The 1153433-nt window shown below is 46.3% G+C and overlaps 15 protein-coding genes, 2 long non-coding RNA genes, 2 other non-coding genes and 1 pseudogene across 37 annotated transcripts; 14 read left to right on the top strand and 6 right to left on the bottom strand.

The window, feature by feature from the left end:
- Window positions 1-7465: 7465 nt before the first annotated feature.
- Window positions 7466-32218, top strand: LOC133057228 (myosin-2). Its single transcript, XM_061143486.1, has 39 exons — window positions 7466-7510; window positions 8947-9170; window positions 9260-9403; window positions 10937-11093; window positions 11850-11877; window positions 11961-12075; window positions 12168-12260; window positions 12661-12724; window positions 12839-12937; window positions 13393-13496; window positions 14466-14604; window positions 14959-15077; window positions 15166-15315; window positions 16626-16796; window positions 16922-17231; window positions 17689-17762; window positions 18595-18682; window positions 18771-18888; window positions 19505-19628; window positions 19716-19852; window positions 21287-21542; window positions 23112-23354; window positions 23463-23639; window positions 23719-23864; window positions 23948-24038; window positions 24125-24514; window positions 25600-25726; window positions 26405-26523; window positions 26656-26852; window positions 27566-27749; window positions 27832-27997; window positions 28093-28217; window positions 28385-28693; window positions 28780-28983; window positions 29520-29645; window positions 29735-29905; window positions 29989-30093; window positions 30213-30308; window positions 31977-32218. Exons 2-39 carry the CDS (start codon window positions 8967-8969, stop codon window positions 32127-32129), a joined length of 5823 nt encoding a protein of 1940 aa, XP_060999469.1. The 5' UTR covers window positions 7466-7510; window positions 8947-8966; the 3' UTR covers window positions 32130-32218.
- Window positions 32219-35232: 3014 nt separating this feature from the next.
- Window positions 35233-59784, top strand: LOC133057227 (myosin-1). Its single transcript, XM_061143484.1, has 39 exons — window positions 35233-35290; window positions 36975-37218; window positions 37318-37461; window positions 37566-37722; window positions 38811-38838; window positions 39591-39705; window positions 39792-39884; window positions 40010-40073; window positions 40722-40820; window positions 40914-41017; window positions 41170-41308; window positions 41501-41619; window positions 41710-41859; window positions 43110-43280; window positions 44061-44370; window positions 44464-44531; window positions 45599-45686; window positions 45771-45888; window positions 46189-46312; window positions 46401-46537; window positions 46633-46888; window positions 48718-48960; window positions 49053-49229; window positions 49307-49452; window positions 49698-49788; window positions 49880-50269; window positions 50866-50992; window positions 52789-52907; window positions 53317-53513; window positions 54239-54422; window positions 54701-54866; window positions 54954-55078; window positions 55478-55786; window positions 55873-56076; window positions 56386-56511; window positions 56599-56769; window positions 57041-57145; window positions 57264-57359; window positions 59540-59784. Exons 2-39 carry the CDS (start codon window positions 37015-37017, stop codon window positions 59690-59692), a joined length of 5817 nt encoding a protein of 1938 aa, XP_060999467.1. The 5' UTR covers window positions 35233-35290; window positions 36975-37014; the 3' UTR covers window positions 59693-59784.
- A 6766-nt stretch (window positions 59785-66550) lies between these two features.
- On the top strand, window positions 66551-86451 carry LOC133055987 (myosin-4). 2 transcript variants are annotated; one of them, XM_061141078.1, is made up of 38 exons: window positions 66551-66754; window positions 66851-66994; window positions 67102-67258; window positions 68011-68038; window positions 68113-68227; window positions 68314-68406; window positions 68536-68599; window positions 69233-69331; window positions 69425-69528; window positions 69681-69819; window positions 70012-70130; window positions 70221-70370; window positions 71801-71971; window positions 72756-73062; window positions 73902-73972; window positions 74545-74632; window positions 74713-74830; window positions 75139-75262; window positions 75352-75488; window positions 75609-75864; window positions 76564-76806; window positions 77121-77297; window positions 77512-77657; window positions 77911-78001; window positions 78093-78482; window positions 78999-79125; window positions 79553-79671; window positions 79798-79994; window positions 81180-81363; window positions 81450-81615; window positions 81717-81841; window positions 82105-82413; window positions 83052-83255; window positions 84511-84636; window positions 84726-84896; window positions 84985-85089; window positions 85194-85289; window positions 86299-86451. In XM_061141078.1, exons 1-38 carry the CDS (start codon window positions 66551-66553, stop codon window positions 86449-86451), a joined length of 5817 nt encoding a protein of 1938 aa, XP_060997061.1. The 2 variants fall into 2 exon arrangements, with proteins under 2 accessions (XP_060997061.1, XP_060997062.1); XM_061141079.1 differs by having other exon boundaries at window positions 66551-66758; window positions 66855-66994.
- LOC133058095 (U6 spliceosomal RNA) lies at window positions 70707-70806 on the top strand (annotated as a pseudogene).
- Window positions 86452-107959: 21508 nt separating the features above from the next.
- LOC133055986 (myosin-8) lies at window positions 107960-134092 on the top strand. 2 transcript variants are annotated; one of them, XM_061141077.1, is made up of 38 exons: window positions 107960-108169; window positions 108857-109000; window positions 109086-109242; window positions 111368-111395; window positions 111495-111603; window positions 111697-111789; window positions 111920-111983; window positions 112901-112999; window positions 113091-113194; window positions 113351-113489; window positions 114588-114706; window positions 114784-114933; window positions 116273-116443; window positions 117309-117618; window positions 117719-117786; window positions 119433-119520; window positions 119607-119724; window positions 120078-120201; window positions 120299-120435; window positions 121903-122158; window positions 123638-123880; window positions 123970-124146; window positions 124224-124369; window positions 124453-124543; window positions 124630-125019; window positions 125680-125806; window positions 126136-126254; window positions 126379-126575; window positions 127705-127888; window positions 127975-128140; window positions 128228-128352; window positions 129257-129565; window positions 130199-130402; window positions 131239-131364; window positions 131448-131618; window positions 131801-131905; window positions 132442-132537; window positions 133874-134092. In XM_061141077.1, the coding sequence occupies exons 1-38, from the start codon at window positions 107960-107962 to the stop codon at window positions 134021-134023; spliced, it is 5814 nt and encodes a 1937-aa protein (XP_060997060.1). In that variant the 3' UTR covers window positions 134024-134092. The 2 variants fall into 2 exon arrangements, with proteins under 2 accessions (XP_060997060.1, XP_060997059.1); XM_061141076.1 differs by having other exon boundaries at window positions 117309-117627.
- A 25166-nt stretch (window positions 134093-159258) lies between these two features.
- Window positions 159259-207207, top strand: MYH13 (myosin heavy chain 13). The gene is made up of 39 exons (XM_061141075.1): window positions 159259-159462; window positions 161642-161785; window positions 161890-162046; window positions 162971-162998; window positions 163485-163596; window positions 164598-164690; window positions 166418-166481; window positions 166565-166663; window positions 166766-166869; window positions 172921-173059; window positions 174549-174667; window positions 175331-175480; window positions 175599-175769; window positions 177716-178025; window positions 178956-179029; window positions 179125-179212; window positions 181520-181637; window positions 182835-182958; window positions 184398-184534; window positions 185742-185997; window positions 187728-187970; window positions 189597-189773; window positions 191014-191159; window positions 191265-191355; window positions 192615-193004; window positions 193771-193897; window positions 193984-194102; window positions 196127-196323; window positions 196691-196874; window positions 197256-197421; window positions 198116-198240; window positions 199026-199334; window positions 199415-199618; window positions 201626-201751; window positions 202027-202197; window positions 204676-204780; window positions 204878-204973; window positions 206566-206700; window positions 207147-207207. The coding sequence occupies exons 1-39, from the start codon at window positions 159259-159261 to the stop codon at window positions 207159-207161; spliced, it is 5817 nt and encodes a 1938-aa protein (XP_060997058.1). The 3' UTR covers window positions 207162-207207.
- Window positions 207208-274714: 67507 nt separating this feature from the next.
- GAS7 (growth arrest specific 7) lies at window positions 274715-475617 on the top strand. 7 transcript variants are annotated; one of them, XM_061143482.1, is made up of 15 exons: window positions 379594-379848; window positions 383970-384089; window positions 393848-393968; window positions 415467-415547; window positions 426000-426085; window positions 434221-434274; window positions 442062-442151; window positions 445272-445387; window positions 448181-448255; window positions 453198-453276; window positions 460588-460716; window positions 461840-461963; window positions 466848-466927; window positions 468453-468551; window positions 469179-475617. In XM_061143482.1, the coding sequence occupies exons 3-15, from the start codon at window positions 393857-393859 to the stop codon at window positions 469290-469292; spliced, it is 1239 nt and encodes a 412-aa protein (XP_060999465.1). In that variant the 5' UTR covers window positions 379594-379848; window positions 383970-384089; window positions 393848-393856; the 3' UTR covers window positions 469293-475617. The 7 variants fall into 7 exon arrangements, with proteins under 7 accessions (XP_060999462.1, XP_060999460.1, XP_060999466.1 ...); XM_061143477.1 differs by lacking the exons at window positions 379594-379848; window positions 383970-384089 and adding an exon at window positions 274716-275113; XM_061143483.1 differs by lacking the exons at window positions 379594-379848; window positions 383970-384089 and adding an exon at window positions 275361-275379.
- A 2919-nt stretch (window positions 475618-478536) lies between these two features.
- Window positions 478537-487847, top strand: RCVRN (recoverin). Its single transcript, XM_061141073.1, has 5 exons — window positions 478537-478578; window positions 479310-479415; window positions 480462-481108; window positions 484693-484804; window positions 487592-487847. The coding sequence occupies exons 3-5, from the start codon at window positions 480728-480730 to the stop codon at window positions 487705-487707; spliced, it is 609 nt and encodes a 202-aa protein (XP_060997056.1). The 5' UTR covers window positions 478537-478578; window positions 479310-479415; window positions 480462-480727; the 3' UTR covers window positions 487708-487847.
- Window positions 487848-490589: 2742 nt separating this feature from the next.
- GLP2R (glucagon like peptide 2 receptor) lies at window positions 490590-536130 on the bottom strand. Of its 3 annotated transcripts, XR_009692985.1 has the most exons (14): window positions 535415-536130; window positions 529252-529339; window positions 527009-527113; window positions 525572-525711; window positions 519518-519624; window positions 517322-517475; window positions 516741-516900; window positions 515682-515742; window positions 513293-513362; window positions 509772-509860; window positions 501571-501709; window positions 495467-495579; window positions 494396-494437; window positions 493330-493400 (listed from the first exon to the last, which is right to left on the bottom strand). XR_009692985.1 is itself a non-coding variant. In XM_061143475.1 (13 exons), the coding sequence occupies exons 1-13, from the start codon at window positions 535601-535603 to the stop codon at window positions 493065-493067; spliced, it is 1680 nt and encodes a 559-aa protein (XP_060999458.1). In that variant the 5' UTR covers window positions 535604-535823; the 3' UTR covers window positions 490590-493064. The 3 variants fall into 3 exon arrangements, 2 of the variants coding, with proteins under 2 accessions (XP_060999458.1, XP_060999459.1); XM_061143475.1 differs by lacking the exon at window positions 495467-495579 and having other exon boundaries at window positions 490590-493400; window positions 535415-535823; XM_061143476.1 differs by lacking the exon at window positions 495467-495579 and having other exon boundaries at window positions 490590-493400; window positions 525572-525693; window positions 535415-535820.
- A 2654-nt stretch (window positions 536131-538784) lies between these two features.
- Window positions 538785-546661, top strand: GSG1L2 (GSG1 like 2). Its single transcript, XM_061141072.1, has 5 exons — window positions 538785-539082; window positions 542360-542407; window positions 543479-543628; window positions 545419-545530; window positions 546403-546661. Exons 1-5 carry the CDS (start codon window positions 538785-538787, stop codon window positions 546659-546661), a joined length of 867 nt encoding a protein of 288 aa, XP_060997055.1.
- Window positions 546662-550120: 3459 nt separating this feature from the next.
- DHRS7C (dehydrogenase/reductase 7C) lies at window positions 550121-561788 on the top strand. Of its 2 annotated transcripts, none has more exons than XM_061141070.1 (6): window positions 550121-550274; window positions 553290-553402; window positions 555041-555251; window positions 557325-557417; window positions 560272-560427; window positions 561580-561788. In XM_061141070.1, the coding sequence occupies exons 1-6, from the start codon at window positions 550121-550123 to the stop codon at window positions 561786-561788; spliced, it is 936 nt and encodes a 311-aa protein (XP_060997053.1). The 2 variants fall into 2 exon arrangements, with proteins under 2 accessions (XP_060997053.1, XP_060997054.1); XM_061141071.1 differs by having other exon boundaries at window positions 555038-555251.
- A 7941-nt stretch (window positions 561789-569729) lies between these two features.
- On the bottom strand, window positions 569730-619231 carry USP43 (ubiquitin specific peptidase 43). Of its 2 annotated transcripts, none has more exons than XM_061143474.1 (15): window positions 618694-619231; window positions 609822-609953; window positions 603784-603887; window positions 598484-598576; window positions 596417-596552; window positions 594498-594633; window positions 592295-592430; window positions 591772-591883; window positions 586310-586413; window positions 585095-585172; window positions 584180-584306; window positions 583744-584080; window positions 581141-581299; window positions 579264-579428; window positions 569730-571490 (listed from the first exon to the last, which is right to left on the bottom strand). In XM_061143474.1, exons 1-15 carry the CDS (start codon window positions 619183-619185, stop codon window positions 570409-570411), a joined length of 3393 nt encoding a protein of 1130 aa, XP_060999457.1. In that variant the 5' UTR covers window positions 619186-619231; the 3' UTR covers window positions 569730-570408. The 2 variants fall into 2 exon arrangements, with proteins under 2 accessions (XP_060999457.1, XP_060999456.1); XM_061143473.1 differs by having other exon boundaries at window positions 583729-584080; window positions 618694-619230.
- Window positions 619232-621397: 2166 nt separating this feature from the next.
- On the bottom strand, window positions 621398-645954 carry CFAP52 (cilia and flagella associated protein 52). The gene is made up of 13 exons (XM_061141069.1): window positions 645876-645954; window positions 643315-643447; window positions 639678-639806; window positions 638761-638860; window positions 637783-637899; window positions 635677-635777; window positions 634985-635155; window positions 631967-632115; window positions 630054-630199; window positions 627350-627501; window positions 626619-626721; window positions 622799-622910; window positions 621398-621719 (listed from the first exon to the last, which is right to left on the bottom strand). Exons 1-13 carry the CDS (start codon window positions 645952-645954, stop codon window positions 621544-621546), a joined length of 1668 nt encoding a protein of 555 aa, XP_060997052.1. The 3' UTR covers window positions 621398-621543.
- A 767-nt stretch (window positions 645955-646721) lies between these two features.
- Window positions 646722-845515, top strand: STX8 (syntaxin 8). 2 transcript variants are annotated; one of them, XM_061143471.1, is made up of 8 exons: window positions 646722-646820; window positions 655916-656015; window positions 663521-663615; window positions 673048-673158; window positions 690117-690241; window positions 701607-701699; window positions 761973-762074; window positions 845341-845515. In XM_061143471.1, exons 1-8 carry the CDS (start codon window positions 646804-646806, stop codon window positions 845406-845408), a joined length of 711 nt encoding a protein of 236 aa, XP_060999454.1. In that variant the 5' UTR covers window positions 646722-646803; the 3' UTR covers window positions 845409-845515. The 2 variants fall into 2 exon arrangements, with proteins under 2 accessions (XP_060999454.1, XP_060999453.1); XM_061143470.1 differs by lacking the exon at window positions 845341-845515 and adding an exon at window positions 839717-839901.
- Window positions 845516-851390: 5875 nt separating this feature from the next.
- NTN1 (netrin 1) lies at window positions 851391-1042824 on the bottom strand. Its single transcript, XM_061143469.1, has 7 exons — window positions 1042697-1042824; window positions 1041175-1042256; window positions 923474-923662; window positions 911073-911222; window positions 907891-907944; window positions 869407-869481; window positions 851391-855125 (listed from the first exon to the last, which is right to left on the bottom strand). Exons 2-7 carry the CDS (start codon window positions 1042187-1042189, stop codon window positions 854797-854799), a joined length of 1812 nt encoding a protein of 603 aa, XP_060999452.1. The 5' UTR covers window positions 1042190-1042256; window positions 1042697-1042824; the 3' UTR covers window positions 851391-854796.
- A 6406-nt stretch (window positions 1042825-1049230) lies between these two features.
- On the top strand, window positions 1049231-1054832 carry LOC133057221 (uncharacterized). Its single transcript, XR_009692984.1, has 3 exons — window positions 1049231-1049349; window positions 1051991-1052078; window positions 1054192-1054832. It is a non-coding gene; the product is annotated as an uncharacterized LOC133057221 (long non-coding RNA).
- Window positions 1054833-1065407: 10575 nt separating this feature from the next.
- TRNAG-CCC (transfer RNA glycine (anticodon CCC)) lies at window positions 1065408-1065480 on the bottom strand. Its single transcript has one exon. It is a non-coding gene; the product is annotated as a tRNA-Gly (tRNA).
- Window positions 1065481-1071982: 6502 nt separating this feature from the next.
- LOC133058073 (U6 spliceosomal RNA) lies at window positions 1071983-1072090 on the top strand. Its single transcript, XR_009693197.1, has one exon. It is a non-coding gene; the product is annotated as a U6 spliceosomal RNA (small nuclear RNA).
- Window positions 1072091-1076936: 4846 nt separating this feature from the next.
- On the top strand, window positions 1076937-1152384 carry PIK3R5 (phosphoinositide-3-kinase regulatory subunit 5). 6 transcript variants are annotated; one of them, XM_061143465.1, is made up of 19 exons: window positions 1076937-1077456; window positions 1124778-1124893; window positions 1127019-1127119; window positions 1130192-1130260; window positions 1131046-1131184; window positions 1141622-1141691; window positions 1144261-1144435; window positions 1145067-1145220; window positions 1145854-1145937; window positions 1146213-1146951; window positions 1147048-1147210; window positions 1147530-1147655; window positions 1148127-1148255; window positions 1148392-1148485; window positions 1148657-1148733; window positions 1149254-1149347; window positions 1149678-1149760; window positions 1150301-1150413; window positions 1150525-1152384. In XM_061143465.1, the coding sequence occupies exons 2-19, from the start codon at window positions 1124791-1124793 to the stop codon at window positions 1150676-1150678; spliced, it is 2667 nt and encodes an 888-aa protein (XP_060999448.1). In that variant the 5' UTR covers window positions 1076937-1077456; window positions 1124778-1124790; the 3' UTR covers window positions 1150679-1152384. The 6 variants fall into 6 exon arrangements, with proteins under 6 accessions (XP_060999448.1, XP_060999451.1, XP_060999445.1 ...); XM_061143468.1 differs by lacking the exon at window positions 1076937-1077456 and adding an exon at window positions 1078083-1078221 and having other exon boundaries at window positions 1148130-1148255; XM_061143462.1 differs by lacking the exon at window positions 1076937-1077456 and adding an exon at window positions 1078083-1078221.
- LOC133057219 (uncharacterized) lies at window positions 1120643-1123427 on the bottom strand. The gene is made up of 3 exons (XR_009692983.1): window positions 1123161-1123427; window positions 1122642-1122906; window positions 1120643-1122556 (listed from the first exon to the last, which is right to left on the bottom strand). It is a non-coding gene; the product is annotated as an uncharacterized LOC133057219 (long non-coding RNA).
- Window positions 1152385-1153433: the final 1049 nt, after the last annotated feature.

The raw sequence follows: 1153433 nt of genomic DNA, 5'->3' as shown, positions 1-1153433 counted from the left end.
GCCAGTGTGCACAGTCACTCTTCAGGAGAAGAATGTGGAGGGCAGTGTGTCCCAAGTTTATGTGACCGCTAAATCATCAGTCATGCTGGACTAACAGTCCTAAGGACACATTTTGAGTAAAGCTGATATCTTTGGAAAAGCTTCCCAAAAATACAAGAGACAGTTTAAGGCAATCTACAGATAAAAGAATTTTTGTTCATAAGCCTTTGCCCATGGGACCTGAGGAGCTGAACAAACATCACAAGGTTCAGTTGAAGACAGTTTCTCGGACTCCTATTTCCTTATTTCACCTAAATTATTCATTTCCCTGAATGCTAACTTAGAATCCTTTGCTCTATAAGACCTCAGGGGAGAGGCCTATCTAAACAGCCAGCTACCCTGTGATGAGTCTGAGGTTGGGACACTAAACTCACACTGCACCCACGTGTGTACACACACAGGCCTCCATCTTCAATCCACCGTTTCTTCACAGAAATTTTACTTTGAGGATTGTTCAAGATTGGCCAGCTAGCATACCATGACAATATGACATGACTTGGGGGTTTCAATGGTTATTCTTATTGCTCAAGGGGGAAAGAATACAGAACATGAGGCTCGAGCCTCCCATGGGACAATCAAAACACAGCCAATGCCTGTGTTTACTGACAGTGTGTAAGAGGGACAAAGAATGAGAAAATTCACTCAAAATTCTGCTGTCAGGTTTTTTGGACAGGCCATTAGAACAACTGGGTCTCTACCACGTTCGGTCTCTGGATGCCTGGCCCCTGGCTACATTTCTCCTGAAGTGTTCTCCCTGAGTGCTGCCAAGAGCCAGCTTCTACACAGGACCAGTACTTTGGATGACATTATCATCCTTTCCTTCAAATAAAGAAACCTGCCTCCTCAAGACCTAAAAATACTCCTCAGACTTGGAGCTCACCCTTGTTTTCATCAACACCTGTCCACTGGACCAGTTGCTCAACTGGGACAAGCCAAAAGCAAAGAAAAAGTAGCAGTTTTGAGGAAGCCAGTTCTCCTTGAAATATCAAGTTCACAGAAAGAGTAAAAATCTTTCTTCTTTTGACCATGAGAATTCCATTCTCATCCCAAACTCACACTCTTTTCTAAATTCACTTTTTGGGGGGGGGGGTTTCTGAGGGGAATGATCTTGGTAGGACAGAACAAAAATTATTTTGATTGAGCTTTTTTCATTGCAACTGGTACAAAGGCAAAGAAAGACTTAATTGAATACTTTTTCCATTCTTAGAAATTGACTTAAAAAAAATCCCATCACAGTCAAATAAAATTTTCTCAGAGAAACATTGGGTATTTTAAACCATGTGTGAGAAGATTTTAGAGCTCAACGGTATTGCATTCTGAATTCATGGACTGTTGTTTTGGTTAATATCACATATTTAGGAGGCTAAATATCTATTTTATTCATGTCAAATTCTTCTGTCTAGCCTTCAAGGCCCCTTGTGGTCACAGGCTGTGAGTGGGTTTGGGAGGGCAGCATAGGAGCAGAGCAGAAGTCACATTTTTTTCAAGCTTCAAGAGACATCAGTGTGAGGAAGGGCCATGGTCAAGGGAGAGGGTGAAAGTCAGATGTCCTGACTGTGAGAAAGGGCAGTCCAGGGAGGAAGAGCTCAAAGGCAGATCAAGGACAGAATAGGGCCCCATTAGTGAAAGGCTATCATGGCGAGTGAGGATAAGGGGGATGGGAAAACAAACCCAGTGCAGAACTGGATGAAAACTAAGGAAACTGGGTTGGGGGTTGGTCAGTGGTCTGGGGATAAAGGCAGAAACCCTGCAGGAGGTGCTATGGTCAGCCTCAGTTGCACTTTGGAGGAAAGACATTTCGTTCTCAATGGGTTAGTCACAGAAACAGCCTCTGACACAACTGGTCTCAGTTTGCCTCCCTAGACGTCTCCCTTACACATCTGTTTGACTCACATCAGACAAGACAGCTCCCTCATCCTCAGGCAGACTCTAAGCTTCCCCTCTTTCCTGCTTTGATCTTTCTGTTTCCATTCTTGCCTACAGAATGTCTTTCTTCCTGGAACTCCACCTGTCAAATCCTACCCACTCCTTCCTGGACCAGCTCAGATGTCACTTCTATGAAGCCTTCCCTCCTCTCTCCACTAGATCCCATCTCTGCATGTGAGACGTGTGTGTTCAGCTACAGGCAGTCACTAACTTGGAGGTGACTGAGAGCATATGGTAGCAAAGGGTTGGGGGTGAGAATTATTTCACTGCATCTCCTCTTGGGGTGCACACTTCAAACTGTCTGCATTCCAGAATAACTAGTGGTAAATTTATATTGGCATCATCATCTCACCTCCCCAGAAGGTTTGTATGATGACTGGTGAAGGCTAGCTGTTGACTAATGTACATCTCAACAGTCTACGTAAAGGAGTTAGAGCAATTCTGAAATGAACAGCAATTGGAGTTACACATGTTAGGCATTATAAGCAGAGGATAGTGGAGCAGAGACTCTTTAGTTGATCTCCTTTCTGCACATGCAGCCATTTGACACTCCCTCTGAATCATGGTTAATTCAAATATAAAATGGGTAGAGTGTATTTGCTCCACCCACACCCCAGAGCTTCAGAATACGAAAGTAAGATAATGCCCACAAGATATTTACAGGCTGTAAAATACTAGTATATAGTTGGCATTATCAAAATGATGTTATTTTTAATCATTCAACTAACATGAATTGATGTCTACTATTTGATAAGCAGGAGAATAATATAGACCAAAACATACTTATTATACCTCTTAACTGCATAATCAAGTTAACCTGATGCAAGTTGGTAAGTGAATGTTGAGATGTACAGAAGTGAAGGCATTTTTCTCTGCATCCAACGTTGAGAAATAAATTATCTTGACTTTCATTCTTTTGCTATTCTTTTTCCCAATTCCAGAATATCCACATACCTATATTACTTTTGTAATTAGGAAAACAAACATTGGTTCGGTCCTAAGGGAGTTAGTTATTCTTATCCCAAATTTCTCCAAGGATGCTCACGAAGCTCCCTTATCCACACACAGATTCCATGCTCTGTGCTGGTGGGACTGTTGGGTGTTGAGCACCAGACATGGCCCATCTTCTTCTCTCCTAAGCACTCAACAGGCTGCTTCATGTACAACAAGCCTTTGGATTCCTGCATTTTAGCGCCGCACAGTTCCAGCAACTTCCTGAACCATTCTACCTACCAGTGCTCACAGATACAAACTTTCCCTCTCCCACACCTATTTTCAAGTAAGACTAACAAAGGCTTTATTTCAAAGCCCAATCTGCAGCTACGAAAAAGAACCACGTAATACACGACCAAAGCAAATTATAAATGGCTTTTGAATGATTCTCACCATCTCTCTGAATAACTTTCAATTATGAGCACTCCCACTGGGCTCTTGCTAGCCATTTTCTTTTTTCTTTATAAAGCAAATTTTCAGGGAATTCTGCGACTACATATTTGGAAGTGCAGATTTTTACAATGGGACTTCATACATGGGTTGCTAGTGCAAAGGGATCAATCTGAACCAGAAAGTCTGCACATTCCTAGAAAACGACATCGACACCCATAGTTTTCAACATGTGGTTCAATGAGTCTCGTCTACGGAAAAGAGAAGTGGCCACTGAGAACTTTCTAAGATCTTGACTCTTCTGTCTCTCATCTCGTTAATTCTGTGGCCATACTTCTTTCAATTACACTCATTCCCTCGCTATGTTTTTTAGAGGGATCCTCTTTTAACCAATAATCAATTTTTTTCTTTTAAAGCAGTTAAACACACACCCAGCACAAAATTCAAAAAGTATGAAAGGTATAGCGTGAAACCTCAGTCTCCCTTCGACCTTGCTATCAAATGTTAATCTCCATTGTCCTGGGAAAGTACCAGTGAACCAGTTTCTTCAACATCCTTTCTTTTCATTTCTACCACCAATTCTCTAGACTGGATTTCCATTTCTTCACAACTATCGTAATGTAACAGTTTGTCTCTTACACCAGTTTGTCTCTTTGCAGGCCAAACTACCCTTCCTCTATCAGGTAGGATAACTGAAAGAAATGTCTGGGCAAGTCCTAGGCTGGATTTCGATATACATGAGACATATGAATGATAACAAAAGAGAGGCGGACATTCTACAGTGGCAGTGGGGAGCTTACCTAAGAGCCTTACATAGAAGAATGTTCTGAAAATGTTTACTGGAAATAATCAATGAGATGAGCATGTCTTGTCTCAGACATGAATCAGGAAAGAAAACTACTTCACTGCAACAGAGAGTTTATAATAAGAAATAACAACAGATTATTGTTGGGCCAGAGAACTCACAATTGTTAATATCCTTTGAATTAATAATGTTGCCAGACACTATTCTATGGTTTTAGGTATTGTATTATTTATTCTTCAGACATCTTTATGACGTATCACTTCCCTATCCATTCTATAGATCAGAAACAGAGTCTACTGGGGAGGCTTAGTAACTATCCAGGGATACCCAGCTTGTGTGTATTCAAGGCAAATCCAGATTCCAATTTGCTATTGGGAACAAGAATGATTAAAGAAATCCAGAATGTCAGGAATTTGTAAGCTGGAATTGGGGGGCACTTTCTATACATTTGTACCATTCTAGGTGTTGATGAAAATCAAATAGATGGCTAAAATATGGCTCCTTCCCTGCAAATAACTTGTATGCTGTATTTTTAAACCTGCCATCGCATTGTTCAGAAGGTGACCCAAGCCACTTCATTAAGCTTTTTTTTTTTTTGGTTTCCCAGCTAGATTGTGACTTCTGAAGACAATCAGTGCCTAACATTCCCTTTAAGTGCACAGGCCAGTATTCACTCTTGAATTCCCCTATTCCTGAGTTTTCACTAGATCCAAATGTGACACATATCTCAAGGGGTAAGCAATGGAAAGTCAAAAGCACCTGACTTGTTAGAGCAGTGGCCAAAATATTGTTGAAATCAAGAAAAATTCCAGAAGAGAATGTATGTTTTGACTTGTTTGTAGACGGGAAAAGCAGATTATCATAGTAGACATATTCCTTAAGCCCTAGTTCTCAGAGAACATCTACCAGGGACAAATCATGAGCCACACAGTTCCACAGGGGACAATTAGAAGTATTTCTCATCCACTGGAAATGAGGCTTTGCACTTTCTTTTTTACACTAAAATATATATGTTAGACACTTCTGTCAGTAAATACGATCTTCGCCAAAGGAGTTTACAAACTGAGGAAGCAGAATATATAACCATGACAGGACTTAAAAGTGAAGGATGCTTTGTAAAGAATATAAGACAGGAAATATTTAATAAAGCATGGGAAAAAAATGCCCATGGGCAGCAAGAACCGAACAAGACATGTCAAAATATTGGTTTGGGCAGTAAAAGTTGGTTGCTTAATATGGGGGAAATAGAAACACAGTTCCCCTTAAAGCAGAGCTGTCAATCAGTGAGTCTCAGCATCAAAAAGACTACTGATGTGCCATGAAATAATGATTCCAGCAGTCACAGGGTGGCTGATGGGCAGAGAGGCCAGAGTCTTGGGAGGTGGTCTCTGGCTGCGAGACATTAGCCAGGGGTTCCTCAGAGGGCAGTCTGGGCTGACTTAAAGTTGAATGGATACTGTACCCTACAACCCTCAAAGCAGGCAAGCACAGTGATGGCATTTACCATGTGCTGAGTGGAACCAAGAAGGGCATGTACTTAAGAGCCAGCTGAGAGTGTGATGCTGCCAGCTGTAGGCAGGAGACCCCTGGAGATTCTGGGAGGGCTACTGTTCCAGGATTCCTGGAACAGGGCATGCAGCCAGAGAGCTGCCAGCCAACGCAGGGGTGCTGGAAGGCCAAGGGATTGTTCTAGTGGAGACAGCTCCAACTGGTAGCTCCAAATTCTGGACTTTGACTCTCTCGGGCACTTCGTATTTGTGGCCAAGGTCCCCTTTCAGTGATGACCATCTTGCTACAGGATGAGTCCTCTATCACGTGAAGATGAGGGCTCCATCACCTTTTGAAATACTTGACATAAAAAAGAGTTCAAGTGGATTCAAAATTTATTCTCATTATCCTTCAAATTTCAGCATTATATTTGTCAATTAAGGAAAAAGAACTATAAATTTTTATAATTTCAACAGTTGTTAAAAAATATACACATATATGTGTGTGTACACACACACACACACACACACACAGAGTTTTATGTTAGCATAGCCTTCATGGGCAAAGTTACTCTCCAATGGTAATTATCAGGCATACACATAACTCCACGCTCTCATTTACTATTTTTGATGAGGAAACATGTCACGGCTTCAAGTACAAAGTCAGCTATAAACAAGTTTGATTCATGGCATCAAGCTGAAATTTCTCCTTATAAGATTTTCCAAAATTATTTGGAAGTTTTAGACACATTCAGTACTTAATATATTCTTTAATGCTGTGTATATTTATTCTGTTTGTATCACATAAAGAAGTATAAAGACATATTCTCACCATGGCCTGTATATATTAATACATAACTGAATCACACTCACGTTTTTCTAGCACAATACCCAAACGTTATTTTTTCCCCAGTGTGCTGACATGAAAAACACTGGGGTGTATGCCCGAAAAGCCCTTTGAAATATTCAGCTTTTCTTCTTTTTGCAGGCAAGTCAAGTGAGTAGGTGGACTGGAAACAGTGTGCTATGTAAGGACCAGGTTGGGCAAAAGCAAAATGGTGAGAGAGTAAGGGTACACCCCAAATGACAAGAAGACTAGAAAAGAGGACTTTCTTTTTAAATCATGGAGGGCATGGAGCATAATTTTGCAGGGCTGGAAGGAAAGGATCAACAGGTGAAAATTAACCCTCACAAAATTAAAATAACTATTTGTATTTTATTTCTACCATTTAATCTGTCAAATATGAAAAGTGATGCAACAAGCCCGAAAGGCATGCCCAGCAAGGCCAGGAGGAATTTAAGAGAGAAGCCAGGTATTCTGGCTGCCTGGCCACTGCCTTTATCCACCAGCCTGAACCTTCCTTTCAGATCATCTTCTCAAATTATCCATAAGAGATTTATCCACATACTCAATAAGAAAAATATTTCTAATTATATCCAACCATTCTTAACATGAATGAGAATTATGCGGGGACACAAGATTGCCAAGACTTTTTTGCCAAACAATTCCTTTTGACTTAAGAAAGAAGAGGCAGCTGCATTGTTTCCATAGCTATCCATATAAAAGAGCCCTTGGAATGAGGCTGACTCGTCCTGCTTTAAAAAGCTCCAAGGTAAGTGGGAACAAGGACCAGACTCTCAAGAGGGACGCTAGCCGCACCGCCCTGTGTCGGCTGCAGCTGCTGTCTGGGGTACTGCTCCTTCTGCACATTTTACATCCATGGCTTTAGTTGCCCTCTGTGTACAATAGCCAGTGATGTAGCGAATGGGGTTTTTGGTTTGCTTTCTTTTTGGTTAATTAATCAAGTGCTTTTCCTTCTTTTATAGAACCGTCTCACTTCCAGGCTGCATCTTCTCACTTGCTAACAAGGTAAGATTTGGACTGGAGAAGGCAAGAGCCTCTAGGATGGATGTGTGTCACTTAGCAACCTTTGAGAAAGTGCTTGTCTCAGTAAATACCTAACAACTGTATTTCAGGAAAGATGCAGGAGAGGGAGAAGGGGATGGAGGACTTGCCTTTTAGAACAACACACATAGTCTTAGGACTCTGGCACTGATGGGATGACATTTTAGCAAGGAAAAGGTTGTCAAAAGGATATTGTTTCTGTAGGGGGAAAAAAAAATCTGCACTAAGATTCCCTGGTTAAAAATCTCAAATTTGTAAAAATGTGTCCTGCTTTTAGAATTCATTTAGCAAACAAGATATCTAACAAGTAAGAAAAGAAGAACCTAGGAAAGCAGGCTGCTTTTACTTCTGTGAAGACTTTAAGAAAGTTACCTTACCCAATGCTAAGTGTTATATGAAACCAGAACACTGAAATTTTTGTTACATAAATAATGAAGGCATTAGTCTGCCCACTACTACACACTGCATTTCTAAAGAGAGAGACTGGTGGGTAGGTGATTAAAGTGAGTTTCAAGTAACTCGATCACGTAATGATTGAAGTAACATCATCTGCCAAGCCTTTCATTCTACTGATGCCGCTGGTGATCTGCAGACAACACTGAATGAAGCAGCCTGAGCCTGTGTCCTTCAGAAGGAAAAGTGGCACAGGAAAGTGAGCCTTCAGTGTGGAAGAATGAGGATAATATTTGCTGTGGCTTTTATCCTCAATTAGTTTAACTGGGTTAAGCTGATTAACTGGATTTAATATGCAAAGAAATTATGCCAGAGAAATTCTACTAAGCACCTAACCAAAAAAAAGATAAAATTATAATCTGACCTCATGCCAAATCCACTGAACATGAGCACTTCCGGCTGAACACCTAAAGGAGGAAATAAAGTTCTCATATTATATGGCAAGAAATGGAATTCTCTTACATTATAATGAAGTACATTTTCTATCTTCGTCATAGCCTGAACTTGTTCAAAATGCTTTCTTACTCAAATTTTAACTTTTTTTCTCAAACTATCTTGACTCTGTCTCATGGGCTGTGGATTACAAAAGGCAATATTGTGATCCCTAAAGATGGAGATGCTGAGGCACAGAGGATCAAGTGCAACCCAAGGTCACAAGCTCTTTAGCAGCTTGTGAGGCTACCCCTCAGCTCTCTTATTAGAACATCGGTTTTGAAGGATGAAAGAAGGTAGCCCCGAGTCCACTGCTGGGTACACAGTGACCCCAGATGCCTTTGAGTCTTTGTGATTTCTTGTGATTATGTTTGCTTCAATAACTACAGCATGGAGTACAGTGCATCTGCCTGGTGAAATTTCCAGCTGGGCCCATGAAATATCATCAAGGTAGAGATTTATGGGTATAGATGACAATTCAGAATCTCTAGTAAGAAATGCTTCATTACCTTTAGGACCTCTGAGTTCAGCAGCCATGAGTTCAGACCAGGAAATGGCCGTCTTTGGGGAGGCTGCTCCTTACCTCCGAAAGTCTGAAAAGGAGCGCATTGAAGCCCAGAATAAGCCTTTTGATGCCAAGACATCTGTCTTTGTGGCCGAGCCCAAGGAATCTTTTGTCAAAGGGACTATCCAGAGCAGAGAAGGTGGGAAAGTGACAGTGAAGACCGAAGGAGGAGCGGTGAGTAGTCCCAGGGGCTGACCACGTGCTACTGATTATTTTGTTTGGCCACTTGGTTGACATAAACAGTTATCCTTCCTGTTTACCAGACTCTGACAGTGAAAGAGGATCAAGTCTTCCCCATGAATCCTCCCAAATTCGACAAGATCGAGGACATGGCCATGATGACCCACCTTCACGAGCCCGCTGTGCTGTACAACCTCAAAGAGCGTTATGCAGCCTGGATGATCTACGTGAGTGCTCCCCAAACCCCAAAGTGGTTTTGATCACTGGACCCTCTCAGCTCACTGTACTACAAATGGGTCACAGATAGTGATTCACTGCACTTTTACTAGCAGTGTAACTAATTAAGAGGTTCACAATTCCTACTGTAAGGCCCAACCCAACAGATGGCACATAATCCTTTGTCTTCCCATCCAAAGCCAGGCAAAGCCACCGTCCACATGGACTGGGTTTGCCACAGATCCCCTGAACAAACATGGTAGCAGCTACTGTTTACATCTCAACCACATGCCTGAATCTCCCCTCATCCCCATTCCTGCTACAGAATCATCCAGAGGAAAAATATAAACTCATGTTTCAACACTTAAAAGTAATGTTTTTAAAGACCAATTTTCAATCCTCCAAAATAACAGCAATTTGTATCTCTGTGTTCTGGTCCCTTTTGTGTGGAACACTTCCTTGATGAAATCTTGCCAACTTCCCCAGGCAGAGTTCAACATTGTGTCCTGTTGTTTCTGCCCTGCAATAATGCTGACAATGTTTTTTCAGCATGAATCATTTACATGTCCATCTCCTACATAGACTGGGAATTCCTCAAGGAACAGTATCATTTGTTCAAAGAAAAATAACATTTATATTTCATTCTTAGGGCCTTGCAGAGACTTTTCACACAACACAAACTCAGTATACTTTCTGGTTGAATTTACTACGTTAGGCTGACATTTCTGTACAGTTTTGTGGTTGCTGCTTTGGCCCCACCACACAGCTTACAGGACCTTAGTTCCCCGACCAGGGATTGAACTCGTGCCCCCTGCATTGGGAGTTCAAAGACCTAACCAAGGGACCATCAGGGAATTCTCATCATTTCTGGATAGTGTAGTCACTGCTGCTATTCAGCTGGACAACACCTACACAAGTGTACCTGTGGTTAGCGTCAGAATCCATTCTGTTTGGTTGGCAGTTATCCTAGACCAGACATCAAAAATATTGGAAATCCAGCTATTGTAATCATAATATATTCCCATCATTCTATGTTCTGTTTCTTCACAACTCAGTAGTAGTTCACAAATATTTCCCCAGTATTGCTGCTTACCTTCATGTTTGCTTTTTAAATGTCTGAATCATACTATTTTCAGAAGATTTCCCATAGTTCACCTATTTCATACTGTTGAGTTCTTAGGTACCAAATTTATGTTTTCATGAATTTGAACTATCTTAAAAGAAATATACTCCGATTTTTTAAACTACAGTAAAAATGTATTAAACATTATTAAAAAAAACAAACCCACAATTTTGGAGCTCCTACTATGTGAAAATCACTGTGACAAATCCCAAGTGGAATAAGAATCTAAACTGTATTCCTCACCCTCAAGATTTCTCTATCTTGTTGAACCTTTCAACTAGCTTCCATGCTGATGCCTTGAAGATATGTAGACCACTTACTTAAGAGTGTTCTTTTTATGTTAAAATTCATTTAATAACTGAGCTGCGCAAATAACAGGAAAGGTGTTTGGTTAGTTATTCTTTCTTATTCGCTTGCATAGACCTACTCAGGCCTCTTCTGTGTCACCGTCAACCCCTACAAGTGGCTGCCGGTGTACAACCCCGAGGTGGTGACGGCCTACCGAGGCAAAAAGCGCCAGGAGGCCCCGCCCCACATCTTCTCCATCTCTGACAACGCCTATCAGTTCATGCTGACTGGTGAGTTGGATGTTTTCCATGTGCATCTTTTTAGGAGATGAGACTCTAGGAGAGAGACTAACCATAGGAGAAGGAGACTCTACTCATCTCAACACACTCTTTGAGGTGGTCCCCTAAATGCCATTGTACTTTGCCCAGAACCAACCAAACCATACTCCAGATTATAAGGTATATCTGGAATTAGAGCGGTCATACTATGAATCTTCTTCCTGGAATGCTGTCTCAGCTAGACCATTCTAAAGCACAATGGCACCTTGGGAAAAGGACTGAGAGATTTCCTCTTCAGAGAGAGCAGAACATCAAAATGAGCCTTTAGTTTTCCCTGAAAATATGACTAAGGCCATGATTACTTCCAAAGCTACCACCTTTACTATACTGACTCCTTCTCCCATGCTAAAAATATCTCTAATGCCTTTTTCTTTTCATTACTTCTTGTACTTACAATAAACATGCTGCTAACTTGTCATCTAAATCCATCTGAAAACCCCAGTCCACTTGTGCATTTAGTGTGGAGTATAAACAGAGAAAGTCTGCTGCTTCCTTGCAGCATTCTGTTTCAGCAGTGATCTGTAAGCTGATGTGATGGGGGGGAGCCTCAGGGAGCAGGAGAGAGGGGAGCTGGAAAAGGTGCTGGGTCTGGGGACCACCAAGCCCTCAGGATTGCTGAAAAATACTAGGTTCATGCCATTTTCTTAATTTACCATTTACAAATATATTAAAAAATGGTATTGACTGCCTATAATTTCTCTTTTATAGACCGAGAGAACCAGTCAATCCTGATCACGTAAGTAGATGTGATGCTTTGTTTTCACGACTGACATAGCTGCTGGCTTTGGGACCGCTATTGACTTGGTTTTTGTTTGACAGCGGAGAATCCGGGGCAGGAAAGACTGTGAACACGAAACGTGTCATCCAGTACTTTGCAACAATTGCAGTCACTGGGGAGAAGAAGAAGGAGGAACCAACTTCAGGCAAAATGCAGGTGGGTCTGATGGGCATGTGAGAATCATGATGGGCAGGGTGCTCAGGAAGCTCTGGACTTCCTTGAGTTTCTGCTCTTGTGTTTCTCTGCAGGGGACCCTGGAGGATCAGATCATCAGTGCCAATCCCCTGCTGGAGGCCTTTGGCAACGCCAAGACCGTGAGGAATGACAACTCCTCTCGATTTGTAAGTCTCTTGGACACTACCACGGACACTACTCACTGGTCAAGATTTATGGGATGTTTGTGAATACATTCTCTGAGTCTTTTTCATTCCCATTATACCAGGGTTCTTTCCTTTTCCTCTGAGCACGTAATAACATGGATCCAAGTCTTGTCTAAAAAGAAATGTGACCCTATATCTGAGTTCTTATCTTTCATTACCTATAGTTACTCACAGATTTTTAAGTTAAAATTATTTTATCTACAAAATAGGAGATATACCCTTTTTTTAACCAGATATCAATAGTGTCTGAATTTATTTACTATTAAAACATTAGCACTTAATGCTAATGTTAGTATTTTGAGTTTCTCAAAGATTTGATATGATTCAAGAACAAAGCAGTAATATTAACTTTTCTTTCAAGGGTAAATTCATTAGAATCCACTTTGGCACTACAGGAAAACTGGCCTCTGCTGATATTGAAACATGTAAGTGCCTGGATAATCTTTACCATCATTTCTATTTCTTATGACCTACAACACTGAACAGAAATAAAATTTGCATTTCATATGAATTTTTGTTTGTTATTAATCTCTTTTCAGATCTGTTAGAGAAGTCTAGAGTTACTTTCCAGCTTAAGGCTGAAAGGAGCTATCATATTTTTTACCAGATCACATCAAACAGGAAACCAGAACTAATTGGTAAGAAATGTCACTATTTCTTTACAAAATTTATCTCACCTACACCTATCGATGCCTGGTCAACTTGGTATTCCATGATGGAATTTTGTTAACTGTATACATTATCTTTATTTTGAAAATCATTTTATAAGTTTGGTAAAAATTTATGTGTGCTCTTCATAAAAATTCAAAAGGAAAACTGAAAACACCTCCAAATCTTATCACTATGAAATAACCACTATGAACACTTGGATGAATATAATTCTAGTCGTTTTCTGTACATATATCTTTAAATATATATATATACATACAATAACTAGAATCAGAGTTACATGCTTTTCCATCATCTACCTTTTTTACTGAGCAATAATATATCATGGCTTTTTCTGTTCTAGTGCCTTAGAATTTGTCTCGTAATCTCTCATTTTAATGAAGAGGATATTTCTGCTTACTTTTGCTTTCTTCCATTTACTTAGAGATGCTTCTGATTACCACCAACCCATATGACTACCCATTCGTCAGTCAAGGGGAGATCAGTGTGGCCAGTATTGATGATCAGGAAGAACTGATAGCCACAGATGTAAGTAAAACACAAGAAAATTAGAATGATTACTTTGGATGGAGTGATGGTCCCTCTAGATAAACATTCAGTTTCTAGTAGAAATTGCAAAAGAAGCTTCAAAGATGGTCATGACCTGGAGTCAACTGAAAAGACTAGCGTGTACTCCTACAACATCTCACTTTCCCTTAATAGTCTTAATGATCTATCCTTTCTGAATTTCCCTAAATCATTTTTTAAAATCTGTGTGGGTGCTCAGTTGCTCAGTCATTCCAACACTTTTGCAACCCCACAGACTGTAGCCTGCCAGGTTCCTCTCTCTAGGGGATTATCCTGGCAAGAATACTGGAGCAGGTTGCCATTTCCTCCTCCAGGGGATCTTCCCAACCCAGCAATAAAACCTATGGGTCCTGCATTGGCAGGTGGATTCTCTATTGCTGAGCCACTTGAGAAACTCATAACAGTTAATAAGTGCTCTTTTATTGGATGATTCCCCCCACCACTTCAGTGCCCTGCTATGATTGCTTATTTTTCCTTTTCTTGTCTATCAGTCATTTTGAAACTGGCAATTTGATTCAAGTTAAACAATTTTCCTCTGAATCCAGAAAATAAGTTAAATGCAGAGTCATTATTCTCTCATTCTATATTTCCACTTACTCTAAGAATTTAGAAACAATCATTTGGATCACTTCATGTTATCTTACAAGAATCTATTCCACCTCCCAAAACAACAAGTTAGATAACTATCTGTGTTCTCTATTTTAAATTTACTTTTGGCATCTTCAGAAGGTATGCACCTGTGATTCCCATGCTCTGTGCTGGCCCCTGACTGACCAGCTCCCTAGATGCCGAAACTAAGGAGTTCCTTGCTCTGCACCAGTACTGGCAGTTTCCTCAGTTTGACCAACAAATCAGGAATCCAAATGTGACGTATGGATAGTAAACATGTGGATCCTAACTTAACAGTTATTCTACTGGTTGTATTGGCAGAGTGCTATTGATATTTTGGGCTTTACTAATGAAGAGAAGGTCTCCATCTACAAGCTCACGGGGGCTGTGATGCATTATGGAAACCTGAAATTCAAGCAAAAGCAGCGTGAGGAGCAAGCAGAGCCAGATGGCACTGAAGGTATCGACTGAATCACCCACCTGACTTCATGTCTGCTTGAAAATCACATTCTTAACTTGTTACCCTTGAGCTCTCCTGAGAAGACAAATTCATTTTCAAGAATTGCATTTGAAAGTATGCCTAGATAAGATATATGTGGCATGAGTATTAGACACCTGTTGCTACAATTTCTAAGTTCTTTAGGGAACACTACCATAATCAAGGTCTTGAACTTAGTTGGGGGGGGGAGGTAAGAATACTCAAAAGATATTCTGAAAACACTGCACAAAATGCCTGTAGCTTATTTTTTTTTGTTTTTTTAAGGAAGTGGACTGCTTTGGGCAATAACATCATTCTATCCTTTCTTCCTTTCAGTGGCTGACAAAGCAGCCTACCTCCAGGGCCTGAACTCTGCTGACCTACTCAAAGCCCTCTGCTATCCCAGGGTCAAAGTTGGTAATGAATATGTCACCAAAGGCCAGACTGTGGAGCAGGTAGGCACATAATTCCAATTCACCACCAGGGATGCAGGCATTTTACAGTCCTCTGTTAACCTCAAGAAATACTCCTTTCTCTTTCAAGGTAACCAACGCAGTGGGTGCTCTGGCCAAAGCCGTCTATGATAAGATGTTCCTGTGGATGGTCACCCGCATCAACCAGCAGCTGGACACCAAGCAGCCCAGGCAGTACTTCATCGGGGTCTTGGACATCGCTGGCTTCGAGATCTTTGATGTGAGTTGGTAATCAGTTCATAAGGGGTTTTTACAGTAAAGCAATGGAATATCAGTAAGAAGAAATTTGTGAACATTACAACCTTTTATTACCACTGTCAAAACGTTATGCTAAAATTTAAAAGAGAGTGACTGGGCAGCTACTAATTATTTATTATAGTGGCAATTCCACTACTATGAGAAATAACCCACTTAATGAGGATGATTTAACTCACTACATGGTCTAAAGGGAGTCAAGAATTAGGTTGGTATAATATGAGTTCTAAAAATCCCACAATGCAAAGTGAAGTTAATATAAAAATATCAAAATAAACCCGTGCAATGTATAATATGCTCTCAATATATGGTAGAGAAACCACTCAGAAACATATAGGCAGATGATAAGAGCTGAGAAAGGGTCAGTAATTTAGAGCCAGCATTAATAAACTCAATGCAAGGAACTCTTAATTCTCAGTATGATATGGGATAAAAATTCATGTTTGATTATAAAATACATTTTTTCTTCCTTATAATTTTAAAGAAGCTTATCTTCTTCTAATTATAGACACAAAACTTAGGCATGGCAGAAATCATTGAAAATCAAAGAAAAGAATTCCACACTGATTCCACTATATGTGAAAGTCACTCAGTCGTGTCCGACTCTTTGCGACCTCATGGACTATAGTCCATGGAATTCTCCAGTCCAGAATAGTGGAGTGTTTAGCCTTTCCCTTCTCCAGGGGATCGTTCCAACCCAGAGATCGAACCCAGGACTCCCACATTGTAGACGGATTCTTTACCAGCTGAGCTACCAGGGATTCCACTATACATATCTACTTAATGTCAACATTTGGCTTTTCTTTTCCAACAAAATATGAGTGTGTGTTAACATATTGTACATAATATTAGATACTTGATTTTTTTATATCATATTAAAAAATAAAGGTGGTGATTATTGCTCCCTCATAATGCTGACTATGATTGCTTCCACACAACAGAGAGAAACTTCCAGTCAGCTTCTAATAGGTGGCAAATTAGTTGCTAAATGAGTCAATAGAAAATGCAAAAGATAAAGGAAATAAGTACAGAATGATTAAGCAGAAACTCAGAAAAACACCTGACTCAATTTAAGCAAGTACAAGAAAAAATAATTACTAATGATTTAAGATTTTGGATAAAATGACAGCAGAGAAACAATAGATTTCATAGGTCCCCAAGGATTTTGATATCTATACTCTAAAGGCTATTCAATATATATTTTTAAATTAAAAAGTCCTATATTTTAAAATGCCCAATATGCTGAGAGAAAAGTAAACCCATCTGTTTATTTAGTTCAACAGCCTGGAGCAGCTGTGCATCAACTTCACCAATGAGAAACTGCAACAGTTTTTCAACCACCACATGTTTGTGCTGGAGCAGGAAGAGTACAAAAGAGAAGGCATCGAGTGGACGTTCATTGACTTCGGGATGGACCTGGCTGCCTGCATAGAGCTCATTGAGAAGGTCTGTTTCAAGTTTTAGAAACTATGTTTTGTGATGACTAAATTATTCATACATCTTGTTTAAACCTATAGACAGAGAAAAATGCTTACATAGATTTGTAACATTGTGTTACGGGCTGCTTCCAGCCTATGGGCATCTTCTCCATCCTGGAAGAGGAGTGCATGTTCCCCAAGGCCACAGACACCTCCTTCAAGAACAAGCTGTATGATCAGCACCTGGGCAAGTCTGCCAACTTCCAGAAGCCCAAGGTGGTCAAGGGCAGAGCCGAGGCCCACTTCTCCCTGATCCACTACGCAGGCGTCGTGGACTACAACATTACTGGCTGGCTGGAGAAGAACAAGGACCCCCTGAATGATACCGTGGTTGGGCTGTACCAGAAGTCTTCGCTGAAAACTCTAGCTTTCCTTTTCTCTGGGACTCCAACTGCTGAATCAGGTAAAGCTCAAAAAAATCCCAATGTTTTCTCCTGATATTACAAAACATGGTGTTAGATTGAAGCTAGTGATATCCCAGCCCAGGCTGACGTGTTATGGCCAAATCCATTGTGCCTCCAAGTTCTGAGGAAGCAGGCTGCACCATGACATTCCCTCCAGCCCTGATGAATGCCCTGCTGCCAAGAGCCAGAAAGGAACTTTCAACATCTTAAGCAATGAAAAGGCTTGGGTTCTATCATTCTCTCCTGCTTCTTCCTCCATATCTGCTGCTTATTGAGTATCACTGAAAAATGGATATGAACTTAATTGACATATAAGATTCATTCAGGCTCAAACAGAGAGGCCAACTGCATTGAAAGAAATCCATCTGAACACAGAAATCAACAAATGGGCAACATATCACCCTGTCAATTTAAAATTATATCTGAATGACATCTTTTCCGATTTTTTTTCTCCAGAGGGGAGTGGTGGAACTAAGAAAGGTGGTAAGAAGAAGGGCTCTTCTTTCCAGACGGTGTCTGCCCTTTTCAGGGTAAGGAGGAAATTGTTTTTGACACTCTCTTGTTACTTTGTGGATTTGTTTTTAACAGCACAAGTCATTTAGGAAAGGATTGACCTTAGCTAATGACTTCTGTTAATGAGTTTTGGAGAGAAGAACTTTAAATTACTTGGAAATTATTAGGTCATCTTTTATGCTAAGCCAAATACTAAAAAATATTTTATATGTTATAAAACGTAATGCTCTGCTATTCATAATCTAATTGAGTTGTGGAAATAAGCAATGGTACATACTCAAAAAGACTAAGTCCTCAGTAGCTCTAATGAAAATCTGACAGCTAGTCTTTAAGGAAACTAATATGGTATCCTTGCTCTTAATCTAGTCAATTCTCAATTGTAACTGGTAGGTTCTCCTTACAGATAATCTTTATGCTCCAAAAGCTGACAGAGTTGAAAAGGGGAAGCTATATTTATGAGAATTAGTCCAAATGCAGTGCAGGCATGTTTCCTTATGGAGAACCAGAGAGTTTAGCAGAAGTAAGGGTGATCGTCCAGGATGGGCAGCCAATGGCTTTGTGAAGGTTTGTGGGTGGCCAGGGGCCAGGGCTGAGAGGATGATAGTGCTTGGATACTGAAAAGATTCAGCTCTCAAGACTGCTTTATATGTGTAACTCCTGCCAACTCGAATGGAACAAGTGGTAGTAAGGAGGAAACTGCCTCTCAGGAGAAGCTTACCAAGGTGCTACCTTAAGTGAAAATGGTCCACAAGAGTCATTCAGCTCAGTCATGGACACTGATTTTATAGACATTGCCAAGCGTTCATAGCATGTCTAAAACTCAGATAACAGGGTTTCCTGATTTTACAGGAGAATCTGAACAAACTGATGACCAACCTCAGGAGTACCCATCCTCACTTTGTGCGGTGCATCATCCCCAATGAAACGAAGACCCCTGGTAAGACGTTCCAGAGATGAAGAACAAAGCATGACTGCCATACCTCCCTTTAACAAAACTCTGCAATGACATGAGCATTTATTTGTAGGGGCCATGGAGCACGAGCTGGTCCTGCACCAGCTGAGGTGTAACGGTGTGCTGGAGGGCATCCGTATCTGCAGGAAGGGCTTCCCCAGCAGAATCCTATATGCAGACTTCAAACAGAGGTCAGCCTCTCCTAATTATGGGGTGTCCTGGAGTTCAGTATATATATACTTAGTGCAAGCAAAGCAATTTAGTAAAAAAAAAAATGCCTCTATTTGTTATCTTTAATTTGCCACCAAAAGTGTAAAAATTTATAAGCCTCAAAGCACCTTTAAAATACAGATATACCACATGGTGGGCTTTTCACTGGATTTACCATGCTCCAAGCTTAGCTCACAGATGTCTACCATAATTTCAATAATTAGGTAACATCATTTCTGAGTGCTTAATATATTTGGGTTATTTCATTTAATCCTTCCAAAAACAGTAGAGATTAAGCACTATCAATAGCAAATGCATTTATTGGTCATCTACACATTCATGTGAACCAGATTACAGAATCCTTTCCTGAGAACAGGGTCTGATGAGGCAGAAAGGAAAGTTGTAACTGTGCAGAAAGGTAAAATGGAATAAAAAGAGCCAGCAGATCCTAGATTGGCCATCTATGTATACAATGTCCTTCTTGTGAGGAAAATAATTGTTTTAAAGCTCTGACTTTTTAAAATCAATCGTTTAGTGTTCGCTACTTTTAGTCTCATCAATAAACCAAGTTTTAGAGAACTGTATTTATTTTATCAGATACAAGGTATTAAATGCAAGTGCGATCCCTGAAGGACAATACATCGACAGCAAGAAGGCTTCTGAGAAGCTCCTTGCCTCCATTGACATTGACCACACCCAGTATAAATTTGGCCACACCAAGGTAATTGTCTCTAAGGCCCACCTGACACTTGCCTGTGCCTTTGGAGTTTATTTAAGGTTGATAATCTGCAACTCTGTCCATGCACAGGTCTTTTTCAAAGCTGGTCTTCTGGGGCTCCTAGAGGAGATGCGAGATGAAAAGCTGGCCCAGCTGATTACCCGAACCCAGGCCAGGTGCAGAGGGTTCTTGGCAAGAGTGGAGTACCAGAAGATGGTGGAGAGGAGGTATACAAACATATTGCTTATTTAGTCATACTTTCCTTCTTCAGAAACACATTTGAGGTGGCTTACAATTAAGACTCAGATATCATAAGTCCACTAGAGTAAGAGGGATGAATAAGAGTCTGATGCTGAACTGGAGATATACATATACCAAAGCACTTAAGGTAGCAATCACCATGGAATAAACTGAATGTGCAGGTAAAAAAGAAAAAGTAAAAAAATTAAAAAGAGAGAGAAGCATAATAAAAAAGACAGAGAGAGATGTGTAAGTCTCATCTAATGAGAAAACATACCATTGAGCAAGCAGAGGCAAAATGTTGCCCCAGCATTTGGTTCTAATATGAATTTACTGGGTAGATAATTAAATAAGATGTTGAACTGCAGAGCACACGTTTATTTTCAACAGCAGTTTTACATAAAGTGCAGAAACAACTTCTTTGTCTGACCATTTATATTATTGAATTATTATGATTTAAAGTATTAAGGGCAAATAGGTGAAAGAACTTTTTCAATAAGTTAATACAATTTCACCAAGGTGTCTCACTTTTTAGTGATCTAATCTGATGCAATGACAGAGCTCTAAGGCTACAGATCAGGTGTCTCAAACTGTAGGACACATATGAATGGGATCCACAGGGAGAATATTTTACACTGATACTTGTATATACATGCATACCTGTGTGTGTAAATACATAATTTACGTGAAACAGATTTTCTATCACCTGTAGTTCTGCTAATATTTTCTACTATATTCTATTTCATTAAAAATAAGTTTTGTCATAACCCTTTTATATATATATATATATACACACACACACACACACACATATATTTGGGCAATTGCCTATGTATGAAGGCAATTTTTTTAAAGTAATTTATATTAAAACAAATGTGATGATATTAAAGAATAGAATGCAAAAATCATACATTAAAATATAAAATCAGAGATTTTTCAAAGAAACTGAGTTTTCTCTTTATCCTGTGCCTCACACCCGGCAGAGGTCTGGTTCCCCCTTCACTGCTCTCAGTGGTGGTCACATAGGAAAGTCTGCAAAGCACTGAAGCAGAGCAGTACTTTTCAAAGGGTGGTCCTTGGGCCTGTATCATCAGCATCACTTACAAACTTGTTAAAAATGCACATTTTTGGCCCCATCTCATACCTGCTGAATCTGAATCTCTAGGGAAATAGCCCAGGAATCAGTATTTTAACACGACCTTAGCTGATTCTTATGCACACCCAAGTTTGAGAAGCACCAATGTAGAGAAATGAATGACTGATGAGTCCTTGACCACCATCCCCAAATACAATTTCTTTCGTTTGTGTTTTTGAAAGTGGTGAGGAACATGGTGGAGGGCAGAACCTCCAACTCTCATTGCCAAGATTTCATCTCATTCCATCATCCACACAGCATCTAATCTGCATTGGTTAAATTTCAGGGAGTCCATCTTCTGCATCCAGTACAACATCCGAGCCTTCATGAATGTCAAGCACTGGCCCTGGATGAAACTGTTCTTTAAGATCAAGCCCCTACTGAAGAGTGCAGAGACGGAGAAGGAAATGGCCACCATGAAGGAAGAGTTCCAGAAAATTAAAGATGAACTTGCCAAGTCAGAGGCAAAAAGGAAGGAACTGGAAGAAAAGATGGTGTCATTATTGAAAGAAAAAAATGACCTGCAGCTCCAAGTTCAGGCTGTAAGTAGTGGTATCATCCTATGTACTGCTGCTAATCAGGATGCAAACGTAAAACTCTAGTCACTAGTAGCAGTGAGCTGGGTAGTCAGCATGAGAGACATGCACTGGCAGGAGAAGGTTAAAATGCTCTGATGGTGTTAATAAAATCCATATTCCTTCATCACTCAGTAAATGCCCCCAAACCAGAACCAAGGCAATGAGCTAGAACTGACCACTGTCTTCTATTCTGTACAGTTTCATCAAACTACAGCGTTAATGACTTCTTTTCCCTTTGAAGACAGTCTTTGAAAGGGATTTTACCATGAAACTAGCCCAAATACAAAAGGGGAGAACAGCATGGAGAAAGCGATTTGTTTTCTCTGAAACTTCCTTGAACTTCTAGATGTTTATGGATCTTAAATCACAGTGTGTACAGCTGACAAAGGACAGTATTCTACATCAGTTTTTACTGAATTATTGTTTGCTATTTATCTCTAAAACTGAGACTTCCTCTTTCCAATCCATCTCCATAGTCAATGCCACATCATATAACGTTTGGGTTGCTGCATCAGCGCCTAACTTGCTCTACCTGCCCCCAATTCTCTCCCTCCATCCAGCCTGCTCATTGCTATGCCTGAACCAATCATTTTACAACTGCTTTCATCAACTCTGAAATGTAATTTATAAGACTGTCTTTCATTTGAAGTGAACTGAATTGGTTTGCTATAATTTACTCATCACAAAATCATATATTTTTTCCTGCTGATTAAGATTGGTCTCTTCTGTCAAGTTGGGGTGATGTAATAACTCCTTCCTTTAGATTACAGAAAGGAAAAGAGCCGTTTTTCTGTCCCCATTCCCTTCAAAGCTATCCTGAATTGTCTTCTCTTGTCCCTAGAGAATCACTTAGACACTGTCCTACATTACCATGCTCACTACCTGTCTATGTGCAGCACATTTTATTCTTTTATGTATCCAAAGACTGATATGGAGGCTCACTGATGAATGCATCTATCAATTTCTCTCTCATTTCCATCCACCCCCAACCCTCTTAAGTAGAAACATAGGTTGCTAGGAATTTGATTACTTAATGCCTCAATTAGAATTTAAAGCATCATAACCAGGATCATCCTCCAAGACTACAAAGGAAAATAATTTCCTAGTAGTGGCTACATCTGGAAACTTCTCCTGCTGGAATGCTTTCCCTTCTTTTGATCCTTCCCCCAATAAGTTCATTTCTACAGGACTAAGTCCTACCCATCTCTCAAAGCCCAACTCAAATGCCACTTCATTCATTAAATCATATCTGAAACAACTTCTCTGATCTTTTATGTCACTAATTGCTTTCTGAATTAATGGTAGCTTGTTGGGGTTAAGCTTTCTAACCTACTGTAGAATATACTCTTGTAAATGAACAGGACAATACCTGATACATTTTGTTTTTCCCAAAATATGGAGCATCTGGCAATCACACATGGCAGGTGGTTCATAAAAGTTTAATCCAAAAAACCAATGGGGGAGATTTATACTGTTATCACTGTATAATACTTCATTCTTACTTCCCAATTTTGATTTTGCTTCTAACTCAAGGAAGCTGAAGGCTTGGCTGATGCAGAGGAAAGATGTGACCAGCTGATCAAAACCAAAATCCAACTGGAGGCTAAGATCAAGGAGGTGACTGAGAGAGCTGAGGATGAAGAAGAGATCAATGCTGAGCTGACGGCCAAGAAGAGGAAACTGGAGGACGAATGTTCGGAACTGAAGAAAGACATAGATGACCTTGAGCTGACACTGGCCAAGGTTGAGAAGGAGAAACATGCCACAGAGAACAAGGTATGAAATATACAAGGAAAGTTTACGTTTTTATTATTACTAGGCAATCCAAGTAAAAAACTGAAGCCACCATGTAACATGTAATGCAAAGTGTTTTTACTTCCTAAGGTGAAAAACCTCACAGAAGAGATGGCAGGTCTGGATGAAACCATCGCCAAGCTGACCAAGGAGAAGAAGGCCCTCCAGGAGGCCCACCAGCAGACCCTGGATGACCTGCAGGCAGAAGAGGACAAAGTCAACACCCTGACCAAAGCTAAAACCAAGCTAGAGCAGCAAGTGGATGATGTAAGTCTAGGACTGTCAAGGAAATTTTCTTTGAAAGGAAGCTGAGCAATTCTTTTGACTCAGCATTATTTGTATTTAGCTTGAGGGGTCCTTGGAGCAAGAAAAGAAACTTCGCATGGACCTAGAGAGAGCCAAGAGGAAACTGGAAGGTGATCTCAAGTTGGCCCAAGAGTCCATAATGGACATTGAAAATGAAAAACAACAGCTTGATGAAAAGCTCAAAAAGTAAGTATGAGAGAATTGTTTATGGACTCGCTTCCAATGTTGACTATGGACTCAACTGTTGTCCTTTACTACTTCTCAAAAAGGAAAGAGTTTGAAATGAGCAATTTGCAAAGCAAGATTGAAGATGAACAAGCACTTGGCATTCAACTGCAGAAGAAGATCAAAGAGTTGCAAGTAAGTTCATATTCCTATCAGTCTGGCTCAAAGAGCCACAGTTAGGAGCATAAAGGAGCTCACATTGAGCTTCTCCCCACCGCCAGGCCCGCATCGAGGAGCTGGAGGAGGAGATCGAGGCCGAGCGCGCCTCCCGCGCCAAAGCAGAGAAGCAGCGCGCAGACCTCTCCCGGGAACTGGAGGAGATCAGCGAGCGGCTGGAAGAAGCCGGCGGGGCCACTTCCGCCCAGATTGAGATGAACAAGAAGCGCGAGGCCGAGTTCCAGAAGATGCGCCGGGACCTGGAGGAGGCCACGCTGCAGCACGAGGCCACGGCGGCCGCTCTTCGCAAGAAGCACGCGGACAGTGTGGCCGAGCTGGGGGAGCAGATCGACAACCTGCAGAGGGTCAAGCAGAAGCTGGAGAAGGAGAAGAGCGAGATGAAGATGGAGATTGATGACCTTGCTAGTAATGTGGAAACGATCTCTAAAGCCAAGGTACCGCAGAGTCTGAGACACTGTTATTAATAGCAATGACCCATTATGTGCACGTCACAGTTTGCATAGGGCCTTTACACATAGGTCATTTGTTCTTTATGGTAAGCAAGAAAGATACCAGTACTTATATTATTTCCACTCAATCATAAGAAGAAACTAAAATTCAAAGAAGCTGAGCATATTAGCCCCACCACACTATTAACACATGACAATATCTGCAGCCAACCAGGCTGTTCATGTTCTGTAGCACTGCAACTGGGGAACACAGGTCTCCAAAATTCTCAACTATCCAACATGCAATTTCACTGTACATAAGTAGGCAGTGAAATATTTATAAATGTTTTTTGAAAATATGTCACTACATTTTTCACAAAGTCTTTAGTACATGATCTTTAATTTTTTATCACAGGTAGACCTCAGAGATATTGCAGGTTTGGTTCCAGACCACCACAATGAAGCAAATATCAAAATAAAGCAAGTCACTCAAATTCCCTGGTTTCCCAATGCATATAAAAATGATGTTTATACTATACTGTAGTGTATTAAGTGTGCAACAGCATTATGCCTAAAAAAAAATGCATCCCTTCATTTAAAAATGCTTTCTTGCTAAAAAAAAAAAAATGCTAACCATCATCTGAACCATCAATGAGTCACAGTACCAACATCAAAGATCACAGATCACTAACACAAATATAATATTGAAGAAAAGCTTGAATATTGTGAGAATTACCAAAATGTGACACAGAGACATGAACTGGGCAAATGCTATTGGATACAGGGTTGCCCAAACCCTAAATTTGTTTAAAAAAAAAAAAAGTGATATCTGTGAAGAACAATAATACAAGAAATGCCTGGAATAATGAACGAAGCTTCACAATTAGCTTTTTAAAACTCCCAATGTGTGTCTTCAGCTTAGGACAGCAATCATATTATAAAAGATAAAGAAAAAAATTCCTATATATTACATACAAGAGAATTTATTTTCTATGTCAAAATAAATCTTTTTCTATTTTAGAAGAAACGGTAGCTATAGGGAAATGTTATTAAAATATCTGCACTTGCTTCTTCCACTTTTCCTCTCACAGGGAAACCTAGAGAAGATGTGCCGAACTCTGGAGGACCAACTAAGCGAGCTGAAATCCAAGGAGGAGGAGCAGCAGCGGCTGATCAATGACCTGACGGCCCAGAGGGGACGCTTGCAGACTGAATCTGGTAACTCTCTCCTCCTCCATGAGGCCTAAAAGTGGAGATGATGTGGTCTAAAACAACTGATGTGTGAGAGCCTAATAAAAGCAGCTGAGAACATGTGATTCACCGCACAGCTCAGACTCTCCCCCATGTGCAAGGTTACTTAGGGACGACGCTGAGGTGAAGACTTCCATTAGACTGGGTCAAGCTCTGCTCCACAAAGGCCCTGAGGATTTGGCTGCATGGAGGGGATGCTTGAGGTCAAGGGTCTTTCCATCAAGGGTCCAGGGCTGCTGTTTTAGATCGTGCTTCTTTTTAGCTAAACCAGAATGAACCAAATTCATGCATAGGGCAATGGATAACCCAGTCTCTCAAAAGTCTTATGAAACAGGGCCAATGTGGAATTAAAAAGTTTAACTCCCTTCTTTGACAGTTATTAACAGGTTTTGCACAAATAATGTAACCCTGAAAGAATCAGTTATGGAGAGGACAAAGAGAAGTTAAGCTGTATTTATTCATTTAGGTTATTTTCACCATAAAAATCAGAAATTTGACATTAAGCATGACAATGTCAATAGAGAATCCAACCACCCGAGCACTCAACTGAAAAGGGGGTATTGAGATTTTCAACCTATTTCTCATATGAGCTTGCAAAACCTTTTCTTCACTTTAACAAGTGGTGCCATATCATTTGCCTCTCAGGTGAATTTTCACGTCAGCTAGATGAGAAAGAAGCTCTGGTGTCTCAGTTATCAAGGGGCAAACAAGCATTTACTCAACAGATTGAGGAATTAAAGAGGCAACTTGAAGAAGAGATAAAGGTAACTAGATAGGACTCATTTCCCCCTCACCTGACCCCAATTGGAGTCCATTATACCAACTTTTAAAGGGTTTTGAAACTTAAGAATTAAACACTAAGTATCAGTAAAATGAACATGTAACTCTCTTCTCAGGCCAAGAACGCCCTGGCCCACGCCCTGCAGTCAGCCCGCCACGACTGTGACCTGCTGCGGGAACAGTACGAGGAGGAGCAGGAATCCAAGGCTGAGCTGCAGAGGGCACTGTCCAAGGCCAACAGCGAGGTGGCCCAGTGGAGGACCAAGTATGAGACGGACGCCATCCAGCGCACGGAGGAGCTGGAGGAGGCCAAGTATGTGTGCAGATGTGAGAGAATGTGCAGAGAATGTTGAACATTGAATCACAGAAATACAACCTTTGAAGATTCAGTGAATTAGCTCACAAACATTAATTAGCTCCTATCTGCCAGGCATTATCAGCCCCTGAGAACAGGACATGAATAAAGCAAACACCATCACTGACCTCTGAGCCTAAAATCTAGTTAAAAAACAAAGAATAACAAGCACTCACACAGATAATCAGCCTTATTGCTGGCTGTCAAGCACACCAAGCTCATTGATGCTTAAGGAATTTGTTAGCCCCTCTTGTGTCTGGAACAGTCTCCCCCTGCCAGATCTCCCTCTGGCTCTCTCTGACTTCTTTTAGATCTTGACTCAAACATTACCTCCTTGGAAAAGACTTCCCTGAATATCTAAGAATAGCTGCCCACCCCTTACTCCATTTTATCTTCCTTCACTGCACTTTACATCTGCAATAGGTTGTTATGCATTTTCTGACTTGTTTATTGTTTCTCTCTCTCACTTGTTTGGAAGCTTCACAAGGCAGGGACCTTTTCTGTCCTATTCGCTGCTGTGTACTCAGCATCTGGTTCATAAAAGGAGCTCATCAATATTTTTTTGAATGGATGGAGATTTTTAATATGAAGTTCCCCACACTTGTCAGCATGGTAACAGTTCATAATTCTCAGTTTGGTTTCCTTCTCTACAACCACGTGTAATCTTCAAGGAAGAAACTGGCCCAGCGTCTGCAGGCTGCTGAGGAACATGTGGAAGCTGTGAATGCCAAATGCGCCTCCCTTGAGAAGACCAAGCAGAGGCTCCAGAATGAGGTTGAGGACCTCATGCTCGACGTGGAGAGGACCAACGCTGCCTGCGCAGCCCTGGACAAAAAGCAAAGGAACTTCGACAAGGTAACTTCTGCAGCAGCCTCTGGCCTCCACCGCTGTCCTCCATCCTTTCCAGCCAGGTAAGCTCTTTTGGTGCGTGTTTCAGATCCTGGCAGAATGGAAACAGAAGTATGAGGAAACCCACGCTGAGCTTGAGGCGGCTCAGAAGGAGGCCCGCTCTCTGGGCACCGAGCTGTTCAAGATGAAGAATGCCTACGAGGAGTCCTTGGATCAGCTAGAAACTTTGAAACGAGAGAACAAAAACTTGCAGCGTGAGTCCCTTTCACTTTGAATAGTTTTCATGCCTTGGAGGAACCTTTCTCTTGTGTTTTCTGTCTGATCAAATCTCTTCCCGTCTTTCACCCAGAGGAGATCTCTGACCTCACGGAGCAGATCGCAGAAGGAGGGAAACGTATGCATGAACTGGAGAAAATAAAGAAGCAAGTGGAACAAGAGAAGTCTGAAATTCAGGCTGCTTTAGAGGAGGCAGAGGTATGAGTCAAAAATATACACTGTAAACAAATTCAGAAAAGAATTAGAACTAGCCACATACACTGAACAGACGAATAAATGGCACAAAATTAGCGCAAGGAAAAGTGTGCAGAAAAGCTGCCAGATATGTCCATTCCCTGCTAACATCATCCCTTGCTGTTGTTAAGGCATCTCTTGAACATGAAGAGGGAAAGATCCTGCGCATCCAGCTGGAGCTGAACCAGGTCAAGTCTGAAATTGACAGGAAAATTGCTGAAAAGGATGAGGAAATTGACCAGCTGAAGAGGAACCACATTAGAGTCGTGGAGTCCATGCAGACCATGCTGGATGCTGAGATCAGGAGCAGGAATGACGCCATCAGGCTCAAGAAGAAGATGGAAGGAGACCTCAATGAAATGGAGATCCAGCTGAACCACGCCAACCGCATGGCTGCTGAGGCCCTGAAGAACTACAGGAACACCCAAGCCATCCTCAAGGTAAATGGGTTCAGGAGATGGTCCCAGTGCAGGTGGGTGACTGCAGCCCTGAGAACAAGGTGTCTCAATGACCATTCATTCCACAGGATACCCAGATCCACCTGGATGATGCTCTGCGGGGCCAGGAGGACCTGAAGGAGCAGCTGGCCATGGTGGAGCGCAGAGCCAACCTGCTGCAGGCTGAGATCGAGGAGCTGAGGGCCACCCTGGAGCAGACGGAGAGGAGCAGGAAGATGGCAGAGCAGGAGCTCCTGGATGCCAGTGAGCGCGTCCAGCTCCTGCACACCCAGGTGAGATTCAGCACAAAGAGTTCACCTTCAGTAAATGCCTATGTCTCAGAAAAGATAAACTTGAAATTTTATATAACAGTCAGGTTTTATACTTCTACCGAATTTTCACTGCATTATTAAGAAATCTTTCACTATTTCATCTTGCACATATTATTAGTGATTAACTTCTTAAAATATTCTAAGACTTGCCATATTCTTTTGTATTAGTATCTTTACTGACCCTGGCTATCAATGTTGACATTTTTATTGTGGAAAAAGAAATACTTGAACATGTTATAATTTTATCCTTGTGAGTGGTCTCACTAGTAAATGGCAGTTATAAAATTATAGAGCTATTTAGTCTAATTATAAGAAATATACTTGAAGATGCTAAATATTCTATAACATTTCTATTTTAATTAATTGTACTACATAACAGAATAATATTCAAGGGCATTTGACTTCCAAATTTTTATCTGAAATTTTTTTCAAACAGTGGCTACCACTAAGTACTTTGGTAAGATGATTAAAAGAGCATATAACTTACTTTCAAACAGAACACCAGCCTGATCAACACCAAGAAGAAGCTAGAGACAGACATCACTCAAATCCAGGGAGAGATGGAAGACATTCTCCAGGAAGCTCGAAATGCAGAAGAGAAGGCCAAGAAGGCCATCACTGATGTGAGCAGAGGGCCACACCGGGTGGTCAAGCTAGAATCTTGATGGGCTGTCTCACCTTTCTCAGCTGGTTTTGTTTTACTGCTAATTAGGCGGCCATGATGGCTGAGGAGCTGAAGAAGGAGCAGGACACCAGTGCCCACCTGGAGCGGATGAAGAAGAACATGGAGCAGACGGTGAAGGACCTGCAGCACCGCCTGGATGAGGCTGAGCAGCTGGCCCTGAAGGGCGGGAAGAAGCAGATCCAGAAGCTGGAGGCCAGGGTGGGTCTCCCAGTATCTACCTATTTCCATTTGTTCCCAATGCCTTAGTGGATCAAAGTTCTTAAGTACCTACTCCTTTGCAGGTGCGTGAGCTGGAAGGAGAGGTCGAGAGTGAACAGAAGCGCAATGTGGAAGCCGTCAAGGGCCTGCGCAAACATGAGAGGCGAGTGAAGGAGCTCACCTATCAGGTACAACAACAGTTTCTATCAGCTCAGCACTCCTTGCATATATGGGAAACGCTCCCAGGTAATGATACAACAGTCGTGTGCTTTTGAACTATGACCCTGTGGCTTTTATCATCTTTCAGACGGAAGAAGATCGGAAAAATATTCTCAGACTTCAGGACTTGGTAGATAAACTTCAGGCGAAAGTGAAATCTTACAAGAGACAAGCTGAGGAGGCTGTAAGTATTCTTAAGACAAAGAGAAGAAAGTCCTCTGTTAAGAAAAACTCATAAATAATTAGATTTATTATTTACTTGTAGTAAATAAGCTGTCTGCATAATAGAAGACTGAGTACTTCTTAAAAATATTTGCTCATTTTTTTAATTTTTAAAGTTAACTTTCTATCCACAAAGAAACCTCAAAAAATCTCAAAGCAGAAATAATACAGGCTACATTCTCTAGCCCTAGTGTGATAAAGTTGTAAAGTGATGAGAAAATATAAACAAAAATTTCCAAGCATTTAAATGTTAAAAAACTGACTTTCCTAAAAAATTTTTGGATGAACTTGAAATAAAAACACAATTACTGAATAATTTTTAACTGTAAATAAAATTTCAAGGAAGATGAGACTTTTATAAACCTATAATGTAGTTTGAGCTGTCCTTCAAGGACAATTCATTTCTTTGTAAGCTTTCATTATGAATCAAAAATAAAAATAAATGAAGAAACTGACAGTCCAATAAAGAAGTTAAAAATAATAGTAAAATAATGAAGAGGTACTGTTAAAGGTAATATAGAAATGAATGAATTAGTATATCCTATTTTCAAAAGCTAATCTCAGTAGTATCTTGGGAATTAATAATTTATAAATATACTTATATAATCAAAGAAAAAGTGAGTGAAAGTAAAAACTCACAACATTACAAATGAGAAAGGGGACAAACCATATCAGGAAGATTATTTTTAAATGTAAAATACATATCTATCAAGGTGATTGAAATCTTAAATAAGAGAATATAAATTATTAAATTGGCTGAATAAGTTATTTCAGAATTACTTCTGAAAATGAACTCAATCCAGATAGGTCTTTCAAAATTTGAAGGAACAGATAATCCCTGAGCTATGTAAGCTACTTCAGAGCATGGGAAAAGATGAAAAGCTTTCCAAATCATTTTAAGAAGCTCGCATAACACTCATACCAAAACCTGTCCAAAAGAGAACAGGGGTGGGGAAAGACACTAAAGGCAGTTTTATTCATAAGTATAGTTGTAGTGAAGATAAATTACTAAGTCACTGAAACCCATACTTTATTAAGGAAATTGTCCATCAGTGATTAAATAGATTTAATTCCTACAAAGTAAGGATTACTTAATATTAAGGAGTCTGTCAACAGAATCATTACATATGAAGTAGTAGGGAAAAAGTGATTGTTTTGAAATGTCCCAAAATAATATATGATAAAATCCAACATTTATTTCTACTTAAAGAAGCTATTAAGAAATGCATCCTTAGTGATGAAGAATATCTAACTCAAGCGAACAGTCATCATCTTCCAGCAAGCATTAACAAGCATGATTTTATCCTTGCCTTCCTTCCTGCTCTTATATTATTTCTTGCTTTACTTGTGGTACATATTTGTTACCATGTTTTGGTTACTCGTGGTACATATTTGTTATCCTGTTTTGGTTGCAAAAGTAGAGCTGCAATTCTTTATGAAACATAAAGCCCCAGATAAATCTTAAAGTTAATTTCAATGATAAGCAAAATCCAGGAGGTGGTAGGATAATAATGTCTCCTGTTGAGTATTCTAACTTCTTTGTAGATGCCAAGTCCTTTCTTTCCTTAGGCCTACAGAATCTACGAAGATGCTCAGTATGCATTCCTTACAATTCCATTTTTATTCTCAGGAGGAACAATCCAATACAAATCTATCTAAATTCCGCAAGCTCCAGCACGAGCTGGAGGAAGCCGAGGAAAGGGCTGACATTGCTGAGTCCCAGGTCAACAAGCTGCGGGTGAAGAGCCGGGAGGTTCACACAAAAATCATCAGTGAAGAGTGATCATGTCCTGATGCTATGGAATGACTGAAGAGAGGCACAAAATGTGAAGTCTTTGGTCATTTCTCTCTGTAATTATCATTTATCCTACCCTACTGCAAAGGAAATAAAGAGCATAGGGCACTGTATAAGCAACACCCTTAGACTGGTCTTTTCCTTTCTTTCTCTACTGAAGCAAAGTCAAAACTGAAATAATCATAGGCTATAAACAATCCCATTTGATCTGCCACTAAGAAGTAATTATGCACTTGCTTTTATTTTAGGTCTATAGTCATACTTTGGGGCTTCCCTCGTGGCTCAGCAGTAAAGAATCTGCCTGCCATGCAGGAGATGTGGGTCGATCCCCTGGAGAAGGAAATGGCAACCCACTCCAGTATTCATGCCTGGAGGATCCCATGGACAGAGGAGCCTGGCAAGCTACACAGTTCATGGGGTTCATGGGGTCATGACTGAAGCAACTTAGGGGGAATAGTCATACTTTAAGACCATAAGGTTGTCACTAATCAGGGAAGCCTGTTCTGATGAACAGAAATATGGAAATTACTTTTATTTCTTCTTAATCTTTCCCTGATAACTGGGGTCTAGTAGGAACTCAGAAACCTCCTACTTCCCCTAACGTGAATCTATTTTCCAGGTTTATGCAAGGAATGGCCCTAGTTATATTCTCACACAGGGGTGCCTCCTGAAGTATATCATGAATTCTCCTTGCTAATTCTCCTTGAATTCAGAGCTAATATGAATTCCAAGTATGGGTATTATTAGCACAGAAAGATTTTCATCATTAATACCAGTGCACAATATATTCATAGTATATGTGCTGGGTAATAGGTAACCACATGAAACTGAGATGTGACTTCTCTCTATGAAAGCCATAAAGTCTGGAGACAAAATATTGTTCTATATATTATGTAATATCAATAGGCTGTTTATTAGCCTATGTTTCCAGACTTTATGGCCCCCTATAATTATGTAAAGAGTCAAAATAAATTATTACAAGTATCAATACAATGATCCCCAAATAAATTATTCAAATGTATATTAAACCCACAGAATGATAAGAATTTGGTGCAAAAGCTAGATATAGTAGCAACCTGAATTATTCAGAGGAGTTTCCCAAGAGAATCAAGATTTTTTTTTAAGCTGGATTTAATTGCAGTGCATACCCAAAGATATAACCTCTTGGACAGCATAAAGTAAAGGAAAGACTAAATGATGATTTCCCATCTGAATAGAAAGCATATCAGTCTAAATGGCCCTGTGAGAGAACTGACCTAATCATATGTGTGGAAGTAGTTGCCCAGGTAATTTGGATTCAGACTGTCACACTGGCTCGGGAAGGGTATGGAGTCACTTCTCGCTGCCCTGGCCGCTTTCCCTGTGTTCCCACACCACCTGTAAATACTTGGGTGCCTCAGAACTTGGCAGTAATGACCAAAACCAATGTCTATTTTCTACTTATTGGAAACTCTATCCAGAGGAGTCCAAAGGCTGTCTTAAAAGTCCCACAGAACTCTAGTGAGAGCATTATTAAAATGTTCTCTCTTCCTGAAAATGCAACATTGTCCTGATAAAGTGTGTAAAAAAGCCAAATGATGCACCTGTGGTTACAAAGCAGGTGAAGGGTAGGCTAGGGAAGCCCCTCTCAGACTCATGTCTCCAAGGACCCTTTCTGAAGGCTTTAACCTACTCAGTTACCAGCAAGCACACTGGACTGCCAATCAGGTGCCCCGTGTCTACACTGCTGTGTCATTTGTCAACTCTCTTCTGTTCTTGGGATCTCCAATACATTATTAGCGAAGTAAGGAATAGGGGTTAGATAGTCCATACAGCAATCAAATCATGTGACTGTTACAAACAGTATCTCCAGATATCTGCTTTCATAAGGCAGCCTCTTTGTGCTGAATCAACGGAAATATCAGTACAATAATACAGGAATGGTTGCCAAACAGGGTATATTAAGCAAATTTTGTCTCAGTCCCAGACAAACAATGCTGACATAAAGAGATGCAAGACCACAGAGACGATAAGCCAAATTTTTCAAAATTAAAAATCAAAATAGAAAATAATGTACTGGCATTGTTTGTAAGCAAAATGTGAAATATATACCAGAGATAACTGATAGAGAAGTCACAGATGTTACATATTTAGACAGAGAAATGCCCTGTTTTCTAGTGTTTTCTATGGTAAGTTTCATAGAAGAAAACAGATGTCACAAGCAACTTGCATTTAAAAAATAAAAGTGAAGGAAAATGATTTTGCCAGCTTGGCAAAAATGATTTGACAATGAATCAGAAGTGACTAACCAAAGGAAACAAAAGAAGCTGTCTATCTTTGGCTGCTCTTCATGAAGTTTTAAAATTAAATTTCCAGGCATCCTTGAAAAAAAATACAATAAATTGGGAGAAAAAAACCATGGCTTCTTGGGAGAAACTATCTTTTTCTGATGCTCTGGTCAAGAGCAGAAACTTTCCTCCCTAGTATAATATCTGCAATTGTGCGGGCAGTTGAAAAGACTCCCACAGGCGACTCAGTGAAATACAACAGCAGCAGGCTACAAAGTCCAGGGAACCCAGCTCATAGCTGTCTCTGAAACAACACCTTACATTATTCCAAAGGCAGCCACTTTCAGGTTGCCAACATCTCAACTTATTTATAGGAGATTGATTTATACACTTAACCCAATGTGAGAGGAAATATTTCTAATTATATCCAAACATCTTTAATATGAAGGGAATTATGCTTGGAGACCTTCATTGCCAAAAACACGTTTTGCCAAATATGATTTAAGAAAGAGGAGGAGGCGACGTGTTTTCCATATTTGACCCTATAAAAGTACCCTGGGGATGAGTATGACTTGTCTTTCCTCATAAAGCTTCAAGGTAAGTGTGTGTGAGGACAGGGCTCTGTCTGAAGGGCCAGCAGGGATGCCTGGCTGCCCGCATGCATGCCACACATCCTGGCTCCTGCTGCCCCTGGGAGCCCTTCCAGCGAAGCACCAACTTACTCCACAGCAATTTTAATTAGATGTTTTGGTGTTCCCAGTCACTTCCTGCTTCTCAATTCAGAATCATTCTTGCTACTATTGGGAACTGTTCGCATTTAATCACAGGACATTTGCTCTTTTTCTTAACAGTTCTGACCCACTTCAAGGTTGCATCTCCAAGGTAAGGCACTGGCTTGTTTTTCTCATTCCTTGCAAGGTGTAGGAAACCTTCTGCAGTGGTTTGGAGAATGGTTGAGGGGAAGGGCTACAAAATAAAAGCATTTCAATTTCATGGCTGTTCATGCTTCTCTGAAAAACTCAGAGGGAGACTTTAGAAACTGGTTCTCATTAATCAGTATCTTTTGCAATAAATAAAATGCTTCAGGAGTTTTTAGATACATTGTTTTTTCTATTTCCAGCATTGCAGATTATCTTTTAAGTAATTCAATTACAATATGCAACACAGCATTTCACACCATTATTGCTCGTTTACAGAGAAAATGTAAATGTCCTATATTACAACTTTTACCACTGTATATAATATAAAAACCCTTGAGATGCAGTGTTACTGGACTAGTAAAATGAAGTGAATCTTTGACTTGGAAAAGTGGTTGAAATCTGCATGCTGTTTCACACTCTTTAAAATGAACATTTAAAAAAATATATGATACGAAAAATGATTGTGAGCATTTTTAGTAGGACAAAAGATTTTTAAAAAATATTTTTTACTCTGGACCATTTTTAAAGTCTTACTGAATTTGTTACAATATTGCTTCAGTTTCATGCTTTGGGTTTTTGGCCCCGAGGCATTTGGCATCTTAGTTCCCCGACCAGGTATCGAACCTGCATCCCCTGCACTGGACAGTGAAGTCCCAACCACTGCACTGCCAGGAAAGTCTAGACAAAGGATTTTAATTGTGCTATCCAAACCACTGTACTTGAATAGAAAAATATTGAGAAGACTACTCAAGTGCTTTGAGTTTTTCTCAATAAAATATCTTTTTAAAAATTATAAAATAGGTTATATATGATTCTTATTGACAGGATTAATAAATGTTAAAGTGACAAGAGACAGATTTTGAAAAGAAAAAGTTTCCTGAAATTTTTATGAGAATACTAGTAATAAAGCAAGAAAACTTAAGTAATAACTAATGTCTTTGAGAAATACTAAAGACAGGTGAAGAAGCTGAGTTTCTCAAAATTATGGCACAGGAACAAGAGTAGTGGATATAAAAACAGGATATTTTTAACTGAACAATGCAAAACAAAGCTCCTCACATTTATGCTTTCCATTATTATTAGGTGGTCCTAGTAAATTCCAAATCTATAATGAAAAAGTTTTCACCATGCACTAAATAGTTCCTATAACTTTAGCAACATAGTTGTATTGATCTTTTAATTTATAAAGCCAACTCTGATCCCTACCCACACCCAGCATGTGTTCTAAGAGGTGTGAAGGATGCTGTAGAAGGAACATACTCCCAGCCTGCAAAGTCCCTGTAATCTGATTGGAAGACAGGTGAAAGAACTTGAGAAATCCCTGCTGTCATTTTAGGATTGTGTTCTGTATAAGCTGATGATAGGCACCTTTCTTTTATGGAAAAGAAACAGAGAAAGGAGTTACAATATCGTGTAGAAGATGAGCCAGAACCAACAGTCTCTTGCCAAATAAGTATCTGTCATCAATGGTACAGAACACAGACTGACATTTCACCTCCAGCCAAGCCAGGGAGGTAGTCATACCCAACAAGAGGCTAGTGTTCAACTTGTCAAGGAATAAGGTTGGGTTTTTGTTGTGTTTTTTTTAAAACATGAATCTAATGGTCCAGTTTCTGAATTTCTGTAATGTTTTCTTCCTCTGCCAGGCAGGGTCTTTGACTGGGCTGCCATCAATAAACTGCAGCCATGAGTTCAGACCAGGAAATGGCTATTTTTGGGGAGGCTGCTCCTTACCTCCGAAAGTCTGAAAAGGAGCGCATCGAGGCCCAGAATAAGCCTTTTGATGCCAAGACCTCAGTCTTTGTGGCGGACCCTAAGGAGTCCTTTGTGAAAGCAGTCGTGCAGAGCAGAGAAGGGGGGAAGGTGACAGCCAAGACCGAAGCTGGAGCGGTGAGTAGAGCATCTGGAGGGGATGAGATGGGGCTCCACTGCCAGTTAGGGGAGCTGACACTTATTTATTGACCTGGCTTCTCTTATTTGACTTGACAGACAGTGACTGTGAAAGAAGACCAAGTCTTCCCCATGAACCCTCCCAAGTTTGATAAGATCGAGGACATGGCCATGATGACCCACCTGCACGAGCCCGCTGTGCTGTACAACCTCAAAGAGCGTTATGCAGCCTGGATGATCTACGTGAGTTTGTTCTCATGGCCCCTGTTCATGCAGGCGGTTAACATTCTGAAAACCAGTATTAGTGTCCTCATGAAACAATTATATTCCTTTTTTTTATGGTGCAGACTTACTCAGGCCTCTTCTGTGTCACCGTCAACCCCTACAAGTGGCTGCCCGTGTACAATGCAGAGGTGGTGACGGCCTACCGAGGCAAAAAGCGCCAGGAGGCCCCGCCCCACATCTTCTCCATCTCTGACAACGCCTATCAGTTCATGCTGACTGGTACGAGCCTTGGCTATTTTTCATACAAATTATTTCACCATCTATAATCACAAAACGGTGAAGCTAAAACATACAAAGACCCTTAGAAATAACCAAATCCAAATCCAAGCCACTTAGTTGCACACCAAAAGTGAGGAAAGAACAGACACGCATACACTGTCAAGTGGGGAAAAAACCTCGGTTCTCCTGATTCCACCTCCACGACTTTACCAGACCACGCTGCTGCTCCAACCCAATTAAGTTTAATTTGTTTACAGTCTCCTTGCTGAGAAATGCATGGTTCATTTTATATATTCAAGTAATAAAAAAGGTTAAGTTAGAGCTGAATAGTATTGTCTGAACAGAAATGAAAAATATATGTTCAATCAGTTTAGTACCCAAGTTTCTTGTTGATTTTGAATTAGACGGTTTAAGAAGTATTGTTATGTCTTTAAAGTTATCAGAACCCAATTCAGAGATAGCAGCCTCTCTCTGAATGAAATGGTACTGGGGGACTACAGCATTCAAATGGAAGTTGCTACTGGCCCCTCTCCAAAGGACTTTATTCTGATTAAGGCATCCTCTCTGATCTGTCTTTGACCCAGTGGCCTACTCTGGGAAGCCTGATCAGAGTTAGGGTTGCAGTCTGGGATCTTGCGACAGACAGATGTGTGTTTGTGTGTCTGTGTGAGATTGATCCATTTAGAAACTAAATCTCAATCTTGGCCTAATTAACACTGTTTGGAACTATGAAATACAGTCTGAATCCTTAGTGTACTGTGCATTTCTCAGTTATATGCATTTGTCCATGAAGAGCAGGCCACTGGAGCCTAGAGATAACAACTGTGCCTCTGGAAAGAATTGCTCTTTCCTTTAAACCAGAAGGACACACTTTCTGTGGAGTTCAAAGAGTTTAAAATGTGACAACATTTTAACGTTTCTCTTCCCCAACTTGAGAGATATAACAACATCACATGTACCTTTATAATAATATGCTGAAAGATTCTCCTGAATATGACATTTATACTCAATGCCCTCAATGTTTCCCTGTAGGAAGTTCTGTGTAAGTAACTGGTAGATAAGCTGATTGTCCACTGTTTTTCTTCTAGATCGAGAGAATCAGTCTATCTTGATCACGTATGTATTATTATTCTGACACTCCAATTTTACTTTCACTGGGAAAATTACTAATCAAAGGAATAATTAGTTCATGCCCCCATACTAAAGCAATGGCAAATCAGCCAGGAACTAAATATTGTTATTACTTATTATAGGGTTCGGATTGCATCTGAATGTAAAATAGCAATGTCCCAAATTACATCATTTGCTAGACCAACCTTAAAAGTCCCAGAGCTTTCCAGGGATTAGATGTAGAACGCTATGTCCGCACATGGCCAGAACCCAGTACTGGACAGCAAGCATATACACCTTCTAAAGGTTGGACACTTTGTGAATATTACCAGTGGTTCATTTCAAGGAATGTCTATTCCTTCAAAGACCTAACTTGGGAGTTTCTTTAGTCTAAGGAAGCAAAAGAACGCATGCATTGCTTCAGAGAGTTTTTACTAATCATTTCATTTTCTACATAATGGTTGAGTAGCTGCTTCTTGGACTCCTCAAGCCCTCCTCAGCACATAGAAGAGAGTCTGACACATTTTAAGTGCTCAAGAAACAAGTGCTGCATGATTAATGATTGAATGTCTCAGCTTTTCATCAATGTAAAGCAACAGAAATAATATGAGATAAACACGGGCTGAAGAGAAAAACCTAGGGGGCTCTGACAAAGACATATAAAGACAGGCACATTGGATAGTTAAGGGTGATGAGGGAAGCAGTTCCACTTGTCATAGAGCTTAAATTCTCACATATATTTGATAACTGTTTGACAGCGGAGAATCCGGGGCTGGGAAGACTGTGAACACGAAACGTGTCATCCAGTACTTTGCAACAATTGCAGTCACTGGGGAGAAGAAGAAGGAGGAAACAACTTCAGGCAAAATGCAGGTGGGTCAGGTTGCCAGGTCAGCGTGTGGGCTGTCAGGTGAGAAACTGCCAGGCCCCAGATGTGAGCACTGCTTTTGCCTTGGCAGGGGACTCTGGAGGATCAGATCATCAGTGCCAACCCCCTGCTGGAGGCCTTTGGCAACGCCAAGACCGTGAGGAATGACAACTCCTCTCGCTTTGTAAGTCTCTGGTCACAGAAGGGTGTTCTTTTAGATGCCAGAGAGGGCTGTCTGTGTTATTATTTCAATCTCTTTTACTGTGTGCTTCCAGTTTTATATATAACATCGTCTTTTTCACTTGCAAGGGTAAATTCATCAGGATCCACTTCGGTACCACAGGGAAACTGGCTTCTGCTGATATTGAAACATGTGAGTAACAGGACCTCCTAAGCAGAATCCAGAGTGACAGTGATGGATTGGAGGGACATCTTACAACTCCTGCTGGGCCTGGAGCCTGTGCAACACCACTCACTGCCAAACATGCCCCTGGGAAATGCCAGTCTAAGTAGAGCGAATGGTGTGTTTCACCCACTTCAGTCAGGGGCTGCAGAAACTGCCAGGAGTTGCTGGGCTTGTCAGAAGGATTCCAGCCTCACAAGACATTTCAAATTTTTCTAAGAAAGGACTAAGATTAGGGGTGCATTAGTTGGGTTTAGTGTATGAGATTTCTTCCTTAGTGTGAACTTGATAAATGTTGCTCTTAGTAATAAACCCCCTGTTATAAAGTGAGCAGAGACCCTGAGGAGGAACAGGTTATCAAGAATCAATTATACCCAAAATGTCAAGGATCCTCTGCATGAGAGGTGAATATGTCTTGAGCCAGAGAACATGAGTTTCCTTCAAGAGGGGTAAGAGTAACCACAGTGATAAAGACAAAATTATGTGGTACCTCATGGGACCATTCAGCTGAAATCACAAGGGGCCAATGAAATTTTTAGTTACTGACCCCAAGAACCAAAGTCACTTCAAGAACTTTATCAGTTTTCCCTCTAATCCCATGTCCACTTGCCATTGCAGATCTTCTGGAGAAGTCTAGAGTCACTTTCCAGCTGAAGGCAGAAAGAAGCTACCATATTTTTTATCAGATCATGTCTAACAAGAAGCCAGAGCTAATTGGTATGCAAGAACTTAAATGTATTAAGTTAAAAGCTAACATCTTTACTAGTCCCTTCTAATGCAAAACATACACCCTGAATTCTATGTACCCAGAAATGCTCCTAATCACCACCAACCCATATGATTACGCCTTTGTGAGTCAAGGGGAGATCTCAGTCGCTAGCATCGATGACCAAGAAGAGCTGATAGCCACAGATGTAAGTTTCACATGCAGTTTTTAAAATGAGCTGTTATATATGGGAATGACAGTGACAACCCTGCTGTAGGTGTGATTCAGGACACAGTATAAAGTCTCCTGAATAAGTTCGTGTCTTATGTCCTAATTCTGTCTTCTCATCTCTCCTGGCAGAGTGCCATTGAAATCCTGGGCTTCACTTCTGATGAAAGAGTGTCCATCTACAAGCTCACGGGGGCAGTAATGCATTATGGGAACCTGAAATTCAAGCAAAAGCAGCGTGAGGAGCAAGCAGAGCCAGATGGCACTGAAGGTACCAAATGAACCGCCAACTGGGTTAAGCGAGAGAAAATAGGCAACTCCAAACTCATGTCTCCTTTACACCTGAGCATCTGATGGACACACAAACCAAACCCCACATAGCAGTGATTCCCTCCTTACTCTGCCCCTAGGTGTTGTGGGGCCACAGTAGGCCATGCTGGATGTCTGAATTGTGTCTTTGCAGTTGCTGACAAGGCCGCCTACCTCCAGGGTCTGAACTCTGCTGACCTGCTCAAAGCCCTCTGCTACCCCAGAGTCAAGGTCGGCAATGAGTATGTCACCAAAGGCCAGACTGTGCAGCAGGTAAGGGCACAACCTCTGTGAGTCACATCCTTCCCAGGCCTTCACATCATGCCTTTATTAATGGCCATGATCATTACTTTGTCCATGAAGGTATATAATGCAGTGGGTGCTCTGGCCAAAGCCGTCTATGATAAGATGTTCCTGTGGATGGTCACCCGCATCAACCAGCAGTTGGACACCAAGCAGCCCAGGCAGTACTTCATCGGGGTCTTGGACATTGCTGGCTTTGAGATCTTTGATGTGAGTAAGCAGAAACTTTGCTGGAGGAAAACTTACAAATCTTGCTGCCACAGTAAATGTTTTTTAAAAAAATCCATGAAAATAGCTACACTACAAACTGAACTGACACTTGAAAGGAGATCAAAAGTGCATGAAAGGACATCAGCTTTGGGATAAGATACATGTGGGCTCAAACTGCGCCTCTGTGAACTTAGATAATGAAAATGGTATTGACCCCAAACAGGGTAAATTCACCTAGGACCTGTACAGAAAGCTCCAGATAACACACTTACTTCTGTAAATCTTTTGCCATTACAAGATTTCTGGATTTAAAGACCTAAGCACTGTCCCCCAGCACATAGTTTATCATTTAGTAAATGATAAAGAAGGTGATGAGGGTGACAATGTCAGAAAAGATGGCCACGGGGAAGATAATGACAAATTCAAAGCACAATTCAGAGATCCTCACCTGCCCTCCATGGCCAGTCTGCTGCTGCTGCTGCTGCTAAGTCGCTTCAGTCATGCCCGACTCTGTGCGACCCCATAGACGGCAGCCCACCAGGCTCCGCCGTCCCTGGGATTCTCCAGGCAAGAACACTGGAGTGGGTTGCCGTTTCCTTCTCCAATAGAGCCAGTCTAGGGGATGGAAATGGCATGGTAAAGACACTCAAATTCATCTGCCTAAGACAGAATACCTCCCACACAGTTTATCCAAGTCTCCTCCCCAACAGCAGTGTCTCAGGTGTGTCTGATCCAGAGGTCCCATCTCCACACCTTTCTCTGAGTGCACTCATAGACACTGGATGAGATTTTCTGGGTTTAGGAACAAAACCATTTTCAGAAATCCTCAACCCAACATGGGAAGAGAGGAATAATCTTGTTCCAAGCAACAATATGAAGAGTAATCCACAAGTTTTCAAATAAGAGTGCAAAGGACAGTGCAAACCTGCAACCTCTTTCCCATTTCCCTCTTACTTCACCCCCTAGAAATCTGTTTCCTGTCTGTAAGGATATGCTTAATCTGGACATTTCATGTAAATGGCATCATAAACTACGTAGAGCTTTGAACCTGGCTACCTTCACTCAGCCTAGTATTTGCAAGGTTCACCCGTGTCTCGGAACCTCTTTGACCTCTGTGTATGGGGACATCGCTCTGAGTCAGGTTGTGTTTTCATGCAGGGAGCAGTTAGGCTAACTGTGTAAGAAGAGTCCTTTCGAGGAGAAGCTGTTATCACGAGAAGAATGTTCATTTGTATTTTCTACTTATTTAGTTCAACAGCTTCGAGCAGCTGTGCATCAACTTCACCAATGAGAAACTGCAACAGTTTTTCAACCACCACATGTTCGTGCTGGAGCAGGAGGAGTACAAGAAGGAAGGCATTGAGTGGGAGTTCATTGACTTCGGGATGGACCTGGCCGCCTGCATCGAGCTCATCGAGAAGGTTCGCTTTCCTTTCTCAGACCACAGGTCACCCTGCTGACCCGTATTTAAAAGAAAATCACAAATCTCACTGCACACTCTGGTAAAAGGTTTCTATTGGTAACTAAGATCAGGGAAGGTCCTTTGGCCAACTCTGAGGGAGATGATCTCAGATGAAAGGAGACTGAGTCTTTCCTAGAGTCCAGAACTCTACCCTTCCTCATAGTCTGATGACAAGTCTGATTCTTAAACCATCTTTCCTTATTAAAGAGCTCTGAGGAGAGCATGATTCACTTATTTCTTTGTCAGTTTTGGAGTCATCACTGCTGGCATTTGAAGGTGGAGTTCCTAATACTTTAAAGCAGGGGCTCTCAGTTGTGCCAAAGACCCTGCAAGTACTGAGTAAACCTGCACATTCCCCTAAACTCACTCTTAGAAATAGTTTTGGGTAAGGGTGGGGTAGAGCCTTGGAATCTGAATTTTTACCAGGTGTTTCTGACACAACCTATTTGCAAGTCACACTTGGAGAAACATTGCTCCAAGGCTTTGGGGCAAAGACACAAACTCCACCGGAGGTCCTTCCTTATTCATCCTACTCCCCATCATATCCCAGAGCCCAGCACACACCTGGGTGTTGATAGGCACCCAATTAATACTTGCCATTTAACAATTTCTGACCGAAGAAATGAGTTTTCACTAACTAAAGAATGATACGATATATTTACTCAAGTCAGATCAGAATGCTACCCATTATTTCTGCAGGCAGGCAATTCAAGTGGCATGTTTCTTTTCATTCTCTCAGCCTATGGGCATCTTCTCCATCCTGGAAGAGGAGTGCATGTTCCCCAAGGCCACAGACACCTCCTTCAAGAACAAGCTTTATGAACAGCATCTTGGAAAGTCCAACAACTTCCAGAAACCCAAACCTGCCAAGGGCAAGACTGAGGCCCACTTCTCCCTCATTCACTATGCGGGAACAGTGGACTACAACATCACTGGCTGGCTGGACAAGAACAAGGACCCCCTGAATGAGACGGTGGTTGGGCTGTACCAGAAGTCTTCAGTGAAGACTCTGGCTTTCCTGTTCTCTGGCGCGGCATCTGCAGAAGCAGGTAATTACCAACAGAATTCATCTTTATTTAAGGTATAAAACTGAGACAAAGAAAGCCTATACTATGAGTGCCTGTGGTTTCTCTTCCCCTCAGAGGGCGGTGCAAAGAAAGGTGGCAAGAAGAAGGGTTCTTCTTTCCAGACCGTGTCTGCTCTTTTCAGGGTACGGACTCCATTTTCTCTAATTAGATTCCGGAAATTAAATACTAATTTACTGTGTGGGGAAGGGGAAGTAGTCTTGCAAGTATTCTAGAACTGAATGTAACTCAAGAAGACAGGGCAGCAGAGGCAGTAGCACTGAGTCTCTCAGGAAGGTTTGAGGTAACTTGGAAGAGATAGTCAGCAGATAGGAAACACAGGTGCCAGAGGTCAGACTCAGTATAAGATAGTAAAATTTAATATTGGGGCTGGGAAATATAGTCATTCGATACTTAAAAGGTTCTTCTTGGAAAAGCAAATCAGGAGATTTTCTTGAGTTTCTGGGGGCGTCTAACTGAGGTAGAGGCTTAGGTGTATCTTGGCACAGAACTAAAATGAGTGGATTTTGAAAGGTGAGGATAGAAAAATAGTGGTAGGATTTGGAGGCTGTTCTAAAAGAAGAAAATAAGAAATCAGAAAAGGTGTGCTAAGAAACACCTCTTAAGGAAAATTTATTTATCTTTTCAGAATTCTATCTTTAATAACTGAAGTTTCAGTTATTCTGAAAACTCAGGATTTCCATAGGGTGAATGATCTCTCACACTTGGTAATATGGCTGTCCATTTTCTGCCAATTCCCAGAAGCAGGCATTGTAAGATCCCTTTCTATGAAACCAGCAGGAGAGCACAGCTATGTAATTATAAAGAATAAATGTGTGCTAGAGAAGCAGATACAATTGAAAAGTTGGGAAAAGAAAGAAAGGGGTGAGTTGGAGGAAGACTCTGAATTTGTAAATCAGACTCCATATCTCGGTAAAACATAATGGGTGGAGTACTTCCATATGTTAAAATGCCATAAATTTACAACATATACTAGAAAATTCTATAGGAATGAACAACCACTTCAACAGCAAGTTTATAATGCACAAAGATAGGGAAAGTAGAGCTATTTTCAGAGACAACCCTTGGCAAATTCAATCTAGATACTATTCACTGGAATTAAACAAATGTCATGGATGGTGACAATTATGTCTATACATATGAATGCATAAAAATGGTGCATTTTTAACCAGATATGCATATGGGTCCACAGGAGAATCTGAATAAGCTGATGACCAACCTGAGGACCACTCACCCCCACTTTGTACGCTGCATCATCCCCAATGAAACTAAAACTCCTGGTAAGGTACTTCTGATACCCAGACAAGCTCCAGCGTGACTTCTCAGGAGACTATTCTATGGAAAACATATCTTTTTTCTTTTAGGGGCCATGGAGCACGAGCTGGTCCTGCACCAGCTAAGGTGTAACGGCGTGCTAGAGGGCATCCGTATCTGCAGGAAGGGCTTCCCCAGCAGAATCCTGTACGCAGACTTCAAACAAAGGTCAGACTTTCTCACTGTGAATTATTTTACAAGGTTCTTGTTATTGAATTTTTCAGTGAAATAAGCTTATCCTTTATAACTTCTATTACAACTGGAAAAAGCAACAAATTTAACAAATTCCATATTGATATACCAAAAGTTTGACACCCTTTGAATATGCAAAGAATAGATAAAGGGGTAGATATGATTACTTGGTTATGTGTGTTAGACTACCCAGCAGTTCAACTGTTTCTGTAGTAAGGCAGAAAGAGTTCTTGTTGGTGACAACAGCTATATCACTTATTTGTTTGGCTCAAACAGATACAAGGTTTTAAATGCAAGTGCAATCCCTGAAGGACAATTCATTGACAGCAAGAAGGCTTCTGAGAAACTCCTTGCATCCATTGATGTTGATCACACCCAGTATAAATTTGGTCACACCAAGGTAATAGTCTCTAAGGCCCACCTGGCACTATGTCTGTCCCTTTGGAGTCTGTATAAAGTTTCTGATCTGCAACTCTGGCCATGCACAGGTCTTTTTCAAAGCTGGTCTTCTGGGGCTCCTAGAGGAGATGCGAGATGAAAAGCTGGCCCAGCTGATTACCCGAACCCAGGCCAGGTGCAGAGGGTTCTTGGCAAGAGTGGAGTACCAGAAGATGGTGGAGAGGAGGTACTATATGGGAAACTTTCTAACCCTATCAGCCTATGACCTGTAATTCTGTTTCCTGATATACCTGACTTTGAACATTTCTGCTCCTATCACAGAGAATCCATCTTCTGCATCCAGTACAATGTCCGTGCTTTCATGAACGTCAAGCACTGGCCTTGGATGAAGCTGTATTTCAAGATCAAGCCCCTCCTCAAGAGTGCAGAGACAGAGAAGGAAATGGCCAACATGAAGGAAGAATTTGAGAAGACCAAAGAAGAGCTGGCTAAGTCAGAAGCAAAAAGGAAAGAACTTGAAGAGAAAATGGTGACTCTGACACAAGAGAAAAATGACCTGCAGCTCCAGGTTCAGTCTGTGAGTATCAGAATCCATTGTCTACTATCTGATGCTAAAATTCCAATTCAGCAGCTGCTAGGGGACAGTCTAGATGGCACCTTATTGAGGGACTGATCACCAGTCTTTCCTAATTCCCATCCTCAAAGTGTTCCATAAAATTTCATATGCAGTACTATGAACAGCTCTGTCAGAGGATTCCATGCTGTTGAGAAGAGATTAATAAGAGTGATTTTCCTTTGCCCCTGGTGTTTTTCCTAGCAGAATACGGGCAGGAAATAAAGTGATCTTTGCTCCCTAAGATTCTCCCCACTGAAAAATGCAAATAAGAACAGTGAAGAAAGAACAATATAGACAGTGAAGAGGGTGGAGACTTTATGATGAAAATGTACCAATTGGAAATCAATATTGTGAATTTTTAAATCTGTGGCCCCCTGGCAACTTCCCTCTCAACTATCTCTTTAGGAACCCTCCAATACCTGAAAAAATAAGATCATTGCCAAGATAATGGCAGTACTTTCTATAAATAGTGTCCATTAGGCAAAGCATGAGCTAATGCTCTTGTTCTGATGTCCTAAGAAATCTCCAGAGGCTTGAGAAGAGATATTTGGTGAACACCACTGTCTATCCCATTTCTGTGACCCAAATGACAAGAAAATTTCAGCTGCCACCAATGAAATCAACAACAGAAATGTTAAAAGTTACTCTCTAGTTCTCTGAATTCAGAAGGGAATCTACATTGCTTCTAGGGAGTGCACAGGTTTTAGACACATAACTAGAAAAAATAAAAGTGAATTATAAATACTTGGGTTGGCACTGTGACTTCCCTTGTGGTTTATGGAGTCCAAGGTTTTTCAAACTGAGGACAAATTTATCATACCTTCAAAAATCAAGGAATAACTACATGGGAATTAACTCCTCCCAGTATAATATGCTCCAACCATTTCTTTTCTTTTTTTTTTTTTCATTTACTAAACCTTTCTGGAAAACAATACTAAATAAAGACAGCTAACTGAAATTATGGGAATCAGGTTTGGGCTTCCCTGGTGGCTCAGATAGTAAAGAATCTGACTGCAACCATGGGTTATCATGTAGGGGAGTAAAAAAATTTCATTGACCCTCTTAGGGTTCCTTGGCTAGGTCTGAAAATTAAACTGACAAAGATAGATTGATAGGAGAAAAACATACAAACTTTATTTTTATGTATATATGTAAGCCTTCACAAGAGACTGAAAACCCAAAGAAGTGACCAGAACGTGAAGCTTCTATACCTTTGAGACAAAGAAATGATAAATACGTGAAGAACTGACAAGACAAGGGGGCCTGGACTGGGGTAATAAGTGATGAAGAAACAGAAAGATAAGAGTTAGTTTAACAAAATTTGTTTATACAGCCTTCTCAGCCCTAAATTCCCCATCTCTTGTAATAAGAATGCCTTCTTCCCTCCCAGTACAGAGAGGGGAACTTCCACGTAGAAGGTTAATGACTTGTTTCAGGGAAAAGGGGCAAGAGGAATAGTTCAGAGTGGTCTTCCTATTTCTGCTCTTTTCTCAAACTCCTTTAGCTTAAGATATTCATTGTGCCAAGGTAACATATTTTGGGTAGTGTATCCTGAAACTCATCATTAGTAAGTTTATTTTATTATAATTTCACCAGGAATTGTAACTTAAATTCCTTTTAAAAAATCTCCAGTGCCTTAAATACCCAATAAATATTTCCTAAATGATGGAAAACTAATAAAAATTAACCTAAAGCTTTAAAGTACAATTTACTTATTTGGTTTCAATTCTTAATAAAATCTGAAAAGGTCCACAGAACAAGACCTAAAAGTGTCTACTATCCCTTCTCAGGAAGCTGATGCCTTGGCTGATGCAGAGGAAAGATGTGACCAGCTGATTAAAACCAAAATCCAGCTGGAGGCTAAGATCAAGGAGGTGACTGAGAGAGCCGAGGATGAGGAGGAGATCAATGCTGAGCTGACGGCCAAGAAGAGGAAACTGGAGGACGAATGTTCGGAACTGAAGAAAGACATAGATGACCTTGAGCTGACACTGGCCAAGGTTGAGAAGGAGAAACACGCCACAGAGAATAAGGTATGAAATACACTTCTACACAGCATATAGAGACTCTGCCATCTAATTAGGCTGCTTTGCAGCAGAGATAATCTCTTTCTTAACCTTTCTAGGTGAAAAACCTCACAGAAGAGATGGCAGGTCTTGATGAAAACATCGCCAAGCTGACCAAGGAGAAGAAGGCCCTCCAGGAGGCCCACCAGCAGACCCTGGATGACCTGCAGGCAGAAGAGGACAAAGTCAACACTCTGACCAAAGCTAAGACCAAGCTAGAGCAGCAAGTGGACGATGTAAGTCTATGACTGTCAAGGAAATTTTCTTTGAAAGTAGCTAAGCAATTCTTTGACTCAACATTATTTACATTCAGCTTGAGGGGTCCTTGGAGCAAGAAAAGAAACTTCGCATGGACCTAGAGAGAGCCAAGAGGAAACTGGAAGGTGATTTAAAACTGGCCCAAGAATCCACAATGGATATAGAAAATGATAAGCAGCAACTGGATGAGAAACTCAAAAAGTGAGTATGAGAGAATACGATTGTAACCTGCTCATTGTCTGGATCTCAAAAATATTACTTCACGGCACACAGAAAAAAAAATAACATCTCTGACTTTTGATTTAATGAAAATGGTACATTTCTGACTTGTAAAACACCCACTTAGCACTTCCTCATCACCAGCCACACAAAAATGTTCAGTTACACATAGAAAAGAAGACTGGCAAGAGGACACGGCATGAGCTAACATGCTGCTCTCCTAACAGGAAGGAGTTTGAAATGAGCAATCTGCAAAGCAAGATTGAAGATGAACAGGCCCTCGGGATGCAGTTGCAGAAGAAGATCAAGGAGTTACAGGTAAGTCCATGGTTTCCATCAGCCTCATGCAACATGACAAAATTACCAAGTAGCTCAAAGGAGCTCACAATGAGCTTCTCCCCACCTCCAGGCCCGCATTGAGGAGCTGGAGGAGGAGATCGAGGCCGAGCGCGCCTCCCGCGCCAAAGCAGAGAAGCAGCGCTCAGACCTCTCCCGGGAACTGGAGGAGATCAGCGAGCGGCTGGAAGAAGCCGGCGGGGCCACTTCCGCCCAGATTGAGATGAACAAGAAGCGCGAGGCCGAGTTCCAGAAGATGCGCCGGGACCTGGAGGAGGCCACGCTGCAGCACGAGGCCACGGCGGCCGCTCTTCGCAAGAAGCACGCGGACAGTGTGGCCGAGCTGGGGGAGCAGATCGACAACCTGCAGAGGGTCAAGCAGAAGCTGGAGAAGGAGAAGAGCGAGATGAAGATGGAGATCGATGACCTGGCCAGCAACATGGAGACTGTCTCCAAAGCCAAGGTACAATCATGATTTAAGTCTTAAAAGAGATTTCTGTGGGACAGGTGAGAGCGAGCCTTTCAGGAATCACTAGCAATTGGCAGGATGAGACTATGACCAGAGGCTAGTGGCAGGAAGGGGTAACCCCAGTGTGATGGGGCTGAATGTTCCCTCTTAGATGAGACTAGCTGTATCCCAAGACTGTGCATCCTGAAAACTCAAGTTCCTTCCAATAAAAAATACAATTCAATGGTATACTTTGAAATTTTAAAAACACCTCACCTTGAGTAGGCTCTTTGTTTTCCCCTTAAGCACAAATACATAATTTCTCAAAAAAAAATTTCATGAGCTGAATTATTGACTATCACTATTCTCATGTCACAGATAAGCCAGCTGAGTAAAGGTTTGAGTCACAAGACAATTTCATGGCAGTAGGTTTAGACTGTTACCTTATGACTCTTTCCCTCACAGTCTAAGGCCTCAGTTGGTTTTGTTTGTAAAGATAACTTATTCTCAAAGGAAATGAGTACAGCAGCTCCTATGGAATCCTGGGATTACTACAGATTTCCATGATCCAAATACTTGAGATGATGCCATCTACCACTTTTTGAATGCAGGGAAACCTCGAAAAGATGTGCCGCACTCTAGAGGATCAACTGAGTGAACTTAAGACAAAGGAGGATGAGCAGCAGCGGCTGATCAATGACCTGACGACTCAGAGAGCGCGTCTGCAGACAGAATCAGGTGGGCATCTACCAGTCCTGACTTTGAATGACCAGTTTACCTTGGATTCTCAACTGGCTGATAAACCCTGCACTGAGTTACTTGAGGTCATGGGAGGTGCTGCTAATATGAACACCTTAGCTACCACTGGCTTGGATATGTATTCACCAATGCAATGGACATGAACTTGGACAAACTTTGGGAGATTGTGAGGGACAGGGAGGCCTGGCATGCTGCAATCCACAGGGTCATAAAGAGTCAGACATGACTGAGCAACTGAACAACAACAACAGTATTTACTTTCATGTTTCAAAATGCCTCCACACATTAATTACTTTTTTACCCTCATTAGTCTGTGTAATGTTATCCCCATTTTAACGATGTCAGATTATGATAGCAGAGAAATGACCTGTCCAAGAATGCTTACTCCAGTCTTTTCCCTGAAGTCTTGACAATTTCTGGTAACACCACAGTTAAGTAGGGAACTATTCAGGACCACAGTCTAACCAGGAGCGTGCAAGTGAGGTTCAAAGAGTTCTGATTATTCAAACTGGAGAGTCTCTGCATTTACTCCTCCCTGTATATACCAACTTGTCCAACTTTCTACCGAAGTTCTGCCTCCCCAAGTGAGAGGTAACGAGATGGAAATTGCTTTATGGGTCATTTGAACCAGTAAAGCAATGGGTAGATCAAATTGTTGGAGAACCACTTTTACTCTTTCATATTCATTCAAATATTGTTCTTTCTAGAACAAAACTCAAGTAAGGTTTTTATTACTGTTATACAGGTGGTAAATACATTTCATGAAAAGAAAAAATTGTCTTCTCAAAGAATCAAAATGCCCCTTGTAGTTTCTTTTCTTCATTACATGTTTGCTCCTGGTAATCTAGTGGTATGAAAAAAATTGGAAGTTGTGCTTCTTATTAAATGTTAAAGAGCTAAGGCTTCCAGGTTATCAGTTCAAAAATGGTGCTGAAAGTGTTTTCCCTCTTTTTAACATAATACATTTGACCCTTGAACAACATGGGTTTGAAGAGTGAATTATTTTCAATAAAAATGTACTATACGTGAATTATTTTCAATAAAAATGTACTATAATACTAGGTGATCCACAGTTGGTTGAGTCCATGGGTGTGGACAGAGAGGGCTGACTGTAAAGTTATAAATGGATTTTTAACTGCTCAAAGGGTTGAAATCCCTTGGCTGTTCAAGGGTCAACTGTTTGGTGTATTTTCAAATTATGATGCTTAAAGAATGGGAGACAAACTTAAATGACACTTAGTTTAGGAACTGATTTGTTATCCACAAACCAACTCATTCTTGGGGTGGAAGGACACTTGACTGTCTCAATATAAAAATTCTTCTAGGATTTTTCTTTGAACATCAGTTCAAAGGGTGCTGCTCAAAGTCTCCTACATCCCACAGAATAAATTCTGTTTCAGTCAAGTTTCAATGGAAGGTAAACTAGTACAACACCATTGCCATAGACAAAAAACACTGGAATGCTTTTTGTTAGTCTGATTTATATTTCTTTTCACATATTTCTTCATCAATTTCTACTATGATCAAACAATTTTAAATATATCCTGAAATCTTTTATGTTGCTCAGAAGAGTGTAATCTGCCTTAAAGTCTTCCCTACTTTTCATTTTTCACATGGATGTGCTCACCAGGATTGAAGTAGAAATTAGTGGTTTGCTGTAATCTGCACTCTGCATCATGTTTCAACCCTAGCTCCCTTTCCCCTGCTCCAGTTTGTAACTTAAGAGTTTTAATTTCCAAAGTAAGGTTGAGTTTTCTGGTTCTTGGTCTTTATAGGTGAATTCTCACGCCAGCTAGATGAAAAGGATGCACTAGTTTCTCAGCTCTCGAGGGGCAAACAAGCATTCACACAACAGATTGAAGAACTGAAAAGGCAGCTGGAAGAGGAGATAAAGGTTAGCCCTACTTATTACTGTTGTTGTTTCTGTCATTACACTTGCTTTTAAGGTTGTTTTCTGCTTACTTCTACAGATTTTCTTCTGGTGGCCTACAGGAGCTTAGGGACTAAATATCACTTTATTTATTTATTTATTTTTATCAGAGCATCTGTGCTGTTTTATTTATTTTTTTCATTTATTTTTATTAGTTGGATGCTAATTACTTTACAATATTGTAGTGGTTTTTGCCATACGTTGACATGAATCAGCCATGGATTTACATGTGTTCCCCATCCTGAACCCCGCTCCCACCTCCCTCCCCATCCCATCCCTCTGGGTCATCCCAGTGCACCAGCCCTAAGCACCTGTCTCATTAAACATCACTTTAAAGATGATAAAATTAAGTCACCAATTGCTATGTTCTCAGGCCAAGAGTGCCCTGGCCCATGCCCTGCAGTCAGCCCGTCACGACTGTGACCTGCTGCGGGAACAGTATGAGGAGGAGCAGGAGGGTAAGGCCGAGCTGCAGAGGGCAATGTCCAAGGCCAACAGCGAGGTGGCCCAGTGGAGGACCAAGTATGAGACAGATGCCATCCAACGCACGGAGGAGCTGGAGGAGGCCAAGTATGTTCTAGACTTACTTAAAATAGAAATAGAGATAACAATCAAAGTGCACCTGATATTAAGTACCACATGAACAAATGCCCATTGCTCCCCAAACAAAAACTTAGGAATAGATCATGCATGATATAAACTTAAGCAAGTAAAACAAATACTCTAGGTTATCTAGGAAAAGAAATTAAGTTAGAGGGTAGAAGGAAGAAGGACATGGGCAACAGGAAGCTGAATGATTATTTTTTAAAAAGGAAACTTTTGATGTCATCATTCCTACACAAGTGTATATAGAATAAGAGTCAATTGTACGGTCTTGAGCTTTTCCTCCTTCTTAGTCACTAATGGAAAAATTGATCCAAAGTGATAGGTATGTAAGAGAAAAAAACATCTGGCTTTAAACCACAGCTCCTCCTTTGAGATGTAAAAGTACAGCTACTTGTAGAGGGAAAAAGAAATCTATTGTTAAAGATTAAAAAGGAGACATTAAATTCTGCAATCAGAAAGAAAACATTTTTATATAAAGATTTAAATGCAATCAAAAGTTCAAAACTGACCTTAACAGGGAGAATCTTATTCTACAAAAAGTTTAAGGAAGGGACCTGCTTATTCAAGAGAAAACTTAAGCAGAGATCTAGTCATTTATTCTGTGAATACTGTACAGCCAGACAGGAATGATAACATTTTAGTGGATGCCTTAGAAGAGTATCTGTGTGAGCATTTATTTCACATTTTAGGAAGAAGCTGGCCCAGCGTCTGCAGGATGCTGAGGAACACGTAGAAGCTGTGAACGCCAAATGCGCCTCCCTTGAGAAGACCAAGCAGCGGCTCCAGAATGAGGTTGAGGACCTCATGGTTGACGTGGAGAGGACAAACGCTGCCTGTGCAGCCCTGGACAAAAAGCAAAGGAACTTCGACAAGGTAACTTCTGCACCAATTTCTGCCTCAGCATTGATGTGTGACTGAGGGCAGCTGGTCACCTTCCGTGTGCCTGTTCAAACCATCCAAGGGCTGTGCTTAGCAGCTCCTGCCATAAGTAGGTGGGGAGGAGGGGGGACTCCTATGGTTTCTACTCTTCTCATTCATAATTATTTTTCAGTCCCCGACCATCTCAACTCTGTTTGAAAGCTGCCAGAAAAAATGGTTTCATCCCATCCAACCTTCTCCACCAAATTTCTTGACCATTCCTTGCCCCTCAGATCCTATCAGAATGGAAACAGAAGTATGAAGAAACTCATGCTGAACTTGAAGCCTCCCAGAAGGAGTCTCGCTCCCTTAGCACAGAGCTGTTCAAGATCAAGAATGCCTATGAGGAGTCCTTAGACCAACTGGAAACCTTGAAGCGGGAAAATAAGAACTTGCAACGTGAGTGCACCTTACCTTTTCTTCAACAAAGAACTTGAAAGAATGTTTTCCTCACTGAATGAATTTTTTAATTTTTTTCACCAACAGAGGAGATCTCTGACCTCACAGAGCAGATCGCAGAAGGAGGGAAACGTATCCATGAACTGGAGAAAGTAAAGAAGCAAGTGGAACAAGAGAAGTCTGAAATTCAGGCTGCTTTAGAGGAGGCAGAGGTACACATTTTACTGTAGACTCTAAAACCATTTTGAGAGCAACTGAGATCAAATACATGCAAGAACAGGTGAATCAAGAGAAAAGAAAAATAATTTCTACTCTGTAATAATAAATATGAGGATGGAAAATTGACCATGCATACAACAAGCATAACTGGACATCAGAAACTATGCGCTAGACACTGAGAAAACAAAGATGAGGTCAGGGCCCTGAATTCCAGGGCATGAGCTAGGTGGGAAGATAGAATTATATAAAACCAACAACTCCACATTGCAGAAATTTCTGTAACAGTGGAATAAAGATGCATTATGGTAGCACAACGGTAGGAGCTAATTCTTATCTCCAGAATACTAAACACTTCCATTCCCTGCTAACGTCACTCCCTTGCTGTTGTTAAGGCATCTCTTGAGCATGAAGAGGGAAAGATCCTGCGCATCCAGCTGGAGCTGAACCAGGTCAAGTCTGAAATTGACAGGAAAATTGCTGAAAAGGATGAGGAAATTGACCAGCTGAAGAGGAACCACATTAGAGTCGTGGAGTCCATGCAGAGCACGTTGGATGCTGAGATCAGGAGCAGGAATGACGCCATCAGGCTCAAGAAGAAGATGGAAGGAGACCTCAATGAAATGGAGATCCAGCTGAACCACGCCAACCGCATGGCTGCTGAGGCCCTGAAGAACTACAGGAACACCCAAGCCATCCTCAAGGTAAATGGGTTCAGGAGATGGTCCCAGTGCAGGTGGGTGACTGCAGCCCTGAGAACAAGGTGTCTCAATGACCATTCATTCCACAGGATACCCAGCTCCACCTGGATGATGCTCTGCGGGGCCAGGAGGACCTGAAGGAGCAGCTGGCCATGGTGGAGCGCAGAGCCAACCTGCTGCAGGCTGAGATCGAGGAGCTGAGGGCCACCCTGGAGCAGACGGAGAGGAGCAGGAAGATGGCAGAGCAGGAGCTCCTGGATGCCAGTGAGCGCGTCCAGCTCCTGCACACCCAGGTGGGCATAACAGAACAGCAAAAGATACTGGAAGTGAAAATCTTGCTCTAATCTCCATATTATTTAAAAATGTATTCACAGTGTTATATGGGGGGTTAAAGTTTAAAATATGTAATGTTTTTGAATTAACAAATATTTTTATTAATATGAACTATGACATTCAGAGTTGACTGTCTTGTAAAAATATATGGAACAAGAAGGGATACTAATTAGTTACCTTAATTAATTAGCTTGTGGGTTCATTAGAACATTGGACACCCTGATTTTGCTCTCATGTATTAATATTTCTAAATTTGGCATTTTAACCAGAACACCAGCCTGATCAACACCAAGAAGAAGCTAGAGACAGACATCACTCAAATCCAGGGAGAGATGGAGGACATTATCCAGGAAGCTCGCAACGCTGAAGAGAAGGCCAAGAAGGCCATCACTGATGTGAGCAGAGGGTCATGCCAGGTCGTCAAGCTAGAATTTTTATGGCCTGTCAGCTCTCTCAACTGGTTTTGTGTTACTGTTAATCAGGCAGCCATGATGGCTGAGGAGCTGAAGAAGGAGCAGGACACCAGTGCCCACCTGGAGCGGATGAAGAAGAACCTGGAGCAGACGGTGAAGGACCTGCAGCACCGCTTGGACGAGGCTGAGCAGCTGGCCCTGAAGGGTGGGAAGAAGCAGATCCAGAAGCTGGAGGCCAGGGTGGGTCTTCTGATCAGCCTATGCCCATCTCATTCTAATCTAATGCATGATTTTTTTTTTTTTTTAGAACCTCACACTGTTAGTTGATGTGGGGCATACAAAGATTCAGAAGAGATATTCTTTGTGAGAGCTTATAAAGGGGGTGACTAGACTAGGGCATCGTATACTACATATAAAGCAGAGTAAAAGCAGCATATGGTTCATCTGAAGAAGAAATCCACTGAGTGAATGGACCACAGTGAACGTCTCTAAAATACTCATCTTCTTGCAGGTACGTGAACTGGAAGCAGAAGTTGAGAGTGAACAGAAACGCAATGTTGAAACTGTCAAGGGTCTGCGCAAACATGAGAGAAGAGTGAAGGAGCTCAGTTACCAGGTAAGGAAAATACCCTGTCTCTGTTTTCCCCTCAGCTATAAGGGATCAAAAACCAAATAAACAACAAAATGGGATGGTATCTGTCCTTTCAAGAAACTCACTCTTGAAAATATTTCAGACTGAGGAGGACCGCAAGAACATTCTCAGGCTCCAGGATTTGGTGGATAAACTGCAAGCAAAGGTGAAATCTTACAAGAGACAAGCTGAGGAAGCGGTGAGTTCAGACCCCCTCAGGGTGATGGGGCTGCCTCCTGTTCTCAGATATATTCAAGCCAATTTAGTTCAAGGGGTGAAAGAAATAAGGGTAAAATAAGGAAGGATCAATGAAAGATGATTCAATGAAAATGTGACAAATGAACAGAAACTAACCACTTGACGAGATAGGGGAGAGTGTTCAAGGAAGGAGGAACAGCAATGCCAATCTACTGAGTGGGAAAGAGCCTGGTCTGAGAGGTGGAAAGAATAGGGGAACAGCAATAGAGATCCCCTGCCCTGGGCAGGGGGTGGGTCATGGGGTCTTCTAGGCAATGATAAGAAGTCTGGTTTTTATTTGAGGTACAGTGGAACACTGGGGAAGTTACAGCAGGATTTAAGCTGGGTTGGTCATGCCCTGATTTATATTAAAAAAAAAAAAAAAGAATTCTGACTACTATTGGAGAATGGATAGTGAAACAGCACTATTAGGTATAAGAAGATGTTTCACGAGAATTTTCAAGTGGTCCAGTGGCTTGTGGAGAAAACAGAAGTAGAGAGATTCAAAATATATTTTGGAGGTCAAAACTAGAAGATATACTAATAGGTTTTTCTTGGAAAGACAAAGAAAGGAAAACAAGGATAATTAATCACATTTGTGATTTGAGTAACTAGGTGCATGACATAAATTTACTAAAATGAGGAACTAAGGAAGGAACACATGTAGGCCAAGAAGGAAATAGGAATTCTGTTTTGGAAACACTCTTTGAGATACCATTATACATACACAAGTGAAGGTGTCAAGTAAACCTTTAAATATCAAGTCTCAGAAGGTCTTGGTTATATTCCAACCACTAGATCCTCAGCATTCCACCTCACCTCATTTCCTCAGCCTGTGAATTATCTGAACTAATAATAAAAATATGAATTTCCCAGGTATAAAAGTATGAATAGATACATACCTAAATATCACAAATTAGTTCCTCTGACCATCTCTGGTTTTGTTTTCCCCCTGATCTAAGGTCTGAGAGAGAGAGAGCGAACATTTCTCTGGCTCCTACTCTTTCACTTACAAGAGGGCCATCTGGGGGTTTTCTCAAGCTCTATTTTTAAGTGACTCAAAGTTTTCTAAACCTTCTAAATTGGAAAGCCTTACTTTGGACAGTTCTTAATGAGCCTTTAAAAAAAGAATGACTACTAGAGACTAAATTAGAACTGGCCTTCTCAAATTTACTGCTATGTGTTCAAATATTCATGTAATCAGGGAACACATAGACTGTCTTGGCAAACAACTTCCTGTTTAATTTTTAAACTGCATTAAGTGGCAATAATTTATACTCAAGTGACAATAATAATTTACGGGGCTTCCCTGGTGGCTCAGTGGTAAAGAATCCACCTGCAGTGCAGGAGTCACAGGAGATGAAGGTTTGATCCCCGGGTCAGGAAGATCTCCTGGAGAAGGACATGGCAACCCATTCTAGTATTCTTGTCTGGAGAATCCCATGGACAGAGGAGCCTGGCAGGCTACAGTCCACAGGGTCGCAGAGTCGGACACAACCAAAGCAACTTAGCATGACAATAATATATAGTCAAGGGTGCTAGCTTGGTATAATACAAATTGTATACATGTATTTTTAAGAGGTCTGGTTCCATTCTCAGAATTCTGGGAGGTAAGGGGAAAGAATAAGAGGCTGGAAAGCTGGCATATTTAGCAGTAGTTTGGGCTTCCCTCATAGCTCAGTTGGTAAATCATCTGCCTGCAATGCAGGAGACCTGGGTTTGATTCCTGGGTTGGGAAGATCCCCTGGAGAAGGAAATGGCAACCCACTCCAGTATTCTTGCCTGGAGAATCCCATGGACAGAGGAGCCTGAAAGGCTACAGTCTGTGGGATCACAAGACTTGGACACGACTTAGCGATTAAACCACCACCACCACCTAAGATGTTTAGATGTTATAAAAAGAGAACTTTTAGTTAGAACAACTTGGAGACAAATGTCACCTGTCCTTCCTTGCTACCCATGACTTCAGAAGCATGAGAGAAGTTAATTTTTTTTTTTTTTAATTCAAGAGCATTTCTCTAGGCTAAAAAAAGGTATACTAGAGTGAACCATTTTTAAGTAATAAATTCAAGACCCACTGATCTAACAAACTAGAAATTTTGAACTTTTCCCCCTCTTAAATGTATTTCCATTTATTCTCAGGAGGAACAATCCAATGTCAACCTCTCCAAATTCCGCAAGCTCCAGCACGAGCTGGAAGAGGCCGAGGAACGGGCTGACATTGCTGAGTCCCAGGTCAACAAGCTGCGGGTGAAGAGCCGGGAGGTTCACACAAAAATCATCAGTGAAGAGTAACTCATCCAAATGCTAAAAAGTGACCAAAGAAATGCACAAAATGTGAAAATCTTTGTCACTCTGTTTTGTACTTATGATTTTTGCAGATAAAAAATTTATCTGCAAAGACCTTGTGAGTCTCTTTTTTACACCGTGTCAGTTTATCCTTTGGTGCCACAAGAAACAAACATATTACTTATAACTTATGGAGAAGTGTTTAGTCACCAAAAATAAAACATGGAACGAGCAGCCAAGCCGGTCCCTGTTAGGAAGAGCCCTTAAACACCACATGGCCCTGTGGGAAGAGCAGGTAAAGCCTAGAGGCAGATCTTAGACATCCAAAACAAGAGTATGCAGAGCCGAGTGTAAATTGCACTTGGCAAAGCATCAGCTAGTTATCAGGAAAAAACGATTTCTCTTAGTGAGTTTACTGACCTTCTTCATAAAACGGTAGGAAATCCTTGATCCTAAGACTGAGAACAAATAAAACACCAATTACCTACATAAAAGAAAAGAAAAAGTTGAAAAAAAATTGGAATCGACATGCAAAAGTATTTAAAATGCAAACTATATCCACTAAGTTGGGACTAGGACCCCTTGAGAGGGAAATACGTTCTATAGATTTTCTGGAATTGTTAGTTTTTTTGCTCCCTACAGATGTTCTGCTGTTTGTTTTACTGAGTCTTCTCAACTGCTAAGAATGAATATATTTTCAGTAGTTCTGTCTCTGGAAATTTCTGTACTTTTTATAAGGCTTTCTCCTAGTACTTCTACTAGCAACAGAAGGTCAATTTATATTTCCAAAAAGTCGGTTCCCTGCTGTCATTATTTGATCTTTTGGTTCCTACACTGTGCCTCTCTACAGTGTACGACAATTACTATCATTACTCTAATTGGTATTACTACTATAGATTTACATGTGCTGAGGCCAGCATGGGCCTTCCCCTTATTTTTCAGGCAGGGAGCAGGTTAAAGAGCATTATCTTGTCTATTAGGAGTATATACAACAAAGGTCTTACAAGAACATTACACACCTATTTAAAAGGAATAATACAAAATAAAATGTTTTAAATTACATTATCTAGTAGCTTAAGTTACCCAACTGTATCCTCTGGACCTCAGCTCCTGGGGACGATTCCCTCCAGGGTATTACACACCTCCATCTGCTTTCTATCAATCATTAGAGACAACTGTTTAATGCTACACCTCGAGTTGCACTTTAAAATACTTTATAAAGCAGCTTTTAACAGCCCTTAATATATTATTAAATTCTCTGCCAATTAAATCTAATATTTAAAATCTAATATTCCAATCTCACATTGCCATTTCATTTGGCTACTGACTTAATGAGAAAAATGAATAGGAAAATGGACAAATGTTAAGCAAAGAAACAGGAAAGAAAGGTAGACTCTGATAATGGCAGCCAGTCTTAGTGGGACCTCACTGAATACTGACTCTCCTGGAAAACATGAGATTCTTCATGCCCCCTGGAACATGCTCCACCTCTTGGCTTGAACTAAAATCTGCCACCCACCAAGATCAGTGCTTCTCTGGAAGCACTTGTAAGAGCTGACCATTATTCTCTATACTTTAAGAATGCATTAGTCCTAAGCTAGAAATGATAACCCCCTTGACCCCCACTGCTATTTATCCTCTTACAGAAAGTTCTTGTTTGAGAATCATGCTGTTCTGCTATTCAACATATCTATTGATGACACCTAATGACTTCTCATTCATTGAAGATTTTGGCACCTCTCCTCTCTCCATGCAATTCACACTACATTCCTGGTAGACTTCAGTGCCCACATGGATGGTTCATCCAATACACTGACTCCTACCTCCATTCCATCTCTTCCACAGCCTCACTCTAGAAAATGCCTAAACTTCTAAGTCACCAAATCAAGCATCTCTCTCCTGATTTTCTAGCTTGTTTGTTGGACTATTCTCAACATAACAATTCTTCAACTCCATTGACATTTCCAGTATTTTGACCTTTTGTTTCTTCCATATCCATCTGCCCCTATTTCATCTTTATTTCTTCCCCAACTAAGCAAAAACTCATAATTTGGCTTTTTGTCCGTTCTACTGACAGAGTCCTAAACGTCCTTGCCATCTCCTATCCCCTGTCACACTTGAGAGCAAATACACTAATGAATCAAACAACTCATTACTCCACACTTCAGAGAAACTCCCAATCACTAACCCCAGTGACCCTTCAGTGCTGGAGTTACACAGTTAGCTTTCTCACTCTTATTTCTTTCTACTTCAAATCTTCCCACTCTCCTCAAATTTCCATTTCCCTCTTTGCCTGAAAAAATGACCTCACATCCTGCTTAAAAGAAAAAATAAACTGGATGTCATCAGATGAAAAAGGTCACCCATTTTTACTGCAAAACCAGTTTTATCCTTCTGATGTGGAGGTCTCTCCACTAATTCAGGGCCCTCTCCTCTGCCTGGCTGTGAGTCTCATCCCTTCCCCCCACTTAGAATATTTCTACAATGGATTACCCTTTTCTATCGGTTTTATTTCCAATCTCTCCCACTCTACTATATCCTTTCTTAAACTCTCCCTTGGCCCTACCTTTTTTCTCCAGCTATTGAGTCACTTCTCTGCTTTCCTTTACACAGATTCTCAAAAGTGTTATATATACAAACTGACTCTACTTCCTCACCTTCCACCTACTCCTTGCTTTAGACTTTTTAAGAACTACATGATCAATCTATCTACAACTGGGCAAAGCTGTAGCTTTTAGGTAGAGAATCCCCAATAGCTCTACCTGTATAACTCAGCCTATATGTTTTGGTCTCATCCATAGTTTCTTCTTTCATCTTTCAGTTCCAAAACTAGTGCATGTGTTTGATAACATTTATGTCTATCATTTAGATATTAAGTTCCAGAAGAAGTAAAAATAAATCAGTTGTGAAAATCTTAAATTTGAGAAAAAATAAAAAGACATCTCTTCTTTCTGGCTTCAAGACTAACATTTTAGGTAAGTCACCAGACTTCTGTGAATCGTTTCCATGGAGACTGGGGGAGGGGAGGCGGGGAACAGACTGACCAACTCTTCCACAGTAGTGTATCAAAGAAATAAAACATGTAAAAGATTCAATCTGCAAATGTATGAAAGAGAAATTCTAAGTTAATAGGATATTTGAAAACAGTAGTCACACTGATCAGTCATTTAAGCTAGCAGATGATAGCCAAAAATATCATATCAGATCTCAGTCACACAGAGTAGATAGGTTTCCTGTCATGTTCAGCAGCAGCTGTCTGTGGCAAAACCACCAAAACCCAGTTTACATATACTATGGGCATATGTGACAGCCCACTAATGCTCTCAATTCAGAGAGAGAGAGTCTTACGGATACCATAGCTTCCCTCCCACCTTCAATAAAAATGTGTATTACCCACCTCATTTGAGCAACAAATAGTCATGAGGATTTGCCTGTTAACTAGGAATGTGTATTTATGTCTCCTTCCATTATTCAGTGGAAACATACATGGAATATCACATGGCATCTTGTTGTTTCCTCAGTGAAAACATGTGAACTGAAGACAGCCATGTCCTCCAGAAAGGAACACTCTAAATCCTATATGACTCCACCACTGGTCTGTCACTACTGCCTAATCTGAGAATCTGCCTAAACTTTCTCCTTCATGTTTAGGCACTCAGACTTGAAAAGAATCCATCACTAGTGTTTCCAAGATCCGGACCTGGGCTAGAAATTTTCTGCTTCAATATCCATCACTCACTGCTTCCAATCATACTGTCGGATCTAAAATTCATCCCAGCTCCTTAATGGCGCTAAGGGCTAACAAATCCATTAGTTCTAAACTCCTCATATCAAGCTCATTCTGTTGGACCAATTTTATAGGAGAATAGTGGGAACCTGGCTATGAATGCTGTGATGAAAGATGCAACAGCAAAGCTGGAGAAATAGCCTTAGAAGCACTGAATCCCCATCCCTATCAAATGCCTATAAAGAACCCTAGATCATCCTCTGTCAAATTATTTATAGGTGTCAAGAAATATTTCTAATTATATCCATTCACAGCCACAGTCAGTGAATATTGTGCAAAGAGATTGCCAAAAAAGGTTTTGCCAAGTAGGTTCCCAGATGGGACAGCTGAGGCGGCTGCTGTGTTTGCAGAACGGTCTCTATAAAAGTAGAGTTGGGATGCCTCCATCCTGTCCTTCCGCAAAAGTCTTTAAGGTATGTATACGTGGAAGAACACTTGGCTAGTCTTACACTCCTGATGAAAATGATTATTCACTTAAGGGAGATGGCTACTATTTCCCAAATTTTAATTTCTCTCTCCGACATGCCTAAGATGACATCGTACACAATATAGTTACTAATATTTTGTGATTAAGTGGGAAAAAAATGAAAGAATCTGCATTCTCTTGTTTGTCTTTCAACAGTAGTTTCTGCTTTGAGCCTACCACCTTCTGCATCTGATAACACAAGAGGTAAGAGTAATTTATTATTACACTCTAAAGAATAAAGGGATTTCTATATTGTTATGTCTTAAAGAGCTACCAGTTTATTTTCTAGTTTAGTACTGGGAATAGGATACAAGAAGCAGTTCTTCTTTAAAACTGGCTTCTCATAAAATTTTGGCTTTTCAGACCACTTACCCACACAAAATCTATGACTCTTCTCTTTGACATGTGAGAACTTCAGAAAGAATGAAAAGATCACATCTAATATTTAATATGAACTATTACTGCAACTTAACCACTGAGGATATTATCAGAAGGGATAAAATCAACAACGTGCAGCTATAGAAGTCAAAATTTCCAGGTGCCAATCCAGGCTTTGCACCAACTCTAGTTGCCTGGGTCAAGCCAGTTGGCTTTGCGTATCTTAAAATACAGCATGTTGCAGTGGGATTAGCACTGAACCTGGACTTAAGACAATAGGGCTCACATCCTAACACCACCACTCACACATTTGGAACACTGCATGACTCTTTACTTTTCTGGGCCTCAGTTTCCTCATCAGCAAAATAAGGAAGCTGAATCCTGCGTGACTACTCAGGTGCCTCCAGCTCTTGTAAACTATGATCTAAGTCAATGGTTCCAAGGACTTCTCCATGGAACTGAAACATTTAACAGATCTCCCTCAATCCATGTATTGGAACGTGTACTTTTACTATTACACCAGAAATATACATAATGATAAAAACCTACTATTTTTAATAACTATTTTGAATGAGTTTATATTTAATATAGCAGCTATATTAGATATATTCATTAAAAGAAGAGAAAACATAGTTTGGGAATGTTGCTTGTTCGAACTTGAGACCATTATCACTGTGCGGGTGGATTCAAGGACCTTGGGGATCCTTGGAGGTTTGTGACCCTCATGGTGGGAAATGATTTATCTCAGACTGAAATGAGAAGCATCCTTTCTGAGTTCTGTGGATACACTGCACTGTAGTAATCTCTGCAAAGTAGGATATTGTTAATTCAAAACTGCCTGGTGTGAAAACAAACACAGAAACAAAAAAAGCTTTTCACCTTGCAAGAGAAAGCCCTAACATTAAATGTTTCGGTATCTGAAAATATGTCTAAATTTCAGTATTGTCAAGAGACTATTAGAGGTACAAATTAGATAGATTTAAGAGATACAGTATGTGGCAAACACCCAAACCTTCTAAGTCGAGGGAAGTTTAATCCTGGTGATTAAGGACCAAGACTTCTTCTGGAAAGCCTACAAAATGTTGAGGCTGTTGCTGTCATTGCTGTTGGCAACCAACACATGGCTTTCCACCTTCTTTAACTCTGGTCACTCATCTGGGCTAGAGGACTTATTTTCTCATAGTTAATTTGTGAGTGAGGAAAAAGTTCACTTTGGCTTGAAACTTTATACTGGCTACCCATTTCAGAAGAGAGATTTAGAGGACTGGTCTATTTTTTAAAAGAAAGAGAAAGAGGAAGATATAGATATAAATATGTACCTAAAATAATAAGAATCAGATAAAAGCAACTAGTATGCTGAAATCTAGCTTAAAAAATCATAGACCAAAGATATACAATCACTATGAAATTTTACTAAGAATTCAGATGTTTTAATTCAAGAGTCTTTTAAAGTTATCTTCTGTTTAGATAAACAACTGACTTCCACAAATTTTAAGAACAGATTATAGGAAAAGACTTTTATATGACTTAGGACAAAATCATTTCTTGCATTTTCAGCTTTCACTGTACTTATCCTTTTACTTACTTAATAACTTTGAATTAATGAGGAGTATATTTGTGTTTATCAGCTGTTTTCAACATGGAATTTTGTTCAAAAAACAGGTTTACCTTTTGATACATCCAATTTTAATAATTTTCACGTTCAATTAATAAATCCAATTTTAATCATTTGAGACAGGAGGAAAATTTGCCTGAGTAGTTGAGTTTTTAAAATAGGTTCATTTAGATGGTAAAGCCATTAGAAATAGTTATTTTCCATTTATTTTATGGTCACAATGTCAAAAAAAAAAAAAGGCAGGGGGTTTGGAAAAGTAAACAAAAAAAAGGCAAGGAGAAGAAAAAATTCTGAACACATCGGAGATGTTGCTGGTTGAAATGTCAATTACTCCACATTTGTCAAGGATGGCTAATAATATAGAGGATAGGATAGAGGCTTAAATATCACAAATACTAAGCTACCAAGATAAGACTTTCAAATCAGTGATCTACTCTACCAGCACCCTGGCATAGTACACAGGAGTAAGTCCTCAAGTCAGAGTGAGGAATAAGCACAGCCACTGAAGTATACTGACCAAAAAGCAATGGGAAGAGGTCCACCTGCACCCTGGTTCACCATCCAGCTGGCTCTCCATCTAGGTATCTGCTGCCCTGCTGCCACCAGTAACCTGCAGCCATGAGTTCCGACTCTGAGATGGCCATTTTTGGCGAGGCTGCTCCTTACCTCCGAAAATCTGAAAAGGAGCGCATTGAGGCCCAGAATAAACCTTTCGATGCCAAGACCTCAGTCTTTGTGGTGGACCCTAAGGAGTCCTTTGTGAAAGCAACCGTGCAGAGCAGGGAAGGGGGGAAGGTGACAGCCAAGACCGAAGCTGGAGCGGTGAGTAGAGCATCTGGAGGGGGTGAGATGGGGCTCTACTGCCAGTTAGGAGAGCTGACACTTCTTTGATATGGCCTCTATTACTTGACTTGACAGACAGTAACTGTGAAAGAAGACCAAGTCTTCCCCATGAACCCTCCTAAATATGACAAGATCGAGGACATGGCCATGATGACCCACCTGCACGAGCCCGCTGTGCTGTACAACCTCAAAGAGCGTTATGCAGCCTGGATGATCTACGTGAGTTTGTTCTCATGGACTCTGATCACACAGGTGGTAAATATTTTGAAACCCAGTATTAGTGTCCTCATGAAATAATTATATTCCTTTTTTCCTTTATGGTGCAGACTTACTCAGGCCTCTTCTGTGTCACCGTCAACCCCTACAAGTGGCTGCCGGTGTACAATGCAGAGGTGGTGACGGCCTACCGCGGCAAAAAGCGCCAGGAGGCCCCGCCCCACATCTTCTCCATCTCTGACAACGCCTATCAGTTCATGCTGACTGGTGAGTTGGATGTTTTCCATGTGCATCTTTTTAGGAGATGAGACTCTAGGAGAGAGAGACTAACCATAGGAGAAAGAGACTCTGCTCATCTCAACACACTCTTCGAGGTGGTCCCCTAAATGCCATCACCCTTTGCCCAGAACCAACCAAAACACACTCCAAATTTTAAGGTGTATCTGGAATTAAAGTGATCATACTGTGAATCTTCTTCCTAGAATGCTGTCTCAGCTAGACCATTCTAAGGCACAATGGCACCTGGGGAAAAGGACTGAGAGATTTCCTCTTCAGAGAGAGCAGAACATCAAAATGAGCCTTTAGTTTTCCCTGAAAATATGACTAAGGCCATGATTACTTCCAAAGCTACCACCTTTACTATACTGACTCCTTCTCCCATGCTAAAAATATCTCTAATGCCTTATATCATTACTTCATGTATCTACAATAAACATGCTAATTTGTCAATTAAATTCATCTGAAAACCCCAGTCCACTTGGTGTGCATTTAGTGTGGAGAATAAAAAGAGGAAGTCTGCTGCTTCCTTGCAGTGTCCTGTTACCACGGTGGTCTGTAAGCTGATGTGATGGGGGAGCCTCAGGGAGTAGGAGAGAGGGGAGCTGGAAAAGGTGCTGGGCCTGGGGACCACCAAGCCCTCAGGATTGCTGAAAAATACTAGGTTCATGCCATTTTATTAATTTACCATTTACAAATATATTAAAAAATGGTATTGACTGCCTATAATTTCTCTTTTATAGACCGAGAGAACCAGTCAATCCTGATCACGTAAGTAGACGTGATGCTTTGTTTCCAGGACTGCTGGTTTTAGGAACTCTACTGACTTGGTTTTTATTTGACAGTGGAGAATCCGGGGCAGGAAAGACTGTGAACACGAAACGTGTCATCCAGTACTTTGCAACAATTGCAGTCACTGGGGAGAAAAAGAAGGAGGAACCAACTTCAGGCAAAATGCAGGTGGGTCAGGTTGCCAGGGCAGCGTGTGGGCTGTCAGGTGAGAAACTGCCAAGCCCCAGATGTGAGCACTGCTTTTGCCTTGGCAGGGGACTCTGGAGGATCAGATCATCAGTGCCAACCCCCTGCTGGAGGCCTTTGGCAACGCCAAGACCGTGAGGAATGACAATTCCTCTCGCTTTGTGAGTCTCTGGGTCACAAAAGGGTTTTGTCAGGTCTTAAATGCCCACAAAGGCATGTCTCAGTTGTTATTTCAATCTCTTTTACTCATGTGCTGTTTTGTATGTAACATCGTCTTTTTCACTTGCAAGGGTAAATTCATCAGGATCCACTTCGGGACCACAGGGAAACTGGCTTCTGCTGATATTGAAACATGTGAGTAACAGGACCTCCTAAATGGAATCTGGAGTGACAGTGATGGACTGGAGGAACATCTTCCAGCTCCTGCTGGGCCTAGGAGCCTGTGCAACACCAAACATGCCCTTGGGAAATGCCAGTCTAACCAGACCCGAAGGTGTGCTTCACCCAGTTCAGTCAGGAGCTAACTCTGCTATAGAAACTGCCAGGAATTGCTGGGCTTATCAGAAGGATTTCAGCCTCACAATACATTTCAAATTTTTCTAAAAAAAAATTAAGACTAGGGGTGCATTAGTTGGGTTTGGTGTATGAAATTTCCTCTGTAGTGTGAGCTTGATAAATATTGCTCTTAGTAACTACTCTATTATTAAGTGAGCAGAGACCCTGAGGAGGAACAGGTTATCAAGAACCAATTGTCATGGATCCTATGTATGAGAAATGAATATGTCTTGAGACAGACAACTTTAGTTTCCTTCAAGAGGCATAAGAGTAACCACAGTGGTAAAGACAAAATTATGTGGTACCTCATCAGACCATTAGCTGAAATCACAAGGGGCCAATGAAATTTTTAGTTCATGAACCGACGATCCAAAGTCACTCCAAGAACTTTATAAATTTTCCATCTAATTCCATGTCCACTTGCCATTGCAGATCTTCTGGAGAAGTCTAGAGTCACTTTCCAGCTGAAGGCAGAAAGAAGCTACCATATTTTTTATCAGATCATGTCTAACAAGAAGCCAGAGCTAATTGGTATGCAAGAACTTAAATGTATTAAGTTAAAAGCTAACATCTTTACTAGTCCCTTCTAATGCAAAACACACACCCTGAATTCTATGTACCCAGAAATGCTCCTAATCACCACCAACCCATATGACTACGCCTTTGTGAGTCAAGGGGAGATCTCAGTCGCTAGCATCGATGACCAAGAAGAGCTGATAGCCACAGATGTAAGTTTCACATGCAGTTTTTAAAATGAGCTGTTATATATGGGAATGACAGTGACAACCCTGCTGTAGGTGTGATTCAGGACACAGCATAAAGTCTCCTGAATAAGTTCGTGTCTTATGTCCTAATTCTGTCTTCTCATCTCTCCTGGCAGAGTGCCATTGAAATCCTGGGCTTCACTTCTGATGAAAGAGTGTCCATCTACAAGCTCACAGGGGCAGTAATGCATTATGGGAACCTGAAATTCAAGCAAAAGCAGCGTGAGGAGCAAGCAGAGCCAGATGGCACTGAAGGTACCAAATGAACCGCCAACTGGGTTAAGCGAGAGAAAATAGGCAACTCCAAACTCATGTCTCCTTTACACCTGAGCATCTGATGGACACACAAACCAAACCCCACATAGCAGTGATTCCCTCCTTACTCTGCCCCTAGGTGTTGTGGGGCCATAGTAGGCCATGCTGGATGTCTGAATTGTGTCTTTGCAGTTGCTGACAAGGCTGCCTACCTCCAGAGTCTGAACTCTGCTGACCTGCTCAAAGCCCTCTGCTACCCCAGAGTCAAGGTCGGCAATGAGTATGTCACCAAAGGCCAGACTGTGCAGCAGGTAAGGGCACAACCTCTGTGAGTCACACATTTTCCAGGCCTTCAGGTCATGTCTTTAATAAGAGCAACAATTATTACTCTGTCCATGAAGGTATATAATGCAGTGGGTGCTCTGGCCAAAGCCGTCTATGAGAAGATGTTCCTGTGGATGGTCACCCGCATCAACCAGCAGCTGGACACCAAGCAGCCCAGACAGTACTTCATTGGGGTTTTGGACATCGCTGGTTTTGAGATCTTTGATGTGAGTAAGCAGAAACTTTGCAGGAGAAAACTTTACCAATCTTGCTGCTGCAATCATTACTAGAAAGGGTCTATAAAACAACAGTTAACACTATAACACCTTAAATTGACACATGGAAGACAATCAAAAAGTCCATGAAACGGCATCAACTTTGTGTTCAAACTCCATCAATGTCATTTCCTACCTGTGAACTTGGATAATGGAAATGATATTGACCCCAAACAGGGTAAATTCAACTAAAACCTGTACAGAAAGCATGTAGCACCCCAGATAACAGATCGACTTCTGTGAATCTTTTGCAGTTGCAAGACTTCTGGATTTAAAGACTTAAGCACCGTGCCCGCTTTGGCAGCACATATACTAAAATTGGAACGATACAGAGAAGATTAGCATGGGCCCTGTGCAGGGATGACATGCAAATTCGTTCCATATTTTTAACTGAAGAGGATCCCGGACATGGAATATTTGTTATAAATGAATAGTGAAAACCTAAAAAAAGACCTAAGCACCATCCCCCAGCACATAGTTAGCACTTTCATAGTTAGCAGAGATGGCTGTGTGGGAGACAAGGACAAATTCAAAGACCAATTCTGAGATTCCTACCTGCCCTCCATGGCCAGTAGAGGGGATGGAAATGGCATGGTAAAGAAACTCAAATTCATCTGCCTAAGACAGAATACCTCCCATACAGTTTACCCAAGTCTCCTCCCCAACAGCAGTGTCTCAGGTGTGTCTGACCCAGAGGTCTCATTTCCACAACTTTCTCTGGGTACACTCATGGACACTGGATGAGATTTTCTGGGTTTAGGAACAAAAGCATTTCCAGAAATCCTCAACCCAACATGGGAAGAGAGGAATAATCTTGTTCCAAGCAACAATACGAAGAGTAATCCACATGTTTTCAAATGAGAGCTAAGGACAGTGTAAACCGGCAACCTCTTTGAGAGTTTTCAATAACAGTTTTTTTTACTGAGATATAATTCACATCTCATGCAGTTCACCCTGTTAAAGTACTGAATTCAATGGATTCTGATATATTTACAGACCAGTGCAATAGATTTTAGGACATTTTCATCCCCCGAGTGGGCAACCACTCCCCACTAACTAAGCAGTCAGTTCCCATTTCCCTCTTATCCCATCCCCTGGAAATCTGCTTTCTGCCTGTATGGATGTGCCTATTCTGGACATTTCATGTAAATGACATCATACACTACATGGTCCTTTGAACCTGGCTACCTTCACTCAGCCTAGTATTTGCAAGGTTCACCCGTGTCTCAGAACCTCTTTGACTTCTGTGTATGGGGACATCACTCTGAGTCAGGTTGTGTTTTCATGCAGGGAGCAGTTAGGCTAACTGTGTAAGAAGGGTCCTTTCGAGGAGAAGCTGTTATCACGAGAAGAATGTTCATTTGTATTTTCTACTTATTTAGTTCAACAGCCTGGAGCAGCTGTGCATCAACTTCACCAATGAGAAACTGCAACAGTTTTTCAACCACCACATGTTCGTGCTGGAGCAGGAGGAGTACAAGAAGGAAGGCATTGAGTGGGAGTTCATTGACTTCGGGATGGACCTGGCCGCCTGCATCGAGCTCATCGAGAAGGTTCGCTTTCCTTTCTCAGACCACAGGTCACCCTGCTGACCTGTATTTAAAAGAAAATCACAAATCTCACTGCACACTTTTACCAGAGTAAAAGGTTTCTATTGGTAACTAAGATCAGGGAAGGTCCTTTGGCCAACTCTGAGGGAGATGATCTCAGATGAAAGGAGACTGAGTCTTTCCTAGAGTCCAGAACTCTACCCTTCCTCATAGTCTGATGACAAGTCTGATTCTTAAACCATCTTTCCTTATTAAAGAGCTCTGAGGAGAGCATGATTCACTTATTTCTTTGTCAGTTTTGGAGTCATCACTGCTGGCATTTGAAGGTGGAGTTCCTAATACTTTAAAGCAGGGGCTCTCAGTTGTGCCAAAGACCCTGCAAGTACTGAGTAAACCTGCACATTCCCCTAAACTCACTCTTAGAAATAGTTTTGGGTAAGGGTGGGGTAGAGCCTTGGAATCTGAATTTTTACCAGGTGTTTCTGACACAACCTATTTGCAAGTCACACTTGGAGAAACATTGCTCCAAGGCTTTGGGGCAAAGACAAACTTCACCGGAGGTCCTTCCTTGTTCATCCTACTCCCCATTATATCCCAGAGCCCAGCACACACCTGGGTGTTGATAGGCACCCAATTAATACTTGCCATTTAACAATTTCTGACCGAAGAAATGAGTTTTCACTAACTAAAGAATGATACGATATATTTACTCAAGTCAGATCAGAATGCTACCCATTATTTCTGCAGGCAGGCAATTCAAGTGGCATGTTTCTTTTCATTCTCTCAGCCTATGGGCATCTTCTCCATCCTGGAAGAGGAGTGCATGTTCCCCAAGGCCACAGACACCTCCTTCAAGAACAAGCTTTATGAACAGCATCTTGGAAAGTCCAACAACTTCCAGAAACCCAAACCTGCCAAGGGCAAGGCTGAGGCCCACTTCTCCCTGGTGCACTATGCGGGCACTGTGGACTACAACATCACTGGCTGGCTGGACAAGAACAAGGACCCCCTGAATGAGACGGTGGTTGGGCTGTACCAGAAGTCTGCAATGAAGACTCTGGCTTTCCTCTTTGCTGGAGGTCCAAGTGCTGAAGGTCATTTTTAAGATCAATTATATACCCTTAAGAGTCTCAAAACAGAATTACCTTGCTTATCAGAGACAGATATAGCAAAATCTACCATTGAAAATACTGGCCAATGTGGAGCTAATAGAAAGAGGTATATTTAATAAGCATGGTATCATTCTAAGATCACAGACTTTCAAAGCTACAAGTTGACACTATGGATCCTTTGTCTATAGCTTCATTTCACCAATGAGGAAACAGAGACTCCAAGAGCTTAAGGGACTATTCGGATTATAGAGCTCATTTATAGCATTTTAACAATATTGGGTTTTTCAAGGATTCAGCTAAGCTAGAAACGAGGACATCTTTTGTCAGCCCACCAGTGCCTAAGAAATTGAAGTTCTATTCTCCTAAACCTCAAATGTCCAAATAACAGGACAAAGGTATGGGCAAATAGGAAATAAGACTTCCTTGCAGGTTACCAGAGGTTCACCCACCTGGGACCAAGCATGCAACTGCCTTCCCTCCAGGAATTGTGCGCACTAAGGAGGCATTACTACTCTGTCTCCTGGGCACTTCCTTCAGAGGACAGACTAGGCCAGTTTGGAGTAGCTATGTCCCATCCCTTCCCCACATATATTCTTTCCACCCACAAGTTTTTTTTTTTGTTTTTGTTGATGTTGTTCTAAATGCCTATTACATGAACCAACACATATTTTCTTAATCTAAAGTTGAAGGGGGAGAGACATGGAAAGAATAGGAATGACACAAGTGAATGCATGCAAATTTAAATTCTCAAGGGAATTTTGGCAGCCTTGATGTCTATGGATCATTGTAAATAATTTTAATTTTTCCATTTCATATTTCAGAGGGTGGCGGTGGAAAGAAAGGTGGCAAGAAGAAGGGTTCTTCTTTCCAGACTGTGTCAGCTCTTTTCAGGGTACAGTATATTCTTGAATTCCAAAGGATTACTTTTAAAAAATAGTATTACCATAACTTAAAAAAATTATTTTAAAGAAATATATGGAGAAACTGAGGTAGTGACATACTTTAAAAAAAAAAAAAAACTGGAAAATTCCTTAAGGAAAAATTTAGCAAAAAGACCCATGGTGTGTCTCTTCTTCACATCAACTTTTAGGATAAATTAATCATTTACCCCTTAAGCCCCATATCTAAAAGCTCTGGTAGTAAGCAAATTTCACATGAAATCAAACCCCCTTTGAAGCAGATGTAGTCAGTTACATCTACTTCATATGACTGAAGTCTCAATACAAATTTTCTCTGATTGGCAGCGCTTGAGGAAAATAAATTGAAGTTGGCTGATTTTTTGTAGTCGATAATTTCCTCTCTATACTGCATACATACGATTTCTCCTGGTCATTATGACTAATTCTTCATTGAGACAGCTCATTAAAATATGAAATGGGGGCAAATTCACTAAGGATCATTGATAGGAACTCTCATGTTGATGCAACTAGAAATTATTTTGAAACTTTTAACATGGTTCCACAGGAGAATCTGAATAAGCTGATGACCAACCTGAGGAGCACTCACCCCCACTTTGTACGCTGCATCATCCCCAATGAAACTAAAACTCCTGGTAAGGCACTTCTGATACCCAGACAAGCTCCAGTGTGACTTCTCAGGAGACTATTATATGGAGAACATGTCTTTTTTTAGGGGCCATGGAGCACGAGCTGGTCCTGCACCAGCTAAGGTGTAACGGGGTCCTGGAGGGCATCCGCATCTGTAGGAAGGGCTTCCCCAGCAGAATCCTGTATGCAGACTTCAAACAGAGGTTTGTGTCTCTTTATTTTTCTCTTTTAGTGCGTTAGTCTATATAAAAATTGCCACACAGTTCATTTGTAACACTTTTTCTTGAAAAATGAGCTTCAGCCATTTTAAAGGTGATTGTAAAAGAAAGAAGCCTTGGTTTATATAGTCATTAAGTTTTTCATCCTATCTTCTCAAGTTTTACAAAAGGCATTGATGGTTTTAATGGAATTTTTTTCTCCAAAACTCTAATTTTTTTCAATGGTAGCTACCAAGAGTTTCATTTTTTTTTTTCAGCGAAAACCCACATTTTTATTTTTTTTATTCTGACAGATATAAGGTTCTAAATGCAAGTGCTATCCCAGAGGGTCAGTTCATTGACAGCAAGAAGGCTTCTGAGAAACTTTTAGGGTCTATTGACATTGACCACACCCAGTACAAATTCGGTCACACCAAGGTACCAGCAACCCTAATTTCTATCATAATTCATCCCCTTTGGGCTTTTTTATGAGCAGAAGTAACATATTTAACTTGTTCTTTGGCAAGGTTTTCTTTAAGGCTGGCCTGCTGGGAATTCTAGAGGAGATGCGAGATGAAAAGCTGGCTCAGCTCATCACACGCACTCAGGCCATTTGCAGAGGGTTCCTGATGAGAGTGGAGTTCAAGAAGATGGTGGAGAGAAGGTGAGCAAACAAGTACAAGTCTCATTTCTCCACATTTTCATAGCTTAGCCCAGTCATTATTTTTGTTGAGAGATGTTAACTTTCCACATTCTTCTTCACTTGCATCTTTTCTTCCAACAGAGAATCTATCTTCTGCATCCAGTACAATGTCCGTGCTTTCATGAACGTCAAGCACTGGCCCTGGATGAAGCTGTATTTCAAGATCAAGCCCCTCCTCAAGAGTGCAGAGACAGAGAAGGAGATGGCCAACATGAAGGAAGAATTTGAGAAGACCAAAGAAGAGCTGGCTAAGTCGGAGGCAAAAAGGAAAGAACTTGAAGAGAAAATGGTGACTCTGATGCAAGAGAAAAACGACTTACAACTCCAAGTTCAATCTGTGAGTATGAGACATTGCACAGTTCAGCTACATACCATCCAATCACTGACTGGATATGAGGCTTTTTTAAACTGAAGGTTTATAAATAAATGGTTTTCACTGAAACATTTGTTGTAATTGTTTACCCTTCAAAAATTCTAAAACTCAGACCTAAAGAAGAGTAGACACAGTCACAAATTATGTCCTATACGTTCAATGCACATTCATGCATAGTTCAGTCATTGGTGAGCAAAGTCACACACAAAAAAATCCATAAACATTTTCCTTTCTTTCTAGAATCTTCCCTTGCATTATAATGTTCTCCTCTTAATAAATGTTTTTGTGCATAAAATGGAAGTTATGTTGTTTTTACCAGGACAGAAAAAAGAATAAATTAATCCCCCCTCAAATGTGAGAAAACTGATCCCTAGAATGAATAAGTAACTTTTCCAAAGTAGCCAAGGAGCAGATTTTGCCAAAAGGCTAATTTTACTGATTTGACCTTCCACACATGGATATTTGGAAGAAATTCACTATTGTATTTATTTAATCAGTAGACTGCAATTACTAACATTTTGTCCATTTGATTAAGTTGACAGGTTAGTTGGCATATGTGTTGACCATTCTCACTGAGTCATGGAAGTTTACTCCCTTTAATACATTGTTGTGTATTTGCAGATACAGCTTAAACAAATGAATATGTTTCCTTTCCCCCTCTAGGAAGCAGATGGCTTGGCTGATGCAGAGGAAAGGTGTGACCAGTTGATTAAAACCAAAATCCAACTTGAGGCAAAAATCAAAGAGCTAACTGAGAGAGCAGAGGATGAGGAAGAGATCAATGCTGAGCTGACAGCCAAGAAGAGGAAATTGGAGGATGAATGTTCAGAACTGAAGAAAGACATAGATGACCTTGAGCTGACACTGGCCAAGGTTGAGAAGGAGAAACATGCCACAGAGAACAAGGTACAAATCGTGACCCATTTTAAAGTGTTTACAAGTGCAAGCTTGTAACTGATGTATTTCAACTGCATGTTTAATCCTGAAATTTTTGAATATGAAAAGATAATACTGCTATAATTATGTCATCTCTTTAGTCTTCATCATCTTTATCCATTTACCTTGACCTTTATCTCCCATATTTTTCAGTTACATAGGCCTGGGTTAACTTCTAGTTTCCATTCTTCATCTTAGGTTGACATTATTCTAAAATATTACCATGTTTCTCATCAAGGCAACAGGATGTCATTAATATTCCTGTAATTTGTTTAACTCTAAAGGTGAAAAACCTCACAGAAGAGATGGCAGGCCTTGATGAAAACATTGCAAAACTGACCAAGGAGAAGAAGGCCCTTCAGGAGGCCCACCAGCAGACCCTGGATGACTTGCAGGCAGAAGAAGACAAAGTCAACACCCTGACCAAATCTAAAACCAAGCTAGAACAGCAAGTGGATGACGTAAGTGTGAAAAACACAGTGTTCCCTCTTAAGGTGAAATAAACAATTGTGACACACAACTATCAGGGATGCTCATAAGCCTTTAATTGCTGATTTGGAAATAATAATTAAAGCTTTCATGCTATTTGCTATATCTTTAAAAATACTCCTGTGTCTTTGAAAGCTATGTTCAGTGCTTAAGAACTGAAACAAATAAAATGCATTATAAACTTAGCTTGAAGGATCTCTGGAACAAGAGAAGAAACTGCGCATGGACTTGGAGAGAGCCAAAAGGAAACTGGAGGGTGACCTAAAATTGGCCCAAGAATCCACAATGGATATAGAAAATGATAAGCAGCAACTGGATGAGAAACTTAAAAAGTGAGTATGACAGAATACATTTGTAAGCGGCTCACTATCTGGATCTCAAAAATATTACTTTATGGCACACAGAAAAAAACAATACAAATAATGACATCTTTGACTTTTGTACTTAATCGAAATGTTACATTACTGACTTATAAAACATGTACTTAGCACTTCCTTAACACCAGCCATATAAAAATGTTCAGTTACACATAAAAAAGACTGGCAAGAGGACACAGTATGAGCTAACATGCTGCTCTCCTAACAGGAAGGAGTTTGAAATGAGCAATCTGCAAAGCAAGATTGAAGATGAACAGGCCCTCGGGATGCAGTTGCAAAAGAAGATCAAGGAGTTACAGGTAAGTCCATGGTTTCCATCAGCCTCATGCAACATGACAAAATTACCAAGTAGCTCAAAGGAGCTCACAATGAGCTTCTCCCCACCTCCAGGCCCGCATTGAGGAGCTGGAGGAGGAGATCGAGGCCGAGCGCGCCTCCCGCGCCAAAGCAGAGAAGCAGCGCGCAGACCTCTCCCGGGAACTGGAGGAGATCAGCGAGCGGCTGGAAGAAGCTGGCGGGGCCACTTCCGCCCAGATTGAGATGAACAAGAAGCGCGAGGCCGAGTTCCAGAAGATGCGCCGGGACCTGGAGGAGGCCACGCTGCAGCACGAGGCCACGGCGGCCGCTCTTCGCAAGAAGCACGCGGACAGTGTGGCCGAGCTGGGGGAGCAGATCGACAACCTGCAGAGGGTCAAGCAGAAGCTGGAGAAGGAGAAGAGCGAGATGAAGATGGAGATCGACGACCTGGCCAGCAACATGGAGACTGTCTCCAAAGCCAAGGTATGTACTAACCTGTCCCATTTCATCTTATTTACCGTGACTCAAAATGATTGAGTTTCTATATGATCTAATCTAACCGTACAAGCCTTAGATGTTATCTCAAACTTTAAAATTATTATTAATAGGTATTACTATATTGAAATGAATCATTTCAATCTTCCTGTCTCCTTTGTAGAAAAATCACTTTAAACTTTGTCACTATTACCACGAAACAATGAAAATACAGAAAAAAAAACTTATGTAAAAACTATATTCTCCATGATGCAGAATTTAAATGACGTTCTAGTTTTCCAAAAGACAATAATCTAACTTTTAAATAGCTCATTTATTCATTTAGCCAAAATCAGGTGCCTCTGACTTTGCATCCAAGGCACTGTGCAGGGCTTTGCAGTAGAAAGGAAGGTAAAGAAAACTCAGCCCCTTTGTGCAAAGACTTACAGACTTACAAAGAGAAGTCTCCCCAGACTTACAAAGGGAAGCATGTTATCTTTCCCTGTTTTCTACTTCCCACCACAGGGAAACCTTGAGAAAATGTGCCGTACACTAGAGGACCAACTGAGTGAAGTGAAAACTAAGGAAGAGGAGCAGCAGCGCCTAATCAATGAACTGTCAGCCCAGAAGGCACGTCTACACACAGAGTCAGGTCAGTGAACGTGGAGAGGCTGGAGTGCAGGGTACACCTATCAAAACGGAATCATTTCTTTGGCCAGGTACACCCCTTTATCATTGATATGTTATTCCTCTGTCTTTTTACTGTGAGACAGTAGGATGATTACAAGTTATAATCAGAAAAAAATTTAATCTCAATGGACTGAAGAGATTTTTTTTTTGGCTCAGCATTACTCAAACCACCCCCTCTCAACCTTAAAATACCAAAGAAAACTCCCACACTTTTTGAAGAAAAGAGCAAGAAATAAACTTCTCAACAGTTTATTTGAGTTACTCTCAAATAAAGCTCTTGAGTTACTCTCCTTGTCATATGAAATAACAGAGTTCTGGTGTTATTTCATTCATTAAGTTATTCTTCACCTAGACAACAGAACTAAATCACCACATTCTGTCTCTCACAGGTGAATTTTCACGACAGCTAGATGAGAAAGCTGCTATGGTATCTCAGCTATCCAGAGGCAAACAAGCATTTACGCAACAAATTGAGGAATTAAAGAGGCAGCTAGAAGAGGAGACTAAGGTGAGAATTCTCCAGTTGATACATTCAGTCACTTGAACTGTGCAACATGTCACACTATCCAACTCCACCCTGAGAATATCAGTAATCAGAACATAAACTTATAGTGCACACTTTCTGTTGGTCCAGGCCAAGAGTGCCCTGGCCCACGCCCTGCAGTCAGCCCGCCATGACTGTGACCTGCTGCGAGAACAGTACGAGGAGGAGCAGGAAGCCAAGGCTGAGCTGCAGAGGTCAATGTCCAAGGCCAACAGCGAGGTGGCCCAGTGGAGGACCAAGTATGAGACAGATGCCATTCAGCGCACGGAGGAGCTGGAGGAGGCCAAGTATGAGCTCTTAGCAAGGCGGGTGGAAAGAAATAGAAGCTTTAAAATAGTGAAGAAAAAAGAAAGAGACTATCCCATGGAGATAGGGGAAGGATTTCAGCCTAAATATGCAGAGTGGTAGACTCCACCATATTCTCCTTCTGTCAGCCCAGTGTATATCCACTAGAGAATGGGCCAAGACCAGAGCCCTCACCCTATTCTGGTCTGTTACAAAAGCAACTTAAATTTCTTTCCACCAAAAAGAATTAATAACTATCAGCATATCCTTTATGAATTAAGAATAATTCATTTTCTTTAATATAAGGAAAAACAGAGGTACTGAGACTACCTAGTACATTATTATGAATATTATAATTAACAGCAATCCATTTATCCTTACCTGGAGTATTATTAGTTCAGAATAAGACTATCATACTTTCCCATCATTTAACTAACAACCAGTACCAATGAACTTACCAATTACACATGCTGTGGAATAAAACTCATGGGAGGTACACATGGAAGGAATATAACCATTATATTCCAGTGAAGGACGTTTTCTAAAGTTTGGCTTATCTCAGCAGTTGTTAGAATTAAACAGAATGAAAGAGTTTGATGAGCTTTTGTAGAGGAAGCATCCTGGTTATGAGTGTGGGCTGAAAGGGAGCAATAAGGCTTTGGAGAAGTGTAATAAGGGAATAATATTATTCTCTCAAGGGACCAAACCCAGAAAACTATTGATTAATTGTATGACATTGACAGTGTCACTCTGGGCCACAGTTTCCCCCTTTGTAAAGAAGACAATATTAGAAAATGGTTGAGGATCCTATTCAGAGTTAAAAGTCTTTAATGCCAGGCTTCCTGTTCATGGCTGTCCCTTTTTCCTCACCCTCACATCTTCACATTGCTTGCTCCACTAAAGTGCTTACTCAGAATCTCCATACCCCCTCAACCATTACCACCAGCAAACACACCAAAATGACCTCATACATTGTTGAATATCTCCAAGATAAAAAAGAATTCACTAGGGAAAACAGAATCACAGGAGAGATAAAACAGGTGCTAAGAAGGTATTTTAGAAAACTGTAATAACTTATGGGCAAAGGAGCAAAAAGTCTTGGGGAAAATATGCCAGCCAGCAGCTTTATAAAGTTCATGGTGGTAACTGACTCTGCGCTTGGTCACTCACACTGACCAACTTCTCAGGAAGAAGCTGGCCCAGCGTCTGCAGGATGCTGAGGAACATGTAGAAGCGGTGAATGCCAAATGTGCCTCCCTTGAGAAGACCAAGCAGCGGCTCCAGAATGAAGTTGAAGACCTCATGCTCGACGTGGAGAGGTCCAATGCTGCCTGCGCGGCTCTCGATAAGAAGCAGAGGAACTTTGACAAGGTGGCTCAGCCTATACAAACTCCACCCGTGTTTTATTAATATTTAGTCTCCCTTTCTCCATCAACTGACAATTTATTGTTTTTCAGGTCCTATCAGAATGGAAACAGAAGTATGAGGAAACTCAGGCTGAGCTTGAGGCCTCCCAGAAGGAGTCCCGCTCTCTCAGCACTGAGCTGTTCAAAGTCAAGAATGCCTATGAAGAGTCCCTGGACCAACTTGAAACCCTAAAGAGAGAAAACAAGAACTTACAGCGTGAGTCTTTGTAACCTTTCTATTTCAAAAATGGTAGACAGGTATCTTTTCAATTTTTCATCTTTCTCAACTGAACTTTGTATTTTATTATTAAACTACAGAGGAGATTTCTGACCTGACTGAGCAAATTGCAGAGGGAGGAAAGCATATCCATGAACTGGAGAAAGTAAAGAAACAAATAGAACAAGAGAAGGGTGAACTACAGGCTGCTCTAGAGGAAGCAGAGGTACATGTTTTGTTTGCTCACCTATGCATTATACATAAATTGAAAAATTAATAGCCACTGAGATCTATCACGTTGCAAACTTTCAGGGGATAACTCATGTTATTCAGTAAGAAATATTGAATTGTACCTTAGGAATATAGAATAAAAGGCTAAACTAAGCTGTATTAGAGTTTGTGAGTTTTTCTAATGCCTTCTTGAAGAAATCATCATAATGTACCCCCCAAAGCACTCCTTAGATAATTTAAATGTTTCTTTTTCTAAAGGCATCTCTCGAGCACCAAGAAGGCAAAATCCTTCGCATCCAACTTGAGTTAAATCAGGTGAAATCAGAGATCGACCGGAAAATTGCTGAAAAAGATGAAGAAATTGATCAGCTAAAGAGGAACCATCTCAGAGTTGTGGAGTCAATGCAGAGCTCCCTAGATGCTGAGATCAGGAGCAGGAATGATGCCCTGAGGATCAAGAAGAAGATGGAGGGAGACCTCAATGAAATGGAAATCCAGCTGAACCATGCCAATCGCCAGGCTACTGAGGCAATAAAGAATCTTAGAAACACACAAGGAGTACTGAAGGTACATTAGGATAAACAAACATGGTGTCATACAGTCTGGGAGTAATTGTGTGACTCAAATTTTAGTATTTCAGGAGGACTATAAGCCATAAGTCATCTGAATAGTACAGTAATTAGTTGAAGTTTTGCTGCACACAGTTGAAAAACAGCTTAATTCTTAAAAGCCCAGGGCAGAATTTACTTTGTCATTTGAAAAGAAGACAAAGTGATGAGGGGTGACAACACAGAGGTAGTGATGAATGATTTTAGCTACATAGCACTGCACAAATCACTTTACTTACATGGACTACATGTGTTTAATGTATAAATAGAAAGATAATATGTATATCTCTATTTATTTAACATTTATAAAATAAGACCATTTTATTAGCTCATCTCTAAGGATACTTTCCTAATCCAAAATTGTATAGCTTTATTCATAGCATTTTCTTTAATGACTCAGGACCTAAAATAATATAACATCACATTCTTGGGTAGAACTGCCACCCAAGCTACAAAGAATTTGTCCTTAAAGAGACTTGAGGATTTTTCCTGTCCAATCAAGCACTCAGTTGTCAAGATCAATGTGTGTACATGACCCTAAAGTTGTATTTGCTTTAACTGGAGCATGAGTAACAGCCCTTTGCTCCATCTGTGCAGGACACTCAGCTCCACTTGGATGATGCCATCAGGGGCCAGGATGACCTTAAGGAGCAGCTGGCCATGGTTGAGCGCAGAGCCAACCTGATGCAGGCTGAGATTGAAGAGCTGAGGGCATCGCTGGAACAGACAGAGAGGAGCAGGCGAATGGCAGAGCAAGAGCTTTTGGACGCCAGTGAGCGTGTGCAGCTCCTGCACACACAGGTGAGGTCTGGGACTATGGTAGAGCAAATGCACTCCCTGAAGCTGAAGACTACTGCAGAGGATAAGCTTGTTCAACAGTAAGGAGGAACCTTGGCAAGGGTCCCTCCCAGGAGTTCAGGAAAATGTACAGCAGTAAATACGCACTGGGGTCCAGCAGATTCACAAATACATTTATAGGCTGGGTTAATCATGTTGATTTGAAATAATTTACTGTTCTAGAAACTTCTGTTTAAAAAAAGCACAAAAGACCCCCTACTAACAATCATATTTACAACATCGGTAACACATATTATCTTGTAACTCTAAGCTGCAAAGAGATAAATCAAATGCAGGAAGGCCACAGTACCTCTAGTCAGCATTTGTTGTTTATAATGGATTTGTTAAATCAGTGGTGGCTATATCCTCACAAAGGCTAATATGCAGCACTTAATATTCATGTAATAAATGTTATGGAAATATATTCACAACATAATAAGTTAAAAAAGCAATTTAATCATATAAAAAGCATTATCCTTTCTTTTAAAAATACACAGAAAATATCCAGAAGTGTAAGCAAAGGTTTTATCAACAGTTATCTCTGGGTAGTAAGAATATAGTAATTATTCTTTGTCTCTTCTTTGCTAATTTGTATGTCAACTATTTTTTTTACAATAAACATATATTATTGTATACTTTTTTAAAGTTGCAATATATGGAAATAGCCATCATGAAAAGTTAAAATCACATACTACAAAATAATTTTAAAATCAAGTTAAAATGCAGCATTTTTGTTACTCATCATTAGTATCCTTGAATTGACTGCATATTTCAAATACTACCAATTTTCTAAAAATGTAAGAGATCCTTGGTTCATTTTTGTACCAATAATGATGCTATTTATCCACATAGAGCCAACAAATGTGAAAAAACAACTAAAAATTAGTAATCCATTCATCATGAGCTATGTGATGCTACCTGCAGCACTTCACATTTTTTCCTGGGGCAGTGGTCATGCTTTATACTTACAGTAGCCACTGATAACAGTTGAATATGCTTGGTATCCAAAATTAATTTTCATCTGGAAGAATCTAAAAGAATTTTTATTAACAGATGTAGGTAGGTAGAAAGAAGAGAAGTGAAACAGAGTCTACCTTTGATTTGGTTTTTATTCTGAATATTTATGATCAGTAATGTTAATGCCTAGTAAAAATAACAATGTAAATAGGTATAATACAATTAAATGACCTTGTCTTCTTTTTTTACTAATTTGAAACAGAACACTAGCCTGATCAACACCAAGAAGAAGCTAGAGACAGACATCACTCAAATCCAGGGAGAGATGGAGGACATTGTCCAGGAAGCTCGCAACGCAGAAGAGAAAGCCAAGAAGGCCATCACTGATGTGAGCAGAGGGCCATGCCAGGTCGTCAAGCTAGAATCTTGATGGGCTGTCTCACCTTTCTCAACTAGTTTTGTTTTACTGCCAATTAGGCGGCCATGATGGCTGAGGAGCTAAAGAAGGAGCAGGACACCAGTGCCCACCTGGAGCGGATGAAGAAGAACCTGGAGCAGACGGTGAAGGACCTGCAGCACCGCCTGGATGAGGCTGAGCAGCTGGCCCTGAAGGGTGGGAAGAAGCAGATCCATAAACTAGAGGCCAGGGTGGGTCTCCCAACCTGTTCAACTCCCAGCCTGTTCATGCTGCTAGTTACAGCCAAGTGGCTAACCCCTTATCTTTGTACTCTTGCAGGTGAGGGAGCTTGAAAATGAGGTTGAAAATGAACAGAAGCGCAATGCTGAGGCTGTCAAGGGTCTTCGGAAACATGAGAGAAGAGTGAAGGAACTCACTTATCAGGTGACAAGCCTTTCCATGTAATTCAGGCCTACTGCTTTCAAGAAAATAAAAATAAATTGTTTTCAAATTATGACACTATCTATTTGCTACTTCTTTTATTCCAGACTGAGGAGGACCGCAAGAATGTTCTCAGGCTGCAGGACTTGGTGGACAAGTTACAAAGCAAAGTTAAAGCCTACAAGAGACAAGCTGAAGAAGCTGTGAGTACCTCTAAGCAAGAGAGAAAGGTTCAGGAGCAGGGCCAGGTTTTGTAGAGACAAGGTCAAAGAATTTAAGATGCTTTTTTTAAGGCAAAGAACACAGAATTGGTAATATGAAATTGGGTTTGAAAAATGAATATTTAGAAGGAAAGAAACCATAACACTAATTACCGGAGCCTTGGAGATTCAGGTTCATTTCTTCTGAGATCTCTTTAAGCAGTTTGCCAGACATGGTAGTATAGAAATGTTTCTTGGTTATAACTCACTTCCCTCCCTATCTAGAACACTCAGCAACAATGAGTACTCACAGAGGTGTGCAAATGAGGGCTCTGAATCTAAGCCTTATTTAAGTTTATGATGAATCCACCTCTGAACATTTCTTTTTCATTTGGTTGCAGTTCTTTCTCATGGGCTTCCCAGGTGGCTCAGTAGTGAAGAAACCTCCTGCCAATGCAGGAGACTCTGGTTCAATCCCTGGGTCAGAAAGATACCCTAGAAAAGGACATGGCAACTTACTCCAGTATTCTTGTCTCGGAAATCCCATGGACTGAGGAGCCCACCGGGCTCCTCAGTCCATGGGGTCACAAAGAGTTGGAGACAACTTAGCAACTGAGCACTTATGCGTGCTTTCTCATACTGTTAATTCTAAAATCCTTCTTTAAGGTTCTCTGCACCCAGTACTACCACGGTACCTACTTTTAAGAGTTTGTTTTACAGAAACAAGGTTGATTCAAATTCCTGCTACTTTGATCTCCCTGTTGTCACTGTAGCATCTTAAGTTTGCCAAGAAGAGAGTTAAATAAGAGATAATGAACAGGGAGTTGTAAGCCCAAACAACAGAGAGGCGAATGTGTGGGATGCCCTGTCCCAAGCAGGTATATCACCAAAGAACAGAACCTTCTGCTTCTCACTTACGAAGCAAATCCTGTAGCTGCTCCTAGTAACAAAGGCAGTAAGAATCAGGAAATGTCACATTTTCTTGTTCTCTCAAATGCATTTCTTTTCTCAGGAGGAACAATCCAATGTCAATCTTGCCAAATTCCGCAAACTCCAGCATGAGCTGGAGGAGGCTGAGGAACGGGCTGACATTGCCGAGTCCCAGGTCAACAAGCTGCGGCTGAAGAGCCGGGAGGTTCACACAAAAGTCATAAGTGAAGAGTAATTCATTCTAAGGCGAAAAGGTGACCAAAGAAATGCACAAAATGTGAAATTCTTTGTCACTGTCAAATGTAATTTTAATATCAAGGAAATAAATCTGCAGAGAATTTTGCAATCTAAAAATACATGTGCCTCTTAATTACAAGCTCAACAGTGCTATTAGAACTAAGTCATTCGTTCAACATTTGTTATGCTCCTACTGTGTGCAATCAGAGATGATGACAAAAAATGAATGTGGTCAGTGAACCAACTTTAATAGAAGGCAAATGAAATGAAACAAAGGTGTTTAATGGACACTCAATTCCATTCAACCATTTTTACTGAGTACCAAGAACGTGTCTGTACAGAAATGGGCACCGTGGATATGACCACTGTGTCCCTGCCCTTGAAGACCTCAAGCCAGCAAGTCATGGCAATTCAGATTCTGGTACAGTATGCATACTTTAAGAGAAGCATGAAAACAAAGTGTGGTAACAACAGAGAATGATATGCGAACCTGGGGAATCCAGGAAGGCATCTCAGAGGAGACGGAGTTAGCTCCTAACAGATGAGTAGATAGCTATCATGTGAAAGAGAAAAGGAGATGAGCATTCTAAGAAGAGAAAACAGCATGAGATTTCAGAATAGTTGAAGCAGAGGCTCCATGAACAAAGGGCATCTGAGAAGGCCAGAGACGGATGCTGAGACCTGACTGTGAGGGGCACGGTCCCACACGCAGGCCTGAGGAATTAGGACAAACATCTACCTAGTCACATTTCATGTGGAGGAGAGTTGATGTAATTCTGGTAGGAGCATGGAGGATGGAGGAGGATAGGAAAGAACAGTGCCTGGAAAGACTGTGGAGCTTTTTACATGAAATAGACTGCAGATGACAGTGACAGAAATGAACATGAATGCAGAATGAAAGCAGGATTTCAACACTGCTATAAAGAAATGCCTGGGAAAGCATGAGAAAGTTAGACAGTTTCATACCATTCAAACCTCACAGTTACTTTGTAGTTACAGATTTTATTTCCTTCAGAGGGAAAAGCTTTTCCTTGGAACCACCTATCTCTCCAAGAAAAAGGACAGAACTTTTAAGATAAATCTTCCTTTTGACCTAATTTCTACACACACTTCTGCTTACCAAGAAACCTAAATTTTCTCAGTACCATAAATATTTCAAGCAGGAACTAGAAAAAATAATTTCTTAATATCAAAAAGAATGTGACTGAAATTTTATCACAGCCATTGCCAGAGTGCTTTTTTAAAATACTTTTTAAAGCTTACAATTTGGTTTCACTATGTAGACATTTAAAAACAAGCTAGTAGAACCCCAATTTACTCTTCTACAGTGCATCCCTCTCTCATGAGGAAGCTACTGTGGGAAGCCTCCTTTCCCCAGTGTGGGAATCCTAATTAGCAATAAGGAACCTGCTTCATGAGAAGAGAATTTAAAAGCAGTAGAACATAATTATAAGGAATATTTTACCTAGGTCATGATGAAGACTAATGAAATATTCTGCCTGGAGTAGGCATTTACTATCAAATTTTAATTAAACTCTGTAGAGTTAACCTATTGACCTCAAAAGCACTGGGCAATTACTTTATTATCCTGTCTCCTAACTATTTAAATAATTGCTTATGTAGAGAGTTGAGAGTGGGTTTCATTATCTAGGGGTCAATTACTCTGGGGTCCTTGATTAAATAAAGCAGCAAGGAGTCACAGCTATGCTAGTTAATATTCTTCTTCATCTTCTTCATAGATTAAGTGATTTATAGATTATATCCTTTTGTCTTACAATAAAACCACACATGATCATTTATAAATACTTATAATGCTCTTTGTATTTTCTTTAACTGATATGAGGAATCATGGAGATTTGGGAACTGTTTCTAAATTACTGATACCAGATAAAAGAATCCAAACAGGATGCTAGCAAGGAGAAAGCAGAAGGCTGTCTCCATGATTAATGTTAAATCAGGAAAAATGGAGGCAGTTTAAGTCCAATTCCTTCCTGATAAGTACTGCTTAGACTTACTAGGATGGAAAGAATCTGAGATGGGAAGAAGACTGTGAAAAGTTACAAAGGGCAAGGGACCTTTTTCTCTAACTTACAGATGAATCAACACTGAAATACAAAGGATCATAAGAGATTACTACCAGCAGCTCTATGCCAATAAAATGGACAATTTGGAAGAAATGGACAAATTCTTAGAAAAGTATAACTTTCCAAAACTGAACCAGGAAGAAATAGAAGATCTTAACAGACCCATCACAAGCACAGAAATTGAAACTGTAATCAGAAATCTTCCAGGAAACAAAAGCCCAGGACCAGATGGCTTCACAGCTGAATTCTACCAAAAATTTAGAGAAGAGCTAACACCTATCTTACTCAAACTCTTCCAGAAAATTGCAGATGAAGGTAAGCTTCCAACCTCATTCTATGAGGCCACCATCACCCTAATACCAAAACCAGACAAAGATGCCACAAAAAAATAAAACTACAAGCCAATATCACTGATGAACATAGATGCAAAAATCGTTAACAAAATTCTAGCAAACAGAATCCAACAACATATTAAAAAGATCATACATCATGACCAAGTGGGCTTTATCCCAGGAATGCAAGGATTCTTTAATATCCACAAATCAATCAATGTAATACACCACATTAACAAATTGAAAGATAAAAACCATATGATTATCTCAATAGATGCAGGAAAAGCCTTTGACAAAATTCAACATCCATTTATGATAAAAACTCTCCAGAAAGCAAGCATAGAAGGAACATACCTCAACATAATAAAAGCTATATATGACAAACCCACCGCAAACATTATCCTCAATGGTGAAAAATTGAAAGCATTTCCCCTAAAATCAGGAACAAGACAAGGGTACCCACTCTACCACTACTATTCAACATAGTTTTGGAAGTTTTGGCCACAGCAATCAGAGCAGAAAAAGAAATAAAAGGAATCCAGATAGGAAAAGAAGAAGTGAAACTCTCACTGTTTGCAGATGACATGATCCTCTACATAGAAAATCCTAAAGACTCTACCAGAAAATTACTAGAGCTAATCAATGAAATATAGTAAAGTTGCAGGATATAAAATTAACACGCAGAAATCCCTTGCATTTCTATACACTAACAATGAGAAAACAGAAAGAGAAATTAAGGAAACAATATCATTCACCATTGCAACAAAAAGAATAAAATACTTAGGAGGATATCTACCTAAAGAAACAAAAGACCTATACATAGAAAACTATAAAACACTGATGAAAGAAATCAAAGAGGACACAAATAGATGGAGAAATATACCGTGTTCATGGATTGGAAGAATCAATATTGTGAAAATGAGTATACCACTCAAAGCAATCTATAGATTCAATGCAATCCCTATCAAGCTACCAACAGTATTCCTCGCGGAATTAGAACAAATAATTTCACAATTAGTATGGAAATACAAAAAACCTCGAATAGCCAAAGTAATCTTGAGAAAGAAGAATGGAACTGGAGGAATCAACCTGCCTGACTTCAGACTCTACTACAAAGCCACAGTCATCAAGACAGTATGGTACTGGCACAAAGACAGAAATATAGATCAATGGAACAGAATAGAAAGCCCAGAGATAAATCCACATACCTCCAGACACCTTATCTTCGACAAAGGAGTCAAGAATATACAATGGAAAAAAGACAACCTCTTTAACAAGTGGTGCTGGGAAAACTGGTCAACCACTTGTAAAAGAATGAAACTAAAACACTTTTTAACACCATACACAAAAATAAACTCAAAATGGATTAAAGATCTAAATGTAAGACCAGAAACTATAAAACTCCTAGAGGAGAACATAGGCAAAACACTCTCCGACATAAATCACAGCGAGATCCTCTATGACCCACCTCCCAGAATATTGGAAATAAAAGCAAAACTAAACAAATGGGACCTAATGAAACTTAAAAGCTTTTGCACTACAAAGGAAACTATAAGTAAGGTGAAAAGACAGCCCTCAGATTGGGAGAAAATAATAGCAAATGAAGAAACAGACAAAGGATTAATCTCAAAAATATACAAGCAACTCCTGAAGCTCAATTCCAGAAAAATAAATGACCCAATCAAAAAATGGGCCAAAGAACTAAACAGACATTTCTCCAAAGAAGACATACAGATGGCTAACAAACACATGAAAAGATGCTCAACATCACTCATTATTAGAGAAATGCAAATCAAAACCACAATGAGGTACCATTACACGCCAGTCAGGATGGCTGCTATCCAAAAGTCTACAAGCAATAAATGCTGGAGAGGGTGTGGAGAAAAGGGAACCCTCTTACACTGTTGGTGGGAATGCAAACTAGTACAGCCGCTATGGAAAACAGTGTGGAGATTTCTTAAAAAACTGGAAATAGAACTGCCATATGACCCAGCAATCCCACTTCTGGGCATACACACTGAGGAAACCAGATCTGAAAGAGACACATGCACCCCAATGTTCATCACAGCACTGTTTATAATAGCCAGGACATGGAAGCAACCTAGATGCCCATCAGCAGACGAATGGATAAGGAAGCTGTGGTACATATACACCATGGAATATTACTCAGCCGTTAAAAAGAATTCATTTGAACCAGTCCTAATGAGATGGATGAAACTGGAGCCCCTTATACAGAGTGAAGTAAGCCAGAAAGATAAAGAACATTACAGCATACTAACACATATATATGGAATTTAGAAAGATGGTAACAATAACCCTATATGCAAAACAGAAAAAGAGACACAGAAATACAGAACAGACTTTTGAACTCTGTGGGAGAATGTGAGGGTGGGATATTTCAAAAGAACAGCATGTATACTATCTATGGTGAAACAGATCACCAGCCCAGGTGGGATGCATGAGACAAGTGCTCGGGCCTGGTGTACTGGGAAGACCCAGAGGAATCGGGTGGAGAGGGAGGTGGGAGGGGGGATCGGGATGGGGAATACGTGTTAATCTATGGCTGATTCATATCAATGTATGACAAAACCCACTGAAATGTTGTGAAGTAATTAGCCTCCAACTAATAAAAAAAAAAATAAAAATAAAAAATATAATAAAAATAAAAATGCAATGGAAAAAAAAAAAAAAGAAATTATACTCGATATACTATTGCCCACATATACACCTATCAATTCAGCCCAACCTCTCTGGGCCTCAGTTTCTGAAAAGCTGAGCTAAAATAATCACTAAAATACCATGTAAATGCCTTTGAGTTCATGTTGGAAAGCACTGTCATTATAATTATATGAAATAATTATAACATCTTACATCTGTAGACTGTTTTATTTGCAAAACATTTTCACATACAATTTATCAGTCACTAAACATTCACAATGATGTGAGACAGACAGAATCCTTTTGGAAACTGAGATACAAAGAGGACAATGGTTTGCCATAGTTGCATAATTAACAGATAATAGAGTGAGACCTAGACCTGTATCTTCTAACTCAATCCTGGAAGAACTGAGGAACCCAGCCTAGCCTGACCAGTGAGAGGTGCTGATGACAACCTTCCCCTAGAAACAAGGTCAGTAATCTGCATTTCATGAGAGGAAAGGAAGGGCGAGTGCTCTTCACCTGGACATTCATATAGCTCACACCTTCATTGCTGCAGGATTCAAGTCTATTACACCTTCTTAGAGAGGCCTTCCCCAGCTACTCAGTATCAAAAGACAACCTCTTCTCCCTGTCCTACCAATTATATTTCTAACTCCTTGGATTCGCTTCAAATGTCTCCATGCACCGAATCACCCCTTGATTTTTTAAAATTTATTTACTTAATTTAAATGGAGGCTAATTTCTTTACAATATTTTAGTGGTTTTTGCCATACATTGACATGAATCAGCCACGGGTGTACGTGTGCTCCGCCCCCCCACCCCCCCCGTCCTGAACCTCCTCCCACCTCCCTCCCCATCCCATCCTTCAGGGTTGTCCCAGTGCACTGACTTTGAGTGCCCTGTTTCATGCATCAAACTTGGACTAGTGATCTATTTCACATATGTTAATATACATGTTTCAATGCTATTCTCTCAAATCATCTCTCCCTCGCCTTCTCCCACAGAGTCCAAAAGTCTGATCTTTATATCTGTGTCTCTTTTGCTGTCTCACATATAGGGCCATTGTTGCCATCTTTCCAAATTCCATATATATGCGTTAATATACTATATTGGTGTTTTTCTTTCTGACTTACTTCACTCTGTATAATAGGCTCCAGTTTCACCCACCTCATTAGAACTGATTCAAATGAATCTTTTTAAATAGCTGAGTAATATTTCAATGTGTATATGTACCACAGCTTTCTTATCCATTCATCTGCTGGTGGACATCTAGGTTGCTTCCATGTCCTAGCTATTGTAAACAGTGCTGCGATGAACATTGGGGTACACGTGTCTCTTTCAATTCTGGCTTCCTCAGTGTGTATGCCCAGCAGTGGGATTGCTGGGTTGTATAGCAGTTCTATTTCCAGTTTTTTAAGGAATCTCCATACTGTTCTCCATAGTGGCTATGCTAGTTTGCATTCCCACCAACAGTGTAAGAGAGTTCCCTTTTCTCCATACCCTCTCCAGCATTTATTGTTTGTAGACTTTTTGATAGCAGCCATTCTGACCAGCATGAGATGGTACCTCATTGTGGTTTTAATTTGCATTTCTCTGATACTGATGTTGATCTTTTCATGTGTTTGTTAGCCATCTGTATGTGTTCTTTGGAGAAATGCCTGTTTAGTTTTTTGGCCCATTTTTTTTATTGGGTCATTTATTTTTCTGGTATTGAGCTGCATGAGCTGCTTGTATATTTTTGACATTAATTCTTTGTCAATTGTTTCAATTGCTATTATTTTCTCCCATTCTGAAGGCTGTCTTTTCACCTTGCTTAGTTTCCTTCATTGTGCAAAAGCTTTTAAGTTTAATTAGGTCCCATTTGTTTATTTTTGTTTTTATTTCCATTACTCTGGGAGGTGGGTCATAGAGGATCCTGCTGTGATTTATGTCAGAGAGTGTTTTGCCTATGTTTTCCTCTAGGAGTTTTATAGTTTCTGGTCTTACATTTAGATCTTTAATCCATTTTGAGTTTGTTTTTTGTGTATGGTGTTAGAAAGTGTTCTAGTTTCATTCTTTTACAGGTAATTCCAGTTTTCCCAGCACCACTTGTTAAAGAGATTGTCTTTTCTCTATTGTATAGTCTTGCCTCCTTTGTCGAAGATAAGGTGTCCATAGGTGTGTGGATTTATCTCTGCACTTTCTATTTTGTTCCATTGATCTATAATTCTGTCTTTGCACCAGTACCATGCTGTCTTGATGACTACAGCTTTGTAGTATAGTCTGAAATCAGAGAGGTTGGTTCCTCCAGTTCCATTCTTCTTTCTCAAGATTGCTTTGGCTATTCTAGGTTTTTTGTATTTCTATATAAATTGTGAAATTATTTGTTCTAGTTCTGTGAAAAATACTGTTGGTAGCTTGATAAGGATTGCATTGAATCTATAGATTGCTTTGGGTAGTATACTCATTTTCACTATATTGATTCTTCTGATCCATGAACATGGTCTATTTCTCCATCTATTTGTGTCATCTTTGATTTCCTTCATCAGTGTTTTATAGTTTTCTATATATAGGTCTTTTGTTTCTTTACAGGTGAATTCTACCAAAAATTTAGAGAAGAGCTTACACCTATCCTACTCAAACTCTTCCAGAAAATTGCAGAGGGAGGTAAACTGCCAAACTCATTCTATGAGGCCACCATCACCCTAATACCAAAACCAGACAAAGATGCCACAAAAAAATAAAACTACAAGCCAATATCACTGATGAACACAAATGCAAAATTCCTCAACAAAATTTTACAAACAGAATCCAACAACATATTAAAAAGATCATACATCATGATCAAGTGGGCTTTATCCCAGGGATGCAAGGATTCTTCAATATTCACAAATCAATCAAAGTGATACACCACATTAACAAATTGAAAGATAAAAACCATATGATTAGCTCAATAGATGCAGAGATAGCCTTTGGCAAAATTCAACATCCATTTATAATAAAGACCCTCCAGAAAGCAGGCATAGAAGGAACATACCTCAACATAATAAAAGCCATATATGATAAACCCATAGCAAACATCATCCTCAATGGCTAAAATATTGAAAGCACTTCCCCTAAAGTCAGGAACAAGACAAGGGTGCCCACTCTCACCACTACTATTCAACATAGTTTTGGAAGTTTTGGCTACATCAATCAGAGGAGAAAAAGAAATAAAAGAAATCCAGACTGGAAAAGCAGAAGTAAAACTCTCACTGTTTGCAGTTGACATGATTCTCTACAAAGAAAACCCTAAAGACAGCTACAGAAAATTACTAGAGCTAATCAATGAATATAGTAAAGTTGCAGCATATAAAATTAATACACAGAAATCCCTTGCATTCCTATTCACTAGCAATAAGGAAACGGAAAGAGAAATTAAGGAAATGATTCCATTCACCATTGCAATGAAAATAATAAAATATTTAGGAATAAATCACCCCTTGATTTTTAACTTACTTGTTAATATCTCTCTCCCTCAGCTAAAATAAAAACTCCACAAGGGCAGGACTTTGTTTTGTTCACTGTTGAATGTCTGATGACTTGAACACTGCCTGGCATGTAACAAGTACTCAAGAACTATTTGTAGGATGAATAATAATCCAGTAATAATTTAATGTGTGCCATGTACAGTGTTAGGGATTTTACATGCATTATCCCAAAATAAATCTCAAACCAGATGATATTTTAATTCCACTTTCTCAGTATTCAATAGAAATTAAACAAAAAAATCAGTAAGGATACTTCTGTCTCCAGGAAGATGAGGTAGACCTGCTTTCCCCTGTTCCTCCCACTAATAACAGCTAAAACTCCCTGGACATTAGACATAAAACTAACCTAAGAAATTCTGAAAGTGGAGAGAAGAAGATAGACCAGCTAGGTAAGCTCTCCAGGTTTTCTTTTTGCCTAATATGCCCCAGACTTGAAATTGAAGAAGCAGACAACACAGAAACACAAATGGGTGCAGACCAAGAAAGCCCCAACAAGAATCTTTTCTCTCTAACCCAAGTACAAAGTAATGGGCAGCCTAGCAACAGAAAAACTTTTAGGTAACTGATCCAATCCAACCAAAAAACAAAACAAACAAACAAAAAACTATGGCTCTATCCCACCACCAGCAAAAGTCAAGGAGAAAATCTATTCTTCCACCCCCATGAGGCCATAATGAGGTGCCCCCCCACCACCACTAGGGTGGTGTCAGGAGAGTCCAAATAGGAAGATAAGACTTTCATGCTTGCTAGCCAGTAATGGGACCCCACAAACGTGGTCAACAGATGGGATCCTTGACTCTCAGCCACCAGGTAACTCTTGTCCTTTTCACTGTCAAAGGAGGCCTAATGGGAAGTCAGCATTTTCACAACTGCACAGTGGTAATGAGGCTACTGGCCCCTAACTGTGGAGGCAGAGACAACCACTTGGAAGACATCCATCTGCACCCAGGATTAATAAGGAGACTTCCCTCTCAAGTGTTAACAGAAAGAAACCTGGATTCATACCACCACCTGGCAGTAACAAAGTAGTACCACCCCCTTAACTTAACAGAACAATGTCACAGAAAGTTAGGTGAAAGCTTTAAATAAGATCCAGAATTACACAACATAATACAAAAATGTCTAGGCTTCAGCTGAAAATCACTCATCATTCAAGAAGATCTCATACTGAATAAAAAAAAGGATAAATGACTAGAAAAAGTCAAAATCAAGATGATATGAGATGTTACAATTACCTGACAAAGATTTTAAAGCATCTACAATAAAAATGCCTCAAAGAGCAATTATGAACATGCTTGAAACAAATGTAAAAATATAAAGCCTCAGCAAAGAAACAGAAGATCTAAAAATCTAAAATGGAAATTTTAGAAGTGAAAAATACAATAACAAATTTAAAAAAATGCAATGAACAGGCTCGATGGAAAAATGGAGGGGACAGAGGAGAGAATCAGTGAACTGGAATATGGAACAGAAATGACCCAACCTGAACAAGTGAAAGAAAATGAACACAAAAATGTACAGAGCCTAAGGGTTCCACGGCTCCATAACAAATAAACCTAACATTCATGTTATCAGAGTCCTGAATGAAGAGAAGGAACAGAGTGAAAAAGTACTCAAAGAAATAATGGCTGAAAAGTTCTAAATTTGTCAAGAGACATAACCAACAGATTGAATAAGAAGTTTATTCAAGTAGGGTAAACTCAAATCCACAGCAACTTCTACCATAAATGTCTAAATCCTAAAGGCAAAGAAAAATATCTTGGAAGCAGTCAGACATACCATTTAATCAACAACAAAAAACAACAACCTGATTAAAAAATATGCAGAGGAGTTAATTAGACATTTTTCCAAAGAAGATATATAGATGGCCAAGAGGCACATGAAAAGATGTTCAATATCACTGATTACAGGAAAATGCAAATCAAAACCACAATGAGACATCACCCCAAGCCTGTTAGAATGACTTTATCAAAAAGAAAAAGAAATAACAAGTGTTGGCAAAGATGTGAAGAAAAGAGACCCATCATGAACTGCTAATGGGCATGTAAATTGATTATAGCCTCTGTGGAAAACAGTACAGAGATTCCTCAGCAAATTAAGACTAGAACTCCCATTTGATCCAACTGTCCCACTTCTGGATATTTATTCAGAGAGTATGAAAACATTAAAAAGATATATGTGCTCCTATGTTCATTCTCAGCATTATTACAACAGTGAAGATAAAAAAACAACCTAAGTACCCACTGATGGATGAATGGATAAAGAAGATGTATACAGAATAGAATACTACTTTGCCATAAAAACGTGAATTCTTGTCATAAACAACAACATGGATAGACCTTGAGGGTATTATGCTAAATGAAATAAATCAGACAGAAAAAGACAAATATATGATTTCACTCATATGTGGGATAAACAAACAAACAAAAGAAAACACATAGATAGAGAACAAAACAGAACAGTGGTTACCAGAGGAGAAGGGGACTGGGGAAAGGAAAAATGGGTAAAGGGGGGTCAACTATATGGTGACTAGGTAGAAACTAAACTTCTGGTGATGAGCACATTGCAGTGCATACAGGAACTGAAATGCAAACATGAAATGTACACATAAAACTTACCATACACTTCCAAAATGAAGATATGTGAAGGTCCAATAATCAGATTTAAAGATGTTCAATATCACTGGTCTAGAGGATACTGATTAAAATCACAAGAAGCTTCTACTACACACATCCATAAGAATGGCTAAAATTATAAAGACTGACAATGACAAGTATTGACAAGGATGCTGGACAACTACATTTTTCATGTATACCAGTAAGGATATAAAATGGTTCAATTCTTTTTTAACTGGCCATTTCTTATAAATTAAGTACATACCTTTACATCTTTTGATATAGCTATTCTACTCCTTAGATTTAACAAAAGAAAGAAAAGATATGCCCCAAAAAGGAAAGAATATGGTTTGGCAAGAGAATAGATGAAAAAAACATGGTATATCCTCACAACAGACTACTATTCACCAATAAAAAGAAACAAAAGAGCATAGATGAATCTAAACAACATTCCTCTTTGGCACGAGTCATGAAAAGACAGTAGTTACTTCGTTTTCTTGAAGATAAGATAACTAGAAAAGATAGAAGTGCCTCAAGTGGCTGTAATTCCTCTGCTTCTCTTCAATCAAGAGAAAAAGTAGAAAAATCCTTAGGGCAAAGAGAACCCTGGAATTGTAAGCTAATTCTTGGAAAGGATCAGAGTAAAAGGACCATTAGATACAGTAACTTAATGATGGCTCTGGGCTTAATTATAAGCAGATACCAGTGAGAAGAGCAAGGACAATGGATATAAGCCAGACCTTGGAAGAACTTTTACTTCAAGTTAAAAGAAATGAGTTGTCACACAAGAATTGTGTAAGAGATATCTGCATTGGAGAAGGGTTGGAATACAGCAATAAATAAGTTTTAGCAAAATTCAGCTCACAGCCTAGTTTTATTATACATTGCCATCAAAACTCTTGACATGCTTGTTTACTGTCATTTTAAATAATGTTTTCCATTTCCAGGGTTGCATCTCAAAGAAAACAAGTGGAAAATGCATTATGTTGATCCCTATCTCAGATTAAAGTGAGTATAAGGTTTCAACTACTCACCACATAATCAGAGCATCACTGCTTAACAGGTGGCCACTTAATTAATCACAGACAAAGTAACTGAAGGGACATTTGTTTCCAAAGTTTTGCTATTAGAAGAAACATTAGATGCACAGCCTTGGCATACCTCTTGTCCCTCCCACCCCCACCCCGTTCTATAGGAAAAGAGTAAGATGGCAATTATTGCAATTTTAAATTTCAAAAAATGGAATTTTACACCCTTACCCACAGCATATGAGAGCATACACTCCTCCACATCACCATTTGCTACTATCAATTTTGATGACATATTTACAATCATTTAAAAAATCAAAATGGAGTAACTATGGTTCAGGCGTCCAAAATGGAGCCAGATGGACATTTTACATGTGGTTCAAGACATGTTCCTACATCAAAATTTGAATTTTCTCTGAAATGTATCAAACTCAAGGACACCAACAACCATTTTCAAAATATTATAACTCTACAAACTTAGTTTTAAAGTACTCTCCCCATAAAAGTACCGTATAATCATTACAGACCCAAGAAATCCTTGCTTAACAAGCACCTTCACTTTTTACCTGTTCCAATCCTACTTCCTGACAGTTTATGCAACCTTGTGGGGTTTTGCCTATATAAATCTTTCCCATTTTGTAGCCTAGCGGAACACAATTCAAGTGCTTCTTGTCCTAATAAAGAATAAAGCCCAAATAAATGCCTCTCTATTCCAATCAAGTCTCCATTTTTGAAATTTTAATTCAGTTTTTGGTTTTGGTTTTGTTCAACCTGATGGGTGAAATATACCAGTTGTTATTTGGTTTTGAATATTCTGAACTTTGAGTATTTTCAAGTTTATTGGCCACTTGTATTGCCTCTTCCATTAACTGTCTGTCTGTACCTTTTGGCTACTTTTTCTATTTACTCATATCTCCATTTCTTTTTTTTTTTTTTTTTTTTACAGTTTTGCTTTAATGTTTAAGATTTCAATTCATCTAGCATTTAGTTTTATAAATGGTGTCAGGCAAGGACCTAATTGTCCTTTCTCTATCCTCCTCCAAGTGATCTGAAGTGCTATCTTTTGATATACTAAATTTCTGAACATGCCAGAACTCATTTTTGGACTACTAATAGTAGTTCTACTAATCTACTCATCTTCACCTACACTAACTTCACACTATTTCCATCACTACATTTCTTAAAATATGTTTGATGTCAGGTAGGGTGGGTTTGACCTACACACAGCATATTAAAAAGCAGAGACACCACTTTGCTGACAAAGGTTGGTATATTCAAAGTTATGGTTTCCTCAGTAGTCATGTAGGATGTGAGAACTGGACCATAAAGAAAGCTGAATGCTGAAGAATTGATGCTTTTGAACTGTGGTATTGGAGAAGACTCTTGAGAGTCCCTTGGACAGCAAGATCAAACCTGTTAGTCCTAAAGGAAATCAGCCCTGAATATTCATTGGAAGGACAGATGATGAAGCTCCAATACTTTGGCCACCTGATGCAAAGAACTGACTTATTAGAAAAGACACCGATGCTGGGAAAGGTTGAAGGCAGGAAGAGAAGGGGACAACAGAGGATGAGATGGTTGAATGGCATCACCGGCTCAATGTACATGAGTTTGAGCAAGCTCCAGGAGTTGGTGATGGACAGGGAAGCCTGGCATGCTGCAGTCCAAAGGGTCGCAAAGAGTTGGACACAACTGAGTGACTGAACTGAACTCAAGAGTGGGCTTGTTACTTTGCTGTCAATAAAAGTTTATTATTCCTGGAAACTTGCATTCTTTTACTACAAACTAATATTGCAATTTGCTGTTGAATTACAGCTCTATCCTTTGTCTATTACTTCTAAATCTGTTCCCTTTCCATGGAGAAACATTACAGTAATCTCAGGAAATTTTGTTTTCATTGTCTTGGGGTAGAATAAATTAAGTGATTCCTAAACATCTACTGTTCATGAGTTCTCAAGGCAAGAATAATGAAGTGGTTTGCCATTCCCTTCTCCAGTGGACCACATTCTGTCAGACCTCTCCACCAAGACGCCTCCATCTTGGGTGGCCCCACACAGCATGGCTTAGTTTCATATGGCAGAAAGTGAAGAAGAACTAAAGAGCCTCTTGATGAAAGTGAAAGAGGAGAGTGAAAAGTTGGCTTAAAGCTCAACATTCAGAAAACTAAGATCATGGCATCTGGTCCCATCACTTCATGGCAAATAGATGGGGAAATGGTGGAAACAATGGCTGACTTTATTTTTGGGGGCTCCAAAATCACTGCAGGTGGTGATTGCAGCCATGAAATTAAAAGACGCTTACTCCTTGGAAGGAAAGTTATGACTAACCTAGACAGCATATTAAAAAGCAGAGACTTTACTTTGTCAACAAAGGTCTTTCTAGTCAAGGCTATGATTTTTCCAGTAGTCATGTATGGATGTGAGAGCTGGACTATAAAGAAAGCAGAGCACAGAAGAATTGATGCTTTTGAACTGTGGTATTGGAGAAGACTCTTGAGAGTCCCTTGGACTGCAAGGAGATCCAACCAGTCCATCCTAAAGAAAATCAGTTCTGGGTGTTCATTGGAAGGACTGATGTTGAAGCTGAAACTCCAATATTTTGGCCACCTGATGTGAAGAGCTGACTCATTTGAAAAGACTCTGATGTTGAGAAAGATTGAAGGCAGGAGGAGAAGGGGACGACAGAGGATGAGATGGTTAGATGGCATCACCGACTCAAGGGACATGAGTTTGGGTAAACTCCAGGAGTTGGTGATGGACAGGGAGGCCTGGCATGCTGTGGTTCATGGGGTCGCAAAGAGTCGGACACGACTGAGCAACTGAACTGAACTGAAACATCTACAGTTATTTATATTTCACCAGCAGCAAGCACAGTCAAGTCTACAATCCCCCCCACACACACCCACACCCCCGCCTCTTTTCTTTTCCAAGAGCTACTGGCTTAGTTTAGGTTCTCAACTCTTCCCTAAAATAGCACAACAACTGCTTAAGTAGGTTATCTCTGTTACACTTCTCCAATCCATCTTCCATGATGCTACCATAATTGTGTTTAAAATGCAAATCTTAAAACATCAGTTACTTGTTTAAAAGACTCCAGTGATATCCTGTGACCTATGGTAATAAAGTTCTATCTTTTACATGGTTTTAAACAGAGTGATAATAGCCAGTATTTATCAAATATTTTCTACACTGTTGGTTACTATGGTAGCTGCTTTACACATATTTCTCACTGATCCTGTGAGGATTAATTATATTTCTCATTAATCCTGTGAGGTGGTGGAAAATTATTATAATTGTCCTTTAACAGATGAACAAACTGAAGCCTACAGATGTTAGGTGACTTGCCTAAAGTACGAAATAACATCTGGCTAGTTACATGGTTATTTAAGACACTGAGTGAGTGTATGAGTGAAAGTTGCTCAGTCATGTCCGACTCTTTGTGACCCCATGGACATTACAATCCATGGAGTTCTCCATGCCAGAATACTGGAGTGGGTAGCTATTCCTTTTCCAGAGGACCTTCCCAACCCAGGGATAGAACCCAGTTCTCCCACATTGAAGGCAGATTCTTTACCAGCTGAGCCACAAGAGAAGCCCTTACACTGTGTACACCATAAAATACACGCGAGACAGTTTGCTGCCTCTAAAACTTACCTATTAAAAGAAGTTCATATAATGAATTTTTAAAGTAGCTACTTGATATTTTAAGCTAGATATAAAATAAAATACTCAGAAAGTATGAAAATAAAGATATGCGGAAAAGATAGTCCATATACATGCTACCCAAAAGTAAAAGCAACACAGTACAGCAAAATATTAGCAAAAACAGAACTCAAAGCAAAACTACTAAAAGCAGCAGGGATAGTTCATATTTTGTTTTAAAAAGATACAATCTACCAAAAAGATAAAACTATCATAAATTTCTATAGAGTGAGCAACTATCTTTGTTTTTGTTTTTTTTTTTTTGCAACTATCTTTGAATTACACAAACAAAAATCTGAACAATCTGAGAATAACCAGAGTGGACTCTTTTAACTTACACCTATTAGAAAAATCACAGATCAAGTAGACAAAACTAAAAACAGATGATTTGAAAAACACAAATAATAAGCTGAATGATAAAATTTTAAAAAATTTTGTAGCCAACAATGAGAGAACATAAATGCTTTTCAAACATCTAACACATACATTTTCAATGGAGGTGATATCAGTCCTTAAGTGAAAATTAGTTCTTAGGAGAGCAAAAAAATCTTAGGCATTATAATAGTTTGTGCCTCCCTATGTTCCCCAGAAAAAAAAAGCTCAGCCCTATCTGAAAAAACTGTATTGCTTAATCTCTTTTGTTATGGAGAAATTAACTTAAGTTTAAATTTAAATCTATTTAATTAAAATCTTATGCTGAGTATTCAACTTAATTAATTTAATTTGATTAATGTCTTTCTTCAGTGGGCAAGTTATTGAAAAAGTTAAACACTGACCTAAAAAATTCTTAAAAACTGAGTCATATGGGGGGAAAAGAATATATCTAAATTTGCTTATACATACATAAAATACCTCTTAAGGACACACGGGAATCTGATAACTGTTGTTGACTCTGGGGAGGGAAACTCAATTACTTTCTCACACTATTATAGTCTCAATTTTAAAACAAGAAAAATCATAAAAACATGATCTATAAAAGAAAATACTGATAAACTTGGCTGCATCAAAATTTAAAACTTTTGCTTTTCAATAGGCACCATCAAGAAAATGAAAAGACAAGCCACAGACTGCAAGAAAATATTTGTTAATCATATATCTGATAAAGGACTATATCAAAACATGTATCTATATCTATATATGTGGGTATAAAGACCTCTAACAAATTGTACAAAAATTATCCAATTTTTTAAATGAACTAAACAATTGGATAGACTCTTCACCTAGAGAAAACATATAAATGGCAAATAAGCACAAGAAAAGTAACCAAAATCATTAATTCATTAAGGAAATACAAATTAAAACCACATTAAGATACCACTCTACACTTAACTAGGATATAGAGCAAGGGCTGGTTGCTCAGTCATGTCTGACTCTTTGCAACCCCAGGACTATAACCTGTCAGGCTCCTTTGTCCATGGAATCCTCCATGCAAAAATACTAGAATAGGTAGACATTCCCTTCTCCAAGGGACCTTCCCGACTCAGGGATCGAATCCCGGTTTCCCACATTGCAGGCAGATTCTTTATTCGCTAGGATGGCTTTAACAAAAAAGGACAATACAAGTGTAGGTAAGAATGTAAAAAAACTGGAAGCCTCATCTTATTGGTGGAAATGTAAAATGGCATAGCCACTGTCAGAAAGAATTTGGCAATTTCTTAAGAATTTAGCCCTATACAATCTAGCAACTCAACTCCTAGTTATTTACCCAAGAGAAATTAAAACAAATGCTCACATGATGACTTGTATGGAATATTATCAACAGCACTTTGCGTAACAGCCAAAACTAGAAACAATTCAAATATCCATCAGTTTGAATGAATAAACAAATGTGGCACTATATCATAGACGGCTACTTAGCAACAAAAATGAATAAACTGTTGATATATGCAACAGCATGGAGGAACTCAAAAAGCATACTAAGGAAAAGAAGCTAGACATGAAAGACTACACACTAGAGGATTCCATTTGTATGAAGTTTCTAGAAAAGGCAAAACTATAGAGACAGAAAGCATATCAGTTTTTGCCTAGGAGTTCTGATCTGGATGCTACCTGAACTGTTTTATTATGTATACACACAAACACAAATACAGACACACGAGGTCCCTCATTCCTACTGGACCTACTAAGAAGTCAACTGCATGTGTACACACACACAAGATAAAGAACCAGCAGCTAAAAGAGAATCCTCCCCCACAAAGCCCAAATTTATACATCTGGAAATTAAAAAAAAAGAAAACCACACTTCAGATAAATTGAGAGCTGAAATGGAAATAGAAACTTTAAAATGACAATCGTTCAAGGGTACTATAATTCATATCAACCCCTGGGATTCAGCTAAAGTAGTAACCGGAGAAAATTTTATAACCATAAATAACATGCAAGATCATAAGAAGGAATGAAAGTAAATGAAGTAAGCTTTCAGTTCAAGATGCTAGATACACACCAATAAAATAAACCTAAAGAACTAAAAGAATGAAGAAGATTAAAAGCAGAAAATAATAAAATAGGAGAAAACTTATTTGGTAAATCTAAATTAAAAAGGGCAAACACAAAGACAAAACTTTGGCAAATATGATTTAAAATAAAAAGAACAAAATCAAAATATGTTAAAAAAAAATAAAAAGGAATAGATGACTACACAAGAGTTTTTTTAACTACAAAAAGACATGCACAAAAAAATGTCCCAAAAAATCTATAAAAACTCACATGGAATGGGTAATTTTCTAGGAAAATATAAATCTTCCAACTGGGAAAAAAGAAGTAGAAACTGCATCCTGTCTATGGTAGTGGTTATAAGAAATAATGCACATGAAACACTCACAGAACAAAAGAAGTGAATTTTATTGTAAAGTTTAAAATTTTTTAAAAATAGTAGCAGAAAAACCCATAACTGTCACCTAGAAAGAGTAAATTTTCTGTATATAAAGTATACTTCAATATCCCTAACCATTAAAAAAAGAAGATTCTAATTTTAAAAGAATGATAATATAATTTGTTTAAAGAATAAGAGTGTAAATTTCATTGGTGTATGAAAATTATCTATGATATAATTTTTAAGTAGGTTGTAAAGCAAATATGTGCTATATTTGTGTATATAGTATGATCAAATTTATATGTCTATATCTTATCTTACCACTGCATAATGAGATTACAGACAATTTTTTCTCTTTGTTTATCTGCATTTTTACTACAAAGAATACATATTATTTTCTAATAAATAACATTTTTTTCAATGTTGGGTGGATGAGCACTGACTTAATGGTAGGGACTCAGTATAGAATCTTCTCTCACCTTGGCCTTGCTATCCAAGCCCAGACTCCAAGGGTGAGCCTTGGCAGTGACCCAAGGTAGTGAAGGAGGTGGGGGTTCCTATGGTAACAAAGAAGGAAAACGTGGTTAGGGCCATGAAAGCAATGCTCACTGATGCTGTGATCATTGGGTTACCACAGGCATGTGTGAGAGTTTGCCAAATCAAATATAGCTCTTAGGAACTTACTTTGAGGCCCCACCAGGCACTGTCAAAGATTACCTGCCCAGCACACTAGAAAGCATTCTCTGCCGGCAGATTGGTCCCTGTCACATTATTTATAGGAGATTGGTTCACATACTCAAAATGATATGAATACTTCTAATTATATCCAAACATGACAAATGTCAGAACAAATTATTCTGAGGGTTCACGCTGCCAAATGTCTTGCCCTAACAAAGAGGAGCAAGCTGCGGGATCAGCACACCAGCTCCTATATAAGCACGATGAGCCCTCCTGCTACATCTCCACCAAGGACCCAGAGGTAAGCGAGTGGGGGCCTTGGGGCCTGCAGGGCTCCAGGGGACAGAAACATCTCTGAGCATGAAATTGTTCCTCCCAGCTCTGACTTCTATTTTCATAAAGCCATGCTTTAGACCAGACAAGTTTTAATTCTGTAACTATCTTACTGGAATTTCAGAGCTTCACTAAAAAGAAACTCATTGCTTTACAGTTTTAGATGCTCCTGAACCTGCATCTTCATCTGGAATCCAGAGGTAAGACTCCACTTTATTCATTTATTGATGACAGAAGGGATGTAGCCTAACAAAGCTGGGGGCAGCTCTTCATTGTACACCATTTCCTTATATTTTGCAGTTATGCAAATATGTTGTGCTTCCAAATGTCTGCTTATAAATGCTGGGAAATCACTTCTTCCAAATGTCTTATTCTCAGAGACCACCCTCATCTGAGTTCTAGGATTAAAGGACCATTTGGGAAAGAATATGAATTTTGACAGTGAGTTCTCAGACGCACTTAACAACTGTCAGGGGCAATGGACTACTCCATGCCAACCTCCTTCTACTGACAAGAGCTGAATACCTGGGTGTTTTACTAGTATTTTTTAAATATCTGCAAAAATTCTTAATCTAAAACATGTAAACAGAAATGAACATCTTCTTAAAACCATAGTATTTTAGCTACTTTTTCATGATTCACTGTAGTTTTTAGAAAGATTTGTTACTGTTGGTTTAAAAAATCACAAGAATTACACCCACAGAGTGCTATCTATCACACTCTAAATTAGAAGGAGAGATTCTGGCCCTTCCCCCAAGTAATTCACTGTCTGGGAGTAAAGACAAGACCCAAAGTAATGAGCCAATGCTGAGACACATATCTATCAACAGAGGACAATGGCTTATATGCATGTGATAAACTCTTACATTTTTACATTTTTGTCTTTTCTTTTTCTGGATGAAGAGAAAAGAAGCCTGTGGAATTTATGCAGGATGAAACACCTTCTTCATGCTGAAGCTCTCATTCATTCCCCTGAGCTTAGATCTGTTAACTGACAGTTCAAATCCTTCATGCCAAAAGGAGAATGTTAAAAGAGATTTTGAAATTAAGGCAATGCTAAGTCTCTTGGTAACAAGCCAAATGATACATTAAAAAAAAAAAACCCTAGAGTGATAACGATTTCTTATGAGGTTAATGACCCACCAAGAAATGTTTAACATAAAGTGGATGTTAAAAAGAATTATTTGGCTTACAAGAGGAAAAAAAAAAAAACAGCCATCTAAAAGGCAAAAATGTTTTGGGTAGCTTGGAAGATATCAACTTTCATTTGCACAAGACAAACTTTCCCTCTTAACTCTGTAATCGTCCCAGCAAATGGCAGATGCAACATTATGCATCTAAGGACTAAAGAATGACAGTTGCTATAAAACAATCCATCAACAACTGTCTTAGCTATAGATATTATTAGAGTTTAGAGATTAAAACAGGCAAGGATTCCATTTTCACTCAGCTGTAGGTGCCCTAGCCCTGAGGATCAAGACATGCCATCTGGGAAGGAAATTTTCAAAGCCCTAAAAACGAAGCTTCAAATTGCAGTCTCATTCCAAACCAGCCCTGTGCTAGTGTTATTAATACTTAATAGAACGCTGGTCAACACAGGTCGGAAGAACAATTACAGTCCAGACTGGGGATGGAACCTCAATATTTCTCTCATTTCAAATGTTTTTCTCACATGTATGTAACTTCTGGTTTCTCTTTTTCCTCTCTCCCATTCTTTCCCCAAGGCAGAATTCTCTCTAAATAAATTGCAACCATGAGTGCGAGCTCAGACGCTGAGATGGCTGTTTTTGGCGAAGCCGCTCCCTACCTTCGAAAATCAGAAAAGGAGCGGATTGAAGCCCAAAACAAGCCCTTTGATGCTAAAACATCAGTCTTTGTGGCAGAGCCCAAGGAATCCTATGTGAAGAGCATCATACAAAGCAAGGAAGGGGGGAAAGTAACTGTAAAGACAGAACGTGGAGCAGTAAGTAGAAACATAAGGAGAAAATCCTTCCCATTTTATTTCTCCATCTCCTCACTTAAAGTTGAAGGCTTCCTTGCTCACAATTTCCAAGTCTATTGCCAATCCAGACACTCTTCCAGTCCATTAACAGACATCAGATTTGGAAGGTAAAAGAAATTCTCACTTCTCCCTTTCCCAACCACCAAAAGAACTTTAAGCCACTAGTCAGCCTCTAGCTTTTCCCTTCAATTACTCACTTCCCAGTCTAAATCTCCAGTCTAAATATTGGGAGAAATAAAAACTAGCTTCTATCAAAAGAATTATTATCTACTTAGGTAAATAATGTATTAATCTTCCCATTACTTCCTCCCAAATTGAAGTTTCTTATAATAAATGTCAAGGAGAAATAAAAAATTAAACCCATTGAAGTAAAATGATACAAACTGATAAATAAACCTGGGACATGAAAATGTGGGAGGAAAGAAGTATATTTTAAAGAGTAGGATGTATTCTAGCTCATCACAGGAAACAGATTTTTTTTTTTTTACCATCAAACTCTAAGATGAATACATTTTTGTGCTTTTATTTAAAGGACACTGAATAATATAATGGAAAGTGCCCACAATCATAGTCTTATAACCAAAGCAGATACACATAAATCCTACCTCCAACCATTAATGCAAACTTGACTCTCACTTTACTTGCCAGACTCTCACTGTCAGAGAAGACCAAGTCTACCCCATGAACCCTCCCAAATATGACAAGATCGAGGACATGGCCATGATGACCCACCTGCACGAGCCTGGAGTGCTGTACAACCTCAAAGAGCGTTATGCAGCCTGGATGATCTACGTGAGCACCCTTCAACCTCTCTTGTTTTAATCTATCTCTCCAAGTAGAATCAAATCCCACATGTTGAGTGTTCTGATTTTCTCAGACCTACTCGGGCCTCTTCTGTGTCACCGTCAACCCCTACAAGTGGCTGCCGGTGTACAACCCCGAGGTGGTGGCAGCCTACAGGGGCAAAAAGCGCCAGGAGGCCCCGCCCCACATCTTCTCCATCTCTGACAACGCCTATCAGTTCATGCTGACTGGTGAGTGAGTGATACATCTATTTACAGAAATGTGGAAACAGAATCTTGAATGAACAAGTAGACTTTGGGCTTTGATTACAATAATACATTGCAGCCACACAGGGCTTCACTGTTTTCAAGAAACTTTCAGTGCTGTAACGCCACATAATCTTCCCCACAGCCACTCTACAGATGAGCAAAATGAAGCTAGTCACTGAGTTCACTGACCTGCCCAAGCTAACCCAGCTAGTAACTGGAAGCCTAGTTGAAACAATTAGCAGACCTCTATAAACATATATGTTGCTTTTCTATATTTTTTACTTTCTGATTTGGAGAGGAAAAAAGTTCAAATATATTTTTTAGAATATTCACATCCACAACAATCAAGGAAAATACTTACCAGCCATAGCTAGAAAGCATTGTGAATTCCTTTATCTTTAATAGATACAGCTAACACTGCCAGCATTTGAGATAGAACATGAGTAAAGAAAGAACTGTGATTTCCCTCCCAAAGATTTTGAAGCATTTTCCTACTAGAATGGGAGAAAATAGAAATCCATCTTTTTTTGAAAACATTTTTTAAAAATTTATATCAAAGTCTGTTGCTCCTGTCTTATCAAAACATAAACAAACAGCTTTGATACAAATTGCAGGCCCAAATATAGCATTAAAACCTTTTATCAGCATACACCAAATGTATTGCCTTTGGAAATATTCTAAATTCCTGAGTTTCCTGTTGTTCCATGAGATATTAGAAACTGGAGATTTTGTTCCATTTTGGTTTCTTTTATGTTTGTTTTGTTGCACTGTTTTTAAATTGTCTTTTAAAGGAGAAGAGAAAGGGATAAAATATGAATCTTGCATTACAAACTGGCCAGCAATTCTACAAGGATTTCATGCTAGTAAACTGTTCTTTGGTTGTCAACAGAACCTAGCTACCTTCCAGAAATTATCTAAATTCAGATTCATTGCAGAGGTTTTAACACACAGCAGTTGCATTTACACTGGTATGTATACCACCACCTCTACCAAGGTCCTCACTCCCCCAGGTTTGGGGGCTGCTCCAAATTCAAGATTACTTATCTCCAAACAGGGTTTTGATATAAAACCATGCAAAACTGTAGCATCTGACCAGGTTAGAGACTAAAACATTGTTTTCTTGGCTATGTTCCCACTAGCTGTGACATGATCGTTCATGATTTTTCTTCTATTGGAAAAAGAAATCAATCTGAATATGTTTCAAAATCTGTCTCTACTTCCCTAAACAGAGTTTTAAAGTTCTCTGAAGTCTATATGCACATCTAAATAGCATCCATCTTGTATCTATTTCTCTGAATAGGATTTTTTAGACTTGAGAATGCTCTATAATCTATCTGTACAGAATTAAAAATTTAACAAATCAGAAAATTGGTATAAATCCAACATATCAGTCATATAGAGTGACAGCTTTTGCATTACTTAGAAATGTGTATAAAAGAGAGAAATAAAAGGAAATGAACACCAACAGTTATTAATACAATTCCAGATCTCTTCCCTTTTTAGTATTACCAGCAGTCAAGTTAATATCAAGAACTGGGAGGAGGCCAGACAGCAGAAAAATATGTAAACCAGAAGTCAAGAAGACCAAAATATCTTAACAAGCAATGTAACTATCAGAAAAATTACTTATTCCTCCCTGGGTTCCTTTCTTTATCTGTTAAGTGAAACTTCAGAATTCTGATTCTTACTGAAATAGCTACAGATGAAAGTATGTGATGCCTAGAATTTTCTTTAAAATAACCAAGCTTGGGATGGGAATATAGATTATATAAAATTGGCCATATAGTAACTATTGAAACACTGTATACATAGGTACATAGGAGCTTTTAACAGTATTGTCTCTACTTTTGTATAGGTTTGAAATTTCCCATGAGTTTTTAAATTAATAAAATACCAGAAGAAACAGATGATTCTTTGCCTCTCATTTTCACAAATTTTACTCCAAGAGGCAAGTACTGTCTGGGAGCTACACACAAAGCCAAAATCACAGGCAATATCTTCAAAATGTTAAAAAGAATAAACTGTATTTAATCTGAACAGAGTCAATAATCTTCATAGTGAATGTGCACTATTTTTAAAAACAATGGTCTTGATTTCTCTTTCACAGATCGTGAGAACCAGTCCATCCTGATCACGTATGTGATTTTTCCTTCTTCTTTGATTGGTGGTGATTGTCTTAGACGCTGACAATGTGAGCTGTAGTTCTGATCTCTTCTCTGGTTTTTATTTGACAGCGGAGAATCTGGGGCAGGAAAGACTGTGAACACGAAGCGTGTCATCCAGTACTTTGCAACAATTGCAGTCACTGGGGAGAAGAAGAAGGAGGAACCTGGCAAAATGCAGGTGGGTCTGATGGGCATGTTGAGAATCATGATGGGCAGGGCGCTCAGGAAGCTCTGGACTTCCTTGTGTTTCTCCTCTTGTGTTTCTCTGCAGGGGACTCTGGAGGATCAGATCATCAGTGCCAATCCCCTGCTGGAGGCCTTTGGCAACGCCAAGACCGTGAGGAATGACAATTCCTCTCGCTTTGTGAGTCTCTGGGTCACAGAAGGGTTTCCTCAGGCCTTAAATGCCCACAAAGGCATGTCTCAGTCATTACTTCAGTCTCTTCTTACTCATGTGCTATTTTGTATGTAACATGGTCTTTTTCACTTGCAAGGGTAAATTCATCAGGATCCACTTCGGGACCACAGGGAAACTGGCTTCTGCTGATATTGAAACATGTGAGTAACACAAGTATTGAAACTCAAACAGATAAACCAGGGATGTCATTTGCAGGGATATTTTCAACACGTGGTGAGCACTGAGCCTGCCGCCAGTGCTGCTCGTGAGCTAATGCCATAATTCTCCACAATCTCTGTGTGCTCTGCTTGCCTCAGTTTCAGACTGATGGCTCTGTAGCACATTCTGGAATTCCAGTCTCAGAAGCAACTATGGCATTTTTTCCAGGACAGACAATAGGACTATTCATGGGTTCCTATATGTTATCTACAGGTTTACAATACATTTCTGTGATTTGCTCTTTTTTTTTTTTTTTTGCACAAGGATTCACATTTATTGGTTCAAATCAAGTATCTAACATTTGCTAAACATGTATTTCACGCTAACTGGTCACATTTCCACAGGTAGTCAAATTCTCAGAAAAGGGCCCATCCCTTGGCAGATGGAGGGTGAGAGGTAGCAGAGAGCCAGGGTAGCAGAGTCTGTCAACTATCACTTGATCATGCAGGACTGATGGAGCCAGCTTGACAGGCATTCTGTGATTTGCTCTTGATCTGAGCTTTGGCAGATGTTTCCAAGGTAATCCCTCACCAAAGAATCTAAGGTGAACTGAGGAAGGAGGGGATATTAAAGATCAATTATAAGACAAAGGTCACAAGTCATCCATATGAAAAGTTGATTTGTTACTCGAGCATGCATACTTCACTCTTTGCTTTTAAATGGTGAGAACCTTGAGTAATTGCCATATGTATTTGGAATTCTTACATACAGTACCAACAGGATCAGTCATTAAGCTGAACTCTCAATGAAGCCTATTGTAATACCCCCAATTTTAGCCAAAGACATTGTGGTTCATTTAATATCTCAGGAGCATTGATTTTTTTTTTCTAATTTGATGTCTATTTCCCCCTCTTTCCAGATCTTCTAGAAAAGTCTAGAGTTACTTTCCAGTTGAAGGCAGAAAGAAGCTACCATATTTTTTATCAGATCACTTCCAATAAGAAGCCAGATCTGATTGGTAAGAATGAACCTAAATTCACAGACAAAAGTTAATATTTTTGTTAACAACTTTCAATGTGAAACATACACCCTGAACTCTATGTACCTAGAAATGCTCCTGATCACCACCAACCCATATGATTACGCCTTTGTCAGTCAAGGGGAGATCACAGTCCCTAGCATTGATGATCAAGAAGAGCTGATGGCCACTGATGTAAGACATACACTCACTTTTAAAAAATCTATTATGCATGGGAATGATAATAGCAGCCATACTGTAAGTGTGGTTACCTTGGAATATAGTGTCAATTCACCAAAATATGTTAATATCTTCTGCCCTGACCTTTGTCTCGTCATTTCTTCTTGACAGAGCGCCATAGACATCCTGGGCTTTACTTCTGAGGAGAAAGTGTCCATCTACAAGCTCACAGGGGCAGTAATGCATTATGGGAACATGAAATTCAAGCAAAAGCAGCGTGAGGAGCAAGCAGAGCCAGATGGCACTGAAGGTACCAAATGAACCCCCAACTGGGTTTAAGACAGAAAATATGACAAGAAAAAATAAAAAGCTCTTCTAAACTCACATCTCCTTTGCAACTGAATTTCTGAAGGGCATACACACCTTACACATATTGCACTCTGTCCTCACCCCCCTTCCTCTTAGCATCTCCATGTCTCCATCATTTCTACACACATCAAACAGTTAAAATGAACCCTAACAGCCGCTTATAAGTATGTGTTTAAAAAGCACAACCTGGGGCCAGATCAGAGAGAGAATAAGACAGAACCATATGTTTACTTTGCCTTAGAAATGACAAGAAGGTATACAAGATAACTTGCATATCACTGTGTTTCAATACCAACTAGGTAAACCGAGCAAGGGGATCCAATGTCTGCCCAAACACAGAACTGGGTGTGGAGGATATCCCTAGACATCTGTGCACGTGTGTGTGTGTGTGTGTTGTCTACATGTAAACCCACAGACAATCTAGGCATCAAGTAAGAGAAAAAGAAACTGAGAAAGAAAAGTCATATACTCTACAGAAGGAATACAGAAATTACAGAAACCACCATGGAAGCTACAGTTATCTGCTCCTTTGAACCCTTTCCTGACCATCCCAGTTTGACATTCTCTCTCCCTCATTTACATCATAGTCACTGGCAACATTTCAGAAGGGGACGAGGTAGGAATCATGCACTGAAATTTAGTTCCCTCATTTTCAGATAAAGAAACTGGTCAATGATGGTAAGTTGGGAAGAGCAAAATTGAGATAAGGTGTATTCATGTCACCTTTCAATCATACCTAAGAGCAGGGACTCTGGCTTTTGTCTTACATAAAGTATTTCCATATACATTGGACTTATGTTTGATGTTGCTAAATGACTCCAAAGCTGCTTGCAACAAATCACCAAAGGCCAGCGTAACTGATTGATCATTTATTAGCCAATACATGCTCTAATGTACAGAAAGCCTTGCCTGACCTTCTATAGAATTATTTTAAGTTTTTTATTGAAATCATAATGAAAATGGATTGGAGGAAAATGGAAAGACTATCTTAAAGAAACATCTGCCATTAAACAACACTTTTTGAATTGTGTCTCTGCAGTGGCTGACAAGGCTGCCTACCTCCAGAGTCTGAACTCTGCTGACCTGCTCAAAGCCCTCTGCTACCCCAGGGTCAAGGTCGGCAATGAGTATGTCACCAAAGGCCAGACTGTGCAGCAGGTAAGGGCACAACCTGAATGAGTCACACACTTTCCAGGCCTTTAATAGTGCCAACAAACATTACTTTGTCCATGAAGGTGTACAATGCAGTGGGTGCTCTGGCCAAAGCCGTCTATGAGAAGATGTTCCTGTGGATGGTCACCCGCATCAACCAGCAGCTAGACACCAAGCAGCCCAGGCAGTACTTCATCGGGGTCTTGGACATTGCTGGCTTTGAGATCTTTGATGTGAGTTATCTTCAGATTAATAAAAAGTGGGAGAAAGACAATCTGGGTTTTGATATATTGGGTATTCCCCAGTGGATCAGTGATAAAGAATTCACCTGAAATGCAGGAGATGTGGGTTCAATCCATGGGTCAGGAAGATCCCCTGGAGGAGGGCATGGCAACCCACTCCAGTATTCTTGATTGGAAAATCCCATGCACAGAGGAGCCTGGCGGGTTATGGTCCATGAGGTCACAAAGAGCTGGACATGAGTGAAGTAACTGAGCAGCAGCAGCATGCTGGGTATTCATTTACATTTTTAATGTCTTACATTGCTTTCTCCAACATGGTACCTGGGACAAAATATCTAGGAGGTAACAGGATAACAGTAGTAGTAATAATGGCCAAACTTTATCGAGAAGTCTATATTTCTGGCACTCTACTAAGTACTTCAAATTGTTACCTCATTTAATCTTCACAATAACCCAAGAAGGAGTAACTAACATACTTCTAATTAAATGTGGAGGAACAGATGCAAAAAAATCAGCACACCTGCCAAAGATTCTCCAGCCACATAAGGCAAAGCCAAGATAGGAACCTGGATCTGCAGTGTTTGGTCCATACACAAGGTTCCTTCCTTCCCATGGAGGAAAAAGGAGCTCAAAGGAGAAGCACAGTGACAGTCTTTCCTCTTCCAGGTTCATCTGACACCCACCATTTCCCCTCTGGGTCATTAGCTTCATCATCTATAAAAATGAAGGTGTCTATAAAGTAATGAAGATTACTATAAAGACTTAATCAGATCTTCAATGCTAGACCACACGAGGTCCCTACTTTCACAGATCTGACAATGAGAATTTACCAAATATTTGATATGAAGAGAAATTAACCTATTAATTTCACTTTGTACATCAACTAAAGGTCTTAAGAAAAGCTTTCCTTAATAAAGTGACAGCCAAAGTGAAAATGTGAACTTCATCTTGAATTAGAGAGTGGGGGTGGTAAAAAGGTGAGGCTTCGCAATAAATTACTTTCACCCTTAAATTGAACCATTACTCACTGGATTGTACTTTTGTTGTACTTTCAATGCACATTATTGCCCAGGCAATCTTAGAAGGGGAAGGAGGTTGATTCTACCAGAACTCTTGCTGTGTGGCTGACAGCTTTAAACAATGCCCAGAAATCACAAAAAGGGTTCATGTCAAAAATGATCCTTTCTTTCCTGGGATTTCTGAATAAACAATAATTAGTTCGAATTTTATTTCATTACTGTATTCCACATATTTTCAATAAAAGATTTTTCAGTAGTGAATTCTACCACTTTAAAAATCCATTTAATGTTGGAAATTTGCTTTTGTGCAGTTCAACAGCCTGGAGCAGCTGTGCATCAACTTCACCAACGAGAAACTGCAACAGTTTTTCAACCACCACATGTTTGTGCTGGAGCAGGAGGAGTACAAGAAGGAAGGCATCGAGTGGGAGTTCATCGACTTTGGGATGGACCTGGCCGCCTGCATCGAGCTCATCGAGAAGGTCTGTTTGACTTCTGAAGGAAATCTGAACTGTAAGATAACTTTCCCAAGTGTCTTAAGCCACTTCAGAAAGTATTACAGTAACCTTAAATAGACTGATATCAGAACAAGTTAGAGAATTACTTTAGAAATTACTTCCTCTTTTCAGCTTTTACATAAGGACCAGAGAGTTTAGTTTCATTTTGTCCTGAGCAGTTTTGTTCTAACACTGACTCAAATCCAATTTGAAAGCAGCTTCTCTATTGAGATGGTCTACTTCACCAGAGAAACTACCTCATTTGTTTTAAATCTCCATTATGATCCAAGACATCAGCAATAGAAATAACTATTTTCTAAGTCAAAATTAATGCAGAGGTAACATAGCTAGAGCTTATATGAAAGATAATCTGTTTGGAAGTCAAGAAGTCAAATTGCTTATGCTTGTTCATAATCTATCTTTAAGGAGATTAAGTACACAAACTGTCCTATATACAGTTTGGGTTATTTATACTATTGCATATAAAATAAACATCATTCTAAGTCACTAAGTCCTTTTCCTAGGAAAATAAAACTTTGACAATACATTAATTCACCAAGTAGGTGAGTTAATGTGATAAATACAGATATTTTAATGTCACTCCACATGCTGTGCTGACATCTGGAGTTTGTAGCTAGCTATTCTTTTACTTGAAAATAATGCTATGGATCGAATGTGAGAAGGAATGGTGGAAAGTCATTCTAGTGATAACAAAAGGACTGTGAGCTTGATCCTGGTTTACTTTATAAGTATATTTAATTAAGAGTGCTCATAATTTCAATCAAATGACAGCCACTATACTTTTTGAGACAAGATAGACTGGCACCAACATCTGCTTTTCTGAATTCAGCCACTGGGCATCTTCTCCATCCTGGAAGAGGAGTGCATGTTCCCCAAGGCCACAGACACCTCCTTCAAGAACAAGCTGTATGACCAGCACCTGGGCAAGTCTGCCAACTTCCAGAAGCCCAAGGTGGTCAAGGGCAGAGCCGAGGCCCACTTCTCCCTGATCCACTATGCGGGCACCGTGGACTACAACATTGCCGGCTGGCTGGACAAGAACAAGGACCCCCTGAACGATACAGTGGTTGGGCTGTACCAGAAGTCCTCAATGAAGACTCTGGCCAGTCTCTTTTCCACATATGCTAGTGCTGAAGCTGGTACTTTCTGTGCCCCTAATTTAACCTATCCCCACAGAAAGTTCACATACCATTCCAGCCTCTAGGATACGTTCATTAATGGGTTTTCTTTTTATCTTAGACAGTGGTGCAAAGAAAGGTGCTAAGAAGAAGGGCTCTTCTTTCCAGACTGTGTCAGCCCTTTTCAGGGTAAAGTACAAATTTAATTCAAAAAATCTATTCAGGCTCTATGGCTTATCATAATTATAGGATTTAGAATAAATTAGGAGGGAATGGAATGTTAATAGGAATTACTTCAAATATTTCCTCTTGTTCAGGGTACAGCAAAAGCAATACTTCTGTAGGGCCAAATGTTTTACCCATTACTCCTTATTATGCTCATCTCATGTATTCAGGAATTCCACAAATGCCTTTAGAAGTTTCCCGGTTCTATAATAAGGCTGATTTTTGAGGAAGCACAGCTGAACTTCAAAGGTCTCCCTGCGGAAAGCTGTATCTTTATTCCACTAATATTGCCCTTTGAGAATGTTCCTGAGTTCCTCTTTGAGAATAAACCTGAGACACATCCTTTAGGACATCCTTCCACCAAAATGCATCTTTGTCTTTTGAGGTGGATTTAATTTTTTGTGATAGCTGAAAATTACCTAAAGCCAAACCTAGTGATTTAGATGGATGATTAAGATAGAAAAATACCTGTTAAGAATTAAATAACAGTAATAACAACATTACCTCAAATAATGTGATTCTCTTGGATGGCTTAAAAACTGGCTCATCTAAAAGGGGACATATGGAGCATCTGATCTAATGGCTGCTTTCTATATATTATATATATATATATATATATTAATATATATATATATTAAATCCTGATCTAATGGTCAGGATTTCTATAAATTTCTATAGCTAAGTCTTATTCCTTTTAAAACTAAAAAGCAAATACAACATATAACCTAAACTAGAAAATGGCCGTGTTCTTTTCTCACTACCAATTTGCACTATCTCACCAAGCACACTCTTACACATATTTTCAGGATTAGAAACTCACATTACTTATTTTATATTCTAATAGTTAACTGAGATATAAAAAATAAAACAACTCTGCCTTCTCAAAGAATACACCTAAGAAATACTGAAAAATATCTACATGCTGGTTTTCTACAGTTGAGTAAATCACCACTGTCTATCATAATCAGTTATTCTGTTTCTGGAATAACTGCTCCATATACTTCAGACTGTGGATCATCCTCAGGTATCCTAGATCCACCTACAGAAGGTCATATAGTCTCATGGTTTTAGACTCTTCAAAAAACCCAAAAGGTTACAGGTCCCAGGGAATAATAAACTCAAGAAAGGAATGTCAAGCATTGGGACAGTGACTGACATAGGTTACCACTGTAAGCTAGTACTGTGAAAATTATTAGCACTGAGAGAGGCAAAAGAGACCTTAGAGGTAATCTCAACCACTCTCAGATGAGACCCAGAGAGACAAAAGGGATTTTAAGCAGCTCGTTAGTGACAAGGCAAGACGGTAGTCTTTTATTTTCTGATTCTCGCTCAAGAACACGTCATGTGCCTCAATGTTACTTGAATTGGCAATTTGTTTACAGGAAAGATCCTAGGTGTTATAAATGAATACCACAGAGAACTATATTTCTCCCTAGCACTCTGGCCTTTCAGTTATTTGGCAGGCTACAACTCTTGAGACCCTTAAAACACAGAGCAACTGAAGCCCCATAGACTTAATAGTTAAGAGAGTGCCTAGGTTCATTTAATCGCCAAAAAAAGCAACCTGAAATAGAACTTTCTCATCAAGTCCCTTCTCCCTGGTTTTCTAGGAAAATTTAAATAAACTGATGACCAATCTGAGGAGCACACACCCCCACTTCGTACGGTGTATCATTCCCAATGAAACCAAAACTCCTGGTAAGATCTAAGAGCATGAAATAATCAAACAGACGCAAGTGTGACAGTTGAACTGCCCAGCAGTATGCACTCTGATCTCTTTCTAGGGGCCATGGAGCATGAGCTGGTCCTGCACCAGCTGAGGTGTAATGGGGTGCTGGAGGGCATTCGCATCTGCAGGAAGGGCTTCCCCAGCAGAATCCTCTATGGGGACTTTAAACAAAGGCCAGTCACTCTTTGTTGTATTTCACTAAATGCTGTGCTTGTTGAATCATTTTTACTGTTGTCGTCTGTTCATTGCGTTCTATGTACGCTGTTTAGTGGATATTATGAAGTAAGTCAAATAATATAGTCTTGTGGTGGTAGAACAGAATACAGGCTAGAGAAGGTGGCATTTCTTACAAATAGGAAGGAAGCACGCATTAGCTTGTAGAAAAATCATATTGGATTTACCAATATGGACAACTGGATTTTCTATTTCGCTTTCTCTCTTTTTACTGATGTTTCTTTTTGGTGTCATTTGATTTTCATATATGTTCACACCTTCCTAATCATTCATTCTTTCTTCAATGGAACAGATACAAAGTTTTAAATGCAAGTGCTATTCCAGATGGACAGTTCATTGACAGCAAGAAGGCTTCTGAGAAACTTCTTGCCTCCATTGATATTGATCACACCCAGTACAAGTTTGGACACACAAAGGTACAGCCACTATTTACTTACAGCTGATCCAAGCACCATCTGCCGTGTCTGTCTCTCCTGTAGTCTGTGGATGATATGTGACTTTCCCTCTCCCCAGGTTTTCTTCAAAGCTGGCCTGCTGGGTCTTCTGGAAGAAATGAGAGATGAGAAATTGGCCCAGATTATAACAAGAACTCAAGCTGTCTGTAGGGGATTCCTAATGAGGGTAGAATATCAGAAAATGCTGCAAAGGAGGTAACAACCATACAGAGTATCTGGACTGTAAGGTCCCCCAGGGACTTTATTACATCAGTCTTGCTCATTCATTAACTCTTCCAATTTTCAGTTCACATGCACTTCTCACCCAGTTCAGAACCTACTCCTACAACACATCATACTTTGCCCAAGCCCTCACATTTGGACTCCCATCAAAACTCTCTCCTCCCTCATTTTCTCCCTTCTAGTCCTCTCACACACAACTGCAGGAATCATGTGCAGTAAGCACCATTCTCATCAAGCCATATCTCAGTAGCAGTTCCCCATGGTCTCCCCTGTCAAATCCAAGTTGCCTCTGTGTCTGTCAAGGCCCTTTCTATTCCCCACCTCATCTCTCTCTCCAACTGCAATGTCTTTTCCAGCAAGCCTAAACAGTTTGCTTGTCGCTTATGCACAAGCCCTCTCCTCTTGGCCTAATTTATTCATTCACTAGCTCACAACTTCCACTTCCTCTTCCCCTAATTAACTTTATCCAACTCCACTGACCTAGCACTACTGTGTTCCTTGTCCTTACACACACGTTTTGCATTCAGTCTGCTCATGCACACTTATTTATTTCTGTATTATAAGTTTTTCCAAGTCTTTCCATGTGTCAACATTATGGTTTATGCCTTCTTGGTTATGGTTCTTATAAATTGGACCTGTAGAAATAGAATTTCCATTTTAACAAGCTTGAAGAGGCAAACACACTGTTCAAAGACAATCAAATTTTGCCAGTCTACTGCTACAGTATGCAGAAGGGATATCTTTTTATTACTATTTTTAAAATGTTATTTAAATAAAACAAATTTTGGAGCTCAATACATGCTAAATGCCCTGTAGACATTAACAATCCAGTTGAGCAGGTAAGGATGAGGCATTTGAAAGGATTTGAGAAAAGCCAGTATATCAAGTGAAAAAGCTAACAAAAGCAGTTCACAGAGCAGATAATTCAGGGGTGATTAAATAAGAGGAAAGGCTTCATGGAATGCATGATAAATCATAAGCTCAATGTAGGTGGAGCAATTCAAAAGCAGCCATGCCCTTTCACATTTCTCATCAGTGTGCCCACAGCCAAGCTGCATGATCAGCTTACAGCTGCCATGCCCACTCCCAAATCACTAACATTGTGATTTCTCAGATGTTCTTAAAACGGTGCATGTTGCTCATATATCCAAAGTATCCCTCCTCTAAAGTTAGCTTCTTTGCTAGTGTGACAGGGTCTTGGGAACACAGAATTGTTAAGTATGAGCAGCGCACATTAGCCAAGTGGTCATACTGAGGACCACTCTAAGTGGGAGTGGGTGGGAGTGTGTGTTTATGTCCCCTGCATATAAAATATACAGAATTTGGCATATCATTTATATGTGGGGTGGTCATTTAAAGGGGAGTTTATATGTTAAAAAAAATAACAACAATGTTGTCTCTAATGGATCAACCTACACAGATCCTTTCCTGTCATTTCAGGGAAGCCCTTTTCTGCATCCAGTATAATGTACGAGCCTTCATGAATGTCAAGCACTGGCCTTGGATGAAACTCTTTTTCAAGATCAAGCCCCTCCTCAAGAGTGCAGAGACAGAGAAGGAGATGGCCACAATGAAGGAAGAGTTTCAGAAAACCAAGGATGAACTGGCCAAATCAGAGGCCAAAAGGAAGGAACTGGAGGAAAAAATGGTGACTCTCTTGAAAGAGAAAAATGACCTACAGCTTCAGGTTCAATCTGTGAGTACCCCTGTGCTGAATGCACCATGTCATTGACTTCAATTGCACCATTTTCTTGACTTCACAAACACTTTGGATTTACAAATGGCCTTTCCTTGAAAAAGAATATTTCCAATTGCTTTTTTCAGTATTTCACTTAACTTTCAACATTCCTATGAAGAAGGCACCAACTACTTCCAAATTGCAAATGGGAAATTGAAAAATTTATTTAACAATGTCACAAATTTAACAGCCATGAAGGAAGCAGTTTAAAGGCAAGCCCTCAAATCTCAGTCATCAGTCATTTTTCTGAGAAAATGACTGCTTTAACTGCTTCAACCCAGCCTTAAATGTGGAGCCCTATTTTCTGAATACACATGTATAAGATTGCATTTAAACTCAGAAAAGACAGTCATTCTTATTTCTCTCTGTATCTCTTTTTCCCAACCCCCAGGATTTAGCCCAACAAACTGACTTGCAGTTATTTGAACTGAACTACCAGGGTAAAAGGCAGAGCTAGTGAACCCTGTGTTTCTTCCTTTGATACAGATCCTGAGTTCTTAAGGTCTCTCCTCTGTTTATTGATTCAAGAAGAAGCTGAAATCAAAGTGGGACAGGCTTGGCATCAACACTCTGGCCAATTACAATCTCCCATTTCCTTAGTCCAAGTCAAGCAAGCCCAACAATGTCATGAAGAAATCCATAAAAAGGATAGCTTTCTTAAAAGTTTTAAGCTATTTTCAACTTTTCCTATTGATAAATTAACTTATATGAGAGTTACATTTTCCTTAAACCACAGTATCACAGCCTCTTCATCTTAACTTCTCTTCATAGGTATTATCATATTTACTGAGTGTATCACTTAAAAGCAAAGGAACCCTGAAAAGTCCCCATTATCATTCACTCAAGCATTTTAAAATTCCTTCTGAGACTAATTCTTAAAGTGGAAAAGGAAACCTTTGACAATTATAGAACTGTTATGGCCTATCAGGGAGGTTTTGACTGTATAAAAATGTTTCGTGGAAATATATTCATAGGCATAAAGATTATGTTCTTTTTCTTTTTTAAATTCAATCTAGTAACTAGGGAATGACCAAAGCCAAAATGAACCAATTTGACTAAGTCGAAATCTTTGAATATTATAGCTGAAATGCTCTTAACAATCATCTATTCCAACCCTCTTAATTACATGAGATAACTGAGTATAAGAGGAATAAGGCAAATTTGAGACAAGAACTCAGGCTTTGGTCCTCCCACTCTTCTATACACTACTTTTTAAAACAGTCAATTGCTTCAATTCAGCCATTTTTCAGACTAATTTGTTTCTAAATCTATAGTCCCAGATCTAATTGGCTACATTTCTCCAAACAATGGAATAATGTTCAATTAACTTATACTGAAAAATTCATTAGCATTCAGTAAACACTTCTATTTCATGCAAAGAACAAGTTCAAAATAAGTAACAAATTCTCTAATTAGTTCAACGGAATCTCCCCTTAGGAAGCTGATGCCTTGGCTGATGCAGAGGAAAGGTGTGAGCAACTGATTAAGAACAAAATCCAGCTGGAGGCCAAGATCAAGGAGGTGACTGAGAGAGCCGAGGATGAGGAAGAGATGAATGCTGAGCTGACGGCCAAGAAGAGGAAACTGGAGGACGAATGTTCGGAACTGAAGAAAGACATAGATGACCTTGAGCTGACACTGGCCAAGGTTGAGAAGGAAAAACATGCCACAGAGAACAAGGTATGAATCATATTGCCCTATACCATGCAGAGACTGCCATCCATCTAAGCTGCTCCACTGCATAGGTCACTTCTCTTTTACTCTTCTAGGTTAAAAACCTCACAGAAGAGATGGCCGGCCTGGATGAAGTCATAGCTAAGCTGACCAAGGAGAAGAAGGCCCTCCAGGAGGCCCATCAGCAGACCCTGGATGACCTGCAGGCAGAAGAGGACAAAGTCAACACCCTGAACAAAGCGAAAGCCAAGCTAGAGCAGCAAGTGGATGATGTAAGTGTGTTTTTAATATCCATTTGGAAGTTTTTTAAATTTCCTTTAATTTTTAATGAAATTTACTTTCACATTAGCTTGAAGGGTCTCTGGAACAAGAAAAGAAACTTCGAATGGATCTAGAAAGAGCCAAGAGGAAACTGGAGGGTGACCTGAAATTGGCCCAAGAATCCATAGTAGATATAGAAAACGACAAACAGCAACTTGATGAGAAACTTAAAAAGTAGGAACTCCCGAAAAAAATTCTATGCGACACCATCTTTCAATTCATAGGAGTACTAATATGTCTTGTTCTTCTGTCTAAAGGAAAGAATTTGAAATCAGCAATCTGCTAAGCAAAATTGAAGATGAGCAGGCAGTAGAAATTCAACTACAGAAGAAGATCAAAGAGTTGCAGGTGAGTCATCTCACCTCCGTTGGTTTCTTCGCCCAAAAAACCTGAAATTGAGATGAGATCACGTTAATGTGCTGTGTCACCTCCAGGCCCGCATCGAGGAGCTGGAGGAGGAGATCGAGGCCGAGCGCGCCTCCCGCGCCAAAGCAGAGAAGCAGCGCTCAGACCTCTCCCGGGAACTGGAGGAGATCAGCGAGCGGCTGGAAGAAGCCGGCGGGGCCACTTCCGCCCAGATTGAGATGAACAAGAAGCGCGAGGCCGAGTTCCAGAAGATGCGCCGGGACCTGGAGGAGGCCACGCTGCAGCACGAGGCCACGGCGGCCGCTCTTCGCAAGAAGCACGCGGACAGTGTGGCCGAGCTGGGGGAGCAGATTGACAACCTGCAGAGGGTCAAGCAGAAGCTGGAGAAGGAGAAGAGCGAGATGAAGATGGAGATCGACGACCTCAGCAGTAACGCAGAGACCGTTGCCAAAGCCAAGGTACCTAATACTGCCTTCATTTTTATTTTCCCAAAACTATCTTGAAATGAGGGTGATTATTAATGATAATGAGTAAGAACCCTCACTGTTCTCTGGCATTAAACATTGTTTATGGCACTGATCTAAAATTTTCTATTCTGATACGTTCCATTCTGTTTTTTAAAATGCTGGATATGCTGCCCTGGTGGCTCAGTGGTAAAGAATCCACCTGCCAATGCAAGAGATGCGGGTTTGATCCCTGGGTCAGGAAGATCTCCTGGAGAAGGAAATGGCAACCCACTCCAGTATTCTTGCCTGGAAAGTCCAATGGACAGAGGAGCCTGGCGGGCTACCGTCTATGCGGTCATAAAAGAGTCAGCCACAACTGAGCAACTAAAGCAACAAATGATTAAGATTGTTTCACAACCTTCTTTAAGTGTCAGCATCAAGTACCACTGGGCTAAATGAATAAGCTCCAACAATGACCACTTCAGGGACATCATGCACCCATCATGCTTGAAAACTAAAATGTTCCATAGAGTTGGCCATAAGTTTCTACTCACACTCGACATACCTTTATGTCGACATAGCTTCACTCTAAAAAATATTTTAAGAATCAAGTATTAATTTTATTTTTTACTGCATTCAGTATCTCATCTTTCATGGCTACGTGTCCTGTAGGGAAACCTTGAAAAGATGTGCCGCACTCTAGAAGATCAAGTGAGTGAACTTAAGACAAAAGAGGAGGAGCAGCAGCGGCTGATCAACGACCTGACAGCTCAGAGAGCGCGTCTGCAGACGGAAGCCGGTAGAGATTTCCCTCAGTCCCACAACTATGTCCTAGACAAAAGCAATTCTGGGGCTTCTGAATTAATAGCAATACTCCCATATTACAGGGGGGTAAACAAACTACCAGAATTTGCCAACAATGTCAGGGAAAAAAAAGCAAGAAATAATCAGAAGACTAGTTTATTTGTTATACTCCAATAGCAATGCTGCTTTTTAATCTCTACTTCTAGCCAATTCTGTAACAATATTTAAAGTATATATCTGTCAATTATATGTATAATATATATACCAACCTTTAGGCTTGTTTTTTATGCCATTAGTAAATTCCTTTACTTCTATAATTCTTAGGTGAATATTCCCGACAACTGGATGAGAAAGATGCTTTGGTCTCTCAGCTTTCAAGGACCAAGCAAGCATCTACTCAGCAGATTGAGGAACTGAAACGTCAGCTAGAGGAAGAAACTAAAGTAAGTTTCACCAAAGATCTTGGCTAATCAAATCTAAACATGTTCAGTGAGGTTCTACTTTAAGTGCATAAATTAAATATCACTGAAGAAATGAATTCAAGTCAGTGAACTCATATTTCCACAGGCCAAGAACGCCCTGGCCCACGCCCTGCAGTCCTCCCGCCACGACTGTGACCTGCTGCGGGAACAGTATGAGGAGGAACAGGAGGGCAAGGCCGAGCTGCAGAGGGCGCTGTCCAAGGCCAACAGCGAGGTGGCCCAGTGGAGGACCAAGTACGAGACGGACGCCATCCAGCGCACGGAGGAGCTGGAGGAGGCCAAGTGTGTACTGTGAACTCTGCAAGAGGAAAATGACTGGTTTCCTAGCTGAGCAACTCCCAGAAAGATCTGTGATGATGATAATAACATAACAACAGCACAGGCTAACATTTACTGAGTGTATACCATGTCTCCAATACTAACATATATTACATAATAACATTTAAATGCTTTCATAGCAATATTACATCACATTGTTGTCTGTGTCCCTATTTTACAGATGAGGAAATTGAGACTGTGAGAGTTAATCAACTATCACAAAAGCATATGATTAATAAATAGTACAGCTGGGATCAGAATCAGACATTCTGATGCCAGAGACCACCTTCTTAAGTACTGAGGCACAAAGACAGATCTCTTAAAACTCACAATGAGGGCCACCCAAACTGTGCATAATGTCCAGGGTTAGTCTGAATAAAGTAAAGCCTTAGTCTGTGTACAGACTAAAGGAGACCTTCAGTAAATCTACAGAATCAGGGATAAGGGTTTTTGCATACGTTAGGCATGTGTATTTGGCACACAATTGGGAATAAAGCAAGAATGTAGACAATTCAGAAGTGGGAGGAGGGGTAAAACCCTGCCTTTACTTAGACTGCATGAATTGTCCTGATTTATTCATTTCTTTTCCTGGTGAGACTCTGCAAATATACATGATTAAAAGAAACTGGCTATTTTTCTAGGAAAAAAAGTACATAAAATAAAATGGAAAGTCTGAGAAAGCAAAAGAATATGCCCAGTGTATCTGTGCCCAACAGTTAGTCTCAAATCCTTTTTGGAATGAGGTGAGATATACATCAATCAATAGTATCACCCTGGCTAATCATTCTCCCTACCACACTCAATCAGAAGCCTGCAAGTCCTCAAACCCTGTGCCGTGAGATACATACAACATCAGCTCCAACAATGGCCTCTAAGAATTCAAAAACAAAACACTTGAGTTCAAGTGTTCACCACTTTGGACCTTTTCATAGTTTATCCATCTAGAAAGCAGTTCTGGCTACCACAGTTTTGAAAGCCATGCTACTTGACGTCTATTTCATAATTCAGAATTAGGATTATGAAAGGGGACTGAGAGCTTAGCACTTGCCCCTGTTCCTGACCTCTCCCCTTAACTGCTTGGCTAACTTCTCAGGAAGAAGCTGGCCCAGCGTCTGCAGGAAGCTGAGGAACACGTAGAAGCGGTGAATGCCAAATGTGCCTCCCTTGAGAAGACCAAGCAGCGGCTCCAGAATGAGGTTGAGGACCTCATGCTCGACGTGGAGAGGTCCAATGCTGCCTGCGCGGCTCTCGATAAGAAGCAGAGGAACTTTGACAAGGTGGCTCAGCCTATACAAACTCCACCCGTGTTTTATTAATATTTAGTCTCCCTTTCTCCATCAACTGACAATTTACTGCTTTTCAGGTCCTATCAGAATGGAAACAGAAGTATGAGGAAACTCAGGCTGAGCTTGAGGCCTCCCAGAAGGAGTCCCGCTCTCTTAGCACTGAGCTGTTCAAAGTCAAGAATGCCTATGAGGAGTCCCTGGACCAACTTGAAACCCTAAAGAGAGAAAACAAGAACTTGCAGCGTGAGTGCACTTGAAATTCTCTATCCGATGTGGCCTTGGCAGGACCTCTCCATCTTCTGACCCCTTCTCCCTTCTGTTCACCCACAGAGGAGATTTCTGACCTCACTGAGCAGATTGCTGAGGGAGGGAAGCAAATCCATGAACTGGAAAAAATAAAGAAGCAAGTGGAACAAGAGAAATGTGAGATCCAGGCTGCTTTAGAGGAAGCAGAGGTACATATTATGATGTTGGGCAATGGTACTATGAAAGGGATCTATTATTACAGAGCTGGTGAAAATTTGAACTCATATAACATTGATGAAGAGCAATTTGATGACAGTTATCAAAAGTCTTAAAAATGGAATACTATGACCTGTCAGTTCTATTTCTAAGAATCTATCCCCTAAGACTATCCTAAATGGAGGCAAAGTTTCAACACAAGATATTCAATCCAAAAATAAAGTGATGCAAGCTATGGAACATCCATGTGATGAAATTTTCTACAGCCTTTAAATGTAATTAATACAGGGAAATATTTATGGTAGAGGATAATTTTTAAAGCAAGACATATATCTGCATATGCAATTTTATCATGTGTAAATTGACATGGGTTTGGGTGGACTCTGGGAGTTGGTGATGAACAGGGAGACCTGGCGTGCTATGGTTCATGGGGTCGCAAAGAGTTGGACACAACTGAGTGACTGAACCAAACTGAAATATGTATATATACAGGAAAAAAAAACTAGAAGAAAATGCACCACATTAAAATTGTGCTTCTGAGTGGAGGCACAATAGGAAGGTTTTCTCTGTTTTTATAAATTACACCCACATGATGCAGTGAGCATATATTTTATAATCAGAAATACACACATATATATATATATGTTTTAAAATTGAGAATTTCTACAATAGGAATTAGTATAGCACTTTATACTTTACAAAGCACCCTTATTACAGAGCTTCCCTCTAAAATCCACGACTAAATAAACAGAAGGATGATTTACCTAGCAGAGTCCTAGAGCTGTTGTATTGTACTTTGTAAAATTAGACAAACTGATATTAGTAAGGGTTTGGCTCACAACGGAATATCCTCCAAATAGCCATTTTCCATTATTAATTGATCATTGTTTTGTTAAGGCATCTCTTGAACATGAAGAGGGAAAGATCCTGCGTATCCAGCTGGAGTTGAACCAGGTCAAGTCTGAAGTGGACAGGAAAATTGCTGAAAAAGATGAGGAAATCGAACAGCTGAAGAGGAACCACATTAGAGTTGTGGAGACCATGCAGAGCACGTTGGATGCTGAGATCAGGAGCAGGAATGATGCCCTGAGAGTCAAGAAGAAGATGGAGGGAGATCTCAATGAAATGGAGATCCAGCTGAACCATGCCAATCGCTTGGCTGCAGAGAGCTTAAGGAACTACAGGAACACCCAAGGAATCCTGAAGGTAGGTGGGTCCACTGTACAGCCCAGATGAGTGAGGGATGTGACCTGTCTCCCATTCATCACAACAGCTTGTTAAACCATCCATTTTTTTCCCTTTAACAAATTAATAGCAATTCATAGTATGAGGGAGCTAAATTAAGTACACATAGAATATATTTTTAAAGAAATATTATGTAAAAAAGAAAAAAACCAAGAAGCCCAGAGATATGAGAGAAATTAGAAGAGTTTGGCACCAATAGGCCTGGGGTTGAGTCTTAGTTTTGTCACTTACTAACTGCCTGATTTTAGGCAAGTTGTTATTTAACCTTTCAGAACTTCTGTTTCTTCCACAAAATAAGAATGAAACTACCACCTCGTAGGGTTACTTTTGAGGATCAAGTGAGAAAAGAGATGTCAAGTGATGGGTAGAGCATATAGAAAATGTGCCATAAATGACCCTAGCATGTGAAAAATAACCAGTTGATGGCATAACACACAACAAGAACCCCTAGCTGGTGACATCACCATTTTCCTGCTCATTCAAATGACAGGCCTGTCATTTCCTGTTCCTGGTACCAGCCCATTCTTCCAGTTCATCTCCTGGGATGTTCACACCTTCCTTAGAGTGTCTAAGGCCTTTTTATTAACCTAACAGGATACCCAGCTCCACCTGGATGATGCTCTCCGTGGCCAGGAGGACCTGAAGGAGCAGCTGGCGATCGTGGAGCGCAGAGCCAACCTGCTGCAGGCCGAGATCGAGGAGCTGCGGGCCACGCTGGAGCAGACGGAGAGGAGCAGGAAGATCGCAGAGCAGGAGCTCCTGGATGCCAGTGAGCGCGTCCAGCTCCTGCACACCCAGGTGACACCCTCATATCAAACAAATACTTTTACTGTGATGCTGCTGCTTCCGTTTGGTCACTAAGCCATGTCCAACTCTTTGTGACCCCATGGACTGTAGCCTACCAGGTTCCTCCATCCATGGGATTTTCCAGGCAAGAGTACTGGAGTGGGTTGCCATTGCCTTCTCCGATCCACTGACTACACAATCTGAAAATGCTCCATTTAATGTTTCTCATCAGAAGCACATCAGCATTCAGCACTGTGGTGCTTACAGTCCCTTTGCCTTGCACAACATTTAGCATCTCTGACCTGCCCGGGCATTAAATACCCTAGTCATTTTGACAACCAAAAATATCCACCCCTAAAAGTTTCTAAATACCCACTGAGGTGGTATTACTTCCCTTAGAGAACCACCAGGCAAAATTTTAAGAAAATGTTTTCAGAAGTACTCTTCTGAATTACTATTCAATATTCCCAAAGGGAGCAAAACATTCAAGTTAACAGAAAATAGTTTCCTTCTAATAGAAGAACTCTCAGTGCCAGGCTCTCACAAAAAGAAGCAATTCTTTTCAAACGTTTCAAGGATAGAATACTAGTGATGTCTGTTTGACATAGAATTGAAAGAGCAATTAATTAATATAGGCATTTTTGAACCTCACACATCCTCACACACAAATCAGATGGGCAATCAGGGAGACAGGGCAAAGGTTGCAAAGGATTAACATTTTGCATGGAACAAATACTTAGTTTAGTGAAATCTTGCTATTAGGTCCCGTGCTTGAGCCAACAAGTAAGATTAATAAAATCCCAAGTGTTCAAACTACTAGTCTTATAAATTTCCACTACTTTTAACAGAACACCAGCCTGATCAACACAAAGAAGAAACTGGAGAATGATGTTTCACAACTCCAGAGTGAAGTGGAAGAAGTAATTCAAGAATCACGCAATGCAGAAGACAAAGCCAAGAAGGCCATCACTGATGTGAGTAAATGAGCATTTGTTTAATGATGCTGTGTGTTACCTGCTATTACCAGGACTATTGTATTGATTTATTTACTAATTAGGCGGCCATGATGGCCGAGGAGCTAAAGAAGGAGCAGGACACCAGTGCCCACCTGGAGCGGATGAAGAAGAACCTGGAGCAGACGGTGAAGGACCTGCAGCACCGCCTGGATGAGGCTGAGCAGCTGGCCCTGAAGGGCGGGAAGAAGCAGATCCAGAAGCTGGAGGCCAGGGTGGGTCTCTCAATCTCTGAATCTGGGAAGGGAAAAAGTCACTCCCCAACCCTTCTCTCTTCTTGTATACTGATTCCAGTCCTTACCCTGGGGCTGAGGACATCCACCCAGTATCATCGGTAGGTCATGAGTCAATTAATATCCCCCAAGACTGACTATATAAGTATCTTTCTTGATTGTAGGTACGTGAACTTGAAGGAGAGGTTGAAAGTGAGCAGAAACGTAACGCTGAGGCTATTAAAGGTTTACGGAAACATGAGAGAAGAGTAAAGGAGCTCACCTACCAGGTAAGGGGAATAGTTTTCTAGAATATCCAGAGTTCCTGCCCAAGGAAAACCTACTGACTGCATGACACTCAAAAATAGCTACACATTAGCTTGATATATATATATATATATATATAAAAGGGACAAATCACACAATCACCTATCACAGGCACTCTCCTAAGCCACAAAAATCAGGAATACATTTAAAAATAGCATAAGTGAGGAAAGAATATAGGTTTCAAGGCCAGGTCAACTGGTATTGGCCTCTCTTACCTTTTAAACTCTGATAGGTTACCGAACACTAATCACCTGTAAATTCTACTCACCAGAGCAGGGAGGTAAGGATTAAAGAATTGTATAACTCTCTAACATAGTGCCCGTGCATAGTAGACACTTATCAAGAGTGGCTACTGTTAATACTATGAAGGAAGCCTCAGAGTCAACCACATTTACCCCAGGCCCACCTGCCATCATATCAAAGTGATTTATGTCACCACCTATAGTATGTTTATTTTATTGGATTGAATGCAGACCATTTTTTTTTTTTAAACTTCCAGACTGAGGAAGACCGCAAGAATGTACTCAGGTTGCAGGACCTGGTAGATAAATTACAAGCGAAGGTGAAATCATACAAGAGACAAGCTGAGGAGGCTGTAAGTATCTTTAAGCCCTTGAGGGAAGAATAAAACTTCTCTGGGAACAGAAAATGTATTAAGAGAATGCGTTAATTAGAAAGAGACACTGATGTAAAAAACAGACTTTTGGACTCTGTGGGAGAAGAAGAGGGTGGGATGATTTGAGAGAATAGCATTGAAACATGTATATAATCATATGTGAAATAGATTGCCAGTCCAGGTTCGATGCATGAGACAGGGTGCTCAGGGCTGGTGCACTGGGATGACCCTGAGGGATGGGATGGGATGGGGAGGGAGGTGGGAGGGGAGTTCAGGATGGGGAACACATGTACACCCATGGCTGATTCATGTGAATGTATGGCAAAAACCACCACAATATTGTAAAGTAATTAGTCTCCAATTAAAATAAATTAATTAATTTAAAAAAAAAAACCAGGATTATGACCAAAAAAAAAGAGAGAGACAAGTAAGAATATATCATTCTTAAGAGATGATATAAATTTTAATTTACTCCCAAATACGATTTCAAGAGGAGATATTTTTATTATTAAGCAGTTTGTAGGGGTTGGGGGAAAAAAAGAAAATTCCAAATAACCCACCTTACTTGATAGCTGCAAAGAATCTCCAGTAGAAAATCTAACACCATGATAAATATTCCTCTCCCTCTAGAAATGGGCAAAATCAAGTATTCCCAAAAGCCAAATAGAAATCTTTTACCCCAACTGACTCCTTTACTCACTAACCAGTGTCATCAGCAGAGGCTTATCCCTGCACACTTGCTATAGCAAATTGGGCTGTGTTGGAAGGTTCTCCCGCTTCATCTTTCCTGGTTGTTCCCCATTCTTCCAGACACAACATAGTAGATAGGAGATAAGAAAAGTGAACACAAAAGGGAGTGACAGAATGGAAGTAAGTCCAACCAATGGAGGGCATTACTTTCTTCCTAGCCCAATTTTTCTCCCATCTCTGTATGCCAGAGTCAAAACATATGGCAAAAAAAAAAAAAAATTAAGTGGCATTTTCCCAAAGTTATAGTTTGATCTTACATTTACTTTCTAACCTCTGTGACCATAGACAGGTCTCTTCCCCTTTTCCACACAACCCATACATGGTAAACTGATTTCACATATACATGGGTTGGGTGTAATGAGCCTGTCTCTTCCATTTCAAAACCGTTCCTTCTTTCATTCTTTAGAGTAAAAAAAGTAATTGAAGCTACAGGTTCGGTCTGGATTTGAAGTCAAATATGACAAACAGACCGTAAGAAAGAAGTATCTGAGTTGAGGAAATAATCCTGTTTCATGACAAGTGCAGTAAGAACCACAAAGTCTAATTCTCACAACTTCATTCTTAGGAGGAACAATCCAACACTAATCTCGCCAAACTCCGCAAGCTCCAACACGAGCTGGAGGAGGCCGAGGAACGGGCTGACATTGCCGAGTCTCAGGTCAACAAGCTGCGGGTGAAGAGCCGGGAGATTCACACAAAAGTCAGTGCGGAGTGAACACACCTGCCTGCTGCTGCCAAGGACCTAAAGAAATGCACAAAATGTGCTACTTTGGGTCACTTGCTTTGTGACGTTTATTCTCTTAATGTTGAATAAATAAAAACCATAGTGAACTAATACATTGAACCAGACTGTCATTTTTTTTTATTTCCAGAATTACTTATTCTCAAACACAGTTCTCACCTAGCTGTTATCTTTTAAACAGTATATATGGCTTTGCAGAACATTCAGTGTTTGTACCTTTCTCACCACCCAGCATCCCCTTTCCCATCTCCACCTCCACCACACGCACGCACACACACACACACACACACACACACACATTTATCTTTTGCAGGACTTGATTCTATTAAATCTCTCAAGATTGTTACAAATTGCTATGTAAAACACTCCCTGAGGCTACCCCTTCAGACAAGACCCAATCGTGCACCCACTCCACACATCTACTGTGTGCGGGGCACTGCTCCCAGTTCTATGGTAACTGCCATGAACAGAGCATAGTTCTCGCCCTCTAGGAGAGAACTCCTTATATTCTATAGGGAGAAAAAGGCAGTGAACAAACAGGAAGCTACGTAATGTGTCAGAGAAGTGATGATGAGAAATAAAAAAAATAAGAGGGAGGCAGTCAGTGTTTTGTAAAGAGGAGTTGAGGAAGGCCTCTTTAATGAGAACATATTTGAGCAGAGACCTAAGGGAACCAGGAGTATTCCAGGCAGAGGAACAGAAGAATATGCGAAGGTACGAAGCAGAGGCAGTTTGGCGGGTCCCTGGGACAGGAAGGTGGCCAGCAGGGCTAGAGGAGAACCAGCAAGACGGGTACCGCATAAGAGAGGAAATCTGGGAGCCCAGAGATCACGCAGGGCCTGAGGGCCCCCCGAGGACGTGTGTCTTTACTCAGAGTGAGATGGGAAATTTTTGGAGGGTTTTGAGCGGAGGAGTGATATTAACATGCCTGTGAAAGAATCGCTCTGACTGCTGTGTTGAGAGTAGACTGAAGCGGGAAGAGCTGGAAACTGGGGAGACTAGTTAGGAGTCCACCGCAAAATAAAACATTGAAAACTGACAGTGGCTCAGACTAGAAAGATAGCACCAGGAGATGATGTGAAGCACATGGATTCTAGAGGTACTGTGTAGTGTACATAGGATTTTCTGACAGATTGGATAGATGAGTGGGTCAGAGAGAACGAGAGAGAACTTCTGAATAAAGGAAGAATATTCATTACTTTGCCAACAAAGGTCCGTCTAGTCAAGGCTATGGTTTTTCCAGTAGTCATGTATGAATGTGAGAGTTAGACTATATAAAGAAAGCTGAGCACCAAAGAATTGATGCTTTTGAACTGTGGTTTTGGAGAAGACTCTTGAGAGTCCCTTGGACTGCAAGGAGATCCAACCAGTCCATCCTAAAGGAAATCAGTCCTGAATATTCATTGGAAAGAAAGCAGAAACTCCAATACTTTGGCCACCTGATGTGAAGAACTGACTCCTTAGAAAAGACCCTGATGCTGGGAAAGATTGAAGGCAGCAGGAGAAGGGGACAATGGAGGATGAGATGGTTGGATGGCATCACTGACTCGATGGACATGAGTTTGAGTAAACTCCGGGAGTTGGTGATGGACAGGGAAGCCTGGCGTGCTGCAGTCCATGGGGTTGCAAAGAGTCGGACAGGACTGAGCGACTGAACTAAACTGAACTGAAGACAAGAAAGATATAGTCCAGGATAAACATGAGGTGTTTAGTCTCTAGAAAATAAGGAGGAAATCAAACAAAAATGCAATCTAGACAAAAATTGTACCTGTGTATGCCTGTCCCTCTCCATCTTCTAACATCCACTCTCCCCTGCCTCCCAACCCTGTCAGCCCACACCTTTACAGTACAAAATGAACAGGCCACAATTTCATAAATGTCTAAAATTAATACAACAATTTAAAACAAGAAAAGTTTCTAAATATTCTCCTAAATAAAATTTTGGATCAAAGAAGGAACCAAAAGTAGAATCATAAAAACTTTGAAAAGTAAACGTAAGAGTAAATCTTTGTGACCTTGGTTTACACAAAGATTTCTTAGGTGCCAACACAAAACCACAAGCCATGAAACAAAAAAAAATGATAAACTGGACTTCACCAAAGTTTCTGCACCTTGAAAAACTCTATCAAGGAGAATGAAAAGAAAGCCACCAACCGGGAAAAAGTATCTGAAAATCAGATTCCTGATAAAGGACTTGTGTCCAGAATACAAACAGAAATCTATCTTCACTAAAAAGGAAACACATCACCCAACTTTTAAAGAACCAAAATAAGACAAACATTTCACTAAAGAAGATATACAGAGAGCAGACAGGCACATGAAAAATGCCCAACATCATCGGTCATCAGGAGAATAATAATTAAAACATAATGAGATATCACCGATACACCTATTACAATGGCTAAAAATCCAAGTGTTAACCAAGAGGTGGAAGAACCGGACCTCTCACACCTGCTAGTGATCATGTAAAACAGCACAATCACTTTGGAAAACAGTTTGCCAGTCTCTTAAAAAGTTAAGAAATTATCCATTTGTTCCAATCATTTCACTTTGATGTATTTACTCAAGAGAAATGAAAACGTATGTCCACACAAAAACCTGAACACAAATATTCACAGCATATTTATCTGTAACATGCCCAAACTGGAAACAATCCAAATAAGCATCAACAGGTGAATGGGCAAACACATCATGGTAAATTCACATAATGTAATACTTGTTGTTCAGTAGCTAAGCTGTGTCTGACTCTGTGACCCCATGGACTATAGCAAGCTAGGCTCTTCTCTCCATGGGATTTCCTAGGCAAGAATACCGAAGTGGGTTGCCATTTCCTTCCTGTTCTAAAGAACAGGTGGGGTTCTTTACCACTGAGCTACAGGGAAGATTAAAATAAACTATTAACAAACACACACACACCACACACAAATGGATGGATTTCAAAATAATTTTGCTGAGTGAAAGTAGTCAGACCACAAAGTGTGTAGACTCCATTATTCCATTCATACAAAATTCTAGAAGCTAAAAATGAATCTATAGTGGCTGAAAGCTGACCAATACAGAGATAGGGATAGGGAGGTAGGATTTATGGGAGGTACAGAAGGACAGTAGGACATATTACAAAGGCCTAGGAGAAAACTTTGGAAGATAAGGCACATGTCCATCATCTTGATTCAGATGATGGTGTCACAGTGTACACATATGTCGAGACACTTTAAATATGTATAATTTGTTATACATCAATTATATACCCATAGGTGTTTAAAATTTTTTACTGTGGGGGAATTCCCTGGCAATCCAGTGGTTAGGACTCCACTCTCTCACTGCCGAGGGCTCCAGTTTAATCCCTAGTCAGGGAACTAAACTCCCTAACATGTGGGGTGGGGATGGAGGGGAGCAAAAGAAGGAAATTTCATTAGGGAAATAACTGCAATTACAGTGCTTTGCAAAAATAACAATTAGGACACTGTATGTCTAACTTTAAAGCCAGGGTTAAAATTTTGGATAGGAATTGCATGTATTTACCAGTTTGGGGAAAACTGACCTATTTACTATGTTGATTCTGCCAATTCATGAATAAGTTATGTTTTTCCATTTATTTATTCTTTGATTTCTTTCTTTCTTGTTTTATAGTTTCCAGTATACAAGTCCTGTACATGTTTTGTTAGATTTACATCTAAATTTTTCTTTAACTTTCTTTTTGTTTTTAAGCAATTGTAAATGGTACTGTACTTCCAATTTGGGGGCTCACATGCTTATTGCTAGCTTAAAGAAATAAAATTTATATTTGTGTGTGTTTCTTATATCCAGAAACCCTACTGAACTCACTTCATAGTTCTGAGTTTGGGGGGAAGGAAGTTCTTTGGGATTTTCTACATAGACAATCACGTGCCTCAGAAAACAATCACTTAAAGTGAATCTAAATGAAAACTAAGTCCAAAATTACACAGTAAATTATGAGGAAAAAATCTGATTGGGGCTTTATCTTAAAATCAAGACAAGACTTCACTGGTGGCGCAGCGGATAAGAATCTGCCTGCCAATGCAGGGGACATGGGCTCCATCTATGGTCTGTGAAGATTATACATGCCTCGAAGCAACTAAGCCTGTTCACCACAATGCCTGAAGCCCACAAGCCTAGAGCCTCTGCAATAAGAGAAGCCATCATGGTGAGAAGGCCAAGCAAAGCAATGGAGACCCAGCGAAACCAAAAATAAATAATAAAAATCAAGTCAGAAGTATTGAAATAAATTTATTTGCTCTTGTACTTCACAGGATTTATGCTGTAACTGCATCTCTGCTAACTCTTAGAACAGAGTGAATCAGTGTTCGAGTCGGGAGGAAAGGGACATAGTTCCCACAATCTTGTATGATATGGCACCCTTTATGTTTGATTTTTGCAATTCATCATAAACAACGTCTTTTGCAGCAGCAACAACAACAAAAAGTGTGATGTCTTCATTGCCTTCCTAATCCTTGGATCCTAAACTTACTCTCTCCTGAAACACTTATTGGATCATCACCTTTGTCCATTTTCAGATCTTTAATCATTAACTAGTTCAATGCTGCTGCAACACACTGGAATTGTTTTGCAAAATTCAAGCAGATTTCTAATACCACTTTTATCAACTTCAGGAAATTCTGTAAGTTTTGCCGTATTTGTCATTTTATTTTGCAATCATGCTGCATTGACTATTGTATGTTTCCAACACCTGATGATCAGCATGATCACATACCACAATGAGGAATACAAATCTGACTCTATATTAGATCTGTTTCTTTTACTTCAACATTTTGTATTCTATAGGTTTTGCTACAAGATAAGAATGTTTCCTGTAGCTTGAAATATATAAGATAGCCCACTCTCAAGGCTCTGACCTTCAAGGGTATAATACTTTTCCTTGTGTATAGAGATGAAAAGTTGCAAAACAGAGAATAACATTTGTCTTTTGGAGGTTGACAGGAACATCATGACCTGACCTACGTGGACAGCTGCAAGAACAAAGAATTCCAACACCAAGAAGTTTGCAGCAACCAACACACTCCCTCCCCTTTGAGTATAAAAGAAGCCCAAATTCTAACTCAGGTAAGATTGTTCTTTGCAGTACTAGTCCACCACCTTCTCAGTTTGCTGACTTTCTGAATAAAGTCACTATTCGTTGCCCCAACAACTGTCTCTCAATTTATGGGCCTGTCACGTGACAAGTAATATGCGCTTGGACTTGGGACAATCATTAGTGAATACTTTTTGTTTATTTATGCAATATCATTACAGTGGAGACAATAATGACAGGCACTGCATTACAGCAAACCTGAAAACATCCAGAGCCTTTGCTCAGGAAGTCTATTATATGAATTTCATAAAGATATACAAAAACACATGTGCACAAGTTTACTAGAATACTATGATGTAGAAAAAGAGTTAATATCATGATAAGAATTTCCATAATCTAATAAGCTGTAAAGTCAGAACACAAAACCATGCTTACAGGCTGATATCCCAACTGTGTATTTATTTAAAAACATGATTTTTTAATCTAAAAAAATGTTTGTGTTTACAAACAAAGGGGGAAGAAGTGTAAAAGGACTTACACTCAATCTAGGTAGAGACTACCTCTATGTTAAAATCTTAGGAGTGATTTAAATTTTTCCTTCAGTATTTTTTATTATATTTTTCCATCGTTCTACAATGTGTACCTTAGTTTTGAAATTGTTTTAAAGGTTCTTTAAAAAAATACAATAAATAAAAGGAACTTGCTTCTTAAGATGTCTTCATATCAACTTCTCATCAAAAACATGGGTATAACTGACAAGAGAAAGGTGAAGAGGAGTGGGTTATTTGATGGATGAGACCATTAACACAACTGCTAAAAGCTGCTGCCTTTCATCCACACTCTCGCTAAGGATTAACATTCCAGGGCTAACACAACAGCTGTCAGTGAGCAAACTTAAATTCTACCTCCTGGCTGTGACAGAGGTTTGGATGCATGTTACACACACCAGTGTCCCCAGGCACCTTCACTGTGGACTTAAGTGGGTCACATTTTCCTAAGTAGGAAGCAGAAGAATCAACTGTGGGCAGATGGAAAGAACCTTACTTAAGGGTGGAATTTACCAGCCTGATTCCTCCCTCCTGGCTCCAAGCCCCACCAAGATGCTGCTTCCGGAGCCCACAGAGAGAAAAAGAAAACCTCTTTGCTGATGAAGAAGAAAAATATCCCCCTTGGGGAACACACACCAAACATGACTTTTCTTAGATTACAGTAGCCTGACCTTCACAAGAGGTTGCACTACTTTCTCAGCTCCTCACAGAAACTATGGTTTATGGCTTTCACTCTGGGAAACTGAGGAACAACACAGTGGGAGCCCTCAAATTATTTAAAAAAAAAAAAAATCATTAAGAGCTTGGATGGGAAAGGTGGTACCTTCTGAGAAACAGATTCAAAAGTTTTTTTCTAGCATATTCAGAAAAGTAATTCAATTGATACCCACAATATTTAGTACCCCAAAATGGATTTAGCTTATCCTAGGTATATGGATAAGCAATGTAATAACATGCCTATAAATTCACTGAAAAACTTCAAATGGAATTTGACGATTTGAGAATGTTCAAAAATCTCCTTGAGTCCCAGTCACCAAGATCCAGGAGTTCGAATTCCCTCGCTACGTCTGATTTCACACCCTCCTCTTACCACACACAGTTACTCTCTGGAATCGCAGAGAGAATGATGAAGGCCTTACTCTCTCACATACTCGCAAATACAACACTCACCAGCCAAGTTCCACCACAGGTTCCAGGCTGGTTCCAACAATGGCAGCATTGCTTCAGCCTTTCCAGAAGACGTCCTGGAATGCGAAGTCAAGCGGGCCTTAGGAAGCATCACTACAAACAAAACCAGTGGAGGTAAAGGAATTCCAGTTGAGCTATTTCAAATCCTAAAAGATGATTGGATGGCATCACAGACTCAATGGACATGAGTTTGAGTAAACTCCGAGAGTTGGAGATGGACAGGGAGGCCAGGCATGCTGCAATTCATGGGGTCACAAAGAGTCAGACACAAATAAGCAACTGAACTGAACTTCAGCCTTTCCTTCCTCCCAGGATGCCCTGGGGCACACTCCTCCCAGGATGCCCTGGTGCGCACTGGAAATGAACTCCACTTCTCTGGGAAATTGAAACCTGATTTCTCCCCAGATATTATTGAGGGCTTCTCTCCAAGTCCAGGGCTGCTGATTTTTTCATGTGTTTTCAATGCTGTGTTCCACTCACCTACCCCTCACTAGATCTTAAGCTTTCTGAGAGAACAAAGTGCTAATCCCCGATGCCTGGAGCAGCGTCTTTATAAGCCATTTGTTAAATGAAGAGCAGGTGTTAAATTGTTGTTTGAAAGAATGAAGCAAAGCTGAGTAGAAAAAGAGCAGATGAGAAAGAATAAAGAGATGGAGCCAAAGCAAAATCAATACCCAGTTGTGGATGAGACTGGTGATGGCAGCAAGGTCTGATGCTGTAAAGAGAGCAATATCGCAAAGGAACCTGGAATATTAGGTTCATGAATCAATGCAAATGGAGTGAACGTCGACATTTTAGGAATCAGTGAAATAAAATGGACTGGAATTTAACTCAGATGACCATTATATCTACTACTGTGAGCAAGAACCCCTTAGAAGAAATGGAGTAGCCCCCATAGTCAATAAAAGACTCTGAAATGCAGTACTTGGATGCATTCTCAAAAGTGATAGAATGCTGTTTATTTCCAAGGCAACCCATTCAACATCGCAGTAAACCAAGGCTATGCGCCGACCAGTAATGCTGAAGAATCTGAAGTTGAACAGGTCTATGAAGACCTACAAGACCTTCTAGAACTAACACCCAAAAAAGATGTTCTTTTCATTATAGGGGACTGGAATGCAAAAGTAGGAAGTCAAGAAACAACTGCAGTAACAGGCAAATTTGGCCTGGGAGTACAGAATGAAGCAGGGCAAAGGCTAAAAGAGTTTCGCCAAGAGAACACACTAGTCATAGGAAACACCCTCTTCCAACAACACAAGAGAAGACTCTAAACATGGACATCACCAGTCAATTCTGAAATCAGATTGATTATATTCTTTGCAGCCAAAGATAGAGAAGTTCTATACAGTCAGCAAAAACAAGAGTGGGAGCTGACTGTGGCTCAGATCATGAAGTCCTTATTGCCAAATTCAGACTTAAATTGAAGACAGTAGGGAAAACCACTAGACCATTCAGGTATGATCTAAATCAAATCCCTTACGATTTTACAGTAGAAGTAAGAAATAGATTTAAGGGACTAGATCTGATAGACAGAGTGCCTGATGAACTATGGACAGAGGTTCATGACATTGTACAGGAGACAGGGATCAAGACCATCCCCAAGAAAAAGAAATGCAAAAAAGCAAAATGGCTGTCTGAGGAGGCCTTACAAATAGCTGTGGAAAGAAGAGAAGTGAAAGGCAAAGGAGAAAAGGAAAGATATACCTATTTGAATGCAGAGTTCCAAAGAATAGCAAGGAGAGATAAGAAAGCCTTCCTCAGTGATCAGTGCAAAGAAATAGAGGAAAACAATAGAATGGGAAAGACTAGAGATTTCTCCAAGAAAATGAGAGATACCAAGGGAACATTTCATGCAAAGATGGGCTCAATAAAGGACAGAAATGGTATGGACCTAATAAAAGCAGAAGATATTAAGAAGAGGTGACAAGAATACACAGAAGAGCTATACAAAAAAATCTTCATGACCCAGATAATCCTGATGGTGTGATCACTCACCTAGAGGCAGACATCCTGAAATGCGAAATCAAGTGGGCATTGGGAAGCGTCACTATGAATAAAGCTAGTGGAGGTGATAGAATTCCAGTTGAACTATTTAAAATCCTAAAAGATGATGCTGTGAAAGTGCTGCACTCAATATGCCAGCAAATTTGGAAAACTCAGCAGTGGCCACAGGACTGGAAAAGGTCAGTTTTCATTCCAATCCCTAAGAAAGGCAATGCCAAAGAATGCTCAAACTACCTCACAGTTGCACTCATCTCACACACTAGTAAAGCAATGCTCAAAATTCTCCAAGCCAGGCTTCAACAGTATGTGAACCATGAACTTCCAGATGTTCAAGCTGGTTTTAGAAAAGGCAGAGGAAGCAGAGATCAAATTGCCAACATCCAATGGATCATCGAAAAAGCAAGAGAGTTCCAGAAAAACATCTGCTTTATTGACTATGCCAAAGCCTTTGACTGTGTGGATCACAACAAACTGTGGAAAATTCTGAAAGAGATGGGAATACCAGGCCACCTAACCTGCCTCTTGAGAAATCTGTATGCAGGTCAGGAAGCAACAGTTAGAACTGGACATGAAACAACAGACTGGTTCCAAATAGGGACAGGAGTACATCAAGGCCGTGTATTGTCACCCTGCTAATTTAACTTATATGCAGAGCACATCATGAGAAACGCTGGGCTGGATAAAGCACAAGCTAGAATCAAGATTGCCAGGAGAAATATCAATAACCTCAGATGTGCAGATAACACCACCCTTATGGCAGAAAGCAAAGAAGAACTAAAGAGCCTCTTGATGAAAGTGAAAGAGGAGAGTGAAGAAGTTGGCTTAAAACTCAACATTCAGAAAACTAAGATCACGGCATCTGGTCACATAAGATCATCCCATCACTTCATGGCAAATAGATGCAGCAACCCCGACAGACTATTTTTGGGGGCTCCAAAATCACTGCAGATGGTGACTGCAGCCATGAAATTAAAAAACACTTGCTTCTTGGAAGAAAAGTTATAACCAACCTAGACAGCATATTAAAAAGCAGAGACATTACTTTGCCAGCAAAGGTCCATCTAGTCAAAGCTCTGATTTTTCCAGTAGTCATGTATGGATGTGAGAGCTGGACTATAAAGAAAGCTGAGCACTGAAGAATTGATGCTTTTGAACCGTGGTGTTGGAGAAGACTCTTGAGAGTCCCTTGGACTGCAAGGAGATCCAACCAATCCATCCTAAAGGAGATCAGTCCTGAATGTTCATTGGGAGGACTGATGCTGAAGCTGAAACTCCAATACTTTGGCCACCTGATGCGAAGAATTGATTCATTTGAAAAGACCCTGATGCTGGGAAAGATTGAAGGCAGGAGAAGGGGACAACAGAGGATGAGATGGTTGGATGGCATCACCAACTCAATGTACATGAGCTTGAGTAAACTCCAGGAGTTGGTGATGGACAGGGAGGCCTGGCGTGCTGCGGTCCATGGGGTCCCAAAGAGTCGGACACAAATGAGCGACTGAACTGCACTGAACTGAGAGGGCCAGCCCTCAACAGAGAATAAGGAAGAATGCGTGGGTGCATGCTTAATCACTCAGTTGTGTGCAATTCTTTACCACTGCATGGACTGTAGCCCACCATGCTTGCTATCCATGGGCTCTTCCAGGCAAGATACCTGAGGAAATGGTTGCCATTTCCTTCTTCAGGGAATCTTCCTGACCCAGGGATTGAACCCACATCTCCTGCATTTTCAGGTGGATTCTTTACCACTAAGGCACTTGAGAAGCCCTATAGGAGGAATAAAGCTAGCTTCATAGTAACAGCTGGCATTTAAAACCCTATATCCTTAACTGCATTTGCAAGACTAACTATCTGGCCCCTAGCCACTTCTGCCACTTCCTTCCTTACTACAGTATCCCTGGCTCCTTTCCTTCCTTCCCCACTGACCGTTATTCTGTTCCTGTGCAGCCCAGCTCCCTTCCCACAGAGCTTGCATTTGTTTCCTCTGCCTGAAATACTGTGCCTGGTTGAAATTCTCCTGGCTTGCTCCTTCAATAAGTGTCTGCTCAAATATCACATCTTCAGAGAAACCTTCCCTGATTGATCTATTTAGACACCACACAGCTACTGTTTCCTTATCCTAATTTTTCTTTCCTTCAGAGATTTTATCACTAATTGACACTTGATAGCTGTTGTCCCCACATACACACACTAGAATAGAATTTCCAGGAGGGCAGACTTTGCCTGTTCTGTTCCCTAGCACTTAAAATCTTCTCAGCGTGTGGTAAGTCCTCAGTGATGGTTTGAGGAATAAACAATTGAATGAGCATGTTATAGTTTTAAAATTAGCAGTTCCACATGTGATTTTTATCACTATCCTGGCTTGGTGACAGATCTCAGCTGGTTTCATTCAACCTCATCTTTACTATCATACCCTCAACAACCTTTTGGGTAGGGTGATAAATTTATCTGAGTTTGCCAAGGACTGTCCTGATTTTAAAACTGAAAGTCTTAGGAATCCCTTCAAATCCAAGCAAATTAGGAAAGAGGGTCACCCTGCTTGGAGGTATCCAGCTTCATCTTCCTTCTTTTGATTTATTGTTGTATGTGGTGTTGAGGGGGAAGGGGTAATTTAAGAATGTTCTGAGGGGATTCCTTGATGGTCCAGTGGCTAGGATTCTATACTTCCATTGAAGGGGATGTGGGTTTGATCCTTGGTCGGGTAACTAAGATCCCGCATGCTGCACAGAAGAGCAAAAAAAAAAAAAAAAAAAAGATGTTCTGTGCCATGTGAAGAGGAAATTGGGTGGGATTGGAGGACTGAGTTAATGAATGCATCATAGGCTACTTTTTGGAAGTGACAGAGAGTGGGTGAAACCATGTCAACAGGCAAGCCTGAGACTCAGAAGCCAGGAGCTTTCTGTAGAGAATGTACCCAGTCAGCCCTGGAAGTCAGGACAAGGTCTTCTATGTTGTTCTTTCATGTCTTTTTTGTTGTTGTCTGGTAAGGCTCACCAGCTGTGGTCAGCTGTGTCACTTCCAAAAAGTAGCCTATGATGCATTCATTAACTCAGCTGTCACAAGAAGCCCATGAGTTAGGTATTATTATTAGCCCCATTTTACAGATGAAGAAACTGAGGCCCAGAAAAGTAGAATAAGTTTTGCCTTATTGCCCAAATGCACACAGTTTAAATGGTGAAGTCAGGATGTGAACCCCAGCATTCTGACTCTCAAAGTTCACTCTAAGTCACTAAATTATCATGCAGATTTTAACATTGTAAATATACATTTGGGCTATGCCCAGCAAAGTTTTTGATCATGGTTTAGAAAAATGTTTTTATTATAGAATAAAATGGTAAGAATTTTTAAGAAAAAAGTTATTAACCATGAACAACAAGGTTCTACTGTATAGCACAGGGAACTATATTCAATCCTGTGATAAACAATAACAGAAAAGAACATGAAAAAGAATGTATGTGTAACTGAATCGTGTTACTGTACAGCAGAAATTAACACACTGTAAGTCAAGTATAATTTCAATCAAATAAAAATTTTAAAAAGTAATCAATCATGCTTTCCTTTGTTCTAATGAGGCTGTAAGCAACTTAAGTAATCAAAGCACAACTAATAGACATAAAAGGTCAAATGGTGGAGACCCTAACTCTCACAGTCATCAGTCAAGGTTATGAGGCCAGACTGAGGGAGGTCTTCAGTTTACTGAGCCAACTAATTGGTAGAATTTCTTCTCTGGACACAATGTTCCCAGGCCATGAACACATGCTCTCCAGGATGTTTTCGGAGAAGGATGCCTGGTTTGTGTGTAATTCTGAGAAGTGTGCATAATTCTGAGAACGTTCGTGTCTTACAGGATCTTGCAAAGCCAGAAGCAGCTGTCTTGTAGTGAAAACACAAACTGGACTTGTTCTAGTTCCCACTCTGCCACTTACTAGCTGTATGACTAGTCACTTAATCTTGCCAAGCCTCAGTTTTCCCACCTGTAGAACTGATATATCTGTGTCCTCATTGACTAAAGGAAAATCAATTTAAACAATTCTCTGGATAATCTCCTATCAACTTTTTGTTTTGCAAAATTGAAGTGCGTAAATGCTAGCAGGCAGAAGGTAATGTATTACACTGGGCTTCCCAGGCGGCACTAGTGGTAACGAACCTGACTGCCAATGCAGCAGACCTGAGAGATGTGGGTTTGATCCCTGAGTCAGGAAGATACCCTGGAGAAGGAAATGGCAACCCGCTATAATATTCTTGCCTGGAAAATTCCATGGACAGAGGAGCCTGGTGGGCTACAGTCCTTGGAGTTGCAAAGAGTTGGGCACAACTGAGCACACATATACACACTGGATAATCTCCTATCAACTTTTTGCTTTGCAAAATTGAAGTGCATAAATTCTAGCAGTGCGGAAGATTATGTGTTGCACTTGAAAGTGTTCTGAACTAGCACTCTTGAATCTGAGAGTTGAATGGGAAAAGTTCTGTTTAGTTAATTAAGATTAATTAGGTAACCTGTCCGGAACCTCAATTTCTGAATCTGTAATGTCCGAGTTCAATTAGGTAATATTCAAGGCCCGCTCTAGGTCTGCAAGCTAATATTCTCACTCAGTGTTTTTAATTGGGTGATTAAATATAAATTTGTATCCTTCACAAATGTACCTGTCCTGTGACTTTTGCCCAGAAATTTCTGTTCCCGGCGGCAGGGGATCTTCTCACTGCTTTGTGAAATTTCATCTGTTACATAAGCTTTTAGATGGTTGTGAGGGGTGAGGGTGATCCTCATATTAGGACAATTAATTGCCCTTTCTTCTCAAGTAGCCCTCCAAGCAACGACCTTGATTACACTTGCTTCCTGGGCCTCTCTAGTTGGCCCTGCTACTGCTTTCTCCATCCAAATCTGCTTTCCTCTGAATGCACCTCCTATAGTGATTGGTGGAGAGATTTGCTCCCAGGGAAATCAGGAAAACTTTTTCCTCCTCCTTGACACCTGTCACTCCTTAATCCTAGCCTTCAGAGCTTCCACCCCCACCATCCTGCTGACATTCATGTCAGGATCACCTCTGTGACCGACCCAATGCCCTTTTCATGATCCTCCTTTTCTCCATCTTGCCTGTAGAGCTTTTTATTATATCCTCTCTCTTGAAAACACCACTTCCCTTGAGTTATTTTGACACAAATAAAGTCCCTGTCACTTTAGAGTTGACAAAATGATTTTGTAACAAGACTAGAGAAAACCCTCATGGACAGAAGAGTCTTGAAGTTGGGAGAGATGGAATGATGCTGTGGGTGTGAGCTATGGACTACTCCAGTTTAAAAAATAAATTCGTATTTCCCCCCTTCAGTGGTTTGCCATTTCCTTCTAAAGGCAAATAGATATTACTTGTATGTTTAATATGGACTTCCCAGGTGGCACTAGTGACAAAGAACCCACCTGCCAATGCAGGAGACATAAGGGACGTGGGTTCCATCCCTGGGTCAGGAAGATCCCCTAAAGAAGGAAATGGCAGCCCACTCCAGTATTCTGGCCTGGAGAATCCCATGGACAGAGGAACCTGGCAGGCTACAGTCCATAGGATCACAAAGAGTCAGACACAACTGAAATAACTTAACAGACAGGTATGTTTAATAAATATATTGAGTGGATTTTAAGATATTAATATAATGTGGGGTAGGGCCTCAAAAAATAAGTCTTGAGCTCAGAGAGGTCTTACATTGGCAAACATATTCCTTTCACCTCCTAGGGTTCTCTTTTATTATTTTTTTTGGCCTGGCCTACGTGTACGTGTGTGTGTGTGTGTGTGTGTGTGTGTGTGTGTGTGTGTGTGTGTGTATTTACTTTCCTGCTTAAAAACCTTGAAACATTCTCCAGTCATCTCAGAATAATGCCCTGATTCCTTCCAGGGGCATCAGAAACCCATCACAGACAAGCCCAGCCCACTTCTCCAGCCTCACCTCCGTGTTACCCCCAACACTTCCCTCTAGGCTTGCCCAGTCCACCTTCCTGAAACACCTTTCCTGAAACCTTGTTTCTAACCACAGTCCCTGCAATCCCCCACGATCCCTAAGCCTGCAACCTCCTCCCTGTACTCTAAAATCTCCCTCCTCTAAGAGAGTAGAGGATAGAAGAAAAAGTCAGGCCTTGGAATCAGCCACCAGGGATGCCACTTCTGGCTCCATTGTGTACAAGCTGTGGGGCCTTTTGGTCAATCGCTTAACCCCCTTAGGCCTCAGTTTTCCATGTGGACAATGGGAATAATAATGATTATTAGTAGTACTTAATAATATAAGTAATATAACACCGTAAGGCTTACAGAGAAAAATAAACATAATAAAGCATACTAAATTTGTGACCCTATGGACTATAGCCCACCAAGCTCCTCTGTCCCTGGGATTCTCCAGGCAAGAATACTGGAATGGGTAGCCATTCCCTTCTCCAGGAGATCTTCCTGACCCAGGGATTGAAGCCGGGTCTCCAGCATTACAGGCAGATTCTTTACCATCTGAGTTACCAGGGAAGACCCTGTAAATTGGAAATAATTATAAAAAGTATTATTATCATCATCTCCACAGTCACCAGCCCCTTCAGATCTCTCTTCTCTTCCAAAGTGGTATCGTATCATTAGTAACAACTATGATAATATTTTACATACACAACACACCTTATGGGTTTCAAACACCTTGTCCATACATCTAATCCACTGGGCAGCCCACTCATCTTGGCTCTAAAGTTTACCTTGGAAAAATAAATTGTCAAAAAAATAAATAAATAAATAAATTGTCCTTTTGTGTCTCTGTCCTCTCTTCCCATGTCCGTTACCAACCATCTCCTTTGGGCAGAGTCCCCGTTTCATGTCTCCATTCCTCAGTACGCCAGCACTCAAAAGTGCTGGGCTTGCAAAAGTGAAAGGTTATAGGCATTGGCTCTACAGCCGGAGAGGATTTGAATCCCATTTCTGCCACTTGCTAGTTGCGTGGCCTCAGGCAGGTTACTGAAACTCTCAATGGCCCAATTTCTTCAGCCATAAAATGGGGATGATGTTAGCACCTACCCCCCCAAAACTATTACGAAGCGTAAGTGAGCCAATATGGATAAAGCCTGGGTGTGTAGTGAGTTCTTAATAAATATAAACTCTTACTCTTAAGTGAGACTCAGTCTGATTCCATTCTTTTCCACTTTATCACTCCAGCCCTCTTTCAACACAGATTCCCCATGAATTGTCTTGATTGGTTTATTCACAGGAACATTTACTGAGCATCTGCTACATACAAAAGAGGCTCTCCCTTGAATAAAAGCAGCTGTGTTTTTGCCTGATCGCTCTCTGTTGCTTTGTTCTGGGCTAAATGTTGCTAAGAAACAGAGACAACTCTATGGACTGCAGTCTTCAGCCTTCTGTTCTCGTTTTCTTGAGCAGGGAGTAAGATGGTGTTCCAAAAGTACATCACTAGTTAGAAGGTTCTTCATGATTCTTTACTGGTAGGCCTCTCAGATTCCTTACCATGCTAATATTTATGGTGAATTTCCAATAGCAGGGAATAGAGTTGGCCACATTTCCCAAACTCATTTAGCCATAGAATCTTTTATTTCACAGTTTCTCTCAGAATCAGGATTCTGTCAAATCTGCTTTAGAAAATGCTATGTGGAAGTTTTATTCCTATCTGCTTCTTCCTCTGCCTACAGTTTCATTTTCACTAATGCACACTGTCATTTGGAAATGCCTTACTTACATGAGACTACCCACTGGAAAACTCGGAGAAGGTGATGGCACCCCACTCCAGTTCTCTTGCCTGGAAAATCCCATGGATGGAGGAGCCTGGTAGGCTGCAGTCCATGGGGTAGCAAAGAGTCAGACATGACTGAGCGACTTCACTTCCACTTTTCACTTTCCTACATTGGAGAAGGAAATGGCAATCCATTCCAGTACTCTTGCCTGGAGAATCCCAGGGATGGGGGAGCCTGGTGGGCTGCCATCTATGGGGTCACACAGAGTCGGACACGACTGAAGCGACTTAGCAGCAGCAGCAGCAACCCACTGGAAAACTAGATAATTTTTTTTTTAATTTAAGTATAGTCAATTTGGGCTTCCCCAGTGCCTCAGGGGTAAAGAATACGCCTGCAATGTAGGAGTCACAGAAGATGCAGGTTCAATCCATGGGTTGGAAAGATCCCCTGGAGGAGGGCATGGCAACTCACTCCAATATTCTTGCCTGGAGAATCCCACGGACAGAGGAGACTGGCCAGCTACAGTTCATAGAGTCGCAAAGAGTCGGACACAACTGAAGCGACTTAGCACACAGGCACGCATAGTTGATTTACAATATTGTGTTAGTTTGGGCTATATGGCAAAGTGATTCAGTTATTTTATTTCAGATTACATTACATTATAGGTTATTACAAAATATTGAATATAATTCAATACACATTGATCATATACAACATAAACAAGTCAGACTGTATTACTGCAAATGGCTCTAACTTCTAAAATGTATGGTTATTCCTACATATTCAAGCATCACTTCTGTTTCAGCCAAAAAAAAAAAAACCCATGCAAACATAAGAGTTGTCACATAGACTACACATTTTCATTAGAACTTTACAACTTTTTTTTTTTAATTTAAGCCTGCTCTTAATTTTGTAATGGGGGGCTTCCCAGGTGGCTCAGTGGTAAAGAATCCGCCTGCCAATGCAGGAGCCACAGGAGATGCAGGCTCAATTCCCAGGTCGGGAAGATCCTCTTAAGAAGGAAATGGCAACTCCCTCCAGAATGCTTGCCTTGGAAATCCTATGGACAGAGGAGTCTGATGGGCTACAGACCATGGAGTCACAGAGTTGGATATGACTGAGAGGCTAAGCACAGCACAGCAGAAATCATCACATTAAGTTGGAGTAAGCCAGACAAACATCATGTGATATGGCATGTACGTGAGATCTAAAAAAAAAAAATGGATACATACGAACTTATATACAAAACAGAAATAGACCCACAGACATAGGAAACAAATTTATGGCTACCAAAGAGGGGAATGGAGGGAGAAAAGAATAAATTAGGAATTTGGGATTAACAGATATACACTACTATATAGAAAATAGATAAACAAGGATCTACTATACAGCACAAGGAACTATACTCAATATTTTGTAATATAAGGGAAACAAATTTGAAATATAAATACGCATATGTGTGTATATATGTATGTGTGTGTGTGTGTATATATATATATATAAAACTGAAACACTTTGCTATATACCTGAAACTAACACAATATTGTAAATCAACTATACCTCAATTGTTTTAATGTTAAAAAAAAAAGAATGGATGTGTTAAATGGCCAATATTATGTTTTCTGGAAATTTCTGAGAAGAGATACACACTATCTCATTTACAGTCCTTGGTAAAGGAGACGTAGTTAGTATCCATGCTATCGATCACCCATTGCTTGACAAATCATCCTGTATCTTTGCCCTTCACTGACCTTCTCAGCACACTCTGCCCCAGTTCCACTCAGCCCCTAGTACTCTCTAAGTCTCAAAGATCTGTGCCCAACGTCAAAATCCCTACGCAGCTGACTTGGCATTACACAGCCTCCGCTGGTCATTTATCCAAGTAACTTAACAAGAGTGAGAGATCAGTGCTACGACGCATTTACATCTAACGAGTAAATGGTGATCCCCAAATATAGCCAAGCTAGACCGCTGGGCTTGCAGATTTGGGGGTATAAAGGGAGCCTAGGGGGGTCACGCTTCTGAAACCACTTTGACCGCAGCATCGCGAGGTAAGTGCTCACAGGTGCCCACTTTTTTACTCTATGTCACTCTGATTATACCTGATTAGGTTACCTGGAGAGAAGAAGAGAAAGCAACACAGTAGCCTTTGCTGAGGACCTAGTAAGTGCAAGGAACTGTGTTAAGAGCAGTACAGAAGACAAGATGACAAAGCCTTTCGAGAAGTTCTACAAGGAGTAAAAAGACAAGAATATAAGCAATTATGAGACCAAAAAAATTAACTTGCAGGATATGAAGCTGAACACAATGCGTACTTACCCCTCAATTGTTTAGGTCAATATTATAACATGCAGTCAGCAAATAAACATGCTAATTTGTGATATCTCTTCTGCAATTGCCTTGAACTATCATTTGAAATTTTTTTGATCATTTAAATGTTTTTCTTATGTCAGGATTTCTGGCAGATAATTGTGGGAAGAAATCCTCTCATGCATTTTACCCATCTCAGAATGCATACTTAGTCTGCTTATAAATGACTGGTTTCCAGATTGCTCTTGCATGGTATGCCCGGTGGACTTTGGGCTGGGTCATGTCTGACCCTGCAGGAGCATCCCTCAGAAGAGACTTGTCAGGCTTTGATTTCTGGTCACCATCTTCACCAGAAAGCCTCCTGTCATACATTCACAGAGCTAAGAGGAATCTTGAGATTTTCTTGTCTGTCTCATTTGACAGAAGGAAACCAAAGCCCAAAGAAATTACAACAGCTACTTTACAGAACTGGCATTAGAAACCTAAGGTTCTGCCTCCAAGTCTGGTTTCTTTTGAACTGAGGATTCAAAATAAAATACTTAATCATTTAATTGTTTCCGGGAAAATGTGGGAGAATTTTAGGACATAGCTGGAAATCTTTAAAAACTCATAAAAGAAAAAGATAAAAGGAGGCAACCAAAGTAGTAAAGCAAGTGTTGAAATGTCTCTTTCTACCTAAATGGTATTTCATGACATGATTCCCTGATTCTATAGAAGCACTCTATGGTAAATGGGAAGTGGAAGTCAGATTTTATATGGAAAATTATTCAGACTCTTAACGATACCTTGAGATCTTCATGTAGGTTATAAACTTGTGGACTGAGATTCCTTAGTCCCAAATAAGTTATCAACTGATGTACCTTCATCTTCTCCAAGGGAATATAGGATATTTAAGAGAGTGCCCTTCCTAGACCTCTTAAAGAAGTCTTGCCTATAATTCACAACTTTTCTCCCATTGATAAAGAACTCAACTAACTGATCTAAAGATTCAGGTAACAATCTGGATGATTCTTCCTCTTCCTTTCTTCACTGATCCCTCACAGGCCCCTACTCTCAGCCAGAAACATCATCTCTGTAAATCCTCTAACATTTCATTTAGACTCTTAGAGAATTTGCATTATTCTTCCTTGTTCAAGGATTTATTTGATCACTTCTCTTACTCCTTACCATATTTTGCATTCTTTTAGAGTAGAGACTGTCTTTATCCTTTTTTATACCTGCTTAAGGTGCTAACTCCTGGAGAAGGAAATGGCAACCCACTCCAGTATTCTTGCCTGGGAAATCCCATGGACAGAGGAGCCTGGGTGGGCTACAGTCCCTGGACTTGCAAAAGTCAGACATGACTTAGTGATTAAACTACCAAGGAGCTAACATGGCACTTGGCACACAGAAACGATACTCAAAAAAATTGTTAATCAATATTGTAATTAACCAATTATTTAAAGAATGATGACTTAACCAAAAGGAAAATGGAAAATTTATTTCCATCCAACACCATCCACTGTGTTCCTACTTAAAAGTAGCTAAACTTAGAACAAGTACAGTTTCTAGATTTATTTAAACTCTTTGTAGTTCATTTTTCTTTGTTTTTGTTTGGTTTTGATTTCTGGAACCACTCCCCAAGAAGATACTGCATTCCTGAAGGACACTGTCCATTACTTTGGGAACCAAGAAGGTAAGAGTTACTTTCATCTCAATTGGGAATACAATAATTGATTGAAATTAGCAAACGTTTTATACATTCTCATCCTTGTCACACTCATAAGAAGCTAAAAATGGTGGTGAAATTAAAATCAGTTACTTAAGTATTTCTAAACGCAGATTACAAACATGTAAATTGTATCTAAGGATGAATGGCTTCCCAAATTTGCCCATCACACTGAGAATAATAAAATACACTGCAGAACTCTGACATGTAAGCTCCAGGCCAATATACTTAGTTGGCCCTGAGCATGATGTTCATAGGCTCAAGATTCAGACTTCACACAAGTCTAACTTTGCTGTTTTTTGAGCAGGGTCCACACCCCTGAGTCCACTCAGCTATGCCTTTACTCACAAATAATGCTGAGAGAATAAGGAGAAATGGATTCAACCTTATGTTCACTATAGTAATAAAAACACTTCCCCCTTCAAAATCTGCAATTTTTGGAGGTAACTCTAGATGAATCAGGACCAAGGAAAGCAAAGCATAATTAAGTCATGATCACACCACTGTTGACAAGATACAGCAGCTGAGAAATCCCCAGGAGAAGGATGAAAGTTGAGATCACTGTCATGTACACTGACAGCAGAAAGAGGGGGTGGGGAGCAGTAAAAAGGTGGTGACGGAGGTTAGGTAGACCGGAATGACTATCTCCATTGGAAGACTGAAGGCTGGAACAGAGTGGGTGGTTGAAGGGACACAGCTGTGTAGGCTTGGAAGTAGGTCAAGATCTTAAAACTGAGGAGAAGCTAATTAGGAGACTTTCTGGGGGTAGAGCCTCCAGGGACACCACAAGTCATGCCAAGGGAGTCGGATCAGACCTAACAAGGATAAGTTTATCAGCCAAGCATAAATGGTTTTAGCCCTGGGCCCCAGAGTACAGTTGTATAAATATGGGGACAAGATCTGACTTAGCAACCACACGTAGGCAGCGGATTGAGGGGCTTTGCTGGACAGTGACTAGTGAGTCAGCGGTGTGATGAGACTGCCAGAAGGCAGTCACCACCTCGGGCATGACACCTAGGTCAGGAGAGGTGAGCGCACATGCTGACGGAGAATGACACGTGGTCTGGATGCTACACCTCAAGAGATTAACAGGAGTGAGTTCACTGTGACTGTAAACGAGGTGCCAAAGCAACAGAGGAAGATGGAGATGGTCCTGGGGTTATTTAGCCTGGAAAAGAAAAAGCTAAGGGGAACCCAGAGCAGGCATCAGATTGGTGTAGAGTTGTCTTCCAGAAAGAAGATTTGAATTCTTTCTGTTTTTACCAAGAACGGGAATGAGGATGGAATATCCTGAAGTCACAGAAACCCAGATTTTAGTTTAAAGCAAGAAGAATCTTTGGCCTGAGAAACCTCTCCCAAATAATTTTCAAAAATTTCCAAAATTTTTCCAAAATGGAAAATAGTCATCCTGGAAGGTGTTCGAGTAGCCTGGACAACACATTTGCCAGAATATCACTGAGACGATTCATGCATCATCTACGCAGTGAAATGAAAAGATACTGGATTTTCAGTCACAGTTGGAGTTGTGGATGGAAAAAGAGAAATCTCTACCTTAACACTGGTCATGACCTGAATCCCAGATGGAAAGTCTTATTTTTCTAGGAGGCCTAAAGACATAGCTTGACCATGAACTAAGCTTGACCACACACCTTCAGACTTTATTCTTATACAATCATCACAAAGTTTGCAATATTCACATAATACCAGTACTATCAATTCATTTAGTATTTTGACTTGTTTCCTTTTTTTTCTTAGATGTGTTTTTCAAAGCTACCTTATATGCTTGCTATGAAAGTGTGAACTATCTATATGAGTGTCAGCTGAGATATTTAGATATTCACAGTCTCAAACTGTACTCCATACCTGCTGAATCACAATATCCATTTCAACAAGACTCCCAGTTGGATTCCTACACACCAAAGAAGAGAAGCACTGCTTTCTATCACTGTATAAACAGATACTTCACAGTCATATTACCCTATGTTTTTTCTTTAGTGTCGTATCTTTTTGCCTTTTCATACTGTTCATGGGGTTCTCAAGGCAAGAATACTGAAGTGGTTTGCCATTCCCTTTGCCAGTGGACCACATTTTGTCAGAACTCTCCACCATGACCTGTCCATCTTAGGTGGCCCTACACAGCATGGCTCATAGTTTCATTGAGTTAGATAAGGCTGTGGTCCATGTAATGAGTCAGTTCTTCTGATACAAAGAACTGACTCATTGGAAAAGACCCTGATGCTAGGAAAGATTAAAGGCAGGGGGGATAAGGGGGAGGCAGAGGGTGAGATGGTTGGATGGCATCACTGACTTGATAGACATGAGTCTGAGCAAGCTCCGGGAGTTAGTGATGGACAGGGAAGCCTGGCATGCTGCAGTCCATGGGGTCACAAAGAGGTGGACATGACTAAACTGACTGACTGACTGACTGACCCTATTCTATCAGTTCTAATTTTCTTCATAATTTTCCACAGAATATTATCTCTACACTTGGGATGCATCTTAGAAGCAATGAAAAAAGTATCATAATAGACAAGGCTTTATCCTGTATTTATGGGATGTAAAATCATTCATGGCATTGTAGATTTTGATAGAATAAGGTAATAAACTTTAAAATAAACATATCACTATTAAAATTAAGAAATAGTTGCCTAAATCACTTTGTGTATGACCATTGGGACTATGCCATGGTTTTAGAAAAGCAAAATAATGTTCCCAAACATCACTGTGTTTGAGGCCCCTGGGAAAAATTCGGTTTCCTCAGTGCCAACCACAGAGATGCTGTGGCAGGTGATTTTGATATGGATCAACTTTCAACACTTTGGGTACCAAGCTGAAGTCAAGCAGCCTGATGAGATTTCTTCATGCTCTGGTGCAACCATTCTCAAAATGTGACCCATAGGAACTTCCCTGGTGGCCCAGTGGTTAAGAGTCTGCCTGCCAATGTAGTAGACATGGGTTAGATCCCTGGTCCAGGAAGGTCCCACAACTGCAGAACAACTAAACCCACACACCGCAACTACCGAGTCGAGCTCTAGGGTCCATGTGCTGCAACTACTGAAGCCCAAGCACCCAGAGCCTGTGCTCCACAACAAGGGAAGCCACCGCAATGAGAATGGCAGCTAGGGAAAAGCACTCACATGGCAACAAAGACACATCATGGCCAATTAATTAATTTTTTAAAAAGAAAAAAATGTGACCCATGGATCCTTGGAGATCCCTAAGAACTTTTCAAGAGGTACATGAGGTCAAAAAAATTTTAATATAATACCCAGACACCACTTGTCTTCTTCACTGTGTGGACTTAATGAAGCAAAAGCAAGGATGTCTAAAAGTTCTAGTGCTTTATTACAAATCAAGACATGGCACCAAGCTGTGCTAGTAGTTATAGCAATCTTCACTGCCATATACTGACACTAAAAGAAAAATTTTTTTTAATTTAAAAAGCCAACTTCATTGAAAAAATGACAGATTTCGCAGTGGAAATTTATTGGTTTTGTTACATCTCAACTTTATCCACGTCTTTATAATATTCTATGTAATGGAACGGGAAGTCCGCATGAGAAGCTCTCCAGCTGCACACTGGACTCTGAGGGTTGTCTTGAGGAAAAGCACATGTGCAGTTGTCTCAGTTGCAAGATGAACCGGCCACTTGATTCATGAAGCATCATTTTTACTGGAAAGAATGACTAGTGGACAAACTATGGTTTCCCAGACTGGGATATTTGGTAGACATTTTCTCAAAGAACAATGAAGTGTGCTTATCCTTTCAAGGAAAACAAGAGACAGTATTTGTTACTAATGATAGAACTGAACTTTCAAGCAAAAATTAAAATTTTGGAAGACTTGTGTCTACCACTATTAGCTTGACAATGTCCTAATATCTGAATTTCCTAATAAGATCAGTGCTGATACTAATGATTGTGATTTTTTTATATTGTGTAATGTTGATATTTGGAAGTGTTGTAGAATTCAGTGGACAAGATTTCTCAAATGATCAATGTATGATGTTTATACATAGGTAAAAGTTTCATTCAAAGTTCAACACAGACCAACAGATTATAAGGTAACAGGTATCAACTGTTTGTTGATGTGGTTTCAGATTCTATGCTGCAACTAGCCTTTAAGAAACTACCACAGAAACTATCATGTGTAAGTTTTAGTACAGTATCTAAAAAGAATATCCACAATCATTTGAAAGGACAATTAAAATACCCTTTCCTTTTCCAAATTACATAATTGTGATAATTTTCGCCAGGAATTATCAACATTCCAGTCATTCTTCTCAGACACCTTTAAGATTTGGGAATGACACAGAGATCATGAGGCTCAAATATGATGAGGAATTAAGGAAGCATTTTCTGAGTTCTCTTTTATTGGGCTCAGCTTAGATTCCTCTAATTGGTTCAGACTTCCACACCTGGAGCTGGACTTAGAGCTGCTCCAAAATCAACACTCAGAGTTGAAAGCAACCCCTCAAAATTTTTTCTTGGAGTAAAATATCCCCTTTAGCTTACCCCGACTTGCCTGCTCTAGGCCCCTAAGCCTGGGCCTAGATTCCGCAGGAACTGGGTTAATCCCAGGAGCATTTGAATCTGGCCCCTGTTTGAATGGAGATAATAGGCTGGGCCCCTCAGAGTCAAGAGCCCCTTAGCCCCCACTTCAGTAGCCCTGGTCTCCCCAGCCCCTGCAGCCATGAGTTCTGATGCGGAGATGGCCATTTTTGGAGAAGCAGCTCCCTACCTGCGGAAATCAGAGAAGGAAAGAATCGAGGCTCAGAACCGCCCATTTGACTCCAAGAAAGCCTGCTTTGCAGTGGATGATAAGGAATTGTACGTGAAGGGTATGATCCAGGGCAGGGAAAACGACAAAGTCACAGTCAAGACTCTCGATGACCGGGTAAGTGTTGATCTCAGACGTTCTTGCTAACGTGGGCATCCTCCTTTATCCTCTGGAGTAGAATATTAGAAATTGCATGCTGATCCATAGCAACCTGATAACAGAACAAGACTTCCATTGATCTACTTTATGGTGACATCACAGGTGAAAACTGCCCTGGCACGCACCTTTGCTCCTGTCTCTTTCTTTCTCCAAGGACTGGAGCTTTGAGAGTTTTTGTGATGTTTGCTCTGGGGAAAGGGGAAGGTGGTGGTGAAAGAGGTTGGACTATTGAAGGGAGAGATGGATGAAGACTGCTGCTGGATGGGTGAATATTCCACACAGAACTCTCTAGGCTTCAGTGTGACTTAAGGAGCTCCAGAGGCAATGCCTGGTTTACTACAGAGAATTACAGAGCACCGTCAGGGTGGCTCAGAGGGTAAAGAATCTGCCTGCAGTACAGGAGACCCAGATTCAATCCCTGGACTGAGAAGATCCCCTGGAGAAGGGAATGGCTACCCACTCAGTATTCTTGCCTGGAGAATTCCATAAAGAAGAGCCTGGCAAGCACATGTGTCCATGGGGTTACACAGAGTCAGACGTGACTGAGTGACTAACACTTTCACTATTCAGTTCAGTACTTACTGGATACCTACCACATCTAGGTCACAGCGTCCATCACTTTGCAAAGATGAGAAAATCTCAGTAACCATTTCCCCAAAGTTTATCATCTAGGATAGGTATCAAGAGTACATGACGGGTACGAATCACAGTTCACAAATTACTATTATTGTTGTTATCATTCTTGTTGTTTGACTTAACCTCTGATGTTAGACTCTTTAAATAGGGCCAGAAATAAATTTTCTTGAGCTACTACTGGGGTCCACTTCCGAGAGTTGTGCCACATTTTCAGTAATACCATACTGGGTCTCACTGTCCCCCTAAAGGATCTGCTAAGAAGCAAGCCCTGAATCTTCAAGACTCACAGATTTTCCCATCTCCCTTGTGCTACTTTGGGTGTCTCTCTCTTTGGTGTAGGGCAGTGGGGCAGAAGGGCCTCATTTCCTCTAGAGATGTGGCCTTTACCAGCAAATCTCCTTTTGTCGGTAAAACCCTCAAAGCTTTCTAAGGATATAGGCTTATGGCAAAGACTAGAAAGGCTTACTGGTTGTTTCCCTTTTACGCACTAGTTTCTACCTCTCCTGAGTAATGGCGTGCCAGCTATATGCTTAAAAGGAGGGAGAAACAGAGACTGGAAAGTTAGGTATTAGTCTCAAAATATTGCTTGGCCATGGACCATACTCCGAGTCCAAATGTTTGAACTATTAGAGCAGAGGTGCAAGGAACTCTGGAAGCCTTGAAAAGACAGGGGAAAGCAGACAGGTCATGGATAAGGTAGCACCTAAGAAGAGCTTTGATGGAGAAGGCAATGGCACCCCACTCCAATACGCTTGCCTGGAAAATCCCATGGACGGAGGAGCCTGGTAGGCTGCAGTCCATGGGGTCGCTAAGAGTCAGACACGACTGAACAACTTCACTTTCACTTTTCACTTTCATGCATTGGAGAAGGAAACGGCAACCCACTCCACTGTTCTTGCCTGGAGAATCCCAGGCACGGGGGAGCCTGGTGGGCTGCCGTCTATGGGGTCGCAGAGAGTCAGACTGAAGTAAGTTAGCAGCAGCAGCAGCAGCAAGAAGAGCTTTGAAGGTAGCTAGACATAATTTCAATGTAGATATTCCAGACAAAGGGACCCATGTGAATAGAGATATTGAGGTGGAGATGCACAAAATATGCTGGAAGAGTTCTTTCCAGTATTCCAAGCTTGATCTTACTGTAGCACTCACAGCAAACGGGGTACACAGAGACAAGCTGCTTTGGCCTTGGCCATCCTGAGTACCCCCTGGCCACCCTGAGGTTGCAGGGCTCTACAGCTTTGCACAGGTGTAACCCACTCCTGGTGCAGAATGGTATACTGACTTGGGGGCATCAGACCAGAGCTGGTTACACAGTTTGACCAGACTTAGATTCAACAAGAACAGGTATTTATAGACCATCTCTGGGCACAGACATGATCCATGATGTTATCCATGGTAATGGGGTCATCGCACCACAATACCTCACCATTTTCTCCACACCGGTAGCATGGATACTGAGCATCAGCTCTCCCACTCATCACCTGCCTTTCCTCTCAATATCCAGACACTCACTCTCAACAGTGAACAGGTGTTCCCCATGAACCCTCCCAAGTTTGATAAGATCGAGGACATGGCCATGATGACCCACCTGCACGAGCCCGCTGTGCTGTACAACCTCAAAGAGCGTTATGCAGCCTGGATGATCTACGTGAGTTTGTTCTCATGGCCCCTGTTCATGCAGGTGGTTAACATTCTGAAAACAAGTATTAATGTCCTCATGAAATAATTATATTCCTTTTTTTTATGGTGCAGACATATTCAGGTCTCTTCTGTGTCACCGTCAACCCCTACAAGTGGCTGCCTGTGTACAACCCCGAGGTGGTGGCAGCCTACAGGGGCAAAAAGCGCCAGGAAGCCCCGCCCCACATCTTCTCCATCTCTGACAACGCCTATCAGTTCATGCTGACTGGTAATTTCTTTTTTATTATGTATTTATTTTTGCCTGTGCTGGGTCTTCATTGCTGCACACTGGCTTTCCCTAGTTGCTGCGAGCAGGGGTCATTCTCTAGTTGTGGTGCTCAGGCTTCTCATTACAGAGGTCTCTCACCTACTCCAGTATGATTGCATCTTTAAAGACATCTGCAATGACCCCATTTCCAAATAAGGTCACATTTTGAGGTATTAAGGGTTAGGACCTCAACCTATGAATTTTGCAATTCAACCTATTATAAATGGAAAACCATTGTCACTTTCCACAAGTAAAAGGGAAAGGTAAAAGAAAAATGCAGTGACAACAAATAAGCATCCATAAATCTAATTATTGATAAAAGCTATGGCTTCTTACAAGTTCTGGGTCTGAGACTTGCATTTTTGCTGTTGCTATTGTTGTTAAAAAGGGAGATAAGAAAGTGCTAGCGAGGAGATAAAGATCTATGAACGTGAAGAACTTTCACACCATGGGGCTCACTGTTCACATCCCATGCTGCCCACATTACACATCTTATGTTTGGGAAATCTGCACAAATTGTCTCAAAGAAGATTCTGTATGTTTAGTCGCTCAGACATGTCCGACTTTTTGCAACCCCATGGACTGTAGCCCACCAGGCTCCTCTGTCCATGGGATTTCCCTGGCAAGAATACTGGAGTGGGTTGTCAACCCAAGGATCAAACCCACATCTCCTGCTTGGCAGGTGGATTCTTTACTGCTGAGCCACTGGGGAAGCCCTAAAGATTAGATATACCCAAATCATCACACCGCTAGTTATGGCAAACTCAGAACTGGAACTCAGGGGCTCTACCCACCCCTACCCACCCCCACCCAGTGTTGCCTTATTTGTACATCCTGCCTATTGGCTGGTCATTGATTCTGTTCTGCTTCCCTCTGTATTTCTAGATCGAGACAACCAGTCCATCCTCATCACGTGAGTAACCCATGTCTGCTCTAGGATGACTTGGAAGAGGGCCATCCATCCCTTCCACTCTCCTTTATATCACTTATTTTTTTAAAAAATATATTTTATTCCAGTATAGTTGATTTACAATGTTGTGTTAACTTCTCCTGTACATCAATGTGATTCAGGTATATATGTGTACATATTCTTATATATACAATAAGAATATATACAATATATATGTATATATTCTTATATATACAATTCTTATACATGCAGTTGTGTATATACAATATATTTTCATATTCTTTTCCATCATGGTTCATCACATATTGAATATAGTCCCCTGTGCTACACAGTAGGACCCAGTTGCTTATCCAATCTACATATAATAGCTTGCGTCTTCTAATCCAAAGCTTCCAGTGCATCCATCTTTCATCTCCCCTCTCCTGTTGGGCCTCTTTCCACCCATGGGTCTGTTCCCTATGTCTGCATATCTCCCTTTTAAATCAACAGTGGAGAATCTGGGGCTGGGAAGACGGTGAACACCAAACGTGTCATCCAGTACTTTGCAACAATTGCAGTCACTGGGGACAAGAGGAAGGAGCAGCAGCCAGGCAAGATGCAGGTGAGCAGCCTCCTGTGCCTGGGAGGCTTCTGCAACCAGTACAACTGCAATCTTGGGTGAGCACTAGGTGTTTGCAGGGCTCTGTGCTCAGCAGAGATGCACAGTAAGAGGTCTTGCCTGGGAGTACTTAGGGGACAAGACAAGAAATGGCTCCACCTCGTGGACTCAGGCTCTAGCACAGGCCCCATCAGCAACAGCCCAATGACCTTGACCATCTCCACATCCTCCTCTGGAGAAGGAGTGGTTTAGGCCAGAGGTTGTCAAAGGATTGCTAGGCTCCCAGCCCAGAATTTCTGCTTGAAATTCCTATCTCACCTTCACAGTCCTAACAGGTTGCATTTCTCTCACATTCCCACTCTTCATACTGCTGGTCTAGGGACCACACTTTGAGAACCACGGGGCTGGACAATAATTTCCAGAGAGCCAGAAAGATAAGCAATCATGTATGGAAGGGGGAGAGTGAAAACTCTGTTTTCCATAAGAGGATTTTTTAGTAATAATTCTCATGAAATATTTTATGCAACTTAAAAATATTTTCAAGAACCACTGTTTCTATCATATGGGTCACTTTTGTTGCTCACAGTCTAAATTCTACTTCTGAACCCAGATATCTATATAAATGGGTCCTGGTGCAAGCAGTAACACAGATACATACTCTAAAAATCTGTATTTTATAATGAAATGTTGTCAGAGAAAAAAGGCAATCTGGGAAATCGAGATGGAGTGGATAGTACTCCAAACAGGAATCTGGTGTGGGCCAGAAGTCACTGTGATGCTGTGCTAAGACCCCCTCTAGGATGAGACCTTGAAGCCTCCTTCAGTAGAGTAGAGATGGGCTTCTGGGTACTTCCACATTCTGCACCGGCCACCAGCCTGGACTGTGTGACATCTCTCCCAGAGATGTCTTAATATCTTCCCAGAGCAAGCATACTTTTGAGTCACCAAGAAATTACTTCAGAAGATGTCCAAAGTCCTCCCTTTTCCTCTTCTCCTATTTTTAGGGCACCCTGGAAGATCAGATCATCCAGGCCAATCCCCTCCTGGAGGCTTTTGGAAATGCCAAGACTGTGAGGAATGACAACTCCTCGAGATTTGTAAGACTCATTCCAACTGTCAACTGCCCCCAGAAACCAAACCCTCTCCTCCAGTGCTGGATGTGAAAAAATGGCCACACAAACTAGGATATTCCTGGTCTCATCTACTGGGGCTTCCCAGGTAGCACTAGTGGTAAAGAATCCACCTGACAATGCAGAAGACACAAGAGAAGTGGGTTTGATCCCTGGGTTGGCAAGATCCCCTGGAGGAAGGCAGAGCGACCCACTCCAGTATGCTTTCCTGGAGAATCCCATGAACAGAGGAGCAGGCAGGCTACAGTCCATGGGGGTCACAAACAGTCAGACACAGCTGAAGCTACTTAGCACACACATACATGCACAAGAGCATCCTGAAGTCACAATGATTCAAATTCCACAAGTACAGAGCAATTTCTTTATGCAAAAATTGGTCTTTTGGAGTGGAATCATTTTAAAATGCAGAAGTCTGTTGAGCAACATCCACTGACTTACTAGCCATGAAAACCTTAGTGTGAAGTTAGTTAGCAGAATTGACCTCCTCTAAGTCAAGAGGAGGAAAAACCTGGTGAAGGCAGCAGAGCTCAAAAATTGGGAAAAAGTTTAAGTTGAAGGCTATGTCCCATCCTTCAACATTTCACTTAGGATTAGCTCAACCAAAGAGGCATTTACCTCCGACACTGGCAAATAAACAAATATCCAGTCTTCTATCTAGTTTCACTGGCCAGTAGAGCAAGTGCCCAGAAGCACTTCCATTAAGGGACTAAAACTCCTGAGAACCCAACACATAATTCACATAAACCTAGGCTGATCCTTCATTAGCTCTGCTTTAGGCTTCATTCAGAAAATACTGAGAATATCACTGAGTACAGTAGATTCCAGAGTCTGTGGGTGAACAAGCAAGGCAGTATTTTTGCCCTCGAATCTGCTCACAGAATGGTAGACACAAATTAAATGAACAATGTAAGGAGGAAATATACACACACATACACATGCATACATACACACACACATATATATACCATATGTAATTTCACCACTGACTATCACAAACTGAGTGAACCCAGGTGCTGAGTGGGTCTTTAGGGAGCCAGCTCCTCCTGAGAGCTAGGTTTGCCTATAGTAAACAGTAAGGGGATATGAGGCAAGAAATCTCAGAAGTAGCACCCAGAGGCAAAAAAGAAGTCAGTTAGTCCAACCAGGATATCAATGCAAAGATGTTATGGAGAGTTTGAGTAAGACAGAGACCAAGGAGACAGTCAGGTGAGAGGTGGTCCCAAGAGAGAGTTGAGAGGGAGCTCACAGGCATCCTCAGAGCTAAAGGGACAGAGCCGTGGGCTTTGGGCAGAGCTATCTGAGACTTGGCTGAGCTGGTGTGGGGACCGGATGCCAAGCAAATGGAGAGAAGGAAGTCCTCAGGCTTCTGGCATCACTCTTGTTGACCCTACATGCCCCACCCTCCACAGTCACACCTAACAGAGGCCGCGACAGTACCATGCAAATAGAATAGCCACATGTCAGTCGCTCAGCCGTTCTCTTTGCAACCCCTTGGACTGTAGCCTATCAGGTTCCTCTGTCCATGGAATTCTCCAGGCAAGAATACTGGAGTGGTTAGCCCTTCCCTTCTACAAGGGATCTTCCCGACCCAGGGATCGAGCCCAGGTCTCCCGCATTGCAGACAGATTCTTTACTGTCTGAGCCACAGGGAAGCCCAGAATAACCACGGTGTTCGTCAATCTGTCGTTGGACAGGGGAAGTTCATTCGGATTCACTTTGGAGCCACAGGAAAGCTGGCGTCAGCAGACATTGAAACCTGTGAGTCCAAAACACACCTTGAATTTGGCCCCAAGGTCATCTCCTGGGGAACATAAAAATCACATTGCTTTTTGTTACCTTAGATCTCTTAGAAAAATCCAGGGTGACATTTCAATTATCCAGTGAGAGAAGCTATCATATTTTTTACCAAATCATGTCCAACAAGAAGCCAGAACTCATTGGTAAGTTTCCTTGGTTACCATTCTCATCTTCCAAACCAGTCTCATTGGAAAAATCCGAGTCAATTTTGCATAGGATGCTAAAGGGATCTTCCTGCTCCACAGACCTGCTTCTCATTTCAACCAACCCCTTTGACTTCCCCTTCGTGAGCCAGGGAGAGGTCACCGTGGCCAGTATTGATGACAGTGAGGAGCTGTTGGCCACTGATGTAAGTATTCTGTGTGTTTATTTACTTTAAATGAGGAATTGTTGAATTTATGAACTGGGAGGCATCCATGATCTCCCAAAGAAGCTGGGACAGAAAGATGTTCAGTGATTAGACCCAATATCTTGGAGAATTTGTACAGATGGCACCCCGCCCCCACTCCAGAAAACTCCAGAAATGGGAATAACAGAAAGTTCTCCAAAACAGGCCTTCAGTTCCATTCTGCAGCCTTTCAAGGTATAACATTTGCATGGATAATGGATAAGATATTGGTCAAAGTCTTCAGAATACAAGACCATCTACATGGTTCTTTAAGAAAATCTAGAAAACACAGAAATGTCTAAAGCAGGAAAATTAAGCCCCACTCTGCAGTAGCTGCCCCATTCCCCCGTCTACCTGCCCTCAGGCTCACAGGAAGCACCTCTGGCCTCTGGCCTTTAGCCCTGGGGAGCATCTTCAGAGTCAATTATAACTAAGTGCATTGAGCACTTACACGTGCTAGGAACTGAAAAAAGAGCTTTGCCTGCATCATCTCCTTTAAGCATCAACAAAACCTCTAGGATTGGCCCCACTGTTGCCCCCATTTCATAAAGATAGAAGCTGAGTCTTGGGGAAAAAACTCACAATTTGCCTGAAGACAGTTTGTAAACAACTGTCTGAACCCAGATCTGCCTAACCCTGAACTTACATTTTTAACTAAAATATATCTCAGTGCAGTTCATCTCTACCCCTGGGGGGCTCCACCCTCTCAGAAGCTGTAAGAGCTTTTGGAGAAGGGTCTCGTCTAATACCCCCAGGGGCCCTGTCCAGGGCCCAGCTCCCTGGCCTTCATTTTCTGCTATTTCCAGGTGATGCTGATTGTTTTAAGTCAAGGAGAAAATGCTCATGATCAAATAAACTTCAGTTAATGTCAGTCTGGCTATTGTATATTTTTAACCAGGTTTCCTCCCCAGGTTTCTCCAGCCTTTACCACTTGGGGAGGAAGGTTAGTGACTGACACAAGGCCTCTTGGCACCCCGCCACCTCCCAAAAGTCCCTCCTGTTGGTGTTGGTCACTCAGTCTTGTCCTCCTCTTTGTGATCCCATGAACTGTAGCCTGCCAGGCTCCTCTATCCATACGATTTTCCAGGCAAGAATACTGGAGTGGGTGGCCATTCCCTTTTTCAGGTGATCTTCCTGACCCAGGGATCAAACCTGGGGCTCCTGCGTTGCAGGTGGATTCTTTACCGTCTGAGGCACCAGGGAAGCCAAGGCCCTCCTAAGGAATTCTAAAAATTCCCAAAGTAATATCTTGGGTCCCACAGGCGACCCTAGCTGTCAGGGGCTGCTGTTGCCCTCCCCCCCCCACGGAGAGTCTTCAGGGCAGTGGTTTACCTATGGCTAGAACGGAGGGGGACAGGTGTCTCCAAGAGACTACATTCTCCAGTAATGCTTTCACCAGCGTCCTTTTAGCTTTTAGCAAAAGTTCTTTCTCTCTTTATCTGTAGCCACCCGCTCCTAGGGCACAGACATGCGCCAACTGGGGTGGGACACGGATTCCAGGGCTGCAGACTCTCCCCTCCCTCAGTTTCTGATACAGACTCTCCCTCCCTCACAACGGGGTGCCACCCCGGAGCGTCTCCCTCTGCAATACCGTCCTACTGACACAGACCTACCTGGTCTGTACCATCAGCTCCCCAGACACATCCAGCCCTATTTCAAATCCATCCCTGCACATTGCTGCAAACTCTCTTAGAATCTCAGTTCTTCACCTGGTTCAGTTCAGTTCAGTTTAGTTGCTCAGTCGTGTCCGACTCTTTGCAACCCCATGGACTGCAGCATGCCAGGCCTCCCTGTCTGTCACCAACTCCCGAGCTTACTCAAACTCATGTCCATTGAGTCGGTGATGCTATCCAGCCATCTCATCCTCTGTCGACCCCTTCTCCTCTTGCCTTCAATTTTTCCCAGCATCAGGGTCTTTTCAAATGAATCAATTCTTCACATCAGGTGTCCAATATTGGAGCTTCAGCTTCAACATCAGTCATTCCAATGAACATTCAGAACTGATTTCCTTTAGGATTGTCTGGTTGGATCCCCTGTAGTCCAAAGGACTCTCAAGAGTCTTCTCCAACACCACAGTTCAAAAGTATCAATTCTTCAGCACTCAGCTTTCTTTGTAGTCCAACTCTCACATCCATACATGACTACTGGAAAAACCATAGCTTTGACTAGATGAACCTTTGTTGGCAAAGTAATGTCTCTGCTTTTTAATAAGCTGTCTAGGTTGGTCATAACTTTTCTTCCAAGGGGCACATGTCTTTTAATTTCATGGCTGCAGTCACCATCTGCAGTGATTTTGGAGCCCAAAAAAATAAAGTCTGACACTGTTTCCATTGTTTCCTCATCTATTTGCCATGAAGTGATGGGACCAGACGCCATGATCTTAGTTTTCTGAATGTTGAGCTTTAAGCCAACTTTTTCACTCTCCTCTTTCACTTGCATCAAGAGGCTCTTTAGTTCTTCACCTTCTGCCATAAGGGTGATGTCATCTGCATATCTGAGGTTATTGATATTTCTCCCAGTAATCTTGATTCCAGCTTGTGCTTCACCCAGCCCAGTGTTTCTCATGATGTGCTCTGCAAATAAGTTAAATAAGTAAGGTGACGATGTACAGCTTTGACGTAATCACTTCCCGATTTAGAACCAGTCTGTTGTTCCATGTCCAGTTCTAACTGTTGCTTCCTGACCTGCATACAGTTTTCTCAGGAGACAGGTCAGGTGGTTTGGTATATCCATCTCTTGAAGAATTTTCCACAGTTTGTTGTGATCCACACAGTCAAAGGCTTTGGCATAGTCAATAAAGCAGAATAGATGTTTTCTGGAACTCTCTTGCTTTTTCGATGATCCAGTGGATATTGGCAATTTGATCTCTGCTTCCTCTGCCTTTTCTAAAACCAACTTGAACATCTGGAAGTTCATAGTTCATGCACTGTTGAAGCCTGGCTTGGAGAATTTTGAGTATTACTTTACTAGCATGTGAGATGAGTGTAGTTGTGCAGTAGTTTGAGCAGTCTTTGGCATTGCCTTTCTTTGGGATTTGAATGAAAACTGATCTTTTCCAGTCCTGTTCTCAGCCACTGCTGAGTTTTCCAAATTTGCTGACATATTGGGTGCAGTACTTTGACGGCATCATCTTTTAGGATTTGAAATAGCTCAACTAGAATTCTATCACCTCCACTAGCTTTGTTCATAGTGATGCTTCCTAATGCCCACTTGATTTCGCATTTCAGGATGTCTGCCTCTAGGTGAGTGATCACACCATCATGATTATCTGGGTCATGAAGACCTTTTTTGTATAGCTCTTCTGTGTATTCTTGCTACCTCTTCTTAAAATCTTCTGCTTCTGTTAGGTCCATACCATTTCTGTCCTTTATTGTGCCCTTCTTTACATGAAATGTTCCCTTGGTATCTCTAATTTTCTTGAAAAGATCTCTAGTCTTTGCCATTCTATTGTTTTCCCCTATTTCTTTGCATTGATCACTGAGGAAGGCTTTATCTTGCTATTCTTTAGAACTCTGCATTCAAATGGGTGTATCTTTCCTTTTCTCTTTTGCCTGTCACTTCTCTTGTTTTCACAGCTATTTGTAAGGGCTTGTCAGACAACCATTTTGCCTTTTTGCATTTCTTTTTCTTGGGGATGGTCTTGATCACTGCTTCCTATACAATGTCACGAATGTCATCCATAGTTATTCAGACACTCTGTCTATCAGATCTAATCCCTTGAATATATTTGTCTCTTCCACTGTATAATCATAAGGGATTTGATTTAGGTCATACCTGAGTGGTCTAATGGCTTTCCCTACTTTCTTCATTTTAAGTCTGAATTTGGCAATAAGTAGTTCATGATCTGAGTCACAATCAGCTCCCAGTCTTGTTTTTGCTGACTGTATAGAACTTCTCCATCTTTGGCTGCAAAGAATATAATCAATCTGATTTTGGTGTTGACCATCTGGTGATGTCCATGTGTAGAGTCTTCTCTTGTGTTGTTGAAAGAGGGTGTTTGCTATGACCAGTGTGTTCTCTTGGCAGAACTCTATTAGCCTTTGCCCTGCTTCATTCTATATTCCAAGGCCAAATTTTCCTGTTACTCCAGGTATCTCTTGACTTCCTATTTTTGCATTCCAGTCCCCTATAAGGAAAAGGACATCTTTTTGGAGTGTTAGTTCTAGAAGGTCTTGTAGGTCTTCATAGAACCATTTAACTTCAGCTTCTTCAGCATTACTGGTCAGGGCATAGCCTTGGATTACTGTGATATTGAATGGTTTGCCTTGGAAATGAACAGAGATCATTCTATCGTTTTTGAGTTTGCATCCAAGTACTGCATTTTGGACTCTTCTGTTGACTATGAGGGCTACTCCATTTCTTCTAAGGGATTCTTGCCCACAGTAGTAGATATAATGGTCATCTGAGTTAAATTCACCCATTCCAGTCCATTTTAGTTTGCTGATTCCTGAAATGTTGACGTTCACTCTTGCCATCTCCTGTTTGACCACTTCCAATTTACCTTGTTTCATGGACCTAACATTCCAGGTTCCTACACAATATTGCTCTTTATAGCATCAGACTGTACTTCCATCACCAGTGTTGTTTTTGCTTTGGCTCCATTTCTTCATTCTTTCTGGAGTTATTTCTCAACTAATCTCCAATAGCATATTGGGCTGCTGTTCATGGGGTTCCCAAGGCAAGAATACTGAAGTGGTTTGCCATTCCCTTCTCCAGTGGACCATGTTTTGTCAGAACTCCCCACCATGACCCATCCATCTTGGGTGGCCCCTACACGGCATGGCTCATAGTTTCATTGAGTTAGACAAGGGTGTGGTCCATGTGATCAGATTGGTTAGTTTTCTGTGATTGTGGCTTTCAATCTGTATGCCCTCTGATGGAGAAGGAAAAGAGGCTTACGGAAGTTTCCTGATGGGAGAGACTGACTGAGGGGGAAACTGGGTCTTCACCTGGAAATCTGGAAAAATCTGTGCACCTATAAGGTTTTCATAGGGACTTAATGAGATAACATAGGGATGGTATTGTTCACTTTAAAAATAGTCACAGCCTAAAATGTTGAGAGTTATGTTTCATTCAGCAGGAATTTTTAGGACTTCAAGCCCAGGAGGCAGCGTCTCAAATAACCTGAGACAACTGCCCCAAGGAGGCCGGGGGGGGGGGGGGGGTAGGGTGGGGTGGGCGGTGGGGGGGAGGGGTGATAGGGGAGTTTGAGGGGGGATGTCAGGTTATAGAGAAGCTTTGCAACAAAGGTCAGGTAGTCTGAACATGAAAAGATGATTGTTAATTAAAGAAAAGCAGATATCCAAAGTTAAGGGATGTAGGGCTTTTCTATGTATGGGAAGATGCAAGAGTCTGGACTCACTGAAATCATTCCTTTCATATGCACCTCAGCTCTCTGGAGCCAGTATCCTGTATTTTCACATCCTGAGTTTCCTTAGGGCTCACTGGCTCATGAAAGAGGGCTGCAGTCTCTGATGGCTGTGATATCTTTTGCTTACTGATACCACAGGAAATATTCCATTTATCAGTGCCTACTGCCCTCCCTAGCTTCTTTTGCATTTGAAAAATTGTATCCTCCCTTCCAGTTCTAATATTCTATGATGCCATGTCATTGCTATTCTGAACAACACTGGAATTCCTAGATGGCAATGCCAAGCTCACAAGCTCTTGGATAGCATCCATGAGCCTGCCTCCTCCCAGAATCACACAATCATTCCCAATGGCCTCATCCAGAAAACAGCCCCAAATCTATGCACACTGGAACAGGACTCAAATCAGTGCTCACTGGATGGAAGCAAACAGATAATTCACATTTTCTTCCCATAATCTCCAACCACACACACAAACACGTTCAATGAAAGAAATGGTTTTTAACCCCTAACTTACCATACGCCACCTGTTATCCACTTATTGGGGTAATGCCATCTCTTGTGCTCTACAAAATGCCAGGAAAGAGTTGCATTGGGATCCCTGAGGTCTTCTGTGACAGCTGTCCTTCTCTCTAATTCCCAGAATGCCATTGACATCCTGGGCTTCAGCTCAGAGGAGAAGGTCGGGATCTACAAGCTGACGGGTGCCGTGATGCACTACGGGAACATGAAGTTCAAGCAGAAGCAGCGGGAGGAGCAGGCAGAGCCGGATGGCACAGAAGGTATCACACATGGGAAGGGGGTGAGGTTCAACTCTCCACCTGGTTCACATGTGGACTGGGTCATGGGAGATAAACGTGGTATTCGTCTCAAGAGCTGCTCTTGGAAAACTGTACAGACTGAATTTGGGTTGTCCATGTGGTTACTGTCACTGTCCCCCGCTTGACAAATGAAAAGACCGAGGCATAAAGAGGGATTCCCAGGTGGTGCGGTGGTAAAAGAATCCATCCGCTAATGAGGCAAAAGAGAAGCAGGTTCGATCCCTGGGTTGGGAAGATCCCCTGGAGAAGGAAATGGCAACCCACTCCAATATTCTTGCCCGGAAAATTCGATGGACAGAGGAGCCTGGAGGGCTACAGTTCATGGGGTCTCAGAGTCGGACACAACTGAGCATGGGCACACAAAGGAGCAAAGCCCGAATTTGAACCCAGGCTCTTTGCCACCAAACTATTCCACATCTCTTGGAAACGAGACACGTGAACCATTTTGAAGGTAAAACAAGCAGGACTTGGTGCCTGTCTCAACACAGCATGTCAGGGGTGAAAAAAATAATGTATCATCCCAAGCTTTAACTGAAGAATAATGGTAGGATCCATGTAAATAAGCAAAAGGAGAAGGGATAATTTGAGCAAAGAGTAAAACACGCAGTTGGTCTCTTAGTAAGTCCTTAACAAACACTGCCCTGAGTTTTTATTTATGTGACTCCCCAACCAGCCCCAAGCAAGGAGGAGCTTGGGAAGCAGCATGCCTCTGCTTCTCAATGAGCTCAAGGCAAGCGGCCAGGCCCATTCCAAAGTCCACCAAACTGGTGAACTTTGTGAAACTGCCAGTATTCAACTGAACTTGACCATCTCCAAATACTTGCAGGCAAGGTTTTGTACTTCTCTCTCAAGTATCTGCATGGCACCGTGAGCTTCCCTAGTGGCTCAGACAGTGAAGAATCTGCCTGCAATGCAGGAGGCCCGGGTTCGATACCTGGGTTGGGAAGATCACCTGGAGAAGAGAATGGCAACCCACTCCAGTATTCTTGCCTGGAGACTTCCATGGACAGAGGAGCCTGATGGGCTACAGTCTATGGGGCTGTAAAGAGTCAGACACAACTTATGATTAACACTTGAAATTAGGAACGTGTTCAACTTAAATTAATTATCCAGATGGTGCTTCCTTTACTTATACACCATGTTGTTGTATTATCAAGATTCCAACAGTATTAAGTAGCTATATGTTTTCTAATGAAATTTAAATTTCAAGTTTGTCAAAATTGACCTATTACTAAAGACTATTATAGAAAGCAAAATGAAAGTTCTCGAAAACCCAGGACCCTGGATTATGGGGTCGAAACTCCATGAGATGAGTGCAGGCCTGGGGCTTGTAGGAAAACATTAAAAACATCCAAAAGGATCATAGACAATACTTCTGGGAGGACCCAAGACCCGACTGGATGTTTTAGCAGCTGCTGTCTGTGTGACACCAATTCTTCTTTTCCTTCAGTGGCTGATAAGGCTGGGTACCTGATGGGTCTGAATTCTGCAGAAATGCTGAAAGGCCTATGCTGTCCAAGGGTGAAGGTTGGGAACGAATATGTCACGAAGGGGCAAAACGTCCAGCAGGTAAATGGAAATACTCTGAATCCAATCAACTCGAGTGTTTTTCTATTTTCAGTCTCTTCCTGAAGTTCTTTCAGTTGCAGGGATCAGAAAAACATGTGCAACTGGCTACAGCATGGGAAAGGAATTCATTCTTCAGGCTCAGGGTAACTCACTGAGCACCTTGGTGCTATGAGGGCCTGGAATCAGGGAGTGAAAAGCCCTCTGGAGCCAGGCAGCCTCCTTCTCAGGGACTCTAGACTGTCTTCTCTCTCCTGCTCTGTGTTCTCAGATAAGCTTTCCTTACCTCCCCTACCCGTGACCACCCAGAGCTCCCAAGTTTACATCTTCGTGATTCCATCCTCATCCTGAGCCCAACATCTTTTTGATCCCAATACCAAATTCTCAGGAGAGACTCTGTGTCTGGTTCAATTAGGTGTGGCCAGGGCTAGAGTCATGTGTTATATCCATGCTTGGCAGAAAAAGAGCTTTGTAAAAAAAAAAAAAGAAAACGAGCTTAAATGGAATTGACCTCGTGAACTGAGAAGATGCCTTGAGATAGATTTAATGTCAGGTTAAACTGTATGAAATTGCTAGTATCCTGCTGCCTTTGACTTTCAAGGCTTCCACTTTGTAGATTTCATAAAAATACTAATCTGAGGGTTGAGTGGCTGATCCTTTTTCAAGGTGACCAATTCGGTGGGTGCTCTGGCCAAAGCCGTCTATGAGAAGATGTTCCTGTGGATGGTCACCCGCATCAACCAGCAGCTGGACACCAAGCAGCCCAGGCAGTACTTCATCGGGGTCTTGGACATTGCTGGCTTTGAGATCTTTGATGTGAGTTGTTTGGATAAATGACAGACCTCAAATGGCCCTTCTGCTTTGTGTCTGCTTTGTTGAATCACCCCAGGATTTTCCAGACTCATTTAAATTATCTGGTATCTAAAATACCCAGTTCAACAGCCTGGAGCAGCTGTGCATCAACTTCACCAATGAGAAACTGCAACAGTTTTTCAACCACCACATGTTCGTGCTGGAGCAGGAGGAGTACAAGAAGGAAGGCATCGAGTGGGAGTTCATCGACTTTGGGATGGACCTGGCTGCCTGCATCGAGCTCATCGAGAAGGTAAGAAACACTGCTCCCCGGGGCAGCTCCTCATCGGCTGGGCCACCCCCTCTTTGCTCTAACACTTCTCTGCTAACATACTGGCTCCCTAAACCTATGTCCCCAGGCTCTGAACCTTCAGAGAGCTGAATTCCCAGTGCAGAAAGGGTGAATGTTTGGAAAGCTCCCAGAATCTGTTCAGACAATTGAGGTATGTGAGTGATTAAGATCCAAGGGCTCAGTGATCCCCAAGAATGTGAATGAAGCCCAGGGGTGACTGGGCATTTCACACATACCTGACTTGTCCAAAGGCCCAAGGAGAAGAGACCATGGAGCAGTGGGCTTCTTCGAGGAATGTTACTATGAAAAGAGAGGATGATATTAACTTTTTAAAAAAGAATTCTCATCACATTTTGAGCACTGGTTGTGTTGGAAGCCTGTCTTCCTAAGGCGGCTACTGAAAAACCCAGATTTTATTGCTTAAAATATTACTCATATGATTTTTATGCCTATGTGTGGAAGGAAATGGCAACCCACTCCAGTTTTCTTGCCTGGAGAATTCCATGGACAAAGGAGCCTGGCAGGCCACAGTCCATGAGGTCGCAGAGTTAGACATGACTGAGCAACTATCACTCACTCACTCATGCAACTTTACATTTTTTGTAAATTTGTTCCTAAAAGGGAGTAAGTTAGGGAAACAAAGCTTTTTTTTTTTCCTTCCTATGTAGGGAAAAACTTAGTTCTTCCCTACTGTGTGTTTCTCTTCTATGAATTTGCTTTACTACTCACACAGAGCACTTCATTTCTTATGTTTCTGGTCACCAAACATATGGAGGTTTTTCCTCATGACAGCAAGCAATCCTCTGCAACATTAACTGGTGGTCCTACAATTTAACTCAATTCTGGCACTCTCTACCCAGAGATGCCAAGTTCAAGCAGTAGGTCCCCAGGTGTCCTACAACTTCTGACCTAGTTGGCTATAAATCAACGTTTCGCACAACCCTGTCCTCAGGTTTAATTAATTTACTAGAGGGGTTCACTGAGCTCAGGAAAAGAGTTACATTTACCAGTTTATCAAAGGATTTGATAAAGAAAACAGATGAGGGACTTCCCTCATGGTCCAGGGGTTAAGACTCTGTGCTTCCAATCCTGGGTACCCGGGTTTGATCCCTGGTTGGGGAACTAAGATCCCACATGCCACATATTGTGGCCAAAAAAATAAAATAAAATAAAAAGTAAATTAAAAAAAATTTTTAAAGTGTACAGATGAACAGCCAGATGAAGAGACATATGGAACAAGATCTGGGAGAGTCCCAAATGCAAGCGCTTCTGTCCGCAAAGCTTGTATTGTGTCACCCTCCCAGTGTGGACATGTTTGCCAACCTGGAAGTTCTCAAAATCACCTACAACTATGATTTTATGGAGGCTTCCTCACGTAGGCACAACCAATCATTTGCTGCATTTCCAGCCCCTGTCCCCTTCTCTGGTGGATGGGGGAGGGGATGAAAATCCCAAGCTTCTCATCATGGCTTGGTCTTTCTGGTGACCAGCCCTCAGCCAGGGGCCCCCAGCCCAGAGTCACCTCAAGAGAACAATAGATGCTCTAGTACTCTTATCACTAGGACATTACAAAGGCTTTAGAAGCTCTTTGCCAGAAACCAGGGACAGAGACCAGTATATATATATTCTATTATCTCACAAAGAGCTGCACTTACATATGTGCAATCTCATCCCATGCTTTTTTGTTCAGCAAACATTAAATAAGCACCTACTGTGCTGCCAAGCTTAACGTCAAGCACTATTCTGCCATGGCACCGAGCGGACCGGCAGCCTTGCTCTCGAAGCACTGACATCCCAGTGTTCCTAGTTACAGCGCAGCACCAAAGTTGCCCCTGGCTCCTTCAGAAGACGGAGTCACTGGGGATGTACTACTGAACACTGAGGACAGTCTATTATCCTCCCTCCAGCCTATGGGCATCTTCTCCATCCTGGAAGAGGAGTGCATGTTCCCCAAGGCCACGGACACCTCCTTCAAGAACAAGCTGTATGACCAGCACCTGGGCAAGTCCAACAACTTCCAGAAGCCCAAACCTGCCAAGGGCAAGGCTGAGGCCCACTTCTCCCTGGTGCACTATGCGGGCACCGTGGACTACAACATTGCCGGCTGGCTGGACAAGAACAAGGACCCCCTGAATGAGACGGTGGTCGGGCTGTACCAGAAGTCTTCGCTGAAGCTGCTGTCCTTTCTTTTTTCCAACTATGCTGGTGCAGAAGCAGGTGACATCCTTTTTTAAAATCCCCCCTTGTGGAAACTATGTAATCACTCACAGCTCATAAAGAACCAATAATTGGACATGAGCTTCAGGATGACTTTGATTTATCTATTTCTGTTCTTCTTTCTCCTACTTCTATTCTTCCTCTTCCTTAGGAGATTGAGTTCTAATCATATGACCCACAATTCTAATCCTGGGTATACATCCCCCCCAAAAACCCACTAATTTGAAACCCCAATATTTATAGCAGCATTATTAGAATTACCAAGGTATGGAAGCAACCTGTGTCTATCACCAGATAAATAGATAAAGAAGATGTGGTAATATCTTGTATGTGTGTATACACACACATATAATGGAATATTACTAAGCCATACACAAGAATGAAACGCTGCCATTGCAGCAACAAGGATGGAGTTGGAGGGTCTTAAGCTAAGAGAAATAAGTCAGACAGAGAAAGACAAATACTGTATGATATCACTGAGTTGTGGAATCTTAAAAAACCAAAATCATAGAAACAGAGATCGGATTTGTGGTTGCCAGAGGTAGGAGGTGAGAGCTGGGGAAGAATTGGGTGAAGGGGGTTAAAAGGTGCATACTTATGATTATAACATAAATAAGTTCTGTGGTTGTAATGTACAGTATGACAACGATAGTTAATAACACTGTATTGTATATTTGAAAGCTGCTAAGAGAGTAGATTTTAAAAGCGCTCAACACAAGAAAAAAACTAATTATGGAGGTGATAGATGTTAAGTAGCAGTGATCATTTTGCAGTATATACAAATATCAAATCATCCCTTTGTACAACTTAAATTTATACAATGTTATATGTCAGTTACAGCTCAATAAAATGGGTGGGGGATGGGTAGGAAGGCCACCACTGTGTCCTCAGGACTCACCAGACATATCCCCTGTGTCTGTCTGTCTCCAGGTGACTCCGGGGCAAGCAAGAAGGGTGGGAAGAAGAAGGGCTCCTCTTTCCAGACCGTGTCTGCTGTGTTCAGGGTTTGTTTTTTCACACCTTCCACATTCAGTTATTTTTCTGCCCAGTGAAACAGTGTTTGGAAAGGTAAATGTGCTTCTTCTGGTTTGTGCCCCAGGAAAATTTAAACAAATTGATGACCAATTTAAGAAGCACTCACCCTCACTTTGTGCGATGTCTGATTCCCAATGAGACTAAGACACCTGGTGAGTAAGAATCCACCAGAACAGGACTCCCTGAAACATGAGCAAAATTCTGTGGGAGGTGTGCACACATGTGTGTATGCATGTGTCGGCGAGTCTGTGTGCATGTGCGTGTGTGCTCCCCTGAAGACGGGGTCATGATAGCCTTTATCTCTTTTCAGTCTATGAAATAGGGCTCCCAGATTTAACAGATTAAAAATATGAGACCCCTCCCCATTAAATTCAAATTTCAGATAAGACAGTGAAAATTTTCTTAGTATAACCATGACCCGTGCAATATTTGGGATATACTTACACTGAAATAATTATTTTACTATTTCTCTGAAATTCAAGTTCAACTGGGCGTCTTTTATTTCACCTATATCCCTACTATGAAATTATTTCCAAAATATTATGTATTGGGTTGGCCAAAAAGTTTGTTCAAGTATTCCATAAGATGTTATATATGAACTCTTTGGCCAGTGCATCATCAACTCAGTGGACATAAATTTAAGCAAACTCTGGGAGATAGTGAAGGACAGAGAAGCCTGGCATGCTGCAGTCCGTGGGGTCACAAAGAGTCGGACATGACTGGGTGACTGAACAACGACAACACATATATAGGTACACTAGATTCATGACTTTCATAAGGTTATGAAAAAAAAACTCCCCCCTCCCCCCAAAAATTAGGAGCCACTATATTTGGCAAATAATCAACTTAGGTCTTCCATAATATAAACAGAATCAATAACAACTGTTTTCTGAGCCCACTACAGTCACATTATTATGTTATGTGTTGTAACATTATTATGTTGCTGCTTATAACAGTTCACTGCAAGATGAGGGTGCTTATCTCCATTTCATAAGGGAGGAAATCAAGACTCAGACACCAGATATACAGACATAGCACACTGCAGTACAGTAGACCTTGAACCATCCCCAGTCTTGGATTCACAAATATTCTTGGAGTAGGGCTGAGATTCAGGGCTCACAAAGAAAAGAACAGACCATCACATACACTGTGGCTACGAGGCAGCTCACTGATCAGCCAAGCTGTTCCATCCCAAAGACTGGGCTTCTGGCATCAAGCCCTGCCTCAGCAGCATTACAGGAGAGCAGATGATGCAGGAAAACAGCCCAGCTCCACCTGTGACTGCTCAAGGGACCGCAGCCGAGTCCTTTAGCTTTCTAGTCTATAAAAGGAGGATCAGATGGCATTTTATTGATTCATTCACTTAGTTATTTACTCATTTATTTACTGAGTGAAAGTGATAGTCACTCAGTCATGTCCAACTCTTTACAGTCCCATGGACTATTGCCTGCCAGGCTCCTCTGTCCATGGGATTCTCCAGGCAAGAATACTGGAGTGGGTAGCCATTCCCTTCTCCAGGGGATCTTCCCAACCCAGGGATCAAATCCACGTCGCCTACATTGCACACAAATCCTTTACCCTATGAGCCACCAGGGAAACCCTATTGGTGAGCACTTACAAATGTTGACTCATTTTGTAAATATTAACCCCCTTCACCCTCCTTAGAGGGTTGTTGTGAGAATTAAATAAGCTAGTACATGCATAGCATTTAAAACAGGACCAATCATAAGAGAAAAAATTGTAACTGTGTATGGTGATGGGGGTTAACTGGACTTCTTGCAGCAATCATTTCATAATATATACAAATATGGTTGTACACCTGAAACTAATAAAATGTTATATGTGAATGATACCTCAATTTTTAAAAAATGCTAGTAGATAGCACTACAACAATAGTTGTAGGTGAATTTAAATAAACTCTGTCAGTTCATGATTGATGAAGCAGACAAAAATATGTAAGAGTGCATGCAATATAATAAATTATATGGTCAACCTCGTCAAAATATCAAACACAGTAATGACAGAGGAGGCTTCTTCTTTGCATATTCTCATGAAACCCTTGCACCTGATTATTTACTAGGCCACCAAGGAAAATAATAAAAACAAAACAATATAGGGCCAAACACATTATGAACACTCTGCAAATGTTGGCTGTCAATTATAGTAATAATAAAAACTGTTGTTATTATGAGAATAATAATGATGAGAGACACTTCTAGATCAAGACAACTATCCTGTCCTCATCAGAGTCAAGAGCGATGAACAGGGCAAAGATTAATATTTTGGCTTTTAGTCCCATGGTTATGGGGTGCTAGAGCCTCCCCAGAACGTTGAGATTATTTCTACTGGCACCAAACCTTCCCATTCCAGTCTGGGTATCCAGGGGTCTCATGGTGCCCAGAACATCAGAGAAAACAGTGGAAAGGCCGCCAACAGGCCCTGGGCTGCTCTCTCTCCAGGCGTGATGGACCACCACCTGGTCCTGCACCAGCTGCGCTGTAACGGGGTCCTGGAGGGCATCCGCATCTGCAGGAAGGGCTTCCCCAGCCGGATCCTCTACGGGGACTTCAAACAGCGGTAGGTCGCCTGCCGTTCCATCTCTCTCCTTTAGAGGGTACCTTCTGCATCCCCCAAAGGCACTCCTGCAGCTGGGTGTTGGGTGAGCTCCCAAGGTTTCCATAGGATTCTTCTGCTGGGGCGACAAGCCTTTGGCACAGAGCAAGGGCTGGACCACCCCAAAGCAATCCCAAGATCAGAGCCCAGACCACTCGAGCCTGACTGTGACTCCAGACCAGGGTTTCTCAACCCCTGCACTGTGGACATTTAGGGCTAGATAATTCTTTATTGTGAGGACTGTCCTGTGTGTTACATGATTTTAGCAGCACCCCTGGCCTCAATCCACAGTTGCTGGTAGCAACCACACCACCTCAGTCTCAGACATTGCCCAGTGTCCCCCAGTTGAGATTCCCTGCTCTAGACCAATGCTCTCCTCCCGACTGCCATCTGGGCCCACAAGTCCAGGCCTTGCCCAGGGGGACAGGTGGGAAGAGGACACTCTAGAATGACCACTAGCCTGCAGGTCACAGCTGATTTCAAGGTTCTTTAAAGTCAGATAAGAGTCATCTCCTCTGAAAGCACCATCCCAGCCATGCACTCAGCTGGCCTTGCTTCCATATGTTTCTTTCCCTCCTGTCACAGCCCACTTGCCTAAAATCAGCCCCTAGATTCCCCTCTGCCAGACCAGTCACTGTATAATATTCCATTTCCTTCTATGGCTAGAGCAGGAGAAGGTTCTAGAAGGCCTGGTCTCAGGCACAGAGCCTTTTGTAGGAGTTGAATCCATTGGGAAATTTTGCCCCTCAACTGAAACCTCCACCCTCCCCAGAACTGCCCATTTGGTGGGGGGATATAGGTAGGTGCCCGTCCTGACCCGGCCTCCAGTGCAGGTGAGGCATCTCCTGGGCTCACGTGTGCTGGGCCAGCTGCTGGTATGGCCTTGTCCCCTCAGCAGCAGTGGTTCCCTGGATTCTGCCTCCAGACTCCACCCTGGGTACGGGGGACACCACCTCCTCCTGTCCCAGAGAGACCGGGCTGGGACCCCACTGGGCTCCGTGGCCCCGGGGCCTGAGCAGGGAGGAGCAGGAAACAGCAGCCCCTCAGGAAGCGGCAAGGCCCAGCACCCTCCTGGCTCCACCCAGAGCTGTGTCACCAGAGGCCCATCTCCAGACCATTCACACCCAGGCCCCACGCTGACCCCTCACCCTCCCTCGTCAGGTACCGGATCCTCAATGCCAGTGCCATCCCAGAGGGGCAGTTCATTGACAGCAAAAATGCTTCCGAGAAGCTTCTGAACTCCATCGACGTGGACCGGGAGCAGTATAGGTTCGGCCACACCAAGGTGAGCACAGGTGGGGCAGGGACGACCCCCACCCTAGGTAACCCCCAGGCCAATGGTGTTAACTCCCAACCCCCTTTTGAACTGTGGTGTCAGAGAAGACTCTCGAGAGTCCTTTGGACTGCAAGGAGATCCTACCAGTCAATCATAAAGGAAATCAGTCCTAAATATTCATTGGAAGGACTGATGCTGAAGCTGAAACTCCAATACTAAATTCCAGCGAAGAACTATCTCATTGGAAGAGACCCTGATGCTGGGAAAGATTAAAGGCAGGAGGAGAAGGGGATGACAGAGGATGGGATGTTTGGATGGCATCACCAACTTGGACATGAGTTTGAGCAAGCTCTGGGACTTGGTGATGGGCAGGAAGGCCTGGCGTGCTGCAGTCCATGGAATCACAAAGAATCAGACACAACTGAGCGACTGAACTGAACTGGGCTGCTTGTGAGCTGATGGGAGGAAAGGTGTCTCTTTCCCCTTCCGGGCAGCCTGACCATCCCTTGCCCAGAAGCCCAGGCCAAGGGAACTCTGCCCAGGTATAGGAAGGTCTCTCTATGCTGATTTTAAGTGTCTAGAGGCTTAATTGGAAGCCCCAGCCCCAGCAGCAATAGAAGAAATCAACAGGAGCAGAGAATGAGTGCCCCTAAAGGGGAGGAGCCAAAGAGATCAGAGAACACAGAATTCCAGGGACCGTGAGGCCCTGAGAAGAATTATAACCAATATAAATGATCACCATTATTGAGCACATGTGCATTGAGACCTGTGACATGCCTTCTATACACATTTTACCGAATCTTCCAGATCACCTGATGGTGATAAGGGTGGTACTTACCTCATGGGGTTATTGGGAGGCTCCCAGAGGACAAAAGACTTGTTCGAGGTCGCGTGGGGAGTGGGTGACAAAGGCCAGCTGCAAATCCTGGCCTGACTCCAAAGTTCTGTGTCCTGAAAGGGGCCAGGGGACCATCAACCTGATTAGGGAAAAGCCTGTGGCCCCCACAGGTACCCTGCTTCCTGGGAACATCACAGGGGCAGAGGAAGCCCTGCAGGTGTGGGCAGTGCTGGGAGGGGCCCCCAGGGTGGGACCCACCTCCTCAGCTGGGCAGAGAGATAGGAGGATGAGGATGGGAGGGGGGGCAGAGACGTCTGTGAGTCCCTCCTGGTCTGCATCTGTGATTCTATTTCTGCCCCATCCTTGCTTCCTGCACGTGAACTCCATCAGAATCTGTCCACCTGGGCCGGTGGGGCCTGGAACATACCTTGGAACAGGACACAGAGCGGCTTCTGCAGAGAATACAGCCCCCAAAAACAGAATCTTGGGAGCCAGATGGCTGCTGGTCCCAAGCCAGGGCTCCAAGTCCAGGGCTAGGGCTAGACAGAGACAGCCCCTGTTGAGTGCACAGGCTGTGGATGAAGCAGGACCCATCTCTCCTTTCACACAGGTATTCTTCAAAGCTGGGCTCCTGGGCCTCTTGGAGGAGATGAGGGACGAGAAGCTGGTGACCCTGATGACACGCACGCAGGCCTTATGCCGGGGCTACCTGATGCGGGTGGAGTTCAAGAAGATGATGGAGAGGAGGTGATGCAAGCCCTCGCCTCCCCGCCCTCCTCCCTGGAGCTGATCATCGCTTTGTGTTTTAGTCTTAAGATGTTCACTTATTTGTCCCACATTTACTGAGCCACAGTTCTGTGCTGGGGCCTCTGCTTGACACTGGAGATGCAGAAAAAAAGTCCTGGCCCCCAGGAGCCCACAGAAGAGTGGGAAGCAGACAACTGCTTGGCTAGTTTTCACGTTTGTGACGAGCGTAGTGTTAGTTGTATTCAGGGCCAGGTGGACGGATTGGGGGCTGGAGTTGGCATGAAAGGGCAGCAAAAAGAAAGAGCTTTCCAAAGGAGGCCTTGCACGGCTGGAGGAAGGGTGGCCTGGGGGTTGGGGGGAGCAAAGGCAGGTCACTTGACTGGAGCGAGGAGAGGCTGGCAGTGGAGCTCCCCACCTGCCACCTTGAGGAGCCCAGGTTAACTCTTCCACTTGATGGGGGGCCATGGAGGAGATGAGTGAGAGGATTGGCTTTGTTTCAATATCTCAGACAGGTCACCTGGGGGACCTTCCTGGCAGGCCAGTGGTTAAGACACCACGCTTCCACTGCAGAAGGCACAGGTTTGATCCCTGTTCCAGGAAGTGAGATCCCACTTGCCACACAGCGTGGCCATAAACCAAAAAGCACACACACTCAAAGAGGTCACTGGCAGCCGCAAGAAGAGCAGGCCTGAAGGCACAGGACGGGCCAAGGCCAGGCTGTAGCAGAAGTCCAAGTAGAAGATGACAGGACCTGAATTAGGAAACAGATGATGGGGGAGAGAGGACGGAAGGGAGTGAATGAAGTTTGAAGGGCCTTAGTCCTTCAGCAATGCAACAGGAGGCACAGCAGCACTGCGGCCAGTCCTGTGTGGGGATTCCCTGGAAGCCCTTCTCCCTGGTTCCCTGTCCTTCACTGCCTCCCGGAGTTTGCTCAGACTGACCACCTGAGGTTGAGCATTTTCAGGAGGGTGGTGGAGGTGGAAGCCAGCTGGATGGAGCCTCTCTCACCTCCCAAATTTGCACATGCTGTTTCCTCTCCTCTTCGTTTGCAGAACAGACTCTGGAGCTCATGGGATGGGTACGGCCAAGCTGTACCTCCTTCCCTCCCACCTGACCGATAAGGGTGAAGGTCTTGGGGCTCATGGGGGCAGGGGGTGGAGACTGCCCCTTGCTGTGGTCCATTAACCCCCATCCTAACAATACACAGGGACTCTATCTTCTGCATCCAGTACAACATCCGATCTTTCATGAACGTCAAGCACTGGCCCTGGATGAACCTGTTCTTCAAGATCAAGCCCCTGCTGAAGAGCGCGGAGGCTGAGAAGGAGATAGCCACCATGAAGGAAGACTTTGAGAGAGCCAAGGAAGAACTGGCCAGATCTGAGGCTCGCCGAAAGGAGCTGGAGGAGAAAATGGTGTCCCTGCTGCAGGAGAAGAATGACCTCCAGTTGCAGGTCCAGTCTGTAAGTATCTCCCGGAGGCCAGGAGGAGCCATCAGAGTTTAATCAAGAGATAGTGGTGCCACCCAGTGGGCTCGTGGGGTATTACATCACTACCCTGCTAGTAAAAGGAGGCCAGCCCGGGCTTGTGGACTCAATACACTGCAAAATACATCTGCAAAGTGAATTTTGGCTCACTTTATTTCTCCCTGCTTCTACAGCAGAGTCAGATGTATTTTGCTGTGGGCATGAGGGGGATGTGTTTGTCATAATAAAATATCTATCAGTGATGTACCAAGTCTTTTTAAAAATCATGTAACTAAATCACTGGGAGTTCCCTGGTGACCTAGTGGTTAGGATTCCAGGTTTTCACTGCCATGGCCTAGGTTCAATTCCTGGTCAGGGAACTAAGGTCCTGTAGGCTGAGTGGTTCAACCAACAAGTTTAAAGATAAAAACATTTTTAAAAATTAAAGATATGCATATTTTCAAAGATATAGGGAAAATGAAGCTGTATATCTAGTACATAACACTCTAGCAGCGTAATGGTCTCATTTCAGAGTCAAGACATTTAGTGTTTGCCCTTTTTAATAAACTCCCAATACATTTACCCTTTGCCTTAAGTGCACAGCACATCCTCCTCCCTTCACTTTCCCAAGCACAGTGAACACAAGAACAAGTTTTGGAACCAGATATCTGGGTTTACAGCCCAGGTCCTCCACTTGGCAGTTGTGTGACCTCAGGCAGCTGACTTAGCTTCTTTGTGCCTCAGTTTTCTCAACTGTGAAATGGGCACAGCAATAGCCCCTCACCTCTTAGGGTAGGGTAGCTGGGAGGCTCAGATGAATTCATGCATGTAACACAGGACATGTTCAGTAAACACAGAAGGCTATTCTTGCCAGACTCTTTTTATCCATTACCTTGAAATGCGTGTCCAGTTCTCACAACACTGAGAAGTAAGTAAGAGAGGGTATAATCTGTTTACATTTAACAACATAATCAGCTAATCATGGCCATTCCAAGAGACTCACTGCAGAGCCTTCTGGGGAATGTACATATTTAATCACTTGTTTCTGTCTATTTGGGGTTTTCTGTTCTGTGGCTTAAGCAGGCCTCAGGAGTCATAAGAAGCACTTTGCTGTGGAGAGTTTTAAAAGGTGGTCAAGTTTGGGAAATATTAGTTAGCATGTAAAAGCACGGAGTGGATGAGTTGATCTTCAACTTGTGTAGGAGGAAGAGGGAGATAGCTGGGTGTCCAAATGTGGCAAATTTGCAGAGGCTTTATGCATGCTACATGTGCCTTGGCTTGAGAATTTCTCTTAAGTAGCTGACACCATTAGTGGCTAAAAAAAAGTATTTGGATGATATACATGAGTATGTGCATGCATGTGTGCACACATGTGCACATATGCGTGTGTATATGTGTGTTTGTGGCGATGACCCATTCCTTGACTTAGGTCCAGATAATGGGCTTCTGGAGGGAAAAGCCCTTTCCTCTGGGGTTGGTCAAGAGGCTGATTAAAAGACAACAGTCTGTAAATAACACGGTCCTATCGTATAGCACAAGGAACTCTACTTCACATTCTGTGATAAACTGTAATGGAAAAGAATATGAAAAAGAATGTGAATCTACATAAATGAATCACTTGGCTGCACAGCAGAGATTAACACAACACTGTAAATCAACTATCCTTCAAAAAATAAATTAGAAAAAACAATGATCTGCTTGGTTTGTTTTTGTTTTTGTTTTTTAAGGAAACAGAAAACCTGATGGATGCCGAGGAGCGGTGTGAGGGACTCATCAAAAGCAAGATTCAGCTGGAGGCCAAAGTGAAGGAGCTGAACGAGAGGCTGGAAGAGGAGGAGGAGATGAATTCTGAACTGGTTGCCAAGAAGAGGAACCTGGAAGATAAATGCTCCTCCCTCAAAAGAGACATTGACGACCTGGAGCTGACCCTGACCAAGGTGGAGAAGGAGAAGCATGCCACGGAGAACAAGGTGGGCATCCCCACCCCTCCTCCCAGGAGGAGGCATGTGGGGAAGGAATTGCCCGGAAGTGGGAGGTGAATGAATCTGCCTCCGCCCTGTTCTTAAACCCATGGGCTCTTCCCCTGCCCCTGCTACCTGCCTGGTCCCACCACAAGCTTCTAGCCCCAACGCTTCCTCCACAAAGCAAGAGATCCTTCAGGAGAAGCACTTGGCACAGGGAAGCCAAGAATCGTGCCCACAGAGCCAGGCAGATGATCAGGGAGGCAGGTGGTGAAGGAAACAGAAAACTGAACCACACCAAGGACTGGCAGGAAGGTTAGAGGTACAGGGACCCTCGTGCATTACTGGTAAAATGTAGACTAATGCAGCCTATGGGAAAGCCATCTGGAAATTCTTAGCCGAGTCAAGAATCCATGCATCCTTCAACCCAGTGATTCTGCTTCTGGGTATACAGACCAAGGAGTTCTTCTGCCAGGTCCACAAGGGGACGTGTATGAGGAGGCTCATGGCAGCATTTCTTGTGGTGGGGGGGGATGGATGCTGGAGGCAGGATCAGGGTCCATCTCGGGGGATGGAGAGGTGAGATGTGGAGGACATACAACAGGGTGTACCACACAGCCACTGGGACAACGAGATGGATGTAAAAGACCTAGTGCTGAGTGTGGGGACAAAGGAAGAAAATGAAATATACAGCATGAAACCATTTATGTAGACTAAAATTACATGCACACAAAATAACACATACTTCACAAAAATACATGGAAAGTACAATCCATGATTCACATCATCTTTGTTCCCAGGGAGGTAGAGATGACTCAAGGCAGTGTCGAATGGACAACTGGGCGTCGATAGGGAGGTGATAGGCAGGGATGGGGACTGGCAAACTGGAGAGCACTTGCCCTGCCCCCAGGTGGCAGCCAGGACCCAGTGCCAGCCAATTGTTGCCAGGTGGGGATGTGAACACCACATGGCCAAAGTTTCTGATTTTCCTTGAGAAATCAGACATCCAGATTTCAGGTGAAATCTCAATTTTTCCCCCAATGTTTACAACTTATTCAAAAGTTGTAAACTATTATGTGGCCAGATTTGGCCCACAGGTCAGGAATTAACAACCTCTGACCTGGATGAGTGTTGCACGTGGGAAACAGTCAATTTAACGCTTTAAAGCTCCATGGTTGGTGCTCTTGCCCTGCTTCCTGACACAGGGGACTTCCCATTCTGGATTTTCTTATATAGCACCTCCTGCCTATTCCTCTTCCCCTTCCTGACTCATTCTAAACCCTGGCCAGCTAATAAACAAATTCCCATGGGTATAATCTGATGAGTATAAGTTGATGTGTTGTTTTTTGGAGGCAGCATATTTGCATTGATAATGTCCTTCTGTGTACCATATGATGTCCTCTTTAAAAAAAAATTATCCTAAAGGGCCCTGTGATAGGCCAGTGAGGACTGAAAACACTAGAGGCTGCCAATTTCAGGATGATGCAGCCAACACCATGGGCACCTGCTGGAGAGGCAAAGAAGCAGTAACCAAAACAGAGAAAGTCAAAGAAAAAAAAAGAATCAATAGCCTTTGCTGGGAGCTTCTGGTTTAATTGTTTGAACTGGTTTCAACTGGTGATGATACTCTCTTAGGTAAAGAATCTTTCAGAAGAAATGACAGCGCTTGAAGAAAACATTTCCAAACTGACCAGAGAGAAGAAATCTCTGCAGGAAGCCCACCAGCAAACACTGGATGATCTTCAGGTTGAAGAAGACAAAGTCAATGGTCTGATCAAAATAAACGCCAAGCTGGAGCAGCAAATAGATGACGTGAGGATATTTCATTACTATCCCCTAACATTGATGACTTGCAGAAGAAAAGACAAGATGAGGTCTACACAGGATGCAGGGGTTGAGGGTTCTGACTCTGGGGTCAGAATCTCAGCCCCTTCCAAATAAATGTGGAATGCTGAATGAGCCACTTAAACTTGTGAAGCCTCAGTTTCCGCCTTGTGAAATGGGGATTCAATTAGCTTTATCTCCAAGAGTTTTCATGGAAAGCTTAGCACATAGAGCATGTTCAGTAAAATGTTAGCTGCTAATATCACCACCACCATCATCATCACTATCATCCTCACCACCACCATCACCACAATCATCACCATCAACACCATCATCACCATCATCGTCACTGTCACCATCATCACCACCATCATCACCATCGTCATCACCATCATCACCACTATTATCCCATCACCATCACTATCAGCATCACCAACAGCATCATCACCACCACCATCACCATCAGCATCACCACCACCATCACCACCATCATTATCACCAGCATCATCACCATCAGCAGCAGCATCACTATCACCATCATTATTAGCATCCACTTGTAGGTCCTTGGGTTCCAACAGCTCCAATCCTGTTCTAACTTTGTTAAAAATTAGTTTCATTGGTGGCCTGAAAAATTACCATCCATCCCCTCCCTACCCCCACACCAAGTTACACTTTGTTCTTGATATAAGAACCAGGTTTGAAGATTTAAGGTTTCACTCCCAATCGTGGCTAGAATGTTTCCAGATTGCTGCAACTGTCCTGAGGCCAAAGCGGGTGTCCTCCTCCCCAACAACTCCTTTCCCTCACTGCCACTGTCCCCCCAAACACACACATTCTTTGCCTAAATCTCCCCACAGCTGCATGGTGCAGGTAGGGGAAAAGATTGATAGTATATAATCTAGACCTTCACAGGCACAGCTGGTGCAGTGCCCTCCCACAGATGCCCCATTTGTTCTGTCTGGGTAAGAGTATGCATCCCCCAGCACCATGTTTCCATCATGGTGCATGGGATAGGCCAAATGGGCATCGACTGAAAGAGGCACTGGGAGGCCTCTGAGGGGATCCAGCCTTTGCCAGAGGAGAGAAGAGGGAGGAGGCAGGGGACCATGCTCCCTCCTGGGGCAGAGGCCAGGGCTCACGCCTGCAGGATCCCAGGGACACTGCCCTTGGCTAAGAGGCAAGCTCAGTTCCCAGCAAATCTCAACCCTCCCCCGCCATGTCTTCTCAGCTGGAGGGCTGCTTAGAGCAGGAGAAGAAACTACGGGCTGACCTGGAGCGAGCCAAGCGGAAGCTGGAAGGAGACCTGAAGATGTGTCAGGAGTCCATCATGGACCTAGAAAACGACAAGCAGCAAGTGGAAGAGAAACTGAAGAAGTAGCTCTTTTATGTTCACCTCTGTGTTTGAGCCTGAAAGCCAACTTCTGCCTTTGAAGGGCTCATAATTCAGGTATTTAAATATATTTATGTATCTATTTGCAGGAAGGAGTTTGATATCAGTCAGTTACAGACCAAAATTGAAGACGAACAAGTTCACAGTCTGCAGTTACAAAAGAAGATTAAAGAACTGCAGGTAATGTGTGGACACCTTTCCTCAACTGGAAATCCCTGTATCAGGGACCTCCTTGCTCTTTCCCCTAGGTTTCTCTTTTGTTAGTATTTATATATTTGACTGCACTGGGTGTTAGTTGCAGCAAATGAAATCTTGTGTTGCATCGTGTGGGCTTAGCTGCCCCACAGCATGTGGGATCTTAGTTCCCAGACCAGGGATTGAACCTGAGCCCTCTGCATTGCAAGGCACATTCTTAACCATTGGACCACAGAGGAAGTCTCATCCCCAAGTCTCTTTTGCTGCTTTTTTGTCTTAGTCTTGTTGGAGCTGGAGAGAATCTCCTTCCATTTTTTTGAAGTTAATATTCAAATTGTCTAAGTTGCATATAAATACATTTTCTTGAAGATAATTAAAAATATTACCCATAGACTAAATATTATTGATAAGGGTGCTCTAAGCACCACCCCTAAGTCCAGGGTCCTTCCATCTTCTCAGAAATCCAATGCATCCTCTGGATCTTTTGTACACAAGGATCTATGTACATAGACACAAAGAAAAATATATAGGAGATGCGTGCATGCATGCTAAGTCACTTCAGTCATGTCAACTCTTTGCAACCCCATAGACTGTAGCCTGCCAGGTTCCTATATCCATGGGATTCTCCAGGCAGAATACTGGAATGGATCTGCAATGGATTACCATGCCCTTCTCCAGGGGATCTTCCTAAAGGGAAAAAGAATATTAAATAAATATGTATATATATATATATAAACTTCTACATAATATATATGTATATGGGGACTTCCCTAGCAGTCCAGTGGTTACAACTCAGTGCTTCTACTGCTGTGGGCCCATGTTTGATGCCTGGTCAGGGAACTAAGATTATCCAAGCCGTGTAGCATGGCCAAATATATATACACACACACACACATATATATATATACAAAAAATATATACACTTAAAATATTATGTAGAGACTATCATTATGCAAGTCACTCTCTTCATGTAGCAATGCATTCTGCAGAGCTGTCCATGGTAGACATGAGTGGACATCTTACTACTTTGTGGTCTCCTGGACCATGGGATCCATCACGGTTGATCTGACCATTCCCCTACTGATGGGCACTTAGATTGTGGCCAAGTTTTCTTCCAAGGATTTAATGTTATAATGTATTCTTGACTTAATGAAGCCCACCCCCATTCCTCCCCACCATGTCCTCCCCAAAGTGGGGCTGTTGCCCAACCCCCCATGATCTTCCTGACCCAGTGACCCTTCCAGGCCCGCACTGAAGAACTGGAGGAGGAGGTGGAAGCAGAACACACGCTCAGAGGCAAGATCGAGAAGCAGCGCGCAGACCTCTCCCGGGAACTGGAGGAGATCAGCGAGCGACTGGAAGAAGCCAGCGGGGCCACTTCAGTCCAGATCGAGATGAACAAGAAGCGGGAGGCTGAGTTCCAGAAACTGCGCCGGGACCTGGAGGAGGCCACTCTGCAGCACGAGGCCACGGCAGCCACACTGCGGAAGAAGCACGCGGACAGTGTGGCCGAGCTGGGGGAGCAGATCGACAACCTGCAGAGGGTTAAGCAGAAGCTGGAGAAGGAGAAGAGTGAGCTGAAGATGGAGATCGACGACATGGCCAGTAACATCGAGACCGTCTCCAAGTCAAAGGTACCTGATGCTTCTGCTCTCTGCAAAGGCGAGGCAGCATCCATCTTCCGGGTGAGCGGGTACAGTTCCATGCCTGCAACTCACTGCATGTTCTGAACTGTAACACTCTCTCCACTTCCATCTGCTCCTGGCTCCCCAAATTCATTCAGGTCACCAGAGCCCTGATCCAAAGATCTGCTACAACTCAAGATCTCATCATTCATCCAGTCTTTCCCAAATGCTTCCAATTCATCTCCTGTTTTCTTCTTTATTTATTTGTGCATTCATGCCTGCTAAGTCACTTCAGTTGCATCTGACTCTTTGTGACCCTTTGGACTATAGCCTGCCAGGCTCCTCTGTCCATGGGATTCTTCAGGCAAGAATACTGGAGTGGCTTGCCATGTCCTCCTCCAGGGGATCTTCCCAACCCAGGCATCGAACCCAGGTCTCTTATGTCTCCTGTAGATGGGTTCTTTACTACTAGTGCCACCTGGGAAGCCCATTTATTTATTCACTTATTATTTATTTGACTGTGTTGAGTCTTAGCTGTGACGCACAAAGTCTTGTTGTGATGCTCAGACTCCAGTTGCAGCACATGGGCTTAATTTCCCCACAGCATGTAAGAGCTTAGTTCCCCAACCAGGGATCAAACCTGAGTCCCTTCCATTGCAAGGCAGATTCTTCAAAGTGGCAACCCCACTTTGAAGCTAAACTATCAAATGATTTGATACTGGGAACCCAGGATCCATTTTTCCCGTTCATGTTGGCTTTTTTTTTTTTCCCCAAGAGTAATGTGGAAAGGATGTGCCGGACTGTGGAAGACCAGTTTAATGAGATCAAGGCCAAGGATGACCAACAGACACAGTTAATCCATGACCTGAACATGCAGAAGGCGAGGCTGCAGACCCAAAATGGTGAGGATGGGCAGGGTCCCGGGGTCCCACTGCACCATGGGAGAGGGTGGTCCAAACCCTGACGTGGGCCCACATCTGTTTGCCAGGGGAGCTGAGCCACCAAGTGGAAGAGAAGGCCGCTCTGATCTCACAGCTAACCAAAGGCAAGCAGGTCCTCACCCAGCAGCTGGAGGATCTTAAGAGGCAGCTGGAGGAAGAAACCAAGGTAAGGATGGATGCCTCCATCTAGAAAGGTAGAGTCGGGTAGGACCTGAGAGGCCATGGAGCTGGTTGAGGGCAGTGCTGTGTCATGAAGTCTGATGCTGCTCCTCTCTTCCTTGTAGTAGGACAGGAACATGTTCTTGGAGGTTCCAGAACCTTGGCATTGGATCTTCTTCTTCAGAGCTAGAAAACTCTATCAGGGTGCTCCATCCTCGGAGCCTCTCTGTTCCCCAGTGGAGGGGCTGATAAACTCCCCTCCCCCACCACTGTACTAGCTGGGCCATCTCTGCCTCTGTGCATCTTCCCACTCTGCCCAGCAATCATTCCACCCCCTTGAAATGCCCTCCTTTCCTCCATCACTCTTTGTGTATCACCAGCTACAGCACCCACATTTAAGAACCCCCCTCCTCCAAAAGGTTGGGTGGTTTTGGGGCGCCCTTGGGACATTTGCATAAACACAAACACCATCATCATGTTCTTGAAATCAATATCAAGATATTTATAATTCACATCCCCCAACTAATCTGTCAACTCCTAGAGGGCAAAAATTATTTTTCCCCACTGTAGTAGTTAGCATTAGTTACAGCACACAGTAGAACAGTGCACACAGTAGGTGCTTAGTAAATGTTGTCGATGCGTGTTTGAAAACTAAAACAGAAAACCAAGAGTCCCCAAAACTGCATATATGTAGTTCTGAGGTTGCCATGTGCCAGCTAAAACTTACAGGGCACTTTTCTGGAATTCCAGCAAACTCCATCCGCCTCTCCTAAAAAACAAGAAAAGTGCTGTATTTGTCTCCCATCTTTCTAGTATATGGTTGGGGTCCCTGGGGGACTTGCGGGGCAGAGGGAGTGGAGAGAATCAGAGCCTGAGAAGGTCCCTTCCAGGAGCAAGGCTGTCCTTCGGCCAGGATACAGAAAGAGCTAAGCTTTCCTTCCTGGGAAAAGTTTGTTGTTTATTTGTGTCTTTGTTGTTGTTGTTCAGCCGCTAAGTTGTGTCCTACTCTCTGTGAACCCACGGACTGTAGTCCATCAGGCTCCACTGTCCATGGGGTTCTCCTGGCAAGAATACTGGAGTGGTTGCCATCTCTTTCTCCAATTTGTGCCTTTAAAAGCATGCAAATATATGAGTTACTGCACTGGGCCAACCAGAAAGTGTTCTGTGACCATTATGATGAGAGCTCCAATGTCCTCCCGACCAGGTGGAAGTGAGTGACGGAGGCCTCAGACATGTCCCCCTTCTGCTTGGGAAGAGGTGGCAGAGCCGTGGAAACCACACAGCTCACTTCAGAATTCTCGGGTGGGGACACAAGCCCCTGATGACACCAGAATATACTTGTGGGGTTTTCATGGTCACGGTATTCCGAAACACTGCATTAAGTAGTGAGAAGATTAATCCCTTTCTGATTCTCCTCCAATTATTCCGATTAAATAAGGAAAAGGTCTCAATTTGGATGCTGTTGTTTAGTCACTGAGTCGTGTCCGACTACTTCGTAACCCCATGTGACCCCGCCAGGCTGCCTAGTCCATGGAATTTCCCAGGCAAGAATACTGGAGGGGGCTGCCATTTCCTCTTCCAGGGGATCTTCCCAACTCAGGGATCAAACCCAAGGCTCCTGCATTGGCAGGCGGGTTCTTTACCACTGAACCACCAGGGAAGCCCCTCAATTTGGACACCATCTCTCTAACACTGGTGCATCCTCCTCATCAAAACACAAGAGAGTAGGACTAGGACACAGGGTCACAGATGCAAATTACTTAGCTAGAAGGTGGTAACATTGTCTTACCTCCCACTGCATTTATTCCATTACCTTCTGTTTATGGCAAGTGTTAATGACTTTCCACTTAAACCTAATAGTCTGCTTTTTTAAAAAGTGAAGTAAATAAAACAGGAGCTGTGCTGCTCCAGCTAAGTTTGTGAAGGCAGCAAGTGAATGATTGAAGTTGGGAAACACTGGTTGAAACAAAATTGCTTACCCTGGAAAATGACCAAACGGTTCTGCAATTTGTCATCACGGTGATTCCGCAGGCCAAGAACGCCCTGGCCCACGCCCTGCAGTCAGCCCGCCACGACTGTGACCTGCTACGGGAACAGTACGAGGAGGAGCAAGAGGGCAAGGCCGAGCTGCAGAGGGCGCTGTCCAAGGCCAACAGCGAGGTGGCCCAGTGGAGGACCAAGTACGAGACGGACGCCATCCAGCGCACGGAGGAGCTGGAGGAGGCCAAGTAGGGGCTCCCAGGTTACGGTAGGAGAGACGGCCTTAAGACACAAGGAAGAGACAGGGGACAGGCCCTGTCTTCCTCCCTAGGCCTTCGAGTTTTCTTAAGCACACAGACCCGGTCTCCATGACCTTCCCCCTGGGTCCTATCCATTCATTCCACCTGGTCCCCTTGGCACCTCCTAGGTGACTGCTTTGCCACCAAACATTTTGGGATTCTTCAGGTGATACTTAGATCCTATCCAATCATCAAACTCTAGGCCTTGGTCTTGTCAAAGTCCAGTCCTTTATAAATGGCTCCACTCCCTCCTGATCTGACAGTTACTTCTGAAAGAGTCCACTCTTCCCAGCAACAGTAGGTCTGATCCTCTTAGGAAAAAACTGGCCCAGAGGCTCCAGGAAGCAGAGGAGAACACAGAGGCCGTGAGCTCCAAGTGTGCATCCTTGGAGAAAACCAAGCAGAGGCTCCAGGGAGAGGTGGACGACCTGATGCTGGACTTGCAGCGGGCCAACACCGCCTGTGCCTGCCTGGACAAGAAGCAGAGGAACTTCGATAAGGTCCTTCCTCATCTCTCGATGCAAGAGACATGTGAACGCACATACCTTGGGGGAGGGGGGAGGTGCGCAGAGCATCAAGTCCAGAGTGGAGGGTCTGGGGCTTTGCACTGTCTCTGGATTTTGTGACAGTGCCTCTGAAAGGAATTTTATTTTTCATCAAAGTTAATTCAGATTACTTTGAGACCAGCATATCTTTCAGAATACAGCAGATCTCTGTAGAGATATCAGAGTTTGGAACCCCTGAGTTTGGGGAGTCCCCCTGTTTCTTTGGTCTCTAAAGATGGGAGGGTCCCACTTTGGCATTGCTGACATGACTCACTGTTAACATGACTCAGTTCCTGGCCTTCTCAGCTCCTCACAGGTCCCTCTGTCACCTCCTAGGTCTTCTCAGAGTGGAAACAAAAATTGGATGAGAGTCAAGCTGAGTTGGAAGCGGCTCAGAAAGAGTCCAGGTCTCATAGTACTGAAGTCTTCAAAATGCGCAACGCCTACGAGGAAGTGGTAGATCAGTTAGAGACAATGAGACGGGAGAATAAAAATCTGCAAGGTGAGCACTGCCCATTGCAGGGGTAAGAGAGCCCCCACTCTCTCCCCCACTCACAGGGCTATGACAGTCCCCCTTCTCTTCCAGCCATCTCTCCCCCACTTAGCCACAGCCTCCTCCTTCTCACTGCCCCACAAAATCCTCACATCTACTCAGTGACCCCAAGACCCAAACTCCCCCAATGGAAGGCATAGTGACAGCCAAGCCTCGTTCTCAAGAACAGAGGGCTCATGGGCTGCCAAGCTCCCTACACTGCTAGAAAACAGATCTTTCGTGGATTCTGTCTCTATGTGGCTTTGTGTCCTTGGGTCTGACACTAAATCCCTTAGGGTCTCAGACTCCTGATCTACAAAATCAGACCAGACCCAATGCCCCCGAAAGCCCCTTCTATTTCCAAGGCTCTGATTCTATGCATACTCTCCATGATTTCCTCCCTGGTCCTCTCCATGACCACTTTGTAGACCGTGTGAAGGTGCAGGGTCAAACAGCGTTCTGCTGTTCCTCCCTCTGCCCCTCCAGGTGAGGCCACACACCTGTGTCTTACCGACACCTCCCCCGAAAGGCTACACTGTATTTGTTCTCTCCTGTGTGAATGTCATGAATGAATTGCCAGTCCCTCAGTTCCCTGGCAAAATTTGATCCTGTGTGATCAAACAGAACCTGCGGAAATAGCCTAAATCAAGCCTGTCCTTTGCAGAAGAGATTTCCGACTTAACCATGCAGATTGCGGAAACAAACAAGAATCTTCAGGAAGTGGAGAAGACCAAGAAGCAGGTGGAGCAAGAAAAGTCAGACCTCCAGGCTGCCCTAGAAGAGGTGGAGGTAAGTGCCTGGGATGTGATGGAGAAGCACAGAGCACTGTGGAAGGGGGGCTAGACCATGCTCCCCAGGCGCCCTTCCTGCCAGGAGGCACTGGAGCTTTGCTGGAAAGAACAATCAGCTGCCCCCACCCCACGGTGGGGCTGGGGAGGGCAGCCGTGTCCTGCAGCTTCATCTCCTCCATGTCCTTGTATAATATTTTCCCTCTTGAATAAATAAACCTGTTCTTTATGTCCTCAACATCTCAGAAAGCAAGAACTCCATCACCAAACATCCTGAAAGCCAGCTCGGAATGCCTTAGCTTCAGCAAAGAGATATGTACAGTGATATTTGGCCACTGGGAATTCCATGTGGCCCATAGAGTGCAACGTCCTGATTTAATCATCCACGGTGGCCAGTGCAGGCCAGATGGTTGAGACGTTCCTAGGGAAATTTCCATTACTCAGGGTAACAGGAGAGCAATTTCTCTTTCTCTGTCTTTTTAGAGACGAGGTAGGCTCCTGATTTATGGTCACTATTTTTTTACAAAGACACAGTTATCAAATTTTTACTAATTCAAAGTGATGCTCTGTCCTCAAGACATAAGGCTGTTTGTTCATAACAAAGTTTCAGTTCCAGTTTCAGCACTAGTTACAATTTGGGAGCGAACCGTTTGACCTCTTTGAGCATTGTTCTAGTCACTTGTAAAACGAGCCTAATAGCACCCATTTTATCACGATGGGGATGAAAAACCTCATTCCAGAAGGTGGCTGCCCCAGAACTCCCAATCTCTCCTTTGCTTTTATCAGGGTTCCTTGGAGCATGAAGAGAGCAAGATTTTGCGTGTCCAGCTAGAGCTGAACCAAGTGAAATCTGAACTCGATCGCAGGCTCACTGAGAAGGATGAAGAAATCGAGCAGCTGAAAAGAAACAGTCAGCGGGCAGCAGAGGCCACGCAGAGCATACTGGATGCTGAGATCCGGAGCAGGAATGATGCTCTGAGGCTGAAGAAGAAGATGGAGGGAGACCTCAATGAGATGGAGATTCAGCTGGGCCACTCCAACCGCCAGGTGGCTGAGACCCAGAAACACCTGCGCTCAGTCCAGGGCCAGCTCAAGGTGAGTGGGCGGCCCATGGGGGACCTGGCGGGACCTCAGCCTGCCCTGGGCTCCCGTCTCACCTGTGGCTTCCCGTGAAGGACTCCCAGCTGCACCTGGATGATGCCCTGAGGAGCAACGAGGACCTCAAGGAACAGCTGGCCATGGTGGAGCGCAGGAACAGCCTCTTGCAGGAGGAGCTAGAGGAGATGAAGGTGGCCTTGGAGCAGACGGAGCGGACCCGCAAGCTGTCGGAGCAGGAGCTGCTGGACGCCAGTGACCGCGTGCAGCTTCTTCACTCCCAAGTGAGTCCATTCTCGCTGCACTCAGGGTCCACCCTGGGGGTCAGGAGGGATCCAGGCTCTGTGGAATGGAGTTCCCACCGCTCCTCCCAGGCTAGTGGTCAAGACCAACTTTCATAAGGCTTAGTTCTTGGGATAACATTGCCTCTAGATGGAAGATGGCTGAGCTTTCTTTTATCCAAAGATAAAGAAGGACAAATTATTGCATAAAGGGGCTGGAGAAGGCTGCACAGATGCAGTAACATTTAAGCTGCAAGCTTAGATAATTAGGGCTTCCGTGTGGCTCAGACAGTAAAATATCTGCCTGCAATGCAGGAGACCTGGGTTCGATCCTTCGGTCAGGAAGATCCCCCGGAGGAGGGAATGGCAACCCACTCCAGTATTCTTGCTTGGAGAATTCAACAGACACAGGAGCCTGGTGGGCTACAGTTCATGGGATTACAAACAGTCGGACATGACTGAGCAACTAACACTTACACACACTTAGATAACTAGGATCGTCTTTTGAAATAATTATTTTTAAGAAAGTTACAAAATTCCTTGTTTTATTTATTTATTTTTGTCCATACCACATGGCATGTGGGTTCTTAGTTCCCCAAGAAAGTGAAAGTGAAAGTCGCTCAGTTGTGTCTGACTGTTTGCCACCCAATGGACTATGCAGTCCATGGAATTCTCCAGGCCAGAATACCAGAGTGGGTAGCCGTTCCCTTCTCCAGTGGATCTTCCCAACCCAGGGATGGAACCAGGTCTCACACATGGCAGGCAGATTCTTTACCAGTTGAGCCATCAGGGGGCCCCAAGCAGGGATGAAACCCTTGCCCCCTACAGTGGAAGCTCGAAGCCCTAATCATTGGACCATCAGGGACCATCAGGGAATTCCAAAAAAAAATTTCTTGCTTTGAAAACAGAGAATACAAGCCAAAAAACAGAAAAATACCAACCATATTGTTAGCATTTGGGGATCTTTTATTCTAGACTCTTGTTTCTATACATAAATATGATTTTTTTTTTGGTAAATGTCATCAATCCTTTTGCAACTTTTTTTCATTTAACAATGTCATAAGCACATTTCTATATTTTAAAATAATTTTCTATGATTTTTTTTTAATGGCAGAAAAGTAGTCTATTTTAGTTGTGTATTATGACACTTTTATATAATCAGTCTTCTATGGTTTGGTATTTTTAGATTGCTCTCAATAAAAATTTTTATGATTAGAAGATTGCTATGACAACCTTCTTCATATACATCCATGATTACTATTTCCTTAATATTCCTAGAAGTAAATAAACTCCTGGAAGCCCAATTTCATGGTCAAAACAGTAAAAGGATTTATATGCTATAAATTACTCTTTAACAAAGTTGTCCCAATTTTTATTCCCATTGGGAAAATATGTGAGAGTGCTTAGTTATTATTTGTTTTAACCTTCACTAATGTTTATGGTTGAAAATGCCTCACTTTAAAATTTCATATTTCTTTGATTACTAATGAGGTAGAACATTTTGTCATATTTGTGGGTTATTTGTATTTCGTCTGATGTGTCTTAGCTATTTGTACTTTTGCCCTTTTTTCTTAATGGTTTATCTTATTTACACATTAAGGAAGGAAATTTTTTTTAGCAATGCACACTGCAAATGCTTTCTCATTTGTCATCACATTTACAACCCTATGTATAATGTTTGGATCATCGGAATTATTTTTCATTTCATATAGTGAAATCAACCATTTCCTTGTTCCAACACCATTAATTAAATAATCTATCCTTCCTCAAATATTTGAAAACCTACCTTCATTGTTTATTCAGTTCTTTTACCAACACTTCTTGAATCTGATTTGGGACTTTCCGTCTGATCAAGAATGAGAGTCTTTTTAAATATTTTTCACCCTCATGAAAAATAAGAACCGGAATAGCCTCAACATTAGACTTCCTTCCCCACCCAGCTCTCTCCCTTCCAATCACTGTAAGTGTCCATATGTAGCCTGAACTTCTGGTATCTAATTTTTCTTGTAGAACACGAGCCTGATAAATACCAAGAAAAAACTGGAAGCTGACATAGCTCAATGCCAGGCAGAGGTGGAGAACTCTATCCAGGAGTCCAAAAATGCGGAGGAGAAGGCCAAGAAAGCCATCACAGATGTGAGCTCTGTTCTTTCCTCTCAGGGATGCTGTCTGGAGATAAGAAAGGGGCTTCTAAGCCAGGGCCTGGCGAGTAGGTCTCCTCTCCTCAGCCCTGCAGTCAGTCAATGGTTTCCTGGAGAGATGGAGGAGATGGGAGGCTCAGCAGAGGCAAAGTGGGAGGGGAGCTGAGGGAGGGAGGAGAGCAGCTCGCCCAGAACCAGCCTCGCAGAATCCTCTGTGTGCCCGGGGAGGAGGGCGGGTGGCCCACAGACGCTTCCTGTGAACTTAACCAGGCGGCCATGATGGCTGAGGAGCTGAAGAAGGAGCAGGACACCAGTGCCCACCTGGAGCGGATGAAGAAGAACCTGGAGCAGACGGTGAAGGACCTGCAGCACCGCCTGGATGAGGCTGAGCAGCTGGCCCTGAAGGGTGGGAAGAAGCAGATCCAGAAGCTGGAGAACCGGGTAGGGTGGCCAGAGGGGACTGTCCTTCCCAGAGTGACAGAGGTTCGGCTGCCTCTGGCAGAACCATAGTCCCGAAACTTAGGTGTCGGGGAAGTGGGCACTGAGTCAACTGCAGGGGCAGTTTGAGGACCACGTGTGAAACTCCCTGTGAGCCAGATGTCCCCCCAACTCCTCCCTCTCTGGTCCCTACACCCCAAGACATATACAGACCCACTTCAGAAAGGGTATCCCTCAATACTCACAGTGTAATGACATATCACATGTTCTCATTCTATCTTTATTTAGATTCAGATCTATATAACTGGGGGTGGGGGAAACATACTTTGCAGCCATAAGGTTATACACTTGGGTGTAATTCATCAAGCTGCACTTTGATAAGGGGCTTCTCTGGTTGCTCAGTGGTAAAGAATCCACCTGCCAGTGCAGGAGACTCAGATTCAATCCCTGGGTTGGGAAGATCCCCTGGAGAAGGAAATGGCAACCCACTCCAGTATTCTTGCCTGGAGAACCCCATGGACTGAGGAGCCTGGCAGACTACAGTCCATGGGGTCGCAAAGAGTTGGACATTATTTGGTGACTAAACAGTAATAAGCACTTTTATAAACAACGGCCCATCCTACGTAAAATCTGCTGCTTTGTCTTCCATTCCCAGGTCTCATTCCCTTCCTGGATTTCCGACTGTCAAAATACAACTTGCGATTCTGGTGTCTTTCTCACTCCATCCAAAATGCAGGGCGATTGGCGCTTCCCCCAAGCTAACTCTCCACCAACTTGCAATTGAGCCTGCAGGCCCAATCCTGCTTTTCTTGATCTGGGAGCATATTTTGTAGTTTTCAGTTTCTTTCCTGATGATTCCCTTTGTTTCCTGTACCCTTTGCTTTTCCCTTTCGAACTGAGATGGTTCATTTTATTTGCTTTTTAAACCGGGCTGCATTACCTGTTGGCAGTCTGGAGGAGGGCTTGGAGAAGGATGTGAAACTGTCTCTGTTGTCCTCGAGAGAAGGGACATGAAAGAGGCTGACAAGATGAAGAGGCGGTGAAGAGAAGGAAACCACTTCTCCCACAGGAAAGACCCAAACGCATTCTTGATGCCAGCCTCCCAAAGATGTGGTCACTACACTTGTACACTTTAAATGTGAAGCCATTTTTTAGTTAAAAACTACAAGGCCACAGACACACGAGTAACAAAAGTAAACACCAGGGAAGTTAGAGCTCCCCCCACCCCTCCAGAATTCTTGAAATGCTTATTTTTATTATTCCCACTCCTCTTCTATTAAAACAAACTTGGGCTTGGCCTTCCCATGGACCCCTCCCTGGTGGGAGGAATTAGATCCCATGCCACCCTCCCTGGTTCTTTGATTCTGGATTGGCAGGGAACCCTCTACGAGCCTCCCCAGGGTGTGGTAAGGCACCTGGCCTGGCCTCCAATCCAATGCTGCCCAGTTACTCAGCTCCATGAGCCTTATAGCAGCCCAGAGGGAATTCCTATAGAAGCAAATGTTTTCTAGAACCTGATGGGAGACAGCTTCCCGGGGCGGGTCTTTTCCAGTGTTCAGAGTTGCCGGTTTCACAGGTGGATTTCGAGGTTGACTCGGGGAGCCTGCAGGCCCAGGGCTGCCCTCTCTATGGCCACTGGGATTCCCAGGGATTGGCTGCCACCGCCACCACGGGAACCCCTCTGGATTGAGGAATCAGGCCACAAGCGGTGACCTGCATTCTCAGTGGCTACACAACTCCCTCACAGCTTCAGGAAAGGCAGACACAGCTATGAAATCGATCATACCATCAAAAGATACTTTCATAGACTTTGTCTCATTTGATCCCCACATTCGAGATAAGTTGGCAGGAATTATCTCTATTCTAAATACACAGAAATTCAACAATTTCCCTAGCAGTCCAGTGGTTAGGACTCCACACTTCCAATGCAAGGGCCATGCATTCAATCTTTGATTGGGGAACTAAGATCCCACAGGTCATGCAGTACAGCCAAAAATTTTTTTTAAATAAATAGCTAAGTAGAAACTCATTTGAGTTTCTACTCAGTGATGACAACTGACCTGCTCTGGATTCATCAGCTGGACCTGGGGCTTAAACACACCTTCGATTCTCCCTGGCCCACTGTCTCTCTGTGACCCCTGCCACTGCCTTCCTCAATCAGGAATCCAGGCCCACATGATAGCCCTCACCCAGCTGCATAGCCCCCGAGGAAGGGGGCATCTTTTGCAAAGCTCCGTCCAGTAGCCAAGCCACCTGCACCTGGGGCTGCTTCTGCCCAAAGAAGGCATCTCGCCATTTGTACAAAGCCACAGCATGGACTAGCAGCGGCCTTGAGAATAAAATGTGTTCTGAGCCTGAGGAGACAGCTTTGCAAAAATAAACTTAGAGGATCTTGAGTTCACCCTAAAAACAACCAGCACACGAGTGGTGAGAAAGGCCTGGGAGATGTGGCCTGACCCCTGTGCTCTCTTCTGGGTGCAGGTACGGGAGTTAGAAAGCGAGCTGGATGCTGAGCAGAAGAGGGGGGCCGAGGCTCTGAAGGGCGCCCACAGATACGAGCGAAAGGTCAAGGAGATGACTTACCAGGTAGGCAGTGACTCTCCTGAAACCCCAGTGGGCGCCCCCTGGATCCCACCTGCAGATGCAGCAGAGAATGGGTCTGGCATGGACCCTGTGTTTGCAGGCAGAGGAGGACCGCAAGAACATCCTCAGGCTCCAGGACTTGGTGGACAAGCTGCAGGCCAAAGTGAAGGCTTACAAGAGGCAGGCGGAGGAGGCTGTAAGTATGGGGTCCATCCTGGTCCATAGGGTCCATGGCAGCTGAGGTCTGCGTTTTCATTTGCAGGCTACAAACACGAGCTCAGGAAGCCTGCCCTCTCCCTCCTCTATTCTCCTCTCCCTCCCGCATTCTCCTCCCCTTCTCCCTATTCTCCTCCCCCTCCCCCAGGCACCACCAGTCCTGGCCCATACCCCTCCATCCCTCCACTCTGCCTCGACCCACCTGGCTTTATCCCACCCACCCTGACTCACTCAGAACTCCCTGTCCCTGTGAGCTGACCTCAAATACCTGGTCTTAATTCATGTCATCCCATCTTACCCCTGGCCCTGGCCCCCACCACCTCCATCCTTCCTCGGCCTCCCTAACTCCCACTCCCCAGTTCATGCTTTTGGATCTACTCTTGAACAAACAGTGGAACCAACAGAGAGGAAATGGTTTGGGCTGAATGAGAACTTCCCAAATACCTTCTGGGGACCCTAGGTCTGAAGGACTTTAATAGCAGGAAGCTGGGGTGGCAGGGAGGAAAGGGGTGGAGTTTTTTCTTTGATAGATGAGAAATCCTTTAGGAAACTCTGGGTTCCACAAAGTTGGAGGGTTGCTTTACTTCAAGGGTTTCTCAGATTTTGCAGGTAACGTGGGATGGACCTCATAGTGGAAGAGATGTTCTGAGTTGCAGCATTTCTCACCCTTGATGGGACGTGGCATCTCTTTTTTGTAAACAGAGCATCTCATAGGACTTGCATTCTGAGAGACAAAATCTGGGGGAGCCTGCTCCAGATAAATGATTGAATATGAGGCTTCTCTCCCTGCCCTTTGTCCGCCCTGTTCAAGAGGCTGGGGCTTCCGTCCTGACCTCTGGGAAGCAGGTCTGGACTGGTTAAATGGGGGAGGATTAGCACAGCTGCAGCAGGACTAGCCAGGGCCCAGCAGGCCACCTTCATTAGAAACCCTTGGATGGTCCTCAACCAGACCCAGCCTGGCCATGGGCAGATGGCATTGGGAGCAGGCAAGGGGCAGGGGGCATGGACCATGGGTCTCTGACACCTCCATGTGCCTTGGCAGACTTAGTTTCCTCTAAGAGCTCTGAGGGGTGGAGACGGCATAGAGGAGGGGCACAGGGGAACAGGCAAGCATCCTAGGGGCAAAGTGACGTGTTAGTCACTCAGTCATGTCTGACTCTGCAGTCCCACAGACTGTAGCCCGCTAGGCTCCTCTGTCCATGGGATTCTCCAGGCAACAATACTGGAGTGAGTTGCCATTCCCTTCTCTAGGGTATCTTCCCCACCCAGGGATTGAGCCTGGGTCTCCTGCATTGCAGGCAGATTCTTTATCATCTGATCCACCGGGGAAGCCCAGGAAGCCCTGTCCTGGGGGCAGCGGACCGCCCAGGTGACTGGGCGGTGCACATGGTCAGGAGCCGGGGGCATTGCCCTCACTGCTGGAGAGCTTCGCTCTCCCTCCTCTGACCTCAGGGAATTGGGGCCCAAGCTCTCCTGGTTCCCCAGTTCCCACAGAGGCCGTCAGGGACCCAGGGCCTCAGAGCCAGAGGGAGGGACTTCCTCAGCCTCCTGCCCCCTCGGCCTTCCCTTCAGGAGGAGCAGGCCAACACTCAGCTGTCCAGATGCCGAAGGGTCCAGCACGAGCTGGAGGAGGCTGAGGAACGCGCCGACATCGCCGAGTCCCAGGTCAACAAGCTGCGGGCCAAGAGCCGAGATGTGGGAGCCCAGGTGAGAGCAGACTTCCCGCTCCAGACACCCTGAGACTCAGGACCAAGCGGCAGCCGCAGAGCTCAGAGCGCGCTTGTCAGTGTCCCTCCTGGTTGCCGGCCATGCCTTCACTGAGGGACTGCTTTAGCCAGGTCCCCGGGGGTTCCAGGCTCACAGGAGCAGTGAGGGGCCAGCCAGGAGCCAGGCGCCCTACTATCCCTGCTCTTCCCTCCCTGTTGCAAAAGGCGGTGTCCAAGAAGTCCCTGCTTTTGGGGGGATTCGCCCCATCTCCAGGGGCTCGACTGGTTTGCTTTTACAATATACAAAGGGAGACAAAGCCACATCTTAATGTTTTTCTGAGACTCCAGCCTCTCCAGTTGCCCCACTTGAACACGAGGCCCGGCCTCACCTTTGCTTTGACTCATTTCCTGACTCATTTCCTGTGTACGATTCTTTTTCTCCCCCAGAAGATGGAAGAATGAGCCCCTCCCGATGCCTGTTGCCATGGGACATCTTGGGAGAGCAGAGGGAAGGTGTCCTGAGAAATAAATTCTCCTGGCAACTCAGATCTCCGGCTCAGCTATGTTTATTATCGCTGTCTGTTCTTCCTCCGTGGGGTGGTTCTCAGATTCTTGCCAGGTCTATTGTATAAACCATAAAGAAAGAGATGTGAAAGTGGACCCTCCTGGCCCTGAGTAGGAAAGGAGGAAAATCAACTCACTGCAAGATAGACCACCAGCTCCCCAGCAGTTAAAAATAACTCAGATACCTGCGGGCCATTTTCTACTAGGAATTCATTACTTTTTCCAGCTCAGTTCCCCTGAATTTACAGACAGGGAAACTGGACCCAGATGGATTAAGCACTCTGTAGTTATCCAAGTTGGGGGAGCCCAGACCTCCAAGATCCCAGACCCCCCAGGCTAGACCCACCACCCCCCCCACCGCCGCCGACCCCAGGGTTCTTTTCCGCAAGCACCTCTGCTTTTCCATCCCATCTCTCCTGGAGTGGTGTCTCCACTCCTCTCACACCACCCAAGCTCCCAGAACATCTTCAGAGGTAGTAGGCGCTCCTGAACACAGGATTCATTCCTAGGAGGACAGTTCCTTTGGGAAGGACTGCCCATAAGCTGGTCTGCCAGCCCTGCTTGTTCCTCCTTCCCATTTTCCTCCACATGCACGGATCCTCTCTACGGTGCTCTGACCAAGGATGAAGAGTGTGGCTAGTCTTATGGTCGCTCCCAAAGCCCCCTGACTCTGATTAAGTTGGATTTCTTGCCCTGAAAGGATAGAAATGGAGCAGCATGAACAAGGACAGGATCAGGAGCCAAGACTAAACCTGAGCCTCAGACTGAGCACTTAGTAGCAATAGCTGCGTGGCCTAGGTTGGCCATGTACTTTCTCTGAACCTGAGTTGCTCAATGGTCAGACTGAGCTGTGTGGCCAGGGGCATGGACTTTGGGTTCCATCAAACCTGGATGGAATCCCAATATTATCACATACCAACTGTGTGGCCTTAAGCAACTTAAGACTAACTCCTTGGGCCTCATTTTCCTTATTCTGTAAGGCAGAGATAACAATAAAAATCATAGCTTCTCTGGGACAGATGGAGGGTTGGGGTGATGGCAAGGAGTGCAGGGTTTCTGGCTTACTATGTACCAGGCACTACAACGCACTCTCCTCTAACATCTTAGACAGTCCCTTCTCTCTGGCCTCTAGATCCCTCTTTGCATCTCATCACCAGCTCACCCCTCATGCCTTTGACACAGGGATTGGCAGCAGTGGTGGTGGCAGGAAATGATTCTGAGGTCAGGTGACCTCAGATGTCTGACATCACCATCCCCACCATCATCATCACCATCCTCAATATCATTATCACCATCACCACCATCACTATCCTCACCATCATCATCACCACCATCTTCACCATCTTCACCATCACCATCACCCTCACCATCCTCACCATCCTCACCATCCTCACCATCATCCTCACCATCACCACCATCACCATCATTCTCACCATCCTCACCATCACCACCATCACCATCACCATCACCATCCTCACCATCCTCACCATCATCCTCACCATCATCATCAGTATCATCACCATCCTTGGCACCATAATGCCTAAACTTAAGGACTGAAAAGGTCCATAAAAAATTATCTACTTCAATCTTCTCAATATCATACACAAGGAAACTGAGGCCATTCTCAAAGTCCCCAGACACCAGATCGTAGTCCTACACTCCTGCCACCCCACTGCATCACCCTCCCAATTAGAATGATAATACAATTTCAACTCTGCAGAACTATTCTGTAAGATGCTGAGGATCCATGTGCCCCATTTTCGTCTTTTCCACAAGGGTCTCCCAACAATCCTGTCGGGAGGTCAGGCAGGTACTAACACCCCCATTTTCTAGCAGATGGGCTGTGGCTTTTCTGATGTTGAGAAGGAGCTGAGCTGGAAGCCCTTCAGACTCACCATACAGCAGAGTCTCACACGGCGGCCTTTCCCTGTGTGTGTTGAAAGCCCTGGGGCTGACCTTCTGGGTCCCAGTCCCACCCTACCACTCACAGCTGTGCAATTTGGAACAAGTTACTTCATGACTTTGAGCCTTTGCTGCCACGTGTAAAATGGGATGTAACGATGTGCTTTAGAGGGTTATTCCGAGAAGTAACTGAGAATGTGCAAGAAATGCCCTTGGTCTGGAGCCAGACACATAATTTATACTCTGGTAATGTGTCATCACAGTGGTCAGGGGTGACACATGACCTCAGAGGGCAGGTGGAATGTAAGACAGGTTCAGAGGGGGCTGGGGTTTGGCTGTGTCTCCATGGGGATTCCTCTGGTTTAAGGAGCTAACATACCATGCTCTTGAGGGGCATCAAAAAAATTTCCTGTGGAATCACTTCTTTCTGACATTCCAAAAAAAGCAGATATGAATTCCATCTGCTCCAACACTCCCCAGTTCACCTGGAGCTGCCTGGCATCTCTGCATTCGCCCCACCCTGGTTCCCCAGATCTCTAGCACGTCACACTTTCCAGAAGGCCTTGGGAAAGTCAGGGAGTGTCTCTGAGCCTCAACGTGGAGCAGGAAGTCCTGGAATTTCCTACATCAGGACAGAACTGTTGAAAGATTCACACCTGATTCATGTAAGAGATTTTCCTAGCAACTACCCAAATTGGAGATGTTTTACTAACAAGAATGATAATAATAACGATATTGTTGGGTGCTGCTGCTGCTGCTGTTGTTAGTTTAAAACCTAGCCACCAAACCTGGGCTTCAAGTTCTGGGGGGCCTTGGACAACAGAGCCTACCCTGACCTACTGGCCTCTTCAAAACAGAGCTTTGCTGCCACCTCCTGGCGGTGGAAAGACAGGCTTTTCATTATACAAATGACCCAGAGATCTAGTCTCGACATTAGACAGAGTCAGAGGTGTCCTTGGGAAACAGGATCATCCCATCCAGGGATGGGTGTCTCTGAGATGAAGGTGGCCTGTGGAGGTTCCAAAGGTAAGTCTGTTGGTCCTTCTCCTAGGCCCCAGACAAAGGGAACATCCAGGTCCACAGTGAGATACTCAGGTCAAGACCTTTGCCATCTGACCCTTCAGACCCCTCCCACTTTTCTCCTGTCCCAAAAGAGGTCAAAGAAACAATGCTTTTCCTTGCCCTCTGGACTTTGGGTGGGTCCAGCCAACAGGGAGCTGAGACAGAAAAGCAGAGAGAAGAACAAGAAGAGGGCATTTATTCCCTGCATCCTCCCTGTAGGCAAAGGCCCCACTCTACCTGGTAGCCCACTCCCCAGCCTGCTCTGTCACCATCTCCAGTGACCAGTCCCCTCCCCCAGTTTGCATCTGGAGCACTGCCTCATCCCCGTGGCCTCCCTGAACCTGCCTACATCTCCGCGCAGAGTCTCTTCCTCAACACCCCACACGGTATGCTGATCTGGGTGTGGCATCTGCTTCCAGCCAGAGCCCAGCTGGCACACGCCCCGCCCTGCTCCACGGCCCTTCTATGCGGTGGGGTCAGCTGACCACACAAAGCACTGCTTCACTGCGCTGTGTGTACCTCTCCAGGTCATAAATCCCATTCCGATCGCTAATGACCCATTCAGTTTCATTGCACACTTCAACTTTGGCACAGGCCTCCTGCCAGATCAAGATTTTAGGGTCTCATCCAGGTCCCTCTTTTCATTTAAACCTGGGCTCACACCAATAGCTCTTGAACCCAAGAGGATGCAGTCGTTTCCTGCTGAGATCTAAGTGGCATCAGTGGTATCCTGGAAACAGCTTGCACCAGCTCACAAGAGCCAGTTATGAAACTTTTAGGAATTTTGTGAGCCAGTTCTTAAAATTTAAATTTTATAATTTACTTATTATTAAACTTAAATTTTATAATTTTACAATGAGATAAATTACAGCTCTTCCTCAACTTTCATCATAAATTGGAAATACCATTTATTTAGAAATGCAGTTAATACATCAAACCTACCAAACCATTATCATTTAGTTCAGCCTACCTTGAATGTGCTCAGAACACTTACATTAGTCTACAGCTAGGCAAAATCATCTAACACCGAGCCCATTTGAGAGTAAAGTGTTGGCTCATGTAATGTATTGAATACGCTACCGAAAGTGAAAAACAGAATGACTGTCTGGGTGCAGAAAGGCTGTAAGTATATCAGTTGTTTCCCCTCATGACTGCATTGCTGACGGGAGCTGTGGCTGGCTGCCCTGCCCAGCATCAACAGAGGATCAGACTGCATATCTCTAGGCCAGGGAAAAGATCCAAATGCAAAATTCAAAGCACAGTTTCTACTAAATGCATATTGCTTTTCTAAAGTTGAAAAATTGTGAATCGAACCATCAAAAGCCCAGGAGTATCTGCATATTAAAAAAAAAAAAAAAGGTAATAAAAAATCAACATGGAGACTTCCCTGGCAGTCCAGTGGTTATGACTCTGTGCTTCCAATGTAGGAGGCGTGAGTTTGATCCCTGGTAGGGGAACTAAGATCCTGCAGGAAGCTCAGTGTAGCCAAAAAAAAAAATTAAAAATCAATACATAATACTGCAAAAGACTGAAGGAGGAAAGGATGGCAGAGGAGGAAATGCCCATCACTGACTCAATGGGCATGAATATGAGCAAACTCCAGGAGATAGTGAAGGACAGGGAAGCCTGGTATGGTGCAGTCCATGAGGTTGCAAAGAGTCGGACACGACTTAGCACCTGAACAACAACATAACTAATCTATTGCATTTTATTACGATCTGTGATATACAACTAATAAATCTGTGTAATGGACATACTCTCCAGTGGTTTGCTACTTACATCTCTTTCTATCTCCACATTTAGGGACATCATGGGGGATTCCGAACCCAGCCAAGGTGGAAATATTTACACCACAGAAACTGGCAAACACTTTAGTGCAGGGCTTTTTATCTCTTTGCTTGTTAAATAGTTACCAGCACACCACTATGTGGAACCAATTAACCCAAGTAAAGACAAAGCTGGAATTTGTATATAGAGATACTGAAGGATGCAGTGGGTGGGCCAAGCCGACCCTCTGTGTTTCCACCAGTCCTACCAGGCCTGCTGATTCAAGGCAGCAGATTGAGAGAATTTCTCAAAGCCAAGAATTTCCTCCTTCAGAGTATGGGAAGGTGGGGAAGACAGGAAGGAAATGTGGGCCAGGCCATCCTAGTCCCAATTCCACAGCTATACCCTGGGTGTAGGAACTCATTCATCTGTGACAGAGTCAGCTTCAATGTCTAGGCAAGAAGGAAGATTTACTGGTTCACCTAAATGAACATTTCAAAGGTAGTCAATCTTCAGGCTGACTGGGCCCACAGAAGTGTCATTGGATCTAGGATTTCAGACAGTTTCTTATTTTTCTCTTTCTTTCCATCTCTCCATTCTGCTTTCCTCAAAATTAACTTTATTCCCCGGAAGCCTGCTCCTTTGTGATTACAACATGGCCAGGCTTGTATCCTGTATCTTCCCATCTTATGCTAGTGGCCTAGGAGCATCTTTTTTTCCAGGAGTTCCTGCAAAAGCTGAAGGGCTGGGCTTCCCTGCTGGCTCAGTGGTAAAGAATCTGCCTACCAATGCAAGAGCCACGGGTTCGATCCCTGCTCTGGAAGATCCGACATGCCTCGGAGCAACTAAACCCATGCGCCACAGCCATTGAGCCTGTGCTCTAGAGCCTGGGAGCTGAAACTAGTGAGCCCACATGCCACAACTACTGAAGCCCTTGTACCCTAGAGCCTGTGCTCCACGATAAGAGAAGCCACTGCAATGAGAAGCCAGTGCCCCGCGACTAGAGAATAGCGCCCGCTCACTGCAACTAGAGAAAAAGCCAGCACAGCAACTAGGACACAGCACAGACAAAAAATAATAAAAACAAATAAATAAATATATATTTTTTAAGCTGAAGGGCTGGTTCTCATTGGCCTGGATGGTCAGGCCTGATGTCAGGAGATGGCAGGAGGATGGAGGGTTTTGACTGGTCAGTTCTAAGTCATGATGGTCCAGCTATACCCAAATCCAAAGTCAAGAGGGATGTCTCCTATTCCTCCTACGAGGTCAAGTTCCTACTCCCAGAAGAAGCAGTATAGATCACCTCAATTTGCTACTCATGACCAGGGCTCACAAGCAAGGGGCCATGGGCTTTGCTGAGTCTGATTTCGGTTTTAGAATTGGACTGCCTTCCCACACGGTCACTGTGAGGACAAATCCATACACAGCAGTCAACCCCCTGGCACAAAGCGGGCTTCTGAATGCCAGTTGGCATTTCCCTTTCTTCTTTGTTTGTCCCCACGAAAGAGGCACCATGGCCGACAAAAGGTTCTCCATCTCAGAGTCTAAACAGGAGATCTCTCTTGGACCCAGCCGGCACACAGACCCAGCAGACATCCCTCGTCCTTCAACACTCCTGCTAAGAGTGTAACTTCTCATAACATCACATCATTTCCTCCCCCGCCAGTGACCTGAATTCCACGGTGGGCCTCTCACCACTGTCAGGAGGAGGAAGAGACTGCAGCTCAGAGGCACTGCCCCGAGGCTAGGGGCTTCCTGTCCCATGAGTCAGGAGGGAGAGGTCTGAGTGGGGCCAGACAAAACATCTGGACCCCGATCAGGATCTGGCTGGGATCTGGACCAGGCTGGTGGCCCTGCCGGGGCGTAACTCCCAGAGAGCAAGCAGACGAGGCTTCCAGCCAACAGTGGACGGACGATGGAGGGACTCTCACACACTGGGAGCTGTTATAAGCTTTGGGAGTAAGTTACAGTAACAAATAATTAGGCTTACAAGTGCCTTTCTCTCATCTCAGATCTCAACCACTCCACTGAGCGCCTCCCAACATTCACCTGCCTCACGGCCCTCGCCTGTTCCTCTCTGGGGCCCTTGGGTTTTCATAATCACCCACTTCCTGTTTCTCTCCATCACTAAACTGCCACCTCTTCAAGAGCCAGCACCCTCTTCATCATCTTAGAATCCTCCAGGGCAGGTGAGGCAGTCCACAGAGGTTGCCAGAATGGATCAATGTTCATAACAACATTTTCATAACAATAAAATACTTGCAGGGCTTGTCAGAATTCTCTTATTGTCTTTATTAAGCTTGTTCTTTTATGGTATTCTCTGATAGAAGCTTTATTAGATGAATTTTCATTATACCTCAAAAAAAAAAAAAAAAAATTGCAGGCCTTCCCTGGTGGTTCAGTGATGAAGAATCCACCTGCCAATGCAGGAACCATGGGTTTGAGCCCTGATCTGGAAAGATCTCACATGCCATAGAGCAACTAAGCCCGTATGCCACAGCCTGTGCTCTAGAGCCCAGGAACCACAACTACTGAAGCCCACACACCCTGGAGCCTGTGCTCTGCAACAAGAGAAGCCACCACAGGGAGCAGCCCAAACACTACAACTAGAGAGTAGCCCCCACTCACAACTGGAGAAAAAAGCCCACACAGCAACAAAGACCCAGCACAGCCAAAAATTAATTAATTAATTTAAAAAAATCTTTTTACATGACTATTTTTAAAATTAAACAATCACAAATAACCTAAAATGCTTAGTAACTGAGGGCTATCTGAATACCTTATGTCATAGTTATAAGAGCAGCTGATGTTGACTGAGCACTCTTCATGCGCTAGCTGCTGTTTTAAGAACTTAACACGCAGCATCTCATTTAATATTCACAAAACTTCTCTACTGTAGGCTCCTATTTTCTCATTTTACAAGTGTGGCTCAGAGAGGTTAAGAATTTGCTTAATGTCACACAGCCAGTGAATGGTAGGGCTCGAGCTTGCAGTCACCATGCTAGTCTAGGATTACTCGGAGGGTTATGTATCCTTTAAGAGAGAACAGCACAAACAACATTTGAATCCATCAAGATGCAGATATTAATGTACTTACTAAAAGAAGTTAAATGAAAGAAGTTTAAGTTAATATATACATGCCGATGACAGCCCTGTGTCAGACAAGCCTACAATCAGGATGATGAAATACAGTTTCTCATCTCTTTGAGGTTTCATTTCTCTATAAAGTTGTGCATAATTTTCTAAAGTTATCTTTAAACTTTAAGATAAGATTTATGCCCTGGGGGCTGGGCAAACTACTTCCTAATTTGATAGAAGAATCCTGGCTGAGATGTTAGGACTTGAGGCTGACTCAATTCTGCTCCTTCTCAGCAAACACATTTTACAGGGATCTTTCAAAATGAAGCCTTGACTGACGCCTGGTTTTGGGGGAGTCCTGAGAAATGGAGGAGGGGGCTTCAGGGTGGTGGGGATAGGGGATCCTTGTAAAGAGGGTCACAAAAGTGTCAACGTAGTCACAGAAGCTCCTGTGTCTTGGTGTGGTCAGACAGTCCCCTGTCCCCAGCAAAAGGAAAGCCCCCCTGTTATCTCCTCGCGGCCCTTCAAGTGAACTCAGTGCTTCAAGGGGCGATGCAGACAGGAAAGCCCAGGTCACCAGTGTTGAATTGAGGTGACTCTGGAGGGCAGACAGGAGACCCTGGAGAGGGCAGGGGTCAGGAGGCTCACCAGGGCATCAGTCCAGGGGGGCAGATGGACACTGCACTTCCCGGCTCTAGTGCAACTTCCTTCCTCCAGCCTGAAGAGCTTCCCAGAAGCATGAGAGATCCAAAAATCCCCCCAGGCCTGGAGCCAACCTAGGAATGACTGAAGGAAATAACTTCCCTGGTGGCTCAGACAGTGAAGAATCTGCCTGCAATGCAGGGGACCCAGGTTGGATCCCTGGGTTGGGAAGATCTCCTGGAGAAGGGAATGGTTACCCACTCCAGTATTCTTGCCTGGAGAATTCCATGGACAGAGAAGCCTGGCAGGCTACAGTCCATGGAGTCACAGGAAGTTGGACATAACTGAATGACTAACACAAGGTGCTCTACACAAGATGTCAGGCGGACAGGAAGAGAAAAGAGGAGGCAGGGGCTGAGGGGTGGGGGGTGGGGGTGGGGAATGGATGCCATCCACAGGTGCAGCCCGAATGGGGGTAGGAGTATGGGGGTGTGCAAACTGCTGCCTGAATAGCAGTTGGGGGAACTAGTCCTCTTTAGTCCAGAGAAGAAGCTTGGGGGATGGAAGCACAGTTGTCAGTTTCAAATATTTGCGTAGCTGCTCATGACAAAAGAGACAGAACATGCAGTAGTCCAGAGCCTTGTTACTCTGAAGTGTGATGCAGCAGCAGCAGCAGCCCCGGGCGTTTAGAAACACAGACTCCAGGCCCCTCCCAGACACAGCGAATTCAAACATGGCCCTGAACCTGAGCTCCAGGCCATCTGTGAGCACATCCAGTTCAAGAAGCACAGATCTGGAGTGATGCTATTCACACTGTGGTTCAGAGGCCAGTGCCCATCTCTGGATGGCTTGTTAATGGTCTCCCGCAGATAAGTACAGACACTGAGAGTGTTTGGAAGCTTTTACAGCCATACGGTGCAGTGGTAAGGAATCTGCCAGTGCATGAGACTCAAGAGATGCGGGTTCGATCCCTGGGTCAAGAAGATCCCCTGGATGAGAGCCTGGCACTCCACTCCAGTATTCTTGCCTGAAGAATCCCATGGACAGAGAAGGTTGGCGGGCTACAATCCATGGGGTTGCAAAGAGTTGGATGCAATTTAGTGACTAAACAACAACAGCAAACATCCTGGATTGGATTCTGGAACCAAAAAAAGGACACTATTAGATCTAAATACAGTGTGGAGTTTAACTAGTAATGCACAATGTTGGTTTTAGTTTTGATAAGTGTACCATGGTTATGTGAGACATAAACAGTAGGGAGAACTGGGGAATTCCCTGGCGGTCCAGTGGTTAGGATTTGGTGTTCTCCCTGCTAGGACCTGAGTTGGATCCTTGGTCAGGGAATTAAGATCCTGCAAGCCTTGTAGCATGGCCAAAAATAATAAAACAACTTTCAGTTCAGTTCAGTTCAGTTCAGTTGCTCAGTCGTGTCCGACTCTTCGAGACCCCTTGAACTGTAGCACACCAGGCCTCCCTGTCCATCACCAACTAGGGAAAACTGAACGAGGGGTGTACTGGAACTCTGTACTATCTTTGCAACCTTTCTATATGTCTAAAATTAATCCAAAATTTAAATTTTATTTATAAAAATTTAAAAATCAACATGAAAAGATAAATTATACTTGTTTATTCCAGCACCGAACAGGTAGAAAATGATTTTTTTAATTAAGCTGCTTATAATTGAATTTTTAAAAATCAATTTCCTAACAGTGAATAAAACACATACAAGACCTCTAGAGAAAATTACAGAACTATTAAATTTTAGATCCTTAAGAACTACTAAAAAAAATTTCATAAAACAAAGATACAGCATGTGAATTGATAGAAGATGTTACAAAATAAAGGCATGATTTCTTCTCAAATCTGTTTACAGACTCAGTACAATCCAGATCAAACATTTCTACAGTCCCCTATCTTCCTTCCCCCTCACACACCCTTTCCCTCTCTCCCTTTTTCCCCTCTTTCTTTCTTTTGGCAAAAGTTAACAAGTTAATCCTGCATTTTATAAGAAAATGCAAAAGATGAAGCATCATTAAAGCATTCTTGAAGAAGAAAAACAAGGTGGGAAGAAGGAGAGAGAAAAAAAGTTTTTTAAAAAAGAAAAACAAGATGGAAAGATTTGCTTGTATGTGTTCAGTCGCTCAGTCATGTCCAACTCTCTGTGGCACCATGCATTATAGCCAGCTAGGCTTGGCTAGCTGTCCATGGAGTTTTCCAGGCCCTGGAGTGGGTTGCCATTTCCTACTGCAAGGGATCTTCCCAACCCAAGGATCAAACCTGCATCTCTTTTATCTACCTGCATTGGCAGGTGGATTATTTACCACTAGCATCACCTGGGAAGCCCCTAAGATTTGCTTGCTATACCAAAAAGAATCTCTGGGGCGTAGAAAAGGATGGATTTGTGTTTTCTATCTATTCATTCTATTAATTTTTGAGAGCTTGGTATTGAAACTCCAGTTTAAAATCTTAATTTAGCTACTTAAAAATAACTAATATAGAGTAGAACTATATTTAACTTTGTTTGTATTTTCCAAGTCTCCTGTAAATGTTAATATCATACTTTCATAATTCAAAAAATTAAAAAAAATAAAAAGAAAAAGGTGGACTATTTTCAAAAAGAATCAATTTACTTTTAGCAAATACTATGCTATAGAAAATAGCTTAAGATTTGAGGACTCTTCTGTGCCAGGCGCTATTCTAAGCTTTTTTTGTATATATGCTCATTTAATACCCACAATAGTTCAAACAGGTGATTACTGTCCTTACCCCAGGTACCATCTGGCTACCAACACAGTTCCAAGAGATCTGGACACACATGGAGCTGCCCATCTGAGCACATCTGCCCAACTCACATTATCTCCAGCGGTGAACCCACTGGTACCACCTGGGACCTCTAGAAAAAGACTTGTTTCAGCCTCCAACCAGCCCCAGGTACTTACTCACAAAGCTCCTGAAAGTGTTAGGAGGAAGAGGGGGAAGGGGTACTAGGGTGCCAGAAAAACTTCCCAGAGAACTAAGATTCCTACTGATGCCAAGAACTAACTGGGAATTCCCAGAATGTTTCCTTTTGTTTTTTCCTCTTTAGCCTCTGTGCCCTTCACAGGACCCCTGGCATCTAATAAAAGCTGCCACAATTCTGTTTTCAAATGTTATGCAAATCACCCTCCCCCAGGGTCAAGGAGAAACTTAAGCAGAGAGCCAGAAAAAGAGGTGAGGGCTGCCCTGGTAGGGCTGTCTATTAATAGAAGGCCGTGTGGTGGGGGCAGGGGCCCCAGAACGATCACAATGTCTCCTTAAGAAAGTACAACCTTGGGTGGCGGGGGGAAGCTGAGGTTCAGATCGTTCGGCTCCTATCATCAGCTATCAGAACTTCTGGGGAGGAGTGATGACCCGGCTTGTGTGTGTTTCCAGGCTGGCTTCCTGGCTGTTTTTAAGCCGAGGTCATACCATCCTGGAAGGCTTCATCACCACTGCCTACTGCTCTGGGCAGAGCAGAGAAGTAACAGCTAAGGGGTCTGGGACTTCATTTAAAGTTTGTCTTTAGACTTCACCTTGGACTGAAAAATGCTGGTTGCCCTTGAAGCTAAGGACCAAGGAGAAGTGGTATATTCCAAAAAGTATGTGCCTTTCCATTGCCAAACTCCCAAAGGCAATAAATAAAACAACAACAACAATTTTTTATAGAGTGCCTACTAGGGGCTTTTCAGGTGGCGCAGTGGTAAAGAGTCCACCTGCCAAGGCAGGAGGGGTTCAGTTCCTGAGGTGGGAAGAGCCCCTGGAGAAGGAAGTGGCAACCAGCTCCAGTATTCTTGCCTATGAAATCCCACGGACAGAGGAGCCTGGGGGCTACAGTCCACGGGGTCACAGAGAGTCGGACCTGACTGAGCGACGGAGCACAGTGCGAGTGCCTGCTATGTCCTACGCACTTTCTAAGCTTTCACTCCCCTTTAGGCCCTGAGGGAGGAACCACTGTGCCCATTTTGTAGATGCAAAAACAGGTTAAAATTTGCCCAAAGCCACCCTGGAGCCGGGATTTAACCCTGAGGGTGACCCCGGAGCCCACACTCTCCTACATCTCAGTGCATGGCTCCTCTGATGTAAGGAAGGCAGAAAATTCCAGCCTGGGGTTCTCTGCAGGCCTCTGGTCACTCTCCAGACTCAGTTGGAGGCAGACTCTGGGCCAGACGATAGGACCCACCTCACCCTTGGGGTCACAGTGGGGGCTCCTTCGAGGGCAGCTGTGATCCTGCATTGACGGGTTCTCTGTCTCACCCAGAGCCCCGGGGGCAGGTTCTCGGGGCTGCAGTCAGTCCCGATTGTCCCTGCTGTAGCCACTCCCTCCGATGCTAACACAGCGGAGTCATGCTGATTCACAGAAAGTCATGTGCTCTGACTCGGACACACAGCGACATCTCTGTCTTCCTACCCCAGGGCCTGACTGCATCGCATCTCCATGGGGACAGCTCTAGCCCTCCTCTCAGGCAGGTGTAAGATACTGAATAGCCACTGACAGTCACTGTGCATTTGGGGTTAGAGACTGCCCCTCAACCCCCCGTCTCAGCCACACACACACACCAGAGCACCTCACTTCCTATGAACCACAATAGCGCTCCTTGTCCCACAGAAGAACAAAACCTTTTTAAGCCGTCATCTGTACAATCTTCGTCAGCCTATTTCCAGGCACTTATAAGAATCCCTTTCACTACTCCTCTGTCTGCCCTGACAGAGTTTCAAGGGTTTTCTTTAACCATCTCTTCTCTGCCTGCAGCTGGATGCGTGCCCCTCAGACCCCCACGGCTTCTCGGCTTTGCTCTCCCTCTTCCCTTCTCTCTTTCATGGTGAAGATTGATCTCTGCCCTGTAGGTGTTGTGAAGCTCCCTGCTACGGCTCTTTCATCTTTAGCCTGCCTCGTCTGCGGTATTTTAACAGGAGCACCCTATAGGAGGGTCTACTCCTTCTCCCTCCTCAGACCTGGAAAGTTCTTTTCTGATTCGCTGGGCCTGCTCATTTTCAGTCAATATTGGTCCATCCGTTTCTGTTCTTCTTTGTTGATTTTACCCTCCCTGGGACCAGGCTGTCAAGCTCGTGAGGACAGGCATCCACCGTTTCATGTTTGAAACTACATCCCTGGGACCTGGGATAGCATCAGGCAAACGGTGCTCAGTCGATCAGTCATTTCAAGCTCTTTTATGACCCCATGGACTGTAGCCCACCAGGCTCCTCCGTCCATGGGATTCTCCAGGCAAGAATACTGGAATGGGTACTCATTCCCTTCTCCAAGGGATCTTCCTGACCCAGGGATCAAACCTGTGTTTCCTGCACTGCAAGCAGATTCTTTACCACTGAGCCACCAGTCAGGCACACAGTGGAGGTTCAGAAGTATCTGCAGAATTTGTTCAGCCCACCAATCCAACTTCCTTAACTGTTCAAGTCATATCTCAACATTAATGCATTCAAGATGGGGAAAAGGAGAGAAAGGTGACATCGCAGAGCATCTCAGCTTGTCTTTCCTATAAGGAAGAAAAATTTTCCCAGAAGCCCCAGCTAGACTTCCCCTTCTTCTCACTGGCCCAAATCAGATTACATGGCCACATGTGGGAAATTCTGTACTTGGTTTTCCAGCTTCTGTAATTGGAGGCAGCTGGAGGGAAAAAAGGGGCCAGAAATGACTTGTGTAGTTAAACAACAGTGTCTTCCAGAAAAGCCTTCACAGAGAAACCACAAGACATCTGAATGAAGGCTGCTCAAGCCATCTTAGGCTGAGAAATTTTTAAAAACTGAGAAGAAAGGCACACTTCAGATTGAGTCCAAACATTCTGACCTAGACTGGAGCTAGACCTATGCTAGGGAAAACCCTCAGCTGGAAAGCACCTCTGCTGGGGGAAAAGCCCCTGTGTCCAATGTCCCCTTGGCTCTGGTGTGCAGCCAGAAATTCCGTACCAGGAACCCAGATGATGGGTTATACTGTGGAGCAGGCAGAAATGTGGCCATATTATGCTAGCAATGTGGCTTCATCAGTAGTTAAGGATCAAAAGCTAGTGGAGGGGGCAACTCTCATCTCAAGTTAATCACATAAGCCCATCAACCTTGGATGTGATTACATCAGGAGTAAGGATGGAACAAAGGGACCAAGCCTACTTTCCCATCAAAAATATCCTTTTCCCAAACAAGCTGAACTGTATCCTTTACCCAAGTTATGTAAACACTTGCTACCACCATTATTATGGGTCCAAGTGTCTCATTTATGCTGACTCATGGGGCTTTGGGCTCCCACACACGGGAAGTTGGAAAGTGACAATTCAGTCAAAACAAAAATTTGGCATAATGCAGTAAAAAGGAAAAGAAAAATCTCAAACAAAGTCTTGTGTGTGTCTCCACACATGTGTTTGGAGAAAACACACCCGTGCATAATGTTAAAAGGCTATCCTGGCCTGATGACATCCTAAGCCCAGGCCCGTCCGTGTACCTCTGACCCCATTCAAATATTTCAAATCAGCAAGTGATTTTGGACACCCACAGTGTCTTTCTTTCATCTGGACGAGCTAAACCAAGTTACTTTGGGGTTTTGTTTGTTTGTTTTTGGTCATACTGCATGGCATGCAAGATCTTAGTTTCCCATCCAGGGATCAAACCTGTGCCCATTGCAGTGGAAGCACAGAGTTTTAACCACTGGACTGCCAGGGAAGGCCCTAAACCAAGTTACTTTGTGAAGAGAACAGAATTCATCATCGTGCCGCTGTGTTTGGAGACACTTTCCGCAAAATGAGGGCCAGCCTCTGCGACCTGAAATTTCATCCATCTATTCATCCAGTCATACACTCAGCCACCCAGCCACCTATCTATCTATCTTTCCAAGCTGTGTATCTATCTATCTATTCATCCATCCATACACCCATCCATTCATCCATCCATCCATTCAACAAACCTTCATCCATTTCCATGGGATTTTCACTATCCGCTCTTCTTCCTTGCCTCCTAAAGATGTACTTTCTCCGTGTTAGCCTTCCCTTTCAACAGTGATTGCCTTTCCCCTTCCTCATTTTGTGAAATCCCACTGATCCCAACAGTCCAGGTACAATCTCTTTTGGAAGATGCTTCAAGGACTTTCACTGTAAGCCCAAGAGTTATCTTAATTCTTATGGTTCAGTTCAGTCACTCAGTCATGTTCGACTCTTTTCGACCCCATGGACTGCAGCACACCACGCTTCCCTGTCCTTCACGAACTCCTGGAGCTCGCTCAAACTCATGTCCATCGAATCAGTGATGCCATCCAAACATCTAATCCTCTGTTGTCCCCTTATCCTCCTGCCTTCAATCTTTCCCAGCATCAGGGTCTTTTCTAATGAGTCAGTTCTTCACATCAGGTGGCCAAGATATTGGCACTTCAGCTTCAGCATCAGTCCTCCCAATAGAATATTCAGGACTGATCTCCTTCAGGATTGCCTGGTTTGCTCTCCTTGCAGTCCAAGGGACTATCAAAAGTCTTATCCAACACCACAGTTCAAAAACATCAATTCTTGGCGTTTAACTTTCTTTATGGTCCAACTCTCACATCCATACAGGACTACTGGAAAAACCATAGCTTTGACCAGAAGGACTTTTGTTGGCAAAGTAATGTCTCTGCTTTTTAATGTGCTGTCTAGGTTGGTCACAGCCTTTCTTCCAAGGAGCAAGCATCTTTTAATTTCAAGGCTGCAGTCACCATCTGCAGTGATTTTAGAGCTCAAGAAAATAATCTGTCACTGTTTCCATTGTTTCCCCATCTGTTTACCATGAAGTGATGGGACCAGATGCCATGATCTTAGTTTTTTGGATGTTGAGTTTTAAGCCAACTTTTTCACTCTCCTCTTTCACTTTCATCAAGAGGCTCTTCAGTTCCTCTTCACTTTCCGCCATAAGGGTGGTGTCATCTGCATAACAGAGGTTATTGATATTTCTCCCAGCAATCTTGATTCCACCTTGTGCTTCATCTGGCCCAGCATTTTGCATGATATACTCTATATATAAGTTAAATAAGCAAGGCAACAATATACAGCCTTGACGTACTCCTTTCCCAATTTGGAACCAGCCTGTTGTTCCATGTCTGGTTCTAACTGATGCTTCTTGACCTGTATCAGATTTCTCAGGAGGCAGGTAAGGTGGTCTGGAGTTTCTGTCTCTTTAAGAATTTTCCACAGTTTGTTGTGATCCACATAGTCGAAGGCTTTAGTGTAGTCAATGACGGCAGAAGTAGATGTTTTTCTGAAAGTCTTTTGCTTCTTCTATGATCCAACAGATGTTGGGAATTTGATCTCTGGTTCCTCTGCCTTTTCTAAATCCAGCTTGAATATCTGGAAGTTTTCAGTTCACGTATTATTGAAGCCCAGCTTGGAGAATTTTCAGCATTACTTTGCTAGCATGTGAGATGAGTGCAATTGTGCAGTAGTTTGAACATTCTTTGACATTGCCTTTCTTTGGGATTGGAATGAAAACTAACCTTTTCCAGTGCTGTGGCCACTGCTGAGTTTTCCAAATTTGCTGACACAGTGAGTACAGTACTTTCACAGCATCATCTTTTAGGATTTGAAACAGCTCAGCTGGAATTCCATCACCTCCAGTAGCTTTGTTCATAGTGATGCTTCCTAAGGCCCACTTGACTTCACATTCCAGGATGTCTGGTTCTAGGTGAATGATCACACCATCATGATTATCTGGGTCATGAAGATCTTTTTTGTATAGTTCTTCTGTGTATTCTTGCCATCTCTTCTTAATATCTTTTGCTTCTGTTAGGTCCATACCATTTCTGTCCTTTATTGTGCCCATCTGTGCATGAAATGCTCCCTTGGTATCTCTAATTTTCTTGAAGAGATGTCTAGTCTTTCCCATTATTTTTTTTTTCCTCTATTTCTTTGCATTGATCACTTAGGAAGGCTTTCTTATCTCTCCTTGCTATTCTTTGGAACTCTGCATTCAGATGGATATATCTTTCCTATTCTCCTTTCTTATGGTAATTCTTGTGGTACTTATGTCTTATATTCCTCTCTTACTAGGTAATAAATTATTGCCTTCAACATTTTTGCACTGTGGGATGGGGCTGGGTGGGAGGGAGGTTCCAGAGGGAGGGAACATATTTATACATATAGCTGATTCACTCTGTTGTACAGCATAAACTAATACAACATTGTAAAGAAATTATCCTCCAATTAAAAATAAATGGAAAAAAATTTCTGCACTGCTGTATTGCAGTGCCCTTGTCTCTTGTGATTGACACATTTGTTTTATTTTTTTTATCTCCCCGAGTAAATTGTAAACCCTGTGAGAAGAGAGACTATGGTTTTTACTTCTCTGCCACCTCCCTCCACAGCTGGCTTTTTGCATAGCATTATGCAAATTGTAGGCACTCAACAAATATACTTTGATTGGTTACGCAGTTTCATCTGTGAAGTGGGGATAATGTTTGTGTTACAGGAATTCTGGGAGGATTAATTGAGACAGTGTGTATTAAAGAGCTTCTTAAACTGCAAAGTCCAAAAGACATTATTACTGATAATAATCACTTTATTTTTAATAAGATAGTAAGTTAATAGCCATATGCTAGGTTATCTACAATCTGAATGACCAAGGATGTACTCTATAAACATTTTGTTAGTACTTATAGAATCATTAGATCCTACGCAAGACACAAGAGCTACAAGGAGGGTGGAACAAAGTAGTAGCCTTCAAGGAATTCTTATTTTAGCAAAGGAGCAAAAACAGAAGTGCCTGCCATTGTGTGTGAGGCTACAGAAAGCTCTATAATACAGACACAAAGTGTTTGGAGGCACTTAAAGTAATCATTTATCTTGCCTGGGGCATTAAGAAAAACTTCAAAGATGAGCTGTCACTTGAACTGACCCTGGGAGGTGAATGAAAGTCCAGAAGATGGAGAAAGAGGACAAGAACATCCTAGGGAAGAAAAAGAGTAGAAGTGTGGGGTGTTTGTGGAAGAGGACACAAGATTATCTGATTACAACCTAAGAACTTTGTGAACCATGTTAAGGAACATGAACTTGATTTCAAAGGCAATGCAAAAACCACAGAGAAGGGAAATGATTAGACTTGTATTCTGGCTAAATGACTATCAGGGACAATGCTTTCCACTGCAAATAACAGACATTCAACGAAAACTAACTTAAACAATAAGGACATTGATCATCTTACTGGAAATAAAGGGCAGGCAAGCTACAGGCATGGTACAACCAGCCCCACAAACACCCCAGAATCTCTCCAAGTCTCCACTGTGCAAACACTAGTTATTGCCTTTCCCTGGGGTGGCTGCAAAAAGGCAATGCCAGTAACACATTCAGGCACAAACAAACCCTAAAGCATCTTCCCTACAGGTACCCCTCCCCTCGTCTCCTTGGGTCACATGGCCCTGTCAGAGGAGAGAGGCACGTGCCATGCCTGGCTTGGGCCAGTCATCTGAGCTGGAATGATACTGGAGCACCCACCATGATGTCCACCACAAAGAGCCTTGCTGCCAGCTTGCAGATAGGCTCCAAGTGGAGACTGAAAACAGCGAGACCCATTGAGAAACAGTGCAAGATGGAAATTATACTATTTTCTAATAACCTATGAGGAAAAAGAATCTGAAAAATAATATATACATGTATATATATACATATAGATACATAACTGAATCACTATACTATACACCTGAAACTAACATGACGCTGCAAATCAACTTAAACTTCAAGAAAAAGGGAGACAGAAAGAAAGGAAGGAAAAAAAATATGTCAAATGCTAAAGTGGACTTTGGTGTTTTTTGGCTGCTCAAATGTGAGGCAGAGTCCTACAGTAACTAGATAAGTAGAAAATTCTGGATCTTCCTCTCCCAGCCTCCCATGAAGCTCAAGCGTGGCTGGTGACCTAGACTGTGAATCAGATGCACATGCTCCTAGGCTTTGAAATGAGGGGAGGGAGGGGAATTGAAGCTATGAAAGAGGAACGGAGTGTGGCAGGGGTATCAGTCTTGACTTCCAGTGTCCAGGCCAGAGGGCTCAGCAGTGCAGGCTCTCATCTCAGGAATTTAGGGGTGCTGACAGCATTCTTTTTTTACTGAACTAGTTCTGTGTCATGATCCACTTTTGCTGTTCTCTGACTGCAATGGCTTGCTTTATTCCTGTCTATTTGTCTATATATTCAATTAAAACTAATTTTTAAAAATCATTGCTTCTCCACCATACAAGCAACACATAACCTTGGAAAATGAGAAAATACAAATAAACAAAAGATAAATTTAAAAACTCTCACAACCCACCACCCAGTCATAATCATTGTAAACATATTCTTCCAGACTATTTTATCTGCTTATTATACTGTCTTTTCTATCAGTTGTTTAATAGTCCACGTATGGTATATATCTAGCCAGTACCGTTGGATGGGTTTTGTACAGCTGTGTTTTGTTTTGCTATTATAAACAATGCTTTGATAAACCTCCTTATACATCTGTCTCTGCACATTCCTCTGATGGTTTCTTTTATTTCCAGCTTTATTGAGATATAAATAGACATATAACATTGTGTGAGTCTAAGGTGTTCAACATGTTGATTTTCATTTGCTACACTTAAATACTGCAAAATGATGATCACCATAGTATTGACTGACACCTCCATCCCATCACATAGTTACCATTTCTTTTTTGTGGGGAGAGAATTTCCAATCTGCTTTTCTTGGCAACTTTCAAGTATGTGACACAGTATCACCAGCTATAATCACCATGCTGTACATGAGATCCCCAGAACTTGGTAATCTTATAACTGGATGTTTGTACTCTTTAATCAATATCTTCCTGTTCCCCACACCTCCCACCAGCCCCTGGGAACCACCACTCTACTCTGATTCCCTGAGTTCAGTTTTCTTAGATTCTCTGTGTCAGTGAGATCAAGCAGTATTTGTCTTTCTCTACCTGACTTATTTCACTTAGCATATTTGATGATTTCTTAATAATTCCTAGAGGTTGAATTGCTGGATCAAAAGATATGCATTTCCTTGTGAGGCTTTTCATCACTTACCACCAACTTACCCTCCAGAACCCATGTATGCTCCTATTAGCGGATTACAAAAGGTTTTAAGGCTCCTGGAATTTTCACATGCGATCCTGACAAGCCAGGTGGCTACAAGTAGTCATTGGTTTTAAGCTCAATGAAGTACTGTCTTTATATTTCTATAATTGTGTTTCATTGACTCTAGTTTCTCATTTCCACCGGTTGAGATGATTACGTTAGAGACCCCATCTTGACTCCTGAGCATCAGAGATCCTGAGATTGAGTCAAGTTCGGGATCTCTCATGAATCCTGCTTTCACATCACCTGCAAATCTGACTGTGTCTCTGCTATGTTTTCACCTGAGTTATAGATAACATTGTTCGGTAGGACAGAGCCAAGAGCTGGCAGTCTGCTGATGTGCCTCCAGCCCAAGATAATCATCTACAAACCTCCCCAAAAGCTCTGGTGACAGCTTGTATCATGCCTGGTCTTTCTCAAGGACCCGCCCACAATCCAGCAACAGACAAGGTATAATGGCTCACACAGAAGGATGAGACCCAGCCCTGCAGGTAGAGTCTCTTCTGGTCAGACCCCAGGTGTGTCAGTAGTTAAATGTTATTAATACCATTCTTGCATCCATGTTCTCACTACCATGATGAAACGGATGTTTGCCATATTTGTCTCAGAAAATTTTCTTGAGGAAACAAGGTGTCTCAAACACAGCTGAAACCCCACTTCCATCCCCAGAAGAAGGAGCAATACAATTCCTTTGCATTATGTATTTTTAGTACACTTAAATGTATCCATAGACAATACACATTACTGACTCTTTTTTAATCTGAAAATTTTGTAAATCGGTGCAGCCACGATGGAAGTCAGTATAGAGATTCCTTTAAAAAGATTAAGAATAGAACTACTGCATGATACAACTATCCCACTTCTGGGTATTTATCCCAAGGATGCAAAAACACTAATTTGAAAAGATATATGTGCACCAATGTTCATCGAAGCATTGTTTACTATAGTCAAGATAAGGAAACAATTTAAGTGTCCATCACATGGAGGAAGAAGAGTGGTACACATACACTATGGAATACTACTGGGCCATAAAAAAGATAAAAATTTAAAAAAAGATAAAAATCCTGCCAGTCGTGACAACACAAGTGGACCTTGAGGTATTATACTAAGTAAACTAAGTCAGATGGAGAAAGACAAATACCATATGATTTCACTTTTATATGGAATATAGCAAAGAAAAAAAAACAAAATGAACAAACCAAACAAAAGCAAACACATAAATTCAGAGAACAGAGTAGCCCTGATCAGAGGGGAAGGGGCAGCAGGGAGGGAAAAGTGCATAAAGAAAGTTAACTGTATGGAAACTAAAGTTTTGGTGGTAAGCATGCTGTAGGGTATAAAGAACTAAAAACATAATGTTGGACACGTGAAACATACAATGTTACCTCAATAAAGAAAATTAATTGTACAGCAGAAACCAACACATTGTAAAGCAATTATCTCCCAATTAAAAATAAATTTTAATAATTTTAAAATGCTAAAAAAATTTTAAAAGAGAATTTGTTGTGCATTTTTCAGTTTGAAGATTTTGGTCTTGTTCCTGACAAAGGCCCTGGAAAAATGATCATCAATACTACTGACACAATGACCTTATCCCTAAATGCCTCTTTGATTGCTCTAAATGTTGGAATAGGACGTAGATACCAGTCATTCCTCTGGGTGGGTCAGCATCTGGACCATTTCTCTAGGTCTTGAGAACCCCACAGCCCCATAAATCAGCACAGAGCTGATCACTGCTGACATCCACTCCCCAGCCTCCTCTGAAGCAAGGATATAGGCACGTGACCGAGAGCCTGCCGATCAGACACATGCCTCTTAGACTTCGGATGCAAAGAATCACCACCAACTACGGAGAGTGTTTCTCAAATCTTAGTCTCTTCAAGAATTACCCTGAAGTCCTGCTGAGATGCAGATGGCTGGGTCCCACCCTGAGAGAGTCTGACTCAGTAGGTCTGGTATAGAACCTAGGAATCTGCATTTCTAACGCTCCCAGGAACACAGCAGTGTCTTGAGTTTGAGCACCCTCTGTAATGAGGGCTGTGGTTCCCAGGGGAGAGTTCAGGTCCCAGGGCAGGAGAACGGACCCTGCACCCAGCATCAGCGGGGAAAACTGGGCTAGTTCTGCAGTGGAATTCGAGCATTGTTTCTCTCTCGGGGACTGCTGCCACGGTCCTCCAGTCCTCCTGGCAATTCTATGAGCTGCTCTGGTCCCTTTATTTATTTATTTATTTTTTTATTTTTTTATTAGTTGGAGGCTAATTACTTCACAACATTTCAGTGGGTTTTGTCATACATTGATATGAATCAGCCATGGATTTACACGTATTCCCCATCCCGATCCCCGGTCCCTTTAAATAGACTGTCTTGCTGCTCAAACTGGCCAGAGTTAGTTTCTGGTTAGCTGCAACTAAGACCATTAACTGATCTAGTAGCCATTTTATTGTCTTTTAAAATTTTCTTTGAACCCTAAACCAGGGGTTCCCAACCTCTAGGATCTAATGTTTGATGACCTGAGGTAGAACTCATGTGATAATAATAGAAATAAAGTGCACAATAAATGTAATGCTCTTGAATCATCCCCAAAATACTCCCCCGCCTCAGTCTGTGGAAAAATTGTCTTTCATGGGACCAGTCCCTCATGCCAGAAAGGTTGGGGACCACTGCCCTAAACCACTCCCAGCTTTAGCCTTCCTGACGTTATTGTTCCGGATCTGTACTAACATCCCCGGGATCTATGCCACTTAATGCATCTTTGGTACACATCTGTTAAAAATTACAATTTTCTTATTTCCAGAATAATGTATGCTTATTATAAACATATTTGGAAAACACCAAGAAGCTCAAAGAAGCAAATTCACAATTATCTTTAATCCCAACACCAGAGACAACCATTATGAGTGTTTTGTTATATTACTTTCAGTTTTTTTCTATATACACACAGTTTTTATACATTTGAGATTATACAGTACACACAGTTTTTTGTAATTTTTTCATTCCAACAATATAAGTAAACATTTCCCCAGTCAAAAAATATTGCACAATATAATTTGCAATAGCAACATAGCATTCCAGCATATGATATGCTGTAATTTATTCAACTAACCCTTGCTATTTGACCTACATATATAGGTTGGTACAATTTTTTCACTAATATAAGTAACACTGCCAACTTCTGATTCAAAATAGCACATGGTGAGCAATTCTGACTATAACCTTTCCAAATTCTCAAAATTTCATTCATCCAACAAATATTTCTTGGGTGTGTACCATGTGTCATGCACTGTTCTAGTTGCTGAGGATAAAGAAATGAACAAAAATAGACAAAATTATCTTACCTTTACTGTAGCTTTCATTCCAGTAGGATGAATAGTAATGATACTACATGTTAATAATATACACACAAATATACAATACACTAGTAATATGCCAACAATAAAATATGAGGGCAGCTACCACTTATTAAATGTTTCCCATCTTCTGTCAAACACAACGCTAAGCCCTTTCTGTGTAATAAATTCACAGATGCTATTATCATCTCCATTTTTCAGAAAAGTCCATGGGCATTCTAACTTTCTCCTGCCTGCCCCCTCCCTTAACCTAGGAAGACCTAGTATTAAATCAGTTAAATCGGACCCCCTCCTCAAAGGGGAACAAGAGGAAGATGCCACCCCACAGAGCTGTGAAATCGCAAGTGAAAGCCTGTTTTAATCAAAGAGATGCACCAGTATCTGCATTGATCAAGCCTCACTTCAGCTGTAGCTGGGGTAGGAAAAGGGACCAGCATCTCCCATGAGACCACAGGTGATTTGCCTTCTAACTGCTGACAAGTATTAGATCATGTGTTATTCAGAGCAACAAAAACAGAGACTTCCCTAGTGGTCCATTGGTTAACAATTCACCTTCCAATTCAGGGGACGCAGGTTTGATACCTGGTCAGGGAACTAAGATCCCACTTCCAGCTCTTCTACTGAGCCCACGTCACAACAAAAGATCCCGCATGCATGCCACAACTAAGACCCAACACAGCCAGATATTTTAAAAAAAAGAGAGCGAGAACAAAATCAGCATGGGGTCCACGAAAAAATCCAGTGGGGAACAACAATGACAAAGAAACCAGATGCATTATTAGAAGGCCTAGAGGAAGAGCAAGCCACTGATAACCATCCACTGCTGCATCAGTAGGAAAATGCCAGGAAATTTTTTGTATCCACCAGAGGATACAAGAAGACATGACCTTTCTAAAATATAAGATTACAAGGAAAAACAGACTCAGGTGAAAAGAACAGAGCAAGATAAATAAAAGTAGCATTAAAGGATTGATAAAGGAGGAATATAAGGAAACTAAAAACAATAGCAGATTAAAACTCATATCCCCACTCCCATTGCAAATGGTAGAATTGATGTTACCAAAAATGTTCATTAATCAGACAATACCACATACTGGTGAAAACCTGAAGTGATTGGAATTTTCCCACATTCCTCATTAGAAAATCTGTAGGACAGAAGATGCACATAGCCTACAACCTGGCAATTCCACTGCCAGGCAGACACACGAGGGTAATGGTTCCAAACCCGCTTTCTAACACCCAGATGCCAGTCAGACCCTATACCAGTTAAGCCAGAATGCCTTGGGTGGTGGTGAGGGGCAATGAGCCACACATCAACAGGCTGTTATTGTGTTAATTCCCACGTGATTCCAATGTGCATTCAAGTTTGGGAAAGACTGTTCTAGAGAAATCCTTATATGTGTGTGCAGAGGATGGCATATACCAGAATGTGCACTGCAGCATTCTTTGTAATCACAAGAATCCAGAAATTTCCCACTGTCCATGGGCAGAATTGATACAATGGGGTGCATTCACACAAGGAAACACTACAGCACCATAAAAACTAATTACAGCCAAATCCATAAGCATGGATGACTCTCACAGAGGTGAACATGGGAAGGGAGGAGAAGCAATGCACAGAAGAGCATGTGTAACTTGATTGCATTTGCATAAGAAAAAATGCATTAACTAGACAATGTAAAAAGATACGCATGTGCATTGTATCAATAAGACTATAAAGAAATGCAAGGGAATGATAACCATAAGCTTCAGGATAGAGGTGCCCAGGGAGGAGCATCTAAGATACTGTTCAATTTTAAACTGATGATGGTAGCCTATATGTTATATGTATGTTGTGAGTATTATTTTGTCTGCTTTAATTATTTAGTTAATTTTTTTATTTTAAAAATTAAAAAAAGGGGAATATTCATGTGTAGGGACCAACTTGAAAAATTTTTTCAAAATTCAGAGAAAAAGGACAAAGAAACAAAAAAATGATGAGAGAAAAGTGTATCTGTGAAGGACACTGGATGGTCATAATTATACCTTTTTTATTATTATTATTTTGTAACATTCCCAGGTGGCTCAGCAGTAAAGAACCTGCCTACCAATGCAGGAGATGCAGGTTCAATTCCTGGGTCAGGAAGATACCTTGGAGAAAGAAATGGGAACCCACTCCAGTATTCTTGCTTGGAAAATCCCATGGACAGAGGAACCTGGAGGGCGACAGTCCATGGGTTTGCAAAGAGTCAGACATGACTGAGCCATGGAGCACACATGAATGCACAGCATCTTACATAAAAGCAGGAATTTTTTGGCGAACCCAACATAATGCAAAGAAAGTGGAAACATTTTCTTAAGATCTCACCACTCAAAAATGAGATTTTCATAAACAGATGAGGATAAGAACTCCCAGAATCAGAAACTATGAAGAAAAAGATTTTCCTAAGTACAAATACAAGTACAAACATAAAACAGCATTAAGATTATTGGGTAAATGTGTTGGAATAAGTTGACTATATCTAACTCTTTGCTCCTGGCCTTGAATTCTTCCTTAGGTAAACTCCTGGAAGTAGAATTACTGACACATAAATAGATGTTCAAAAAATAGTTGTTAAAAGCATAAATGGACAGAGAAGATTCCATAAAAGTAACATTCATACAGAAGAAAATTCTGTAAAACCATAGTGTCAAAGTTTAATTTTGAAGGGTGGACTAAGAGATGCCTTTTATCTGACTTTTCACTTAGTCTGTGTTTTTTTTCCCTTTCCAACAATGAATACATGTTACTTATATAATAAAAACAAAATGTGATTTTATAAGCAGGTGTATCAAGGGTAATTGCAGCAAGGACCTTTCCTGGGTCTTTCCCGGAAAAGCTCATGTGGTAAAAGCAACCTGCTTAATTTTAAAAGACTAAGATAAAAGAGAGCTTGATTTTCAGCCAGATCCTCACAGTGGATAAACCTCATCATAGTAACCAGCCTCCCTCCATCCTAACATCCATGTCTCTGGGTATTCTCGCCCTTAGGTAGTTCCCCTCCCAATTATATGAGAGTTGGTCTATGAAACCCACAGAATATGACAGAAGAGATGTTACTAGGTTTTAAAAGACACTTCCATCTTGGTCATTCTCTCTCTTTTGAATCAGTTGGTCTGGGGGAACCAGCTGCCAGGTCATGAGCAGCCCTGTGGAGAGGCCCATGTGGCAAAGAACTGAGCCTCTTGCCAATGGGTATGCAGGCACACCATCTTGGAAGTGGCACCCTAGCCCCAGTCAAGTCTTCAGGTGATGAAGCTCAGCTGAGATTCTGACAGGGCCCACACGAGACACCTGGAGTCAGAACCACCCAGTTAACCCTCAAAAATGATGTGGAATAATAATGGTTTATTGTTTTCAGCCACTGTATTTTGGGGTCATTTGATCTGCAGCAATGTACCCTTTATAAACGGAGTTAGTAACTTTCAGCACCAGGGAGAAGTAAGGGAGAGGGTGTGGGGTGGAGAAAGGGAGGTGAACGGGCCTCGGCTGCACCAAGCCTCAAGGCCGAATCCTACCTGGTACCCCATGTTGGTGGGGCCAGCCAAGTACACAGGCGCCAGTGGACGTGAGGGCTAGTCAAGCAGAGAAGCATAGCCTGACAGAGAAAGGAGGGGTCCTCCTTCTCCACTTTCCACGGGAGACCCTCAGAGCTGGCACGAGGGGCTGCAGGGAGGAGGGAAAGAGGCGTTAATAAACAAAGTCATCTTCTGCTCCCCGAACCCAGGGCAAGGAAGCTCTCAACTGACATGTGATGAAAAATGACAACATCTGAACATGATGGCACATTTCCTCGAAATGAAACTATTTTAAACTGGAAGTGGCTGGGCAGAGCTGATATTTATAAGATTGGGCTAACTTCAGTTTTTCCACTACTGAGTATGAATAGAGTTTGGTTTTTTTGTTTGTTTGCTTTTTTGAGAAAAAGGGAAGTAAGTTATAAAAATAAAACCAACCTCACTGGTACATGGCTAAGTGGTTCAATCAGAGCATGGAAGTAAATGAATGATGAGACCTGAGATACATATGCTGCTTCCTCTTGAGTGATATAAGCTGGTCAAGGTCCCCATGCAGATGTGCAGCACACTTTCAAGACCTTCCACCATTACCAATGCAGATATTTTTTAATTGCTTAGATTCTCCTGCCCTTATAAATAATGTTCCTTCCTAGACCAGCTGCCCAACAAAACTTTCTGTGATGATGGACAAAGTCCTCTATCCACACTATCCAATAAGAACGCCACTAACCACACAGTTATCTATAGAACCAGTTATCTTAATAGCTACTACCACATCTGTGCTCAGTTGTGTCTGACTCTTTGCAAACACATGAACTGTAGTTCACCAGGCTCCTTTGTCCATGGGATTTTCCAGGCAAGAATACTGGAGTGGGTTGCCATTTCCTCCTCCAGGAGATCTTCCTGACCCAGGGATCAAACCCATGTCTCCTGCATTAGCAGGCGGATTCTTTATCACTGAGCCACCTGGGAAGCTCCTTGATAGCCACTAACCAAGGGCTATCAACCCCTTGAAAGGTGGCCATCAACTGAGGGAGGGACATCCAAATTGTATTTAATTTTAATGAATGTAAATATAAATAGCCACAAGGGCTTAGTGGTCCTTCACTGACAATGCAGTTCGAGATGATGCAAACAATTCTTTTTTTTTTTATAACTTTTTGGTTGCATTGGGTCTTCATCGCTATGCACAGGATTTCTCTAGTTGCAGTGAGTTGGGGCTACTCTTCATTGTGGTGCTCAGGCTTCTCGCTGCCATGGCTTCTCTTGTAGCAGAACATGGGCTCTAGGTGCGTGGGTTTCAGTAGTTGCAGCACGAAGGCTCAGTAGTTTGGCTGACCCAGGTCTTAGTTGCAGCATGCGCAGGATCTTCAATCCTGGTTGCGGCATGTGGGATCTAGTTCCCTGACCAGAGCCTGAACCTGGGCCCCCTGCATTGCGAGCTCAAATCTCAGCCACTGGACCACCAGGGAAGTCCCAGAATCAAATTTACAAAGTATTTACAATAATATTTACACCAGGAAATTTTGAGCATAGACTGGATATCTGATACTCCTTAGGAATTACTAAAATTTCATACTGAAGTATTTACAGATAAAATAATGTGATTCTAATTTTGGAGAAGGAAATAGCAACCCACTCCAGTATTCTTGCCTGGGAAATCCCATGGACAGAGGAGCCTGACAGGCTACAATTCACGGGGTCACAGAGTTGGACACAACTTAATGATTAAACAACAACAACATCTGCAACTTGCTTTAGATAAAGGAGTAGGGAGTGGATGGAGGAAACAAGGTGGGTTAAAAATTGGGGTGTTTTTTAGTCTGAGGAGGATTGGTGTTTGGTTGATATTAACAACTGTAGAAGCTGGGCAATAGGTGTACAGACCTCCCTTAGATTAGTCTCATTACTTTTTTTTTTAATTTTGAAAACTTTAAGAGTTTTCACTTAATAAACACTGAATTGTGCACTTAAAAAAAAAGTTTTTAACAAAATGGGAAAGTGCTCTCATCATAATATCCAGTGGAAGGAAAAAAGCAATCTACAAAAGGATAAATATACAATCAAATGGAGAATTTATACCTATGGAATGAAAGATGCAGCACAGTGCAGTGGCTAGGATCCCGATGGCTGAGTTCAGATTCTATGATACCCACTTGGCTTAGCAAAGTTTTTTAGTTTTGATAAACCTCAGACTCCTCATCTACAAAAATGAGGCTCACGCAAGAATGGATCTCTTAAAACTGCTGCAGAGATTAAATGAGCCTATTGATGAGATAATTAGCCAGTATCTGGCACCCAAGTCCCATTATTACATCTGGAAATAGATTGATCAGCCGTTGCCATTAGACCCCCGTATGATCCAATTTTCCATAAAAGGGACACCTTCCCTTTATAGTCAAGGGGGAAAATACTTTAACAGAACAGCTTCTTCTGTTATTACGCCTGTGTTCTGAGAAACTGTTAGCAAAGTAAGCTGATAATTTATCAGATGCTCTAAACGTCAGCAAAAGGAGAATTCCGGTTTATGTTTCAATAAGTGGAATTCCCTGTGAACACTGTTTTGTGGCCTTTACCACAAGACTAATTAGCAAAAGCATATTATGGAAGTTTCCTCTGGTCTAGGGTGGGGGTGGAAAGAGGAGTGTGGACTTGTTTCTGTGGTTCTTCTCATTCTTGACCACAAAGCTCTCCACACTGGTGGAAAAACCTTCTTTGCTAATAATGTATACATAATTTTCCCTTTCTATTAGATTTGCATTTTTAAAGCAGTATATATCCTTCCATTGTCACTTTCTAGTTAGGAATCCCCTCCAAACTGAGAGTGCTTCTTATGAAATTTTATTTATCTTCTTCCAGTAACATGAAAATCTTGCCTTTATCCATTGCCTGTACCCTTCACATTGGGAGATAGACAAGCAAGACCATAAATAAAGTCTGGACCAGCTGTCTTTATTTTTGCTCAAGAATAATAGCACTGTCTCTGTTACCCTGTTTCTATCTATATCACAAAGGCTGTTTTCCATTTTCTCCTATCAGTGGTAACAAGTTCACAGAAACTATACTAAACCGGAGACAGAGCAGGAGAGAGAATATTGGCTCATATAACTGAGAAGTCCAAGGGGTAGGGTTAGCTGCAAACATGGTTAAATCCAGGGGTTCTACTGTTTTCAGGAATTTCTCTCCATCATGAGGCTCCACTTTCTGCTATATTGACTTCCCTCTCAGATTCATTAAGATAGGTAGCATTCAGCAGCTCCAAGTTTATAATCTATCATCTCAGCCACTCTAAGCAAGAAAGACTTCCCTGGTGGTGCAGTGGTTAAGACCCCATGCTTCCAATGCAGGGGAAAGCTCTCCACACTGGTCAATCCCTCGTCAGGGAACCAAGATCCCAAAAGCTGTGCAGCAAGACCAAAATTTTTTTTAAAAAAAGAAAATGTAAAGTCAAAGTGTCAGCCGCTCAGTCCTGTCCAACTCTTTGCGACCCCATGGACTCTAGCCTTCCAGGCTCCTCTGTCCATGAGATTCTCCAGGCAAGAATACTGTAGTGGGTTGCCATTCCTTCTCCAGGGGATCTTCCTGACCCAGGGACTGAATCTGGGTCTCCTGCATTGCAGGCAGATTCCTTACTGTCTGAACCACCAGGAAAGCCCTAAAAAAAGAAGGCCTACCCCATTACCAATCATTTGAGTGAAGTCCTGGTGACAACTCTCATTGATCCAGATCCGGTCACATAGCCAAGCTCCAAAACAGTCTTTAAGATTTTGATTGACTATTTCTGGAAGCAAAGGAAGGAATCAACCCCCTTTAGCCAAATGGACTACGAGTTGAAGATGGAAGGTTTCCCTTTAAGATAAAGAAGCTGGTAAGAGAAGGTGGCAAATGGATGCTGAGCAGACAAAAACAGCAGCTGTCCACTCCATATCCCATAACAATATTTTTAAATGGCCTTTGATGGCACTGGGAAATCTCCTGCCAAACACATTCTTCCCTGTCTCTGTGACTCTCTGTCCTTTGCCAGGAGCCTTCTATTCCAATATCTTGGGCTTTTTGCCCAGGAAATGAAACCCTCATCAACACCATCAACATCACCAGCTGTTCACTCCCAGAATCCTCTCCTTTCTCTTCCAAAGTCCAGTCATCAGCTGGATGAAAAGATGGAATACCACCCGTAGCCTCAAATCCTTCCAAGTCCTCAGAACTTTAAACTTCCAGAGACATAATTCAGATTTCTTGTGACGGCATCATTCATCTACATATGAATCAGAAGAGGTAGGTAATGGTTGGAGATCCTAAGCAAATACTCCATCATATCTTCTTATCTGTGCTCCAGATTAAATCCTGTATCTTGGAAATTCCCTGGTGGTCCAATGGTTAGGACTTGGTGCTCTCTGGGAACACACAAGTTTTGTCTGTTTCTTCAATACACGTACTACAGGACAGTACTTGGCAGGATGCTGAGGACACACTAGATGATACATGTCCTGTTTCTACTCTTGCCCTTTCCAAGTGCCCTTAAAAAAAAGAAATACTAAGCTGAAGATAGCAGTAGGAAGGGAACACCGAGGACTTTGTCTGTGATATATTTTTTTAGCTCAGATGCAGGTATGTGAGTGCTCATTGTATGACTGGCTGGTCTTCTGAAGTACTTCATAAATTTAAAAATTTGCAGGTTCCAGCTCAAGCTGACAGATTGAAAAGCTAACCTGATCATATCACTCCCCAGTTTGGCTCCCCACAGTCCACAGGATGGCATCCAAGTTTCTCTCAAGGCACACAAGGTCCAGGCTGTGGCCCAGTCTTCCTTCCTTCCACCTGTGATGGTCTGAATGTTTGTGCCCCCTTCCCCCATTCATGAAGATCTAACTCCCAATAAGATAGTATTTGGAGGTGGGGCCTTTGGGAAATGACTAGGGTTAGATGAGGTCATGAGGGTGGAGCCCCTATGATGGGATGAGTGTCATTATGAGAGGAGGAGGAGAGACCAGAGCTCCCTCTCCACACCATGTGAAACCACAACAAGAAGGCAACCTTCTGCAAGCCAGGGAGAGCTCTCACCAGGCACTGAATCTACAGGCCCCTTGATCTTAGACTTCCCTGCCTCCAGAACTGTGAGAAATAAATGTCTGAGATATATTATTATAGCAGCCCTTTCACAGCCACTGCTTCATGCATCTTGAAGTGCAATGCTCTCTTGACTGGATGCTTTGAAATCTGTCTCTTTCCATTTCTCCATGTGGCTAACTCCTATAAACTCATTGTACTTGGTAGAGTAGGCTAACATAGATCCCAGAATGCAATGGCTTAAAGAATATATTTCTTTCTGTTCATGTAGCAGTTGTGAGATGAACAGTCCAGGTGAATGAAGCTTTGCTCCTCATAGTTATTCGGAAACTCAGGTTCCTTCCAGTCTCTGTTCTGCCGACCTCCTGGTCCTCAAGATCATCTGCACGATGGAAGCTGGGTCACCATCACGTGTAGATTCCATCTGCAGGGAGGAGGAAGAGAGGTTGGAGAAGGCACATTGAGATGTTTTTTGCAGCCCAGACCCTGAAGTGGTCCACTTCATTTTCACTCATGCTATTGGTGATAATGTAGTCACATGACAACAACTAACTGCCAGGGATGCTGGGAAATGTAGTCCTTCGTTAAGCAGCCATGTCCCTGACTACAGTTCTCTTATAATAGAAGAATGATTTTCAACAAACATCTGAAGTTCAGAGCTTGAGTCCTCTGAAGAGGCTTCTCTGTTTCCAACCTCTCTGTCTGGGTGATGTTCCCTCTTACAGTGTGCTCCACAGGGGCTATCGCAGCAGTTTCTTACCACTCAGCTTTTCCCATCCCCCTGCTCCCAAGTGGACTATGAACACAGTGAGTGTTGCTCTGTATCCTCATTGCCTGGCATTTGCTAGACAATGAACACATTTTGAGTAAAAGTATGGAGGACCAGCTACTTAATTTGCAGGGCCCAGTTCAATGTAGGGTCCCTTGTTCCAAAAGGATTAGAATTTTAAGAAAAAGGCATCAGGAACTTCTCTGGCAGTTCAGTGGCTAAGATATTGTCTTTCAAGGCAGGGACCACTGGTTTGATCCCTGGTTGTGGAGCTAATATCCCACATGCCTCTGGCCAAAAGTCCAAAACACAAAACAGAAGGCATATTGTAACAAATTTGATGAGGACTTCAAAAATGGTCCACATCAAAAAAAATCTTTGAAAAAAGATTGTTGGGCCCAGGCAAGACCACAATCATAGGGTCCTCCTGAATGCAGGTCCCTATACACCTACATAGGTCACATGCCCATAAAGCCAGCACTGAAAATTTGAATAAATAAATAAATAGAATTGAATAGCCTGAATCATCCTCTGTAAGAAAAGCCACATATCTATTGTATGCCGTGCAATGAGTGGAGATGAATCACGCTTGTCCATATTTGGGAAGCCAACCTTTGCTCTCTCTATGGGGAAAACTGACTAGAGGTCATCTTGATGGAGAGGGCATATTCCTTGTCATTGAGGGGGTGGGGACACAGCAGCTGGGGGGCTGCAAGCTCCCTGACAATCCAGATGCAGAACCTCTCACCTTCTTTTTGTCTCCTTTCAAACAAGTCACTGCAGCAGCAGTAGTCATCATGGAAATTTTCAGAGACTCCTGGGGCTAGGGAGACCTTAGAAGTCATTGCCAAGCAGTTCTCCAGCATCTGCTCAAACACCTCCAACGACAGGGAACTTCCTACCTCCCCAGGCAGCTCCTTCTGTTTCTGACAGCTCTGCGGATGGAGCTCTTCCTAACAGGGGAGACAAAACCTCCTAGCTCGTGACTTCCATGCACTGGCTCAGAGCCACACAGAGGAAGTGTAACCCAGCTCCCATGCCCTTCAGGTGTTTAAAGGGCTCTGACATTCACCAGAAAGCAGGGGTTGCCAACAAGCAAAAGAGAGATGGGATATGGGCCACAGATGTATTGTGTTTGGCCCAGGCAAGATTAAATATTGGTTTTGGTTGGTTGCCAACACTGAAAAATCTGGAGGGCTCATATAAAATGGAGAATCTAAGCATCTAAAACTTGGAAGCTCCAGCAATACTGAGCTCATCCCTCAATCCTACTTGCCACTAAGGATGTTGAAGAATAGATATTGGCTCTAGGAATCAACAATGAGATGTAAAACCAAGCTTTTTAATTGGTTTTAGGTAAAGTTACTTGAAGAGGCTTTCATGCCTTTTTTTTTTCCTTCCTCCTCAGAATGTAGAGGTGTTGACTGGTGTTTCAGCAACTACCTTGTGACCATGAGGTAATCTTGAAGATGGAGGCCACATATAGCAATGTTTGTTGAAACAAACAGATGAAGCAGGATCTTGGTTCAACAATGATTATAGAACAGCCATGTCAGCTCTATCTACTTCTGAACTTTTTTTTAACCAAAAATGAATAATTTTAAAAAACCAAACCAAAACCAAAAAGCCAATTTAAAAAAAAAACCAAAACCAAAAAGTCAATTTAAAAAAAATTGGCTTTTTTCAAATTAAGTTTTTATTGTGGCAAACTCTCTATATATACCAACATAGACTAATATCTACATGTAAAAGAATTAATTGAGACCTCTTACCTCACATCATATCTAAAAATTAACTCAAAATAGATCATACACCTAAACTTAAGGCTGAAACTATAAAACTCGTAGGCAAAAACATAACAGTGAATCTTCATGAAGTTGGCTCAAGTGATGATTTCTTAAATATCACACAAAAAGGCATAAGCAATAGGAGAAAAAATAAATTGGACTTCATCAAAATTTTAAAACTTTTTGCTTCAAACAACACCTTCAAGAAAGTTAAAAGACAGCCCACAGTATGGGGGAAAATATTTGCCAATCCTTTTTCTGACAAGAGACTTATATATAAAGAAGTATTACAACCAGAATATATAAAGAGGTATAAAATTTAAAATATTTTTTAAACATGATTTTAAAATGTGCAAAGGATTTGGAGAGACATTTCTCCCAAAGGAGATATACAAATGGCCAATAAGCACATGAAAAGATGCTCAACATCATTAGCCATCAGGGAAATGCAAATCAAAACCACAATAAGATACCCACTTCACACCCACTAGGATGGCTAGAATAAAAAATAACAAGTGTTGGCAAGGATGTGGAGAAATTGGAACCCTTGTGCATTGCTGGTGGGAATATAAAATGGTGCAGCTGCTGTGGAAAACAGTTTGGCAGCCCCTCAAAAAGTTAAACATAGAATTACCATATGATCCAGCAATTCCACTCCTAGGTATATATCCAAAAGAAAGCAGAAACACAGGTATTTTTATACCAATATTCAAAGCAGCATTATTCACAATAGCCAAATGGTGAAAAATAACCCAAGTGCCCATCAACAGATGAATGCATAAACAAAATGTAATGTATACATACAATGGAATATTATTCACAATAAAAAAAGAATGAAGAACTGGACTTCCCCAGTGGTCTAGCGATTAAGAATCCACCTGCCAATGCCAGGGACAGAGGTCCCTGGTCCAGGGAGATGCCACATGCCTCGGAGCACCACTAAGCCAGTGCTAAGCCCGTGCCCCCAAGTGGAGCCCTTGTGTCACAACTACTGAAGCCCATGTGCTCTAGGGTCCATGAGCCACAAGAAGAGAAGCCACCACAGTGAGAAGCCCAAGCATCACAACCACAGAAAGCCCATGCACAGCAAGACCCAGCACAGCCAAGAAATATATAGTTTTTTAAAATGAAGTACTGATACATGCTACAAACAGATGAACCTAGAAAACGCTATGTTAGGTGAAAGAAGCCAAATTAAGGATCACATATTATATGAATCCATTTATATAAAATGTCCAGAACACGCAAATCTATGGAGACAGAATGGAGATTGCAGGTTGCCAGGAGCTGAGAAGAGGAAGAAAGGGGAGTGACAGTTAATGGTAAGGGACTTCTTTGGGAGTTGATAAGAATGTTCTAAATTTATTTATTTATTTTTTAGAATGTTCTAAATTTAGATTGTGGTGATGATTACTCAACTCTCCAAACTAAAAATCACCGCACTGTACATTTAAAATAGGTGAATTTTACGGTATGTAGATTATGTCTGATTCTTGTTAACTTCATGTTCTTCAGCAACATATTGGATCTTTCTGACTCTCTTTTGCTTCACCTCTGAAATGGGAATAATAACCCATCAGTTATGTGAATTGAAAAGATGGCATAAAGATAGATTTATAAGGTACCTCACTCAATGTCTGACATGGAATAGCCACTCCACAGCTGTGGTCCCCATCCTACCGGCCATGCTTTATTAGTAAATATGAAATTGTGTTATTCTTGAATCAGTATCTTCTTAATCATAAAAGATTCAGCTCAAAAAAAAAAAAAAAAAGATTCAGCTCTTTTTGTTATTATTGTTTTGATTTTAAGGAATGGACTCATTTCCCTAAGTGTACTATCTTTATATAGTAGTGATAATAACAATCACTAACATAAATAATAACATTTCACGCAAAGATGGGCTCAGTAAAGGACAGAAATGGTATGGACCTAACAGAAGCAAAAGATATTAAGAAGAGGTGGCAAGAATACACAGAGAACTATACAAAAAAGACCTTCTTGACCAAGATGATCACGATGGTGTGCTCACTCACCTAGAACCAGACATCATGGAATGTGAAGTCAAGCGGGCCTTAGGAAGCATCACTACGAACAAAGCTAGCGGAGGTGATGGAATTCCAGTTGAGCTATTTCAAATCCTAAAAGATGATGCTGTGAAAGTGCTGCACTCTATATGCCAGCAAATTTGGAAAACTCAGCAGTGGCCACAGGACTGGAAAAGGTCAGTTTTCATTCCAATCCCTAAGAAAGGCAATGCAAAGAATGCTCAAACTACTGCACAATTGCACTCATCTCACACACTAGTGAAGTAATGCTCAAAATTCTCCAAGCCAGGCTTCAATAATATGTGAACCATGAACTTCCAGATGTTCAATCTGGTTTTAGAAAAGGCAGAGGAACCAGAGATCAAGTTGCCAACATCTACTGAATCATGGAAAAAGCAAGAGTTCCAGAAAAACATCTATTTCTCCTTTATTGACTATACCAAAGCCTTTGACTGTGTGGATCTCGATAAACTGTGGGAAATTCTTCAAGAGAAGGGAAGACCAGACCATCTGACACACCTCTTGAGAAATCTGTATGCAGGTCAGAAAGCAACAGTTAGAACTGGACATGGAACAACAGACTGGTTCCAAATAGGAAAAGGAGTACGTCAAGGCTGTATATTGTCACCCTGTTTATTTAACTTATATGCAGAGTACATCATGAGAAACGCTGGGCTGGAGGAAGCACAAGTTGGAATCAAGATTGCGGGAGAAATATCAATAACCTCAGATATGCAGATGACATCACCCTTATGGCAGAAAGTGAAGAAATAAAGAGCCTCTTGATAAAAGTGAAAGAGGAGACTGAAAAAGTTGGCTTAAAGCTCAACATTCAGAAAACAAAGATCATGGCATCCAGTCCCATCACTTCATGGCAAATAGATGGGGAAACAGTAGAAACATTGGCAGACTTTATTTTTTTAGGCCCGAAAATCACTGTAGACGGTGACTGCAGCCATGAAATTAAAAGACGCTTACTCCTTGGAAGAAAAGTTATGACCAACCTAGACAGCTTATTAAAAAGCAGAGACATAACTTTGCCAACAAAAGTCCGTCTAGTCAAGGCTATGGTTTTTCCAGTAGTCATGTATAGATGTGAGAGCTGGACTATAAAGAAAGCTGAGCGCTGAAGAATTGATGCTTTTGAACTGCGGTGTTGGAGAAGACTCTAGAGAGTCCCTTGGACTGCAAGGAGATCCCAACCAGTCCATCCTAAAGGAAATCAGTCCTGAATATTCATTGGAAGGACTGATGCTGAAGCTGAAACTCCAATACTTTGGCCACCTGATGTGAAGAACTGACTCATTTGAAAAGACCCTGATGCTGGGAAAAATTGAAGGCGAGAGGAGAAGGGGACGACAGAGGATGAGATGGTTGGATGGCATCACCGACTCAGTGGACAGGAATTTGAGTAAACTCTGGGAGTTGGTGATGGAGGCCTGCCGCGCTGCAGTCCATGGGGTCGAAAAGAGTCGGACACAACGGAGCGACTGAGCTGAACTGAACTGATGATAACAATAATGAACATTTATTGAGTGCTAATAACAATAATGAACATTTATTGAATGCTAACTCTGCAACAGATACTGTACTAAGTGTTTTAGTATCTCATTTCATCTTCTCAGCCTCATTGTGTGTTAGGGATTATCTTAGAGAAGAGAAAACTCAGGTTGAGGTCAATTTATTCCCTACAAGGTCCCACAACAAGCAAATGGCTGGGCTGGGATGCTAGGCCCACAGGCTTAGTTCCAGAGCCTTTCCTATCTGGCTTCCCTATCTACTCGATGCTCTGCCTCTAGCCCACCTAGTCCCTCTCTTTCCTAAAGAGCACCACTGCCCCGCCTTCAGGGCAGCTTGTAACTTGGGAGGCAGGGGTTAGGGGTGGGGCAAGAGAGGAAGGGGGCAGGGGGAGGAACAGAGAGAGTTGGGGAGAGGGCAAGCAAGAGAGAGGGTAGAAGCAGAACAGAAGTCACAGTCTTCTGTAACCTGATCTCAGGAGTGAGGACCTTCACTCCCCCTCTTTTTCTTTAGAGTCATCCAGTGGGGCTTAGGAGGCAGGAGATGCAAGAGACAAGGGTTTGACCCCTGGGTCGAGAAGATCCCCTGGAGAAGGAGATGGCAACCACTTCCAGTATTTTTTGTCTGGAGAATCCCATGGACAGAGAGAGGAGCCTAGAGGGCTGCAGCCCAGGGGGTCACAAAAGCATCGGACATGACTGAGCACACACACCGCACACAGTGAGCTTGGGAACAGACCCTTCCCCGGTTGAGCCTGAAATGACTGGCCTGAGCCAGGGAACCTTGCTAAGTCTCACCAGGATTCCTAATTCACAGAAACTGAAAAATAATGTGTGTCTTGAGTTGCTTCATTTCAGAGGAATTATTATGGAAAAACAGATAACTAATCCAACCACTGACTATAGAGAGTTCCCTAAATATACCCTTCATCTGTGTCTTTAACTTCCAGCACCAGATTAAAGAGCTCTTCCAGTAAACACCCCTCAGGGAAGACCAAAGGGCTTCAGGCAAGATACCCTGGAGCAGAGCCAAGGACCATTGTATTGCCAATCCGTGGGAAGGAGGCTTATTCTTTGAGGAAATACTTCTCAACCAGGGTCAAAAATTGGTTCTCAGGAGATAGAAGAATCTTACCCTCTGTACATATAAAGCACAGATATGTGTACAATACATAAGCAGACATACAATATATCCATGGTATTAACATTTCACGGGATTGGGGAGGGGTGGATAATGGTAATAAAAAGTTGAGAAAACACTGCTTTGGGATGACAAATCTGGCTGCCCTGTGCAGGCTGGTATACTGCAGTGAAAAATAGGACAGCAGAAGCAGAAGGAAGCAGGACAGGAGATCTAGAAAGCCCTAATAAGAAGACTTCTAGAAGCCTGCTTGGGGCCTGCCCCTGCCGGGGTGCTTATGACTTCCTGACCTTCTCCATCGTGGAATTTAGAACACTGTTTTAATTTCCTTTTCACTTGTCGGTAAATCTGTAGAAGATATGGACTGAGCCAGCCCGGGCCTGGCATGTAAGAGAAGGTCAAAGAAAGACTGTCCACAGCTGGTGGTGCCCTGGGCTGTATCTTCCCAGGCTCAGGACTCCCCACAAGGCACCTGCATCCCCCCAACCCCCACCCCCAGTGGGGGTTGCTGACCTCACAGACCCAGCAAATCTGACCACCACAATGTAAATTCTGCAATTTCTGGACAATGTGAAAGATCCCATTGCTTTATGGTAATACTTCATGAACAGGATCAACTCAAAGGTAAATAGGTAATCAAACAACCACATGACAACTCAAATCCACTTAAACTTGGGGTGAGAACCAGGTTAGAGGTGAGTTGAGCATCCATCTTGGTCTTCCTCTGAAGATTCAACCTGCTATGACTCAGATCAATATCTTGGCCCCAACACTCATGGGTTGGGGAGCCTTAAGAAAGTTTATTAACTTCGCTATGCCTCAGTTTTCATATTTATAAAACAAGAGTAATTATAATTCATCCTCATAGGGTTGTTGAGAAACAAAATGAAGTGATGCATGTAAAACACTTTGAATGCTGCCTAGTATACAGTAAGTGAAAGTGAAAGTGAAGTCACTCAGGCATGTCTGACTCTTTGCGACCCCATGGGCTGTAGCCTACCAGGCTCCTCCCTCCATGGGATTCTCCAGGCAAGAGTACTGGAGTGGATTACCAATTCCTTCTCCAGGGGATCTTCCAAACTCAGGGATCAAACCCAGGTATCCCGCACTCCAGGCAGACACTTTAACCTCTGAGCCACCAGGGAAGTATACAGTAAGTGCTCCATAAATGTTACCTCCAGGCTTCCCTGGTGGCTCAGCGGTAAAGAAGCTGCCTGCCAATGCAGAAGACATGGGTTCAATCCCTGATCCAGGAAGATCCCACATGTCACGGAGCAACTAAGCTTGTGAGCTGCAACTACTGATGCTCGCGTGCCCTAGAGCCTGTGCTCCACAAAAAAAGAAAAGCTAGTGCAATGGGACACCCTTGCAACACAACTAGAGAGTAGCCTTCACAGCAACAAAGACCCAGCATAACCAAAAATAAAAAGAAATAAAATTTTATTTTAAAAAGATCAGATTATTTTCAAAAAAAATGTTACCTCCATTGATTAATGGGTCCCCTCATAGTAAGTGCTCTCACATGTTATGGTGGCAGGCTCAGAGTGTATATTTCCTACCCCAAAGTTATTCTTTCCTTTCTTCCTTGCTGGTAGAAATGGCTTCCCATGTTAGCTTTCGGAAATGCTGGACACTCATCTCCCCAGATTCCCTCCTAGCAAGAGACAGCCATGGGTCAGTTCTAACCAATGAGATATGAAGGGAATCTATTAGAAATGTCTGAGAAATGTTTCCTCCTTGATAAGAGAGACATTTGAAAATATTCCTCTTCTTTCATGCTTTGAATGATCTGGTATAAAGATGTGATGCTTGGCACTGAAGCAGTCATTTTGTCACCATGAGGGGAGAGTCACATGAATAGCAAAGACTTGGACTCATGCTGATATTATTGATCCTACCCTGGAACTACCTACCTCCCACCTCTGTTTAACTAGGACAATGCAAAACCTTTCATTTTAAAGCTGTTATGTCTCACTTTCTGTTATTTATAACCAAAAGTGTCTTACATGTCTTGCAAGTTTCTTACTTGTCTTACAAGTAGCTTAAGTAATATCGCAAGTTAAGGAATCCTTATAACATAACTCGGCCCTGTGACAGACGTATTGTTCCTATGTCATAGGTGAAGGAGCTAAAAGCAACATGGCAGGAGTCTCAAAGATAAATTACTTAACTTAATCCTTATAAAAACGCTGTGAGGTAAGTCTTATTTCTATTGACAGATTTCTTCACAGGTTCAGAAGGTTAAAAAAGTGCCAATTTCACACAATTAATAATGAAGAGTCAAGACTTAAAAACCCAAATGTAAACACAACATTCTTCCCAATGTTCCTTGGGGCTACTGCTCAGCACCCACATCTTTTTGGACATTGTATTCCACTGCCAGTGCTGAATAAGTAAAAATTCAGTAACACTAATTCAGGTCATGTCAACCTGAACATAATTATGTTCATCGCTTAGAAAAGAGTGTTTGCTAACTAAATATTAGCCATAATAAAGAAATATGGTGGCGACAGCTAGATGAAATTCACAGTCTGAAGACCCATGTGCCAATGTATATTTCTGTCGTTAGGCTCTTGGAGAATTTATATTCCTGATCCACACTTCAATTGGTAATTGCCCAGCGTCTGTTCTTTTTAAATCTTTATTATTTTTTATTCTCTCCCAGATGTTGATTTGAGCGGTAGTGATTTCAGAATTTCAGTGAGAGGTCCAGCTGCTGGGTTTGGGAAGTGTCCATGTTTTGTTTCTTTTCAATCCTTCAACTTGAATTTATGATGAGGTTTTGATGAATATTACCCTTCTCTAGCCCTGCCCTCTTTGCATGTGTCTGAGTCTGCGATATCGTTGGTCTAATTATGCGGATGTGTCTCTTGCTGGAAAATTTATGTGATGACTGTTGCCAAGAACTAGAAGCCAGAACCAGGGATTTGTGGTCTAAACATCCTTGATTCTACTCTTGGCAGTATATTCAAAGTCAAGTCAGGGAGACCAGGTAGCTAGTTAATTGAGGGCGCTAGCAGCTGAGAGTTTGAGAAAGTGTCAGCCCTTCAGGGAACTGCAAACTTATGATAGAAATCAAGGATCTGGAAGGTCAATCAAGATAGGAGCAAAGGAAGGGACTGGGTATAGGAATGGAGGGATGTGTGGGTGTGGGTGTGTGCTCAGTTGGGTCCAACTCTTCGCAGCGCCTGTGTCCATAGGATATTCCAGGCAAGAATACTGGAGTGGATTGCCATTTCCTCCTCCAGGGGATCTTTCCAATCCAGGGATCGATCCCTTGCCTCTTGCATCTCCTGCATTGGCAGGCAGATTCTTTACCACTGTGCCACCTGGGAAGCCCCAGTGGGTGGGCATATTTACTATATTTACATAGATAGTGCTTTACAGTTTGGGCCTTGGTCACCCTGAGACAGCTGGCACTATCTAATAAGCTTGGCTAGGTTCACTCACTTCTTGGCTTTCCAACTCATTTTTAAGCTCCTTGAAGTCAGAATCTATTCTAGTGATCTCTTGCTGTATAACAAATCACTCCAATATTCAGTGGCTTAAAATAAAGACAGTCATTTCTATGAGTCAGGAATTCAGGATGTTCTCAGTTGGGTAGATCTGGCTTCACCCCTTCCTCCACTATCCTTGCGGTCCAAGGGACTCTCAAGAGTCTTCTGTAGCACCACTATTTGAAAGCATCAATTTTTGGCTTCATTAAGAGCTGTTTTGGCCACCTGATGCGAAGAACTGACTCACTGGAAAAGACCCTGATGCTGGGAAAGATTGAAGGCAGGAAGAGAAGGGGACGACAGAGGATGAGATGGTTGGATGGCATCATCGACTCGATGGACATGAGTCTGAGCAAGCTCTGGGAGCTGGTGATGGACAGGGAAGCCTGGCATGCTGCAGTCCATGGGGTCACAAAGAGTTGGACAGGACTGAACTGAACTGAACTGTTCCTCTCTCCCCTCCCCCACCAGGCAATAAACTCCATGAGGGCAGGGATTTTTGCTTCTTTTGTAAACTGTCCTCACCATTGTTGCCAGGCAGAAGCCCAAGTTCAGTGTTGCCAATGCTTCTGATTTTTCAAGAGAAATTACGTAGCGGATTTTTATGTCAAATATGATGTTTCAGTATTGGTACGTAATAAAATTTTTCAACAATACTGCACTGGCCAAGTAAATGAGAACCATGGATCTCTAGTTTATAGTCTCTGGCCTTGTGTAAAGAGGCAGTAGCCAGGTTTGGAAAGCAGGCTCAGAAAGGACAAAGCTCTTGTCCTTTCGGAAGGTGGGATGGGATGGGGCTCGGTGGGGGCCCCCGCTGAAGGCCCCGGGTTGACAAGTTTAATGATGGCCACTAGGGGGAGCTCCCCACTACCTCCTTCAGATCACACCGGCCCTGTCTCCACTCCCAGGGAGGAAACCCTTTGATGGAACCCAAACAGGAAAATATCGGCAGGAGGTCTCCAAAGGGAGGCACATCTGGTGTGACAAGCAAAGTGGTCCAAGGTTCTGGGGTCCACGTGGCTGGATCTGTTCAGTCTTCTCTTGGGAGCTCTCTTGAGCCCTCCCTGTGTTAGAATTTTTCTGGCTCTTCAGGTTGGATTCCAGCTTCTCAAGCGCTAAGTGCCCAGATGTGCCTGGGCAGTGTCCACCTGCAACACTGCGCAGGGGTAAGGTGAGGCCAGTTATGGAAGAGACAGGAAGGCCCAAGCTGGGACTGGACACAAGCTTCGGTGAGCAAACTAGAGGGACTGAATAGCTTCTTCATGAACCATCATCAAGGGCACAGGCTGCTGGTCAAGAAGAGCTGGACTCAGGGACTTGGCCTAAGGTCCTTCTGTCTCGTAATTACCAACAACCTCATGAGGGACATGCTATCTCCATTTTTACAGACAGGACAAGTGACCAGAGAAGTGACAAACCCAAGACCACACAGCTGTGAGTGGTGGGCTTTGATTCAAACCCAGTGCTGTCTGACACCAGAGCCCAGCTTCTGTCCATCCCACACCTCTGCCCAGGAGAGAGGTGTGAGTGGTTCAGGAAGCAATCAGACTCCAAGGACCAGAGGGACCTATAAAGCCCCTGAGTCCATCACTCCACTGGGCTTGGGACTTTTTTTTTTTAATATTCTAAGACAGAAAATCAATTTATTTTATTTAACTATTGCTTGTTATAAACATGATAGTTTAGGGAACATTTAGCAAAAAAATTGAGGCAAATTCTATATGCTTCCAGTGGTGCTGAGTAAGTTGGACAGCTGTATGTAGATCAATGAAGTTAGGCTACACCCTCACACCATATTCAAAAATAAACTCTTAATGGCTTAAAGATTTCAAAGCAAGACATGACACCATAAAACTCCTAGACAAGAACATAGACAAAACATTCCCTGACATAAATCGTACCTAGGTTTTCTTAGGTCAGTCTCCCAAGGCAATAGAAATAAAAGCAGAAATAAACAAATGAGACCTAATCAAACGTACAAGCTTTTGTACAGCAGAAGAAACCATAAGCAAAATGAAAAGACAACCTACAGATCAGGAGAAAATATTTGCAAATGATGCAACCAACAAGGGCTTAATTTCCAAAATATACAAGCAGCTCCTAAAATTCAATAACAAAAAAACAAACCACTCAATCGAAAAATGGGCAGGAGACCTACATAGACATTTCTCCAAAGAAAACATTGAGCTTAGTCAGCTCAGTCATGTCCGACTCCTCTTTGTGACCCTTTGGACTGCAGCCCGCCAGGCTCCTCTGTAGATGGGATTTTTCAGGCAAGAATACTAGAGTAGGTTGCTATTTCCGCCTCCAGGGGATCTTCCTGACTCAGGGATCAAACCTGTGTCTCCTGCATTGCAGGCGGATTCTTGACTCACTGAACCAGTGGGGAAGCCCCAAAGAAAGCATACAAACAGCCAAAAGTCACATGAAAAGATGCTCAACATTGCTAATTATCAGAGAAATGTACATTAAAACTACAGTGAAGTACTATTTCACACCATTCAAAATGACCATCATTAAAAAGTCCACAAATTAAAAATGCTGGCAAAGGCGTGGTGAGAAGGGAACCCTCCTACACCGTTGGTGGGTATGTAAGTTGGTGCAGCCACTGTGGAGAACATATGGAGGTTCCTTAAAAACTAAAAATAGAACTACCATATGATTCAGCACTGCCACTCCTGGGCATATATCTAGGCAAAATTATAACTCAAGATGATACATGCATCCCTATGTTCACAGCCACACTATGCGCAATAGCCAAGACATGGAAGCAACCTAAATGATTGTCGATAGATGAATGGATAAAGAAGACATAAATAAATAAAGAAGATATATATATATATATATATATATACAATGGAATACTACTCAGCCATAAAAAAGAATTAAATCATGCCATTTTCAGCAACATAGATAGGCCTAGAGATTATCATACTAAAAAAGTAAGTCAGAAAGAGACATTTAAATACCATATGATATTACTTATATGTGAAATCTAAAATACGCCACAAGTGAACCTATGTTTGAAACAGACACAGACTCACAGACATAGAGAACAGATTACCAAGCAGAGGGGGGCTGGATTGGGAGTTTAGGATTAGCAGATGCAAACTATTATATATAGAATGAATAAAACAGGGTCCTACTGTATAGCACAAGGAACTATAGTCAAAGTCCTGTGACAAACCATAATGGAGAAGAATATGAAAAAGGGTGTGTATATATGTTATTACTGAGTCACTTTGCTGTGCGGCAGAAATTAACACAACACTGCAAATCAACTATAGTTTAATAAGAAGTTCTATATGCTTCTTGCATAATATATAGTGAGATCAATCCCACTTATCATATGTAAATGTATATAATGTTCAAGCTTCTTTTTTATTTTATCTTTTGAGACCAGTCTTTATTGTTTCTAACTACTGGTCACTAGTGAAAGGTCCTGGAATAAATCCAGCATGATATCCCTCCCCACGTGTCTCTGACCAGCTCTGATCAGAACTTTGTCTCCCTGTAAGCTCACACACCAGCTTCTGCACCACTTAATCCTCTTTCCCTGAGGAAGTCTCCTGCGTTTGACCGAAGTCCTCAGTGCAGGAACCAAGCCCTCCTATCTTCCTAAACAGCACATCTTTCACTTAAAAGCACCGGGGTGTAGAGAAAGGAGTTTCCCAGGTGGTGCTAGTGGTAAAGAACCTGCCTGCCAATGCAGGAGACGTTAGAGATGGGTGTTCAATCCCTGAGTCAGGAAGATCCCCTGGAAGAGGACATGGCAACCCACTCCAGTATTCTTGCCTGGAGAATCCCATGAACAGAGGAGCCTGGTGGGCTACAGTCTATAGGGTCTCAGAAGAGTCAGACACAACTGAAGCAATATAGCACGCATGCATTATAGAGAAAAGACTGGGACTTAAATCAGGATCAGTGGGCGCCAGGAGGTGAGCGGGAAATGGGGAGGGGGGGGCAGGGGTTTGTCCAGTGCCAGCATCTCTCACCTGGTGAGCCCCAAGAAGATCAAGGTCAAAGAAAGTTCTTCAGGGGAGTTCCCTGGTAGCCTAGTGGCCAGGATTCCGTGCTTTCACTGCTATGACACAGGTTCAGTCCCTGGTTGGAGACCTGAGATCCTGTAAGCCTTGGGGCTAGGCCAGAAAAAAAGAAAAAAGAAAGGTCATCAAGCCTCATCTTTGCAGGCATTTTGAACAAGCTTGCCTGCCAAGGTTCTCAGCCTTTGCTCTGGAGCAAGAGCTAACACTGGTCTGGCTTCCTTCAGGCCAGCTGCAGACCATCAGGCAGGCCTCTCCTCCAGAGCTCCCTGGCTCCTCTGGTCTGCTCTTGTCCGCTCGGCCAAAGGAGACATCACTTGCTGGTGCCACTGGAATCAGAGCAATTACAGGCCCCTGCAGATGTGCTGGGGGTGCGGTGGGCGTGGGGGTGGGGAGCAGGCCGGATGGGATCAAAGCTGATGGAGACAGAGTCTGTCTCGCCCACTCGCCCCGCCTGCACACTTTCACTCCCTTGCGGAGTTACACGAGTTCAGTTGACAAATCCTCCTTCCAGAAAGTCTCCCAAGAGAACGCACTAATCAGATCCCACGAGAAGTTGTTCCAGCACCTTTCTTCCCTGAAACGCCATCATCCTGGGTCTAATGTACTGATTATGCAATAAGAAAATGTCTTCATTAATTTCGTAAGGAAAGCACATTAGCCTACTTTGGAACTCATGCTTCCTTGTGAAATCATGAATAATATCAGTTCCTGTTCCTAAATGGAACCCATAAGGAAAATCAAGAATAATTACTGTGTTTATTAACATTCGGTGATTAACATTTCAAAAGCAATTTAAATAAATACAGTGCAAATCTGAGAGGGGGCCCAGTGGTAGGGATCTGTGTGGAGTAGAACAACGTTCATTGGAACCTGGGAAATTTAAAATTAGTGTTTTTCAAGGTGGCTGTCACTGACCTAGGCACCAAGGAATCTGTCCAAGGATCTCAGGTTGTGGCGGATAGGATGGGTCCAGGGTGGCTCCCAGCCGTTTCTTCTCCAAACGCGACGGGAGCCTGGAGACAACAGTCCTTCCCCCACATGTCCCCCTCCTCTGTATCCTTAGTTGAGAGGGAGACGCAGCAGACGGCAACAGCGACTGCAGCAGGGGGAGTCCCTCATGTGGGCGTATAAAAAGGCTGCAGGTAGGAAGTTTCATTTCTCAACTGGCTCTGTCCCAAATTTCCTATGCCACTGTGATAGCCTGAATAACAGTCCCTTCTTCCTAAAGATAACCACACCCTGATCCCTGATGCTTGTGAATATGTTGCCTTGTTTTGGGGAGTGGGGGTGGAAAAAAAGAAGAAGACTTTTTTTTCTGGTCTTGCCACATGACTTGTGGGTTCTTAGTTCCCTGACCAGTGATCAAGCCTCCGGCAGCCCTAACCACTAGACCACCAGGGAATTCCCAAAAGAAAACTCTGTAGATGTGATTAAACTCAAGATTTATTTTCAATTGAGGTATAGTTGATTTATAATGTCTTAGTTTCTTGTGTACAGAAAAGTGATTCAATTACACATACCTCTTTTTCATATTCTCTTCCATTATGTTATTTTTTTCTTTTTTTTGGCTGCACTGGGTCTTAGTTGCGGCACGTGAGATCTTCCTTGCATTGCACAGGCTACAGAGCACAGAGGCTCTCTAGTTGAGGGGTTTGGGCTCAGTTGCACCTAGGCATGTGGGATCTTAGTTCCCTGACCAGGGACAGAACTCTCATACCCTGCATTGCAAGACAGATTTTTAACTATCGGATCACCATAATAAAACGTTATGTTTTATTGCAGGATGTTGAATATAGTTCCCTGTGCTATACAGCAGGGCCTTATTGTCGATCCTAAACTCAGGACCTGGAGATGGGGAGAGTATCCTGGATTAGCCAGGTGGGTCCTCAAGGCCATCACATGCATCCTCATAAAGGAGAGGCAAAGGGAGATATACTACATGCAGAAGACAAAGAGGTGATGTGACCAGAGAGGCAGAGACTGCAGTGATGAGGCCACAAGCCAGGGAGTATCCACTGCCACCAGAGAGGCCAGGAACAAAACCTCCCCTACAGCCCTTGAGGCTGCAGAGCTGGGCCAGTGAAACTGATTCCGGACTTCCAGCCTCCACAACAGTGAGAGAATAAAGGTATGTTCTTGTAAGCCACCAGGTTTGTAGTAATTTGTTACAGCAGCCATGGGAACTAATAGAGTCACCTTCATGACTTCTGCCAAGTCTGCACACGTACAGGTTAATTGTTTACTAACATTTGTCTTCAAATCAATTCTGAACTAATAATAGAACTTTCTACCTTTACTGTGTGTTAGAAAAAATTTCATGAAGTTCTAAGCTTGAATATTCATAAAATTTCAACAACATCATTTTAACTGCTCACTCTTGTGCCCCCTACAATTACCTGTTAAATCAGCAGACCACCAATAGAAGTGCCCCTCACTTAGGAAACACTGACCTAGCTCTGCACAGCATAGGAAGGATCCACGGTGCAGCTGGGCTTTCAAAACTGCTCAGTTAAGTTCAAATTTCACTTGAAAATAATCAGAAAAAAAGAAGGAATCAGCCCCTTTAAAAATAGAAGCCACTTCTCCAGCAAATTTTCGCAGAGTCAGATTTTAAAATGCAGAATTTAGCAGAATCTTAAATCATCCTTTGTAGAGTTACGAACATATAGACAAGGACCCTTAAAGGAGGGAGCCATAGAATGTGCTAGCAGGAGGCTGGATCTGATAGCGGCATCTGGCTAACAGGAATCTTGTTTCCCCAGCTCAAACCAGAACTGCAGATCTCCTTGTGTTTCCCTGTCTTCTCTGCCTCAGGACAGACGGATATGTAGTAAACCAGGAATTGCTGTGAAAGGGAAGGGACTAGGATTTTTAAAGCTGAGGGAGGGTGAGGTGGTAGAATTGATAAGGTTCCCAACTAGAGAAGAATATGCCAATTACTGAAGTTTCCTACGACTCAAGCAGGAGAATGGGCAAAGAAGGAAACTTTATTTTTTTTAAAATTTATTATTATTATTATTATTATCTGGCTGCACAGGTTCCTCATTGCAGCACATGGGCTTAGCTGCCCCGTGAGGGCTTCCCTGGTGGCTCAGAGGTAAAGAATCCACCTGCAATGCAGGAGACTTGGGTCTGATCCCTGGGTTGGGAAGATCCCCTGGAGAAAGAAATGGCTACCCACTCTAATATTTTTGCCTGGGAAATCCCATGGACAGAGAAGCCCGGCAGGCTGCGGACCATGGGGTCGCTAGAGGTGGACACAATTTAGCGACTAAACCACCACCACGTGGAATCTCAGTTCCCTGACCAGGGATTGAACCAAGATCCCCTGCATTGCAAGGTGGATTCTTAACCACTAGACCACCAGGGAAGTCTCCAAAGCAGGAAACTTTCATCCACAGAGTTGGAACTGCCCAGCTGGGCATACCTGGGGAGGTCTCAATCTCCGAAAGGAGAGTCAGGTTAGTGTAGCTCATGCCTGGGAATAGATACGAGTAAGTAGTGAATACTGACAGTTAAGGGCTTCCCAGGTGGTAAAGAACCCGCCTGCCAATGAAGGAGACATAAGAGATGAGGGTTCAGTCCCTGGGTTGGGAAGATCCCCTGCAGGACGGCATGGCAACCCTCTCCAGTATTCTTGTCTAGAGAATACCACAGACCTAGGAGGCTGGCGGGCTATGGTCCATAGGGTCGCAAAGAGTTGGACGCAACTGAAGTGTCTTAGCACGTACATGCACGCACTGACAGTTAAATTCTAAAAGTGGTCAGTACTGGATCTGCATCTGTATTTCCCCAATTTCTTTTTATTTAAACATTGTTTCATCACAAGGCATCATGGCAAGGAGGAAGTACTTCAAACGTGTTTGATGGGAAAAGAGATAAGTGAATAGATTCTCTCTTTTAGTTTATACATTACTGCTGAGAAAAGTAATCTGAAAACAAAATTCTGCTTTTTAGTTCAAAAAGGTCTGTAGCTTAGGTTATCCAGGCTTCCACCAACCAAGCCTGGAAGAAACCGGGGCCTCTGGCCTCACTTAAATGAACAGTCACATGTTTCCTCCTTTGCCCCTGAAACTCAGCACTGATCTGGCCCATCCTCTGATCACTAGCATCACTCCAGGGCTCCAGGAGGAACTCTCTCCCTTCAGATCCAGTCAAATACTGCCTTGGAGCTATGGAGGACCTTCCCAGCATTATCCCTCCTTTTTTCTGACACAGCATCCAGGACCTCTCCTTGGGAAGGTTTCTTTGAGATTACTGGATGGAGCTGAGCCAGCCCCCTTAGTTTCTTGGGGTGGCCCTAAATCAGATTAAGCCAATCACCATATCCCATCTCTTTGCCCCCAGAGAATGTTCAAGGGAGGGGTCAAAGAGCGTCAGGGTCAGAAATTTTATTTCAGATGCTAGAAGAATCGCCATACCTCGGCTGAATCTGAGAGCCAGTAGGACTGGAGATGCTGTCTGCCATGATAATGAAAAGGCTTTAAAGAATAAAGTTGATGAGGTTACATCAAATCAAAAGGAAGCAGAGCTAAGATACAGAGAGGTCAGGACATTGTTTGAGACCCTGGATCCAGCCATGCCTGAAACATCATATCCCTGCATCCTTCACTTATAGAAATAATACGGGGCTTCCCTGTGGCCCACTGATAAAGAATCTGGAACACACAGGCTTGATCACTGGTCCGGGAAGGCCCCACATGCCACGGAGCAACGAAGCCAGTGCACCACAACTATTGAGGCTGTGCTCTAGAGCCCAAGAACCACAACTATCAAACCCACGTGCCCTAGAACCTGTGTTCCACAACAAAAGAAGCCACTGCAATGAGAAGCCTGAGCACTGCAACAAAGATTAACCCCCTGTCACTGCAACTAGAGAAAAGCCTACACAGCAACGAAGACCCAGCCAAGCCAAAAATGAATTAAAAGAAATAATGCAATACATTCTTCTTCTTTTTTCTCTTTGGTTGGATTTTCTATTATTTACATTTTAAAGTGTCCTGAGGCACAAGCTATAACTTTGTACAAACAGGGCATGTTCCTCTTCTAGAGAGGCACATCACAAACAGGTGTACCTGTGTGCTCAGGCTGGGGCATGGCCAGCCTACCTGAGTTCAGCCTGGACTGTAATCCCCACTTGCCCCATATGCCTGGTGTTCTTGCGAAGCGATTAACCTGCCCACCATACTCCATGACAACACAGTCATGACTCAGAAGGCATTTCCTCCTGGTTGTAGCCAGCCTCCAACATGGCCTCCAGTGAGCCTCACTGCCTGGTATTCATGCTCTTATATAATCCCTCTGAGCTCCATGTAAGGCTGTGTAACCACTAAGACATTGTGGAAATAAGATGAATCACTTCTAAAGCTAGGTCACAAAAATGACTGCAGCTCTGTCTTGCTGGCTCTTGAATCACTGTCTCTGGGGAAACCAGCTGCCATGCCAGGAAGACACTCAAGCAGCTCTTTGGAGAGGCTCCATGTGTTGAGAACAGAGGCCTCCTACCAACAGCCACCACCAGCTCACCAATCACGTGAGTGAGCCATCTTGGAAGTAAGTCCTCCAGCCCCAGTCAAGCCTTCAGATGATGCAGCCCCTGCTGGTATCGCAATTGCAACCTCATGAGCAACCCCAAGCCAGAAGCACCCAGCTCAGTCACTCCTGAGTGACCCACACAAACTGCGAGATAATAGACATTTAACGTTGTTTTAAGATGCTACATTTTGCAGGAATTGTCCCAGAACAACAGGTAGTTAGAGCATGCTTCTTCATCCAACTTCTCTTCCCTGATCCATCTCTTCCTCCTGGCTAAAGCCCCTGATTTCCTTACCAGGCTACCCACCCCTGCTCCATGCAGCCCTTCAATCTCATCCTTTTTCCTCAGTTGTGATTTTCTCTCCAAAGATCACCCTTCAGTACAGCCTCATGACCCCTCTCCTCTCCCTTCGACCCTGCCTTCCTCCTCCACCTGAAGAAACGGCTCTTTCTCCTTCCTACATGCCCACTCACTCTCCTCTCGACAAACTTCTCAACAGCAATTATGGTTGACAATACTTGCTATAAGAAAGTAGATTTCTTCATGTGTCCCAACAGACTGGGTAACTTGAGGGGACTGTTTTGAGACTGCTGTCCCCTCTTTCACCCCATCTCCCCAAAGCTCAGAGAGGAAAAATCTCCCACATCCCTTTCCGGTGGACAAGTCCAGGCAGATTGAAAAGCCCTGTGAATTCTGATTTTCACGGGGCTTTTGCAGTGGCAGAAGGGGGTTGGGAAGAAGTATGCCACGATTGTCATGGCAACACACTCCCTGGTGGGTCCTGGGCTGCACTCCCAGGCAGGGGAAGCAGTCCCAAGTGTGCCTCTCGCTATGGGCATCAGACGACGAGCTGCCCAGGAACAGAGGGGGCTGAGGCTTAGCAGGTGTCCCATCTCCAGAGGCAGCCAGCCAGGTAACAGAGTCAGCAAGTCTGGCACTAGAGGAACAGGTAAGCTCGACCTGGGGTCTCACCAGAGCCCCACATAGGCAGGTTTCTGTCCTCCCTGCGCTGTTTTTACTCCTTGAGGACGTGATCAGTTCTGGGCTGCGGGTGACTCTTGCCTCTGGAAATAAAGGTCAGCAAAATCCATCCTTCAGTGTCAGTGGTTCCCAAACTTAGGTGTTCATTGGCATCTCCTGGAGGTCGTTACAAAATGCTGACACCTAGTTCCCAGGCCCAGGTACTGGCTTACTGAGTATGGAGTACTGCCTGGCCATCAGGATATTTTTAGATCTCCAGGTGAATCTAATACATAGCAAAGGGTGGGAAGTCTTGCACTAAGCCGAGTCTCAGTCAGGTCTGTGCTGAAAATTTAAGCATGCACACATCCAACAACTCCTCAATCAAATGTTCCATGGTTAATCCCAGGTATTGGAACTTGTCACAAGCTCACTATTGGTGTTTCATATCATGAATCCACCATAACATTAGGCAGAGCTTTGTAGAATGGCTGGTCAACAAGGAATGTGAGAGGAATGGGGTGGGTTGGAGACTTCTGAGGGCCTCTTGAAGGTAGATCTGGATGCGGATGTTGCATCAAAACTGTGATGTTAAAACTGTTATTTGTATAGACCAAAAATGGTCTGTGGTTATTGTTTTTGTATGGTTCAATCTAATACCAACTCACTAGGAGGCAGCTGTTTCCAGAGGCTTCTGTAAGAAGGCAGGCGTGGTGGGGAATTAGGGAGAGGGTCAGAGTTCAAGGTTCCAATAGCTCTACAGGGTTATTGGCATGTGATATACATGCAATTATGGCATCAGCTGGCGTTATCTTCCCAATGTCAATTGTTGATCCCCTACCCTGACCTGCATTGACCTGATTCCCCACCTCAACAGCTGTTTTCTCAAAACATCAAGGCCTGATGCCCCTGCTCAGGAGGCTAACAATTCCCATTCTGTAAGGACAGTGTTACTGGAAGGTGGGACTCACCATGGGCTAAAGTGTCCAGATCCCCGACCTGACTTGGTGAAGGGCCACAGGTACAAAATTTCTTTTCATTATTACCTTGCTTATTATGCATATTTAATTTTTTACTTTTTTTTTTTAGCTTTAGTTTATAGAAGTTTAGAGTTTATGTGCTCATTTTAACTAAAGAAATGATTCCAAGATTTATAAAGGGTCATCTCCTCCCACCCTCACCTCCATTTCCACTGCTTTTTCCTCCAAGTGACCAATGCTGGCAGCCACCTCATTTATTTTTGTTGTTAGGAAATGAGTTGTTCCACATCAATGAATTTGCCCACAAATCGAAAGTGTCCCTTTCTGTGAACCCTCCTACACTGTTGGTGGGAATGTAAATTGGTGCAGCCACTATGAAAAACAGTATGGAGTTTCCTTAAAAGACTAAAAATAGAGTTACCATATGATCCAGCAATCCCACTCTTGGGCTTATGTCTGGAAAAGATGAAAATGCTAATTCAAAAAGATACATGCTCCCCAATGTTTCATGGAAACACTATTTACAATATCCAAGATATGGAAGCAACCTAAATGTCTATTCACAGATGAATAGATTAAAAAGATGCAGTGCACATACATAATGGAATATTACTCAGCCATACAAAAGAATGAAATATTTCCATTTGCAGCAACATGGATGAAGCTAGAGATTAATATACGAAGTGAAGTAAGTCAAATAAAAAAAGACAAATATTATGTGACATCACTGCTGTGTTGAATCTAAAAAAAATAAAATAAAAATGAACTTATTTGCAAACCAGAAACAGACTCACAAACCTAGGAAAAAAACACCTTATGGTTACCAAAAGAGAAAGGGTGGTAGGGGGAGGGATAAATTAAGAGTACGGGATTAATAGATACACACTATTAGATATAAACCAAGAAGGATTAAACATGTAGTACAGGGAACTATACTCAATATCTTGTAATAACCTATAACAGGAAAGAACCAGGAAAAAGAATGTATGAATATCTGAATCACTTGGCTGTATACCTGAAACAACCACAATATTGTGGATCAACTATACTTCAATTAAAAAAAAAAAAAAAACCTGTCCCTTATACTTGCAAATACTTGAAAACTTGGGGGTAGTTTAAGCACTGTGGATGAAGCTGGCCATAGATTGAACGTGTTCCCTCCCCCCAAATTCATATGTTGTAACCTGCCCCGCCAGTGTGATGGTGTTAGGAGGCAGGACCTTGGGGAGGTGAGACAGGAGGATGGAGCTCTCACCAAAGGGATTAGTGCACTTACCAGAGAGACCCCACAGAGCTGTCTTGTCCATTATGTCCTGTGAGGATATGGTGAGAAGACAGCCATCTATGAACAAAGAAGCAGGTCCTCACCAGACACTGAACCTGCTGGCACCTTGATCTTGGACCTCAGCCCCTAGAACTGTGAGAAATAAATTTCTGATTACAAGCCACCCAGTCTAGAGTATTCTGATATAGCAGCCCAAGTGAACTAAGATAAAGATCATTCTGAAAGGTATTACCCAGTGCCTTGGCTTTTAAAATGGAGGGGCACAGAGTCATTGTCACTCTTATAAAACTTTACATTGGACAATGTTTAATAGTTCACAAGCCATCATTCAATGCATGAAACCTACTTTGGTTTTTCCAGTGGGCCTGTAGAATAAGGCAGACACGTTAGCTCCTGTTGCACAAATGAGGAAACTGAGGCTCTGGATAGAAGAGCAAAACCCCAGGCTGGCATCCACACAGCCTCCTTTTCAAGGCTTAGTTCAGGATCGGTTTACTCAGCTCTGCCCCCAGGTCAGTGCTGCTCTGTGTGTTAATGAACGTCCATAACCAACATCTTGGAAACACCTCTGGGTAAGACTATTTTATTTTCTTGTGTCTTTTTTAGTGATCCTCCCATATTCCTCTCCTCACCAGTGTCAACTGTCAGCTGGCCCTTCCTCCTGCTTCAAGATACCTTGCCCCACATAGTTTGGACTGAAAAATAAGCTAAGGAAAATTAGTTTGTTAGAATGGTTTGAAAGCAGAGTGAATAGGCTCTCAGTGAGATTCTGAAGGACTTTCCTATGAGTTAGGTATATGGAAGAGGCTCAGGGGCACATACTTCCTTTTTTACTATGGAAAATTTCAGTCCTGTAAAAAAGGAAGACTGATGCTGAAGTGGAAACTTCAATACTTTGGCCACCTGCTGCAAAAAACTGACTCCTTAGGAAAAACCCTGATGCTGGGAAAGATTGAAGGCAGGAGGAGAAGGGGATGACAGAGAATGAGATGGTTGGATGGCATCACTGACTCAATGGACATGAGTCTGAGCAATCTCTGGGAGCTGGTGATGCACAGGGAAGCCTGCATGCTGCAGTCCATCAGGTCGCAAAGAGTCAGACACCACTGAGCGACTGAACTGAACTGAAAAAAGGAGAGAGAATAGAATAATGAATCCTTCCGTGCAACCCCTGGTTGAAGTAGACCACCTTCAACAATTAACACCGTTACACATTTCTTGCCTTCTTCAAAATGCATTTTTGCTCAGCTCTTGTTGAATTCCAGATCCCTGAGGGGTGTGGATATTCCTGCACCATTACTATCAAGTTTGAATACCCAGGAAGGACCCCCCATCATTCACCCTTTTCTTTCTTGTGAGTGAGTGAAAGTCACTCAGTCTTGTCCAACTCTTTGCAACCTTGACTATATAGTCCATGGAATTCTTTAGGCCAGAATACTAAAGTGGGTAGCCGTTCCTTTCTCCAGGGAATCTTCCCAACCCAGGGATTGAACCCAGGTCTCCAGCATTGCAGGCGGATTCTTTACCAGCTGAGCCACAAGGGAAGTGGTCACTCAAGATGCCGGCATGGGCGAATCCGAAGGGCAGTTTGCTACAAAGTTATCAGGAAGCACCTCGTGTTCAGCCCCATCTCCAGGACCCACAGTGAGTAGCTCATGCTTCTCAAACTCTGACCTTCAGGTGACCGAGGAAGAGCATTTGCCTGACCCGGGAGATCCTGCTGGGGAAGTCAGGGGGAATGTAAACCTGTGTTCTGTTTCCTCGCCAAGGTTGTTCTGGAAGGCTCTGGAAGGAATTTTTATTAGTCCAGAGAGTAAATAAGCATAAATTCCACCCGTTTATGACACCAAGCCTGGAAGTTTCCACATACCACTCTTGGGCTTCTCAAATCCCAGATCTGAGTCAAGTCTCTTCCATTATGATAGCAGCCCAGGACACAGTCACTAGAGCTGGACTCTTGACCAAGAGGATTCGGCAGATGACCCCCGGTGAGCCGATCCTTCCCATGGCCTTTTCTGAAACAGGTGTCACCACCGTCCCCCACCCTCAAACCCCTGTTTCTGAAGATGAGGAAGTAGAGCTTCCAGGAGGTGAAGCCACTTGTCCCACACGTGTAATTAGTAAGCAGAAAAGTTGGGACTCAGATGAGCCTAATAATTTGAGTCTTCATTAATAAATGGAGAGCTAATTATAGTCATTGAAGAGCCTGTTCCTTTTCTGTTGTGATTAATTATGAATTTATTTTTAGTCTTCAGAAGAATGGAGACTCGTGGTGGGGTTTTGTTCTGAGCCAGAAACGTGCTATTCCTGACAGTTCTCCCGGGCTGGCCCCCTTTCCCTCGGGGACAACGACCCGCAGCAAGGTCGCCTGTGTGCATTTTTTTCAAGGCTCAAGATTCCCCAGGGATCTGGGTCCACTTAAGCAACTTTGGAGAACTATTTGCACACCTTGATAAGAGGGGTGCCACACTGTTGGGAATAGGAATGAGGGTCTGATTTGTCTTGAGGGTAAGAGAAGCAGGCTGGATGGTAATCAAAAACCCATCTTGTGTGTCTGTGTGGACTTCAAAAACAGCAGAGACCAGGAGCATTGGCAGTTCTCTGAAATTTGTAAACTTCCATGGAAAGATTGAGGAGAACGGGGTGACGGAGGATGAGATGGTTGGATGGCATCACCAACTCAATGGACATGAGTTTGAGCAAACTCCAGGAGATGGTGAAGGACCAGGAAGCCTGGCGCCCTGTAGTCCTTGGGGTCACAAAGAGTTAGGCCTGACTTAGCAACTGAACAACTAAGCTTCCAGACAGCCCAGCCCTGACAGAGAGGACTTTTCCAGGCTTTATATATGTTAACAGCCGCCATCAAGCTAGAGGTGGGGGTTGGCCCTGGAGACTTGCTGTCTCTTTAATGTGGCTTTGTCTATCTTTGTTGGGTTTCTCAATGGCTATTTTGTTGTTAGTTACTCCCAAAGGGGAATCTCACTTCCTTACTTCCTGTTGCTGCCAGGGTTGGAGTGGGAATGGGGCAGACACTCCTCTGCTACCCACTGCCAAGGACCCTTGTAAAGATACAGTTCTATTTCTAAATGCTATTTTTGGTGCCACAACTGACAATTTCTCCAAGGCCATTCTTTTCTTTTCTGTTCCTCTTTCTCTTCTCTTCTTGCTTCTTTTGCAAATGAATTTCACTGGGGAAGTGAGGATCTGGCCGGATTCTGCTCTGGCTTCAGAGCCTGGTGGGTGGCTAGGAGGGTGAATGGGATGGGAGAAAGAAGGGCTGTCTTTTCTCTTTCCTCCTCCCACCCCGGTTTCTCATCTCCTTCCCTTTTCACTCTATCCCATCCCCACTCTCTTCTTCTATAGTCTCTGTCTCTCTTACTCCCCACGATGGCTTCCTCTCCATATTTATCTATTCCTCTTTGCCTCCCACTTTCTGCCTGCCTCGGGCTCTTCTGCTTCCCTCAATAACATCTTTTTCAGCCTTAGTGGCCTGGCCAAATAGGATGCAAATTCAAACTCTTGCTACTTATAACATACAACATTCTGTGATGGTACAAAGATTACCTGAAAATGTCTGGCAATCTTAATGTTGAGGGTGGTGTTTCTCAAAGTATGGTGCAAGGACTCCAGTAGAATAATCCAGATGTTTTATTCAAAACACAGAGTCCTGGGCCCTATTGTAGACCCACTAAATCTGAATCTCCAGGAAGAGGCATCATTTTATTTTTCTTAATGGCTGTGCTGGGTCCTTGTTGCTGCACAGGTTTTTCCTAGTTGCGGTGAGAGGAGCTACTCTTCCTGGTGGTGTGAGGGCTTCTCATAGCAGTGGCTTCTCTTGAGGAGCAGAGGCTCTAGGTGCTTAGGCTCAGTAGTTGCAGCTCACAGGCTCTGGAACACGGGCTCAGTAGTTGGGGTACACATGCTTAGCTGCTCCAAGGTATGTGGGATCTTCCCAGACCAGGGATCAAGCCCGTGACCCCTGCATCAGCAGGCAGAGTCTTAACTACTGGATCACCAGGGAAGCGCCTCCATGATTCTTACACACTGAAGCTTCAGGATCTTTGGCTGCACCTCTAGCTCAGATTCTAGACGGGAGAAGAGGGGAGAGGGTGGATGGAGCTCTAAATGTTATCTCTTCCTTGGAGGCCCAAATGCCAGGCTTTCCCCAGACTCCAAAAGAACTGGACCCAAAGTCCAGGCTTATTTTCAGTACACTAACTTCTTTTTCCTTCCCACTGTTTTCTTAAAGCTGACTCTCAAGATCACTGATTTCCCAGAAATCCACAAAATATCCACAAGACAATGCAGGGAGACAGTGTTAGAACCTCTAGTTAATATAACCCTTTTAAAATTTTAATCTTGTGTATTTTAAGATACTTTTTAGCTTAGTGGTTCATGTATCTAATTTATAAATAATAGAAATATATATATATTGGGGAGTTTTACTGATAGAGGTGCACAGTCAAGGTTTGGAGAACATCACTTTAGAATCAATATATTATATATTCTTTGAGGTCAGGGACTATATTATTTTCTTTAACACACTATATTGAAGCATAACATTTATACAGAAAAGTGCACAAGGACGTATACAGCCTGGAGAATAGCCCTTGTAACTTGCATCCAGATCAAAAAGTAGATTATTACCAGGATCCCAGATCCTCGGCCCCCTGCTCTCAATACCCTTTCCTCAAATAACGATTCTCCTCACTTCTAGGAATTTCATAAAACGGAATCATGCTATATATGTACTCTTTTAGTGCTTTGTTGTTGTTGTTTTGCTGTTATTTTGTTTGCTTGTTTGTTTGCCCAAAAGTACATCCGTGGGATGTTCTTTTTTAGGGGAGGGGATGTTCATTCTTAAAGTGTAAAATTTTCCGTTGTATAAATGTCATCATTTTATCCATTCTGTAGATGAACTGTTAATAGTGTGGGGCTATTATGAATAGTAATAGTTTCCCTGGTAGCTCAGTTGGTAAAGAATCTGCTTGCAGTGCAGGAGACCTGGGTTTGATCCCTTGGTGGGGAAGATCCCCTGGAGAAGGAACACTCCAGTATTCTTGCCTGGAAAAGCCCATGGACAGAGGGGCCTGGTGGGCTACAGTCCATGGGGTTGTAAGAGTCAGACACAACTTAGCGACTAAACCACCAACCATTATGAACAGTGCTGCTGTGCACACTTCATATATCTTTCCTTGAGTATATGAACACACCTCAGGCAGCTCTACACCTAGATGGGGAATGGATGGGCCACACAGGATGCTCCAGGCAGCTTTGCTAAATATCATGTTTTTCAACAGGTTCCTCTCAGCCATGGACGAGTGCTCCAGCACCTCAAAATATCAATACCTGGTATTTTCTGTTTTGCTTTTATACTTACCACCTGATGAATATATATTGTTACCTCTTTATGATTAAAATAAAAGTATTTGGTTGTGTTGGGTCCTCATTATGGCATGTGGAGTATTTTGCTGCAGTGCATGAGCTCTCTAGTTGTGGCACATGGGCTTTTAGTTGCTCCATAGCACGTGGGGTCCTAGTTCCCTGACAAGGGATCAAACCTGAGTCCCCTGCATTGCAAGGTGGATGCTTAATCACTGGACCACTAGGGAAGTCCCCCTCCCTTCGATTTTGATTTGCTCTTCTGATGGTTGATGAGGCTGAACACCTTTTAATGTTATTGGCTATTTGGCTATCTTCTTTCATGAAATGCCTGTTCAAATCTTTTGCCCTTTTTTCTATTGTGTCATCTGTCTTTTTCATCTCAGTCAATAGGAATGCTCTATATATTCTCCACACTTCTCTCCCTATTCCAGGCCCAACACACTGTCTGTTTTATAGCGTGGGCTTAATAGCTTTTCAGGTTGGTGCTGAATGAACTAGCATGTGGGTGGGGAAGAGCACCCTTGTTGAGTGAATGAGGCCTTTATACATTTTTGTGTGTTTTTTGGCTTATATTAGCAGCTTTCCTGAAATGTAGTTTACATACCAAAATATTTACTTGTTTTAAGTGTACAATTCAATGATTTCTGGAATTGTGCAGAGCCAATTGCCACAACTCAATTTCAGAATGTTGTCATTACCCCCAAAAGAAACCTCCTGCCTCTTTGTTTATCCCCTATTCCGACTTTCAGCTTCAGGAAACTGCATATATATAAACTGTCTCTATAGATTCTGGATATTTCTGGATATTTTATATAAATGCAATCATACAACACTGGCTTCTTTCACTTAGCACAATGGACATCTTTGAGGTGCATCCATGTTGCAGCATGTATCAGTACTCTGTTCCTTTTTGCGGGTGAATGAGTAATCCATTGCATGGGTGTACCACATCATCTCTATCTGTTCATCAGTTGATGATTGCTGTAGTTTAGTCGCTAAGTTGTGTTTGACTCTGTGATCCCATGGCCTGTAGCACACCTGGCTCCTTTGTCTGTGGAATTGCCCAGGCAAAGATACTGGAGTGGGTTGCCATTTCCATCTCCAGGGAATCTTCCTGAACCAGGGATCAAATCCGCCTCTCCTGCAGTGGCAGACGCTTTTTTTTTTTAAACCACTGAGCCACCCAGGAGCCTCAAGATGTACCACATCTTCTCTATCTATTCATCAACTGATGATGGGCATTTGGATTATTTCCACCTTTTGGCTCTTAGAAATAGTGCTGCTGTGGATATTCACTGCAAGTTTTGTGTGGCTGTTTGTCTTCATTTCTTTTACCTAGGAGTACTGTTGGGTCCTATGGCAAATTTATGTTTAATTTTTTAAGAAACTGAAACTCATATTTCTCTGCCATCCATAGGCTGATGATGGAAAGGCATATGAGGCTGTCTCAAGTAGAAAAGAAATACCTGCCAGCACACAGCTATCAAGTGCATAGTGTTGAGAGAAAAGCTACAAAAGATGGAGTGGAGCCTGCTCTTAGGAGTTTATAGGCTAATCCAGATGTTCTAACACATGTGTTTATAGAGCAACTTGGCAGTATGGAAAATCTGAATCTGAACAGAGGTCCCAACAATCTGTGCAAAATGAATTCAGGAAATACTGGATGCTTACTTTTTGCAAGTTAGGCTTTAGGAAAGATAGATAGAAATTTAAAACAAACACATTATCCCTCCCCTGAGTTACCAAGCAACTAATTAGTAAAATAAGACCTAGTTATCAAAGAAGTTAAATAATTAGAGATTTAAATACAAATTCAAGATAATACTAGAAGATGTGGGGTGTGGTGGGAATGGAGGGAGGAAGGTAAGAAGGAAAATAGATAAACTTGTCTGTCCTTTGAGATCTTGTGAGAAAACAGAAACCCAGAGTGTGTTCCTTTAAAATTGTTGCCTTTCCAAAGATGTAAGGGTTTCCAGTTCTATCACTGCCCTGGAAATCTTAGTTCAAAAAGAAGTGTTGGATAACAAATAATCAGAACCATTGAGCTAGATCAATAATAATGACTGCTAATATTTGAGTAATTAATGTGCCAGGGAGAAATATCAATAACCTCAGATATGCAGATGACACCACCCTTATGGCAGAAAGTGAAGAAGAACTAAAGAGCCTCTTGATGAAAGTGAAAGAGGACAGTGAAAAAGTTGGCTTAGAGCTCAACATGCAGAAAACTAAGATCATGGCTTCCGGTCCCATCACTTCATGGCAAATAGATGGGGAAACAGTGGAAACAGTGGCAGACTTTATTTTTCTGGGCTCCAAAATCACTGCAGATGGTGACTGCAGCCATGAAATTAAAAGACACTTGCCCCTTGGAAGAAAAGTTATGACCAACCTAGACAGCATATTAAAAAGCAGAGACATTACTTTGCCAACAAAGGCCCATCTAGTCAAGGCTACGCTTTTTCCAGTGGTCATGTATGGATGTGAGAGTTGGACTACAAAGAAAGCTGAACACCGAAGAATTGATGCTTTTGAACTATAGTGTTGGAGAAGATTCTTGAGAGTCCTTTGGACTGCAAGAAGATCCAACCAGTTCATCCTAAAGGAGATCAGTCCTGTGTGTTCACTGGAAGGACTGATGTTGAAGCTGAAACTCCAATGCTTTGGCCACCTGATGTGAAGAGCTGACTCATTTGAAAAGACCCTGATGCTGGGAAAGATTGAGGGCAGGAGGAGAAGGGGATGACAGAGGATGAGATGGTTGGATGGCACCACCAACTCGATGGACATGGGGGTTTGGGTAGACTCCGGGAGTTGGTGATGGATAGGGAGGCCTGGTGTGCTGTGGTTCATGGGGTCGCAAAGAGTCGGACACGACTGAGCGACTGAACTGAACTGAATGTGCCAGGTGTTGCTCTCAACAGTTTACATTTTTACTCATTTAATCCTCTTAATAACTTTATGAAAGAAAGACTACTATCATCCTCTAATGATAAGGAAAATGAGACTCAGAGAGGTTAAGTACATTGCCCAAGAGTACACAGCTAGAAAACAGCAAAACTGGAGTTTGGATACAGGGAGTTCAGAGCCTACATATTTAATCACCTCAAGTCCTGTAGTACAGTTATAGGACTCAGTCTCCAAAAGCAGATGGGGAAGTAGATCCAGAGGTGTCTGGAGATTTATCTGAGATCAGGAATAGGAGTTGCACTCACTGCTAGTCCAGTCTTACTTCTATCAAGAGTGACACTGGGTATCACCAGAGAGCCCTTTATTAAGATGCCATTTGTGGATGAGCCACAGGATGCACAGGTTTCCTGACTTTGGTAGAGTGGACCCGAGAAAGCAGTGCTTCATGTACAATATGCCAGGTCTGACCTCTGCTGTTGACCCGCCACATGACGGGGGGGAAGTTACACCCTCTGAGACCAGTTTTTCTACTTGTAAACTGGGGGTAGTAGCCATACTAGCTCATAGGATTACAGGAATGAAATGAAAGAATGGAAGAAATTGACAGCCATTGCCAATTTTGGTGCTGCAGAACTGTTTGGGGCAGGTCATTTGGAACTGAAGAATATAGGACGCTGTGTAGGCTGAGATTTCTCAAGTCCAAACTGGATAACAGGTTGTTTTTAGGTATCCCACAGGATTCTGTGTTGCAGGAAGGCTATGGACCAGTTGTCCTGACTTGATCTGGGTTATATCATCAGATGTCATATCTTTTTGCCTTTTCATACTGTTCAACTGCTACATTTTTTTTAGTAGTCATGTATGGATGTGAGAGTTGGACCATAAAGAAGGCTGAATGCTGAAGAACTGATGCTTTTGAACTGTTGTGCTGGAGAAGACTCTTGAGGTAGCAAGTCTCTTAGACAGCAAGGAGATCAAACCAGTCAATCCTAATGGAAATCAACCCTGAATATTCATTAGAGGAACTGATGCTGAAGTTGATACTTTGGCCACCTGATGCGAAGAGCCAACTCATTGAAAAAGACACTGATGATGGGAAAGATTGAAGGCAGGAGGAGAAGGGGGAGACAGAGGATGATATAGTTGGATGGTATCATCAACTCAATGGACATGAGCTTGAGCAAACTCCGGGAGATGGTGAAGGGCAGGAAGACAGTGAGGCGTGCTGCAGTCCATAGGTCATAAAGCGTCAGACACGGACTGAGCAACTGAACAACAACATATCATCAGATATGAAACCCGAAGTCGGTCTGCACTTATACCCCTGATACAACACATTTTAGTCCCTTTTATGACTCGCTTAGGTCAATTTCTTTTAGTGACTGTTTTCTGCACCAAATTTTGCAGCTCTGCTTCAAGGGACTCTTAGTGGTAGCCATAGTCAAGAGTTTGTTTCCCCACGATTGTAGACATACAAGGGTTGGTAAATTTGCAATTGATGGAATATTGTAAACCATCTGCATTTGTCAACCTGCCCCTGGCCAGAGGCCAGGCTGAGGCTGCTCTTCCAGGGAGATAGCTTTAATGCAGAATTTGGCTCTACAGCGATTTTCAAAGCTAGGGTGGGCCTGGACCTGAGCATTTAAAAGTTGCTCAGGTGACTCTAAAGAGAACCACCGATTCTCACTAGAAAAATGTATGAGATCTCAAGGTTCTTATAGCCCAGCTGGACAGGTTTTGTAAAGGGTATCTAGGCAAGCATGAGTTTCTCTGGTGGCTCAGACGATCTGCCTGCAATGTGGGAGACCTGGGTTCGATCCCTGGGTTGGGAAGATCCCCTGGAGGAGGGCATGGCAACCTACTCCAGTATTCTTGCTTGGAGAATCCCCATGGACAGAGGAGCTTGGCAGGTGAGATGGGGTCACAAAAAGTCGGACACGACTGAGCGACTAAGCACACAGGCAAGCATAGTGAGTGATGAGGCTGGGGGAGGTATTGTGTAGAGGGCCTGAAATGCACAGGCTGAGACTATCGGCACTCAATATAAGAGGTTACTGAGTAGGATGCAAGGGTGGGTAATTAGAAGTATACATAGAGATGAAGGGGTTCAGCTATTCACAGTTTAGGAAATGGAATTTAATTTTCCTATAGAGTAGGCTAATGAAGCTTTCTTTTACTTCTATACCTCTCAGTTCAAACAAAGGTCAGCTTCCTTCAGCACCCAGGTCCATTGGTCCCAGCAGAGCAGAGCCTGTCCAAACGAATTTTGTATGTCCCTGGCACATTGCTTGGATCGTAGTAGTCTCCCGCTAATGTCTGTTGACTGAGTAAACGAGTGTAGACTTCTCGGCTTGGCGCATCTCGGTTTCAGGAGAGGTGGTACCGTGGGCCAGCCTCGCTTAGGCATGTAAAGCGATAGGGGCTTACCGGTAATGACCTGATTCCAATTCTACTTAAACTCGGGTTTTGACTCCGTCGCCGCCTCACTCCGTCCTACCCGCTGCTACCTCGCTCAGGCGTCGGGCTTCAAATCTGCCTCTCACCCCTTGTCCAGTTTCCGGTGAGTCAAGTTCAACCCCAGGTTCAACCCTGACAGTGACGACCACAAACACATTCCCTCACCGGCACCTCGGAGGAGGCGCACGCCCACCACCGGCCAACAGGCCGTGCAGAGAGGGGCGTTTCTAACCCCGCGGCTTTCCGGGTTGGGGGTGTGAGCCGGGAGACCCCTCCCCAGTAACCCGACTGCTTTCCGAGGGAGCGCCCGGCCCTCAGCGGGCGTGGCCGCCCTGGCCCAGCCCCCGCCCGGCTCCGCCCCCGCGCGCCGAGAGGGCCCCCGCCCGGCCGCCAGCCCCTCTCCACGTCCGTGGCCCCTCCCTCGCCGCGGAGCCCGGCCGAGGGGGATGCTCCGGGTCCCACCTCCCCTGGGAGCTGCGCATTTCCGCGCGCCAGGGCGGCCTCGGCTGCGGCCGACCCTCGCGGCAGCCGCCCGCGTTCCGCGTCCCCGGGAAGTTGTCTCCGGAGCCCGCGGCGCCTGGGTCTCCTCCCCCTGAGCCCCGCCCCCCCGCCCCGAGCTGGGAGCCTCGAGCCGCCCGGCCGGGGGCGTCGCCGCTCGCTCTCCGAAGCCAGCTAGTCTCCCGTTTCCCTGCGCGGGGTGCACGTCCCTCGCCTGCCCGGGGACCCCCGCTCACCCCCGAGACGGCGCGCGCCCAGAGCGCGGGAGCCCGGAGCGCCGGGCGCCTCGGACCCCGCGGAGCCTCTGCCCAGCCCGCGGGGCTCGGCAGGGATGCAGGCTGCTGTGTGAGCCCCGGCGCCAAGGCCATGTCCGGCGCCCGCTGCCGGACCCTGTACCCCTTTTCCGGGGAGCGGCATGGCCAGGGGCTGCGCTTCGCCGCGGGCGAGCTCATCACGCTGCTGCAGGTCCCGGACGGCGGCTGGTGGGAAGGCGAGAAGGAGGACGGACTCCGCGGCTGGTTCCCGGCGAGCTACGTGCAGTTGCTGGAGGTAAGCGGTGAGGGCGGGGGCTGGGAGGCCGGCGCGCTCGCGTACCTGTTGCCTGCCCCGGGGAGGCTGGAGCCGCCCCTGCTGGAGGGGAGTCCTGGGGCCCGCCTCTGTGTGCTGGACCTAGAGCCGCGCTCTCCTGAGGGCGGGGGAGGCGGCAGGCGCCCTCGGGGCGTGGGCAGTGCGGGGTTCGCCCCCCGAGCGCTCCCCGTGCCGGGCCTCCCGAGCACATCGTGGCCGCCCTGAGGAAGCGAGAACTTGTTGCCAGTGTAAGCTCGGGAGCGGGCGGGCGCGTTCCGGCGGTGGCCGGGGCCGCCGGAGGGCTGCGGAGTCCGGCGGTCTAGGGAAGACGTGAGGACGATCGGGGTGTGAAAAGTGGCCCCGGCACCCCGAGCCGTGGACAGTCGTGCTGCGGCGGGTCAGCTCCCCAGCCGCCTCCGGGCCGTCCACTAACTGGTCAGTTGAGCCCTGCTGGCTATCAGCCCGAGCCCCGTCAGCAGGCTTGATCCCGGGGTGCCACAGCCCCCAGCCAGCGCCCCCTCCCCTGGCCCAGCTCCCCCAGGTCAAGGTTCAGAACCTGGAAAGTGGCTTGTCCTGGCGTTCTGGCCTGGCCCCAGGTTTCACAGGACCTGCTGAGCCAAGTCGACTGGCTGTTTATTGTCTGGGTGACAGTTGGGAGGCCTCGCTGTCCTCTAATCGCTGAGCTCATGGTCACAGCCTGAGTGGGATCCGAAGTTTCTAAAGTCCTTTGCTGGGGGGTGGGAGGTGGTTTTACAGGACGTCCCCTTCGGCCTGACCCCAGGATTGCTGCAAAGACTAACTGTGAGTCATCGGAAATATTCTGGCAAAATACTGTCCAAATCATAGAGATTGTATTGATTAATAATTTAACTCCCCCTCCCCCGACCTAGTTCACAAAGTAGCAAATTTTGACTGAAAATCCTCTGTGCAACTCAAAAAAGACAAAAAGCCAGATAGGTGTGGAATAGTTACGGGTGAGTTTGCCTGAGAAAAACCCTCTGGAAACATTATCAGAAATCAAGCCTGGCCTCATAGAGATACAGTGATGTTTCTTTCAGATCCAGAGAACAAAATCCCTCCTATGTGGATTTAGTAGCCTTTGAGCAAAGTTGAGGCTGGAAGGAGCTTTCATGGGCTGTCCACAGAGGCTATTTGGAAACCTTCTTGGTTGTGTAATTTGAGAGCCCGGCAGCATAGGGGAGGCGCAGGTGTTTCTCAGCTTTCCTAACTCCCTTCCTGAGATTCAGGTGTGAAAGAAAGCAAGTGAATGTCTCCTTATGAAGATCGGGAGCCTCCTTGTTTCTATTCCAGAAGCCCTGGGAGAGCCTTCTGTGGTAGAGTCCTCTGGTGGCCACACTTTTCCAGGAAACACTGATGTGGAAATCTGGCTCTTGGATGTCCGGTGAGGAGCATCCTGGCTGGACTGAGCCAGCTGTGCGCTGGGTGGGGAGTGAGGTTGGAGGGTTTGTCCACTGTGTTAGCAAGAGTGAAGTGGCTCTGCTTTTCCTTCCTGGGAGGAAAGGGAGGGTGAATCAGACCCAGGGGACAAACAGAACGATAGGATGGGACAGTTGTGGGTGTGTTGGTCACAGTTTGTGTATATACATTGAGACTCTCCTATCTCCTAAAGGGCTTTCAGACCAGTACCCATCTGAGGGAGCAGTAACCCCGAGAGGGGCTCCCGTTTGTTAAGCACCTGCTAGGCGCCAGGCATGGTCCATGCCTTGTCACCAATTCCCCTGTCAGGCCTGGGACGGGGAAGGAGCTATCCCCATTTTTGTAGGCAGGCAAACTGAATGAAATAGGTGAAGGCAGTCAGCCAAGGAGTAGTTGGTTAGCAGCTCAGCTGGCTGAATATTACCCTTTGGGCCTCTGTCTCTTTTAAACTCAATATCCTAGGTCACACTGTACCAGAAGACAAGTGAAGGGTCTAGATCCTTGTGGGAAAGGGACTGTGTAGCTCCTGAGGTCAGCCTGCTAGAGACAGCCTCCCTAAGGGGAGGCAGAGATGCTGGGGCTACAATGAGGGCAGCTGCTCCTACCCACTTGAGCATCTCTCCTGCAAACCCTGATGTTTGATTTCACTCCGAGCCACCTGTGTTTGCCACAGGTGGAGGTAGGAGTGGGCCTGAGTCCTAGGACTCTTTTCAGGGAAAAGCAGATGCAGCTTTGACAGGGAGGGTCTTTGTATCTGGGAACCTCATACATGAGCAGGCTGGACCTCGAGGCTGAGGTTAGGGATGGAGGATATGCAGGTAGGTTCCCGTTGGTTGCGGTGAGTCCCTAAAGATAGGCTGGGGTAGGGAATGCAGAACTCGCAAGGGGGTCGCAGGTGGTGGACTGGCCAGCATAGGGAATCATGGGTCTGGAGGACTGCCAGCCAGGTGTTGGTGCTGAAACCAGGTGGCCAGAGAAGGAGCCTGTAGGTACTAGAGGTGGTAAACCTTTGCTAGAGGGATGCCTGGCACTGAGCTTGCAGAGGGGCATGGAGTTCAGAAGGCCAGGGGAGCTGTTGGGAATATAAGTACAGACAGAAGGGGCTACACTAGGCTCCTTAGGCAGCAGTCAGATGGGGGGATGCACAGCATAGCCCCCACCCCAGTGCATCATTTGTTTCTGATAGAGTGATGTCAGGAAACCCCATCTTGGCAAAAATGTGTCAAAGATCGAGAGCCGTCTGTGCAAGATAGACACGCCTCAAGGATTTCCGCCTTGTTCATGTGAAAAAAAAGGGGAAGCATACCCTGTTGAGAGGAGTTGAGAGCTGACAGGGAGGTCAAAAGACCCACCCTGGTGGCCAGCGAGCCCCTGAGCAGAGGCCAGTTTGACAGAGGTCCTGGTTCCTGGGGAAATCCTTTTGGTCAAGACCCCAAGGAAATGAGGGGACGGGCTGCACATACTTGGCTTCCAAAGGGTGGCTTCCAGGAAAACCTCCGCCAAGCAGAGATGGGGGGCCCTGGTAGGCAGGGACTGGTCACAGGGATCCTGCTCTTCAGTGGATGGGGCAGCCTTCCAGAGGGTGACAGGCAGAGGGAGCCAATTTTCCCAGAAAAGGGAGGAGGCCTAAAAGATAAGACCCACAGCTGCCTAGGAATTATCAAGGCCCTTAGATAAAAGCAAGCAGAAACATCTTTCTTGAGGGTCTGATCCACCACAAAGAGGTTGAGGAGCTTAGAGAGACATGGTTGAGGAGGAGCTGAGGTGATGCTCTTACCTCCAGTGCAGAGATTAAGGATCTGGAAGGTACTGTAAGGCATCTGCAGAAACCTCTAGAGGTTTGGGGGATTAATTCTAGGGGTTGGGGGGATGGTAATAAGATTGGAATGCACACACAATAGAGCTTTACTTGAGCGAGGTGCTGTTTTCAGCATCCACAATCTGGCTGCAAGGCCTGGACTTCATAGATAGTAACGGAATATGAGACTTTGCCGGCCAAACTAGTTGGCTGCAGAGGGTCACCCTTGCACCTCCTTCTCTCCAAGTCCTGTTCTCCCATTTTGGGTTCAGGTGATTGTATTGCAGAAGTTTACAGAATGTCGCTGGGGGAGAGAGATGCTGGGCTGGGGAAGCGGGCTGTGCTGTGGATCTTGAGGGATATTTTATCCATTGCTGTGAAATAAGCCCCCTCAAAACTTAGTGTCACAAAACAGCTATTTGTTACTATGGCACATGGTTCTGTGGATTGACGGGCTCAGCTGGGTGGTTCTTCTGCTGGTCTCTCTTGGCATCTCACATGCATTTGCAGTCAGATGGTGGCCAGAGTTGGGATCCTGGAGGCTCCACTGGGCTGGAACCTCCAGAAGGGCATATTCACTCACGCATCTGGTGCCTTTCATGTGGCTTCTCATGTGGTGTCTCATCCTCTGGTGCCTTTCTGCATGGCCGTTCTCTGCAGCAGAGCAGCTGGACTTTTAATATATGACTTCCAAGAAAGCAAAAGTGCAAACTTCCAGGCCTTCTTAAGACTCAGGTTCAGACCTGGTGCATCGTTTCTGCCAGGTTCCATGGGCAAAGTGAGTCTCAGGGCCAGTCCCTGATTCAGTGTGGGAGGGAGGCTCATACAGGTGTGGGTCCAAGTGTGACACTGAAGCAAGGTTCATTGAGGGCCCTTTTGCAGACTGGCTACCTCACAAGGCTAGGGAGATGATCCATTAGAGGGGAAGGTGTACCAGGCCATATGGATGAGAGAGCTTCAGGGAGGTAAAATGAACAGATTTGGTCATTCTGCTAGGAAATTCTCCATCTTCATCCTTTTATGTTTTGTTTTTTTTTTTTTTGTTTTGTTTTGTTTTTAAAGATGCCAGGGATTTCTTTGTAATGGTGATTAATGATGCAGCAGAATTTGAAACCAGATTTTTCAGTGCCTGGAGCCTGGGTCTGTCCCCTGAGCCACAGACAAACCAACTTTTTCAAGTTGGGGCTATTTGGTGCTGGTTGTTAATGGACATCATGCATCCGAACTGCCTGACATCTAGTAGATGCTCCATATGTTACGCAGATTGGATTTAATACAGGGCCTTTCTTTTTGTAACATGGAGATTACCTAAAATGGGTGTGACCTTGTTCCTCGTGCCTGTATTTTTCAAGGCAGTCATAAGCTCTGTCCACAAAAGAAATAATTAGGGCTGGTGGTTTGCGGAGCATGTAATTGTGACTGAAAAGATTAAGGTGCTTTCTGCCATCTTCACAAAGTCATCCTGCCCTTTGATTTGGGGGCTGTGGCCAGCATTTGTGGCTCCCGCTGTGTGAAACTCTACCTACAGCCCACCATCCGTCTGCCTCTGCTCCTGAGCAGCGTCCCCCCCTTCACTGCTCTGTGCGGGTCTGGTCAAGTGGCCACCCCCTCAGGACTTCAAAGCAGTGGGCAGGGTTTGTGGAGTCTCTGGATTCAGGGCATCTTCACAAAAGTTCCCTTAGCAACAAGTCGGCAGGAATCCCTGACATCTGTTAACCAACACGTGAATCCCCGCAGTCCATTACCAGTTAGAAACATGAATGAGATACTGACCTGCTTGTACTCTTCCCAGCCTGAAAAAGCCCAGCTTTTATCTCACAGCCAGGTTGACCTTGTCTACGAGCACGGATGCTGGGCCCTACCTGGCTGGTGAAAGAAAAGGTTTGGTAAACCAGGAAGGCTTGGATGTAAGTTAGGTGTTAGGATTTTTATCCAGAGGTTGGGGTTCTCCCAGCTTGCCCTCTTATTACTCCCAGCAGCCACATGACAAGCTCTCTAACAGAATGTCAGCGCGGGTCCCCAGCACTTAATTGCAGAATAAGTAGATTCTGCTCTGCCTGCAATGGCAAGGCTGCTGGATAGTGTTCCCTGCCCCCACCTGTTTGTGGTTGAACTGTATATGGGATCTGAGTACCTCAACCAGGGATCGAACCCATGGCCCCTGCATTGAAGGGAGTCTTAACCACTGGACCACCAGGGAAGTGCCTGGGTGGTGCTTATTCCCATGGAGAGAAGTAGAAATGGTAGCCAGCTGATCGGTTTGGCTTGTCCCTTGGAGCATCAAAGCATGGGTGACACTGTGGTGGTTCAGCTACTACACGTTTGTGGTACCAGGTTTGCATGGATTCCTCAGAGGACTCACCCACCACCTGCCTTCGCATTTAGTGTTTCTTCTGTCTCCCATCTGATAAAGATCGATTTTGTTAGGTTAACTTCCCGGTTCACTGCATTCCCCTCATTTCTTGAGTTGGTAGCCAGACTCAGTCCCCATGGACTCACATGTCATGTGTCCGTACTACACTTTTAATCTCTCTCCTCCTTTAAGTGCCTTATCCCCCCACCCTCTGAACCCATGTGCATGTCACCGTCATCTCTCCAGTGTCACCTGACTCTACCCCCTCTTACCTTTTCTCTCCTGTTCGGTTGAGTGCAAGCCTGGTCTGATCTCCCTTAGAAACGTTCCTCAGAGCCTTCTCCTTCTTCACTTGTGTTGGCAGACTTTTTCTGAAAAGGGCCAGGAAACATTTTCGGCTTTGTGGGCCAAGCGGCACCCTCAAGTTATAGCTGCAGCGCTGTGATGTGCAGTGCGCCGGAGACAGCGAGAAGCTGTGAGAGCACCCATATGGTCCCTGTCACCGCCACTCAGCCCTGTCTGTGCAGCACGAAGCAGCTCAAGAGAGGAGCCCTGAACCAGCAGGTGTGGCTGTGTGCCGATAAAACTTTATTTATGGACGCTGGGATTTCAATTTGTGCCATGCAGTATTTTTCTTCTTTTGCTTCGTTTTCAACTATTTAAAGATGGATAGGCCAGGGACTTCCCTGGTGGTCTAGTGGTTCCCCGAAACCACCTAGGTGGTTCCCCTGGTTGAGGAACTAAGATCCCACATGCCAAGGAGCAACTAAGCCCTCATGCCACAGCTACTGATCCCTCGAGCCACAGCTAGAGAGTCTGTGCGCTGCAGTGAAGATTCCCTGTGCTGTAACTAAGACCTACACGGGGAAAAAAAGATGGATAGGCCCTTCCTTAGCTCATGGACTGTGTGTGGTTTGCCAATCCCTGTTCAGAAGTTGATCATTCATTCAACAATCCCTAATTGAGTGCCTAACAATAGGCTGTGAATGCTACTGTAGGTGAAGCAATGAAAGGCATAGAAAAGAAACTTACCTTTTAGTTGGGGAGATGGTAAACTAGCTATATATATATATATATATATATATATATATATATATAATTTTAAAGTAGCGTGTGGCCAATAAAGCAGGGTACTGTGATAAGTTAGGGGTGCAGGATATAGGAAGAGGGGTTCCAGAAACTGTCAGAGAAAGCTTCTGCAAGGAGGGGATATCTGAGCAGAGAGCTGAGTGTGAGCCAGCCACATGAGGATCTGGAGTGTGAGTGTTTGTTCTACAAATTCAGATAACCTTAGAGAGGGGAGTATGTTTGATAGATATGAGAGAACCAGAATATTCCAGAATGGTTAGAGAGCAAGAACAAGCTTGATATGTGGCAGAAAGGGAGGCAGGTAAGTTGGATAGTTACTTTCCTTTCCCCTACAGTATATGTAACTTGATTTTTCTCTATGAATTTATATTTTAAGTTCCTATTCTGCACAGTGAAAGAAAGATACTGTCAAGTATTTGAGGTTTCTTGCCTTTCCCTAGGTTTGCGTTTATGTTCTGGGGAACTTAGCTGCAAACAGCGTCATTCCAAGGGCCCAGCTGTTCCTCCATGTCCTTTGGGCCTCTGCTGACCTGTGCTTTCCTGTGTGGTTCCCTGTTTGTCCATCCATACCCTTTTTGCCAGAGACAGTCTCCTGTCTGAAGGGTCCGTCTATCTGGAGCCCCCCTCCCCTCCTTCTCATCAGTCTTTGGGTGGACCAAATTGGAGTATCATTCTGTGACACTCTCTGAAGCTTCTGCCTCCAGTGATGTGCTGGTAAATGTTTATTGATCAACTTTGGGAGATGGAGGGTGGGAAGTTCTGATTTGTAGCATCTGCCAACTTCTGTGATGTAAACACTCCTGCCGTGGCCGATTTCAAGCTACAGATGGTTTCTTTTCATTGAATATATTGGACCTATCATCTTGTGTAAAATTAGGGTATACAGCCTGTTCATCTGATACATGTAGATACTGTAACATGATAGCAACATTTAGCACCTCTATCACATTCCCTAATTATCCTTTCTTTTTCAATGGTTGGTAGCTTTCATTTGATTGACAGGTTAGCATGCTCTGATTTGTTTTGGAAAGCTCACCTGGGCTGTAGTGTGGCGGATGGATTTTAAAGGGCAGGAACAGGAGCAAGCAGATGAGTTCAAAAGCTGGAAGCAGGTTGGTGGGAGTGGAGGTTCTGAGAGAGAAGGGGATGGATTTGGAATATGTCTTGCAGGTTGAGTCAGAATTTGCCAGTGGATTGACTGGGGAGGGTGAGGGGCCTTACCTCTGCAGGCCAATTGTGATGTACTCTATGGCATTTTCCTCATCCGTGAACCGTCTGCTCTGTCACCAGAGACCTCTTCCTTCAAAAATGAGCTAAAAGGCAAATAAAAATTGGGGGAAAGTTAATGTCCTTAATGCAGGAAGTACTTTTATAATTTTTTTTCAAAAAGCAGAAACAGGAACACATCAGTGTGCAAATGGGCAGGGAACTTGGATAGACACTTCATAATAAAAGATGTGCACAGTCATCAGCATATTCAGTCTCAAGTAATCAAAGAATTGTAATTTTTTTTGGAAAAGGTAGCTTTAACGAAAAGCATCTACATAAAAACATAATGAGTCTTCACAAGAGTGTAGGAAGATTGTCATATGCTTCCCAGAGTGTAATTTGGCAATATACCTTAAAACCGTAACAATGTATGTGCCCTCTGTCCCAGAAATTCCACATATAGAAATTTGGACTCAGGAAGAATCAAGCCATAAGCCTCAGAATACCCGTTGCAGCCTGTTTCTGTTATAGCTCAATTGGCCACACCCGACCTGCCCACCTGGAGGAACTGGTTAAAACAAGGTTCACCTGTGCTTCACACAGGCCACCCATGCAAAAGGGGTTCAGCTGAATTTGAAAAATAAAACATTTTTGTCAGTGATGTAAGTGTTTTTAATGGAGTTAGCGTGGTTCAGATTTCACCTGATGACAAGGCAAAATGAGCTGGTGTTTCCAAGAATGAATTGCTTTTTAAAAGCAGAGACTATTCTCTGACATATCCTTTTGTGCAAAGACCCAGCTGAAGGAGTACTTGCCTGGCCCAAGTTTCTTTTAGATATCCTTAGGAACAGCAAATCTTTGTCTTTCAGGGGGTGCATTTGATTTTTTTGGCAACAGCCAGATTTTATTTGGAGCCAAGTCTGGTGTGTCTGTAGGTGTGACTGTCTGTCTGTCACCTTGTTGAAAAAAGGATGTAAAGCAGCTTACCAAAAAGCATACGGTACAGTAAGATAGAAGCATAAATACATGGGGAAATCTGGGGAAAGGAGAAAATAAGATGATGGAGTGAAGTCTGAAGAGTGTAGAAGGTGACTGAGTTAAGTAATGCTCTTCAGGGTTTAAAAAGAGGTCCTCAAGTCACGATGTGTTTGAACTGTTCTCAACAGGGAGAAACAGATGTTCTGAAGATGGCAGCATTGGGGGCTTAGGTGCTGTGTCAGTCAGGATGGGTTAGGAAGTGCTGCCATTAACAAACAGTCCCCAAATCTCAGTGCTTAAAACAATATAGGTTCGCCTCTTCTCACACTGCCAGTCTATAGCAAGTCAGTTGGTGGCAGTGAGACCCTCCAGGAAGGACCCAGGATGAGGGAGCAACCACGGTCTGGAATCTTGCTGGGTGACCAGCAGCACCTGGTTCTTAAAGCTTCTTCCCAGAAGTGACACATGGCATTGGTGCTCAGATGCCATTGACGAAAGCCCAGCCACACCTAACGTCACGTGGGTGGGGTGGTATAGTCCTGCCATGTGCGCAGAAGGAGAGGAGTGAGCTGAATGTATATGGATGGCTCTGGTGACCACTGGGTGTGTCCTCACTCAGGGGGATACCTGTTTCTGTTCCAGTTCAGTCTCCGTATTTTATGGCCATACCTAGAGTGGTGCTTCTCAGGTTGATTTTGATACCTCTAGAGCAAAGTTTCTGGATGTTGTTGGATGCAGATTCTGACTCAGTAGGTCTGGGGTTAGGCTGGGGACTCTGCATGTCTGACAAGCTCCCTTGGAGTTCAGCCCCAGCAGGTGCCCATAGCTCCTGAGACCAGGATGAGTTCTTACTGTTCTTTCAAATCAGCTCCCCCTCCACCAAGCTCTCCTGGCATCTGCCATGCTCCTGGGCACACCAGTGATACTTGGCCTGATCCCAGACTTCCTGTGATTTTTTTTGTCCTTTGCGGTAAATACATCTGTCAATGTTTGGTTCAACAAAAACAAATATTTATATTTGAGCACCTACTGTGTATGCCATGCTCTCCCCAAGGCTCGGTGGATACAGTCGAGGCCTGGAGCCAAGGTCTTCTCTGGGAGCCCTCAGGGGTGTGCCAGCCCCTCTAGGTGACTTTGGCAGGTGATTTCTCTAAAAAACTTCAGTTTCATACTTGTTCTACTGGAACGAAAGCCTTTCCAGAAGTTTTGCATCCATTGTTCTTTCTCAAATGCCTTCATTTCTCCACCCTTCTTATTTGCTTGTCAGATGCACAGAGAACTCCCAGATTCATCAACAAAAAAACTAAGTTGTAAAAACTCCTCAGAGATGATATTTTTAAAATTCTACAGAAATGAATCCTTGTCCTAATTTAAACATGACAGAGGCTCCTTATTTTAGCGATGGCTCATGGAAGAGTGTCATTTGTTTTTGATTCATAATATAAAGTAGAAATAGGAATAGGAAGTTGGAGGCCACTCTTCTCATTTAGCAAGTGTTTTACTGATAAATAGCTACCAGCTTTTGTTGTGTTTGAAGTGAAAAATGAAACTGTTGAGTTCTGGATAATCAAGGACATACTTCACAGAAAATCTGCTAATCTGATGATGGTGTTGTTCAGTCCTTAAATTGTGTCTGATTCTTTGTACCTCATGGACTGCAGCATGCCAAGCTTCTCTGTCCCTCACTATCTCCCGGAGTTTGCCCAAGTTCATGTTCATTGAGTCGGTGATGCTATCCAACCATCTCATCCTCTGCTGCCCCCTTCTTCTTTTGCCTTCAGTCTTCCCCAGCATTTCTACCAGCTAATATGGTACTCAGACTAATATTTTCATATTTATAAGAAGGTTTTGGATGCCTGGGGCCTCCTACTTGCTGTGGGCACATGGAATCCACCTGTGCAACATACCATGTAGAACATTAAGCCAGCACTTATATTAATGTGCATGAAAATCACAGGGGGCTTTTGTTCACATGCAGATCTGGCTTCAGTAAGCCTGGGGTGGGGCCTGAGAATCTGCATTGTCTAACAAGCTTCCAGGTGCTGCTGGTGCTGCTGGCCTCTGAGCTTCAATTTGAGTAGGAAAGCATTTGAGTACCCTAAGGGGTTTTTAAGTTTGCAAGCCATGATTAAATTCTGGAATTAGATTGGATTTAGTTTACTTTCTTTTTTCTTCATGGGTTATGTAAGACTACACAGGGTCATGAAAAGAACACAGGTTTTGGAATTAGACCTCAATTTGAGTCTGTTTAATCTGAGAGGTTTGGAGATGGTAAAAAGGTAGGATGGTGGTAGCTGGTGTTCCTGTTTGCCCAGAGTGGTCTCTTGATCACTATCACGGGTTGGAGGTGGGGTTTGGGAATGTTTCACCTGGGCTAGATAAGGAAGAGAGGTGGCTGGGGGCTGAATGGCAGGTCCAGGGTCTTAACTACAGTATGAATGAACCTGACAGCAGAGAGCCCAGGGTGGTCTTGCCAGATACCTATGTGTTAGAAAAAACATGCCCCCACACCTCAAGGCACTTGATCCCGTTCCCAGGCATTGTGTGGTTTGGTTTGTGGGCTGGAATGTGAGTCCTGTGGCTACCACCAGTGTGGACACTCTGCTCAGGGGCAGGGACAGAACCTTCTCCAGCTGGCTGAAGAGTGCAGGGTAAAGGTCTGGCAGCTCTGGGTTCAAATCCTGCCTGTGCCAGGGCCAGCTGCAGAATCTACGTTAAGTTTCACCCTGCCTAAGTTTTCTGTGTAAGTTTTCCTAGGGCTCCTGTGAGGGTAGCCAGGCATCTTGTACACACTGTTAGTGGAGTCTACACCCCACATGTTCTGGGGATCATGCCAAGACCAATACTGAGAGCTACCGCTTCACCGGACTTCCATTGATGGGGATGCTGCTCGGGTGAGAGGAAACTCCCCTTTCCCTGGGCTCCTCTGAGATCAAGTACAGGGCTCCCTGGTTGCAGCCCTGTGGTCAGGGCCTTCTGACCGACAGGCACAAGTCACCAGAGCCTCTTACTGAATGCAGATTTGGATTCTGAGGGTCTAGGGTGGGACCTGAGAGTCTGCATGTTTAAAAAGGTCTAACAAGGAGATGCTGCTCGTCTGGGACCCACAGTCTTAGAAGCACTGCTGGAGAGCACTTCGGATTTTTCAGGACCCAGATCCTACTATTTAAAGCAAGTGAGGCTGCAGGCGCTGGCCAGTTCTGGTTTATTGGAAACTGCTGCATGATGGTTGTTGCTGCTCAGGCTGGGTTAATTAGTCTTAATTGCTTCTTACCTGGGTCTGATGGGCCTCTGGCTGCCCAGACGTTCCCCGAAGAGGCTCTTATAATGAGAAAAATGTCAGGAGAGGTGACGTGTAGGAGTTTGCTAAAGGATTTAGGCATTCCTTTTCATCTTTGCTGGTCCTGGGCCCACAGAAAGATTTGTTTCAAGGGCCTGGATGGGAAATTCTCTTCTGAAGGTGTTGCTGTGGGGCTTAGAACAACTGGTGTTCTCAGGCTCAGAACTGGAGATGGAGTTAGTGCCGCAAAGCTGGCGTCTCCCGCAGCCCCTGGATGCGGCCCTCAGGTCTACGTGGCTCTGCACTTGGCCTGCCTCATCTTGCTTGGATTACTGCCCTGGCCCCTAACCGCAGTGCCTCTGCCTTTGGTCCCTTGGTGATGTCCAGTCTCTGTAGAAATGCCGTGGTGATTTTTCTAGCCATTTTGGCCAAGGAACGCTCCTGCTTAAGACTTTCCTTGGGTTTTTTTGTCTTCATGATATAATATGACTTATTTTTGCTTATGTGTCCCCTCACTACCTGGCTTCTGCCTCCCTGCCTAGTCACGTTTTTAGCCACTTCTCCATATAGGCAAAGCTGGGAAATAGGGTTGTCACCTTATATGTAATGCACAGCAAGCCATACCAGGCCCTCCTGAAACAGGAGGGAAGAGGGCAGGCACAGTCTTTAAAAGAGTGATATAGCCGTTGAGGATGTGAGGTAAAAGAGTCAGAACCTACTAGACCCAAGATGGCGGAGGATTACACTTCGGGTACAAGATGGTGAATCACTTGACTTCCGGGTCAGAGACCTCAAGCCTTATTATATGCTCATTGTAATATCTTAGCCTCTTAATAACATGCCGTCAGACGCCATGACAGTTCTGAGGCTGACCATAAAAAGCCAAGGTGGGCAGTGCCCCAGTGCCTGGAAATCCCTGCCCCTTCTCCAAGATAGTTAGAATATTCTTCCCACTTATTAGCATACGAAATTATCCAGCCCATAAAAACTAACAACCCCCGTACTCTGGGGCCTGTTTCACTTTCCAAGACAACCCTATTTTCCTGCAGCAGTTCTGGAATCTTAGAATGGGAGTGTCCTCAGTTTGTAGACAGTCTGGTGTGTGGGTGTTCAGGGCTGATCTGACCTGGGTTTGGGTACTGGCTGTGCGAAACTTTGGGCCAGTCGCTTTCCTGTCCTTGGACCTTAGTTTCTATGTCTTTAAGACCCATGTCAGGCTTCCCTGGTGGCTCAGTGGTAAAGAATCCGTCTGCCAGTGCAGGAGAGGTAGGTTCAGTCCCTGGGTTGGGAAGACCCCCTGGAGAAGGAAATGGCAACCTACTCCAGTATTCTTGCTTGGGAAATCCCATGGACAGAGGAGCCTGGCAGGCTACAGTACAGATCACAAAGAAGTCAGACACGGCTAGCGAATGAACAACAGCAAGACCGGTATCAGAGGATCCTTGTGAAAGTTAGAATTGTCTGCTTTAATGTCAGTGCTCTGCAGAGAGCCTGGTGTCAGGGAGCCGGATGTGCTTGTGGCCATCTATCACTCAGGGTTCTGGCCATTATTTTCTTAGTAAAAGAAACCTGCTTCCCTGAGCATCAGTTCAAACCACTTGGTCACCATTTCTGGTGGAGACCTTGTGTCTCTGGCTCTTGTCACCTTAACTCAGTTTCCATCTTGGTTCTTCCAAATAAGTCTCTCTCCGTCAGATTTCAGGTCATCATTGAAGATGTGTTTACAGGAGGATCACTGCCCTTCTGTGGATGGACCCTTTGTCATGGTGCATTTCCACCACAAACTTAAGCCAGAAATTCCTTTCTTGAAATGTCAGTTGTCTGAATATCCTCCCATCCGGATTCTCTCTGAATGTGATAAACCTGCCTGGGAGTGACCAAGATTAGAATCTTAGCTGGAGGTCAGCAGTAGAGGGGAATTTTATCTTAGAGCCTGTAGCAGATAAACCCACTTATAAGGGCAGGTTTTTTTGCAGAAGATTGCCTCCTGAGGCCTGTGGGTAGGGTACTGCTCAGAGTGAGGGGGTCACAGGACCCGCGGATGTTTTCAAGTTGATGTGTTTGCTATGTGGCCCTCGATTACTTCTTTCAGCCAGCCAGATGCCGAACTTCTGAGCATGGCTGCTGTAGGTTCTTTGGGGGTAGAAGGGAAGCAAAGTAGTGGGAAATTCTGCCTGTGCCCTGTACCCCTCCACCCTGACTCCATAATATGATTTTTGGCAGCACTTATAGGGCTTTCTGCTTATCTTTGTCCCCTCTTTGCATTCCCCCATTAACACAAAGAAAGCCTGCTTTCTGGGCTCAAAACAGCTCCCTCCCCCGCACCTACCGCAGAGGTGAGGGCAGGGAGGGTTGTTTTTTTTTTTTTAACCTTTATTTATTTATTTATTTTTGACCACTCTGAGCAGCATACAAGATCTTAGTTCCCTGACCAGGAATTGAACCTGTGCTCCCTGCAGTTGGAAGCACAGAGTCTTAACCGCTGGACCACTAGGGAAATCCCTGTCTTCCCACTTCTGACTTTTCTTTTGAAAAGAGGAGGTAATCTGATTTTCAGGGGAAAAAGGAGTATCAGTGTGGATCTTTTAATTGTTCACTTGCCACTCGGGCCAGATGACTGATGCACACCAATTGGGAATTTGGGATCAGAGAGATAGGGAGCTAAGGTTTGTGGGGGTTCATACGGACAGCCGTGGGTTGAGACCTGATCTGTGCGTGCCCTCAAGGAGCCCTGTGGTGGGCGTGGCTGTGGAGAGCCTGGTTATGTTGAGAATTTCAGACCCACCTCCTCTACCTCCCCCAAGAGAAAACAGTCCGAATTAAATTGTAGCCAGGCCTCTTCCTCTTCTGTGTAGGGTCCTCTGTGGAGCCATTTCGAGTGTGTTCAGAAGGTGAGGAGGGACTAGCCTGGCCAAAGCAATGTCAGCCATTCCGGGGAGATTGTGGAGCCAGCTCTGGCCTGAGCCCTTTGCCCTTTGCCCCGGCTATGCCCCTGGTCCAAGAAGATGGCTGTGCCGGTGCATGAATGGAGGCAGGGGAGCTGGAGCTGGCCTGAAGTCTCCCAGTCTCCCAGACCTGGGGTTCTCTGGTGCTGGGTCCTCGGCATCTGACACTGTGCTGCTCTTCGAGGACTCTGGCTTGATCACTCTCCTCTTCAAGTGACTCCCGGGATTCCTCCAAGAAACCTGAGCACTCTGAGGGACGCAGTTTGAAAAGCCCAGTCTCTTGGTCCACTAAATGCCAACCCTCTTCTCTGCCCATCAGGATCACTTTCAGTTCAGTTCAGCTGCTCAGTCATGTCTGACTCTTTGCGACCCCATGGAATGCAGCACGCCAGGGCTCCCTGTCCGTTGCCAACTCCCAGAGTTTACTCAAACTCATGTCCATTCAGTGGGTGATGCCATCCAGCCATCTCATCCTCTGTTGTCCCCTTCTCCTCCTGCCTTCGATCTTTCCCAGCATCAGGGTTTTTTCAAATGAGTCAGTTCTTCACATCAGGTGGCCAAAGTATTATAGGATCAGTTTAGAGGATGCCAACTCGAGTGCCGTTCTGCTGTGCTTCTGAATTGAGTGCCAGGGCGTGGTCATGGTGCTCTGTTACTCTAGGTGGCTGGTCTGCTTTTTTATCAGTCCTGGGGAGATGATTTCTCAAGGAAGCAGCAGAAGGTGTAAATTACGTTTCACTGAAAATCATCAAGACTATATATACATATTCAGCTACAGCAGCAAGTCTCTTGCAAATAAGGACTGATGTGAGATGCAGGCAGGTTGGAAAGAGTCACAGTGAGGACCAGCTGGCTTGGTTGATGGTCACAGAGGCACCTGCACTTGGCTTTCTCCTGGTTTATAGGGGAGGGGGATGGAAGAGCAACAGTTATTCTCAGCTGTACCCCAAGGGGGACGGTTTTAAAGTGACTGACATCCACCTGAGAGTGGACGAGTTTTCTGTTAACCTGCTTCTTAGTAAGTATTCCTGTATTTCCACTGAGCCAGGAACCCCAGGCTTAGGACCGGTATCCCCACTCTGCCCTAGCCTTTTGTTGCCGTCCACAATGTCCTTCTGAGTCCAACAGAACCCTCTCCACTGGCTCCCTGCCATCCTTGTGTGAGGGTGCTCCTTGTGGGGATGAGCACGGGGCTTCATAAACCTACCCCCACCTCCTCACTTGCCCTCTCCTGGCACACAACTCTGCACCCCCCTGCCTTTGCATGGCTGGGCCTCTCTCTGGGGTCCCTTCCCCCTCTGGCCTGTCTGGGGAATGATAATCCCCCTCCAGACCCAGCCCAAATGTGGCCTTTGACCTCTTCCCAGGCGAGCAGGTCATTCTTCCCTGGCTTCCGTAGGGCTTCCTGCTGTGATGGCCCTGACCACACTAGGTTGCAGTCACTCCCGTCCTGCACTCTGAGCTCCTCCGGTGCAGGAAACCTGTGCCTGCATTGTCCTGAATCTCTGTGATGCCCAGCTTGACACAGTGCTTGGCATCCGTGAGGTCTGGCTGGGTGACTGTTGGATGACTAGCTGGGTAGACAGATGAACTAAAGAGTTTGAAGAGAGAGTTTGCCAAATAACAATAAATTTTTTTTTTTAAAAAAGGTGATGAGTTAAGTGAAGTCAGTAGAGTGACTTTAGAAGAAGAGGAGGTCGGGACACAGACACAAAGAGGAAGGCCCAGGAAGGAGATAGCTGTCTGCAAGCCAAGGAGACAGGCCTCAGGAGAAACCAGCCCTGCTGACACCTTGATCTTGAACTTCAACCCTCCAGAACAGTAGATTTCTGCTGTTTGAGGCCCTCAGCCTGCAGTTCTGGCCACCTTAGCTGACTCTTATAGGGCCCTAAACCTGTATTTGGGTGGCAGACTTATTTATGTAATTCTGTGTGGGATTGACATATAACAAGGCTGAGCACCAAAGAATTGTTGCCTTTGAACTGTGGTGCTGGAGAAGACTCTTGAGAGTTTTTTGGACCGCAAGGAGGTCAAACCAGTCAATCCTAAAGGAAATCAACCCTGAATATTCATTGGAAGGACTGATGCTGAAACTGAAGCTCCAATACTTTGGCCACCTGATGTGAAGAGCTGACTCACTGGAAAAGACCATGATGCTGGGGAATATTGAAGGCAGGAGGAGAAGGGGACAACAGAGGATGAGATGGTTGGATGGCATCACTGACTCAGTGGATGTGAGTTTGAGCAAACTCCAGGAAGTGGTGAAGGACGGGGAAGCCTGATGTGCTGCAGTCCATGGGGTTGCAAAGAGTCAGATACAACTAAGCGACTGAACAACAACATGGGGGATCAACACTTTGAACGTGGCGGTTGTCCTGGTTTTCTCCTTCACACGTGTCCCCTTGTGAACACATGATATGTTTCAGATCCTACACTAGAATATGAGCCCCACGAGGACAGAGCTGTGCATCAGGTTTGTTCGCTGTAGGGTCCCTAAAACCCAGAACACATGAGGGCTCGTGTAGAAGCTGGAATGTCTTTTGGATGAATTTTGTCTGAACCAATGGCCTGAAAGTCAAATACCTCACTCTGGGTCTAAATCCAGAGTTTTTAATTAAACTTGCTGGTTTTCTGTGTTCAGCTCTCTGCTTCAGGCTCATGCCGCAAGGTGGCTTCCTGCGCTGTGCCCTCTGTCTCTCTAATCTCTACCCAGCCACAAAAGGTGATTAAAATGTATTACAAATCAGAAAAGAGTTCATTTATTAGTTCTTCTTTACTCTCGGTGGGCTGAGCCACAGATTATATTAAGCTGGGTCGTATCAGTCAGTGAGTTTGAGTGCTGCGACCTTCCCAAGGGTTAACTCAGTGAGGCCAGGGATTTGCTTATATGCCTGACACCGGTGACAGTGGCTGGTCCAGACCTGGGGACCTACTCATATTTAGGAAATCAGTGATTCCATCAGTATAAAGGTGAAGTGAAGGTGTTAGTCTCTCAGTCGTATCCTACTCTTGCACGTGCCTTATGGACTGTAGCCCGCCAGGCTCCTCTGTCCATGGGATTTCCCAGGCAAGAATACTGCAGTGGGTTGCCATTCCCTTCTCCAGGTGATCTTCCTAACCCAGGGATTGAACCTAGGTCTCCTGCCTTGCAGGCAGATTCTTTACCATCTGAGCCACCAATATAAAGGGCAGACAGGTAAATGCTTGGCATTTCCTGGTGGGGTCAGCTGGGGTCTTTTCTGCAGGAAAGCCACCCTGTGCCTCAAAGCTCCCATTGTCCCTGATTACTGGCCTGTTTTCCTCTTCAGGCTACTGCTGGTGGCCCCTTGTCTGCAGCCCCTTGATGAAGGCACCCTTACCTCCTCAGAGTAAGAGGAGAGGTCTGCTTCTATACAGCACAGCTTGGTTGGTTTGATGTGTGGAGAGGATCCCTGATTTGGAGAAACTCATGACTTGCCTGGGAATTTTTGACTCCTTTATCTTCTTCCTCTGCATCTGGTTTTCTCATTTTTCTTTTTATCCCTGACTGCCTTTCAAAAAGTGTGGTTAAACTCACATACCACATCACAGTTTACCATTTTAAAGTATACAGTTTAGTGGCATTTAATACATTTGCAGTGTTGTGCAGCCACTGCTGTCCTGTTTCAGAACATTCTCAAAATCCCCTAAAGAAACCCTGTACCCATTAAGCAGTCATTTCCCATCCCCCTACACTCACCAGTCCCTGCCAACCACCCATCTATCTCTTTTCTGTCTATGGATTTGCCTGTTCTAGGCATTTCATATCAGTGGAATCAAACAACGTGTGATCTTGTGTCTCGTTTATTTCACTTATCATGATGTCTTTGTGGTTCATCCATGTTTCAGCATGTGTCAGGACTTCATTCCTTTTCGTGGCTGAGTAATATTACATCGTAAGGATTCACGACATTTGCATATCATCAGCTGATGGTCATGTGGGTTGTTTCCACATTTTGGCTGTCATGACTAGTACCATTCACTACTACTGTCTCTGGTTCTACTTCCAAATGCTCTTTAATTTTATGTCCAGAATGCATAGGTTACCTCTGGAGGCAAAAGCTTTGTAAAATGAGAAGGCAGAGTCCTGGTGCTCTGTTCTTGCTCCGTCTCTGAGATTTTGTCAAGCCTCAGTTTGCTCATTTCCAAAATGGGTATAGGATTCTCAGCCTGCCTTACTCAGCCAGAATGTTGTATGAGGCACACGTCGTAGAATGTGAGTTTAAGCCTTTTTCAAGCTGGGAAGTCAGATGTCAAATGAGAGTCACTGATGTTCCTCATTTTTTCCTGTGCTTTTTCTCACTTTCTGTTTTTCCCTCTGCTTCCTCTTTTTTCTTCTTTTTTTTTTTTTTTTTTGCTAATGGCTGCCCTTGCATTCCCTGTTCCTTTCTTCTCATTTCCTCTTTCTTTAGCTGGCTAGGGATGTAGGAGGTGGTCTTCTGTCCAGTGATGTGCTGGAGATGAACAAGATGATGGATGTAATATGGGCATCCTTGGAAAGGGAGGGTGGTGGGTGGCAGAAGCTGGCAATTAGCAGAACTGGCTGGGTGATGGGGCGAAGTCAGCCATGGCTGGACCCAGTGGTGGAACATGGGCTGAGACATCCCTGCCGTTCCCTTGGCCTTGGCTTTAGAGACTCCATTTACAGGCAGTTTTGAGGCCTTTTGCAGTCCAGAAAGTAGCCGGTTTGATGGATACTTAGGCAGATAATAGAATCCAAATAAGCAGACTCAAGGGACACTTGGAGCAAAGCTGCAGATGGAGGTTGTGCTTTTCATGGTGTTTTACTTTGCAAATACTACATCTTCTGCAGTCCTGCGTGTGTTGTTTTCCCAACTGAAGTTTAAGCTTCTTGAAGGCAAGAGTGATGGTCCTTTTTTATTTCTATCCCCTGCGCTTGCACATGGTGTCCTTCAGAGATTCTAGACATAAGTGGTGTTGAATGTATGTGATAAGAACTTTGTTTAGTCCTACAATGGTTGCAGGGGGTTTCTACACAGAAGTTTTCGTGTGTTTTCTCAACAGCCTGGCAAGGTGAATTCTGTTTTTCAAATCTACAAACTTAAGGCTCAGAGAGGTTATGGAACTTGCTCTGGATACACAGCCAGCTGGAGAGGCAGTTGGCTCCCTGCTTGCAGCAGCAGGGAGGTTTTACATCGGATAAGAACCATGTGGCAGCCCTTATTTGGGGAGATGGGAAATCAAATCCTTGTGCAGTTAGACCCCATTCATTTTGGAGATCTTTCTTTTTTTAAATATCTTAGAATTTCCAAGTCCAGAAGAAGTTCTGTTAGAGTTGCAGGTGGCCTCCTCTATCACTCAGTCAGTACGGATTCCTCTTTTCTCAACAAACTTTAGAGACACCTCAAGGAAAGCTGATATCTTGCTACCTTGGTGTGTTCCTCATTTGCTACCAGCGGGGCTGATTTAAGGAACTGTTGTCATTCCTGGTGACAGCCGTGGAGCCAGCTCTCGATGACGTTGTCATTTGGAACAGGGTTCCGGGGTCACTGTCGGCATGCTGGGTTGGATGAAGTCGCTGAGAAGTCTGGCTCCGATGGGGTCTTGCAGGAGGGATGAGTGTTTTGGAGTGAGAGAGCCCATGGGGAGAGCGTGCCTGGAGGAAATTGGGTCAAGATGTTCGGTTTTAACACCTCTGATTTTCTTCCAAATTGGAGAAGGAAAAGATTCTGACTTAAGGGATGAAGGGAGATTTAGGGTTTTCTGTGAATAGAGCTCAGAGCTCCATGAAGCCTAGGTTCTTCATGGCTCAGGCGAAGCTGCAGAGGGAAAAACCATGCCTGGCATTTAGGAGAGCCGTGCGCTTGGCTGGGCAAATTGCTGAGCTTAGAAACCACATGAACTGGTAGGGTTCATGCTCAGCCACAGAAAGTGCCACTGCCTTTGAGTTGTTCAGGAACCTGTGTATAAGTATTGTTGGGGAAGTGGAATTTTTAAGCTTAGAGATCTTCCCCAAGGTGACAGAAGAACTGGGTATAATTAAAGGGCACTTCCTGCCCATTGGAATCCTTAGGCGTCTTAACACGACAAGTTCATTCAGTGAGTGAGAGCTGAACACCTACAGTGTTCAAGGTGCCATCCTTGAAGCTGGAAGTTCAGTAGTAAACAAGGCAGCAGAGAGTCTGCATTCTAGTTGAAGGCAGCAGGCCATAAACAAAACTAAGCTGTGTAGTGACTAAGAAGATTTAAACGGGATGGGCAAGGAAGGTCTTATTAGGAGAGGACATTTGAGCAAAAGGCTCTAGAAGAGGGAGTGAGACTTTGGATTTCTGGGAGAAGACTGTTCTAGCCAGAAGGCAGAGGGGAACAGCCAGTGCAAAGGCCCTGTGGCCTGAGCATACCTTGAGTTCGGAGCAGCAAGGTCAGTGTGGCTGGGCCAGGTGAGGAGCTGGGTGTGGGGTAGAGAGTATTGAAGGGGGAGGACACTAGGGCAGGCGGACCTTGGAGACCCTCAGGAGGTCCTAATTTTTACTTCGAGTTGTTCAAAGTAAAAGGGGGTACTGTTAAGCAGAGATTTGATGTGACCTGATTTATTTATTTTTTCCCCCGATTTTATTTATTTATTTTTGACTGTGCTGGGTCTTCATTGCTACATGAGCTTTTCTCCAGTTGTGGCGAGTGGGACCGCTCTCTAGTTGTGGTGTTTGGACTTCTCATTGCCGTGGCTTCTCTTGTGGAGCATGGGTTCGAGGGCATGCAAGCTTCAGTAATGGCGGAGCACAGGCTCACTAGTTGTGGCTCCCAGGCCCTAGAGCAGAGGCTCTAGTTGTGCACAGGCTTAGTTGCTCCGAGGCACCTGGGATCTTCCCAGACCAAGGATTGAACCCATGTCTCCTGCATTGGCAGGCGGGTTCTTTACCACTCAGCCACCAGGGAAGGCCTGCTTTTCTGTTTACAAGGGTCACTGCTGCTTTAAGAATGAGTGTGGGGGATGCAGATGGAATGTGGGGAGAGAGTGAAAGGAAGGAGATGAGTAAAGACATCATCGCAGCAACACAAGTGAGAGGTGATGACGGCTTTGACCAGGGTTGTGTAGTTGGATTTTGGCTGTAGTTTGAAGGCAAAACCAGTGGGATCTGGTGACGGATTGGATGTGTAAGGTTTGAAGAGAGCTTAAAGATGATGTCAAGGGTTTTTGCTTAAGTGACGGGATGGAAGGAGCTGGTACTAAATGAGAAGGTGAGGACTGGAAGACGTGGATGGTGGGAGGATATCAAGAGTTTGGGCATGTCAGGTTTCAGATTCCTATGTATAGTCAAGTCATAATAGTGAGTAGGCGTTTGGAAAGAGGATGCTTGAATTCAGGGGAGAAGTTGGCTGCTGTTGTGACTTTGAAGTCTTTCTGGTGTAGATGGTCTTCAAGCTGCTGTTCTGAATGAGGTCGCTTGGGGAGTTCGGTGGATAGAGAAGCAGGCCAGGGGTGGGGCCCAGAGACACCCTAAAGGGGGTGAGGAGGAAACCAACCGCAAAGGAGAAGGTTCAGCCATGGGGAAGATGGGAGGGAAACCAGAAGACCAGAGCAGCCTCCCTGAGCTCTGAAACTGCAGCTCGGGGTCCTTGAGACTTGGGGCTCTCAACTAGGCAACATTAAGTACAGTGCATGTGTGCACCTGCTCAGTCGTGTTTGACCCTTTGCGACCCTGTGGACTGTAGCCTGCCTGGCTCCTCTGTCCATGAGATTTCCCAGGCAAGAATACTGGAGCTGGTTGCCATTTCCTTCTCTAGGGCATCTTTTTGACCTAGGGATCAAACCCGCATCTCCTGCATTGGTAGGCAGATTCTTTGCCTCTGAGCCACTTGGGAAGCCCATTAAGTACACCAGGCACACCCCAAACAGTGTTTGAGATGAGGTTTGCAGGTTATAGGATGACTAGAATTTCCTTCTGATTTTCTCATCCTTTGGGGTCAAACACAGACGTCTTAGCATGGCTTTAGTCATATTTGCATTTCCTGTAACCCCCACCCTCACTGCTAGGCCTCACTGGCAGCCTCATCCACAAATAGTTTGGGGAAGGAGCTTTTAATTATTAAGTTTTAATCACACAAATCACGTATGAATTAAACTTTACATCCACAACGGGTGGGCTTCCCAGGCGGCGCAGTGGTAAAGAATCCACCTGCCCATGCAGGAGATGTGGGTTTGATCCCTGAGTCAGGAAGATCCCCTGGAGGGGGTAATGGCAACCCACTCCAGTGTTCTTGAGTGGAAAATTCCATGGGCAGAGGAGTCTGGCGGGCTACAGTCCATGGAGTTGCAGAGTCCCGACGCAACTGAGCATGCACACATACTCCACAATGGGTGGAAGGGAATTATATTTGGGATGGCAAGGATGTTCCAGGTCTTATTTGTGATTTGTGACCGTCCAAAGGCTATTTTTTGAGGAAAGCATTTTCAAGTAAGCTGAGAACATCAGTACGCCTAACCCTAAACACCTCAGCATACTGAGGTGGTTAGTAACACTAACCACAGTACAGTGTTGGGGGTTATTTTATTCTTTTGAGGTTAAATTTGCATACTGTCAAGTGCGTATATTTTAAGAATCATTTGTTGAGTTTTGACAACTGCCTACACCCATGCAGCCCCAGACCCTATCAAGTTCCAGAACATGACTGTCACCCACAGGCCCCTTCCTCTCTTGGCCCTCACCCATACCCACCAGAAGCAACCTTGGCTCTGATTTTTTTTTTCTACTCTAGAATCTCACTGTGGTTTTAATTTGCATCTTCCTGATGACTAATGATGCTGCTCACCTTTTAAGATACTTACAGGCCACTAGGGTTCCCTCTCCTATTAACATGTCTAAGGATGACTTTTAATTTGAGGGTGGGGGGCCCATGAGGGAAGGAGTCCAGTTGATTGGCGAGGGTACCAAGAATATATTCCTATAACAATATGATTCCAAGGTGTCTGCCATTAATTGAAAGTCGACTCACACGCTATGAGACTTTCCAACAAGGAAATGCTGATATGTTAAGAAATCATCCAAAAACCGGGTGGAGGAGTGAAAATTTGAAGCATGTCGCTCGAAGCCTTATCTTCTAATCATTTCCAGTTACAGAACTTTGCTTCCAATGAGTGTCAGCCTAGCAGAAGGACTCAAAATCATTAGCAGATTCATAAAGAGATTTGACCAGCAGCTGCTAGAGGAAGTGTGGCTTTGAGTTCCCCATGCTGGTGTCAAGATTGGTCCTTGTATTGTCAGGCGAGGGTGCTGGCGCAGGCGTGGAGGTTCTCAAGGCAGTTGACAGAAAGGGATTAAAAAAAAAAATTTCCCTGATCAACTGCAAGTTTGGCTTATCTTGCATTTTAGGGCTTCGGGTATCGTCCCATCCTTCGTGGGCAAGGATTCTGGTTTTGCTGCAGGTTTATAAGTGGTGGGTACTGGGTTGGCCAAACAGTCCATTAGGGTTTTTCCATACATCTGGTGGAAAAACCTGAATGAACTTTTTGGCCCACCAGTTATTTTCTCCTCCTCCTTGGGCCCCATCTGTCTGATCACGCAGCTGGACATTTGTGGCCTTGTGACAAAGAGTGGGCTGGATGGGGGTCGGGGAAGTGAGGTCACCCACATCCTCGCTTAGTTGTATGTCTTATCAGCTGTCATTTTGTAAAGGAGCTATTGGTTGGGGGGTGGGGGAAGGGAAGGTGGTCACCAGAATATTCTTCCAAGGAACCTGTCCTCAGTGACAGCTGTGTCTGAATTGCACCACTGAAAGGTGTATCCGTCAGAGTGTGGAGGGCAAAGAAACCTCTAATTGTGAAGGCAGTGAGGAGTTTAAAGAAGGGACTTTGAGCTCAGAGATGTAGGTGGACTAGGGGATGGTGAAACAGGCCCTGGGAGGCAAGGGGAAGGAGTGGTGACAGGAAGCTGGAGAGAGGTCTGAAGCTGGAGGGGCGAACTGATGGAAAGATGCTGCAGCCAACCACAGCCCGCGGAGAGGGAGCTGGTGGAAATGCCCAGATCTCGTTCTCCTCCTGAACCCTCACCTCCCACCTGTCTGCCCCACTGGCTGATCCCCCCTTGTTAACCAGTGGACAAGGGAGTCCTTAGCTGCAGTTCACACAGTCCAGCCTCCCAGTGCGCAGAGCAGGGAGGAGAAGGGACAGGTGCAGATGCCAACATGCAGGTGGAGAGTCACCAGCCAGAGGTGTTTTCCAGACCTTTGTCTCATGTTAAAATGGCACTTACTTGCTTTTGGAGAAGGACATTTAAAACCTTCTTGGAGAATTTGGAAGAGAGCCTGGAAACTGATGTAAGATAAAATGCAAATATGGAGTATGTGGATCTTGAACATAGAGATCTTCCTCAGCTTGCTTTTAAGTCAGGAGACATGGCAGAGGGGTCCTGTGGGTCATGTTGTCGAGGGGCTGGATGGAGCAGAGGCACCTTGGAGGGACTGTGGGTCTAGGAGGTGGGGGGAGCCAGAGGGACCTCGCTGGGCTGGAGGTACCTGGCAAGTCCACTCTTGTTGTTCAGTTGCTAAGTCATGTCTGACTCCTTGCCACCCCATGGACTGTAGCCTGCCAACTTCCTCTGTCCATGGGGTTCTCCAGGCAAGAATATTGGAGTGGGTTGCCATTTTCTCCTCCAGGAGATCTTCCCGACCCAGGGATCGAAACTGAGTCTCTTGCATTAGCAGGTGGGTTCTTAACCACTGAGTCACCTAGGAAGCCTGGGAAGTCTACTTACTAGGGAAATATGATTACATATCAAAAAGAGATGGAGAGGGACGTCCCTGGCGGTCCAGGGGTAGGACTTGTTGCTTTCACTGCTGAGGGTGCGTGTTCAATCTCTGGTCAAGGAACTAAGATCCCACAAGTTGCACAGTATGGCCGAAACAAAACAAAAGAGATGGTGAGAGAGGAAGGCCGTGGCAGAGCCTATGTTGTACTGAACAAGAAGGCAAAGTCAACTCAGAGTGGAGAAGCAGTCAGCCAGGTCAAAGGTCAAGAACTCAGTCTCTAGAGTGGCTTGTGGAACATGAAATACAAGGGCCAGGAGGGGGGAGGCTGTGAAGTGAGCTGAGCTTAAGTCAGTTCCTGGTGGGAGAGGTTATTCCATGGAATCTCGACTTCAGATGATGCTTAGCCATAGCTGTGGAGGATAATGGTCCAGAGTGCTGGGTTCTGCTGCCACGTAATAGCTGTGGGACCACAGGCAGGTTACTTAACTTTTGTATCTCAGATTTCTCATCTGGAAATGAGACCATTTTAATACCCATCTCATAGGGTTGTATTAAAGTTCTAGTGAGTCAGTAGACATGAACCTTAAAATTATGCCCAGCATGGAGTAATTGGGCTTCCCTGGTAGCTCATTTGGTAAAGAATCCGCCTGCAATGCAGGAGACCTCGGTTTGATGCCTGGGTGAGGAAGATCCTCTAGAGAAGGAAATGGCAACCCAGTCCAATATTCTTGCCTGGAAAATGCCATGGACAGAGGAGTGTGGCAGGCTACAGTCCATGGGGTTACTGGGAGTCAGACATGACTTGGCAACTAAACCACCACCATCACCACCACGGAGTAATTAGGCAATTAGTGTTATCTGTTAACATGATTGTCATTTGAAAAAATATTGCTCCAGCCTCAGGAATTAAACCAGCATCCCCTGGAGGTAGGGCTTAAGCTATTTTTAAAGCGCCCTGGTGAGTCGCTGGAAACCATAAGCCACTGCTTTGTGGTTTAACCTTCAGGTTTTCTGAAGGCTGCCTCTGAACTGGAAAGGACCTGGTGGAACAGTTTTGGGGGCAGGGAGAAAGGGAAGAGAGGTCCCACCAGGGAGGAGAAAGTGGAAAGAAGCTGAGATCCAAACTGATCTTTGAGATTAATTGGATTCCTTGAGATCACAGCAGAAAGTGAGCCAGAAAAATTGGCTTGAGTTAGCATCTATTTGGAGGCTGCCTTTTGTCACAGAGGTGGCTGTTTGAAGTGCAGCAGTCATTTACACTTCAGTATGAACAGGTACTAGGATTCTCTGGTTTTGAATAGGGTGCAGTTGGGGGACTTTAGGAGGGCACAGGTATCAGAAGGAAGAGTGTTGGGGAAAGGGAGGTGGAGGAAGAGGAGAACTTTTTACGTCAGTGTTTTCTCATCTTGAAGAGTCAGTGGTAGGTAGAATTTAGGACTAGAGGTTCCATGAAGCTTTGTAGAGATGAGTTTTAGGGGTGTTTATGTGTGTATGTGGAGAAGGCAATGGCACCCCACTCCAGTACTCTTGCCTGGGAAAATCCCATGGGCTGAGGAGCCTGGTAGGCTGCAGTCCATGGGGTCGCTAGGAGTCAGACATGACTGAGAGACTTCACTTTCACTTTTCATTATCATGCATTGGAGAAGGAAATGGCAACCCACTCCAGTGTTCTTGCCTGGAGAATCCCAGGGACGGGGGAGCCTGGTGGGCTGCCGTCTGTGGGGTTGCACAGAGTTGGACACGACTGAAGTGACTTAGCAGCAGCAGCAGCATGTGTGTATGGCTTAGGTAGGGGTTGATGGTGGCGCCCCTTTTATGAAAAACTTCTACAGGGTGGGTTTCCCAGAACACAGTGCAATGCAATGAACATCTTTTTTCAACTGTAATGAAGATATTGTCCAGGTGGCTTGGAGCATCACAGATCGGTGGCATCTTGGGAAGTATGCAAGAAGCACCTGACATACACCTCCCTGAACTGCCACTGTTAAAGCACATATGTTAAGAGAGAGAGGTCCTTGAAGGCAGGGACTATCTCTCTTTCTTCTGTGATTTTTATTTATTTTTTTAACTTGAAAATTATTAATTTATTTATTTTGGCCACAGTTCGGGATCTTAGTTCCTGGATGAGGGATCAAACCTGCACCCCCTGCAGCGGAAGTGCAGAGTCTTAACCACTGGACAGCCAGGGAAGCCCCTCTTCTGTGATTTTTAATATGGTCTCTTGTACCTGGGTACTGAGAGTTGAGGAATTTATACTTGAGTTTACATCTTGACTGCGTGACCTTGACTGAGTCACTTGGTCTAGGTGGACCTGATTTTGTCAGGTGTAAAATTAAGCTATCAATAATGAGAGCTGTAAGGGTTATGAGATCAATGTACGTGAAACCACCTCTGCACTGCCAAGTGAAATCACAGAGACTCAGGGTATTGTTATTCATCCTCATGTATCCCACCAGGATGTCTTAGCCAGTGCTGAGCACATAATTGTTTCCTGATAAAATGTCTTTGGGCAGCTGATTGCTTTCCAAAGTGTGTTGCTATAGATTTGGTTTTAACCCACCTATTATGATGTTCTATGTCTCATCTTTTGAAGGGACTCACCCCTCTTCTCTTTATCCCCAACCCTGTAGTCCTGGTGGGGCTTATACAGCAAGGTAAGTTGCTAAGCTGGGAGGAAGTTGCCAATTGCCTCCTAAATTGGGGAGATGCCACCTGCAGAGGACAGCCAATCAGAGGGGAGAAATGGCACTCTGTTGACATTGCGTGAGCCCTGGAGCCAGTCGTCCCTGAACTCCACCAAGTAATAGGTGTTTATAAACCCCTCCTTCTACCCCCTCCCCATCCCTTTTTGCTTAAACTTGTGGGTTACTGAAAGCCTTGGCTCTCTTTCCCTTCCATCCTGGAAGGCAGCAATGGTCTCTCTTGTCCTGTTAGCAAAAGGGAAAGAGGATGTCACAGGTAAAAAGTCAAAACTGGAAGATTTTATTTAACATATACATACAGTATCTTCCTGTAAGCAAATGCTTTGCTGCCACTGAATGATGTAGAAGAATATTTAATCAGGAAAATTCTCACCAAAGAACAATGAACATGTGTTAGTTTTGCAGTTAGAAAACAGTCTTTGAAAGAAGCTTTGCATTAGGAAGAGGGCTTGCCCGTCAGGTCTGAGGAACCTTAGAGCCAGCCCTCACTAACAAGTTTCTTTCATTTTCTTATTTATCAAGCACTCTGAGAGCACTTGCTACATACCAGCTGTTGTTCTAACTCCTCTAATCCTCCTAGTGACTTCATGAAGTAGTTTCTACCACTGTCCCCATTTTACATAAGGAAACTGAGGCCCAGGAGTAAAGTGGCTCATCTGTAGTCACCACAGTGGCTGGATTAAAGCCACTCCCCGCAAGTCATGCTCCAAACGACCCCAGGATACTGCCTTTCACAGGCACATGTTAACTACTGTCTGAAAGGAAAGAAGTTATTTTTTAAACACAGGGAGGGAGAGACATGCATAGAGAGAAGACAGTGTGAAGAGATAGAGATCAGTAAAATAATTCTTTTTTTTTTTTTTTTCCTGTTGCATTTTGCATGTGTGCTAAGTAGCTTCAGTTGTGTCTGACTCTTTGCAATCCTATGGACTGTAGCCCGCCAGGCTCCTCTGTCTGTGGGATTCTTCAGGCAAGAATACTGGAGTGGGTTGCATTTCCTTCTCCAGGGGATCTTCCTGACCCAGGGGTTGACCTTTAATCCACTTTAAATTTACCCATTCTTTGTTTTAGTTACTATATTTTTTTCGGTTTTCACATTTCAGGCGTCCTCTTTTTCTGATATATTGTCACTGTTTACAGTTTCTAATTACCTCCTGAGATTTTTATGCTTGTCTTTAACTCCTTGAGCATAACATGCCTAATAATTTCACGAAATATATCTTCTAATTGCAAAAAAAGAGAAAAAGCCCACTACCACCTGAACTGTGTTCAGTCATTCATTTTATTTTTCCTTAAGGATATAAACCAGTTAAGGGAAATAAAGAAAGAAAACAGAGAAAGGAAGGAAAAGTCAGATGGGGGAGGGGGAGGGGGAAGGGGTGGGAGGGAGAAAGGGAAAGAAAAAGTTAAACCATGCCCAGAAACACGTGGGGTTGAAGGTAAGATGATGTCAGCTGTCCATGTCACCCCTGATTTTCTCTTGGGCGGTAGTGAAGTGAGTAACCCCACAATTCCACTCCTGAGTATACACCCAAGAGAAGATGAAAACTGTCCACACAAAAAGCCCTGTCCACTGTTAGGGCTTCCCTGTTCCTCTTAATAAGTTGACAAATCACTATTCCTAGCTCTTTGTTTTTATAGTACATTTTTAAAATTAAGATAAAATTCACATACCATACAATTCACCCTTTTCAAGTATGCACTTCAGTGTATATTCACTATTTAACCCTAGGACATTTCTGTCACCCCAAAAAGAAACCCTCTACCCATTAACAGTTACCACCTTCATCTTCCCTCCCTCATTCCTGACCACTGTTAATCTGCTCTCTACCTCTATGGATTTGCCTGTGTTAGGCATTTCATATAAATGGAATCACACACCACGTGCCTTTCTGTGTTCGGCTTTTTCTTAGCATGATGTCTTCAAGGTTCATCAGTGTTGTAGCATGTGTCAGCAGTTCACTCCTTTTTATGGCTGAATAGTATTCCACTGTGAATAGAGAACATTTTATGTATCCATCCTTCAGCTCATGGACATTTGGGTTGTTTTTGATTTTTGGCTACTTTGAATAATGCTGATGCACACAGCTTGTGTGCACATTTTTGTGTGGACAGTTTTCATCTTCTCTTGGGTGTATACTCAGGAGTGGAATTGTGGGGTCACATGGTAAGTCTGGGCTTAACTTTTTGAGGAACTGCCAACCTATTCCCAGCTCTTTAACCTCTAGTCCTTAAATGTCATTTATGGAAGGTTGTAAAAATATAACATGCTGCTTCAGTCTTTGGCTGCAGCATCTGAAGTTCTCTGAGATGGGATGTGACTTGCTCTTAAAAATGGCCCCTCTTCTGTTGAAGCTGACGTGCCAAGTGCCAGCCTTCTGCAGCAGGAGATTGGTTTGTGGTTCCTCCAGGCCAACGGTGATTCATGACCAGCAGAAAAGAGTCACCAGAAGAATGGTGTAGAGAAAGACCTAGGTTAACCTGAACCAACAGAGCCTCTCCCCATCGCACAAAAGTGACTCCCCAAAAGCCAATATGCAACTAAGACATTTTTTAAAAAATTCCCTAAAACAGGTGATCCTGACTCTTTCCTGAGCCTCTCAGTCAACAATGCCTGCTGTTGGCAATAATTAAGGTTTGCATGAGCTTTAAGGTCTCAAGCACAAGCACCCTGACCAGAACATACAGGAAAATGGGTTCTGAGAGCTGAAGGTCAGCTCTCAGTTACATGTGTTCTCACATGTAACTCATGGTGGGACGGTGAACTTGGGTGAGCGGTGACCCCTCCTATCCTCCTGATTTTCCAGCTGAGGACTTGGGGGAGGTGTGTCATTTGTGATTTGCTCCAGGTTAGGAAGTGGATATTGGTCAAGCACAGACTGAGCATTCAGACTCTTTGATGCAGTGTTCTGTGCTCATTTATTTCCAACTCTTGGCAGCGCTCACACTCGTTTTAAAATCTAGATAAAGGTACTCTGGTTTTCTTTTTGAAATCATCGAGTTAGAGAGTTGGAGCTTGGTTTGGGCAAGCTTTGATAAAATTGTGGTTGGATCTTTGGCACGAGGGAGGAGGTGGCCATGTGTACCCCCGACCCCATCCTGTGTGTACAAAGGCAGTTTATCCAGTATATTTTTACGAGTATGTTTTCTGTGTTTATGTGTGAGGTTTCTTTACCGTGCTTGGCTGGTCTTAGAGTCTCACTTTGAGCTCTAAGAGGAAATAGAAGGATGTTCCTGTTATTTTAATAGCTTGTAAATTCCAAACTGCTAGATAGGTTCAGCTGGGATCAAACGTCGTTTACAGAAACTTTCAGGATGTTTCCTTTTGTCTGAGTGTTTTAAAAATCTACCTAATTGATGTTGTCTGGAAATTTTTGCAAGTTTTAGAGACACAGCTATATATTTATACTTCACTGTGATTAAACACAGGGACACATACATTCCTCTCCCCCCAACCCCCCCCCCCCAAAAAAAAAACCCCAAACTTCACTGCTTGGCTTTGCCTGAAATCATGAAAACAACTATTCATGAACCAACACCCAGACACATAGAGGACCTTGTGCAAGTAGGATGAACAAAATACTTTCAAATGTTAAGTGAATTGGGAAGGTATGAATAAGAATATTGCCATTAACAAAAAATGTAAACTGGGTGACTAAGCATTTGAAGAGGGCTTTTGGATTTCTTCTTAGCTTGTTGAAATTTTTGACTTAATAGGTAAATCTCAATTTAGCGTGCCCAAAGGAGCACAGATTCTGAAATAGTAGGTCCTAGAGGAAGGAGTTTTTACCGTCTCGCTGCAGGAAAGGAGTGCCCTATTTTAAGCCATCATCCCCTGATGATGATGTAGCCTGTTACATTCTGAGGTGGTCAGTTTCCAGCTGCAGTGCATCAGTGAAGAACAGGGGTCTCAGAGCCCCCCTGGGAGGGCCTGGGAGTCTGCATTTCCGGCAAGTTCCTAGTGATGCTGGTCCGTGGCCCACACTTTGAGTAGCAGGGCCCTAGAGAACTCGCCTTCTGTCTTTTGAGAGGATTTTGCTTTGTAAGGAAAGATGTGAAGGTCCGTCACAGTGTGAGAGACTCAGCCAGGACCTGGTCCTGGGGCATCTTTTCTTGGATTGATCTGGGAGGTGGGCTGGGCTGGGTAGAACATTCCATTTCTTATCCATTCTTTCTGTTTGATACTGGTTTTGGTCACAAAACCTGTTGATTCAAAGGATGTGTGACTCATGCCCTGGATCCTTCCCATGAAGCTCCTGCCTTTGGATCAGCAGGAGCAAGTTTCATCATTGAAGTGGTTGCTCTTAGCCCCACGGAGACAAAATAATGTATCTCTCCAGCTCACTGAGCCCCTGGGCTTTGCTCTAGGATTATGCCCCTCTGGGAGCTGGGAGATAGCCCTCATTGCTGGGGGTCTCAGGGGGCATTGCTGTCACGCCATCTCTCCCTGAGCGCCAGTCACTCAGTGACTCCCCAGCTGCTTGTCCTGACCCGGTCATTCTGTCTCCCCAGATGCAGGTGTGATGGTGTCCCCAGCAGAGACAGAGGACCCATGGGTGCCCCTTCGCCCCACACCAGGACCAGGCCACCAATTAGGCTGCCGCACCTGTAGGAACTTGGAACCTGATCCTGGGGACCCGGCTCTGCTTAACCTCAATGCTGCATATATGACAGACTGCCAAGGCCAGGGTGGGGCTTCAGCGTCTAGTTTTAGGACCTGACAGTTTCTCCCCAGGCTCTGCTACCTCCTCCCTTAACTACATTTTCTAATGATGTGATTGGGGGCCCTTCTGGTCTTAGGTGCCACCTGCACTTGCCTGGGCATCTTTTCTTTGGACCAACCTGAGCATGACTCTCTCCAGAGGAACCTGGGGGTTCTGTCCTTTCTGCACCCCTTTTCCAGCACTTCTCTGAAACACAGTTTGTTTTCTTGCTTTTGCGTGTACACTGGAGCGTTCTTTTTCAAAAATTTAATTTACTTATTTTTGGCTGTGCTGGGTCTTTGTTGGGCTTCCCTTGTGGCTCAGCTGGTAAAGAATCCACCCACAATGCAGGAGACCAGGGTTCGATCCCTGGGTTGGGAAGATCCCCTGGAGAAGGGAAAGGCTCCCTACTCCAGTATTCTGACCTGGAGAATTCCATTTGACCCTGCACATGGGCTTTTCTCTAGTTGTGGCCAGCAGGGACTACTCTTCATTGCCGTGGCTGCTCTTGTTGCAGAGCACAGGCTCTAGGCTCACGGGCTTCAGTAGTTGTGGCACACAGGCTTAGTTAGTTGCCCCAGGGATCCAACCTGCGTCCCCTGCGTTGGCAGGTGGATTCTCAACTACTGGACCACCAGGGAAGCCCCACTTGAGCATAGTGCCTTCATCAATACCTGTTGCCATGCCGCTGGCAGATGGCTCTGGACAGCAGGGTGTTTGCAGACTCAAGCTGAGCGATGCTGTCCACCAGGGGTGGGATGTGTTTTTTCTATGGTCTCCCCTCTCTGCCTGGGACACCCAGTCTTTCTTGCACCATCTTGGTGGAATGGCCCAGCCATAGTTGAGAATTCCTTTTCGAGACCTCACTCTGCATCTACAGAAAACACTCCTCATCTTTGGTCCCAAGTGGCTTCTGTTATGTGCTTTCCCCTTAGCCTCCCCCCATGCTTGTCTCTGATTAGCAATTTGATATCCAGAGGATTCTGGTCAAGAGACAGGCAGGGGCTATTGATCCCAAAAGTTGTATCTGATATATAGTTTTCTTCTAGTTGAAAGTCTGTATGTTTTCTTAGAAACTCGATGTCTGTAGATACCGATTTACATAGTCATTTTCCAGACCCTTTCTTATCTGATATTAGGGGTCCTGCAGAGATTGGCCACCTTGGGGCTGATTTCACAGCTTTGCATGGGATTCACTCTAGTCTGATAGATTCAGAATCACCAAGTGCATCCTGAGGTCTGGCATGCTGTGCACACTCATTCTCTTTCACCTGGGGATGGTTCAGTCCCTGGGCCCAGCACTGCCCATAAGTGGCAGAGGTCCATCTGTCTTCTGTGCACATTTGGTGAGCACTTTGGCAGCCATGGTCAAGACACACTCCTGGCTTTATTTTAGGGGCAGTGAGGAGTGTAAATGGGCCCAGCAGCAGATTCCTCAGCTTGACACAGGGCCCCAAATGGAACCAGTCACCAGCCTCACCCCCCTCAGCTGTTGGGAGTCTTGTGGTCACATCTCGGTGGGCTGCTGGTTGACCATTCTCGGTCTTCTTCCTCCAAGCTGTTGGAGTGTGGAATTTACCACCTGACTTGGGCCCTGACTGTTCCTAGCCCTGGCAGGGTCTGAGTTGGGCTAGGGCTGGGCCCTGAGCCCTCTTCAATGGGCTCCTTTTCCCCCCACGCTCACCAACTCGAGCTGTAACGCACACCTGACCCAGGAGTCCTAGAAGCTGAAGGAGGGCCTGGAGGGGGGTGGTGGACCAATTGCTGATGAAGGAGAATGGTGTAGGGGGTGGAGAGTTGTGGTCTGGCTGCTGCTTCGTGTCTGTGACGTGTCAGTGCATCACCTACAAGGTGTGTCAACTGCAAGGTGACTGTCACTTCTCTTTTACCCTCCGACCTCCCAAGATTTTTCCTATGGTCCACCCTGACCAGAACATACAGGAAAATGGGTTCTGAGAGCTGAAGGTCAGCCTAGCCAAGGTGACCCATTAGAAATCCATGACACCACCAGAAGGCTGGCTGAGCTGATGGGCAGACAGCACATTTGGGAGTCAGAATGATCTAAAGTTAGGTAAATGGTTTGATCTGTGCCTCTTCCTTGAAGGGGGAATAATAGTATAGTACTATTCTTTGTGGACTTCCCTGGTGGCTCAGTGGTAAAGAATCCACCTACAATGGAGGAGACTCAGGTTCGATCCCCAGGTCAGGAAGATCCCCTGGAGAAAGAAATGGCAACCCACTCCAGTATTCTTGCCTGAAAAATCCCAGGGACAGAGGAGCCTGGTGGACTACAGTCCATGGGGTCACAAGGAGTCAGACACGACTGAGTGACTAAGCAACCAACTGACATTCTTTGTGGAGGGTTACTAATTGTAAGGATTATATCAATCAAGGGTGTCAACGGTCTCACTTTGTTCCTGGATGCAGAGGAAGAAGTCTTAAGACCTTTTCACAGTTCTGGACACTATCCACAGACATAATATCCCCACATAATTAAGTTTCAATTGGTCCCCTCCATAAATGGCTTCTTCATATCGGGCCTGTGTATTCCTTGCATTAAGTTCATTCCTAGGAAGCTGCTATTTCTTCTTGTTATTGTGAATGAAATTTAATTATATTTTTAAATTGGTTATTGATGATATATGGCTCCAGAAGGCTGTTAATAAATAATCATGTTCTATCTTTAATGGGAATTCCTCTGGGGTGTCCTCCTAACTCTCTAATCCTGGTCATTGGCTTTTAGATAGCATGTATTATATTTTCTATTTAGCATTTTAATATCTTTTTAATGTGTGTTTTTCTCTGTCCTCATGGAGAGTATACGATCAGGCTGCTCCTAACACAAAGAAGAGGTATTTTTGGAGCCACAAATAGATGTGGAATTTTATCAAACGATGCCTTATCAGCATCTCTCAAGATACTCATAGATTTTAAAAGCCTTTTTGAAATTTTAATACCATTGATGATATTAATAGATTTTCTAGCAGGACAGTGTTGACATCAGAGGCAATGGAAAGAGTATAGAACAGAGTGTCTGAAAAGCCAGATTCCAGCTCTAGTTTGGTTCTCGGTTACAAATTTGACCTTGGACCAGCCTGTATGCTTCCCTTTTTTTCCCCTTTAACGATAGTTCGCATCCGTGTTCCCTTGTCTGTCATGTGGACATAGTTCTGCTTTCCCTCCCTTTCTTGTTAGTGAGTTGGAAGGATCACAATGAATCAGTAGTTCTTTCCTCTACATTTGTTTAAATGCTGTCTCATCTGAACAGTGACAAAAGTGCAAAATGAGGGGCGTTACCAGGTTCCTTATTGGACCATCGTCAACAAGGAATCCATATGTCCATTCAATTATTCCTCCAACAAATATTTATGGAGCAACTGCAACGTGTCAAGAATTGTTCCAGACACCGGGAATACAGCCGTCAATGGAGCAGACCAGTTCACTTTGCAGTGGAGCTGACATCCTGATAAACACACACTTTCACACATATGTCAGCTAAGTGATACATAATATGAAGGTCTGTAAAGCAGGGGAAAGGGGTGGAGAATGAGGCGGATGTGGGGAGGTTTACTTTAAGTGAAGTGGTCAGCAGAGGCCTTTCTGAGGTGACATTTGAGCAGAGAAAGAAATGAAGACGGAGAACGAGCCACGTGGAGATCTGGGGAAGGATAGCTATGCCCTGAGTTGGGTGAGCTGGCGGGAGGAGGGGATTTGAGTCCTAGCAGGTCAAGAAAGGTAGATGATGTGGTACCTTGTGGACCTGTCACAGGTGCTCTTTCTGTGTTTTTTATTTTCAGGATGAAGGGAAGTCCTTGGGGATGAGCGGGTGCGTTGTGAACTGTGAGTGACATGGTAGGGCTTTGCATCCTAGAGGGTCTCTCTGGCTGCCCGATGGATTGAAGCCGGTTGTGAGTTGAGGTGGGCAGACCCGAGGGGATGGTGATCCAGCCTGGGATGATACACGGAGGTGGTGACGAGTGTTGGATTTGGGGTCCATGTCCAAGGAGGCGCTGACGGGATTTGTTGATGAATTGCGAGTCTCATCTTAGAGACAGCTCCTTGGGTTTTCCTGCGAGAAGGCAATGCATCAAGCTCCTCTTTCCTGAGATGGGAACTCTGGCCCACATTTCCCACGGCATCATTGTGCTGAGTTGGGAGAAACCCCGAGGACCCCCAGCAACTCTCCAAACCTCTGGCTGGACCGAGAAATGAAGATAAATCACCAAGGGGTTTGGACGTCCTGGGAAGAAATCCCCTTCCAAGGCCAAGCTTAGAAACACAGTTTGATCAGATCCACGGAGGAAGCCCCCCCGCCTCCTGAAGGTCATGGGAGCTTCGTTTGGAAAGGAAGATGGCACCCTGCCCCAAGTTACAGTTGGCAGTAGTCACAAGATACTCTGCCACGGGTGACATCGTGATTAGTAAAAGACCACGCTTGGGAGGCATCTGCTTTTATTCGGGGTGTCTAGTCTTTCTGCAGACAGCCCTTTGTGCTGCACTGGCTGCAGTCACCACATGCTCCTCTGGGGCCAAGTTGCTAATTTATGTCTTTGCCCTTTCAACTCTCCCTCCAACTCTGAACCAGAAAAAGTCTCATCTCTCCTCAAATGTTACGGCTTCAAGTCTTCCCCCATGGTTTTCTGCTGGTGTTCCTTCCTTTGATCTTCTGCTGGAAACTTCTTTCCTTCCCAGAGCTGAGACATGCAGCTCTGAGCAGTGCAGACGCCCTCCCCCACCTTGGCTGGTGGGCACCCAGTTCTGAGCCTGTATTATGTGTGCTGGTGGGTCACGGAGCTCAGAAGGTGGTACCAGAACTGTGGACGGACAGGAAAGAAAAAGGCATCATGCCTGCACTGTTGGGGTCGTTCCCTCCACGTGGAGATGGGAGAGCACAAGTTAAAAATAATCTTAAAAGGCAAAGTTGGAAATATAAACAAACGTAAACCGACAGGGTGTGATGGAATGTTGGTAGCCGCCCCCCGCCCAAACTTTTATTAGTTTAGGAGAAGTCTGGCCAGCTCAGTTCCTTGCCTTCATTGTGGAGATCCAATCTGAGTGATGAGCACGGAGGGGCAGAGTTAGAGCAATCTGGAAATCTAGTTTCAAGAAGAAAAGAGGAAGGACTGATCTTGAGGATATGTGTATGAGCATCTCTTGGTCTGTCTTTCAGAGAAGAATGTCTGCTGGGGAGAAAGACCCAAGCCATGGGGACACGGGAGGAATTTAAAGTTTTCTGAAGCAGGAGGAAGATGTGGTCTTTGGCTGATGCCTGCAAGTCAGATTGAAAGAGAAGAGGTTAAAAAAAAAAAAAGAGAGAGAGAAGAGGTGATGAAGGTTTTAAGTTTTGCTCTGTGCTGTGAATGGACCCCCTTTCCTCCTTTTAAGAAGACTCCGTGTAAAGATCAAGTTGCTTTTATAACAGTTTTTGGTTGCCTGAGTGATGTTTCTCTGAATGTGATACCATGGGGAGGCTGAGTCATGGCTGTGTAGACAAGGAATTCGATGATGTGAGGCGATTATCTGTGTGTGCATGCGAGCATGTACACAGATGCACATATGCAGAGTGGGTGGGGTTGAAGATAGGGAATCCAGAATTGCTGGATTTGATGGTAACGGTGCTTAACCTTCTGAGGAACTGCCTGAGGATTTTCTAAAGCTGGGGCACAGTTTACATTCCTGTGTATGAGGGTCTTCCCATCCCTGCCAACACTTGTTATCTATTTGATTACAGCTGTTCTAGAGGGTGGAAGCGGCACCTTGTGGTTTTGATTTGCATTTCCCTGAATGCTAATGATGTTGAAGATCTTTTCAAGTGCTTATAGGCTATTCATGTATCTTCTCTGGAGAAAGATCTTGTCAAAGCCTTTGCCCCTTATATTGAGTTAAATAACAAATATCTTTTTATTATTGAATTGTGAGTGTTCATATACTCCAGATTGAAGTCCTGTATCAGATACATGATTTACAGAAACTTTCTCCCACTCTGTGGATTGTCTTTTCACTTTCTTGAAACATAAAAACTTTAAAATTTTGGTGACATTTCCCCCCCGCCATTGTCTCTCGTGCCTTTATTGTTTAAGAAGCTGATGTCTAATCCGACGTCATGAAGATTTACACTGTATTTTCTTCTATGAGTTTTATAGCTATAGTTCTTACCTTTGAAACTTAGATCTATTTTGAGTTAATTTTTGTAAATGATGAGATAAAAACGTCAGTTTCCTTCTTTTGCATGGGGTCCGGACATGACTAAGCAACTAACACACACACTCTTGTCCCAGCACTGTTGGTTGGAAAGACTGTCCTCTCTCGTCTTATGGGCTCGGCACTTTTGTCATCAAGACATCTTTTAACTATGTTAAGTATTTAAGTCATTGGGCAAGGAAACATCTCATGTATGACGGTTGCCCAGAGTGAGAAATCAAATCAGTCAAGGATCATTTATGTTAAAAGATGACCTTTGTTGGAATTTTAAACAAGATTTTGATGAACACTTTCACCATGAGTGAAAATAGGCAGCAGATGATGCTGTTGATTAAATATAAGTCACGAAACACAGAGTTTTATATTTTGGCCCGCTTAAGGGGGATTAGGGGAGGCACTTGGCCTCGGTTCACTCTGGAATTCAATCATCAAAATAGACTGAAAATCAGAGCTGAGTGCATCAAGTGTGGGTTCATGAGCACAAGGAGCCCCATGTCATATGTCACCCCAAGCCCCTTCCTCAGAGGCTCCTAAGAGGTAAATGCAGTGACAGAGGGCAGCAGTCGTCTGGGGGACTCTGCACAAGTTGTTTCTTGGCCTTGATTTAGGAAAGGGATTAGGGAATTATTTCCTCTCAAAGCCTCCACCACAGAATGGAATCCTGGACCGCCGAGGCCTCTGCCTCCCACGTGTGGGCTGGGTGGTGGAGCTGCCCCGGAACCACGGGTGTGGGCCAGGGGGAGGCATGCATGGCCTCGTGGGGGTACCCGGGACCGCAGCCAGGCCAGGGCCATGTGCTGGGCTCCCAGGCCTGGCCTGGCTCCCTGGAAATCGGACCTGAATCCCCCTCCGGCTTGGCTGTTTCTGGCAGTCCACCCAAGCTGAACGCCCCAGAGCCGAGGGTTAGCTAAGCCCCAGATGTTTAGAACCCTGACTCAGTGTTTGTGTGTGCTCCGTCGAGAGCTTATGTGGCCCCGGAGGTGGTCCTGGAATTGCTCAGATCTTTGTGTGGTTCTCGGGTTTCATCCCCGTTTCCAGGGAGAGGCTCAGGGTTCCAGCATTTGCTCAGGGCTCTTTGTCCTGGTCTGCTCAGCCTGTGGGAACTTGCCCAGACTCAGGGGCTTCAGGGAAGGGCGGTGGGGGGCAGTTCAGGTCTTGGAGGGGAATCTGGTCAGAGCTCTGGGCTTAGAGGGCTTCTCTGCCCAGGTCCAGTATTTCCTGAGGTCAGCTTAGTGTCTTTAAAGTCAAAGTTTTCAAGTAAGCGGTGTGTCCTCCAGCCCTGACTCTGTCCCTCTGTGCACGTGCTAAGTCACTTCAGTCGTATCCAACTCTTTGTGACGCCTTGGACTGTACCTGCCAGGCTCTTCTGTCCGTGGGATTCTCCAGGCAGGAGTACTGGAGTGGGTTGCTGTGCCCTCCTCCAGGAGATCTTCTCGACCCAGGGATTGAACTCATGTCTCTTAGGTCTCCTGCATCAGCTGGTGTGTTCTTTACCACTAGTGTCACCTGGGAAGCCCATCCCTCTATGAGCCAACAGTTGAAATGCTTCTGGGAAACTGGATGGAGCTATTGATGACAAAGGTTCTGGAACAAAAAAAAGTGAGCCTTTCATGCAGTACCTCAAGCCCGGATTTCCTCCTGACCACAGAGCCAGTAGCAGGAGCCCACCTCTCCCCCGCTGCCAGGCCCCAGCAGCGCCCAACTGCAGACTTTGCAAAAAGTCTGTGTGGTACCCTCAGAGAAACCAGGAGTCCCCCTGATGTAAACTGGAGCTGGGTCTAGAAAGGGGCTTATGGAGGGGAAGTCGGGGGGGGAGTCTAGTGCTGCCTTCTTTCCAAGGCTCCCCGAGTCCCTGCTTCTTAGCTAACCCTAGCATTCAGAACAGAGAGACACCCAGTCACAGAATGTTGCATCATCTCGAATAGGGATGATGGATTCAGATGCCAGGCGCCAGGTGGATCGCTGGGCTCCAAGGAACAACGTGCCACTGGCAACAGGCAGCCTTGGCCAATTGTGGGAAACCTTTGCCCAGCTGGAAATTTGAAATCACCCCATTCTGTAATGTTGGTAATTGATTGAGACTGAAGATAACAGCCAGCAACACAGTGTGCTGGCCAGGACTTACCAACCTCTGTCTGGTGGCAATCTCTTCCTGCAGAGGACATTGGGTTCTAGGCACTGGGTGACTCACCCGAGGTTGCCAAGCCAGTCAGCAGTGTGCACTCGCTTGTATCTAGATGTCCCCTGGGCTCTGGTGCTGTGTCCAGCCAACCGTATGAAACCCAGTGTGGTTATAGAAGGAGCATCCAGCTTAGGGAAGGTGCCGGGCTGGGGTTTGAACCCAGAAGTGGGGCTCTGGCTCTTCTGCTGTCACTGGGAAGGGGGTCAGGGTCTGTTAGTTCCAGACCATGTTCTGTCCCCACACCCACCCCGGGATTGGTCCTGACCCTCAAAATAGGGCTGCTGTTCGACCAGCAAGCAGCTTCCCCAAATTCTGTGGGCTCTTCAGGAATGAGAGGCAATCTGGTGGGTGTGTGCACGCCCCCACGTTCTTTTCCTCTCCTCCCTCACACCCATTTATTGTATCTGGGTTTTCTTTTTTGGCCGCATCTTGCAGCACATGGGCCCTTACTTCCTCGACTGAGAATCAAACCTGTGCCCCCTCCCTTGGAATGGAAGCTCAACATCTTAGCCACTGTACCACCAGGCAAGTCCTGTTTCTGGGTTTTCTCCCTGAACTCCAAGGGGTTCCCCAGGAGGCAGAGACCCAGAGAGTTGAAAGAAGGAGATATGGGTGCACCTTATTTTATTGCACTTTGAAGATACTGCATTTAGAAAAAAAAAAAACAAAGGTTTGTGGACACCCTACATTGTCAGATGATGGTTAGCATTAGCAATGAAGCATCTTTAAATTAACGTATGTATTTTTTTCATATATAATACTATTGCACACTTAATAGTACACTGGAAAACAAACAAACAAAAAATTTCTCATGATGCACTTTGTTGTGGTGGCCTGGGACTGAACCCACTGTATCTTCAAGGTCTGCCTGTACTTTTCTCTGCTTGGGAAGTGGCTCCCCATTGGTAGGAAAGACCTGTTTAACCCATGCCCTCCCTGCGTCACTAGGTCGGGTCATTGCTGGCAAGTTGGTGTCAGGGAACCTGAGCAGTGCTGCCAGGCCCAGCGTCTGCTGTAGGTCCCCTGCAGCTGAGGGGGCTGCTCTGAAGGGTGCAGTGGTAAAGAGTCCACCTACCAATGCAGGGGACCTGGGTTTGATCCCTGGGTTGGGACGATCTCCTGGAGAAGGAAATGGCAACCCACTCCAGTACTCTTGCCTGGAGAAGTCCATGGACAGCAGAGTCTGGTGGGCTTCAGTCCATGGGGTCACAGTCAGATACGACTAATCATGCAGAGTAAGTACTGAGAGGAGAGCAGGTGTCACGTGAGTCCAGGCCATAGACTAGCAGCGTCCTCAGTGGGCAGAGTCTAGGAGCTCACTGCTTCCACCTGGTCCAGGCCCCTCTGACTCCCTGATGGGAATTGAAGTGACGTGTCAGGAGTGGGAGAAGGGGTATGACGGGAAGTTTTAATAAATAAAGCAGGGGGCGTGCATGCTTAGTAGCCTCAGTCATGTCTGTCTTTGCAACCCTTTGGACTAGAGCCTGCCAGGCTCCTCTGTTCATGGGATTTTTCAGGCAAGAATACTGGAGTGGGTAGTCATTTCCTCCTCCGGGGGAGGGTCTTCCTGATCCAGGGATTGAACCTGAGTTCCTTGTGTCTCCTGCATTGCAGGCAGATTCTTTACCCACTGAGTGATCTAGCTGAGTGTTCTCTGGCTGTTTCCTACTCCTTTAAGGCTGGTCCAGAAGAAGGCCAAGCAGGAGTTTGTCTACGGTATCCACTGGCTCTCACCTTCAGTGGACCCCTCACCCCAGCCTTGTTCCCAGCATCACCCTGACCCCACCCCCATCACCCTGTCACCATTCACCCCCTTTTTCCATCCTCCTGGGAAAGAAAGAACAATCTTCTTTGTTTTCTTCCTTTTAATCATATGATATATGCAGTTTTGCAAGTTGCTTTTTTTTTTTTTTAACTTAATATATGTTAAATGTCTTTCTGTGTGAGTAGATGCATCTGTTGTTGCTCAGTCATCAAGTGATGTCTGACTCTTTGTGACCCCAAGGACTGTAGCTGCCAGCCTCTTCTTTCCTTCAGTATTTCCTGGAGTTTTCTCAAATTCATGTCCATTGAGTCAGTGATGCTGTCAAACCACCTCATCCTCTGTTGCCCCTTCTTCTCCTGCCCTCAGTCTTTCCCAGCATCAGGGTCTTTTCCAATGAGTTGGCTCTTCACATCAGATGGCAAAAATATTGGAGCTTCAGCATCCGTCCTTCCCATGAATATTCAGGGTTATTTCCTTTAGGATTGACTGGTTTGATCTGCTTCCAGTCCAAGGGACTCTCAAGAGTCTTCTAAAGCATTATTCTTAGTGTTTGCTTTTAGTTCATTGTTTAGATAAATTATATATTACTTCTAATCCCCTACTGATGGACACTGAGGTTACCTTCTTTTTCTTTTTTTCCTATTATTAAGATCACTGAGGTCAGCATACCTCTTGAGGCATCTTTTCCTGGTAGTTTCCAGTTAGGCCTATGGTGTGTATTTTTTTTTTTTTTTCTTTAAAGTCTTTATTGAATTTGTTATAATGTTGCTTCTGTTTTATGTTTTGGTTTTTTGGCTATGGGGCATGTGGGATGCCAGCTCCCTGAGCAGGGATTGAACCCACACCTTCTGCATTGGAAGGTGAAGTCTTAGCCACGGGACCCCCAGGAAAGTCCCTCTATGGTGTACGTTTTGATTCATGCTGTCATTACCCTTCAGAAAGGTGGTGCCAATTTACAGCCCTCGCGAGTGCCTGCTGCCCCATTCACTGACCAAGACTGGAATTTGCAGGCCTAAAGGAGAAAAATAAAGGGAAACTAGTGGCAGTGTGTTATGCCAACACCCTTATGCCCGAGACACCTGCTCCCTCTCCAACATCAATCTCTCTCCTCCATGCTTTGCTTCTGCCCGTCCTTCAAGACCCAATTAGCACCCTGCCACTCCCAGGAAGTGGGCTGCTATAATGGAAGGAAGACTAGACTTGAAGGCTGAGGTCCAGATCTTGGCCCTGTGCTTCATTACTGTTCAGTCAGGGCCGACTCGTTGTGACCCCATGAACTGCAGCACGCCTGGCTTCCCTGCCCTTAATTACCTACAAAAAATCTCCTGTCTCCTCAGTGATCCTTATCTCCTAGTCTTTAAAATGGGAATGGTAATACTTACCTCACAGAATTATATACTTGGCACATAGTGGGTGATGAGTAAATATCCATTTCTTTTTTTTTTAATTGGAGCATAGTTAACCCACTCCAGTATTCTTGCCTGGAGAATCCCCATAGACAGAGGAGCCTGGTGGGCGCTATGGTCCATGGTGTTGCAAAGAGTTGGACATGACTGAGTAACCAATCACACATATAATTGCTTTAATTATAATTGTTGTGTTGGTCTCTGCTGTACAGCACAGTGAATCAGCTGTATATATTCATATATCCCCTCCCTCTAGAGCCTCCTTCCCGCTCCGCTCCATCCCACCCATCTAGGTCTTTATTTTCAGGTCTCCCTCGATTTTTCCAGCACATGTAACTTCTCTCCCATCTCCCTGAGCCCTGGCACCACACCCACCATGGGGCACCTTTGTACTTGCAGACTTGACCTATGAGTGATGTGAGTCTTTGAGTCCATGGCGGTAACCTAGGCTCTTCAGTGAGTTGTTCTTCACCCCTCAGACACCTGGAAGTTTGAATGAATGTGTGTCAGAATCACTGTGGTTTCTTCTGTCAGACTAAAGGGAGGTCTTAATGAGATCTATTGCCACCTTCAAGTGATGCTGTGGGTTAGGTGAGCAGGACCCATATCTGCCAATAGGATTCGTGCCTGGGGCGGGGGTGGCGGCGGGGCATAGGATATCTGGGCCCTTTCCTTTGGGATTTGGTCAGTAACTGTGTCCTGGAGGCTGTGTTTCTTACTTCTGGGACCTGTCCTGTTGAGTCTCACTTCCCCAAATCCCCATACTCAGATGCTCAGTTGTGTCTGACTCTTTGAGACCCTGTGGACCATAGCCCGCCAGGCTCCTCCGTCCATAGGCTTTTCCAGGCAAGAATACTCAAGTGGGTTGCCATTTCCTACTCCAGGGGATCTTCCTGACCCAGGGATTGAACTTGAGTGTCTTACGTCTTCTGCACTGGAGGCGGTTTCTCACCACTAGCACCACCCCAGAAGCCCAGGTCTCACTTAGGACCCGTGTATGCGGTTTTCCGAGTCTTGCAGTGGGTGAGGGCCAGTCTTCTCCGGGCTGTGCCCCTCCTTGTCCACCTTCAGCCTGGCCTGGCCTGTCCTTGTTGGCGGCTCGTGCCAGACCCTGGCACCAGGGGCCAGTCAGAGCTGGGGGGGGCTAAATGGGGAGCCTTCTCGGGCACAGTGAGGGCCCTGTTTTCCTCCCCCACCTCGCCGGGGGCCCCCGTTCACTGCAAGGAGAGTCACGCTTTCCCCCTTGAGATAAGAATAGAGCCTGCCTGTGCCCCAGGACAGAGTCCAGCTTCTTCAGCCGGGCCTCCGAGGCCTGGCAAGGGCTCCCAGATGGTACTGGCATGAGTGGGCCCTGGCCGCCTGCCCCGCCTGGCCCTTGTGCATTGTGTGGCAGGGACACTGGTGCAGTGTGCGTGCCTGCCTTGCCCTCCACCCACTGCCCAGAGCCCTCTGTCTCCAGGCTCTGCTCAGGATGGAGGCGCCTGGCCTGGATCAGCTCCCCCAGGCTCTCTGGTGCCCCTCGCCTTCCCCAGGGCCTCTCACTCCACCCTCCCAGCTGTGAGACCTCCTGTGAGCAGCCAGGCCTGCCTTTTCCTGGAAAGGAGGGCTGGAGCTGTGGCTAGGAGCAGAGAGCAAGAAGAGGCCATCCAGAAGGCTGAGCGTTGAAGGCAGGGGGCCCAGGGGACTCTTTCTGCCACCCCAAGGGACGGGAAGTTCCAGCAGGGGCCTCAGATAGAGTGGTGACGGGGTGCTGGGGCCTACACCTTTGTTACTGTCGTTCGGTCATGTTGACCCCATGGGCTGCAGCATGCCAGGCTTCCCTGTCCTTCACCATTTCCCAGAGCTCACTCAAACTCATGTCCATTGAGTCGGTGACGCTGTCTAACCGTCTCATCCTCTACTGCCCACTTTTCCTTTTGCCTTCCATCTGTCCCAGCATCAGGGTCTTTTCCAGTGACTTGGCTCTTCACATCAGGTGGCCAAAGTGATGGAGCTTCAGCTTCAGCATCAGTCCTTCCAATGAAATTCAGGGTTGATTTCCTTTAGGATTGACTGGTTTGCTTTCCTTACTGTCCGAAGGACTCTCAAGAATCTTCTCCAGCACTGCCTGTGTCTGAGGTGGGACCCAGAACAACCTTGCATCACGCCGACAGCAGGACCGAACCAGGAGCTGCTAACCAGGCACAGAGCATGGAGTGTCCCCTGGCTCTTCTTGTGATCATGTTGGGGGGTTCCTGGTGCCCTTTCTAGCCTTCAAATTCTAAGGCCAGGCATCTCAAACTATGGTCCTTGGACCAGCATCAGCCGTAGACCTGCTCAATTAGAAAGCAGTGGGGCCCTGAAATCTGTGTTGAGCATGTTCTCCAGGGACTTCTGTTGAGCGTGGGAACCCTGGGACCATGCTGATTTTGAATATAGTTTTCAGTGCTTTTTCCAGAGTCCAACAGGTGACTCATGAGTGTTGGGGTTGTGGCAACCTTGAGGGCCCCATCTAAAGACATTCAAGTAAAGAGATATTAAAATACGTGTTTGAATAAATGGGGTCCCCCATTTAATCTTAAAAAAACAGAGATCTCAGCCTGCACATTTACATGTATTTCAGTTAATTTGACAGCATGTCCAGTCATGTTTGGGGTTTATGGGGTGAGAAAAGCCAAGGTTCAAGGGTGTCAGTAACTGGTTTGTGCAGTGTAGGCGTGGTTGGGAGCCAGGGTTTTCCACTTTGCACTGGGGGCTTTTCAGCCTCGCTCCTATGGTTGTTGACCAAACCTGCCACACACGTCAACCCAGGTGTTTGGGGGCGATGTGCTGCTAGCGAAGGATGACTGGGTCCCTCCAAGAAATGCTGGCATAGACGCTAGTTCCTCTCCCAAGAAGAAAGCACTGTTTGTGAGTCTTCAGTGGGAGGGCGGGATGAAGGCAGATGCAACGGCTGACTGCTTGAGTTTCCGAAGCACCATCCCCGGGTTGGGTCTGGGAGAGGCAGAGGACCACGTTCACAGATGGGAGAGTCCACTCTCAGGGTTTGGGTCATAGAGCTCATCAGTAAGTCATGTCCTCTGATGTTCTTTTCCTTCCGCCTTGCCAGCTGCAAGGGCTATGATGCTGATGGCCCTTGGGGCATGGGGTTTGATGGTGCTAATGAGAGTGGATGTTGTGTGACCTTTAGTGAGAGGTCAGGCTCTTGCCACGTGCTTTGGGGGCCTTGTGTCAGGGGCCTACAGGGCTCCAGGCAGCCCTCAGCCCACCACTTCCTGAGTCTTCCCCTGCAAGAATGGGTCTCAGTGAATTTTGAGATGGCTGTGCTGCGCCCTAGGTAGGAGGGTTGCCAAATTCTTTACTGGGGTGCTGGAGGCCCCCAGGAAGCACCTGGAATTCTGAGATTTCACTAGAAATCCTGGGATTGGAGAAGCAGGGGAGAGCTTGATGAGGAAGAAGCAAGCAGTCTCAGTGGCACACAGTTAGATCTTCAATACTCCAATACTCTTAACTAAGTAACAAGCCTGTGGCCTCACCATTGGGTGCGTGCATGTTTGCTAAGTCGCCTCAGTCCTGTCTGACTCTTTACGACCCCTTGGACTGTAGCCTACCAGGCTTCTCTGTCCATGGGATTCTCCAGGCAAGAATAATGGAGTGGGTTGTCATGCCCTCTTCCAGGGGATCTTCCTGTCTAAGGGATCAAACCAGTTTCCCTTACCTCTCCAACACTGGCAGCCAGGTTACACAAGTGGCTAGGCTATTTTAAAACAGATCTGTCCAAAAAAAGAAAAAAAAAAAAAAACAGATCCGTCCAATCAAAAATATTTAAATAGGGACTTCCCTGGTGGTCCAGTGGTTAGGACTCTGCATTTCCGCTGCAAGGGGGCACCAGTTCAATCCCTGGTTGGGGGACTAAGATCACATATGCCACACAGTGTGGCCAAAACATAAAATAAAATTTTAAGAAATTTAATAATACTAGACAGCATTGACATAGCACTAGTTGTTTTTCAGGTGCTGTTCTAGAGACTGTACATTTATTTATTCACTCATTTCATTCTTGCAATAAACCTATGAGTACTACCAGGCCCGTTTTATGGGGAAATTGAGACAGAGCAGTGAAATCATTTCTTCAGGGTCACCCAATCAGCGACAGGATTGGTACCCATGCCATCTCTCTCCAGAGTGTGTGACCTGAACAACTGGTTGCTGTATTGATTTTGTATGTGCCTGCCACAGAGGGGCATGGAGCCCCCACAACTCAATGCAGCTGTAAGTTGTGGAGCTCAGAGCATCTTTGCCTAGAGTCATCACCAGGGTCTGGGGATTGAGTCCTGGTCTAGCTGCACCATTTAGGGGAGACTCAGTAACAGGGCTTCCCAGTGGTAAAGAACCCACCTGCCTATGTAGGAGATGTAAGAGATGCAGGTTCAGTTCCTGCTCCCGGAAGATCCCCTGGAGGTGGGCATGGCAACCCACTCCAGTATTCTTGGCTGGAGAATCCCATGGACAGAGGAGCCTGGCGGGCTACAGTTCATTGGGTCGCAAAGAGTCCGACACGAATGAAGTGACTTAGCGCACACACCCGCAATAACAGGGCAGGATGGGAAAGTGACGGTGCCCCATCTTCTCAAGTCTCCTCCAGTTCTGGAGAGAAATGAGACTGGAGGGTTTATGGCAGGGCAGAGGGAGCCTGGGGCCTGCCCTGGTCCCACTGGATGAACAGTGGAAGGAGATGGATGATCCAGAGGCCCCAAGACCGTCAAGGGTGTGCATCAAAGGCCAGTCTTGAGTTTCCTTCACACAGGAAGAGTCTTCGTGCTCCGTTCACTTGCAGTCTCCCAGTGGTTAGTGCCACTGATAAGAGAGTTCCAAATTGTGGTCAGAGACTTGAGCTGCCAAATGCTTTTGGTCCCCAGATGGCCTAAGTGCGACATCCTCCATGTCATCCTCTGCCCCCGGGCTGCTGTGGGCTGGGGAGTGAGCACAGCTGGGCAAGAGGAGTCAGAACCTGCTCGACAGAGATGCTCAGAGTGGAGGGGAGGGGATGGTGCTCCTTGCGAACGTGTTGGTCTGCAACATGGAACGAACAAGCGCATCCAGAGGCCCTAAAACCAGTTGATGCTTTGGGATGGTAACCAGGCAGGGTGTAAGGACAGTCTGTGGGCAGCTTCCGTAGAGACCACTGAGTTGTGACTTCTGCTAATCCAGGTCCGGGTGGTGATGGGGGCATGAAGTGGGAGGGAGAACGTGGGCCAGGCCCTGTGACCAACAATCCGACACTCTTGAGGGGAGGGGAGGTCTCCACTGTGATTGGCATGCTTGCAAGAATCCCGTGGATGGTGAGCTTCTGCTCTTTCGTCACCCTTCTGGAATTACTGTCTTTAACTTCTGTTTCCTTGGATAAAATGTGTAATAAAATATAATAAACTGTAAAAGAAAGCATCTTCATGAAAGCGGGGCTGTGCGCGGGGCTGACCTCCGGTGAGCACTCAGTGACTGTTTGAGGGAGGGAAGGAGGAAAGAAGGAGGTTGAACAGCTAGACAGTTCTTCCTGGAAAGAAGGTGTTTCTTCTTAAAAACAACTGTAATATTTTGAACTGGTTAGAATTGCTGCCCACCATCCCAGTCTGCTCTGAACTCCTGATTCCCCTTGTTCTATTTGTTTTCTTCCATCACCTTCTTCTTTTTAAAAATAATTTTATTTATTTTTGGCTGTGCTGGGTCTTCATTGCTGCTCAGGCGTTTCTCTAGTTGCAGCGAGAAGGGGCTCCTCTCTAGTTGCGGTGCTTGGGCTCCTCATTGTGGTGGCTTCTCTTCTTGGAGCCGGGGCTAGGGTGCACAGGCTCCCAGGCCCTGGAGCACAGGCTTAGTAGCTGTGGCGTACGCACTTAGCTGCTCCTTAGCATGTGCGATCTTCTCGGATCAGGGATTGAACCCATGTCTCCTGCATTGGCAGGCAAATTCTTCACCACTGAGCCACCAGGGAAGCCCCTTCATCACCATTCTAATATTCTTTATAGTTTATTTATTGAGTTGGCCAAAAAGCATCTGAACAACTTGGCCAGCTCAGTATTTATTGTTTTTTATTGTCTGCTCCCTCTACCCCCATGCAGAAGTCAGTGGTCCATGCAGACAGGGTTTTTCCCCTTCTGTTTGATCACTGACATGCCCCAGATGTCTAGGAGCAGTGCCTGACCCTGGGTAGGTACTCCCTAAATATTTGTCAAATGAATGAATGGACGAAAGTGCCAGGGAACGCTAAATATTTGTCAAATGAATGAATGGATGAAAGTGCCAGAGAAGGGCTTGGCTTGTGCTGTCTGTCCCTGAGGATCCGCTTGCCTTTGATGTTGGAACATGTTGTCCTCAGGGAGGGGCAGACCTGCATCACCTGGGAGGGGCCCACACAGTCTGGCCACCTGCCCTTGGCCCTCTTTGTCCTCCTGATTTCCTGGGCCCCTCGGGTAGGACCATGTTGATACTGTCCAGCAGCTCAGACACAGAAAGGCTGGGCTGGACAGTGAGGACCCTTGGGGGCCAGCCAGAGCCAGACCAGTAGTGAGGTGAGCTCTCCTCAATTGAGGATCCTGGAGTCTGCGGTCAGACCACATTCCTGAATCCCACCTAACTCCCCCCCTTCCCCCCGCCGCCCCGGCCCCCCTTTCCCCACAACTCAGATTCCACCCTCTGGGCTCTGAGAAGTCAAAAAATTCCAGATTGAGCAATGGTAGGCTGAGACAAAATCCCTGTTGACTCAGCCTCTGTCTTCTTGTCTTGCAACTGGTGCCTGACCCAAAGGATTAACCGTGGTCATCCTGGCTGGCCCCACACCCCAGGCCGCCACAGGGCCCAGGCATGTCCCATTCCTCTCAGGGTCAAACCCAGACCCCACTCTTAGCCTGGTGGTTGGGCCCAGTCCGGATCCCTGGCAGCACCCTCGTGAGAGCCTTCAGCTGTGGCCAGCAAGCCCATTTCCAGCCTGAGCTCATCAGTTTTGCCCCTGACCTCCTGACCTATATCCAGTCGGCATTGCCATTCTGCCTGTCCACGCCACCCGAAGCCTGTCCTGCTCCGTGACCTCCAAGTCTGTCGCTTCAGCCGCTCTGGCCAAAAACCTTGACAACCCCCTCCCCTCGCTTTCTCTCACATCTCGTATTTGGTTTGTCAGGTAAGCATGTGAGCTCCTCCTTCCAGGTACAACTTTAAAAAAAAAAAATTCCAACCACTCCTCACCACCCCCACCACTGTCATTTTGCTCCCAGCCACAAGCACCAGCATCGTACCCTTTGATGTGAACGGTCGCCTCCTGACTAAGAACATCTGGGTGGGCCCCCACGATAGCAGAGTAAATGCTGAAGAGGTCCCCACCGTAGCTGACGAGGAGCTACACAGTCAGACACGTGACTGCCCTGACTCTGGGGCCTCTCCTCCCCCTCACTCGCTCGCCTCCCTCACCCTGCCTCTCTGGCCTTCCTGCAGATGTTCCAGGCACACTTCCTCCTCAGGGCCCTGGCAGCCCGCGTGGCTCACTCCCTGCAGTGGACTGAGTAATGGTCTCCACAGATGTCCATGGCCTAGTCCCCAGAGCCTGTGGGGACGTTACCTTACAAGGCAGACGGGATTCTGCAGCTATGAGTAAATTAAGGCTCTTGTGATGAGGAGGTGGTTCTGGATTATTCCGATGGGTCCAGTGTAAGGACAAGGACCTGTAGAAGAGGGAGGCGGGAGGATCAGGTCTGGAGTAGATGTGACAGCAGAAGCTAGAGATTCAGAATGTGGGGAAGGGGCCTTGAGCCAAGGAATGCGGGCAGCGTCTAGAAGCTGAGAGGAGAGGCATGGAAGCAGGTTCTTTTTAGGGTCTCTCGAAGAAACTGCCTTGCCAGTACCTTGACCCCTTTCTAGGCCTCTGACCCCAGAACTGGAAGGCAACGCATTTATATTGTAACTTTAAGCTGCTTTGTTGTTGTTGTTTAGTCACTGAGTTGTGTCCGACTCTTTTGCAACCCCCAAGGACTGTAGCCCACCAGGCGCCTCTGTCCATGGGATTTCCCAGGCAAGAATACTGGAGTGGGTTGCCATTTCCTTCTCCAGGGGATCTTCCTGACCCAGGGATCAAACCCACATCTCTTGCATTGACAGGCGGATTCTTTAGCACTGAGCCACCTGGGAAGCCAGTTCAGTTCAGTTCAGTTGCTCAGTCGCGTCTGACTCTTTGTGACCTCATGAATCACAGCACGCCAGGCCTCCCTGTCCATCACAAACTCCCAGAGTTTACTCAAACTCATGTCCATTGAGTCAGTGATGCCGTCCAGCCATCTCATCTTCTGTCGTCCCCTTCTCCTCCTGCCCCCAATCGCTCCCAGCATCAGGGTCTTTTCTAATGAGTCAACTCTTCGCATGAGGTGACCAAAGTATTAGGGTTTCAGCTTCAGCATCAGTCCTTCCAATGAACACCCAGGACTGAACTCCTTTAGGATGGACTGGTTGGATCTCCTTGCAGTCCAAGGGACTCTCAGGAGTCTTCTCCAACACCACAGTTCAAAAGCATCAATTTTTTTGCGCTCAGCTTTCTTCACAGTCCAGCTCTCACATCCATACATGACCACTGGGAAGCCAATTAGTTTGTATTAATTTGGTGCAGCAGCCACCAGAAACTAACCCACTCTTTCATGTCTTTTGACTCTCTTGCTCACCCCACTATGCCCACCCCTTTACCCTACTGTGTTCTTTTTCTCCATCACTTGTCACCTTTCAACAAAACTGAGTCATTTACTCATCTATCCAGCTGTCTTGTGTCTCTACTCACAGGGGTGTAAGTTCTATTAATGTTACGACATTGCTGTCAGAGTCTAAGAGATCTTGTTGATCTCTAAACACAACCTTGTTTCATCAGAGTGAGATGAGGAGGGGTCCTGCCAAAAGCTATGGTGTTGCCATGGTAATTTCTAGAGCCCTGAGGGCTCAGACCTCCCAGTGCTTCCACTCTCCCAACGTTATCTCTTTAGGGCTCCTCCTTCCTGAGGCCACACCCAGGGACAGCAGGGCCTCCTCAGAGCAGGTGCTTAGAGCTTGAAGGCTGGGAATCAGTCTTGGCAGAGTATTCTCCAGGCAAGAATACTGGAGTGGATAGCCACTCCCTTCTCCAGGGGATCTTCCCCACCCAGGGATCACACCCGTGTCTCCTGCATTGCAGGCTGATTCTTTACCCTGAGCCACCAGGGAAGTCCCCCTTTCGCTTCGCAGGGGAGTTGGTGGGTGAGGCAGGGTCTTACAGGAAGCCTGGAGATTGTCTCCAGGGAGTAGGGATGGGGAAGCTGATGGTCTTGTCCCCAGTTGCTTGGGTGGAAGATGGAGTGTTTGGAAGAAGGAAAGGAAGAGAAGATATGAAACAGTAGTGATGGGCAAGCAGGCAGGACAAGAGTTGTGTACCCACGATGGGCATCTCAGCTTGAGGACCCCAAAATGACATGGCACACGGCCAGGGAGGAGCAAAGAAGGGTACAGAAGACCTTCTTTTTAGAGGGCCTGAGGTTTGCTTCCCCAGGACACAGCTGCAGGGTGCAAAGGGTGACCGGTTGGCTGTGGGAAGACTCCTTCCTGCTGTCTCCTCCAGGGAGGACATGCTTTGAAAGGCTTCCTGGGTTGGGGAGGAGAGGTGACATTTTTGCCCCCCTCCCCACAGGCTGCTGATGAAGTGCGGTTAGTGATGAGCCTACAGCTGTGTTTTTGCACCGCTCCACCCTCCCGTCCACCCGCCCATCCCACAGGGCTCCCCTCCCTCCTCCCTCCCTGGTCCTCCCCCTGCTGGCGGGTGACTCACTCTGCTCTTGTGCAACAGCCCAGGCTCTCTGAGCAGAGTTGTTTTCCTCGGTGCCATCAGCTCCGCTCCTGATTTATGTCTTTCCATTTGGGTTAATGCTTTCCACATTTGGGTCTGAAGATTAGCGTGTGGCTCAGGGCTGCAGCCACCAAAACCCCAGCGCCCCGCTTGGGTCTGGCGTGGGGAAGCCAGCTAGCCAGCCAAACAGAGAGCCAGACAGACAGAGGGCAGCTTGGAGCTTTACCTGGAGGCCATCCTGCCTCTGGCCAGCCTCCTTGCCTCCCGGAGGAGGCAGAGGGAGGGAGGCTCACAGCCCCCACACCCAGCTTGCCTGGGACTCGTGCTGTTTCCTGTGAAGGGCTCACAGCGTGGAGGGTGTGAAGAGGTAATTGCCCGAGCCAGTGACTTCCCATCAGAGGAGCTGCATTGTCGTCGGGAAGTGGGAGGCACAAGTCAAAGGGTGTGGGGAAGTGATATCTCTGTGGCTGTGAAAGCTGCCATACAACACATGTGTGTGTGTGTGTGAGTTTCTCTGTCTCTTCGTGGAACAATAATATTACCTTTGTTGCCATGGCGTTGTTGTGGGGGTGGCTAATTGGACACAGACCTGCCACGGGCTGGTGTCCATAATGATTATTGGACGCAGCCATGCAACCCACTTGCATTTGCTGCCCTAGCTTGAGAGGCTGGCAAGGCATCATCGCCGTGGCGGTGGGTGCCCTGGGGTGGGGTGGCACCCTAGTCAGAAATGGACCCAGAAACCAGGATTTAGGCAGGAGCAGGAGCAGCCCTGATCACTTCCAGGGTTGGAACACAGCCTGGGTTTGCTGAGGACCAGGGTTTAAGGAACTCCTCCTCCTCCTCCTTGGAGGCCCTGGACCACAGGGGAGCAGACGGGGCGTTCGTGGCACTGGGAGGGCCGGGGGTTGACTTGAGGCTGCTTGCTGTGCAACTGGTCCCCTAGGCCTACTCACCTGGCAGGTGACGTCTTCCCACCGAGGCTGTAGCATCCATGCAGAAGGAGGTGTATGGGGTAGGTTTTAAACTCTTTGTTGAGTGCAGATCCCAGGAATGTATCTTTGTCAGTTTTATTCTCACTGAATATGTCATATCCAGTTGAATTCTGACATTTGATGAGCACTAAGAAATACAGAGGGCTTCCCAGGTGGTGCTAGTGGTAAAGAACCCGCCTGTTAATGCAGGAGACATAAGAGATGCAGGTTAGATCCCTGGTTCAGGAAGATCTGCCAGAGGAGGGCATGGCAACCCATTCCAGTATTCTTGCCTGGAGAATCCCATGGACAGAGGAGCCTGGCAGGCTACAGTCCATGGGGTCACAGAGAGTCAGACATGACTCAAGTGACGTGAGCACATTCTTACCGACTAGGTAATATATAGATGAATTCTGACATTTGATAAGCACTAAAAATAGAGTGAACGTTGGCCCACCTCTTACCCCTGTCCTTTATCTCTCAGTTCACCTCCCAGAAGTGAGCAAGTTATCACTTTCTTGTGGGTGTGGAGGAAATCATGCAGATGTTTGCAAATGTACATGTGTTTTTATTTCCCTTCATACTGTGATGGCTTTCTCTTCTTCACCTTGCAGCTGCTGCTGTTTTTTTTAAACCCTGTAACAATAAATCAATGGAAAGAGCATCTTTTTGTTTGTTTGTTTTCTGAAACACCTTCCTGCCTCATTTCACCAATGGGCCTTCCTTGAGGAATTTCGATGTCCACAGATGTCCGTGGCAGACCCTGACCTGGGCCTTGTGGACACAGGCATGAACAGAGCAAGCCAGCCCTGTTCGAATGGAGCATCTCGTGTTGTCTTTTCAGTAATGAAATAAGAGGAAAATCATGATCCTTAGGCACTTAGAACTTTACCTCGCCCAGTTACAGAAAAGGAAGTGTTAGTTTTCTCTTGCCGCAAATGTAGTAGTTTCACATCCCTTCCATAGATCTGAAGAGCCAAAGTCTGAGATGAGTCATGAGGTTAAAATCAGTGTCCCAAGACTGGCTTCTCCTGGGGAACCCTGGGTGGGGGGGCATTCGTCCATTCCTTTCTTTTTCCATCTTCTAAAAGCTCCTTCCAGGACTCAGGGCTGCATGTCCTATTGCTTTTTCTCCCCATTTCTGGCCTGGTGTTGGCTTCCTTCCCTCTTTGACCTTGTCTCCTTCTTATAAGGACCCTTGTGAGTGTATTTAGGGTCTGGCCAGATAACCTTCTCATCTCAAATTCCTTGGCTCAATTATACCTGGCACGTCCTTTTTTTCTTTTCAAGGTAACATTTGCAGGTTCCAGAGATTAAGATGTGGCTCCATTTGGGGGCCCGTTTTTCAGCCTGCTCCAGGGGGTAGCTTTCAGTACTTGTAAAAGAGCAAGTTTGTGTGAGAGAACGTCATTAACCAAGTCGGGCCTTTCCCAGTTGTTCCCTATTGGTGAAAATGGACAAGACTTGAGCCACTCCTTGAAGTTCTGATGTTCTAAATCAGTGCAGTTCACTGTTTAAAGTGGCCAAGACGTGAAAACCTGAATGTCTGTCGACAGATGAGTGAATAAAGATGTAGTACATATATACAATTAAATATGACTCAGCCATAAAAAAGAATAAAATCATGCCATTTGCAGCAACATGGATGGACTCAGTTCAGTTCAATCGCTCAGTCCTATCTGATGTTTCGCGACCCCATGGACTGCAGCATGCCAGGCTTCCCTGTCCTTCACCAACTCCTGGAGCTTGCTCAAACTCATGTCCATTGAGTCAGTGATGCCATCCAGCCATCTCATCCTCTGTCATCCCCTTCTTCTCGTTCCTGCCTTTAGTCTTTCCCAGCATCAGGATCGTTTCCAATGAGTCAGTTCTTTGCATCAGGTGGCCAAAGTATTGGAGCTTCGGCTTCAGCATCAGTTCTTTCAATGAATATTCAGGACTGATTTCCTTTAGGATTGACTGGTTTGATCACCTTACGGTCCAAGGAACTCTCAAGGATGGATTAGAGGTTATCATACTAAGTGAAGAAAGTCAGAGAAAGACAAATACCATATGTCACTTATATGTGGAATCTAGAATAGGACACAAATGAGTTTATCTACGAAAGAGAAACAGACTCACAGACATACAGAACAGACAAGTGGTTGCTAAGGAGTGGGGTGGGAGAGGGGTGGATTGGGAATTTAGGGTTAGCAAATGCAAACTATTATATATAAGGTGGACAAGCAACAAGGTCCTACTCTATCATGTAGGAGACTATATTCAATATCCTATGATAAACTATAATGGAAAAGAGTATGAAAGAAAATGTTTATGTATGTACGACTACATCACTTTGTGTACAGCAGAAATTAACAAAACATTGTAAGTCAAATATACATCAAAAAAAAAAAGAAAAGAAAGTGGTGCAGCTTACAGTTGTGTCTCCGCATCACCTGGGGATTGTGGGGAAAGCCCAGAAGCCCAGATCTTATCCTGTGTCCACAAGCCTTGACCTTGTGTCTTTGTGAACCCTTCATTGACTCTGCTCCTCAGTGAAGTTTGAGAAGCACCCCTCTTAGGAGTCGTCTCGGGGATGATAATGTGTGTGGGGGTGGGGGGTATGTGTGGGAGGTGGAACGTCTTGTCTTCTGTGAGTAAGCACAGAAGCCGGGCTGCAGACAGGAAGTGCTGGAGGAGACCAGAGGAGGGGCCGGTGTCTGCAGAAGCAGCCGCCACCTGAGCCACACCTGGGAGGCAGGCGAAGGTGCGGCTGCATGGAGAAGCCGGGAGGTTACTCCAAGCAGAGCGGAAGGCTTGACGGCAGCGCAGAGGTAGGAACAGGCATGCAGCCTGTGGGGACACGGAGGCTGTTTGGGGCCAGAAGGGACAGGAACAGGGGACTGGGCTGACAGGAGGAGCACTTGACAAGATTCATCTGCGAGTGTTTGCGGGCTTAGGATAGGGCAGAGGCAGGATTCTGTCCGCAGCGTTGTCGGTGGGGATGAAGGCTGGGCGGTGGCAGGGAAGGTGGAGAAAGGGTGATTTAAGAGGAAATCTGAGTGGCGTAGGTCTAACAATCAGCTAATACTAATTGAGCAGGTGTGTTGGGCGCCGGAATGCTGTGAGCCAGCCGGACAAGGTCCCTGATGCTGGAAGTCTGCTTCGGGGTGAGGAGGCGTGGGTGGAGTTGGGCAATAAGCAGACAAACCCAAATAAACAAGGAGGGCCTCAGCCCATGGTAAATGCTCTGCAGGATTAAATTGGTTCCTGTGGTTGGAAGTGACTAAACAGTGGCTTCTTTAGATCGGTGCTTGTGGGGGAACCTCCCACTTAAGCCGATGTCTGGATCCAGCCATGGGAACAAATTGCTGGGGGAAAGGCAGAGGTAACAGCCCCATGCCAAAGCCATGAGGAAGGACTGAACTTTTCCCAAGGAGCAGCTAGGACAGCGAAGACCAAGCTTCATCTGCAGTGATGGAAATGTTCTGGTCATTTCCTGGTCATCTGTTCTGGTCATGTGGCCGCCAGCCCCATGTGACAGCTCAGTACTTGAAAGGTGTCTGCGAATACTTAGGAACTGAATTTCACATTTTATTTTAGTTGTCACTGTTTTAACTTTAAAAAAGCAACATATGGCTGGGAACCACACTGCATTGAACGGCACAGGGCAAAGAAGGTTGGTGTGGCTAGAGGGGATGTGGTATAAAATGATGAGGGATCGGGTAAGTAGAAGGGCAGACTTTATTGCTTTGTGAATTAGGAGAAGTAGTTTGGATTTCTTTTTTCAAAGAGCAGTGCAAAATCTTTGGATGACTTTGGTTGAGGGGCTTGATGTAATCTGATGACTGTGTTCTAAGTTCTCTCTGGCTGCCCTGTAGAGAATAGGTTGGAAGGGATGGAGAATCAATTTGAAGCTCATTGTGATGATACAGGGAGTGGTGTTGGTGCCCTGGGAACGGGGTGGCAGCACTGGGTGGATAATGGATGAACTTTGGAGGTAGATTGACCAGAGTTGAGAGGGATTAGATTGGGAAGGTGGAGAACTTGACCCTGGGTAGCAGCATTGTGAGAAGTCTGCTCAGAAGTCTGGCTAAGTCTCAAAGTCTGGGTAAACTGTACCCAGATCCCTGACCTACAGAAACTGAGACCGCATGTCTGTTGTTTGAAACCACTGAGTTTTGGTTTAATTTGGTACACAGTGGGCTTTCCTGGTGGCTCACTGGTAAAGAATCTGCCTGCCAGTGCAGGAGACGTGGGTTCGATCCCTGAGTTGGGACGATCCCTGGAGAAGTGAATGGCAACCCACTCCAGTCTTCTTGCCAAGATAATCCCCTGGACAGGGGTGCCTGGTGGGCTACAGTCCATGGAATTGCAGAGAGTCGGACATGACTGAGCACACAATACTCTGATATGTGGTAATATTAATTATTATTATTTGCTTATTTGCTAGTAATTCTATTAGTAAAATAACTAGTAGAAGAGGCAAAGGCAGTGTCCTCAAAATCCTTCATCTCCTGGCTTTACTTTCCTCTATGTTGGTGGCATTTTCTAGCTTAGTCACCTCTTCAGAAAGATGCTAAAAACTCTTAGTAATTCCAAGGAAAGAGGAAAATCACTGGGCAGCTTTCCAGTGGAGCCTAGGATGGCATAGTTGAGAGGTGGGGTCATCCTAACCCCCCGGACTGTGGAAGGAATAAGAATGGTACCCAGAGGAAAATTAAGGTCAGCTGATTCCAGTGGGAGAAGAATGGAAATCTACCCGACGTTGTGACCAATGAGACGTGGCAGTGATGGAATCCTTGATGTGAGCCTGGAAGGCATTTGAGGGGAGAGGTCCAACTCTCAGGCAGAGAGGGAACTGAATGGCTCGTGTCATCAACGTCAAGGGAAAAGTCTCATGGTGTAAAGGCAACAGCTGCAAGGAGCTTGGGGGAATGAGGTCGTGGGAAGTGGTGATCCCCGTGTTAACTGTGTGTGAGATTTTGTGTGCCTGTGTCCATGCAGGGACATTAAGAAGAGAACGTGGCAGTGAGGTGCCAGGCTGGCAGATAGGGACCATTCTTTTGAAAAGTCCAGCAGCCAGATTTTGTTCCTCTGTGCTAATACGCAAGGCTGCCAGTTGCAGGCCTAGAAATATAATGAAATTAATCACAAAAAGGCAAGGCTGCCAGGAACCATATACATCACTTGTTTCATCATCTGTTAAACCTGAATTATCCCCCCAAGACTTCTTTTAACCTAAAGTTTCCGTTTCCTCCTTCTGAACCTTCAAAAGTCCTAACAAGGAGTGGGATAGCTGCCTCTTTTCTTCCCTCTTTCCTGATTGCCTGTGAAGGTGCTAAGGAGCTGGACTAATAATAAGCTGGAAATATTCCTCCAGCCCAGCAGGATCGAAGAGAGAAGTCCTGGCCCTGTCCTGTCCCCATCATGTGCCTTTTGGTATGAAGTAGAGCCTGATTGTGAGTTTGGGAGGAAGTTAGCTGTCAGGTTTGAGCAATGTTTGGTTTGTGAGAGAACAAAGATTTCTCAGGAAATAAAATTGGGCAGAGGCATCACACGGACTGGTCACAGGGCGACTAATCTTGTAAAGTCATGAAGATACAACTTTGTTTTTTTTCTTTAACATTTTATTTTGTGTTGGGGTATAGCTAATTAACACTGTTGTGGTAGTTTTAGGTGCACAGCGGAAAGAGTCATACAAAGACGTGTATCCATTGTCCCCCACAATCCCCTCCCATCCAGTCTGCCTCATAACACTGAACAGGGTTCCCTGTGCTATACAGTAGGTCCTTGTTGGTTATCCATTTTAAATATAGCTGTGTGTAGATGTCCATCCCAAACTCCCTAACTATCCCATTTCCCCCATTCTCCCCTGCCCCACAACTGTAACTTCTTTCTCCAAGTCTGTGAGTCTGTTTTCTAAGGAAGTTCATCTTTGTATCATTTCTTTTTAGATTCCACATATGAGGGATATCATATAATATTTCTCCTTCTGTGACTTACTTCACTCAATATGACAATGTCTAGGTCCATCCACGTAGATGAAGCTTTCTTTTCAAGACCAAGTGTTATATGCAGGCACAATGGCACTGTTGTAACTGCCTGGGATGGCTCACTTCCCTGCGATATCAGGTGTATTCCATAGAGCAAGCGTGTGGAGTGTTAGAGGATTCACTTCATGCCTGACCATCCAACTTGGTCACCTGAGCAAGAATACTAGGGGAGAAATAAATTGGAAGAGGAATTAAGAATTCCAGTTCGTCCCTCACTTCCAGCCTCCACACAGAGAGAGGCTGGCTGCCTCTGCCAAATCCACTCCAGGCCAGTGGAAAGATGCCCCTCTCAGGTCACTTGACACTGTGACCCAGTTTAAACTTCTCACCAGCCAGAGAAGCAAAGTCCCCGCCTGCTCCGGCTGCCCCCTTCAGCCTGTGTAGTGGTTGGATGCAGGGCTTTCTGCATCACCTTTCCTGGAGCTCCGCGGGAATGCGTCCTGGCTTTGCAGGGGCTGGTGGGGCAGGCACTGTTTGGTAAACAGGGGTGGGACTGGGGGAGAGGGGGAACTGGACGGGCGGGTCCCCGACTCCCTCTGCCTTTTTCCAATGACTCACGGCCTGTGATGCTGGAAGGGGCCTCTGGGATAGATCATCTGCTCCAGCAGGCTTATTTCACAAGCGCGATTTCAGAAACAGGCTCAGGGGCAGTCCCAGAGCAGTGTAGGGGGAAGGGGACCCGTCACTCATGCCCACTCCCGGGGCCCCGTGTGCCCCTCAAGGGCCCCACGTGTGCCCACATTTATTAAGACCCTGATGCTGGGAAAGATTGAAGGCAGAAGGAGAAGAGAGCGGCAGAGGATGAGATGGTTAGATAGCATCACCTAATCAATGGACATGAATTTGGGCAAACTCCAGGAGATAGTGGGGGACAGAGGAGTCTGGCGTGCTGCCGTTCACGGGGTCACAGAGTCGGACACAACTTAGCGATTGGACAACATCAGCATACGTATATATGGCAGGGATGGGGTGGGAATGGAGTTTGGTTCTGGACATGTTGAACTTGAGGTGTCAGTGGCCTGTGTTTCTGAAGCAAAATGTGGCTTATCAGATTTCCCTGGTAGTCCAGTGGTTAAGAATCTGCCTGCCAGTGCAGGAGACTTGGGTTCAATCCCTGGGTCAAGAAGATCCCCTGGAGGAGAAAATGGCAACCCACTCCAGTGTTCTTGCCTGGAAAAGCCCATGGACAGAGCACCCTAGCAGGTCTACAGTCCATGGGGTCGCAGAGAGTCGGACACGACTTAGCAACTAAACAACAACAACGAGGTTCTATATTCTCAGAATAGAGTGTAATAGGAGTTGCTATTTTCATGAGGGTGACAGGAAGGACCTCTGGTTGCGAACGTTTGAACAGAGGCCTGAATAAAATCAGGGAACAAACCTGTGGGGTCTGAGAAGTGTATGTCTGTGGGGTGGGGAGGAGAACGTGTGGGCCAAGAGTGGACAGGGCCTCCGTTAGAATAGAGGAATAGAGGGAGATAGGAAGGTGGGAAAGAGTTGACTGGAGGCATGACATGATTTCTTTTAAAGACTGAGATGAAATTCACCCAACCTAAAATTAACCTTTTAAACTAAAATTCACTCATACTTAAGTGTATTTGCAATATTGTGTGACCATCTCTTCAGTCTAGTCCCAAAACATCTTTAGCAACCCCAAAGGAGACCTTGTACCCTTAAACACTCATTGCCCATCCCCCCATCCCTCCCTCCCCGCCCTGCTTGAAGCTCATGGTCTTTAAAGATTTTTTTTTTTTTTAAAACTATCTTCTTTTTCTGTCTGGTGGGAGGAATTTCTTTGGCTTTAAGGTAGGAATGGTGCTTGCCTTGAGCAGGTGGCTTGTTTTATCCTAAGGACATGGAGGACCCTTTAGCCAAACACATTTCCCTCTTTGCTCTGGCTGCAAAGCTCCAGGCCAGATTTGGGGGCCACACCTTCTAGTGTGGAGAGATTGTACTGGAGAGGTCCCTGACCACAGCCAGACCTCATCTCATTTTTCCTGCTACAATTTTCTCCATCCACTATGGCACTCCCAGGGTCTGGATCAGGGAAACGGGTCATGGGAACTCTCACTAATTCTCTCCCCTCCACTCCATCCTCCCAGCTTCTCCCCGCGCTGAAATCCGACGTGCTGCACTTGACCTCCCTGCTCCGGGGTTTTGTGCCCACACCACGTGTCCCCCCAACTGCCAGCATGGAAATCAATGGCTCCAGAAATAGCATGTGTGGCAGCCCGCCCTGGGTCATTAAGGGTGATTTATCTTTCTGTTAGAGACGCCGGACTGGGTGAGGATTTACCTTGAGTCCCTCATTGCGCTGGGCTGACTGAGCCTTGTGAAAAGAGGCTCGGTAATTAGGCCCGCGTGGAGCCTCCCTCAGCCTGGCCTGTGCGGGTTTAATGAGAGTGGGCCAGAGGCCAGGGAGCTTCCTGTTGGCACGCGTGGTCCCCTTCTCCTGAACCCTCATTGACTCAACTTAGGGGCCCAGAATACCGGACGGTTGGGAGATGAGGAGGTTGCCGGCAGCTGGGTTCCCTGGGATCTTGTACCCCGGCTCCGTCCTCCTCCTGACCCCAGCCCACCTTCTTGGTGCCCCTAATAGAACCTCAGTTTCGCTGGCTCGGTAATGTATTCTCCCCCACCTCTTCTTTTTTCTTTTTAAAGACGCACAGGCCTCTCCTTCACCCTCTTTAATGTTACTGAAATTGTACCTGGTGCAGTTGTACCCTGACAGTGAGGTTGGGGACATCTGCTCTGGGTGAAGCCCCAGCCTCCCTTTTGACCTAGCCCATCAGGATTTTATTCTCTCCCCTCCTTCTGGCTATACTCCCTAACAGGTGGATGCATTTCTTATTTTCAATTATTTTCTTATTAAAGGATGCTTAGGGGTCTGGGGGGTTGGGCTTCCCTGGTGCCTCAGGAGTAAAGAATCCGCCTGTCAATGCAGGAGACAGGGGTTCAATCCCTGGGTCAGGAAGATCCCCTGGAGGAGGAAATGGCAATCCACTCCAGTATTCTTGCCTGGGAAATCACATGGACAGAGGAGCCTGGTAGGCTACAGTCCATGGGGTCGCAAAGAGTCGGACACATCTGAGTGACTGAACGCCATCACATCATCAGGGGCCTGTGGATTTCATTTCTTTTTTTTTTTTTTTTTTGGATTTCAGAACTTCGGGGGCCTCCGACTTCAGCCCTTCTTCCATTTCTGAGCTGTAAAGGGGTCATCATTTCTGAGCTCAGCGGTGGTGGGCTGACTGCCTTCTGAGACCTTAGGCTTGCTGAGTCCATCCTTTTCACAGTGATGAAGGCTTCAGAACTGTTTGAGGGAGCTGTTCAGAAAGGCCTCTTCATTGTTTCATTCATTCATCATCCATCATGATTCAGTGAATCTTTATTGAATGTCTTCAGTGTGCAAGGCATGTCTGCTGGGTGCAGTGTAGACACGCGGCATGGGCACCTGGCCCCCTGCATCCCAGGGACCGACAAGCTCATTGCCAAGCAGGGCCAAGTCCATGCCAAGCTCCAGCGTCAGCCTTTTCTGGCATGTGTTGTTGACATGGTGATGATGCTTACTGCCTCTCAAAAAGCATCCTGGCCCACGTCTTCCCTGGTGATCCCATCTTCCGGGAGACATGTGCCTGCTCAGCGGAAATTGAGGCAGTTTGTGTATACAACACCCACCCCACACACAAACACACGCCACCCGGGGAGGCCAGGCCCAGCTCCCTCTGCAGTCTGGGTGGGTGGGATGTTTCCTTCAAGGATAGTTTCTTTTGTGAGTTTTCCCATGCACACCTGAACCTCTTAATGAACTCTCCTAAAACTAAGTGGGAATCACAGTTGTTCCCTCTGTTTAGAGGGCAGGGGGCCGGAGGGGGGAACCTTTCATGTAACTGTTCCCTGTATCTGCCGGTGCCTTGGGGAGGTCCTTTGTTAAATTGACAGAACCATTTTTAGTTACTTGGGAGCCACTGAAGGTTTTCCAGGTTGGTCTGAGGGGATCCTTGTAGCTTCTAGGCCTCCTCTGCCTGCAAAGGCCTCTGGAACTGGGATCTCTTGGGAATCTATGCTACAGCTCTTAATCACTCACTCCATGCCCCCATCTGTTCTGTAGTTCAAGTAGCTTCGATGCATGCCTGAGATCATGCCTGACACCCCAGCAGATCTCTTAGCGCACCCATCAGGATCCATGAAGAAGCTTTGGTCTGAAACTGGATTTCTGCACTGACTGCAGTTATTACCGATTTCATCAGCTTGTGCAACCTGAGTTGATTCGCTTTTCCCATCATGTTTAATGGGCTTCCCTGGTGACTCAGATGATAAAAAATCTGCCTGCCATGCGGGAGACCCAGGTTCGATCCCTGGGTTGGGAAGATCCTCTAGAGAAGGGAATGGCAACCCACCCCAGTATTTTTGCCTGGAGAATTCCATGGACAGAGGAGCCTGGCAGGCTGCAGGCCATGGGGTCACAAAGAGTCAGACACGACTGAGCATCTAACACTTGGTTTTAACTGAAACTCTGCTCCTATCCCCTCTGTTTAGAGAGCCCAGAACAAACTCAGGTTCCTTATGATGGTTTGAGAGCAGGGACCGCGCCAGGTATTGCAAATGCTGTGCCAAAGCCAAGGAAACGTGATCTCTGCTCTCAGAGCCTCAGAGGGACACACTGAGACCCTGTTTACCCGTCCTCCCTGCTGCAGAGTGTAAGCATTCTCAGCTGATTAGCTAATGACTTAGGACTGGGCTAGTGCGATGCCAAAAATGTGAGTCACTCACTTACAGGTATGGGCAGCAGTGCGCATGCTCCGTTGCCATGGGAATGTGAACATGTATTCATCTCCAAGCAGAAAGAATTTACTTCCACTCCTCAGGGATGTGGATGGTTCCCACATTGTTCCCTGGGCATGTCTGTTCTCCCTAAGGCTGCAGCATCTTCACCCCATCACCCCATCCACTGTGACACTTCCCTGGGTGAGTGTCCTGACCCAGTGTATGCATTGCCCCACCCCCAACCCTTCTACTTTGTGGGTGCAGCCAACATCCCATTGTGCCTCTGATACCCAAGTTGAAGTCCCAGTGACCTAATTGTGAAGCAGGAATGTTTTCTTGAGGCCAGGCAGCCTGATGAGGTGACAGGAGCCAGACTTTAAAGTTTGAACAGATTTGGCTCAGGTTCTGGCACTGTCACTTATGAGCTGTGTAACCTTGAAAAAATATTTTTCTTCCTCTTTAGTGTCCTCATAGATAAAGGGGGGTTAATCCCTATATTGGACTTCCTGGGTGGCTCAGTGGTAAAGAATCCGCCTGTAGTTCAGGAGGCATGGGGTTCGATCCCTGGGTCAGGAAGATCCCCTGGAGAAGGGAATGGCTACCCATTCCAGTATTCTTGCCTAGAGAATTCCATGGACGGAGGAGCCTGGCAAGCTGCAGTCCATGGGATCACTAAGGGTCGGACACAACTTAGCAACTAAACACCACCACCACCATCAACAAATCCCTGTATTACCAGGTTGTGGGAAGGATGAAATTAAAACATGTCAGTGTGCTTCATTCGTCACCGAGTACATTTTCTTATTCTGTGCCCCAGCACCCTGGGTTGAAGCAGTGACGCTGAGCACCCTGAGGCATTACCTCTGACTTCCCAGGTGGCGCTCGTGGTAAAGAACCCATCTGCCAGTGCAGGAGACTTAAGAGGCTCAGGTTCAATCCCGGGTCAGGAAGATCCCCTGGAGAAGGAAATGGCAACCCACTCCAGTATTCTTGCCTGGAGAATCCAGTGGACAGTGGAGCCTGGCAGGCTGTAATCCATAGGGTTGCACAGAGCCGGACACTGCTGAAGTGACCAGGCATGCCACACCCAGGGACATCCTGGAGAATTCAAAACTCTGGACTGTGGGCTTCGCCTGCCTTATGCTGCTTGGGTGATGTGTCACATGGGATTCTTTGGTCACAAACTTCAGAAACCATTTCTTTGATGTCAGCAAAGTGAAATTTATTACAAAGATTCTGGAAGCTCACAGAATGGACAGGAGGCTGAGGATATCTTCTGAAAGCAGATAGAAACCAAGATGCTCAGCTGTGTGGGGCCAGGAGGTAGGACTGATAGGAATAATCTTGCAGCGAACAGAGTGTGGTCAGGTATGCTTGGTTGTTAAAGGAGGAAACCCCATATGTCTCTCCAGGTGTCAGCAGAGAGCGTCTGGCGGCAAGCACACCTTTGCCCTGTGAAAGAGGAAGGAAACTCCCCCTGGCATCCCTTAGGGCTTATAGAGGGAGGGCTGGCACCTGGATTCAGAGATCCATGGAGAACGTACCTAGTAGGAGTGCCTTTTTTTCCTTAAAAAAAAAGGTGCAGTGGTGTTAAGCAAGGTTTGGGTAAAGGATGCTTGGCAGCTTAAGCAAGAAATGTCTGCAGCAGTAATCTGGACACTGCTTTCCTGAAAATGAGAGACTTGAACTTGATAATCTCAAAGGACCCTTGGGTTTCTAATAGGACTGCTGCAGTGATGAAATAGCTTTCCACTGGAAAGGATAGGATTTAGCATTAGGCGCCTTCTTAGTTCTTTGTTTTTCTCCTGAAGCCTCCTGCTCTGCAAGATATGCAGTTAATGCATATGCAATTATTTTCTAAAAATATGCAATATTTTCTAAAACCCACTTAGTTTTAACCAAAAAAAGAAGTTATAACATATGTATCTACTCTATCGCTATTTTAAAAATCAACTATAATTTATATATTTTACAATAAAGTATATAATTTCCCATAAGTGTATCATGAAAAAAGTGTTAGTTGCTCAGTCGTGTCCAAGTCTTTACAACCCCATGGAGTGTAGCACGCCAGGCTCCTCTGTGTATGGAATTCTCTAGGCAAGAATACTGGAGTGGGTTGCCATGCCCTTCTCCAGGGGATCTTCCCAACCCAGTGATGGAACCCGGGTCTCCTGCCTTGCTTCTCCTAACTTTCCTGGTGGCTCCGACGGTAAAGAGTCCACCTGCAATGCGGGTGTTCCATCCCTGGGTCGGGAAGATCCCCTGGAGGAGGAAATGGCAACCCACTTCAGTGGTCTTGACTGGAGAATCCCATGGACAGAGGAACCTGGAGGTCTACAGTCCATCGGGGTCACAAAGAGTCAGACACGACTGAGCAACTAAGTACAGTATTGCAGGCAGATCGTTTACCGTCTGAGCCACCAGAGAAGCTCAAATGTATTATAATTTACCATAAATAAATAAAATGTACTGTAAGCTATTATTTACCATAAAATTCACCCATTCTCACGGTATAGGTCAGTGACTTGACAAATATATACACCTGTGTAACTGCCACTCCAATTGACATCTGGAACATGGTTCTGAAAAGTTCTCTCTTACCCATTTGCAGCCAGTTTCTCTCCTATTCATCTCCTCAGGTCACCTCTACTTTCTACCCCATAGGTTAGTTTTGCCTATTCTAGGATTTCATAGAAATGGATCATGCGGTTTGTACCCTTGAATCTTGGCTTTGTACCCTTGAAGTTAGGCTTCCTGGAATAGGATAAAGTCTGAGCTTTAGCCATATTGTATCAGTTGTTGATTTCCATTTTATTGCTTAGTAGAATTTCATTGGTTGACCATACTCCTAGAACCAAACTTAACCCATTTGTCAATTGATGGACATTTGGGATGTTTCCAGCTTTTAGCTATTATGAGTAATTCTCCAGACTTTTGTATGTGAGTCTTTCAGACATGTTTTCATTTCTCTGGTGTAAATACCTAGGAGTGAAATTGTTGGATCATATGATAAGTGTATGTTTATATAAGAAACGGCAAAACTAGTTTCTGCACTTCACTTGTCACTCACAGCAACATATGAGCTTTCAATTGTCCTAGTTCCTTGCCAAGATTTTTTTTTTTTAACATTCTAGTGAGTATGAAGTAGTTTCTGATTGCATTTTCAACTTGTGTTTTCCTGAGGGTTAATGATGTTGAACATTTTTCCTGTGCTTATCACCATCTCTGGATTCGACAGGTATCAACACTTGCCAAATGTCAGTTAGAAATACCACATTTAGTTCAGTCATTCAGTCATGTCCAACTCTATGTGACCCCATGGACTGCAGCATGCCAGGCTTCCCTGTCCATCACCATCTCCCGGAGCTTGCTCAAACTCAAGTCCATCAAGTCGATGATGCCATCCAACCGTCTCATTCTCTGCCATCCTCTTCTCCTCCCACCTTCAATCTTTCCAAGCGTCAGGGTCTTTTCCAGGGAGTCATCAGGTGGCCAAAATATGGAGTTTCAGCTTCAACATCAGTCCTTCCAATGAGTATTCAGGACTGATCTCCTTTAGGATGGACTGGTTGGATCTCCTTGCAGTCCAAGGGACTCTCAAGAGTCTTCTCCAACACCACGGTTCAAAAGCATCAATTCTTCAGTGCTCAGCTTTCTTTATAGTCCAACTCTCACATCCATACATGACTACTGGAAAAGCCATAACTCTGACTAGATGGACCTTTGTCGGCACAGTAATGTCTCTGCCTTTTAACATGCTATCTAGGTTGGCCATAGCTTTTCTTCCAGGGAGCGAGCATCTTTTAATTTCTTGGCTGCAGTCACCATCTGCAGTGATTTTGGAGCCCAAGAAAATAAAGTCTGTCACTGTTTCCATTGTTTCTCCATCTATCTGCCATGGAGTGATGGGACCGGATGCCATGATCTTCATTTTTTGAATGTTGAGTTTTAAGTCAGCTTTTTCACTCTCCTGTTTCACTTTCATCAAGAGATTCTTTAGTTCCTTTTCACTTTCTGCCATAAGGGTGGTGTCATCTGCGTATCTGAGGATATTGAAATCTCTCCCGGCAATCTTGATTCCAGCTTGCACTTCCTCCAATCCGGCATTTCGCATGATGTACTCTGCAGGGTGACAACATACAGGGTGACAATAACACATTACTCGGCATTAAAAAAAGAAATCTCACGTGTTCCTCCAGTTCTGTTCCCCTTTCTCCTTGTCTCTGTAGAGGTAACCACTCTTCTGTGGTTGGTGCCTCATGAACATGTTTAAAATTTTTATTACCATGTATGCATCTACAGGGGCTTCCCTGGTGGCTCAGCGGTAAAGAATCCGCCTGCCAATGCAGAAGACACGGATTCAATCCCTGGGTCAGGAAGATCCCCTGGAGAAGGAAATGGCAACCCACTCCAGTATTCTTGCCTGGGAGATCCCATAGATAGAGGAACATGGTGGGCTACAACCCATGCAGTCACAAAGAATTGGACATGACTGAGTGACTAAACCACAACAACAGCATGCATCTGCAGTAAACATTTACTAATGTCTTATGTCTTTTGAAACGTACATTAAATATAGTTCTCTTGGTGGAATTGGCTTTCTTCACGCATGTTTTTGAAGTTTATCCAGGTCAGTGTATGTAGACCTGGTTCATTTTTCTAGCACATGCATATCTCATAGTTGATTCCTGTGGGTAGACTTTTTAGACTATTAGAAACAACTGTACATTTCTCCTTTTGTGAGTATTCTGTGAGTATTCCTCTGAAACAGATAAATACCTAGTAGATTATCTGGGTCTTAGTATGTACCTTGGGATTTTGCCACTTGGGATTTTGTATTTTTCAAAGAGGTTTTGCAAATATACACGTAATGCTACCCACAGAGTATACAATATCCGCTCCCCTAGCCAAGACAGCACACTTATTTTTGCCATCTGAACGTGTGAAATATTGCACCTCAGATTTAACTTGTGTTTGTTTTCCCTTCATTGCTAGTAAGGTTGTGTATATTTTCATATGTGTATTTGCTTTCAGATTTCCTCTCCTGTGCATATCCTATTCACACCCTGCTCACTTTTCCATCACACTGTCATTTAAGCCTTGCTTTTTCATATTTTTTAAACAGTATATTTTGTCATGTGGCATTTTTAAATTGTAATCTAGTCAAATACATGTATTAACTGCGTAGACTGTTTATTTAGGAAAACTTCTCTTTATTGAGGGCATAAGATGGTCCTCCCATCCCCAGAATTTCCTAATGTGTATTTAGGATTTTTATACCTGTGCTCTGTGAGGTTAAGAGGTAGGCTTTTAATTCTTATATTGTTTTTCTTTGAAGATTGGTATCAGAGTATCCTAAAAGGAATTGATTGTTTTTCTCTCTCTGGTAGAGATGGTGTAAGTGTTGCCTTTTCCTTAAAGGTTTAAGAGAACTTCATCAGTAAAACCACATAAACCTATTATTGTTTTTTAATGTAGATTGTAGACTGCAGAATCGATTCCTTTGAAGGTTATAGATCTACTCAGGTTTTCTATTTCCTCTTGAGTCAATTTGAAATTTTTCTGAAAAATGATCAGTGGCAGGAGATAGCAAAAAGGTTCCAGGACTTGTGAGAAAACAGCACCTTCTGCCGACTCAAATTCCAGACACCAAGGTCAGCTGAGGAGATCAAAGTGAAAGCACTGCAGAGTTTTGTATTATTCAGAAGCAGAAAAGAGTTATCGATTAACTGTATGCTTGAAGTCAAGTGTACATGTAAAAAATGTCAGTGTAACCACCTAAGTAGTATAAACAGACTCTATAAATACCAAGTTTGTGGGGTTGGAAGGAAAATAAAGAAAATGCAGTCCATCCAACAGAATGCAAGCAGGAGGGAGCAGAAACTGCAAAGCAAAAAGCCTGGTGAATAAAAAACATGTTGTTAGGATGGCCTGCAGGCAGCATCTCCTCCTAAGATGCCTTTCTGGACCCCTCGGTTTTTCCGCTTAGCACTGCACCCATCCGTTCTGCGCCATGACTGTCCGTCTGCCATCTTTCCCTCTTTACAGAAGGCAGACTCTTCCCAGAAGCTGACTGGGCCATGTATCTGCTGCTTCTTGGTGCCTGACATATAGTAGGTACCCACTCGGTGTTTGAACAAGCCTGGCAAACAATTTAATAAGGAAGTGAACAGATGGGCAAATAAATCTGGAAAGGTTACTCTATCAAGTTTAGTGGCTGTGGGGAGACATTTTAATCAGCGATTGCCTTGGTTGGTCTGTGAGTGGGGAACCGAGGAAGTAGCGGGAGCCATGGATTTGACTGGGGAGCGGGGGTGGGAGTCAGCGTGAGATGCCTAAACGGGGGAAAAAAGTGAAAGTGTTACTTGCTCAGTTGTGTCCAATTGTTTGCGACCCCATAGCCTGCCATGGAATTCTCCAGGCAAGAATACTGGATTGGGTAGTCATTCCCTTTTGTAGAGGATCTTCCCAATTCAGGGATCGAACCTGGATGTCTTACATTGCAGGTGGTTTCTTTACTGTCTGAGCCTAAATTGAAACCACCTCTAAAGTCTTCACTCAGCTGTCTGTGTGGCTGTTACATGCTTCAGTATGTGGTTAGTTCCTTGTGCAGCCGACAAAGAGCCTCTGCTGCAAATAAGAGCTTCCCAAACATGAACCAGAGCACGGGTCACCTGGGGCGCTTAGCAGAAAGCAGATTTTGATGCAGGAGGTCAGGGGAGGGTCCTGGATGCTGTGTTCCTAACCAGCTCACTGTGGCTGGTGTGTGGACTGGGCTTTTTGGAGCAAGGGTTCATGCTGTCATCTTGTCATCTACATTTTGGCTTTCCCCAGGGCCTCGGGAACAACAGAGGAACTCTAGACTTAGAGAACAGGCTCAAATGAAAACCATTCTGACTTCCAGGATTGTTACCAGTGACCGTGAAAGAGCCCAGCCCACGCTGGCTGGGGAGGGGTATCAGCTAGCCTCAAGCTGTGTTTCATCCTTTTCCCCATTTTCCTGTTTCTCAGGCTGAGCCACAGGGCCTGCTAGGACACGTCGGATCCTGGGAAGCCTTCGTCTTTGTGATTCACATGTCACTTGTCACTGTTCTCCGGCCCTGCCACACTTAATCTGAGCAATCAAAATCCCATTTCCTTGCCTCATTCCTGCTAGCCTTCGCCTTGCCGTCACTTGGGTCCCCGGCCAGGGAGGGTCTCCTAAATCTCCCTTTTGCTGCCCACCCTGGGCGAGACTACGTCAAGAGTGACGTAGTCACTTGGACTCATAACACAGACTGGGAACTGTGACACCCTGACAACCAGCTCACTTCTTTTCAGCCCCTCTCCCCCTTTTTAGAGAAATGGCACAAAACCAGTGGGCAGGTAAGCCAGTAATGCACCAGTCCTAGGGCCAGACAATCCATGCACGTTGGTCCGTCCCCAAGCCTCTGTCTGCAGTCTCCCCGCCCCAGAAACAGTGTTGGCAAGTGGTCCACTCTTTTCTTTGCCTTATGCTCATTATCTGCTCCCATGGATCCAGGAGGCTGGTGGACAGAAAGATCATTCTGTCAGTAAGTGATGGAACCTGGGGTTTCTCTGGGCATGGGCTAGCTCCAGGACTTTACAGCAAGGGTATTTAAAGCCAGAAGAACCTCTTATACCCAGCAGGAAAATCGAAACTTGAATGCCTTTGGGGCTGTTCCCAGACTGTGGGCAGAAAACCCTCACCACCTGCTTCTCTAGCACACTCCTGGCCCTCAGTGAGCTTTGGCCTTTGGCTTTTCCCAGGATGGGCAGAGATGATGCTGCCCTGAGAGGAGGCCCAGGATGACCACGCTGGCCAACATCGCTGCTGTGGAACAGATGATGGTCAGAGCAGGCTGCATACTGGCTTTGTGTCCCAGGGCCCCAACCTTTCCTATTATTAACCTTGGCTGAACAAGCTGTAGACCAGGTCGTGTCTGCTACCGGCCCCCGTGAGGCAGGTGGTGGCCACAGAGACAGCCAAGCAGCTCTATTGGCTGCGTGTTAGAATCACCTTTGAGCTTGCAGGGCAGCCGTCTCCACGTGTCTCCCTGAGACATCCTGTTTCACGGGCCAGGGGATTCCTGGGCATGCAGGTATCTATAAAGCTCCCAGATAGGGAATTCCCTGGTGACCACTCACTGCCATGACCCTGGTTGAGGAACCAAGATCCCACAAGATGTGTGGCGCAGCCAAAAATAAATAAATTAAAAAACAACAACAAAACAACCTCCCAGGTGATTTTCATGGGCAGCCAGGCTGAAAACCACTGCTTTCGAGGATGACGGGGAAGATGGCAACATTTGTCTTCATCCTGTCAGGACAGTTTTTGTATGGCCCTGTTGAGTTTTCATGAGATGACTGCAGTCTTTATTTTTCTCATGGGACATTTCCTGGCTTTTATAGGTAGGCCCCTGACCTGCAGGCTAAGCCCTCACCTCTCTGACAGAAACACCTGTTGGGCTGGGCCCCACCTCTCCAGCTGTTCTCTGTTCACAGGCTGTTCTCTGCACATGTGGGGGAGTAATCTGCCTTCGGCTGTTTCCTATTCTTGTTCTTGGCTTCACATTCAGGGCCCAGCTCCACAGAAATAATGTTACTGAGCCCAGTCTCTGGGCGCTTCCCACTACCCCACAACAACCCTACGGGGTTTGTATGACTTTTGATCCTGTGCCTCAGATGTGGACAGTCATTTGGCCAGGGGGATGGTGGAGCCAGGACTTGAATCTGGGTCAGTTTTTCTCATCAGCCTGGCCTCTCAGCTATCCCACTGCCTTTCTATGCTTGGGGTTCCTTGGTGCCTTCCTGCCTGCTGCCTCTGGATGGTTTCTGAGTGGGTCCCTCTGTTTCTGATCGGATGGCTCCTTAAAGCCAGTGGTTGGGTTGGACCGGAAGATCATGTGGTGTTGGGGAAGTGGGAATCAGGGATGTCGTCCCCTGTTTGAGAAAAAAGGCACATTTCCAACTTCAGAATGCTCCCCTCATCCCGGACCAACCCCCACATCCCAGATCATGACTTGCCTGTGAGAGACCCTCTGCCTCTCCCAGCCCCTCTTGATTTAGGAAATTGGCCAGAGGCACAGCATCTGTGGTGGCATTTTCTCTCCCCAGGGTCAGGCCAGTAGCCAAGGCCAGCCGAATGGAGCCCAGGGGAGCAGAAACTGGGGATGAGGGAGAACAGGGGCCCAGGCTGGGAGCAGAAGGGGCACCTGCCCCAAGCGGGTGCTGGTGTTGTGTGACTCCTGGGCACAATAGCCGCAGAGGCTGGTGAACAGATGAGCCAGCGGGGCAGGGAGGAGCTGGGAAATGCCTTGGATGTGGGATGGGGCATGGGGCAGACAGGGAACCACCCAGCAGCGCCTTCTTCCCTGCTGCCTGACAGTGAGCCAGACAGGGCAGGTTCCTATAGCACATGGGATAACCGTGTAGTGTGTTCCAGAAGACTGGGCAAAGGTGGGTCTCAGCGGTCCACAGGCAAGACTTTCCAAACCATTAAATCACAAAAGGAGAAGTGTTTTTTCCTTTTGCGGTGCTCTCAGTTAAGGAGAGTTTGGGGCGGTGCTGGGTGAGAACAGGCCTCGGCAGGTAGAACTGTCTAGTTACGACTGAGTAGCATTGCTTGTTTTTTTTGTTGCAGTTATTCTTGTGCTGTAGATTTCTGGCAGATGTTACTAATTTTCCATTCAGAGAATACTGTTAAGATTTTCTGAGAAATAAAATGTGTTTGTTTGTTTGTTTAAGTAAAGAAAGGAGTCAACTAAAAATATTAAGTAAACAAGAGTGGTATGATGTCATGCCAAAAATGATAGTGAAAGATGAGCTCCCAAGGTAAGCTGGATATAGGGGGTTCAAGGTCACCAGTTGTAGGGTCAAATAGACCAGGGCTCACACCCTTTAAAATGGGATCTTGGGCAAGTCATTGCATGCCTGTAAGCTATAGTTGACACCATTGTAAACCATGAATATTATATTAAATAAGCTCACGTGTGTCGCATGCTGGGCCCAGTGCCTGACATAGAGAGTGATAGTAAGTGGTGGTGATTATAAGAAGTGCTCATCAGTGTGAGATATTGCAGTTGCAGGCCAGTGTTCCTGAGTGACACGTGCTGTCAATGAGCACAGGCCAACCACGGGCCAGCACGCTTTGTGAGGAGTGAGCTCTGCATCAGCACAAGGGTTTTAGAGACCTGTCACCTGCCTAGGGGTCAGTGGCAGATTCCTGCCACTGAATGGGCCGGCCAGACAGCAGGGGAGGTCCCTTTTAAGGAACATTCTATATCCAGTGTGGAGAAACTGTTAACAGAGCCAGCCCAGGACTGCTCTCCTTACAGAGCTTGCTTGAAGTGTTGGTCTTTGGCTGATGTCACTTGGATCTAGGAAGGGTTCCCACCATTCCAGAAACGATCAGGATGGCTCTTATGGAAACTGTTCTTTCAAACATTGTGGTTCATACTGAGCACCTGCTTTCCTTCTGGGAGTCTGGGGTTTTGCTATGTATCAGGCAGAGGATGCCTGTGGGACCATGGGTGCATGCTCAGTCACTCGGTTGTGTCTGACTCATCGCGATCCTGTGGACTGTAGCCCACCAGGCTCCTCTGTCCATGGAATTTCCCAGGCAAGAATACTGGAGTCCTGTTTCCTTCTCCAGGGGATCTTGCTGACCCACAGATCAAACCTGTGTCTCCTGCATTGGCAGGTGGATTCTTTACCACTGAGCCACCAGGGAAGCCCGCCTATGGGACCAGCCCCTTACCAAGCCCCAGAGTTCTGAGTCTCTGAGCATCCCTAGTAGACACACTTCCTACCCATCACAGCTGGACAAATTCAGTGCATCTCGTATGGCTGCTCTGGGAGGAGACTCCTGCAAGCTTGTATCTGGTTTCCTCAGGGCCTGGCCCCAGACACCTTTTCCCTTTATTGATTTTTCTTTTTTTTCTTTTTGTATCTTTGTGTTATAATAAATCATGGCTACATACTGGTTCTGTGAGTCCTCCTAGTGAATAACCAGACCTGGGTGGTCTAGGGAACCCTGACACAGCTGGTCTCTGCCTTCCAGTCAGAGGAGAACCCAGGCTCCTTCGGCCCTTGAGGAAAGGGGTGTGGGGGTGCTGATGCTGCTTCTGGGATGAACTTGTCTATCAAGAGTGTGTTGGGGGGCTGCCCCTCTCGGCACTGGTGTGATTTCACTGAGCTGCTCACGAAGCAGCTTAAGAGGTTTGGGAGGAGCTGGTGGGTCTTTTCACGTTTGGCCTCAGTCTCAGCCGTGGGGTGTATGACATTCTGAAGGACAAATCACAGGCCCAGACTAGTTCGTGCAGAAGTGTCCAAGGTCAAGACCAAGTGACCAAGGTTGTCTGGTACAGATGGTGTCAGAGCCACCACGCCCCGGCTCTTTACAGAATGTAAGGTGACCACACCTCCGAGTCAAGATTATGGGGTATTGCTATCAGCTTCTCTCAGTTACAGAGTTAGCCGTCTCCTAGTTGGAGGTCTCTCTAACAACTTCTAGGGGATGGTTTCTTATCTCTGATCAAGGCCCCCACCCCCAGCCAGGGCAGAGCAGGGTGTGCAGTGTCCAAGCTGTATTCTCAAAGAACTGTCACCAGCTGGAGAGTGACAGACATTCTGGCTTGGTGCTGGTTGGGCCGGTGGCCTGGTTATTCTGTATGGGTCTCCAGGGAGCTTTTCAGCCAGAAGTAAGCTGGTGGGGGCGGGGGTAGTAGCCTGCATGGAGGAGTGAAGGGGAGGCATTTGGTGACCTGCAAGGAGCCAAAGTGGATCATGGCTGCCCATGCAGAATGACAGGGACCACACAGTCCTTATGTGCTAGCTGTGTGTGGGTTTCCATAAGAGGCCTTAAAATGAGTGTGGTGCTGTTTAAAAACGGGTCTCTTAGCCTGCCTGGGCCATCCTGGGCACCCCGTAAGGGACCACCTTGAGTGTTGTCAGTGCTACAGGAATGCCTATGATTTGGGGAGCTTCCCTGGTGGCTCATTGGTAAAGAATCTGCCTGCCAAGCAGGAGTTTCAGCTTCAATCCCTGGATTGGGAAGAACCCCTAGAAGAGGGCGTGGCAACCCACTCCAGTATCTTGCCTGGAGAATCCCATGGACAGAGGAGCCTGGTGGGCTACAGTCCATGGGGTCACGAAAAGTCAGACGTAGCTTAGCGACTAAACAACAACAACGCTTTGGGGAACCCCACCTTGCCTCACCAGCCAGGTCAGCAGACCGCAAAGGAAGCTCAAAAATTTGGTTTTGATATGGGCGTTTCCGTGGAGATGTGGGCGTGTCCTGACCCAGCTCCCCACATTGTGGGGGCAACTTCCAGTTGGGAGGGGGGACCTTCCCCCGTTGCTCGAGTCCTCTTGGGGGCTGGCAGCGGCCGGACACCCCACTTAGATCCGAGTCCACCCACATACTCTTGTAGGTGTGACCAGCCTCTGTCCTCCCCACGGTGGGGGTGGGGGGATCACTCCAGAGGCAAGCCTCCCCAAGCCGGCTGGGGAGCACCTGCGATCTACTGGTCTGGTTCTTTCCAGTGGGTGGTCTTTCCCTTCCTTTTCTCTGTTGCCAGTGCCCCCTTGACAGCAAGTCCAGGCCAGAATCACTGCAGCTTTAAGAAATAGCCCAGCTGGATGTGGCTTCCTTCACACATCACACTGTCATTTTCCCTCCTTTCTTCCTGGTTCCAGTACCAAGGGGATTCCTTCCCCCATCCTACCCCAACCCTCCCACTCACTGGGGACATTATGGTGCGCGTGGGGGTATGTTCTAATTAGCCTTACCTTGATCTGAGGTCATTGCATTTTATCCCTCAGCAGACAGCCCCCTGACTCCAGCTCCCCAAAATGTCCCTGAACAGACCTCATCCAGGGGTGCAGGCTACACTGGGCCATGCCTGGCACTCTGCTCCCTGCGGGTCTTCTACTCTGACTCTCTGTGGTTATTTCTTCTCGGCCTGCCCAGAAGTTCCCCGCCATTCTGTGGAGCCCAGCCGGGCAGTCCCTGTGAGGCCTAGGAGGTGTGAACTATGACGTGTCTTGTCCACGTTCAAGTGTTGCTCTGACTTGGCCAGAATGAGGGGAGATGGCTGAGAACGGCTCCCAAAGGTGTGTCCACATGCTAATCCCCAGACCCTGGGAATATTACCTGATTTGGGAGAAGGGTCTTTGCAGATGTGACTAAGTTAAGGATTTTAAGATGAGGAGATTATCCCAGATTATCCAGATGGCCCTAAATGCAGTGCTGGATGTCCTTATTAGAAGGTGGGTGAAGGAGATGCTACTGTGCCCAGAAGAGGAGGAATCTGACCAGGAAGGCAGAGACTGGAGTGATGTGGCCACAAGCCAAGGGAGGCTGGCAGCCACCAGATGCTGGAAGAGGCAAGGACGTGATTCTGCCCTAGAACCTCCAGAGGGAACATGGCCTTGCCAAAAACCTTGATTTCAGTTCAGTCATACAAATTTTGGACTTCTGGCCTCCAGAACTGAGAGAATATATATATATATATATACTTCTGAGAGAAGTCTATATTTTGAGAGAATATATATATATATAGACTTGGTTTTATGCTACCAAGTCTATGGTAATTTTTTTCAGTGGCCATAGGAAACTAATACGGAGGATATTTGGCATTTCATGTCTCATTGGAAGAAGACTTTACCTTGATAGAAGGGGCTGAATCTCTCATACTCTCTGTGCTATGTTCTTTAGATCTTGCTGCTGTTGATATTATGCCCTGGCCTGTGCTGAGAGAATGTGAGGCACAAATCTTTCTATTTCATCTTATATAAATGCCTCTCAAATTGGCTTCAGACAAAAAGGGATTTTATAGTTTGGTGTAACTGAAAAAGTCCCAGAGTGTCAGCTTCAGGCATGGTTTGATCAAGCAACTTACACAGTATCAACAATCTGATGTCTCTCTCTCCCTACTCCCCCATCTCTTCTCTCTGTCCCTCACCAGCTCTTTCTTTTCTTCTGTGTAGCTTCCATACTCAGGAGGTTTTTCCCATAGGGTGTCAAGATAACCATCAGCAGCTTCATGTTTACGTTAATTCCAACTAAAATCCGGGAATTGAGCACCTGGGTCACTTGCCCACTCCAGAGCAAGTCACTGTGGCCTGGGGAATAGACTATGTTCCTTAGAGAGGTGAGGGCCACCTGTCTCCACAAACCATGATGACAGGGTGTGGGAAAGATGCACCCCCTAAAGAAAATCAGGGCACTCTCAGCAGAAGTAGGGGTGTGTTGGGGGAAGGCGCACTGAGCAGATAACTGTCACAAGTTGCTTCTGGCTTGCTGTTTCCTGGAGATGTAGGATGCTGTTGGAGCCCAGGGTGGTTTCCAGGCCCCCAGATCACTGTGCTTGGAGATACCAGGTCATGCTTTTGAGGCTTTCCCTCTGCCACAAAAATCCAAGTGTAAAACAGACACCCACATCCCCACATGTCACAGGAGATGAAGACGCTGACCCCAGAGGTCCCGAAAGGGGGGGATTGGATGAGGGAGCCAAGAGGTTTGTGTCCAGCAGTGGCAGCTGCTTGCATTAGAAAATCCCATTATCAAAGCGTCTTTGAACTTCTGTTGGCGTTTACATGACTAATGTTCGATCTGGTGAAAGCCGCGCTTGGAAAAGGGAAGTGGGGGTGGGTGCTCCCACCACAATGGGGCTCTCTCTTTGGAAACGGTCCATGGAGGGAGGTGACTCACTGTGGGGACTGAGCCACGGAGGGGCTCCTGCAGCTGCATGAAGACAGCATCCCTCTGCCCCTTCTCTGCCCCTCGGAGGTGGGAGCCCTGGGGCCCGGGTCCAGAAGGAGGCATTTGGCAGGGGGAACGCTCAGTGGTTGAGCTGTGCTGGGTGGCGGTCAGGAAGATGCCACACCGACAGGTGAGAGGAGAGGTGACTTACTAAGAGGTCCGGAGCCAGCTGTGCAAGTTCAGCAAGTTCCTACTGAATGCATAGAGCTCTTGGACCATCGCAGAGTCAAGAAATCATAAGTCGAAGTCAACAAAAGTCACCATAAGCCAGGGACCATCTGTGCTTCTAGAACCTATCTCCAGGCTTGTGGTAGAGACCAAAGGAGTGAACGTACATAAACTGATGGGGACATTGAGCCACACTGTGTCATGTTATGTGTTAATTGTTGTGGTTGTAATCATCTGAAAATGAAGATGGTTTTTCACCTGCCTCCAGTGGTGGTTTGCCTGTTAAATGAGAGAATATTCATCCATGTTTAGAGTCGAGCCTGATTGTTCTCCCTTCAATAGGGTTAAGCTCCTCGTGGACAAGGTCCTTCTGTCTTGGCTGCTATGGTTTCCAGGTCTAGATGGTATCTCGAGCATAGCAGAAGCATGACAAGTGTTTGCAGGACAGACAGGTGGACATGCATATTGTGCTGTGTGGCCAACACCTTGGCACAAGGGGTCCTGAGCGCCAGGGCATCTCGCTCACGGGGCTGGCTTCACTAGAGCTGGTGTTTGGCGTGCTTTGGGGCAGAGATGGTGGCTTTGGTAGAAAATGCTGGATAATTGCCACAGAGAGGTTAAATAAGCACTAGGTATGGAGCAGAGAGCAGGGGGTTGTCTGGGCTGCAGGACATGGGGACACACGTGTGGACACATGTACCCACGCCAGGTGCCACCATGCCTCTGCTCATCAATTTGATGGAGGTGGGAGGGAGTAGGTTCTCCTTTGTCTGAATAACAAAAAAGTGGGGTTCACAGGTCCTGCCTGTCCCTGCCAGGGAATTGCCAGGAAACCATCACCTACTTGCTCTCTGCTGCTGCTTCTTGACCCACTCTGGGAGACCCAGCCAGTGAATGGCCCAGGGGGTAGGACGGAAGTTGCCTGTGCGGGGGAGCATCCTTTCTGACCCTTTCGGTCTGCAGGGCTGGACGGGGCCTCCTGCACAGCCCTCCCCTCCCCAGGCTGCCCCAGCAGCTGCGGCTTCACCTATGCCAGGCTCCCCCTGGCTACCCACAGGAGCCCAGGGGCTGGAGGGCTTTTGGTGTGGGGACTGAGACCTCTGGGTCATTAAGTATTCTCATCAGCTGCTGGTGGCTCAGCCCTCCTGGGAGAGAGGAGAGAGGACATGGGGGTGTGAGCACTTCTGGATTGCTAATTCAGGGATTTCTGAGACCAACCAGCATACCAGACAGCAAAACAGAATTAGTCATGTTATTTGAAGTTGTTTATGTAGAGATTTAAATGATCTATGTCCACTGTGTTCTTGGGCCTTCAGTGGGCAGGATGCATTTTGTTTTTAAAGCCTGTATGTATTGCAAAAAAGAATCATTTGAGGATGATTTTGGAACACAGAATCTACTTTAAAATATTTTATATACTCGTAAGTGTTCCCCCTTCACTGTGAGTCACAGCTTCCCTGTGACCTCCTAAGGTCCGATGGCTGGTCTCTCCATGGAAATGGACTTGAGTCAGGGTCACTGGAAACCTGGTCAATGTTAGGCTGTACCAGAGTTTCTCAGCCTCGCCACTACTGGCATTTGGGGACTTAGGGATGTGGGCTGCGGGGTCCTGTGCATTGTAGGATGTTTAGTAGCATCGCTGGCCTCTACTCACTGGATGGCAGTGGTTGACACAATCACGCCACCCACCAGATGTCCACAGCCCCCGTTGCTGGAACCTGTGAATGTATTAGGTCACATGGTCCAGGGAATTGAAGTTGCAGATGGAATTAAGATCGCAAATCACACCTTGTCTTATGTCCCTGGATATGTTCCAGTGTCTCCTGGTTTGTAGTCTGTGGGAACTTGTAGGATAGAATTTGTATCCCACTGCCCTGTTTAAATTGTTTAAATCTTGATTATGTTGAATTGGTTCTCAGTACTCTTCAGGTCTACTATACCTCTCTGTCTGTTCATTCTATTAATTTTTGAGAGTTTGATATTGAAATGCCAACTTAAAAATCTTAATTTATCTACTTAAAATAATAATTATTATATATAGTGGAACTATATGTAACCTTGTTCTGTATTTCTCCGAGTCTCCTGTACATGTGTTATCATATTTTCATAATTTAAAAAAATTAAAGTGAGGAAAAAAAAAAAGATTGCACAGCAGTTGACCTGGAGGTGAGTAGTTTGGATTATCTAGGTAGGCCCCAATATAATCACTAGGGTCCTTATCAGTGGAAGAGGACAAAAGAGAGAAAAACCAGGGAACTTCCCTGGCGGTCCAGTGGTTAAAACTCTGTACTTTCAATGCAGGAGGTGAGGGTTGGATCCTTGTTCAGGGAATTGAGATCCCATAAACTCACTACCTGCCCCCCCATCAAAAAAAAAAAAAAAGAAACCAAAGAGATCAGAGGCTTCCCTGGTGGCTCAGATGGTAAAGAATTTTCTAGCAATGTGGGAGACATAAGGATGTGAGTTCAATCCTTGGATTGGGAAGATCGCTGGAGAATGGCATGGCTACCCACTCTGGTACTCTCATCTGAAGAATTCTGTGGAGAGAGGAGCCTGGCGTTCTATAGTCCATAGGGTCGCAAAGAGTTGGACACGACTGAGCAGCTAACACTTTCATTTTTCAGAGAGGTAAAAGCAGCATGAAGAAGACTCGATTCACCATTACTAGCTTTGAAAATGGAGGAAGGGGCCAGGAGCCACGAAATACAAGTGGCTTCTAGAAACTGAAAATTGAGACAAGGAAAGAGATTCTTCCCTAAAACCTCCATAAGGAACATGGTCCTGCTGACACTCTGGCTCTAGCCCAGTGAGACCCATTTCTGAAATTGAGAACTCTTAAGAAATTTGTGTCACCTTAAGCTACTGAATTTGTGGGCATTTGTCAGGATAGCAATAGGGAACCCACCCTCCTGCCGATTGCTCCTACCGCCATCATGACAGCCAGTAAATGTCCCCAAACATTGCCAGATGTTCCCAAAATTGCCCCAGTTCAGAAACATTGGCTACGCGAACCACCATGCTGTTTCCCTAGAAACTGGGGAAGAGCTTCTCTGCTCTGTGAGAGAATGAGGCTGGGAGTGGGTGCACCCAGCATGATTGGCTGTATACCCAGCACGGTTCTGTCTGGGAGGAAGGGACCAGTGGTGTAAAAGAGGGCAGGAGTGAGGCTTCCCAGGTAGCTCAGCTGGTAAAGAACCCACCTGCAATGTGGGAGACCTGGGTTCGATCCCTGGGTTGGGAAGATTCCCTGCAGGAGGGCATGGCAACCCACTCCAGAATTCTTGCCTGGAGAATCCCCACGGACAGAGGAGACTGGGGGGCTACAGTGTGTGGGGGTCACAAAGAGTCAGACACAACTGAGTGACTAAGCACAGTGGGAGGGCCACAGCTGCCCCCCCAACCCCTCCCTGAGGCTCCTGGTGCTGTCACCAGTGGCAGAGTGTGCTTTGCATATTTGTACAAAACTGGAAAAGAAGTTACACTATCTTCAAGTGCACCATAAAAGAGAATATAAAAACTCAGTAAATGTCAGCTGAAGCAGCCTTACTCACAGAATCCTCGGTGAGGAGGACCAGCACACCGAGTGCCCCTAGTACTGTTTGTGGGCATTGTGGGCGGGGAGGAGAGGCCAGGGAGCCCAGCCCGTGCTGGGGGCCACCAAACCTGGGCTCTGAGCCAGACACTCAGACCCCAGTTTCCTTCTCCCCAACCCTGATGCTGTAATTCTGTTTATTTTGCCGACTACGAAGTCCATATGGTTTTGATTTTGCCTTTATGATCCGTCATCTCTGCGTGGCTTCGGAGCTAGGGTCCATGTCAAGCAGCTTTGAAGTTATCCTTTTGGGGTAAGCGGGATGTGGTGCCTTTCCAGGGTTTGATTGGAGCGGTGCTCCAGGAGTTGAGAGTAGGAGGCGGGCGGCCAGGTCAGAAGGTCAGTGTTTGCAGAGCCTGCAGCAATGTGTGCAGCCCAGGACCCCTCCCTGGTCCTCCCAGCTCCTCCCAAGACTGAGGTCACAGTGACTCTTCCTTCCAGGCATCCCAACAGGACACGTGATTCAATGTCAGTTAGAGCTGTAGCCCCTGCTTCTCCCTGCAAGGCAGCAGCTGGCCTGGGGGGCAGAATAAAGGCAGAGAAGGGGAGAGAGGGAAAAAGAGGAAGAGTCTGTGAGCAAGGAGGCGATGGAAAAAGACGTTGTCTGCATCTGTACTTTAAACATTAAAGGGCCAGACAGATCTGTGATGGACTGGCCTTACATGGATCTAATGGATGTGTGGAGGCCAGTGTTCCCCAAATTTCAGCATGCTTTGGAATCATTCACCCCAAAGCCTTGTCAGAAATGGACTATGGGACCCCACCCCCAGAATTTCTGATTCAGGAGGGCTGGGTTGATGCCCCAAGTTTCTCCTTCTGATCAGATTCCCAGGTGATGCTGCTGCTCCTGGTCCAAGGTGGAGAACCATTCGTCTAGAACAAGAGGCTCTTTGTAATTAAAAGCGGTATCAGTAACTAATAGTTCTCAGGACTTTACAGTTTATTGGTGAGGGCCCCTCCCTTTTTAAAATTATAGTTTATTTATAAAAGATAATTTTCAGGTATACAACATACTGATTCAATATTTTTATAGATATAAATATTCCATTTGAAGTTAATATGAAATAATGGCCATATGTCCCTATGCTGTACACTATGTCTTTGTTTCTTGGGAAGAGCCCACTGATGATCTCTTCTATAAGGAGACAGCATCATTGCCTGTGTTGTTGTTTTTTTTTTTTTTTCCCAAGGTGAAAGTAGCATGTATTTTAGTTTTTTCTAGACAATGAGATTGACCTTTTTAGGTATACAGTTCTGTGAATTTTAACACATATTATAGACTTATGTAACCACCACCTGAGCCAGTTTATAGAAGAGCTTCATCACTCTAAGATCTTCCCTGCTAGCCTCCCTTTGCATTCATACCCTCTCTGACCTAACCCTTCATGGGTCATTCATCCTTGTATAATAGTTTTGTCTTTTTGAGAATATCATACAAATGAAATCATACAACAGGTAACCTTTTGAGACTGGCTTCTTACTATCTATGAGATGGATCCAGGTTGTGGCATATGTCAATAGTTTGTTCCTTTGTGTTGGTGAGTAATATTCCATTGCATGGATGTTCCATAGTTTGTTCTTTAGTACCTGTTGAGATCTTTTGGGTTGTTGCCAGTTTGGGGTTCTTATGAATAAAGCTGCTATGAACACTTGTGTGTGGACACATATTTCAATTTCTTTTGGGTACATGCCTAGGAGTGGAATTGCTAGGTCATCTGGTAAGTGTATGTTTAATTTTATAGGAAATTGCTGAACTGCTCTCCAGAGTGGCTGTACCATTTTGCATTCCCACCAGCAATGGATGAGATTTCCATCTGCTCTGCATCCATGCCAGCACTTGATATTGTCCATCTTTTAAATTTTAGTCATTGCAGATCATGTATGATTTTGAAATATGTAATCGAGTTTCAGGAAAGGCTCAGAGAGTTGTCTAAGGCCCCTCGGCTCTTGGTGGCTCCTTGAATAACAGAATCCATATCTTTGACTTCATGGCTGTGAGTATTCTGGGTGGTGGCTGTGCTGGACAGCACTGGTGGAGGGTTATTCCACACGCCATACCCAGAACCAGGAGCTTCTGTTCCTATCAGGGCTTATGTGGCAGGGTTGAGGCATGTGTCCAGGGACAAAGGAAACAAGGAAAGTAAAAATAGGAAGTGAGAAAGGAGACAAGACGCACATCCTAGAATTGCAGAGGTAGGAGGGACTAAGCTGCTTCTCCAGTTCCTTATCCCCCCCTTATTTTTTCTTTTTGATTTTTATGGTAGCTCAGTGGTAAAGAATTCACCTACCAATTCAGGAGACACAGGAGACACGAGTTTGATCCCTGGGTCAGGAAGATCCCTGGAGGAGGAATTGACAACCCACCAGTATTCTTGCCTGAAAAATCCCATGGACAGAGGAGCCTGGTGGGCTACATTCCATGGAGTCACAGAGTCAAAGGCTACTGAGGACACACATAATTGACTCATAGTGTTGTGTTAGATTCTGGTGTACAGTAAAGGGAACCAGTTATACATATACATCCGTCCACTCTATTTTATCCATATAGACCATTACAGAATATTGAGTAGAATTCCCAGTGTTATACAATAGGTCCTTATTAGTTATCAATTTTACATGTAGTAGTGTGCCCCCTTATTTTTACACTGAGGCTCAGAGAGGGGAAGCTGTCTGCCAAATGTCACTCAGCTTACTGGTGCCTCTTGATTGCGTGTGGCCGACAGGTGACAGAAGCCACTTTTGTTTCCAGAAGCTTCCTTGGGAGTAACACAGGCTGCTTCCCCTTGGTCCTTAAGGAGTAGAGCTGCAGATGGCACACCTGGTCAGGGTCACCATACCCCTTCAGTGTCTTGGCCTCAGGTCTGTTCTGGGTAAGGAGTTGGCTTCAAGAAGGAGCTTGTGCAGAGGGCCACAGCCACAGCTGAAAGCAGAGGGGTGACTTCACAGGGAGGAGGTTGTTGGAGGACCAGGCCCTTCTGCTGAGCTGTCCCACCCACCCTCGCGGGGGAAACGGCGCAGCTGTCCTGGAAGGCTGTGGACATGCTTACCCGATTGCAGAATACTTACTTTCGTTTTGAATATCATTTGTTTGGTTGCCACGGCAACGTCAAGTCTCTATTTTAATGCTAACCTGCGTGGCTGCAACTTTCTATATATAAATGCTGCTTTGCACAGTGAATTAGCTGATGCCACGGGGAAGCAGCGGATGTGGAGACGGTGGCAGAAAATGACCAGCGGGTCAGCTTTGCAGGAGGAGGGTCTGCGGGGCTGAGGTGAGTGGGCACCCAGGGCGGTGCCACTGGTCTGCGGGGCAGGCGCTCGAAGCTCATTGGAGCAGGGTGAGAGCAGAGCCCGGGAGGCAGCCCCCACACCTGCAAGTCCTTGGACGGCCTCCTGCTGGGTGAGGGTGTGTGAGTCTTCAGTTTCCCACAAATTCCCTCTTCCTCTTTCCTTCACTGAGTCTGGGCCACCGGGGCACCTGAGGCTCCTGAAAGAGGAGCCAGCCCCTGGGCAGGGTGGTGTCTGCAGTGAGCTGAGTGCCACATCAGTTTTCCTTGTTTTAACTTTAACTTGGTTCCCTCGTCTGGAACTTCGCCTCCTCTGTTTAGCCTTTTCTTCTTTCCCTGTTGGGGCTGGGTGACTCCACGTGGTGCAGGTAGAATAGTCAGGAGAAGCCTGGAAGGGACCTTGGGAGTCAGCTCGTTCAACTCCCTCGCCTCTAGATGAGGGCGAAGCTCAGAGAGGTATATGCTCTGCCCGTGTCACACAGCCAGCCAGAGAGACTAGGACGGGAACCAGGTCCCCCAGGATCTTCTGACTTGGGTACCTGTGCCTCCTGTGGGCACTTCTGTCGTGGGGTCAGGATGGCTGAGTGTATACACACCAGGCTGCAAAGAGGGGGCCTATTACTAGCGGGTGCTCCTTTCATAAGTCACAAGTTGGGGGGGCATGTAAGGAACCCAGGATTACGTAACAGGATCAGAAGCCATTAAGGCTTCAGGAAAGAGCATGGAAGTTGGAGTCCGGAAAACTGGGATTCAATGGATTAAGCCACTTCCCGTGTGACAACTGTGTCCACTCTTCTGAGGCTGGATTTCCCCAGGGAGTACGGGCATCTCTTCCCCAGCACTGTTGTGGAGGGTCAGTTTCCCAGCTGGTGTGAACCTGTTGACGACAACACTGGGGCCCAGATGGGGGTACAGTGCCTCTGAGGACAGAGGGAGTTGGAAACCACAAGCATCCACATGGCTCCGTTCCCCCGTGATAGGGAGAGGCTGCCGCCAGCAGCAGGGGGCTTTGCTGGAGATGGGGTTTCGGGTATGCCCTGAAATGCACTACAATTTTATCATCATTTAGAAAGTGTCATCCGGGCACCCTTTTCCCTGATATCAAACATTCAACCGATATTTTAAGTGCGCTGGATCCAAAGACTCGGACCCTGTTCTTTTTTTCTTTCTTTATTTTTCCTTGGCCATATTACCTTGTGGCTTGTGGGATCTTAGTTCCCCAGTCAGGGATCAAACCCGGGCTTATAGCAGTGAAAGCACAGTCATAACCACTGGACAGCTAGGGAATTCCCAACCCTGTTCTTTTTATTATTTTTTAAAAGATTTTATTGGAGTATAGTTGCTTTACAATGCTGTGTTATTTTCTACTGTATAGCAAAGCACCAACTCTGTTCTTGAAAAGAGGAAACGTGTACAGTCGTAATCCTGGGTGCCCACAAGTGGTGTACAGTGTAGGGCCGAGAGTTTGGAAATGAAGAGCTTGCACGTCTCTCTGGGAGGCCCAGGAAAGTGCAAAGTGAGGGAATTCCTTGCAGGAATTTATGATGGAGAGTTGGGGGTGGGTGTCAGGGGGGGAATTTAAAAAGAGGAGCTGTCAAGAGCAGATAAAGCAGTGTTTCCTAAAGCAGGCATCACTAGCCACCCTGTGTCTATAACCTGTATTAACCAGCGTGGAAAAGGGGGGGAAACAGCAGAGCGCGTTGTGTGTGGTAAAAGCAAGTATTGCTTCGTGAAACTTTTGCTTTGCATGTATATTTGGTTGTGAGATAAAATGCGCTTATTACTGTGGGTCAAACTTTCAAAACAAAAAGATGACAACTGCTGGCCTGGAGTGGTGACCCAGTGAGCCTGAAGTCTCCTGTGGGTGGCTGGGAGGGGATGTCCTTTTCAAGGAAGAGCTAGAAGGAGGAAGGATGGGTTCTCAGTGAAGAGAACCCCACGCAAGCATCATCTTAAGAAGCTGAGGTGATGCAGTGGGCAGTTCAGACAGGGACAAGCAGACCAACTGGGAGGCATGAAGTCAGGGAACCAGAGGTGGCATCCCCTTCTCCCAGGACCTGAGGGCAGAGTTCCCTTTGGGCAGATTGAGAAGGATACCTGTGATCCTTGCCCGCTCCCCCTGCACCCTCCCCAGCAGTCCCAAAACACGCATTCCCCTGCCCCGGAGCCTTGCAGAGCTCTGCACTGCTTACAGGAGGAATGGACTCAGCTGTCCTCACCCCCAGGCACCATGCTTAAAGAGTGCTGGCTCCCAGCTGCTCAGCGTGTGATCCCATGGAGGAGGTGGATCTGTGCTCACTCTCGCAGCTGTGTCATCCACCTTTATACCCGATGGATGCACGTCTGTCCTCCCCAAGGCTGTGGTACCCGGTTCACTTTCTCCTCCTCCTGCTCCATGCTTGGCTTTGCCTCTGAACGCCTTTTCTGCCTCCCTGCCCAGCTGGTGGTGCATGCCTCTCTCCTTAACCTGTATATCAGCTTCCTTACTCACTGCCTCCCCTTCCAAACCTTCTCATCAGCTGTTGAGGCACCATTTTTCCATAGAGTAGTGTGGAGTTTCCAGGGTCCACCCTTCTGGTTCCCAAACCTCATCCCATGCCTCTCTTCCAAAGAAGGTTGGAGCCAGGCTGAGGTGCTCAGCTCTGGGTGAGACGGAGTTGGTCACACGTTTTCAGCCCTTGGAAGCTGTGTCCTGATACCCCGGAAGTTGGTATGAAGTTCACCCACCAGGTGTGTTCGTAGTCAGAGGTCTTAGCAAGAGGGTGATTAATACAGGGTTTTGCTGTTCAGTCACTCAGTCGTGTCTGACTCCCTTGCTGCCCCATGGACTGTAGCCAGCCAGGCTCCTCTGTCCATGGGATTTTCTTCCCAGGCAAGAATACTAGAGTGGGTTGCCATTTCCTCCTCCAGGGGATCTTCCAAACCCCGGGATGGAACTTGTGTCTCCTGCGTTGGCAGGTGAAATCTTTACCACTGAGCCACCTGGGAAGCCCTAATACAGGGTAAAAGTGCTACTTATACCTTTAGTCTAGGATGGTGGTATTCAGTTCTTTAACACGAGGGCACCCTCTCTTCAAATGACTGTTTAGGCAGGTCCACAACAATTACAACCAGGAGCTACACCCTGGTGGCCAGTGGGAAAACTCAAGTGCAGAACTCCAGGGGCTTTTGGTGGTGGTTTTTTGTTTCTGCCCATGGTTTCATTTAAAAGTTTTTGAGTTGGTTACCAACCTCCAAAAATCTACAGATTTTATAGGAAGAATTCAAATCTCCAGCCTCTCTTGCAAAAAAAACTGACTAGTTTTGATGACACTGAGCCTGCTGTCCTCCATGGCATCAATATGCTGCTGATGATGGAGGGTGTGTCAGTTTGACCTAGTCCCCACCCTGCCCTATTGATCGCCAGCGCTGAAAGCTATAGTGAAACAGTTGCCAGTATTTGTCTGATGTTTTTCTTAGGGTTAGGAAATATGAAATAGACACATGGGTGCAGCATGTGTATGAAAAGAAGGAAAGGTGAGAGGGCCAGTGGTTTCCAAGAAGGTACTAAAGAATCTTATTTTGAAAGTGAATTTATCAGTCTCCTAAAGATGAATTTTTAAGGAATAGACTTAGAACAGGTGCTTTTTTTTTTTTTTTTTTTCTGCCTTGGAATCAGTGGTTCTCAAAGTGTGATGCCTGAACTAGTAGTCGTATCCCTTAGGATTTTGTTCAGAAATGCAGGTCATTAATGGTGCTGCCCAGACCTGCTGATTCAGAAACGCTGAGGGTGGAGCCCAGCAGTCTGTGTTCTGATGGCCCTGCTGAAGAAGCTGAAGGCTGAGGACCACTGCTCTGAGGCTCAGCACAGACAGGCTTCCAGCACCCTGTGTTGTCACTTTCCATCCTTTTAAGACCCAGAAGGGAGGAAAGGCAGGGATCCCTGATCTAAGAGAAAGATTCGAAGGTTTCACCCGACGCCACTCCAGGCAGAGTTCTGTGCATGTCTTGAGGGCAGGAGGGGATCCTCTGGCTACAGAATCTCCCACAGATCAGTTTCCTTTTGTCCAGCACTTCCGTCTCTGCATCCCATTGGGGGCAATCGTAGTGAGGAGCCCTGATGCCTTTGACCGTCCTGGGGAGATGCATAGTCACCGGGCTGTCTTCCCAGGGAAACAGCAGTGTGTGACCCCAACAAACAAGGCCCGGGAATGAATGACATGGCACGGGCCCAGGTTGGCTGAAACTTATCATAGATGACCAGGCATTCACAGGCGGGGAGTCCTTAGGTGGAAATGTTAATAATATACCAGTTCTTTTAACACTCAGAGGTAAGAGCCCATCACAGATGTATATTTCAGCTCTCTCCTTGGTAACTCAGGCTGCTGTCATCATAGCTGATCACTTGGCTTCTGTCCACTTTCTCTCTGGTTAAAGGCTTTAATGACTTCAGTGGACAGCCTAAGTGAGCCAAGAGAGTACATTTTTTCCCGAGTGCCTTTACTTGAAGGGCACTAGTCCTGTAAGATACTTGTTTCAGAGACCCTGACTGAGCCATTGATGACATCTTTGCCCCTGGCCCATTTTGTTCGTTTATGATTTGGGGGCCCCTGCAGCTTGTGGTATGTAAGAGCCCTCCCAGCAGAAAATAGGTAGACACATGGGCTGTGCATCTGCCTCTGCCTTCCTCCTTCCTCCCTTCCCCTTCCCCTTCCCTTCATGCCTTGGTGACCCTGGAAAATTAAGAAACCCACTTTGTTAGTGGGCTGACAGTCTTACTCGGAGACTGAAGGAGCTCCATTGATTCAGCAGTACTTGTTGGTGCATTTTCTTTGTCTGGGGACAGATTTGAGTAGGACTCTGTTCATGTTGTCAGGAACCTCGGGTGAATAAGCCATGAAGACCACTCATCATCAACCCCTGAACAAGGCATCCATGGCAGTGATGAGAGGACCAGCCCAGGGGGAGGGAAGGTGGGGCTGATGGTATGGAGGTTGGAGGGGACAGCAAGAAGTGAGAACGCTGGCCCTCCAGACAGAGCAAGATGGATCTCCATGCTGGCTGGAGCATTGAAGCCAGGCTGAGCCTTAATTCAAGGAGGAACCGGGGAGATGACTTGGAGTCTGGTGGGCAAGCATCGACCTTGGAGACAGGACACTGGGCTCAAACCAGTTCTGTGTCTTATTAGTGGTAAGACCTTGGTTTATTTGATTCTAAAATGAAAATGATTTGATTCTAAAATGAATACTTCTCTCCCAGGATTCTTGTAAAGGTCACATAAGCCACAATAGATATGTTACTGACCCACAATTGACAGCTACTTCAGCAAGGAAGAGCTCCAGAGAAGATAAGGACAAATGGTGAAGTGCAGTCAGGGGGAATCGATTCTGTGGGGGGAAAAGAGACCTGGTCCTTTGTGCTCCTTGTTATCCAACATGTATGCTCAGTCATGTCTGACTCTTTGCAACCCCATGGACTGTAGCCCACCAGGCTCCTCTGTCCATGGAATTTCCCAGGCAAGAATACTGGAATGAGTAGCCATTTCCTTCTCCAGGGGATCTTCCCAACCTAGGGATCAAACTGGCATCTCCTGCATTGCAGCCAGATTCTTTACCACTGTGCCACCTGGGAAGCCCAACCTGTCTCATTTTTAGAAGCTTGAAGTCAGGGTTGGAAGCACTCTCTTCAGGTGTCCTGGCTGGCGGCAACAATTCAAATGAAGACGCACACAGGCCCCTTTGGGAAGGTTGTCAGGCCCTTGTGTAGGTGGGTTCACAGCTCTTGTGCACGGCCATGTCTGTTTCTTGATCTGGTTTGCTGGCAGTCACCAGCTTCCCAGGAACCCTGATGATGTAGGTGTTTCCAGGCCCCACAGATTTTACTGGCCCCTTCTGCTGGTCCCCAAAATCCTAGCCTTGCCCCATGGAGCGTGCTGATTCCCTGTCCCGTGCTGTTCCTCTTTCTCCTTCAGTGAGCTTGTTCTGTGTCAGGAAGGTCGTATGGTGTCCCTCTGAGAGGTTAGCCCGCAGGCTGTGCAGCGGGAGTGACTCAGCATTGGGGACCTCAGCTGATGAGTTTCCTAAAGGTTGCTCAGTGATTTCGCGGGGATAGGACAGTATGGAAGCACAGCTGATACTTAACAAAGTTTCTTCCATCGCTTCGGCCCTCTTACTCAGTCTTTGCAAGAATTTTGTGCAGGGGGTGGTGACATTTCCGTTTTTGCTGAAAGAAGAAGAGGTTCAAAGAGGTGAAGTGACTTGCCTGAGGTTATATGGCTGGTACGCTGTAGAACTTACACTTGAACTTCCTCTGCCCTGGCTGAAGGTTAGAAGCTAGGTTTAAGGACAAGCAGAGGCATGTCTGTGGGCATCCAAGTGGTTTGTGGGGGTTGCCTCTTGTCATGCTTATCCGTGTCCACAGCCCAGACATCATGCATAACCTTCTTTAGGGAGCCCCCGTCGCGGAGCCGAGGCTGTGGTTCCTCGAAGCCTCTGGAATCTTCCAGGCCTCCTTGTTGGAATGGAGCTTTGCATTTCAATGAGTGGAAAAAAAATAAGCAGCAGAGGCTTTGCCAAAAGGGAAAATCAAGTGCGTTTATGACTCCTCTTTGTGTGCACAGATGTTTCCTCCCGGTTCACCCCCCCTTCGCGGGGGCTCACTGGCCACAAACAGATGGGAAGTGGCTCATGGTTGATCTGAGAGCCAGACTTGTTGGCAAAGGTGGTCTTGCATGGAGCCGTGTGGGGGTCAGCCTGGGGAGGGGTCCTACATGGGGTTTGGCTTCTGCCATGCCATCTGGCCAGCCCTAGTTCTCCAGCCGTGATGGCAACATTAGCACCAAGGCTTAGGGCCAATGATCAAGGAGGAGGAGGCTTGGCGTCCAACCTCCGTCTGCCTCTGAGCCTCAGTTTCCCCGTCTGTAAAATGGCAACATGAGATTAAGTGATCTCTACAGTCCTTCTGATCTCTTAATTTTTGTGTCAGCCCTGCATTGGTTGAGTAAGTTCTTTACTGTTGCTCATTTTGTCTTAGTTCATTTTCTTAAAAATAAAGACACCCCCCCCTCCAAATCTCCTTGTCATTTGAAAGGTAACACTATGAACCCCAATCTGATAAAGAGTTTTCCTTTTAGGGGATGGCAAATGAGGTGGGACATGTCAAGGGGGATTTTATTAGCAAATGTTATCTAAATATTTTGTATTCCCTGGTGGCTCAGTGGTAAAGAACCTGCCTGTCAATGTAGGAAGTGCGAGTTTGATCCCTGGGTTGGGACAATCTCCTGGAGAAGGAAATGGCAACCCACTCCAGTATTCTTGCCTGGGAAATCCCATGGACAGAGGAGCCTGGTGGGCTGCAGTTCATGGGGTCGCAAAAGAGTCAGATATGACTTAGCGACTAAAACAACAAAAACAAGTGAGATGGGATATATCGAGGGAGATTTTATCAGCAGATATTTTCTAAATATTCTGCATAAGGCTATATGCATGCATTGACTCGTAATAAGTTAAAAAGTTTTTTTTTAATGCACTTAAAATGAATATGCTCATTATAGAAAACTTGGAAAATGAAGAAATAAGAAAAAATAGTTAGCATTCTTCTCTCTTTTTTTTCTTTGCTGTGCATATTTGTCTACATAATTGGGATCATATGGTACATTTAACATTGTATATGCTGATTTTTTGGGGAAAGGCACTGTTTTCAAATACATCTTTAAAATAAACAGGAATTTTTAATTTTTAAAATTAAGAAACTCAAAATTTTGAACGTGATAAAATAAATTGCAACAGCCAGAGGAATCCCACAAAACAAAGAAAGTCTTTGTAACGTTTTCATGTGTTTCCTTTGTGCTCGGCTTGGAGTTGGGGGGAGTGCTATTTTCCGTAGTTGAGATCATGCTGCATACTCTCATTTCTAAAACTGGAACCACTCAGAGAAGATGATATAAAAGAGGGTTTGATGGCAGAAAGCATTGGCTATTGGGGGGTTTACGAGTCTTTCCTGTTTAAGGGTGTGAAGGAAGATTTGGTTCATTCAGTGTGAGTTTTAAATGTGCAGAAGATCATCACCCAAATTCTTTGGCAAAGAAAATGGCCCCTATGATGCTCCCACATCACTTGGACCATGGTGAATGAAGAAACATACTTTTCTTTGGGTGTGTCTCCCAGCGCAGCATCCACAAAGCTTCAGTAGTTCCCCCCGGCCATTGGCTTGTGCTTGGACAGAAAAGGTGGCATCAGTTACCAATGCACCCCACACGTGGCCAGAGGCTTCGTCTGTACTGGCTTTAAAGGATGTTGCAGGAGAAACTTGTATCATGGTTCCAGGATGGGAGGGAAGCCTCAGAGGAGGACCAAGGGAAATACTCGGTACCAAACCTCGAAGCTGGACAGTCCCCCAGACTGCACAGTTTGCTGGATTTCTGAGTTGGGGCGCGATGCACTAAGAAGTGCATCCAGGAGGTTTCCCTGGTGATCCAGTGGTTAAGACTTCACCTTCCAATGCAGAGGTGGAGGTTTGATCCCTGGTCAGGGAGCTGGGATCCCACATGCCTTGTGACCAAAAAGCCAAGGCATAAAACAGAAGCAGCATTGTAACAAATTCAACAGACTTCAAAAATGGTTCACATTTTTAAAAAAAAAAAGCATCTATATGGTTATTCCCCTGGCAGCAGCATCTTAATTTTGGTTTCTCCCTCAATGTCTGGAGAGTAAGTGGGTGATGTCTTCAACTTGCATGTCTACAGGAACATTTCTGTTTCTTTCATAACAAATATTAATATAACTCAGCTGGATATGTACATCTTGGATATCTAACTTTTTGGACAGAAACTCACATTTACAGCTCAGTCTTTTCTGTCATTCAACAAATGTTTATTAGACACCCACAGGGATGAACAAAACCATGGTCGTGCCCATGAAACTTTGACCTCAGTAGGATGTGTCTTCTAGCACTTTCAGATGGTCCATGCCAGGCCCTGATGAGCTGTGAGCGAAACAAAGCCTTCACCACATGGAGCTTTTTTTCTAGTGGGAAGTGTTCTCTAACTGTGAGTAGGAGTAGAGGAAAAGTCTAGAGAAGGACTGATTTCCTAAATAGCATTTCTCTTGTGCTTGTTTGTGTGCATGACTTTTTATTATGTTTTATTATTTTTGTCATTGATTGTTGATTTTAATATATTTGTTCTGGTGTTTTCTAATGGGATACTACTTAAACCTACATTGATTCATTATATCCTTGCTTTTTTTGCTTTTCAATTTTGGGTGATCCTTTTAAGTTTACTTTGCACTTTACTGATTTAACTTTTAATATCTTTATTTATCCACATCTGCTAATGTGGCTTTAAATGAGCAGTTTTTATATAATCATTTCCTCATCCCTTTTCTTCATTATGTCATCCTTTCTGTTTTGCCTGTTTTTTTCCATTACAGTTTTTCTGTTCCTCTCTAAGAGGTCACAACTTCTTACATTCTAGCAGTTTCCTGCCATTTTAAATTACTTTTTGAATTACTTTCTGAGATGTGCCCTTCCTTTGAGCCTTTAAGATGGTGTTTCCTCACTCATTTCCCATGTGTTTTCCCTCCGTTTAAACTTTCTTAATAAGGCAGGATCTATGTAGACTCTGCATTATACCAACAGAGTATAGGTCGTCTGTCACAGGCTTTGGCACTCTGTAAACTTGGGGGAGGGTTGAATCCCTTTTCACATTTGTTCATCTGTAGGTTCAGTGATATACGTACATCTCCCAGCCTGGTTCTTGTTTTCAGATTGGCTGTCACCTGCTGCATTTTTTCTGTACTGCCTGGTTCTCTGCTCTTGCGAATGGGTGGAGTGCGTGAGAAACCCATCCTGGCCCCATCCCCCTGTACCGTGCCAGGGCACCCTCCAGACTTGACCTGTGGGATCCATACTTCTCCCAATAACCGACACCCCTCCCAGGCCCTGCACCTGCCTGCACTGCCCGCTGGCTCGTGTTCCGGGAATCTCTGTGCCAAAGCGGGTGGTGGAGAAGGAGGAGCAGCTCTCAGGCTGCTTCTGAGCCGCAGGGGCTGGCTGTTCAGTGCTCGAGTGGGCACAGATCCTGTGTATCACATCAGGGCCCCAGAACGATGAGGGTGCCAAGTGCATCACAGATTATACACAGAGCAGTGAAGGTGTGAAGGTCTGTTTCCCCTTTCACAATTAGTCTGTGCTTTGTAAGATTTTCTCCATTCACTCCACTGGCCTTAAAGGTTGTTGTTGTTCAGCCGCTAAGATGAGGTCAGGTGTCAGGTGTCTGACTCTTTGCAACCCCATGAACTGCAGCACACCAGGTTTCTTGGTCCTTCACTATCTCCCGGAGTTTGTTCAAACTCATGTCTGTTGAGTTGATGATACCATCCAACCATCTCATGCATCTTATTCTCACCCTTCTCCTCCTGCCCTCAATCTCTCCCAGCATCTGGGTCTTTTCCAATGAGTCAACTCTTCACATCAGGTGGCCAAAGTATTGGAGCTTCAGCTTCAGCATCAATCCTTCCAGTGAATATTCAGGACTGATTTCCTTTAGGATTCACTGGTTTGATCTCCTTGCAGAGATCAAGGGACTCTGCAAAAAAGGGACTCTCAAGAGTCTTCTCCAGCACCACAGTTTGAAGACATCATTTCTTTGGTGCTCAGCCTTCATGGTCCAACTCTCACATCTGTACATGACTACTGGAAAGGCCATAACTTTGACTATACAGACCCTTGTCAGAAAAGTGATGTATCTGCTTTTTAATACACTGTCTAGGTTTGTCATAGCTTTTCTTCCAAGGAGCAAGCATCTTAAAGGTTCTGGAGGATTTTTTCCTTGGATTCTGATTGCCACTATTTTTGGATTTTTCGTAACTTGGGTGGGTTTTATCTTTTCCTCTTATTGCCACTTTAGCCCAAGGTTGACACAGGTGTTCACGGGGCTCCTGCCGATGCCCCTTCCCACAGGAAGTCTCCTGCATCCCTCTGCTGTCCTCTTGGTCCTCCCCGTGGTGATTCAGGCCCACACCAGGGCCCTCATTCCTGTAGTTGTGGTTATGTGGTCACTAAAGAATTCCAGTTTGGTTTTCTGGGATTCAAAAAAGAACCTCCTAAACCACTGCCTGGATGCTGCGTACTGGTTTTACACATAGCCTGAGAATATGTTTCTCCAACTGGGCTGAGTTTACAACTAAGGATATACAAAATGATCTTAGATGATGATCATTTCTTATCTCCTAAGAAAACTTAGGAGATAAGTTTTTAAGTTCCACTGATTTCACTGTGTAATATAAAAAAGAATCCAAACCCAATCAAATCCATGTTTTTTAGATATTATTGCTTCAGACCAGGCTAAATTCAGGTTCCATGTAAGTCTGTAAAAAAGCAATTAAGGAGGGAATGTCCATGGCGGTCCAGGGTTTAAGAATCCACCTTCCAATGCAGGGGACCAGGGTTTGAGTCTTGGTCAGGGGAACTAAGATCCCACTTGCTGCAACTACTGAGCCCACACGATCTAGAGCCCATCCTCCACAGTAAGAGAAGCCTGCTTGCTGCAGTGAAGACTCTGCAGCCAAAACAACACCACCCACCAATTAAGTAAATCATAGTGTAGCTGATGCATGATGATGGAAAAGATTTGATAGCAAAATGTGAGTGACTGAGGGGTCTGGGAGATGCTGAGTGGGGGATCCCATAGGTCTAGAACTGGATCTGTTAGGAGGCCTTTTAGACAAACCAGGTGCCATTTCTGATTATGTCCACCTGATCTGGGGACTCCTTTATGATGGGGACACATCTCCCTTACGAGGGGCCTTGGACCCCATCATGTTGAATACAAGGAACTGGCTGCCAGTCATTTCACAGGAGCCATCGTGTGTCCAGGTAGGCTGGGCTGGCCACTGTCTACATACAGCCATGTCCTCGTTCTTGTTTTTTCTCTGAGCGACATCTCTCTGAATGTCTTTCCTCGCTTCCCTGTGCATCCTTAGGCTCACTGACACCTTGTGTGCCCGTGTTCAGATTTCCATGCCCACCTTCCATATTCTGAAGTAATGTAACTTCTCTCTTAGTTACATTACATTAGTAATGTAACTAATCCTCTTTCTGAGATTAGCAGGGGCAATAGCCTCTCTGTAGTCAGCAAGCACTTTTTTCATTTTCTCACATGGACACTTAACTCCACATTTCTTCTTAAGATCCCCTCCACATCACTTCCTGTGACTCTGATTCTCAGAACCTGCATCTGTTCATTCCCCATCTTGTAGCCCCTGCGTGTGAGGCACTGGGCTGGTTTGGAGGGGAAACAGATTAAGACCTGGGTTTTTTCTTTGCCTTTAAGAGTCCTGAGAGAGGCCCATGGAGATGGAGGGCGTGGAGGTGGGATGGATGCATTCTCCTGCTACTTAAATGCGACACCCTCTTCTCCCACCCCAGTAGGTTCCCCTGTGCATCCTTTCTACATGAACTCAGCATTGACCTGGAGCAGCAGTGCCCAGTCATTTTGGCACAGAGTTTCCTGGAAGACAGTTTTTCCACAGACTGGAGTAAGGAGTGGTTTGGGGATGATTCAAGTGCATTACATTTATTGCGCACTTCACTTCTATTATTATTACATTGGCTCTGCCTCAAATCATCAGGCTTTAGATCCTGGAGGTTGGGGACCCCTGACCTAGGATTTCACCATCATTTCCATGCAGGTGCTCCAGTTCCATGTGCCGAGGGCTGGACTCACCACAGCTGCCCAGTGGTCACTTTGAACTTGGACGTGTCAACAACAGACTCCACCACAGCCCCCCAAATGGCTCTTAATGGCTGGATCACTGGGCGACTGGTTCTAGCTTCCATTGCTCCCTGTGGAGTCGACTTTTACTACTTATCCTTCCCCTGACGTCTCATCAGTTACCGAAGCTTATTCTACTTCTTACTTTGTGTCTTCCTGCTCTGGTCAAGCCCTTCTTTTCATCCCTGCTGTCTGGCAAATTCTATATCTTCTGAGGAGCCGCCCCTCTGCCTCCCAGATGAAAAGTGCTGTGCCCTCCTCTGGATTCTGAAAGATCCTATTGTCCACCAACTTATCAGTTGGTGCTCCTTACAGACTCCTCTGTACGGTTCTTTTTCTTTTTTATTTTTTTTTAACACTTGTGTTTGTCTGTGGCTTATTACCTTCCAAACTTTTAGAAGTCAGGTTCTACGTATAATACTTGCCCACGTCATCCACAGCATTCTGGAAGTGGTCGTTAGTAACTTGATTACTTATGAGCTTGATTAGTTATTAGTTGCTTGATGGATCAGGGGCTGCATATGGGGTGAGTGGGTGTCTTTGAGACCCTGTACTGTAGAGACTCCACGGGCTGGTGAATAATTTCTCCCTTCATCACGCTGAAGCATTTAGAAAAAGTGAGTCATCACCATCCCCAGATGTTCTTTCTTATTAATTATCATTACAAGACAACATGATTTGTCCAACAGGGGTCCCGCAGCAAACGTGGCCTATTTTGGTTGACAGCATTCAGCTTGACTGAAACAAGAATAATTACAGGAGGATTGGTTGCATCCGACTCCATTCAACTTGGGGAAAATGAAGCTTGGTGGAAATGATTGTGGGTCTTTTTGCTTTTGGATCATAGGGCTCCATAGGTAGAGACATACTTATTTTCAGGGACCAAAAGGAGATGAACAATTTGTGCTTTTTCACAGCCAGCTGTAATGGTAGAGGACTATTCATAAAGCAAAAGAAATATGACTTCTGGATTGATTGCTAGGGTAACCCCAAACAGGAAACCTATTAGAATGTGTATATGAGTAAATGTTAACTTGGGTGAATCCTAAGATCAAAATCTCTGCAGAACTTTTATTTCTGCTCTAGTTCAGGTCAGAGCAGATCAACCTCCTGGATTATAATGGTCCAGAAGGGCCCCTTGCCTCTGGCTGGAGAACCACCATGATGGTGATTTCTGTGTTGCCTTCAGTAGGGCATTATTGTCTGTGGTTGTATCTGCTCGTCTTTGTGGTGCAAGGCCAGAGCCACACCAGGGCTGAACGTCCTGAAAAGGGTCCCCTCTTTGCTGTTATAAAAACAAGAAGTCATGGGCTGTAAAAACTTCCATTGCCATTCTAATTGCAGAAAACCAGAGGGCTGGCACTTCCCTGGTGGTCCAGTGGCTAAGAATCCACCTTCCAATGTAGGGGGCCCAGGTTCGATCCCTGATCAGAGAACTAGATCCCACATGCTGCAACAAGGAGTTTGCATGCTGCAACTAAAGATCCTGCATACTGCAATGAAGATCGAAGATACTGAATGCCGCAACTAAGTCCTGGTATGCTGGAGGGGGTTGCCATGCCTTCCTCCAGGGAATATTCCTACCCCAGAGATGAACCCAGGTCTCCCTCATTGCAGGCAGATTCTTTACCATCTGAGCCACCAGGGAAACCCAGCCAAATAAATAAATACATGTATTTTAAAAAGTCAACCTCAGAGGGCTTGAAGATAAGGGTCTTGGCTGTCTAGGTGCAAATGAAGTTTGCTCTCGTCTTCTCCTGGGTGGGAGCCCATTTCCAGAAGCAGAGAAGGACCTTGCTTTGTATTCCAGGGCATGGCTGGTCCCACAGCTCAAGGTGTGGGTTTGTGCCTGGTCTTCCCTCCCAGCCACAGAAAGGAGATAATCCAGCAGCCAGGGGAGGACCCTCACCTCTGGATATGTGCTCACTTCTTTTAGTGGCTGGTTTGGGACCATTTTACAAATGTAGATATAAGCCTATATATAGACTGCGTGCATGCATGTGCTCAGTAGTGTCTGACTCTTTGTGACCCCATGGGCTGTAGCCTGCCAGGCTCCTCTGTCTAGGGGATGCTCCAGGCAAGAATACTGGAGTAGGTTGCCATTTCCTTCTCCAGGGGAATCTTCCTCTCCCAGGGATTGAACCCAGGTCTCCCACATTGCAGGCAGATTCTTTACCATCTGAGCCACCAGGGAAACCCAATAGGTGTTATCTCATTGTGGTTTGAATTTGCATTTCCCTGTTTCCCTAATGACTAGAGACATGAATGTCGTTTCACTCACTTATTGGCCATTTGTGTATCTTCTTTAGAGAGATATCCTTGTAAAATAGGGTTGTTTGTTTTTTGTTGTTGAGTCTAAACTGTTTTGTGTCCAGGGAAGCTGTAGCACTGACTCCTTCAGCCCCCGCTAATGATAACAACATCAACAGTAATAACTCACATATCCCCCTCACTGTGCTAAGTATTTACATGGATTCTCTCCCCCTTTTAATCCTCACAACAACCTTTTGGGAGAGGTACTCTCTTTTACAGTTGAAGGAACCGAAGCTTAGAGGTCTTGCCCTGTGTGTCACAGCTAGTAAGCAGTGAACCAGAAAAGACATGACCTTGATCAGACTGTGTCCCTAGTCAATAGTACTGATGTCCCAGCCCCAACCAAGCACTGGCATTGAAACCTTCCTACTTAGATACTTCATTCATGTGTTTGAGAGAAGTGATGATTTATAGGAAACCACCCAGTCCTTGGGACCTCGGTCCCTCCAGAAAACCACATTCACTTCAATATCAAGAATCAGTTTCTGAAATCCCTAAGATTCGCATCTGAAAGCGAACCCAGAAAGGCAGGGCACTTGTAAGTGCTAACTTCGGCTGTTCCAAAAAGCTTTGTAAATGGAGTGACAGGATAGATTCACCAAGGTGCCAAGTCCTTGCCGAACTCATGTCGTTGTTGGAGGCAGTGTTGCTCTTGGAGTCCGGTCCTTTCTTCACATGAAACCAACAGATCTGTGATCCCCTGGCTGTTTTTGTCTGAGATGCCTGGCATCACCTCCTCTTTTAGCCTCTATCTGTCCAGGTTTAGGAGTGACGAGGGCAGAGTGAAGACAGAGGACCCTCGTCTTATTTCTCTGGGAGCTGCAGCTTTTCAGCCCTGGACGGGTCTAATACGATGGTTCTTTGGGAGGGCATTCTCCATCCTTTTTACGTTGGTTTTTATCTGGCCTTGGGTTTGCACAGCTGGGGCCGGAGCTGGGGCCAGAGCCGTGACTTCGGTTTGGGAAGAAGTTGGCGGAACATTCCCTTGCAGGGCCTGGGCAGACCCAGGGAGTCCCGCCTAAAATACAGTGGACAAAGGAGCTCTTGTCCACAGGCCTGGGGGTGGGAGGCAACTGGTCAGTGACACAGGCTTGGCCATTGTGTGTCCTGACCTCAGCCAACTTTTTTTTAGCTGAGAAAGGGGAAAAAGAGAGAGTGCAAAAAAAGAAGAAAGCAAGCCTCCAGACCCTTTGCATCTGGAAAGTCCAGAATGCGTCGTTGATTTCCTCACAAGAGCTGGAGCAGATTTGGAAGGAACTGTGCAATGTAGTGGGTTCTTTGTGAAAGAACAGCGGTGTGAAAAGCCACAGGAACATCCTCTGGGCTGCCCGGAGCCCTAACCCTGGGGTAGCTGCCCGCCTGGGCCTCATTTCCCGCAGAGGGGGCCATGGTGAGGAAGCTGGCAGCCCAGAGACCTCACACAGGATCCTGAGTTAACAGCCCCCCGAGAAGATGAGCTCGCCTCCGATGGTAAGACTCGATCCCGCTCACCTGCTGACGTGTAGGCAGCTGGCTTTCCTCTGCTTGTTTCCGGGATGAGTTTGTCATTGCAGAGAGGCAGTTCTAAGAACCCTCTGAGATACAGGCTCCCAAATGCTGAGCTTACAAAGTCTGGAGTGTCAGGGGCACCTTTCATGGGTCTGAGGCCAGAGTGATGGGGGGAAGGGAAGGTATGGGCTGATGTTTGAGAAAGCAGGGAAGGAGGGGAAAAAGACGGAAAAGGGAATGTTAGTTGGGGGGAAAGGGGGTCTTGGCTCCCTCTTGCTACCTGGGAAGGCAGTTTAGTTCAATGTGACAGAGAAACAGTGTGGTGATGTATGGGTTTTTCTATGACGGGGATTAGAGTTCAGGTCTTGCCTCCCCTGCCTAATTTCTCCCACGTCCTGGTTTCTGCCCACCCCCCTACCCTCTACACCATGACCCAGTTCCAGCTGGGGCAGTGGGCAATAAAAGTCTATTAAAGGACACAGGTCCCCAGAAGGTAGTTGGGTGTCTGCCCAGTTAATCCAGTATCGACACTGGGGTTCCAGTCTGGGCTCGTTGCTTCTGTCCAGCTTGGGGACGGCAGCGGTGACCACCCTAAAGATGATGGATGCTCTCCTGAGGCTTAGGAGGAAAACAGTCTTCTTTTGCCAACCTTCCTGCCTCTGGAAGTTAGATACACCCTGCTTTCTCTGGAAAGAGGGACCTCTTACCATCTAAGACCTTAGTGACCACTGTGTTGAGGCTCTGGACAGCTGAGGGTGAAGGCGTCCAGCTTCTGTGGAAAGGCTCGCCTAAGGGAAAAAACGTTCCTTCCATACTTTCTACCCCCCTGGCTGTGTCAGAACCAGTGTCTCTGATTTTGGCATGGCTTCTGATAGGGTCCTGCACCTGTAAGGAGGAGGAGAGATGGTACTTGTTGGCCTCTGATTGGTCATGTGACCTACTTTCAAAAGTGCATCTGAATTGCCCCAGGACCTTTGCAGTGGAGAGCCTGGCTCTAGCGTGGGGCCCGGGACCCTGCGTTTCTAACCAGCTTGCAGGGGACTGCCCGGCTGCTGGCCGAGGGACCACACTTGGAGAAGGACCGTTGTAAAGAACCCAGACACTGTCAGTCCAGGGCCGACAGTTACCGTTGCTCAGGGCCTGGCTGCAGAGTGCTGGGCGGGTCTGGCCGTGGCTGTGGGTGGCCGCAGGGAGGTTTACAGGGAAGAAGGGATTAGCAAGGAGATGAACACTGAGGGGCATTCAGGGAGCAGGGAGGAGCCCGGTGAAGCTCTTGGCAAGAGAACAAGGTGTGTGGGGCACCAGCCATTGGCGGGTTACTGAGTGAGTGGTGAGCAGAGGCCACTGTCTGCCGGCAGGTTCAGAACAGTTTTTCCAGAGCCTGCCTTGGATGCGGGGCGAATTTTAACTTCGGATGTCTAGAATCTCAGAACACCAGGTGGATGTCTGGTTCTAGGCAAAACAGAGAGCAACCATGTGTGGCTGTGGGAGTGACAGGGAAGGGGCGGACATGGGCTGTCAGGACATAACTCACTAGAAAGTCCCATGGTGAGAGGCAGAGCCACTGAGCTCCGAGGCAGTGAGGCACAAGTGCAGGTGTTTGAGGTTAAGGCAGCGTTCCAGGCTGTCTATACCTCTGAATCCCATGTCTACCCTTGAACATGACTTCTTTTCCTCCTACAAATACGGCATATCCCTCAAAGAGTTACACTAACATCTAGGATTGTTGAGCATCATGCTGTCTATTTCAAGCAGAAACAAACTCAACCCTGGAGACCATCTCGTCCAACTTCCGTATTCTTGAAATGAGGAAATTCCGTACCAGCAGAGATGAAGTGTGTTGCTCAAGACCTCACAGCAAGACAGTGGCCGCGCTAGGTCCGTATTCTCTTCACGATGCCCCGAGAGTTGGTGGTAGACCCCAAACCTCAACAGCTGTGTCCTCGGATGTCCCACTTGTCTAGTTTCATAGGCATCAGGAGCTGAGGCTCCAAACATGGCAGCTGACTTGGGTTGGTTGGAATCGCACCCCTTCTAACTCATAGTAACAGTCCCAGCCCCTGTCAGCCTTAATCTCCCTCTGGTGCTCATGGTTCTGAGCCCATTAGGAATCACCGGGAGCAAGTTCACAGAGTTGGACGTGTTTGATTGGAATCATTGGGAGCACACGTCGTTGGCACTGCAGAGTAACGAATGCGTCCCTATGGGGAGAAGACTGGTCACCCCAGGTTCCTTTGGTCCCTTTGGTCCTGAGAGCAGCTTCCATGAAGGTGGATCGTTTGGATCTCGGCCGCAGCCAGAGCATCAGAGACCCTCACCTCTGTGCCCTGGTGAGCTCTACTCTGCCTCCCTTTCAAACAGTACCAGCTCTCCCGGAGGAAGCCTGCTTTTGCCCCCGGAGCAGCTGTGGGCAGCAACTGTGTCACCTGTCTTTGAAGCTCCTTTTCTGGCAGGCAGGCTGCTTTCCATGAGGTTCCCAAGCTTCTGACTGCCCAGACTAGCGACTTTCAACTCCCTGACTTACTTCTGAGCTTCTAAAATCTGTTTTGAACAGAACAGAATGCTTGGGAAACTTGATTATGGGGTTTTCTTTAGAGTCATAACAACTTATGAGAATGCCAGGAATGGCATAAAGCATTTTGGGGTTTTGCACCTTAATACTGAAGGAAGGCCGTATTCTTTTCTTCTTTATTTTTTTCCCTTCCAATACCAAGTGTTGGCAAAATTCTGTTTTTCCCAGGCTTTTTACTTTGTGAAGGGAAATTGGACTTGGAATCATCTAGAAGGGCCTTCACCCTACTAGGAGCTCCCTAGGGAGGGTGTTGCTTGTGGATGAATCTCAAATGTCCTGCAGAAGTACCTTCTAGAATGGGATAATTGATGTCTTTATAAAGTAGTATAGAAAATCTGGAATGATTTTTTTTTTTTTTTTAACCTTTCCCCCTCCTCCTGGATCTTCTTCTAGGATGCATTTTGAGATCCTTTACAACTATGTTGTTCAGTCCCTAAGTCATGTCCAACTCTTCGCGACCCCATGGATTACAGCCACAGTTCCCTCTCCTCCACTATCTCCCAGAGTTTGCTCAAAGTCATATCCATTGGGTTGATGATGCTATCCAACCATCTCATCTAAGGGAAGTGTTAAACTTTACCCCAACTCCTTCCTCTGACATGTAGAGACATTACAGCCATGAAGAGGCTGGCACAGTGACCTGTGGCAGAAAAGGGAGAATTCAGTGTTCAGTCTCCCCATAGAGGTTTCGGGTATGTTGCCCACAATTCAGTTATCCAACTGCTGCTGTTGAGTCACTAAGTTGTGTCTGACTCTCTGCGACCTGGTGGACTGCAGCCCGCCAGGCTCCTCTGTCAGTGGGATCTCCCAGGCAAGAATACTGGAGTGGGTTGCCATTTCCTTCTCCAGGGGATCTTCCCCACCCAGGGATCAAACTCACATCTCTTGTGTCTCCTGCTAGGCAGGAAGATTCTTTACCACTGAGTCCCCTGGGAAGTTTGAGCATAATTTTTTTTTTTTAAGAATTTTTTAATGTGGATGATTTTAAAAGTCTTTATTGAATTTGTTACAGTATTGCTTCTGTTTTGTGTTGTTGATTCCCGCCCCCCTCCCTGCCCCACGAGGTATTTGGGATCTTAACCTTCCGATCCGGGATCAAACCCATACTCCCTGCATTGGAAGGTGAAGTCTTAACCACTGGACCACCATGGAAGTCCCAGGCATAAATTTAATGATTTCCAATTACTGTTAATCACTTCACTGTTCTCTTTGCCACCAATCCCCAGTCTGCAATGAATGAAGCAGTAGTTCTAGATCAAAGGAGTTTCAGATCTCTGCCTCTGGAGCCCAGAGGAGTTTGGGGGGAAATTGTGCATAAAAAGAGGGGGGGAAGTTTCATGAACATTTATGTTCCTCATCAGGAGGTTTCTGACATCTCTTTTGTTGATGTGGTGGAGGCTTTTGCAAGTTTGCGCCAGTCATTTAAATGCCTTGAGATTTCCCTCATGGTAGTTTTGGGCTCTGTTATGAAAGATGCTCCTTGGGGTGTAGAACCCCAGTGTTTGAGGGCTCACAACCCCTGGTTTCACAGATGAAGAGACAGAAGTCCAGGGAGGCAGAGGGAACCACGTGAATTACAGCTCGTTGCCTGGGAACGCAGCCTCTCTAAGCCTGGACCCCTGTGTTTTCTGCCGATGCTCCCAAAGTAGAGGTAGGATGTCAGAACAGCCCCTGCTATTTTTAATCTGCCAGGGGAGGGAGGGGTGGGAGGAAAGGAGCCGACATTCTCACCAGCCCATCAGGAAGCTGAGTTTGAATAAAATGTCTCTGTGAATCACAAGCTGGGGAGCAGAATCATTTGGGTTTTTCCTGCTTAGAAGTTGGAACCGGCTGCCAGGAGCTCACCACGTTGCCCTTTAGAGCACGGAAACATCAGGATGAGACACACCTGAGACACGGGACAGACGTTAGGGGCTTTCTCCGGGGTTCCCCAAGCCCCTCCAGACTCCGAGGTGGGGATACAGCTGTGGGTTCTGTTTTACTCCTGGAGCGTTCCCCATATTTCAGGAGCACCCACAGGAACCCCCATCCCCTTCCGCCCGCCATGTGGCTCTCAGCCTGGCCACGAGGACCCTGGTTTCCTGATCCCAAACTCGTCTGTAAGCAGCAAGAGTGATTGTGATATTCAGCGGCACGTTGATGCTATTTAATCAATGTGGAGATTCTCCTAGGAGACTCTGAGGAGTGAGCCCCTCTCAAATCCAAGCCATGCTGGATGGTGCCCCAGGAAAAATACCAGCCACTCAGAATTCCCCATCTCTTGAATTGTCTTCTCTAAAACCCTGTTAATTGACTCTTCTGGTTTATATCTGTATGGAAGGTGCAAGAATAATAAAATGTCTTTCCTCCAGGGTCAGTTAAGTGGGGCTCATGTAAGAATGTGTACTGGGCTGGCACAGAAGCCACTTCCAACACTATCTATTCCTTCTTATTCTCTACTGCTTGGCCCCCTGACACTGAAAGGCCATGAAGTGCCCTCTGAACCTGGAGGGTTCATTCATCCAAGCCATTCTCATAATTTGTGGTATTGCTTGCAAAGCTTTTCATCCATCCTTGCCCCGCTGGAGACCCCATGGTTTCCAATTGAGCAAGTTTTCCTGTGAGAGTTGACTTCCTGTACCCTTGCATGGGCTACATTGTAATTGTGTTCATCAAAATTCCTGGTTCACCAGATCACTCCCTTCCTTTTCAGGGTCAGAAAATACAGAGTTGATTGTTCTGTGTCCTCTGCCTATTCAGTCCTAAGGAACATGCCCAGTGAATTGATGGGCCCCCAGGGAGGCACTGGGTGGAGGGCGGGGTGGGGGCTTGCTGATGGATATTCAGGGTCCCCGGGACCCTCACTGAGTCTTTAGGAGCCAGACACATCTGCAATGCTCAAAGTAGGTCAGCCTCCGGGCCCAGGGCTGGCAGCTTTGTGGGTGCCGGGAGAGAACCCCCATGGCACTGATGTTCACTTCTCAGAGTGGGTACCAGTCTCATCCACGGTGTGAGGCTTCCTCTAGCAGCGTCGTGGATGGAGAACAGTGCCGGGTTCAGTGGGGGGGATTGTGGAAGGTAGCTGATGTAGACAAGAAGTTGGAGTGCATCTTTTAAGCACTTGATTGGTAAGTATCCTGAGCCCTTATTGGTAGAGCAGTGTATTTTGAGCGATTTCATTCATGAAAGACAAAGTGACATAGTGAAAGACATGTGACATAGTGGCCACATAGAATGGCCTCAGCATTTTCTATATAACTATCCAGAGGTGTCTTTGGAATCGTGGTCACAGAGGAGCTGAGGGCCACTTTATTTATGCTCCTTTACTGGAGGGAGACATCCTCCTCCCACTTAAAGGTTGTAGGACTTGATCCTTTCGTTGCTGCGTAAATGTGTTGTTAGAGGGTGTCAGCTTGTTGTTGGGCTTTGAAATCCCAAAGACCTTCCTGTGTGTCTTCTTTGAGCTGAGGAAAGTTCCCCCCACCCCAGAAATCTTTGTTTATAGTTCCTTTTGTGTTTTGGCTTTTCTTCTAGTTTCTTCTTCGGGAACACCTAGCACCTTGGCCTGCTCTTCTGTTGATTCCGCTTTCAAGTTTTCCCATTTCCTTTTGCATTCCGGGGGGGAAAAAAATCTTCAGTTTGTTTTGTCCATAACTGATTCTTTTTTTTTTTTTCTTTTTGCAATACTGATTTTATATTCTGTTGTAACCAGTGTGGCTGTTCCTTCTGTCACTATCTTTTAAGTTTCCCTACAGTTTTGAGCACATTCTGTCCCTTTTTTATATCACTTTTTTAAACCAATTTGCCTTTTCTTCATTAGTTTGTTCTCTCCTTATGACTTTTGTAGCATAAATGCTGTATATTTCTGCCCTCTTTTGAGGTCACTCAATGATTTCCTGGAATTTTTCTTCTGGAGATCAGATGAGCTTGTGAGTAGAAATTTGTGCTGCTCCTGAGGCTTCCGGATGCTGTTTCTCAGTTTATTTCCTACAATTGGAAAAACACTGTATTATCTCATCTCCCCACCTCCCTGTACTTGAACAGTCTGTTCAGTCAGCTCCATGAAGAGCTGGGATGTGTTCATTGGGTGTGTGTGTGTGTGTGCGCATGCATGCACGTGCTCAGTTATGTCCCAATCTTTGTGACCCCATGGTCTGTAGCCTGCCAGGCTCCTCTGGAGTGGGTTGGCATTCCCTTCTCTAGAGGATCTTCCCAACTCAGGGTTCAAACCCAGATCTCTTGCATCTCCTGCGTTGGCAGGCGGATTCTTTACCGCTGGCACATATATTGCTTGGACTGCTGTTCTCTGTCTACTTGTTCAGTGAGATAGCCTCCCAAATCTGTTTGAAGCCTAGTTTCTGTTACAGTTCCCAGTTTCCGTTCATTCATCCATCTGTCCATCCATCCAATATTCTGAATACTGAGCTTAGAGTAAAGGTAAGAACAAGATGGACATGGCCTTGCCTTCCTGAATGTTTCTCTCTTGTGTGGCCTCTCTTCTGCTTCCACCTGCTTCCCCTCTGCCGCCTCCTCCTCCTCCACCTCCTCTTCTGCCTCTTCCTCCTCCTCCCCTTCACTCTGGCCAGGTCTCCAAATCTCTAACCCCTAGAAGACCCACTGGAAGACCATGAGCATGCTGTCAGCATCCATCCTCTTCCCACCAGCCTATAAAAGTACTGCGAGGACTACACTTCCCAGAATGCCCTGTGCTGTTGTCATGGGTCCCCCTTCCCTCCCCAGTTAATGTCTGTGAGTTGCTCTCCATGGATAGAAAGGCTGCCAGAGCCAGAGAGAACAATACTTTCACCTGTGAGATAGAGGCAAGGTGCCCAGAATTCTCGTAGACACAGGCCTGTAGGCTGGCAGCATCAGTATGGGAGGCGGGGCCCCACTTCATGCCTGGTCTCTTAACCCGTAGCCAGAGACGCTCTTTCCTTGGGTAGCCGTTCCCAGCTTTGTGTGGGGCTCTGTCCAGCCTGACATGTCGGCAGAAAGCGTGGGTTGGACTTGACTCTCCAGTCTCTGGCCCAGCGGGGTTGGTCTTCTTGGTGGCTCCTTTGCAGCCCTGTCTCTAATTGGTTGGCCCATGTTGAGTGACAGTAGAGGCCGCTCCGGGCCGCTGGGTCCAGGACTGCTCTGGGTGCACCTGTAACAAAGTGGTTCCCCAGGACCCATGGCTCCCAGGCAACCCTAGCCACATCCTGGCTGCCCCCAGGTGTCCCAGCTGACCGTGTGGTTGGGAAAGGAGAACTTGCTGGAGAGTTTTTTGTGGAGAAGCCTTCAGGCGGTGCCAATCACAGCCCTGGGCTCATTAGCAGTCATTGCCATGGCAACGGGTCTGCCAGAAAGTGGCTCGTTAGGCTGACAACTTCAGCGCTGTTATATATAGATCTGGGTGTGGGGGGGTGTGGGGGCTCCTGGATATGCCTTTCTTTAGCTCCTCTATTGCTTCTGGGTTTGGGGTGTGAGAAGACGTGGAATGGGGGGACCTTAAACCTGTCCTATCCGACTGCGAAATTGAGTGTCTGACGACCACCCGTTACCACCAGCGAGGACCGTCTGCTCACATCTGTGGGAGGTAAGAGCCAGGTGCTCCCGGAAGTCTCCTGAAGGGCGAGGAGTCCCGGGTTGAACTTGAAGAGGCTACCGAGAGCTGAGTGTTGGGGTTTGGACTGCCTGGAGGCTGCAGAGGGAGACTGGGTCTCTCTTAAAATAGTCTCTCTGAAGGGTCTGGGCTAGGGGCTAGGAGTCTTTTCTTTCATACATAGCCAGGAAGCCAAACACTGTCTTTTTATAAATTGTTAATTTTCTGTTCCCAGTTTTGATTTCAGAAGTGATCATTTCTCTCCATCACTCCCTCTCAGGAAAGCTGCAGACCCTCTCTTCTGAGTTCATTGAGCATGAGACTTAAGGATAACATGTTAAAAGGCAGCTTCCCAGGCTCAAGGTTGATTTGAAGTCAGAACCCTGGCATCTGTACTTTAACCCACATCCCAGGTGATGGATGGAGTGTCCTAGGGACCACACTTTGAGAAACACTGCTGTCGAGGGGATTTTTTTTTAATCTCTGGGTGACTTCCCTTTGTTCACCTGCTCTTCTCCACCCCTCCCCCTTCCACCCCAAGGGGGAATCAGTAGCCATTACTAAGAGGAAAATTTTCTTCGGTTGTGTGTCATTCTAAGTAAGGAGACAAGGAAGTCAGCCCACAGACAGGGAACGTGACTGCTTGCACGTGGGTGGTGATATTTCTGCACGTCTCCTGGGGAGGCATATGTTCGTTTGGAGACCGTGAGACAGGCAGGGGGATCAGGCTGGGGTGCCATCCTCCTTGGGTGGGATCTGGGATGTCAGGTGGTCCAGGTGAAGATTCAGAGCTGATCACAAACAGCTGGGGAGAGATGGGCTGAGGGTAGCCAGAATTTGAGTAACCGGATGGAAATCTCTTGAACAAAGCTAATATTTTAAAGTTTGGTTTCACCAGTTAATTAGCTGTGCAGCTTTGGGTGAGATATTAAACTCTCTGAGTCTCAGATTCCTCCTTTTAAAATGGGAGAAGAAAATGGCATCTCTGCAGCAGGCTTGCGGTGACAATTAAAGATGAGTGTGTGAGGCACCTGACCCAGGCCTTGGTGCACGGTAAACATTTGGTAAGCAGTGGAAATCATTATCGGTGATTGCTAATGGGGTCCGAGCTCAGATGTTTCTTGAGGACCTTCTAGACTGGGCTTCTGAAGTTGTCTGAAACCTCTGCATGTTCCATTGGAAATAGGGTGAGTGAGTAGGTGGACACATGTCTCCATTTGAAGGGTGGGGGGCAGAAGAGCCAGAATTTTCTTTAGATTCTCAGAGGATGGGCTGTCATATACAGTTGAGCAGGTTCTATACTGAACAAGGGGGCCCAGATTGGGAGGAGGTGAGGTCAAGGGAGGCCAAACCCAGCCATGCACTCAGGTGCCCAGCCCATGTGGAGAAGAGGCAATATTTTCTGATTCCCACAAAGGTGTGCTGTGCATGAGGTTAACAGTTTCTGCGTCGGAGGGAACTGGTTTCGTCTCCCCTGATTCCCACTTCTGATCCTCTTCATTGTAGGTGTGGCCCCCAACCTCACTGTTCACCTCTGTTTCTAGTTCCTATTCCCATGGGAAAAAGCTGCTGAAATGGAAGGGGAGAAGCCACAGGACTAGGGAAGGGAAGGGAAGGGAGGATTTAAGTTGGAAGGAAACTAATTAGAAGTATAGGTTTGGCAGAGACCTTAATTACTGGGTAGTTCCTCATGCTGAATCCTCTTGATTGCTCTGGGGCAGCTCTCCCAGGAGGCCTGGCCCTCCACAACCACAAGAAGGAAGATGATGGTGGTTTGGGCCTCTTAGATGAGGGCCTGCAGGTGGCGAGGCCAAGTGTGTGTGTGTGTGTGTGTGTGTGTGTTAAAATACACCTGTACCTGTGTGCGTGCCTGCTAAGTCGACTCAGTCGTGTCCGACTCTTTGCAACCCTATGGACCATAGCCCACCAGGCTCCTCTGTCCATGGAGTTCTCCAGGCAAGAATACTGGGGTGGGTTGCCATGCCCTCCTCCAGGGGATCTTCCCAACCAAGGGATCAAGCCTGTGTCTCTTGCATTGGCAGGCGGGTTCTTTACCGCTAAGCGCCACCTGGATAAAGCACAGGGAGCTCAGCTGGGTGCTCTGTGATGACCTAGAGCGGTGGGCTTGGGTTGGAGGGAGGTCCCAGAGGGAGGAAATGTATGTATACGTATAGCTGGTTCACTTCGGTGTACAGCAGAAACACAACTCTGTAATACAAGTATACTCCAATTAAAAGAAAAACCTAACATAAAATTTATCATCAGTGATACATTATGCATTCTCAGTTTTGTGCAGCCATCACCACTGTCTTCCAGAACTTTCTCATCACGCCCAAAAAGGAGTCCCTGTACCTGTTTTCCCCTCCCCCCAGGCCCTGGCAACCAGTCCTCTGCTTTCTGTCTCTAATTATTTTTCTATTCTGGATGTTTTTATGTAAATAGGGTACAGTATGTGGCCTTTTGTGGCTGGCTTATTTCACATGGCATCATTTCAAGGGTCATCTGTGTTGTCATGTACATCAATACTTTATTCCTCTGGATGGCCGAATATTCCTTTTTATGGATACACATGGGCTTCCCTGGTGGCTCAGATGGTAAAGAATCCCGCCTGCAGTGCGGGAGACCTAGGTTCAATCCCTGGGTCAGTAAGATCCCCTGGAGAAGGGAATGGCGACCCACTCCAGTATTCTTGCCTGGAGAATCCCGTGGACAGAGGAGTATTTGTTGACCCGTTCATCAGTTGACAGACACTTGGGTTGTTTTCTACCAGTCATCGATTGTAGATGCTGCTGCTGTGAACGTGTATACAAGTCTGTGTTTGAGCACTGTTTTCAGTTCTCTTGATATACCCAGTTGTCCGCACATCTTTGATTCCTGACTTGCTTTAAGCCAGCCAACAGGAGGGACTTCTCTCTGGAAGAAGGGAGACAACAAGGGGACTGTGGCTGCCTTGCGGGTGGGAGGTGGAAGCAGAACACAGCCAGATGGCGTGCCGAGCGGGGCCCCATGGCCATGTTGGAGGGGAGGTGGAGACAGTCTTTGCCATGTTGGCCTAGGTGCCCCCGCTCCACTCTTTCAGCACCCCTACCTTCTGGGCTTAGCATCCGGGAGGCCTCCCCCAGGTACCTTCTGGAGGGCCCTGCATCTCCTGCATGGGGGCGACCTCAGAGCAGTCATGGCCCCTCCTTGGTCGTCGGTGTCTTCAGATGGAAACTCGAGCTTCTTCTGACCCTACAGAGTTAGGCGAGTTCACTAGTCCTAAAGAGAACAGCACCAGGCAGCTGTGGAGGCAGGACAGGCGTCACTGATGCTGTTTCACAGGTGGGACCCAGAGGCACGGAAGGTTCAATTCACTCACCCCACCAGCCCAGTGCGGGAGAGGTCGTCTCACCAGAGTGTGTGAGTCAGCATCTTAACCCGCCAGCCTCCCCTGCAGATCTGTGTTTACCTTTTAAGTTGAGTAATCCTAGAAATAGAAACCTCAGGGAAGTGACTGTGAATGGTGACATTCCATCTGCGGTGACGGTGGGGCAGAGGCCAGGTATATGCCCCCTGAACTACACATCACAGGAGGCAGAGGTTCTGTGAAGGTTGGTCTTGGTCAGCGTTGAATGGTTCCCCTTTCCTCTGGGAACCCCCATTTATTGAGCACAGCTGGTGACAGGCACGGTCCTTGGTGGCTAGTGTGGTTATTAATTTCCATAGCACCTTCCACAACCTGGCTAATATTGTCACCCTGCATTTCACAGATGTGGCAACAGACAGCTGGTTGAGTCATTTCCCCAGGTCACGTGGCTGCTAAGAGGCTGAGTCAGGATGGAGTGAGCCAGAGACCAGAGCACTGGTTTTCACTGTGCTTCTGGGTCCATCTCTCCTCTGCAATGTATTTCTGACAACGTCCATCTCTGATACCTCTTAACAATCTCTCATTGTTTTATCAGGTTTTACTAAATATAGATAAGCTTCAATCTGGCCTTTCCTTCATGGATTCTTATAAGTAACCTGGGGTCAAGCAGAAGCAATGTGGTTCTAGAAGGCTTCTCTCTTGGAACTTCCCTTGTGGTCCAGTTTTCAAGACTCTGTACTTTCAATGCAGGGGATGTGGGTTCAATCCCTGGCCAGGGAACTAAGATCCCACCTGCTGCATGGTGTGGCCCCCCCTCACAAAAGAATGTTTCTCTCCTCAGCCAACCCTCTGACCTCCCTCCTCTTGTTTTACCCCCACCTCCACTCAGCCAAAATGTCCATCTCCTGCAAGTGGGATATTTTATACACAAAACACTCATCATAGGGTTTGCATGTGTTTTGACCACTTTCCAATCTGGGAGGAGCTGGAGCAGTGTCTGGACGCCCAGGTAAACATCCACAGCTGTGTGCTTGGGCTCAGTGGACGTTTTCTGCTGAGGAGGAGGCCTCCTGGCGGCTGTCCAGCCCTGGGTGGTTCTTCTAGAAGCCAATCTTCCGCACAGTCAGAGGTGCTGTGAGTTAACAGGTGTGGGAGTCGGAAGCCACCAGGGCATAGGGGAAGGCTTTTAATTAAACTGTGAACATTTGTAATGAAACATACACCACCGCTCCACGAAGAGACACGGGGAGGCTGTGTTTACCCCAAGTCCCAGGAGCAACTACGATTGATCCCATCCCGCTGAGGGTGTGCAGGGCACCACAGGAAGCAGAAGCCTGAGGCTTTGCAGCTTCAGAGAAGCTGAGAGCAGTCTGGGAAATGAGTGTCTCTGCTGCTCAATTGCAGTCTCTTATTTTCCCAAACAGTGGTCATTGGTGACCAGAACCTGCCTCTTCGCGTATGGCCGGAGGATTCTGAGGGCACTTAAAAGCTGATGAGTTTTAATATTTCTGAACAGGATCCAACTTTGTTGAGAAATTCACCACACCTCTCCTCATGTGGCTGGAATTCTGATTTTAGTCAATTTACTTTCTTCACAAGGAATAGCAATTGTCTGAGGGGCTAACTCGAACCCTCTTTCCTTATTTTTCAATGTTCTTTATTTAGCTCACAACTTTTTTGGTGTGTATGTATTAACAAAAATTTAGATGCGAGAGATAAGCAAAAAGAAAAGAATAAGAATTCCTCATAATCCCACCACTACAAATCACCTCTGTTTAGCCTTTGTGTCTTTTCTTGTTTTTCTGTTATGTACTTTTTTCTCTGACCTTTTTTATTTATTTATTTATTTTTAAAGAAAAGTACTGTCATGCTTAGTTAGAAGAATTAAACTGCACATCAGTGCATACTATGGAAAGGAAGAAGCCTGTTTAAACTCAGCTTCCCAGTTCTGTTTGCCATTTAGACATTTGGCTAGAAAAAACCCAGCTATACTTTGTTGATTCTATGCTTTATTATGGAAAGTTTAACATCTCAGTCTGCCGAAACATGTGTTAATGACTTCTGGTCAGTTCCCACAGCAGTCCCTGGGCCTTGTCTGCTGTTGTATTTGGTGGTCCCAGAGTTTCAGATTCCAGTGACCCCCCCACGCCAACCCCAGGCAGGTGAAGCATCCCTGTGAGTGGTTTCCTAGGGGCCCAGGAGAGAAACCCCAGCCATGTTCATTGAGCAGCATCTCCACCCACCATCCTCTGGGGGGATCTGTCCCTTCTGCAGTGGTTCTGAAAATCTAAGGGCTGCTCACCCCTCGTGCTCAGGCAACCCTCATAATCACACCTGCAGCCTGTTGCATCCCCCGGGAGGCCTGTAGGCCCCCATACCACTCCCCACCCCACCCAGAGTTGAGCCATTCTAGGGAGACTTCATCTGCCTCTCACTTCCCAGTTGAGAGACAGTTGCAAAAATGCCACATGTGTGTGACCTTCTCTTTCCTCCTCCACAGAAGCCTGGAATGGTCCCCCCTCCGCCGGGAGAGGAAAGCCAGACCGTCATCCTTCCACCAGGCTGGCAAAGCTACTTGTCCCCTCAGGGCCGGCGCTACTATGTCAACACGGCCACCAATGGTGAGTCCTGCTCCAGGCAGCTTCCTCCAGCAGCCCCTGGGGTCCTGTCCATCTGGAGAGGCACCTCTCTCCTCTACCTCCTGGGCTTTAGACCTTTTCTTTGAACTCTCCCTCAGAGGCTGCCGGGAAATCTTTCCTTCCCCCAGGACTGGGTGGCAGGAGGTCAAACCGGGGTGAGGAAGGCTGACCTTCAAGGTTGGGGGTCATCTTTGGAAGCCGGCATCTTTGTGGAACCCAACCTCATGGTCTGGGACCGTATTTTCCAAACTGGGATCTTGTAAGGATCTGTGGTCCACAGCTGGTTTAAATCAAATTAAACAGGTTAAGCCACTGCATGCTTTCTGGGAGCTTGGAATGTGCTGATTGATACCCAATCAGGGATTACAAGAGTGGGGTTTTCCTGATTTCATCACAACATGGCATTCTTCCCTGAAGTATCTCACTGGCTGGTGTTTCTTAGGGTGTTCTTTGGGAAAGGCTGGGGCTACTTATGGTTCTAACCAGTAAGAGAGGTCCACATGCATTTCTGACTTTAGTCAAGATCACATCTCTTTGTCCCAATAATTGTGGGCATCCTGAGACTTCAGAATGACTCCAAGATCCTAGTCCATTGCTGTAGAATGACCTGCAAGAAGGATCATAGAAGGAGAAGCAGTAGGACCTGTATAACAAGGTGGGCAGAGCAATGTATAGGTTGTCGTCTTGGGCCAGGCAGAGCAAAGCCAGCCATCAGCTCTGTCTCTTAACCCCAGGGCAGTTGCTACAAGAAAACAGAGAGGATGGAAACCCAGAAAATTAGATTTGATGGGAATCTGTGCCAAGGCAGAATGTGAAATCTTACCTGAATCCACCTGTTGACACCTCACTCCCCTCATCTGTGCCTACCTGACTTACGGCCACCTCCTCCCACCTGGCGGGACCATGGATATGGTTTATGTTTATGAACCTGCAGTTGGAACCAGCTGAGAGAAGAACCAGCTGCTGTTTCCAGGGAGCAACAGAGAAAGCAGCTGAAAACTGCCACTTGGGGTGGTTGGTTTGTTTGTATCCCCTGGCAACCTGGCCTTCTGCTCAAGGGGGTGTTCTAGTTAGATTTAACTGGGGTTTCTAGAAAAAGGGAAGTGGAACTCCTTCTGACCATTCTAATCAGAAAGAGTCTTCCTCAAAATAAACATGTGAGCAGCTTTGTACTGTTATCAGACTATCAGACTTTGAAGTTTCGGAGGAGAGTGTGTTTATGTGCAGTTCCCCATCTCTCAAATACAGAAATTGAACCATATGACCCTGAGATCATCAAGAATTTGGCTCTATCCTTGTCCTGAATTAGCTCCTGTTGCAAAGGGGCAGAGGGGTAAAAGTCGCTTTCTAAAAATCTCAACTCATATTTAAAAAACAACCGTGTAACAAACAATTCACTGCTGATATATGCTCTCCCTCATTCAACTACCCCTCTCTTTATTAAGGGGATAGTTAGATCCCATTTTACATTACCAGGCAGGGCAGACAGCTTTTTTCTGAAGCCCAGATGTCATGCCACTGGGTCCTGGAATATAATGGTTGCAAGAGATTCTAGACGAGGGGTCAAACACTTTTTCTCTGATGGTCCAGGTGGTAGATATTTTAGGCTCTGAGGCCCATGGGGTCAATGTCACAGCTACTCAACTCCACCACTGTCCTGTGAAAGTAGCCATAGATGATGGTAAACCCATGGGGCCAACTGTGTTCTGATAAAACTTTACTTAGACCCTGAAATGTGAATTTTCAATAATTTGCATGTCATGAAATAGGCTTCTTTTTTCAACCATTTAAAAATGTAAAAACTGGGATGACCCAAAGGGATGGGATGGGGAGGGAGGTGGGAGGGGGGGAGGTTTCAGGATGGGGAACACCTGTACACCCATGGTGGATTCATGTCAGTGTATGACAAAACCAATACAACATTGTAAAGTAATTAGCCTCCAAAAAATAATTAATTTTAAAAAATAAAATGAAAATGTAAAAACTGATCTTAGCTAAGGAGTTCCCAAGCTGTATGATGACATAACGTATATTGGCCCACAGGCCATACTGGCTGGTGACACCTCTCTGGGCTCTCTGTCATTCCCAGTATGACCTGTCCTGCTCACCCTTCCCCACTCTCTCCCAAATGCTCGCAGTAATCCAATAATTACATTTATTGTGTACATATTACGTGTCAAAATGTGTTAAATTAGCCATAAATAATTTTATTTAACCTACTCAACAATTCAGGAAAACGGGAGCTCTCAATAGGGACAGTTTTATTCCCCAGAGAGCAAGTCTGGAAAGAATTTTGATTGTTCCAACTGGGGAATGTCCTGGCATCTAGTGAGTAGAGGCCACAGATGCTGAAAAACATCCTGCAATGCCCTAGACACATGCCAGTTTAATTCATTCGTTATTTAATTCATTCTTTATTTGTGTGGTTGATTGAATTGTTCATGCAACAAGCATGTATTGGGCCTCACATATGTCCCAAGCAGAGTGTTGGATACTGGGATATAAGAATAAAAAACAGCCTTGACTCTCAAAATGCTAATCTTCTTATAGTAGTAACAGATTTTATTTAATTTATTTTTATTTTTTGGCTGTCAACTTGCAGGATCTTAATTCCCTGACTGGGGGATTGAACCTGGGCCCTGGCAGTGAAAGCCCCGAGTTCCCTCGACTAACAGGGAATTCCCAGAAGCAGATTTTAAATGAACCAATATTTGATTACAATTGTGAGCAGGGTTGTGAAGGGGAGGAGTCCATGGTGTTTTGAGAACATGTCCCAGAGATACCGCGGGAAGTCAGGGGAGGCTTCCTGGTGGAGGAGGCACCCTTCAGCTGAGATGGGACGCATGATGACCACATTAGCCATGTTTGGAGGGATCGTGTGGACCCTCAGGGTCATGTTAAAAGTTGTGCTCTTTAGTTTTAAGGGACTGGGAAGACCAGATGTCATTCTAATTCTCTCTGGGACCTCAGCCCTGTTTTGTCTGGCTGCTAGACTACTTGGTAAAGCTTTGAATCTGACCTCCTTTTCTGCAGGAAGGTACTGAAAGCAGCCTCTTGGTCTTCTCACACCTACATTTATCTGACCCCCTCACTCCTGGAGGCGTTTGTGTATGCTCACGGCCAAACCGGCTGCACCCACCTTCCTGCCCCAACGCTTGGATCTCTACCGGCATATGACTCGGGCCAGAGGCAGGCACCACCGCCAGGGAAGCAGAGCCCCTGTGCTCAGCCGTCATGAACCATTTCCCTCTCCTCCCTGTCTGTCTGCCTTTGCTCCAAGCTCTCCTAGTCCCTGTAATCCCTAATCACTTCTTTCCCAGGGGGTGCTGGGGTACAATAGACATGCTGTCCCTGTTTTTACAACACATACAAATGTAAGGAGTTTAAAGCCCAATTTACATTTGTATTGCCTTGCTCTGGCTAATCTACTTATTTTCAAATCCATTTAGGATTTTTCTGCCTGGGAATTGTCATAGCTGCTGTGCTATGCTGGGCTATGGGGATACAAAATCAGGGCAGAGGCCGTCTCCGCCTTCAAAGATGGAAGGTCTGATGAAGTCAGAGAAATCCGGAAACCAGTAAGTGTTGCAGGTGTTAGCATGGAAATCTGGGCGCTTGAGGAAAGGGGCCACCAGCTTTTTCTGGGCATCAGACCCATCTTTGAAAGGACGAGGGTACTTGACTTAGGTGTTCCTAGCTGTGGTGTCAGCCAGGGGAAGGCTGATGTGTTGGAGCAGAGAGAGGGACTTGAGAGTCTGATTCACTAAAGACCTCCTCTGAGTAAGGAGGAATTGGGACTTTGCCCTGTGGGCATGGCATGGAAGGATTCGGAGTGCTGGCTTGACATCTCAGAATGTTGTGGAAGGCTTGCTTGTTGCTGCAGAGTGAGGGGTCAGAGGATGGCGAGCAGAGACCTCGCAGATTCTATGAGAAGTGATGAGGTCAGCTCCACAGTAGCAGCTGTGGCCGGAGAAGAGGAGGTGGGATATGTCAGGCGGGACGTGGCAGGTCCAGGAAGGTAGAATGCACAGGTTCCTCTTCTGCGTTGTGTGCTAGAGCCGTGGGATTTGAACAGGGGACTCGAGGGAGGAATGGCCTTGGAAGAAAGAAGTCCTGTTGAGCGTGCAGTTCCCGGGGAACATTCAGGGAGAGATGACTGGCGTATGTTGGATGGATGGGTCATGACTCAGGGGTCATCTGGGCTAACGATGCGACTCTGGGGAGTCTTGTGGGTGCACAGCATGCTGGGCAGAGAGCAGGATGGATTTCACCCCTAATTGCCCCTTGGCCTGACCTTGTTTTTCTGGGACCAACCTGCACAAGCATGGGTGCAGCCCAGAATTTGTATTTCATCAGCAAAGAACTAAAATCAGGAGTTCCCTCCCAGGGCAAGCCTCCAGGAGAAAGAGCCCTGAAGAACCATACTCAAGGGAGGGACAGAGGGGGCTTGAAAAGAATTGTCAGAGATGGGAGGCATCCTTGAGCAGGCAATGTCATGAAAGGCAAAGGAGAAAAGATTGTCAAGACAGACTGAAATACAGATCAGATTTACGGTGGAGGGATATTTTAAATCCTTAGAGAAAGCACAAACTATTTAATAAATGGTGTTGAGCCAGATGGCTAACTTTTGATGGGTAAGTTAATGCTCTTGTTTTCATATAAACAAACTCAGCTTAAACTTGGGTTTCCCTAGTGGCTCATTTGGTAAAGAATCTGCCTGCAATGCAGGAAACCCAGGTTGATACCTGGGTTGGAAAGATCCCCTAGAGGAAGGCACTGCAGCCCATTGCAGTGTTCTTACCTGGGAAGTCCCATGGACAGAGGAGCCTGGCAGGCTACAGTTCATGGGGTTGCACGAGTTGGACACAACTTAGTGACTAAACCACCACCAAACTCAGCAAGACCTTCAGAGCATGAGACTTAGGGAAGCCGCCATCTCCCCTCATCTTCTCACAGTTTATGGCTCCCAAGAGCATTTTGTCAAGCTGGGTGGTCCTGTGCTCAGGCCCTGGAACCCTGGGGGTTCTGATGTCAGGAAGCTGTTCATGCTATGCTGTTCTGGAAAGTGCTCCATTCCACCCAGAGTTGACTCAGTTGCCAAAAATGAGGGTTGTGTTTAATTTCTGGATGTTGACTTGTTAATAACTAGCCTGCTCAAGAATCTAAACTAGTGTGAAGGGAGACCTCTTATTTGTATAATGGATAGTTGCATTTCAAGAAATATAGCACAAAGTTGTTTTGTTCCGTGCATAATTGGAAGGCCAGATATGCATGTTTAATCACTTCACAGTGATACCATCATAGGTATTTAGGTCTTCTTTTTGGAGAGATGCTGACTTTTTAGATATTGTATGGGATATATTTTACCACTTGGATCTTGAAGGGGTATTTCCAGCCAGTGATGAAGGCCAAAGACTTCCCCAGTGGCTCAGCAGTAAAGAATCTGACTGCAGTGCAGGAGACTCAGGTTCAGTCCCTGGGTCGGGAAGATCCCTTGGAGGTAGGCATGATAACCCACTCTAGTATTCTTGCCGGGAAAATCCCATGGACAGAGGAACCTGGTGGGCTATGGTCCAAGGGGTCGCAAAGAGTTGGACACAACTGAAGTGACTTAGCACACATGCACACAATGAAGGCCAAGATTAGTTTTGCTTAGTGTGTCAGTATTTTACTTCTTATTTCTGTATACTCTAAATCTGATAGTTACAACTCTTCAGTTGTCTTTCATTTCTAAAGAAAGAGGATCTTTTGGGCGGGAAGCACCTTAGCCCTGTTTCTCTAGAAAGCAGAGCCTGAGGCAAAGATTAAGTGTTAACACCTTATTTAGGAGGTATAAGCCCAAAGGTGAGGATGGGAGAGAAGGGGAAGGGAGGCAAAAGAAGATGCCCTGTGATGCTGGCTTCCCTAGTAGCTCAGATGGTTAAGAATCTGTGTGCAGTGCAGGAGACCTGGGTTCGATCCCTGGGTTGGGAAGATCCCCTGGAGAAGGGAATAGCTACCCACTCCAGAATTCTTGCCTGGAGAACCCCATGGACAGACCATGGGGTCACACAGAGTCGGACATGACTGAGCAGCTAACACTCTTCAGTTTCAAGGCCAAAATGGTGAAGATGGGTGAGAAGGGGAAGAGAGGCAAAAGAAGATGCCCCATGTGATGCTAGCCTTGACATTGAACTGACAGTGAACTGGTTGCTCATCAGGTATGTTCAAGTCTCTGGGAGGTTTGCCCTGTTTTTGAGTAGTCCACGGGAAAGTAAGGGGTTGTATCTGTTCACCTTCTTAGCTCCTGTCCCCCATGGGCCATCCTTCTCCACCTGGGAGAGCTATTTCTGCCCCTCCCCCCAACTTTGGAGTTGTATTATCTGTCCCCCAGCAGCCTCTCGGAAAGCTTCATTCCACCCCCATGGAGTGGTGCTTCTGCTAAGCCCAAGGCAGGTGGTCAGTGGAGCATGGGTGAAGTTCTAACCACAATAAGAGGAGATAGTTAATGAAAATGTGAGGAAGAGCCCCATGTCAGTCCCAACCTGCAGCCTCCTGCAGCATTACCCATCTCTCCACTGTCAGAGCTGGATGACTTGATTGTTTAGTCTTTCTGTGACCAATGACTTTTACTCCAAGGGGGATCCTTCCAAATCATTGGACACAGTGATTGGCAACCTATAGCCCTTGTTCAGCTTGCAGCTTTTTTTGTTAAAGTTTTACTGGAACACAGCTGTGCTCTCTTATTGCCTAAGGCTATTTGTTATTACCTGAGGATGGCAGAGTTGAGTATGGTCCACACAGCTCACAAAACCAAAAATATTTACTCTCCAGCCTTTAAAAGAAAACGTTTGAGATTCCCCAGCCTAACAAATAGAGCCCATTCATTTTACACATGAAGAAGGGGGTCCCCCATGGGGTAAAGGGATTGGTCACAGTTACCTGGCCAACCTATGCCTACATCTTCTGTCTTGTAGTCTTTTCCTTTTTGCCTCAATATCCAAGAGAATGAATATGGGCAGTGGTGACTTAATTTGCAAAAAGGACAACTGAGTTCATGGAGTAGTAGAAAAACAATCTGAAATAACTTTTATTTTTAAGAGAAATGCCACTGTCTTTTGAGAGAGTCAACTGAAACCCAGGAGAGCTGGGAGTTGTTTTTAAGCTCTTTTGACAAAGAATTCATATGTATAAACATTTTATTACGTTTGCAAGCCCAGCTTGGAGGATTAAATCAGGATTTGAGCTTTTGGATTCATTTGCCAAATAGTCGGCACTTTTCTTGATTTCTGGTTTTAATTTTTCTTTAAATGAGTAGATTCCCACTTAGCTTTATTACACCAGGAGCTAATGTGAGTTTCCGGATCAGTTTTCCAGTAGAACACTTTTAAAAAGCATTCTTTGAGCTTTTCTTTGTTACAAATAATTGGGTACTTTTCTAACTCCCCAGAGAGAGCATCTCTGATAATTCTCAGTTAATAAAAGTTGCCCGAAGAAACTTCTGCACCCGAAAACATTAGTCTGTTTTCATCTATCCATCTGTGTTGAACAAATGTGAGATTAAAAAGGTGCTTTTATTTGGCACATTCAGTTGATTGAATTAGTTTTGTGTGTGTTTTCATGTTTTTTATTTTGGCTGTATAATTTTTCTTTAACAGACCCTCTCTTAACGGAAGGGTTGTTGTTACCGTTCAGTCACTCGGTTGTGTCTGACTCTGTGACCCCATGGACTGCAGCACGCCTGGCTTCCCTGTCCTCCACCATCTTCTGGAGTTTGCTCAAGTTCATGTCCATTGAGTTGGTGATGCTATCTAACCATCTCATTCTCTGCCTCCTTCTTCTCCTGCCTTCAGTCTTTCCCAGTGTCAGGGTCTTTTCCGATAAGTCAGCTCTTCACATCAGGTGGCCAGTGTTGCAGCTTCAGCATCAGTCCTTCCAGTGAATATTCAGACCTGATTTCCTTTAGGATTGACTGGTTTGATAAAGGCTGTTGATCAAGACTGTAACTCTTACTATTAATCTATTTCTGTGGGGGTTGTGTTTTTTCCTTTCCAAGAATTCATTTTAATTTGTAATGTTAATGTAATACTTTATTACACAACACATCTTATTTCTCAGCAGTTTTTCATACTGGCAATCTCTTAGAACTTTGGCAAATGCCAAGTGGGTTAGATAGTCGTTCACACTGCCAGTAAGTTGAAGTCCCATAAAAATCAAAAGACAAAGGAGACGGGAAGACAAAATGTTACTTTGAAGACGTTGACTTATTGGCTGTTAGGTGGAACCACCAATTAGCAGCAAATGGTTCAGGTAGGAAATAAAAAAGAATGTGTGGCACATGACCCAGCAATTCCACACCTAGATGCCTATCCAAGAGTGCTGAAAACATGTCCACACAAAAACTTATACATGAATGTTCATAGCAGCATTATTCATAATGGCCAGAAACAACCCAAATAATATCCAAAAAAAAAATCTGGTCTTATCCTTGCACTAGTAAGTTATTCAGCTGTAAAAAGGGATGCAGTGCCAATGGGTATATGCCCTATCCAAGGGTTAACCTTGAAAGTATCATGCTAGGTAAAAGAAACCAGACACGAAAAGCTGTATCTTGTGTGATTCCATTTATATGAAATGCTTAGAACAGCAAACACATAGACCCAGGAAATAGATGTGTGGCTTCTAGGGTCTAGGAGGGAAAAGGTGACTTCTCATGGGTGTCCTTTTGAGGTGATGAAAATGTTCTAAAATTAGATAGTCAGGGTAGTTGAACATCTCTGTGAATACACTAAAAACCCCTGTGAGGTATGCTTTTAGAAAGTGAGTTTCTTGGTCTATGAGCTGTATCATAATAAAAACAGGTGTATTGGAGAGGGGGCAAGTTGGTAACTTTCCTGGTGTCCTTCCAAAACAAGCCCTTAGATGCCCCAGTTGGACATTCCTTCTGCCTGATTCCCAGACTTTGGCAGACACAGAATCACAGAAGGAATTTGTGTCTAGAAATATCAATACACCGGTCCTGCTGCTGACCTACTGACTTGGAATCTATTATTTGGAAAGAGTGAAAATTTCTGCTTTATATTTTTAAGTGTTTTCTCGTAGTCACCATCTCTTTTTGACTTGTAAGGTGACAACCAGATCGATGACAGCGTGGCCAGTGGATCAGATATTCTAAACCTGGGGAGTGAGTGTATTTATGTATGTACTTGTGTTTTTTAAATAAATTTATTCATTTTTGGCTGTGCTGGGTGTTCGTTGGCGTGCAAGCTTGTCTCTATTGCTGTGAGTAGGGGGATGACTTTAGTTGCACATTTAGGCTTCTCATCCTCATTGTTTCTCTTGTGTTGGAGCACAGAGTCCTAGGCACAAGGGCTTCTGTAGATGTAGTGTGTGGACTCAGTATTGCGGCACATGGGCCTAGCCACTCCATGGCATGTGAGATCTCCCTGGGGCAGGGATCCAACCCATGTTCCCTGCATTGGCAGGTGAATTATTACCCACTGGGCCACCAGGGAAGTCCTGCGGAGTCAGTTTAAATCCAATTTTCTCTTTCGGAAATTCATTGAGAAAACACAGCTTTGTTCAAACAAGTAAACATGCATTGCCATCCCAAGGTTAAAGATTATGTAAGTGTAAGCTATTGTAATTAAAGTAGAATCTCATGGAAAAGCTACTTGAAAACAACTCTGTTTTATAGTGACAGGGACCAAATGAGTGTGAAACTACCAGGAAAGGCCCTTCACCTGGCTAGTGTCTATGTTCTTATGTGTTGTCAGGGTAGTGAACTTGAGGCTATTTCTAGCCTTTACACTTATCCTCAGAACAGGATGTAGTGGCAGGTCTTATAATTTCAAAGCTTTTGAGTCAATAGCTCAGAAATAATTTTTTTTTTTAATCTCTGTGTTTTTGTCATTAAAAGAAAAAAAAAACAAGACTCATGGTCTCTAGTTTCAACTTTGTTCCTAGCTGCAACTGAGTCAAAGAATTTGGGGCTTCTATTTTCATTTTCCCATTCTGTGTAGCACTCTGACATCTAGACAGAATGAACACCATCCTTGCCTTCAAGGAAGGACAGATCTATGATGACTCCATTTCTAGGGCAGTGGTGTTGTAGTGCCTCTGGGTGTGGTGGCAGGCAGCAAGACAAGGTCAGAACCTCACCTCCATCCAGGTGAGCTGTCCTGCAGAGATTCAGGTAGACTCAGTGTCTCACGGTGGGTTGTCCTGAGGCCAGAGGCTGTCCACAGAAGCATTTCATTCTGTATGCGCCACCCTTAAAGATGTTGAATGAACTCCCAACATTGAACAATTGGGAGGTTTTTCATAAGCACCCAGATACTTGTCTCCTTTTGAAAAATCATGAGGATTTTCAACCCACCTTCCTGCCTGAACATAACTGGGTGAATCTGAGCAAGTTGCCATCACTCCTGACTTCTCTTAGACTCGAGAGTCTGCTTCCTTCAAGCATTTAATGTGTCCATAAGCTTGTGTGGGCTTGAGCTTTGACCTACATTTGGATGTAGCCTCATGGATTTACAATGAGTATTGCAGGGGAGAACTGGTATTAGACATAAAGTCAGGAAGTTATAAATACAGTTGGAAATCAGAGATTATGAAAGAGGACCAGGCAAGAGATGAAAGAATCTGGAGAGAAAGGACTGACTGGTCCACTTCCACAAGGAACTGTCAGACTCATCCCACACTCTGTCTTATACCTGGAGCTTTTGTGCGCACCTGACATGTTAGTGCAGGAAGCATTGCCTTCGGGGTCTTCCGTAAGGCCCACATGTGTATGTTGGGGGGGTCAGGTGGGAGCATGTGGCTGCAGCAGGAAGTTGGGGTCCGCAGGGAGGGGCAGTCTGGACACAGATAGCCATCAATGCTCTTTAAAGGTTTAGGTCCCTTGGAGTCAGTGGGATTCTTGGCAAAAATGGAAATTATCCATAGCTTATAGCTGATGAGCAAGTGGGCCAGGACCACGTGGATTGGTTATCAAGCCACAACTGTTTATTCAGTGCCGCCTCTGTGCCCATCTCCAATTATGCACTTGGACCGCTCCTTGCAGGGGCGGTGTGGGCGAACACAATACAGAGGACTTCGTGAGTGCTTCCTGGTGGAGATGAGATCATTGACGGAGACTTTCCTTGTGCGTTGCAGGCCATTCTCTTTCCTGCCTAAGTAGACCCCTGAAGGTCCCTTCCAGCTCCAAAATCCTATGCAACCAGGAATTGCCAAACCACTGTTTTCATCACCCACCTGAAATTTGGGGGTGTGCCTCTGTATGGAGAGTTGGAGTGGCTCCTGGCAATCAGACCCTCATCACTGGAGGAAGATCTTGGAGTTTAGAAACAGCTTCTTGTTGTTTCGGTCCAAGTTGGACTCCAGAGTAGGCAATGCTCTTCCAGGAGGCGTGGGAGGAGAATAGGCTGAGAAGTTAGTCGAGCGGGATGAGTGTTGTTTGCCCGTGCTCTCCAGGAGTGGGGTGCTTGGCTGGGCGTGGGCTCTGGGAGCCTCCACTGAAGGATCTTGCTGTCCTTGGACAGATCATGGGCTGGGCCTTGCCCCTAGTGGGTCTCCTGGACGTTCCTGTCAAATGAGATGCTACCCTCCTGCCGGCTGTGGTTATTGCCTATCTATGCGTCCAGCCTGGCATAACATCCCGCCTTCCTCGGTTCCTGTGCAGAGGTGGTTTTGTGTTCCGGGGAGCCTTCTGGGGCTGAGATGCACAACTGGAGCTTGAACGGGGCCTGGTCTTTTTTGTATGGTGCAAGAAGCATCCAAGAATGCCAGGCCCCATGATCTGTGCCATGGAAGGAGGTGTGTGCTAGGCAGGAGTCAAGGACCCCGTCCCCTCCTCCCGCTCCATTTCTCCCTCCTCCCCCTTCTTTTCTCCCTCCTCCCCATCCCTTTGTTCTGCCCCCCTCCTCCCCTGCTACAGATAAAGACTTCAGTTGCTTTCAGCTGCTGCTGTATAAAATTCACATGTGCTAATGGGGGAGACGCTGCAGAAAAAGGTACAGATTGGACAGAGCAGGACAGCCTTGGGAAGCAGGACAGAAGGGACCTAGGAGCACACAGCACTTTTGGATACAATATCCCACCCAGCTGGCTCAACTCTTTGATGAATAGGAAGCATGAATTCCTATTGCATGCTCAGTTGTGTCCAACTCTGCGACCCCATGGACTGCAGCACATCCGGCTCCTCTGTCTATGGGATTTCTCAGGCAAGAATACTGGAGTGGGTTGCCATTTCCTCCTCTAGGGTATCTTCCTGACCCAGGGATCAAACCCATGTCTCCTGCATTGATAGGCAGATTCTTTACCACTGAGCCCCCAGGGAAGCTCCACCCCCACCCCCAGCAGGTGTGCAAGTGCAAAGCCACCTTAACTAGCAGGCTTTAAGGATGCAGTGGAAATCCTTAAGAGGCTTCCACGACAACCTGAACATCTGTGATCCTGACAGATTTCTTCTTTGCTTTCAGAGCATCTTCGCAGTGAGACTCTTTCTTTCTCTGAATCTCTCAGGCCAACTACACTATTTGTTGCGGTTTTCAGCAACATACTTGTTTGAGGGGAGAGGGTAAGCAGTGGATGCTTTCAAGTCAGAAGCAATTCCTGAGTTGGCTTGATTGTTGTACTTTTTAAAACAATTTTTTTTTTCCTCCCCCCACAGCTTTATTTGCAACCCCTGTAGACAGGGTGTGAACTGTGGCAGAGGACTCTGTTCCTCCTTGTCTTAGTCTACGTCTGTGGTTCTCAAAGTGGGGTCCCCGGACCAGCAGCATGAGCATCACCTGGGCATTTGTTAGAAATGCAGTGTCTCAGGCCTCCCCTCAGCCCCCCTGAATCAGACCCTCTGGGGTGGCCCTGCGATTTTGGGTTTAACCAGCCCTCCAGGTGATGCTCAGATGCTCTAAAGTTGGAGGAGTCTGCCCCTTTCCCCAGCGTTTTAGCATCTCCCTTATTGGATGAAGAAACTCCCCTTGGTAGCTCAGCGGTAACAAATCTACCTGGCCAATGCAGGAGATGTGGGTTCGATCCCTTGGAGGAGGGCGTGGCAACCCACTCCAGTATTCTTGCCTGGAGAGTCCCATGGACAGAGGAGCCTGGAGGACTACAGTCCCTGGGGTCGCACAGAGCCAGACACAATTCAGTGACTAAACAACAATAACTAGATGTGCCTTTTAAGGCTTCTTTGCAGAGAGGGGTTTTTGTGTGTGTATGTGTGTGTTTTAACCTGCTCATGCAATTTCCTGAGGAATCTTGTTTCCTTCAGCTCTGCCCATTTCTTCCTCATTTTGTTTGTGTCATCCTCTCCACTCTGAATGCCCTTTCTTGATGTTTGAGAAGAGCTCATTTCGCCCGGAATTTCTATACCTGTTGTGCAGTGGTGGTTCATGATAAGGACCATGCGCCTGAAGGTGCTTCGGGGCCCTTTGTGCCTTGGGGGCTGGCCCGCCCGTCCCAGGAGCCCAGCAGCCTTCGAAGTGTCTTCATGGCTACACCTCACGGAGACGATTGCTGATTCCTTTTTCCCGAAATAACCACAGCTCTTTCTGACAGTTTCCTCCAGCTTGCGAAAAGCAACACTCTCAGTGGTTCTGAGCATTATTTATAAAATGTAAAGTCACACCTTTTACTGGAAAGTCTTCTAAATCTGCATCAGCAAAGCAGAGCAAGGGGAGTCCATAGATGTTGAGTTTCTCAGAAAACAAAGCCAAAAGATGATGTTTGAGTGGAAAATACCAGTTCGTGGGTAGAGAAGCTTCTGAATAGTTGAATAGTGTGGCTTTTTTCCCCCCCTGGAGAGGTTATGGAAGCCCTACTTGAGGACACCTTAAGATATCACAATTTAGCCTGGTCACAGAAGGAGGTTCCAGATGTGGATCTAATGGCCCTGGGGCTGGTGTTGGTTGTTACAGGGCAGTGCCGTTTGGGGATTGTAGGTGGGCAGAGACTGTCTTGTTTAGAAATAGAAGCCCACCCGAAGAGTTTATGGGGGGAAAAAAAAAAGACCTTTATTAGAAGGACATGGGGTATCTCATAGAAGCCCCCACTTAAGGACCTAAACATCAGCTGCGTTGTTTGTCCTGGGTCTCTGGGATCTCGTGATGCCCATTTCTGGGTTAATTTCACACATATTTTTCTGTGCAGACTTTCCTTTTCTCTTTAGCAGCCATTTAGCAGAAAAAGATCCAATGGGTGGGGAAAAAAAAGTGTCTTAGACTGCACGTCTCCAATTTTGACTGAGAAGAAGCATCTTTTCTTCCCTACAGGTCATTTGTAATTGCTTTCCTGTGACCCACCTGTGTACATTCTGAGCTCTTTTTGGTTTGGGCAGCTGGCTTGATTTGTGCTTCATAGTCTGCAAGGGGAATTGGTGCTCTCTCTGCTCTCCATATGGGTGGTTCAGAGGGTAAAGACTCTCCGTGCAATGCAGGAGATGTGGGCTCAATCCTTGGGTCAGGAAGATCCCCTAGAGGAGGGCATAGCAACCCACTCCAGTATTCTTGCCTGGAGAATCCCACGGACAGGGGAGCCAGGCGGGCTACAGTCCGTGGGGTCACAAAGAGTTAGACACGACTGAACAACTAACACTTTGAATTTCACTTTCTGCTCTCCATGGCCCTTCTTTGTTTCTGTCCTCTGTGTATCTTTTTATCTATACACACATCTGTGCACTTACTCACTTTTAAAATCAGCCACTGGCAGTGTAACTGGACTGACTTCTAACAGTGCTTTGGACTGAGTCTTCATTCATTCATCAAACATCTATTGACTGCCTGCATACCAGGGACCAGGGAAACAGCAATGCATTTGTTTGACACAGTCCCAGCCCTTGGAGCACACCTCTGGGCGGACTGGATTTGAAAGCAAGTGTTGCAGCTGAGATAGGAAGAGCTCATCCAAGTCCCGGAGGGCAGGGGCGATACTGTGAGCTCTCAGCGCCCCTTCCCAGTCTGCTGCATGTTCACAGGGTTCAGAAATCCTGAGTGATGTTGGTGGGGAGCACACAGGACCCTGAGTGTCCCAGCCGGGCTGAGAATATCCCACTAGCCCTGACCTGTCAGCTCCATCCACGCCAAGCACCTGGGACCAGGATTGTGTAAAACTCATCTTTCCTGTTCAGGCTTTGCCCCAGAAGCTTAAGATAAGGCTTCCTGGGGAAGGCCAGGCCCTGTTGGAGTGCTTTCTCCTGCAGCCTGCCCACACACTAGAACCTTCTCCTGACACGTTTTCCCTCTGGGCTTCCTTCTCTGCCATGCTTTCTCCCCTCTCCTCTTCATCGGCTCCTCTTCTAGGAAAAACCCGAAGGACTCAGTCATGCTACAGGGTTTGTGATGGTCTGTGTGATTCATAAGGCTCCCCCAGAAGCTAAAATAGATAATAAAGCCACAGGCCAAAGCAGAGGCTTTTGGGCACAGATGTTATAACCCTGATGTTTTTAGAACATCGGGGTGGACATGGCATTTCCGAGGGTTCCTTAAGTTACCCTACATTGCTGTCACACATCTTGCTTCGTGGTGGTGTTTTTTTCAGTCACTGAGTCATGTCCGACTCTTTTTGACCACATGGACTGCAGCACACCAGGCTTCCCTGTCCTTCACCATCTCCTGGAGCTTGCTCAAATTCATGTCCGTTGAGTCAGTGATGCCACCCAACCATCTCATCCTCTGTCACCCTCTTCTCCTCCTGCCCTCAATCTTTCCCAGCATCAGGGTCTTTTCCAATGAGTGGGCTTTTTGCATCAGGTGGCCAAAGTATTAGACCTTCAGCTTCAGTATCAGTCCTTCCAATGAATATTCTAGATTGATTTCCTTTAGGATGGACTGGTTTGATCTCCTTGCTGTCCAAGGGACTCTCAAGAGTCTTCTCCAGCACCACAGTTGGATTGCATCAATTCTTCAGTCTTCTTCATGGTCCAACTCTCACATCTGTACCTGACTACTAAAAAAATGGTAGCTGTGATTATATGGACCTTTGTGGGCAAAGTGATGTCTCTGCTTTGTAATGCACTCTCTAGGTTTGTCACAGCTTTTTTTCCATCTTTTAATTTCGTGACTGCAGTCACCGTCTGCAGTGATCACGCCTGGCCCCTCCCCTGGGGTTTATGTCTCATCCCCGTACCTCCCAGTCTGTGGCTGGTTCCTGTCATGTTTTTACTATGGACTCTACCCCGTTTTTCCCACATCTGATTAATCCCTGAGACTACTTGTTAAAATGCTAACTTCTGGGTTCCACCCAAGATCTGCTAAACCAGAACCTTTGGGCACAGGGTCTGGGAATCTGTAGCTTCAGCAGGTGGCCCCAGTGATCCTGATAAGAGGCCAAGTTTGGGAAACAAGCCTGGAGCTTTACCAAATCACTGTGCTGAGGGCCTGGATCCTGAGTGTCCAGGCTTTGATTTGATGCGATTTCCTTTTCAGGACCCATCTACAGTTTTCTCAGTCACAGAGCAGGGATCGTACTATCTGTGAGCTGGCAGTCGGCTGCCCACAGCTGTTGGTTCAGTGACCAGACACCCTTTTTCCTGTGTGGCATCAGCCCTCATCACTGCCAGCTCAAGTTCAGGAATTCCTGCTGTGTTTGCCTGAGTCCATGCTCTATGCGGAGGTTGGGGATCCTAAAGGGATTGAAGGACAGGCTTGGAGTATTCCAGGTGGGCCTCCCATCCCCTCCCACTAGAATTTCTCTGGCAGCTCCAGACCCTGCTCTTGCAGGACTGTGCCAGCTGGAGCCAGTCCAGAGCTTGGCTCAGGCCAGTATCAAAGGGCCAGGGCACTGTGGGGGCCACTGCTTCATCCACTGGCCTCTGTATCACCTATGAAGTGTGCATAAGGCCCCCTGCCCTGCCCGGATCACAGGGTTGCATAAGGAGCCTGTGGGCTGCCATGTGGAGGCAAGTTTCTCTGGTTAACTCAGGGAACCCCTTCAGCTCTGACATGTGTTACTCACACCTCTAACCCATCAGCATCACAGAGGGAGCCTGCCCTTGCTCTCCCTTTGGGAGATGTGCTCTGTGAAGGTGGGTGGGGCGGGAGGAGCTGGTGGGGTGGAAGCTGGGAGGCGGAGGGAGGGAAGGAAGGGAAGAATGGACAGGGGTTTGTTTTATTCTTGTCGTTAAAGTCTTTGAGGGCTTCCTCTCTCTCAGAGACTGTGCTGTATGTGCTCATTGGCTGCTCATCACAGGACCATGAGACTACAATCGCGTTATCCCCACTTTGTGTCCTCAGCTGTGTCCAACTCTTTGTGACCCCATGCACTGCACCCCTCCAGGTTCCTCTGCCCATGTGATTTCCCAGTCAAGAATACTGGAGTGGGTTGCCATTGCCTACTCCATGAGATCTTCCCAACCCAGGGATTGAACCCAGGTCTCCCTCATTGCAGGAGGATTCTTTACCAGTTGAGCCACAAGGGAAACCCAAGAATACTGGAGTGGATAGTCTATCCCTCCTCCAGCGGATCTTCCTGACTCAAGAATCGAACCAGGGTCTTCTGCGTGGCAGGCGGATTCTTTACCAACTGAGCTATCAGGGAAGTTCTTGGCTGTACCTATGGTTATTTCACCTGATAGCCAGTGGGGGCAGCAGAGAGCCACTACCCCGCCAAGAAAATGAACCAATCATGAACCAGGAGTCTACTGGTGGGTGGGGCAGAGGGTGGGCGGTTCAGGGCGAGCAGGGGAGGTACAGATCCACCATAGGCCAATCACCAAGACCAGTGGTCTAGGTCCAGGGGCTCACTGACTCTCCCAATACCTGTAATGCATGCAGGAAGCGGCCTTAACAAAGGGAGGTGAAGTTTAGAGGTGACTTTAAAGTCTGCTTGCTTTTTTTTTTTTTTTTCATAATCATCGTAATAATAGTTATGATGATTATTTTAAGGAGGGGGCATCTGTGCAAGATAATACATCACTTTCCACCTTTCAACTATGCTCTCTCTTTAAAAGTTTTATTCTACACAGAGCAGCTGCTGTAATCCACTAATGGGGAAGTGGAAATTTCTGGCTTGTCACGTGGTTGGCTAGAATAGCAACCTCCCTTGGTCTGATTTGATCCACACTCAGCAGTCAGCTCATTTGTGTGTGTCTGGATCCCCTGCCTGGTTTCAGCGGGAAAGGTTCAAGTTGAGTTAGAGTTGCCTTTAGAAATCAAACATGTTTTCTCATGAATTGGATGGTCAGAAGCTTTCCAAGTGAGGGTCTCACTCCTTCCATTCTGCCTTCACTGATTTCCCTGCGTGGAAGCAACTGTTAGGAGTCTGGGTGGTCACCTGGAATGACCTAGAGCCCCGGGATAGAAGCCCAGAGGACGCAAAGGGGCCCCAGTCCAGGGTAACTTGAGCCCCAAGCTGCCACTTCAGTTTTGCTTTGGTGCTTTGGCTCTATCAAGGAGCCTGGTGCGCTGTAAATAGATTAGGGAGTCTCTTAGTGGAAAAGACCTGGGAATGGCTTCCTCCCTGTGGGTGGTGTGGTCATCTGGGGCAATTTTTCCTGCTGCGGATGAGATCATTCAGTTAGAGCCCCAGGGACTCTCTCCAGATGTCCGCCCGGGCTGGCCCCTGTTCCTGCCCCAGGCTCGAAGTGGCTTTGTGTTTTGTGTTGACCTGAGCTGGCCAAGACCAGGAGGTGGACTGGGTGGAATCCTTCAGGCATCTGCGTTGTCCCTGATGGAGCCCTGGCAGAGGTTGGGCAGAGAGATTCAGTCCTTACAGGGATAAGGGTCTCCAGCCTCTGGGGGCCGGGTGAGTGACCCAGGCCAGTGAGTGCAGGGCACAGGGCCTTCCTTCTGAACCCAGCATCTAGAGTGGGATTCTGACTGCAGGCAGCATCTTCCTGTGATTTCAGAGCCTCGTCTCACAGGCCCCTGGGAGGGCTGCAAGGAGGGAGAGGCATTGTTGTTAGGACTTGACAAATGGACACGATTCTGACACCCAGAGTAGGGGAAGGAGGTGATGGGGGTGGGTGAACAGCTATGGCAAAGACGTTCTGAGACCAGTGAGCGTGTTACCTGGGCTGGAGTGAGGTCAGCGTGGGTCCATCTGGACAGACAGACAAGGTTCCTGTGCTAGAGCCTTGCTGGCTGAGAGGTGGGGCGGTGGGTGAGGGCAGAGGCAAAGTTTGGACTTTCTTCTCTGTGCCATGTTGGAAAAGGCTCCACAAGGGACTCTCCAGGTAAGCGCTGACCCCCAAGTGAGGAGACACGTTAGGGGTGAGATGGAATGAGGAATGTGATGGAGTGGGGTGCCTCCAGGCTCCAGGAGCTGATTGGAGATGGGTGGGGGGACCCTGGAGGAGCTGGTGAAGCCATGCAGGTTGGTCCCCAGAGCTGCGGGAGGCCAGGTTGGAGGAGAGAGCCTGAGCTGAGTGCTGTGGGCATGCGGGCAACAGTGTGGTCAGGCCGATCTGGCAGCAGAAAGGAAGGTCTCTTTGGAAACAAGACTGAGGCTTCAGGCTACATCTGGTCTCAAGGGGAGCCCACCTCACGTTGTAGGGAGGCTGTTTTCTCATCTGAATTTCCTCCACATTTTCACATCCAGCCTCCATGATCTGTTTGCTTTACTCAACTCTGATGAGGCACCTACTGTGTGCCCCTGTCACATGCTGTTACAGCCTTGCTTAGGTACCATCTTCATCCGCATTTTACAGTAGAGAAAAGCAAAACACAGGTGGCTTGCAAAGGTCACAGGTCACGAGTGGCCAGGCCTAGAACACTTTGCACTGCCCTCGACCTCCAAGCAGGCTTGTGGTCTTCACATAGTCTCCAATGCATGGTGCTCTCAGCTCCAGCCCAAGTGTTCCTCCTCCTCCAGGAAGGCCACTGAGCCTGCCCTCTGGTTATCCCTCCTGGAAGACCCCTCTGCTCTCTTGTTCCTGGTCACATTCTCCCGGCGGCTTCCCTTGCTCACCCATTTTCTCTCCCTTAAGATGTGAAAGAGCCATATTATCGCCCAACTGCTAGAGCCATAAAACCCTAAAGCCCAAACAATGGGTCTCAAGGTTTTGATCAAAGTCTGGGGGCAAGATTCTTGGGGCCTAAAAGACCAGTCAGCCCAACCCTTTCATTTTAGGTAAAGAATCAGAGGACCAGAGAGGTAGCGTGACTTGCCCAGGGCTGCCCAGCAGATGAGATGCAGAACAGAGGCAAACACCCCAGTTCTCTCGAATCTCCACTGAGAGAAGCCATTGGAAGGTTGTGCTTGTTTTTGTTTTTAGTATTTGAAACAATTGGATTTTCAGTAATAGAATTTTGAATTCAATAATGTCCTATCAATATATTAGATTAACTTTAACAATAACTTGACACTAAATACTTGTAAATGGGCTTTTGGCATGAACACAGCGGCTGTCCTGGGTGGATGCCATTCTTGGTCTCGTTTTACAGAGGAGGAAACTAAGGCACCAGGGGGACAATGAGCTTGGTGGAGATCAAACTGGTGATGAGAGGCAGAGCTAGTTGAGACCCAGGCATCTGGCTCTAGACTCACTGCTTTTACTCGGTGGCTCAGATGGTAAAGAATCTGCCTGCAATGCAGGAGACCCAGGTTCAATCCCTGGGTCAGAAAGATCCCCTGGAGAAGGAAACAGCAACCCACTCCAGTATTCTTGCCTAGGAAATCGCTTTGACAGAGGAGCCCAGCCGGCTACAGTCCACGGAGGTCGCAGAGTCAGACACAACTAAGCGACTCACAACCACTGTGCTGTCAGGTCTTTTCACTGTTTTGGAAAGATGCCCACAGAAGTCCAGTTCCGTAGTTGCAGAGTTCAGGGTTCACTGCAGCATGTGGGGGTCTTAGTTCCCCAACCAGGGGTTGAACCCATGTCCCCTGCATTGGAAGGCAGATTCTTAACCACTGGACCTCCAGGGAAGTCCCAAGAAGGCATTGCTTTTATCAGTAGATAACTTAATAAGAAGTCTCCGCTCACAGCTGTGAAATGGGTGAAGTAGCGTTTGGGGGCTGATCATATAGCTGCAATATTAGCTTTATTTCTGGCTGGGCATCGGAGGAGAGAGAAGTGTGTGATCAAACACAGCAGCTATAATCCACACAAGGTGTGGAATTGGAGAAGCAGGAAGGAAGTCACCTTCGTAGGACACAGAACCTGGGTCTCTGTCCATGCCCAGGGCTTCTTCCTCTGGACTTTGGGGTCTCAGATGACAGTGGGCATCTGGGGAGTGATGAGCAGTTGGCAGCTGGGGTTCCAGGATAAGGAACTGAAGTGGAGATGTGTGAGGGGGGAAGGGAGGGGCACTGGGGACTGTTTCAGAGGGTCCCAACCAGAAGGCCACCTTCTGGTCCCAGCTTCATGGAGAAGGGTCCCCAATAAAGAGAAGCTTTGTGGCCCTGGGGGGCAGGAGAGGCAATTATATGGGAGCAGAAGGCAGACTCCAGCTTCCTGGAGTCAGAGAGGCAGGCGATCCATTGCTGCTCTATGACACTCAGAGCTTCTGCCCTAGGAAATTCTCAATACGATTTTTTTTTTCTTCTTTCTTTGACCAGAGACCACCTGGGAGCGTCCCAGCAGTTCTTCTGGGATTCCAGCCAGCCCTGGCCCTCACAGGAGCTCTCTGCCTCCAACAGGTACTGTCCACATGCTATCTCAGGGCATCGGGATGGACCATACCCACACACACCTTCACGGGAGAGGCCAAGCCTCTGGAGCCTGGATCTGAAACCCGGCTGTGGATCTCATGGGCCAAACCCGGGAGGGGTCTCGAGGGCTCGGAGGCCCCATAGGCTGTTGCCCTGTGGGATGGTTTCACCCTGGCAGTGCCAGCTGAAGCTCTGGTCTCTCTCATTCCCCTTGGGTGCTTAGAGGAGGGGGATGGCTGGGTGAGGTGAGGCAGCAGAGCTCTTACCTGTCTGCCAGCGTGGGGACCTGAGCAGCGGCAAACTCACTCCACGTGGTTTCAGAAGACATCAAGGGGTAGAGGTTAAGGAGACAGATATTTACTCCTAGCAGGGCATCTTTAGGTCTTCTCCACCACTGAGAAATCAAAATGTGATGCCAGTGCATTATTTAGTGAAGATTGCCGGGCTTCCCTGTTGGCGCTCATGGTAAAGAATCCACCTGCCAGTGCAGGAAACGTGAGAGACACAGGTTCCATCCCTGGGTCTGGAAGATCCCCTGGAAAAGGGCATGGCCACCTACTCCAGTATTGTTGCCTGGAGAATCCTATGGACAGAGGAGCCTAGTGGGCTATATAGTCCATGGGGTTGCAGACTCGTACATGACTGAGCAACTTAGCAGGCACACACGTAAAGATTACCATCAGCAGAATGCAGAACCGAAGTGGTGGCAGAATAGACCTGGAGAATCAACTGAGGCCTGAGAGAAGGGGTGGGGGGCTGCTTTTCATGGAAAGTTCTTCTAGGCTTTTAAAATGTTTTTATTTATAATTTTGTGTATATATCGTATATACAAACACACACTTTTTTTTTTAACCTAAAAAATTTAAGAAGGAACCCCCTATGGGGCAGGAAAATGGGGCATTTCCTCCTGGTTTCCTGGGGATGCAGCCAGGGCTACATTCTCAGACCGAGTCCCCAGAAATGGGGCCAGTTAGCCTTCCTAGCGGTCATATGACGGTAGGCATTTCCCGGCACGCTGCCTTGTCTTTTGTTGCTGTTCTTGTGTTTTTTTTAACAATAGAAATGCTGGTGTGAATACTGTGATGTGTGGCCCTCTATCCTGGCTGGCTCCAGGCCACCCAGACACTAGAGAGAAAACCCAGCTGTCTTTTCCGACCACGGTGGAGGTCCCCGGAGCAGGACAGGGACGTGCCACCATCAGGGAGAGGCCGGGGTGTGTGAGTGACAGGTGATGGCCCTGCCCAGCCGGCTACACGGGGCTGCCAGAGCCGGTGTGGGAAGCTTGCCCTTTAGGTCAGTGCGGTCAGCTCTCCGAAGCCTGCTGCCCCTGGCAGCATCCCCAGAAGCATCCTGTCCCCTCTTTGCTGTGGACAGAGCCATCCCCCAGAAGGAGGGTTGGGAGGAGCACTGCACAGGGTGCCCAGGCTCTGAGGGGCCCAGAACGGTGGGCGAGGCTCAGATCAGGGAAAATCGCCAGGGTGGGCAGGGCTTTAGACAGAGAATGTGGTCCCCAACTTCCCTCCTCTGCCTCAACCCCCGGGGGCCCGGGGCACCTCCTTCCCATGTCCCTGGGATCCCAGGTCTCTGCCGGAAAGGGCTTTGTGGTCAAATAGAGTTGGAAATCCTGCCTCCTCTCCCCAGCTTTGGAGATCACACATCAGCTTGGAGAATGCCTGGACTGGACCCCGTTTAACTTAGTGTTTCTGTCCTTGTGTGTGTTTGTCCACATCATACTTAAGCTTCTCTGGCTCTGGCTGCTTCTCTGGTTTCTCTTCTCTGGCTCCGTGGTGGTGCTCACCTCAGGGGCGATTTTGACTTCCAGGGGACATTCTTGGATGTCACCAGTAGGGGGCGGTGCTACAGACATCTAATGGGGAGAGGCCAGGGATGCCGCTCAACCAAAGGGCTGTGCAGCCATGCATGTCAGCAGTACCGGGCTCAGAAGCTCTGTTCTAGGAGGACTCAGAACCTCAGCTCAGCACCACTCGGGGGTCAGACGATGGACCACAGCCTATGACAATGAGAAGCAGCCACAAAACATGCAGGACTCCAGCTCTGGATTCTCAGACCCACATTTTTGGGTTGGTTTTGTTTTGTTTTTAAGATTTGTTTGAAGATAGCAGTTTTATTTAATTAATTAATTGTTTTGACCGTGGCGTGTGGGATCTTCCTGACCAAGGATGAAACCTGCACCCCCTGCAGTGGGAGTGCGGAGTATTAGCCACTAGACCACCAGAGAAGTCCTCAGACCCACGTTTTATTTCCCAGTTTTAATATCTTGGAAATCAATGATGTGTCCTAGTCTAATTGGAAGCATCCTTTTTTTTTTCTTTCTCACTAGTACTTAAAATAAGGGTGTCTCTAACAACCAGCGATATCTTAGATTTGTGACATTGCAGCTCCTTAGATTGAGGCCTTAGGCACATCCCTGCTCCTTGCCAGGCCTCACTTTGCCCACTTATAAATGGGAGGAAGATGTGGCTGAGGTCCTGTCCAGCCCTCCATGGTTGTGGTTTGTGGTCCTCTCTACCCTGGGGCATGAACACACACGTCAAATCTCCATCCGGCCTCTGGGGTGGAAGAGAAGAGAACCCACCAGTGAGGCTAGGGGAGTATCTGTGATAACCTGACATCTTCTCTTCTGGTTTTTAAATAGAATCTTGAAAAATAAAGGAATAGCTAGGTTGGTATTTCTCCCTACAGGGGAGCAGCACCAGGATTTTCCCAGCCATTCTTTCCTTCAGTTTTATAAGCAGCTTTCAGGAGATTGAATTTTATTGTGGAGAGAGAAATAGACTTGATGAAGACATGAGGTTGCTTCAAAAGCTGACCATCCCCATCCTCGGGTTCCTGGGGCTGTGGGCGCCTCGCCTGGAGACCACTCAGGGCCCTGGATTGAAGCCCCTTTTGTTCTGCTCCTGCTTCTGGAGAGCAGCAGTGATGGAGCTGAAGCCTTTCCATTCAAAAAGTGTGCAGACGTTGTTTTCAGTACTGGGGGTACATCCTCACGCAAGCCAGACTTGTGGGGTCCCTGGTACCAGGAGCTACATTCTAATGGGAAAGTTGGATAAACCAGCAAACATGAACTTGATCAGATGTTCGTTCACAGACATCTTGATCAAATGGTGCAACTTGATCAGATGGTCAGCAGGACAGAGCATATGACTGGGGCATCAGGGGCAGCCTCACTTTAGGTCAAGCTTTAAAGACGTGGAGACAGCATGTGTGGAGGGTGGTGGTTGTGGATTGTTCTGGGCCAGGGGACAGCGGGTGCAAAGGCCCTGGGGTGGAAGTGACCTTGGCATATTTGTGAATGGAAAGCAGACCAGTGTGGCTGGAGGATGGGGGACAAGAAGAAGGGTGGTAGGTGATGGGGGAGGGGAGTCAGGGTCCAGAGGAAGGTGTTGTTGGGATTTCCTTCTGAGTGTGAGGGCTGGGATGGGGGTGAAAAGCAGTGAGGTGTCTTATCTTTCTAGGAAGCTGCCTACTTGAAGCCACTGGGCAGCTCTTGGTTAGCAGTGATGGGGTTGGGGGTTACCTGCAAGGTGGGTGGGGGCATAAGGATGATGTAGAAGGAAAACATAATCACGTTTACTGACTACAAGCATCCCATATGGTTGTTCCTGAAGATCGTGGAAAAACAGGAAGAATATAGGTGGGAACCACAAGTGAACCCAGCCAAGCCAAGCTTAGATAATGCCCCTTCAAGGAGGCAGAGGGGTGGAGGCGACCATGGGGCTCAGGTTTACTTTTTTTCTTTTGGCCACACCACTTGGTTTGCAGGATCTTATATCCTCGACCAGGGATCGAACCCATGCCCCTGGCAGTGAAAGCCCAGAATCCTAACCACTGGACTTGCCAGGGGATTCCCTCAGGTTTACCCTTGAGTTGAGCTTCTAAAGAGGATTGGAAGGACGTCTCTGGACAGGGCCAGTTCGTTCTTCTTAGTGCAGGTTTGTCAGATGCCCGAAGCACAGCCGGGTTATAGCTGGGGAGAGAGGCCTGAAACACATCCAGTACCCACCCCCCACAATCTGGGCTCCACCGTTGGAATGTTGGGGGCCACTTTGAGTCAGCGCCGGACCCAGGACTTTCACTGTGTGGCCTCCTCTCAGATCACAGTGGGAGCTGTGTTTATTCAGTAAGTTTATTAGAAGCATTTAATGCCAGGGTTTCCCGGTGGGGTCCATGTAAGTCAGCTTGAAACCCCAACAGAATACCGAAGGCTCTGTTCAGTAACTACTGCATGTATTAAAAACCATCTTTGGGCTGGTTTAACATGCCATGCAGCAGTAATGATTTATATGGAGAGAAATAGTAATAGGCAGATGGAAAGAAAAACACGAGTGAAAAATGAAGTTCTGGGAATTTCAGGTATGAGTTGCTGGGTCCAATGGATGCCAGCACAGACTAGTTCTGTCCTCTAGAACTTTCTGCACTAACGGAAATGTTCTGTCTCTACCCTGCCCAGGATGGTAGCCGTTGACCACATGCGGCTCCCGAATACTTGAAATGTATCTGCTCTGCTTGAAGAATGAAGTTTTCATTTTATTTAACTTAGTACTTTTCAAGTTCTAGAATAATTTTAGGCTTACAAAAGAAAATTGTGAAGACAGTACAGAGAGTTATTATATAGCCTGGACTCAGTTTCCCAAATTTTTATTTTTTATTTTTTGTGGTCACACTGCATGGCATGTGGGATCTTAGATCCCCAACCAGGGATGGAACCCACGCACCCTGCATTGGAAGGTGGAGTCTTAACCACTGAACTTCTGGGGAAGTCCCTCCCCTAATGTTAATGTCACATTACATAACCGCAGTCCATTTATCAAAACTAAGAAATCAAGGTAGTACAGTGTTATTAACTAGTCTGAATTTCATTTGACTTCACCAACTTTTTCAGTGTTGTCCTCCTCCTGTTCTGGGATCCCATCCTGGATACCACCCTGCATTTGGATTATATTTAAATTTAACGTGTTAGAATTTGAATAGCCACCTGTGACTGGTGGCTGCCCTGTCAGTTGACAGAGCAGGCAGCCATGGAGAGTAAATTCCTTTCTGAGCTTCTAGGCCCAGACAGACGTGGGTTGAACTTGCATTGTGTTTCCCTTCGGGATGGAGGAAATCTATCTCTTATTGAGCTGCCCTAGGAGTGGGGGTGTTGGGAAGCCTGGGTTCAGATGCTGGCTTTGCCCAACCTGGGGCTTAACTCTGCTGAGGAGTCATGCTTGGACAAGCAGCCTGCCTCCAGCAGCTGAGGAAAGCCAGATTGCAGGGGAGGGAGTGAGGTCTGTTCTTGATCAGGGAGGGCCCATCTTTGAGTCTGTAGTACATGCAGACAGCTGTGCACCCTGTGAGCAGAGCGCCCCAGGAAAGGGGCTTCAGAACCCAGGCCTACCCCCAACACATCTTCTTCTCCAGATCAGGAAGCCCCAGCCAGCCGTTTCCTCCCACCTAAGCACAAGCAGAGACCCTGGCCCGCTGCAGAATTACAAGCTGCCAGACCCAGCGCGCTTCCGTGGCTCTCAGCTAGGAATCACTGTTGACCCCAGGGGAAGGGCATGGGGCGCCACCTTGAGAAACACACTCCTGTTGGCGTTCCTTTCCTGGGGGCACTTGCAAAGGCCTGTTTAACCTTTGATAACCAGGACAATAGACTCAAATTTCCAACCTTTCACATCCATAGACACATAGATTGTGAGTTCTCTTTGGGGGAATACAGTTTACATCTTAGACAACCAGGGAGGCAGTGGGGACTGGTAGTCAGACAGAAATGTCAAGAACAGAAGGATTTCCAGAACAGAGGGCTATACATGTAAAACTTCTCCCCTAGGCAGACCTGGCCGATGGGCACACACCTGGGAAGGTGAATACGATGAAGAGCATCCTTTTAAGGCCACACAAGGCATAGTGGGGCAGCGAGGCAGGGGTGGTACCCACCCATCTGGCGCGGGTGTTTGCCTTGGTAACCTGACTTAAAACCTACTTTCCCACAGCCCCAGCTGCGTTTCCCAAAGTGGGTTCCATGGCAGCACCTCTGCTTTCCTGGCACCCCACCTCCATCCCCATCCTGGTTCTTTGTCCTTGTAAGCTTGGGACTGCCATGCTGTTGCCTTGATTGAGATTCACAGAGCACATCGGCATATTTTTAAAAGGCCTACCGTCAGATCCTGCCCTTACTTTCACTGCAGGTCACTTACAGAGAATGTCCTGCAGAATTGGTTGTTGTCACCTGCCTGGGTAGATACCTCGTTCCTCCAGGTTCAGATGTCATAGGAGTGAGGCGAGAAGGATTTCCAGAACAGGGGCTTCCCAGATGTCTTTACACTGGGAAAAGAAGTTACTTGTTTATTCCAGAGAAAAGGGAGATGAGCCACACCCGCAGGAGGTGTCCAGGGCTGGTTTTCTTGTTTGGAAGAATTAAGTCTTACCTTTAGGGTGTTTTAGAGAACAGGACCTGGGCATTGGGGCTTGGAGGATAAACCATCTTACATGGCAAATTGGAATTGGGGAATGGAGTCAGAGTTATAGGGAGGGGGTGAGTTCTGGGCCGCAGACGATGCTGGCAATTCTCTGTTGGTCTTATTTCTGTTTCTTTATTCACCCCTCCACTAGCAAATGACTTCTCCTTTCTACAAATTATATGCCCCCTTCTCTCATTGTTTATCTCCCAGCGCCTTGCTTTGTTTAACTTCCCATAAAGAGGAATGAAATGTGTGCGTGTGTTTCTATTTTATTTGAAGTTACTAAAGTTACTAGATAGAGCTTTCTGTTCCCTTTTCTTAAAAACAGCTGAATTTGGTATTTTATATATGTTTTTTCTTGTATCCCCAACTGAATTATGGTCCTTATGGTTATGAGTGATCCTGGACTATATTTTATTTCATTTTTACCCCTGGGAGGCTGGAGGCCTCTAAAGCACCCACCTCTGGCCATGTTCAGCTTTGCCCTCACCCTCAGTAAGCCGGGGGGCCCAGCGACATGGGGGTTGCCCATCGGGACCATCTCGGGCGAGCTGTAACGGTTCAGGTCCCCAAGGATGACTTTTCCAAAGGTGCGGGGACCGTTGGAATAAAATGCAGTGAGACAGGGTGTCAGGGGAGAGGTGCTGTATGGGGAGAAATGGTTGAATGGAAAATTAGTTTTTCTTTCCCAGTAATTGTTTTGACATGAGCGGTAATTAGCCAACCGCTGACAAGCCAGAACTGAAGTGAGAACAAGGGGATGGATTAGGGGCAAATGCCACTGCATTAGATGGTTCCCGGCTGCTGTTAGCGTGGGGGCCACCAGTCTGGGGGAGGCTACAGGCAGGAGAATGGCATGTTGAGGGTGCACTTTTGGGGGTGCTGTGGTGGGAGAAAGCGGGGATCAGAAAGACTGCCCTCAAGAAGATGGGGACCACCTTGGGTTACAAGGACCCGGTAGCATTAAAGGTAGTGACTGCTTCTAAACTAAGGCCTGCTCAGGTAAGAGCTTTCATATTCATTTTTGTAGTCAACTGAACAGTGGTTCCATCTTTGTTCTTGTCCTTGGGGGATTTTAGGATCAGGGCAATGCTGTCTTTGTAAAATAAACTGAGAAAGTCACCAGGTATATCTATACTGTGCAGTGTGGGCCTATATATTTCTTTCATGAGTTTGAATGACTTTGCCTATAAAATCATCTGGATCTGATGTCTTTTGACAGGGAGGTCCTTTTTCAAATGTTTTACTCATTTTGGTGTTTCTGGTATCCTTTGAAATCATTTTGATCATTTGAATCTTATGGGAAGTTTTATATTTATTAGCATAGAACTATAGATCAAATCTCTTGCATTAAAAAAAGTTTCTGTTTGCCGTCTAATTCCTGATTCTAGGCATTTGTGTCTTCTTTCACTCTCAAATTAGGCTGATCTGCCTTTTTTATCTTTGTCATTCTCTACCCCTCAACCCCTCAAACAACCAGAGTTGCTAATATTATCCTGTCTCCTAGCTTACTTATTTCTCGTACCATATTTATATCCTTTTCTCATGTTTTCCTTGGATTAATTTTATTGGCTTTTAAATTTTTTTTCTAAATTCTTGAGTTGAATGTTTAGGCCATTTATTTTTATTCTCTTGGCCTTGGTAATGCAATAATTAAGGCTATGAATTTTCCTCCAAATATAATTCAGGCCCTTTCCCATTTGTTTTGATATGTTCTTTTTCATTATTTTCAAAATATTGTGTAATTATAGTTTGAAATTGCTCTTTGACCTGAGATTAGTTTTTAAGAGGGCATTCTCTTAAATGTCCAAGCTTCTGGGGTCAGGGTAGGGGGAAAGATAGGGACCTTGTCTATTTGTTCTTTCATTATTTCTATCTACTTTTATTGCTTTCCAGTCAAAGAATATGTCTTGTGTTATTTATGCCTTTTGCAATTTATTGATACTTTATTTATGGGTTAAGTAGGCCCAACATGTTTAATGTACCATGGCTTCTCAGTAAAAAGAGATTATCTCTGTTTATAGGGTATGATGTTTAATCCATCTAGTTCAATCAGCCTTTTAAATTAAATCACTGAGACATTCCACATCCTGACTTTTGTCCACGAAATCAGTCTTAGACTGAAAGCAGTCTCAAGGTTTCCTACTGTTGTCTTCAAATTCTCCAGCATTTGCGTTTTGTCCATTTCGGTGCTGTGCTCCTTGAGAAGTTACGTTTCTTGAGTGTTATGACTGCCTCACAAGTAGCATTTATCTATCCAGTTTACTGTGCCATTGCTACCACAGCCTGTGCCAACCTGAGTAGGTTCTCCTCTGAGGCCTCAGTGTTCAGTGATGCCCTTGGAATCCTACCCGCCGCCCCTGCCTTTTACCTAGAGGACTCTTGGGTAGAATCAGCAGCTTCTTCAGGGCCCTGAGTAAAGACCAGGAGCATGGTTGGCCATGTGAAACTAACTTGTTTCTTCTTGTATCCTAAGCCACTGCCCTGGGCCCCAGCTGTGTGGCCAGTGTTTCGTTGTCCTGGTGCATCTGTGCCCACCCTTCTTCCAGAGTTTCCAGCCAACTCTCAGATCAGGAGAGACCCAGTTACCCCAGAGGTGCTGGGTGCACCTCTGCTCACAGGTGCCCTGAATTTCCCCCTGCAGTTGGTGGAGAATGGGGGACACACTCCCGGCATGAAAAGGGCTCTCCATGGCGTGGCCTTCACACCCCATTGCTTGCCCCTGGCCCTTGCCCTGAGAATGGGCAAAAGGTAATAACTTTAGCCCCTCCTCCTTTACCTCCTCCCTCTCTGTTGGGTGCTGGCGACAAGACCCACGAGTGGACATCACTGTGTCCATCTTTCTTCAGGCCGACCTGCAGTGTGTGTGTTGTAGCAAATCCTCCAAAGCCTGGGGCGTCAGGAAGATGGCTTTCCTGGTGTCCAGAGATCATACAAGTTTGGGGCTCAAGGCCACTAGATTAAGGAACTTCGTGAAAAGAGAATTCATCCATTCTCTTCATGAAGTGCTTTATAATTTAACGGATCCCTGCTGCAGGTGTGGATTTTCATCCCAACAGAGTAGGTTTGGAGACTAGGTAGAAGTGGTCCCATTTTACAGATGCAGAAGCTGAGGCTTCACTAACTGTATCCATGAGAGGGCAAGGCTGCCTCTGGGAACTGAGGATGCATGAGCCTCAGTGTGTATGTGTGATGTCAGGACCAGGCAGCAGTGTTGGGGGCTTCAATAGGCCCCTCTGGGAGCCTTGAGGCCATAGAAATTGGCAAATACTACAGACCGGGACTCTCCATCCTCCTTTGAAGAGCAGGAGTATCAGCTCATGTTGGGAGCATGAGTGAGTGTCATAGGGATAGACTTTTAGAGCCTTGAATATTTTTTTGTCTTAATTTTAGCAAAACCAGGACTCATGAAGGCTGTCATATGATCCCTGACTCTTAATTAGCAAAGCCAAATTTCCTAGAAACCCGTGAGGCCAGTTCTCTTGTCATTAAACTGACTTTCCAGTGGGTGAGGGGGAGGAGGCCCTCAGGGAGGAAGTCCTTGAGTGGGGACTTGTTGTGGGGGGGGGGGGGGGGGCAGTGATTTGCAGGAGGGTGGGGGTGTCCCCACCTGACTCTAGAGAGAGATTGGACCCTTGATCCGCACCAGTGACCACGGCTGATGAGGTTATTTTTGGCGATGATTGTTGGACTGTGATGCCTCTCTTCCTACTGAGCATCTTTCTTTTCTTTGGTTCAAAAAGGTCCCCCAGGAGATTGGTTAGTTGGGGGCTGGGGCTTGGGAGATGCTCTCAACCCATCTCCAGCCCCGCAGATAGGAGTGAGATCCAGAGAGGTGGTCCTGGCTGTGCAAGACCCCTCAGAGGCAGACAATGAGGTGGGAGAAGGGGCCCAGCTGCCCCTGTGGTCTGCAAGGTCGGAGGGGCCTGTCTGTGGCCAGCGCAGCAGCATCTGAGCGGTGTTTCTGTCCCCGCAGTGAATGGATACCACACGTCAGGGACCCCAGCGCACCCTCCCGAGACTGCCCACATGAGTGTCCGAAAATCCACCGGTGATTCCCAGGTAAGGGGCCCTGTTCCGGGAGGTAGGGGCAGTCCTTAGGTCGGTCCAGGGAGGCGTAGTTAGAATGGGGACACTGTAGGGGTCCAGGTAGCTACAGCCCAGTCCTGCCCCAGGTAGGAAGAGGTTGGTATCCAGGTCATTCCAATGTACCATGATTGCAAGAGAGCTGGTGTGATTATGGTTTGGTTTTCTCTGGAAGTTGAAGATAGTCAGTTTTTTTTTTTTTTTTTGGCCACACGGCTTGAGGGATCTTAGTACACCAACCAGGGGTTGAACCCGAACCTCCTGCAGTGGATATGTGGAGTCTTAACCACTGGACTGCCTTGGAAGTCTCTGGAAGTTGAGGATGCTTTTGATGGGTTGACGGTGATGGGATTATAACCTCTCTGTGTTGGGGCAGAAGGTTCCATCCTGCTGTCTGGATTCCTAATGAGTCCAGATTTTCCAACACTTTAAGAATACGGGTGAGTCCAGGCCATTTTCCTTCTCTGCTTGGCGCTTTCCCACCCCCAGACTTCACCCAGAGTGGAACTGAGTCAAACATTTTGTCACATCTGATCATCCAGAGAGGGGCAGCTGCAGAGTAGAAGGACATGGGAGTGTGTTTTAAGATTCCCATCCTGTGTTCCCATGTGTCATCTCAGCCGAAACTTGTGCAAACGTAGGAAAGAGGTGTCAGTACCATTCCCGTGTTACAGATGCGGTCATAGAGTCCCAGACCAGATAAGTGACTCGAGCAGGTTGACACAATTACCAGGTGGTCAGACCGGACTCGATGCCAGATTCTTCCAGTGGCCTTAAGCTCTGTCTAAGGAACCGGGGACAGGTCTTATGTGGTCCATCCGTGAATTATCACAAGATGTCCTTAAGCAGGAGCCTCCAAACCAACCCTTTCAGGAGTTAAGATGCCAGGCCCCAAGGATGGTGGTGGCGATGATGTGATAACAATAGTTGCTTGTTGTCAACAGCAGTGGGTTCTGTGTGTTGGTCCCTAAAGGAAAGACCTTGTGGTCACAGCGGCTCCAATGTGTGACACTTAGCAAAAATGCAGGCGAGAGGGGCATGAGAGCACGTGTTAGGACCCAAAACATGGTGAACTATGCCTGGGCGGGGCGAAGCCAGAGGAAACTCCAGTGGAGGCCCGTAGCAGTCCTGGCGTGCAAATCGGTCATCCGACCTGGGTATATGGGGCAAGAAACCTCAGAAACCTAATTATGTTCTTGTGTTAGGAGGCTGAGCCTTGGGCTCAGGTCCATTCAGTTCAAACTCTGGAGGAGAATTGGGACATCGGGGTGAGGCGAGGCCCCATACGTATTGATGGATGGACGAATCACCCCAGGCCTCCTGTTAGAATGCAGATTCTGATTCAGGAGGTCTGGGGAGGGGCCTGAGGTTCTCTGTTTCTAATGAGCCCCCAGGGGCTGCTGCTGCCTCAGGTGGGGGGCCGTGTTGTGACAGGCGAGCATCCGGGCACAGTTAGCTGTAGCAGCACGTGTGTGTCCCCTTCATCCTCTGCTCACAGCACACATCACAGCCCTGGCCCTGTGTGTTTCCTGCAGAGCCCCCCTCTCAACACAGCCTGTCGGTCTGTTCGAAATGAAGCTCATATGCTACCCAACTGCAGTGTTTTCTTGAGACGTCAGCCCAAGTTCTGCCGTGGTTTCTCAGCAACTAGAGAGGCACCAAGGAAGGATATTGGAAACAGTCCCCTCCGCCCCTCCCCCCGTCATTCTTCTTTCCTTCTCTAATGACACATGACTACCCCATCCCGAAACACTCTCAAGTTGTTACTTAAATCATTTAAAGCAACATGTATCCTGATCCCTGTAACCTCCTGGGAAGCTGGTTGGACATTGTGTTGCTGTAAGACCTTGACCCAGGAATTTCCCTCTAGGCATCTGTTCTTGGAATACACGCAGGGATTCTGATTTGTGTAAAGCTGTTCACTCAAGCATACAGCCCTTGACCCAGCCTAACTGTCCAGTAACAGGGGATGGGTAAAATGGATAACGGCCCTGAACGTCTGTCTGGCCAACAGTACCATGCAGCCATGAAAACACATTCTTCTGGAGAAAATGTACTGATTTAAGAAAATGCAGAGACCATAATAGTGAATGAAAAAAGCAGAATGAAACTGCATGTATGTATGTATGTTCAGTCGGTCAGTCGTGTCCAACTCTTTGGAGAACCCATGGACTGTAGCCCACGAGGCTCCTCTATCAGTGGGGTTTCCCAGGCAAAAGTACTGGGGTGGGTTGCCATTTCCTCCTCCAGGGGATCTTCCCAACCCAGGGATTGAACCCGCGTCTCCTGCCTGTCTCCTACATTGCAAGTGGATTCTTTACCTGCTGAGCCATCCGGGAAGTCCCAAAGCTGCATTTATGGTCCATCTTGTTTGGGAGAAGGAAATCTACCCATACATGAAGACATGTGACTGGATGAAAAAATAAACCCAAACATTGGTATTTCTGTCCAGTTCTCGATCAGGGGACATTTGCCAATGTTTGGATATTTTGGTTGTCACAGCTGGGCAGGGGGTGTCACTGGCATCTGGTCAGTGGGACCAGAGCTATTACTAAGTAAGGTGCAGGGCAGCCCCACAACAAAGAATTAGCCAAATTGAAAAGATGAAGTGTGCTGAGGTTGAGAAACTTCAGTCGAAGGTGATGTTTATTTTCTTTAGACTTTTAAGGTTTTTTTAAATTTTCTAAAATAAACACATTTTACTTTTATAGACGGCAGATACAATGAGAACTAAGAAACAAAGAGTTAGAGGTGAGGTGTTGGGGACGAAGGAAAGGTCAGCTCTGGAGACCCCGGCCTGAGCGCTGCTTCAGGACAGGTGGAGTCCCATGTATTCCTTTTTTGGATGGTAACATTCAGAAGGTGAGGGATCATCAGAGTAACAAAAATAACTAGTGCAGCACATGGAGAGAACAAAATACGTGTGTCCACCAGTTGGCAGCACGGTAAGGTAGAACGTTAGCCTGTTAGGCTGTGAAAGTGTTCATGTTCCTGCAGAGCTGGCTGTCCACAGAGGCACCAGAGAACAGTCATAGAAATAGGTTAAGAAGGGTTGGTATTTATAGACAGCACTACCGATAAATGGTCCTCAGAATATGTATAAGCGCACTTCAGCAAGCTCAGTGTTTACTCCCCCATCCCAGGCTGTCAACTATAATTAGTGACAATTATCACCTAATAATATTACTGGTGGCACAGTGGTAAAGAATCCACCTGCCAATGCAGGAGAGGCTAGAGATGTGGGTTCAATCCCTGAGTCAGAAAGATCCCCTGGAAGAGGGCTTGGCAACCCACTCCAGTATTCTTGCCTGGAATATTCCATGGACAGAGAAGCCTGATGGGTTACAGTCAGTGGGGTCACAAAGAGTTGGACACGACTGAGTGGCTTTGATAGATAGAGCACGCTGCAATACTGAAAGAGTGAATGAATGAATGAGTGAGTGAGTAAATGAAGGAATGAACACATGGCCATTTGAGATGTTGGGTCAGGGTAGATACAGTACCTTGTCACACCTCTCTTGTGCCCTTTTACTACTGCCTGTTGGCTGCCCCTCCTTGAGAAAGTTAAGAAAATTAGAATGTTGGGCAGGTGGGGGGCATGTGTAATCTTCATGGAAACCAGAAATGTGTCTGTACCATCATGGGTGGAACTGAGTGGCTGGGTGACCTGCAGCCCCCGAGGGTGCCCACCCTCTCCTCCCACCCCTAGCTTACTTGGAAGGCTGGGCATAGGTGATGGTAATCTGGTGCCACCCGGTGGAGGTTTGCAAGTGTGCAGCCCTGGGGTGAGCTACATAGGTGATGGATGCAGGGGACCCACTTGATGGGAGGTTAGGGGATCAGAGACTGGGAATAGTCATGCTGGCCTTGGCAGAAGCACATCTGAGCCTGTCCCCTGCCTGCCTGCCTGCCAGGGCTACAGTGATTTTAGCCCCCTCTGATCCCTGTGCAGGAAGGCAAGGAACATGCCCACCAGAGCCTAGACTCTTGTGACTCACTTTCCAACTGTTTTAGCTTTCCATGAACTGTTCCCCAGGAAGGTTGTCTTTAGATGCAGAAGAGAGGAAAGGGAGTAGGACCAAGAGCTTGAAAACTTAAGGGACCTGTTGGAGGAGACAGTGTCTGATGAAGGGAGAGGTGAGATTCTAAGAGCTCGTTTACTCAATGGGTCTCTTCCTTCCCTACTTGGTAAATAGCTCATGTTCTATTGAACATGTATTTCTTTGTCAGGCACTGAGTCATAGACAGATAAAGCCCTTGTCTTGTCAAGGTTAGGGCTTCCCTGGTGTCTCAGATGGTAAAGAATCTGCCTGCAATGCAGGAGACCCAGGTTCAATCCCTGGGTTAAGAAGATCCCCTGGAGAAGGGAATGGTTACACACTCCTGTATTCTTGCCTGGAAAATCCCACGGACGGAGGAACTGTGTGGGCTATAGTCCGTGGGGGGTCACAAAGAGTCAAACATGACGGGTGACTAGCACTTCCACTTGATAGAGGTTAGTAGCTGGGGCTGGAGAGAGACAAATGTTGATTTCATATTGGCAGTGGTGGGGCTGGAGGGGAGTGTGTGCTCTAAAGACCTGACCAAGTGGTGGTGGAAATGTTTGGAGATGGGCTCTTTAATAAAAGCTGAGACTGGAAAAATCAGCAGAGGTTTAGCTTGGTCGAGAATGATGGTAGGGGAACAGCAATCCAGGTGGAGGGAACAGCATATGTGGATGCTTAGAGGCAATGATTTTGAAAAAGCCATCGAGGCCAAGCAGGACTATGGTTTATTGTGTTAGCAAGTGTGGGGAAGACAGAAGAGGAGGCCAGAGAAGTCCTCAAGGCTGTTTTTAGGAGCTTGGGTTTTGTCTTAATAGTGCTGGAGCCCCTGAGAGGTTTCACACTGGGTTCTACCAGCTGAGGGTGTGGGAGCCAGATTCTTCACATGCAAGGAGATCAGGCTCAGAAGACATCACAGAGCCACGGGCCCATGGAGTCAGCTGGGAATGACCAGCCATGGTCTCACAGGTACTGCCTCATCTGTCACCACCCTTGATGGGTCCTTACAGTGCCAGCCAAGCAGCCCAGGTGAGGCCAGGAAACCAGGCTGGGGAGAGGTTTAAAAAAAAGAGGAGAAAAACCTTCTAGAAGCATAGGAAAGAGAAATTAAAAAAAAAAAAAAAAAACCCTTTTGTTATGGACATTTATAAGCATTTGTAAGAGCAGAATGAATATTATAAAGGAACAATGGACCAATCATTTAACTTAAGCAGGAGACCTGGGTTTAATCCCTGGGTCAGAAAGATCCCCTGGAGGAGGAAATGGCAACCCATTCCAGTATTCTTGCCTGGAGAATCCCATGAACAGAGGAGCCTGGCGGGCTACAGTCCATGGGGTCACAAAGAGTCAGATGCAACTTGGCAACTTAACAGCAGCAACAAATACAGGCATATACACATACACATATATGTAAGATCTGTGGGGTGATAGTGTCAGGCCATGTGCACGCTCTGTCTCCTACCAGCCTTTTCTCTCAGCCTTTTCAAGCATCCATGTTGACTGTGGCCTGAGTCTTTGACATTGAGGTTTGCCAGTGGTGATGTTTGAATTCCTTGCACACATTTTATAGACCTTCTTCTGTTTAAAAAAAAAAAATGCTGCCCCTCCTCCATCCACATTTTGGAGTAATCCACATTACTCCAAAATGGATGGTCCTCTTTACTCCAAATGAGGTTATTATTCAGAGTAACGCTTCAGTGGTCCCAAATTTGGGGGTGGAAGCCCCTTTGAGCTGGTGTCTGTGTCCTTTTGTTATATCACACCATTCGCTGAACACTTTTTTTTACCTCCTGGCACAGGAGTTCCAGGTCCACCTGGCCTTTGGAACTAGTCGATTCTCCAAGGAGCCTGGGTTCCTTTTAGCAGGGCATCATGTTAAAAACCACTTCTGGTTTTTAATACAACTATGCCACCCTGAACGCATCTGATCTCGGAAGCTAAGCAGGGTTGGGCCTGGTTAGTGCTTGAATGAGAGAAACCACTTCGTTATAGCAAGTATTCTCAGCGTGGCTGAGATGTCGTTCCACCTGGGCCCTTTCAGTGGAGGGCTGCAGGGTGTATGTGTCTGTGTGTGAGTATGTGTGTATATATGCTTGTATGTGATGTTTATGTATTACGACATTCAGATAATGGGCACAGGTCACCAGCAGCAAAGACAGAACACGAGACCACCCGGAGGACCCTGTGACCCCCGTGTGCAGCACTAGCCAAAACCGCATAGCTAGGAGGGCAGAGACCCGCACCCACGCTTAGAACATCCCCACCCCCGCCTCACAGTGCTATTGCTTGCCCTCGTGTTCTGGCTGAGATTCTGCAGAGGAGGGTGACCTCTGTATCCAGCATCATCCCAGACAGCCTTGGACACAGCAGTCCCCAAGTCAGTGTGTGTGGATGACAGAGATGTTTCTTTGGCCCCTGCAGAGACACTTGGAAAAATAAGAGATTGTCCCAGATCTCTAAGTGGAGGGATGGGGAGGCAGGAAAGAGTCGTTCGGGCTTGGGTGTCATTTGCTCTGTTTACCTGCCTTGTGTCCTTGAGCACATTGATGTCTGCAAACCTCGGTGTCCTCATCTGTACAATGATGGTGATGCCAGTAACTTCCTGGGGTCAGGAGGACTCAGGGGGCAGGTCCTCAGCTAATCTGATGCCTCCAGAGCTTAAGGACCATTGGCAACAGGTAAAACTGAGGCTCAGAGCCAAGTTAACTTGACGGGATGTCAAGGGCAGTGAGTTCATCTTCTCATCTATGAAATGACGATGTTTAAAGATCCCTTTAAGCTGAACAGTCCAGGGATGTCAGTTTTCAATAGTGGACTTCACTTACCGGACATGGTAGATCTGGGTGGGAGTGAGGGGCTGAGGGTGGGTCTAGCGGGGAAGAGTCCAGGAGTAAGGGGACCATGGGCAGGAACTCCCTTAAGCTCCTTATTTTGCCTGATGAGCAGTTGGGTTCCTGAGGCAGGGGCTGGCTTCCCCCGACCCCGACAAGACACTCATCTTGCTGGGTGATCCAGGGCTGTGCTGGATGTGGGGATGGGAGCTGTTGGTTCCCTGGGGCTTGCTAGAGAAGCCCTTCCATGCTTTTTCTGGGCCTTTCCCTATAAAGGCCTAGCAGGTACTTTCTTCCGTCCCACTAGAGACAGAATAAGGCTGTGAGTCCCGGGATACACATGATGCTGCCGCAATGCCTTAGGGGCCAGCCTGCTTCCCAGCTCGACGTGTGGCTCAGGACAGGAGTGCACATCCCACATCTTGCTCAGGGACCCTACTGAGTCCCTAATGTAACAGCTGATGGGACAGCAAAGACCCAGACTTAACCTTCCCCGTCAGGGCCATAGACTCTTAGGATCATTGTGGTGTTTTCAGCTGGCAATCTTGAATTTTCCATTCCAGGGCCATCCAGGGACTAGAGGCAAGTTACTGAGCTCCTGTGGGCCCAGTGGTCCTTGGGACGAGGGTCTTCTTGCCAGCAAAGGAAAGACCTAAAAAGGCAACCCCAAAGTCTGAAGGGAAGCAGAAACACAGCCTCCCTGCTCTTGGGGTAGGGAGGGTGACAAGTCACGGAGGTGTGGCCGAGCACCCCAGTCCACAGTGCATGGATCCGGGGTGTGATATGTTGGACAAGGTGGGGAATTCAGAATAAGATGTCTTGTTCTGAATCCCGTACCAGGAGATGGTGGCCCACCGTCCACCTTAACTCTCTACTCCCGGGTAGATTCTGCAGGTGGAGACAGCGCTCAGAACTGCTTACCAGCAGAGGGCAGCTGAAGGGTTAACGCTCCCAGCCACCAATGGGGAGATGAGGAGGCAGACCTGCTTTGGAGCAGTTTTCTCAGAGCTCGTGTTGGAGGTTTCCTCCCATTCGCCTTCAAGCCGGGGCATGGAAGGCTCCTGCCTGCCCCTTCCCAGAACATGGTGACTTAGGGCTTAACAGCAACTGAAGGAGCATCCTTGAACTTCCCTGGCACAGGGCTTTTAACCCATCCCTCCACCTTCAGGGAACCCAAAGGGAAAGGATGTCCAATATGGAGAACAGCTCTGACGATGTTTCTTGCCTCTCTCCCCAGAACCTGGGATCCTCGTCACCAAGCAAAAAGCAGAGCAAGGAAAACACCATCACAGTAAGTGGCTCCCGCGTGGCAGGTGGGGTGGCAGGCTGGGACTCTGGTCCACGGCTGGGCTGTTGCCATGGCAATGTGGACCTCTGAGTGGAAGCGATGCCCAGCCTAGAATCTGGGAAGTTCCAAAGCTTGGATGTAGCTGAAGTTTCCCACCCGCCCCTGCTGCCTTGCCCCAGCCCTTCTTCTGTTGATTTCTTATTTCACTTTTTCTCTCCGGGCAAACAAGTGGAAGGATGGTGCTCAGAACGATGCCAGAAACCATTTTTCGCAGGGCGGGCAAGGGAAGGTGGTGTGCAGGAGTGGGTGGGAGGGGGTGGACTGTGCTCTGAGCAAGTGACATGACGTGTAAATTACAGCCATGGCAGGGTGGCTTTTGTGCGGGGTAACTTCTGGAAGACGTCAAAGTTAAAAGCAAGAGAAAGCGCCCTAAGAATAGAGTTCCTGATGGGGAAGCAGGCAGCCTCTGCCTAGAGCAGCCACACAGTCTCCCAGGGCTCTTCGGAAAGCCTGCCAAGACTCACCGCTTCCCCCCACCCCGTGGAGGCTGAAGAGGACCTCCCCCACTTGCCTCCCTCCTGCCCCGACCCCACATCAGCCTTGTGCTTGGGGAAAGCTGGCACTGAATGTCAACGTCCCTCCACGTAGAGAAACAACTTGTCGGTCTGCTCAGATAGCCCAGAACTTGGAGACGGGAGAAGTGTGGTCCTGGGTATGTGGTTTTGACCAAGTGCTGCAGAGCTGGGGCTGGGGGATGGGTCCCTCAGGCCCCATCACACACTTCTTGCCCTGATGCCCACCCCCACGGAGATGGAAGTGAGAGGGAGACCCCTGCCCCGGCTCATGCAGGCTGCACATCCACTTGGGAAGAAGCAGTGGGCAAGCAGTGACAGCAACAATCATAATGGCTGCCACTGCGTGTGCATTTATTATGCACCAGTAGGATTCTGAGCACCCATTCTAGTCTCCAGTCACTGAGGGAGGGGGCGGGTGATTGGACCAAGATGGGTGTGGGGACGGGGAACCTAGACTCTGAAGCCAGGGTATCAGTCACAGCACTTCTGAGCTGGGCAGCGACCTGGGGACGCTTTCCTGGCCTCTCTGTGTCTCGGTGTCCCCGTCTGCACAATGGGGAGATGGTGGGCATGTGCGCGCTAGGGATGGTGTAAGGACTGAGTGAGTTCATACCTGGAAAGCCCTTAGAACAGCCTGGCACACAGTAGGTGCTCAGTTCACACTAGCCTCCTCATCGCCCTATTTACAGATGAGGAAACTGAGGCACAGAACAGGACCTCACCCAAGGTCACACAGCTAGGAAGCATCAGGGCTTGAAACCTGTGCACCCCCCCCTTTTTTTTTAATTAATTTTTATTTGAGTAGAGTTGGTTTACAATGTCGAGTTAAGTTTCTGCTGAACAGTGAAGTAAATCAGCTATATGTATATATACATCCCCTCTTTTTTGGATTTCCTTCCCATTTAGGACAGCACAGGGCATTGAATAGAGTTCCCTGAGCTCTACACGAGGCTCTACCACTCATCTACTCTATCCATAGTATCAGTAGTGTATATATGTCAATCCACACCTCCCAATTCCTTCCACCCTTCCCCTTCCCCCTTGGTATCCATACATTTGTTCTCTATTTCTGCTTTACAAATAAGACCACCTATACCATTTTTTTTAGATTCCACATACATGCGTTAATATACAATGTAAACAAATACTGTGTATTAAAGCATATATCTGAGACCCAAACTCTTACCACCAGCAGTCTCCCCCTGGAAGTTGCCCTCTGAGCTGGGGGACCAAGTGACTCAGTGTGGGGCAAGCAACAGCTTCCTTGTTACTGGAGCTGATGGGCAGGGCATGGGAGACCCCCACCCCACTCCACCTCCCAGGCAAACCTCCCGTGGGTGCATCTTTGCAAAAAGCCCCTAGGGTGCTAGGGCAAAGTAGGAGCTCCTTAAGTTTTCTGAAATCGGGAGAAGAAAGTGCCAGAGGGGGAATATGTTAGCATTGTAGAAGGATAGTGAATAGAGAAGTGAAAAGGGGGAAGCAGAGGGTTACGCCTCCCTTGGGTGATGGTGCACCTCTCACAGGGTGGGGCCTGGGTCACCTGCCTTGGTCTGCCTTTCCATCAGAGCTTAGAGCCTTTCCGTCAGAGCTTAGGGCTTTGTCTGCGTGGGCTGGGTGTGGCCCTGGGTCTCCTGGCAACTCACCTCCTCCATCCCTGCCTCACCACCTTCCCTCCTTCTTCCCACTGCCCTGCATGACTGCTTCTCATCCAGAGCCTCAGGGGTACTTGTTTAAAATGCAGGTTCCTAGGTTGGTCCCTCCAGGGTGAGGCTATAAAGTTCGGGTTGTAACCAACATCCCCCAGGGGTTTAAAACAAACACTCAAGCCTTATGGACTTTTTGCTGGGGAGACTGAGGAGGGGTACAGAGTGAGTGAGGAGCAGAGCCCCCTGGCTGTGAACCTGGGTCTGCCGGCTGCCAGCCCAGGTGGCCCTGCTCATCTCCAGACTGGAGGTCGGTGTCCTTGCTGGCTGGCCGGTGGAGCTGAAGACCTCTGTACCTCGGCTCTCTCCCTCCCGGGGAGTACTCTCTCTCCACCCGCAGCTCCTTCCTCTGAGTCCTGATCCTGCAGAGCTCGTGGTTTCCCTGGGAGGCGATGTTGCAGGGGTGGGGCTGAGGGGGGAGCATGGAGCTGGGGCCCAAGCTTCCCTCCTGCTGGCATGTGGGATTGGGGTGAGGACCTCTCGCACGGTCTGACTGAAGGAGCAGAGATTTGCAGGCCTGTGTGGCAATGATGGATAGAACCAGGCATCTGAGTCTGGCTACCAATGTGACTGAGATGCAAGGACCCAGGTTCATTCTGATTCTCTGGCTTGTCCCCCCCCCACAACACCCTGGCCCACTGGGTCTGGAAGAAGTTTTGAAGAGGCAGACACGTGTGCTGGTTGACAGCAGTGGAGCCCCGGGTAGGGCTGGCGGTGAGTGGGCTTGATTGGAAGTGACGGGCGGTGATGGCAGTTCACAGCCCTCGGCACCAACGTCATGCATCAAAATCTAGAGCATGCAAGAGCAGATGACAGTCAAGCCAGCCAGCCACACTCCTGCCCTAGAAAGAGGAGTCTGGGCTCCTCTGGTCCTTGGCCTTGGGTTCCTGGTGTGGTCCCCTGGGGCCCGGGACCCTGGGTGGGAGCTTAGAGGCCAGACGTGTGTGCACTAGGGGGCATTTCTATTCTGCTTTTGTAGGTCCGGCTCTGGCTTCTGCCTCTGCCATACCCTCCCCGTTAGCCTCTCCCCAGGAGGAAATTCTGTAGAGCAAGATTAAAGCAGTCCATCCTAAAGGAAATCAACCCTGAATATTCACTGGAAGGACTGATGAAGCTGAAGCTCCAATCCTTTGGCCACCTGATGGGAAGAGCCAACTCATTGGAAAAGACCCGAATGCTGGGAAAGATTGAGGGCAGGAGAAGAGGGCGACAGAGGATGAGATGGTTGGATGGCGTCACCAACTCAATAGGCTAGAGTTTGAGCAAACTCCGGGAGATGGTGGAGGACAGGGAAGCCTGGTGTGCGTGCTGCAGTCCATGGGGTGTGAAGAATGGGACAGGACTGACTAAACAACAACAAAGGAGGAAGTTCAGAGCCCATTTAGATGTAAAACCACCGTCTTTACTGTGCCCTTCATGAGGCCCTTTGGCTGGGTTGCGCTTGAATTCAACAGCTCTTGCACCATGGTTGGATGCCTTTGTGGTGGCTGTAGCCCCCTTAAGATGCCCCCCAGAGAGATTCTGGGGGCTGCCCTTGTGGTTCTGGTGGAACCCCAGCTGTTCAGTGGGCCCATTGGGAGCAGAGCAGGTGTTAAGTTACTACGTTTACTGCGGGCTGGAGTCGGTCCCCGAGCGAAGATGCTGCTGGTTGAGGGTGATGATCTTGGGAGCAAGAGTGGGAGGGACCCCTGGAACTTTCCCCAGACAGTACAGGGTAGAAGGCATCTTCTTCTGCTCCCCCATCCAGCACCCCTTCCTACTTGCACCCCTGCCTTGGATGGGAACATGGCATAGTTACGTCTAAGCGTGTTAGAAGGTCGTGTGACACAGGTTAAGGGCCAGGTTAACCTGGCTGGCTTCTGATCCTGGCTCCACCATTACAGATGAAGTTTGCAATTACTCATTATTTCCTTGTTTGCCTTCCTCATCAGGCTGTAAAACCATTGAGGGCAGAGACCACCCCTTCTGTCTCTAGCCTCTATTCATTGTACTGACAAACACTGACAGCTCCTGTCCCGTGGCTGTGCTGGGACACAGCGGGGAGCAGGGCAGTTTCTCCTCTCCTGGTTCAGACTCTCTGGCAAAGGAAGAGAGATGCTACATAAGCAGTCAGGAGAAATACAAATGGACATGTGCAAAGTGCTGGAAAGATCTAGCCTAGTGTGCAGCACCAGGTAGCCGTTCAACAAAGGTTTGCATGAACCGCGGACGAGCAAGTGTTCCTGGTACAGCCTCATGGATGCAAATACTTCTGTGACCCTCAGTTAATCAAATGAGGCTAGTGTGACCCAGCTCGTGGGGTTCCTGGGAGGATGAAGTGAAGATCCACCAAAGCTCTTGGCAGGAATTCTCCCAGGAATTCCACGCATTTCACTAGTGCCTCCCATGGTGGGGTCGGTGAGGTGCAGTTCTGGAGATGACCACCAGGGGGGTGCAGGGCTCTGCGAGGATTCAGGAAAATTCCTGTGCGATTCCTGGGCCCGAAAAACACCAAAATCAGGGTTGACTGAGTGGAGACGGGCACTCTGGGGCCACTGGCCAGTCCCTCTGAGGGCTGGTGCCCTCAGAGTGGCAGAAGCCACAAGCCCTCCCCCAAGCCCTCTCCCCCAGCCCCATTAGCTTTCCTTCAGTGATGGTTACAGGGCCACTTGTGGTACCCCCTGCCTTCTAGACCCTGGACAGCACCTTCTAGAAGACCCTTATATCCCCTCTTCAGTACCTTCAACTTCCTACTCCCTGATTCTTAATGCCCAGGGTAATGTCATAGTTTGTCATTATTACATTTGCTTGCAACTGCCATGGGCTACATAATGAAACAAAATAAAGATGGGCTGTAATCATCATTATTTGTTGAGGCAAGAAAAGCTGGAACGTGAAATAAGGACCATGTGAGGCTGTGGAATCCGGCCCTGCTTTCCAGAAGGAGACTCCCCTCTGGACATTCTCTGGGGTGTCAGCCTGAAAAGAGGATTGGGGAAGACCATTGCCTGAGCTGGGCATTGAGAGGCTGGCTGTCCCCCGAGACTGCAGGCCAGTGATGCCTCGGGTGGCTGTGGGATGGGCACTGGGGGGAAACTCCCCACCCCAGGGTTGCCTTGGGCACCCACCTGGGCCTTGGTGGAATTCCGTGCTCCCCATGTCCAGGGCTCTCTGGGTCACCCCTGGCCATGGTCTTGCCTCCTGCATCATGCTTCCTTCCAGAACAGGACTCTCTGCCCTTACCACATACCAGATGCTAGTATCTGGGAAGAGGTGGCTTTTTCCTTGGCTGGAATTTCTTCTGTATTCTCCCCCCGCCCAGACTGAAGGAGGGCTATTTACTGGACTTACTTCCAGCCACCCCCGAGCCCCTGAACCAGAGGCTGCGGCTGGGGACCCGTGGACCTGACTGGGCTGGCAGAGGAGTTGCTTTGACTTGCAAGGGGTTGTTGTTGCTGTTATTAACCATGAGTGAATTGCCAACGTTGGAGAAGGGACTGGCCACCCACTCCAGTATTCTTGCCTGGAGAATTCCCTGGACAGAGCAGCTGGGCAGGCTACAGTCCATGGGTCACAAAGAGTCGGACATGACTGAGCAACTAACACTTTCCCTTTCAAGCACTGAGATACTTCACGTATAAATCCTCATTCTCCACTACTGTCAAGTCATCACATGAGTTGACAGCCCTGGACTCTTCATTCTAACTTGACAGCAGTTGGCGGGAGCTGAGAGGAATCTGCTCCCCGCCCCCACAGACAGACCCTCCCCACCCTACCCCATTCTGAATGTGGAGGCTGGTCACCCCCCACAACCTGAGCTGCAGTTCCCATGACATGCAGCCCCACACTTGTTTGCATGGCTTTCTAGCAATGGAGTTTGTGGCTTCTGTTCAGAACCTCGGGGATTTTCTGCACTGTTCTCCCCCTGAACGTCTGACGACTCCCACTTCAGCAGTTGCTGGGATTGTGATGAGGGTTAAAGACTGCCGGGGCTTAGGCCTTGCCTTCCTGAGGCCTTGCAGCTCCCAGAACAAATTAGCAGACTCTCCAGGAGCAGACGCAGGGCTTGAAGCAGCATCAGCAGGGTCAGCGGCGAAGGCACAGCTGCCAAGCCGGGAAAGCCAGGAGTGCTGCAGACGGGCTCGGGCAGAAAAGTCTGAGACAGAGCCCAGACATCTCCGCACTGCTCTGTCCTGGGCCAGCTAGCCCCAGGCACACACCCGGGGTCCTCACTTCAGCTCTCTTGGTTCACAGAATGTATGTTGTTGTTCAGTTGCTAAGTCGTGTCTGACTCTTAGCGACTCCATGGACTGTAGCACACCAGGCTCCCCTCTCCTCCACTGTCTCCCAGAGTTTGCTCAGATTCATGTCCATTGAATCAGTGATGCCATCCAACTATCTCATCCTCTGTCGCCCCCTTCTCCTCCTGCCTTCAGTCTTTCTCAGCACCAGGGTCTTTTCCAGTGAATTGACTTTTTGCATCAGGTGACCAAAGGATTCAGCATCAGTCCTTCCAATGAATATTCAGGGTTGATTTCCTTTAGGATTGACTGGTTTGATTTCCTTGCTGTCCCAGGGACTTTCAAGAGCCTTCTCCAGCCCTGTAATTCGAAAGCATCAATTCTCCAGTGCTCAGCCTTCTTTATGATCCAGCCCTCATATCTGTACATGACTACTAGAAAAACCATAGCTTTGACTATACTCATCTTTGTTAGCAAATTGTTATCTCTGCTTTTGAATATGCTGTCTAGGTTTGTCATAGCTTTTCTGCTAAGGAGCAATTGTCTTTTAATTTGATATATTTATAGAATATATATCCTGAGATAAAATTCACAAGATAACCTCTCACCCAGGATGCTCAGCCACTTAATTCCTTTCCCTAGAAGCAAAAGATGTCATCAGTTTCCTCCCAGAAATATGCCAAATTGATATCTATTCCTACCTCCTTTTTTTTTTTTTTTCTTAACACTAAGACAACAAACTGTAAAATACTATTCCACCTCTTCTCCCCAGCCACCCACCCATGTAACACTGTCCTCTACCTTCCTTATCAGTACAGAAGAACGTCTTGCTGGGCCTTTCACCATGGATATGATTCCTGTCCGTGTCTGTCTCATACTTTCTAATGATTCTCTTGCCAATGGACAGTAGAGTTGGGTTCTAGCCTTTTGCTATGTAGACAGAGCCGTGGTGAAAACCGTGTACTTAAGTCCCTGTAACCATGTGCCAGGAGTAGGGGAGAATCCTACAAGTAAGAGTCACTAGTGGAGGGCTCTGAATATCTGCTGTGTTGTTAAGTCCCGTTGCACTGCTCTCTAAGACAGTTTGGACTGATTCCAGCCCCTGTGGGATGGGGGTGAATGCCAATCACCCCTCATTTGAATGCTGACCACCGCATGATACCAGTGCATGTTCTCTACCAAGCTGGCCCTGTAGGGAGACTTCTTGAGTGCTGTATCCTGGGACCAAAGCCTCCCCAGCTTGTCCCAAGCCTCTAGCCCAGCCGTGTTCTCTGGTGTTCTGTGCCTTCCAGATAAACTGCGTGACGTTCCCTCACCCAGACACAATGCCGGAGCAGCAACTGCTGAAACCAACCGAGTGGAGCTACTGTGACTACTTCTGGGTAAGTGGTGCTCCGTGTTCCCTGTGCTGTGGTCCCAGGGGCCGGGGGTGAGCACCCGAGAGGGGCGGGAGGAGCCTGGAGCTCAAAGCAAAGCAACTTCTCCAGATGAAGCCTAGCAGCTGGCAGTCAGTTGAGCACTGGAGGCTGGAAACTTAAGACCCACTTGGAGTCTAGATTATTCAGTAAACCTCAGAGAGTCCACAGGGCAAAAATGGAAACTCCAGCCAGAATGCAGGTAAGCTGGAGGGTCACCTTGCCGCTCAGTGGTGACAGGAGATGAAAATCAACTCCATGAAAGGAACCTGGGCTCCAGCCTAATCTGTTGCTCTTGAAGGTGATCTTGGACAGTGATTCTCCACCAGCCTTCCTGTCTCTATCAACGTCACCAGGAGTTTGGGCATGATATGTAGGGAGCTCCAGCGTGAGCAACTCTGTGGTTCCAGAGCTTTTGTGTTACATATGGGAACCTCCAGTTTTGCAAGATGAGCAAGTTCTGGAAGGGGATAATGATGATGGTTATCCAACAGTGCAAGTATATTCAATGCCATTGAACTGTGAACTTAAAAATGGTTAAGATGATACATTTTATGTGTAGTTTTCCAGAGTTAAACATCTTTTGACATATGCCAAGTCCTCCTCGGAAACTCTGGGAGTCCTCCTGGACATTTGTATTTTAAAGTTAACAAGGGCTTTAAAAATGAAATCACCCCATTCTGGAATCAGACAGTGGTGATGATTGTATGACCTTTGTATATATTAAAAACCAGTACCAGATCGTACAGAGGGGCTTCCTTGGTGGCTCAGCAGTAAAATATCTGCCTGCAATGCAGGAGCCACAGGTTCAGTCCCTGAGTCTGGAGGATCCCCTGGAGAAGGAAATGGCAACCCACTCCAGTGTTTTTGCCTGGGAAATCCCATGGACAGAGGAACCTAGCAGGCCACAGACCATGGGGTCACAAAGAGTCGGACATGACTGAGCAACTTAATCACCATCACCAATGGTACCCCTAAAAAAATAAAGTTTTGCAAAGGCCCTAAGGAATCAGAAATTTAAAAAAAAAAAAAAAACTTTATAAAATTTCAACCACCATGCAGAATGAATTATCTACCCTTTTTTAGATTTGCTAACCAAGTGTATGTTAAACAAAATCACTTTTGTCTTCCTACCAAACCTCTTGCACTTTAGAAGCTAGCCAGGGATTCCTGTGCCCCATCTGTGTTTCTTCTAGATCTTCTGAGATGAGTACGGGGTGGGGATATTGTAGGAAGAACTCTGGCTCTGGCGACAGACACACCTGGAGGTGGTGAAGAAAGAGCCCAGGGGCGTGGATGAGCAGGGACCAGAGTGTACAATACCTCATAGGCTCCATCAGTGTGTTGTATTTTATTCTGTTTGTGGTATAAACAGATGGTGGAGGGTTCAAACAGGTGGTGGAGGATTGAAACAGGAACAGGATGTGATCTGATTCGTATGTGTCTTAGAACATACCTGCATGTTATGTCGTTTCAGTCATGTCCAACTCTGTGCAACCCTATGGCTCCTCAGTTCATGGGATTCTCCAGGCAAGAATAATGGAGTGGGTTGCCGTGCCCTCCTGCAGGGGACCGCCCAGACCCAGGGATTCAACCTGCATCTCTTACATCTCCTGCATTGGCAGGCGGATTTTCTTTACCACTGGCACATGGGAAGCCCCATGTGTCATGTAGGGAAGGCAGGAGTGCCCATTAACCTCTGAGAGGCCAGGAAAGATGGTGGCAGCTGCAGAGATGGAGGGGAGGAGCTGAATTTGGAGATGTCATCCAAAAAGAAGAGAGCAGGAAACAGAGCATGGGGAGTGGACCAGCTTAGACCCCAGGAATGGGTACCCTGGGAGCCAGAGGTCAGTGGAGGGAGGCGGGGTTGGAGAGTGAGGAGGAGTGGGAGAGCCTGCTGTCCTGCTTCCATCTCGATTCAGGCTCTCCTGGGACTCATACCTACTCCAGAGCTTTATCTCCCTGATCATCAAGACCTTTTCCTCTCACAGAAATTTCTCTGCTGACACAATCCTTAAAGCCCACTTCTTTGGGCCGGTTTTCCCAGTGTGGACAAATTGCTCGGCCTGTCCATCCTCTCTGGGAGGTGGATTGGGGCTCAGCGTTTTGAATAATTTTTCTGTGACTTTTTCATGAAGATGTAGCATTCATACAATGGAGTACGCACATCTTAAATGTCCTTGGAGTAAGTTTCCAATGGCCAGAGCAGCTGCACTGTGATGTGGCTGAGATGTCAACCCTGGAAACCTGCCCTTTTCCACTCCAGCAGCAGCCATTCCGTCTAGCTTCTCCCCAGAAGTCATTGTGATCTTTTAGGCATGTACAGTGAGAAAGAGGATGGCAAGGCTCGGGGTTGGGGGTACCTGCCCTTGAGGTCACTGTCTCGCAGCTCAGTCAAGAAGCTAAAACTCTGCAGAGGATCTAGCCAGCCCCAGCAGCCTCCTGGTGCCTCTGTTCCTGGCCACCTGCCCTTCCTTCTCTTCATTTCCAGGTTGAGGGGTTGAGAGGCACGGACGTGGGGCAGCAGCAGCCGTCAGGACACAAGCATCCAGGAGCACTTGGGTGTGAGGGCACCGGGAGGGGCGTGAGTTGGGGGGGCCGAGACTACCAGCCTCATCCTCCTCCTCGGGCTGAGGTCAGGGTTATTAGCAGAGGCCATGGGGCCTCTTGAGAGTCCCTTGGACAGCAAGAAGATCAAACCAGTCAATAAAAGGAGATCTACCCTGAGTATTCACTGGAAGGACTAATGCTGAAGCTCCAATACTTTGGCCACCTGATGCGAGGAGCATTTGGGAAAAACCCTAATGCTGGGAAAGATTAAGGGCAGGTGGAGAGGGGTGTGGCAGAAGCTGAGATGGTTGGATGGCATCACTGACTCAGTGGACATCAGTTTGAGCCAACTCCAGGAGATGGTGATGGATGGGAAGCCTGGCATGCTGCAGTCCATGGGGTCACAAAGAGTTGGACGAGACTGAGCGACTGAACGACAACAGGGTCTTTTCTGGGGTCTGTCTTCCCTATACTCCATTCCTCCCAGCTCCAGACACTGGTATCACCTAAGCGCTCCTGCCTCTCTCTCCTTCCTAGGCTGACAAGAAGGACTCCCAAGGCAACGGCACAGTGGCTGGGTTTGAACTGCTGCTTCAGAAACAGCTGAAGGGCAAGCAGATGCAAAAGGAAATGTCGGAGTTCATCCGAGAAAGGTGAGTCCTGGGCCCTCCCCGCTCCAGGGCTGGTGATGGCACCCAACGTGGTCCCTGAGCCCGGGGTGAGCCCCACACACCCAGCTCTGCCCTAAGGGAATTACAAGACAGGAGTCAGACTCACGGGCCTTGGGACAAGCCTGGCCAGCAGGTGTGTTGCTTTGGCCTAGGTAGTGTTTTCAAAGATTTGAACCAACATTAAAAAAGATTGGTGGATTTCACATTAAAATCTGCATATCTGGCATCTCTGGGGAGAGCAAAAAGTCTGACTCCATGGCTGTGCATCCCTCACGCAACAGTTGGCTGGAGGTGGGGAGCAGCTCCCCCTGTGCTGGGAGCCTGTGCTTCCAGTTCGCCACAGTCCCCACCACTCCTTAATATATCGCCATGAAGACTGCTCGGCTCCTTTGCTTGTCTGTGCATGCACAGCCGCTGTTCTTTAATGTAAGAAAAAAGGATGTTACCTTTCTGTTCATCTTTGAGTCAAAACCGTGTCCCAGCCCTGGGCATCCAGAAACACCCACCCCTACCCTCATCTCTGCCTTTAGGGAATTCAGTCTAATGGAAGAGGTAAGGTCATTATGATAAGAGCAGAGAGTATAATAGTGGTTTGCCTGTGTGTAGATGAGGAAGCAATGCATGCCTGCTCAGTCATGTCTGACTCTTTTGCAACCCCCAGACTGTGGCCAGCCAGGCTCTTCTGTCCATGGAATTCTCCAGGCAAGAATACTAGACTGGGTTGCCATTTCCTCCTCCAGGAGATCTTCCCCACCCAGGGATCAAACCTGCGTCTCCTGCATTGGCAGGCGGATTCTTTACCACTTGAGCCATCAGCAAAGCCAAGGCAGATGAATTCAGCCTAATGGAAGTGGGGAAAGTTACAAGTGAAAAGCTCCTTTTCCATCTCCCTCCATCCCCAGGCTCTCCAAGTTATGAGACTCTGTTAAGCCAGCATTCACCTGCACACTCACACACATATGCATACCCACCTTCCTCACACACCTACATATGCACAACTTCATATCTGGAATTTCAAAGGCACACTAGAAATATTTACGGTAAATGGCAATGTATTTTTGAATTTTTTTTTTTTGGCCATGCTGAGAGGCATGTGGGATGTTGGTTCCCCCACCAGGGTTCAAACCCACACCCCCTGTATTGGAAGCACAGAGTCTCAGCCACTAGACAGCCAGGGAAGTTCCTCATAGTTTCCTTTTTTAATTATAGCAGCAATAATCCAGTAACAATTCTACAGTATGCTAAAGCATCTGCTTTCCTTTAGGAGGCCTATTTTCTATAGGTATAATCAAATCTTTGCTTTATGACCTATGAAACAGGTAGGAAATTGAGAGATTGCATAGTTCAGGTGTCAGAAAACAATAGTAGAAAGCAGGCCAAGAGGAAAATGGCTAGAAAAGCCAAGTTTGAACGCACTTGCAGTTTATGCTTTCATAAAGATGTCACATTAACAGATGGAACCATACCTGCAAGAACCCTGGTCTTCCCTGGGACAGGGACACTTTCCTCAGTCCACCTAGGGTTTCGCAGGGGCACCTTTCAGAGCCAGGAGGGGTGGGACCTGAGGTGCAGAGACGAGAGCTGGGCCAGGGTGGGAGGCCAGCCGTCCAGTGAACCACGTGACCTCAGCTTAGGGGAGCGAGGCCGGCACCAGCCCTGGAGAGGAGAGGTCTCGTGCCGGTGCACGCAGTTGGCATTGCTGAACCTTTGAAGTTGAGAGTGTGACATGGTTTTGACATGGTTAGATCTGCTTTCTCGAGAGATCTCCTGACTGGAGGCTGCAGGCTGACTGTCCATGTCCTCCTGGGGAGAGGAGGGACTAAAGACTCAGTGGATGGAGAGGAAGTGAGGGAGGCAGGCTCGAGAGGATGTGGAGATGGCAGAGGTGGTGGTGAGAGAAGGACAGACTGGGCCTCTCAGCACTGACACGGGAAGTGATCATGACCCCCGAATGCTGCCCGGAGATTCGATCAGGTCGCTCTCTTTACATCCTTTCATGCTTCAGCTCCTGAGAAGCCAAGAAGCAAATGCTGCAGCCCTGGGAGCATCTCTGGATTTGTTTCATTTGCCAGATGATGGACTAGGGGCCTCTCTGAGGCCCCAGCCGTTGGGGCAGCTCTGGTCATCACAAGCATGGCTCCTCAGGGGACCGCTTAGACAATGACTAATACCATGACAACACGTTTTACACAGTTGTGGCAGATAATACAGACCTCTCCCCAGAGAGCTACCTTGAAAGTGTGTCAAGGGCCTGCTGGAAGTGAAATCCAAGGCAACTTCCCTCTCCAGGGATGTGGCCTCTGCTGTGCACCACTGGTTTCCATGGAGATGCTTGCACCCTGCAGGCTGGGAAGTTGGCAGCCTCAAGGGCTGGGAGAACGTGGACAGGGTCCTATTCCTGCTTCTTAGACACTGTGGCTGCCTTGCAGGCCCTCATGCCAAAGCGCTCACCAGGGGGCAGGGCAGCCGTGGTCCATGACCAGTTACGTCTCTTCAGTTAAGTGTTTGCCATGTGTCCAGCCCTGTGCTGGGAGCTATGCAGATGACCACTTTTCATCCTCACACAGGCAGCAGTGCCCCACTCTACAGATGGAGGTTCAATTTCATTCTTTCATTCAGCTCATATTAAGCACCTACTGTGAGTTGAGTGGAAAGACAAGAGCCACGTACTTGCAGAGCTTATGGTCTTTACACTGTTAATAAGCAGCAAAGCTGCAGGTCGGATCCACGGTCTAGCTCTGAGGAGCTGACATGTTGGGTTTTCTCCCTTTGCAGGATAAAGATTGAAGAGGAATATGCAAAGAACTTAGCTAAGCTCTCTCAGAACTCCTTGGCCGCACAGGAGGAGGGGTGAGTAGGAGGAACAGTGATGGGGGTAGGGAGGGAGAGGGGCACTCAGGAAAGAGGGGGGGAATCCCTTTTCACTGATCATTGGTCATTGCCATGGTCCCATATGGATGGGGAGGTCTCCATACACCTGGCTGAAGGTGGGTGCCTGTGATGCAAAGTGGGTATTCATGGTTCATGGTGAACATTCTTGGTTCAGGTGGGCATTCGCAGCTCCAGCTGGTCAGCCATGACTCCAGGTGTGGACATCGATGCTCAAGGTTTCACTTCCACATTACTGACTGGTTATTGGCCAAGGGCCTCCTGCCAGATGCTGGAGTATTCCAGGACCCCCTCTGCCCTTTCCCCAATAGCTGGGAACCAGCCTCCAGACTCCCACCGCTGCTCCCCTGTCTCTGAGAGCAGGCTGTCAGGAAACTAGATGTAGGGGGATTCCACACCTGGCTCCTTGGTTGGCATTCTCTCCTGTGAGTCTGGGTCCAGGCTTCCCTCACCCTACAGCTGTGACCATCCAGACCTCCTTGGGTGGGACCTGGGCTGGGGGAGGCCCAGCCCTACCCTCCTGGCCACAGAAGGGTTCCTAGTTGAGGGAAGACTGCTGCCTTCTCCGTTCTGTATGTTAACAGAGTTTCAGCCTGCTGGTGGTAATGCAGAATGGCACAGCTGCTATGGAAAACAGTTTGGCAATGTCTCAGAAAACTAGTCAGAACTCCCATAGGACCCAACAAATTCCACTCCTAGGTTTATATCCAGAAGAACTGAGAGCAGATATTCAAATATATGTACATGCATGTTCATATCAGCATGATTCATTATAGCCACCAAGTAGAAATAACTGTCCATCAAGGATGAATGCATAAGCAAATTTTAGTCTGTCCACATTGGCTATATGGATATACAAAGGAATATTATTCAGCCATAAAAAGGAATAAAGTACTGATCCTCGTTACCATGTGGATAAACCTCAGAAACATTATACTAAGTGAAAGAGGCAAGATGCAAAGGTTGTATGTTGTAGGATTCCATTTAGAAATGTCCAGAGTGGACAGATCCATGGTGGTTATCAGGGGTTGGGGGAAAAGGAACTGGAAACAACTGTTTAATAGGTACAAGGTTTCCTTCTGGGGTGTGTATTCATCTCCTCAGGTTACTATAATAGAATACCATAGGCTGAGTGACTTAAGCCATATAACTTAAGCCTTAAAAATGTAATTAATTCCAATTCTGGAGGCTGGGAAGTCTAAGGTCAAGGGGCCGGCAGGTTTAGTGTCCTGTAAGAGCTCTCTCCTGTGTTGCAGGTGTCTTTCCCTTGGTGAGGAGAGAGAAGAAACTCTCCAGTATCTCTTCCTATGAGGACACAAATTCTATCAGATCAGGGCCCCACCCTTATGACCTCATTTAACCCTAATTGCTTCCTTAGAGTAACAGATAAATGTCCAAATAACAGTCACACTGTGGGCTAGAGTTTCAACCTATGGATTTGGGGAACACAGGCTTTCAGTCCATCACCGGGTGATATTGATAAAAAATGCTTTGGAACTAGATAGAGGTAGTAGTTGCCCAGGATGGCGAATGTAGTAAATGCTTGTTGTCTTTGAAGTGGTTAATTTTTTAAAAAATATTTCTCTGGCTGTGCTGGATCTTAGTTGTGGCATGTGGGATCTAGTTCCCTGATCAGGGGTCAAACCCAGGGCTCCCCTGCATTGGGAGCACTGAGTCTTAGCCATCAGGCCACCAGGGAAGTCCCTGGTTACATTTGTGTTAAGTGAATTTTCCCTCAATCATAAAGCCAGAATCTCAGGAGGTAAGAGATGAAAGGCCCCCCGAGGTCCTCTCTCTAGTCTGACCTCCCTGCAGTGCAGTCTCTATTTGAATCCCTCCTATGAAGGGAAGTGAGCCCCTGGGGATGGAAGATACTCTGTCATAGTCATTGGAGAGCCGTGGTGTTGAACAAGCCTGAATCTGCCTCCATGGCTTGAATCCTCCAGGGAACAGGGCTTTGATTAGGGCCTCTTCATGGGCTCACCATGCAGCCAAGAGGTTGAAATGGTTTTCACTGACCCAGCAGGCCACAAGCCACAAGATCGCCCTGCATGGCCAGTGTCCCTTCCAGGGACATCAGTGAAGCTGACTCCAGCCTCCTCCTGCTCCATATACCCAGCCTGAGACCAGGGCAGGAGGGGACCCGTGAGGGAGTCTCCCCTCTGAACTGAGGATGGAGCTTTCTTAAGTGTTCCGATGCCCTGCAGTGCAGCACTGCTGCCCCAAAGAAATTCCACCTCCTCGGCCTGGGCCGCTGCCAGAGACACTCCGTCCTGCCCACACGCATGGCATATGCTCTGGGCTGCACAAGTCCAGAGTCAGGCCTCACCAGCATGCTGTACACGTATGCAGCCGCAAACCCAGGCAATCCACCACACACTCACAGTCGTGGATCGGTATTGCTCACCTGCAACACAGCCATGAACACATACCCCATCAGCCCTGTACCCACATCCCACACCCACACACACGCTTCTTCCAGGAGGCACATGGGCCCACGTTCATAACCTGCAGCCCCACCGCTTCGCATTCACACATGGCTTTGGACGTCACCTGAAGCTTTCAGAGCATGACGCTGGAGCCTAGAGACGTGGGGTAGCCTGGGAAGATGCTGATGGGGAGACTTGAGTTGCCCTCAGATTCCACAGGGTGTGTGCAGAATAAACAGAATCAGGAAATGTATCCTGACTTCAGTTTTGCTCTCCTGTGTGGAAAGGATTTTGGTCTTTCCTGGTTTGTAATTGTGACAGTAACATGGATTTTTGATTTAGCAGGCCCCAGATGGTGTTCTGGAACAGGAATTATGTCTTGGGGTTTTTGTTTGTTTGTTTTTTTCCCATCAACCTCTTATCACTGTCTTCAGTGAGAGAATTTCTAAATGGCTTTTATCCTAAGTTGTGATGTGGCTCCAAGGCTGGCTAGGATATTGCAAGGGGGCCAGACCAGCTCAGATAGGCCCGTCCGCGTGTTTGGAGTGATGTCCTCCTGCCTGCGGGGGCCCAACCTGGCAGTGGGGCCAAGGACTTGGTCCTAAGTGTAAAACTGGGGCCTTTCCTCCCAGTAGTCCAGATGACAGTCTCAGGCCACTGTCACCATCCCTGGACCAGTTATTGACCGTGTGCTTTGCTGACAGCTGACTTACAGACACTCAGCACCAGCAGGGCTTCTGGGCTCTTGTTCAAATCTCCCGCAGGCTGGCAAGTAGCTTAGCTGCAGGGAGAAATGCCCCCTTTGACCCCACTGTCATGGAGCTCCTGCTTCTCCCCAGGACTGCTTCTGTGAGCAGTTGACTTTTATCCTAGCTGTGCAATCCATCTGGAGGTTACCTGTGTGCGTGGCATGGGGTCAGGGGCAGGATTTCTTTTTCCCTATGGATGTAGAGTTGCCTCTGCACCAGGTGTTGAAAAGCTGTCCATTTCTCCATGAAGATGCTTGGCATCTTTATTGCACAAACATCACCCATATTTGGATAAATCTTTTTCTGGACCTGGTATTCTGATCCCATATCTGTATGACTCTCATGACTCCTTCCACTCCCTCCTTATCCCCACCCCAGGCCCTCTACCCATCTGCCCAGTCAGGTGAGGGGACAAGCCACCCAACATGGCCCCAACCCAGCTCCCAGGAGCTCAGGCCCTTCAGGCCAAGACAGACGTCAGCAGCTTGCATCATCCCAATTTCCCATCCCTTCTCGGGTGGGCCCCCCAGCCAGGATCACCCAAAGGGACCTTTGTTTGCTGTCTGACTCCTAGATAAAATCAGTCAGGCACTTCCCCTAAACACCCACCCTGGCCTAAGCCAGCACCAGCACCAGACAGGCCTGGAGTCTGATCAGAGGGGTCCCTTCTGTTCTGTTGGGTAATTTTCAGCTGCTGGCTGCTCGGCTCAGAACCCAGAAGCCTCGCAGCAGGCTGTCTTTTAATCAGGTTTTGCCACTCGAGTTTAATGAATTCTCTGGGGGAAATGGTTTTTTGATGAAAGGAAATCAACTGACCATTCAGCCCTGGTATACTGGCTGGGTGAAGAGGTCTCGAGCAAGAATGCAGGGGTATCAGTGGGAAGATCAGAGAGGTTCAAGAAGTTCTCAATCAGGGAGACTGGAGCGTGGGGGGCATGCGTTCAAAAGTCCAGGGGATTTTAGGAGATTGCTTGTACTTGGAACATCTCTTTCAAGTGGAAAAGCGATTTAGCTTGGAGGACTCTGCCATTCTCTGGTTGGCTGTGGGCAGTGCTGGGGCTCACTGTCCAGAATCTGTTCTAGAGCGTGGGTGGGGAGGCCACGTTCCTGAAGATGAGGATGGCGAGCCTTAGCTGTGTGGGCGGCCCTAAGAGGTCCCTAGACCCAGGTGGTCCATCTTTGCCGCCCCCACCCAAAAGTCAGGCCGCTGGAGGTTTGCCTGCAAGCAGGGCTGTGTGATAACCTTCTGTTAGAGAAGGGCTTCTCCTGGAAAGGCATCCATTCTCCTTTCTTGTTTGCCAGCAGGTATTTGCACCCCTCAAGAATAAACCAGGGAGGGTGATGGGAAGGCAGGGGACAGTCATGGGACAGGTATCAGGGCCCTCATGACACTTACCCCCCACCACCCCCATCTCCCTCATCCTCTGGGCTTCTGGACATTTCCCAGGCACTCAACTGGCTGCTTCAGTCAGTTCTCTCAGCTCCAAGATGCTCAGCTCATTTCGGGATGGCTTTTCTGGTCCCATACACGGGTCAAGGCGTGGTACTCATGTTTGTCTTGTGCCTGACCTCCTTCTCACCCAAGTCCATAGTCTCGGGCGTCGTACGTTCCCCAGGGACTCGGAGTCAAGACCCACCATCCCGCCTCATGGGGGGAGGGCTGTGGCCTCTGACCTGAGGTCAGTGCATCCGTCCGCGAGCCTCACCGTCTCCTTGGTGTTGCAGCTCCCTGGGAGAAGCGTGGGCGCAGGTGAAGAAGAGCCTTGCGGATGAGGCTGAAGTTCACCTCAAGTTCTCTGCCAAGGTAACCCCTCCCTGGGTTGGTCTTACACACCCATGTGCAGCTGCCTCTTTTTGTTGTTGTTGTGTTGCCCAGTTTCCATGGTATAAATTTCAAGAGTCAGGAAGAGATGCTAGCATTAGATGTACCAACAAAATAGCATTGAAAGCCATACACATCCATCAAGAGTTCAGGTAATAGATGTCATTATTAAGAGGGTATGAGGGTATGTGTTACCTTTGTTTTTAATACAGTTTGTTCATTTTAAGTTTAGACCATTTAATTTTTCATACTGGTTGTTCTTTACTCATCAACTCACAAAATTCCTCCAAGTTTAACACTGGTCTATGGTGAGCCTTGTGCTTCCCTGGTAACTTCAGACAGTAAAGAATCCGCCTTGCATTGCAGGAGACCCAGGTTCGATCCCTGGGTTGGAAAGATCCCCCTAGAGAAGGGAATGGCTTCCCACTCCAGTCTTCTTCCTTGGAGAAATTCCATGGACAGAGCAGCCTGGCAGGCTATAGCCCAAGGGGTCGCAGAGAGTCAGACGCGACTTCGTGACTTAGCACAACACATGGTTGATTTACAATGCCGTGCTGATCTCTGCTGTGTAGCAGAGTGACTCAGTTATATACATATAGACATTCTTTTTTTTTAGGGCTTCCCTGATAGCTCAGCTGGTAAATAATCCACCTGCAATGCAGGAGACCCAGGTTTGATTCTTGGGCTGGGAAGATCCCGCTGGAGAAAGGATAGGCTACCCACTCCAGTATTCTTGGGCTTCCCTTGTGGCTCAGCTGGTAAAGAATCTGCCTGCAGTGAAGGAGACCTGGGTTCGATCCGTAGGTTGGGAAGATCCCTTAGAGAAGGGAAAGGCTACCACTCCAGTATTCTGGCCTGGAGAATCCCATGGCCTGTATAGTCCATGGAGTTGCAAAGAGTCGGATGTGACTGAGCGACTTTCACTTTCAAAGACCTTCTTTTTAAATTTTCTTTTCCATTGTGGCTTAGCACAGGATATTGAGTAGAGTTGCCTGTAAGCCCACACTTTAAAAATTGAGGGGTACACCATCTCCTTTACTACTTGAAGGCGGCATCCCCCAAGATGGCTGCTCTTTCCCGAGATTTCCAGGCTCAGCCCTCACTCGTCCTATCTCTTTTCTGGTGCTTTTCCCACAGCAGTTGCATTTCTGGGCTTTGTGCACTGTTGGAGGACAGGAAACTGGCTTTGTTTCCAGGTCTCCCCACTCTGCCCCATGATGTTTCTCTGCACACCACGGGCAGAATGAATGACTCACACAGCTGAGATGTGCAAAGGCGATTTATAAAGAGCTGAGGTGGAAGGAGAAACAGTGCCATTACCAGCTCCCTGCTCCTGAAGGATGCTGGTGCCCCGAGAGGGAGTTGACACCCAAATGTGAGTGAGAACTCCTGGACCAACAAGGGCACACTAACCTTAAACACCAAGCATTTCACAAGGAAATTGCCTCTCGAGCACTGGGAGAGAAAGGAGCCCCATAAATGAGTCGCCTTTGAACCTTGTATACAGAGCAGTGAGTTATTTTTAAGCTGAAGATCACAGCAATGTTCCCTCTAGGTCTCCCTCCTGCTCTCCTAACCCCCGGCAGCTCCAATCTCTGCAATTGTAGAAACCTCCATTGACCGTGAGATGAATGGTAAGGGTGTGTTGTGAGCATTGTGAGCATCGAGGCTGGGAGCCAGGTCTGTAGGCTTCTAAATGGTCACATGCTGGATCCCCGGGAATCCTGGTGGCCTCTACTCCCCATCAGCAGGCCCCCAATTCTCAGTCATTTGTGAAGTACTCACTGGGTGACAGAGCCCTCCCCCATGCAGTTTTCCTATAATCTTACTTTTTACTACTGCTGCTCACAGCGCTGGTGGCTCTGATGGGTAAAGAGTCCGCCTGCAATGCAGGAGACCTGGATTCGATCCCTGGGTCCGGAAGATCCCTTGGAGAAGGGAACTGCTATCCACTCCAGTATTCTGGCCAAGAGAATTCCATGGACAGAGGAGCCTGGCGGGCTACAGTTCATGGGGTTGCAAAGAGTCGGGCACAACTGAGCAAATTCTTACACATTCTCGCAGCACTACTTCTGGTCACCAAATGTTTTCCCCACACTGACCAATTCCCTGACCCCAGCTGGGGGTCCTACAATGTAATTCACTTCTGACACTTAACTGCCCGGAGCTCAGCATCAGATCCTACAGGTTAAGGACTCAGTCCCACAGGGCCACCCTTGCTTCAGACGGCTGTTGTAAGTAGTGGGTCACGGTTACTCACAACTTCTGTCCCGCTTGGTTGCAAATCAGGGTTTCGAGTGATCCCCTCTTCAGGTTTGATAACTTATTAGAAGAGCTCACAAAACTCAGGGAGATGCTTATGAGGTTCATCAGTTTATTATATATTAAAGGGAATGATAAAAGCCAAAGATGAAGAGATGCTCAGGGTCAGGTAAGAAAGGGTCCCGAGTGCAGGAGTGTCTGTCCCCATGGTGCTGGGGTGCACATCCCAGCACATGGGTGTGTTCACCAACTCAGAACCTCTTGGACCCTGTGATTTTTCAGACTTTTATGGAGGTTTCATCACATGTACTGTGTGTTAGTCGCTCAGTTGTGTCTGACTCTTTGCGACCCCATGGGGTGTAGCCCACCAGGCTCCTTGTCCATGGGGATTCTCTAGGCAAGAATACTGGAGTTGGGTTGCCATGCCCTCCTCCAGAGGATCTTCCCAACCCAGGGACCAAATCCAGGTCTCCTGCATTGCAGGCGGATTCTTTACCAGCTGAGCTACCAAGAAAGCCCTTTGTCACATAGGCATAATTATCAACTCAGTCTCCAGCTCCTTTCCTCTCCCTCCAGGGGATCAGAGGAGGTGGCTGAAAGTTCCAATCATGGCCTGGTCTTTTTTGGTGACAAACCCCATCCAGGAGCCCACCCAGACTCGTCTCATAAGAAATTCTAAGAAATGTAGGAGTTTGGTGTCAGAACTGGGCTCAAAGACCAAATATTAAACCAGAAACTGTTCTCCTGGCACCTTTGTTGTTTAGGAAATTGTGAAGGCTCTAGGAGTTCCAGCCAGGAGCTAGGGATGAAGACCAAAATAAATATGTTATCATTTGGTTGGCCAAAAAGTTCATTCGGAGTTTTCTGTACCATGGGAAAATCCTAACATACTTTTCGGCCAACCCCATATATCACAGTATCACGGTTATGTGAGCGTCATGGGCAGGACGTAACTTGTCTCCCTCAGTTGTATCAGCCATCATGCAAGACAACATCGCCATTTCACAAATGAGAACGAACAAAGAGGTCAAGTCACAGCCCATGGTCACACAGCCAAGTGGGCTCAGCTACTGAGCAAACAGAGGAGGAGACTGAGTGGGTTGGAGCCTTGACCCCTGGACCTTTCCTCTGTGCAGACCAGTGGCATTTAAACCCCAGAACTCTGTTCTGAAGCACACTGCCCTCTCTTAGGGGCTGTCCACAGTGGTACAGGCTGATCTTCCAAATGCCGGGATGTTTTAATTCAGAGCGGACTTCTTCTAGCTGATGGGAGACTTCTGAAAAATATTCACACAAAATTCACACATAGATTTTTCCATAAGAATATCTGCTGCCTTCAGCCCATCAGTCAGCGTTGGTGGCCTCAGGCAGTCATGGTAGCAGCCCAGTGGTTGTATGACAATTCCTTAAAAAGAAAAGACTATCCATCCACCATAGATAAATATAGCTCCACATGTGCAAAATCCATTTTAACATCTGCTCCAAAAGGCTCCTTGAAAATGTCTTTCCTGAGTGTTCTGTGTTGAAGGGCAAGAGCTCTTTAAGAAATGCAATTTCATTCCAGGAATCTTAGGCTTTTCGAAGTCTCCTAGGTTGAGCCATTGTTCATAGCAACAGACTATTAAAGAAATAAGATTGCTCTATATAAAAGAAGTTATACCTGCTTCTGGGTGAGGAAGAGAGAATAGAAAAATTCCTGGTGATGGGAGAAAATTCAATCATGCAGTCAAGGCCATGTATTCAGCCAGAAGATTTTTGGGGAGCACAGAGGGCATCAAGAGAACAATAAAAAATGATTTTTTTATCAGTGCTATCCCTCACAAGCTTTGTGATCTTGGGGGAAGCCACTTAGTGTCCCTGGGCTTCCATTTTTTTCAAGTGTAAAATGAAGTGTTTGGACCAAATCAGTGAGACTTGAAACTGACTTGACTGTGACCTAGTTATACGTTTTCCATGGCCACCCGGAACACACATGTATCCACACCTAGATAATCAAATACAGATACCCCCGTATGTGGCTAAAACATCTCTGATGTTTCCTCTTCATGTCTGGACTATGCTCATCAAAAAGCTGGTCCTGATCCACTATTTCACAACTCTTAGCAATGCACTGTTTGAAAAATATGGGGCCAGATACAGGCATCCTTGTTGTATATAGTACTTTGCTTTAGTGTGTCTTTTTTACAAATTGAAGATGTGTGGCAACCCTGCATTGTCAGATGATGGTTAGCATTTTTTAGAAATAAATATTTTTATTTTGACCATACCCACAGCATGCAAGATCTTAGCTCCCCGACCAGGGATTGAACCTGTACCCCCTGCCTTGGCAGCACAGAGTCTTAACCACTGGACCACCAGGGAAATCCAAGCAATAAGTATTTTTAAAATTAAGGCATGAACATTTTTAAGACATAATAATAAACTACATGCGTGCATGCTCAGTCGTGTCCGACTCTTTTTGACTCTATCAACCATAGCCTGCAGGCTCCTCAGTCCATGGGATTTTCCAGGCAAGAATACTGGAGTCCATTGCCATTGCCTCCTCCAGGGGGTCTTCCTGACCCACATCTCCTGCGTCTCCTGCATTGGCAGGTGAATTCTTTACCACTGAGCCACCTGGGAAGCCCTAATAGACTACAGTATAGTATAAAAACATTGCTTCCATGTACACTGGGAAACCAAAACATCCATGTGACCTGCTCTATTGCAAAACTCACTTTTTTGTGACATTCACTTTGTTGTGGTGGTCTGTCACCCAACCCACAGTTTCTCCGAGGTCTCCCTGTGGTGTCTGAAATTCCTTCTGACCTGAGACTTCTCTTGCTCTCTTCTGATGAGTGACATGGAAGGAAGAGGCAGAAATTCTGAAAGGCAAACTGAATGGCTTCAATGGCCTATTGCAACCAAGCCAGGCCAGTTGAAGTTTATAAGGACAAGCTTCTGTGGAGGACTTTGGCCTCCTGGTTAGCCAGATATGCTTAAAACTTAAGAATGAGTATAAAGACATCTAGCCAACTTTCTTAAAAAATTAGCCTTTTAAAATATAGGGGGAGACTCTGTGGGTCTTCAATCCATGGGATTGAATCACTTCTTTTTTTTTTTTTTTAATTTTTTTATTAGTTGGAGGCTAATTACTTCACAACATTTCAGTGGGTTTTGTCATACATTGATATGAATCAGCCATAGATTTACACATATATGAATCAGCCATATATTTACACGTGAATCACTTCTAACAGTCAGTAGTGTGATGTTTCCAGAATGTCATTTGGAATTTGGGGAGAGCCTTGGGGGGTCCTGGCAGGATTTGGTCCCTCCCCAGACCACACAGTCTGGGGCCAGGACCCAGAAATCCTGAGTATTGACAAGTCTCTGCAGGTCACTCCTGGGCATATGAATATATGGAAATCACTCGCGTTCCAGGTCCTCAGAAAGAAAGCTCAGAGTTACTGGGTCAACAAGCTGAGTTAACCCACATAGACCCACAACCAGGAGCAAGTTCCCAAGGCAGCCAACTATGCAGCCCTCCCCCTCCTCCCCCAGTGCCTAATCTGTGTGGGGAAGGGTTTCTCTAGGTCTCAGAAGCACTTAAGTTTATAACATTTTACAGATTGCCACCAGATGGGGGTGTTTTCCTGTGCAAGGAATCTTCCCAGGGCTCAAACACATGATAGCAGACATTACAACCAACATGAGGGGAGGGGTGTTAGTGCAGCCCCCGCTCCATTAGTCTTTGAAGGTCACCCACCAGCAAAGCATCATCTTGTCACCCAGAGCATTGGGTCCCGAAAATCTTGTCATTTTTCCAAGTAGTGCAGGAGGGCCCACTGTGTACCTGCTGCAGCCAGGCATTGTAGATACAGCAGGGGCCAAGCCAGCTTGGCCTTCACCCTCCTAGAGTTCAGAGTCAACATGTAATCAGTGGTTTGGTACAGGGAACCCCTCCATCCCTGAGGCCTCTGGGAAAAAGGTAATGTAGCAAGAAAGAGCCTGGTGAGGAGGGGGAGAAGTCCAAGTCCCAGAGCTGGGATGTCATCCATCTAGGGAGGTTCAGATTTCCCAGCAGGAAGGGTGGAGGTTGAGAGACCCTGGAAGGCCAAGTGAGGGGCCCTAGGAGGCCAGTAAGGAGGTCCTAGAGGTTGTGTTGGGGGCCTTAGGAGCCGAGACAGGGTCGGTGAGGCTCTGAGAGGCTGAGTCGGGGGCAGGGAGGCTGCTAGACTGTGCCTTTGACCACAGCAGGTCCATATTTACCTGTTATCACATACATCTCATGTTCATACCACCCAAAAAAAGTTTTAAGTAAAAGTTCTCCTTCCAAAGAGAGTGGGGTGGGAAAGAGGAAAGGAATGAAAGAAAAGAAAGCTGGAAAACCTGACACCACCCAGAGCCTCTCAGAGCATTAAAGGGCCCTTCTTTGGCCCTAGAGGTGCAAGGCTGGTCCACTCTGGTGGCATGGGGGTGCGCCAGCCTCCATGCAGACCAGCAGGCATGGCGCAGGAAGGGTCCCTGTGAGCTCCCACCATGGCTTCCTGGAGATCCGGACCACGTGCACATCATCTGTGGTCTTTGTACCTGGCATGAGGTAGAGGATCAATAAGTAGAACTGACCCAAGATCGCCTGGTGAAATGTCACCTTTGTGATAGTTGCTGAGTGTTTGGGGTCACAGGGATGGTCCCCAAAGCTCCCAGTTTAGAAAGTAAGGGAGATTACATCTGAGCAAAGCCCCAGAGGAGGCTCTGTGGGCTTCACACTGGAAGAGGGTGCCCACAGGGACTTGGTGGGCTTCAGGCAGTAACCCATCCATTGGTGTGAACCCTGGGCCTGGCCAGTGAAGGCCAGTATCCTGGCCTGCATGCACAGGCAGGCCTGTGTATCTGCGAGGCAGTATCCTCGACTGCATACACAACTACTTGTCTCTGACCTCCCTGTGAGATGGTATCCATTCTCACCCACTGGGTGGGAGAGGCACCCCCTCCCTCCTCTCATAGCCGGTACTCCCCGGGTCCTGAGTGTGTCTCCCCCATCAACAGCTGCACAGCGAGGTGGAGAAGCCCCTGATGAACTTCCGCGAGAACTTCAAGAAGGACATGAAGAAGTGTGACCACCACATCGCAGACCTCCGCAAGCAGCTTGCCAGCCGCTATGCCGCGGTGGAGAAGGTGAGGGCCCAGGTTGCAGAGTGGGGGGGTCATGCTGGAGGGAGCAGTGCCTGGGGGCTAGCAGGGGCTCCGCGTGCCCTGGCAGGGGCATTTGTCCCCCCTGCAGCCAGATCTGGGGGTGGGGGTTAGTATGAGAATCCCCTCCCCTGGCCAGAGGTTAAGTGTGGACTTCCCCCAGTGCTCAGATTCCCAGCTGGGGTGGGAGAGACTGCACCTGCCTTGGGGTTGTAGGGGGCTTCCATCTGGAATGTGAGACAAGGTACACCCTAATTTTGAGGATCTTGAAGCCTGGATGTACTGCCAGTACACACAGGGCCCCTTTGTCTGGGTCTCACTTGGCAGATTCCCTCCTGACTGAACCACCCCCCCCCTCCCAGAGGCCGAGGTGGTCTGACCTTGCTGGGAGCTCTGATGGTCAGTTATGGAGCAGAGAGAGGTCTCCCCCCAGGGCTGACCCCAGCGCCTTTGCGAGGGGTGTGGGAGAAAAGGGCCGTATTACTGCTGCAGGCACCCTAGACCCTGCCAGAGGCCAGCACCGAAAGGCCCATGCCACCCCAGAATGGGGAGGCTGGTGTTGCCAGCTGCTGACCACTGTTAGGAGGTGACCTTGATGACCTCTGTGGTCCCTGCTGCCCCAGAGAAGCTGTGGTCTCAGGACTGCCTGGGTCCCCAGTACATGTACATGTGCCAGTGAAAGCATGCTCTGGGGGCCTTGCTCTAGGCCAAGGATGAAAGGATACTTTGCAGCCTCAGTGTGGTCCCCAGCTGGCTGGGTGATGCTGGTTTCGGCACTTGGCCTGACGGAGCCCCTGTAGCCTCATTTACCAAAGCAGGGAAAAGAAAGGACTTACCTAGGAAAGACCCTGATGCTGGGAAAGATTAAAGGCAGGAGTAGAATGGGGCGGCAGAGGGCAAGATGGTTGGATGGCATCACCAACTCAATGGACATGATGAGCAAACTCCAGGAGATGGTGACAGGGGAGTGTGGCATGCTGCAGTCCGTGGGGTTGAAAAGAGTCAGACGCAACTTAGCGACTGAACAACAACCTAAAAAAGGGGGCCAGGACCAGTGGGCCCTTTCTGTCTCTGAGCCTGTGATTAACTCCACGTCCTTGGATCCCAGGCCCGAAAAGCCCTCACGGAGCGGCAGAGAGACTTGGAGATGAAGACCCAGCAGCTGGAGATCAAGCTGAGCAACAAGACGGAGGAGGACATCAAGAAGGCTCGGAGGAAGTCCACGCAGGCGGGTGAGTGCGGCCCTGTCACCTGCTGCCCCGTCTGTCCTCACCCGGTCCCAGAGGCATGGACAGGAAAGGCCGGGAGATGGGGTGCCTGGGAACATGCATTCCACGAGGTGAGACTGGGGCTGCAGGCTATGGCGCGGGAAGCAGTGGTGAGGGAGGGGTCTCCCCACACCCTACCCAGAGACTGCTGCTTCTGACCCAAGCCCAGGGTCTCTGGTCAGGTGGTGGGCAGACTCCTCTAGGGACCCGGAATTGAGGGGTCTTGCCGCTGCCTCGAGTTCCTTGAAGTGCAAACCCCACCCACCCTCCAAGTTGCCCCACCTCCCCGGGTAATAGTTCTCCAAAGGTTCTCCTCTAGTGATGGACGACTGACCCAGAATAGAGGCTGACATTTTGTTTAAAGAAATAATCGCATTTCAGAGACTTCTCTGGCAATTCAGCGGTTAAGACTACCTGCTTCCAATGCAAGGGGTGCAGGTTTGACACCTGGTTGGATAACTAAGAACCCACATGCCTTGCAGTACGGCCAAGAAAATATTTTTAAAAAAGAAAGGAAAGAACCATATTTCAGATTCTCTCCAAAATATTCCTCAGTGAGTCAGCATCTGCTTCCACCTAGAGGTAAAGATTAGCTAATACACAAGGGAAGGGGAGAAAAGTCAGCAAGAAACAGTTTTTTTTTTTTAAATTTCAGTATTTCTTAACAACCAGTTTCACAGTATACAAAGGCAATGCATTTTGCTTTCTGGGATTAGAATATGTGCTGTGAGATAAGGTTTGGATTAGATGGTTTGGTCTCTAAATCTTTTTCACCCCAACTTCTGGTGAACCTGGTGTAATTAGTTCATTAAAGGATGAAAAACAGCCATCTTAGGGACATTTTGAAATAAGGTGGTGTAATGCTATCATAACAGAATAATGTAATAGAAATGCAACATTTATATAAAGATCTTTAATAGCACAGTAGTAGAAACAGAAGCCATGCTACACTTGTTGGGAGTAAGAAGGAAAACCCAAGGAGAGGAGAGGCGCATTTAAATTAGCTTAACTAAAGAAACTGTTAAATAATTATATTACAGAAACAATATTGCTGTTTGGCAAAATATTTTAATCAACACAGAAGAATATAAAATCTTATTCCCCAGATACAGTCACTGTCAACACACCCTAATTTTTGAAATGTTTTTAATATTTAGATTTATATGCATTTCATATTATACTGTTCTGAACTTATATTTTAATAGATGTATCTTAGAGATAGGTCTATTTCATCATCAATTTATTTACCCATCCATTTCTGTACATCAGATTTCCTAAATAGTTGAATAACGTGCAAGTATATGATTGTATCCAGATTTATTTCATCATTCCCCAATGGACTTTTGTAGGACTTTCGAATTGTTCAGAGTATTTGTCAGTGCCAACGATGCTGTTACTATAAATGCCTCTCTGTAGGGGGTGGGGGTCTGCATGTCAATGGGATGTTGGGGCGTATAACTGGGTCAGAGGCTTGTATTCATTTTGATGGATGTTTCCAAGTTGCTTCGCAGATGGGTGTGCCTACTCTCTATGAATGCCTGTTCCCTAAACTCTTGTCAACACTGTATGCTATCTCATTTTGATATCGTAGCTATCTGGTGAAAAATAGTATTTTGTTTCTAATTTAACTTACACTGCTTTTTGAGTGGAGTCGAGCATTTTAAAAATAGACTTTTAAATCATCTGTGACTTTTGTTTTTAAAATGATTCACTCATATTCTCTTCCCATTTTCTTGTCAGATGGCTGGTCTTGTTCTCATTGATTGATTGACAGGGATTATGTTAGGAACATCAACATTTTGTCATTTGAATTGCAAATATTTTTCATAAGTGGTTTATTTTTTTATTTTGTTCTTTGTATTTCTTTTTCACTTTTTTTCTTAGTTTGTTTAATCTTCACTGTGGCTCTCTGAAAGTACTGTTATTATCCCCATTTTACAGATGAGGAAACTGAGGCACAGGCAGATGAATCAATTTGGTCCAAGGCTGCACAGCTAGTAAACAGTGGAGCTATATGACACCCCAATAGTCTGGTTCCAGAATCCATGTCCTTAACCCATACTGTTCAGAAGGGTCTGATTTCAGACCCTTGGACTACATAGAGAAGAGACACACCTGCCTTCATCTACATTATTTCCTGATGTTGCAGAAGTTCGTGAAGCATGTTCTCAACATCAGAGTCAACAAATAAAGCTTTGGGAATTTCATGTTGTGTTTATAAGGGTGACCTTACCCACGGTCAGGCACAGGCTTTTGGTGGGACTATGACTGCAGTAAAATATCCACTTTCTTCCCTCCAGTTCAGTCCTTCTTGGGATCAAGGGCTCACCTGTTGGCCTTGGACCAAGAGCAAAATGAACCAAGCCCTTGATGTGGGTTCTGTTACTCAAGGCTTCAGTTCAGTTCAATCACTCAGTCGTGTCCGACTCTTTGCGACCCCATGAATCGCAGCATGCCGGGCCACCCTGTCCATCACCATTTCCCAGAGTTTACTCAAACTCATGTCTATTGAGTCAGTGATGCCATCCAACCATCTCGTCCTCTGTCGTCCCCTTCCCTTCCTGCCCCCAGTCCCTCCCAGCATCAGGGTCTTTTCCAGTGAGTCAACTCTTCGCATCAGGTGGCCAAAGTATTGGAGTTTCAGCTTCAGCACCAGTCCTTCCAATGAACACCCAGGACTGATCTCCTTTACGATGGACTGGTTGGATCTCCTTGAAGTCCAAGGGACTCTTAAGAGTCTTCTCCAACACCACAGTTCAAAAGCATCAATTTTTCGGTGCTCAGCTTTCTTCACAGTCCAATTCTCACATCCATACATGACCACTGGAGAAACCATAGCCTTGACTAGATGGACCTTTTTTAACAAAGTTGTCTCTGCTTTTTAATATGCTATCTAGGTTGGTCATAACTTTCCTTCCAAGGAGTAAGCGTCTTTTAATTTCATGGCTGCAGTCACCATCTGCAGATATTTTGGAGCCCAATAAAATAAAGTCTGACACTGTTTCCACTGTTTCCCCATCTATTTGCCATGAAGTGATGGGACCAGATGCCATAATCTTAGTTTTCTGAATGTTGAGCTTTTTTTTTTTTTTTCATTTATTTTTATTAGTTGGAGGCTAATTACTTTACAGTATTGTAGTTGTTTTTGCCATACATTGACATCAATCAGCCATGGATTTACATGTGTTCCCCATCCTGATCCCCCCTGCCACCTAGGAGGATGGGATTCTCCCCATCCCATCCCTCTGGGTCTTCCCAGTGCACCAGCCCTGAGCACTTGTCTCATGCATCCAACCTGGGCTGGTGATCTGTTTCACACTTGATAATATACATGTTTCAATGCTGTTCTCTCAGATCATCCCACCCTCGCCTTCTCCCACAGAGTCCAAAAGTCTGTTCTATACATCTGTGTCTCTTTTTCTGTCCTGCATATAGGGTTATCGTTACCATCTTTTTAAATTCCATATATATGCATTAGTATACTGGATTGGTGTTTATCTTTCTGGCTTACTTCACTCTGTATAATGGGCTCCAATTTCATCCATCTCATTAGAACTGATTCAAATGTATTCTTTTTAATGGCTGAGTAATATTCCATTGTGTATATGTACCATAGCTTTCTTATCCATTTGTCTGCTGATGGGCATCTAGGTTGCTTCCATGTCCTGGCTATTATAAACAGTGCTGCGATGTTGAGCTTTAAGCCAACTGAAGCAAGAATACACAGAAGAACTCAAGGCTTAGCTCCCAGATAACGGTATAGCTCACTGGGGAGGAGACCCTGAGCCAGGCCCTAGGCATAACTCTCCCTCTCTTCCCTTCACTTTCATATCTGAATACACGTGAGCAAGTGGTGCCATTCTAGGGATCCCTTTGAAGGGTTAATCCATTATCTTTGGGTTCACTCATGAGTTTTCCCATCGTGAGCTTGGTCCCTGGTGTCTTCCTTCCTCTGGAACCCTGTGATGATCAGGAATAGTTTCTGACTCACCCTGTCTGGGAAATATCATGAGATCACCTTTGGAGCAAATATCCAGGGTGTACCAATGCTTCTGGTCCAGGAATTGTGTTCTTTGTAGCAAGAGTCTAGGGTACCAGGACCTTAGTAACACTTTCAGTTTGCTTTCTTTCAAATTATGAACTGTCTCAAACATATATACAATTACATGAAAGAATACACTGGCCATCAAGATAGAATAGTTTGTTGCAGATGTCTCTCTTAAGAAATAAAATGCTATCAAAAGAGCCCATCCCTTCCCACCCCCACCCTTTCCCTGATTCCCAAGGTAGCCAATATCCTGGAATTGGTGTGTTAAACTCTGGTGCCTGTTTTTATACCATTACTGCACATGAATGAGCCATAAAGCATCAGACACATTCTTTTGTGTTTCAGAATGACAGCCTGCTGCCTGTACATACACACAGACACACGCATACAGACACACAACCACAGAGACACACACAGACAAACCATTGAACAGACGTGATGTGCAAACTTCCCTTCTGTAACTAGTACCAAGTTGCTTGAGACACATGTTCAACCAAGCAGGATTTGCCAGTGTGAAATAAGACTGCCATCTCTAGAGGAGGAAGCATTTCTGGGGCTCATGATAGACTTGAGGGGTCCCTGGAGTACCCCCACCCACACCATACATAGACTCTTACTGAGAACCTCCCTTCCTGAGTTTTGGCATCTGGACTTAAGTTCAGGTGGATGCTATGAAGCCAGTCTTTCATAATGCTGGGTTGCCCCTTCTTTGCCTCCATCACCCCGGCCATGGGGTGGGAGTGGCAGAGGGCAGCCCTGGTGAGGAGTGACAGAGTGACAGTGGCCTTGGCCCTTTGCAGGAGATGACCTCATGCGCTGTGTGGACCTCTACAACCAGGCCCAGTCCAAGTGGTTTGAAGAGATGGTGACCACCACGTTGGTGAGTGACCGGAGATACGGAAGCATGTCCCTGCAGGGGTGGGCGCTCAGGAAGCTGTGGGTGGATGCTGGTGGACATGAGGGCGATGGGGTGGAGGTGAGAGATGGTCATTAGATCTGCTCTAATGTTGAGACTGAGACCCTACCTCCAGGCCAGGCGATGTGGATTCATACCCTTGCTCTGGCACTTCCTACTGTGTGAACACAGGCAGCTGTGGGTTCTTGCCATATCCTCCTGAGGGGTCAGGGTCAAACGAACAGAGAGTGGTCCATTTAGGAAAAATAGCCAAGTTGTAGTAAATGTGGGCCTTCCTACCCCCAGAATAACTAAGGGTCTAAGATCGCAGAGCCTTGCGAGACATGTGGATGGGTGAAGTTGGGGCAGTGGGGTGGGCCTCTGACCAGGGGCCGGGGAACAGGCATCAGACCACTTCTTTGCTCTCCTGAGTATTTCTGTGAAGTCAGCACCTGCTGAGTAGATGGTGAGATGGGTTGGCACTTGGGCCACTGGGCCAGGTGAGAAAGGAGGTGTCCTGCCAAGTGCTTATCACACCATCCCTCTGCCCCAGGCCACCCCCGTCCATCTGCCTATCCAGCACGGGACTAACGCTCTGCCTTCCCCAGGCACCAGCGCACCAGAGCAGATTAGAGGCCTCCCCCAGGGACAGTGACCTAGATTTCCTCCTGGTTAATCTCCTAATTAAGCTTCCTGCTTACTCCCCCGACTCCCCAGCTAATCACCTGGGCAGTGACCTAGTTGTACACAGAACAGTGGCCGGAACCTCTAAATTCCAAAGATGCAGAGCCATCTAGGAGCCAAATTTCTGCTCTTCTTGTGGCCTTGGCCACCCCGCTCCTGGCCCTCCTGCCTCCTCTGCCTGTCCCTCAGCACTCAGGTGGACAGAGGAGACAAGGCCACTCAGCAGAGGTCCAAGGACAAATCCCCAAGAGTTTGAAGGGCAGAAGCTCCTGCATGTGTTTCATTTCTCAACCCCATCAGGGCCTGGGGCTGCAGTGGTGCAGAAGTTTGATTAAAGGCAAAACGGGGGGCTTCCCTGGTGGCCCAGTGGCTAAGACTCCACACTCCCAGTGTAGGTGGCCTGTGTTCAAACCCTGGTCAGGGAACTACATCCCACGTGCTGCAACTAAGATCCTGTGCCCACTGCTCCCATAATTGCCTGTCACTTTGGGCAAGCGATGTTACCTCTCGAGGTGTTCATTCCCTTGTTTGGAAAAGGTAAGAACAGCACCTGTATCTCTTAACATTGTGATGAGGACAATTAAGCGATGTGCAGAAAGCTCGTAGCACCTACCATGCCTGGCAGAAGGAGAGTCAGGAAACAGAAGCTACTGCATCTTTGGCTATACCTTCGCCCCCAGATATGGGGTGGGTGCCTCGCCAGACCCCAGGGAGTCGGGCAGCATCTGTGTTTTGCCTCTAGGATGGTCTAGGACCTATGTAGGGGGAAGGTCCCCAGGTTGGAGGGACACCCCCCAGAGGTCTCTGTGTGTTTCCTCCTCGGCAGGAGCTGGAGCGGCTGGAGGTGGAGAGGGTGGAGATGATACGGCAGCACCTTTGCCAGTACACGCAGCTGCGGCACGAGACGGACATGTTCAACCAAAGCGTGAGTTCTCCGCCCTAGGTCAAGGCCAGCGGTACCCGGGGGACGCTGGGCCGGGGGAGCCATGGCCTTTGTGCCATGATGGCAGGTTACATAACTGCTACGGAGAAATCTGTCCTGTGGGCGACCTCTTGGGATGGACCTGTCAGTTACCCTGGACATCCACGTGACTCCATCCCAAGCGCACCCCATAGAGGCATCATGATGGTTAAAATAGCTGGAGGTGACCTTGCCTCCTCTGTTGGGTTTCTTACAATGCTGGATCTGTTCAAAACCTCTCAAGCTAAAGTTCAATAAACCTGTTTTCAGGTGGTAAATGGGGGGACACGTGGAGAGAGGAAAGGATCAGACTCTTGAACCCACCTGCCCTTTCACCCACCCTGTGGTCTGGAGGTCGCGTGCATGAGGGGAAGCAGAGCAGAGGCCAGAGCTCTGTGCCCCCCGACCCCCAGTTCTCCCAGCCCCCACATCTGTCCCTCGCACAGGCCTTCCCAGGACCCCTGCTGCTGCCACAACCCTCTAAAGGAGCTGCTCTGTCAGGCGCGAGGGTGTGAGTGGCGTGGCTCAGAGGACACGCCCCTGGCTCCGCCTCCACCTCTGACTGCATCCTCTCTTCTCTGTCCCTTGCAGACAGTCGAGCCTGTGGACCAACTGCTTCGAAAAGTGGACCCAGCCAAAGACAGGGAGCTGTGGGTCAGAGAGCACAAGACGGGCAACATCCGCCCCGTGGACATGGAGATCTAGACGCACAGCCCCGGGGGTCCTACCGAGGAGGGGCTGGGGGGGTCCCACGGAGAGGAGGTGGCGCTCCCGCTGGGGGGGCCGGGTGTCGGGAGTGGCGCTGCCCTCCCCCGCTCTCCTGGTCCACTGAGGCGAGGGGACAGTGATGCCGGAAGGGCGGCCCAGATGGCCCCACGGGGAGCTCCCCGGTGTTCCCAGGCCGAGAAGCTGGATCCACAGCCCTGCCCTTGTCTCTGAGGCTGAAGCCCCCTGAGTCCTGTGCTGCGCTTGCCACTCCAAGGACAAACCGAGACTGGAACTTTGTGGTCCCTGTTGAGTACCAGAGGGGTCCCCTCCCCACCCAGAGCAATTGTGTCCCATGCTCATGCCCTTCTTCCAACTGACCTCCTTATCTCCAGGGCTTTGGAGGGGCAGGGGAGGGAGGGAGGTCTCTGTCTCCAAGCCGAGTGTCAGGATCAGAGTCGTGGAGAGAAGGCCACCATTCAGCACAGCAGCCCGCACCCAGAATACTTTGCAGCAGCCCTCCCTCTTGATTTTTTTTTCCCCTCCTTGAATATTCTGAGGGCCTACATCCTGGCTCTTCTCTGCTACTTTTCACCAATGGGAGTCTTGGGAAGAAGGTCTGGCTCCAGTTTTCCCAGACTGACCCTGCCTGAAGAGGTCAGGATGAAACTACCTCATTCAGCAAATTCACCCCCAGTTGGAGCAGCGAATTGTGTGCCTGTTAGATCAGGCCTCCATGCCACGTGCTCTTTCCAGACATCCCAGTCCGCCCAACCTGCAGCCGCTTCCTTGGGGAAGCCCCCTGCTCCACCCTCGCGCATCCCAGGGAGCTGAGTCAGTCTCATGTCAGGGAGGGGTTGGGACAAGTCTCTGTCACCCCCCCCAGGTGGTTCCACCTGCCCGTGCACAGTGGAATTGGGAGCGCTGTTCTATGTCTGGCTCTCATTGGCGGGCACCGTGAAGACATTGCAGACTGTCGTGCCCACAGTACATGTCACCATCCAGGCAGTCGGGTACCTTGGCCTCTCAGCTCCTTCTGCACGTTCCCAAGCCCTGCATGGAGCCCCTGCTTGGGGCTGGTACCCCCTTGCCCTTTTGCCATCTCCTCTTTCCTGAGAAAGCCTGGTCTGAGCATGACCTGGGAAGCCATCTGGTCCTCACTCATCATTTTCTCCCTTACATACTAAATCTTGAGAATTGGCTTGAGGGGATTGGAAGAAGAAAAGGGCTGAAGGAGGTCAGACAGCTTGCAAGGGGCACATTCCAGCCTGGAGCCCACACCCTAAGAACCCATATTTCTTCACTTTTCCCATTGATTACTTTGAATTCACAGGACTCATGTCTCATAAGGGCAGCCGTCTGAGAGGGCAACTCACTGGTCTTTCTCTCCGTCGTCCAGGCTGGTAACTGATGACTTGTTTTTCTTGTATCTCTTGGTACCCCTTTCTCTGAGTCAGTATGGCGCCCTCATAATGATAGTAGAAAGATGCTGAATATCCTAAAGCAAACCAAGCTTTGCCACTTTTCGTATCAAAACATCCCAACCAGAAAGGTCAGTGTGAAGGCCTTTACCAACATACAGGCCGCCAAGATGGATCTGTGTCTCGTGTGGAGAACTACTCCTTCCAGTCTGGGGTTGGGCTGTGACACCAGCTGCCCATTTGGGGCTATCATTTCTTGGTTTCTTGATAAAAAAAAAAAAAAAAAAGATGGGTGCTAGCAGTAATTGCCTTGTGGCTTAGTCAACTAATTTGTGGATGATTTTCCGACATTGAAAGCCAATAGCCTTGTTATTAACATAGATACTTTCATGTGTGATGTGGCTCATTGACTTTGTTTTCTCATCCCCATCTGAGGATTCCAGAGTCTTCTCTTATTCCCTGGGGCTCTCGCCTCTTTTAGAGTAGCCTGAGTTGGCCTCATGTAGGCCAGTCTATTTTCTGAAGTCACGCTTTCCCCCTTTTCCCTCGGTCTCATTAGACACCCCCATATACTTCTTTTCCTTTTTCCTTCCCTCCTTTGTTCATTCATCAAGCATTTAGGTAAGCCTGGGCGATGTGCAAAGATCTCGGAACAAGATATAGCCCTGTCATCAGGGAAACCCATGATCTGTTCTTTTGTGTAAACTCGTCTTTTCTCCTAGGGTCTTGCAGGTCAGTAACCTTGGCATTCACCTACAGATACTCTCTGCAGAGTTTAGGTTTGCAGAGATACCATCTGTTGTACTGATAGCTCTTCACTCATTCATTCATTCATTCATTGAATCAGCAGACGCTCGGGGCAAGCTAGGTATTATGCCAGTACTACAGATGCAGCTTCGTACCAGCTAAGAACCCTGCTCCATCCCCACCCCCTGTATTCTCCATGTGGACAAGGGCATGTTTTCAGACCTTTCTGGGAAACGAGAGCCTTGCACCTCTTCCACATTTAACCCACTGGGAGCCTGTAATAAGCCATGTGGTGTTTACCCAAGGACGGAAGAGCCAGACGGCACCAAGAGTATGATCACGGGGTCACTAGACACTCACGGCTCATATCCAACTCAAATTTCAGAGATTTGTTTGTTGCAAATAATTCTTGCTTTACATAGAGGAAGAATGAAGCCCAAGGACAGCCAGTGAGAGCTGTGAATTGAACAGTGAATCACGAGCAGGGCTGCAGCTGAGAGTCCAGACCTCTGTCCCTATAGTCAGGATGAAGTCTGGAATGTCTGAAAGTCGTCTTCAGAGTGGCGCTCTGCCCTAGTGGTTGGTTTGATTTGGGTTTGGGTATTTAGGTTATAAGAGGATTTGCTTGGCTTTTATCGGGGTGAGTGATTCCAGGTTATTCTTGAGCACATCCAGTGTTCCATTTCTGAAAACAGGTGACCCCCTTCTGCCTGGGAGACATGGAGGCACTTTGTCTGTGAAAGCCTGACTTTTAGAATAGAATCTCTAAGACAAACATAAGTTGCCAAGGCAACTTCCAGGATAAGCTGCTTGTCCCTCTTTTTTTTTTTTTTTCCTATTGCTTCTGATCAGCGTTGGAAAGCACTGGCCAGCTGACCCCTCGGGGATGGCTGACCTGAGGTTCTGCCCATCGGACCACCTTGGGTCTCCTTTTATTCTACCCAACACCTGTGTCAGCTCGGGGGCAGGGAAGGGTAGGTTGGATTTCTTTGGGGGGAGACACTTCTCCCCTCACTGAGGCTGATTAACGACCAAAGCAAATAGAAAAACCCTGTATATACTCAGGAATCAGGGGTTTGTATTCCCTTTGTGAAAAACAATCAATTACTAGATTAGGAGATGGAAGCAAAGAAATCTTGGCAGAGCCAAAGTCCCTTCTTGGAAATGCAAGCCATAAGATTCCGAGGACATCAAAGACCTCAGCTTGTTTAAGTGATTTTACTTCCAGCGGTGAATGGCCTTGACACGGAGAATTTATACAGGATTCTGCAGACCTACTGGTAATTATGGAGATAGGGAAAGTTCCTGGACCAGTGTTAAGTGGGGCACAGATCAGAAGCACACTTCCTTAGCCAGCATACCATCATTTCCATAAACCTCCCTGTCCACACAGGTCCCACTGCCTTTTCTTTTTCCAAGTTTATTGAAATATTTGACATTTGAAATTGGGGGTTCATGAGCATACAGGAAAATTCACCCTTTTGAAGTATACAGCTCAATGAATTTTGACAAACTTACACCATCTTATGGGGCTTCCCTGGTAGCTCAGACAATAAAGAATCCGCCTGGAATGCAAGAGACCCAGGTTCAATCCCTGGATCAGGAAGATCCCCTGGAGAAGGGAATGGCTACCCACTCCAGCATTCTTGCCTGGTGAATCCCATGGACAGAGGAACCTGGTGGACACGTAGGGTCCATGGGGTCACAAAGAGTTGGGACACAAGTAAGCAACTAACACTTTCGCTTTGACACGGTCTTGTAACCACTGCTGAGATCAACGTAGTATTTCCATCACTCCAAAAACATCCCCTCAGGCTCCTTTGATGTCCATCCACTCTTCCCATCCCCAGCATCTGGCAACCACTGATGGATTTTCTAACCATGCAGATCTGCCTTCTGTAGTGTATCATAGAAATAGGCAGGAGCCTTTGATTCTGGCCTCCTCGCTCAGCTTGACGCCTCTGAGTCACCTTGTCGTAGGATGTCACTAGCTTGTTCCCCTGCAACGCCGAGCAGCCGTCCGTTGAATGGATGCACCCCACTGCTTCCTTGCTGTTAAAACCAGTTGTCTGCCTGGAAGCTGCTGACCTGGAGTCTTCAGCTTGTTTGCACAGCTGTTTCCAGCCAGCTGCATCCAGTGGTTCTTGGGACTCACACTTGGCTTTTTATGAGTGATTTTAGGTTTGGGGGCATCTAACACTCAGGTTTTTTGAAATGCAGAGAGCTGCTGGGGGTGGAGGCAGGGATGGCGGACAAGGTTTCTGCTGCCCCCTGAAGCTGGCATCTCAGCTGGCAAATCCACTTGCTCCTTGGGATCCTCCCTTCACCTCGCCCAGTCCCTGCCATTTGATGAGAGTTCGGGGGTGTGGGAGGTGGGTGGAGAGGGTGTGGGTGAGAAAGCAGGGGGCTGGCCACAGGCTCAGCACCACCCTTCTCTGGATCTTCCTTCACCTGCAAACTGAAGGTGTTTATTCTAGAACGTTCTCCCAGGCCTCCTCCAGCTGCTGCATTCTGTCTCTCCTTCCCTTCTCATTTCCAGTTTTGTGCCCAATGCACATGTCACACCTCATCTGAGTCCACTTGCCACAGCTGTGCATGCTGTCACCTCACCCCCTCCTGAGAGGGGTCCCTGGGTGCTGAGAAATCTAAAAAGAGATTTTTAGACACAAAAACTTAGTTTCATGAGCTGTTGAGAGTGAGGTAGTTCCTCCTCCTCGGACTCCTAAAGAAAGCAGAAGCCATTACCTTTCATCCACTGATGTTTGACACCATGTCCTGCAGGTCACTTCCAAGGAGCAAAACCAGGCATGGAGTCAGAGCCCCCTCCCTTCAGGTTCTTGTCAATGCCCGAGCCTTGCTTACCTGGCCTGTGCCACCCTCCTGGGTGGTGGCAGAGAGAAAAGCACACCAAACTGCTGATGCTTGTCAGCTCTGGGCAAGACCGCCAAAGTAAGGACTCCTCCAGCCACATTTTAATTGTGCCCTGCTCAGTGGAAGCTGAGCCCCTGAAAGCAACCAGGTACCTCTCCCAGCCAACAGAAGACATCCTTGGGTCCAGCCAGGTGACGGTGTGGGCTGTGGAGCCCACAACACAGGGTCCCCCGCTGCCAGGATGCCTTTTTTTGGGGGGGAAGGGGGCCTGGGGGCTCTCAAAATCATCCCCACCCCACCCCCACTGGAGTCATTTCTATTGGGCCCTTTGTGAAGGTGGGGGACCCAACCCCTCTTGCCTGGCTTGGTGAGACTAAGGTGACAAAAACCAATGTTCTGCTCCCCCGGAACCTTCTAGATGCTGGGGCATGGCTACTGGAGGGCCTTGTTGGGAGGTGTCTCCAAGGGAGAGGGGCTGTGATGGCCTTTGGATCTGCACTCTTCAGGGGAACTTGGCCCTTTATGTTTGAGGGGTATCCCTAACGGGCTTGCAGTGGTGGGAGGCAGAGGGTCAGGAACACGAATGCTCTGATGGGGACAGTGTGACGTGGCGACAAAGAAGGAACGCATAAGGAACCAGGGCAAGAGCAGCAGACCGGCCCCGCTCTGCTCTCTCGTTCGTCCCGCAACCTGTCATTGTCACATCCCCTTCCTGGGACCTGGGCATTTGTTGTCTATTGAGTGGAGGTGCTTTCCAACCGGCATCACACGCAGCAAGAGGCCACCTCTCGGGAAAGGGGCCTCCAGGCAGCCGTGTGGACCCAGGGACAGTCATTCAAAGGGACACCTGCCATCCTCGGGGACGGGGCGGCAAATCGGTATCTCTGCCCTTCCCTCAGGAAGGGGACGATGGGGCAGGAACAAGCCCCTTCACAGACAGGAGCACATCAGCAAAGCCCATGAAAGCGGGATTTTCTAACAAAATAAACGTGCTTGTTTGCTCTGTTTTCTGTAACTTTTGCTAAATACTTTATACATTTTTAATGTTAAAAAGCTGTGTCTCCTCCAGCATTCCTCATCCCGGTATGAATGTGTTTATTCCACGTTGTATATCCTTCCATCCCCTGGCTGCCTAGATCGGTAAATAAAGTTGATGTACTATAATTTATAAGTAACACTGTTGAAACTCTGATCCCTATGGAGGCTGTAATCCACCCTTCCCACACCACTCCCGTAATAGCATTTGTGTGTATTAATGCTGAAAAATTAAATGTTTAAATTTTGAAGGCGTTTGCTATATATAATTGTTCTGCATTATTATAAAGCATTTTCAGGAAGTTAAATGCTCTCATTTTTTTCCCCCTTCGGCTCTGTGTGTACACTTGAGATGCTTAGATTTCATCCTGTGTAAAATAAACTATCCAGAGACACCGTGTCGTCCCACTGGGTGACCCGCTTTCCTGGAGGGCTCCCACCCTCTTCTTTGTACAAATAGGCTCAGTGTCCCTCCCGAGCTGGGTGATCATTTTACCCCCAATTACTTAGCAGAGGGACCACACCCCTGGCCCCAGTCCCCTTCCCTGGAGACTTCTGTCCCTGTGAACACAAGGGGCTCCTGGCTATTATTTCCTTTCTCCACCCATCCATCCCATCCACTCATCCATGCAATAATTAGTGAACACCACTGTATGCCAGGGTCTTTCCAGGTGGTGCTAGTGGTAAAGAACCCACCTGCGAAATGCAGGAAACTTAATATGAGACACAAGCTTGATCCCTAGGTCGGGAAGCTCCCCTGGAGAAGAGCATGGCAACCCACTCCAGTATTCTTGCCTAGAGAATCCCATGGACAGAGGAGCCTGGTGGGCTACAGTCTATAGGGTCACAAAGAGTCGGACACGGCTGAAACGACTTAGCACACACGTACAGAATGCCAAATATTGCTCTCAGTACTGGGAGCACATTGGTGATGGAAACAGATCAAGAATCTTGACCTCACGGAATTTATTTTCCAGCAGAAAGAGACAGGCTAACAAAATGATATATAGAGTGTATGCAGAAAATGATAGGTGTTATGACAAGAGGGCAGGGGGAGGAGGAGGGTCTCGGGGGTGATGGTGGGTAAGTGGCAACATGAAATAGGGTGATTGGAGTGGCCTCATTGAGAAGGTGGCATTTGACCAAAGTCAAGGACACCTGGGAGGGAGCCCGGCAGGTAGCTGGTGGGGAGGACATTCCAGGCAGAGGAGGTGGCCCTGTTAAAGGCTGGAGGCACCTCACTGAGGCCAGTTGGCTTGAGCAGACACGTTGATGGGGAGGGGGCAGCTTCTGCAGAGCTTTGCAGGCTTTGGAAAGCCTGTGATTTTGCTCTGGGGGCCGTCCAAGCTGAGGGTGCACAGCCTGATTTCCTTGCTGGGGAGCTCACTGTAGTTACAGGGGAGCAAGGCAGCCAGAACGCAGGGGATGCTGCCTGCAGGGGTGGCCACGTGGAGGTGGGGACAACGGTCAGATTCTGGAAGTGCTTTGAAAGTGGAACCAACGTGATTTCGAGCCAGTTTGGAGTGGGGTGTGATAGAAAAAGGGGCACAGGGGATGACTCCAAGGATTTTGGTTCAGGCAAGCAAAAGGACAGATTGCTATTTACTGTGATGGGGACAGCCATAGGAGAGGCGTTCCTTCCATTCTCTGCCTCCCACTCACGCTCTCTGAGCCCTCTTTCCCCTCTGCTTCCAGACCGGGGTCAAAGGGTTCTCTTGTCTTCCTGCTCACAGCAAGGGAAGGTGGGGGAGGGTGGCAGGGGCTCCAGGGCTCCCAGCTTAGGGAGAGGACGGGGCCAGCCTCTGGGAAGAGTCTGCGTCTTTCAGTCAAGGCCAGGCTGGGAGGGGGAGACACAAACAGATTCACTGGCCAGAGACGAGGGCTTCTCCCCAAGTGGTCTTTGGAGCTCGGGGAGAGTTTATGGCCCAGCTCAGACTTAACAAATCCCCTCACAATACATCATCTCCAACAACTTGTTTGGCTAAGGAACATAAACTCTCCCTCTGATAGAAGATGTTTATGCAGGTTTTCAAACAAACCTCCAGGTCATGACCCCTCTCTCAGCAGCATCTACACAGCTGCCTATGGTCCCCTCCCAGGGTCGGGCCCCTCCTGGGCACAGCAACCTGAAGAGTGTGGGCAGCACCTGCTCCTTGCTCTTGAGAGGGGCAGAGGGACTGGGGGCTCTGGCTGCCTTCTGTGTTAACCCGGGGTCCTGTCTCCTGGCCCATAGCCTCTTTGTTGTCATGGCAACCCAGCTCCTCACCTTCAGAAACACAGCTCCTTGCCCATTCTGCTCACTCCTTGAGAACGAGAGCTTGGTTTCTTCCTGTGACATTGGCCTTGTCCTACCTGCAAGCTCAGTGTGGACACCCAGGAAGCACTTCTAATCACCTCGCACACCAGGTTCAGAGGCAAGGGTGGAGGCGTCTGACTTCGTTTTCATGGCTTGGGTTTTGTTTGTTTGATGACTGTCCTGTTTCTAACTGCTCTTGAGAACAAATGCCTTGCTGCGGGCTAGTGAAAGCCTAGAAAAGGAGAAATGGCTCCTTTTAAGAAAGAATATGCTGTCACAAACTGATGGAAAAAATAGTAAGTATACAGACACACACACACGTGACATTAAAGCCTCCTGAGAAGCACTCTGGATCCGCAGTGGGTGGGCCGACCAGGAGGAATGGGTCAGCACATCTGAGCCTGAACTTCCGGGTCCTTCCTGCATAATATAAGTGGGGGCTGGCGGGGGCTGGCGGGTGTCTTTCCCCCAGCAGCAGGGACCTGTCATTAGCCTCTTATGAAATAGGATACAAACCCCAAGTCACCCGCCTACACACTATGTGCTTTATTCTTTGTAGTTACCGTGTGTGCGTGCTAAGTTGCTTCAGTCACGTCTGACTCTGTGTGGCACTATGGACTGTGGCCGGTTAGGCTCCTCTGTCCATGAGATGCTCCAGGCAAGAGTACTGGAGTGAGTGGCCCTTTCTTCCTTCAGGGGATCTTCTCGACCCAGGGATCCAACCCACATCTGCGGCTCCTGCATTGGCAGGTGGGTTCTTTACCACTAGCGCCCCCTACAAAGCCCTTTGTAGTAACCACCCCTGGATAAAGCTGAGACTTCACTCCCATTCTAGATGGCGATTCTGGGGTTCCAGGTGTGACGCTCAGCCAAGCAAGGGCACCAGCAGCCTCTCCTTCGGGTGTTGAGATTTCAGGTACAAGCCTACTCACGAGGGCTCTTCCCTGTGGCCCACAATGGGTACTGAGTTGACCACAGGGGTGGAAGCCTCCCCTGGCAGAGCTCCTTCTTGTCCATTCATTCACTCAGCAAACACATACTACTGTCTGCCAGCTGCCGGCACCAGGCTTGGTTGCCAGCCAACAATCTACAGCTGAAATCAAGCCACAGATAAGTTGTATTTATCCCACACCATGTTTCTGAAAAATTTGGAAATCACTCCCACAGTTTGGAAATTGCATCTGGAAATCTGATTTCTGATTTCCCTTGGGTTACCAAAAAACCTAGTAACACCGGGCCATAATCCCATCTGACTACATTCTAATGGAGGCAGCCCCTGCCATGTGTGACACAGGCCTAACCACTCCCTTATTGCCTTCCTAATTCCCTGGCTTCACAAACATTCCACATGCTGGCCCCTGTATGCAGTGCAGTTCTTGAACCCTGTCATAGAAGAATATTGATAAAAGGTAACATGTGTTCGGGGCTTTCCTGATAGCTCAGTTGGTAAAGATTCCCCCCACAATGTGGGAGACCTGGGTTCGGTCCCTGGGTTCGGAAGATTCCCTGGAGAAGGGAAAGGCTACCCGCTCCAGTAATCTGGCCTGGAGAATTCCATGGACAGTCCATGGGGTATCAAAGAGTCGAACATGACTGAGCAACTTTCACTTTCACTATTCAGTTTCTTTCTTTTTTTTTTTTAAACAGCAAAAACAGTTCTTTTACTGGTGCCAGAGCAGGTGAAGATTATTACTGCAGGAATCGCTCCAGTCAAGGAAACCTCCTACACAAGCATCCATTTTTACCGAACCAGGTAATTTGGAGATTGCTGCTGTATTCTAAGAGTATGACACAGAAATTCATCTTTTACATAGCACACATTTCTAATGACTTTTCTGGGGTTTTTTTTCCATTTATTTTTATTAGTTGGAGGCTAACTAATTACACACTATTCAGTTTCAACATGTGTTCAGCTCTTACTACTGCCAGGCTCTATTGTAAATGCATTGCACCTATTAACTCATTTCAGGCTTACAATAACAGTGAGGGAGATGCTATTATAATGCCCATTTAGTCAAGGAATAGTCACTGAGGGCCCAAAGCTGGAAGGTACCCTTCATGCAAAAGAAATGCAGTGGGGAGCAAAACAGACAGAATCCCTGCCTTTAGGGTGCTTTCATTCTGACGCCATCCCAGGCAGCATGTGGAATAAATAAACACTAAGTCAGAGGGTGTACTCGAGAGGGAGACCAACCACACAGGATGAACAGTTGGGGCTTGCTGGTGCTTGGGGTGGGGGTGCTGCTGTTACTGAGAAGGCGACATTTAAGGAAAGCCATGAAGGAGGTGAAAGATTAGAAGAGAACTCCAGGCAGAGACAGATTAAGAAGCATGCCTGAAGCTGCCGTATAGCTCAGGGAGCTCAGCTCGGTGATGACCTAGAGGGGTGGGATGGGGGAGGGCGGTGGAGGGAGGCTTGAGACGGAGGGGATGTATGCATACTTATAGACACACGCTACTGTACAGAAGAAACTAACGCAGCGTTGTAAATCAATTATACTCCAATTTTTTTTTTTCTTTTAATGAAAGAAAAAGGAATGCGCCAGAGGGTCACACAGCTAGTAAATTGCAAAGCTGAGGTTTGAACCCGTACTGGTTCCAGAGCCTGACTCCTCACCCAGCATTACAGGACCACCCCTGCCGCAGAGACTCTCAGAGTTAGGGCAACGGAAGACAGGCAGGGAGCATCCTTGCTCTTAGAGAGCTAGAGCTGGCAGTGGGGTGATGGGGGGGTAGGGATGGCCGTGGGTGAGGCCTCAGGTCCCAAGATTCTGATCTACTGTCCCATCCTCCCAGAAGGCCAAGATGGATTGAGCTCCTGCGGTCAGCTCTTTATTTTAATCTCAGGGGTCTTCTGGGAGCTCGCCTCCCTCCCCCAACCCCAAGCTCCAGGCCCCTCCTCCTCCCTCCAAGTCCTGGGATGAACCAGCCACAAATCCTCCTAATCCGTCAGCATCTCAGGGTGTGACTGTCTCCGGTGGCAAACCCAGCCCGGCAGCCAGGAGACCCCATTGCTCCCACCCACCCAGCGGTGACAGCCCAGCTGGGCCCACACCACCTCACCCATGGGGAACAGCAAGAGCGGGGCCCTGTCCAAGGAGATCCTGGAGGAGCTGCAGCTGAACACCAAGTTCACGGAGGAGGAGTTGAGCACCTGGTACCAGTCCTTCCTGAAGGAGTGCCCCAGTGGCCGCATCACCCGGCAGGAGTTCCAGACCATCTACTCCAAGTTCTTCCCCGAGGCCGACCCCAAGGCCTACGCCCAGCATGTGTTCCGCAGCTTCGATGCCAACAGCGATGGCACCTTGGACTTCAAGGAGTACGTCATCGCCCTGCACATGACCAGCGCGGGCAAGACCAACCAGAAGCTGGAGTGGGCCTTCTCCCTCTACGACGTGGATGGCAACGGGACCATCAGCAAGAACGAGGTGCTGGAGATTGTCTCGGTCAGTGTCAGCCTCCTCATCTCCGGCTGAGAGGGACGGGGGTCTCGAGGAATCGGGCTGCCACTAATTCCTCATGGGGGCCTGTCTGGGAGGAGGGAGTGGACACCCGAGGTTGGTGACTCAGTGGTTCTGAGAATGTGGTCAGGAGGGGTCTCCAACAAACCGATGTTAATGGAGGGCTGGAGAATCCCCATAGACAGAGGAGCCTGGCCGGCGACAGTCCAAGGGGTTGCAAAGAGTCAGACACGACTGAGCGACTAAGCACAGCACAGGGCACCTTCCCACAGCTTCATTTTCCTCCTAGAGGGGAAGAATCTGGGTATTTTCCATTATTTACCTTTACTGTTTCCTTCTTTCCCTCCCATCTTCCTTCCTTCCTTCATTAAAGTGTTCTTCAGGGACTTCCCTGGTAGTCCAGTGGTTCCAGTGTGAGGGTGGTCTATGCTTCCAATGCGAGGGGTGCATTTTCCATCCCTGGTCAGGGAACTAAGATCCCACCTGCTGTGCAGTGCAGTTAAAAAAATAAAAATAAATAAGTAGGTGTTAAAAAAAGATAAAACCTCCTTCAAAACCTCCAATAGGACACACTCGGATTTTTTTTTTTTTAATTGTTTATTTAGCTGCTGGGGGGTTTCTTAGTTGAGGCACATGAGGTCTAGTTCCCTGACCAGGGGTGGAACACCAACCCCACCCCCAGCACTGGGAGCCCAAAAATCTTAGCCACTGGACCACCAGGGAAGTCCCTTTCATAAAATCTTATGGACAAACCCTAACGAGCTTTTTGGCCAACCCAAAATATTTATGTATTTATTTTATTTTTATTTTGGTCCTGTGGCTTTTGGGATCTTACTCCCCCAAACAGGGACTGAACCAGGGGCCACAGACACTGCAGTGAAAGCCCCAAGTCCTAACCATTGGAAAGCCAAGGAAGTCCCTTATGAGTCATTTTAGAGACATAACATGTTTCAAATATGTTGGCCCAGGATCAGATCATCTGCCAAGATTTTTAGGTGTTTGAAAAGTAGTTTTATTTAATATAAAATGCATGCAGTTTAGAAACCTATGCAAAAGAAAATGAAAATTGCTTTTAATTTCATCCAGAGAAAACTACTATCAACAAATGGGCATGTATCTTTCCAGTCTTTTATCTATATATTTAAAAATAACTTTAGAATTAAGACATATTCACATATGGCTTTATCATACTTTTCTTCAGCCACTATTTTATTATGAATATTTTCAATATCAAATTGTTTTTAACAGCTGCTTAGAATTCCGTCTTATAGACATGTCATAAAATTATTTAACCATTCCTATATTTTTGGACAATGAAGATGCTTCTATTTTTTCCCTATTATATCATTTTTATTTTCCTTCATTTAGTATCATTTTACTGAATTTTTTTGCCCCCATCCCCACCCCATACCACTTGCTTTCTCTAATCCCATTCCTGTAAAGAGAGAATATTTTTCATCTTTTATATAATTTTTGAGGCATTCGTAATCCCTCTTTCATTCACCCAATTCTTCCACCCTTGTTAGGCAAAACCATAGATCAAACAGCCAAGGATGCAGCTGTGGTCAGCCACTCCTTCTTGGACCTAACGTTAGTGGCAGGTGTGTGTAGAAACCTCACTGGTCTCTGGGTGGGGCCTGCAGAGCAAGCTCCCTGGATTAACAGGTGGCCTGCAGCAGGGACCACCTCCTCAGAACCACCTAAAGGATGCCAGGCCCAGCAGAGGCCTCTGAGTTGGTGCTTCTTCAGAGAAAGGAGGAGGAAGGAGATGAAGGGGTAGGGGGGAAGGGAAGGAGGAAGGAGAGGGTGGGGAGGCATGGGGAGGCAGAGAGAGATGGGCACGTCCACAGGTGAGGCTATGCAAGAGCATGCCAAGCCTCTGCTATTCACCATGTCCAAGGTCACTGGCCTGGGAGTCAGTCATCTGTTGTGGGTTCTGACGCACCACCACCAGGCTGCAATGCCTCCAGAAAACCACAGAAGCTCCCACCCCCCAGGGTGGGGATGTAATGGTTCTTTCTTGGTCCATTTCCAGAGACCCTGACAGTGTGCCTTTGGTTTTAGAAGCAGGGTGATGGGCAGCCAGTCACTCCCAGCCTTTAGCCTTCCAGCCTGCCCATGGGTCCCTGGCTCAGGAACTTAAGGGAGCCCTTTCTTCAGTGCCGGGTACCTCGGGGCTCTGAGCGCTGTCAGTGAGGCAGCTGCCCCAGCTGCGGGTTTTGACTTCCTTGCTTCTCTTGCTGCAGCACAGGGAGCTGAAAGGGAGTTTCTAAAGCCACTGCTCTTCCTTTCAGGTAAATTTCATAGGCATCACTGCCCCTGCCCGGCTGGTTCCCCGGTGTCTCCACGGCATCCCAGTCCCAACACTTAGGTCGCAAGCTGGGACACTCAAGATGGGGGAGCCACAACCTGAGCATCCACTCTGGGTCTGGCCAGCCTGCTGGAATCCTAGTAACCTGGAGCTGAAAGGGCACATCAAGACTACCCTGTCCCTTTCCCTGATCACATGTTGGAAGGCACTTCCTGCTTTGCTGGACATTGTCTACTCAGCTCCTGTATTAGGTAGAGGAGAGGAAAGTGAGAAGGACCCTTGAGCTTTACCCTCCCTAAGCAGAGGGGTAAAGGAGGGGCTTCCAGAGGCCTTACCCAGGCCCTACCATGCTCCCCAAGACATTCCAGGAATAGCATGAGATGCAAGCACAGGGGTTCTAGAACCAAACTTGCCAGGGGGTTAGAATCTTCAGTCTTCTGCTTTTGGTTGGCTGAATTCTAGCAAGTTAGCTGATTCAGTTTCTCCATCTGTGAAATGGGCCAATAACACCCACCTAATAAAGCTGTCATGAGTTTACATGGAAAGACACTTAGAAATGTGACACATGTTAATCACTTGACAAACATTAGCCCTTATTACCATAAGCAATCCATGTGGCGCTACTGTTGAAGAACCCACCTGCCAATGCAGGAGATGTAAGAGACACAGGTTCGAGCCCTGGATGGGGAACATCCCCTGGAGGAGGGCATGGCAACCCACTCCAGTATTCTTGTCTGGAGAATCCCATGGTCAGAGGAGCCTGGCAGGCTATAGTTAATGGGGTCGCAAAGAGTCGGACACAACTGAAGTGACTTAGCACATACGTACCATAAGCCAGCCTGCTAGGCAACCAAAATATCACTTGGATTCAGAAAAATCCATCTGATGTTCTAAAACTTCTGGGCAGTGAGGTTAAAGGTACCAGTTTTCAAAATGCAGCCTTCAGGAAGCTTTTTATTTCTTATTTTCATTTTTTAATACAATGAAAGCACTATGTCTGCATGGTCAGGAAATTCAGACTGTGCGAAAAGGGACAAAATAAGAAGGGAAAGTCATCCTCACCCCTCCTCCGCATTCCCTTCCCCTTCTTAAAAGTACAGATGCCCCCTCCCCATTCTCAGGAGCTAGGATTCAGTTGGGGCTGGTGGGTTGGGGGTGGACCTGGGCATCTACATTTTAACCTCGGCATCCTGCTCATCCATGTGGGTTCCCCCAGAATCACTTCTTCTGACCGGTGCTCCCCCTCAATTTGGTGCAGGCTATCTTCAAAATGATCAGTCCTGAAGATGCAAAGCGTCTCCCAGAAGACGAGAACACCCCAGAGAAGCGAGCAGAGAAGATCTGGGGGTTCTTTGGCAAGAAGGATGATGGTGAGTGACTTCTTCCCAGCCCTTGACTTCACAGTCCCGGGCTATGTCCTAGAGACCCCAGTGAGATTAACCCTTCCCAGTCCAGAGACCAGGTGGGATGGAGGAGCCCTCCTCCCACTGCAAGGTGGTCAGCAGAAGAACGGTCAGCCCTTCTGGAGCTGACTGAAAATGTCACCACCTCCCACCGCTCATAATCTCTATCACTGCCTGAGATTCTCTGGGGGCGAAGGCAGGCTCTAAATGATGGGGTGCTTTGGTTTTGTTTGGACAGAGTTAACCCACTTTGAAGAAAGAATAAAAAATCAAGGCAACAGCCCGTCATTTTGTATACAAATGACAAGTTTTGAGGCTTTGCAAGCATACCGCTTTCTTTTTGAATGGAGTGCCCAGTTTTTTGTTGTTGTTTTAGGACACTTTGGTTTACTTGTTAAAACCAAACAAGTAGCCTTCTGCATGACTGGGATGGGGTAAAGCTCACTTCAGAATTAGCATGGCGTCCCAAGTAAGCAGGATCTCAATTTATATGGTGTTACTTTAGGAAATTAGTTTGGGTCCCCTCTCCCAACCCCCAAGCTCCATCAGATGGAATTAGACTTCAATTCAATTTCAAGAGATTGATGGGGGTGGGGGGGTTGCTATGAGGGGAAATGAGGAGAGATCTTCAGGAGGCTGGGAAAGCCATCAGACTGCAAAGCAGATGAACGGCTTAAGGGCAGATGCAAGAAAAGTCTTAAACTGCAGGGCTGGGCTAAGAAAGTCTTGGTGAAGCTGAGGGTGTGTCCTCGGGTCCCCTTCTGCCAGGAGCTCACCTGTCTTGGCTCCCTCCCCTGTTCAGTCTGGCCAAAAGCAGCCAATGGTGAGCGTGAGCTTGTACTGAAAGCGGTGATGGATTCCAGAACTGGGCGGTGGGGGCTGCTGGTGCCTGAGGCCCATGTCCAACTCGGGAAGGACACAGGAGAGGGGTTGATGTCAGACGGGGACTGCAAACTTGAATGACCACTGGGGCCAGGATGATGAATGTGAGAGAAGTGGACAGTGGCCCAATGAAGCAATAGGGACTGGCAAACAGTGGGGCATGAGAGTCTGCCTGGTTTTATGGCCTCTGGTCAATTGTTACCACATAGGAATACAGAGCTGTTGGGGCCTCATCATCTGTTTTTTTGTTTTTGTTGTTTTTTTAAGAGAAGCCAGCAATTGAGATTTTTAAAATCTGAAATGCCTCCACTGATGAAACACTACATGGTCCACACATATCTGAGAAGCTGGCATCAGCCCATTTGTGATCTCTGGGTCAGTCTCTTACCACGCTTCCAGGTCACACGCCCAAGCAGGATGTTAAAGAAGGCCCCTACTAATCTGCAGTCCAGGGAGAAGGTAGATTAGCAACCAGATCTGTGATGTTAGGGCCAGAACTAGGGTGAGGCATATGAGGTGCCCTGGCACTAGATTTAAGGAGACCCCCTTCTCAGGTGCCAACCCTGTACCCATACAATGCTGAAAGTGAGCCTCCTTAAATGTTGAAGGGTAGGTACCTCCCTTTCCTCACCCAGATGTCACCTCCCCTTTGAACACCTTCTCCTGGCTGCTTCAGGTGCCTCCCAGTGGCACGTCACCCCTCTGGCTCTTTAACCCCCATCCTGACACCCTGCTGGGTCTGCCAGGTGCTGAGTCCCTTGTTCTGCTACTTGCTGACCTGAACACTGACCCCAGTGAATGTCCCAAGAGGCGGTGGTATTCCTGCCAGGTGACTTGTGTTTTCACATGGTCCATCTGAAGACCAGGCTTCACTCCACAATCAGCTTCTGACAGTAGGAGTTTCAAGCTCTGAGGCTCATAGGGCACCTGGGACCTTAAAACCCACATTTCATCACCCTGACCTGCACAAGGAAACTACGTCCTAATCCAGGAAGGATTAAGGTCACCCAAAAGGCCTGGAACATAAAAAGCCAATGGAAACCCAGTTCAGCTAAGCTTTATTGAGCACTTGGTACATCAGGACTATGAGCCTCTCCATAAGCAGGGAGGAACATCTTCCTCATTCTAGAGTCATTTCTGGGCTTCCCTGGTGGCTCAGACAGTAAAGAATCCGCCTGCAATGCAGGAGACCTCGGTTTGATCCCTGGGTTGGGAAGTTCCCCTGGAGGAGGGCTTGGCAACTCACTCCAGTATTCTTGTCTGGAGAGTCCCCATGGACAGAGGAGCCTGGCAGGCTACAGTCCATGGAGTTGCAAAAAGTCAGACACAACTGAGCAACTAAGCAAGCACAGCACAGAGTCATTTCTACAGGTGACTGTCTCCCCATCAGACCAAGTTTCCCAGGCCAGGGGCATTATCTCACTCCCTTCCATGCCACACCCTGCCCTCTGCCCCCTGCAATGACCTCAGCCCCACATACAGTGACTCTGGCACAGAGGAAGGGCTTAGTGAGTGCATCTAACTGGAGAGAACTGAATTCAATAGTTGGGGCAAAACCCTTTCTTGTCCCAAATGGGGAGGTAGATTAGGGATGCAGAGATGCCTAAGAAAGGATTGCCAACCAATCAGAAGAGGCACAGCACCAGCCCAGCCTCCTGGAGACACTGCAGGGCCTGTCATTAACCCTCTCATTGCAGGTTCACCAGGAGGTCCAGGGGTCCTAGGAAAGAGTTGGAGGGTGGGGTTACCCTCAGGGGCAAGGAGATCAGTATTTTCATAATAGAGCCATCCACTCTGGGTATGCTTGCAAAGATCAGCTTCATCGCAGCTGGAAACAGCCTATCCTGACTGTATTATTTTTTCCTCTTGCAGATAAACTTACAGAGAAAGACTTCATAGAAGGGACCCTGGCCAATAAGGAAATTCTACGACTGATTCAATTCGAGCCTCAAAAAGTGAAGGAGAAACTGAAGGAAAAGAAACCCTGATGTCAACCGCTCAGGTCTCCTCCCTGCCCACCCCTCTCAAATAAACACGCGTGTGCACGCACACACACAAACACAAACACACACCGCCCCCGGGGCCTGGAGGGCCTCCAACCCACAGCACATTAAACCCTCCTGCACACCTCCCTGCCAAACCAAAGTGTCGTTAAGCAAGTCACCAAGTCCCGCCCACTATACTGCCCGCCTCCCCTCCCCTCAGCCAGCCAGCCCAGGCCTCCGTAATATTTCCAGGATTAGGTCACAGGAGCCCTAAATATAGGTCACTGGAGCCCTAAATACCCCCCGCCCCCATGTAAGCTCCTTTGTGAATTGTTAGGTAAGCAGGTTCCAATAAATGCAAGAGGAGCCGGGCACTCAGCTGACTGGTCATTCTCCAACTGGAAAAGGAAATGATTTCTGTCGGTTCAGCCTCACGGACAAGGCTGTGTCACCGTCCCAGTCACAGACCAAGGTGCGGGGACTGTGGTGCTGGAGGAAAGAGACACGGCCTGTTCTGGTACAGCTCAGGGTGCAGAGGGGACCATAAACCTTGAAGAAGCCGGCGTGGGTGGCGAGGTTACCATGGAGACACGCAAAGCATTGTGGGAAGATACAGTGGGCGGGGCCGACTTGTCCAGAGATGGGGAAGGTGTTCCCGATGAAGAGGCGTTTCAACCAAGACCCAGGGGATTGGAGTGGGGGAAAAGTGAGGGTGGAAAAGTGATGTGTCTCAGAGACCCTGAGTCGGGATTGAGCAGTTCAAGTTCTAGGACCCTGAGAAGGCCAGTGTAGCCCGAGAGCAGAGGGAGGAGGAGGGGAGAGCAAACTGTGAGTTAAGCTTCCAAAGTAGGCGGGGTGGGGGGGGGGGGGGGGGTGGGGGGTGGATGGCGGAGCAGACCATGCAAGGACTTCCCTGCAGGCCAGGGGAAGACCCAGGGTTCACCGTGGGGATAGTGGGGGCTGTGTGGGGTTGGAAGTAGGAGGGATTTATGCTTGTAAGAGAACTCCCCCCCCCCCCCCACCCCCCGCAGGGTAGAAATAAATTAGGCAAGACTGGGGCCTGGACATCACACTTCTATAATCGCCCAGGTGGCCTGGGCCAGGGGAACAGCAGTGGGGTGGAGAGAACATGACCTGCTCGGAGATATTTAGAAGGTAGGATCCACCTGACTGGTTCAGGGGAAGAAGGAGGAGCAAGGATGGTCAGTAGCCAGGTTTGCGGCTTGGGTGCCCAGTGTAATCCGTTTGATTACACCAGGATGCCTCAATGGTTTTCACCTGGTTTTCATTGGCAATGTCAATAGATTTCACTGGTGACAGCCACCAAGGTGGGGATCAGCAGGGAGAGATGCTGGTTTCGGGGGAGGATGACAAGTTCAGTTATGATCCACTGCAAGGTGAAGACAGATGTCCCCACAGCCCCTACTTTTTAGGGGCACGGAAAAGGAGCCACAGAGTCAGCAAGTGGCTTGGCTAGCTAGGGTCAGCTAATGAGTGGAAGCCAGCCCGGCGCTGCCCATTGGCCCACACTCCCTTATCAGAGCTCCACCGGCGAGTTCTCAAGATCATTGTGTTCATTGTTTTGAAAGCTCTTTTATTCTTCAGCCTTAAATTCCAAGACAAGGTCAGAAAAATATGTAGGTGTCCCGGACACTTGAGCAACCTGTGTCCAACCCTCTGGGTCTAGGGAGTCTCCATCTGCTGGTGTGGGGGGCATCACCCCCGCTTTAGCAACAGCAAAGGCTCAATCACCGCCACCAGACAGTGCTGCTCTTGGTGGAGGACGGCCTTGAGAATCATCATCATACTTAAGGATGCAGTGTTTCCTATGAGCCAGGCATTCTGCTGGATACTGGGCATTATTTCATTGATGGAGGTGTAATTATTAATATCCCCAGAGTATGGATGAGGACACTGAGCCACAAAGTAAGAGTAGGGTTAGTACTCGAACCAGAGTCCCTTTGATTACACCAGAATGCCTCAAGTTTTGACCTGGACCTGGACCTGATAGGATCTGATAGGACCTGATAGGACAGAGGATTCTGGGGTCGCACAGCATTAGAGCATCTAGTCCAGCAGTTTTGGCAGGAGGAGAGAAGCTAGCTGCCCAAGATGCCCCTCCAGCATCAGACATAGAGGCCACCCAGGAGCCATCTCAGAGAGAGAAGAAAGGCCCAGGGTGGCCTAGGGGAAGAAGCAAAGGGCTCAAGGCCTCACTCCAGTGCTCTTTCCCAAGCTGCGTGCTGGGCTGCTGCTATGCCTCCTGGGCTCACTAGCCATCGGTGTTTCTAGAATTGCAATGTTCCAGTGATTGCAAAGCCAGAATAGAGGCCCACTAGGTGGGATTTTTTTTTTATTTAGGCTGTGCTGGGTCTTCATTGCAGTGCACAGGCTTTCTCTAGTTGCAGCAAGCAGGGGCTACTGTTCATTGCTGGGAGAGGGCGTCTCACTGTGGTGGCTTCTCTTGTTGTGGAGCACAGGCTCTATGGTACCCACAGTATTTGTGGTGCCTGGGCCTAGTTTCCCCTCTGCATGTGGAATCTTCTAGGCCCAGGGATCAAACCCGTGTCCCCTGCAGTGGCAGGTGAATTCTTCACTGGACCACTTTAAAACAACAGCAAAGTGAATGATCTAGGGAGCAGTCTAGAAGAAGGCAGACACCTGCCTTCTACTCTTTTGACATCTGACCTCTACTTCTCTCCCCTACCCTTCTGTCCACTCCTCTTGGTCCCTGAGACAATGGACCACCCAGGCTTATTATCCCCAGGCTTATTACCGCAGTTCTTTTTCCCATTTCTGGCGAGGAGCAGTGCACCAGGTTCTCCAGGGGTGGAAACCTTCAGCTCCAGTGAGAAACCAATGGAAAAGAATAGACAAAACACATATCAAATTTAAAAACTTATTTTAATCATTAGCAGAACAATAGCAAGCAGTCTGATGTGTGTGGCACCCCATTTGTGGAGTGAGTGGGGATCACTTAATTACAAACACTTTTAAAAAGTCCCTTTTATAAATGGCCGGGCCCTGAATAACTGACTCTCAATAGCATCCAGTGCTTCCGAGACATTTCTTTGTTTCCTTTGATGGATGTGTTCTGAACCTGTTCTCAACCAGCTATGCTGGGAACCAGCTAGGAATTCACACAGCCCAACTTTCTAGGTGCTAATAAGCCAGTGAGAAACAGAAGAGACTTTTACAGAACGAAATAACTAGGGCATATATCTTAATGATTGAATTGTGGATAATCTGGACACAAAAAAGAAACCTTTGCTTTGTTATGTACTTGCCTAAGGTCATTGCTTCAGTTTCCCCTGGTGCAGAGCAGAGCCAGGACTGGGGGGAGGGGAAGATGGGCACTTCAGGTGCAATATTTAAGGTGGGTGACCAAAAGCTCAGTAATCAACATAAATAATACTTTGATGTAATCATTTTAAAATAAAAATTAATGTTAAAATGTCCATTATGAGCAAAATATCTTTTTTTAAAATTTCTTTCTGGCTGCTTTCTGCATCATGCAGGATCTTAGTTCCCCAACCAGGATAGAGCCCACACGCCCTGCAGTGGAAGCATGGAGTCTTAACCACTGGACCACCAGGGAAGTTCCTCAAAAATTTTTAAAGTCAGGACCAGACCCTGCATTTATATCTCATGGTCCCATGTACTCCACCCTCATCCTGGCCTGGTTCCAATAAAATATCCTTTTAATGAATGGGCCATGGGCTGTAGCTCACGGAATTGTTGTTGCTTTTTTATCGCATTAAAATAGTACTTGACGATTGTGGAGTTTTGTTGTTTTTATTTTTAGTGCTCTCTCCCATTTTGCACCTGAACTGAGTTCCTCACTTGCCTCACCCTGGTCCCTGTCCTGCTGCCAAGTGTCCTTGACCATGGAGTTGCCAGGTGACATACCAGATGTTCAATTAGACTTGAATTTCACATAAAATATATCCCATGGGATATACTTAGACAATACTATTATTCATTGATCCAAAATTCAAATTTAATTGAGGATTGTGTATTTTTAATTGCTGAATCTGGCAACCATATTTGATAAGCATCATACCTCCCATCCCCCTAAAATAAGGCAGGATTTGGCCCAACAGCAATACGTCCTGCCCACCCACTCACGTACAGTTCACGTATTATAAAAGCAACACTCCTAAACACCGACACCATATGCTCTGTGTTTCCATAGAGCATTCCTCCTTCCTCAGCCTCTCGTCTTACAGTTTCAGTCACTGAACTTGTCCCTAAGCCTGGGCCCTCCTCTGCCCCCAGAAACATCCTCCACTCAGGGCCTGCAGCACAACTCATTCCCCGTCAGCATACCGGGTTCCCTAGCCCTTGCCCCCTCAGCACCCCCTTGACATGTCCAGATCACCCACAGTCCTCTCATTTCAGCTGGGTACCCTCCAGCTTTTAGCATAATTTCCATAGGAGAAGTAGAATTCTTATCAGTGGGGACTTGGGCCAGGGAGAGCAGTGGGTAAACCTCCCAGGGAAGCAGGTACAGCCATTGATGGCAAACCAACCATGGCAGAGAACAATAGACAAGTGAGGCTTGAAAAAGTCAAACTCAGAAAGGCAGGTGGGGCCAGAAAGGTGAGAAAACCACCAATGGCAACTTTGAGAGGGGCCCTGGGAGCTGGGGCCAACACTCCAAGGAAGGATGGGCTTGTCTCGGGTCAAACAGAACTTCCATGGAGTGGGATCCGCACTGTCAGAGGAGGAGGGCAGGCAGGTCACAGCCTAACCGCTGAATGCAGAATGCCGCAGGCCTCTCTGGACCAGTGGCCAGCTCAGAGGGGCTTCTAGTTCCAGTGCATCCTGCCCTGGATTTTCAAAATGTAGGCTTGCAGCAGAATTACCTGGGCTGTTTGTTATACAAATCCCATCACCGGCCATCTAAGTGCTCAGGTGCATCTCTCAGTATCTTTGCCATGAATGAGTCAGACTCTGCATGTGAAACACTTGGCAGGTGGTCCTGGGACACCCTGCTCCTGACTTCAGGTGGATACCTGGTGCCACGAAGGGGAAAGGAAGGGGAGCGCTGGCCTCTGTCTCCGAGCAGACATCTCTCTGAGTCCTCAGGCTCCAGGCACTCAAACTTGGGGCCAGCCTGGGAGGCTGGTGGTCATTCCGGAAAACACATCTGTGGGTGTGATGAGGATGACAAGGGCAGGCAGAAGTGGTGAGGGTATGCAGCCTCTGTCTACGGAGCATGGAAAGCCTGGAAAGAGTCATGGCATCAGGAGAGAGCCGGGTGTGCCGGAAGGATACTCAGCCTGCATCATCCAGCTTGGCTGCTGCCTCCCTCAAGTGCTCAGGAGTCCCCGGGAACCGGTGCAGTGGGCTCCTGCCTAGATCTCACTCTCTTCGAAGATCTCCTCCATGGTGTGCACCAGGGTGAAGTCGCCCTCGCTGCTCTCCGACAGGCTGCTGCCGCGGGGCCAGGCTGCGTGGCCGTGACGGGGCGGGGCGCCCACCACCCCCAGGCCCTCCCGGGTCAAGTGCAGGAGCCGCCCACCGCCGGGTGAGGGCTGCGCCTTCTGCAGCGACCCGGAGTTGGTCCCCTCCGAGAGCTTCTTGGGACATTTCCCCAGGAATCGGAAGTTCTTCCCTAGGACCCAGGCTCTGCAGCCTGAGTGGTGGGCTAGCAAGAAGCGAGCCCACTGCTTCCGCAGCTCGGCCTTTACCTGCCAGGTGAGAAGAGAGCAGGGTTACTGCCCGGGAATCATTGAATCCTGCGTCCACTCAGCAAATGTGTGTTGAGTGGCTACTCAGGACCACCCTTCGGAACCTGCGTTCTCACTAGGGGAAGGGAACAGAGAAGCAGACACCTGTGAGCAGAGCAGAGGGTAGTAACACCTGAGGCTGTTAGGCAGGACCATGGGAGGAGGCAACAAAAATATGAGACACAGTGTTTAGAAAAGGACTGTGTCAAGGTGGCATTTGAAACCTGCCTGGTGAATCAAGGGACCCTGTGTGAAGATACAGAAAAGGCAGCAGTGAGCAAGACAGATGAGGTTTTGCTGTCAAGCAGCTTAGATTCTAGTGGAAGGAGGCAGAGATCAATATTTAAACCTGGGATGGGGAGAGGGGAGGATGAAAGGGAGCTAGAAATCGCACCAGCTCCTAAGTCAGGAGCAAACTGCTCTGGCCTGGGCCCTTCCCCCTTTCAAGCCTCTTTCCAAGTGAGCAGAGAACTGACTGGCACTCTGTAATAATAATAAATATAACCATTGTTACGAGGCAGAGGACCTTTACCACACACACCCCAGGGTAACACTGCAGGGTAGGGACTGTTGCTACTCCCATTTTACAGGCTAAGGTTCCAAGAGCCATGGTGACCTAACGCAGAGCTCCTAAGCAGGTAAGTCTTCACAGCTTGATGCAAACTTTTGGACTCTAGACTTGCAGCTGGTTCCCTCTATCACACTTTGATCCTCCTGGCATAGCTCCAGCGGGGCCACGGTTGGGTTCTGTAAAGAAAACTCACCCCAACACCTTGCCCCTGGAGTCTAAGCTACCTCTTCTCTCCACGGAACACCCAAGGTGCCCATTTGTCCCAACACATGCTGGCCACTGCAGGTCTCCCCATGGCACTGTCATATAAACTGAACCCTCCAGGGGGCAGCAGGATGCCAGCCCCAGCCTCGCAGGAAGCTAGAAGTCAGCACGGAAAACTTACCTCTCCATTAGCAAAGCAATACTGCCAGGCCACCAGTAGCCCCTGGAATGAAAGGAAGAGGTGGTGTGAAGTTCAGCTCGGTAGAAGATGTGTCTGAGGGTCACTTGGAATGTCTGCAGGCCGGCCCTAGTCTCAGCAGCTTCTACAACAGACAGGCAGCTACTTGCTTGTGCTAACTAGAGTTAGTCTAGTTAGTACGCACTGGTGATGTTAACTCGGATTTCCATGGAGTCTCTTCTTACTTTGACACCCACCACCCACATCAGCCAAGGCATTTGCTTAGGTGGTCATAGGTCAATGATATGTGTGTGTGTGAGTCGCTCAGTCATGTCCAACTCTTTGCAACCCCATGGACTGTAGCCTGCCAGGCTCTTCTATCCATGGGATTCTCCTGGCAAGAATACTGGAGTGGGTTGTCATTCCCTTCTCCAGGGGATCTTCCTGACCCAGGGATCAAACCCAGGTCTTCTGCACTGCAGGCAGATTCTTTACCATCTGAGTCACCAGGGGAAGCCCAGCACCATCTATTCAATTATACAAATACTGAAAAAGGCAACTGTCCCATTTCTACTTGTCCATAGTGGGCAATTAAGCTATTTTTGTATTTTGCCTGACTTGCATCCTTTCCTGACCCTCCCCCACTCCCTGGGCTTCTGGCAGGGCTGTCAATCATGCTGTCCTCATGTTCTGTGAAAGCTATCACCACCATAAGCTGCTCAAATGGTCATGTGACCCTAGCAGGGCCAATCACAATTCTTTTCACCAACAAAGAAGGCTTCGTCTTTTCCCCGCATTGGCCAAGTTCAGAGTCAAAGTCAGTCTGGAGACACTCAAGGGCATCTCTCCTAGCCACACGGAGTGAGCCCCTCTGAGGATAAAGCCAACAAAGAGAAAAGCTGAGGCTGGAGATCATCAGGAGATGGGTTTCGGCGATACTGCTACGGCTTTCCCTGAGACACGAGGGTCTCTGGGACTTAGGCTGTGTGTCTGATACACTGGAGCTCAATATGCGTGCAGGACCCAAGGGCTTGAGTGTTTATGGGAAGAACATCATAAAATGCCAGGACTCACAAGGAAAGGACACGTTTCCAAATAGAGAGTGAAGGTCATGGTGTAGGCTGACTCTTCCATCCCTCTTGATAACATTTCTCTCATCTGCTGTTGCTAGGGTGGGAGGTTTGGTGCTGGGAACAGAGTTGGAATTGAAAAGGAATTATAAAATGTTGCTGGGTTGGGGGGGGTTGATTTTTATGCTTGTCCTCATGGAAGCCAGAGATCGCCATGCAGGCTGATACGACATCAGTCACATGTTTGGATTCTGCCCAGGGGCGGGGAATTTTCCTTCTCCTGGGCACCTTTATTCCATGGCTACAGAATGGCTCTGCTCTAGGGCTCCTAAAGGGGGCACAGTGCAACTAATTTTACCATTCTCACACACTCAGCCTTCTTGGAGGGTCAGAGCTGCTTTGTGCAGTTGGCAGGGCAGGTGTTATTTGCCTCTGGGTCTAGGATATTAGAACAGGGTGCTGGAACTCTCATGAATCAGTTGGCTAAAATAGGATTCCACATCACAAGCATCTCTCACTTCTTCGCGTTCCTGAGTCACGATTGGAGGAACATGCTGGCGTCTGGTTAATTCTTGTTCTAGTTGAAGCAGGTGTGACGGGCTCGGCCCCACGAGTAGATGGCTCTCACCCCGTATGTCGCACCATGTGGCAGTCTCTCCAGAGATCCCTTGAGAGCAGCAGGGGGGCTGATGAAATCTTCTAAGCAATAAGACCTTGTGAGAGGGAAGGCCCCCCCACCAAAGCAGTTCAGTTCAGTTGCTCAGTCATGTCCGACTCTTTGTGACCCCATGAACCGCAGCAGGCCAGGCCTCCCTGTCCATCACCAACTCCCTGAGTCCACCCAAACCCATGTCCATCAAGTCGGTGATGCCATCCAACCATCTCATCCTCTGTCATCCCCTTCTCCTCCTGCCCCCAATCCCTCCCAGCATCAGGATCTTTTCAAATGAGTCAGCTCTTCGCATCAGGTGGCCAAAGTATTGGAGTTTCAGCTTCAACATCAGTCCTTCCAATGAACACCCAGGATTGGTCTCCTTTACGATGGACCGGTTGGATCTCGTTGCAGTCCAAGGGACTCTCAAGAGTCTTCTCCAACACCGCAGTTGGAAAGCATCAATTCTTCGGCGCTCAGCTTTCTTTATAGTTCAACTCTCACATCCATACATGACTACTGGAAAAACCACAGCCTTGACTAGATGGACCTTTGTTGGCAAAGTAATGTCTCTGCTTTTTAATATGCTATCTAGGTTGGTCATAACTTTCCTTCCAAGGAGTAAGTGTCTTTAAATTTCATGGCTGCAATCACCATCTGCAGTGAATTTGGAGCCCCCCAAAAATAAAGTCAGCCACTGTTTCCCCACCTATTTGCCATGAAGTGATGGGACCAGATGCCATGATCTTAGTTTTCTGAATGCCAAAGCAGTAAGGAAAGGAAACTGTTGGGTCCAGTGCTGACTCCTGTGGCGGAGCCGCTAAGACACAGCCCACTGATTCTGCACCTGCTCACATGCCCACCTGAGCTCCCACCCCTGCCGGTGGGCAGGAGGGAGGAGCACAGGGGTGTTCAGAAGGAGGGCAGCCTCTGGCCCGGCACGAGGCTCTCGGTGTGCTTCTGGCTCTCTCTGGAGAGCCCGTCTGATTCCTCACCCTCCTTAGCAGTGCTCTGGGGGAGCAGGGCTGCAGGACCAAGTGATCAGTGCGGTAGCTGGTCTCCAGAGACCGCCCCAAGGTTTTCTCCCCTCCCTTTATGTGACTCCGAACATCAAGAGGTGGATCTTATCTTCCCTCCCCTCGAGGCTGGGATGATCTTGTGACTCCTCCTGTGAGCACAATGTGGTGGGAAGTGACATTCTGGGAATTCTGACCCTCCCTCTTAGAGCACTTGCTCTGGGGATTTTCTTGGAGTCCAGCTGCCACGCTTCAAGGCACACAATACATGGAGAAGCCACGTGGAGGAGGATGGAGGTTCTCTGATCCATATCCTCAGCGGAGCTCCCAGACGACAGCCCATGGCAACGTCCAGCGTGTGAATGAGCCGTCTTGGATGTTCCAGCCCAATCCAGCCTTCAGATGTTTGCTCAGTTCAGTTCAGTTCAGTCACTCAGTCATGTCCAACTCTTTGTGACCCCATGAATCGCAGCAGGCCAGGACTCCCTGTCCATCACAAACTCCCAGAGTTTACTCAAACTCATGTCCATCGAGTCAGTGATGCCATCCAGCCATCTCATCCTCTGTCATCCCCTTCTCCTCCTGCCCCCAACCCCTCCCAGCATCAGGATCTTTTCAAATGAGTCAACTCTTCACATCAGGTGGCCAAAGTATTGGAGTTTCAGCTTCAGCATCAGTCCTTCCAATGACCACCCAGGACTGATCTCCTTTACGATGGACTGGTTGGATCCCCTTGCAGTCCAAGGGACTCTCAAGAGTCTTCTCCAACACTGCAGTTCAAAAGCATCAATTTTTCAGCACTCAGCTTTCTTCACAGTCCAACTCTCACATCCATACATGACTACTGGAAAAACCATAGCCTTGACTAGATGGACCTTTGTTGGCAAAGTAATGTCTCTGCTTTTTAATATGCTATCTAGGTTGGTCATAACTTTCCTTCCAAGGAGTAAGTGTCTTTAAATTTCATGGCTGCAATCACCATCTGCAGTGATTTTGGAGCCCAAATAAATAAAGTCTGACACTGCCTCCACTGTTTCCCCATCTATTTGCCATGAAGTGATGGGACCAGATGCCATGATCTTCGTTTTCTGAATGTTGAGCTTTAAGCCAACTTTTTCACTCTCCTCTTTCACTTTCATCAAGAAGCTTTTTAGTTCCTCTTCACTTTCTGCCATGAGGGTGGTGTCATCTGCATATCTGAGGTTATTGATATTTCTCCTGGCAATCTTGATTCCAGCTTGTGCTTCTTCCAGCCCAGCATTTCTCATGATGTACTCTGCATATAAGTTAAATAAGCAGGGTGACAATATACAGCCTTGACATACTCCTTTTCCTATTTGGAACCAGTCTGTTGTTCCATGTCCTGTTCTAACTGTTGCTTCCTGACCTGCCTATAGGTTTCTCAAGAGGCAGGTCAGGTGGTATGGTATTCCCATCTCTTTGAGAATTTTCCACAGTTTATTGTGATCCACACAGTCAAAGGTTTTGGCATAGTCAATAAAGCAGAAATAGATGTTTTTCTGGAACTCTCTTGCTTTTTTGATGATCCAGCAGATGTTGGCAATGTGATCTCTGGTCCCTCTGCCTTTTCTAGAACCAGCTTGAACGCCTGGAAGTTCACGGTTCACATATTGCTGAAGCCTGGCTTGGAGAATTTTGAGCATTACTTTACTAGCATGTGAGATGAGAGCAATTGTGCGGTAATTTGAGCATTCTTTGGCATAGCGTTTCTTTGGGATTGGAATGAAAACTGACCTTTTCCAGTCCTGTGGCCACTGCTGAGTTTTCCAAATTTGCTGGCATATTGCATGCAACACTTTCACAGCATCATCTTTTAGGATTTGAAATAGCTCAACTGGAATTCCATCATCTCCACTAGATTTGTTCGTAGTGATGCTTTCTAAGGCCCACTTGACTTCACATTCCAGGATGTCTGGCTCTAGTTGAGTGATCACACCATCGTGATTATCTGGGTTGTGATGATCTTTTTTGTATAGTTCTTCTGTGTATTCTTGCCACCTCTTCTTAATATCTTCTGCTTCTGTTAGGTCCATACCATTTCTGTCCTTAATCGAACCCATCTTTGCATGAAATGTTCCCTTGGTGTCTCTAATTTTCTTGAAGAGATCTCTACTCTTTCCCATTCTGTTGTTTTCCTCTATTTCTTTGCATTGATCCCTGAGAAAGGCTTTCTTATCTCTCCTTGCTATTCTTTGAAACTCTGCATTCAAATGGGAATATCTTTCCTTTTCTCCTTTGCTTTTCACTTCTCTTCTTTTCACAGCTATTTGTAAGGCCTCTTCAGACAACCATTTTGCCTTTTTGCATGTCTTTTCCATGGGGATGGTCTTGATCCCTGTCTCCTGTACAGTGTCACGAACTTCTGTCCATAGTTCATCAGGCACTCTCTCTATCAGATCTAGACCCTTAAATCTATTTCTCACTTCCACTCAGATGTTTCCAGCCTCATTCAAAGATGACATGTATCAAAAGGATCACTCTGACAGCCCAGCTCATAGAATCATTCAGGATAATAACATAGTTACTGCTGCAAGCTATGACTTTTAGGGCTAGTTTGTTACACAATAATGGGTGACCCAAACATGCTTCCAGTCACCAGAGAGTTTGATAGGCTAGGATTCTTTCTCAGAAATCTGACCCACAAGACTCCATATGAGTGTCTGATCTTCAGCTGGCTTTGGGTACGTGAAATCAGCTGATCCAGGGGTCACTTGACGGATCAAGCTTTCTGAGGAAAAAAGGGCACCAAATACTTCTGACAGAACAGCTGTAGGCTTTTGTTTTGTTGTTGCCGATTCTCATTTGGGATTACTTTTTAAAGAAGATTAAGACCAAGCAACATAGGAAACCCAAATGACTAAACTAGAGCCTTTGAAATCCCCCAAAAGATTGAAATAAACATGGTTTCAAAATGAAAAAAATTATCAGTGTGTGCTCTGTCTCTGCTCAAAACCACATGCCATTCAGCTACAACAGAAGGAAAAAAGAGCCGTCGTCCAGTGACCCCTACCATACCTCAGGCTCTGTCTCCCTGGCCTCTGGTGAGTGTGCAGTGGTCAGGTGCATTTTCTCACTGCCCACAGAATCTCAGTAGCTGACAGTGTCTGCTGGTAGTGGCTTCAGGACTCTGACATAGGGACTTCCCTGGTGGTCCAGTGGCTAAGACTCCATGCTCCCAATGCAGGGAATCCAGGTTCAATCCCTGGTTAGGGAACTAGGTCCCACATGCAGCAACTACAGTTTACATGGTACAACTAAAAGATTCTGCATGCCTCCACTAAGACAAGGTGCAGCCAAATACATAAATAAAAATAAATATTAAAAAAAGACTCTGATGTAGGAAGCTTGGTTCTGACCTTCACAGAGCACCTGAGAAGCCCTACTGCATAGTGGTTACAAGCAAGGCTTAATCTCTGAATGCAAATCTCATCTCTGCTACTTGTTGGCATAGCAAAAGTTCCTCTGAGCCACAGGTCTTTCAACTATAAAACGATAGAATAATCACTCCCTCACAGTGAGAATGTGAGGATTCAATGACATCTATTTTGACCCAAACAAAACCACTTCTGGTGGCAAAGAATTCCCCTGCCAATGCAGGAGATGCAGGAGACGTGGGTTTGATCCCAGGACCAGGAAGATCTCCTGGAGAAGGAAATGGCAATCCACTCCAGTATTCTTGCCTGGAGAATCCCATGGACAGAGGAACCTGGTTGGCTACCGTCCATGGGGTCGCAAAGGGTCAGACATGACTGAGCACAGCACAGAAAATCACTTCAGCTAGCCTCAGCCATCCGAGCCTTCAAAGCTTAGGCTCTAGATGAGTGGGGAAGTAATCTAGAAAGTTCAGCCCGTGAATCTCATGGAAGAGAGGTGAGACAGACCTACTATGTCCTACCTGGATTCAGAGTCATGAGAAATAATAAAGATGACTGTCATTTTAATCTGCTAAGTAATGGATGACAATTTAAGCGATGGATGAGCAAAATGCCTAGGTACGTCAGCCACAGCTGGCCTCTTGTTTCTAGTTTCAGCTCCCACACAACTGTCAAGGTTCAAGAGCCTCCTGGTCTCTACTCACTGTTCATTTTGCCCAAACTCTGTGGAGAACCCAGCAAAAATAGGCATTTGATAAAAGACTCTATACTGACACTTGCAGAGAAAATGACTGTGAGTCACACCAACTATTACAGAGCAGGAAACAAACCACTTTTCCTTTCATAGTCACCAAGTCATGCTGGCAGGATTAAAGCAACATTTCCCTCTCCACACCCTCCTAATTTGAAAGGCCCTTGCTGATCAATCCTGCCGTTACTTGAACTCTTTTTGCACCTGCAGGCTCTCGAAATTCTGAGTCTGTCTGGATCAAAGGCATTAGGCTTTCTACAAAGGTAAGAAGTCCTTGTTCAGACATCTACTTACATGGAAGGAGCCCAGGGTCAATTGAATGTAGAGTCGTATAAGTCTTGGAAATCCTTCAACTTGATCGTCAGTGATGAAAGAGAAGAGAATCTCATGAACACCCAATAGAGGGATGAGGACCAGTGTGGACTTGGCCAATCTGCAAATAACAACCGAACAGGTGTCATGAAAGCCACCCTGGGAACAGGCAACATTTCCTGCTCTTCTGTGTACCGATTGTGCTTAGTCGTTCAGTCATGTCTGACTCTTTGTGACCCCATGAACTGCAGCCCGCCAATCTCCTCTGTCCATAGGGGTTCTCCAGGCAAGAATACTGGAGTGGGGTTGCCATTCCCTCCTCCAGGGGGTCTTCCCAACCCAGGGATTGAACCCAGGTCTCTCGCATTGTAGGCGGATTCTTTACCATCTGAGCCACCAGGGAAGCCCAAGAATACTAGAGTGGGTAGCCTATCCCTTCTCCAGGGGGAATTTCTCAACCCAGGAATTGAACTGGGGTCTCCTGCACTGCAGGGGGATTCTTTACCAGCTGCGCTACCAGGGAAGCCCTTTAGTGTAGCTCTAATCGTACTGATAAATAGTTGGGTTTTGTTTGTCTCCTTGGGTACCTACACATTGAATGCTCTAAGAGCCAGTATGGTCTTGTTCACAGATGCTGAGCCACATTAAGGTGTTCCCAAGCAGAGACTATGTCAAGAGTTTCGGGGTTTGCTTGTTTATTTCTCTAATTTCCAGGAGTGTTTTAAATCCCTTTAGCTCAGAGATTGCATACCTGACTCATGGAAGATGCTCAGAAAACATGAATTAGATGGATGGATGAATGAATGGATTCTCCCATACAGATTATGATATACCTACAGATCTTTTTTTTTTTAATATTTATTTATTTATTTGACTATAACAAGTCTTCATTGTGGATGCAGCTTCTTTAGTTGTGGCATGCAACTTCTTGGTTGCAGCATGTGGAGTCTAGTTCCCTGACCAGGGATCGAACTCTGGCCTCCTGCATTGAGGGCATGGAGTCTTAGCCACTGGGCCACCAGGGAAGTCCCATACCTACAGATCTTAACATTTTGTTTGGTGGATATATTTACACATACATGGTTGTCCCCCTGGGACATTACACAAGTTTCCTATTACCTGGCTAGCAAGTGCCTCTACTTCTTCCTCTATTCAGGACTTCCAATGTCAATGCCTTACAGAGCCTGGGAAGGGAAAGAAAATGACTTGCCCAGGGTCACACAGCCACTAAAGTGGTACCTCCCAGCCTGGAAGCAGGGCGTCTGACCTCACACTCAGGCCTTGCACACTACAAGCAGGATTTCACCATCTGTCCCCATGCTGCTCCCAACCCGACAGCAAGGGCAGCAGGAAATGAGAAACTGATCCTTCTCGTAAAAAGCACCGTGTGGACACTCACTGTTGTATACACTCTACACGAACAAGACAAACATTCCTTTGTACCACCCACGTGCAGATGCACAGCTGGGGCCCAGACATTTCGTACCACATATCGGCGGTTCCCAAATGGGCTATTAGAATTCCTACAAAGCTTTGAAAAAAAAAAAAAAAAAAAAAAAAATATATATATATATATATATATATATAATTGTTTGGCTCTCAGTACAGCTTCCTGGGCCCCGTGTCAACCCCCTGAGTCTCTGGACATTGGGTCCAGGGAATGAGGATTTGTAAAGGACTCCCCATGGGATATCAAGCAGCCACATTTGGAAACAACTGCTCTTCACTGTTGAGCAGCTCCTTAATTTCAAACTAACTACATGAGCAAAGGTGACTCACATTTGGGGCATAAACAAAGCTACTGTCTGATACACATTTGGGGAAAAAAAGAGCTTAACTGTAATGATTTTTTTTTTTTTTTTTTGCCCAAGTCACTTGTCTTAAAGGGCCAAACTAGGAGAAGATTCCTTTCTCCTCACTGAATAAAAACCCCGTGGAGTTAAAGATGTGGAGGGACTTCCCTGGCAGTTCAGTGGTTAAGACTCTGCACTTCTGCTGCAGGGGGTGAGGGTTCAATCCCTGGTCAGGGAACTAAGATTCCACATGCTGCATCTTGAAGTTAAAAAAAAAAAAAAAAGATGTGGGAATAGAGAGGGTCAACAGCTCCCATGCGCAGTATCTTCAGGGAGATTTAATTTTATCCAAGAGAAAGCATCTACTATGAAGCTTGTGTTTGAATGTTATCAATGAAATGAAAACCCTCACCTTTGTACCCTAAAAGGACCTATAGCCAATAAGAGTTGAGCAGGAGTCACCAAGCAGGGGGACGCCTCCCAACCCTAGCACGTGGGCTGAGCGTCCCAGGACCGAGCACCGGGACGGAGGAGCAGAGAATCTGAGATGCAGCCACCGGTTACGTGGTCCTCCTGAGCCAAGCTCACGCCTACTAGCGCTCCCACACCCACCTGTGCACACTCACTTAGCTGAGCCACATTAAGGTGTTCCCAAGCAGAGACTATGTCAAGAGTTTCGGGGTTTGCTTGTTTATTTCTCTAATTTCCAGGAGTGTTTTAAATCCCTTTAGCTCAGAGATTGCAAATTGGCATCCATGGGTTATATCTGACCTGCTGACAGCTTTTGCTTATGCTAGGTAGTGATCTTTGCTATTGCAGCTGCCCTTAAATAATGAGATTTCAAGCAAAGAGGTCCAGACGTTCAGCTTCTTTTGAAAAGTGGGGAGATCTGGCCAGGCTGGGCCCCAATTCCTTGTTGCCAACTGTCATCTACAGCCTTTAGAGGGAACACAGTTTCTCCAACCCAAACAGACTGGCCCTTGCAAGCGTGTGAGTCTTTGACCCTTGCTCTGAGTTATTTTAAAAATATTTATTTATTTATAAAAATATTAAAGTATGTATGTATGTATTTATTTATGGGTTATTTAAAAAAAGACTTATTTAGCTGTATTGAGTCTTAGTTGTGGCACATAGGATCTAGCTCCCAGACCAGGGATCAAACCCACACCTCCCTGCATGAGGAGCTCAGAGTCTTAGTCACTGGACTACCATGGCAGTCCCTATTTTGGATTTTAATAACATATACTTTCATGCATGTTATCATCAACTTATTTTCAGGGCCATGCTATGACATTATGTTTTTTAAATAAATTGTTCATCTTGAAATACTTTTAGATCTACAAAAAAGTAGCAAAGATCGCACAGAGAATTCCCACATACCTTTCACTGTTTCCCCTAATGTTAAAATCTTACAGACCCATGGGACCTTTGGCAGCATTAAGAAACCAATGTTGGCACATGGCCAATAACTATCCTCCAGACTTTACCCAGATTTCACCAGCTTTTCCAATAATGTCCTTTTCACATTCCAGAATCCAATCCAAGGTCCCCACACTTAGCATGGAAGAATTGTTAAGGAATAATCATCTTCTAATAACTTTGTGGGTCATTTTAGTAACTGCTATCTCTCTGTGCATATTCCAAAGGAATTTCCCATTCCTCATATGATTCTGAGTTCTCTTTGGACAAAAGACTACGTCTCTGTTTGGATGAAAATCCATAAACACCTATAGCAGCTCCTCTTATGAACTGTGTTTATGCCCCTTTTTCATCTACAGTCATTTGTTTATTTTAATGGTTTAGTTTATTGCAGTCGGTTAGCTCTTCAACTGGAGAAGGAAATGGCAACCCACTCCAGTATTCTTGCTTGGAGAATCCCAGGGACAGAGGAGCCTGGTGGGCTACCACCTATGGGGTGGCACAGAGTCAGACACAACTGAAGTGACTTAGCAGCAGCAGCAGCTGCAGCTCTTCAACAAATGTTTATTAGGCATCTGTTCTGGACATGTGAGCAAGTACAGAGAGGAGGAGGAGGAGCTGGGGTCAAAGGCAGTGGGACACGAAGACAGTACCTGGGGCCGGGGTTTGAATCCCAGTACCGGCCGATTACCAGCGATGTGGCCCTGGGCAAATTATTTAACCTCTCTACCTGTAAAAAATGATGATTATACTACTACTAATATCATATGAAATGTTAAAATAATAATAATATTATAATTAATAATAATTCCTAACATTGCCATTTTAAGGACTAAATAACATGGGGCCAACCCTCAGACTAAACCATACCCGATATGTGCTGCATGATCAATAACATTTAGTTGTCACTATTTTTAAAGAAGCCATCTCTCAACAGCATGTATATTATCTATAGTGAAACAGATCACCAGTCCAGGTGGGATGCATGAGAAAAGTGCTCGGGCCTGGTGCACTGGGAAGACCCAGAGGAATCGGGTAGAAAGGGAGGTGGGAGGGGGGATCGGGATGGGGAATACATGTAACTCCATGGCTGATTCATGTCAATGTATGACAAAACCCACTGCAATGTTGTGAAGTAATTAGCCTCCAACTAATAAAAATAAATGAAAAAAAAAAAAAAAAAGAAGCCATCTCTCCCTCAGGTTGCTCACAATCTCAGTGACTTGGATCAATTTTTCTCCCATTTGTGACATTTTTCTGAAAGTCCTTTATAAGTTCACTAAGAAATGGTTCTGGGCTTCCCTGGTGTTCCTGTGATTAAGAATTTGCCTTGCAATGCAAGGGACACCAGTTTGATCGCTGGTCCATGAAGATGCCATATGCGGGAGGGCAACTAAGGCCACCACAACTTTTGAGCCTGAACTCTGGAGCAACTACGGGAGCCCGTGCTCCACAACAAGAGAAGCCACTGCAATGAGAAGCCCACGCACCGTAACTAGAGGGTAATCCTGTTCTCCACAACTAGAGAAAATCTGCAGGAACAGCAACGAAGACCCATCACAACCAAAGACAGATAAAATATATTTTTTAAAGATATGTACTTTAAAAACTAAAATAAAAATAAATGTTAAAAAAGACATGATTCTCCTTTTCAAGTTCATTAAGAATCCTGCCCCATGCATCACACAGAAAGTTAAGATCATTTATCTAGGAGGAGCGTGCCACCTCCGTGCTGGGAACCACAAGGAACAGAGAACTCCCTCCAGGCTGAGGGTCTGCTGGGGTCTGTCCACAATCCAGAGACACTGCTCCCTCTCCGGGTCTGCCTCAGCTGTCCCTTGCCAGACCATGCAGCTGGGCTGGTTACAGTTTACTGCTTGAATGATGGAAGCCAGGGAATGAGGGATAGGATTACAGAAGGTTCTGGAGTCCTAGCAACTTGCCTCTTCGGTGAGTCTCAAGTGTACCTAATTTAAACTTTCCTAAAATATACTCCTGGAGGGGGTCCAAATCTTGAGAACTACATTCTGAAAGTTCTCGAAAACCTGGGAGAATTGGAGGCCAGACTGTTCCTACCAGAGTTTGGACAAAATGCATTGGCTTCGTCGCCCCCTTCTCCTCATCCTAGCAGGGGCCCCAATAGAGGGGGCCGTGGAAGAGGAGGACCTTCCAACATGGGGGAGGGCAGTATGAGCTGGGTGTGCTCATGGCCCCTTGAGGTGACAGGAAGCAGCCTTCCCAGAACTTAGAAATGAGGGAGTTAGCACTGCTCAGACAGAAAGATGGGCAAATGCATGATTCCCTGGACCAGGTGGTAAAATAATGTGGCCTAAGAGACAGGCCCCTAGAGACTCCCCTGGTAGTCCAGTGGTTAAGAATCCGCCTTGCCATGAAGGGGCTACAGGTTCGATCCCTGCTCAGGGAACTAAGACTCCACATGCCACAGGGCAACTAAGCTCAAGCACCACAACTATGGAGCCTGTGTATGCTAGAGCCCACAAGCCACAACTAGAGAGTTCTCGTGCTGCAATGGAAGATCCCATATGATGTAACAAAGATTTGTGTGCCTCAACTAAGACCGGACACAGTCAAACAGATAAAAATAAGTTTTTTTAAAAAAAAAGAAAGATGTTTGAGAGCCATTGTCTTGGATAACTCTGGAAAAGAGCCTGGAAGAGGATGTCAGGCTGCTTAGAAACATACTTGCCATGGTCCAACCAGAAAATTCTATGCATCTGGTCCCATGGTCTGTGTATTCTGACTGTGTATCAGATTCTTCTAGGAACTCTCCTGCAAGAAGTCCATGGGTGGGGAACACTAGTGGTCCAGTGGTTAAAAATCTGTCTGCCAGTGCAGGGGACACAGGTTCCATCCCTGGTTGCAGATCTAAGATCCCACATGCCATGGGGTAACTAAGCGCCGGCAATCTAGAACCTGTGCTCACAACAAGAGAAGCCCCCGTGCACACAACTAGAGAAAGCCTGTACACCACAACAAAGACCCAGCAAAACACCGCCCCCAACCCAAAAGAAGTCCATGTGCTGGGGCTCCATCCCTCGATACTGAATCGAATACCCAGTGGAGGGGTTCACGAGTCAGGGCTTTGGGGCCGGCTATCTGGTGATGCTTAACATAGCCAGGATGGAAAGCTATCATAGGGGCCACTGAGGGTCCGCAACTCGGGGACAGCCCAGTGGTCCATGGTGGGCTTTGGCAGGGTTTAGGCACTCTGTCTGTGTGGAAGGTGGTGCCTTTGTCTGCCCCTGTTTCTGCCTCTTGGGAGTGCTGTCCTCTGATGGGTTTTCACGGTAACTGGGTTCCCTGGGTGCCTGGTTAGTGAGAGGATTCCCCAGTGAATGGACCCAGGCAGGGTAGGAGGGAGAAGCCCTGCTCTTGGTCTTGGACCTCCGCCCTCAGAGAGGGGTGAGAGACTTAGCCTTGGGAAAAGGGCCAGAGAGGCTGTCAGCCACTTACAGGCTCGGCCAGAGGCGCCCAGAAAGACACATAGCTCTGTGTGGTCCAGGCCAGCCCAAGTACCCCTGGGCAATGGGGGTTTGCATAATATCTGAGCCAACAACTGTATATATTTGCCTGGTCCTGAACTGTATGTGTTTATGCTTCTGGAACTCCCGAGGGTAGGGGGTTACGCTGATAGGATTTGGGATCTGGAAACCCCAGGCGAATACTATTCATTGCATCTAATTAGATTACAACACATGTAACTAGGACCTCCTTTAACCCTCATCAGAAGTTGAGGATGGGTCTGGGGTGACTCTCCCAGGTAACACACCATAAAGCAGACCTGGGGGCCAAGCAACTTGCCCAAGGTCAACTCAGGGTGAAGGCCAGCATCGGCCCTCCTGATTCACTCTACACCCACATCCTCACCCTTGGTGAGTTGGAATGTGTGCTCCTCACAGATGGGGTCCCCATCCTATTTTCCTTTTATTTGAAAAACAGTGACAGCACATCATAGACCCTCATTGAATGTCTGTTGGAAAAATGAAAAACTACCTTCCTAGCGTACCTGGCTCAGGATTGCTTCTGGCCTTTGAGAGAGAAGCCCAGCTATATAGCCACTCTCATGCACACCCCTGCCCCTGGTCTGCCACGTGGACTAAAATCTCTAAGTTTTGAGCAAAACTTTGGGTTAAAACACTGCATCCCCAAGAAGCACACACATGCTACAGAAAGCAGAATAACTGGGAAAAGAGGAGGGGAGGGGTACCTTTGTCTTGGATTCATTCAGCATTTGATTGACAGCAACGCAAAGGTAAGTAAACACCCATGATCTGACACTGTGAGATGGGACCTCGGTCACCATGGAAGCAGAACAAGGGATACAGCAAAAGTCAGTCCCAGAGAAAGCATGACTGTGTTAAAAATGTACTTCTTTGGGCTCCAAAAGTTTGTGGTCATATTACTCGAGGTCTTAAAAATACCCAAATACTCTCTTCTGAGTTGTTTCGTTGTTGTTCAGCTGCTATGTCATGACTGACTCTTGTGACCCCATAGACTGTAGCCTGCCAGGCTTTTCTGTCCATGGGATTCTCCAGGCACAGACACTGGGGTGGGTTGCCATTTCCTTCTCCAGGGCCTTCTGAGTTACGCTATGTCCTTTATTCTGTTACCTCAAATAAGGCAACTGTCCAACTCCCCTTCATGTGATTCCTTCCTATCCCTATAAACCACCCATTCTTAGGGGCATTTTTCAGTTTCCTCCTGGGAATGCGTGTGCCCTTGATTACTCACCACTGACTTCATTTTCATGGGACCAGAAGGTCCTCGAACTTTAGCAAAAGCCTTACATGACACCCTGATGCTTTTTCCCCGAGGTGCTCTCGCAGACACCCTCATCTCAGGAGAGAAACATACGAATGCCATTTTCCCCCTTCCTGGGACATTAGCCAGAATAGCCAGAAGGGGTCAAAATAAACTTTGACTGTTCAGTACTGACCTCAGGCCACTCACCTGTATTTATAATCTCTGAAGCACATTTGATGAGCTCTGAGCTTAGAAATGAGAAGCTTGAGAATTTTCAGGAAGATGAAGAAATTGACCTTGAAAAAAAAAGCAGATATAAATAAGTGATGGACTCTATGTGGCTATGAATATCAAGGTCATCCTGGACCCGGCCATCAGATCCTTGTCCATGGAAATAAGGGGCAGGTTGGCAGTCAGCCAGTCAGGTAGTAATGGTCAGGGTAATCACCTTTCTCCCAAAGGCCATCTCAACTGAGAGCCTGGAGAGGATTCTAAAGAGTTACTTATCCTTCTGGTTCTGGGAGACCCACCGCAATAGCCATCTGAGAAAGGCAAATAGACATTTACATTACTATTTTTAATTAAAATTATTGAGGGACTTTCCTGGTGGTCCAGTGGTTAAGAATCCACCTTGCAATTCATGGGACACAGGTTTTATCCCTGGTGGGGGAACTAAGACCCCAACATGCCACAAGGCATTGACAAAATTTTTTTTAAATAAAAATAAGTAAAATAGAAAAGACTTTAAAATGCCTCTATGCAATGGAGAAAGAGCCCATAGAGATGGTGATCGGGTTACAGTTAATGGAATAAAGTCCTATAGACATTGAGCCAACACAATACTGATGTCCTTGTCTCAAACCACAGATTGAAACACAAGCTGAAGAATCCAACATGTACCTGTAATTACTTGTCTTATTGGCCTGGGGAAAATCGATACTCAAAGCTAAGAGGACAGGGTTTCAGGCAAAAGGCTATGTAACCAATCTGCAAGCCAACAGGGAAAAGGGAAATTCCCGGCCAAGGAATATTTAGTAACAGAACACTTAAAGGCAAACTAAGTGTAACCAAGTAATTTATCCCATTTAATGGGATATCTGTTTTTCATCACAAAGAGAAAACGTTGTGTCCTTGGCTTAGTGGCTTGTTGAACTTGGGCATTTTTCTTACAAAGTAAGCCTAACAGGGAAAGGCACATATTTCAGGGCATTAATTTCAACCAGGACTGTCTCTTAGGAAATGAAGGTTTGTGATGAGCGTGTTGATTCATTGTTCTTTGGGTCTTCCAGAGACCAGACAAGAGAAAATGGGCATCGGCCAGTGACACGGAATGAATCACCAGCCTGGTGGACCGCAGAACCTCCATCCATCCAGGTGCCCCAGAACTCAGGGCTCAGCAGTCACAGTGGGATGGGATGGTTTGTCATCTGTACACCATCTGGAAAGGGGCTGAAGGAGGACATTTTTTTTTAACAAGTTTTTTTTTTTTTTGTCTGCACTGGGTCTCCATTGCTGTGTGCGGGCTTTCCCAAGCCACAGTGAGTGAGGGCTCCTTTGTGTCGTGGTGCACAGGCTTCTCACTGCGGTGGCTTCGGTCTCTCAGAGCACAGGCTCCAGGGTACATGGGCGCAGTAGTTGCAGCTCCCAGGCTCTAGAGTGCAGGCTTCCATAGTTATGGCACACGGGCTTAGTTGCTGCTCTGTGGCATGTGGACTCTTCCCAGATCAGGGATTGAACCTGTGTCCCCTGCATCGGTGGGCGGACTCTTATCCACTCTGCCACCAAGGTCCTGAAGGAGGACATTTTTGAAGAACCAAGCCAACTCCTGTTGGATTCTGTGACCAGATGTGGGACACTTAGGATCCCAAACATATAAGGCTCTTTTTCCAGCCCCAGACAATACAGAATGCATTCAATTCAGTTCAGTTCAGTCGCTTAGCCATGTCCCATTCTTTGAAACCCCATGGACTGCAGCACGCCAGGCTTCCCTGTCTATAACCAGCTCCCGGAGCTTACTCAAACTCATGTCCATCGAGTCGGTGATGCCATCCAACCATCTCATCCTCTCATCTCCTTCTCCTCCTGCCTTCAATCTTTCCCAGCATCAGGGTCTTTTCCAATGAGTCAGTTCTTCGCATCAGGTGGCCAAGTATTGGAGCTTCAGCTTCAGCATCAATCCTTCCAATGAATATTCAGGACTGATATCTTTTAGAATTGACTGGTTTGATCTCCTTGCTGTCCAGGGGACTCTCAAGAGTCTTCTCCAACACCGCAGTTCAAAACCATCAATTCTTTAGTGCTCAGCCTTCTTTATCGTCCAACTCTCATATCCATACATGACTACTGGAAAAATCATAGCTTTGACTAGACGGACCTTTGTCGGTAAAGTGATGTCACTGCTTTTTAATATGCTGTCTGGGTTGGTCATAGCTTTTCTTTCAAGGAGCAACTGTCTTTTAATTTCAGGGCTGCAGTCACCATCTGCAGTGATTTTTGGAGCCCAGGAAAATAAGGCCTCTCACAGAATGCATACGGTCAGATGTACTGTTCTTGGTGACGTTTCTTTGGCACCACCCAGCTGCCACGCTCAGATCTGGGTCTACAGGTTGGCAGGGGTGGTTGCAGCAAGGTGGGGGCTCAGAGTTTGATCTCATGGAACCCCAAACTCATCTGTCTCCCCACCACCCTGTCAACCCCGCCTCCCCTCAACCCTCTCTGCTCCTGCTGCCTGGACTAAAATACCTACATTAGAACTACTCCTTTGGGTTAAAACACTCCATCCCTAAGAGCCCTGCTGAAGGAAGGGCACACCAAAGGTGGACGGCTGGAGGGGGATTTCTCTTTCTTATCTGCTCACTCGTTCATTCTTTCAACAAGGAAGGATTCAATAAATACCTATGATCTGACTTACTCTCATCATGAGAAGGAGAAGATGGGATACAGCAAAGGAAAACAACCCACGTGCTGCAACCACTGAAGCCCAAGCACCTAGATCCTGAGCCAAGAAGACCCACCGCAATGAGAAGCCCGTGCACCGCAACAAAGAGTAGCCCCACTCACTGCAACTAGAAAAAGCCCATGCTCAGCAATGAAGTGCAGCCAAGAATAATAAGTAAATATATGTCTTTTTAAAGGAATAAAGGCCCTTCCTCTGCAAGGTCTCAGAGTAGCGTCACCAAGTGACTCTAACCCTCAGCGCAGCTTTGGGTTAATAATGATTGATTGTTATTTTTTTTTTCCCCTCTAAAAGAAGCTTCCTTAGTCTCCCCTCTCTCCTGCTAATGGTGTTGAAATTCAGGCCCTTTGCTTTGCTGTCCCTGGACTTGTCCATGACTGAAGACCCTGCAGCCCCAGGGTTTGTCCACATCGAAGACAGTTGCTAGGGGGCCACTGAGCTGACTACGGGTTTCTTTACATAGTCTGAAAACCCAGAGAGAAGGAGGCTTAGGGTGTGAGCCTGGATTTAGGTCCTGAACCAAAACAAGAAGCTTCTTTCTTGTAGGAGAGGGGATTATATTACTTCTGCCACGACACAACACCCAAGAGGAGTTGCTTACTTGTTTCTTCTCGTTCAACAGATCCAAACTATGGCTTAGCATCTTCATCTCGAGGGATCTGGCCCAGGTTCTTTCTGAGCCAGAGAATTTGATGGGAGGCTGGGAAAGGGGTGGGGTCCTCCACAGCTGCTGAGCTCAGAGAGGGTAAAGGGTGGGTGGGGTGGTCCTCACCGTTACACAAAGCATCATGGGTCCTCGGATGATCCACCAGATTTTCTTATTCTTATTGTTTCCCCAGCACCTAAGGCAAAGAGTGGGCAATAGAAGACTTACAGTTGAGACAGTAAAGACCCCGAGCTCCCTGGAAGAAGGCTCACTTGGTGTGGGGAGGGAGGACTCAAATCCCTTCTTATTAGGTTGATACTGTCAACTTTTATTTTTTTTGGCAAACCAAGAAAGTGGTCTTCATGCTAACAGCTCGCAGTGTATCCTTCTACATATTTTTCATGTTCACACAAACATAAACTCTTCATTATGTGGGCACACCTCATTTTCCTGTGCTTTACTTTGTTGCACTTTGCAGATACTGCATTTTTTACAAATCGAAGGTTTATGGCAAGCTTGCATCGGGCAAGTTTATTGGTGCCATTTTTTCCAACAGCATTTACTGTTGTGTGACATTCATGTGAATCTCTGAGTCACATTTTGGTAATTCTCACAATATTTCAAACTTTTTCATTGTTGTTACATTTGTTACGGTGATCTGTGATCAGTGGTCTTTGATGTCACCGTGGTCTTTGTTTTGGGGTGCTGTGAACTGTGCCCATATAAAACATTGAACTTTATAAATGTGTGTGTTCTGACTGCTCCACCAACTGCCCATTCCCCCATCTCTCTCCCTCTCCTCAGGCCTTCCTATTCCCCAAGACACAAATAGTGAAATTAGTCCAATTAGCAATCCTACAAAGGCCTCTAAGTGTTCAAGTGAAAGAAAGAGACATATCTCTCACTTGAAGTCAAATGTTAAAAACGCTGAAGGTTAGTGAGGAAGGCATGTCACAAGCTGAGACTGGCTGAAAGTTAGGGTTCTTGCCCCAAACAGTTAGCGAAGCTGTGAACACAAAGGAAAAGTTCTTGAAGGAAATTAGAAGTGCTACTCCAGTGAATGCACAAATGATAAGAAAGCAAAACAGCTTTCTGGCTGATATGGAGACAGTCAGAGTCTAGAGAGAAAATCAAACCAGCCACAGCATTCCCTTCAGCCAAAGGCTGATCCAAGCAAGGTCCTAACTCTCTTCAATTCTATGAAGGCTGAGAGAGCTGAGGAAGTTGCAGGAAAAAACAGTATGAAACTAGCTGGCGTGGGTTAATGAGCTCTAGGAAAGAAGCCATCTCTATGACATGAAAGTGCCAGGGGAAGCAGCAAGTGCTAGGTGCAGAAGCTACAGTGAGTTATCCGGAAGATCTAGCTAAGACCACTAATGAAGGTGGCTACACTGAACAACAGATTTTCAAGATAGACTAAGCAATCTTCTATCGGAAGAAGATTCCATCCAGGACTTTCATAGCTAGAGAGGAGAAGTCAATGCCTGGTTTCAAAGCTTCAAGGGACAGGCTGACTCTCTAGTTAGGGGGCTAATGCAACTGGTGACTTTAAGTTGAAACCAGTGCTCATTTATATTCCAAAAATCCTAACTTATACTAGATCTACCCTGCCTGTGATCTATACATGGAACAACAAAGCATGGATGACAGCACATCCATTTACAATGTGGGTTACTGAAAATTTTAAACTCACTGTTGGAAACTATTCAGAAAAAAAAAAATTCCTTTCAAAAATATTACTGCTCATTAACAATCACCTGGTCACACAAGAGCAATATATGAGAATATATGATCTTAGTTTTCGGACCAGGGATCAAGCTTGCATACCCTGCATTACAAGGCTGATTCTTAACCACTGAACCACCAGGGAAGTCCCTGTTTTGTTTTTAACTTCTGAACTTCTTTTTGTGTGTCTCCTCCCTTCAATCTCATTTGAGACGTAAGAATCAGGGACACACTTTTCTTGTTCTTATATTTCTATCTTTACACATACCATTTTTTCAGTCTTCACCCAAGAGCTCTGATGAAGATGTACAATGGGATTAACATTGTTTTCATGCCTACTAGCATAAGGTCCATTCTGCAGTCCATAGATCAAGGAGTAACAGATGAATTACTACAAATCTTTGATTCTTTTTTCTATATTCTTAAGTATATTCTAGAAGGGCCAACTGGAAGGGAGTGGACACTCTCTTTGGGAAAATGATGTATTTCCTTATATTGGGGCCTATCTTGGAATGAGGCTTCCCAGGTGGCTCAGTGGTAAAGAACCTGCCTGCCAATGCAGGAGATGCAGGAGATGTGGGTTCGATCGCTGGGTCGGGAAGATCCCCTGGAGAAGGACATGGCAACCCTCTCCAGTCTTCTTGCCTGTGAAATCCCACGGACAGAGGGAACCTGGTGGGCTGTAGTCCACGGGGTCGCAAAGAGTCGGACATGGCTGAGCGCACAGCACAGCACAGCACATCTTGGACTAACTAGCTCACAGAAGTGTAAGAAGAGGCGAGTTACCTACCCTGTATTCTCCAGCCAGGCACGGACAATGCTCCAGGGCACAACGAAGAGCACCGGGAAGGCTGGGAGAAAACGTGGAAATGGAGTCAAGGGCTGGTTGGCCAAATTTGCCTACCGTCCACCCCACCCTGATGGGCCAAGCACACCTGGTTAAAATTACAAAAACCCAAACATCATAGAATTGTGGACTGTGAGAGCTGGAGAGACCTACAGATGGCACAGAGCCATCCAATTTTTGGGAAACCAGGAGGCAGACAGAAGCTACCTGTCACCAAGTAGGTTAGAGTAAATCCAAAGACATTCATCAAGCCTCCTGAATCTCAGGCCAGAGTTAGGCCCTCTGAATACTGCAGTCTCAACTTCCCTGAGAATCTATGGCAGCAGAGGCTCCAGATCTCATCCTGGAGACTTGGTTGGCCCATGGACTGAATGTTTGTGTCCCCCAAATTCATACATTGAAGTCCTAACTCCCAGTGTGATAGAATTTGAAGAAGGGACCTTTGGAGGTAATTTGGTTTAGATGGCATATGTGTAGGGGCTGGTCATCATGATGGGATTACTGTCCTTATCAGAAGAGACCAGAGACCTTGCTTTCTCTTTCTCTCTCTCTACAATGATATGAGGCTACAGCAAGAAGGCAGCAGTCTGCAAGCCAAGAATAGGACCTTCATCGGAACTCAACCATCCTGGTACCACAATCTCACACTTCTCAGCCTCCAGAACCTTGAGAAATAAACGTCTGCATTTTAAGCCACACTGTCTATAGCATCTGTTATGGCAGCCCTAGTAGATACTACAGTTGGGGACAGGTTAGGAGGAATGTCATCTGATTCTACCAAAAGCCTTCCCAAATTTTTAATGTGTGCATTGGGTCTACAGCACTTATATCTACATGCATGTACATGCGGGTGCGTGTGTGTACACACACACACACACTACCCCTCTCTTCAGAGTCTCTCGTCATTGAGGAATTATCTGTCCCAGAAACCTCCTTCCAACTCCATCCAAAAGCTCTACTGGGCTCCCATGTTCAGACAGATCCCCAGTTCAGGTCACTCACCCCAACCCACCAGCAGGTATCTGGGCCACAGCCGCCTTTCTGAAAATACTATGGGCTCCAGCAGCGTGTGAAGGTAAAGGCCTTCGACCAGCAGCCACGAATAATTGGTGCCCACAAAGTAATGTAAAAGGATCTGGGCCGAGCGGCAGGAGGCAGAGATCTGGAAAGGACAGAGCATCTGGGGGTGAGTGCAGGCTCCTCAGCATCTGGCCCACAGCCGAGGGGAGAAGGGCCTCCCCACACAAGTCCCTCCCTCCGGACTCCCCTCTCTCTAGGACAAGTAGATTTTTAGACACAGTGCTATGGCACACTTTATTAATAGACTACAGCACACTGTAATACACCATGTTCAGTGTTCTTATTATATGCACTCCCTGCTCTGCTTGGTCGCTCAGTCATGTCCAACTCTTTGCGACCCATTCTTGGGACACTGGCTTAAAAAAAAAATCAGGTGATGTATCTCTTACCAGAAAGACTGACACCCCTTTCTCTCTCTCATCCACTCCCCAGCCTCATCTTCCTGCTCTCTGATTCCCAGGACTGATCCGCCAGGTAGAGCCCAGGAATGAGTAAGCACATACCTCGGACATGTAGGACAGCCACCCTTTCTCACTGTTGGGCTTCTTGGAGTAAGATTTGTATAAGATGACGTCTTTCACCAGCACAGCCAGGGCTTTCAGGATGAAAGAGGCAAACAAGTTCATGTGGATGTAATTACGTGTGCAGTGGAGTTTTCTGGGCAGGGAGAAAACCAAGGATCTTCCCTCAGAAAAGAAAGGCTCAGACCAACAGGCTTGTGCCCGAAACCTGTGTATGTGCCACCGAAGGGCACAGGTTCAGAGTGTAGGCTGCAGAACTGGATGGGTGGCGTAAAGGATCTTACCTCTCTCTGCCTCACTCTCCTCAGCTGTAAGATGGGGAGAATAACAGGTACCATTTTATAACATGTTCAACATGCCAGGCTACATTCCAAGCTATTTGCATGTGGATGTACTTAAGGGCATCCTTACTCCTTACAACGACTGGAGGAAGAGGTAGGCTCACTATTCTGATATTCCAAATGGAGGAAATGGGGCAGAAAGTTTAAGTCCAGAGTCCCAGAGCAGTAAGTGGCAGAGGTGAGATTTAGATTCAGAAACTCTGAGGTCCGTATATGACTCTCCAAGACTCTACTCCCTGTAAGAACAAGGGCACTCGCAGCAAAGGCTGTAGGAGGAATCAACCAGTTAATGGGTGAAAAGTGCTCACACAGCACCTGGCACATAAGAAGTACCCAGAAAATGTCAACTCCCATGACCTCCCTCACCCACCTGGAGCCTCCAGTGCCAGCCGAAGTAAAACTGCATCCTTGATCTCTCTAGACAAAAAGGCCCTTTTCCATCACTGTGTCCTCAGAGCCCCGCCTATGCCCCTGTGTGGCTCATGTCCAGCCCTGCCTCTCTCTAGAGCTATTATTACTTTTTTAGTTTCCAAAAAGATTTGAGCAGGTCTTTGTGTTTCATGATTCATGAATTCTTCTCCCTAGACTGGGCAGGGACTGGGTCTTGCTCTCCTCAAAGCCAGAGACAAAAATGAAGACATGGTCGACCCAGGCTGTGCTCAAGTTACTTCTTCTGGGGCTGGGCAGTTATCTTCTCCTGGCCTTGTTCTGACACTTTGGGAATGTGAGCGGAGGTGGTCACCAACAGCAGTGGGCACAGGCTACGGAATTCTCTCCTGTTATTCAATGATTGCTCTCACACTGGGGCAGGTGGTCATGACTCCGCTCTCTGCTCCAGGAGCTAAAGAACATCATGGGATTGAGGGGGCAGGGGGGGGGGGCCAGAACTGGACCTTGCAGAGCCCAGATGGGAGCGGCTCTGGAACCAGCATCCAGGGTCCCCCCATCCAGATCTCTGCATCTGTGTTGAATGCTCAGAGACAGCCTTGGAGGGTTCCTTAAGGGGTCTATAAGAATCTCACTTGAGTGACTTTTAAAATGACTTAGTAAAATGCACTCCAGTTTTGGATTCTGAAAAACACTACGATAAAGGAATGAAAGTGCTCAGCCTCTGGACCACCTGCTTATGATCTTGGCTCCATCACTCACCAGCTGTGTGACTGTGGGCAAGTCACTTCATCTCCCTGTGTTTCAGTTAACTCACTCATAAAATGGGGGTGATAATAAGGCTAATCTCCAGGGATTAGAATTCATCTTAATTCTGATTAGAAATAGACTTAAGTGACTTAATACATGTAACATGCTTTAGAACAGGGCCTGGCGTCCTCAAATGGTTAATGGCTAATTGGAGTTTGAGGGTCCTGGGTTAAAACCCCAGCTCTCCCACTCACTAATATGCTTGGGGGAAGTTTCTTAATCTTGTCCATAAAAATAGTGCATCCAGTGGAGCTATGGTGAGAATGGGCTGTGGCAGTCATGGGCATGTACAATTAGGAGTTTAGAGCATGCGTATGTACAACTAGGACTTTAGAGCAGGGACTAGGAGTTTGGGCAGAGCTCAACTAATCCAAAGAGAGAAAGGCAGAGTTGGGAGGCCCAGATTCCAGTCCGAGCTGTGCTTGGCAACCCAGGGTAGCTCAGTACCTCCCCCAGGACCTCCCAGATCCCTTCCCTTTGCCTACAAAAATGGGATGGATGGACTGGAGACTGTCTCAGATCCCCTCCAGCTCTGACGAGCCATGAAATCACCCAGCCTGGTCTCCTGTCTTCTCAAGGGAGCCAGTGAGCACATGCCTGGATTCCTGCCTGAGCACGTGCAGGCAGCAGCTCCACTCACCGAAGAAACAAGAGGAGGGTGAGGGCCAGGAAGAGCGAGACGATGGAGAGAGAGTAGCCCACCGTGTACAACAGCTGCAGTATCGACAGCAAGGTGCGGTGTTGAACCTGAATGCAGAGGAAGAGCAGACACGACCAGTCAGCCAGGCAGCTATGGTGTCCAGCCCCTGGATCCATGCCCCCAACCACCGAGGGTCTAGGTTTGAACCCGAGGAGACGTGTTGACACCATAGCCCTCTGGCACATCTCAGAGCTCAAGGAACCTTCATGAGTGAAGAACCCACCATGGGTCTCACCTCCGTGGTTGGTCCCACCACCCAGCAGTGATGCACCAAGATTCACGATATCCTAAGAGAAACTGTGTCCAGGACCAGAGGGTGCCTTGGGAATGAAGACAGATTCTTTGCCCCTGGATGTGCTGTTCCTAGAGTGTAGGGGCCTCTCTTTCTGGAAGACAGGGCCAGGTTTCCATCTAGATGTCTCCCTCCTAAAGTAACTCTTCATAGATGATCCCTTAAACGAAGACCCAGTTAAACATTGGAATATTTTCTGAGTCCCAGGATAACCCGATGTTGAACAGAGGATAGTTTACTCGAAATTCTGTGGGATTTTCTAATGGAATACCTTCTCACTCAATCTTGTGCATATAGCCATCAAGATTAAGTTTCTGAATAAATTTTTGCACAAGAACCCACAGTTAATACGTATTATCTGCTAGATTATGCCTAAACTTGTCTGCATGACCTTAACAGAAGTTCATCAGCTTCACAGAAGTAAAATTGGGATACAGCAAACTGCACATATTGAAAGTATAAACCTTGGGGAATTTGGACATGACTATATTTCTGATATCATCACCACGTTCAAGATAATGAACATTTCCATCACCTCCCCAGAGTTTCCTTGTGACCCTTTGTAATTCATCTCCTCTCGTTGTTTCTTGCCCTTAGAGACTAGTTTGCATTTTCTAAAATGTTTATAAATGGAACCTTGTAAGTGTTCAATTTTCTGTCAGGCTTATTTCCCTCGGAGTAATTATTTAGAGATTCATCCTTGTCATAGCGTGTATCTTAGCTCATTCCTTTGTTATTGTTCAGTTACTCAGTCGTGTCCGACTCTGCAAACCCACGAACTGCAGCACGCCAGGCTCCTCTGTCCTTCACTATCTCCCAGAGATTGCTCAAACTCATGTCCATTGAGTCAGTGATGCCATCTGACCTTCTCATCCTCCCCTTATTCTCCTGCCCTCAATTTTTCCCAGCATCAGGGTCTTTTCCAATGAGTCATCTCTTCACATCAGGTGGCCAAAGTATTTGAGCTTCAGCTTCAGCATCAGTCCTTCCAATGAGTATTCAGGGTTGATCTCCTTTAGGACTGACTGGTTTGATCTCCCTGCTGTTCAAGGGACTCTCAAGAGTACTACTCAGCCAGCATTTTTTGACAACATGGATGAACCTCGAGGGTATTATGCTAAGTGAAATAAGTCAGACAGAGAAAGATAAATACTGTATGATTTCACTCGTATGTGGAATATTAAAAATGAACAATCAAAAGCAAACAAAAATATAAATGATCAAACCAAACAAAAACAAACATGTATACACAGAGAACAGAGTGGTGTTTATCAGAGGGGGCGTGGCAGGGGAAAGGGTGAATTGGGTAAAGAAGATCAACTCTATGGTGATAGATGGAAAGTAAACTTGTGGTGGTGAGCATGCTGTAGGGTTTACAGAGGTAGCAATACAAAGTCATTCACATGAAACTTAAATAAATCAGGATTACTGTTGAGTAGTATTCTATTATGAATATACCACGATTTACTTATGCAGTCACCCATTGATGGACTTTTGGATTGCTTTCAGAGTTTAACTTTCACAAATAAAGTTGCTCTGAAAACTTCTGTACAAGATTTTATGTGGACACAGGTTTTCATTTCTCTCAGATAAATGTCTAGAAATAGAATGACAGGGTAGCATGGTATATGCTTTAACTTCTTAAGAAGCTGCCAGACTGTTTTCTAAATAAGTTGTATCAGTTTACATTCCAACCAGAGTGCCAGCTGCTCAAGAATCGACTAACATTTCCTGCAATCAGTCTTTTACATTTCTGTCATTCTAATGGGTGTGTCGTAGCGTCTTATGGCGGTTTTATTTGCATTTCGCTAATGATTAATGATGTTGAGAATCACTTCATGTGCTTATTTGCCATCTGTATGTTTTATTTGGTAAAGTATCTGCTCAAATATTTGGCCGTCTTTTAAACTGGATCATTGGTCTTAATTTTGAATTGTAAATCTTTATATATTCTAGACATAAACCCATCAGATACATGTTTTGCAAGTATTTTCTCCCACTTTGTGGCTTGCCTTTTTATTTTTTTCAGTTCAGTTCATTCGCTCAGTCGTGTCTGACTCTTTGTGATCCCATCGACTGCAGCACACCAGGCTTCTCTGTCCTTCACCAACTCCTGGGGCTTGCTCAAACTCATGGCCATTGAGTCGGTGATGCCATCCAATTACCTCAACCTTTTCTCCTCCTGCCCACAATCTTTCCCAGCATCAGGGTCTTTTCCAATGAGTTCTTCACATCAGGTGCCAAAGTATTGGAGCTTCAGCTTTAGCATCAGTCCTTCCAATGAATATTCAGGACGGATTTCCTTTAATTGATTGTCTTGATCTCCTTGCAGTCCAAGGGACTCTCAAGAGTCTTCTCCAACACCACAGATCAAAAGCATCAATTCTTCAGTGCTCAGCTTTCTTTATGGTCCAACTCTCACATCCATACATGACTACTAAAAACACCATAGCTTTAACTAGATGGACCTTTGTTGGCAAGGTAATGTCTCTGCTTTTTAATATGCTGTCTAGGTTTGTCTAAGTTTATTTTTTTTAAGTGTCTTTAAAAGAGCCTAAGTTTTCAATTTTGATAAAGTCCAATTTATCAACTTTTCTTTGGTCACTTAGTAGCCCTCTCAGTTATTAGCTAGACTGTCTTGGTACAGCAGAGTTTGTGTTTTAACTGACCCTTATTCTACTTAATTTGTTGTTGTTTAGTTGCTAAGTTGTGTCTGATTCTTTGTGACTCCATGGACTGTAGCCCGCCAGGCTCCTCTGTCCATGGGATTTCAGGCAAGAATACTACAGTGGGTTACCGTGCCCTCCTCCAGAGGATCTACCTGACCCAGGTATCGAACCCATGGCTCTTCTGTCTCTTGCATTAGCAGGTGGGTTCTTTACCACTGAGCCACCTGGGAAGCCCCATTCTACCTAATAATGGCCCCCCAAAGTAGTGATGCTGGCAATTTGGATGTGCCAAAGAGGTCATAAAGTGTTTCCTTTAAGTGAAGAGATGAAAGCTCTTGAGTTAATAAGGAAAGAAAAAAAAAAATCACATGCTGAGGTTGCTAAGATCTATGATAAGAACAAATCTTCTATCTGTGAAACTTTAGAGAATCAGTGGCACTTGTTGTCACACTTTAAACTGTAAAAGTTACAGCCACCATGCATGATGAGTGCACAGCTAAGACGGAAAAGGTATTAAGTGAGTACAGTTTTGAAAGACACTCACAGACACACACACACACACACAATATCCTTAAAAAGCACCAATTACTATGCATAAGGGCCCCCAGTGTGTTGTTAGTTGGAAGAACATAACACATCTCATTTTCCAAAACCCCAAAGGGCAAAGATTTACTAACACTAGCCTTGTTTGGGCAAAAATTCAACCGTCTACTAGAAACACAGGTAAACATGACCAGAAACTTTTTGTTAAGTGTTTGATTTCTTAGAAATATGACCATTTGCAGAGAGGAGGAGGCAATGCCTGTGTCCTCACTGCTCTAAAGAGAGAACCTTTACTTCCTGTCTTGGAAAGTTCACCTTTTCAATCTTGTTTTGCAGTCCTAGTTGCCTGACCTGAGCCCAAAGCAAGTGGCAGGCATTTCACACCAGCTGGTGAATTCGTCATCACCACGTCCCTTCACAGTCACCTGGGGAACCTTCCCATCAGTATGGACGCCTCGACCCCACCACATCCCCACTGACTCAGAATCTGTGGAACCATTCAATATTTATTAAGTACCCACTGTATGTGAAGGTTCTGTGCACTTTTACCAGCACTGTGCCAGAGGGTGGCAGCTGTTCAGATATGACTGACTTTGCTATTTTTCTCAAGCAGCTTTGTCCAGGAGGGAAGATAAGAAATGTATACAGTTTGCCCAAATCACAGCATGAAGTTAACAAGAGCATGGTGCTGTGACAAAAGTCAGACAGAACCTTGAGATAAGCTGAATCCAACCCAACCACAGGCATGATTTTAATACCTTTAAGAGGTGTGGCCTGTCACATGGTCTAGAAACAGGGAATTTTGCCAATTCCAGTCAAGGAAGAAAGTTAAAGAGAGGTTTAGAAAAAATTCCCTGCAGATAGAGAGGATGTGACAGAAGGCTTTTCATGCCTGATGGGAAGATGTGATAGACTTGAGAGTCAAGGACTGGCCAGTTCCCACTGGGGGAAGAAGTGAACCACAAACACAATGATTCACTGCCCAGCGACCCAGCTGGATCCTAGGGGTGGAGCCGGCACTCTTACTTTACGTCTGGTGACAAGGGGTCAGGCTCTATCCAGAGACTCGTATGTCTGTCAGCTCTTTAAACCCTTGTGTGGTCATGGGCAGTAAATGTGCTCTTCTGGGGCATGGATGGGAAAGCAGAGGCCCAGTGCAGTGAAGGGTGAGGTAAGAAGAGCTAGAAAGCAAATGGGCTTCCCTGGTGGCCCAGGGGTTAAGAATCCACCTACCAATGCCAGAGACATGGATTCGATCCCTGATCCAGGAAGATCACACATGCCTCGGAGCAACTAAGCCCGTGCACCACAGCTATTGAGCCTGTGCTCTAGAGCCTGGGAGTAGCAACTGCCGAAGCCTGAGTGCCTAGAGCCCAGGCTCCACAACAAGACAAGCCACAGGAATGAGAAGCTGGCTCATGGCAACTAGAGAGCAACTCCCACTCACCTCAACTAGGGAAAGCCTGCATAGCAACAAAGACCCAGCACAGCCAAAAACAAATAAATAATTTTTTTTTTTTTTTTAAGAATTAGAAACAGGGCTTCCCTGGTGGTTCAGTGATAAAGAGTCTGCCTGCCAATGCAGGAGACACAGGTTCGATCCCTGGTCCGGGAAGATCCCACATGTCGAGGAACCACAAAGCCCATGGGCCACAACTATTGAGCCTGTGCTCTAGAGCCCAGGAACTGCAACTACTGAGCCCACATGCCACAACTATTGAAGCCCGAGCGCACTAGAGCTCTTGCTATGCAATGAGAGAAGCCACCACAATGAGAAGCCTGTGCACAGCAACTAGAGAGTAGCCCCTGCTTGCCACCACTAGAGATGAGCCCGCTCAGCAATGAAGACCCACAGAGCCAAAGTAAATAAATAAATAAATAAATTTTTTTTAAAAAAAGAATTAGAAACAGTAAAAGAAAGAAAGAAATGGAAATTCCACATTAAAAAAAAAAAAAAAACACAAGAGCTAGGAAGCAAGGACTCTGGACATGAAGGTGGGCTGCCTGGGCCCTTGACCTTGAGCTCGTAACCAGAAGCTAGGTGTGTTCCCTCAGGACACAGTCTCCTGTCACCACCCGTCCACATTCTAGGAGGGGGAGGATACGGGAGACTGTCGGAGAGTGACAGGTGCTGTCAAGGCTGGAGAGACCATTCTCCATGGGGTGGCCTTGGAAGACTTTGCTTGAAAGGAGACATTGACTTTGAAATGTGACTTTGGAGAAGGAGAAGCCAAAGAATAGCTGGGGAAACGTGGGCCAGGCGGTAGGAGCAGCAAGCACAGACGCTGGTTGTCTTTCCTTAGGGGTTCATGTCTCGGCCCAGCAGCAGAAGACGTGCTGTGTCTGCCATTGGAGTTGTGGTTTGGGGTGACCAAGGACCTTGCCAAGTGAGTCTGGGGCCGATGCGCTGGGGCAGGCTCCTTGTGTGGAGCCCCGGCACAGGGTGGTTTGGGCCCTGAGGTCCGCCCTCACGAAGCCCAGCCAACTCACTTTTTGTTTGAAGCTGTGATCCTCGGCGCATTCGGAGTTGTCCTGCCAAACAGCCGTGGAGTTCTCCAGTGTCTGCCAAGCACCCCGAGACAGGCAGTATCTGTAGGCCCTTCCTGAGTTCTCTGAAAGTAAACACAGCTCTGGGGGAAAGGTCAGAGCACGCAGCTCGCTCTCCGAGCACGTGGGAAGGCCCTCATTCTCACCGCAAAGCTGTGGAAAAATCCCAGGGAAGAGGAATTTTCACTTCCCCTTCAGGGGACTCGTTAGCATCCTCACTGTTTATTTGGGATGGAAGGAAAAACACGGAAGCCTCTACATTTTGTAGCAAACCACAACCCATTAATGTCTGCTGTGTTTACCCGAAGTCCCTGGTGACTCAGATGTGACAGCCCTCCAAGGTGCAGCCCAGCTGGGAGACACAGACCTGGGGCTTCCTGATGCCCAAGAAGCCATGCCATGGAGAAGAAAGGGCACTGGACAAAGCCAGCTCCACCTCCTACAAGTTCTGTGGCCTTGGGTGGGGCCCTATTCCACCCAGTCCCTCAGTTCCCACTTCTGATGACAAGTCTTGACTGTTCCACCTCCAGTTTTTTTTCTTTCCTGTTCTTCCCAACCTATCGCCTCTGCCTGAATCCACATCCTCATCCTCTCTTTTTCTGGACCACTGCAGGAGCTTCCAGACTTGCCCTTGTTATCTCCCTCTGTCCCTCGGTCCATCAGCCACAGGCTACCCACGTCAGCTCCCCCAAACCACCTCCTCATGCCTTAACACCTTCAGTGGCTCCACATCTCTAGAGAGGGGAGTTTAAAGCCCGAATCATAAAGCACAGGTCCGGCCTCATTGCTTGGTCTTTTTGTGCCGGTATATTCTCTCCCTTGGGCTTCCCTTGTAGCTCAGTCGGTAAAGAATCTACCTGCAGTGCAGGAGACCTGGGTTCAATCCCTGGGTCAGGAAGATCCCCTGGAGAAGGATGTGGCAACCCAGTCCAATAACCTTGACTGGAAAATCTCATGGACACAGGAGCCTGGTAGGCTGCAGTCACTGGGGTCACAAGGAGTCAGGCATGACTAAGCAACTAACACTCACTTACTTATTCTCTCCCTTCTTACATTCTAATGCTTCTTCCTCTAAGCTCATCTCGTGAGAACTATGCAGCCAAGTCTGTGGTAACCAGGCCTGGACTCTCAAATCTTCAAAGGAGAGAGGACCAGGATACAAGCAGAGCCTCCAGGCACAGAAGACTTGAGGGAAGACAGGAGAAGCAGCAGAGAGGAAAAGGAGGATGTGCTACTGACAGCTTAGGAGGAGACCTTTTATGGGAGAAGAGGGCTGGAGAAAACAATCTGATTGGAGCCCCCTCCTAACCAAACCCTGGCTGCTCTACCCAGGGAAGCCTTAAAGGAAAAGTTAGATATTGGTAAAATAAGACTTCTTACCTTCACGCCACCAAGGTAAGTAGGAAGGGCAGGGGACAGAGACATTTCCAGGAGTGGAATGAGGCCAGCACGCGTACTGATCGAAGGTCCCATTACAGACTGCACCTGCAGAGAAAAGTGGGCAAAATAAACCGAGGGAGCCCAGAACCCATCTCACTGGCACTGATGCTGGTGTGGCCCGAGTAGGGACCAGCCAGGGCGTCCCACTCTCTGGCGTCAGATCAAGGATGAGGAACCATGTGGGGAGGACAGGAATGCTTCACGCAGCCCCACATGTGGCTCTGTCTACCCAACCTGACCCCTGGCGGTGGTCCAGTCTTTCATGTCAACACGCACGTCACACTGGTGTTGGTTTACTTTACACGGGCTGAACTCTTGCAGAAACTCAGGGTCGGGAGGACACTTGGAGGTTCAGCCAGCGTCTTCTGTCCTGTAAATAACTGTCAAACCCTCACTAGTTATATCTATGAAATGTGCAAAATGACCGGTGGATGGAAGGGCATCTGCAAGGTTGAGGTTCTTAGTCACAAGTACCTGAGTCAAGCACTACCTGGTCAGATTTCTCTGTTTGAAGATGAATCCTATAATCATTATGAAATATCTGGGACTCTCAAGCAGCTCAGGGGATGAGCTGGTGCTTGGCAATGAGATGCTATAACATAAGCATCAGCTTTATGAGCCCCCAGGATCAAATGAAGGGGCTTCAGGCTGGAACCCAAACATCCATATTGCAAGCTCCTCACTCCTGGTTACCAAACATCATTTCCTACCATGGGCTCCCTATTACTCTAGAACTCAGGGGCCACTTGGAGTGAAGAGTCAGGTCACTGGCATCAGGACCGAGCCGCAGGTCTGGAGCTTGGGGCACCCTGTAGACCTGGCTGCCGGGTCAGCACCCAGTCAGCACCCAGCCTGCGTGAACTTATCGAGATGAGCTGCCCGCAGGGAGCCTCCAGATCAAGAAGGCCTCCTTACTTTTACCTCAGAAAGCAGTTTTCCTCAAGATGGAAGTGGTTCCTATAACGAATCAAGCCTTGGTGGCCACCTGCTTAGCTAAAGGATATTTAAAAGGAAGGAGGCATGGCTGGGAGACTGAACTGCCATTGGGTCAGGAAAAGGCAGAGAGAGTTTCTAGTGTCCTGTCAACCTCCAGGTCCCCGAGTGAAGTCATCCGAAAGAAGCCAGGAGATGAAGGAGGGGGCAACTTTCATCCACAGCTGACCAGTCTCAGAGGCAGGGGGCCAAGGCTTCTTATTTCTTTCTTTTCTTGACAAAAAAAGAATCTGGATACACCCAGAGACCCAGCATCGAGACAGGAGAGTCTGTGGGCTGGCCAAACTATTAACATATTTGCTAGAATGCGCTCAACCTAGTGCAGTCCTAGATGAAAGTTAGCACCATGGGAGACTGAAGGACACCCGTCCACACACACACGTATAATAGATTCCTCGGTTAATCTATGACAGTGGCTCATGTCATGTGATTAGGTGGTCAAAGTACTATGACACATGGCTTATATCAAACACGGTCACATGCATGTATATTCCATCTTGCATGCTCTTTTACATAGGAAGTGGGTAGCCTTTGTAACTGTCTGACCCAACTGAACACAGCAGAAGTGACTTCCAAGGCTAGGTCACGAAAGGCAACATGGCCTCTGCTCATGCTTGTGCTTGCAACCCAGCCAGTGTGCTGTGAGGAAGCCCAGGCCATATGGAGAGGCCGCGTGGATGTGGCCCAGCCAACAGCCCAGCATGACTCCCAGCATCAACCAGCAGATGTGGGCATGAACCAGACTTCAGATGATTCCAACCTCTGGTCTTAGAATCTTTCAGCTAAACTCCAGACATTGCAGAGCAGATATAAGTCCTCCCCAATATTCTCTGTCTGAATTCCTGACACACAGAAACTGTGATAGAAATGTGTGCACTCAAAGTCGTTTCAGTCATGTCTGACTCTTTGCAACCCTGTGGACTGTGTAGCCCACCAGGCTCCTCTGTCCATGGGATTCTCTAGGAAAGAATACTGGAGTGGGTTGTCATGCCCTCCTCCAGGGGATATTCCTGACCAAGGGATCGAACTTGCATCCCTTACGTCTCCTGCATTGGCAGGCAGGTTCTTTACCACTAGCGCCACCTGGGAAGGCCCATGAGAGATAATAAATCATTGTTATTACTGTTTTGAGCCATTAAGCTTTGGGGCTATTTCTTACACAGCCATAGATAACTGATACATGTGCTTACCAGAAGTTTCCTTGAGTAAGTCTCTCAGACACTTCTCTTTGTACTGAGCCCACTTCCGTGTTGTCTCCTCAAGGAGAGATCCTGTAACCTGAGCAGAAAAAACTCCAGTTACCAGCAAGCACATGTTATCACATTTAATCACAGGTTATCACCTCACACCATGATTCTCAAACCTTCCCACTGATAAGCCCATAATCGCTTGCACCACAGAACAATTTCTTTTGTATCTTATGTCCTATCTTAAATATTGCTGCTGTTGTTTAGTCACTAAGTTGCGTCCAACTCTTTTGTGACCCCATGGACTTGTAGCCTGCCAGGCTCCTCTGTCCATTGGGATTTTCCAGGAAAGAATACTGGAGTGGCTTGCCATTTCCTTCTCCAGGGGATCTTCCCGACCCAGGGATCAAACCTGCATCTCTTGCATTGGCAGGAAGGTTCTTTATCACTGAGCCACCTGGGAAGCCAGATGTGGGGGAGACTATTGTAAATTGCAGAGATATTCTATTGAAAGGCATTCAAACACACACATAGATAGAGAGAACAAAACAAGCAAAACCCATCCATGAGCCCTACAGGAAGCCAGTTTTCACCTCCTGCGTAATTAGTCCAATCTACCTGACCCCCCATGCTCACCACTGCCCAGCATGCCCCAGACCCAATCCCATGGCATCCATAGGGTCTGTGAGTAGTTCCTTTGCAATTTTTCCAGGGAATGACACAGACAGCTTTCTGAAGACAAGCAAGGATGGTTATCATTAGACTAGAGGTTCCCAAACTTTCTCAATTCTTGCTGACTTTCCAGTCTTAATAATTTTTCCACAGCACCCCCAGGCCAATAGAAATACCATATCTAGGGACTTCCCTTGTGGCCCAGTGGCTAAGACTCCACACTGCCAATGCAGGGGGCCTGAGTTCGATACCTGGTCAGGGAACAGGATCCCACATGCCACAACTAAAGATCCCACGTGCGGCAACCAAGACTCAGTGCAGCCAAATAAATAAAATAAATATTTAAAAAAAAAAAAAGAAATACCATATCTAAAGTTCCATTAATCAGACTTCCCTGGAGGTCCAGTGGTTAAGAATTCGCCTGCCAATGCAGGGGACCTGGGTTTGATCCCTGGTCTGGGAGGATTCAACTTGCCGCAGGACAACCAAGCCCACATGCCCCAAGTACCGAAGCCCACACACCTAGAGCCTGTGCTCCACAACAAGAGGAGCCTCCTCAAGGAGACGCCCATGTGCCGCAACTAAAGAAAGCCTGTGTATAGCAGAAAGACCCAGTGCAGCCAAAAAATAAACACGGTGCCATTAATTAAGTGGAGAAGGCAATAGCAACCCACTCCAGTACTCTTGCCTGGGAAATCCCATGGACGGAGGAGCCTGGTAGGCTGCAGTCCATGGGGTTGTGAAGAGTCGGACATGACTGAACAACTTCACTTTCATTTTTCACATTCATGCATTGGAGAAGGAGATGGCAACCCACTCCAGTGTTCTTGCCTGGAAAATCCCAGGGACGGGGGAGCCTGGTGGGCTGCCGTCTATGGGGTCGCACAGAGTCAGACACGACTGAAGTAACTCAGCAGCAGCAGCAGCATTAATTAAGTAGATAGGCTGAACAACTTATTAAATATTTACCTCCTAACAACTTGGTACCTACGGGGGATGATGCATGCTTGTGCTTAGTCACTCAGTTGTTCCGAATCTCTGTGACCCCGTGGACTGCAGCCGGCCAGCCTCCTCTGTCTATGGGGATTCTCCAGGCGAGAATATTAGAGTGGGTGGCTATGCCCTCCTCCAGGGGATCTCCCCAACCCAGGGATCGAACCCACATCTCCTGCATTGCAGGCGGATTCTTTACCATCTGAGCTACCAGGGAAGCCCAGTGGGGATGGTAAAACATCTCAAATCTAACAGTCAGATGGACCACTACCACCTGTGTTCCTGTTCCACCCTCATATTTGCAGTGTTTGCTTTTTATCACAGCAGCTGCAAAGAAGCCCAGCTTTGCAATGAAACATCAACCAAGGGAAAGTAGTGCCATATAATGTTGAAACCATGGACTACCTCGAGTTCATCATTCGCAGATGGAATGTATCCCTGCTTCCCTCAAAAAATTAAAATTAAAAAAAAAATTATAATTCCTAACAGCACCCCTGCCAGTTCACAGCAGGGGTGCCCTAGGACATGTTAGCACACAATTTGGGAACCATGGGATGAGCCAATAAGTAGTTATCATGATAACAATGATGATGAAATAATTGGTATTTATCCCTTGGTTTCTGTTTCCAGTGCGTTTTAAATCTCCGTTAATAATCTCTCTTTTCTCTGTTATGGCCCAAGAGGCACGATGGTACATTAGCAACACACTGTTTAAAGAAATACATGTCCTAATGGGAACATAACTGACTATATCAATTTTACAAATCCAGCAGAGATGTTGGTAACCAAATGATCAGCTTCCAGAATCCTCCAAGTCACGCAAGGGAAGACCTTTCCTTGGATAAAGCGCCGTTTATATGCATCAGGACTTAACAGAGGGAGAGACAATGAAATCAATCGTGCATGTGAGCTGTCCATGGGCTAACATTCTCTTAGCCCCCCGCTCTCTGCCACGACTGACGGCCATGGTCAAAAGGAAAAATAAAACCAAAGCAGCACTGAATCTGATCCGTCTAGAAAAGCTGGACAAACTGATCATCTTCCCAGGTACTTGTCCTAAGGACCCCAACAACATGAAAGGCTAATCTAAGTTCAATCACAGCCAAATCTTAATCAAGTAGTGGTGAGTGGATATTTTCTAGCTGGAAAAATCCAGCTCGATCCTGATTCCTCTTTCTCTTGCAAGGGTAACCAGCACCAACTCACTCGACTGAGAAGGGATTAAGAAAAAGGGGGGAAAAAGCCTCTGTTGACTTGCTTTCAACAACTCCTCTATTATTCTTTCTTACCAAAGGAATAGACTTCACTGTAGATAAAATAAAAAAATGAAGACAAGCAGAAAGGGGAGAAGAAATGAAATCTTAATCTTTTTACCCAGAAATAACTATCTCCCTCCAGACTCTTCTCTCTGTACTCACATACAATCCTTTTTCTTTTTTCTTTCTTTTCTCTTTCATTTTAACCCAAAAGAAAATCATATTGTTGTGTAGTCTCTTTTTCCACTAGAATATACACTGTGACTATATTTCCATTTCAAAAACTATGCTTCTAAAACACCATTTTAAGAGCTCTGTAATAGTCTATGGATGAGTGTGATACAATTTATTTCTCAAATCCTCTAGCAAATTGAACACCTACATTGTTCTAGATGTTTGCTAATATAAATGGTGCTGTAATGAAAATATTCACAGCTAAACACTAGCGCACATCTTTGTTTTCTTAGGGAAAATTCTTTGAGTTGGAATTTCTGGGTCATCAACTATACATTTTTAAAAAGCTTTTGACAATATACTGCCAAATGATCCTAGCCAGAAAGAATTTTTTTTATTTAAAAATATGCACCTTTTTACACTCTCATCAGCAAAGTATGAAAGAACCACACATTCACTTCTTTAAAAGCCTGAGAGAGTTTATATTTTTTGACACCAAAGCAACTGCTAATTAACTCAGCTGAGCTGTGGGAAGGGGGAGGAGGCATGAGGATACAGCACTGTTTCCCAACTTGAATTTAGAATCTAAACTATCCCTGAGAATTTCTCATTAAGGGAATTTTACTGTGACTTCCTGCCAAAAAAACACGCCATGGTCATTTATATCCCTGCAGGGCGAACGTCTACGAGCAAAAGTCATCGTGGAAATCTACGCCAAGGCTCGTATAACATAAACATCTGGAGAAAGAAGATGGGTTTGAAGATGTGGTGACCCAGAGGACGGTCTTCAGGATTTTATACACATAACACAGGACAGACAGAGGGAAGAGGTTCTGAAAACAGACTGGGTGGTGGAGGCGGGGAAGAGAGACTGCCCATAGGCACATTATCGATTATAAAAATACCAAGGTGTGGCTTGGTCAGCGTCATCCGCCAGCCTGACTCACTGCAGATTTGGCTGTTGTCACATAGAAATATTCATATGTCAACAGCTTCTAAGGAATGCTGGGGAAGAAAGAACACAGGACTTTCAAGTACCCTGGGGGTAGGCACAATGTCTCCACTGCTCACAAGCTACATCATCGCAGGTGATCGGACAAGATCCTATGAATCTTGGTGGTCAGTGACAGTCACCTTCTCAGAGGCTCGTTGTGGGATTTGGGCAAGACCATTATGACAAAATGCCAAGCGCTGCAGCAGAACTTGGCACCTAAGAGACAGCTGACCCATGGCTGTGGAGAGGAGATGAACAAAACCAGCGAGTCAGCTGAACATATACTCCATTTTGAATATGAGACAGAGAACTGGAGCAAGGGTGAGAGATCTGTATCAACTCTTCCAAAAACGGCTCCGCCACTAAGTCCCAGGCCACCTGCCCCCAGGAACGTTATGGTCACTCGCCAAGAGGCAGCCACCATGGCAAGAACCCCAGGCAACCCTGAACTGGGTTCACATCTACTGTCTGAGGGTTTGAAGCCAGCCTCTGGGAGGACGTGGATGTAGAGAATTTGGTGCGGGTTTTCTGCCTGTCTGGCTCTGGACCAACATCAGAGAAAGTCTGATAAGGTGAGCACTGATGAGACACAGCACCCTAGCCCTCCCTCTATAGGGGCAGGAGGGATACAGATTTCCAAGCCTGCAAGCAGAGATGAACTCTGCCCATGGACCAAAGAAAGAAGAGAAGCATTGAATTCTCAAAGTACTTCCTCACTCAGGTGAATGGAACTGAAGCTCCTTCACATCATGGCCCAGAATAAAGAAGAAACCTTGAGGGACCTCCCTGATGGTCCAGTGGCTAAGAATCCTCACTCCCATTGCAGGCAGCCCAGGTTCCATCCCTGGTCAGGATACTAGACCCCACATGCTGCAACTAAGAGTCCTCAGCTTGTTGGATGGCATCATCAACTCAATGGACATAAGTTTGAGCAAACTCCAGAAGATAGTGAAAAACAAGGAATCCTGCAGTCCATGGGGTCACAAAGAGTCAGACACGACTTAGCAACTGAACAACAAATGCTCCAACTAAGACCCGGCACAACCAAATACATTTTTAAAAATTGGGAAAAAAAGGAATCTTGCAAAGCGAAGGGGCAAATGTCTCGTCTCCTTGGATAAGAAAAAACAAGCTACCAGGATGCCCAACTAAAGAAGATAGTTACAAACAAACATGATTTACCCCTGAAGTCCTTAAACACCAGGCCATGGAGCTCAATTTTCTGACAGAAAAAACGTTCAACTACCTTGAGCTTCAGTTTTCTCATCTGTAAAGGGGGTTAACAGGAAAACCTCCCTCCTAGGTTTGCTGAGAGCATGAAATAAGATAAAGAGCCCCAGACCTGGCACCAGACCTGGAGCATAGTAAGTGTTCAACAAAAATGTTAGTCTGGGTTAATAAGTATTTTGTTAAGGAAAAAAGCAGATTGCAAGAAAATATTTATAGTATAAGCCTCTGTTGTTTTTCTTTTAAACTATATGTAAATAAATGGTAGAAAAGTGTGAGTGTAAGCCAAAAAATGTGAATAAAGGTGATCTCTAGGTTGTGGGAGTACAGTAATTTGTAGTTTGTATTTATACATCTCCAGATTTTATGAGTTTATTTTTGTAAATAAACATTCTGTATTTTTATAATAGGAAGGAAGGAAAAAAAGGAAGATAGGAAGGAAAGAAAAAAAAAATCCACTTATTCAATCTAAATACTTAAACCTGGAAGAATGATGAAAGCGAACAGAGGAAATATGCAGGAATTTTTTAAATGCTATTTGCAGAGTTCACGCTGACATGCGAAAATGCTTATCATCTGATGTAAAGGGGAGACCAGGATACAAAATGTTTTCTACATCCTAATTCCAGCTGGGGAAGAAAAAAATGCATAGAAAAAGGATTTGAGGAACATATGCCAAAATATCAACAGTGATTACCTCTGAAGCTTGGATTATGGTTGATTGTCATTGCCTTAATACCATTTTACATTTTCCAAATTGCCTACAAGAGGCCTGAAGTGCTTCTATCATCAGAAAATACATACGCCTGATAACAATAACAATAACAATAATAATACAAACGGCTCTTACTTGTTTGATGGAAACCAGAAACAGCAGGGCCAGGAAGGGCCTCGCAGGGGTCCAGCGAGCCGGCTTGCGAGGGGAGGAGAGAGGCCCAGCCCCCCGGGTGGCAGGGGTGTCCATGAATAGCACGTGGGCTCCGGGCAGGGGGCTCACTGCCCTCCTCCGGGACCCTGCCCAGCTCGGCTCTGGACTCATCTTTCTCACTGTGGGTCACAAGTGTCAGCACATCCTTCGAACGGTCCAAGATGTACCGCAGGCGGCCGCCTCTTGCATTCCTTTTCCTCCGGCGAGAAGATGTTTGCACAAACCCTCTGCACGCCGCCCCTGAGAGCGTCTGGCCCAGTCTAGAGCCATCTACCGAATCTCCAAAGTTTCTCATCCCCCGTCCCGCCTCCCCCTCAAAAGGCAGGGAGATTTTTCCCAGACCTCCCCCCAGTGCTGGGACTTCCTGGGCAGAGGCCGCCCAGGAGAAGAGGCAAGGCATCCAGTAGGTTCCACCCCTGAAGCCCCACTAGCTGCAAAGGACCAGGGTGGGACTGACCTGGATTCCAGGCCCTGAGGACCAGTGGTGGGAGGATGGGCCTCCAGGTCTGAGGTGGGCATCTTCATCATGGGGGACACTTGTTATTGAGGCTTTAAGTTTGTCCAGGATGGGGTGAGCCCACCTACCAAGGCTGGGTCTCCTCTGGGCCCTGTTCATGCCAAGACTTCCAGCAAGACAGCTTTTCTGCCCAGGAGACAGCAGCTCCTGCCCCAGAGCCTGAAGCAAAACCCCCATCAGTGGGCTTCGCTGGGGGTCCAGTGGTTGGGAATCCACCTGGCCAGGCAGGGGACGTGGGTTCAGTCCCTGGCCAGGGAAAATAGGATTCCACATGTCGTGGAGCAGCTAAGCCTGGGCACCAAAACTACTGAAGTCTGAGCGTGCTAGAGCCTGTGCTGCACAAAAGAAGCCACCGCAATGAGAAGCTCAGGCACCACAATCACAGAGCAGCCCTCACTCTCTGCAGCTCGAGAAAGCCGGCGGGCAGCCACAAAGACCCAGAACAGCCAAATAAATACTTAAAACAAAGCAAAACAAAACCCCATCACCGACTTGAGCTCCTGCTACATGGCAGCCAACCAACATGCTGAAAAGTCAAAAACGTGCTCGCCTCTGGATGGCTCTCACCTGTGAACAAAGGTCGCTCAGTCCACCAGGCAGATCCTTTGTCAGAACCCATGATCCATTATTGCCAACTAACAGGTGTGTAGTTTTCCACCACAACTCACATAGACAAAATCTTCTCATCTGGCGTCCTACTTCGTTCGTCCTTACAAAAACCCTGTGAGGGGATGGTTAGTTCTCTGCTTGATGGCTGCAACATTGAGGTTCAGAGAGGTTAAGTGGCTTTCCCAAGGTCACACAGCAAGTTAAAGGTGGAGCCAAGATACTCAGGTCTTCTGACCAGTCACCTGACCACAGAAGCTTGGTAAGGTCCCACATCTGACCCTAACCTTCTAGGTGAGTTCCTTTTTTCAGGTAGATTCAGCACTGTGTCTCTGAGACATTCTGCTTGGCCCTTCTCATCCACCCATCCCTGTCCAGCCCCTTCCAAGCCTTTCCTGAACTTTAGATTCCACAGAAGACGTCCTGATTGTATGAAATGCAGATCAGCAAGAGACAGGAACACCATGTTCCCATTTAGGCTTTTCTTCCCCCCATAAGCTGTACCAGAGGCTCTCATCCTGTTTAACTTACTCAAGTGAGTGAATTTTGAACAGTTGGGGCAAAATAGTTGAGCATCCCTTAATAGAAATCCTTGGACATCTTTAAAAAAGGCAAAAAACCCACATGGCAAGATTTTAAATACCAACAGTAAAACATTCAAAATGAACACAGACCCCCCTATCCCAAGATGGACTCACATAATGATGTGACCTCTGGAATCCATGTGGTCATCCCTTTGGGACAGCAGAGAGAAGAATGAAGTCACCCAGAGGGAGAAAACTGCCCACATGACGGTTCTGATCCTTCGATGTGGCTGTAAAGCTAGTCTGTGATGCACTTAACAGATTGTCTCCCCAATCGCCTACTGGCAAAAACAGTGCTGCCTGCTTGGTAAGAATATTCTATCTAGCCTCTCTGAACTTTTTCTCAAAAACAGCCTTTTTCTAAAGGGACAAGGGTTGTGGGGAGGGGATGGCTACACACGACTTCTCCACTTGTTGGATGGATGCCATCTAGTGATAAAATGAGGTAACTCCTCTTCCCACAAGACTGGTTGGCAACCACACAGACAGACACAGCTCACAACACAGTCCTCGGTCTTTGCCAGCCGGAAAATCCAGGCTAAGCGATGTGGACCCAAATAACACCGGCCTTTTCTCCTACCTGCCCAGGTTGATTCTCCATCATGATGGGGGAGGGGGGTTTGTCTTTGGGATGGAGAACCGAAGACAACATAGGAGGGAGAACCTTTGTGTTCCAGATGCCACGTGGAACCCTTGAGGACATCATGCTATGTGAAATAAGTCAGTCACAAAAAGACAAATTCCACGTATAACTCGAGTGACCAAATTCATGGAGAGTATCATAGGGGCTGGGGGAAGAGGAATGGGGAATTGGCATTTAATGGGGACAGAATTTCGGTTTTTGCAAGATAAAAAGAGTTCTGGAGCTTTGTGGCAGACCCAAATGTACTTAAGAGTTCACTTAAAAATGATTAAGACAGTAAACTCTGTATTATGTGTATTTCATCACAATTTAAAAAGAGCAAAAATGGCATCTCTGCTCAGTGTTTCGCAGCAGCCTGGATGGGAAGGGAGTTTAGGAGAGAACGGATACATGTATATAGACGGCTGAGAACCTTCGCTGTTCACCTAAAACTATCACAATATTGTTAATAAGCTATACTCCAATACAAAATAAAAAGTTTTTTAGAAAGTGATGGTGAAAGTGTGAATAACACGAATCAAATTTAAGAGCATTTCGAGTTGGATCAGTAGCTATTCCATTGTGCCTAACACAAAGTGGAAGGACATTTTCTTCCAGTATCTAAAAACAGTCATCCAGTTTGACAAGAGTTGCTCACATGACATGGGAATAAATGAAGTTCTGCCCTTGCAAAAAAAAAAATAAATAAATAACAAAAACAGAAAACCAGCACCTCTACATCGTGGGGAGGACTGAAGGGCTGACAGTGTTGAAGGGAGCATGACCCAGCTCTGTGGCTCCTTCGGGCACAGATGTCACACCCTGGAGAGCACCAGTTCCCCAAGGGGACGTGCGGGGAGAGGTAAGGATGCCAGATGGTGGACCGAGGTGGGGCGGGTACCGGGATGAGGCAGGCGAGGGGGACCCCACTGCTCATCCTGCCGCCGCACCCCGCATTCAGCCATGGACCGGCGGGCCAGGCAGCAGCGGACTCTGGCCCTCCTCCCGGTTTGCCTGGCCCTCACCTTCTCCCTCACGGCCGTGTGCAGCAGCTACTGGTGCGAGGGCACGCGGCGGGTGGCAAAGCCGCTGTGCCAGGATCGTCCAGGGGTGCTGCATTGCATCCACTACAACCGTGGCAGCAGCGACAACCGGAGCCAGGCCGTCCAGTACATTTGGGAGATGGGAGACGACAAGTTCGTCCAGCGCAGGTTCCACGTGGGGCTCTGGCAGTCATGCGAGGAAACCCTCGGGAGCACAGGTGAGCTCAGCATCAATGGGTCCTCTGGTGGTTCGGGGACATAAGCTCTCTGGCTTTCCACGTGAAAACATCGCCCAGACCCAAGAGAGCCTGCCTGGGGAGACTGCAGCCGAGGGCCCCTGCGGGGAGATTGCTCCACACACACATCTGCTAGTCAGTCTAATTTAGCACAAATGCCTGGGCAAGCTGATGCATAAGAAAAGGAGCAGACTACAACTGGAGGCAGATGGTGGCGCCCACAGAGAGGGACCGGAGGGACGAGGTGGGCTACAGAGACCTGGCCGCAAGGACTCCAGCCTGGGGAGTATGCTCCTGGGCCCTGGACAGGCACAAGAAAGGGATCTCAGGGTGTCTGGTCACCCCCAGCTCTGCTGCCCACTGCAGCTTCCTGGGTATTTCCCTTCTTAATCAGCTTCATCTGCATCCCCCTAAAAGTTGACCCTCCTTTGGACCCCCTAATAAAGTCCTACTGGGGACCCCCTGGAATGCTATGTGGTGACCCCCCTACCTGGAGGTCATCTTCTAAATAGCTCTGCATCTTCTTCCCAATGCCTCTAAAGAGAGAACGCACCATTTGAAATGAAGATGTAAAACAAAAACTCCTCTTAGAGAACGAACTTATGGTAGGGAGCCAGGCAGAAGGATAGTTAGGGAGCTTGGGGTGGACATGTATACTCTGCTGTATTTAAAATGGATAACCAACAAGGACCTAGTATAGAGCACAAGGAACTCTGCTCAATGTCATGTGGCAGCCTGGATGGGAGAGGGGTTAGGGGAGAATGGATCCATGTATATGTATGACCAACTCCCTCTGCTGGTCACCTGAAACTATCATAACACTGTTAATCGACTCTACCCCAATACAAAATAAAAAGTTAAGAAAAAAAGAAATAGAAAAACACAAAAATTCCTGGTTGGGGCAGCTTTTCAACTCAATGTTCTTTCTCTTGGGTGAATGAATTAGTCAGCAGAATGTGTTGATTCCCAACTCTGTGCGGTTCTGCTGAACCAAGAAATTCAAGGATGGAGGGGCCTGGGCACACCATCGTGGCTGGGGGTTTGGGGAGAAAAAGCAGACGGAGTGCCACAGTCCATCCCCAGGACTCTGACACTGTTTCCCAGGCTGGCTGGCTGTACCGCTTGGCTGGCGAACCTCTGTCCAGCTATGTAACACCCGCCTGTCTGGCTTCATGGGATTTATAAAGATTTTTCCTTTTAATCCTGCTGGACCTATTCAAAAGGAACATCATTTCTGAGGATTCATATTAATCAAGGGGTCACTGTGGTCTGACCCACGCTAAACTCACCCTTCTAAGCTATTGTGAATTCTCTTAATCTCCTTGGCTAGTCCCATTTTCACTCTGCCCGGCCCCTGGCTCTGGACTTGCCTCCTCTTTACCCCCCGTTGAGATAAGGCAGCCCTCTCTAGAAGGCTAGTTAGACATTCAGTCCTCCATGCATTAAGCAGAAAGACAGCAGTAGGGTTTAAGTGCATATTAACCAGGAAAGAAGCTTTCCTATCTAAGTGTTAGTTGCTCAGTCATGTCCGACTCTTCAACCCCGTGGACTGCAGCCCACCAAGCTCCTCTATCCATGGGATTTCTTAGGCAAGAATACTGGAGTGGGTAGCTATTCCCTTCTCCAGGGGATCTTCCTGACCCAGGGATTGAACCCAAGTCTCCTACATTGGCAGGAGGATTCTTCCTATCTAGGATCTCATTTAATCTTCAAAGCAAGGCTAATGTGGGGACTATTAAACCCATTTTAGACATAGGAAAGCCGTTCCTCTGAAGAGTCAATAACGAGTGGTATGGGAGGGAATCTCAAGATGGTAGAGATATATGTTACTGATGGCTGATTCACGTTGTTGTACGACAGAAACCAACACAACATTGTAAAGCCATTATCCTCCAATTAAAGCAAAAACAAAAGAAAAAAAAGAAGAGTCAATGATCTATGCCCCTAACATTCGCCTCTTTTAGCTCCTAGCAGCCCAGACTGGGAGCTGCAGGGTGTGTCTTCCTGGCACCTTCCCTACAGCCCCTGGGTTGAATCCCTGATGTGGCAGGACAGTCTTGGGACAGTACTGGGCCCCTGCAAGCCCAGTTCTAATGCTGAAACTGCCTCCACCCATGTTTTCTCTACCACGTTTTTCCCCTCAGAGGTCCTCAGACACACTCTTCCTAACTGTGCAGAGACAAATCAGGCAATGTCCCTGGCTCCTCCCACTCCACCATCTATGATTCAATTCAGGGCTGATGTGTTCATGGAGCAAGATGGGAGTACCCACCTGGGACACAGCATCCCAGAGGGTTATTCACCCTGGTGTCAAACCCTCCACCCATTACTCACCCCCAAACCGAAATTTGGTGACATGGGTACACTCAGTAGATAACCAAGGACTCATATCCTTCAAAGGGACTACACCTCACAGGGGGCAGCACAAGCTTTTCTAGCCAATATGTGCAACATGACCAATGATACGGGCAAAGCACACCCCCTGGAGCACAGAATAAGTCTGGGGGTGGGTTCTGCCCATTACCTGGTATTCACACACATAACTCTTCCCTTTCCTCTCCCATTCCAGAAAGCAGAATGGAGTGCAAGTAACTGACTCACTTCATAGCAGAGATAGTTCTGAATCTGCTCTATTTCATTTATTAAAATGATTACAAACATTGTCACTTTCCCCTCTACCCAGAGAGAAATTATTTGAGACTCACGTCATCCTGGATGCTGTTTGGGAAATCCAGCAACAAGTCTTGCAGCATCAGTCCAGATGGGCTAGGGTATGCTGTAATAACAAACAACATCCAAGTCCCACAGGTTTAAACCACCAAATTCCTTTCCAGCTCTTGCTATTTGTATTTTGCCGGTTGGCAAGCGGTATCTCCTCACTGGAGCCACTCAGGGATCCAGGCAGAGAGAGGCTCCACCTGGACATATGCTTCTGTGATCTCAGAGGCAAGAAAATGAGAACTTTTAGACAAAACTCTGACTCGTAAAGCTTCTGACGGGAAGTGATCCCCCCACCCACCCCATAATTTCCACCCCCAGTCCTCGGCCATAACAAGGCATATGGCCCAGCCTGGATTCACTGGGGCAGGATTGTATCAGGATGCTCCAGGGAGGGGCACCACCTCTCTGGGAACAATAAAGCCACACTCCCCAGTCCTTGTTCAAAATGACGTGGATGCACTCAAGGGGGGCTGGAAACACAGCTTGTCCCTTGTTGTCAAAGTTCACCCTATTTGATTCTATCTTCTTTTACTTCCAGGTGAAAACTGCAGAAGTTTCCAGAGTGTAATACCAGCTGAAGAACAAGGTAAACCCCTTCCTCATGTTCTGTCCACCAGCCCTTCTCACCATTTGGACAATGTCTATGGTTTTGGTTGGGCTAGGGGGAAAACATGAAAGAGTTATTTATAGTTTTTCCATGAATTTAAGTCCCACAGAGCCACTGGCTCTTTTCATGGGCCCTGTAGGCAGTAATGCTAGAAAACGTTAAACCACCAACTCTGCAGGGAGGAGGGGATGCCCTGATGGGTGGTATTTGCAGCTTTTTGGAGTGTGAATACTCCCACCAAGGCCAATTTCAAACTATCAATGCAAGGTGACCGCAGAGCAGGAAAAAAGATGAGTCTAGTTCATCACTGCCAATAGCATTTTCCCTCTCTATAACACTCATCAAAGTTAAACTTACTTTCCTAGTATCGTTTCCCCAGCAAGAATATAGCTTTTGTGATGGCATGGACCATGTATCTTTCATTCATTGCTGTGTCCTCAGGACCAAACTGCCTTATAGGAGGCTTTTTCAAATAACAGTTTCACTCCCTGCCCCTTTTATTCACTCCTTTCCACATCTAACCTATTTTTTTGAAGCAGCAGGACGGGTCCCACCGAAAGGGTAAATTGTAGGTTGCCATGGAAACGAATGAGACTTTGGCATCTCGAATTAGGGGGCCTCAATTCTCTGACTCCTTCGTCCGCCCTGGTGAAGTTTATCTTCTCCTTTAAAAAATGAAGATAGTGTCTTATGGTGGAATCAAAATAACATGGTAACTTCTGAACTGGGGAACAGGACCTCCAGCATCCTTCAGGCCCTCGCAGAAGAATTTTGCTTAGTCTTTTTTTCCCTCCCAGCTAATGACAATCTTCCCAAAGCTTCTCTTTCAAGCCCCAGGACTCCCCTTGCATTGTCAACTTTCCAAGACTCAGCAGAGGTTTCTGTGGTTTTCACCCCGTGGTGGTTTTTATTTATTTATTTTTGTTTTAGAAGTGACCCGAATTACATGATTGAATATCCCAGTATTTCTAAGGGGCTGTCCTGGTGGCTCAGATGGTAAAAAATCTGTATTTCTGAGTCCCAGCATCTCTTTTATCCTTACATTTGCAGGTGTCTTGTGGCTGTCTATCGGGGCTGAGGTCCTGAATATCCTACTGACATTGACAAGTGCAGTCCTCCTGGGCTCCAGAGTGAGGCATCACTCTGGGTTCCACTGGCTCAAGGTGGATGCCTCAGTAGCCATCCTCACGGTGCTTGCAGGTACTTGCCAAGAGCATCATCAGAACAGGCAAATTCCCTAGAGCCTGCCCCCAAGGGAACTGGCAGAGCTCCAGGCTGGCTCTTCCCATCGCTGGCCCATTCAGTGGGACAACGGGTCCACTGGAGAAGTTACCAAATTAATCCCGTTGGTGGAAGCAATGGGGGGGCTGATGAAAAAAGCGGGGATAGGCACAAATGGAGAGCAAAATCTATCAGCATGTCTTTGTCACAACTGTGGGGAAGAAGTCCACTGGCTTTGAGGACAGAAACTGCCCTATTTGAACAATGGTTAAGCTTGAGTCTGTGGAGAAATATTGCCTGGATTCAGAGATCTCCAACTTTCTGGCTGTGTGATTCTGGGCCAGTGGCTTCACTTCTCTAACTAGCTGCCTCAAAAAGCTGTGATGGGACTTCCCTGGTGGTCCGGTGGCTAAGGATTTGCGCTTCCACTACAGGGAGCATGGATCTGATCCTGGTCAGGGAATATCTTGCATGCCAGTGCAGCCAAAACATACAAAAACAAACAAACAAAATGCTATGGTGATGACTAAATAAGAATGCACATAGTATATAGTAAGTACTCAAAAATGTCAGCTTGTTAAAAATTATCCAAGTGGGGTCAATAGCCCTATGAGTAAAGAACTCCTCTTCTTGGTCTTCTGAGTTGTCCACGTAATTTTTCTGTTGTTGTTCAGTTGCTAAGTTGTGTCTGACTCTTTGCGACCCCATGAACTGTAGTTAGCCAGGCTCCTCTGTCCACGGGATTTTCCAGCAACAGTACTGGAGTGTGTTGCCATTCCCTTCTCCGGGGGCTCTTTCTGAGTCAGGGATGGAACCCGGGTCTCCTGCATTGCAGGCAGATTCTTTACTGTCTGAACCCATAGACCAGGAAAGCCCATAGACCACTAGAGAAGTCCCCAAACTACTTTCTACTTGACCACTGAAGCCACAGTTGGTCACTCCCTGTCATACATTTATTAAATTAAAACATAGCCCTGTAATGGGAGCCCCTGAAAAAGAAAGACAAAATAACTAATATTTAAAAGTAATATTCAAAGAAACTTTCTGGAACAAAAGACCACAATCTATGCATATAAAACTCTAACACCTGGGGGAAAAAATGACACAGTACATTCAAGTCCTAGACATATCCCACTAAAATTGTTAAAGGAAAAGAAAATCATCTGGGTCCTCAGGCAAAAAGATCAATTCAGTTACAGAGAACAGAAAATCACACTGGGAACTGACCAGTTCCTACTGTGAAAGTCTACTGTGGCCAGAACCCATTCCGATTTTTATGCAAAGTTTTTCGGTGTTAGCAAACAATCTGCATTCAAAAGAAAAAGTGACAGAACTTAGTAAAGTATGGCTTCAGGCTAAATGTAGCTCAAGGACCTCTTCCCTGTTCTGGAAAACGGATATAAAATCGGTGCCTCTGGGGACTTCATTTGTGGACCAGTAGTTAAGACTCCGAGCTTCTAATGCAAGGGGTGCAGGTTCGATCCCTGGTCAGGAAACAAAGATCCCACATGCTGCGCTGTATGAGTTTAAAAAAAAAAAACCCACAGCGACATGATAAAATAGAAAAAGGAGGTGGTCTTGAGACAGATGACATGGCAAAGGAACATTCACCACTGTGTAGACTGGTGACTCTAAGAAATCAGTAGACGTGTAAAACATGAAGGCTGCTTGGAAGGGCTCAAGGAGGATGTTAGTGGGCTAGGACAGCCAACTCATGTGCCGTAGAAAAGTACATTCTTTACTATGGCTCACAAGTTTTCCTTGTGCAGGGCTCCTAGCCATGGTGGCCCACATGATGTACACAACCATTTTTCAAATCACTGTGAACCTGGGACCGGAAGATTGGAAGCCTCAGACGTGGGACTATGGCTGGTCATACTGGTGAGTTGCTGGCCATGGTGGACCAGCAGGGATGCACACAGATTTTCTAGGAGCACCACTGCCCTTGGTCACAGCTCCACCACCTGCTACTCTTGGGACTTTGGGTTAGTTTCTTAATCTTTCTGTAGCTCAGATTCCTCATCTCTAAAATGATAATACCCATCTTAGATATTTTTATGAGAATGTAAGGAGGTTATGTTTATAAAATTCTTGGCACAGAGTGAAGCGCCGAAGAAATAGAGATAGTGCTGTTGTTACTTTCTTGAACACAGTTTAAGGAGAAAAGTCCTATTATAATTCCTAAAAAATATTTCAGTGAGGAGAGACCCAGTCCCTGATTCTAATGGAAAGGCAGGCCATGACACAGAAGTTCTATCTCTACTAGAAAGACTTGATGCAGAATTGGATACAGAAAGGTGAAGTCACCAGCTCAGGGTTGCACAGTTAACAAGACATGTGTGCAAACCCACAGGGCATGGGTGAATCCCGGGTCTGGTTCTCTCCACCATTCATACATTCCCGACAAAAACACGTTGACTGCTCTCTGAGATCTGTGATCCAAAGCATTAGTCGCTCCGTCATGTCCGGCGCTTTGTGACGCCATGGACTGTAGCCCGTCAGGCTCCTCTGTCTATGGAATTCTCCAGGCCTGAATACTGGAGCGGGTAGCCATTCCCTTCTCCAGGGGATCTTCCCAACCCAGTGATCGAACTCAGGTCTTCTGCGTTGCAGGCAGATTCTTTACTATCTGAGCCACCAGGACGCCCAAACCCAGGCCCAAATTGGGTAGAACCGGGAGTTGACATTCCATCCCAGCAGGAAGCCCTGGAGTCAGCCCAGCACTCTTTGCTAACTGTGCCTTTTGTTGACAGCCTCGCCTGGGGTTCCTTTGCTCTGTGCATGGTTGCATCGGTCATGGCCACAAGCAGATACACAGCAGCCCGCCGGAAACTCGCAGAGAAAAAAAGTGGACAGAAGGGCAGTCAGCACTCTCCACAAGACTTCCAGAAACCCAAGGCTTCAGACTGTGTTTGGGAAATAGAAGCTGCTCCCAGCCCTGCGGGGTGTGCCCTTATCAGTGTATCTAAGCACCTGCCACCAAAGGCTCCAGGCAAGGTGTCCATGTGCTAGCCAGGGTTCATGGCTGACAGATCTGCACAGGCAGACAAACCAGACACTAGTCTACAAGGAGCATTTCTGGAGTGGGCTTCACAAGGCTGTGAAGTAAACCTTCCACCTGCCATCTCACCCTTCACTAAACACCTTTGCCTTCAACTCCTGATTCCTGTTATAATGCCAGTATTTTTAAATGAGATAACTCCTACAAAAAATATCAACCATTGACACTCTAGTATAAATGAGCATCCCAAGCTTTCCTGACAGCTTAATAAGGGTGACAGAAAAAGTAGGAGCATGTGAGTGCTAAGAGTAAGAGCTAAAGAAAGGGGGAAAACAAGGCTTTGACTACAAACAATGTAGATTTGTTGCCCACACAGTTATGTTGACAGAAGAGTCCAGAATGTCTTTTTCCTTAATTGACACACACAAATTAATAGTACATGTGACTACCCTATATTTTTTTTCTGTTTTAATCAGGAAGAAATGAATTTAAAAATCAGTTTTGTGTTATTTTTAAAATACATTTTCTTCTAAATTTTCTACTTTCCACCTATAGGAAAATCAGTTTGGAAGGATACTCAAATGATAAAACAAAATAAGAAGGGTTGAATGGAATGACATCTTGTCACAGCTAAGTGGAACGAATGTTTGAATTGTTGTGCTTAAATTAAATTGCCAGGCACTTCTGCTTCTAAAAATAAACATGGTGAAACCTGCAAGTCTTGTTTGAAACAGTGGTATGCTGCGTGTTTCCTAACTTGTTCAGTTACAATATTATATACCTCTCTTTTGCATTTCAAACTAACATGCTATTGAGGTTACCAGTTGTTAAACACATAACTTGGGTTTTAAAGGGGAAAAAGAACTGCCATATCCTAATAACCCTAAATGCATCCTAGCTTAGATTCATTTTTTTAAATGTATTTATGTGTGTAGTGAATGTATCATTTCTGAAAAAAAAGTCTGAATGTTTCAAATAAAATCACTCAATATATTTATGCTGAACTGTACCATTTATACTGTCAGAGAGTAAGGGGCAGTTCAGCTAACTTCTTCTTAGTTGTGGATCTGCCTAATGACTGATGGGCCTATGGAATTTTGTGCTATGTTGAACCAAGCGTATTTGAAGTGGTATTAAATGGCTTTTTACTGGAATGAGTCCAACACAAGGAAGGCGTGCTGGGGTCCTCTGGAGCAGAAGAGTTCATACTCAATGGCCCCTGCCCTCCCCAGTGTGCATGTTCTTTTATAGGATTTGTCACCCCTGTGCGTCTGTGTAGGTAAATCCCGTGTCAGTGTCACAACATTGAGATAGAGTCTGATACTAGAGAAAAGGAAATCCGAAAGAAAAGTCCCCAAAGAGACACTCAGTTCTTTTGAAAAAAAAAAAAAGAAAAAAAAAACACAAAAAAACTTATGCCTGAAGATTCCAAGGAAGAAATGAATGTTCTGGAGTCATGTGAGAGAAGCTGACATCAGCAAATAGCACATGCGGCATCTGGGGAAAGGAATCAGTGATGAACGAGATACCAGGCAGGACAAGAGGTGACTGGTCCCCAAGGCTCAGGTCAAATCTGACTTTGCTGCATTCTCTGAGTTTCCAAGGCCCTCTGCTTCCTTTTATTTTTTTATTTTTGGCCACACCACGTGGCATGTGGGATCTAGTTCCCTGTCTAGGGACTGAACCCATGCCACCTGCATTGGAAACACAGGTTCTTAACCACAGGAACCCCAGGGAAGTTCCCCTTTTATATTTTTTAAGTGTTGATTTTATTCAAGTACAACATACCTACAAAAAATTACCCAAACCCAAAGTGTACAGCTTAGGGATTTTCAGACAATGAACACGGCCCCTCAGATCAAGGCATCTCATCTCCATCTGTCTATCTTTGCTATAAAACAAATTCAGGTTGGATTTTAATTCCTCCATATATTGCAATAATCTGTTTGCAGGTCTATTCCCCTCTTATGAACTGTCAATTATTTCCCTATAGCACAAACTGTCCTCTGTACCTCCCAGCATTGAAAACAATCATTGGCAAATAGAACTCTCCAACACACACATACATATATATATGTATATACACACATATATACACATATAAACACATACACATATATGTTTATACAAGTATATGCACACAGATTGCCTGACTGAGCCCTGGCATCTCTCACCTCTCAAGCCTGTCCAGGGTCCTGAGGAATGAGCCCTGATATGCATTAAGGAAAGGCAACCAGGAAACCAATGCAGACTAGGAAAAAATTGCCAGAGAGAAGGGAGAAACCGAAGCCCACAGGCACAGCAATGGACCAGGCCCATTCTGGGAGTGGGACACAGTCACCTCCTACATTCTTTCTTTCTTTCACTATTTTTGGCTGTTCTGGGTTTTCACTGCTGTTTGCCGGCTTTCTCTAGTTGCAGTGCACGGGCTTCTCACTGTGGTGGTTTCTCTTGTGATAGAGCATGGGCTCTAGGCACACAGGCATTAGTAACGGTAGCACTCGGGCTCAGTAGCTACAGCACAGGGGCTCATTAGTTGTAGCTCACGGGCCCTAGAACATGCAGGCTTAATCACTAAAGAGAACAGAGCGATCTTCTCAGAGTCTGTTACTAAGCTGCAACATCTTAGTCTCCCAACAGTCCTGCAAGATGAGACTATTGTGCCCACTTTACAGATGAGGAGACTGAGGCTACAAGAGCCGGAAGCACTCGAAAGAGGAACAGCCCCAAACTGCCCTTTCCCACAGTTCATGTCGCACCTTCAAGTGGTTCATCCGTTCTGTTTAACAGATTTTCTGTGCTTTTTCACCTCCAACCAGAAAGTTCTCTTGCTGCCACCAGAGTCTGAGCTACCTGGAAGCTACCTGATAGGAGAGTTAGGAAGTGAGGGTGGGGACGTTTGTGCTGAAATCCCAGGTCCTGATCCCTAAGGCGCATCCCTGAACTGCAGAGGAACCTCTACTAGAGAGGCACCCAGGAGAGCTTTATTTATTTATTTATTTTCCAGGAGAGCTTTAAAAGGTTTGGCAGGGACTCTGAAATCAGACCCAGCCAGCATGTGTTCCTGAATATCAGCAGAGACACTATATTTACCCTGAAAGCCCTTTAGTGCACTGACAGCTATAAATAGCCATTAGGGCCCAAGCAAGTGGCCTTAACGCATGGCTTTCCTTCCAAAAATGCAGACACATTTTAATTAAATTCGTAATTAACCTCTGGGAGGGCAGGTCCCCGGATTCCATCTGCTTCTGAAGACACTGTGAGTAATTCCCTCTTCATGACCATTTGGGGATTAGCACGAGGCCAGGAGCTCTGGAAGCAGCACTCAGGGGGTTTGCACAGAGCCTGGCTCCTGGAGAGGGCTCCGGGCTCAGGGCGTGAGTGTGCCCTGCAGCCTCGGGCCTCCTCTGCCCCGGGTTCCGAGTCCCTGTGTCAAGCGAGTTCCTTTCCCCCGTTTTCCCCAGAACAAGATGGGGGTCACCGCGGTGCTCATGCTGCCCCTGCTGCTCTTAGGAATCAGCGGTCTCCTCTTCATCTACCAGGAGGTGTCCCGGCTGTGGTCCAAGTCAGTCGTGCAGAACAAGGTGGTGGTCATCACCGACGCCATCTCAGGACTGGGCAAGGGTAAGCGCGCTTCGGGCATCCCCGATGGCTCAGTGGTAAAGAATCTGCCTGCCAACACAGGAGACTCGGGTTCGATCCCTGGGTCGGGAAGATCCCCTGCAGAAGGGAATGGCAACCCACTCCAGTATTCTTGCCTGGGAAATCCCATGGACAGAGGAACCTGGTGGGCTACAGTCTATGGGCTACAGAGTCGGACACGACTGAGCATGCACAAATGAGTTTCACAGCCTCTTGTGCCCACTTCTTCCCTGAAGGATGAGAGGCCATAGGGTGGGTGTGGGTGAGCCCTCTGGGTAGGAGGGCGTGGGTCAAGGCTGAGTTCTCTCCCAGCATCTGTCATTAATCAGCCAGTGTCTTCTTTCTTGGAGGCTAAAGCTTGCTTGCCTGAGAAATGAGGGGATTGGAATACTTAGGGTTGCAAATGCACAGCTTACAGGCCAAAACCAGTCTGCAGAAGTGATTTGCTTTGCCTGCAGGGAGTTTCTAGAAATTTTGAAGCTCAAAGACAAAGTCAGCTGGGGCAGTGAACTGGTGATGAGGCCAGACCTGTGAGCTGGGTTCAATTCTTGGTTCCACCAATTACTAACTGGTGATGCATTGCTCTGCCTTGGATTTCTCATCTGAAAGCAAGGATGCTAATACTCTGTGCCTCATAATGTGGTTGTGATGACTAAATGAATCAAGAAATGGAAAGCCCTTAGGACAGTGCCTGGCGCTGTCGTGGGCACGTCTCAAATGTTAGCAGTGGCGATAAGAATGAATAAATCATACAGAGCATGCAAACGCCAGCGTGCCACACACCCCATTATCCCTGCTGTCTTACAATTGGCCTGATTCAACCACATCACTTCCCGGTCTTGAAGGCATTTAGAAGTAACTTGAGAAGCTGGGAGTGGGGGTGTGACCTTCATAAACTCTTATGGTGGCTTTAACTTGCTGCTGACCACAGCGATTCAGGGTTCAAAGTGCTCCGTTTCTCAGGTCCCAGGCAAAAAAAAAAAAAAAATAGTGAGGGGCATTGAGCGGAGGAGGTAAGTGACACATAGCCCACAGGACACACCCAGTCCCACAGAACCTGACCGAACCCAGTGGGTAACACTGGAGAGCAGCAAGGGGGTCAGAGCCAAGCTTTCTCCTAGGGAAACCAGGCAGACAGAGATGTCAGGACTTCTAACCTTTGCCCCAAACCCACACAATTCAGCCAAGTCAGGAATAAAGTCATCTTGTACCCACTGTGTCTGCAGCAAGAATGATCTTCAAAATACTTAACCACAGCACTTAAACTGTTTCAGAGAACACAAACCTTGCCTGTGTTTCATCACCTCTAAGACACACCATTTTCTTCCTTTAACCATTCCTAAAATTGAGCTGGTGGTGGTGGTTTAGTCGCTAAATGGTGTCCGACTCTTGTGACGCCGTGGACTGTAGCCTGCCAGGCTCTTCTGTCCATGGGATTCTCCCAGCAAGAATACTGGAGTGGGTTGCCAGAAATTGAGCTAACTGTCTCTTAATCAACGGTTTCTTACGATGGCCCTGGGCCATCTTTGTGCATTTTAATATCGCTGAAATAAAAAAGTCTCTTTCAGACTAATGGCCTCTGGTCTGTGAAACACGACCTCCAGGGCTGCCCACACTCAGCGCAGCTGCCGCCACCACTGAGAATTACAGCCCAAACTCGGGGAGACTAGCCATTCTCCCTCCAAATGGTTTCCTTTAGTGAATTCTCTTATTATAAAAACCACATATATTGAAAATGATCTTTCAAGAAAAAAGAATCGAGGGACTTCCCTGGTGGTCCAGTGGCTAAAACCCTGTAGGTTCTGTTTCTAGGGAACCCAACATAACAAACCACTGCGTGGGATGACTGTGAGAATAAAATAAGCTAATATGTGTAAACCTCTTTCAATAGCCACTCAAGCAAGTAAACTGTCAAAGTCTGTTAGCTTTTATTGTTTCGTTTGTTGGCTGTGCTGGGTCTTCCTTGCTGCGCTGGGCTTTCTCTAGCTGCAGCAAACAAGGGCTACTTTTTCGGTGCGTGGGCTTCTCGTTGCAGGGCATGGGCTATTTTGCGGTGCATGGGCTTCTCGTTGCAAGACTTCTCTTGTTGCAGAGCATAGGCTCTAGGGCATGCGGGCTTCAGTAGCTGTAGCACGTGGGCTCAGTAATTGTGGCACATGGGCTTTAGTTGCTCCACTGACTGTGGGACATTCCTGGACCAGGGATCAAACTTGTGTCCCCTGCAATGGCAGGTGGAATCTTATCCATTGCTCCACCAGGGAAGTCCAGCTTTTATTGTTCTTAAATATCAACGTTATTGCCACATAAAAATACTTGTATCTACCAATCACTGCCCAGTTGAGAACTTTGAGCAAGCAAGAAATTCATCTAGAATAAAATTAACTAGACAGAAGACAGCTTTACTTTTTTTTTTTTTTTTTAAATAAAAAGAGCCCTAGCTGGGGCATCAACCCACAACGGAAATGTAGAGGAAACTAGTGACATTTGATCTGGAAAAAAAAAAAAAAAAGGCAACTGTCTCCGATATCCTCAGACTGAGATATACTGAACACTGTGCTTCTGGGGGTCTTATTGGACAGAGTCATCCTTCTGGCCAGTTTAAGAAAGAATATATCAGGATTTCCCTGGTGGTTCAGTGGTTAAGACTCCACTCTCCCAATGCAGGGGGCACAGGTTCAATCCCTGGTGAGGAAACTAAGATCCCGTAGGCCACACAGCACGATCAAAAAGAAAGAAAGAGTGTCCCAGAAATCAGAACTGCCTAATGAAAGAGGAGCTATTTCATGCCCCCGTGAGGTGCCCTTCACAGAAGGCGGCCATGCTGAAGCTGGAAGCAAGAAGAAATTCCAGAAAGTTGCATGCAATGTCCTCTAAAGGAACTCATAGCTCTAAGACTTCTGAATTCTTTGAATCCTTGAATTTGTAACCACCGCCCCCTCTGCCCCAAGCAGTTTCATCCACACAGTGCGTCCTATCCTCCTTCCTTCTTCCCCACAGAGTGTGCTCGGGTGTTCCATACCGGCGGGGCCAGGCTGGTGTTGTGTGGAAAGAACTGGGAGAGGCTTCAGAGTCTATATGATGCCCTGATCAGTGTGGCTGATCCCAGCAAGGTAAGGCCTTCGGGCAGCCAGCATGGGCAACCCCTGGGCACCCTTAAGTCTTCGTGCTTGTCACAGAGCAGCTCTGGGTGAAATTTGGTGATAGCTTTGGGGAAATGTAATCTTGACACAGCCGACTTGGGGGTTGATTCATTTTGACCCCTCACCACACCAAAAATTTCTTCTCTAGCCTCTGAGCCCCACCCCATTCTATTTAAGTCAGACTCAGAGGACCCAGAAGATATGGTATGTCACAGATATCACTCTGTTTATAAATTCTCATGCTGACTTTTTAAATAATACTTCAAATAATATCTCCTTCAAAGAGGGACTTTCCTGGTGGTCCAGTGGTTAGGACTCAGTGCGGTCACTGCTGGGGCCATGTTCAATCTTTGGCTGGAAAACTAAGATTCCTCAAGCCACGATGGTCAGCCCCAAGTTTTTTATATCCTTGAAAGAAATCAGGGAAATGATGTCCCCGTCCATGAAGTTATATAGCAGGCAAACACATTTCAATGAAGCTAGGGTTTTCAAGGCATTTCTGGATCATTGTTTAAGAAATTGCTTTCAGAGTTCTCTTTAGGATTTTTTTTTTTTTGCCTCTCTGCATGGCATGTGGAACTACCCAACCAAGGATCAAATCCATGCTGCCTGCACTGGAAACAGAGTCTTAACCACTGGACCACCAGGGAAGTGTCAAGAATTGTTTTTTTTTTAAATAATCTTTGCCCTTAATGTTGAATTTGATTTTGGATAAAGCCAAAAATAATTCAGAACTAAGTCTGGTATTTGAGGAGATGGAGCAAAAGGATAACACCACAACCCCAAAGCATGTTTCTTGGGATTTTATCAGGTATTGGTCGTGAGGTAGTAAAAAAGAGGGTCTGAGGTCAACTGTGTGGGAAATACTGAGTTAGAGAAAGCTTCTCTGACTGATTTCTTTACTGCAGGACTTTTCAGAACCTTTGTTATGTAAATATTCATTGTGTTATCTCCAAGAAGAATGTATAGCAGTCTATATTTCCCAAATATATTGAACCAGAGAACATGCTTTTTTAAGAGCATATCTCAGGACTCATATTTGTGAAATACCGGGATTGTATCTGCCACGTGGCATCATCAATTTTTCCACCTGTGCTCCTACTAAATCATGAAAATCTTGATGACAGCATGTTTAGGGCTGAACACAATGCCTTGTACCTATACAGATGGTGTTTCAAAAAATTATATCTAGTATATGATTTTGGCCAAAAAACAAATGTGGCTACAAAGTACTGGGCAGATTCTCCTGTGGCTTGGAAGCCAGTCTGAAAGCCATTTCCAAAGAGGAGCTCAGAAATGTTATTTTAAAAATGACATCAGAGAATCCATGCACAGTCTCCATTTGGATTTCTCAGTTCTGGCCCCTTGACCAGAAGATCAAACTTTGCAGTGCATGTTTGCGTGTTGGGAATGTTATTGTTGCCTTGGTCCCCAAGGATGCATTTTCTCCATCAGTTTCCTTTCTCCCAGTTATCTCTGCTTCATTTCATCTGTTTGTAGTCATTCCACAAGCTCTGAGTTTCAAAAGGGGCAACTCTTAGATGGTAGGGCCACAAGGTCTGTGGGGATGTTCCCACATGTGCCTTGACTTTCTCATTGGTCCAGCAGACATTCACCCCAAAGCTGGTCCTCTTGGATCTCTCAGACATCAGCTGTGTCCAGGATGTGGCCAAAGAGGTCCTGGATTGCTACGGCTGCGTGGACATCCTCATCAACAATGCCAGCGTGAAGGTGAAGGGACCTGCCCATAAGATTTCTCTGGAGCTCGACAAAAAGATCATGGATGCCAATTACTTTGGACCCATCATACTGACCAAAGGTCTCGTGAGTTTGACCATCCCGTGGAATTCTGGGTCACTGGGCTGCTCAAGAGTTCTCTGATATGTCTCCAGATAGTTATCCACTTCTGGATGGAGCCTCTAGTCCTCTTCAGAAAAATCCCTGCCTGTTTGGTGAAAGCTTTTGGCTTTCGACTATAAAAGTTGATGAAAGAAAAGGGATTGTAAAAGTCTCTTAATGGTATATTCCTACCTGCCTCTCTGTGCAGTCCCCTTCCCAAACCCTGCCCTTGACTCCTCTTTTCTTACTCACATCCATGGCTCCCCTCCCATCCCATTCCACATCTCTGGACCATTGTCTTCATCCCCTGCAAACCTTCTACTATATCCACCTTGTGGTTGATCTGCTCCTAATAATGACAGTTGGTCCAGTGTTGAAATTCTGTCCTCAGTCATGAAGAGTTTACCCCAAACTACAGAAGACCCAGAATACTGTCAATCTCTTTTCAGAAATAGGAAAGTGTTAGTCGCTCAGTCGTGGCCGACTCGTTGTGACCTCATGGACTGTAGCCCACCAGGCTCCTCTGTCCATGGGGTTTTTCAGGCAAGAGTACCAGAGTGGGTAGCCATTTTCTTCTCCAGGGGATCTTCCCGACCCAGGGATCTAACCTGCATCTCCTGCATTCCAGGCAGATTCTTTACCGTCTGAGCCACTAGCGTAAAATGATGGTCCCTTTGTGGAGATTCTAACAACCAAGTTCAAATGTAGGTCTGAAGCTAGGGTGGGGGGTGTGGAGTAGCTAGAGATGACATGGAATAGAACCCAAGAGTTAAAGCCCTCCACCCACCCAAAATAGAGTTTATCAAAGCAGAATCACAAAAGGAAGAACATAAGGATGTATAAGAATATACATTTAGGGAGCAGGGTGCACTGGCAGGGCTGAAAGAGCAGGATCTTTGAGCTTCCTTCTGTACACCCAGAATCTCTACAAAAATGGGATTCTGAGAACTGTGACAGATGAAGGCAAAGCAGCATTGGGAGCAGAAAGATGACTCCCAGAGCTTCCAGGGATGAGCGTGCCCCAGAGACCACAGTTTCCTCCAGCCCAGTCACTATGGACACACCCAGCAGGCCAGCCAAGGTGTGTCCTCCCCTCAACCTCTGAGAGCTCCAGTTCCCTGGCAACAAAGTGAGGCATGCTAAGTTGAATCTTGATTTTTTGCCATCTCCTTATTCCACCTGTGCTATCATTGCTCCATTGCTTTTTCTAAATTTCCTCATTTGTCAATTAATTCTACTTAAGAGGAACTTCTTTTTTAACCATAAATTAAAAACTCCTTTCCTCTCCATAAGTGGAAGAAAATCTGAAATCAAAACAAAGTCTTAAGTTTTCCCAAGACACAGAGCTGAGGTCTTTCCTTTTTTTTTTTTTTTAAGATTAGCACATGCAAGAGAAGTTTTAAAGACCCGCCTGAACCAACCTCCCTCCTGGAGGAATGGTGAAATTGGAAAGGGAGCTAACTTTCTCACTACTGAAATCAGTGTAACTTCAAGGATATGGATGGGTCATTGAAAATCACCCAGGGTTGGGGACTTCCCTGAAGGTCCAGTGGTTAAGACTTCACCTTCCAATGCAAGAGGTGTGGGTTGGATTCCTGGTAGGGGAGCTAAGGTCTCACATGCCTAGTGGCCAAAAAACCAAAACATAAAACAGAAGCAATACTGTAACAAATTCAATAAAGATTTAAAAAATGGTTCCCATTTAAAAAAAAAAAAAAAAGCTTTAAAAAATATAATAAAATCACCCAGGGTTAGGGCTAGTGGTTAGCACTTCAAACTTCAACTGCAGGGGGCCTGGGAATTAAGATCCTGCATGACACAAAAATAATAATAAAATAAAATAACCCAGCAATTCACTGGTTGAGCCCAGCCCACTCTTAGCCAAACTGGATTAATGGTGGCTGGGATCCATCCCACCTGTGTCCCACTGTAATCCAGTTAGCAGGGAGGCAGAGGAGCCTGTGTGATGAGGGGTCTGGGGAAGGGGTCTGCCGGCTGCTGCCTGACTCCATCTCAGGTTTGTAACCATGAGTCTTCGTCCTGTGCTTTCCAGCCCTGCTCCCCAACATGATCTCCCGGAGGACTGGACAAATCGTGTTAGTGAACAACATCCAGGGGAAGCTTGGAATCCCCTTCCGTACAGCCTGTAAGTTGCTAGGACAAGTTTCACCTTAGGTTATATGTCTTATAAGACAAGAGATGTGGTGTCTAGAATGAAGCATGTGGTTACTGGGGGAAGAGGGTCCAGAGATGAAAGCATCCTTTGGCTTTTCTTTCATCCCTTCAGCTCCTATTTTTGAGCACCTACAGCACGCAGGTGACTGTGAGAGATAAAGATAAGTCCTTCCCTCTGACCCCAGAAGCTCCTCTTGTTCTATGCTCACAGCAGTTATATCTGTTATTTATACACCTCACCATATCCTCATTCTACGAGCCAGTCATCTGAGCTCCGGCACCTGCATTCTTAACCCTGATGGCCTCAGGACCCTGAGAAAACAGTCTTACATGGGGAATCAGGCTTCCCAGGAAGGAAATGGGAATTCACACCCATGTCAGGCATTTTACATACATTTTCTCACTTGGCAAGAATGATACTATCCTTAATTGATTAATTAATTACCTCTATTTTATTTATTTTTACCTGATGTGGCTTAATATTAATCTTTTTTTAAAAAAATTGTTTAATATTGGAGTATGATTGATTTCTGGACTTCCCAGGTGGCACTACTGGTAAAGAACCAGTAACCTGCCAATGCAGGAGACGTAAGAGGCATGGGTTTGATCCAGGGTTGGGAAGATCCCATGGATGAGGGCATAGCAACCCACTCGAGTATTCTTGCCTGGAGAATCCCCATGGACAGAGGAGCCTGGTGGGCTACAGTGATGTGAAGAGTCATACAGGACTAAAGTGACTTAGCACACACGGATGACTTACAACAGTATGCTAGTTTCACTTGTACAACAAAGTGACTCACTTATACATATACAGACATTCATTCTTTTTCAGATTCTCCTCCTGTAATGGTTATTACAGAATATTGAGTAAAGTTCCCTGTGCCATACAATAGGTCCTTACTCATTATCTCTTTTATATATAGTAGTGTGTCTACGTCAATCCCAAACTCCTAACTTATCCCTTCCCTCCCTCCTTTCCCCTTTGGTAATCATAAATGTTTTCGAAGTCTGTGAGCCTGTTTCTGTTTTGTAAATAAGTTGATTTGTATCATTTTTTTTAGATTCCACATATAAGTGGGATCAAATGATATTTGGGAACACCAGACCACCTGACCTGCCTCTTGAGAAATCTGTATGCAGGTCAGGAAGCAACAGTTAGAACTGGACATGGAAAAACAGACTGGTTCCAAATAGAAAAAGGAGTATGTCAAGGCTATATAGTGTCACCCTGCTTATTTAACTTATATGCAGAGTACATCATAAGAAACGCTGGGCTGGAGGAAGCACAAGCTGGAATCAAGATTACCGGGAGAAATATCAATAACCTCAGATATGCAGATGACACCACCCTTATGGCAAAAAGCAAAGAAGAACTAATGAGCCTCTTGATGAAAGTGAAAGAGGAGAGTGAAAAAGTTGGCTTAAAGCTCAACATTCAGAAAACTAAGATCATGGCACCTGGTCCCATCACTTCATGGCAAATAGATGCGGAAACAGTGGAAACAGTGGCTGACTTTATTTTGGGGGGCTCCAAAATCACTGCAGATGGTGATTGCAGCCATGAAATTAAAAGACGCTTACTCCTTGGAAAGAAAGTTATGACCAACCTAGACAGCATATTAAAAAGCAGAAACATTACTTTGCCAACAAAGGTCCGTCTCTAGTCAAGTCTATGGTTTTTCCAGTAGTCATGTATGGATGTGAGAGTTGGACTAGAAAGAAAGTTGAGCACAGAAGAATTGATGCTTTTGAACTGTGATGTTGGAGAAGACTCTTGAGAGTCCCTTGGACTGCAAGGAGATCCAACCGGTCCACCCTAAAGGAAATCAGTCCTGAATATTCATTGGAAGGACTGATGCTGAAGCTGAAACTCCAATATTTTGGCCACCTGATGCGAAGAACCAACTCATATGAAAAGACCCTGATGCTGGAAAAGATTGAAGGGGGAAGGAGAAGGGGAAGACAGAGGATGAGATGGTTGGATGGCACCACCAACTCAATGGACATGAGTTTGAGTAAACTCTGGGTGTTGGTGATAGGGAGGCCTGGCGTGCTGCAGGCCATGGGGTCACAAAGAGTCGGACAGACCGAGCGACTGAACTGAACTGAATTGTCTGAACTGAACTGATTTGTCTCTGACTTATTTCACTTAGTATGATAATCTCTAGATCCATCCGTGTTGCTGCCAATGGCATGATTTTATTCTTTTCATGGCTGAGTAAGATTCCAGTGTGGGGCATCCCAGGTGGCTGAGCGGTCAAGAATCTGCCTGCCAAATGCAGGAGACGTGAGTTCGATTCTTGGAAAGGTGCCCTAGAGAAGGAAATGGCAACCGGCTCAAGTATTCTTGCCTGGTAAACCCCATGGATAGAAGGACCTGGCAGGCTACAGTCCACAGGGTCGCAAAGAGCTGGACAGGATGAGTTACTGAGTATATACACACAATATTCCAGTGTATATATGTACCATATTCTCTTTATCCATTCATCTGTTGGTTGGAATTTTGGTTGCTTCCATACCTTGCCTACTGTAAACTGTGCTGCAAGTGGACATTTTAAAGACAAGAAAACTGAATCTCTGAAGGTAAAAAACTGGTCACTTGCCCAAAGTCACACAGTGGAATAGTAGCTAAACTGAACTGGGTCCCATCTCTGCATCTGTCCACTGCTTCACAAGGGCTCTCTGTCCGCATCTATGAAGTGAGGGGCAAGGCTGGGGATTTTTGCGGCCTCACCCAGCAGAGCCTGTAGGGATATGTGTCGCCAGCCCCCTCCTGGGAGGCACAGCGGGACCCGCGCCCACCCTTGGGCTGGTTTCTCTTGCAGACGCCGCCTCCAAGCACGCGGCACTCGGCTTCTTCGACTGCCTGCGGGCGGAAGTGGAGGAATACGACGTGGTCGTCAGCACCGTGAGTCCCACCTTCATCCGCTCCTACCACGTTGATCCAGGCCAAGGAAACTGGGAGGCCTCCATCTGGAAATGTGAGCCTTCAGAGCGCAGCTGGAGGGAACGGGGCTGGGGAGGGCTTGTGGAGGAGTGGGGTACGCCCAGGGTGGCGGGGGGTGGGGTTGGGGTACCGTGGGGGCGGGGTGTTCCTGAAGCGTGAGACCGGGGAGATGGGGTGTCTGCACCCAGCTGACAGCGGGGAGGGGCCCCAAAACTTCAGTCCCAGGGCGCCAGGTAGAGGGAACCCTAAGCCACAGCCAGCAGACCAAGGCCGGGCCGGGCTCCATCACTCACAGGCTGTGTGACCTTGGTCCCAGACTGCCCATCTCTGGGCCTCAGTTTCCCAAGTGGAACAGCCAGGATTTGGTTTTGGAGAACCTTCTGCTCCCCTTGCCTAGGTGGCAACACAGAGAGAAGCTCAGAGTCTGGCCCCGAGTGCCTGCTCTAAAACTCCCGTCTGTCTCATATTAAGTATTGGAACAGTAGCTACTCCCTCCATCTGTTTCCCCTTTGTACAATGAGAGATGACGGTGAATACCGACCTGGTAGAGTCCTAGAAAGGAAAGTTCCAGCTCAGAGTTTGGAACAGCAACCAGCACATCCTGAGTGCTCTGTAAGTGCACTTGTGATCTCTATTCTAGAATGCCCTACACAGAGCGGCTACCTCACAAGGCTCAGTGGTAAAGAAGCCACCTGCCAATGCAGGAGACGTGGGTTCAATTTCTGGGTGGGGAAGATCCCCTGGAGAAGGCAATGGCAACCCACTCCTGAGAAATCCCATGGCTATAGGAGCCTATCAAGCCACTCATGAGGTCGCCAAAGAGTCGGATGCCACTTAGTGATTGAACAACAACAAAGACGTGGGCAACCGGTTTCAGGAGGCAATGGACGAGGACAGCCTGGCAACAATCATGAACAGCAGCCCCGTCATACATCTGACACCTTCTTACCTTCTTAGCTCTTTCTCATCCCTTTCACCACTCATAACCACCCTGGGTTGTTAAAGGGCCGGAAACTGCACCCACTTTACAGATGCGGAAGCTAAGGCACGACGGGTAAAATGCCTGCTCATGGCGCATGGCCAGCGGCCAGCACGTGCAGGGTTGGCCCCGAGGCTGGGACTCCACCACCGCACACCCCTCCCCACCTTGGCTATGAGCCCCGCCCCTTCCTGGGGGGCTTTTCAGTCTTTTTCAGGAAGCTGACCTACGGGGCGCACCCTGTGGACGTGGCGGAGGAGGTGATGCGCACGGTGAGACGCAAGAAGCAAGAGGTCTTCCTGGCCAACCCCATCCCCAAGGCCGCCGTGTACATCCGCACCTTGTTCCCCGAGCTCTTTTTCGCCGTGGTGGCCTATGGGGTGAAGGAGAGACTCAGCGTCCCCGAGGAGGGTTAACTGCCAGGCTTCAAACGGGTCTCCTCGAGGGGAATAAAGGTTTTGCTGGTAGGTGGTGGGTCCTTGCATCTTCTCAACACGGGGGTGGGGGTGGAGAGGGAACAATTCCCCCAGCTGCACTCCAGGTGGGAGATATTCACTATCACAGTAAGGGTGGCCCGGAGACCAGTCCAGTCGCTCCAGGCCTCTGGGTGTCTCCCAATTGACATTCCCGGGACAAATTTCCCGAGAAGCGTCTCGACTCTATAAGGTGACAATCCAGCAGAAAAACAGGACCCGTAATGGGCTCAACACGTACACATACATACACACACACACACACACACACACACACACACACACACACACACACACACACACACACACACGCCATCAGCCTGCCCAGGCACTCAGAAAATCACCTCCATTTTACATAAGGGTGACCTATCCAGTCAGCCCCTAACCGTAGAAGCTGGACTTGCCAGCTCCTTAGGGAAGCGCTGCTAAATAGAACTTTCTGGAATGATGGAAATATTGTATCATCTGCCGTGTCCATTGTGGCAACCACCAGCCACGTGTGGCTGTTAGGTACTTAAAATGTGGCCTGTGCAACTGAGAAACAGAGTTTTTAATTTTATTTAATTTGCAGTAATTTAAATGTAAATAGCTGCATGGGGCTAGCGGCTCCCAGGTTGGCAATAGAGCAGAGCTGTAATCCTTGGTCTTGGCAGCAGAATCAGCCCTTTTCCCTGGATTTCATTTGTCCCAAGAGGAGCCCAGGCACAAATGTTTAAATTTTTTTTCCAGTGGATTCTAAATTGCAACAGATCTTGAGAACTTCTGCCTTGGGGCATCCAGCTCATTCCAGCCTTTTCTTACATTCTCAAAGCAAAATTCATTTAAAACTGCCATCGTTATTATTGATGGGTGTTTCTCTTAGTTTAGTTTTTCTTAAACACAACAGTTAATGATTCTTCAGATCTTGGGAAGTGTAGGATATATTTTTTGCACTAATTTTGTAACTACTGCTTCAAACTTTTTCTAATATTTATAGTTGAAAGAGGGCCCAAATTTCCTTCCTGAACCCACGCCATTTACAAAATTAACACACGTGGTACACATCCACAAGTACATCTGCCTCAATTTATAAGGAAAATGTCAGGGACTTACTTCCCTGGTGGTCCACCTTCCAAGGCAGGCGATGCAGGTTTGATCCCTGGTTGGGGAACTAAGATCCCATATGCTGCAGGGCAACTAAACCAGAGAGTTGCAAACGAAGACCTAGCGCAGCCAAAAAAAAAAAAAAAACGGCACAGTGTCCAGACCATAGGATCACCAAGGAACCCAGGCAGCCCCAGGATAAGGTTGCAGGCCAGGATGTGTCTCCAGAATTTAGGACTCTTAAGTCAGGGCAGGCCTAGAATCAGCAAGATGACCTGTGTTATTATTGTTGCTGGGTGTCAGGGTGCTAGGAGCTGCCTAGGCCAGAACGATGGAGGGTCAGTAGGGGCTGGAAGGCAGGGGAGGGACAGCACCATTAAGAAAATGACTGATGTGATTGGTGACCAGAGACAGAGAAGGCAGCTTCAGGACACGAAGGGCTGGAGCCAGCCCTGCAGGCAGCCTTGGTGTTGCCCCAGGACTGGGCTCCAGGTCAAGCTTGGCCACCACCCAGCCCCGGACCTGGGGTCCTGACCTGCTCTCTTTAGGGTTCTGCCTTCTCTCAGGGTGGAGTACAGCTAAGGGGCCCCTCCTTTGGTGGTGGGGGGTGGGGTGGATGGGTGGGGAGGGGCTGCATCTGGGAAGCGTCCACCCTGGCCCTGATCAACATTCTGGGCGAGCAAAGACTCTAGGACTCCAAGGTAAGGGAAGACCTCGGTCCCTGGGGTTCCTCAAAGGAAGCCACGTTGAATGACAGCTCAGGAAGAAAATCCGTGTCAGTGGGTCTGCTCCACTGTCCCTGCAGCCAAAGCGGTCAGAAACCTATGGGTGGACGCATCCTCAGCCGGACTGCCTGGCCGGCACCCCAAGCTCCCTGAAGTTGAATTTCCTGTCCAGGGACTTTGGTCTCCCTCTAACTGTATGCCTCCACCCCATTACCTTCCGGATGTCCCTGTGTCCACGCAGGCCCTGCTGCCTTCTCAGGATGGGATATCTCACCAGTCTAGCTAATGAAAACTCACAACCTTTAGGTTGAAACAAGGGAGAAAAAATGTTTTTTAAGTTAAGGGGAAAGCTTCATGCAAGAAGAGGAATGGCCACCAGGTGTCACTGTGGCTCCAAACCTATTTTATAGCTGCTTTGTTCTGTTCAGTTCAGTTGCTCATTCATGTCTGACTCTTTGCGACCCCATGGACTGCAGCACGCCATCACTATCACCTGTCCATCACCAACTCCTGGAGTTTACTCAAACTCATGTCTGTTGAGTCGGTGATGCCATCCAGCCATCTCATCCTCTGTCGTCCCCTTCTCCTCCCCCCTTCAGTCTTTTCCAGCATCAGGGTATTTTCAAATGAGTCTGTTCTTCACATCAGGTGGCCAAAGTATTGGAGTTTCAGCTTCAGCATGAGTCCTTCCAATGAATATTCAGGACTAATCTGCTTTAGTATGGACTGGTTAGATCTCCTTGCAGTCCAAGGGACTCTTAAGAGTCTTCTCCAACACCACAGTTCAAAAGCATCAATTCTTCGGCGCTCAGCTTTCTTTCTAGTCCAACTCTCACATCCATATATGACTATTGGAAAAACCATAGCCTTGACTAGACGGACTTTTGTTGGCAAAGTAATGTCTCTGCTTTTTAATATGCTGTCTAGGTTAGTCATAACTTTTCTTCCAAGGAATAAGCGTCTTTTAATTTCATGGCTGCAGTGATTTTGGAGCCCCAAAAAATAAAGTCAGCCACTGTTTCCCCATCTATTTGCCATGAAGTGATGGGACCAGGTGCCATGATCTTAGTTTTCTGAATGTTGAGCTTTAAGCCAGCTTTTTCACTCTCCTCTTTCACTTTCATCAAGAGGCTCTTTAGTTCCTCTTCACTTTCTGCCATAAGGGTGGTGTCATCTGCATATCTGAGATTATTGATATTTCTCCCAGCAATCTTGATTCCTGTTTGTGCTTCCTCCAGCCCAGCGTTTCTCATGATGTACTCTGCATATAAGTTAAATAAGCAGGGTGACACTATACAGCCTTGACGTATTCTTTTCCCTATTTGGAACCAGTCTGTTTTTCCATGTCCAGTTCTAACTGTTGCTTCCTGACCTGCATACAGATTTCTCAAGAGGCAGGTCTGGTATTCCCATCTCTTTCAGAATTTTCCAAGGTTTGTGGTGATCTACACAGTCAAAGGCTTTGGCATAGTAAATAAAGCAGAAATAGATGTTTTTCTGGAATTCTCTTGCTTTTTCGATGATCCAATGGATGTTGGCAATTTGATCTCTGGTTCCTCTGCTTTTTCTAAATCTAGCATGAACATACGGAAGCTCATATTCACATACTGTTGAAGTCTGGCTTAGAGAATTTTGAGCATTTCTTTACTAGCATGTGAGATGAGTGCAATTGTGCGGTAGTTTGAGCATTCTTTGGCATTGCCTTTCTTTGGGATTGGAATGAAAACTGACCTTTTCCAGTCCTGTGGCCACTGCTGAGTTTTCCAAATTTGCTGGCATATTGAGTGCAGCACTTTCACAGCATCATCTTTTAGGATTTGAAATAGCTCAGCTCAAATTCCATCACCTCCACTAGCTTTGTTTGTAGTGATACTTCCTAATGCCCACTTGACTTCACATTCCCAGATGTCAGGCTCTAGGTCAGTGATCACACCATTGTGATTATCTGGATCATGAAGATCTTTTTTGTATAGTTCTTCTGTGTATTCTTGCGACCTCTTCTTAATATCTTCTTCTGTTAGGTCCATACCATTTCTTTCCTTTATTGAGCCCACCTTTGCATTAAATGTTCCCTTGGTATCTCTAATTTTCTTGAAGAGATCTCTAGTCTTTTCCATTCTATTGTTTTCCTCTATTTGTTGGCACTGATCACTGAGGAAGTCTTTCTTATCTTTCCTTGCTATTCTTTGGAACTCTGCATTCAAATGGGTATATCTTTCCTTTTCTCCTTTGCTTTTCACTTCTCTTCTTTTCACAGCTATTTGTAAGGCCTCTTCAGCCAGCCATTTTGCTTTTTTGCATTTCTTTTTCTTGGAGATGGTCTTGATTCCTGTCTCCTGTACAATGTCACCAACCTCTGTCCATAGTTTATCAGGCACTCTGTCTATCAGATCTAATCCCTTGAATCTATTTGTCACTTCCACTGTATAATCATAAGGGATTTGATTTAGGTCATACCTGATAGGTCTAGTGGTTTTCCTTACTTTCTTCAATTTACGTCTGAATTTGGCAGTAAGGAGTTCATGATCTGAGCCACAGTCAGCTCCTGGTCTTGTTTTTGCTGACTTCGTAGAGCTTCTGCATCGTTGGCTGCAAAGAATATAATCAGTCTGATTTTGGTATTGACCATCTGGTGATGTCCATGTGTAGAGTCTTCTCTTGTGTTGTTGGAAGAGGGTGTTTGCTACAACCAGTGTGTTCTCTTGGCAGAACTCTATTAGCCTTTGCCCTGCTTCATTCCATACTCCAAGGCCAAATTTGCCTGTTACTCCAGGTGTTTCTTGACTACCTACTTTTGCATTCCAGTCCCCTATAATGAAAAGGACATCTTTTTTGGGTATTAGTTCTAGAAGGTCCTGTAGGTCTGCACAGAACTGTTCAACTTCAGCTTCTTCAGCATTACTGGTCGGGGCATAGACTTGGATTACCGTGATATTGAACGGTTTGCCTTGGAAACGAACAGAGATCATTCTGTTGTTTTTGAGATTGCATCCAAGTACTGCATTTCGGACTCTTTTGTTGACTATGATGGCTACTCCATTTCTTCTAAGGGATTCTTGCCCACAGTAGTAGATACAACGTTCATCTGAGTTAAACTCACCCATTCCAGTCCATTTTAGTTTTCTGATTCTAAAATGTCGACATTCACTCTTGCCATCTCCTATTTGACCACTTCCAATTTGCCTTGATTCATGGACTTAACATTCCAGGTTCCTATGCAATATTGTTTTACAGCGTTGGACTTTGCTTCTATCACAAGTCACATTCACAACTGGATGTTGTTTTTGCTTTGGCTCTGTCTCGTCATTCTTTCTGGAGTTATTTCTCTGCTGATCTCCAGTAGCATATTGGGCACCTACCAGCCTGGGGAGTTCATCTTTCAGTGTCCTATCTTTTTGCCTTTTCATACTGTTCATGGGGTTCTCTGTAGAGCAGAGCCATAACAAGTCCACAAAATTGCATGCGGTTCACCATCTCCAATGAGCAGCACCTCCACTCCCCTCGCCAAAGACTCCATTTAGTCTTCACACCAACACTGAGTCACTGGAACAGCTGAAAAACCCATTTCACCAATGACAGAACTGAGGGTGGTCCTGCTGTTTCCGATAGTCTCGGCCTCCAATCTGGGCAGAAATCAGACCCAATCCTTTCCCATGCCCTGTTCTCCCAGCCTTCCCTACCAGGTCCCTCTAGATGGGAAAGTGATACAAGGGAACTTGGGCATCCTTGCTGAAGATGTGGCATGGCAGATATAAGCACAGGGTCCAAGTGTAATTTCCTCTTCCTATTCCAAATCTATAGCCTTGGGCAAGTGCTCCCATCTGTGGTGTATTACAGAGAAAACTGCTAACAACTGGGCCCTGCTCATGATATCCAAGGGTGTTCAAAAGGGAGAAGCCTGGGTCACATGTGGGTCACAACCCAACCCCTTAGAGGACAAAGGAAGTGAAGCTGGGCTTAGGAAGAGCTTGGGAGTGAGAGATGATAAATGAGTGTCAACAGAGGAGAAAGAACCAGCAGGAGGACTCCTAGACTCCCGAAACCTGGGAAGACAACTGTGTCTTCCCCATCACCTGAGAGCACGTGGATTAAGACTTGAAGAAAACACAGACTTCTTTTGAAATGCACTCTGGTCCACTGATAACATACATCTCTCTCTGGTATCAGGTAGTGGACCCCCCCCCCCCCCCCCCCCCCGCTGCTCATTTCCTCTGTCATCTCAGTTCTGTCTTGGAAATGGTGCTCAAAAGTACATCGTCTCTACAAATGACCCAATTTCATTCATTCTTATGCTATGGATGAGTAATATTTCATTGTAAATGTGTTCCACATCGTCTCTGTCCATTCATCTGTCGATGGACATTTAGGTTGACTTCCATGTCCTGGCTATTGGAATCTAGAACCATGGTACAGATGAACCTATTTCATCAGGACAGATGTAGAGAATGGACACAAGGACACAGCAGGGGAAGGGGAGGGTGGGATGAACCAGGAGATTAGGGTTGACATTCGCTACCATGTGTAAAACAGCTAGTAAAATAGATGATCTGTGTAGCACCGGGAGCTGAGCTCAGAGCTCTGTGATGACCGAGAGGGGTGGGGTGGAGGGGTGGGTGTCAGGGAGGCCCAAGATGGAGGGGATGTAAGTAAACATATAGCGGATTCACTTCTTGTACAGCTGAAACGAATGCAATATTGTAATTATACTCCAATTTTTCAAAACTACATAGTCTTTCTTATGGGGAAGAAAAAGAACAGTAGCAGAGACAGACAATGAGTCATGCCGAGTGTATGAGGAAAGACTTAATTTGAGTCGGGTGTCTTAAACAGAAAGGAAGTATTTCTGGAAAATGACTGTTGAAATAGAGACTCTCCAGTCACCTCACCTGTCAAGCCCTCTGTCTGATATCATTACTGATATCAACAGCTATGAGCTTAGACAACCAACAAGGAACGATGCTCAATATTTTTAATAACTTAAAAGGGAATCTGGAAAAGGATTTCTCTATCAGTCAGGTTTAGCAGCTTCCCCATAAGTGAGGCAATATTTGTTAAAACAGCTACTGAAAAGTGTGCAAAGTTCTAGGAAACAAGAGGACAGTCACCTTGAGACAGGCTGGGACCTGGGACCCTTTGCAGTGCTTGCACCTGGACAAACGTCCCAGAGGAACAGATACAAAGAAACTATCAGGGTACTAAAAATAACTGCACATATGGGCAGTCGGCCCAAATTATAAACAAGAAGATGCAGAAAGGCCAAAACCCAGCTGCCACTTCTGAGGGGCAGGGAGCAATAGCAGGGTCCTGCCCGTGATCCCTGCACACAGCACCACCAAGGGGGTGGGCAGACTACCCAAGCCGCCCCTCAGACCCAACCACCCTCACCCCATTTAAGGGACCAGCCTGCCCTCTGCAGGGAGGGAACAAGGGCACCTGATGCTTGCCTTCACTCCCTCCTGCTGCAGCACGAGTCCCAGTAAAACCTTGCCTGAATTCCTCCTCTGGCCTGTCGTCAATTTCTATCATTAAGGAGTCCAAGGACCCTGGTGATGCTCCATCAAGACAGGCTCAGACTCTGGTCCTTGAAAGTACATGTTCTCCAGAGAGAGACCTGGGGAGACTTCTGTTTCCTTAGCAAACATCAAGTCGTTTTAATTAAAAGTACTTAAAATTTTCAGAAACAACACAATCAATGACTTTCTGATATCAACAGCAATGAGCTTAGATAACCAACAAGGAACTATACTCAATATTTTTAATAACCTATAAGGGGAAAGAATCTGAAAAAGGATCCATCTATCTATAACTGAATCATTGTGCTGTACACCTAAAATGAACATGACATTGGAAGTCACCTTTTTTTTTTTTTTTTACTGTGCCATGTGGCATGCAGATCTTAGTTCCCTGACCAGGGATCAAACCTGTGTCCCATGCATTGGAAGTGCAGAGTCTTAACCACTGGACTGCCAGGGAAGTCCAGTTATACTTCATTTTTTTAAAAATGGTTAAATGGGGGAAAAAAAGCAATGAGCTAAGTTTATGCAGCAGAAACAAGAGCGTTTGTCTCACTTGAATAATTCAGAGAGCTATTTGCATGTTTCATGGATGAACTTTTATTAAAATTGTACATAGATCTCACAGTTAATTTTTTTAAAAAACAAGAACTTCCTTTTCCCCCTAGTATCAAAATAGTTATCTTTTTTAAATACCTTGAAAAACCTTAATACAATTGTTATATATTAAATACTCTCCTAAAATCTTAGTCATTTCTCTCCCATTCATTCTAGAATCCTGCTTTAGTGTCGCTAACCACTTTCTTTTTTGGCATCCTTAATGCTTCATCCCAGAGAAACATCAAGAGGAAAAGATTTTCCTGTTAAGTCCATTATTTAAAAAAAAAAAAAAAGTTTAGGAGAAGCCAATGACAATATTTGATTTGGTACTGAAGATTTTTATGAATCATTCCTTAATACAAGTATGCAGGCCCTGGAATTACTTAAAACAGCCTTTCTTGCCCTGAAATGATTATACTGACCAACCAGCACCCTCTGGTGGTCTGGAAACATACAAACAGCTAACAACACAGGAAGGTCTTTTCAGATGTTTGGTGTTGGAAATACAGACGCAGAGACCAGAAGTTTTTATTTTCAGGGGTCAAGACAACTGGCTTCCCCCAATCCCAGTCTCAACACAGATCGCCCACAGGTGCTTGGTGCAGAGCCGAGAGAATGGCAGCTGCCCCCCAGGATGCAAAATTAGAAGCTAGACTCAGGCAAGGTTTTCTTCCGACGTAAGGACAGCGTGTGGTACTTCACCTTTGGCAAGGTACCGAAAGACGTCTGCTCCCCGGAGACACTCCTCTGTGATGTGCCCAGGGCGCTGGCCCTCGGGGGCCTGCCAGTCTTGCGAGGGAGGAGCAGAGAGCTGGGCGCTGACCGGACGTCCCTCTCTCTTTCCAGGTGGCCGGCTGGGCCCCTGGCCAGGCTCTCTCGAATCCTGAGGGATGGAGACAAGCCTCGAGCCTCCCCATCCACAGCCAGGCTCTGCCTGCCGCTCACCAGGGAGACGGGGGCCTCCTGGGGGGCTGCCTCTGGCCTGTCCCTCTTCCTGATCTCCTTCTTCCAAAACACAGACCTCAGAAGGGTGAGGGTCCCTTGTGGGAATCTGTCTGTCTCGGGGTCCCTTCTCTCCCCATTACCTCTCATCTTGCCCGAGCTGTTTGGGCGACTGTCTGCACTCTTTCTAGGTAACGTCGCAGCATTGGGACCCTCCTTGGGGGAGGGTGCTTGGCCACTGCTCCCGGTTAGGCCACTTCCCTTACAGCTTGTGGTCCTTTGGCCCTCAGGCCGGGCTCGTCTCCCATCGTCTTCTGTTGAGGACATCACCGTGAGGGGCAAGTCAAACTGTTTGGGCAGCCTGATGTCCTGACTTGAGTTTTCCTTGAGCTTCCTGGCTGCATTCGGGCCATCTGAGTTTCCAGGGGCCACGCAGTGGCCAGGATGGCCAGAGGGGCAGGGCGCTGTGGCCAGCACCGTGTCGCTGGTTCGCCTACTGTCTTCACTCTCCACAGAGAGGGTGGCGTGTGACTTCTGGTGACCACCAGCAGGGCCCGTCAGCAGCTGCACAATGGACTGGCTCGTGGACCGAGGTCTCCGTCTGGACTCCAAGTACTCCACCAGCTCGATGGATGCGCCCAGCGGTTTCTCCCTGGGGCCAAAAGACCAGCGGAGGGGCATGGTCTTGAAGGCCCCCTGCTTGGCTCGGGAAGGCGTGGGCACCTTCATGCTGATGCTGCGGCCTTGGATGCCCCGTGCCAAAGGCCTGGACTCCAAGCCTCCTGAAAGAGAAAGCAAGAGCATCAGTACCTGACTTCCCCTCCAGCTGCGGTAAGAGTCGGGGCTTCCCTCATGGCTCAGACGGTAAAGAATCCGCCTGCAATGTGGGAGACCCAAGTTCCATCCCTAGGTCGGGAAGATCCCCTGGAGAAGGGCATGGCAACCCACTCCAGTATTCTTGCCTGGAGAATCCCATGGACAGAGGAGCCTGGCGGGCTACAGTCCATGGGGTTGCAAACAAGTCAGACACAACTGAAGCAACTTAGCACCCAAGCAGTAAGAGTAGCCACATCCAGCAAGCACTGACCAAGCACCTCTGATGGTCAGGCACCATCCTGAGTGCTGGGGACATAGCGGTGAACAAGACTATGGCTCCTGCCCTTGGGAACATCAATGTTTTCACTCAGTGTTTCGTGGGCTCCATTTATATATTTGAAGCCACAGGGAAAGCTAGGGCCAACAGAGGTAGCTATGTGCCAGGCAGTGCAGACTCCCGAGAAAGCTCAGTCTCTGAGGCCACGGGCCTAAGATTTAAGATTCTTTTCATTCATCTTAAATATGGCCATGGAACAAAATGCTCAGCAAAAATCCCTGCTTTTCCAGGTCAAATTAGGTGCTTGTACCTTTCAAATGCACCAATCTCCCTTAGGCTTAAAAAAAAAGAAGAAGATCATGTGTTTAATTTTATCAGAATTGCCAGATTCTCCATTGTGCGTTTTGTGACAGAGAAAGATGCTTTTGATATGTACTATTAAGGATGATACAGAGTCTAGAAAAAGAGTAATCCAATTTGCAAAAAAATATATATATACACAGGTATAAGTATAGATCTGTGCATATGTACATATGAAAACATACAAAGTATGGAGAAATAAATACTAAAATGACAAGGTGTCGAAGGAACCATGGGGGTGCTGTTTTTTATTTTCTTCTCAATTCTTTCTTTACTCTCATCATTTCTAAAGGGAACATACATATACCCAAGACTGTGTATCTTTCCTGAAGACATAGTCAATCAGTGTCAGAAAAAAACCCTTAGGCACTAACTTAAGCAAAGAGGTGACTTGTACACTGAAAACTGAAAAACACTGCTGAAAGAAATGAAAGATGACATAAATAAATGAAAAACGGATCTTGTGTTCATGGATTTGAAGGTTTAATATTGTTAAAATGTCAGGACTTCCCTGGTGGTCCATGGTTAAGACTCTGCACTTCCAAGGCAGGGGGCACAGGTTCAATTCCTGGTCTGGGAACTAAGATTCCACATGCCTCATGGCATGGCAAAAAAATAAAAATAAAATAGCAATAAGAACAATAAAAAATTTTTTTAAATCTTCAAAAAAATTGTCAATGTTACCCAAAGTGATATATGGACTTAGTGCAATCCCTATCAAAATACCCATGAGAAAACTCATCCTAAAATTCATATGGAATCTCACGGGACCCCAAATAGCCAGTCACTGGAAAGACACACACTGTATGATTACACCCTAAGAAGGGCTCTGAGCAGCCAAAAGCAGAGACACAGAAAGTATAATGGTGGGTGCCAGGGGCTGGGGGAGGAGGGAACAGAGAATTAGTGTTTAACAGGTTCAGGGGTTCAGATTTACGGGATGAGACGAGTTATAGGGGTGGTTTTTGGTGGCCGTACAACAATGTGAATGTGCTTAATACCACCAAACCGTACACTTACAGATGGTCAAGATGGCAAAGCCGGTTATGTGTGTGTGTGTTTGTTTTCCTGGTTTGTGGGATCTTAGTTTCCCAACCAGGGATTGAACCCAGGAACCTTGACAGTGAAGTCCGGTAGTCCTAACCACTGGACCACCAGGGAAGTCCCTGTTATATGTGTTTAACACAATTTTTAGAAGTTAAAAAGTCATTGGTCATTGTACCGTTAAGATGCCTTGATTTATGAGATGCCTGTCACCACTGAGAAAGGACTCTTCAGCTAAGCCCACGTGGCACAAGGACAGTTACCCTGGGCCAGGGCACCAGCCTCTTGCCCACAGTCTTCCACTCTCACCACAGGGCACAGTCCACAGCTCCCAAAATAAGCAGGACTGCAGCCACCAAAGCAAACCTCTGAGCTATATGAAGAGGGCCCAGGGGGCAGGGGGTGCTCAGGAGGTCACAGGAGTAGGTACAAGGGGTCCCCAAGCCGCCAGCCGGGAAAACACACAAGCAGGTAAGCCAGCCGAGGTGCACAGTCCGTCAACCCCACAATCTGTCTGACAGCATCTCCGAGGTTCTGGAGAGCTTGCCTTTCAGGTTTTCCACAGATAATCTTTGGTATTTTTTATTTTTCTTTAAAGCACTTTAGATTAGCTAGCGATGGACACAACATCACTCCCAAATACTTTGTAATTCCAGTCCTAAATGATGATGTTGTTCCATCACTGAATTCCCACACCTTGGAGGGAAAATAAATAAACAAAACAGTTCTGGGGGCTGAGACGTGTGGGAAGGTTTTGTTCCTGGTCCACAGCCCAGGGTAAGGGCAGAAAGAGAAGCTTTGTATTAGGAGTCACAGAGCGGTGACTTACAGCCTTTCAAAAAGGGAGGAGCCCTGGCAGGCGGCGGAGCCCGCTCTCCATCCTTCCCCTGCCCCCGATTGAGGGGCGCGGGCACCCTGCATCCTGTCACGGGAACCGCAGGTGTCCACAAAGAACCCAGCTCCTCTTTCTCAAGACGCAGTGAGAAAGCACCTTGCCGATCAGGATTTGATTTCATTCTGTTTGTTGGATCTGAGAAGGAGCCAGAGCTTTGGCGGAGGGGAGAAATAAATGCGAAAGCACCCACTGGGAGCTAGCGCTTCCTGTTCACCAAAGACCTTGCTTTCGGGGAAGGTGGGCGGTGGGGTGGCAAGTGCTCCCCAACAAGAGAAGCCCCAGCACCGCAACGAAGAGTAGCCCCTGATCCCTGCAACTAGAGGAAAGCTCACGGGCAGCAATGAAGACTTAGTTCAGCTCAGTCGCTCAGTCATGTCCGACTCTTTGCGACCCCATGAATCGCGGCACGCCCGGCCTCCCTGTCCATCACCAGCTCCCAAAGTTTACTCAAACTCATGCCCATCGAGTCAGTGATGCCATCCAGCCATCTCTTCCTCTGTCATCCCCTTCTCCTCCTGCCCCCAATCCCTCCCAGCATCAGGGTCTTTTCCAATGAGTCAACTCTTCGCATGAGGTGGCCAAAGTACTGGAGTTTCGGCTTCAGCATCAGTCCTTCCAATGAACACCCAGGACTGATCTCCTTCAGGATGGACTGGTTGGATCTCCTTGCAGTCCAAGGGACTCTCAAGAGTCTTCTCCAACACCACAGTTCATATAAATAAAAATAAACAAGTAAATAAAAGAAAGGCTCTCTCAGGAGCCAAGGCCACCGGCCCTGTCCATCACTCCAAGAACCACCCGCCACTCAGAAGAGGGTGGAGGGAAAAGCCTCTGTGTGCAGAAATAGAAAAGTAAAAACACACTTAACACGGGGTCTGGCCGGAGAAGGACATGATAATCTACTCTGGTATTTGTGCCTGGGAAATCCCACAGAGAGAGGAGCCTGGCAGGCTACAGTCCATGGGGCTGCAAAAGACTCAGACATGACTGAAGGGACTAAAGCGCAAACAAAGGGGGTCTGGAGGTCAGAGAATATGAATAAACAGAACCATCAGAACAGGCTCTTTTGAGCCATCAAAGGAAACAGACAAAGGCTGTCAATGAGACTCCAAGGTAGAAAAACAGGAGACTGAAATATGTGACTTTCAGGTTTTAAATTTCAGTAAATGAACTGAAGGCATTCAGGGTCACTGTTAAAACTCAGATTAGTGCCCTGAAGTGATCTTGAAATTTATGACATTTGGTACATTTCACAAATTCTATAATTGTGAAAGAAGCATTTCAAGCCACAGAGCAAAATGGCAAAGAGATAGAAATTGCAGGGCAAAGCTAGGAGACTTTTGAGGACGGATGTAGGAGAGTCAAGAGGCAAATAACAGGAATTTGAAAAGTAGGCAAGACAATAATTAAACAAAAAGAGCATTTCCTTAAAGAAAAGCCTGCACCTGGAGAAGGAGCGTTGCGAGTTCCAGACAGGGTTGAGGAACAAACACAGACCCAGGCATATTCTGGTAGGATTTCTAAACTCCAAGGTCAAAGCTTCCAGCCAGAAAGAACAAGTGACTCTCAATGAAAAAAAAAAGAACTTCTCACCTGCAACCTTGGGGCCTCATAGACCGTGGGAAAACGTCCACAGATGCCTGAGAGAAAAACAACTGTAACCTCAGAGCCCTTCACCACCAAGCTACCATATACTTCCCGGAGAAAGAAAACATTTGCGGCTTTGCTGAGAGTAAAACAGCATATCACGCATACCTAAAAAGAACTCTGAGCAAACACTGAAGGTCAGCACCACGACCGCAAGACAGAGGGTGATGAAGACAGACAGCGGCGTCCCAGTGGACCCTGCAATCAGGTACCATCCACCCTCCCAGGGAACAGGTGGTCTTAGGATGTGTTACATGAGGTTAAGTTGGTGTGTTTGGGACAGGAAAGGGACAGCAAGAGGAATTCTGATGACAATCTGGAACAGAGTAGGAAACCATCTCAGCAAAATCTAAGAGCTGGGGAATGACATGGGGGAGCTCCAGAAACAGACCGGAAGGAATGTGTGAGAACATTTCTAAGCTCTCAACTGGGGGGAATGGCATGGAAGCATTATACAGGTCATCTTATGAGGGAAAGAAGGCAGTGCTGAAACAGGATGACTCACAGGAAACAGCAGGCTTCTCATATCCGTATAATAACAGGACAATACATTTGATTACAAATATTGGGAAGCATGAAGTAACAATAAGATGTTAAAGAACAGCACTTCCAAGTGAAGGAGGAGAAAAAGGGAACACAGTGCAACATGATCAGATCACTAAAAATAAGAAAAAAAGAATGAGTAATAGAAAACATTTTTAAATGAAAATTCACTATATATAAAATAGGTAACCAACAAGGACCTACTATATAGCACAGGGAACTATATCAATATTTTGCAGTAACCTTCGAGGGAAAAGAATCTGAACAAGAATATATAATATATATATATATATATATATATATATATATTATATGTGCATGTATGATAAGTGGCTTAGTCATGTCCAACTTTTTGCAACCCTATGGACTGTAGCCAGCCAGGCTCCTCTGTCCATGGGATTCTCCAGGCAAGAACACTGGAGTGGGTTGCCCTCCTCCAGGGCATCTTCCCAACCCAGGGATCAAATCCATGTCTCTTACGCCTCCTGCATTGGCAGGCAGGTCCAGGAAATCACTTTGCTATGCACCAGAAGCTAACACAACATTGTAAATCAACTATACTTCAATTTTAAAAAAGGACATGGTGAAATTGAATACAACAATCGACTCACCTAACTGAATACTTAAGATATGAAGCTCACATTCCTCAAACAGACAATGTACATTATTGTGTACATTGTGTACACAGAACACTGACAAATAACAAATAACACTGACAAAATAATCATCATGTACTTACTTGATCACAAAAAGGGAATCATTTTTGAAAACAACATTCTTGGATCACGATCCATAAAATCAGATATCAAGAATAAAAAAGTGACTAAAAACTCTTAAACAATTGAAACACCCTGATAACCTTAAGATCAAAGAGGAAATCGAAACTGAAATAACATACTATTTGGAAAGCACTGAAAAAGAGACAATAAAACCTTTGAGGCTTAATAAAAGCCATAGAGGAAATTCACCATCAGGAGCATCGACACTGAAATGCTTTAGTCCTAGGGCCCCTCCTCTGAAAGGACCTCAGCAATTTTTTCACATGGTCATGTTTATATACACAATTACACAAGCAAAGTGTTTCTATGTCCTTTTCTTTTTAACAGAGCCTCTCCTAACGTTCATCCACAATTATATAAGTTGTGGTCCCCATAAATTTGGATCTGTTCATTTTCCTTTAAATTGCTTTCATTATTATGAGGTCCCATAACTAGAGCTATCGAAAGGATCAAACTGCCAAGCTATCAGTGTTTCTCTGCAGGGGAACTGCTGGCACTCGGGAAGGACAAGTCTGTGCTGCGTGGAGCCATCCCTGAGCATTGCAAGACATTTAGCACCCTTGCCCCCCAGGGACTAAATGCCAGTTGTCCCCTCTACTCATTTTGACAGTAAAAAAAATTCTCCCACATACCCATAGGGAGAGGAGGTGGTACTAAGTGAAACTGTTAGTCCCTCAGTCGTGTCTGACTCTTTGCAATCCCATAGACCGTAGCCCACCAAGTCCTCCATCCATGAAATTCTCCAAGCAAAAAAACTGGAGTGGGTTACCATTCCCTTCTAAGGGATCTTCCCAACCCAGGGATTGAACCTGAGTCTCCTGCATTGCAGGCAGATTCTTTACTATCTGACCCACCAGGGAAGCCCAACCACTGTTGAAAACCTATGGGCTGGATTTTGGTTTTTTTGTTTTTTTTTTTAAATAAATTTATTTATTTTAATTGAAGGCTAATTACTTTACAATATTGTAGTGGTTTTCATACATTGACATGAATCCATCACGGGTGTGCATGTGTTCCCCATCCTGATCCCCCCTCCCACCTCCCTCCCCATCCCATCCCTCTGGGTCATCCCAGTGCACCAGTCCCGAGCACCCTGTCTCATGCATCAAACCTGGACTGGTGATCCATTTCACATATGATAATATACATGTTTCAATGTATGGGCTGGATTTTGATCTTGCCCCAGGCTTAGTACTCACAGGAAAATAAGCATGGATATTTAACCATCTCAGGGCTTTTCAAACAGGTTCCAAATCTATCACCATTGTATTCAAACTCCAAGAGGGAACACTCCTTTTGAAGCAAGGCTCTGACCCATGTCCTAACTTGAAACTTGAATTTGGAATTCACCAATTCACACCTAAGAGCCACAGAGCCAGGATTCTGGCAGCCAGAAGGAGCAGGTCTTCCTGCAGCCCAGCTACTTTACAGCTGAGCTTGTGACTGGTTATGTCTGAGGTTCAGCTTTCTCTTTTGTAAAAGGGCAATTATCTCACTTCTCCCAGAGAGCTGGATGAGGAGATGAGTTACGTAACGTGCCTGCAAGGGTGTGGAGGTCAGTGACTCTCCAATACTATTTCTCCTTCCACCCCACCCCTCTCTGTCTCTCTGGGGAGTTTTCTAGAGCTATGCCTGACCCCTCTCTGAGTACTATGTTGGAAAGTTGGCTGTCTTTTGAAGTTGCCTCCTTAAGCAATATGAAACACCCTTTTTCTTGGGAGAACTGAGAAATGGCCCAAGGCCCTAAACCTCTGGACAGATCTGGGGTGAATTTATGAGCTTGTCAGAGGCTCATGCTAATGGGGAATGGACAAGCTTGGGAAAGAATGCCTTTTGTTTTTTATTCAACAGACACTACCCTAAAATGTGCAGTCATAAAAAAATGTGCACAGATGAAAAATGTGAAGAGAAAAGAAAAGCCCTGATAGGGTGAGTAAGAATATAATGCACTGGGACTTCCCTGGTGGTCCAGAGGCTAAGACCTGCACTCCCAATGCAGAGGGCCCAGATTCCATTCCTGATCAGGGAACTAGATCCCACATGCCCCAACTAAAAGTTTGTAATGTTGCAACTAAAGATCCCGCGTGCCGCAGCCAAGACCCAACACAGCCAAATAAATAGACAAATATTCTAAAAAAAAAGAAAAGAAAATGAAAATAAGATCAGCAAATTTAACCGACATGATGAAACATACCCTTCTCCTGCCTGGGCAGGCTGTTGGTGCAGAAGGCAGACTCGGGCAACCGGGGCCGTGCAGGGCCAGGGGCAGAGCTCCAGGACAACAGGCTGCCCCTTGTGCTGCCGTTACTGCTCCCGAGCCGGAGGAGCCAGTGGTCAGACAAGGAGGAGCTGGTGGAACCTGCAGAGGGAACACAGAGTGGGTGGGCTGGACCATCCTTCGGGGCCCCCAGAACACTTCTCATCGCTAGATTCCCATCCTGAGCCCGGAACTACAGAACCAAAGCAGAGCTACAGAAACGAAGGTGAATTGCTAGAGGAGAACCTATAACTGATGAACCATAGCTTCCCTGGTGGCTCAGAAGGTCAAAAATCCGCCTGCAAAGTGGGAGACCCAGCTTCGATCTTTGGGTTGGGAAGATCCCCTGTAGAAGGACATGGCAACCCACTCCAGTATTCTGGCCTAGAGAATCCCATGGACAGAGGAACCTGGTGGGCTACAGTCCATGGGGTCGCAAAGAGTCGGACATGACTGAGCAACTACACTTTCACTTTCGTCTTTAATAAACATAGCTCTCAGGTTGGGTTAAGCGATTATTTCCTATTAAGAACCCACATCCCTTATACTGCCTCTCCCTTTCTAATGGGACTAATGCAGGGTTATACTACACAACCTTAACACATTATTGACCTGAGATGTATTAATGTGTCTTTTGTTACCTGAATGTTATTGACTAGCAACACATCAATACATTTGTAGAGAGTGATACAATTAACATCACCCTGAGAATTTGTTAGAGCTTAAAATTGATCAAGGGTTTATTATGCAACTTATGAACATCATTATCATTCACATTTTCCTCCCTTAGGTTTTTCTTCCAACCTTGTGTGTAGTCTAAACTTAAAATTTTCAAAAATGACACATCACAAAATTTTGAGTGAAAAATAATTTTTCAGTAAATTCTATGCTGATTGTCCAAGTGACATATATACTAGTGTCTCAGAAGATGATAATTCTTCAGAATATAGTTCTGAGTCAAACAATGTAAATATTAGGCCAACAAAAAATGGAAAGTGAAAATGAAACTCAGGATGCTAAAGAAGGTTCCTTTGCTTCTACAGAAGAGAGAACGAAAGACAACATTTTATGAAAATAAGAAAACTACAGTTGTGTCAGATGTAACAATTGAACATCATAACTCTCAAAGTGTTAATAAAATAACAGAACTAATTTTTGGCTGACCAAAATAAAAATCGGTGGCCACAGCAATAGTTTCTGCAAAAATCCCTCAGTCAATAATGAGCTAATTAAGATCAAGCTCATATGAGCAAGAAAGAAAATATAGAATGCCACGCTCCCAAGAGTCACCTGTCACAGGAAAAAAATGTTATTCCTTTTCCCATTCTTGGATCTCATTGTGTCCCGCCCACATCTTTACAAACGGGACACAGTTCTGTAGGGTTGGACATACTCTGGAAAGTGAAAGTCGCTCAGTCATGACTGAGTCATGGACTCCCCATACAGTCCATGGAATTCTCCAGGCCAGAATACTGGAGCGGGTAGCCATTCCCTTCTCCAGTGGATCTTCCCAACCCAGGGATTGAACCCAGGTCTCTCACACTGCAGGCAGATTATTTACCAGCTAAGCCAGCAGAGAAGCCCAAGAATACTGGAGTGAGTGACCTATCCCTTCTCCAGCAGATCTTCCTGACCCAGGAATCAAACCAGGGTCTCCTGCATGGCAGGCAGATTCTTTACCAGCTGAGCTACCAGGAAAGCAGACAAAGCTTCCTCTTTCAGACCCTTGCCGGACCTATCCTGATCCTTGATGTGACTGAGCGTCTTGCATTTGTCCAGTCCCCCCCTGTTCCGGGAGGAGGGGCAGTACCTACCTCTCATGGAGCTGCTGGCTGACCACGGAGGGATGCTGTTCCTCTTCTGATAAAACAAGATGTAAGCCCCTCGTGTATTGACCTCGTCTTCTAGAAGCGGCTCCACCGTGCTGTCATCGTAACTGTACCACTGGCCGTCCAGAGAGTTCCGGCAGTAGGCTGCGAAGGTCCAAACCCCAAGTCCCCATTAATTGGAGCCCCCCAAAGCAGGAAGAGATTTCCCACTGGCATGGCTGAAAAACAGATATTTGTCATAGAATGAGAAACATCGGTTCATTTTTAGCCAGAAAGGAATTTGGTGGAATCAGAAAGGATCAACCAGTTATACATCCAGATGCTCACTGATAAAAAGTGGGTTGTTACCACACAAGCTGAATCCTTATGTTGTAGAGATTGTTCAAGCAAAATTTCTAATAAAAGCATGTCCTGAGTTATTTATGGGGGGCTTCCCTGGTGGCTCAGATGGTAAAGAATCTTCCTGCAATGCAAGAGACCCAAGTTTGATCCCTGGGTCAGGAAGACCCCCTGAAGAAGGGAATGGCTACTCATTTCAGTATTCTTGCCTGGGAAATCCCATGGACAGAGAAGCCTGGTGGGCTACAGTCCATAGAGTCACTAAAGAGTCAGACGTGACTGAGCATCTAACACTCACTTTTTTCAGGTAATAATGCTAACGGTCATCCTGGTTCTTTTGAGAAGCTTCAAAATGCACATCTCTGATTCAGTATGCAAGGAAAATATGCAGTTGGGATTATAATTCACTTCTTTCCTATTTAAGAACTGTAGTCAAACATCTAAGAAAATGATCATAGATAAGATTCTCACCACCTTCCAAACAAATATAAGAAATATTCCTCTCCTTTCCCTACACATCTCAGTAAATGGTACCATAACATACTAATTCAGGAGTGAAAGCCAGCTTTTTTCTGCAATGGGCCAAATAGCCCATCTGGCCAATTTTAGGCTCTGCAGGTCACCTTTGGCCACCTACGGTCTCTGTCATATATTCTTCTTGCCGTTATTTGGTTTGTTTTTTTGTTTTTCTTTTTTACCCCCTTTTAAAATGTAAAAACCATTTTTAACTCGTGGACCGAATGAATACAGGTGCCAGACTGGATCTGACCCACGAGCCACACTTGGCGGGCTTTTTTTTTTTTTTTGGCTGAAACTCATGGCATGTGGGATCTTAGTTCCCCGACCAGGGATTGAACCCACATCCCCTGCTGTGGAAGTACAGTTGACTGATTTGCACTGGCTCAAACCAGGCACGAAAAGTTCATCTTTGCTCCTGCCTCTCTTCCATCCCATGCTGAGTCCAAAAGCCAGTCTGACCACTTCTCTTTCCCAAATGTGTCTTGAATACCCTATCATCACCCAAGTCCCAGCCAACACCATCTCCCACTTGAGGCCCAGAAACACCCTCCTAACTGCAATTCCAGCTTACATTCTTGCTCCACCCAATTCTCTGCTCGAGCTAAGACCTCACTTTGTGAACTCGATTATGTCTTTATTCCTCTGCTGAAAACCTTTTAATGACTTTTCCCACCACGGTTTGGAAAAATGCAATCTCTTTTCCATGGCCTCCAGAGTCTTGGGATCCAGCCCCATCTTGACTTACTTCCCCCTTAAGTCACAGCAGCCTTTCATCAATTCTTAAACCACAAACTCTGCCTCTGGACCTTTGCACATGCTAGCAGCACTGCCCATAATGCTTTCCTACCATTATTCACACAGCTAGTTCCACGTCATCTTTCCTAAAGGTAACATGCTCAGGCAGGCCTTATCTATATCTCAGACACATCAACCAATCACCTTTTCACGATACCAAGTAGTGAAAGTGTTAAGGGACAAGCACCTTTTTATTTCTGTGTCTGAAATTAGTCCCATGGGGGCAGGACTCCTATTTATCTTGTTCATCACTTAGGCTCCAGCACCTAGCCCAGGATTTGCCATAGAATGGGGACTTCATAAATATTTGCTCAATGAACAAATGAGTGATGATCCTGGTTGTTTATATGGTCCAGTGTTTTCCAAATTGCAGGTTCATGAGTATACTAGGAATAGCACACTTTTCAAAAAACAAAATATTTCCAAGAATTTTTTCCAGAAATGACCTAATTTATATTAGTGTAGAACAGACCAAGGTATGCAATTATGAACTGAGCGGGCTGCCAAGCTCTTTGTTTCTGTCCTTCCATCCTTCATTCACTTCAAGTTCCTAGGAGGCAGTAACAATTGAATGTACACCATAGAAATAAATACCAAATCTGATAAGTGGGAGACTTTGGGCTGAATCACAGATGAGAACAAATGAGAAACTCTTTGGGTTTCACCTGATATGGTGAAAACTTGGGCTGTAACTAACTTTCTATCCCAGCCACCCTCCTAACCCTGCCCCATGCTTGGACCAGCACCCCCTACCCTCTGGCAGGTTCCAGGCATGCAGCGGGTGAGGGGTCAGCTGGTGCCGAGTGCCCGAGTGAACTTGGCATCCCACGGGTGTCCCTTCCCACGGTATCTGGAGGCCCAGGCCACGGCCACGAATGTGGCCACAGCAGCAGCAGCCACAGGCCGCGAGGCAGGCTCACCTGTGTAATGCCCACCTTGCAAACTGCCGTGGTGGTTGCAGACGGCGTAGAGGTCGTACAGGAAGTCCGGCGGGTAGCTGGTGGGCAGGCAGGCCGGCTGCTTCCAGGAAGGAGGCCAGGCGCCTGGCATGGCCTTGGGGCTGGTGCTCCTCTGGGCCACGTGAGGAGCCATGTCGAGCCCGGCGAGCGGGAACTTCACCAGCGTGGAGAGCTTGTTCCTCCTCTCGCCCACCTGGCAGAAGCGCTTGAGGTGGATGATAAGGATGTCGGGCAGGGTCCAGAGGCTCAGCTTCACCACCCCCTGCTGCAGGGCCTGGCAGTGCGGGCACCGCCACGCGTCATCCTGGGCCAGCTGGAAGGGAAGCAACCAGGACTGTGAGCCCACCCACTGACGGGCCCTGGCACCCCCCTCCCCTCCGCCCAGCCGGGGTGCAGACCCCCAGGGCGGGACCTGCTCCTCCTTGGTGTAGAACTGGAAACACTCGTCCAGGGTGCAGCTGTGCTGCTGGTGGGCCTGCTGCTGCCGCCTCACACTGTCCGCGTCCTGCACCCGCTCCTCCTGGGGGCTCCCGAACAGGCTGCGGGGGGAGCAGACAGAGGCCATGTGGGTGTCTCACCTCCCCGCCCTGCCCGCCCCACCCAGGGGTCTCTACTCCCAGCTAATGGGGTGCAAAGCATCTCCTGTGGAGTCAAAGACCCCCTTCCTTGGGCTCCTGGAGCGCCCACTCTCTCTTACTGGAATTCTCAGTCTCCCCCACCAGCCCTGAGAAGGACTAAGCCCTTGGCTTATACATCTTTGTTTCATGTGAGGCATGGCCTGGCACCTAGTTGAGATTAATAAACCCTCGCCAGGCTGAACAGTGTCCTTTCCCAATGTTGGAAGATGCCCTCAGGGTTAGAGATGCAGCCACGCTGAGTGACTAAGAGTGTGCACTTGAGCCCGACGGCCCGAGTTCAAAGTTCACCTCTGCCAGGCACGGGGAGCAACCGTTTAACCTCTCTGCGCCTTGGTTTCCTCATCTGACAAGGTGGATTCGAGTCGGCCCTACCTTACAGAAAGTGATGCATGAAATATCCTACACGGATGAAAAGTGCTCAGAGCAGTGACTGGCCAAGTGTCACCTCACCATTTACAACTGTGACCGTGACCACCACAGCCATCACCCACAGACATCATTATAGTAGTCCTACTGCTGTTGTTTATAGGCAGACAATTGCCACTGGGGCTTCTTGGAAGAATGGGTCACAGTGCATCCGGGAAGCTTCATACACCCCACGGTGGCATCAGGGGAGCTGGCACAGGAAGGTCCATTATGCACGAACAGGCTTTGTCTCCTCTGCTTGAGCTGGGCTCTGCTGGACTCACCGCTCCTTGGTGTCAGTGTCCCACTCCACGGCTAGTTTGATGTGCGGGGGGCCTCCTGGCCTCCTAAGATGCAGAGCCCTGATGAGAGAATAGGGGGCCCATCCAAGGCATGGAGGCGGCTTCCCACTCTCCCCACCCTCTCCACCCCCAGGACCGATGTTCCCAACAGAAACGTCCAGAGCTGCATGGAAACCGAGGTTGGGGGCCTGGGGAGGCGCTATCTGTGGAAGGCTTGGTCCTTCATCTACCCTGAAGCCTCTGTCCTCCCTGCCCTGGGAACTGGCGAGCTCTGAGGGTCTGGTGGCTGCCCGGCCATGGCTCAGCGCTCCCACTGCAGTCTCAGCCACCTGCTCTATGTCAATAGGTCTGTTCTGTTTGAACATCTTACACACACACCCAATTCTGATGATGCCCAAAATGAGCTGCTGGGTTTTCCTCCACTGTGAAGTGAAAGGAGCACCTTCGAGCCCACCTCTACGACCTAAAAGGTCTTCCCCTTCCAGAGCTGTCCAGACCCAGAAAATCTCATCAGTCCATCACTCTTTCCAACTGTTTTCACTCAGCCCATTTCAGAAGAAACTGGCTGGCTTTAATGCAGAAGAAAGTGGAAGACATGAAATCAACAAGACACATATAGACAAGCGATGGGAGGGTCTGCCCCTTAAAAGAAGGTTTTGAATGTATTGCAAGAAAAAAGTGGAGATGTCACAAGAGTCCCCAGCTGTCACCAAGATGATTTTGAGGGACTTCCCTGGGAGTCCCTGGTTAAGACTCTGCGCTTCCAATGCAGAGGGCATAGGGTTACATCCCTAGTCAGGGAACTAAGATCCTGCATGCCATATAGCATGGCCAAAAAATAAAAATAACTAAAACAAAATAAAATTGAAACTATTGAAAAAACAAAACAAAACAAAACAAAAACCCAGGGTTTGCGTTCATGGAAGGTATACATACAATCCTTAACTAGCCATGTGAGTGTGAATAAGTCCTCATCTTTGGGAACCCCAGTGTCCCCTCCATCTCTGAAGTGGCCATCAGTCCTGCTTAGACATAAGGACTGGAAGCACAGAATGTATACAAGGACCTAACCCAGTCGCTAGTGCTGAAGACCAAGGACAACTGACTGTCATCAGTTTTACTGATACACAGCCTTGAAGGAGTCCAGTCAGACAAGAATGTATTCATTCTCTTACCAGGTCTGGAACATCTCCTTACCTGTCAACTGCCCAGTGACAGAGGGGCCGACTGTCCTGTGGGGACAAGTAGCTGCAGGCCAGGGAGAGTCCCACGACCCGGATGGAGAATAGTGACCCCAGGTTCTGCCAAGCCAAGAACAGGAAGCAGGTCAACGTGCATATGGTGTGAATCAGATGGTTATGTGCAAAGAAGTTACTCAAAAAATGCAACTTTCTGATTAAAGGGTATTTTGAATATGTCCTTAAATAATTGTTTTCTAAACCTGGAGATATAAAGGCTTTAGTTTTTTTAGAAGATACACCCTATACCTTTTAACATAGTAATCTAACACCATGTAACATGAAATTTTCTGAAACAGTGAACATAGTGATTTAAAATAATATTTTAAAAAATAAAATAACACATGGTTAATTGAAGCAAATGTTGGCACAATAAATGGGAAATTAAATCAATTCTGTTCATCAATTATTAACAGGCAATTTATCAAGATGATTATCATCATCACCAGATTATCAAAGTGAGGCAATTATCTAAAAGCAAGCTAGTGTACATTTTACTTATCAAATGCTAAGTATTTGTACACATTGAAATAAGCCACATAAAAGAAATGTCACCCATGTTTTTATTCTAAGATGTACATTTTTTTCATATTCTAACTGTTCTGAACTGAAGCGAACCTTGAAAGTAAAAAGTGAAAGTGGAAGTCACTCAGTCATATCCGACTCTCTGCAACCCCATGGAATTCTCCATGGAACCCCATGGAATTCTCCAGGCCAGAATACTGGAGTGGGTAGCCTTTCCCTTCTCCAGGGGATCTTCCCAACCCAGGGATGGAACCCAGGTCTCCCACATTGCAGGTGGATTCTTTACTGTCTGAGCCACCAGGAAAGCCAAGTGAACCTTAAACAGCATTATTTGCAATAGTCAACCGGTAGTAGTAACCCAAGAATCCATCAACATACGAATGAATAAACCAGATATGGCATTATATACACACAAGGGATTCCCTGACAGCTCAGCTGATAAAGAATCCGCCTGCAATGCAGGAGATTTCAGTTCAATTCCTGGGTCGGAAAGATCCCCTGGGGAAAGGATAGGCTACCCACTCCAGTGTTCTTGGGCTTCCCTAGTGGCTCAGCTGGTAAAGAGTCTGCCTGCAATGCGGGAGACCTGGGTTGGATCCCTGCATTGGAAAGATCCCCTGGAGAAGGGAATGGCTACTCACTCCAGTATTCTGGGCTGGAGAATTCCATGGACTATACAGTCCATGGAGTCTCAAAGACACACACAATGGAATATTACTCAGCCTTAAACAAGTAAATTCAATGCATGCTGCAACATGAATGGATCCTGAAAACATTTTGCTTAGTGAAATAAACCAGATGCAGAAGGGCAAATATTGTATAGTTCTGTTTATATGAGATACACAGAGGGGTCAAATTCATAATGACAGAAAGTAAAATGGAGGTTCCCACAGGCTAGGTGCTGGGGGAACAGGGAGTTGTTAATAGGTATAGTTTTTGTGCGTATGATGAAAAATTTAGGGGGTATAGTGGTGATGGCTATGCATTATGAGGAATACAATTAATGCTCACTTGTGAATGGTTAAAATTAATGTTACATGCATTTTACCACAATGTTTTAAAAAAATCAAGTCAGGGGTTGCCTGTATTAGAATTTTGCAGGCCCCACTGACTGCTTGATTGGTTTCTAAAACTGAAATGGCTGTAGAGGTGCAGAGGCAAAAGTACATGCGAGACCAGGGGGAGACTAAGAACAGCTGAGTTCAGTGTTTGTATGAAAGCAGTTCTGTCCACTTTCAATAGCAAGGAGCACAGGGTTTGGGGAAGGCCAAAGCTATTACTAGATATTCTGACCTACTTAGGGAGAAATTCGAGTTTCTAATTTGGGCAGATCTGCCGGGCAGTTCATGCAGCAAAAACCCTTTGGAGATAAAGATTTGATACAAAGGTAGAAAAGGTCATTAACAAACTGATATTTGGGGTAAATCCTGAGTCAATGTATGGTTTTCCCTGGGAAGGAAAGCACATGAATTATGAATAATTATGAAGAAATCCCTTTGAAATGTTTGGGACATCCTCCAAATGGGAAGTTCGTACTTAGAGAATAATTGGGGGGAAACGAAATTCTGGGGCTACTGAACTGTGCCTAAAAATGTTAAAGTCTTCTGTGCCAAGCAGCCATCAGAACAACTTCTGATACTATTGGGGCTAAAAGGAATGGTTTTAGGGAATTCCCTCACGGTCCAGTGGTTAAGACTTCGTGTTTCCAATGCAGCGGGTGGGAGTTCTATCCCTGGTTGGGGAACGAAGATCCTACATACCCCATGGCATGGCCAAAAAATAAGAAATGGTTTTAAAATGTGTTGCTTTTATTTGGAAACTACCAGATTCTACACATGGACATCACCAGATGGTCAATACTGAAATAAGATTGATTATACTCTTTGCAGCCAAAGATGGAAAAGCTCTATACAGTCTGCAAAAACAAGACCTAGAGTAGACTGTGGCTCAGATCATGGGCTCCTTATTGCCAAATTCAGACTTAAATAGAAGAAAGTAGGGAAAACCACTAGACCATTCAGGTATAACCTAAGTCAAATCCCTTACGATTATACAGTAGAAGTGACAAATAGATTAGATCTGATAAACAGAGTGCCTGAAGAACAATGGATGGAGGTTCGTGACCTTGTACAAGAGGCAGGGATCAAGACCATCCCCAAGAAAAAGAAATGCAAAAAGGCAAAATAGTTGTCTGAGGAGGCCTTACAAATAGCTGAGAAAAGAAGAGAAGTGAAAAGCAAAGGAGAAAAGGAAAGATATACCCATTTGAATGCAGAGTTCCAAAGAATAGCAATGAGAAATAAGAAAGCCTTCCTCAGTGATCAATGCAAAGAAATAGAGGAAAACAATAGAATGGAAAAGACTAGAGATCTCGTCAAGAAAATTAGAGATACCAAGGGAATACTTCATGCAAAGATGGGCACAATAAAGGACAGAAATGGTATGGACCTAACAGAAGCAGTATTAAGAAGAGGTAGCAAGAATACACAGAAGAACTATTAAAAAAAAGATCTTCAGGACCCAGATAGCCATGATGGTGTGATCACTCACCTAGAGCCAGACATCCTGGAATATGAAGTCAAGTGGGCCTGAGGAAGCATCACTATGAACAAAGCTAGTGGAGGTGATGGAATTCCAGTTGAGCTATTTCAAATCCTAAAAGATGATGCCGTGAAAGTGCTACACTCGATATGCCAGCAAATTTGGAAAACTCAGCAGTGGCCATAGGACTGGAAAAGGTCAGTTTTCATTCCAATCCCAAAGAAAGGAAATGCCAAAGAATATTCACACTACCACATAATTGTACTCATCTCACACACAAGCAAAGTAATGCTCAGAATTCTCTAAGCGAGGCTTCAACAGTACGTGAACTGTGAACTTCCAGATGTTCAAGCTGGGTTTAGAAAAGGCAGAGAAACCAGAGATCAAATTGCCAGTATCTGTTGGATTATCAAAAAAACAAGAGAGTTCAAAAAAAACATCTACTTCTGCTTTATTGACTATGCCAAAGCCTTTAACTCTGTGGATCACAACAAACTGTGGAAAATTCTGAAAGAGATGGGAATACCAGACCACCTGACCTGCGTCCTGAGAAATCTGTATGCAGGTCAGGAAGCAACAGTTAAAACTGGAAATGGAACAACAGACTGGTTCCAAATAGAAAAAGGAATATGTCAAGGCTGTATATTGTCACCCTGCTTATTTAATTTATATGCAGAGTACATCATGCAAAATGATGGACTGGATGAAGCACAAGTTGGAATCAAGATTGCTGGGAGAAATATCAATAACCTCAGATATGCAGATGACACCACTCATGGCAGAAAGCGAAGAACTAAAGAGCCTCTTGATGAAAGTGAAAGAGGAGAGTGAAAAAGTTGGCTTAAAGCTCAACATTCAGAAAAAGAAGATCATGGCATCTGGTCCCATTACTTCATGGCAAATAGAAACAGTGGAAACAGTGACAGACTTTATTTTGGGGGGCTCCAAAATCACTGCAGATGGTGACTGCAGTCGTGAAATTAAAAGACGCTTGTTCCTTGGAAGAAAAGCTATGACCAACCTAAAGAGCATATTAAAAAGCAGAGATATTACTTTGCCAACAAAGGTCCATCTAGTCAAAGCTATGGTCTTTTCAGTAGTCATGTATGAATGTGAGAATTGGACTATAAGGAAAGCTGAGTGCTGAAGAACTGATGTTTTTGAACTGTGGTGTTGGAGAAGACTCTTGAGAGTCCCTTGGACTGCAAGGAGATACAACCAGTCAATCCTAAAGGAAATCAGTCCTGAATATTCATTGGAAGGACTGTTGCTGAAGCTGAAACTCCAATACTTTGGCCACCTGATGAGAAGAACCGACTCATTGGAAAAGACCCTGATGCTGGGGAAGATTGAAGGTGGGAGAAGAAGGGGATGACAGAGGATGAGATGGTTGGATGGCATCACTGACTCTTTGGACATGAGTTTGAGTAAGCTCCAGGAGTTGGTGATGGACAGGGAAGCCTGGCATACTACAGTCCATGGGGTCGCAAAGAGTGGGACATGACTGAGCGACTGAATTGAACTGAACCAGTCTGAGAATCAATAAATGAGCAAGGCATAAAGGTGTTCCTTCTTGGAGTTTTTCATGTGTTTTTCAAAAATTGGACAAAATTATTTGAATATTTATATTCTCATATATGGACATAAATATCAATTTTAGTTTTCCACAGAAGTAATACTTCAAATCCCTTAAAACTGTTTTCTCATTTCTTTTTTTACATTGGCGTATAGCCGATTAACAATGTTATGATAGTTTTAGGTGGAGAGCAACAGGAAACAAGTCCACTGAAACTTTTGGTTCAAATGTCTACATTACAGTTTATTACAAGTTTCCCTCCAAGAAGAACTATGGGAAGCCACAAACGAATGATGTGAATTCCACTCTTTCTTCCAGTTTAAAAAAAAAAAAAATTTACTTGTTTGGCTGCACTGGGTTTCAATGGGATCTTTTCTCCTGGTTGAGGCATGCTAGATCTTCTGCTTCAGTATGGGAACAATTAGCTGTGGCACGTAGGATCTAGTTCCCTGACCAGGGATTGAACCTGTTGCCCCCTGCATTGGGAGAATGGATCCTTAGACACTGAATCAGCAGGGAAGGCCCCGGTGGTGTTTTGAAAGATTTAACAAGCAAAAGCTCCATCTATGAAATGTCTTTGGTAATGTGACAAAGAGAGGGATGGCACAGGTCATGAAATGGTGATATTTCTTGCATAAAAATTAAAGTTGTTTGATATGACAATGTGAATGTTGTCACTGATGCCAAATTCTTATCTCTCCTTTGCTACCACTAGATTCCTACCCCCGCCACACACACACACACACACACACACACTACACACACACACACACACTGACCTGTATGGGGACCTCGCTCTTCATGAGGTATCGGACTTTGCTGAGAATGCACTGCTGGAGCTGGATCCATGAGATGGCTCTGTCTTCCCTTACCAAGAAAGGAGGCCCAAACCTGGAAATCCAAGTATATGAGGTTATTTCAGCAAAACAAAAACCAACAATACCCAAGAGTCAACACTGTTGACTCTACTCATTGGCTTCACTCAATTGGATCCCACACACCATGCACCACAGCCAATAAATTTAAAAAAAAAAAAAAATAGTGATGAAAGCAGTTATCATTGTTCCTAAAACCAACAGGAAAACCTCTGATACTTAATTGTTAAGGATGGTGTTAGCCATCTGCTGAGGGCCATCACTTCTGATCCTTTGATCAGCAAGCACCTTACACCCTACTCCTTGTGGATCAACCTTAAGAATGGATATTTAATCTTTTTCAAATTAGAATTATTCCAGCTCAAATTCCAAGTACATGTAGACACACCCTAGAAATCATGTGAAAGAAAGACAAAGTTAAACATACCTGCTGGCCTGCTGCCCCGAGCCCACCAAATTACAGAAGAGGATTAGCACCGTGGTCTCATTGTGGACAGGCAGGGATAATCGCTGACCCTCACGGGCTGCCAAGCGTGGGGAGACCAGCAGACCAGATGGACGAGCTGAAAATCAAGAATTACATTTGTGTTCTTAAACGAGCTACTATGCTGGGTCAGAACGCTGGCTTCTAGCCCCTCTTCTCTTTGAGCATCTATTAACCACCCATGGGAGACACTGGAGGGCTTCAGGGAAAGCAATATTAAAGCTCATGGTACATGTGCCACTGGACATCTGGTGCAAAAAGAGGATCTACATGGTAGTGAACTTGCTGCTGTATTCAGCCAATTTTAAAATACAGGGATTTTAATCAACACTTTTCAAAGCCAATCTGAAAAATACACCAAAATGATTTTGGTTGCGTGTATGCTTTGATCAGAGAGCTGTAGAGTTTCTGCTCTCTTAGAAAGCCAGCATAAGAACCGAGGGAATGCAAAAATCTTTGCCATTGAGAAAGTAGAAGAATTGGACCATCCTCAATTTCCAATCAGCTTTGAAATTTTACTTTTAAGGCACAGACGTGTGACCTGTGATTAAATTTGAAATGAGGGCTTGTTTCACTGAGTTATTAAGTAATCAGGGCCTGTCAATGTTTTGTTTCAGGTTCCACACCCAGAGTCTCTCCAGTGACTCAGAGTGACTGCAGATACTTGGTTTGCACAGCCAGTCTGCCACCTAGGCTGGCCAAGGATCCAGCCTGGGGCAGAGAACTTATCTGCAGAACATGGTGACGCTGGCACAAGGTGCTCTAACATAAGTCTTCTTGACCGGTTAACTGGACCAAAATGTATACTGACCTACAATGAAAGGCTGCCAGAAACTGACCATCTTTGCCTATCCAAAGTTTAGGAAAAGTAAACACAGGAAAGTGAGACTGTTAACAAAATGTCATTTAATAACCTCTTTGACCATCTACTACTCTGGTTTATAAGCTTTCTTTTAAATTAATTTATTTTTTATTGAAGGATAATTGCTTTACAGAATTTTGTTATTTTCTGTCAAACCTCAACTCAACATGAATCAGCCATATATAAATATACCTCCTCCCTTCTGAACCTCCCTCCCATCTCCTTCCCCATCCCACTCCTCTAGGTTGATACAGAGCCCCTGTTTCAGCTACCTGAGTCCTAGGGCAAATTCCCGTTGGCTATCTATTTTACATATGGTAATGTAAGTTTTCATGTTACTCTTTCCATACATCTCACCCTCTCCCCATGCTCATAAGTCTATTCTCTATGTCTGCTTCTTCACTGTTGCCCTGTTAATAAATTCTTCAGTACCATTTTTCTAGATTCTGTATATAGGCATTATAATACAATATTTATCTTTCTCTTTCTGACTTACTTCACTCTGTATAATAGGTTTTAGGTTCATCCACCTCATTAGAACAGACTCAAAGGTGTTCCATTTTATGGCTGAGTAATATTCCATTGTGTATGTATACCACAACTTCTTCATCCATTCATCTGCCAATGCACATCTAGGTTGCTATAACAGTTTTACTTTAAGCACTGACCTTGAACCATAAGACTCCTGAAGACAAAGATTACTCCAGTACCCATTCTGAATGAAAGTGAGTTGCTCAATTGTGTCTGACTCTTTGTGACCCCATGGACTGTAGCCGACCAGGCTCCTCCATCCATGGGATTTTCCAGGCAAGAGCACTGGAGTGGGTTGCCATTTCCTTCTCCAGAGGATCTTCCCGACCCAGGGATCGAACTCAGGTCTCCTGCATTGTAGGCAGATGCTTTACCATCTAAGCCACAAAGCAAGTCCCATTATGAATAGTGGTTCTCAAAACATGGTCCCAGGACCATTATCACCAGAGTTTATCAGACAAGTAATTTCTCAGGCCCCACCCCTGGCCTACTGAGTCAAAAGCCCTGTGGGTAGGGTTCAGAAATCTGCTTAAAAAAGCTCTCCAGATGATTCTGATACTAAGGTTTTGAAAATTCCTGTATTAGTTGATTGATTTTTAATAATGAATCATCTGTAAAACAAATATCAGAGAAAATAAGCCTGATATTTCCAAGTACTAAAACTGAATGTCTTATGCCTTAGCACCCAACAGGTATTCTCTCAAACCTATAATTCATAATATCCAAATAAAATTTTGCAAAGCACTACTGTACCTGAGAGCATCTCCTGCCCAGGTGATGGGGGAGCTTGGAAGGCATAGACATTATCTCCTTCTGCAATAGTATTCAGGTCCTCTTCATCAAAGAAAGACCGCTGGAGTCCACTGGGATACAGTTCAACCAAGATCACCTGGAATGAAAAGGATCATTTTCCCTTATGTTTCTCAAAGGGAACTTAACAAAGAAGCAGTCTAAAAATGACCAATTGCCTGAAACCTCTCTTCTACATTTTCCTTCCAAGTGGTTACTTATTTTTAGTAATAAAACACTAGGTGCAACAGTCAGACTAACACAGACTTGGATCTCAACCACAACAACAGAATTATCAAAGTGCCAAAGGAAGAGTCAGGAGAAGAAAATTGAAAAGCTAAAGTTTTATACCCAGCTAAACTATCCTGACAGAATGAGCCTAAAATGAAGCCCACTTCAGATAAACAAAAATTGAGAGTGTTTCCCACTAACCAATCTCCACTTAAAAAACTTCTAAATAGTATTGCCAACTTTTTTCACATTGTATCATACATGGGAAATATTTTTACGGAACACTGAGGTGAGCAGAAAAGGCTGGTTTTGTAGTGGAGGAGATGGGTGACTACTGCTTTGAGGGTCCTGGCTGCCCCCAGATCCAACTCTGTCCCCTCAAAGGTGGAAGGAATCAACAACTGAGCACACAGACACACATCTTTCCCTTCAACTGAGATCTTTATTAAAATAGTGAGAAAGGTCAGAGGAATTGATTGGGTAGAAGCAGGAAGGAGCCCACTGGGGTGATAGAAAAGTTCTATTATCATGGTGGTTACACAGATATACACACATGTAAAAAGTCAACAGGTTAAGTTATAACCTTAAGATGGAAACTTTCTTATATCCATTCCCTTCTGTAACCAAAAGGTTAAAAATATTCCTTAATTAGAAAAAAAAAAATCTCATGAGGTCACCAAGTCACCAATTTTATACCAATGGATGTATAAAATTTCCATTTTACAGTTAAAGAAACAGAGGACCAGGACTTCCCTGGAGGTCCAGTGGTTAAGGTTCTGTGCTTCCAAGACAGGAGGTGTGGGTATGAGCCCTGGTCAGGAACTAAGATCCCACATGCTGCACAGTGTGGCAACAAATTTTTTTAATTAAAAAAAAAAAAACAAACTAAAGAAAGAAACAGGGGACTGATTACCTTGTCCAAGGTCTGAAAACTAGAAAGGGACTGAATTACAATTAGAACCCCATTTTGAAGCCTTCCCTTGTTGCTTTTCACCACCAGCCCTTCTACCCCGTCCTTTCATGGGGGACCCTATTATGAGTCTGCTCACCAAAGGCACAGTGAATCCAAACTCTTTACCAAGACACTCAAAAAAAATAAGCAGAGCACACCCATCCCACTGTCCCCAAATCACCTCTCTCATGTACTCAACCCAAGTTCCTCTTCAGTCTCCTGGTTTATATTCTCAGCAGTGAAAATATAGAATAGTGGTTCAGGTTCTGAAATCACTATCTGCATTCAAATCCTGGCCCAGTCACTGAGCTTGTGTCACACTTGCCTAGTGCTCACTGGTAAAATGAGGATAATTGTAATATCGGCCTCACAGGATGATGGTGGGGAGAAACTAGCTATAAAGTTCATAGAGTGGTGCTCAGCACTTAAGAAGTACTACTGAGAATCAGCTATTGTTGAAAGGATGATGATCGTCATCATCGTCACCTTTTTGGAAGACAAAGGTGATTTCCTTTCCGGGTTACTCTGTGGAAAAGCAGGGAGCGGTCTAGGCCCAGTCATCACAGACACCAGGGACTATTAATCAAACAGTAACTCATGAGTCACATTGGAGTCACTGAGAGCCAAAAATTAGCCTAAACAGCCTAGTGAGCTGGCGCAGTTAGTATCCCTCATCCCATGCCCAGGTCCCCCATCACACCTCCTCTGGAGAGACGCCGCCTTCCTCTGCAACCATCTTCCTCAGGGCTGCCACTGTGCTCAGGATTGGCACGGCCAGGCCAACCCGCAGGAACCGCTGGCTCTTGGAGGGGAAGACCAAGGTGACGCTCAAGAATCTGGAAAATAGGAAGGAGGCCACATCCTTAAAGGACGGACATGGGCTGTCACCAACATCACTGACACTAGACCAAGTTTAGCACTTGGGCAAATCTCGGCTTCCTGGTCGGGTCATTGCCCTTTAAGTATGTTGTCACCAGGCGGCAGTGGAGAGCCAATTCCCCAAGGGTCTCAGTTCCGTGTACTTTTCCAGAGACTTATAAATAAGACATTCGATTAAGAATCACAACACACACACACACAGAAAAAAGAATCACAACACAGGTCTTCCTCAACTTACGATGGGATTACGTCATTGTAGCTTAAAGTATCTTAAGTCAAAAATGCATTTAATACACCTAACCTATCAAATATCATAGCTTAGCCCTCCCCACCTTAAACACTCTCAGAACACTTACATTTGCCCACAGTTGGGCAAAATCATCTAACATAGAGCCTTCCTGATAATAAAGTTTTGAATTGCCCCTGTAATTTACTGAATACTATGCTGAAGGTGAAAAACAGAGAGGTTTTAAGTGTGTGGTTGTTTACCCTCATGATCACCAGGCAGGACTGGGAGCTGTGGTGCTGCCCTGCCCAGAGAGGACCATACCTCACATTGCTTGGCTGGGAAAAGATCAAAATTCAAAATGAAAAGCACAGTTTCTACTGAATGCACATCACTTTCATACCATTGTAAAATCAAAATATTGTACATGGAACCATCGTAAGTCAGGGACCATCTGTTCCAACCTATGGTCTCAAGATTCTACTTGCTATATAGATAATCTAAAGCAAAAAGAAACTTTGAAGTCTGAAAAGTAGAGCAGTCAAGCTTCTCCCTCCAGGACAACTCAACACTACTGACAAGGCTCCCCTTTTCCTCCTGAAGTTCTTTCTCCTTTGTGATGGAGTACAGCCCTTTTGCTCCCCAACTTCTTTAGACTCTCTCTAGTTCCACTGTCTGCTACACCCAGCAGCACACCAGGGCTTACCCCTCCAAGACCTGTTTCCCCTGCTCTCTACTACAGTAAAAATCTAATCCATACAAATAATTAGCAGAGCTGGGACTTGAACCCAGGCAGTCTGGCCCCAGAGTCAGTGGTCCTAACCATTGTGCTATGCTGCATCTGACCAGGAATCACAGCTCATATCTATCAGTGGCCATCATATCACGATAGGATAAGCCAGTTATTAATATATTTATGGCATTGACAATCAGCAGCACAGGAATTCAGAGCAGGAAGGGGGGTTCAGTTGCCAGGAAATACATTATAAACCCATCAGTCTTCACCGCATCCTAAAGATGGAGGATATCAACAGACAGAAGGTAAGAGATAAGATTTTGCAAAGCGGGGGAACCCAGAGAAGAAATGCCCCATATAGGAATTCACGAAGCTTCCATGTGGTTGACATTGGTGGTGGCCTTAACAGTCCCTGCCAAGACCTGGGCTTCTGGGATGTTTGTGCTATATGCTTCTTCCTTTTGCAGAGCCAAGCATCATCATGTCTCCTACCTAATCCTGCCTCCTCTTTTCTTTTTTTCTCACATCTCCCAACAATCCTTTTCCTTTGCTCCTTAAATAAACCTTTTCCTACACCTTCCCCAAGAGGAGAAAGGATTTGGAAATAAAGCTGGGGAAAGCAGAGGATGACAAGTTTTCTCTGGTTCACCTCTGTCTGTTTGAGTGGTACCAACACGCGCATGCCAGCTTCTAAATGGGCCAAAGATGGAAGCCGGGCAATGGGGCAGATAAACAAAAGCATGTTTATAATTCCTTCTTCAGCTAAAGAAGGAACTCAGTAACCTTTCATGTTAATCATCCCATTAGGTCACTGGATGTCCCCAAGAAGCAAGGCTTGGCTGAGAAGCAAAAGAGAACTTTGCAGCTGCAGGGCCCAGAGGTTCCAAAGGATGGACGTCAAGTTCACCAGCATGATGCTCACGTACCTCGTCTGGCGCAGAGGGATGGGCAGGGACACGCACAGGAAAGGGTCGAAGGTGTTGCTCTGTTTCAGGCAGTGGGGACAGGTTAAGGAAGATCTGTGAGGGTGGAGGATACACATTAAAGTTGAATCGCAATTTGAACAGTTGGGCAGTTCCTCGAAGAGTTACAGTCACCATTGCAATTTCTCTGCTAGGGCCATACCACAAAGAATTGAAGACAGGTATTCAAATCTTTGTGCACAAAGGTTCAGACAATGTTATTCACAATAGCCAAAGGGCAGATACAATTCATGTGTCCATCAATGGATAAATGGATAAACAGAATGTGTTATAGACACGCAATGGATTATTACTCAGTCCTAAGGTCCTCATACTTGCTACATAAATGAACCTTGACAACATCATGTGAGTAAAAGAAGCCAGACACCAAAGGCTACATAACTTATGATTCCATGTATATGAAATACCAGAGTGAGTAAAGCCACAGGGAGAGAATGCAGATTGGTGGTTGCCAGGTGACGAAAGGAGGGAGACCTGGAGAGTGGCTGCTTCATGAGTACCAGGTTTTCTTTTGGGGGTGATGAAAATGGTTACCAACTAGAAAAAAGTCAGTGGTTGCACAACATAGTGGGTGTACATGCTGCTGAACTACAACTTTAAAATGCTTAATTTTATGTTATGTGGCTCTCAACTCAATTTCTTAAAAAGGAAAAAGTGTAATCATATGTATGGGGATTTCCCTGGTGGTACAAAGGCTAAGACTCTGCTCCCAATGCAGGAGGGTGGGCCTGTGTTCAATCTGGTCAGGGAACTGTATGCTACGTACTGCAACCAAGACCCAGCACAGCCAAATAAATAAACAAATCTTAAAAAAAGAAAAAACAGACCAGAGCACAGACCGGAGTATTTAATGTTCAATCACTCTCTGATTCTGGTAAATTTCCCTTTGGGAAAACCATGGCAATGCTGTAGTAAAAAGGGTGCACCAGGCATACAGCGCCAGCCAGCAGGGGGACCTGACATTTGTGGGGACTCCTCTGCCACACTGTTTCTCTCCCTCCCTCCTCCCAACCTCACCCATCACATACTGTGGCATAACATAGACCTGAAAGATGTAATTTGTCACTGGGAAATTTCCAAACCAGTTTCACATTTAAGCAGACAAATGAGACGGAATGTTTTTCTTTGACTTACTCATTTTTTTAAAATCTACTAAAACTAAGCGAGGCCGAATTTTTCTTGCAGATGCGCCCTAGTCAACCAATCCAGGGACACGGCCTTTAGATGGAGCCGTGAATCTCTGGAAGGGAGCAAGAGATGCATAGTTTGGCAAAAACATAGAACAGCCTAATTTTGTATTTAAAGAATAAAGAAAGCATATTGTTCTCATAATAAACCAGAAAGAGGACATGAGAGGCACCTGTTCCTCAAAGGATGAGAAATGAGGATGATGAGTATGACCAACAGATCAGGGGAGAGGGTAGCATCACTTTCACAGAAAACTCCAAGGGTTACAAGGCTCCAGCTACACCTCAGATGTGGCCTGCAGGGGTCCTTTCGTCCTTGCCATCCCCTCCAGTGCATCATGGTCCTGTCCTACTGTCTCCCAGGCACTCACAGGAGAAAGGACAGAAAATCACCCCAACGCCCTTCACTGTTCACTCGCCCATTTCCCCCAAGCTATTCAACCTCTCTGTCCAATTGCTTCTGTTCCAAAACCAGCCTCTCATCTGCCGCTGGAACTCAGAACTGCTGTCTGCTCTCCATGGGTTACAAATGCCCCGAAACAACACTGCTTGTTTCACACCCTGGCCTCTCGCTGCCACTGAATATCCATCTGACACCTCCCACCTAGCCAGCTTCACCTGCTCGCTAACTGGTGAGACGGATGTTCGCACCGGCAATGGTAATTAAGACAATGCACAAGTAAGATGTCACCTCTCCAAATCTGCGATCTGAAAAACGCTTCTAAAACACACTCTGCCTAAAAGGGAATGCCACCTGTAATGGGAACCAGATTAGGATTTCCGTGAACAAAAGCTCTGAATGCCATGGAGAGAGGAACGCACGCGCGCGCGCGCGCACACACACACACACACACACGCTGCCTCCTCTAGCCAAAACTCCAACATAGCAACAATCCTTGACTATTAAACTTGCAGATGTTTTCAAGCCATGATAATAATTGTATAGAATAACCAATTATTTGTCCTCCAGTCCAGCAGTCCTGGACCTTTTTGGCACCAGGGACCAATTTTGTGGAAGACAATTTTTCCAAGGGAAAGGGGTAGGGGGAGAGATGGTTTGGGAATGATTCAAGAGCATTACACTCACTGTGCACTTTATTTCTATTCTTATTACATCAGCTCCATCTCAGATCAGCAGGGATTAGATCCCGGAGGTTGGGGTACCCCTGCTCTAGCCTACAACCTGCAGCACCCTAATACTATTCTCCCTTTCCTCCTCCAGCCAAAGGCAAAACCTCTGCCCCCCTAAAAAGGGGAGAGCAAGGGGAGATATAGGGAGAATCTCAGTGAGCAGGGGGCCTCTGGACTAACCCGTAATAGCACTTCCGGCTTTCGGTTTCACAAAGAAGACTGATACCAGAGGGCATCCTCCCCAGGAAAGGAGACTGAAGAGGGTCCAGATCAGCAAGGACCACACCCACAGATTCCAGCCTGGAACTGGCATCCACTGATGGCTGCAGAAAACCACTGCTCAGACCTCAAAAGCCCTAACCTAGATGGATGTCCCTAACGATATTTTTTTTCTTTACTCTGGACCAGAAGGCAGAAAGCAGCTATTTTTAGCAGTTACCAATCCTTTTTTTTTAGCATGACTATCTTGCTTCTTACTCATCCTTCTACAGCAATTGACCCAAAGGGTGCTTACAGTCCTTAGTATCGAATCAGCTCAAATGTCACTTCTTCAGGAATCTGTCCCTGACTCACCTTTTACCTTGTGACACTGTGATTTATAATAAGAAATATATATTTATGTTGAAAAGTATGTATGTTCCTGGCACAGAGCTCCTAAAACCCTTGGAATTTCCTAAGTGATGAGAGCAGAAATAAAGGTAAAATGAGCATCTTTTGCTATTCATAAAAAATCCCATACAACCACTCCTGAGTTTATGCTAAAACCACAGGATGGGGGCTGGTTTTCAAAGGAACCCAGCACAGGATGAGGACTTTCAGCTCCATGTGCTAGCTCCACGCTAGGACTCTAAGCTCAGCTAAGAGCCCACATGCTGCGGGGGCGTGGCCAAAAAGAAAAGAAAAAAAAAAGAAAGTAATGTAAAGGGAAACAAGAGATTTTTTTCCTCTTTCACACTCATAACATGCACGTCAAAACTCTCCCAATTTTTCCTTCAAAGCACCTGCCAGTTATACAACTATGTAAAACCCCAGGAGTCACCCTAGATGTTCACAGTTCCCTTGGTCCCTCCCCCTCTTACCCTTAAACGCACTGGCAAGTCCTGTTGACTCTACATCCCAAACCTGTTCCCCATCTACCCACCCTTTTCCCTCCATCTCCATCACTACCAGTCTCCATCATTCTCCCACTGGAAGGACATCACATCAGCTGCTATCCAGCTCTCAGTGCTGCCTCCCTTCATCACCAAAACAACTAATTTCTTTCTTTCTTTGTTTTTTGGGCTGCAGGCCACGGCAGGTGGGATCAGATCCCCTATCAGGGATCGAACTCGTGCCAAGTTCAGTGGAAGCTCAGATTCTTAACCACTGGACAGCCAGGGAAGTCCCAAGCAGCCAGTTTCTTAAATGGATCATTAGACCACACGCAGCCTTAAACTTCGAAGTGGTTTCCTACAGCCCTTAGGCTACATACAACCCATGCTACCAGGTGCCCGTTCACCTCTCCAGACTCACCTCTCCCCACCCTTCACTACTTGGCAGCTCTCTGGTCCTTGAACTTGGATCGTCTCCACCCCAGACTCTTTGCTGCTTTTTCTGCCTGGAATACCCTGTCCCCAAGTTATCTGAATGGCCGGCTTCTCGTCACTCAGCTCGCAGCTCGAATGTCCCCTCTGAAAATAAGCCTCACCTGATCACCTTATCTAAGGTAGACTGCCTCCCCAACCTCCCAGGTTATCATTTCACTCATTGTTATCACAGATTGTTGCACCTTATGTGTGTATTAAGTCCCTTCCCAGTGGTTAAAGAACCCGCCTGCCAATGCAGGATACGTAAGAGACGTGGGATTGATCCCTGGGTTGGGAAGATCCCCTGGAGAAGTGCATGGCAGCCCACTTCATTATTCTTGCCTGAAGAATCCCATGGACAGAGGAACCTGGCCAGCTACATTCCAAGGATCGCATGGAGTCGGACCCAACTGAAGTGACTTAGCAGGCACATATATGTTCTATCGAACACCTCCCCCGATAGATGCTTTCAAACTGTGGTGTTGGAGAAGACTCTTGAGAGTCCCTTGGACTGCAAGGAGATCCAACCAGTCCATCCTAAAGGAGATCAACCCTGAATATTCACTGGAAGGACTGATACTGATACTGATACTGAAACTAAAGCTCCAATACTTTGGCCACCTGATGCAAAGAGCTGATTCTTTGGAAAAGACCTTGATGCTGGGAAAGATTGAGGGCAGGAGAAGAAGGGGATGACAGAGGACGAGATGGTTGGGTAGCATCACTGACTCAATGGACATGAATTTGAGCAAGCTCCAGGAGACAGTGGAGGACAGAGGAACCTGGCGTGCTACAGTCCATGGGGTCGCAAAGAGTTGAACATGACTTAGCGTCTGAACAACAACAACAACCCCCAATAGAATGTTAGTTGATAGGAACAGTGGCTGGGGTGTGTTCACAGCTCAAGTCTCAGCACCTAGAAGGGGACCTGGCAGAGTCTATATAAGTTTATATTTTTTATATCCTTCATTATGCTGGGAAATCTTGAACTCCAAATAATGTGTTAGACTCAGCTCTCTGGTAATAAAGAACAAATCAGAAAGATCTCACCCACTTCTCAGCAATGGTCTGGGGAGATCCTAGGCCTTCACATTCATGTTATACAGAACCATCTTCACCAACAGCCCTCCTTCAAGGCGGGGTGGGAGGCCCAGGATCCAGCAAGAAAGGAAAGAAATACTGAAGGTCGGAAACAACAGGAGTAAGTGCTTAACTGTGGTTAATAATGGGGAAGACAAGGGAGCTTATAGTTTCTGTTGTTTTACAATCTCAGGGTAAACCTAACAATGGGAGGCTGGTTACCAGGATACAAGTTTGCTGAAGGCTTAGGCAACACATTTTAAACATACCCCATTTTTACCTGTATTGTGCTTGGAAGTGGCTTTGCACAAAGCTTTGGCCCACAGAAAGCTGAGCCGATGGCGACAGAAGGTTCTCAGAGGTCCTCCTGACTTCAGGTTGAAGCTGCAAAGAAATGAGGGGAGGAAACAAAATTAGCCATGCCTCCCATCATTCCACTGCATCCAGACCAACGAGACTCCACCTCCTCCTGTGTCCACAGCATCCCTTTCTGGGGCTAGACCTGCAGAACCAGGCTTTCCATGTCGCTGACCATCATCTACTGCTCCTTCAATCCCTGGACCTCCCCAGTTCCCTGAGAGAGTGACAGAGAAAGGAAAGAGACAGCGGTAATGTGTGTGTGTGTGTGTGTGTGTGAATGTGAGTATGTGTGTGTGTATATGTGTTGAAAGAGCATGAACCTTGGTGAACACTCACACATACTACCCCAGCCCCAACCTTTACCTCTGTATTAACAAACCCATTCTTTACCCCCATGCTTCTAGGAACCCTGTGTCTAAATGTTTCCTGTACATTTCACTTGGATGGGCTGTCATCACTTCAAACACACCCACACCAAATCTGACCATCTCCCACCTCCTAAACTGTTCCTGAACATATTTTCCAGTGAGCCAGTCTTCACGTAAACATCATCTTTCTCAGACAAAACAGGTTTGTATCTCAGAATAATGAATGCGTCAGCCTCCTCCCACCACACTCTGTCCTACTGTATCCTCCTCTGAATTGCCTTACATATGAGTGTCCCACTGCGGCTGTAATAAATGGCCACAAATGAGTGGCTTGAAACAACAGAAATGTGTCCTCTCGTAGATTTCAAGACCAGACATCCAAAATCAGGGACTTCCCTGGTGGTCTGGTGGCTAAGACTCTGAGCTCCTGATGCAGGACACCCGGGTTCAATCCCTGGTCAGGGAACTAGACCCCATGTACCACAACTAAAAGATTCCACGTGCTGCAACTAAGACCTGGTGCAGCCAAATAAATAAACAGATATTTAAAAAATAAAAAGGAGGGAGGGACTCATTCAAGGCACCTTGTGTGACACCCTGTGTGCACAGCTCATAACTGAGCAGCTGATGGGGGAGGAGAGGAGACAGAGGAAGGGGTACATAGGGTCAACTCCAAGCTTCCGATCTGGTGCCTGGAGAGCCCCTGATCCATTAACAGAAGTGTGTGTGTGCTCAGGGGTCTCCGATTCTTTGCGACCCCATGGACTGTAACCCGCCAGACTCCTCTGTCCATGGGATTTCCCAGGCAAGAATACTGGAGTGGGCTGCCATTTCCTTCTCCAGGGACTCTTCCCGGCCCAGGGATCGAACCCTTGTCTCCTACATTGGGAGGCAGATTCTTTATCACTGAGCCACCAGGGAACCCCGTTAACAGAAGAGGAAATAGCAACAGGAGAAAGGGGAAGTTGAGGGAGGGGAGAGCAAGCCAAGTTCCAGGAAGAGACACCTAAGGACAAGGGAATGAAGGGCTCGGAGGAGAGAGAATGTGGATACAGAGCAGACACGGGCATTTGGGGCTGCCCAGGACTGTCTCCTCTTCACTGAGAGTAGCCCTCACTTTGGGAACATTGAATTCAGTCCAGGGGTAGGGGGCAAGGCTCTTTCATTGGGGGTCCAGTCCTCCCTCACCAGAGAGACAGGCACGTGACTCAAGCAAGATGGATGAGATGTGATGTTCCTGCCCTGCATGTTGATCACAGGCAGACTCACCCACAGGCTGAAAACTGCGACTTCGGCAGAAGTGTTCAGGCCAGAGGATTGAGCCGTTCCTGCCACTGACACCCCCACCCCAGAGCCGTCCGGTTCAGGACAGTTCCCAGCCTGGTCTTCAGCCTTCATTTCCATTCCACCCTTCACCCTTCACCTCCATTATCCACTCTTCTGCCCTTGGGCTTCCCCTTTTTGTTTGAGTTGGCTGATTGGCTGCTGTTCCTCACAACCAAAGACCTCTCAGTGACCCAGGCTACTTCTCCATCAGGATGATGGGGCAGTGGGACTTCCCTGACAGTCCGGTGGTTAAGACCTTCCAATGCAGGGGGTTCGGATTCGATCCCTGGTTGGGGAGCTAAGTTCCCACATGCCTCACGGCAAAAATAACTAAAACAGAAGCAATACTTTGAAAATGGTCCACATTAAAAAAAATAAATCTAAAAAAGATGATAAAGCAACATGCATTGGAAGCAGCTGCAGACAGGACCATCCAAGGATGGGTATGTAAAGAGAAAATTCCAAACGAGGCTGGGGTGAGAGGCAAAGGAGGATCACTCATAAAGCATGGTCTACCAGCCCAGTCGGACCAGGCTGGGGCTACCCTGCCAGCCGAGTGATCCTGACTATCTCCCTGAGCTTTGTTCCACACCTAAAAGGAACAGGAGCTCAGGGAATCATCGTTTAAATAAAAAGAGACGAGGGTATCCTGCCTGGCACATAGTAGGTGCTTAATAGATGTTAGGTTCCTGGTCCTCTTCCCAGCCTCAGCCCTTTCTTAATCCTGCAAGACTGGCGTTTTCTGTGAGATAAACTGCCTGAAAGATTGCTGGTGTCACACCGTCCACGGGATAGTAAAAAGACGCCCTATTCACCAGATGAAAACATTTATTGTTACATTAACAGAGAAGAAAGTTGTCCTCATGTTTCCTATTCTGGTTTCAAATAAATTGAGCTACATGGCTTTCATATGCTTGAAACAGAAATAGCCTCAGAAAGAAAAATTGTTCAGAGGTACACAGGGGACAGTCCCTTTCCTTCCTGGAAAGCGAAAATGAAGTTTGTGCCAGATAGTCCAACAGCTCTGCTCTTTTACCTTCAAGCATTCACAGCCAGCCCTCTGCAGGCAGCCCGATTTTCTGAGAGCAAGTTTCAGGAGGGGCTTTGACTCCAGACATAGAAAAGATCTTTCCTGGTGTCAATCAGGTCAGACGAAGAGCAGGCCAAGCTCCTCTCTCCAGCCAACAGCCAGCCATGGTCTTGTTGGGTCGTGGCTGCCTTCTTGACACCCTTGGCCATTAAAGGAACAGAAAGTAGCCAGCGTGACTGAGGATCATGAGTGAGGGGCAGAGGGGCCTGAAACCAGGCAGAGCTGTTGGTGGGTCAGCCAGTTAGGGCCCCGTCAGCTGTATAGGAGTCTGGATTCTGTTATAAGTGCAATAGGGAGCTGCTGAGGGAATTAAAGCAGGAGGGTGATGCGATCTCATTTCCCTTCTGAAAAGATCCCTCTGGCTGCAGCATGAGGAACACACAGTAGTGGGGCACACTGGAAAATGCAAGACCAGTTAGGGCTGCTTTTATGTGGGTCTTGAAATTGTAACAAGTTATTGACTTAAATAAACTCACTGTCATCGTAAAGAAAGGCGTGAGGTGGTGCACTGTGGTTGGGACCAAGGCTCCAGAGCAGAGTTCTCAATGAGGGGGATGCTTTCGCCTCTCCTCCAGGGGACATGTGGCCGTGTCTGGAGACAGTTTTGGTAATCAATCACAATTATGGATGCCACCGGCAGCTGCTAGGTAAAGAAATGCTACAAATGCTACAATGCACAGGAGAAACCCCCACTCCCCTAGAATTACCTGGTCTTCTGTCAAAAGTGCTGAGGCTAAGAAGCCCTGTTCTAAGAGTCGAATTTTCTAGCTTTGCATCGGCTCTCCTACTGGCTTGCTGTGTGACTTGGGGCAAGTTACTTAACCTCTCTGTGCTCTCCCCGACCTCTATGGGATGCTTTGCCTGCCACCAAAGGACAAAAGAGAAGGATCAAGGATCGAAAGGTAACTGGGAAGGCTGTTTATCCCTCTTACTTGCCAGGTAGCAAGTGCTGACTGGCATAGGCATGGAGTGGGGAGAAGGAGGGGAAAAATGGGACAAGAAGCCTTTTCTTTTTTTTCTCTTTTGGCCACATGGCTTGCAGAATCTTAGTTCCCTGATTAGGGATCGAACCTGTGCCCCCTGCAGTGGAAGCACAGAGTCTAAACCACTTGACTGCCAGGGAAGCCCCAGGATGGTTCTTTTTAAAATAAGAAAACAGGCTTTCAAGCTAGACTCCCCTTGGACTTGAATCCTGACTCTGTCACTTCTTAAGCTGTGCTGCTTCGGGAAGGTTACACAGCCTGTCTGATTCTTGGTTTACCCATATATCAAATGGGGATAATAACTCTCGTAACACTCCACAAATGACAGTAGCTATTCATACTGTGTATAACACTCCAAGATGTGCTCTGAAAAGTACAGAACAGGGTACAATCACTATCTTCCCTGTCCCATGCATTTGGCGACCTGCTGTCTCAGACAGAAGAACTCTTTCTGCAGCTCTGTCAAGCTCTTAGCTTCTACATTATACTGTGGTTTAAAAGAGTTTATTCAAGACATATATGGTGATGCTCTCCTTAAAGCTGCAACTTGTCATTTTAAAAGAAAAAGAAACAGAGACGACAATCGGCTGTGCAGACAAGTTAAAGACTCAGCTTCTTGAGCCATTTTTTTTTTTTCATTTTATTTTTAAATAAACACTGTATGTATTTGAGGAGTGCAACATGATGATTTGATACACACTGAGGTAGTGAAATAATTACTTCAGTCAAACCAATAAACATATCCATCTCCTCACATAGTTACCTTCTTGTGTGTGTGGTGAGAGGACCTAACATCTACTCCTAGCAGATTTCTAGCACTCAATATGGTGTTATTAATTACACTCACCATGCTGCATGCTAGGTATCTAGATTCATTCACCCTACAAAACTGACTGCCATTCAATCTCTCCCTCATTTATTCATTTTAGTAAGTATAGTTTATTTACAATGTTGTGTTAATTTCTACTGTACAGCAAAGTGATTCAGTTATATATGTATATAGATATATATATAGATAGATAGATATATGTACACACTTTCTTTATTGTATTCTTTTCCCTCATGGTTTAATCACAGGATATTGAATACAAGTCCCTGTGTTATATAGTAGGACCTTGTTGTTTATCCATCTGCTAATCCCAAACTCCCAATCCATCCTTTCCCCAGCCCCCCTCCCCCTGTCTGTTCTCTATGTCTGGGAGTCTGTCTGTTTCGTCAATAGGTCCATTTGTGTCACATTTTAGCATCCCATCTTTATTACTCTAGAATAATAGTCTCTGAGCAGGTAGTGTAAAGATGGGAGAGTAACAGGTGAAAGATCCAAACACTTACAAAGGGCTTTATAATTGATTCACAAGAGGGATGGGAAAAAATGGTCCAGACATAAAACAAACAAAACAAGTAAAGCAGTTCTTGTAGCTGGTTCTGATCTGGATCAGTTTTGAGACATATCAAAAGTAATGTGCGACTGATTCATTGCCAAAGCTTGTAAAACATTTTTTAAATTATAATGGATTATTCATGGACATTGTTTTGATAACTTTGCTCACTCATGGTATAATAAATTTACTCACTTTTCCTTTCTTAAGTGAGAGATAAAAGGATAGAACCCAATATTGATCTTTATTTAGCAAAGCCATAGAGACTATAACTGATGTATCAACAGACTGTAGCTATTACAAATGACCATAGGGCTTTCTTACTCCCAAAGGTTTGAGGTTTCATCCAAATCTGGGAATGCTGAGGGCACACATGAAAAGATCATCCATCCTGCGTCTTGAGAAAAATGATTGGGAATCACTTGCTCTGCAGGATAAGTAACTGAGAAAGCAGAGCTAAAATGGTAGCATTTGAAAATAATAAGCAATACCACCAATGGCCTCAGAGGACCATACTAAGGCATAGGATACTGATGAAAAGGAAAAAATTTTTTTTCGAACTTTAAACCAAACAGAAACCCTATTCACTGAATCACTGGGATTAGAGAGGATGAGGAATAGCAATGGGAGGAAACGTCTGGTCGAAAACAGACGGGGCAAAGAGGAAGGTGCAGGGAATGGTACTGTGTGAGCAGCAGCCAAAATACACAAAGATCTACGGAGCTGAATCTCAAGATTTAGTTTTGAGTTGAATAAATGTTCAAGGGAAAAAACTAAAATTGAACACAATGTGTTTTTCGAGGGTGACTGACCTTGTCAGACTCCGGCCCTCGGGAGGAACCCTCCAAGTCCTCGTGTACGCGATCCAACAACCAGAGCAGGAACTCCAGGGCATCGTGCTGGGCATTGCCTTGGAACTGAGTGCCGTACTTGGAGACTGCATTCTGAAGGAACAGAGAAAAACCAGAGGGGCAATGTGGCCTTTCCAACAGCCAACTACATATATCTCCACTCTTTGGAACATTCTTTTCCCATAAAGGTCATTACAGGGTATTGAGTAGAGTTCCCTGTGCTATACATTTCTGTTCTGTATATAGATTCATTTGTATAACCTTTTAGATTCCACATTAACGTGATATTATATAGGATTTGTCTTTACATTTCAAAAAGCCCACTCACTCAGTCATCTCTGACTTTGTGGCCCCCATGGACTGTAGCCCCCAGGCTTCTCTGTCCATGGGTTTCTCCAGGCAAGAATCCTGGAGTGGGTTGCCATTCCCTTCTCCAGAGTGTCTTCCCGACTTGGGGATGGAACCCGGGTCTCCTACATTGCAGGCAGATTCTTTACCATTTAAGCCAAGGAAATTCACTAACACATAAGTGATATCATATAGTATTTTCTTTGTCTGACTTATTTTACTAAGCATAATATTCTCCAGGTCCACCCCTGTTGCTGCAAATGGCAGTATTTCATTCTTTTGGTTTTTTGGCTGAGTAATATTCCATTGTCTGTTTCTATTACATCTTTTTCTATTTACTTATTTTATCACGCTGGTCTTCACTGGGGCACGTGAACTCTTAGTTGGAGCATATGCAATCTAGTTCCCTGACCAGGGATCGAACCTGGGCCACCTGCATTGGGGGTGGGGAATCTTAGCCACTGAACCACCAGGGAAGTCCCCGTACCATATCTTCTTAATCCAATTGTCTGTTGATGGGCACTTAGTTTACTACCATGTGTTGGCTATTGTAAATAGTGCTGCTATGAACAATGGGGTGAGTGTATCTTTTCAAACTAGTGTTTTCATTTTTTTTCTGGAAATAGACCCAGGAGTGGAATTGCTGGATCATGTGGTAGAATGTTTTTATATATATGATTCTCTCTCTTGCCTGAAGCTCTGGTCCTTGTAGTGCTGCGGCCCATACTCCCCTGCCCCCATTAGTCTATTTCCGTGCTGTCTCTCTCTGCTCATCCCATAGGTGGACAGCTTCTGGCCCTGTTCTCTCAGCAGTTGTTTCCTTCATTCCCAAGGTGTCAACTCCCCTCTTGAGATTGACCATGTGACCCAGTGAAGTGGAATTCCTTAAATACCATGCCTGTGGTTCCTTCACTGCCTCTTCCTAAAATGAATGGAATTTGAGAAGTCCGAACTTCTTCTGTGGTTAGATCACAAAATGTGAGAGCCAATCCTTCATCCATCCCTTTAATAAATAAGTATTTGTTGAGTGCCTACCACAGGCCAGGCACTAGTCTAGGGCCTGGGGTTCCAAGGGGGAACGGGGCAGACGAGACTTCCTGCCCTCTTGGCACTCATATTCCCGCACCCTTCACTTTGTCCCATTAAAGGATGTGGCAACTTCATCATTTTCTGGGTACAGGCAGGTTCCAGCTTTTAAAAAGTTTACTTCAAAGGGTAATATATATATCTACCTTTTTAAATAAAGAATTCAAAATGTAAAAAGAGCAGTAATGAAGAGTCTTCCCTTGCCTGGGTGCCCCTCATAAAAAGAAAGAAGACACTGAATATTTTCTTACTTATGCATCCTTGCATGGTATTCTTTGTGCAAGCATGAGCATTTGAGTGTAAGCAATCCCCCTTGTCTGTGTACAGGGCACATCCTGTATATGTCCCCTGCAGGTCTGTCCTCTGCTCATGCCCATCCAAGGGAACAATGTGAGCAAAGCTGTGGACCCAGCCGATCTCACCACGTCCAATCAAATCAAAGGTGTGCCATGTGCTCAGTCGTGTCCAACTTTTAGTGACCCCATAGAGGACCCCACCAGGCTCCTCTATCCATGGGATTTCCCAGGCAATACTGGAATGGGTTGTAATTTCCTTCTCCCAAGGATCTTCCCGACCCAAGGACTGAACCCACATCTCTTGCATCACCTGCACTGACAGCCAGATTTTTTACCACTGAGCCACCTGGGAAGCCCTAATGAAAGGGCCTGGGCTTTTTCTCTTTTAAATCTTGCTTTGGGATTTAAAGGCAACTTTAGGAGGAGCTGAAGCAAATTTCAAGATTTGATTAACTGAAATGCTGGTTCTGAGTTTATTATTTGAAGTACGCTAGCTTGGGTGCATTGGAGGGTCTAGATTTCTCTGTACTTTGACCGCCCCCTCCCACACACACACACAAGCAGGGCTGCCCAATAAGCAATTAAAAAGAAGCATGAATAAGTGATAAACAATGAGTAATGTTTGTGGTGTTAAGTATTCATATGCCCGTCATGTATGGATGTGAGAGTTGGACTGTAAAGAAAGCTGAGCTCCGAAAAATTGATGCTTTCGAACTGTGGTGTTGGAGAAGACTCTTCAGGGTCCCTTGGACTGCAAGGAGATCCAACCAGTCCATCCTAAAGGAGATCAGTCCTGGGTGTTCATTGTAAGGACTGATGATGAAGCTGAAACTCCAGTACTTTGGCCACCTCATGCGAAGAGCTGACTCATTGGAAAAGACTCTGATGCTAGGAGGGATTGGGGGCAGGAGGAGAAGGGGACGACAGAGGATGAGATGACTGGATGGCATCACCGACTCGATGGACATGAGTTTGAGTAAACTCCCGGAGTTTGTGATGGACAGGGAGGCCTGGCGTGCTGCGATTCATGGGGTCGCAAAGAGTCGGACACAACTGAGCAACTGAACTGAACTGACTGACTGATGCCCCAGGCAATACTGGGGATATATTTTGACTAACAAGTTATTGTTAATCTGAAATTCAAATGGAGCCGGGCATCATGTATTTTGCCTGGCGACTGTACCCCCCAGTCACCCTCAAACCTGTATCCTTAGTACCAACATTCCCTCCCGGGGGAGCAGCCAGCACCCCCCAGCTGGAAATCTCTAAAATCAGCTCTTTAATGTCAGGGTCCTCTTTCCAGTTCCCTCTCACACCCACATCAGTCAAGAGTTCTGATTCTGGCTTCCTGACTGCACTTTCCACAGTCCCAGTCCCACTGTTGAGTCGTAATTCCTGACAACCCAGATGACAATACCCACCTAGAAGGAAGTCCGGCCCCCAGCAGCTCCCCCTGCCCACCTACTGCCTGCAGGACAGGACAGAACCTTCTTCCACAACCCTGCTGGTAAGGTCAGGCCCCCACCCCAAACCCTTCCTAACTGCATTAAAGCTATATCCTAACATGGGAGGGATGAATGGCAATATTTGGTATTTCTACCCTGTAATACGCCATAGCTCTACCCATAAGTGTGTTTCTCCCTCTCATCACTGATAATTTATAACATGTTTAAGCAGTATTCCTAGTTATTTCATATTTCTGGTTTTTAGAAATGAAATCTCATTTTTATGTTTCTAAAAGGGTCTTGCTTTTGATTATCTAGTACCTGACCCCATTAGTGACAGTGATAATTCTAAAACATGGTTTCCCAGAACCATTCAGTAGTTTTCCTTCCTGGAAAAAAAAAAAAAAAAGTTGAATTTTAATCCTGTTTCCTTTTCATGTCTTACTGTTTTCTCCAGAACTTCCAAAACATACAAGTGATGAAGGTATCCTTGTTTTTTTAAAAAGCAGTGCCTCTGGTACATCACTTGAGGCATACTGCATTTCTAAAATTGTTGGTCTAAAATTGATCCTCAAACACATACGCTAAGATAAATTCCAGATGGCTGAAATCCTTAAATAGCCATAGAAAAATCAGAAGTACATAACATAGAATGTTTATCAAAAGGTATGAAACAAATAAATCTAAAACTTTCTGTAGGGAGAAGAAGGATTGAGTTTGGAGGAAATATTTGCAGCAAGTATGACAAGAGTTAAAGAATTTAAAGAAACAAGAAAAAAGAACATTATGACTAAGGCAGAATGTTTAGACAAACCACATGAACAGACAATTCCAGGAGCAGTCTTACAACCATTCATAGTGAAAAAGCACAGAAAGATTCAACACTTGACTCCAAACAAACAAATGTTAAAAACAAGATGCTATTTCTATTTGTTCAACATATTAATGAGGGGATATTTAATACTCAGGAAAACATGCATTGCTGTATCTACAACTTGATATCATTTTTGGAAATTTGTCAATGTGGGCACTAAAAATAATCAAGCCCAATAAAGTTGATCTAAAAACTAAAAAGCAATAAACATGTAAAATTGGGAAGATGATTTATATAGATATCAAAACTCATCAGATGTGACTTAAAATTTTTACTCAGCCCTGAGAAGAAATTCTGCCATTTGTAGCAACATGGATGGACCATGAGGACCTTATGCTGAGTGAAATAAAAAGACAGAGGAAATCAGTATATGACACCTTTTATATGTAGAATCTAAAAATATCAAAATTGAAAAGCAGAAAATAGTGGTTATGAGGGGCTGAGGGTGGAGGGATGGGAGAGGTGTTGTGTAAGGTACATACTTGTAACCAGTAGATATTTAAGTCCTGGAGACTAGTACATGGTACAAGCAGACATCAGGTATTGTGGGTTCAGTTCCAGACCACCATAATAAAGCAAATATTTCAATAAAGCAGGTCACGTGAACTTTTTGGTTTCTCAGTGCATATAAAAGTGATATTTACAGTCTTCTGTGGTCTCTTAATAATATAATATTAAACATACAATAATATTATGTCTAAAAAATAACATATGGACCTTAATTTTCTTAAAAATTTATTGCTAAAAAATGCTAACCATCATCTGAGCCTTCAGCGACTCTTAATCTGCTGGTGGAAAGTCTGGCCTTGATGCTGATGGCTGCTGACTGGTCAGGGTGATGGCTGCTGAAGCCTAGGATGGCTGCGGCAATTTCTTAAAATAAGACAACAGTGACTGACATCTGCGCGTGGATTGATTTTTCCTTTCACTTGAACCCTTAGAGATCACTGCAGAGTTATTCATTGGCCTAATTTCAATGTTGTGTGTCTCAGGGAAGAGGGAGGCCTGGGGAGAGAGAGATGGGCAGAATGGACAGCTGGTGGAGCAGTCAGAACACACACATTTATTGATTAAGTTCATCTTATATGGGTGCAATTCACAGCACCCCCAAAACAATGACAATAGTAACATCAAAGATCACTGATCACAGATCATCATAACAAATATGGTAAAAATGAAACAGTTGGAAATACTGTGAAAATTACCAAAATGCGACGTAGAGACACAAAGTGAGCAAATACTGTTGGAAAAAGGGCACTGATAGACTTGCCCCACACAGGGTTGCCACAGACCTTCAATTTGTAAAGAACGCAGTCTCCGCAAAGTACAATACAATGAAATGTACCTATACAGTGATTACAGACAACAAAACTGTATTATAAATACTAAAGTCACTAGAGACTAAACCTTAAATGTTCCCAGCACTAGAAGAAATACAATTACATGATGAGATGGAGGTATTAATCAATGCTACTACTGGCAAACATAATTGCCAGTACACAATCAGTAATACAAACGTACCAGATCAATATATTATCAACATATACCCTACACAGGGTTGTATCTCACATATAACTCAATTTTTAAAAATGGGTGCATTTCATTGTACATAATTTATACCTCAAAAAAGCAAGAAACAAAAAAAAAACCAACAAAACAGTCATCTTTGCTTTGACCGTGTCATTTCACTCAAGGAATTAAGTGTATGGAAATGATCAGAGCTGAGGACAATGATTTAAACATAAGAATTTTCAATGCAGCATGATAGTTGGAAAATTGTACAGTATAAAAATGTCTCCCTAGCAACTGGATCATTTAGTGAAATAGTATACAATCATTATTAATAAAAACTGTTTCATGGAACATTTTAATGACCAGGAGAAAGTCTTACGTTGCTACTTACAGCAGGATACAAAACTAGAATTTCCAATTGTTTGTACATGATTTGAAACACATCAACACACTAATGATGGTTATTTCTAGAGGGTGGAATTCCAGATCTTTTTTTTAAAACACATTTTAGCATTTTTCATTTTTTTTTAAGTTATACATATTTAATTACATCATCAAGAAATCAAAGTATTTTGGAACAAGATGTTTTTAATGTATTTATTCATTTGCTGTTAAAACAAAGAGTAGTCCTACTGTCAGTGGGAGGCTGGGTGACTCAGGGACCGAGGAAGGGGACCCCCACAAACCCATCCCATTTGTGTGCCTGGGCTGGAGTCACACACTACAGTATGCTGGCTTCTTAACTTCCTCTCTTCCTCAGTCCAAAGCTAATAATCCCTCTTAAAGACCAAACTCCTTTGTACAACCTTCTGTGGCTTGTCCCCAACCAATTCTCCAGCCCCTCCCCCCAGCCACATAGGCTTTCTTGGACAGAGGAGCCTGGCTGGCTACAGTCCACGGGGTAGCAAGACATGACTTAGTGACGAAACCACCACCACCAATTCATTTTACGAAGCATTTATCCCGTCCAGCCCCACTCCACTCAGTGACTGGCAGTTTCAGTCTTACGGACTATAATGCACTTCTTCCCACCCTCCTCTGTCCTTAGTTGACCCTTCATCCCTCAAAACTCAGCTCAAAGATTCACACTCCTGCGAAGCCTCCCTGCCCCGCCTCCTCACCCCACCTCTCCCGAGCAATCACATCCTTCTAGCACAATTGCCTGGTGTCTCAGACTGTTAAGAATCTGTCAGGTTTGATCCCTGGGTCAGGAGGATCCCCTGGAGAAGGAAATGGCTACCCACTCCAGTGTTCTTGCCTGCAGAATTCCATGGATAGAGGAGCCTGGCGGGCTACAGTCCCTGGGGTCGCAAAGAGTAGACGACCATTGAGCAACTCACACTTTCACATAGCAGAATTGCCAGAGAACATCTTTATTTTGTAGTTCTTGTCACCAGTTCTAATCATGGGCCCATGGGATTACTTCACTCATCTCCATCTCTCCTGCTGGATCATAAGCTCCCAGGATTTGCATTCATCCCCCCACGTGTGTTCCATGCTCCTTGTATAGTGTCTGGACACAATATTTGTTGAATGAATGAATGTTTCCTCATCTGGAAAATCAGAGGAGCCCACCTAGATTTCAATCCACAAGGTTTAAAAGCCCCTGTTCTGGACTCCACTGTCTCCAAGACTGCCTGCCTGAAAAGTCCCAAGAAAATTTGGACCATATCACCTTTATTAACATATTAACAGTTTGATTATCTTTCAAATCCCCCAAGACTCACAAGGAGTTTCTTGGCTCTAGGGATTTGAGGCAGAAGAGAAATAGGAAATCCTGGTGACTCACAGATTACTAATTCAGAAGACTTTTCAATTACTCCTGCCTCTCCATGGCTGCAGTAACTGGATGAGAATGCAAAGACCTAGAGAAAAGGTACACAGAGCTTACCTCCCTCCTTCCTCTTGGTCTCTGCAGGTGAGGAGATATTAATATAATTAACTCATTTTATCATCACAACATCCCTGTAATAAGGTAAGTACTGCTAGAGTCCCATTTTACAGATGAGGAAAGCTGAGGCACAACTGAGTTTTTAGTAACTTGCTCAAGGTCACAGAGGTGGTATCCTTAACCACCATAGGACACTGCCTCTCACATTTAAAAAGTGAATGCTGCCAAAAGAGCTATTACTGACACCCATTTGACTCCCTGACGCCTGTAGAACAGTGCTTCCCTGGTGGAAGCAGGAGACAGGAAGGTGAGGGTTGGCACCCTTGTGGGTCACATGGCAAGGATTGCTTTCTCAGGCTGAAACTCAAGAGTGGTGATGCTTGTGGAATGAACACTGACAAGTTCCCCCTCCCCCAAGAACAACAATCCCTAGTCTTCAGGGAGCTTCAGCTCTCTGCCCAGAACTGTGGGGTTGTTTTTTTGTGTTTTTAGCAGGAAGCCAGCCATGTGTGTCAATTATCAGGACTCTTTCATCCAACTGGGACCCCAAACAAACGCTGGGTTTTAATCCTAGATGAAGTGATACACAAAACTTCCAAAGCCTCTTGACCCTGCAGCATCCCCAGTAAGTAGATGATGACCCCAGGGAAAAAGGATACAAACCCAGGCTAACGCATCCTTGGGGATTTGATTCACACTAAACAAAAGGATGCCATCTCTGATGTAGCAGATCCACTCCGTCTCCCGGCCCTCAGTGCAGTACCTGGCACACTGGTTCTCAGCTTGCGTTGGGCTTAGACTGAAATCCAAACTCCTTACCACTGTCTCCGAAACCTTACATGATCTGGTCAACTTCATCTCCACCCCACTCTACTCTCCTGGGCAACAGCCACCCTAGTTTTCTTTCATGCCTCCAACTCTCAGCTCGTTTAGGCCTCTGGTGTTGATAGTTGCTGTTCCCTCTCCCTGGATTATTCCTAGATCTTGACCTGGCTGCGTCCTTCTCGTCATTCACCTCCTTCCTCCCAGGCCCTGGCCTTGAAAGTCTGACTCCCCGCACCGCACTGGAAACCAGACTGGAAACTCCGTGCCTGGCGTGAGAACCAACCCTCCGAGGCTTCATCTAGCGTTTGCTGAACACAGAAATGCTGTATACACTCAAACCTACCAGCTCCCGGCACTACCCCCTCAAGCGCTAACACACTAGTCAGCTCAAAACAAAAGCGATAATTCCAGGCTGAACTGGTAACTGTCATCTCGAGAAGTCCCCAAGAAGCCCCCATCCTGATGGAGCACCCACTTGTCCAGAAGGGGAACGCGAAGGGCCGGAGCGCGGCTGCCGCCGAGCGGCGAGGACTGGAGGCCGCCGGGCGCTGCCTACCTTGAACTCGGCGGAAAGTTGGGGCGTGTATTCGCGCGTCCAGAGCGCGCGCACCAGCGCCGCCAGCTGCTCGGTGACCTCGGCGCGGCCGGGCACCGCCCGGTAGCGCCCCAGCGCCAGGAACTCGGCCAGCAGGTCGGTGTTGCTCAGACACTGCACCACGGCGTTCATGAAACAGGTGTTGCCGTGGTTCTTCAAGCCCTGCGCTCCCGGGGGCCGCGCCCCGTCGCCGGCGGGGAGTCCGGGCCGGCGCTCCTCCCCGGGGCTTCCGGGCGCGGCTGGATCCGGGCCCTCAAAGCCCCCCTCCCCGTCGCCATCGCCGTGTCCTGATTGGGGCTGGGGTCGGGGCCCGGGCGGCGAGTGCCCGGGGAGGGAGCGACTGCCCAGAGCCAGCAGGAAGCGGCCGAACAGGCGGCGCAGGGAGCGGCGGCGGCGGCGGGGCCGGGGCGCGGGCGGCCCCTCTCCGGCCGCGGCCCCCGCGCCTGGGTCCATGGCTCCTGCCGGCGCCCCTCCCGGAACCAAGCCTCCACCCCCCCGGGGGCCCCAGGCGGACGAGCCGCCGGCAGGCCCTTCCAGACTCGGAAAGGTGCCCAGGCGCCGGCTACCTGCGGGCCAGGTGTGCCGGGACCGGGCGGAGGCGGAGCTAAGGGCGGGGCCGCCCCGCCCCGCGCGGGAATCCGGCTGCAGAGACCGCCCCGGGCAGCGCCCCACCGCCCGCACCCGCCTCCGGGTCCCGCCCCCGCCCCCGCCCCCGCCGCTCGGACCGGGAATCAAAGCACTGGGGCTTGGCTTTCAGCTCCCCTCCCCTTTCCTTATCGCTCCTAAACCTACTGGTCCCAATTTAACCTCTGCTCTTAGTCCTCTCCCAGCCTTCAAGCCTTGAAAATAATAGAGGAATGATAAATATGAACGCCCTCGTAAATTGCAAAGCCCTGGCTCTTGCTAAGTTTCTTGGAATGACGTCCGGGCGAAGGTGAAGCCTTCCCGAAAGGGTAGCCGCGGGCGTAGCGAGAGACGCGCACAGAGAGCGGCGACCGGGTGGGGAGCGCTTTGGGACCGCTGGCTCCTTCGCAGGCTCAGGTGTTTGCGGACGAGTAGCACCACCTCCCTTCCAGCCCGTCTGCGCCGCCGGTGAGGCAGAGTCTTTGCGGGACCCGCCATCCTGGGACCAGAACTGGGAGGCGTGTGTAGAAACAGCCGGGGTGGCCGTGGTTTGCTTGTTTAAATTACAGACCAGGTTAGAGATGATCAAAACTTGCAAGCGAGACCTTATCATCCTCAGTTTAGGTTGGTAAAGAAATGCGCGCAGAGAGGTTAATGCCATGGGCTGAGGCCACAGACCCGTAAACAGAGAGACCGGAACTGAAGCCGGGTTCTGCCAACCCCGCAGCTTAGCTCTTTTCCAACCTCAGTATTTGCTTACGAGGAAGTTTTCCGGCTCCCTGGCGCGCCCCCTACGCGGTCGCACTTTCACTCCTTAAAGCAAAATCCTAACTGGATTGCTACCCAATAAGAATTGACTTGGCACAGCCTCGCCCTGGATTCGCCGGGGGACTCCGCTCACCTGTCCTGTAACTGTCAGGTTTATAATTAATCTGGTGAAGTCTTGCAAAGTGAATTTCTCATCCATTTCTAGCTCAACAAGAGATCAGCAGGATGCGTTATTACAGCAGTGCCCTGAAATGCTATTTATTGTTTGATGAATATGTGGTCATCATTTATTAAATATCCACCTTGACATATCAAATAGGGCAGCAGCAGGTTACCTAAGGAAAAAGAAAAAAGAAGCAGCACCATTAAAGAACAAAGAATATGCCCAGAACAAAAGACTGTTCTGTGAATTAGAAACTTGACGTGTTTCTGAAAAAATGCCTTCGTCTACCTTCCCTGGAAAAAGGATACTGGGTTGGACCGTCAACAAACAAGTTCCATCACCTTTCTAATAGTAAGCAGAGGAGAAAGATTTTATGCTCGATTCCAGAAAAACACCTATCAAATTTCACCTTTGGTAATCACCCTCAAGGTTCCCAACTCACATTTTTATTTTCAAAAGCACAATTCATATTTAACTTTCTGTTCTGTGTCATGAATTCTGTTGATGCTTTATTATTTCACTCAATTATAGCAATAATTTGGGGGGCAGATATTCTTGCTTTGGGGTTTTCCCTGGTGCCTCAGATGGTAAAGAATCCCCTTGCAATGCAGGAGACGCGGGTTTGATCCCTGGGTTGGGAAGATCCCCTGGAGAAGGAAATGGCTACCCACCCCAGTGTTCTTACAGAAAGTTAAAACAAAACAAAAACCCTACCCAAGATCTGGACTCAAACCCACATCTTGCCCCAGGCAGCTTGACCAATGAAATGCTGATTAAGAAAGTAAAGTCATATGTATACCTATGACTGATTCATGTTGACATATGGCAGAAATCAACAAAATATTGGAAAGCAATTATCCTTCCATTCAAAATAAATACATTTTTTTAAAAAGAAAGTAAACTCACCTTCTTTCTTTTTAGAGAATAACAGCAATGATTATCTGTGGACAAATTGTGAGGAAGGGTTCTGCAGACTCGGAAGAGAGATTAGGATAGGAAACCAACGACTGGGAATTTACTCATAATAAAAAAAAAAAAAACCAGTCTAGACTAATTATTCTTGAACATATCTCAATTTTAATATACAATTCAAGAATGTGCAATGCATCCTATAAAGAAAAGGAGAAACATGTAGATAAAATACTTTGGTCAAAGAACAAAAACACAGATGTGAGAAAGCAGGATTAGTCTAGGAGTCTCAGGCTTCTTCAACAAGATGGTAATCGATGCTGTGAATCCAGGAGATCTCTGCTGCTTCATGAGGGAAATGGGTATTTCCACCTCAAAATGGCCCCGTCGGCACTCACGCTAACAATATACTGATTTCCTGGACTTATCCGGATGCGGGTGATGTTGCCACTGTGTCCCACCCCAACATGGGTCACTTCACCCTCATTGTAATCCCAAACCTTGACCAGATGGTCATTTCCACCTGAAAAAGACAAACATTTATATGGCATGGCTGCAACAGGAGAGAGAGAAAATAGTCCTGACTTAAAAAAACAATCATTTTCAGTCATTCCCCATGTGATCATTTAAAGGAAGAAAAACCTATATTTATAAACACTCTTCCTTGACTGGGAAAAATTCTAGATCTGTTGCAGTAAATTTAAGGGAAAAAAAGTAAAGATATTACCCTTGATCCCACCATCCAGAGATAACAATTAGTAACTTCTTGGTTTAGTTCCTTCTGGTCTTTTCTCAATAAGTTACACAGATACACAGCTGAATATGTGATTGGGGTCACACTGTGTCTAATTTTATATCCTGCTTTACCTAAATGTATTTGTGAAACTTTCATTGATTTAGAACATTAATTGGTTACTGTCTTGAAGACTCAAAGAGGCTGCAAGAAATAAGACTGATGCTGTTGCCATGGGTACATTGTGTGGCAAACGCCCCCTGGACATGCTGATTGAAAAGCCTGGCATTGAAGACTTCAGTAGGAAATAGCATAGCAAGGCAGCTAGATAGCCCAGTCTATGTAAAGGCCTATTTCCATCTTTTTTTAAATTGAAGTAGGGCTTCCCAGGTAGCGCTAGTGGTAAAGAACCCGCCTGCCAATGCAGGAGACCTAAGAGACAAGAGTTTGATCCCTGGGTTGGGAAGATTCCCTGGAGGAGGGAATGGCAACCCACTCCAGTATTCTTTTCTGGAGAATCCTATGGACAGAGGAGCCTGGCAGGCTACAGTCCATGGGGTTGCAAAGAGTCGGACATGACTGAAGTGACTTAGCATATGTTGTTGCTGCCCATCACAAAGAAAAAGCAAACAGTGGAAGCTTAGTTTTTATTTGTGCCCCTCAAGCTCATGGGCACATGTGTCTTCTCGTTGCAATGTGACTTCTGAATTTTTCTTTCCCAACCACACGGGCTGCAGTGTGGCCTGAATCTAACCACGTTGCCCCTTAGACCCTTCTAGGGTCACTTCCAGTTGCCCCCCAGCCAGGGAGTTCCAGGTTTCCATTTAAATAAGCTAAGCCTGGCTTTCTTCTCTGGTCCCAGGACTGACCTGTGACAAAGTGCACCCCTTCCACTGTGATGTCCATGCCGTTGACAGCCCCGGACAAGGAACCGTCCAACTCTCTGATGACTGAGCCGTCGAACACTTCCCAGTAAGCAATCTGGAATTGGAGCACGAAGCATGGGGCAAGATTCAGCTCAGTGGAATCATCCAAGCACACGCCAACAAAAGAAGGTTCTACTTTATATAGCAGGCAGCAGAAATATACCCAGGGATGATGTATCGGCTGACATTATAAATAGGCTAAGGCAGGGGGTGGAGAAATCATTTTAATATTTTTAGGAGTGGCTTTTACATTTGCATTCTATTTAAAGAGATGTTGATATGCTGGTAAACCGGATTGAGACAGAGAGCGCTTTTTGGTTAGAAGGAGCAGATTGAGCCTGGAGGAAGCTGTAACGGGAAGAAGCCGGCCAGTGCATCCACTTTCCCAATTCTGCACTTACAGGGGGAGAGCAAAGCTTTCTTTAGGCTTGGCAGGAGGGGAAATGAAATTTCTTTAGGGCCTTCAGCTTGGAGAATGAGCGGTTCTGCAAAATTCTGGAGATGGGGCCTTACAAAGTCAGCTCCCACTGTGGCTGGCCCTCCTTCTTCCTCACCCCACACTTATCCCCACCTTCTCTTCAGACTCAAAGCAACAGAAGACTTTGCAGGGACGGGTTTAAACAGAAACTGATTATATTATCCACCCCCCCCCCCCCCCCCCCCCGCCCCACCACCACCTTCCTGGGCCATGAAACTAGGTTAGGGGTGAAAAGGAGACAGGAGCTCAAAGAGGGATGGCTTTTCTCTGAATATACTGCTTTTATACTTTTTTGAACTTTGAACCTTGTCAATGTACAACCTGTTCAAAAATAAAATTTCTTGCTAAACAAAAGAGCCCTTGACTGGAAATTGGGAGTGGGAACTTAGATATGTATTATACCCGGAACTTTCTCTGTCTTTCGTGTTGATGGAAATTTGCTATATTTCAGTCATGAACACCAGGAATCTATGTCCCTCTGAGTTTAGCTAGAAATTGTGTATGCTATTTTAAACTTTTTTCTTTTCTTTTTTTTGTAATTTCTATTGATGCTGGATCACTTTAACAATAAATTTCTGTTTTCAGACTAAAAGCATAAAGAAGTGTAAAAGCATGCTGAGGGGACTTCCCCGGTTGTCGGTCCAGTGGTTAAGACTCTGTGCTTCCACTGCAGGGGGCACAGGTTCAACCCCTGGTTGGAGAACTAAGATCCCACATGCCACATAGTGAGAACAAAAAAGCAGGGGGCGAGGGGGAGGCATGCCAAAAATCTTTGTTTCTCAGGAATCACATCTATGTAAGTCCTTGGTGCTTGACTACCAGTTTCCTTGACCAAGGAAGTCAAAGTGATCTTCAGCTGGGCTTTCCTGAGGGTCCTCTGCCAGAAGTGGTCTTCCCTGAGATCAAAGTATGGCTACGTCCCCCTAGCACTGAGGCCTCAGCTCCAGTGTCACCGCCTTAAGGAGGCCTTGCTGACCAGCCTCCCTAAAGCAGTTTCCTTCTCTCAGCCAGCATCCTATAACCGGATCTGTGTATTTTCAGCTCGTTCACCATCTTGTATCATCTTGTTCACTTATTACTCATTGCTCCTTCATGGACTCTGTCACAGTGTACTGTTCAAGTCCATCCCCTCCCACCCAAAATTAATATGGAAAGTAAGTTACCTCCATGACAGCAGGGGTACTGTCATGTCCTCAGGGCTTAGTTTGACAGATTTGTGATTTATGGCCAAAATTCAAATAAGAGGGAAATGGACTGTTTCAAGTCTCATAAGCTGAAACCTAGAATACAGCAGATATCACTCTAATTTAGAAATGATACGAACCGTATAGCAGAGCATTTATAATGACACTGTGATTAGCTCCTTAATATCCATCCATCCTAGTTCCCAGAGGAAGTCCACATAGACCACAAGTCAAGCATGGGTTAGGGGATGGGCAGGTGGGGGCCAATTGGGACAGATGAGACACAAAGAAACTACATAGAGTCTGGAAAGGAGCCAGCTCTCCATGCCTCCCCAGAACACCCTGTCTGGTTGGTTCAGGCAGCATTCCTTGGGTTTTTATGACAAAGTTGTTGAATCCTGCCCCCAGATCGCAGATGCAAGGCCTTGTACCAAGGCCATGGAAGTACAGCCCAGAAGCAAGGACACCTCTGAAGTTGAGCCCCTTTATAACCATTGCCAAAAGCCCCTGATTATCACTAACAAGCTTCTTGACTCCCAATTAGACAAAGATGCCCACTCCAGTAAACATCCTATAGTGCCCCAACCAACCACCTGACGCTAGCTTTCCCCCAGGAATTTTCTTTGTCTTGAGGCTATAAAAATTGGCTATTAACTCATGAAAACTGTTGACTCTCCTGGGCCTGTTGTGAGGTTGGCCTGCTGCACTCACAGTGCCCACCGTATCTGTGCTTTGTTCTTGATAAACTCACTCCCTTCTGAAATACTCTATGTCTGGAAATTCTTTTCCAACCCGTGCTAGGACTGCCTCGATGAAAGGGTCTTCAGGCTTTAGTTCCCACTCACCTGGGAAGCTTAAAGAGGAAAAATCCCCACTCCTGGATTCAAATTTATGGGCATGGGGGTAGGGAGGGCAAGTCCCTTTAGAACTTTTCCCATGCTATTTTTATACTTTTCACTCCATTATCTCAGCCTGCAGCTGACCAAACAACAAATAGGCAACCTCTTCTTCAATTATCTCAAAGGCATCTCAAAGACTAAATTAGGGGGATCCAAACCCAATACCTGGATTGGCAGGGAATGAGGCCAAGATCTGACTGATGTGATGTGGCTGGCAGGATGGGAGACAGCCCCCCACACCCCCAGCCCCAGCTTCCTGTCCCTCTCTCCTGAAGCCTCTTGCTCACTCTGAGGGGGAAATGTTCCCCCCAAAAGAAGGGCCAATTTCCACCCAAGGACATGGACCTCCCAGCTAAAGAGATTTTTAAACATATTGATGAAGTAGGGTGATGAGGGCTTCCCAGGTGGCTCAGTGGATAAAGAATCTGCCTTCAATGCAGGAGACACGGGTTCGAGCCCTGGATCAGGAAGATGCCCTGGAGGAGGAAATGGCCACCCACTCCAGTATGCTTGCCTGGAGAATCCCATGGACAGAGGAGCCTGGTGGGCTACAGTCCATGGGGTCGCACAGAGTTGGACACAACTGAGTGCTCACTCACAGCAGGAAGTGTTGAGAGAGGAGCTCCATTGTCATTCAGTTTGAATTTAATCACATGACAACTGCTTTGGACACGGCACTTCTGTTCCAGCCCTAAAACTTTCCTCATAATCAAAACCAGTACTTACTGAGTGCCTGGTCTGTGCCAGCCCCCACCCTCAGCTTTTAGCATTGTGGCTCAGCTGGTAAAGAATCTGCCTGCAATGCAGGAGACCTGGATTCAATCCCTGGGTTGGGAAGATCCCCTGGAGAAAGGAAAGGCTACCCACTCCACATTCTGGCCTGGAGAATTCCATGGACTGTATAGTCCATGGGGTCACAAAGAGTCGGACACGACTGAGCAACTTTCACTTTCTCACTACATGAAAACAAGCTTGATTAAAGTCAAGCGTGGCTGTAATCCATGAGGTCAGCAGTGTCGTCACGCCCATTTTGCAGACAATGAAGCAAAGGCACCCAAGGAAGTGACGCAGCGTTTCCAAAGTGACTCAGAGGATCACCGGCACTCCCATCCTCCAAATTGGCGTGGCATGGCTCCAGAGCCTCACCTGTGGCCTCGAGGCACCAGGCTCTTCTCTTGTACCAGAAGGGTCCCAACCCTCACCTTTCTGTCTGTGCCGCTGGTGATAATCTGGAACTCCTCCGGGTGGTAACAGACACACTGGAATAAGGTGTTAGCCAGGATCATCTGATTCCTCCTAAGACGCCTGAAAAACAGATCCGAAAGCTGTGAAATCATTTTTCTCTTCCTGAGAAATCTTATTTACCAGTAGAGTGTGGCCTGTGACATGGCCACCCAGCCATCTGGTCTATGGAAGGAGAATCAATATATATACATTTCTTAGGGAGTTGCATTATTGTTACTTAGTTGCTAAGTCATGTCCAACTCCTTGCAACCCTGTGGACCACAGTCCACCAGGCTCCTCTATTCATGGGATTCTCCAGGCAAGAATACTGAAGTGGTTGCCATTTCCTTCTCTGGGAGATCTTCCTGACCCAGGGATCGAACCAGTGTTTCCTGCTTGGAAGGCAGATCCTTTACCACTGAGCCAGGGAGTTGCATTAGTGTAAGTTAAACCATGTTTTGCTTTGTGTGTCTAGAGAGCTACTTCCCTATCCATCCAGAAACTTCTAAGGTCCAGCTCTTCCTGGAAGCTGTGCCCTTTCCACCGGTATCTGTGAACCCTCAACCGTCATGGAGATGAATGGCTTCTGAGGTGCATCCCTCTCCTGTTGCCCAGAGTCAGGTTTCTGCCCTTTGTTTGAGTCTTCCCTTGAGTTCAATAGCTGGGACTGCATTCTGCATCCATGGTCCTCCCCATCACTGGTACCTACACGAGGTCCCAGATGATGCAGGTGCCGTCCGTGCTGGCTGTGACGCACTCCTCATTGCTCTTCTTCACCCGGATGCAGGACACAGAGGACTTGTGCTCTTTCAGTGCCTCCTCTAGCTTCTGGGTCTGGTGGCCTATATGCCACACCCTCACCTGGAAGCCATAAAGCACAGCCTCTCAGTTCCAACTTGGGACTTTCTGATGAAGAACAGATCTCAAGAGTGTTCTCACATCCTGGGCCTGATTTGTTTTTCTAATTCCCTATTCTCATCTTGGTTGAGTGGGGTGGGGATATCAAGTTGCAGGATGGGAATATTCTTCCATGGAGCCAGGAAGACGCCTACCAGGAGCCTACATCCATTTTTACTTTTAGGGCTGAGAAATTTACCAGGACCTCGCTGCTAAAAGCAGTGATGCAAGGGCTGCTGCTGAACCGAGTGAAATAATAATGTCTGCTTGTTTCTGCTGAGCACTGCTATCAAATTTCTGGTGCCATCAGGGAATCTCTTAGGTACCCAGAGCCATATTTAAACTTTCACATAAGCTGCTCAGTTTCAATCATTTAAAATCAGTGGTTCTCAACTCCATCGAAGTCAATACCCACTTTCAATAACAAATATTGTCTGATACCCCTCTGTCAACTTGAAATGAAATGCAGAGGTGATACAACTACCTACACACAAAATTTCACAACTGATGCCCTAACTGTAATAATTTAAAAAAAAAAAGGGTAAGTAAAAATGAAAGCTATTTGGTTATAACAGTGGGTCCTGTAATGGATAAACATGCTGTCACAGCTAGACCAGAAAACATTATCATGTAGCCAGATGCTCACAGTCAGATGCTTCCTATAATGAATGTGTAGGACTTGGGAAAAACAAGGAAAGCAGAAATCATTTTGTGTAACTGATACAAGACAATGAAGAGCCGTAGTCTAGCTGAACACTAAACAGAAAACTAGGGTCTTCACAACTCAGGTAATGGCCATTTACCAATGAAAATGGAAGTAAAATACTCAAGTGTATCTTAGCAACCACTGCATTCAGACCGGTGCACACCTGCGGACCAGCAGCCTTGGCCTCCCATACCTAAAAAGACCTTAAAAACTATGTCTCTTGGAAGGAAGGGTCTTTAGTAGCCATGGGATATGGGAGGGGGGACTGTGGAATGCTAACCAGGGTCGGGGGCAACCAATTTATAATGTGTAAGTTCCTCCAGTAGCCCTCCTCAGCCAGGCGGGTGCATGTGCGTGCTCAGTCATGTCTGACTCTGCCACCCCATGGACTGCAGCCCACTGGGCTCCTCTGTCCATGGGATTCTCCAGGCAAGAATACTGGAGTGGCTTGCCGTTCCTTCTCCAGGGGATCTTCCCAACCCAGGAATAGAACCCACATCTCCTGCATTGGCAGGCGGATTCTTTACCACTGAGCCACCTGGGAAGCCCTCCTCAGCAAGGCAGATGCCCCCCAAAGGCTGAGGGAGCAAGCAAGGATGCGTGTGTGTTAGCAACAGCTAGGCTGTAGGAATGATGGAAGGGAATGGAGCCGCAAGGTTCCAGAGAGGAGAGAGATGGCCCAGGGCTGGGTGGGTCTGTGGAGCATCTGCAGGGTCTTGTCCAGATGAAGATGTGCTCTGACCATGAAAGTCACACCAGGCTCTGAAGACATAGTGCAAAATAAAGGGTGTAAAGTATCTCATTAATATCAGAATTGCTATCTTCACGTTACACTTTACTTTTACAGGACACTGGAACACAGAGAGGTTAAAGCACACAGCCCAGGTCACACAGTTTGGAAGTGGTGGGAGTGAAATTTGAGACCAGGCAGTGTGACTCCAGAACTCAAACACTCAGACACTAACTGGTTTGGTCTGATCTCTGCCAGGGGCTATGTGAAGATGCTGTCTCTTTCTTCTCCCTAGGTTATTCCTATGATAGCATGGAGAAAGGAAAGGAAAATGAAATGTCCTATGTTGAGAGAAGGAAGGCTTTGGGATGGAAAAATAAATCTGGGGAGTAGAGGGAAGGGAGACACTGAGATGTATGAAAGGATATTTTAGGCTCCTTGAAATGATGCAAGAAAATGATTGAGTGTAATAATTTTAAAATGATGGTCAAAGTGTATGGGTAGATTAAAGAATTGAGTCCAAAAATGGCATTTCCTTTAAAAGACAAGATAAAGACAATTTATATAACTATGGTTTTTGAAGGGAAAAAAAAGGTATTCCAAACCTCTGGCAAAACACCAACTTGGATCCCTAGCTCGATTCCATATAGAATGCTTTCATGTCTGTATCCTAAATGTCCTTTCTGGGAACAAATATATTGAAATGTGTATTTATATTATTAGAACTTTAATGTATGATGGATTTCAGAGTTTCATCAAAATCTTAATTTGGTCTTGCCTGACTCCTAGTACAGATGAAAAAAATCAAATTAGTGGCCTGTTATGGGGCAGTTGAAAGATTGAAGGCAGAAGGAGAAGAGGGCCACAGAGGATGATATGGTTGGATAGCATCTCCGATTCAATGGACATGAACTTGGGCAAACTTCAGGAGATGGTGACGGACAGGGAAACCCGGCGTGCTGCAGTCCATGGGGTCACGAAGAGTCAGACACAACTTGCTGACTGAACAACAATAACAAATGGGGCATTTGCTCTAAATATGCGGCTATTTTTAAAAGATTCTGCCCTGGAGAACAGTACCTCCCCTTCTCCTCCACCGCTGATGATCCTTTTACAGTCGCTGGTGGTGGCGATGGCGGTCACGCCAATCCTGTGGGCATTGTTAATAACGTACATCAGTCGGCCTGTCTCCGGGGCGAAGGCTCGGATTCTACCATCGTCCCACGCTGGCATGAAAGGGAAAGAGAAGGCAGGCAGGATGAGCATACACTAAATCCTAAACGACAGACAGGATGTGAGGGGACAGTGGTAGTGATAGAGGGAAGAGGCCAGTCCCCCACCCACTGCCAGGAATCACAGCCCCCTTTTCCTTGATTCCCCAAACTGGTCACACCTCCCAAAGGAGATGAACAGCTCACCTTAGCTAAGCCTGCCTCCAGGTGCACCCCACCCCAGGAGACACAGGTGGGGAGGCCAACCCCCACCTCTCCCATGAGCTGTAAAACTTGCACATTCAGCTAGATGGTTGATATTGCAACTGGGATGTCAACCAGAGATCAGAAGTCAGCTTCCAGAAGAGTTCTGTTTAAAAGCATGTCAGCCCTAGGGACTTCCCTGGCCGTCTAGTGGTTAAGACTTCACCTCCTAATGCAGGGGTTGCAGGTTCAATCCCTCATTAGGGAGCTAACATCAAGATGCCACATGCCTCCTGGCCAAAAACCAAAACATAAAACAGAAGCAATATTGTAACAAATTCAATAAACACTTTAAAAATGGTCCACATTAAAAAAAAAAAAGTCTTAAAAGAGAAAGGAAAAAACCTTTGAGTACTAGAAATGGCTTAGTCTTACAAATTAAAGATTTTCCTGGCTTCTGTGTTGAGAGCAGATCACAGAAGAAGGGTGACAGGTGAGGGTAGAAGCAGGGAGTCCTGATAGGAAGCTACTAGAATAATCTAGGAGAGAGATGGTGGTAGTGACCGAGATGAGGGTGGAGATGATAAGATGCATGGAATCTTGGATATACTCTGAAGAGGGAGCCATTGGAGCAGGAGAAATGGGGTTTTGGTATAAGACGAAAAGAGAAGTGATGATGATGCCAAGATTTTTGACCCCAGGATTTGTTAGCTCTAAGTGTAATGCAAGCCAAGAGCTACTGGGGACCACTATGTGGAGAAGACATGCCCCAAGGTAGAAGCAGCACGAGGAGACAAAGCCAAGAAGAGAGGGCAGTGAGATGGGTCCTGATATCACCATTTTATATTATTATTATGATTGTTTTGGCTGCATCCAGGCACACGCAATCTTAGTTCCCTGACCAGGGATCGAACCAGTGCCTCCTGCAGCGGAAGTATATAGTCCTAACGGCTGAACTTCCAGGGAATTCCCTTGATATCACCATTTTAATACCTGCCCCTGAAGACTCACTTGACTTTTCATTGATGTGAACCAGTAATTCACTTTTGACCACTGGGGAAATTTATACATGGATTGAACATAGACAATATTAAGAAATTATTATTTTATAGGAAAATATCTTCAGAGATGCATACTTAAGTCTTCAGAAATAGAATATCATGGTGTCTGTAATTCATGTTAAAATATTTTGGCACGACATAATCAACTGAATTAAAAATAAATTCCCTTGGAGCTATAACTTAAAGTCAGGTTTTTAATCTCTTGAGCAACAAAAAGAGTTCTCACACAAGAACCCTGGACTCGCTAAGGCCTCAAATCCACCCTGTGAAGTGAATTTTCCTGGCCAGAAAGAAAGCGACATGCTATATGCAGCAACGCGCCGGAAGAGAAATTGTTGCTTGGTAATTTCTAGCTCAGAAAGAATCCTAGCTGGAAGGGATGACAGGCTAGATGAGAAGCAAGCAGACCGTGGGAGGCGATGCCAGGTCATCCACACGCAGAGCCTGGTAGGAAAAGACTGACAAGAACCAAAGCCACAGCCGGAACCAGAAGTCAAACCTGGCATGCCGACCTTACCGGAAATGATGCTCTTGCCGTCCCGCATGAAATCGATGCCATGGCAGGTCATGTTGGGCACGGTGATCCGCAGCAGCTCCCTGTTGGTCAGCGTGTGCCACACTCGAATGTCCTTCTTGGCGCAGGTGGCGAAGAGCTCGGCGGTGCCACTGCAGAGAAGCCACCAGGAGGGTGAGACATGCAGCTGCGCAAGACGCACGGTGTTTCTCGGATGCAGGTTTGACGCTAAAATGGGCTTCTTGAGGATGTAGGGAAGGATGCTTTTTGAAAATGTGAATCGCACAGTTGTGTCTGACTCTTTGCGACCCCATGGACCCCATGGACCCCATGGACCATCCCTGGGATTATCCAGGCAAGAATACTGGAGTGGGTTGCCATTTCCTTCTCCAGGGATCGAACCCGGGTCTCCCACATTGCAGGCAGATTCTTTACCATCTGAGCCACCAGGATGCTTTTAGATACCTATTGTCTCAGGCTTAATGGCTTTACAGATTCCTTGTGCAGAATGGCATTTGATGGGGAGTTCCCTGGTGGCCCAGTTATTAGGACTGGGAGCTTTCACTGCTGGGGACCCAGGTTCAATCCCTGGCTGGGGAACTAAGATCCCACAAGGCGCACTGCTTGCCCAAAATTAGTAAATAAAATACCACATTTTGGAGCGGTGAAATCGTCACACAAACCCTCCCACAGATAACAATCATAAAACCCAGATAAAATGAACACAATAACAAGACTGCCAAATCCCGAAGACACTGAAAATATTTTAAAATAGATAGAAATCAAGAAGAGCTTGCTCTTGCGAAAGTGTAACTGCGGGACTTCCCTGGTGGTTCAGTGGCTAAGACCACACTCCCGATGCAGAGGGCCTGGGTTCAGTCCCTGGTCAGGGAACTGGATCCCACATGCCACAACTAAAAAAAAGAAAAATCCTGAATGAAGCAACAAAGATCAACTAAGACCTGGCACAGCCAAATAAATAAATAAATACCCTTTTTTTAAGTGCAACTAGAAAGGGTTAAGAATCATTACTGTGTGATTTTCTAACCAGAGATGCCCTAAACTCCCTAGGTATGGTGACCACAGAAAAAAAGTAGCAGAAAAACCACAGCCTCACTGACTAAAGTTGCCAGCCATCAGAGTAAGGGGCTGGAAAATTCATCTGGAATTTAAAGGGAAAATCCTGGCAGCAAGAGAATGATAAGAGGAAGACCTAAATTCTGATTATTAAAAACTGCCCCAATTCCTGTTTGCCAGCTGAATTCTACACATGGGGGGGTGCAGGGAACCTTGAGAGGAAAAACAAAACAAAACAAAAAAACAGGAGGCAGAGACCAGAGAGGACACTACTTTTCTTTTTAAAATTATATTTTTTTTCTTTCTTTTAAAAAAATTTTAAGATTCTGTTTTTGAGGTCAGCACTATATGGATCAATCTGAGAGCTTTTTTTTTTTAACCTTTTTTAACTGACTACATTCACCAACTGTGCTCAGTTTGGGTGGCTGAAAGCTGAACCTTAGAGGCTTAAAGTGACTGCTAGGATGTTTCTTTCAGCGGATATAAAATGTTCTAAAATTAGATGATGATAATGGTTGCAAAACTCTGTTAATATGTCCCTAAGAAAGCCATTGAATTGTATTGTGGGTGAATTTCATGATATGTAAATTATATTTCAATAGAGCTGTTAAAAAGAAAGGGGTACGAAACCTGAATAGATTAAACACTGCATAAGAAATTGAAAAGACATTTAAAACCGTATGCTTAGAAAAGACACCAGGACCAAATATTTTACAGATTGATTCTACCAAGCTCCTTAGAAAAAGAGGGGAAAAATGACACAAAAAGGAAATGACCAATTTTCAAATAAAAATTCGCCTGATGGGAGACACCAGCCATTTTCACTATTAGAAATAGGAGGGACCTAATCACAAGGGTTCAGGAAACCAAAACTACATTTGGTGACCTCAAGGACCAAGTTTTCAAAGAGCCTTGCTGCCTATAAAATGACCTTGAGTTTTGTAAATTCAAATGAATTACTGAAGAAGTTCAGAGCAAAAACTGTGACCAACTTTATGGGACAAATCTCACCAAAGACAAATAGGCTTCATAATAAATAATGACAAACTCTGATGACAGCTCTGTTTGACATTAAAACTGCTCATGGTTATATGTTTCACTGTTTTGTGAGGGATTTACCGATATATATAGCAACTAGATTCAGAAGAACTCTTAATCTTATGGCCACTGCCATCAGGCAAGCCAAATCTGGAAGACACAAGAGGTGCAAACAAATGACTTGAAAGATGTTTGAAAAAAGGCACTACTAAGTCTTGCTCCAGACAGCAGTGGAAAAACAGAAAAGTTTTTAGTCTGTTCACCCTTTCCATAATGAATTTACTAGAAAAGCCAACATTCTAAAGAGGTCCAAATTTGAATTATAAAATGAATGTAGCTGCTTGATAAAGGGCAAAGAAAATCTATTAACATAATTCACTACAGTAGAAAAATTTATGGAGAAAAAACAATATTTTATTATTGTAGGTAGTTAGAATAGGAAAAAGGAGTCAAAAATGGTGGTGGCTAAAAGACAAAGAAAGGAAAAAGCCCTCGAAAATGGAACAAAAGAATATCCATGGACTGGAGTGAGACCGTCAGATGAAACAAACACACCCCCTTCTTGGCTAGCCCAACTGCATACAGCAGGCTCAGCAGGGAGGAGAAAAATGAATAAATGGAGGAATAAAGCCAAGAAGGATTGAGGCCTCTCCTTTGGGTTCAGCCCACCCTCATGCCTTGAAGATGTACTATCCTTTGCTTGCTGAATAAAACTCTTGAGTTATAACCAAGCTGTAACACTGGTTTGCTGTTTCAAATCTTTGCTGTGGCGAGACAGAACTGAGTAAATTATGATTTATCATGATTGATTATGTTAGTAGATGAAAATGTGTTAATAAAATTAAATTTCCTTGCACATGGCATCAAATCTCTACACTCTTATCACTTTTATGCTCTTCTACTTACAATGGGAAGACAATGTCCTCAACAGATTCAAAGTGACAAGTTGTGATGAGAGTCTCTTTGAAATTAGTGAAGTTGACACGATAAATGTGTGATTCTTCTGTTCCTACAAAGAACTGGTGTCCTTCCCCTCGAAGTGTGATAGAGGTGACTCCACCTTGTAACTGGATTTTCCTTTAAGGAGAAGCAAAAGGTGAAGAAGATTTACTCAATTGATGAGCATTTATTAACTGTCTGAGGTGTTATAGAGGATATATATCAGGCATAAGAACCTGAGTCCTGCCTTCAAGGAGGTTACACAGTTGGAAAGGCAGGAGTTAACAATATCAAGTGCCCATGGTCAGCAAAGGGGGAAGCCCACGTGGGTTATGATAATCAAGGAAGTTTACAGTGAGATGTCCCCCTAAATGGGTGGTGGAACACAAGTAGGATTTAGATTCAGGGAACATTCCAGGCAAATAAATGGGTACAAATGACTATGGCCAATAAACACTTCATTCACTCCATGTCTAACAAGTAGAATCTTTTCATTGGCAAAAACCACCATCTATTGTGTTTCCAACTACTCATTTTAACAGCAAGATGAGATTTATTTTAAACCAAATATCACCTTGTCCACATCACTTAATTGCCGACTTTAAGCAAACCTGTCTCTAGAGGGTCTCTCCTCATCCAAATCCTGTGGGGTAACTTACTTGATGGGTTTGTAGCTGGGGCTTTTACAGAAGACCAGCAATCCATCTCCAGAGCCCACCAACAAACCCCCCATCTGCAGGCAACTGATAGCTGATACTCCCTAGGGGGAGAGAAAGCATTAAGGGAAAAAAGACCAAATGGTTTCATCATTAGGAATATATGCATCTCTATTTTTGCTTTGCAAATAAGATCATCTGTCCCATTTTTCTAGATTCCACATATATATATATTAATATACAATTTTTGTTTTTCTGACTTAACTTTAGTCTGTATGACACATATACACTATTGATACTATGTATAAAATAGATAACTAATGAGAACCTACGGCATAGAGCTCAGGGAACTCAGTGCTCTGTGCTGACCCAAATAGGAAGGAAATTCAAAAGAGAGGGGATATATGTATATGTACGTGTGCATGCATGCTCAGTTGTGTCTGACTCTTTGTGGACCCATAGAGTGCAACCCACCAGATTCCTCTGTCCATGGAATTTTCCAGGCAAGGAATACTGGAGGGGGTTGCCATTTCCTCTTCTAGAGGAATCTTCCTGACCCATGGATGGAACCCATGTCTCCTACTTGGCAAGCAGATTTTTTTTACCGCTGAGCAACAAAAGAAGCCCTCTTGCTCTATACATTGTAAGTTAATTATGTTGGTTTGTCCATAAAATTCATTTGGTGTTTTCTGTGAGATGTATGGAAAACCCAAATGAACTTTTTGGCCAACTGAATACTTCAATAAAAAACAAAAATCTAAATTTAAAAAGTTGGCTGTATGGTTAGAAAGATAAAGAATTATTTGATATTCAAACCAACTGTCTTGATATTCAAACCAAATACCTCCAATCCCTTTGCCCTAAAAGAATTATATCTTTCCACTTGTGTAACAGGCATCTTGGAAACATTGCTTTATTGAATTTACTTTTACACCTGAATTAAGCACTAAAGCATCCATGGGAGAAACTTAAGTGTCACAGGTTTGAAGAACACTGAGACAGTCAGCATCATTTCTGAAGAGGCACCAACATTCCAAGTACTCAGCAAAAATATCCAAATCAGAATTTTCACCAACTGTTTCATGGAGCCCTTCATAGGTGTCCAGGAGTCAGAATTGGCAAGACTCTCAACCTTGCCCTCCTTTAGCCTGATCTGATTTGGTTTCAACTGCTAAATATATTGGAATCCCTCTCCTAAAAGTCATTTGAAAAACATTGATTTGGCCTGTGCCTATGACCAGACTCTGCTTTTGTTAGACTCTTCTTTACCTATACTGTAGCTTTCTCCCATTCTTACCCATCTCCTTAAAAGCTTGAATAATAAGTGGTTATGTGACTAAGAAAACTCTAACACCTTCGCAGGAACATGGTGCAATACTTCAAAGCTTCTTGGGGCCATCAGCTAAGTGGAAAATTATCTAAGCTTGAACCATCTGTTCCATTATCAGACATGAGATAGACAGGTACAGAACCTGGAAGAAGCTTTCAAATCCAAAGTTTAGTAGAAACAGTTCTTGTAACTTTCTGGGGGCACTGGAAATAATAGCACTTATTCTGTCCAATTACCCTCTGATTGTAGGCTTTTTATTTTGGTTTAGAGATCAAAGTCTCTTACTGGACTTTTAACCTGAATTATTAGGAATTCCGCAAATATAAACAATGAACAATTTTTACATCTTGCTCATGACTTAAAATGTCAGCTGAGGCTAAAGTTTAAGATCTAGTTATTAGATTAGAAAGAAATGACAGATAATCTTGTAAATCAAAGAGCACATGTCACTTACACATGGCAACTGGACTGCCCAAATGCTGGAATGGATGTGATTACACATCACAAAGTCACAGGCCTTGAGCTTTGAAGATGAAAAAAAAAAAAAAGTGTGATTTTTGACCCCTAATTGAGGACACCTGGGGTATCCTGAATATACACCAGTGATGAGGGTTTGAGCGAACTAGTCAATGAACATTGCAAATTGCAGTGTGGCCTTGGGTGCATCATAGATGTGTTGTTTCTCCCCACAAACCCTTGATGGACATCTGTGCTGGCAGTGGCAGGAAGAAATCACTAGAAAACAGCAGGGCAAGCAGACTTTGATGGTCTCTACTCACCAGACTGAACTTGTCCTTGGCAGGCCCTGTGTCTGCCAGCAGCTTTGTCCTGGGGTTCATTTTTAAAATATCTCCAGTGGTGGTGCCAAGGTAGAAAAAGCTATCATCATTGGCCATCTGGGGATGAGAGAGACAAGGAAACCTGAAGACCTGGTTTGCCCAGTGATGCCCAGGTGCCCCTGATCAGGGAGGGGATGAGCCTTCTCTGAACCCTGTGAAGACCTCCAAAAGTCCTCAAGGTGACTTCTGTCTCCTCAGACTCGAGGATGGGTAAGAACACCTTCAAGGGGAGCAGAATCAGGGCCAAACTCAGAAGTGTATGAAACATCATACTCCAATCAGGCGTGAATTTCACTGAAATGGACTTGTGTCTGCTATTGGCATGCACTCCCTGAAGCATCTCCGAAGAGCTCCTAGGGTGAAGGTGTGCTCCTCTAGAGAGAATATGTATTTGCTTTATCTCCTATTTCCCAAAGTCTACATTCATAAAATGAGTGAATGGGGTTATACACATGAATATCTGAATCCACATTAAAGACACATGAATAATTCCTCTTTGTGAAGGAGACTGCATTTCAACAAGGAGTTTCATTGTTAGAAACTTTATTTCTTGTGCAGAAATAACATGAGTGGCAATGGGAGATGCTTTGGGCTCTGAGCACCTCCTGGCTACACTGTTTTTCCCACCAGGTGAGGCAGATTCCTAGGGTCTGATGGCAGTTCAGGTCCACTGAAACAGATTCCCCCAGAGCTGTGTCTCAGCAGCCTCTCAATCTTCCCACAGGAGCTGAAGTGAGACTCCCTCACCTATGCCTCCCCAGTCAGTGCCCCTCATGTCCAGGGCTCCCTTCCCCACCCCCAGCCCAAAGAACATGTACCTACACACATGTACACACACACACACACACCCCTGTTTGGCTCAGTACTGTTAACAAGGACTTGCACTAACATTTACGTAAAAAACAGAGTAATTCTTACTGAGATGCTCATGACTATTCTTTTCATCTGTCCTGTTTGGCACTCGGTTGGCCAGATCTTTCTGTTTGGGAGATCCAGTTCCCATACTCGAATTGTCCCGCTAGAGAAAAGAAACAATCAACTGGAGACCCATTTAATAAATGCTTCATCTCTTCTGTTTTCTGCAGTCTCTTGAAGGAGAAGCTGAAAGGAAGAGAGCTAGGTATTTTGAGGATTTGTTATGGCCTGGTGATCTCCCCAAGATAACAGTTGTCATTTGGATGCTGAAGTACTAGAATCTGCAGGCTTTTTCATTTGGTTTGGTATAATGAATACCTGAAGTTGGAATCGTCACAGAGAATCCAGTATAGTTGGGTACCAAACCAGAAATCTTATTGAAGAGCGATAACTTTTTCTTCCTGGGTTAGGAAGATCCTCTGGAGAAGGAAATGGCAACCCACTCCAGTATCCTTGCATGGGAAATCTCATGGACAGAGGAGCCTGGTGGGCTACAGTTCATGGTATTGCAAAAAGTCAGACATGACTAAGTTACCGAGTGTGCACACATGCCCTGAGTGTGAGCACAGATTGTGGGCAGTGTGTTATCAGTAACAGATAAACCAGAGGCAGAAATGAATTTAGCCAATCAGCAGAACTTTTTTCAGTAGGAAGCACAGAATGATCAAATAACTGTATTTAATAGGACTTCCAGCCAAAATAATTTTTACATGCGTGCTAAGTCGCTCCTGCATTGGCAGGTAGGTTCTTTACTGATAGCACAGCTGGGATTTTTAGTGACTCCCAAATTATGAAAATTATGATGGAATCTCTTTTTTCAGGATGAAAACCACGTTCCCCCTAATTGGAATGACTGTGTTTTCTTTGTAAGCAAGTAGGGTGATTTACATGTTCTGGAAACCTTGACAGCAGACACGCACTTTCCAGCAGTGACAAATATCTCGTCCCGGCACTTGGAGAAGATGACTGTGGTGGCGTTCCCGACATTGAGGCCGGCTGCAGGGCTGCCACAGATGGCCTCTCTCTTGTCTATGCTCCAGACCACCACACTGCCCGGATGAAAGGACAAAGAGAGTCAGGGGGAGATGGACTTTCAAAATAAGAAATGGCTCTTTTAGTGGTTCTAGAAGGAAAGAAATGCAAAAGGTTACTCACAAAGGAATGAAAGAATTATATTGACCATCCCCCCCAATCCCTAGACATCTAAGTATCTTGCTAAAATAAAGAGATTTTTGAGACAGGCAGGGCATAAACGTTTACCACTCATTTATCCCTTGTAAAAAATTTCCTTGGGGAAATACTCCAGCAAAAAAAAAAAAAATTGTTAATTAGAAGCAATAAAAGAGAATGACATAGGCATGTTTTCAAACTTGACCATGCCATGTAGCTGATTCAGTTGGAGGACTTGCCAAAGCAGGAAGTGCTAGGACATGCCCCCAGACATTCTGATTCAGTAGGTCTGGGGTGGAGTTTGAGAATCTGCTTTGCTAAAAAGTCTCTGGTGATGCTTTGGTCTGGGGACCACACTTAGAGCAGTTCTGTTGTAGCTTAGGGCTTCCCAGGTGGCTAAGTGGTAAAGAGCAGCAAATGCAAGAAACGCAGAAGATGTAGGTTCAATACCTGAGTCGGGAAGATTCCCTGGAGTAGGAAATGGCAACCCACTCCAGTATTCTGGTCTGGGATATCCATGGAGAGAGGAGCCTGGCAGGCCCCAGTCCTTGGGGCTGCTAAAGAGTCGGACACGACTGAGCACGCACACAAACATGTTGTAGCTTACCTTTGCATCTTTCTGGGTGTAATCATACAATTTAGTCCTAAATTCATAGTGCTTGGTTAATGATATCAAGAATGCAGGGGAGGGGGTATTACGTTAAACAATGGAATCATTGCAGAGATGTGGATGGACCTAAAGATTGTCATATGGAGTGAAGTGAGTCAGAAAGACACAAACAAACACTGGATAGTATTGCTTATATGTGGAATCTAGAAAAACGGTAGAGACAAACTTATTTGCCAAGCAAAGCAGAAATAGAGTCGCAGATGTAGAGAACAAACTTACGGTTCTGAGCAGAGGTGAGATGGATTGGGAGACTGACATGGACATATATGCCTGTTGTTGTTCACTCTCTCAGTCATGTCCGATTCTTTGCAACCCCATGGGCTGCAGCTTGCCAGGCTCCTCTGTTCTCCACTAACTCCCAGAGTTTGCTCAAAGTCATGTCCACTGAGTCAGTGATGCTACCTAACCACCTCATCCTCTGCTGCCCCCTTCTCCTTTTGCCTTCAGTCTTTCCGAGCATCCGGGGCTTTTCCACATACACACTGTGCTGTCCGATGCTTAGTTGCTCAGTCTTGTCTGACTCTTTGCGACCCCGTGGACTGTAGCCTGCCAGGCTCCTCTGTCCATGGGGATTCTCCAGGCAAAAATCCTGGAGTGGGTTGCCATGCCCTCCTCCAGGGGATCCCACAATGCAGGCAGATTCTTTACTATCTATGTCACCAGGGAAGCCCATGAATACTGAAGTGGGTAGCCTATCCCTTCTCCAGGGGATCTTCCTGACCCAGGAATCAACCCGTGGCCTATATATACTACTATGTATAAAATAGGTAACTAATGAGAATCTACTGTATGGCACAGGGAAGTCTACTCAGTGATTTTGTGGTGACCTAAATGGGAAGGAAATCCAAAAAAGAACGGGTATATATCTCCATTTAACTGACTCACTTTGCTACACAGAAAGAACTAACACAACAGGAATGGGAGGTGACTGCTAATGGGCACTGGTTTCTTTTTGAGGTTGAAAATGGTCTAAAATTGATTGTGGCAAAGGTTGCACAACACGACATGTAAACAATGTCCTTGGGGAAGTATTCTGGCAAAAATGATTCCTCAGGAGATTTCAATGTGTACCCAAGATTGAGAACAACTACCATAAGTTAAAAATAGTAATAGACTGCTGGATGCATTTCTATTGAGGAAAAAAACAGTCAAATAGGGATGGGCCAGGGACATGTGACTACTTCGCTATATACTGAGAACTATCAATATGTAACTACACATGAATATAAATTTCCATTGCAATTAAGCTTTGCAGCTCAAACAAGAAAATATCTATAAAAGTGCACCGAAGTATTAAGTCCTACACAAACCTTGGGTGTTCCTTTAGCACTTACACAGGAATATGCACTGCATTGATTGTTCTTCCTAATATAATGCTTTGAAATACTTTTCGCCCAATGTCATTTGTATGTACTCTCTCCCTACTAACCTTGACTGTGAGATCCTTGAGGGCAAAGATCACGCCTTAGTGAGGGAAGTTAAAAATGCCACCTCTGAAGTTACACTTCAGGGTTTGTCCGTCAGCACTGCTACTTAGCAGCTGGTGACTCAAGTTCCTCATTTGTCATATAGCCCCAGAGCACCACCTCGTGGAGTTGCCATAAGGCTTAAATAAGATAATGCAGTTAAGATGCTCGGCACACCTCTGATCTGTAGTAAGTGCTCAAAAAAAAAAAAAAAAAAAAAAAAAATCAGCTATGGTTGATGATGAAAAGGATGATGTCATCTTTTCCAGCAATGATTCTCGATTTAGCTGCAAATTAGGATCACATGGGAAGTCTTTAGAACTCCTAAAACTGAGGCCAATTAATCAAAGTCTCTGAAGGTGGACCCAACCACCAGTAATTTTCTAAAGCTCACAGTTACTTCAGTGCACTGCCAGGCTTGAGAATCAGCATCCTATGGTATTTTCCTCACAGGCTTTTAAAATTTTTTTCTTTTGATGCTTAATATTTCAGAATATTTAATTTTCACCATTTTTCTTTGCAGTCTTTTCATAAGATGAAGTTTCATGTAAGTAGAATTCTTTATTCTGTGCTTTTTCTTAATATAGGGCATATAAATTTCCCAACTCATTGGGGGACTCTTTATAAGCACTTTAAGTCTTTTTTTTGTCTTTTTTTTCCCATTTATTTTTATTAGTTGGAGGATAATTACTTTACAATATTGTAGTGGTTTTTGCCATACATTGACATGAATCAACCATGGATTTACATGTGTTCCCCATCCCGATGCCCCCTCCCACCTCCCTCTCCATCCCATCTCTCTGGGTCTTCCCAGTGCACCAGCCCTGAGCACTTGTCTCATGCATCCAACCTGGGCTGGTGATCTGTTTCACCCTTGATAGTATACTTGTTTCAATGCTACTTTAAGTCTTTAAAAATTTATAAATATTATAAATTATCAATGGCCACTAAAAGTTAACACGTGTTTTTTATAACATTTTCCCCAGTTGTTTGGTTCTACATGTATATGCAGGTACTTTACTTTCATAGTTACATTATTTTCTTTGTTATTTGTTTCTGTCTTTTCAGCTTAATTCGAACTCTTTCACCAAAAATTTATAATTTCCCAAATTCATATGAGCTTCATAAGCTTTTCACATCACACATGCTCAAATACAGATAGGCAAACAGAGAATGCTAGAAAGGGGACAGTTGTTAACATGTCTAGAAATATGCCTAGCAGAAAAGAAGTAAGTGTGTTTAGTTCATTACCTTCCATCGTCTGGGCCTCCTAGTGATACCAAGTATATATCATTTGGTGAAAAGGCCAGAGCTTCAATTTTGCCCTTGTGAAGTGACAGCCGAGCCATCAGCTCCCTTTTCTTATAATCCCACAAAATGATATCTGCCTGGGGACAAGAATACACAGTCAGACCATAGACAGGCTTTGAAAGAACCAGAGGAGAGAGCTACCCCTCTGTGTGAAAAATAATCATTCATCACTTTTCTAGAAATGAGAGCACATCTTCCAAACATGACAGCAACAGAACAGAAACAGGTGTAAGCAGGGACTTTTGTTTCTAGGTATTACCAGTCACAAGCTGCTGCATTGGGTATAAAACCACCGGGTTCCTTTACTTTCAGCCTCACAGAGCGAAAATGAGTTCTAAGAGAGGTCAAGGGAAGAGGAGGAAGGGTGTAAACAGGACAGCACAGAGCTATTCTGAAGTGAGGCAGTTTTTCTTGGGAGGCACCTCTAAATCAATATACAGTGGATGGTATTTTAGGGTATTCACCTTAAAGCCCATGAATGTGACTTGTCCAGATGCAATGTAAAGTCCACTCTTGGAGATGGCCACACAGGAGACGTTGTTGCCGTGACCGTGTAGGAAATTCTGTTCTTGAGTATTTATTGCCTGGATGAGGATGGTGCAACCCAGAGGGTAGACCAGATGCTCCTGGTCAGGATGGCATTTTAGACCAGTGGGGACATGCCCTAAAAGAGAGATTGAAAATAATAAAAGTCAAGGGCAGAAGTGGCTAGTTGTTTTTATTTAGACTGAGCATAAGGCTTTTAAAATAAGCCTTAGTTCAACTAAAATAAGTGTGTGCGTTTGGGGGTTGGGCAGTATTAGGTAATTTTACTCTGCTGACAAGGCTGGTATAGAGTATATTCACTGCTAAGGAAAGATTTTCAGGGCATCCTAGGTAGAAAAAAGTCTGGTCATAAGGGAATATATACAGCATGAATCCACTTTTATTAAAAAATTATATGTCAGTGTATATTTGAAAGGATCATACCAAAAGCTTAACAGAGATATCTTTGGGACAAGTAATAATGGTTGATTTTTCCTTGGGTTTCACTGTATTTTTCCACTTTTCTAAGCTCTTGTTCTTAAGTATGACTGTGGAGTTACCCCCTGTATTACTCTATATTCTCAGTGCATAGCATACTATTTGCACGTGTGCGTGTGTGCTCAGTCGTGTCCAACCTTGCGACCTCATGGACTGTAGCCTGCTAGGTTCCTCTGTCAATGGGATTATCCAGGCAAGAATATTGGAGTGAGTTGCAATTTCCTCCTCTAGGATACTTTCCCAACCCAGGATGGGACTCACATCTGGTGTCTCCTACATTGACAGGTGTGTACTTTACCAGTGAGGCACATGGGAAGCCCACCATACTACTTGGCATTCAGTAATTTTAGATAAATGCATATTTGACTATATGAAAGAATATAAATTGTCACAAAACCAAGAAGGCAAAAACAACTCAATTTTATTGAATTTTAAAAGGCCAAGATAATTGGAGACACTGAGATATAACTGACCATACTCTCTGAGCACTACAAAATAGTATGAATTCAGTAGCAGGGCTCTCTACTGGTCACCAGTGTGATCCTTTGCCTTCATAGCAGATCACTCACTTTGTTTACCAATTATCTGGTGACCAGCTCTAAAGATGGCCAGTATCTAGGATGTACTAAGTGCCCAATTTCTATCAGAGATCATTAACATAAAACAAAGAGAAGACTCAAGAGCCAAGTCCTAGAATGTGCTAAAGCTTTAGTTATTGATTGTTCTGTGTCTACATTACTACAATTTTAAAGCTTTCAGGCATCACAATGCACTTTCTTTAAAAGTTGGCTTTTTCTAAAATGCAATCCATTGCTTGTTTTCATCCTTTTCAAAACCCAAACGGCATTTCCCCCTCTTCATGTTACAGACAGGAGGTGGTCATAAGGCAGATTCAAGCAGAACAACCAGGCCCCTCTGATCAAAGCACCTCTCCTGTCCAGCTCCCCCTGGTGTCAATCTGGTCTGAAATCCTCACCTACCTTCTGGTTAGAAGACAAATCATCCCCTAAAGTGCTTACTCAAAACACAAGTTCCCTACTCCCTCCAGCCCCTTCTCATTAGTACATCAGCTGGGATTTTAGAGGTTACTTGGTCCGAGGGACCTACAAGTATTCTGTAATCCGATACTGAGGGGCAAGCAGTTTTGCTGGCTGTGTGGGGCTTAGAGTCAGGGGAGAGCTGGCTAGTGGGAGAAGGGTTTCAGATCACACACGCAAAGATTTTATCCTTATGGCCTAGTGAGGGGGCATTTGGTTCCTTTCAGAGGTTTGCAAAACCCATCCCGTTCTTTAAGGCCTGGAGCGAGGACATGACTCTGAGATCTTTGGGGAGGAGAGGCTGTCTGGGTCCCCAGTGCCTGACTCATGCCAGCGTCCCAAGCTGCCTTTCAGGTGCCACCTGGTGTCACTCTCCCTGGTTGCACCCCAGATCCCCTGGGGCCCCTAAACCACCTAGCCCAGACACGCTCGAGGTCTCACCATTGAATCCGATCACGGCCTCAAGCTCCAGCTCCGCTGCCTCAGCCACCTCATCCTTGGGCGAAGTTTGGTTCTCCATTATTTGGAGACTCCGTTCACTTTCCTATCAGCCTACAAAGGCGTAGCGTCTTTTGGTCGTTATGGTAACGGACTTGCGCATGCGCGCCAGATCCACAGTCGTGCTGAAAGCCGGCCTACCGAGTCCGTATCCTTTTGCCATCGTGAAAATCAAGAGAGGGCTTTTTCTTTTCTTTTCTTTTCTTTTTAACTTTCTAGTATTTCTCTGGAAATTTAAGGGGCACGAAATGCACAGACTAATTCCCTCCTCCCCCATGTAAAGAGTCTGTGGCCTTTTGAGTAACGATATAATCAAGTACTTAATGGCATTTAAAAATTAAACATAAAGGAGTATCTCTGCTGGGAAGGCTGCTATAATATATAATTGACACTTCTTTGGGTCCCTTGAAGCAGGATTAAAAAAAAATAATTAAACTATTGAGGTATAAATTACATATCCTAAAATTTACTTAAGTGAGTTTTAATAAATTTATACAATTTGTGCAACTATCACCACAATCCAGTTTTTTTTTTTTTTCCTTTGTTTTAAGCAGAATAAAATGTTAACTGCTAGAGGTCTTAAGCGGCTCCCACCTTCCGGGAAAAATGCTTGGATTTTGTTCGAAAACAATTTTATTTTAATTGCACCCAGCTGTTTGCGTCTCTTAAAGGAGGCAAACTGGTCCGGCCCTCAGTCCCCGGGGAAGCGCTTTCCTTTTTCTCTTATCAATAGATTGGGGGCCTTAGGGTATGTATATTGCAAACTCCGGGTTCCGGGCGCGCACGGGTCGAGCCGCGGGGTGTGAGCCGCGCGGGCCGCCGTAGTCAGCTGCTGCGAGCAGGAAGTGTCCGAGCGGGTGGAGACTGCACCATGGCCCCGGACCCCTGGTGAGCCCCGGTTGAGGGCGGCAGCGCGCGGACGGTCTCGGGGGAGACCGGGCTTCCGGGGAGCGGGCGATCGCTAGGCATTGGGGCCGGGGGCCTTTCGGTATCAGGGGTGGGGGAGCAGGGATCCTCCTGCCGCCGAGAGCCGGGGGTTGAGGGGTTGCGCTCCGCCGCATCCCGCCGACACTCTCGGTCCTGCAGGGGTGGCTGGGGTGGGAGACGCGGTGGACCCTTGGGGGAGTTCCAACGCGGAATCTCTGAGCTGCATCTCCATCCTGGTGGTGGAGCTGGCTGATGCAGGCTTCCCCGGGACTCCTGTGAAAGTGAAGTCAGAGTAACCTTTTTTGTGGAACGCCAGTCCCTCTGGTGATTTCCTTATTTCGCCGGTAGCGAAACGGAGGTTCAGAATTCACGGGAGTCAGCGAGTTAGTAACCAGTTGACGCTGGGGTCTAGATCTTGTGAGCCCTTCAAAAAAATCTTACAGGAATCTGGGAAGGAAATTATGCCGGTTGTTGATAAGGTATTTTATCCTCACCTCAGTATCATGAAGACTGTCTACACAGCAGCAACTTATGCAGTAAAACAATAGCTGATAAGGGTCTTTTATTCAACAGTCAAGTCCTTAGGACTGAATGATGAAAGACACAAATTCCGATCCAAGGAACCTATTGCAATAGCATATTCACTTGAGCTTTTTGTTTACTAATTAAAAACCCTCTAGCTCTACACGGTTCTTTTTGGAGAATATGTCTCACATTAGTACTTCTAACATAGTTTGTAGTTAAGTTGCAGACAGTCTGGATATTAAGAGATTAACTTTGCAAGATCAAAGTTAATCTACCTAGGATCTGGATTGTCTGGACCAATGGCTTAACTGATTCCATACTATTTTTTTTTTCACCTAATTTTAACACCCCGATAGAAAAATTTAGAAAATACTGAATATTTGCAGAGGGGAAAAAAAAAGAAACATCTTTAATTTTATCATCTGGAATAATTGCCATTGTTGACTTCTTAAGTGAATTTTTTATTTTGTATAATATATGTGTGTATATAATGTATTTTATAGAAACAGGGACCATTTCTCTATATCATTAATATTCACCAAAAACAATCTTTATGTTACTTAATAGTGTATCATGTGAAACACCATGATGCAGTATGATTTAATCATTCCCCTCTTTGTATCTTTTAAAAAAATACTAGGGTTTTTTTTTGCTTTTATTTTTTTTTAACTGGGAAGATGGCCCCTTGGTACCATCTCTCACTTCCTTGACTTACTTCCTAGAAGTGGAGCTACTGGGTCCAAGAGTATGAACATCTTTAAGGCCCTTGATACAGATGACTAAGTTGCCCTCCCACTTCATGGAGGCTAATTCCCTCTTTTACACATAAAGTAGGATATAAAGCTCAGAAATAAGGTAGAGGTCCCAGGGTATCCGTTTAGGTGGGTGGAAACTATCCCCAAACCACTAGGCCTCTTCCACGGTTAATGCGGAAAAGCACTGATAATTTCTCCTCCTCCTCTCAACTAGTTTAACTTAGCATCTTTCTCATGTTTGTTGAAAGTGAAACACTGGGGCACTCTGCTGTGCTCAGTCAACTTCCTTGCAAAGTGGGCTGCTGATCAGGAGAGCAGAAAGGAGTAGGGGATAGGACTTAGAAAAATCAAGAAAAACAGACTTGATTACAGCTTAGCCCTCCTGATGTCGAGAATCATGGCAGCGATGCTTTACTCATGTTTAGAAGTAGAATGTGACTGTTACTCTTTTAATGGCATACCAAAGCAAATGGTAAGCTCACTGTGTAATAGAAATATCGCATGGTGACTGTCTCTGATCAGGCTCTTTGATAAAAGTTAATCAGCTTTACCACTTTTTCCCTCTCCATTCCAGTTCCTCAGCCTCTGTCATGGCGTCACCATCCTCTTAGTCTCTTAGATCTAAAAAACTCCAATCATCTACTTTTTCTTCATTCCTCCTATCAGATTATTGACTCATCTCCACTATTTTTATTTTTATTTTTTCTGCTGTTGTCCAATCCTTTATAGCCTTATGGCTTACAGAAAGTAAATGTTGGTGGCTGGTTATGGAGTTGAATAGCTGGAGAAGTCATCTACTGGTCTCCTGCCACTCTTCTTTCATTCCCAATGATTTGTGTACGTGGAGTTCAGGTTACTTTTTCTAAAGTAGCACTTTAGGCACCTGTGTGCTTGATTCCATCATGAGGTTGCCCATTACCACTAGGCTAGTGGTTCCCAAGCTGTGCTATAGATTGGAATCTCCTGGGGAGCTTTACAACTCCTCCCGTCTAGGGCAAGCCCCCTGCCAATTCAGTCAGAATGCTTGGGGTATGAGGACGCTTTAAAAACGTCCCCAGTGATTCAAGGGGCTTCCCAGGTAGCTCAGTGGTAAAGAATCTGCCTGTCGATGCCGGAGATGCAGCGTGGATCCCTGGGTGGAAAGATCCCTTGGAGAAGGAAACGGCAACCTACTCCAGTATTATTGCCGGGAAATCCTGTGGACAGAGGAGCCTGGCAAGCTACAACCCATGGGTCACAAAAGAGTTGGACACAGCTGAGCACATGCAGACCAGACAGTGATTCACATGTGCAGCAGAACTTGAGAACCAGTTTGTAGAGCTCAGGTGAGAACACAAGGATTAGGAGCAAGACAACTGGGGTTTTGGCCACAAGCGTTTCCCATAACCTCTTCAAGGCCTCACTTTCTCTGTAAAGGTATACCCCACAGTTCTCAGATTCCTTTCAGATCTTATTATCATGCTACTCAAGGCTCTGCAGAAACTGACTTCAACTCCTTTCTGCCATTTTGTTCTTCACTCTCCTACCCAGGACTACCCCTCAGCTGACCATGCCAGGCTCTTTCCCTTCCTTTCATCTTTGCTTGTTTCCTGTGCCTCTCACCTCCTCTCAAAGGTGCTCCTCCCTCTTGCTGGAGTGAGAGGCCTGCTTTGACCTTGTGGTTCAGTCCAAGGTATAACCTCTTGGCCCAGCCTTATCAGGTCCAAGTGTCTCGGCCACTGATATCTCTCACTTCCAAACTCCGGAAATACGCACTTGTCATTTCTACTCCTCATCTGTCAGGAGGTGTGTTACACCTTATTATTGATTTGTATTTATATGGTCTGGGACCGCAGAGTCAGACCTAAGAACCTCTCTTCATTGATGACGACATGGAGGGGAAATGGGGGAAATGTGGCAAAGTTGGGACCAGCACCCAATTTTCCTTATCAGCTTCCTGTTTCCTTAATTATGTATTGGCTTATATCACCTGCTCACTTTTGGTATACATGAATATATATGTTGAGTTAATCCTGTTACAGAACCAAGTTTGCTCACCAGCGCACAGTAAAGCCAATCTACTGACCCCTGGTGGTGGTGAAGGGAAGTGCAGCGTTTCTCGCTGCCAAGCAAGGAGTCCCGGTAGCCACTGCTCCAAACACATCCAATTCCTTCCCCGCCCTTCCGGCCCCCACCCCGCCACGCCCCATGGCTGGCCAAGGGGTCTCAAAGAGTCGGGCAGGACTGAGGCACTAACGCTTTCATTTCCAGGGAAAGATTTTTAAAGACGGGATGAGGGAGGGAGGTTGTGGGGTGCGTGATCAGCTCGTGGACATTCTTCCGATTAGGTGGTGGTGAGGTAATCAAGAATCGGCATCATCAACCTTGTGGTTTCGAAACCGTATGGGTTCTACAGGCTTGGTGGGGGGCGAGGCGGGGGAAAGTTAAAGTCTGCCTGGTGGGGGATTCAGTATCTGCAAAACAGCTTGAAGGACACGGCTCAGAATATTGTCTACCACCCTTGAGGAGGAAGTAAAGGTCCTTGACTTTTGCTTAATGGCTAAACTATTCTTATTTTGTCTTGCTTGACTGTTTTCCTTTCTTTCTGCATTTTCTTACTTCTCAAAATTTACTCTTTGGAACTCAAGGAAGGCCTAGGAGGCTAAAGCTTTTCTATAGACAAGAGGCAGGAGGAAGACATGGAGGTGGGGTCTGTTCCAGGAAGGCCCCATAGGTTACACTACCTCTGCTGCTGAGTCACTTCAGTCATGTCAGACTCAGTACGACCCCATAGACGGCAGCCCACCAGGCTCCCCTGTCCCTGGGATTCTCCAGGCAAGAACACCGAAGTGGGTTGCCATTTCTTTCTCCAATGCAGCCTGCCAGGCTCCTCTCCATGGGATTTTCCAGGCAAGAGTACTGGAGTGGGGTGCCATTGCTTTTTCCTACACTACCTCATTGGATCCTTATTAAATTTAAAATGTAAGGCTCTTAGCATAGAACCTGGCCCAGATCAGGTACTCAGTTATTAGCCATAGTTATAATTACTATAGTTAAGATTCCTCAGGGAAAGGACTGGAAATTGTTTTTTTCTCTTTGTTCGAAAAGACATTTGCCAGGTCCCCTCAGTGTTCAGGTGACACATGGGAATTCAAAGATTTTAAGAAATGGCTTGTTTACTCTTTTCAGACAAAAATTGGAACATTAGATTCCACAGCAGATCTAAATATTGTTTACTGGCACAGTCTTGGAAAATACATCTGTCATGTATTCATAGTCTCCACCCTTTAGAAGAGATGAAATGTGTATACACACTTAGATATTTTCCAAAACAGATAAAAAATGAAAAGGCTGTTAGCAAAGGAAAAATTAAGGGATTGTTAGAGATTCATTGTGAACCCATCAAAGCCCCCACCCCTGTTAAATAGCAAATAGAAGCTCAGGATATGTTTCTAGAGAATTCTGGTGTCAGGTGGGTGTGTGTCCTTTGTCCTCAGAGCATTATGTTGCCTGTTGTTCTGTAGGGCTCTTCCCTAAATAGCTGCTCTCCTGGCCTCTCACTCTACATCCTTTTATCCTGCCTTATTTTCTTTCTTCAGTTTAGTCCAGTTGCTCAGTCATTTCTTACTCTTTGCTACCCCATGACTGCAGCATGCGAGGCTTCCCTGTCCATCACCAACTCCTGGAGTTTACTCAGACTCATGTCCATTGAGTCAGTGATGCCATCCATCTCATCCTCTATGGTCCCCTTCTCCTCCTGCCTTCAGTCTTTCCCAGCAACAGGGTCTTTTCCAGTGAGTCAGTTCTTTGCATCAGGTAGTGAAAGTATTGGAGTTTCAGCTTCAGCATCAGTCCTTCCAGTGAATATTCAGGACTGATTTCCTTTAGGATTGACTGGTTGGATTTCCTTTCAGTCCAAGGGACTCTCAAGAGTCTTCTCCAACACCACAGTTTAAAAGCATCAATTCTTCGGTGCTCAGCTTTCTTTAATAGTCCAACTCTCACATTCATACATGACTACTGGAAAAACCATAGCCTTGACTAGACAGACCTTTGTTGGCAAAGTAATGTCTCTGCTTTTTGTTATGCTGTCTAGGTTGGTCATAACTTTTCTTCCAAGGAGTCTTAATTTCATGGCTGCAGTCACCATCTGCAGTGATTTTGGAGCCCCCCAAAATAAAGTCTCTCACTATTTCCATTATTTCCCCATCTATTTGCCATGAAGTGATGGGGCCAGATGCCATGATCTTTGTTTTCTGAATGTTGAGTTTTAAGCCAACTTTTTCACTTTCCTCTTTCACTTTCATCAAAAGGCTCTTTAGTTCTTCTTCGCTTTCTGCCATAAGGGTGGTGTCATCTGCATATCTGAGGTTATTGATATTTGATATTTCTCCCGGCAATCTTGATTCCAGCTTGTGCGTCATCTAGCCCAGCGTTTCTCATGATGTATTCTGAGACGTATAAATTTAATAAACAGGGTGACAATATACAGCCTTGACGTAGTCCTTTCCCTATTTGGAACCAGTCTGTTGTTCTATGTCCAGTTCCAACTGTTGCTTCCTGACCTGCATACAGATTTCTCAACAGGCACATCAGGTGGTCTGGTCTTCCTGTCTCTTGAAGAATTTTTCCAGTCTGTTGTGATCCACACAGTCAAAGGCTTTGGCATAGTCAATAAAGCAGAAATAGATGTTTTTCTGGAATTCTCTTGCTATTTCGAGAGGATGTGCCAACGGATGTTGGCAATTTGATCTCTGGTTCCTCTGCCTTTTCTAAATCCAGCTTGAACATCTGGAAGTTTACGGTTCATGTACTGTTGAAGCCTGGCTTGGAGAATTTTGAGCATTACTTTACTAGCATGTGAGATGAGTGCAGTTGTGCAGTAGTTTGAGCATTTGGGGCATTGCCTTTCTTTGGGATTGGAATGAAAACTGACCTTTTCCAGTCCTGTTGCCACTGCTGAGTTTTCCAAATTTGCTGGCATATTGAGTGTAGCGCTTTCATAGCATCATCTTTTAGGATTTGAAATAGCTTAACTGGAATTCCATCACATCCACTAGCTTTGTTCATAGTGATGCTTCCTAATGCCCACTTGACTTCGCATTCCAGGATGTCTGGCTCTAGGTGAGTGATCACACCATCATGCTTATCTGGGTCATGAAGATCATTTTTGTATAGTTCTTCTGTGTATTCTTGCTACCTCTTCTTAATATCTTCTGCTTCTATTAAGTCCATACCATTTCTGTCCTTTATTGAGCCTATCTTTGCATCAAATGTTCCCTTGGTATCTCTAATTTTCTTGAAGAGATCTCTAGTCTTTCCCATTCCATGGTTTTCCTCTATTTCTTGGCACTGATCACTGAGGAAGGCTTTCTTATCTCTCCTTGCTATTCTTTGGAACTCTGCATTCAAATGAATGTATCTTTCCTTTTCTCCCTTGCTTTTCACTTCTCTTCTTTTCTCAGCTACATGTAAGGCCTCCTCAGACAACCATTTTGCCTTTTTGCATTTCTTTTTCTTGGGGATGGTCTTGATCCCGGTTTCCTGTACAGTGTCACGATCCTCTGTCCATGGTTCATCAAGCACTCTGTCTATCAGATCTAATCCTTTGAATCTGTTTCTCACTTCCACTGTATAATTGTAAGGGATTTCATTTAGGTCATACCAGAATGGTCTAGTGGACTTCCCTGAATGGTCTAGTGGTTTTCCCTACTTTCTTCAATTGAAATCTGAATTTGGCAATAAGGAGTTCATGATCTGAGCCACAGTTAGCTCCCGGTCTTGTTTTTGCTGACTGTATAGAGCTTCTCCATCTTTGGCTGCAAATAATATAATCAGTCTGATTTTGGTATTGACTGTCTGGTGATGTCCATGTGTAGAGTCTTCTCTTATGTTGTTGGAAGAGGGTGTTTGCTATGACCAGTGTGTTCTCTTGGCAAAATGCTATTAGCCTTTGCCCTGCTTCATTCTGTACTCCAAGGCCAAATTTGCCTGTTACTCCAGGTATTTCTTGACTTCCTACTTTTGCATTCTAGTCCCCTGTAATGAAAAGGACATTTTCTTGGCGGGGGGTGGGGTGGGGTGGTGTTAGTTCTAGAAGGTCTTGTAGGTCTTCATAGAACCATTCAGCTTCTGCTTCTTCAGCATTACTGGTCAGGGCATAGACTTGAATTACTGTGATATTGAATGGTTTGCCTTGGAAACGAACAGAGATCATGCCGTCATTTCTGAGATTGCATCCCAGTACTGCATTTCGGACTGTTTTGTTGACTATGATGGCTACTCCATTTCTCCTAAGGGATTCTTGCCCACAGTAGTAGATATAATGTTCATCTGAGTTAGGTTCACCCATTCCACTCCATTTTAGTTCGCTGATTCCTAAAATGTCAACATTCACTCTTGCCATCTCCTGTTTGCCTTGATTCATGGATCCAACATTCCAGGTTCCTATGCATTATTGCTCTTTACAGCATCGGACTTGACTTCTATCTCCAGTCACATCCACAACTGGGTGTTGTTTTTGCTTTGGCTCCATCTCTTCATTCTGGTGTTATTTCTCCACTGATCTCCAGTAGCATATTGGGCACCTACCGACCTAGGGAGTTCATCTTTCAGTGTCCTGTCTTTATGCCTTTTCATACTGTTCATGGGTTCTCAAAGCAAGAATACTGAAGTGGTTTGCCATTCCCTTCTCCAGTGGACCACGTTTTGCTTCTGTGATTGTGGTTTTCAGTCTGCCTGCCATCTGATGGAGGATAAGAGGCTGATGGAAGCTTCCTGATGGGATAGACTGACTGAGGGGGAAACTGGGTCTAGTTCTGATGGGCGGGGCCATGCTCAGTAAATCTTTAACCCAATTTTCTGTTGATGGGTGGAGCTGTGTTCCCTCCCTGTTATTTACCTGGGGCCAAACTATGGTGGAGGTAATGAAGATAATGGCGACCTCCTTCAAAAAGTCCCATGCTACACTGCCACACTCAGTGCCCCCAGCCCTGCAGCAGGCCGATCTACGCCTCCGCCAGAGACTCCTGGGCAAGTCTGGGTCAGTCTCTTCTGGGGTCACTGCTTCTTTCTCCTGGGTCCTGGTGAGGTTCTGGTGTAAGGTTCTGTTTGTACCCTCCAAGAGTCTATTTTCCTAGTCCTATGTAAGTTCTGGCAGCTCTATGTTGGATTTAATGGCGACCTCCTCCAATAGGGCTTATGCCATACGCAGGTCTGCTGCACCCAGGGCCTCTGCCCTGCGGCAGGCCACTGCTGACCCATGCCTCCACAGGAGACACTCAGACATAGTTCTGTCTCAGTCTCTGTGGGGTCTCTTGAGTTCATTGTTCATTGCTGTATTCTCCCATGCCTGGAGCCCTGCTAGGCCTCCAGAAATCTTTGCTGAATGTTTTGTGAATGAATGCATTGGGATGCTTGATCAGCGGCCAGAGAGCACAGTGGTTAGGAGCACAGACAGGCTCGGGGCCAGGCAGCCGGGGTTTGCAGCTGGAGGTACCAGTTGGGCAAGTGGCTCTACCTCCCTGTGCCTGATTTTTCTCAAGTATATGCTGGGGATGGGGACCCAGCTCGCAGCGTTCTTGTGTGGGTGGAGTTATTACAAAGGAAGAGTTGAGAATGGAACCCATCCCATGATGAGTTACCATTCACCGTGTGTATGCCTTTACTGCCCCCCTGATCATCCTCCCTTCCTGTTCGCTGTCATGACTAGAATTGCAAACTGCAAATTTAGATTACGCTGAAATTTCCTTTAAGGAACTTTCAACGTGTCTCTCTCTCTTTATGACTCTGATGCAGGTTCTCCACCTACGATTCTACCTGCCAAATTGCACAAGAGATTGCTGAGAAAGTTCAGCAGCGAAATCAGTATGAAAGAAATGGTGAAAATACAACCAAGGTAAGGCCAGGAGAGACTGGGCCCTTCAGAGGATTTGTTTGAGCTCTGAGGTCTGAAAACCCTCCCCTTTCAGAGGCTGTATGTGTAACAACCTGTGTGTGTTAGTCACTTAGTCATGTCTGGCTCTTCGTGACTCCATGCACTGTAGGCCCACCAGACTCCTCTGTCATGGAATTCTCCAGGCAAGAATACTGGAGTGGGTTGCCATAGGTCAAATGGACATTACAACCAGTCCATTCATGGTTAACTTCATCACTGAGACCAAATGAAGCAGGGCATCTCTTTAATTTCTCCTATTTTATCTTAAAAGCTGCTAACAGTGTTATAGTCTAGTTCCAGAGTTGGTACACTCTCCCCCAGGTGGTAAATCTATCAGGCTCTGCAGAATAAGAGGCAAGTTCTCACCTCTTTGAGTAACCATTCTAACAAAACGATGATAGTCTTTTTTTTTTTTCCACATTTTACATTTAAACATGATCATCCTTCGCTTTCTGGCTGTAAAAAAGACAGTGGTGGGATTTGGCAAGGTTTCTTTTTCAGCAAATCCTGAGTCCATGCCAATTCCTTTGATTCTAATCCAGCATCACAGGTTTCTTTGTAACTTCCCCATTCCAAATTAGTGTTTTCCTTTTCCTGCAGTGAGAACCCAGATTTCCAAAAGTATTGATATGTTCTTGCTCATTTGGTCTCTCGTATGAGTGAAAGTCGCTCAGTCATGTCCGACTCTTTGTGACCTCATGGACTGTACAGTCCATGGACTTCTCCAGGCCAAAAACTGGAGTGGGTAGCCTTTCCCTTCTCTGTGGGAGCTTCCAAACCTAGGGATTGAACCCAGGTCTCCCACATTCTGAGCAGATTCTTTACCAGCTGAGCCACCAGGGAAGCCCAGAAATACTGGAGTGGGTAGCCTATCCCTTCTCCAGGGGGTCTTCCTGACCCAGGGATCAAACCGGAGTCTTCTGCCTTGCAGGTGGATTCTTTACCCACTGAGCTACATGAGAAGCCTGGTCTCTCTTATAGTTTATACAAAAAAGTTTTCAGAATCATTACACAAGCGCCACTACATATACTAAGTGTAGTTTGAGTCTCTTTATGGTTATTTTTTAAATTTAGAATATCCCACTAAGATTACTAAGGTTATTCTGTTCTAAAGATATGAGAATTGATAATTTTTTTCTGTATCTTATGCTCTTCTCTGTATCTATTGATGTCCATTTTCAGGGTTTGCTTTTTTCCCTGCCCTTAAATTTTAAATATGTAAAACATTTATGTAGTACAGAAGTCAGTATTATATACAAAGGTATACTCAAAGACTTGTCTCCATTCCACCCTTTTTCATGCCTTCTTCAACTTCTTCTTAGAGTAATCCTTTTTTTTTTTTTTTTTTTTTAACTTAATTTAACTTAATTTCTCATTTATTCTTCCTGGGTTACTTCTTGTGGAAATAAGCATCCAGGTGCGTGTGTGTGTGTGTTCTCATTTCTCTTCCTTGTTACTCTTTTGTATCTTGCTCTTTTCACTTAACAGTAGCATCATAGAAATATTAATTCGTTGAGATCTTTTTGGTTTTTCTTAGGACTTTGTAGTGCTCTGTTGTGTGTTGTTGTTTAGTCACTAGCTTGTGTCTGATTCCTTTGCTTCCCCATGAACTGCAGCACACCAGGCTCCTCTGTTCATGGGGTTTCCCAGGCAAGAATACTAGAGTGGGTTGCCATTTCCTTCTCCTGGAGATCTTTCCGACCCAGGAAACTAACCCAAGTCTCCTGCATTAGCAGGCAGATTCTTTTCCACCGAACCACCAAGGAAACCCCTATTGTGTGTACTGTAGTTCATTAACCTGTCTCCTAAGAATAGGCATTTAGATTGTTTCCTGTATTTTGCTCTTAAGAATAATGCTGCAATAAATAGCTTTGTGATTTTTTGTGTGTGTGAGATTCTTTTAAGAGTGAATTCTCAGAACCAGGGCATTTGTGATTTCTTTTTTTTTTTTAACCTGTTGCCAAATTACAATTACAATTACAATTACAATTACAGGGGTTGTCACCTTTGACTTCCCAGGTTGGCCAGCAGAGGGCGTTGTCAATTTCCTGAATTTTTGCCAACCGAAGTGAGATAAAATTTTAGTGTAATTTTATTTTATTTATTTTTTAAATTGAGGCATAATTGAATTATAATATTATATTGGTTTCAGGTATGCAGCATAGGGATTTGATATTTTTGTGCATTACAGTGATCACCAGATAAGTCTAGTTACCATCTTACCATATGAAATTATTACAATATTATTGACTATATTCCCTATGCTGTACATTATATTCCCTTGACTTCCTTACTTTATAACTGGAAGTTTGTACCTCTTAATCTCCTTCACCTACAGTGTAGTTTTAAATTTGCATTTTTCATGATATGAAGTATGTTTTCACATTCTTAAACACTATATATATATATATATATATATATATATATATATATTCTGTAAATTAACTCCCTGTCTTTTGCCCATTTTTTTCTATTGAATTTTTTTTTTTTTAATTTTTAAGAGCTCTTTATGTATTAGGGAGATTAGCTCTTTCTGATATATTGTAATTATTTCCTCTCCTTTATCATTTGTTGCTTGACTTTGTCCATGGTAGCTTCTGTCATATGGAAGTTTTAGTTTTGTTTTGTTTTTTTAAATAAAGTTGACTATCAATTTTTAATTGCCTCTGCATTTTCACTCATAGCTTTTGCTACTTGTAGATTATAAAGGAATTTGTCCCTGATTTCTTCTAGCAAATTCATGGTTTCATTTTTTACATTTAGATCCCTGATCCATTCAGCCAGTATCATCTTCTGATGATAAACCATTCTGCTAATTCACTTCAGTCGTGTCCGACTCTGTACAACCCTGTGGACTATAGTCCACCAGGTTCCTCTGTCCATGGGATTCTCCAAGCATGAATACTGGAGTGGGTTGCCATGCCCTTCTCCAGGGGATCTTCCCAACCCAGGGATCTATCCTGCCTCTCTTACGTCTCCTGAATTGGCAGGTGGGTTCTTTACCACTAGCACCACCTGGGAAGCCCAGTAAACCACTTGACTAAGGGCTGGATGAAGCACAATCTGGAATCAAGATTGCCAGGAGAAATATCAAGTATCGATAACCTCAGATATGCAGATGACACCACCCTTATGGCAGAAGATGAAGAAGAACTAAAGAGCCTCTTGATGAAAGTGAAAGAAGAGAGTGAAAAAGTTGGCTTAAAACTCAACATTCAGAAAACGAAGATCGTGGCATCTGGTCCCATCACTTCATGGCAAATAGATGGACAAACAATGGAAACAGTGAGAGACTTTATTTTGGGCGGGCGGGGGGGGCTCCAAAATCACTGCATGTTGTGATTGCAGCCATGAAATTAAAAGACAGTTGCTCCTTGGAAGGAAAGCTATGACCAACCTAGACAGCATATTAAAAAGCAGAGACATTACTTTACCAATAAAGGTCCGTCTAGTCAAGGCTATGGTTTTTCCAGTTGTCATGTATGGATGTGAGAGTTGGACTATAAAGAAAGCTGAGCAATGAAGAATTGATGCTTTTGAACTGTGGTGTTGGAGAAGACTCTTGAGAGTCCCTTGGACTGCAAGGAGATCCAACCAGTCCATCCTAAAGAATATCAGTCCTGAATATTCATTGGAAGGACTGATGTTGAAGCTGAAACTGCAATACTTTGGCCACGTGATGCAAAGAACAGACTTATTGGAAAAGACCCTGATGCTGGGAAAGATTGAAGATGGGAGGAGAAGGGACGACAGAGGATGAGATGGTTGGATGGCATCACTGACTCAATGGACAAGACTTTGAGTAGGATCTGGGAGTTGGTGATGGACAGGGAAGCTTGGCATGCTGCAGTCCGTGGGGTTGCAAAGAGTCACACGACTGAGCAACTGAACTGAACTGAATTATAAAAATGAGTTTTCCGTATGACTGAATTATTACCCAGGTTAGATTAAATTCCTCAATGTAGGCTTTCTGGATTTAGGTTGTATAAAATTTTAAGCATTTTAAAAATGTCTCAGATCCACATATCTATACCAATTCTGATGAACTTTAAAAAAATCTTTCTCTGTTAAGTATACAGTGGTTTAATATACATTTTAAAAGTTACTTATGCCATTGAGCATCTTTTAATATGTTTTTTGGGTGTTTGTATTTCTTCCTTTATGAATTGCCTGTTACATTCCTATACATGTTCTTAACCTAGCTTATTATTTCTTAATTTCCAAGTGTTTCTTACCTATTTGTTAACTCAAGTTTGATTAAGCTTTGATCTGGCACATTTGGTACAAATGTTTTTTCTATTAATTTGGATTTTGATTTTATAAATGACTTTTTAAAAATATACATACTTGTTGTTAAATTTTACTTGAAATTATCACTGTTTTTATTCATGGCCTTTTCTTATAGGAGAAAGGGAGATAATGGGCTTTTCATACTCACGGATTATATTAACAGAAATACTTTGTCTAATTACCTAAATTTTCTTTAAACTTTCCTCTTCTTTTTTTATCTTCTTTAGAGCACAGAAATCTTTACAATATTTGGAATTTGTTTTGCGTATTGTAATTTTTTCCCCGTTTGCTAAATTATTAATCCCCACCCAAGTATGAAATGTTTCCTATTTCATTCACTGAATTTTTACACAGTTGCACTCTTTCTGGACCTTCTGTTCTTTTGCACTAATGAAGCCTTTGATAACTGCTAGCATCATACTCTTGTAGTTTTTTAAATAAAGATTTAACGTCTGGTTGTTTAAGGCCCGCTGTGTAACACATACCCTTGATCTTTCTATATTTCCCTTCATTTATCCTCTTCTAACCGCAGTTTTGCATAGCTTTACTTACTTACTTAGTTTACTTGGGCGGGGGGTGCTGAGCTGGGTCTTCATTGGTACACAGGCTTTTCTCTAGCTGTGGAGAGAGGGGGCTGCTCTCTAGTTTTGGTAGGTGGGCGTCTCATTTCAGTGGCTTCTCTTGTGGAGCACAGGCTCTAGGACGCTCTGGTAGTTGCAGCTCCCAGGTTCTAGAGCAGAGGCTCGGCAGTTGTGCACAGGCTTTGTTGCTCCATGTACGGCATGTGGGATCTGCCCGGATCAGGAATCAAACCCATGTCTCCTGCACTGGCCGACAGACTCTTCACCACTGAGCCACCAGGGAAGCCCTGCATAGCTTTATTAAAAAGAATCTTGAGCGGTGCCTCATCTACCACCTCCTCTCTAATAAAAGCACTGCACACGGGATTCTGGATAGATGGGTAGTATATTTATAGATTAAATTGGGGAGCATTGACATTTTTGCGGTGTTGATTCTTTCCCTTCACTCATTCCTTCAGCAGTATTTCCTGCAGTTACTATAGGCCAGGCACTGTGCTAGATATGTTTTAGATTTTGTTGGTATTGTTAATGATGTTTAAAAATAATTTTTAGAAGAGTTCTTCCTACTGGAATTTAGGAATGCCCTGGATTTTTTCATTTTGTGATTGATCACCACCATGAATTCTTTACCTTTTTCTAGTCATTGTTCAGTTGATCCTCTTAACTTTGCCAAATAGACTATTTTTAACCTGCAAATAATGATAATTTCATTTCCTTCTTTTCAGCCCTTATGTACTTCTTTAACTTGTCTTATTGCATTGGTTAGAACTCTAGACCAAAGTTAAATAATATTGCAGTTAAGGCAGCACTGACCCATTCTGAGTTTTCTTTCCTTGTTTTTGTCCTGTTTTTAATTAATTTCCCCTGTGTTGTATTAATCATATGTTTTTTCTATTTTTAGTTATTAATACTACTAATAACTTTAGTTGTTAATACTACTAATAACTTTAGTTATTAATACTATTAGCTGTATTATTAGATCTTCTAACATCAAAGTATTTTTAAATTACTCAGATAAATTCTGCCTGGTGATGGCATACTGTCATTTTTAATGTAATTCTGAATTTGCTTTGCTAGTATTTTTTAGAGGCTTTTACATTTATAATCCTTAGGGGAGATTGGCAAGTGGCTTATTTTTTTTCTCTTATCTCCTGTCAGTGCTTGTTACCAATGTTGTGTTAGCTTAAAATATGAATTAGGCTTTCATCCTTTTCTGTGCTTTGGAAAGCTTCTGTTAAATTCTCATAACAGAATTTTTTTTCCTGAAAATAATAGTTTTCTTATAAAATATTAAGAAATCCCGCTACTTAGAGATAACCACACTTGATGTTTTGATGTCTTTAGTTCCTGGGTTGTTTTTTCTCTATGTGAGTGACATTGCATTTTATGACTTGATTTCTTTTTCTTTTAATAAATTACGATGGATATCTTCCTATGTTAACAAATTTAGATGTCATTCATACTTTTTAATGACTACATACTTTTTCATCCGCTAAATGCTTTTGATCTTTAATTTTGTAGACTCTTAGACCTGATGTGTGTGTGTGTGTGTTCATTGTTCTTTTGTTTGCCTGTTTTGCTCTTTATTTCTTGAATGAGGAAGGATCTGCCTTCCTTGGAGTTTCCCCATAGACATTGTGGGTGGTTTTTCCGTGGTTCCCAGAGGTATTAGAACAGTTACGGTTAGATTTTTCTTGGCTGCTGACACCTTTGAGGGCTGCTTGATGTATGTCGTCCTTGGCCAGCCTCTGCTGTCTGCTGTGTTTTCCTTGTGTGACCCCACTAATCTAAGGAGAGAGCCCCCGCTTCACTGCAGTTGTATAATTGTTCCTTTTAACAAGGTAGCAAATGAAACTTGTGACAATCTTGTCTTTCTAAACATACCCCCGATTATATCCGTGGTTGACTATGTTTACTTTACAGGGTTGATTTTATTTTTCATATTTTAACTTTCCTGAGAGGCTTTCTCACCACCTCTCCAACCATCCTTTAAGGCAACACTTAGAGTCACAAACAAAACTTGACTCTGGGTTTGTAAATTGGAGAAAATTCACATACTCCTGGAAAAAAGAGTCATATGTGGTTAACATTCCTCCTATAAAGAAAGGCCACGCTGCTATAAAACTTTTAATGGATTGTAAGGATACTAGTGTGTTTAGGGAAGACTGTCCAGGATGGCCATGGGACTTGACATCTTGTTCTTTGCAGTGTGGGTGAGGGAACTGTGGGGTTTTTGCTGGTGAGCAAAGATGGGGTACATGCAGTTTCCTTTGTGGCTCCTGGTAGACAAATAGGATCAGAAGGTAGATGTTCAAGGGCCAGAATTCAACTGATTGTGAAAGCAAAGTCAGGGTTCATAGATGGACCGACTTACCACCTGGTCAGGTCATAGGATTGGGTATAAGTGTTAGATGGGTGGCTGGCCCAGGCGACCATTAAGATTCCATACAATCTTGAGGTTATCATTGGGAGGCTTGATGTCTCTTCCAGCCGTCCCCTGATGGAATCAGTTTGTAAAGCAGTATTTACATGATATTTTTAGGAGATTCCACACCTCTGGACTAGCATACTTAGGCTGTGTTCTTTTCTTTTCAGCTTACCGTGACAATCAGAGCTTTGTTGCAGAAACTGAAGGAAAAGATCGCCCTTTTGAAGGACTTATTGCTAAGAGCTGTGGCAACACATCAGATGTATCCATGTAAACATTTCCACCTCTTGCTAGAGTGGGAGGACAAGCAGTCTTATTTTAAGAAAGGAAGGAATCTGGGCCACCCAGATTTTTTCCACAGCTTGAGGAAGACCTGGTTTCCAAAATATTGCCTATAATCTCGATTTCTATTTTAAGGGTCCGTTATATGTTTTACAGTGAATATGCTGGCGAAGCAAGACGCACAGCAAGAACTTACTTAGTTGGGTGTAACCTTGACCATGCAGGCAGCTCATGTTTTCTGTTAGCGCTGTGTTTATACCGAGCCCCGCGTTGCTACCTGTCTAGTCTGTGGTGAAAGTAGTCCAGCAGAACTTCTATGATGCTCTTGAGCCATGATTCTGCTCAGTGCAGTTCCCAGAGTTTTGAACAATTCCTTTTCTTTTCCAAGAGGCCTGTACCAGTAGAAACCATACTTTTTTCCTCCCCGATTATGTAGGTTATTGAGATGTGACTTCTTCACCTTATGGTTCTAGAAGTGACAGTACCCCTGGTTTGGGAGGTTTTTTAGGTGGGGGTGTAGGAGGCACCTGTGTGAAGTCAGTTGTGACATCACTTCTACTTCCTACCAACCATGTCAAGTATTAAAATCTTTTTATTTTTTTAGAAATTCATGATCTGATCAATTTAGGAAAATATGTGTGACCTGTTACATAAACTAATCCCTTAAATCTGAGTTTACAACTGACCTCAAACTGGGCTTCTCTTACCATCCCTTTCCTTTATCTGTGGTTCATACCAAAGACCCAGACTTTGGTATCTCAGGAAATGGGTTGTTACTGCTCAATTTTAAGCATGGTGAAAATGTAGCTTTTTAGATAAAACAATTGGAGAAGGCAATGGCACCCCACTCCAGTACTCTTGCCTGGAAAATCCCATGGATGGAGGAGCCTGGTGGGCTGCAGTCCATGGGGTCGCTAAGAGTCGGACACAACTGAAGCGACTTAGCAGCAGCAGCAGAAGATAAAACAATAGAAGATGTTGTAAAAATGTATTTTTCTCCAAGTATCATCCTTATATGTCACCAGAGAGGTTGGTTTAGATAGTTGCATGATTTCTAGTATTCAGTTATTTACCCAGTAAGGTTTCAAATAAAAATTTAATTTCAGTGAACAATTGAGCCCTTATTTTTAACACAATTAGAGCATTCTGATATGTTTAGTTTGTAACTTTACCCTCTGTCTGGTATTATTTGTTACTGCCCAATTAGTTTATTATGTAAGGAATTTTTATTTTATCAAAATCCACACGTTTTAATACATTGACCTCAAGTTAGCAGAGCTGTTTTCTCTACCAAGTGCTTGGAAGTCTGCACATGGGATCAAGGTGTGCAAACTCATTTTAGTATTACCTAAATCATATATTAGAAACATAGCTGAATATTGTTTCCTGATCTAATAATAACTGTATTTGCTAATAGGTAACTGATTATTCCTCACCTTATAATGTTTGTGTGTGTGCTAAGTCGCTTCAGTTGTGTCCAAATCCGTGCAGCCCTATGAACTGTAGCCTGCCAGGCTCCTCTGTCTATGGGAATTCTCCAGGCAAGAATACTGAAGTGGGTTGCCATGCTCTCCTCCAGGGGATCTTCCAACTCAGGGATTGAACCTGTGTCTCTGATGTCTCCTGGATTGCAGGTGGATTCTTTACCATTAGCGCCACCTGGGAAACCCCCAGACATAGCACATCTTATAATATTTATGTGCTAAACCTATGGTGCAAGAAGATGTAAATTAACTTTACTTTCTTCTATTAATAATATCTGCTAGTTATTAATTATAAGGTGTGCCAAGCATGGTACAGTAATAATTTACTTTGTTCTTCTAAATGCTTGCAGTCTAACCATATTTTGAAATCTTGTGGCCTCTGGTTTCGTGGTGATCTCAGAATTTGCTGAATTAAGCACCAGACATTTAAAAACACCAAACTGAGTTATTAAATATATTATGAAAGTATTTAAGGATCATCCTGTGAATAATTTAGACTTTCCTAGGAGAAATCACTCAACTGGAATATAACAACTTTCTTGAAGATTCTGTTTTGTTTTTAAATAATTGGGCCTCTTTCTACTGGAACGGCAACCGAAGCTAGGGATGGAATTTAGAGAATCGCCCTATGGGAAAGTAAAAGTGTTAGTCACTCAGTCGTGTCCCACTCTTAGTGACCCCATGGACCGTAGCCCGCCGGGCTAATCTGCCCATGGAATTCTCCAGGCAAGAATACTAGAGCGGGTTGCCGTTTCCTTCTCCAGGGGATTGTTCCAAACCGCGTCTGAGCCACCAGGGGGCGCTCATTAACATCTCAATTTTCAGGGAGACTGTTTCTTAGAAGGGAAGGAGGAGGTAACTTCTGTACTCCTAAGGCCTCTATTTAATTACTGTCTGGTTTTTCACATCTTCCCTCTCCCTGACCTTCCTCTTACCAAACACTTAAGATAATTCTATGGCGGTTATCTGAGTTAATCGTAGGGCAGTTATCATCCAGATTTAAGATGTATCTAATAGCCACTTGTCAGGCCTGGTAGCCTCGTATTATTAGACTGTTTGGGTGGGTTCTTTCCCTTCTTTACAATAAAGGTACTGAGGCCAAGGCCAGCTTGTGCCTCAAGTCACTGAGGTAAATTAATAACTTTTACTTTCAGCATTCCACCAGAGGAATTTTCTTCACACCCAGGAGAAGAATCTTCAAGAGCTTAAGTAACTTGCCTAAGTCCCCTCCGCTGAGAAATGGAAAGCCAAGATTCCAATGCAGGGCTGTCTGGACCCAAAGCCAGTTGTTTAAAAGCTGAATTCTACTTTAGTGATAGAATACAGTCCACCGTCACATGACCTGTCTTCAGTGAGAATTCCCCTATTACTTGGCGTGTTGCTGTAATGCCAAGACAAATCTTGTTTATAATGCAAATCCTCAAGACCCTTCTTAATCATCAGAAAGATTAAACAGTCTTCACTGTGGTTTATTGGGTATACTTTATGATGTTGTAATTCTTAGAAAAATGTGTGTCCATAAATCGCCAAGAGAGTGACTTTTTAATCCTTTTTCTTGAGGCATAATTAATGTGGGGTGACTTTTTTAATGTGAATATTTGGAAACCACATTTCCTTACTGTGTTGGGCAGTCGAGAGTTTCTGGTACCTGACTTAAGAAATTTATGCCTCTCTGCATTCGTGAAGTTTTCCAAGGAACACTAGGAGTTGCCAGAAAGATAAGTCCTATGAAATGCCTTCCAAACAATTAAATTCTGGGATGTTAGGCATAAGATGTTACTGCTCTTTCCTGAAAAAGTATTTTTCTCTGGCAAGAATAAATGTTAAATTAAAATGAAAGTGGCGTGCTTTCGAATCGTTTAGCTTGCAATTCATAATCCAAAGTCCTGTAGCCAGAGAGTTGAAAATTGCTGAAAAGCATTAACTTCTATTCACAGTTCTTCTTGGAGACAGTGATTATAATGGTCTCACCAGTTGAGAAAAGCTATGTGCAACAGGAGGTCGCATAGGAAATTTCAGGTAGCACTAAGGTTATTCTTAGAATTAGCTTTACAGGAAGCTTGTCTTTTTGTTGGGTTTTTCAAAGGCAGCACTTTTAGTACTTTGAAAGGAATTTTTAGAAAATCACTTTACAAAGGAGTTCAGTATCAAAAGCTATTTTGGTCTCGTGAGAAGTCCTGGAGAAATAATTTTGGAAGAATCGATAAAAAGGGGACTTCCCTGGCAGTCCGGTGGTTAAGATTTTGTCTTCTAATAGTGGGGATGCAGGTTCAAACCCTAAGATCCCACATGCCTTGCAGCCAATAAAAGCAAAAAAAAAAAAGCAGTATTGTAACAAATTCAATAAAGGCTTTAAAAAATGGTCCACATAGAAAAAATAATCTTTTTTTAAAACTGGATACATAACCCTGTTCCACTTTGTTTTTTGGGGGGAAGAAAGATGAGTAGACAGGTAGCTGGCTGGAGAGATGCCCCATGTAACAAACCTGGATCAATGGATACATGTAGGTGTGGAGGAGCTCACTGGATAGGTTTTAAGAATAGCCTCTGGGTGCCCCAGTAGTGGGGAAGTGGTTCTAAAACACTTCACCTGGCCATGACAGTTTTCACTGGTGTCTGCTATTGTGAGAAAATTAAGGACAAGGTCATTTTTATTTCAGTAGGAATTTTCTGATTGATAGTCTGTTACATGGTTCTCTCTGGTTTCCAGTGTTAACATCTTGCTTTTTCACCATGGTAGTAAAAGCAGATGAGAGTTTTGTCTGCTGTGGTTTTTAGAATGTCCACATAAATGGCAACGTGTATAATCAGTCTATATAAATCCCCCCTCCCCACCCCCACAGTTTGTTTGGAAATACTTTTGCTCCATGAAACCCCTAAGTCTGGGCACTGTTGGAACCCTGGGAACAACACTGGCTTTGGTGGCAAACAGAACTGAGATAGAAGACCAGCTCCACTGCTGCCTCAAGGCCAGAGAGCAACGTGGCCTTTCTTGACCTCAGTTTCATTATCTACAGAGTAGAAATAATCAGACTTGCTTTGCAGGCAGTTGTGAAAGTTGAAGAAGATGCTATATTTAAAGCATCTCACAGGACGAGTTCCCCCATAATCGTTGGTGTTGAATAAAAGTTTTTAACTCTTCGAGGGCAAGTTACTTAACTTCATTGTGCCTTGTTTTCTTAATTTGTGAAAAAAGGATAAAGTACATCCAGCTTATAGCATTGTTGGGAGGATTAAATTATATGCATAGAAGGTGCTTTGCATAAAGTAAGCCCTCCTCGAGGATTAACTGCTGCTTACCATATTATCACTGTTAAAACTACAGCTAATGTGGAGAATTTACAGGTACCCTTTTATGGAGTTTATAACACATAAGGAGGGTACATCCAGGCATGCAGATAATGATAGTATTAAAATACTACTTGCAAAATGTGATCAGTGCTTTGAGGAAGGTAGGCACCTGGGCTGGTCCATAATAGACACTCAGTAGAGTTTGTTAACTTTGGAGGATCTTCCTCTCCCAGGGATTGAACTCAGGTCTCCTGCGTTACAGGAAGATTCCTTAACATCTGAGCCACCAGGGACTCCCCCTGAAAGCAAATAATAAATAAAAATGAAAGAGTTGAAGTGCTGTGTGAGCCAGAAAAATCTTCTGGCCTCTGGGACCTCAAACTGTCTCTGTGCATTTCTTCTTGTGGCTCTGGGAGTAATTATCCTTCTCCAAAGCAATTAATTTGCATGGAAGACTTGCTTAAATTCTTATGCCTTCTACCAATAAGGAGAAATTCCAGGAGCTGGAGGTGGGGGAGGGAATGGGGTGTTCCCTGGGTCCAGCCCCATCTTCACCCCTCTCCATCCTAGGTTGGAAGTGCTTCCCAGGTTACAGCAGAGAAGCTGGACTCTGAAGCACAGTGATGCAAAATCAGGATCTAGTTTCATTTGCAACCTTGCAAGAACTGGTTATAATTACATGTAAATTCAGTCTGGCCAATGACAGAGTACTATGGCGGTTAGATCTTCTGTTTCCTTGTCTATTCTCTAATCTCCTCCTTGGTTATTCACCAAGTTTCTGGAGAAGAGGGTCCCAGCACTGGCCTCTGACCATCTGCCCTGTTTTCTGCTTGTCCTTCCCTAGCCTGTACCCGCTCCCCCCAGCTACTATGAGCCCACATCCATGGAGTGTCATTACCTTCTAGATGATTCTCTGACCTCTCGTTAGCAACCACTTCCATTATAGTAAGTGTGCCATGCAGAAGGGCTGTGCATCCTTTTATTCTCTTCAGCTCCCTCTGTCCCCCATCTCCTTATGCTCTGTTCTCTCAATAGATTAAAATAAAAACAAAACCAAGAGGTAGAGTGAGTGTTCCTGATTAGTTTTCCAGGTGTTCCAGATTTACAGGGGATCTCTGGAATATTCTGAATTAATATTACCAGTATTGTTATTAACAGGATGCTAAGAAGTGGCAAAGTTAAGTGAGCAGTACTGGGGGCCTCAGGGTAGAGAAGCCCTACAGGAGGTGGAGAGAAAGAGCTGGGCTGTCACCCACTGTTGCCATGGTTTCTGGTCGGGTGAACAAGAGATTCAATTTACCTGTCCCAGCATCAACTGTCTGTGATTCTGTTCTCCAGTTACTCCTCCTCTTCAAAACATAATGACCAAGTTTTACTGCTCTTAAAATTGATGTCCTTTGTTGGTTAATTAATAGTTTAAATTCAGTGTCTGCTAAATTTTAAAACTTACCTTTACTTTTTCTATAAAAGGTACTCTCTACCTGTCAATGTCCTTTTGTAAAAAATATCTTTTGGGTCTGTTGGATCTTAGTTGTGATCCATGGGCTCAGCACACAGGCTGCAGTAGTTTCAGCATGTGGGATCTTAATTCCCCAACCAGGGCTCGAACCTGAATCCCCTACATTGCAAGGCAGATTCTCAGCCACAGGAATCAACGAGGGAAGTCCCTCTATCCATACATTTTCTGTTGTTAGTTTTTACCAGTGACTCTTCTCTCACTTCCGCATCCCCATCCTGTTCTAGCTCATTCTTCCACAGTTAATAGTGTTGGTGGTTTGTTCCTATTATCACAGACTTTTCTAGGCATGGACAGATATGTGTACATGTAAATATAAAATGCTTTTGACTACCGAAGGATCATATCATATATTTCATTTGGAAACTTTTTGTTAGTTAGCATTTAATAGAGTCAAACAGTCCAAAACAATACCCAGTGGATAGGAAGTCTCCCTTACACCCTGAGTCCCCGGTTCCCTTTCCTTAGAGGCAATTGTTTCTATATCCTTTGAGAAATGTTCTGTGTTTACCAACATATGTTTTTAATGCATGCAGTGGGAGCATACTATTCACCATTTAGCTCTTTGCTGCCTTTTGTTTTTGTTTAACACTTTATTTTGAAGATTGTTCCACATCAAATGATTTATGTAGCACTTAGTAAGTGCTCATAAATGTTAATTTTCATTATCATCGATACATACAGGGCTTTCCTATTCTGTTTGTGGGGGAGGCGGCTACAAAACATGCCGCTGTCGAGGTGTGCTGTTTCCTTATTGACAGACCTTAGAATGTTTCCAGTGTTTGGCTATTATAAACAATGCTGCAGTGAACATCCTTTCTTTTTTTCTGGCTGCACTAAGTGGTGGCCTGTGGGATCTTAGTTCCCCAACCAGGGATTGAACCCAGACCTTGGGCAGTGAAAGTGCGGAGTCCTAGCCACTGGACTGCTAGGGAATTCCCTGCTCCTACATCTTTGTAGTCTTGTGGCTGTATCTGTAGGAGAAATTCCTGTTAAAAGAATGTGCCTTTTAAATTTCCTTAGGTGTGTAGAAGACAGTTTGGCAACTGGTTGACCCCATCGCCATCCCCACCTAGGATGTCTGAGAGTGCTCAGTTCCTCAGCCCTTTCCAGAGCCTTCTGTCACGGTTTCTTATCTGGTTGGCAAAAATGACAGTACGTTTCAATTTGCATTTCTTTCACTAATGTAAAACTGCATTTTTTTTTTCATTTATTAGCATAATTCTTGTTTTTTTTTTTCCCCAATGCCCTGTTATATCCTTTGCTGTTTTAAAATTTGCCACTATTAATTTGCCACTTGCACTTTTATTTTGCAGATAGTTAAAATTTTTATGCAGATTTATAGTTTCCTTCATGACCCCTGGGTTGACATTCTCGACTAGGAAGATTTTCCCTACTCTAGAGTATTAGAAAGTTCTCCAAAGGCGTTTTCTAATGATACTTCTGTAATTTTATTTCTTATGTTTAAACCCCTGAGCCAGTCAGATCTGTAATCTGCTTAATTGTAATATTGGATTATCATTGAGTTTCTACTCACTTGGAGGGTTGGATAACTGAAGTCCCAGCAAAACCACAGGTTGCCAGAGTCGGTTGAGCATAGAATGGAAGACAAGGCTAATCAGCACTGTGGTATAATTAGTAATTTCCACAATTAAAATTCCTGTTTTGTCCTGTCTAATTTATGTCATAGCTTCTGTCCCTTCTCCTCCCCACGCCTCTTCCCCTCCCCAGGGGCCCCTTCGGCTTTATTGACAATTTACCACTGATTTGAAACACACTGGTATTTATTTTTGATGTTGCACTGATCGGAAGGCTAATATTTGGCCCGTTTATTAGTACAGAGGAAGGACTTGCTCACTGTTTCTTAGTTACAGTTGCTGCTTCACTGTTTCCAAGATGGGTTCTTAGTGACTGTAGTCAAGTAGGAGATGGAAAAGCCATAGTAGTCATTTTTCTCAGGAAATCGGGGCATTCTGGAATGTTGAGAGAATGTATCCATTATTATTTTATAAATGTCTAGAGTCAGTAACACTGCTTAGTTACATTGGTTTAGGGGGGATTTATGATTTTTCTAGCTAATATCTATTCCCAGAGAACATTTTTTTATGGGTTTATTTGCTTTTTTTGCTAGCTATCCAGCTCTTTCTATTGAAAATTATCAACAAAAGTAGATTCACTGGGCCGTGGTTTTCCCACCCAGGGAAAACTACTATATTCTGCCAAGTTCTCAAACTTTTGAGGCCTAAATGCAGGATTTAATATCCCTCTCAAAAGGAGAAGTATCTGTAAATCCATAAATCCAAAGCAGTAGTCCCGCTCTTTAACTCGAACTGGGAAAACCATGGCCATGAGTTGTGTTGGAGAAGGTATGAGAGATTACCTGGGTGACATCTGAAGAAACAGATCCAAAACACTGAGGTAATGGTCAAGACCATGGATAATGATCAAAACAGAACTAGTAGGCTTTTGGACCCCTAGTCTAGCACAGATCATAGAATAACACGTTAAAATATGGTTATTTCTTGGTAATTTTGTTTAGAATTATTAAAGATCATGCAAAGTATTTAGTGAGCTGATGGTAACAGCTTTTTTTAGAGCAAATCTGCTGTATAAAGTAGCACTTTACAACATATATTGCAGGTGCATTAATAGGTGTTAATAATATGAAAGAAAGAGGACAACAAAGAAAGCTCTCTTTTTTTCTTTTTTTCCCTTTTAACAAAGTATCTTAGGTATTAATGTCTAGGAAAAATCCTTGACCACTGTGACCAGCACTCAGAACTTGATTCCCTGAGCCACAGTGTGCTCTAGAGAAGAACATTTCAGGGTTGGCCACTGGGAGGAAAATCATTTTTACCAACTGTATTTCTCAGTGAACGATCTCACATGGTGGATCTGGTTCAGTGTTTGTAAGTCCTCTGCGATGGTTCTGTCCAGGTCCTTTATGGGAAGGGTCAGTAAAGGCTGAGATCAGAGCAGGAGAGCGCTGCCTCAGGCCTCTTTGGGGTAGGGTTGATTCAAGTCTGTAACAGTCCCCTCTGACTTGGAGAGCTCAGTTAATAACGTAATAGATCAAATGAGGTAATTCACCTACTCTTGGACCTTAACGAGTCGCCTGCAGAACACAGCTCGAAGGAGACCGAAGACAGAACCTCTTGGATGATCTTGTAACTCGAGAGAGACTACTTCTGGCCTCCTTTAAGAACGAGGGTGCAGAACCCGATCTTATCAGGTATGATGCTTTCCTTTACAGGGATTAAGTAGTGGGCGAAACTTACTTGCAGCGATTACAGTTGTTTCCTGAAGGCCTTAATTTCTGTATCTGGTAAAATACATCCTGTCTGTTCATTTGTAGTGCTTGACTGTCATTTTCTGTTCAGCATGGTTTTCATTAAGTTTCTGGGTTTGAGTAAACCAGGTACATTCGGCTGAATCCCATTTTGGAAGATGGTTATTTGGATAGAATACAGACGAAGTCAGAAAATGTCTCTTCATTCCCTGGTTGAGCCTTTGCTGTGTTAGCTGCCTTTTAAACTCTGGACGTCATGTTCTTATCTGTGTTGGAAAATGATGTGGGTTTTTTTTTAATTGACTTGTAGAAATGTGTCCTAAAGGCTGTGTAGTCCATGGCTTATAGGACTAGAGGAGTGGGGGCCCTTGGCTCCTTCTCTGATCTTTGCCAGAGCGTGATTCACACTCGGAGTTTGTCGGCTGCTCTGCACCCGACTTTGGTGGAAGACTCAGACAGAGGAGGACGTCCAGCTTTCCGGGTTGAGGTTAATAAAGTATGAACTGTGACATCTTTAGAACTGGCCTCCATGGCTGTCTCTAGAACCCCCTTCACCACATTAAGGGACCCATCACAAATGAGATCAGGATGAAACCTGCCTCTCCCAGCCTTCCCCACAAGGGATGGGGTTTTCACTGTAGGGGCAGCAGCTTGTTCCTGGTTAGAAATAATATGGCTTCCCAAGGGTAATGGTTTGGTTTTTTTTTTTTTTATTTTATTTTAAAGGGGGGGTGGGTGGGGCATGGAGGGCGTGGTCCTAGAGTGGTCCCAGGTGACTCTGGTCTGCAGTCAGAGGCTGGAGAACCACTGCCAGAGGGTGACCCAAAGAGGATGAAGCAGCTTCTTGTCTGTTCCAGTCTTCTCAGGAGCTTCGGATTCAAGGTTTTTAGAGAGGAAGTGATGAAATTCCAGGAAGCTAGAGGAATTCTTAGCGTTGTTTCTTTGACCTAAGGCCTAAAGTCAGGGAAGGAGGAGTTGGGTGCTGGGCAGGGTTTGTAAACAGATGGGGAGGCCTCCAGTGAGCGTCGCTGATCCATCATGGTGCCTGAGCCTTCTTGGGCGGATGCAAGAGTAGAAGTTTGAGGATGAAAGTGGTGATTCAGGGTTGGTAAAAAAGAACCCATGAGCGAGAAGGTCTTGCACGGTGAGGAGAGAGTATCGTCTGCGGGCATGGACCTTTACCTTGAAGTTCAGAAACGCACTCAAAGTATCACGGCAAGGGAGGAAGTTTCCTGGGTGAGGAAGGGCCCGGTAGAGAGAGGTGATGGTGGGAGGAGAAGACATGGAAATCCTCCTCTGTCATGGAGATGACTGTGTGGTGAGAGCCTTCCATGTGTTAGGTTCTGCTTCTCTTCCCTGTCATTTAATGATGTCAAGGGGCCAGTTTAGGCCTTAGGTCTTTGTGGGGTGGGGTGGGGTGGGGGGATGTATGGTTGATTTTTGGTTCCTCTCTCCCTTGTTGACGAAAATAATAAACAGTAATAAGAGTAGAAAAGTTTCATTTGAGCCAAACTGAGGATTAGCCCCCAAGCCAGCTTCCCAGGTTACTCTGAGAAACTGTCCAGAGATGCAGGGTTTTTTTTTTTTAGCACAGTTTTATATCTTGCAAGAACAAAGAACACTAAAAGAGCCAGGGATACATTTCTTCAAGGTTAAAAAAAATAAAGACCAGAACATAACACAGGGAGTCAGCATGGCCTTGGCACCTGGGAAGGGAGTCACTTATCCTCAAAGGAGGACCATCATTGGTATCCCAGGAAGAGGGGCATTGCATCTTTATTTTTAACATGGACATTCTTTACTTCGGGTCAGTGTGCCCTTTTCTTTAATAAATAGAGCAGATGTACAATGGGTGTTAGATCAGCCACAAACAGGCTGTTTTAGCATAAAATTCAAGTTAACTCATCTTTATCCTCCCCCATGAAAATCTGTAGGCCAGAATGACTTCCCTAACTCTCAGTATATAAAAATTTCTTATATCACTTGTCACCTCCTTCTCTTTTTTGTTTTTGGTCACTCCTCTTCTCTCCTGTGATAATCTTTGTTTGCTGTTTAAAGCACTGTTTGCTCGCGAGTTGGGTTATCTTCACCTGGGTGCCTGTTAGAAACGCAGGGTCTCAGACCCCACCTCTGCCCTCCGATGGAATCTGTATTTTAACAAGATCCTCAGTTTGGTTTGAATGCCCCTTCCAGCTCAAATACTGTTTTGTATCACTTATTCTTAATTATGGCACTCAATCACCCACAAGGCTTATAAAAAAATATTTTTAAAGAAAAAAAAAGTGTCCGGACAATATACTTGCAGAGTCTGAATGAGTGAGTAGCCTGGGGGGAGCTCCGGTGGGGGTGAGAATGGTTAGAAACTGCTGAAACCGTTTCTTTCCCTCATGGAGGCTGATGAGCACTGATAACTAGCATCTGCTGTGTGTTTTCTCCATGCCAGGCCCCATGCCAGGCTATAGGTGCCTGTGCTTAGGAGATCTTTATAACCTCCCACCTTATAGAAGAGAAACTGAGGCTCAGAGGGGTCAAGTAACTTGCACTAGATCCTAAGGCTAATCAGTTTCAGAGTTTGATAATACGTGTGTGGGTGAGTGAATGCATGAACACTAACACTTAACACTCGTTAAGGTCAAGTAGGTTGCTGGAAGCAGATTGTCTCAGATTTGAGGCCAGAGTTTCCAGTCTTTGATTTCACTCACCTGCCCATACCTGAGTGTTATTTTTGCCTTTTTTCCCTACTCCATGAATCTCCGGGTCAGGACGATCCCCTGGAGAAGGAAATGGCACCCCACTCCAGTATTCTTGCATGGAGAATTCCATGGACAGAGGAGCCTGGCAGATTACAGTCCATGGGGATCGCAGAGTTGGACACGACTGAGTGACTAACACCCCTGAATCCCCACTTCCTTCCCCAGCTTCCCATACCTGAATAACTCTTTTGCTTGGATCTGTCCTTCTGAGGCTCTGAATTCAGTTGTAGAGATGACCAGTTTGGGTTCCTGGTTCAACCTTGCTCTCCTGCCTCCTGGCTGTCCAGTCATTTCTGAGACCTCATCAGGGACCTCTCAGCTCTGTCCCTGGAGAAACCTCATTGTCCCCCCTGCTCTGATGTCTCCAGTGACTTACAGAGGTTTCTTCAGTCCTCCTGTAGGTCAGTTCCTAGTTCTGGGCTCCTCCAACATCTTTGATTGCTTGTCTAATCTCTGGATTCCTCCAGCATTTTTGATGGCTTCTGTCCTTCTTGATATCAACATGGGTTGCCTTGTCACTAGGGGGATAGGCAGATGGGTGGCTCATGTCTTTCCTTTAGGTCACAACTCACAGGCATCAGAAAGCCTCACCAGACCTTGAAAATGTTCTGGACCTACTCTCTCTGGCACCTTTTGTCATTCGTGCTAGACTATCACCAACCATGTACTGTTGGAGAACTGGCGGTAATCTGCTCATTGGGCGTTCAAAGCCCCATAATAACTGGCAGCAGCACTGCAAGAGTTGACCCAGCCAGGACTCCCTGAGAACTGGGTGAGCCTCTCTGTCCTCCTGAGCTCTTCCATCTTCCTCTTCTGTTTCCTCAGTGTCCTCCTCCTCTCTCACCCCTAACCTTTGCTGGGTGTCATTTCCTGGGGTCCTTTTCCCCTCCCTTTCCTCCTCTTTTCTCTCCCTCCTCATATGTGGTCTTATTAAGGAGAGGAGAGTATTGTCAAACTTCAGTTCAGATTAGCCTTTCCCTTAAACAGACACAAGTGTAGCAATCCCATAATTGAATGTGTAGCTGTCATGTGATGGAATCTGAGTTTTTACCTTACGGATTACTGATCATTATTCTCACGCAGTAAGCCTTGATGTGAGACTCAGGTCTAAATAAGCAGTGGTTGACTAATTGAGGGTATTTGGAAACTTGTTAAAGAAGTCTGTGTGTAACAATGTCTCTTAGAAGCAGATAAGCCCTAACTTTATAAAGCGGTGACACAGCTTCTGATTGAAAACCCAACTGCCCTTTCTATTCGAGAGAGTCGCTAAGTCTCACAATTAGTTAAATCTTTGTAAAGAGAGAGAAAAAAAAAATCATTGCATCCCCCACGCTCCCTGACCATCTCAAAGATTATGTGATTAACTGGCTGTAGTGGGTGGCTAATTGGCTAAGCTTTAATCTTCACACCACCAGCTATATGGAGGATTATAGGAAATAGGAAGTTGAGGTTTTAGAGGTTGAGATGGTAGTCATGGGTCAGGAGTGCTATATTAACAAGCAGACCAACTGCTCAAATCAAAGAATTGAAGATGATAATGAAATATTCACATTTCCTTAGAGTGTAAGCTTTACATTTAATTTCATATATTTTTTCTTGGAGCTGCTTTTTTTAACAAAAGTATGATCCTTTGAATTTATATTTCATAACACTATATTGGCAGCCAAGGGAGACAAATTAACGTTGAATATTCCATTAAAAGTGTTCCCCCCTCTACCATTTTAGATCATTGAATGTTTTCTTTCAATTTAAAACTTGGTTTGTAAGAAGGATGATTTCTATTTGATGGTATTGAGATTTCCTAAAAACTATTAATTCATACTCTCTATTGCCTGAAGTTATGAACACATGACCAGCCTACTCTTCCAGAAGTAGGAAAGGGCCAAGGAATAAACAAACTGCATCATTACCTGCGAGACAATGGATAAGCCATAATTATTTATCTCTTTTTCTTATATCCCAGAAATACACTAATTTCCTAGGTCATCTGACATGTAAAGGATGTGCTAAAATCGGTAAAGATATGCTTTTCTCTGTATTTCGGTGAACCCAAGAATAGTTGAACCAAGGTGGTATTAAGTGCAGTCGAGAATATTAAATATCTGCAGTAACTTAATGAAAAAATACTTAGAGTAAGAAAGTGTGGTAAACAGAAAATTTTTGAGTGTCTACAACATGCCAAGCACTGGTAAAGGGAGTGTGGGGGCATAAAGCTCCAAACAACAAAAAAATATCTAGTTTTTGCCTTTGAGCTCTCTACAGTTCAGTGAGAGAGACAGACGTGAATTGAAGATTCATTCATTCAAATAAGTAAAATAAGTTAAGAAAAATATATTGTGCTTTGAGGGGGTATTAGTGGGGAAATGATTTAGGTAGGAAAGTCATGTGATTTAATATTTATTTTGCAAATGTATATTTTGTTTCTCCATCTAAATTTTAAATACCTTGAGGATGGGGACCAAAACCTAGCACAATGCTTAATAGATACTTGCTCACTTAATGAAAGTCTTTGTTTTTCCTGTATCTTTTATAGATACTTAGCAGATTTTGGTATATAGTAGGCGCTCAGCAGATTTCTGTTGATTGAAAGGTTGACTAAGTCAGAATAGAGTTCTGTAACTCAAAAAATCTGGGACCCTTACAGGATTACCAGATGAAAAAGGTTTTTTTTGCCTGCCTCATACAATCTGGTGGTTCTCTGGGACAGCTCCCTTCAAATGGTGATGCAGATTTTCCCATCTTAGAGCTGTGCTGTTTTCACACAGGACCTCCATGTTCACTGTGACAGGAGAAGAGAGAAGGTATAGAGTTCTCACACCCCTCCTATATGCTGTCCCCTACATTAGTCATATGTAGCATCCCATTGGCTGTAACCAGTCACGTGGTCCCGATCTGCCTGCAAGGGAGGATGGGAAATGTAGTCTTGTCTAGACACACAAGAAAATGAAATGGGACTTGCGGCAACACATTGCTTGACTCTACCTCACTATTATCTTGGGTGGTTTGCTGAAGAGATAAATAACTTTGGGACATGGTCTGCCTACTTAATTAGCAGAGATTAGAATCAGAAGTTAATAAAGGCACGTGAGGCAGGCTGAGAGGTGGCCGTGGTGGGGCGTGTTCACCTTTTGTACAGTCATACTTGTTCTAAAAGGGTTCTCTCAGGGGTAACACACACAGGACAGAGAAATTAAGCTCAAATGGGCATGTACAACGAAGCTAGAAGCGGAGGTTGTGTCTGCAGCAGTCAGAGGAGGAGGCCCAAGTAAAGCACCTGCAAGGTCTGGAGAAGATGGTGCTTGTTGTTCTTGCCTTCAGACAAAGGGGCGCCTGGTTTCGCTCAGGCACTGATACCCCAATTACGATGCCCTCAGCCACGAGGAACCAATGATTCTATTCAAAACCGCTTACATAAGGAAAAGTAGCTCTGTATAATAAGTTCCAACTTAGAGAATTGAGGAAGGTGGTTAATTCTACAGCCGGTGGTGATCCAGACTCTGCTGTGTCTTTGTTGTGTCTTTATCTTCAGACTGACTCTTCTCATGGTTCAGAATGCTTGTAGAAAGTTCCCAGACAGATGGGAGTGGGAGGAGAGGTTCAAGAGGGAGGAGACATACGTATACCTATGACTGATTCATGTTGATATATGGCAGAAACCAACACAGTATTGTAAAGCAGTTGTCCTCCATTTAAAAATAATTTTTTAAAAAAGCTCCCAGACTCCAAATGGCCATAGGAGAGGAAGGAGGGTGTATCTTGCTTAAGTCATATATTCACGTAGCTGAGATGTTTTAAAAGCACTTAACAGTGTTCAGCGGAGAAGACGATGGCACCCCACTCCAGTACTCTTGCCTGGAGAATCCCATGGACGGGGGAGCCTGGTGGGCTGCAGTCCATGGGGTCGCACAGAGTCGGACACGACTGAGCGACTTCACTTTCACTTTTCACTTTCATGCATTGGAGAAGGAATTGGCAACCCACTCCAGTGTTCTTGCCTGGAGAATCCCAGGGACGGGGGAGCCTGGTGGGCTGCAGTCCGTGGGGTCGCACAGAGTCGGACCCGACTGAAGCGGCAGCAGCAGCAGCAACAATGTTCAGTGAGAAGCCTCCCTCCCTCTGTCCCACCCCCAACATAAATATCAGTGTTAATAATCTTTGGTCTATCTTTCCAGGGTTTTCTTAAGTATATGCCAACAGATAAGAATATATTTTCTTAAAAAAAGAATATATTTTCTTATTTCCCCCCATCTTTTACACAAATGGTCGTATACTACACAAATTAGCCTACAGTGTTCTTTTATCATCTAAATATACTGGAGATCGTCCCAAACCAACACAAAGTCTTGTCATTGATTTTTGTAGCCTTATAATATTTCATTGTATGTGCTACCATAGTTTATTGAATTAGTCTCCTATTAATATGTGTGTTGTTTCTACTCTGTTATATTGTGTATATATGTATGTACTTAATACCTGTACTTTTTTTTCTGTTACAAAAATGCATTGGTAAATATCCTTATACATAAGGGGTTTCATAGTGTGAAAGTCTTATCTCTAGTTAAGTTCTTAGAAGGTCAAAGAGTATTTACATTTATAATTTTTATATGTCTTAGAGCTTTTTTTTTCTTTTTACAGACTTCATTTTTAAAAATTGTATTTCTTTATTTTTGGCTGTGCTGGGTCTTCATTACTGTGAGGGCTTTCACTAGTTGCAGCGAGTAGGAACTACTGTCTAGTTGCAGCGAGTGGACTTCTTATTGCATTGGTTTCTCCTGGTGCAGAGCATGGGCTCAATAGTTGTGGTACACAGGCCTAGTTGCCCTGCAGCATGTGAGATCTTCCCAGACCAAGGGTTGAACCTGTGTCCTCTGCTTTGGCAGGTGGATTCTTAACCACTGGAGTATCAGGGAAGTCCTAATGTGGAGCTTGCGAAGTAGGATGTTTCAATAGCTCTCTTAAATATCTTAAAATTGTCTCAAACTTGAAAGCTTAGTCCTTTGAGATTTTTCAGGTAGGTGTTACTTGTAAGACTGATTATCACTTGAAGGCATCTCTGTAGTCACTTAGTCCAATTATTTTTTTTTCTCCGTGGGTTAGGAAAGGAAAACCCCCTAGTTAGCCAAATAGATAATCCTTCATTACCATTAGTATTGATTTGGATGGTTGATCAAGGGAGTCAACCCAGAGACCTTGAGATCTAAGTAAATCTTAAGACGTTGCAGCCCCGTGTTGCTCAAGCCAATGAAGGTGCCCAGTTACTGCTGTGTGGATGTGGTACAGTGTAGTCTGTCCATGAGCTGGCAGCAGCAACCTGGTAGTTCCTCTCCTCAGAAAGTCTTGAAAGCCAGATAGCAAAGAAATACCAAGTGAAAACAAATTTAAAATGCTATTTATAAATAGTATTTTAAAAACAGGCTATAGAGGAGTAAGTCAAATGAAACAAGTATGAAACCTCTACCCTCAAAACATTATTTAGAGAAATGAAGGAAAGCCATATTCCACGTATCACTGACTTTCCCTCTTTCTGTTTCTAAACATACTTTCAAGACTGCTCTGTGTTATAAAGCAAGGAGCTGCTTGTAATACATGGTAATCATTGGATTGCTTTTCATTTTGTAGTTGAACTTCAATTGCTCACCAGCAGATGGCGCTCAGCTACCAGACATTAGCTGGCAGAGCAGCTAATTCCTCTTAAACTTAGAATTCTTAGGTTTTGTGTGTTATCCCTTCCTGTCCTCCTCCTACTTTTCAGGTACCATGACATTCACACTTAAGGCAAAAGAACTGTTCCCTTTGGTTTTATTTGCTTGATTTTAGATTGCCTGGATGATTCAAAAATTTCTCATTTCAAATTGAGAAATGAGGCCAAAATGATTTCTGATGGACTTTTCGACCCTCCATTTGTGTTCTTCTGTAAACTGTTGCTCAGTTATGTCCAACCTTTTGTGACTCCATGAACTGTAGCCCATCAGGCTCCTCTGTCCCTGGAATTCTCCAGACAAGAATACTGGGGCAGGTTGCTATTCCCTTCTCCAGGGAATCCTCCTGACTCAGGGATGGAACTCACATCTCCTGCATTGCAGGTAGATTTTTTTTTTTTTTAACTGTCTGAGCCACCAAGTTAGCCAACTGTTTTATTAAATTGTAAATATAATATTAAAGCTTCTTACTGATACACTTGGCCAACAGTGAATAGGGGAAAACTGAGAGTGGTTTAAAATTAGCAAATTGTTTGATTGCAGTAGATCTTCAGGTTCTGCGGTGAGTCTTTGCTTGGATGATGTGTAAGCGATTTTTTCTTGTTTGAGTTCTTATTGTTCTGAACTAATACTAATTAGTTTAAACTAATTGAATAAAGATTATTCAGTTTAACCAAAAAGAAAAATGAGTATTTACTTTTCAGAAGTCACAGTGTTAGGCATTTATTCTCCCTGGAATGCCAGCTCTCTGAAGTCAGGTCTCTCTTGTTCTCTGCCAAGCCCCTAGATTGATGCTGGCACATAGAAGGGCCTCAGTATTTGTGTGTGGGAGGAATGGATGGATGGATGAATAGGTAGATGATATAGAAAGAACTGGACAGAGTACCAGACCTAAAAAAGTCAGCTGTCTGGCAAATAGATCTACAAGTAGCTCGTGGACTTTCTTCTGATCACTTAATGTTGAAGTAACAAGGGTGATGTTCGATTATCTTCATCATCAGCCTGCTAGTTTCAACCAGCATGGAGTCTGGTGCTTGTGGTCAGCATGTTGTCACCATCTTCCACCTGGGTGGGGTGTTTTGGTTTCTGCTGAAAAGCTCATAGGTATGTGTCAGATTGTAGTTCTGTGTATCCCTTGAGGAGGAACTAGGGCTCTTGTTTTATTGCTGAGCTGTTGTTTAAGCTGGGCTTCCCCAGTGGTAAAGAATCTGCCTGCCAAGCAGGAGATGAGGGTTTGATCCCTGGGTCAGGAAGATCCCCTGGAGAAGAAAATGGCAACCCACGGCACTATTCTTGCCTGGGAAACCCCATGGACAGAGGAGCCTGTTGGGCTAAGACAGACCCGACTTAGTGACTAAACAGCCACAGCAGCTGTGGATCCACAGCTCATGATCGTGACGGAACAGTTTTACTTTGGGGCTGTTATTGGGAGTTACATCGCAATTGGAGAAAATCCCTAAAGGAAATGAAACATTTCCACAAGTGTGTCGATTCTCCAAGTCACCCAGTTTGGAAATCTTGATCCTCTGTAGTCATTCTACTCACCAGCACTTGTAGAGCTTTCCTTTGAATGACTGGGTGAATTATCCCATCCCTGTTGTCCCATCCCATCACTTCCCTCATCCTGACCCCCATCTCCTTCTGCCTACATTGCACTAGCCTTCTGGTCTACCTCCCTGACTGTGGCCCCTCCTCAGTGTAAGCCAGCCTGGATATTGCTATCAGATTTTTGCCTCCAAAGAGTTTATACCAGAGAAACTATTTCTGATTGAAATTTGAGCCTCTGTACATCTTTATATTCATGGAAAGAAACTAACTGAAAAAGCCTTGAGGAAGGAATTGCCCTTTCATACCACAGTAGCATTTTCACACCTACAGGCAAATCTAGTTACAAAGCTCTGCAGATTGAATTCAATTCGCTAACACCCTAGAAATACCATCTCTAGTCCTGACTGCAAACCTCTCTGTGGTCTGTGAATACTCAAACACTTTTTTTCCCAGACAAAACAAACATTTTATGTAGTCACTTTGACATCTTTTGGAAAGCTGCTTCTTGGAATTCACTGCTTTTTCAATGCTTCATTTGGTTGATAAGAACATCCTCCTTGTGAACTCTGATGAGCTTCAGCAACATGTGTCAGCAGAAAAATGTGTATCATCTGCACCTCCCCCATATTAACTTAATAAGATGCATCGTTCACTTTGGGGGAGGAAAATGAAATATTTTTATAGCATCAGAAGGGACTATGAAACCTTTTGGTAAAATCTTTTTTAAGACAGATATCTAATGTATTTAGTAATGTGGCATTTATTTAACATGTTCCCTTCATTAGATAAGTTCCATCTTGAAAGACTATAGAATAAAAATGATGGATTTATTTTTAAAAACATTTCAGTCCTAATCTGGGAAGCATGGTAGTTAGCATTTCCTTTCTTTTTTAAAACAATATTTATTTATTTGACTGTGCCCACTCTTAGTTGTGTCGTGTGGGATCTAGTTCCCTGACCAGGGATCTAACCTGGGCCTCCTGTACTGAAAGGGTGGAGTCTTAGTCCCTTGACCACCAGGGAAGTCCCAGCATTTTCCTTCTATAACTTACTTTTCAAAGGAGAAACACTCCTTCATTGTCCTTCCAAGAAGGGGCTTGAGCTGCAAGGTGTCTTAGTGACAGAATTCCCTTTCAAGTTAAAATTCCGTCCATCTGCTTGAACAGCATCTGTTTCTGCTGCTAAACTCTTGAAGGTAGGTAGCAGTTGTTTCCTTTTGCTTTCTTCTTTTTTTTTTTTTCTTTTAATCTCTCAAGATAAATGTTAAATACCCCTCTCTTTTTGTCTCCGTTGCTTAAAGAGCTCAGCAGGATTCCTAGTTCTGTTTCACAAACAGATTCTGAATGCTTCTTCTCCAGCATACTCAGAGGAACCGTCTTTCTGGTCCTGGGGATAGAAACATGACTGTCATGTGGCCTCTTGCCTTCCAGAGTTCATAATTTAGGAAGGGAGACAGATGAGTAAATAACTAACTACAATCCTGCTTGATAAATGCCACGTCGGAGGTTTTGCGCGAGGTGCCATGGGAGCACCCTGGAGTGATTGATTCAAGGGAAGACGGGGGTGAGGATGGGAATCAGGAAAGACTAAACAGCAGAAGTGACATTTGAGTTGAGCCTTAGGGGATGAACAGAATTTTGCCAGATGGACAAAGGGGTGGGGGTGGAGACCCTCCAGACTCATACAAAAACATGAGAGTGTGGAAGTTTGTACCTTTGTCTGGAGACCTGGTGAGCAGTCCATAGGTGTGGAAGGGGGTTTTGGGAGGTGACATAGCCGATATATCACTGGGGCCATATTGTAAAGCTTAAACTTAACCTGTAGCTTCTAGGAAGCAGTGATAGTTTTAAAATAGGCGAGATCTTGGGACTTCCCTTGGCGGTCCAGTGGTTAAGACTCCACACTTCCAATGCAGGGGGCACTGGTTTGATCCTTGGCTGGGGAACTAAGATCCCACGTGCCAAGTGGTGCGGCCAAAAATAAAAAATAGGAGAAATCTGTTTTAGAAAGATCATTGTGGCAGCAGAGGGTAAGATGATTTGAATGGGGGTGACTGGGAGCAAGGGGGCCAGTCAGAGGCCGTGAGCATCTTCTACGGGAGAGATGATGCTTTTCCGAGCTGAGGCAGCACCCACACGGATGGACACAGGACATGGACTTGAACACCACCTCCTGCAGAGGCCTTGGGAGTTGATGAAACGTGGCCAAGGGTGGGAAGAAAGGAAAAATGGTCCAGATGACTCGGGAATGCAGCGATGCTGCTAAATAGAGAGGATGGAAGAAGAAACTGCTTATGGGGTGAAAGGAATGGATTTGACTTTGGGTGTGTTGAATTTGGAGCAGAATTTGGGTGTGTTGAATTTGGAGCAGAGTTCTCAGCTGGAGAGTCCTAAAGGAAAACCGTAAATGCAGAGAATGTGAGCTGGTAGGGAGTTGCTGTGGGTACAGAGAAATTTGAAAGGATGAGCAGTTGGGGGACCTGCCTTGCCTGGATTTTGATATGTGTTTGGTTTGGATATGTATGTACCATTGATATGTACCAATGATATGTACCATTCCTTCCCCACCCCCAGATTCTGATTGTGTCCTGCTAGGGCAGGGGGCCCCCAGGTAAGAATCCACCACCATGATGACTGGAGAGAACCATGACTTATTGTGTTTGTGTTGGGGTAGAAACATGGTCCAAGCACTACTAGTGTCTGTCCTTAAAACCCGAAACCACAGGAACAGATAACACGGCCCAGAGAGAGAGAGTGCAGCCAGAAGAGAAGATCTAAATAGAATCCCTGAGGCACACCACTCTTTAAAGGGCAGATGGAAGAAGAGTTACCTGCAAGTTAGAGGACATGCTGTGGGAGAGAGGGGTGTGAAAGGAGCCAAGGGAGGAGGGTTTTCCCGGTCAAGGAAGAAGGTCAGCAGTGACCAGGGGGGCCTGGAGGACAAGCAAAGTGAAAGCTGGGACGAGGCTTTGGCAGTCAGGAGGTTACGGGTGAGAAGAATCTTAGCAGAGTGACGGAGGTGGAGTCGGATCATGGGCTGAAGAGTGAATCCTGAGGGTCAGGAAGCAAAGCTGGTGAGCACAGACCATTCCTGAAGGAAGTCTGGCTGTGAACAGGAAAGAAGGCCTGAGGATTTATAGGATAGGGAACAGCCAGTGGAAAGCTAAGAAAGCTAAGATTGTGGAAGTGTGAGGATGGAAGACATAGAGGCTCACTCTGGCTGCCTACCTTGGAATCAATTTTACTAAACCCAGGCCCCCCTTCTTCCGTATCTCACCCCCTCCCTACTTTTATCCCAGGCATGTAGAATGGCACATGTTTTCTTCTGAGAAATCATTTATTCATGATATCCTTTCCTGGGGTGTGTTTCCATGTCTTCCTCATAAAACTCAACCTTACCTGTTTGGGGTCTCCTTACCCATCATGAAACCTTCGCTGAGATGATAGAAAGAAAGGGCTTTGAATTTGGAGTCAGAAGATATGGGTTGAACTTTAGCTGTGCCATGAAGCATGTGACCTTGAGAAAGTGACTTGATGTCTCTTTACCTTGGTTTTTCTTGTCAGTAATACCTGCTCTGACTTATACACAGGCTTGTTCACGATTCGAATGAGATCATGTTTGTGAAATGCCATTGAAATGACGGCACACAGAGCCACTGTGTTAGGTTACACTTTCCTAGCTTCTCTTCTTACTGATTTCATTCATTCAGTTGTGGGTTTTGCTGAATAAATTAACTCATTCAACTTTTTTGTTTGTTTGTTTTTCTCCAGTGCCTATTCTGCCAGGCACTGAGGATATAGTGATGAATAAGACAGTCCCTGCTCTTGTGGAGCTTACAGTGCAGAGTGGGAGACAGAAAAATAAATGTGTAGCATACAATTGCTGGCTGTTTCAGTGCTGTAAAGAAAAATAAGGCAGGCTGAGGAGGAGAGCCCAGAAGTTACAGGGCAGGGTTCTGTTTTAGAGGGAGCAGTCCAGGCAGCTTCTCTGAGGACATGACATTCGAGCAGGGTAGAATGAGCAAGGGAACGAGCCCACACGACCATTGAGGGTGACAAGAGCCTTCGCCATGGGGGGAGGGGCGGCAGCAGGTAGCAGGTGCAAAGGCCCTGAGGTAGGAATGTGCTCAGGGTGTGCTAGAAACAACAAAGAGGCTAATGTCGTGGGTTAAAGATGTTGCATTTTACACTAAAGGTGATGGGAAGATAGCGAGAGGTTGTGGCAGAAGAAACATTATCTTTTCCGTGGTGGCTCTGGCAGCTGGTAAGGTGTAGCTTGTGGAAGGCGGGAGCAGAAGCAGGAGACGGGAGTGCCAGGGGTGGAAGCAGTGGAGCAGAGGAGAAGCGGGTGGATTTTAGGTATGTTTCCAAGGATTTGCTAATGGACTCAATGCTGTGAAGGCACCCCAGAGTCAAAGTTGATTCCGAGGATTTGGGCCTGAGCTGATGATTCTGTGGTTGTCTTGAACTGAAATTGGGAAGAGTCGGGGAGAGGAGAATGGGCTTTGTGGGGAAATTGTCTTTTTTCCTCTGTTCTTTGTGGAATATAGCTCATAATGAGAAAAACTTCCAGTAAAACTGAAAGGATCTTAAAGATCTTCAAATTCAGTGATTTTCAAAGATATAAAGACATCTGCAGGATTATGAAGAATACCTGTCTCTGCCTCCAACACGAGTCTTCCCCACTCACCTGCCAACCCCACCATTAATGAGGGTGGTGTGCTTCTCCAGAGTGGGGCTGGAGTGGAGGCTGAAAACCACTGACCCACTTGGTTTGCTTGTCTTGTGGCTGAGAAAACCAGGCCGAAGAGGTTATTGGAATTGCCCAGGGATGCAGGGCTGGCTGTTGTCTTATTTCGTTTGAGAGTTCCTTCACGTGTGGTTAGTTTCTCTTTTCCATTTGATTGTAAACTTCTTAAACTGTTAAGAATTATATCTTAAGATTTCTCATAGACTTTCTTTCTTACCCAGAACAGTACTAATAGCCATCCATCCTAAATATTAGGTTTTAGCACCTGATAATGAAAAGAAAATCAAGTCTCCTGCCCACAGTGGCACCTGCGATTTTACCTGCTCTTGTTAGTAAAGTCATATCCATCATTCATTGAATTTCCCGACAGATTTAAGGCATCAGCAAAGTACAGACACACCGGGAGAGGGCAAAGGGGAGGGGAAGAGGGAGATAGTGATAGTTCAGCCTCGAAAAGCTGAACCAAGAATTTGGAATCAGCTCAGAAAGAAGGCATTAGGGACGAATTACCACTTTGGGAAACCACTGTACTTTACTATTGCTTTTACATTGAACTATGTGAAAGTGAGATCAAAACAGTTCTTCTAGCATTTAGGACTGCTGCAGGGCTGAATTTAGCCCTGGGAAGTCTTTCCTGTATGTCTGGTGGTTGATGTGTGTTTGGTATTAATATTAAATTGTGCCTGTGTTGTACTTTTATTCTGTTAGGTTTTTAAAACTTTTTTTCTAGTACCTAATTTTATTTATTCGTTTTTGGTTGTGCTGGGTCATCGTTGCTTCAAGAGCTTTCTCGAGTTGCAGAGAGTGGGGACTACTCTAGTTCCAGCGTGTGGGCTTCTTTTTCTTTTTTATTTTAATTAATTAATTAATTTTACTTTACAATATTGTATTGGTTTTGCCATACATTGACTTGAATCCTCCATGGGCGTACATGTATTCCCCATCCTGAACCCCCCTCCCACCTCCCTCCCCATCCCATCCTGGCAGAGGACATCAGACACCCTGGGCTTCTTAATTGCAGTGGCTTCTCCTATTGTGGAGCACCGGCTCTGGGGTGCCCGGGCTTCAGGAGTTGCAGCTCTAGGCTCTCTCAGAGCACAGGCTCAGTGGCTCTGGCGCCCGGGCTTAATTGCCCCCGCGGGTCTGTGGGATCTTCCGGGATCAGGAATCAAACCCATGTCTTCTGCATTAGCAGGCAGATTCTTTACCACTGAGCCACCAAGGAAACCCCTCTAATAGGTATTTTAAAAGTATATTTTAACTACTGAAGGCTCTGATTCAAATTTTCTGTCTTTTGAGAGTACTAAGACAATTTTCTTAGATTTTTTTCCCCCGCAAGAATTTTTAAGATTATGCTCTATGTGTGGCAAGGGCTACAAGTGGAACATTCCAGCATTAACTTTTGAGGCGTCTACTGACTACTCGGGTGCAGCATGCTAATTTGAAAGGAAGAGCATGGTGATAAATGTACTTTCAAGTTTACTTTATTCACCTCTGACCCACCATTCTGGTTTTTGGCACTCGTGTTTGCAACGGTTCATACATAATATCCCAGGGGCCATGTGGGTTACAAGAGAGAGTCAAGATTAAGACAGATAATTCAGAATTTGTGTTATAAATGCTCGGTTGTATTCATTGAATTGGTTTTGAAACCTACATGTGTTTCTGTCTGTAAGTAGCAAGATTCCCTCTAATAAGGAATTCAGTGGTAATTTTTTGTGCTATAAGCCGTCGCGGCAACATTATATCTTCTTGAGAAATAATATTTGTGCCTTTGGTGCCACCTAGCCCGTGAGACAAATTTTGTCTCAATAGAAAGGCCACTTCCATTTGGCCTTGCGTTTCTGAAATTTAAGACCCTCACTTATGATTATTGACTCAAATATATCATGGAGGATTAGTAAGAGTATTAAGTGTCGCCACAGTCTCCTTCACAAGCTGTAATTCTCCTGGGGACCAGGCTCGGGCCTTATTCATCCTCATATCTCTTCCAGCCCTGAACACAGTTGCTGGCATAAACCAAGGATGCAATAAATTGCGGTCGAAATGAATTTTCAAAGCATGCGAGGCTGGCCCCCTCTGCCCCCGTGGGAGCGATTTGCGGCCGAGCTGGATTTTTTGAGCTATGTAACGCATTCAATCTTGTTCTTAGGTCCAGCCTGATGACTGGAGGGGCTAAGCGAGGAGCACCCAACCCTTGGCTCTTGGAGGAGCCAGAGGAGACCAGAGGCTTGGGTTTTGATGAAATCCGGCAACAGCAGCAGAAAATTATCCAAGGTACTAAATACCCCAAGGGCGTGGGCTCAGAAACCTGGTTGGGTTTTTTTACCATAGCCTCGGATGTTCCCAGTACCCATTGAAAATTGGAGGGAAAACAGTTGGTCTCAGAGCTCTTGGCGCTTCTGTGCCTCAGGGTACCTGGGGATTAGACAGATGCTGTCATCGGTCCAGGTAGCTGGTGGAAGTTGGGATTCTCTCCTGGGAGAGGGACATAGTGCAGCTCGGGGTCTGGTCATCCCAGGTAACTCGAGGCGTGGACCTCTTTCTCCTCTCCATGATTAGGACTCATTCTCCAATGAAAAGGCTCCATTTTTTTTTTTTTTCATATAAGTCAGTTTGGCTTTTACCTTCAGGTTCATCTTACCCAGCTGGCTCTTAAACCTGCTAATTTCTTCTGTTAATTTCAGAAGTAATGCATGATTGTTATACAACGATACAACGTTCAAACAATATAGGGATATATAAAATGAAAAATATTTTCTGTATTGTTCCTCTGATCTCAAACTGTAAACAGATTAACAATGTATATTGCCTCAGGCTTTTTTCTGTACGTACATGCATGCATACTGTATATTCAGTATAAGCACTTGTATGTTTTGCATAAGTGAGATCATAATATAGATATTCCTACAGCTTTTTTTTTTACTTAATATGTGTGATAGACATTTTTTTATGTCAGTGTTGCAGATGTTACTCCTGCTAATTCTCCTGTTTGAAACACAGCTTTATGTAGGTCTAGTTGACATCATAAATAGCACATATGTGAAGTGTATGATTCAATAAGCTTTGACATATGCATACACCTTTGAAACCATCCCTACAATCCAGATCATAAGCATAATCATTACTCCTGATAGTTTTCATCATATCTGTTGGTAATTCTTACTGTTGTCCTCCCCGCATACCCAGATAGCTGCTGATCTGCTTTCTGTTGCTATAAAATCGGTTCTGTTTTCTCTAATTCTGTATAAATGGACTCACGATATGGGCTCTTTGCGAGTTCAGGGGTGGGATGGTCTGGCTTCTTTATCTCAGGGTAATTATCTCAAGATTCATCCACATTGTTTCATGGGTCAGTATTTTGTTCTCTTACATCACAGAGTAGTAATCCCTTGTATAAATTGACAACAGTCTGCATATACATTTACCTGTTGATTTATGTTTTGCTCTGCATGTGTGGGGAAAAGGGCTATATGGGAACTCTTTGTACCCTCCTCTCAATTTTGCTGTGTACTTAAAACTGCTGTAAAAAACAAAAGTCTCTTTAAAAAAAAAAAAAGGTGAAACCTTTTTTATCCACAGATGGCATTGACCATTTGTATAGAAAATCCTACAGAGTCTACCCAAGTATAGAGAATCCTACAGATTCTACTGCAAAGCTATTAATTAGTGAGGTTAGCAAGGTTGCATGATCCAGGATCAGTATAAAAAAATCATTTGTATTTTTATATACTAGCCACAGCCAGGAGTAGGAATGTATAAATGCCGTGAATAAGAGAACAAAAAAACATGAACTACTTAGGGATAAATCTGGTGTTGAGTTTAACTCTCTGCCAGATCTGTCCATTTCTGAGAGGGGTGTAGAAGTCTCCCAACTATGATAGTAGGTTCAGTCACTCAATTGTGTCCAACTCTGCGACCCCATGGACTGCAGCATGCCAGGCCTCCCTGTCCATTACCAACTCCCAGAGCTGGCTCAGACTCATGTCCATTGAGTCAGTGATTCCATCTAGCCTTCTCATCCTCTGTCGTCCCTTCTCCTCCCACCTTCAATCTTTCCCAGCATCAGGGTCTTTTCCAATGAGTCAACTCTTTGCATCAGGTGGCCAAACTATTGGAACTTCAGCATCAGTCCTTCGAATGAATATTCAGAACTGATTTCCTTTAGGATTGACTGGTTTGATTTCCTTGCTGTCCAAGGGTCTCTTAAGAGTCTTCTCCGACACCATAGTTCAAAAGCATCAATTCTTCAGCACTCAGCTTTCTTTATGGCCCAAATCTCACATCCATATATAACTACTGGAAAAACCACAGCTTTGACTAGATGGACCTTTGTTGGCAAAGTGATGTCTCTGCTTTTTAATATGCTGTCTAGGCTGGTCGTAGCTTTTCTTCCAAGGAGCAAGCATCTTTTAATTTCATGGCTGCAGTCACCATCTGCAGTGATTTTGGAGCCCAAGAAAATAAAGTCTGTTGCTGTTTCCATTGTTTCCCCATCTATTTGTCATGAAGTGATGGGACCAGATTCCATGATCTTAGTTTCTTGAATGTTGAGTTTTCAGCCAGCTTTTTCACTGGCTTTATCTGTTTCTCTTTGTATTTCTATCAGTTTTTTTTTTTTTTTTTGGTTCATGTAGTGTGATGCTCTGTTGTTAGGTACGTACACATTAAGGATTGCTATGTTGTCTTAGAGAATTGACCCCCTTATTATGTAATACCCTTTTTTATCCTTGATAACTTTACTTGCTTTGAAGTCTGCTCTGTCTGAAATTAATGTAGCAACTCCTGGTTTCTTTTGATGACTATTACTGTGGTTTATCTTTCTCCATTCATTTGCTTTTAATCCATATTTAAAGTGAGGTTCTTCAAGGCCACACGTAGTTGAATTTTTGATCTACCCTGTCTTTGTCTTTTAATTGGTGTAGCTTTACATCTTTATTTCGATCTGAATGCCTTTTATTTTTCTTTCTTGCCTTATTACACTTGCTACAACCTCCAGTACAGTGTAGGAATGATGAGAGCAGACATTCTTGCCTTGTTTCTAATCTTATGGAGGAAATAATTCATTTGAAAGCCAGATGTGAGTTTTTCTTGGTTTGGTTACTGGATATTTCTTTCTAAAAATATTCTTGAGATTTTTTTTCCCCTCCTGGGATGCAGTTGTTCGGGTCTTGCTTTGTCAGGTGGACCAGAGCAGTGTTTATTTTAGAGCGTGGGTCAGCAAACCATGGCCTGTGGACCACATCTGGCCCACCACCTGGTTTTGTATGGTCTGCAAGCTAAAAATGGTTCTTCCATTTTTAAACGATTGAAAGGAGCCCCAAAAAGAATATTTTGTGACTTGTTAAAAAAAAAAAAAAAACTGTGTAATACTCAAAAGTGTAGTGTTCATAAATAAAGTTTTATGGGAACACAACCATGCTCATTCATTTATGTATTACTGCTGGATGCTTTCCTATGACGAAAACAGGGTTGGGGCAGCTGCAACAGAGATCATACGAACCACAAAGCCTAAAATATTTGCTGTCTGGCCCTTTGTAGAAAATGTTTGCAGACTCCAGTCCAGAGGTTATTTCCCTTATTTCTGTGCCAGAACGGTTTTGTGTACTCTCTGTGAATTACGCAGTGACCTGGTGAGTGGGGATTAGGAATTTCGTCTTTTGATTAGTTATGTCTTATGTCCAGGTCCTGTGAACTCAGAGGGTTATTCCCTCTAAGGTTTTCAGGTGGTTCTTTCCCCGGCCTCAGTCAATTTCCTCACTCACATGTCCTGACCAACACTTGCCTGAAGTCTCAGTTTGGATCCCATGCAAATCTCCCGTTTTCTCCCTGCACAACTCTCTGCTTTCTGGTACTGTGCCCTACATACTTGAGCTACCTTGACCGGTTTTTTTTTTTTTTTGAATCTCATCAGTCTGGGAAGACTACTGGGCGCCACCTGAAATCCACCTTCCCCACGCCATGGCCTGGGACTCTCAAGCCAAAGATCTGGGACTGAGAGCTCATCTCGTTTGTCTCCCAGATCTCAGGGATCACTGCCCTTCATTTCCTGACATCTGCATCTTGAAACTGTTGTTTTGTGTATTTTGCCTGTGGTTTTGTGTATTGTTTTGTTTTCTCTTTGTTTGGGGACAGAAGTCAGTCTGCTCCCTCTCAGCCCCTCTTGTCCAGAAGCAGAAGTCTAACTCTATTTTGAACTCCTTTTTCACAGTGAAATTATCTATCACATGAAGTCCTAGTCCTCCTGAATCACTTTAATTCCATGGTATTTCACCCCTTATCGTGTCTGAAGCAAAGTGAAGAAGCTGAGAACAGTGCAGCCTTGCACGTAGCCCAGCTGTTCATGTGCAGTGATTTACTTTTCGGGATTCATGGTTCCTGAAAGGAATGTCTTGATAGCTAATACTCATGAAGTTTCTGGGCATCGTTGTTTTTTCTTTTTTTTTTTTGGCCAAGAAAAGCTGTTTTCAGTCAAGAGGAGTATCTCTGCCACTGACAAGGTGCCTCATTCAGAGATCGCTGTGGGCTGGGTGTGAGAGGATGCCGCATGTAAGTGTTTGTGTTGAGTCTCCCACACTTGAGAGCATCCTCACTAAGATGCCCACCCTTTGGAAGCCGGCTGGCCTTTGGAGTTTGTGGGGTGGGGTTGGGGAGTGAAGGAATGGAGGAGAGGAGCACTTAGTACAGGTCAGAATGTTTTTCTGCTCTTCCTTTTGTGTTTTGAAATGCTCTATCCTTCCTTGCTTTCCGATCAAGCTGTCTTTTCAAGGATGAACGCAAAAGCAGTTCTCTTTACGTGAAACCCTCATTACTCTTTTCTCTGCCTCAAGAACCTTGGTGATATGTGTGCTGAGATTGCCATGGCCATGCTTCCTGGCCAGGTCCTGCACTACAGAACCACGAAGGGTCATTTCTAACTTTGCCTGTGGCATCTGTTAGCCTTTCTGTACTTCCGTTGACCTTTAGAAAACACTTGGAAAATCATCCTAAAATAACAGGTTTCTGGTGGAGCTTAGACTCAAGGCAATGAATGCCTTCCTTTCCTGATCTGGAGGCTAAGCCTCCTTACTGCCAGTTAGATGGCCTCAGTTTCTATGCTTCCCATGCTGTAATTTGAAGCACAAATCGGCATTCGCCAGAAGATGGGTGAGGTGATGACGGTAACTGGATCGTTCCTGGTGGTCCAGAGGTTAGGACTTGGTGCTTTCGCTGCCAGGGTCCAAGTTCCATCCCTGGCTGGGGAACTAAGACCCTGCAAGTTACGTGGCACAGCACCCGCCCCCCCCCCATGCCCATCGCCCCCAAATCCCTGAGATAAAACAAGGGAAACTGCCTTTTTGGTCGGTAAAGACCTTTGTCTCTGAGTCAGGGGGTGGATGGCGGACCTGGAAGAAGGTGTATCACTTAGCCTTTCCCCAGGAGGTCTCTGTTGCTGAGGCTTTTAATTAGCTCCAGTTCTTATTACCATAGTCTATAGATGTTGTTTCTAGATTCTAGCAGAAGACTGTGGATTAGTTCTGGGTTTCTATGTTTTTAGGTCTTGTAAGTATTTCCGTTGAAATAGTGGTGGGGAAAGTGACTGGCAGGGCTACGGTGTACCTTGGCATCATCCAAGTGGCTCATCTTTGAACCCCTGGATTCATAACATCACAGACAGCTCTCCTTCAAGATACCCTTTCTTACAGCTGCCACCTAGACCAAGATTCCTTCCCCCAAAATCTTAAAGCAAAAACATCTGTTCTTAGAACTTGCTCTAAGAGTCTTTCCAATGTAGTGATTAACTTTATCCAGCTTGACCTCATCTTCTCCTCATTCGTTCCTTACTTCCCCTTCTCCAGGGAAAGTTCCTGTGTGTCAGATGTGGGAATTTCCATCGCTCCTCTCTGGGCACTGGACAACACAACCTCAGCTACTTTTTCTGCTTTCTAAACTCAGAGGGCTAGCTAGTGTTGACCAGAAGTTGCTCCATATATATGTAGCAGAGACTGTCTTTATTTCTTCTACAGACCTAGAGGGCCCTCTGTGGTCATTCCTTGGTTTAAACACATTGATCAAATACGTGATCTGTACTACCAGTTGGGCTCAGAAGTGGGGCAAAACCATAGGAAAAGAAGACACAGCCTCAGCCCTCGGGGCTCTTGTCATGTACTCAGTCAAGGGGCCCAAGATTGCCATTCTTAAGAATGTTCCTTGATTTTATTTGCTTGCTAAAATGTTGGTAACTTGTTGCTGTTGACAGTTTCAAACATATGAAAGAGAGAGTAGGCTAATGATTCCATCTGACCCATCAGTTGTTTCAGCAGTTATCAACTCGTGGCCCATCTTGTTTCATCTATATGTCTACCCACCTTCCCATCCCCGGGATTATTTCTGAAGCAAATCCTAGACATTATACCATTTCATTGGTGAATATTCCAGAATATATCTCTAAAGCATGTTTGTAAAAGATTCTTGTTGTCCAGTCACTACGTTGTGTCGGACTCTTTGCAACCCCATAGACTGCAGCATGCCTGGCTTCCCTGTCCCTCGCTATCTCCTGGAGTTTGCCCAAGTTCATATGCATTGAATCAGTGATGCTATCCAACCATTTCATCCTCTGTTGCCCTGTCTCCTCCTGCCCTCAATCTTTCCCAGCATCAGGGTCTTTTCCAATGAGTTGGCTGTTCGCATCAGGTGGCCCACATATTGCATCTTCAGCTTCAGCATCAGTTCTTCCACTGAATATTCTAGGTTGATTTCCTTTAAAATTGACTGGTGTGATCTCCTTGCTGTCCAGGGGACTCTCGAGAGTCAGCACCACAGTTTGAAAGCATCAATTCTTTGGCATGCAGCCTCCTTTATGGTCCAGTTCTCACATCTGTATATAACTACTGGAAAAACCATAGCTTTGACTAGATGGATCTTTATCAGCAAAGTGACATCTCTCCTCTTTAATACACTGTCTAGGTTTGTCATAGCTTTATTCCTTAATCAAATAATCCAGTCAGATTATTTGATGTTCAGATTTCTCTGATTGTCCAATGATTTTTTTTCTTTTTAGATTGTTCAGTTCAGGATATGAATATGGTCTGTACATTGCAACTAATTGATGTGTCCCCTAAGTTTCTTTAATCAGTATATGTGTTTGCCAACTCTTTTTTTCTTCACAGTTTGTTGACAAAACAAGGGCTTTTGCCCTGTAGTTTCCCACCATCTAGACTTGCTATTTGTTTCCCCATGTGCTATTTAATGTATTCCTCTGTCCTGCATATTTTCTGTAAATTGGTAGTTAGATTTAGTGGCTTGATCAGAGTCATGTCTGTCATTTTTGGCAGCAATACATTATGATGACCTTCCCTTTATTTTTAATCTGCAGCCACCAGATCGTCCTCCCACAATTATATGACATTTAGTTAGAAGATGGGTTTTCTGCATGTCTTAAGACAGGAAGTGTTCAAACACCTAACGATTCTGAAGGGATTTTAAAAAAAATGATTTTATTAATTTTCTGTTGCTGCTATAATAAATTAGCACAAACTTGATGACTTAACCAACCTAGACAGCATGCTAAAAAGCAAAGACATTACTTTGCCAACAAAGGTATGTCTAGTCAAAGCTATGGTTTTTTCAGTAGTCATGTATGGATGTGAGAGTTGGACTGTAAGGAAAGCTGAGCACCAAAGAATTGATGCTTTTGAACTGTGGGGTTGGAGAAGACTCTTGAGAGTCCCTTTGGCTGCAAGGAGATCCAACCAGTCAATCCTAAAATAAATCAGTCCTGTGAATATTCATTGGAAGAACTGATGCTGAAGCTTGAACGCCAATACTTTGGCCCCATGATGTGAAGAACTAACTCATTGGAAAAGACCCTGATTCTGGGAAAGATTGAAGGTGGGAGGAGAAGGAGATGACAGAAGATGAGATGGTTGGATGGCATCACCAACTCGATGGACAAGAGTTTGAGCAAGCTCCAGGAGTTGGTGATGGACAGGGAAGCCTGTCGTGCTGCAGTCCATGAAGCCACAAAGAGTCGGACATGACTGAGTGACTAAACTGAACTGATGACTTAAAATACAGATTTATCATCTTACAGTCTGTAGCTCAGAAGTTCAATACAGATCTTACTGGGCCAAGATCAAGCCCTGGAGCAGGGCTGGGTTCTCTTCTGGAGGCTCCAGGGGAGAATTCATTCCCTTGCCTTTTCCAGCTTCCTGAGGCTACCCACATCCCTTGGCTCACGGATGCCTTCTTCATCTTCAGTGCCAGCACGTTGCATCTCTCTGACTCTTCCTCATAGCTCTCTCTGTCCACAGCTGGAAAAAATTCTGTTTTTAAGGACTCATGTGGTTACATTGGGTCCACTTGGATAATCCAGAATAATCTCCTATCTCAAATCCCTTAACTTTAATCACACCTGCAAAGTTTCTTTTGCCCTGTAAGGTCATACATTCACAGGTTCCTGGAATTAGGAGGTGGACATCTTCAGGGTGTAATTATTCTGTGTAGTGCAATGGTTGTTCCATTTTTTAAAGTTAATACCATAGTAACATTGAATTGTGATTAAGAGAGTGTGGTGTGTTACAGATGATCTATTGTGATATAAAAATAAAGCCTTGGGCTGTACATTGGGTAGGGCAGATTATAGTAAGGAACTGTCATTATGATATCATAATAGTTTGCATGGTTCCAGATTAACTGTCTGCATGGGTCTTGATAATTGTTGATATTTTTGCAAATAGCAGCATTTTATTTTCCTTGTCTCTAAGATGACTGTACCACCTCCGTTTAAGAAATGCTGCTTTAAGACTTGTAGAAGCTCAGGTCATCATGGTCATTACTACGTGCACAGCATCTCTGTTATCTGGGCCCTCTGTGCTTCTGAATTACGGGATGAAACTGTACTGTAGCACTTAAACTTTGAGAGGAGGTACTAGGTTCTTACAGAAATGATTTGAATCGCTTCTCGGCCTTTTGGCTAAGATCAAGTGTAGAAATGATTTGAGCGGAGCAGAATTTTTAGCCCTCTTTCTGTTTCTCATTAGCAAGATAACCTTTAGGTGGTCGAGGCAGGTAATGAGTGGAGGTTAAGTGAAAAGAGTGTAATGTAGGTATTTTTCATTCATAATCTCTGTCTGTGCTAGGTAAAGCAGCTCCAGGGCTTTGATGATTTTTTTTTTTTCCTAATTGAAGATCATAGAGGAATCTCCTTTTCTCTTCTTATATATTGTTTTACCTTTTAATTCACACTGACACTTGACCCTCGGTTGTATATATAGATTATTTGGGAGATGCATTTGGAGTTTTCCAGTAACATTGGTCATCCTATAGCAGCACTAGGTTGATGATAGATTTTTCTTGGAGTCCATCCAAGAGGTTGTTACTGAAGACCAAAAGGACCTCATTATAAAGTGATTTTGCTATAAAATGGTCCCATGGAATGATCCCTAGAGACAGCAGGTCATTTGTATTGTTAAAAAAAAGCACATCGTGTCAAAAAATGTTACCAAAGGGGTCCTTACCACACACCATTAGTTTAAATAAATTCCAGATGAATTAACAAGTTAAGTGTAATGGCTTAATTCTGTAAAATAAAAAAAATTAGTAGGAAAAACTATGCAAGGAAATGTTAATGTGATCTTGGGCAGAAAGACCTTTGTGATTTCTGCTTTTATAGATGGGCCATCATGTGAAACAGACATTTTAAAAACCCAACAACAAGTGAGGCCACAAATGGCAGAGTGATTGGTGGAAAGAGTCATCTGACTCGGCCTTGGAGTGTTCTTTCCAGTGTACCTTCAAGCAAAGGAAAAAAGTACAAAGAGATGGAGGCTGTCTAGAGTTAAAAAAAAATTATTTTTTGAAGAAAAGACCTTGAGTAACTTGAGTGCTTTTCTCTTTGAAAATCTTAAAATCTAGAAAAATAACTCATTTAAACAAGATTTTTTGGCCACCCAATGTAGCATGCAGGATCTTAGTTCTCCAAGCAGGGATCAAACCCATGGCCCTTGAAATGGAAGCAGAGAGTCTTAACCACTGGACCGCCAGGGAGATCCCAAAACGTAACATGTTTTTTAAAAGCAAAAATACTCTTTTGCTATTGTATATATTGTTTTGTATTCTACTTAAAAAATTTTTTTTCTTAATATTGTTATCATGAACTTCTTTTGAAATCAAAATATACTTGTAAAATATCACTTTTCTTGGCCATTTAGTGTTTTACTCTTGACTGTACTAAATCTCTGTGTTTGGGCATTAGGTAGTTTCTAATTTTTCACTGTTGCGGATGTATCCATCTGGGCCCAGTCAGGAGAGAGAAATTTGAACATGGGAAATTTAGTGTACAGAATTATTAACTATAACAGGGGGCTAGAGTAAAGAGGGGTTAGCCAGCAAGAAGTGAAAAGAGAGAACTAGCAGGTAGAAGGTGTCGTCAGTCCTGTCCGGGGACAGGGCACCCCCCGCCACCCCAGGGCCGAGGTGCAGATCAGGTTGAAGAGGGTGCAGCTGGGGTTCACTGGGTTGCAGAGAAGTTGCTTGCCTTGGTGCCAAGCTGGTTGAACTGTCCTTAGGGGACCAGGAAATAACGTGCACAGGGAGGTATCTAACTGGTGGCCCTTTGTTCTAAACCTGCCCCAGGAGGGGGGATGTTGGGAGAAGTTGCTTGCCTTGGGGTGTTGCTGGTTACTGCACACCGAAGGAACTGTCAGCACCCAGAAGCCTGTCAGGAGGGCAGGCTGGAGCCAGGAAGCAAAATTCGTTTCCTCCTGCAGTGTCTCTGCAGTTTCCTCCACTGACAGAGCTGGCGAAGGAAAAATTATTTAAAGGACCCAGATCTGTTTTCGCACAGCCATCAAAATGAGGGTGAACTTGGAGCTAAGAAGCATTAAGTTGAAAAGCAGCAGGGGAAGCAGTATTTCAAGAAATGGCCTTGTGTATATTGGGTTGGCAAAGAAGTTCACCTGGGTTCTTCTGTGCCACCTTGTAGAAAATCCAGAATTAACTTTTTGGCCAACCCAATTCATCATTGCATACCATCCAGATGTTTTCTTGCATACATTCCTAGACACAGAATTGGTAGATATAGAAATTAGCACAGTTCACTCTCTAGAAAGATGTATTAACTATCCCCCCATGACTTAGTACTTAGGAGCTTCTTCATTCTTTGCTTAACCGGGGTGTTAGCAGTCTTCTTAATGCTTACAAGTCTGGAAAGTCAGAAAAAAGCTTCATTACTCTTTGATATCTTTAAAAAATTAGTAGTGATATTGGAATTTTTATGTCTTTTTCTTTTTTATTCTTCTGTGTATTTCCTGTCTATATCCTTTGCCCATTAAAAAAAAAAAAAAAAAAAGGAAGATTGTCTTATTGATTTCTACATGCTCTTTATTATCAGAAAGTGTAAACATTTGTGTAGTCAAATCTTACTCATTTACAATATTTAAAATTTAATTCATCTGGAAATCATTTTCGTTTAAGATCTGAGGTGTAGGTATTTAACTTTTTTCTTTATTTTGTTCCAGTACTATTAACTCTTTTTTTCTTACTGATTTCAAATATTACTTTGATCATGTATTGAATTCTGTTCCATGCCTGGGTCTGTTTCTGGACCTAAATTGTTTTCCTTAGGTTTTTAGTGAGTTAACTGCCTTACTTTTTCTTTCAGAACAGGATGCAGGCCTCGATGCCCTTTCCTCGATCATAAGTCGCCAGAAACAAATGGGGCAGGAAATTGGGAACGAGCTGGATGAGCAAAACGGTAAGAATGTGTCTGACATTGATCAGATTTGCCACTGGGCACTCGTGCTGAAGGCTTGACTGTTTGTTAAATGACTCATACTACAGGACACCTAAAGTAGTTTAAAGTCTATGGATTATTATAGTTTAATGCAATTGAGGGTGGTCTGCGGCCGATTTAGATTGTAGTTACTAAACACTAGGTTAAGAAACTTAATAAAAAATCTCCAGTTTTTGAAGCTGCTTTGAAAAGTGCTTTGTTCTGTGATGGAGTTATCCCCTGGGCCCTCCTCACGTGGCCACGGGGTGAGGTGGCTCAATGCTTTTCGAGGATGCAGGGACAGGGCACATGGAGGCTACAGGGACATGTCCTCTGCACACCCAGAGAGTTGGCTCCTCTTCCATCATACATATCAGGCTGGGGGACAGAAAAGTCGTACTTGAAGCCTTTTTATTTCAGGGCTCGGTGTGAGAAAGATCAGTTTTCAAACCTACAAGCAAGGTGGCTTGGGAGAGATGGAGCATTAAGTTTGGAGCCTACCTGGCAGGCTCTGGTGCTTAAAGTGTGTGGCTGAGGGTACAGGGGCTGGAATGGAAGGTGCAGCGGTAGGATTATGTGGGGAAAAGGGAGCAGAGGCAGGGGACTGATGGCACTTTTACTGAGTAGTCTTGGTCAGGGGAGTGGGGAAGGGGGAAGTCACTAGTTTGGAGCGGACGTCCTAAGTCCAGTGTGGACACATTCAGTGAGAGATGCCGGTGAGAAATCTGAGTCACAGCATCCAGTGGACAGTGGCGGATAAGGTACCAGAGCTCAGCAAGAGGACAGGACCACAGGGAAGAGAAGTGAGAAGCTTCAGTGTAGAGGCGATGGGTAAAAGCATAAGAATAGTTGAGTTTCAGTGAGGCTGGTGTTGATCAAAGGCCTCTGCTGGGCGCTAAGCCCTTTAATCTGCGTCATTTCATTTAATCAGCACACAGCATCGTGAAGGCGACATTATCTCTGATTGCTTGTCAGAGACGAAGCCCAGAGTGGCCGAGGTGCCCTGTTATATCACCTCACTTGTCAGCAACAGAAATGAAATTTCTCTCCAGCTTCCTCTCTAAGAAGACAAAGTAAGGAGGAAAAGCAAAAGGTTCTAAGGTGCTAGCTTGTGATCATAGTGTCATGGAGGTTCATGGTGGAATGGCTTTCAAGAAAGGTTACTCTGTATGGAGCCCTGGGAGTCAGTGGTTGCTCGCTCCAAATGGGGGCTGCACCTGTCAGACCATACAAGCTCCACTTTTCTTCATCTCTCTAAGCAGTGAGTTCATTTGTTGCTATATTACTATTCCAATTATCTATTATAAATGAACAAATAAGTTAATTCCATCTGTCTGCCATCTGTTATAAATAAATAGGTCAGCAAAGCAAATGGAGAAGTCCTCTAGCATTACCATCCTAGTGTTAGTCGCTCAGTCATGTCCAACTCTTTTCGACCCCATGGACTCTAGCCCGCCAGTCTCCTCTGTCCATGAAATTCTCCAGGCAGACATACTGGAGTGGTTAGCCATTCCCTTCTTCAGGGGATATTCCCCAGGGATGGAACCTGGGACTCCTGCATTGCAGGCAGATTCTTTACTGTCTGAGTCACCACAAAAGCCCTCATCCTACTAGCCTAATAGAGGTTCTTAATGGTTTAAGCACAGAGGGGAGGACAGTTCAGTCATTTGCTATTTGTGCTGACATGAACGTACTAATTCACGTATTTGCATTTAACTCAATTACGGGCCAGTTCCTTCCCTGAAAGATAGTATTTGTAAGCAAATTGGCACTATAGAAAGTCTGCCTATCATAGGTATAACTGTTCTTTATCCCAGGGAAGTTTAGCTTGTTCACTGGGTCAGAAAGAACACTGGCCACACGCTGATAAAGCATGTCCATCCTGTGATGTGCTCGGATTAGCCATGTCCAGTAACCATGGTCCATGGTCAAGCTGGATGGTGCCTACCTTGGTGAGGTTGACTTGCTGGCTTCACAGATGAAATTGCCTTGTATTTTCTTTTCTTTTCTTTATTTATTTTTGGCTGTGCTGGGTCTGTGTTGCTATGTGGGCTTTTTGTCTAATTGTGACAGGCAAGGGCTCCTCTATAGTAGCAGTGCATGGGCTTCTCACTGTCGTGGCTTCCTGAATCAGTAGGCAGATTCTTAACCACTGAGCCATCAGGGAAACCCACCAGGCATGTCCTTACCTTGTCTTTCCTCCTGTTCAGTAGTTGTCATGCCTTGCTGCATATTAGAATCATCTGAGAACCTTCTAAATCTTCAAAGCCCAGGCCATACCCGAGTTGGTTTTCTATTGTTGCTATAACACATCACTGCAGACTCCGTGGCTTTAAGCAATGAAAACTCCTTATGTTATGGTTCTGGAGATCATAAGTCTGCCATGGTCTCCCTAGAGGAGGTGTTGGCTGGGCTGTACTCTTTCCTGGAGGCTCTAGGGGAGAATTCGTTTCCCTGCCTTTTCCAGTGTCTGGAGGCTGTCTGCATTCCTTGGCTTGTGGCCCCCTTCTCCATCTTCAAAGCCAGCGATGTGGACTGAGTTCTTCTCACATTGCATCACTCTGACCTCTAACTCCTGCCTCTCTCTTCCTCTTTTAAGGGCCTTTGTGATGCCACTGGGCCCATCCAGATAATCCAGAAGGGTTTCCTAGTTAAAATCAATCTTAATCCCTCTGCAACCTTGATGCCCACTTGCTGTGTAACCTAACATATTCTCAGGTTTGGGGACCTAGATGTCTTTAGGGGGCCGCTGTCTGCCCAACGCAGTACTTGATGCCAGTTAAGGCAGAATCTCTAGGGCAAGGCCCAAGCAGGAGTGCTTTGTAAAGCTCCACAGATGGTTTCAGCAGGCTGCCAGGTTTGGGAACCAGTGCTATTGTTGAATGGGGTTCCCAGGTGGCTCAGTGGTAAAGAATCTGCCTAGCAATGCAGGAGATACAGGTTCCATCTCTGGGTTGGGAAGATCTCCTAGAGAAGAAAATGGCAACCCACTCCAGTGCTCTTGCCTAGAGAATCCCATGGACAGAGAAGCCTGGCAGGCTACAGTCCATCAGGTCGCAAAGTCAGATGCAGCTGAGCACAAGCCCTCGTTGAATATGTTGAGAGAATGTGTCTTGTACTGTACTCTTCTCTTTGTTTGCTCACATGGCAGATGTAAAGCCTACATATGCGCAGACCGTTCACATGGTTACATGTTACACGTCTGCTGTCCTAGTCACACAGACTGTCTTCCCATTGTAGTGCTTTACCCGCATCCCTCTCACCTCTTCCTCCGCACCTCCACAGTCCTCATCTCCGTCCCAGGCCCGGGTACATACATGTGTACATGGACAAACATGAGGTATTTTCCCACGAGTTGCCAAAACAAGCTGGGTTTTTCTCTGCGGTGGCCTCCCACTGAGCTTGCAGCTATGCTGGTGGTTTTCCAACGTGCACGCTCACTCCTCAGAAATAGGGCAGAGTCAGCCGTTCTCTTTCAGAGGGATGGAGAGGCGCCGTGAGGGTAAAAGGTGATACCCCTGCTAGGACCGTGGTCAGCCTTCGTTCCTTTCATCACAGTCAAGGCCATTCTGCAGTCGAGGTGTTGAGCACAGGGGTGCAGCCCCATCTGGGGTTTTACTGTGACCCACGTGTGTCACGAGGCATCTGGGACCCTGGAGAAGGTTACCACTTTTGGTTGTAAATATCTCTCCGTGGTTTATGGGCCTACTGAATTGTTCTTTTGGTTTTCACTGAATGAGCGAAATAATAGGCTAAGATCATGGCCAGCCAGGCCAGGCTGGAGTCGGGTATCCGACCCTTAACTAAGAAAATACACGGTACTGAGAACGTAACCGCAAAGCTGAAGGGCGGAATCGTCATCACTGCAGGAATTAAGATTCCAGTCTCCTCATAGAGTTCAAAAGGGCCTGACCCACACCAGTAATTATACCCTGTTCACTTGCCAGGGACCCAGCCTAATGAGGAAGGGGACTGACAGTTCAGTGACAAGCCGGGTAATGGGAGACCTGGATGTCTGGTGGGTGTGGGCGTTGGCAGCTGGTGAAGGTGAGGGGATGCAGGAGAGAGAGGGGCGGAGGCCTGAGGTCACCAGGGAGACCCCCATGAGGGACCAGGTCCCAGTGAACTGCTTGGACGACCCGGGGGAAGAGGGCTCGTGTTGGGCTGATTCCCCAGATGCTGTTACAAGGTGAAGCTGTGAAAAAGTCTTACAGAAAAGTCCTTTAAAGTTCATGCTCAAATTAAAATTCGTGTTCAAGAGGACAGGGCCTTTTGAAAGGAACACTAAAACAAGAAAATGAACGGGACTGACTTGACTAAAGCGGGTATTTCTGATACCTGGTTTGGCCGTTGGCCAAGCTTTGAAGTCAGTGCCCAGAAGAACCCCAGAGGCCTGGTTCCGAGAGAGGGAACAGCACCAGGAACAGGCTGTGTCACCAACCTCTGCCAGCGTGTGCCAGGTTCATTTTGATGTTAAAATATGCCAAATTCAGCCAGCCCTTTCATTGTTTCTCTGTCAACCTATGAGCACTTCCTTGCCTTCTGGAAGAAACCATGGTCACAAGGAAGGTGACTTGTGTCTGTTGGCAGCCTCAATACTGGGGTTGAGGAGACCAGGGTGTGCTTTGAAAGAAGACCTAGACAAAATGATAAAAGATTTCATGTACACATCAATGAATTACCATCTCATTCATAAAGAGATTTGTGAGTTCCTCAGGCTCTGAAACTCAGAGGATGGAGAGGCATTTCTGAGGTCACTCCCTTCCCGCATCCCCTGCCATCTTTTCATCTTTGGGAAGAATTCCACTCTGTCACCATTGCCTTTGGTCATCGGTGCTTCCCTCTGATGCCCCCTAGAGGCGTCATTAAGCTCTCTGGCCATGCAGAAGCAGCACATTCGTACGTTGCGTGTGCTTGTTCTACTGACTGGCTCCATAATCTGCCTGTGTCTATGAAATCATTTATTTTCTATTTCATAAAAGTTTATTGAGTAAACTTTTTATTAACCTAACAAGAAAAGGCCTCATTAAACCTGGTAAGATCTTTCCCGAAGCGCAGAGTGATTCTTTTCCTTCCTTAGTACATCCTCCATCCATTCAGCACCAGCTCCGTGCTAGAACCCGCAACGCCCATCAGGTGTGGGGAGACTCGGCTTCTGCCCTCAGGGAGCTTCTGCTCTGGAGCGGGAGGCAGAGGTTAGACAGACAACTGTACAGACGCCCAGCTGTAGGCCGTGGCAGTGCCGTCCCAGGGCGCCATGAGAAGACAGAGCAGAGAAGATTAACACGGCTTAGGACTGAGAAAGCCTGCCCCCGAGGAGATGATACCTGTGCTGAGATTTACAGGGAAGACCGCTTCTGTCTGACTGTGACTATGTATTTTTTTCTTTTCCCTTATATTTCTTACGGTTTTTGTTTTATGTATCTTTGTTTCTTTGTTGTTAAGGTGTCTAACGGTTTACAATGTCTATCTTCTTTGTGAATTGTACTTTCTATTGTTAAAAAAAAGTAATAATAAAAAATACAGGGAAGACCATTGCCAACAGCAGGAACAGCATATGCAAAAAGCCCTTTCATGGAAAGGAGGGTAACACGGGTGAGAAACGAGGGCAAAAGCCTGCTGATCCCAGAGTCCAGGGAGGCCCAGAGAAATGTTAGAACGGTGAGCAGGGGTAGTCGGAAATCAGAGTAGTGTTTCTGTGATTAACGTTTTATTCGAAGTTGTTGTTGTTTAGTTGCTAGGTGTGTCTGACTGTTTCGCAGCCCCATGGACTGTAGCCTGCCAGGCTCCTCTGTCCATAGGATTCCTCAGGCAAGATTACTGGAGTGGGTTGCCATTTGCTTCTCCAGGGGATCTTCCCGACCCAGGGATCGAACCCGAGTCTCCTGCGTTGGCAGGCGGATTCTTTACTGATGAGCCACATGGAACGGTACAGGTTGTCAAAAATGGTAGACTGAGCTGATGGGGGAGCCTCTCACTGCCTTCCCGAAACACGTGGAAATGTTAGATGAGACATCTTTAAAAACTGATTTATACTTCTCAACTGAACTTGAGCCCAAGAGTTTCTCCAGGTGTCAGAAAGGAAAGTGGTACCCGACAGCAGTGAGTGCAGGGGAAGCCCCGTGGTCCTCAGAGATAACTGAGCGCATATACACGCTACGGACTAGTGTTTTAGTATCCACGCAGAGGTGAGAGCGGGGCGGTGGTCCCTGGCATTGTGAGGGGCTGAAAGCAGGCTCTGCATGCAAAGCCAGGAGCTGAGAAATGACCGTTTTATGGGAAAACGAATTTCCCCTACCCCCACCCAGGAATGAGACACTCAGTGAGGCCACCCACCTTGGGCCACAGCCTCTCGTACATTTTTAGCATGTAGGCTTCAGTTTACGTTTTTCTAACAAAGTCTGAAGCAAATATACCTCTCTGAATAAATCCAGATTAGAATTCTTAAACTTTCCTTCAGACATCTCCTCTTTCATGTTTTAAACTGAAGACCTCTTTTATTTTCTACTGTACTTTATTTAGATTAACCAACATGTTTTTACTGATTTCTATTTCTGCTCTCTTTTCTATCACTCGGCTGTAAGTTTTAACGCTCATGATTGTATGTTTTTAAGATTGTAAAGTCCTTTAAACCTTTGAATGGTACCAGTCAGAACTCTGCATCTTCCTTCTGCTTTTTGCACTTTCTGTGAACTCCAGGTACGTTTCGGTTTGTTCATCTCCATCTTAATGCTGTTATAGGCTGAATTATGTCTTCTCAACATTTACAGGTTGAAAGTCCTAACTCCCAGAACCTCAGAATCTGATTGTATTTGGAATTAGGGTCTTGCTTTCATTCTTTTTCTAGCTTTTTATTTAATATTGGCGTATAGCTGGTTAACAACGGTGTGATAGTTTCAGTTGGACGGCAAAGGGACTCAGCCGTGCATATACACGTATCCATCCTCCCCCAAGCTCCCCTCCCATCCAGGCTGCCAGATGACATTGAGCAGAGTTCCCTGTGCCATACAGTAGGTCCTTGTTGGTTATCCATTTTAAATACAGCTGTGTGTACATGACCATCCCAAACTCCCTAACTATCCCTTCATCCCATCCTCCCCCCACCACAACCATAAGTTTGTTGTCTAAGTCTGTGAGTCTGTCTCTGTTTTGTAAATAAGTTCATTTGTATCATGGAAATAGGGTGTTTAAAGAGGTGATTGAATTAAAATGAGGTCATTAGGTTGGGCCCTGATCCTATATAATTGGTGTCCTTATAAGTAGAGGAAATTAGGACACAGATGGAAGACCACGTGAGGACACAGGGAGAAGACAGTCTGCAGGTCAAGGAGAGAGGCCTCCTCAGAAGCCTATTCTGCTGACACCTTGATCTCCTACTTCTAGCCTCTAGGATTGTGAGAAAATAAACATCTGTTGTTGAAGCCCTCAGGCTTGGACTTTGTTAAGGCAGGTCCATTAGTCAAGGACCATGTTGATGAGTATAGGAAACTGACATAGGCTTGGTTGGTATTTTGGTACATTTTGCTATTGTTGTTCAGTTGCTAAGTTGTGTGTGACTCGTTATGACCCTATGGGCTGCAGCACACCAGGCTCCTCTGTCCTTCACTGTCTCCCTGAGTTTGCTCAAATTCATTTCCTGTAAGTCAGTGATGCTGTCTGACCATCTCATCCCCTGCTGCCCCCTTCTTTTGCCTTCAGTCTTTCCAACCATCAGGATCTTTTTCAGTGAGTCAGGTCTTCACATCAGGTGGCCAAAGTATTGGAGCTTCAGTTTCAGCATCAGTCCTTCCAATGCATATTCAGGGTTGCTTTCCTTTAAGATTGACTGGTTGGATCTCTTTACAGTCCAAGGGACTCTCAAGAGTCTTCTCCAACACCACAGTTCAAAAGCATCATTTCTTTTGTGCTCAGCCTTCTTTATGGTCCAGCTCTCACAGCCATACCTGACTACTGGAAAGACCATAGCTTTGATTATGTGAACCTTGCATAAGCAAAGTGATGTCTCTGCTTTTTAATACAATGTCTAGGTTTGTCATAGCTTTCCTTCCAAGGAGCATATGTCTTTTAATTTTGTGGCTGCAGTCACTGTCCTCAGTGATTTTGGACCCTAAGAAGGTAAAATCTGTCACTGCTTTTTCCCCTTGTATTTGCTGTGAAGCGATGGGACCAGATGCCATGATCTGAGTTTTGGTAGGTTTCTTTGCCGCCAAGCCTTTCTTGAGTGTCCTCTGTGTGGGCAGGCAGGTGTGCCAGCGGGCACCTTCCCTGCACGGTGTGTAGACGTGGACACAGCAGATTCAGGACCCTTGGCTGCAGCCCTTACCCCCACATCACTAAGGGAAGGAAAACTTTAACCTCAGGGTGACATTCTTTTATGTGTCTTTTTCTTTTCACTTCTGTCTATCCTAGAGGCTCCTGTTCAACTCATTCCTAGCCTGAACCCCAACCCTGTGGGCTCCCCAGGCAACCCCTCTTCTCTAGAGAGAGTGGTCCCGGGGGCTCCAGCTGGGAGGCAGTGCTGCAGACTCCAGGCTCCACCGAACAGGGTGGAGGACCGCCCAGCTCAGCTGTTCCTTAGACACCCCTCCCCTCAGATGCCCCGTCCCTGCTTCCCGGCCTCTTCTCTGTAGGCCTTTCTTTGGCTCCCAATAGCTATTGATGGCAAGCTTGGAGCTTCTCCAGGGTTCTATCAGGAAGAAAGAGCTCCTATCTGTAGCTCTGATCATGTATTTCAAGTTGTTGCCCACCCCCCCTCCCCTGGTTTTGGTTTATTTGTCAATACAGTCCCAACTATCTTCTTCTTTTTTTTTAAGAAAGCCTTTCAAATGACTTATTCACTGACAGCATTTCTTCGTGTTTTCAGGGCCACCATGGATTGACTCTCTCAAAAAATATTTTTACTGGCATTTCATTGTGCCCTTGGGAAGGAAGGGGACAGCCATGTGTGCTGGCTCTTCTGTCCTGAGCTCAGAGTCTCGCTCTTATATTTTGGACAAGGTCTTAGTATCTATAGAAATCGTTTTCCTCAAACAGCTAGTGTTGTGGAAGCTCTGGTTAAACATGTTTTTAAATACAGTCTGTGAAAGTTGTTTTCTGGGGCTTCTGTGATTGGAGCGATACTTCGAAGTTCTGTCAGTCAGTCTGTTTATAGACGGATTTGCTCAGAGATAAGACATTTAGAGATATGGATGGGAGGTGATTATTTTCCATGTACTTAGGGCTTCCCTGTTGGCTCAGATGATAAAGAATCTGCCCACAATGCAGGAGACCCAGGTTCAATCCCTGAGTCAGGAAGATCTCCTGCAGAAGGGAATGGCAGCCCACTCCAGTATTCTTACCTGGAGAATCCCATAGACAGAGGAGCCTGGCGGGCTCCACTCCATGGGGTCACAAAGAGTCGGACACAGCTGAGTGACTAACACATTGACTTATGGTATTAAGTACTTGGTGAATATAAAAGTAGTTCTTTATCAAAACATTCATTGTTAATCTCTCAGAAGGGGTTTTATTATTATTATTTAGTTGCTATGTCGTGTCTGACTCTTTTGTGACCCTATGGACTGTAGCCTGCTAGGCTCCTCTGTCCATGGGATTTGTCATGCAAGAATACTGGAGTGGGTTGCCATTTCCTTCTCCAGAGGATCTTACCAGCCCAGGGATCAGACCTTCATCTCCTGCATTGCAAGGTGGATTCTTTACCACTGAGCCACAAGGGAAGTCCTAAACAGGAGCTAGTTTATAATAACGGGGCTAGTGGGGGTGAGGGGAGAGAGAGAGAATTCCCCAAGCCTCATTGTTCAAGGTTGTTTTTTTTTTTTTAATCACGCTTCATTATACAGGCAGAGTCTTCGTTATATTGGTGTGATTGATTAAACCTTTGGCTACATGAGGAACCCAGATTCTTGGAATTTGCTGGCTCTGTTAAAAAGATTCTCAGACCCGTGCCTGATGTTTGTCACTGGGAACTTCAACTCTGGTGACCTGGACTGGACCTACTTTGGGTCCCAAGACTTATTTTGTCCTTTAGTCTAGCGCTTTCTTTATCCTTTTTTTTCTAGGCCAATGTCTTGGTCTTTACCCTGGCCCATGTAGCCGGCTGAGAGATCATCTAATAAGAGAGGCAAGGATTTTCCAAAGGAAAAGCTGTGGAAACAGTTGTCAGGGGGAAAGGTCATTCATCTTCAGGCCCCGGGACAGCTGGCCCAGGCGATTCATCGGGCTTCCCTCCCCCTGGGCTGCTCCGGAGTCCCTAGTTGACTTCCAGGAGGGAGGCAGTCAGGCCAGTACCAGCAGCTGGAGTGGAGAGTGAAGGACAGAGGAGCCGGCCAAAACCAGAGACTGGAGGGACTCTCAAGGGGAGGGTCAGAGCAGTCACAGATACAGGAGCAGGTCAAGCTGGGGGCGCTGCCTTCTGCCGCCTTGACCCCGCGATGGTGCTCTTCCTCATCCTTGGTGCCTTTGCAGGAAGGGGAGATCCGGAGCTCCCCTTGGAGGTCATGTCGGGGGTCTCCAAGGCCACCTCCGGGTTTGGTGCTTTGTTGAAAGGGCTCACAGGACTCGGCAGATACTTGCCTCCCTGCTGAAAATCTGTGTCTACCCTCAAATCAATACTTGTAGTGCTTTTGCAGTTATTCATGGACATGTGTAAAGGGGATAATTCTGGGTTATCTGATGAGCACATTCCCAGCCAAGGTCAAATCAGGTGATGGTCTGCCTTTTTATTTCTGCTTGCATACAGAGGTGGCCAAAGGAGGAGACTCTGGCTGTGGGGCCAGTTGGATGGGGTTTGTGTCCCAACTCTGGCTCCTGATTGGGGTGGGCCAGCCTCAGGCAAGTCACTTAATAGCTTTGAACCTCATTTTCTCTTTTTTACCGAAGTATAATTGATTGATAATATGGTGTTAGTTTTAGGTGTACAGCAAAATGATTCAGATATATGTACGTGTGTATGTATGTAAACATAAACACATATATTCTTTTTCAGATTCTTTTCCCTTATAGGTTGTTAGAAAGTTTCGAGTTTAGTTCTTAGTGCTATACAGTAGGTCCTTGTTGGTTATCTGTTTCATTTTTTTTACTGAAGAATAAAATAGAATTCACCAGGATTCTACTGTTTGTTGTTAGGTTTGAAGGTACGATCTATATCTCCATAAAATACAGACATACAGTGGTTCCATATTTGTGAATTCCATGTTGATGGGGACTGTGTAGAACAGAACTACCGTGAATAACAAGAATCGATTCTAGTTGTACTCATGGTCATCGTGATCGATTACAGTGAAAGAGCACAAAGCGAAGTCAGAGCAAGAAAAGGCAGAAGGGGAAACCAGACACATGCTTCCCACGCCCTCTTCCAACAGGTGGAGTCTCACGGGATGGGCCCTCACCCCACAGCAGTTGAGTTATAACAACACCTGTAAAGTGTTGCCAACCAAGGAAGCTCATGAGAGACTCAGGGCCCAGGGGTTATTATTATTATATATATATTTTTAGGGAATTGCTGTGTTCCCAGATTCCAGAAGGAAAGCTGGCATTGAGCGTAAACCAGACTATTTATATGGTTTTGAACTAGTGACCACGCTTACCAGTAATCAGTGGGAACCCTCCCCAAATCCAGGTTCCCAAACACCAGGCAGTTTTGTGAGCAGGCCTTCTTCCTAAGAGAAGCAGTCAGACCTGGCATGTTCACTGTTTTCCACACAGAGACCTCCACCCAGTGTGGTTTGTTTATCATATCTCTGTGCTTCTCTGTGACTGGAGGATCCGGGGAGAGTCCTGAGATGGGGTAGGCGTGGGCTCTGCAGAAGGGAAGGGGTCCAGGAAGCTGCCAGGGACCCGTGCCCACCCCTCAGCTGCACCTAGAATGTGCGAGGCCAGCTCCATTAAGCAAGACCTTCCGCTGAGCTCAGTCTATTTAGGAGCCGCAGAGAATGTGCTTTTCAAAGTGGAAGTTCTTTAGCATCTGGGGTGGTGAAAAGGATTGAAGGACTTGGGTAATAAAAACCAAAGCAGCAGGAAGGAAGTGGTCTGATTAGAACCAAGTGCTTAGGCCGGGGGAGACCGCGTGGGAAAGGAACTGGGGTGTCTGGGCGGTCCTTTCAGGTGGTTCAGGATTGTTAAGGGACCTGGAGCATGAAGGTAGCTTGTCCTACCGTGCGTTTTGGGGAGGAACACCATGTTCTCTTTGCAGGCTGACAGTCCTGTCCCTCCAGGAGAGAGGAATCTTAGAGGAAATAATCAATTCTTTTTAACAATTTTTAAAAAATAGTTTAGGAACTGGGTTGACATCAAAGGTAGAGTTCTCTCAGTTTGGTTAGTTTGAAATCCATAAACACAACTTTAAAAAAATTTTCTGTTGTGTACTAAAAAATTAACCAGGTAGACTTCCCTAGTGGGCCAATGGCTAAGTCTCTGAGCTCCCAATGCCGGAGGCCTGGGTTCAAACCCTGGTCAGGAAACTAGATCCCACATGCTGCAACTAAAGATCTCACATGCCACAATGGAGATCAAAGATCCTGAGTGCCACCATTAAGACCCATGTATAAATAAATTGTAAATATTATTATTTTTCTAAAAAAACCAGGCTTTGAAAAGTGTGCTTCAGTGTTAAGTGTTGTGTACCCACCAGTAAGTGGGCTGAAGGAGGCCCCAGTGTGGTTCTGTACCCTGGGGGTCCTTCAGGTAGGATCATTTGAGGTCCCATGTTCTGTTTCTGGCTTCACTCCTGACTCCTGTAGGATCTGTTCTATTAGCCCCAGCCAGAGCTTGGTGGGTCTTAGGGGTGGGAGTAAGGTGAATACTTATTGACTGTTTTCTTTCATCATCCAATCAAAAAGCATAAGAGTAGCCATTTTTGTTGTGTTTTGTTTTAAAAGTAATTTTAAAAACTTGCTCTTGTACTTTTCCTTGCTAGAAATGGACAGAGTCTGGGGCGTGGTAGGTCGTTGTGATTGTGAGAGATGTTTCAGGTGGCTTGTGGAGAGACTGGGCTTGAGATGGTGGTCTGGGATATAAATTGATGAGATGAACATATTTGCTTTTCACCTTCTGTCCTTGTGTGCGTGCTCAGTCATGTCCAACTCTTTGCGACCCCATGGACTGTAGCCCTCCAGGTTCCTCTGTCCATGGGATTTTCCAGGCAAGAATACTGGAGTGGATTGCCATTTCCTCCTCCAGGGGATCTTCGCGACGCAGGGATCGAACCTGTATCTCCTGCATTGGCAGGTGGATTCTTTACCACTGAGCCACCTGGAAAGCACCTTCTATCACTTATGTATTAATACATGTAGCCTGACACCAGTACAGTTAGGCCTCTGTTTTCCCTGTGAAGGAAGAAAAAGAGGCCCGGAGCGTGCGTGCGTGCGTGTGTGTGTGTGTGTGTGTGTGTGTGTGTGTGTTGTGTACAAGAGAGACAGAAGGACACAGGTGGGCTTAGATTCAGATGTGAATAGGAATACATCTGAAGCTCTGGAAGTTCACAGTCCTGCTCACCCTGCTCAAGTCCTTCTCACTTGCCTCACTGAGAATTCTGTTGTGCTCCTTTGTCTGACTGGAATAATGCAAAGACCAACCCAGGTGGAGCTGCTCAGTCTCTCTCTAAGTTGAGTTTTAAAGGCCTGTGGAGTATAGGTCATAGAGAGGAGGAAAGACACCAAGATGATTATGAAGGCTTTTTTTTTTTTTTCCAGCATCTTAAGTTGTGTCACTTAACCTTGAAAACTGATTATCTTTTCTTATCCACAGAGGTGTTGAGTCACAGGTTGGATTCTCTTGGGAGCAGCCTCAGGAGGGAGTTTACTAAGCAGGATGTATATCAGGGAGTTCCCAGCAGGGGGGTGGGGGTGGGGGTGGTCAGCCCCTGTGGAAGGGAGGCCATGGAGGCAGGATGGGCAGAAGAAGAAGCTGAGCTCAAAGCCAGCCTCAGCCAAACCCACAGGAAGCCTTGGTGCCAAAATGGCCTGTCAGAGTGGGCCCATGTTGAATTCACATGCCGGGGCCTCTTGACCCCCATCCTGATCGGTCATCGGATGTGGAAGAGCATGTCACTGGGCAGCCCAGCTCTGTGCCCTTGAGACGATCCCAAGGAAGCTGATGGCCAAAGGCCACCTGGTGAAGGAGCTCTCAGTAGCTGGGGCACCGAGTCCTTCCTTGAAGGAGGGCCCAGGTGGTACGTCTCTGTTGGGTCCACCCCACACTGGATCAGTTTTACATATTTGAGAATTGTTAGGTCTATAGAGTAAGAACTCAGCAGGTCAGATGGGATGTGTGTTAACTAGAACGCCAAGTCTCTGGAAATGATTGACCCATACCTGACATTTTCAAGAGACATTTATAAATCTTTGGAATTAAACCAGTATATTGCTTCCACCCCATTTCTAGCCATAGCTCTGTTCATAGTTGGGATAAAAATAAGGAACATTGTGTCTTTTCACCTTTTATAGTTAAATGTGTATCATTATGGGAGCTGTGTATTTTAGGGCTTTCTGTCTTTAAAAACTGTTACTCAGTTATAGCTTGTTCAAAAATAACTGGAATCTGTCAGCAGATATAAAGGGTTCTCTTCAGAAACTCGAAATAAGAATAATAAAAAAATCACAGCCAGTAGAAATGATAATTAGCTTGTTTTATCCGCACCAATGTCCTACTAATTGCATGTTCAGGCTCGTGCCTCTTTTACTTAATAAAAGAAAACTAGTTCCAGGCTTTTTTATTCTTTTAAAGATTTTGTACTTCATGGGTAATTTCTTAGAATTAATTTATTTGGCTGCTCTGGGTCTGGGTTGCCGCACACAGGCTTTCTCTAGTTGCAGTGAGCGGGGGCTCCTGGAGTCGTGGTAGTTGGGGTGCACGGGCTTCTCGCCGCAGTGGTTTCTCTTATTGTGGAGCACAGGGTGTAGGGCATGTGGGCTCAGTAGCTGTGGCACATGGGCTTAGTTGCTCTGTGGCATGCGGGATCTTCAAGGACTGGGAGTCAAACCTGTGACCCCTGTTTGGCAGGCAGATTCTTAACCATTGGACCACCAGGGAAGTCCTGGTAATTCTTACTGTTAACTAGTTAATTAAGGGAAAGATGAAATAGGCAGATTTTTGATTGGAGACAGAAACCACTTAACCCAACTGTCTGAATTCAGCGGGTTTTCCCCTGGGAATCAGCTTGTATGCTCTCTCTACCTTTCATGGGTTTGTTTTGTTTTTGGTGGAGACTCGGGGGATCTACCTTTTAAAAGAGAACAAAGTAAAAACTCCTTCCCAAGAAGTGTTTCTCTGTATCTCACCTCAATTCAAGTTCCATTCTGAATTAACGTTGGTTAAAAGCATAAGGGGTGGTAATGACCATGCTGGTTGAAAGGCCTGGACGTGTCTGGGATGGCTTGGAGGGTCAGGACGGGTGACCCCTGGACTCTGCGACCTGGAGCCTTCCAATGCCCCAAGCCCCTCTGGAGAATGGGCTGAGCACTCTTTCTCCTTCTCGGCGGGAGGTTGGGGGGGTCCTGCATTTCAGGGAAAGAGGAGGGAATGGAGCCTCTGTCTTTATCTTCGAGTGACAGTCATATCTGGAAGGGTGGGCACTGTGTTTCACCCTCATAGCCTGTGGCGTTGGCCTCAATGATCAGTCCTGAGACTTGGGCACGGGACTTAACTGCCTCTGTATGCCTGGGTCATCTCATTTTTAAAGCAGGGAGATGTTTCCACCCCACAGGGTTTCTGTGAGGGTTAAATGGGATAAAACACATAACGGGCACCCCATCTTGGATAGAGCAAGCTCTCAACAGCTGTTCATTGTGGTCATCATCATGATGCCTCGTGCTTCCTAGGTGGTCAGTGAAGTTGGTTGAAATGAGGTTCCCAGGGTTCTCATGGAACCACCAGGCCACCCCACTTGTTGTCCCCATTACGCCTCAAGCCAAGGGAGATGGGCCGGGGGAGTGTACTGGACACAGGTTGGTGTCTCTTTGTTGGAAACAGTCATGGGGGATTTAATCCCGATCCCTTTTTAGGGTGAAACTGGCTAGGAGTCTGCCATACCCCTTTGAGCTTTCATTGTTTTCCTTAGAATTGGAAGAGCTGGCTGGCGTCCGTGCATCTCTGCGATGCTTGTTTCCCTGCTCTCTCTCTGTTGAAAGGTCAGTGTTAAGTCCTCTCCAGCAGCCATCAGGTCTTTCATCTTGGAAATGGTACTTATTTGGTTGCCCAAGGTGATTAATGTACTATAGTCCCTCCATCCTTTGGAAACAGTTGCTCCCCATGTATTTCCAGGACCATCTTGTACAGCCTCAGTCTTGCCAGGTTTTAATTTTTCTTCCATCTATCCAATTCTCCAAAAAGTTCGTTCAAACTTTTCTGTAACAGCTTACAGAAAAGCATGAACAAACTTTTTGGCCAACCTGATAGTTTTTCAAGGTTCCCTGCCTCCATTTTCTACCAGCACCGGGGCATGAGGAAGGGGGAAGGACTGTTGCAGAGAACAGTAGTTAAGGACAAAGACTTTGGAATCAGAGAGGCCCTCTTCCCACCCCACCCCACCCCCCTTCTCTCTAGCTGTGGGACCAAGAACCATTTTCTTAATCTTTCCAAGCTTTGTCTCCATATGAGATGATAACACCTACCTTATGGGCCGTGGGGATTAAACTGAATAGCATCCTGCCGCTGGGTGATGGCCCCAGGCCCAGCCCTGGAAGCCCTCAGTTAAGGGCGGCCTTGTTGCCCCAACAGCCCTCAGATAGCTCTGAGCACCGCTCAGTTTTTCATCCTCGGTGATGACAGGCATGCAGCCCGAAGAAATGTTTGAACTCGCGTTCTTGAAAGTTCAGTTTCTGCAGGTGAGCCGGCACACCTGTGATACGGCTGCTCTCAGGGTATAAATTTCTCCAGCCCACAGAATTTCCTTTTCACCACGCCCGGCTCATTCTCAATATTAGTTCACCAAACTCAGAGCCTTCTGGTTTTGATTGGCCACTCAAGGTTCACGGAGGCAAATTCTTTCCTGAGATGGGCCCATATGTTCTGGAAAGGGAGTGTTTGAGAGCCGCCCAGGCGGTCACGGAGACGCAAAGCCAGAAGACAGCATTGTGTTGCCATTTTCAGCAACTCCCGGTGGACAGCCAAGCGGGATGATTAATATTTGAGCATCTTTGTTCTTGCTGTTCCGTTAGAACACCAGCGCTGTTTAAATCACTCTGAAAATAACACGCCTGACATTTCCACGGTTTAAAAAAGAAAAACAACCTGGGGAAGTAATCCACCCGCCTATTACCGAGGAAGTGTTTTCAGTGAGAAAGGAGAGAAAATTGTCTGACTTGGGGGAGAAAGCTAATTCTGAAGAGCTTCATGGCAGAGAATACATTAAAACCTATGAAGCTCAGAGGCGTGACCCAGCGTGTGTATTTAAGAGGCTGAGATTGGCCTCGGGAGGCACTTAAGCTCCATCGCTGGTCCCTGCGTCCGGCCACCGAGCTTGTGTTGAACATTTATTATGCGCCCGCTTCTGACACCGTTTCCTGAAGACATGCACTTGAGATTTTTCAGCCCATAGAGCCATTCGGGAATGTGTATTATATTGAAGCAGTACCAGAGGCCAGAGAACACAGTTTAATTTCATGTTTATATGCAAAACAGAAAAAGAGACACAGAAATACAAAACAGACTTTTGAACTCTGTGGGAGAATGTGAGGGTGGGATATTTCAAAAGAACAGCATGTACACTATCTATGGTGAAACAGATCACCAGCCCAGGTGGGATGCATGAGACAAGTGCTCGGGCCTGGTGCACTGGGAAGACCCAGAGGAATCGGGTGGAGAGGGAAGTGGGAGGGGGGATCGGGATGGGGAATACGTGTAAATCTATGGCTGATTCATATCAATGTATGACAAAACCCACTGAAATGTTGTGAAGTAATTAGCCTCCAACTAATAAAAAAATAAATAAATAAATAAATAAAATTTAAAAAAAAAAAAAAAGAACTTTTGTTTCCTTCTTGTGTTGCTTTGTAAGTCTAAAGGGAAAGTATGACCTACTCGGGTGTTGTAAGGCATGCAGCTAAGTTTGAGACCCGCTTTTAGGGATCACACTGAGCTGTGGACTTGGAGGCACTAACCATTTGCCTCCTGTCGTAGCTGTGTTCTTAAAATAGTTGCATGTCATAATTGAAAGATCATAATTACGGATCTCAATTTAGATTCCCCCCAGTGTATCGTTCTATTTATAAGGATGCCTTCATTGCTTCAGAAAATGAGCTTCGACTCTTTTTGATAATTGCCTCTTGCAGCTGGTGATTTTTAGGAATCAGATTTAAGGAAGCTGCACAGCCTATATGACAACTGTCTCCAAGCAGCATGTTTCAGTCCCATGATAAATAAAATATCTAACTTCGGGGAGTTAACATTATTTTGATTCAGAGGAGAAAATTAATACCAAAAAAAGTGTCTCTTAATGAAATAGATTCCAGTGATGTCTTATTTTCAGTAATTCTGTAGTAAGACATATAATTGTTCTTGTGTGTTGGATGCCTACTCTGTTCCCGGAACTGTCTTCCTGGTTTGGGTAAAGCTCTGTGTTTAATGCTAGTCCCATTTAAGGGGTGGGAAAACTGACACTGAGAGAATCAAACACTTGCCTAGGATCCCACAGCAGTAAAATGGCAGCGTCCTCTTAAAGCCCTGTACCCATAGACCAATCAGACACGGGGGTGTGTTCCTACATTGGGAGTTCTCCAACATGACTCCTGCGAGATTCTCTTCTATCTTCCTGGAAGACCAGGGAGGTCTCGCTTCACACCCTTTAGGGCCCAGGTTGAACTCCTGGGCTCTTCTTCTTTGAACTCCAAGGGCTGCAACCTAAGTACAGCACCTCCTCCCCCCTCACCCCCAGCCCATCTTCTGATGCCTGGGGAGCAGGGCCGGTCCCTCTGTGGGCAGTGTCCCCAGCTTGTTCTCAGACTCTCCTCCTCAGCTCACGTTGTCCCAGCATAGAGGATTCAAGAAGGTGCCCCCAAACAGTCCTTCCTTGTGCAGACTCACTTTATCAAAAGGAACCAATAATGGCTCTTTAAGGTTTCCTTGTACATTTTATCATTCCACATGTTTTTTTGTTTTTCCCTGATAGAAATCCATGAAAGGAAGGAGAACTACGGGTTGAAATGAGGTTTTGTTCTCAGATCCATCACAAACAAGCTCAGCTTCTGTTGGCTTAAGACTACTGTTAAGCCCCTAGGGTAGGGTCTTCATTAAGCATCCCCAGGCCCCCCTGCTGCTCTCTGATTTTCAGGTTTCCTCCTGTAAAGACCTAAGCCCTGGATGCTCTCTGTGTAATATATTTGTGTTGCTCCTTTGCTGGAACTGGTCGTGTGGTCTCGCCCACCCGCCTCCCGCCACCCCTTACCCATGTACTCACCCACTTCCCACAGTGGGAAGAACTCTCACTGCCTCCTTGTGTCTGGGTACCTGGCTGTCCTTTGGGCTTATTGTGAATCACTCTAACTGAGAAGGTCAGGCTTCTTCTTCTTCACCTTCTGCTGGCTTCTGACTTAGCCCAGCTCCCAAAGGAGTGATATAGTAGGAATTTTCTAAGGGAGGTGAGCCAGAATCTAGGGTGCTGGCAGGTAGGGGGGTGTGTGGTCTTAGGAAAAGTTCCAGGTGATTCTGATACACATTCTCTCAGCATCCTCCCCCCTCACAAGATCACTTCTCACACTGACTTTCTGCCTTGCCCATATACCCTCCAGGGTGGGATCTGTGGATAAGCCTGTAGTTTGGAGCAGTCCATTATTCAGATCTGTCAGGAAGGAGAATTTTTTTTTTTTTCAGGAACCATGTTGTTGAGTCGCTAAGTCGTGTCCAACCCTTTGCAACCCCGTGGACTGTAGCAGGCCAGGCTCCCCTGACCTCCACCATCTCCCAGAATTTGCTCAGATTCATGTCCAGTGAGTTGGTGATACCATCCAACTGTCTCATCCTCTGTCGCTCCCTTCTCCTTTTGCCTTCAGTCTTTCCCAGAATCAGGATTTTTTCCAGTGAGTCACCTCTTTGCATCAGGTGGCCAAAGTATTGGAGCCTCAGTATCAGTCCTTCCAATGAGTAGTCAGGGTTGATTTCCTGTCAGATTGACTGGTTTGATCAGGAGCCACATACGTGGTGAAAAATAGGCAGTTTTACTTAGGAACTCTAATTTTAGTTGGAAAGATGATTAGTTATTAAAAAATAATCCTAGGAGATTATTGAGATCAGAGCTGTCACAGAATGATGTGGAAAACCTACAAAGCAGTTTTCTCAGAAGGCACGGAAGGGGACAACAGAGGATGAGATGGTTGGATGGTGTTAGCGACTCAATGGACATGACCTTGAGCAAGCTCCGGGCGTTGGTGATGGACAGGGAAGCCTAGTGTGCTGCAGTCCATGGGGTTGCAAAGAGTTGGACATGACTGAGCGACTGAACTGACTGATGCATGGACAGTATTTTTCTTTCCTAGGTTGTACATTCAGAGGGAGGGAGAAAGTTGTTGGCCAACTTAATAAGTTTTTATGATGGTGATTAATTAAATCTCCATGACAACCTTATGTGGTAAACACCATGTATACTCTGAAGCCCATTCACCTCCATCTTTCCCAAAGATACACCACTTAACTACGCAAGAGGCAGCATGGCTACTGCCATCACATGACGGTTGTTTACTGTGCTCTTCATAAGCCAGTGTCTCCCAGCTCCAAACACACCCTCCCGGGCTCTCCTTTGCGATGCTGGAGCTGGCACTCTGTGAGCCACATTCTGTCTTGCCAGCTGGCTTCCCTTTGAGCTCTGCCAACAGGAAGTGCTAGAAGGATGCTGCAGGGTTGGGGGACACAGAGTGGCAGGCACCTTCTACTTACTTCGTGTCTGCCTGCATCACACGAGCTCTGCCTCTTCACCCTGGTAGCAGCAGCAGCAGTGCCTTCCTGAAGCAGCAGCCGAATGCAGTTTGCAATTTTCTGGTAGTCTCAGGATCAGCCTCTTCGGGTGCCCACCAGACACTAACGCCATCTGAGCGGCACCCCCTCCATAGAACTTTGAGTTCATTTCCATAGAGCCCACCTTTAGTTCCCCCAGTTTCAGTAATCTCCACTTATTCGTTTTGCTACGAATACTGCCTAGCATGCTGCAGTCCATGGGGTTGCAAAGAGTTGGACACGACTGAGCAACTGAACAACCACCACCGATACTGCTTCCTTGATGTCTTAGGGTTGTGCTTCTACCGTTTCAAGTACCTAGTTCACAGCTTTCTAGGTAACAGTTCTCTATGTTAAATTCTCTCTCTTAAAATAACTACTGTGGTTACTGCCTCCTGATTGGACCCTGACTGACACAGCTATACAACTTGGACTGATACACCGATAGAACATCTGACAGAAGTGAGAACTTAGCCCCAGAAATCTAAGTTTAGCTTCGCTAGGTTTCTTGTTCTCATAAGCCATTGTCTTCATCTGCGAGAGCCGTCCTCTAAGCAGCCTCTAAAGTACACTCATACTGCTTTGGAAAATTCTGACCGCCTTCGAGCAGCGAGAGCATAACAGACTTGAAATTAGGACCTGGAGTCTGTTTTCACTGTTTTCTGTTTTCTAGCTGAGCTTCTTGAAGTTTTGATTACTTTGGACAATGCTGTCATAGTATCAGAGGGTGTCCTATGGTAGAAAACAACAGATTTCAACTCAACTCTCCTGCCCTTAATAGAAGAATCTGTAGCTACATCTCTATATAAAACAGTATAAACAGAAATAACTACAGCTAGAATAAACAGTAAAATTCAAGCTGGGCCTTGGTTTTCTTGGTAAGATTGAGTTACTATCTACCCCACAGGATTGATGTGAGATTAAGACAGATGACATGTAAAAACATCCAGCACCATGCTGGACCTTTAGTTCTAAGTATCTGTAAACAGTAATTATCTCCCCTTCTTGGTGTTTGCTGCACTGTGGGGAATCTGATGGCTGACTCTGACAGCGGTCCCAAATTGTCAGTCCGTGCCAATTACAGTGCACCCATTCCCCTTGTCAGAGATCCGATGGATAATGGGCAGGTGTCCCATCTCAGACCATCAAACATGAAGGAGAAGGCCTCCTAGGGCCTCTGGCAAAGGTTTTCTCTCCCTTCTAGGACAGAAGCGACTCAGTCTTTTCTTCCTCTGGAAGGTGTATCTGGACGTGACTCTCAGAACCTCTCTAATGACCATTCTGTGACTTTAGGAGGCTGAAGCCCTTGCTGAGGCTGGAAGGACAGAGATTTTTCAGGCTGAGTAACGGCCCCAAAGTTCATGTCCTGGTCCTTGGAACCTATGACTCTCCTACTTTACCCAGAAAAGGGGGACTTGGAGATGTGACTAGGGATACAGGCCCCAAGATGAGATTATTTTGGATGATCTGCATGGGTCCGACATACCAAGGGTCCTTAAAAGTGGGAGAGGGAGGTGGAGAGCCAGTGTCAGAGTGATGTGAGAAGGACTCCGCCAGCTATTGCTGGACTTGAAGGTGGAAGGGGCCATGAGCCACGGCGTGTAGGCAGCCTCTAGACACTGGCAAAGCAAGGAGATAGGCTCTTCCCTGGGGCTTTCAGAAGAAGCTGCAGCCCTACCAACACACTGATTTCAACCCAGCGAGGCCCAGCTCAGACTTCCGACCTCCAGCTCTATAAGATAACATGGTGTTTGAAGCCAGTAAGTCTCTGGTCCCTTGTTACAGCAGAGATAGGAGACTGGTACAGAGGTGGAAGGAACCTGGTTACTAGATGACTTTGCGAACCTCTAATCAGCTGCCCCCTGGAGCTACTCCTGAATTTTTCCTCACATGAGACAAGTTTCTACTTTTAAATCCAGTTGGAGTCGGACTTTCTGCTTCAGGCAGCCCAAGGTGTCCTGACTGACACACACATGCTTCACAGAACACTGTGTATGTATCAGGTCAACTCTTAAGTGAGCATTTGTTGAATTGTGAAAAAGTGCTGGAGAAAACCCCTCAGAGTCCACAGCTGAAGAAGCAGGGCTGTTTTCTGATTCATACTAAGTAATAACTTAGAACTCTTTTTTTTTTTTTTTTAAATAAAAGACACAAAAGATGTTTGGAAGGATGGATGAATTATTTTAACACTGAGAGGGCCTGGAACTTCAGCAGGTGCACTTTCAAATTGCCAGATTCATTTCCTCCTGTGACCTCCGGGCATCCAAATTCTCGTTTCCGAAATAACATTTCAACAGACTCCAAGAACACGCCAAGAAGTGATTATTTTTACAAATCCAGATGACTTCCTCATTTAGGATAGCCCCGGCAGAGGTAGAAACGAAGGGAAACATGGACTCTTTTTCCACCTCCGCAGAGAGGGAACAGCCCCATCCCTGGCTCTAACCAAATACTGCTGACAACTCTGAAAGCCGTTATCATCCGGACAGCTGTTCAGTGGCCTTCGTGAACTCAGCTGGGGGCGCGGCCCAGTTTAAGATCAGAGAGGCCAAAGATCAAACGCTATTTCAGTTGGTTTCCCAGCCTTCCCCCACCACTTCTGGGTTTCAAATTAGCATTTGCAGTTGCTGCCCCAAAGACCATCATAAGACCCACAACCCTCTGTGCTCACTACATCTCCCACCCCGCAAGTACACATGTTTAGTCTCTCTACCTCCTCCTCCCCTTCACCATCAAACTGGTTTTCTAAAGCAGATAAATCTCATGTCCACCAGAAGACAATACTTCTTGTATCATGGTGCCCAGCTCTGCCTGTCTAGCCAGGGCCTTCTCTGAAGGTCGTTTGTTTAAGACGCTTAACATCCTTGGTCGTGACAGTTCTTCCCAGGATCTGCCCGGTTGTCCATTTCTTTGCTTGCACTTCATGTGGCTCAGCATCATCCCCCAAAGGTGGGTATTTCCTCCCACCCATCTGAACCTTTCAGAACTACAGTGTGTTTTAAAGCACTGATTCCTTCTCCCAGGAAGCATTATGATCAAGGAACTAAGAACCAGGGTTTTGAAATAGAAACATTTATATTTAACTCTTCTAGTTAAGCAGAGATTTTCTTCTTCTTCTGTATTTGGTATCTAAATTCCATTCAAGATTGAAGAGAATTTTTTCGCCTCTTACCCCACCTTTCTGCAGCATCAGTTTTCTTCCCCACAAGCTCTCTTGTGTTTGAAAGAACGGAAAATAGAGCTAATCGTTTCAGCTTTCTCAGCAAGACAAAGGCTCCACCAAGAAGCTCTCAGATACAGGAATGTCTGAGGTAAAAATGAACCAAGATACTTAGAATAAAACATTAAAGAAGACACAAGATTGCGTTATAGTTACTGCTGAGTAACTAGAATTTGAGTCACATACCAGCTGGGTCAGAATAATGATGAAATTGCCATTAGGGCACGTCTGATTGTTTGACCCCAATAGAACAATTCATGCCCCTTGTGTTTCAGAGAGATTTTGGTAAGTGCTTCAATATTTTAAAGGTAAATCATCAAGGTAGCTTAATTGGATTAAGAGAAAAGCATCCATCCAGATACAGCTTGAATTAAATCACATAAGAAAAAAGAAGCAAACTATCAAACTCAAATCTTCTAAACAGCGAAACTTTAGTTTTTTTTAAGAATCCAGGGACAGTGAGTATATCTATGTATTTGTATATTTAAATCATGCATTTATTTCTTAAGGAATCAAAAGTCAGTGAACTTTTGGGGGGGAAAAACACAACACCTTGGGTATTTTTCCATTCTTCCTTAAATACTCATTTTTCATTGAAAGGAAAACTTAGAGATGGATTTGTTTATAGAATTATAAAATAATTTGGACATCTGTATTGTGGGAACTAAATTATAACTCTTGGAATAGGGATTTTAGTTACTTTTACCTGACACAAAGTATATAATATTTCAAGTTCTACAAGCCACTAGAAACCATGAACTCTAGTAGGGGCCAGATCTGTGTCAACGGCCCCATTTTATTTAGAGAAATTATGAAAACCATTGCACCCAAAGGGAATTCATGCTTAGTTTGGAAGATTCCACCAAACACTGAAATGATGCCTTGTGTAAGTTCTCAAACTGGAACTGTCTGTCTCCATAGACAGCAGACTTAGGGACCAAGTGTGAGATGAAAAGATGAGATGCCATTGACTTTTGTGACCCTGTTTATTCTTCCCCCAACAAGAAGATGAATTTAAGCAGAATCAGCTCTAAGCTAAACTTTAAGAAGTTAATGGGATTACAGTGAGAATTAGACCTGGGAAAAGTGAATAAATCAGAAGATACATGCTGGGAGAGATAGTATAAACAAAGGAGAGATTTCTAAACTCTCATTCCAGGAGTCTTGAGGGATGAAGGTCACCATTGCTCTAAGAGGGAGGGAGGAAGTGAAAGAGGCGGGCTGTCGGGTTCATCCTTTTCTCCCCCGTTCTGAGTCCAGGGCCTGGGACGCAGCCTATGCTTCCATACGTTTCTTCTGTTGTTGAAAGCAGAGAGAAGGGTCCTCTCCTAGAAGCAGGCCGCTAAGAGGCCTTGTTTCAGGATGTCAGTTGGACATCCTCCATTGGTTAAGAGCAGATACATGCACAAAGTATGAAACTGCCAAGAAATAGAAGTGCTTCGTGAGAAGTGGTGCTACACAAGCTTACAAGAGATGTTGATTTGAAGCTGATGAACGGTTCTCACCTCACCAAATCATCATGCTGGTCTTGGCTGGAGTGGCAAAATGCATTCAATTAAAAAAAAAAAAATCATCCATTTACCAGCTAAAGTGTGCCTGTGAATTTTGGTAAAAATCAGAGGCGAATTTTAAGGAATGTCTAATGTTAAAGCATTACTGTCTTTTGTTACTTTTGTGTCTCTGTTAGGTTTATTGAGTCATAATTTGCATATAGATAATTTTGTTGTTTTGGGCACAATGGTTACTCTGAGTTTTGATAAACAGGTACAGTCATGACACGAAGCAGGTCCATCACCCCAGATGGTTCTCTCACGTCCCTTTATGGTCAGCTCCCCCTCCCGTCCCAGCCCCTGGTCATCACTAGTGTGTTTTATGTCCTTATAGTGTTGCCTTTTCCAAACTGGAATATAAAGGAGTCATGCAGCATGTAGCTTCTGTTATCTGCCACTTCCACAGAGCAATAAAGGCATTTGAGCTTCATCCATTCCGTTGCTCATATCAGTAGTTTGTTCCTTTTCACTGCTAAAGAGTAGTTCATTGTATCCCATTGTATCATTGTACCACAATTTCTTTTTTAAAAAAATTTATTTTTTTTTTGAAGTGTCATTGATTTGCAAGAGTATGTGAGTTTCAGGTGTGCGGCAATGATTCAGCCTTTCTCAGATTATTTTCCATTATAGGTTATTATAAGATAATTGAATATAGTTCCCTGTGCTAAACAGTAGGTCCTTGTTGTTTCATATACAGTAGTGTGTATCTGTTAATCCCAAAGTCCTGATTTATCCCTCCCCTCCCCTTTCCCCTTTGGTAACCATAACTTTTGTTTTCTGTGTGTTTCTGTTTTGTAAATAACATTTAGAAAAATGTATCATTTTTTAAGATTGCACATATAAAGTGATATCATGTGGTATTTGTCTTGCTCTGATTTACTTCACTAAGTATGATAATCTCTAGGTCTGTTCATGTTGCTGCAAGTAGCATTATTTTTTATCTTTTTATGGCTAAGTAGTATTCCATTGTATATTTGTATCTCATCTTTATCCATTCATCTTTGATGGGCATTTAGGGTGCTTCTGTGTCTTGGCTATTATAAATAGTGCTGCTATAAACACAGGATATGTTTCTTCATTCGCCAGTTGAAGGACGTTGGGTTGGTTTGGCAGCTTTGAATCAAGCCACTGCAAATATTTGCGTTTAGGTTTTCCTGTGAATAACTGTTTCTGCTTCTCTTGGTTAAACACCCAGGAGTAGGATTTCTGGTTTTTACAGTAAGCATATGTTTAGTTTTCAAAGAAACTGACAAGTTGTTTTCCAAAATGACTGAATTTGCATTTCCACCCGCAGTGTATGAGAATTTCCATTGCACCAAATTCTTGCCAGCACTTGGTATTGTCACTTTATAAAAAATTTTAATCATTTTTAATCTCTCTTTAAAAGTTGGTTTTGGTTTTGTTAATACTTTTTATAATGTAGAGTGCTTACCCTTGCCCTTCAAAGGCAAAATCTGTCTTTCTCTAAAGAGTGAAAATTTTGTATTAAGGTCATTTGAAACAAATAGTCATTTCTCATGACTGTCTTTATGATGTTTGTGGTCTACAAAGTCACTGTGAACGCTGAATAGTAGTTACAGAACCGTTGCTCCTGCGGGAAATACCAAGTAAGGTGCCCAGGAGACTCTGGTCTTGACACTTGTGTCAGCTGATCAATGTGTAATCTTAAGTGTGTTTCTGTTTAAAGACACATCATTTAATATGTTTTGTAGATTCATTAACATTGAACTCATGGTCAATAGCTCGAACAAAGCTGATCTAATACATGCATTTTCTCCATAAAGCACATCACAGCCCACGCTTGGGGGCCATTCCAAACAAGCAAAATCACCAACAGAAAGTGCAAAAATGTGGAGAATGTGGCCATAGGTAGACCAGGATGCACTTGTTTGAGGTATGATAGCTGAAACAAGAAGGCAGACTGTCATCTTGTTTCACCTTGCCTGGGAGCATGCACATCCCCTGATTCAAATGTTTCATTCTGTACTTGTCCAGGAATGACTGGTGATGTGCTCCCAACATTGTTTTTAGCAGGGTTACAAGTAAATTTTAGCAAGTGGGCAGATTTACTTATGTTTTTCTATCAGGCTTCGCTGATAGTTCAGTTGGCAAAGAATCCGCCTGCAAGGCAGGAGACCCTGGTTCGATTCCTGGGTCAGGAAGATCCCCTGGAGAAGGGAAAGGCTACCCACTCCAGTATTCTTGGGCTTCCCTTGTGGCTCAGCTGGTAAAGAACCCACCTGCAATGAGGGAGACCTGGGTTTGATCCTTGGGTTGGGAAGATCCCCTGGAGAAGGGAAAGGTTACCCACTCCAGTTTTTGGCCTGGAGAATGCCGTGGACTGTGTAGTCCATGAGGTTGCAAAGAGTCGGACACGACTGAACAACTGTCACTTTCTACTCTAAAAAGTGCTGAAACTTAGTTTAGTTTAAATAATGATTTGTAGTAATTTGGTTCTGTGCCAAACACAATTAAATACTGTTTTAATAGTTAACTCACCAAACCAGGACCAGGCAGCATGAAGACTGTTTTAAAAACACCTCAAGACCTTCCTAAGATTTCTACCCCCATCGCAAAGACATACTCCTGATTTATGTTAGGTTCTGTACACCGTTCAGACATACTAAGCACCCACTTCATTCCTGAAAAGTAACATAAACTGTTCAACTCTGAATTTTATCATAGGAATAGCTATAGGGTATGTGTTTAAATTCACAGAGACAGGTTAATGCGCTTACCAAACCCCCATTGCCTAAAAGTAATTATAAGTTTTCTAGATTGACTGCCAATATGATATAGGTCCCAAAGAAATCACCCCCCTCTTTACTGAGACAGAACAATAAATTGGTTTTCCTGAATACAGTGGGTAAAGAATCCAAGTTCCTGACCTTGAATATTTCACTGGTTGTGTTCTGTGCAGTAGGGAACAATCAGGATGACATTTGCTGAAATGTTTGAGATTTATAACATAATAGCTTGAGCATATGTGCCAAAAAATAAAAATCTTAAAGCCCATCCAATCAAGATTAATTACCTATTAAGATGCTAACAAATAGTACGGTACAGGTGGTGTAATAAGCTGTCTCTCTTCATATATTGTTACAAAACAAACTATTTGGCGGTGACATGAGACATCATGTATCTTCTATCTCACTCTCAGTGGGAAAACGGAGGGAAAAAGTGGCTACTCGGTCATTCTCGGTGTGGATTTTGGCATTTCGTTAGGAAGTGCTATCACAAACCTTCTCACTGAAAAGCATATGTAGCACTCTGGAAACTGCTAAATTTCCTGGCTTTGTACTCCTGCCAAAAAGCTGTTGCTTCTTCCCGTCATTAGCTACTACATATTTATTCCTCTCTATCTTTGTGGAGAGTAAACCCATGCAGCACTCCCATGAAAAGAAAAACAGTAGTGCGCTTCTTCCTTCTCTCTCACTTTGCAGAAATTAACCCCATGGGCTAAATGTCTTCTTTATATTCAGCTTGAATTCAATAGTTTCAGCGGTGGACCAAGTGGTAATAGCCTCAACAGTACAGTCATGATGCGGTTTCTTGACTGAGATGGTTTTCGAAATTGGTGGGAAAATTGCTGATGGAACTGTGTCAGTGACCTTCTGTTAGGAATAATGGTGTTGCTAAGCTGGCTCCCAATGAATAGTCAGTCAGCAAATACTCTGTAAGGACCCGTGACATGCCAGGCATGCTTCTAGGCTTCAGCAAGACTCTGGTGAACAAGATAGTCCCTACCAGCGTAATGTCCTTGTGCAGATCGTCTTGGGTTAAAATGTCTGTTATTGGAAGGTGATGGAAAACAAGTGCAGGAAACAATGGTTGAAATATTAAGGTACCTAAAGTGTCATCATGGTTTGAAAAATATTAATAGTAGGTGGGAAGATGTTACAGCTTTTACTTTTTTGATGTGGATCCATTTTTTTTTTAATGTATTTATTTTTAATTGAAGGATAATTGCTTTGCAGTATTGGTTTGGTCTCTGCCATGCATCAACATGAATTAACCATAGGTGTACATATGTCCCCTCCCTCTTGAAGCTCCCTCTCATCTCCATTTTTTAAATCTTTACTTGATTTGTTACAATATCATTTCTATTTTATGTTTTGGTGTTTTGGCCACGAGGCATGTGGTATGGGATCTTGGTTCCCTGACCAGGACTCGAACTCTCTCCAACTGCATTGGAAGGTGAAGTCTTAACCACTGGATAGCAAGGAAAGTACCTACAGTTTTTAAAAAGTGCAAAATAATTGGAAAAGTTAATAACTCAAAGCACATCAGCAGGTCACTCAGGTATGAATTTTCTTAAAGGAGTAAATATGCCTTGCCTGCTTGCGTGCTGCTCAAAAGTGTTTCTTTAAAGAAGGAGAGATGTTTGGCCCTCCACCCCATCCATGAAGAATGCCAGTGCTGTCCTTTTTCTGAGACCCTCACTAGGAAGGGTGTGACAAGCCATACTTCTTCATTTGTTTTTGCAGAACAAACTCTTTAGCAGAGACATGAAGTATCGTGTCTCTTCTTTCTCACTCGCAGTGGGAAAAGGATAGAGGGGGGAAAAAAAAAAACTTCTTGATCATTTTCTCTTTGTGGACTTTGGCATCTCGTTGGAAAGTGCCAGTAGGTCTTCAGCTGTTATGTTGCTCTGGAAAGCCACAGCCGCCTTCCAAGTCACAAAGCAAGCCGTGGTCCCTCCCGGTTCTCCAAGCCCAGGTCAGAAAGGTGGGAGACTGTTATTTTTCCAGGCAGGGAGTTCTTGAATAATACACTTGTGACCTGCGTAGCATCCTCGTGTGCTCTGTGGTCAGCTTCTCCACCCTAAGAGCCACACATCAATCTGATGCTGATGGTCAGCAGAGCAGCAAAGAGCCAATGTTTTTGTGAAGCCACAGTGAAATGACTTGCTTCCAGCTGGTGATCAATCTGTGCTGGCCGGCAACGTGTTTGCCTCTACAAATGAGCTGGACCCCTCTGCCACATAGCTCTGCCAACTTTTGAAAGAAAGAGTCTGTTTCCATTCTCTCTGGAGGGGGAAAGACAAAAAGTCTGTCTCCCTTGACACAACCAGCTATTGAAAACTCCATGCAGATGTCCACAGCCGGTATCCTAAGGAAATCGTTTTGCGAGGTCAGGAAGTTGCCCTAAAAAGAATGTGGATGGGTTCACACACACCAATGCAAGAAGTATCTTTGTTTGCCTTTTGTCAAGATGATGTGCGCATGGTACCTGTCACACCATCTCTGCAGAATTCTCGCTTCAGTATTTAAAGATCCTAGGGTTTACGATTTTAATTAACTTCCCCAGGCTCCAGGTGAAGACAGCATTGTGCTAATACTATGAAAATTGCTACAAAACTTTTAACTGAGGTTTTTTATTATTACTAATTAAAGTGCCCTGACTGGGTCTAGGCTGGAAATAATTCCATGGAACCTGTGCTAATCGAAACACACAATGTGTGTTCGTAGTTGTGAACTTTTGAAAACTTCCCAAGTTCAAAGAGTCGGACACGACTGAGCATCCACACACACATTCTTCAGGTTCACTGTATAGTGATACAGAAAAGCTGTATATCATTTGGGGAGGGAGTTAGTAACACACACGTGAGTGTGCATGCTAAGTCACTTCAGTCGTGTCCAACTCTTTGGGACCCTGTGGACTAGCCTGTCAGGCTCCTCTGTCCATGGGATTCTCCTCTGTCCGTGGCATGGAGTGGGTTGCCATGCCTTCCTCCAGGGGATCTTCTTGACCCAGGGATCGAACCCACATCTCTTACGTCTTCTGCATACTGCTGTTCTTTCTTGACTGTGATCACATTAGCCCACTGCATAAACAGATCCTTTGGTCATTAGTGCAAAAGTATAAAGAAGGAATGGGAATTGTGCATGCACGCAGGGTAGGTGGGGTGTCTCATCTCTCAATAGAGAGTAGGGCCCTCCCTGGAGGAGCTAGTGAAAATAAGGTAGATGGGGGACTTACCTGGTGGTCCAGTGGTTAAGATTCTGCACTTCCAATACAGGGGCTCTGATTCGATCCCTGGTTGGTGAACTAAGATTTCACATGCCATTTGGCACAGCCAAAAAAAAAAGAGATAGATGGGCTAAAAGGAAGGGAACTCTGGAAAGAGTAGAGATCACTTTGGCTTCATTGATTCTCAGCTGGGCCATTCTCCTTGAGGCATTGCAGGGATTTCCAGTTTAGTCAGCAGTTGTTCTTCTGGAACAGAACAACTGCAAGTTGTTTAATGACTGCAAGTCATTTAATGGTGCCTTCCAGCAGCACATTCCACATGAAACTGAACTGGACGGTACCACATTGCTGGATTTCAGGTTCCTTTCAGGTAGAGACTGTGTGTGACCATCTTTGTGCTCTCTGCACACCCACAAGTAGGTGCCCAGTAAGATACGTGATGAATAAGCGAATCAATCTTTAGTTCTGTTTTGGCAAAGAGTAAAGAATCCAAGACCCTACAGCTGCCTTCAGTAGTTGATTTAATTATTCGGATGTGAATATTCCCAACTCATAAGAAGAATCTCATGGAGCAACTCAGGTTGGGAAGCCACTAGATTGTGAAGGTAACTCTCAACTCTCTCCTTCCAGAGGTCCCTTCTCTCTGTCTCTTTCTTAGAGAGGTTTTCCACAGTTCTGGACATGGGCTAGTTTTTGTCTTCAGCATATGTAGTCTCCAGCTTTCCCTTACCCATTCTGACCAAGGTTTAAAAACTCTCACGTGGAGTGGAACTTAATAACAGAACACGTTTTATTTACCATGTGTTTTTTTTATTTTTCACAAACACTTGGGGACACTTTAATGAGAATTTTTCTTTCATGGTACTGTATGGCAGTACATTCCATCTCCAGGCCTCCCTCTCAACCCATCAGGAGGGAATATCGGCGGTGCTTTCCTGATAAAAATTACAGAATTTATGTGGAAGAAAGTACAGTAGTGATAGGAACCACTAATTATTTACTATACCATGAGAGGATACAGTCATTGAAGATAAAAGCGCATCTTGCAGAACGATAAAAAGCTTTTATCCTCCCTGTTGTATATTGCTAAGTTAAAATATTGTTTTAAGCATTGACCTGCGTTAAAATGAATACCGTGTTAGACTCAAAAGAAAGAACGGTCTTGCTCTACTTTGTATTGTTGAAAAACCATTCATTGTGTTGATTGTTATGCATGTCACATTAAGGAATTGAAATGCATTACCTAGAGTTGCAGAATTGGCAAATAATCTCTTGCAAAGCATCAGGGCATAGAGCAGAGTTCAGCAAATTAAGGCCCACTGCCTGTTTTTGTACAGTACACAAGCTGAGAATGTAGTGAAAAGTGAAAATGTTAGTTGCTCAGTCGTGTCCGACTCTTTGCAACCCCATGGACTATAGCCTGGCAGACTCCTCTGTCCATGAAATTCTCCAGACAAGAATACTGGAGTGGGTTGCCATTCCCTTCTCCAGAGGATCTTCCTGACCCAGGGATCAAACCAGAGTCTCCTGCTTTACAGGCGGATTCTTTACCAGTCTGAGCCACCAGAGAAGCCCCTTAACAGTGTAGGTTTTTATATTATTTAATATTTTCAAATGGTCATAAAGACCCAAAAGTAGAGTGCTATTTCATGACATGTGAAAATTATGTGAAATTCAACGTCTATAAAGTCTTTTTTTATTTTGAATATAGCCTTGCTTGTTTGTGGTTGCTTTTGTACTGTTAACAGCAGAGTTGAGTGGTTCTGATAGAAACATATGGCCTGCAGAGCCTAAATTATTTACCATCTGCCCCATTGCAGATAATGTTGATCAACCCCTGGGCTAAGGCAGTGGATCCTCAACCTGAACATGCATGTGAATTACCCGGGAATCCTGTTAAAATTCAGATTCCCAGTCTGGGGGTCTGGGGTGGGGCCTGAGAAACTGCATCTCTGACCAGCTTCCAGAGATGCCAATGCTACCAGTTCCTGGATCACACGTTGATGTGCCAGGGCCCAGGTATTTAAGGGTGGAAGAAGTGAATTGTAAAGGAGGCATTGTCAGCTTTTAAAAATCGAAGCAGACTTGTTTTTCGTCTACTCCAGAAGCCAGAGCCAGGACCCGAGGGCACCAGCTTTGGTTTATGCGTTAGGAAGCACTTTCTGATGACATAAGAGAATCAGAATCACTGCAGTGGTTGCAGGTGAAAAGAAAGCTGGGACAGTAGAGAGAAGATTCCTGGGCAAGTGGCCGGACTTTCCCCAAAGTGGTAACTCAGAGCTCTTCTAGCTGAGTTTCTTTGATTGACAACGAAAAAGTTTAGAGAGAATATGAAATCGGGAAGCCAGAACTGATTTCTCCTCGATACAAGGCCAAGGTCTAACAGGCATAGCATTAATTGGCTTAATCTTTCTTAAGGGGCACAAGCGCTACTTTACCTGTGTAACAGGTATAACCAACTATCAAGGTCTCATGTAAACTCATGAGGAGTAGTTGTTGAGCTGTGATTTTTATAACTTGTACTTAATATTTACAAGCCAGCCCTGATGTGCGCTGAAAAGGCTGAATTGTCAGACTCATACAGTTTTACTCGTTCGCTAATGAAGCAATTAAAGGGTAATCCCCGCCCTGTTACTCTCCCCGCGGGCCCCTTTCTCCCCACACCCCTTCCTTGCAATCTTGAATACCTTATGCATGAATCCAGGCTTGCAGTTGAATCTCCCAGCTGCAAGTCATTTGAGGCCCTGACGAGTGAATCCTCTTGTTAATGGCTCCTCTAAAGAAGTACTTAAAAAAAAAATAAGGAAAGAAACTAGCCATTTTGAGCCAGCAGATCAATGTTGGCGTCTGTAGCGCATTTAGACCGATGAGTGAGTCATGGAGTCCTTAAGCAACCTGATATGTAGCTATTGAGGAATACCTTCAAAACCGTAAAACTCATTAGGTTAATAGTACAGCTATCTGCACAAAATTCAGTGCAGGGCCGTCCTAGTGGCCTCATTGTATTCTTCAACCTCGAACGCTTTTCACGGACCTTTACAGACATGATTTATGCTGCCTAATACCCTGGGGAGGTTAAGTATTTTCATATTTATTGCACAGAGGAGCATTCTGTGTTTGCTCGCCCGTCCTAAAATCAGTTTGGCTGGAAGAGGACCCAAGAATTCTGACCTCAGCTCTATATCCAAACCAGGAGTCAGCCCTTGAAAAATGTGAATCAATATCTTGCCCAGAGAGTGCATTTCATTTCTGCTAACCTGGGGGAGGAACAGCTGGTGGGGGGAGGCAGCGTCCATACAATGCTGGCTTTTTCTTTCGCATATCCACCGGTATATACCCTCACGTCCCAGAGCTCGACCACGGTGACACAGGCCAAACATCTTTCAGCTCTCAGATTTTTCAGACAGTTCTTCCTCATCCACTGTATTGTGTACATCGCCATCATAATTGTTATCCTGACAATTAAAACCTGCGTAGCACAGAGAGTCTAGATTCTGTCCTAAGCAGGTTGATGATCTTACCCTCAACAGATGTGTGTGTGTGTGTTGGGTGGCGGGGGGGGGGTGTGATATTTTTCAAAATCATAATCATTTTCAGTGCCGACTCCCTCTTCTTGTTATACACATGTGTACCAGGTCTCTTTCCACTTTTACAACCAAACAGTTATCTTGGCCTTGTCTTCCGTTCTTGTTCACCTTTCATGCAGTCCTTGGGTTTATTGTGGCTGTCTCTATTTTGGCAAGTCAGAGGCGGATATGTTATAAGAGACACATTTTGGGACCCATGCATGTCGTTCCATGCAGTTAACTGGATGGATGATAATCCCATTTGGCTCTGGTGTTCTCCCAGGACCAGTGGCTCAGTTCCCACAGTTAATTCCTAATGAGTTCCATTGCTGCAGAATCTCTATTTTTCCTCCACTCTGTGTACCACTGCCTCATAAATCTTTTAAAGATACTATTTTTGTTGCATGACTTCAATACTCAGAAAACTTCATTTTCTTACTGTCTGATGGATGACATTAAAATTCCTTAGGTCAGTATTTAAGGCCCCTTTTAATCCAAGCCTAATTTTCTTCAACTGTGTGTAAGTTTCTTCTATTTCCATAAGTGTCTTTTACATACCTGTTGCTGTTCTTAGGTGCTCCTTAGGCAGTGAGTAGGAAGCATTATGTTCTTAATCAACTTGGGGAGACAGTATGTTCTCACAATTCCAGTAAATAAGGATAGAAGGGAGCATATAATTAAGAACATACTTACTCTTAAAGATAACCATCACTTGAGTCCTGGCCTCTTAAGTGCCCTGTCTTTGGTTCTGTCTTACTCTGCATGCTCTCGTTGAGCTCTTCTCTTATTCTGATGGGTTAAATCTATACCCTCATCCACTCTCGTACCTTCTGCCTTGCAAAGGCACCAAGCTCGTTTCAGTCTCTCTTCCCCTGCAACCCTAGACCCCATTTCCAACTTCACCCAGAGTCTTCACCAAAGAAGGTGCTTCTGATGCAGTATGTCTGCAGCACAATCCATTTTCCTCCCCCACAAACCTCTTCCACTCCTTCCATTCTGTCTTGGTTATTGATGTCACCATCCAGCGTACCTTCAGGGTTGGACATCTGCAGCCAGTCACTAAATTCAGTCAGTTTCTCCTTCCCACCTCTACCGTCTCTGCTTTCCTCTGAGGCTCATCTTCTCCCCTTTGAGAAGACAAGGGCAGCCCAGCAGGTTTTCCTGCCCCCCAGTCTTTGTGTGTTCCAGTCCACCTTCGCCCTGCTGCTGAATTGGCTCTTTAAAAGCAAATGTAAGCGTGTTATTTTCCTGCTAAAAAATCTCTAGTGGTTCCTTGTCACACTTAGGATAAAATAGCCACTTTGAGAGGCTGGCACACTCCAGCCCATCCCATGCCCCAGGCGGCCTCACCTGTGGACACCCACAGTGGCCGCAGCAGTCACACCTCCGCCCTCTCACACATTGTTCCCTCTGCCCATGGTGTGGTTCCTGCCTTTCTTAGCTAAAGGACACGGTCCTAGTACAGACGTCGTCATCTTCGTAAAACTCGGCCCCACTGGCAGCTTTCTTTGGGCCCCGGCAATGACTCCATGTACTGACTAAAGAATTCACCATTTTGGATTTTCCCCCATTTTATTTATATCTTATTTTTTAAATATCCGTTCGTTCATTCAGCTAGCCAGCTGTGCCAGGTCTTAGTTGCGGCACGCAGGATCTTCAGTCCTCATTGCAGTATGCCAGATCTTTTAGCTGCAGCAGGTGGGATCTAGTTCTCTGACCAGGGATGGAACCGGGGCCCTGCATTGGGAGTGCAGAGTCTCAGCCGCCTGACCACCATGGAATCCCCAAGTAGTCACTGTCTTAGGTTTTCCCCTTCATTTGCAGAGATGAAGCCTAGAGTTAAATGATTTGATTGAGACTATGTAGCTAAGAGTGGTTGTACCGCTTCATTCCCACCAGGCTTGTACAACAATTCCAGCTGCCTCAGATCCTTGCCAACACTCAGTATCCGTAGTTTTAGCCATTCTGGTGGGTGTCTGATGGTACCTCATTGTGGCTTTCATTTGCATTTCCTCCATGACACAAAAGATGTTGAGCATCTTTTGTGTGATTTTTTTTTGGCTATTCGCATATCTTCTGTGAAGTCGCTGTCAAGCTTTTTGCTCGTTTTCAGTTGAATTGTTTGCCTTCTTATTGAATTGGGTATTCTAAATGTATATTTGTGTATTCAAAATAAGTCTTTCATAAGGTTAAAAGAAAAAAAAAAAACCAAAATTGTGTAGCTAATATGCAAAGGAGTCATGCCTTGAACCCAGATTGGTCCTGGGTCCAAGCTTATGCCTTGTTTTCCGGTGTCAAAATGCTAGTGTCAAGAAATAAACCTCAGGAGCACGTTCTGAGACCCCCCACGAGGATAGTGGCTCTGTGATTATAAAGCCCTGGGAGCTTGTGAAGGAAGCCCGTGGTTTTGTAAAGGACTAGCACTCTCTTTTTTTTTTTTACAAGTGGTTTCCCTGACTGCATCCATATCTGTGTGGCCCGAATATTGTTTGACTCCCTAAGTAAAATTGTTGATCCAGAGTGAACCAGTTCCATGTTTCTCCTCCTCCCTCTCAAGAGTATTCCAGGGAGGCAAATGTTTAAAACCGCACCTGAGCTATAAACAATTTATTCTGAAGGTAACAGTGTTAGTATTGCAGTATGTAAACTTTTAGCTAATAAAAATCAAAGTAGTCTCATTTGGAAAGTACACAGAAGGTTAGAGGGAAAGCTTGTAAATGTTTTCAAAGACTCTGTATTTAATTCTATCACCAGCTAGCAAAATAAATAGTCCAGCTGCTCGCTCTGAATCGGACACGTGTTGGAAATGAAATGTTAATAGTTTAAATGCATCGGTCATTAGAAATCAAAAGGAACACGAAGTACACTTTCTAGTTTATGAGAAACAAGGTGAAAGTTCCCAAAACACATTTGTGGTAACTGGGTTTAAAATTGCTTCCTCATTTTGTATTTTGGTGGCTAATACTTACCAGGGTGTAGGTGTGACTGCGAGGGCATTATCCCTTCATCCTGCCCCCACCATTTTGACGCAAAGGTTTGGAAATAAATGGAGAATGGAAATCAGGAGATGTTAAATTCCAGTTTTCCTCGCGTCCGAGCTGTTTGCCATAGGTTGCAAGCTGCGTGCCAGACTCTTCTGAGGAACGGAAGGTTACTCTCAATAATGTGCTCAGATTGACCTGAAATATTTAGCCAACACATCTGCTTGCAAGCACTGGCCTTGTGTGAGAAGGTTATACTGGAATTAATTACCCCTGTTCAGTTCTCTGACATGTTTTCTCCACATCTCGTTTTACCGTCATAAAACTTACAAAAATCAATTGGAACTTCTTTATTTTTCCTTGAACTTTAAAAAAAAAAAAATTGGTGAAAAAAGTGATCTGTAAAGCAATGTTTCCTTGCTTGCAGCAGATGTTCAAGAAAAGCATTAAAATTTGAATTTTGTTTCTTCAAAGCTTTGTTTTTAACTTAAAATTAGGATGGGGTTGTATGCCTCTCATCCATTATAGCCATGGCACCTTTAAAATGTTTGATGTTATTGTTAGAAAACCAGGAGAGTGAGTCAAGGGGCAGGCTGTGTGCTGAGGTGCTCACAACCTTACAGAACTCTTGGGGAAACTTGATGTTAGCTTAGGAACTTTCCAGCATCGGAAAGGGGAAGACAGGGAGGATGCTGGGGAATTCCTGCGGCACTCCTGGTTCCAACCTGTGGTGGCCATGCCAGCATGTTTGCCATTGGTATTGCTGTTCACTTGTTCAATCTTAACTCGGCCTTAACAGTTTTCTCAGTAAAATTGAGAGGAGAGCTGCCTTCAAGGTGTTGCATAGTTAGAGTTTCTGTTTGAGGTGATGAAAAAGTTTTAGAAGTAGATAGTGGTGAAAGTTTTCTCACATTGTGAAATATAATTATTGCCACCAAACTGTACCCCTAAAAATGGTTAAACGTGGCAAATTTTATGTTATACATGTTTTGCTAGTTTAAGAAAATGAACAATGGGATATATCAAAACCCACTGAATTGTACCTTTTAAAAAGATGAATTTACAGTTTATAAATTATATCTCAGTGGGGCTGTTAAAAAACAAAAACCTGTGTATCAAGAGTAGAATGTTTCAGTTAACTGAATATTTGAGGTAAATAAGGACTGGTACATTGAAACTCACAAGTGAAAAGTACTTTTTCATGGGATGTAAGAGTGTGAACGTGAGGGAATTCCCTGGCAGTCCAGTGGTTAAGACTCCACAGTTCTACTGCAGGGGGCATAGTTTCAACCCCTTGTGGGGGAGCTAAGATCCCGCAAGCCTCGTGGCACAGCTGAAAAAAAAAAAAAAAAGAATATGAACTTGAAAAACACTTTTGTGCCTTAATGGGTTGTATATTCTTTTAATTATCTATCTTTAGAATTATGTTCTTTAAAAAATTTTTTTGTTTATTAAAATTTATTTATTTTTTTTCTGTATCTTTAGAAACATGACATTTTACTGTCAACAGAGCATCCAGTTAGAACTGTGATGTCCAGTGCAGTGGCCACTGGCTACACGTGGCCATTGAGCACTCTGTATGTGACTAGTCTTAACTGAGATGTGCAATGTGAGCAAAAATAACACTGAATTTTGAAGCTTGGATACAAAGAAAAGAAGGCACAGTATCTTGTGAATAGTTTTTACATTGATTACGTTGAAATTACAATTGTTTTTTACATATTAGGCTGTGTAAAATGTACTATTAAGTATATTTATGTTTCTTTTTACTTTTTTAATGTGGCTGCCTTTTTTTTTTTTTTTTTAATGTGAATTGCCTTTGTGGCTTATATTATATTTCGATGGGACAGGCTGGTCTGAAAATCAGGCCCATCTACCCAGGGATTCACATGCTTTGAGATGAAGACTCACTTCTGATGACCAAGTAGAAGGCAGAAACATTCCCTGAATTGGCATGGACGTGGAGTGGCTTCCCCGTCTTCTCCTATGCAGAGGGTTCCAGAAACGGGCAACCTAAGAAAGGTCCTTCCCCAACCAGGAGGAGCGCTCCGGGGATCGGTGCATCCCTGGCCCTAGGGGTACAGTTGCTCTGCTCCAGCTCATGGATCCATAACACAGATTGCTCAGTTGAAGAGGGGAGGAGCGAGGTCAATCCACCCTGGAGGTCGGATTGGTTCAGAGGCAGTTTTTCTTGGGCCAGAGGAGCAGGAATTGCAGGAGTAGAATCACAGCCTTCGACAAGAGGGGAAAGAGCTCTCACAGGCTGTGGGCGCCTCTCAGGTCAATTTTCAGAAAATAATGAGCACCTGCACTCAGGACCCCCTCCCTCAGGAAGGGCACACCCTGAACCTTGAAGGACTCTGGGCTCCTGGCAGGGGTATCCCCTGGCTTCAGCCTTCACTGTGTCCTCAAGCCAGCCTCACCACTCTGTTGTCCTGCATGGGTTTAACATCCGCCGAGGCAGCAGCAGCCATGGCCAGCTCATCTCTCTAGGCATTCATTCTCCTTCTTGGTTGTGCTCTGGTTACAAAGTGTCGTAGGTTTCAGAGGGTCTGTCCCAATGGTGTTTCCCACCATCTATCCTGTTATTATTATTAGTTGCTTAATTTTCCGTTTCTTACCCAGCATTTTTTATTTCTCAGATTTCTACATATGGTGTTTGTTTTCCTTGCCAAAGAGCTTACGAGTAAATATTTGGTTGTGCTGGGTGTTAGTTGCATGCTGCAGGGTCTGTTCTTGCAGCACATGGACTCTCTAGTTGTGGCACATGGGCTCAATAGTTGCAGTGTGCAGACCGTTGTTCCGAGGCATACGGGATCTTAGTTCCCTGACCAGGGATCGAACCCGAGTCCCCTGCATTGCACTGGACCACTGGGGAAGCACTGGACCACCAGGGAAGTCCCAACCCTGTTATTTTTAGAGGCTGATTTTGCAGGATGCGAGGTTTTTCAGGAGCGTGCCTATCACATTATAGCAGAAACACCCACATGGATTTTGTCCTGCTTCTTTGGTGGGCGAGTCTTATACCAGGTAACCACCGCTGCCACACTGGAAAGGTGTGCTCCTGGCATTTCACGTAGATGCAGGTCAAGACCATTATACCTGGTGATCAAGTATGGAGCGGTTAGTACTGTTCCTGTTGAGATGTGGTGAATGTAAGTCTGTGGGCTGCCTGGGAACAGGTCTGCCTTAGCGGCATTATCTCTGTGGGCATCTTTGACTTCTGTGCAACCAATCTGCTAATACACTTTGGGAATTCATTCTGTCTGCAAGTTGGTGAATGCCTGCAAGCGTCTAGAAAACAACCCTCACCTTCCACCACCAGTGAGAGAGGAGCAAACAGGACATTGGAACTTAGGGAAGCTGAAGGGAGTTGTGAACGTCACAGACATTAGAAGGCAATTAGTGGTAAAATAGGAATTTCAGACTACCTTTCCAGCTCCTCACATCAAGACATCACTTTCATTGAATTATTTTGTTTTCTCAGGTCACAACCTCTGAAAATCTTCAGAGAATAGATATCTTCCTCCCCAGTTCTTTACTAGCATAGGAGAAATCTTTTGGAATGTCAAAATTCAGAATATGGGGCGCTTCTGGCATTTTATCAACTTAAGTGACAGCTTGTCTGCGTTCTGCTCAGGGTGGATTTCAGTGGCTGCCTGATCCTACTTGAGAGTGGTAACAAGTATTACAGGATGAAGCCTGAGACTTTGAAGCTGTATTTCAGAGGGTGTGTGTGTGTGTGTGTGTGTGTGTGTGTGTGTGGTGTGTGTGTGTGTAAGCTGTATTTCAGAGGGGTGTGTGTGTGTGGGGTGTGTGTGTGTGTGTGTGTGTGTGTGTGTGGTGTGTGTGTGTGTGTGTGTGTGTGTGAGCTGTATTTCAGAGGGGGGTGTGTGTGTGTGTAAGCTGTATTTCAGAGGGGTGTGTGTGTGTGTGTGTGTGTGTGTCCCTATCCCTTCTGCAGGGGATGTTCCCAAGCCATATTGCAGGCAGATTCTTTACCAGCTGAGCCACAAGGAAAGCCCAAGAGGGAGGGGCAGAGATTGAGACTGACTTGTCCAGAGATGTGCAGGCCCTTGGGCTTGTGTATGAGCCTTCCTGCAGGGGCCGACCTCCATCACCAGGGGATGCTGAGGATCTGGGCTGATGGCATCAGCACACCATCTCAGGAAGGCTTCCGGGCTTAGTAGAGCTCGCGAAGCTGTACCATTTACCTGTCACTTAACCAGAAGGAACAATGAAATCCTGCACTGCAATTATTTTTGTAAGTATTACTGAAGGTAACAGCTTAATAAATTTAAAAGTTTGATCATAATGGATGGTAATGACGTTTTGAAAAATGGTTTACTTTTCGCTGTGAAAACCTTTAGGTGGTAATGTTTAGCTGGCAGCTATTATCATTATTAAATGCAGTTATTAAGTGTAGAGTCCCCTCCCCTCCCCGCCCCATTTCAGGAGCACATCTTTGTTTTCATGACAGGTGGAGGAATCATGGCATTTATCATACAGATATTAATAGTGTTCATAATTTAAAAATACAATGCATCTATGAAATATGGTTAATTAGGCTATTGAAAAGAAAGAACCCAGACGGGGGAGTGTGTGATAAATTAAGTTTGGAGATTTTGTAAAAGGTTGAATGCCAACTCCCTAAGAGATATTGTTTTCCTCTGCACAACTTGGGATGATAGAGCATTTCAGACAGAAAGCTGGCTGATTAGAAAGAACATATTGACAAGAGGCCAGATTCGCTCATTACTTATACATGGGATTTGAAAAATAGACTTTCTTCTAGTCTAGTTTTCAGAATTCCTTAGTCAGAAACGATGGCCTCCATCCCACCCCATAGAAATCTGGCTCATCTGTCAGCATCAAACCCAGATGCTGCCTCATCCATGGGTCCCTTCCTGCGCTCTCCGCCCTGAGATGATCTTCGTCCTTTACACCCCATGGCACTTTGTCCCTCTCTCCTGTCCTAGAGTATGCTTTGTGTTGGGTCATTTACAGTTGTTTCTGAATTTGTTTCTCTGCTGAATCTCCTCACCTTCTTAAGGGAATAGGACTATCACATATTTACATCTTTAGAAAGAGATACAAAGTGCCTTGTGCAGACTCAGCGGATAGAAAGACACTGTTATCCAGGTGGTGTTGGTTCCTGGTTTTATTTGTAGCTTTGTAGAAGATACACCACAAGTATCTGGAGCCCTAGTGAGCTCTCCAGAATGCCTCTGTGAGCAAGCTGGTACTGGCATTAGGACCTGATCCGTGATCAGCCAGGCCTGACCCAGAGGGAGAAGGAATTTCACTGTGAGAGGGGAAGGGAGCTTCTAGCTGTGAGCCAAGAGAAGTCTGGCCACTCAGCTCAAGACCTCTAATAGGAGGCGCCAGGCACAGAGATCCTGGGAGGCAGGGGGAGTGCAGTGTTGGTCTCCGTGTGCAGTGTTGGCATCTGTAGTAGGTTAATAGTTGGCAGGGGGCTTCAGCAGCAAGTTATGAGGACCTGACCAAGGGGAGCAGACTGGCTGGGAGACCAGGCACAGCCCCCATCTTGCAGAGATCCAGAACAAGCATGGGGCAGGCTGCCAGCACCAGGGCACAAGCAGCCAGGGCACGGCAGGTGCAAGAATGCCCCGCTGCTGAGCTCTCTGCTCATTGTTCTCTTGTCTAGGCGCAGGCCTGGCACCCAGTTATCTTCAGCAAGTAGAGGGCTCCCCAGCCCAGGAGCCCAGGAGGCATGGCTGTAGGGATGGGAAGAATACAGGCATAGAGCACTTCTTTCACAGCTGTGGTAGGTGGCGGTTTTATGAGGTCAGCACATCTGGAAAACGTTTAGGGCCCTTCACTGTTTAGAGATAAACCCTGCCAGCCCACCTGTCAGGGCTGAGCTGTGTGCGGAAGCCCAGGTCACCGCCGTCCCAAGCTCGGTGGCCGTAGATGATTTGCAGTGGTCCTGTGTCCGACATATACGATATGCTTTTCAATAACAATCAGTGGAAAACTTGGATCAAAACTCATCCGTGACTGACACGGACGGCATCTGCAAAGATCATCTCTTCCAGCATCTAGCTTCCTGGGATATAAAAACCCAACCTGTAGTAAGGGTTTTTTTCTCTTTTTTTGGAGGGTCACTGACTTGCAAGGGAAGAAAAAAGTGCTATCTCATTTAAAAAAAAAAAGAAATAGCTCGTCAGGTTTTAAAGTAGTTTTTGTTATGATTTTTTTTTTAATTCCCTGTTTAAAAGCATCATGTTCATTTGATTGCTCTTTCATTATTACATGTACATACTGATTTGTAAAGAATAAAAATGATATAAATAGACCATAGTTTCCTCATTTAATTAACATCTTTTGACAATGATGATAAATGTAAGTAAAAGGTTGGAAATTTCACACAATACAGAAAGGTGTACTATGGTAACTGAGAGTTTCCTGTGATTCTCAGTTTTATAGAGAGATATATACATATATATATATGTATATATATATAACCTATAAATAAGGGTATGTGTGTCCGGGTGGGTGTGTGATACAGCAAATTCCCACTGGCTATCTGTTTTACCTATCATAATGTATATGTTTCAGTGCTACTCTCTCAATTTGTCCCACCCTCTCCTTCCCCCCTGGAGCCAAAGGTATTGTTTTTTTTGGGGGGGCGGTGCTGGGGGGGGACATGTCATGTGGGTTGCCTAAAAATAAAATGCACTTAAACTAAAAAAAGGAGGGGGGTGGTATGTGCTCAGCCTACTGTAATTCTTTGCTTTTTAACCTAATCAAACCCAGAGGTCTTACTTATCCTATCAGCATGTACACGTTTTTCTGGTCTTCTGAGGAGGTGTGTAGTATAACGTAATATGGGTTCACCATGATCACGCTAGTCCTCTTAACGATAGACATTTTGTTTCCAGCATTTTTCTGTTCCTTACAGTACTGCGGTGACCATTAACAAGCTGACTCTCCAAATTACTTCTTCTGAAGGTCAGGGCATGTATAATCCAGGGGCTGGCAAGTTTTTCCTGTTAAAGAGCCAGATAACATTTTCAGCTTTGCAACAGGCCATCCAGTCTCTTGTCACTCCTTGCCTTTGCAGTTGTACTGCACCAGCAGCTCTAGTTAGAGAAACAGATGATAGTGTGTCCAGTGGAGTACTACTCAGCCATAAAAAGGAACAGAGTTATAACCTAGAAAAGGTAGAGATTAAATCCACCTTATTAGTAGAAGTTTTAGTTTTTCCTTTCTCCATTCTAATGAATCATCTTGTGAGCCCCAGTTTGTAGATTATTGGCTTCAGTTACAGTCCTGGCTTAAATTTCTCCCTCTTTCCAACAGAAATGGAACCCAGGGAGAAGGCAATGTGGTTATGTATATTGTTTTAACATTGATTATCTGGGACTGTGTAACGTAGGAATTTTCTGGTGTGCAATTTGGAAACAGCTGAACCGCTTCTGAGAACTGCACAAACCAAGTTAACTTGAGACCTTTGTGATTAATAAGATAGAACTATTTCTCTTAAAGCAAAGCCAGGGATTAAGCCTTTCTTAGGGTTAAGAGAACATTCGTCTTGCAACCAGGGATTTCAGTGTCTTTCTACCGGAACAAATGCTTTTTTTCAGATCTAGACACAGTATGAAAAATAAGACCCTTTGCAAGGTGCTTGGGAAAGTTCTAAGTGGTTCCCAAGTGAGGAGGCCTTTGTTCTGGAGGAACAGGCCTGACTTGAGGGGTGAATCGGAGGGGCGCTGGGCCCATCATTCACGGCTCGAGTAGGTCAGAGAGAAAAGTTCACATCTGGGTGTTACTGACCACCAAGCCCTTTCTCGTGGTCCTTTCAGAAGTGATATATTGTCAAGCTTACCAAGAGCACAGACCTCTAGTGTAGATTTATTGGGGGAAAATACCCCTTGTCCACATGATAAAGTTATATATTTATTTTCTTTGAAACTCGGGGTAGGTAACACATAAGGACTTTGTGCTAGTTATTCAAAGAAATATGCTAGCAAGTAATACTAGCTAAAGTGTTTAAATTTGCACATCACACAGTGCCTGGCATATAGTTTGTCAATTGCCTGGTTGAATGAGAGACTTTGCATTTTTCCAAGGTTGGTGGCTATCGTATTATGTGAATGTGTGAAGGTGGTACAGTTTTTGCTTTGTAGCTGTCTGTTAAACTGTCTGTGTAAGTCAATGGCTTTTTTCTCTTTGTATGTGGCCTTTCAGGATAAAAATGCTTTTAAACATTGTAGGAGAAAATGTAAATGAACTAAATACCATACATGGACTTTGTTTTTTTCCAAGGTTTCTGGGTAATATGCTTCAGTTTCCCTTGTCAAGTGGAAGCATAAACTTGAGAGTGTTTGCTTGTCAACACATGGAATTTGGTAATTAATTTATATTTAGAAAACCTTTTCCAATTCTGAACATTTTAGGAAACAGGGTTTCCAAGTACATCTCGCTAACAACCGGGAACAGCTGCATCTATGCAGTTTTCAGACAGCTTCTCTGTGCATCTGTGAAAACAGACGTCTTCAGTAACTGAGCACGCCTCACTCACGTGGCATGGAACAGCGTTTGTGCTGTAAGGGGGCCAGAGCACCCCTGGAGTCGGCCAGTATGCCGACCTGTACAAAAATACTTAACTTGACTTCCACCTGAGTTCTACATGTACCTGTATTACATCACCAGTGGCTCAGTGGTAAAGAATTTGCCTACCAGTGCAGTAGATGTGGGTTCAGTCCCTGAGTTGGGAAGATCCCCTGGAGAAGGAAATGGCAACTGCCACAGTCTTCTTGCCTGGGAAATCCCATGGACAGAGGAGCCTGGTGGGCTACAGTCCATGGGGTTGCAAGAGAGTCAGACACGACTTAGTGACTAAACAACACCACGAGGGTGGAAAGTTGCACTTTCACAAGAAGTGTAAACTGTTGACACAGCACTTCAGTTTGATTGGTACCTGCTTTACATTGGAGAATAAAAAGGTGATTCCTTATCAATAAATCTGATTTGGAGTGGGTGTTTACAAATCTGGAATAAACAATGACGGCTTACCTGGCAGCGTTGTTATGACCATTATTAGTCAGAAATACAAGGGAAGTTCAGAGTCTGTGCCTGTCATGCAAACGTGGAATAGAACTGAGTGTGTTTGGGTGGGATGGGGTTGGGGAGGGGGGCTGGGAGCAGCATCTTCACACCAACCACTTGGGTCTGTTCTGTCGCCAAAGTGTTTCCTGGATTTCTTTGACTCCCTCCCCCAACCCCAATCCTTCTGGGTCTACATTTCACAGGAAAAGACAAGATCAGTCTTTTAAAAATCAGCCAGTTAATTAAGGGCAATCATGGGACAGTTTCTTGTTCCGTAGCTGTTCAGATTAAATGTGGCAAAGGGGATTCTCTTTGACTCTTGTAAAACTCTTCTTAGTTTTTCCTAATAAAAAGCATTCGCTGGAGAGAAACCACGGACCCGGTTTTCCTTCCCTCAGTGCTTCCAATTAGGGATCTATTATCTCATTCCAGATAATTGGAAAAGGATATTCAAAATACTGCTCCGTGTAAATATGGCTTTTGCCTGCATTCTATTACTTAGGAGTTCCGAACACATCTGGAGCGAGGGCGGCCCCAAGGGCATTGAAGTGCGCTGTTTGGGTTGGCAGGGTGACATTAAAGTATATGCCAATTTGTAATGGCTTTTGGAAGCAGGCAGTTTTAAACTCTCCCTGAACTATTCCCCCGAGAAATTATTCAATTAAGTACAACTAAAATTAATGTTTAGCATTTTTTGTTTAAATAAAAGAGGCAGCTATAAAGGGAAATCTGTGGTTCATGCTTGTGGATTTTTTTTTTTTTTTTGCTCTCAAATCCGGCGCTTGAGAAATAATTGAGTGGCCTGGAATTGGTGCATTTTCTAGAAGAGACCTAGTTGCTGGGTCCTCGTTACCGCTTTCACTCTGAACACATGTCTCCATAGCTGCCTGGGCAGGTTTAGACACCTGGATGATTATTCAGTTTCCACATGTCCAGCACCAGCTGGGGAACCTTGGGGAACATAAAGCCAGAAGGACTCCTCCCTCTGTCTTCCTCAATTGCTTCCCAGGCTTGAAATAGGCAGACGTGCATCACCTGAGGGTCTTGTTAAAATGCAGATTTGGATTCATTAGCTGTGAGGTGGGACCTGAGCTTCTGCAGGTCTGGTAGGTTCCCAGGAAATGATGCTCTGGCTGCTGGCCTGAGGGCCGCACTTGGAGTAGCCAGGTTCTCAGCAGTAGTGGGGTGTACTTTGGGGGTTTGGTGCCTAGACTTGACTTTGATTTCTGATTGATGGCTTGTTGCAGAGGTATGACTCTTGCTCTTCTCAGTATATTCTTACTTATTTCTCAGAAGCTCTGAGTCTCCTGAACCTTCCTAGGGCCCCCCTCCCTCCACCACCCAAAGACTGTTTTGGGAAATAAAAACAACCACTTCTGATTGATTCATCGCAGGAGATAGTAGCTTTGGTTCTTCTGTCACGAGTCTTCCTGGAGTCCAGAAGCATTGTCTGCCTGGCTTTCTCTGGCCCATCTCTTTGCAGTCATGTTATAAAGAAGGTGGGGAAAAGCTGACCTGATCTTCTTTAGTCTGTGTCCCTAAACACAGAGGCCAGAACCCTGGTGTTTGAAAGGGTACATAAGTTAAGTGTGGCTTTGCGATTTTTATCCAAGCATTGTTACTTTCAAGGTTTGGCCCCTCAGGCCTTGAAGCCCAGGACCTTGGTGGGCAGCTTTCAAGGGCGGTCTGATTGGGACATGGTTAAAATCCACCCTGGGTGAAATCTCCTGAAAGACTGATTCGTAACCCGAGGTGGTTCTTTGTCCTCATGTGAGAGGATGCTCTAGGAAAGACTACAATATTTACATCTACTGGACTGGTTCATCCCTTCCTTGTGTTGAATGCCAATTTATAGTCAGAACTACCAGATAGAAAAAGATTGAGACGTCCTTGTAGTGGCCACTACATAACCTGCTGATTGTCCCACCCAGAGTGCTGTCTCCTCCACCAGTATGGTGTCCACTAGGAATTGCTCACTCTTTTTTTTTTTTTTTACTTTAAAACTCTCTGTCAATCTATCCTTTGTTCCTTCTCACTTTTTTTTTACCTTAAAGCTATCCTTCTGTCAGTCTAGCCTTTGTTTTTTCTATCTCAAAAAATCTCTCTGTAGAGTACAATTCTGATCGTGTCACTTGCTTGCAAAAACCCTCCAGTGGTTCTTCTTTGCCTAAGCAGTGTTTCCAAGACCTTCTGAAATTTTGTCTTATTTACCTATAGTGTTACTCATTTAAAGTTCTTCTTTGGACTTAATTTTTTTAATTTAATTTTTTATTTTTACCAAAGTAATATACTTTGATTAAAAAATCAGAAATTTAAAAAAAAAAATCAAAATTTAGAAGGCTTAGAAGAAGCAAGTCTTTTCCCCATCAGCCCTCCTCACCTCAAAGCTCTATCAGTCAGAGGCAGTGCTTCTAATTGTCTTAGTGATTTGTGTGTCAATCTCTGTAGTACAATATCTATATTTCAAAGTAATTCGCTCCTGTTTCTTTATGTTTTCGGTCTTAGTCTCTGTAGACTTCCTCCTAAGGAAGATGTTAACTTAACCCACAGCAACCCCATACATACACACTTCCCCTCTTCCCCGTTGCTCACACATTTTTGTTAAATCAGTGTTGATGGAATCGTGACTACATAAAGGTTGTTCATGACTGAGCCACAGTGGGAACTAGAATTAGACATTATTTGATTATATCCTTTTCCTCTAAAGTCACTAATTGCCTCTCTCTCTCTTTTTCTTCTTTTGGTTTACTTAGTTGTCTTTATTGATGCTTTTTCATCTTCCCCTCACCTCCACCGCTGACAGAATTGTGAAATTCCTTTCAATATGGACAAACTCTGTCAGTAGCTATCTTAGTCTGTTCTGGCTACTGTAACAGGAATCAGAACTGTTATTGCTGTCTTAATTTCTGAAGGCTTTTATATTTTCTGAAAGTTTCTATCCTACCTTGGTACAGTTTCATAGATGGATTGCCTTCTAACTTTCTAAGGTATGTGATCTTGTTTCATTTGCTCCAAGAATAAAATAGAATGCAGAGTCTATCAACATTGAATGAAATTGGGACATTTTCAATTTTCAACAGTTCTATAATTGATGGGACTCCCCCACCCCCAATTTTTAATTGTTCTGTGCTTCATAAAGGACTTTGCACTTGGATTTATTTTCTCTACTTGAAGAGTTTAAAAATACATATAAAATAAAACACAAAGTTTATTTAAAGTGCATGTATAATCAGATAGCAAAGATACATGGGCTCCAGGTGACCTGTCTGTAGGTACCTGCCTAGAACCTTTACACCCCCTTTTAAGAATGGAGACACATGCTTCAGATAGATCCAGAGTGTGAAAACTGGTTGGAATAAAGGGAGGTAACTTTTTTTGCAAAGGAGGAATATTCCCCTCTAAAGGGGAAATATGTTTCTTCAAGTTATTTGTTTTTTTTAAAACAAGAGTGTGTGGTTAACTTCAGTTTTCTGATTGATAGGTGTCATGGCACCAGATCTCTCAGACTCTATGTCTTAATCCACTCTCTGGGCTTCATCAGATATCTCCTATGAGAAAGGGAAATACAGAGAAATCAAGGTGATGTTCCTTTGGAATGGGAAAAATGCAGACTATGTTTAGTCTGGAGGTAGACATAGACCTGAAATTTGAGACAGAGGAGGCCTGAGCTACCAAGCAAAGCTTTCGAATTGAAATGTAGAGACCTGTCTCCATGTCCTACTGCTTATTCATAAGGTAACTTAGACAAGTTGCATTATCTGTGTGGGCCTGTTTGGACATCTATAAAATACTCTGTTTCCCTGTCTATCTTCTAGGATTGTCAGGAGGATTGGATGAGATAATAAATGATTACAGTACATTAAAACTGTATTACCCTCATCATAAGTATTTTTAGAACACTTCATTTATAGGAAATCAGACTGAAACAGGGAATGGAAGCCCTAACTTAGAAGTAATGCCACTTTATGGATTTCATAAAAAGCTTTTCTCTTTTGTTGAGCTCTCAGAGCAAGAACCAAGGATGTTTAAGACTTTCTCCATCTCTCCCGTTTTCTTTTTGGACTTATCTGCTTTGTTCTTACTGTGTTCTAAGAACTTCAGCATGCTCTGAATATTCAGCAGCTGGGGCAGATATGGACACATAAGGCTGTGATCCTATTAGCAGTTTTGAGTCTAAGAGGAAAAATAACTGCTTAGGCAGGCAGATCCTACTGGATTTGAGATGTAGGCTCTTTCTCAAAGGGAGCAAAAGTCTAATGGTTTGGATCTAGATATTTCATGAGAGACTGTCTAGATGCTTAGGTGACAGAATGGAGCTAGGTGAAAAATGTCCACAATCCTCTGTAATCACTTGTAAGAGGGGAAATGTTGGCAGTGACCTTGGCTCACTGTTGGAAGTTATATTCTTGACCAAAGTTGTGACATTAGACAATCATGATTATGACCAACATACAGGATCACAACAAGTAAGAACGGTACATTTTTATAACAGTTACAAAATAAGATTACATAGTTTTATAGCATTTAAATAATTCCACGGACTACGCAAGAAGCCATAAGTTACTACAAGGTATATACACAGCATAAAGAAACACTCAACTGAATCATGGATTTGGCTCAAGGAACTCATATATTCATTGTACTAAGTAATAAACATTTACTTAACCATAGTTTAGAAGACATTTATAGGAAAAACTTGAATGATCTCATCTTCAAACAAAGCAAAACAAAACAAAACAGTCTTGGAACTTCTGCTCTGCTGTCCCCTTTTCATTTCTGAATGTTAGGAAAAAAGTCTCTGGAATGGGGTAGATTACAAGTAAGGCATGTTGCTTCCTACATTTACAGTACAGCTAGATGCTCACAGTCTAGAATCCCCAGCCTCCTACATGATTCTTTTTTTCTTTTCCATTTATTAAGGTTCACTGTTTGTTTATTTGGCTATGCCAGATCCTAGTTGAGGCATGTGGCATCTTTAGTTACAGCAAGTGAGATCTATTTTGAGTTGCATAATGTGATCTCTTATCAACTCAAGAGAACTCAAGCCCCCTGCACTGGGAGGCACTGGACCACCAGGGAAGGCCTTGAGGTTCACTGTTTGTGCTGTGAAGTTCTGTGGGTCTCGACAAATGCATAATGTCACATATCCATCATTACAGTTTCATACAGAATTGTGTACTCCCTAAGAATCCTCTACGCTTTGCCTGTTCATCCTTCTCCTCTTCCTCCCAAACTCCTGACCAATGCTGATCATTGTATTCTGTTTATAGTTTTACCTTTTCCAGGATGTCATATAATTGGATTCATACAGCCTGTAGCCTTTTTATTTGAGGTGCACAAAAACATGTTGATTATTTTGAAATCATTTAGTCAGAGCTGAACCACATTGTCACCAGGATTCCAGTTTTCTGAAATAATAGGAAGTGTATTTTTATTGTCACTTAATTTGCTATAGCAAAGATTCTGATACAGCTTAGCTTCTTTTTTTTTTTTAAAGTACTTTTTTTTTTTTCCCTTGAAGGGCTAGGAAAATGGGTGAGGTCTATATTTTTAGCCCTATTCTAGAGTTGTTTAATGCCTAACTTAAGGTAAGATGTTACGCTTTTAGTATCGTGTCTTCAAATTAGGACTGATGGCATCTTCTTGGAGCTCTGTGGTGTTTTTTTTTTTTTTAGTGACTTCAAATTTCATGTCTCTCTACTATTGATAATATTTAAAAATTAAAAAAATTTTCTGGATTATCAGGATGACCAATGTATTGTTTTGCCATGCAATTCTAGCTCACATTTGTTGGTGACTGTCTTAGTAGTCCTTGGCTGGTGAGAAAAAGACAGTATACTTAATATGTAGTGATATATTTGCTTCCAAGAAAAGGCCAAAGGCTGTCACTGTGCTGTGTCTAAAGGATGTCTCCACCGCTGGAATAAAGAACAGCAGGACAACCCCAAAGGACCTATACTTTAGTCTGTATCATCTTCACATTTCAAGCAGTAATTTACTACTCACAAAACAAGCTTCCTCTGTCAGCATGAACTTAATGGTTGTTAAAATAGAATTTTAATTTTCTATTTTTAATATGAATATATATTTTTGGAACTGTGGAACAGAGAGCTATAAACATGAAGAATATATCCCATCATTGATGTTTATAGTTAAATAATTTAAATAGAATAAACGTATTAATACTGTGGGGTATAGAAGAATTTTTTTAATTTTCTAACAAACTAGATACAACTCAAAATTAGAAAACAGTGACTTACAGCACCTGGCAAGTTTTCGGTAAATATTAGGCGTTGTCATTTTGGTTTCAGACAATAGGAACCCGCAGTGACAGACTAGTGTCTTCTGGCTGTCTTCTCTTGCCCACACTTGAGCTGCACTTGGTCCTGCAACTCAGGCAGGTTGCCCCCTTCCTTCCCTTCCCTCCACCACCCAAAGTGCGTCTCAGCACAACCCACAGCAGTGGACTGTGCCAATCCATAGACAGGGTAGATGCCACCTTCTTTCCCGAAGCACTGCCTTGTGGGACTGCATTCTCTTCTAGGCGTTCTTTTTTGTTTTTGTTCTTGCCTCCTCCTTTGCTTTTAGTTTTCGTTCCTCTTGTTCTTTAAATACTGACGTTCTTGAATATTGTTCCTCCTTTACCTATACTTCTCTTCTTGTTCGTTATGCCTTGTTTAATTTGAATTTTTCAGTTAACATTACAGAAAAGCCATGTATGCTTGTGCAGTGCTGTGATTTTAACACACGTATGGATGAGTCTGACCGCTACCACAGACAGGGGACCCGGAGCAGCTCCCACGTTCGCTTGTCCCCTCCGCCATCCCTCACCCTTGGTGATGAGCAGCTGCTCTGTTCCCCATCCGTATGGTTTTATCTTTTGGAGACTGTCATATAAATGGAATCATATATATGAACTTCTGTAGTATTCCACCGTACTGTTGAGCCCATCCAATGAGTTGTTCTAATTTGATTCTTGTCTTTTTCAGCTTCACAGTTCACATTTGGCTCTTCTCTGATTTCTGGGGTTTAAAAAAATTTTTTTTTTCCCCCGCAAAACCATATCTTCATTTGATTCAAGAGTGTTCACCTTTACTCGTTGGGTCATTTTTATTGTAGCTGCTTTAAAGTTTTTGTCAGATAATTCCAGTGGCCGTGTCATCTCAGCACTGCATCTGCGGACTGTCTTTTCTCATGCATCTTCAGATTTTCTGGTACTTCACAGGCTGAGTGATTTTGGATTTGATCTTGGACATTTTGACTATTATATGATGAGACTCTGGTCTTGTTTAAAAGGAAAATTTATTATTTACTTGGTTATTGTTTCTTCCTTTCCTGTATCTTTGCCCTTCTTATTTTTTTTTCCCATGTTTTGCCCTCTTTAACCTTTTCCTGTGACTCCTGGAAGATTGTTCCAGTTTGTTTTCCAACTAAATCTTTTACTTAGGTTACAGTCTGTTTAACTGCTTCACTGTGGGTTTTTAATTTGACAAGTGTGTCTCTACCTGGAGCACTGTCTCTAGTAACCTAGGTTAGTCCCTCATTATGGCTCTCTGTTGTGTTGTATTGATTTAGTGTCTTTTTGAATCTTGTTTTTAAAAGAAGAAACCTCAAGAAACTGGTTTCTCTTTTTCTGGAAGGAATTCTCTTTCCTAGCACAGAAGGGGAGAGGATGCTCCTCCTGTTATTACACCTGTTGGCTGTTAGCTCGTCTTCACACACAGGTCAGTGGCTTTTGTTAGAAGTTGGGAAGGGTCCTAATCTTGGCATAGGCCTCTGTCACACATGTTACAGCCCAGCTGAAGGAAGACTCAAAGGTCATGGGGTTGATGGTGGGGAGGAAGAAGGAAGGGAGCCTGTCCCTTCTGCCCAGCCTGGCCCACCTGTCCCAGCTTAAGATGCGAGCAGGTGCAGCCAGGGAGCTTTCTCCCAGGCCTCCAAGGCCGAATTTTCCCCAGCAGCTCCGTGTGGGTGGGCAGTAACTCCCCACTCTAGGGTGCCATGGCCGATGTGTTACTTTTCTTTTGCTATGTCACAGGTTGATCTCTCCTCCTGTTCTGTTTCCCTAACCCCTTTCCTAGGGTTAGGGTAGGGTTAGGGTTTCCTAGTGTACAGAAAAGTGTACTATTAGATGCTATCATCCACCCCATGTTTAGTTTCCATGGTAGGAATAAAGGGAGTTAAATTAATGCCCTCAAGAAAAGCTCTTTATTCACTGTTTGTTGTGTTTTTTTTTTAATGCTTGTCTTGAAATGTTATTAGCGATATAAGCCAAAGGCATAACACAATGACTTTGCAAGTGCCAGCATCCACTATGAGTTCCAAAAGGTACCATACTTATCTGAAAGTATGTAACACACTTCTGGCACTAATATGGAATTTACTGAGACTGTAACTGAGTATAGAAAAATTAAATATAATTAGACTCAGCTATGTTGGCGTTGTACAATATTTCTTACTGCTCTTTGGTTCAGTTTTGCGTCACACTTCCTATTGTCCATTTTTTTCCCATTCTGTGTTGGAATGGCACTTGGTATCTCGAGTTAATACACAATAGCAACATAAGTTCCTTCTTGAAACCAAATGCAAATAATTACCAGGAATCAAAATATCAGTTGCCGTTCGGAGGCTGTACTGTCAGGAATCTGAAAGAGTCAGCTGGTAGTTTCTTAACCTGTGTTCTGAAACCTGTATTTAATTTGCTCGTAACAGTCTGTGGTTGGGGAAATTCCCCCCTTCGAAGCTGCTAGGCTGCAAGGTGGGAATTCCCCCAGGCTCCTTGCCCTTGGAAATCTCCTTCTGAGGTCATATTAAGGAGTGAGTTCAATTAAATCAACCCACAGTGGCAGTGCAGACCTTTTAAAAACTAACTTGGCAGTGTGTTTCAAAGTCCATGGGGCAGTCATGATCACACTTAATTAACTTAAGGAAACAATAGAGAAGAAGGAAGATGATCATGGAGGAAAGAATTCATTGACTCATGATGTAGAAATACAGAAGCATTCTCAGTATCCCACAATAGGCTATTTTTAATGAATGTTTATTTTAATGGAATGAATATTTTGTAACCATTAGAAATTATAACCATGAAGACTGTGTAACAACATGAAAGCATACAAATGATATGTTAACAGGGGGCAGAAGGCTCATATATTGCAATTATATAAAAGTATGTATGTTTATGTCAAATCTTAGAAGGGAATCCATAGAAGTGATTACTGGGATGTTTGGATAATCTTATACTTTTCCATCTCTCATTTATAAACTTGCTATTATATAATTTTTATCAGTTAAAAATAAAGGGTTTTCTTTTCTTTTTTTTTTTGGAAAGCAAACAAACTAGTAATCAGATGAGGTTTACCAGCCAAGATGTCTGGTCTAAGATGAAAACATTAACCCATTCAGTGTTGACTACTGGTTTTTGTTTAGTTAATCTTCTGCTGGTTTTTTTATTTACCTCTAAGTTATTAATATTTATAAATCTAATGAGAGCTCTGTCCAGAAACCCAGTTAACATATAACAACTGACATATTTAGAATTTGACAAGGAATATTTTCACTTGACTTTCTTATGGTGCTATACGCTTATTAAGTCTGAATTTTATAATATTTTATATTATTGCAACTTTAAAACATATCATGCAGGGACTTCCCTGGTGGTCCAGTGTTAAGACTCCATGCTTCCAATGCAAGGGGTTCAAGGTTCAATCCCTGGTCAGGGAACTAAGGTCCCACAAACAATAAATAAATAAATCTTTTTGCTTTTTTCCCCCTGTCTTACTAAATAGTGTGGGACTTATAATAAAATGTTCAATAGAAGTTACCAGAGAAGATATTTTTGCCTTTTTTTGTTATATAGGTTATTTAGGAGTGGTTTCCTTAGCATTCAGATATGGGTTTTTTTTTTTCTGTCTTCTGTCACGTGTTCTTTCATCCTGATGAAAGATTCCTTTTTATCTCTGATCATACTCCCTGACTTGAAATTGATCTGATCCATATTAATACAACTGTGCCAGCTTTATCACACAGATACTTTCTGTGCTTTATATTTGAAGTTATTGTGAAGGCATATAGTTGAGCACTGTGGTTTATTATTATTTTTGAATCTTGCCTGACATTCTTTATCTTTCAGTTGAGAAGTTGGTCCATTTATATTTAATATAATGATTGACACAATTGGGTTTAAGTCTGCCATCTAGGTACTTATGGCCTTTTGTCCTGTCTGTTCTCTGTATCTCCTTTCTTGCCTTCTTTTGAGTGAATCATTCATATTTGGTATTCAATTTTATTCCCTCTATTGACTTTTTTTTTTAAGCTATTCCTCTTGGTGGTGGTTATATGGTTGGTGGGTGTGTGTTTGGTTTTCTTTATTTTTTTTTAAGTTATTGCTTTAGAAGTCTGTTGTTTAACACGTTATTGATGAGAGACATATTAATACATCTTTTTTTACCCAACCATTATTGATGTGTCAATATTATTTACATAAGAAATTGCTGGCCACAGGTATTAATTCCTTAAAAAAAATCCCCTGGTCAATAATGAGTTAATATAATAATCACTAGTCCCATATGGCTATATAAATTAATTGAAAAATTAAAAAAATAAGTCCCTGACTAGAGTATGGAGAATGGATTGAAGGGACGGAGGAACAGAAACAGGAAGGTAAGTTAGGACAATTTTAGAAACACTGGAAACTTTTTGTGAGGTATTACTAACAGAGTTTAAGGGAAATGGTAGGATTGAAAGATAATGGGGAGGTAGAATCAACAAGATTGGCTAACAAATGGAATGTCAAGTGAAGGAGAAGGGAGAAGTTCATGTGACTCCTAAGATTTCCTTCTTAGGCAAGCAAATTAATGATGATACCATTCATTAATTGAGGCAGGGAAGATAGGGGAGTCAGATTTGGGGGAAGATGAGGAGTTTTGTTTTGCAGACCTAGTGAGACAGATATTTGTAGGAATTTCAAGGAATTTCAAGTAGTAAGCAGTTGGCTATGTGAGTCAAGGATTTTTGGAGAGCTGTGTAGAGCAGACATTTTCTTTTTAAAAAAATTTAAATATTTTAAAAATTAAATCAATTTAAATAGTTTCGAATGAAAATAGAATAGAAATATACAGAACTCTGGGGATCACCAACATTTAAGAGGAAGAGGAGGACTCCTCTGGTGGCCTGCCTGCACCAGTGTGGGGGACAGGTTCGATCCCGGGTCCAGGAAGAAAGATTCCACATACCTTGGGGGCAGTTAAAGCCTGTGTGCCACAACTACTGAAGCCCACCCGTGTGCCTAGAGTCTGTGCGCCACAGCAAGAGAAGGCACCGCAATGAGAATCCCTAGAGAGTAACAATTAGAGAGTAGCCCCCGATCATCACAACTAGAGAAAGCCCGCACACAGCAGCTAAGACCCAGTGCAGACAAAAATAAATAAACACATATTTAAAAAAAATAAAGAGCAAACTCTAGACAGAGCTTATAGATAGTTGAAACAAAACTAGGAGAGAATATATCCTTGAATACAAGGAAATAGTTGTGAATGGATGGTTAAATAATAGTGACTGGTTTACTAGGCAAATGTTGTGTAGGTAATATTTGACAAAATTGGCTTAGATCCACTTTTCTAAGAAGCAGCAAGTTATTCAGTGCATTGAAATTATTCAGTGCTTTTATCATTTATACTCAAATCATTCATTCCCTTTATCTTTTAGTATTTATCCTATCTTGCTGTGTATTAGGCACTCTCCTAGGGATAGGAGCTACAGAGATAAGAGTTAGTGTCCATCATCCTCTTCCTGTAAAAGAAAGACATGCAAACAGATATCTGTTGTTTATTTGCTAAATCGCGTCCGCAACCACAAAGAGGAAGAGAGGGAAGGAGGGAAGAAGGAGAACCAAAATTGAAAAAAAAACAATAGCATATAGAGTTCATCATAAGAATCTCAAGCAATTCAGAAAATACAGGCAAGATCACCAAGGACCCCACCACTGAGAAATAATCATTATTAACATCAGGTTAACACTGTCTGGATGCATCTTTAAAGGTTGGTACATATAAAAGGAGGGATGGAAATAATTTTACCTAATTAAGGTTATACTATATGTGCTATTTAAATGTTAAGTGCTTAATTTCACTTTTAAAAGATAAGCATAAAAAATAAACTTCACATGAAGAATTCTTTCTAAGAGGTAGTAATTGCTAAAAGATCCATTTAAGGTTAACAGAAAAATAGCATAAAACATTGAAACCTTGGTTATTTTTATAAAGCTGTGAGTGTATGTCTTAATTTTCAGCAGCCTGATATGACTCTAAATGTCAGTGATGAAGAAATTAACACCTTAGTTTCTTTTCACCTTTCTCCCCCATGTTCCTCCCCTACCAACTGCTTCTTGAATCTTCACCTTTAATTCCATTGTCACTGTTTATAACATTTGTCTACTCCTCTGTAACCTGATCCATATATTTGTTTATTCTCAGCTCCACATATTTGATTCAGTTTTTACCATCATTTCTTGTGTCATGGCCTCTGGCTTCTCCAGCCCAGAGTTGTGTATTTTTTTTCACCTCTCGGTCAGCTAGATTTCATCATCAAGCAGCTTTCTTAAGAAGGAGCCCAGTGGTCCCCAAAGTCCTCTATACCGTCTGTCTGTCACCTTTATACTCAGATGACAACTTGGCCAGGCATAAATTTGTTGGGTCATGCTTTCTTTCCCCTGAACTTTTGACACTTCTCCTCTGTCTCCTGGAATTATGTTGAACTTTTTTTTTTCTTTACTACTCCTTCCCTCTCTAACTCCCCCCGACCATCAGTGAATCAGAACTGCAGTTTTCAAAGAAATGTAAGTTCTTTAAAACCATCTCACACACTGCAGTTGAGAGAATTATTACTAGGAAGGCCCACCACAGCTATGAGACTCTGATGTGAGCCAAGGTATTTTTGGAGTGTTAACCATGCATCTTTGTTTTCCTTTATAGAGATAATTGATGACCTTGCCAACCTGGTGGAGAATACCGATGAGAAACTTCGCACTGAAACCAGGCGTGTGAATCTGGTGGACAGGAAGTCCACGTCTTGTGGTAAGACATCGCTGTAGTTACAGCTCTTGCTTCTCTCATCGCTTGCGGATAAGCTTCCCACGTTTGGTCTGATTTTACTGCAGGGATCCGCTTGCTCTTCGAATACATGCAGTTTCATGTGATGAAGTGTTGAAATTTCTAGAAGATCCCTACATCTTGGTGAAAACGAAGTGAATTGTTAGGAGTGCAGGGAAAGTAGAATGCATTGTTAATTTTTTTTTTTTTTTAATTTAAAATAAGAAACTCTCCTCCGTGCTTACTGAGAATAATAGTTTGGGAAATTGACAGTGTCATGCAGACCGGTGGTGGTAGATCTCATGGGTTTTACAGGCCACCTTGCTTGTCTGGGGCCTTGTTTTTTAGTCACAAGTGTCCTTGCTGAAGCTGGAGCCACAGAGCAGTTAAAGCATAGAGTCTAAAGTCCAGCTGAGTTTATATCCTGTATTTGGTGATGTTGTCTTTGGCAGTTCTTTTACTTCTTAATACCTTGTGCATGAAATGAGGAAACATAGGTCAAAATAAGAATCCCCAGGAATGATGCTGAGAGTGCTGATTCCCTGGCTGTCCCCTGTCCCCTTGAGACTGAGTAGAGTGAGGCTGGAGGCTGGAGTTCCAGAGGGTTCATCATTTAACAGGTGTGCCAGGCACTCCTGATGCAGGTCCTTGCTCTTGGGCAGACATTCCGATGCAGATGCTTGTCGGGCTTCAGTGATCTGTTGCCCATGCACAGTGCCTTGCCCACAGGTAAGTGACGATGAATGGTGCTGACAGCTGCAGTCATTACACTCATGGTTATTTGGTGTTTCATCTCACAAAGGTGCACCAGGTTTATAAAGCTAAGACTTTTGTTATGCATAACAATGCAATAGCACTACCAAAAAAAGAAAAAAATCTAATGAGCTGAACTTTTTGCTTTTAGCCTGATTTTAGCCCTTTCACTATGAAGAACATAGTGGATCCCTCTGATCTGTCCAGTTTTAGAAGAAGAACCTCTATGTGAGGGTCACCTGTGATGCACAGTTTGAGAAGTGCTACCTCCCTTGCCTGTGTGTGTGGTCAAATAGAAATCTAGAACAACCAGGTGATGGAGGGCCAGGTAGATATATAGACTCTGGAATCTCAGAGGAAGTGGAACTTGGGGGCACCCGCCTGCTTCCCTTTCATCACCTGTCTGCTCCTCTCAACCTGCCAGTTCTCATCCACCAGATACCAAGCCAGATACTCTGCGCTCCTCCTCCTATAATAGGGCATGTGCTTCTTTCTGCTTCCTGCCCAAAGCAAAGCCTTCTTGATTTTGCTTTAACAGCCTTCTCATAACTTCCCACCATGCTGTTCTTTGCATCAGATCCTGAGTCTCTGGCAACAGAGATACATGGGTTCACTCCCACCTCCATCTGTTGTTATCTTCAATTCTCATATAAACTTAATCTTTCTGAACTTGCGTTTCCTTGGCTGTTTAAAAAAAAAAAACAAGTAGATAGCCTGGATATCAAAATGAAATTATATAAACCATGTAAACTATCCAACACTGGCCATTGTCCATGAATTTCCATATTTTGTGCAGAGCGCGGCGACAGCCTGATAGTGAAGAATGTGGGGTCCAGAGGTTGGACTCACATCCCAGCTTCACCATTCACCGGCTGTGTGACCTTGGAAAATCCCCTGTGCCTTGATTTTCCCATCTCCAAAATGGGAATAATAATGGTACATATCTGAGAGGGTTGTTATAAGGAATACATGATTTAATAGAGATAAAGATATAGATGATAAGTCGATAGACAGATAGGGATATATAGCACTTAGAACAGTGGTTAGCACATAGTAAGCAGTAAGGAAGAGTAAGTATTAACTGTTATCATTATATGTCAGTCTGTTTTGCATTTACAACATAGCGGTCCTCAGCATGTGCCATTCATGACATCACAATGAAGAATATTGATTCTACTGTTGCTAGTTTTTTATTTTATAGTTTTACCTGGTATTGATGTTTGTATCTAGAAATGTCCATAAAAATATTCTGAGCTGAGCTGTTTAATTTTTCTGTCTCTACAAATATGACCACTTCTTGTCTCTACAACTGTGACTACTCTAGGTATCTCACGTAAATGAAACTATACAGTATTTGTCCCTTTGTATCTGGCTTATTTCACTTAGCATAATGTCTTCAGTATTCCCCTATGTTGTACCATGCATCTGGAATTCTTTCCTTTTTTAAGCTGAATAATATTCCATTGTTAATATTTATACCACATTTTGTTTACCCATTTATCTGTCAGAGGACTCCTGGGTTGTTGCCGCCTTTTAGCTACTATGAATAGTGCTGCAATGTGCATGAATGTATAAGTATGAGTTCAAGCCCCTGCTTTTTGGTGTAAATGCCCAGAAGTGAAAAGTGAAAGCGTTGACCACTCAGTCGTGTCCAACTTTTTGTGACTCTGTGGATGATGGCCAACCTGGCTCCTCTGTCCATGGGATTTTCCAGGCAAGAATACTGGAGTGGGTTTGCCATTCCCTTCTCCAGGGGATCTTCCTGACCCAGGGATTGAACCTGGTCTCCTGCATTGCAAGAAGATTCTTTACCATCTGAGCCATCAGGGAAGCCCCATCTGAAGTAGAATCACTGAATCAAATTGTAATTCAGTGTTGAATTTGGAGAAGGCCCTGCCACACTGGCCTGACCTTTTGTTTTGCTTTCAACCTTTAAACTGTTAGTTACTTTCTACTAGTTTTGTTTTGTTCTTGTTTTTTTTTTTTTTAGTCTGGTAAAAGTCCAGTTGCAGGGAGGAGTCAGGGATTTCTGCAACCTGAGAGGGGCAGGCAAGTGGGGTTAGAAGGTAAGGTCCTGGGCCTGCCTAGTTGGAAAGTATAAGAGGAGACCCTTTCCCCATTAAATTGGGGCCCTAAAGAGCTATACCCTGGGGGAAAAAGTGAACCAGAACCAAACTTGCCTTTGGGGACTGTGGAGAAGGCAGCCTTGGCCCTGAACAGATTAGGAGAAGAAAAGGAAGAAAGACTGTTTTTTCTGACAAATTGTGGTCACAGAAAGGCCCTCGTGTGCATTTGTATCCTGAGTAACCACACTCATCTGTTGTAGCTCCAGGTGCCTGGCAAAAGCAATGAAATACCTCTCTGGAGGAGAGAATATTATCCTTGGTCTCTAGGAGTCAACCAAAAATAAAACGTGCAGGGCAATGACCAGCACCCAGTCGAAGATAATCTGGCATACACAGAGACAGCACGACACGAGCAGGGACCAGCAACAGACTGCAGAAACCAACCTGCACACACTTGCCGTATTAGAATTTTCAGATGTAAATGATGAAATCAATTATTATATTTAAAGAAAGACATGACAGGCTTGAAAGTATCTTCAGAGAATAGGAAGCTATAAAGAGTAACTTAGAAAATCAAAAGGGATCAAATAGAACTTCTAGAAATAAAAAGTAACTGAAGTTTAAGACTCTGTGGACATATTTGGTACCTGGCAGAAGAGGGACTCAACTAGAGGACAGATGGGAAAAAAAAAAAAAAACATATTCTCTTTCTGTAAATGCAGGCATTTACAAAAGTCTATCCAGATACCATGGAAGTTAAATTATGATCTTAATAAAAAAGGTGTTTAGTGGGGTAAGGGCTTGGTCTAAGAGCCTCAGGACATAGCAAAGAGTTAATCATTTGCTCTCCCCAAGTGCAGGGCCAGGTTGATCATTGATATGTAAACACATACACATAGTACATGAAACTGCAAGTAGGGCATATTTTAACTGTTTGGGGGTGGGGGTGGGTGGGAATTAAGCCTCTCGGGGTAAGTTAGTTACTGTTAACTTGGTGACTGTTTAAGAGGGCTTGAGTGAGCTAAGAATAGCAGTGACGCCTCATCATTTTACTTAAGGGAGTGCAAAAAAAAAGGCTGTGAACCGTGAAATGGTCTTTTGTTTTCCTACTGCCAGCATATCGCCCTACCGATCTGATATAATATCAGTCATAGATGCTTTCCCAATGAGGAAATTTCTGGTTGTATAGACAGACCCGATTGCAAGGGGGCCTGCAGAGAAGGGCCCAATGATGAATCTGTTTGTTCAGTTGTTAACAAAGGATTCAGACGCCTCTTTATGAACCTTTCACTCGGCAGCCTGGGCTTTAACATTTTTTTTTACTGGGATCTTTGGGTGGTTTTTTTCCCCACCTCCCTTTTCTTCACCCACCCTCACCCCAATAACAACAGCATCAAGTATAAAACAATATTGTCTCTCTCCAGCTTCTAAACGCAAACAAGACTGGTATTTTTCATTGGCACCTACATGTCCGTTTAGATCTGTTATGTGTGCTAAGGACACCCACATAAAAGCAGCATCTTTGTAATTGCAGTTTAAATATTCATTGTGCCCCGTCCTCATTAGAATTCAAAATAGAGCCTCGTCTGAGTCTGACGGACGCAGCCAATTGTGAAAGGCCAGACTCAGAGTTCTGAATGACCCGGGTCGAGGGACAGTGTTGCTTCTCAGCATATGGACTATTACGTAATGTTGTCTAAGCACAGCCATTGTGAGTTTAGCAGCGTCTCAGGGATGTGGTTAGAAATCAGCCCTGCTGGCACTGTGTTAACACTGTCTCAATCTGGAACCACTGGATTTGCCTTCCACTCCCCAGAAATGGGGTGGCTTGAAGGAGGTGGATCAGTTCAGTCATTCAGAAAGGATAGTCCAGCATGGGTGTGAGCCCAGGCAGACCCAGGTCACAATCTGGGCTCTGACACTGACCACCTGGGTGACTTGGAGAGTGGCTTGCCCTCTCTAGGGCTCAAAATGGGGCTACCATGGTTATTCTGCAGACTACACAAGAGTGAGTTGGGTGGCGTCATGCCTATGCTACTGAGTCCTCAGTCAATGCCAGTGATGTTAAAATGTGGCTGTAATTTGGTCAAGAGCCACCTTGACAAATAAGACTCAGAGGCTCTTAGCTCTCTTTTGAAGTCAGCTTAGAATGGTCTTTAAGGAAAATAGTGATGATTCAAGAAAGTTATGCTGGGATATTATGGAGCTAGGAAGTTTGCATCCTCATTTAGTCAGAAATGGAGTCATTTCCCTGCCTCCAGTTAAGCTGCAACTTATAATCTTGTGGCTGAAGACATTTCCAGTCATGAAATTAGCGAAAGCCACCTATAGGGCATATTCAGGTGGCATGGCTTTACTTTTGTATAGCACAGAAATGACTTCTTCTTTTATTAGCACATTATTATTACTTATTACAGATTTACTTATTACGGACTTATTCCCATATAGACTTATTTAGACCCAGGGTGGGAGCAGCATTAAGCCTTTTAGAATACAGGCATACATCATTAAATTGCACTTTGCTTTTATTGTACATCACAGATGTGGGGTTTTATTTGTGTTTTACAAATTTAGGGTTTGTGGCAACCCTGTCCTGTCAGATGATGGTTGGCGTTTTTTGGAGAGTATTTTTAAATTAAGATATGTACTTTTTTTTTTTTTAAGACATAATGCTGTCACACACTTAGTAGACTACAGTATGGTGTAAATGTAGCTTATATGCACTGGGAAACCAGAAATTTGTGTGATTTGCTTTATTGTGATATTCCCTAGAATAGCTACTCAGCCAGCCTGAAACCAGCCCCTGGAGAGCCAAGGGGGCTCATTCAGTCTTTTTAGTCTCCGTACGCTCCCCTTCCCCTTTTTAATTTGGCTTTGCTGAGTCTTAGTTATGGCATGTAGGCTCTAGTTCCCTGACCAGGGATCGAACCCAGGCTCCCTGCATTGGGAACTCGGAGTCTTAACCCCTGGACCACCAGGGAAGTCTCTCGGCCTCCCTTTGTCTTTCTTTTTTCCCTCTTCCATCTTCCATGGAAGACATACTTAGGACTCAGTCCTTTATTCTTTTTCCCTTGGCACTTCTTCCTTAAGCTCCTCTTTTGACTCTTGGATGGTTTCACAGGCACCTCAGAGCTCTGCATCCCAGACCCCAGCCTCACCTGAATCTCAGGGTCCGTGTCTTCATCCGCTGCCACCCACTTTCTCCTGACGCCCCCACCCCGCCACCCCCCAGAACGCTGTCAGTCCCTGTATGCTCATCGTAGACTCATTGTCTTTAGCCCCAAATAAGCTTCCTCTTCCGTTGCTCCCCATTTCTTCAGGCTCAGAACTTCCTTCGTTCCCTCAGAGGCTTTCAGAGGCCAGACAGCAGGTCTCCTTGAAGGAAGTGGGCCCTCGTTGTTCTCTCTGGTGGCAAATGAGGGAGTGAATAGCAGAGTTTTGCCACGTGGGAATGCCACACCGGATCGTCTGTGTGTTTATTTATTTTTTTTATGGGGAGCCTGAAATCTGGATTTTTAAGTGAAATTTCCTAATAGTTTAGTGTTGACAGTAAATGAACATTTAAAAATATTCCATGTGGGCCAAACAAAATGTGGCAAAGCCCTACACTTTGGGGCCCCTCTCTCACTTCTGTTTGGTCAACCCCTGGGCCTGTCTGAGAATAACTCTGAAGTATCTGTCTTCCCTGTTCATCACTTTGGGTTTTCACCACTCTGTTTCTGGGTCTTGTCACATTAAAAATAATAACGAAAGGATTTCCCTGGCAGTCCAATGGTTAAGAATCTGAGCTTCCATCCCCAGGGTGTGCAGGTTTGATCCCTGGTTGGGGAACTAAGATCCCGCATGCTCTTAAGGTGCAGCCGAAAAAGTAAAAAGTAAGTAAATAAAACTTTAAATAATAATGGTAATGAAGAATTCTGTTTACTGGGTACAGAAAAATGTGCATGATTACAGCATTGGTCGTATTTATAGAAACTGTGGCCTGCCATTTTGTGAATTTGGTGTCTGAATACAAGAGACATCTACCTGGCTACCAGTGTTACCAGGATAAACCAGATGAATGCTTCTCTTAAGAGTTCCCTTATTTTGTTAATGTGCCCTTTTCAGTTGATTTAAAACTGTTTCTCTCCCTAGACATATCAGCTGTATATTTTAGAGAAATGGCTTTTCTCCATCATGGAGATAATAGATACCAGGAAGTGAAACTATAGAGCGTAAAATTCTTAGGACACCTGCTTCTAAAGTCCAAGCAAATACTGGGGCACTCCAATGAATATATTGGAATTGCTTGATATTCATTTTAGGAGCTGAAATGTATAACTCGCAGTCCTGCCCTTCTCTGGGCACTTCTGAATACTCCCCTCCTGGGCCCCATGGGTGCATGTGGCATTGGTGTCATATACGCGTGACAAGTTTGTAATCAGGTGTCCTTTATATGTGACCACACCACTGTTGTCTGCTTTGGTTTTGAATTCCTACTGTGGAAAAGCCTGGTTTTTCTGCTAACAACATTTATTTTAGGGGAGCGAGAAAAGGAGCAGGCTGTTTAAATGTTGATGCTTTGGCTTAATCCAGGCAAAGTGAAGCCTTTGAGAGAAGCGCCAAATTGGAAAACCCCTACTTAATGGAAGGTGATTGATAAGGGCTGACAGCCCCAGAGCTGTCACCATGACTGCCTGCGAGGCCGCCACGCTTTTCTAATCTGTTACGAGGCAGTGACTTTTGCTATCATCAAGGGGTCAGAAATGATCACAAAGTAGAATCATTTTTTGATTATTGTTTTTGCTCGGTGTGGTTTGGAAAGATAAGGTGTGATTTCGAAGGGCGGCTTCTGTCGTGATGGAGTAATAACCACAGTGCACGGGCTTGGCTGATACCCCTCCCCTGGGCATGTTCGTGCGAGTTTTCTGGTTATGTCTGTTCACCAGTGAATTCGTCTTTCAGCCTGCTCTATGGGACCGGCAAGTACTGGCTGGGTTTAGAAGGATGATCATGGCCTGGGACAGAGCATGTTTTGCTCACTCAAAGTGTATCTCACCTCTATCATGTGTCTACCGCTTATGGGAGGCAGAGCCCCAATGCCTACTCAAGGTACTTGTGTGCCTGCAACCTGACTTTTCAGGAGTTTACCATTACACGCCAGTGCTTCTCATTCTTACACTGATGTTATTTTATATTTGTAAATTGAAATGAAGAATTGGATTCTCTTTGTGACCAAAATTAATCCAAACTGGGAAGTCTTGGTATCTTTGATGTCTTTCTTTTACCTATAAAGTCAATGGCTAAAAAAAAAAAAAAAAAAAAGTCAATGGCTTAGTGACACTGTGTTGCAATCACTCATTGGTGTCTGACTCTTTGCAACCCCATGGACTACAGCCCATCAGGCTTCTCTGTCCATGGGATTTTCCTAGGCAAGAATACTGGAGTGGGTTGCCATCTCCTTCTCCAGGGGATCTTCCCGACCCAGGGATTGAATCCAAGTCTCCTGTGTCTCCTACATTGGAAGGCAGATTCTCTACCATTGAGCCACCTAGGAAGCCTGGTTAGTAACGTTGACTATAAGCTAACGGTCAACATTACAAGGGTTTATTATTGGACTCTAATCCAGTTATAATTGGATTTCCTCAAAAGAAATTGGCTGCTTTCCTTATAGCTAGATTCATCCAAATCTTCATGAAGTCAGTATGGGGGGGTGGGGGGGGTAGTCAGTGCCTTAGACTAGATGGTCTTTGAGTTGATCCAACTTTGTTATCCTCTTTCCATACCCCTTTGAGGAGAATTAGACACTTTCAACCTGCTCGTGCACACACACGTGCACACACACACACCACATACACACACACACACACACACACACACACACACACACACACACATGTCGTCAGATGTGAGCCAGGGGTCTTGGCCAGAACTTTGCTGATCTCATTTCATATAGGGTGATTGGCACCAGGTTAGATACTTTCAGAGTTAAGTCCTACCTGAACAGGGACTTTGACTTTTGATGTTATGTATTCCTATTTGAAGAAAAAAATTTAACAATTATATATCAGAATAAAACCAAGGGAGATAGGGTAATTTTTAAATGGAAGATATAGAGACCATCTGTTGTAGTATGTGTTTGTATTGGAAAATAAAGCACTGGGCTTATTGAGCGTAACTCCTGGGTTCTGTGTTATAAGTAGTTGGAAGAGCTGCCTCACACGTTTCAATTTGGCTGTTATAACTCTAGGGTATTTTTAGTAAATTAAATTTTTTTAAAAAAGAAGCTGTAATTTTTGAAAAACATCCCCCAAATTTAAGTTTTGGGTTCAGGTTTTCATGCCGCTCTCCCTCAAAAATTGTTACTATGAAATGGAGTAAATGGACATGTAGCTGATTTTAGGGTTATTTAAAGTCACAGTGATTGACAAGTGGATTATCTTCTCTCTGTATCATCCAAAGGGAAATTCAGATATCAGACGACCTCCCTGACTTTCTGGTTCTTGCCACTCTGTTGAGGCTCTCTAGCCCAGGCCAGTTACCAGTGTGTACTCAGAGAACGTCGTTTTACTACTGCATCAGCCACGATGCCCAACGTGGATGCTTCTGAGAAAGAGTTGTTCAGTCCTTCAGTCGTGTTCGACTCTTTGCGACCCGACGGACTGTAGCCTGCCAGGCCTCCCTGTCCTTCACCATCTCCCTGAGCTTGCTCAAACTCATGTCCATCGAGTCAGTGATGCCATCCAACCATCTCATCCTCTGTCGTCCCATTCTCCTCCTGCCTTCAGTCTTTCCCAGCATCAGGGTCTTTTCCAGTGAATCAGTTCTTTGCATCAGGTGGCCAAAGTATTGGAGTTTCAGCTTCAGCATCAGTCCTTCCAGTGAACACCCAGGACTGATCTCCTTTAGGATGGACTGGTTGGATCTCCTTGCAGTCCAAGGGACTCTCAAGAGTCTTCTCCAACACCACAGTTCAAAAGCATCAATTCTTCGGTGCTCAGCTTTCTTTATAGTCCAACTCTCACATCCATACATGACTACTGGAAAAACCATAGCTTTGACTAGATGAAACTTTGTTGGCAAAGTGATATCTCTGCTTTTTAATATGCTGTCTAGGTTTGTCATAGCTTTTCTTCCAAAGAGCAAATGTCTTTTAATTTCGTGGCTACAGTTACAATCTGCAGTGATTTTGGAGCCCAGGTGATTTTGGAGAAAAGAGTAACCACTGGTAAAGTTGAATAGAAACAAGCAAAATTAAAGGAGTTATCATACCTTCAGAAGTCATAATAATTAATACCTGGCTGCAGTCATTTCTTACGATGCAGAGCGTCTCTGTCACCCCCTTCTGCTGCCTGTCCAGGACTAAGTCCCAGCTGCCACTTTTCACTGAGAAGCAGGCTTCACAGCGGTGCCCACGTGAAAAGTGATTCAATTTCAGGGCAGTGCTTCCAGTCCAGAGCCCTGACATTAATTTTTTTTTTTTTAAGTCTTTGTTGAATTTGTTACAATACTGCTTCTGTTTTATATTTTAGTTTTTGGCCCTGAGGCATGTGGGATCTTAGCTCTCCCACCAGGGATCAAACCCACGCTTCTGCACTGGAAGGCAAAGTCCTAGCCACTAGACTGCCAGGAAAGCTCCCAACATTATTATTATTATTATTATTTTTTAAATAACTTGCCTCTAGACCTTGTTGCATTCATAAAAGTTTTTTTGTTTTTTTTTAATTTAGCCCTAGGGATCCATTCATCTGCTCCAAGAGAACCTCACCAGCGTCGCACTTTTTAGTTTTCTGCTCACCTTTTTGTTTTTCGTTTTCTGCTCACCTTTTCTATCTCAGAGCCAGGCAGTCATGACACTTTCTAGTCATTGAACCAGTGTTAAATTCCTGAGAAAAATTGATTTGGAGCTCATATGAAATCACTGTTGGATTTTCTCTGTCCAAGAGTGTGAGCACCGAGATCAATTTCTCCGGATTAGCAGCAAAATGATCTTTGTATTGGACTCTGGCATCAGCGGTCCATGACGTGGCCCTCCGCGCATGCGCAGTATCGAGGACTCCTGTATCTCGCTTTGTGCTGCTCGGCGCTGACTGCTGCCGGCGAAGTGAGACTCGGTGGCCTTGGGAGGGCAGGTGTCCACTGAGCCGCTCCCTACCTCACCCCTCCACATTCTTCCACGGGTTGATTTATGGTGATAAGAGCCCTTCTTTCTTTTGGCCCTCCAAGCACTCATTCCTTTCAAAATGACTTTTGCATTTCTTAAGTCTTATTTAAAAAAAAAAAAAAATTTTTTTTTTTGTTGCAAGTTTGGAGCTAAGATTCTTCATCATTGTGTTGGCATTTGTCTGATATAACTTCTTACCTATAAGCCAACAGAGCAGTAATGTGAGTTCATATTTAACCCCCTGAACTGTACACTTAAAAATGGTTAAGGTGGTAAATTTTGTTACATGTTTTTTACCATAGTAAAACAATTTTTCTGTTTAAAAAATGAGTAAATACTTGGTGTACCCCATTCCAGGAAATTATGGCAAAGTGAGAATAAAATTCCTTGTTATCTTTGTAAAATTATTTGTGATATTGTTCCATACAGCCATTTGTTATATGATGTGCTAACAGAATCTTAGTTATATCTATATAGATTTGCCTAAGCAAAATAGAAGTAGGAACAGAAATGGCTTCAAAAACTAGAGGGCATCTTGAAAATAAATATAAGTGAATTAAGCATTGTGGTTGTTATATCTTATTCTTGCCATTCTTAGTAATACAAAAAAAGAGACATAATTGTAATGCATTACTGGGTGTGTGTGGGTGTGTGTGTGTGCGCGCTTAGTCATGTCCAACTCTTTGTGACTTCATGGACTGTAACCCACCATAGACATATACATAGTCATAATAATGTAGACATTAGTTATTACTTTAGAATTATTTGAATAAAAAATTTTACTTGTGCATGAATCATTTTGATGCAATAATTTCTTTAATGTTGAGGTCCTTAGGTTTACAGGGCCTTTAAAAACTTGAGGGACAAACTTCTAAAAAGTAAACAAAAATCTGTTAATTAAAATAATAGAAAGCTTATCCAGTAACAAAAAATTCAGGTAACTTTTAAAGAGTCATTTGTATCTCCTTAGCTGGATATATTCCCAGAATGATGAACTGCAGACTCCTCAAATGTTACTGTTGTTGTTGGGAATGGTATTAGTAGAGTAAATCAGAATCTACTGCATGTGTTAGTAGAAGAGAATAAGTTAGTAAATATATTGATGTTCTTAGGAGCAAAACAGAGATAGCAAATGGAAAAAGTAAGAATGAACTTTATGGTGTTAGACTTGAATTAGAAGTATCACTGTAGACTCATGATTTAAAAATAAGGAAAAAATTTTTAAAAATAATACATTTCTTTTAACTATTTGAAGAGGCTAGAAGCAGTGATACTCCAGTATTTGAGGACAGTTAGTGCCTAGATCTTTTGGGGTTGGCCAATAAGATCTTTGGGAAAAATTCAAACAAACTTTATGACCAATCCAGAAGTTTCTAAATAGTATTTAACCTCCCCCCCCACCCCCACCCCTCACACACACATGCAAACCAAGTTTTTCTTGTAAAAACAACTAGGTTTGTTGTTCTCTGCTTCCAGGTTTGGAGCAGAGAAATTATAAGTCAAGGCTGGAACTTCTTGGGTCAGAAGTCAAGGAAATGCACTAACAATGATGAGGGCTTGGAGCTGGCTTAAAGTGACTCTTGTTGGTCAACTCTGGGCAATTGAAGTAGTAAAAATAATGATGGTAATAAATATTGGATTTTTAAAAAATGTATTCATAAAAAAGAAAAAATGTATTCATGAGTCCACATCAGTAGTCAAAAAAGGCAGAGGTGAAGCTGAGGGTCATCTTGCCAGTAAATGTAGAAGAATGATAAAATTATAAAATCATCATTTTGAAACCACCAGTATAATCATTTCAGAATTGTCAGTGGATGCCAAATTGTTAGGTGAGAAGGTTGTGGGAATTAGGATGTTCACAGTCTCAAATGACCAAATTATTAATTACAAAAGAAGAAAGAAACTTGAACAGAGTGACCACACTTAGCATCACCAGGGTGAGTGCCAACCTCACATTGTGCGGCTCCAAATGTGAGACAGCAGGAAGTAACACAACATCGTTGCCAGATCTAATTGAGAGAAACAGACTAGTTCAGATTGGTGGACAGTCTATAAGACAACCATCCTGGGTCCTTTACAAGTGTCTTGGAAGGAAGAAAAAGATGGGAGCGCTGCTGTAGGCTAGAGGAGACTAAAGAGAGATGACAATTAAATGCAGTCTGTGGTTTTGATTGGATTCTGGATCAAAATTCACACAGCCTCTAGAGGTATAATTGGGATAATTAAGGGTATTTTTTTCCCCTTTTCTGTAAGTTTTAAATCTTTCAAAATAATAGGTCAGGGTGGGGAAAAACGGAAAATATAAACAGTGAAGTTTCCCCTGGACTACTGTCTTGGTTCACATTTACTACATTTTTTTAGGAAGGGATGAATACATGGTGAAGCATCTGGGTGTACCCCAGTAGGTGGTGCTTTCCAGCCAAGTCTGAAACCATAGGAAGATCTCGAAAGATGAAGGCATCTTAGTATGAGCAGGATTAGGCGAACATGGTAGGTGCTGCACACATAGGGTTATGAGGCTCTGGCTATGCAAGAAAGAAACCCTGATCTTGTTGGGGCTTTTCACTGAAGACCTAGGCCATCAAGAAGGTAAGAAGCGAAACTGAAGGATGGCCTGCCTGCACATTCAGCTTATATGCTTCCTCAGCTGGAATACTTGGTGAACTTGAACCCTCACAGTTTAGATTCCCGTCCTGAAAGTCATCCCGCTGTGAGGAAGTTGTCTGGATGTTTATCTTCCCACTAGACCTTGAGCTTCCTGAGGTCTTTCGGCTATGTCTTTCAATTCTGATTCCTAGCAAATGATGGACTTTGAATGAGATTTATTTGAGAGGCAGCTGAAGTCCTGTGGGTGACGGTTTTCTTTCTTTTCTTTTCTTTTTTATTATAGTTGATTTACCATGTTGTGTTAGTTTCTGGTGTACAGAAAAGTGATTCCACTTTATATGTATATATGTGTGTGTGTGTATATATATTCTCTTTCATATTCTTTTCAATTATGGTTAATGACAGGATTTTGAATACAGTTCCCTGTGCTGTACAGTAGGACATTATTTATCTGTTTTACATGTAATCGATTGTATCTTAGATGGGGGTTTTCTGAGTCTTCAGACTTTTTTAAGGACTTGTCAGTCTGGAAACATAAAAATCTGAGTATGGCTAGAAAGTTTATTACATTATGAATGACATAGATAGGGATCATTTGGATTTGTTTCTCATAGTCGACAATATTCTAATGTCTAGGGCCATTAAAAAAAAAAAGCCACCTGTTGCATCAGTAAATTCCTTAATTAAGTTTAGTAGCTTGCAGCCACAGGCTACCCAGCCACCATCATCCGTTTTGCAAAGGCGCACACGCACACACACACACACACACACACACACAGGAATATTACTCAACCAGAAACAGGAGTGAAGTGCTGATACATACTACTCTGTGGATGAACCTTGAAGCATTACATTAAGGGAAAGAAGCCAGACCCCAAAGACCACGTATATGAAATGTCTAGAAGAGTCAATTATATGGAGACAGACAGCAGATTAGCGGTTGCCATGGGTTTAGGAGGAAGCTGGGGGGGTCTTGCCTAGTGGGTATGAGGTTTCCTTCTGGGGTGATGAAAAGGTTCTGGAATAAGATAGTGGCAGTGGTTGTAGGACTTTGTGAATGTAAGTCATGCCAATGAATATACATGTTAAAATGGTAACTTATTATGTTATGTGTAATTTACCACAATTAAAAAAAAAAAGAAAACCATGAAAAATAAGGAGTAATTTCTCTAGGATCCTGTGGTGTCAAGCAGCACAGGCAATTTGGGAAGGCTGAGGGTTTCCTGGTTTTATATAAAATGATGGGTTATTAAACTAAGGTAAGTTGGGGGCACATTTGACTCTTGAAGCTGCTCACAAGGAGAGATGTTTCTGTGTCCCTCCTTGTCAATCATAAAACCAGCAAAAGACAGAACATTGGATCCAACTCAACAAGACCATTCCTATGGTGTCACCAGTGCCACTCAGCGCGTTAGAAGCTCCAGGGAGCCTGCTTACTTCCCTGCCTCCTGATTTCTGAATTTGTTTTATTTTTCATGAATTCCTGGATTTGGAAGCCTGTGAAATTCACCCTTAGACCTGCACTAGCTAGAAACACCCTCCCCTGCCCCCCCGTTGAGTATGTGATAAAGTTTTTGAGTTTTGTAAGGAGCGGTGACCAAGTGTGGCCAGTGTTAGTGGTTTGTGGTCGTCTCTTGCTAAACTTTTTCTTCCTGTGGTACCTCTCACAAGTTCTTCATTTTCCATGACATGCTGAGGTTGAGGTTCAAGAGGATGGATGGGCAGACTGGCAAAATGTGTGCTCCTGGGGCGATGCAGGCTCGAGTCAAGGAGAGAGAGAGATGGGGGAGGGCAGAGTAGAGTGAGAGGTGGTAGAAAGGAAATTTAAGAGATGGGAGAGGAAACCTAGGGAAGAGTGGTTTTGAAAGGTCAAGAAGAGAGGTCCCCTGTGCTCCCCTATGGAATCTGCTTCCTGACTGTGATTCCTTTTCTTGGTCTTCACAGTGGAGGGCTTCCCTGGTGGCTCAGACAGGCCACTTGCCCGCAGTGCGGGAGACCCAGGTTTGATCCCTGGGTTGGGAAGATCCCCTGGAGAAGGGCATGGCCACCCACTCCAGTATTCTTGCCTGGAGAATTCCAAGGACAGAGGAGCCTGGAGGGCTACAGTCCAAGGTGTTAAGAGTTGGACATGAGTGAGCGACTAACACTAAGTAATACTGGAGGAAGCATGCAAAGAATCGGACACAACTAAGTGACTAACACTAACAAACAGTGGAGGGAACAGCAGCTGTTTCTTGATTCCCCAAATCATTTATAAATGTGAAAAATATGGCTGTTTGGATGAGGCATGGCAGATGGCTAGGTCTGTAGCAGAAAGCTAGGAGAGACCCATGCCTCAAAATATTGCTTCTCCCCACTTTCTAAGAAATCCTTTATTTAGTTGTACCATCATTTAGAGAGCCATGTAGGCCAGATGTCATAGATCCAAACACCAGGAAGGTGAAGAACCTGAGAGCTGCAGACCAGACATGTAACATTTGGGCGTGCTGGGTACCCCCAGGAGCTAGAGCACATGTGCCCACCTGGATGGCATGCCTGCCCTTCAGCCCCTAGAACTGGGGGCCCTGCGTGCCCAAGTCAGCTGCCACCTTCTCTCTCTCTCTCTCTCTCTCTTTTAAAGAGAAGTCTGATTTTACATGGAATTGGCCAATTTTTAAAACTCTGCCCAGGTCAAAACATAACTGTAGACCAGACCTGGCTCCCTGGGTGCTGAATTGTGACCAGTGATTTAAGTCCACAAATTACTAATATTATCAGGTACAGAGAGTGAATATAGTGAGGGGCATACATACGGTGGGGAGGGGGTGGTGAGGGGAGGTCAAGGTGTTTGGTACTCACCTTTCAGAATAACATAATTTGATTTGGAAAACTCACCAGGGAATCATCCATGTTAGGGAAGTTAGTGCTTTGATGGAGAAATAATTTTGTACTCTGGGTGGAGGAGGATTGGCGGGATGGACAGGCCTGGATGTGGTCGGATGCTATGGACCATGACAGGTCCAGGCGTGGTAGCATGGGATCTCAGGGTGTCTGGGTGCTGGGTGAAGGAGGACCAGAGCGGAAAGAAAGAAGTTTAGTTTCAAAGACAGACTGTCCAACTTCTGCATTTTACCCAGAACCCCCTCATCATCCAGATCCCTGCTCTCCTATCCCACAGGTCAAATGGGAAACACGCACTTTGCTTAAAGGTGAAACCTATGCAGAAATGCAAGGATGAGTCCTATACCTGTGTGACACAAATCCTGGAATGTGAACAGGTTGCTCATGTATGTTTATCTGCTCCTTAAAAATTTTTTTTAAGGAACCTGGGTGAACATTAACTTCATTTTTTAATAAGTAGCACTAATGGTGATATTGTTCAAAAAAGAACCCAAACCAAGATGAAACAAGAGTGGAAGCCTGGTTCCCCTAGCACAGCAGTGAGCAGAGCAAGAAGTCGGTAGAGAGGCCAGGAGCTGGCAGATGGGGGGCCTGGGAGGCGGGAGTGGGGAGGGTCTCGGGGTGAGTGAGAATCTGTGATTCGCATGCTTATCTGTTCCCAGGCAGGAACCACACTTCACCCTCCCCACCCCTGGTCTGACATCCATCACCACTAGGCCCGCCTTCCCTGATCTGAAGGCAGAATTTATGGTTAAGTTCCGAAAACGTGGAAAGGGCATGGAAAGGGGGATGATGCATGCATGGGAGCCAGTTGTGAAATGATAAATCACAGCCTCTTAAGGTCTAGGATTGTTTTTGGCATCTTTCACTTATGGCTTCTTTATAGGACAGTCTTTGAGAAATAGGAATACAGCTTAAAAATGTGTAGAATTTTGTTGGGTTTTTTTTTTCCCCTCAAGACAAAAAAATTACAGTGATAAATTTGGCTGTTTAAATAGTCGAAGCTTCATCATGGCCTCATAGAGGCTGTTTTGCACCCAGCAGTTGGAGGACAGCTGTCATGGACCCCTTTCATCTGATTTTACCATCTCCGGGTAAACTGAGATAAACTCTAGTGGTAAAAACCTAGAGTGGTTGGGAATCTCCAAGTGAACAATTTGGTCTGGTTTCGGAGGCTACGTGTGGAAGAATCAAGTCTCCAGTTTCCTTGAAACAGGGCAGAAATATTTCACGGTCAGTGCTGTGGACTGTCCCCAGACCTCCGATTTCCTTTCTCAGAAATTGCCTCCGCCCCTCTGTCCCAGTGGTCCTGGCCATGCCGTGCCTCCCGTGTGTGGCTCTTATCCACGCATCTCTCTCTCGACCACTCTGTCATTTCTTGGCACTTCTCACGTCTCCTACCACACTCATCATTTACAACCTCCCACCCACCACCTTCAGTCCATACACAAGACACACACATGTACTGAGGTACACTTGACACCAAAACACCCCCTTATTTGTTTCTTTCATCACTGCTCTTCAGCGACTCCAGCGGACAGTAGCTTTCTTACTTGACCCTTTCCTCTTTCTCCAGGGCTGTCTGTCCCCCAAGCCACAGCCTTTCTCGTGTGCTCTGTCTCTCCCTCGTTGTCATCACCACTGGCCTCCAGGCCTAGCTGCTGCCGCTGTACCTTCGTGCAGGGCCGCCAGCGTCCCTGCCTCTGGTCTCAGCTCTCTCCCGTGCATCTCGATCGCTCTGAGACACCACTCTCATTTTGCCCGGTGCTTTCCGGAGCTCCAGCCTGCCTGGCCGTTGTCAGCTCTGGCCCCTGGACCCTCTGCAGTCTGTCTGCCCTTCCTGTTCCCCTATGGGAACCTTCCACTCCAGCCAAGCCAGTTACCTCCCCTCCTCTAAGCCTCACTTGTCCGTTTCTTCCTCTGCACATTTGCTCGCAGTGGTGGCCTTCCCTCGGGTGCTGTTCTCCCTCCAAGCATCTTCCAGTTAAGTACTCTCATTCCCCTCTAGGGCACGCAGGTATTTTTACTCTTCAATTTATGACCATAGTGAATCTAAGTCTCTCTTGGGGAGGAGCCGGGCCTCCCTCTGTGTGGTCACCACAGGCTGGTGCAGAAGCGAGTGCCCTGGGCTGCGGGGGCGTTGAATCCATCCCTCTTCTTGCAGAGCTCGGCCCCAGGTGAGCCTTGAGGTAGCCAGCTGGGTCCACCTTGATTTTTTTTCCCCCAAGGAAAGCCAGAAGCCCCCATTTCCCTGTGAAATTGCTTAATTAACATTTTTTTCATATTATACTTCAAGGTGGTAACTCCCAGGAGAACACAGTTCCTTAAAATGACAATTGAAAGACTATTTCATTTGCATTTTGGATATGAAATAGCAGTACATTCTGTGTACAAATACAAAATGCAGTTAACAAGGCTGCTTTTCGGGGTGGCTTCTGGATCTGTAAAAGTAGATTTTTCTGGGAAGTCAGGAATTGAAGGCTCATTCAGTGAACCTGGGATTTAAATGGTAGGATAATCTGGCAGTGATCACTGTTTACAGACGAATTTAGTAATATAACATCTCTGTTAGTTAATGTAACCTGATGACTCTAAGAGCACCTGGTTATTTTCATTTTTATGAAAATATTCCAGTGAAATAAATTTTTACATGGAGTTTTTTCAGATTGACGTTAAAGGGGGCCGGTCTGTTGAGCGGGGTTATTTGGTGCAGAGGGTGCCTGTGTGCTGGGGAGGATGCCGGCCCTTTCCAGGTTAGACAAGTGAGAGAAGGTCATGGGCAGGGATGAACCGGCCGCCCCCTCTCACAGGCTGAGAAGACACAAGCAGGCAGCCTTGGCAGGTGTGTGGAGAATTCCCACACAGGTGCCAATTCCAGATGAACTGTGGTTTATTGCCCCCCCACCCTGGGCTCCTGTGACATAGTCGTCTGTCATCTGCCCATCCCATTTTTATTGAGTCTCTTCAGCCATGCCAAGGATCCCAAGATATATGGGCTGTAATCCCACCTGCAAGTTGCTTCAAGTCTGGTGGGATAGAGAGAAAGAACCCTCATAACCACAGTAGTACCGGAGATGGGGTGATGAGTGTTTCTCAGTTCCTGAACGACCAGCTTAAAAAGTTAGTAGTAACAAGAGGAAGCAGTTTGCTTTCAAAGCCGCATAATCTCTCTTGTATTCCTCATGTCACCTCTGTGGGGAACTTTGATTCCAGTCTTGTCTTTCTCTCTCTTTTTTAAATTTTTATTGGTGTATGGTTGTTTTACAATGTTATGTTAGTTTATGGTGTACAGCAAAGTGAATCAGCTATATGTGTGTACATTATAAATCTCCCCTCTTTTTTGGATTTCCTTCCCATTCAAGTCACCACAGAACATTGAGTAGACTTCCCTGTGTTAAGACAGTCTGTTCTTAACTAGTTACTTATTTTATACACTTCTTGTTGTTTAGTCGCTAACATGTGTCCAACTCTTTGCAACCCCATGGACTGCAGCACTCCAGGCTCTTCTGTCCTTCACTATCTCCCGGAATTTGCTCAGACTCATGTTCACTGAGTCAATGATGCCATCCAACCATCTCAACAGTAGTGTATATATGTCAATCCCAATCCAGCCCACCCCCTCTTTCCCCCTTGGTGTCTATACGTGTGTTCTCTAGATCTGTGTCTCTGTTTTTGCTTTGCAAATGGGTTCATCTGTACCACTTTTCCAGATTCTACATATATTCATTAATATATAATATTTGTTTTTCTCTTGCTGATGTACTTCACTTTTATGTGACAGTCTTTGGGTCCATCCATATCTCTGGCAATAGTAAAATTTCATTTCTCTTAATGAATGAATAATACTCTGTTGTATATATGTTCCAGTCTTGTCTCTCATATCCATGAGGAGAGAACCCAGACACCTTCCTGGCTCCTGGGAGAAAAGCCGTTTCTGAGTACTGACCAATAGAATGGGTACGAGTCAGGAAGGAGGGGGAGTACCTTTCTACTGTATATAATTAAGTTATGGTAAGTTTTCTTGGTTTGTTTATGGAAGCACCTTGATTTGATATTTAATTGTGGACGAGCAGACAAAGGAGGTGAAGACACCTTGTTTGCTCGCCCTCTTGAGTTGTGGTGTACCCAGGTTGCACGCAGAGGTACAGTGTCAGGTGCTTGGATCCCTGGGGTGACAGCAGTCTTGGACCCCGATTCTCACTCCCGATGTCCTAAAGTAGGTGGTCCTTGGGAGCTGTCCTTTGAAAAGCTGAAAAGCTTGGGTTCACAATTAGGAGAGCAAAAATGGCAGACAAGACAGAACTGCAGAAACAGGCTGTGATGAGGCCCATCTGGGGGTCCGTCCGCAGTGCTGTAGAAGGTGAGCGTGGGGAGAGCTCGTGTCCAGCCTCGGTGCCGGGAAGGCATTTGAGTTAGTGCAGACAAGATGGGCGGGACACGGATGATTGGCACTGGGTTAAGAAACTTCAGGCTGAGGGAGTGGAGTGGAGTGGATGGAGCACAAGCGGAGAGAATGGTGGGTCTTCAAGGGAATCTGATCAAGTCTCTCCCCAGCTTATGATCCTTCAGGGGATAAAGTCCAGAGCCCGGAGCGTGGTTTCGTAGCCTAGCAAATCTAGTCCCTGACCTTCTGGCACACTGCCCCCCAACATGCATACATGCAGTATACACACACACACACGCTCTGTCTCCCCCACTCACACACATACACACATGCATACTTGCTCAATACACTGCCCCCCAGCATGCATATGTGCAATACACACACACACACACACACACACACACACTTGCTTGATACACTGCCCCCCAGCATGCACACGTGCAGTGTACACACACACATACTTTCTCTCTCGCACGTACACATACACACTTGCTTGATACACTGCCCCCCAGCATGCACATGTGCAGTGTACACACACACATACTTTCTCTCTCACACATACACATACACACTTGCTTGATGCACTGCCCCCAGCATGCGCACGTGCAGTGTACACACACACACACACACTCTCACTCTCTCTCCCCACAGAACACAAGCTGCTTTCTGTTCTTCATTCCCCTCTGCTGGCTTTCTAGGCCTTCAGCATTCAGTGTGGATAGGACATCCCCCAGAGCAGTTCATACGTGGCCCCTGGGAAGCTCATCAAAATGCAGATTATGATTCTGAGGGTCTGGAGTAGGGCTCTAGTTTCTGCATGTCTGCTCACTCCCAGAAAGTGTGGACACTGCTGCTCCAAGGACCACACACCAAGCAGGAACAATCTAGAACAGCAGTTCCAGACAAATCAGAGAGTTTTTTTTTTTAATTCCTGTTGCCTGGATTCCCCTTCCCTCCAAATTCTGATTTCATTGCTCTGGAATACAGAACATTGGGATTTTAAAGTTTTCCAGGTGATTCTGATGTTCAAGTTGAGAACCTGGGCGACTAAGTCTTCCCTGACTCCCCAGGTCTGGGCTGTGATGGACACCCACAGGGCACTGGACCTCAGCCTCATGCCCACCATGTTCCTCTCCGAGGGGGCGTCTCTTCTGTGCTCTGGGGCACTGTGCAAGGTTCCCAGGATGTACAATAGACATGGTCCCTGGGCTCAGAGAATCCATAGTATAGAAGGAGAACCATCACTCAGCATAGTGCTGGGGTGGGGGGGGGGGAGGACACAGGTGCAAGGCTTAGTAGGTGTTTATTGAATGAATGAAGAAGGAGGGGAGGGAAGGAAGAATGGAAAGAAGGATGGAGGGGGATGGGGTGCCTGATTTAAAGTAGACATTTCATTATTCTGGATCCATCTCCCCGCCTCACTGTTTCTAGCCATGACCTTGTAGGAATGAGTGGAAATGAATAAACAAGTGATTCTGAAGGGGAAAAACCTTGACAAGCAAGTATTACCATATATCCCATTTCGCCCTCACGCTCTTTGCACCAGGTATGGTCAATACTGCTCAAAGTGCCCACTTAAACACTTAAAGCAGTGTTCTTCCTACTTCCTGATGCGGCAGTGTTGGGCCTATAGGTCTGTGAAGTTATGTTCGACAGCTGGGTCTTTAACATCTCTTTGGTGAACACTTCCTGACGGAAAGGGTTTTAACCCTGGTTTGCACTCAGCCTTCCCATCTCTGCAACGTGCTGAATGCTCTAGTGAAAAAGTCAGAAGGGTTTTGAAATGCTAATGCACAGCTGTTGACAGGTATGAATCCCCATCAGCCTGGAATGTCACACCTGTTCAAAGTAATTGAGCATCCTTGAGGATCATCTCCTTTAAAACCCAGAAATGTGACACCAAGTTGCTTCCAGCTGAGAGAGAAAACTTCCCCCAGACTTCAGCAGCAATTTTGTCTCCTAAATTAAAAAAGAAATAATCACAGGATTCCCCCACCAACAATGTTTCTGTATAGCTTTAGGCATGTGTGTCTAGGGTGTGTGTGTGTGTAAGACACATCAGTTGGGTGCCTCCTCTCTCATGCTAAGTCACTTCAGTTGTGTTCGACTCTGCTACCCCATGAACTGTAAGCCGGCCAGGCTCCTCTGTCCATGGGATTCTCCAGGCAAGAATACTGGAGTGGGTTGCTATTAATCTTAATAATTTATTTTTTGAAACTCTTCAGGCACATTTAGCTCATTTACTAATATATCACTTTAAAAAATGCTTATTGAAGGTTTCTTCTGATTTTAAATATAATAGATTTCCTGTAGCAAAATAGAGAATACTAAGCACAAAAGAACGCACCACCCGTAATCAATATTAACATTTTGGTTATGTCTTTCTAGTCTTTTCTCTGTGCATACGTGTAATATGTCTATATGCATTACTTTTTAAAAACCATTTGGGATGATATTTTATATGCCACACAACTTGCTTTCTACTTCCTGGAGTCTGAAAGGTTTCTCTGTCTTTACAGAGTTCCCAAAACAATGACTGATGACTGTATAACTTTTTCAAAAACTGTGTATTATTATCTTTTTACATGATCTCTTGCTTTAAGCAAAAGTAAGAATTTCTAGCATTTATATTATTATATATTATCCTATTTATATTGTATTTATTATAAGATATATTTGGAATTTGGGAACCAAAGGAAACAAATCTTTCTTTCTTTTTTTTTTTGGTTGCAAGGCACATGGAATCTTAGTTTCCCGACCAGGGGTCATCGAACCCATGCCCAGAAGTGCAGAGTCTTAATCACTGAGTCTTTAAGGAAGTCCAAGGAAACAAACTCTCATATTCATTTTCAGTGGAGAAATACCACACTTGAGGAAGATTTGCAGGTCATTCCTTTGGGGAGTGGCAGCTGAAAGCTTTTTAAAGATATTGTGTATTTTCCCAAAGGTAGGCAAAAATTATCACCACCTCGTTTGGCAAGTGCATCTTGGGTTCTGGGTGCCATGCTGGATGAGACAGGATAGTACAGTAGCCCTGGCCTCGAGGGAGCTTATGTGGCAGTTGGAGAGGTGAAGAAGACAGTAAATAGTCAACAGGCACATACATGTCATAACTACTAGGTGTGACAGTCTAGACAGCCAGAAGGCCCTCTGGATCTAATGGCTCTGAAAAAGCATGCAGTTCTGCATTACTTGGGGCTCCCCTGGTAACTCAGCTGGTAAAGAATCCGCGCAATGCAGGAGACCCAGGTTCGACTCCTGGGTTGGGAAGATCCCCTGGAGAAGGGGTAGGCTACCCACTCCAGTATTCTGGCCTGGAGAATTCCATGGACTGTATAGTCCATGGGGTCACAAAGAGTCAGACACCACTGAGCGACTTTTTTTTCTGCATTACTTATTTTATTCATATCACTAAGATTGTCACCAGAGAGAGACTGACTTGGATAACACAAGCACATTTAGGTATTATAATTATAGCAGACAAATGAAATCCAATACCATTAGCACCATGAATTTGTCATAAACCAGTCTCCAGTTCCTCATCCATGTGGGCTCAGTGATATATCACTGAAGATACAGAAGGAGAAGCTAGAAGAGCTAGTGGAAGACAGCTGCAATTTTTATTGTTCCCTTCTGTGAGCCTCATTCCCCTTCCTTCGTGGAGGATGCTGGTGAAGGTCACCAAAGCCAGCACCTCGAGCTGACGATGGATAACCAGTCCTCATTGTCCGTCGGTGCTTTGGATGAAGGAAAGATGATGCAGTTTCTGATTCTCAGTCACCCTCCCTGACTCCAGCCCAACCCGCATTCCAGTTCACCCTGTCCCCATTATGAAGCAGAAAAGACTGCCTAAGGCCTGGTTTATTTACCTAATAAACTGGCTCTTGTATGGCCTGGGAAATGCTAAAATTTTTCAGCCAAGAAATCCTAGTAACAAGCAAACAGAGGTCCAGCAGTCAGGTTTCTGAAGAAACAACAAAATGAAGGTCAGCTAATATGGCCATTATTCCCCTTCCTGGTGGCCATGACAGCACTGGGGTTTATTTGAAGATCCCAGACTTCGAATCCTTGCTCGCATTGTTCGCTGCCCAAGTATTTCAGGCTGTGCCAACAGCTTCAGATATTAATGTATTCGAGAGATCAGTGAATGAAGAATTCCTCTGCACTTTTTTCCCCCCCTTTTTAATTTTTTTTCTCCCTTTGCCATACACTTTGTTTGTAGTGTTCTTTGTCTGCCAGACGTTGCCGGGCATTTCTAATGAGGGAGCAAAGAATTGCAGAAGGAAAAAGGCAAGGGGCGGGGGGCAGTGTAGGGAGAAGAAAACAGGCGAGGAAACACAGGGCGTGTTTAGCACGTTAACCGTAAGGTGACGTTTTTACAAGCTAGTCAGGTGCACGGGACACGCTGGGGACCGCAGAGTCCAGGATGCTGATGCAGAGAGCACGGTTCTCTGGGAACGGCCAACTCATTGCTTAGCTTCTCGCTGCAATAAACGCACTTTTATTTTTGAGCACCATTTTCCCTGCAGGACAGCCGGCCTCGATGCTGCTCTAAGTGTTCATCTTAGCTTGCATGATGCCAGCCACTTCACTAACCCACCCGGGGCGGCCGCTACAAGGGGGAAAAAATTAAAGCATTTCCTACTCCTGGTAACGTCCTGCTGCAGGATAATTGGTGGCTGGTTGTGAAGAACATTAGCACTGCAAAACCCAGAAAGGTCTGTCTGAGAGCCGGTTGCTGGGGCTAGGCAAAGTGGGGAGGGCTCTGAAAATCACATTTCTGCAAGGGCAATGAGCTAGTAATTAATTTTTTAGCATCACTCGATCCTCAGGCTCATCCTTCCGTGCTGTACGCACAGGGGGCTGGTTTTGCAGACTGTCCTTTGATACCACATGGAAATGTTAATGAGACGAAACCAGCTAAAGGGTTCTTTAGACAGCAGTGCTCTGGGGAAGGCCGAATGAAATGCAGACCCTCCGAAGGCTTCTCCTCTGCACAAGAAGTCCCTTTGTTTCCCATCTTATAAACCAGAGGCATGTCTGAAATTGCAGGGAAAGTGAGAGGGACTGGAGAGTGGGCGCCCGGGGCTCCGCTTTCTATATTTTTTAAAAGGGAAGGGGGAAACGATTCTCTGATTATTCGTGCCTGAGTTTGGTAGGCAAGCGCAGGGTGTTTTTGAAGTTCCGAAGGAAGGTTCTCTGAAGATGCGAGGGGGATCTGTCTTTCACTTGGACTTAATTAAGAAACTTGCTGGCTTTGTCTGTAGGGGGCCCATTACGTGCAAGCTGCAGCCCCCTCTGAATAGGGGCTCAGCCTGGAAAGTGTATACATTCCACACCGCCTTTGTGTCGTGTTGCCAAACTGGAGGCAGAGGCGAGTGGGGACGGGGCTCTGCCAGAGGCCATCCCGTGCTGCCCCCAGCCCCAAACAGAGCCGCCGCCAGTGCACGACTGTCCCTTGGGGGCCTGGACCGAGTGGGCCTTTTACAGGATGAATCTCGTAAACACACAGGTGGTTGGGAGTCAGAGTCCTGCTTTGGAGCCCCGATCACCGACTGGAGAATGGACCCAGGAGGCACTCAGCGTCCTGGGAACAACCGTTTGGTCTCTAAACCCGGGGTGGCGGGAGCCCAGCTTCGGGCACTGTCTCCGCCGCTTCCCCCTCACCACCCCCACACCCACCCCCTGAAAGCCCAGGGAGAAAGTTTGCCTGGTCACTGTTCTCGTAACCTTGAGAATAATTTCCCCCTGGTGGGCTACTGTGGCCTACCCTATTTAGAACAAAGTTGCTGAATGCTGGAGGATAAAGAACAGTGGGAAGGCTGTGAGCAGTGGTTAATCAGCTAATTCGCATTTCAAAAGACACTAATAAGAGGTGATCAATTCAAATAAAGCCCCGGGTATGAGTACTTTCCTCACCCAGCAAAGCCTGCGGAGAGCGGCTCTCAGCCCCTCCTACTTCTCTCCCCCTGCCCGGCTCCTCCCTTCCCCTTTGATGCTGTCGGGACCTCCCAGGGTACCTGCGCCTCCCAGGGTACCGAGCCCGGCAGACCTTCACCTTCCTCAGGGCTGAGACCAGCTGCTCCCAGCAGCCCCGGCCCTGGCCCTTGTTTGCCTGGACTCTCTGTTCCCCTCCTTCACCCGCCCCCACACCTGATCAGCTTGACGAGCAATGCCAATCTCTTCTCTCCCAAATGTGTGGTAACTGTCTCTGTCTCTCCAGCTCTGGGATACCTCTGTCCATTGCCCCTGGCTTGGCTGTGATGAGAGGAACCCTCCTCGTTAGTCTGGCGTTAAGTGTCCTGCCCCCCGTACCCCACCTTGTGACGGCCTGAGTGCTCTAATGGGCCTCGAAGTGGCCTCATGACATCTCTGTCCCCGCCTCCTCTCTGCCCCTGCTCCACGCCTGCTGTCCACACAGAGTCTGGTGGGCCGCGTCTCGAGCTTTTCCAGCAGGACTCCTCATAATTGGGTCTTTCTGCAGTTCCAGGCTAATGGGCCTGTCCTGGAACTAGTGTCACTCACCCAGTGCCTGGAAAATCACCCCGCCGGCCAAGTGGCACTGTAGAAATATAAAGCCGTAAATGCCAGCAATCAAGTGATTTTGTTCCAGCCAGGAGTTCAGTTCAAGTGTTGGGAAATGAGCTTGTCAGAGCTTTCTTTCCGCCTCCTCTCCCAACCCTTGGCAAAAAGTAAAATATTGTCACCATTGATAGAACACGCCTATAAAAGGGAGTGGGAGGAGGGTGGAGTCCTGGAGCATCCTTGACCCGGATGCAGAAGCCACATCACCGTGTTCGACACCTCTGGCTTTTACTGCTGTGCTGATGTATGTGAAGCATCTTTTGAGTGTGGTCCTCGGTGTTCAGAATCCCAGAGCACTTCAGCCCCACCATGCCCCAGAACTCCCATCAGGAATTCCACTGCCAGCTTAATTACATACTTTGAATGAAAGACATCTCATCTTCTGGCCGCGAGCGACATGGAATGTCCCTGAACTCCATTCCTGACAACCTGACGACAGTTGGGGATGTCCTCGAAAGCCCCAAGCTGACCGCTGACCTGGAGGGGAGAGGAGATGGCCAGTCTCCAGGTCTGTCACCCACGGTAAAGGCCTTCTGCTTAGTGTACCCTCTGGCTATCAGAAGCATCTTTATCTGCGTCTTATTTTGACCCTGAATCATCCTGGAAGGAGTCCCACTTTCAGAAGGAGTGTGGACCGCGTGACCTGCCAGGTCCACATCCACATGGGCAGGCACCAGCACTCCAGTCACCACCAGGGCCTCGTGGCCCAACAGGCTCTCCCTTGGGATGCAGGGCTCCTTTGCTGTCTGTCAGCTGAAGGAGAATCAGGCTCCGTAACACAGTCCAGCTTTATATCAGAACAGGCTCTTGGCTATGAACAGAAAGCATCCCTGATGACTGAAGTACAGAAGAAAGGTGTTAGTGGATATGTGGTTTGAAAAATCACTCACGGAGAAGGCTGGAGAATCAAACTAGAACATGGGGAGAAACCACAGGTGGCTGGATCATCCCCACAACCCCATCACAGAACCATCTTGTAGGAGATCTCATTGCCATGACTACTGGATGCTCCCCGGACCCACCATCCGCTAACCCCATTGGTGCTGACCAGCAGAGGCTGTAGCCAGCAGACGGCTGCCTCTGATGTCCCTAGAGAACCACTGTGTTCTGATGCTTGTGGGGAGGCAGGGGGCTGCCAGTGTTTGGCCCTTCTGGCCCTGCCTCCTAACTAAGACTCGTATAGCTAAGAATTCCTCCCTTGTTAAAGGAAAGAAAAAAAAGGGGGGGGGGTGGGTTCAGATGCTGAGCAGCTGAGAAACTAACTTGTGTCCACTTCAGGCCTGCAGCTCACATGGGAAAAAAGCATTAGTTGCGTCCAATTCTTTTGCAGCCCCATGGATAGAGAAGCCTGGTGGGTGACAGCCGCAAACTGTAGCCAGCCAGGCTTCTCTGTCCATGTGTTTCTCTGGGCAAGAATACTGGAGTGGTTAGCCATTCCCTTCTCCGGGGACCTTCCTGACCCAGGGATCAGACCCCAGTCTCCTGCATTGCAGGCAGATTCTTTACCATCTGAGCCACCAGGGAAGCCCACACGAGAGTTATTTGCCAAAGATGGACGTCTTCTCCAAGACTCGTCTCATTGAGCCACGGAGTGTTACCCAAGATGAACTATGTAATTTGTGAGGTCCAGTGAGAAATGAAAATGCAGTTGTTTAGAAGTTATTAAGACTATCACGATGGTGACAGCATAGGACTTCTAAGCATGGGACCCTGTGTCACTGCTCAGGTGGCTTTTCCGGAACAGGCCATTGGCTTATCGTTGGGTCTTGAGGCCCTTGTCAGGTCTTGTAAGTGGATTTCGGTAGGTCAGTGTTATTTCACTGTTTCCTGCCCACAACTTGAGGTGTGATTACGATTTCCCCCATTTTACAGATAGGGCAGATGGGGCTGGAAACAGTGGAGCTGTGTATTCCAAGCTACATCTTCTGACCCCGAAGTTCCTCTTTGTCTACACCATGTCACACCATGTACCAGGAGCTTAGAGAGCAAGAGCTGTGTGATGCTCCCTGGAAGGTTTGCTTATGGGGCATCGTCTCTAGAATTGTTAATATTGTGGGAAAAAGACTCCACCTGCAATGCATGAGACCTGGGTTCAAACCCTGGGTTGGGAAGATCCCCTGGAGGAGGGCATGGCAACCCACTCCAGTATTCTTGCCTGGAGAATCCCATGGACAGAGGAGCCTGGTGGGCTACAGTCCATGGGGCTCACAAAGAGTCAGACATGACTGAGCACAAAAGTGTGTATGTGTGTGTGTGAGATTGGTGCCCTCGGACCTTGAGCAAGTCATTTACTCAACTTCCCAGGGCTTCAGTTTTCTCATCTATGAAAATCCTTGGCCTTCTGTCATAAGGTAGGGTTGACGCCTCTCTGCCCTGCTCGCTCGCCCGGCAGGCACATCTCATTCTTGTGATCAGTGCACACTCTGGGGCCCACATGCATTCCCACTCTTCCAGCTCCGCTTCTGCCACTTGCTCTGGCCTTCAGTGTCCCCCTCGGGTTCAACCCCTTGAATGTCCAGCTTGCACCACCTGCTAGCTTCTACCCATACCACCCCAACACCCCTTCTGTCCACAAAATGTTCCTATAAGCTTCCTGTGTTCACAGTCCTAATGACCAGGGTATCTTCCTGCTTCCTCCGCCTTCTCCTTTTCTCTCTGGTGTTTGTGTGTGTGTCCTTTCCCCCTCCTGCTTCCCAGAGAGCCCACCTCGGTGGTGCCTTCTACAGAGCTGGGTCTATTAATCCCACCTGGCTTATTGATGTCTCTGGACTGTCTGATGTCTCTCGACTATCTCTTTCTCCTTTTCTGTTTTTTTCCTACCCTTTTCTCAATTCTCTTGACACTGTATGAGATTAAGGCTTTTTTTAAAATAAAATTTATTATATTTATAAAATACAAGATTATTTGACATATTTTTAATTTAAAAACCATAGCTCTCAAACAAAATATAGCTTTCTTTAAAAAGCTATTATGATGAATTTGTTTTTATTGCTATGTAGTCTTTAACTGATTATTTTTTCCCCTTAAAGGTTTTTTTTTTTTTTTTCATTTTAAACCCAGGGAAGGAGAAATTTCCAAAGGTTATTAGTTCATTAGCTGTTAGAAGGAATAATTGATCTGTCAACTCAAAGGATTTATAAGGATTTGACTCACAGGATTCATGAAAGCAGTGGCATACGTTTAAGTTCTGCCTCAAAGAAAACATTTCAGAAGGGGCATCCCTTACTTTCCTGGAGATAAAAATTAGCATCTCTGTAGTGATGAAAAGCCCCCCGATTTTTTTTTTTTAAGAGCCTCTCTATCTTACGGCGCTACAGCTGCGGCATGTGCACCTATACCTGAGATAATTGGATGCGTATTTCAACCTCAAGGATGGATTATAAATAAATATTATAAAGTTTTGAGTTTCTTCTACTGTTGTTTTTTTTTTTTACTCCTATTAAAAGGAATGGAACACAACTAACATTTCTTCAACCTCAAATGGGGTTTTGCTTTTTGTTTTTTGTTTTTTTCTAAGCAAATGCACCCAGATTGGGTTTGGTTCACAAAGGAGAGCCTGAGTGCAGAGTTAACAGACCCATCATTAGCCACCCCTGCCCTCTCCAATGGCCTGTCCATTCCCCTGCGCACAATATGGGCGAAGGCCGTAAACAAGGGATCCCAGAGCGCTCCGGACAAGAAACATACAATGGAGTGGGATAAATTTCTTTAGCATAAATAGCAGTCTCCAAGGGTGACTGGTGTGAATGGATTCCCGCTGTGAGGGTCTCTGTGCCTACAGAGGAGATCTGTGGCTTTAAGAGCTATGGTCCCACCCCCTGGGCTGTGGAAGTGCTCAGCCTCCCCCGCTGGGCTTGGTCCGAAGGCCCCCTGTGGGCCTCCTCTTTCCTTTCAAGCTGTGAGTCCTAAGGAACTCCGTGACAGCTCCTCTTTCATTCTGCTGTGCAAATCCTTGAGCTGTTCCTAGTGCTTTCAAAAGGGAAATATGGGACATTTTACTTATTCTGTCCGGCAGGAGCATTGGAAGCCTGGTAAGACCCAGGATTATTCTGGCAGTAGCATTGGAAGCCTGGTAAAACCCAGGATTATTCTGGCAGTAAGCCTGGTAGAGATCTTCCTCTTTGCAATGACTCGAAATTCCCTAAGATGACCACTAACCCAGTTTATACCTCCTACTTCCGTTACATCATGCCCTGTGGGCTGCCATCTGTCTGAAGACGTGCTTCCTGCTGGCCAGTGTCTGGATACCCAGACAGAAACTATACCAGTAGAATTAGGTGCATCCAGGGGTACATGTCAAAGGTTAATTTCTTCAGAGCCATGAGCCAAAATATTCAGGTTCTAGAGTAAATCATTACTTGAGAAGAATTAAACAGTGCCCTGATTTATCCATCCCGATCATGATCCCAAGAGTCAATCACTTTGAGCCGTTTTTGCTTGTCCTTCTTCAAGTGATTCCTTGCATGTTAACACATCATTTTTTATTTCTGAACTTTAGACATTACCTGTTGACTTCCTGGTCTGATACCTAGGGTTTCATTCACTGGGTACTCAGCCTTTGTTTCTAAGATGGTGGTTTTTATTCCTCTGTGTATTACTATTGTAACTAACAGTAAAACTTAAATCTCTATTTCCAGTTCCACTGGTGGTACACAGCATATTTGCCTCACATTTTTTCCCAACCTCTTCTCATCTCACAGCCCTTCCCTTGTGTCAGGTGTTGATAATTTGCATTCTATTTTGACCACGATTAAGATTTCTAAACTGTGGTAGTTTCCAAGTTCAAAGCCAATAAATAGCTTTCAGATTATTGTATCTGTGTGAATGCTGTGCACTGAGAAACCAAGAAGTGCACTGTGGTTGATTATATTTCCATCTGTGTAATTCCTAACTCATAATCCCTGTGTTAGGCAAAGGAGAATGTTGAGATCTATTCTTTTTTTAAATTCCATCATTGGTTTAAAACCATGCCACATTTTGGTTTTCTAAAATTTTTTTCAGATTTCTTTTTTTTGTTGTTGTTATTGTTATTTTTAAAATTCTTCTGATTGTTTTTTCTTGTTGTGAGAAGTTTGTCTTTTTCACCATACCTGATATCTTTTGAACCCATTTCATTCTCCTAGAAGCCTGTGAACTTCCTGTTTTAATTTGCTTATTCTAAGTTATTTATTACTTATGCCATACAAAACTTACCCTGCCCTTTATATTTCCTGGGTTTTTGATTGCCTTCGATTTCCCATATATTCATGCCCCTTATTTGTCTGGAAGTTTTTCTAAACTGAATCTCCCTTTTTTCCTGGAAACCTACATCCTCAAGCCCTCAGGCTTTCTGTTCCAATCTGAGTGGGATTATGGCTCTGTGAATAGTGTTTATTGCTAAATCAAATGATAAGTCACTGCTCTATTTTCTATTTTCTATCACTTTTTCCCCCCCAGATAATTGGTTATTCCCTTTTTTCTTTTGTTCACTTTTCCATGCACTTGTGGATAATTCTTTCCAGTATATCAACATGTCTTTAAAATGCCTCACAATGCTAATTTCTCTGTGAGAAAATTCATCAGATAATCTCAGTGTTTTTATTTATCTTTTGGTTTGTTTGTTGTTTGCTTTTTGTTTATTGGTTTTCCTAGAAGTTTTCTTTCTAGATGCCTTTTCTTCTTTAAGCTATGTTATTTTGGGTCCCCCCACCTGGGGTTTTTGGACTGTCTGTCACTGTGGTATTTCTATTTGTTGTTATATGTGCTTATGCTGTTTCTCTGATCTCTCTTTCTCAAAAGTTTTAGTCCTTATTTTGCTGAACAACATCCTTTCTAAGAAAAGGGGCAAGAATGGTATGCCTTATGAATTCTCACATGTAAAAATGCTTTATTCCATCTTCATGCTCAATTGGTAGCTTGTCTGAGTATAGAGTAGTGAATTATAAATTACTTCAGATTTTGCTTTAATATCTAGTGTTGCTGATGACAGGTCTACCCAAACTGATTCTTGTTCCTTTGTTTGTGACCTGTTTTTATTTATCATTGACATACTGTTTCTTATTCAGAAAGCTTTTAGAATCTTTTATTGTTGCTGTCAGAACAACAGAACAATGCATTTTGTTGTGGGTCTTTTAATTTGCAGACGCTCTTATTCTTGATTGTTCTTTATTTGTTGGATTCTGTTCTTGTTTTTATAGATGCAACATTTTCCCCAAGTCTCTTCAAGAATACTAGAGTCTTTCATCATGTTGTGTTTTATTTTTAAGTTCTCTTCTTTTATTAGAATTATCTCTGCATCCTCTATGGTCAGTTTTTCTATTTGTTTACTGATGCTTTCTTGGTCATGATACGGACTTTGCTTAACTGCTTTGCTGAATCCTCGGGATGAGTTTGTATGCATGAACCTGGAAGTAGAAAGGCTGCAAAAGCTCTGTGTGTACAGATGGATCTGGTTGACTGATAGGCGTCATCTCCAGGTTGCGGAGGACCCCCTTCCCACCCCTCACAATATGCCGTAGGCGTAGGACTCACCTCTAGGACAGAAGCACCCACACTGGCAGCTCGAGCGCCCCAGGGAGCTTTCGCCCAATTTCCTTAGAGAAAACACGCCTCTTTTTTTACACAGGTGTCAACACTTGGTTTTGCTGCTTGGTAGGTGGGAAGGTTCAGTGAGTCCTTCCTCAGGTCCATTTCTCTCACTCTCTTGCTTGGTGTCTCTCAGTCTGGAGCCTCCCGAGAACCGTGCTTATTATTATGAGCAAGTTGGCACCCTCTTAGTGGTTTCTCAGCCACTGCTTCCTCCTCACTTTGCATAGTCAGCCCTTCCCCATTTGTCTTCTGTCTAGAAATCTGGGGAAAGCTGTCTTTCACCAGTGGTTCCTCTCCAGTTCTGTTCATTGTGGTGGAGCTGTGCCTCTTCTTCTATGCCTCTCTGCTTTATCTCCTCTCGAACAGTTTCTTTCAGAGCAAATCTGATCTTATGTCTGTTACTGCTATTCATCTGCCCAAATACTCACACAGAGATCTTAGCAGGTAGATGTCCTTAGTAAGATAAAGTTCAGGGCCCATCCATGCCTGGGATTTAGGCCAGCAAGTATTCTTTGAGTGTATACTACAGCAGGGATTATGGGATGCATAAAGATGTAAAGGATACATTCCCAATCTCACAATCTAGCGGGAAGTCCATAGCTTAGGTAGAGCCAGGCCCAGAATTATGGGCATTTTTAGACGTTTTGTGTTTTGGTTGGAAGGAACCTCGAAGGCTTGCCAAGAGCAAACCTGGCAGTACTTCTCCAGGAATTGATTCAGTGAAAAGCCACATGATAGCTCATTCATTCTTCATTCATCAGAGATTTTAGGATTGTAAGGAGCTGTACTAGAAGTTGCATACCCTGTCTCAAGGAGAGGTAGGACATGGATCTAAATATTTCAGTAGAGGAGATAAGACACATATCTAAGTATCTCTTCAATACAAGGCAAAATGAGATAAAAAGTATAAGAGGAATACAGGTAAAATGTTACAGGAATTTAAAGAGTGAAGAGGTGACTTCATGCAAGCGTGCATGTGGAATAAAGGAAATTAAAACAGACTCACTGAAAGACAGCAGACTTACACAACCTAGATGAAGGGGAGGAGAGGGCGTTACTCAGATGATCCAGGGTACAAGGAGAAATTTGTCTCAACTGGAGCCAGAATTTCCAAGATGCTCATCATGTGTCATCATGAAGTGATACTCCTTGCTTAGAACTTTGCTTCATAATTGAAGCATAAGTTTTCTCTGACCACTCGTTGCTCAGCTGAGGGTCTTTATTCTTCCACCAATTTTTGTATCTGAGAACCACAAAAACATAGCTCCCCCGTTCCTGCCCTCCTGTTATTCCACCCAGGGAAGCCCCTGCCCCATGAAGTCAGCCTCTCCTTTCCAGCCTCCTCTGGCAGATGGTTTCTGGTTTTATTTTTTAAGATTCTTTCATTGTGGTCTATTTTTAAGTCTTCATTGAATTTGTTACAATATTGCTTCTCTGTTTTATGTCTTGGGGTTTTTTTGGCTTGTGGGATCCTAGCTCCCCGACCAGGGATTGAACTCGCGCCCCCTGCATTGAAACACAAAGTCTTCCTCATGATACCACCAGGGAAATCCCAGGCAGAGAGTTTTGATTGACTCTCTCACCACCAACTTCAGCCCCCTCCTAACTCTCTTCCCTGAATTACAGAGGTTGGAAAGTTACAAGGTACATTTCTCAGACTCCTTGCTGCTGAGATTCCACACCTTTCCTGGTTCCACCTTAAAGACGTGAAAACAGCAGTGACCACCATGAGGTGTCAGCAAAACCCTAAGAGACCGGGTCTTCTGGTGGGCATGGGGGTTGGGAACCTTCGGCTGTTTTCGAGGAGCCCAGCAAAGATTTCAGGGTCAGTTCTTCTTGTCCCGTGTGTCACGTGACTGCCTGCTGTCGCAGTGGTGCCCGGCTGTCACCTCGTGTGGTCGGCCCTCTTGGTCCCAGTTATCCATCCTCCAAATCTGGTTTTCAGGTTGTGCTGAAGATCTGGTGCTCCTTTTTTTTTTTTTAAATCCCCCTTTGCCCAACCTAGCTAGAGTGACTCTTGTCATCAGCAACTAAAACCCCATTGATATGGTATGTTTTGACCTTCCAGTCACCCACCCTTGTTCCTTGAGGATTTGGGTGTGCAATCCCCAGTTCTCTCTCTCTGCTTCCTGCCATCCTGCAGTGGGATGACCCATCCACCTCTGCCTTGGTGACCCATCCACCATTCTAGCTTCATCCTTCCTCTGTCTCCATGGCTACAGCCTGGCGTCTGTATATCCGGAGTTGAATCACCTGTAAAAGTTTCTCTGCCTCCTCTCATCCCTCTTTCCCACTTCACTCAGAGCGACCTTCAGCCTCACCATGCCTCTCTCTTCTGACATGTGAGTGAAGCCTGCTTTCTCTGGAAGCCCCAACCAAACGAGTATTCATCTCAGCCACACTCCTGCCAGCACTCAAGTGTCTCACCCTTTGGACCTACGTGTGCATTTATTGTCTCTTACGATAACCTTGAAAATGTGCCAGGCTTGTATAGGCTCCCACCGCATACTTATTACTAAGGATATCATATGAGTTAATGCTTAGAAAGTGCGTACTATGTTCTTGGTGCTGTTCTAAGCACTTGATTAACTTGCTGAATTCATACAACAGTCCAAGGAGATGGAGACATTTTATGTCCACGTTGTACAGATGAAGAAACTGAAGCCCAGAAAGGTTGAATGATTTGCACAAGGCCACACAGCTTGTCAGTGGCTGAGCTGGGATTCAAACCATACCCTATCTGCATTCCCTTAGTCTGTTTTAAAGGATGCCAAGATACCTGGGCATCTTTACGTGGATATTAAGAACATTTTTTCTATGTAACCATAAGTGTGATTAGTATCTCAATGCTAATACCACAGCTTGTGGTTTCTAAAAGCTGCATCCCATTAATATATCTGCCAGCCATTTTTTTTTTTTTTTAATGAAAAAATATCTTTTTTATCTCCCATGTTATTTCCTCACTGTGCATGCCAAATCTCAATTCTGTTGTGAAATTTGGTGTCATACTATCACAGATAAAAGTTTCGGGCAGCTGTTGAATAGCTAGGGTAATGGATCTCCCATGCTACCTACTGAGTCTTCTTCTTTCAGTATCAATCCTGTTACCCCCCAGTAGTGCACTCTTTTCTAAAGAAAGTCTGTCAACTAGGAAAGGATATCAATTAGTACTTTTTTCCTCTACTGTCTTCCAGGATAAGTCTAGTGTAGTAGGGTCATTCTTTAACTTCAAAGCTCAGATGATGGAGACTTGAACACCAGCTCAAGCATTGAGACCTGGGACAGGAGACTTAACCTCTCTAAGCTGCAGGCATCCCATCTATAAAAGTGAGGGTAGCCCTGTTGTAAATTGCACGAGAGCAGATCGCCAGGGTATACCACCCCCTCCCACCCCCCTCCCCCATCCACAGACTTAATCCCAACACATTACATTACACTCTCTTCCCGCAACAAGCACATAACCCATCACCACGCCCATAACAACTCCAAAAATTTTAATAAAGAATTTACAGAAGGTTTCACACTGAGACAGAACAGGTTACAATGTATTTGTACAAAGCAGATCTTCCCTTTAAATTAAAATTTTTTTTTTAAAGTGCTGCTTTGTCATCCACTACCCTTTCCCCAGAAGCACCCTCAGGCTTCATGGTCACCCTCCTGGCCCACCCTGTCCCAGGCAGAATCTCTGCAGGTCCTCTGCCCTGTCAGACAGGTGCGGGGAAGCTTAAATTCCTGGGAGTCAATGAGTATCCATTTAAAAGAGAAGCAGCAGAAGAATTTCACCCTGTTCAATTATTCCACGCAAAGCTTGACTTAGAGAGTTCATGGTTCCTTGACTTGTTTCCAAGAGTGAAGATGAGCGAGGGCTCCGCTCTGGTTTGGAATGCCTCCGGTCGCCGCTGTGCTCCTCAAAGGGAAATGTCATGCCTGTTTATACCGGCTGTTCACAATTCAGTTACTGGAAGCAGAAAGTCAGCAGTGATACTAACAGCCTCCTCCGCCAAGTTCTCTTATTTAGATTCCGGTTATCAGAGCTCCCTGTCGGCTTGTCCTTGGGTTGGTTTCTCCCTCCTGCCAGAGAAACAAGGGTTTGTTTTCTGCCTGAAGATCACTTGCATTTATTTCCATTCCTTTCCTGGACATTTTTTTTTTCTCTCTCTGAAACATCATTTCAGGCTTTTCGTCAATTTGACTAATAATAGTCAATTTGATTATTGACTAGTATATGCTACAAGGAATACTTCCAACAGGGAAGATGTATTTTGTCACAATAGGCTTGAACACGGTTATTGGTGGCTATTAATCAGATATGAAATAACTTCTATCTGCATGGAGTTGAAGGGCTTCCCAGATGGCGCAGTGGTAAAGAATCAGCCTGCCAAATGCAGAAGACAGAGAGATGTGGGTTCAGTCCCTGGGTAGGGAAGGTCCCCTGGAGTAGGAAATGGCAACCCGCTCCAATATTCTCACCTGGAAAATTCCACGGACAGAGGAGCCTGGTGGGCTACAGTCCATGGGGTCGCAAAGAGTCAGACATGACTGAGCACACACACACAGCACATAAAAGAGTTTATGGAGTTAATGCAAGGAGGTTAGGGAAGCCCCATATTTTCCTAGAGTAATCATTTTATTGGCATCAGTGTCTGTACCTCTACTATTTGAGAAAATTTTTTAAATCTTAAAAGTCTGATAACCTCCACCCCGCCGCCTTTCCTTTCATTTGCTTCCTACAGGGTGAACCTCACCCATCAGAACTAAAGAACTGTTTGGAAAGTTAAATGAAAATTCGTCAGAGTCCGAGTATTTATTGCTTCCCAAGAAGGTTCTTCATTGTAGATCATCCAGGATCCAGTAATGAATGTGTACTGTCAGGGGCCAGGGATTTTGGGGGATGAATTTCCCAGGGTTTAATCATTTCATAAGGCCTCTGAGTGTGACTTTTTCCCCAATAATCTACTTATCTCAGTAATTTACCCCTCCTACTGCCTTGCAAGGAAAATGAGTCTCCCAGGTTGTTTGCATGATAAGTAGCTGGGAATTGTGCGAGCCTTTCAACAAGCAGCCCTGAGTTAATTGTAGCAGCCTGAGCTAATGGTTTCCCATGTTAGTTGGCAGGTTAAGTGAAGAAGAGGGCTTGAAAACACCCTTTATCACAAGTACCACGCATTTGAAAAGCTTCAATCTTAAAAAATGTTTGCTTCGTGGAAGATATTTTTCCCTTGCAGCATAAATGGGTGAGAAAAATGTCCTTCCAAAGATAGGACCAGCAGTTTTGCAAATAGCTCTGGACGTGGGCTCCCTGGAGGGGTTGGGAGGTTTTTGTTTTTGTTTCTCCAATGGATCATGCTAATTTACCCCCACCTCCTCTTCTTTTTTTAGTCAAGTCAGAATTGAAGAATAACCTTGCTCACTGCAAGAAAAAATCACTTGGAAAAAAAAAAAAATACACTTCCTAATACTTTCTGGTTGTACTTTTTTAGGTATATTTCACATGAATCCTTGACGTTGTTAGTACAGCCACACACCATCCATCAAGGACAAAATGGATTTTCTATTCAGGAAAAATGTTAGAATACAGTTTGCTTTGAGAGGAGGGGGCCAGGGGAGATTCTGCTGGGTATCCTCTGAAGGCAGAGAGTGCTGCATGCCCTTGGCGACTGAAGAGAGGCCCTGGAAGAGGGAAGAACCAGAAACTCCTGCTCTGCTTGGTCAGTGCCCTCCCATCCTTCTGATCTCTGGCTCACTCATCCTTCCTCTAGGAAGCCCTTCCTAATACCCGGGCTGGGGACTCTTGTGTGCTCTTCTGTCTTTCTTTCATACAATTTTCACAGTTGTTGTTTAGTCACTAAGTCGTGTCTGACTCTTTGCATCCCCATGGACTGTAGCCTTCCAGGCCCCTCTGCCCATGGAATTTTCCAGGCAAGAATACTGGAGTCGGTTGCCATTTCCTCCTCCAGGGGATCTTCCCAACCCAGGGATCAAACCCTGCATTGGCAGGTGCATTCTTTACTATCAAGCCACCAGGGAAGCCCATTCATTGTTGTAACTGCAAGTTTTTTTTCGGTATGGTCTTTTTCTCCTCAAAGTTGTACCTTCTATGCATACATAAGGATCTTGTCTGTCTTCCACATACCATTTTACGCTCAGTATCTAAACTCTTAAAAAATATTTCCTGCATGAATGGCTGGATGAATGAGAGTACAGTCGTTAGAGATACTTCAGTGAACACTATTAAGGTGAGTTAATAGTTAAGGGTTAACTGATGACCGTGCGGGAAGAATTTAAGAGACTTGTTAAGAGAAAGAGAGGAAGAAAAGAGTCACAAACCTCAAAAGCAGAAGGATACTTGGGAGCAAAAAAAGAATGTATATGTGACATTCCCTGAATAAACTGACCTTGGGATATAAAAAGGAGAAAAGAACAAATGTGAGTGGTCTAAGAAGCAGATGACTGAATAGATCAGCCAGGTTTCCAGTGTAAAATAGATGGCATGTTCATCCGGGTGATTTCCAGGGAGTGTGGGCGGGGATGTGGGACCAGCTAAGAGATGCTGGGGCACCAGGGATCAGCCACAGTGGGAAACTATTACTCACTCCTGTCAACTCCCATCCCAAAGGAGCACAAGGGAAAAAAACTGTGTTTCTGAAGATGACTTAGAGCTAGAACCAGAGAAGAGGGCAGCAGACAGGATGTGTGGATATAATGGGGTACAGAACCGCAGTGCTGACACGAGAGGAAATAAACCAGCCTTTCCCTCTCCTGACCTGGGATCCAGCCAGTGCCTCCGTTGGCCAACCCAGCAGGAAGCTAGAAAGCATGAGGGCCCAGGTGATTTAGTGTGTGGAGATCAGCCACCTGTATCCCCAATCCAGAGTGCAGAGAAGAGGGGGAAAGGATCGAGAGGGGCAAATGGAAAATAACCAGCCCAAAGAGAGAATTGAGACTCATGGTTTTTTTGTTCATTTTCTTGGTAATGATAAGGATCTTTGTAAGTACCTAATTGATGCTTTCTTGGTGGCTCAGTGGTAGAGAATCCACTGGCCACTACAGGAGATGTGGGTTCGATCCCTGGGTCAGGAATATCCCCTGGAAGAGGAAATGGCAACCCACTCCAGTGTTCTTGCCTGGGAAATCCCGTGGACAGAGGAGCCTGGTGGACTACATACAGTCCATGGGGTTGCAAAGAGTCAGACACACACGACTAAGCGACTAAACAGCAGCCAAGTATGTAATTATATGCTGTAGTGATACTGATTATTTAAGACTGGCAAATGAGTTGTTTTTAAAAGGCCAGTTTTTCCAAATACCTATCTGTAACTTTACTTTTTAACTTGTCAATTTACTTTTTCTTTTGAATGTATATTTTAATGAACAAGATGGACTCTGGAAATTTCACTCCTCTCCTATCTGCTTCACTTCCTCCTTCCACACATAGTAACCACTTTTACCAGCTTCTCATGTCTCCTCCTAGTGTGTCTTTTTTGCAGATACAAGCAAATATGAAAATCCCTACCCCTCTCATACTGCACCTAGCACATACGTTATTTTAGGTGTCTGTGGGTGTGTGATATAGCTGTAGGACAGACTCCCACATGTGGCAGTTTTGATCAGTTCTGCCAGATTGCTCTCTGTAGGGTTCATTCCTTCCATTGGTATTGTATGGAAGCATTTCTCCACAGCCTTGCTGAAAGTGTGTTGCTCAGCTCTTGGAATTTTGCCAATCTGATGGATTGGGGGAAAAATTCATTGTGTTAGATTGAACCAAGTGAAACTGCAACGGGTTTCGATCAGTAACATATGATTCTCAAAGCTCCTAGGACTCTTTCCCTTAGGACTGCAGGATTCAGTTGTTCAGAGCGTGCACTGAGCAAGTCTAAACCTCAAGCCTTGCTGTTCGCAGGCTGTCATCATAGATCTATTGAGGACAGCAGATATATGGCATGTTGTCATAGGAAGGAGCACTTGTTTCTAGCACACACAAAGTCACCGTTCGGGTTAGTGGTGGGGTTGCATCCTCCACTCCTTCATCCCTGCTTTGGCTTCATCTTTCCTGCCTCAAGCTGGTTTTGTCTCCCTGGTGGAGAACATGACCACTGGCAGCCTCACATTCAAGTCCCCCTTGCTCTGTAGAAGGGATGCTTCTTAAGAACAGTGAGGAAAGTCGTAGGGAGGTCTTCTCTCTGACCTGGCTGCAATCAGTTCAGTTCAGTCGCTCAGTCGTGTCCGACTCTTTGCAACCCCCATGAATTGCAGCACGCCAGGCCTCCCTGTCCATCACCAACTCCCAGAGTTTACTCAAATTCATGTCCATGAAGTCGGTGATGCCATCCAGCCATCTCATCCTCTGTCGTCCCATTCTCCTCCTGCCCCCAATCCCTCCCAAGATCAGGGTCTTTTCCAATGAGTCAACTCTTCGCATGAGGTGGCCAAAGTATTGGAGTTTCAGCTTCAGCATCAGTCCTTCCAATGAACACCCAGGACTGATCTCCTTTAGGATGGACTGGTTGGATCTCCTTGCAGTTCCAAGGGACCCTCAAGAGTCTTCTCCAACACCATAGTTCAAAAACATCAATTCTTTGGCGCTGAGCTTTCTTCACAGTCCAACTCTCACATCTGTACATGACCACTGGAAAAACCATAGTCTTGACTAGATGGACCTTTGTTGGCAAAGTAATGTCTCTGCTTTTTAATAGGCTATCTAGGTTGGTCATAACTTTCCTTCCAAGGAGTAAGCATCTTTTAATTTCATGGCTGCAAGCACCATATGCAGTGACTTTGGAGCCCAAAAAAATAAAGTCAGCCACTGTTTCTACTGTTTCCCCATCTATTTCCCATGAAGTGATGGGACCAGATGCCATGATCTTAGTTTTCTGAATGTTGAGCTTTAAGCCAACTTTTTCACTCTCCTCTTTCACTTTCATCAAGAGACTCTTTAGTTCCTCTTCACTTTCTGCCCTAAGGGTGGTTCGTGTCATCTGCATATCTGAGGTTATTTATATTTCTCCCAGCAATCTTGATTCCAGCTTCTGCTTCTTTCAGCCCAGCATTTCTCATGATGTACTCTGCATATAAGTTAAATAAGCAGGGTGACAATATACAGCCTTGACATACTCCTTTTCCTATTTGGAACCAGTCTGTTGTTCCAAGTCCAGTTCTAACTGTTGCTTCCTGACCTGCATACAGGTTTCTCAAGAGGCAGGTCAGGTGGTCTGGTATTCCCATCTCTTTCAGAATTTTCCACAGTTTATTGTGATCCACACAGTCGAAGGCTTTGGCATAGTCAATAAAGCAGAAATACATATTTTTCTGGAACTCTCCTGCTTTTTCGATGATCCAGCGGATATTGGCAATTTGATCTCTGGTTCCTCTGCCTTCTCTAAAACCAGCTTGAACATCTGGAAGTTCACGGTTCACGTATTGCTGAAGCCTGGCTTGGAGAATTTTGAGCATTACTTTACTAGTATGTGAGATGAGTGCAATTGTGTGGTAGTTTGAGCATTCTTTGCATTGCCGTTCTTAGGGATTGGAATGAAAACTGACCTTTTCCAGTCCTGTGCCCACTGCTGAGTTTTCCAAATTTGCTGGCATGTTGAGTGCAGCACTTTCACAGCATCATCTTTCAGGATTTGAAATAGCTCAACTGGAATTCCATCACCTCCACTAGCTTTGTTTGTAGTGATGCTTTCTGAGGCCCACTTGACTTCACATTCCTAGATGTCTGGCTCTAGGTGAGTGATCACACCATTGTGGAATCTTGTATCTATCCCCAAAATGTGGGTTATTATGTTCAGCTTAGCCTGTGGTCCAGGGCACAGGCTGGCTGTTTCCTCTGAAGAGTGTGGAGGTTGGTTGGGGTGACAGTTGCTAGGCAAGAAAAATTATAGCTACAGACAGGGAAGATTTGACTAAGTGTAGGAATATGCTATAGTCCCAGATCAGCTGGCTTCAGTTAAATTGCAGAGATGTAACTTTTTCCCCAAGTTGATATATAAATTTCATATAATCTGATTCAGAATTCCAAAGGGAGTTATGGGGGGCTACTTGACATCATGATTCTAAAGTTCATCTGGAAAAACAGACATACGTGATGAGAATAGCTCGGAAAAACTTTGCCCAGTAAAAAGGAATCAGCTTAATTTGTACTATTTTCATCAGTATTATTTTATCATCTATCCTGGGCTTAAAATATGATCCAGTGTTGACACCAAATTTTTTAAGCTTTCCTCCCTGAACAATTTTTATATAACCCAAGGAAGTCTGAATTAGGTATCCAGAGATCTAATATCTGATAGTCTTACATCACTCAAATTATTCTGTGTATCCGTTGTGCACAAGATGCTGTAGAGTTACATTAGATGCAGAAGGCATACTCCCTTCCCATCCATCACTCCTTCTGTGTTAGTCTTTTCCAGCCAAAGATGGGTAACAGACATTTTAAGTTTGTCATTCCTACATATGATTCAGGGAATACGTTTGCCAAAATGAAAAGAGCAGAAATGCAAAAGATCCGAGCTGCAATTACACGGATACAAAAAATCTTGGTGGGGACTCCCCTGGTGGTCCAGTGGCTAAGATTCCATGCTCCCAATGCAGAGAGCCTGGACTGGATCCCTGATCAGGGAACTAGATCCTGCATGCCTCAACTGAAGATGGCATGCCACACCTAAGACCTGGTGCAGCCAAATAAGTAAAAATATTTGGTTAAAAAAGGCTTCTTTGGTTGGTGAAGAGCTTTAGCTCCTGCACACTGTTGAGGGGGATGGTGGATAACATGCATTTTAAACATAAGGATATTTGTGGAATAGCAGTAAGAAAATTGCAGTTGTGCAGAATTTTCCAAAATGCCGGAGCTGACTTGAGCAGGAAAGCATGCATTGACTGCCCTAGCCAAAGGAGGGACAGAGGAGGGGAGAGGAAACATCGGTTCAAAGAATGTTTGCCTGGGAAATAAATGCTGGTCAGAAAACCTGACATTTGTGATTCTGTTTTGCGTTTACAAATGGCGCTCTTCTTGGGAAAGTAAACCCATGATTGAAAAAGAAAGCGGATGTGTAATGCATGAAAATGCCTTTGTAAATACAAGTCAGGTCTCATTTCTTTGGCTTTTGAAGCAATTGGGGGCTTTTCAACTCTGGAAATTTGTTAAAAAAAAATAGGCAGGATAAATGTTTATCTTCTGTGATGTATGTTCATACCATGCCCAGGTTCAAAGTTCTCAACGAGATAACCGCTTCGGGTTCTCTTCATCTCCAGGTGTTGGCAGCATTAATTGATGGAGACAAACCTGAACTTAAAAGTAAAGGAGTTTACATTACATTCAGAGAAACAGAGAGCTTGAAAGGAGGGCTTCTAGAAAAGTCACCATGCTCCATTGCCTGGAAGCACAAGTAGTGTAATCAGCGTTCAATAGCATTAAGAATGAATGCAGAAACAGGCAGTCCCCTCCTCCTCCTCCCAGATCCTGGGGGTTTCACGGCTCAAACTCAGCACCCCCAGTTGGCTTTGTACAGGAAGGGCAGATATGGTAAGATTCTGCATTTCTAAGGAACATATGTTTGGAATTAATCAAACCACATTTGCCCTAGCTGAAGCTGGAGTTCAGGAAAACGTGGACAACCCTGGTGAGATCTGAATTCAGGAGGAAAGGTCATGGGGCCCGTGCTAAAACCCACATTGGAGAAAGCTCATCCCGGCCACTAGGTCACCTGAAGCCCCAGAGCAGATGTGAACCCAAGCTGGCCTCAGACGGCCAACCCCCAGGCCAAAGGGAAGTGACCTTCTTCAGCTAACGGGGAGGGAATGAAAGTGAGAGAGAGCCCGCAGAACACGGACCAGAGAAAAACCAGGTGGGGAGGTGAGCCCATCTGGCTAATTGGTCACAGGCTGTAAATCCACCCTGCCCCCCCAGACCTGCGAGCATCTTTCTTTTAAGCCACATCTGCTGTGGTTCCTGAGAAGGACCTCGGTCTTCAGAGGAGAGGCAGATGGACATTTGCAGGGGTGGACGCACCTCAGTTTTGGGGGGCTTTCCAGTTTGTTTGTTTTTTTCCCCCAACATTTATTTGTTTGGCAGCACTGAGTCTTAGTTGTGGCTCACGGGATCTCTGTCGTGGTGCTGAGACTTAACTGCCTTGCGGCATGCAGGATCTTAGTTCCCTGACCAGGGATCAACCTGTCCCTGGTACCCTTACTCTGCTGGCTAAACAGTCACGTATACTGAAATCGGAAGGGTTTTTCCTCTTCTTCTCTCAGGTACCAAGGAAGCTTTTCCAAGCCTATTTCATTGCCTCCTTCAGCCCTGCTTTAAAACGACAAGCTTGTCTGGCATTTTAAGTAGATGAAGAATCTCTCCATTAAACTGAAGTGGTGAGCAGGGTGGCAGGAATGAGATACATCCATCCTTCAGAAGTGTTTTGTCATTAAACCCTCACACCCACCCAGTGCAATAGACACTATCATTATCCCCACTTACAAGCTAGAACAATTAGGAAATTCATTGAGTTCTTGACAACTTGTGTGCTCTTCTGTATGTGTGTTATGCTTCAGCAAAATTTATGTTTAAGAAAATGAGGCCATTTCAGCCCAAAGAAGTGAAGTAACGAGCCCCCCAAGGTCACCTAACTGGTATTAACCCTGATGGGAGGGTTTGGCCGTCACATCCATGTCACAGTAGAGTCCACCCTGCACATTTCATGGTAAATAATTCACATAAGTAACTGGTATTTGCAAGCTCTTACACAGCTAATCCTTCATTTTGTCACTTCTTCATTATCTAAGAAATGTCTCTTCTTTCAAGGGGGTTTCAGAGTCTAGTAGGGACAGACAGACTTTTTTTTTTTTTTAAGTCAATAAAGTGTTACAGGGTTCTAAGATATAATCTCTTTATGGATGGGGCACGTCAAGGAGGAAGTGGCCAGGGTAGAAGAGAATGACCTCACGGAAGAGGTTACTTAGAGTGTTGAAAGGTGAATAAGAGGGGCAGGGGGTAGCAAGGTCAAGGCTCCCAGGGTCGGTCTGCTCGGGCCGCCATAACAAAGGGCTGCAGACCGACAGGCTTTAGGTAACTAGAATGTATCATCTCGTGGTTCTGGAGAAAGGAGGTCCAAGGTCACAGTGCCAGCAGAGGTGGCCTCTGGGCAGACCTGTCTCCTGGAGTTGCAGATGGCTGCCTTCTTGCTGTGTCCTCACATGGCCTTTTCTCTGTGAGTGCACGGAGAGAGAGAGTGAAGTCCTCTTCTAAGGACATCAGTTCAGGTCACTTCAGTCCCTCAGTCGTGTCCGACTCTTTGCGACTCCATGGACTGCAGCATACCAGGCTTCCTTGTCCTTCCTGTGTCTAAGGACCTAGCAGATTAGGTCCCCACCTATGACCTCACTCAACCTTCATTACCTTCTTCAATTGGTTGGTTGTTGTTCAGTCACTCAGTCGTGTCCAACCCCGTGGACTGTAGCATGCCAGGCTTCCCTGTCCATCACCAATTCCCAGAGTGAATTCACCAACTCAAATCCATTGAGTTGATGATGCCATCCAACCATTTCATCCTCTGTCATCCCCTTCTCCTCCTGCCTTCAATCTTTCCCAGCATCAGGGTCTTTTCCAATGAGTTGGCTTTTCGCATCAGGTGGCCAAAGTGCTGGAGTTTCAGCTTTAGCATGAGTCCTTCCAATGAATATCCAGGGTGATTTCCTTTAAGACTGACTGGTTTGATCTCTTTGCAGCCTGAGGGACTCTCGAGAGTCAAGCTATCAGACATGCACGTTTGGTTCCACTGTCTGTCAGATTATTTTCATCTGCCTTGAAAATATTCTCCAGGGAGTTGACTTGCCAGCCAGGTGGAAGGCCTGTGCTTAGAGAGGGGGTCGGCAGCTGTGACCTTTGAATACCTAGCGGTGTCTGAGGACTTAGTACAGGAGCTGAAGAGCATATTCTGAAAAAGGAGCCCAAGGATGGCCAGCTCAGAAGAAAATTCTGCCTTTTTCAAAGGCAGGTCCCCACCAGCCGGGGATAGTTAGGCGAGGTGATGTTGCAAGCCCTGGTCAACCGAAGCCAGCAGTGAGAGCTGCACTCCCAAGGGGCTCAGTGTGCAAGTGAAAAGGGGGGTTTCTTTTTCGGGGGGCGGTGAAAGGAGGAAACCTCATCCTACAGGCCTCACTGGAGCTCAGCCCTTCGCAGGTAGCTCGCGAAACCTCTGAGTGCTTTTTTTCCTCTTTATTTTGTCTGCCATATGATTATTTTCTAAAATCTGTGTCGTGTTATGAAAGAGACAAGTCGAATAAACAGATTCTATTTTCGGCCAGAGCCGTGGCTCCGGCAAGCGTTCCAAGTCTGAACCAGGAGGAGCCCTCTGGGTCCTGCGTGCCTGTTAGTCTCTCTCCGGCCACACGGTGGCGACACACCTAAGCCGCAGGGGTGGGTCTCAAAGTCCTCTGAACAGGGACGCCCCAGCACCCAGCACCAAGGTTGGGAGTGTGTCCCTGACTTTCTCTTGCCCTTGTAAGAGTCATGTTTCAGTGTCCACTTACTTGTCATGTTTTTCCTTTGACCACAAAGAGGAGTTGCCCAGTGGACGGTGGGCAGCATCCATGTCCCGCTGGCCTGGTCCTCCTGGATTCGCACAGCTTCTGCCCGCAGCTCTAAGGCCCGTTCCCAGATGCGGGTCCTGGTCCGCTTGGCTGCATCCAGCCTGCACTCCGGAACACACAGACATGTGAGGAGAGCAGCCCTGCTTCCCCTTAGTTCAACTAAGGCAAGGCTGGAGGACTGCAAAGAGAACTTTTGCTTGGAAATAGCAGCAAAATATACACAACAGCTTAAATTAGATGGATAAGTTCATGGAGATTGGCTTGCAGACCAAGATTTGGGGATAAAATAGCAAAACAGTGAGCAGTGGAGACCAGCTGGCAAGGCTTGTGGACCATCCAAAGCCACTTTAGGGTCTGAGGATCTCATAGGGCAAACTTAAAGATAGCCCAACTTCTGTCCCAGGGTAGATTTTATTTATAACTTGTAACCTCTGTGTCACAAAGATGTGGAGTAGCTTACAATAAGACGGGGTGTGCGTCTGTGTCAAGTCTCAAAGCTGTTAAAGGAAGAAATTTAAATAGAATTTACAAGAATGTGCATAGAATTTATCAAACCAATAAACTGAGACCATGTTGAAAGTGAAAGTTGCTCAGTCGTGTCTGACTCTGTGACCCCATGGACTATACAGTCCACGGAATTCTCCAGTGGCTGGAGAATTCCCTTCTCCATTTTCCCAACCCAGGGATCGAACTCAGGTCTCCCGCATTGCAAGCAGAGTCTTTGCCAGCTGAGCCACCAGGGAAGCCCACGCTGGAGCCTCAAATTTAGCACCAAGACTAGAATCCAGGGAAACATAACACAACAAGGGAGACAGGATATGTGACACAAAGACGCCATCTAATAGGGAAGAAACAAACTTTTTCCCAAGAAAGGCAATCTTGCTCCTGGTACCAAATATTTATCGCTGTAACTGGAGCGTATAATTCAACAGTGATTTTGTAGAGCTCACAGAAGCTCTTCCATTCGTTTGATAGCAATATGTGTTTGGGTTGATACCCCATTTAGATCTGACGAAATCCCTGTCTTCCCGGAATTTGTCTCCACACCCACCATGCTGTGCAACATCCCCTTCTTATTTATTTATTTGGCTGCGTCAGTGGGATTAGTTGTGGCACGTGGGATCTTGGTTGCGGTGCCTGGACTCCCTAGCTGTGGCTCACAGGCTCCAGAGTGGGAGGACTCAGTAATTATTCTACAGCAGGTGGGATCTTAGTCCCCTGACCAGGGATCAAACCCACGACCCCTGTGTTGTAAGTCTTGCACCTCCCAGGAAGGCTTAGCACAGCCGGACAAGGATATGTTTTCTGGACTGTTCCCCACCTCTCCTTTCTCAAATGGGAGCTTTTGGTAGCATGGTCAAGGTGTTGATCTACAAGTGTATATATGTTGGGCATATGGGAGGTGATTAATTACGAATCATAATATAGAGAACCGTGTGTGGCCTGGATTGAGAAGATGGCCATCAACTGAAAATCCAGGACTTAACAGAGCGGAGCTTCCATGACTGTTCCTCTGTGTCCAGTAGCAGGCTGTGATGCGAGGTTTCTCTGCCTTTGGGGAGGAGGTGAATGCAGTTTGGTTTGCACTTGGGAGAGCTGTATTAGGATGCATGAGTTGTTAGGTTATTGCAATTTTTCGTGGGTGTGTGCTTGCTGGGCAGCCCAGGGGAGGCGGTCATGGGCCTGTGCTTCTCTTCTCTGGAGCCTAATGCCATGTTTATTCCACGTGGTCCCCATTCCATCCACACTTGGCCCTTGCTTCCTGTGCCACGCCATAGCGGTAGGCATTTCATCTGGACCCCAGCCTGGCGATGAGTCAGAATAACACCTCAACATGGTTTACAAAGACAGATGGTGGTCCCAGGTGCCTTTCCCAACAGAAAAGGGAGACCAGACATCACCTGCCCTGCTAGGCCTCCCACTCTGAAAGGGAAATCCCCTTTCCCCCCTGTTTCTTCTGGATTTTGCTCCTTGTTCCTAAATAATGTGCTTGTACTAATATTACTCGATTCGATTGCAGTTCTGGGTGTTGTCTGTGAACTTCCTGCCATGGAAGACGTTGCACTTCCACTTTTCCTCTGTGCCACCAACAGCATTAAGTCACAGTTGTTAGTTAAATCACTACTCATTATTTTCATCTCAGCTGTATTAAATTTTTTTTGGCGGTGATGCCAGGGAGCAAACTCAGAATGTATTCATGTTTTTAGCTGAGCCACGTAGCTTACTATAATCAGATTTCCTTTCTTACACACTGTTTCATTCTTCCTCAACTTACTGTTATTTTTTCCTCCTTTGCTGTTCATAATGCTTGCCCTAAATTACTTCAGCGCTGAGAAATCCCTATGGGTATGGTGAAAAGCACATCAAATGACCTATCTTTTTAATGTTTTCCTTGGAGCTCAGCCCTTCTGTAGCTGAAAAATATCTTTATTCTGCTCCTTGCAGTTGAGCGATTGACCACATCTACAGAACTTTAGGTTGGAGGCAGTTTGTGACTGGAATTTTGAAGGTGTTTTTCATTGTCTTCTATCTTTCCTTGTTGATTCTTGAGCCAGGTTGACTGCTGAACTTTGTCACATGCCCTGTTTTGCTCTCAAGAACTTCCCTTTAGCCTGAGTCATCTGGATTTCACACGGAAGGCCTTCCAGTATGGTCTCCCCTTGTCTAACACTGTTGTGTTGGGTACTCGGCCGACCCTTCAGTTTGGAATTCATTCCTTCAGTTCTGGGCATTTTTCATTATATTAAAGTCTTGATCATTACCCCCTTGTTTTTTTTTTCCTTTTTCTTTCCTTCTGATGTATTCATTAGATGGAAAATGGGCTTTCTCATTTCCTTATTATCAGGTTGGTCAAGAAGTTCATTAGGGTTTTTCATAAGCTATGAAAAAACGCAAATGAATTTTTATGCCAACTCAATATTTTCTCTCCTCTTTTTCCTTTCTTTGCTTTTTGTTCATCTTGGGGATGTTTCTTCAAAACTTTCTCCTGAAATTTCTTTTTTTGCTGCTGTTTTTTAAACTCTCAAGTTTCCTGATTTCGTAAATGTGACTGTGTCCTAGTGTTACAGATACAAAGCATTTTATATTTCTGAGCATATTAATTATTGTTTCTTTGCTATTTTCTTCTGTTCTTTGCATTGTATCTTTTTACTGAATTCTTTTTTCTGTTTTTTTGGGGGGTATGTTTGGAGTCTCATTTTTCTCCTTGGTCAGATATCTAGTGATTCTTGTCTACCCATTAATATTTAAGAATGACGCACTAAGACATCTGAAAGCTCTGTATGCATGGGTGGGGCGTGTAGAGTTGTAGGTCTTACACGAGATTATCAGACAGCGAAGGACCTGTTCCCGGGGTCCCCACATGCTGGTGTCTGTAGGTCTTTTCTCTTTGGTTAGTCCCTTTCTGCTGAGAAGGGGCCCTGTGGTCTCTTGCCTGGTGAATAGAGGCTTAGCTGTTAGTGTCGGGGAGCCTAATATGGGTGGGGGGGCAGCGTGCTCTCACCCTCCCATGTGAAAATGTGTGTTTATCTCCTGTTTTCAGCCTCTCGACTTCTCCCTTCCTCCTCCTGCACCTGTTGCCTCATGTTCAGAACCCCTCTGGTCCCATCCCGCCACTGGCCCTCTTTTCTAAGAGGATAATGCAGAGGTTGGTTGTACAGGGGGATGGAGGGATGTGAGGTAGAGTGGGTCCTCATGTAATCTTTGACCCCGTTTTTGGCTCTGTCTTCAGGAGTACATGGTACTACTATCCCCTAGCCTTGACAGGGATCTGGCCCCATAGCCACCGTCCTCTTCCCACCCCCATCCCTACTCACTTGTTTGTTTTAGCATCTCATCTCCTCTCAGTCCTTCATCACTTGCCCATGTGCTTTCCGTCATCCAACACCGGGTTGATACATCTGATTGGATGTCATTTTCTCCCTTATTATTTTGGATCATGGGTTCATGCCATTTCTCCCCCTAGAGATGGAGTCCTGGGGCAGGGCAGAGGTAGCTGTGGTTGTTTGATTGGCCGCGTTGAACGGAACCAGCCCATCGCACGCCTTGCGCACTCCAGTCTTCATTACAGCCCCTGTTGTAGGTAGAGGTACTCCCACACTGCAGATAAGGAACCAGGAGTCCCCCACCCCCACCCAGAGGCAAGGCCCTTTGTCAAGGTCACTAGCTAATCAGTCACAGAGCCAAGACTTGGACCCAGGTGTGTCTCTGAAACTCACACTTTTCCGTCCACATCACACTTCTGATTCTCCAGGGCTGCTCAAGGATCCCTTCTTAGCACACTGCACAATATCCATCAGGACCACATACCACAGGCAATCCCAAGGGGCCATGTCGTTCAGCTCACGGGCCTTTTTACCCCCTTCTTCCCTTTGTTTCCTGAAGCAATTATTTCTCTATTTCATTTAAAGACCTGGCCTCTGCAGCTGCTGCGGACAGCTTAGCGTTGTCTCAAGGTTGAAGATGAGAACCAAGCCGTGAGCTTACGAGCCATCAAACTTGAAAGATGTATTGAGGTGAAATACCACTGCAAAGCCTCCCCACCAAACCTTTTCTTTTTTTTCCCTTAAGTGCCTTTTTTCTTTCCAAAATGAAAAAAAGAACCATTTGTACTATACATGCATAATAAAATCCCTCCAGCTCACACACATAAAAATCTTCGGTTCTGGCGCTGCTCAAGACAAGATTTTTTTTGGTAACTGCCCACCCCACCCCAACACAGCAGACAGTATAGTCTTCCGAAGCCAAAATAATTGCGTGTCTTACAGCGATACTTCGAGTCAAAGATCAGCGTATGTGTGTGGGCTGAAACACGTGCCTTTCCTTCTCCCCTCCAGAGAAGAATCCTGTCAAATAACATTGTTTTCATACCGAATATTTAAGTTGCAAATGTGAGCCATGTGGGCAGGGGTTTGAAATCAAGACAACTAAACTGTGAGGTGCTTATGGAGTTCAACCGTTTGCAAGAAACATAGACTGACTTCACGGGGAAGCATGCAAGAGGAGTTTTTCATCCCCTGTATGATCTCGCCTTATTTTTTTCCTTCTTCCTAGCCTTCCCAAGCCCGGTATTTCCCTTGGCATTCTCCAAGAGGTCCGTATAGTTATTGGCAAATGCGAAGCTCAGTGATGCGCGGCTTCCAGAAGTTTGTTGCAGCTTTTCAGCACTGAGCAAATCAGTCACTTTTGAAGGGAAAATGTGAAGGTATTGTTTGTGTTTAAAGTGTTTGTTTTTCTAAGCACAAGTGCCTTAGCAACTGTATGTGAAGACAGGTTTATTTGAGCAGAATTTGTAGTAAACAGGGTGTGTGGTTATGACCCGGCGATGGTACACCGAAGTGTCTCATTTGCGATTTGCAGGCATGCTGTAACCAGGCCATGACCTTTCCCAGAGACAGTTTGCCGCTTCGTGTTTCCCAAAGGTGATTCTTGCTTCAGAGGACCAGAGGTCCATCCATAAGTGTCCTAGATCTGTCCCATATAGGGTCAGGCGGGCACCCTATGGGCCACGGTGCTTTGGACTGAGCCCTGGCCTGCTGGAGGCAGATCTTTGAGAAACAGCCCATCCAGTGTAGATCCAGGAAGCAGTTGGGCCTGGGAAGACCAAGGTGTCCCTGATTCCCCGCTTTGGATTATGAAAGAAAGTGAAAGTGACATCACTCAGTCGTGTCCGACATTTTGCAACCCCATGTAGCCCGCCACACTCCTCTGTTCATGGGATTTTCCAGGCAAGAGTACTGGAGTGGGTTGCCATTTCCTTCTCCAGGGGATCTTCCCGACCCAGGGATGGAACCCAGGTCTCCTGCATTGCAGGCAGACACTCTACCTTCTGAGCCACCGGGGAAGCCCCATTATTTATTTTTTCTTGGCCATACCACATGGCCTGTGGGATCTCAGTTCCCTGACCAGGGATCAAACTGGCACCCCCTGCATTGGAAGCTCAGAGTCTTAACCACTGGACTGCCAGGGAAGTCCCGTGGATCATGACTTCGGTTTTTCCTGGTTCTGTTATTTTAAGTCCAACCAGAGTCAAGTTTGGCCACTCATCAACAAGCAGAGAGATGTTTCTTATGACCAGATGTCACCTGAGGCACTCACTAAAAATGCAGATTCCCCGGGAGCTTCCCTGGTGGCTAAGTGGTAAAGAATCTTCCTGCCAGTACAGGAGACACACATTCAATCCCTGATCCAGGAAGATCCCACATGCCGAGGGGCAACTAAGCCCAGGTGTCACAAACTATTGAGCCTGTGAGCTGCAACTGCTGAAGGCCACATGCCCTAGAGCCCATGCTCTGCAACAAGAAAAGCCACGGCTATGAGAAGCCCGTGCACCGCAACCAAGAGGAGCCCCCGCTTGCTACAACTAGAGAAAGATTGTGCTTCAACAAAAGACCTAGCACAGCCAAAAAAAAAAAAGTAAATAAAATTATTTTTAAAAATGCAGATTCCCGAGTCCAGCCCCAGGCTTTACTGAAGCTGGCTGTCCGGATCCTGAGGCCTGGAAATCGACCTTTCCCTCCCAGCTCCAATGACTTCCCCGTGCGTCCAGCCCCCGCCCCTGCCCCCATCCACCCAGACCCCATGCTTAGGCAAATCATATTATCCAGGACCATATGTTTTCCTTGTTGATAAGTTTCACATGATGCTATTATTAAAAATACAGATTCTTGGGCCACATCTCAGAACCAGTGAATCAGGATTGTGAGGGTGGAGGGGAAGGGGGGCTGAGAAGCAAGGAGAGTGGAACCTAGTATTCTAGAAAACTTCAGATCCTAAGGTTGCCTGCTGGAAACCATCAAAGGGAGGAAACCAAGCCCCATTCGCACCTTTGAAAGACTTTGCATCTATTAATTAAAGCATAAGACCAATGTGGTGGATTCCCTGGAGGGCCAGTGGTTAGGACTTGACACTTTCACTGTCAAGGTCCAAGTTCAATCCCTGATCGGGGAACTAAGATTCTGCAAGCCACACAGCTCAGCAAAAAAAAAAAAAAGTGAATGACTGAGGATAACCCAGGTAACCAGGGTCTTTGGGCCCCTGACAAATCACATCAGAACTTCTCATAAGTTACTTTTACCTGTTCTAAGAACTTTTGAAACTTTCTAATTCTGCTAAGTTGAAGTCAGAATATAAAATCAGTCCTTATTCTGCTGGTTAAAAAATTAGTAGTGGTGGTTTAGTTGCTAAGTCACGTCTGACACTTGGGACCCATGGACTGTAGCCCACCAGGCTTCTCTCTCCATGGTATTTCCCAGACAAAAGTACTGGTGTGGATAGCCATTTCCTACTCCAGGGGATCTTCCCAACCCAGGGATCAAACCTGGGTTTCCTGCATTGCAGGCAGATTTACCACCTTCCGACTGAGCCACCAGGGAAGCCCCAATTAAAAAGTTAGAGGCCCTAATTAAAAAGTTAAAGGCAACTTTAAATTTATTTTCTTTTCACTAATTATTTCAAAAAGTACATTTCATTTGCCTTGCTTCTTCAAAAGCAAGTGTTGGTTTTTATGCTTTTGAAGGAAAAAAATTTTAACACCCGTCCTTTCTTGTATCATTTGAAGTTTTCGACTCCATCTGTATGTAAACCATGAGTGTCTAAGATCCCAAAACCGTGTACCGTTTGTCTGTGTGGCCCCTGGGTGCAGATTGATGCCTTGTGTGTTAAATGACTGCTCCATGGAGGAGAGAAATATATTTTATTTGACTCACTAAGTTGATTTTCTTTAACTAATACTATCACAATTAAGCTTAACCTCTGTTTCTTTGGTGAGGCCTCTGACATGTGGTTGATTATTGGCTTATTAATTTGAAGATTTATGGGCGGGAAAATGCTAATTTTTCTTTTTATTTTTCTTTTAAATGTAAAACTGAGAGACAAAACATACAATTGTACATACCTGAAAAAGAGATGTCCAGATCCCCTATATCCTGCTGGGGAAATTTCATTGCATAAGTGGGTTACTATTCGTTGATGGAAAAATTAAGTTAACTGGAATCCCCAATTCACCAATTGTGCCAGTTAACTGAGGTATTAGTGTCCTGGGTAAGCTCTCAGAGCTATTAAATTAAATGGTCATGACATGAAACCTCAGAAAAGTCTCATTGTGTCTAGAAAGATTGTGTACAGGTGTTGCTAGCCTGCTTTAGAATAAGAAAAGGCTTCAGTATTCTCAAAAATCATTTCCTCTCCTGAGGGAGTGCACCATAGTAAAAAAAAAAAAAAAAAAAAAAAAAGCTTTTTCCAGTGTGGTAATTGCAGGCTTTCTGCTTCAAAAGAAAAAAATCCTTGAATATTATTCAAGTTAGTTTCCATCAGGCTTTTCTGAATAGATGATAATACTTTGGTGTTTGATTAATAAATTCCAGAAAATGAACTGGAATCCCTACAGACAGAAGTTGTGGGAAACATCTAGTTGCTTAAGAACATTGTTTTTCATTTCAAAAGATGCTTACAGTTTAAGCTCAGGAAGTAAAAAGGATATCTTCCATCTATTGGAAAAGCTCTACGTTCGAGTACTTTTCTCGGGTTTGTACTCTGACCCCATGAAATGAAAACCCTGAGAATTCTGTTTGAAACACAGAAAGTTGACTGTTGATCAAAAGGAAAAAGCCTCCTTCATTTAAGGAAAGACATTTCTAATTATCTACAGCCTCTTGTCAGAGTAAAAGATATTATTTGATGGTGGAGGGTTCAGAAGTTACTACAGGCAGTCCTGAGGGCTCCACAAAATACATTCTTTCAGATGCTGATAGCCTGGAGTCACATTCCGTTTGGGGGTGTCTGTCCCTGTGAACCCCCCTTTTTCCTATACCTGTCTGATTTCCTGGACTGCCTTATCCTCCAGCAACCCTAGCGAGGCTCTGCAACAAGCACCTAAGGTCTCTTGCTTCCACCTGTGCTGGTGGGTGTCTTAGACATCCAGTAGGTACATACGGTTCTTCGTTTGGTTGAAGGAAGGCAGATTCATCCCCGGAAAGCCACTGTCTCATTTCACATATTTGAATTTGCAGATTCAACTCTTGGCTCTCAGAAAGGCCAGTTTCCTCTCAGAATCCCTCTTTCAGCTGGGTAGGCTGCCACAGGTGAGCCAGGGAAACTCAGTTCTGCTTCTCTTGCCGAGAGAGGTTGACCAGAGGCGTGTGGAATAGAGGAGACGGCCAGCTTTCCTCTGGCTGACCTTTCCCCACTCTCTGATCAACAGCTCAGTCTAAGGATCAGGGTACATGGGGGATCCTTATAAGTTAAGAAAACAGACACCTGGAGACACTGTTTCATTAATGAAAAAGGATAGCTTCCAATTACATGCCTTTCCGTTGAAACTTTCTTACCAGACAGTAAAACAGTGTCATGTTTGGAGGAAATCAGGGAGTGAATGCATGTAGCCTAGGATGTCAAAGAGGAGGGATTCTGGTAAGAAAATATCATCAGGGACCAACCAAAATATTATCACATGTACAAGAACATAAAGTGAGTATCTGGGAGTCTTGGGAGAGAAGGGAGGAGAGAAAATGGGGAGGCGGTATGGGGCGTAGCTTCTGAGAGGAGCATGGAGCATGGGCAGGATTCCCCAAGGGCCTTGCAGGGTGGGGGTCTCTATCAGCCATCTGCTAGACCAGTACCCCAGCCCTTTACCACTCTGACAACCGCTCCAACAAGCCATGCCTGCTTCACACTTGGGATCCTTAAAGTAGATTGTTGGCTGCCTCCAAACCCCCCACCAAAATAGGAAAATTTCCCCAATGGCTGGCTAGCCCAACAGACAAGTTTTATATAATCCCAGTGGAAGAAAAGCAAATACCAGGCTGTCAAAACTTGCTCGAAATAAAACCCAAAATGTCCAGAGTCAGGCTCATGATCTTCTCCAGCCCTGCTCTTCTTTCTCTATTTGCTGATTTGATGAGCAAGACCACCAAGCACTCGGTTTTTCCAGCCAAATCCTCAGGAGTCGTTTCTGGCTTTCCCCTTGCTCTCGGCCCCTGTTTCCAGTCCGATGCCCATCCCTGTGGATCCTGCTTCCTGAGTGGCTCTGAAAAAGCCCCACAGGTTTCCTCCAGGTGCCTGCCATCTTGTGGGTCCCTCCTGGCATCTCCTGACCCGGCTCCCTGTCTCCCTTCCAACCCACCCTCCTCACAGAAGCCAGGGCATTCTTGGGGAAAGCATGAATTTGCTTTTAACAACCTTTTTCCTCTTTGCCACCATTTCTCTCTGCAGAAACCTGTCCGACACCTGTCCGCTTGGTGACAACACTCAAGGCCCTCTGTAACCTACTCTCCTCCTTATCCCTGTGCACACATGTGCACATATGCATGCATACACATGTACACACATACAAGCACACGTGTGCACGAGTATGTGGATACCTATGCATGTGTGCATACACACATACACACATGTGCGCACACACACACAGCTCTTTGGCAGCAAAGGTCCAGTGGTGAGTGTTTGTGTCTCCACACCGATTGTCTTAGACGTATTTCATTTTATTCACCTCTCTAAGGCTCTGGTTTCCTTATCTGCAGAATATAGGGATCTCCCTGGCAGATGCACAGTCAGTTAGCAGATTCCCGCACCCCCGTGGCAGTTTTCATTACAGCTGAGTTCAGTGTTTCTGCTGGTTTGGAGAGCAGGGACTTGTGCCCAGTGTGGGATCCTCCCGTCCAGGCATGTGAGTCTGGCTGTCTTTTTCTTCAGACTTATTCATCAATGTCCCTTCAGTATTATGGCATTTTCAAACTATCAGTGCTGCCCATTTTTATTAAGTTCTTTGTTCTCTGTTTATTAGCTTAGTTATGAGTCAGATTTTTTCATTGTGTTTTCTAATGGCTTGTGACCAGTTCATTAAGAAAGGGTTTGTAGCATTCTGTTTGTTAACCACCCTCTTTACTTCAGTTCATATAGGTTTTTCTGTTGACTGTTCAGTTATTTGCAGGTTAGATGTTCTCATTTTCTGCAAGCAGTAATTGTCTCCTTTAGTTCTCGAAGAGAAACCAAGGACTAGATACGGCTAGGCTTTGAATTCAGTTAAGAGGAGGGTTGACTTGAGCAGCAGAGGGCAACTGTTGACCCTTGGTGGTCCTGGAACAGGAAGATAGAGTTGTCCACAGTAGGTTCATCTTGAACCAGGTGACTGGCAGTGGAAGCAGAGAAGGTGGTTCGGAAGGTGTGTTTTTGGTATTCTTAGGACCTCCTGTACCTCTGTACAGTCTTCAGTTCAGTCACTCAGTCGTGTCCTGACTCTGCGACCCCATGGACTGCAGCACGCCAGGCTTCCCTGTCCATCACCAACTCCCGGAGCTAACTCGATGTCCTGTCGATAGAGTCGGTGATGCCATCCAACCATACATCTGTACAGTCTTAATGTTACTGCAAAGTTTTAACCATGACTGTTGAAATTGGTGAAACCCAGGTTCATATCCAAGGCCCAACACAAAAGAACTTTGAAACCTTAGGTAAATTGCTTCACTTCTCTGAGCTTCGGGTTCCATCACCAACATCATCATTGTCACGGTCATACTGTCGGTTTGCAGGGTTGTTGTGGGGCTTCGAGATGATGCACGGAAGACGGTGAGCAGAGTGCCCAGCACATGGTACTCTCAGCTTCTCTCGTGACTGAATCCTAACTTCTAGGTCGCCAGGAGGAGGCACTCCATCAAAGCAGCTCTGATCATAGCCCCTTGTTTGTCTCCTTCGCACTTACCCGTGATTTGTGATTGTCATATTGTGTGGTAATTGGGATCTCTCTCTTATTAGCATGGAAGTTCCTTGGGGCGAGGGGTCACGTCCATCTTGTCTGTGGTTGCAGTCCCAGCCTCTGATGTTGTACCCGGCACAGGGTTGGTTAGTGATGGATAGAGGATGCCTGGCTTCTCCTCTACCCAGCGTAGACCCCATCCTGACCCATGTACATCCTGCCCTCAGTGACCTTCCCTAGCTCTCATCTCCAGCTCTTCCTTCTCTCCTGGCTCCACCCTGTGCTCCAGAAAGCTCCATGATTTCTCATTGGAGACACGTGATTAGGGACGTTCTCCAGAGTGACAAGGACATTAACCGGAAAAGAGTTTGCTCTTCATTCACCTTCAGTCATGAAGACATTGGTCCTGATTATACCTGCAGAGCCTGAGAATCTGGACTTGAAAAGGGGGTGGATGTTAAAAGGTGACTCTGACAAAAACCAGTTTTGTTCATGTCTTAGTTATCCCGCTGATGGCCTAAAAAGTCTGATTCCACAGGTGACAGAAATCCTCCCTGCCATCTTGCTGATGACCCAAAATGTTGAAACTAGAAATGTATTCCTTCCATCCAACTCTATCATTTAAAGTGCATATATCTGTAGCACGACACACATGGTAATTAAACCTTTGTTCTTTGGGAGATCTTTTGGGCTTCCCTGGTGGCTCAGAGGGTAAAGCGTCTGCCTGCAATGTGGGAGACCTGGGTTCGATCCCTGGGTTGGGAAGATCCCCTGGAGAAGGAAATGGTAACCCACACCAGGACTCTTGCCTGGAAAATCCCATGGACAGAGGAGCCTAGTAGACTACAGTCTGTGGGGTCGCAAAGAGTCGATTATGACAGAGCGACTTCACTTTCTTTCTTTCTTTCTTTGGTTGGAGACAAAACTAGAATCACTCACGTTATCACAGTAATAAGCTCAGATGGGTTTATCCTAAGGACCTGGTTAATGTTGTTAGGGAACATGGTGGACCTGGGGAGCCCAGCAGACCTGGGGAGCCTGCATTGCTCCCAATTCCCTGGTTTAGCTCCAGAACAAAGAACCTATTTACCCAACTCAGACTCATGTGCTGGGCTGAGATGGGCCAGGTGGGCTGGCTGACCTCTCTGTGTGCCCCCGTCACCGTGGCTTGATGGGCAGCATCATGGGGTATAAATCGCCACTGCCTTGGGCCACCCTCCACCAGAGCCTTGGTCTAAACAGATCCCACTGGAAGGGGCTATTGAAACACCAGGAAACGTGTCTGGTAAATGCTTAAGAAGAGGAAAAGGCAATGTTTATCATGCACTTAACTGTTTTACAGATTCTGTTTCCAGGACATTTTATACAGTATTCTTATCAGTTTACAGGTGAGACCAAGACAGGTTAAACAGCTTGCCCATAGTCACATAGACGGGAAGTGGAGTGGCCAGAATTTGAACCCAAGCAGTGTGGCTCTAGAGCCTTCCATGTCACTGTCACCGTGGGTAAAGACAAGGCGACGGGGTGCATAAACAGGGAAGGGTGGGGAGGGCAGAGCAACCAGGGAGAGGACACGAGGGGAGGGAGATGGGGAGCACTGGTGGGCCCGTGTCGTGGGGCCTCTACTGAGTGACGGCGGAGGGGTTCAACCCGGGGGTCAGTGCTGAGGGAAGAGGCCCCTGCAATGCTTGTGGGAAAGAGTGGGCACCCTGGGGTCTGGGTCAGCCACTCAGCCCTTATACGCTGGAGTAAGAGGAGGCCTGATTATCAGAAGCTGAAGAAGTGAACCACTGACTGTAGTAGTTAAGTGGTGACGATTTGGGTGGTTCCTGACCCAGGGACCTTGAAAATAAATTGTTGTGCTTTAGAGGGACTTTGTTTAAACAATGTGGATCTTACCCATAAATTCGGTTGCTTTCCCTTTGGGCATTTACTGGTAGAAGTGACGAACAAAAGTCAAGCTGGTGTCAGAACCCTTCTAGAATGTTGGTCAAGACCTTCACTGCCACCCTGTCCAGCAAATGGGTGATGTGTCTGAACAGGAACGCGTGTCTGTCCTATAACAAAACCCAGTTAGGCTGAAATGCAAAATGGGAGGGTGGCGAAGTGACATCCGTTGGCAAGTTGGACAATTTTAATGAGAAAAGTTACTTGCCTGCCCGATTTTCTGGCACCAGAGTCTCACGTACAGTCACTCACAGTCATTTCCCCAGAAGCAAGGTGAGACCATGGTGATGGACGTGTGGGCTGTGACTCAGTTACTCTGATCTTCCATTTGATACCCGAGTTCGGCCTGGACAGAAGAACAGCATCTCATATCCGGAAAGCTGCTCAAGGGGACCACTTGGAGCCAATGGCAGAGGCTACCATAGGACCCACAGGCCTGGAGCCACTACACTGAGGTCCAGGCCCGGTAACCCCTGCTGGCTCCAGGGCGAGGATGACCCGCCAAGGTTTCCAGAGTGAGATGCGGGCTGAGCAGGGCCTCGCCAGAGCAGAGGCCTCAGGCCAGTAACACAACTAGCCAACAGCCTGTGCCAGCCTCGGCATTTGTTTAAATAAAATTTGAAATAGTCAGTGAGCTCTTAAGCCAGAATCTGTCTCTGTGAGGAAAAGTCAGACTGTGTACACCTGTCTAGTGCCACGCAGCGTGACCCAGGAGGAGTTCCGGTCTCCCCCGCCGCCCCACCAGGAGCAGCGGCATCCCAGAGAGACCTCAGGCTGTGTGTGGCTTGGCGTGGTCCTTGCTGGTGGGGAGAAGGGGCACCCTTGAGGGTGGCCACCAGAGTTAGCATCCAGTGCCCAGGCCGCCTTCGTCACAATGCCTGCCCAGGCCCAGCCCCACCCCCACATCAGGGCTTGCACACACACACACACACACACACACACGAGCCTGTAGAGGGGTTGCTGGTTAGCAGAGACTGGAGCTCGGGGGTGTGGGAAGGGGGGGCTGCTACCTCTCCGTTCCAAGATGACCTTTCTTTAGACCCAGAAGGGGAAACTGGGCTCCAGTCACCTTTATCCGAGGCACTCGGAGTGCTTCCCACGTATCTCGTTTATCCTCACGACACCCCTGAGAGGTACGTTTGTTTGAGATTTCTACACAGTTATGATTATGCCTATAGACTGGAGTTCCTGACTCCGCGTCATTCTAAACCCATAGTCTCATCTCATCTCACTTTTCCTAATACAGCTAAACCCTTCGGGGAATGAAACGTCTCAGGCCTTAGCCTAGCCAAAGGGTGATTTCCACCCCCCCTCCCCTTCCTTCTTTTTTCTGTTGTTGTTAAGTTTGATTTATTACTTTGCCTTCTAGCCAGGCTCGATGGATGGTCAGAATATTATAAATAATGTGGATTGAAAAGATTGTGCTGAAATGTTTATTGCATTCTTAGAAAGAGAACAGGAGATGGCGTGGAGAGCGTGGCCGTGGGGAAGGAGGGGCGTGGGGGGTTGGGGGGAGGCAAGTCTCACCCCGAGGCCATGTCGGTGGGTCCATAAAAGACAGCACTCGGAAAGGAAGGCTCATATATTGCAGCCCCACAATCAAGAATGCAGGAGTGTTCCAGCGGGTGTAAAGAATATACTTCAAGAATGCCAGGACCATAAGGAACTAATCATTAGCCATCCCCCATCTCGTTTCCCCACCCACAGTGCTCGAAGGAGACGGCTAAAGGAGCGGCCGCCATGCTTTATGACTGGCTCCCCAGCATCCTGGCTTTGGGGCACCCTCTGGGATGGGGCGGCCGTGTGTGTGTGTGAGCAAGTGCCTCCTTTGACTGACCCAGCACCCAGCGCTTTAGCATCGTGAATCCCTGTTCTTTGGGTGCACCACTAGAAATACACATGTTCTCCAGGATCAGCACCCCCACACACGTACACGGTGTGGGAAGTAAATGTCACATTGGCCCACTGGCAATCAGTCGTCACCTATGAAGCTGGAATCACACCAGGCTCTTCTTCCTCTCTTAGGGCCTTCCTTCTGGAAGGAAGAGGGTCAAAGCTCCTTAGCAGCTAAGGCCACCTGGGTCAGCCTGATGCTTGATGGAAAAGTCTGGCAACCCAGTGGAGACAGTTCTCTGTTGTTCAGTCACTAAGTCATGTGACTCTTTGTGACCCTGTGGACTGTAGCACACCAGGCTCCTCTGTCCTCCGTTCTCTCCTGGAGTTTGCTCAAATTCATGTGTGTTGAGGCATTGCTACTGTCCAACCATCTCATCCTCTGCCACCCCCTTCTCCTTTTCCCTTCAATCTTTCTCAGTCTTTCTCAGCATCAGGGTCTTTTCCAGTGAGTCAGCTCTTCGCATCAGGCAGCCAAAGAATTGGAGTTTCAGCTTCAGCATCAGTCCTTCCAATGAATAGTCAGGATTGATTTTCTTTAGGATGGACTGATGTGATCTCCTTGCAGTCCAAGGGACTCTCAAGTGTATTCTCCAACACCACAATTTGAAAGCCTCCATTCTTCACCACTCAGCCTTCCTTATGGCCCAACTCTTACGTCTGTACATGACTACCAGAAAAACCATAGCGTTGGTTCTTTGAGTCGTTCTCTATTCTAAGCAGGGGTTGTCTTTGGGCCACTCTAGGTGTTGGTTTGGTCCTGCAGATCTCAGAACATAGCTCTCTCAGTCAAGAGGAAAGGAGGCCGAGGTGATGTTGATGTGGGGCTGGGGGCAGGTGGGACTGGTGTGTCAGATACAGGCTGCTTCGCCTTCCTCACTGTGTGTATCGTCAGCCGGGACAGCAACTTTCTTCCTGGCTGGGGACCCCGAGCATCATCTATCTAGTACCCAGAGAAAGCTGTGGCTCTTCTTATGCTGTTAACAGATGCTGTTTGATCTTGTGGTGTGGAGAACCACCAGCGAGCTTTGATCCTGATCTCTAATCCAGTGGTTCTCAAACGTAAGCGCCAGAAGGATCACGAGCAGGGCTTGTTAACACCCAGCTTCCGGGAGGCCCCTCCACCCCCAGAGACCCAGACTCAGTAGGCATGAGTGGGGCCCTTGAAACTGCATTTCTAACCAGCTCTTGGGTGATGCTCCTGAGACCACACCATGAGTAGTACTGCTCTGAACATAAGCATAGCATTGGTAGCATCAGGTAGTTTTCGGTAATAACCTTCTCAGGAATATCAGCAAATGGCAACTGAATAAAAATTCCAGGGAATGAAGGAAATGTAAACAGGAACTGTTCAATGTGATACAAAGAGGGTCCCCTTGGCTGAAAATTGTGTCTGAATTGTGTGTTAGAAGGAAGCCCATGAGCATCTGGTAAAATCCTAGCATTTCACCAAAATTTAACTGTTCATTTACCTGAAAGATACATAGAATCTGTTCTCTCCTAGGATTTGATACCAGGTCACTAACCACTAATGGGCAATGTATTGATTTTGAATTTGGCAACACCAACTTACTTTACCTGTACCCACTTATAGTTTTTCAGAGCCAATATTTTATGATAACCTCTTTTATTGATAGTTTATGCTCTTTCATACTGTTCATGGGGTTCTCAAGGCAAGAATACTGAAGTGGGTTGCCATTCCCTTCTCCAGTGGACCACGTTTTGTCAGAACTCTCCACCATGACCCATACATCTTGGGTGGCCCTACACAGCATGGCTCATAGTTTCATTGAGTTAGACAAGGCTGTAGTCCATGTGATTGGTTTGATTAGTTGTGAGAGTTGGACTATAAGAAAGCTGAGTGCCGAAGAATTAATGCTTTTGAATTGTGGTGTTGGAGGAGACTTGAGAGTCCCTCGGACTGCACGGAGATCAAGCCAGGCCATTGTAAAGGAAATCAGTCCTGAGTATTCGTTGGAAGGACTGATGCTGAAGCTGAAGCTCCAATATTTTGGCCACCTGATGCAAAGAACAGACTTATTGGAAAAGACCTTGATGCTGGGAAAGACTGAAGGCAGGAGGAGAAGGGTTCGACAGAGGATGAGATGGTTAGATGGCATCACCAACTCGATGGACATGAATTTGAGCAAGCTGCTGCAGTTGGTGATGGACAGGGAAGCCTGGCGTGCTACAGTCCAAGGGGTCACAAAGATCAGACACAACTGAGCAAATGAACTGAACTGATGCTCTTTCATGTGTTCACTCACTCATTTATTTCCACATACATCGATCACATATTATGCGCCAAGTGCTGTCCCAGCAGCTAAAATATCCACATGAACTACTACCAAGTTATAATGCATTTGAAATCCATACTGTTGTTGTTTAGTCAGTAAGTCCTGTCCCTCTCTTTCACAACCCCATGGGCTGTAGCCAGCCAGACTCCTCTGTCCATGTGATTTCCCAGGCAGGAATATTGGAGTGGGTTGTCATTTCCTTCTCCAGGGGATCCTCCCAACCCAGGAATCCAACCTGCATCTCCTGCATTGGCAGGCAGATTCTTTACCCCTGAGCCACCAAGGAAGCCCGAAATCCATTCTACTGACTTTTAATATCCCAAACAGTATTTGAATCTAAACAATGAGTTGCTATTTAATCAACCAAAACAAAAATACGTATGTATTGAAGAGATATTAAGTGACATCTGTCCTGGTCACCTGTGGATAACATGTTGGAGACACAGACACGGAAACACAAGGTCTGCCCTCTCAAAGAATTTTCTGGCCATTAGGGAAGTAAAGCCTGAACCCAGTCAGTCATTAATTTCCCCAAGTGTTAAGTCAGTTTCTCTTTCGTGCATGTTCGGTGTGCAGAACCTGCCCAGAAAAAGTGGTTCAGAGACTGCCTTGGGCACATGGGAGGAGGTGTCCCTGGGGCAGGGGATGTTTTTGAGCTGAGACCCCAAGCCAGTGTCCTGGTGCCGGCTGTAGAAGCTGGCAGGGGGCTCAGAATTGGTGCAAACAGTCCCTGCCAAGGCGCCAAGGTGTGAGAGAGGGTACATCTGAGTGAGAGGCTGGGGTGGGAAAGCTGGATTGTTTCTTTGGGACTGTGTCAGAATTCCACTTTTTGTATTTTGCTTTGAAATGATTTCTGAAATATCTGACAGACCATTTTTCCATGTAAGCCAACAAATATTTCAAAGCCAAACCTGACATCCTGAAATCGTCTCTTCGACTTTTTTTCAGGGGAGTGGAAGACGTTAGTGACATCATTTTAATATTATCCTCAGACACCTGTATCATCTGCCTTCACAGCTCACATCTGAAAGGCAGACTCTCCATGTGTTTTGCACAGCGTGTCAGAGGCAAACCCCCGTCATCAACTTGAACAGGCTCATAACGTGTGACCCCTGACACCCCTTGGCCATCAGCGTGCCTTTCTGTGACTGTACTTCTGTGGTCTCTTTAAGCCCCTTACACACTGACCACTTTCAGAAGCAGGCGGAGGACGAGAACGTCTTCCTGGGTCGCCTTATCCTTGAAAGTTCCTTGGGCCACGTGTCGGAGGCCAGCACTGCAGGCCAGCCCTTTGCTCGGGCTGGTTCCCCATCTTTGAGCTCTGCTGAGTGGACCCCTGAGCCTCAGAGACGTCTGTTCATTTCTTCTTGCCAGTAGAATCCTTGCTCAACAGTTTTTAGGCTACCGTATTCTAGAACATCTGATTGGAGATCTCACCCATTTGGGTATTTTTTTTTTTTTTCAGTCAGCTCGTTAGTGACATCATTTACCCTGAGCACCTGTCAGAGCCACACTGGGGCTTGGAGGGATCAGTGTCCACCCTGAGTGTCCACATAGGAACCCACGCTCTGCTGCTTCACTAGTTGGTGCTGCCGAAAGGGCACCTTCCCTCTGTGAAGGTCAGGGTTAATGGATCCTCGCTGTTCATAGAAGGATGTCTTTGTGGGTGGTGAAGAGCCTTAGAGAATGTCGTTTTGGAGGGGGCGTCGTTGCAGGGGTCCACACAAGATGGGCACCTTCACGCCACAGCCTGAATAATCCTGCGGTGAGGCCACGCGTGGGGTGTGCGCTCTGCAGCCTGACCCGTCAAGGGTTTCCTTTACTGAACTGCAAGCCTGCTGCTGCTCTGAGAAAGGGGCCCTTTTCCATGACCCAGTGCAGAGCAGCTTCTAAATCTTTGTGGTCCTCACCCAACCCACCTTGACGGTGCCCAAGGGCTCACAACTCTCCGCACTGCTCACAGGAAGCTAGCCCCTCATCAGGGTGCTGGAAGGTTGTCAGTCCATCCTTGCAGCCAAGCATCTCACTGCCGCTGTGTCATTAAATTCGTGTCCGAAATCAGAAAGAGGAGGCCATCAGGGCCCTCCGGGTAGACTTCTGATGGAGCAAATATGAATTGCATTTATTGATGTGCTCTTAATTTATGATATGTTAAGAAGTGTATTTTAATTTTTGTACATACAGGCATACAGGCTGTTGGAGAATTTTGCATGAGCATGAATTTCAGAATCTGTTTTCCTGGTAGAGTCTTTGAGGAGTGACAGAGAAGATTTTCAAGAACAGTGTGGCAGTCGTATCTGGGTTGCTCTGAGTGGTCACGCCTGAGGGCAGGTGGCTGGCCACATACCCCTCACAGGACCCTTTCTCCTGGGTGTTGGTGGGGTAGCTGGAGGGGGCTAGGCAGCATTGGAGGCTTCAGGGGGTCACAGATCAAAGTGTCTTTGGTTAAGGAGGCTTAAGATGGGGGACGGATCAAAGTGTCTCCTGGCCAAAGGTTGAGGGCCCTGAGTGCCACATTCGTAGCCACACCGGTTTATAGGAGGTGACAACAGCAGCCGGTGTCACGCAAGTACGTGCCGTGGGCCAGGTCATGTGCTCAGTGCCAGGCCTTTTACCTCGTGGCATCTCCCTGTCAACCGCGGGAGTTCAGGGTTAGAATTCTCCCGATTTGGGGCTCAGAGGATTGGTTCCTTCCCCGAGTGACAGAGTTGTGATTTGAATACGAGCCATCTGGCATCTCCACCCACGGTGCAGCTCTGGCTCTTCTGCTCTGCGGCCTCCCAAGGAGGGAAGGCGTGTGTCCACGCCCCTCCCCCATCCCTCTGCTGCACGTTTGGGAAGTGCCATGTCCGGTGCTGGGAGGTGGTGGGACAGAGAGCTTGCGGTCACTTAACGGCTATGGCTCGAAAGCCAGAGTGACCTCCGGCTCACAGTAGGGCTCATTGGGCTGCCTCGGTGATGGGGACGGGCTGCACAGACAAGCTGAGGGACCAGGCATCATTCTGGTTCTCTGGTAAAAGACTCGGCTCTTCAAGTGAAAGGACCACTCCTGGCTGCTCACCCCAGCCCTCATTTTTTCTTTTCTCCCACAGCTCTTAGCGTTTATCCTTCTTCTGTCCTCCCCACTGTGGCTCTTGGTTATATATAGTCCCTGTCACCTTGGAGGTGACAGAGGAAAACAGAGATTAGGTGGGGGGCCAGTATGATTTCCAAGATGACAGAGGGACCCAAAGCACCAGGAACGCGCTCACCAGTCCCACATCAGCTGAAACGCATTTACCCAAATTCGCCCAAACTTTGGGTGACATCTTGTGTCTGCTCTGTCATCTGACTCCTACCTCCACCCCACACACCCGCCCCCTGCCCCTGCCCCACTTCCTCTCGACTTAAGCCCCCAGCTGGTGGCCAGCACTCTGTAAAGTGAGAGGCCTCTGGTCAAGGCAACAGCCCTCAGTTTAAGAAGCACACTTTTCACCAGGGCATGGAACTGCAAACCCAGCTACCCGAGGACACACGGCCTGCATCCCCGCAGGCCAAGTGGCCCCGGAGTGTGCGGGCCAGGGTCCCCCTGCACTGGCCAGGGCTGGCCCCCACTGGCAAGTCCTTCCTCTCTGGCCCACCTTTTCTACACTCCATAATAAGTCCCCCTTCTGTTTCCACTTGTCATTACATCACCCTTCATTCCAGCAAACTCTCGTCATGTGTTATTTCTAAGCTTACATATTATTAGCATTCAAGGATGGCAGTTCTCTGATGCCTTGTAGGAAGGCACCCTAATCTCACCTACAGTGTGTTTCCAGGTCCCGCTGTGGGGCGACCGGGTTCTGGAAAGAATTAGTGCCCCCTCCCCTCCACATGCCCCTGGAACTTGAGTAAGAGGAGAGCATGCTTCAGACCAACCCCCGTCCACAAGCTGCACACTAGGACGACACAGGCTATGTTCGCTCCTCTTTATTATTCCCCATCTGGCACACGATTTGGCTTCCCTGGTGGCCCAGCAGTAAAGAATCCGCCTGCCAATTCAGGAGACGGGAGTTCAATCCCTGGGTCAGGAAGATCCCCTGGAGAAGGGAATGGCAACCCACTCCAGTGTCCTTGCCTGGGAAATCCCATGGACAGAGGAGCCTGGCGGGCTACAGTCTATGGGGTCACAAAGAGTCGGACTTGTCTGAGCAACCACAAAAGCACATGGTTTACTTATTTTGGGTTTTCTCTGTTTTCATCCGCTGCACCCCCAACACACACACACACACACACACACACAAATAACAACTTGGTGAGGCAAGTGATTTGTCTGTTTTGCGTATTGCTGATATAACCTAGAATGGTGCCTGGTGCCCTGGACATGTTCTGTCGATGTTTGTGAAATAAAGCAGAAGCCGAGAGAGAGAGAACCCAGAGGGTATCGGCGCTGTTTCTGCATTCCCAACCACACTGGCAGTGGGGACCATCTGTTTCACTTCTGGATTAAACACTGATTGAGCGACTCCATGTGAATGTGTGTTTAAGAATCTACATGCCCAACAGTGCCAATGGCACTGGTGGCTCGTTAGGACTGTGGTGGCAGGAACAGCGGGACTTGCTGGATCCAGGCGCCCCATGGGCATACGTGGTGCGTCCTGGGGAGGAGGGGACCCCAACGGGGAGGCTCTGAATGCCTAGTTCATGCCTTCCAGGTGTCCTCATCAGCACTGTTTATAGAGGGGGCTCTGCTGCCCTGATCTTTGCTCCAAATACCTCTTGCCTGAGAACTGGAGGGCAGCTTTTCTTCACTTTGATGCTTCAGGACATCTCTGGCAAATCAGAAAATACTTTAAAAATAATAGGAGGTGTGTGTGTTTGTGTGTTAGTCGCTCAGTTGTGTCTGACTCTTTGTGATCTCATGGACTGTAATGATAGGATATGTAAATGTAGAAAAGAGTTTGGTCTCTGAGAAGGTTTCTTAATGGCGACAGCTATTCAAGTGGGACCTTAGTTCAGACTAAGGTGCGAGGTGCAGCCCAAGACCGTAGGTGCCTTCGAACTCTGCTTTCAGCGCTCAACCAGTAAAGCAGAGTTGTCCTCATGTGACTCTCATGTTTTCCCAAATAATTCGAGACAAATAATTGTTTCTGCTGACGGTGTCTTTACTGAAGAATCTTAGTTACAAGTAAGAAGAAATGACTCTGGCTCCTTTAGGTTAAAGAACAAGTAATTTATCTGAATGATGTTGGGTCACCTGTGAGGCTCTCTAAGTGTTGGTGGGGCCAGACAAGCCTCAGGAAGAGTTGGAAGACAGCCGGCCTACATGTTTGGAGCACCCTTCTGGAGTGTCCCTTGGACTGTGGCTGAGCCCCACCTCTGTCCATCCAAACTCACAAAGTTCCTGGAGAAGCAAGCCTCGTTGTCTTCATATGGGCTTTACTACTAGACCCGCCAACTGTGACTTTAGGGACAGGGTCGAGTTGAATAGACATGGCCACTGCCTCCTCCCCTGCCAGCGATGTGTTCTTTCGAGGTTTGGGACTCTGAGACTCAGTTCAGATCAACCACCCAGTAGCCTTTTGCATCTTGGTCAAATGATTTGCTTTAAACAAAACAGAATAGACGGGTAAGCGTCTGGTGTGTTGAGAAAGCATGCCGCAGATGGCCAGTCCTCCCTGCCTGTCTCTACCTGAGCCAGAACTTTGGCCTGAGTGCCTTCCTGTCACCTTGCTCGTCTCCCTAATTAACCCCAGGTGATGTTTCCTGGCCCACAGGGCCCAAAGGAAGGGGTGAGTAACGGTGAATCCACAGCCTGGCCGGAGCCATCCAGAAATCATCTGACACTTCGTCAAGAGGGAACTGTCAGAACAAGATATCCATAACCAAGCTCCTGACGGTTGTGCTTGGAGACAGTTGAATTTCTGCCAGACTCCAGCCAGAGTTCCATTCCCCGGGGTGACGTGCAGCACAGTGAGGGGATATTGCTCAGCAAATATTGACGCGCCAGGGAATTGGCATTCAATTACTGACTTGACAACTCATCATAAGCTGCCTTGGACAGCTGATATGAAGGATTACCTATTCACAATTGGATCCTGTTGTTGAATTGCGGCGATCGCCAGGCTGAACTTATTTCAGGGAAGGGAAATGAATGACACTTTAAGAACACAGATGGAGACTAGCAACCAGCCAGCACTCTCTGTGCAGGAAGCAGCACTAATGGCTGGGTTTTCACATGCTTCCTCCAAGGAATGGTGTCTTCTGTGGGATGTTTTGTCTTGTTTTGGGGAGGTGGGGATGGGTTGATTTTCCGCCTCTCCCATGAGGCCTGTAAAAAGACGAACCATATCTTCACTCCATCACACCTGGCCCACAGTAGGCACTTGGTCCATTGTGTGGAGTGTGGTTCTGGTGTGGGTCAGTCTAACGCCCTGGGGCACATCTTACCCAGGGCTGTGCCCTCGGTCAGGGCACTCGACCAGTACGTCTGGCCCCTCCGTCAGAACCTCGTTTGCCCTGGGCCAGCGCAGTGAGCTCTCAGGTCCTCACGTTGGGCTCCATGGGCCGAGGGTCAGCTCGCCAGCCGGCAGCTGTGACAGGGCCACCTGACGTCCAGCAAGGCCCTGGTTCCTGGAGCCCAGACTCTGGGAGCCTGCCTTTTGCTCGGCCTCCATCCAGCTCCTCTGCCCCGTCTCGTGCAGTCTTAATTCCTTTTAATTTCCTGTTTCTAGGCAAGTCCTTTTTTCCTCGCCTCCCACCCCCAACCCCTCCCGGGTCACCCTCCCTGCTTCCTGCTGAGAACCATGCTGTCTCTGGCCCCCAGATGTCCCCCGCACCGCCCTCCCCTCCCCCAGTCTGCAGAGTTGCTTCCTGGTGAGTTTTTCTGTTTACACAGAGGAGGACTTCCTGTCCACATTGAAACAGGGTGCCCGCTGGGGCGGGGGTGAGCGCTCCCCACAGAGTGGACCTTCAGAGCACAGGGGTGAGTGGCCAGTGTCACCTCAGCACAGATCCAGCCCAGCCACACTCGGGGACACTGGGCTCATCCCTCCAGAGATTCACTCTGCAGAAGACCTGAGAGCCTCAACCTCAGGGATCTGGCACCTTCCAGAATGGAGTCAGTACCAGCATGTGCCAGCCCCCACCCCCGAGGAGGAGGGGGTCTGGGAATGTCACGTGACCTTCCCATGCTGGGGACACGTGTGTCACCTCTGTCAGCCCCGGGGACCAGAGGTGTGGGGCAGCCGGCTCACACAGGCCAGCACGGGGCCGGGCTGGGGTCTGCAGGTCCTCCGCGTGCTCTGCGCCAGGAGCCTAAGCTGTGACCTTGGCTGAGGTCAGACGCTCATCCAGTCGGTGTGACGTGAAGCCACGGGAATATTAAGATCCGCGTGATTCCAGTTTTCTTTATTTTCAGTCAGAACCAAAGCATAGGCACCTTCCAAGTCCATTCTTTGCCTTCTGATGTGTTTCTTGGTATTTCTCCAGGGGCCGTGCCGTCACTTCTGGGTCCCAAGCCCCGACTTTTCACTCCTTCACCCCCTGGACCTCCGCGGGCCCCCAGGCTACCTCCTCCCCACCTGACACTCCATCCCAGCTAGTCCTGTGACTGCTCCCGCCCTCCCCGGCTCTCAGAAGGGCCACACGAGGCAGATGGCCCCTGAGCCCCCACTTTCTCACCCAGAAATGGGGGAAAGTTACTGCTCTGTCAGCTCATTGCCCGAAGGTGAGACTATGACTGGGATGTGGGCCCTGGAGAGCTTTCAGAGCACGTGTGCCCCATGGCAGAACGGGGGCCCTGACATTTGTGCTTCTTGTCACACTGTCATTTTCATGGTCGTTGCCATCGTGAGTGGCCCCCTGAGTCCCGCTCTGCCCATCCTCCCTCGTGATCGGATGCGTCCCGGATGCCAGGCACACCTGCCAGGTGCCCTTTAGGTTTGCTTTCACTGTCTCCCTCTGCCGCCTGCAGCTCCATCCTCAGCACGCCCCGCCCTGCCCTTCCCCAAAGGCCTTTCCCATTTCACTTTTCCACGGTTTCTCTCACCTGGTGTCCACTTGGCTGGGCTCCGCCTGCCTTCTGACCTCAGCCAGCGCCTCGCCCGGCACAGCTGCCCTTCCTGTGGCTAATAATGGATGCTGCCAGATATTCCACTCTGAGCAGCCAACCTTTCCTGGATGCCCGTCATCACCGCTGGGCCTCAGCTAGGATTGGGCTGTTGCTCAGCTAAATGCCACCCAGGTGTTCCTCTGTTTTTGTTCCTCTTACTTCTCCTCTGGAGTGAGTGACGTTTGATTTCTGTCATTAAGCCGAGAGGCCGGCTCACTCATCTCCTGTACACAGGCACCGTTCTCGGGCCGTGGGTCACACAAGGAGTCGAGATTACTGTCATCATAGCTGCCATTTATGGAGTGCCAGTTACGATCTCGAGGTTTTATATACTTCCTTTTATTGAATCCTTACAGCAAGCCTATGAAGTCGATACTTTCAGGCTTGTTCTGCAGATGGTGGACCCGAACTCAGTGTCAAGGAACTTTCCCAACATTTCATAGCTGGAAAGTAGGCATGCTGGAAGTCAGGTCTCCCTGGCTCCCCTAACCAGTGCCCCTTCCGCCTATGGTCCCTGCTTTTGGAGAGCCTGTGACCTGGGGAAAAAAGTGTTAACAAGATAAGAATTGAAAGATGGGAGGCCAGTTGGTGGAGAGCAGTGGCCTGGCTCTGAGTGTGTCTCTGACTTCAGGGAGGTGGGGGTCTCTGTGGGTGGAGAGGTCTTCATGGAGAAGTGGGGTGAGAAAGGACTGGTAAAAGAAAGGTGAGAAAGGGTGGCGAATGAGGAGGGCAGACACAGCTCCTGAGTGGGCAGGTCTGAGCCAAGGGGTGAGCTCGAGGGGAACTGCCACACTTCAGCCCTTCAGGCTGAAAATCAGAATGTCAATACATTCACCGTCTCTGTACTGTGTCTACTCTTTTCATAGCTTATTTGCCTAGTAACAGGATTAAAGGGGATATTTACATGAACTTTTGAAAACAAATATCCAGTTTTGTCTTTCCTCCTGCTTATTGCCCACCCCCAACTCAGGAGGCTGCTGCTGCTGCAAAAAAAAAAGCCTGTTTGATCAGTGAGAATCCCGTGGTTAATGCATAAGCAAATGTCACCTATTGGGGGAGGGGACAACTAGAGGAGTCCTCCATAAATGTCCTCTGTGAATCTTCAGCGGCTGCATGAGGGCTGTTTGTGGGGCCTGATCCTTCCTGCGAGAAGAACAAAGCAAATCGGCTAAGATTCGTTTTGGTTCCAACCAGCCAACCACAGCCAGCAGCCAGTATGGCTTTCCTTGTGATGAGCAAGAACCAGACAAAAAGACTTCCAGATAAAATTGGGCTTTGGGGCGCCCCCACCTGCTACACGTCTCCCCTGCATTCCCCCATCCCCTCCCCTCTAATGGCTCCCCCCCCGCCCCGCCCCATACTGACCACTTGAGTTTTCTTGCAGTTTCCTAAGAGGCATGCCTGTGTGCTCAGTCGCTCAGTCATATCTGATTCTTTTGCGACCAATGGACGGTAAGCCCACCAGGCTCCTCTGTCCATGGGATTTCCCAGGCAGAATACTGGAGTGGGTTGCCACTTCCTCCTTCAGGGGATCGTCCCCACCCAGGAATCGAACCCGCATTGGCAGGCGGATTCTTGACCCCTGAGCCACCTGGGAAGCCCTTCCTAAGGGGAGAACTGACCAGCCCAGGGGCCTGCTCCCGTGCTCTTAAGAAAAGCCAGGCTCCACGCCCCGCCTGTCCTCGTCCTCCTTATCCATAAGCACTCGGACCCGTTGCCCTCATTCCACTGTGGCAGCGGTGTTAGCCTCACAGCCGCCATAGTTTGCTGGTTTCCAGTGTTTCACTGGAAAAAAACCATGGCCCCTGAATCCCGATGAACAATCTCCAGCGAACACAGCACTGTTCCTGAGAGACTGTGTTTCATATCCTTTCCCTGTCTGCAAAGGACTTTTTCTCACATCTTTTTGGTAATTGCCATGAGCTGGACTTGTAAATATTAGATGTGGTTGAGTAATACTCATCTGGTGAACTGACCAGAGGAAACGGACGTTTTTTTTCCACTCTTGGAATTCTGGCACCCCAGGCCTGCCCCCCGAAAAGGGGCACTTGGGGATTGGAAGGGAAAGTCTGCCTCTCCCGGTGCCAGCAGGCCCCGCGGGGCGGAGTGACGTGTGGGCAAAGGCTCCCGGCGCCCGCAGCCTCGCCAGGTGTTCCTGTGCCGGGCTCAGGGGCAAAGAGCGTTCATTGTTTCGGAAATTGGCAGGTTCCCAGAAGTTCCACTGTCTTTCCTCGGTCTGAAATGTCAAACATTTCCTCAGCGGGGTGGGGGATGGATGATGGGACCCCCTGAGGTTCGAGCCCTGCTCTGAGGCAAGAGAAGGGAGTTCTGTCTCTCACATGTGGCTGAACGCCGTTCCCGTCCTTCCCGTGGCCAGTGGCCAGCGGTGGCTCAGCCTCCCTCGTCCTCTGAACTGGAACTTCCCTCCTACGTCTGAACTGTTGGGGGCTCCCCGCTGCCTTTGTCTTTAAGAAATAGCAATCTCTCTAATGTTCTGCTTGGTGGTGGTGGTAGCGGCGGCGAGTTTTCTAATGATGCCTTTTGGTGATACTTCCTGACGTTTCTGTAGATGAAATATGTCTAGGATTTGCTTCCAAAAAATACACCAGGGGAGGGTATGGGTGAGAGATGCACCAGGGGTGAAACCGGCTGGGCCTCAGATTGACCTTTGTTAAAGCCAGGTGATGAATTCATCACAGTTCCATGGACTCCTATGTCTGTTCTTATGTTTGTTTCCATTTTCCCACTATAAAAAATTATAAGAAGGAAGAAAGGGGGAACAAAGGAGAAACTCTTTATCTCGGTTTTTCAGCCCAAAGACATCTGGGCCTCTCTCTGATGAACCCTGTGCTGTATCTGGGATCAGGATCCCCCCGGACGGGCCCCCCCTGGTGCAGGAGAAGGGTAGGAGCATGGCTGAGGGGTCCCTGCCCCCTGGATTCCAGTCCCAGCTCTTCCTCTCACCAGCTCTGGGGCCTTGGGTGACAGAGTGAGCCTCCTGGAACCTCAGCCTCCTCATAGAAAACAGAGATGAGACTTATCGATTGCTGAGACTCGAGCGAGGTGACCTGGCCCATGTGAATAATCCATGCACGCTGTGGCCTTGCTCTCCCTGGCTTTCCAGAGGCCCTCAATTTCTCTTTCTGAAACATCCTTCAGGGGAAAAAGACTCCATTCAAGGAAGGTGCCAGAGTTGTGTCCGCATTCCAGAAAAGCCCGAGTCCTTAAAGAGAAAGCATTGCAGCGATAAGGTTTGTAAACATCTACTCTTTGACCCTAAAGAATCCACGAGGCTGCAGTTGGCTTATCACTGTCACTCGCCACCTTAGAATGACTTCCTCCAAACACCCTGGGTGCACCCCAGTTTACTTAGGCCTGCTGGAAGCCTCCTATCCGGAGGAGCCCTGTTTTGCCCTGAAAGGGTTGGACATGTCAGCATCTTATTTGTCGTTGCTCTCCAAGTCCCCCTTTTCATCTTTGGATTAGAACCCAGTGTATCATGTCTTATTGAATTGCCATCTATGCTGTCAGCCGGCGAAGCCTGTTTTCTTTCTTCACGGGCCTTAGGGAAACTTGTCGCACCTGTCCTGTGGCACCATCTGTAGAACCCGGTTTCTTTGAGAGAATAAGTGGCAGCTGACAGAGGAATCTCTGTGTTGGTGATGGTTCCGACAGCTCCCGCCCTCTGCTCCCGCTGCGCTGTGAACTGTCTCCAAGGCCCCAGGGACGGGCTCTCCTCCATCCTCCTGGTGTGGCCGCAGAGTTTGCAATTGGGGTCGAGCATTTATGGGAGTTTGTCTCTTGGCCTCCTTGACATGTCTTACCAGCTCCTCTCTCCCTGTTGTCTGTCCCTTCAGTGTCCTTCTCATTGGCTCTTCTTGTTCCTTCCAGATACTCAATGCATTTATTCATTAAAAAAAAAATATTTAGTTGTTGTTCAGTTGCTCAGTCATGTCCAACTCTTTGCAACCCCGCGGACTGCAGCACGCCAGGCTTCTCTGTCCTTCACCGTCTCTCAAGAGTTTGCTCAAACCCATATCTGTTGAGTTGATGATGCCATCCAGCCGTCTCATCCTTTGCTACCCCCTTCTTCTCCTGCCCTCAGCCTTTCCCAGCATCAGAGTCTTTTCCAGTGAGTTGGCTCTTTGCATCAGGTGGCCAAAGTTTTGGAGCTTCAGCTTTAGCATCAGTCCTTCCAAAGAATATTTGGGATTGATTTCCTTTAGGATGGATTGATTTGATCTCCTTGCTATCCAAGGGACTCTCAAGAGTCTTCTCCAGCACCACTTGCTGTGTGAAAACATCAGTTCTTCAGCACTCAGCCTTCTTTATGGTCCAACTCTCAAATCCATACATGACTACTGGAAAACCATAGCTTTGACTAGACAGACCTTTGTCAGCAAAGTGATGTCTCTGCTTTTTAATACACTGTCTAGGTTTATCATAGCTTTTCTTCCCAGAAGCAAGTGTCTTTTGGTTTCGTGGAAATAGTTATTTTTACTTATTTGTCTGTGCTGGGTCTTCATTGTGGCATGCAGGATCTTTAGTTGTGGCATGTGGGGTCTAATTCCCTCACCTGGGATTGAACCCAGGCCGCCTGCATTGGGTGCACAGAGTCCGCAGAGTCCTAGCCACCAGACCACCAGGGAGGTCCCCATTTATTCATTTATAGAAAGAAGAACCTCTCGTGCCTCTTTCGTGTGCCAGGCCCTGCTCCAGGCACTGGGGATGTGGTGGTGAACCCACTGGGCAAAGGCCCTGCCATGGATGCTCTTGTGTTGATGGTGGCGGCAAAGAGTAACTAACCGAGGACCTAAATCATAGTTGAAGAAGGTTCACTGCAGAGACAGAGGACAAGGTCCACTGCAGGTCTCAAAGCGGCTCCTTGAGGCCCAGAAACTGATGCTGAGTTTTGGAAGACGAGCAGGCATTCACTAGGCCACGGGTGCTGGGAGAGAGCACCCTCTGGACAGCAGGGGTACAGGCCAGGAGGCAGGGCACAGGGCCCGTGGGAGGACCTGGAGGCTGGGGTGGCCTGAGGACAGGTACGGGGTGTATCTTCAGGGGCCCTGGGGCAGATGGCCCAGGGCCTTCAAATACCATGAAGTGTGTGGATTTTAATCCACTAGACAGTTTTGAGCCAGGAAACAGCCTGATCTGATTTCTATTCCAGTTCACTTGAGGGAAAGGATCAGGTAAAAGGAGCAGCAGGTCAGTTCCCGCAGTGGCCCAAGCAGGAGATGCTGCTGACTACGGATGCCCGAGGCCGCTCCCCTTGGACTGCAGGCTTCACGCGTGGAAACTCAAACCAGATGTATGCTTTCTCCTTCCCAGCCTGTTATTGTTCTTGACTCCTTGGTCTTCATCACTTGTTCTGCTTTTCCCATAATCACCCTGATTTGAAAATTCAGGGCCATTTGTGAGCCTCTCCTCTGGGCCATCGCAGCCTCAGTCCAGATCAGAGCCCCAGGGGCAGCCTCTCAGGCCCACGTGGCCTCCCAGCTCAGATCCTGGCTGAGTGTCGGTGGCATGGCTTCTTCCTCAGCTACCACTCGGCCCGTTTTCTACTCTTTCCTCAAAAAATGCAGTCATCCCCCTCGTCTTCAGGGTGATCCCGGGCTTGGGAGGGCCAGAAACTGTCCTGCCGCTGCTTCCCATCGGTCCGTCTGCTTCCTCCATTTCCATTATTTCTTAAGGAAAGATGTTGCACAATATAAACCTTTTCCCCAGCCAAGAAGTAGTGGGATTCCTGCCCAAGTGGAGGCTTTGGTCAACCTGAAGATGTTTCTGGAGGGAGAAATGAATGAAAAAATGTGTTCTTCTGGTTCTGGCAAGATGAACTGAGATAATAGTCACACATATGTACATACATACACACACCCACCCACCCTTACTGCAAGCATCTTGAAATGCTAGATGAACTATTACACCACCCCCTCGAGTGTTAATGGATGTCTGCGTTTATTAATACAAGGAAGAAGGGAAATCCACAGATGAAAGAAGTGGAGAGAGAACCAGAGCCCAGCCCCTGAGGTCATTGTCGGCCTCAGCGACACAGAGCAGGGTCTGCAGACAGTAAACGCATTAGGCTTTGCAGACCCCAGACAATGTGTCGCATCTCCTGTTTCTTTTTTGACAACCCTTTCAAAATATGAAAACCACTCTTAGCTCATGGGTTGTACAAAAACAGGCCAGAAGCCAGATATGGCCTGTGGGCCACAGTTTGCTGACCCCTGATGTAGAGTCTTGGTTTTTATGAAGACAGGAGAAAAAAAAATCGTAGGTCCTCAAGAGGAGGTGTTCTCCTCTTGGTTCAGTCTCCTCTTGGTTCATTGGAGAAAGATGGCATGTTAGAAAAAGTGCACCCGCTGTCACAGGGAGGTGACAGGGAAGCTTGCCATGAACTTTTTACTCCTTCCTCAGTATTTAAAACCATGAGCAAGCTGTGCTTACTTGGGTTGGGTTTAAAATTTACCCAGCCTGAATTACATCGAACCCTGGGCACCTCTGGATAGAATTCAGGGAGTCCATGAACTTGGATGAGAAATCTACATTCTTATCTTCACAAACCTCTAATTGAGCTTTAGCATTTCTTTTCTTCAGTGTAGAAAGTAGGCAGCAAACCACGGCAGGGCAAATCGTGCTTGCAATTTGGTCACTCACAGAAATCACAAATGTTTTCACACCAAAATATAGTACATGTATCGTTGTCAGAGGAACCTGGCAGGCTACATTCCATGGGGTCTCATGAGCCGGCCACAACTCAGCAACTAAAACCACCACAATTCTGTCATTGTCTCAGAATTTTTAAGAAGTGTATTTCGATAAGCTTGTTTCAGTAAAATTGGAAATCTTAAAATCATTTCTAAATAATCATTGGGCCAAAGAAGACATTGTTGAAAATTTTTAAATATTTAGAATTTAGAGGGAATTCCCTGGTGGTTCAGTGATTTAAGACTCTGTGCTTCCACTGCCGGGGACCCGGGTTTGATCTCTGCCTAGAACTAAGATCTCACATGCCCACAGGGCAGCAGATAAATAAATAATAGAATTTAGAAACTAGCAACATTAAAATTATTTTATATCAAAACTTGTAGGTTTAGAGTGGTACTGTTTAGAGGAAAGTGGAAAATGAATTAACTTTCAAGTAAAGAAGTTCAAGAAAAAAAAAAACGACAAACTAAATCCAAAGAAAGGCTGAATTGTAGGATTAATAAAAGTAAATGGAGAAATTAATAAATGAGAAGTGATCAGCAAAGTCAAACTTGTTCTCGGAAAAGGTTCATAAAAAGGCTCATTTGTGGCAAGGTTGGGGGAGAAAAGCACAAGCAGGTGGTGTGAGAAATAAAAAGGACTGAGACACGGTATAGTGCTAAAATTATAGGAGAATCTAAGGAATAGCCTTAGGCCAGTAATTTTGGATACTCAGGAAAAACTGGGCAATTTCCCCCCAAAATATAATTTAACAACACCAACTCAAGAAGAAAGCAGAATTCCCCACGTGGGGAGCTGTCCAAGTGTGGCATGAGTGTTGAAAACACATTGAGCAGATATTCATTCGTTCCTCAGTTCAGCAGTTGTGTGTGGAAATAAATGGCAGTAAATAAAATAATCAGAACTCCACACAGTATGTCCATTTTGCCCAATGGGACTTGCCACAATGATGGAGATGTCTGTCCTGTATTGTCTTTGTCCGGTGAAGTAGCCATCAGCCACATGTAGCTCTTTAGCTCCTGAAGCCAGATGTGGCCAGTGGTTATTCTAGCTAATAAGATCAAGAACGTGTTAGTGGCTTCCTTCGAGAGAATAAGTTGCTAAAACCTTGGGACCCTGACCTTGGCCAAGACAGCTCCTCAGCCTGCGCCGGGCAGTCCTGGTGGGCCAGATGGCCATGTGACCCCTGACTCCCCAACAGATTGTAGAGCATTTTCTCATGCTTCATCTCATCTGCTCCTCACTCCCCTCTCGGAGCCTCAGTGGCCTAGGGATCCTTCATTTCTCAGAGCTTGCTCTGTCACAGCCATGCCGTGTCTCTGGCATGCCACCACCATGCTGGCCTCCAGGTTGAAGGCACACCTATTACCCACCAGAGAAGTCGGCGAGGAAGGTGGTGAGGGCGTCAGGTAAACGAGCTGAGTCCTCCTGGCCCCTCGCTCTTCATCTGCTTTGAAGGAATGGGCAGTGGTAGGTCCAGATGTGTGAACCAAGGGAGACGGGGTGGCCTTGGCTGGACGCACGGAGCAGACTGGCCGGGAGTACATTGTGGTCCCCAGCCAAAAAGTTGAAGTAAAACTAGAGAACGTTAATATTAAAAAAAAAAAAAAAAAGTAAAGCAAAGGTCCCTCTCTTAGAATTCTTTCCAGATGGAAGACATAAGTTTCTTCGGCCCAAGAAGAAAAGGCCAAGCCGTGTGGATGGGGAGAAAATGGATTCTAGAATCACTATTTCTTTGTGAACTCTAAAGCCCTTTGCTTTATCACACCGTCATTAATGAGGACACAAAACATGGCTAAGTTGCACACAGAAGCCAGAGCAAGGGGGGCTGAACGGGGAGGCCCTATCAGGTCAGGAGCATGGGCACTTTGCCGGCACAACTCTTCAAGTAGCGAGATGGCACCCCTTTGGGGTCCCTGGAGTCCCTCCCTCCTGCCTGTCTGCTGACACCCCTGACACAGGGGCTCCCTGGAGAACTGCCCCGCTGTCTCAGAAGATACTTCACGGGAGAGGCGATGTTCTGCTGGTGGAAAGCATCACAGGGGGTCTTGTATGCTTCTGTTTTTCAGGGATGATAATGGTGATTTTACTGCTGCTCGTGGCCATCGTGGTGGTTGCAGTCTGGCCGACCAACTAGTGGCCATCCAGGGACCACCAACCAGGACACCTGCCAGTGATGGAGTAAAGCCGAGCATCCTCTTGGTACCCGAAAGCCGCTCTCAATAAATTCCCCCAAAGTTCTCACCTCGCTGTGCGTTGCTTCAGCAAAAACAAACCGGGTGGTGCCTCTGCTGAGGTATCGAGCGGGGTGGCCCTTTGGGGTTCTGCCTTGGTCATTGGGGTGCCCGCCCAAGGTCCCTCAGCGGTCACTGCCCCTTGGCCGCCAGTGGATTCCAGCCACCCCTGCAGTGTCCTGGGCCACCTGTGGGATGATGGTGAATTCCAACTGAATTCTTGGCGTTTGTGACCTGGAGTGTCTGGTCTGATCCGGGCAGTCACATGCCCACGTGGGAGACCAGCGAGCAGCCAAGGCCATGTGTGTCTTGGAGGGAGGAAGGCGCTGTGATGCAGGTAGGGCTCTGTGTAACTGCCCCCCTTCCCCCCCAAGCTTGCCACTCCTAGTGGTGAAGTATCTCTGGACGCTACTTTGGGAACTACCTTTGGACCTAGAAGCATGTGCTTTTTTCCTCCCTTGACATAGTAAACCACTTTTCCAAAGCTGATGCATCTCTATCAGCAGCGGAATCAAATCTGATGAACCAGGCGCGGAGATGGGAACAATCAGGCAAGAAAGTACCATGTGGAGTTCAAAGGAAGGTGCGATTCTGCAGGCAGAACAGGGCCTTTCTCTGGCTTCTAAACTGGCCCTGACCTGATGCAAAGAGTCAACCCATTGGAAAAGACCCTGATGTTGGGAAAGATTGAGGGCAGAGGAAAAGGGGGTGACAGAGGATGAGATGTTTGGATGGCATCACTGACTCAATGGACATGAGTTTGAGAAAATTCAGGGAGGTAGTGAAGGACAGAGAAGCCTGGCGTGCTGCAATCCTAGGGGTTGCAAAGAGTCGGACACAACTTAGCAATTGAACAACAGCAAACCAGCTGTGACAGTCTTGCGTGTGTATGAGTGTGCACTGCACGCATTGCACACACGTATGCGTATGTGATGATGAGGGCAGACAGATGGGCTAGACCTTGAGTGGGGTGCCAGGCCCTCAAAGGCGGCGGTGGATCCGGGTGGGAAGGGGCGGAGGGCCAAGCTTCGTGCCCTCCTCCTTGGCCGTCAGAAGGCAGGCCGGGCTGCCAGGCCTTGCTTTGCCATCCATGGCTCAAGGAGAAAGAATTGGGGTTGGTGATAGAAAAATTAGGGTGGTTTCCAAGCACAAAATTTCACTGGAAGAGGCGAGATTGGGTGTCTGGGAGGGGAATTTTGGGGTGGGAGAGTCTCCTGGGGATTCCCTAGAGACTACAAAATGGGCATGGGAGGGCTGTGTGCCCCTGGCACATCTCCTGGGACTCCGAGACCTGAAATGGCAGTGAGCAGGGAAGACCTGGGTCCAGACCGCGGGCCTCTGTCAGGGGAGCCCTGGCTCTGAGCTCGGTTTCTTCTAAGTCACTGCAAAGGGTGGGTGACCTTCTTTCTGACAGCTCTCCCCTCAAGGGGCTGGGTCACTTCCAGGCCACCTGGGCAGTCCCACTTCCACCTGCTGTGTGTGTGATGGTGACACACGGCGTTCTCCTGGGAGACGGTCTAGCCCTGGGCCTGGCCTGGCCTGCCCAGGTCGTACCTGGTCATAACTCGGCTCTGTGTTAGCCAGGACAGTGTTGCAGTCACAACCCCCCCAAGTCCCGACGACCTAGATCCATCCCAGTGTCAGGGCCTTCCCGCTGCTGCTCGTCCACGCAGGTCAGCTGGGGGCCCAGACCCAAGCACAGGGGACAGCCCCTCGGCTCTGGCAGAAGAAAGGGGACTGTGGACACCCTCGCGCCAGCCATGGAATGCTCTGCCCAGGAGGGAAGCCGTCAGCTCTGCTCACAGCTCACTGGCTGGACTGTCACCTGCCCTGCTCAGTGAGGGGACCAGGAAGTGCCCAGAAGACCGAGAGCCTGAACTGGGCAGTTGACGGCCCCAGTGACCAGCACACTGCTCGTTAGCTGTGTGACCATGGGCCAGGTGCCCTGCCTGGGCCTGCGTTTCCTCCTCTAGGAAATGGAGAGAAGACGGTCTCCTGCCTCCAGGGCTGCCGTGAGGACCAGGTGAGTCAGCCCGTGTCGGCACAGAGCAGCCAGAGCGGCTCAGCATAGTCTACACCCGCTGGGCCAGGCGGTCACCACATCCAGGGCTCAGGCCCCCTCTCCAACCCAGTGCCAGCTGTCGTGAGGATGTGAGAGAGCTGGGGCACAGCAGCGGTGCCCGCTGACCCCCCGGGCAGCCAGCCTGTGCGGACCTGGAAAGGCCCTGGAAGCCGTGTTCAGACCGGGGACCGGAGGGTGGGGAGCAGGGCAGCCGTGAGCGGGAGCCCCACTGTAGGGATCAGGTCAGGGTAGCAGAGGACAGGACATGGAAGTGCGCTTGTGTCAAGGCCAAGACACCAGCAGAGGGGCCAGGCTGGACGGTGGGGGCGGGGGGCGGTTTGGACCTTAAGGTGCTCTGGAGGCATTTTCCCTGTGGGCAGGGGGCGGGGCAATTGCCAATGGATGCCCCAATGGAAGAGCAAGAATCCACCCATCTTGTCGTGCAAAACCCCAACTCTGTATAAACAGCGTCTCCTTGGAGTCCCCCACTTCCGGGCTCATGGGAGGTGGCACTGAAGGCCTGTTTGACTTTTTCACCTCCTCCTGACTTGCTCAGCATGGAGCCCCGGCAACTCGTAAGGCATCTTTGAGCCAGAGCCCCGGCGGCCTGGCTCAGCCATGCGGGGAAGGCCTTTCTGAGCCAAATGTGGAGCCCGGGTCCTCACACCCCAGCCTCTGTCCTCCCGGCTGAGCATGCTCAAGGCCTGGCCCGCGCACTGCTGTCATGGGACCAGTGGCTTCACTTCTTGGACCCAGGGACAGGGCGGGCGGAAGAAGCTAGTTGGTCCAGACTGTGGGATCTGTCATCTAGGCCTGGAGCAGTGCCAGGCAGGGAGGCTCCCCTGTACCCCAGCTTCCTCGGGGTGGGCTTCTCACAGGAGACACCTGGCCCACTCTGAACGGAAGGGTGGCCTGAAACTGGCAAGTTCGAGTGGCTGGGCGGAGCCTCTGAGGGTCTGCTGCATGACGGCACATGGTGCAGTCACGTGGCCTTTTCCAGCTGGGTTTGGCCAGACCTGGTTTCCCATCCCCCACACCCCACAGAAGCATCAGGACCAGGGTCCCAGGGTGGCTCAAAAGCTCTGGACAGGTGGCGTGAACAGCCACAACTCTAAGCATAGAAAGCAGCGAGACCCCATCACCTTGGGTGCATTTTCAATGAAAGTAACTTTATTAAAACAACATCATAAGTATTGTTGAACTGATTATTTACTAATCATAAGCATTTAAAGTCTCTTGTTATTTAGTCGCTCAGTTGTGTCCGATTCTTTGTGACCCCATGGACTGTAGACAGCCAGGCTCCTTTGTCCATGGAATTCTCGAGGCAAGGTGTACCATGTCAAGGAATCCGGGTACCTGGTTACAACTGGTGCTTTTGTTCTGTTGAAGCCTCGTGATTATCAACAACTGTAACTAAAGCTTAGTTTTCAGTAGCCCCAGGACACCTGCTCCTGGCAAAGCCCTGGACCCTCCTTCCACCGGGCTCCTGCAGGACTCCAGACCGTCCTTCTGCTTTGAAAAGTGTTGGGTTCTCTCCTGACCCGTCCGTCCTCTGAGAACTGCCAGCTGGCCTGTGGCTGGTACTCCCTGCCTCTTGGCATAGACTCGTTCAAGGTCATCTTTTATCTAGCTGGGTTTTCTAACCTAGCCCTGCTGAAGGTAAGTGTGGTTTTCCCCACCTTTTTTTTGAAAAGTGGGCCAAGGCTCCTCTTTCCTTCATTGCTTCTTATGGCCTCAGAGTTCCTCCCAACTGCCTGCAGTAACAGAAGGCATCTGCATCTTTGCAGACCAGACTTGCTGGCCTGTAGAGTCTCCACTTTATTTTTTTTCCCAAACACTGACAGACTTTATTGTGGTGAGGGTTCCCACCTGTGATCCCACCCCCTTAAGTAAAAAAGTGCATAGAAAGAAGGGATTTAGAAACTTTTGTACAATATCTACATCCTGGGCCCCCAGGACAAGAAGGGGGTGATTGCTGGGTGGGTTGGAGGGCTGGAGGCAGGGCCCTCGCCACCTGCATGCCCACATCTACCCTGACATGAGGGTGGGGGTGAGATGCTTGGGTTGAGTCTCCACTTTGATAGTTTTTGGGTGGATTAATTCATTGCTGTATTTCTCACATGGGCTGTCTGTCCTTTCACACCTAGGTTTTCTTGGTGTATTTTTTATACATCTTTATTTAGTCTTAACATGGACAGAGCTGTGTTCAGCAGAGTCTGAAACCCAGGTGTGTCTCTACCATGAGCGGGCAGCCCCCATCCACAGTGCTGTCTCAGGCCCTGGCAGGTGGAGGCATGGGGGAGGCCTTTAGAAATGTGGGCACCTCCTTGGCCAGACCCTGGGGAGCTATCACCCAGCAGGGTCTGGGCTTCTGACTGAACTCTGCTGGCCCCCAAGTCCCTGATGGGAATTTGTTTCCTTGTGCCTCAGCATTCCAGTCTCTAAAATGGACTTCTCCAACCACCCTGGGTCAGTGCTCCACAGGGAGCCGGCTGATTTCCTGCACTGAGTTTGGCAGATGTCTAAAATCCGGCAGATGGTCCAGCTGGGTCTGAACTGGCTTTGAGGGGAGCCCAAAGCTGCAGAAAAGCCTCGCTTTCCCCTTGGCCTGTCCGGCCACTTGGGACCTGTATCCCGTCTCTGCCACGGGCTGTCAGTGCTCCCTTGTGACGGAGCTTACACCGGGAACCACCCCTACATCCACCTGTGCTGGCTTTGACCCCTGGTTCTGAGAGCACAGCTCCCGTGCCTAGAGCCCTTGAGGAGGCAGGATGGGCCTTACTCCTTCCTGCATGTGTGCTAAGTTGCTTCAGACCCCATGGACTGCAGCCCTCCAGGCTCCTCTGTCCATGGGATTCTCCAGTCAAGAGTACCGGAGTGGGTTGCCATGCCCTCCTCCAGGGGATCATCCCAACCCAGGGATTGAACCCGTGTCTCATATGTCTCCTGCATTGGCAGGAGGGTCTTTACCACTGGCGCACCCTGGGAAGCCCTTAGTCCTTCCTGAGCAGCAGCTCATGGCTTCCCAGCCTGATCACGCAGTGGGAAGGGCCTTCCGTGCCACACAGGGGAAGGATGAATCTGTGTCGTTGAGACTTGTCTTCGAAACAGCTGGGTGCAGAAATTATAGCTTCCTGGTGACGATCGGTTCCACTTTGCATGGCAACACAACATGTTCCTAATGACTGAATTGCTTATTTAATAGAGAAATCACAACCATTCAGAAGTTTAAATATAGTCTCCCAGAAACCCAGTGAGCTCAGTTCCTGGTGGCGCTGGCCCCGGCCCCATCCCTGCACCTCACAAAGTGTTAGCGACATGACGGCTTGAGAACATTCTCCAGTGTCACTGACCCTGCTGTCTTTGCCGGTGAGTCTCCCCCCTACTTGAATAGAAGAAACTGGTTACATGAAGGGCAATAACTCTACTTGCAGGTTCTGAGTCAGATGGGGAAGAGCAAAGGCAGGCTCTGGCTTATCCCCGGGGCCCCCAGTCTCCAGGATCTAATGTCTGATGATCTTGAGGTGGAGCTGATGTAATAATAAAGTGCACAATAGATGTAATGCACTTGAATCCCCCTGAAACCATCCACCGTCTCCCCAGCCTGTAGAGAAACTGTCTTCCATGAAACCAGTCCCTGGTGCCAAAAAGTTTGGGCACCATTGCTCCAGAGCATCACGGGGCCTTGGTCTCAGGTTTGTCTTGCTGGGAGTTCTTAGACCAGAAGCCATATTCCTTAAATGGCCTCAAGACTCACCAGCCTCTCACCCAGCAGGCTGACCACCCCCTAGCTCAGGCCACCAATAAAGACTGGGAGACAGAGAACAGTGTACAAGAGTTTATTTAATTGATATCTGAATTTAGTTCTATCATGTGGGGCCCACGTTACAAGTTCCATCTGGGTCCATTACAACTCTAACCAAAAAAAAGAAAAAACTTAAAAAATCCACAACTTTTTCCATGTCATTAAATATATTCATATATAATAACCATAATATATTAGTATGCATTGGAAAGGAACACTGACCCAAACAATATGTCATGGTCACAACTAAACATTTACAATTCTGAGTGAACAGAACTCCGGAACGCAGTGGGGAGTGGGGAGGTGCAGAGGGGAGGGGGAGCCACGTCCAAGGACGCGAGGAGCAGGACTGGCTTGATTCTGACAGGGGCGAGGCCCTACAAGTACACACTTCGATACCCTTAGGGTACGACTTGGCTATGGCCATGAACCATGGCCCAGTAACCCTATCCATGGGTCTAGTTCATCCACTCTGCAGTCTTCCTTTCTGCGGTGAGACCCAAACATTTTTCAGTTGCCTAAAGGGGTCTCTCCTTGATTTCAGTCTCCAGCCTGGGGTTAACCCAAGACAGGCTGTACCCATTTCCTGCGGTTACTCTGGGGGCAGAGTGCTAGGTGGGTACCAGAGGCCTGGGGGCAGCTCCCAGCTCCCCCCAGCTTGGACTGCGGGGGTCCCTCCCACTTTACCACTAGGACCTGCCTCACCCTCCTTTGCTCAGGACGGAAGCCAAGCTGCAGGTGAGTTCAGGGGGCAGCCCCCTCATCCTTCTTCCTTCCCTCCACCCCAATCCTTAGCATTACTATGTGTCAGAAAAGCAGGGACCCCGCTGTCAGGGGCTCCAGACCCCCCAGCAGGTAAGAAAAAGGACAACTTGGAAATTTCTTTAAAAAAAGAAAGACTAATCTGGTATGTTTTTCTTCAAACACCTACATATCACAACTCTGGTTAATACACTCTTCAAAATCTAGTTCCATTTTACATCCTTTCCTAACTGTACAAACCGGAACCTCAATTCCTATTTCCATTTCCACCCGGGGTGGGTGGGCGAGGGAAGGAGAGGGGTGCTTTCCCAAGGGGGAGGGTCCTCCCGAATTGGTGGCTGGATTCAGAGGAGCGGTGGGCTGGGTTCTGGCTGGGTGGGGAAGGCCACCTGCCAGGACTGAGCCCCTCCCCGCCCCGAGTTCCTCTACCCCCTAGTTGACTGGTGGCCCTGACATTCCCCAGAGGCCAGGCTGCTCTGCTCTCGGGGTGCTGAGCCAGAGGGTGAGACTGGCTGAATTTAAAGCAAGATGCATTGCTGCCTGGCGGGCTGCTGGCCACGGAGACCACCAGTGCAAGCCCCCCTCGTGACGGGGGCTGAGACTTGGGCCTGGGGTGGGAGCTGGCGGGGCTGCCATGCCCTCCTGGGCAAAGCAGAGAAGCCAGGCTGGTGCGAACAGAAAGAGGACGACTGCCCACACAGGACAGAGCCTCTCGTAGACTGTGAGCCAACAAAACACACCCGAACCACACGGGCGGCGGGGTGGTGCCGACTGCGTGCAGAGGGCCCTACACTTCCAGCCTAGGACTCGGAGTCAGGCAGGTCAGTGACCCCTTCCCAGGCCCATTCTGTCTTTCCCCTGCCCCTGGGGGCATCTCTGGAACCCCTCCAGGCAGCCAGACATCCTTTCTGCCTACACCTTAGGACCAGCCACGGCCTGCCTGCCTGGAACCTGGAGTGAGTGTACACCGGCCTCACGCACCGCCCTGGCTGTCACCTCTCAAGATATGACTGTGCCCATCCCAGCCCCCAGTTCCTGACGTCTGTTCTCCAGGCCAGATGCCATCACCAGGGTCAGCGTCTCAGGGGTGACTCACCCAGAAGCACCCCTTGCAGCCTGCGAGGGAACCAAAGAGGGGTTATAGTACCCGGTGAGGACCCCTGTCTCACGGGGCTGTCATGAAGATAGTGTGAGGTTACGGGGGTAAAGTGCCTGGCACAGAGCAGGTGCTCGGTAAATGGTGGCGGTGGCGAGGCGGGAGGAAGCAGAGGAAAGCCAAACCAGGAGGGCCCGAGCTTCATACTTGGTGTGACCCTTCTAAGCAGCCAAACTCCAGCAGGGAAGATGAAACCAATTTCTTGACTGAAGAGAGGAGCCAGGCCTCGAATTCAGAGTGCCGGCTAGGGGGGTGGGGGCCCCTGGGCACAGGTCCTGTGTGAGGCCATCAGACCTGGACGTTTAGGGCTGCCAGCTTGGAGACGGTATCTCTCGGAAGCTTTGGAAAGGGAGCCTGACCCCACTAGGGGGCCCGGGAGGCATCCACAGAGGGGGCCGCCAGAGGGGGTGAGGTGCCACCCAGGCCGTACCAGGATGGTGGTAGGAAGCCTCCTCTGTCCGCTCCTTGGGGAGTCAGCAGTGAGGGCCCAGCAGGAAGTGGTCACGGCTCCCCTGGTACCTGGGACCCTAATGGTTCCAGCCCTGCCAGCCTGCGACTTGGGCACTCCCGCGCCCCCCTGAGCCAGCGGAGCGGGTCCCCACTCCAGCCAGCCCACTCCCACCCCAACTGCCTCAGCAGCCTGCCTTCCAGGCCCTTCCCAGCTGTTGACACTGCTGAGGGACCTTGTGGGAGCTGATGTCATTACACAAATAGTGTCGCTGCCGTAAGCCCAGCCAGTGCCCCCTCCCCCTCCCCTGGAAAATGTCATAAAGGGGCTGCTTCCAACTTTCCAGAAAGGAAACTCTCTGGGAGGTTTTTCGTTGCCAATGCCTCCTCCATCAGACAGCTCCGGCGTGAGCAGTGACCGACCACCCGGCGTGGGCTTCTTGGGGGTGTCCCTGGTCCAGAAGCCTGGCCAAGCACCCACCCACCCCAAGCCCGGCCAGGGCAGGACCAGGAGGGGCATCACTGCTCTGGCTGCACAGACTGGAACCCCTCCGCACCCCCCACCACCAGGAGGATGGCGGGGGCAGGTGGAGACCACAGACCGCACGGGGAGGGCTGGCTGGACAGGCCACTTCCGCCTCCCCCGGGTTCCCCCAGACCGCTGCAGACGGGAGCCCGAGTTGCCACAGCCAGGGTTCCTGTGGCAATTCCCCAAGAAGGGTCAGGGGAACCAAACGGGGTTTTCTGTTTGGGGCTGCGGGCCTGGGGGTTCACAGTTCTCCTCCTCAAGTGCCCTTCTCTACCCATCGCTGCGGCCCACCTGCCCCTGCCCCTGCCCCGGCCACCCTCCCGCCCCAGGGAAACGCATCTCTGCTCTGGAGGGAGCCCGTGAGGTAGCTAAGTCTCCGGGGCCTGGCCGCCCAGGGGGCTGGGGGCGGGGCCGCCGAGGGCCCCAGCCCCGCCCCCACCCTCCCCCCATCTGGGAAAGCCCCGCGGGCCAAGTCCACGCCGCGGTGGCCGGCCCCGCGCCCAGCCCGCCGGCGCGCCGCTGCCTCCGCGCTAGGCCTTCTTGCACTTGCCCTTCTTCTCGCGCTGCTGGAACTTGCGCAGCCGCCGCGCCCACGTGTCCCGCCACTGGATCACCAGGCTGCTCTTGTCCGCCACGATGCCGCTCTGGTCGGGCGAGTCCTCCGCGTTGCCCAGCAGCAGGTACTTCTTGAGGGGCTTGATTTTCGGGCACTTGCAGGCGATGTCCCGCGAGCGGATCCACAGGTTCTGGTCACCGCGGCGGATGCGGCTGGTGCCCTGCTTGTACACGGAGATGATGTTCACCGTGAACTTCCACCAGTCCCCCGCCTTGTCCGCCTTCAGGATGTGGATCTGGACGGCTGCAAGGAAGCACAGGTAGGGCGTGGGCCTCGGCTGCCGCCTGGGCGCCCTGGCTCCTGCCGCCGAGAGGGCCCGCGATGGGGCGGCCTGTTTGGTGAAGAAGGAATTGGAGACCCTGTGCTGGGACGTGACCGCAGGTGGAGCCACACTGGGGGAATAGGTGTGTGGAGGCAAAGCTGATCCTAGAACCCTGCCTGCTGATACATCTGCCAAGGCCACTGCTCTGAGAAGTCTTACTTCCTGCCTGTGTTGAAGGTGCCACCCAGCCTTGTCTTTGGGGACAATCCCCCTTAGAGTCCAGGAAGACACTATAGGAACTGACCACACCCCCCTGAATTCCGGGCAGAATCCAGCTGTTCAGGCAAGTGCCCTCCATGAGCACAGTGCTGGCCACTGGGGGCAGACCAACGTGGGCAGTACCTCCTGGCCATTTCCAGAGGCCCCACCACCTAACATCAAGCCTCGTGACACCCCCAGCCACACAACCTTGCTCTTAATCTAATCTCAGACTGGGGTTTCAGTGCCCAGGGGCCATGCATCCTGAGCAGCCCTTGAAGGCAGCCACAGCACCTCTTCTGGAGTCCAGGGTCCTTGTACTATCCCCTCCCATCCCTGCCAGGCCGCCCTGTCCTCTGGACCCTCCCCAAGCCCCCAGGCTATTCCCCTCCCTTTCAGTTCTCTGCTACTATTTCCCTGAGTATGGGGGCTCTCTAGCTGAGGCAGGTATCAGAATCCCCTCGACAGCTTGTCACACACACATCGCTGGCCTCGCCCCAATTTCTGATTGACCAGGTGTGGAGTGGGGCCCAGGAAGGCACACTTCTGACAAACTCCAGATGGTGCTGATCCAGGGAACACAGTTTGAGAATCAATGCCCTAGTGAATGTCAACAGATGCTATTTCTGCAGGATATAAGGTATGTTACAAGAGAAAAAACATTTTTAAGGGGGAGGGGGTAATAGATTTTGTTCAAACCACTAGATGAAATAGTGGGTTAAAGTCAAAAAGTTTTCTTACTGCGGGACTTTTCAGAGCCTTTAATCTACAAATTGTGTGTGCCGGCACAGCTGTGGTTTTCCCAAACAACTCTGACTGCAGGGCCCTTTGGGTGGTTATCTCAAGTCACCAGAGCCCCCACAGGGCCTATTCTGGGTGTAGGGGACACATACCGTTCCAGGGGCTAAGTGCAGAAGTCTACGCTGTACTAGCGTCCAGCCAAAGGAAACTTGCGCTCCTCCTCCATCCCCACGGTCAGAACCCAGCACCTTCCCCTCCACCCCTGGTCAGGCTGAAGGTTCTCCTAGCAGCTGTGTAGACCTGAGCCCTCCTGAGAAAGGGGCTTGTCTCGACAAGTGAAGACACCAAGACAGGGTGGGCTCAGTGGCTCCAGGAGCCACGCAGACGTGCACCCAAGGAGGGGCCGACAGTCTCACCTGCCCTCTTAGCTCCGGGCGCTGGGCCCACTCACCATGCTGGCCCGCCTCTCTCATGGTCTCAGGGGGCTACTCCCCGGGCCCTCCCCACGCCCCTTCTGTGCCCACGCTTGGCCCAGGACAATGGGAAGGGGCACGGATGGCCAGGCCCTCCATTGAATCCCACCCTTCTGGGGTGAAGCAAGTGGCGGATTTTCCCATATTTTCATTTCAGCTGTTCCTGGGCATCCTGAACTTTGCACTCCAGTCTGAGGGCTCCAATGAATGGCTGCCATGGCAACCATTTCCATGTTTTCGTCACCAAGGGACTCAACACTCAGTGTGAACTCGGAGGAGGGGGTGGGGAGCCCTCCAGCCTGGAGCAGTGGCTGGGCTGTGTGTGTTTGACTGTGCAGACAGAGGTCACCGTGGCAACTGAGTGCCCCTCAGCTAAGCGAAGGAGGGGAGCCGCCCCCAGCATCCCCAGGAGCCCCAGCTTCCTCTCCTCAGGACTGAGCTGAATGCAGAATGAGCCTCCCCCAGGGTGCAGCTGCCGCCTGTGCGGGACCTCAGACCCCTGGCCCAGTCGCGGTGTCCCGCCCTGCAGCCAGGGTGGGCTGTGGCGGCCCAACAAGGATGATGCCGAAGGCACCCCAGAGAAGGTGGCTTTGCTCATCTACTGGTGTTACGAGCTGAACTGGGTATCGCTCCCTGCCAGTAAATTAATACACTGAAGTCCTAACCCCCAGTAACTCAGAACGTGGCAGTGTTTGGAGATAAGGTCTTTAAGAGGTAGTTAAGAGGAAGTTCGAAGGGTGGGCCTCAACCCAATATGACTGGTGTCCTCAGAAGACGAGGACACAGAGATCAGGACACAGAAACGCACGGAGGGAAGACCACATGGAGACAGAACAAGACGACCACCTCCAGGCCAGGGAGAGAGCCTCGGGTAACCACTCCCGACAACCCCTTGAGCTGGCACTTCCAACCGGCGAGACTGGGAGAAAGCAAATTCCTGTTGTTTGAGCCCCTCAGTGGTACTTTGTTCTGGCAGGGCCGGCAAACTCATAACCACTGGAATTGAAGATTCAGGATCCGGGGCCTCAGCTCATGGCCAGGTGGGAGGGGAGGGCTGGATGGCCCTCCAGGCCCCATCTCTCCGCGGACCTGCAGGGATGAGGCCTGGAGACCCCTGCCCCACCTTCCCTGGTCTGCACCCCCTCTCTCCGGGGCAGCCTGCTTCCCCAGCCTGGAGGGGGACCTGGCGGTGGACACAGCTCGATGGGGACGAAGCGCTGGCCCTTGTCCTCCTCCTACCCCAGCAGCACCCTGGCAGCGGGTGGGACGGGCTGGGGGCAGGGCAGGGGCGGGTGGTGGTAGATTCATGTGATTATGCTGGACAGAGTCCACATTTCCGCTGCCCTTGGCAACACCTCCGCATATTACACAGCCCACCAAGTATGAGCTGCACACGCAGTGCACAGGCCAAGTCCCCACGGTGCACACACGGCTGAAAGTACTCAAAATACACATTGAAACAGTGACCTCAGGCAGACCAACTCGGCCCCCTCGGGGAGCATGCGGGGCTCAAGACAGTGCCGGGCCGCCACCACCTCTGACGCCGTGCTGGCTGGGGGCCAGGAACAACCGGCATCCCCTGGGGGCCCACAGCACCGCCCAATTGGGTCGGGGCGGGGCCAGGGGCAGCTTCTTGTCCACCCTGGGTGCACAGAAAAAACTAGGCGTTGGAAAAGACCCTGATGCTGGGAAAGATTGAAGGCAGGAGAAGGGGACAGTAGAAGATGAGATGGTTGGATGGCATTACCGACTCGATGGACATGAGTTTGAGTCAACTCCAGGAGTTGGTGATGGACGGGGAAGCCTGGCGTGCTGCAGTCCATGGGGTCACAAGAAGGACATGACTGAGTGACTGAACTGACTGAGGGGCACGGTCCCCAAGGCTGTGTCCCTTACACTCACATGACGCTCACTCCAGGCTAACTAGCCTCAGCTCCTGGGACGTCTAAGCTCCACGTCCATGTGCCGATGTCCTAAACTGGCCAGAAAACGGGGCTCCAGGGAGGATCCCCCACCCCTTATTCAGAAAAGAGGCAGGTGAGATGACCCTCAGAAAGGCAGATGATGAGATCAGGCTGGGGTAATAAGAGGCTTGCCAAGACACCCCCCACACCTAAGAGGGAGGGAGGGTCCTGGCACTGAGCTGGGGGTGGGGGGCAGGACTCTAAAGCACAAACAAGGGAGTGGCTAAAGCAGACTGGCTGGAACAGGAGCCTGCCCCACCTGCCGGTGTCTGCCTGCTCCCAGGCTGGGCCACAGTGCAGGTGAGCTGCATAGGTCCCACAGCTCTGCTCCTGTGCAGTCAGCAGGCATCAGGTGTAGGGAGGAACCCCTGAGGAGACGCAGGTGAGGCTGGCTCCAGAAGGTCCCCCCACCCACGGAAGTGGGGACCTGCAGGATGGAGCAAGTGCCCACAGGAAAAGCAGGGGAAGAGTGCGGCCCCGAGAGAGTAGAGTCGGCCTCCGGGTCCCAGAGGCCAGGCTACACCTGGTCTTCTGGCCTCCGAATCCCCAGGGCCCCAGAGCTTTGCTGGTGCGGCTGCAGGCAGGCTGGAACAGGGCCCCCTCAGCAACTCCGGGGCTCACGGGAGGGCCTTGTGCACCAGGAGCCATCCCCAGCCACCAGGGCAGGGCATAAGAGGGCCGGTCTCCTCTGCCGGCCCGTGAGTCTGCTGCCCAGCTACTGGGCACATGGCTCTCCGGCCCTCGGTAGAGGCCCGCCCCTGGCCCTCAAGGGCGGGCTGTGGCTCTGAGAGGGAGAGCAGGGCAGTGAGCACCAGCCCAGGGAGGCAGGGGTCAGCACTGGGCTGGTCCGAGCCATGGGGCCTCGGGCTAGGAGGCAGGCCAGGGGCCTTGTCCAGGCCCATTCCTGGCTCAGCCCGAGGCCCCCACATGTCCTTCCAGAGGCGCAGACCTCTGGCTCTCCTTCCCCGGGGCCTCCACCTCCACAGAGTCCCAGCAAGGCCGGCCACGGTGAGCTGAGAAGTGGAGCTCTGGGTCCCACCTCGAGCTCAAGCTCGTATTCCTCCAAAGGGAACAGTGCACCCAAGGCAGCCCCTGGTTCCTTCAAAGCCTTGCTCCATACCCAGCTCCCGCCCTGACCCTGGAGACCAAGCATGGGTCAGCTCTGGACCCTCCGAGGACCTGGCCCTGCCAGCACCTTGGACTGTCAGTGGTAGGAGGCAGCACTAGGCTGACTGCCGCCCCCCACTCACAGGTTCGGGGGATGTCTGGCTGGGGTCAAAGCCCCCAGCCAGGCCAGGTTCTAGGACCCAGAACGGCCGCTGGGTCAGCGACGAGCACACAGTTAGTGCCAGCCCAGCCCAGATGGACGACCTGCTGGGTGGGGCCTGGGGCTGTGGCTCTGGGTGGGGTGGGGGGGTAGCTTCCTCCTCTCCTCACCAGCTTGGGACACCTCTGCACAGAGGCTTCCTGCCTCCTGGAGGTCTCCTCGATTTATGGGCTGCTCAGATGGGGGTCCCAAGGGGCTTCCCAGCAGCTGTCTCTCCCAAGGAGGCTTGGGTGGTCAGCCCCGGCCTTCCCCACCCCACCGTGCCCTCCTGATGGGCCAGGCCAGCTCGGGACCCATCTGCCTCCAAGACGGCGGCCAGGACGAAGGGGGGAAGGACACCGGCCCCGCAGAAGCCATTAAAAGCACGCGGCCCCATAAATCTCCCGGTATGGAAAGCGTGTCAGGAGCTGCAGCTGCTCTCATAAAGCACAGCTCTGCCCACATGTTTCCCAGCACCACCACCTCCCCCCACCCCACCCTGTGAAGGTCAGAAGCAGTCAAGCAGGGCCAGCCTTGTTCTCGGAGATGCTAACCTGCAGCAGGGGCAGGAGAGCGGAAGGGGTGTGGGTGGGGTGTCACAGCAGCCCCCCCAGTTTTCATCCCATCAGGTGGAGGGCTGGAGGTGCGCTGTGGTCAGAAAAACCCCGGGGCTGCCACCACCTGCCACACCCACCAAGGCCCCACCTCAGACCTGGAATAAAACGGGGACCTCCCAACTTGGGGTTAGGGAAGGTTCCATCCTCCCCGCCCTCAGCAGAAGAAGTAACAGTGCAACCCTCTCTCTCAGACCAACACAGAGGTGGCCTCAGTTTCCCCTGCCAGGTCCTAGTGTTTTTAGGCTCTGTTCTTGGGAAGCGAGAAGGGTGAGGGGGCCTGAGATGAGCCGACTGCCCGGGGCTCCCTGGAGGAGGGGACATCAGGAGATCTGGGTTCAGAAGACCAGACTCGGGGGATGCTAGGGGCCCTGTTCTCCAGGGAGACGGCCTGGCACCCCCAGCCCACAGGCGAGACGAACTCAGGAGACTGGCCACCCTCGTCTGCAAGAGACTCAGGCAGGACAGTGGACTCGGGCCTGGCCCTACACCCCCCAAAGCTGCCCCCCCTCCCCATCAGAAGGAACTGTAACAGCCCAGCCCACCCCATCACAGCACAGCCCCAGCTGTCAGAGTGTGATCCCGGAGGACAGCAGAAACCCGCCCCCTGCCCCCCAGGGCCTCACACAGCCTCAGGAGATGCCCCACCACCCACACCTTCCCCCCAGGCTGGCTGCAGCAGTCCAACCCACCCACCACACACACACACACGGCAACAGTGGGGCGCTCACTGCCTGCCGTAAGTTCCCCTAGGTCGGTTCCCATCATCACTGGGGCTCCAGCCTCTGGGGGAAGAGGCACGCTCACATCCTGGCTGCAAATGCCTACCTGCTCCTCAGAGAGGCCCACCTAAGAGCCCCCCACCACCAGTCCTGCCACAGTCACCTCGAGCAAACCCCACTGCACGAAGCAGCGCCCCCCACCCCAGGCTGCCCCCTGGCCACGCCCAGGACACTGTGGAGAGCCCTGTCCTGGAGGGTGGGTGTCCAGCAGGGACTTGAGTCCCTTGTCTCCCAGTGAACACCACACTCGCTCAGCTCCTAAAAATAAAACCACCCTCGAAGGACGGAACCTGGAATGACACCCAGAGAAAGGGCCTTGTTGCCTGAAACAGGGACCAAAGCAGATCCTGACCAGAGCTTTGCCGGGGAGGAGCCCACCCTGGGGGTGACCCTTAGGAGCCTTTGAGAAACTACTGTTTTTAAGGCCTCAGCTGCCTCCCCGCAGGTAACCCAGGCTGCTCAGAGGGTGTGTACCCCCGGGGCGCACCCCCTCCCATCGCAGCCTGGGCTTCGAACAAGCAGGTAGAGCAGCAGGCGGGGGTGGACCCCAGGAACAGCAATGGTGCTGGGGTCCTCGTGCCAAGGCGCTGACCCCGGGGAAGGGGGGCGTCAAGACTCACAAGATCCATCCCCCCTGGGGAGAGCTGCCCATCCCAGCCCTGCCTGGGGCGCGGGGGGCAGAGGGACATGCTCTGTGAGCCTGGACACGGGTCACTGGGGAGTGGGGAGAAGTCAAGTGCTGCCTGTCTGTAGGGGAAGCCGGCTGGTGTCCCCAGGCACCTTGGACAGATCTCCACCTTTCCCCACCCTGACCCTCGGTCTCCTCATCTGTGAAATGGGAGGAGACATCTTTCATTAGGTGCCCTTCCCTACCCACACTTCCTTCCTAAAAACAGGACCTTCAGAGGAAAGGAAGCGCCAGGCCTCAGCACCCACAGCTGTGGGGGCGGCAGAGGTGGGCGCCCAGGCTCTGGGCCCTGTCCGTGGGGAGGGGAGTCGCTGTGGTGGGCAGGGCTGTGCCCACTCCCGCCCCCACGGCGCATGGCAGGGGGCCCCGGCCAGTGCAGCACCCTGCGGGCTCAGGGGCTTCTTGTCGAGCTGTCACTGGGGCCTGCTGCCCGCCCAGCCCAACCAAGTGGTCACCCGCATTCTGCGACCTCAGGCTGACTCATGCTGACCCAGCTCCACATCTGGCCTCCATATGGGGCTGGCACTCCAAGGGGGGAGGTCACATCTGGCTGGGGAAATCGGAGGATCCCCGGGGGACCAGTGACCCGCGCCCCCGGGAAGGGTCAGCAAGCCTCTGAAACTCCATGCCACGTGCTGCTGGCTGGGCTGCGTCCGACTCTCCAAGCGGGGACAGTACTGGGGCAGGGTGGAGAGGACTGGTCTCTCCCAGCCATCACCACCAGCTGCCACCCGGACCCGGCCAACCACCCTCAGGGACAGCCCCCAGGGTGCTCCTCTAACATCTGTACCCCCACTCCAAGCCCTGAAGTCACAGTCTGCTGCAGACACAGGAACCTGGCCCCCAGAACAGGGTTGATAACCTGCCCCATGTTCTGCCCTTGAAGGGACTGACCCTGATCAGGAACAGCCACTGACCCCAAGGTCAAGAAGAGGAAGGGCAGGGGGTGTGAAGAGGGGGAGAGGCCATCATTTGCCAAGAGGCCCCGTGTCCCTCACGAGGCCTCCCTATCACCCCGCTCATCTCATCCCTGGCCTGAGTAGAGGCGCCCCCTCTAATCTATGCCAGCTCCACGGGCATCTGCAGTCCCTCCACCACCAGCATCGTCTCCACTGCTAGCTCGGTCTCGTCCCTCCTCCATCACGGAGCTGCCCGTGACCTCCCTCCGCCATACAGCCAAGCCCACCACCGAGTGGTCATACCCACCCTGCCTCTGCCAGAATCACCGACATCCTTGCCCATCATCTTGGCTCCATCGTCTCCAACAGCCCCCCCGCCATGGTGACAATCACCCCAGCACCACAGTGACCACTCCTGCTGTTCCCCCACAGAAACGCCTTTGTGGCTTATCAGGAGTGAGAGAGTCAGGGGTCCCATGGGGGGAACCAGCCCTTGACCCTCAAGCAGGGGCAGCACCCATTCTGTTGACAAAGGCTTGGCTTCCTGACAAGGGGGGTGCAGGCAGGGCACATAAAGATCTCAGGCCTCAGGGTCCCCAGTCTTGGGCATGCTCCTTATCTTGCTGAGTCTTAGCATTCCATCGGCCGGCAGAAAAGGCCTTCCCCTCCTTAGGTGTTTTTGAGGACTCACCCAGGGTGAGAATGAAGACTGTGAGGTGCCCATCCAGGGCCTGCAGAGGAGGAACAGTCACCGGCTTGACAAGGCCTCATCTCTGGGGTTTCTGCCGCCCCAGGAGAGACAAGGTATCAATACTTGGGGGAGGAGGGGTCCACTTAGGTCCCCAGGCTTTCCTCTGCCGGGGGCCCATAAGACAGCACATGTGTGCACACACATGCACACACACACAGCCTCACAAACCCAGTTCCTCCCCACAGATGCCAAGAGGACTTCCGCTTCAAGCTGTTATCCTCAGAAATCATCCTTGAGGGATGGCGGGAGGAAGGCGCGAGACTGATCATCTCATGAAAAGCATTCTGATTTTTCCATCCGTTGGTGCCAAAATGTCTTTCAACAAAGGGGGTGACTAATAGACATTTCTGGGAACGAATCATTTTTCCAAGAACTGGCAAAAGTGAGATGATCTCACCTTTCAGAATACGGGCTGTCTGTCCTCTCCCTCTGCCTCTGAATCCCAGGGAAGCAGAGGTGGGTGGCAGCCCGCTGTGTGCCAGTGTGAGTGGGGCTGGCTCTCTGGTGGCCTCTGAGTGGCTTCTGCACGCGGACATGAACCCTCACCAGCCTCCCAGCCTCCCTGCCTCCCTGGCCTCCGCCCCTGCACCCCCATGTGCCCTCTCCTCCCATCTCCCCAGCCTGCTCCTGTCTCTGTGTTCAGACACTTTGCTCCCTCTGCCTGGGAGCCTTGCCTTGCCCAGTGAGCACAGACTACCTGGGCTGCCTCCTCCAGGAAGCCCTCCCTCCACACCCTCTCTCTGGAGGATGGGCCAGGTCCCGCTTATGCCCACTGCAGGCTAGACCCTGGCCAAGGAGTCTGTGATCTAGACTGGATGCGGAGGGTAGCGTGACAGGGGCAGGCAGGCCCCCCTTCCATGTGACTCTGGGGGTAGAAGCTGAGGGGTGTCTTGGCCTGAAGTCACTGTCAAGAGGTGGCCTTTCCCAACAACCCCCACAGTAAATGCCCCAGGGACAGCATCATCCGGCCATCCTGTCTCCACAGACCGAGGTTCTGGAGCCCGGGCTTCTGGATGGACAGGCTCTGCCCATGTGGGAGCTGCTGAGCGAATGCAGGCTTCTTGGTGAATGCTCATGGGTGCATACAGGCACATGTGCACACATCTCCACACACATGCACACATCTCCACGCACTCACTGGGAGCGTTCTACACAAAAGAAGGGCCCCTCTCGGCTAGGTTTTCCTGAAAAGTTGACGGGAAATGCTACTATACTCGAAAGTAATAAAAAAAACCCCATTTTTGTGCACAACCGCCCCACCCTGAGCCTGCCCACGAGTGCCTTCTCAGCATTTGCAAGGTGAGCCAATTCCCCTAGAGGGCAACAGAGGACTGAGGTGGTCCCGGGACAGGGGGCCAGCGATGACAGTGGGCGCCATGAACCCCTCCCTGTTCCCTGGAGATGGCACAACAGGGCCGCTCTCCTGCCACACCTGGAAGGACAGCGCATCCCTTCATCGACCTCCACTGGCCAGACCAGGAAACTGAGGCCCAGCCCGGTCCGAAGTCACACAGCGAATGTGGAGTCTTCCTCAGGTTCTGTGGCCAGTGGCCCTTCCCTACCTACAGATGGGAATGGAACTGCCATCCTTCTGGTCCTGGGGTCTCTCCAGACCAGAAAGGCACGGGGCTTGGCCCTCAGGCCTCCCCGACCCCAATTCCTGCCTGCTTCGTGTGGCGCCCACCCCCACCTGCTGGGCCCTCTCTCACCGGGAACACGGGCAGGACCAGCAGACCCCAGCCAGCCCAGGCCACTGCTCCAGCCCCCTTCCCCACCGCCTCCTGCCCACTGACCACTGCCCGGGTCAGCGGAGACCCAGATCCGGGCGTTCCGGCCACACAATGTCAAGCATCTCCTCAGAGGAGGAAGGGGGCCTGGGGCTGCCCATCACTGACTCCCACCACACCCACCCTGCTGAGGTTCTAATTAGCAGCTTCTGGAACATCCCAGCGCCCTAGCTGGAAAGCTGCAAAGTGGAGGAAATGCGTTTCCTAATTGGCTCCCCGCAGGGGTGTCAGTCAGAGACGGGGTAGGGATTATGCAGCCCCCTCCCTGACCCTCCTGGGCCCCCTGCCCTGCTCCAGGCCAGCCAGTTCCCCCTCCTCCTGCTCACCTGGCCCAGGTCTGCGGGTGTGGAAGGGACCCCTCCTCCAGGGGCCCGGCCGGGTGCACAGAGCCCAGAGGGAGACCTGGCCCCCAGCCTCAGAGCAAGGCCTGCAGCTGCAGCCCGGCTGCCCCCTGCCCAGCCACCCTGGATACCACTCACTCCGCCCTCCACAAGCCTCTCCCAGTCCGCCCCCCGCCTGCTGGGGTCTCCCTCCCCAGAAGCCCCTGCAACCCCCCTCTGGACACTTCCTTGTCCTGCCTCCTGCCTGAACACACAGTCCTGGGTGTCGAGCTGGGCGGGCTGCTCCCCGCTCTCAGGTAGCCCCAAGAGTGTCATGGACAATGCTGGGGACCCTTTGGGGGATGGGCGGAGCAGCACCAGTCCGGGCCTCCAGGACAGAGTGTGGGGATGAGGACCTTAAAGGCAGGATGAGGGCACCACGCTCCAGACCTCGTCAGCACCCTGAGGGGGCACCCCGCTTCTCTCCTGACTCTGTGGCTCCTCAAATCTTGCCCGGCAGCAGAAATGTGGACACCTGGGCAGTGGGCTGGCAGCAGTGTGGGGCCAGGAGCCGGGGTGACCGAGGTGAAGTCTGGGAAGACCTGGGTTCGATCCCTGGGTTGGGAAGAGCCCCTGAAGAATGGCTATCTACTCCAGTATTCTGGCCTGGAGAATTCCATGGACTGTATAGTCCATGGGGTCGCAAAGAGGTGGACACGACTGAGTGACTTTCACTTTCTTGGTTTTGGGACGGATGGGGTCCAGGGGATAAACGTGATGAGCGGGCAGGAGGGAGGCTGGGGCTCTGCTGGGCCAGTCAGCCAGCTGGACTGGGGCCCCACCTAGGACACCAGCTTCCCTCAGACAATCCAGGAGGAAGTCAAGGGCGAGGAAGGGAGGACCGACTCAGGGAGCAAAAGGCAAGAGGAGCCCAGAGACTGAGTCCCCGCTCCCCACACACGGCCCTGTCGCCCAGGGTTGGGAGGGTGGCGCACAGCTAAGGCAGGGCTCAGGGGGGGGGCCCCTGGGTCTACAACAAGAGGGAGCCAGGCCCTGTTCTGCAGAGATAGGGGCCTGCCTGCTGCCAAGGGATGGGCAGGAGAGTCAGAGGGAGCCAAAGTGCCCCCTGAAGTATCAGGGATGGGGGAGGCAGAATTCAATGGAGGAAAAGAAGTCGGAAAAGAACAAAACAAGTCCGAGAGAACCAGGTGGAAAACAGACCCATTGGGTAATTTTAAACAGAAGTCCAATTTTCCCTTTTCTCATTGGGCCCAGCAGAGCCCCAGCCTCCCTTTTCTCATTGGAGGAACAGAACAGGGGCGGTGGTTAACCCTTCACAGAAAGTCTCCCCAGCATCTCTCTGCTCAAAGGATGCTCCAAACTGAAACCAAACCCACCCTTCCCCCAGGTGGCCGAGCTGTTCCTTCCTCCTGTTCTCTGGGTGGGAGGGAGATAAGGGGTGGCGGAGCGACAGGCCGGGGGTCTCCCCTGTGACCCTAGCTCTCTGGCCCTGGGCATCTGTACTTGGCCCCCAGCCTTAAGTCTGGGACACCACAGGACCTCAGGCCTTCTTCCCCATGTCCCACCTTGCCATCCTCAGCAGATGCTGACAGCTCGGGGTTGGGAGCACGGGGTCACCCAAGCCTCACCCCAAACCACCGGGCCCTCTGGTGGGTCAGAGACAGCACTCCCTTTATCCTTAAATCACCCCAAAGTTTGTTTTCAAAATCAAGGTTGGCTTTTCCCATAAAAGATGCTTTGGGATACAAGTACTTTAAAGGGGCTTTTTTCAGAAATTTGCTATGGACCCAGGGCCTGGCCGCTTCGGAACGGGACACACAAAACCTACCAGCTGCTCCAGTACAATCATGTACTGGGATTCCGTGTGGGATGTGTGTGCACCTACCTGTGTGCACACGTGTGCCTGGGTATATGTGCACACACATGTGTGTGCACAATAAAATGAGGACATTTCAGAAGTTCTCAGGATTCCTTTGGGCCTCACCTTTCTCTTCCCTTTGCCAAAAGGTCCTGACCATTGTCCTCATAAAAGAAGGACACCTTGCATTTGGTTCAAGCATCTGCCCCAATGAGACACCAAAGGCCTGGTGTTCAGGCCAGGTTACCGGAACCCCTGGGGTCTGGGAGGGACGCCATGCAGGTTGTAGACGAGGTCTCAGCACCGGGTCACTGTTCCCTCCCCAGTCCACTTCTTCCTGCCCTGCCACCCGGCTTCCAGGGGACCAGCCAGAGCCACTCTTTACCAGGAGCCCACCAAGCACCTGGCCCCATGCTGAGTGCTTCCATATGACACAGTCGGGCATCACCCCCACATGACAAGGAAACCACAGCTCAGAGACACAATTGGACTCGCCCCAGATCCCTTGCAAGGCACCCGAACAGGGCAGACTAGGAAAGATGGGCAGAAAACACAGGTCGCTGACCCTTCCCCAGAGGTGGCCAGGTGGTGCTAGAAGGGGCAGGGGCGCTGAGAACAGAGCAGGCAAGACCAGGAACACCCAACTGGAGTGGGGAGGTGGGCAGAGGGGGATGGGCAGAGTGGACTCTCGGGTCCAGGAAGCAGGGACCCAGCCTCAGCCCAAAATAGCCAGGCCCACCGGGTCAGGAGGAGGGCCCCAGAGTGGAAAGACCAGGCCCCTGGGTGGGTGCCCAGGCTGCAGCTGGAGTGTCGAACACCTTGGCCTCCACACTTTGGCCTCCCCATCCTGGGTCTCCCCAGCTCCGCCAGCAGACAGCTGGACCATCTCCTCAGGATTTCTGTTTGCCTCTCAGCTATTTGCAGACACCTGCCCGGGGGCTGTGAGGGGCCCCCCTTCTCCCGCAGGCCCCCACCCACCCTGAAGTCAGCCTTGACCCTGAGTCCCGTGAGGTCTGGCCAGCCCAGGCCTCCAGCCAGCTCAGGGACCAGAAACCACAGAGCCGGCGCCCCCCTCCCACGGGCAGAGCTGACGGAAGGCGGCAGAGGAGCGCCTGACAAAGGAGAGGTGCAAGGCCCCCACCTCCAGGGCGCTGGGGTAGATGCTGCAGGAGAGACTGGCAGCTGGGATACTCTTCCCGGGAAGAGAGCCTGAGGTCTGCAGTGCAGAGAGTCTGTGCAGACCCCAGCTCTCGACTGAAAAGGCCCTCAGTGATCCCCGAGGCTCTGGTCAAACTTCCGGTGCATCAGAATTACCAGCGAGCAGCTTAAAATGCAGATTCTTCACCCAGCCCGGTAGGTTCATTTTGTGGAGTCAACCCTCAAATCGGCATTTTAAACAGACCACGGAGTTCTCTCCCTTTCTCTGATCCCTGGAAGACTTCTCTTTGAGTTACAGAGCCTCAGGCTGAATGCCCATGAGTACGGATGAGGGCGCAGAAGACCAGAGAGGTAAAGCGACTGATTTGCAGCCACACAGCCCCTCAGGGGCAGAGTGAACCCCAGGAGCCCCCAGTGGCCAGGATGCAGGGCCAGGGGGAGAATGCAGTCCCCACACCTGTGGCCACACACACCCCCTGCCTCTATGGAGGAAGAGCTGGGAAATTCCCAGGCACAAGATCCATCCCCCTTGGCTCCCGCCTGGTCACAGGGACTCTGGGACCAACACCCACACGGGGCCCCCTGCACCCCACTGGTCACATAGTGCCCTCCCCCTCCCCGGACAAGGGGGCTCTCACTCACCATAGTCCTTCTTGCAGTATTTTTTCATGTTAATCTTCAGCTTCCCTTTGGAGGCCTTGCAGTAGGAATCACAGTCTGCAGGAGACGGGAGAGCACAGACAAAACTTAATTAGGCGAAGAATAGGCTGGCGGTCGGGGTGGGCGGCTGCCTCCCTAAATACCCAGAGGCCACTGATACCCACAGGCCGGGAAGCCCGGTCGGCCATTCAGGGCGGGTCTGGCCCTCTCCAGTAGTGCTGGGACAAAGAGGTCCCCGCCTGACCCACCCACCGCTGGCCCCCCTGGCCTCCGCACGGAGACTCTGCGGGCTCCTGCATTGTGCCACCCAGGGCTTCGGAGCGCCACACAAATTCCCCCGTTCTTAAGATGCACCCGGAGCCTGATTAAAGCCGATAGAGGCCTCATTGTCGCCCCGCGCCCTGGGTCTGTGTCAGGCGCTAGCTTCCATGGCGAGCAGCCTCTGGCTGGGGTCAGGCCCCAACAATAGAGGTCACAGAGAAAATTAGCAGCCCATGAAGCAGGAGAAAACCCTTTTGGTGTCCACGCTACTGGAGTGTGCAAATAAAATGCCCCACGAAGAAGAGTTCAGTTCTAATGAGCCCCACCACTGCTGAGAGGCAGGGCTGCTGGGCCTGAGTCTGCAGGGTATCACTTCGGGGGCGTCCTAGCGTCAACCAGGCAGGATGTGGGGGGGCCCCAGGGCCTGCTTCCCCTAGGGGTGGCCTGTGTCCTCCCAGCAGAGGCAGACCTCCAACACCAGCCCCACCAGGCCCTCTCCCCACCAGCTCTTCAGTTGAAAGTGAAAGTCGAAGTTGCTCAGTCATGTCCGACTCTGGGACCCCATGGACTATACAGTCCAGGGAATTCTACAGGCCAGAATACTGGAGTGGGTAGCTGTTCCCTTCTCCAGGGTATCTTCCTAAACCAGGGATTGAGCCCAGGTCTCCTGCATTGCAGGTGAATTCTTTGCCAGCTGAGCCACCAGGGAAGACCAAGAATACTGGAGTGGGTAGCCGATCCCTTTTCTAGGGACTCTTCCCGACCCAGGAATTGAACTGGGGTCTCCTGCACTGCAGGCGAATTCTTTACCAGATAAGGTGATACAGTTCCTCTGCCTGATCTGTGTTCACTCATCAGCTGTTGGCATGATGGCCAGCCCACCATGGAGTCCCAATACATCATCACTCCAGCACCCCCTGCACAACCACTCAACACGCTAGCTCTCACTGGATTCTCACAACCCTTCTTTGAGCTGTGGGGGTTATTCCCATTCTACAGATTAGGTATCAGAGACCACCTGCCAGTGCATCCCAGACAGCTAGCAAGTCAAGGCTGGGCCTTGAACTTGGGTCTGAGATGGAAGGTCACTGTACTCGCTGGAATTGGGCTGGGTGTGTGTCCTGGCGAGGGGACTAGAAAGGTGAAGGGGAAACACACACGACTGCTCCAGAAGCAGGTGGCAGCCCCTCATACTCTAAGGGGGAAAACCCAGGCCAGGGTGGAGTAAGGAGTGATTTGTGTGGGAGCACAGGACAAGGCCAGGCCTCCTGGGGCCCCTGTCACCCCAAACCATCACTTAGATCTGCAGGAATATTCAGAGAGCACCCCAGAGTCAGCCTTTGGTCCCGTGGGAGATGGCTGCCTCCTTCAGGGTCCTGACTAAAGTTGAAAGAGCTCTATCCTGATGTCCTGGGAGCCATGGGCCTGGCAGCTCCCTCCTGCCATTAGGGCACTCAATTAGGAACCAGTCTCAGGAAATGAGAAAAACAGCCCCTTTTCCTGCTCCCCAGGGTGTGAGTCCTTGGACCACCCCCTGTCCATCAGCATGCCCTGCCCGGGGGCCCCAGAGTCCACAGTGTCAGCCCCTCCTGCCACCTGATGGCTGGGTGGCTACTGGAGTCAGGACCTCTCAGAAGGTGGGGTGTGGCACATCCTGAGAGAGGCCTGCAGTCCACCGGGGACGTTGAGACGCAAGGTGACAGTGACCGAAACCCACAGTCAGTGCCACTGACACCCCCTCCCTCACCCCGTGGCACCGTACCTCACCGCTGGGAAGAGCCACTCTCAGCCACGTCTCTGCCAATTCAGGGGCAGGTGATGCTCACGGCAAAGCCACTGCTGGGGCTGAACCCAGGTCGTGCACTAGTAGCTTGCATTTCCAGCGAGCTGGATGGAATCCCCGCCTGCTTGCTCCACTCGGGAAAGCACTGAACTGCCAGCAGTGCTGATGATGTCACTGCATGGATGGCCTTGAACCCACTCATCGCTTTTTCATTATTATTTTTTTGGCCCACATCGTCAGTACTTGCATTCTGGTCAACCATCTGCCATGCCTCCTCTGTAGGGTGGAATCTCAGCAGCCCCCAGACCCCCACCTCCCATCATGGCCCTGGAGGCAGCCCCTGACAGCACGCCAGCTCCTCCGAGCCTCTGGGCAGTCCCTCGAGGGAGGGACCATGACTCTCATTCTATAGGCAAGACAGTTGAGTTCAGCAAGGCACCATGGTGCTGATTCCAAGTGCGCCCTGCACTGCAGGCAGGAGGGCAGGTGGCCCCTGGGACGACCTTGCCGGGCACCTCCAGCTTCCCCTCCTCCCTTCGCTCCCTCCTGGCAGCATCTACAGCTCTTCTCTTCAAAGCCAAGTATCCACCTGGGCCAGAGGTTGTCCTCGAAGTGTGTGGCATCCATTACCGCCTGATTAGATCCAGCTCTGGACCCCGTGAGACCAATCACAGCCACCCTCGTGAACATCAAAAGTCCGTCCCCCAATAACCACAGCCACCCACGGGCACTAACCAGGCATGCGGCACTGCTCTCAGCCCTGCCTGTGATTCTAACCGCCTGGTTCCCTACCTGGCTACACAGTAGAATGGCCCAGAAGCTTTTAGGAAAACACTGATGCCTGGGTTCCCCCCAAGACATTCTGATTTCACTGGCTTAAAGGATAACCTGCGTGTCCAGATTTTTAAAGTTCCCCAGGTAAGGCCAATGTGAAGTCAGGGTTAGAACCATGGTCTGAACCGTCTGCAGCTGTGGGAGGTGGGACAGGGCCTCTGCACTCGAGACTTGTAAGGAGGACCCAGGCTGGAAGAGGAAAGGCTCAGAGGAGTGACTGTTGACTCAAACCAGAGTCAGAGGACCACATCGGGCCACTATGCCCTTATAGGAAATGGTGCCAGCCTCAACATGTGCAGATTTATAGCTGTATCTGGTTTGCTCTTGTTTATTTTTTGTGGATCATATGTCCTTCCTTTCTGTCAGCCAGAAATTCTCATCAGGTCAGTGTGTTTGTCGTTGTCAAAGTACCCTCGTTACTGTTGTTCAGTTCCTTAGTCCACATGTTGTTCATGTCTCATCCTTTTGTAACCCCACGGACTGCAGCCTGCCAGGCTCCTCTGTCCATGGGATTTTCCAGCCAAGAATACTGGTGTGAGTTGCCATCTCCTTCTCCATGGGATCTTTCCAACTCAGGGATCAAACCCAGGTCTCCTGCATTGGCAGGTGAGTTCTTTGCCACTTAGCCACCAAGGTAGCCCCCACATGTCCGCTACTCCCTACAGATTTGCTGATTCTGATTTGGCTGTGAGCTAGGAAAGCAGAAAGACCAAGCATGTTAGAACTGTATGCAAAGCATGGGTCAACAGGCCTGGAGTGAGAGATGGAACTGCTGTCCTCTAGGTACGGTGAACAACCTTCAGAGCACTGACATCGCAGCAGCTCTCTGGCTGCGTGCAGACTGTCTGGGTGTGTGCCGGAGAACTGAGGTCAGTCGACAAAAGGTCCTCAGATAAGGGAAGTGTTCCTGCATTTTCTTCTTTTATCAAATACACACAAAGCTACAGAGACTGCCTCAAGATGGACCAGACATAGCTTTGAAATGCATCTTTGACTCCTTCAAAATGGCATCTACTTGGCAGTTACCCACGTTTCCTCTCCTTGTTTTGTTCCAAAATAGCTATAAAGACAATGAAAAAAATGAAAATTCACACTAATGCCAAGAACTAAACTGACAGATGACCCAACCCTGGAATCTGGGAGCAATCTCTATTAATTAAAGACAGATGGTGGTAGAACAAGGAAAACCTGTCCAGGTTTTACCTCAAGACATAGCTCTTTGTCTGATTAACAGAAAAATCCTGAAAAATAGGGAAGATGACAAGGAGCCAACAACCAGGAAACAAATGGGCAGGAAGTGGGTGGGAGTGGGGTGGCCATGGAGGTGCCCCTGTCCAGAGAGACCTTAAGGAAGGGGAGGGACAGACAGGAAGGACAGTGTTTGCAGTGCGGACGTGAACTCGTGTTTTTACCTAAATCACTGATGCAAGGAATGCGAAAGGCTGGCAGTGGAGACAGAAGATCACCACCTCCACAGAGCAGAAGCAAATTGAGAGAAAAGGCTGTAGGGACTAGGAACTGAAGAAGGAGCTGGAGGCATTCCCTGCCATCCAGCTTGGGGCTGGAATGGGAATCTGGCTGTCACGCCAGGCCAGGGATCTGCAAAATTTGTTTGCGAAGTGCCAAACAGTAAATATTTTTGGCTTTGTGGGCCATACGGTCTCTGTCACAACTATGCGAACTGTCGCCATAGCTCAAAAACAGCCATAGGCGACGTGTAATTGAATGGGTGTGTTAGACCTCAGTTCAGTTCAGTTGCTCAGTTGTGTCCGACTCTGCGACCCCATGAATCACAGCACGCCAGGCCTCCCTGTCCATCACCAACTCCCGGAGTCTACCCAAACCCATGCCTAACAAGTCGGTGATGCCATCCAGCCATCTCATTGTCTGTCATCCCCTTTTCCTCCTACCCCCAATCCCTCCAAGCATCAGGGTCTTTTCCAATGAGTCAGCTCTTCGCATGAGGTGGCCAAAGTACTGGAGTTTCAGCTTCAGCATCAGTTCTTCCAGTGAACACCCAGGACTGATCTCCTTTACGATGAACTGGTTGGATCGCCTTGCAGTCCAGGGGACTTTCAAGAGTCTTCTCCAACACCATAGTTCAAAAGCATCAATTTTTAGGCGCTCAGCTTTCTTCACAGTCCAACTTTCACATCCATACATGACCACTGGAAAAAACATAGCCTTGACCAGACGGACCTTTGTTGGCAAAGTAATGTCTCTGCTTTTTAATAGGCTATCTAGGTTGGTCATAACTTTCCTTCCAAGGAGTAAGCATCTTTTAATTTCATGGCTGCAGTCACCATCTGCAGTGATTTTGGAGCCCCCCAAAATAAAGTCTGACACTGTTTCCACTGTCTCCCCATCTGTTTCCCATGAGGTGATGGGACCAGATGCCATGATCTTAGTTTTCTGAATGTTAAGCTTTAAGACAACCTTTTCACTCTCCTCTTTCACTTTCATCAAGAGGCTTTTTAGTTCCTCTTCACTCTCTGACATAAGGGTGGTGTCATCTGCATATCTGAGGTTATTGATATTTCTCCCAGCAATCTTGATTCCAGCTTCTGCTTCATCCAACCCAGCATTTCCCATGATGTCTCTGCATATAAGTTAAATAAACAGGGTGACAATATACAGCCTTGACATACTCCTTTTCCTATTTGGAACCAGTCTGCTGGTCCATGTCCAGTTCTAACTGTTACTTCCTGATCTGCGTACAGGTTTCTCAAGAGGCAGGTCAGGTGGTCTGGTATTCCCATCTCTTTCAGAATTTTCCACAGTTTATTGTGATCCACACAGTCAAAGGCTTTGGCGTAGTCAATAAAGCAGAAATAGATGTTTTTCTGGAACTCTCTTGCTTTTTCGATGATCCAGCGGATATTGGCAATTTGATCTCTGGTCCCTCTGCCTTTTCTAAAACCAGCTTAAACATCTGGAAGTTCATGGTCCACGTATTGCTGAAGCCTGGCTTGGAGAATTTTGAGCATTACTTTACTAGTGTGAGAGATGAGTGCAGTTGTGTGGTAGTTTGAGCATTCTTTGGGATTGCCTTTCTTAGGGATTGGAATGAAAACTGACCTTGTCCAGTCCTGTGTCCACTGCTGAGTTTTCCAAATTTGCTGGCATGTTGAGTGCAGCACTTTCACAGCATCGTCTTTCAGGATTTGAAATAGCTCAACTGGAATTCCATCACCTCCACTAGCTTTGTTCATAGTGATGCTTTCTAAGGCCCACTTGACTTCACATTCCAGGATGTCTGGCTTTAGGTGAGTGATCACATCATTGTGATTATCTGGGTCATGAGATATTCTAAAAAACACAGCCTCTATGAAGTAGGAAGAAAAAAGATATGAGGGAAGGCGAGGTCACGCTGAAAAGGCCACATGATGATACAAAAAGGGTGACACGTGAGAAAAAGAAGAGCTAGAAAAACCCACACCCAAAAGCCCAGGAGCACAATGAAAATCAACTTTGGAAGCAATCAAGAAAAATAACACTGTAGGAAATGGATTCAGAAACATGGAGTGAATTGTGGAGAGATTCTCACAAAAAGAATAAAGATGTGGAAACTGTGAAAGAGAAAATAATAGGGACAGAAGACGGAAAGTGGACAGATGGCAGATGCCTGGGAGAAAACTGTAGCAGAAACCAAATAGAACAGAAATGAGAACCAAAGAGACTGAACCAAAATGAGAACTCATGAGCTTGAAGGCCAACCCACATATGAAGGAAAGGATGAACTTAATTTCTGGAAAAAAAGAGACAAACACATCCGCATACATCTTTGCAAAACATATGAAATACCGGTAAAGAAAAAAAATATATATATATACAGATTTAACATCAACAAAAAGCTCCAGATGACCATGGAACAATGTCTATAGGTTGAGAGGAGGGAAAACTTTGAGGCCCAAGACTTTTATACCTAGCTATACTCTCCTCTGTGTGTGCAGGCCATAATAAACCAAAGACATTCTCTAGTATGCAATATTCTAACCATGTATCCTTTTTGAGAGGAATATCTGGGAATGTTTTTCAACCAACTATGAAATGGATCAAAAATAAGAATTTAAGAGGGGAAAGTCATGGAATAAACACACTGGTGATATGCAAAGAAACCAGCAAATAGAGAGGGTTCCAATATGGTTCTAAAAGTGAAGGCGAAGGTTAGAATAATTTTAAAATGTTTGAAAGGGAGCATCAGACAATGTATAGGTATATATAAATAACTATAAAATCTAGTCTGCAACTTTTGATCATATTAACAAAAACTAAGAATGAGGTGGGTAATACAACTCTTTGTCTTCAGTAAGTAGAACACCAAAGATGCTATTGCATGCTTGACCCTGATAAATAAGAGCTATTAGATCAAGCAGTGCTTTTGAAAACCCCCAAAATAACCACAAAACACTAGAGAAGAGAAGAAATGGGTATAAGTAATAAGACAGGAGAAAACACAAACTGGAAAATATAAAAGGCAACTGTGATAAATTCAGATCACAGAAGAGCCACTATGTAAAGGCAAAACAATGACTGTAAACAGATTCAACACCCCTACTGAAAAACTAATTTTGAAACATTAAATGATTGTTGAAAAGAGACTTGAACAAAATTAAAGCAATTCTTTAAAAGCTTACAACTGTTAAAGAAGTTGTAAGTTTGTCACTAGGTGACAAAGAAGTTCAAAAGTAATAGAAAGTTTTTGTTTTTTATTACGTCTTATTGAAATATGTAAAACCTTGAGAAATACAAGAAGGAACAGACAGAAATACATAACTAGTAAAAGAATGCTAAATTAATTCCAAAGAGCTGAAACTGCAGAGGCCACATTTCCTGACCACAATGTAATAAATATTATTATTAAACAAAAAAGAATGAAAATAAATGAGGTGCTTTCAATTCTAGAAGTTAGAATATAAGGAAAATAAAACCCAAAGAAGGCATGGGGAAATAATTATTAACAGGAGTAGAAATTAATACAGTAGGATACTGAAAAAGCTTCAAAGTTATAAATATACCCAAGAATTGAACCTCAGTTAAGCCCCCAAACCAACAAATACATACACATACACACACACACACAGACAAAACACCGTTATGTCTAATAATGAATAAAAGAGAAAATAGACTCATTAGGAAGTAATGAGAAAGTGGTATAACCACAACCTAAAGAAGATTTTATAAATTACAAGGCTATCGTATACAGCTTTGGGCTGAAATCTTGGCCATCTGAATGAAACGCATTCCTTGTTAGGGAAACATAAGGGACCAAAGTGAACTAAAGAAGCAATACCCAATCTGAATAGATAAAGAATCTTAAGAAATCTCTGGATCCAGATGGTTTCAGAGGCTGACTCCAAGCAAACATTTAAAGGATGTTTCACGCTCTTTGGTTAGAAAACAGAAAAAGAGGGAACGCTAATAAGATGAACCACATAAAAGTGCCTAAAAATCGATCATTCCTCAACTTTAAAAGAAAAAAGCAGTTTCGTATGGTTTGATCTTAAGTAAGCACTGCCGTGAGCTTAGACGCACACAGAACCTGCAGACCCGTTGGTCGGCCTCACTGATTAATCAGGTCTGATATATTATGCCCCGGAGGCCCCCATTCTCTCTGGACCCAAGGCCCCGCCCCCTGCTCTGCACGGGAGGAAGAAGGGAGCAGGAAGCCGCCCCCCACCCTCCGAGGGATCCTGCGGGGCTAGAATCAAGGGTGTGCAGGGAATACTGGAAGGTCTGCCAGGGCTGCTGCACCAGGGTCACCCTTCACCGCACCCTCCTCCCCAAGCAGAGGGGAGCTGCCAGGAAGGAGAGCTGGCACCGCCCATCTCCCCACCCGGACGTGCTCTGTCCCAGGGAGAGTGCAGAGACCCAGGGCCGCCATCTGTGGCTCGCAGCAGGCCCATCCTGGCTGGCTGGCATCCTGGCTCCTCCTGAGAGCAGCCAACCCTCCCTTTATTCCCCCCACCTGCTCCCCTGACCGACAGGCAGCCAAGAGCGGAGCAGGGAGCCCCCGCCGCCCCACACAGGCCCGATCCCAGTGGCTGGGCCCCCTCCCTCCTCTTCCTCCACCTTGGGTAGCTCGCCCTCTGCCCTGCCTCCTGTGCCCCAGGTGCCAAAAGTCCCGCTGGGCAGGGCTGCTCGCCGGATCGAGGCTCAACTCTGAGCATATGGCAGGCGGCACCCGGCATCCCGCCGTCGGAGCCAGGGGCGCTGCAGCTGGTACTGCCCCTGGAGCAGGGCGGGGAGCTGGCCAGGTTCTCACTCCTGGCAGCACCCCGGTTCCCCTGCTTCTGGGCTGTCGGCTCGGGAAGGTGGGTGGTGGGAGCAAAAAGCAAGAGACATCCAGCCACTGGGGTCTATCCCAGGCAGAGGCCTGGAGGCGGGGGCAGTTTTAGATTCTGCTGGCTGGGTGCTGGGGAGGGGCTCCTGGAACCCCCCCCACCCCCCTTCCACCCCCAACCCTGCTGGGGATAGAGCTCAAGGGGGCAGGGCCACTCTGTCCACCAACAGGTGACAGAAGACAGGTGAGGCCAGTCTGCCCAGAGAGAGTCTTGGCTCTGACTGACCTGGATCCACAAAGCCACCTGGAACTCTGCAGGCCAGAGAGACCGGCTGTTTGTGTGTGTCACTTTCCCATGCAGAGGGTATCTGTAGGTTTCATAATGACTGTGTCAAGGCTGGAGAAGGCACTCCCCTCCAAGCCAGCCTTCACCCTCTGGGTCCTAGGTTGCAGGTGACTGACCCACTCCCCCTGGGGAGACCACCTTCTGAGCACCCCCACCACAAGCACTTTGCCCGGGAGACAGCCGGAGCCCACAGACAGCTCCCAAGCACCCACAGGTCTCTCCTGGCCTATACTGGTCTCTTACGCCCCCTCCATCACCTCCCAGCCCTGCATGCCTCCACAGCATGACTTCCATTGAACTTTGGGGCAGAAAGGCCAAGGTCACCCCAAATGAGGCAGTCCCAAGTAACGGACTAGCATGAGGTGCCTTGTAAAGCTTTGGGGAGAAAACCAAAACTATTTGCAACATAGAGAGCAAAGCGTGGGTGTCTTTAATATATAAAGAACTCTTCTGAATCAATAAGAAAAGACAAGCACCCTCACACTCCAAGAAGAGGAACAGGCAATTCACAAAAGAGGGGAGAAAGCAGAAAAGGAGATGTTAATAACGCTCATCCTCAAATAATCAAAGAAACACAACTTTAATCAACAGAAATGTAAGGGCTTTGCCTAGGGAGGTGTCAAAGCAAACACACAGACTGAGATAATGTGGTTGGGGTGCAAATCAGTACCGACTTCCCTGAGTGTAACTGCCATAGAAAGTCAAAACCCTGGAGAGCATGCACCCTTGATTGCAGCAGCCCCATTTCTAAGAACGTATCATTCCTTCATCCACTTCAAAGTCTGGCTAAGAGACTTCCACATGGCTGGCTCTGGGAGGCGCTAGGTGTGGCTCATGGAATGGTCAGGGTGGCCTTACAGCGGGAGAGAACATGTCAGTGACATGAGTGTAACCACGGTCAGAAGAGTGACGCTCACAAAATGAAGACAATGCCCAGCGTGCATGCCTTAGCAAAGGATGGACTTAGGGGTGCAGGTGGAGACCACGCTGGATGTGAAGCCACTGCGCGGAGAAGTTACATCTAGGAGGACCAGGGAGGAGCTCTGTGATGCAGCCAGGCCAGGAAAGGGCTGGGCAGGCCTGAAGAACCAACAGAAGATGGGTCTGAAGCTTGGGGTGGGGGAGCTGGGCAGCCCGAGATGAGACTGCACGTCATGGGGGTCCCGAGGTTCCTCTCAACCATGGCAGGGGTTTGAATTCTATTCTAGAAGAATACACTGTGCACCAGAATGCAGGGCGGAGGGATCGTGGCTGGTTTCTGTATATTCCTGCTTCATCTTATCTGTGTGTTTATCTTTACGATAATGAATATACCATTTTGGTATTAGAAGAAAAACACTAAACAACATTCTGAGGTGAGTCTCTTCTTCAGTGAGGATGGGGACTGACTGGGAGGAATCCCATAATGACATTACAATTCCTATTCAGCGAGGTGCTATTTCTATTCCTTTTTTAAATGCTCTTTATTTATTTTTGGCTGTGCTGGGTCTTCGCTGCTGGATGCAGACTTCCTCTAGCTGCAGCGAGCAGGGGCCACTCTAAGTTGCGGCATTCAGGCTTCTCATTGCAGTAACTTCTCTTGTTTCACAGTAGGGGCTCTGGGGCGTGCAGACTTCAGGAGTTGTGGTACATGGGCTTAGTTACCCTGCAGCATGTGTAATCTTCCCAGATCAGGGATCATACCCATGTTCCCTGGCATTGGCAAGTGGACCCTTAACCAATGGAACACCAGGGAAATCCTTAACTTTTTAAATTTAAAAAAAATGTATTTTTGGCCACGCCACTTGGCATATGGGATCTTAGCTCTCTGACCAGGGACTGAATCCTTGGCCTAGGGCTTCTACTGCTGGGTGGGGGTGTATGTCTGTCTGCTCTTTCCCTCACGAGGAGTGAGTGGTGGCTGGGACAGAGGGTCAGGGAAAGCTCCCTGAGAAGGTTAACGTGGCACCGAGACCCAGACAGTGTGAGGGAGGCAGGAACAACAAGGTCTGGGGAAGACGGTTTCCAGCAGGAAGGACAATTTGTGCAAAGGCCCTGAGGCAGGATCGAGCCTGGCTGAGTCCAGGTCTGAATGAAAGCCAGGAAGTTTCACACCGAGTGAGCAAGGGGAAGAGCAAAGAAGAAAAGTCATGCCGGCTAGATGGGCAGGGCGGGGCTGGATAAGGTTTGGATTCTGTGTAAATATAATGCAAAGCCACCGGAGGGTTCCAGCCTTCCTCTTGGGCCCTCAAGCACAGCAGGGTGCCCTCTGTGCTCTCAGCACTCATGACGTGGTCTACAATTATCTGTCTGCCTCCTCGCCCAGCGGGGAAGTGGAATCTTGGTTCCCAGCACCTGGCGCGGGGAGGTCACCACTGAACTCCCGTGGAACACATGGGAACCGTAAACTCTGGGTCCCCCCAATCCCGTGTCCACACAGTGCAAAACAAGGTAAATGCATTGTAAAGCAACTTTCTTCCAATTAAAAAAAAAAATTGTTTTTTAAAGCTGAATGCAGTTGCCCCTGTGAGATACCAAGACTGCTCAGACAAACTTCCAAATCAGGCTCCCCAAACAAAAGACAAGCATCCTTCTCGATTATTCTGGTGACACCCATGAGAAAGCCTGGGCATTCAGGCATCTTTTAAATCTGCTAAGCTCTTTGACAACAAAGAGGGCATGATTTGGGCTGGCGAGGGCTTGAGTGACTCCAGAAATCGGGCCGGGGGGGGGGGTGGGTCCTGATGCCTCTGCCAGGAGGCGCAGCTGATACCAGAAGCAGCACCCTGAGCTCTGGATGTGCGGGCTTTGCCCATTCTCTTTGGGAGGTAGAGTGTCCGTAGGACAGACTGCCTCTGCCTGCACCCCAGGATACAACCTGGTGCACAGGTAGGAAGGGCCTATCTCAGAATGTGTATGTATGTATGGGTGTGTGCTCAGTCGTGTCCAACTCGTTGCGACCCCACAGACTGCAACCCACCAGGCTCCTCTGTCCAGGCAAGAATACTGGAGTGGGTTGCCATTTCCTCCTCCAGGGGATCTTCCCAACCCAGGGATTGAACCCACAGCTCCAGAGACTCCTGCATTGGCAGGCAGGTTCTTTACCACTGAACCACCTGGGAAGCCCTATCTCAAAATACAGATGGGAAAACAGATGGGGATCAGGGCCATGGGATGGAGGAGCAGTCAGCAGGTAGGCTACGGAGGAACTCCAAACATTGGCTTCTCAACTCTTAAGCTGTGTGTCCTTGGGCTTGTGACTGCATATCTCTGAACCTCAGAGTCCTCATTTATTTTTTATTATCCTCCCGTATTTTTTTCTGTTAGAGTATAGTTCATTTACAATGTTGTGCTAGTTTCAAGTGTATAGCAAAGTGAATCAGCTATACATATACCCACTCTTTTTTGGATTCCTTCCCCACATGCCTTATTTATTAAATAAGGTAAGAGCATGTAATCCTTTGAGGTGCTAACAAGATGAAGCCTAACAAACTCTTTAAAATGTTACCTGTTATTATTTTTGCTATAATTCAGAAGCCATAAGAAAACCAATCTTGTATTCTTGGCACATCCTATTAAAAAAAATTTTTTTTTTTTTAAATTTCTCACTCTGTGTGTCACATGTACTGACTGATATTTGGCTGCCCCCAAAAGCAAACCCATCTTGAGAGGATCTGGTCTCCCACCCCCAGGACTTGTTACAGTGTAGTCTCCCACTTTTTCAACATGGTTTGTTTATTGTCTGCCTCCCTCCCTGAAGGCAGGAGCCACTGCCCCATCCACTGCCCTCCCCAGGGCCTGGGACACTTACAAGCTCTCAATAAATATTTGTTGAATAAGAAGGGGACTCAGCCGCCCCCACCATGTGGCAAAGTGACCCTCGGCCCCAGCAGTCCCCACACAGTCCCAGTCCAAGGGCAAAGACCCCAGGCCTGCCGGGGAAGAAGCTGCCCAGAGGACAGAGTCTGTGTAAACAGCAGGAGAGCAAAGGCCTGAAGCAGGATTCTGAAGGGCGGAAAAAGACAATTCTGGAAAATGCTGTGAAACACAAAAAGCCGCAGCTTGGCGAGAGCAGCTCCTTGCCTGGGCAGGACAGCGGGAGCCGGCAAGCCTTCCCTCTCCAGGGACTTTGGAAGGGCTTCGGTGTTTTGTTTGGACTTTAATAACAGAGATTCAAAACCCGCTGCCTTATGATAAAAATATATTTGCAGATTGAACATCCCAGGCCTGGGATTAAGAGGGCAGCCCTGGTAGGAGGGGCCAGGGAGGGTGTGAGCTGGGTGGAACTTTCCTCGTGGGAAGGTGCAGCCCCTTCCCAGGCCGCTGCCTTGGAAGCCTGTCCTGCCTGGAGCACTGGGACCCCCAAAGGGCATAGGCAGGGAGTAGCTGATGGAACAGACAAGCTGGGCTGGGCCTTCAGGAGCGGGGACCAGCAAGCCAGGTTTTTTCCCCTTCTGCAGCCCAGATTGTGAAAGGGGTCAACCTGCCCCAGTCCCATTCCTGCCGGGCAGGGTGGCCTGCAGTCTGGTTTGGGGGTGGGGTGACCAGGCTGGACGAGGTCGGGGGGCTGCATCAGCCTCATGAGGCGGGGAGCAGCCCCTCTTCCCCACTTGGAACAAGAGGGTGCCAGGAGTCCCCAGCATGCTCTTTCTTCTTGCTGAACAAGATGGATTGGAAAACAAATTGGCTCAAATAAAGCATGTAATTAGATTAAAGCCTCTTGCCCAGAGCCTGGGGGACTGCAAAAGCCTTCCCAACTAGAGGCGGGAGACCTCGACAAGCTCAACCAGTGCCTGGACATCGAGAATTTTCTCTCAGCCCTCAGCTGCCCATGCCCAGTCCTTCCCAGCTGGGGTGAACTACACCGAGAGGCTTCATTCTATCCCAGAGGTGGTCCCCGGTCCTGCTCTGCCACCAGCCCCACAGGCCTGAGGTCCCCTCTCTCCTGCCTGCAGAGCCCACCGCAGCCTCAGAGGGCAGCCCCACGGGAGCTCAGCTGAATAGCTGAGTGGGTGACTATACCTGGACAGTACCCCCCAGAGCACTTTCCACCCACGACCCCATTTGAGCTGCACAATGACCGGTGAGGGAGTCAGGCAGGTGGCCTTAGGACCACCATTTCTACTACACACGCGAACACAGGCCCACAGTGTTCTGTATCCCAGGTCACGTCCACTGGGGACACTTGCCCTGTCACCAACTGCCCCTCACTCCAGGTTAGGGCCACCCAGAGGGGTCTTTGTTCCCAAAGCCTTGGGCAACCTGGTGACTGAGCAATGACCCTTAACCTCCCCCACCTCTGATGCAGGGGACACCCCTTCTCAAGGGACCACCCTCTCGGCTTCCTGTCCTCAGGCAGAATCCCAGGCAGAATCCCTCTGCCCACACCCCCCACCCTCAGACATCCTATCACAGCCCTTCCCATAGAGCCAGCTTCCATCACCAGGCTCAGTCCTTCCTCCCACCAGCCATGCCCTTAGGAAATACAACCTGGGCTGTGATTACAGGTTGCCAGGGGAAGGCAGGAGCAGGTAGACCAAGTCAAGAAGCTGCTGCACCCAGGGAGTAGATTTCTTTTCCCACAACTGCTTCTGATGTAGTTCCCCATCAAAATAGCGGATGAGCTTCTGGCCCTTAGAAGCGAATGAAAGCCTTGGCAGAGAAAGCAGGTAGGACACTCTGGAGTCCTAGTTTGAAAAGGCTTGATGAGGAGCAACTTATCTCTAGAATACACACAACGGTGGCCCAAGAAGATACTGATTGGGAGCAAGCATGGAAGCAGGAAAAGCAATCAGACAGCACACACGCTTAATTTCCACGTCCAAGCTCATGGCAGACATTACTAATCAACCTCAGAACCCAGAGGCCCAGAACTCAATCAGGTGCTTCTTGCTGCTCAGTGAGAAAGCTGTCACAGTTCTACCAGGTGGCGCTAGTGGTAAAGAACCCGCCTGCCAATGCAAGAGACGTGGGTTTGATCCCTGAGTTGGGAAGATCCCCTGGAGAAGGAAATGGCAACCCTCTCCAGTATTCTGGCCTGGAGAATCTCATGGATAGAGAAGCCTGGCATGCTACAGTCCATGGGGTAGCAAAGAGTCAGACATGACTGAGCAACTGAGCACTCCTGCCATTCCTGGTTTATTCTGCCACTTGTCACCGACTGACAGACTGGAGACAGGCCACGGAATCCACCTTATGGGAGCTCAAAGTGGGATCTTAGAAGGCGGTTCACCCTTGCACCTCCTGGTTCCATCCTACCGTCTGAATCTGCCTCGCCTCTGACCTTAGGGTTGTATAGGATGTTCATCACCTGAGTTCCACCTATTCTGTAACTGCCCCCCCACCCCCAATCCTTAGTTCCACCTTCTGGAACAGCCCAGCACAAGCCTACCTATCACCTGTTTAACCAACAGATCAGCCCTCAAGACTTCAGGGAAAGCACCCTGCCCTCCCAAGCTTCTTGGTTTCTTCAAACTCCGAAAACATGGTTTCCTGAACCCTCATCATGCTGGTCTTTCTTAACCTCTCTGTCCCTCAGCTGTCTGATGTGAGAACTGAAGGGGCTGATCCTGTCTCTATCTACATTGGGTATGGAAACGCTTCCAGACTGTGAAACCCTACCTGCCTGGAGGCCACCTGTCTGTTTCTCTCAGTTCTCTGGGATACAGGTGAGAACACGGAAGAGTTTGGAAGCAGCCAAATTACAAATTACTAGGGGATGACAGAGGATGACATGGTTAGATGGCATTACCAACTCGATGGACATGAGTTTGAGCAAGCTCCAGGAGTTGGTGATGGACAGGGAAGCCTGGCATGCTGCAGTCCATGGGGTCACAGAGAGTCGGACACAACTGAGCAACTGAACTGAAATTACTATCACAAAGGAAATCCCTCTAGATCTTCATTCAGAGCTTAACCATCCTTAATTCACAAACACTGATAATAAATGTCATTATCAGAGGAGATGGTTGGATGACATCACTAATTCAATGGACATGAGTTTAAGCAAACTCTGGGAGATGGTGAAGGACAGGGAAGCCTGGTGTACTGCAGTCCATGCAGCTGGGTCGCAAAGAGTTGGATGCAACTGAGTGACTGAACAACAACCGCCATTCCCAGAACACAGGACCCTGGGATCTACCTATTGAAAGGGTGGGGAGAACTTTCTGGAGATTTACCCACTGGCGGGAGGAAGGAATGGCTAGCAGAGAGCAAGAAAGAGACAGAAAACTGTGAAACTATGAACAGCAGATGTAGAATACCTAAGGGCCATTTTGAATAGAGGCCAACACTCCTAAACGGCTGAAAAAGCTTCTTTACAGTATAATCCCTTTTTTGCAATTGCTGTATCATCCTGAGACATTAAATCATGTTCAAAGTGCATTGCTGAATATGGCAGGAAAGCTGGCAATATACTTGGGAAAGATTTCCATGCAAAATGGTTTAAAAAAAAAGTTACAGGGCATTTCAACGAATTATGGCATCTGAAAGCCGTATTTATGGGGGCTGCTCATTCCACAAAAATGCAAGAACCATGGCAGATACTGAAACCCTCCCTTGTCAAGACCAGACTCCGCTACCCTCTCAAGTGGAGAATGAAGAGACTACGTTTGCTTCGGGGAAGGAAAGGATTCTGGTTATACTTCCGGTCACCAGCACAGACCCCATGCCTCCCATGGAAGGTGCTAGAATTCCAGGCAGAGGCATGGCTGTCCTCCCCAAGAGCCACTGCAGAGCCTAGAGGGTGATGGTCACTAAGAGGCCAGTGGACTTCACCCCTGCCCTGCCCTGCCCTCCCCGCCTGGACACATCCAGGTTTAAGAAGATAGCTAAAGTCATCTTTTATAGCAGGCTTCTGTTTCTTACCCATCTCTTCTGCCCCAGGAGCCCTGCAGACATGTAATTCCCAGCCAAGAGCCCCACATGTGTCTCCCTGTTGTCCAGGGCACCCTCTGAGCCTCTGCTGCTCCACTCCCACCCACAGACCAGAGCGTACTGGAACCAGAGGATGGTGTGTCTCAGATGTCCGAGCATGGCTGTGGACCCCACAGACTCCCCAGGGCTGCCCTGACCCACTGCTGGGAAGTTCATACTGGGAGAAGCATCCAGTGCGATTCTGGTAGCCAACAGACTAACTGGCTTTCACCCACAGGCGAGGCCAGATGTGTAGGAGGTACCCCTTAGTTCTGTTCCTATACCCCCAAGCACCAGCTCCCATTAGAAGCCAGGAATTATCTATCTGGGCCCTGGGACAAGCTAACTGAGACCCTCCTGATCTCATATGCCTCCACCCTCTGAAGTCAGGTTTCACGAAAGTCCTGAGGTCCCAACCACCCTCCTTCCCTCCCCTCCCCACGACAACACACGCACTGAAGCTCTGAGCCACGGAACAGGTTCCAACATCTTTTGTCAAAGATCCAACACCTGCACGAGGGGGGCACTGTGAAGCCCGGCAGAGAGCTCAGGTAAGAAATTCCTGCTTGCTTGAAGATGCATTTGCCTGTTGGATGAGGGAAGTCTGATTGCAGCAGACGGCGGCAGGGTCCCCCCTTCTAGGAGGGAAAGACATGGAAGCCAAATCCACATCAGAGCGAGAGGAATACAGCTCCCCCCATCCCGGTCTTTTTCCAAGATGCAAATTCTGCCACATGAGACAGACTTTCCAGAGGTTTTGCTTGAAGACCCCAAACTTCTCGCTCTGCCACAGGCTCTCATCTGCCATCAGTGCCATGGGGAAAGAGCAGGCAACCGAGGGGTGACAAGCCACCTGGGACTGGAGGCTTTGAGTGAGTACAGAACAGAGCCTGACACTGGGAGGCCCAGAGACGGCCACGGGGGTATCTGCCGACGTGCAAGTCCTTGGTTCAGCTCTAACATTCTGACTGAGAGTCATCTATCTATCTTTCTCACATAAACCACAGTCCTCTGAATTCGAGACTCCACGTTCCATCATCTCTGGAACCCCATCCCCTAATACAGGCCCTCAATAAATGTGTCTCTGATGAGTGAATTAAAAGAAAATGAATTGACAGACAAGTGCACAAATCCTTGGCTTGGCATTCCCAAGGAGTGCTGAGAGTTGGCGGTGGGGTGGGGTGGGAGACTCAAAACCACTCCCAAGCCTGGCTGGACAAGAAATCCCCATTTTTCAGGCTATAGCCCAGATGAGGCCAAGGGAAGGATTTATAGAGCACGGGATCAGTATTTCATAAACCCTTCCGAACTGCAGAAAAGGCTGCACCTGCCTCCGTCCGTCTGAGGCCACTAATCCCCTGTAACAGCTCCGCGCCCTCCTTTCTGTCTGCTGCACGGAGGGCAGGGCCAGCCTGTGTATTGGCCTTTAACAAGCTGAAGCCATCGGGGCCCTGCATTCACTGCTGTCTGCTCCCACAGGGCCAGCCCCACGGGGTCTCCTTGTCGGCTCTGCGAGTGAACAGGGGATTTTGTGTTCGGCCGGGGAAACAAAGCTGTCCCAACGGGGATCCAGTTGGCCGTGGACATGCTTCTCCAGTGAGAGCCAGCGGTGGACACAGCCTGGAGCTGCCGTCCGTCGGCGCTGAAGGGTGATTCAGTGGCGCAGGGGAGGGAGGCAAAGCTGGGCTCCCTGGGAAGGTCAGGAAAGAGTGCAAAGCTGGTGCCCTGGCGGTATTCACCCTGCTAGTTGGCTGGCTGGCTGGTGAGCCCAGCTAGTTAGGCCAATGCCAATGCAGTCACACCTCTGCTGAGTTCCCTGGGTGGGCTACACTCCAACCTGGGCAGCTGTGCAGGCAGGATGTCCACTCCTTGGCCAAGACTGGGCTAACCTGCTTCCTACACAGAGAAAAGGCCCTCAAAGCTCACCATCACTTTCTCATGCCAATAACTGTGGCACCCTGACAACAGGTGGCCACAGTCGCCCCAAAGTCAGCAGAGTGAACAAAAAAAGTCTACAGGGAAGACTGTATATAGTTTCCAAACACCTTTTTAGTTGCCTCCTGGGCTTAGAGACCACATTACCCAGCATCCCTTGCAGTTAGGTGTGGTCATGTGACTGAGTCCAGCTCTGGGACTTGGAGGGAAGTGATGCAGATATTTTCAGGCCTGGCCTGGAAAGTGACCCCATAGTACTCTCTTTTCCAAACTAATGACTCTGAAGCTTCAGGGGATGGCAGAGCCACATGACAGAAGGAGACTGGACCTTGGATTCACTGCTTAGAAGGGAGCCGCCCAGCCAGGAACACCTGCGATGGACTGTTGGGGCGCTTGTTACAGCACAAAGCCCGCTCTGACCAACACACCGTCGGTGAGAGTCTGAATCAGGATGGTAGCAGCTGTTTGTGTGCGACAGAGGGGAGAGATTTGAGGGAGATTGCAAGACTGTACTGAGTGACTGGTCAGGTGGCAAGAGGGAGGGCACAGGCCCCAGAGAATAACCTCCAGGCCTTTCCACAGTAGAGCTGTTGGAGAGTTAACAAAACAGAAATTCACTGATGAGACCCCCTTTCCTGGGCCAGTGCACCCACCTCCAGCTGCTGCAGGAGCTGGTGGCCACAAGCTCACACTTGCACTTTCTCTGAAGGTTTGCCCTCGGCTGATGGAAACTGCTCTGCTTGGAAATATCCATATACCCCATCCCAGGAAGCAGTCTACAGCCAACTGCCAGCATTGTGGGCAGGTATAACAAACGAGTCAATCCTAAAGGAAATCAACCCTGAATATTCACTGGAAGGACTGAAGCTGAAGCTCCAATACTTTGGCCACCTGATGCAAAGAGCCGACTCATTGGAAAAGGCACTGATGCTGGGAAAGATTGAAGGCAAAAGGAGAAGAGGGCGGCAGAGGATGAGATGGTTAGACAGCATTGCCAACTTAATGGACATGAATTTGAGCAAACTCTGGGAGATAGTGAAGGACAGAGAAGCCTGGCATGCTGCAGTCCATGGGGTTGCAAAGAGTCAGACATGACTTAGTGACTGAACAACATAACTACCCAGCCCTTTTGCTTGTATGCAGGACAACTTCTTTGGGTTCTCTGGGGTGACTCACCGTCCAGAGCTCCCATGGAAACAGGCTGAGGCCAGTCTTCTGAACCCACACGTTTTCCTAGCTTCTTCCCCCACCGTCCTGCTCCCCTCAATCTGTTACTGGTTTCTCCTGAGAACATCCCCTCAATAAATCGCTAGCACAAGAATCCCTGTCGTAGGGCCCGACAGCCCCAAAGAGCAGCTGGCACCGTGCCTTGCCCCTGTCCACAGCAGTACATTACCACAAAAGGGGAAGAAGGTCAGGAATGAAGTGCAGAGCCAGGACAATCCTGGATTATCAGCCCTAAAAGGATGGCCACTTTCTCAGCGCCCTCTCCATCTGGTGAAGATGTCCTCGCCTGCAGGGAGGTTTCAGATGCTAAACTCTGACTTCTCCACCCTGGGACTGAAGGAGGTGACCTCAGGGGACAGAAGGAAGGCTTGGCCAGGAAACTAGGGCCATGGACCACCTGCTGGGGGAGGGGGATAAGAGGGCAGTGAGTGAAAATCTAACCTGGCTCGAAGGAAATTTTAAAGCAGCTTCCACTAAATCTGCTGCCCCAAACCCTTAAGAATTTTTCACCTCTCTTCAGCAAGAGGAATCTTCCAAGGCCCCATGCTGATTTCTCTCTACAATTTGAAAGGGTGCTGGCTTGAGACAGTATGGTACATGGAGAGATGGGAGACCTGGGACCTCACCTGGGTTCTGCCATCAACCCACTGTGTAACCTCAACCAAGTCACTGTCCTCTGGGGCTCAGTTTTCCCACTTGTCAAATGGGGAAGCCAGATTGGATGTGCTAAGTCCAGATTTCATACTGCTATCAGGGGGCAAAATTCCAGTCTCGGGAGGTTTCTGGGGAGAAATGCTGAGAAATGTGTAACCCCCAGCTCCCTGGGAAGAAAAAGCCTTGATTCACAGCTTGTGCCAATTTCCAAGGTGTAAATATTCCCACCACAGCCAATTTCAAACTGCCAGCATGATGCCCTGAACGCAGAGTTGGAAGAGATGCCATCAGTCGGCTCTTGTGAGCAGGTGTGTGCCAGTTCCAGCACACCACCAATTCTCAGACACATCTTTGCACAAAATAAATTTGTTTCAGACCCTGATTCATTTCTAACCTCTGCAAACAGAACAGCTCTCTCCTTTCCTTGATCCCACAACACACTTTACTCTTAAGCAGAGCCCACAAAACAATGCAAGTCACACAAGCCACCACCTCCCCTGGGAAGCCGCTGGCCTCTCCTTTGGAAAGAACTGGAAGGGGGCAGGGGTCCCCGGAGCCTCCTCAGATTCAGGTCCATGGCTCTAACTGAACTAAAGCTCTGAAGGCCCCTGATCTGTGTGGGTATGTCTTGGGGTAGAGTGGGACGAGTTTCATAAGCCCTGCCCACAGGTTTAGAAGCAGTGGGACAAGCAGCAGAAAGAGTCCTGCTCGATAGGAGGTGGGGGGTGGGGGGCGGACAGTCCCTCATGCATCAGATGGTAGGGGGCAGCTGGTAGCCTCTCCCACCTCAAGACCATACTGGTCCTTCCAGTACTGAAGCTCTACGTCCACAGCCAGGGAGGATGCTCGATAATGGGCAGAAGATGTCCCCTGTCCATTCTCCTCTTCACCTTCCTTCCCCTAGGTCTGGGCACACTTCCTGGTCCAAATTCCCCAGGATCCCCTCAACACAACCTTGAAAGAGCCCCCAAGGCAACCACTTGTGACCAAAAGGCCCCATAATCACTGTCTGCCAACCAGCCAGGACGTGGAAATACTGAGTGGGAGGGGGCTGAACCGATCATCAGCCCAACGGCTTCATTTCAATGACAAGACAGATCCCAGAGCTATCAAGTGGTCTGCAGGACACGTTCATTGAATCACTGGTGTGGGGGAGGGCCACAGAACACTCCAAATCTCTGTTTTATAGTAAATGATGGCACTTAAGAATGCTGTCATCACCGCTTGCCATGGACAGAACTGTGTCCTACCCACACTCCCGTGTTGAAGTCTGAACCCCCAAAGTGATGGTATTTGGAGGTGGGGCCTTTGGGGAGTAATTAGGGTTTGATAAGGTCATGAGGGTGGAATTAGGGCCCTTATAAGAAGAGACATCAGAGAGCTCTCTCCCCGCCAGGTGAGCACGCAGCAGTCGGCAGTCTGTAAGCCAGGAAGAAGGCTCTTTGCCAAAACTGGACCAGGTCAGCACCCTGAACATGATCTTCCAGTCTCTGGAACTTTGAGAAAATTAAACTTCTGTTGCTTAAGACACCCAATCTATGGTGTTTTCTTAGGGCAGCCCAACTGAACTAATACACTACTACTATTATTATTATTGCTTTAGGTCTGGAGTAGCTTTTTTTTCCCTTGGCTTTGCAGGCTTTTCTTTAGTTGCAGTGAATGGGGGCTACTCCTCATGGGGTGCACAGGCTTCCCAGGCTTCAGTAGTTGTGGCATTGGGACTTAGTTGCCCTGTGGCATCTGGAATATTCCTGGACCAGGGATCAAACCCCTGTCCCTTACATTGGCAGGCAGATTCTTAACCACTGGACCACCAGCAAAGTCCAAGTCTGGAGTAGATTGAAACCTGGCAGAGTATTTAAGAAATCAGAGGGACCACTTCTGGGGTTGGTGGGGTGGGGGGAGGCTTTACTAACTTCAGTAGCAAGAGAGGTTTCACAGGGTACAAACCCAAGAGCAAGCAGAGAGGGGACCGACTGTGATGCCTGATACCAGAGCCCAGCCCCCCGGCCACTACAGGAATCCCAAGGGAGGTTTCAGGCACAGCTCTGGGCAGGGGCCGCCCCTCGGGGTGGGGGTGGGGGTGTCTCAGCCTCCGCCCCACCCCAGCCAGCTCTGCAGCCTGCACGCCCCCAACCCCCCAGCCTCAGCAACAAGGACCCTGTGACATCCGCGTGACACAGGGGCGGGCCCCGGGGATTCCAAGCCTCTCTCTCACTGACACCTGTCACTTGTCCCATCCCCACCAGCCACCCCCCTTGATTCGCCAGTGGGAAGAGCCCCCAGAAAGGCTGAATATTCCACCCCCACGTGCTCCCCTGGCCTCTCGGGGCTCATCCCTTTATCTTCCTCCAAGGCTGGTGGCAGCTCCACCTGCAAAGCCCTGGCCAAAGAGGAACAATGAGGGTCCCGAAACCCCCCAGGCCAAGGGGCTTCTTTTGTGCTCCCCAGGGTGACTGAGGCCCCCGGTGGTGGGATGGGGGCGGCGCGATCTCCCAGCCCTGCTCACCCCAGCCTGACCTCTGCCCCTGGCCCTTTGTGCAAGCCCTAAAAAGGGGGGAAAGGGAGGGGGAGGAGATGGAGGGAAAGTGAAGGAATAAGGAAGGTGGCAGAGAAGAGAGGCAGAGACAAAGGCAGAGAAAAGTCTCAGAGACAGACTGACAGAGAAAGTCTGTCAAGCAGGCTGACCGGGTCTGCTGGCCAAAAGGACGCAAGAAGTAAGTTGAGCCGTGTGAATTGCCACTTCTGTGGGTCACAAATGCTCAAAGAAAATGGCAATTCCATTCGGTCCAACCTAACACATACAGATTGGTCTGGTCTCCAGCCAGGGCAAGAGGAGTGGGCGGGTGCTGCTCGAGAGAAAGGGGCCTCAGGGCCTCTGCTTCCTTTCCCAGAGTGTTTTAGGGAACGACACTGATGTCTGGAAATCTGGGCTTAACCAGAACCCAGCAGTTCTTAACCAGAAGCTGTTTTGCCACCAGAGGATACTGGATGGTCACAACCATTCAGAGATGCTGAACCAAACGGGAAATGCAGGGGATAGCCCCACACCCAAGAATTCTCCAGCCCCGCTTGGCACCTGAAGCCACTGATGAACAGCTTTTAGCTCCAGCCCTCAGCTCCCATCACAGAGGGAAGTGACAAGGATTTATGATGGTGGCTGGCTCCCTTGTCCCTTCAGCTGTGGAGGTGCCCATTCCTCAGGGACACTCGCCTGAAGGAAGCTCAGAGCTCTCACCCCACCCCTGTCCCCAAAGCCCACGACCCTATGGCCAGATGTGGCCATGCCCCTTAAGATCATGAGGTTAACAATGATGACAGGTAACACGCAGGTAGCACTTTTCATTTGACATGGCACTTCACACACATCCTACCCTCAAAAACAGAACACTGATGCACTTCTAATATAATACTTTTTGTGTAGCACACGATTGCATAATGTTGTAATCATTAAACCACTGAGCAGACCAGCTGTAAAAGACATTTGGGGGAGAACCAAGAAAGCTGGAAGGTGGACTGGGAATCAGATGATATTAAAGAATTATTGTTACTTTTGTTAGGTGTAATAAAACTATTGAGAAGATGTAAGAAATGTTCTTTTTCAGAAGGAGGGGTTCTGAAATATAAAGGGGTGAAATGTCATAATGTCTAAGCTTTTCTCGGAAAATCTTTTGGCAAAAAAAAAAAATCATTGAAGCAAATGGGGCATGATGTTAAGTGTTAAATCAATGTGATGGGAACATGGAAGTCTAACTCTGTTCTGGCCACTGCTCCGAGATTTTTCATCATAAAAATTTTAACAATCAGTTAAATCACATTAATTCAAAATACAGTAGTACATAGTAAAGCTCAGAACTTTGGATAAATTTCATATTTGGTTGGGCTAAAATTCACCATGGAAAAAGGATCAGGCAAACACTTGCCTATGTGAGCATAGCATTACCTATGATTTCCGAAATCACAGCTACCTGATTTCCAAAAACTTCATTTTAGAGTCTCCCTTGGTGGTCCAGTAACAGTTGAGGATCCATCTTACAATGGAAGGGACTGCATTCAATCCCTGGTCACAGAAGTAAGACTCCAGATGCCCTGGGGCAACTAAGCCCGCCTGCTACAGCTACTGAGCCTGCGCACCACAACTAAGACCCGATGTGCCCAAATAAATAAATATTATAAAAGGAAGAAAAAGAGAAAAACTTCACTTTCTAAAGCTTCATGCATGTGCGTGCATGCTCAGTTATGTCTGTGCAACACCATGGGCTGCAGCCCCCCAGGCTCCTGTGTCCATGGGATTTTCCAGGGAAGAACACAGGAGTGGGTTGCCATTTCCTACTCCAGGGGTCTTTCTGACCCAGGGATCAAATCTGAGTTTCCTGCATTGGCAGGCAGATTCTTTACCACTGAGCCACCTACGAAGTCCCGTTCTAAACCCTCAGCTGCATCTGTTTCAATTTGACGAGTAACTAAGAAATCACCAGCAACACCCTCCCTCAGTACTTCTGGAGAGAGCACGTGGATGCTATCTTGCGAAAATACACCTACCTTCTCAACCTCGGCACTCCTATTAGCATCCGGGGCTGGAGAATCCATCGCCAAGGGGGCTGTCCTGTGTGATACAGGATGTCCAGCAGCATCCCTGGCCCCAACCCACTAGATGCCAGTACCACTCTCCTACTGATAACCAAAAATGTCTCCAGTAATGTCCAAATATCCCCTGGGGGCGAAACAGTCCCAGGCTAGGAACTATGTGAATATATGAGCACAAACGAAATAATTTCTCCGAAATGCTGTGTAAGCACGTCTTTTCACCAACCAAAGTTGACCTTCTGCATATAATTAGATGTGTAATCTACTTTAGCGGGTATACTGTATCATCTTTTCATTTCATATTCAAATATTCTCCTACAACGTAACTGTACGAATATTTCATAACGGAGTCACTAAAACACCACTGAAAGACATTTGGTCCTTGTAGCTAAGTCTTGCCACACATCACTACTTCTTTAGGCTAAACTCCTACAAAGGAAAGGATGGGGTCAAAAATACACTTTGATACATGATGCTAAATCGCCCTTCATAAAAGTGGTACCAAGTTACCTTCCCATCACCAGAGCAGGTGAGTGCCTGTTTCCCTAACTCTTTTAACACTAGGAATTACTTTTTGTTTACTAGTGTCAATTTAATAAGGTTTTTTAAATGGTACTCTTTTTTCAGTATTTATTTGTTTGGCTGTGCCAGGTCTCTTAGATGCAGCATGTGGGATCTAGTTTCTTGACCAGGGATCTAACCCAGGCCCCCTGCATTGGGAGCTCGAAGTCTTAGCCACTGGACCACCAGGAAAGTCCCTAAAATGTATTCTGGCTAATATTATTTCTTTATTAAGCAAATACTTATTAAATAAAAATATTTATTAACTAAAGTGTAATACTTCAGATACAACAAACTGTGGAAAATTCTTAAAGAGATGGGAATACAAGACCACCTTTCCTGCCTCCTGAGAAATTTGTGTGCAGGTCAAGAAGCAATAGCTAGAACTGGACATGGAACAATGGACTGGTTCCAAATTGGGAAAGGAGTACATCAAAGCTGTATATTGTCATCCTGCTTATTTAACTTATATGCATCATGTGAAATGCTGGACTGGATGAAGCACAAGCTGGAATCAAGATTGCCAGGAGAAATATCAGTAACCTCAGATATGCAGATGACACCACCCTTATGGCAGAAAGCAAAGAGGGACTGAAGAGTCTCTTGATGAAAGAGGAGAGTGAAAAAGCCGGTTTAAAACTCAACATTCAAAAAATGAAGATTATGGCATCCAGTCCCATGACTTCATGGCAAACATGGGGAAACAGTGGAAACAGTGACAGACTTTATTTCCTTGGGCTCAAAAATCACTGCAGATGGTGATTGCAGTCATGAAATTAAAAGACACTTGCTCCTTGGAAGAAAAGCTATGACCAACCTAGACAGCATATTTAAAAAGCAGAAACATTACTTTTCAAACAAAGGTCCGTCTAGTCAAAGCTATGGTTTTTTCAGTAGTCATGTATGGATGTGAGAGCTGGATCAAAAAGAAAGCTGAGCATTGAAGAATTGATGCTTTTAAACTGTGGTGTTGGAGAAGACTCTTGAGAGTCCCTCGGACTGCAAGGAGATCCAACCAGTCCATCCTAAAGGAAATCAGTCCTCATTTCATATTCATTGGAAGGACTGATGCTGAAGCTCCAATACTTTGGCCACCTGATGCAAAGAACCGACTCCTTGGAAACGACTCTGATGCTGGGAAAGATTGAAGGCAGGAGGAGAAGGGGACAACAGAGGGTGAGATGGTTGGATAGCATCATTGACAAGATGGACATGACTTTGAGCAAGCTTCAGGAGTTGGTGATGGACAGGGAGGCCTGGCATACTGCAGTCCATGGGGTTACAAAGAGTCGGACATGATTGATCAACTGAACTGAACTCTTCAGATACTTATTGCCATTTGAATAAATTCTCTGAATTTCTAGTTCGTTTTCTCAGCTCAATTTTGTATTAGGATCTCTTTTTTGGTGACTTGAAAAAGCTGTTTTTTGAGGATATTAGTCTTTTGTCATTCATGTTAAAAACTGATGTTTTTCAGCTTTTTGTTTGCCTTATGCTGGTTAGAGATTTCTGAGGTACAGATGTTTTCTATTTTTATCTACTTAAAATCTTTCCTTTTACGATTTCTGACTTTTGTATATCAAAAAAGCCTTCTTTAGTCAAAGATTACATGATATTAACAATGCTTTATCCTAGAATTTTTAAGATTTTAAAAATAAATTTCATCCACTGGAATTTATGTGGGTTCACAGCATGAAGCAGAAATTTAACTTTATTATTATTTAAAAATAAACAGCCAGTTTTCCCAGCACCATTTACTGACCAATTCACCCATTTCCTCACTGATTTATAATCACAGCTTGACCGTATGTAAGTTCTTATGTCTATATTCAAGTCTATTTCTGGACTTTCTACTCAGTTTTTGTGATTTCTGTTCCTATGCCAGGATGACACTAAAGAAAATATCCTGTTTACAATATTCAAAAACTCTGGTAGGACAAGTCACCTGTCATCACTCTTCTTTTTTAAAAAACACTCATGGCTATTCTCACTCATTTATTTTCCTACCTGAACTTAAGAATCACATTCTATCCAGTTGGAATTTTGGCTAGAATGATGCTAAACTTATAGATTTCAGGGAGAACTGACATTTTACAGTATTGAGTCTTGCCCTCCCAGAACATGGTACGATATTCCAATTTTTTCTTTAGTGTCCCTTGGGAAATAACCTCTTTCTTATTTCTTTTTAAAAATTTTTTAAGTTCAATTTTTATTTTTGGTCGCACTGCACTGCATGTGGGATCTTAGTTCCCTGACGAGGGATTGAACCCAGGTCCTTGGCAGTGAAAATGCAGAGTCCTGACCACTGGACCATGGGCAAATTTCCAGTTTTGCCCTCTTTTTTTTTTTTTTAAATATATACTCTGTACTTTTACTGCTACTTTTATTTCTGTGTATTTGATATTTTCGTTGCTATTCTAATTGGGAGATTGTTTCCATTATCATTTTTTAAAAAAGGTATATTCAGTAAACAGTTTCTACAGGCCATTATATGCTTTTCACTGGCTCTGACACAGTTTGTAACTAGGTATCGCTGATATAAGAAAAGTTACTGACCTTTGCATGTTAATTCTGTAATGGCTTCCCTGGGTTAGTCTTAGCAGTTTTAACAAGTTTCAGCTGACTCTCTGCAGACACTTTCTAGGACACAGGCTGTGAGGAAGTCACCGAGGCCCTGCCCACCCCCACCCACAACCTATAAGCTGATCCACATGCCCGTCTCACTCAGTTGCCTTGTGACCAAAAGGACAGGTCACTGCTAAGTGGTTCTCCCAAGCCCAGACCCTGTGGCCTCAGGCACGCCAGCCACCCCAGCACCCCACACCGACCAACCACACTCCCAAGGGGCACTTTAACTGGCACCTGTGGGAGAAAGTGGCTTTTAACTGGCTGCACCTCCATCTCGACCTTGATTTAAGGTCCCCTGTGGACACACAAGACCAGGAGCTGACTGTGGCTCAGATCATGAACTCCTTATTGCCAAATTCAGACAAACTGAAGAAAGTAGGGAAAATCACTAGACCATTCAGGCATGACCTAAATCAAATCCCTTATGATTATAGATTTAAGGGACTAGATCTGATAGACAAGAGAGCCTGATGAACTATGGACGGAGGTTCATGACATTGTACAGGAGACAGGGATCAAGACCATCCCCATGGAAAAGAAATGCAAAAAGGCAAAACGGTTGTCTGAGGCGACCTTACAAATAGCTGTGAGAAGAAGAGAAGTGAAAAACAAAGGAGAAAAGGAAAGATATTCCCATTTGAATGCGGAGTTCCAAAGAATAGCCAGGAGAGATAAGAAAGCCTTCCTCAGCGATCAATGCAAAGAAATATAGGAAAACAACAGAATGGGAAAGAGTAGAGATCTCTTCAAGAAAATTAGAGATATCAAGGCAACATTTCAGGCAAAGATGGGTTCAATAAAGGACAGAAATGGTATGGACCTAACAGAAGCAGAACATATTAAGAAGAGGTGGCAAGAAAACACAGAAGAACTGTACAAAAAAGATCTTCATGACCCAGATAATCACAATGGTGTGATCACTCACCTAGAGTCAGACATCCTGGAATGTGAAGTCAAGTGGGCCTTAGAAAGCATCACTACGAACAAAGCTAGTGGAGGTGATGGAATTCCAGTTGAGCTATTTCAAATCCTGAAAGATGATGCTGTGAAAGTGCTGCACTCAATATGCCAGCAAATTTGGAGAACTCAGCAGTGGGCACAGGACTGGAAAAGGTCAGTTTTCATTCCAATTACAAAGAAAGGCAATCCCAAAGAATGCTCAAACTACCACACAACTGCACTCATCTCTCACACTAGTAAAGTAATGCTCAAAATTCTCCAAGCCAGGCTTCAGCAATACATGGACCGAGAACTTCCAGATGTTCAAGCTGGTTTTAGAGAAGGCAGAGGAACCAGAGATTAAATTGCCAATATCCGCTGGATCATCGAAAAAGCAAGAGAGTTCCAGAAAAACATCTATTTCTGCTTTATTGACTACGCCAAAGCCTTTGACTGTGTGGATCACAATAAACTGTGGAAAATTCTGAAAGAGATGGGAATACCAGACCACCTGACCTGCCTCTTGAGAAACCTGTACGCAGGTCGGGAAGCAACAGTTAGAACTGGACATGGACCAACAGACTGGTTCCAAATAGTAAAAGGAGTACGTCAAGGCTGTATATTGTCACCCTGCTTATTTAACTTATATGCAGAGTACATCATGAGAAACGCTGGGCTGAAGAAGCACAAGCTGGAATCAAGATTGCCGGGAGAAATATCAATAACCTCAGATATGCAGATGACACCACCCTTATGGCAGAAAGTGAAGAGGATCTAAAAAGCCTCTTGATGAAAGTAAAAGAGGAGAGTGAAAAAGTTGTCTTAAAGCTTAACATTCAGAAAACTAAGATCATGGCATCAGGTCCCATCACCTCATGGGAAATAGATGGGGAGACAGTGGAAACAGTGTCAGATGTTATTTTGGGGGGCTCCAAAATCACTGCAGATGGTGACTGCAGCCATGAAATTAAAAGACGCTTACTCACTGGAAGGAAAGTTATGACCAACCTAGATAGCCTATTAAAAAGCAGAGACATTACTTTGCCAACAAAGGTCCGCCTGGTCAAAGCTATGGTTCTTCCAGTGGTCATGTATGGATGTGAGAGTTGGACTGTGAAGAAAGCTCAGCACTGAAAAATTGACGCTTTTGAACTGTGGTGTTGGAGAAGACTCTTGAGAGTCCCTTGGACTGCAAGGAGATCCAACCAGTCCATCCTAAAGGAGATCAGTCCTGGGTGTTCACTGGAAGGACTGATGCTGAAGCTGAAACTCCAGTACTTTGGCCACCTCATGCAAAGAGTTGACTCATTGGAAAAGATCCTGATGCTGGAAGGGATTGGGGGCAGGAGGAGAAGGGGACAACAGAGGATGAGATGGCTGGATGGCATCACGACTCGATGGGTGTGAGTTTGAGTCAACTCCGGGAGTTGGTGATGGACAGGGAGGCCTGGCGTGCTGCAATTCATGAGGTCGCAAAGAGTCAGACACGACTGAGTGACTGTACTGAACTGAACTGTGGGGACACACAAGTTTGTCTTCTCTCTTGGTAGCATGTTACCACAAGGTCGTGTGTGTGTGGCTACATGTGTTCATATATAGATATTCATATATATGTGTTTATATATTTAAAAAAATTTTTTTTAATTACCCTACACTGGCCAACTAGCATGGCTACCGAGAGGTCAAATGACATGGAGGTTAATGCCACTCACAGGGACTTCCCTGGTGGTCCAGCGGTTAAGAACCCACCTACCAAAGCAGGCAACACCGGTTCAATCCTTGGTCCAGGAGGACCCTACACGCCACAGGGCAACTAAGCCCAGAAGCCACAACCACTGAGCCCTCACTCTAGAGCCCACGAGATGCAACCACTGAAGCCCGCACACCCTAGAGCCCACACTCCACAAGAAGAGAAGACGCCGCAAAGCAAAGCCCGAGCCCCGTGACGAGTAGCTCCACTCACTGCAACTAGAGAAAGCCCGAGGCATCAATGAAGACCCAGCACAGCCGTAAATACCACCACTCACAGACCTTGAGGCTGGAATCTCAGCTCGCTGACCTCTCCGAGCCTCAGTTTCTCCTACGTAAAATGGGGTAATAACAGTACTTACTTCACCTAGGTAAATGAGGTGATTAAAGGGCTAAGATTTGGGAAGACTGCTGAGCACGGAGCAGGCATTCTATAAATGTCATCTCCTTCTCCTTCACTTAGCCAGAATTGCTTTATCTTCACTGCTGAGTCTGGACCAAACTCTTCAGGGGGCAATACTTATCTGATGGCCATTTACTCAAATGGCTGATCCTGGACAGCCCTACATCCTGTTTCACCCCATCTCTTGAAATCCAATTAGCAATCAATTAACAGACCTTGTCCTTACAAGTAGCCAGAGCTGCTTAAAGGTGATTGTGGTCGGGGATTCCAGCTCCCCACTCCCGCCCCCACAAACTCACAGGTCCCTTTCTCCTATACCAGGAGTAACAGTGGCTCCTTACTGGGACCCAGGGAACCACATCCTTCTCAGACAACCCTAAAAGGAGAAAAGGACGCGGGCTGTGTGGGCAGATCTTTTCAACATAACACTAAGCCACACAGCCACTACTGTACGTCCAGAAGGTCACAGAGGATGTCTACCATTTTCCCCATGTTGGTTGAGCTATTTCTGCTTGGGGATGAAGTGGGGAGGTACTAAGAAGCCCCCCAGCCTCAGAAGTCTCCCAGTGAACAAGGGGTCAGGAAAGCAAGCATGCTCCCCCACTGCTGCCTGAGCCCCAGCACCCCATCCCCAGGGCTCCCGCTCTCCAGTCAGCCCACCCCAAACAAACCAGATCCACTGCACCCTTGCACTCTGACCTCAAAAATTCAACTTAAAAAAAAAAAAAAAACCTCTGGTAAGAACTTCCCTGGGAGTCCAGTGGCTAAGACTCCATGCTCCGAATGCAGGGGGCTTGGGTTCGATCCTTGGTCAGGGAACTAGTTCCCCCATGTTGCAACTAAGAGTTCACATAGCCGTGACTAAAGAGCAAAGACCCTGCATGTCGCAACCAAGACCTGGCACAAACAAAAAGAAATTTTTTTAATTGTGATAAAGCACACATACAATTTACCATTTTTAAATGTACAATTCAGTGGCATTAAGTACATTCACAGTGTTACTCATCACCACTCTCTAGTTCCAGAATCTTCCATCACCCCAAAAGGAATTCCTGCATCCATCAGTCACTCACTCCCCATTTCTCCCTGCTCCCCCTCCATGACAACCACAAATCTACTTTTTAACCCTGGATTTGCTTACTCTGGGCATTTTGTATAAACAGAATCATAGACTGGGTGGCCTTTTTAGTCTGGTTTCTTTCACTCAGAATAGTATTTTCAAGGTTTTAGCATTTAATTCTAGCATTCAAGGTACTAGCATTCATACTTTCTTCTAGGATTTTCAACAGGTCTAGCCCATGCTGGTACTCCATCCCTTTTTATGGCTGCATGATATTCCATCATATGGACACAACACATGGAGTTTATCTGCTCTGCCACTTGTCCCAGTAAACAGCCATTGGGCTGTTTCCACCTTTTGGCTATTGTGAAGTCAAGCCCTTTAACTGGCTTCCAGTCTTTAAGAAGGTCTTATGGTCTGTGAGGAAGCCACCTGGCTTCTGTCTTGGGCAGCCCCACCTGCTTCCAATCAAGGTCTTCCCAAGAGCCCTCCCTCTGGCTGACTCTCTGCACCCGTCCTCAAGTAAACCCACACTCCTGGTGAGGAATGGAGAGACTTTAGCCCAGCTCAGCCCCTCCCTCCATCTTCTTGTTGTTTAGTCACTAATTTGTGTCCGACTCTCCTGCGAACCCAAGGACTGTAGCTCCCAGGCTCCTCTGTCCATGGGATTCTCCAGGCAAGAATACTGGAGTGGGTTGCCACTTCCTTCTCTAGAGGATCTTCCTGACCCAGGGATCAACACCCCGCCCCTCCACCTCCTGCATCAGCAGGCGGATTCTTTACCACTGAGCCACCAGGGAAGCATCTGTATTTTCCATGGCATTCCATTGCTTTTTTGTTTTCTTACTGAGCACTTATAAGTCCACTGTCGAACCAGAGTCTTTACCCCGATCATCTCATTTAATCCCCACAATAACCGTACTCAACAGTGTTATCACTACCCAATTTCACAGCAGAGGAAATAAGATCAGGCAAAACTCCCAATTCGGTGCCCTTCACCCCCCCATCCCACCCCACCCAAACACCAGCCAATGCCGCATTCAAGTCTTAACCCCTCCCCTGGAAAACCAAAGTCTAAAGTGAGAATAATCCAACCCTATCCAGCTACAGGTCTAGAAAAACCAAATTGTCTTCCAGGAAAAAACAGAGGTGCTGCTGGGTCACCAGAGGTGACATCTCTAAGCCCACCCCTACCCCTCACACACCACACCCCCTTAAACACCCCCACACCTGGGAGCACCTGAGTTGGGGGGGTTGCTGGCTCATGTAGATTCAGCTGCCTGGCTCCCATGAAGGGCTGCTGGGGGTGGGGGGCCTTGGAAGTTACCCCTACCCCCGGGCTGGGCCACTGGAGCAGTTGGCAGCGGGCACCATGTGGGGCCCCAAAAGGGGTAAGTGCAGCTGGGCTGCAGGGAGGACCCAAGACCAGCTGGGAGGTGGTGGGGGCCCAGGCGTTGGTTGTTCACTCTCCTACCTCCATCCAGGGTCCAGCTTCCACTCGGACGACAGCCATGTCCCTTCAGACCCAGAGGCCAGCCCAAGCCATCAGCGCCTGGCCTTCTCAGAGGCCGCCCTGCCTCTCTCTGGTTTTCTGGTTCCCAAGGCGTCTACATTCTATTTCCAGTGGGGAGGCTCACCTGGGCTTGGTTTACACCAGGGAGAGCAGCAAAGGCTAGAAATCAGGCCCCACCTCCAGCCAGGTGTTAACTATTTACCTGAACCCTCTGCCCATGGGGGCCTGCGAGGCTCGTGGGAGAAGCAGATCACCAGAGCGAGCAGGTGTTAGACACGGAAGAAGAAAGCTTAGCAGTTCATTCCTCCCAGGAGACGCAGGGCAGGGAGGCCCAGGACCAGTGGTCCCATCCTTTCATCCTTCAAGGAGGCAGAAGACAGCAGTCTTTGCTCTGTTCAAGGCTTCACAGTCAATGCTGGATCAACCCCAGATCTCCTGGCTTTGCTACTGCTACTGCTAAGTCACTTCAGTTGTGTCCGACTCTGTACGACCCCACAGACAGCAGCCCACCAGGCTCCTCCGTCCATGGGATTTTCCAGGCAAGAGTATTGGAGTGGGCTGCCATTGCCTTCTCCATCCTGGCTTTGAGACAGCGCTTACTCTGCTAAACCCAGGGGCCTCTACAAACCAAACATGCAGATGGACCGATACCTTGGAGCTGATGCATGGTGAGGGGACGCAGGGGTAGAGGTCTCTACAACTACAAATCGGTGGGTTCAAAGTGGGTGGTCTTTATCTCCCTCCCAGCCCCAGGTCTCCCACAGGCACACGGTTACTTGCCTCCCTTCCCCCCAAAATGGGGTACCAGCTGGCTCAGCAAGCAGGTGGACAACATTCCCGGAGAGAACTGGCCCTTCAAGGGGATGGGTGAGTTCAGGGTGAGGTTATGTCCATCAGCTTTCAGGACAAATTCTCGGCTTTATTAATTCTCCTTCGTTCCGCAGGCAAAAGTAAACAAGCTTTTCTCAGGCAGCCCAGCATGGAGGCCTTCCCTATTCAAACACTGCAAGAATCGACAGGCTTGGATGGACTGAGCTCCCAGGCCCTGCTTCCCAGGGGGCCCCCTGGCCTCCTGCCCACAACTTCCCTCCTGCTGAGATGAGGCAAGCAAGGCCTTTGTGGAGGCAGACCCCAGAGTCCCAGAGCCCATGATCCGGATCTGGCCCAAGTTCCCTGGGGAGAGCATGAGAGATTCTGGGCATCCGGAGACCCAGAGAAGGTCACAACGGGTCTGGCCAAGGACCCAGCATCTCAACAGCCATCACACCTGCTCACCTAGCCCCTTGATGGAGGAAGCGCTCTGTTCAGGGTGTTCGTTGACTGTTTGCTTCCACTGTAATCATGTTTTCCAAGGTCCAGAAGAAAGAAAGGAAATAAACGTAACAAAACCAAAAGGAATGAGAAAACTTAACTGAGAATTGGTAAAGTTTTTTCAAAGGAAGATGCTACAACTTAGTTGCCCAGGAATCTTTTGTCTGGTTGAGCTTTATACCAGCTTCTCGTGGCCTGTAGAGAAATCTCATGAGTTGTTTTTTGCTTCTCCTCTATTCCATTTGCACATTTCTAATTTGGAAGGAAAAAGTAAAAAACCACCATGAGAAACCTAAAGTCAAGATTCCAAGGACCAGAAAAGTGGGAGACAAGAGTGAGAGAGCATGATCTGCCTTGACCTTGGATGGGCTGTGTTCTCAGCCCGAGGAGCTCATCCTAGCGAGCTTTGCTGGGGCTCATGTCACAGCAAAAGCAAGAAGCAGGACTCCATGACCTGAAAGTGTCTTCTCGCTTCTCAACTGCTCTGAAAGGGAAAGTTGCTCAAAGAGTCGTGTCTGACTCTTTGCGACCCCATGGAATTCCATGGAATTCTCCAGGCCAGAATACTGGAGTGGGTAGCCTATCCCTTCTCCAGGGGCTCTTCCCGACCCAGGAATCAAACCGGAATCTCCTGCATCGCAGGAGGATTCTTTACCAACTGAGCTATCAGGGAAGCCCAGGAGCTGGATGAACTGGGGTTGTCCCTCTGAATCTGTTTTTTATCAAAGAGTGCCCTCCCAGGCACCCATGATGCTGTTTCCTCCAGCCCCCTCCCAGCACAATTTCTCCTGTAAGTGTCCCTGAGACTCAACCAAAGGTGCTGAAGACCCAGCAACCTAAGTCCACCATGTGTTTGGTTCTCCCCGGTGAGGCCTCCAACACTCCCTGAAATTTTCTGTCCTTTCCTCTTTGAGGGCCATTTGGTGACTATGAATATCCAAGTCCTGAATCCATTTTCTCAAGTTCCCAGGGATTGGCCGACACTCCAAACAATCCAGTCTATTCTAAAGCATTCAGGTGACCACGTGGGTACCCAGGCCTCCCCCACAGGCCAGCCAGGAGAGGAGCAAAGAGGGCCCCCGAGTTGACTTTGATGTCCCCTGGGGGCCCCACTGTCACCATTCCTGCCCCCCATGCCCACTCCTACTCCAAGTTGTTTTAGTCACTAAGTCATATCCAACTCTTTTGAGACCCCACGGACTATAGCCTGCCAGGCTCCTCTGTCCGTGGGATTTCCCGGGCAAGAATACTGGAGTCGGTTGCCATTTCCCTCTCCAGGGAAGCTTCCAGACCCGGGGACTGAACCCATGCGTCCTGGGCCTCCTGCACTGGCAGGCAAATTCTCTACCACCGAGCCACCTGGAAAGCTCCCTACTCCAAGTACCAGTACACAAAAGCCCCATGTGACCCCAGGCCCACGGCACTGGGTACAGCCTGACCTGCTTTCCACCCGGTGCCCCCTCCAGCCAGGCTCTGAGTCCTCTCTGTGCCCAAAGCCAGGGTTGGGTGACCCTTCTTGTACCAAGGATTGGTGACCTCCATGGGTCCTTTCTCATAGTAATATTTCTAAATGCAGAAATAAAATCCACAGGACTACAAAGGAAACTAATCAATACTGAAATACACTTACCCAAATATTTTCAAAACCCCAGATTTATGGTACAGTGATGTAATGTATGTGTTTCTTTATTGATGATTATAAATCAAGATCCCACAGCGGGGCTGGTAACTTTCATCATTTTAAAGCAATTAGCAAGCATAAATAATATTTCATGATACCTGCACCAACTCTAACATGATGTGGAAATGGCTGGGATTTCTGCAGGTGGCCAAATCTCCGATGTTGCTGACCCAGCTGTGGTTTGTGGTCCACCTTTGCAATGGAGGAAACTTTCTTTTTTTTTGGGTCACACAGCATGCGAGATTTTAGTTCCCCTCCGGGGATAGAACCCTTGTCCCCTGCAGTACAAGTGCAGAGTCCAAACCACTGGACCACCAGGGAAGTTCTTTTTTTTTTTTTCTTTTTGGAAACTCTTGATTTCGGTTAGAGAAAAGGGACAATGAGAGCGAGTCTCTTCCTGTCCCGATTCACACCCCTCCTCATTCTGTTTGTGGACCCCAGTGCTCTAAGAATGTCCGTTCCATCCCCACCACCCATCTCCTTCCCTCTCTGCAAGAAGGAATTTACAGGCCCCTGCTTGGAAGACAGCTTCTTCCCCTCACTGGCGGAGCAGGAGGACCGTGGCTTTGAGGGTCCCAGGCTTGGAAGAGAAGCTAGCCCTAGGCACTAATAAAGCCTCCTCCCCTTTATTCTTAGAAGGGACATCATTGCAGAAAATGCCATGTGGCTCCATCTTGCACAGTGCAGCCCAGGGGAACCACTGATACCAGCCCGTGCCCCAGTGGTGGTTTAGAGGAGTCTGGCCCCTCTAACCCTGCCTCCCCAGCCCCCAGCGCACCCCACAGCAAAAGCAGGAAAGCAGCAAAGGGACCGCTTACCTTCCGGCTCCTCCACGCTGCTGGCTGCAGTGGTCGGCGGTGCCACAGGGATCTCTTTATGGGGTTCAAGATGGAGGGAAAGGGAAACGAGGTCAGAACACGTTATTTTTGACCTTAGAGAAGAAAGAGCACAGTGCAGATTCCTCCCAACGTCCCTGGGCCCTCCCTCCTGGTCCCACTCTTCACCCCGGGAGATGACGGTCAGGTAGGAAGGGAAAGCCTGGTGTAGGGGCCAGGCCACCCTATTCTCGGCTGGAAGCTGCCCCTCCACCTGGCAGAGACTGGAGGAGAGGAAGGCAGGACTCTGCCTGCTCTGCTGTCTGTGTGCCATCTACTCGCCTCGGGGCCGGGGACAGAGAGGGGTCCTTAGGTCCCCCTTCCTCATCCTCAACAGACTCTGAGCTCAGGCTGACCTTGACTCGTGGGTGGGGAAGGTGTCCATGGCAGGGGTGGCATGTGAGGGTGCTAGGGGGTGTCTTCCACATGCAGAGAGGGGCCTGCACTCTGGCCTAGGTTCCCACGGGCTCACACCTCAAGAGCTAAGGTGTCTTCTCGGCAGGGAGAACAGACTGACAATGCGGAAGATGGCAGGGCCAGACAGAAGTGTGCTCTATTGGGACCATTCCTCTCCTACTGAGAACAGCAACGAGTTCCTACAAGCTCCGGTCCTGGGCTCAGAAAAGGTGAAGAGCTTCAGCCAGTCTCTAGGAAAGACCGAGACTTCACGGCTCCAGCTTCTCTTTCTAGCTGGGGCCAAACCACGAACCCAAACTCCCTGAGTGGCAGGGAGTCACCTCCCCTGCTGAGTGACCATATGAATGTGGGGTCACAGACACCTCCACAAACCCCGCTGGTTTTGGCCACCACCTGACTGCTAGGGGTTAAGATCTCCCTTGGACCCCCAGACTTTAGATCAGCTGCCACCTGGGTCCTGGAGGACTGTCAAGATGGAAAACTCGGGCCTGGGGGCAAACCTGAGGGTCACCCACAGAAGCCAGCTCTGCACCTTCAGAAGGAACAGGCAGAGGGCTCCCTCGATATGGAGCCCAAAGTCCACTCTCAAGTTGTTTTATCATCGACAGCAAGCTACAGGTGCCCTGTTACAGCAGCTCATTAAGAAGCTGGGCTCCCTGTGAGTCTTCATGAGCTTCTTGGTCCCAGCAGGAACATTCCAGAGGGAAATCCAGACAGCCCAGCCTAATCCTGCAAGTCCAGGAAAGGGGCTGGGGCCAGTGGCCATGGAGGCACTCTGGCAGCCTGAGCCCCGCTCCTCAGGCCTGGCTCTGGGACTGAGCAGAGGGCCCCGTGGCTCCCAGAGCTGTGATCAAACAGACACAAGCGTCCAAGGTCCTGTCTGGACACCTGAAACCTGGTGCCAGCAGGAAGAGCTCACAGAAATCCCAGGAGGGAGATCCCGGGTCTCTAGGTGGTTGGCAGTGACGCTCACCCCCAGCATCAGCCCACCCTTTTCAACAGGAAGGGAAAAGGTACAGAGCGTGTTGAAAAGTGAGATGCTTTCCCATCTCCTAAGGTTTCCATCCCTAATTCTGAAACATCAGCTCCACTTCCAGGTCTTTCCCCTCAGGGATTTGAAATGTTGCTTCCAGCCATTTTGGGAACTCGACAGCTCCTGACCCCCTCACAGGGAGACCTCGTTTGCTTCCCCTGTTTTCACAAGCTCGGAGGGTGGGGCTGATCTCCTCCCAGCTTTCTAAAAACGTCCAGCTTTCTGGAGGGCTGGAAGAGAAAGATCCTCGCAAGCTGTGAGACCCGGACAATTAGACGTTGTGAAAACTATCTCAACCTGCTCCACCTTGGATGGACACAGGTTCAATTTCCCCTGGTTCAGATTTGCATTATCCTCTGTTACCACGGCAACATCTCCTGGTCATAAGACCTGTTGGAAGCCACGCAGCCAGGAGTGTCCTGGACGTGCGGCCACACTCAAGTCAGGTGGGTGAGGTGTGGGATGTCAAAGACTCCGGCCCAGTGTGTGGCGGGGAGCGGATTCCCCGCAAGATCCAGGGGTCCGCTCCAAGGACTCCAAGCAGCTGCCTGGCCCTCAGCCTCCTGCTCTGCTTCAGGTTGTTTGTTCCCAGACCCTGGTATCTGACCTGAGAAGCTGGTGCCCACCCAGAGCCACAGGACACTGAAAACCATAAAGCAGGGGTGGGCCGACTGCTCCAGCAAAGGACCAGCTAGGAAACGTTTCGGGCCCTGCAGGTCACAGGGGCTCTGTCGCCACTACTCGGTTCTGACGTCACAGCCCTAAAGTGGCCACAGGCCACGTGAACAAGTGAGCCCCGCTGGGTCCCATTAAACTTTATTTACAGACGCTGAACTTTTCCTTCCATATCATTTTCACAAGTCGTAAATTAGTAATCTTTTAATTTTTGTTTCAATCATTTTTAAAAGGTTTTTTTAAAAAAAAAAACCCAGCCAGCCACACAAAACCAGGCAGTGAGCCAAATCCCCAGGAAGGGTATGCTAAGCCCTGCTCCGGAGAGGCAGCCTCGTGCCTGGGGTCTGCCTCAGAGGCTGGGGTTCGCTCCTCCTTCGTCCCCCCTTCTGGGTTCAGGTCAGCCCTGTATTCAGAATCAAACAGGCTAAGGCCAGGGGCCAGTGCCCAGCCAGGCCCCTGGCGTCCACCAGGGCTAAGCCTCTGCTCATGACACCTGTGCGGTTTTAACATGTTAAAGCTCTCCCGAGCCAAGGCGCTGAGCCACTCCTGTTCCTTCCCCAAGTTCCAGCAACTAAGGGGCTGACCACTAGCCTGCAGGGGCCTCTGGAATCCTCAGAGGTGTTGCCATCCGTCCTAAAGGCCGTGGGTGCCCCGCCCGAAGTCCGTTCTTTCTGCTCCGAACCTGCCAGGGCAGAGGGGCCTGGAATTCCCACAGCAGCAGCCCCTGATCCAGACCTCACTCCCAGCCCAGGCCCAGGGCCAAGGTGGATACGGGAAGAGGTGGATGTGCTTCCCCTGGCACCCCCACCCTGGGAGCAGGAGACTGTCAGAACAGAGCCATGAACAGGCTGGCTCTGCTGAGACTCCCATAGGCTTGGGGGTCTCACACAGGTCCCCACTGAGTGCAGAGATCCACCTCAATGAGAGCTACCCCCGCTGGCCCCCAGACATGGGTGACCCCGAGCCCCCGCATGACCGGGAGGAGGGGCGCCCCGCGTACTTATGCAGGGGGCGATGGGTGAGCGGCTCTGCTGGTAGCCCTTGGCACAGCGGTTGCAGGTGATGCCGGTCACGCCGTCCTTGCAGGGACACTGGCCTGTGGTCTGGTTGCAGGTCTTGCCAGCAGCGCCCACAGGGTGGCAATCGCAGGCTGTGGGGGACACAAAACAGGGGGGGTAAAAGGGTGGGAGTGACCAGAGCCCACCCTCCTCCGAGGCCCTCCCCACCTAGCGGCAGTCCCCTCCCCCAGACCCCACCTTAGGGGAAGAGCTGAGCGGGGCGTGGGGAGCCAACCCACACACATTCCAGAAGCTCTGATCACTGACCACCTGCCTACCTGGAGACGGGAAACGAAAATCAGAATGGACCAACCAGAAAGGACAGTCCGGGCAGAGGAATCAAGTCGGGGTGCCCTTCTGAAGGTCCAGGAGGAACACCTCATAGCCAGTGGCTGAGTGGGAGGGCAGGAGTCAGATTTGGGGGTACACCTGCCCTTGACAGGCTGCTTTGTGCTCTCTTGCTCCTCTGCCCCCAGCCAGCTCCTAGCGCCAGGCATCCTTGCTGACCTCTGAGTGGGAGGGACAGGGTTTGGGGCCGGATGAAGCCCTGGGGTTTGCCAGCTCAGAGGGAGTCAGCAAGGAGTGTCCCCCCAAGGGCTGCTGCCCCCACTCTGCTCTATCCACCCAACCGGACTGGCAGGCAGGCAGTCTGAGACTCAGGCTTCTGGATCACAAAACCCATCAACTGTAGCTCTAGGAAGAGTCATCTTAACTATCCTTCAGTTAAAGGCCCTGATGAAATTTAAAGACTTGGAGGTGAAGGAACCCCCAGGGCCTTGCAGAAAAGGACTGGCCAAGCTGGGAAGTGCCACGAGGCCCTGGTTCTCAGGTCAAGGGCTGCTGCACCCCACACCCCTCCTCCAGGTTTGCAATGGGCTAAAGAGCTGCAGTTGCCCACCCCGTCACACTGCACCCCAAGGTTCCCTCCCTATTTCCAGGACCCAGTGACAAAATGACCAGAGGAGTTTAAGGGGACATGCCCCCTATTATGGACTGAATGACTGCGTACCCCCTGCACATTCGTATGTTGAAAGCTAACCCCCAATGTGATGGCATTAGGAGGCAGAGCCTTTGGGAGGTAATCAGGTAGATGACGTCATGTGGTGGGACCCTCATGGTGTGATCAGCGCCCTCAGAAGAGGAAGAGAGAAAGAGCTCTCAGTACGAGCACACAGCAAGAAGGTTGTTGTCAGAAAATCAGGAAGAACCTCCATCTGACACTAGATCAGCAGGCACCTCCATCCTGGGCTTCTCTGACTCCAAAGTCCTGATAAGTATCTGTGGTTTAAGTCACCCCATCTACAGTGTTTGGCTACAGGGGACTAGCGTATCATGCTATAGGTACTCAGTTTGTCTAACTCTGTGTGGCCCCATGGACTGTAGCCCAGCAGGCTCCTTTGTCCGTGGGATTCTCCAGGCAAACACACTAGAGTGGGTTGCCATGCCCTTCTGTAGGGGGTCTTCCCAACCCAGGGATTGAACCCACGTCTCTTACGTCTCCTGCATGAGCATGCAGGTTCTTTACCACTAGTGTCACCTGGGAACTCGATGCCCATTAACTCCACGAGGCTTGAGCAAGAACTGCAGTATCTGCAAACACAGGACACCTGCCTCCCTGGACCTAGGCAGTGGACTCAGTGTGGGCAGAGAAGGGGAGGCAGGAGGGAGGCCAATGCTCTCGCCCACTCCCCTGGGGTCTCCCTGGCCCTCCCCCCAGGGAAGAGAAGCCGGGAGAGGGTGAGGAGTTGTCTGCAGGAGGGCGACCTGCAGCAAGTTCACTTGGTGCCAGAGCTGCTCTGTTTCTATCCCAAATGGGAAAAAAATATCCGAGGGAATAAGTGAGAGCAGCGCTCCCCAAAGAGCTACGCTAACACCTCCCCAGCGGGTGCCGCTCAGCATGAGGGCGCCAGGCCGCGGGTGAAGACCCGGCCTCTCCCAGCTGGCCAGCCTCGGGCCCAGGAGGGGCTCAGGAGGAGAATTAGGAAGAGGAAGGCGGAGAGGCGAGGGTGCACAAAGGACAGGAATGTGAGGAATTGCTTGTTGAAGTTGTGTCTGGACACGTGAGAGCTTCTGGAAACCCTGGGAGTACGGGTCTAGGGGAGGAGGGGGCATGGGGCAGGGTGCTCCAAGCCAGGTGAGGGGAGGGCAGGGGACAAGGTCTAGGGGAAGAAATGGAACTGTCCCAATCCCGCCCCTGTGAACAGCAGCAAACCTTCTATTAGAAACGTCTGTCAAATCCATCCTAAATTCAAGTTCATTTTCCAATGTTTTTTTCTTCTTCTTCCCTCTTTTCTTTCACTCAGCCTCGAAGCGCACTGTGGATGATGCTATGAAGAGGGGATGGTTGGAAGTGACCAATGACCTTAGACCCATCCCTATGACAGGAAGGGCGATGGGCCATGGTGGCTTCTCTGAGCTGGCCTGGTGACAGCAAAGGGCCAAGCACAGGCCCCTGGCGTCCTGAGCCCCTGGTGCAGGCGTGGGCACCACCAGGCGGATATGGACTCCCCAGGCTCCTGCCAGCTGACCTCCCTTGGCCAGCTTCACAAGCCTGCTGGTAATCCTGAAACCCACGCCAAGACATCCTCCCCTCCGTGCTGATGGAACACAGCTGCGTGCCAGTGACTTCTGGGCCTTGGACTCAGCTGGGAGGAGGTCACCAAAGGTTGCACGGTCACTGGAGGGTCCAAGCCAAGTCACCCACAGGCCCATGTCATCTCCACCAAGGCAGGAGCTGGCCCAGAGCAGAATCTTGGGGGAGCAGAGTGCATCACCCTCACCTGAGGCCCCTCAAAGCTGGGGACCCCTTGGCCCCCTGGGGTTGGTGAGCTGTCAGGGAGGAGCCGGGCGCCAGCTGAGATGGGCAGAGCTGAGGGTCATCCTCGGTGATGGCAGGGCAGTGAGTCTGCTTCATGGAGCAGGCATGTCCTTAGGCCCAGCCTTTGGTTACAGGAGAGGGCTCTTTGCTGTGCAGTTTCCAAATCATTCTTTCAAGATCCTGTAAAGACTCTGAGCAACTGGCCCTTGGTCTGAGAGAAGCAGCGGGCTGACTGTGCTTCACGCAAATCACTGTTACAGGAAGAGAAGTCAGCAGGGTCCCAGAGGGTCCAGGCAGAGGGGTGGGTGGTGCTAAGTGGAAGGCTACTCAGGTCACTGCCTTGGTGGGGGGACCATCCTCAGAGGTGGAGCCCTCCTGCAGCACAGCCCTGCCACTCGGACCCCTGAGCACGTTCACACTCCCACATGCTGTCCTTCTGGTCCTCGCACCAGCCTGTGAAATTAGCATGACTATACCGAGAAGGCCAGGAGTGGGGAGACAGAAAGGGCCTGATCTCTTGAGCAAGTCACCGAGGGCCTTCACCATCTCCTGTGCGTCCCCCAGCACTTCCCATTCTGCAAAGAGAAATACACCTTTCCCTGTTGAAACCAAGGCCAGGTGGCATCTCTTACGTGAGGCCAAATGCAGTCCCAACACAGACACTTGCATTGCACTCATTCTCAATTCACAGCTAAATGGCCCCAAAGTAAAGACTTTTCCTCAAACCAAATGATTAAGGAAAACTAAGTTATATCCTCTGGGCAAAGAAGGATGAGCTTCAAGGTGTTGGGAGAACTGATGAGTGACAGCAGCCCACAGTGGGTTCTCTACAACCTTGGACAAGAGAATCCAGCTAGCAATGCACACAGGAAGAGGGTCTGAGCTTCCCACCCGTTAAACAGGAGACTCCGGCCCTGGTCCTTAGAGAAAGAAAGCCAAAGGGATTGTGCTGTATTCCCCAAAAACCGAAACACACCCAGACACACAAACACACACAGATTCCTATAACTCTCAGACACACAGGCGCACATAGCACCACAGGGGGCAAGGAGAGGATGAGGGCAGGCTGAGCTGGGAGGATGTGGACGTGAGCGAGAAGAAGTCTTCTCCTTGGCAGGGGGTCTGGTTAAAGGGACAAAGTAAGAGCCTCCCGGATTCTTCCGAGAACAGGCTCTGGGTCAGAATGTCTTCTGCAGGAAGCCCGGTTCGGTGACTCCCGTTTCCCTGGATGTCAGCCACTCCGCTCGGAGGAGGTCAGGCCCTTCCCTGGCAAGTCATCATCTGCACGCAGCAGGCAGAACCTGGCCCTGGGAAACAATCCACCAGAGAGTTTTTCCATGAAGAGGAAGGTGAGACTAGGAGGAAGCCCAAGGCCCTGAGAAGGCGGCCGGATCAGGTTTCTCATGAACACATGGGTTGGATGGTAGCCCGATGGTGCAGAGGAGAAGCCAGACTGTCCTTGCTTGGGGTCATCAGCCAGATACGAACAGCTTAGGACACACAGATGGTTTCAGATGGGTGTCAAGAGACCCAGGTCTGATCCTGCCCTGCCAGTAATGTGCTGTGACCCTGGGCTAGTGCCTCGCTCTCTCTGAGTCTTAGGTAGCTCATCTCTAAGATCAGAAGTTTATATGTGCACTAAAGTTGCTTCCAACTAAACAGGCTAACATCCAGGGCAGTGTCCTGGCCCCTGGGACCGTTACCCCCACTGCTGCAGTCCACTGCCATGTCCCAGCTCAGGGGACCAGGAACACGCTCCTGCTGCAAGGCATACCAGGCCCTCACTCCACACCCATGGGGCACCCTGTCCAACACCATGAACTGCTGCACTGGGCTGGACTCTCGTCTCTGAGATCTGTGTTGCCAGCTATGAGAAGTGCACTGGGGTTACTGAGGGTCCTCACAAAGCTGACCAGGAAGGCAGGCAGCCCTGATCCTCCTCTGCGGTGAGGCCCCTGTCCTGATGCCTGGCAACCCCGGATCTGTTCTCAGACTCTAGGGCTTTGCCTTTTCAGAATATCTTATTCTGGGATTTATGGACTGTAAAGTGTATGGAGGTGCAGGATGTATGGTGGATGGACTCATATGGCAGGTAATCTTTTGAAATTGGCCTCCTTTATGCTCAGGGTGTCTTCCCAGGTGGCGCTAGTGGTAAAGAACCGAGCTGCCAATGCAGGAGATGTAAGAGACATGGGTTTGTTCCATCCCTGGGTTCAGAAGATTCCCTGGAGCAGGAAATGGCAATCCATTCCAGTATTCTTGCCTGGAGAATCCCAAGGACAGAGGAGCCTCAAGGGCTATGCTCCATAAGGTCGCAAAGAGTCAGACGCGACTGACGCAACTTATCGCACACACATGCCCAGTGCGTTTGAAATGCATCCATGTTGCCAAGTCAGTCAACAGCGTGTCCATTTGCATCACTGAGTCGGATTCCACAGTACGCACGTACCACTGGTTGTTTGACCATTCACCCGCCAAAGCACAGTTGGGCTGTTTCCAGCTTTTGCCAGTTGTGAATAATGCTTTTATCAACATCCATGTGCTGTTTTTTGTGTGAACACAGATTTCATTTCTCTGGGATAAACATCAGGAGGGAGCATTGCTTGGTATTATGGCAGCTCTATGCTTCACTTCTCCCTGGGGGCTCAGCAGTGAAAAATCCACCTGCCAATGTAGGAGTCACAGGTTCAATTCCTGGGTTGGGAAAATCTCCTGGAGAAGGAAATGGCAACCCACTCCAGTATTCTTGCCTGGGAAATCCCAAGGACAGAGAAGCCTGGAGATCTACAGTCCATGGGGTCACAAAGAGTTGGGCACGACTTAGCAACTGAACAATAGGTGGGTGGTGGCATCTCGCCATGGTTCTAGTCTACATTTCCCTAATGCAGAAGAATGATGGTTGAGGTATTTATCCGCCATCCTTGTATCTTTACCAAGTATCTGTTCAAGTATTCTGCCCATTTCTAGCTGAGTGGTTGGTATTGCCCTATTGTGCAGTTTTGAGAGTTCTCCACATAAGCTGGATTCAAGTCCTTGGTAGGATATGGGATGCACAAATACTTCTCCCTGTCTGCTCCTTCACAGCAGAAGCTTCTTACGAGGCAAGCCATGAGCATCAGTCTGGTCACTGATCCTTAGCCTTCCTGGTGGCTTCCGTGGCTCTCAGAACTGGCCCCTTCCTTTACCTCCCTTCTGACCCAGAGCCCTCCAGCCCTTTCCTGCTTTCAGGCATGGGTCCTGCTCCTCGGTGTCCCCATGGCTGTTTGCCCCTGAACCCCAGGTCTCATCTCAAAGTCCATCCCATCCTCAGACAGGTCCTCACGGGATGCCCTGCAAAGCAGCCCCCCCTCCCCACTGCCAGTTACACTATTTCCAGCTTATTTATTTCCTCCATGTAACTCACCACAATCTGTAACAATCCTCTGCTTACTTTTTCTTCTTTATCATCAACCTCCCTCCAGAACACAAGTTCCAGAGGAACCTGTCTGTGCTGGTCACCACTCGACCCCCAGTTCCCATTGCTTGGTATTATGGCAGCTCTATGCTTCAGGGGCAGGAGATCCATGGACACGGGTTCAATCAATGCAAACGCTCAGGGCCACCGTGCCGCCCACCCTGTGGTAAGAGGCTGTTTCATGGACCCTGAATCTGGAGGAGAGGAGGAGGGACACACAGGAAACCCTCCCCTCACACCTGAGATCACTGGCAACCGCAACAACGGACACTCCCCACTTCCAAATCCTCCGTGCTAATGAGGGACGAGAATAATTTAAATCCACAGGTAATCCGCAAACTTCATCTCAGCTGTTTGTCCGCTCCTCCTAGGCTCTGCTTTTCTTTCTCCCAGCAGTTGCTAAGGAGGCACAAAAGAAGACATGTTTCAAGTTGCAGACCTCTCTTTCCCCCGCCACTTTCGGATGAAGGTGCGGACAGCAGGAAGTGGAAGGGGGAGCCCCGGCATCCCAAACTGGGTTATTTAACCCTCCATGATCTATTAATAGTTAACTACAGTCTTCCTGCAGCTGATTTACAGGGAAAAGGTTCAGGTCCTACAGATGTGTGTGTGTGTGTGTGTATACAGATGTGTGTGTGTGTGTATACAGATGTGTGTGTGTGTGTACAGATGTGTGTGTGTATACAGGTGTGTGTGTACAGATGTGTGTGTATGTGTACAGATGTGTGTGTGTGTGTGTGTGTGTGTGTATAGATGGGTGTGTGTGTGTGTGTGTGTGTGTGTGTGTGTGTGTGTGTGTGTGTGTGTTGTCTGCACACACTGGATGCACAGAGCCAGCAGGCAAGCAGGGGCTGGATGGTGGGGGAGGTGCCAGAGCACCCGGGTGACTGAGTGGGGACCAGCTCAGGCCTTGCATCCGCCTTTCGGCCCGAGGGCCCTCAGATGCCGCGGGTCTTTCTTAGTGGCACCTTCAGAACTGCACCTGGACACACCCAACCCATCCCCATCTTGTCCGCTGAGACCCCCACCCCCAACCCTGGCTGCAGCTGCCAGGATCCCAGCTCTGCTGTTCCAGCTGTTCATCAGTTTTGCCCTCAATATTGAGGATGTGCAACAGCATTAGGGCAAATTCCTCGGGCCCTGTGCAGTCTGGTGGGAATCAACTTTCAGGTCTACATGAGGGTTGAGCCCCTCAAGTGAGAGGGGCCAGCTGTCCCAGGCACCATGCTCACGGAAAGAAGTAAGGCCTCGGGGAGCCTGAGCAATGGTCTCCATGTGGTGTGCACGCTGGCAGTAACGGTGGCTCTGGTTACTCACTTTTCCTCTGCTTGTACCAGTGATTGTAACAGTTCCTGGTGTGGCGTGCACGCCCTGTGCCAGACACCTCCTCTACATCATCTCATTTAATCAACACTGTAACACTTGGGATGAGGGATTATTATTATTATTGTTGTTGTTGTTAAGTTGCTCAGTCATGTCCGACTCTTTGCTAACCCATGGGCTGTAGCACACCAGGCTTCCCTGTTCTTCACTATCTCCCAGTGTTTGCTCAAACTCATGTCAATTGCATTGATGATGCCATCCAACAATCTCATCCTCTGTTGTCCCCTTCTTCTCCTGCCCTCAATCTTTCCCAGCATCAAGGTCTTTTCCAATGAATCGGTTCTTCGCATCCGGTGGCCAAAGTATTGGAGCTTCAGCATCAGTCCTTCTAATGAATATTCAGGGTTGATTTCCTTTAGGATTGGTTATTCTTGCTGTCCAAGGGACTCAAAAGTCTTGTCTAGCACAATTCAAAACCGTCAATTCTTTGGTGCTCAGCCTTCTTTATGGTCCAACTCTCACATCCATACATGGCTACTGGAAAAACCATAGCCTTGACTAGATGGACCTTTGTTGGCAAAGTGATGTCTCTTCCCTAATATTATTTTAATATGTATTTATTTGGCTGTGCTGGGTCTTAGCTGCATTGCTCAGGATCTTGGATCTTCTCTGGCAGCATGCAGAATCTTTAGTGTCAGCATGTGAACTCTTAGTCGCAGCATGTGGGACTAAATCCCTGACCTGGGATTTAACCTGGAACCCTGCATTGGGAGCAGGGAGTTTTACCCACTGGGCCACCAGGAAAGTCCCAAGAAGGGACTGTTATTATCCCCATTTTCAGATGGGAAAATTCCTAGCCTGGGGCTGGGGACCACCTGCAGCTCTTCTGGTAGCAGAAGCTCCTTCCCAAGTAATGTCCCTGTTAAGGGGGGCTGTGGGGGAGAAGCACAAACATCAGGAAGATTTTCTGCTCAGACTGGGGTCCCCTGGGGGGGCTACAGGCCCACTGTTGCCCACAGCTTCCGAGGACTTAGGCACGTTCTCAGCGGCTTGCCATGAGCCACGGTGACTGTGAAGGGCGCAGGGCAATGGCGGCAAGAAACGGGCCGCCCTGAGCTGGGCAGGCGATGGATGCGGCGGGTAATTTCTCCGTTCTCATCACAATTCAGTTCACGGGAGACTCCCGGAATGTCTTTATCCATCACAGATGGTTTGAGGAGATGATAAATTAATATCGTTTAAAGGGAGGCCCGGCTGAAATGGTTAAATGGCAACGTCTTCTTTGCTGGCTCTAAAGAGAAAGAGCCCCCGAGTCCATAAAGAAGACAAACGGTAAACAAAACCGCCTATCCCTCTTGACAGATTCCAGGACGAGTATCACTCACACACCCTTCTGCAGAGAAAGGGGAGAAACTCATCTCGTCTGACTTTGTATAGGACAACAGCCCAGGCCATAATGAGGCCTTCCCAGGGCTGTGAAATCGCGCTGAATAGCAGAGAGTGCAGCCGCCTGCTCCCTGGGCATGTTGACTACAGCCCTTTGTATGCACTAGCGCTGCCAGCCCCCGTCTGGTTCCAAACTAGGGGAGGGGAGAAAGAACCCAACAAATTTGTTGCTATGAAACTTCCCTTGGGAGGATGGCATAATGATGCTTGGGACGGAATGCCCTTGCTCCAAGCTGTTCTTGTCTGGGTCCACCCCTGCTCTCAACAGAACAAGGTCAGGCGTCAGCCCATCACCAGCAGTGTATGGGTGGCCTCAGCCCCCTGCTCGGGGCTCCTCCCAGGCCCTGGGAAGTCAGGGGCTCAAGGGGCCCCCATGACTACTTCCAGGCACCCTTATGTCAATGGCCAAGTTGAGTCAAGAGGCACTGCTGGCTGTCCCATTTTCCCCATGAAATGCATTTGAGACAGAGCAAAGAAGTACAGCTTTCACCCCAGGGCTACAATCTACATGATTCTGGAAGCCTCTGAAAGTGAACCATCAGGGATCAAAATACTGGGATCAAATGCTGCCACCAAGGGAACCATTTCCTTAAATCATCCAGCCTTGGGAAGACAAAACAGTGGAATTCTCCAAAGGTGATGAGAGAGACCCCTGTCTGAAGATCTCAAGGGTACACATTCCCCTGCCAGCATCTGAACTATAGCTGGTTCCCCCCAAATCTCAGGGTCTTTCTTTGATGGGGGAACTGTGGACTGCAAATTCCCACATCTCTAAGGGGTAACATCAGGAAAAAAAAAAAGCTAAGGGGAAAGATGGGGAACTTTCAAGAGACGCCTTTCCTCACAGTGAAATGGCAGGACCTTTCAGGCCACATTCTTCTTTTCACCAATCAGAGAGCATATCTTCCACATGTTGTCTCTTCTCACCAATCACAAAGCAGAGCCCTTCAGGCCATGCTCTTCCTCACCAATCAGGAGGCAGGATCCTTGAGACACTGTCTTCCCTCACCAATCAGGAGGCAGGATCCTTGAGACATTGTCCTCCCCTGCCAATCAGGAGGCACTGAGAATCTCACTTTTCCTAACACATTCCTCCAGAAGGATAAGCAAGTATTCTTTTGAGCAGATTCCATCCTTACATTTTTTCCTCTTCCATGGGTCCTTCTCTGAGTTAACATCAAAGCGGTTGCTGTCCAGGGCTGGGAGGAAAGACAAAGCCATCCAGGCTGACCAGAGCATTTGAAAGAAGACAGGACCCCACCCTCGCCTGCCTGTATCTGTTCCTCCTGGAAAGCAGCACAGGAAGCCTGTAGCTCCACACCACTGAACCAGAGTGGCAGAGCCCCAGAAGATGGTCTGCAGGTTCCCAGGACCCTGTGGCCTTCTGAGATCTCACTCTGAGCAGTGTCAGGCCACATACGGCCCTTGTCCCTCCCCACAGCAACAAAGGAAAGGGAGGGGATGCAGATAGCAAGATGACCAAGGCCTTGCTCCTTCCTGACTCTCCAGGGGACATGACTTTCCTTCTCTGACGGCTGAAACTGGCACTACAGGAAGTGACCACTGCCCTTCCAAGCAGAGCCCAGATCTTCTCATTCAAGGGCACAGGGCTGCCCACCTGACCGGTCCCCGTTGAGTAAAATTTTTTGGCCAAATCCCCAAGAAATCTATGTGCAACCAGTTGTTTACAAGACCCTGACTTCAATTTCTTCTGTAGAAAAAAGACAACAAAACACTTGGGTACAAGGCACTGGCTACCTTCCAACTACTTTCTCTGAAAACCCAAAGCCCTCCTTCCCTGGTGCCCCTGCCTTCCTGCTACTGTGGATATTTCTTGGGTACCTTTTCCCAGGTCAGCTTTCTCAATTCCTGGTCAAACTCTCCTGGGGCTTTCTCACCTGGATCAGTGGTTTCTAACATGGAAAACAGCCCAGCTACCTTAATGCTTAAATTTCTCTCGGCAACCACCAGAGGCAGCCTTAGGCCCACAGAACTGGAAAGAGACCTTGTGTGAGGGAAGTCACCCTCTGCTCATTTGGAATCTCAGGGATTTCTCTGGGAGAAGACAGACTGGGAATCTGTTTTTTAGAGAAAAGCATTCTGCACCAGCAGGGCAGGCTGCATGGGCCGCACACTTAGAAGGGCACAAGCTAGGCTGAAACTCTGCTTGCCATTTTGAAATTCTTAGCAATTTCTGAACCAGAAGAAGTCCCATATTTTCATTTTGCACCAGGGCCCACAAATTATGTAATCGGCCCTGCACACAAGTGCCCAACATCTGGTGGATTTCCTGTTAAGAAGATGATACTCTGGCTTCATCCAGGGCTAAGTAGTAGCCATAGAAGGACTTCTCTGCTGCAGCTTCTCATCCAGGCCTAGGTTGGCTTGGGTCTCTCCTGCCTCAGGGTCTTTACAGGCCCATGTGAGGATGCCAGCCACACTGGCTTGTGGCCCAAGAGCCCTCGGAGATGAATATCTTCCCAGGAAGTCAGGCTCTCGGCAAGCAATGTCTTTAGGCCCCAAGTTTTGGACCCAGAGAGCCTTGGTTCCAGGAATTCCCAAAACCAAATGCATGTAGGGGAGTTGGGAGGAGGAGAGGAGCACTTCTCCCTTCCCCCATTGTCACTAAATTCCCTGGCATTTCATCAACTCCTTGGAGTCATCTGATCATGGCTTCATTTTTGTTAGTGGGAGAAAACAAACAGCACAAAGTTAAAACATTACCACTTGCTTCAGTGAAAGAAAAGAGACCCCCGTCTCCCTTTAATTTTTTGTCCTGAGAAGTGAAACTATTTGCAGGTGGATTAAATGCTGCTTCTGAGCCCCTGCCTCTCACCCCACTTTCCCCCTCCCCAAGTTGCCGACATCTGTGAAGGTGCGCATCTGTGTGAGTGTTGGGGGCTGGAGGAGGTGGGGATGGGCGCACACCTCCAAAGAAATGCATCTGCGAGGTTTTGGTGAAAGAGAGTCCTTTGTGCCGAGAGTAAGCCGGGCGAACATGACCCCCGCCCTGCGGTATGCGGCACACCTGTGCGGACAAGAGGGGGCGGGGCGGGGCCTGGGAGCCCTGCACCCTCGCCGAGATTACCACCCCCCTTTCTTCTCCCGGAGTCGCGTCTCCACCGCCCCTTTGTTCTGGCTTACACCTCCAAAAGGCGTGCATGCATGCAATGATCTCAGCGTGGGGATAAGAATAAAAGAGAGGGGGGGGAGACAGATAGATAGATAGACAGACAGACAGATATAGATAGATAGATAGATATAGAGAGATAGAGGTGGCGCCCGGGCCTCGCCCCGCCTACCTTTGCAGGCCTTGCGGTGGGTGATGGGCTTGCCCAGGTCGCGGTAGTAGCCCTCCTTGCAGTAGTGGCAGTGACGGCCGGCCGTGTTGTGGCGACAGTTAAGGCAGACGCCCCCGCTCTTGCGCCCCGACAGCTTGTAAAGCTCCATGTTGAAGCGGCACCGCCGGGCATGCAGGTTGCAGTTACAGGCTGCGGGAAGCAGGGACACGGATCAGGAGGGGGCCACCGAAGACCCTGGACATCCCCTCCAGTTCCCCCTCCTCCAGTCTGACCTCAAAGCAGCCTTTCCTCGGGGAGCTTGTCCTAGGCTCCCCTGTTTGCATCCATCACCCCTATGGAACACCTGACTGTGCCTGACCCATTGCCAGGCACCTGCTTCCCTCCCCATGGAGATGGTTCAATTCCTGCAAACGATCCCCACCCCCACCCTCTTATCTATCCCCACTCAGAGTTGGGAGGTGCAGCTGGCATCCTTCTTATGTCCAAATCCTGCTTGTTATGGGCTGAACTGTGCCCCTCTCCCACCCCCTATTCATGTGCTGAAGCCCTAACCCCAGAATCTCCAAATGTGACTTCTATTTGGAGACATCCTGGCAAACAGAGGGCTTCCCTGATAGCTCAGTTGGTAAAGAATCAGCCTGCAATGCAGGAGACCCTGGTTCCTGGGTCGGGAAGATCCGCTGGAGAAGGGATAGGCTACCCACTCCAGTATTCTTGGGCTTCCCTGATGGCTCAGCTGGTAAAAAAGAATCTGCTCATAATGCGGGAGACCTGGGTTCAATCCCTGGGTTGGGAAGATCCCCTGGAGAAGGGAAAGGCTACCCACTCCAGTATTCTGGCCTGGAGAATCCCATGGACTGTATAGTCAGACACCACTGAGCGACTTTCACTTCACTGGCAGACAGAGGACCTACCCTAGAGATGGGGCCTTTAAGGAGATGATTATACTAAAACGAGGACATTAGGGTGGGCCCTAGTCCAACCACTGCTGTCCTCTTTTTATAGAGAGGAAGTCTGGACACACAGAGAGGTGGCAGAGGTGCAAGCCAAGGAGAGAGGTCTCAGGAGAAACCAGACCCGCCCACACTTTGATCTTGACTCCAGCCTCCAAATTATGAGAAGTACACGTGTGTTGGTTTAAGCGCCCCAATGGGAGGCATTTTATCACGGCACCCCAAGCAGGTGCATGTACTGCTTCTGAGCATCACTTCTACCCGTGCACACTCTGCACGTCCTTGAGCTCCAGACACTGGCCTGGACTCTCCTTTTCCCTACCTCCTCCTGCACCATCTCCCCTCCTGCCATCAACTTGCAGAACTTCCTCCCACAGTGTGGTGGCCACGTTCCTGGCAGCCAGGTCCTCTGGACAGGCCCTCAGCATCCCGCCCCTGGCCTTCACAATCCTGCCTAATCCTGCTTTCCTCCGCCTATTCCCCACACTAGTGCTCCTGTGGACTTTTCCCCTCCGCTCTGATGCTCTCCCGGGTCTGCCTGGTTCACCCCTCACAGCAGTGACCGCCTCTGTGCTCCTGACCCGCAAATCCATATTTCAGGCTTCCACTTGGAGGTCTTCATGTGGACCCAGGGGCACCTCCCCCAGACCCATTCACTGCTCTCCATTCATCAGACCTCAGACACCGCCCTCCCCCCACCCCCGCCCCATTGAATCCTTCAGGCTCCCAACACTATAACCCAAGCAGGAGTTCTGAACCACTGTCTGAGGATGTCCAGCAGTTACTTAAAATTTTTCAGTGGCTCCCCACTGAATAAAACCAAAATCATTTAACACTGCCTCCAGGGCTCTGTATAAACTGGTTCAGCTCCTCTCTCCCACTGTAGCTCTGCTCAGCCCCCTCTCCTCTTAGGCCTCGGTGGTATCAAACCCTTTCAGTTCCTGGAGCAGGCCGCATGTGAGGACCTCTGTGGGGACAGGCATGTGCTGCTCCTTCCCTCCTGGGACTGTCTGCTCTCAAGCCCCCTTCTCATCTGACGGCCTCCTTCCATCAGCCCTTTCTTGGTTTCAATGTCACTTCCAGGCTCATCTTCACCTTCCGCCAGCCCGGCTTACACACGAAGGCTCTGAGCTCCCCAGGCAGCCAGCAGGGCCCCCCCAATCAGCCTTCCTCATGTTACCCTGTGACACTGTTACCTGGTTCTTCTTTAGGCTTCTACCTCGGAGGTATCTCCAGCTTAAATCTGGCCTAATCTTGCACACTCTACAACGTGACTTGCCTTTGCTTTTGTGCTAAGCTTGTTTTAAATAGTTTTTTTTTCCCCCCTGACTGCACCATGTGGCATGTGGGATCTTAGTCCCCTGATCAGGGATTGAACCCGTGCCCCTTGCATTGGGAGCAGAGTCTTAACCACTGGACCACCAGGGAAGTTCTAAATCACCTTTTATGTAATTGTTAAATATATGTTTAATACCAGACACTTGAAAAACAAAAGCAGAAAGGTTAAAAAAAAAATGCACTCAAATTTCCACCAACTGCTGTTAATACCGGGTCTTTCCCTGCAGGCTTTAATTAACATTTACTCAGCTGTGGAGCTCTTTCTTTCTGACAGACATGGATCATCCATGTACCTCTAGCTTCCCAGCCTATTTTCGCATGATGATGAATATTTTTTAATGTCAGATAACGTCCTTCATAATTTTGAAAGTCCTCCACTGTGTGAATACACGAAATGGGCTCCTTGGAAACAGAAGTTGATGCAGTGAAAAGCTGGGCCTTGGGACTTCCCTGGTGGTCCAGTGGTTAAGACTCTGGCCTCCAATGCAGGGGGTGTGGGTTCAAGCCTTTGTTGAGGAAGATCCCACATGTGGCGAGGTGTGGACAAAAATTCAAAATAAAAAGCAGAGCCTTCCCAGGTTGGGCAGTTATTTCCAGCTTTTCACTATTATAAACAACACAGTGGTAACCACCTTTGAACACGCATATGTGCACTCTGCTCTGATGACTGTCATACAGTAAATTTCTCACGGTAGAATTGCTATGTTAAATTTTGGTGTTTTTAACTTGAGATCCCAAATGCCAAACTGCCCTCAAGAAAGGCTGTCCTGGTTCACTCTCCCACGAGCAGGATGTGAAAGCTCCTACTTCCTATTCTCCATACTGTTGAAAAGAAAAACAATATGCATTTGGTATCAGCGTTCCTTTTTTTTTTTTTTTTTAACCTTTGCCAATTCATCTGGAAAACACACATGCACACAATTTTAATTTGTATGTCTTTGATGACCAGTGAGGTTGGATGTTTCTCTGGGTGTTTGTTTTTCTATTTATATTTCGTTTTTTGTGTATGCACTGCCTGTTCATGTCTTTTGCCCAGTTTTCAAGTAAGGTGGGTTTTTTTCTGATGACATCTACTGAATTTGTATGTTTTATATACCAGTTGCAAATATATTTACCAGTTTCTTATTCACATACTACTTTGGTGATTTAAAAAATTTTGCCTCTTTCATTTTTCTCTCTGATGTTATGATAAACTTCTTTAAATATTCTTCCTAGAGTCACTCTCCAAATGACACACTATTTACAAGTAGAGATGGATGAGGGCTTTTGAGGACATGTTGTGTGTGATACAAGAGAAAAGACCTCAGCTTAAGCCTGAAGTCTGGAAGAAGCATCTAGAAGCCAAATTAGGCCAAAGAATGACTCCCAAGAGCTTTACAAGTATCCCCTCATCACCTCCAGCCCTCAGGGCCGAGTTCAACTACATACAAAGAAACCTATTCAGCCCTGCCCTGCCCATGAGCACAGGGAATGATACAAGTTCACTGTCACTGGGGACTCACTCAACCAGACTTGTGGAGAGGGTGCTGCTCTGAGGAGTTAAGCAAATTACCAGCCTAGGACCACTGAGCCAGGAAATGGGGGCCCAGGACTAGAGCCCAGGTCTCTCGGTTCCTGGCCAATTGTCCCAAAGGAAAGGACCCAGGTCCCTGGAAGAAATAGCTCATCCTAGACCAAGGGGCAGAATCCAGATCTTTTCTACTAGGACAGAAGTCACAGGGCCTGGCATAGGGATCTGGAAGGATCTCCAGGGTGACACTTCCTCAGGCCTCTGGGCTAGGAGAAAGGCCTCAGGAGCAGCATCTTCTGGTCCATCTCAGAGGCAGATGCTAAGCTGGTATTCACATCTGCAAAGTCAGCCCAGCTGTCCCCCGTGACCTCCTGGGAGCTCATCACCCCGCTTCCCCACTCCAAGGGAAACCTCTGGCTGGTATGTCTCTTCTACCTTCCACACACCTTCCACCAACCGAAGCTCTTCCCAAACAACTGGTCACACAAAAGAAAGCTCAGAGATGAACATCAAAAGGCAGGGGTCCCCCACCCCCCGCCCTGTTCCCCCCTCCTCCTGGAGTTGTCAGGGGACATCAGTGACCACTGCCCACACTCAGGCTTCTGCAAAGCATTTGATGGCTTGTTTTCTTTTCTCTTTGTTTTATTTTCTCTGCACAAATGGAAAAATGCGTCGGGCCAAGCAGCTCACATCTGGAGCCCTCGGCTGCACACAGGGATGTCGCCCGGCTCCCAGCCTGTCCCCTGCCCCTTCCTTGGAAAGACACCTTAATCCCTCACGCCTTCCTGTTTATCTCCTGCCTCTCTTGGAGGCAAAAATATAGGGTATTAGTTCTGTTATCAGATTTCAAGGCGGGAAGGAAAGGGGAGGTTTGTGAGAACGGAGAGGTCAGCCCGGGAGACCAGGGAGGGCAGAGGGCAGCAAGCACCGCTGCACCCTGTCCAGGGAGTCCCCTGGCCACCCAAGGGAGCTGCACCCCAAGCACCATGCCCTCCTTCAGCTGTTGTGTGGAGATTGCCAAGGACACTTCACGGACTGCATTTCAGACCCAGAGGCATGACACGGGGACATCGGGAAAGAAGAAGGAGGAAGCGAGCTCCTCACCCACCACCCAGCAGGGAAAGAGGCCCAGGAAATGGGGTCCCATTTTCCTCTCCCATCGAAAGGTCCTCTAATCCTCTTCACACATACCTGTCACCACCATTCCTTAAGCTTCTATGAACTTCTCTCACCAACCTGAACTGTCTAATCCCTCTCCACCTCCAGGTGGTTCAATCAACACATTGGTAGTTGCTCCAGCTTTGTGCCAGGTCCTGCCACAGGCCCTGAGGGAGACAGGAGCTCCTGGTATCACAGATGGATGGGGCAGACGAGCAAGCTCTTACATAAAGTGGGACAAATGCTCCCCTCAGTGGGGTTGGTTCCTGGAGGATGGGGACAATGTTCATCCTTATATCTTCCAGCCCAGAGCAGACCTCGATATACTTTCACTGTACAAATGAGAAAGAGAGAGAGCAAAAATAAGAAAGCAAGAGGGAAGATGGATGGATGTATGAATGGATGGATGGACAGATGGATAGATGGGTGGGTGGATGGATGGATGAGTGGGTGGCTGAGTAGATGGACACATGGATGATGGATGGGCTGATGGGTGGGTGGGTAAGTGGATGGATGGATGATGAGTGGATGAATGGATGAATGTATGGGTAGATGGCGAGGTGGGTGGGTATATGGATGGGTGGGTGGATGAGTAGACAGATTAGGTAAGTAGATAGGTAGAAATATAGGACAGGTGGGGGATTGACACCCTCCACCAAGGCATAGCCTTGTGGCATTTGTGATATTTCTTGTGGCTTTGAACTCCTTTAAACTTGTCCTGCTGTTTTAACTCATTGATTTTGCTCCTGTCTGCTCAAGTGGACTGCAGTGCTCTAAGAAGAAAAACCCACATTAGGCTGCCCTGGACTCCTCCTGGGACCCCAAGGAAGGCCTAGTAAGACCTCACACACCATGGCGACTGAATCCGCACCTGTTAGTTTGATAACAAACCTGTTGGTTTGTTGGTTTTTACCAGTCACAGGAGCTGGCCCTCTCCTGAAAGGCGTGATGTGCTAAGCCCAGTCCCCCCAGGGCTCTCCCAGGCCCTGGGAGAACCCAGCACCCGTTACTAAGCTGGATCCTGGCCCTGTCTTTCAGAGACTCAGGTCCTGGCTCCCCTGAACGCCATGTGGCTCAGGGGCGCTCGTGGAACAGGATGGGCCTTGTTCAATGGGCCCCCTCAGAGTTCTGAGCGCAGGGTCCTCCCCACCCTCCCCACACACAGGGTCCATCCTAGCATTCTCCCCTGCCTTCCAGGTCAGGACTTCTGAGAAAAGTTGCCCAGGTTAGTCCTGCAGCACAGCAGGGCACTCTGGACTCATGTATCTGCAACTAAACTGCCCCAAATAACCAGCCCCTGTGTGTTCCACCCACAGGCTGGGGGCTTTGTATGCAGGAAACAGTCCCCAGCTCTGGGCCGCATGAGTGCCCATGGAAGCACAGCTCTCAGACCTGCCATGAGACCTCTCACTCATTACTAGTGAGACCAGCCCCCCAACTGTCTGATCCAGCTGTCCCTCCATCCGTGGACCATTCCATGAGCAAAAATGGAGCAAAGGGCAGTCACCACTTTTGCTGGTTAAGCATCTTTCTGATCAAAGATTTCAACATTACTATCATTTTAGACCTGTTGCTTAAGTTACCTGCTTCAAATTCGAACATCTCAGGTGTCTTCCAGCTCAGCTGAGCGCCTGACACTTTTAAGCAACCTGATGTCAACATTTCAACAACTTAAACGGGATGGACGCATTTCCACACGTCCAGGCTACTAGGGCAGGTGGGGACACAACGGGCACTGATGGGGTTGTGGGGGGAGGGGCTGCCTCCATCACCAGTCCCTTTGCTAATCTGGTCTGTGGCTGCCAGGTGAGGCCCACAAGACCTCCTCAGCCACACACGAAATGTCCAGAACATTCCAGGTTGGGGATTAGAGCCATGGTTCTCAACCACGGGCCATTCTGTCCCCCAGCAGACGTCAGACAACGTTTCTACAGATATTTTTTGGATGTCACAACTGCCAAAGGAGCTGCTAATCAACATCTTGAGGACAGACACCAAAGTCCTACCCAGGACAGAGCAGGCACAGCCAGGTCATCTCGCCCCAAATGCTAGTACTGCCAAGTGTGAGAAAGCCTGGGTTAGAGAGATGGTGAATCCCTCAGCCCAAGGGTCCTACCCTTGTAAGGGTAAGCTTTACATCCTTGGCTGCTGCCTCTAACAGCAAACTCTGCAGCTTCAAATGCCACCCAGGGAGCGGCAGCCATTTCTTCCTTCAACACATGCCAACTGAAGCCTTTAAAAGGACCAGATTGTGGCGTAAGCAGACAAGACAGAGATCTGCCCTCAGGGCGCTTCTGTCTCAGAAGAGAGCCAGACAGTAGTCTGGTAACCACACTGTAGACCTGGAATTTCCAACTGTGCCTAGAGCTATGGGAACTTCAAGGCTAGTTCAGAGGTAAAGAATCCACCTGCCACTGAAGGGGAAGCGGGGTCGATTCCTGGGTCGGGAAGATCCCCTGGAGGAGGAAATGGCAACCCACTCCAGTATTCTTGCCTGGAGAATCCCATGGACAGAGGAGCCTGGCAGGCTGTAGTTGAAAGGATCACAAAGAGTCAGACACAACTGAGTATGCATGCTAGAGCTATAGGGGTACTGATGCTCAGGGAGGCCCTTCTGCTGAGACCAGATAGAGACAGCATGACCTGAAAAAAAAAAATCAGAGGACAGACAAGTGTTCTTGCTATGGCTTCAGATGGAACCCCCTGGGAAACCTGTTCAAATGCAGATTCTGATTCAGAAGGGCCAGGAGGGGCCTGGGAGTCTGCATGTCTAACAGCCGCCCCCATGCTCCCACCCCGGGCGCTGCTGCTGCTGCTGCTACTGCTACTGGTCCACAGGCCAGCAGCGAAGGTTAGTGGAATCAGAACTAAATTGAAAAGAAATCAGTTGGAACAGAAGCCACTCCGGAGAGAGAGCCCACGAGGAGGCAACGGTGGCGTCTGCGATGGAACCTTGGGGGGAGGTCTGCTTTCAGAAGAAACTTCTGAAACGGCTGGTTCAGAATAACAAAAATATTTGAGTTATTTTTAAGAATTTGGGGTAGTTTGTATTTCCTTGTATGTAGTCTTTCACTACTCTACTTGGTATACTGTTTATTTAGAAATTGTTTGACCCTTGTTTATAAATGTTAAGTATTCTGCCCCCAGGGGTGGCTTCTCGGAGCCCAGTTCCAGCTTCTCCCGAGATGACCAGGCTAAGCTGTCATGGCACCCCACACACCTGGCTCCCACCAGCACCTGGGGGCACTGTCCTGGGCTCTCCAAGGGCTTAGTCCTAGACAGGAGCTGAGGCAGAACCCATCCAAGCATTTCTGGGGCCCCACCCCTTCATGTCTACAGATGAGCTGGGCATAAGAGAAATGATCACTGGCATACGTCAATTTGCAAACTCCAGACTGTAAGTTTCGCTTTTACTAATGGCAAATCTGGTAGCTCATAAGTTTATTTACTCACTCAGTTGGTATTTCCTAGGCACCTACTAGGCTGGGGCTGAGGAGCTGAGGTAGCACAGTGGGCAGGACAAATGTGGTCCCTACCCTCGCAGAGTCTTCGGGGATACCTGGTCTATGAAAAAGTCTGGTCAATGCTGCTGTCAGCTCACTACTGAGGACTACCCCTTCCCTCTGAATACAGGCTTAAAGCTTATCACCCGGACATCAGCTGCCAATGTGACACGGTGGTGCCCAGCTGGGGTGAGCCCAAGAGGCTGTGCAGCTGCTAAGAGACTAGAAGCATCTCATGGGAGTCATTTGGTTCCAGCCAAGGTTCAAGGGCTTGCAGTCATCTGCAGAGTGCATTGCGTTGTGTCCAAGTGTCAGCTTCAATCTGAACTACTGTTGAACGCACCACCTAGACACAGCCAGGAGGACTGGATAACTCGCTCGTCTGGAAGAAAAGCCAACAGTCCAGACTGGGTGTGACAGTGCCCAGCTGAGCTAAGGATTGATGCACGGGACTCCAGGGGGTTCCCAGAAAGAAGATGTGACACCTAAAGACATGAGACAGGACCACCAATGACAACCCCCACCGGACATTGCACACTTCTGCATGAGGGCTTGTTCATCTCTTCATTCAGTAAATATTAACGGAGCCCCTTAGATATGCCAGCCTCTGAGGTGGGAAGCAAACCTGGAACGGGATTGACCCTGCTACACTTTGCTTGCTCAAGACTATGTATGGTCCTCCTTCTTTCTCTTGAGGTTTGCTTTTCAATTCAAGGAGCCACTAAACCCCTGCAAAGAACCCAACGTGGGACAGTTCTCAAACATGAGTGCGTAGAATCACCAGAAGCACCTGCCAAAACAGAGGCAGCCGAACCCCACACCCAGGACTTGTTGTTCAGTAGGCTGCAGGTGGGGCATGACCACCTGTGCTGCTAACACCATCCCAGGTGATGCTGATGCTGCCCATCCCAGGGCCACACCATGAGGACCACTGGTTCAGAATGTGCAGAGGCCAAAAAAGATGTGTGAAGGCAAAGACAGGACCTAGAACCTCACACTTGAGTGGAGTTATGATTGTTGTTGTTATTGTTGTTTAGCCACTAAGTCGTGTCCGACTCTTTGAGACCCCGTGGACTATAGCCCACCAGGGTCCTCTGTCCATGAATTCTCCAGGCAAGAATACTGGAGAGGGTTGCCATTTCCTCCTCCAGGGGATCCTCCCAACCCAGGGATCGAACCCGTGTCTCCTGTAGTGGCAGGCAAACTCTTTACCACTGAGCCATTGTGATTAAGTAAACTCAAAATGGCACACAACGAATACAACATCACAAGGCTGCAAGGACGAGAGGCAAGAGAACTGGAGCTGATTTGGGAGAGCGGCGACCTGAGTGCTGCTCCTGGCTCTGCAGCTCACCCAGGTGTCCATCATTGGAAAGCCCCCTGGCCTCTCTGAGCCTCTGTGTTCCCATCGGAAAAATGAGGACATTGGGGCTGATGGTCTCCAAGTTCTTTCCCGGCCCTCAAAGTCTATGGCTGCGGGACACCAAGACTCCTGGAGGTTAAGGGGCAGGGTCTACCTGGCAGGGCTGCTTCTGGGAGTTCAGGAGGAGTGTGCTCCAGCTGCAAACAAGCCACAGGGGTGGGACTGAGTGGGTCAGGTGGCAGGAAGACCATTTTCAGCCTGCAGGTAGGTCAGAGATGAGGCACAATGGTACCATGGCTCTGAGGGGGCTCCTGCAGACCGTGACCTTGACCTTGTGGAGGTGATGGGGCGTTCAGCACGGGAGCAGCCTCAGAAGGGGACTGGTTGACAAGAATGGTAACCACCTGCTCCATAAGGGCGGACTCTCCAGGGCTCTGGGCAGAGAAAACCATTCTGAGGGAGAAGGTTGGGTGGAGAGTTGATGCAGGAAGCTTGGTGAAAGGATTTCTAAGAGGGCTGTCAGCAGTGAGGAACTTCCCTGGATGGGGGGCCCGAGAACCCCCTTGAAGCTGAGTTCTCACAGCAAGGAGTCCACCGAGCTTTCTGGAAATCTCTTTGACACCTTCTCTTAGGAGACAGAAGGCCTGCCAAGCCACAAAGCTTTTCTTTTTTTTTTAAAGCTCCAACTTGAAAACAAAATCTCTGACCCCAAACCTGTGCTTTATCTCTGATATCAGAAACAGAACAGACAAGAGGTGGATCAAGGTGTAAGAAAAAAGAAAAAGAGAAAAAAAAAAAAACTAGAAAATGCTTTCAAAACCCAGTCCCCAGTGTCCCGTCCAAGAGGCTGGAGTTCCCAGCGGCCAAGGCGGGCTTTAGATAGTTCCTGATAAAGTCCCAGGAGAGAAGTGGCCTGTGTTTGTCGAGGGCTTAGAGAGCTTTAGCCGCGTCTGCACACAAAGGGGCCCTCTGTCAACAGTCCTTCAGGCCACTAATAGGGCTGAACAAACACCAGGGTAACAAGCTCTTCACACCTGTGGGGCTTGGGAAAGGCCGGGTCCCTTTGTCAAGACAGCGAACAAAAGAGCTGCTGGGAGCTCTCGCCCCCACCCAGCCAAACCCTCCTGGGCTTCTGAAGCAGGGCCTGGGGTGGGGTGGGCGGGGTGCAGACATCGGAGATCTGCGAGCAGAATTGTGAACTCCATTCGGGCAGGGAGACAGTGGATTAACGCGATTCCCGGGTACGGACAGACAGCGAGCGGACTAGAGGGGGCCTTTCGAGGGCTGGGCTGGGGCCATGGCGGCGGGATGCGGGGTCGCAGGGTGAGAGACCGAGTGGCTTTCTCCCCCGAGGTCTGTGAGGGCGACCGGCCCCTCCCCAGGGGACCGCACAGAGCCATCCCTCGAATGGGCTTGACCTCCCCGTCACTTTTTCCACTGACTTTTTTTTTCTCTGTAAACATCGGAGCTTTTTCTTTCCCCTGCCCTTTTTTGGCTGCTGCGCCTCCCCCGAAGGCTTTGAAACGATCCTTCCTAACGTCTCCCAGGCTTTTTTTTTTCTTTTTTTTTTTGCTGCCGAGGAATAACTCAGGGCTCCTGCCGCACAAACATCCTCCTCTCGGAAATGCCGGGGAGGCTTCGGTGAGCCCTGAGGAGCCGTCTCAGTTCTTTGTCTGCAGTTCAGTTCCTCACACCCTCGCTTCCCAGGGCCTCACCCAGGCCCCTCCCTCGGAGACCTCAGCCCCGGGCCACTGTGTGTTCTTCCCAACTCTGGTTGGGCCCCCCCACCCCAATTCCCTCTTCCAACCCTCCTCTCACCTTGTCACTACCCTGTTCTGGAGCCTTTCTCGGCCACCCACTGACTACAAGATGCCAACTCCCCTGCCCTCAAGGGTATTGGTTTCAAAACAGAGGTCCGGAGCCTAAGAGTCTTTGCTTCTCACTTATAACAGGACCCACCCTGTGTGAACACCCCCGCCCACCCCCGGTCACGCCCAATAGGAAAATGGCACATCATCCTCCAAGGGCACAAACAGCATCTCAGGCTGCTGGGGGCTTCCAAGTTTTTCTAGTTTACCCTCTTGTCACAGAAGAAAGGAGAAAAAACGAGGCCCCGACCGGCAGAGAGACCTTGCCAAGGACCTGGAACTCGTTAGGGAGCTCTTTCCAGACCTCCAGCACAGTGAGGTGGCACGGCCGTGGGCAGGAAGAAGCTCGATAAACCCCGTGGTTGCTGGAATTCATTTCCCAAGGCCGAGAGTTTTCAAAGGCGAAGAGATGGTCAGAGCAAAACTGCCCCCACCCCCCAAGCTCCGCTCCCCATGAGATGCTGTTTCCTCCCAGCCTCTCCACCCTGCCCAGATGCCTTGTCTAGCAGCGGGGGGGGGGGGGGGGGGGGGGGGGGGGGCTGCCTTCCAGCCTCTGCTCCCCAGAGGTGGAGCACACGGTCCCCAGGCTTTATTAACAGACAGAGGAGGGCTGATTTGCCAGTTGGCCAAGTCTGGCCCCTGGCTCCCCCCACCCCGGAGTCATTTCCCATCTGTAACGGGTCCCGTAGCCGAGTCTGGCACATGCCAGGAGGCAGCCTCCAGCAGCAATGGGAGAGTCTGGCCGTGAGGCGCTTTAATGACTTGCAGCCGATTCTGTTCCCCTGACACCAGGCAGGAAAACATGCGACATTCAGTTCCCCGGATACCTTCCCCCACGGTGCCACGACCCTGCGCTTCTCTGCTGGACCAGTTAATTGAATTCGACTCTGCAGGTAACTTTGACGCAGGCTGGAAGCCTGGAGACCAGCCTTGGCTGCACCCTACACTGCTCCGGGGGATGCGACCCCGCATGCAGGACCACGGAGGTTCCGGCTCATGGACAGGGCCAGACTGAAGCCGGGGTCCCCACAGACCCTCTCCTGGTCAACACCAACATGCCTTCTGGTTTCCTAATGTGCTCTCCAACAAGGGTTGCCAGACTTCACAAATAAAAACACAGGACGCCCAGTTCAATTGGAATTTCAACAAGCCCTTGTGAGTGAAGGTCTATGCCAAGTACTGCAGGGTGGTCCTATCTCCGTCACCCTCCAGATCCCCATCAAACTTGTGCTTCGCCCAAGACATGATCTGGCACGACAAGCTTTTATCAAAGGTGGCTCTGATCTTCTTGGCACCTGAAAACCCCCAAGAGGTTAAGAGGGTCCCCCAATTCGTCAGGACCGGGGTGGGGGGCATTTGGGCTTTTCTGAACTTCAAGGGCTGTCTGATTCTCCAGTTCCTGTGTGGTCCATGCCAGCCTGTCCTGCCCTAATCACTTCCTCTTCTGCATCGGCTCCATAAGAACAGAAATCCCTGGCCTGAGACCAGGAAGAGAAGTGAGAGAAGGGAAAGACCCTATCCATCGGATTGCTAGCAACCGGGTTTCTGGGACTCCCTAGTCAATAGAAATTGATAAAGAGGCCAGACAAGAAATTCACACAAGGATTTACTGGGACTGGAGCTGCAACACAAGGGGCTGAAATCAAGTAACTAGTGCTCTTATTCGCTCTTTGGGGGGAGCTTGTTCCTTATATGGGGTGAGAGTAGGGTGGGTCCAGGGATCAGGCTAGAACACCTTTGGTGGATGTGAAGGGGGCACGTGCAGTGCCCTGCTTTTGCTTCTGGCTCTTCAGAAGTTGCCTCAGGAGTGGCCGTTTGGGTTCTTTTGGTCTTTTTGTATCTTCCTGTCCATAATCTGCACCAACTGCACATAAACGCAGTTATTTTTAGTCCCTTATGATTTCTTTATATTTTGTTGCTGGAAGAGACATCTGTCCAGGTGCAAGCACTGCGGCAAAGGGTTTCAGGTCCCAGCCCGTCTCATGATGACCCAAAAAGTGTTTTTGATGGACACCACCACCAATGTTGAACAGACAGGCCACTGATCTGTCTCCACCAGGCTCTCCAGGGACCCAGTGGTTCCCAGCATGCCCCAGTATCACATGCAAACAGCCCCCATGGAATCTTACCCCGTCCAGGAAAAAACAGGAGGAGGAAGGCAGTTATAATCAGAATGGTCCAAACTTTTTATCCAAAAAAAGGTCATTTTCATCGGGACACGATTAAACTCAGGGCTGATTCAACCCTGAACCCCAAACCTGAATCCAGTTATTTCAATCAAACCAGTTGGAATAGTTTATTTAGATGGATTGGTCACGTGTGGATGCTATCCAATCCAAGACTTTTAATACCAGCTCACTGCAGAATGTGGGTGGCCTACCGCAGGACAGACAGAAGGACTGGGAACAGATGATTCCAGCTGACCTGGAATGGGCCGCCCCCAGGAGAGTGATCTTGCCGTTCTGGAGGCATTCAAGAACACGGACACAGTACAGGAGATTCTGGCTCTGAGAGGGAGTGTGAACCAGATAAAGTCCCTTCCTACTCAACGAGTCTAAGAGGAGACATGGATCCACTGCTGGGCTGGGAGGTCCTTCCAGGTTTGAGACTCTAGCTGGAGTCATAAACATTCTTATACATGATTTAGTGGAAGGGGTGCCCTGAGAAGTCCTCCAGCCTGTAAATGACCCTGAGTGAGGAGGAGACAGCAGAAGAATTTCCCTGTGGGCAAGCCTTGGGGAGTTAACTTACAGAAAATAAGTCCAAATGGTCCTTCTGGAATGAGGTCCCGTGTTATCAGCCATAGCTAGGGAAAACGGCCTGGGGACATGGCCACCTCTCCCTCATAGACAGAAGATAGCTAGGCAGCTGAGCATCTTCTAAAAGGGCTCTTAGACACTGTGTTGGTAAATTGGTACAGTCACTATGGAGAATAGTATGGAGGTTCCTTAAAAAACTAAAAACAGAGCTACCATATGACCCTGCATTCCCACTCCTGAGCATATATTTGGGGGAGAAAAAAAAAAACATGATCCGAAAGGATACATGCACCCCAATGTTCACTGCAGCACTCTTTACAACAGCCATGGCATGGAAGCTACCTATATATCCATCAACAGAGGAATGGATAAAGAAGATGTGGGACATATATATGATGGAGTATCACTCAGCCATTGAAAAGAATGAAATAACCCAATCTGCAGTAACATGGATGGACTTAGTATCATACTGAGTAAAGTAAGTCAGACAGAGAAGGAGAAACAGCCTATGGCATCCCTTATATGTGGAATCTAAAGAGAAATGATACAGATGAACTTACAAAACAGAAAGAGACTCACAGACTTAGAGAACAAACTTATGGTTGCCAGCGGGAAGGGCCAGTTAGGGAGTTTGGGATGGGCATGTACACACCTCTATATGTAAACTGGATAACCAACAAGGATCTACTGTATGGCACATGGAACTCTGCTCAATGTCATGTGGCAGTCTGGATGGGAGGAGGGCTTGGGGGAGAATGGATACATGTTTATGTGTGGTTGAGTCCCTCTGCGGTTCACCTGAAACTATCACAACATTGTTAATCGGCTATACCCCAGCACAAAATAAAAAGTTCAAAAGGAAAAAGAAAGAAATAAAAGGGTTCTCAGATCAGCACAGCAACAGCAGGACAGCGATGGTGTGGCTACAAAACCAGCCACTTTTTCAGGGCCTCAAAGGCTTTCGGACAGACCGATCTTCTGCAGAAATGCACCAATGCAGCCATATGCAGCTGGGATCTCCGTGACGGCTGGTGCCAGGAAGTTCTGGTTGCTGGGCATTCTAAGCATCTCCCCTGGATTATTCCTAAATTATTCCATCCCAGTGGCTTGTTGGCTGGCTCTCTTGTACTAAAGCTCCAAGCCAGAATCCCACGAGAGACTGGCCCTTACAGGCAAAGAGAGGGTCCTGTGATGGGGGAGCCCCTTCACTCTCCTCCTCCAAATTGTTTTGAGCATCAATAGTGTGGCCAAATGCCTAGCTCACGAACAAGCTGAGATTTTCTGCTGCACTTCTCTGTCTCAGCACACAGGGGGTAAGGCTGCTGAGGGTACCCAGGGGTGTCCAAACCCCACGGAGTTTCCAGCCCCCTAACCAGCAGGATTTGGGGGCAGGAGACAGCTGAGCTCTTTGGCTGCTGGCTTTAAGACCAGGTCCCAGAGTGTTAATATGAAAGTCCGTCCTCTCCTTGAGACTCACCTGCAAGCAGGCAGGAACATCAGTGCTAGAGCACTTCTAGAAGGGGTGAGGAACCCCTGAGGGTTACAGGAAGAGGAAGACAGGCCTCCATGCCTGGCTGTGGCCTGAAGGATGAGGTTTAGGTAGGGGAGCAGAGGGCAGGAGGTCAGAGTTGAGGTCAGTACCCCAAAGGTAGGGTGGGGACTTCCGTGATGGTGCAGTGGTTAAGGATCCACCATGTAATGCAGGCGACAAGGGTTCGATCTTTGGTCAGGGAACTAAGATCCCACAGGCCATGGAACGACTAAGCCCACGTACCACAGCTACTGAGCCTGCACGCTCCAGAGCCTGCGTGCCACAACTACAGAGTCCACGTGCCACAAGACCTGATGCAGCCAAATAAATATTAAAAAAAGAAAAAGATGGAGCGGCTTCTACCTGGCCATCGAGATATACTTCAGTCACTAGACAGTGACAAGTGAGTCTCTATGCACCAGGGTAGCACCAGACACCCACAGTCTTGACTCTTTCTATCCTCCCTGTAGGCAGGGATCGTGAAGTCCTTCCTGGCACCTTATACTAAGTGGGATCTTCCCTCACTTCCTCATCTGTGAAGCAGCACAACCCTCAAGGCATGCCATGAAGGTGAGGGATCCATGTGCAAGAGTACGGAGGCCTCCAGAAGGGTCCCCAACCCTGCACAGCCCAAGCTGCCCGACCAGTGACTTCAGAAACCATCTTTCTGAAAAAGGGACCCTCCTACACTGTTGGTGGGAACATAAATTGGTGCAGCCATGAAGGAAAACAGTATGGAGGTTCCTTAAAAAACTAAAAATTGAGTTGCCAAATAATGCAGCAATTCCACTCCTAGGCAAACATCTGGAGAAAACTCTAATTTGAAAAGATACATGCACCCCCTTGGTCATAGCAGCACTATTTACAGTAGCCAAGACACTCCAAAATCACTGCAGACGGTGACTGCAGCCATGAAATTGAAAGACGATTACTCCTTGGAAGAAAAGTTATGACCAACCTAGAGAGCATATTAAAAAGCAGAGATATTACTTTGCCAACAAAGGTCCAGCTAGTCAAGGCTATGGTTTTTCTAGTAGTCATGTATAGATGTGAGAGTTGGACTATAAAGAAAGCTGAGTGCCAAAGAATTGATGCTTTTGAACTGTGGTGTTGGAGAAGACTCTTGAGAGTCCCTTGGACTGCAAGGAGATCCAACCAGTCCATCCTAAAAGAAATCATTCCTGAATATTCACTGGAAGGACTGATGCTGAAGCTGAAACTCCAGTACTCTGGCCACCTGATTTGAAGAACTGACTCGTTGGAAAAGACCCTGATGCTGAGAAGGATTGAAGGCGGGAAGAGAAGGGGACGACAGAGGATGAGATGGTTGGATGGCATCACCGACTCAATGGACATGAATTTGAGCAAACTCTGGGAGTTGGTGATGGACAGGGAGGCCTGGCGTGCTGCAGTCCATGGGGTCACAAAGAGTTGGACACAACTGAGCGACTGAACTGAACCGAACTGAACTGAAGACACGGAAGCAACCTATATGTCCATCAACAGATGAATGGGTAAAGAAGATGCAGTACACGTATACATGGAATGCTTCATTGCTGTTTAGTCACTAAGTAGATTGGACATCCAATCTACAACCCCATAGACTGCAGCACACCAAGCTCCTCTGTTCTTCACTATCTCCCAGAGTTTGCTCAAGTTCATGTCCAGTGAGTCAGTGATGCTGTCAAACCATCTCATCCTCTGCTGCCCTCTTCTCCTTTTGCCTTCAGTCTTTCCGAGCATCAGGGTCTTTTTTCCAATGAGTTGACTCTTTGTACCAGGTGGCCAAAATATTGTAGCTTCAGCTTTGGCAATAGTCCTTCCAATGAATATTCAGGGATTTCCTTTAGGATCGACTGGTTTGATCTTCTTGTTGGTCAAGGGACTCTCTTGAGTCTTCTTCAGCACCACAATTCAAATGCATCAATTCTTTGGCATTCAGCCCTCTTTATGGACTAACACTCACACTCATAAATGACTACTCAGCCATAATAAAAGAATGAAATCATGCCATTTGCAGCAACATGGATGGACCTAGAGATTACCAAGATGAGTGAAGTCAGAGAAAGACAAATACCATATAATATCATTTATATGTGGAATTTAAAATATGACACAAATGAGCTTATTTACAAAACAGAAACAGACTCGCAGACATAGTGATCAGACTTGTGGTTGCCAAGGGGGAGTGGGGTGGGAGAGGGAAGGACTGAGAATTTGGAATTAGTAGATGCAAACTAGTATATTCAGGAGGGATAAACAACAAGGCCCTACTGTATAGCACAGGGAACTATATTCAATATCTTGTGATAAATCATAATGGAAAAGAATATGAAATGGCATGTATATACGTATATATATACGTATATATATAAATATAGCAGAAATTAACACAACATTGTAAATCAACTACGGACTTCCCAGGTGGCACTAGTGGTAAAAAACATGCCTGCCAATGCAGGAGACATAAGATGCAGGTTTGATCCCTGAATCAGGAAAATACCCTGGAGGAGGCATGGCAACCCACTTCAGTATTCTTGCCCGGAGAATCCCACGGACAGAGAAGCCTGGTGGGCCACAGTCCATAGGATCGAAAAGGGTCAGACACAACTGAAGCAACTTAGCATTCACGCACGCACATAGAACAACTATACTTCAATCAATTTTTTTTTTTTAGAAACCATCTTTTTACGCCTCTTCCTCTTCACTAGCGACATGAAGAGAAAGCTAGCACAAACTTCCTTGCTCTTCAAAACACCCCAGAATGTATAACTTATCTATCTTCATCTCACTAAAGGAAAGCACAGAATAAAAAAAGGTGGAGGACCAGGGCCCTAATCTTATATACTTTACTCACTCGACGTTTCACAGAGAGCGGGTCAGGCAGGCACCCTTATGCCCATTTTCCAGATGAGGATGCCGAGGCCCCAGGCTTAGCCTCCATGGCTTGCAGAGGAGACTGGATGGAACCCAGCTTGGCTCCAGCTCGGAATCCTGGCATCGTCCTGCTTCCCCTGAAGCAAACTGTGGGGTTTGGCCCGGCCTCCCGGACCTCCGCCGCCGGTGACTTGATTGGCTTTATAATCAGAAAAGAATGGTTTAAGGCACAAGTGGGGCTGGGCTGGCTGGGATAGCTTGGTGACAACAGTTCTCTCAGGTGAAGCCTCTGGATGTCTTCCCTTGCCTTAAAATTAGGGGGTTTGGGAACCAGACAGGTTACTCATACAAGTGGGGGAATGGACCCGCGTGTAAACGCCCCACGTTTCTTGGCCTTGGTGCTTCTGGCTGCTTTGGATTTGGCTAATTCCCCGGGCGTCCTCTGTAATTCCACAGTAATGTGGCTTTAATTGTCCCCAAAGCGGGCTATTCTTCCTTTATTGTGCAGTAAATTTCCCTCCAGAGTTCGGATTTCATGTGCCTGCTCCAGCCGGGGAGCCGGGTGCCCCACTGGCCCCGAGGGTGGGGAGGCAGCTGTCCTCACCTCACACAGGCCCCTCGTGCTGGCTGCCGGCCCTTCTCTGGCCTCAGCCGGGCCAGGGGGCTCGAGGTGGCCTGGGGCTGCCGTCAGGCCCCCGGGGCGGGCACACTGGCAGGGAGGCGGGGGCACTGGTCTGTGGTTCTGTCTGGAAAACGAATTAACTAACAAATGCAAACAAGCTGCCTCGCCGGGATTCATTAGGCCAGAGTTGAGACTGGGTTTCATCCGTTTGTCTCATCAGCACAGAGGCAGGAGCTCAGGGGTGCTCAGAGGGGTGCAGGGCCTGCTCAAATCATCCACCTGGGCCACCTGGGCCAGACACCTGCCTCCCTCCCAGCCAGCTTTGCCCATCTGGAGTGAAGAGTAATTACAAGCATCCCCTTATCAGATGAGATAAGGCTTGTAAAACACAGTGAGGAGGGTGAGACACAAGAGGTGCAATCCTGTCTGTCACACATGAACACGTGTACTTGACCTTGGATGTGTTTGTTAAGCTCTCTGGGTCTCAGTTTCCTTACCTGGATGAGGACAATAAAGGTGCCCACCTGTTAACAGCAGCTAACACAGGAGAACAATACTGAAGTTAACATGATCGTTCTGGTAACATCCTTCCAGGCACCCGTGGAAGGTCCGGATTCAGGGACACAATGCTAAGAGATGGTCGGAGCCCTGGGTGGATTCCTCACGGGGAGACAGAGGCAGAAAGCAGTATGCTCACAAACGGAGTCCCCTCAGGGGAGAGACCCTGTCCCTTGAGAAGCAAGGCCGGCTCTTCTCCAAGGGCCCCTGAGGTTTAAGGTACACTGTCCTGGCAGTGGACTGACATGGTTTGTGCTCAGAGGGTTTTTTGTTTTGTTTTCTTTGCTGTTTTCTTTTTGGGGCTACGTAGGTCTTAGTTGCAGCACTCAGGACCTTTCACTGGGGCACACAGGCTTCGTTACCACGCAGCATGTAGGATCTTAGTTCCCCAACCAGAGATGGAACCTGTGCTGTGGTCTCAGCACTGGAAGGCAGGTTCTTAACCACTGGACCACCAGGGAAGTCCATGCGCGCCCAGAGTTTTAAGGGATTCTCACTGTGACCATTTTTCCTCTCTGGAACATAAACCATCTAGAACAGAGTCAAGAACAACACAAAAGGAAAAAAAAATCTCTAAGCAGTCAAAACAGTGGTCACCACTTTTCTCCACTAAGATGGATGCTCTTTAGTCCCAGAAGGTCCCCTCTCCAGATTCTCCTCTCTGTTCAAACGGAATTCTAACACAGCAAGAAAGGGGAGCAGGAGTTTGACAGGGAGGCAGAAAACAGAACAACAGGCAAGGTAAGAGCCCAAAGCAGCTTGAGATGTGAGGGTAACAGAGCAGGGGCTGTTGTATAAACAATGCCACCTCTTCTTTATCCATTCATGTCAGCGGACATTCAGGTTGCTTCCGTATCTTGCAGTCAGGGGGTAAGCTGCTATTTCACTCATACCTGACATTGATGGCACAGAGTCTGGGCATGAAATAAAGATACTGTCCTCCCGTACTCTGGGTTTCCCAGGTGCCTTAGGGGTAAAGAATCTGTCTGCCAATGCAGGAGACATGACTTCAATCCCTGGGTCCGGAAGCTCCCCTGGAGAAGGAAATGGCAACCCATTCCGGTATTCCTGCCTGGAGAATCCCACGGACAGAGGAGCCTGGCGGGCCACAGTCCATATGGTCGAAAAGAGTCAGACACGCCACAGCAACTTTAACAAAAGCAAACAACTACTGCACTCTATATAGTACTGTACAGAAAAGTGCAGAAGATGCACACACGTGACAACGTACACCAGACACATGGACTAACGTGATTGTACGTGTATGTCCACATCTTCGGAAGTTCGCAACTTGAAGGTTCACGTGTAGGGGACTTACTGTAGTCTCTAGTGAAAGTGTTAGTCCCTCAGCCGTGTCCAACTCTTTGTGACCCCCTGGACTGTACCTCTGTCCATGGCATTTTCCAGGCAAGAACACTGGAGTGGGTTGCCATTCCCTTCTCCAGGTGATCTTCCCAACCCAGGGATTGAACCCGGGTCTCCTGTATTGCAGGCAGATTCTTTACTGTCTGGGCCACCAGGAAAGCCTCTTGACAGCTCAGTGGTGCATTTTTTTTTAAAAGTTTGTGTTTTTGTTCCTTTAAAAAATATTCTGTCCTATGCTTGGTTTCATCACCTTCAGAGGCAGGGCGTCCATTCCGCCGTATGCAGTGCAGATACGTCGACGGATGAAATGCCACCATGTGCCCATGCTCCCCTTTCCTGGTGACCCAGAGCACACACAGCCCTCCCTGCCAGACTGATCCTTTAAGGAGCACTCAGCTCTCCTAGATGCCCGCCAACACATGTTAAGTGTGCTGCTTTCCAATCCCCAGTGTGGCCAGCGCTTAACACACTGAGATAACAACCCCTTTGCGGGTCACGAGATGGGCTTAGCGGGTTGTGGGACAGGGTTAGAAAAACAGAAGGGAACAGAAAATATCAGGGTGGACCACTCTGAGCCAGGGTTCATTAAAGTTTTATTTTGGGTGGATGGATGGATAGAGGTATTGGGTCATGATTCATATGGTAAATGTATTTTTACTGTGTGTCACGGTCCAAAAATGCTTCATTGAAATTCCACTGGATGTGGTTATGCTTCGTCCTTGAGGACGGGGGGCCATGTTTTCCTTCTTTCCTATTCTCTTGCAGGACATGACCATGTGCAGGACTCGCTGGAGGCTCTTGGCAAACACGGAGAGACAACGGATTGAGTGAGTTTCTGGACAAGCCAGGGAACCACTGGGAAGCTTATGCCCTGAGGTGTAACACAGGCCCTTTCTCTTGGAACAGGAATCTGTTTGGTCCCAGCATACCCCATACCTGGCCCTTGCCAGGTGAAGGCCAAGTCCATCCTTGACAGCCTCACCTTTGACCCCCGAAGCCAGGGTTCCCTGAAAACTGAACCCTGGGGAGAGTGATAAATGTGGGTGTAGGTGGCAAGTCTGAGAAGTCAGGGTGGCAAATGCGGGGGGTCTCCCTGTGCCCTCACTGCCCACTTCCCACCCACATGGCGTCAGGCCTGGGCTCCTGCCACGTCCTCCTGCCCCCACACCACTGCCTGGCAGACAGGTCTAAAGTGGCCTTTTTATTAGGTCCCTTGTGTGTTCAGAAGGCTGCCCAGCTCCTCAGAGCCTAAAGGACGTGTCTAGATTCCCTGGCCCGGCATTCAAGGCTCCATACAAACTCCCTGATCCCTGGGCCAGTGTCACCCACGATTCCCCTCCACTCCCCAGCCCTGCCCACCTACTCACTCCCTGCAAAGACTCCTCTGACTAAACCCCTGCTCTCTGATGTGATGGCCACAGACTTGACCCAGAGCAGCCTCCCAACTTCATCCACCGCATGCCACGTGAAGCAACAGGATAGTAGGGTACTGGAGCCTGGACACATCTGCCCACCTGCTCCCTGTGGGAGACTGGCCTGGGCTCCCAACCACCTGGGGCAAACCTGGTGGGAAAAACAGTCCTAGAGGCTTCCTGGCTTTCCAACCTTCACAGCCCTCTTCCAGTCCCCATCTTCACCCCCCAGGTCCCAAGTTCCCGTCCTCCAACTCCCCGTCCCCCCGCCAGAGCTCCCATGGCCTGGGACCTAACACAGCTGCCCCGTCTTGTCCACATTGCCCCCGCATGAGGGGCTTACCTCCTTGAGTCTTTCGCTCCCCCATCTCCCCGCGGCAGTACCCAGCACCCAGCTATCAACGTGACAGCTCTCAATAAGTTGGTGTGGACGGATTGACTGATGGTGGGGGGGGTCACCAGAGCCCAGGTGGGAGCTAGGGTTCTTCTTGCCTCCGTCTCCTGCCCGGGCAGGGCCCTGGGTGACAACACACTAGGGGTGGGGGCAGGCCAAGGTCAGGGACAGGTGGGGCTGGATTTCAAGGCTGAGCCTTCTCCTGGGGCTGCTCTTGCAGGAGCTGGTGCCGGGGACAGGGCCCGAGAAAATCGGAGACACGCGTCTCAGCCGGACTGAGGCCCTGCCACCGTCTCGGCCGCCCCATTACAAGGTCTGTTGGAGCTTCCTCAGCCTGGGGCAATATCTCACCACTAACATTTATGCAAATAAAATAATGAGCAATTTGGGGAAAGGAATGAAATGCAGAACGGGATCCAAACCACCCCAGACACTCGCCTGCGGGGGTTTGCGAGTTGAGCAATCATTTTAAAGACGATTTAAAGTCACTCGCTGGGAAAAAAACACACCGGGATTCCTACAAGCCAGCAGGCCCTGCGGCTTCAGGGGGCACTGGCCTCACTGCGGGAGGTGGAGGAGGCTGGGCAGGGAGGGGATGGGGAGCTGGGCTTCAGGGGGGCTGGCTGTGAGCAAACCGCAGGGACACGGCCCCTGACCTGGGCATTGTGTAACACCCACCTCCTTCTTGAATCAGATCCTGGGAAAGATCCCGGTCTAGCCCCGAATGCCAGAAATGCTCACCAGCTCTTACTGGTGGAGATGAGCCCGTCCCAGGGGTAGGACGCTCTGAGTATTCATTCATTCATTCATTCACTCACTCACTCAACAAATCTTCATGGGACTTCCCTGGTGGTCTAGTGGTTAAGAATCCACCTGTCAATGCAGAGGACACAGGTTCAATCCCTGGTCTGGGACAATCCCACATGCCTCGAAGCAACTAAGCCCCTGTGCCACAACTACTGAGCCGCACACTCTAGAGCCTGCACTCGGGAACAAGAGAAGCCATCTCAATGAGAAGCCCGCGAACCGCAATGAAGAGCAGCCTCCCGTTTGCCACAGCCAGACAAAGCCCGCACACAGCAACAGAGACCCGGCATGGCCAAAAATACATAAATAAATGAATAAATATATAATTTAAAAAAATTCTTCATGCAGTGCCCACCACATGCAGGATCTGCTCTTGATGATGGATTCCCTCCCTCCCCCAACCCCTGCCAGGAAACAAATATTCACTCAGCAAACATTGCCTGCACTCCAGCTTCACGTCGTAACTGACCTGGGCAATGGGGAAGTGGGGGTGGGGGGTGGGGTGGGATAAAATGTGGACAGGAGGCATTGTCTCTGGCATCCAGCAGCTTACAGTCGGATGGGAAAGGGACAAAGCGTGGGTGAAACTCAGGTTCCTGGCACTGACTGTGCACAAGCAGGGTTTAGAAAATGCAGAGGTCATTTCTGACGGGGCCAGCAGAGAGATCTTCCTGGAGGAGGTGTCATCTGAGCGAGGTCTTAAGGAAGGGATAGGAACTGGGTGTGTGAGGGATGGGAGGAAAGCTCTCCAGGCAGAGGAAATGGGACTGGAAAACTGTAGACCAACATGGGGACTCAGGCTCTCTCCTGAGCCCTAAAGTAGAGAATTAGCCCAAGTGGGCAGTCACTGTGTTTTTTTTCTTACTGTCCATGTACATTCCTTTTAGGACACTAAAGAGATTGGAATCTCCCATTGCCCTCATCCTGCCCACTTTCTGCCCATAAATGAGGAGCAGGGCAGGGATGAGCTGGGGAGGGAGGGTTAGAGGGGCCAGGCTGACACTGCAGAAGGACCTTAACTTCTATAAGGACTAGAGGGCAGGGTCTGCCTGCTGGTTCTAGGCCCTCACCTTCTCACCACAGTGCATGCTCCTACTACTCAAGACTGGAGTGCGGGATGAGATGGGGGCTTCATAAAGACCAATTTCTAAAAAAAAGAAAAAAGAGAGCGAGAAGTTGGGAGAGGAGCACAATGTTTCAACTTGGTAAAGTTGGAGGATGGGGACATAAGCATTTACCCCAGCATCCTTTTTTCTTGCTGCTGCTGCTTAGTTACTAAGTCATGTCTGACTCTCTGTGACCCTATGGACTGCAGCTCGCCAGGCTCCTCTGCCCATGGGATTCTCCAGGCAAGAATACTGGAGTGGGCTGCCGTGCCCTCCTTCCGGTGATCTTCCAGACCCAAGGATTGAACCCACATCTCTTATGTCTCCTGCATTAACAGGCGGGTTCTTTACCACTAGCACCACCTGGGAAGCCCTTATGGAAGGAATAACTGGGTTTTAATTAAAATACTCCAGAAGTTGGATTGGACCACAATCCTGTTGACCCTCAGTCACATGGAGCTTTGTGTTACCAGTGTGGATACATCATTTATTTCTTCATTGATTCACTAAACGTGCAGGTTGGCCTCACACCAGACACTGTGCCAGGCCCAAGGGCACGAAGGGGCACGGGATGAGATAGCTGGCTTGAAGAGTTCATCTTCGAGCAAAGGAAGGAGGCACGACTTAGGGGGTGGGCCCCCACTGGAGGGGAGGGACGCACCGGAAAGAAGGGTTCAAGGGAAGTGAGGGATGATTAGGGTTTTGTCAGGCGCCCAAGGGCAAGGGCATTCTCAGCAGGTGGGACAGCAGGTGGACACCAGGAGCCAAAGCCTGGAGATGGAAATGCATCACATTCACAAAAGCACAGGGCTTTTTAGAGGGCAGTACTGTTGTTTAGTTGCTACATCACGTCTGATTCTTTCGCAACCCCACGGACTGTAGCCCGCCAGGCTCCTCTGGCCATGGGATTTCCCAGGCAAGAATACTGGAGTGGGTTGCCATTTCCTATTCCAGGGGATCTTCCCAACTCAGGGATCCAACTTGCGTCTCCTGCATTGGCAAGCAGATTCTTCACCACTAAGCCATCAGGGAGGGCAAAATGAGAACATAAGGAGTGAGAGTGTGGGATGCTGGGGGCACAGAGGAAAGCAGGTACCCAGCTGTGGCTAGGTGACAAGGGATTAGATGTCAAAGGATTCAGTGACAAGGGGATTGGGTGAATATACAGAATCTACCCAAAAAGACAGCCTTTCAGAGGCCAAAGTGACACGCTCAGAATTCTATTCAGAGAGCGAATCCGACAGAGGCTGAGACAATCATTCATTCACCAAAAAGGCATCGAGGAAATACGATGGCCAAAACAAACAGAACAAGGCCCTGCCCTCCAGGAGGCCAGTATCGAGTAGAGAAACTAAAATGAACCATTTAATCATGGGGAAAATGCACGTCATTCATTCATTCAGCAGCTATTTATTGAAAATCCACGTGCCAGGCACCGTGCCCGGCACAGGAGAATCAGCCAGGAACAGACAAAAATCTCTGCCGCCACCGATTAAGGACAATCAGCAAGGCACGGGAAGCGATCACAGGGCGTGCGAGAGGATGACGAGTGTTATGAGGGAAAATAAAGCAGGATAGGAGGACAGTGTCTGAGAGGCGTGCTGTGAGTGTCACAGAGGTGGTAACCCGGTAGGTGACCTGCGAGTGAAGACCTTATAACAGCTGAGGTGCAAGCCACGTAGATACACACAGGGGAGGAGCACTGCAGGAGAAGGAACAGCCAGTGCAAAGTCCCTGTGGCAGGAATGTGCCTGGCAGTCTGGAGGAAGAGCGTGGAGGTCACTGTTAGAAAGGGCTTCCCTGGTAACTCAGCTGGCAAAGAATCTGCCTGCAATGCAGAAGACCCCGGTTCAATTCCTGGGTCAGGGAAGATCCCCTGGAGAAGGGATAGGCTGCTCACTCCAGTATTCTTGGAATTCCCTGGTGGCTCAGACGGTAAAGAATTCGCCCGCAATGCGGGAGACCTGGGTTTGATCCCTGAGTTGGGAAGATCCCCTGGAGGAGGGCATGGCAACCCACTCCAGTATACTTGCCTGGAAAATCCCCATGGACAGAAAAGCCTGGCAGGCTACAGTCCACAGGGTTGTAAAGAGTCAGACACGACTGAGCGACTCAGCACAGCACTGTTGGAAAACACACAGGAAATACGGGTAGAGCCAAAAAAAGTTCAAGACACTAAGCTAATCAGGACATCACTCTCATGATAGATAAGAATAACCACTGTGCCACAAGGCTGCAAACTTGGGTGGGATGGTGTGGACTGCGGGCTTGAATCAGAATGGTACAGCCACTGGAGGGATTTAGGCAGAGGTTAAACACCAGTTTCAACCTTGAGGTTGGACACCAGCTCATGAAGAAGAGGGAGACATCTGAGATGCCCTGAGGTCTTTAGGGTCCAAGAGGTGTCAAGGACCAAGGGGAAACCCGCAGTGGGGACAGGTCTGGGGGAGCAGATGGATTCAGCCCAGGGTGGTTGAGTTTGAAGGGCAGCCAGTGGGAGGCCTGCCCAGGGGGCAGGTGGCCACCACAGTTACAACTCTTGGGGACAGAGATCTCCAAATAAGATCAGAAACTCCTGGGGCTTCCCCGGTGGCTCAGTGGTAAAGTATTTGCCTGGCAACTTAGGAAACACAGGTTCGATCCCTGGTCCAGAAAGATCCCACATGCTTCAGAGCAGCTAAGCCCGAGTGCTGTAACTATTGAGCCTGTGATCGAGAGCCTGGGAACCACAACTACTGAGCCCATGTACCACGCTGATTGAAACCTGCGCACCCTAGAGCCCGTGCTCCACAACAGGACAAGCCACTGCAAGAAGCAGCCCACACACCCCAACTAGAGAAAAGTCTATGGGTCACAACAAAGACCGAGTACAGCCAAAAAATAAAATTTAAAAAAAAAAAAAAGTCACAGGCCACATGTGAGCGATCAAACGTGCTTCACAGGAGGTGACAGTATAAATAATGTGGATGCTAAAGATCTGGAGTCATCAGAGGTTGGGGAAGATGTACACTGAGAGGCACGCAGTTTGGCTCCTGATTTCACTTGCGTTTTTCTTTTAACTTATGCACAAACCTTAGAACCAAGAGAACCGTAGGCGTGATGAAATTCACAAGGTCGCTCAATGCTGGGGCCAGACGGGACTACTTCCTCCCAGAGAGGAAAAGTGATGGGGACAATGAAAATAACCAGAAAGCAGCAGCCATGAGGGGACCAGGAGGCACACCTGAAACTAACAATTCTAACTCGCGGTCCGTCCACAGCGCCCTGTGGAGGCTCCACCTCCCTTTCTGACTGCCCCTCCCTCAAGGACAGGCTTTCTGGGATCTTCCAGGAGAAAATGCCTTTTAATAAGGTCCAGGTTCCCCAGCCACTCTGGAGCCTCGCAAGTCATGATGCCCTGAACGAGGTCTCCAATGGACCCACTGTAAACCCAAGCCCACGGTGCCTGGAGCGTGTTTCCATTTCCTCAGGTCTGAGTTCTCAGCTCCCGATTTATGCTGCTGTAGCTAACAAGAGAGGGGAACCACTTCGAACCATGTTACTACTGCCAGAAGGGGCTAGGGGATTATACAGCCAGCATTCTAATTCTCTGAGCGAAAAAACCAAGCCCCTGGCCAGGGTCACACAGGGCAGCGTCCAAGATGGGACTGCAGGCCCTTGGTTAAGTTGTAGATTCTCTTTCTTCTGGTCCAGAGCATCTCTGAAAATGTCAAATGGGATTTGGGGAATTTTTTATTTTTTTACTCGAGGGATCATTTCTTTCTGTTCTCTCAGTGCCTAGAAATTCCAGGAAGATTTTTATTTTGGTCACAACTCTCCACTCAGGTTTAGGTAAACGTCAGCCACACAAGCCTTGGGAAGAGGGTGGAGATGGAACATTCTAGAGGCCCTGTGGGATGGGTAAGAGGACTCCCTGGTGGTGTACCAAAGGGACCAGGCATGCCAAGGTCTCTGGGTTCCACCTCCTCCCAAGACTTGAATCCAAGGAAAACAACCAGGTGCAGCCTTGGGTTCAGATGGAGAAAATGAGTCCAAAGGCAAGAGTCTAAGGGGGCGGGGGGGGGGGGGTGGTGCAAAGAAGGAGGATGTAAGAGAGGATGAGGAACACTCCCTCTGCCTTGCACTAAGGACAAGGAGAAAATTCATGGGCCAAGTTTAGGTGCCAGGCTGGGGAGCCACCTTCGCCTCCACATCCCTCCAGCTGGCTGCCTCAGTCCAGGGCTGATGGCCAGGAGCATCGTGGTCACAGCCCACTCTCCACTAGCCTCCCACTCCATCAGTGAGTCGCAGGAACAGTTCTGAGGTGGGTGGATTGGATCAGAAGTCCCATCTGCTGGAACGCAGAGGCCAGGGTAGCCTGGGATACCCTTAGACGAACTTGGACTTTCTCCTCCTGATTCCCAAGATTAACTCTGCCCCGAACTACTCAGGTCTCACGCATCAGTGAAATCATTGGTGGTTTCCACCGTTTCCCAGCACCGAGCTGCAGGAGGCCTGGGGTCCCTGATACTCGTATCTCCAGCCCCCAGAGCCTATAGTGGTTTCTAAGGTCAAGTGTGCCCAGTGGAGGCTAAGTATTCAATACAACCAGAGAAGTCAGGTGACAGGGTCTGGTCTTTCTCCTCTATATCTACTGTCCCTCTGAACATCCTGCTCCCCAGTCCATGGAAGCAACTTAAATGTCCATTGACAGATGAAAGGATAAAGAAGCTGTGGCATATCTAAACAATGGAATACTACTCAGCCACAAAAGAGAATGAAATAATGCCATTTGCAGCAACATAGATGGACCTGCTGCTGCTAAGTCGCTTCAGTCATGTCCGACTCTGTGTGACCCCATAGACGGGAGCCCACCAGGCTCCGCTGTCCCTGGGATTCTCCAGGCAAGAACACTGGAGTGGGTTGCCCTTCCCTTCTCCAATGCATGAAAGTGAAAAGTGAAAGTGAAGTCGCTTGGTCATTTCCGACTCTTCGCGACCTCATGGACTGCAGCCTACCAGGCTCCTCCGTCTATGGGATTTTCCAGGCAAGAGGACTGGAGTGGGGTGCCATTGCCTTCTCCGATAGATGGACCTAGAGATCATCAAATTAAGCAAAGTAAGTTAGAAAGAGAAAGATAAATATCAGATGATATCACTTATACCTGAAATGTAAAATAATGACACAAACAAACTTACACACGGAACAGAAACAGACTCACAGACACAGAGAACAGATTGGTGGCTGCCTAGGGGGAGAAGGCTTCCGGGAGGGATGGATTAGGAGTTTGGTATTAGAAGGTGCAAGCTATTACACACAGGATGGATAAACAACAAGGTCCAACAGTATAGCACAAAGAATTATATTCACTATCCTGTAATAAACCAGTATGAAAAAGAATATATATATAACTGAATCAGGGCTTCCTTGATGGCTCAGTCGTAAAGAATCAACCTGCCAATGCAGGTGACGCAGGTTCGATCCTTGATCAGGAAGATCCCCCAGATAAGGAAACAGCAACCCTACTCCAGTATTCTTGCCTGGGAAACCGCATGGACAGAGAAGCCTGGCGGGTTACAGTCCATGGGGTTGCAAAACAATCAGATTCAACTCAGCAGCTAAGCAACAACAATAATGGAATCATCACGCTGCACAGCAGAATTAACACAACACTGTTGATCAACTATACTTCAATAATTTTTTAAATTAAAAAAAAAGGACAGATAAATAAATAAAGCTCTCACAGAGCTTCCAGTAGCTAGAAGTGTAGGAAAAATAGGCACATACACAGCAACCACAATAATGCTAACCACAAACACGAAGCATGTGCCAGGCGCCAGAAGATGTCCACACAGACCAACTCACTTAATCCTCACATCATCCCTGTTTTATATCCCCACTTTACAGATAAGGAAACTGAGACACAGAAACGTGAAGCCATCTGTCCATGTATCATGGGAGAAAGCAGAGTCAGGGTTCAGACGGAAACAGCCAGGTGCCAGGGTTTGACATCTCAACCACTCAGCTCTACATACTGTCAGGCTCCTCTGTCCATGGGATTCTCCAGGAAAGGATATTGGAGTGGTTTGCCCTTTCCTTCTCCAGGGGCTCTTCCCGACCCAGGGATTGAACCCGGGTCTCCTGCACTGCAGGCAGATTCTTGGTACCAACTGAATTACCAGGGAAGCCAGGTACCAGGACGAGGCATTTTAAAAGCAGGTTTCTCTAACTGCCCACAACATCTCCCACTGTTCAGGGCACAGGGTGGTGCTCAGTCATTAAACTATGATCTGCGAACGGGAGGCCTCTACAGGATCTCCTCTTCAGCATCCAGCTACTGCCTGGTCATCACCAAAGACACTGTCATCGTCGGCATCGTTGTCAGAAAGGAAAGCGTTACTGAGTGTGGCCAGGCCATATTAGGCCCTGCCCAAGGTGTGGCTACAGAGCTCTTGGGAGTCTGGGCAGACCACCCAGCAGGCTTCCACCCACAAGTTCCCTAAAGCTCAGGAAGTGGAATCCGGAGACAAGCTCCCCGGAGGAGGGCACCGGAGGACGGTCTGTCTTAGAGACTGTCATGGCAATAGCCCAGGGAGGGGAGCAGGGAAGGGGCGTCCCTTACTCGCTGGACCTTGGTGTCCTTCCCCACATTTCCACCCTGGATTTCCCACCTCGGGAAGGAAAAAGCAAGAATGGTGCCCGGCACTCCCAATTATGGAAGAAAAGCATCTGGGAGTCAGAGAACATGAGTCAGCAGAACAGGACTGCTGATTTTTTAAGAAAAATGGATATGACTGTGAGATGTGGGAATGGAGGGACCTGGGCTGATACAGACCTGCCTTTCTGGGGGCTTGGGCACTGTGCGAGGCTGAGGGGCAAGGGACAAGCCCAGCGCTGCCCACAGACCTGAGCCCTTGATAGCTCAGAAGACAAAGTCATTGGACTCAGGATCCTGAGAAACAAGCTTTAAAAAACTACAGTGAGTCCCATACATACAAACCTTCAAGTTGCGAACTTTCAAAGAAGCAAACGTGCGTTCTCATATCCAATCACGTGAGTTAGTTCACGTGTCAGGCGCACACTGTCACTCGAGGGCATCCTCTACAAGATGTTGCGCTTTTGTGTACGTTACAGTGCTGTGCAGAGTCCTAAGGGAAATCAACCCTGTGTAGTCACTGGAAGGACTGTTGCTGAAGTCAAAACTCCAATACTCTGGCCACCTGATGCGAAGAGCCGACACATTGGAAAAGACCCTGATGCTGGGGAAAATTGAGGGCAGGAGGAGAAAAGGGCGACAGAGGATGAGATGGTTGGATGGCATCACTGACTCAACTCAATGAATCTGAGCAACCTCCAGGAGATAGTGGAGGACAGGGAAGCCTGGTGTGCTGCAGTCCATGGGGTCACAGAGTCAGACACATCTTAGCGACTGAACAATAGCACTGTATAGAGTACAGAAGTATGGCATCTTTATTTCAAGCCCAGGATGTCTGGAAGCAAGTATAAAAGCAGCAGTATATAGCTGATTATGTTAGGTGAGTACTTAGGCTAACTTTGTTGTATTTACGAACAAATGGACTTAACAAACGCGCTCTAGGAACACAACTCCTTCGTATGTAGGGGACCTACCGTACAGATGGGTCACTCTCACCAGGGAGGCCAGTGATTATAACTATATTCAAAAACTTGGTATAGCAACATGAATACTCCTTTGCTGGTGTACAGATCACCAAGCCTCCCAAAGTTTTACAGTGTATCCTGAGCGCCAAGAGTCAAAACAGTATGAACTGGCATAAGAATAGACACAAAGCCTAATCAAACAGGAAGTCTAAAATAAGATTTGCTTATATCCAGAAAGTATAGGGCAAAAGTTGAGGCAAAAAAGTCGAGGAGGAAAAGTCGAGACAAAAAAGACAGATTAAGTAATAAGTGGTGTTGAGGCAACTGGTTGACTACCCAGGAAGTATACTGGCTACACTCTACTTCCTTCCTTCTTCCAAGGTAACTCAAGACAGACTTAAAGTCTACATGGAAGAAATGGGAACTTTCCCAGTCATCCAGTGGTTAAAACGCTCCCTTTCCAGTGCAGGGGGCGCAGGAATGATTTCTGGTTGGGAAACTGAGATCCTCATGCTATGCAGGGTGGGCAAAAATAAATTAAAAAATAAATTTAAAAAAGTAAGTCTACCTGAAAGAAATGAGGCTGCAAAAATTACTGGAAGAAAAAGTAAGTAGCTATATAATCTTGAGGTCCAGATCGCTTTTCTAAAGGATGATACCAAAAGCAAAAACTACAAAATGTGTATCTCACTTCAGGACCATTTTAAACTTTTTTGATATGTCAAAAAGCACCACAAATTTTAAAGTTTCAATAATAAAATCAATTATAACCCAAGAGAAAGATCTATAAGACCAAAGATGGACTAAAAGTTACAATCTTTCACAGAGTTCCTTAAGGAGAAAGATCAACTCTTACTAGAAGAATGTATCGATATACCATTAGGTAATCCACAAAACATAAACTTAGAGAAAATGTTCAACCTTTCTTGTAAGTTCTCAAAGACACACAAATTAAAACTATCAAATACTACTTTTCATCTTCCAGGTTAGCCAATATTTTTTAGAGTAATTAGTGCCTGGTATACATGAGCGGCTTTCCTGGTAGCTCAGCTGGTAAAGAATCCACCCACAATGCAGAAAACCCCGGTTCGCTTAGATCGGGAAGATCTTTTGGAGAAGGGATAGGCTACCCACTCCAGTATTCTTGGGCTTCCCTGGTGGCTCAGCTGGTAAAGAATCTGCCCTACAATGCGGGAAACCTGGGTTCGATCCCTGGGTTGGGAAGATCCCCTGGAGAAGGGAATGACTACCCATTCCAGTATTCTGGTTGGACAACTCCATGGACTATTCCATGGGGTTGCAAAGAGTCAGACATGACTGACTGACTTTCACTTTCTTTCTTTTCTTTCATACATGAGAAGAAGGGCCTCCACCCATCGCTCAGTGTAAAGAATCCACTTGCAATTCAGGCAACGCAGAAGTGGGCTTGATCCCTGGGTTGGGAAGATCCCCTGAAGGAGGGCATGGCAACCCACAACCCACTCCAGTATTCTTGCCTAGAGAATTCCATGGACAGAGGAGCCCAGCGGGCTACAGTCCATGGGGTCGCAGAGTCGGACATGACTTGAAGCAACTGAGCATGTACACACATCCGTGGGAAAATGGGGACAAGCACTCCATGCACTGTAGATTGGGATGATTTGGGGGGAAAGCAACGATACGACATACATTAAAATTTTGTCTTCAACATGTGCTCACTCTGACCCAGCAGATTCACATCTGGGAATTTATCCTAAAGGAACACAGTGTTCCATTCAGATCCATTCAGAAGGATATTCAACGCAGCAAAGCTTAGAGTGCAAAAAATCTGAAAGCAGACCCAAAGTCCAACTTAAGGCCTGATCAAGTAAGCCGAGGCACATCCACAGATACAAAACTATGCAGCCGCACAAAACTCCAGAGCACAAGACTATTCCACAACACAGAAAGACGGCAATGATATTTTAAGTGAAAAGCAGTATGACTGTGTGTGACAGAAACAAACACTAGTAGACAAAGGTCTGCAAGGTGACAGATACTCTGCGGTGTTAGCAGTCACTCAGGCTGGTGGGATTAACTGTTACTTGCATTTTCTTCTTTTTTTTTTTCCCTAGTCTATTCTTCCAAGTTTTTCACAATGAATAAGCATTGGCTTTGTAACATGAAAAGTAAAACAATAGGACAGTTTAATCGGCTTCCCAGGTGGCTCAAAAAAGAATCTGCCTGCCAATGCAGGAGATGCAAGAGATGCAGGTTCGACCCCTGGGTTGGGAAGATCCTCCGGAGTAGAAAATGGCAAACCACTCCAGTATTCTTGCCTGGAAAATTCCATGGACAGAGGAGTCTGGCAGGTTACAGTCTATGGGGTCGCAAAGAGTCGGACATGACTGAGCACACACATACACAATTGGAAACAACAGTGCAAGACTTGGGGGCTGAGGTCATGCCTTGACAACCTAACCACTGCTTGGGATATAAGGCTCCCCTAGACCCGCTCTTCTGCTCTTCAACAGGGGTCAAGGCATCCTCGTAGAGTGATCAGCAGGATCACTGGGAAATAAAAGTCATTGCTCCATCAGAGTCACCATTTGCTAGTTACGAGTCAAATTTGAGAGGACTTCTGGGTGTGTGGGGACTGACTGCGTGTTGCTGCTAAAAAAAAAAAAAAAAGGGTAATTCTGGAACTTTAACTCCTCAGAACCCCAAATGCATACAGACCAGGAAAGACAGCGCTCCCTTGACCCTGACTGGGTTGTATTCCAGTTCTGCCATACCAACAGAGGCACTGACAAATTAGGAGCTGTCAGGGGAAGGTGACTGAGACCACGAGAGGTCCGGAAATGGTCATACATGGGAGAATTGGGAGAACTGGCTAAAGTAGGTGTGATGGGGGGCGGGCAGAAAAGCCTGGGGCGGCCAGTGGAGCGGAGGATGCTTTGTGAAAGCAGGAGGCAGCTGTTCTGGAGTGTCCAGGGAAAAACTGTTCTGGCCAGAATTGCCAGCCCTGGGCTGGGCCCTGATGCAGCTGACCAAGGGGTGTGGGGTGGTGGGCAGCTGGGGGGAGATGCTGCAGACCGCATTCCTATAAGGGGGTGACACGGGGCGGGGGGGCAGGGAGGGAGCTGGCTGAATGACTCACGGGCGCGAGAAGGGGTTGGGGGAGACAGAAAAGCTTCTGGAGAGCACACGTGAGCAAGCACAGATTATCCCAGTGCCAGAAAGATCGTCATCATAAAAATGCCGAGAGGTCCCACAGAGAACGCGAGGGCCTGAGCAGAGCGGGGGAAGTCACGGAGGAAGCACGCTTGCAGCAGGCATGGATTAACAGAGAAGCAGGGGGAGGAATCCAAAATTAGGGTGAGGCACTGTTGCCAGATATCATACTGCGGGATGAAAAATTAACTCTCCGCGGCACAGCGCAGGGAGGGAGCGGCTGGGGAGGGGCTGTTCGAGGGGAGAAGGAGTGAATGCCTCCCCCTCCTCCTCCGGGAACAAGAATCTGAATATAAATGGCCTCGAGGAAAAGGAGGAGGAAATTGTCCTTTGGAGCAGACGGGAGTTTTATCACCAGCGGGGTCATTAACAAGCTGTCTGTGGGGACCCGGGTCTCTCCTGGGAATTTTAATTATGACTACCAGCTCTCTGCCCGTGTCCATCTGGACCATAGGTGTCCTCATTTTTCCTCGCCCCACCTGGCCCTGTACTGAAACAGGGCCAGCCTCCCTCTTGGTCCCACCACGAAGAGAGTGATGTATAGGCGGGGGCTTAATCCTCAAGCTCTCAGATGGGCTCCTCCCCTGAGGCTCACACAGGTCTCCAGTAAGGCACATTAGATGATGCACTTGGAGGTGCTGAGGTCAAAGCAAACCTGAATTCAATCCTCAGCAAGCACTGCTTAAAACTCTTGGAAAAACCTGAGTATTTTTAGGCAAGAAGAAAAGGAAAAGGAAAGTGTATACAGAGTCTATGAGCCAGCTGAGCAACCGGCAGCTGGTGCAAAAATGGTTGGAGGTGGTGTGTGATGGAGGTGGGGGTGTGGCAGGGGCATCTTGATGGGGCTCCCATTGCTGCCGACACCCCCACTAGCAGCCTCTTGGGGGGCTTGAGGATGAACAGAATCCAAAACCTGAGCAGCAAGGAAGTCACGGCCACAGGCAGCAGGTGTGGACAGCCCAGCCAGAGGGAGGCGGAAAAACCAAATTGGAAAGGTGCAGGTGGGCGTTTGGCCAGTGGTGGGTTGCAAACGTTCCAGCCTCTCCTCGAGTTGGGGGTATATTTGAAGAAAATAGAAAGACACCCACTCCTGCATGCCTGGTCATTTATGCAGCATCACCAGCCCCACCTCCATCCCCAAATCCTGCGCACAGGCAGGAGTCTGGCATGCACCGGTAGGTGAGGAGTCTGGCATGCCTAATCCAGGGGTCTCTCCCTAACGGTGACTTCCATAAGCTTCTCAGGGGGAAGGCATTCCTCTCAAGCACATCTAAGAACTAACATAACCAATTAAAATGGTAAAGGATCTGAACAGACACTTCTCCAAAGAAAATGTACAAATGACCAACAAGCCCATGAGAGGAGGCTTAATATTGCTGGCCATCAGGGAAATGCAAACCAAAGCCATAATGATACCCACCCACTGCATACCCGCCCAGATGAGACAAATATTAACAAGTGCTGGCAAGGATAAGGAGAAAGTGGAAGCCTCACACATTCCTCCCAGTGCAGCCACGTTGGAAAACAGTCTGGCAGTTCTTCCAACAGTTACACAGAGAGTTAATCACGTGACCCAGCAATTCCACTCCTGGGTATATACCCCAGAGAAATGAAAACATACCTCCACACAAAAACCTATACACCAATGTTCATAGCTATACTATTCACAACAGCCAAGAAAGCACAAACAATGCAAAGGCCCATTGACTGATGAATGGATAAATAAAATATGGTGTGTCCATACAGTGGAATTTTACCTGGTCATAAGAGAGAATGAAGTTCTAACACACTACTACACAGATGAACCTGGAAATCAGGATGCAAAATGAAAGAGGCCAGTCACAAAAGACCACATAGTATATAATTCCATTCATATGAAATCTGTCCAGAACAGGGAAGTAGACTGGTAGTTTCCTAGGGTTGGGAAAAGGGGTGGTTGGGAGAAAATTAGAAGTGACAGCTGGTGAATATGGTACTTTTTTGGGGGGGAGGGTGACAAAAGTCTCCACTGTGGTGATGGCTGCACAATTCTGAATATACTAGAAGCCACTGAACTGTTAATATATCCTTCAAGTGGCTGTGTTTATGGTATGTGAATCATGCCTCCGTAAAGCTGTTTTTAAGAAAGAATTAATTTAAGCCTCACATCCCTTTGAAGGGGGCACGAATATTAACACCCTTCTACAGGTGAGGAGGGTTTCTCTGGTGGCTCAGACAGTAAAGAATCCATCTGCCAATGCAGGAGACATGAGTTAGATCCCTGGGTTGGGAAGATCTCCTGCAGAAGGGAATGGCTACCCACTCCAGTATTCTTACCTGGAGAACCCCATGGACAGAGGAGCCTGGTGGGATTACAGTCCATGGGGTCACAAAGAGTCGGACACGACTGAGCAACTAACACTTTTTTCGTAAGTGAGGAAACTGAGGCACGAAGATGAACCTGCCTTCCCCCACCCCACCCCAGGTCACTTGGCAAGTGACAGGGACAGGATTTGGAGCCAGAGGTGTGACCCATGGTCTCTGTTCTTAAATACACTGGAAGCTGCTTGGAGCCCAAGATGGGATGGGACACCTGCCCGCCTTTACCCGCAACATGGGAGGGGACAGAGGGAGGCAGAGTTTACCTTGCTCCATCCTTTCCAAAGCGGGTGCTGGGCCAGATGGCCCCCTTTCCCTTCTGTGGACCCTGTTCCTCACTCACCCCAAAGTTTTGGAGGTCTGGGTGGGTGGGCAACAAGCCCCCCACAGGGAGGCTTCCCGAGCCGACAGTCACTCCTCTGGGCACAGACCAAGGGCCAGCGGCTCGTGTGAGGCTCTGCCTGTCCTCATGCTCCAGAAAGGTGCAGCCGGACTCCTGGCATCACCAGCCATTCCGTAATCACTCCACCCCATGCCCGGCCTTCCCTCCAGGAGCAGGGCATCCTTTCCTGTTTCCCCTCCAGGGAGCCGCCCAGCCCCTTCGGCCAGGCAGCCCCTCGCTCCAGCTCCCGCTGACAGTCTGCTTTACATCCTCCCTGCGTTGTCCCCTGGCTTCCTCTCGATTCACGCGCTGTTTCCTTAGACGCTGCAGTTTTTCCTATAACATCATGTCTGACCCAGACTTTCCTAAAAGCACCCTTTCACGCCTCGCAGCTTCCCCAGAGTGGCTCCTGGCTGGGCTGGACAGAGGCCCATAGAGGCCACCCCAGCCGCTGTGCCTCACACCATTCAGGGAGTCACAATACACATTTTCATATCAAAAGCCACCCTGTGTACTTCGGGCCACAAACCCTTCCACGCAAAAGCAGACAAGATATCCTCCATCAAGAAGAAATACAATCAACAGGATGCACTCAACATTTAAAAATACTTATATCCCAAAAAAAAAAAAAAAAACAAACCTTATATCCCATACTTGTATCTTAACATACTGGAATGTTCTCCCACCTACAACTGCTTGTCTAGCTTCAAAAGAATACATTTCTTATCAATTTTTCTGGGGAGGACAAGAGGTATTTTTTCACATATTCTGTGAAAGGCCAGACCCCCCTAGGCAATACAAATAAGACTGTCCTGAGGGGTGACTGGAAGCTGACCTTCGGGGACCTTCCACAGTGACAACAAGAGTGTGATGGATGGGAGGGTTTTCTGGCCCTAGGTTTTGAGCTGAGGCAGGCATCCTTGTCCTCGCCTTCACAGAAGAGCCTGGGGTTTCAGCTTTGGAAATAAAGTAGGGGGAAGTCAGAGAGATGAGATAGAGAAAGGGGGCAGGGGAGGGGGAGGGGGGGGAAACCCCCACCATCTAGGGTCTCCTGCAATCAATGGTTCACAGAAGAAGCAAAGAGCCAGCAGAGATGCCAGAGACCATCCAGCTGTTCCTCGTGGAGCGAACGGGGGCCCGCCAAGGCCTAGCGACGTGAATGCCTGTGGAGGCCACACAGCTGCTCGGTGGGCGGGCAGCCTGGGGTCGGGCGGGGGGTGGGGAGGGCCAAAGTCACAATTCAGGGATGTTCCTGACCCCAGGGGGGCCCTGCCCACCGCACCACACTGCCTGCCCTCCCCGAAGAGCACCTGCTCCCTCACTCTGCGCTCTTCAGGGCCGACTGCCCGTGCGGACAAGGGTCTGAGAGGCTCGCAGCCTCGTTTCCAAGAACAACAGAGCCCTCGCCAGCACCAAGAGGCCACAGCGTTCGGTTAACCAAATAAGATGATGAGATCCACAGGCGGCTTTCCGGGCCTCCGAGAAGCTTCCACGGTCTGTCCCCTGGAGAAACAAATGCCGAGGTTGACGGAAGGGCCACCCAGCCAGTCCCTGGGGCCTCCGCCCGTCAGCCCCCCTTTGTTTTGTTTGCAAGAGGAAAATGCTCCGACTGTCCAGAGAGAGAGGGCAAGAGGAGGTCCCTCCAGGGCTTGGAGGCCAGTGGGTACCTGGCCCCCATTGCTCTGCTCCACCGGCGGCTGCCAGGCCCAGGACCTCAGCGCGGCCAGGCCTGCTGTCCCTGGAGGCTGAGGCCAGGGGAAATGTCAGAGCCGTGTGTCACCGGCCCTGGGGGCACATGAGTCAGCATGCAGATCTCCCTCCCGCCTGCCTTCTTTCCCTCAGAGGCCTCCAGATTGTGTTTGTAAAGCTGGTTTTTAGGTGAACTCCAGAACACACACAAGTGGGAGCATTTCAAGCATTTATCAAACCCTGTTCCAGATTTCAGCAGGATCTGTCCAGCTCCAGGAACCTCTGTGGACAAGGACAGCCTTTCACCAGAGCCATGGATTTCTCTTCCTGACGCAAGCTCTGCGACCGTTGAGCCGGCTGCTGGGTACCTGGGGAGACGTGCTGAGCATATGTCAACACACGGAACCTTCAGACAATTCCAACACACCACCTCCAATTCCCACACTCCAGCCAAAGCTCCAAAGGTTTTCTCAAATGCCTTGAAGGAGCCTCGACACACCTTCTGGTCACCAGAATGAATGAACTTGAGGTCATTAGTTCTTTTCTTATCTTTGAATAGTTATTTATTTATTTAGGCTGTGCTGGGTCTTAGTTGTAGCTTGCGGGATCTTCGCCGCAGCATGCAGACTTCTTAGATGCGGTAAGTGGGATCTAGTTCCCAGACCAGGGATTGAACCCGGGCCCCCTGCATTGGAAGCTCAGAGTCTTACATCTTCCACTTTCACTGGATCCACCCAGGTGCTCCCATATGGAAGAAGCTGGGGCTGGTGGAGGAAGAAGGGCTATGAGGCTGGGGCATCCAGAGAATGGGGTATGGCGGGCTCCCTGCTTTACCCTCCTCACTAATGAAGGAGATGGGCACAGACACAAAAGGTTCAGCCATGGGATAAGTGATGGGCAAGTCAGTGGGGAACGAGGAACCGGGAGAGGACAGAGGAGGAACTGCTTCTCAGCAGCTTACACTGTAAGGTTTTTTCTTCTTTTATTGTTGTTGTTGTTCAGTCACCAAGTAGTGTCCAACTCTCTGTGACCCGGTGGACTGTAGTCAGGCTCCTCTGTCCTCCACTATCTCCCAGAGTTTCCTCAAATTCACGTCCATTGAATCGGTGATGCCATTCAACCATCTCATCCTCTGTCACCCCCTTCTCCTCCTGCCCTCAATCTTTCCCATCATCAAGGTCTTTTCCAATGAGTATCCTCTTCACAACAGGTGGCCAAAGTACTGGAGCTTCAGCTTCAGCATCAGTCCTTCCAATGAATATTCAAGACTGATTTCCTTCAGGATTGACTGGTTTGATCTCCTTGCAGTCCAAGGGACTCTCAAGAGTCTTCTCCAACACCACAGTTCGAAAGAATCAATTCTTGGGTGCTAAGCCTTCTTTATGGACCAACTCTCACATCTGTACATGACTACTAGAAAAATCATAGCCTTGACTATACAGACCTGTATTGGCAAAGTTACATCTCTGCTTTTTAATGTGCCAAGTTTGTCATAGTTTTCCTTCCAGAAAGCAAGCATCTTTTAATTTCATGGCTACAGTCACCATCCCCAGTGATTCTGGAGCCCAAGAGAAAAAAATCTGTCACTGCTTCCATTTTTTTCCCTTCTATTTGCCATGAAGTGATGGGACTGGATGCCATGATCTTACTTTTCTAATACTGAGCTTCAAGTCAGCTTTTTCACTCTCCTTTTACCCTCATCAGAGACTCTTTAGTTCCTCTTCACTTTCCTCTTTACCCTTAAATTTTTTAACCCAAGTAATAACATCAATATATTTCTTTGCAAAAACTCAAAACACTACAGAAACATATGCCTATTATCTACTAAAAGTAACCTTATCCCACTCTAAATACCTTAATATAGTCATCCAGACCTTTATAAGTAAGCACATACACATCTTAAAAAAAAGAAATTAAAAACATCATATGCTCACACTATTTTAAATACTCTTTTCCTTACACCTTGTAAGTCAATAAATAATATGATACAGTCATATAAGTATATTCTATATAATATTATATAAACAATACCTTAATAGCTGAATCATATACATTTCACTTTATAGTCAGATGAGTTTTTTAACTCATCTACTGTTGGGCACATTTTTTGCTCCTTACTGCCTGCAAAATGGATTTTGATTCTGCAGTTAATGTTTCAGTTTTCCTGTAACCTTTCCCTATATTTCCATTCCATGGACTCCATGTCCATTTTATCCTGCTGTTAACCTCAGATCCCTTTAATCTCAGACTGTCCTCAACTGAGGAATGTTGGCTTTGGTTGCACAGAGAATATCTTCTTACTATTGAGGATGCCAGCTTCCTGACATTTGCTCCTAGATCTTTGTCGTTTGATCCCTCCACAGGTGGGCTTTTTTTAGATGCAACTGACTCTCTTCTTCACGGTGGTCACAGTCTGCATGGTTGCAGGAACACTCGGTGTGCACATATTGAACCTCTGCTCCTACGTGAAATGCAGCGTCAGATTCACTCTGGCCGCAGCGCTGTCGCAGACTGGTCAATGCTTAGCCTTGTTGCACATGTGTATCTGTTTAAAGACACCCTATTTAATATATAGTTGAGTCATGAGCATGGAACTCACAGCCAACGGCACCATAACTCATGCCTGAAGGAAGCTTATTCAACACACAGATTTTCTCCATGAAGCTCATCTTCTTGCACTTGGGACACTAGACAGCACTTCAGCCCTACACGTGGGGGCCATTTTTTAAACAGTGAAATCATCAACAAAAAGCACAAAAATTCCAAAAATGTGGCACCCAGTAGACCGCAAGAAGGAGGCTTGTTTACAGCATGAGCTGAGACAGGAAGGCTGTGCGTCGCCTTGCACGACCTCAGCTGGGAATGTGCCCTTGAGGGGTGACTCAGAGTGCTCGCAGCGCTACTCTTCCCCGGGTGACTGTGAAAGGGCCGTGAGGACTGTTTCTGGGGGTACAAACGAATTCCAGTGAGTAGGTAGCTTCACTAGTATGGAATCCACAAAAAACGAGGGTAGGTCGATGGTACTAATTTTTTCCTTGGTTCTGCTCTATTGTTTTCCTATGGGTCCTGTTTGTTTTCCTTTATCTGTAAAAGGCAAGATTTGTGAATGGATGGAGTAGGCTGCACTGGGTCCCGTCTTGGCCTACTTTTGCAGGGATGCGGTCGCCTGCTCAGCTCCATAGAGGCCAGGGGGATGCTCAGCCAGGGGGCGTCCTCCCTTGTACCCACTGCCTGTTTTCTGGGGCTCTGCACAAATGGAAAATGTGATGAACTACTATGTCAAACTACACGCACAGCCACTACAAACTACATGAACTTCATGCACTGCCACTCTTCTCTGAGGAATGGCACCTCCCAGAATAGACTGCTCCTCTGGGCATGTACTTCTCCTCTTCTATGTCCTCCAGTGCTGCACTCTTTTACACACACACATACATACACACGTACTTCTCTTCCTCTACATCCTCCAATGCTGCACCCTCTTACACACACACTTCCCAGCTACATCCTCCACTGCTGCACCCTCTTACACACACACATACTTCTCCTCTTACACACACACTCACACACACATGCTTCTCCTCTACATCCTCCAAGACTGTGCCCTCTTACACACACACACACACACACACTTTTCCTTCTCTACATCCTCCAATGCTGCACCCTCTTTTACACACACACACACACGTACTTCTCCTCTACATCCTTCAAGGCTGTGCCCTCTTACACACACATATATACACACACACAACACACACACACAAAACATACATACGCACACACAACACATACATACACACAACACACATATACATACTTCTCCTCCTCTACGTCCTCCCAAGACTGCACCCTCTTACACACACACACACACACACACACACACACCCTGATCTCAGCCCAGTTGTTCTCTGAGATTAACACCATGGGTTGAACAGCCACCCAAAGATATGACCATATCCTAATTGCCAGTCCCTGTGAATATAACCTTATTTAGACACAGAGTCTTTACAAATGTAATGAAGTTAAGGATCTTGATGTGAGATCGTCCTGGATTTAGGGTGGGCCCTAAATCCAGTGACAGGTGTCCTAAGAAGAAACAGAAAAGGGAAAGACACAGAGACATGCAGAAGAGAAGGTCATGTGAGACAGAGGCAGAAATCAGAATGTTGCATCTATAAGTCAAGGCTGCCAGCAGCCACCAGAAGGGAGCAGAAAGTCATGAACTGAATTCTCCCTCAGAGGTTCTAGAAGAAACCAACCCTGACAACACTTTTTTAAAAAATTCATTTATTTTTAATTGAATGATAATTTCTTTACAATGTTGTGCTGGTTTTTGCCATACATCAACACGAATCAGCCATAGGTATCCATACGTCTCCCACCTCTTGAACCTCCTTCCCACCTCCCACTCCGTCCCATCCCTCTAGGTTGTTACAGAGCCCCAGTTTGAGTTCCCTGAGTGATACAGCAAATTCCCACTGGCTATTTTACATACGGTGTGTATGTGGTTCCATGCTACTCTCTCCATTCATCCCACTCTCTCCTCTCTGCCCTCCAGGCCCCTGCCTGTGTCCATAAGTCTGTTCTCTATGCCTGCATTGCCACTGCTGCCCTGCAACTAGGTTCATCAGTATTATCTTTCCAGATTCCATATATAGGGTTTCCCTGGTGGCTCAGACAGTAAAGAATCTGCCTGCAATACAGGAAACACAGGTTCGATACCTGGGTCGGGAAGATCCTCTGGAGAAGGGAATGGCAACCCACTCCAGTATTCTTGCCTGGAGAATCCCATGGACAGAGGAGCCTATCACAAGTCCATGGAGTCACAAAGAGTCAGACACAACTGAGTGATTCCATATATGTGCATTATACATGATATTTGTTTTTCTTTTTTTGACTTACTTCACTTGGTATAATAGGCTCTAGGTTCATCCACCTCATTAGAACTGATATGTTCCTTTTTATGGCTGAGTAATATTCCATTGTACATATGTACCACAGCTTCTTTATTCATTCATCTATTGATAGACATCTAGGTTGCTTCCATACCCTAGCTACTGTAAGTAGTGCTGCAATGAACACTGGGGTACATGTGTCTTTTTTAATTTTGGTTTCCTCAAGCCAACCTTGCCAACACTTTGATTTCAGACCTCTGGCTTCCTCAACCGTGAGAAAATAAATTTCTGCTGCTCTAAGTCACCCAGTTAGTGGTGATTTGTTACAACAGTCCTAAAAAACAAACACATTGAGACAGAGAAAGCTGTAGGAGGTGAGAAGGAGGAAAAGGAATCCTGCCTTTCCCACTGCAGGGGGTGGCCCCAAAAGTGGTTTCAGGTTTTCTCACTGACGTGGATGCTGAGGTGCTGAGTCAGGCAGCATCCGGAGTTGGGAAGCATGCTCTGCCCTCACTCAAGCATCTGCATGGGGCAAAACCACATCGGAGGATACAAAGGACAGGAGGGGGAAAGGACCATGACGGACTGGGGGAAAATAATGGCAGCATGTAAAACAAAGAACTGGTAGCCAGAATATACAAAGAACTCAACAGGGACTTCCCTGGGGGTCCAGCAGTTAAGAATCTGCCTTCCAATGCAGAGGACACAGGTTTAATCACCAGTTGGAGAACTAAGATCCCAGGTGCCTAAACTCACCTGCCGCAACCAAGACCTGATCCAGCCACATGAATAAATATGAAAAAAAAGAAGAGATAAATAAGAGAAAGACAAACCAAGACATCCTATACAGATACACATGACTGTTAGAGAAAAGGCAACCTGAAAAGCCAATAAACATATGGAAAGATGCTCAACCTCACTAATAAACAGGCATATGCAAATTAAACAGCCATGCAAGTGCAAACTGAAACAATATTCCCATTGGACTAGCAAAATTATACAAACCTGACAATACTGAGTGTTAGAGATGGCAGGGAGAAACAAAATCCTCCCTGTAGAGCTGGTGGAAATTGGTACAGTCATCTTGGACAGCAATTGGGCAGCATCTAACAGTACTGGAAAGAGCCAAACAATTATGGGTTTTGGTGTCCATCCTAGAAAAATCCCACACATGACCCGCAGGAAGGACAGACAAAGCTGCTTATTGCAGCAATGTCTGCAATAAGAAAACACCAGGAAAAAGGCTAAATGGCCATCAATAGGAAATGAATAAATGAACTGTAGCTTGCTTTTACAATGTCATATCATATAATCCTTAAAATGAATGAAGTACAGCCCAATGAAGCCACATGGATCCATCACAAAAACACAAGTTATAAAATGATACATCTGGTGGCAATAGCATTTAGATGAAGTCATTAACTCATAAAACAACTCTCTGCATTGTGTGTAGATATTTCTATGCAGTAAAAGTTGAAAAAATACAGAAGGATAAATTGACTGTACTACTTGTATCTGGGAGGAGGGGAATTTAATGGAACTAAATAAGAGAATGAAAGGTACTTCAAAGGTACTGTATCAGCAATGCTCTCTTATTTTAAAAAAAAGTCAAAAAGAAAGACATGGAAGAAAAAACTTGGATGCACATAACCATCAATGAAGGAGAATATAAAAGATTCCTAGAGAGTAAGCAGATGAAGTGTTCTGAGAAGGCAGATGATAGAGTCCTCTGCCTTGAGATGAAGGCTCCCTGAAGGAGGTGGCATGGAGCCTTGAAAGATGGATGGCTGAGATTTGGAGACGGGTCTGAGAATGCTTTCCGTACCACCTTAGACCTGCTCTCTTGCTATGTTTCCTGAATAATGTCTTAAATTCTCAAACTTTAATTAAAAAAGTGACAGACTCAGACACTTTCTGTTTATCTTTTAAGGCAAAGCTACCAAAGTGTGGCTATAATGATCTGATCTACATCCAGGGTCAGGAGGGCTGGTACTCTTCCCCGACTCCCTTGCAGCTAGGCCTGTGTGTGATCTGGGCTCTGACAGTTAGGCTCCTGTGTGAATCTTCAGGAAGAGAGCCATGGCAGGGGGCATCCTTCCCTGCATCCTTCCTGTGCAGGCAGGATGGATCCTTCCTGCACCCTTCCAGTGCAGGGGAGTTGTGGTTCTGGGGCTGCAGTAATGCCTCCACTGCCTGGTTCTGCAACTTCCCAATTATGGCAGACAGCAGCTCCCAGGTGGCTTGTTCTGGCAGACATTTGGGATCTTTGATCCTGAAAGTCCACTTAAGAGTCTTTCCTTCAGCCCTCTCAACAATTCTGAGAGTTATCTGCTCTTCAATGAATCCCTTTGTGCTTGAGTAGCAGATTCTATTATTTGCAACTAAGAATCCTGACCAATGCAAGTTCACAGAATGTTTCTCTGATTCAAACCTGAAGTCTTAGTTTGCAAACCAACCACACCATAGGCTAAAAATACACTAAACCCATCAGCCCAACCTGTAGAGAAGTTGGGAGAAGTCAGTCATACCCCAAGCATTGATGTCCAGCTGAACATGTAAATCTAATCCAATGTCTCCACGTTCATACAAAGCTTTCATCACCCCCCAACACCCCGAACTTTCTCTTTCTCTTAAAATGTATAATCTGGAAACTATCATAACTAGGAATATAGTATCCTCAAGTCCTTCACATTTTTTGGGCAACAAAAATCACATTTTATTTGAGCATTTAGGATTCTTTTCTCTTAATTGGCTGAGATACATAGAATTTCCATTTCAGTATATAATTAAAATATAATTAAAATGCATTTGGAAACTTAAATTGACATAGACATTCATGTTTATATTATTAAATGCCTTGATACACTTTAACATATGGTAATAATAACTAAACAAATTTGGCACTTACAGGATAACTTCTGTCCCAGAATCATAGAATTTGGAGTGTGTCACAAACACAAAACACACTACAGTTTTACCTAACCACCCAAGTTTTGTAAATAAGTGTAATGCTGGAATCACATGGGCCCCAGTGCAAATTCCATCTCTTCTATCATCCACAATGAGTGACCACGAGCACCTTACGTATTTATTTTTCTGAGCCTCAGTTCCCTCAGTTTTAAATGAGATTAGTATGTGGCTGGTATGAGATGAGACAACCTGCATATTAAGCACAAGTCATGGATCCCAGTAAGTGCTTGCTTGATAAAGGGTCAGTGCTGTGATGATGCCAGTGGTGGTGGCAGTGATGATGGTGAGGATAACAGTGATAGTGATGATGGTAATGATGATGATGTTAGCATAATGGTGATGATGATGGTGATGACGACCATGGTGATGATGATAATGGTGATGGTGGTGTTACTGTAATGGAGATGATGATGGTAGTGGTGGTGATGTTGACACTAGTCGTGATGATGATGATGGTGGGAATGATGGTGATGGGGCTGGTGGTGAAGATTATGACAGTGTGATGATAATGGCGATGGCAGTAATGATGATGATGTTAATGTAATGGTGATGATGATGGGATGGTAATGATGGTGATAACAATGATAGTAGTGATAATGATGGTGGTGAGGATAAGAGTGATGGTGATGATGGTAGTGGTGGTGGTAATGATGATGATGACAGAACAAAGTATGTTTTGAAATATCAGTGACCAGATGGGAAGTCAAGGATCAAAACCAAGTTCATAGCACTGAGAGTTTCCAGCCTTGTGTGTTAAGTCAGAGGCAGGTCTGCAACTTCAAAACTTTTGTTCCCAAGATACACAGTGCAAATGGATTCATCCAGGCATAAATCCTTACCATCAAACATGAGAGACTACTGTCCCATCTCATCTATACAGCAGGGGCAAAGTCCCACGTCTATAATTGACTACCTGCAGGATCACAGACAAGCCACTTCACAGTGGCTTTCTGGGACAGAAAATGTGAGCCAGTTGGTGCTCCCTGCAGACTTCAAGGTTCAGATTAATCACCTGGACGATTCTGTTAAAATAAAGTAGTTCTGAGGAGGGCCCAGTACTTTGCATCACTACCAAGTATCTAGGTGCTGTGCTGTTTCTGCAGCCTGAGACCACACTTTGGGAAACAATGGCCTAGAAGATTTCTCCGTTCCTCCACCCCTGGTCTAGCAAGCTTTGATCAAAACACAAGGGCTCATCTGCTCACAATTCATTCTTTCCTTTTTCCTTCTCTTCAACCCACTCTGCTCTATCTTTGGGCTGCCCCCTTTTCTACCCCACCCATGGGTTTGGGGGTGAGGGGAGGAGTCCCAGAGTTCCTAAATAATCAGAGATCTGTTCTCTATCAACAGCATGAGTAGAAAGAGAGAGAGAATCAGAGAGATCCCAAGGAAACCCCTCCAAAATTTTTAAGGTGCAAATCCTGTTTCTCCTGAGCATGGAGCCTTCACCCCAACCCAGTCTCCACACAGAAGCCAGGGATAATATCACAATTATTGAGGGCCTCCCACATCCCCACAGATTTGTAACAAAACTGTCTCAGCAGGAGAAAGTAATCTGGATTAATGCCTTCTACATCCACCTGCCAGCTAAGAGCATTCTTTTCTAGTCCAGAAATGTTCCTAAACCTTTCCAGGCCACCAATCCCACACCCCTGGCTCCAGAGACCCCCAGACAAGGCCCTGAAGAGGCAGCTGTCCCAGGACTGGAAGGGTGGCCTGAGTTGATCGGCTGGGTTGGCCCCAGAAATCCAGGTGTCAGGACACAGCTCTTCTGGAAACCCTGTCTCTGCTGGAAACAGAGTTATCACCATGCCTTCCCATTGCAGAGCGGACACTCAGAACAAAACCTGCCCACACTTCTCCAGGGTTCTGGCCCAGATGGGAAGTTCTGCTCTCAGTAAGCCTCCAGCTCAGGATGCTTCCCCAGGTCCCCTGAGGCTGGGTCTCTTGCCGCCCACGTGGTTAGCAGGGCCTCTGCCCCACAATGAGTCCCAATGATAGGTCACCCCAGCCCTGCCCCACTTGGAGACGCTAACTGTGACCGGAGCCTGGGCCTGGCACATTCTAGCCCTTGAGTGGAAGAACTTGACTCTGAAATGTCCTGTGGGCAGCGGGCCCTGGCTGTCAGGTCAGGATTGTGGTTCCAACCTCTCGATCCACCAAATAAAGCCCACATGGGAAATCTTGCCCTGCCATGGGCCAGATTGCCTCCTCTGAGGGCTCCTGGCCTCCAGGATCTGCCCGGAACACTGCACAGAGGTCAGAACTCAGCCAGACCTGGGCGCTTCAGGGCCAACGCTGGCCTGGAATGCCAGCCAGAGAGAAGTTTCACTCGGGCTGGCATGAGCACTCTTAAGCGAGCCAGTTTCGACACACTGGCCTGTGTACCCGGCCGCTCTGACCCTACCGCCACCTCCAAGGTCATGACAGGCTTTCCCTACTCTGGGAGAGGTTTCTGAAGCCCGTCTGTGCTCAGAGCTCCCTTTCTGGGCTTCTCATGGTCCCCCAGCTGAGCCGGCTTTGCCCTGTCAGTTGTTATTTGCAGTCATATATTCTATTGTAAAATACACACCGGGCTTCCCAGGTGGAGTTAGTGGTAAAGAAACCACCTGCCAAAGCAGAAGACACAAGAGATGTGGATTCGATTCCTGGGTCAGAAAGATCCCCTGGTAGGAAATGGCAACCCACTCCAGTATTCTTGCCTGGGAATACTCTATTGGCAGAGGAGCCTGGTGGACTGAAGTGCATGGGGCCACAGAATTGGGCATGATTGAGCACAAAATAACCAATAACCAAAATACACACCACATAAAGTTTACCACCTTAACCATCTTTGAGCATGCAGTTCAGTGGCAATAAATACATTCATAATATTGTGCAACCATTACCAATGATCTGTCTCTGGAATGTTTTCACCTTCCCAAACTGAAACTCAATACCCATGAAACAGTAACCCCCGGAAACCCCCCTTTCCCCCCACCCCCAGCTTCTGGCAACCACCATTCTACCTTCAGATTTTATTAATCTGATTATTCTAGGTACCTCAAATAAGTGCAACTATAGAGTATTTGTCCTCTTGGGTCTGGCTTATTTTACTGAGGATAATGTCCTCAACCTTCCTCCAAGCTGTAGCATGTGTCACAACTGTCTTGTTGAATGGGCTTCCCCAGCGGTTCAGTGGTAAAGAATCCACCTGCAATGCAGGAGACTTGGGTTCAATCCCTGGGTCGGGAAGATCCCCTGGAGAAGGAAATGTCAACCCTCTCCAGTATTCTTGCCTGGAAAATCCCATGGACAGAGGAGCTTGATGGGCTGCAGACCATAGGGTACTGAGCATACATGCACTAAGACTAACACACGCACTCATTCTACATACACAGTCACATTTTGTCTCTCCATCCATCCACTGATGGACACTGGAGTTGCTCTTCCTTTTGGCCGTTGTAATACCAGTATGAACATGAGTGCACAGATATCTGAGTCCCTGCTTTCAATTCTTTGGGGTACATACCCTCTTCGATTACTTTTTTTTTTTCGACTGTGCCAGGTCTTCACTGTAGTACACAGGATCTTCACTGCGGCATGCAAACTCTTAGCTGTGGCATGTGGGACCTAGTTCTGTTACCTGGGATCAAACCCAGGCCCCATGCACTGGAAGCACGGAGTCTTAGCCACTGGACCACCTGGGAAGACCCTGTTGTCAACTACTTTTTAACTTGATATACAATATCTGTCAAAAGATTACTCAGATAAGTGTACTACTCATGGAATTTTCACAAACTGAAGACTCATGTAATCAGTACCTAGATGAAGAACTAGAATACCACCTGCCTCTTTAGAACTGCCCCCAAAGTTGCTCCCCCTCGCACAGGCACTACCCTCCACCCAACCAGGGTAACCAATATCCTAACAGTATAATTAGCCTCCCCTGTCTTTTCACTTGGCCCAAGAGGAATCACACAGCACGTGTGTGACTTACGCAACACTGTGTTCATAGTACTCATGCATGTATTTGTGAGCTATTCACATTCACTCTTGTATGGCATTCTACTGTATGATATATCACAATTGATTTTTCTATTTCATTGTTGATGGGGTTTTATGGCTAGTGTCCAGATTGGGACTATCAGAGATAGTGTTGTGATAGAATGTGAACATTCTAACACATGTCTCTGGTGAACATACATACACATGTCTGATCAGTATATACCTAGGAGCAGAACTGCCAGGTCAGAGGATACATACATATCAGCTTTAGCAGACAAAACCAAACAGTTTTCCAAAATGATTGGTCCAGGTTACACTCCTGCCATCAGAGTGCTTTTCACCAACACTTGGTAGTCTCTTTTTCATTTTAGCCATTCTGGTGAATATGCAGGGGGAGTGTCTTCTGGCTTTAAGTTGCTTTTCCCTGATAACTGATGATGCCGAGCACCTTGTCGTGTATATTATTCCCTCTTACGTTTTAGGGACAGGTCACAACCCTCAACAAGAAGACATAGCAGGACTCTCAACGTCTTATATGGCTGGGTCTCCAAGTCTCCCATCTAGCCAGGACTCATGATGAAATCCAGGCTTGACCTTTGTTACACAAGATAATGCTGAGTTCTCACCTGGCCGGGTTGCTATCATGGGCCCTGGGCTGGATTAGACACAGTCAGCCTGGTCCTCAATCACTGTTTGTTCATAACTGTGTCCCAGGGCCCAGGCTTCTTGCCAAAAGTGCCAGATGTCACTGGGTTGGCACTGGCCGATGCCAAAAGCCAACAAACATAAATGTGCAATTCTTAGGAACAATGCGTTCCTCTTTGGAACGCACACCACAAATATGGAGAATTCCGCAATCAGAACTAAGAGTAACCCATGTCTGGTCTTGCTTAAGAGTCATGCCAACCAACTCCCTGAGCTAGACCTGCTCTGCTGGTCCACTCAAATTCAACTTGATTCACTCTAGCAAGTATTACTGAGGCACTACTGTGAACCAAGCAGTGAGACAGATGATGCTAGGGTCACAGACATGGAAGATAATCCCACCCCTCAGACAGTCTACAGGAATGTGACTATATCACAAGGCAGAATGTGATAAATGTCCTAAGTAAGGTATGCACATACTGCAGGCAGAACATCATGAATTTAATGGAGAGAAAATGTTTGGTTACAGAGAATCAAAGAGACTTCATGAAGAACAAGGAGTTTTTGAGATAAACTCTGAACAACAGGTAGGGTACCTCAACAGCTGGAAACTGATAGGGAAGGCCCTCTGGATGGAAGAACAGCATGACTAAAACAAGGCGATTGGGGTGGTAGAGGTAGGCTAGAGGAAGTTTTACTTTGGTAACAGAATGATGAAGGGGAAAACTCATGAAAGAAAAAATACTGATATGACAAAAATTAACCTTTTTATTTAAAAAACCCACACATATAATTAAAAGGCAAATATCACACGAGAAAAAGTCATTTGAGTCATAACATAGACCAACGGGGTTGTTTACATGAATTCTACCAATCCACGCAGTAAGTTGTTAAAATGATGATGTAGAGATACTTTCTGACCAGTTCAGATATTGACATATTGCTGAGTAGAAAAAGCAGACTACTAAGGACTTCCCAGGTGAAGAAAGTGGTTAAGAATCCACCTTCCAATGCAGGGGGCTGGGGTTCAATCCTGGTTAGGGAACTAAAACCCACATGCCTTGGGGGAGCTAAGTCCACACACTGCAAACTACAGAGCCCACGTGTCCTGGGGCCAGGCGCTGCAGCTAAGACCTGACACAGCCAGAAATAAATAAATAATAGGTTACTAAATGACACGGAGCAAAATGCATGCAAAATTACACACAGCAAGATCTCTGGCAAAACTTTTGTCAAAATGTTAGTGCTGATTAGTTCCAGGTGGAAAAGGATTACTCAGTAACTTTTTCATATCTGTTATTTCTCTACATTGTTTAACTTTTAAAAAAAATACAGATTACTTTAAATTCAGGAAAAAAAGGTATTCAACTCTTAAAAATATAATACACAGTAATTATTTTGCCTAATACATAGGCAAAGATATTTTAAAATAATAACTCAAATGACAAAGAAAATGTGACAACTCAAAACCAATGGGATGCAGTCAAAGCAGTTCTAAGAGAGAAGTTTATAGCAATACAATCCTACCTCAAGAAACAAGAAAAACATCGAATAGACAACCTAATTTTACATTTAAAACAACTGGAAAAAGAAGAAGAAAAACAACAACAAAACCAGGTAGAAGGAAAGAAATCATAAAGATCCGAGAAGAAATAAATGAAAAAGAAATGACAGAAACAATAGTAAAGATTAATAGATTAATAAAACTAAAAGCTGGTTCCTTGAGAAGATAAACAAAATTGACAAGCCTTTAGCAACCCTCAAGGAAAAAAGAGAAGAATCAAATCAACAAAATTAGAAGTGAAAAAGGAGAGGTTACAACAGACAATGCAGAAATACAAAGGATTATAAGACACTATTATGAACAACTATATGGCAACAAAATGGATAACCTGAAAGAAATGCACAGATTCTTAGAAAAGTTCAATCTTCCAAGACTGAACCAGGAAGAAATAGAAATTATGAACAACCCAATTATAAGTACTGAAATTAAGCTGTGATAAAGAAAATCTCCCCACCCCCCCAAAAAAAAAAAATCTCCCAAAAAATAAAAGCCCAGGACCAGATAGCTTCACAGGAGAATTCTATCGAACATTTAGAGAAGAGCTAATGCCTATCCTTCTAAAACTCTTTTCAAAAAATCGCAGAGGAAGGAACACTTCCAAACTCTTTCTACAAGGCCACCATCACCCTGATACCAAAACCAGACAAAGACAACACAAAAAAGAAAACTATAGGCCAATACCACTGATGAACATAGATGCAAAAATCGTCAACAAAATTTTAACAAACAGAATTCAGCAACACATCAAAAAGCTCATACACTATGATCAAGTTGGATTTATTCCAGGAATGCAAGGATTCTTCAGTATATACAAATCAATCAATGTGAAACACTATACTAACAAATTGAAAGGTAAAAACCATATTATAATCTCAATACATGCAGAAAAAGCCTTTGACAAAATTTATGATTTTGACCTCTGACCCATTTATGATTAAAACTCTTCAAAAAATGGGCACAGAAGGAATCTACCTCAACACAGTAAAGGCCATATATGATCAGCCTACAGCAAACATTCTCAATGGTGAAAAACTGAAAGCATTCCCCTTAAGATTAAGAACAAAACAAGAGTGTCCACTTTCACCACTATTATTCAACATAGTCCTGGAACTTCTAGCTACAGCAATCAGACAGGAAAAAGAAAGAAAAGGAATCCAGATCAGAAAAGAAGTAAAACTCTCACTGTTTGAAGATGACATGATACTGTACCTAGAGAACCCTAAAGACAGTATCAGAAAACTGATTTACTGACAGTTAATCAGTGAATTTAGAGAAGTTACAGGATATAAAATCAATACACAGAAATCACTTGCATTTCTATATACAAACAATGAAAAATCAGTGGCTACCCACTGCAGAAATAAAGGAATCAATCCCATTCACCATTGCAACAAAAAGAATTAAATATCTAGGAATAAATTTACCTATGGAGACAAAAGAACTGTACACAGAAAACTAAAAGACACTAATGAAAGCAATCAAAGATGACATAAACAGATAGAGAGATATTCCATGTTCCTGGGTAGGAAGAATCAATACTGTGAAAATGACTATACTACCAAATGCAATCTACAGATTCAATGCAATCCCTATCAAATTACCAATGGCATTTTTCACAGAATCAGAACAAAAATTTCACAATTCATATGGAAACACAAAAGACCCCAAATAGCCAAAGAAGTCTTGAGAAAGAAGAATGGAATTGGAGGAATCAACCTCCTGACTTCAGATTATACTACAAAGCTACAGTCATCAAGACAGTATGGTACTGGCACAAAAATAGAAATATAGATATTTCTGAAAGATAGAAAGCCCAGAAATAAACCCATGCACCTATGGGTACCTTATTTTAGATAAAGAAGGCAAGAATATACAACGGGGCAAAGACAGCCTCTTCAATAAATGGTGCTGGGAAAGCTGGACAGCTACATGTAAAAGAATGAAATTAGGACACTTCCTAACACCTTACACAAAGGTAAACTCAAAATGGATTAAAGACCTAAATGTAAGACCAGAAACTATAAAACTCTTAGAGGGAAAACAGGCAGAACACCCGATGACAGAAATCAAAGAAAAAAAAAATTAAAAAAAAACAAAGAAAAAAAAAAAAAGAAATCAAAGAAAGATCCTCTCTGACCCACCTCCTAGGAGTAATGGAAAAAAAACAAAAGTAAACAAGTGGGACCTGATTAAACTTAAAAGCTTTTGCACAGCAAAGGAAACTATAAACAAGGTGAAAAGATAACCCTCAGGATGGGAGAAAATAATAGCAAATAAAACAACTGACAAGTGATTAATTTCCAAATATATATGCAGCTCATACAACTCAGGGGTTTCCCTGATAGCTCAGTTCGTAAAGAATCTGCTTGCAATGCAGGAGACCCTGGTTCAATCCCTGGGTTGGGAAAATCCACTAGAGAAGGGATAGGCTACCCACTCCAGTATTCTTGGGGTTCCCTGTGGCTTAGCTGGTAAAGAATTTGCCTGCAATGTGGGAGACCTGAATTCGATCCCTGGGCTGGATCTCCAAGATCCCCTGGAGAAGGGAAAGGCTACCCACTCCAGTGTTCTGGCCTGGAGAATTCCACAGACTGTATAGTCCATGGGGTCACAAAGAGTCAGACACGACTGAGTGACTTTCACTTTTACTTTCACTTTTTCATACAACTCAATGCCAGAAAAACAAACAACCCAATCAAAAGGTGGGGAAAAGATTTAAACAGACATTTCTCCAAAGAAGACATACACATAGCTAACAAACACCTGAAAAGATGCTCAACATCACTCATTATTAGAGAAATGCAAATCAAAACTACAATGAGATATCACCTCACACAGGTCAGAGGCCATCATCAAAAAGTCTACAAACAACAGATGCTGGAGAAGGTGTAGAGAAAAGTGAATCCTCTTGCACTGTTAGTGGGAATGTAAACTGATACAGCCACTATGGAAGACAGCATGGAGATTCCCTAAAAAACTAGGAATAAAACCACCATATGGCCCAGCAATCCTACTCCTAGGCATATACCTTGAGGAAACCAAAACTGAAAAAAACACATGTATCCCGTTGTTCATTGCAACACTATTTACAATAGCTAAAACATGGAAGCAACCTAGATGTCCATCAACAGATGAATGGATAAAGAAGTTGTGGTATACATACACAATGGAATATTACTCAGCCATTAAAAGGAACATATTTGAGTCAGTTCTGATGAGGTGGATGAACCTAGAACCTATTATACAGAGTGAAGTGAGTCAGAAAGAGAAAGATAAATATCATATTCTAACACATATATACAGAATCTAGAAAAATGGTACTGAAGAATTTATTTACAGGGCAGCAGTGAAGACATAGACATAGAGAACAGACTTATGGACATGGGGAGAGGGGAGGATAGGGTGAGATGTATGGAAAGAGTAACAAGGAAACTTATATTACCATATGTAAAATAGATAGCCAATGGGAATTTGCTGTATGGCTCAGGAAACTCAAACAGGGATTCTGTATCAATCTAGAAGGGTGGGTTGGGGCCAGAGATGGGAGGGAGGTTCAAAAGGGAGGTGATATATGTATACCTATGGCTGATTCATCTTGAGGTTTGACAGAAAACAACAAAATTCTGTAAAGCAATTATCCTTCAATAAAAAAATAAATTAAAAAAAGAAAACTTCAAAAAAATAATAATAACTGCTATGGGTAAGAGGTTAAGGCATTCTTGGATAAAGAAGATGTGAAATATATATATTTCAATATTACATAATGAAAATTACTTAGCCATAAAAAATGAAGTAACGCCCTTTGCAGCAACATGGATGGACCTAGAGATTATTATACTAAGTGAAGTAAGCCAGACAGAGAAAGACAAATATCATATGATATCACTTATATGTGAAATCTAAAAAATACAGATATACAAATGAACTTCTTTACAAAACAAAAAGAGACTCACAGACATAGGAAACAACTTGATGGTTACCAAAGGGAAAGAGGGGATGAAGGGACAAATTAGGAGATCGAGATTAACGTATATACACTACTATCTATAAAATATTAATAGATAACCAACAGGGACATAATACACACACAGCACAAGGAACTATACTCCCTATTTTGTAATAACCTGTAAGGGAAAAGAATCTGAAAAAAATCATATATATGTGTGTGTGTGTGTATGTGTTCACATATATGTATAACTGAATCATTGTTATACACCTGAAACTAATGTGATACTGTAAATAAACTATACTTCAATAAAAAAATTTTAAGATTTTATGACATCTTCATATATTTCTGGTAGAACTATGATTGCTTTGATCATTTTAGAGAGCAAATTTAAAATATTCTTATCCCTTGGCCCAGAAATTTCACCTCTAGGAATTTATTATAAGGAAATTAGGAATTTACACAAGTATACACCTAAGATATCGACTGCAGAATCTTTTCAAAGAAAGAAAGAAAGGGAAAACCTGGTTGTCACAAAGCAAGATTATATGAGACAACTGAAATAATGTTACAAAATATCTGTTAACATGGAAAATATTTCCAATGAAGCAAGTAAAAAGCCCCAACTACAAAACAGTATATGTATAATTCCATTCTACTTAAAGATTCATGTATAAAGGAATAGGAAGAAATACCAGAAAAATATATGCCAAAATGTTATTTGTTTTTCCTCTAGATAATAGGATTTCCAATTCTTTTTTTCCTTTGTATTTTTCTGTATTTTCTTAAATTTCTCCAATTAGCACTCACTGCTTTTAGAATAAGAAAGAAATGAGTATTAGTGGTCAACAAAAGCTATCCCGACAGAGGGAAAAGTGAGAGAAGAATTGCTCATCAACCTGAAAACCTTCATCTCCCCCACGCCCTCGATCTCCAGCAGCATCTCAGTAACCTCCCTGGTCCACATCCCAGTGATGGATGCTGCTTATTTTCTCCATGTGCAGGTGTGGCTGGAACACACAGCATCATCTCCCGACTTGCTCCAGCCCAGGTCCTGTGAAGACATCTTCCTGCCCCAGGGTCCTCATAGATGAGATTCCTGCCTGATGCTCTGGCTCCACCCGAGTCTGTTTGCACCTGCTGCATCAAGTAGGATGCTCTGCAATGATTCTTCTCACATCCTTTAGGACCTACTCCACAGCTTCCCCTGCATCCCTCACTCCTCAAAGTTCAGCTCACTGTGATTACAATTCTTCGACTGCACAGGTGCCTCCCAGGGTACCCAGCTGCATCGCTGGGGATACCGCATGGCCACATAAGGCTCGCCTTGCCCATACACGATGTTGATGAAACTGAACGAACATAAGGGACAGCTATAGTAGATGCAGGTCACATCCTCGTCGGGCCAGGTGGCATCAACTTCATCTTTGGGGATGGGAGTGGGAGGAATCATTTAACTGGCAAACTCAGAAGTGAACAATGGCAGGTGACAAGAAAAAAATGAGTAAAACATCCATTTCATAGTCAAATAAACAATACAAAATACGTAAGATCTAGTCACGTTGCTCGACAGACTTGTTAAGACTCTCATTCAGAACCTATTTATTCTCAGTTTACATTCAGTGTTGAATAGCTCATTTATTTCCTTTCTTGAAGAGGTCAGAGTAAGTCGATTAGGAGCAGAAAATCAAGAAAGGAGAGAAGAGGCTTATATTATTACAGATGTTCACTGTAGCTGTTTTTGGTATAGCAAAAGACTGGGAAAATCTAGGTACATCGGGGACCATATAAATAAATTATATCACCTGCATTCAATGGCATAATAAAGAATCCATATGTGCTGATTTGGAAATACTGTAACAACATATTAAGTAAAACATGTACTTAACTGTATGAATAGTGTGCTTCTACTTGTGTTTAAAATACAAAGATATGTATTCATATATCTCCTGGTACACGCATCAAACCAATCTGCAAGGATACAAAACATTGCCTTTTTTGGAGTGAATAAGCATTTGGTATGAGAGGGAGACGCTTTTCACTGCAGTGTTTAAAATTTTTGCTTTTGAATTTTTACTTATGCAGTGCTTGGAATGTTTTCCATGCTCATGGATTATGACTTCAATTAAAACAATGGTTTAAAAAAAGAAAGAAGGGGCGAGGGATAACTTTTGGAAGTATACCCAGTGACAGCAGAAATAATTGATAACAGACAGCTTGGGAACAAGGGAAGAGATCCAAGGAAAGTTTCAGTAAGTCAATAAAGCAAAAGAAAGAGAAAGAAGGTCAGAGAAAAACAGAAGTTTGGGACTCACAAGTCAGGTAGATACATAAGATTCATGGATCCCAGGTGAGATTACTGTATTACAGGATGATTTTTAATTATTACTAACAATGCCTCTCAAATACCAAAAGAAGATTAGGTTGCACTTAACACAAAGAGGGCAGAGAAATTTGAAACACTGGAGACATTCCCATTTATATCAGAATTAAAACAAGGATGTCTGCTGTCATCCTTACTATTTAAAGTTGTTTGGGCTAGTGTAGCCAATGCAACAAGACAAGAAAAGAGACTGAACAGCACAAATGCTGTAAAGAAAGAGACAAAAGACGCTCAGCAGTAAAGAATCCACCTACAAAGCAGGAGATGTCGGTTCGATCCCTGGGTTGGGAAGATCCCCTGGAGGAGGAAATGACAACCCACTCTGGTATTCTTGCCTGGGAAACTCCATGGACAGAGGAGCCTGGAGGGCTACAGTGCATAGGTGCCATGATGATTCACCCATAAAACCCAGGAAGAGAGACCCTCTGTTCAGTGAACAGACTAATTACTATATAAACATATGAAAAATCAATTTTTTTAATATATACCAGCAGCCAACAGTTAGAAAACAACTGAAAATTGACACCACTCACCTTTCCTGCAAACAATTCATCATACTCAAGGACACACTTATGAAACGTGCAGGGACCTATGTGAGGAAACTATGTAAACAGCTGACAGACAAACTGAAGCTCCTGAGGAGATCCAATATTACAAAGATTCCAATTCCCTCAGCATTCACCTATAAACTCAATGCAATTTCAATCAGAATCACAGAGGAATTTTTTTTCCAAGTTGACCAAATCCTTCTAAAGTTCATTTGGAAATAAAATGCTAGAGCACAGCCAAGAAATTCTGTAATCGCGGGAACCAGGCCCTGGAATAATTAAAATATTAAAGCAGTGTGGAACTGGCAAAAGAACATAGATTCCTATCATTGGACAGAAAAGTCCAGAAACAGAACCAAGAATATGCGAGAATTAACACATGTCAAAGGTAGCACACTGAACTAACAGGAAAAGGACAATGTCAGGATAACGTAAGGCTGGGTTCTTTAACTCACATTAGACATCTGATCATTTTAGGAATGGATTCAAGATTTAATCCATTAAAAAAATTTTTTTTTAATCCACGTGAAAAATTAAGCTTTAGAAGTACTATAGAAACCAAAATGTAGATGAGTATCTATAACACAGTAGGTTGCTAAGAATGACACCAAAGACAGCAGTTAAAAACAAAACACTGAGACATATCTCTACAAGGAAATAAAAAGCTTTTTTTTTTTTTAGTACCCACAAGCACCAAAAACCAAACCTAGAGCCGAAGGTCAAACTGGAGTGAAACTGTTTGCAACTGATATAACAAACAGTTTACATCTTTGGTATACAAAGATTCTTACAAATGAATAGGACAATATTAATCCCCCATGGAAAAAATACACAAAGGCCATGAGTCAGCAATCCCCCAAAGAAGAAACACAAATGGCTAACAGACATAGAAATGAAAAATGTTCATAGAAATGCATACTTTTTAACCAAGATCCTGTTTTTCACCATTCAGATCGACAAAGATATTTTTAAACAACGATACTCAGTGTCAGGGAGGGTATGGGGAAAACCTCTTCAGTGCTGTTGATGAAAATATAAATAACTAAGCAAAACAAATCTGACAAGCAATTTGCCAATACAAGTAAAAGACACAAAAGATTAAACAATGTGCACACCCTCTAACCTACCAACTGTGGTTGTTAAGAATCTATACCAAAGAAAGAAGAAACCAATGTACAAAGGTCTGGCTCCAAGGATGCACTTTCCAGGTGGCTCAGTGGTAAAGAATCTGCCTGTCAATGCAAGAGACTTGGGTTTGATCCCTGGATCAGAAAAGATCCCCTGGAGGAGGAAATGGCAACCCATTCCAGTATTCCTGCCTGGGAAACTCCACGGACAGAGAAGCCTGGAGGGCTACAGTCCACGGGGTTGCAAAAGAGTCAGACACGACTTAGTGACTAAACAGCAACCACTGTGCATTTCAAGCACTGTTGGTAAAGGGAAAATTGGAAAGGTAGCAAGTAACTGGTTGGATTCTACGGCATATTCATGTACTAAAACGCTAAGCAATCATGAAAAGCTGCAGCCAGAGTCAAGATAGTTGAATATAAAATCCTGTCTTTGGAAACTGAATGTATTAATAAATGAAACAGAAGTACATATACTACAATGTACACAGATATGCTGGTGGTTTACGTACGAGAGTGGTCCAATTCACAGAGACAGAAAAGAGAGCGGTGGATGCCAGGGGCTGGGGAGGGGAATGAGGAGTTACTGGTTAACAAGGACAGAGTTTCTGCTTGGGGCGGTGACAAAACTTCTGGAGAGAGACAGAGGTGACTGTTGCACAGCAATGTGAATGTCCTCAACACTACTGAAACTTTAAAACAGGGAAGATGGTAAATTTTATGTGATGTGTATTTTACAATTCTTTAAAAAAATAAAGTTTGACGTACAGCTTATGGAAAAACCCGAATGAACTTTGTGGCCAACCCAATAAAGTTTTAAAGTCTGGGGGAGGCGCTTCTGTGCTTTAGAAAAATCGCTCAGGAAGAACAGCTCACGCTCTGATAATGCCAAATAAAGGAGGTGTTATTACAGAAAGTGAGACATAACCAACACTCCAGAGACCTTTCATTTGGCACCGCTGACTCCTCTGCCTGGCATCCAGTACCCTGCTGGGGCTGGCGTTTTCTCAACCCTCCTCCCTGAAGTCAGCCCTGCCCCGCTGGACTAGGGCTGAGAGGTCCCACTGGAGAGTGGGAACCCCTGTCCCCTTTCCTGCAGCAGCCTCAGGATGAGCAACCCTCCCCCCGAGATGGGCAAGCGCCCCACCCACCCCCACCCCCATTGTGGCCCCCAGCCTCCTCTAGGCCCCGCCAGCCTCCCTGCCCCCTTCTCTTGGCTCCCAGTCCATAGCAGCATTTGACTTTCTAATTCTTCCCTCCTCACAACAAAAAGCTAAATGTTCCCCAGGCACTTGGCCTGGTTTCTGTCCCTGGGCAGAGATGGCCGGAGAAGGCAGGCAGCAAGAAACCAGTCCCAGCAAGTTCCCAAGAACAGCTGCCTTGAACACCGTCCGGCTTCATAAACCAGCACCGGATTGGCCCATATTCCTGCTCATCAACAGCCGAAGACGTGAAGCGACTTCCTTGCTCAGGGACCCACAGTGAGTTCTGCCCTGCTTGGGGAACTGAGAGAAATCAAGTCAGCCCAGGGGAGAAGCCCCAAGTTTCCCATGAGAAGACGAAGCAGTGCCTGAAGTTGGGAGGAGGCAGGTGTCACCCCCACCCTCTGCTCACAACCCTGGCGGGTCCCAGTGCCCCGGCCTGTCCCCGCCATGTCCTCAAGTGCCCGTCTCCTCGCTGGGCCTCAAAAGGACGGGCAGGCACGTGGGCTACAGGACTTCTCAGCACAGAAGGGAGCGGTGTTCGTTTTGCTTAGTAACTGGTGGCTGTGTCCAGATACTTTGTTAGTGTTTAAAAAAAAAAAAAAAAACTCTTTGGCCACTCTAACAAGTGCTCGCCAGAAACAGCAGGAGGCCGGTGGTAGCAGCCAGATCCTAAAAGGGAGATGAAACCCCCCGACTGGAAAAAGACGATCACAGGAGAGCGGCTTGCAGCTGTGCACACAGGCCCCGTCTCCAGTCCCTGTGGCGCTGGAGGTGAGTGGAGGGAAAGGATCCTGGTGTGGCTGAGGCAGGGGGCTGACACAGCAGGGCTTCTCAGAGGGGGGCAATTAACACTTAGGGTCAATCAGCAGCGTGCAACCCACCTGGGAATCGGAAGGAGAAGCATCTAAGAAGGATTTAGACGAAACTTTTATTACAGTGACGAGGAGTTACCCTCATCAGAACTGGCTGCGGCAATGTGTTCATCAAGGCATAAAACATAGAAACCAGAGAGGAACCAAAATAAGTGTGTTCATTCAATGATAGAGAATGGGGAGTGCAAACCGGGCTCCTCAAGCCTGGTTCTCAGTCCTCTGCAATGGAGAAGAGCCTGTCTCCTGGCCTCGGGCGCCCTGACTCCATGTTCATCACCACCGTTTGGGGTGGGGGGGTCACCCAGGAGCCAGGCATGCTGCTTGTGGAGAAATTAATCGGTAAACCCAACCATTTAAAATAATTCAGATGCAACACGTGCTGCAGGGTGAACAGGTGTGACAGAGGGTTTTCGTGACGGCTGGCCACACAGAACCTGGAGAGAGGTTGTTGATCTGGATTTGAGATCGTTTAAACTCTTAGAAGGACCAGAACAGATTTGCAACCCCAAGGTCCTCCACTCTGCTCCCAGCCAGCTCGGAAACAGTCACCAGGACTCAGCCAAGCTGCCAGCCAGGTCTTAAAACCCAAAACCCACAAAGAGGGTTAACCGAAGCAGAAAAAGCCTCCATCTGTGACACTGAATGTGGTCCAGGCTTCCAGGCCCACCCTGAGGTCTCCATCCTTAAATGCAGCACCCCTCCCGGGAAGTTAGAGAGGGGTCCAACCAGGAGTCTGTCCACCCATCTGTCTGGGGGCACCTACCTACATGGTAAATGGGGGTGCTGGGATCTCCAGAGAGCCTCCGAGGACTTCTACAGACAACCCCTTGTTTCTTAAAAGGGAGGCTGAGGCCCAGAGAGTGCAAGGGTTGGCCCAGTATTTCCCAGTAAGCTGGGAATATAGCCAGGTCTGGACCCAGAACTCAAGACCCTGACTCACTAGGGATCCCTCCAAATCTTCAAGGGCAGGATGATGGGGAGTTTCAAGTGGTAGAACAGGTGGCTTTTGAGACTGGCCTGCAGATGGATACCCACCTGGGCGCCTGTGAGGCCCCCTTGGCTTGGCCTTCGGCTGTCCCCTCTCCCCCCGCCTCCCATTGCGGCTGGCTGTTCAGCACGGACGATGCCAGCCTGATGGAGCTGGGGTCCTGCTCACTCACCCAGCGTGCTATGCCGCGCTCGGCTCCGGATGTGGCAGCCCCACCCCCCTCTCCCGGGTTCATACAAAGTGAGGCAAAGACATGCTGCAACCTCAGAGGAGGAGGGGACAATGGCAGAGAGCATGGGACAAAGTGGTTTCGTGTAGCCTCCTGGTGCGTCTGGGGCTGCTACTCCTGCTCCTGGGCAGAAGATGTGTTCCCTGGGGCAGGATGCCCAAGGAGTGTCCTTATTACCTGGGACCTCAGGGACTCCTCTGGCTGCTTCCGGGCCAGACCCTTCAGCCTTGAGAGGAGTGGATCTGATGGACTGCCCTGTCCCTGGACCAGGTTCAAGGGTCAAGCGACCACGGCACAGGAGAAGCTTGGGGAGATCTCGGATCTAAACCCTCCTATTCCCCATCCTCAAAACTGTCCGCTCTATAGGAAGCATAAGTCTGGCTCAGTGTGGACCCTTTCCTCAGCCTTCACGAAGAAGTGACATAAAAGGCCAGCACTATGGCTTCCTGCATCAGATGGTGAATCCATTGGTAAGTTTATTGGGCAAACGGGCACTGGCCCAGAGCCCCACACAGAGGGAGGGGGTCACTGCCCCGAGGAAGGAGAGTGGTGACTGGGCCTCCCAAGCAAGGGGAAGGACGCCTGGAGGGACTCAGAATGATCGCCTGCTCAGAGGGCGACCCCCTTTTCCAGCCCCAGGACTCTCACGTGTGGAAGGTAGGTGACTTCAGACGGCCCCCGCCCCAGTGTCCCCATCCTCCACTTTGTGACCAGGGTGGTCCTTCCACAGCTTTACAAAACCAGCTGTGGCTCCCTCTTGTTTAAAATTCTTCAGTATCTTCCTCCTACTGGCATCAGATAAAGTCCAAACGCCAGACACAGCCAAGAAGGGCTTGGGGACTGGACCCTGCCCTTTGTCCAGCCCCATCTCTCAGCCAGCCACATAAGTTTATGTGGGCCCTCACTGCCCCCAGCTCTCCGTCACCTCTGCACCCTGTGCGCGGGATTCCCTCTCTCTGGAATGCTCCCCACCTGGCCAACGCCCACTCGTCCTCCGAGCATGGATGCTAAGATGAGGCCCCAAGGCAGACAGCCTGAGCCTGAAACGGACAACGTTACTGTGATTAAACTGCCTAACTTGCATGGGTCTCTTTTTCTTCACCTCTTAAGTGAGAATAGTAACTTTTGAGCATGATGTTAGGCACAAAATGGGACAACATGTGCAAAGAGCACAGTGCCGGGCACACAGGGGGTATGCCAGCTACCATGGTGACGGTGATGGACAATGATGGTGACGCTGGTGACGCTGACAGTGACGTGGTGATGGTGGCAGCGATGGCGATGATCTGTTTCAAAATGCTTTCACTTCCTCCAGGAAGTCTTCCCTGATCCTGCCCCACACATCTGGACCAGGTGCCTCTTCTTCCTACTTCCTCAATGCCTGTTCTAACCCTCCTGTGACACTGACCACCCCCTCCTGGAACTGCTGGTGTGCATGCCCCTCTAGAGTGTGACTCCCTCGAGGGCAGGACCCATGTGGTGGTCTCCACTGTATCCCCACCACTTAGGGCAGAGACTAGCATGAGACAGATGCTCCAGAAATACTAACCGAATGATTTTAAAGCTTGTTTATGGAGGTACCATGACGACTTATCTCCCTACACCTACTTTCTCTTGCTACATTAAAAAAATACAAATAGCTCTCATAAAAAGAACAAGAGAAAGAGTGATCTTTTTTTTTGTTTTGTTTTTAACAGTGATCTTTTAAATGAACACAAATGGGATGCTACCTGGTTTTTATGAAGTGGTTTTAATAAACAGCAGAAATCCATCTTATGTAGGCTCTAGTGAAACTGTTAGTCACTCAGTCGTGTCTGACTTTTTGTGACCCTGTGGAATGTAGCCCACCAGGTCCCTCTGACCATGGAATTCTCCAGGCAAGAATACTGGAGTGGGTTGCCATTTCCTTCTCCAGGGGAGCTTCCCAACGCAGGGATTGAACCCAGGTCTCCTTCACTGCAGGCAGATTCTTTACCATCTGAGCCACCAGGGAAGCCCAGGCTCTATTACTAATTACAAATAGCCAACTGGAAGATTCTTACAAGGAGCCCTGACTTGGACACCCCATATTCGGTATCAGTGAGGCCCAGGAAAGAGAGTGGTTAGAAGAGCTGACAATTCTTCCCGAGTGGGTACCACTGTCTCCCCACTAGAATGTGAGTTCCCAAGGACTGAGCTTGTCTGGTTTTTCACTGCTGACTCCCTACTACCTGGAACAGAGAGAAGGCACTCCACACCTATTTGCTGACTGATTGAATGAACACAGCCAAAATGGCAGCTCTTTTTAAAAAATTATTTATTTATTTATCTATTTGGCTGCCTCAGGTCTCATTTGTGGCACGTAGGCTTTGTTGCATCATGCAGGATCTTTGGTTACGGCACACGGACTTAGTTGCTCCGTGGTATGTGGGATCTTAGTTCCCCAACCAAGGGATCAAACACACATTCCCTGCATTGCCAGGTGGATTCTTAATCACTGGACCATCAGGGAAGTACCCAGCAGCTCCCTTTTGAGCACCCAACTATGTGTGAGGGTCACACAGCTCTTCCCTCTCGCCTATCTCCACAGCACCCTGGTACACACAGCCACGCTGCTCTAAGTATTAGAAGGAAGCATCAGTGTGCAAAGAATAAGACCAAAGCCACAGATGCCCACAGGAATCCTGGGGAATGAGCTGCAGGACATTTAGAAGTCTCCTTCCACCAGAATGTCCCTGGTGGTCTAGTGACTAAGACTGCAAGTTCCCAATGGAGGGGGCCCAAGTTCGATCCCTGGTCAGGAACTAGATTCAACGTGCTGCAACCAAGAGTTCCCAGGCCTGCCATGAAAGATCCCACACGCCACAATGAAGATCAAAGATTCCATGTGCCACAACTAAAGACCTGGCACAGCCAAGTAAAGACATATTTTTTAAAAAGAAGAAGAAAGTCTCTTCTTACCAATAGTCTGTATCATGGCAGGAAGAGGATTCAGTGGTCCAGGGATGCTGCTCCCCAGATGGAAATCTCCGGGAACTCCCCGCTCCTTCAAGGGCCACTCTGTGACAACATCTTGTGAAAGCAACACTCCAGTGGCTGTTTCCATACTAGAATGATGACAGTTTGGGGTTTGGGCTTCCCCTCCCACAAAATGATGAGACAAAACAGTTTCTTCTCATTTGAATCATCCTGTGCCTCTGTGGAAATGTTCTCTTGCTATTTCCGGCATGTTCACGGAAGCCGCGAGTACATCTCATCTCATGCAACACAGGTGCTCCCAAAATGCTAACAATTTCAGGTTACTATAAAACCTTATCCTTTCAAAAAATGTATGCCTGGTGCACTGGGAAGACCCAGAGGAATCGGGTGGAGAGGGAGGTGGGAGGGGGGATCGGGATGGGGAATACATGTAACTCTATGGCTGATTCATGTCAATGTATGACAAAACCCACTGCAATGTTGTGAAGTAATTAGCCTCCAACTAATAAAAATAAATGAAAAAGAAAAAATAGAAAAAAAATGTATGCAGTGAGCTTTCCATTCAAAGAAGTGCTGTTAGGAATCTACACATAAAAGTGGACTGTCACCACTCTTGTATGTGCTCTTTAAACCTGGATTACATACCCCTTCCCCAGCCTAGAGCTCTTTACCAGCCACTCTGCAGTTCCTCAATGCACCTCAAAAAGACCACGGCCCAGAAGCCAATGAAGTATCCCACACATACACGTCACCCCCATAGGAAGCAAAAGATCTCATCTCCATGGCAGCTGAGATTCTCCATGTGCCAAGTAACAGAAAACTGAACTCAAAAGGCTTAAGAGAATGCTATGGGTCCATGTAACTGAAAAGTTGTGGGGTAGAGCTGGTCTCATTCAGAGAGGTCATCAAGGACTGTTTTCCTCCATCTGTTCCCTTGGCTTTTGTGGTATCAGTATCAACCCTGGGTGGGTTTCTCTCATGGTGGCAAAAAGGCTGCAGCCATTCCAGTCTTCACATCCACACAGCACACCATCCAAGGTAAGAGAGAGGGCTGGAATCTCTCTCCAGAAAAGGACAGGAGATTCCCAAATCTCCTCCAGAAGAGGATAGGAGAATCAACAGCACTTTATTTTACAAATGTCTCCAGTCAATGTGTTCTCATGCCTCATTAAGCCAAACTGGGTCACCCGTATGTTCTTGAACCAATTCCTGTAGGCAGGGAAATTCTGTATGTTGATGGATCACACCCATAGGAAGAAGGATGGAGTCACTCAGATTGGATTAGACAACTCATGGACGATACCCCTGGGGCCACATGGCTATAAAGGGAGGAGGAGGGATGGACAGGAACTGGGGAGATGGTCAGTGACTGAAGACGACATTAGCTTCCGTGGGCAACCACATTCCATGGGTGACTCACATAAACCTTTCATTCTACTGAAATCCTTATACTGAAATCCTGTCTCCCGGATGACATAAGTATTCATCACAACATAAGGGTGTCATTCATTTTTTTGGACCTATGGCAAAGACTTTAGATTTCTATCCCAGATTTGACATCTGATTAGATTGTCTCAGTTGACTGTCATCTAAACTTAAAACAGAAAACCCCTCCTGACCCATCCTGACACAGTGCACTGACCAGCGTAGCTTACACGTTGCACCCTCTGTGCAGCCCTCCGACACTGTCCAAGGTGAGCACTGCTCATGGTGGTTGAGCTCTCACCGGCCAAATGTGCAGGCTCTCGTCCCACTGAGAACAGCCAGAGAAGGGCCCTTGTTTCTATGAAAACTCCACTGGAAAGCCTCAACAAAAGTAAGCTGCTAAACTTTCAAAAGAAGGGCTGTCAACGGAGCTGTAGAGGAGCTATCTGGAAAGGACCCGGGAGAGGTTATAAAAAACAGGAGATGCTAAACCCAGATAACTTCCCAAGCTTCTCTAAGGGATCACTTCACTTTAATGAAACTGAAGATGATGTACCGCGGGCAAGGTTCATGCAAGAAAGAACACAGAACCAGCAGACGCACACTCAAAGAAAATGCCTTGGCCCCGAATCAAAAGCTTGGCAGACAGATGCACATCTACATGTCTGAAGTTAAAATCAAATATTTAAATGTTTATCTGACTTATTTGATTATCCAGCCAACTCTGGCCTTCCCACCCCCACCCCGGCTTCCTGCCATTCATAACTTTACTGGCCTGTCATTCATCTTCTCCTCAAAGGAGTAAAAACGTTGAGAAAGGCAGGCTGAGCCTAGAACTTGGTGCCAGCACGTCTGCTTCCTCGTTGACGTGATGGAAGGAGATGCTTTATAACGAAGAGTGTGGGTGTGGAGCCGGTGGGATTTGTCGGGATCGGGGCGGGCAGGGAAAGAGACTAGTCAGGGGAAGGGCAGTCACGTCTCCAGGTGAGCAGAGCTTGGGTGTTGGCAGTGTGACAGGAGAGGAATAGGTGCAGAAGGACATTACAAAAAGATAATCAACAAGATCAGGAGATTGCTTGAGAGGTCATAGACCAAGATGGCACTCCTGGGTAACTCTCAACACCATAAACAGAGAAGACCATAGAGGAAGTACATTTTGGTTTATGGATGAGATCTCAAACATTCCAAGGTTGAGACAGCAATATTGTACGTTTCAAGAGAAACCTTGATTCATGGACCTAACATTCCAGGTTCCTATGTAATATTGTTCTTTATAGCATCGGACTTTACTTCCAACAAACAAAGCTAGTGGAGGTGATGTAATTTCACTTGAGCTATTTCAAATCCTAAAAGATGATGCTGTTAAAGTGCTGCACTCAATATGACAACAAATTTGGAAAGCTCAGCAGTGGCCACAAGATTGGAAAAGTTCAGTTTTCGTTCCAAACCCAAAGAAAGGCAATGCCAAAGAATGTTCAAACTACCGCACAGCTGCACTCATCTCACACGCTAGCAAAGTAATGCTCAAAATTCTCCAAGCCAGGATTCAACAGTACGTGAACCATGAACTTCCAGATGTTCAAGCTGGATTTAGAAAAGGCAGAGGAACCAGAGATCAGATTGCCAACATCCACTGGATCATCGAAAAAGCAAGAGAGTTCCAGAAAAACATCTACTTCTGCTTTATTGACTATGCCAAAGCCTTTGACTGTGTGGATCACAGCAAACTGTGGAAAATTCTTAAAGAGATGGGAATACCAGACCACCTTGCCTACCTCCTGAGAAATCTGAATGCAAGTCAAGAAGCAATAGTTAGAACTGGACATGGAACAACAGACTAGGGAAAGTCTGTATATTGTCACCCTGCTTATTTAACTTATATGCAGAGTACATCATGCAAAATGCCGGGCTGGATGAAGCACAAGCTGGAATCAAGATTGCCAGGAGAAATATCAATAACCTCAGATATGCAAATGACACCACGCTTACAGTGGAAAGTGAAGAACTAAAGAGCCTCTTGATGAAAGTGAAAGAGGAGAGTGAAAAAGTTGGCTTAAAACTCAACATTCAGAAAACTAAGATTATGGCATCTGGTCTCATCACTTCATGGCAAATAAATGGGGAAACAATGGAAACAATGACAGACTATTTTTGGGAGCTCCAAAATCACTGCAGATGGTGACTGCAGCCATGAAATTAAAAGATGCTTATTCCTTAGAAGAAAAGCTATGACCAAACTAGACAGCATATTAAAAAGCAGAGATATTACTTGGCCAAAAAAGGTCCACCTAATCAAAGCTATGATTTTTCCAGGAGTCATGTATGGATGTGAGAGTTGGACTATAAAGAAAGCTGAGCACCAAAGAATGGATGGTTTTGAACTGTGGTGTTAGAGAAGGCTCTTGAGAGTCCCTTGGACAGCAAGGAGATCCAACCAGTCCATCCTAAAGGAAACCAGTCCTGAATATTCATTGGAAGGACTGATGCTGAAGCTGAAGCTCCAATACTTTGGCCACCTGATTTGAAGAACTGACTCTTTGGAAAAGACTCTGATGGCTGGGAAAGATTGAAGGCAGGAGGAGAAGGAGACAATAGAAGATGAGATGGTTGATGGCATCACCGACTCGATGGACATGAGTCTGAGCAAGTTCCAGGAATTGGTGATGGACAGGAAGGGCTGGCGTGCTGCAGTCCATGGGGTCGCAAAGAGTCGGACACAACTGAGAGACTGAACTGAACTGAACTGAAGAGAAACCAGAAGATGGATGAATAATCTAGAACCATTTCTGTCTTAGCTCTATAGATGGAGTCTTTGAGACAAGGCAGTTAAGTGGGAGTCAGGACTCACCTCAGGCTTCTCTGGTGGCTCAGATGGTAAAGAATCTGCTGGCAATGCATAAGACCCGGGTTTGATTCCTGGGTTGGGAAGATCCCCTGAGAAGGGAATGGCAACCTACTCCAGTATTCTTGTCTGGAGAATCCCCATGGACAGAGGAGCCTGGCGGGCTACAGTTCATGGAGTTGCAGAGAGTCAGACATGACTGAGCTATTAACACAACACAACAGGGCTCACCTCAGTACACACCCATGTTTGGGGGGTTGGGGGGGTGGGTAGAGAAAGACAGCCCTGAGCAGATACGTCAGGAGAGACCTGGGTCGTCAGGCCAAGTGTGGGGAGTTTCAAAGGGGTCAGAGAGGTCACACAGGGCCACTTGGTTTGGATCCAGGAGTCATGGTTGCCTGGGGGAACGACTCCTTCACTGCCCAGAAACAGCCAGAAGGTGTGAGAGAAGGGGGTGGTGTTCACGGAAAAAGACACATTGCTTACCCCTGCCACCATCAACATGGTGGGGAGAAGCCACGCTCCCCAGCCAACCTCACTGTGCAGGATGCTCTTCAGAGGCCTCGGAACAAGCCCAGAGATCAGGAAGAAGCATCACAGACACTGTAGAGGCAGCTGGGGTGGGGGTGGGGTGTAGGTAGAGCCCAGCCCCCCTCCCCCAGGATGACAACCCTGCCGTTCTCCAGCAGGACTCCACCCCTCCAGTGAGGCGGTGAGGGTCTACATGGGAGGCCAGCCATGAGGACCTAGCTTCCAGCAGCACAAAGGATTCTGGGAGCTGCTTTGCCATTCCAGGCTCTGTTTAGGGGGGTGGGTCTCCTCTTCCAGGGCCAGGGGCTGGCACAGGGGTTGGGGGATTCTGGAGAGTCAAGATGACCACAGAAGCCACAGGGAGCTTCCCTACATGTACAATTTCTTTCCAGCCAGACGTACCCTGTGTGTGTGTTAGTCGCTCAGTCATGTCCCACTCTTTGCCACCCCATGGACTGTAGCTCTCCAGGCTCTTCTGTCCATGGGGACTCTCGAGGCAAGAATACCGGAGTGGGTTGCCATTCCCTCCTCCAGGGGATCTTCCCAACCCAGGGATTGAACCCCAGTCTCCTGCATTGCAGGCAGATTCTCTGCCGTCTCAGCCACCAGGGAAGCCCTGAATGTACCCCAGACCTCCTATGTTGGTTGCTATGTACCCCCAAGGAAGCGTTCATGGGAAAACAGGAAGGGAGGCAAGGGCAAGAGAACAAACAGAATCCTGAGTGTTGACAAGGAGAGCCTGACCACTGTCTGGGAATGGGCACACGGAGCTGAGTAATGATAATAAAACCTGTTATTGAAAACATCTTCCCTGGGATGACTTTCACACTCCCCACATGGAGCCCAGGAACCCGAAAGCCTCCACAAATACTGACCGCCAGGCAGCCCGTGGCCAGGCGGCTGTAGACTTGTCACACCCTCTCTCCTCTACAGGGGAGGTTGAATGCCCTAAGATTAGAGAAATGTGTGATTTATACATCATTCCTTCTGCCTTAAATTTCCACCAATGATCCCTCCGCCATCTTTCCAATCTTCCTGGATATTTCACTAACCATTAAAGCTCATCTTCCCAAACATTCCCTCCTTTGTTTCTACCAGATCACGTCATGCATCATGAGTGTGTGCTCAGTCTTGTCCGACTCTTTCTGACACAATGGACTTCAGCCCGCCAGGCTCCTCTGCCCATGGGATTTTCCAGGGAAGAATACTGGAGTAGGTTGCCAAACTCCTCCAGGGGATCTTCCCTGACCCAGGGATCAAACTCACGTCTCCTGCATTGACAGGCAGGTTCTTTACCACTGAGCCACCTGGGAAGCCTACCAGATACATTATCTTTACTATTATCATTATTGCTATTATTATTCACATATCACCTTAAAAATAAAGTGTGTCATCTCTGGCTGAGCTCATCTGGTCTTCTCCTGCCCGGGAGGGAGCTGGGAATTATCATCTCCATCTTACAGGTGAGACCACTGACGCTCACAAGGCTGAGGTGACCTGCTCACAACGCAACAACGAACTGATGGTATGGCCTGAATCAGAAGCTGAATCTTCTGTCTTTCCCAGCCCAGGGCTCCACCTCCAACATCTTGTTGCCTCTGGATGCCCGCCCTGTCACCTCAAACGCATCTGAACTTATGTTCTCCTGGGCCTGCTCCTCAAACAACACGTAGCCCAAATCTTGTCCCCCTTCCTAGCCAAAATCTACATCATCTCTTCCACTTCTGTCCTTTTCTTTTTTAAATTTTTCCATCATTTCCAACGGGAGAGCTGGGGCTGGTTGCCCACATTTTGGAGACAATTTATCTCCAGCTGTTATCGAGTCTTTCCTCTCATCTCTCCCTTTGTTCATCCCAAGATGCCCCAAACAGGAAAGAAAATGATAACATGGCTGATCCTCTGTTCACCCAACTGTCTGGCCATTACCTGCAGCAGAAGAGCGCAGGGCACGTTTCCAGGAAAGAGGGGGAGAAGCAGCAGTGTGACCAGGGTTTCAGCTTCAAAAATGCCACCCCTCTCCCCAACCTGACTTCTATGCAGAGAGTGAAACACTGAGATCCACACCAGGACTTGGTACTCGAGTTCTCAAAATCATCATCATTCAAGAAAATATGACGGGTTCACACTGGATCTCCCAGAACAAGTGCAGGGGAGCTCCCCCACCTCCTTAGCAGGAAAGCACCTCTGACAATGTGAAGCCAGGACGCCCGAGCCCTCGCTCAGGAAAGCCCTGCCATGGATGGCAGCAGGTGGTTGATAAAGTCACACAGGAGGTGAAAATAACTGATTGTCAAAATAACCTAAAAAAATCACTTGAATCGCCAATAATGGCACAAAATGCACACTGCTGTGTATTCATTTTCACTCTTGTTTATTAGACATGTCGGAGGATGAGAAACTGTGAACTAGTACAAATGTCTCAGCGTTCCCATCACTATACCTGGAAGGAATTCCCAGTGCATGTGCATGGGGGGCGATCAGAGGACTCTGCAAGCTTCTCGCCAGGGCTGAGTCTGCCCCACTTTGACATGAAGGCCCCTTTCATTCATAGAGGAGGTGGCCCTTGAGAGGATCAAAGCACACAGTGGGGTCAGGCGTCATCCATGGGGTCAGGCTCTCCCATCAACTCCCATGAGCAAGGCCAGCTGAGTGACCCTGGGGATCGTTTCATCTCCTCAACCAGCAATTTCTAAAATACCTCCAGGGGCCCCAGGATTTGCTGGCATCAACTTGAGAGCTACTCTGGGGTTGAGGGGTGGCCTAGCCCTTGGGGCCTCTCTAACTTCAACCCAAGGAATTCACCTACCAAGGACAACTAACCCTAATACCAACCAGGTAAGACTCTTCTTCTTGTTCAGTTGCCCAGTCATGTCCGACTCTCTGCAGACTCATGAACTGCATCACGCCAGGCTTCCCTGTCCTTCACCATCTCCCAGAATTTGCTCAAACTCACGTCCATTAAGTCAGTGATGCCATCCAACCATCTCATCCTCTGTCGCCCCCTTCTCCTCCTGCCCTCAATCTTTTCCAGCATCAAGGTCTTTTCCAATGAGTCAGCTCATCCCATCAGGTGGCCAAAGTATCGGAGCTTCAGCTTCAGCATCAGTCTTTCCAATGAATATTCAGTGTTGATTTCCTTTAGGATGGACGGGTTGGATCTCCATGCTGTCCAAGGGACTCTCAAGAGTCTTCTCCAACACCACGGTTCAAAAGCATCTCTTACAGAGCCTCATTTTTATACGATGGGAAAACTAAGGCACAGTGAGAGTAGGTAAATTCCCCAAAGTCAAGACCATCATTAAGGGATGGGCCTGGGATTTGAATTCAGGCTGTCCAGCTCTGGAGCCATGTCTTTAATCACTGTGCAACACTGCCCCTCAAGGAGAGCCTTGGTGCACAAACCCCCTAGGCTTGACCACGACCCAGCAAGGCCTTTTTAACAACCCAGAACATTCTGCAACAACACATTCCTTTGAGTCAGACCCTTGGATGTTGGGGGTGGCAGGGTGAGGACTGTTCATTTACTTCAATACTTCTCTTGGGGCACTGCCCTTGCAGTTCCTGAATACCCAGGTGGCTTCAACCCACGGGTCTGGACAACACTTTCACATCCAGCCCTGAGTTCTGGGTGTCATATCTGGTGAACGGGCTCAGGGATCAAGCTCGGGTGATGCTGTTCTTGGATGAAAACTATCTGTGGCCATACAGGCACAAATCTGGCCATGCCCCATGGGGCTGGTAAACGGCACTCCAGGCCAGTGCAAGAAGTATATCTCCTCCCGAAGGGACCACTCCAGTGGACAGGACGCGTCTCTGGACCTACCAGCTCGGGTCTGTTCGGTGAAAAACAAAAAAGTCGGCTCCCTCCTCAACAGTCACACCTCTGAGGCCAACGAGTCATGAACTTGGAGTTGTTTTTCCAACTCTGGACATGAATTTCCACTGATGTGCACAGCTGCTCACCCGCTCCAGGGCTCACCCTCATAAGGAATGACACACATTTTCGAGAAGGCCGGCCAGGTGAGGGGTTCAGCCCAAGGCCGCGCGGAGAGACGCTCGGTGACCCCTGATGGGAATGAGTCACAGCCCCAAGCTCCAACCCCAGCGAGCTGGCCGAGGCCCATCCCTAGTCCTCCTGAAAAATGCAACCACTGAACTCACACGCCACCCTCGCCAGCCTCCTTCCTTCCCGCGCTGGTTCAGTGTCAACACCGCGAGCGGCCAGCACCGCTGCCTTCCCTCCGATGCTCCCTTTGGGGCCTAAGTGGCTGCGCTCTGGCTCTCAGCGCCAGCAGACCAATCTCCCCATCTTCACTCAACCTTTCCACCAATTCCTGGGCCTCTTGTGCTGGTCACTGTCCCCGAACCGAGAGCCTAGGGTGCTGGGCCCCTGGCAACAAGAATCAGGCGTCTTCTAGGTACTACTTCCAAATGACTTCCCTCTTCCCTGTTTCCCTTGCAAGACAGTTGAAAAACTGGCGGGGCAGGGAGGAGACCAGCTTAGGAAAATAGCCAGGGTGGGGAGTCGGGGAGCTGAAACCAGTGCACCAAGGAAAGCCGAGAACCCTGGTAGACTGCCACCAGGAGAGAAAGCCACGGCCACAGTCACAGCAAACACCAGCTTTCCAAGCATCTACTTAGTGTCCATCCCTGACCGTGCTGGACTGCTGCTGCCCGTGTTCCCGGAAGGCACTTCCAAATCAACAGGTGTAATTCCCAGAATCTCTCTCTAAGAACCGGCCCTGCGAGAGGGCAGACAACAGCCCCTGGAGGGGATGAGCGTCCATGTCAGGGTTAACATGAAGGGGATTCCTGCACCGAGTGCCAGGTCAGATGCTGGGTCATCAAGAGCATCCTTCCACCCCTGAAATGTCACAAGTCTGTGACAATCTAACCCAGGGAGAGACACACACGTGCCCCAGGCCTATCACGGACATTGATGCCTTCCTGGAGAAGACTGAGAATTTTCCATCCCGGGCTATTCCGGTGGGAGAGCTGCCCTCGAGTCTGTGCCCTGATCTAATGAACTCCCGAGGCAGGAGGTGACGGAGCAGCCTCTGGGGGGGGTTGCTGGCTGTAAGAGTCCAACGTCTTCCCAGATGACTCACTCTCGGCTCCAGCCCTCCAAGCCACCCTGCACACTCCTTCAGCCTCCCCCATCCCCGATCCCTGTGCTCAGGAGGCAGGTGCTGGGGACCCAGGTGGGGACCCGGCTCCCCCAGGCCACCGTTTGCGGAGTTGGGCTCCCCTGCCCCCCCATCCCATCACCACCACCTCCTCCTCCTCGCCCAGCCTCCCGAGTGAAGCGCCGCTGCCAGCCTGCTTTCAATATCCGCTCGTCCCTCGCTGGCCTACCAGCCAGACGGTCGCCTCCCCACCCCTTTCTCTTTGAAGAAAAGTGATTTAATTTCATGAGACTTTGGGGTAATCATGTTATGATCTTCAACATTAACCAGAACCAACTCCCTGCTACAGGAGGGTGGGGAAGGAAAGGGGAAGAAAAAAGTAAACAGTCCCACTCGGGATTGCCAGAAATGAGAGGAAAAAGAAAATCACAACAGCTGCTCTGCTGGTTCCCCTGATGAGGACGGGCTTCTGCCAGAAACGGGGCCTCTGTGCCAAGGTTTCTGGAAACAAGGAAGTTGGGCTTGGCAGGGCCTCTATTTCTACAGGTTAATCAGCTCAATTCTGGGGGCGGATTGAGGGAGGGAGGAGAGATTGGTTTTCACTCCTTAACCTTCCTCTCATTCCCACCCCACCCCCTAACCTCCACTCATTCCATGGCATTCCACACTACCCCTTCCCCTGAAGCTACCTGACCTCCTTCTTTGCCCATACTCAGGCCTCCCTGCCTCCTCGGAGGCCAGTGGGGCTTTGGGGACCAGGTCAAGCAGCCACTTGAGGTTTCACTGCAGGGCTTCACCTCCACACCTCTGCTGGCCTCTCAAAGCTTTCTGAAGAACAAAAGATGAGATGGTCGGGTTGGGAGAAGGCAAGAATAAGTCAGAAAGAGCAGGGCTTAGGAAAAGACAAGGATTAATTCAGGGCCCAACCCCAGAACAGTGCATCTAAGGGTTAGCTGGAACTCGCAAGGAATTCTCATGAACAATGGTCCTTCTTGGCAGTCAGTCCCAGGGTGTGGTGCTAGCTTGAAAAAACAGCAAATAACCCAGGCTCCAGGGCCACTGGAAGGGGGCTGGCGTGAGGTGGGAGAACTGGAAAGCTGCAGTGAGGTGCAGACACCCAGGAAGTGACATCCACACTGGGAGGTGCAACCCTTGGGGCCAAGGGACACAGACTTTGGCCAGGTAAAGAACAGACAGCTCCGGGTCTGCCTTGGCCTCTCTCCCAACGCTCAGGGTCGCCTGTCTGCTCAGACCACCACCATCCCCCATCACCAAGGCCTGTCCGGGACCCTCAAGGCTCTGGACTCTCCTTGAGGATGCTGAAACAGTAACATCTTCCAGGGGCTGTGACACAGAGGGACCACATAAGACATCACTCGGTCAGACCCCAGCATCCATTCAGATTCCAAGCCAGGGCTGAGTGTCTTAGGAATTCTGGAGGGAAACAAGGTCCGGACATGGCTTTGGAGACATATGTTTGCAGTTTAAGTACTTTTCTAGGGAAAACAATACAAGTGAAATTGGCCCCCATGTGACTGCCACATCACCCCCAAACCTCCCTACCAGGTTGCTGTCTGAAGGGCATGCGTGGGGGTCTTCCTCCACCCGGGCAAACAGGTGAGCACATCCTTAGACCCAGGGCGGGGGTCTAAGAGAGGTCCTTTGTGCCCCCCACCCCATGAGGCATGTCAATCATTCATTTTAATAGGTTTTTGTCTTTGCAAGCACATTTGAGGGGCTTTGTTTTTCTACCTCACAGAAAAATTTTAATTTAAGATAAAGGTCAAACAGAGTAGAACAGAGGGATTACGAAGTCTAATTAGTGGGAATGTGAAGAGATATCGTTATATTAGAAAAGTGATCAAAACAGGCTTAGAACAAGCCTTGGACCGTGTCCGGAGCTTAAAGTGCTGGTTCCAGAGGCTGCCCTTCTCACGCTGGAGAAATGCTCACGGAAGCCACTCCGTCCGAGGGTGTCAGTGTTGTCGATCCACGTTACGTCAGACTTGGGTCTGTGTCCCCAGAGAAGGCAGACTCCTTCGGGCAGCTGACGGAGGTGGAAAAGCGCTGGGTTCACGAGCCCTGCAGCCTTCGTGGTTTGTGGCGACTCTCTCCATACGGAAAGTTCCAAGAGGCTGGAGGAGCTGAGGTCTGTGGGGTGTGGGGCAGGCTGGGGACCACAGGAGGGCTCCTGGGGGAAGCCGTGTGGCCATCACATACAGCAGGAACATTCTGCAACAGGGCACCCCAGAAGTCTGGGGAAGCCCCAACTGCGGGTTGAGCCCCCACCAAGTGATACAAAAAGCACATCGCTCTTCAAAGTGAACTCCTAATCCCTGGCAGCTTAGATTACTGCTAAACGTGCTGGACGAGGAGGTAAGAGATTTAGGTTCTAATTCCATCTTTTCATCACATTGCACTTTTCCAAAGTATCACAGGGTCAGGCTAAAGGGGCCGGGACTGCTCTGTGTTCATTCTCCCATCTCTAGGACCTCTCTAAATAGTGAAGTGAGTTTAGACAAAACCTCCTTTCTGGAAAAGGGGAGAAACAACCACAGATGAAACTATCTGAATCGTTCTAACCAGCAGCTTAAGTAAAATCCACCCAGAAGTCTCACCACCACCATTTTTTTTTTTTTTTTGAGCTTTTCTTCCCTTAATTTTATTTATTTATTGTTGGCTGCACTGGGTCTTCGTTGCTACATGGGCTTTCTCTAGTTGCCCACAGGAGCAGGGGCTACTCTCTAGTTTTGGCACACAGGTTCAGTTGATCTTTGACATGGGGGATCTTCCTGGACCTGGGCTGGAACCCACGTCCCCTGTATTGGCAGGCAAATGGCTGACCCCTGGGCCACCCAGGGAAGTCCATCCACCAACATTTATTAAGCACTTTCTGGGAACCAAATACTGCCCCAAGCACTAGCTCACAGAACTCACAGCAGTCAATCAAGGGAGGCATTACTACCACCCCTGAGACAGAAGGAGGACCTGAAACACAGCGAGGCTGCGACACCTGCTCAGCATCGCAGGGCTAGTGCGTGAGCGATGTGGGGCTCAAGCCTAGACACTCCACCACAGAAGTCCTAGCTCTAAGCCCACGAGACCACACTGCCTACGAGAACAACATTCCCAATGTGCTCTGGCCAAAAAAGCTCTCAACCACGTTTCTGGGAACACAGTCAGACTAGCTCACTCTTTTCTCCTAAAAGGGTGCCCACTCGTATCTGGATTACCCACCAATCTCTTCCCAGGAGGATGGTCCATAGGTAGTTCCTTTAGCTCTAGACTCGGGATCTTGTCACACTCAGTCAGGGAGGCAAAGGTGGAATATATTAGGGTCACAAACAGGGATGAAGAAAAGTGAAAGTTGCTCAGTCATGTCCAACTCTTTGCGACCCCACAGACTATACACCATGAAATTCTCCAGGCCAGAATACTAGAGTGAGTAGCCTTTCCCTTCTCCAGGAGACCTTCCCAACCCAGGGATCAAACCCAGGTCTCCTGTTTTGCAGGTGGATTCTTTACCACCTGAGCCACAAGGGAAGACCAAGAATACAGGAGTGGGTAGCCTATCCCTTCTCCAGCAGATCTTCCCAACCCAAGAATCGAACTGGAGTCTTCTGCATTGCAGGCGGATTCACCAACTGAGCTATCAGGGAAGCCCAACAAATGTACAAACAGGGGAGCAAACTTCAAACATTTTCTTAATATACGGAGTCAACCCCACCAAACTTTCTTTCTCTGGTGTAACTGGGAGCCCCGGGTAATAGCTCTGCTCTGATTCTTAAGACACTCTTTTTTTTTTTCTACTTTAAGTCATTTATTTAAGACCATCTGTAAAGAAAATCAAAATATTCAACCTCCAGTACCTATCTTAGGCTTATTCTTTTCCTACAGATACTGACATTTTTACAAACCAGTTCCAGCTTAAGAGTTAATACCTTAATTATTTTGGCTTTTCAACAGTTGATGTATTTGTTTCTTTTTTTCTGTTAATATGTTGATTAATATTCCAAAAAGTAAAAAGAATCTGCTATGAGCAACACATTAAGCCTCATTAAGTCATTTATGTCACTATCCTTAATATGGGCGGGTTGCATTCATGTTAGTAGTTAAGAGCAGTATTTTTCTTTAATTTTTTTCATTCCATACTGTTAAAAAATTTATTTTTCTTGAAGTATAGTTAATTTACAACGTGTTAGTTTCAAGCATACAGCAAAGTGATTCAGTTATGTATGTGTGTGTGTATACATATACACATATATACATTTTTTCAGATTCTTTTCCATTATAGATATTCTTTTTTTTTTGGCTGCACTGAGTCTTCATCACTGTGTGTAGGCTTTCTGTAGTTGCAGCCAGCAGGAGCTACTCTCTAGTGGTGGTGTGCAGGCTTCTCATTTTGGGGGCTTCTCTTGTTGCGGAGCATGGGGTCAACAGTCGTGGTAGAGTACACACTCAGTAGAGTAAGCGGGCTCAGTAGTCGCAGCTTACGGGCTCAGCTGAACCACAGCATGTGGAATCTTCCCAGACGAGGGATCGAACACATGTCCCCTGCATCTGCAGGTGGATTCTTAACCACTGGACCACCAGGGAAGCCCCCCATTGTAGACATTCTTACTTCAAGATGCCTTCTGGGGACTTCCCTAGCAGTCCAGTGGTTAAGATTCCACGCTTCCACTGCAGAGGGCACAGGTTCAGCCCCTGATCAGGGAAGTTCCACACGCTACACGGTGAAGCCAAAAAACTTCTTAAAAGATGCCTTTTGGTTCTCCTGTCCCCAAATCCCTGTTGGTGATGAGAAGCTAGGTCCCCAAGACACAGACAAGGCAAGACCTCCAACGTGGAGAAGGCAAGACGCTTCAGGAAGAATGCCATGTAAAAGATTCAAACTCTTCTCAAAAAGGAAATGACCTCCTTGGCTTCATTATTTTGTTTGTCACAAAGTGAAAGTGATTAATCCATCCTCAAACCAAAACAGTTTATACAAAGAGTCTGCTGAGGGCTTTTTAATTATGAAATATGAAAGAAAAAGAATGTTCTTCTTCTGCTCTGGAATAACAACGAGTCAGTAAAGTGGAAATTCAACTGATCTTTCAGGAAGACCAGAAAGAAATGTCCCTAAAACTTAATTTCCACTCACTTTTTTTTTTTTTAATTCCCATAACTATAAAGTAGTTGAATACTCCTTTCAAATGTTTTAATAGGAAAATTCCTGGGAGAGGAAGTGAGATCTTGGTGTCTAAAAGGTTCAGATTCAACAGTTGAGAAAAGTGTCTCATCAGCCCACAATTCCCACAGGATTGTGAAATCCATCAACGTGGAGCTCTCAGTACTGGGTCTTCAGAAACAGTGGGAGAGGCCAGGCTGGGAAGCCAGAGGCTGTTTGTTTGTTTGTTTGTTTGAATCTGTTTTATTGAAGTACAGGCTTCTCAGGTGGCACTAGTGGTAAAAGAACCCACCTGCCAATGCAGGAGACATAAGAGATGCGCGTTCGATCTCTGGGTCGGAAAGGTCCCCTGGAAGAGGACATGGCAACCCACTCCAGTATTCTTGCCTGGAGAGTCCCACGAACAGAGGAGCCCGGCAGGCTCTGGTCCACAGGGTGGCAAAGAGCTGGACACGACTGAAGCAGCTGAGCACGCACGCACGCATGCACACATATATGTCCATATACATACTTATCCATTCTGCTCCATTATGGCTTATCACAGGATACTGACTATAGTTCTCTGTGCTCTACAGTAGAACCTCGCTGTCAGAGGCTGTTTCTGAAGATAGGAAAAGCCAGTGTCGGGCTCTGAAAGGCAGACGAGCTTATTCCTAGAGTCACGGAGGGGTGGGTGTGGGTGCACATGCAGGGCAGCCGTCAGGAGGGCTGGGAGTCTGTCTGCATTGCTGCCCTGTGATCTGGGAACCAACCACTCTCCCTTCCTGCATCTCAGGTCACCCGCTGAAAACCTGGGGTTGACACACTGCTCTTTACCAAGGGTTTAAGAGTGAGAAAGGCCTCAACTAGGGGGATATAATCTGACTCTATTCACACCACGAGGTACTTCCATAAGCTTAAGCAATACGCCTTTATGACGTGTCTCTGGTAAGATACTAAGGTTTTGCACTGAGAGATGCAATATAAGCTCCATGGAGGCAGAAGCAACCATGTGGGTCTGCCCTAAAGGATTCGGCACCTGAGCAAGAGCGTCCAGGGCGGCAGGGAGATGGACTCCACGTTCATCCCCCTCCCCCATCTCGTCTTAGGGAGGGGCTGGCCAGGCAGAGCCACCTGGAAGCACTCCAGACCCAGGACTAAGGGGGCTTGTACAGCACAAGCTCAGTGGGACACAGGAGGTAACTGAACAAGTTAGAAAGATAGGCATTCCATGCAAAGGACTTTGGACTAGATTCTGTAAGAGACAAGGATGAAGAATCAGAATCACAGAAGAAGGCAACTCAGGTGGCAGTGTACCAGGACACAGCATGAGTGTGAATGAAGGCACACAGCATGTGGTTCAATGGAATGTGCCTTATGCCACTGACAAACGTCTTTATTATAATGAAAACCTTAAGAGTCACTGCCATTCCATCTGCAACCCTACCAACACTCCATTTTCCAGACTGCTAACTTACACGATCCACGGATTTGATTTGACCATTCTGAATACATGCTGTTGCATTTCCTCTGTTTGAGTCACAAAGAATGCAACCAACATCGGTGTCAGCTTAGGATGTCTTTAATATAATGAGTGATCTTCTTAACCAGACAGTAAACTATATCATGGCATTTTACTCATTTTTAAGGTCTAATGAATACATCCACACAAAGGTGTCCATTCTACGGTATTCCTCTCCAGGTGTGTATTTTTCATCTTTCTCCAGACACAGACAAATGTACATAATCTCTGGCTAAAGGCAGATATTCAAGCAGAGATGCTGGGATTAGCAAAATGATAAATGAGGAGTTTGTGCATTTACAGTCAACACTGACTCTTGTAATGATTTGTTTAAATCAAGCTTTCCTGCCTTTCTTGGAAAGTGAAAGTGTTAGTCACTCAGTTATGTCTGACTCTTTGTGACCCTATGGACTGTAGCCCACCAGACTCCTCTGTCCCTAGCATTTCCCAGGCAAGAATACTGGAGTGGGTAACCATTCCCTTCTCCAGGGGATCTTCCCCACCCAGGGATCAAACCTGGGTGTCCTGCATTGCAGGCAGATTCTTTGCCATCTGAGCCACCCGGGAAGCCCCAGGATACTCTGTGAAAGTGAAAGTGTCAGTCATTCAGCCACGTCCAGCTCCTTGTGACCTCATGGACTGTAGCCCACCAGGCTCCTCTGTCCATGGAATTCTCCAGGCGAGAATACTAGAGTGGGTTGCCATTTCCCTCTCCAGGGGATCTTCCTGACTCAGGGATTGAACCTGGGTCTCCCACATTGCTGACAGACTACCGACTGAGTCACCAGGGAAGACCTAGGATACTCTGTATAACATCCAATTAACGATGGGAAAAAAAATACAGAAATCATACTGGAAAGCCCTGGGCAAAGTGATCAAATGGATTTCTCTCATTCCTATAAGCCCTGGGCTATGAGAATTGCTCCTTCAGTCTTGGCTAAAAGAGAATCTTTACTAAACATGCATGCTAACTTCCTTCACAGCAAAGTACGGAACCTTTGGATTATGGACTAAATCCCACCTTGGAGTTCAGACCACGGAGAAACACCATTTTCTGCTTATTATGGCAAAAATATCACAAAGCTGTAAAAGTCACTAATGATATCCATAAAAGGCTACAGGACTCATGGAGATTAGAGTCTTTCCTTTAAAAAAAAAAAAAAAGCATTGATAGGCTCATCTCTGAAACAGGATTTCTCTGTGGAAATGGAAAAGTACAAGTTCAAAAAGATGTGCTTTCAGATTTTAGACAGGCACGGAATAAATGCTGGAAAGGTTTGTAACAACCCCGAATCTTTTTTCTAACATAAAGGCGACACTAGCAAGTCTATTAGATTTTACTATGAGTTGACATTGTCACACCTACGGATACACTGAGTGTCAGATATCCTCATCACGTGATCCATAAAATGTAATGCCTGCACATAATTTCATGTGCTATTTTCCTGAGCTTTCTCATGAAAAGCAGGGTGACTTCTTGGGTAGCAGCAATTTATCTTTCATACTTCTGTAAGGAATCAAGGTGCCTGATTGCCTTGAATAACATTCCAGGCTGTCAGAATATTTCAGGGCTATGAATTAGCATTTCAAAACCTTTTGAAACCAAGGGTAGGAGGGCTTTTCCCCTAACTACAGGCTCAGGCTGGCTGGCTGCAAGAAACCAGTGTTAGGTGCATACCTGGAGAAGCTATATTTCTGTAGGAGGATATTGGATGAGGGTCTTAAAAATGTGTCCAAAAGTTAAAGAAACATTCTGGCTCAATAATCATTGACATTTCCAGGAATGATCTGAGTTCAAATGTCTCAACACTTTAGGCACAGAAACAACATTTTCTAGATGGTATCTCCAGTTCCAGAAGGGGCATTAAAATCACTTGTGAGGCTACAGCCCTTAGTGCGGAGTTGGGGAGACTTCATATCAAGAAAGTCATCAAAATATAACAATGGACTCGAAGATTTTTTTGTTAGCAGGTTGGACATCTGGGACTTAAAGATACACTGAGATTTTCCTCAATCTGAACCTACCTTGTTCTCCCAGGATTATCTGTAGGCAGGAACAACACCTCAGACACCTTCATATTCTACTCAGTGGGGCCTAGGCCTGCCAAAAAGTAGGCAGGCCATACAATGAATGATGATACAGAGATCTTACCAGGTGCAAAGTGTATTGCTAACTGCTTTACTTACATCACCTAAGTTAATGCTCACAATAGCCCTGTAAGGTAGGCACTATTGTTGCCCTCATTTTTCAGATTGGCAAACTGAGAGGCAGAGAAATTAAGAAATCTGCTCAAAGCCATACAACTAGAAAGTGGAAAAGCCAGGATTAGAACTCAGGCAGTGTGGGCTCTTAAGTCACTACACCATCAGCCTCTCTCATGATCACTTCCCTTGAACTCCTTAAAAAGAAACACTTTGGGGTTGGAGTGGGGTTCCTGAAACCTAGGGTTCCAAAAGCAAAATCAGGTCAAACATGGTAAAATGGAACACCAGTAAACTAGCTTACAACTGAAAACGTCTAGCCTCCTTAGCATCTACTGCCATTTTTTATCCTTTTCTTTAAGCCACCTTTTTTTTTCTTTAGTGCCTACCATTGGTCAAAGCTATGACAAACCTAGACAGCATATTAAAAACAGGAAACATCACTTTGCCAACAGCCCATGTTTTTTTTGTTCAGTCGCTAAGTCACATCTGACTCTTTGCAACCCCATGAACTACAGTACACCAGCCTTCCTTGTCCTTCACCATCTCTCAGAGTTTGCTGAAGCTCATGTTCACTGAGTCAGTGATGCCGTCTAACCATCTCATCCTCTGCCACCTCCTTCTCTTCCTACCCTCAATCTTCCCCAGCATCAGGCTCTTTTCCAGTGAGTAGGCTCTTCACATCAGGTGGTCAAAGTATTGGAGCTTCAGCATCAGTATCAGTCCTTCCAGTGAATATTCAGAGTTGATTTACTTTAGGATTGACAGGTTTGACCTTGCTATACAAGGGACTCTCAAGTCTTCAGCACCACAGTTCGAAAGCATCAGTTCTTTGGTGCTCAGTCTTCTTTATGGTCCAACTATCACATCTATACATGACTTCTGGAAAAACCATAGCTTTGACTAGGTGGACCTTTGCTGGCAAAGTAACATCTCTGCTTTGTTGGCAAAGCGATGTTTCTCCTTTTTAATATGCTGTTTAGGTTTTTCATAGCTTTGACTAATGGTGGAAAAGGAGTACGTCAAGGCTGTATATTGTCACCCTGCTTATTTAACTTATATGCAGAGTACATCATGAGAAACGCTGGGCTGGAAGAAGCACAAGCTGGAATCAAGATTGCCGGGAGAAATATCAATCACCTCAAATATGCAGATGACACCACCCTTATGGCAGAAAGTGAAGAGGAACTAAAAAGCCTCTTGATGAAAGTGAAAGAGGAGAGTGAAAAAGTTGGCTTAAAGCTCAACATTCAGAAAACTAAGATCATGGCATCTGGTCCCATCACTTTATGGGAAATAGATGGGGAAAAAGTGGAAACAGTGTCAGACTTTACTTTTGGGCTCCAAAATCACTGCAGATGGTGATTGCAGCCATGAAATTAAAAGACGCTTACTCACTGGAAGGAAAGTTATGACCAACCTGGATAGCATATTAAAAAGCAGAGACATTACTTTGCCAACAAAGTTCCATCTAGTCAAGGCTATGGCTTTTCCAGTAGTCATGTATGGATATGAGAGTTGGACTGTGAAGAATGCTGAGCGCCGAAGAATTGACGCTTTTGAACTGTGGTGTTGGAGAAGACTCTTGAGAGTCCCTTGGACTGCAAGGAGATCCAACCAGTCCATCCTAAAGGAGATCAGTCCTGGGTGTTCTTTGGAAGGACTGATGCTGAAGCTGAAACTCCAATACTTTGGCCACCTCATGGGAAGAGTTGACTGATTGAAAAAGACCCTGATGCTGGGAGAAATTGGAGGCAGGAGGAGAAGGGGATGACAGAGGATGAGATGGCTGGATGGCATCACCAACTCGATGGACATGAGTTTGAGTAAACTCCAGGAGCTGGTGATGGACAGAGAGGCCTGGCATGCTGCAATTCATGGGGTCACAAAGAGTCGGACACAACTGAGCGACTGAACTGAACTGAGGAACTCAAAAAAAAAGTGGTAGCTTAAAGAAAATAAAAAATGGCAATAGATGCTAAGGAGGCTAGACATTACTTTGCCAACAAAGGTCTGTATAGTCAAAGCTATGGTTTTTCCAGGAGTCATGTATAGATGTGATAGTTGGACCATGAAGACTGAGCACCAAAGAACTGATGCTTTCGAACTGTGGTGTTGAAAAAGACTCTTAAGAGTTCCTTGGACAGCAAGATCAAACCTGTCAATCCTAAAGTAAATCCAGTCAACTGGAAAGACTGATGCTGATGCTGAAGCTCCAATACTTTGACCACCTGATGTGAAGAGCCGATTCACTGGAAAAGAGCCTGATGCTGGGAAAGATTGAGGGTAGGAGGAGAAGGAGGTGGCAGAGGATGAGATGGTTAGATGGCATCACTGACTAAATGAACATTAGCTTCAGCAAACTGTGAGAGACAGTGAAGGACAAGGAAGGCTGGTGTACTGTAGTTCATGGGGTTGCAAAGAGTCAGATATGACTTAACAACTGAACAAGAACGACATGGGTGAAAAATGCTATGGGACCACTAATTCTCATAGAAATCCTGTAAGACAGGCATTAATATACCCATTTTATGGATCAGAAAAGTGAAGCTTTTAACACACAGCCCTAACTCTTAAGACTTGGCCATCTGGGATCTTTTAAGGCCAGGACACAGAGTCCAACACGGTCCCATACATTGCATTTAACCTAAAGCAACAAATAACATTCGTGCAGATGACCTGAGCTATTAAGAAAAAGATAGGTTATGTCTGAACCACTCTGTTCAAGAAGACAGATGAGTATAAAATGCATTTCAGAAAGACTGTTATTCAAAATGATGAAAATGAAATTAGAAGTGTTGCACTTAAAGCGGCTGTTCATAATTTTCTGGAAAATTTTTCTACATGGATCTTCTCAAACCTGATCTTGGAAGACTGGTCCTGAGCCTACCCACTCACCTGATGGCTTCATGGAGATGTTTTGTAAACTGCAATCAGCAGGTGAACTATAAAAACAAGGAAGGAACAGCAAGCCAAATATTATTGAATGGAAAATACCCGTGAAATCAACGAAGGCAGGGAGATGAAGGAAGATGTGCTGAGCAAAGTGAAAACAGGTCACACACAGAGAGGCAAGCAGGTCACATCACTGCCCTTGGAAAGCAGATCCTACCCTAGCCAGCAAAGCAAAAAGCAAGCAAGACAGTGACAACCCTGGGAAATCACTAGGAAATAGACTCGAAGGTCGGCAGGGATCCGTGTGCAATCAACACGTCAAATTGAGGATCAAGTGATAAAATTATTTCAGTCAACATAGCCCAGGACCTGTTATTTACACAGTACAATCAGTGGGTCGAAAAACAAACTGTTGTCCAAGCTGGTCCCAGGTCTCTCTTTACAAACTGCATTGCCCAGGGCCCTACGGGTCCTCTGTCCTTTGGGAGGGGGAATGGCAGGGAGAGGTAGCCAGGGAGATGAGGATGGTACACTCCAGCACCCTCCCTTCACCAACACCTCCTTCAACCAGAGCAGGTCAACACTTCCAAGTTTTCCACAGTTTCCACATAAAATTTTGTACAAAGAAAGAATCCTGGAGAATTCCCTGGCCGTCCAGCGGTTAGGACTCTGTGCTTTCACTGGTGAGGGCCCAGGTTCAAACCCTGATCGGAGAACTAAGATCCCTCAAGCCGTGTGGCGCAGCCAAAAACAGGTGGGAAACGTGGAACCTATCACATCTCAGAGGGTCTTTGCGTGACCAGCCCAGTGGCTGTTGCCACAGTAGCACCCTGTGTGATTCAAGTTCTCTAGACTTTCTGTCTTGCCAGCTTCTCTATCCTTGGTACTGGTGGTGTGGTGGTGGTCATCAAGTTATATCCGACTCTTTGCAACCCTATGATTGTAGCCCACCAGGCTCCTCTGTCCATGGAATTTTCCAGGCAAGAATACTGGAGTCAGTTGCCAGTTCCTTCTCCCAATCCAGGGATCAAACTCAGGTGTCCTGGATTCCAAGTCGATTCCTTATCAACTGAGACACCAGGAAAGTCCATCACTGCTACTAGACTGACCGCCAATCCTAGCAGTGCTTCTTCAGAAAACTGACATCTCTTCCACCCCTTTGGCCACTGACCCAGGTCAGTCTGCCCCATCCCCTCGATCCCAACCTTCCTGCTGCCAGCTCTCCCAGCCACCCGTCTACCCTCCACCCTTCTCAACTGCCTGAAGCAAGCCTTCCTGACGTCACCACTGATCCAAAGGGTCAAAGCACCCTCACTGACCTCAGAGAGGGTCCCAGGGCACTCGGACCAAGCTGATTCCTCACAACCAAGAGGACCATTCAGAGTACTTCCACATCTCAGAGAGCTAAGCATTTTCTTTCTCTCCGGTGCCCCACACCAAAACTGATGAAAGGCCAGCAAAGAATGTGTCCAAGATGCACCCCGAGTCTCCATGAGGTGCTCCGAGACCCTCCCCACTTGCCCGTGTGGGTGCCCCGTAGGGCGCAGGGTGTTTGACAGAACCAGGAGCTGAGATGTGAAGAGGCTACAGCCTGCGCCTTCAGGTGGGATCACCTTGACCTTCACTTTCAGCAAAAGGGTTCCCTACGTCACTGCCCGATAACTGCTCCTACCAAGTTGGGCCTGCAGGCTCTGGCCCTGGAGGCTGCTTCTCACGGGGTTGTTGTTCTTGCTGTTGTGCAGTTGCCAAGTCGTGTCAGACTCTTTGCAACCCCATGGACTGCAGCACGCCAGATTTCCCTGTCCTTCACTACTTCCAGGAGTTTGTTCAAACTCATGTCCTTTGTGTCGATGATGCCATCCAACCATCTCATCCTCTGTCACCCCCTTCTCCTCCTACCCTCAATCTTTCCCAGTGTCAGGGTCTTTTCCAGTGAGTCAGCTCTTCGCATCAGGTAGTCAAAGTATTGAAGCTTCAGCTTCAGCACCAGTCCTTCCAATGAGTATTCAGGGTTGATTTCCTTTAAGACTGACTAGTTTGATCTCCTTGCTGTCCAAGAGGCTCTCAAGAGTCTTCTACAGCACCACAGTTCGAAAGCATCGATTCTTCAGCGCTCTGCCTTCTTATGGTCCAGCTCTCACATTCATACATGACTACTGGAAAAACCATAGCCTCTCACAGGGTGTAAATCCTATTTCTGGACTCTGAGCAGAATGGAGGAAAGCTGGGCTAAGTGCTCTCCTGTTCAGACTCCATGACCATGTTCACAATGAGCAGGCTCATGGCCTCATTCATCCTCTGGACTGTTCCTCGAGCCATGAAAATGCCCTTCCTTGGCCCCAAGCTGGCCCCAGAATCACATGGCACCCCACATTCTCCCCCTCCCCAGGCTGAGCAGCTCCCAGTTCAGAGCCGTCAGGTCATCCGGCCCAGGTCCCTTCCCTGCTTCTCCTTCGCCCTCATCCTCGCCCAGCAGCCAGACAGGTCACCAGCCTACCTGAAACCCCGAGAGTCTCTGGCAGTCCTCAGAATAAAATCCAAGCTTCCAACCATAAAGCCCATCTGATGGTGGCCCTCCTGCCTTCCTCTCTACCCACCAGCCTTTGCTCTGTTCCTCAAACATGGCAAGCTCCCTCCCTCATATTCTCTTTTTATTTTTGGTTGCCCTGGGTCTTTGTTTGTGTGCAGGGTTTCTCTAGTTGCGGCGAGTGGGGACTACTCTCTAGATGTGGTGCGTGGGCTTCTCATTGCAGTGGCTCCTCTCGTTGTGGAGCACGGGCTCTAGGGCGTGCAGGCTCGGGAGCTGTGGCGCTTGGGCTTAGCTGCCCTTCGATCTTCCCAGAGCAGCGGTTGAACTTGTGTCCCCTGCACTGGCAGGTGGATGTTTAACCACTGGACCACCAAGGAAGCCCGCGTCTTCTTCTCTTGACCTGAGATGCTCCTCCATCCAATCTCTGCAAAACTGCCTCCTGATTCTCACTCAGGCCTCAGCTCAAAGGCACCGGCTCAGGAGGCCTCCCCGGCTCGAACTCTAATGCTGCCCTCCCCACACACACTCCCTGCCACGCGCTTAGTCACTCAGTAATGTCCGACTCTTTGTGACCCCATGGACTGTAGCCTGCCAGACTCCTCTGTCCATGGGAATTCTCCAAGCAAGAATACTGGACCCCCCATCATTTACTCCTTTACTAGCTGCCTCCCCTACAGACCATCCGCTCCACAAGGGCAGAAACCCTGCTCGTCCACTGTGGTATGTGCAGCCTTCAGAACCCTCTGAACATCGTCTGAACTCAGCAACTAATCATTGGCTGAATAAGTGAATGAGTGGATGAATGAATGAATGAATGAGAAAATGACTAAGTGAAGGCATGGCCCAAACAAAAGCGTGTCAAGAATGAGCGCATGCACGGGTGGCGGGTGGCATGAACGCAGGGAGGCAGGCATCCAACCAGGGGTCCTCAGATCCATCCCCTGCCCTTTGCCCGGGGTTGGGGAGGGGGCCCCGACACCCAGCAAACTTGGGCCCAGCCTTGGCTGATCTGCTTGGGTACTCACTTAGCCCAACCGAGATGCTGCCAAGAAGACCTGTGCACTTGATTCTTCTTTCTCATACCACAGATCAAACTTGCACACACCGTCCCTTTAAACCCCCATTGTTTGGCCCTCCCCTAAGGAAACTTCAAACCTAAAAATTTCTTTCTCCCCTCACTTTGCCCCTTAGTGGAGAACGAAATGCTCCATTTAGCATTCCTAAAGGGCCATTAGCATCCCAAAGCTCTTGTCTGCGGCCCGGCTGGAGGTGGTTCCAGGCAGAGGTGCTGTGAGCTGCTGCCTGGGGCCCAGCCTGCCACTCTGGGCAGCCTCCTGAATCCCCAGCCACTTGGCAGAATCTCCCTCCTCCCTCGCCAAACTCTGCTGGTCCTCTCATTTCAGATATTCAGCGCGTACCTTCCTTCTCCTTCTCCGACTCTAGTTCCGAAGCATTTCTCCCTCTCCTCCTTTCTTTTGATAAATGCTGCACAGGGGAACTTTTTAATTCCAATAAAAGAGCCACCCTCCTGCCCCAACAAGGCAAGATGAATATCCTCATTATAAAACAAAAAGGGGAGGGGGTTAATCCTCCCCGCTCTGGCCCCGCTTCCTGCGCCCTCCATGCTTGTTCAAAGAGAAAGCCGAAGCTGTGTCCCCACGAGGCAGGTGGGGCAGACCTGGGCGCGAGGCACACACAGCAGTGTCTCCAGACTCCAGAGAGGCCTGAAGAAGTGACTCCCCGAGTTCGCGTGTCAGCTTGCCAGGGACGTTGCTCGGTGTAGTACATTGTTCTGGATAATCACCTGCTGTTGAAATTAGCCTGGGAATCAGACAAAAATCCTTCTGGAAAGGGTAATCCAGTTGGCCAGGTTCTCAGGGAGAGAAACTCATGGTCGGCCTTTTAGCTTCCATCGGAGAGGATTCTCCTTTCTCACAGCAGCCTTGCATTTTCTGTATCCGGTCTAAAACTTGAGGATGCCCACCCCCAACAGGGATCCCTGCCAAAGCAACAGGATGACCACTGGTCCCCGGAGACAGCGCAGCAGCCTTGAAGACCATGATGGCCTGTGTGTCCTGGACCTGGTGGGGACCTTGCTGACCTTCGCCTTCATCAGCCCCTGGGGAGGGGAGGCAAGACACTTCTTTTTCATCTGGGAAGTACTAGCCCCGTGTGCCATTTGCACAACTCGTATTTCATTTAGGTGAACCAATTTCCTTAATTTTTGCTGAATGAGGTCAGCATAGGCTGCCGGAGAGGCAAGAGATTGGAGATGATTCTTTTAAAAAAAAATACTTTTCATTGATGTATTTATCCACTGTATGTATGTGTGTGTGTGTATATATATATATGTATGTGTGTATATACATATGTGTATATACATATGTGTATATATATACACACATATACAGTGGATAAATACATCAATGAAAAGTATTTTTTAAATCTATATATGTATTATATATATATACACACACACACACATATATACATACAGCCAAATTTAAAATATAAAAATACATATTAAATATATATATATTTTTAATTGGGCTGCACCAGCTCTTAGCTGTGGCTCACAGGATCTTTTCTCTGTGGCATGCAAACTCTTAGTTGCAGCATGTGGAATCTAGTTTTGTGACCGGGGATCAAATCTGGGCCCCTGCACTGGGACTGTGGAGTCTTAGCCACTGGACCCCCTGGGAAGTCCCTTCACTGTATACTTAATAAGCACCTACTATGTGCCAGCATCCTGCTGGACCCTGAGGACACAAAGATAACAGCCAAAGGACTGTCCTTGGGGGGATCAAGTCTGCTTCCAGGGGCTACTTCGGAAAGTGTGTAATTCTGAAGTGCTGGGGTTAACACCCACGGAGGACCTACAGTGGAAAGGGCGTTGCTCCAGGGCTGTGTGAGCTGGAGAGGGAGGGGATGCAGTGACTTTAATAATGATTAATTCATAAAGAAGTATCCATCCATGGGGGTTTTACAAACAGCTCTTCCAAACTCCACTGAAGTATACAGCATGAAATTCTCCAGGCCAGAATACTGCAGTGGGTAGCCTTTCCCTTCTCTAGGGGATCTTCCCAACCCAGGAATCGAACCCAGGTCTTCCACATTGCAGGCAGATTCTTTACCAGCTGAGCCATAAGGGAAGCCCAAGAATACTGGAGTGGGTAGCCTATCCCTTCTCCAGGGGATCTTCCTGACCCAGCTATCGAACCAGGGTCTCCTGCATTACAGGTGGATTCTTTACCAACTGAGTTACCAGGGAAGCCCCACAGCAGCAACAGGAAGGATAAAATTCTTTCAACATCCCCCAGACAGTGGAAGAAATGGGGTGGTCTGGGAGAAGGGTCTAAGATATGTTTTGTGTGTGAAACAGCCAGACAATAATTATTTGAGGCTTGGCGGGTTGCAAGGTCTCTGGTGCAACTACTCAAACCCTGCTGTTGTACCGAAAGCAGTCACACACAACCTCTCAACAACAGACATGGCCATGTTCCAATGAGTATTTACAAAACAGGCAACAGGCAGAACTTGGCCCACAAGCTGTAGTTTGCAAAGACATTGTCTAGTTCAGCACCAAGAAAGAACCCACTCCAGGCCTAGTTCTTCATTAATTTAATAAATCAATGATCCACCTAATAACAACAAACTCACGCGAGTTACAAATTTCCTGAAACCAATGCTATTCCCAAAGCACCACAGCTAAGACTGGCTAGGGAGAGGTGGAGGAGTAGGAAGTGCATCCTGCTCAGGGGAGCACTTCAGTGACAGATGAGGCAGGATCTTGTTTTGATATGTGAGTGGTATTATACCATGTATTATGGAGTTCTGTTCCTAGGCGCACACATATATTTATGATTTTAACTGCAGCATTATATTTTAGGGTGTGAACAGGCCAGTTTATTTAGCCATTTCCTTACTGATAAGGCACGGAGGAATATCCATCTGTCTGTCTACTGTCTCTACTGTCTTCATCACAGAGGGACACAACTGTGTGATATCGATCTAGATAAATTTGGGACAAACACTTGTTGATACCTTTCTATGTGCCCTGTGTATTTCTTCAGGGTCAGAAGAAATTGTGTATTGCTGGGTCAGAGGGAAAACCCACTTATGTGCACACTTAAATGCACTCAGTCCTTCCAACGTTCTCTAATGGTGCCTTTAACCGTGTGTGGCTCACCTCTTTGTGTCCTTCTGGCCTCATGGGGGAGGCAAGTGACAGACCACCGAGGGGTCCATATAAAAACAGGGACTGAAGGACTTCCCTGGCAGTCCAGTGGTTAAGACTCCACACTTCCACTGCAGGGGGCATGGGTCTGACCCCAGGTCGGGCAACTAAGATCCCACACGCCACGTAGTGTGGCCAGAAAAAGGGGGGCATACTGAAAAACTACCTAAAGTACTTGACCCAATGGGAAGCCAACACGAACTGCTCTGTTTTATTATTTAAAATCATCCAAAAGAAAACCAGGCCAGCACAGCCACCCACATGCTGCAAAGCAGGGAGAGCTGGACACGGCGGCAGGTGGAAGGGCACCACCTTCGGGCCCGTGGCCGAGTCTCAGCTGTCAGCAGAATAAACGCCAGCAGGGAACCGGCGCTGACTTTACTCTAATTAATTTGGACCCGGGGTCAAGGATGGGAGCAGGCCCAGGAGGGGAGCTCTCCCGAAGGTTCTTGGCATTCTCAGAGTGGGGGCAGAGCTACCGGGATGGTCTGGCCTGCCTGTGAGCTCCGAGGACTTGGATTTCTGAATTCAAATGCCAAGCCAGGCCTGGCACCGGCCAGGTTGAGCCCTCCTTTGTGTCTGAAAACCCTTTTTGTTTGAAGTTGGTGTAACTTTAAGCGGCCTGCCAAGGAGAGCCTGTGAGAAAGCTCCCCAGGCCAGACTCCTTTCGCATCTCAACCTCATTGAACCCCCGCCTTCTCCCGTGATGCAACTTTTCTCGGCTGCCCAGCCCAAGTGCTTAGACGGCTCCCCGCCAGGCCAAACACCCCAGCCCAGAGGAACCATCCGCTGATCCTCTGGCTCCAAGGTCCAAGAGGGACCTGAGGCTGATTGAGTGGGAGAATAACTCTGAACCTCGGGGGAGGACTGGCATTTCCTGAGCAGCTGATACAAGCTGTACTTAGTATCTTGCTAACATCCTTTCACTGAACTTTCCAACAATTCCAGGGCACAGAGGTGGATGAATCCCATTTCTCAGATGACAGGCTGAGGCTAGAGGCTCAGGAACTAGATGGAGAGGGTGTTCAGTTCAGGCCTGTCTGATTCCCAAAGCCAGAAATCTTCCTGCTACACCACTGGCTTTCAAACTGGGAATCATGACACTCTAGGATGGCGGTTTCTTGTTAATTTCATCGTTCAGACAGTAAAAGATCTGTCTACAATGCAGGAGACTGGAGTTCAATCCCTGGGTTGGGAAGATCCCCTGGAGAAGGGAATGGCTACCCACTCCAGTATTCTTGCCTGGAAAATCCCATGGACAGAGGAGCCTGGCGGGCTACAATTTGAAATAATTTCAGACTTAACAAAAAAGTTGTGAAACAGTGCAAAGAAGTCCTGTGTCCCCTTCACCCAGCTTGCACAAATGTTAATGTCTTCTACCCATCCCATAATGATCAAAACCAGGAAACTGAAATCTTATCTAAAAACATTATTCAAACTTTACCAACTGTCCCACTAATGCCCCTTTCTGGTCCAGGATGGATCTGATCCAGCATCTGATATTGCACGTAAGCCTCTTGTCTTCTTTTCTTCTCCACGCTGTGACAGTCCCCCAGTCTTAATAACTCTGATACTCTTTTGGGGGGGGGGGGGGGGGTGGCTGCATCAAGTCTTAATTGGTTCATGGCATACGACGTCTTAGTTTCTAGAACTTACCCCCAAGAGATGTGACTTCATTAAGCCAGGAAAATGCTCAGAAACACACGTTTTAATAAACATTTCCTTCCCCACACAATTTTTTAAATTAAAATATCATTCCCATACTATAGAGTTTATGCTTTATAAGTGTACAATTCCATGATTTTTAGTACATTCACAAAGTTATACATCACTAATTCTAGAACATTTTCATCACCCCAACAAGAACCCCATAATTTAACAGTCCCTCCCCACTCAGCCCCCCTTCAATCTCTGGTAACCATAAATCTGCTTCCTAGATGGATCTGCTTATTCTGGATATTTCATGTAAGCAGAATCATACAGTATGTGGCCTTCTATGACTGGCTTTCAACTATCATGAAGATTTTTTTTTTATTAAGTTTTTAAGGTCTACCCATGTATGAGCATATACAGTACTCTATTCCTTTATATGGCTGAATAATATTCTATTATTAGGATGAGATGGTTGGATAGCATCACCGACTCAATTGACATGAGTTTGAGCAAGCTCAGGGAGGTAGTAAAGTACAGGGAAGCCTGGTGTGCTGCAGTCCACGGGGTTGCAATGAGTCGGACATGACTGAGTGACTGAACAACAATATTCTGTGGATATGCCAAACTTTATCCATTCATCTGTTGAAGGATATTGGGGTTGTTTCCACTTTCTGGCTATTATGAATAATGCCATTATGAACATTTGTGTTCAGTGTTTTATGTGGATATGTATTTTTATTTCTATTGAGTATATACCTAAGAGTAGAATTGCTGGGTCATATGGTTAACTCTACAGGCTTCCCAGGTGGCTCAGTAGTAAAGAATCCACCTGCAATGTAGGAGACCAGGGTTCAATCCCTGGATTGGGATGATCCCCTGGAGAAGGGAATGGCTATCAACTCCAGTATTCTTGCCTGGAGGATTCCACGGACAGAGGAGCCTTGCAGGCTCCTCTATGGGGTCTATGGGGTCGCAAGGAGCCGGACACGACTGAGCAACTAACTATACTATGCGTGGTAACTCTACATTTAGCATTTTCAGGAACTGTTTTCTAAAGCAGTTACATCACTTTACGTTCCCACGAACAGGGTACCCACGAACGTTCCAATTTCTCCACATTCTTTTCAACACTTGTTATTATTTTATTGATTGCAGCCAATCCACCTGCAATGCAGGAAACCCCAGTTCAATTCCTAGATCGGGAAGATCCACTGGAGAAGGGATAGGCTATTCATTCCAGTATTCTTGGGCTTCCCTTGTGGCTCAGCTGGTAAAGAATCCACCTGCAATGGGGGAGACCTGGGTTCGATCCCTGGGTTGGGAAGATCCCCTGGAGAAGGGAAAGGCTACCCACTCCAGTATTCTGGCCTGGAGAATTCCCTGGACTGTATAGTCCATGGGGTCTCAAAGAGTCGGACACGACTGAATGACTTTCACTTTCACTAGCGATCCTAGTAGATGTGAACTGGCACAATTTATATTTCTCCAATGGCTAATGATGTTGACATCTTTTCACATGCTTATTGGCCATGTGTATAGCTTCTTTGGAGAAATATCTATTTAAATTCTTGGCCTGTTTTTAAATTTATTTTGTCTTTTTGTTGTTGAGTTGTAAGATTTCTTTATATATTCTGAAACCTTTTCAGGTAGTTGATTTGTAAATATTTTCTCCTATTCTGTGGGTTGTCCTTTCTTTTGCTTGAAAATGTCCTCCAAACCACAAGTTTTCACTTTGATGAAATCCATTGTATCTGTTTGTTTCTTTGGTTCCACAGAAGACTGTGAAGTAGGTCATCTATTTACAATCTTATGACACACTCCAAGGGGTTGATCAAGATGCTAGAGGTCATATAGAGTTACCTTTTGACCCAGTAATTCCACTCCTAGCAATTCCACTTTTTAAATTTATTAGCATAAAGTTGTTCACAGTATTACCTTATTTTCTGTCTCTGTCAGATCTCTAGTTCTAGCTCTTTTTCACTCCTAACGTTATTTATTTATGCCTTCTCTTTTTCTTCCCCCCTCTACCAGTCTTCCAGATATTTGTTTATTTTACTAATCTTCCCAAACAACCAACTTTTAGCTTTGGTCTTCTCTGTTGAGTATTTGTTTTCTAGTTCATTGACTTCTGCTCTTATTTTTTTTATCTCCTCAGTCCCCACTTTGTTCTGGCTTATTCTGTTCATTTTTTTCCCCTAACTTCTTAAATTAGATACTTAGGCCATTAACGTTCAGCCTTTCTCATGGTTCTGTTATCCTGTGAAAGACATGCCTCTCTTCAGCATCTCCTCTTTCTTCAATGAATTAATCACTTCTTGGCAAGAGAATGAGAGGGCACAGAGGCCAGCATGGAGCTGAGTAACCTGCCTGTTCCTGTAAGTAAGTAGCCGCCTATGGGAGTCGAGGGAGGGGGGGAGTCATATTCCAGAGCCAAACTCAGCCGTCAGGGTCATATTTCATTACAGGAGGTGGCACCCCATGTCAGGGAGTTCTTGTGGCCTCACCAGCTTGTCCTTGCAGACTGACTTCTATTCAGCACATCTCCTTTGCCAGGCCAAGAGGCAATGAGGCAGATGCTCCTGTAAAGACAGGAATGAGCCAAAGCAATAAACCCAACCCCAGCTGTCGGCTCAAACTGCTCCAATCTCAAGTAGGAATCATCCTGTCCTATACTTTGCTTCTAATCCTTACTCCCAGTTAATTCCCTTCCTGGAACCACTTGGGAGGGAACCCCAAAACCATCCTCATGGAATGGGAACACTGGAAGGGACCAGGAAGCACCTGCCAACTCCCTCTTTTCACCATGGAGACCAAGGTCCTGGTGACTTCCATTCACATTCATGATATGGTGCAGCTCTTGTGAAATCAGCTGCTGCTGCTGCTGCTGAATCGCTTCAGTCATGTCCGACTCTTTGCGACCCTATGGACTGTAGCTTGTCAGGCTCCTCTGTCCATGGGATTATCCAGGCAAGAATCCTGGAGTGGGTTGCCACACACTTTGCCAGGGGACCTTCCTGACCCAGGAATCAGATCCTCGTCTCCTGCGGCTCCTGCGCTGCAGGCAGACTCGTTACTGCTGGGCCACCAGGGAAGCCCTTTCTGATACCAGTGTAATATAAAATAACCACCTTTGCCCTATTTAATGCAGTCTGCTCTGAACTCTACATTTCAGATACTATTTTGTGACCCCTGCTTTTACTTTGGGTTCAAGCATCATATGGCTTTGCACATCTCTTAATTTTTAAAAGGTTGGAAGACTCGGTCACTTTGTAAACACAAATTAAGAGAGTGATATGTTACAGTCTACTGTTAATATGGTCTTTTTGCTCATTTTGTAGGCAAAAATAAAACAAAGATACAGAGTATCTGAAAAATATAATTAGTAAAATTGATTTTGATAAATACATTGAACCCTGTACCCTGAAAACAAGAGCTCTCTTTCGGTTCCCATGGACTAGCAACAGAAGTGACCTTATATACACACATGAGATTATTTAAAAACAAAACAAAAATGTATTCATTGCAATGAAATGGAATTGTACACTAATAACAAAATATATACTTTGAGGAGTTAATACCCTAGAAATGAAAACCCAATTCACAAATAACTCCAGAAACGAAAAGAATATCAAAACTACAACACAGTCATTGGAAAAACAGTGACAATGAGAGCAGTACAAATCAAAACTAAGGGCAAGTGGTCAAAGCTACTCTAGAAAGGAAAAATCTTTGCCTTAAATAGCTGTGCTGCTAAATATGAACAAGGGAAAAAAGTGATATTAGTTGAACTGAGCATTCAACTAGAAATGTTAGCAGGACCACAAAAGCCTAAATAAGAAATTAATGAAGATAAAACAGAAATTATAAAATTACAACGAATTAAAAAACATCAAAAAATAAGTGGCAGGACTTCCCTGATGACCCAGTGGTAAAGAATTCGCCTACTAGTGCAGGGGACATGGATTCGATTCCCGGTCCAGGAAGATCCCACATGCCACGGAGCAACTAAGCCCGTGGGCCGCAACTATTGAGGCTGTGCTCTAGAGCCGGGAACCGCAACTACTGAAGCCCCTTAGCCGTAGAGCCCGTGCTTCTCAACAAGAGCAGCCACTGCTAAGTCCACACGCTGCAACTAGAGAGTAGCCCCCGCTCACCACAACTGGAGAAAAAAGCCCTCACAGCAACGAAGACCCAGCGCAGCCAAAAAATAAATAAGTAAAATTAAAAAATAAATAAGTGGCAGACTAAAATAGTATGTAAGAGCTCTGACTCTAAGAACAGAGAGATCCTGTTTGAGTCACACCTCTGGGCTTTGTAGCTGTGTCTCAGGCAAGTTACATGTCTGAACTTCTCAACCACCTGTAAATGTGAATAACAGTACTCAACTCACAGAGGTGTTGAGATTCTGAAAAGCAGACAATACATACAAAATACTTAGCACAGGGCCTGGCACACACTGACCGCTCAACAGATATTATCAGGTGTTATCATCATCACTTTCAAAAATGTCAAACAAACAAACTGAGGCAAAAAGAGAGTGAGAATATTCACTATTAGAAATCAGAAGAGTGATACAGCCATATTTGAAAGTTAAAAAAAAATTCTTAGTGATTGGGAATGGAAAGTGATTACTATACACAACTATGCTTAAAAAATGAAAATCTGGGTAAATCATTATTTTCTTGGAAAATAAATTACCAAATTTGACTCAGAAAGCAGTTGAGAAATTCCTGAATAAACATATAAGCATGGAAGAAATTGAAATGGTTATCAAATAACTTTTCCCAAAATGGCACAGGGCCCAGATGGGCTAATTCTAGCAAATCTTCAAGGAAAAGTTCTTTCTCATGCTACGTAAATTATTCCAGAGCATAGAAAAGAACAGAAATTTCTCACTTCATTTTACAAGGTTAGAACAAAAGACAATAAAAAGAGAAAAAAGTTCAGATAAATTACATGTTTGAACAGATACAAAAAAAAAATCAAACATAAAACATCACTAAAGAATAATACAACCAAATAAACTTTATTCCAAGAACACTAGAAAGGCTCCCATTTAGAAAATCACAAAACCACAATAAGATACTATCTCACCATCACCAGAACGACTATCATTGAAAAGAAAGAATAGAAATATTGATGAGGATGTGGAGACACTGGAATCTTCATACATTACAGGTAAGACTTTAAAATGGAACGGCTGCTTTGGTAAACAGTCTGGCAGCTCCTCAAAAAGTTAAATATGAAGTTACCATATGACCCAGCATTTCCACTCTGAGGTACAGACCCAAGAGAAATGAAAACACATATCCATACAAAAACCTGTATATCAGTGCTCATGGGAGCATTACTCCTAGCTGCCAAAAGGTAGAAACAATCCAAATGTCCACTAGCTTAAGGATGAATAAATAAAATGTGACATATCTAGACAATGAAATACTATTCAGCCATAAAAAGGAATGAAGTATTGACACATGCTACAAAACGGATGAACCATGAAAACATTATGCTAATTATGCTAATTATTTAGCATTAAACATTATGCTAAACATTGAAGTCAGTAACAAAAGGCCCCAGGTTATATGATCCTATTTATATAAAATGTACAGAACAAACAAGTCCATAGAGATCAAAAATAAATTAATGTTTTCCTGGGGCTGGGACAGAAACACAAGAGAAAAGGACTGGGAAGTGACTGCTATGGGTAAAAGGTTTCTTCTGGTGATGATGAAACTGATCTTTAATAGATGGTTGCACCATTCTAGGGCTTTCCTGGTGGCTCAGCAGTAAAAAACCTGCCTGCAATGCAGGGGCCACAGGATAGATCCCAGGGTCAGGTAGATTACCTGGATGAGGACATGGCAACTCACTCCAGTGTCCTTGCCTGGAGAATCCCATGGACAGAGAAGCCTTGCAGGCTACAGTCCATGCGGTCACAGAGCCAGACGCCCCTGAAGTGACTTAGCATGCATGCACACATCACTCTATAAACATACTAAAATCCATTGAGTTGTATGCTTTAAATGGGTGAAGCATATAGTATGAGAATTATATCTCAGTGAAGCTATTAAAATTTTATCAAACCAATTATTATAATTCATTATTTAATATGCTTAAGCAGAAATATTATATGATCACTTCAGTTGATATCTAAAGGATTAACATTCTAAAGGAACCACATATTCTTTTTTTTTTTTTGGAACCACATATTCTTAATTTAAAACAACAGCAAAAAGGAGCAAACCTCTGGTAAGCCAGGAACCAAGGTCATTCCTTTGAGCACAATAAAAAAGATCTATCTGAAACTAGGAACAAATGACATACTTAATAATAAAACTCTAGAAACATTCTCACTCAAATCAAGATCAACATAAAGGTGTCTTACCATTATTCTATACCGTTGCTTTCCAGTTCTATTCAATGCAGTAAGGCAAGAAAAATAAAAGTCCAAACACTGGAAAAGAAGAGCTAAAATATTCGTGATTTGTGGGTTCTAATTGAATAGAGAAGAGAATTAACTGAAACACTATGAGAATTAATTTTAAAAGAGTTCAGTAAAAATGCAGGTTGCAAAGTACTAATATAAAAATCAACGACTTTCCTATATGTCAGCAGTGTCCAGTTAGAAAATACAGTAAGGGTTTCCCTGCTGGTCCAGCAGTTAAGAACATGCCTTGCCTTGCGATGCAGGGGACACTGGTTCCACCCCTAGTCTGGGAAGATCTCACATGGGACAAAGATCTCACAGGATAGACTGAGCCTGCTCTCTGGAGCCCAGGAGCTGCAGCTACTGAGCCCACGTAGCAACTACCGAGCCCGAGCACCCTAGAGCCCATATTCCATTCCAAAGAGGAAATGCCAATGGCCAACAGGTACATGAAAAGATGCTTAACAACCTTAATCATCAGGGAAATGCCAATCAAAACCCCAACGGGATACCCCTCACATCTGTCAGAATAGTTACTATCAAAAAGAACATAAATAACAAATGTTGGTGAGGATGTGGCAAAAAGGGAATGCCAGTGCACTGTTGGTGGGAATGTACATTGGGTCTGTCACTTATGGAGGTATCTCAAACAACTAAAGACAGCTACCCTATGATCCCAACAATTCTACTCCCAGGGATATATCCCCAAAAATGAAAACATGAATTCAGAAAGGTACAGGTACCCCACTGTTCACAACAGCATTATTTACAAATGCCCAGATATGGAAGCAAACTAAGTGTTCATAAGCAGAAGAATGAATAAAGAAGATACACACACATACTAATACATACACACACAATGAAATATTACTCAGTCACAGGAAAGAGTGAAACTTTGCCACCAGCAGCAACATGGATGGACTCGGAAGGCATTATGCTAAAGTGAAATAAGCCAGATAGAAAAAGACAAATACTGTACGAAATATCACTTATATGTGGAACCTAAAAAAATACAACCAATGGTGAACACAACAACAACAAAAGCAGACTCAGAGATACAGAGAACAAACTAGTGGTTACCAGTGGGGGCAGAAGGAGGGACAATACAGGGGTGAGGGATTAAGAGGCACAAACGATTAGGTATAAAATAAGCTACAAGGATATATTACACAACATGGGGAATTTAGCCAATATTTTATAATAACTATAAATGGAGTATAACCTTTAAAAATTCTGAATCACTATACTATACACCTGTAACTTATATAACATTGTACGACAACTATGCTTCAATTAAAAACTTTGTTACAAAAGAAAGTTCAAGTCTAGAAGCAGCACTCCACCTCAGGGTCTCTTTTCTATGAGCTTCCTCTAAGCCCCCTCCTCGGGGGTGCGCCCCCTCACTTCCTACCCTACTCCATATACCAGGGAGATCTGCAGCAGAGTCCCCAGGACCTGCAGGCATTGAAAGCCCAGAGAACTTCAATAACATGCCCAAGGTTATGCTGCGAGCCTAGACCCAGGACTTCAACCCAGGCAGTCTGAAGCTGGAGACGGGTTCTCTCAACCATAACCCCTAACACACATCTTGGTATTTCAGACACTATTACACAGAACCCTGTGCTCTCTGATCTTGATTTTAAAACTGAAGTGTTTCTATAGAGTTGGAATATCAGAACTTGCTTTTCACTGAGGGTTGAATTCTTCTGCAGACACCTTGGTTCAAAACAACGAACAGGGACTTCTGTGACAGGGAGTCACGTGGTTAACTCTGCACTTCCAATGCAGGAGGCGTGGGTTCCATCCCTAGTCTGGGAACTAAGATCCTACATGCCGCGGAGCATGGCCAAAAAAATATAAGAAGAAAAATCAAACAACAAAGAGGTCTCTCATCTTGGTTCCGACAACACACTGGGGTGAAGAACACAGAGGACATCCAGTCCCGGTCTTCCCTGGCGAGTCTGAGCAGCACTGACAGATGATCCGCCCCTAAACATGGCTTAAGTTTCTGTGGATTGGAGTGAGAAGCAGTTTCCTTCCTTGTGGCAGCTGGGCGGGCCGAGTACTTTCTCACCATGAGTTCTCCCCGGGTCTGAGCCGAGGAGTGAGACAGGGCTGGGTCTGGGAAGAAAGACTTGGCTGCGATGGACCTGCCCACCTCTGAGGTCTGGCTGCGGGAAGAGGAAATGCGTTGGCCGCATGACTCGGAGCAGGGGAGCCGCTGTCCAACAGCCCTGCCCTGGGGCGCCCGACCCTAAGGTACTTTCATGTTTTGGAGGCCAGGCTCTATATCTGTAAACACAATGTGTTTCCTTTTTCATGCTGGGGTTGAAACTGTTATTGTTCGGCACTTTTTCTGCTTCAGCCCAAATGCAAGCAGAGCACTTGCCCTGGGCAGAGTCCTGTCTCCCCACGTCACACAGACCTAATTTGGGGTCCTGGGTCTGACTTCTCGGGTGGGAAGAGCCCCAGGCCCCCAACCCAGGTTGGGGCATAATTTCCTTTGCGTTTCGGGGTAGTTCTAGAGTTTTCTCAGTCCAGGGGACGTTGCATGGGAACTTCAGGGCTGACTCTCCTGGGGAGGCCACTCTTCTCAGGGCCCCGCGATCTCTCAAACTGTTGGGGCAGGAGGAAACTAAAATGCCACGACAGAGCAGATGCAGGAGGAAAATGTGAAGTGGACCACAGTGCCGTCCCTGCCTAGTACAGGAGCCAAACCCAAAACTCACTTCCTCTCAAGACCGCATCTTCCCTGTGTCCTAGGCACTGAGCAAAGCTCCTCACTTGGGGGCCCACCCTGGTGTACTGAACCACCCTGGTTCAGTACAAGTGCTCACCACTCACAAGCACACCCTCCTCGAAGAGACCACTTCCCACCTACATGGAGGGCACCATTTCCCCCTTCTTCACATCCCCAGACCCAACAGAGCCACCTGACCACTGACTGCTCCAGAAACGTCCACTTAAGGCTACTTCTTCTTTTTTAAAAAAAAAATACTTATTTGGCTGCGCCAGGTCTTAGTTGCAGCACGGGGGATCTTTTTTTAGTTGCAGCACACGGGATCTAGTTCCCTGACCAGGTATTGAACCCTCGTTCCCTGCACTGGGAGCGCAGATTCCTAGCCACTGGACCATCAAGGAAGTCCCCTACAGGCTACTTCTTTGTCTGCAGGCTGGGGGAGCAGAGGAAGGTCTTCTGGGACCAAAACCGTCTTACAGTTTTCATCTCCTAGGCTAATTCTGACTAAACAGTAATGGCTGCCTAGGATATTATACCGAAGTGTGTGTCAGTTGCTCAGTCATGTCCAACTCTTTGCAACCCCATGGACAGTAGCCCGCCAGGCTCCTCTGTCCATGGAATTCTCCAGGCAGGAATACTGGAATAGACAGCCATTCCCTTCTCCAGGGAATCTTCCCAACTGAGGGATCGAACTTGGGTCTCTGACATTGCAGGCATAATTCTTTACCATCTGAGCCACCAGGGAAGCCAAGGGTCTAATACCCTAAGACCATTTCTGGACTTAGAAAAATGAGCGCTGTGACTGATTAGTGATGTCTGCCGTGGTTTCAGAATTTGGAAGAGAGGCATTGCTAAGTACTCACCACAGCCACTCCAAACAGGAAGAGATGAAATCAGAGGTCCCAAGAAACGTAATGAGACAGCAGAAAGTGTCCATCCCTTTGGGACAGTCCACCCATGGAATATAATGTAACATACAGGCGTTCAGGAAACTAAAAGAGGTCTACCTCATTTTACTGTTACCTCCATCCTAAAGGAGATCAGTCCTGGGTGTTCATTGGAAGGACTGATGCTGAAGCTGAAACTCCAGTACTTTGGCCACCTCATGCAAAGAGTTGACTCACTGGAAAAGACCCTGATGCTGGGAGGGATTGGGGGCAGGAGGAGAAGGGGACGACAGAGGATGAGATGGCTGGATGGCATCACCGACTCGATGGGCATGAGTTTGAGTAAACTCCGGGAGTTGGTGATGGACAGGGAGGCCTGGCGTGCTGCGATTCATGCGGTCGCAAAGAGTCGGACACGACTGAGCGACTGAACCAAACTGAACTGAAGACTCATTTATTCAAACTCAGCTCCTTCAAAGGTGACTATGGTCCTACAGAGCGTCTAACTTAGGTGTGGAGCCTCTGGAATGTGTGCAAAATCCTACATGATGACTAATACTCTCTATTATCTGGAGGCAGTAAAGGAGTGGGGAAAATCTAGAAAATCTAGCAATAACACGGCCAGGAAGGAGCATGAATGGCTCTCAACTAAAGCTGGACCCTGCAGAGAGGCTGGTACCTCACATGCCTTATACAGGCTAGTCCCAAACCGTCCACAGAGACTGAGTTCTAGAGCCTCCATCCAGGCTGGGTTGGGAGGATTCATTGATTATCAGGTGATATAGTGAACTTTCTGTCCCTCTTAGTGTTACTTTCTGCCTTTCAGGTTCTCACTGAACAAATGTACTTTGACCTCTAAAAAACCACTCATCCTTCCCCTTTTTTTGGCACCACCAGACTGCATGCATTATCTTCAGTTCCCCAGCCAGGGATCAAACCCGCAGCCCCTGCAGCGGAAGTATGTGTGCACGTGTGTGTATGCTCAGTCACTTCAGCTGTGTCTAACTCTGCAACCCTACAGACTGTAACCCAGCAGGCTCCTCTGACCATGGGATTCTCCAGGCAAGAATACTGGAGCAGATTGTCATTTCTTCCTCCAGGGGATCTTCCCAACCCAGGGACTGAACTCATGTCTCTTGCATCTCCTGCACTGACAGGTAGATTCTTTACCACTAGCACTGCAGTGGAAGTGCAGAGTCTTAACCACTGGACCGCCAAGAAAGTCCCCACTCACCGCTTTAAATAACCCAGAGGCCTGGTATACCGACTGAGAAATCTTTCTTCTGTATCGTCTTTATATGCATAAAAGCACTGCAAGGGGATTACAGCCTCAGCACCAGCTAATACACTGACCCTAACGGCAAAAGGCTCAGGACCTCTAGGAATGACCCCAACAGAGGCAGAGGCGGTGTACACTTCTCCACTCCTTGGCAGCACTCCTGAACCACTGGTACACCTGTCTCCTTGCTGACATAGTCCCTTGTTCCCTGAGGGCCAGTGGATGCATTGGCTAGAAACATCCAACACAAAGGAGGCTTGGAGCAGGCGCTTCAATGCTGGATGAGAAAGGCTCAGATGGAAAGCATCTCACATTCCATCCATCCCATGACCACAGTCCCTTCTCTCTGTCAGAGGGCAGAACTGGCACAAAAATAACAACATCAGGGCTGAACACACACCCAGTCACAGACTCCCAGGAACTGGGGATGGAAAGGAAATATTATCTCGAGAAGCAAAGAGGTGACCAGCTGATGGGTCTCTGCCTTTTGACCTGGGGGAAACTCACATTATATAATCATAAAACATTATGTCATTAAATCATTACATGTTATGTAAATCATATAACATTTCAAGGCAAAGGAAAATCTAATTCCAAGTTTATAATAGGGCTACATTTTCTGGAATACAAATACAGAAATGCAACCTGGAACTCCCTACATGGTGCTATACACATCGAACCGGACTGAGACAACAGACAGACTGGCGGTGAACGACCCTATGTCCAAGGACTCTCGCAGGCAGTTCCCTTATTCCAGGTGCTGTTCAGAACCATCCCTGGGAGCTGATTACAACAGAACGTGGCTTTTATGTGATCAGCCTTTGAGACAAGTGCCACTGATACCCGCCCGCTCTCTGTGTCTGCAATGGCATCACTGAACAAGCCAAGATGAGCCCTGTCCACACTCAGGTTGGTTTGTGCAAAACCTCCCTGCTGGTGGCCAGGATATCTGGTTTTGAAAGGCTTCCGTTTCTCATGGCAATCTGATTCACTGACATAAAGCACATGTAAAGCACCGAGTACCTGGCACTTAGTAGGGGGTTTTCAGTCTGTCTTCAGCATGCAACCTGACACACCCCTGGGACAGATACTTTAAACTCCCTGGCCACCTAAACCAAAGCTGCATCTTCCGAGACTGCAGAGACCACATGGGCTGACGTGTGTCTCTTCAGACCGACAAGCAAAATGCTGTCGGCCACTCTGTAAGTATTAACCTTAAATCTTGAGCATTTCAAAAGCCCCCCTGAGACCTCCGGTCTCCCACTAATGAAAGGCACTGCAGAAACTCAAGGTATGATGATCATTTCTGAAAGGAAGCAAAAAAAAAAAATACTGGCTCACAAAATACCCGCACTACAGCATCAACAGATAAGACCGTTTTATAATCCAGTTCCCTAGAGAGCCATTTATTTTGGTGAAGCCAGTGTGCATAGCAGACCCCGTAGAAGCCATCAAGATAACACAAATAACAACCCGGTGGACTTTTGAAGTGTAAACATAAAAGTCTATTAAGAATACAATGTTGGTTTAATCCCAAGACAAAAAATTTACTTAATGAAAAGCACAACTCATCTCCAGAAGGAAATTATCGATACCAGCTGTGAGCAGACAATGAGGGGGTTCCTTCCAGGGAACATCTGAATTGCAACCCACTGACTTTCCAGTATTTACCCTGGACCTGAAGTCTCAAATACTTTTCCGAGGATCTCATTTTTCTACGGGAGGAGGAGGTCAGAGAGAAGTCTGGGCAGGGCGAAAGGACAGCTTGGCAAAGCCTTGGAAAGAAACAGACTCTCCCCAGAAGGTGTGTCTTGATTAGGCTCTGTTTCACTTCTCTGGGTCAAGCAGTGAGCAGCCTCTGGGCCCACCTCAGCAGTGACCCTCACTCCAGCTGCCAGGGGCCCAAAGCAATAAACGACAGCTCCATGCCACTGACACACGTGCCCTGCATGTACCAGCACCCCGCCAGCGACCAGGATACACCATTAAACTCCCCTCTTTATTTTTAAGACTTTTCTTTTTGATGTGGACCATTTTTAAAGTCTTTATTGCATTTGTTATTGTCTATGTTTACTGTTTATATTGCTTCTGTTTTATGATTTTTTGGTCTTCTTGCTGCAAGGCATGTAGGGTCTTAGCTTCCCGAGCAGGTATCAAACCTGCACCCCAGGCATTGGAAGGTGAGGTCTTAACCACTGGACCACTAGGGAAGTCCCTAAACTCCCTTCTTTGATAACAATACTTCTTAGCCACATCCTGTTCTTTTTCCAATATGTTCCAGAGAAGCAACCAGCTACTGCGCACTAGGGAGAAAGGAGACAGCCTGGTTAAAAAAGGAATTTCTGATCACGAGCTCTGTTCCACCACCTCTGAGAGAGATCACGGGCCCTGAAATCAAAACTCAGCCCTGAGCGACACCTATGCACGCTGAACACTCACACAAAGGTGTTCAAACACTCTGCAGTTACATTCCTAAAAGCTCCTGGCTCCCACGAGGCCTAAAGGCTAACATCAAAGACAACTTTTTATATACAATTTCATACGCAAGCATTCAAACATGTATGAACATAGTAAATATGATCTTTGGCATCATATGACATACTATCACATTATACACCACAACTAGGGAACCACCTTTAATTCCAGCAAGAGGCAACAGGTTGTTCCAACTATTGTCCTCTACACGCAGACCTCGCTTGATTGTACTGTGCCTTACTGAACTTTGGAGACATTGTGTTTCTTACAGGTTGAAGCAAGTCTACGGGCACTCCTCTGGGTCACATTTTGGTAATTCTTAGCAATTTCAAACTTTTTATTATTGTCTCTGTTACAGTAATCCATCATCAGTGATCTTTGATGTTACTACTATTAATATTAACATGACTCATGAAAGGCTCAGAGGATGGTTAGCATTTTTAGCAATGAAGTGTTTTTTTAATTTTATTGAAATATAGTTGATTTATGATGTGTTAATTTCTGCTGTGCAGCAATATGTTTCAGTTATACATACATATATATATATATATATATAATTTTGCAGATTCTTTTCCATTATGGCTCATCATAAGATATTGAATATAGCTTCCTGAAATGAAGTATTTTTATTAAACTGAGATATGTAGATTGCTATTTTTTTAAGCCATAATGCTATTGCACACTTGATAAACTACAGTACAGTGTAAACAACTTTTACAGACACTGGGAAACTGAGAAATTCATGTGACTTGCTTTATCGCAACATCTGCTTGTGGTCTGTAAATGAACCTACACTATCTCTCTGAGTTCTGCCTGTACACGAACTGTTCATTCATCCAGCCATCCAGCCATTCATCCATTCTATGGGAAGGCAGCACAGAAGATGCAGTAAAACAAAGCCTAAACGTCAGGCTGGAGACCCAGCTCCACCACCTACTAGCTATATGACTTTGGGTAAAGCCTTTACCCTAAGGTTATGGTTTATTACTCTGTGAAATAAGAACAATAATGGGGCCTACTATTAGCTTAGTTACAAGCCTGATTAAATAACTAAATATGAGTGTTGGGCAAAAAAAAGCCCTCCAGGGTCAGTCATATAAAGATAATAATTATAATAAATGTTGTTGGTGGTGGTTAGTCGCTAAGTTATGCCCAACTCTTTGCAGCTCTATGGACTAGCCCGCCAGGTTCCTCTGTCCATGGGACTTCCCAGATAAGAAAACTGGAGTGGATTGCCAGTTCCTTCTCCAGGGGATCTTCCCAACCCAGGAATTGAACCCGTGTCTCCTGCATTGGCAGGTGGATTCTTTACCGCTGACCCACAGGGAAGCCCATGATAATTACTAGGACTATAAGAATATTCACATATCTACAGCTATATACCAGACTGAGCAGCAGATCATTTTAGCCTTCTGATTTTGCAAGAGTTTTTATCAGGGCATTAGATTTCTCACAGCAACACCTCCCATATAACCTCCCTCTCCTGCCAGGAATGATGGCAGGCCCAGAGCCATTTACAGCCTGAGGACCCCCTCCCAAAGCCATGTTTAAACAATTACAAGCTTTATGGTGCAGGTACCCATGACCATAGGAGGCCAGCCCAGCACAATGCTCATCTTGCAGAGACGTCTTTTGTGTGGGTTTTGGGTTTCAGCAGGGCAACACCAAGCCAAGGTGTGAGTCGCAAAACGAGTTTTCATAAGTTCACCCTGTCACAAACCAGGCAGGGGTTCATGCTGACATCCCCGCAGTAAGATTAACCAGCATGCTTCATCAGGCACTAAATACTAACACAGCTCCGACGTCAGGGGGACACTGATTAAAACTGATGTCAATAATTTATGGAAACACAATATGGTCTTCAGATGCTCTTTTTTGGAAAAAAAAAAAAGGAAGGGGGGGAGGGTCTAGCAACCCAGGTGGTTTAAAACTGTTCATGCATTTTCTCTTGAATGTATACTCCCCCCCATGCATGGATGCTCCTTTACATGATGAATATAAATGCACATGTGTATTAAGAGCATGTGAACACTGCTGATACATATGGGCGGAAGAAAGTATTTAGTTATTCCACAGAGAGCTGTCGAGGCCGTAACATTATACACAATCTTGTCTTTCATATTGTTTTGGGTTTTCTTTTCCGGAAGAAATCCAAAATTGCGTTTAAAATAAAATTGGACCGTATAAAAATTCACGTTTACTTCATAGAGAACTCAACCTTGAAACAACCCTGAAAAGAAAGCTGGACCAAAGAAAAACCTATAGGATATAATATTTTCTTGGCCCTACATAGAACTATTTAGAAAAATAATAATATCGATGTTTTCTTAAAGTTTTAGGACAAGGGGGCGGTGAGACAGTTAACTGAGGGAACGACGTCAGTTTATTATGTCATGTCTCATTATTTTAGAAAGGCAGACAGTGATAATGTTTCATTTTTTTATCAAAACATTTTTAGAGTAGAAAATATACTTCTTTGCCTTAGCTGTAAATAATCTGGGTAGCCTGACTTTCTATGTCAACAGTGTGAAATTCACAAGATAGGATTATGTTGGGGGGGGGGGTGGATCTGAGCCGCTGATAGTACAAAAGTTAGCGTTTGAAGGATTTATTAATGCCTTTTCCTAGTACAGTGCCCTGTAGTGTCTCAGAACACCTGTCAAATACTAATTCATTCACGTATCTCCACTTCAGGGCCTTTTCATAAAAAGCTCGACCTTTAATTGTAAATCACTTCTAAATTGTCTTTGCTGGCTTTCTCTTTTGCGAAATGATGGAAAAATCACTAAGACTTCAATTAAGACTTTATGGGAACTTCAACCTGACATTCCCGAGGCTATATCTACAAGGTATCAGAACATCTATTCAAAAAGGAAACTATAAATAACTTTAACATCATTGAATTGGCTTGGCTTTTATGAGATGACTGAATAATTGGCAAGATTTAAAGATACTTTAACTACTGAGAATTAAAATAACTTCGGTGAAACCCAGAAAATATTGTCAGCCGATTATTTGTCATGTAGATTATGTACTTATTAGGCCTAATTAAACTTTTTGAACAAAAAGGCTTACTAATTACGTTAGTTAATATGTTGATTGCTCAATTTGGCTTAAAAAAAAAACAACCCCCAATCAATCCAATTTGTGCACAGAGTTAGTGCTTTGGTCAAAAAACAAAATCCTCAACTATGGAGATTATTTCAAGCGCATGGCCACTGTTATAACAATTGCGTGTTACTTCTCTATATACAAAGTGACGGAGAGCTGGAGATGGGTGGTATCGGAACAATACCACCATGGCTAAGAGGAATCTTCAAGCCAGGAAAACGTTAACCATCATAGCCAGCTTATGTGCCTCCATGTATTCACTTGCGTGTTTTCCAATCAGACCCTGCTGGTGACGAGACGTTATCTTTCATATGCACATACAAGCTAACACAGATAGCCAAACCCTGGGAGGCCTTTTAAATATCAATAAAGGGTTTTCACTCACAAAAGGAAGAAAAGAAAAGAGGAAAGGCGAGAAGAAAGAGAAGAGATGGGAAAAACCAACATTTCTGAAGGAATGGAGCAGATCAAAGGCGTTCTATTCTCAAAGACGACTAAGTCGGGGAGTAACCACTGTCTCACCACCAGAATCCTGAAAAGTCTCTTCCGACCGGCCAGCAGTGGCGTCCCTTACAGGAGGGGGAAGGACAATGAGATCTGCAGAAGTGGACCCTTGGATGGAGTGCAAAAATGGAGATCGGGCCATGCAACAGGAGAACCGCCCTCTGCAGATCAGGACGCCCGCATGGGCCTCAGAGCCGACCAGGCTTCTCCAAAACATGTTTTCCATTCCGAGAAAGTCTGCATCCACAAGTCATGAGGCACAAACTATTCGACAACAACATGACACAATTAATCAGAACCAGACCTCAAGACGTGTGTTTGTGGGGCCCAGCAAACTTTGTAATGTGCCTCAGAGGCAGAGGCAACTGAAGAGACTCACACTGGCTGTGCGGAAGGGGGAGGGAATGACTCTATTTCACCCAAGGGCAGATGGCCGAACTGAATGATTTTCCTTAAAATAAAGCGCGGGATTTGTACCTGTACATCTCACACTGGAAGAGCTGAGTATGGTCTCCCTACCTACCTTTCCTCTACTTTTCTTCTTTTTCTCCTCCTGAGGAGAAACTGAGGGCTCAGAGTTTCTACAGCAGCAAAGCTGTATGATCCAGAAACAGAATGGATTTCTTCTTTTTTTTTTTCAAGACTCATTTCAGACACAACAGTATCCACCAGTACAGGGTTTTGTGAGATTTCCCTTTCAGGACCTGAAACCCCATAAAATCAAGAATCTGGGCCCTTAGTTAATTCGTCTGAATTAATTTCACCCCAACACACCCACCCACCCACCCCACCCCCCACCATGCTAACAACAACAACGAAAATCTGGTACACTTCTTTTTTGGACCGGAACTGAATTAGTTTAAAATAATTAGTGAACTCTCTTTTGTAATCTGCAGATAATAATTAATTTAAATCACATCATTCTTTTGCTAGCCCAAACACGCTATCCAAAAGAAAAACTTTATCTCTTTTCAAACTGTAAGATAAATGGAGGACGCAGGAGTGACGTTCATCGTGCACCCAATTAGCCCCAAATTGCAAATCCCTTTGCCACCTCCCAAGGGATTTGTGGCGGAGGATCTGGAACTTCCTGGGAACCAGGCCGGGGTCCCCAACAGCGAGACCAGCTGCTGCCCTGGGGCGGGGGCGGGGGGTGGGTGTGGATCCCAGAGTCCCGCCAAACTGAGGAGAAGGCAATCAGTGTCTGCCTTGGATCTGGGATTAGGGGGGCTGACCGCTAAATTTTCCGCAAACCAAGCAGCTTGTCTTAGCTCAGCGCACAGGAGGCCAACCCAATCGGCCAGCGTCAGGCGCGCGAGTGGACCGGCTCTCCCGGCCCCACCGGCCCCATCGCCCAGGATTTCCCGGAACGCGCCTCCCACCATCCCCACCACATCCACGCAGCGGGAAATGCTCAGGAACCCTCGATCGCTAGGCCCCGGAGCAACCGACCGGGTCCCCGCCCCGCCCGGGTCCCGCCCGCGTCCGCGTGGCGCCCCACTCACCCACGCACTCGTTGGCCTCGCGGGCGGTGGCGCGCTGCCAGGGCCGGTCGTAGTGGAAGGGCTTGCAGCGGTCACACTCCGGGCCGGCCGTGTTGTGCCTGCAGTCGCACACCAAGCTGTCGTCGCGGTCGCGCACGCAGCGGGCCGCGTGGCCGTTGCACTTGCAGCGGCCGCCCACCTGCAGGTCGGACACGGCGTAGAAGTACGAGTCGCGCGCCAGCTCCGAGTCGTCCTCGTTCTCGTCGCCGAACGTGTGCAGGCGGCTGAAAGCCACTCGGATGTCGGTGGCCGTAACCCAGTCCTGCAGCACCGGCGAGTTGTCGAAGTCGTGCGCCGATGGTCGCCCGTCCAGCGTGCTGAAGGCGATGAGGCCGCCCGAGAGTGGGCGCATGTCGGTGTGTGAGTCGGTGCACACGGCCTCCTGCTCGTTCTGTTTGGTGATGGGCGCGCGGTGCGGCCGGTTGTACATCTTGCGGCACTGCGTGGAGTAGAACTGAAAGGGCACCCACGTGCGCCCGTAGTCCATGGACTTGTAGATGGCCATGGACTCGGGCCGGGGCGAGCAGAACTGCAGGCTCACGTAGGTCACCTCGAACTTCTTGCCGAGCGACAGCGTGAGCGTGACATTGTGCGGGAACTGCAGGTAGTTCTCCGACTGCCAGCACGTCAGGTTGTGCGGGTTGTTGAGATCGGTGAGGAAGGCGGGCGGGTGCGCCTTCTTGGGGTCCGACGCGTTGCAGAGGTGGCAGGAGCGCAGCCGTTCCTCGCCGCGCTCGCTCACCACGCAGTAGCGCGCCGGGGGCCGGCCGCAGGTGCTGGACACGCGCACGTCCTTGCCGAAGGCCGCGTTGACAAAGTCCGGGATGCAGCGGCGCGGGTGGCCGTTCTCGTCCGAGCAGGGGTCGGGCTGCGCCGCCTGGCCGGCGAACATGCTGAGCCCGGGCCCGCCGCGCGCCGCGCCCACCAGGCACGCCACGGCCGCCAGCGCCGCCAGCGCCTCCCACACTGCGCGCATCGTGCTGCGTCCAGCCTGCCCCGGCCCCGCCGCGCCGAGGAGTCGGTCCGCCCGCCGCAGAAGGCGCCTGCGGAGAGAGGGGAGCCGCGCTCAGCCAGCCTGCCCCGCGCCCTCCAACCCCGCGGCGGGGCGGCGAGCGGGGACGCGGGCGAGCGCCCGGCTTCCCCCGCACCGAACGCCCGCCTCGGTCCCCCGCGTCCCAGGGGCAGGCGAATCCGGGGACCCCCCGCCCCGCACTACCCGCGCCTCTTCTTCCCCGCCGGCGGCGAGCCGGGGCCGCAGGCAATCTCTCGGTTTCCCCGCCACCGCCACGCCGCCCGAGGGTCCTGCCCGCGCCCGTCTGCTCGTCCGCCGCCGCCCCGCCCGCACCCCTCAATTCGGGCGCGGGACAACTCATAGAGCCCCTGAGCTCGCACGGCCCGCGCCCCCTCCTCCAGCAGCCCGGGCTTCCCGCTCAGCTGGCCCAGATCGCACCCCAGGCCGGCGAGTCCGCGTTCGGGACTTTACCTCAGGAGAGGGCAAAAGAGAAAGAAAAGTTTGCCCGGCCCCGGCCGGGGAGCCCGCGCGCCGGACGGCGGAGAGCCTCTCGCTGGCTGCTAGCAGGCGCGTCCTGCCTCAGCGCGGGCTTGCCAGCTCCATGCCCGGCGCGGCCGCCGCTGCCCCAGCCCCGGCCCGGCCCGGCCCGGCCGCCGCCGCCTCTCCCGCCCGAATGACGACGCGGCCGCCCGGCTCCCGCCGCTGCCGCCGCGGTGCGAGTGCCGCCCAGCCCGCGCCCGGGGCGCACACACTCCCGCTGGCTGGCGCGCACTCACACACGCACGCACGCCCCCGAAGGCTCCGCCGCCGCCGCCGCCGCCACTCGCGCAGGGAGTGGGGGGCGGAGGGGAGCGCGGGGGCGGGGGGCGGGGCCGCCGGGCGGGGCGCCGGCCAATAACGTCGGCTGGCAGCCGCCGACTCCCGAGCCAAGTTTTCACCCCGGGAAAGAAGAAAGTTAAAGGGAAGCGGCCGGGGACCCGGAGAGAGCGAGGGTACGAGCGGGTGGGAACCGGGGCGCCCGAGAAGGAGAAGCGGAGACAAAGGGAAGCGAGGAGAGCGCCCGGGGAAACCCCGGAGAGGGGGCTGGGTCCGGCGCGCACCCCGCGGAGGGAGGAGGGGCGGGCCGGGGACCGTCCGCGTCGCCCGGCTCCCTGCTGCCCCGGGAGCCCAGCAGGTTTCCACCGGCCCCACGCCCCGAGGGAGCGCGCAGGCGAGGGAGAGGGGGCGATTTTTCTCCCTCCTGGTCCCGGGCAAACACATCTGTGTTTGTTTTCTTTGCTGAGCCGGGGTCGGGCCTTCCTCTAACCCAGCGTGATGGCCCTCGTGGCACCGCGTCCAGGGCTGTGCCCCGTGGGCAGACAGCCCGGAATCATGAGGAAGAGGGAGCCTCCGCTGGCTCGCCCCTCCTACCCGCAGCCCCTGGCATCTGGAGGGAAAGAGCTGCTCTCACGTCCCCTCAGAGTTGTCACTGTTCGGTGGGCCTGTCTGTAGAGAAAGCAGCCCCTTTCCTACCTGGGGAGTTGTGGTGGGCTGGGGGCTGAAGGGGGACAAAACTAGACAGCACCTGGACACTGGCCAGCACCCCCCAGGCCTCAGGCTGGAGGTGGCCTAGCCCTCCCCGGATCCACAGGCAGCCTGATAAGGTGCTTACCGGCTCAGGGTGCAAAGGTGCTGTAGCCCATACTATCTGCTAGGAACTCATAACTGCTTTGCAGAGTTGGTGTGAAAGTCCATTTTGCAGATGAGGGAGGAAACAGTTCTCAGGAGGTGAAGAGACTTGCCTAAGATCTTCCAGCCATAGAAAGCTGGCTCCTTCCTCTCCTCACATTTGTCAAACAGATCATCCCACCCAATTCTAGTCTAGTGGGTCATCCTTGTGGCCACCCAGCTTCTTGCCTCTTCTCTGCCACCTTAACTGAAGGGCCGAAGACAGTGACGGTATTCTTTGACCGTCTTCCTGCAGCAGCCAAAGCACTTCAGGGGAAAGAATACACTGGGCTGAGAGTTTTGAACTGAACTGCCAGTTGTTAACTTTTAGATGAGTGAGCTGGTAACAGGCCTGGCTTGAAAACTTGGGATACTGGTTCTGGCCCAACAGCTGGCTTGCTGCATTAGCCCCATTGAGTGTCTCATTTTGTCTTATTGGTATTTTCATAAACTCTGGGAGTCTAAGAAGGGGCCTCAGGGCTAGTCTGGCCCAGCTCAGTCTGTTTGGAAGACTGCCTACCCCAGCCTCCCTGAGAGATGGCCACCCAAGCCAGCTCTTCTAGGGATGGAAGTTCACTGCAGCCCAAGGAAATAAATCCACTTCATTGCAGGACTGGCTGGATTGGGGTAGAATTTTAACTTTGTCTTCTTGTGCCGGGTACCACTCTCTGCACTGTTTGTTTATGCCGTGGCAGAGGAGGATTTCAGGTGACTTACAAGGGTACTTAAAACAAGGCAAAATAACATAAATTAGAAAGTGAGGTGGAAGAAGATAAACGTTTCTTTTTTTCTGTTTAACCCCGTGGACTGTGAAATCTCAATGGCGTCCTGAAAGGCAACGTGGCGGTTTGGAGTTCCAACACCCTTTGGAGTCAGAGTGTGACCTTGGCAACTTTTGCATCTTTCTGTGCCTTGGTTTCTTCATTTATAAAAGGGGGACAATAAGCTCTACCTCATAGGGTTGTGAGCATCAGATGAGTTAACACATGTGAATGTTATAGCTTCTAATATGTGTACACAAATATTGTCCTTAGATCATCTCCGTGGGTGTACTTTCATATACATGTGTATGTGACTGTACATAAAGCCAGGCACCCAAGTGGATGTAGACATGTTAGTTGATAGTATGACATTACTAGATCTTCATAGAAATTTTAAGTTATTTAAAGAAGAACATTTAATTACATGGAAAGATATTGGTGACATTATAAAATAAAAACAAATTACAAAACACTACGCCTCCCCAAAAGGTAAGCATGGTATCCTCTCATTTTTATTTTTTTAAAATATGCATAAAAGGACAACATTGATAATTGTGGGTATCTCTGGATAGTGAGGTTACAGGCGATTTTGGTTTATTTTTGCTTGCCTCTTCTTGATTGTGTATGATAAAATAAGGAGAGCTAAGAGAAGAAAGAAAAACCACAAGGGAAGACAAAGCAGAGGTGGGAATAAAGGTAAAATGGCTCTGGGGCTGCCCTATTCACTTCCTGGGGGTGGGCCACAAATTTGTCCTGAAGCTTTTCCAAAGCCCAAGTGAAAAGGAGAGAATGTCAGTCACACAATTTCCAGTGCCTGTGAGATAAAAACAGACCTATTACTCAAAAGAATTACAACTATTCTTAGTACTAAAATCAGTCAGGAATTTGTCCTGGAGGGCCTCCTAAAGAGACCACAGTGTGAGGTAACAAGCAGACACCCTCAGCATCCCCAAACTTCACGGAGGATTTCTGTGATGGGCCATCGTGTAAGCTGATAGCATCACACCAGAACGTGAGTCAAGAAGACGGCCTGACAAGGACAGGTCTGAAAAAGGCACACCAGGCTACCCCACTCCCTTCCTACCCAACATGGTCTAGTTTGGAATATCTTTAGGACCAGATTGGCTAGGGCTCTGAAGCCTTCCTTTGGCTATGTTGTTTCTGTCCCAGAGGTTTTTTAAAAATATCTATTTATTTGTTTGGCTGTGCTAGGTCTTCGTTGTGGCATGCAGAAAAGCTCTAGTTCCCTGACCAGGGATCGAACCTGGGCCCTCTGCAGGGGAAGCGTGGAGTCTTCACCATCGGACTGCCAGGGAAGTCCCCCAGTTCTTTCAATGAGTTCTCACAGGACACTTTGCTGACCACCCACCCTGTAGCCTCTCCTGACGTCCTCTTAATTTGTCAGTGTCCCTGTAGCATACTGTCCTTTGAGGAGGCAAATGAAAAAAACAGATGTCCAAGTGTTGTGAGAGCCTCTCAAAGTGACAGTTATAAATACACACCCAAAAAGGCGTGTCAGGCTCTGAGCAATGGGATTCACAATACAAACTGATGTTCAGAACACCACAGTGAGTTTCTTGGGTGAGAAAACATACTCCCAGGTGTTTGGGCCAGGAATGCAGTCAGGGGGTGGGGTGGGAGGTGGAGGGCAGCACACCATTCTTGACACGTAAGCCTTACCTGAGAAGCCTGAGAATCACCCTAGGAAGATGAGAATGTGGAAGTTTCAGAAAACTTAGAAGTAGCCAGAGTAGTGGTACTGGTGGTGTTTAGTCACTAAGTCATGTCTGACTCTTTTGTGACCCCATGGACTGTAGCCCACCAGGCTCCTCTGTCCATGGGATTTCCCAGGCAAGAATACTGGAGTGGGTTGCCATCCTCCAGGGGATCTTCCCGACTCAGGGATCAAACCCATGTCTCCTTCATTGTCAGATGGATTCTTTAAAGCTGAACCACCAAGGAACACCATACCCAGAATAAGAGGAAGAAAAGCAGGAGACTCAGGTGTCCTAGAAACCAGTGGGCAAGTTTCAAGCAAGGAGGAGTGTGAGCAGTGTCACATGCCTTCAAGGTCAAGATAAGATCTGAAAGAGTTCTTTGGATTGAATGACAAGGAAGTCCTTGGTGACCTTGACTGGTAGTGGCAGAAGAGTGATGGGGACACAAGCCAGACCGCCCCAGGTTATGGAGTGAATGGGAGGTGAGAAAGTGCAGATAGCCAGTGAAGACAAGTTTCCAGAAGTGTGAAAACAAGTGGCAGGAAAGAGATAGGGTGATTGGAAGGTGACATGGGATTGAAGGAAGCTTGAGATTTTTTATTGTTGTTTATAAGATAAGGCTATTTGAACGTGCCTAAATGTTGATAGGAAGGAGAAGAAGGAGGTTGAAGACAGATAAAACTAGCCTCGTAAAAGGGGTGGTCAGGTGGTCTGAAAGCGTCTCTTGTTTCAAAGACATAAGAAGTAACGCCACCTGCTGAGAGCAAGGGAGATTTGGAAAGGCAGGAAGTCTTGATTGGGTCATTAATGAGAAGGGGACAATGCAGGCCGGTCAGAATTCAAAGACCTATTGAGGCTGGTGACCATCCAGGAGAAAGAATGCCACCCGGGACAGTCATGCCCCAGCAATGCTCAGTAGCCACTGTGTAGACCTGGGGAAAGCAGAATGACCCGATTAATCCATAGTTGAAGGTTTTTTGTTGTTTTTTTTTTCCAGGAGGTGGGGCAGAGGGACAAAGGGAAGAAGTTGGCTGATGTGATGGACAACAGAAACAAAACTCAAGAGAGAAGGTAGTGAAGACAGGCCACCAACGGCAGAGGAAACAGAAAGGCCAGGATCTATAGCCGTGCTGGTGGCTCAGACAGTAAAAAAAAAAAATCTGTCTGCAATGCAGGAGACCTGGGTTTGATCCCTGGGTTGGGAAGATCCCTGGAGAAGGAATTGGCAACTCACTCCAGTATTCTTACCTGGAGAATTCCATGGACAGAGGAGCCTTGTGGGCTACAGTCCATGGGGTCACAGAGTCGGACAAAACTGAGCAACTAACACGTTCACTTTTCAAGACAGTAACCAGGGGACCTTCCTGGTGGTCCAGTGGCTGAGACTCTATGCTCCCAAGGCAGGGGGTACAGGTTTGATCTCTGGTCGGGGAACTAGATCCCACAGGCCACAACCAAGAATTCAAATGCTGAAACTAAAAGATCCTGCATGCCACAGCTAAGACTCGGTATGGACAAATAAATAAATATTTTAAAAAAAAAGAGAGCAACCAGTAATCACACATGGCTCATTTCATTTCAATTTGAATGAGCTAAAATGCATTAAAATTTAAAGCTCAGTTCCTCTGTTGCCCTGAATTGGAGAGAGAGCATCGATAAAGAACATTGCTATCGTCACAGAAAGTTCTATTGGACAGAGCTGGTCGGGAAGCTCAGGAAGATAGACGACATGAGTTGGGAATAACTGAGGAGACCATGGTCTAAAACTGGATGCCTACAGCAAGAATTCCAGAGGTGGAATAGCTCTAGGTGATGACAAGGCCCACAGTGGATGAGGTGAGTTTCTGCTGGGAAGCAGAGAAAGTTAATGGAGATGAAGGTGACCAGACAGGCTGTCCACCCAGGGATGGAAGATCCTCTGGACTGGCACCAGGGCTCGCTGACCCAAATGCTGCTGCGGAAACTGAGCAGGACCCTGTAGGGCTCCTGGGCATGGGACCCTTTCTGTTCAGCCTCCTGACCTTCCAAAGGGCAGGTTCACCTAGTTGCTAAGCAGGGGAGGGGGGGAATGCAGAGACAAGCGGGGAGCAGTCAAGAAACAGCAGAAGCCTTGGGAGAGGATCCTGGTTCCACCTCAAGTGACGCACAGAACAATAGCTTTGAGCTTTTCTGCAGAACTAAAACCCCCAACAAATGGAAGATGAGGAAGCATTCACTTGAGGAAGCATTCTTCAGAGATTAGGAGATCAGCTGAGGCCAGATGAAAGGAATCCAGGTTCTGTACACAGCCTGATCATATCAGCAACCCCACCCTTGAACCATTGCTATAAAACTCACCAAATTCCATTAGGTCAGGACACACAGTTTTTGAAGGGCACGAACCCACTGTGTCCCACTTTGCCTAGCAAAGCAATAAAGCTATCCCCTTGTGAAAAGAAAAGTGAAAGTGTTAGTCACTCAGTCGTGTCCGACTCTTTGTGACCCCATGGACTGCAGCCCACCAGGCTTCTCTGTCCATGGAATTCTCCAGGCAAGAATACTGGAGAATTTCCTCCTCCGGGAATCTTCCCGCTCCAGGGATTGAACCAAGGTCTCCTGCATTGCAGGCAGACTCTTTACTGATTGAGCCACCAGGGGATCCCCTTTTACTTCACCCAAAACTCTTGTCTCCGAGATTCAACGCGGCACCAGTGCACAGAGGCTGAGCTTCTGGCATCAGTGTTTTCAAAGAGAAGAGTGACCTGGGTAGGGAGGAGTCAGCATGGACGAGATGTGGATGGGGGAACAGCTGTGTGGTTCTGGCCTTAGAGGAGCAGGGGTTTGCTGTCAGTTTCATGAAGATCACAACAATGGAGATTGAGGAGGACAAGAGCTCCCCCTGTCTGGGTGCTGGGTGCCTCTGGTGTGGACAAGAACAAGAACAGCTCCTCTGAACAGGGTGAGTGGGGCCTGGGGGAGGGCCAGACTTGGGGGTCAGCATAAAGGTGGGGTGAGAGGAGCAACCAGAGAACAGGGTGAGGATGCAGGGAGGGAACATCCCATAACGGGAGGGGGGGATGCTCAGGCCAGTGGTTCACAAGGAAGGACGACAGGAAAAGAGGGCTTTGGAGAAACGAGATGACCCAAGGGACCTTCACCTTGGGCATGACTAAGGGTTTTACTTTTGAAGTCAAACATTTATATAACGTTTGCCATGTGCCAAGTCCTCTTCTGAGCACTCTGTCAGTCGTGAACTCATAATCCTTGTAAGAATCTTATGAGATGGGGTAGTCCTAGCTCCATCTTACAGAGACTCGGGAAAGTTGCTGAAGCTCATATCACTGATGAGTAGAAGAGCAGGAATTTGAACTGAAATGGTCTGGTTGCAGGGTTCAGAGTTCTTAGTCGGCACCTGTGGGCAAGATGGGATTGATTGATGTTATCTGACACAAATGGGTCTCAGCTGTGTCTAGACAAGAGAAGGGGTCCAGGTGGACCAGAAGTTTGAGCTGTGATCTGGCTTGACTGTGCTTCTGAGCACGTCTGGTCCAGTTAAGAGAACACACATTAAATGAAGTGGTTTCCATAGACTGGAAATTATAGCAGTGGAGGATTTTGATGCGGTTACCTGGCCTCCCCAGAAGAGTCAGTGGGGTCTGAATTGATTGTGTTACTTTTGGAAACAGAAAGAACTTGACTCAAACAAACCTTGATTCCAACTCACAACTTCATTGTGTGACCCTGAGCAAGTTGCTTCACCCATCAAGTTGGAAACCCATTGGTTTTCTCCCAGCAAAATGGGGACCATCACACTTACCTTATCAAGTGATTAAAAATGCACCTGTAAAAGGAAAGAAGCTGGCAGACTGAGTATATGACAGTTGAGGGTGTTTGGGGTTTGTTTGTTTGTTTTTTAACTATTCATAATCCTCAGATCACTCACCCTGGAAGAAGTTAGGGGCCTCCTCTCATTTTGAAGCTTTGAGAGCCCAGCTCACCTGGTCAGCCTCGTGGAGACACTCAAGGGATCACAGGCCCCTGGACTTGACACCAGGAGATCTGACTGTTCTGGAAAGAGTGCGGGAGGGCACGTGGGTCTAGAGCGTAGGTTTCCCTGAGTTTGTCCAGGCCTCAGTGCTGTCGATCAGCTTCTTCAGTTGCCCACCCCTACTGCCGGCTTCTTGGCTGAGGATTCCGGAGTTGGGCAAAGAAGCCCATACAAACCCCAAACCCGCCAAATCCCTTAATCTACCAGAGCTCTTTGAAGGGGTGAAAACCGCCTGTGGATAAGGGGAACCAGCAGATGTAATTTATTCTCATTTGCAAAAAAAAGCTTTTGACAGGTCCCACCCTGAATGCTATTACAATGAAGAAAATGGGTCACCGTCCGGGGAAGCTTTGTCAAGGGTGGAAGTCTGGCCGTGAAGGAAGGAAACAAAGGGTGCACATGAAAGAATGGTTCTCTGGGGAGGGGGAAAATTATGGGGAACCTCTGGACCCAGAGCTGGTGCTCAGCTCACTGAATACCCACACACAGTCTGAAGGAGGGGATCCCCTCACAGGTAGAGGTGACACTCAAGCAACATAAGGCAGAAGAAGGTAAACTGGAGGATCTTTAGAAGTTGTCTGAATGGCTCATGGGACACAGGTTCAGCAGAAGGTGATGTGTTGGGGACAAAATCATCTGAAGGACTTGTTTAAAGGGTGAAAGATTATCAAATGCACTTGAAAAATACTATTTTCGGACTGTAGTACAAACTCCTTCCTTAAGATAAGTACTCCATGGAGGTGCTATTGGCATTTGGGGCCAGACAGTTCTTCTCTGGGCAGAGCAGTCCTGTGTCCACTACAGGATGTCAGTGTCCCTGACTCCTGTCTACTAAAAGCTTCTAGGTCCCACTCCCCACATACGCACGTCACTGTGACAACTGACAAATGGGTCCTCTCATTTATAAGTCCCCCTAGAAGAGCCCCCACTCCAATCCCATCTTAGCTCAGGGTCTTCCTAAGGCCAAAAAGGTAAGAGAACTGGAAATAAAAACAGAATGCATTTGGGTTTAGGATCTTCTTCTGGGAAGTTCTAGTCATCACATCTCAAAATGATTGCGATAAGTGCTAGAAACACAAATAAAGCAGAGGAAGGGGGCACAGTGCCAGGAGAGGAGGTGGATTTTAGACAAGATACTTGGGGTGGGAGAGGCTCTGAGAGGGATCCAGTAGAGCTAAGTGAAGAAGGGAGCTGGGGGGATATGCTGGTGGCAGGGGGACAGTGGGAGTGTGCATTCCAGTGGAAGGAAATGGCAAGTGCAAAGGTCCTGAGGCAGAGCTTGACTTGTGTAAGGAACACGAGCAAGGGGCTTGGTGAGCAAGATGGGAGTGCTGGGAGGTGAGCTCAAAGAAGTCGCCATGCAGGCCAGAAAACACAGGGCTTTGCAGATTTTGAGAAGGAATTTGAGCACTCAGTGATGAATTCTGGGTACCTCCAAGGCTTTGGAGGCTCTTCCCATGGCTCTTCATATCATAATGCTTCCCTGACTAATCCATCAACTTCTCGAGAGAGGAATTGGGTCTTTACTGTTTGAATCCCCATGGTTTAACAGATTGCCTGGCACAGGATGGGAATGTACTACAAACTCACTAAAATCAATCAAAGCCCAACATTATGGACAAGCGATGTCACCAACTGAGGTAGGTTGAAAAATGTTCTCCACCCCCACCCTCAGAGATATCTGTGTTAATTCCTGGAACCTGTGAATGTTACCTTATGTGGCAGAAAATGAGTTTCAGCAGATGTGATGAAGGTAAAGGATCCTGGGATGGGAAGATCATCCTGGATTATCTGAGTGGGCCCTAAATGCCATCATGTGTCCTTATAAGAGGGAGGGTGGGGGAGATCCAACAAAATAGAAAAGGGAAGGCAAAGACAGAGGCAGGAATCAGTGATGTGGCCACAAGCCAAGGAATATTGGCAGGTACCAGAAGCTGAAAGAGACAAGGAACTGATTCTCCTCCAGAGCCTCTGTAGAAAGCACAGCCCTTGGTTTTAGTCCAGTGACACCAATTTCAAATTTCTGGCCTCCAGAATTGCGAGAAAATAAATTGCTGTTGTTTTAAGCCTCCAAATTTGTGGGAATTTGGTACAGTAGCCATCAGAACTAATACACCACCAAATAGTAGAAATGCCAGGGTTCAGGAGGTCCCTTGCAAATCTTATGAGGCAAGCTTGGGGTAAATGAAAGGAACAAAAAGAGGGAGCATTAACACTCTGGCTTTGGAATGTTTCCGAAGTCTTCCTTTGGGTCTTCTTATGGGCTGTGTGGCCATGTCCCCCTGTTCCTTACTTCCTATAATGCTGAGTTCAGGGCCTCCAACATTAGCTTGCCAGGTGCCTGCCAGATGCTCCCTCTTTCTGGAGGCCAGGGTCTCAGCATCCTTTACGATTCAAAACACAGTTCAGAAACAAGTTAATAGTCTCCTGGGCCTTTGAGAGAAAAGTCACCATGATATCCAGGGATTTCAGTTTGCATGGAGGCCAGAATTCTTCACTTAGAAGTGTTTATGAGGTCAGGCATCTTCTGTTCTTCCAGGGCCACAGAGAATCACAGATCAAGACCCTAGGGGAATAGGTGACTGGGGGACAGTGACAGGCTGAAAAGTGACTGCTGATGGGAGTATCCATTCCAGCCACCACCCAGGGATCAGGGCAGGTCTTGCAACCACCCAGCTTTCCAAGGGCATTACTGTCTGAGAACCCAAAGGAGCTAGGAAAGTATAGGAGCAGCCCTTAGTGAGCATCCATTGAGTCAGGGCTCCCCTTTAACAATGAGGAGCCTGAGGCAGGGAGGCTGAGTGAATTGCCCAGAAGCTGATGTTCTGGGAGATGGCTTCAGAATGACTCCTTGGAATGACTGTGGGTCACCCATTCAACCACACCTAGGGAATACCTGCTATATTCAATTCTGCTAAATTAGGTGGAGGAAAAAAATCATGATTCTGGAGGGGCAAATGATTACATAAAAAGTTTCTATGCTTCAAAAAGTAAGCTTCAGTTAACTGCAAAAATCAATTATGTGGAACACCTTATGTTCCCCAAATGTCAGTAAAATGAGGTATTACGGGTCTACACATCACATGAGGAGAAGACTTAGGGGACCAATTCCAAGAGGTGGTGCGAGATGAAAACAGCCATGGACCATTGACTCCAAATAGATTGAATAAATGCGTGGATAATAAGGTATTAAGGGAAAGTAGGAGTGGGGGGGAGGGGAACCTCTCCCTCACTGATGCTACCATCAGGCAGGGGGTACCACTGTGCTAGCCCCCCCAGAATGATGCCAGAAACTAGTCACAAGGCTGAATGGATGTGACCTAGCCTAGGGAGCTACCTCTTTGTCTCTGGCTGAGCACCCTGTTTATGGGGCCTCCCAGGGGTCCCAGGTCTCTGGGACTGGAGGGACCTGGGACACCTGGGTTTGCCAGGAGCTGCCTGGGTGGGCGGCAGGATAGTACAGGCCTGGATCATGCTCCAGGCATACACACTTCCTTGTCTTCACACCTCTGCGACCGTGGGTACCAAGGACTGAATGACTGTGTCCCTCCCCCAAATTCATTTGAAGAGCCAATCCCCAACACAGTAGTATTTGGAGCTGGGGCCTTTGTGAGTGACTAACACAACACTAGGTCTTGAAGGTGGAGCCCTCGTGATAGGATTAGTGCCCTTATAAAGGAGACATGAAACTAATAGAATGTGACATATTCATTATATCTAAATTTTTAAAATTAAATTAATTGTTTTTTAAAGACACATGACAAACAAGACCTTTCTCTCTACCATATGAGGACACAGCCGTCTGCAAACCAGGAAGAGAGCTGTCACCAGTTACCAAATCAGCCAGCACCTTTATCTTGGACTTCCCAGCCTCCAGAACCATGAGAAATGAACATCTGTTGCCCCAGTTGTCCAGTCTATGGTGTTCTGTTAGAGCGGCCTGGACTGACAGTGGGCAAATCATTTCACCTCTCTGAGCATCAGCTTCGTCTTCTGAAAAATGTGGATGGTATTATCATTTGTCCCCTTCCTTTTTTCCTTCCTCCCTCCCTTCCTTCCATAGATATCAGGAGTATAGAGTAAAAAAAAGGCATGTACAAAAGATCCTGAGATGTCCGAAGTCTGAAGCCCTAAAGAAATATAACTTTAATAATGTCATGTGGAACCAGCTAACCCAGTGCCTCTACCATCACCATGGTTACCACAAGGATGCTACCCTCTTGAGAGGATGACAAACTGCCCCAGGCAACAGAAACTCATATACAGGACAGTGCCCTTAGCACTGCAGAAAGACTGGACTTTGGTGTTAATAATGCATGTCAATAATCCTATCCTAATTACCAATTAATAGTCATAATAAGTCAACAAGCATGAATAATAAGTAAATCAAAAGTATCCGATTCAGCTTGGCGTCAAGGTAGATCTGTCAAGAGTGGAGCCTCAGAGCAGCAACCACAGTCGTAAACACAACCATAATCACAGCCACAGCCGGAATCACAATCGCAACCATCGTCACAACTGCAGTCATAATCAAGATCATCACGGCAGCTCACACTTACAGAATGCTGCACTCACTGCCAGGCCTGGTCTGGGAATGGGTCTGCTGGATTTCAGCCAGGAAGCTTGTTGAGGCAAGGGCAGTGGTGGAGAGGCTGGAAGGGAATTTGTGAGAACTTTCTCTTCTTGGAGAAGAGAGGCAGGGGGAGGGTAAGGCAGACCTTAAGCCCCATGACTGGGGGCAGCATCATTCTTGCTCACTAGTATTTGCCCAACACCCAGCACAGAGCTTGGCACATATTAGGCACTCAAAAAAATGTTTACTAGGGACTTCCCTGGAGGTCCAGTGGGTAAGACACCATGCTTCCACTGCAGGGGGCACAGGTTCAATTCCTTGTTGGGAAACTAAGATCCCACATGCCATGTGGGATGGCATGGCCAAAAAACAGAAAAAACAACAAAAGCAAACAAAAAAAAATTTTTTATAATGTTTTCTAAATGAACAGCAAGGGGCCTGGCCAGGATGTCCCTAGGGAAGGAGCAGAGGTTTCCTGGTGTCCAGGAGCACATCTGGGCTTGAGGTTAGTGAATCAAATTCTGTTTCCCTGGGTCTTTGATTCCCAGTAACTTCACGTACTTGAAGACCATTCACGCTGTAGGTCACATTGGCCTTGCTTGGAGAACTGGATAATCCTGGCATCATCAACATCTCCTAACCTATGACACAGGCACACATGTACACACACATGTCTCCAGGCTGCAGAGTGGAAGCCTGCCCTTGTCAGCAGGAGCCAAGGACCCTCCCTGGGCTGGGTGCGCTCACCCCAGATCCAAAGGGCTCAGGAGGCGGCTGCCTTCTGCCTGGGCCCCCTCCACTAGGATCTGATTTTCTCATCATCTGGATAGTCTCAGCAACTTACAGCAAAGGGATGAACCAGCCTGACCTTTCTGGAGGTTTGTTTAAAGCAGAACAATGTTTGTCTTGTCCAAACACTATGAATTACTCCAGAGAATCCTGCCCAGTTTTACAATCCGCAGCTACAAACGGCTTACATAAATAGGGACTCGTCCCCTCCCCGTCCCCGCTCTGTTCCTAACAGCTTCTCCCCACATCCCAGCTTCCCTCCACTCTTCCAGGCCTCCCCCTGTGCCCCCTCACCCTTGCTCTCTTCTGAGCCCCACCCTGGTGAAGGGCAGGTGTCTGTGGTTCCAGGCGATGGCTCGCACCTGGGTTATTGCTGGCACAGATCCCGCCGGTGGGCTGCTCTCCCCGGCGTGGGCCAGGTTTGCCTGGCTCGCAGGGAGGGGAGGTGGGGGCGCCCTCTGGGCACATTTGTACTGTCTGTGTGGGGCCTGCAGTGCACAGAGTTAGGTCCAGCTGGGAAAGTGTGTTGGGAAGAGGAGGCCCCTAGGTTTGGGGGCAAAACACCCAGTCACCCTGCAACCCACTTGGACCATTCCTTGTCTGACAGGATGCTCGGTACCCCCACAGCTGCTGCTTCATAGGCTGCACATTCAGGGGATCTGAGGTTTCTTCTTAGAAGGGCACCCCACCCACTGCGGGCCTCCAGTGGTGGTGGGTAACAGTAAATGTCGTTCTGCCCATCGAATACGGGCCACAAAAAGCAAGAAGGGCCATGCTCCCACTAGGGAAGGGACTGCTGGGGAAAGAGTTCAGTTTGGGCTGGGCTTCCCTAAGTATAGTTTCAGTCCCACAAGCATTGAAAGGCTTTGGGGAGCTTGTTTAAAATGTAGATTTCTGGGGACTTCCCTGGTGGTACTGTGGCTAAAACGCTGCCTTCCCAATGCAGGGGACCAGGGTTTGATCCCTGGGCAGGAAACTAGACCCCACATGCCATAACCAAGAGTTTGCATGTTGCAACTAAAGATCCTTTGAGCCACAACTGGAAAGAAAAAAAAAAAAAAAAAAAGATTTCTGGGCCCTTCCCCGGCCTGGAGAAGCCTGGAGGGTTGAGGGGAGGAGATGACGTTCAGGTCTGAGATTCACCTTCCCTGCATGAAATCCTCTCCAGGCAAGTCCCCGGATTAACTAGCTGGATGACACGCGCCAGCCAACCACTTTGAGTCTCAGTTTCCTCATCTGTACAAAGCCCGGAGAATCTTTAAAAGGCCCCTTCCAGTTCTTAGAATGTGGTTTCAAGGAGAACTGGGTACCAGAACCCAGAAGCAGCAAGGCTGGATGGAAGCAGCAGGAGAAAAAAATCAAGGGAGTCCTTAAACTCCGAGGAGAGGTGTTGGTGAAGACTTAGGGAGTTGCCGGGGAGGGTGCTGCTGGTTGGGGGTGTGAGTGGTATGTGGACTCCTTCCACCGAGGGCCCCACGCTTGGAGCCAAGTGTGACCTCATTTCATCCTTGTTTTGCAGGCAAGGAAACAGACTCAGAAGGGAGGAGGGACTTCTGCTCGGAAGTTGGTGAGTGGCGGGGATTCCATCACCCACACACCCTGGAACACCCATCTGGCCATTCCAGAAACGCCCCTTCCAGCCAGCTAGTTCCCTTGTTCCAGCCTCTCTGCGGAGCACGGGTGTGTGTGTGTGTGTGTGTGTGTGTGTGTGTGTGTGTGATTTAATCGCTCAGTCGTGTCAGACTCTGTGACCCCATTGACTGTAGCCCACCAGGCTCCTCTGTCCAGGGAATTCTCCAGGCAAGAATAGGGTAGTGGCCTGCCATTTCCCTCTCCAGGGGATCTTCCCCACCCAGAGATCCAACCCAGGTCTCCTGCATTATAGGCAGATTCTTTACCGTCTGAGCCACCAGGGAAGCCTATCGCATCTTAGGGATAGAGCTCCTTCTCTTCCCCCAACGGGAGGGTGCCACTGGGCGGGAGGGCCCTGGGCCAAATCTGTCCCACGAAGTGGATGCTCGGTGAGCCTCCACGGCAGGAAAATCAAGTGCCTGGAGCTTCACCCTGGAGAGAGCCAAGCCGGTCTTACCCACCCCCAAGCTCCGCAGCCGGGCTGGGGGCGCCCTCGGGGCGAGGTCGTCCGGGTTAGGGCAGCGGCTGCAGCGCGCGATCCTCCTTCGCCCGAGGACAGGGAGCGCTGCCAAGGAGAGGCCCCAGCTCTCAGAGCCCTCAGACCGTTCGTGCCCAACACTCGGGGCGACCCGAGGTCAGAAGATAAAGCCGCCGCCACTCTCTCCACTGATGCTCCGGGGTACACCCTGAGCTGGCAGGAATGGCGAGCCGGAGGCCGCGAAAGGCACGCTGTCACCTCCCCAGCCGCGCTGCTGGCAAAGACCTGGTGTCGCGGGAACTCGGGATCGAACGTCTGGTGCGGGTCGGGACAGTATCAGCGCGTCCTGCCTCTACGATCTCTGAGTGTGCACTGGGATCGCATTTCCACTTTGGAGATCCAGAAGCTTACCGAGCGACCGCGGGCAGCCGCGCGCGGCTTGCACTCCCCAGCCCAGCTCCAAAGTCCGCGCCTCGGATTAGCTGCGCCTCCTTTCCAGTTCAGCATTTGATTTTCTAATCAAGCTCTTTGTCCCCTGCGGCCTGAACCCGAGCCCCCTGCTTCCCCATTTCCCCTCGGGCCCCGCCTGGGTCTCGCTCTCGCCCGACTTTCCCGTCGAAGGCAGTCGAGTGAGTGATTCGGGAGCCGAGGCCGAGGCCGGCGGGTCCGCGGCGCGGGCCGGACTGTATGGAAATGGCCCGAGGAGCCGGCGGGCGCGGCGGCGATTTATTCTGGGAGTGACAGCCCCTTTGAGCGCTCAGCGAATGGCATTTTCTGTCTGTGAAAGCCTTTCTTCCCACCTCTGTTCAGATTAGCCCGGGGGATGAATGCGCCCATTATCCAGCCCGCTGACCATTCTGAAACGCCAAATTAATTACTAAGCACTGAATCAGGCGCCGGGGCCGGGGCACCGGGAGGTGTGAAAATAGCGAGCGACTGGAGCTGGGGAAGGCGAGGGGCGCAGCGCCGAGAGGCCGGGCGGGGTGGCCTGGGGCGCGGGCGCGGGCGCGGCGGGTCTGGGGGCGGGCTTGGCCGGCCGCCGAGCGCGACCTGCCGGCGTGACCGGGCGCGACCGCGGGGCGAGCGGGCTGCCGGGGCCCCGAGCGGGCGGCAAGGCGCGGAGCCGGGTGGCGGCTCCCGCGGGTTGGGCTAGCCGGGGGTGCGGGCCGGAGCACGCCAAGTGCGCGGGGCGCGGGGCCGAGGCTGGAGCGTGCGCGGGGCGCCGGTGCCTCCCGGGCATCACCGCCCGGGACAGCTGCCCCCAGACGGCCCCAGTCCGCGGGCGCCCCGCCGTCCCCTCCCAGGCGCTCGCCGCTCCAGCTGCCCTCCGAGGCCTTCAAACTTGCGCGCCACCCGGCCATCACGACCCCCGGCTCGAGCTCCCTGACAGCGGGGCCGCCCGGAGGCCGCCTCCCCGGGCCCGGATTCCGGCTCGGCGGACCGCACTTACCTCCCGAGGCGCCGGGCGGGAGAGGGAGGCGAGCTCTCGGCGGCTCCCGCTGGAGTGCGCTGGGCGCAGGGAGCGCGCGCCTTTAAGACTCTTCCCCGAGACTCCGCCAGGTGGTGTCAGGCCGGCCGGGCCCTCTCGGCTCGGCACCCCCGCGGCCACCCGGCTCCCCAGCCCGCCCCGGGCGGAACCCGGCCGCTCGCTCCCCCCTCGGCGCCCCGCCGAGCCCGCGCCAGCGGAGTGGAGCCCGAAGCTCGAGGGGACAGGATGGGCGGTGATTTGGGGACACACGGATGCTCAAGAGGAAGGCATCCATCCTACCCACTCTAGCTTAGGCGGATGGAGGAATTTCTCTTTGGCCGGATGCTGGGGGGTGGGGAAAGAGGCGAGGATCGAGAAGTCTAGTCCGAGGACGTGGGGTTCGGTCCTCACTGTCATCACCCCGGGACGCGCCTGAAGTCCGCGCTAAACTGGTCCTCTCGTCCTTGATCCAAGATGGCGAGTGACACGCCTCCCCCAGTCACCGCTGACATGACCGAAGCGTTAGAGAACTGTCGCCACTTAAAACTGGGGCTATAGGAGATTCACACTTCCGAAACAAAAGTTTTAGTGGGCCCATGGGAAGGTTGAAGTAACTCCACCTTGGACAGGCGAGAAGCCGGCGTCGGCCTGGGATGCGCAAAGAGCACCCCTCTCTCCTGATGCCCCCTAGGAGCCCAGGGGGGAGAGCTCGCGAGCCGCCGGCACCTGGGGACCCTCCGCAAAGCTCACCGCCGGCCGCAGCGCACACGTTTGCAGGCATAAACTGTGATTCTAGCTTCAGGCCATTATTAAAATTTTATATGTGTCTTCTCCTTCAAAAATAATTTTTTTACATTTGTTGACATTTCAAACTGCACTAATAGTTCACTCAGTTTTTCTGTCTTCATCGTTCACTGCTATTTCTTTTATATAAACGTCTTCCTCATCCCCGAGTTCCTTATTTTGAGTAATCTCTCACATAACTGAAACTTACTTTTGAGTAACGGGGGGAGGGGGCGGGGGAGGGCATGTGGGTGGTGGACTTTTTTAGTCTGTTTATGTCAACAGATGTCTCAACTTCTACAGACACTAGTCGGATATAGGATCCTATAGGATATAGGCTCCATACTTTATTTACACTTATGACACTGCAAGATAGGGATGTCTTAGCATAAAGCAGGGAGGCAGGTGGAAAGTACTTACTCTGATCTGTGACCCATGATATGGGGGAATCCATGAAGTGACTCTTTGTGACTATTATTGATTCATCCATCTTCTGATTTTTATAATCACAGAAATTTCTCCCAGGTTCTAGAGAATAACATCATTTGAAGTCTTTCATCTTTTGGGGGCCATCTGGCTTCAGTGTACTTTGTTAAAAGAAAAAAATACATGTGTTTTGTTACTGCCTCCTTTACTAATTGTCACCCAGGGCTAGTCCCATCTCTCTTCACATTCAGTGCTTCTCCCATAAAAATGAACAAATTGGGCTGCCTGACTGCTGTGGTCCTATCTAGCATCAATGGTCTGGGAGCCTAAAAAGCAATGACCCAGCCTAGGGAAAGACCACTTCACACCAACTAGGATGCTATAATAGAAAAGACAGACAATTACAAGTGTGGGTGAGGGTGTGGAGAAATTGGAACCCTCCTGCGTACCTGGTGGGAATGGGGGAAAAAAAAAAAAGGTATGGCCACTAGAAAAGACTGGCAGTTCCTCAAAAGGTTAAACATACAATTTTCCCAGGATCCAGCAATTCAACTCCTAGGTATATACTCAAGAGAAAGGAAAACATATGTCCATACAAAAATACCTGTACACAAATATTCATCATAGCACTAATCACAGTAGCCTCAAAGTGGAAACATCCCACATGGCCATCAATCAATGACTCAACAAATAAAATCTGGCATATCCAAATAATACAATATCATTCAGCCATAAAAAGAATGAAGTACTAATACACGCTATGACATGGATGAATCTTGAAGACACTATGTCAAGTGAAAGAAACGAGTCACCAAAAGTCCTATATTGTATGGTTCCATTTACTATGAAATGTCTTTAGAATAGGCAAATCCATAAAAGGCAGAAAATAGATTCTTGGTTGCCTAGGGCTGGGGCTGGAGGGAGTGCGGAATGAGTGCTAAAGGGAGTGGGCTTTCTTTTAGGGGTGATCAAAACTGATTGTGGTATGTGTGTGCTCAGTCGTTCACTCATGCCCGACTCTCTCTTTGCAACCCCATGGACTGTATAGCCTGCCAGGCTCCTGTGTTCATAGGATCCATCTCCTGTGTTGGCAGGCAGATTTTTTACCACTGAGCCACCTGGGAAGCCAAAATATATAGAGAAATACTACATTCTGTGTGCGTGCTCATGCTCAGTCGACTCCATGAACTGTCGCCCTCTGGGCTTCTCTGTCAATTGAATTTTCCAGGCAAGAATGCTGGAGTGAGTTGCCATTTCCTACTCCAGGTGATCTTTCCAGTCCAGGGATCGAACCTGCATCTCTTTCATCTCCTGCATTAGCTAGAGGATTCTTTTACCACTGGGCCACCTGGGAATCCCTATTGGGTTACACAACTCTGTGAGTATACTAAAAGCATTGTATTGTACACTTTAAGAGGATGAATTGTATGGTATGTGAATTGTGTCTCAATACAGATATTAAAAAATATTTACCATGTCTGTGTTCTCACAAAGTCACAGGATAACTGGGGGATTAGCCAGTTCAGGACCCTATGACCTGCCCAAGGAATCAAGTGCCCTCCTCACACTTACGCACAAAGGTTTCCATGGCCCATACAAAAGCAAGACTTTTCTGGATCTTGTTGTTCAGTCGCTAAATCACACCCGACTCTTTTCTGCATCTTACCATATCCTAATACTTAGGTGTAAACTTTCTATTCTTCTTCCTCTCTGTTGGAAATCCTCCAACTGGCTGCAGGTAGCCCTGCAGACTCAGTAATCTGACTCTCAGAACAGGGTCTCACAAGATAGCAGCCACTTGCAAGACTATAGCACAGTTATTAAGAGTAGCAACCATGGAGCCAGACCTCCAGAGTTCAAATCCCAGACCTGTCTCTCACTAGCTACCTGACATGGTCCAGTCACTTACTTTCTCTTTTCCTCATTTCCCCATGTGCAAAATGAGGATAACAGTGCCTGTTTCATAGAGATTATGTCAGGAGTAAATGAGTTAATATACCTAAAATGATAGCATCTGGTGGTCTATCCTAAGTGTTGCTGTGCTGTGCTGGGCAAGTCGCTCAGTCGCGTCAGACTCTGTGCCGCCCCATGGACTGCAGCCCACCAGACTCTTCTGTCCATGGGATTCTCCAGGCAAGAGTACTGGAGGGGGTTGCCATGCCCTCCTCCAGAGGATCTTCTTAAGTGTTAGCTGATGGTACTCCTCAGAGATGCAGGTTAAAGCACAGACCTGCTACTTTCCCATGTCCCACTAGGTGGCGCAATGACACCACTTTGGGTAATGAAAATGCCCCCCCCCCCCCCCCACCCCGGGTCCCTTGCACAGTTAACTCTGGACTTTGATAAACCATGCAAATAGTGTTAACTTTGCATAAAGAGTGTCACAGTGGTTCCACCTGTGAACTACATGCAGTAATACCACCTACGGTGCGGCAAATTTCTCTCACCGGGGCCATTCACTGGGAAAAAAGTTCTCTCCAATCCGGAGAAACTAGTATATATGTACAAATAACATGCATGGTCTAAGTAAAATGTTAGCTCCGCTACCAGCTCAGGTGCAGCCACCCAACCAAGGTTGTGAGGCCTTTGTGTATGTAACACACATGATTTCTCCCTGTATCAATACAATGTCCTGGTGGTAATATTAGGAAGAAATCAAGAGTTATGCAAAGTAAAATAACTGCATTTCAATATGCAAATACTATGAACACAATTACCAAGATGACCCTGAGAACAATGATCACTGGTAGGTGTCTTGTACCTCTGGGGGTTCAAACACCTTGAGTGATGTTGCCCTGGGCAACATGATTTTCCAAAGTGTTACCAATTTTTGGTCAAGTTGCCTTCCTGGAAAACGCTAGCATGTGTTAAGACTGTGAATCAATCAAAACAAAACAAATGCTTTGTGTTCACAGACAAAATCAAATCAGGCTCCAGGCATAGAGGGTTTCTCATCATTATGAACATCCAGTGGGACATTTAAAAGTTGTAGAGGAAGCTGTGTTGTAGCATCCCCTATACGCAGTGCAGACATCTGGCACCTCTGGTTTCTGACTGCTAAAATAGTAGTAGTGGCCCCAACAGCGTGGCAGCCAAGACTACTTCACCACAGATTTTCAGTTGAACAATAGCATCTCTGCTGAGAGCCCCTGGTCCAGGGTCAAAATGGCTTTGGGCATTTCCAGCAAAGCTGGCACTCAATCCGCTTTGGACTCAACTTGTAAAAGGCATGGCTTTTCTCTAGTCTACACAAATACGCTTGTCTGGGACCAGAGCCGGGACTCGAAGGGGGTTCCAGAGAGAGGGAGGCTGTGGCTTTCCTCTAAGTGTCTCCTTTCTTTGTCCAGGAAGAGGAGGCCAGAGGAGGCAGGCTGGTCTCACCTGCCAATCTTGGGCACAACCCAGTGGTCTGTTTGAGACTTTTCCTAAAACCCAGCTGGGAAGTAAATCAGCACAGACATAATCCTGATTTTAGCCACAGGGGCCAGGGCCTCTGAGCAAACCCCTGGCTTATGAGAATTTCCTGCTGTACATTTGCTTGGCATGTCAATCTCAAAGCTATTCTTGCTCTGCTTTCTCAAGGATGGGGCCAGCAGGTCCAGGGCTCCTGGGGACAAGGTTTTGACATACTGGCATGTACAGACTTGCTCACTGGCTCCATTAATTATGTCCACCTCCACCTGCTATGGGGCATTTTCCGGTCCTTGCATCTGGTCCCTCCTTTCTCTCAGCAGTTATGGGACCAGTTCCCCGCTCCCCGCCCCAACTTTCAGCTTGCTTGTCTTGAGAAGCAGGTATGACACGACCCCCCCTCCACACACACACACACACACACACCCCCGCTGGTATTCCTGGAATTCAGCTGGTTTAGTAAAGCAAGACTGGATCTCTCCTGAGCAGGGCAGCTGCGTCTTTCTGTACACATTCCATCACTGCTGCCAATTGATGTCTCGGGGCCAGCTGGTCATCTACGACCCAGGTTTTGACGCCTCAAGAATTCCCTCCCAGACTCTCTGGTCTAAAAAGGGCAGCTGAAGGGCCCAGGAGCCTTCCTGTCATCAGACAAAAGGGTCAGAAGCCTGTGACTCTGTGCATTTCTGTCCTGCCGACAACAGTCCAGATGGTTCCTCGCCGAGGCATCCATGCACCTGCAGTTGTGGGCCTACGCGGTGCATCCAGTGACCAGACATTCAGGGACTGCCTCTGGTACCCCAGGTGCTCCAGGCACACTGGGGACCTGGCAGGCACAGTGCCTGTTCTCCTAGGATGGACAGCCTATGGGAACAAGATAGTCACTCAGTAAACAATAATACAGACATGTGATTGCAGCTAAGATGAGCAGTACAAGGAATACAAAAGCAAAGAAGTATCTACAAAGGCTGTGGTGAAACAGGGGGCTAGAGCATCCCAGAGGAGGCAACATTATGTTGAAACCTGAGAGGACTGGTCTAGTGATTAAGAATCCACCTGCCAGCACAGAGGACTGGGGTTCGATCCCAGTGGTGGGAACAGCTTGGAGTGGTCAGAAAATCATAACAATAGTCAACATTTATGGATCATTCACCATGTGCCCAGCCTGTTCTACTGTCAGCCCCATTTCACAAAGGAGGACACCGAGGCACAGAGAGGTTAAATAATTATCCTAAAGTTCCCCAGCTACAAAGTGGCAGAGCCAGCTTTTGGACTCAGGTCAACCTACACAGGAGACGGTATCCTTTTTTATTCTTTAAAATGTTCGTTCATTTGGCTGAGTTAGGTCATAGTTTCAGCATGCACAATCTTAGATCTTCCTTTCTTTAGCTGCAGCACGTGGGATCTATTTCCCTGACCAGGGATCAAACCTGGGCCCCCCGCGTTGGGAGCACAGAGTCTTAGCCACTGGACCACCAGGGAAGTCCCCCTATGGGTTGTTTTAGGTCCTGCTGACCTGGAGTCAGGACTATCATTACAGCCAAGGACCTAGACCTGGGTAACCTTGAATAGCCCCCACTGTGTTGGCAAAGCCCTCCAAGTGCTGGTTGGTAGGTGGTTCATGACCAGGAAGCCTCCGTGTCTGTCACAGACAATTACACCAAGAATTATACCTCCACTGTCAACAGAGCATGCCTGTGAGGGTTTGGAGGTAGGTGGGAAGTGAGCAGAAGACGGTCTGAAGCTGTGAGGTCTGAGGCTGGCCCGTGAAAAGGACAGGAGACAGTTGTGGGTACTTTACTCTGCCTCAGCTAGAGGCATAAACTCCTCTTTCTAAAATACCAGCACCCCCTAGTGGGAGTAAGTCTCCATTCACAATGAGTGTTTTTAACCGGGCGTTGCTGCATTTAGAAGGGAAGAACACACATCTCACTCACAGCACCAACTGAAACGGAGCATCTCCTTCAATAGCGGATGTATGTAATACACCACAGGGGTGCCAATGAACAGGACCTGTGATTTTATCACCAATACATTAATGGGTCTTTTTATATCACATTACAGTTGTTGCAGATAACCTGAAATATCGTTTCCATTTATCACTACTTTGAAATTATGCCCCTTTTATCTCTTCCCCTGGAGCATGTTATTTAGCACATTAATAAAGAAGCACATATGTTAGCAGATTTCCAATTTGTTTTTATTTGTATTAAAGCTGTAAAACAATGTAATTATTTCCTTTTGAGTCTTATGTTTTTTATTTTAGGCATTGAAAGCACTATCTTGAAATGGGGTCCATAGGCTTCACTGGGAGGCAAAAAGGGTCCACTTTTTTGCAGATTATATTCCATTATAGGTTATTACAAGATATTGGTTACAATTCCCTGTGCTGTACATTATATCCTTGTAGCTCATCTATACCTGATCCTTTTTGTGAATCCAGATGTTTTTATTCCAAATTTATTGCTCTTGGTAACGTCCCACAACTCATTAACTACTCTTTCAAAAGCAGCATTATTAAGATAAAGTTCACATGCTAGACAACTCACCTATGTAAAGTATACAATTAAATGGTTTTCTGTATATTCAGAGTGGGGCAACCATGACTAAAATAGACATTTTCACCACTCCCATCAGCAATCACTCTCCATTTTCCCTTCCCCTTTTCCTTCTCAGCATCCAATCAAAAAATTACACATCTCACCCTTAAGTAACCCACCAATTTACTATTTTCTGTCTCTGTGAATTTGCCTGTTCTGACTCTTTTTCATATAAATAGGATTACACAATACAGGGTCCTCTGTAAATGGTTTCTTTCACTTAGAACAAAGTTTTCTAGGTTCATCTATGTTGTCGCTTGTGCCTGATTTCAAAGAGGATGCCAGGGACTTCCCTGTTGGTCCAGTGGCTAAGAAAGACGTGGCACTCTCAATGCAAGTGGTCCAGGTTCGATCCCTGGTCAGGGAACTATATCCAATGTGCTGCAACCCACAGCTGGCACAGCCAAATAAATAAATAAATAAAATGATAAAGAGGATACCTTCAATAATTCCTTATTAAAACTATTTGTGCACTCCAGTATTTTTGCCTGGAAAATTCCATGGACAGAGGAGCCTGGTGGGCTACAGTCCATGGGGTTGCAGAGTCAGACACGACTGAACACACACACACCTTGCCCCCACCCCCATCTACTTTTATTCCTGATCAGACTCTTAGCCTCTGCAGGGACTACTCTTGGAACCTCATCCTCAGGTTCTTCAGGTCTGCCTTGGAGGTGTTGCTGGTGCCCACTTGGGAACCTGGATGCCGCTGCTTCACTGGGCTCTCCTGGCAGGGCACAGGGAAGCAGCAGGTGGCCGCGCACTCGGTTTGCTCCTGGACTGGCTCCCATGTGATTACCACATCTTCTCCATGTCACCTTCAGTGTGGAAGCCTCCTCAGCCCTTCCTCTAAGCTGAGGTTCACCTCTCTGAAAGAGGAGCTTGGGCATTGCTGAGCTATGTTGATCTCTGCAAAAGCAAGATGCATTTTCTCCTGAGGTCTGTGGCAGTCAGCTCCCAAATGAAGCTTATTTAATAAAGGAATTAGTTCCAATTGAATTCTCAAAAAAAAAAAAAAAAACTATTTGTGTATTATAGGTATTTGATAGAGATCCTATTTCAGGTTAAGGAAGTTTCTATTCCCAGTTTTCTGAGAGGTTTTTTAATTTGTTCATAAATTTGAGAATTTTACCAAATGCCTTCTCAGCATCCAATCAGATAATTGTACAATGTTTCTCCTTTTACACTGCTTATATGATGAAGGACACCACAGAATTTCTAGTGTCAAATTACCCTTACATTCCTGGGATGAACCCAAGTGGCCGTAATACTTATTTTCACCCTCTTAATACTTCTGCATCTAGAGTCACAAACAAGTTTGGCCTATAGTTTTCCTTTTTTCTACTATCTTTATTAAGTTTGGATATCAGGGTCATGGTGGCCTCATAAAATGACTTGGGGACTCTTTTTTTCTTTTTTTTCAGTCAACTGAAACAGTTAGTACATGATTGGAATGAACTCTTCCTTGGAAGTTTGCTAGAATTCATCTGTAAAATGGCCTGCATTTGGGATTGCCTTTGTGAAAAGATTTTAAATTACTGCTTCAATGTTTTAATAAGTTTTGGAATCATAGGCATTCTATTTCTTCTTGAGTTAGTTTTATTGTTATTTTTTCTGGGAAAAAAATTCCTATTTCATCTAAGTTTTAAAATGCATTCACATGAAGGTACAGAACAATTGTATTATAATTTCATAACCTTCACTGTATCTATAGCTACATCTCCTTTTACATTCCTATTATTATTTACTTGTGTTTTCTATTTCTCATCTATCTTGCCAGATATGTGTTTGCCTTTCCAAAGGACCGTCTTTCGGTTTATTTGGTTCTCTCTGATTTGTATTTGAATTTGGCTTTTATTTATAAAAGCCCTTTTGCAGGGCAGGGTGGGAACTTACTCTGTTATCCTTTGTCTAACTTCTTAGAAACTCAGCTAATTAATTTCAGCCTTTCTTGTTTCCAGATTAGTATTTAAGAGGCCATATATTTCCTTCTATTTGCCACTTTTATTTTATCTCACAAGTTTTGAAATGTAATATTATTATAATTCAGTTCTAAATATTAAAAAAAACTTCCCATTGTGATTTTTTTTTTTTTCTGACCAAGAGTCTATTCAGAAACATCAAGGTTTATGGTAATTTTAAACTATTTGTTGACATCTAATTTAATGGCAGTGCGGTCTGGGAAAGTGGTCTGCATGACATCAGTTCTTTGAAATTTGTGAAGACTTGCTTTGTGGTCTTGCAAGTGATGACTCTGGTCATGGCTGCATGTGTGCTTGAGAAGAATGTGAATTTTAAATTATTGAGTGCAAGGTTCCATGTTCATCAAATACAGCTTGGTTTTGATCAAATCTTCTACAGTTATTACATTTTACCGTTTGAAGTAGTAATAACTCTGGGAGGCTTGTTGGAATTTCTCACAATGATGGTGCCTTTCTCAATTTCTCCATGTCCTCCAATTCATTACTGCTTTATACATATTTTAGATTTTTAAGATTAGCTTTGTACAGGCTTATATATATTTTTTACCAATGTATCACTCTAATAATGCCTATTTTAATCTGAATTTAAGACAACTAACCACCTTTATTTTAGTTACGATTTGCTTTTTTTTCCCATCCTTTTACTTTCAACTTTGGTGTCTTAATACCTCAGATATTATTATAGGCTACAAGTAACTGGATTTCATTTTCTCTAATCCAACAATCTCTATTAATAATCACATTATTTCACTTACCTTCATTATGATTATTGGTATCTTTTGGCTTGTTTCTACCACTTTATCTTGGTTTCTATTTGTCTCACTTTTTCTGTGTTTTTCCCCCTTTCTTGCTGTTTCTTGTTTGTTTGTTTTTTGTAGTGTGTGTTTTATATTTTATATGCTTGTTCATTTGGGAGATTTCACTTCATTGGTCTTTAGTCTGGCTTTGTATTTAAATTGTTTGCTGTTAGATTTTATCCAGTATTTCTGCACTATCAAAAAAGGGAGGGACAATTTCCTTTATCAGTAGTATGTATGCACACACACACACTTTCTCTTTCTCTCATAAACAAAAATTTTTGTGAAGCCAATTCCCAGAAATGTAATCTCTAGCTCAAAAGGTTATGCACTATTTTGAAACTATTCAACTTTTAATAGTATTATATAAAAATATTCCATGACGTGAAAGTGTTCTTGAAATATTATTTAATTGTTCACAATATTTCACTATTGTAAAATTAACCATATTTGAAAACTAATTCTCTATTTTTAAACACTAGTTTTGCTTATAATTTATCACTGCTTATACTTATAAGCAAACTGATGACTAATATTCTTGGGCATATTTAATTACTGAATTAATTCAGAATTACTGCATACTCTTTAGAGTACATGTACTTTTGCAACCTCATGAACTGTAGCCCACCAGGCTCCTCTGTTTATGGAATTTTCCAAGCAAGAATACTGGAGTAGATAGCCATTCCCTTCTCCAGGGGATCTTCCCGACCCAGGGAATGAACCTGGATCTGCATTGCAGGCAGATACTTTACCATCTGAAACACCAGGAAGCCCATATGTTTCCATACACAATACCAAACATATACTTACAGTCAGAGTTTATGAGAATTTGGGGTCTCCAAACGTTTGAAAATTCTGGGTAATATAATTTCTCTTATCTTTGCCTGGCTGTCAGATGGACGTTTATATCTCACTGTTTAAATTTACATTTTTTCCTTATAAAGTTAAACATTTCTCACATGCTTATGGCTACTTGTATATCTTTGGTGAACTGTCTAATCTGCTAAGACCACTTTTATTTGGGATATGTACTTTCTTATGTAAAAAATGTATTTTACATTAAGGATGGCATGCTTAATACTCACTGCAAACATTTTGCCTTAGCATACCATTTCCCTTCTCATTTAATGTTTATGTGATTTTTCATGGACAGAAGTTATTTTACTTTTCTATACACAAATCAGTCTTTTCCTTCATAATTTCTGATTTTGGCCTCACACTTTAAAAGGCCAGCTACAATTCCAATGTTATATACACATTTCCTTTTTTGCTTCTGCACTTCCCTTATTTTAACTTGTATGTATGAATCTATAATTAGTCAGGATTAGGGGTGGGATATAAGATTTGAGGTAGAAACCACACTTGGTTTCTTTCTCCTAGTGGCTGTCCTAGCCTATTTGTTGGATGATCGATCCTATCTTCTTCATCATATAATAAATTCCTTCAGATACTTATGTTTGTTTCTGACTGATCAACTTAGCCCCATTGATCTTTTTATAAACTGCAAGCAACTGGATTTCATTTTTTCCAATCCAACAGTCTCTATTAATAGTCACATTGTTTTCACTTACATTCATTATGATTGTTGGTATCTTTTGGCTTGTTTCTACCATTTTAGCTTGGTTTCTATTTGTCTCATTTTTTCTGTTTCTTTTTTCCTCTTTCTTGCTGTTTTTGTTTTTTGTAGTGTGTGTTTTATTTATTTATTTTCTTTGCATGTTTATCAGTCTGGGAGATTTCATTTTATTGGTTTTTAGTTTGGCTTTGTATTTAAATTGTTTGCTGTTATATTTTATCCAATATTTCCACATTATTAAAAAGAAAGGGACTATTTCCTTTATCAGTACCATCTGCCATTTTTATCTGGAAGGCTATGTATGTATGTATACTCTCTCTCTCACACATACTGTACAAGAATTTTTGTGAAAACCCTAACCAATATTTTGTGACAACCTATGTGAGAAAAGAATCTGAAAAAGAATGAATATATGAGTATGTATAACTGAATCACTTTGCTGCACGCCTGAAACTAACATTATAAATCAACTATATCCAATAAAATTGAAATTAAAAAAATAATTTTTATGAGACAAAGTCCCAGAAATGTAATGTTTTCACTCTGTGGTACATGGAACATTTTCATATGTCAGATGGAAACTTCTACCTCATCACTAAACTTTTTTTTTCTAATGGCTAAACTTTTGAGAGAGTTTCTTGGCTATTCTCACATAATTATTTTTCATGATGAAATGTGAAGTCATTTTGTCAATCTCCTTCTCCTCTTCCTACCAGAAGCCTTCTTTGGCTTTTGATTGAAACTATATCACATTTACATACTCCACTGCTAAGAATGGATATTTTTTATAATATCACTTTTCAATCCCAGAACATAAAAGTGTTTTTCTATTAAGCAAGGCTTCTTTTGTATCCCATAATAAAGTTTATCATTTAAAAAAATAACAGCTTTTGTTCACTTGAAACTATCACAACATTGTTAATTGGCTATACCTCAATACAAAATAAAAAGTTAAAAAAAAATAGAAATGACCAAAAAAATAAAAAATGACCACTTTATTGAGACATGGTTCACATTCACCATTTTAAACTGCTCGCTTCGGCAGCACATATACTAAAATTGGAACGATAACAGAGAAGATTAGCATGGCCCCTGCGCAAGGATGACACGCAAACTCGTGAAGCGTTCCATATTTAAAAAAAAATAAATAAAGTGAATGGCGGGACTTCCCTGGTGGTCCAGTGGTTAAGAATCCACCTCGCAATGCAAAGAATGTGGGTCAGATTCCTGGTCAGGAAACTAAGAGCCCACATGCCATGGAGCAACTACGCTCGAGTGCCACAACAAAAATCCAGTATGCTCAATTAAGACCTGACAGAGCCAAATAAAAAAAAAAAATAGTTAAAATAAATAAATAAATAAATAAAGTGAATGGCTTTTAGTATATGCAGAATTGTGCAATCATCATTACAGTCAGTTTTTTTAGAATTTAAAAAATATTTATTTACTTATTTATTTAGGCTGTGCCAGGTCTTAGTTGCAGCATGTGGGCTCTAGTTCCCTGACCAGGGATTGAACCTCGGGCCCCCTGCATTCAGACTGGAGTCTTAGCCACTGGACCACCAGGGAACTCCCTGCAGTCAATTTTTAAACATTTTTTTCCCCACCACAACAAAGAAATCCCATGCCCATTAGCATTCACTCCCCATTTTCCTCCAATATCCCAGTGCTGGGCAACCACCAATTTGCTTTGTCTGGATGGATTTGCTTATTCTGAACATTTCACATAAAAGGAATTATACAGTATGAAGACTTTGTAACTGGTTTCTTCCACCTAGCATCATGTTTTCAAGGTTTATTCATCCTGTAACATGTCAGTCCCTCATTTCTCTTTATGGTCAAATAATATTACATGGTGTGAATATACAATATGTTATTTATCCATTCATCAGTTGATAAGACATTTGTGTTGTTTCTACCTTTTGGCGAATAAATAATGCTGCTATAGATATTTGTATGTAAGTTTTTGTGTGCACATGTTTTAACTCCTCTTTGGTATACACCCAGGAGTAGAATTGTTGGATCATATGGTAACTTGGACAGAGGAGCCTGGCAGGCTACAGTCCATAGAGTTGCAAAAGGTTGGACACAACTGAAGCAACTTAGCGCACACAACACACATGGTAACTCTATGTTTACCTTTTGAGGAATTGACAAACTGTTTTCCAAAGCATCAGCACCATTTTACATTCCCATCAGCAGTGTATGTATGTATGTTGCTCAGTCCCTCAGTTGTGTCCAGCTCTTTGTGACCCCATGGACTGCAGCACGCCAGGCTTCCCTGTCCTTCACCATCTCCCAGAGTTTGCTCAAACTCCTGTCTATTGAGTCGGTGATGCCATTCAACCATCTCATCCTGGGTCGTCAGGTTCTCCGCTTACCTTCAATCTTTCCCAGTGAGTCAGCTCTTCACATTAGGTGGCCAAAGTACTGGAGCTTCAGCTTCAGCATCAGTCCTTCCAATAAAAATTCAGGATTGATTTCCTTTAGGATTGACTGCTTTGATCTCCTTGCTGTCCAAGGGACTCTCAAATGTTTTCTCTAATGCCACAGTTCGAAAGCATCAATTCTTTGGCGCTCAGCCTTCTTTACAGTCCAACTCTCAGATCCATTCATGTATGTACGAGGTCTCCAAATTCTCCACATTCCTGTCGACACTTGTTATAATCTTTTTATTCAGTGGATGTGGTGTTTCCACTGTGGTTTTGAGTTGCCTTTCTCTGATAACTAATGATGTTGAGCATTTTTTTCATATGCTTGTTGGTCATTTATAGATCTTTTTGAAGAAATACCTGTTCATATCCTTTGCTTATTTTTCAATTAGCTTTTATTATTCATTTATAGTAATTCTTTATATATTCTAGATTAAAGTCTGTATCATATATATATGATTTGCAAAAATTTTCTCCCATTCTGTGGGTTGTCTTTTATTTCTTGATGGGGTCCTTGAAGCACAAAAGTTTAAAATTTTGACAATGTTCGCCTTATCTGTTTTTTCCTTTGGTCGTTTGTCCTTTTGATGTTATATCTTAAAAACCATTGCCAGGTCCAAGGTCATGAAAAATTACACCTATATTTTCTCCTAGTGGTTTTATAGCTTTAGCACTTATATTTAGGGTTTTTATTCCTTTTTGAGTTAATTTCCATGTGTAACGAGAAGTAGGGATTCAGTTTCTTTCTTTTTTTTTGGATATGGTTATCCAACTGTCTTAGCATCATTTTTGAAAATAGTTCTTTCCCCCTTTGAATTGTTTTGGCAGCCTCAGCAAAAAGAGTGCATGCATGTATTCTCAGTCGCTAAGGCACATCTGCGACCCCATGGACTGTAGCCAGCCAGGTTCCTCTGCCCGTGGGATCTCCCAGGCAAGAATACTGGATTAGGTTGCCATTTCCTTCTCCAAGGGATCTTCCTTGGAGGATCGAAACCATGTCTCCTGCATCGGTAGGTGGGTTCTTTACCACTGAGGGCCCAAGGAGGGTGTTGCCTCCCCCCTGGGGAATCGAATCCTAACTCCCGTGTGACAGGCAGGGATACTCACCACTATATTAACAAGAATCAATTGATTGTAAATGTGAGAGTTTATTTCTGGATTCTCAACTTTATTCCATTGATCTATAAATCTATCTATAGCTCTGTGGCAAGTTTTGAAATCAGGGAGCTTGAATCCGCCAACTTTATTCTTCTTTTTCACAGTAGTTTTAGCTATTCTGGGGCCCTTGAATTTCCTTTTCTTAGGCTTTTTTGTTGCTAGGATGAATGAGCTCTCTTTTCTATTTCGTCACTGCTCTGTATAGAAAACTATTGAAAGTCATATATTTATTTTTGTGTCCAGTTACTTTACTTTGCTTGCACATAAGTTCTAAATATTCCCCAATCCATTAGACAGGCATTCTTAGCTAGACAATCATATCTCTTGCAAATCATAAGCTTGTCTCTTCCTTCCCAAATTCACATCTATTTTTTCTTCTCATTGTTTTTCCTTGAATTTCACACTCTTCACAGTGTGACATCCTTGTTTTGCTCCTTGTTTTCATAGGATTGTCTTTGTTATCAAGGACTATATTATCCATACCGGGTCATCACTGAGGTGTCACATTGTCTGTTGCATTGAAATAAATACATTTATCATCTTGACAAAGTCTTTTTATTCCCAGTCACTAAGAGTTTTCATCAGGGTTCATCTTATTAGGATAATTATGTGGTTTTTCTCCTGTGTCCTATTCATGTGATGAACAATATTAATAAACTCTTAACATTCACACCCCTCCCCCAGCCCCGTGCATAAACTGTCTCTCCTGAGTCAGTGGGAACAAATTAGCTCACATTAACAGGAATACCTGAGGTCTCATGGTGCAGCTCCCACCTGTATAATATAGAACAGATGTCACAAACTGAAAATTGGCAGGTGACGTCTGGTTTGGCTTGCAAGGTGGGGTGGGGGGGTGGGTAAAATACTGTGTTGAATTAGTTTCCAGCATTTAAAAATCAGGAGATTTCAGACTAAGAGCTCCAATTTTTTGTTTCTCTTTACAAATGATAAAATCTGACCACGTGAGTCCTGCATTTTCACAGGGTGACAGAGAGCTAAAGTTGCCCCCTGGGTGAGGGGGACTACTGTAAAAGACTCCTCATTTACATCTTTTTCACATCCTATTGTCTCCATACCATATTGTTCCCAGACATCAAGGTCAAGGGCCAGCTGTCAGACTTTATAATTGTGTAGTTATTTTTCTTATAATGGAATTAGGTGAAAGTGTGTAATCACGTCCCTAGCAAATTCAGAAAAACAAAAGAGACCAAGAGAGATATGAGCTTCAGGAAAAATGGAAGCACACATAATTCTCAGGGGAAGTGAAGAATATTCCTATGATGCTTAATACACAAAGTGTGCCTGTTGAAAAGATACAATGTGAGATGCCACCGGCTAAGAAACTAGTAAGAAGAATATGAAAAAGATGTGTAGGGGAAAGAAAACCTTATTGAACTGGAAAAAAAAGGGGGGAGCGTCTGACACGTTCATTGGGCTTGTTTCAGGAGGCACAGAGTATCCACAATGCTATCGTGAAATGCCATACTCTAGCAAACCAACACCATCTCGCCAGTTCTGTCCTTGAATCTGAGCTGTTTAGCTCTTGAACCTGCTCAGGTCCTGGGTGGCTGTAGTTGGAAGTCCTGGCCAATAGGTGTCAAGTGCTGATCAGATCTCCTGGCTGTTCTGCCCTCTTGGGATGGGGAGACACAGACAGAGCTGAGGGGGAGAGTGAGGATGGTTAACAGGCAAGCTGGATCCACTGTTGCTTTCTTCAGTTTATTTGGCTGCACCCAGTCTTAGCTGTGGCATGGGAATTCTTAGTTGTGGTATGCAGGATATAGTTCCCTGGCCAGGGATCCAACCTAGGCACCCTGTATTGGGAGTGAGAAGTCTTAACCACTGGACCACTACAGAAGTCCCCCTGATGTGGGATGGGACCAAGTGGGCTTCATGAGATGCTCAGCTCCCTGACAGTGAACCCTAGTGGACAATTCTTTCAGCTTTCCTCCACCTCCGGTTCCAGGGACATCAAGGACATGGAAAAAGTCAAGGACGCCATAACTTCTCCTGTAGCTTTCAAAGCGTTCTCAGGATCCACCATGTCAATCCCGCTCATGCTGTGTCATTCTTGCTACTCACTTCCCACTTCCAGACACCTTCCACCCCTTCCTCCCGACCTGGCCACCTCTGGGCTGCCTCCCTCTTCCCCCTTCTCTTTTTTTTTTTTTTTTTTTTTTTTGTGGTGGAAAAACTAAGGACTGGGGAGACCAGAGTCCTTGTTTACCCTTCTCAAGATGAAAGACCTCCAGGATGTCTTCTCACAGACTTTATGGCTCTGGTTCCTTGTTTGTAAAACGGTGGGGGGTGGTCCATGCAAGAGTAGAAGTGCTGGACGGTTCTGAGCGCCTTCCCATCTCTAGTAGAGGCTGGGACCAGTTCTCTGTGCCCATCCACGAGTACTTTCTGTTTCTGTGTTTTTGGGGAAGTTGCTTTTTCTTGGTATTGAGTGAGTCAGGAGAAGAAAAACCATTGGCAGTCCCATCTCTCAAAGCCTCAGGTAGGGCTGTGGCTTCTGACAACACTAACGGCTGATCTTGTGGCCGATTTCGAACGCCTCTAACAGATATTGTGACACAAGTCCCATTCAAGAGTGAAAATGGAAATTCCAGCCTCGTCCTTTGTGACCTCTGAAATAAATTGCTATCCTTTCGTCGCCAGAGCTGCTCGCACAACACAGCAGCCAACTTTCTCATTCCTAATTTGTAACGAGGAAACGGAGGCATGGGGAAGAGTAGTGATTTCCGGGATCCCTAAGAGTTCTTCCAGCTCCGGGTAAAAAAACACATCTGCCCGCGTGGCCTGTGGGGAGAACGGGCGGGGGAGGGCGCCAGAAGAGGGCCTGGACCCTGGAGACGACCCCTCCCCGCCTTCAGGAGAAACGGCTGCAGTCACAGCCACTGGTGATGGAAGGTGAGGAAGTCAGACCAGAGGCTGGGGCAGCCGGGCCGAAAGTCTGGATGGGCTGGTATTTCTGGAAAGATTTCTGCCCAAGGACGAAGGGCGAGGGTCGCGGGGCCCGTGTGCACAGCAGGGGTGCGGGCATTTTAAAGGTTAAGAGCACCCGTAGAAAATAGAAGTAGGAGGAGGAAGTGGGGCGCTGGGGCGCAGTGCGAGAAGGAAGCAGCTCGTCGGAGCTTCCCCTTTTTCCTCCTTCCCCGAAGCCCCCACCCCAGGCCCCTCGCCCGCTCCGCCCACCCATCCCGCCCTGCCAAGCCGCGCTTCCGCTCCCCCGGGTCCAGCCTCACCTTACTCCTGGGGATGGCCCGGGGCGGGGGAGGGTCGCCGGTACTAGGCACTGGCGTCCCTCCGGCCTTGGCCAGCCTCCGGCCAGGACCTATTCCTTCCGAGGGCAGACGAGCTCGGAGCTGGGCGGCTCCTTAAACACGCGGCGGGCTCGGGCCGGACTCCGAGGATGCCTGGGGTCAGGCTGGCGCCCGGCTGACGCCGCCCGCCACCAGGTGGCGCGAGAATCCGGCTGGGCGGCCTGCCCCGCCCGGCCCCGAGCAGGCCCCGCCCCGGCATGGCCCCGCCCCCAGTCCGCCGTCGGAGCAGAGCCCTGATCGATGCTGGGACTCGCCGCGCGGGTCCCCAGCTCCCGCGCGGTGGTCGCGACGGTACCCAGAGTCGCAGGGAGTCGCCTCTGAAGGGGGACTCGGCGCCCAGCGGGGACTGCAGGTGTGTGGCCGGGGCTCGGGGGCGCGGAGTGCACGCGTAGGGGCTTGAGGCCGAGCCAGAGCTGCCCGCGGACATTGGAGAGCGGTGCGCTGGACAGATCCTGCTGTCTTCTGGCTCTAAGAATAGGGCCCCACTGCCGGGGACACGACCCGCACACACGCGTACCCAGTAATCTCACAGACAGAAAGGTATGCCGGCGACTGTCCATCCTTACCTAAGTAGCCACTGATGGAGGCGTCTGTGCGGTCCGAGTGTGACCGCAGCCTCCTGCTGCCTCTTTCGAGGCTGCCTTGTGTCTTCGGGTCAAGGAGTCTGCTCTCCCGTCTGGGAGCGCTCTCTCTCTCTTTGGGAGCCTTGGCATCAGGGGTCCTTAGCCATCAGGACCTCCAGCGAGCGTGGGCCCCCAGACAGTGGCTGCTTTTCTTCAGAAGCGCACTCTTGGCACTGTCTGCTTATCCGTGTTTACACCCCTCGGTGTCCCTGCGTGACTCTTGTGTGCGCGTGTGCATGGGTGTGCGCGTGTGCATGGGTGTGCGCGTGCGCGTGCGCGCTGGCCCATCCCAGGCCTTGGGTAAATAAAGTTCTTTAGGTCAGTAGGAGGAAGGAGATTGTTCAGAGGGAAAAGGAAGGCGAGATGAAAGCAGCAGGATGTGGTATCAAGTGAGTTACAAGCCTCTTGCAGAGAGGAGTGGGTTTGGGCGAAATGAGGGCCGGAACTGGGCCAGGTCTAGTGCGTCCAGGGTTCTGTCTGGGTCCCCCGTCTTTCCCTCCCTGCAGCGGTCACTCTGCCTTCCCTCCTCCTGGCCTGGGACCACCCAGAAAGGCACTGGTTCCCAGAACTTGTTAAAACACACCTTCTCCAGGCACCCTCTACAGCATAGCTTTCCAAGGGTGAGGACTGGAATCTGTATTTTTCTAAAATTTGAATAAGATCCGTTAAGTGATGAGGCTGGCGCCATTGCTTGAGAACCCTGGATGCTGTGGAAAGGAGGCTGACCCTGAGCCTCATGAACATCACACTGCCCCCTCCCAGCCTGCTTCCCCATCTGCAAAATGGGCCCTAACATGCAACCTCAGGGAGCAAATCAAATGAGAAAAGTGTGAGCAGGGCGCCTGCACAGGGAGCTGCCCTGGGTATTTGCAGAACAAGGGAGTGGGCGTCTCGGGCTTACCTGCTTCCTCAGCGGGGACACTGCGGTGTGGCTCCAGGAAGACAGTTTTGAATGATCTACTCTCTCTTCCTGCTCAGAAGACCCTCCCCTGCTTCTTGGAGAATAACTAGCCAGGATGGTGATTCTGGGGACAGCGCAGAGGCTTTGTGTGCCCGGGCCTCATTGTTTTTTTGTTTGTTGTTTTTAAATTTTGGTTTCGAGGGCTCTTTGTGGCTGCAGCTCCGTTGCCATTGCCGGGGACCTGTGGGATCTTAGTTCCCTGACCTGGGATTGAATGCGCATCCCCTGCATTAAGAGGGGGATTCTTAACCTCTGGACCACCAGGGAAGGCCCCACATCAGGGTTTTAAGACCCTTGCCAATCTCTTAGGTGAGGGATAACTAACTGTCTTCTCTTTACAAGCTGTAGTGGACAGAGAAAGACCTCTGTCTTCTTTGCCTGCCTCTCCCCAGCATGCGCCCCCCCCTCCTTTTTATTCTTTCAAGAAGAATCAAGTGGAAGCTAACCTGGTAACCAGTGTGTTTGGGGTTACTGCAGGGGTCATAATGTGGAGGAGGAGGCTGGCTGTTGGAGGCTGCTCCATGGCCCCAGGTTAGTCATTGATCACCGGCCTTCTGGCAGAGAAGTGGAAAAAGGAGAGGCAATCACCTTTGCCTGGGCAGCCCAGTGTCAGAGGCTCCAGCTTGGGTTCAGAGGAACCCTCAAAGAGCGCTGACTTGGTCTTTGTTCAGAGAGCCTCACCCCCAAAGGACTGAGCTGGCCAGACTACTGTGGGACCTCTGGGAACTAGAAGACTTGTTTGCCTCAGCTGTGGGTGGACTGAAAGCCTGGATCAGCTTCTTAAGCAAGGAAGTATCTAGAGGGGCAAGATGGAGTGATTGTCATCAGCTCAAGGAAGAGGTTTGAGGTTCTAGCATAGATGGGGTGGGGGGTGGACAAAGAAAGACTATGTCTGACTTCTGCCCGGAGGCAAGCTGAGACACTTGCACAGCAAACATATATTACTTATTAGGGTATTCCGTTGATGTGAAGATGTATGCATTTTCACATTTTAACAACTCTGAAATCATCTTACCATCCATGGTATCTTACCATTATAATAGGCGGCAATATTTCTTTCTTTCTTACTGGCACACAAAATAATGATGTGGTGGTGGTGGTGGTGTAGTCGTGAGGTCATTTGCCACCTCTTGTAGCCCGCCAGGCTCCTCTGTCCATAGGATTTTCCCAGGCAAGAATATTGGAGCGGGTTGTCATCTCCTTGTCCAGAGGATCTTTCTGACCCAGGGATCAAACCCGTATCTCCTACATTGCAGGAGGATTCTTTACCACTGAGTGACTAAGGAAGCCCAAAATAATGGCGCATCTTACAATTGATGGCATCTTTTTCGATTCTGTGAAATATGATGTGTATTTTACAAATATGGGGGGTGTTTTCGATGTACAGGGGTACACACAGAACTACATCACTCTCGTAAGTGAAATTGCACGTATCACTTTTTCTACCAGCTCTACCTTGTAAACACCAAAACTTTTCTTGGTATCCAGTTTTTAAAAGAAATCCTTATAAAATATGTTGCCTTTATAAATCTAGCACATGGTGTGTGATTTAATAATTTCTTGAAAATGTTAAATGGTTCTACCTGCCATTTTGTGCATACCTTGGGTCTGCTCAGGACAAAATTTTTGTCATCTTTCTTTTTGTCCTTTTCCCCTTTAGCTATCATTTCATGGTCCTTGGCAGTGGGCTAAGTATTTCTCCACTTCCTTTTCATCTTCACTGCCATACTCAGGTTGCTACCACTATTATCCACATTTCATGCAGGAAGAAACTAAGGACCAGGACGATACTGCTAGGAAGCGCCAGGGCTGGGTGGATGACCAGAGATGACCCAGCCCAAGAGGCATTCTGCCTGTGCCTGTGGGCATGGAGAGTATGGCTTGTGGAACTGACTTTGGGAGCCTGAATGTGGCCGTATACAGGTCTTTTCTGTTTGCTTCCAGGCTAGTGGCTGGAAGGTTCTGGATAGTTGGGTTATCAGCCAAGTGGCTTCCGGATAAGTGAGGTATAACTGTAGCCAAGTGCACGAGATTGGAGGGGAGGGCTAATGAATGGGAAGAAGTGGGTGACCAGTGGCACCAAGCAGATATTGGGTCCTTCTTGAGTCTACCGCACCTAGCACTCGGGGTGCGTGGCTTTGAGCTTTAGGGTTTGTCCTTAGTGGGAGACGCCTGCCTCCAGCTTTCCCCAACTCCCAGTCCAGCTTCTCTCATGTTGCCATGGGGATATAAGACAACAAAGCTGAACAGGTCACTTTCCAGCTGTAAATCCTCCCGAGCTGCCCTGGCCCTCTGGGGAAGGTCCATACCCCTTAGCATGCCTAGCAAGGCCTCTGCCACCCAGGTCACGTCACCCTGCCTTCTTCATCTCCTGAAACTGAGTGACTGCCTTTGCACGTGCTGCTCCTTCCCGCCACATTGCCCTTTGCGTCCACTGCCTGCCCGGCAGACCATGAATTCATCCTTGGATGCCCAGCTCCAACCTCATCATCTTTGTAGTCTTCCCCAACCCCCTCCTCACTCCACAGCACTGGCCACGCCATCCTTCCGTCCTCCTCATGCCTTTCGTGTCCTACCGGAGCACTGGCCCCTCTGGCCTGCAGAGTCTGACCAGTGACATGGTGGCTGGGTCATCAGGGCCTTTTGATGCTCAGCACAGCCGTTCAGCTGTCACCATCAAACTCCCCAGGATTTCTTAGAAAGCCACGAACAGCAATAGTGGGGGCTGCCAAGGGGGCTGCACAGCTCAGGGTGTTGTGGGGGGCAGAAGGGTGGGGTCCAGAGGGAGCGGTGTGCTTTTCATTTTCATGTCCTCAAGAGTCTTGCTGCTGTTGTTGTTGACCTAGGCAAATGAGTCTGTGTGGTTTCCTTGTTGGGGGCAGGGCTGGGGTGTGACAGCTGAAGGCAGCTTCTGCCTCCTGTGGAGTCAGGGGGGCTGTGTTTCTGCCTGACTCCCCTACTCCCAGCCCTGTGACCCTGGGTGAGTCCACATACATCAGAAGTGTCAGTTTCCCCATCTCCCTGGAAGAGTGCATGCATGCTTTCTACGGCCCCTTCCTCATCTCCAACAGTCCATTCCTTGGCTCAGCACCTCTGCACGGAGCACCTTCCGTGTGCTAAGTATGTGCTGGGGCTCTGAAGACCCTGTGGGAGACAGATAACATTCCTGGAAATTTTTCATTTTGGCTGCATTGGGTCTTCATTGCGGGCTTTTCTCTGGTTGCAGTACTTGGGCTTAGTTACCCTGTGGAATATGGGATCTTAGCTCCCCGACCAGGGATAAAACCTACATCCCCTACATGGGAAGGCACATTCTTAACCACTGGACCACCAGGGAAGCCCCCCTCTCCTGGTGGAAATTAGTCTAGTGGGCAGGACACTAGACACCTATCGTGTAATTTCCATCGTGAGAACGATGAGGTCCTGGGGGACTATGGAAAGGGAGCCCCATATAGTTTGAGGATTAAGGAGAGGCTTCCCTGAAGAAGTCACGTTTGAGTTGAGAATTGAGAGATACAAAATAGAAGAAAATACCAGTGGTAATAAAAATGATCCCAACACTGAGCAGACATGTGCTAAGCCCTCTCTGGGTGCACCCTCTCAGGAATTCCTTTCAGTATCTCTGTGGGGTGTGGGGGCCTCCTCTCCTGCAAAAACCAAGTGAGATAACTCTGGCATAAACCAGAGACCCATCCCCTGCGCCCCGTCTCCCCCTGTCCTTGCCTCTCCCCCTCCTCCGAGGTCGCATGAAGGTCATAAACACTATTAGGGGGCGCCTCCCTTTTCTTTTGTTCTGATCATCACCAGAGAGTAGTTCCTTTGCTGCTGAGGGGCTCCTTGCAGGAGTCCCTTGCATTTGCTCTCACATTGGCCATCCACAGCGAAAGGAGCCTCCATCCACAGAAAACCACCGTGTCGCCCGTTGGCCTTTCGTTCCATCCCTCTCGGAGTTGCTGTCCTTACAGCCCAGATTTTGTGTATTTCTTAGAAGTCATCCTCTCAGCACCCACATCCTTCTTCTTCCTTCCAAGTTTTCTTCCCAGGACCCCAAGGTCTCTGTGGGTGTACCTCTGGCTTTTGGGTCTGAGCGTTTGTTCCTGAGTGACTTGGTGGTTTTGACTCTCATCAGGCAAATCTCCCCACAGCCACTTACATGCAGCCTGGCTGAGGCTACCCTCCTCTTCAATGCATTTTCTGGGTGAGATTACATCTACACCTGCTGCTCTTACAGGAGACTTTCGAACTCAGTCTCAATAATGGGCCTCTTTGAGAAGCTGATAAAGCCATAGATCATCCCCTCCACCTCCCCACAAAAGGCACACGTGTGCACGCACACACATGCTCTTTCAAAGTTTTGCAGAAAACCTCTGGGTCTTCTCAGACCTCTGCTGTCCACCAGGGAACCCACGTGAGTAACCTCTGATCTGGAAAACAGACTTTCTATACACCGATTTCTTTGGCTCCATGCAGGAGTCAGCTGTTGTCAGAGAGATGGATCTCTCCCTGGGGAGATCTCAGGGCTCGGCATAGGGACCACTCCCAAGCCGTGCGCACACTTCCTGGGTTTATTATCAAGTCTTGAATTCAATCCATTTCCAAGATGATTGAAGAACATTACTTTAGCTAGTTGTTGTTGTTGTTTAGTCACTAAGCCGTGTCCAACTCTGCGACCCCACGGACTGTAGCCCATCCCCATGGACTGTAGCCCGACCCCACGGACTGTAGCCCATCGGGCTCCTCTGTCCATGGGATTTCCTAGGCAAGAATACTAGACTAGATCTTCCCAACCCAGGGATCGAACCCATGTCTCCTGCATCGACAGGTGGGTTCTTTACCGCTGATCCAGCAGGGAAACCCTTACTTTGGCTAGTGGTGTCCTTAAAAGAAGCCCTCTGCTCTGGTTCCCCTACCCCCAGCCAGGGAGCAAGACTTAAGGCTAGAAATGAGACCAGAGAAGGTGCGTGTTGGTGGCTATTCTCATGAATAGAGATGATCCAGGAAGCAGAGAGGCAGCCACTGCTCGTGTTTTTGCTGCAAATATTCTCACGGCCTCCCTTGTTCTCAGGGACTGGTGTGAGTGTGGGGCTTTATTTCTCTGATGTGGTTGTAGTTCTTTAGAGCTGATGCCTTGAAGTCGAGTGCCACGTGTGAAGGAAGTTTTCTTCAATTCCTCATTTCTAAGGATTTGTTAAAGCATGGATGGAAGTTAGGTTTGTCAGTTACAACTGGAAGCATCCACTAGGAAAGCCTTGTATTCTTTCACCTTGAGATAGGTTTGCGTGATGTGTTATATCATTAACTTCCTTCTCTTCAGCCCTGCTTGCCCTTCTGGAGTAAACTCTGCTTAGTCAAGGAGTTTTATTCTTTCAGAACAGTGCTGGGTTTGATTTGTTGCGATGCCTTTGAGAATTCTTGCAGCCGTGCTCACAGATGAGGTCGGCCCATATTCTCCTCTTTTGTACTGCTATTGTCATGTTTTGATGTGCTGCTTATGCAAAGTGATTTTGGAGGCATTTCATCTCCTCCTGGGGCTTCCCTGGTGGCTTGGTGGTAAAGAACCCGCTTGCCAAGGCAGATGAGGGTTCGATCCCTGGGTCGGGAAGATCCCCTGGAGGAGGAAATGGCAACCCACTCCAATATTCTTGCCTGGAGAATCCCATGGACAGAGGAGCCTGGTGGGCTATAGTCCACAGGATCTCAGAGTCGGACACAACTGAGTGAGTGAGCATGAGCATCTTCTCCTGCACCCTGGGGACAGCTGGCAGAGCAGGGCATGATCTGTGTCTCCGAAGTTGGAAGAACAGCTTGATCTTAGGTTTCCCACTACTGGATTCTTGGTTTCCCATTTCCCAAGCCTTCCTCTCCTCTTCTCTCTTCTTTAGTCCTCCCAGGTACACACCTAGCACCTCAGTGCTCCCAAGCTGGAACCTCAGAGTCATCTTTGATTCTTGAGCCTTCAACAGTTCTCCACTGATTCCCATGAGTATTTCTTTTCCCTGCCCTTCAGCTAAGGGAAGGCTCATTTCCACTCTTGGATGCTTCCATCCATCTGGAGAGTGGTGCAAGGCCAGGTGCTGTGTTTAGTGGGGATGCAGATAAACCATCTTATACCCAGAGAAAGGTAACCAAGGTAGTGATGGCACAATATTGCATGTTTACAGAAGGGGAGGTGTTTTTCTATATGAAGAGGACATAAAGGAGAAGTCATATCCACTTTTAGATATTTGAAGGGCAGCAGCCTTTCCCAATGGCTCAGTGGCTAAAGAATCCACCTGCAATGCAGGAGACATGGGATTAATCCCTGGGTCAGGAAGAACCGCTGGAGAAGGAAATGGCAACCCAGTATTCTTATCTGAAAAATCCATGGACAGAAGAGCCTGGCAGGCTGCAGTCTGTGGGGTCACAAAGAGTTGGACACGACTAAGCGACTAACACTCTACTTCGGGACTAAGCACAATTCTTTGGAAAAGGTGAAGACCTGCCCTGTAGAGGTCGTTCTCCTAGGAGGAGAGGGACCCATGGAGGGAATTGTGAGGAAATAGATCTCACCTCACCACAGGGAAGATCTTAGAGAAGTTCAGAGCAGAATAACAATGGAATGGTCAGACTTGTGGTAGTGAGTTCCCCATTGGGAAAAACATTCAAGGAAAACACATGTCAGATGTAGAAACGAAAGCTGTGAGAATGGAGACAGATCACTTCTTTTCTAAGCATCTCTAATTCTCCAAATCTTGGTGACTGTGTCCTACTGGCTGTAGGAAAGTTGGTTGTTCTGATAACATAATTTGAATTTAAGAAATTCAGTGGCCTTGAATAAACAAATCCCAAAGCTGGGCAGTTCCCTCACAAATCCTGCAGCCCGTCTTCAGAGCCCATCCTCCCAGAGCAGGAGCTCGGTGGTAATTAGAAAACCAGAGCCATGCGTGGTAAGACCCTGGAGCCACAGTTGGACATGGGGATGCTTGCCCATCTCCTGTGCTGGAGATGGACTTTTTTTGGGTGGGGGGCAGGGGGGAGTCTCTTGTTCTTGGCTCCTTCTGAAGCAATCTGATAAAATGGACTACTTCAGAAACACCTTCCTCTGTGGCTGTCCCAGAGAAACTCTCAGCGCCAACCTGATCCACCTCCAGGTCATGTGGGGGAATTAATGGCCTCTTGTTCTTGGGGTTTTTGAGCCAACGTTTAATGGGCCTTTGCTTTTCGCATTCACTTCTGTACTGACATCTTGAGAGTTTCATTTTGAGAAAACCCAAAACTCAGAGCTCTCCTTCGCCTGTTATTGTGCTTAAGTGAACACAGGGGGGTTGTGATGTGATGTTCAGACTACTGAATGGGAGTAGGAGCTGAGATCTCTAGTCCTAGCTGTTCCCCACTCAGCTGCTCATCTCCCTAAGCCTGTTCCCTCTTGGCTCAAGGGGCTCTTTAGTTTGACATCCTATGAGTTTTACAAAAAGTCTTCTTTCCAAGAGTAGACTGATAAGAGCTGCTCTGATGGGCTGAGCAGAGAGGGGACCCACTCCTTCCCTCATGGTACCCATGTCACGGCAGGACTCCCAGAGGCTAAAGTCCTTCTGACTACAGTGGTGCCCTGCCTCCCTCCACCCAGGCTTCTCTACTGGAAGTCTTCCTTTGAAGTCATTGGTGGCCTTATAATGGCAGATTCCAATGGCTTTCTGCTAGTTTGCATCTCTTTGCAGTTTCTGTAGCATTTGATGCCCAGCACCCCTTGCTAGAGAGCTTCCCAGGTGGCTCAGTGGTAAAGAATCCATCTGCCAATGCAGGAGATGCAGGAGATGCAGTTTCGATCTTTGGATCAGGAAGATCCCCTGGAGAAGGAAATGGCAACCCACTCCAGTGTTCCTGCCTGGGAAATCCCATGGGCAGAGGAGACTGGAGGGCTACAGTCCATGGGGTCGCAGAGTCAGACACAACTGAGCGACTGAGCACACACACACACCCTGACCTAGAGCCTCTTCCTCACCATATGCACCTCCTGGCATTCCTCTTCACGGTCCTCTTCTTGCTGTCCCAGATCATGCTTAGCTCCTTCACCCAGACCCTCATCTCCAAGTCCATGCTGGTCGATTTTACCATTTCGACGTCAACACAAGTCTGGAGCCCAGCTTTTCATCCATGTCGCAGGCTTCCTCTCCAGACTTCCCCATTTGGGGAACTCTAGTGAAACCAGACTCCTGGTCTGGAGTGGAGATGTTGCAGTCACCTTTGAGTGCTCCCTCCCTCTTCCTGTCCCCACTCTCCAGCCAGCTTTGATGGCACTTCCTTTGGTTCTTGTTTCTTTTCACTTCCCCATAGTCCTCCCTGTCACCCAACTCAGCTTTCGTCACCAGCATCCTAGGCTTGCTCATGGGCCTTCTGGACCCTGCTCTCTTCCTCACTTCCCCCAGGAGATTCTTCTAATGAAACTCTTTTTGTCACCACGCTCAGAAGCCTTTGGTGCCACCTGCCTCCTAGAGAAAGTCCAAAGTCCAAGGTCTTGTGTTTGGAGTTTCAAAGCCGAGTCTTGTTCTTCGAATCTTTTCCTTGAATCCACACTCTCTCCTCCAGCCAGATGGCCTGACTCAGTTTCCTCCCCAAGACCTGATGGGTATTCTTATTTCTCCCTTCTCCTCCCAGTGAGGAAAACTTTCCAACCATCTTGTACAGCGCCAACTCCCCGCTGAAGGGCCAGAGTCTGACGGTGCTCAGTTCATGTTCGGTGAACGAATGTTTGCCTGGTGGCGCACCCAGCACACAGGAAGTCTGGGTCAGCCCCGGTGGCTGATGATCAGGCATCTGAGTGCCTTGTGGGATTCAGTCAACCTCTGAGAATGCATTCTCAGGCATCTCCCTGGATTCCGTGGGTCCCATCTGAGGTAAGGGTACCCTTTTGGTTTTCCCTGGTGGCTCACATGATAAAGAATCTGCCTGCAATGCAGGAGACCTGGGTTCGAAAAATCCCCTGGAGAAGAGAATGGCAACCCACTCTGGTATTCTTGCCTGGAGAATTCCATGGACGGAGGAGCCTGGTGGCCTGCAGTACATGGATTCACAAAAGAGTCAGACATGACTGAATAACTAACACTTTTCGCTTTCAAAGGGGCAAAGTCCTGGGCCTTTGCACTCCAGTATGGGCAAGACAGGCTGGTGGAGGGGACGGGTGGGCAGGTAGGGTTCAGACGGGTTAAGCCCCTGGTAAACTCCAGCTGCTAAGCCCCTCATCCTTGGGAAACTGTTCCACCCTCCAAGTTATTCAGATTCAAGACAGCAGCTGGGCACCCCTGGTAAGCCCAAACAAGCCACTCCCAGCTGGTGACCCCACCTTAGAGGAGCCTGGGGAAGTGTCTGTTTGCAACACTGGTGTTTACAAGGCAGAGGGGCTTCCTGTCCCGCCTACCAGGCTGACTGTGGGGCAATCAGGAGCTGTGTCTTCAGGGGCACTGGGGCAAAGAAATGCTTGGAGGATTTCTTGGGATTCTTCAGACATACCCAGGTGGGGTGTCTGGCTATGCTGACCCTCGAGGAAGCCAAGGGCAACATGGAACGAGCTCAGGTTTTTGAACCGGGAGAAAATTAAATGTGACTGATAATTAATTTGCACATCGCCCTTTACAACTTCTAAGACATTGTTCCTAAGTGCAGCCCAGCTAGTCTAACGTAGAACCTCTTAGAAGGAAAAGAAATTCCCTTGGTCACGCCCAAGCAGGGTAAACAAGGACAAGGTTCTGTTTTTCTTTACTGCTTTGGTGAGGAAAGAAGGCTTTCTGGGACTTCTCTGGTGATCCAGTGGTTAAGAATCTGCCTGTCAATGCAGGGGACACAAGTTGGATCCCTGGTCCGGGAAGATTCCACATGCCGTGGAGCAACTCAGCCCGTGTGCCACAACTACTGAGTCTGTGCGCCTAGAGCCTGTGCTCTGCAAGAAGAGAAGCCACTGCAATGAAGAGTAGCCCCTGTTCTCCCCAGCTAGAGAAAGACCCTGCCCAGAAACGAAGACCCAGCACAGCCAAAAAAAGTAAATATTTTTTAAAAAGAAGAAGAAGGCGGCTTTCTGGGGTAAGGAGAGAGTAGTGGAAAGGCCTCCCCAGGAGAGAGAAGCTTCCAGTTGTGCTTCCGAGTTCATTCAACATGGCAAGTGACGCCCCTCTCCTCACCCACCAGAGAAATGGGCCGAGGGGGCCGAAGCTGCCCCCTCCCCCCACCGCCATGGCACCCACAAGAACAGGGGCTTGTGTCCAGGGCCCCCGTCTCTGGGTTCCGACATAGGTGCCTGGAAAGGTCTGGGAACGTGCCTCGCGCTCTTTTGGGCCTGGGGACAGGGGGACCCTTGTGTCCTCTCTCTTATGAGCAGGCGATCCAAAGATGGTGTTCACCCCACCACGTGACTTCTGATGCCCTGAGGCTGTTCTCTCTGGTGACTGCTTTGTCCGAACCCAGTAGAGAGAAGATGCGAAACAGAAGCTGCACCCCAGCAGGGCAGAGGTGCTAGGGACGCCCGCGCCGTCAACACGTCGGCCTGCGCATTGTGGTGCGATAATTCTGGTCTGTGTAGGGAGGTTTACGTAAAGCGCGAAGCAAGAAAAACAAGCGCGCACAGCCCTCGAAGAATCTGATACTCAAACCTCCTACTTGAAAGTGGCAGAGGTCGGCCTGAGGGGTGGGGCTGAGAAGGGAGGTGAGAGGTTGTGTTGAGCGAGGACGAGGTTTATGTGGCATCAAGAAAAACATATTTCTGAACGAGTGAGGCTGCCGACCTCAGGTCCAAGGCATGGGAGGTAACGTTTGGGGGTTGGGAGAGGAGGTCGTTCTAGGAGGCACCCTCGTGGGCCAGAAAAACAAGATGGTGGAGCTCTGCGGAAACTGCCAGAAGGAAGCCCTCAATACTGGGCCGAGTACTGGGTGCAATGGAGACAGAAGGAGATGCCACCAATTTCCCATTCCCTTTAGGTGCTGTCATGGTCTTGCGTCCCCCCTGAGATGGATGTAGTGGTTGAGAATGCCCCTTCTTGCACCAAGCCTCAACTCTACTAGTTTCCCTTCAAGGCTCCTGTGGAGGGACTGTGGAAGGATTGGGCTGGCACCATGGCTGAGTCCAGGACGCAGTCCTCTCAGAGACTCCGGTTTTCCTCCTCCCCCTACCCACCCAGCATTTTCCGAGATGAGATTACTTCTCATTGACTGCTTGCTCCTAAGACCTGTTCAGTAGTTGGAGGTGGGAACGTTATTATTATTGTTAATTAAAGGCTTAATTTTTTAGAGCGTTTAAGGTTACAACAAAACTGAGAGGAAGGTACAGAGATTTGTCATATTACCCCCACCCCCTGCCCCGCACATCATCAACATCACTCATCAGACAGGCACATGTTGGTTTACACCAAGGATGAATGTACATTTAAAAAAATTTATTTATTTATTTGGTTGGCCAGAAGATTCATTTGGGTTTTTTCATAACACATTATGAACATTATGGAATATACTCAAGACATTATGGAATATACTCAATATTCTATATTGGAGTATAGTTTTTTTCTTTTTCTTTTTTTTCCATCCTATCATTTTGGAGTATAGTTGATTAACAATGATGTGTTAGTTACAAGTATACAGCAAGGTGATTTAGTAACACCCATGCAATTATCCATTCTTTTTCAAATTGTTTTCCCATTCCAGTTATTACAGAATATAGAGCCAAGCTCCCCATGCTATACAATAGATCTTGGTTGGCTATCTATTTTAAATATAGTAGTGTGTACATGTCAATCTCAAGCTCCTATCCCCACTCCCACCCTTGCCCCCATCCCAGCCATAATGGATACACCTACATTGACACATCATAATCACCCAAAGTCCATAGTTTACCTTTGGTTTCACTCTTGATGTTTTTACACTCTATGAATTTTATGAATGTAATGACATATATCTATTATTATAATATTATACAGAGTATTGCATGTGTGCATGTGTGCTCAGTCATGTGTGACTGTGACTTCAAGGACTGTAGCCCACCAGGCTCCTCTGTCCATGGGATTTCCCAGGCAAGAATACTGGAACAGGTTGCCATTTTCTTCTCCAGGGGATCTTCCCGACCCTGGGATCGAACCCGCATCACTTGCATCTCCTACATGCTAGCAAGTTGGTTCTTTACCAGCTGAGCAACCAGGGACACCCCATACAGAGTATTGTCAATGCCCTAAAATTTCTCTGTGCTTTGTCTAGTCTTCTCCCCCTGCTCCCGGGAAATCAATGATCTTTGTGTTATCTCCATAGTTTTGTTTGGAGGACATAATTTTTCACTGAACTGTTTGATCTTGTCTAGGGAGGAAGAGTTTTGTGACACCTATACTTTATTTTCAGGATACCTTCTTATCACCGGGAAGAGATTATCTCTAATCATTTACCAAAATAGTACCCTCTCAACTTGAGTTGCTTTAGTACTAGCTAGTTAAGCCAATTTGCTCTGAAGAATGTCTGACCTTTAAATAACTCAATTACTGCTGCTCCCCCTAGAGTGGGATACACAGAGGTGGGCACACTGTATGGGAAATAAGTGCTATTTCTCAGGAGGATGACTTCAGCTTTTATGATGTGTCCTCTTATAAGGGAATTTTGGGTACATCGTGTGGTCTCTATTTAAGGTCAGACCTTAAAACATGGCCTACAAATTTGGGGAAAATCCCACCAGCTGTATCTAAATGACACAGTAATGGACAAACAAATGCAATTGTGCTTGTTAGATAACTGTGTGGTGACTGAACTATTAGTTAGTATATTGGTTTCTTTGTTATTTCAGAGAGACGTAAGATGATAGTGGCTTAAACATGATAGAGCTTTGTTTCTCCTTCATGTAAAAGTCTGAGCGTAAGTGGTCCAGTCTTTACACAACAACTTCATAGATCACCTACATTCCTTCTATCTTGTTGCTTTGTCTTCCTCAACATGTAGCTTTCATCTCATGGCGCATGATGGCTGCTCTAGCAATTACCATTGGGTTTGCATTCCAGCTAGCAAGAGGAAGAAAGAGGAAGAAGGAGGCACGCCTGTCCCTTTTAAAAGCATGATTTGGAAATTGTACTTATCAACATCTATTTATATTCCATTGGCCAGAATGTAATCAAATGGCCACAATTAGCTACAAGAGAATCTGGGAAATATAATCTAAATTTTCTAAAAGTTATATTACTATAGAAGAAGGGAGAATGGATATGGAAAGACAGTTATGAGTCTCAATCCACATCTGAACTTTACTAGTTTGAGATCTTTCTGACTCTTCAATGTTATATAAAAGTTCTTTATCCCTTCCATTGTACAAAAGCCTACCTTCTAAGCCTTGTTGAAAACCATTAATAATAAAATGGCATACTATTCTAAAAGATGGAGTAAACAAAATGACATCTCTACGTACAATGGAATAGTACTTAGCCTCAAAAAGGAATGAAATTCTGATGTATGTTATAATATGGATGAACCTTGAGGACTTTATGCTAAGTGAAAGAAACCCATCAGAAAAAGACAATATTGTCTGATTCGACCTTTGTGATGTTCGTAGTGCAGTCAAACTCATAGAGACAGAAAGTAGAATGGTGATTATCAGGGGCTAGGAAAGAGTGGAGTGGGGAACTAGTGTTCAGTGGGAAAGAATTTCAGTTTGTGAAGATGGAAAAGTTCTGGAGGTGATGGTGTTGACGGTCTCACAGTAATGTGAATGTACCAAATGCCATTCAGCTGTATAGTTTAAAATGGTTAAAATGGTAACTTTTATGTTGTTTATATTTACCACAGTTTTTACCATGACATGCTATAAAGCAGGGGTCTCCAACCTCCGGGATCTAATGCCTGATAATCTGAGGTGGAGCTGATGTAATAATAATAGAAATAAAGCACACAATAAATGTAACGCACTTGAATCATCCTGAAACCATCCCCACCTCACACACTCCTGGTCCATGGAAAAATTGCCCCTGGAGCTGAAAAGGCTGGGGACCACTGCTATAAAGGACCAAAAGCAGAGTTCTGGCATTTTAGGAGAGGTGACCCCACAAATGAAGACCCTTGGCTCTCTTGAGTGAGGTTCTTAAGCCAGAGGTGAGTCCATTTATCTTGTGATTACTGTACTTGCTTTTTTTTTACACAGTCATGAGCCTATAGCAGGACTTGCTGAAATTCAGATAGGCTGTTTTTGTGCATCTTCTTGAGTCACTCCCTTTTAATGAATCCATTCTTGCTCCTGGTGGTCCCTGGATCCTTCCCTGAATGTTGTTCACAAACTACCTCTTAACAACACATAACACCTCTTAACACATAGAGAATGATGTCATGGGGGCTGGCAGACTCTGAGACTGTAGTTTCCAAGATTCTACTTCTGTTAAGTTCTCCAAAACTGTGACAGCCTTTTCTTGTGTCTGTCCTGTCTTTCTCTATCTCATCCTGTCCTTCTCTCGTACATCTTTCATTTTCTCTGATCCTTCAAAGAGTATCAGTAGCAGTTCCCTTTCACAACCTCAAGTTTCTTTATGACTCTGAGAGGTATTTATACTCATCTGCCATCCTCAACTCATTTTAAGCAGTGGCTTTTGACTTTAGAGCCCTTTGTGTCAGCGGACCCGTCTCTCCACAGGCTCCCCTTTATCCCCTTGCTGGTGTGATCATTTAAATTCCAAGGTCAGTGAGACATTCACCCATTGAAAATTTGGCCATAGTTCCACGTGGCACTGGACTAAACCCTTAAGCACTTTCCCTGACATTTAAGGCCATTCACAGGCTGCCACCCAGCCTGGGCATCTTTATCTCCCCATACCTGTGTCACCCTTTACTCTCCAGTAGTTCTGAATGCCTGGGCATTCCCTGCAGAAACCAAGCTGTCTATACTTCTTGATTCTGTCCATTTCCCCACCCTGTGCCTGAATCCCAAGGCAGCTTCTTCCCTAGACTTATCTCGGAAGTTACCTTCTTTTTTAAAATTTTTATTTTTTGGCCATGCTGTGCGGCATGCAGGATCTTAGTTCCCCAACCGGGGATTGAACCTGAGCCCCCCCTGCAGTGGAAACTTGGAGTCTTAGCCACTGGGAGTTACCTTCTTGGAGAAGCTTTGCTAATTGACCTTGTCCCTCCTCCACCGTACCTGTGTCTTATAAATTTACACGGAGATGCCCTACCTCAAAGGGTCTACTTGGAGGTTCTTTTGAATGGTGCCTCTCCGAACTTTCTGGTGTGTATCTTCTGAGCATGTACCCGAAGGGTGGAATTGCCATGTTATACGGCAGGTGCAGGTCATATGCGGCAGGTGCAGGTCGTGCCGTGGTGGGTAGTGCTTTCCATTTGGAAAGTGGCTGGACCAGTTCACACCCCACCTGCAGTTGTGAGGGGTCAGGTGCTTCACCTCCTGAAGTGCTCGCCCATCTTGTTTGTTTCAGCCATTCAGGTTGTGATGTGATGTGGCATCACATCATGGTCTGAATTTGCATTTCTCTGGTGACTGATGAAATTGAGCACCTTGGCATATTTACTAACTACTTGGAGATGCTCTTTGGGGGAAGGGCCTATTCAAGTCTTTTGCCCATTTTTCTATCAAGTTATCCTGTCTTTTTAATAATTTTTTTTTCTTGGTGATGGTCCTACCACATTGCCTGGTGACCTTTGGACCTCATCTTCTCCTCTGATTGTGAATGCCTTGAGATTTATGGAACCCCCTCCCCCGCTCAGTGCCTAGTAAGACCCTCAAATAGCAGACAATACATACTTGCTGTTGACTGAACAAGCCATCTTTGATCCATCCTTTCTGGTAGGATACTATTCTCCTTGAGAAAAAAGATGGAGGAACTAGCCATGGAGCAGTTCTGTTTTCTCTCCAGCATCTGTAACTATGCCCCAATCTGTCCTGAATGGCCAGGCTAATCTCTTTGGATTTAGGTTCTGAACACAACTCTCCAGGCCATTCTTGATGTCTTCTGTGTTTTTCTCCAGCCTCCCTTTTGTGACATGCTCACTCTCGATCTTCAGTGTTCCATCTTACTTGGGGTCCTCACTTCCCTGTTTTATGCATGCCCCAAGAGGTCACACTGGCCCCTGACATCCCCCTCTTTGTTTTTGTGAGACTCTGTGACTTGCCTCCAATTTAATTTTCAGAATTTTCTTCCTGCTAAGCCATTCTCTTGGGTTCCTGGCCTCTTAGGAGCCTGCTTCCTTAAAGTCTAAGATGTGGGTCTGACTCTCCAGCATTTTCTGCTAGGATTAGTCCACACTTTGAGATGATGTGGTCATTTCCCCTGTGTTCCCCCCTGTCTTCTATTTTACAAACCTCCCGTCATTCTTGGTCAGAATTAAAGACACAAGACACACTGTTATTTTTCCTCATTGCTTCCTTGCCCTTCCAAGAGATGAGATGATCAGAGGAGCAAGGCTTTCTCAGATGGCCTGGTTTTAACCCAAGGAAGCTTCCAACTTCTGTCCAGTTGATGCCCTTGGCCATCCTTGGCCTTGTGGTGACCCAGTTCTGTGATTCATACAAGGAAAGCAGCATCCTTATCTCAGTCAGGCTAGATGTGTGTGATCCCACATGCTTCTCTCTTCTGTTACCTTTCTTGGAACCTCTTGGTCATTCACTTATTCATTTGTTATTCCTTCATTGACTCAGCAAATATGTGCCGGGCACTCTTCCTAGTCCTCATGGAGTGACATTCTAATGGGGCTGGAGGAGAGGAACAGACAATAAGCCCATTATGGTTTATTATTTATATACTAAGTAACATGAATAGTGTGTCAGGTGGTGATAAGAGAGGTGGAAAAATGAAGCACCAGGTGCCAGAGGTGGGGTTTACCAGAAGTTCAAATTAAGACCATACCATAAAGACCAGGAGGAGTGAGAATTAGCCAAGTAGACATCTGGGAGCAGAGCACTCCAGGCAGAGGGAATAGCAGGTGTCAAGGTCCTGAAGCTGCTGTGTGCCTGGCAAGTTGCCCTGGTCATTCTGGTTCACAGAATGTGGCCACCTCCATGCTGGTGTCAACAAGAGTCCGTATCTAAAAGGGCAATGTATCAGTGATGTTTGTATCTACCATAGCATCCAGCAAAGCATTGGGTTGACAAAAAAGTTTGTTTGGGTTTTCTGTAAGATATGATGGAAAAACCTGGACGAACTTTTTGGTCAGCCCAACATCCTGTGGTCATCTGCACTCCATAAGAGGAGTTTATTTGAGTAAGTGAATTTAGGTTGAACACCACTATGGGCCTTGCACCTCTGAATTGCTGTGATTGTCTGAGCTGCCTGGCAGATGGCACCCATGTCTGAGTAATGTTCTTTCCGGTTGTTCCAGCTGGGCTCTTCTGAACACATAGTCTGGTGCCTTCTGGTCATGTGGCATGGTCTCTACCAGGGTGTGGGGCCTATGCCAGATACATATGTTCCAGATACTATTGTTTGTAATGTGCAAACATGCTCAGTCACTAAGTCATGTCCAAGTCTTTTGTGACCCCATGCCCACATGCCCGCCAGGCTCCTCTGTCCATGGGATTTCCCAGGCAAGAATACTGGAGTGGGTTGCCATTTCCTCCTTCAGGAGGTCTTTCCAACCCAGAGATAGAACCCATGTCTCCTGCAAGTCTCCTGCATTGCAGGCAGATTCTTTACTGCTGAGCCACTGGGGCTCAGCCTATTGCTTTTGGGTAACAAACTACCCCAAAATGTAGTGGTGGAAGATGTTAACCATTTAAAAAAAAAAAAAAAACATTTATTTATGTCTGCCCTGGGTCTTTGTTACTGCACATGGGCTTTCTCTAGTTGCCGTGTGTGGGCTTCTCATTGCGGTGGCTTTTCTTGTTGTGGAGCACAGGCTCTAGGTGCATGGCTTAAGTAATTGTGGTATACAGGCTTAGCCTGTGGCATGTGGGATCTTAGCAGACCAGCAATCGAACTGGTGTCCCCTGCATGCAAGGCAGATTCTTAGCCACTGGACCACCAGGGAAGCCTGAGGCTAACCATTTTAATATGCTCATGGATTCTGTGGACCAGGAGTTTGGGTTGGGCTACTGGGGATGGCTTGTCTGTGTTCAGTGATGTCTGAGGCTTCAGCTGGTAAGACCTGAACAGCTGGGGACTAGAATTACAAGTCAGAAGTGCCTGCAGGTGGCCTCCCCATGTGGCTTGGGCTTCCTCACAAAATGGCGACCTCCAAATGGGTAGTCAGATTTCTTACTCCACGACTCGGAGCTCTAGATGCAAGTCTTCTAGGAAATGAGGCAGTAGCTGCATCAGCTTCATTGCTTCCCTTCACCTCCACTGTCATCTATCAGTTGAAGTGGCCGCAAGCCCATCCAGGTGTTGGCTTTTTATTTTTTAATATGTATTTATTTGGCTATGCTGGATCTTAGTTTCAGCACACTAAAGTTTCAGGATCTTTAATTGCAGCATGTGAACTCTTAGTTGCAGCGTGTGGGATCTAGTTTCCTGACCAGGGATCAAACCTAAGCCACCTGCATTGGGAGGACAGAGTATTAGCCACTGGACCACCAAGGAAGAGGGCTTCCCAGGTGGTGCTAGTGGTCAAGAACCCACCTGCCAATGCAGGAGACATAAAAGACGTGGTTCAGTCCCTGGGTCAGGAAGATCCCCTGTAGGAGGGCATGGCAACTGACTCCAGTATTCTTGCCTGGAGAATCCAATGGACAGAGGAACCTGGCAGGCTACGGTCCATGGGGTCACAAAGAGTCAGACACGACTGAAGTGACTCAGCACGCACGCACACAGCAGGGAAGTCCCCCACCCAGGTTTAAGGAGAGGGAATTAGACTCCATCTCTTGTTTGGGGAAGTGTCAGGGCTACGTTGTAGAAGAAGCCATGGGATGGGAGGTGCCGTGACAGTCTTTGGGAAATAAGCCTCATGACTTGTCTTCTGTTTCCCTGGGGAGGAATTCTCATTTTATGTTGTCACCGGGCTGTGGTGGATTTTCAGATGTCTGCTTTGTACCCTGTCCAACATCAGCTCCCAGGGTAAGAAGGTTGCTAGGACCAGCGGCACGCTCTCCTCCCAATGCTTGGCCTCTAAATGGAGGTGGTTCCCCAAGATGCAGGGCTGGTGGGCAGTCAGGCACAGAGCTGGTGCTCTGCAAGTATATTCACACCCCTGGGGCATAGCAGATGGCATTATGTAACGTCATTCTTTTGCTCAGTGTGATAATGGTCTCAGGTCAGAGAATGTCCTTGTCCTTAAGAGATGCATGGTAAAATATTAGATTGAACCATATACATGTTTCAATGCTAGTGTCTCAAATCTTCCCACCCTCGCCTTCTCCCACAGAGTCCAAAAGTCTGTTCTTTATATCTGTGTCTCTTTTGCTGTCTTGCCTATAGGGTCATCATTACCATCTTTCTAAATTCCATATATGTGCATTAATATACCGTATTGGTATTTTTCTTTCTGACTTACTTCACTCTGTATAATAGGCTCCAGTTTCATCCACCTCATTAGAACTGATTTAAATGTGTTCTTTTTAATAGCTGAGTAATATTCCATTGTGTGTATGTACCACAACTTTCTCATCCATTCGTCTGCCGATGGGTAGTAGATTGAGCCATATGATCATGTTGATATATGTTCCTATTTAATATGGTTCAATCTGATGTTGAGGAGTGACTTGTCATGATGTTACAACCTGCAACTTACTTTTTTTTTTCCTAAGATTTGTTTATTTTTGATTATTCTGAGTCTTAGTTGCTGCACGTCGGTGTTCTCTAAATGCAGAGACCCGGGGGCTACTCATTGCGGAACATGGGCTCAACAGCGGCTTCTCTTTTTGCAGATCACAGGCTTTAGGGCGTGTGGGCTTCAGTAGTTGTGGCACATGGGCTTAGCTGCTCCACGGCCCAGGGATCGAACCAGTGTCCCTTGCATTGGCAAGTGAATTCTTAACACCACTGAACCACCAGGGAAGCCCTGAAACTTACTTTCAAATAGTTTATATGTGTGAATGTTGTCGAGGATCAGGTCTGAGGATCGGGTCTACCCATTGGGGTAGCAGCCAAGTAGGAATAAAGGCTGGCGCACTTCTGTCTCCCTCCCTGCATCCACAGCTCCTACCCAGCCCTGCCTGTGGGGGAGTGAGGGAGGGGAGGTTTGCTGGCGGGGCTCAGTGGGGTCTCTGCAGGCTGGGGAGAGATGGTGGCCTGGGGTTCTTGGGTTGTCTGCTCCCTGGAGCCCCCACACGCTCCTGACCAGACTCAGGAATTCAGACGAGCATGGCACAGCCCATCTATGTGCATCCTCCGAAAGGGTCCTCTCAGCCCCTCGGACCTTCTGCTTCCCTGTCTCCCAGAAGGCGTCCCGCCTCTGAGCATCCTCGAGCTGCAGATCTCTGGGGCGGCTCTGCCACATCCTGTGCCCGGGACCGCTCTCGAAGCACAGGCCAGATGTGCAAATTCTGCGGCTGTGCCCAGGGCCGAGTGTAGCACAGCTCGCTTTTCTTGGAAGTCACTGGTGATTTGTTAGAAAAACAGGAAACATTGGGGCTGCCGGTGTACATTTTGACTTTTTTGTTTTTGTTTTCGAGCCGCCTTCATCCGTCTCAGTCTCAGGACGTTTTAAGGGTATTTCTGCTCCACCCAGCCTTTCAAGCCTCCCCCTTGACCTTCCTCCCACCTGTCCCAGTCGAGTGCATCCTCTTTCTCCCTCCCTCTTGCCTTCTGCCACCTCCCCCCACCCCCAATCACTGTTGCGGGGAGGAAGCGGGTCCAGGGAACCACGGACACAGGTGCCGCATCTTGGTGATGTTGTAACTTCAGGCACGTGCTTCTGGGCAGTCTGGCTCCCCTGCACCTGCCCTTCTGCTCCTACCCCGTCCCCCAGCTTTATCGTGGTGGTTAGACAGAAAGCAGAGTGGGCTCTGCCCACGGGGACCTGCTGGGGCAGCTGTCCTCCTGCTGACACTGGGGGGCGATGTGGCTGGGACAGGAAGTCCTTCATCCCCCATGGATCAGGCTAGGGCTGGACGGGTCCTCAGAAGTCACTTTATCTATGGAGATACAGAGGCTGGGAGGGACCTCTCCAGGGCCCCCAGGTTGGATGCCTTGATTAAACAGGAAGAACGGGGAGGGGATGAGGAGGCCTGGGTCCAGCTCTTCCGCAGGCCATCCCCTCCCTGACTGTGTCTCAGAGATGCAGGGGCAGGGGCTGTGGTCATTCTGTAAATTGTGCTTGCATGCTAAGTTGCTTCAGTTGTGTCCGACTCTTTCTGACCCCATGGACTATAGCTGGCCAGGCTCCTCTGTCCATGGGATTCTCCAGTCAAGAATACTGGAGTAGGTTGCCATGACCTTCTCCAAAGGATCTTCCCGACCCAGGGATTGAACTGGGTGTCTCTTATGTCTCCTGCATTGGCAGGCGGGTTCTTCACCACTAGTGCCACCTGGGAAGCCCAGTTTGTACACTGACAGATGGTTAAAGCTGGTGCTTTAAGAAAGCGCTTCTGCTTCCCAGTGTCCCTTGGTGAGTTTTTTTTCCGGGTCTCATCTTGGCAGAGGTGAGCTCTGAGCATGCCTGGTTCTTTGTTTAAAGGTGTACTTGAACGTTCTTGCTGTCCGTTCCTCATCCCTTAAGGTACCATGATGGAGAGGCCTGTCTCCTATTTTATGGTTGAAGAAACTGAGGTCCAGAAAGGTTATGTAACTTGACCACTGTCCTCCACTCTGCAGGCAGCCCCTCCAGGCGAGACCTTTCTGCCCTGGGAGGCGCCCCCCTCCCCCACCATTGCTGGACTTTGCCCTGGGTTCTCACCTTTGCACCACGCCTGCAGTGGGGCCTCCCCTTCTCCGGGGGCTGCCCTTCTGAAGTCATATGAGAAGTGTGATATGAGAGATGAGAAACTCCCCAAACCTCTCAGAGGTGTTGTTTGAAAAGGCATTAAACTGTCCAGAGAGAGATAAGAATGGTAAAACAGAGACTAAGATGGGAACCAGTCTGAGAAACTGAAAGACTATTTAGGGAGCTTCCCAGAAGAGAAGCAGTTTTGAGGAATTCTGGAGCTCAGGAAGGACAGTGGACAGGAACGTGACCCCTCCTCACACAGGGACTCCTGATCATCCTGGGGCTACAGCTGACTCCGTGGGGGAAGGGGGGCCCTTCCCTTCCCCTCCCGCCTCTGTTCCCCACATTCCCATTCCCCCTGGTCCCATAGCTGCTGGGGAGCAGAGACTCTTATCCAGGGGTCTGTGAATTGGGATAAGAAAAATGAGACATCCTTATTGTCACCCGCCTCTAACTGAAGTTGAGTGTTTCCTGCCGTGATGAATGTAGGCAGCAAATTAGAGTCATATTAGTAGCTCCCGTGACTTGGTCACCAGTAGAAATCCAGATGTTTTCATATAGCTTTGCAGTTCATATAGGTACCGCAAACATCGTTTACACCTTTTACTACGTCAAAGTGATACTAATGATTTGACCCACTGTTGGATCTTGTTATTTAATGTGCAATGAGAACAACAAATATAATCCTGTCTGATTACTAAAAGTCTGATTACTGAAAACAATTGACAATTATATTTCCATGCAGTTCATTTCCTTTGCAGTCCCATGTATTTTATTTTGTGTGTTTAAAACATTATTGTGAAGGGGGATGTCTATGGACCTCTGCAAATTGCCAAATGGCTCTAGGGTGTAACACAGTTAAGGAGTCCCACTATCAGAGCATTTAGGTAAAAAATTCTAGGTGTTGGGGACTCCCTGGGTATCCAGTGGTTAAGACCTCACCTTCCAATGCAGGAGCTAAGATCCTATATGCCTGGTGGAAAAAAAAAAACAACACACAAAAAATATAAAGCAGAAGCAATATTGTAATAAATTCAATAAAAGACTTCAAAAATGGTCCACATCAAAAAATCATAAAAAAAAAAAAAAATTCTAGGTGTTACCTGACAGCTAAGGAGGGCTTTGGTGTTCTGCAGACATGATTTGGCATCCTTGCTGTAGACCCTGAGAAAGTCACTTTATCTCTCAGAGTCATAGTTTCCTTATTGTAAATGGAGGTAGAAGAAAGTCTACCTTGAAGGACTGTTTTACGTGCAAATGCCAGGCAGGCAGTGGGAAACATGATGGGTAGTAGCTGGGGACAGTGGCAGTGGTTGATTCAAGCCCATAAGACTCAAGCAGGATTCTCTTTTATTACAGAGGAAATTCCAAGCTAAGTTCACTTCTTCTTATCTCTCATACAGAAGGGAAAACTTTACACCTGGCTAATGCCTTTCATCTTTTTCTTTTGCTCTGGACTGGGAGCAGGTAGTCCTCAGGTATCCAATATGAATCCTGGTCCCTAAATTGAAGTATTCAAGAAATAACCATGATACATCCCTGCAATGGAATATTTTTCAGTCATGAAAAGAAATAAGTACTCTTACATGCTGCAACATAGATGCACTTAGAAAACATGCTAAGTAAGTGAAAAAAAGTCAGATGCCGAAGAGCACATACTGGGAACTTCCCTGGTGGTCCAGTGGTTAAAGATTCTGTGCTTCCAATGCAGGGGACACAGGTTCGATCCTTGGTTGGGGAACTGGGATCCCACATGCTACATGGCACTGTCAAAAATAAAAAGGACCGCATACTGTATGATTACGTTTCTATGAAAAGTCTAGAATTCCAGAATAAGGAAGTTCATAGAAACAGAGAGTGGATGAGTGATTGTCAGATGATGGGGGAGCGGAGAATGGGGAGTGATTGCTAATAGACATGCGGTTTCTTTTTGCAATGTTGAAAATTTTCTAGATTTAGATCGTGTTGATGGGTGTACGACATGGTGAATATACTGAAAACCACTGAAGTGTGCCCTTTAAAATGATGAATTTTATGTTATGTAAATTATATACTGTGACTCAGTGGAATTTATTCCTTGTATGCAGGCTGGTTCAATGTGTGAAAATCAGTTAATGTAATCCATTACATCAATAGGCTAAAGAAGAAAAATCATATGATTATCAATAGATACAGAAAAAGTACTCAACAAAATCTAACATCCATTCACGATCAGTTCTCTCAGCAAACTAGGAATAGAGGGGAATTGTTCTCAACTAGGTAAAGAATATTTACAAAAACTCTACATCTAATTTCATACTTAAAGGTGAAAAGCTAGTTCTCTCCCTAATATTAGAAATGAGGAAAGGCTCTCCCTTCTTATTCTTTCTATTCACTAAAAGTCATAGCTAATGCAGTAAGACAAAAAAGGAAATAAAAGCTACACAGAATGGGAAGAAAGAAATAAAACTGTCTTTGTTTACATGTGACATGATTGTCTATGCAGATAATCCCAAAGAATTAACAAACTCTTGGAACTAATAAGCTACTGTGGGAAAGTTACAGGATACAAGATTTATCCAAAGAAATCTATGGTTTTCCTGTGTGCCAGCAATGAGCTACTAGAATTTGAAACTAAAAAGAGAATGCTGTTTACATTTAGCACCAAAAAATTTGCACAAGATCTACATGAGGGAAACTACAAAAGTCTGATGAATGAAGTAAAGGAAGATCTAAATAAATGGAAAGATAATCCATGTTCATGGATAGGCAGACTCAATATGCCAGTTCTTCCCAACTTAATCTATAGATTTAATGCCATCCCCATCAAAATTTGAAAAATTTACTGATTCTAAAGTTTATATGGAAAGGTAGTGTAAAACAAACTAACAAATCAGCATACACAGGTGAAAGAACAGGCAGATAGATCAATGAAACAGAATAGAGAGCCTATGATTTCTGACAAAGAAACAAAGGCAATTCAATGGAGAAAGGATAGTTTTAAAACAAATGGTGCTGGAACAATTGGACATGCACATACAAAAAAAGAAAAATAATCTGTATATGTACCTTGTTGTTGCATAGTCCCTCAGTCATATCTGACTCCTGCAACCCCATGGACTGTAGCCCACCAGGCTCCTCTGTCCATGGGATTTTCCAGGCAAGAATACTGGAGTAGGTTGCCATTTCCTTCTCCAGGGCATCTTCCTGACCCAGGGATTGAACTGCTGTCTCCTGCTTTGGCAGGCCGATTCTTTACCATGGAGTCCCTGGTGAAGCCCATATACATACCTTAAACCTTTCAAAAAAATTAACTCAAAATGGATCATAAACCTCAAGGCAAAATGAAAAACTATAAAACTCCTAGATGATAACAAGAGAAAACCTAGATTACCTTGGCAATGAGTTTTTAGATATCATACCAAAAGCATGATACATAAAAGAAAAATTTGATGAGCTTGACCTCTTGAAAATTAAAAACTTCTGCTGTGTGAAAGACACTGTTAAGAGAAGGAAGAGACTAGCCACAGACCGGGAGAAAGTTTTTGCAAAACATTTATCTGATAAAGGACTTATATCTAAAATATACAAAGAATTCTTAAAACTCAACAATAAGAAAATAAACAGCTCAATTGAAAAGTAGGCAAAAGATCTCAACTGCTCACAAGAAGATAGACAGATGCCAAATAAGCATATAAAAAAGTGCTCAACATCGTATATCATTGGGGCTTCCCAGGTGACTCAGACAGTAAAGAAACTGCCTGCAATGCAGGACACCTGGGTTCCATCCCTTGGAGAAGGGAATGACTACCCACTCCAGCATTCTTGCCTGGATAATTCCGTGGACAGACGAGCCTGGTGGGCTATAGTCCATGGGATCGCAAAGAGTCAGAGACAACTGAGCGACTAACACTTTCACTTTTTCTTTTCGTATATCATTAGGGGATTGGAAGTTAAAACAACGAGGAGATACAAGTACATACCTATAAGAATGGCTAAAAAAAACCCAAAAAACTGATCCCACTAAATGCTGGTAAGGATGTGGAACAATAGGAACTCTGAATCATTTCTGGTAGGAATGCAGAATGGCACAGCTACTTTGAAAGACAGTTTGGCGGTTTCTTAGAAAGCAAGCTAAGTCTTGCCATCGTGCTTCTAGATATTTACTCGAGTTGAAAACTTACGTCCACACACAAACTTGCACATAAATGTTTATAACAGCTTTATTCTGATTGCCAAAAATTGGCAAGGTGTCCTTTGGCGAGTGAATAGATAGACAAACCAGGGAACATTCATAGAATGGAATATCTTTTTAGTAATAGAAAGAAATGAAAGAAAATGAAAAGAAACAGAAATGAGCTATGAAGCCATGAAAAGACGTGGAGAAAACTCAGATGCATGTTGCTATGTAAAAGAAGCCAGTCTGAAAAGTCTACGTAAGATAAAAGGCCAACAGCATGACCTTCTGGAAAAGGCAAAACTCTAGAGACAGTAAAAAGATCAGTGGTTGCCAGGGGGTGGAGGGGAGGGAAGGATGAGAGCTGGGGATTTCTAGGGCAATGAAACTATTCTGTGTGATACTGTAATGGTGGATACATGACCTTTTGTGTTTGGCACAATCATAGAATGTACACTACCAAGAGTGAACGCTAATGTAACCTGTGGACTTTAGTTATTATAATACTGTTGGATTAATACAGGTTCATCAGTTGTAACAAATATACTGCACTAATGGGAGATATTAATAATAGGGGAAGCCCTGGGGAGAGGTGGGGCAGACAGGGGGATATATGTGAAGTCTCTACTTTCTGTTCAATTTTCCTGTAAACCTCAAACTCCTCTAAGAAAGTTAAAGTTTATAGAAAGAAAAAAAAAACATTAAAAAATTTTGTTGGAATACAGTTGCTTTACAATGTTGGGTTAGTTTCGCTATACAGCACAGTGAATCAGCTATAGGTGTACGTATCAGTTCAGTTCATTCACTCAGTCGTGTCCAACTCTTTGCGACCCCATGGACTGCAGCACACCAGTCTTCCCTGTCCATCACCAGCTCCTGGAGCTTGCTCAGACTCTTGTCCATTAAGTCGGTGATGTCATCCAACCAGCTCATGCTTTGTCGTCCCCTTCTCCTGCCTTCAATCTTTCCCAGCATCAGGGTCTTTTTCAATGAATCAGTTCTTCGAATCAGGTGGTCAAAGTATTGGAGCTTCAGCCTCTGCATCAGTCCTTCCAATGAATATTCAGGACTGATTTCCTTTAGGATTGTCTGGTTGGATCTCCAGGTGTACATATAATCCCCTCTATTTTTTTGCCATTTCTTGATCTTCAACTGAAACCCAGCTGTGAGCCCCACTCCTCCTGCCAGGAACTGTCCAGTAGCTCAGAGTTCTTACGCTTTCCTGCTGCAAACCTTCCCCAAGGGGGTTACCTTATTAGCATGGGGACAGAGCCCGGGGAGGGAACTGTGTCCAGAAGGAAAGATATCAGTAGTGGCGTAATATCAAACACAGCCCTGTGTTAGTAATCTGTGGCCTTAGGAACAGCTCCTGGAAAGCCTGGCTTCTGACCCGAATCTCTCCCTTTAGCCTCTGTTAGAGGAAATACTGGAGGAAGCAGGTTTCCTAGGCAACCTGCCCCGCATCGTGGGTGGCCAGTATGACTCAATCCACACCACCCTCCCAGGACTGACTCATTGAGAAGTTACAAGAGGTGTGATTTCCCCTCTAGGCCTGAGGAATATCCCGGGTGTCTCTGGTGTCTCGTAGGGTCACAGCTTCAGGATTACATATTTGGGGTGGGGCCTTGGGTGTCTTGCACACTCACCCAACTGTCCTGGGAGACTCCGCCCCGGTCTTGCACCAGGAGCTGGGGTTAGAACCGTGTGCATGAAGGACGGGCCACTGTCAGAGGAAGCGCAGACGATGGGGAAGCAGAGGGGGAGGGGATGGGCACCCAAACCAGCCTGAAGTCTAGAGGCAAAGCGACCTTGTAAGAGGAAGACAGAAGAATGTCTGTTAAGAGCCACATTGTAATGGAAAGGAGTCTGAACAAGAATAGACGCAATATGTGTGTATCACTGAGTCACTTTGCGTGCACCTGCAGCTAACATAACATTGTAAATCAACTAGACTTCAGTTAAAAAAAGAAAGGAATCTCAGGGTTTGGGGGGAGGTACAGTAAAAAAAAAAAAAAAAAAAAAAAGCCACATCAAAAGCAGGGAACATGGTGGAAATGTTTTGAGCAGAGGGAACACAGGCAGGAAGAAGTCTCTAAGGGAGAAGAAAGGTGGGGGTGTGAGACTGGCCCAGGAGGAAGGGCCCAGACCCCTCAGGGGCTTGTAAGCAGGGTTGGGGGTTAAACTTTGTTCTAAGGCAGCGGAAAACCATTCGAAAGCTTAGGCAGCAGGGAGGGAATGATAGTTAGATATGCAATTCTGCTCTGATTCTGTGAGTTTAAGAAGAAAATGTGGAGGAGGGGAAGGGTGTGTTATATAGGTGTGTAAATGCATCAACCAGACTGGAAGGATAACAGGTCACCCTGAGCAGAGAGTGTGTATCTTTGAAAAGGAAAAGTGGGGTGCAGGTGTTGTAGCCACGTGTTCCGGGAAACAAACTCAGAAGGACAACGCAGATAGTGGAGTGCAGTTTATTACACCGGCGGGCCCAAGGCAGAGTCTCCTCTTCGCCAAGGACCCCGACCAGTTTTTGTGAAAACCTTATATACCCTAAGTATATAAGTTTCCCTGAAACTAGTCTGAACAAAGGAAGAAGAAAGATACAATCAAAGTTAACCCATGATCATATGCCGTAAGCCTAGGTAGTTAACAGTGGACAACAGTTATCAATAGGCCTGTGGTCATACCCCAATAAGCATAATAGAATGTATGCTTCTATTCAGTTACGTAGATAATTAGGATATTCTTTTAGCAAAGGAGAGCCCTGGGGCTCTTCCTTCCCGGGGCCTGGTTTTCCAGTTGGTATGTCCTTTCCATAGGTACTGGGCATAGAGCTCAAAGTCGATGGTCCAGCCCAAGATGGGAGTCCTGCTTTCAAGATAGAGCCTGTTCTGTTTCCTCCTTCATAGGTAGCTGGTCAGGCTAAGAAAGCTTTCTAGATTTATTCTAGACACTTATATATAGTGTGAGTTTTAAAATATTTTTATTGAGGTACTTTTAAAAAAAATGTTATTTATTTATTTGGTTGTGCCAGCACACGGGATCTTTGATCTCTGTTTAGGCATGTGAGATCCTTAGTTGTGGCATACGAACTCTTCTTTGCAGCATGTGGGATCTAGTTCCCTGACCAGGGCTGGAACCCAGGGCCCCTGCATTGGGAGCTCAGAGTCTGAAGCCACTGGACCACCAGAGAAGTCCCTGGGGTTTGGTTTACCATATAGTGAAATGCACAAGTTTTATTGTACAGTTTGATGGGTTACAGAAAATATGTACATCCATGTAACCTGTACTCCTATCAAAATACAGAACATTTTCATCATCCCAGGAAGTTCTCTCATGCCCATTCCTGGTCATCTCTCCTTACGCCTTCCAGGGACAACTACTATTTTGATTTATTTCACTACAGATTAGTTTTGCCTGTTCTAAAACTTAAATGGAACCATAGAACATCTATTTTGTGTGTGTGTCCAGATTATTTGCACATTTTTATTATTCATCCATGTTGTTACACACATTCGTAATTTGCTCTTTTTAATTCCTTCCCTCACCAAGTAGTAATGGATCATATAAATGTATCAAATGATTGGTTTATCCATTCTCTTCTTGGTGGATCTGGTTGTTTTTAGTTTGAGACTATCATGATTTATCTATATTTTTTAAATAAAGAGTTTTTATTTAATTACTTAGTACCCATTCATTCGTTCATTTGGCTGTGGTGAGTCTTAGTTGCGTCATGCGGAATCTTTGGTTGCAAGACGCAGATTCTCTTATATGTGGTGCTCAATAGCTGTGGTGCACTGGCTTAGTTGCTCCGTGGCATGTGGGCTTTTCCTGGACCAGGGATCGAACCCATGTCTCGTGCATTGGCAGGCGGATTCTTTACCACTGAGCCACCAGGGAAGCCCAGAAATCCACTGTCTTTTGAATTATTTTTCTTTTCAGAGAAGGTGGTGTTCCTCTCTTGCTGCTTTTAAGACTTTTCTTTTCTCTTCAGTTTTTCAGAGTTTGATTGTGTTGGGTCTTGGTGTGTATTTCTTGGCTCTGTTTGTTTGGGATTCACACAGTTTTTTTAATCTGTTGTTTTATGTATTTTGCCAAATTTGCCAAGTTTTCAGCCATTATTTCTTGGCGTACTTTTTTAGCTCTGTCCTCTACCACTGGGACTCAGATGATAAGAATGTTAGATCTGTTTGTATAGCCACATTTCCTTGAGGCTCTGTCCATTTTTCATTTGATTTCCTCTCTGTCGTTCAGATCGGATAACGTTATTGTTCTGTATTCAAGTTCATCGGTTCTTTCCTTTATCCCCTCCATTCTGATGTTGAACTCATCCACTGAGCTTTTTTATTTCAGTTATTATATATTTTCAGTTCCATTTGGTACTTAATTTACCTCTTGTATTTCTTTGCTGAGACTTCTAGTTTTCATGTGTTTATAATCATTCATGGAAGCATTTTAAATGATGATTGCTTTAAAATCTTTTTCAGATATTTTTAATGTCTGTCGTTTTGGGGTTGGCATCTATTGATTGCCTTTTCTTATTCATTTTAAGATCTTCCTTATTCTTTATGTGACTAGTTACTTTGTATCACAATCTGGACATTTGGGGTATTTTGTTATAAGAGTTATAAGGTGCTGGATCTTATTTAAACATCTGCTTTGTTGACTTTCTCTCCAACATGTTCCTGAAAGGGAAAGAGGGGCAGGGCCGGGGGGTGGGATGAAGAAACCACCTTTTTACTGCCAGGTGAGAGTGTAAATCCAGGTTCCATGCTTAGCTTCCATTGACATTGAGGAGGTGCACCCTTATTACCACTGGCTGCTGCTGCTGCTAAGTTGCTTCAGTTGTGTTCGACTCTGTGCGACCCCATAGACGGCAGCCCACCAGGCTCCTCTGTCCCTGAGATGCTCCAGGCAAGAATACTGGAGTGGGTTGCCATTTCCTTCTCCAGTGCATGCATGCATGCTAAGTCGCTTCAGTCGTGTCCAACTCTGTGCGACCCTACGGACAGCAGCCCACCAGGCGCCCCTGTCCACAGGATTCTCTAGGCGAGAATACTGGAGTGGGTTGCCATTTCCTTCTCTACTGGGTGGAGTGGGAATTCTGGCTTCACAATTAGGCCTCCACTGATACCTCCCTTGCTGGGCGGGGCAAGGGTGCATCATTACTACTCCACTGATACCAAATGGGCTTCCCAGGTGGCGCTAGTGGTAAAGAACCTGCCCACCAATGCAGGAGACCTAAGAGACACGGCTTCGATCCCTGGATCAAGAAGATCCCCTGGAGAAGGGCATGACAAATCCACTCCAGTATTCTTGCCTGGAGAAATGAAGGTGGAGGGGGCTTATTACTACCAGTGTGGATACAAGACCTGGCTCCCTACTTGGCTTTCTCAGACACCACCTGTGGTTGGGGAGGGGTTGGGGTACCTCATGACAGTCTGGCCAGAACTAACAAATCATATTCTGGTAGCTCACTCAGTAAAGAATCCGCCTGCTAATGCAGGATACCTGGGTTCGATCCCTAGGTTGGGAAGATCCCCTGGAAAAGGAAATGGCAACCCACTCCAGTCTTCTTGCCTGGAAAGTCCTTTGTACAGAGAAGCCTGGCGGGCTCAGTTCCATGGGGTCACAAGAATCGGACACAACTTAGCAATTAAACCACTACCACCATTTATGAATGGGATAGAGAGAGAGAGAAGGACAGAGCTTTTTCATATATAATTGGGCAAAAGTTGAAAGAGCATAAAAAGAAGGCAGAAGAAGATGAGCATGCTGGTGACTGAGAACAATCACCTGCTGGTGATTAATGGAGAGAAGATTGGTGGTAAGTGGTCTTGGTTCTGAGAGGGAAGAAAAGATGTTCAAGGGATGATATAATGAATTAGATAATCTGTCTCAAATTTATTCCAATGGCAGAGCATCTGGAGGTCTCAGTGTTCCATAAAATCTTCTCTGCCCAAAACTATGAAATATTTGTGTCTGTTTTACAAAGTGGAAATGGTTTTGCAGAAAGTGAGCAGCTGTAATGAATGCAATTTGTCACAACCACAATCTTTTTCCACATCCAAAAAAAATCAGAAATCTGCCAGTATATGTGTAATTGGCCTTTCTGGAGTCTCTACATTTGCATTCATTTGCTGTTTTATTACTCCTTGAGTATTTGCTGGCAAACAAGACAGGCTCTGAATTTGAAAGGCGGCAGGATTAAACAGGGGCTTCCCACATGGTACTAGTGGTAAAGAACCCTCCTGCATTAGCAGGAGATGTAATGAGATGCAGGTTTGATCCCTGGGTTGGGAAGAGGGCATGGTAGGAGGGCATGGCAACCCACTTCAGTGTTTTTGTGTGGAGAATCCAATGGACAAAGAAGCTTGGCAGGCTATAGTCCATAGGGTCACAAAGAGTCGGACACAAACTGAAGCAACTTAGCATGCACGCAGGATTAAACAGTCTCCAAGGCCAGGTGCCCATGGTTTAGCCCAGGAATCCATAGAATTTGGTTGCTGCCTGGAGTCTATGCCTTGGTACATTCTTATAGTCTGTTTCTGGTTCCCCATCTTGGCAGTAATTTCTGTTTGCCCGTCTCCAGCTCCTTTATGTATACAGAGAAGGTAAATTGCCTAGATCATGCCAAGAAAAGACAAGCCTCACTTACCAGGGAGAGAAAGCTCTGTGCCTCAGTCTCCTCATCTGTAAAATGGGAAAATGGGGGAAAGAGTATATCTACCTCAAACAGATTCAGTGAATTAATTTACTGAAAGCACCTAGACAGTGCTGGCACATAGTAAGCCCTCAGTTAGCATTAGCTGCTGTTATAATTATTACATACAAAGGCAATATAATGCATCTTACTGTCCTTCAGTATTCTTCCAGATGATTACTTGGGTAGAAGGGAGTCAGATAGACCTGGTTTCAAATTCTGCCTGAACTGCTTGCAGTTGTATGATCATGGGAAGGTCATTTAGCCACCAGGGACTGCATTTGCCTCCTCGTTGTATGTTCAGAGTTTTATGAGGTTATTCAGAGTAAATGAACTCAAGGCTTCAAGCCCTAAGCACAGTATCTGTCATGGAGTCACTGCTGCAACCTGTGAGCATCTTTCTTCTTCCCTCCTCCATTCCTCATTCCATCTCTTCTTGGTCTGAACCACAACTCGGTCTTCCTGGAAATCCTTGTGCCCTTTCCTTGGTAAAGAAGAGTGTGAGCGAAGCTGGGAAGTAGCAAAGGCTTATCTCTGCCCTCTTGGCCATTCTCCCCTTTTTGCACACTTCCCCTTCATCCGGCCCCTGCCCTCCCACGACACCACCGCCTACCTTTTCACACGTCCTCCCTCTCCCGGCCCTAGAGCCATTCTGCTGCCCACTGTCCACCGTCACTGCCGTCACAGGCCTATTTGTTGGCTAAATGTCCCTTCAGGAATCTTACATTCTTGAAAAATAAGTGAGGACAGAGGAAGTGAGCCACCGCCCTAACCAAGGGAGAATGAATCACTGACAGGATTTAGGCAATTTTTGTGCAAGATGGCTTCCAGGGAAGCCTCAGATGATAACACCGAGGTGAAACCATGTACCCAGCCCGTTGGGTGTCTAGAGCACAGTAGAGATAACTTCCTGCAAACACGGTGTAGGTGCTGGTGTGGGCTCTGGAGTACGGCCAAGGTGGGCTGTGCTTACAGCTCAGGCTATAAGAACAATGACCACTGGAATGTGTCCACGTAAACAGCTCACCCTCCCTGAACAGCAGGAATTGTACCTAACTGTGAGTATGCCGTGGGGTGACTGTGATCATTAAACTAGACAGTCACGGGGAAGTACCAAGCCTGGGACCTGACATGGAACAGCCGCTCCGCGGTAGGCAGTCTGTCCTCTTTCCTTCTCTCCTGTTCTCTAGGCTGAAACTGATCGACAATTGACGTTCCTATGTGATATTACAAAAATGTCGATTAATTCTTCTTTTTTCCTCACTCTTTTTAAAAGTTGCAGTAAAATGCTATGACATAAACTTTACCACTGTAACTGTTTTTAAGTGTACGGTTTCATAGTGTTTTTTCACATTGCTGTGCAACTGACCTACAGAACTCTCTTCATCTCGTAAGACTAAAACTCTGTACCCATTAAATAACCACCGCCCCGTGCCCTCTCCCTGAACACCTGGAAACCACCATTGAACTTTCTGTCTACAAATTTGACTACTCTAGAGCCTCAAAGAAGTGGAACCATACAGTGTTTGTTTTTTTGTGACTGGCTTATTTCACTTGGCGTGATATCCTCAAGACTCATCCGTGATGGAGCATGTGACAGAGCTTCCTTCCTTTTTAAGCCTGAATACTACCCCATTGTATGTGTGGACCACACATAACGTCTGATATCCATTTGTCTGTCCATGGATGTATGGGTGGCTCCTACATTTGGCTATTGTAAATACTGCTTCAGTGAACATGGGTGTACAATAATATGTTCCGGTCTCTGCTTTCAGTTCTTTTGGGTATATGCCAAGAAGTAGAATTGCTGGATCATGTGGTAATTCTATTTTCAATTTTTTGAGCAATCAGCATGCCATTTTCTATAGTGGCTGCCCCATTTTACTTTCCCACCAGCAGTGCACAAGGGTTCCAATTGCTCCACATCCTCACTAACACTTATTTTTGTTTTTCATAATGACCATGCTAATGGGTGTGCAGTGGTACCTCATTGTGGCTTTGATGTGGATTTCCCTAATGATTAGTAATGTTGAGCATCTTTTCATGTGCTCTTTGGCCAATTATGTATCTTTGGAGAAATGTTTATTCAAGACCTTTGACCATTTTTAATTGAGTTTTTTGTTTGTGTTGAGTTGCAGGAGTTCTTTGTGTATTTTGGATATCACCTCCTTGTTAGACATACAATTTGCAAATATCCTCTCCCTCTCTGTAGGCTGCCTTTTTTACGCTCTTGATTTTTTCCTTTGATGCAAGAGTTTTAAATTTTAATGTAGTCAAGTTTATCTATTTTCCCTTTTTATTGCCTGTGCTTTGGTGTCTTTTCCAAGAACTCATTGACAAAGCTAATGTGATGAAGTGTTCCTCCTGTTTTCTTCCGAGTTTTGCAGTTTAAACTCTTTACATTTCATTCTCTGATTCATTTTGAATTAATTCTTTATGATACTGAATTTTCCTATCTACCGAAAGATTATGCATTTCTGTTTATTTGCCTTCCTTTATGTTCCTCAAAAGTTTTACTTCACTGAATTCCTGCAGATTTTAAAAGCTTATTTTCTCTTATTTTATTCTTTTTGTTGCTGTGTATGTAGGTCTCTTTCCAACACCATTTCTGTTTCTTGGGTGTCTGAATGATATTAACTTCAACTTTAATTTGTATCCAGCCACCTTATCTGATTCTCTTATTTGTGGTAGCCATTTTTCATTTCATTATTTTGGCTTTCTATAAACATTTTGAGGGTGAAAAACTATAAATTATGCCAGTTCTATAATCGGCAAAGCTGTAATTCGTAGTAAGCCTCCACGAATGACACAAAACACAAACAGCCTCAGAAAGTTCCTCGCCCACACACTCTTCCTGGAGTTACTCAAAATACCCTGGCTGAGCAACAAATGAATTAAAATAAAGAACTCGTAGATAGGGATAGCATACATGTAAATCCATGGCTGATTCATATCAATGTATGACAAAACCCACTGGAAAAAAAAAAATAATAATAATAAAAATTAAAAAAAAAAAAAAAAAAACAAAACAGCAAGCAATGAAATAAACCGAACTTAAAGTCACTGTTCAGGAAAAAAAAAAAAAACCATAATTATTGTAGTTATTATGTTTACTATAAATTTCAAAAATAATTATTTCAGAAATTGTTATGTTGTGTGAAAATTTTTAACACAAATCTGGATCCCTGTTTTAAGAGAAAACAATATTACAACATTCAGATTAAGAGAGGAGCTAAAATCGCAAGATTCAAAAATAATTTTTAAAAGTATATAGGAATTCTAGATCTAGATCCTTGCTAAGAAATATAAAAATCTGACTAAGATGAATGATACCATCAGAAAATCTAAATTTGCAAAATTGACCCATGAAGTAGTTGAATATCTACACAGCCCAAAAACTCTGGAATAAATTTGAAAAAGAATTCTAAAATTAACCTTGAGGAGAGGAGCAGAGGTCACTCACTGCCAGACAATAGTGTCTGATTCTCACTCAACCCGGAGGGTTCCATGACTGTCCTAGGGTTCTGGACTCAAATTCTAGTTATAGATTCACCGCTTTCTTCTTTAAAAACTTTATTGATGAATAGTTGATTTACAGTGTTGTGTTGATTTCTGCTGAAGAGCAGAATGATTCCGTTATATACATACATGTATATGTATATAAATTCTTTTTTATATTCCTTTCCATTATGGCTTACCACAGAATTTTGAATATAGTTCCCTGCGCTCTACAGTAGGACCTCCTTGTTTATCTATTCTCTGTATAATAGTTTGCATCTACTGATCCCAAACTCCCAATCCATCCCTCCCTGACCCCGTTTTCCTTTGGCAACCACAAATCTAGTTTCTGTATCCATGAGTCTGTTTCTGTTTCATTGATAAGTTCATTTGTGTCATAGTTTAGAGTCCACATATAAGTGAGATACCATATGGCATTTATTTGTCTTTCTCTTTCTGACTTTCTTCACTTAGTATGGTAATCTATAGTTCCATCCATGTTACTGAAAAGGGCATGATTTCATTCTTTGTTATGACTGAGCAGTATCCCGTTGTGTATATGTGCTACATCTTCTTTATCCATTCATCAGTAGATGGACATTTGGGTTGTTTTCATGTCTTGGCTATTGTGAACAGCTCTGCTATGAACATAGGGATGCATGCATCCTTTCAAATTATAGTTTTGTCTGGATATATGCCCATGAGAGGGATTGCTGGATCATATGAGATTGGCCACTCTCTAATCTGAGCAAGTCCTTCATTGCTCAGAGCCCCCATTTTCTTGTGATGTTGTGTGAAAATTTTTAACACAAATCGGGATCCCTATTTTAAGAGAAAGCAATATTACAACATTCAGATTAAGAGAGGAGCTAAAATAGCAAGATTTTGTAGAATGGGAGAGTTGCACTAGGTGGTCTCTAAGGTGGCTTTCTAGTCTCATGGTCTAGTGTATGATGCATTGTGTGGTGGGGATGTGGGTATGAGTGTATTTGTAAAATAGAAAATGTTACTGTACATCAGAGTCATCCAGGGAGTGTTTTCTTAGCCTGATCTCAAAGCCACCTGGAGTTGAAATCTGTATACTGAGAAAGCACCCTGATAGCTAATTGATCACATTTATTGAATGTTTATTATGTACCAGGCACTGTTCTAAATATTTTTCATTTGTTAACCTGTTATGCACAACCTTGAGCTCTCCCAGACACTAACAACACTGTCCTTTTAGGGGACACCAAATTGATGATAGAAACAAATGCATCAACCTTATATGGTAATATTTGGTCATAGTGTTATCAAGATATTCCAGAATATATTAATGTTGTTGTTGTTCAGTCACTAGGTAGTGTCTGACTGTATAACCCCACGGACTATAGCACACCAGGCTCCTTTGTTCTCCACTATCTCCCAGAGTTTGCTCAAATTCACACCCACTGAGTTGGTGATGCTATCGATCTCATCCTCTGCCGCCCCCCTTTCCTCCTGCCCTCAATCTTTCCCAACAGCAGGGTCTGTCCCATGAATCTTTCCCATCAGGGTCTTTCCCTTCGCATCAGATGGCCAAAGTATTGGAGCTTCAGCTTCAGCATTGTATTAACTATTAAATACTAATTTTTCCTAATTGCCATCAAAATGAAAATATGGTTTAAGCATTCTTCCAGAAAGGCCTCAGAGACCCTCTAAACCCCCAGAGATTCTCAACTCCAGTTTAGGAACGTGAGATTAGGGGATTTTGAGGCAGCCAGTTCTGCATTGGCCCACCCACAAGTAATTAGGACCTGTGACTGTTCATTAAATCTAATCAAGTTCATGAAGGGCAGTGAAGCTTTGGATAACCACTTGGAAAGATATATAAAGGGTATGTAAAGCCTATGTAACTATGAAAAGGTTGTATAGACCCAGGTATATCCTTCACCAGGGCTTCCCAGATGGCTCAGTGGTAAAGAATCCTCCTGCCAAGGAGACATGGGTTTGATCCCTGGGTCAGGAAGGTCCCCTGGAGAATGGCAACCCTCTCCAGTATTCTTGCCTGGGAAATCTCATGGACAAAGGAGCCTGGCGGGCTACAGTCCATGGGGTCATAAAGAGTCGGACACGATTTAACGAATAAACAACAACAGCAACAACATACTCTTCACCAAGCTTCCCTTAATGTTAGCAGTTTATATGACGTGGTGCAATTATCCAAACCAGGAAATGATAATGATCCAAATCCTTACTTGAATTCTAGCCAGTGTCCCCTAACATCCCCTTTCAGTTCCAGAACCTAGTCCAGGATCCCACATCACATTTTGCGTCTCCTTAGTCTCCTCCAGTCTGCAACAGTTACTAAGTCTTGCCTTACATTTTATGACCTTGACTCTTTGGTGAATTGTATAGAATTTGTCTGCATTCGGTTCTTTTGTTTTGTTTGTTTTGGCCACACTGTGAGGCATGTGAGATCATACTACCCCAATCAGGGCTTGAACCTGTGCCCCATGCCTTAGAAGTGTCTTAACCACTGGACCGCCAGGGAAGTCCCTACATTTGGTTTTGAATGGTTACTCATGATTTGGTTTGTGTGGTTGGGAATTTTTGGCAAGAATCCCACAGAAACGATGTTGTGTCTCTCTTAGTGACTCAGAATATGGGAGGATACATGATGTTGACGTGTGTTATTATTGGTGATATTAAATTTAGTCATGAAGTTAAAGCAGGGCTGGATTTATCTACTGTGATGTTATTTTTTCTTGTAATTGATCAGTTTATTGGGGAAAATACTCAAAAGACTATGCAAATATCTTGTTTTCTCTCAGATTTTCACTCACAGATTTTAGCATCTATTAGTGGATCTTGCCTGTAATAATTAGAACTGTGGTATTGGTCTAATGGTCATTTTGTATTTCTCTCATTCCTGTCACATTTATTAACTGGAATTCTTTTGTGAAGAAGACCTGTCCTTTCTCTTCCATTTATTGATTGTTTTACTTTGTAATTTATGACATTAGTGTAGACTCATGGGTATTTATTTCATCCTGTGAATTATTATCCAACACTTTCATTATTTAGTTGTTCAGACTATCCTGGCTTTGACCATTGGCAGCCCCTTTAAGTTGGCTCCTATGCCTTTTAACATTCCCCATCAGTGGCTCAGTGGTAAAGAATCTGCCTGCCAATGCAGGAGCCGCAGGAGCTGCAAGTTCGATCCCTGGGTCAAGAAGATCCCCTGGAGGGGGAATAGGCAACCCACTCCAGTATTCTTGCCGAGAGAACCCCATGGAGAGAGGAGCCTGGTGGGCTGTAGTCCATGGGGTCACAAAGAGTCAGACACAACTGAGCATGCACACATCTTTTTCTAAATATTGATTTATTTTCTGGTTCTATAAGATGTACCAAGCCTCCAGCTTTATCCTGCCCCAATCCTAAAATCAGCTGTTTGTCTAGGAAGCCTTGGTTCCTTTGATGGGAAAATGATATTTAGAAACCAAAGTCTGGTTCCTGGGGGTGCTTATCATTACTGGGAAGTCATTGTTTCTAGGCTCTCTCAACAGACAGAGCTAGAAAATACAGATACGCATATTAATTCATAGTCCACACAAATGGTTTTTTCACTTCTGTATGTATCCATCTGTTGTTGTTGCTCCAATACTTTGGCCACCTGATGTGAAGAGCTGACTCACTGGAAAAGACCCTGGTGCTGGGAAAGATTGAGGTCTGGAAGAGAAGGGGATGACAGAGATGGATGGCATCACTGACTCAATGGACATGAGTTTGAGCAAGCTCTGGGAGATGGTGAAGGACAGAGAAGCTCGGCATGCTGCAGTCCATGGGGTCGCAAAGAGTCAGACACGACTGAGCAACTGAACAGATATGCATCTATCTGAGTAGACATTAAAAACCATGAGTTGATACTGATTTCTCCAATTCCAGTCCAACACCAGGAGATGGCTCATTCTAGACTTGTCCCTTTCCTTATCTGTAACTTTTCTAACAGTAAGAAACTGGCTCTCATTATCTGTGATCTGTTTGCTAATTTGTTCAGTCCTAGCATACAGGCGCTAGTGGTAAAGAATCCACCTGTAATGCAGGAATGCAGGAGACACAGGTTGATCCCTGGGTCGGGCATATCCCCTGGAGAAGGAAACAGCAACCCACTCCAATATTGTTGTTTGGGAGATTCCATGGACAAAGCAGTGGGCTACAGTAGTAGGAGGTGGGTTCAGTCAGTCAAACATGACTGAGCACACACACAACCAACATACACATGAAGGAGTTTCAGGATTTATAACCCACATCTCTTTTTTTTTAATACAAATTTATTTATTTTAATTGGAGGCTAATCACTTTACAATATTATAGTGGTTTTGCCATACATTGACATGAATCCACCACGGATGTACATATGTTCCCCATCCTGAACCCCTCTCCCACCTCCCTCCCCATCCCATCCCTCTGGGTCATCCCAGTGCACCCACTCCGAGCACCCTATCTCATGCATCGAACCTGGACTGGCGATTCATTTCACATATGATAATATACATGTTTCAATGCCATTCTCCCAAATCATCCCACCCTTGCCCTCTCCCACAGAGTCCAAAAGACTGTTCTGTACATCAGTGTCTCTTTTGCTGTCTCACACATAGGGTTGTCGTTACCATCTTTCTAAATTCCATATATATGCGTTAGTATACCGTATTGGTGTTTTTCTTTCTGGCTTACTTCACTCTGTATAACAGGCTTCAGTTTCATCCACCTCATTAGAACTGATTCAGATCTTTTCTTTTTAATGGCTGAGTAATATTCCATTGTGTATATGTACCACAGCTTTCTTATCCATTTGTCTGCTGATGGACATCTAGGTTGCTTCCATGTCCTGGCTATTATAAACAGTGCTGCAATGAACATTGGGGTACACGTGTCTCTTTCAATTCTGGTATAACCCACATCTCTATAAGAAGCAAGTTTAGTAACTAGAACGCAGTATTCATGTGTGGTTCTTTTTGTCTTTAGCCTTACAGTATGCAGTGGAAGTACTGTTTTCCAGTTACTCAGGTTAGTTTCTATATTTCCCGTTCCTTACAGTGTAGTTCTGCTAATCATTTAATAGTACAATGAAGGTAATTTGTTGTTTGGTTCCTACTTTTTCCCCCCGTGCCTCCCCGGATCCTGGTTGATTTATTTCATTTTTTAAATTTTTAAAATTTATGTATGTATTTGGCTGCACCAAGTCTTAGTTGCAGCATATGGGATCTAGTTCCCTGACCAGGGGTCAGACCTGGGCCCCCTGCACTGGGAGCGCAGAGTCTTAGCCACTGGACCAGCAGGGAAGTCCTCTATTTATTTCATTTGAGATATGTAAAATATTGCTATGGTTCCATAAGTTGAAGCCATATATGAAGGTCTCCCCAGAGAAGAGCTACACTTTCTTACCCCACCCCACTGCCTGCCCCGTCTCATTCCCTTACCCCTTCCATCTCACTCCAGTCTCTTCAGTTTCTGGCATATCCTTTCTGCATTGCAAATGAAATTTTTACAAATTAGTTCGAAGAAGAGATTGTACCCTATGAAGAGACATGAGGAGGAAACTGGTGACACAGTAGGGAGATGAAGCCTCAGAGGACCGTAGGAAGGGGGAGAGGAAGGGGTGACCCAGGACCGAAGCAGTGGGGTCAGCCCAGCACCACAGGCCTTGTTGTTTCTCATATGACCACCTATGGGACTAAGTCTTCAAAACGTGGGCCTGGAATATTTCAGAATACAAAGGAAGCAGTGTGGGGTGTTGCCAGAGCCTGGAGGCCCATACTTCCCTCTCTGGGAGATGTAGACTCCACAATTCTGCTGTTTTCCACTAAATTCCTCAAGAAAAGAACCTCTCTTCCTAGCCACATGCGGGGCTGCATCAGGAAACCAGGCCGACCCTGCCCATGAGGGGAAGTGCCTCCTGTCTTGCATCATGGAGTCATGTCATCATGAGAAGAGGCAGTCTCCCTCTGCCCTCCAGCACCCGCTCCCCACACTCCCGAGCCACCAGGCCTCCCTGGCCTCATTGTCTTGTTCATGTCTCCAATGAGGACTCATCCTTACTGGCTCAGAAGAGGAACTCGGAGGTGGAGGCAGTCCCTGCTGTTGAGTGTTTCAACACTACTCCATTGAGGGCAAAAGAGGCGGGCAATTCCCATTCCTGGCAGTAGCTGGAATTTCACAACTTGACCTCCTGGTAGTAAAGCGGCAGGGCTGGGGGCTGGGGGGCTGGGAGGGGGATGCCAAGGGAAGCCAGGCCTTGCCCACGAAGCCTTTGAGAAAAGTTATCATCCTCAGGAGGGAGAGGTACCCCCTCTTCCCCTTTCATCTCCGCCCCAAAGCCACTGGAGTTCTGCTGACAAGTCACCAAAGGCGGCTGATGACTGACTCATCAGACGGAAGTGAGCAGGCCAGAGGGCTGGGCTGCGAACCGCAGTGTGCTGGGCTAACCCCCCGGGGCAGCCAGGATCTCCGACCAGGCTCCCATCCCTCAGCTCCCAGGACCCAGCACCTCAGGGAGGTCCTGCCTCTGTGAAGAGCCGGGTCAAGCTCGAGATGGCCTCAGGGTACCAGGGAGACTGCCCAGTGCCCTGAGGATAAGGTCTTGGTTGTCTTCGAATGAGCAGCGGAGGACACAGGCCAGGAGATGGGAAAGTCGCTCGGGGCCCAGAGACAGGGAGAAGCCTGGCCCCGCGGCACTGGATGAGGTGCTGGGGAGCAGCTTTTAGTGTCCGTGCTGTCCACTGTCAGCAGCCCCAGGACACTGCTCTGAGGACAGGGTGGCGGCAGACGTGATGTCGGCTGAGGATGTGCATTTGCATCCTGCCTTTGCATCAGATATGCTGGGACACTGGAGGGCACCCATTCCTGCCTTCTGAAGCAGCCAGCTTGTCTGTTGCAGCAGGGATTGGACAGAGGGACCTTTAAACTTAGTTCACTGGGATGGCTCAGTGATAAAGAATCCACCTGCCAATGCAGGAGACACAAGTTTGATCCTGGATCAGGAAGATCCCCAGGAGGAGGAAATGGCAACCCACTCCAGTATTCTTACCTGGAGAATCCCATAGACAGAGAAGTCTGGCAGGCTACAGTCTGTGGGGTCACAAAGAGTCAGACATGACTGAACGAAGGGAATGGGAACACACCAGGTTCTGCCTTCGCTCTGAGCCAGAGAACACCTGGGCCCCTCGAGCCATCATGGTCATTGCTCAGTCCAGCCGAGGTTGTTGCTTCTGGGGGCCCTGGTCCTCTTCCTGGAGCAGGCAGGGCTGCGGTAGGCAGCTGATACAGACACGTGTGGTGGGAATGGAGGTCTCCTAAAGCAAGATCATGTTAGTTAACTTAGTCTACACTCGCTGCGGTAGATACACGTGTTAATTTTATTTTTCTCCCAGTAACTGTATCTGACTGGGCCAAAGAGCAGTCAGAGCCAGACTGTCTGGGTTGCCACCCCCTAGCTGTGTGACCTTAGGCAAGTTGTTTAACCTCTCTGTGCTACAGAGTGCCCACGCTCCCTCTGGCTTCCCCGCAAAGTGTCCAGTCTTCAGCCTCTTACTGCTGTTTCCCTTACCAGGCTGGAGGCCCTCCAGGTGAAGAACCAACAAAATAGCTCCAGTCCATCCTAGTATCCTAGATTGAACCCATGTCTCTTGCGTCTCCCGCATTGGCAGGTGAATTCTTTACCCCTAGCGCAGGCCATCCTTAGTGCCTGGGGTTAGTAAATCCCTGGAGGAAAGACCGTTCAAGCACTGCGGGCCCCACGCCATCCCAGGGACATCGCTAAAGTGAGGTGATGCTGAGCCGCTCACAAAGGGCTTCTGTTTCCCTCGATGTCTCGTTCCTCCCCAGCTGGGGAAGTGGGAGGGTTTGCCTGCTGGGCTTCTGTGAGCTGACCACTGGGTCCAGGCCAGGATGTCCTGCGTCTTTGCATGTCATTTGCATGGCTCAGCTCCGAGCTTTGTGCTTCTGCTTGTGGTTTCCGGGTCCTTCCCCTGTTCCGCAGAGCTGGACAATGCTTCCTCAGCTTCCCTCTGTGACCTGGCCTGACTGGCCAGCTGTGGGGTCAGCCTGGATGGGGTGAATGCAGGGAAATTCCCTAGGAAAGAGGGATTGCAGAAAAGACTGTAGCAGGAAAGTTTTCCTGTCTTGAAAGCTTGCTCAGTGCATGCACCCTGGCATTCAATTTCCCCAACAGCCCTGGAGGCTTAGTACCCTCATCATACCTATTTTACAGCTAGGTAAACTGAGGTACAGAGAAGTGAAAGACATTGCCTAGTGCGTGGCTAACAAATACTAGACTGGAGATTTGAGTCCAAGTCTGTTGATGCCAAACACCAAGCTTATTCCCTGCACTAGGTGACCTGTCACAGTTTCCCTGGGGACCCAGGAGCCCACGCTTCAGTGTGAAGCTGGCCCTGCTGCAGGCTTTCAGAATGTGGCCCTTGGCACTGTTCCCCATTTGGTGCTAAAACCCCTTCTTAGATCTCCTCCTCAGCAGCCCTCCAGCCTGAGCTCAGTACCCCTGTCCCTCCTCAGCAGGAGAGAGGAGGTGATTCGCTGAAAGACTAAGCCAAGGAAGGTCTTTGAGTAACGGGTAACTTTGCTAAGCCTCAGAGAAAGCAAAGAAAAACAGTCAAAGTGGAGGTGAGGGCAGGGAAGGACTGGGGGCCTGGGGCCTGGGCACCTGAGCAGGGGGTGTGGTTGTGGGGGGGGCACCTGTGAAGGCGGGAGGCCCCTGACACACCAAGGGGGATCTCTGCAATGTGGTCATCAGGAACAGGCTCCCTGCCTGCCCGTCCCTGGGGGTTGGGGGACTCAAGCCTGGAAATTCAGAAGAAAGTCCCCCAAGTGATGCTGGTTTTTCCTTTGAGGTCCTCCTGCCCAGCAATGGGGCTGGCCATGTCCCAGGCACTCCCCAGGCTCTTGGAGACACTCACCCCTACCTGTGGGGCCCGCACCTCTCCACTCCCCCCCTCCCCCAACCCCTCACTTCCCTAGGCTGTGCTGTCAGGTGGCCCGAAGGGACCTGTCTTGCCTCTCTGAGCAGCACAGCCGGGGGCCAGCCCAGCCCTGGAGGCAGCCAACTGACGGCTGTGAGTGCCTGCTGTCTCCACTGGCTGCCCTGCTCGGCCTTGTACTCCTCAAGCCTGGGGGTCTCCAGACTGACCAGCGTCTGTCTCCCACGCAGGCGATGACTCAGGATGCAGCAAGGGGCCACAACATGCACAGAGGACCGCATCCAGCACGCCCTGGAGCGCTGCTTGCATGGGCTCAGCCTCAGCCGCCGCTCCACCTCCTGGTCAGGTAGGTTCCCAGGGACCCGGGGAGGAGGCGCATTGAGGGGCTGCGGGGAGCACTCGGGCCGGGGAGGGGCTCGGGGCCGGCAGATTCCGGTTCCAACCCTGTCTGCGTGACTCGGACCTCACATAGGCAGGTGCTTGGCACCTGATGGAGAGTTGCCCTGGGTCAGGGGGTGGCCGTTTCTCCCCTCCCCCATGCTGTCTTCTTCATCCTCCTCGGGTGCTGGAAGCCTGCCTCCCTAAGGTCTGCTTAGAAACTCAGCTGCTGATTTCAGAAGGGCAGTTGAGACTCCATGAACAGCCCTCCCCAGAATTCTCCCATTTTACTTGATTTCTAGTTCTCTCCATAGCCTCATCCTCCTCTTCCCCATAAGACAATGGAGAATCTTGGCAGACCTTCAGAAAGTAGGAGTTCTCCATGTCACGTGACCCCCAGGACTGAGAAGCGGGGGTATCTGTAGACTGGGGCAGTTGTGTCTCCAAGGCTGGTGCCTAACTGTAATAACTCCCTATGCTCTTAAAGATTTTCCCTATCTCACTTGCCTCCCTAACTACCCTATGAGATAGATATGCATGTGCCTTGAACATACCTGGTTCCTTCTTACCTCAGGACCTTTGCACTTGCTGCCTGGGATTTTTCTCTCTCAGGCTCCCTCTCATTCGAGTCTCAGCTCACACGTCACCTTCTCAGAGAGGCTTTCCTTGGCCTTTGGAATTAAGCAGATCTGACTTACAGATGACTCTCATGGGCTACAGGAACTTACGCAAGTCCCTTAGCCTCTCAGGGCCTGTAAAACGGGAATAATAATAGCAGGAACCACCTTCCCAAGGAGAGGATGGGAGACTCAATGGAGGTGATGTATGAAAATCCTGGCGACTTATAGGTACACTTTTTGTTGTCCAGTTGCTCCGTTGTGTCCTACTCTTCACAGCCCCATGGACTGCAGCAGACCAGGCTTTCCTGTCCTTCACTATCTCCTGGAACTTGCTGAAACTCATGTCTATTGAGTCAGTGATGCTATCTAACCACCTCATCCTCTGCTGACCCCCTTCTCCTCTTGCCTTCAGTCTTTCCCAGCATCAGGATCTTTTCCAGTGAGTTGGCTCTTTGCATCAGGTGGCCAAAGTATTGGAGCATCAACATCAATCCTTCCAATGAATATTCAGGATTGATTCCCTTTGGGATTGACTGGTTTGATCTTGTTGTCTTAGGGACTCTCAAGAGTCTTCTCCTGCACCATCAATTCTTTGGTGCTCAGCCTTCTTTATGGTCCAACTCTCCCATCCGTACATGACTAAAGGTACACAGTAGGTGCTCAATAAATGGCAGTTTTCTTCCTTCTGGCCTCCCACCCAGATTTTAAGGAGACTAAGTTTACAGAATTGAGGGGCCATTGTGAAGTTAAAGAATAGAAAGATATCCAACTTTGGCAAATGTTACCGAAACCTGTGACCCTAGGAATGCAGTGTTCAGGGCCTTCAGGACTTTGGAAGGAGCTCAGACACAAGAGGGGGCCACTTGCGCCCCCACTGCTCTCACCCCCCTTCTCACACACACACACAGGCCTCCATGACCACCTCTTTAACTTGGGGGTTTACCCTTACTGATTGCAGGGAAGCAGATTGACAACTAATAAAGTCTGGGGGAGTTACAGGGTGACAGAGTGCTAATTGTCACTTTTAAAACAGAAATGAACGGTGCTTCCCCTTCCCAGGCTCCACCGCCACGCAGTCCCGGGAGGTCCCGTGTCTGTCACAGACTCAGCCTCATGTCCTGGGATGGAGCTTGTGGGGCACCTGTCCTTGTTCCTCCACCCATCTCTGCTCCTGTCCCCCTTCCCTGAATCTCAGAGGTTGTGGGCAGGCTGGTCCTCTCTGGAGGAACAGGGAGCAGAGCTGTGGCCTGTTCCTTGGCCTCTAAGGGGGATCCCAGCCCCTCTGTGTCACTTGAACCTCCTGTCTCAGTGGGAAGAAGCTTACTGTTATCTGGTTGGGGCCTGATAGGGTCCAGTGTGTTTGTCTAGAATTTTCTGAGACTGTTCCATCAGAAGGTAATGCCCCAGTGCAGCCCCGGGAATGCCCAATTCTCTCCAACCCTGAGCTAACCCCTGGCCTTCCTCTCTTTCCAGCTGGGTTGTGTCTGAACTGCTGGAGCTTGCAGGAGCTGGTGAGCAGGGACCCGGGCCACTTCCTTATCCTCCTGGAGCAGATCCTGCAGAAGACCCGAGAGGTGAGGGCTCAGCCTGGCTTTGAAGGGTGGCACTGGGTTCAACCTTGTAGAGTCGAGAAATAGGTCCCCATAAGGCTTCCCTGGTAGCTCAGTGGTAAAAGAAAAAAAAAAAACCCGCCTGCCAATGCAGGAGACGTAAGAGATACGGGTTCAGTTGATGGGTCAGGAAGATCCCCTGGAGGAGTGAATGGCAACCCACTCCAGTATTCTGGCCTGGAGAATCCAATGGACAGAGAAGTCTGGCAGGCTGCAGTCCATAGGGTTGCACAGAGTCGGACATGACTGAAGTGACTTAGAACGCACGTTCTGAAGGTCAGTTCGAGAGTGCCTGGATTACCAGGGGGCTTGGCGGAGGCACTGGAAGCCTGAGTTCTCTGCTTTAGCGGTGCTTGTGGATCTAAGTCCTCAGGGGAGGGACCTGGTACTTTCACTAAGAACACGTGCCGTATGAGCCAGGGGCCCAAGTTTACGCTGCTCCTTAAGACAGACAGTGCCTTTATGTCACAGGTGGCGCTAGTGGTAAAGAACTCACCTGCCAGTGTAGGAGACATAAGAGACGCCAGTTCAATCCCTGGGTCAGGAAGATCTCCTGGAGAAGGAACTGGCAACCCACTCCAATATTCTTGCCTGAAGAGTTCTATGGACAGAGGAGCCTGGCAGGCTGCAGTCTGTGGGGTCACAAAGAGTTAGACATGACTGAAGTAACTTGGCCCACCCACTCCTTATAAGTCAAAGGATTGACTACGAAGGAGAGAGGAATCTCTGCCGAATTCCTTTCCTTGAAAAGTCCCATGAGAACAAAAACACAAAAGTGAAAACTGATCTGATGGAGAAGTAAACCAAGACCTCCTCTAACTGTTCCATGTGCGTGCATGCTCAGTTGCTTGTCAGTCGTATCCAATTCTTTGCAACCCCACAGACTGCAGCCAGCCAGGCTCCTCTGTCCATGGGGATTCTCCATGTGAGAACACTGGAGTGGGTTGCATTTCCTCCTCCCGGGGATCTTCCCAATCCAGGGACTGAACCCATGTCTCCTGCATTGCAGGCAGATTCTTTACCACTTGAACCGCCAGAGAAGCCCAACGGTTCAATAAATAGGCTTTTATGACTTAAAGCAGAGTAGGTTTAAAGCTGATTTGGGCTAGACTTCCAGAACAGCCACAAGTCCCTACAGAGACTGACTTTTTTATAAGAGTTTTCTTTTAAGTTTTCCTTTCATTCTTCTTTCTGTTTTAATACATGACTACGTTAGAAAACACGTGTCTTTCTCAGCTGATTTTTTTACCTGTTAGAAGAGTCTTGGTTCATCAAGACAGCCAAGGCCAGTTCTGACATCACCATTTACCTGATGCTTTTCCTGGTCACAAGCAGACCAGCTTTGAAGGGCTAAACCACCTCGAGGCTGCTTATCTTATGAACCCAAATATAAAGGAACAACTACTGTGTAGCAATAAGGGACAGTTTTGTATTGGACTGACCAAAAAGTTCATGTGGGTTTTTACAGAAAATCCCAAGTGAACTTTTTAACTAACCCAACAGAAGGGGCCAGCTGAGCAGCAGATGTGCTGGACACATAGTCTCTTCGGGGTAAAAGAGAAGGAGAATTCTAAATTTCATCCTGCTGACTTCACCGGCCACAGCAGAGGTGGCGTGCCTTTCTCTGCCTCTTCAACCCCCATGAATTCCACAGTGAGTGGGGAGACCACAAACATTTTAACCAAAGAATTCCAAATCATGTGTATATATGTGTGTTTATGATGGAGTGGGTGAGCTCTATCAAATAGACCACTCACAAAAGAAGAAACAGAACTTGTAAATAATATGGAAAATGTTGCCTCAGTTATAATAAAATAAATGCAAATGAAAACCATAACAACACAGCTTTTGCCTAGCAAATTTGCAAAAACTTTGAAATAACCCTTGCAGGGAAAGGCGTGGTGAAACTGGTACTTTCATACATACAAGGTATTATAAATGGCAAAATTCTTTGGGAAAGCAGTTTGGCAATATATTTCCAAGATCAAAAATATGGTTATAGTCTTTGAACCATTGATTCTACTTCTTGAACTCTGTCATAGAAAGATAATCCAAATTATAGAAGTGCGCACAAAAGTTTTCATTGCATGAGTACTTATAATAGCAAGAAATAATTTCAAGTGTGTAAAACAAAGCTAATAAATTATGGAGATCTACCAGAAGGAGTATTAAACAGCTAATAAAAATGAGAATAGTACCCAAGAGTAGAAACAAAATTTTAGGGATTTCCCTGATGGTCCAGTCGTTAGAACTCAATGCTTTCACTGTTGTTGCCTGGGTTCAATCCCTGGCTGGGGAACTAAGATTCTGTAAGTTGCAGGATGTGGCCAAAGAACATGGAAAAAAAAATTTTTTTTAACTTTTTTAATCCAGAAAGGAAAAAGTTAACATTTGTAATTTATGTACATCAAAAAAAAAAAAAAAAAAAATCCATTAAAATGGGACTTCCCTGGTAGTGCAGTGGTTAGGACTTTGCCTTCCAATGCGGGGGATGCGGGTTTGATCCCTCATTGGTGAGCTTAGATCCCACATGCCTCGTGACCTAAAAAACAAAACATAAAAAATAAACCAGAAATAGTAATATTATAACAAATTCAATAAAGACTTTTTAAAAACTCCACAAAATTAAAAGATCAACAACAAACTGGAAAACATATATACAACACAAATAATAGATAACCGTATAACCAGGAGGGGGGAAAAGGTGTTCTTAGAGATGATGTAGCAAGACAGAAATCCATTTATGATACTGTATATAAAAGACATGAAGTGTAAAAATACACACCCAATGATTACAACTTTGCAAAGGAAAATACATAGAGAAACGTGTAGGGAGCGGTAAGTTGAAATATTAGCCGTGGCTAAGTTTGGAAGGAGGATATTGAGGGGCTTTTCTAACTTTTATTTTCTACAAGTTTGTCCTGTGATTACTTTTCACTTAACAAAAAAAAAAGAAAGAAAAGAAATAAGAGAAGAGAGCAGTGTTGGGTTGTGCACCCCATGAGCGAGCCCCTCCCCCTCCTGTCCCCCACACAGGTCCAAGAGAAGGGCACCTATGACCTCCTGGCCCCCCTGGCCCTGCTGTTCTACTCCACTGTCCTCTGTGTAAGTTCCCAGATGGGCCAGCCCGGGGGCGGCGGGGGAGGGAAGGGAAGAACAGCCTCCACGGGGGCGGGGGGCAGAGCCGTCACAGCTAAGAGGATAAAGGCACAGTCAGAGGAACTGTCCACCAATGACACTGCAGATGGGTGTCAGCCCTCTGATGGCTTCAGATGACCATTTGAGAGACCTCCAGTGACTCTCTATGGACACCATCCTGCCGGGACTATCTGGGGACCCATGGAAGGGATGCAGTCCCAGCCTGGTCACAGTCACAGAGAGATTCTGCTAAGAGATGTGGTGTCCACCTCCTTTTGTACCCCCAGTGGTCAGTTCCCCCAATGTGGTCACCCCCTGTTCACCAGACCAGTGGCACCAGATGACTCCATGTAGATTGAGTCAATCCACTTCAAAAAGAATAAACATTTGCCTCTCATGAGGATATTTAAATAAAGACGATTTAGCCCTGAAGACCATTCCGTGGCAGCACTGGCCCCATTTAGGATGACCTCCAAGGGGACAGCTTTTCAGAATTTGGTAAATTATTATGTTTAGTGAAAGCCAGGCCCCTGTCATAGAGACATACTTGGGCACCATCTCACCCAGCCATCTGTAACTCACTTCTTGTGGGTAACTTTCAATTCTGCCCACCTTCTCCCTGGGACACACTGCTGCCAGGAAAGGTGTGCCCTTTGTGGAACATTCCCGAAAGAAGCCAGGCCTGCCCTGGAATATCAGTGAACTTTTTCTCACCTGGACTTCTCCTGCCTGCTGCTCCCTCTCCATCCCAGACGCCACACTTCCCGCCAGACTCAGACCTCCTTCTGAAGGCATCTAGAACCTACCACCGATTCCTGACCTGGCCCGTTCCTTACTGCAGCATCTGCCAGGAACTGCTCACCTTCATCGATGCTGAACTGAAGGCCCCAGGTGAGTGTGGAGGGGGCCAGCACGTGAGGCAGGGACCCTGCAGGTCAGGAGATTTCCTGCCCTTCTGAAACTGGGCTTTGGCTAGGACCCTCCTCACCTCGCATCCCTCAGCTCTTCTCTGTCCGTGGCCCGCCTCACAACCTTGGAGTCCCTCTTCATATGGTGCTCATGCTCCATGTCTGCATCAACACCAGAAGAATGAGAGCAGGGAACACCAGCAGTAACTCCAGGAGGAATTCTCAGGGGAAGCTGAGCGGATGCTCAGGTTAAGGAGACCCCATCTCATGGCTTGTGCCTCTGCTCTGGTTTGCCAAGAGATTGGTCTCTGAGGCTGCCCAGGTCAGACAGAGAAGCCCCCACAGTGTTGACAAGAGGCCCTTGTTTGTTCTCTTTTACCCCAGAGCAGATAGGGGGATGCATGTGTGGATGGACTTGGTTCTGGCCGGGGAAGGTGGCTGGTGCCAGGAATGAACAGGTAGATGGACACCATGACAGGTGTGGGTGAGTGGTACTCAGGGTTCTTGAGAAACTGCAGGCGCCATAACACAGGGGTCCCCAACCTCCAGGATCTAATGCCTGATGATCTGAGGTGGAGCTGATGTAATAATAATAGAAATAGAACACACAGTAAACGTAATATGCTTGAATCATCCTGGAACCATCCCCCACAATCTGTGAAAAAATTGTCTTCCATGAGACCGGTCCCTGGTGCCAAAAAAGGCTGGAAAAGGAAAGAGTTAGTCACTCAGTCATGTCCGACTCTATTCGACCCCATGGACCGTAGCCCACCAGGCTCCTCTGTCCATGGCATTCTCCAGGCAAGAATGCTGGAGTGAGTTGCCATTCCTTTCTCCAGGGGATCATCCCAACCCAGGGATTAAACCCAGGTCTCCTGCATTTCAGGCAGATTCTTTACCATCTGAGCTACCAGGGAAGTTCAAAAAGAGTTGGGACTACTGCTTTAACCAACATGGAAACAAGGTCTAACAAAGCTATTGTAAGAGCAAGAAAAACATAATCAAGTACAATTTACTGACAGGTGGCCCCTCATTTGAGTAATTCCTCATATCAGTGGCTCAAAGGAGTAAAATCACTTAAGCATCCTAGTAGATGCCTCTGAAACATTTGATAAAATTCAGTATCTATTCTGAATAAAAATATCTTGGTTAAAAAAAAAATTCAACATCCAATCCTGATATTCAAAGCCCCTCCAATATGTGGAAACTATTAATATATGGAAGGGTCCTTAATAAGGTAACAACCCATAGTGAAATGCTAGAATACATTTCCATTATTAACAATCTTCCTCTTTGTGCTTATACGATTTTGCTTATGCAAAAAGACAAAAGTAAAGAATATTTCCTCTTCCAGAGAAGATAAAATTTTAATTTCGCAGAGTTCAAACAATTGTTTATCTACCAAAACTATGAGAATCACCCAAAGCAGTGTCAAACTAATAATCAGGGAGGTAAGAGCTTTTTCATATGATAGCATCAACTCGTAAGAAAATGTAATGGGGAAAAATAATTTACAATAGCAACTAAAAATATAAAATAAATAAAGAAATGTGAATAACCTACACAGAGACAACAAACTTTACTAAAGGATGAAGAATTTAAGAGACTTTGTTGGATTGAATCAATATTGTAATAACATCCAGTATTATGGAAATAAATGTAACTGTGATAAAAAATCGGAGAAGGCAATGGCACCCCACTCCAGTACTCTTGCCTGGAAAATCCCATGGACGGAGGAGCCTGGTAGGCTGCAGTCCATGAGGTCCCGAAGAGTTGGACATGGCTGAGTGACTTCACTTTCACTTTTCACTTTTATACATTGGAGAAGGAAATGGCAACCCACTCCAGTGTTCTTGCCTGGAGAATCCCAGGGATGAGGTCGCACAGAGTCGGACATGACTGAAGTGATTTAGCAGTAGCAGCAGTGATCAAAAACCAATATCTTTTAAATTTTGACAAAATAAAGTCTATTGAACAGAATAAATGCTCTACAGTGGCATTTATTTATGTATTTATTTATGTATTCTTAGGGAAAAGTAAGAAAGGAATATTTCCCTACTAGGTCTTTAAAAGTACTGTAAGGCTATGGTTATTAAAATAGTACAGTATTGGTATAGAATAGATAAATTAATGGAATGAAATAGAATGTCTCAGAATAGATTAACTGTATAAAAATGTATTATATGACAAAGAAGCATCCACAAGTCAGTAATGAAAAAATTGGTCATTTAATAAATGGTATTAGGATAATTGACAGACTGAGAATTGACAGGTTAAAATTCTCTCAAAAAGCATTGAGTGCTAATGCAAGCATAAAAATATCTTTCAGATGGATTAAATGTTTAAGTGTGGAAATCAAGACCATGAAAGTAATGGAAGAGAAATAGGTTACATGAGCCTGGAGTGGAGAACAGATGGCAAATGTGTCCTCCCACGCAAGGCACAAATAATAAAAGGCTGACAGATTTGAGAGCATGAAATTAAAGCTTCTCTATAGCAGAACCCACCATAAGTGGAAAGTAAATAACCAACTAAGAAAAGTATTTGCAGCGAACAATATATCAAGCCCATGAAGAGTTCTTTTGTCAATTGAAAAAATAAGCAAACACACCAGTCGGAAGTATCAATACAAGGATATGATTCAAGCACATCCAGAAAGAACCATTAACAGCTGAGCAACACCCCTCCAAAATATTCACCCTCACTAGTAGTAAAGAAAATGCAGAACTAAATGATGAGACACCTTTTCCCCCTATCAAATTGGTAAACCCAAAAATAGAACAAAAATACCAGTGTTACTCAGGAAGTGGGGTGGGAGGGTGTTCGCTAAAGCATTAAAAATAATTATCTTTTCTCCCAGAAATTCCATTCCTGGAAGTTTATAACCTATGAATAATTATGGATGTGCAAATGTTTAGCTACAAGGGTGTTCATTGATGTATTCTTTTTAATAATCTGCCAATTCCAAAAAGCTTAAATATTGTACATAGTAATAGTTGAATATATTGTACCAGAGTCATTTGGTGGACTCCTACTCAGTCATTAAAAATGAGATCATAGGGCTTCCCTGATGGTTCAGTGGTTAAGAATCTGCCTGCCAATGCAGGAAACGGGTTTGACCCCTGATCTGGAAAGATCCCGTGCTGTGGAACAACAAAACCCCTGGGGCACAACCGCTGAGCCTGTGCTCTAGAGCCGGGGAACTGCAACTACTGAAGCCCATGCTCTGCAACAAGAGAGGCTACTGCAAGGAGAAGCCAACGCAGCGCAACTTGAGAGTAGCTCCTGCTTGCTGCAACTAGAGAAAGCCAGAGTAGCAACAAAGACCCGGCGTAGCCAAAAATAAGCAACTGAGTAAAATGACATCATAGAAATAAGATTACTCAGATGAAAAGACGTTTAGTAACTTGTTGAGTAAAAAAAAGCAGGCCCCCAAATACTATGTGTGTTGTAATCCCATTTTTGTTTTATTCTTTTAAATGTGTATATGCCCCAGGCTCTGTTTAGTACCCAGAGTATCTAAGTGTCTGATCACGGGCATTAAATACACACAGAACAGATGTGCCGAATCTTATTCCCTAGTAATTAACGGACCCTAGAAAGCTCCAGACTGAAGTGCTTTGGAGAAATTTATGACTTGCCTTCCCAGTTGATCATCTGATTTGTCTCCCCCCAACCAATCAGGTTGGGCTTGATTCCACCACAGGGCTTCCCTGGTGGCTCAGACGGTAAAGCGTCTGCCCTCAATGCAGACAGACCTGGATTCGATCCCTGGGTGGGGAAGATCCCCTGGAGAGGAAATGGCAACCCACTCCAGTATTCTTGCCTGGAAAATCCCATGGACGGAGGAGCCTGGCAGGTTGCAGCCCATGGGGTCTCAGAGTTGGACAGACTAAGCAACTTCATTCACAACCAGTCAGGGGCTTCCTAGGTGGTGCCGGCGGTAAAGAACCCACCTGCTAATGCAGGAGATGTAAGAGACGCGGGGTTCCATCCCTCGTTTGGGATTATCCCCTGGAAGAGGGCATGGCAACTCACTCCAGTATTCATGTCTGAAGAATCCCATGGACAGAAGAGCCTAGAGCCTGGCAGGCTACTCCGTAGGGTCACAAAGAGTAACACCACTGAAGCAAGATAACACATAGCACAATCAGCTTAACTGTCTGCCCAACCAATCAGCTAATCTGTCTTCCTCCAACCTATCTGCTGATCTGTCTGCCCAACCAATCAGCTGTCGCTACAATCACTAAGGGCCTGGATAGGTACAGGCTAGGTGTCCTTCAGTCAAAGGCTGCCCACTACATGAGCCTCACTTCCTGGCAGAGGCTTGGGTGGAAGAATCAAGAAATCAGGGAGGCTCTCAGGAGAAGGGTTGGATGAAATGAAAGGTGCTGAGGCACATGATAAATAGACAAGTAGGCCAACCTCGCTTTCCAAGGCACCCTGAATGAACAAGCCAATTTAATCTCTTTCATTCCCTTCCTCCTCACTATCCCCCCAAACAAAACAGATCTAGATTGCTTCTGGGCTTCTTGGTGGTGACCAGAATCCCTTTAACGAGAAGGCAAAGCTTTTCTTCCTTTCTGTAACAGGACAGAAAGGATTTAAAATGCAAATGTCTTGGCAGGACCTTCAGTCTCTGCTTAAGATCAAAATGACATTCCTTTTGAAATGGGTCTGGGGGAGGGCTGTCACCTGCATGCAGGGAGACCGCTTCCCAATTTTAAGTAGAACCAGCTGGCTGCCCTCTGCCACACGCACGCTATGCTTTGAGATGTTTTTGTGGGCAACTGAGCAGGAACTCAGCTCCCAGCAGCCCCCAGGGAACAGATGTGGAGCTGAGTGAGGGGCGGGCTGTGGGGAGGCCCAGACACTGGGACTCAGGATTCTATTGGGGAGACGAGAGCCAAGCAGAGCAGCAGCTGGAGACGGAAATGGAGTGAGGGTCCTTGAACTCAGAGCAGTGAGGGCTCGTGGAACACTAGTCACTCACTGCTGAGGATCTTCCCCTGGATCTTGCCCCTGGGACCATGTGAGGGCTCAGGTATGCTGGGGACCAAGCAAGTGCTGGAGGGGGATGTTCAGGCCAGGCTGCCCATGCCAGCAACGCCTCCTCTTCCAGGGAAAGCAGAACCGAAATAGGAAACTGCTTGCTCGTGCCAGACAATCTTTTTCAAACAGTTAAAAAGCCTCAAACTCAAACAGATGTATAGTGAGCCTGTGTCAAAGACGCATTCCAACTCGTTACTGAGGGAACCAGCCAGGAAGGTGGGAGAGGCGGTTTAAAGAAGGGTATCAGAAACTGAAATAAATTTCTCATCTAAGCCACGAAAAGATGGCAGAATTAGATACAAAATTAGTCAACATCACGTAGGGGAATGAAACATCATACAGTGGGGGAAAAAACCTTTGCCATTACCTTTTTTAAAAAATGTTTTATTGGAAGGTAATTGCTTGACAATATTGTGCTGGTTTCTGCCTTACGTCATCATGAATCAGCCACAGGGATACATCTGTCCCCTCCCTCGTGATCCTCCCTCCCACCTCCCACCTCCCACTCCATCCCGCCCATCTAGGTTGTTTGTCACAGATTGCGTGCCCTGTGCCACACAGCAAATTCCCACTGGCTATCCATTTTACATATAGTATATATTTACATGTAATGTATATACTTCCATGCTACTCTCTCCATTCGTCCCTCCCTTTTCTTCCTACAAGACTGTTTCCACAAGTCTGCTCTCTATGTCTGCATCTCCACTGATGCTCTGCAAATAGGTTCATCAGTACCATCTTTCTAGATTCCATACACACACGTTAATATACAACATTTGTCTTCCTCTTTCTGACTTACTTCACTCTGTACAGCAAGCTCTAGGTTCCTCTACCTCATTAGGACTGACAACTGTGTTCTTTTATATAGCTGAGTAATATTCCATTGTATTTATGTACCACAATTCCTGTATCAATTCATCTGTTGATGGACATCTAGGTTGCTTCCATGACAGTATCTTCCTGTATCAATTCATCTGTTGATGGACATCTAGGTTGCTTCCATGACAGTATCTTTTATAGTGAACAAAAAGCACTCATCTCACATCCACAAGTAAGTAAGCCTCTAATTTCATAGAACCTGACCCCTCATTAATATTAACAGCAAGTAGTAAATTCAACCACAGTAGCTCCTTCTCAGCCCTTAGGTGGGCTAGTTAGAAAGTGCTGTGCTGTACTATGCTGACTCACTTCAGTGGTGTCTGACTCTGCCACCCCGTGGACTGTAACCCACCAGGCACCTCTGTCCGCAGGATTCTCCAGGCAAGAACACTGGAGTGAGTTGCCCTACCCTCCTCCAGGGGATCTTCCTGACCCAGGGAGTGAACCAACGTCTCCTACGGCTCTCACACTGTAGGCAGATTCTTTACCACTGAGCCACCGGGGAAGTCCAGTTAGGAAGTACTTTGGTGTAATTTGCTAAAGGCAGGCGGGTAATAGTTTTGCCTCATTGCTGAGTGGCTCCACCCCCAGTAACCCAGCTGAGGGAGACAGTAGGGGGAAAGGGAGACCAGGCACTGAGCTCTGTGGGGGAGGCTGAGGCTGCATCACTCCGTGGTTACCAGTACTTAGTACTAGACCGTTGTGGGGTCCCCACAACCCTGGGGCTGTGGGGCCTTTGGGAAGACATTTCATGCCATAGGAGCCTCAGTTTCCTCATCTGTAAAATGGGAGTATAGTTGTGTCTCCCTCTCAGCATTCTGCGAGGATAATGCTGGCCTACTTTGATTTCCTATTGCTGGGGGTAGGAGGGTTCAGGGTGGCCTTATCTTCGTAGGTGGATCCTGGCAAGGTCACAGGGAGAAGATGACAGGGACTTGGGGAGCTGGGCCCTCCACCCATGCAGCCTTGTGGAGTCAGTTGCCATGGAGATGAGTAAAACAGTTTACCCCACTTTGATGTGGCTGGGTGGCAGAGGAAGTGGGCAGGTTATCAAGCCTGCGGACCTCCCCCTTCTTCCTGACTCCACCCCTGCCATAGGGTCACCCACTGCCTCCATCTGGGTGGCAGGAAGCCTCATGTCAGTGCTTCTGGGTCCCGCCCACCACAGCCCCCTTGGGTTCAGCCCGCATGTTTGTTGAGTATTTACTCTGTGCCTGCCCGGCTGTGCAGATCACAGCACTTGCCCGCTGAGAGTTGGTCTGTCATCCTGACGGGCGACAGTGGGCATCGTATGTGTGAGTCACGCCTCAGTTTTCAAAGCACCCAGACCTCCACGATTGCATCACCCAGAGCACAGCCCTGCAGAGTCTGAGGGAAAAGCAGCATTGCTCCCATTTTGTACATGAGACAACTAGGACTCAGAAAAGTTTGGTGATTCTTGCTTTAGCTATAAAGTCAAATGTGAGAGTAGGAACATGGGCTTTTGGATAACAAAGAACTCTGCTCTGTCACTTATTAGCTGATGACGCTGGACAGGTTACAGAAGCTCTCTGAGCCTCCTGATCAAACGTAGGACTGTGTTCATAGCAGCTCTGTTTAGAGTAGCCAAGACACGAAAGCAGCCTAAGTGTCCATCAACAGATGAACGGATAAAGGAGACGTGTGTGTGTGTGTGTGTGTGTGTGTGTGTGTGTGTGTGTGAGAGAGAGAGAGAGTTCCATGGCTGCTGTCCAGGGGACCCCAGAAGGAAGGAAAGCATAAGAGGAAGCCAGCAGCCAGGAGTGTTAGTGTCGGGGTACGATGTGGGTCAGGAGGAGGAAGCCAGGATTGTCTCCTGGGATGGCCGTGCAGATAAGGCTGAGCCTTCCCTGCCTTGTGTCAGCCCTGGGGATTCTGCCTCATGATGACCAGGCACTGCGTCGTGTCCTCAGCATGAACGTTCCATAAGAATGTCATTAACTTGGAGCCAGTTCCTGCTTGGTGACACCAGCAGTGATTGTCACTCATCCTCTGTCTTCTTTGTCAGCTGTCCTGTGCAGAGTGGCCATTTCCAGTTAGCACTTTAGAAAGGGAAAGGGGTGGTGGAGGGATAATTCAGGAGTTTGGGATTAACAGTTAACACACCACTTTATATAAAACAGATAAACAGCAAAGACCTAATGTAGCACAGGGGACCATATTCAATATCTTGTAATAACCTATAATGGAAAAGAACCTGGAAAAAAAAATATATATATATATATAACTGAATCACTTTGCTGTACACTTAAAACTAACTTAGTGTTGTAAATCAACTATACTTCAATCAAAAATAAGATAAATAAGTTTTTAAAAAATTAAAAGAGGGAAAGCTCAGTTGGGTAAACAAAGCTCAGTTATGAGGGCACTCCCGTGCCTGGACAAGGCATTTGCACTTCACCATGGCTGCCCACCATGAGCTCCCACTCACCAGGACACATCCCTTGCCCATATGGGGGGGGGCCCTTTGTATTTCCTACATGTTAAGACTAGACACGGAACCACCTAGGTGGGTTTTTTTGTTCAGCCCTTGAGCCAGTCTTGGTCTAAGTAAGCCGGTTTCAGAAAGTTGTTCATGTCTGCTGAGGTGCCCAGGGAAGATGGGTACAGGTCAAAGAGGAGAAGCACTCATCGCCATGAGGCTCCCCGATAAGTGGAGTTTCGTTATCAAGAGAAGCCAAGGAAGGGGGATTTGATGGGTGTCTTTGGGGGAGGGGTAGAGAGTTTCAGGTGATGCTGTTGGAATCTGGGCTCTTCAGCACCTGCCAATCACTCTGGAAACAGCACCCACTAATAGAACATCATCAACCAACAGCAGCTCCCAGCTAATGATGCTGCAATTCCCAAACGTGATTGTTGTCATATCTGACTCTTCGCAACCCCATGGACTGTAGCCCGCCAGGCTTCTCTGTCCATGGGGTTTGCCAGGCAAGAATACTGGAGTGGGTTACCATTTCCTTCTCCAGGGGATCTTCCCAACTCAGGGATTGAACCCACGTCTCCTTCTTTGGCAGGCATTGGCAGGCGAATTCTTTACCGCTGAGCCACCAGGAAAGCCCCTAAGATGAGCAGATGGAGAAACAGGATGTTAGAGAATGCTCCTTGTCCTGTAGACTAAAGAGAACAGCAGGCTTCAGGGATAAAGTGGCCCACAGTACCTCCTGGACTGTAGCCCCAGCCTGGCCTGAGTCTACAGGGGCAGAACAGGGCGGTGGGGGTGTGGCATGACAGATCAGTGGGGCGCGGGTTGCCTGTTAAGAACACTATATGGTATTTTAAAAAGAAGTGTGGACAGAGAAGATCCAGAGAAGACTTTGATGTCTGTGTGTTTTGGAGTCTGGTAGATTGGGGGGCAGGGAAGCCTGGGATGGCCAGGGAAACCTGGGATGGCCAGGGACATTGTTGGGTTGGAAGGGGCAGAGGGGACTTTTCTCTGTCATGTCTGTAGGCGGCCACTAGGTGGCGTCCTGAGTCCTGATCGTCATCACCTCTGTTTCAGGGACTTGCCTGTCCAAGTAGACATAATATTAACATCTAAACATGTGACAATTACATAAAAGACACAGCAAACAAAAGGCACCGAAATCAAAGAAATCAGGTCTCAAGTTGGAATAGCACAAATTGGAAATGTTTGACCACTTACAAAAGTCACAGCCCTCTGCTTACAGCCGTCTCTAACCCCAGTCGTGGCTTTGACTCCCCCAAGAGGCTGCCTTCTGCTCCAAATTCTCACCCAGTCCACACCCAGCAGCATCCCTGTGAGGATGCTCAAACTCTAGTGAGGGGGACTGCCTGCCCCCGCCCTCCGCTGCCGATTCCCAGCCCCCTCGGTGAGAAGAACCAGGTGTTGCGGAGTCTCCTTGCCGTGGTTGACACGGCAGTGAGTACCTACTTTCCAGCTACAGAACTAAGTTTCAGGGGAAAGGGGGTAACCTTGGCTCGTTTCTTCTCAGCATCTTTGAATCAGAGGAGATGGAGAGTGGATGATGCCATAAAGGAAGGCTGGGATGGGATCCGTGGTGCAGAGACTCAGCCATAGAGGAGGGCAACGCCAGGCAGGACCTCGGAATACTGAGGGTCCCCCGAGGCAGGGCCGGGATGCTGAGGGGAAGCCTGGGGGGCTGGTTGGGGTTAAGGCTGAGCTGCCGGAGGACACCTGGATCTGGAGAGGTGACAGAATCAGTACCAGGTGGACAGCGGGAGTCTGTCCAGCCACTTCGGGGTCCCCAGTCTCCTCCCTGGGTGCCCTGCCCCTCAGTCTCTAAAGAGTGAAGCTTTGTGGGGTGGGTGGGGCCACGGAGGGGGCTGGGAGTCAGACTGTTAAAGACCCTGGAGGCCAGGGGTCTAATCTTCCCCATGATCTGACCTTCATCCGGGAACTCCCAGTGCCGGCACCTCCAAGGAGCGGGGCTAAGCCTCCTGAAGGAACAGGTAAATTAATGAACTGCTGTTTTGGGTTTTTTGGCCACAGGAATCTCCTACCAGCGACTGGTGAGGGCCGAGCAGGGCCTGTCCACTAGGAGTCACCGCAGCTCCACTGTGTGAGTGCTCTTGGGGAGGAAGGAATGGTGGGGTGGGGGTGGGGGTGATGTTTTGTGCACTGGCTCATTTTTCTGGGCTAAGGGTCTTTCAGATTCCTAAATGGGTCTGAGACTTTAAAACAAAAACAAAAATTACCTGCTTTGATTATGCTGAACAAGCACACATTACCTTTCTTTACCCCTACTTTTCAGATGAGGAAGCCACAGGTCAGAGAGGGCAAGTAACTTCCCCAAGGTCACACAGCTAGTAAATGTCTGAGCCAGGATTTGAGCCTCAGTCTTACTCAAAAGCCCAGGCTCTTTGCATAATGTCTTTCTGCCTGTCAGTAAAATGGCATTTTCCAAACTTTCCTGACCAGGACCTATAGTTTAAAAATGTATTTTGTATGAAAATCTGATACACACACATATAGAGCTGAGACAAGTTTTAGGAAAGAAAAGTCACCTTCTCCCAAGCATGAGCTCTGATCTGTTCTAGTTCAATTTCATTTGAAAGGCAGTTCTGGTTAGGACTCCCTGAGCTGATTTCATTACCCATAGCCTGCAGCTGGAAAAGCATTTGAGAGGAAGCCTCTATTCTGAGGGCCCTCCAGCAAGCCTCCAAGCACATGGGTGCCTGGAAACCCCAGCCTCCACTGGCTCAGAAATTCCAGTCACCCCAGCCCCTTCCCACCCTCAGTCCCAGGGGTTCACAGCACATTCACTGAGCAGATATCATTTGAGTTCCTACTTGGTAAAAACAAACAGAAAAGCAAGTAGTAGATTTTGAGAGAGATAGAAAGGGCAGAAAAAAATGTCTTGTAAAGAAAGGTTGGTTAATAAGCAAGCAAAATTCTGCCAGGGGGACTGAGGCAGGTGGATGATGGATAATCACCAACAGCTTCAAGGCGCTTCCTGAACCCCAGGTAGTGCTGCAGGCATCCCTCCATCATCCAGTCCTCCTGTTAAGTAACCCTGTGAGAGAGGTGTGCTTTAGATCCAGGAACTGAGGCACAGAGAGAGGTTCGTAGAAAGAGCTTACAGCCAAGTCAGTCTCACTTTGGTTAACAATCGTGCAGAGGAGGTGCAAGTGGTGAGGCCTTAGGGTGGCTGGCCTGGTCCTGTATACAGTGGTGCTTAATGCATGTCCACGAGGGGATGATCCAGCAGTCAGTAAAGGAGGACGACTCAGTGAGGGACTACTTACTTGAGCCTGACTCCTTTTTCTTACACATAGAGAAATCAAAATGAGTTTCTCCCTAAACCCGGGGGAATCTGACACAGCCCCATCCTGTCCCTGAGTTCTGACCCCTGGGCCGGCTCTGGGACAGTCGTCCATAGACACTGGCAGGAAGGCCACCTGCCTGGTGCTTCTTTGTGCTGTGTTTAAACACTGCAGGACTTGTGAGGGAAGAAGTGTGAGCAGTTCACACTAACAGCCTTCACAGGGATAACACTGCTATGGCTGGTGTGTGCTCAGTCCTTCAGTTGTGTCTGACTCTTTGTGCCACTATGGACTGTAGCCTGCCAGGCTCCTCTATCCATGGGATTTTCCAGGCAAGAATACTGGAGTGGAGTACCTTAGAGAAAACGCAGTGATTGGGGGTTGTCGTGGGTGAAGCTCAAACAGTCATGTGTTAACTGAGTGATTGATCCTTGAGGTTCATGATTCTCTTAATATTTGGGTATGTTCGAAATGTCCATAATGCAGACATTTAAACACTGGCATCAGGAGGGACCCCAGGGACCGCTCTCACCTCCTGAGATGGACCACATTCTGCCAGTGGGATGTGTATCTTTCTCAATATACCTGCTTTCTGGTGCTTTCACTCAAAAAAAAGAGAGAGAGAGAGAGAGAGAAAGAGGGTCCAGGGGAAGGGAGGTGGGGGGTGGTGACTGTGTGCACGCTACCTCTCCCAGCCCAATGCTGGCCTTCGTGATGGCTTTGGTGGTCCAGTGGCTGAGACTCTTGAGCTCTCAGTGCAGGGGCCCAGGTTCAATCCCTGGTCAGGGAACTAGATCCCACATGGAACCAAATAAATATTTTTGAAAAGAAAGAAGGGGCACCCTCTGCCAGGAGAGGAGTCAGATGCAGCCCTGACTTGCTCCCCTTCCTCCTGGCAGAAGCCACCTCACACCCGACCCTTGACTTGAGCACACGGGCTGAAATTTCAGGCCACATCGCACAGCATGTGGTTGCCTTGCTGCCCCCTCCCCAAAATGATCACCTGGCCTCCAGTCACCTCCCCTAAAATACAATCCTTTATTGTGTCATTTTGCATCTGTTCACATGTCTTGTAGGAAAAATTTTTTTATTAAAGAAAAACGAAGGTAGAATTTATTTGTGGAAACGAAGTTCAGTTTTTAAAAGGTCTTTGTAAAGCCCAGCTGAGAACTGGTCATAAGTAGGCAGTGAGCTTTCCCCTTGGAACTGGGACCCTCCAAGCCACCAGCTCTCCCCTGGCCTCAGGCCCCGCCTGGGCTGTGAGAAGGCCTGGGTGTCAGAGGGGCTGGCCCCCAGCCCGAGTGGGCTCTGTGGCGGCCCCACCCCTGTCCCCCAGTGCCCATGGCCGGTCCTCTGTGTCCCCAGCACTGTGCTCTTGCTGAACCCGGTGGAGGTGCAGGCCGAGTTCCTCGCCGTGGCCAACCAGCTGAGCACGCCCGGGCATTCACCGCACAGCACGTACACCACCCTGCTCCTGCACGCCTTCCAGGCCACCTTTGGGCCCCACTGCGACCTGCCGGGTTTGCACTGCAGGCTGCAGGTATGTGCCCGGGGCCCTGGGCTCAGCACCGCCCCCTCTCGCGGGTTCAACACCGCCCCCTCCCTGCAGAGGTTCTCGCTACAAAGGCAGGGTCCGCCCTGGGCTCAGCAGCGCCCCCTCCCGGCAGAGGTTCTCACTGCTCCCTTTTGGAGCCCGCCCGGATACACTGGTCCCCCTCACCTTGAGTGAGGTCACTGGAGCACTGACCTCATTGAGAGGTCTCTGTTCTGCTGGTTCCTAACCCGGATGGGTGGAACCGGGACCGAGGGACTGAACACAGCCTCCGAGGGTGGCATGAGCTGGGTGGCACAGGCATGAGCTTTACACTGAAGCTGGCACCCTGGAGTCTAGGCCGAGCTCTGGGACCTGCTGGCTGTGTGGCTCCCCCTCTCTGAGCACTGAGATCCCCGCCCCCACCCCCACCCCCAGCTCTGCAAGGCTCTGGGCTTTTCTTTCTGACCGTTTCTGGAGAAGAGGGGCTGAGGGGGAGCTTGGCTCGGTGGTCAGTTGTGGGTGGAGGTGGTGGCAAGGCCAGGGAGAGACAGGTCACTGGGAGTTTGAAAAGTTGGGCGGCCAGGTCGAGGTTCACGGGCAAGCCTGCGTACCCCTCTCCCCCCGCCCCGGCTTTCAGTCCAAGACCCTGGCCGAGCTTGAAGACATCTTCGCGGAGACAGCAGAGGCTCAGGAGCTGGCATCAGGCATCGGGGATGCTGCCGAGGCCCGCCAGTGGCTCAGGACCAAACTGCAGGCAGTGGGAGAGAAAGCCGGCTTCCCCGGTGTCCTAGGTGAGGTGCTGGGGGTGAGGCCCCGTCCCCCCGTGGCTCCACAGCTCCCCAGGCGAGCAGCCCGGCTGGGCCTGCTCCGTATAATCATTCAGGGACCCAGGTTCTCCGACACCTCCTGCTCTGCCATCCTGAGGGCATGGTTCCCCTCTGCAGGGTTAGGGTTCGGCTGCAGATTGGCACGGGGGTGGTGGTGGGAGGAGGAAAAGGGAGGACTGATCGAGGGCACCGGGCTGCATTTGAAGACAACACAGAAGCTGCACGTACCCCTCTGAGCCCCCTTTGTCACATGGCTCGCCTTGCCCCAGTGGCTCTGGGGAAAGTTTGTTACAGAAGAAGGGACTCCTGGTGAGCTGGTGCCCTCCTTCTCCTGTTTGAACCGGAGGCTCAGAGCCTGAGACTTGGCCACATTCCCACGGCTCACAGAAGGGTGTGGCTTCTACCCCGTGGGCTTGAGAAAAGTCCCCTGACTGCGGGTCAGGCGTTTCAGCTTCCAGCTCAGCCCCAGCCCACCTGGCTGTTGGTCCCTCTCCCCACTCTGGTCTCTGCTCCAAGACAAAGAGGGGTCTGGGCTGGCCAGTCTCAAGGCGCCAGCCCAGCCCTCACCTCCTGCCCCTCCCTCCCTGGCTCCTCCAGACACCGCCAAACCCGGCAAGCTGCGCACCATCCCCATGCCCGTGGCCAGGTGCTATACCTACAGCTGGAACCAGGACAGCTTCGGTGAGCGACCCGCTGGGGCCCCCCTGGTGTCCACCCCCCCCCAAACATCCGGGGCTCTCTTCCTCTGCAGCGGGCCTCCCCCACACCCACCCCCGCCCGCCCTCCCACCTGAGCAGGCTCTGAGCAGAGCAGAGGGCGGGGCTCTGAGTCCGGGGCTGGCCCCTGCCCTCTCCCCACCAGTGTCGTTCTGTCTGAGTCTGTCGACCCTCCCAGGGTTGTGCAGGAGGGGTTCCAGGGCCTGACGCCGAGATGGTGTCCCTCATTGCTCCCGGCAGACATCCTGCAGGAAATCCTGCTGAAGGAACAGGAGCTGCTCCAACCGGGCATCCTGGGGGACGACGAGGACGAGGACGGGGAGGAGGAGGACGAGGAGGAGGAGGAGGAGGAGGACTTGGACAGCGACGGGCACTGTGCCGAGAGGGACTCTCTGCTCTCCACCAGCTCCGCGGCCTCCCGCGACTCCACCCTGTCCCTTGCCTCGTCCCAGGCCTCAGGACCCACCCTCCACCGCCAGCTGCTGACCTCCTTCGTGTCGGGCCTGTCCGACGGCATCGACAGTGGCTACGTGGAGGACAGTGAGGAGAGCTCCTTCGAGAGGCCCAAGAGGCCTGGCAGCCAGGAACGCCGGGGCCACCGCAGGTCCGGACAGAAGTTCAACAGGATCTACAAACTCTTCAAGAGCACCAGCCAGCTCGTGCTGCGGAGGGACTCCCGGGCCCTGGAGGGCAGCCCGGATGGCGCCGTGCCCCTGCGGCGTGCCGGCAGCCTCTGCAGCCCCGTGAGCCCCGTGGACGGCCCGCGGCCCGCCTCCCGGGCCCAGCGCTCGCGCTCCCTGCCTCAGGCCAAGCTCAGCCCCCCGCTGCCCGGCTGGCTCCTAGCCCCTGCCTCCCGCCACCAGCGCCGCCGCCCCTTCCTGAGTGGGGATGAGGACCCCAAGGCCTCCACGCTGCGAGTCGTGGTCTTCGGCTCTGATCGGATCTCGGGGAAGGTGGCCCGGGCGTACAGCAAACTGCGGTGAGAGCTGAGGGTGGTGCTGGCAGCATCTGGGCTCGAGGACTGGGGTCCCCCAGGAGCCCAGGGACTCCCTTCTCACCATCTTCGTCTCTGCAGGCGGCTGGAGAGCAACCGTCCGCTCCTCACGCGGTTCTTTAAGCTCCAGTTCTTCTACGTGCCCGTGAAGCGGAGCCAAGGAACTGGGGGCTGCACCAGCCCAGCTTCTCCATGCCAGACGTCCCCCCTCCCCACAGACTCCCCGAGGCACCCCGGCCCTGCGGTAGGTCCCCAGCCCTGGGCCCAGCGGGGTGGCAAAGCAAGGAGACATGAGCGGGTCCCAGATCCCTGGAAGGGGGCTGGTCGGAAGTCAGGAGCAGCAGCTACCCCTGTTTACGACGCACATCCTCCTGGTTGGGCCTGGCTCCCGGGCGTGCTCCCTGCCCTGTGTGTGGTGGTGGGGTGGAGGGGGGCATGGACTGAGGGTTGTTAGACCTCTCCAAGGGCAAGGAAGCTCAGAACGGGGCAGCAGGTGCCATGCAGGGCCTGCAGCGAGGGTGGCAGGGCCAGGGCGCTGGGCATGACTGTCGCCCCCTCTCCAGGAGCTGGGCGCAGCCCCCTGGGGGGAGAGCACCAACGACATCTCCCACTACCTCGGCATGCTTGACCCCTGGTATGAGCGCAACGTGCTGGGCCTCATGCACCTGCCCCCCGAAGTTCTGTGCCAGGTGAGCCGCCCCTTTCCGGGGTGCAGGGGCTAGGGGGGGCACCTGGCTGCAGGCATCCAGTCTTGCTTTGAAGGCCCTGGCTTAGGGGGCCCAGCTGGAGGCCCCCCATGGAGGGCCAGAGCTCACTCAGGATCGAGCAGGGAGGCTGGGTGGAAGCAGGACTGAGCTGAACCCGGGGCTCCGAGGCCCAGGGAGGGGTTTCTGTGCTGGGAGGGAGGGAGGGGCCCCAGAAGGATCCAGGCATCTTAGGCCTCAGCCCCCTCTCCTCAACTCCCAGCTTCGACCAGCTCGGAGGCTGGAGAGGAGGGATGGAGGCTGGGCTGTGGGTCCTTCCCCGACCCTTCTGTTTTCTGCCCCCATCTCACTGCCCCCCCTCCCTGGCCCTGCCTGCCTCTGGATCTGTCTCCTTTGTGTGTCGTCCTCTCATCCTCCCCGTTCTCTCTCCATCTTGGGGTTTCCCCCCACCCCCAGCAGTCTCTGAAGGCGGAGTCCCGGTCCCTGGAGGGCTCCCCTGCCCGGCTGCCCATCCTGGCCGACATGCTGCTCTATTACTGCCGCTTCGCTGCCCGCCCGGTGCTGCTGCAGGTCTATCAGACCGAGGTAAGGCTTGTTCTGCCTCTGCAGACTGGCTACAGGGTCCCCCTCCGCCCGTCTCCGGCAGCCTTGTGCTGGGGGGGAGCGCCTGCGAGTCCCTCTGGGAGGTCCACGCTGATGCCCGCGCTCCTGCCCACTGCAGCTGACCTTCGTCACCGGGGAGAAGACGACAGAGATCTTTATCCACTCCCTGGAGCTGGGTCACTGCGCTGCCACGCGTGCCATCAAGGCTTCAGGTGGGTCCTACCTGAGCCCCCGTGGAGGTGGGCCGGGACCCAGGGGGCCCTTGGGGAGGAGGGGTCGCAGGGTACTGGGGCAGGAGGGACAAGAAAGGGGCGGGGAGGCAGGGCCCTGGGTCTGTGAGGGCCTGGAAGGGAGAGGAGCAGCGGGTCTGTTTGTGTGCACAGGTCCTGGCAGCAAGCGGCTGGGCATCGACGGTGACCGGGAGGCTGTCCCGCTAACACTACAGATTATCTACAGCAAGGTGAGCCTGCTGCAGGCCTGCCCTTCACCTCAGTCGGCCAGCTTCTTCACCGCCTCCCCGGAGCCGGCCTCTTGTGTACTGGACCCCAGTCTGTAAGCTGGAAGGCCGCGGCAGGCTGCCAAGGTGCTCCAGGATGCCGAGAGAACGGGGAAGGAGAGGCAGTGGACCTTCCCCTCCCCCTCTGCCTCCAAAGCTGCCCTCCCCCTGGGCAGTCCCCCTCCTCAGGGTGCTTGGGGACCCGGATTCCGGGCTGGGGGTGAGGATGGAGCTGAGTTCTCGACCTGGTCATCAGGCTGGCCTGTGGACCAAACCAGTGACCTGATAGCTCCTTCTGGGGTTCACCAGGTCTTTATAGAGATCAAGGGGGCTCTTAGTGAAGAAGCTGGCTGACTGGGGTGGCGAGAGAGCTGCCTAGGTGTGCTGGTGGCAGGTGGCACCCTGTTGCTGGCGGGTCTGGAGCTGAAGGCACCAGGCACCAGGGGCCTGGGGCTCAGATAGTGTGGCTCTGCTCCCTTCCCAGGGGGCCATCAGTGGGCGCAGTCGCTGGAGTAACATGGAGAAGGTCTGCACCTCCGTCAACCTCAGCAAGGCCTGCCGGCAGCAGGAGGAGTTAGGTGAGGGGATGAGAGTGGGGGCACGTGTAGCCGGGAGGTGGGGTGGGGCAGCGGTACGGTGGGATGAGGACAGGGAAGTGGAGGGAAGTGGAGGTGGGGGGCAGGGGGTGAGGGTGGGGGTGGAGACAGGGGTAGGGGAGACAGAGGTAGGTGGGGACCAGGTAGGGTAGGGGTGAGGACAGGAAGGTCGGGGGACAGGGGGTGGGGGGACAGGGAGGTGGAGAGAAGTGAAGCTGAGGGACGGGGAGGTGGAGATGGGGGCAGGGGGTGAGGGAGGGGGTAGGGACAGAGGTGGTCCTGAGCCTGGCCTGAGCCACCCCTGCCCTTCAGACTCAAGCACAGAGGCCCTGACGCTAAACCTAACAGAAGTGGTGAAAAGGCAGAACCCTAAATCTAAGAAGGGCTTCAACCAGGTAAGGGCACCCCCTTCTCCCTGCCACCCCCTCAGGAGACATACTGGGCACGTGTGTGTATGCGTGTGTGTGTCTGTGCATGTCTGTGTATGCGTGTGTGTGTCTGTGCGTATGGGGGTGGCGTGTCCAAGGGCTGTGCTGGGCTGTGTGGTGAGAGGAGAGGCAGGTAAGGGGTGTGCACACGTGTGGGGGCCCTGGGAGGAGGAGGTACCCTTGCACCTGCAGAAAGGCTCCGTGGTGGCTGCCAGGAGAACCCCGAGTGGGCTCCGTGTCAGAGTGGACTCTGCGTCAGGGAACCCAGGCTCTCACGGTACAGGCAGTGGGGTTTTCCTCCCAGAACAATTGCTCCTTCTAGACTCGGGCAAGGGCAGAGGCTGGGAGGGAGTCAGGGCCTGATGGAGGCCGTGGGACCACCCCCTGTGTGCCCCCACCCCTTGGACCCAGGTGGGTGGTTCCAAGGGGAGAGGTTGCTGAGGGCTGGCAGCTCCAGAGGAGGGGAGGGGCAGGCAGGGCTCCAGGTGACCCGGGCGCTCTTTCCAGATTACCACGTCGCAGGTCAAAGTGGACAAGGTGCAGATCATCGGCTCTAACAGCTGTCACTTTGCCGTGTGCCTGGACCAGGATGAGCGGAAGATCCTGCAGAGTGTGGTCAGGTAGGAAAGTGGGGGCCCCCAGCCCTGCTTCAGCACCCCTACCCCCAACCCTGAGGCCTGGAAGGAGCTGGAAGGGTGGGAGCCTGCCCTGACACCCACCCTGCCCCACAGGTGTGAGGTTTCACCCTGCTACAAGCCCGAGAAGAGCAGCCTCTGCCCCCAGCCCCAGAGGCCCTCCTACCCGCCGGCGCAGGGGCAGACCACGCCCGACCTCTGCTCCCTGCTCTGCCTGCCCATCATGACCTTCAGCGGAGCTCTGCCCTAGCTGTGCGGCCCCAGCCTGGACAGGAAGCCCGGGGGCAGCCTTTTCGGGGCCCCCTTCTCCTGGGAGGGCCTGGCTCCTGGTGGACAGCTGAATGGACCTGTGCTGGGTCAGGGTCCCCGTTGTGGGCTCTGCCACAGACAGGGGATTAATGGTGCCTCTGGACTGTGTTTGGGGAAAAAAAAAAATAACAACCAGGCATTAGGGGGAGGAACCTGGCCTACAGCCCCTCAGATTCCTCAGGTAGAGAGGAGAGGGATGGGTGAGCTGATCTGTGGAGGCCCTGTCCTCTAGATGGCCTAGGATCCTCTCTAGAAGGAAGATCCGAGGCTCTGGTGCTCTGGGGGGTAGAGGGGTTAGGCCTCTCCCTTGGCCAGTCCCTCCCCTTACTGTGTCAGAGACTTGCGGGGTCGGGGGGGGGGGGTGCCTTTGAGTCTGGAGTTCAGCCCCCCTACCTGGGGTTCAGGTAGGAGAAACATGGGTGTTATTTTTCTGACCTCAGTGCTGCCCTCCTACCCCTTTCTCCATCTATCTTTCTATCACACACACACACACTTTCTCTCTCTCAAATTCCCTGGATCTTCTGAGAAACAGCGCCAGCACTTGACCTGTTTGCTGTCAGGACTCAGAGCAGACTCTTTCTGGAGCCCCTTCCTGGAGATTCTGGGAGGAGACAGGACAAGCCTAGATTCGGTGGCAGCTCAGGGACCTTCTGGCTAAATGGCCAGAAGGAAATGAATTAGCATCTTCAGGCCTCTCTTTGCTGAGCGCTAAAGGGATCAATAAGGCCTCCTTAGGGGGTTGAGACAAGACTGCAAGGCACCTGGCCCAGCGCCTCTGGCAGATGCTCAGGGAAGCTCAACGGCCTCGCCCCCTAAGCGCTGAGTCCCTGGTCTGGTAGAGGAGGGGAGGGAATGTTCTTCATTGCCTCTTTTCCAATTCGCTGCTGAGGCAGGACCCAGATGAGAGGGGAAGGGACGCTCAGCTCTACCCTCTGAAGGAGGAATTGCCTTGGTCCGGGTAAGAAGACGGTCCACAGCTGCACCAGCCTTCACCTCTGCCTCTCCCAGGCTGGCCCGTGTCACCCCACCTCCCAACACAGTCCATCACATGCGGAATCTTCCAGCCCCAAAGTTCACGGGCACCATTGCGCCTGGGCAAGTTTCCAGAGGAGCAGAGGGTGGAGAGCTGACCTCAAGCAGCTTAGAGCCTGACTGAGGGCAAATGGCTGATAGAACACAAGAGCCAAAAATTGGTAACTGCCAGGTGGCACTGGTTTGAGAATCTGGACACTGATGTGTGGGCTGGGGTGGTCGGATGGAGGGCCGGGCTGGGGCCCGGGGTTTGGACTGGGAGAGGTGGAGAATTAACCACGGACGCAGACAGTTATATACTCACAGAACCCCTCCCACTCCTGATTCATCTGTGCCAAAGGCTGTGGGCTCACAGGAGCCCGTGAAGCCCCAGCCCAGGGTACTCAGGACCTGAGAGAAGTGGGCAGAGCGGCTCCATCTCCCCCCACCTCGGTGTTACCATCCCTCCCCTGTCCAGGCCATCTGTCCTTGCTCCAGGCCCCAGACAGTGGTTGGCAATATACTTTTAATATTTTCTGTCATGTAAGTTATTTGTCCTCTGACATGATTGACATGTTCAAGAATAAATGAGTGGAATTTAATATTATTGTCAAATAAAATTTGGTTTCTCTTGGATTTGATGATCTACAGTTATTTTCCTGCCAGTTTTAGTTCATGTAAGTCATTTCACATAGAATGGAAATAAGATTCTTAGGGGATTGCTTTGTTTATCTTTTTGTAATTTTCCTCTCTATAAAAAATACGTTTTATACCCAAGTCTTCCTTCCCTATATCCCTCACTGTGCTGCTGAGCAGAAGGGAAGTGAGCTTCGTGCTGGACCTCACAAATTCATTTGGCAATTTCGATAAAACGGAGAAATTTCTCAAAATTACAGTTTGCCAGTCTGACAAAGGAAATGGATATCCCAAATAGGGTAATATCATTTTTTAAATGGGAGACATTACTTAATTAGACTGGCAACCAATCATCTTTTTACTGTCTCCCTAGTTACAAATTTTCCAGAATACCATAAGTTGGCACCATACAGTATCACAGACTCAATGGGCATGAGTTTGAGCAAACTCCAGGAGATACTGAAGGACAGGGAAGCCTGGCATGCTGCAGTCCCTAGGGTCGAAAAGTCAGACACAACTTGGCAACTGAACAACCTGTAGTATAGAGCTTTTTCATGTTGGTTCCTTTCGCTTAGCAACATGCACTGAGGATTCCTCCATGTCTTCATAGCTCATTTGTTTTTGTTGCTGAATGGTATTTCAATTTATTGAGGTACCAGGGTTTATTTATACATTCATCTACTAAAGGACATCTTGGTTGATGCAAATTTGGGGCAATTATGAATAAAGCTGCCATAAACATACAGTGCTGGTTTTTGTTCAGACATACACACATTTTCCACTCATCTGGATAAATATCAAGGAACATAGTTGCTTGATCATATGGTACAAATACAGTATAGTTAGGCTCTTCTATTTTTTCATTCTCACCAGCAATGCATGCGTTCCTGTACCTGCACACCCTTATTAGCATTTCGTGTTGGCGGTGCTTTGAGTTTTATCCATTCTAATGGGTGTGTAGTGATACCTTGTTGTTTTCTTTTGCAGTTCCCTAAAGACTGATGTTGAGCATCTTTTCATGTGTTTATTTGCCATATGTCTATTCTCTT

Source organism: Dama dama, chromosome 5 (genome assembly GCF_033118175.1).
Source record: "Dama dama isolate Ldn47 chromosome 5, ASM3311817v1, whole genome shotgun sequence".
NCBI classification, from domain to species: Eukaryota; Metazoa; Chordata; class Mammalia; order Artiodactyla; family Cervidae; genus Dama; species Dama dama.
This window is presented reverse-complemented; position numbering and strand designations above follow the sequence as displayed.

What these genes read in the sequence shown, in the direction of transcription:
- LOC133057228 (XM_061143486.1), top strand. Translation starts at nt 8,967, where the DNA reads ATGAGTTCAGACCAGGAAATGGCCGTCTTTGGGGAGGCTGCTCCTTAC. An exon ending in CAGAAGATGGTGGAGAGGAG is followed by an intron (nt 19,853 to 21,286) that starts GTATACAAACAT and finishes GTTAAATTTCAG; the next exon opens with GGAGTCCATCTTCTGCATCC. An exon ending in AAACGATCTCTAAAGCCAAG is followed by an intron (nt 24,515 to 25,599) that starts GTACCGCAGAGT and finishes TTCCTCTCACAG; the next exon opens with GGAAACCTAGAGAAGATGTG.
- LOC133057227 (XM_061143484.1), top strand. Translation starts at nt 37,015, where the DNA reads ATGAGTTCAGACCAGGAAATGGCTATTTTTGGGGAGGCTGCTCCTTAC. An exon ending in GCGTCTGCAGACAGAATCAG is followed by an intron (nt 50,993 to 52,788) that starts GTGGGCATCTAC and finishes TGGTCTTTATAG; the next exon opens with GTGAATTCTCACGCCAGCTA. An exon ending in CCAAGAAGGCCATCACTGAT is followed by an intron (nt 56,512 to 56,598) that starts GTGAGCAGAGGG and finishes ACTGTTAATCAG; the next exon opens with GCAGCCATGATGGCTGAGGA.
- LOC133055987 (XM_061141078.1), top strand. Translation starts at nt 66,551, where the DNA reads ATGAGTTCCGACTCTGAGATGGCCATTTTTGGCGAGGCTGCTCCTTAC. An exon ending in CCAAGACCGAAGCTGGAGCG is followed by an intron (nt 66,755 to 66,850) that starts GTGAGTAGAGCA and finishes TTGACTTGACAG; the next exon opens with ACAGTAACTGTGAAAGAAGA. An exon ending in AGAAAACAAGAACTTACAGC is followed by an intron (nt 81,616 to 81,716) that starts GTGAGTCTTTGT and finishes ATTAAACTACAG; the next exon opens with AGGAGATTTCTGACCTGACT.
- LOC133055986 (XM_061141076.1), top strand. Translation starts at nt 107,960, where the DNA reads ATGAGTGCGAGCTCAGACGCTGAGATGGCTGTTTTTGGCGAAGCCGCT. An exon ending in AAGAGCTGATGGCCACTGAT is followed by an intron (nt 113,195 to 113,350) that starts GTAAGACATACA and finishes TCTTCTTGACAG; the next exon opens with AGCGCCATAGACATCCTGGG. An exon ending in AGAGCCAGATGGCACTGAAG is followed by an intron (nt 113,490 to 114,587) that starts GTACCAAATGAA and finishes GTGTCTCTGCAG; the next exon opens with TGGCTGACAAGGCTGCCTAC.
- MYH13 (XM_061141075.1), top strand. Translation starts at nt 159,259, where the DNA reads ATGAGTTCTGATGCGGAGATGGCCATTTTTGGAGAAGCAGCTCCCTAC. An exon ending in TCAAGACTCTCGATGACCGG is followed by an intron (nt 159,463 to 161,641) that starts GTAAGTGTTGAT and finishes CTCAATATCCAG; the next exon opens with ACACTCACTCTCAACAGTGA. An exon ending in ATAGGTTCGGCCACACCAAG is followed by an intron (nt 182,959 to 184,397) that starts GTGAGCACAGGT and finishes CCTTTCACACAG; the next exon opens with GTATTCTTCAAAGCTGGGCT.
- GAS7 (XM_061143477.1), top strand. Translation starts at nt 274,931, where the DNA reads ATGTCCGGCGCCCGCTGCCGGACCCTGTACCCCTTTTCCGGGGAGCGG. An exon ending in TTGGCCGCACAGGAGGAGGG is followed by an intron (nt 448,256 to 453,197) that starts GTGAGTAGGAGG and finishes TTGGTGTTGCAG; the next exon opens with CTCCCTGGGAGAAGCGTGGG. An exon ending in GCTATGCCGCGGTGGAGAAG is followed by an intron (nt 460,717 to 461,839) that starts GTGAGGGCCCAG and finishes CTTGGATCCCAG; the next exon opens with GCCCGAAAAGCCCTCACGGA.
- RCVRN (XM_061141073.1), top strand. Translation starts at nt 480,728, where the DNA reads ATGGGGAACAGCAAGAGCGGGGCCCTGTCCAAGGAGATCCTGGAGGAG. An exon ending in AGGTGCTGGAGATTGTCTCG is followed by an intron (nt 481,109 to 484,692) that starts GTCAGTGTCAGC and finishes AATTTGGTGCAG; the next exon opens with GCTATCTTCAAAATGATCAG. An exon ending in CTTTGGCAAGAAGGATGATG is followed by an intron (nt 484,805 to 487,591) that starts GTGAGTGACTTC and finishes TTCCTCTTGCAG; the next exon opens with ATAAACTTACAGAGAAAGAC.
- GLP2R (XM_061143475.1), bottom strand. Translation starts at nt 535,603, where the DNA reads ATGAGTCCAGAGCCGAGCTGGGCAGGGTCCCGGAGGAGGGCAGTGAGC. An exon ending in TTCTGGTTTCCATCAAACAA is followed by an intron (nt 529,340 to 535,414) that starts GTAAGAGCCGTT and finishes TTTTCTGCTCAG; the next exon opens with GTTACAGGATCTCTCCTTGA. An exon ending in TTCAGAGATTATAAATACAG is followed by an intron (nt 501,710 to 509,771) that starts GTGAGTGGCCTG and finishes TGTTATTTGCAG; the next exon opens with ATTGGCCAAGTCCACACTGG.
- GSG1L2 (XM_061141072.1), top strand. Translation starts at nt 538,785, where the DNA reads ATGGACCGGCGGGCCAGGCAGCAGCGGACTCTGGCCCTCCTCCCGGTT. An exon ending in GGAAACCCTCGGGAGCACAG is followed by an intron (nt 539,083 to 542,359) that starts GTGAGCTCAGCA and finishes TTTTACTTCCAG; the next exon opens with GTGAAAACTGCAGAAGTTTC. An exon ending in CATCCTCACGGTGCTTGCAG is followed by an intron (nt 543,629 to 545,418) that starts GTACTTGCCAAG and finishes TTCCTTGTGCAG; the next exon opens with GGCTCCTAGCCATGGTGGCC.
- DHRS7C (XM_061141071.1), top strand. Translation starts at nt 550,121, where the DNA reads ATGGGGGTCACCGCGGTGCTCATGCTGCCCCTGCTGCTCTTAGGAATC. An exon ending in GTGTGGCTGATCCCAGCAAG is followed by an intron (nt 553,403 to 555,037) that starts GTAAGGCCTTCG and finishes TCATTGGTCCAG; the next exon opens with CAGACATTCACCCCAAAGCT. An exon ending in AATCCCCTTCCGTACAGCCT is followed by an intron (nt 557,418 to 560,271) that starts GTAAGTTGCTAG and finishes TTTCTCTTGCAG; the next exon opens with ACGCCGCCTCCAAGCACGCG.
- USP43 (XM_061143473.1), bottom strand. Translation starts at nt 619,185, where the DNA reads ATGGACCCAGGCGCGGGGGCCGCGGCCGGAGAGGGGCCGCCCGCGCCC. An exon ending in GCAAGGTGGGCATTACACAG is followed by an intron (nt 581,300 to 583,728) that starts GTGAGCCTGCCT and finishes GGACCTTCGCAG; the next exon opens with CCTACTGCCGGAACTCTCTG. An exon ending in AGCCAGCAGCTCCATGAGAG is followed by an intron (nt 579,429 to 581,140) that starts GTAGGTACTGCC and finishes TTCCCTCTGCAG; the next exon opens with GTTCCACCAGCTCCTCCTTG.
- CFAP52 (XM_061141069.1), bottom strand. Translation starts at nt 645,954, where the DNA reads ATGGAGAACCAAACTTCGCCCAAGGATGAGGTGGCTGAGGCAGCGGAG. An exon ending in CGGCAAGAGCATCATTTCCG is followed by an intron (nt 630,200 to 631,966) that starts GTAAGGTCGGCA and finishes CTTTCATGCCAG; the next exon opens with CGTGGGACGATGGTAGAATC. An exon ending in GCGGTGGAGGAGAAGGGGAG is followed by an intron (nt 627,502 to 630,053) that starts GTACTGTTCTCC and finishes TATGGCTTCCAG; the next exon opens with GTGAGGGTGTGGCATATAGG.
- STX8 (XM_061143470.1), top strand. An exon ending in GCAGCAGAAAATTATCCAAG is followed by an intron (nt 690,242 to 701,606) that starts GTACTAAATACC and finishes TTTTTCTTTCAG; the next exon opens with AACAGGATGCAGGCCTCGAT. An exon ending in CGAGCTGGATGAGCAAAACG is followed by an intron (nt 701,700 to 761,972) that starts GTAAGAATGTGT and finishes TTTCCTTTATAG; the next exon opens with AGATAATTGATGACCTTGCC.
- NTN1 (XM_061143469.1), bottom strand. Translation starts at nt 1,042,189, where the DNA reads ATGCGCGCAGTGTGGGAGGCGCTGGCGGCGCTGGCGGCCGTGGCGTGC. An exon ending in CCACCGCAAGGCCTGCAAAG is followed by an intron (nt 911,223 to 923,473) that starts GTAGGCGGGGCG and finishes TGTCCCCCACAG; the next exon opens with CCTGCGATTGCCACCCTGTG. An exon ending in ATACTGCAAGAAGGACTATG is followed by an intron (nt 855,126 to 869,406) that starts GTGAGTGAGAGC and finishes GCTTCCTTGCAG; the next exon opens with CCGTCCAGATCCACATCCTG.
- PIK3R5 (XM_061143465.1), top strand. Translation starts at nt 1,124,791, where the DNA reads ATGCAGCAAGGGGCCACAACATGCACAGAGGACCGCATCCAGCACGCC. An exon ending in TCTACTCCACTGTCCTCTGT is followed by an intron (nt 1,130,261 to 1,131,045) that starts GTAAGTTCCCAG and finishes TCTCCATCCCAG; the next exon opens with ACGCCACACTTCCCGCCAGA. An exon ending in GCGTGCCATCAAGGCTTCAG is followed by an intron (nt 1,148,486 to 1,148,656) that starts GTGGGTCCTACC and finishes TTGTGTGCACAG; the next exon opens with GTCCTGGCAGCAAGCGGCTG.